The sequence below is a fragment of the Bombus vosnesenskii genome, unplaced genomic scaffold (genome assembly GCF_011952255.1).
Source record: "Bombus vosnesenskii isolate JDL3184/JDL3185 unplaced genomic scaffold, Bvos_JDL3184-5_v1.1 scf7180000013264, whole genome shotgun sequence".
Lineage (NCBI taxonomy): Eukaryota > Metazoa > Arthropoda > Insecta > Hymenoptera > Apidae > Bombus > Bombus vosnesenskii.
The window spans coordinates 7,538,859-8,673,192 of record NW_022882924.1 but is presented as its reverse complement, the minus strand read 5'-3'; the positions used below and the strand labels follow the sequence as shown (position 1 = coordinate 8,673,192).

Genomic DNA, 1,134,334 nt, shown 5'->3' with positions numbered 1-1,134,334 from the left:
CAGGTACCTACCTGGAAACGAGTAACTACTTATTGTCACCTCTAACGAGGCCGCAACAAAAACTCAGCTATTCGCAGGTGGGAATGCTGCCAGCTTATGAAAGTATCAATTACCTTCTACGTCCAGTTTCCTAATGAGGGGAACAGAGCCATGGATTACCGAGTCGCCATAACTGTGACTCCTAGATCCGTTGGGATTTTTTCATAGATCAACATGGACAGCGTTCGCCAATCAGCTGTTTACATTCACAGAGTCTATATTTCTTCTCAACCAATCGTGGCGAGCCTGTTACACAAGATTGTTATTACGTATTATATTCGCCTTTAAATGAAATCGAACTGTATGTACTTTCATGTTATATATGTCGGCAACGTTATATGTTATATATGTTAGTTATGCATGAGATTTATACGTAGACAAAAAGGCGTGGTTTTCGTTTCGTGTATTTTCGATTATAAAAAGTCATATAATTTCTGAAAGTCTTATACTTGAAAGTGTATCGTTTAAATGCTTCGTCTATTGTTAGTGTCTGCTGTTACTTCGTATTTTTGTTATAACCTTTTAACAAAGCACATAAGTTTATGTTCATATGACATTTTTTGTTATTTTTATTCAAAGAACGTGCTGATACTACTTTATGGAAGAAACCCAGTATATCCTGTAGGTCTAATATTATATCGTATGTCATGACATTGCCAGGAAGAATAAGACAAATCAATTCAGTAACATACATAGCGTTTTTACTGAACAAATAAAATGTAGAATTAAATCTACATTTTATCGTATTTACGACCTTATTTTCTAATTATTGTCATTAAATAAAATATACTATTAAACAATACAACATTTTAGAAATTAGATTTCGGCGCTGTAGACACGTTCAATGAAGAGAACATATTTTAACTTTTAATAAATATTAAAACGAAAAGTATAGAACTCTTTAAAGTAACATTTACTATTTATTAATAGTAACGTATGTAGCATCGTCATAAACGTATATTACCGCGATATGCTCAGAAAGAGATTTTCAAAATTGAGATTATTTACGAATATCCATACACAAAATCTAAATTTGTCATGTAACATTTATAAGTAATTTAATTCTTGAATGATCTCTATTATAACCTCGCCTATTACGAGAACGTATTCCCTGTATTGAAACTGCATCTTATCCGATCAACGCGCGTTACAATTCGTTAATGCCATTATTCAAAGTTATCGACTTTCACATAACAAGGATTTGTGGTTGAAGCTGTTGAACTTTACGAAGAAAGATCTAGCAATTTTACGGATCATATGTTTCATGACGAGTCTAAGTACCACTATTACATAAACATCAAATGTAACGATTGAAACGGTTACATTTACGATCTCGTAAATCTGTTTAGATCGCGATACGCCACTTTCTTTGCGCATAGTTTCTGATTTGCGACTGCCACCAATACAGTAGACGTGGGTAAGATTCGTACTCCCAACTTGAGATCCATAGAAGGTACGATTCCGTATTCAGTGACGTCAGTCACCTTTCTGGCGTTTCATTGTTCAAAGAAACAGACATGCATCGCTAGACGAAAAGGGAAGCAAGAAGTAATCATTGAAGTTCGAATGGCAGACCGGTAGATTCATGCGGAGGAGTAGGGTAGGTTGAAGCGCATACGTGTAACATATGTTACTTACATACGTATATTGCTGTGGTGATCATTCATTGCGATATTAGCCACAATTAGGAAGCGCTTAGTCAATAGTTCCACTTACAAAATCGATGAGAGGAAGTACGGATTGAACAAACGTGACTAAAGCTTCAGGCGAATGGGCTTCAGATGATGTAGGCAAATCGGTGCTATAACTCATTCATTTATTCTGTACACTACGTGTATGTCAGAATTATACAGAAAAACTGGAAGGGAAGAATATAATAAGTTATGTTGCTTATTTTTTTTTGCAAAAAAAATCCAGTACACTGTTAATGTTAGCAAAATCGCATTTTTATTTGGGTTTAGAGCTAAATACGTGTCTTTTCAGCTTTTTTAAAATTTTAGAAATATATTATTAAATATATATTCATCAAACGCTCATTAAATATTAAAATGTTCCTTCTTTCAATGATTAAATATATATCTGATCGCTACAAAATTTCGTGAACTCATTAGCTTTTTTTAAAAGGTCGATATTTTTGAATATAAAAGATTTTTTATCTTCATTTCATTCGTACTTACATCATCATAGCTGGCTGCAATAATACAAACGTACGTATTCGTTTTGTTATTTGGAGCTCAATTAAATTCCTTCCTCGGTAAGATCAACAGTCGCCGCCAAATGCACGTACCTCTGACGATACTCTAACGTCACAAAGACGTAATACGACAGCCGTTCGTTCGCGATTTAGCAGTAATCCTGAAAATCGTTGGTTAAAAACGTCTGCCAGTGTTTTTAAAAAGCATTCTCAGTATTTCAAGCTTCTCAACGTACGTACTCGTCTTACGTATCTTCGAGATCGTTAGTTGATTCATGGAAAATTCCGATCCAATTTTTACCACGAACTTCTGATCCAGATTGCAGAGACCATGACCATGGTAGCGATGATGTCATCGTCATCGAAGACTTTCTCTTCCGCGAACTTTCGTACGCGGGCGGCGTCTCGCACCATAAACACGGAGGTGTACCGTCGGGTCTCAGAGTTTCCATTCATGAATTCAGTCTTTCTTCTGAGGTGGGAATTGTTCGATGCCCTGAGTGGGAGGTAAAAGCATTGCGAGAGTACAGTACGGCCTGCATAAAGGAAACCCGCTTTCCGAGTAAGTATGCGTGCCATACTTGCGTACCAGGCCAATTGCATTTCGTCGAACAATATTATGATCGTGAAAGCGTGCATTTATTAATAGGGTGTCAAAAGAAACGAAGGGCTGCTTTCAATTTTTCGCTCGAGCCACTGGTTTAAAATACTAATTTATATGTACACCGGTGGCCATAAGTAGTCGAACACTGTGTAATGCTAAATCGAATGTTTCCCACTGCCTTTATTTCTCAGCTGCTTTATTATAGACCCGTTAATTCATCCGCATCATGTGTATTTTATAATGTAAAATACTAAATAAAGTAAAATTTGCTAGAGTTTAGCAATAATTGCAACGAATATGAAGCAATGTCATTAGACTTCGTTTCTTGAATTGTATCCGTACAAATAGGAATTTGCATAAACATTTGCAGCAACATTTCTTAAGTTGTAATCAATTTCATAAGTTAAATAACGTAAGATTAAAATAAGAAAAATAAAAACTTAATGCTCCTTTGCCTTTGTAAAATAGGATCAAAGTATTGCACGATGATAATAATAATTACGTCAATGTAATACTATTCTTCTACATGTTTGCTTCAAGTGATAAAACCAATTTGTGGCGTGCGATACTGTGTCTAAAACTGCACGAAGAGAATTTTATTTACATATCGCAGGCGGTCTAATTATTTCATTATGCATAACGTTCTTCCATGTTAATGAATCAAACGAAACGAACAATGCTATATAATGTAGAAACAAACAGTGTATCAATGTATCGACGCTTCGCTAGTGAGTCAGAAACTCGGTTACAATGTATTTACAAACCAGTCGAGCCACTTAGACGATTAAATTGATTTGTGTAATAACGCTCTCAGCTCATAAATAGCTTATGTTCGCGAATAATAAGTCACTGGAAGTTGAAATAGTTTCACATAAAAGGTTTCTCACTAGATCTAATCCATTGTGTACAAAGGGGACTGTGTAAGTCATACATTTTTCCTGAATCCAATTAGAAAGAATATTACAAGAACAAGATGAATAATTCTGAGAGTATACTACATATGCATCGCGCATATGCACAATCTATTTCTTTAACAGTTTTACTATTAGTTTCTTTCTACGCATATTCGATTATGTCGTCATTCTACGTAAACAGTGACTAGAATAACATAATTAAAAAATACATGGCTTGTGAGGTAGTTTGTTAAATGTTTTTATTAAATGCTTATGCATTGCGGTTTAAGCATTTCGTGGATTGCGTTTCCATTATTTTCAAGATTGAATCAAAGTGATTTCTTGTTATCGATTGCATAACGATATAGTTTTATCCACTTTGTCAGCTCTTTTCGAAAAAAAGTCGAATAAGATACATTCTAGTTTGACAATTTAGTTTGACATAGAACTACGTTTATGCTTTCACCATAAAAGAGCTAAATGAACGGAATTCTGCTTGATCTATTCCTAAGTGTTATATAATAAAGGATGTATAAATACTTTCGTTAACAAATGTCTTAACCCCCCCCCCCCAAGTTGGTAATTTTGTATGCATAGTAGTGTTCGTACTGAATCTACCGTGCATGGAAGGTAAGAGGGAGAAGTAGGCAGTACGAGTGAGTCAGAATAGGTAGAGTGTAGTGAGATACTGTAGAGTTAGGTCATTTCTTACTCCGTATATTACATATGTATTTCTTTAGTTCAATTAACAATTTTTCGTTAAATATAGTCATGTTTGGTATCATTTTGATCGTACGAATCTAAAGAATTTGATTAAGGCCAAGTCGTAGCAATATAATAAAAAATTAAAAAATTATATTTTTCTTATTCCGGTAATTCGATACCGAATTGAATTACATCGACGCAGTTCATAGGTAGGTCTGCCTCGAGTGACCAGTTCTAGGAATTAGTGAGCGTAATTTCTAGCCATAAATCCGGATAAATTGCTGGCCATATCGCTCAGGTGTTAATTAATTTAGTTATTTTTGTTTTAGATTTGAATTGTTTAAAATGATATAAAACGAAACTTTTTTGGTAATTTTCAGATTGTGAAGGTATACTAATGAAACACATGATATATATATATATAAATTCAACAATAATATATTTGTTTAAGAAAAGATATAAGCGTCAGAAGCTTGCAACATTATGGAAATGTTTAAAATAATAAAATTTTTATTAAAAACGGAGTTCCACTATGCAGCCTGCACACTAATATTCTTTTCTCTTACTATTTCTAGTGCGTACGACGCAGCTACCTTGAGGTTTTGATTTTTTTACCTGTTGGTAGGATTCTTTCTATGCAACGCCGTTCTAATAATCGTTTTGAATGGAAATTTATTTTCAGCCTACTGTTGGACTTTGAATTTGTGGACAGCGTGTGAAACTTTGAGTAAATCTAAACGAAATTTTAAATGATGTATAGTGGAACTTTTGTTTTATATATAATATATGCATTATGTAATGGCGTATTGACTGTTTTGCTAAAAAGTTTTATGTACCATTTACAACCTGTTTTTTTCTCAATAAAAAATGTTTGAACTTTTTGGTATTTTAATTCTACTCCTCCTACATATATGCCATTCTAAGCATATTGGTTTCTGTATACTTTTTCTAGCTAGCATTTTTTCTACATACGATGATCATGAAATGTAAAAATGTTGAATTGTATTGTGAAAGTTACCTCTTTTTTGGTGAGTATTTTCCCCTTTTCCAATTTTTTATTTATTAAATTTATTGGATTATTTTTTCCCCTTCCTTAGAGTTCAACAACATTTATTTGTTTTTCTACAAGATATCATTCTAGAGCAGGAGAATTGTGACAGTTACCCATCCAAAAAGTGTAACTTCGTCCAAACAACGGTTCAATAGTTTTGATATCAATTTTTTGAGACATTTGACATTCCAATGACCATCGGTCTCAGACCCGCGATAAATAATACATTTCCGTAGATAACCATTTGGGGAACCACAACGTTCATACGTTTTTATCCCCAAATTTGTAGTTTTGATTGCTAGATATTGGAAGGTAGATTTGTTGTAGGTGTAATACAGGTACAGAAATCCTAACTACCCTTTTCACAGTGTCAAAGACTCGTCAATGTCTATATTTCGATATGACATATATGCGGCCTGGAATCTCTTGTTCATATCTTTCCAAAAATTGTTTATTTTAAATAGTTTACGAGAGCTACTATGAGTTTCAAGGCTACCACTGGAATTGGAATCAATTCTGCGACATAGTTTTAAAAATATAGGTCTTCTTTACCAAATCTTTACTAAAATAACTCTTTATCATAGATTGCTGTACAATTCCCATAAGCATAAGTAATGCCAGATATAAATACATTTCCCCAACGATTACTGACCCCATATTTCGAATACGAGATCGTGATTGCAATATATGACTTTTTATATACTGTTGTGCGTACCTGTTAATCTGCCTAAATATATATGTTATTACTTTAAAATCAAAGAAGAACAAAAATGTATTTGTAATCGTACAAAATTCTTTTTTTACGCCTGGATTATGAAAAAACGACATTTTCGTCGTTTCGTACGAAAATTCAAATTCATCTACTACAAATGCGGAAATTTCGTTCCGTGAGTAACGAATATCTCTTTCATTTTCTTCCATATAAGTTTGAAATAACACATCGTTATCATTATCTTCTCAATCGAGGAGGAATTCGATGCATGATAAAGATATTGATGGTTTTTGTAACATTTCGATAAAAATAATAAATTATCATTTATCTACTATTTTCTATAACGTAATTATGAGTAACGTTTGCTTTTCTTGATAAATACGACTTACTGAGCTTACTAGATTAACATATACTACTCATGTAATATACTTCAAAAGCAAACAAAAGAGCGTAGTGTAATTTAAGAAACGTACACCTGTATGTTGGACCGCCGCAACCAACACGGTTACGCTAACGTTTGCATATCTGTCAAACCGCCGTAACCGATCTGGTTAAGCTGACGTACGCGTGTACATCGAAGCGGTTTGAAGGAATAGAAAATACAAATAATAGAAACACATAACACGAAATATGTAACTATACGCACATATAAGTACCGAGTATTCTTGATGAATCAAAGAGAGGATTGGCTTTTTCGGAAGCTAGATTAATCCGTTAAATAAATTCCTATTGTACGACTCATTGAGAAGAACGATCAGTTAGACTCTTATTGTAAAAAGTTCCGCTATCGGGATAAGCTCGGTGGTCTCTTTAAATGACTCGAGTGGAGTTTCGTTCTTTCCGATTACATCGGATGCCACTGGTATCGTACGTTATTCAACGTTCACGATGCCTAATGGTCCATATTAAGCGGGCTGCACCGCAATTATCTACGTCACCAGTCAAAACTTGACCGGGACACCGATTACGTGGCTGAATTAGGTCGGCAACGGGTGCAATTAATAACGAGGCGACACATCCATTAGCCAGCAACCGCACGAGTCCACCTCGTATGGTTTCTTGGCTTCTCCTTCGGCATCGATCTTCTGGCGTAGTATGTGTATCCCGATAACATCTTTGAATATTGATTCGTCTAACGATGAAGATCGCCTGTAAAAAATACGCTCGACCAACAAAATGTCTCCTCAAATTGATAGGTTCCATAATTCAACTCTAATCTTGATGATACAATGAAGGATAATAACTGAAGATTATACACACAGATTGAACACTTCGCGAACATGATCAAGGCGAGTGTTTATCGCGCGTTCTACAATACTTGCACAACACGATTATCTTGTGCTCTTTGTTGCTCTAAATGTATGTATAGATATGACGTTAATCATTATATATGTAAAAAGTGATTACTAGTGGTAACATTTTATTAAGTATGATGTATCAAACGTGAAGTCATATTTACGTCAAAATGGTAATATGTCTTTATTACAAATTACGATAATGACATAAGGAATTTTCTGTATACGTACATATGTAAATATTTTTTTTTGTGTCATACGCACTTTGTGTATAACATACAGTAATACTGATATTTGTTACTAAAGCATTAATATTTAATTTTCAATTGTATAAAAGAATATCTAATTGATAATAAACTTTCCACTGTATTGTTTCTTTTTTATAGCGTGTTCAAAATATTACCAGGAACTGAAACTGAGAATATTCTGCTTTGTATTATTACGAATTGAATTAATTAGTGTTACGCTCAAACTTGCGTATTTTTATGAATAACTAACTAAGCGACAAATGTATTTGCCTTTGGTAAAATTACACTTGAATTACATTATATTCTTTTTACAAAATCATCCGAAAACATGTGTTTCCATTACACACTAATAATCATGTTACTTATGTATATAACTAAGAGAATCGTAAAAATAGAACTGAGAGGTAGTCCAAATAAATTGTAAGTTTTTCTATTGGTATATTTGTATGGTTTTGTATAATGTATTGTATCACAAGTGTGAATGTTTAAAAGAAATGTTCATTTTTTCTCATGCAAACTTTACAGTTAATATTCATATGTTTTTTATTTAAATTTTTTATCAGTAGTGAAGAAAATTCAAAGCATTCTAGTTTATGAAATGTCACTGTGAAACATATATTGATTGCACTTTTATGAGCAAGAAATAGCCTTCTATTATAATGACAATTTCTTTCTTCCTAGTTCCTCAATAAAAATATGTCCTACATAACTTGACACATGATCCATAACTTGTACATATGTATGATTTATTTTCAAATCATTGCTTCATACTATTATTTCTAAATTTCGTTCTTCAATATTTCATTTCGAACTATTATATCTGAGATATATAATCTGAGAGGAAATGTTACAAACTTCAACACTTTTATATTATAAAGGTATTCTAACGACTTAACTTAATGTCATTTTATCTGTTCTCTCAATTTTAAATTTCTAATTTATCGCTTGTGGATTGATCGATAAGATTATACGTGCACATTTGCACTTATGCACCTAAAGAAAAGTGTAATAATGACAGATCAATATCATCGACTGCCTTTCCAACTAAAGATTCCATCCATATCCTTCGTTCTTCAATATCCTGAACTCCTGTTATTACTATCTTTCGCTTACTAATTGCAATACAAGCAACAAATTATTGAAAACAGAAGAAAGATAGAAATAAAAGAAAAAACAAGGATTACGAGAAAATTAATGTAATAGCACATGAACTTATTTTGCAGATAAGCGTAGCATCTATCGTCTGTACGATTGAATGGTCTCGATCGACGGAACCTGCGTCATCGACGATTGACACGACGCCACAACGTTACGGTGACGTCGTAGCGACGCGACTTTGCAATACCGTCTCTAAATATTTGTTCGCGACTGAAGTGAATCTTCCGGGAAATGATTCAAAGCCCGTACAGTGTGCGTTGTCGTAATTGGAAGTATATCAACCGGAAACATGATGGCACGCTTTTTCTTCCGACATTTTTTAACCCAGCTAAGATAGTTCGTAGCCGACCTATTACCGTTAAACACACGTAATTCGAATTTTCCAATGACTAAAACTATACCGACAGTGGAGAAATCTCGCACGTTGTAAAGGTTAATCTTCTCATTCCCACGCATATTTATCTTCCAAAATCAGCGCAGATTTGTCGCGTGGAATCGCATCTTTTATGACTCAGTCAATCTATTTTCACGGTCGTACAATACGTTTTAAATATACGTGTCCCCTACGTTGCTTATAATTTAAGGAATAATAGGTACCATCGTATAATTCTTCAAACGACAATTTTATCGTCACAATGATACTTTCGCTCTCACGAAGAAAGGATGCGACTTTGCTGCAGGCAATATGAATGCAGATTCCATTCGTAGACAGTCGTAAGTTTCATATTCAAATTCGTAAGGTTTGGCCCGCGTCAACCTGTCTTCTGTGAATTATAGCAGTGACACGAGCACGGATGAGTCGGGTAGATTAAATAAGCAGAGGAATCTTAGGATCTTATTTAGGATCTTGGGATTCCTCGCATCGAGAACAGTTTTATTTGATTGTTATAGAGGGAAAATGTAACGAAATATTTGCATTTCCTATCTACAATCGAATTGCGTTTATTTAAACCAGCTCGAGGATAAACAATTCATGTAGAGGAATTCAGCGATTCTTCCTATTTTACTCATAATTTCTCATTCAAATAATAGGAGTTCATATTCGGATACATGGTAGCACATTGAGAATAAATATCGAGATTGGATATCTCGTCTTTCTAGTTGAGCTGGTTGATGAGATATCTCGCATTCTCTATTTGTCAACCAAGAACAGTTACTTGGGATTAGTAAGAAGACACAATGTTTAGAATTTTGTTTTCGAAATCTTTTAAGTAGTACTACTGATAATTTTAACTATGATCAATCAACAACTGCAAAATTTGTAAAAATTAAACGAGTTAGAAATATATATAATTTAAAAACATTTTTAAAATTAATTATTTAACACAATAAGAACTTTTTACTACATAATAACAAACCATAATGACAATATGTGATTCAAAAATATTTGACACAAACGGATAAAAATAATCAGTAGTCGTCTTTAGCAATAAAATATCGGTTCTGTAACAACATCAAGATCGTTCTATACAATACGTTCATGTACAGAACTTATTTAATCGGAAATTATCTAAAATTCCTTACCAAATCTAAACTTCACTTTAGAAATCAAAGTACGTCCCAAGAAGATCGTAACAAAATGTATGCAAAATTTTATCAGCCCTCAGCGTACAGGTAGGATTATTTTTAAAACGCGTCATCGGCAACCGTTATCGATCGGAGCAGAAATTTCGTACGATTTCGTGGCAGCTAGTGACCAAGTGTATTCCGTACGATTCCATGTCCACGGGAAAGTACATTTACTGCGTGAATCGCGGACAAAATTCACACACGACTGACGAAAAGCGAGATCAATAAAACGTGGCTACACAAAGAGCGTTATTTTCACCCGACCGGATTTCGCGGCGATAAGATAGACGCGAAGGAGCGCATTATGTTCAGTGGCGTACACACGAATGCGCGGCTCGGAGCGAAAACTTTTTCGATGAAAAGCTGTTAACGGCCGCGTTTCGACGCGCTGGCCTCACTCGTAAAACCGACCACGTAACGCGTCCCACCGCGACGTATTCGTAAAACGCACGCTTAACAGCTTTTACGAGTCTAATAATGCGTCAGCGAACGCGTGCGCGTATTCACGCCGCGAAACGAATTAATTCCCGTCGCGACGGCAAACTGGTTAGGACGCGTAGTGCTCGCTCTCGTCGCGCGTGCACGCTGCCTGCGATCCTTCACGATCTTTTCCATTGATCGACCTTTCCGCGAGATCTTCCCTTCAGTACGATGCTTTGATACCATGCACTAATACGCTGATTGGTAATTTAAACTGTGAATATTTACTCGTGTAACTATTTGCTATACTATTATTATTAATTATTTACATAATATTTACTCGTTAATCTTTCAGCCGTGGACGATTTTCATATCTTTTGGAAAAAATCGCGAAATTTGTATCGCGCATAAATTTATCATAAGGAAAATATCTTAGTAGAATGCAAAAGACGCGACGTGCTCATAGCACGTCCAGTTAAAATTAACAGAATAAGCAGATATAATTTCGGTGTCATTCGATGCTGGAGAGTTAAATACGCAATAAACATATGACGGTTATTTATGACATTTATTTGTTATGGAAAATTATGAACCAAGAGTATGCAAAATATATCAGCTAAGAATATAATAAATCCATCTACGATACAATATTTCAAAATAGATGTTTAATGATATCACTGTATACGACATTGTGTTATAATAAATTGTAAGCATTTTATTTTTTAACATTTCGTTGTTTAGCAGAATTTCGTAATAAGTAATTCCCTTCAATTTCACCAAAACACGCAACGAAATGTATCAACCATCAGAAATACTATAAATCGAAAGAACCGATATTAATACAATCGTGAAAGAGGTTGCAGAAGTAACGTACGTTCCTAAAACCTTCGGCATTATATTTTGCTTTGGCATCAAACCGGCGAAATCATCGACGTTTTCGTAAATACATTATGATAATTGTGAAATAATGAATTTATAATTCCCGCAAATGATACATGATGGCTGCGGCCCTGCAAATTATATGGCACGGCAAAACAATTTCTGTCTCTCGTTTTCTCGTGCTCACGCTCCCCGCGGTGGACCCCGTTTTTTGCGCTAATCGTCGAAATTATCTGCGTGAGAAAATCGCGAAAAACGCGATATTTGCCCTTCTTCCATTCGTCCGGACTTCTTTCTGCCTCTCCGCTCCCTTTTCTTTTTATCCTCCCGGTTCCCGAAGCCTCCGTGCGAACGCAAATACGCGCGTAATGATACGTCATTTCGCGGGGATTTCTGCTCGTCCTGTTACTCATCGTTTATTGGTACAAATATTACGGGCACCGGATATAAAAGTCACCGTAATGACTTCGGCCAAGAATGTTGATGATACGAAGATAAGGATTCCGTCGACTGATCCGAGCCGCTCCTCCGCATTATCTTTAAAATCACCACTTTTTCTTGTTCCTCTTAATTGCATGATCGTGACTTACCCGTGAAACGATTAACTTTAGTCGTGACTTCTTGCTGTTACGTCTACTGATGTGTTTTAATAAATGCACGATTGTTTATTCAATGTACGCGTCGATAACTATCGTAGAAAGGAACTAGAATTGCATCAGTAATAGTCGCTTCATCGCGTTCTCTGGGTACGAAGGATTTGAATTAATGGAAACGAGCACCAATCTATCTTTTTACCTCGCTTTCAGCGATTACGTCGCTTTCACGTCGTTCCTCTATCGTTTGTATTAGTTCGTAATCGTCCATGAGATAAGCTCTGTTTTCTAGCTTTCATAATCAAAACTATTTGAGCTGTCGAAATGGCCAATTTCAGATTTCGTATCTTTGCAATTACTAGATATATAGTTTTTGGAAAGATTAATGTTCATTTCTATTAAGATAAAAGCGTCATATCTAATAATCTATTGTTATTGCAGCATTTAAATTATGCTTATCCGTTATAATTATCTATTATCTTTGTAGTAAATATCAAATCGGTAAATTTAGTAGCTTTAAAATTTTATTTATGTGAAATATCGCTGCCACTTAAAAATGACGTACCTTTCACTCGGAAACAAAAGAATGTATTTTGTTAAACGTGTAAAACATTTGTATAATAAATATAAATGCGTATATTCAAATCTGGTATTATAAAGATTATTACCGTTAAAATGATTCTGTACGAACAGTGTTGGGATTATGATTTTCGTATTGCTTTGCTCTTCCGTAGGTGTGGATGCTCGGTAATTACATAGAGTTGGTCGCTGGACGACGAAAACCAACACCCACTTAAACATACCGAATGCTAAATATTAATGTATATTTAAATAAACCTTTAGTGGAACAAAGGCTGTACTTCGATAATTTCGTTGCCTTCAGCTGTTCCGAAACAAAGCAAGAGGTTAATATCGATGTGCTAATTAACAAAATATTCACACTTGTTGCGTTAGTTAATTAACGCGATTTTCTGAAATTGTCTTACGCCGTTAACGATAGGTATATACATACTGTATTTAACAGATGTTCATTCGTGTTATATTGTTACCGTAAATTTTCCTACAATTTATTTTAAATCGATTGGTCATTCTTAAATGGAACTATATCGTTAAAACAACTAAATTTCAAGAAACGAAGACAATAGGAAAGAAGCAATTATAATGCAATAATTGTTAGATTTTATCAATGTATTTCCCCGAGATATATGCATCTGTTAACATTGAAATTAAGATAATGAAGAAGATGAATTAAGGGTATTCCATGGATGGAATTTCCATTTTTTAAACGCATTATCATGCAATTATCTATACTTTATTCTACCTATTTATATAGTATCTATATTAGAAGCGAGAATTGCATGTTACAAACTTGTAGATTTTATATGTCTCGTGAAATTACAAAAAATATTAAGAATTTGATCAATTCTTCGTTTATTTTTACGATGATAACTGCGGAAAAATGTTAAATTATAGAGACGTAACAATTAACGAATTAGAATTTGTATTTTAATTTCGTCAATATTATTTTCTTAAAGCAGACACTTTTTATTTTCATATTTCCAACGGCACTTTGGAAAAAGATGACTACTTCATTATTTGGACATTTCAATTCGCGTTAAAGTTAAAAAATTATTTAGCAGTTGCCATAATCTCATTCCTTTGACATTGTTTGTAGTTTGAAGTACGTTTATTCCATTTCAAATATTTCGTGCAACCCTGATTTTCTTATTTGCGTCTGATTTGAAATCATTAGAGGCAAAATATACATGTAGAGAATTGAAAAAAGCAATCAGTCATCATTTATAAGAACTACAGAGGAAATAAGCATCCTATGAGTAGGTAACTCGTGAGAAAGTGGGTAGCACACGTGCAAATGGGAGAAACAACCTCGCCATAAAATACTTTATTGATGACAGTCGATTAATTGAATCCACTGACTCCAGTATAATTCAAACGTACGTTAAGGTCACTTAATATTCCGTAACTAATATAGATATATCAATATAAAATATATCGGTCCATATAAGATTAGATCGCAGGTGAATTGGGCAACATTTGATAAATCAGGTACGATTTCTCTTGAACTTCGATCCTAGTGCAACAAGAGATTCCATTAAAATACCGGAAGTGCAAACCATGAGTGGTGAAAGCTGCAAGGAAAAGCCATTGAATTCATAATTTGTCGTTTCATACACGTGGGACTAATTTTTTGCGAATACGAACATTTTGTGGGCGTATTTTACGTTTATTCTAACGTGCGACATCTTATGATTATTGATTATTCTAAAAAGTTATTATTTTCTGATTATCAATTTTCCAAAAAAATCATTTATTCAAATAAAATGTAAAAGAAAACAGGTATATTATAAAAAGAAGTAGTTATTGAATTAAATATTAGATTTGTAGATGTATTTAAAAAATATATACATTTATTTAAATACCTATATCGTAGGATTAAATACTAAATAACTTAGACAAAAATTGGAGCTGCTCCAGCGATCTTATAATTTTTGCAATGGTAAGTAGTTACCGTTTACGATACAGGTTTATACATCGTTCTTTGACTAATAATTCTTAGTTTCTACATGTTTATAGTCTATCTTCCCACGATCCTCGTTTGTCAGATTATCGATGTCAACACATTTGTTAACCAAGTGCATTAACCGTACAGTGTGCTCCACATACGGATAGTTGTAATTTATTGTCCCGCTATATAACGTAAGTACCGAAAGATTTTATAAGAGCTTGTTTCTTTTAAAGAACGCAGTTACCACCTTAGTTGTGCAAGTTCTGGCGACAGAAATATTCTACTTTTAAAATGTTTGATATATTTATATCAATATAAATAAAATGTTAGTACCCGTACCCTCTTTTGTTTTTAACAATTAACGGGATGTAGGTGTAATGTAATTAATATATTTATAGATTATACTCGAGCAGAGATAATAACAAAATTACGATGTTACTGCGCGCCGGAGCAAAAAGTCATTATTTTTGTAAAACATGCGTATAAAACAGATATTTTATATTTTCCATTAGGTATGTATTACATAAAATAAATTTTGTAATATTTCTCTTAGGTTTTAAGTTCACTGGAAAATCTTATAATAAAAGATTATATAATTTTATTCTTGAAATTTGTATTGATGAATATCATTCATATGAAAACCACAAAACTAAGGTACTTTTCTGTAAGGAAGCAATTTTAAAATTCTATTGAATTTTGTAGTTAAACATGCGGTGTTGCTATGTTCTTAAACGTTTCAAAAATATTAATTACGACAATATTGGTTATGTTGTTGGTGCTTTAGAGAACTTGACATATTTGTCAAGTTAACTATGTCATACAAATAAAATTCCCTTCTAGTCAGTAAATTACATTAATAGTATATATTCAGTATAATATAGTAACATAATATACTAAATATTATTTCGATACGATAGTTGAATTTACTTCTATGAAACTATTATAAATAAAGAGATAATATTGCTTATTGAAGTTTACAAGTTAGAAACCACTATATAAAATTGAATATGGACAATAGCAAAGCTGATAGCGAGTCAATTATCAAGCGTATAATAGAGTACAAAGATATCGTCTCGGTTAAACGGATATTGAAATATACTTTACGATGTTACTGCTGCTTTTGCTCGCCGGCTTACTCTAAACACCTACACGCAAAGTATGTACAGTGATACAAGTGATCGGAAAGATTCAATAATGGCAAAGTATGTACGGAGATAGAAGTGATCGGAAAGATTCAATAATGGCAAAGTATGTATAGAGATACCAATGATCAGAAAGATTCAATAAAGGCCAAGCTTTGGTGTCGCACTTGCAATTTAATAATCTTAAATAAGATAAAGTTTTCGAAAAATAAATAAGTAGATATAGGTAGATCGTAGAATTAATAAACGTTGCTATTCGGATGAAATGGGGAACGGGTGGGCGATAAAGTGGGAGGATTCTTGCTGCCGTGAAAGTAAATTTTCTTAACGTAGAGAAAATTTAGTGCAGTTCCTCTTGTGTCTCTATTTTAGTGCATTAATTTTTGTATATTAAGAGGGAAAAAGATAACAGTATATAGTACAATAGATAATTCTTTTATATAATAAATGTAACAGTAAGTTGTGGATTCCTCCATATACGAATATTAATATTCTTCATCAAAACTATATCCCTATATCACAAGATGTTACTACAACTTAATAGCGTTTGTTAATTGACGCGAACGAAGAATTTATTAAGAAAACATTCCTGCTGAACAATTTTTGATAATATTCCATAAGGAATATGAATAAGATTCTCCTTTTTTGTAGAGGAATATTTTGTAGGGCAATTTTTTTCTTTTTTTTCTAGATTCTCCTTAACTCAATTGACCAGTACAGCCTTTCGAGTCCTGAAATGTGAACCGCTGCACGTCGCTGAAAGTATGCGCCAGTGAAGCAAGGTAGTAGCATTGATACAAAGATATGTAAATTAAGGCCGAGGTTCTGAAGTATATAACAGAATGGTAAGAGAGGACAGCGGCACGAGAAGGTACGGCGACTAGGTGCTCTGCTAACGCGAGCAAGGTCTGAAGGATGAGCCCGGATAAGCGTGCACTTTATTACCAGGACGTGCCCACGCGACCTTATTAACTTACTAACGATGACCTCACTGTCATTAACAAATTTCCAATATTACTACGATTTCGTTCGTGTTCTTTGCCTTCGCCTTTCCTTGTCTTTCCCAAGCCCCAGCTTCGATATATGTAAATGGAATAACAAATATTGCGAAATTTATTACGTATTTATACGCGAGGTAGATTAGGTATATATGAAATATATGAAATATTACGTAGATCTTGAAAAAGATTTCTTCTTCGCCCAAATGATTTTACATATCATTCATTTGATTATAAATTGGTTATACTGAATATATAATATGTTAATGTAAGATAAATCTTTGATTATGATATATAATTAGATAAGTGATATAAAAATAACGTTATAATCACGATATAATCATTAAATGATATACGAAATATTATGCCATTAAATGGTATTTCTATGATGCGTATTATAAATAAAAATGTAGAAGGAAAATATTTTTTTAATATGGATTAAACAAAAAAGCCACAAATTAATAGGAAGTTGATATTTGTATATTTAATTATAGTTTTATGAGCACTAATGATAATTTTATTCATTGAACATTCCATAGTAGTCCACTGCTCAGCAACTATAAATAAGAGTTACTGATTTATTGCCAAAGAAATTAAACTTCGCATGGACGTACGTATTCATTGTTGCATTTCATAGCATGCAAATACTATATCAAATTATTTATTCCATTTGATTATTATTTAATAAGAAGAAGGCAATTATATTATTATTCATGTAACAATATAGGATAAAAGATACGTATCTATATCCTATCCTCTAGGTACATGTATACCTATCCCCTACATATACATATATATGTGCGTATGTATTATCGCCTTTTGCGACTATTGAAATTACCACAAACATTTCACACGAATTATCTTTAATGGTAATTAGAAATAAACTTTTTTACCAAATTCTAACATGTACCTTTCTTTTCCACGAAAGGAGCTTCAAAATTGCAACCTAATTGCAATATCGGGCGTGCAAATAAACCCTCGCCGCTAATCAGGATCAAATACTTTGAACCCTAAAAAAAGTAAAATTTACGAAGCGTACAAACGTAATTAGTATCTGTTACAGATTACTTTTCGAGCAAAAGTACGAACGGACAGCAGCCAAGGAGAAAAATGAATCCCTTAAGATTCCGTAAACGATATCTAAATATAGGTTCGCTCTCCTTATAATTAACGAGCCAGTGCCGTGAAGTACCTGTTATCTGGTGGAGTGGGAACGGAGAGAGGGGTTGGAGCACGCGCGTACACACCCTCTCTCGTAAGAGTGGAACGGCCCTGTACACATTCTAGAGATTCTAGGTATATAGCGAAGCGAACGGCGCGGATGCACGCGCATTGTGCGCGCCGCCGAAGGGCAGACGGCCGACCAGCGATTCCTGTTGTATCGTTGGTTCCTTCTGCGCGTCCGTTTCGTTTCTTTTCTTTCGAATGTTTCTTTCTCTTTCTCGCTTTCAACGCGAGCTTTTTTCCTCCCGCGGCTACTCTCCCTCCGCGATTACACGCAAAGACAAACACAACGGTGATTTATCTGGCCAGTTCACGGGGACGTGCGCGTAATTTACCGCGACTTAATTGCATTTAATTCAAGCGGCGCAACTGTAAATCACAAAGCGTCGCACGTTGCGCGGGTCAGTCACGCCTGCTGTCGATATGATATAATTACGTCTATCAGCGAGTTCTGTGAGTAGATCGCGGTGGCGGTGAACTCGATCGAAGGAGAAGTTGCAGATTCGTTACGGGACAACGTACTTACATACGCCCCTCTATACGAAAGTGGATATACATACAGTGAGTCACGAAAGTATCCCAACACTTGTAGACGCCTTTTATGAATATATTATGCGTGTTATTCGAAACATTTTGAAATTTCATTGCATACCACTGTTAGGACTGTTTGACTATCATGATCATATTGGTGAAGCTTAAAAATCTGAAGATGTGTATAGAAATTATAGAATAGTTTAAATCGTCAATTATATCAATAAACCTTAGTATTTTCCAAAACCATAATTAGCACGTATAATACGTTTACGTCGGCTATTCGCGCAATTTGTATATTAATTTTTTCATTAAACATATGTTTTTGGTAAATATCTCGTAATTTTTATATACATTTCCAGATTGGTTTCAAGTTCTACCAACGTAGTCATAACGGTCATGTCTTATTACAGCGATAACGAAATTTTAAAATGTTTTATACAACACGCACAATACGTACATGAAAGTTTTCTATGATAAGTGTTATACTTTCGTGAGCCATTGCATACCCGTGTCTATTTTCTCTTGGCTAGCGTCAATTTGCTTGGCAACAACCGCGGAGGTTCCTTGCTCGTTCTTGCATGCGCTGCTTATATAATTAAAAATCGCGTCTTCGTAATCCGGACCGCGTAAAGATACGTTGCTACTTCATTGCAATATATAATTGCTTATGTATGTGTAATTTACGATCCGCTTTGGCGAAATAAAAACATATTTTTTTAATCGTCCTGGACGGTAATCAGGAGAATTATATACTGGTACTCTTGAGTAGAGCAGCGCAATTAAGAAAGTAAGATCGCCTTGCTACCTTTGTGCCTGTGGAACGCACCGAGTATCTTATTTCATTTACAACCGAGATAAATTCCATGTAACCTTCGAATCTTTCCTCTCCGGAAAGTCTAAAGAGAAAAATGCCTTTCCGACCAGACAATTCATCAGTCGCTGAAGATTTGTAATTAAATTGATGATTGATCTTGACTCGCCCGTCGCGAAGGACAATTACTTTTGCATGACGAAATATTATTTATCGAATTTCGAATATGTAAGCATTAATTCTTTTTTCGCGACAAATTTATATAATTTGACAATGAATAAATCTTCTCAGAGAACAATCATCTAACTTGATAATGTTCCTACGAATATTTCGTAAAAATATTTATTTCTAATTAATACGATTTAGAATATAGTCGAAGTAATATTATTATAAAATTACAATTTTTATTGGAAGTAGCAAATAACGATGTCAATAAGAGTTACAAAGTTTTGCATGATTAAGAATTGTTATGATGCTGTCCGTATCCATCTGTTGCTTACACTGCCTGCCATTTCTAAGTAGAATGACAACGATTGAAAGAGAATAAACCAAAGCTAGTTTTTATTATAAGCTCGTCCTTTGTTAGAAATGTCCTCTTACTACAATAATGTTAAAAATAAAGTAATTTCAATGTCTCCATGCAAAACCAATATAAGATATTTTACGAAAACAATTTTATCAGTTTTATGTTTGATCTAGGCTGTATTATTCAATGAGATTAGAACAACATTATACATCTTGTGAGACTAAAAAGAACCATAAGTCACGATATATCGAAGTTCGAATATCTCTACCACTAGCTTCAAAAAACCGCACGCAATCTCTAGGAAAACGTTTCTACAAAAGGTTTCTAATCAGGTTAAGTGACGTTATTTCCTTACAAGAAATAATCCATCGGGAGTTGCTCGTGACACTGTTCCGATAAGGTCTGTACCGCGGCGGTGCAATGAAGACCAACGTAGCAAGGAACGATGAAGCTCAACGCGCGCGCTTATTAAATTTGCATATCGCAATTTATAGCACGAACCTCGAGCATCCACCTTCGATCACGATAGTATTGTCCCATCTAGAAAAAAAATCCGGAATTCATTCCGGTGTTTGAGAGAGGGGTTGGGTGGGTGCAGGGAGGGTTGCACTCGATGAGAACAGGTTGACCGAAGACTCTTTGCAAAGAGTCCAAATCGACCGTTCTTATTGGTGTTTCTTTTTGCAACGAGTCGGCGCACATTATTCGCGGTTCCTGAGCCGTGGCCCGCGCGCGGCGCTGAGTGTGCGACAATAATTTCAAGGCGGTCTCCTCGTAAATCTAGCCGACAAACTGGTACCACACCTCCGCGCGAGCGAATTTCTCTTATGGGCAAAAACCGACGAGATTGGCAACCAATAAGCGATCTCACGGGCGTTACCAAGTGTCTAGCATGCACATGAATACACGCGTCGTGACACGCTCGAATAGACACGTACCTTCTCGGACACGTACTTGCCTGTAAGAGTCTACGTTTTTTTCGCGCGTACACTCTATGTGCACGTTTATACACTGGTCAAGTGAATTCGACTGACAAAGCACCCTAGTCAGCCTGACAAATGCCTAAGGGACTGCGAAAGCGATTGTTCAATATCTTTTTTAAGTCCGACTTCGAGTACTTCGCAACAAGTACTTTGCGAGGGAAAACTTTGAAGAGTGTACGAGCGCTACTGCAATTTTTATTTTTGCTGTTGACGAAATTCTAGAGCTTGTTTATTAGTATTTCGGTAGAAGATGTTGTATATACAAAATGTATATGTATTCTAGGTTTAGAAACTATGTAAACTACTTAGCAAATACTAGCAAATACAATCCTGTCTAATTAGGATACATCAGAAAATTTTAACGAATGTTACTTTATTTAATATTTTACATTCTAAGGTACGTACAGTGTATATGTATAATAAAGGTAGTAAAAAGACTTAACTTGTACCAGATATCACAGTTTGTGCAGATATAAATGTTCTAATATTTATGGCCGGAAAGTTGCACGAATGCAATATCGAAGGTATAGGTATACTATTTTAATGTATTCAAAAATGCTATAAAAGCTGTCAATATACATTATGTTCATGAACTTTGTTACTTGACAGTGCCGTTGTTTCGTAACTTCCTTGCAGTTATCGTAAGATTTTGAATGAATATGATAAAATAAAAATAAATTTCATCTCATAAATATCAATTCAGATAATCTGGCATTACTGATAAAAGAAAGTGCAAACTCTAATCTGCGTAACAATACTTTTACAGACTGAGTAATTCCTATGTGAATTATATTTATCTACTTATCGAATGTCTTAATAGTGTAGGTATATTTCGATTTTTTAGCATTTCTATCATCATTCGTCGATTACATCATTTGAGACGTTTACTACTGTCTTTAATTCATTGAGCTTTATTTCTTGGCCTTTCGATCTGAAGGAGAGTATGCAGCTTCTCTACGAGTTAGTATCAACTGCTGTGCAACGCATAATAATATCAAGAAACGTACGACTGTCGCGTTACAACAGACACTTAACTCTTGCCTACGATTTATGCTGAATGTGAAAACGCATGACATCATCCTGGAGATAGCTCAATTAGTTACAAAGATTTATAAATACACGAGCGCCTGGTCCTCTAAAGTTCTAATTTATCTCTCCTCTTCACCTTTACAATTGTCTTGGAATCGTTATTACTCTAATAAATTTATTAATTTTTAGAGACACAAAAATATATCGTCGATCTATTGGATTCTTCATAACGCGCCTTCTCATCTATTTTAATTAGACTGCGAATGTTTAGCCAAATCTGTACCCACATCTTTATAAACAATTTTCATATCTATAGGTATATTCACAAAATATGAATTTCGATAAAAATCCGCAGTCAATTTATATTATAAGGAATATAAATTTTGTTGAGTTCTGTTTTTTAAATTCTATACTTTACCGTTATTGCGATACAAAAAAATATAAAATGTTTGCATTAGTCCAACGTCTATTAATACTCCACTGCACCTAGAGGATTTCTTCTTGACACGAATCATCTCTCTAATTTCTTGCCCTTCACCATTACGCTACATACATACGTACGAGAATCATTTGCGAGAGTCGCATTATTTATGATTGAACATGAAATTGTTCGCGTCCCACGCTTCCATACGTACTTACCTTAACATAGCCATGATTGTCACATAACTTGATACTTCATCGTGCATCTTAATACATTCTACCCTCTCCGTTGTTACAGCTGCTGAGTTTCATTGAGATTAGTCAAGTTGCTTGAATTGAAATGGGGATATTTAATGAAAAATGATATTCAAAGAATTACATTCACGTAAAATGTCAATTATCATGAATATCAATATACGAAAACCATGATAATCCACGTTTCTCTTATAGAAGAACAATTCAAATCGTTACCCAAATAATTTCATATCGAAACTATCTTTTCATTTGATTTCGCAAGTAAAGTGTTCTTGCCACTCTCTCTTACATTTAGAAAATATTTCTTGCTGCACCTGAAGCACACACTCTTTCAATTGCTACAAGAACAATTGTCATACATCCCTATCTTCCTACGTCCATGTTCTACGTCTTTTCTTCATGCTTCATCAAATTGGACCCGATTAATTAATATTTAAACGCTATATTGAATACAATGATATGCCGATAGGTACTTTTCGTTGCTATTGATGCCTCCACAGCTGAGATTTTCGACCGTTAAATATTAAAAAAAGAGATTTATCTTTTCGAAAATTTAAAAAACACGATCGTGGACGGATAACTCATCCGTCAGGCGCGTCGTAAAGGATTATCGATGCCGTAACGAGCGTACGGGTCGCGAAATATCATTAGTGCGCGCAGTGGCGTAGAACGAAAAGACAGAGGGAATAATTCGTTGAACGCCGAAGGGAACGTAGGCGGCCCCCGGTACCATTTGTTTTGCGCTGTACGCGATAGGACAAGCTCTATCCGTCTTGCCAGGTTCTTCCTTTTCCTCGTGCGCTCCGGTCTCGACGAGAGGACTCGAAGCCTGGAGATAGTCGCCGGCTCATGGGAGTCGAGAGAGTTCAGAGACAGCACGCGACGGTATCGCGTAGCAGGAATTAAATCGATGATACACGGAGGACACGCTTCTAAATTATACGCGAAACCGGTGCCCAGGATACCGTTCGCGAAACCAACTACAGTGCAATTGAGAATACCTATGGCGCTATGGCGTAGGCGAATTTTGACGTTCGCAGATGAATCGAGCTTTAAAGTATCGCGATAAACGACGCACGGGACTCGCGATGCAGAAACAGGTCAACGAGGTTATCTCGTTGAGAACGAGAGGTCCTGCTGGAATGCGATTTTTAATCTAGAATGAGGCTAGAATCTTGGGCCATTTATAAATGCGTTATCTTGTTGTTATACTTAAAGGTAACAAAGGTTGAAGCGTGTTCTTGAATTGTTTTCCGCGTGCTTTTAATATTCAAATATCATTTTGGTAATTGGAAAAGAAATCGATCCAACGCCATTTCGTATAAAATTCTACATTCTCTAGGTACGTAATTGGTGTTCGGCGTTTCAATAAAGAAATCTTGTTTTGATAAAGTTATTTATTAGAAGGAGATAGCATAAATAAGTGTAAATACAGTGTAATAATATATATAATGTATCGCGTTACAAAATTCGTATAAGAAGAATATTAAAAAATGACTTCTTTTTGTAAATTATTGACAGTATCGTAATTAAGAGTTTTATTTAATATTCTTTTATAAAGGATTTTAATATTCACCGATAAGATCACATATCATGTTCTGATGAATCGATCAGCTGCTTGTTCAATAATTAATGATGCTGAATAAATTTTACGTTAATCATGATTTAGAATAGAGAAAGTTAAACAAAACATAGTGTGGATCAATTTATTCTGAAATTATGTGATGCAATCTCGTCTTATCTTAAGTGCTGTTGAATATAACGATTACTGTCAGGCATTGCGATCAAGTAGATTATAAATCGACATATTGATTCGCATAATATTTATTCGTATTATCTCTTTACATCGACTTTTCGCAACGTATGTAGTAACTCCTTTATCTTCTATAAAGAAATATAAACGCCATTCAATCAAAAATCAAGCGCATATTATAAACGCGTGAAACACAAAAGACTGTTTACATATAAATTGAAGTCCGCACCTGTTAGTCTGTGCTGAACCGGATGTCGGTCAGACAACAGCGACTGCACAGAGTATTAAAGGAATTATGACGTACTTCCGTACTTTTTTTAATTCCTTAACGAACAAATTTCTTTCAGTTTAAAATGAGATAAACGTATAAATCGAAATGATGGAATTTTTTTTAGAATAAAAAACAACTACTATGCTGTAAATAAGTTTGTAATATATTCTCTACGAGATATTGTATGTATATTAAAATGTTTTAGTGCAAGATTTCGTAACTTGAATTCGTGAAGATCATTAATATATTATCGGAATAAATTAATCGTCTAGATTAAAAACAATCTATGCTTCTATATGGTAAGTTAGAATGGTCTACCTACAGGTGATTAATCTTCTTCAATATGTAAACTCGTATTATTCTTCTGATTTATGAAGTTCGACACTTTGAATGGATACTTCATGGAACCGTGCAAAAAGAAGATAGGATCAAAGCGACAAACGATTACGATCGTTTAGTCCTGCCGTGATAATCTTACGTATTCCCGACATCGCTTTAATAGACTCCTTTTATTGCCCAGTTTGGTCAACAAGCAATTTCGTGTTGGCAGGTAGACGAAGCCAGTCCTATCTCAAGCTGTTACGAGCTTCTCGAACACCGCCTCTACGTCTTAAGTGGGAATAAATCTGCCGACCTTCGTAACTCTTTCCTTCGCTTCTCGCCTTTACCCGAAAAAAGGGGTCCTCGTCATAAAACGCGTTAATACGTTTAGTGGTGCCGGGGAAATGATCTCGAAACACGTGTCGCTATAAAACTCGGTTCTAGCGTGCGAGGATTTCAAAGCGGAGCAAAGTAAGTCGTCCGAAATATTTCGAAACGATAAGCAATCGTATTGATTTAAATAAACATCTTAATTGTCAGAAAATAAGTGTGTTACCCGTTTGTAACAAAACTATCTTGATTCGTGTGAATTAACATATTTCAAAGAAGCGTATTTATAATAGTAAAGAGAATACATAGTACAAAAGTTTCTATGATTAACTTATTTGATACATCTCCTAGTAGTTTGATCTTGCCACTTCTTCTTCAATCAATTTTGATGCAATTGTAATTTTCTAACGTTCAAATATATTTTATCAGTTCTCGTTTCAAGTTCGTGTTAAAGTTTTCTCAAAGCATCGAAAACCTTCTTTGTTTATCAAAATGAGAACGAGTACAATTGAAATAGAAATATTCTAGGGTTGCTGCAGGGTTAATTAAAGCACCATACGTTTCGAATATTACATTAATATTTAAAACAATGCACATAAAACACTGTACAGTGTATTCATATGTATATTATGTTATGAACGATGAAAAATCGCCCTTAAACAAGTCCTCCGTAAACCATTGCTGCGTCATTGAGAGAACCATTCCGAGTGCAAGTACCGGGAAGCTTTCCATTCTAAAGTACCTTATGACGCATGCATTTTTCTTGAACGATCGGAACCTTGATCGGACCTTGGCCCGCGGACCAGGTGACACCCTCCAGGATTCGATCGATCCTCGGCGGTGGGTACGACCTTGTTCGTAGGAGCTCCGCAAAGTGGAAGGCGGCTCGAGCTAAAAGGGTCGATGACGAGAGAGTTCGGAAATGCGCGTCCTACGTGGGTGAGTTAGTGCAAAGCCATCCTTCCTCGGCGAGTGCAGTCCTCACGCGGGTTTGGTCTCCAAAGCGAGCAAGAGACGAAGCAAGAGAGTCGAGGGGAAAGAGGGTCGGATAGTGGCTCAGAAGAAGCTGCAAGAGCAGAAGACGAAGAAGAAGAAGAAGAGGTGGAGGAAGAAGAAGAAGAAGAAGAAGAAGAGAAAGAAAAAAACAGAGGGGAAAGAGGAAGAAGACTGAGAAGAAGAAGAAGAGGTGGCAGTAAAGGGGCAAAGAAGTGAAGGGCCGGGCAGAGGTAGGACGAAAGCTCAGGTGTTCCGTTTCTCGGGTCCGGACTCATCTGCGCGACGGTTTGGCGAACCCGTTGTCGGTGAACCGTCGGTTCACGATACCCGTTCTCATCTTCGCCCCACTGGTGCATCTCGCGTCCGTCTGCACGCCCACGCTACCGCAGGACTCCTTAAAGTCCTACTCACAAGCCGAATACTCGCAGCTATCGGTTTTCTCTGCCAACCAGTTAGCGACGATTGATTTATTTCTTGCTCTTTTTTGCAACTCATGCTAAGGTTTACTAAAGGTCTACTAGGTGCTGTTCTTGTGGGGTAACGCGGTTATATTGGTGTAAAGGTTCGCGACTTTGTTGTTGGAAGTGAAATAGTATGGAGTGGATGAATTGGACTGCGTACATTTTTTAATACGAAGCAAATGTTATATTTGAATATGTGATCGTTTTTATGTGGAAATATTTCTGACTCTTCGTAGAGGATTAAACTTCGGTTTTTGATGGGAATAGATTTTTTTGTGCTGAGAGAAGTTAATTTTTCTATTGTTTTGTCGCTTTGGATATGAAGATTGAGACGTTAAATGTAATTTTGTAACAACTCGAGTTTGAATGAAAACTATTCATATTTTTTTATCTTAGAAATGCATGCAAAATATAAACAAATATGTATAAAATCTTAAATTAAAAATAAAGAAACTTCATTCAAAGTGGAGTTGTTTAAAAATTGCAGAATACTAAAGTCGCCTTTACATCCCTACAAACAGGTTTATTCATTAATTTATTCAAAGAGTAAGATACCTTCTTAAACAAAATGCCTTCTAGATCCTCTTAGGAAAAACAGTAAAATAATAAGCATTTTAAGTTCAGAACAACGATAATAGAATACAGATAGATTTTTTAATTTATTTCATAAACATTCGGAACCATATTCCATTGATACCATAATAATAATAATTAAAGTAATATAAATAAACTTTTGCACAATAAAATGTAACATTGCAGTATTGAACAGTACGAAAGGTTACATTTTACTTTTAGTAATGCGGCTACGCTAATGTGGGGCGCAAAAACAAAACATGCAATAAGTTCTCGGAATATCAGTGTAGCACGTACTTTACGTTTGGTAACAGGTGAATTTACGTCCCAGTGGATTCTATTAGGCTTCAGTCTTACAGATTGCGACACAACCTTCCTCATTGGTATGGACAACTATGTTGCTCTTTTTTATTGACAACACCGACTGCGATACTAATTATTTCCCGCCATTAGAAGTAGCGTTTATCGTGTGACTGGGCTACATTTCTAGCACATAATGAAACTATTTTGCAAACTCGTCTTTTCTTGTCCGAACGTCCTACTTCCTAATTGGTTTCTGTTTTCCAAAATAAGATATCTAAGGTACGGATCACTAATTATAAACCTGATCCGGTTTTAGACCACTTTCGAACATATGTCGAAATGATTACTTTAACGGCTTAAAAATTTATCGTTGCTATATTACAGTACTGTTGTTACAATCTAAATACGTAAACGTATGTATACCAAAATACATACAAAAATGTATCGAATGTCCAAAGCAGAATATTCATTGCAACATTTAGTATGTGTAACAAATCTGTGCTTATCTTCTATTTCTTTAATTACGTTTATAACAACGTAAATTTGCATAAACGTTAACAAACAAATATCGACGAACATTGATAATTTTCTTACAATATATATATACATATTTACAGCAAAGGAATAACCAAAATAATTTGAAATAACTTGAAATAATTCCTTCTATAATATATAGAGTAATATAATAAATTGTACAAAATATTTGCACTTTCGTTTGCCCTCGTTACATATCCTGCTGCCGTAAGGTAATTTCAATTTAGTGTCGGACAGCCCTTAGCCTCTGACAAATCGTACGTACACCAATGTCGACAATACGAACACGACGAGTACACTAGTGTTGAGTGCAGATCTACCATGCGATTCAATACGCGTAAAAGAGATTGTCGGGCGTACGAGCAATTATGACCACGATTGCACTACATCATCCCTAAGTGAATCAACCCTCGCGTGGTAAAGCACCGTCTTTGGACTTTGCTTGGCGCGTCACTGCGTGTCAAGAGACGGCTAACGACATCGCTGGATTTTCAAACTAGTTCCTGCTCTATAAACAGAAACCAACATGGCAACTTATGCGTGATAAATTGCAGAAAGGGAGGTCGCTCCGCGTAACAGATAGGATAGCAAATGTAACTTCGTGATCGTAACGCGATATGCTCGACAAGAATTACAAACGATGTCGATTGATAACTTTTCATTTGTTGTAAAAATCCTTAATGACGCGCATAAGAACCCAGAATAACGCGGCCGAGGTAATGGTGCAGTGCAGATCGATTTGTATAAAATATTTTGATGCAATACCATAGCTGTTGGATACTGTTAGGAAAAAATATATCCGCTATATAAAACGCTTTGAGTGAATTGAATTAGCGAGGCTAGTAGTGTACTGTTGGTATGCGTGACGAATATATGTACGTAGTTGGAACAGATAAACTTGCATTTCTACGTCTGCTGCAACATTAAGGAGAAAAGAAGTGTCTTTTTATCAAATCTACATCGTATGCTTGGAAATGTTGCAGAGGTGAATGGAAAATAATTGTGTATGCAAAAATCAATTAATAATTAGAATGCAAATGTTTATACATCTATGGGAAATTTAAAAATCCGTTATATTCCATACGTTTTTTAGTTATCATGACGTTAGTATTCTTCTCGGTGATTTTAATAAAAAATTAAATAAATCAAAATATTTTTTACCTTAATATATATCAAAATTGTTCTTGTGCCCATAATTCGCGATAGTTAAGCTTCGGTATTCCGAAGCTCTTCTTATACTTGCTCTTGTGTGCATGTAAATAGAATCACCGGTTTGTGGTTCCGTGCAGCGACTCCTGTTCTTTGTTCGCATATGGCCGATCATTATACAGCCGAATCATCGGTAGGTGCTTATTCTCGCAAACTATAGTACACACAAAAGTCCCGAGGCAGGTCCTGCGAACGTAACCCGAGATCGTGCGCATCGAAAACGTTTAGAAGACGTCCGTGAGTCGTTCGCATTTATGAGTCGTATGAATATAGACGGCCGGGTATTTCGCGGTGTGTGCCATGCCACGAGGTGTAATCTTTGTCCCTCACGCAACGAGGTGTTCTGAAAGGAAAGGGTTAGAGGCGTACGCTCGACGGGAATCGGGACACGGCGAGCTGCGTTTTACAATCGATTCTAGTTCAACGTCTATCGACTTTGTGTTATATCGTTTACGAGAGACGTATGTCATTTCATATATCCGCACGAATGATTCTTTCTTGGTTTTACGAGCAACCAAGACTTCATATGGAGCAGAGGTAGCGTATGTTATATAAACTTATTCTACGATTATTTTATTTCTCCTATATTTTGTACAGTTGGATACAAATGATTCCTTAAAGTTGTCATAGTTCTATAATTATTCCTAAAAGTTTTATAATATTATTTGGAGAAAAGATTAGTATTTGAAGCAGTATCATTCTCCGTGTTTTATTACCAGCCTGTTCCTTCTAATAATCCATATACACTCTAACATAGTGACAAAATAGAACAAGGATCTGGCCGAATACAGTCAATCACAAAATCACTCATTAAATATAGAATGTTATAGTAAAAACATTGGCTTTGCAAATTTGTTAGCATATTGTTAGAATGTAACATAATTTATCTACTTTCACCTTTATTAAAGACAAAGAAGTAAAAAAAATATAAAACATATTATAAAATTTACAAACCCTTGTTATATCTACGTCCAACTATAAAAATAGTACGATTAATAGAAATATTATCAATATCTTGTATGTTTCTCCCTACTTAAGCATCAATAAGAAGCTACTCTCCGCACGGCATTGACAAAATTAAAGATTTTATCATTTTTAATGTAATTTTATCCCAAGATTTTTGTGAGTTAGTCTTAATTCTTTTAATTCCTTTAAAAAAATACGTTAATTACTAATTGTATCGATATGCGAGTATAAGTGATATCGTGACAAATTAGTGCTAGTTTCTTTTGTTAACCAGGCACACGAAATTCCATAGATGTATGTAGACTTTCGTGACTGACTGTATAATAGGTACGCGATTTTACGACCGTTCTCAACGTTCATCATTACTAGCCTACGAGTTCGTAGCGAACCACATCCTCGCGTACGTCAAAACTCGCGGTTACTTCGATTTTACGATCAATCGGAAGTTTATACCCACCATCGACGTGTTTATATCGCGCGTACGCGCATCTCGATGCGCTCGACCGGGCCGGTGAATCACGTGGCCTACTAGCCCACGTGCTGCTCGTCCCCGAGCGAAAAAGTTTTGTCCATTTCACTTGAGCGACCAACCACTCGCCGCACCAATTTGGTACCAATTTCACTGCTACAAGAGCATTATGAAGACGTCAATCTTTGATGGGAGCGCTCCCACGGCGAAAGGTTGTGCGCACTGCTTGCGATTTAAATCAACGTCCGTAGGGCTGCTGTGAAAACGACAGAAGTAACTCGGTCCCCGAAAGGTATAAAACCGAGGGCGGACGTAGATCTATCGTCGCCTGCTGGAAATCGCCAACGTACCCCGTGTTGCGCCGTAGCATTCTTCCCGTTCAGGCTTTTCGGGTGGGAGAAGAAAGTAAGAGTAAGCGGGAGGATTGACCCTCTCGAGATTCAAACAGCGTCGCGTCGCTTCGGTAGCAAACGCTCGTGCGTGAAACCTCGGCACTTGCTTTAATTTTACAGGAAATTTATCGTATTGGCTAAGTTGAACGAACCAATTGCTGGAACGAATGCTTTATAAGCTTTGTCAGGGTCTAAAGCCAGTGTGGGACTGTAGAACGATAAACGATGCGTCGATGCAAAGTGGAGATTTATGGAAAGCTTGGGAAATTTTGTTGGTGGTTGTAGTAAGTTGAAAGAGAATTTAGAATGTTGAACTACATATTATTACTGTCTAAGACTGGAAAACTCTGAGATGCTATAAAGGTTGTCACAATTGCACCTTTAAATTCAATTAGGACTAATCTTGTAATTGTAACTCGTAAGTTCAGATTAAATTCTTCTATTGATTCGATTACCGCCAGGGAATTAGGTAATGTATCTTCCATAGCAGGTAAGGATTAAGTATTTATTATATCGAAGTTTTAACGCGAACAAAACGAAAAAATGTTTAATTAGAATAAGCGTTTAGCCGATAAGCGCTTATAAAGGAAATGATACGACATCAACAAATAGTAGGATGGAAATGATAATAAATGAGAATAACTTTGCAACAAACAAGAATTCCTACAAATTCTTTCTGTTCTGCTGCCATTTCTATTTTGATAAACAGTACAGGTTCTATACTTATTTATAATGCACCGTACGTTGTTAAATTAGAAAACTATTACGCATCCTGTCACCAAGCGCAAATCACCATCTAGCAACGTTCATGATTGAAATAAATATTTCACGTGCGTAAAAAAAGAAAGTTGCATAAGGTGAAAGTGAAAGCGAATGACAAGTTAAGGAAGAAACGGAAAGAAGGAAACGAGAGCAAATCATAAATGTTTCCTTCGACAAGACAATTACCCGCTGCGAACGAAACGATTACACGCGTTCGGGGATCCAGCGAGACAAATCGATATACTCGGATTCGGAATTCGATGTTTGCCTCTAGATAATGGTCGAATAAACCGGCGAAAGTATCTTGTAACGAGGAAGATAATCGCGCGTCGTTATTAAGACAAGCAACACTGGCATAAGGGCGGTCTTGGGCGGCAGACTGGCCCATATCTTGAGCGCCCACACGTCGCTTCGCTCCGCATTGTCGTCGTCGAGTTTTACGCCAGGCCATTAACACTTCCACGACAAATGAAAGGGCCTTCTTCTCTTCCTGCTAGCACAGTGCGCCAAATGCACGAGCACAGACGCAAACTGACGTGACACGTACACTACAGTTCATAAGTATCCAAGACACCTTGGACGATATGTAGTAACACTAAGTACGTGAGTTTTACCAGACTCAATTACAAATTAATAACGTGCAAGTTAATAATGAATTAGTAATTAATAAAGTACGAATTTTTCTGTGTTTAAATTTGCAAGAAAAATGCGTAAAATATACATACTGCATGGACATGTATAAAATACCCAAAATACAGTTATATACAGTTGTTATAATACTTGATAAATGACTCAAACCCCTGTGCAAGTACTACTTTCTTGAACTATTTTCACAAAAATATGAATTTTGTGGAAAATCATAGTAATTAATAATAATGTACATAATATTCAAAAATATCCAAAATAAGGTATTCGTTATATTTACACGATTCAATTCATTTCCTTGATTGTATTGACAAAAGTTTGTCTTTTCGTTTTGCATTCGTCTAAAAGAACGTTACTTTGTGATAACTAACAGACCACGATTATCCATACGTTTATGAAAAATTGAAATGTGCAAAAAAATACGGAATGCCCGCCATATGATGGCTACGAAGGATAAAATCATCGTACTTTGATTTTATTCGTAATTTTCTAAATAAAATACATGTTGTCGAAAATAAGCAAGTGTCAGGATACTTTTGAGCGGTAGTATATATCGCAACGCCCCCGGAACGAGCAATTACGGGGACGCGTGTACGCGCAGCACCGGGCCTTCGAGAATTATATCGCGGCAGCACGGATACGTTGTTACGCTCGAAATTCGCGACGGTAATGCTCAGGGCGAGAGCACGATAACTGCATCTTACGTGTACCTTACGACCCGGTTTCACAGTTCGAGGGACGAACCCGGAGGAGTGACACCGTTCGTAGGCGGAGAATTCATTCTACTTGAAAAATACCCAGAGCTTGCTGTTAATGGTTTGGTTTGCAAACTGTAGAGAAGTTTGGCAAAGGGGAAACGCGATTTAACATAGGGGCCAACTCGAACAACGTATGTACAAGCTTCCCATTGTTGCAGCGTACCTGTTTACATCCCTGTAGTATTATTCGTCGGTATAAAGGTGTGGATTTAGAAGAATAAAGTTTCTCGTGACATATGCTGTATTATATCTAGAAATCGAATTTTAATAAAATAAAAAAGAATACAATGCAATATATGGAAATATAATGTACAAGTTGCGTGACAAATAATGTTTCGATCTTCATAAAAGTTTGCGGACAATAATTTGAAAATTGATTGCATTCAAGTATCTAATATCACTGTATGTTAAACTAAATATGCATAAGTGATGAAATTGCATTCGTCAGAGTTCATTCCGAAATGAATATTTGATCGAAATTGTAAAGTAGGATCGGTGTTGAAATCCATTTAATTTAGAGCTTCCTTTGTTATCGTTTTGCTTCACAATGCATCACTGTCAATGCTTTATTTTTATTATTCTATATCAGCAATTAAATTAGCAAGAATGCATTTTCTACTCATGAATCATTTATAGAATGTCTCGATCTTGGTAGTCTATGTCGCTGCCCTTTCGCGCGTGTCTCGCTGCATCCTACACATCGAAATCACTGACTCATGAATAATATGTTTGCACCACCGCACCGCAACTAAAAGCACAAAGATTCAATTCAAAACACCGGGACACACGTGAACACTTCCTCTTAAAAGCATTCAATGAAAATATCGTTTTATAAAAAATATTGAATAGAAATGAAACTGTTTAGAAATCTCTAGTCTATTTTCAAACGTTACAAACGGATTTCTACATACAAAGTGTTATAAGCGTCGGTATTAATCACCAAATTTTTCAGTCACCTATTATATTTCATCATTTATATTTTTACGATGTTCAATTTTTCAACTTTGTCAATGTTCTTTTCTTATATAATTTAGTACCATATTTTAAACTATCGACATCTTATTTAAAGACTATATCTTCTTATTTACAGATTTCCAAGTATCGATAACAAATCTTGACGCCATTCCTTCCAACAAAATTTGTTCAATTAATTTTCCATTTCGATAAAAACGAAAAGATTGACAAATTTATACGTTTGCGAATATAAATAGCGGAGATTTACGTCGTCGTCTAAATATTACAACAAATACTTTGAATATTTGGCGTATTATAATAGATCACGTGTATTTTATACACTTTTGCACATTCTAGTTTCCTATAAACCCACAAATACTCGTAATCTATTTCATATCGTATCGGTATTAATCAAGTTGTATTACCTGAACATGGCTGCGTTTCTGTAAAACGATTTCGCAGATAGATACAATGTATGTATCACGAGGGAATGTTGAAAGCGCTGGCTCACCTCCATCATGGCGTATCATAATTAAGGAAATCGGCTTATAATCCGACAGTTATGATCCAGTGTCCCGATCATAAATACAGTTTTGATTTCTGCGGTTCAGCACAGCAACTATTTGCAACTTGCAACGGATCGTTAATCGGCAACGATAAGTAAGACGACCGTTTCGGTTCCCGGTCGTGAGCAATGAACACAGATGCACAAGAAGTAAGAAAAGTATCTTGGTTTCACTTGGACTTATTTCGTGCAATAATAATCGAACGGTTCGCGGCGCAAAGCAACGCGATTATACCGCTACGCGTCCACTGGTTTCCATTTTTGTTCGCAAACTTCTTACCGTCGCGAATTATCCGTACTGCGTATCCTAATATGCGGAAAGCAATTAAACAGGCTCAACCTTCTTCGCATTGCACAGCTCCGCTGTAAACAACGGTACGTTCGAAAAACATGTAACAATATATCTCCGACATTGCACGAAAGAAATGCATTTAATCTGAATGCATCAGTTTTATACGTATAATGCGTTCCACGATTTCCCAGCAAATGGGAGTTCTTATTTTGATTTATACTTAAATAGATTTATATCTTTGAGAGCCATTTTTTACATGAAATTTATTACAACACCTTAGGATAGTTCATATCGAATGATAGCAAGATTTTATAAACTACCTCCATGATGCTCGGTAGCAAGTAAGTCAACTAATTTACATCAATGATAGGTCAGCAGCTGCTCGAGGTTATGGTAAATGCATACCTATGAATATATGTAATGAATAGCATGTACGTATCCATTTTTGCTGCAACAGAAACGATAACAATGCCATTTGCGAGAAATTATACTCTTATTTGTGTTTCCAACTATAGACAAAGTAAAAAATTAGCATAAATGTGAGATACAATTAATGTAAATTCAGTATCACAAATATTAGCGTGAGTTGTACTAATTCCATCAAATTTAGAAAAACAATATATACATATGTAAAATAATAACAAAATACTTTTTTACTTATCCAAGTTTAAGAAGATAATAATTATCTTCAATCAATTTCACACAAACTGATCGAACTGAGATTTCCTCTCTCAATTTAAATATTCAAAATCGAACGATCAAAATCTACGATTTGCTTTTCCTTTCCTTTCACTTCGTCTGCTCCTCGGAGCGTCAATTACAACAGACGAGCCGTCTCGATTCCTCGCTTCTTATGTCACATAATCGGAATTTGATTTGGCCGAAGCAAACGTATATTATCTATGCAGCTGAATGAAGTAACCGCGGATAAATGCGTGTTTGCACATAAACACGCCCGGTTCTTTTCTACGACGCAGGTGTATGCATAATATCGTACCAAGTCATAAATAACGAGGTTGCCCTTTTCCCATTTTCATTAGCGTCGAAAACAGTAACCTCAAACGCATTCCTCGACGTATTAAATCTGAATGGAGGCGTATCTTATTGCGTGATACTGTATTCGCGCCAACCAGCACGAATTTACTTACCACGGTTTCCGTTTTCTTCAACGTTCTGATCACCCGTATACCTCGTCGAATCCTATCGTTTATCGATTTAACATAATCGCGATCGCTTCATCAAAGCGGACAGGCTCGTATAAAAGAAGACGCTCGTATACGAGGAGGTGTTGATTACCGAAAGCAGCAGTTCGAGGTGCTTACGTGCGCGCACGCACACTCCAAAGGATCGAAGCTGGTGTTTTTTTCGTTATCAAGGATCACGACCAGCACAGCAGTGGTACGACCGGGCCAGACAGGCTGGCAACACGTGTCGCCCTAGGCAAATGACGTCAGTCCTTGTAAACATACACTGAATCCTGCTTTCCTACGGCGGTCAATCTCGGATACGACCACGCATGCCTTGCCAACCTTTGAACACCGTACATCCATTAAATCCTTCGACGATGGCAGGATTAGAAATTAATTTGAAGATAATACGAGACAACCGGTGTCTGTGCGGTCAGACGACCGTTCAATCGGTTTTCAAGCAAAAGAAAAAAAAAAGAAATATTTCTTTCGGGAGAAACTGGATGATGGAAAGGCTATCAACGCGGCCCGTTTACGAAAAGACTTCTTATCTCTGCACAAATTAGCACCTTTCTTTATGAGAAGTGGCTGCTTGATGATGAATGATTTAACTTAATTGGGAATATTTATATTATTTCTTTGTTATTCATCTGTGTGACTTTGTAGAGTTAAAATATTTTCACATTCACATTGAATTATGTGCAAGTTACTTTGATTTAACGCATAACGTTTTGAAGAAATCATACTCACGCCCAAAGATTTTAAAGTATATTCTACTTTAACAAAGCTTTAGTACTTAAATTGTTATTTGAATTATTCATTTACAATTCACCTTTTAATACAATTATTGTTACATCGATAAGTATATTTTCCTTAGCATGTAAAATATTAGACTCAATAATATTCTTTCATACCTGTTAGGCATTACTTACTTAATCTTGTCTAGTTTTGGAGTAAATATAATAACTAACCCAATTCCTTTAAACAAAGGCATGCGCGATTAAAATTTTTCTTTTAAAAAACGACTTTTTATAACCATCGATTTGATATAAATTTTAAATAATAACTTTAAATTCTGCCTTGGTATCGTTAAATATTTATTAGCAAACGCCGAAAAATGTAGACGAACAATTTTCCACGTCGACGAAACACCAGGAACAGTTCCGAGCGATAAATCGGGCTCAACCTCGGTCCACCTTTTAATTAATCGATTTAATGCAAATCACGGCGGTAGCTTAGCCAACGGATACCTAGCGGTGCTTTTCATTCAGCAGGTATAAAAATGACACACCTGACGAGGAGTAGGCCACTGAATGGAAGTTACGATCCATCGAGGCCGGTGATGCTAATTTAATTGCCCTACGGTCAGCCAATGACTTCTGAATTGAGACATAGTAATAACTACTTAAGCAGCGACTAATTCACCAATACATCGGAGGTGTCCGCTAGCTAACGAGTTGACGGCTCGAAAATGAACTCCGCGCGCTATGTCCCGAAGCTAAAACCGATAACTCGTAAAATTAGAACTGATCTAACCTGAGAGAACCTCACAGAGGTTTTGATGCCTACGCACGACGGAATCGTGCTGGATCGTAACGCGATTATCGGTTGTATTGAATGTCAGTGATTCACCCGGAATTCTCGACTCGGTGGTCTTCGCTCGTCAGAAGACCTGCAGGATGAATCAGCTAAACTGCAGACCCGACCAAATTTACGCGTTCCCGAAACTCCGGTCGATAAACTAATATTAGATCGCATTCTCTACGTTCCAAATTCTCATGACGCTATTAAATGACTTCCCTTATCCACTCAGAGGCGAATCGACTGGCTCAACGAATGTCAATACCGCACGTCGATCATTTTGAAGAATAATTCAGGTTTAATTTCAGGATGACAAGTTAATAATTTTGACAATTTTAATGACAAATTTAATATGTCGATCTTGTACATACGTATTTATTTTTGATGAATAAATGCACTAAACATCTTGCTAGGCGAACTGAACACCTTTTGTCTCCTTATTACATATAAAGTCGCAAAAGTGACTCTACTTACATCTTCTTGAATTCTTATGAAAACCTTCGAACAACAATCTTATAATACGTATCCTTACTGAATTAAATTATTCCTCCACTGGCCTGAAACAATATGGAGTAATAAGAGACAATGTGTATAATAAGATATACCTCTTTATTTCAAGTTTGCGTGCATGTAAAGGACAGGCAACGTATTTTGCAATAAAATACGTATGATAGGGACTGAGAAGTAAAAACTGCGTCGGCGAGAACAAAAATTAAAGATGTGCATTGTCTCTTCTTTCACCTTGCTAAGATCCAGAAGAAGGCATTCTCCGAGATCCCGCAGTCATTCATTTTGAAAGAAATGTTTTCAAATCGTACGTTTTTATTCATAAGTTCCAAAACGTTAGATACGCCTTTTCCTTACAGTGTATTCGTATTGCAAGAACATTAATTTTTCATATAGAACAAAAATCGTGGAAACTCTCGAGATAATTGCGATATGTTTCACTATATATAACATTAGAAAATATATTTTATACCGAATCCTGATAGATTTTTGAAATATTTCACTGAAACTTGATCGGTCCATTTGTTTTTCTTGACACTCCATCGCCATCACAGGCCCATCCACGTATACATTGCCGGATCCAAACAGAACAATCTAATAATCCGGATCGGTATAAAGTGGTATTTGTTGTCGGGCCAAAAGGTTAATCCAAGGATCTAAAATTCAAGGAGATCCGGGCCTCGTAATCAGTAAAAAGGTTGATTTGATGTCGATTGAGAATATTAAAGGAAAAGGAAGTAAAAAAAAAACGGGAACAATAAAGGTGTCCGTACGCGGGTGTCCCGAGGTACGAAATTCATTCTGGTCGGAAATTGATCGAGTCGTTGAAAGCGACTCAAACGATCGCGCGTGAACGCCCGCGCGTTATGAATCAGCCAGTTGGTAATTGCGGCCAGATCAGATATAACGCCTTTTTGCGTCGTCATTTATCTATAAAAACAGAGATCTGGTGCAATGCATGTTTACAAATGATCAACACCACGCAATTTGTATTACGGAGTTGCAGATAAATGGTATTAATTACTATAGCTAATTGCGGATGTTTATACCTGCACGGATGACGTTGACAATACGTAGTAACGTCAAAGGTATACGTGAAATCTTTTACCCAAATCTTCTCCTAATCCCTTCGATCTTTTAAGACCGTACAAAATGACTCGTGTATTTTACCCTCTTTTTTAGTTGCCTTTCTTACAGATGAGGAACTTGGATATTACCTGATAAGACAAAAAAGAGACGCTAATTGCTTTTTCATGTGTATCATTAACGTGTTGCAATTTTCCTTACACAATCTATGTTATACTTTTGCGTTAAAATGCGTACGAGGTAAGGCAAGAAATAAGAAGGAATAATATCATACCTTGCAGAGATGCACTTTTTAAGTTATATACAAGCGTTATTCTACGATTTTTCGTATTTTCTAGAAACAGAGGAAATGACAATAATGTGGATCACTATGATTTCGAGCTGTATCCAGTAATAACTTCTATGAAAATTTTCCTTAATTTCTTGTTGTAATTTTTACAACGTTATCATACAGTTCCAGTCGTTCATTTTCATCTTACTGCGTAACGTCTATTGTTAGTGATGCAGTGAAAAGTTTATGTATGCTTCTGTGATTTACAACCGTTTACTTTGCGATTTTCAGAAAATTACAAAAGGTTAGATAAACTTTGAGAACTATGGTTTCAGAATATCAGCGATAATTTGTTGTATATTATATTTCTTAATGTGAAACAATTTTGCATGGCAATAGTAATATAATATGAACCACTTATGTGGTATATCATATAATAATATATATTTCCTATTTCTATCAACTTAAAAATCTTAGATAGCAAGTAATTCGTTGTTTTAGAAGCCAAACACAAAATTAAATAAAAAAGATAAACAACTGTTTAAATGTCGCCTCTATTCCAACAAACAAAATAATTTTTAATCATGTAAGGAAAGCTTTAACATTAAATTGAATCGAGAAATCACACGTAATAATAACGACCCTTCTACACTTTCCTCAAACTTAAAAAATCTTTTCAACAATGGAAAACTATGATCAGATTCAAATAAATCCAGATAGGATTGAAGATGCACTGAACGTACTCGTATCGCTTGTCCCATCTGTGTGTAACACTCTGTATAATATGAGCCACACAGAAGCCAAACTAATCAACTGTATCAAAGTTAATTAATTGGATTCTGAAAAATTAAACACCAACGTATCGTAATAACGAAATTAAGAAACTTTCAGAAAATCATCTGTTTGGCTTCTGAGTGATTCATATACTTTAGATAGATCTTATCGTATATTTTTAGAAAATTTAGCCAAAAAACTCGATATTAACCAAAAAATTCAATATTAGTTAAAAAATGTATATAATATTTAGGGATAGTAAACGATTGGAATAAAATCGTAATAATAATGAATACTAACAATAGAATCAAGTACATTAAAAGTTTGAATCTAACTGTAAGATTTTAGACATTTCATAAATCGACGAGAAGAAATTATACTTTTAAGTAGATTCAAACATAGACATTCCAACACTGTATAAATACATGGTACATACGTACACACTTTGAGAAATGCAAGTGGTTCTTTCGAATACAATCGTATCTTGAACAAATAGATCTGGATCTTTCATGAGTATTTTAATCAGAAAATTAATCCGTGATAGCTTTGCGATAGCTGTCTCTTTGTACAATGAATGAACATTAAATTCCAGCAAACTTGCATTGTATATTACACGTAATAACTTTTTCTTTCAAAGTTCAAGTACTTTTGCGAAACTCGATTATTTTAAACATGATTTATTTAACATTTTCTTAATGAAGTTTATGAACAGATTGTAGACATCAACATATATTAATTTATTCTTTTTCTAAAACTCTTACAAATATCTTTTAGAATATTTTGTTATGTTGCACTTATGAATAATTCTAGCCAATTAATTCTTCTTCTAATAATCCAGTTTAATTATTACATTCTGTACGAACTTATCACGTGTCCTAATACTAGTGAACAAGGGAGAACATACTCAAACCTTACAAGTACTCGTATATTTTATAGTTCCAAATTAGCCTGTATACGCTTATATACCTTTTAAATACAGAAAATGCCAAATCAGATACCACAAAATGAAACTTTTAACGTTACTTTTAACATTCTATTTTAACATTAGACCTATTAAGCCCGGTTTTCAGACCTTTTTTACGATTACTAAAAGTATACAGATATTTTTGCCCAAATTAACGTTCATTTTTATTTACATACATATACATACATTACATAGTATCATTTGAATTACGCCGATTTATACGTAGAATATTTAGACCTAGTAATAGACATATCAGAAACCGGATATTAACTTGAATTCCTGACTTCGTATCGAACTCAATCCCATCACGGACGACGAATGGCGCACAAACTCTATCCCGTAATGAAAACAAGGCGACATAGCGGGTGCAGAACCTTCAACGTTAAATTCCTCGCATCCATTTTTCCCAGCGTAGTTACCACTTGGAAAGAGTCGGCTTTTGCCACGCATGCATTAGTCGCGATAGCAATCGTGCAGGTGGTATAGTTCAGACGTGACACGATTATGTCATCGGTCGGATAAACTGTCGCTCCAAGAACGTTACCACCTTACTTATACGGCGTCAGACTTCTCGTGGATCAGCATCGAGACACCTGCATACCTTATCGGCTTAGTTTACCGTCTCCATAGTTCCTCCTACCCTTCATGTTGTACCCTTATCAGCGGACAACCGGTCGTTCTTCGTGTTTACCCTAGGCTACGTCATTCTACGCGCCGCGAACCTGACGAACGCAGTGAAAATATCCTGCTCCGGCGAATCACCGCCCTCGTTAAGCCTAGAAAATCTCACGGCGTAAAGTTATATCGAGTTGTTGTACGTAGAACTGCACCGCAACAGGGCAGAGAAATTTACACGAGTTTTAGCTTCGATAACGATCAAGAGGGAAATCCCTAATTGCTTCATAACCCTTCGTGTTTATGGGCCGAACACATGGTATTAACAAGAGTTGGATGAAGAAACGATATACAACATCATACGCTCACTCACTCGTTTGCTTATTCCATCGAACAGAGTTGTGAAAATATATAGATGGCTTTTATTAGGAAAAATTTGTTTAGTTGACATATTTTACAGGCTCAGCTTGTATGTGACATAGATTGCGCGTGATCGCGAAATGAATATTTAGGTAAGAAATTAGACGATGTGTGACATTGCAGCCTACATTTCTTTTTAAATATCATAAATATCTTAATATTTTAAATATCATGTAGAAAATAATATTAAGCACGTCCATTGCTTAATATGCTTTTTATAGTCACGAAGGAAATAATAAATTAAAAATTAATAGCAATTCGTAAATGAAACGTTACGGTAACGTAACTTTTGTCTTTAATGGGTTAATGTAATACGTAGGTACCTTAAAAATAGTTAAAGAGTAGATTTGTGTTACACCCATATTTGAATAGCATGAAACGGTGTTTGCTCACAGTTTAAATCTACTTTCTAGAAAGAATACGTATACTGAAACTTTGTATATAAATTAAACATTGCGTAGATTTAAATGCCGATATCGATTTTAGTTACGTTTTTAATTTAAAAGTAATTATTTAAAATGAAACAGAATATGTATATATATAACATTGCAAGTATGCAATGCGGAGAGGATTACAGAACTATTTTATTGTAGCGAGTAAGTATGTAAAGATTTGCCATAACTATTGCTAGTAACAGAATTATTTTATCATCAGAGCCACACGTATGTATATAACCCTACACATAAATTAAAAATTTCAGAGGAATATACTTCCTGAATTCTTTTACGTTTACGTAAACACACAAGTCCCAAATATTCAGAATTCTTCGTTTTCGTGTGTCCAGTCACGTTCGCCAGCGTCTTTAATCACTAAATCTTTTAACATGATGTCACTGTATCGCTTTTATTGTACCATCTTGTCATAATTTATTATTTATATACACATAAATGCAAGATTGGAATTTTGAGTAATAATTTTTTAGCAAATTACAACAATATAGATGGAATATTTTGGAGATATGTTAACGAATTGTAAATAACGAGTGATTAATTTTTTTATTGAAAGTCTCTGCATAAAAATGGTGTACAATGTTTCAAAATCACAGTCAAAATAAAAAAGTAAAATATATAAAATGAGCCCGAAAGATAGTATAATCCAAAAATCAAAGAATCGTTTATATCCAATAATCATTTATGATTAACATGTTTATCCGTAAAATAAGAAAGGAAGATCGAAGAACAATTCTTATTTCTTCTTACACGTCTACGCGCTTGTCGTGGGCGGTTCACAAAAAGTCACCTGACATGGTGCCAGGTTGACGAACTCAACGCGCTTCGTCTTTCTTTCCCTACTTACTCTCAAAACATGTTAATAACCTTCATATATTGTCCGCTTTCCTTTTTCTCGTGCCACTTCCACGTTTCACCCTCCATCACTGAATTAACATTTCCAATTTATGATAAAAATTGGGCGAATCTGTTGTTATTAGTTTCAAGTATATCGTCGTTCTTAATTGGTCATAAAGCAATATAAACGATACGATTATGGCATATTCGAAATGGGCCATGTTTTAGTTTTAAATAAATTATAATTAGTAGCATAATAATTTACAATTGGAATCGTATACTTTGAACATAGAATAAAAAATTGGAACAAAGTAGAAATGGAATAGGACAATACTTTGGAATATTAAATTGTATATAGTTTTGCGTAGTATGTGACAAATTTTCGTAATTTGTTAGTGATAAAATAATACATTTGCTATTTCACAGTATGTTCCGCGAAACTTCATAAGTGTCACAAGACTGCAACGAAGTAAAGCATAATAGCTGCACCAACATATTTCACGTATATGCTTCATGCATATATTCAGAATAAATTTCTTTCTTTAGTGGAAATTGCTTATTCAGTTATTTTCAATGCCTTTGGTGAAGTTTGCTGTAAGCAGCAACATCTGAATTTGCATATCATCGAACGAATAATGGACAAGTATTGATCGCGATGGAAACAATGTATTGAAAGGTCACGTACAAATTCTGTATTGCGATTAACATCAAGACATTTCGTGTCGGCCGGTCTGTGAATTGTAGGAATAAAGGCAATTCGATTAGTACACCGTGATTGCACAAACGTTACAACATTACGAATTCAAAGAAAACTGCATGTAACACGAACGCGTGGATTACAATATTAAACTGCAGATCTGAATTAGATCGTGACTACAATTTTTATATTTTACAGTTTTTACAGAGCAGTAGTTTTAAAACAATTATTCCCATGTTTCTAAATTATTTGATCTTAAGATGAAAGATCTGTTCTTTCACTCTCCAATATTGCTTGTCATAATATAAAAATATTCAAGTTATTTAAAAGAATGTTTGTCTTTGGACCTCACCGGTTCCTTTCGTTCATTTGTAACTATTTTTATACCAAAATATCCTTTTCCATCATAATTTTTAATCATAATGTGATATTAAAATAAACAAGTCGAGAAGACTATACTTCTTACGTCCTTCTATGATCTTGAATTACATATACAATGACTTAGCAAATAAGTTCTTGCTCCAACGACGTATAAAATATACGTTTGATTGGTTATCATGACAAACGGTGGTACGTAATTTATACAAATAACGTGTGAAAGTCATTCTGTCAACTAAATTACGGAAATTACATTAATTCGCAGAAGCCGGCTCGCAGAGGCAAGGGTAATTGTTTCGCAACTTAGCATGTCTGTCGTTGTATCTGGTTTCTTTCTTTTTCCCGAAATTCGAGATGATGCGTATACAGTGTGTAAAACACGCACATAGTCACGAAGAGCACGTACAACGCAAAAAAGGATGAATTAACGAACGGTTAGCCGAATGACTAAATTGTGCATGCAGATGCACCATTAATCGAACGAAAAGAAGGAAGATGGATAAAGATAGAGAAGGAGAAGCAAAGAGAAAGGTAGTTGAAAGAGCAGTAGAGCCCTCCTCTGGCCTACCCACACTGAACGATACGCTACCATAACTGGCATGACGTCACTGTCGTGACTGCACTCACCCATCCCACATTCTTTGTCCCTCTGTTCCCCTTTCATGCGCCCTCCTGAGTGATTATCAATATAAAAATGCGGGGCTGAATTTTGAACGATAAATCTGGGGGGAAAGTGATGAGCCGCGTGCCTTGGAGAATACCAATCAGCCGGTCCGACTAGATGTTTGCTCCCGATCTGCATAAAGATCGAGCAGCGCCGAAAATTATACCGAAATACACCGGTTAGAACGTTCTCGGATCCATGCCAGGATCTCGTTCGAGACCCATCTTGTTCGTTATTCGCTACTTCTCCCCTTCCTTTTCTCACCCTTCGCGGCTTCATGGCCGCGCCCTGTGAAACGTTTTCAACGACCTGTTGCCTCGAATCAGAATCCTTACGCTCGAAGCGCACGCGTACCAACGCGGAATCGCTGTCTAATCTTTCATGTCCGCATACCGGTGGCTTTGAAAACACGGCCCATGCGGTTTCGACTCTTTGCTCCGCAATGTTCGATCGATGGTATCGCGAACGCGAGACAGCTTGATAGATAGATATAATATGTAGTCCACGTTCTCCGCAATTCGAATTAGCGTGTACAGATATGTATAAGAGCATTCGCGTTATTAAAAGAATCACTTTGCTTGTTTCTCAATAAAATATTATCGATAAATCTTATTTAAGATTGTCTTTAAGCTTGTATGAAGATAAAGCTGTGTATATTTGTATTTTGTTTCGAAAAACACGTTTTTTTTAATTGCATAATCTCTTGATTAGTAACGTAAACTGTAAGAGACTGGAGATTTAAGAAAAATTGACAGACAAATCCTAAATTAAGAACTGTTGTATTGCATGCTTTATTCGTTTAGTAAAAAGAGCAACGACGATAACTGAAAGTATAAGTCGGCTTATCTGCATAGTCTGGATATCAGAACGTATCAAAGACATATCAAGAGCCTTCAAGGACCCGAAAGAATATTTTATAAACTACGATTAGAAAAATTAAGTTCTATATGAGTAAGATAATAGAACTCCTAATGCTTTCCTAACTTTCGATAAGAATACGAATCTCTCAATCTCATATTTAAAATTCTACTCGTCCTGTTCCTGTATCTTCGATCGCCGCGAACAAACACGAGAAGAGACAAAAGCGCACTGCTCGAACGATAATTCAAAGTTAGAAACCCGTGAAACATTAACAACGCGCCGGCGAGTCCTAGTGATCGCAATTGCGAGCATTAGCGAAAGACGCGTGCAGCAGTGCGATTCGAAGTCTCGAGCCGAGTTTCTCCGATAGACAATTATCTCAACAAGCAAAACAACGATCCGCTGTTGAGGGCGAACATCTGGAACTAGCTGCTCGGGTTTATTTGTCACTGGACAGTCATTAAGCGACCGCCAGGGAAGTAAAGGCGGTAGGTAAGCAAGAGGAAACGGTCTTCGATCCGAGGACACCGACGACGCAGGAACGGAGGAACAGGTCGTAGCAAAAACGAAGTGCGCTTCTCAGAAACCGCGTAAACACCTTCGTGGCGTAGATCTTAGGATGCCGGCGGACAATGTAGGTATCCAACTGTCCCAGGCTCTTTTGCTACCACGGCTCCTTCTTCCACTGCCACTGAGATTCTTTCAACGTTACGCGTAAATTGTAATTATCTGAGAGTTGAAACTCGTTTATAATTCTTCCTGCTGAGCGTTCAACGTTTGCTGCGCGTACTCTGCCCCTCCCTTCATCCCTTTCTGAAAAAAGTCGCATTGTTACGGTTCCGTTTTTACGCCGCGCGTATTCGCTACGATTTCATGTTTCTGCTGGGTACGTGACACCTCACTGTTTTTGGAAGTTACAGTTGTAAGTTAATAATAACGAGCGTCTTGTATCGTATCGTGTTTCTGTTGTGTTACTTATCGCGTACAATGCAACAGCCGGTGCATATTACGTTACTAATTTGAATTTCTAAAAGCGTTATCGAAGGAACGAAGCAAATTTAGCATTAAATAGCCAACTTCTAATCGTTATAGGTTTGAATATTTGTTCAGTCTCATAAAGATATATTTTTCAATAGTTGTTAATAATAATGGAAACTTATCTTTCCTTATGTTTATATATGTGGAACTTTCGATTTACATATGTACAATATAATATCGATATAACGAATCGCGTGTCTGAATCATGTAAAATATTGTTCAAATTGGGATATAGAGAAAAATTCTCGAAACAGGTAGTATAAAATAACTGATTAATGATAATTGCTTAACCTTTCTGAAAATATATTAATTCGCTAATTAGATTTTTCATGGCTTATTACTATACTCAACAATAACACGCGTATAAGATAAATAACTATTTATATTTAAATTTACGTTATACAGTTTAGTAGACACAACTTTTACCACGATATCTAAACGTAACTGTAAATCATTTGTTGCCTTGAACTGTAATTTAACAATTTAAAAAAAAAACAATGTATTTCAATTGTGAATGTAATTTAATCGATGATGTATAATATGTATACGACTCAATTATAAAGTAATGTCTTCACGGGGATTTCAATTTCGCTTATAAAAAAAAAGGAAATTTTTAATTGCAGATTGTTGGCAGTAATAACACAGTAATCTAGTAACATACGAATGACAGTTAATAGGAATCTTGCAATTTATCAAGTATAATATTATTACAGTTAAATATAAATTGTATTAAAAATTATTCGCGCTTTCGTATAAACCATAAAAAAAGTATTTCAAATACGGCCTCTCTCAGTCGGTGGTGTTTACGAAAAAAAAAGAAAAAAAAAGAGAAAAGAAAAAAATACGATCTGCAACTCTTGCAATTTCTCATTAAAATATGTAAAGCCGGATTCGCTTTGTCGTTCGACATAAGGAAACGGCGTAGGAGGGAAACAGGTCTCCACGGGTGAAATACGATAAAACACCGACTTATCTGATCGTCAGAAGGTTATTAACTTGTCATATAGTTTTCACACACTTCGAATCTGGAGTAGATACGGTGATTCGTGCAAAATACGACGCAATCTTCTGTGACACGTACCATGGCCAATCTCTTCATCGGAAATCATTATCATAATTAAATCGGCCAAGAAATTAGCGGTAATTTAATACTTTAATCGATCGTAAAATAAGTTGTCCAAATTCTACTGATCGTTCGTTTCGGTAACGTAACTTATTGCTGCTAATGTTTCCATAATTAACGGTAACTAGTGTCAGATATTATCAATCTTTTCCTTAATGAACACGAAATGATCAGACGAACAAATTTGTAAAACATTTCTAATTCGCATAGGGATTTAAAATATTATTACATGGAGATAATTATATAGAAACTGGCATGTTTCATTTATCTTCAATTATATTCCACGATTAGAATGTTATTTTATTATCTCTTAATATTATTAATCGTTGGTATTATATATTAATCTTCTTGATATAAAGATTTACACATTTTATTATGATTTTATTCTTCTACACTATACGCTTCATAAATACAATTTGTTTTTACTTTAATGAAATTTATATAATTGTTTCGAGTTATCGTAATTAACGTATCAATTAACAAATACCCATTTGATTTGGAATTATTTATCGTTTTGATACTCCTATATAGCAACATAACGAGAAAGTAAAAGTTGCTGGGACTTTACGTAACAAGGTACCCGAAAATATCATCAGAATGTCTCGTTGTCTCTTAGAATGGACCGCACGAATGAATAAAAGGGGTCACAGGTTGCTGAACGGGTAGCACGCTTTCGAGGTAGATCGTCGGACGACTCGGCTGATCGACCGATATTCAAATTCGCGCAGTATCCCTTTAGTGGAATGCAGGCCACTCTACCGTCCGCAGGATGGAACCCGTGCGTGTGACTCCGTACAAGATGTACAATGTCACCCTTTAACCTCCACAGCGGAGTCGGTGGCATTATTCCGGCTGCGTCGAAATTGGAGCGACCAAACTCCAATTTAAGATCTCTGTATATCATTCTTTTGATGAAAGGAGGCCATTCGAGTGCTCTGAAGCTTTCGAAGGATCAACCTGATCAGCCAACAATTTATCAGGCTGCAATTTTCAACCATGAATTTCGTTGTGTGGACCGCGATCAAACGATGATCGACGTCGTCGCCGAGGTTTATCTTAGCCGTGGCTGTCATTAAAATTCAACCAACTGGCTGAACAAAAGACAAGGATCGACGATAGTCTTTGGCTTGTAGTGTTAGCTCGGTTAGAAGTGTGACAAACGGACCACATCGTAGCGGCGCATTAAGCGCGATATTCGATGGCGCGCCGTTTCTTTTAAGTGCTGCGCACAGAGCAATGAAGGTGGATTAGCATTACGCGCATATTGTCGGCAGCGAAAACGTACGATCGTACGTTGGCATTTTCGACGGCTGCGAGATCTCGACCGGCTCAATGGGTCGCTGATTCCCTTCTGATCTCTATTTACGAAGCACTATCTTTCTCTCGGTCCTTTTCGAATCTAGAATGGTGTACGCCACTGCCGCGTTCCCTCGGCTCCAAAGGATTTCACTTTCACAATGGTAATCTCATTTTATTGTCATTGAGATATTACAGCCGGCTTTGCGGCTAATATCGCGTTTTCGTTTCAGTTCTAGGATGACGTTCATTGCGTATGAAATATGCATCGGAGGATGATGCGCTCGGATATTTATATCAGTAGGATAGAATAGCGCTGGGAAGGTTAATGTAAATATCGTTAACTGAATTCTATCGTTACAATCGCTACTACTGTCATTAGCACTATTTATAACTTCTTACCATTTTTTCTAGTACATTTATACATATCTCGTGAACATTTATTACGAAACGTCAATTTATAAATATCAAAGATTGAGATTGATTCGATAATAAAATATTTTATTATCGTATAGACCAATCGTGGGGCAGATCTTCATAAATAACATCGAGGAAATAAACTTTACGACAATTCCCGTATATTATCGGATAATTCAAATATTGCGCAACAACGAATGTATCCAACATTAAGAAATCCTATACTAAAACTAACGCGAAATCTGACAACGCGGAACAGCTAAAATATATTATAAAGAATGATGCAAGCAGTTTGATTAGTTCCTAATTGTTCGATCGCGTCTCGTGGTCTGGCCAGAGTCGCTGGCTAACTAGAGTCGACCGATCTGGTTACGATGCAGGGGTAAAATTCGCTAACCGGTAAAAACGAGCTGATTAGAAAGCGGCAAGTTGCAGGTAATTCCGGCGCGGCACGGTCAGCCTAGCGAGCTCTCGTTTCTACACGGAGAAGAGAGCTCTCAGTTTGCGCGGGAGAGCAACCGCAAAAGAAGACAGAACCGGACGACTATCTTGGGCTAAGGACCAAGGACACGGAGGAACGTGGTTGTAGACGGCCACCCATACCGATCCATCCGTGGACCAGGTTATATTCCCACGTATGGCGCCCCGGGCAGCGGGCTCCAGCGAAACTCCTGAGACCCAAATTAAAGCCGTTGGTTACCTCCTACGAACTGTCCGTGGCCGGTCCACCGGTGCTGCATAATTAAAGGAACGTCATGTAATTGGACGTGAGCGCTCCCTTTGTTTCGTCCTTCCTATAGAGGACTCGCGTAAACTACTCCCCCGCTTTCTCTGGTGTCTCTTGCGAATTTTCGATCACCCGGTAACTGCTGATAGCAGAATTCGGGAAAGTAAAGTAACTTTTCATACTTTCGATTTATTTCTTGTTATTTGTTTGAATGTAGTACATATCGTTTACGTATGGTACTGTCTGTAACGTTCTCTTGTTCGCATTTTTACGAATATAATAAATAGATGTATATAAAACATGTAAAAAGATATAACGCAAACAGAGAAGCTACTGGAAATTACAACGAGTACTATATTTCGAATATGTTACTCATTTTGAATTGTTCCACAAATGCATAAAAATGTTCATCTAGTGCTATCCAGTGATAAATGTTCAAATATTTTCACGAGTATTTGTATGTTGTATATTTATCGTTATTTGTAGGTTGTATCATTAATTTACGTTCAAATTTTCGTTTGCCACGTTTGTAAACAATTTTTAATTTTCTATTTAAACTTGCTAACTTAATCTTCTCATGTACTATCAATTTTTTATTTTTTACTAATCCATTTTTTTAATTAATGGTTATGAATTATTTATTTGTGGTCGATGACACATTATGTTTGGAAAAATAGTGATGAGCATCAACAGTTTTATTAATATCTTGAAACGGAGCTAGATAAATATAGGAGAGACGCGAGTCACGCTCCTTTGAATAATTTTTACTGCCGCTCTGCCACTAACGCGTTTCTTCGGCCATAGTGTGAGCTTGTGGTTACCGGTTGATTGGTCTGGTGATTAAAAAAGACGACCGAAGGCAGGCGAGAACATTCTACAAATCATAAAATGTGAAATATATCGTCGGAAGGCCAGTGAGTCGAGAATTCATTTAACTGTCGAGACTAGAAGAGAGAAAGCGAGAAAGGAATTTCTGTCTGTTGCGAAGGGGGTTGGTATTGAGGAAGATAACACAATGCAACGACCATCCACTGTAAGTGAAAGGGGTTCACGCATTAGCTTTTTATCACTTACGAAAAATACATTGCAGGCTGCTATCGACTGGATTATAAAACAGAATGGAATCCGGTAATATTCCAAATTGTTAAAATGAAATGTAATAACTAGACTGGGAATATTTATGCATTTATAGAAGATTTAAATATCCAAGAATATATAAAATATGAATATAATGTAAATTACGCAAGTATTATTGTCATAATATTTAGAGAGCAAAATTAATATTCGTATTTAATATATGTTTCAATAATCAGAAAACAAGTTTCCGTAGCGTAGATTCAGTCGTAGATAGAATAAGAATGAAACGACGGATCTACATCTCGCTCGATAGTCCGATTTAAATATTTTATCGATGTCGCTCTAATGTAACATAGTAGACATTGAACACAATTTTTATTGACAAATATGTTGAAAGAGAAAATAAATGCTTTTGAATTGACATATTTCAGAACGTGGGTTGAGCTTCTCGTACTCTTTGCATAAGTAATATACGTATCTGCGATTTCTATCGTCTAATAAATTATTATCAATCACCTTTACAAATTTGCCGAAGAAATGAAATGTTGCTTGACATTATGTGCATTTACTTCCAGTTTGCAGATTACCAATTCACGGACAAATAATTCTCATGCGATGTAAATTATTAGACAGAATGTTAAGATCTAAATTTTCATTGTAACGAGCTATGGTCACTTTTTCTCCTGATATATTCATCTTTGTTCTCTGACCGAACTCCCACGTGACGTTATCTGTATAGAACACTTCTGACAAAATCACCGAAGAATTACTTTCCATGACTATACTCGATCAAGATGATAAAATAATCTTAACGTTACCGAGCTCCTATTACCGGCAGATTTCCTCCGGCCGGTTCTTCCGGCAATGTCAGCTCGGTAGACACCTCGAAGAAAGCGAGCCGTCGCGTTATGCAAAACTCTCAGGGTCCACCTTGTTTGATTTGAAACCGGGGACTCGCCGCTCGAAGGCTTCGGTCAAGTGAAACGCGTCAATCGTACTTTTCTAGCCGACGAGGATCTCTCGATCCCCGCGAAAGTCGAAAGTCCGCCACGCGTGTCAAGAAAATCCGTCCGCGGATACGGACGTGGGTATCGCGCTTGGCTGCAGCAAAAAAGGAGCACCGTTAGCAAACAGCTTTAGACACGCCCCCTGACAATCCGTAACGTCGCAGAAGGCAATGGGCTGAATAAACGCAATAAGTAGAGCCGGCGATCGGTTTTCGTGGAAGCGAGTTGGTAAATCGGTTCGCCGCCTCGCGGGTCTCCTCGCGCGCCACCAGCAAACGATCGGCCATAAAAGTTCTAGGTAGCCGCGGGCCTTTCCCACGATTTATTTAGCTGCTTGCGACTACCATTGCGCCTCTGCCCTCGGCTCTCTACGTCGTGGTTAGCCACCAGACCTCGTACACACATTGTACCACGCCACATCCAACAAACGGTACGCGAGGGCTGCTTTTATGAAATTTTAAATCACTCGATTCGGGAATCGTGCGAGCCTTTATTACCCATTCGAAGTTGAGACGCGTCCAACCCGCGACGATCCAACTCGTGAACGAACGTGAAATATCGTTCTGCCAACTAACCACTCGACGTTTACATGCATTCGGCGCAATTTATTGTGTTATCGTGGAATCTAATTTATACGTCCCTCTAGTTGACGCGGTAAATCGCGTCGGTTGGTATCTCTGTACATAAAAGTAGCGGAACAGACGAGGTATAAGAGTAGCGGCTACGTTACCGCGAAGGTACGATGCTTGGAAGATTGGTAGCATATTGCGTGGACGGTAGATTGATGATTCAACGTGATGTCTTTTAGCAGATATTAGGCGTGGTTGGATGAAATAGGACGGTGGAAGAGGTACTTTGTTTTGGTGATTCTTTGCCGGTAAGAAGTAAGGAATAAGAGTTGATCGAAGAGAAAAGCGGTTTTATTGAAAGGGAAAGGTTACTTTGTACTAACTCAATGACGTTAACGTAGAAACCTTCGATACCGATCAAGTATTGAGGTAGTTTCGCTATTTGACACGGTGGAGACTCTTCCTGGGAGCTTGCAATTTTAAAATTGTTAAAAACGAAATATACGATTTTTGGTATGCATTCAATTTCCCGATATTACTATATATCGTATGTTAAATATTATTGCCACTAGTTCGAAACTTAAACGACCTTATGGGCTGTTATTTAACTACAAATATTTTGTTGTAAACAAAAATTTGCATTCACGGTCAACATAATATTAATATTATATGTATATGTATACATATATCTACGTAACCTGTATGTATAGAATTTTATCATAGTTTCGTTAAGTTTTTTGGAAAACCTAACACAGTTTAGTTTATTTATAAGTGCAGCGCCCTTAGAGACGCGCAACCATACTTACAGGGATGCTGGCAAAGGAATGACACTAAGGAGCTTAAACGTAAGTGCAGACAAAACGCAATAAAAATACTTAACTTTTGTACAAAAAATCCAATGATCGAATTAACTTTTCAACTTCTCAAACATCTTTTAACCCCCACACCCCTGCAACTTTGCGTTAATTATAATAATTAATTTATAATAAATTTTTCAAATTCTTTTGCATTCGAGTCGCAAGAATCGTAGATTGATAATTCGTTTAATTAGGTAATTCGGTATTCAAGTTATTCTAAACCTTTTCTCATTATGGCGTAATAAGCGATAGCCAGCAGAAGCGACGTTCGCCCAAATTCCGACACGGTTACAGTAAATCTGGTCGATCGTTCCGAGGGCCTTGGGAAAGTATGCCTTATCTACGTTCTTATTTGGTCTCAGTGTGTGCTCCGAATGCAAAGGCAACCCCGTTATCGTGGCGTGGCCATCTCCTGCGGGGCGGTTTGTTTTATACGCAATTACTTGATGAGTCATTTCGGTAATTGGGGCATATTTTTCCGGAATTTATTGACCGTGGAGGCTAGCCGGCAGCAAGATTAGCATAAACCGAGGATGACTTACTCGTTCTGTCCACCGGCGACATTTTAACGAGCGTAAACTCGCCGAGCTTTATTCCTCGTGAACGTTATCAGTCTTGTCTACCTTGCCTCGCGTTTCGTCCTACGCTCTCGACCAGCAACCTTTTTCGTCGTAGACGTGCACCGCGGCGCCTCTGTTTGACATTTGATCAGGCTTCCGCTGCTTGTCCGAAATTAGATGCATACTCTCGAGTTCTTACCTTCTTGCATTGCGTGATATACTGAATCTACTGGTATTATTATCTCTATGCACGCTATCGCTAAATGGTATCCGGGTACTTATTTATTTTTCACGAGACGTATTTAATTTATAAAGTTATAGATGACAAAACTGCAATCATATATATGATATATCGTGTGACTCGGATCAATTGAATGTTTAAAGCTAATACGCAATAATAAAAGTGGCCTTTCGATTTATTAGAATTGATATATGCTAAGTTACTGAAAAACTGAAAGAACCTTTTAATCCTCTGTAAGAAACCTGGAATCGTTTATGATTCCATCAAAATTTCACCGATGACTTTCTTCCAATCGAACTTTTATTTTTCCTGAAGATTCTCTTAAATTCAAGAGACGCGATCAAGTATCATAGATTTTGTCAGATTTTGTTAAAGCCTCGAACAGTAACGAAATTAAACGTAGATACGAAGTCAGCTTGCTCACGAAAGCTACGAAAATATTAATACGAATAAGAATATTCATAAAAAGTATAAGTGTTCAAGTACTGTCACGAGATACCATTTTCTTAGCTTTCAAGGAATTTAACGTTCGATTAACAGTCGATTAAGAGGAAGCATGACGCACTTTAGACAAATTGCATTTAAATAAATTCGACTAACCCTTAATCGTTTCTTCTCTCTCTTTACCCTTTGGTAACACGAAAGAGACAGAATGTAATCAGAGGGCAAGGAGGATCGAAAGTCGCGTATCGAAAGCAGCTGAACACGCGTGAAAGCCTCGAATACGGGACTTTGGACGGGGCCGGCGAACGGTATTTAAGCACGGCACGTTTCCTTTGGCAAAAGTGCTTCTCCAATCGGAACAGATAAATATTCATGTCTCGGGGGCCTTCTTCGTTCGTCTTTTGCGTGCGATGCATTAGCAGATGGCCGATCTAGGCCCAAGTCGGTCGATATAAACGGAGCATAAGCGTCCAAATGCGTACAAGGTCGTTATCTTAACTCAGCACCATTAAAAACGGGAATAGGCGGTGGAAAAAGGGAAGAGAAGAGAGAACGGATAGAGGCAAGATACGAAAAAACGGAATGAACAAGCGAGACGGAGAGTAAAAGAGCGGTGGTTCACGTTGGTAAGACAAGGAACGGTGGAATTGAGTTGTCCCGGAGGTGCCGGGTGAATCCTCCGTGAGCTCCTCAGGCAGGTTAGGTATGTTAACAAGTTAGGCGATACTCAGATAAGAATCATGCGCGATCCTTTGTGGAGTCCATGGTAACGCGACACCAGAAACAGTTCAGGCCGAACGAACGAACCACAGCCAGCTCCTTCGAGCTTTGCTCTTCTCTCCGCTGCTTTCCTTTTTCTAGCTCCTTATCCTGCTGCTGCTGTTGCTGCTGCTGCTGTTGATTCTTCTTGTTCCTTTCTCTCCACCTCCTTCTTCCACTGTTTTCTTCTTTTTTTGCTCGTTCTCGTGCTCCTCAACTCTCGAAAATAGAATGAGATGGGAGCTCAATGAACATGGCCCTGGTAGCCGTAGGCAAGCGTCGTATCTCTCATTCATTCGAGCGAGATCAAAACCGGCAGACCGCGGCTGACGAAACGTTCGCTACTTTGCTTTCCCACGTTAGGCCACCTTTTTCAGATCCGAGCTGGAAACCCGTTTTTGTGGAAATGACATGCTTTTTCGGTGAAGCGGAGACCATCTTGTAGACTTTGTTAAATTGATGAACCGTAAGATAGATGTTGCTAGCAAATTAGGACGTTTGTTCGAATAAATTCATTTCTTGTTTGCGCGCGTTTCAGTTACTTCGTGATTTATGAGTTTTTGGTATTTTGTTCGGTCGAATGAAATTGTTAATATGTAAATTAAATTTACATTGAAAATGTCGATTTCTAATATATGAATATGTTGTCTAAAATAAACATAAACACAAGATATTCAATGCAACAAATTTTTCATTTTCCATTGTTATCTAGTTGTGGTTAGGAAAAAATAAATTCCTCCACTTTAATATGACTAATTTATTAGGATGAATTAATGCTATAAAAGAATATAGAAAAACCGACTTTTGTCCTTATTGCGTGTCTCAATTCTCCTATCACAGCAGTCGATCGTTCATTATTTGTTATAATAGTCATATTATAACAAATAAAGTTTATAAAGTTTAAGAAACTGTATCAATATTTGGAAGCTGATTTATGTCACACAAATTGATGGTGACATCAATTAGCAGAAGTCGGAAGGCGCTGCACTGAAACTCACATGTCCACTACGATGTCAAGTGTTTGACAACACATTACGCTTGTGTAAAGTATCCTTGTTACTGATGCACTTACTGCTGTGCCGAGGTAGGCACGCACTTGCGTGTAAAGGGACTACACTGCGTGGCGGCACCAACAAACGTTCGCTCTTGTAGTTTGCTTGCAGCCACAAATCACGTCGTCGCACGCCCTTAATTTTTCACGGCTCTCAGCCGCCATCAACCGTACGATACATTTCTCTCTCGCCCTCGAATGTGTGACTTACCTTTCGTTTCAAATTGACGCCTCGTTAAACTTTCAAAGCAATCCACTCCAAAATTTCGAATGCTCGTTTTTCATCGAACGTAATATTTAACAAAAAGACAAATTCGCTTGTTTAAGACAAATCGAATGAAAACGAAGCTGTACATCAATTTATGGTTAACTTAAGAGAAGCCAGAAACATAATTTTTCATATCACTTCATGTTTTATAAATCCTGTAACGTTCCTCTTTCTTGAATTTTCCTAACTAATATTCAACGCATTTAACCGCGTTATTTTAAAAAATATATCCCAACATTTGGCCAAAGTGATTTCTGAAGTCTCGATGCTCCTGTAATTCTTGTCAAACGTAACTTATCCTCGCAAGCTTCCAATCGTACCAATCTTAGAGTGCTTTGCGTTTAAACACCAATTCCAACGTAATCAGCCGTGACATATGTAAATAACAATAAAATTAATTTCAAACCAACCTGATTATAAGCAACGACAAGAAATAATAGGTATTGCGCTATGTGGTAGCGATACATCGATGATACTCCGTAGCAGCTACCACCCAAAGATTATTCAATCTGACAGCTTAGCGCCGAATCTAGCCCGCCTAATTGTCCGATAACAAATGATTCAAAACTCGTCGAATCATAACATCGATTATTCCGCGCATTAGATTTGACAAACGATCGATTTCCTGTAGCAATGGTGGAGAATCATCGATTGAAAAGTAGCCGTCGACTCGTGGTGTCGGCAAAGGAGGAGAGAAAGAACACGTTTTCGGGGAGGGCGAGGGAGGGAGGGCCATCTTTAGTTAGACGTGAACCGTATAAGCCTTGGATTTACGAGGCTCGTAGGAGGTAGGGCCTCTTATTGGTACAGCTCGTCGAAACGGCGTTACCAATAGTGGGAAGTATCAGCGCCAGGGTGATTTCTCTATTAGCTTTGGCCAGACCCCCGTGGCGTGGGCCCGAATTCTCCTCCTAACTAAAGGGCCACCTTGGAGCTTTGTGGGTAGCCGCCTTCTGGGGCTGACAACATCATGATTTTACCGGCTTTTTTTTTCTTCTTCTCCTCCTCCTCCTCTCGAACGATCAGATAGACGGGGACCCGAAACCAGTCAAAGTGGCCGCTTTTAGAAACGAACCGAACTAAAGCGCGAGAAAGCCTTGCAAGGATTGGTGGGAGTCAAAAATGCTTAGCTTTTGTCGCAGTAAACACATTTATGCTAGTTTCCTTTCGTGCGAACGCTGCTCAACGATATCCGCCAGAAGAAGGGTGGGAAAGTGGCATGGCACCCTCGCGAGAGAACGACATAGCTTCACGTCCCGCCCTTAGCATATCCCACGAGAGACCGTGACATTTTTTCGGTTTAAACCGGATCGAGATTATGAGGCTCGATATCGTTTGGACCACGATGGAACGTGGCCCCACTCTTACTAGGGGTTAACTGCTTTTGACGCTCCTCAGGGTTATCAGACTCTCTATGCATATCGCGCCGTCATCGTCTTTTCGGTAGACTAGGTGTTCTTTGCCTTCTTGTCGAACATCTTGCAATCTTAATGTGTGAATGCTTGTGATTCCACAGTGACGCCGTTGCTATACTACTGCATTAGGGTACATGATTCACGTTTATTTTCGTCAGTGTCATTTTAAAATCAATTCCTGGCTATGTTCAGAAAGTTGCATTCCATTACAATTCCTTTCATTCATTCGATAATATTTTGGAAGCAAAAGTAAAATGTGGAACCGTAATTTTTTAATGATTTTTTTCTTATGAATATCAATTTGATGAAATTGGATTCAAACAGTAAGGACACTAGGTTTTTACAAAACTGATTAGAATGTATTAATCGTTTATTAAAAGAATTGTTTACCATGTAATGATATAGATAATGCAATTTGCATTAATTATACAGAATCCTATGAAAGCGACGATAGAAGAACTATGTTCACGATAAATGGAAATGTACCTTCTACATATTGCACTTCTCGTGGTAAAAAATTCTCCCGTGTTGTGATTAAATAAACAGAGAACAAGTATGTAACTATAACGTAAAATTATATGGTCACTGCACTGAGAATATGTATGCAATTTCATACTTCGTATTTTGGCTATTTTATGTACATTTATATTCCACGCGCATTCTATACATTTAAACTTCCTACAAATAAAAATTCTCCGTCTAACGATCGCTAATTACTTAATAACATTACACAAAACTTCACTAACAAGAAAATTACGGAAGCGAAAGACCGGCACGGCATTTCGCAAAATAAACGAAGGAAATCGGTCCGCCCCAGGGGACGGACGCTTTCTCCTAAAGAGCGCCGTAAATTGATTCGGACTCGGTAACAAATCTAAACAGGTCGTGAGTATGTAGCTGAAAGAAATCGAGAGTTAAATTATCACGGTGCCTACTTAAGGAAGGGTGGAAAGAGGAATAAAAGCAGCAAAGGAAAAGAGCAGAAGAGGAAAAGAGAGCAGCAGAGAACGCCGAGAAGGAAGGAAGAAAGAGATCAATCGGATACCGGTGTGGTTCCCCCTGCCTATAGAAGAATAGTTCTGTTTGTTTGCGTGCTCGTGTGCATCCGTGTCCGATCGTGTTTCACGAGGTTTCGGTATGTGTCCCCCGCGGGCCCGACAACTCAATAGCCACATACAACACTGAGGAATAAGGCACTCTCGGGACCCGAAAACCGTCGTGTTTGGTCCCGACGATGAGTCCCCGGGGCTACTCAGGTAGGTCCTAACGAAACGACAAAGATAGCCTCGGAAGATCGATGCTTCTCGCTCCGACCTGAATTCTCTTCGTTCATCGTACAAGTTAGATCTTCTATCCGACACCCCCTAACACCACCGCCGCTCGACATTCTCACGCTAATTGGCCGGCAGCGCCCCCCCCCCCCTGTAATTTCATTAAGGGGGTCTCGTGCCTATGATGAGTTTAGGGCCCCGCCAACGCGCCTTCCTCTCTTGCTTCTGTCCTCCTCTCTTCCTCAGACCAAATATTTGCCAGGTTTGATGGCTTTACGGGGCCCGACACAGTCGTGAATCAGGGAATTGGGAGCTGTGTATCCTTCCAAGGATCTCACTCTCTTGTACCTTGTTAATCCTGCCAAATTGTCCGCTCGCTCTGTTCGAGCTTCCTTGACACGGATTCAGCTTTTGTAATTTGTTCAACATGATCTCGCTCATTCGCTGGAGTAACGACGTAACTAAAATTTCCAATTTTCTCAGTTACTAATATGTCGCCGTTCGATTTCTGGTCGAATAGAAGTGGCTATTCGATATGTTATCAAATGGAAGATAGTACATGTCGTTACCAAGCAAGCGAGAATTAAAATGTAACTTATTGCTCGACGTGCTCCGACGAAAGAATTAAACAATCACTGCACAATTCACGCGATACCCTGTTGGACAAACTGCAGAGATTCTCGCATCCGGTCTATTTTTTCAAAAGGAACCGTTCCTTGCCTGACTCTGTAATAATTCCTGATGCTTGGTAAAAGCAATGTGTAATAGGTAGGTTAACCAGTGGAAAATCATTCCGTCCATAGACCCAATGATCTTACCATCTCTGCAGGTGTCTCACAAAGCGTGACAGTGTGAAAGACGGCATGAAATCAGCTGGAAATTCAGTAAATTTCGAAGGCGGTTCATTAGGTTGACGAACAGCTCTTCGACATCCGGCGTTCGGTTTAGTCGGAAAAAAGATCCCGTGCGCCATTTATTTCACGCGTTTTGCGCCGCTTCTTATCCCCAGGTAGGTATACGCGTTTTCGAAGGTGCTTCCCGTCGGAATCACCGTGTGGGGTCTACTGGCACGCCAATGAAAGGCGTTGAAACGACAATGGAGCCCAGGAAGTGTACTCGAGTGATCCACCGATCGTTCTGCGGGTTCCTCGGGAATGCGCATAACTCCGAAACTTACCTTCCTCTCGTCTTCTTACCCTCTTTTCTTCTCTTTTTTCCTTTTCTCCGCCTTCCTTTGGCGGCACTTAACTTTGAGCCGTCGGCTACAATGCACACTCCTCGACAATGCAGGCCCACAATCCGCCTTCGCCTTCACCTTCGCCAGATGCGATTTTGATGTACTGACTTTTTTCCCTTTCTCTCTAAACTACAGGTCCACGGTGAACGCGCGCGTCCGATCCTTTAATCACCTGGCCGTTTTGCTTGCTTCGGATGCCTTTCATTCCGAAACACGCTTAATCGCGTACATTTCCGAAACCTTGTAGGTATACCGTTCTGGTACGTTCTTCAGAAATCACGTATTTGGAGTATGAATCTTGGAAAGGCAAATAAAAATTCGAGCGCGGAGAAATTTAAAATTTTATGCTGTCCATGTTCTGACACTGCATAGTACGTAGTTATCAAGTATATTCGATAGCTGTAATTCTCATACTAAGAAGATGAATGGGAGCGAAGAAGTGACGAAAATATTGTAACGTTATGACTACTGTCGATTAAAGTGTAAAACGTGTACTAATTGTAAGGAAATGAAACTGATAGTTACGTAGGTTGAATATATAACGTAAGAAAAGAATAAATCTTATTGTCACTTAGAAAAAATCATTCAAATCCCTAAAAATATATCGCTGTAGATTTTGTAAAATTTCTATGGGAAATTATGGATTGCTATCTTTGGCCACTTTAGTATGACAATCTAAAGTGACCTAAGCGTGTAATATTAAAAAGCTTAATTGTCCGAATAATTAGAACATCCGTATGATTTTCTCACGTGAGTTTTCAAATCTGTGAAAAACCTCATGGAAAGTATTAGAAACATAAATTTAGTCAAAGACGTCTTCTCTTCCATCTGGAAGGTTTCTGATCTAAAAATTATCCTACGAGAAACTGTATTAACTTTCTTCCAAGAATTTTTGAATTCCAAAAGCTACTCTAACTCTTAACAAATAATTCGTACAACTCTGAAATAATCGGTCGTTGAGAATGAGTATTACATCATACGGAAATTATTTCTATTGAATATATGACATTTTAAAGAAACTGTACCGTTAAACATTTTATTTTTAAAAAACGACAACTTAATATACGTATAAGAGTGTTTTGAACATACAAGGTACTGACTTCCTACCAATCACGGTTCTCGAGCAATCGTCTTCGTCGAGCTGGCAAACCGTAGTTCATGGCTGACCGTCTTGAATGCTCGGCCACAAACAATGTACCAGAGCGTGCATACAATTTGCCGGCGCGTTGTCGCCAACGTCGCGCAACGCGCGTTATTGCATCGTGGTCTGTTACGTTGTATGGAGTCCTTCAGGGTTCTTTTCCACGGCCTATGTGGCCCAGACGTGCCTCGGCATACGATCTGCTTGCTAGTGAAATCGCGAGTGCCATTGCTCACGACCACTCCACCACTGCACGCTCTTCAACAGGAATTTCTTCACCGATCACTCCACGTTTCCTTTGTTAATGTGCATGTTTCTATATTACATATGAAATATTTAATTTAAAAATAAATCTAACTTTTGTCCAATGTACAGGAATGATCCCCTAAAACTAAAGTTGTTTCCCCATTAATTGCTAAATTTCTGACGCTTCTTTCAACTACTAAGGATACCAGTGTGTAATATAGATAGATTAAAAGCAGAAACTAATGGACAAGTAAATGATTCGATGAAAAATATTCGATAAAGAAAGCAGTTAAGTACTTTACGTAAAACTTGCGTTTCGTATCAAAGTATCAATCGTATCAAGTATCGTATTCAAGTATCTAAAAACAATACATTGTTATACGTATAATCTCACTTTAGGAGTATTGGAAATCAGTAAGATATTTATTATATTCGGTATATCAGTGCATTATTATATTCAGTTATAATCAGTAAGATATTTTTCAATGATCTAGCGATAAAGTAAGCTAGTTCTTATTATTTATTATAAATCAAGGAATTAAGAAACATTATGATGATAAAACAGTTGATATTTATATTTCTTTGCGTCGATAAAATAACGATAATTATATCATCACTTCATTACACTGCGCACACATTGAGACAGTAATATCTTCTGTCGACTTGATTTACTACGTGATTGCTGCTAATGTGTTACCCAGACACTTGATGTAGACTATGTTTCTAACGTGTCGGTAGGTTCAGAGATGGTGAAGGGCCTTCGTAGATCTCTTGAGAAGCATCCGCAACAGTCGGTCCGTGAAATCCCGATTTGCTCGCAGATTATGTTCGCAGATCGGCGAAGTTTGAGGAGCGTGAAACCAAGAGGGCGGAGCGTGACGCCACTTGATGCCACTACTTAAGTAGCACAAGCATTTTCACGCCATTACATTTGCCCCAAGTGTCGAGAGTTGCGCCAATAAGAAGCATCGTTTAATTACAGATATTAAGCACTAATATGTGTATTACACTACAAGAACCGTAAATACACGTCGTACGTACAATTAACCATCATTAGTGCTTTCATGTTCTAATGTTTCGATGGAGAATGTAGTCTAATCACGTTATACGTATATGGCGTTTAAATATTGTGGAACAATTTGTAGCGGTTGATATCATTATACTGCTTATTACATCAACGTTGTAAAAATATGTCCTTTCCTTTAAAATTAATATAGAAGAAACTTATTTTATATTAATAAATTATTATACAAATATTTGAATCTAAAGATAAATCAACAAGAATATCATATTTAGATCGTTTGAATTTATTTGCAATGACAGTAAATGTAAAAGGTATTCGTAGACTCTTTGAAACCCAATAACTTTTTTAAAATTGAGCCAAACGACTTGACTTTTCTCTAAAAAAAAATCAGAAGCATTAGTTTACTAGATGACGCGTAAAAAGAATTTTGACAAAGTTACAATTAATCGGATCTACGAAGAAAGAAGTAAAGATCGTTTTTACAGCCTTTTTATCTGGACCTGTAATTAATATCTAAACAAGATATTTTGGAGATTTCTGTCAGGTATATACGTGCTAAGAACTTCGTCTAAATCGGTTAAGAATAGCGAAAATCGCAGTTTTACACGATTCTTCCTCTAAAATCTAAGGATTCTTAACGTCATTCGATCGCTTTCGCTTAATCCCACGTGAAGCGATTTCGACGCAGCAATGTGATGGTAGCAATGTAATGCGTAGCAAAGCAATGGAACGTGCATAATCTGATAGCGCATATAGTGTACACGATTTGAAACAAATCGACAGAAAGATGGAACGATAAGGCGGGTCGCGAAGGAAGGATCATACAAAGCGAAAGGAAAGCCACGACACAAAAGAGGGTGCTTCAGTTTCCCGGTGAATCAAAGATAAATAATAACCGAAAAGAACGACAAAGAAGTGGGCTAACCATGTTCGATGGACGAAACGTCGAACTGGCCCCTAAATCACAGCCCAAACAAGCCTATTGTTACGCATTTAGCGTGTGAAGGAATGTTGGCAAATCCGAAAGGGATTGTCGGCCTCTTGGTACTCGATAGAAGAGTCTGGAGTGAGAGACCAGTGAAAAAGAGAAGAACAGACGAGGAAAAGAAGATGAAGAGACGGTGGAGAAAGGACGTGGATAGACCTAAAGTGGCGCCAGCTTGTCGTGTTCGACTCTGTTCCTCTCTTTTTCCTGTCAACGCGCTGTCTTCTTTTCACCGATACATCTATATATGTCCACATAAGTGTCGGTACTACACTAAACGTGGAAACCACCCCCGTAAAATGGGATGCCGTCGATCACGTCGGCTAGCTGGGATTTTTCTACGATAATCGTGTATACCTTTTGGGTTTGGGCGATAGGAATCTGCTAGTTAGGCGCATTGTGACGCGTTCGTGAATGGTCAGAGCTTACGTTTATTCGACGATGCGGACAACTCGGCAGAAGAAAAATAACAGGGAGATATGAGACGGATTATTTTCAATGAACTTCTTATTATGGTTCTTTGTGAATGCTTTACGCGATGTACTACAAACGAATAAACCAATATAAATAGTCTTGACACTGGATATATGTGATTCATAATAAATTCCATTGCATTCGGTGTAGTCGATACTTGACGATATGACAAAATGTAATTATTATCTTATTGCAATACGAGTTTAGAAAATATAATATTTCGTGTCTATTTAATAGACGTAGTATTAAGCGAAAATATAAAATTGGATTTTCAAGAAACTAATATAATACGATTTTACCGACAAGGGTCCGCTATATTACGTTGAAATTTCCAGATTTTATTTGTTGATCAGGTTATTTGGAAGAGTTATTAAAAATAGAGAAATGCCTTCCTTTTAATACAACCACCATTAGAAAATTACCAATGTCCCAAAATTACCAATTTACAATTATATTTAAAAAATAATTATAATATTACAATGAAATAGTATTTACTATATGACACTTTATACGTTGAGTAAGAAATATTTTGCTATTATCTTTTTAAAATTCTACACAGACTAACGTTAATAATAAACGTTACGCGTTAAAAATTTCTTTTCTTGCTGCAGCTCTGTTTAATACTGTTAACAACTAATAGCTGGTCTAGTTGGCGATTGTCTATATAAAACATACGTCGAGCCTCCGTGCAGGTCATCAGCACCGTCGTTGGCGACTCACGTTCGATATCGTCACCTTCGGATCTTTGAACGTCTCTTCAAGCAACACGATAGTGGCCGACCCTCTCACGAGACTAACGAGAAACGAGATTCTCTCGCCACCCAACCACTGCAATCGATGACGCGTTCGATACAGCGAGCGTCTTCTGTTATATGAAATATAGGATCGATCTTCTACATCCGTTGGCTTATTAGGTCGCTTTTCTCGGATAATCCACCGGCAACTGTCTCTGCTCCAACGATTCATTAGACTTGTCTTATTTCAATTAGTTTTCCTTTCAGGAAACAACTGACGTCGGATACAAGTTCGATGCGTTAAAAATAGATGCTTCTTACTTCCTCAAATAAGACCATTATATTTCGATCCAGTTTCGAACAGTTGTTTATTTTGTTACGAAAAGAGTCGAGAAATTTAATAGTCGTTGCAGGCCTTAACACGATAACCAAGTCTTAGTCACAGAAACGATATAGAAATGTCAAAGCACGAGCTACTAGGTAGAGTTTCGGTCGCTAATATATTATCGCCTGGGCTGTGATGTATTTGACACGAGTGTCGGAAAAATTAAAGCAATCCTTCTGCGTGTATCGCCGGTGGTCCAGGTCGAAAAGCAGCCTCCGCTCGTGGTAATCGGAGATGCTTGGATACAAATATGCGTGCATTAATAGAGGGCGGCTCTACGAGCGTTACAACAGGTACATTCTGTTAGGAACCGAAAGAACAAAAGTAGCCGCAGTGGTCTGGACCTTGAGAAAAAATTACCGATTCTCTCAGGTATTTCAAACTTAAGTTGATTATTCGTGATGATTCACGCGTATATGTTGCATTAATTTATACATGTGTGTGCGTGTATAATCGTTATGCCGTATCGCAAAGGAATTGTACAACGTGGTAGATTAATAATGTAATAGTTTACATAATTGAATTCTGCGTGATTTGCTTTGACAAAGAATCCCGGAGACACGAATGCGTGGTCGAGCGCTGTTTGAGAGATTGTAACGTTTATTCAATAATAATTGCACACATGTTTATTCGAAGTGCAAGGTAAAATAAAAAGTTACATATTTGATTCCACTTGTCTCAGTTCGCTTTAAATCATTTAAATCGAATTCCATTTTAAAGATACTGCATTAGGTTATTACCTTTGAAATACTCGATTTTGTCGTGTGTATTTTATAAATCTTTCTCGAGAAATATTTTATTATTTATTTCATTAAATGTTTTAACATCCTTATGAAACGTATCATTATGTATCATTTTTAAGCTAACAGTAAGAATTTTCTCTTTCCTATACGTTTCCAATTTTTTGACGATCAACTACATATAAATCTCTCCAATTAACACTAGAGCTACCATAGCAGTCAAATTGACTGGTTTTACAATTTTATTTTAAAATTTTTACTTCATGTTATATTTCTTTCCGCAGTGATATAATGACTTTCGTAACGATAACTAAAAGAATAATATAATGAATTTTATTTTGTTTCTTACGCATTCGAGCTCAAAATAATTTTGTATCAAGGCTACTTATACCAATACCAGTGAAAATAACTGGTACTTGTCAAAGTGTAAAAGGGTCCTGCAATGTGTTTATCGAACCCCAATTAACTAGTTTCTTCGTTTTCTACAACTTGCCACACGTTTTTTTTTAATTTTTACTGCGTATCGTTCGATATGATGATATCAGTTATCAGGAAAATTCCGGATCGAAATTACCGGTAGTTCTAGTGTTAAGAGACTAAAACGAGAACAAGAATGAAAATTTAAAAATTCGTATCACAGGATTAAGATCAAACATATTCTCGGTCATTTTCTCGATGATCCATTTCAAACTGACGGTCGACCGCTCGCTAATTACACGGCTGAAATTACATCGAATCGCGTTTCATCTGACTTGACGCTTAACAATCATGTTCGTTGATGCGCGACAAAATGGCGGGTAGCATAGTTACACAGTGTTCATACAGACGCCGTTATGAAGGGACTCTAGAGCTACCTACCGACCGGCTTATACCTTGGACAGCTCTGCCGAAAGAAATACGATTCCGCATTGCGGGGACAGCTCTGTTGTGGAAGCAAAGAGTGGGCGAAATGGAGGGAGAGGAAGAACGAGAGAGGGTACAAGACGGGACAGGATAGGACAGGACCAAGACCCCCCACGGTCAAACCTCGCACTTTCCCACGTGCGGGTGATCCCGTTTCATCCCGCCGACGAGATCTCTCCTCACCTCGACTCTGCATATTTTGCGCCTGGTCGACGCGGTACCACAAAACCAAATACCACAAACGGAACAACCAAAATAACTGTGGCTGGGCCACAGAATTTGTCCTCGGTATGATTTAACGATCGTCGCAAACTGTATGAACGATGTGAAATTTAACAATGTAGAAGTAACCATTGTAGAAAAGCGAAGGATTTGATACAAACGTTGTTTGGTTTTGTTACCTGGAAATTTATATCATCGATAAGATATTGTTTGACACGTACGGTAGACAAATTGTTTGTGTCAAATATTGTAGATTATTTCATAGCGGAACAAACATTCCATTTGGTATCGTCATACTTCGATAAATTAATTTTTTTTCTATGAAAGATGTGAAAAATTCAAATTAAACGATGCAAGTGTTGATATACTTTTGAACGAATCGATCTTCCGTTGGAAATAGTGAAATATCGGTGATGAGTTCTATTCGTGCGATTGTAAACGATCAATTAAATGTATTTCACAATTTCCCCGAACTTCGTTGCAACCAATTTCACGACCGTCGCATTGAATTTTCAACAACTTTGTCTCAGGCTCTCATCGTATTCGCGCATTCGCAAAGTTCTATTTTATGGAAAGTTGTATGTACGTACCAAGTCCTTTGCAGTATCTTTCGTAACGTGATTTAAAGCCTATTGGTCGCAGGATTTCAAATAACAAGAAACGAAATCGAACTGTTTACAATCTCTTCTCTATCTGTCGCCATTACTCGGGTCTGGAAATTGCCTGCTCATAATGTTATAGGAATCCTTTTAACATTATTCGGCCGAAGTATATAAAAGCAGGCGATATTATTGCTTTTGTATATGTTGTACGTATGTGTGTGACAAATCTACATGGAAGCCAGTCATCCAAAGCAGCTTCTTCCTTCTCCCAGCCGGTTCTAATGCGGCAAGCTCTTTGGGATTCTTGATGGTCGTTTCGCGGATGTTAACAAGGCATCAGCATGAGCCTCGTGCCCGGCTGCGGTCGGCAACAAGTGGGACGATGAAGAGGAAAGGCGCGGCAGCCAGAACGGCCTGGCAAACTGGACAACATCGATTCTGAAATGCTCGATTCACGGCAGGTTTTGCGGTTTGGCAAGCCTTTCCTAAAGGTCTTCATCCCATACGAGTTTTTCGTTTTAACATCTCGCGTTCTCCGCCTTTATCCTTTTCCAACAATTCGTTCGTCTTTCGCTCTCTCCTTCTCACCTCTTCGCAGCTAATTCATCGCGTATTTTCGCAACGCGCGTATTTCTCCAGACCGCATGCGAACGTTCTCGCTATTACTCATCGAACATGTTTACGTGTCCTGAAACACAGTGTTTCCGAGACAGAGAGAGAGAGAGAGAGAGAGAAAGAGAGAAAAAGAGAGTAGATGCTAAATTACGGATCGCTCCGCTTTTTGCCTGCGGGAGACTCGAATCAGAACTATGAGGAGCATTTCCGCCGCTTGACGTCCTCAAAGAACACGGGCGATCTAGCGTCGAGTCCATTTGTAGTTTCCGGAGATTATTTATTACTAAGCTCCAAGGAATTATCACTGAGAGCATTTTAATTTATTTGTGCTTCGTCGTTTCCAAACTTTCTGCGGTATATTGCTTATATCTGATGTCTTCTTCCAATCTTATCGAATTCAGGACAGAATACAAGTGTGGAGAATATGTAAACTATAACAAACTCTACCGCAAACGATACGAAGGTTCTGAACAACTGAATAGTTTCAAGAAATTAAATACACCATCTGTTACGATTTATATCAAATTGATACGTGCGAAGATCATAGGAAAGAACATAAGTGACATTTTTCATTTCTTATAAGATGAAAATTTAATAAGCTATCCAGCGCGACCTTAAATTTCATACTATCAAAATAATCCTTCTATCTCTGTTTAGAATGTAAATCGTATGTTTGTTACTACGTTGAAGATTCTGCTGTGACTTTGACTATTCCAAAAAATACCGATTGCTACGAATCGTGTATTTGGCATTAACAATACCTCGCGGGTTTGAATGTTCGTATCTTCGAATCAAACAGTCCAACGACTGTTCTTTTTCCAACGACTTAATTGAACGAAGAAGAACAAAGTTGACAATGATTAATTTTCAGTTTCGGAATAACCATGTAGAATATTCTGTACGCTGCAATTTATTTTCGCAGTGCAAAATGCATTTTGCATGCAGAACGATGGTTCTCCTAAGTAAACTTTCGCCTGACAGAAAATCGCGTCTACGGTAAATCCGTTGTCGCTGAAGATTCGTCACGCGATTCTTTAGCAAAAAAGCGGCGCCATGTAGCTGTCGTATTGTAAAAGCAGCAAAACTAAAGGTGTCAAGGACTTTTGATTTAGTGCATTAGAAAAATGGACAAACAAACGCGCAGTTATACCTGCAAAAGAATCCAAAGCAAAGAACCCTTAACCTTCTGTTTCCATTATCTGCAGCACGTTGTTTATTTGCTTTTGCAACACCTTAATCCGCCGCGAGGGATCAGTTTTACAGCTCTTCGCACCACCGGACGCCTTCTATGCATCCATCTGGCCAGGGGTTAACCGACAGTTCCGTAATCGATGCTCCACGACTCTCAAAATTCTCGTTTTTACTCGGGAGAATAGCACGAAAGAAAGTGTCAATACCTTCTCACCGGACTGACAGACGCGTCTCCTTCATTTGCATTGAATACGTCCGAATGGACATTTGTCGAGTATCTGATGCGTTAAAATCGACAAATCTCTCTGTTTCGTTAGCGTAAATTATGAGTGGATCGTGGACGTTTATGGAAATTCATATTTTTACGAATACGATTGAAAAAGGGAAAAAGAAAATGAAACGCAAGTAGAAATTTCACTCGCTAGATATCGTAATTACACTTTGTACATTTTACATACGTTCGCGTGTATTCTCCAAATTTCCTGCTGTCTATCTTTACGTAAATGGAAGCTTTTCTTCTCGACGCTTCATTGGTATAAATCCAAGTATAAAGATTTTTTCGCATCTACGGAATTACAGGATAAAGAAAGAGATTCATAGATTTTAGGGAATATTTTCACACTAAGCGGAAAATAAGTACACAAATTCTTTTCTTTTCTTATTTGGAAGAATTTTACAATCAATTGTCATTGAGAATCATAAGTAAATTATTCTGGCGTGGTACTATAACTCGGATAATAAGTATTTATCGTATGTTTGATTCTAGTTGAATCTAATGTTTAAATCTAGAGGGTAATGTCTTTTTAGGCTGCGGATCTGATCCGTCGTGTCAAGTAATTGAGTAACAAATGAACAGATAGTCTGAGAAATTTCTAAATTGAAGAATATCGTATCATTTTTAGGAAAGGAATAAAATTGAACTGATATTTTGTTCCTTAAATTCACAGAACGTTGCACTGGATGCTGTTTCCGATTGGGATGCAAAATGTACCTGTTTGTCCAACGCTATGTGTACAAAATTCTAATTTTAATCGATGTTCGATTCGATGAACTTCTGTTTGAAATCACAATACGAGGAGAAAAATCAGCCGTATCATACAAAAATCATACATACACCGCATTTACACCAACTACGTGTTTGTCTGCCGTTACGCCAACTATTCAAGAACAATTAAATTAAAGAAACATTGGAAAATTTGCGATCATACCTTTAGATCTTGAAAGCGACAAGAGGGCAAAGAAAAGGAAAACAATTGGTACAGCGTTTGCACGTACGTTTGCTATTATCCGTGGGAATCAACGACGCGCGACTCGAAGAATTTTCTAATCTGCTGATCGTCGGCCTTGCTCGTTTACAGCGAATGGAACAACAGAAAGGGTGTCGCCGTTCGAAAAATGAGAATGCATTACCCCGACGCCTTCTCTCTGAGTTCTCGGGGAGATCGACGTTGGTGGTTCGGTGGATAGCACCGGCGTCGGGATCTGGACGCTATTACGAACGAAGTAGAGAGAAAAAGAGAGTCCGAGCCGAGAAAAACGAAGATGGAAGGCTCCTCTCCTCGCTCTCGGCAGGCATTCCAAAACAAAGAGCCGCGATGCTGCTTCACTGGTGGACAATATGTAAATCAGTGGCTGGCCGTGGTCACGATGTCGCGACCTCGTCGTCCCGCTTCAGACTACGTTCTTAAACCTTCGCCACCGCCACTAAACCGACTACCTTCGAGCCGCGACTACTTCCCATAAGGGTCTCAGAGATCTGTAACGATCCGTAATGGCTCGACGAAGCACGACGGACCATGTATTTTCTTTAACTCGTGAAACGACGCGCTGCCTGGTTATATCATCGAGTAATTATTTCAGAAATTTTGTCATTCAGAAATTTCTTTCGTTAGTTTCGTAATAGGAAACAGAGGAAGCAGCGGTATACGCTTCTGATTAATCGTGAAAACAGCGATTATATTGGTAAAATTTGAAGGCAATTTAAAAATATATGTATTTCACTTGTAAAGTGTTAGTAAAAAATTAATATACAACAGGAACGATGAGTTTGAAGACGTAATCAGCGCTGATGATGGTCTCGCTAAATACTGAAATATATCTATGCCTTCAATAAAATATCTCGTAACTTTTACATACGTTTACAAATTCCTTTCAAATTTTACCAATATAATTATATTTACCATGATCGTCTTGTCCTAATATAGTGGCAATGAAATTTCAAAATGTTTCGCATAATACATATGATATATTTATGAACAACTTCTGCAAAACTTAATGGAAATACTTCATCGAATACTTTCATCAGCCACTGTATGTAACTAAGGAAATGGAACCTAAATAGAGTACCTTACTTCATCTGCTAAATATCCTAACTCCTACTTACCTTTTATACGTCCCTTTTATCATTAAATCTCTCATATGGATACATAAACATTCACAGTCTAATGATTGTAATGTAACAGGATCGAGGAAAGCTATAGTCATTGAAAATAGTAGTCCGACACCGTTCGGTCTTTCATTCCTGACCGTCATCGTTCTTCACGGTAGCAGGTTGCACATGCAGATCAAGATCGTTATGGAAATCCACATGGATACAGGAATGATGACGCACACCTCGGCCAGATGACTCCGGTTCCCATGCATTTTGCGAGGACGATCGACGATATTATACCAGTTCCACACCCAGCTTCTCGAACGCTCCTATCTACGGCAATTAGTCGTTAAAAGTGTTCGTGTGTTTCACCGGTTATCGGTTGTCCCACCCACGTGCCCGAATCGTCCACGCCGCGTTATCTCGCGACAAAATGCATCTCGTTGGCCCAGAGCAGCTGGTCGAAATCGTGGCTCGAACCACCGCGACGCGATCATCGTTCCCTCACAACCGTCGCTGTACCACACCGACGCTAATATTGCGAAACAGCCGAATTTCCATAATGCCGATCGTCCCTCCACGTTCCAATCTTCCATCCACCTTCTTTTTTCCGGCCGATGTCTACGTGCTGTTCAGCCTTCTCGGAAGCGGTCTCACGGTTCCCACGAACGGCACCTCTTTTCTCTGAAGCCATCTCGACATTGACCGAGAGAAACCGCGTCCTACGATGCTTCAGATCATGCTCCTATATAGATTCCTAGCGAGACAAACCGACGAATATACGTATCACGCACGATTGTTCGATTTTTCAGCGTTAGCTTCGTCACTTTGTCGTTCAAAGATTGCCAACTTTTCCAAGGGTTGATCTCGCAACGTTTCGATACTGTGACTAATTTATTCATCGGCGTAGGTGCACACGAGCAACGTTTTCGTCACGTATCGTTTCATTCGATATTCAAATATCCCATAGTATTTCTATTAGAGTCGTTCGTCATTTACCACGTCTCAACGAATTTGTTTTCACAAGGGAAAGAGACTACAGCTACGAAACTATTATTAACTTTCATGCTATATACGTTTAGACAAGGCAGATACTTACTTAGGTTAGCCAGGCGTGTTTTCCTAACTAGCCTGTCAAAATAATAAATCTAAATCGTTCTAAAGCACGGTGTCCGTAGTAATAGGATGAGGGGTGAAAGCTATTAGCACGGAACCGCCTCTCAATCCACTGTTCTTAAAAATAGTTATATATTTGCTTTTCTGAGTGCGATCCCTACAATTTCAGATTTCACTTTAGAAAAACTAGAACACTTCCTAATTCTTCCTTAACAAGTCGGTAAGTTACACCATCGATACAAACGAAGAGAAGGCGTTTCTTTTCTTTTTTTATTATTATTTAATTTGTACTTTACAATTTGTCCAGCTGGACATTCGGTAAATTTTTCTAGTTTAAGAAGTATCTTGCGAGAGATAAATTTCGCTACAATTTCGTTCATCTTATAATTTCAATGTTAATATAATAGTATAATATATATAATAATGACAGTTGAAATTTCAAGCTGTTTAACATACACGACACATTAATAAAAGACGTCTACAAGCGTTGAAATACCTTCGTAAGCCACTGTGTATTGTTGATCCGATTCCGATCGGCATGGTAACGATCAACGTCCTTTTAAACACGGAGCAACCCCAATCGTCGAATTCTGGCATCACACGCGAGGCGTTACGTCCACACATGCAATGGGTTGCACGGCGCCCCGCCACAGCACCACTCAACTTTGGAAGCCTTTTGTCTCAACGTTATTGAAAGTTGTCTCGAGGGTCACTAGGAATGTAGCGGCAAGATGCCTTCGGGTATTCAAGGACGACAGAGGAAGCGAGTAAAAGAGAAGATGGTAAAGGATAGGGATAACAGAAAAGAGAGAGCTACCGGAGAATAGAAAAAGACAGGAGAAGCGAGATAGCGGGTGATGAAGGAGAATGGTGAGGAGGTGATGGAGACTCCGTCCAACAGGCCATGCGGGCGCACTGTCCTAATTACAACGAGGCCTCCTATTTTTTTCGAGCTGAAAGGAGCCGAAGTATTTGCCCGCGGCAACGGAGGCTAGACGATTCCGGTCCGCTCCCAGGACTCGCTTCAGAAACGAAGTGCAAAAGGATCGTCGGCACTTCGCCGTCATCGAGGATCGGGCAAAACGAAAAAAGAACAGCCGCAAGGAAATGGAAGATGAAGAAAGAGAGCGAGAGAGAGAGTAGGATTCTCCGCGGGAACGTCGCAGTTTTCCCAGCCATTCATGGTACCGACCGATTTTTTTGGCCTCTTCTCACGACTCATTCATACCTCGCCGCATGAGATCCGATCGTCGATCCCTACCTGCATCATCAGCGAAGACACCGGCGAATCATCCTTTTCGGCCCTCTGCTATTGGGTCCACCGGTATGTATGCGCCGGACCTTTCGGATTCCACTGTTCGCTGCCGCCTTGTTAACCACCTTTAAATACTTGTCTGCTTTCTGATCATCTCTTTGTAACGGGCCGTATGAATATTTATATCTTCTCTGACAATATTTCAAAACACGCTCGGCTCCTCTGAATCACCGCGCGATTTCACTTTTCTACTTTACTCTTCTTTTCACATTTTCGCGCCTGTTTTCGGTATACGTCTTCTTATTATTAAACGTGTCGGGAATAAAAGAGCGAAAAGATTATTAGCAATCGTCTGCGGTCGAGATGAGTTCAATACCGTAATTTCTCTTATTCCTTTTACTTTCCGCGTCTTTTCAGTTTAAACGATACAACGTTGGAAATCTGTTAAAAAGCTTGAGTTAAATCTGGGCCAACAATTTTTTAGACGATGGAAATAGTTATTTACCGAAATCCAACTCCATCTAACTTTTTCGCTAAATTTAAAACACCGAGCGAATTGAGGACATAACATAATTTTGTTTACTTTGACGAAGGAAGAAAACATTGTAAACACTTTCTTGATAAAACAATGAAACTCATATCGTTCCTCGCGCTTCTCCTCTTTCTCTTACGCTTTAACAGAGATGATAGACGCGAAACCTTTTAAAAACGACTGCAGTGAAATAATCAAAATTGGTACAAGTCACGAAATTCTACAATTATCATAATCCCAGACACCAAGTGTTTCATAATTAATTCCAAAGTTCGTATTCGACTAATGCTGAACAAGCTAGTTTGCTCGAAGCATGATTATGATAAAATTCGATCGTCAGGATCGTTCTCCAACCAAATATACGCAACGATACAGGAAGGAGGACTAACGATCTTAATGGCTAGGCAAAACATTGACACCTTGGCGGCGCTCGGGAAACCACCTGGGCGAGGACATAGAAGGGAAGGCGGGCAGGGATCGTCAAACAGACGGTCAGCACGAGTGAAGTGGAAATCCTTATGAGAAGGTAAGTTGGGAGAGCGATGACAACGAGCTAACAGCATGGGTAAACACGGCGGCTTGGGACAGAGCCGTGCTCGGGACGATGATCATGTACTTACGCGTTTCCTCTCAAACATCGAAGACGTAGACAGCACCGAACGCACAGCGACTCGGCCATTGATCATGGGAAACGACCAGTCGTTCTTGCTCGACTAGCAAATTCAGCAACGGGATCGAGCGACGATCGATACGCACCGCCATGACAAGAAAATCGAAACCGAAGAACGTGTTACAACCTTACAGGAAGCCACGCCAGAAATATGATAATTTCATTCTTGATATTTGTAGTTTCAGAAGGTGAGCTTTCACGACGATTGAATCACGTACCACGTGTGATTATTCAGCTTTCAATATCGTCTCGGATCTTTCCTGAAGAAGGGAATCGGAATGTTCACGAAACGTTGGAACAAAGCGAAACGTACCGACTTCCTTCGTTTAATCGCCGTGAAAGTTTAAAATCTAAAACTTCATTTTTGTTAACTCTGAATTTTGTGTCATTTGACTAAAAAAGAAGTGCTTCAATACGAAATAGTCGAGGAAGGAAAATATCTGATTAGATTCAAAGGTATCAGCTTTTTGGAAATGGGTGATAGGTTCGCGATCTTTTGTAAGAAACGAATAAAGTTACTTTGTCGTTGATGCTAGTTTGACGTAATTAAACAATGTCATTTATATTTTTTAAATATTCAGGAAGCTTCAAAGTCAAAGGAAAAGATATCTAGCTTTAACGTGGAACTGGTTGACGACAAAATGTGACTTATCATTCTTTTCACCTGTGTCCTTAGTTCTTTTATGTCACATTCCTTTTAAGCCTCCAACCTTTTAAGAAGCCTTTTTCCGGTGCTGTAAATACCACGGAACGAAGTGATACCTCTTCATTACTGCTATCACTGGTTTCATTTACTCTTTGATTATTATTCAAAATGTTTCGGAAAGTAACTTTGTCCGATGGACGTGCTCGGTTATTGAATAAAAGTTTTATGGAATGCATCGCAATCATTGTATTTTTGTATTTCGTGTAATAACGCCCTGACAATACATCTGTGTTATTTCTATATCGATTACACCGAATCATTGTGAAGAAATATCGCTTTATAGAAAAAGATAGACATTGTATATTTATTACATGTGTAGGTATAATATTTTAATAAAATATATAATGTCCGAATAATAGAACGTTCGAATAACAAAGATTCTCATTATTCAATTACGAACGTGTAATTCTGGACATGTACAGAGAATAAAAGAAAATTTGAAAAGAGAGAATTGATGTTTTATCGAAAACCGCTAATTGCCAATAACTGTACTTTTGCATTGCGTAATAGCAATTTAATTGATTTCGTGTTTCTGTTTCCTTCGATAAATATTAAAAGGAATTAATTAAAATATAAATTAAAACTTTTATTTTCCACCTGATAAATATAATAAGAATACTGTCAAGAATACTGGAGTTCGCGCCAATAAATTACCATGCATTATAATAAAATATTCGATATTTGGATACACTGAACACTTAAAAAATAAAACATCTCATCATGCTTTCTAATTTATCTCTCAAACGAAGGAAAATACGCAAGAGGATTGGAAAGTATCGCCAAAATGAAATGAAACGCAAGATATACCATGTTGAACTGTCTTTGGTTTAATATGATACAACAGAGCGGACGTTCTAGGGTAGGGGCTCGTGTACATATTACATATTCACGTATATAATTATACTTTGCAGCTTCTATATCATCAAATCTGTTTATGTACAACATATACCAAGCGATCAATAATTATTTTACGCAAAATTTTATATCGCCCGTATCGATCACGTAGAATCTGCCCGTGAAACGCATCACCGGAACCTACTCTAATATTCTTCCAATCGTTTGAATCAACGATCATTTCATCCAATTCAATTCCATAGGAAAAATGAGCTTCCTTTTTCCTTCATTTTTTTAACAGACACGTTCCATGTATCTTTACATAAATACACCGCGTCTAATGACAAAAGACGGGAAAAATTTGCCAAAGAAATAGCGTGCGCGCGGTGATTCGACGTGAAATTAAATTCGAATAAAAAGTTGATCGAATTCAAATTCAAAGAGAAATAAAAAGATAGAATCCATATCGGCAATCGGTAGGATTATTTTGCTAATCGACGCTCGAACAGGCTGCGCTGCTGCTTTCTGATCAATACGTGCAATTGCCGAAGTCCTTCCTAGCGTTTACAAATCTGCGACCTCTTTTCTTCTCGAATGTCAAACGCGTCCGATTTTTAAATAGATTCGTATCCTACGATGATTGGAACGATTCTAACTAAAATGGCAGTCTTCCTTATGTAAAAGAGAGAGAGAAATAAAAGAGGAAAATGAAAAAGAAGCTAAAAAAAGTGATCGATACCGTCAAAGAATAAGTGACGATCTACTAAATAAAAAATATATAAAATAGCAGTGATAAAATGAAATACGCATTCGAGATCGATTCGTGAGATCGACATTGCCACACACATCGGCCTTTCTTTCCCTCTCTCATATTGTTTTATATCAGCACGCATAAGCGCCTTCTTTTGATACATCCTCTATTTATCTTTCTTCCTTTCCCTCCCCTTCGACGAAATCAGAACTCGGAAAAATCAGTTAGTACAAATCGACGATGATAATAATTAATCATGTGAGCGACGTTCGACGATGCATATCACAGATACGATGATATCGGATTGAAAGTGCGTCTCGTATAACGTGCATCCGCGTACACTTTACAAAATCACACGAACAGTGCGACCAGTCGTGAACTTTCTGCACGCTTTATACTAACTATCTATGGTAAGCTTATAGGCCGCCAATGACATGAAAATTAAATATGAAAGTAAGCGGTCCTTTCTTTTGCGGTACGGAACGCGCTTATCCGTATCCAAGTTTCGGATTGTAAGTACGAAAAGTCTGTGAAGTCGACCGTCTTCGAGCAAATGTCGAAGTGATACCTTACGCGACGCTTTCTTCTAGACAGGAAAGTGTATGGAATAAAAAGTGAAAGTGGAATAGTAAAGTTTCAGTAAAAATCGATGGTAGTAAAAATAAACGAATTTTACGAGAGATTAAAATCCTAGTACAGAAGATAAAATGCACTTGAATTACTGATAAAATTATAATACTTTCGAGTCATTGAAGATTACGTTTTGTTCAGCCTACAACAGTCTCGGATAAAAACGGAAGTATCAGGCACTATATATATGTATATATGTATATAAAACAAAAAAAAAAAAAGAAAAGAGAAATAAGGAAAAAAGAATAAAGAAGGAAAAGAAATTTTGTCATAAAAGCCCAGCCAGTGAACCAATGCCGGATAAAATTAATTTAGAATCAATCGTTGAAAATAAATCATCACAACGAATAAAAAGAGCGGGAGGAACGGACGTTGCGGATCGTATGTATCGTTATGAAATTTTAAATGTTCATACCGTAGAAAAGTACGTCGAGCGAAGGGAGTTGCAGCAGCAGCGCGGCGCGTAACGTAAAATGGCGTCGGCCGCGTCGATGCGTTTCCTTCTTCCCCTAATGATACTATTAAAATTCTACTAATAATATTAATAATAATAATTAATAATAATAATATATCCTTCTGTATTTTTCCTATACTCTAGGTAATTTTAAGCTCAACTAGATACTTTAAATACAGTTAATCAGACATGTAAAATCTTTACAAAAATAAAATAAATAATCTGAATAAATACGAATATAATAATATTACAGTTAGTCAATAAATTATCATGTAGGATTAAGAGTGGGCGCGGATGGCTCGTCGAGAGATTTGTTTTCTTTCGTCGTCGATGATTCAATCGACGCCGTGCTGTACCTTTTTTCAGGGTTCGCGCGTGATATCACGCGGCATAGCACATACGCAGAAATTTCTCTTACTTCCTTCTCGCACGACACGCATAGTCTAAGTTAAAGCGCGAATACTGTATTTTCTTGTATACTTATGATATAATGCCATTGCGGCGCACAAGCTCGTTTAGACGGATTCCCTCTGAATCCTTTCCTCTCTCCCTGTCGGCTCAACTTCTTTCACGTCTTGTTCGTTTCTTTTCCCTCAATGAATCCCTGAATGAAAATGACAGTGAAATATTTGTTGGTGCCGCTGCTTTGAAACTTTCGAACACGAACGAAGCAACTCCGTTTTTAAAAGAGAATTATTCGAAAGAGAAAACACATTGATACATTGTCCAAATGGGCAGAATGATCATCGATGAGTGCTCAAGGAGAATAAGTTTGCAATTGTATAAACATCTATATTTTAAATGCACGCGGATTAAAAGTGAGATATCATGGAGTAAAATGTGAGTAAAATTGCCGAGTAAAATCAGATAGCGTTTTGTTAAATGACAAGAAAGAAATTTACGTTTAACGGTATAAAATATTAGAATGGGTCATTAAGCCGATAAAATGCTAAACTTTATGAGTGATTTTCTAAAAATCGATCGATGCACACGAGTAATTTAAGAGCACAATGTCAGAGCAGCGATACCAAACGTGAAAGAACTGATAAATCAGAACAAACTTAAGAGTACAACGCTTTGCTCGATGATGGAAATCTCAAGGAACGGTAAGATGTTGCACGGAACTGGTGTCTGTCATCTTCAGCGATCCTCTTCTATATAATAATTATACTTTGGACATGGATTTTCACGCGTAATATATATGACACGTACTAGGTGTAAGCGCGTACGAAATCGAGTAATATTGACACACGTTCGTGAACTACGGCGGCGAAAGCCAATGGGCTGCTCATCGTACGACTCTCTGTTTCTTGTTGTTCACACTATCTCCTTGGTTGTCTCACTGTGGAATCTCGGTGAGCATCAACGACGGGCGGTGTATGTTATTGACGAGATTCTTGAACGATTTTCGTCGATTCTCTGTCTCAAAGTCATGCTAGTCAACTTGATACAGATACACACGCACACTTTCGCGTTCCGACGATACGGTATATCTGTCGGTTTCACTGTGATGCAGCATTATTAGCTGATCTGTGGCCGACGGATAGGCCGATCGTCGCCATGGAGACACATCTCACTGGAACCGAGAAGAGTAGGTAGCCCCTGGGCCTGCTTGGCAGAGCACGCCTAGGTTCTTTCCCCGTTACCCACTTTCTTCTCCAACCTCATGACGAGAGTTGGCCATCCAGGTTGAACTGTTCCGGTTTCCTGAGATGGGCGAGTCGTCGCCTGGTAGCCCTTCTTCGGCTTCCGCCTTGCCATCCTCAGGACTGCAGACCGCGGAGTAAGTGTTCGAACACTTGCACCACGTATTCCAGCCCGTTCATGTAGTCCCGAAAGATTACCCAGTCGCGTAACATGCGGGACGTCTCTGAAGATGCCAAGCCACGAATATCCGAATTCATGATGTCGCGTGACACGTCTGGCCGTGGAGATAGCTGCCGCTCCATCAATGCCACTTGCAGCTCGCACAGCACCTGCAAATGTATATTTCCTAATGTTATGGTTCGTTCTGATGAACATCGAAGTGCTTTCTATGCGTAGGAGACAAATGTTAATTGGAGCGCGGATGTCCAAAATGATTTATGCTTTTGTAAGAACAATCAGAGAATACTTTACGAATACTTTAAATATTTCATACATTTTTGTATAGTGCATACATTCTATATATTTCTGTATACTTAAACTTTCCGTAAGCGAGACAAATATCCGCAGACTATTAACGGAAAGTCTCCTTAGATTTATAAATGAATAGATAGACGTTTACCAATCTAGTGAACGTATTCCGTATAAATTCAGTGGAATTGATGTTTCGATTCGAACGAGTATAGAAACATTGAAACATGGAATGCAAGCAATGTTATAGCGATATAGCTTAGATCTCTGATAAGTGAGTAATAATTTAATTACTGGTAAAAAACTTGGCTAACAAATGGTCTTGCGTTGTCAGAGTAGCAGAGACAGTCAGCGAGAAGTGCGATAATTTTGGCAGGAAAAATAAAATGCGCGTGGGAAAAATATATATTTTACATTTTGGCGATTTAACTCGTATCAGACTAATAAAGGATTGAACAAGTGTTTAAAGAATCGTAGTGTGTAATATTGATCATTAGTATGAATACATAATAATTCATAATCTATGTTGTATAATGTAACAAACGTATCAAAAAATATTCGAGGTATATAATGCTTTGTTCTCTCAATGTTAAATGGCTGGAAAAAGAACCGATAATAAGAAATCAGAGAAATCGAGTGGAAGTTGACTAGACAGAACAGCGATCCAGATTGGTCGAACGGACGATATAGCTATAAACTTTTTCACGAGGTTCGAGTGTTTAGTCGCGCAAGTTTTGCGTCAAACTCGTAAAAGCAAAGTATCTTTTTTATCGCGTTTGCGACAATAGAAGGTAACGTGATTCAGGCTAATAGCATTCAGTGAGATGGTACCATTGTGAAAGCTGTTCAGTAACTTGCTTTTTTTATCGGAAAAAATAAAGGGAACGGGAAATAAGATATCATAATTTAGACTAGCGTTCTCCAAGACAAAGTGTTTCAACGTAAATGTACACTCACCGTTCGCAGTGCAGTTTCGGTGGCCTTAAATTGCTTGCTAAACTGAAGGTTTAGATCTTCTTGATCCCAAACTACCTGTTCTAGACCCACTGCAAACTTTTGCATATATTCATACGTATCGATCAAGGCCGTATCAAGCTGTGAAAACAAGAAATTATTTTTTAATTTAAGTGTATCTCTGAAAAATAATTTGCATTTGAATTGATTCAAGGGAACAGTAAAAATGGACTGATCTTAATATTCAACGAACTTTGTAACTAGCTATTAAAGGTGAACATAAAAGTATTACATAAAAATATATAAATACTACAAGAGACTTTGTTATATTATCTGAAGTTTATTTGGAAAAAATTAATTCCTCCACTATATATAATTAATACAGTTTATTGGAATAAATCGTGTAAGCTCGTATTTAGAGAAAAATGTGGTTTAGTGCAACTTTTACTTTCAATGCTTTTACGAAAATTTCCTTAAATTCTATACTTAATTACGTCAGTTTTGCTACTCAATCTATGACAAAATTACATAATGTCTAACAATATTTTATTTTTTATTGTTAAAATTATTAAAATATATACTTTTTCCACTTAACACGTGTAAATGAAAAATAATGTATAAAGCTAGGAGATTATATCAGCATAGAATGCATTAGGAGAACCAATTTCACAAAGACGATAAATGTAAATCTACTGCTAGGTCTTTAGGGCATGATGACTTGATTAATTGAATGTTAAATAACAAGTGACTCGAAATTAAACGTTTCGTTAATTACTGTCTTTATTTCTGCTATTCGCATTCTGTTAGTGAAGAAAAAAGAAGTAAACAAGCAGGAAAAAAGAAGAAACTGCTATCTATACATACTTCTAATCTGTCTAGAAATTCTTGCTCCAGCTGTTCTCCTAGTTGCTTGGGAATTTGCTGTTGCCCGGGAAGCCAATCGTAATGACTGTTTTTAAACGATAAGTGTAGATCGGCGAAGTCGATGCTGAACGTTCGTCTAGCCTGTAAAATCACGAAAAAAATTGTACGTGTGATTAAAATGACGTTTGTCTAGAAAAGTGACATATTTTAAAATAATTTTCAAATTACAAAAAGACATTATACATCGAAATGTAGTTGAAAATATCGTACAATCTGAGAGCAGATGATTCGTTATATAAAAATAAATCAAATTCTCTTCAGAATCTTCAACCACAACCCATGTAATAACTAATAATTAAATTTCACCCGTCGTCTTTCCCCGGTAGAAAACGTATAAAAAGCAAAAAAGAAAAAAAGCTTAAAAAATGTTCAAATCTACTCTTCCATAATAAATCGTGTCCGACAGTATTCATTCTACTTACAAAGTCGTCGTACTAGATTTACTAGATCGTAACTACCTCAGCTGCGTTGTTTTGATGCCTTTTTGTACCTTTCAAAAAAAAAATTACGCATATTAGCTGAACATTATCTGTTTTCCTTATGAAACAACACGTGACGAATGACATCAAACTTAACTTGCGTAGACGTTATTACTCGTTTATATTCAAAGTTGATAATTTATCGATTAGGAAAAAGGAAAACACACAAAAAGAGCGGAGAATGCAGCATCGACGATAAAAGATCGTACACAGAGCAACAAAGTTCCTAACGAAGAACGTACATTTTTCTTCGTGTTAACTGTTATGCGACGTGCAAATACCCTATATTCGTGCGTCAAAGGTACCAATAATCGGCCATGAAACACCAAATGTCTTTATTGTGAAAGTTAACGCGATCGCGTCGTATCCAAACTGGTTCATATATATGCAAAATTTTCGCACTGCACCTTCATTATGGGAGCAGTATGGTTCAATAACAGGTTAGCGAGTTTAGTCACCGATTAAACAGGGAGCAGCGCCTCGTTCACGAGCACAACCTCTCTCGATATCCCTCGTTCCTGGTACGATGGGAACGTGGACAAGCCATGCTGACGGATGAGTAAGCGTATCGCGAGTCCCCATGCGAACGGTGCACGCGCCCGCCTCGAGCTACGTCGTTCACTTTTTGGGAATACCAAGGTGGCTCAGCTTGTGTAAAAGCTAGATCGTTACCAAGAAATTACTTGGAAGCTCAGGCGCCAGGCTAGTCCCGCTAATTGCGTTACCCAAGTACAGGTTCCATCGGTCTGAACGTTATGAATCACGAACCATGCGAACGAGTATGTACTTACAGAGTCGAGTAACGAGCTGAAAGGAAGGGAGAAGCCCTCGCGCGTATCGTGTCACGACTTCGGGATGCTCCATTACAGCCTACGTTCCGCGAAACTTTAAGCGCCGCGTACCCAATATAAAAGGATCTAACGCGATCACAAGGTCGCATCGGCACGCGTCCAAACGCTTCGTTTCGCGCGAAAATTCTCGTTTCATGGTACAGTACGGTTACCGGTCAATTACTCGGAATTAAAATCGCCCGGAATTTTTAACATTTTTCAGTTGTTCAGTTCTTGAGTAAAATTTGGATACGTGAACGAATGGCTAATAATAACGTTTGTTAATCACTCGGGTATTATATATATACATATTATATTAGATTGTTGAGAAAATTCATAGCAGATGAATATACTCTGATATAGTGTCTAATTATTGGTAATTGCTATTGTAACCAAAAAGGTGAAATATGTGCAGGTGTGATCCTAATTCAATGGCCAAGGATCGTTCGATGACCCAGCCGCGATTGTGCAAGGAAGTTGACTTTAGCCAAAGGAAGTCGAAACTGCGATAGAAAAGTAATCCGATATTTTGATTGATGTAACAACATTGACGTTCATATAGGCAACTGGATATCAATGTTTGTATCGATTCACTCGAATTTTGTAAGACGAGACGCTGGTAGCAGATTTGACGCGGTGGAAGATTTGAAAAATGCTTCTAATCCATGTAGAGATATTTCATTAATTATATGCTGATATTGAATGTTAATATTTCTCTTCTGTAAATGACAGGAATTTTCATTCGTTGTCTTCGTATTTTATTTCTATAATCTTGAAACATAGTGAAACGTAAATTGTAAATACGATAATCTCGTAATGGTTTCATTGAGAGTTTCGACTTTGGCATACCATTGTATCATGGTAAATAATCAAACCCGTCGATTGAATCACTTAGTGATTACATTATAAATGCTTTCACGTTGAAACTACTATTTTAAATAGATTTAAAAAAATCGATCTGTCTCAAGCTGAAATAAGCACTTATTGTATCATCGAATGTGTCTTCGACCTCGCATCTCGGACCAGCTGGCCCGCACAAAGATAACGTAGTTATCCAGGCTCTTATCTGGCCCAGGAATGGAAATAATCATCATGCGATACTACTCTCACGAGCTGCAGACTGCGATAATACTTTGACAAGCAAACAACTAGAGAACTATGCAGCAACCTGAGAACTATGCGGCTGCCAGGAATAATTTCGATAAATTGTTTATTAATAAAACGAACCATCAGTTAGCAAATCGGAGGTTAATCAGCCAATAAGAAGTAAGAGGTAAATCGAAATGTAAGTCGAATTCTATATTCGCAACTTGCAGAATTTGAAAAATATATGGATTGAAAGAAATGTCGGGCTGAAAATCCTAGTAGTATAAATCAACATTTTGGGAATTTAAATTTCCTCGTGTAAATACTTCGACTGTTAAAATTAAATTTAAAAACAATTAAGTTGTAATTTCGTTCTTCGCCAAGATACTTTCTCGAGAAACTTAATGAATTTTTAGAATAACGAACGCAGAACACTACCTGATGAAAGGTAGCAGAGCACTGACTTACACCACTACGATTGTGACCCTGCAAATATCTTGAAACGTACAGTGGTTCATGACAGTATTTGATCAATGACCACAGAAATGTTAACATTAAGCGTGTCATGTAGAATATTTTGAAATTTTATTAACGCTGTAACACGCTAATGAAATTTCAAAATGTTTCATATATAACACAACAAATGTTTCACATATACCTGATACATTCATAGAAGATGTTCGCGAGCTACTGTACCTAAAATGTAAATTTGAAGTGTATCGCGGAAAGGCAAAAACAGGAATAGAAAACGGCAGAAAATCGAAAGATGAAACGAACTACTCGGTGAGTGGAATCCTCACACAACAATGTGAGCCTGTCGTATTTAAAGCTAGTCGTTCTCTTCGATCGGTAATCGATCCCTTTCCACGCCCAAATCATTACGAAACCCTTCGAGAGGACACAGATACCTTTCAAAATAGAGACTTTGTATTGGGAACATTAAACACGATGATTAAAACCGAGCGGTCATTGATTGCGTCACGAACTATTATTATCACCAAGCGTGTATAACATTGACTGTCCAGGGAACCCTTCAATACGCGAAGGGGCTTCATGAACAGGCATCGAAATGGGTAATTAAATAATTTTATGATTATTTTACGCGAACGGTTCCCGCGTATAAGGAACGGTATAATAAATACGCGTTAAAACGTATTCTTACAAGTTCATTTCTGAATTGATCTTACAGCCTTTCCGCTTCATCCCGAATTGAAGTGTTCAAATGATCTACTGGAATTCCATCGGCACGTTTTATGGCTTATTTCTGCCGATGCTCGTTAGTTAACCACGAGTCTCTCATTTTTATTATATTTTCATGATTGTGATCGAACAAAGTGTCTACTTAATTGAGAATTAAACGCTCTGGCAAATTTAAACCAAAAGCCGAAACATATACCTGTATCGCTCTAATCCTATGATTATCTGCAACGAACAGTTGACGCTTCATGAAATTTATAGAAACTTTTCTGATTGTTGCTAGTCATACGTATTTCAATCGCTTTAAGGTCTAAACAGTGAACAGCTATTTTCAATTATTGATCCCTTCTCTATACTAATTGATGTTAACTATTATTTTTATTATTAATATCTACTAACTGTATATGATTATTTGAGATAAGATCAGAGCCCAAAATTGGGCTAAAGAGTTTCGTTCGATATTTTATAAATTTGCGATAATTCGACTGTGTCGAAATACTTATAGTCAACAGTATACACAGCTGCGAGCCACATGAACTAAAGAAGTTATAAAAAAAAGGTGGTGTTTTATCGATTTCGAAACCGAACGGATCGCGAATATCCGCAGGTCAGGTGAAATGCGTGGGTTTCTCGTATTGTTGCTTGTTGGAAGGCGGTCACGAAATGGTTTTAGCGAGCGAACGAATAGGAAAGGGAGAAGAAACAACGAAGAATGAAAGGAATTGTCGCTAACAACCACTGGCGGCGAGCAAATCTGAGACGCGGGTCTTTTGTGCCTCGTAAAAGTCTCCTCGGCCACACCGAGGCACGAATAATCGTAAAACCGGGCTGAAAACTGACAGGAAGTAGGCTGGCGAGAGTAGGTATGGTCTCTGTGGTACTCCCGAGGACCCGTCAAAATCAATTAGCCTCTCAGTCTTTCTTCTAGCGCGGCTTCACCGCTCCACCGCTTATTAGAAGTTATAAAATTTCGGTGCGACGGCCTCGAACCGATCGAATGGCTCGCTCTGTGCTCGCGACTACACGAGACACAAAGGGAATGCTTCACGCGAATGGAAATCTTTTCAATTTCAAACTTTCCCGCTCGATTAATTCTACTTTCGTTTCAGAATATTTCTAGATCTACGAATTTTTAGGAATTTTCTGGGAAAAGAACTCGTAAGACGAACTGGTGAATCGAATAAATTCTCTTGGAAGTTCTGAGTCTAGTTTTTTCATTCTGTCTACGATCCTCGCGAATTTTGATATTCCAATCTTGCTCTCGTTTTAGTAAACGAGAAGTATCTTTAATGCTTCAAGAAAACGTTTAATTCGAAGTCGCGCATACCAATAAGACTTGTTTCATATATTGTTCAAACCGAAGATATTTTTAACCTTAGGTAAAAGTATAATTATGTCGAAAACGACTGAAAGAACGTGGCGGAGTTCGTATTGGTTACGTTCGAATTGATAATTATTATGCTACAGATCTTTATGCATTTATGGGACATATGAACGTGCAAAGATAATAAAAAAACACTCAAAGTACGATACTCGCAGTAATATTTTCTAGGTAAAACGATTCTCTACCTACATATTTGAAAAATATGTCAGCATTAAATGAAACCGTACGGATCGACATCCAGCCAACCGAGTAGCAGAAAATACGTGTCGTAGTGCGTACTGAATGTATCGAGGTGAGTAAATGCACTGGCGGGTTGTATATCCGGTCTGCGCTTTAGTATGCAGGCAGAGTGCCGGTGTGGTGTATAGATGCCCCATCCTTGGCGGGGAGGGGCAGCTTCCGATTCTGATTTATTGGAATCCTCCGCTTCCGATATTTTATCCGATTCCTTCACGTACCGACGCGCATATACGCGACTCGTAGACGTCGGACTTCCTATCTACGAAGAACAGAATATCGGATATGTAATCACCCATACTTGCTCACGAACGTCTTACAAGGACGTGTCACACAAATCTATGTTTACCCGAAAGCATGGTTTTTCGCTTGTTAATTTTTCCCATTAATAGATATTCGACGCGATAAAAATCGAAATAATTATGATAAAATTACTTATGATAAAATAATATGATAATAATTAAAACGACTTGTGATGAAATAATTAAAAATACAAACAGTTGGAAGCGTGCAATCGAATAGCAAGAAATCTCCTATACTACTTAAAATAGCCAGCGGTTCACCTAAACCTAATACGCGACTATTTCTAATATTTTTAAGCGTGATAAATTTTAACGAAAGTCACTTGTATCGATTAAAATATCTGATACAAATACGTAGCAAAGTTCGCGCACAAAGGATTCGCGGATCGAAACTGTATCGCAAAACACGCCACGTGCATGCGAGAGCGATCAGTCTCACGAACTTCCTTGCTTCTCGGTATCCCTTGCTAATCTACCTTTTCCCTACGCTCTACAGAGTGTCTGTCGACGTTTAAACGATAACGAGGTGGACGGTGACGTCACTGGACCACCAGACAGTACGTCGCCTAGAATCGGTATCAGCACGAGCGTCCTTAGAGGCCCCCTGCCGAAGCTTCGGTTGGATCTGAGAAAGTTGGATAAATGTCGAGGAGAACGACGATAATTCTGTCTTGGTAGAACACGTTTCTACCTAAATGGCGCAACCTGCTGTTCAAAGCCGTTCGTTTTCCCAAGAAGGGCCAGAATAAGACAGAGAACGAAGGAGGGGGAGGAGGAGAAGAAGGAGAAAGAGAAAGATCGTTAGCGAACCAAACGATATCGGATTATGCGCTGACTTAGAAAACATCGGTATCGAGTATCGCGGAACGATGATGTAACGGTGACTTTGGTGGAGCCACAGGGCGGAACGAGCCCTATACGTACGAAGAGACACACAAATACCCTTTATGGTCGCACGCGATGAATGCTAATTCTCGCTGTTGTACACTCGCCTCGCGTAGGCAAATATTAGCGGCATAAGCATAGGAATCGGACCTTTCGTCGTTTGGTAATGGACATTCGGCACCAATCGCGCGTTGAATGTTCCTCCAGCTGTATTATAAAACTCGCATTACATTATAGATTTATAGTTTTGCTGCCAGTGACTTACCAGTGATTATCATTTCGTTCGACGCACTAACAATCTCGCTAAGTATCTATTAGAAGTAATAGTTTGAGTACGCGATGTAATCGATATTTTAATTCACGCCACAGTCGCTCAGTGTATGATATGAAGAAACAGGAAGCGCATGTAGAATGGTCAAGGATGAGTCAGGTGAGTCTAAGAATTTGGCGGGCGCGTAAGGACGCGCAGTTATAGAGACCCGGAATCGTGTCGACACGTGTGCACGATGTATAACTAGGGGGACGAGCTTAATCTATCCTAAAAAACGAGAGTAAAGTTTCGCGTGTGTAACCGTACCTTCGATCCTGCGGTTTCCACGTCTCTTCTTTCGGATCGTTTCAGAAGAGAAACCTTGAGCAACGAGAGGCCGAACCCGGTCCGTGATTTATTGTCCTTGGTTAGAGATAATAAGGCACGATCGGGCTGGGAAGATTCTTTCGAAACGAAGGATCTCCGTGCGCGGTCGCACGAATCTATTTTTTTCCCCCAAAGATCGCTTACATGTTTGATGATATACGCAAAAAAACGTGGCCGAGAGCTACCTGCCGGTACACAATACAGTGACAAACAGCGACAATGATCGTTATATCGGATATGCGACTGAAATCGAACAGTTTTTCTCCCGTTCGAACAATTTTATTTCCGGCGATTATAACTCTGTATTTCCAATGTGCAATTACGAGTAATAAAAATTACGCGTAATACTGGCAATAAGAGAAACGGGGTAATTTTATCCTGACCACTTTCCAATCCATCCCGCAAGAAAACCAATGTTTCAATGTTCGAATACACGGCGGAATCGACGACTGTCACCGTCTAATTACGTAACAAGAGCAGGCTATTTTTTAAAATAACGACTTGGTGATTAAAATTTGGTGAGAATATAAGCAAGTGAACAGCGAAAAGAATTACATATTTCATCGAAATCGTTTATCTGATAGTTGCAAGATTAAAATAAGAGAGAGTTTGCATTTCCACTTTGCCAAACAAGCATCGTTTATATATTTAGTAATTACATTTTTTCTACTTTCAAGTCGATGAATTAAGAATAAGGAAAACGTAATCAACAAATATAGGTGATAACTAAGATAGCAAAGAATCATGCTAGAAGAATATAATTCTTGAGCAAATTCGAGAATAATATTCTCCAAAGAGTTAAAATAGATCGTTAACGATAAAACAATTTATAGAATATTAGAGAATAAATTATCCTCGAGTTATTTCTAAGATTTCGTTTTCATTTACAACTATGGCACGCTCCACTTTCATTTTCTCCGTATATGTATTATATGGTTTAATGTATTTGCTTTTCCTCAGATGATAGACATTTTATAATGCTAAAATTCACAAGTATAAAGCATTTATGAAGGAAAACAAAGCGGCGTAATATCAAATTCGAAAGCATATTCTCGAGCGGCTACAAAAGACGATTCGTAAGTCCGAGATCTCTTTCGAAGGTCTGTGCGACTCTACGATCAACGTCCGTACGACCGGAAGTATTGCCATAACTGCCTTCCGCTCGATGTCCCCTTTCCCCGTCCGATCCTCACCAGAAGTCACGTCAGTAATTATTGAACCATTGATGAACTTAATCTTCGTCTCTGATCGGCGATACCGCGCGCGAGTTGGATCGCACCGAAGATATCCCGAAAAATATTCGAGGCATTTCGAAAATGTTTCTCCGAGGGGAACGACGACGAGTATACACACGCGCGCGCGCGCTAAACGAAAGAGAAAAGAGGAAGATGAACGTGCAATCTGTACTCACGTAATCATCACGAAAAAGTTCCGCGTGCATCAGTGCTGTTTTCGCTTGAAGGACAACTTGTTGCAGAAGCTGCGAGTCTGTAAGCTGCACCACGTCCAAATCACCGGTAAAATCTTCGGCAGCGAGGCCACAAGGATTCACCCATTTCGGGGGAGAGTTATGTCGTCTACCCTCGAGGGTCATCGTCGGAGCGCTGTGCACCGAGACCACGAGCAGGGTCAGCAAAAGACTACCTAACCCTGAAAGTGAAATTGAACAACGAAATGATTACATGATCAACGCGATACAAGATTTCTATGAAATAACTATTTTATCTGCCGCTTTTCAGCGATATATTTTGATCGGTAAAGAAAGTAATTATCCAACTGTGGTCTTAGAGTTGGTTTAAAGGATTACCTAGTAGCAAGTTAAATGTTGAGACTTTTATACGTCTTCGACACGAAGTACATCAGAATCGAATAGAATGAAAACGTCGAAAAAGCAGTTGGGTTAATTTCGTTGGTATCGGTGGCTTATTTCGGTTTTATAGGTCTTATTTCCAATTCATGGATAACTGCTGCGGTACGTTATTAACGGAATTGTCCATGTATTAAGAAGATAAGAACCAGCTCACTGGTTGGTAGTAATCAACGATTTGACGTGAGACTCTTGGGGAGGATGCCCTCGAGAGAAATCATCCTGGAGCTTCCGGCTTGTTTCTTCTACCTTCCCCCCACCCTTCGATGCTGTCTTCGTCGATAGTAAGCGCCTAAATGGTAGATTTCGATCGAGGCCGTCTTATGATCATCCGGCAGTTTCGGGATCACCGCTCGTCGAATTACATCCACGCGAATTCGTCGTCGCATTATTTCACGAGTTACGACCCTTGATGAGGGGCCTGGGATCACGTGCACCGCTACGACGACAAACCATCAGCAGTCGCGTACGCATTCGGAGGATGTATAACCACCGCAGTCTACCGCGTACGAGTTCTCTTCCTTCGTTTAAATATCGTCGTCTTTCTTTCCCGACGCTGACGAGTATGCACGCTTCAAGCGAATACCTTTATATTTGATTTGTAACGCTAGAATCGTTCCGATATCCGCGTATAAACGCCGTCGATCTGTCTAAACAGCGTTATTTGCCAACGAAGTATCAAAGTCCGGTCAACCGTGATACATTAAAATACACCGATCAAATATTATGATAGATCGCCGAGAATATCAACGCAGAGGATTTTTGTCGTTTGTCAAGTTCAACCGTTCCGCTCGATGTTCTATCATTTGCAGTTTCAATTTGTCGCTCGCTCGTTACCTGCCAATTAGCACGATTTCGATGCATCACCGATGCGATTACTTTTCATTCGCGGCGATATTCGCGAATACGCTAAAGACTAGCCGCGAATGAATTGGAAAAACTATCGGCCGGTGTGTAACGGTCGTATCAAGGACTAGAAAATGTAGGTATGTTGTGCGATCGTACGGGCGCTAACGAATTTAATTTTAATGTGCAGCTACGCGTGATGCAACGCGCATGACGGACGCGTTCTCGAGTCGCAAGGAGAAAAATAAGCGGACGAAGAAAGAGAAAGAAGGATACAGCGAAAAGGAGGGAACGAGGAGGAGGGCAGGGAGACACCTCGGACACTTAACGCATATTAATAAGCGGCTCTTAAGTGCGTTTCGCGTCTTAGTGAGAGAGTAATTTGCCGCGGGGAAGTTTGCGCCCTGAAGTAACCATGAAATCCGTGTCGTCGTGTGCACCGTGTCTAACGGTGATATCCTTTCTTCCTACTACATACCTAACATAATCCTCGAATCTCCTTTCGGATGTTAAAAGCCTCGATTCACGTGAACAACGACGGACTCATTCTCGATAATTCGATGGACAGATACGTGTAACAAGAAATTAGAAGACACACGTGTTAACTCTAATCGGACAGATTGGATTGGAATTCTCTGGAAGATAGATACATAGGTCACAAATCACGTATTCGCAGACTGTAGCAAGTTTCGATGGAAATCACGTGAATTTGTTTATACGTGCAGTTGCACCGAACTCGATGATAAACACACGCGCATGTTTTTCAGACAATTTCTTTCTGCGTTATGATGCATTTTGAATTGCGACGCATTTTGAATTACGCCGTTATACGAATGCAATACGGCGGAAAACGCCACGCGCGAATGTTTTTACGCGTTTCGGTGAATTTCAGCGGCAAAACAGCCTCGAAACAGTCAAGTCAGCAGAACAGCGATTAAGACGGTTAAACGGCGCAATTAGGATCTTTGCAGCAGCGTGGAAACGATATCGTCGAGTCTACAATTTTCAGTTAAAACATGCCGAAAGAAATGTGTACATACTTTGGAAAAAGAGTCTGTTGAATAATGCGGCAAGTATTTTTACCGTACAGAAGTTCCCATCGTAGAGGTAAATGATCTCAGCGTCTACGATTATATTTCCTTACTTGTCGTTCGTATACGCATCGTGTACTTTCTCCAGTTTCTTTAATTGCGCCGCGTTTTTACACCGCTGAAAGTTAATTGCCATACGATATGTCCTCCGTGCCGGCCAAATTTGTCCGGAAAGGGAATTACGATGATATGTGCTGTTTCGAGCAAGATCGCATTCTTAAGCCGTAAGAAACTCAAAGAGCCACCTGTGGCTCGTAACGTGCAACCTTGCCAGCTGGAATGCATCATCCGATATGCTTCGTTCACAAACTCAGTATGTACAATGTACATATCTCGGCTATCTCGGAGATAAATATTATTTGTTTCTTATGTAGGCAACCAAAAATTAGTGCAAGTTAACGTTTCATAAGGAATAATTTCCTTTGTAATTTTTTAAAATCAATTTACGTTATTAAATTCACGTAGCAATTATAAGAAAGAATTTCAATGATTTGATCGATATCTTTTTTGTTGCTATTTCTTCCTTCATCTAGATCCTACAATTTAATGAAACTTTGAAAATATCAAAGTATCTTATAACAATATGACAAAATCTTTATTTCAAATTATAGAAATTCGTTTTGTAAGCTCGATTAGCATGACAGACTTGAGTTTATAATCCTAATACGGCTTTTGTAATTTAACGAGACACGAATTTACTTCATTTACGTTTTTTCGATAACGTTGCATTTACGTAACTTTTACATATTATTTCACTACTTGCTTCTTAATGAGTTAAATGAAGCTTTCAAACGAGCTTCTAGACGAGTGACAAATGAACCGGTCTAGTGTTCTTCATCGAATCGCGCGATTTACCGCGGATATTCGGTAGACGGTCATCTAACGGTCGACGTTCGCATCTTTTGTACTTTCGCCCCGTGTGGCCTGGACGATGTAGACGGTACAGCTAGGACCTACCTCAACGACAACGCTCGGCGACGGCGTTCCAACGAAATTCCTGAGAACCCGCGGTTGCGTGGAAAAAAGTAAGGCGCGCAAAGCCGGTGGACACCGGTGCAAGCGCATCTCTGCTGTTGGTCGACAAGAAGATGGTGAAAAATGCGGTAATGACGCACTGTCCTCGCATTGCTCGCGACAATTATACCCCATTACGCCCGTCCCGCCACCCCCTTATCAACCTGATCGTGTTCGTGCCCGGACCGAAGCGCGTTGCGGTAGGTCGCGATGCGCGCCAAGTGTACCTATACGTTCGCCGATTTATTACACGCCCTTTTCCGACTATTCTTGTTCCTTGTTCGCCATTTCTCACTTCAACGTACTTTGACACCGAAAAAATTTCGAAATCAGGGTTGATCACTTGGTCCTGATCGATAGAATCTTGTTCCATACACGCTGAATACCTTCAACTCTTATTTTAGTCGAACGTAACCTTCTAGTCGACGAAGATGAAGTAACTCGTACATTGAAAATGTCTCTACGTTTTTTCAAATGAACTCTTTACGTGGTAAGAAATCGTTCTGTCTTTAGTCTTGGTATGATAGGTATTCGTTTCAGGAATATTATCAAATACGGTAAAATCTTGCTTCTCCAAACTAATATACGTAATAGACGTTGTTCGGATAATCGAACGTAACTTCTTACGAGAGTTTGAGAATAAATTTCATAGTTTCACTATGCAAATACACGATTAAATAAATTCCAAAATGAAGGAAAAATAATCTTTGCAAAACTTCCCTCTACTTCTCGATTTATGGAATTAATCAGGCTGATTTATAAACGATTCGATTATTGGTATGAACAGAAATAAAAGCTTCTAAAGGGAAGTGTAAAAATTTCTTTCAGTTTGTGTTCTAATTTTCCCGTTTTCCTTGTAATTCTCAAGTTTTCTATTAACTAACGATTTAGATTAATCAGCCTTTCGATAATCGAGGTTCTACCGTAATATATATCCTATCGACAAGGATTTTACCATTTAGTCATTAAATTTGTCATTTCTCGTGTAATAATATCTGTGCTCAAAAAATATACCGGTTAACGAGTGGAATTGCGTACAGAATGGCGCATTATTCAATCTCGTATAGCTTTAGGGAACTGTTGCACGAAACACGGCAGCAACATGACGCATGAAAATTTTACGAACCGGCGCGCGGCATCAGTCAGGACTCTCCGTAGACTCGCGAGTGTTCAACAGGTGGGTGTGTCGAGCGCGTACGTCGCTCTTCGAATCGATGTCACATTTCTCACCGATTTCGCATCAAATTTGTCATCATGCTTAGTTATATCGCGCTCCATTCTACGTAATTCATCGTTACAGAACAGTTGTAAATGGAAAAGAATACAATCAATATATGCAATCGGATGAATTTCGAAGGAAACAACGAGCAAAGAAGAATCGATAAGAAGGACCGTTACAAGGAGAATGACTAATGCGTTCATCGACTTGTTCAATAGTGACGTCAAACCGCGAGAGAGAATGTCAGTAGGGACAAAGGATCAAGAAAAGAAGAAAACATTATATGATCACGTTTACGTGGTAACTGCTACGTTAAAGTTTCAGAACGCGTGTATTATCTCCCACTTTTATGATACATCTCAAAAGTCGAATTCTGTGACGCGTATCGATATCACATTAACTGTCGTTAATGTCGAGTCGAAGCACATTGCAACAGGTGATTCTTGTACGAACAGAATCTCCTGCAACAGTCTTTACTCCGTATTACAGTCAACTTGGAGAATATCGGAAATAGTAAGAACAAGGTACGTTTGTGTTCGTTTTATCATGGTGAACGCGTCCTGTTAGCGTTGAATGGATAAAAGTAAAAGCGTCGAATGAACGAAGAAGATTTCAGACCCCGGGAAAGATGCTGAACGATCATTACGTAAGAAAGTATTGATTTTACGTGAGTCAGCGTCAGGTGTGTTGATGTACATTGCACATTGAACGGACAGAGACATAGAGCGTTAATAAATGACACCTTTATAACAATATATGTTTTTTTGCCAACTGTTATTTGTTGTACGTTGACTAGTGTCTACGAGGTGCAATTCAATAGATGACAGATAAAAAAATATATGTAAATTCAGTCGATACTAGGCTCATAAGTCCGCTAGTAGTCAGTTATTAGCTGATTCACTTCATAAAGCAATTAACCGATTTATTTCAATAAATATCAAAGGATAGAGTTTCTAGTGTTATTCTTGAGATAACTGATTAAAGAGCGAAAGAAAAGTTAAAAATATCGTATCAATTACACGTATGATGAGTAAACTGATTTATCTGTTAAGGACGACGACCGCTATACGAGCTGTTAGAGTTATTAATGTAAGAAATATGTAAATTAGTTGTAGAAATGAACGGAGAATATCTCAAAGTGTACAGATTTAGAGTACACGTTGTAGCTGGAAAAAGGACGCAATCTTTACTTTGACAACAAACATTCGGTCAAGATAAAAAAAAAAAGAATAGACTAGTTTAGAGCATAAAGTAGAATTTCTGGACTAATTGCTTGATATTCGCTTTTTGACAGTGACCACAAATTTTGTCAGAAATGATTTAAAATATCGCAGCGAGACATTTCTCGACGAATTAGTTACGAATATCTGGTGAAAATTCTTCCTTTGCTTCCCTGCCATAAAATGAAACGTACGTCGGGATTTTCGTCAATGTCAAATCGTTGTACAAAAATTATTCAGGACCAAAGTTGCTATCTGTCTAAACAGATCGCCTTAAACATTGCGCGTGAATAAAATAGAAAAGAATCGTGCTTGTAAAAAACATTAGCGCTCAAAGTTGCATTTCGACGAGACAGATACGTTAGTTTCGATAAATTTTTAGATCAATATAACACATCGAGTTGCCAATTATGCAGAGAAGAAAGAAAAACATAGAGAAAGAACAGTTACCGCGCACATTTTCTTGGCAATCGTTGGTATCGAAACATCATCGTGTTCAGTAGTAAGTAGTTGGACTTACTCAGCCACGTGGTCGCAGTGACGGATGCGTTGTATCTCGATCGTATCCCTCGATCGTCGTAAAAAGCAGGTACAGGGCACGAATCACACGATAAGTGTCTCTTCTTTTCATCGTTTCTTTTTATTCTCGGAGCGACATCCGCTGCGTAACATGGATTCTTATCCAAAATAGGTTTGTACCATTTAGTGGACGTTGTCATGTTGTTGGACGCAGTAGTGTTGTTTAGACCGTTCGACGAGGTACGATGGTCAAGAACTCTGTGCGATGTGGTCCTTTGGTCACGAACTAGAATGGCCTCCATTGTCATTTGTCGATCGTAAGCGATCGTCGTATCCTCCTCAACTGTCATATTCGCATAGCACTTGATCACTCTCGTCGCACGCAGGCACTCGCGGTGGCGCGTGGCAGCCAAGGAGCAAGCGAGACGTATCTATCCTCGCGTGTCGCAGCACCGATGTATACCGTACTGGCTGCGTGAAGGCGCGGGTCAGTGGTACCCTGTCATCGAGCGTGTATTTACGTAGTTGACAGATACGAGTCGCATGGAGAATGCACTGTTATTATAATAGATAGCGTCTGTTTTCTACGATGCGGTATCGTTGAGAAAGCAAATAACGAGTTGTTAGAAGACAGGACCTTGATTTAGCCCACGCTCTTGACTAAATCATAGAAGTTGCCGATGGTTCGGGTTATCGGGTGGAACGTGTGATCACACTTGAAAAACTGTCCGCACAGAATCACAAGCCGTTTGGCACTGGTCCCGACACACGCGATGCACTGATTCTTATACGAGGGGGGAAGGGGGTTACGAGAGCTGTCTCAGAAGATGGTAGGAGGAGGGGAGCGGTAGGTGCTTAAGAATGTGGCGGGGAGGTTCGCGTGGAAAGGAAAAAAGAATCAGCGGCTCGGTACACCGTTAAGGGTGGTCCGTGCGGTAGCGGTGGTAACAGCGGAGATGCTTTCTTTTCTTTCGTTTAGCGTCCCTATTCTCGGTTTTTCCCAGTTGCCTCTTGTTCGTGGGTGATTATCCTTTTCACCGGCTGTCTTCGTTTGATCTCGAGTCTCGGAGATCTTCTTGGATGTTCTTAACCCTCTTTTTGGCGATACCTTCTTAGTTGCACGCCAGTGGGGTAAGGTCGTACCATACCGAATGTCAGGAGGTGACTGAGGTCTTCGTTGCCCTCGTCTGGCTGACTGTATCGAGTGTATCACCTCTCGCCTCTGTCCGAGTTAACCACGGCGCAGAGAAGGTAGGTAGGTAGGTAGGTATAGAAACAGAGAAGGAGAAGCCAGCTATAGGCAGGCGAGCGAGCAGAGGCAGGCTGTTCGTTCGTCGTTATAGTAGGAGTGAACCTGCGTAAGGGAATGGAAGTGGAAGGTGGACTTCTGTCTGTCTGCCTTGCTTGTCGGTAGGTCGTTTCTCTTGTCCGTTCCTTCTCTATCTATTGTATTCTCTTTCGTTCTCTTTCCTCTTTTCCTTCTTCTTCCTCGACCGACGCGACGTCGTTCTTTTCCTCTTTTATCTCGTGCGGCCTGAGTGTATGACTATCAGTGTATGGTAGTGGCCACTCGGTCGACCGGTGCCTATATACGATTGTATAAAGGCACCGAAGCACGTGGCCCACACCCCGCTTTCGGTCAATCCTAAGTACCCCCACTATCATCCTTGCCCTTCCTTGATCACTCGCTTTCTCGTTTCTTTCTCTCTCCTTCTCCTCTCCCTCCCTCCCTCGTCTCTCTCGCACTCCTCTCTCATTACTTCTTGCTTCTTTTCTATTCTTCTTTCTTCCCCCGGCCTTCTTTTCCTTTTGCTCCTCCGCCTCCTCCGCGCTCTACCGCCTCCTGCCTCCGATCACATCCCTCCCCTTTACTTCACGCTCACCACTACCGCCTCTCCCACCACGTGGCACTCGTGGGTCAGGACTCCACGACTCATTCATAACTCCCCGCAAGCGACCAACTATCCCCACTAAACACCTTCCATCGGTTTACCCCCACTTTTCACATCGTAGAAGCCGGGCATCTAAACGAACCGATCTCGTCTTCGCCTCACGATCAGCTTGCTGGAAGCTCGATGCTACACCGGCACGTTCCGCGGCTCCTCTAACCGCGCCACTCACAGGTGCACCGTGATACCATCTGCCACAGATCATTGGACATCGTCCTTCAAACGGATGCTGCATTTTTATTTTCCTCCTTTCCAACAATCGAATGGGTCTTCTACCGATCCGAAATCCGTAAGATTATCGTTAATTTCCCATATTTGTTTAACACTTTTTATATACTGCTCTTTATAGTCTCTTAGACGTAGATATGAAATCTTTGCAACGAGATTTTTTCATTTTAATGTTTTGTCAGATTGATTTCTTCGTTAGTTTGAACCTACTCCTTCGTTATTACGTAACTTTTGCATTTCGCGAACGAAAATAGATAGATCGAATCTTCCTTCTCCTCCGTTTGTCAGCATGTTAACGAACGATTGTAAATTTCGCCAAGTGTGCAAACGTCTAAAAGGCAGAGGTAGTTACGCGGTTTTACATCCTACGCCTGGTTGATCCTTAGGACAGACATCGGTGGTATGTCGTCTAGAGAAGGCTAGGTCCTCACAGCTGCAAGAACGTTCCGTCGTTGGCACGCGAGCGCTTTTTCCGTACTCGGAACAGAAGACACGTCGTTAGTTGGTTCGTTTCCTCCATAAGAATCAGCGGTGCATTAATGTTTTTATAAATAAATCCGTTTCTGAGAGCAAGTTTTCCGTGGCAGGGGGCATCCCACAGGCGAACGTGTGCGTCATTAGCGGTGTTGTACGCGTGATTCTGTTAATTACCGTGGTCGTTGATAATCCAAGGCATGTCGCCACCGCGTCGAGACTTTTGCATGTAGCATCCATTACGCAAAGACGAACGTTCGGCCTCTCGAACATGCAATTAATAAGCGAGAACCGTGGCTCGTGACTTTTAACTACGTCAGAGTAAGCGTACTCGCGTGTAAGTGTGTACGCGGTTATGCACGGTAAGCATGTTTCCGTAGACATAACACCGTGGAACAACGCTAATAATAGAGAAGATGACGATAATAGTAATAATTACAGCATCTCGATGCCCGCGCTACAACATGGATTAATTGCCGTTGAGATTCTGATGATAACGAACGTATCGAGCAAAATGTTCGATGAACATGGCAATGACAATGAGCGCTTTACGTCGATTCTTTTAGCGGAGTATCTTACCCTCTCGCGATGCTAGACGCATTAAAACCAACTTATCATAACTGAATGACTCATTTGCATAGTTATACGTCTGCTTATCTATTATTAACGTGTTCTATGTATGAACGTTCGTGATAATACAGGTTTTTCTTGATTCAGCCTTCTCAAAGGAATTCGTAATCGATCATCACTCATCTCGTCGCAATATCGAAACCAGAATGCAATAGATGTTTCACACATTTATAGGTATTATAATAGCAACATTATCGAGATTTCTACATGCGTTTTTATCTGTTAACCGAGTAATTTATTAATTAAAAATTTCTACAATTATTGAATGTTAACAGAGAGATATTAATTCCAGCCTTTGCAAATATAAATACATAAAATGATAAAAAACATTTCTGTAAATAAGAAGATGAATATAACCAAAAAATTATTATTAGAATTTGTAACGGGTTAATGTATTGAAGAAACGATAATATCTAGTTTGCGATTTTATCTACGATTTATCTAATATCTTCTTTTTCTTCCTTTCTACGCGAACGCTCTTCTTCGTTTGACATGTTTGAGAACATAATTGTTATCGATGTGGATGTCGTTAAATCTCAGATCAATTAGTTGCATGTTCACCTAACCGTGTACTCATCTCGCGTGTGCGATCGGCCCACCTCGATAATAAACCTTCCCCTTCTGAAAGTTACCCTGTGTCCTCTTTTTCCTCTCACTTGAAATCAGTGATCACGTTTCTTTTTACCGAGTCTTCCCTTACTCGTATTTCGTAATCGTAATTCTGCGTGAAACCCCCATTAAATCGAAGGGAGGGACGAGCAGCAGCTTCGTTAACGTTATGACGAACGCTACTATTTCCGAAAAGGAGCGAACGATCTTTCTCGGTAGGACAAAGGCGAGTAAGTCAAAAAACGATGACATCTATTTTGCAGATTTTTTTTCGGAAGCTTCTCCAGTAGCATAAACATGTCATACTTCTCAGTAATGAGTTAGTAAATTCGTGTTAATTGTGTAATTTTAATAAGTCACTGTGTAATCGGTGTCTAAGTATCGAGAACTTCATATGGGACAGTGATCTTTTTATTTATAGTAAGATTCTTTGTTTTAAGACTCTTAGTAAGTACATCGATAAACAAAAGCACATCGACGTGGCTCCGTTCAACTGTCTTTCATCTCGAGACTATCAATAGAGGTGTAAATAAAAATGTTCAGAATATTAGTTACTCGCGTTTTATAGCCTAATAGATATAATAAATATTGTTATACTTTTGTGTAAAATTTTATAACCCAATATAAACAGAAATATGATGTTTATAATTCATTTTACTTTTCATTTTAACGTTGCCCTTTTTAAATGTTTAAATTTCCCTATTCGCACAACGCAGGTGTAGGTAATTAAACTATTATAACAGTTAATACTGAATTGACGTACGTGTTATAGTACAAGAATCGATAGAGAAAGGATTTCTAGATGACTAAGCGATTTCTATTACACTCGCTTTAGAAATCACGTTACGAGTGAGAACGATCGGACTAACGATTTGTAGGTTATGGTGCCACGGATTATACCACATAACAACGCAACTATTTTTTTATTACGTGTGTGACGTCACAGGAGATCAAAAATCTCGTGAAGCACGTATTTTACGGTAAAAATAGAAGCGATCTTGAAAGTAGAAGGGACGAATTTCGAATCAAGGCCAACCTCTCCTCCCGTGCCTTTCTTCTACTTTCGCCGCTATTGGTTTATGGTATAAACTGGTTAACGGGATGACGTGCGAGTTTTCGCAATGATTACGGCGGTCTCGCCAATAGTTGCGAAATGATTTCGCGCCTACGAAAGCAGACGTCTACGTTGTCTACGTCACGTTAATTTTCGGGGTCAAGTGCATAAGAAACGCTGTTCGAAGAATACCTCGTGTATGACTACGCATGTGTATCCCGATACATTAGAATACTCTGTTATATAATAAAAAGATAACCATCCTAGTTAGTATTACATCTGAACCATACGAATTAAACCATTGAAAAAATTAAGACAGGATAAATGAAACTTATTTATGTTATGAGAATCGGAGGTGTATTGAATATCAATTTTTTTAATGTTTATGTACCACATTATCTTTTTATACCGTTATATTATATTTTTTAATAATTAACGTTTACGAACAATTTAAACGAAATGGTCTTGACGATTGTAGAATCCTGTTATTACAATTTGCAATAGCGCTCAATTTAAAACTGTTCCTTTCTGATGCACGTATGGGAAATCCATAATGAATAAATCAAATTTAGTGCATTACTGTTCCCATAACGTCTCATCCCTTATTTTATATTACCTTTATATCTAATTCCTTTAAATATATTTCCCATTATACACCCCAAAGAAGTTATAAAGTATCTGGATATGTAAAAACAAAATTACGCTTAATTGATAATAACAGGAAGGTTTATAGAATTCCGTTATTCGATTATTGCGAGAAATCTGTTATTGTTTTTATGTAATGTAAGCAACCCTATTCATTCAAAACTCATTATGTCATGTCATAAAAGGGATGAATGTTAGCCGTGTAATTAAGTACATAATTCAATCATTCGATCCGACAATCGTCCAGTCCTTTCTACCATTGCTCAACTCTTGTAGGATTATGCAGGTCGTCTGCTGGGGAAGTACGCGTGCCAATTCGAACCGTTGTTAATACCTTCTCCTGGAAGTCGCGTCTTGACTGTCGCGTGCGTACTCGTACATACATCATGATTCAATCGTTCACGGCCTCGATAACGCTCGGTATTTCAGCTCGGCCCTTGCCGCTCTACGAATTCACACCGTATCTAAAATTCTCAGGTGGACCACGATAATTTTCTATATGATAATTTTATAAGTATGCAACGACGATACGTGACTATATGTTTGTTTAACGGAACTATAAATGCGATCACGCGGAGTTCGTCGTTATCGAGAACACGTATCATATGCTTTTAAGCTTTCGCGATCACGTTGTTTTAGGTTCTTGAAAGATTGACAAGACAACCTTCATTGGAAGTAAATGCAAGATTAAGACGAATACAGGATGTCCTAGCTTTTTCTATGATAGACAAACATCATCAGAATGTTTTATTGGTACAAAGGAGGAAAAGATATAAACGCAAGTTTAAAGTTTATTAGAAAGTTAGAAGAAAATCACCTGATTCCAAATTGCCTGAAATACAACGTGAAGTGGAAAAATAATTTAAACATGGAAAAACTGATGAGCAAGTTTATCGTGTAAATCGTACTCTTCGGGTAATGAAACTGTGTATTTATAATGGTCGGCATCGTTTATTGGCGTTCTGATCGGAATCTGATTAACATCTTCTATGATTAATAATAAACAGGTGTGAGCTTCGTCAGTGACACATCCTGCGAGGAGTTGCAATTTAATTTAAACAGTAAGGTGTACGTGACCGTCCTCACGAGATTTTTCAGTAGGTTCGCGAGCAATCTTGAGTTGCGTACTACGTATACACATGATTCTTGTTATGTATACATAATATAAGTTATCACATCAGAATCATGACTCCCGATGATAACGGGAAAACGTAGCTGCACGCGGCATGAACATTGTAGAAGAAACGTAGAAGTACGCGTTTAGCGCAAATACCGCGTTACAAAGCTAATAGAAAATCTTGAATTTTCATTATTTGCCTCTTTTAAGCACATTGAATTATCTCTAAAAATATAGATATAAACGGCGTCCTACTCATGAAATTTTAATAATCACTTTTAGTCGAATTTATTATTAGTTTGTACGTGCAGTTTTCTTCAGTTTTTTCTCAATTACTTGTTCCAACCTTTTTGAACATCAATTGCTTGAATCTAACTTCTTACACAAAACTTTGTTCAAGTTCCTTCGTACCTTATAAAACGTGTTGAATCAAACTATTCAGATTCTAAAATTTCTCTTTGCACATGGAATGTGAATGGATTATTTAAAAATCTTTTGGTGTCAATTTTATTTACATACGAACATAATACAAGCTAGTATAATATTTAATTTATCCCGATTTACTTAGTTGCACTTACAACTTTATTTCAAATACGCCACATTAATTTTTTGTTCCGACTTCCGAGTAATTAGTATCATTTCTTCCTTGACTTACAATAGAAAAACTGACCTTACTGCAACATACTCGCCAAACAAGTCGTGCCACATATTCCTGCTGCTCGTAATAATAACGCAAGCATATCCGATCGAAGGTATTACAATAAATCTCACGAGACGAATCACTTTTTATACTAAAATTAGCAACTACGTAATACATATTTTATAAATCTGTCTGTCATCGTCGCTGTGAGAAATTAGTCGTGTGCGTCACACGTGGACATCTAGTTTGATTATTTGCATGCAGGATTTTGTTTCCGGTTCAAATACGTTACACTGAGTTTAAGTGGTGACTAGACGTTACCCAGAAAACGTACGCGTTCCTCGTGGCGCTTGGACAAAACAAAAAAAAAAAAAAAAGGACAAGCGAAAAGAAGCCGCAGGAACGAGAGCAGCGCGGTTCGAGCCGGTTGATTAGTGAGTCAACATGGATTATTGTTTCGCAGGAAATACGCGTGTTTTTCCGAAAATAAGCAGTGGAAGCTGTCATACGCAACCGGTGCGTGATGAATTCATCTTCTGCTAACATTTGCCACGATACACGCTCATGGTGTATGTTAGCTATGCAAATTAGCCTAATTTGGTATCACGCTGTTACGCGAGTAGTCACGCATTATCGCGTAATGTCTGTCATCATAACCGATAATCGCTTCGATAGAAATGAAAGAGAATAGTCGGAATCATGCATTCTGACCATCGACTGTTAAATGAAACATTACGTCGATATAATGGATTCGTTCGTTAGTTCGTTCGACGATCGTTATAAAATAATATTGAAAAACGATGCGAGAAAAGAATACGTTCGCGTGTACCTCTTCTTGCGACGAACATCTTTTCTAAATATAGTAAATGACATGTTCGTTGACAAGCAATGAACATCGGTGCATTTAACGTTACCATCTTTGAGCATCTTTAGCGCGTTCGTACTCCTGTTTGTCCTCCCCATACTTATGTTTACATAATGTTGTTAATTTTACATCCTTTTAGCTTATTTCGTTTTTTCCTGTTTTCTTTTTTTGACGTATAGTCGAGTCTAATACGTTATGCCGAAGTAATGCTGCTACGAGTACGAATAACGAACCTAAATAAAGATTCCTTTGGTCTTTCAATATTATATCGAGCACTTCGCTTCAATACTCTCAATATTAAGTGCATTCTGTACATGTGTGTACAATTCAATTTTTCACAAATATGGAATCGAACTTTGTTTGCATATAGCATTTCTTCTGAACTTCTTTGTAAATGTTAATATTAAACAAGAGCCAAAGCTTTCAAGCAAAAACACAACGATTTCTTCCTTGTGAACTTTCTATTCGCTCGTCCAATAATGCATCGTCTCGTTAATCTACGTTCTAATAATTCATGTCCCACTGCATCGTTATAATTCGAAATATTTATGTATAAAATATTTAGACACACATTATAGATCATCGGTATAATTCTATTGTTAAGCTACCGCCATTATTTCAAACTCAACGAATAAGTACAAACATCTATTGTTATATGTATAAGGAGAACTAATTCGACCGAGTGACGACATTCGAGAGCGAAGTTCGTTGGACCCTCCGGCTCGGAACATCCCGATGACAGAAGCCGCGTACTTTGGATCTCGCTTCTTCAACCGGTCAGGTTTTCGCGCTCGGTATTACGCGAGCGAATTCGAGGCGCGTACCGACGCGTTGCCCAGAAAAACGACGTTTAACTGGTCCAAGTGGAAAAGGCGGGAGCAATTTTTCGAAAGAGGCAATTATCGATTCGTGTGGTCCCCGTGATCGTGGCCGCTGCAAGAAGCGGATAGAGACATCGGCCACATTCCAGGGGTACGAAAGGCACGCCGAGAACCCAATAGGGACCTGCACGTTTTCTCTCTTTCTTTATCTCGCTCTTTCTGTGACCGTCTTGCTGTCCGTTTTGCCCTTTCTGCTTAACATTTCGGCCGCACAAGGACCACCCAGAACCACTCTCGTTGCCTGGCGCAATATTCAATACCCGAGGTATACCGGCCGCATGAAACCCAAAGAAACAGATAGCGGGTCAATCGCAAACGCGATTCTGCTCCCAAACCATTCCTGCCACTTTACCATTCCTGAACGTTTCTTTGTTGCTCAGTGATCACATATCAGTAGAAAATTTCACGCGATTACGGTATTCATATAGATTTTGTTATTAACTTTGTCTATCGGTGCATGAACTTCAATAGTCACGTGCAACGCTAATGCTATGCTTAATTGTACAACACGTTTATGATTTATATGCAACGATATCGTCTACAGCTTAATAACGTATAGTAGTATTCACTATAATACCTCCAGTGAACATTCATATGTTAATGTGTTTATTAATGTTCATCGCTTGGCAGAGATATGATTTAATTAAATACAAATGCCATGGATAAAAAAATATTTCTTTTTGGATTTGTTGCCTTCATTGGCGAACGAATTATAGAACATTTGCAATGAATTTCTTATTAAATCTTGTTAACTTATTGAGTAACGGAGTATTATATGGGACAGAGAATACGTCCGATAAGAATAAAGGAATCGGTACAAAGAATATTAAAAAGTGCATTTCAGGTCAAGTATAATACCATAACAGGTTTACACTGGTAAAGTAGTGGCCAACTACTTGAAGGCAGGTAACATGACTAATTTGGACGAAGTTGAACGGAAGCGCAGGTCAGAATGTATTAGATTGAAACGAAATAAAATCGCTTACCGGTGCGATGGAGAGAGGTCAGCATCGAGGCAGCGGTGATTTAAGAATTTTCTGGGCCGTGAAATCAGCGTTCATTTATCGGTGTTCGTGTCAGCGAATGTTTTTTGCGACGCACCGAGAAATTACTTGCCATATGGATGGCCGCGTGACATAAAACGTCTCTGAGATTAATTCACATTCGAAAGGATCGATAATTTTTTGTGGATACAACGGTCGTGAAGAATTGGAAGGATAGTAAATTGACGAAGCTGGCTCGCGCACGCATATCAATGAAAACACGACGACGCCAAAGGAGGTAAACAAAAGACAGTGACAGTTCGCTGGCAATGAATACGTAGAATCACATTGTTTTCGTATTAAAATATGTATCTCGTAATTTCGTTAGAATTTTCCAATTCTATATAAATCTTGTTTCGACGATTCTATTGGAACGACTAGACTCTTTTTCTACATTGTACGACTTGATTTTCTTGCTGATGCGTACATACCATAATGAGAAGTCGCAACTGGAAAAAAATTAATGCGTTGTTAACCTATCACAAGTGATTAGCGTCTTTGTATTTTTACACACAAACGTTCTTGACCGACCATGAGAATACTTGTATTTACACATGCGTTTATGCACATATGTAATTATGAAAGTACAAATTTATGTATGCTGTCATTATAGTGTTTCTTACTTTAGATAGTGTTTGCTTAATTTTGATAATACTTATTTTCCTTTCAAGTTTTTGTAAACAAACAGAGTCGCATTTATGTGTCCAAGCTTAATTTTTTAATTTCATTCTAGATTTAAAATGAAATTTAGGAAAATTCCGGGATGCTTATAATTATTATTATTATAACATTATAGAATTATACAGATCGTTAAATCAATCGTTTGAAACGTATCTCGATAAAAGTGAAAGATCGAAGAAAATCAAGAGTGTAGGAAGTAAATTATACGTTATAACTAATCTCGATTTTACAATAAATTATTTTTGTAATGATTATGTGTCTTTGCTTGTTCATTAACTTCAATTAAGCCAAATTGGCTTTAATACCGATCAAATTTTATCTATTTTATTCTCTTGAATGTACGTAAACGTCTGTAATGTTTACTGTATACATACAGAGACAATACGAATATACATAAAATTACTTTCGGTCGATACATTTTTTCGCCAAACAGTTTCTCATTGTTCGATGTTTATATTTCGTTGAAATTAATTAATTGCAGATTCGACGGAAACAGATATATCATTTCGTTTTTGCCGCAACCTCCAAACATCGATATTTCCACCTGAACACGTACGTAAGGTAATCTCTCGGCATGTTTAAGGTAGAAAGAATGGTCATCGTTTAGTAAGACTTACAGGCGGCATTCCACGATACATTGCAGCGTAGATCCTCAGGCGACGAGTCCCACGCCATGGAACATTCACGTCGCGATCACGTTCGAGCATTTCACCCGACGTACGTTATCCGACCGTGAATGTCGTTTGCACGATCGCACGTTCTAACACGCACTGCCGCGTCTTTTCTCGCGGCACGAGCCGATCAGCTGAGCCAACCATTGGAAAATTGTACTCCTCGCGAATACCGACAACCTTTATATCACTACGTCCTTCTATAGTAATATATAACACGTGGCTATTTTTCCCGCGATATAGCCTCTAGCCTTTTACCGAAATCGACATAAATCTGAATGGCTTCGATGTTGATCATATACCGGCAGGAATTCGTCTGAATGTTTGTAAATCACAGATTAACACGTTCACTGTTGATGGAATTTTCATTGCCCACCACGATATATGCTGACGTGTACTATACATATTCACAGATATGTAGACGTTTACATACATATTTTACACTAATTAACACGAAAACTTTTTTCAAATGTCGTGATTTTTAACTCATCCGCGAAGTTAAACATTTTGAATAACTTATACCATTTATTTCTTGAATGAAAAAAGGTCGACGTAATACACGAATCGTAAAAATGCACGGAGTTTTGAATTTGACAATGAGATGTAAATACGCGATGAAGAAGATGTAAATTAATACAACGATTCAATACGTCTGTGACAAAGAATATGTTTTATCAATGTGTCTGTACTACGGTGTTTTATTGTGCTTTTGTCCACTAGATTACCATGCTTGCAATACTAATTTATACATAGCGAAAAGGTTATAGTGGTAGAAGAATCAACTGATTCTACAATATACATAATCACGGTAAAGTATCAAAAATAACTAATAATAGCGTAATTCAACGATGGGTATAATAATATAACAATAGCTTTGTTATATTGAAATTATATTGAGATATATTATATATGAAAAATAATACGAGTACTAGCAATAAATATCAAGATGATTATTTTTTTAACAAGAATACTAGAACGTTTTAATGAATTTTATGAACGTTCGTTTGTTCGCTGTTATAGTCATTATCGACTCCAAATGTGTACATGTGAGTATTATATACTTACTTAGCAATCGATTCTGGCGTTATTAGAGACAGCAACGTGTAAAGTTCTCAAGATCGGCAAAATTGACGGTAAATCATGGAATATAAGAATTCCAGTACTACTTCATGGAATCGCGAATTTGTAGAGAATCAACAAGTCATCGAGAGATTCTTGTATGTAAATATCGTAGAACCAATGTCACGAGTTTAAAGTTGTACGATGATTGGCCGCGCTCAGTTTAAATCAGCGGGTTTAATTTTAGGCGGTGTAACCGTAAAAACCGGAAACACATCCTTGAACGATCGCGCTTTATCAGCCAGTTGTTGCAATCCATTCAATCAAGCTTTAAAATTAAACTTCATTTGTCTTTCAACGCACGACGTTCGAAATATGCATTATACATTGTCCTTTCGGCATTAAAACGATCGTTAATGAAAATTCGTTTCCCGACTCTGTGTGTATACTGATAAGCAAACTGGCCATTTTTATGTATTTATAGGAGATTTCAAGGTACAAAAATACTCAGAATGCGTATAATATTAAAAGATATATAAAATATTCAAAATAAAGTACTTGCTATAATACGTATTAAAGAAAATATGATTGGGTTCCGTCTCCTACGTAAATATCCGGACAGTCTGTCATGATAAGCAGAAAGGACAAAGGAAATTTTGTAAGGAATGATGATATCCATTATGATGTCTCTTCAGGAATAATAATAAGTATCGATGTAGAAGTTTGCATTAAATGTTCGTGTGTTTTGTTAAAAGTTTATTATGTGCTACGTATGTCATTAAGTAATAAGGAGAACGTGAATAATCTTTATTAAGCGAGCGCTATCCCACAACACATTGAATATTATTAACTCATAGTATGATCGAAGTTACAAACGTAATCATTTGTATTATTGCAGTAAATTGCTGTTTTCGATGACCGATAATGCAAATTTTCTTTCAATACCACTTTTGAGGAGATTCAGTTGAGTATAATTTTCCGCATAAAACCATATAAACATTCTGCAATTTATCGCAATTAGAATAAGGAAAATTGCTTTCCAATCGCACTAAAGATTCATCATTCATGATCGGCGCGTATCCAGCATAGAATTGCACAGACACGAGTCTATCGCCACGAGAAACGAAACGAAACGAAACGAAACGTACAACGTATATTGCTCGATGAACAGCTATTTTTACGAATCTCAAGTAGAGATTCGACTTCGGTGTAATGGTCGGTGGATGAAGTGCATCCAAAATCGCCAGTCAAAATCGGCGTTATATATGTATATAATCGTAGTGGCCGAGTCGTAAATGAGTAAGGCAGTAAGGAACCGCGCGAGCCGCTACTTCCTCCGGGGATTGATTCACACTCGCCTTCGGCTCGTCTGGCCGTGCCTGTCTGCTATTATTTTTAGCGCGTGATCACGGAGCCGCGCGAAGAGAAGACCAGGGAAAGCGGCTACGGATCCGTCGCGATGCCGACCGCGTGCGTTAGCTCATCTCGCGGGCTTGGCTCGCATAATTGTCGGCCATTTCTGTCACCAAAGGCCGATCAGCGTGTTCGACCGATCGCGATCTAGCTACCGCACCCACTGCAAATGCTCATCCACCTGGTATGCTCGCGAAATCATCAGCGAATCGACACCGCTCCATTTTGCGCAAGTGTGCCTTCACTTGCGATCTAGAAAATGCACAAGCTCCAGAGAGAGACACGATTGTTATGCAGATTACAAGTTTCAGATACTTATTGCGTATTGTTTCATGGTTTATAGGCTAATTGAGAATTTTGCAATACGTTAGATCGTGGATTAATACATTCGCTGCTACTAAGATGTGAAGAACACAGAAAAGGGACGCAAGTAGGTACATTTTTATTAATTTTGGAATTTTTTGTCACTGACGAAAGTAAATGCCATTTTATGACATTTTCATCTAATTTAGAATCATTGTTTTGACATAAAATATCTAGAAACTGGCAGAATCTGTTAGGTCCAAATGTCTAGTAAAGTTTCGTAGGAGCCAAAGATGTAACAGTAAAGCAAACAGCTCTTTTTTTATTATTAACGGCTATCTATTGTGTTGCTTCTCTTGTTTGACGAAGAAACATTTGTGCATGGAATATCGTTCTTTTCGAAACGTTATAAAAAGCAATGAATAATTACTTATATAAGTGTTTTCTATATAACGGAAAGTATAATGTGGTCTAGAAACCACGAAAGCACAGTGACACACGTGGAAACTCCTACCAGCCATTCTTGAATATCTAAAATCGCTCTTCGGTCGATTGCTAGGAACGATTTTATTCTCGATGAGTATGTTAGAAGTACAATGGGCTACGAGGATTTTCCAATTATGTCACAGTGAAGTTGCATTTTCTCTAGAAGAAAAATAACGACAGCTAATTTTACTGGAGATATTGATCTCGCGAAATTAATTTTATCGATTGCTTTTATCTATATCCGCGTATCGAAGGTTATACGGCCTTTAAAGTATTCAGAGGAGAAATACAGAGAATTTGGACAGTCGTTGGTCAGATATATTTATTACGTTATTCATTAAATATCGTTCTAATTAGAAAAACATACTTGTAGAATAATTTCTCTATGATAAACATTACGCATGACGAAAGTCATAGATGTGATTATTCACGTGTTTAATAAGTACAATTGACCTATTGTACTTTATAACTGTGGATGAAAATAGAATTCATTTCCGTCTAGCCAATATCCTCATTTTCGGAAGATTTTTCCAAGAAAGGGATATTAAGGCTACGTCTTATAAGTCTGATCACACGTCCGCTTCCGGACAGTAACGTTTCTTTCCTCACAGAAATTACGTTATTTACGTCACTACGAGGGACTTCCTCGACCTAAGAATAGCAGACTTTTTTAGCTGATGCACAATGTTATCATGACGCATTCTGGTGAGAAGAACAAATCTTTTAAAGTTGCACACGAAGAGACGATAGCTACATAAATGACTAAGCGTAAAGATTTGTTATTGAAAAGTTAGAGTAGAGAATTTATATAACGCTATTTTACGATATCAATTAAATCAAAATTAGAATTACTAACGACATGTGATTTATATGAATTTTAATATAATTTTCAAGTTTCTTCTATACGAAGTACGTTGCAGGCATACAGTATGGAAGTAACGATAGTAGATGTATATAACAAAGTTATACGTATAAAAGGTGTATAAAATTTCGTAAGAAAATCCAACATCTATAAAAATTCATAGTATTATAAATAGTACGGCGTTGACTTATGTATGAGTTCTACATCTTTGAAATCAAGGATTGGCGAACGCGAAAGAAAAGAATGATTATTAATCTTGATCACAAGAGTACGTATTCCCAACTACTGCAATTAAAATGCAGGTAAACATCATGGAATTTAGCTTATATACTGAATTTGTAATTAGCTCGTTTACACGTTTATTCCTCTACTTCCTCTAACTGTAAATGAAAGAAATATATCGCCTTTGCAACATCTTGTCTATAAATGGCTTATGTTCTGCAGTATACATACGCTTCATCCAATATTTCAAAGTGTTATAGTCTGCACGTTTTATTTTTTACAAAATCTCATGACTTTCTTTTTATGAAATTGTTTCTAATTTTATGAAACGAATGATTCTTTAAAACTAGATAGAATTTATTTATAATTATATAATCACGAGTTTTCTTCTGTTAATCATAAACTAGTTTTTCCATTATTTATTCATATATTCCATTTCTTATTCACAACCATTCTTACAAGATAAATGCGTAAATAAATTTCTCATTGAAGGTTTCATTAAACAATGAAATTGTTAGAACTATAAATATTTGATACGAGAAATACTAAATCTGCCCAAAACAAACGGACATATTTATGCAGATGCTGCTACTGCACGATTAACGTTGACTTTCGTTAAATTTGAAATATGATTATATGTACGTATCTATTTTATTCTCGTTATAGAATTCTGATCAGAATAATTTATGTACAATGCATATTTAAATATACGTTAGACAGTAGTTGTTCTAGCGTTAACTGTCTTGAAAGACTCAGTTTAGTTTTAAGTTACGTGGATCTTATACGTCTTCACACAATTTATGACAGCTTAAATGAATCGTTTACGTTGTACCATTCTAAGAAAGTTAAAAGAGAGTTGTAAACGGCAAAGCATATTAATTTTACTGTCTTTACTAAGCACGCGCAAATGTTGATATGTTTGAAAGAAGAATTATCACTTGGAAATTGCAAATCCCTCATATGTAGCACACAGATTGCACAATGTTCAAATGCTATCGATTTTACGAGTTTCGCGTAGGTGAAAAATTTTACTACGATGACGAAGTCCGCCTACTGGAATTGCGATGTAACGTCATGGAAGCTACGTCACTGCGAATCTCTCCGATTTCCATGAATGAACCTACATATTACGTACTGTCCCTTCTTAAAGAATATGCCGTTATTTGGTAATGGCATTCAAAGTTAGTCACGTAATTCGGGTATTTTTCAGTAGCTCAGGAAACCATGAGTAGCTATGACTCTCCACTCCTTGATGATTCAGTTTTTATATCTTAATAAGTCGAATTAAGAGAGCAAAAATGCATAGAACTTAGATCATATGCAAAATAATACAAAATATCCAAAATAGAGTACTCATTACGATATTTAATGGGACGAAACAAACCTTCATTTAAAATCCCACTGTTTTAATTAACTTCTGAGGAATATGAATTTTTATACAGCTTTATAGTCTAGTTATTATGTATTGTATTATATATAACTCACCTTTCTTTTAAATCGAAAGCTCCTTGAGTTGGCTCTGTAACAAAAAAAAAAAATATAGAAATTAAATTAGTTTCTTTGGGCATTATAAAATTATCAAGTGTCTATAACAAATAATAATATTTGTGATAAAAAAAACATTCAAATACATGAGAAACGAGTTTAAGGACGCGACGATAAAGTGTAAAAGATAGTAAAATGTAATATCAAGAAATCGAAGTACATTAGTATCTTCATCTATTTTATATCCGCTTGAAACGTTGTACGATACATAATAAGATATTTTTAAGCTTTATGTAATAGTCGTCATGCACTAAGGAGCATTTTATCCTGGTATATCCCTATATTTATCCTGCGGCTTTTAGTTACTCTACGCGTCAGGCTTACCGCTGTGGTAATAAATGGTCAGCGAGAAAAAGAGTAGTCATCCTTCGAGTATGCAGATATTGTTCCTTAATCACAGGTTTTGAATCATGTTCTCTTAGATGTTGAACTCGTTGATCAAGATACGCGAAGTTAAGTCGTTATATTGTCGTCTCTTTTCTTCTACCTTTCAAAAATTGTTCTTGTTGTTTTCGTCATTTTTTGTTCATTAATTCTGTTTTATACACTTATAAAGAGCGTCGATGACAACAAAATTATATATCGCCTCAATAGAAGTAGGTTATATTTTAAATATTAGGTTATATTTTAAAATATAGGTATATAAAAGACGTTCTTTCTTTGAATCTAACGTCTCGGTATATCCATATTTTTATATATTATATAAATATATTTATTTAATTAAATATATGTATCTTTATTGATATTTGTTTATTTAGGCTTCCAATACTGGCCCACCAACAATTGATCAAATATATCGTACTTTGAAAAAACTAGCAATGTTTCATTTGAAAAAGATCGTGTATACCATAGGTATGCACCAATCTGATAGTTTATGTCGTTGTGTCTCATTTTGCACGGCGCTCCTGAAAGAAATACCATGAAATCGAGGGGCTGAGGTGTTGAGATAAGATTATAAAAGATTCCCAGTGCAGACAACACGGCACCTGTTGCGCTCGTTTCCCCGTAATCACCCTGTATTTCAGTAGAGTGTGCACCGCCTGGGACAGCCGTGCGAATGGCATTTGTAAATCATGTATCGTTTGCATTTTCTTGACACTGCATACTGAGAAAAGCCAGTCTTCTCGGAGCTTTTGTTTTGGTATTCAACTGCATATTTTATTATGTTCTCATACTACATTATCATAACAATATATAATGCTTATAATTCTATACATACTTGCGTTCATTGGAATACCGACGTGTGAAGAAGTGACTGTTTCTTTTTATCATAATTATGTATTTCTTGGCCACGGGTGTATATTTAGATACACAGGTATAATTATAATCGACACGGGAAAGAAAGTAGTATCTTTATAATTAAAGCTATGGTTTTTTTAACGGATAAAGTGGGAGGCTATAATTTTGAGGAAAAAGAGGATAGATATCTGCAAAAATTAGTTTCTCATTTTTGCAAAATTGTTAATATAGCTTTATATAAATTATATGTTAATGATACCAGACGCTTTGTTCCTGTCTTATTCCACTTGTTGTGCACAAACCGGTATATAAACCGACAGTCATGTCGAATGGTATATTTTATTACGATATATTACTGCTAATAAGTTCCTTATTATTGAAAATCAATCAAACTGTATTTATTCTTATGATCGAAGTTACGAGACATTATAATTACGCGTGATAAATATAAATGGACGTCATAGTTATGAAACAAAGTTCAAACTTATAAATCACGTAATCATAAACGAAACTATGTTATCCTATGTTTCGAAGATTTTCTTACAGAAATATATTATTAAAGCTACTATTTAAAACCAATAATCGTAAATAGTTAATTGATCTGATGTTCGTTAATAATAATTTTAGCGTTCAAATAATATATACCTAATATAATATACCTGAAATGAAGTGTCGAATGGAACTTCATCGATCGAGTAGGAAAAGAACGCGAAGGCTTATGTGCGCAAGCAAAAGAGCGCAAAAATATCCGTCGGGTGGCAAAGATAGCGAGGAGTCGCGATCACGTGCAGCATAAGCTCTCGAACGCTCTCACGATGGCGCGTGGTTTGAGAGGCCGGTGCACACAAGCTGGCTTACACTTGTCGGTCTCGGAGCGTCTGTATGTGCACATCATTTCCTCCGGGTGATTCATCGCGTACGCTAGCTGCGCCCTTCAGGGTCGTAATGGCGGATCCTCACTCGAGGTCGAAAGATCGCACGATATCGTGTTACCCTCTCATAGGGTGCACCTGTGCACGAAACCACCTCGGTGGCATCGTGCCACACATTCTCCTTCAGATCACCCCACGTTTCTTCCTCTTTTCCTCTCTTCCACTCTTTCTCTTGCCTTTCCTCCACCGTTTTCCGTTCTCTCTTTCCCTCCATCCATTCGGACAGCCGTTTGCTTCCGATAAGATTGCCAACAGGCCCTACGCGATTGCGCTACAGTCAACAACACGTGCCCGGACATCGTGCGTTCATTCATAACCACGTTCATTCAACGCGACTACATAGTCGTATCGATTGAATCAATGATATAATACAGGAAGTTCATCAGCTTTCGAATCAACTTTAAAATCGTGTTCACAGGAATTTAACTATCCTTCGTGCGTATCTTCGACGACGAGCATTATAAACTGCACGTAACGCTAACTTGTTTGTTGGTAAAATTGGGAGCTGCATAAAGAATATCGAAAAATCATTGAGATAAATGCGTTTTTAATAAGACGTTCGTGTTCTCAGGCTTTTTATCCGCGTCAGTTTATTTAGAAAATTGTTGGTTGTCTTGATGCTCGTATGAATCAAAACAACGATGCCTTATGCTTTACTGGTGTGTCGAACACGCGTGCAACAAATATAATTATTCTAAACTCGCATTTAATGATTAGTAATATCAATTTGTTTCGTACTACGATTATGTTGCATTAATCACTTTGTGAGAAACGAACGGTTCAAAATAAAGTCCAGAAATTATTATTAACAATAAACTATCTAGCATCTATGACAATTTTTTTAGTTAGCACAATTTCGCGAGTTGTCCGTTGTTTGTTAGAAATGCATTGAAACGTAACAGGAAACCATTCAAAGAGAAAAGCCATTATGGTATCGGTTTGTCATAATATTCTTCCTCAATGAATATCACCTTACGTCGCTCTTTGCAGTTACTCTGATAGTGAGCAGATTCTACGCAACTGCGTGCCATTGATACTTTGTTCCTCAGTCACGCATTATTCATTCTTAATTTCTCTCTCGTATCCACTTCTGTATTCCTTTCTAATTGTTTACTTTCAGTTCTTTATTTGTGTCTTTCTAGTCTCCAAAGAAATTTATGCAAATATTTTAAATATTCAAGCTTCCAGCTTTTATTTATTAACTTGTATAACCGCAGCATTGCGGTTGCCTATATAAGGGTTGAGAAAGCGTGACCGAGATTATAATCCTTGGAATTTCCGGTGGAAGCAAAGAGTTTGGCATTTCACTAGAACTAAATTTTTTCGGGGTAGGTTCATGAAGGAAAGACGTAGTAAACGGGTTTGTACGTCCTGGAGTTGAATCATCGCGGATCAATTCCAGGAATGTTCCATTCATCTCGGAGCAATGTCTCGGACGCGGAAACCGAAGGTCTTGCGGAATCGACGAACCTACTCGCGGAAGAAACGCTTTTCTGACCTCATTCTCATCGAGAGTAGGCTGAATTCCACAGACAGTTGCGGTTTCGAGGTCGTATCTTTTTCAATAAGAGCCTGCTAAATTTTAGGAATACGTTATGTGACTTCTAATTAGAACAGAAAGCCATAGACGAATATGGAAATTAACATCCAAAAAAAAAAGAACGCGTATCGAGTCATTCCTAACGTGCGACAATTTAAACGTTCTCCTTATATTGGATGAATTTCTACACTACCTTCGATTTTGAATGCAACCCATTATGTACTTTTGCATTTTGTAGTGGAATGCATGTGAAATGTTTTTTTAAGCAAAACTTCAAACACGCGAAGTTTTTCAAGAGATTGTATATTTAATTAAAATAATTTTCATGTCATTGTCATTCTTATCTTGTCGTTAGATCTTTATGCAAATGCATATTTCTGTAAATACAGTTAAGGAAATGGGTTTTAAATAGAGATTTATTCCACGAAATGTAATGCAAATATTATAATAAGTACTATGTATATTCTAAATACCTTGTATATTTTTGTACAATATGTGTGTTCCATATTTTTTATAAGTGCATAAATATCGGCAGTCTAATTTAATATTTCATCCGCGTATAAATATTAATTCTATTTAATTATAAATATACTTATAGAAATGATCGATGCATAAATTAAGAAACTATTTGCAAAGATAATAATCCATAAGAGCGAAGTCGAAGCTATAGAGCACTTAATAGAATCTCATATTTCATAATAAAACCTGTTTATTTCTTCGAAACAGCAAAATAAGCAGTCATCTTTAATTGCCATAACTTCTGCATATCATATAACTCATGCAGAATTCATTTGTCTATTCTCTTTACCTTTCCTGTTCACACCAGTCGACGCGTAATCGTAAAAAGTAAAAGTCTACTTTTATTTGAAATATTAGTTCTGTCACTATGTAGATTATTTTCAATAATATCTCATATTTTCTGTTTTAAAATATTATGGACTACATTCTCTGGTCTATCTCTTGGTTCATTTTCTACAGAATTAGTTTTACAAAATTTCCTTAAACTGTTCTAACATTTGCATAAGCTTCTTCAAATACTACATACAATATACATTTTTTTACATTTTATATTAGCTAAATTTCCTCGTAGAAACAGTTAGGGGATGTCCCGGTGATTCACGGCGACACATGTACAATAAAATTGGCTACTGATCTAATATCAATTTCGATTATTTGTTCGATTTTAAATATACCAAATATTAAATACTTATTTAAAGTTTGAAATATTAGAGATTGTCCAGAATCATCGTTTCAGACGTCCATTTATCTTGCACGTATTTAACACAAATTACGAATTAAATTACAAATTGCATCATTAAATTATTAAACAATAGATAAAGAGAAAATACACTGTTACCATTCCAATGTTGTCAGTTACTTAATTTTAATAAAAATATTGGAATTTTATTATACATAAATATACTACCTGTTACAATTTCTCTTTCATATATATCAACTTGCTTTACGAAGCACGATTACGAGGCATCTTCTAATGGTTTCGTTAAAGAATATCCGCTTACGTGCGCTTAACGCGCGAAAAATACACTCAATAAATATTTACCAGTAACGTCTTTAAACATTTGCCCGTACTTCAGAGAAACAAGTTGATTATTTGATTAGATGAAAATCTATTATTTTTAGACATTCTGAAAATCGAAATGGAACATTTCGCAATTTATACACCGGATCTTGGTGGTATGCTCTGAATCATTGTAAGTGAATTCTGCGGTCGTCCGGAATGTCCACGTGTTGGGCCCACGTTCGGTACACGTTTAGTCATGATCGGCTCTCGTTTTGGACTATTGCGCAAGATCAGGTCCCGTTACAAACATTTCGTGTCCTGAACAGTTTTGTTCCGGTGTAACCGCCTGACGCCAAATTCTTTCATTTTGTGCAACTCACCGATTGACCAAGATACGTGTACACGAATAAAACATAATGTAATACAATTTATATTCTCTTCGCATGATCAAAATCATTGTTGCGTGTATTACTAAGTTTTAACGATTAACTTTGAAACGATTGCACTGAAATAATTAACGTTTATGGTACGATCATAATTTCATTGTCTCTGCGTACAAAAGTGTTAAACGAGTATTTGTGTTATTCGCGTGTTTGGAATTTATTATTGGAACTTTGAAGTTTATTGAAAATGTAGTCGGAAATTTGACTGGAGAGAAGAGTTGTTCGATATCTTGTGTATAAAAAATATAACAAAATGTATGGAGTAGATGGATACTAAAAGAAATCTACTTAAAATCTGAATCTTCACTATAAAATCAAGAGAAACGATTAATGTATAATAATAATACGAATGTCGAAATTGATCAAAATGATGATCAAAAGACGTGTCAGTCATACATAGACACGAAGAGAATTAACTTCGTTGTATGGACGTCGATATATTGTTGATAAAATTACTACTATAGTATTGATCTTTTATAATATAACATTTTGAATCAGATGATCATTTTTAAAGGTTTTCATAATGTCCTAATACCAACGAATTGGACTGCATCTATTTGTACTTCACTCGTATAGCTATCTTTCTATTCGACGACATAATTTCCATACCAAGGTGGAAGAGACGGAAGAAATCGTGCAGTATACATTTATAACCATAATTTTCCCGACCATCATAAAAAGTACACTTAAAGTTTAGATCGGCTTACTCGTCTCGTAGGTCGACAGCGGAAAAACGGTGCTCCGTTCGAGTCATTCGCTTCCGAAGAAACTCACCTTCGATTCTCGATCGAGGTTACGTCCCATCGTTAAAGCGTTACAACATACTCGATATGAAGTTGCAATAATTTCTGGGTGACCAGTCACTCGGCCGAAGGTGACATGGAAAAAATACAAGGATCTTTCCCGTTTGTCGTTGTCTACGACGCGACCATAAGAATATTTAACGACATTCGCAACGATATTTTCCTGTCTCGAAAATGTATTTACCGTCGTGAATGACTGATCCACGATCGTAACCACGATTCTCACACTTGACGACGACCACGACGTCCCGTGTCAACGAGAATTATCGCCGTTCTAACATCCTGAGTCTCGTACCGGACCGTTTCGGTCAGTGACGCGTGACAATCCTGACTTCAATATTACTGGTTCGCGTGGCGAATTAGCATACCCGTATCATTTTTTTCGTCCGACCATAAACTTTGTCGCGAACGTGAGCCCAGTCATGTTATGCCCGAAGAGAGTTGCTTGCAATATGTATATCTCACGAGAAACGAGCTTCGCGTTCTTCGAAATTAGTTTTTTGTAGCAAAAAAAAAAAAAAAAAAAAAGAAGGAAAGGAACAGCGGACCGAAAACGCTATGTTAAAAGGACTGCCTAATGTTCTTAAATGTTTGGGTGCTTATGCTTGGAATACTACCGAAAGAGGAACACAAAGATGTTAACGTTTATAGTAACAGCAGACTTGTTGTGTTAATAAAATAGTATTTTTGAAATTTTGGATATTTAGTTTTTCATGTCCACACACTGTATATTATTATTTGAAATGTATAATTATAAATAAATGTAGAAGTGTGTGTGTGTGTGATATAAGCGTATGTGTAATTATAAGGTAAAATTGATTGCACATATCGGGAAGTTTATGCAAATACATATCAGTTTTATCAAAAGATAAAGTAAATTTGAATTGTACAACTTGTAATTTGATATCGTCATTTCACTAGTGAGCGTTATCCGCACGCTCACGATATCCACATTATCAGATTTGCTGGTTCGTTCAACAGAGCCGCAGTTTGTAAATATAATATAATTATTAAAAAAAAAAATAGTATTATTTAGCACATTATTGGTGAAAGGAATATTATTACATTAAGAATATATATATATACATTCTTATCTATATACATATTTCAAATAAATAGCATAGGTACAACTTACTGTTGAAAATTTATTTAACTATGTACATACGTGTATAGCATATTAAGAATTAAGACTTTTCATATGATAAGTTATAAGAACCCGACAAAAAGTTTATATATTATCCTTTACAAGGAAATTACCATAATTATACCTGTTATGCTGATTGTAGCTAATCGTTAAATCTATTCCATAATGCATATAATATTTGACGCAGAACACAAATGAAAAATTAACATTCTATTGTGTAACAAAGGGTTTTTATCGATGCTAAAATATAAACATATTTATGCAAGTGTAACTTCTATAAATTGACCCGTGTGATGGCTGGCGATTAAACGAGTGTGAAAACGGCTCGTACGTGCGTCGAGTTCCCGCGGATAATAGCTTCACGGTCCGAAGAAGACCATAGGTAAACCCCAACGCGATTGCTGAGTCATTATGCGACTCCGAGAAGCCAACTACAGAGTTTCTCAGTAACCAGATCATTTTCCTCTTAAACTGAACGTACCGCATATGATTATCCATTGAATGAAGCGATTACGGTCTATAAACGACATTATATTATGTAGATAAGGCAGCGAAATGGGCAGCTGCTTGTTTTAGTTGATAAAAGTCTTGCGATTAGTTAAACAATAGTTTAATGTGCTGCATAAAGGAAAAATGTATACGGCAGAGAATGAATAGGTGAATTATAATAAATCGTTTATCTTCAGTTATAATGAGATTAGTTTTTTTCATCCATTTCATACTTTTGTATATAATTATATATATAATTATTCGAAGAAATCACATAAAGACAAGAAGATGCAATCTTCTCAGTCTTCTAACTCAGAATTCGAAATCTTTCTTAGGTTGTGAATAGAGTTTGCCAAACTCCTTTGCACAACCGAACTAATATTATTAGTAAACTGCGGCTTTTTATGAATTTATGGGAACATTAAAAATTCAAAAAATAGTCAGAGAGCTGATAATATGCAGAAACATATCAAACATCCAAAGTATGATACCTTTTACAATATTTGATAGATAGAAAACAATCTTCTATCTAAGTTCCGATTTTTTAATCAAAGATAAAAATTCATAAAAATATGAATTTGCATATATGTCCACAGCCTAGTTGTTAGCGAGGTTTGACAAGTCACTGACTAAAAGTTATTATTATTAATACATCTTCTTATACACAACAATGAAAAACAGTGCAAGTGAATTTTTCAAATTATACAAATCAATTGTTTGCCCTATTCCGCTTTAAATTATAAAATCATCAGCTATTTGTGGTCATAGAAATCTACGATCGTTATTCGTTAATTGACTAATATTATTAGTTAAAAAATTAACCAAGATTATAAAAATCACCGTGTTTAGAAGCATAAGATAATCAGTTTGATTCCACGTTGGCAATAACGTTACTTCGAAGAGCAAAAGTTTGGCGTTACACGATCGATCTACGAGGACACTCTCACTATACGATCGACCTACTTCGGAATACCGGGTTTGGTTCCTCGTTTGTTCTTACGCACGTCTGTGCAGGTTTTGACCTGTTTCCCTGTGCACCTTCGTTCATCAGGTGAATGCTTATTATATTCACCTAAAACGATCTTCTTTTTACTTCCACTTGTTTGTCACATCACTCTCTCTCTTTCTTTTTGTAGGATTCGGTTCAGATTGCATTCTCAATGGAGGAGCGAATGCTTTATACACTAAATCGAAGTCTTAATAGGAAATCTGTCTATCAAAACATTTGTCTGTATTGCATCAGATGTCTCGCTTACGTTAACCTAAATTCTTCAGCTCTTTCTTTCATTTTAAGTAGTATGTAGCTTTCGAAAATCGTTTTTACTTGCAGTTACACTTGCATGTAGTTCACAATTTTTTATATAAATATATCGATGATACAGTAATTAAATTGCGGATGTTTATACGCTTATAGAAAATTTAATATCTTCAGGATTGAATCCTCTTTCTTTTTATTTTTTTGATTGTGGCAAAAATTTTATCGTATCATCTATTCCTATTTATCATTATACATTTTTTTTATTTTTTATTCTTAGTTATATATCGAAGAGTTCTAACAGATAACTTATGATAACACATTAAGTGTTTGTTTACATGCAATACTATCGGCGGATTACAAGTTTAGAAGTAGAATTACCGAAGACAAATAACATACGCATGCAGATATTTTAAGTTTATGCTAGGCAAATAATCGTTCGTCTGGCGACGGATATTCTGTAAACGCTACAACTCACTTCAACCATTCAAGCGAACATGACGTTTAATGGTTTTAAAGGCAACAATAATGTACGATCATTAAGATTCTTACTTTGAAAATAATTTAAATTTTTATACATTTTAACCATAAACAATAAATCCAAGTTCTCTTACAATTCCCCAGCATCTGCTCTCATTTTTATTTCAACCAAGGACATTTGTGAGTACCTATCTTATAATAGAATTAGAAATTATTTAAGAAATTATTTCGAGAAATTATTTATTCAAATAAAAATAATAAAACATACCTTCATCTGATAATCGTATAATAAAAGAATTCGAAGAAAAATCATTTCTCCTTACATGAAAAAATTAAAAGAAACTAGGTAACGTACAACTAATTACTTTTCAATTAATTTGAAGAAACGAATAAATGTTGAAACCACTTGTTTTATATATATACAAAGGATTTACACGAATGGATTTTACATGAATCACAACAATGATCGAAAAGTAAATTTATCAATCTTGTTTCGAACGATGACAATATCTTTCGAATATGCCACACATCTCGAGTGTAAATTTCCTCTATCACAAATGCATAATTTTCCGGTATGCTATGCAATGTCGTACAAAGTACAAGTGCAGTAAGAATCTTCTACGGAGCTCAAGTGTAAGTAAATGTTCGCCACGGTAAATCCCGAGTTTTTCCACACAGACACGTTCCTATGTGCGCGTATACGCACGAGAGTTGAATAATATGTTGGATAAATTATTACGTTAACGGCGTCCGTGATCTGACGCACGTTATCTCACAATACTGACCTCTTTTTTTCATTTGACTAAGAGAAACAGATACGTCCTACACCAGACAGGACACTTATCATCGATTTCTTTTCGTGAATTTAAAAACATATCGAACAAGTGTCTGATACATGTGTACGTGTTATCTATAGCAATTACACGAATTAAATCGCCATTACATTGACGATAAGTCAATTGATTCATTGACCTTCCTTGTCGATGTGGACATAAAAAATGTTCCGCATTTTTTCATTAGTTATTGATATTTTTATATCAGCCTATTTGAAATCGCTTTTGTAGTTTGTGATCGAAATTAAGCTGTTGAAATAAGAAATAGGTATTCCTATCTATTTTCCAACACTACCAATTTATGCACCATGCAATTTATGCAGTGCTTTATTAGCACCTTGACACTCACTTGCAATTTGTACTAACATTCTAACACAGAATTAAAGTATACAATATTTTGCCTCGTAATAGAATCAATAATAATAATAGAAATCTCCGATATCAACTAAAATAAAACTCTATATTGTGCTTCCAATATCATATATTTCAATCTTCAATCAAGTCATAATTAAATTGAAATCATTATTTCTAAAGACGAATTGGTATTTTATATAAATAACAACTTTCCATCATTTTTTATTCGAGCACTAAACTCCTTAAAAAGCTGTCAAAGGCATATATACTTTCATAATAATTCTCTACTTTACCCGTGTGCATTATACAGAACATTGTTCTTAGAAATTATCTTGTATTACCTAACATTCAAAAAAGAAAAAAAAAGGTTAATTAAAAATGAACAGATTGATAACGACATCTCCAATTAATTACTGTCTCATTTACAGTGTCAGAGGAACGTTCGATTTTCGCAGTATTCCGTTTACGCGGAAATAGCGCGCGCGTTTCTAGACGAGCTCGTCGAGAAACAAACTAAATCAGTGCTCGATACAAGAAACGTTCCGCGGCGATATTCCTGCAACGTGAAGGAAGAGAAGACGACGAGCGCGGCGCGCAACGCCATGACGTGTATGAATCAGTCGAAGCAAGTGTAACGACCGAGTGACGTCAAGAAGGTTGCACAACGAAGCGCGCCGGTAATTCCAACCGTTAGTTCGGTCGATCGATTTCTAGATCCTCCTATGAACGCTTGGGAGATGGAACACAAATCACGCTCAGATTTAGTATTCAGAATTTGTTCCTTTGACCGTTCGAACGACACAGTAATTATCACGGAACACTAAATCGCTTCGTTTTGTTATTTTAAAATTAGCCACTTATTTCTGGTGATATTTGAAGTACAGCATTTTAATAAATATGTGGTTTTAAATTTTGATTTAGATGATATGTTCGTTTTAAAAAGATCGAAGTATCGTTCAATTACCGGAGGTCTTTTCTAACTAAGCGATTATTACTCCTATTGCTGATCTTTCGGATCGAAGGTATTCCTTGCAATACATTTCATATCATTTTTTACGTACGCGTTGTTGTATTAATCAATGACGTTAAAAGTAGATATATTTGAGGAACACAAAATTGTCGGAATAAGTATAAAAGTACAATTTATCGTGGAATATCTGTGATGTCAATTAAGTTCATGCGTACTCGATTAATCTTCAATGACGTTTTTCTCAGAAATCTGGTTCCGCTTGAAGAAAATTTCTTTCATAATTCTGACTTAATTCATATTATAAAATTACGTGATTTAAGATACTAATTACGTTAGATTGAGAACGTTAAACCGATATTTTATTTTAAAACAATTGCAAAAAGTGATTTTTCTCATCTATCATACTATTATGTCTATTCTTTAAGATGTTGTAATAATTTCATAATAGATAGTCAGATTGAAAGTGAATTCTTACACATTATGAAACAATGTAAAGGAAAAATGAGACGTTTCCGGGAATCCTCTCTGTTTCTGGTAGAGCTTCAAATAATTCTGGCAAAAGTTTGGATTTATTAGTGGAAAATCATATGTTCGACGTTCATAGATTTTTCAGATTCTTGACACAATCCGAGAAAAAATGGCATAGCGAGATGTAAGGGCAATCGTTGTGACGTCACTAAGAACAGTGCCACTTGTGAGACATGGCCTGAAAGAATCACTGCAACACACCTTTCAGCGTGAAAGTGGAGACAGTTGCGAGTGAGTGAAAGTGCAACGTAATAAGGCCAATATGAATCATTGGTTTCCAAATTCACATACTGAGCGATCTTTTCTCTTCGACATGAGAAATAAATCGATCGATTGCATCTTGAATACGTGCAAATTTGTGTTCGAAAAATAATATACCTACACACGTATCTTCTACAATATGTAACTTTTCAAACGTAAAAGAAAATAATGACTACAGAAATAAGATATTTTTTTTTAAAGAAATTTAATAAAGTATAAGATTTATTTTTTTTATATTTTAAGTTCAATTCCCTCGCTATTATAATTTTGGAATATTATATTATTATTGAAATATCTTTTTTTTATTTCCTCCATAACATATGAATAATGATAACATTATGAATGAAACACAAATATTTAAATTGTATGTCCTATTTACCTTTTACAACGAAAGATATATACAACGATACTGTATATATGTATGTTATTTAAATGTAAACTTTGTCAAAAACATATAATTTTCCATTATTTTCATTAACTATGTTCCATGTATCTCAGATGGCAGCTTAATTTTTTTCACTTATGCCTTTAAACAACGAATCAAAGTTTTCCATCTTCGCACATAACGCGGTAGGAATATCATTCTGGAAATGATTCTGTGAATGGAAGATCGATCGCGATCTCGAAGAGACACGTCTCTAAGAATTGTTAATCAGGTCTATTTTTTCTATACCTTTGCTGCTGGCCTTTGTGGAAATTTTGATGATGTCAACGTCATGTTTGCAAACGTCATAATAGTTAGTACCTAGAACTCGTGATATTAGCCTTCGCTAGTAGAAAACTGCTTCATTCATAACAGAAAAATGTCTTTAACGAGCATAATTTTCATCGCACGAACGAACACGATGGAAAATTCTACAAAAACTAGTGCATTTTTATAATTCAAGGTTACCAGGGCTTGATAATAGAACTACCGAACCATCAAAATGACACGACATAGTCTTGACAAAAAAGAAAAGTTAATGTCAATAACTGCTATGATTTCGGGAAAAAGGGTTTGTAACGTTTAATTAGAGCATCTTATATGATATTATTTCAATGTTATACATTTTAATGAAACGTAGCGTAATTCTTTAGCGTAATTTAAAGAATCTTACCTACATGATTAAGCAAATTCAAAAGATTCTTATTGATTTGTTTGCGTTGATGTATGAAAGTTTCCTTTGAGAGTTTACGTGTCTAGATGAGTAAATGCATACACGTATACGTATACGTATGTACTTAATTGTACGGGATTATTCACTCGTTTACGTAATTAGGCTTCCTTATACAGTATGGAATATTTTGTTTCTCTCTGATGTAAGAGAATAATTCCAATTTCGATATTCGGTATTTTTCTATTATTTATCGCTATTCTTAACCTGGTAAGGGAATATTCTCCTGTGAAAATCGCAAAATTTAATAATTCTCATGAATGCTTTTTAAAGCAATGGTACGTCTAACGTTACAATCTTTTTCATACCTTATTTAGTACTTTTTACACAGTTTTAATTGTTTCTCGTTTTAATCTCGCCCGCAATAATCACTTGTTTAAAAATTGTATCTGAAAAGATCCTACCACTGTCATGTAACAAATGTCATGTGAAAACTGCTAAATTTTGCAACGTTCACAGGAGAATGCCCCCTTAAGCAAGAAAGACGAGTAAATTCGTCAGCCGGATTTCCAGTCTTCGTACATAATATAATTTCTTTACTTACAGATTCAATATCCTTTGACACACATTTCTTTTCTTTTTTTGAATAAATTATATCATATTTATATCTCTAAAGATTAAAATAAACTTCACTGAAATTGATACTCTTTATTAACTTTTAATTCTATGATCGCAAATAGACCGACGACTATTATTCGTTCACAGGAAATTTGGAGATAGAAAATTGCAAAAATATGCGAAATAAAGCATTCGTTGTAACATCCAGAGAAAAAAATGAATCTCTATTTAGATTTCATTTCTTTATATATTCATAAAAAATGAGAAAATTCATAGATATCCAATGCAAATATAAATACCCATAACGTAGTCCAATTATAAAAGTTTCTCGTTAAGAGATAACCCGATTAACTGATAAGTAAAATATATAATTAACCATCATTGAGTCATTTTACGTAACAAAGTGTACTAGTTAATTTCTCACAATACAAGTATCCAACTATTAAATTAGTTATCTCTAATCGAAGGAAACTCTATAGGTGCATGAAAGAAGAAAAGAATCAGCCGAATATCATTGATACTCGGTCACGGTTAAGGCGGACTGCGTATTATTCACTGGCGACACGAGCGTGGAAGAGCGGAGACTCGTACACGTGGGTGCGCGCGCTCGTGTGTACTGGCGCGCAACATGTGGTCAGTGACACACGAAGGAATCGTGCGTGCGAAAAGTTTAAGGCCGCGATTGCGCTCGTGTGCGTCCCTCTTAACCATGCCCCTCCACGCTCACACATCGCTCGCGTATCATATACGTGTGCACACGACGCGTGTCTCGCGCTTATGTATCGTGTCCTGCTTCCTCTCTCTTACTTTTTGCCTCTTTATCTGTCCCTTTTTTTCTTTCTCTGTCTCTCTATCTGACAATGCGGCAAAGACCGCTGACCTTGGCCTGCTGACCATGAGTGTCGGCCGCTTGATTCGTTACGTTGGTAGGAGGGCGCTACGGTATTCGTACTTGCCAGGTATTCGCGGACTTCATCGATGCTTGCTTGCTCTACGCGTTTAATAGCCGAAATTACCGGCGAAATCAAGTTCTATAGGCGCTTATAAATCCGAATTTTATCCGATAGTCAAGCTTCTCTTCGTAAGGTTCGAGTGTTTCCTCGAGAAAAGTGTTTTATCTTTGTTGCGAAATGTTAGGAGATTTCTTATACAGACGGCTGATTGTTTGACTTGCTGATTGACGCGAAAACATGTGTCGCTTTTCTGTTTACATAGCATGAAGTTTGTGCACAAGGCGCACGTTAAAAATAGACTATTCATGCTTTTATGCATTATATTTATGCATTTATATCATATGCTAAAATATGCAAACTATATACAACACGTACAGATTAAAGATATACAAAATATCTTAAGCTAATATAGTATTCGTTACAATATTTAAAGAACGAAACTCATCTCTATTTGGGTTCTATTTCTTTTTTCTTTACTCATTGCATCCATAAAAATAAGAATGTGCATAAACGTTCAATTAGTGTAGTTTTTTTAACTATAAATTGACAAGTACAGGGAATAAGAGAAAATAACAGGTAACAGGCCAAGGAGCTAAAGAAATATTAAAGAGTGAAATAAAAACATTAAATATACGTGTAAATTAAGTTATAGTCATGAGGATCAACATTTCTAAAACGAGTTTATAATATGTACATCAAGTACAATAGGCTTACTGTTAAAACCAATAGATAAAGCTGAAATAAATAAATTTGGATAACGTTAATTTTTATCAAATATATGGTAACAAATTTTTAAAACGAAATAGAGGACACAGATTTATAGAAACAAATGAAAACGAACATGGAAATCTACCGTGGATAATAGCAATATGCATTGGAATTTTACAGGATATGACATACATAATAGATAGATGATAATTTTGATTACAGCAATCTTATAAATACTTACGTATCTCTATAATACGATTGTTTTGCTTAAAATGGAGCAGAATAATATCAAAGAAAGTGTTTACAGAACATAGATATGGATACAACATGTAATAAAAAAATTCATGAATTAGATCAGAACGAAGCAGGTTCGAAGTATCTGTGTCTCCATACGATAACGTATGTGAGTCACTATCACGAAGAATGAGTCACGAGATAAATGTAGAGTAGAAACTCGTAAAACACGTAAAATTTATACATATGTAATAGTATGAATTCTTAATCATTATATATTTTAACGGAAAGCAATATATTACATACTTTAATAATAGCAAATTTTTCATTACATAATCTCCATCACACATATAATAAAACTTATTGTACAGTAGTGATATTTTTGAAAAGAATGCATCAGTTGGATACTGGTCGTAACCGGAGACTAGGATTAGAGACAATCGAGATGTAGAATCATCTAAGATTGCAGAAATGCTCAGATGAAGTCAGCAATTTGATTAAGTAATAACAGTGTTCATATGTATATTGTACAGCTTATTTTCATCAGTTCAAGATCTCTTTGAGTTACTTGTTTATACTTCCTACAGTTTTACATATAACCGTATGTAGATCTATTTATACATTTTGAAGAATTATCACCTAAGTTTCCACGGCCTGCCCGATGGCAAGCAAATGCAACAGGAATTTGTGCGATGTGCGCGTTTCTACGGCATGATTCATTTCATTTTTTCTCTCGAGTAGTAAAAGAGGTTTCTGTATACATCGTCCCAGAAAAATAAACATAAAAGACAATTGCAAACTTTCGAAATTTTAATTGTAAAATAATATTTTACAGATTTCTATCGCTAGATCATATTTTGATATTAATTGCTCTTCGGCAAAGGATAATTTGACAAATTTTTGTGAAGTATTATAACTGAGAAACACTGTAAAACATATCAATCTTTTTTAAATTTTAATTTCAACCGCATCGCTAATAATGTATTATAGTAAACAATCTATTTAAAAAAAAAAGAAAAGAGAATACTTATTCTTAAATGATATTAATTTATATGAAATGATTAATAAAAAATTTGAATTGTAAGTAAATCGCAAAGTTTGTATCGAAATATAAGCTACGAAGATATCCACGAAAATTTAGCTCTTTTTAATTCTACATTGAGCTTGAGGTTGTCAGTGTCGTGTGAACGAAACTTGTCGCACAAGTTTATGCGATGGTTAGTTTCTTTAATGTCCTGCTTTATTTCTCGCATTACATCTCCGTGAATAAAATACAAATACTCGGTTGAATTTCATCGTAGTACGCGCAGTATATTTCGGTATACTGTTATCCTGTTACCGTGATATCCTGTGGCACACGTGTCTCATTATTTGCAGGATAGTGGTAAAACAGGAATGAGTGGATATTTAAAATGGCTAGATACATATTTTCTGGTGATAAATATAACACAATTAAAACTAATTTCATCCCTATAACTATTTATATATATTATATTCTTTAATTATGGATCCAAAGAGAGAGAGAGAGAGAGAGAGAGAAAGAAGAAGTGATATAATAATCTTTAATTTCATGCAACTATTAACTGTTTCTAAACTTTTATAAATTATGCATGAAAGATTGTGTCGACTAAAAATAAGTATAGCTCCAAACGTAAGATAGATCATTTGTTAGTGATCTTCTGTTGGATAAGATCTATACGTGTAATTTATATGTAATTTTAAAACTTCAAATTTAGAAAATTATCGTATATTAAAAGATGTAGTTGAAATATATATGAAAATGGAATAGGTGTATATTTTGTGTCATTAAAAAACGTACGACACTTCTCGTTAATTTTTGTCCCTATCTTTATCTGTATCTTCATTTAATAATACCACTTTATTTTTATTTAGTAAAATAACTAAATAAACTAAATAAAAATAAAATATGTTTATCTTTTAATCTAGTTTTACTCCAGTTTAGTCCACTAAATTGTAGCTATGTTTATGGTTAAAATATACTTTCTTTACATAAATTATGACAAGTTAAAAGCAATTGTATGCTTAATTGCAATGTTGTTACGTTAACGAATATTACTGTGTAATTAAAAATACGAATATAAAAATAAAAAACAGCTTAATCACATTGATCGCATGTATGGAGACATCTGTAGAAGAAATGATTAACCCGCTTGAATATCTACACAGAAATAGTGATTCAAATACATACTATGTCAGAAGGTACGCATATTAGCATAAATGATAGTGCACATAATTTGAACTATAGCGAACTTCTTTACCGATTGACTGATTCTTCTGTATCGACTGTGGAAAAAACCACGTGGTTGTGTATGCACGTGACATACATGAGTTTGAATAGATGCTCGCACTGAAAACGCACTAGTTCTAACATATTTTATCAATGAAAAAGGTAAAACTAAAATATGATTGATTTTCTAGAAATAACTCGCTTATAGATATACCTAATTATGAACGGATTCTATAAATATATAGTTTGAATAACACGATACAGTGTCTGTTCAATATTGCATAATATAAAAATTGAAGATTGAGCTTTATGTTGCCTCCAATTACAAAGAATAAACGTAACTTAAATATAATACCGTGTAAATCACATTATCGTGTAAATGTTACTTGGTCTTTCTTCGTAAGATTAAACTAAATTGTAAGTTTACAGCTAAATTTGTACACAATAGTTAAATTCCATTACTAGAACAATATTTTGTTATTACACAATATTTATGGATATTCGTTCAGAAGAAAAAATTCTTTCAATGTCATGATTTATACTGAATTTAAAGTTAAAATTGAAAATAGAAAATGAACGTGGAACGTTTATTTTTCTTCATTTCCAAATGCTTTCTTTACGTGAAATATAGATTCAACTCTGACAAATGATAATGACAAGAAGAACTTGTATTTGTAACTAAATTTAGTTTTAGTTCCAACTGCAATTTATCGCTAGATAGAAAAACAAATTCATCATTAAATACGAATGATGTACATAGGTATATACATATATTATTTTAATATGTTGCATCTAGTCTAACGCTCGTTTACAAAAAGGATTTTAAAATAAAAGATGAAACATGTGATTTAAAAGAAAAATCTTTAGCACGATATTTGCCCTGTTGTAATGTATTTTCCAATTTCTATCTTTCAATGTAATAAAAATACGTACTTTGGTTTGGCATAAAATAAGTGCAATTTTGATTTTCAAAAAGTATCAAGTTCTTAATAATATATACTAAGTATTGCAAAAACTTCACTACCTTTTGGAAACAGGAAACGACGTAAAAAGCTACCTGAAGTATTACATCTGTTCGTTAGCTATTAATACAATACAACACACTTTATGTAACATTTTGTGGCCGTATACAAATTCAAAAGAAAATTTCCCGTGATTTGGCAATAGTAAAACTGAAATTAAAGCGCAGCTCCGTAACTGACACAACTAACGTAACTACGTCACGCTCGACTTATCGATTTCAGACTTGGGGTCGACCTCTAAAAGAGTTTGAGCCAATTTTAGCAATCATATTGAGTACATCAGTTTCAGAGGAATGTGCACATAGCTCTTGTCATGTTAATATCTTAATTGTCTTAATTATGTTAATTATCGTTATACGTATTATACATATACAAAGTTTATCAAACTTTTAAATAATATTATATTGATTTCAAACAAACAAATCAAGTTGCAAAATGAATTTTATCAACAATAATTTATTTATGAGCATTTATATAAGGCTCGAAGTGCTTAAAAAATAAAATTGACTCGATTAGATAATTTTTTCAAAAGAACCATTTTTACCAAAAATATAAGAAATAAAAATTTTTCAAAAAGCATGTTATCGATATTACGTGAAATTATCCAGTATATCTACATTACGTAAAAGACTTTATAATACACAATGAATATTCTTAATTCTTTAACATTGTTACAATAAATTACGTAAGCAATTATACGTATGAAGACTTATTCAAGATTATTCTTATCGATAGATACTGTCGTACAATACCACAAAACAGCATGATCTCACGAGAATGTTAAAGATAGATTGTTACACTTGTTTTAAGTGATTGTAGTCAAGCTACTTTGCACCTTGCCACCTTTTATTAAAATAACTTTTTCATTTTCATATACAATATATATTATTTATATATTGAATTTTTGCTTTCGAATTATAAGCAAATTATAAACAGTTTATTATAAAAATTATTAATGCATTAAAAATTTCAGTACTATAATTGTCATGACTATTTTGCAAAGTGCAGGACTAATTTTGAAGCTCAATAGTTTTCCATAGTTCATATATAATAATGTATAAACGACATTGTAATACTAATTATTATAATAGTCATGAATTGAAACAAAAACTAATAAACGCGATGATGTTATACACTTTAAGTGGACGACTCGATAGTGTGTAATTTCTCAATGGAAGTATGTACATAGTGTAATAGTGATGGTTAAGTGATTGATCATCAGCAGTGATTTAAAGTATAAGTGTAAGTAAAAAATATGTAGCTTGTAAGTGTTGCTTCAGCTTAAGGTTATGACGCTTATGCTAGTAACCATAACAGAAGGAAAAAGACGATCATGATTATATGATATACGTAAATTATGTGATTTGAACACTGGAAGAGGAAGGGCTTGTTTACGTCATAGATAATTCGTATTCGACATTAATTTACATAGATTTAAATAACATTTCCCGATTGATTTCTGTGTATTGAAAATTTACGTAAGTACTTCGTTTCCTATGTATATTTGCAGTTTTAATATTGACATAAATTTGTATATTGCGAATGACACTAAAAAAGAAAGAAGACAATAATCGTTTTAAACTTGGTCAATTATTTCATGCTATAAAAGTACTATATATACCAATACATAAAATAGTATAATAAAAATAATACGTAACAATATACCTATGTATTCGAATAAAAGTGTCGGTTCATTTAAAAATATTACGTAAAATTTTATAATCGACAAATCGCTCTGTTATGTTTCTATTTATATACATCAAACTACCTTTAGGTGGCTAGTTCTCTCACTATTTCTCATGGATCGATAATGGTTAAGATAATATCACAGTTTTCAAAAGTATAGCACATGTACTACGTATGCAATGGTGATAATGTTAATCCCTGATATCGGTGATATCTGCGATGTTAATGTACAATATTACACAAATATTAATCTGTATAATATAGAGCGCAGCGTTATGTAAGTATAAAAAAGACGATTGCATTTAATTGCTGTATCTCATTTAGTGTTGGTATTCAGGCCATTTTTATTAGCACAATAAATGTCTCTTTTGTGACGTTCGCTTGGAAGCAGTTACACGCAAGGTGACTGCCAGTAGAATATTTTAGAAACATGTAATCTCAAATCTACACTCTTTTGCAAACAAAAAGGGAAGAAATAATTTTTTATATAAATGTCACGTATTTCAAATTTACAGTTTGCTGATAAGAAAATAAGCAGTAATTATTGATATAAATAATAAAAAAATCTAAAGATACAAACTATATACTGTTCTGTAAGATAAACATCTAAGAACATCAGTGAAATATCCAAAAGCATTATTGGACTGAACATAAAGAAGTGGTAAAAATTTGATACTAAAAATGTAATATAGAAAATCACCGAACTGTGGATGTTTATGCATATTCATGTCATGAAAATAATTAAAAAAAGAAAAGCTAAACAGAGATTTTTTTATTTATTCGCGTATTCACTTTACTTGGAATTCTCTCGTATTTGTACTACTCTCTTTCAATACATCAAAACACTTATGTGTTAATAAATATTATCTATTCAATGAACATAGTTCTCTTTTTGTGTAATATATGGTATATCAAATAGTAAAAAAATTTAATATCGCAGCAGCATGCATCTCGCTTTTCAAATATTTAATAAAAAGGATCTATATAGTCTAAGAAAACATAGCTTTGGTATTAAACTTAGAGTACAATGCACCGTAGAAAAACATATGACGAAACAATTCATAAACCCACACTCGTTTAATATCCCAACGCGTTCGGCGTTCTGCGTCACATGTTACGACAGAAAGTATACGCGATACCTGTTGGCAAGGAACCACGAAAATGTAGTTATTATACAATCGATGGTTGATATCTTGCATAGAACCTCTCACCAAGCCAAGTCTGATTCAATTAATGGAAGCGTTGATAAATTCGATTTTACGATACGTAACGTAACGATCGTAGAAGGAAGTAGAGGTTATTTGCGGCCGGCAGTCAAGGACTTTCTCTTACATAATACGTTCACACTGCTACAGCTACGCTGTCCACGTAGCAATAATTATTACGATGCTATACAAAGAATGGAATCGTGTTTGACGATTTTCTAGTTCAGGAATTTCGATAACGAGGAACAGACTATTAATATCTATTGCGTGTTCGTTTGATGTGAACCGGCACCTACCACGTTGCTAAACATACTAGACAGAATAAACTACACGGCTGTGATCTAAAAACAAATTAGCAACCAGGAAATATCTATCCTTATACTTATAAAACAATTCTAACCTTAAAACTTGTTGGCCGTTCCTTTCGAACAAATAAAGCCTACTGTGGAATGTCAAATTCGAGATTTTCATTGAACTTCTCTTTGATAACACAACGATACAAAATGAATTACTTATCTATTAAAACTTACTATTTAAATCTTGTATTCAGGGGCGTTAATTTTATCAAACATCTACTATGAACAGGAACAGTCAATCGTTACTTGCGTGCATAAAGACTTGCATTCATAATACTACTTTCATAACCTTCATTCATACATTTCTTGGTAAAACATGTAATAAAAACACAACACGAATGAATCAATAAAACTGAATATTAAAAACAACATACCGTTCGGAACCGTGAGAATTTGTTCGATGGGAGATCCGAATAGCGAGATCGATGAATCCTAAGCACGTATTCAAACACCGGCGTTTCTGGTTAAATGTCCAGGAATCGATCGGATCAATGGAATCTGACGATCCCACGAACACTGCGGCTTCTCAATGTCTAGATGCTTCTTGTAAGACTGGTATCTTTTCAAGGACGGAATAACGGTGCCAGAAGCGCGAACGACACAGTAAGCTGGTTAAACGGCTGGCCACCACTTCGGCTTGTCTTGTCCTACCTGACGGATATCCGGCGAAAAGCTCGAGACACGTGTCGCGACGCAATTTTCGGAAAATTTTGGAAGATCACGCGTGGCTGAGTTGCGAACGATGCTAGAAACGAACTGCCGTCGTGAAAGATCACCGAGAACAAGACGGACGGTTGTGCATATCGGTCTAAGTTAGCGTCGTATTGGTAACAACGTACACATAGGTGCCTCCTCCGCGCCACTATGTAGATATGTGTTCTGCTGCGACCGTGTTCAGAATCGCGTGAGAGTGGGGCGTCTGCGCTCTCTCGTTGGCGACCTTTATTTGCATGCAAATTAGTGCGCGGGCGTGTTATTACTTCCATGTAAATCGAGCGTGCGCCTTTCACGTGAACGCTTTTCCTGAACACCGCGAGAATTATTTTTCCTTTCTTTCATTCTCTTCCTTTCAATTTTTATCTACTTAAACCTTGATACTTAGCCTGATACACATTGAATTATCGCGACTGATTATTTTGATTAATATAACAGTATTTGAGCGATGATACGATTATCGAATCATGAATTGTGATTAGGAAGATGCGTGATATGATAACATTTTTTGTATATCGTTATTTCAGTTGAAAATTCGAGATTCTCGTTTTTAGGGTAAGGAATATAGAGCTGATCTCGTAGAAGTAGAAACGTGGGAAAATCTTGGCGTTAAACCGAGTGAAAAGTGTCTTTCTTGGTTTTTCTTATATTTAAATGTTGCGTCAATTGCTCGGTCAAATTATGTTAATTATTAATTAGGTAATAATTATTATTAATTAGGTAATAAATAATGAATGATAATTCACTGTGTAATTTTAAGAAGAAAGTTTGGACTGGTGTATCATATTACGTATGTTGTTTTATTCAATTTTTCGTATCTTTTAAAAATCTGATAGATTGTTTCTTTCACGTTTACGATTAAAGATCATTAAATGTGCAAGCTATTTTAGAATTACGTTTTGTTAGTCTATTTTTGAAAAACTATTTCTAAAAGTATGTATATAAACACCGTCTAAATTTGTGGCAGAAGCGAAGATTGACAGATTTTATGTCTCGAAATACGACGAAAACCAGGAACAACAGAATTGCGTTGGAGGTTTTATTTTCGAGAAAATCATAAATCTTTCGTAGAACAATTTCCTGTACATTCCTATCTAGTTGCGAATTTGGCAAACTCACGTGTATATTTCCAAATAAAATTTCAGCGGAAATGAAGCCTCCAACGTAATTTCATTATTCTTGATGTTTGTCTTACTTTCAGCTATATATATCTAACAGAATATGTGCTTTTACGTATAAAATTTATTCTCGATGGAATAAAGATTATTTTTAGATTGAATTACATAATATTACAATATCGTAAATTCCACATAAATTCCGCAGAAATATGATAAGTAACATTTGTTTTATATCACATATATAAATTATAAATTATGGCTAATGAACAATACTAACAGATAAGAATCTAACAGATAAGGATATTAAATTACGCCATTAAAGTCAGCTCTTACGGAATGTACCTACACATATATATTTATGTTTGTCATTAAACATAATTGTTAAACTTCGTAGTGCTGTAATGTACCTACATATTAGGCTATTATGATTTTGTCTTATCATGTTTAATTTTTTCTCATTCAATTCCCGATAAAATTTTTGAAAATTCATTATTGAAAACTAAAAACACATTTTGCTAAATGACCTATTAAGTTGAGTAGATTTTTTACAAATGTTCTATACATATCACGTATTCTTACTTTTTGTATCAATTGGATACAAGTTGATGTAAATTGTGACTTATATAACGATCAGAGAACAAGATGTAAGCTTCTTACTTACTACCGACGCCAAAAACATTTATTACGGAAATTGCATCAAGTTATGTTGACGATTAGCTTTATTTTTAACTTAATCAAACGTTTGATATCTTAACAGGAGTTCAATACTCATACAATGAAATGAGAAATAAGTTTGATATTGATAAAATCAATATTTTAGTCGTCTCAGTGATTTAACATGAGAAGTAATTTGAATTTGGAATATTAAGGTAATCGTAAATTTTCGGATCCGTTTATTTATTTATTATCTGATCAAAATATTTTGTATTAATACTGTCACGCAAAAATCAATAAAACATATGTATTTGAAAAAATAAGTAGTAAATGGATAGTATTAATTTTATTAAGCTTATTTAATTACTTTCTTTATTGTAGTACTTCGTAAACTGTAAGAGTTCGTTCAAAATTAAACTGCTACGGTCGACTCTATGTGTATCTATTAATAAGAACCTGCAGATACCTAACAATTCGTGCATGAGAACTAAAATGAAAGACATTTCTAAGTACAAATAGCTAGAAATTAATAGGCGTATTAATCGTAATTTAATTTAAAATTTACTATAATTTCTTTAATTAAAATTAGAAACTTTATTTATAAAGATAAAATTTCTCAGAAATTTTCGAAGATTAGTTTTATAAAATCCTAAACTAACAAATATAGGACTAAAATTATTATACTGTTTATTATTATTATTATTATTATACTGTTAGTAACAATTTCACAATATCATGTTGCGTAAAATTCATTTTTTATATTTTATGTTGCATCAAAAAATTGCGTATCCTTTATCATAAGTTAAATTATTAATATACGTTATACTAACGTTATTATATGACTTCTTCTAATTCATATTTATACACGCGTGGTATAATCCAAAAAGGTAATACTAAATAGATATAGCATGCTTAAGAGGGCAAACAGGAAGCAATTCGTGTAAACATCTATTTGACGATAATTTCGTTATTTGTTTAATCAGTATCACGTAATTTATCACTTTTCATTGCTCAACGGGGTTACACAAATAAACAACTGTCATTATTATCAGTCGTAAAAGCTGTTTGTTAAGCTTCAATTATGTAACGTGCCCCAGAAGTTTAAACGATCAAATGTCTCCAATATGTCCTATAGGTGGAGATAAGAAAAAATATGTTATAAACATAAGTCTGCTGACGTTTTATAAAAAAGTTATAACAGAAATGCGAAACCTAAAGGCATTAGAAGAACATTATCGTGAAAAATTGATCGGGAAGAACACATTATTTGTTCCACGAGGTCATCAAATCTTACATCGTCAGTCTTTTATCAGTGGGGAATAACGAAAGCGATTGTGCATCGTGCAAGAAGCAATTCGCGACAAGAAGCAATAGAAAAGATTAATGGTTCATTCATTGAATAAATCAGCATTTGTTCACAATTGCAACAGCAAGATAAACATGAAATTCGAAGCGTAATAGACTCAATTTCCCTATGATGACAAACTTGTGTTCGAAACGAAGGGCGGCACTTTGAAATGGAAATACAAGTCAATTTCTTTTAACGTAATAAAGCGTCACAGACACGTGTTTATGCAACTTCTTGTTTCCCGATCGCTTAAACTTGGGACACTCTGTATGTTCCGGAGTCCATAAGACAAGACTATAGAGGAAGACGATGGATTTGTTGATATTGATGACAAAATCTACCTCTTAGCCTACACACTATCTTTTAAAGTTCCATCAACCGATCGTCAGTGACTCGATAAATAAATAATATTTACTACAACTCTTTTACAACAGGTTTGCCTTCGATTCTTTCACTTGAGCTGGTTCGTGGAAAAACTGCCAGGCTGTCTCGTAATTCGTTCCGTGAAAGCGATACCTATGAATTTTCATGATTTGCTGGAATTGGCGACACTTTACGCGGAACCAGGCTATGCCTTCCACGATTTCATTCTCGTACGTGGAACGAATTCCTTTCAAAAGTTGAACGTGCACTAAAAAGATGCAGGTGAAGATATACATAAACACTTGCCTACTTTTTCTCTTGATATCTATCTGCTGTACTTATGCACGACTGCAGATAAGTAAGGCAGATAAAGAACAAAAACTAGTCTGGTAGCATTAAGAGTCTAAAAGAATATCTTATATATCGTCTGATTCCAAACAAATTGAGATGAATTACTGTAGAATTACATTTTCGAAGAGATATAAAAATCACCACTGGTTGGAACAGCAGCACTATTTGACCTTTCAATTTGAGTGTGAAGCGATCGATAAAGTTACAGTATCGGTGTAGTAGAGAGAGAGCAATTGTACCAGTGAATGGTTTAACAGGTACGAGCCAATGGCAGAACCCGCATCTTCTGGTGCCACGCCCCATCAGCCTCCAACAGATCAGTACCTGGACCAGGATGCTCGAAAGGCAGATTTGAAATTGTCCTAACCACTTCAATCTGTATTGTGCATCCTTTGAAAATAACGAATATCGTATTCATTTAAAACAGCCAGGACAGACTTCAGCTAAGATATATCTATGAGTGTCCAGTTTCTATTACTTACAGAATTCTGTTACACGTTGGACGTGTTCCAAGACGGTATCATGCAAATGAAATCTCAGCACAAGGATTCCAAGTGCAGCCCATACTTTTTCAGTAGCGAGCTTACTGGAAATGTATAACAGGTAGCCATTATTATTACAACATCGCGACAAAATGGCGAATCAGTTGATGGATTGCAAAGAGTAAAAAAGGTAAATAGATATACACATGTAGAATAGATTAGGGATGAAATGACAAGACATTAGTTGCCGTGAGGATGTTATTAATCGGCTACTCTGATTTAGAATAGTAACATGAAAAAATGGATTTGTTAACGTCCGTAATTAATGTTTCATATTAATTTTATATAGATTAAAGCACGTCTTTAATATAGAAATTTCCAAAATTTTACTAACGACTACTTGATGAGTAACATATAGTCTAAATCTACTCGAGTAGTATTTGAAATAAAATTTAATTCGACTTGAAGCGCTAAATTCTTTAATAAAAGTTGAAAATAATATTATAAGAAGTTATTATAATGTATCATAATTCATTTTAGATTCTGGAATACAATATCGTTACAAAATTTGAATTAGCAGATGGAATTAGTAAAGACAGTTCTTTAATATTCAAACTATTTGACAAAAATTATATAATACCAATCACTCACTCTCATCTGAATTATGTCGATTCAGAAACAATATACAATACATGTAATAGATGCATTGTTGTCCCTTTATTATACCATATACCTCACATCTTAGAGAACAGCCGCACTTTCTCTAAAAAGAAAGTACCATTAAATTGTTGAAATGAAACAACGCTCTAAGTTCTTATTCCCGCCAATTTTTATATTTTTCCGAAAAAAAAGAACGAAATCGATATATTAATAGCATTTGAAAGTTACGTTAATCGCTGCTGTTTGTTCATTGGATAAGTTATAAGTTACTCCAAGTACAGTACATCGAGAAGCTTAAGCTGATCCTGAACGTGGCTCGATACCAGAAGAGCGGCGAGTTGTGACAACTTCTTGGAAAAGATTAGGCGTCGTTAGCGGCCTTCGCCGGACATCGACCCTGTCGGTAGTGAGTCTGTCTCAGCCTCAATGTTGCTCAAGTTCTCAGATGTCTAAACATCGAATTCTTCTATATAACGTGATCAACGTACGAGATCGAATATTTCCGTGATATGTTAATACTTCATTTCACCATAGGACTATAAACATAAGTTTTAAAAGAATCCGTATCCGGTAATTTTTAGCGGCGTGCCACTGCGTGCGCCATTTTGGTACCACGCTATTACGATTCGAAATGTTGCAATTTTAAAAGCAAATTGAAGTTTGAGTTAACTTCTCTGGCACAAGTTTTGATTGAGACTTTACCTCAACATTGATTGATTAATGAATCTTCCTGTTCATTTTTATGGTAGTTGTGATTGCTTTTACTCAGATTACTTTACATTTCTATTAAAACACCGACTACCATATAACGTGAAAAATTAGAAGATAAAATGTAACGGACAGAGCTACGAATACTTTTACTTGCTTTAAAAGACTAAACTAATTTCACTACTCGTCATATCTTATTATTTGAAAATACTTTAAGAAAGCCTGGTTAAATTAGAACATTTTTACTATTTATCACACCATATATTCGAGGATAATTTGAAGAACGAAATGAAATCGTTGGAAAGAAGTAGAAGATATATAATTTAAATAAACAATGCTACGTCTCGATAACCCAAACCCAACCCAAATCAGGTTCTAAACTTTTCCACTACAATCGTATCACACATATCGATTTCAACGTGTCATTCTAAGCAACAAGCGTCGGTATTAAAACGGTGTCTAAGGAATCGGAGCCTCGTAGCACGTTAATTAAATCTTGTCAGAAATGGAAACAGGTAGTCATTGACGGTGAGAAGCACACGAGCCCTTAGAAATCGGCCCGGACAAAATCTCTAGAGGAAGAATGAAAGTAATGTCGTAAATCCTTTTGCGGGAGGTTCTCGCCGTTGCATTGCGAGCACTTGTGCAAGAATCTCTCGTAAGTCAATCCACTTCCCCTCCGATGGTTCGCCGGGTTTCCCACTCGACAGCCATCTCTCCCACCAAATCTGTCCGGGAAGAATCCGCAGAACGTTGGAAGGGATGGATCTGCCCTCCTCCCTGCTTCAGAAATCTTTACTCTATCGGTTAGGTGGAGGAACCTTGTACTACAAGATGGATAATTTGTCGTTTTAACGGCAGCGCACGCCGACGCAAAAATCTTGTCCTTCGACGAAACAACCAGCCTACCGGATCTCCTTTCTGGTTTTTGCGCCAAAGGGATACTGTCGGAAATATTCGTCGGAAGAATACCGCCCTATCCTTTCCGGGTTTCCCAGTGACGTAACGCTACGTCACGGAAACGCGTTACGCGTATTTCGTCAACTTATCAGTAGAAATTCATATATCTCGCGAGTTCTGATAAGAGAAAATGATTTGAATGTATTAATAAATGGGATTTCGTTTTTTTTTTTTTTTAGTATTATATTTATTAATCTGTTAATCCGTCTATTTGACCTGTTTAATCTGTTGTCCTGGTCTCTTAGCCAAGAATATTTATAATTTCAGAATTAGTAACTAACGATGACATTCTAATTGGGTCAATCTTAACTTTTGCAAATATAAGTACGATATGGTTTATTTTTAATGGAAATGACACGCACAGTACGGCGGTTGAATGAGAATTCGGAATAAAAATCAAAATTCGCTGGTGGTCGTAGACCACGTTTGCCACGGTCGCACGTTCGCAGTCCACGTTCGCAGGTTCGCAGTCCACGTTCGCAGACGACGTTCGCAGGTTTGCAGACCACGTTTCCACGTTCCACAGTGCGGCATTTGAATGAGGATTCGGGACAAAAATCAACAAATGCGTATAATTCGAATATACAGTTTTATAGAAACTTGATATCAAAGCATGTGACACGAGTAAATTTTTGTTAATATTTTCGTTACCCTTTGGCTCAGTTGAATATTTATTTCCTTGGCCAACCACACGCGGTGACGTTCAAGCAAATAGTGTTGATACCAAGGACAATCTTTCTATTATTTCATAAGGATCATGCACAAGTCATTTATCCCCCCTTTTATTCCATAAGATATTGTGTTGACACTTAGCAAAGGACAGGGAGTTTCCATAACTTAAAAAATTTGTTTGGAATAAATATAATCAGAATTACACTCCTCGACCAAGTCGCGATTGCGAATGCATTTTGCTAGAAAAGTAAACAACATCCAATGTAATAGTTTGTAGCAGAAAAAAGTTATATAGCAATGTGATACAATATTTTCTTGACACAGAACAATTAAAATTATAGGATAATTTGGATCCTTTTCTTTTAAGATCGTTCTTTAAAAAAAGAAAGGAATTTTTAAATTAGAAATTAACATTGTACATATCTTTGCTCAAATTCTTTATATTTAAGATGTAACAAACGCTATTTAACAAGAATTGGAAAACAAGAATATATAATTGAATGAGTGAGCTAATTTTCATGCGATTAAATTTTAATGTACAAGCGATGTTTACTAACCCTCTATCGATTTTAGGAGAAATTATTGTTTACATTTATGCTATTTACAGACTGATGATATCATCGAATAATAAGACCAAAATCGAACAATGATTATTTCGATTCTTATTCACTGTATGACACACTATGCTACATATTAAAAACTAATAGATCCATGTATAAATAAAGAAATTGTTATATTCAAGAGATTGGAAATCCGAGTAACGAGTTAACTCGTTCTCCCTGGTTAACAAGTGAAAATGTAAAAAACGAAAAGATTTTTCTCACTTGTGACGTTCTTATTTCCTTTTTGTGTATCGAGTGATCCATAAATGCGCATAAACGATCGGTGAAACGCGTTGATCGATTTGCATAATAATCGAAGCAAAGCTTCTTGATATCGGAGGCCAGTATGACGCAAAGAAATATGTAAAAGTTGTCTATGTGCCATATGATATATAAATGAAAGGCGTTAACGGCGCGTTACTGCGTCGCCTAGTTAATTAGAAGAATTAATTAGCATCGATAAGTAGCATAATTAATATGCGCAACCGAGGCGCCTTCCTCCGGATGTCGATGCGGTGTCGAAGATGTCGCGATTTTCGGCATCGTGAAACGAACTCCCACACCTCCATCTTCGACCACCTACGATGATTCGTGCATCACATCGAATTAGCAGAATACCAAGATTCGAAGGGAAAGTCTCTTAACTCGTATAAATCTTTATTGTACTTGATCGAGCGAATCAAACGAGTTTATTGAGAAAATGAATTTTCGAAACTCGCAAGTATTTGCATAAAATTAATACCGGTTCTATATATGTTCGGCTGAGTTCCGTTTTGCGATTTTGTCGAAAAGGAACGTAACGTAACGAAGTAAGCAGATAATGCGTTGGCATATACTAATGTCATCGTGTTGCGTTCATGCTGTTTCTCAATGACATTCCACGGGTTTCATTCATGATGCGCTTGTTACTACGCCTTATTTTGGGTTCTCTGACTGTACGATGTAAAATACGTATACAATTTAATGAAAGTTATGGGATTCAATATATTATTTAAGTTGATTCAATATACACCTGTAAAAGTGGCACTTATAATCAAAATATAAAGAATGTTATTTTAAAAGTTGTCATTTGTGACTTTAGACAACTAATATTTCGTAATACTCAAATCGTGTGTTTAATTATTAATAGACTGCGAGTATTTATGAATTAATGGAAATTATAAAAAATGTAGTTAACGTATCTAATTCGTAAAAATGTACAAAATAAAATGCTCGTTGGAACGTTTAGAGGATAAATCAAATCTCTATTTATATTATAAATCTCTATTATAATATTGTAAAAATAGTAAAGTAATAATATTACCTACACTAGAAACAATATTAAGAAACGCAACGTTATTCTATCAGGATGTGACGACATTAAAGGACAATTGTACGAATAGAAAAGAAAATGATGACAAGTGAGTGGCATTATTTGATCACTGGAGCTGATCGAGAATGTAATCATAAGGTCGGAATGAACGGTTGGCTCGCGCGAATCGCGACGATCATTTCTGACAGGAAGTCTGGCCAAAGAGGAAGCCTCGGTCTGCGTCAGCAGACGTCGTTCTCTACCGTACGCCTTTCGTGCCGGCTCGTGCCGTTTCAACTGCATTCATGCCTTTTGCATTTGCTCGTGCAGGCTTGCCGACAAAGACCGCCGGCGTGGCACTCGCATCGCATTTTCGATTACCTGCTCGACACAGCTCGCTCGTGTCTCGCACCCACGTTCTTTCATTCCGACTCCGCGTCCTCGAAACGAATGATCTGTATGCCATCGTATCGCTCGAACGATACGTCGTCCACCTTATTCTCGTTTACGAAACGAGCTGATTTGCTTATTAACACATCTCCTGCTGGTCACGTAAAAATACCTTTTTTTCGTAATATCGTTTCACCGTTGATTACCTTAAAGTATATCCACCTTGTACAAAATTGTTGTATTTAGATTTACGATTATCCTTTTAAAACATTGCTATAATCGATGAGGTACTTGATAGAAGAAGCAGGAAATAATACGTTATAGACAAGTAGAAGGACGACGTACTTTTATATGAACGATTAAGCGATCATACGAAACAGATGTATCTTTGTGTAATCAATGCGAAATATGTTAGCATTTAGTCGATATGATCAGATGATCGTTCTATCGATTAAAAATATCATTGAGGATTGATCCATCAAAGAACAACGACAGATCAAAATTTGCAACCTTCTTCAGTGAATTTATTTTAAGTTGGCCAAACAGTTCTTTCGTTTACACATTGTTGTATACATTAGTGGTTATTTGTAACATTATTGAATTCTATTTTTAACATTGGATGTATTTTTGATATAGCATTTTCGTAGTAGGTTTAATATTCCAGTCAAAGTGTAATATTTATACGTTGTTCTGTTTAATTTTAGAATTCTTCTGATCTAGTGTATTTATTATAGTACTTGCTCTGTGTTTCGCAGCAACGTTCCTTTATATTATTGATTTACTCTGACATTTGTACTTTGCGTGCCTATCTTTAGTATCAGTTTCACCATCACGTACGCCAATCGATCACATTTTCTACCGTGAAATACGCGATAAAGAAAGCTTGTTATTTTCCATTGTAACAGAACGTTATCAACGTTCGTGTTACACGTCAAAATGTTACATTGTGTTTCTCCCGGCAATGTTTCGCATAATTTAAGTAAAAAATGCGTTCAACCGAGCATTTCGTATGTTAAATATAAATTAAATCCCTAATCTACGTATTATGTACGTACTTTTAATTCAACACATTGTGGATTATTATTATCGCGCTCAAATTGATTTACTTCAATTTGCACAATTAATTTCTTCAAGAGTGATCATTTGAGAGATTAATAAATACTGTTGCACTCAGTTCACATTCGCAAAGGCTTCCGTGCAATTCGCGTTCGGTAACTGGGTGCCACACCCTTCCGTGCCGCTTCCGCCCTTCGTTGAGAGAAGTTAGTAGCAAATTGGAGACTCCCTTGCCTTTCCTTCCAGTAATTGGCAAGCGATGCACTGGGCGTTTTTCTCGGTCCGGCCCCGATCCGTAATTGCATCCGACCAGCGAACGGATCCACTGTGCACACGCATAGATGGAGGCAGGCCATGCTCGCTACAAAACGATTGAGAAACTTCTAAGTACATTGTTTCTCTTCCAATAGCCGACGAACGAACATCAATGTTCGAACGTCCATTTGTACCGAGCTTATTGATGGTCGAAGTTAAAGTTCAGTAAACAAGTTGTAAAACTTCTAATAAGTCGATTAATGTTACAAATCGTCGTTGCTTAAAGAAACTTTTTAGGGTTGAAATTTTCATACTAAGAATTGAATACGTGAAAGTAAGCGCGTCATAGTCAATCGGTAAAATAAACGAAATTTCCTATCGTCATCGATACGTTCAACTAACAAATTAAAATAAGGCAACTTCCTATTAACAAATTAGGCGACCTCGTCAATAGTTTTATGTTAGATCGATATTTATACAAATATACGTTAACGATGTTACGAATTATTATTAAAATTATTATGGTTGCTAACAAAAGCGATGAATAATTTCAACAAATTTCCCTTCCATTCGTAAGTTACAAACGTATTACTAGACTGCAGCTTTTTACATTTCATGGATTTGTGAGAAATTCAAGTGTGCAAAAATGTGCAGAATGCACGTACTGTGTGAAGATATATAAAATATCCAAGATAAGTACCTCTGTAGTTGGGAAACAAAACGTAATCTCTGCCCAGGTACCATTTCACCAGTGTTTATAACAATATGAATTTACATAAATGTCCGCAGTCTTATTACAAAAATCATTCACCGTAAAATACACACTTTTTCGCCAACTTAATTAAGTTTCCTCATAAATCATGTCACCCGAGTTATACTGAATAACGCGCAAAGAAATCTCTCTATTCCCAGAGGAACAAAGAAAAAGGATTAGCAAGCGACGGAAAACTATCGGTGAGAAGTTGATGGTCATACTTGCGCCCTGTCATTTCACAACTCGTAAAAGCTGCTCCTTCTCCACCTTCTTCTCGTTCTCTTCATTCGGTTGATTATTTCACTGGCGGATCGTTGGCCGATGACAGGTGAAGCCAAGTTGTGCAAGGAAGGTAATGCAAGAAGAGATTGGAAGCGATCCATTCGACCGGATATAATTGTTCCGTTACTAATTGACTTTTGCGGAGTACCTTTTGCGCGGATCCAGCCACCTACTTGCCTTCTTACGTTAACAAAGCTGATTTGCTTTACCTTGGTCTTCTGTAATAAGCGTTAATTCGAAGAATAACTTGTGCAAGTGGATCTTCCTTATTATAAGGAAGATATAACTGTCGATAGATTGTTTCTGTTTTAGCTCGACAAGATTTCATTATAGAACTTTCCGATCGAAACAGCACATATTTAGAAAAGTACAAACGTGGCTCACCTAACTCGACTTTTAGTTCTACGTAACGGGCTTGTTAAAGGAAAGAATATCTATCTAATAATAATCTTAGCTTTTTTACCATTGTCGATGTTTATCTAGAAATCGAAGATGAAACCGGGATTCTGGAAAGATTTTCGTTCCTTCGACAATGAGATGTGTAAAAAGTGAGAGCAAAGAATGAAATAGTTAATTCAAAATAAAATAAATAGAGAATTTATCTTGCGTAGTTAAAAACATTCAAATGATCGTATGTTACTAGATATATCGTTTATCTATCATTCGTATCTTCTGTTTGATTTCAGATCTTATAGAAAGAGAGCTTTATTCCAGAAAGAAATCGAATGAAAGTTTATTAACGAAATTCAACTGTTTTTGATCATTTATAGCATAGGCGTGAATAAAATATTTGTAACGGCAAAGTTTTGTTTCTTAAAGAATCTACGCCTTACACCTCATTGTATTTCCAATGTATCCATATATTATGCTTCACTAAATAATGATTCACGTTTCTCTGCTTACTTTCGATACGTCGTGCTATAATCGTCGTTACAGCTCCCACGATCTGCGTATATCGCGATCAATCGACTAGAACTATCGTACTGGTGATTAGGTATCGCAATGACAAAAATTCGAGGGGAGTCAAGTAAAAAGATCACGCACGTGATCATGTGTGCCGCGTCGTCATGTATTATTAGCAGGTAGCTTGTTAGGCGGTCGGTTTGTGGATAATGGCAGGTATTACAACACGCGACCGTTATTAACCCCTCGGTTGGTCTCCCTTGCTCTGTCACGACCCCCTTTAATCTGTCTTTATTTCGACCCTGTAGCCGCGGCTCGTTCACTCGATTGAGAGGAACACCCTACCAGACCAGATATAAATCATTATTCATAATAAGCTGTCGCGACAAAAAATTTCTACCGACAGATCTTAGCTACGCTAAATGATCGCCGTCGTAGTTGTCTCTCGCCCCACCGGATGACTCCCCACCGGTTCTTCAGAAGACCTCGAGGAGATCATCGCGCGATTAAAGGACGCCGCCTTGTGAGAATCCAAACGTTCTCTTTTAAACTCATTTTCAATTCGGAACTTCTGATTTCTAGAGAGACTAAGCGCCATCCTATAAAAGTAGATGAAATTATCGGAGATGACTGTTTGACGTGACCTAAACTCCGTCTATACTATATATAATGAAACAATTGCCTTGAGCATATAACAAGTTGTTTTTATACTCGAGCTGTACGATACATTCTTATAACTTGTTCTTATATAATTGTTGTATCTTTCTCATATCTTATATTCTTATATCTTTTGATTTTGTAACAAGTTTTTATAAGATTTTGTATCTTGTCGAGTGTTAACTCGACAGTAGTAGCTTAGGTGATCTAGTCAAAGATTTTATTCCTTGCCGAATTTGATTTATAAATGATCATAAGAAGGCAATGAGACGTTGCAATTAAATGTTCATGTACCCTTAGTAACGAAATAATCATTTTATTATTTAAATTGTGAGATACAAAGGTAAATGTTTTAATTCACTATGTGTATATTTGACTAAAAATGAAATATGAACAAACTTTCTAAATTTTCTTTATAGATTGACTTTGTATTAAACCTTTTTCTAGAAGTGTAACATAAACTTCCATCGCTAATTTGTTACTAACTCTCAATAAACGCAAGTGAAGTATCTAGCGAACAATCGATACCGATCCTATCCCATTCGCAACAAAACTGTACATGCTAACAGATTTGAAACACGGCATTCGTCCAGTTTATTTGAATCTTATAATCTAGTAACAAGCATCGACGACCGCGATCAAGAATCATATTCCCAGGTGGTTCGAACCCGGCAAAGAACACGTCTTCATTTTAGCAGTTCGAAGGTGGTGGTGACATTCCAATGGACTAGGACGCGGGCCGAGCGGAAAAGACACGATATTCCCGTGCACGTGGAGATCGATGTCCTGGAGAACGTGGTCTTCACTGTCCTCGTCAAGCAGCACCTCGTGTCCCGATCATCTTCGTCGTGTGGGTCCGAGCGTGCCGGACATAGCACCGCGTCCTCGCGATCGCCAGGGTTTTGCCGTTGCGCGACCCGAGTTTTTCGCTCGACTCTCCTCTGGCGGCAACTCGAGGCTTGGCAAGTCGGGAGTGCATTACACGCAATTAGACGCCAGGGTGGCCCCAAGGTATGTCCGATAAACGGTCCTCCTCTTCCCTTCTCCGCCTACCACCATCGCCTTTTCCTTCACGACTCTCTTTCTTTCTTTCTCTTCCTTCTTCTTTCTTCCTTTCTTTCCTCCTTTCTTTCCCCGTGCTTCTACCTACACAGGTCTCTTTTCATCTCTTTTCCCCTTTTCGTCTCTTCGTCGTTCCATCTCTTCTCTCGTCCCTCTTCCATTTTGTCGCAGATTTCTCAGCCGTACGATTTCTCTTCCTGCACCTTCCAATACCCGTGGAGCATAGCATGAGAAACAGACTCTGTGCCAAGCTTCGGTTCGTCTCCCCCTTTGCATCATTCCTCCCCATTCCTGCCCTGTCCTTCTTCCTCTCTCGGTAGTTCTCCCTGTGTTTGCCGTTTCTTTCATCCACAAAGGGGACCTTTCCTTTCGGAGCAAACGTCGCGGACCTATCATCCGCAACTCTATGTAATTCGCCGTGAAAATGACCATCATGAACTTTCAACCCCGCCGTGTGCGGCTACATATTACCTAGGCACTTGTTTTACAATATAACGTAATGTATATATGTACGACTTTTAAAATAAGCAGGAAATATATAATATACTCGTTCCATATTAATGATATATATATTCTCCATATAAAATTGCAAGATTCTAATAAATGTTCGATGTTGGTCCAAAAACTGGAATTTAGATTTATTTCAAATTTGACGTATTTATTTCTTCCTCGTTATTTTTAATATATATTTGGAAAATGAATTAAAAATAATAAAAATAAACAGTTGATTTATACAGTTGATTTACAATATTATACGATAGATAATAACAAAACTAATAACATAAGGACAATGTCCCATGGAAAAGAAAGAGGAATAGTGAAATAAATTTCGAATTTAATATGTACTATCTGTTAATTTAAAAATAATATCTCCTATTAATTTGCGATATTATATTGTATATATCGAGGAACGACGATACAAGGACAATGTTCTCTAGAGAAAAGAAAGGAATCGTGAAAGTCTGTTACACGAATTTCGACTACAACGTCGATCGTCTCGTTCTAAGAAAATGGGATGACATATCAACGGGCTTCAGACGTTCATCGCATTAAAGACTATGGAAACTGTAGACAAAACCAGAACACGTTTGATTCGCTTGAATAGTACCTCCCGACGACAAATACAATTGTGGTATGCGTGTCGCAAAGTGAAAGAGGCGAACAAACATAGTATCGCCTCGGTCTCCGCAAAAATGTCCAACTAATTATATTTGTGCGTGTGCGAACACGTGTTTCACGCTTGTACGGACAGTCAATGGAGACTGTGACTATCGTCGAACAGGTTGGCACACGGCCCTGTCGTTGTACAAGAGAGGCTGGTACGCTCTCAGAACAAAATGGGAGGAGACGAGAGAACGCAAGAAAACAGCTCATAGAAGAAGTACTAGCACCGTTTAAAGCAGGATGCGAACAGACCGGCGCGTTCTAAGTGTAATTACCATTGGCGCAATTAATTTAGCTAAAGAGTCCCGGCATTAATTTACAATGTGAGTCTCCCTCTTTCTGATGTCCTCTCCTCCTCTACTTAATGCCCTCGTCAACTGTAGCTGCCTGCATCGGCATTCCTTTCTCGCGGTTCTCATCGATGTACCGCCGTGAATTTCATCCGATTTATAAATCATCGTCGAAATATCGAGCCGTCGATGAAACTGCGGTAAACAAGCGTTCGCGTTGTAACAATGATAATTGACACTTATTACTGCATTTTTCTTTACAATTATCAGCTGCTTTCACAACGTATAAGGTTTTTATCCAAGTTTTGTGTGACGAATCTATGTTTTCAATCGTTTAACGTTTGGTAATTTAGCGTATAATAAAAGATCAAAATTAATAAAAGCTAAGAAATTGATAGATGAAAATGGAAAAATATTTCAGCGAGCGTAGCGAGCATTAAGATCAAAGATCAAAGATAGAAAGATCGTTGTGTATGAAAATCGTTTCAGTTCGATATAATTACTAAGAACACATTGATCACATTGATCTTTATTTCTCATATTTTATAAGTGATAATCTAAGCGTTTTTCTTTTCAAAACGCGATTTATCTGTGACCTCCTATACAAACCATTTTCGAGGTATTAATTTTCAGAGTTGATATCTTGGTCGTTTAAATATGAAAATAATGTATTATACGTATAATATATAGCCAGTTAATAATATTTGTTCAATGATTTAATTATATTAACAATTAATCTATTTGCTTGCGCTTTTATAGAAATTTTTATAGAAGTAAAGCAATTCAGATATATTTTAGGGACTGTTGCGTTTCTTTTAGGAATTCTTACATCTGATAGACGTTAACAACTTTACTACGTAGCTGAACGGCTAAAGAAAATGGACAATGTAACTATCCAAGCTTGACTGACAGAACCAACTTTCTTCTAGTTTATAATCTTGTTACAGCTGTGGCAGATAGAAAGGTGGAACATTCGAATAGCTTAAAATTGCGATCTCTACACGAGATCAATTCTTCGATATTCACTGCAGAACACGTGTCTCTTCCGATTCTCTACTTCGATCACCTGGTACTTGAAGTATCAGCTGCTGACCTCTTATTTCCCAAGCACTTTATGTATTACAAGATAAGTTACCAGCTTTCGATTTAATATCAATCATTTAATAACAACTTGATTCGTAAAATTTGTCATTTCGTTAATTTTCTATTCGTAAGAAACAAATATTCAGAAATTGAGTCGAATATTGACTCTCTATTTTGTATTTTTGATCGTACCAACATTCCTAACAATAATTTATACGTTGCACGTAATATTAAATCTATCTAATAGAAGATGAGTTTTTTTTCAGAGCTGCCAAATCTATATTTTACGTTGTCAATCTATATTTCTATATTATAACTATATTAAATCTATATAATTTATATTAAAACAGAGTTTGACAAAGGATGTAAATTCATACATATACACAGCACAGCAGTTAATAAACGACTCTAAGACACAACTCGACAAGAAAGGTTTTATTCGAAAATTTCAATGTCTTGTTAACCCATTGCTGTAATATTTTGTCGGTTTTTTCTGCATGGACCTATTTTAAAATTAACCATTTATTCCTTTGCCAGTGACATCGAAAGTCAAGCGTAACGAAAGAAACAGAGGCAGTTTGCGTAGCCTGAAAGAATACTAGAATCTTGACACACCTTTAAAGCCATGGGTCAGTCATTGTGAATGGTGAAGTGCCGTGAAAAAGATCACGGAGCATTGTGCCCAGCACTGGCTTTACAACTGGGCGGGATGACTCCTAAATATTTTACAACTGCCTTACGGTCCTAACACAAACGGCCGCCCGTCAGGACGCCCATTTTTTCCCTTCTAACATCTATATAATATTTCACCTGGTGGGACGTGCTCGTGCCTTCTCTATAGAATGCGAACAAGACAGCTATTTTGTCGCACCACCTTGATGCCAACCGATTTCACGCAGTCGCAGCTTTTCTGCCTGTTATTGCCGTGAGGCTTCGATTAGTTGCATGAGAAACTCGTATACCCAGTTCTGCTTTCATTTCGACATTTTTCTTACAATTTCAATTCAGCGTGGTCTAGAAGAAATCCGCAATTCTCTTCTTACACGATACAACTCGATCTAACATGGTTTAGTCGGAGATTTCGATATGATTTGGAAATAATTTATTTATACTAGATTTTGTTTGGAACTGATGAATTTTTTTCTTGGAAAGCTATTCACCGTTTAAGAACAGAATCAGATTGTAATGATATCGTTCTTGGAAAACTGTTTTATATAAGACGTTTCGTACAAACATTTCGTATATTAGAAATAACCAAACAAACCATATGAAAGCAATGGATCCGTCATTTTTCCCTTTCATCTTCAAAATATCAACAATATGGCATGCCTCCGTATTCACCCTAATACATTTTGGAAGACAGAGACCTCTTATTTTCCATCAAGATCGCACGTTTGCTGTACGTTTGTCGAACGATCCGAATCCATAAATTCCCGGATGAGGAAACGTTTTGCGTCTCATTCGTTAAAGAAGTCTGTCGAATTACAGCGGAGCAGCGGAGTTGCGACAAAAACCGTCGAAAAGAACAACATTGCCGCGGAATGGTTGGGAAGGACGAAATCCTCGGTGTGGACAGTAGACCGCGTCCATGAGGCGTAATCACGAGCACGGTCCATTGGCATTGGCCGGTGGTCCAATTAGCGCAGCATCCGATAAACGAACTCGCGGCAGGGTGGCTGTGCAATTGCTGGTAAGCCGCCATATAAATTTCTTAGTAGAAGCCGGTCTCTGTACAAGCAGCCAGGCTAACTGTGCTGTATACGCCGAGCTGGGCTTTCTTGCGTGCTCGCGCGATACTCGCCTCGACCGGGCGCGCTCGCTAAAGGGTATTAAATGCCTTCCTTCTAGGCTGACCGATGATTCTGCCGACGACAGTTACTATCTGGAATTTGCCGCTTTCCGTCAAACGACCAGGAGCCACGGACCGAGGCTGTACAGTTACCCGTTGCATGGCGACAAAGCGCGCTTTTAAAACGCGGCCGTCGCGCTCTGCACGCAACCCTTCTTCTTCTTGCTCTGTCATTGCCCGACGCTTTGCCCCTGTTTCGGACCTTATTCGTGTCGCTTCGATCGTTCTACGTTGTTTCGGGGTAAATGTGGCAGAATGTCGGTTTATGCAGATGTATATGATATTTGATAAAAGAATTCCTAGGTATCATTCGTACTGATAGGAGTAGTGTACGAATGTGAGACTTGAAGACATGGGAAATTCGAATCTTTCTGCTAAGAATTCGCTTATGTTTTGTCAAGCTCTATCAGGCTGCGTTATTAGCGCGTAGCTTTAATCAACCTGCCCTTATTTGTCAACAATTGACAACAAATGACGCTTATATGGCAGCAGCAATTATCAACACTTGACATATTACAAATGACGCCAATGTGGTTTCAGCGGCGATCAAAGTGTTAATTGAGTTGTCACCGTTTTGAGAACACGTCTTTTGTATTTCATATTGCGATTCATCGTCGTGAGTCATTTCAGACAATATAAGGTTTCGATATACAGTTGGAGAAATTGGTACGAACGTTTCAGCTTTGAACCACCAAACTTGAAAATAGGACAGCAACAGTTACGATCGAAATTCGAACAGCCACAAATATGTCCTCCAATCATCGTGCAAGTTTAAGATTTAGAATTCTTAAAGATTTCTTAATAATTCCCTAATATATCTCTTCTACTTTTGACTAATATTTAGGTACGTAATTTTATTATCGATGGAAGAAAACTAGGTTTTGTAAATATTTCTCACATTAGGATAATTACAGGTGACACTGAGAACTGCCAACTTGGCAAATTAACAAATATGTAAATAATTTCCCCAGTTTTGTTATTTGTATGAGCTATAATAACAGAGCAACAAGTTACGACGTTCCTATTGCAAACTATTTCTTATTTCTCCTGAATTCAAGGCGTAAGGATATCAAAACACACATAGTTTTACGATTTGTGTATTCGATTATACTAACCATGTCAAAGTCGATAATGTATCTATCGGTAACGTTAAAATCTTTTTGTTTTACGTTAAAAAATATGACGTCGCGTAGGAGGATTTGGCCACTGGCCAAAGTTTCTTCTTCCGCTCGCTACTCAGCCAAGTTCAAAGTAACCCGCGAATAGCCTTTCGTTATCCTACAACCAACGAAGATTGCGAAGATTTTAGTTTGCAGTTTGGCATTCGCCAATCATCGCTACGTTCGTGGATCGCACTTCTTTCATATTCTTCGGTTCGATATCTTCGCGGCCGACGATATTTTTTTTTATATACGTACCATTGATTTGTAAATTAGTGTGCTGGGTGTAACTTGAGGACCAGCGATGTTGATTTTATGTAAGTTGCATGTTGCACAGCAGATTATATGAATAGAGTGATTGAGAAATATTCCGTTGAAATCCTTGAAGAAACTGCAACTCGAAGCCACGTGATGATTGTGTTATAAAACGTAAGTTTTCTTGTTCGTACCTTATGTTTATATTTTATTTAATAACGTCACCAATACATGTTCTTAATACCGTCGTGTAAATTGTGCCAATTTTTTACTATTTTGTGATATAAAAATTTTGATATAAAATTGATGTGACATTGAATTGACATTTAAGATTGCGCAACAATGTTACAGTACCGGTAGAAACAAAGTTATGATGTATAAGTTAAAAATGTATGCATCTGTAGTTAGACGTATGTTTTGCATGTAACCGACGTAATAAAACTGCGTAAACCGAACAGGAATATTACTCTGACCATTTCCTTTCATCGCTTGAGTGAGATTGTCTTTTTCTTGGCAAAAGAATACACTTATTCCGAAGATTCATATCTGTCTATCTATCGATTTCTAGAATGTTATTTCATTTCTTCTACGCACAATTTTGTCCTTCCTGCAAATAGCTACCAAAGTAAATGTTGGTAAATACTACCTATAATAGTTAACTATTAAAATCTGAGAAAGTTGTATTTTGAAAACTTATATTATAATTTTGTCGTGCAAGAAATCCGGGGTTAACTTCAAATTTCCAAGGAAATAGTAGTATCAGGTTATCCGTTTTGTTATGTATACACTATTTACTTATTTATTAATCTAGTATAATTATTATATTATTCATATTGCACCAGCGCCATATATGTGACTTTCAATGGCATTAAAAATAAATTTATAGTCATCAAGAATCTTAGAAGTTTATGAACTATAAGAAAGGGTTGAGATTTCTAAAGATTGAAATTTGCATAGCAGTTTCTGATAATTGCTTAAACATCGTAAACAAGATAATAAGGCGTTATCAGAGTTAAATTTATCGTGAGTTGCGTTTGTCGAGTTTATTTAGAAGACTTATCAAACAAATAGCTACATATATTACTTTTTATTTATAACTATAGCTATATTTTATAGTCTTTTATTTATAACTAATGTAATCTGAATATTTTCTTAAAATTCTAATAAATTAAAAATATAAACGATAGATATTTGCAGATTTTTTAAATCTATTCAAGAATAGAAAGTTAAACTTTGTTATTGATAAACTAAGAAATTGCTTATAAAATTTGAAATCGCTGTATTTGTAAAAATTGTATAACATAAATCTGATAAGACTTTATTGATTGAAACTATTATTATTATATATTGCAATATACTTATAACCTGCTAACATGATCTACATTAAATCCAAATGTGCAGATCTGTCTTACGAAATGTATTTTATTTAATAAAAAATATGCATCTTCCTGACTGTGCAAGATTGCACAAGCAAATATCGTTTATGCAATCAGGCTGGATGTAGAAGAGATAAGTTTGTGTCATATGTAATAACTAGGTCAACAGCATACAAACGAGCCATTAGTAATTTTATAAACGGATATACTTATCACATTAAATTCTTGAAATACGTCCAAATTCTATTAGCAAAAATTTATTATGACACTGTATTGAATATAAAATACTGCTATGTGCAAGAATACATATTATGCAGTGTCTCATATGTTCCACTGAACTACATATTTGTACTTCTGATATAAAGAGAATTATAGATTGGAGAAACAAAGTTTCTTTCCTTAATAAAACGAATAACTTGAGAAATAAATACTATCTAATATATTGATATTAAAGAATGTTAAGAAGAGAATAATAAAATAAGAATATTAATATTAAAGAACTTAGAAAGCAGTAAAACTTCTAGAAGTAAGAATATTTATATTAGGGAATTCAGGAAGGAAGTTAAGACTTTGTTCCTATAGTTTAATGCACAGGGTAATCCATTATTATAATCTATAAATGTTTATATTTCGGAAAGTAAGTAGAATCGAAAAATTTTCTTGAAGATGAACACGTAGATTTTTTGTAGTATTCAATTCTTAGCTCTTGAAATCTCGCTTTGGTGGTATTCATCTTCGTTTAGCACAGAACCGAATTGCTTGTTGCGGAAGGTCAGGAATATGCATTTACGTCTTCTTTGCTTTTGAAACGTTAGAATTGGCCAACAAGAACGAAACTAAAACCTCGAAGGTTTAATACAAATAATGCAAAATTTATATTTACCGTAATATTTAGAATAATTAGTGACCATTCTAATAGATGATAATTTGGAGTACTTTAGCTTTTAGCAAGCATCTTTTTCATATTTTACGTAAATAATGTAATAGCGTGAACAGTGGTGCTAATAAAATGAACATATGAAATATTCTCATGATTTCCATATCCATTGATAACAAAAACAATTAAATAGTTTCCTCAAATAAGAAATTATTTATTAAGTAGTATGTAATATTGTATTGTATTAGATACTGAATGTTAATAAATTCTAAGTTAATAACAAACATGAGTATTCTAGAATTCTTCTTCTAAGTAAACTACCAACGATTGAAAGAAAAATATAGTTGAAGAAAGATACAATGTAATATTCGATCAATCAAAGAACAATAATAAAGTGTGGGTTTTTGTACAAACCAAAGTTAATCACATTGCAACAGTTGTATTAACGTAAATTTTGTTATTTATTTTTAGCACACATCTATTACTTTCTCGCTGTGATTCATTTATCCACAAATACATAATATCAACATGGATATGGAGGACGATGTAAGCTCAATCGCAGAACAAAATACAAGATCACCTAGACGTAATAGACGTAATAGAATATCTCATAAAACAAGTTTTAGAAAATTTCTCAGAAATGGTAAGTAAATCTACATCAATAAAAGAGTTTCAAAAATTTGCGACTAAATAATATGCTTATTTGTATTATTTTTATCCAAGTTTGGCGCAAAATCGAAGCCGAGATTGATGGAAAAGAATACAAGAATACGGATGACAATGGGGATCACTATTTCTGTAAGTGACTATGTTTGCAAGTGAAATTGTATAATTCAATAACAATTTTTATATATGCATTTTAATAGATAATTTGATATTTTATCAATAAATATTACAGTTACAATACTTCTTTATTTTAAAAATTCTTCTTTATCTGCAAGTGGTAAGAAAGAAATTTTTTGCGTCGAAGATGAGAAGACAAATATGCAATATAATATTTGTTTAATATTATTATATTTGCCTTGTAAAATGTATCGCTGTCTAACGTATATAATTCTCATTACCTATAGTTGGGAAGTAAAACTTTGTAAAATAATTTATTTTTAATATATATTCAGAAGTTTTTCGGGCGTAATAAATAAAGATGTCACTGAATGGAATAATAGACTCCTTAAATATTATATAACAATATTAATTCTTAAAATGCATTCAGTAAAAATAACTGTAATTATATATCTCGATAGAAACGTTTAATATGCGTGATACTTATAAATCATAATACTACAAAGTTAATTAATTAATGTCTTCTTAATTGAATTTTAACTAAAGCAAAATACAACTAATCCTAATAACATTTTATAAGAAATTATAGCAGTCTATAATAAAAAAATTCTAAAAATAATAGCAGTATCTTATAATTCGTAATTCCAATTCCAAGTTGCATCTAAATACGTGAATGAGGCCCTAAAACGTGACGGAAAGGGTTAAACTTAAAAATCCTGAGCTAAAAAGGTGATATGTATCTATCTTTTATCTAACGGGCTAGTGATCTTTCAATTCGTATTTTGAAATTTTGTTTTAAATTACTAGAACTCTTCACTCTACTTCACTAGTTTTATAAATTATTGAAATCTTCTCATTAAAAGAAAAAGGTTGTAGATAAACAACAAATTTATTTATAAAAAGACAAACTCACTGCAATGTAATATTTAACACTACATTAGACGTAAGTATCCATAAGGTAAAGTATTCATAAGCGATTCCATCATCAAAGCAAAATTTGTTGCTTTGATTTTGAAATTTGCCTTTCGCCAATAAATTATTAAATACAAGTCTTCTTGTATTTAATATCTGACACATGACGAAAACTGAACTTTCATATCGTTGTGAGTATTTAAAATTATACTTAAACATAAATCAATCACTCAAAATATTACGGTAACACAGATGTAATATTTATTGCAACGAAATTAGAGAACATCGGATTTCTCTATTACAAAATACGCAATTCAATTTTAACATTCACTTATGTGATAACTTCTGTAAACATCAAATGTTACTTTGAAGTTATTCAGTTTATATTAATACTACTGATATAAAATTTTAATCATCAGAAGATACAATATACAAGGAGATTCTATCCTGAACTAATAACTAAAATACACAAAATGTTACCACACTACGGGTAAATATCTGTGGTTCTTATGCTCACAAAAAGATCTAGGTTCTAAGGTCGATTCGAATTTTTCGCCCTACGATATGATTAAGTGACCGGAAGAATAAAAATGCATGCGACTTACCACTAGGTGCGAAGAATATTGTTATTAGTATTATCTTTGCCCGGGAAACATATGAAGGCATCGACCTGCATAATTAAAATGGTAGTTGTAAAAAATCTTTAACAAAAGAAAGATGGAACTTTATTACATTTAGAACTTTAGTAAGAATAAATGTTCAATCTAAAATCTGATTTTATTTCAATAAAGAATAAAAATTTGGAACTTCACTAAATTACCTTCATGATTAACAGCAGTTTAAGCTATGAATAAGACAAAGTGGTATATAATATATAAAGATACTTACTGTTCTTGGTTTTTAAAGAGGTTGGATCCTTTTGAGGGGAGGGCTGATTCTAATACCGGAAAAGAGTATTTAAAAAGAAGAATATATCTGTGTGTGTGTGTGCGCGCGCGCGCGCGCGCGCGCGTGTGTGTGTGTGTGTAAAAAAGATAAAAGACTATTAACGTGCTCGTTTAAATTACAAGCGACGGACAAACACTGGCGTTTAAATTCGCGTATGAATTCTGATTCAATTTATGATCACTAAGAATTATCTTAATCTCAAAAATATTGGAGATAACTTTACGTAGTAAACACTGACTCTGCTGATCACATTACACACGTCCACGAATGTTCCCTGAAAATGAATAAAGGATTATATTAGAAGAAATTTAGAAAAGCTATATACACGTGTGTGCGTGTGTGTGTATGTATATTTGATATATATATCAAATGCCAGTTTGTGACAAAAACAGTTATATTGCGTAGTAGCTAAAAATCATGTTTATCAAGGATTGTCAATCAAGAATACTTAACCATGATACATATAAAAATCGTGATTCGTATAAGATTAAACCATATAGCAAATAATAGCAATCTACTGTTGTAATAGCATCAATTACGGATTCATCGGAATTTTATTACAAACTTCTAATTTTTACTAGTTATCATAATATACCGTTAATCAACAATTATTTATTTAATAAATAAATAAGAATATAATATGTAAATCTAATACATTTTTACACACACAATTCTACTTTACTTTTTAATATGAGATTATATATTAAAGCATCACATTAATACAATTATTAAGCATATTAAGAATTATATTAATTATATTCGACTATTCCTTGGCCTCTTAAATCGTACAGTACGAAAAGATATACATCAAATTCATTTTGCTCTTCACGATATATATTTCGTCTGCTCTATTTTTATCAACTTCCATGATTGAATTACAGATATGTAACTTTAATATTTCTTTAATCTAATTAATAGACATATTCGACAATGTAGAAAGAAATTTTAAAACTAATAATTTTAATTTTTACCTAATGGGATCTGATGTTCCGTTTCGCTGGACTTCCCGCGTAAAACTAACGTTTCTCCAAGACGCCATCAATCTATCGACCACGAGAAATTATATCGATGACATAATCGAATATCGCAGTATGTAATTAGTAATTAGCGATTGCACACTCTATAGTTTCACTAGTTTCACGAAAGTGACGGTCTTTAATTCTTTTTTTAATATTTATATAGACAAAGTGTATTTTTAAATTTTTAGACATTACAGTTTTTTAAAAAGTTGTAGATATAAATGTATGTATTTAGTTAGCTAGTTATAAGTTCTTTGCTTACAATTAGAGACAAGTAAAGTTTACTCCTTTCGAGTTCACTAATTAATTTTGATTGCGAAAGAGCGTTACATGTTGTTACATCGGATAATTCTGTGCTTTAAATGCTGTGAGATTTAGTGAGAAAGATGTCGATTGATAAATGTAATTTTTTTCTGTGATCAAACTTCAAGTTCTATGGCTGCAATTCAAGCTATGTAAATACATACATTCATACATACATACACACATCTCCTATCATTTATATAAATCTATACTTGTAACATCGGCACATAACTGTAGTAGTGAGAGTGCAATGCATATATGTAACGTGTATTGTAATTTTACGCTATTGGCATTCTCTTGTAGATCCTAGATGATGTATGTTAGATTTAAATGAATAATGCTGTACATACTATCATTATAGAACCGTTTTCTTATTAAAATATAAAAACATAATGTATTTGATTTTCAACATATATATACTATATATATATATATATATATAGTATTTACACAGTCGTATCTTAAATACGGTAATTCTTAATGTTTAAGGTACTCATGAAATTATTTTAAATAATAATATATTATAAAAGAAAATAATATAAATTAAATTAATATAGAAATTACATTTTCTTTACAATTAGAATTAGAAAAATAATATTCTCTACAACATAAAAATATTATTTCGAAGTTTAATACAATTTTTATATTTTAACATAAATTCTCATTTGTTGTATTATATTTGTTCCATACATACATATTATCGATTTTTATCCTTTTCTGAGGAACTATAGCAGGAATCTAAATTAATAAAACTTATTAATATTTCTTATTATTTTTAATATTCTTACATTACTTTCAATATTTCTAAATAGAAAACAGCCTAAAAGTATTTTATAATTTACCTTTTTGAACACTTTGAAATTAGGATGAGCTCGAAGTGATGAATTACTTTTTAGTGCGGAACTTATAACATTTTGTGCTTTATGTTTCCTTTTTTCTGTTTCCTGAAATTTTGAAGTAAAAATGATATACAGTAGAATCCCCTACTTTAGAATTTTTTAATGAAAGTTATATATCTATTAAACTTACCACAGAACATATAAATGAATCTTCAGGTGCATTTAGTGGTTCTGTTGTATGTGGTGTAATTGAATTTTTTGAACATGTTGTTTCTTTATTATGCTTTTTCTCTACTTCTAGTGTTACAGGGCGCACATTTTTTAATTCTATTTTTTTATCGACTTCACACATTTCTTTTAAATTTGCGGCAGCTATACGATTATCAGTTAATCGAGCTGTTTGTTGCATTTGCCTATTTTCATCTCTTGAATTACTTGTTTTAAATATATTATTCAATGTATTATGTATGAAATCTTTATTAGAATTCGTGTTATTATTTTTATTTTGCTGTACTGGTTTTAGTTCAATTTCGTCATCACTTAAGATTATTACTTCCTTTGATTGTCTCTTATCCTGTATATTACCGTGTTTGTGTAAATTCTGGTTATCATGGTTAGAATACCGAATGATTTGTGAGAACATGTTAGAAAAAGTCGAATTGTTTTCATTAGATCGTATATCTTGCATACTTGCCTCTGTTGCTGAAGCATCATTAGGAGTTTCATCTATGTATTGTAATTTATTACATTTTTGCTTTCTTGTAGGTTGTGTATCAGCAAAATTTGAATTTGATTGTAATTCTTGGCTACTAATGCTGCTCAATGTTTCAGGAATAACACATTGTCTTACTTTCACGAATGTTGTTTTCGAAAGGTTGGAAATTTCTTTTGGTTGTGTAACTTGCACATTTTTCACTGTTGCTGAAGTATCAGTAGGAGTTTCTTTTATGCACTGTATTTCATTATATCTTTGTGTTCCTGTTGGTTGTGTGAAAATATAATGTACATCTGATTGTGATTCTTGACTACTGATGCTATTCAATGTTTCAGGAATAACACGTTGTCTTATTTTCATCGATGTCGTTGCCGAAACGTTGGAAATTACTCTTGATCGTGTAACTTGCACATTCTCTGTTGCTGAAGTATCATTAGGAGTTTTTCTTATGCATTGTATTTTATTATATTTTTGCTCTTCTGTAGGTTGTATGACAACACCACTTACATTTGGTAATGGTTCTTGACTGATATCCAATGTTTCAGGAATAATACGGTGTTTTACGGGTGTCGATATCGAAAACGAAGAAGTTGGTAATGCTGACACTTTGGCTGTTTCATCTTGTGTATCAAGATTTAAAATCTCACATGAATCATTCTTTCGTTCCGATCTTTTTAAAAGCTTTGCGAATTTATACATAGGATTGCAATATTTTTCTGTCGAACAATGCAATATTGCAAGACAAATTTCAACTTCAGCTATCATTCTATAATTATTTGCTTTCAATGCTTGTTCTGAAGAAGAAAGCACAAGATAATTAAGTACATATGACCAATAAAAGATAACGCTCAAATTATTTTATAATGTGTAATAATCACTTACGTATTGAATGATATGTACAGAAAATATTTTCCGTGATCTGTGTTGAATCATTGTCTGAATATTGTAATACAATCACGTTTGGGCTACAAAATTCTGTAGTTGTTAGGCTTACTCTTTCAAATAATTGTGGTATTCCACCTAAAATATATTTTTTATTAAGAACAGTATTTAATATTTTATTCAGATAAGTCATGGATACAATTTTCAATTTTTGGTATTTACCTGCTATTCTAATGATTTTTTTATATTTCCTATATTGAGTTGTACTAAAATGTATAAATGTTAAATTTTCAAATAACGTTGTTCTTTTCTTGTTTGGAGAAATCAATACCTTTTTTTTAGCGATTAATGGTTCACTAATTGGTGGAACAAAATTATTTGTATCTGGAAGTTGCTGACCATTATCTATTGCAGATTTAACTTCGTCCCAATATTTCATTGTCACTATTGGTAGAGCAGAAGCCATAGCAGAGGCAAGCTGTTATATATCCAAATTAGTAATACTCATTCGATTAGGAAATAAATTACCCAAATTAAAAAATTTTCTCAAGGAAAATACCTTTAGTGTTAAGATAGCATTTCCTACTGTTAAATAAGTGGATGCCCTTCTCCAATCGCTGTCAGTAATTATTACACCATCAATTTCTTCCATCAATTGTTTTAATCTTTCTATTTCGTTATCACATAAAGTAGATACTGTTGTTATTATAGGCACATTTATCACCCTAATATGTAAATTTCCTCCATGTAGAAGACTTATATTTATATGTAACATTTTTAGATAAAAGAAAAGTAAAAAAACCAAAACTTACTTAAATACATGGTTCTGTAAACCAAATCTTATTGTATCTTGATGTTTTAAAATACATCCAGTTTCAGTTAGTTGTATTATGTCACGTTCATGAAGGATAAAAGTACCATATTTTGACTTTAAGTCTTTTAGTTTACATATAGATGTTGGTTCAGTACTCTGAAACAATGTAAGAATTTTTATTTTGTAAACAGCATTTTCTTATTATATTATATTTTCCTGTTTAAAAATACCCTTATCTCCTCTAATTTTGTAACGCTAATTGAGGCATGTTCCTTGCTGATTGATTTATCATTTGGCAAAACAATGTCAGCTTTCTTCCTGCCGATTAACGTCTCTTGATTTGGTTTTAGATATATGCGGACACCTAAACACAAAAGCTGGAATAACATTGTCATTTATGATTGATCTATTACTTAATCGATAACAGAACGTACCTTGTTCATTAACCAAGTACCACATTGTAATCAACAATTATAAAGTTACACTTAATTGACTTAGTTCACACATCTACAATAAGTTGACTCGCTCATAGCCTGGCATACGGTATATTGGTTAGGTATGCATGTTTATACCATGGATATATATATATAAAGATAGAGTGCGTGCATGAACGAACTGGAAAAACGAAGAGGGAATAGAAAAAGAATATGATATTCGTGCAGTAAATACGATAATGTAACACTAATCAATGAGTGGCATCAGTTTTTATGCCTGATTAGATAAAATTAATGATTAATTAAATTTTCTTTGTATCAATTCAGTGTACCAGTTCATCAGCTCTATTTAGTACAAAACAAGGAGACCTCTATTAAAAATTTCTTTTTCTTCAAAATTCAAAAGGTTTTCATTGCAAACAAAGTATAGATGTAAAATAAAATAGACATAACAATATCAGTATGCTCTTAAGTATGAATCCCAGAGCCCCATTGGTATTTCTATTTGTGACCTTACTAATCCACTATAGAATAAGATTATAACAATTTTATAAAACAATGACAGGGATTTAAATGTTCAAATTAATTGTAATTATGAAGTTATGAATATGATATAGACTTGGGCACATTTGATTTAAAATAAAATAAAAAGTAACAATACGAAATAATGAATTATTTTAACAAATTTATTATTTTTATTTTAGAAATAGCATAGCAAAAGTAACTTAACTTATATATACGTACATTCATACATTCATAAATGCATATGCATTTCTTTAGACTGAGCCGGTAATATCGCATGTGATATGAAAATGGTAAGAGTAGTTTCACAATATCGTGAATAGAGTCCGTTAGTAGTATACAAATTATTGTGATCGAGACACACGCGCGCACACGCTCACGTATGAATAAAAATAATTTTTTATCTTCTGTAATATTAATCTTTGTAATAACGGCTGGTAATTCGCTTAAAACACAAATTAAATATATCGTACCTTTTGATATTTTATAGATTTTTATTTTATGAGTACATATGTATGTGTTTTTTAAATAATTGTATATACTTATGAAAAATACGTTATAAAATCGCAGAGCAGTTTGCTGAATACGCAGTGTTAAATTTGAATGTAAATCAATTATTATCGTTAAGAAAGACAAGCACATATTATAACGAGCGCATCTTCCTATAATTCGACAAATATATCTTGAGTCATTATGACCTCAATATGCTGCATTTGGACTAAGTAAGAGTAATCGATAAATTTATATGACATCATGAAAATGGAGTACCTTTTTAAGAAGGATAAATGGTTTAATTTGCAATTCTTAAAGGTAAATTGTAAGGATGAAGTTCTGTTACATATAAATAATTTTAATTAAAAAAAAGCTTCTATTGATAATAAATAACGAATGTGTTAAGGAATACGAGTACACTCGTGTATGAATGTATATTCTAGGAGAAGACAGGAATACAAATTTTAATAATTATAGTTGAGTTGCAGACATAGAATGCAAGATGGAAGTTCAGGGGATATCCTCTATTCAAAGAATTTCTCTATAATAATTCATTAGACATTCTCTTTTTTCAAAGAAATACATTTCATCAACGGTGAAAGGTAATAAGATCAACAGATTATTTCTTTTTATTTCTATATTAATCTTTTCTCCATGATCTCCTAATTGGTTAATATATATTTTAAGTATTAGTTTCTACATATACATAATAGATTTAAATTTATGGAAGAGATAGCATTTAATGTCAGTTTTAGTTTTCTGGGAAGGAAGAGGGTGACAGCAGTCAGATAGGTGGAAGAGAGGCTGTTTGAGCACAACAATTTCCTTCTTAGCTCAGTTCACATAAAGGTTTATTCTGTGATGCTTTATTTTAAAAACTTCGACAGTGTAAGCAAAGATATTTTAATACAGAGATATGTTTATATAAAAACGTGTTTATGGACATTAGTTAATAAATCATGATTTATATTAAATTTCAACACATTTTACGCATCATCTTGTGTAATTCTACTTATCAGAATTATTTTTATTTCTTGCTCTTATTTCTAATTATTTTTTTCAGTTTATTTTTAAGCGAAACTACGATCTTTGGAAAAATAAGCTTATAAATGTCATAAAAAAGAATAATGATACAAAAATATATAAAAATTTTATTGAGGATATGTAGAGTAGTCCTACATTTAATAGAATATCGGACACAAATATTAATATACCTTCATGTTACGTAATGATCCTCGACGAATTGCTTCGCGAAGTCCATCTTCTTGGCTTATTTCCTACTACGAAGAAAGGAGGTTAACAAGCATGGAAGTAACGCTTCATGTATGTAAATGGATCTTCAGTAGGCTTAAACTGAAGAGCTCGGGGCTGATTTCGTTGTATGTACGAATATTGATCGACTCATTAAAAGTGTTTTCAACTGAGACAGCGCTATTCGAAATGCCGTACAGATCTATATATGTGTTTGCGAAAATACTATGTGTTTAACTAACTGAAAGAGAGTTAACGAACATTAGGGGTGCAGATCATGCACAAATTTCCCGAATGTTCAAATCGAGATACTAAATCCAATTATCGTTAAATATTCAAACAGTACAACAGTTGCATATGAGTTCGTAATTTGGTATCGTAGCATCCCTTCAAGTTGCTTATTCATTTAACCACCGAAGTATCCGATTCCGAGAAATCATGTTTTAAGATAATGTGAAATATTAGATAAGTTATTGCATAATATGAAATGGTCGATTTCATGAATATGTGAACTCATTCAGAAATTAGTTACTGATAGTGCTATTAAGTAATATTTATTAGATATCAATTTATGTTTGAAACTAGCCGAACACATTATGATCCGTATTTTGTCCATTATTTTACTACAAGAACAAGATATTTACATATATACAATGATTGTTACGGTTAATTGTGTTTTATGAGTATTTATAGCCGAACCATTTGTATTTAACCATTAATCAATCCCTAACTTTCCAGAAGTAATATATGTCAATATACAGGGTGGTTGGTAACTGATGGTACAAGCGGAAAGGGGGTGATTCTACGCGAAAAAAGAAGTCGAAAATATAGAATAAATATTTTTCGTTTGAGGCTTTGTTTTCGAGAAAATCGACTTTGAATTTTCGCTCGGTACGCGTGCGGTACGTTATAACGGATCTCATTGTAGATCGTTGTCTCGATGGAAAAATTTAAAAAAGAAAAAATAAAAAGAAAATTTTATTCTATATTTCCGATTTCTTTTTTCGCGTAGAATCACCTCCTTTCCGCTTGTACCACCAGTTACCAACCACCCTGTATGGATATTTAAATGTATTTCTAAAATTAATGTCGATATACTAATTTTTTACCAATTTGTTAAGTCATTTAAAAACTTAGATCTTCGGTATATACGTAGATCGATAAGTTCGGTTGTCTTTTAGAGTTGTCAGCAAAGGTGCATTGTCCTTGTAAGTCGGGCGTTGAAAGTCATTAATTAATTCACATTTGGTAAGCATGTGCATTTATAGAACCCTAATTCCCTTAGCTATTGACATATCATGAACCTGAAATTGTGTCATAGCAATTAACAAGACCGTTGGCTGGGTAGGCATCCAGAGTCTGATCCCTCATGACCCTTCTTGTGTTATACATCGCTCCCATGTATTTTATGGTGAACAATAGATACAAAATATCATTCGTTTGTTCTGTTATCGCTTTCTTATTTTGTATTAGTACTTAAAATTCATTTCCTGTCAGAAGTGTTTTTATTTTAAATAATGACGACTATCTCAAATACATTATCCACTGATTTCGTTAACTTTTTCAGTCATTTTCTCAAAACGGATAAAGATAAAATTGTAACAGTTTCGTCGATAGTATTATTTAAATAATTGCTTCGACACAACATATGCATCAATAACAAGGAATATTAGAGAAGCATCAAACTCTATATAGTTAGAATAAACGAATAGGAACAAAAGGTCGTACTTGATTCTTTGGTATAAAAAGATCGACATGATTTTCCAATACAAAAGTTCGATGCGTCATATTTACGTTTATCAATTTAGAAAAATCGCAAAACGTTAATATAATCTACAGCTTAATAAGTGATTCATTTTTACAAAGTTTACTTCGATTTTTTTTTTTTTTTTTGTATTTCCGTCGATTCCAATAAATTCAAGAAAACGAAAATACTTTTTGATGTAAAAGGAATCCCTCAAGGGATTGGCATTGAACTCTATCGTATTTCAAAGTGTTCACTCGAGACGTTTCTTAATCTCGCTGTTCTATGCGACTGAAGCTTGATCTACTTTTATTCGCAACGATGAAAAGTTCTACCGTACTCGACAACGATCTCCCTGTTATGCAGGCTGCTTTACACAGCCATAGCTTTAGTCGACACTTTATCACTTTCATCGCCCAAGAAAACTTTTGCAATTAACGCAGTGTCAGCTAGAGAATGTTAATTTGACCGAGTTACCGACGCCCTCTATACGGTGAATACCATCACTTTATTATTCATTTTCCTGATGTGATTGCTATAATATTTTCAATAAACGATCCTCTATCTTTTCACTTTATCTACCAAAAATCACAATTTATATGTGAACGAAAATTATTAATAGCATGATGCGAATAGGTTTAATTTCTCGCGTGTATATGTCGTGTGGGATATTTGAAATTTGATCGTGGAATTTACAATAAATTATTATTGTTACACATCAATGAGACTTAAATAATAATTGTGGAAAGTAATGAACTTATTAGTGCAAGTTTCTAATGTAATTCCTTAAAGTTATTGTATGTGGATATTTGTGATGTTTAGTATCAGAAAAATTAAATAGATTAATAAATAGACACATGTGAAGCTTTTTGATTATGAACTACAAGTTTTGTCAACTTCATATTCAGATAGCAAAATTTGAAAATCGTATAATTCGTATATGTGACTTACACAATTTTATTTACAATTAGAATCGGAATTTTTTAAGAAAACTATTTAAAAGTCACAATTGTAATAAGAATGTTTATTTTTATGTGTATATTAAATTAGAATTTTGCAACTTTAATACTATCTTTTTTTTTTAATATTATCTTTTTAATACTTTTTTTAATTCTATCTTAATATTAAGTATTTTATGACTGCTTCTTTCTAATAAATCACTCTTTTTTATCCATGAACATAACTCAAAATGCTTACAGTGAATGCAAATTTATAGGTTTTCGAGAATGACTAAGACGAGGTGGCATTTACTGGCAAAAATCTGAACTATGTTTAATACTTTCGGGATCGAATTTTTTCTAGCCTATAAGAAAAATTGCTTTTTTTATTAATTACGAATAATAGAAATACATTTCTTGAAATGATTCTGTGAACATCATAATATCATAAAACATGCATATTCATTCCTTAAATTCAAATATTTATTCATTGACACACGATTACTAGTAATCTGGTTGGAATTTGTTCGCCAAATTTTCGAACTTTGCTCTCTCATAAATCCTCGTTAAGTAGCGATGAATGAATCCGAACTTTCTACAATCTCTTCCGCTAAATAATGGTGTACGTCACCCAAAGTCTTAAGTGCTTCATTATCAAAGTCGACTGACCGGCCCGATTTTGGTTCACCTGAGAGATTAAGGTTACCCTCAGGGAATTTCAGAAACAGGTGTTGGCATTTTAACAAGTTTGAAGCATTGTTTCGCAAGTGTTCTGGATAACAATCATGGTAGCAGTGCCTTGCTTAAATATAGCAAACGAACTAACAGGTAACTTGTATGAAATCTTACAATTATTTCTGTATTCTATGCGAGTAAAATGTAGCTAAAGAAAATAATTTAAAAGATGCGGCATGACCGTTATAATTAATCTGATCATAAAAAAAATGTATTTGCTTTTATGGATAAGAAAAAATAATGATTTTGTTGTACAATACCTTATACTAATCTTGTTTGATGTTTTTTAATACGTAAAATGTCGCAATAAGTATTTAAAAGATCGATTAATATCATTAGTAAAATTGTAGAAATCACGAAATATAAATAATCAGTTTTAAAAGAGTTAGAATTCTCTATTACAATATCTTTGCGCGTTCTGATACGTGACGCAATAGGAAACACGATCTTTTTGATAAAAATGAAATCCGAATGAGTGATAAAAGCGTCACATCACCGGAAGCTCATGGATGAAGGGACTAAAATGTACTGTATGTGAGTAGTTTCCGTTCAGTCATCGTTCCGTTATGCAACAGAAAGCACGAAAAAAACGAAAAATTCAAAAATTGGTTACATTTGTGAAATTTTTACGTGTACTCCACCAATGGTCACTCGAATATTACCGAAAATTGTAGTTTGAAAGCCAGTGAAGATCGAAGCCACATTGATACACGATCGGAATTTATCCGTAACGATGGGAATATCGAAAAACGTGAAAGGAAATTTAACTGCTGGCTGTTGGAGCTGGCTGGTTGCTGTTGAAAGCTTTGAATGTTTTCTTTTAGAAAGTATAATGCATGATACTAAAAGAAGCAACGAGAATTTGTATCTTTAAAATACTAGCGAAAAGTGTTGATAGTACATAAAAATGTTGCACTTATATACATATGTTTCTTTTATTTTTGTTTTATTACCTATACGTGTACAATGAATTTCAATAAATTATGCAGTTACCATTTTTATAGTAGTTTAAGTATTTTTAGAATTTTTGTTTTCCAAAGATATATACATTATAAGATATATTGTTAGATATGTTGCAGTATTTCTAATATCATGTGAATTTATAAATGTTTTAACTATGTTCATAAATTGTTAGTTGAAACAATATACTATAGCATAAAGATTATGGTATTAAAATATATCTAAAAAATTTTTATAGTTGATCTTATAACATCATCTTCATTCCTAGGGATTAGGTAAATTGCTTGTACTAAAATCTTTTTAAGAAATTGCATTAGAATCTTTTCCATTCAAGTGTTAATGTCTCAGTGCCTATTCTTCTCATGCATATATAGATACATGTATAGAATATTTATTGCTTCTTTCCATTGAGCTACAACGTTTTATTGATTTTTCTTTCTTCTTCAAGACTCACGTACATACTTGCATTTCTAGCCGCTGCTCGTATTTCTACGTTCATTAACTGTTTTATGTAATATTAGTTAGATTGCTCTTAAAGGAGAATATCATGGCAAAACTAAAAGCTGGTGCAACTAAGAATAGGATTTAATACAAAAGGAAAGGATACTAATAAACGATACGTACGTCGTATTCTGGGCACATTGTTCGAAAGTTTTTGTAGTGACAACAATCTTCATCCAGTTAATTAATTCAGCGTATTTGGATCTCTCATTTACTTAAAAAAAGGATAAATAAATAAGGAAAGATAAATATCTTGGATTGCTAAATATTGCGGGAATACGATGAGTAATGAAATGGAAATTCAAACACTGATGTACTTTTGATTAAACGTTTCTTCCAATAGCAGTAACTACCAACAGCAGCAATTATTCCTTTCCGCGAAATGTTTCCCTTCTTCCAATTGTTACAAGATGAAACGAGTCATCTGCAACTCTCGCTTTATAATTCCAGCTTCATTAATTGTTCCAGTCCCTCTTTTCTCTGTGTCACAGAGATACAACAAACGTCTATTTCTGATAAAAGTCAAGGTACATGAGAGAGAAGCAGATAAGTATTTACTACATAAAAATTATTCCCTTGGCGTTATTGTATATGTACCTGCGAGTAATATTTTTGATCTACAAGTTCACGAATCTCATTGCTGAACAATAGATAAAATCATATCTTTATGAAGGATGAATGAAAAATGAAACCTAAATGGATTTATTTCATCCTGTAAACTTTATAATGTGTATATACTTCACTGTAAATGTTCTGTATATTTTTGCATATTATGCGCACTCTTTACGTTTTTGTACATTGAAATTTTCCATAAATGCATAAAAGTCCTGTGCATACTTATCATTATCATTAGACATGATGTGGATTATTTAAATGTGTGAAAACGTACAGGATGCATAATAATATTTTAAAATATACAAAGTACCCGAGAGGAAGTATGCATTATAATATTTGGGTGACACAATCCGTTTCCTTAACTGTATCTATAAAAATTTGATTCAAAAACTATTTTCAATTACTTTTAAGTATACTCAATGTACTACGCATACACACATTATTTCTTATATAAGTTTCATGTAGAAATTTGGAGCAAATGTAACGTACTTTTATCCCGATTTTGCAGAAGTTACAATTGTTTGTCGTCACGCTACCGGGGAGTATGAAAGATTTCTATGGAAATCACAGATACGTTGAATTACGAAAGTAATGATATAGAACGCGCGCTGGTTCCATGTTCTACATCTGTCGCATGCGTTAGAATCGTTATTCGATATATGTATTCGTTGTATGCCGTCGGGGATTCAGCTTTATGACCAGATGCTTGTCTTATGCTATGAACGAATTGTTTCCGACGAGTTGTTATTGGAATTGCTTCATGTTATTTGCGAGAAAAATACGAAGATTGGAACCTTTATCCTTGGAATGATATTTAGATTGTGAATGAGATTTGCACACAAGAATGGAAATTGTTGGTCTGTATTCGGTATTTCATGCGAAACATATTTTAGAGCACAGATTTTTTAGCAACTTTTGCAAAGTTATTTTAAGATCTTTTCATTACTAACAATAAAATCTTATGATTAAAAATCAGTTAAATAGTTCTCGAAATATCTTTCTGTTCTTATATTTCACGATGAAAAAGTTAATGATTTAACATTAGAAAAGAGTTGTTTGAAATGTGAACGAATATGTTTCATTAATATGTTTGTTAAATACATTGTATGTATGTAAATGTAGGATCGGAATCTTCTTATTTAGAAAGGAGTCTGTGAGAAATTATCGAGGACGCTTCCACGAAGTTGCTTAGGGGTTGGTTGGCTCAACTGACAGGAACGAGATATCACACGTTCGATTCCCTCTATGTGGACCGACACTTTCTCTCAGTTCTTATGTGTATGCAGCAATACATTTTTGAAAAATGTAAATGAGAAAATAAAGACAGGAGAGTAAAATTTATTCAAGGATAACAATGAAAAATGTTAGCTATGTTTGCTTTATGTTTAAAGGAAACTCGATGATAGAATAATCTTACGTAAAGTAATTCATAGATCATTTCATTTCTCTGTGCAAGGTGCTATAGATGATTTAATAAAATAGACGAAATTAATTCTTTACAGCATCATTCGAAGTTATGTATTTCCAGTCAGAAGTGTTTTTTATAATTCCAATTTTATTTCTTTTATTAAAATTATGGTAAAATGATTAATTTTCAAAACAAATAAGAACAAAAATTTGCCAGTATGTTACTTATTTATACTTTATTTCCGATACAAATAAATTTTCTACCTGTATAACATCGAACGACAATGTATCATTGTTTGATACCATGTGCTTGAACTATCATTGATGATGTACGCTTTTAATTATATTCCATCTTGCCCATATTGTGATTTTTTAATATTCACGACTATATTTATAAATATTATTTATTGATTACGTATATAGACGAGCTCAGTCATTTATTACACAATTTTTAAAATAAAAGATACAATGATAATTCTATTAACTTTATTATTTATTAACTTTACAAATTTAAATCATTCATATAAATGAACGAAGTTGAACGTTTAATAAATAGAATCATATAGTTCTATTTATACTGTAATCATAAATGTAATCATTTATAATTATGATTACATTTTGTTAAAAATTACGAATACTTAATATCGCTTAAAAAGCTTAAACGTCTTTCGTTAAAACGACATATTTTTTTTATATAAATACTGTTTATGAATGTGAATATGAATTTAACTCAAGTGTGAAAATAGCTTTTACCTACTGATTTTACGGTTGAAATTTCATTCGTGTATTCCTGTACGTTCGAGAAAGGCAAACGTTAGAATAATGGTATTTTATTATTATCCGAATCGGAAGACAGTATATTTCGTTTCCTGTATTTGGTGATGACGTACTCTGAGCAAAGTAAGGGTGATCTTTCTCGAAGAATGAAGCTTCATAGCTTTCTCGTGAAAAATGTACGAAGCAAACTTCCATCAGAACATTGCTGCTAAATAATGTAGCTGAAAACGAGGAAGTTTGATTTTCCAGTTTACACACTTTCGTTCTAAATACATAATTCTTTTTCACTGTCACTTCTTTTTTGTCCTATTCTCATCCTTAGAAGGATGTATCCCAGAGGTAAAAGCACTGATTATATCTACACTTTACACGCGCGCTAGTTTTTAGACAGTGTAGAGAAACGTTTTATTTTAGTTTTTCACTGAGAAAGTATTTGAGAGGTTCTAAACCCTTTTATAGGTTATCTGATAGAATCTTTGTAGAACATACTTCTTTTGCGGTTTTATATTCGGTTTTATATTCGGCTTTATATACACTTCGAACAAATTGCAGCAGAATCTCGATTATTAGAAAGTTGATTAATGACACGATTGATTATAGTAACGTGAGTACATAGTAAAAAAATTTCCAAAATGAAAAATTTGAAAGTGTTTTTTAAAAATAGAATTTGAATGGAAAATTAAAAAATGAGAAAAGAAACTAACTTATTTAACAATTTTTGATCTTCTTAGTTCCCAAATGCCTAATTTTTTCAAATGTAATAAAACATTTTGAACTGACACATTTATGTGTTACATAATCGTAGAAACAACGAATGAGGCTAATCTACCTAACGTTTACAAAATGCTTTTTATTTAGAGAAATGGGTCCTTGTCAAATAACTACAATATATGTGAAACATGCAAACAAATTATTTTGGACAACTATCTACCTCGCTCATTTTAAAGCATTTCAACGTAATAATTTTCTAAATATAAAAGTAAACAGTAGATACAAATAACACTGAAATATTTAGGCCATGGTAGGTAAGCTTAAAATAAAAAAGTTTATTTTGTGCAGATGATCCATTTATTCGCGTACGCCTACGCTCTATACCACGGTAGTACATTAGAGCACACTATGCAATAAGCGTTATATGTCCGATACATTAGGAAATATAGATATGCTGCCAAGTAGCAACACTATGCATTTGAGAATAATTGACATGCATAAATTCACTGTATTATGGGTTATCTATTCACGTAGACAAAAGTCCTCAAATAAAAAACGTTTAAACAAATGAATCCTACTCGTATGCAAACATTTATCTTATTCACTAAATATCATAATGCGTACTACATTTTGGATATTTCGTATATTTTTGCATATTCAGTGCATTCTGTAGAGTTTTGCATCACTGAACTTTCTGTAAATTATTTTGACTTTTTAATTATATATAATTAAATTATTTAATTATATAAATTATTTTGATTTCTTAATACTTGTAGAATAAATTCTCCTATCTGTTACTATAATTCCTCTATTTCTAAGTGGCATTATTTTAAATCCACTTAGAGTTATATATACTAACGTTATGTTCGTAAGCCAAATCTTCGAATTGCAATAAAATATTCAACTGGAGTCCCATAAAATATTTCATCTCATTGCTATTTGTCTTCCTTGCCTACCCACCCCTCCCCCTATGTCCGGTAATTCGGATGTCGATAACGACGTCGTAGGGAGTCGTTTAATCGGGCCACGGCAAATCGAGGGAAATGCCACGTTACTCGCAATAATCTGCAGCACAAATTGAAGATTGTTTTTCTTTGTCTCTTTTTCATTTCGGCTATGCTCTTCCGACGCTTCTTTCACTGTCTGGAGCGATCATTACACGTCTACCATGGGCGATATTTTTTCCATTCGAACAAAGTAAACATTATTTTCGAATGACCACAAAGCAACGTACAAGCGACGTTTTCTTTTTGGTCTTTCTATTGGAAACTTTTAATACGCCGAACGTATATTGCGGAATGTGGTACGAAGTGGAAAATCTTCGCCAATACTCTATTTCCATCGATGTTTACTGTTTATTCGAGGAAGCTGTTAACTTTTCGAGGAATCGCTGAATAGTAGAACTGATGGAAAGCAAATAACGTATTCGATTGATTGATGCCGAGGAAATGGAATTTGTTTATGTGTACGTAGCACGATCAACGTAGTTCGTACAAATGATAAGCATGTCGATTAGGAATTAAAATTCTTTTCTTTTAATGCCGTAAAGTATCGTTCATTTATCTGCAAATCGAATATATTCAGGAAAATATTTAAATCAATTTAATGTATATGTATTAGGTTGTATTGATTCACGGCATTTCTGATAATACAGACCATAATGGAAGAGGGATTTGTATGATGAAGAAGTTCGAAGACAGCTCCGTACAAGTTCGAAACAATATTTAGTAAACATGACAAACCAAGGCTTGATATCAAGAGGTTCGACTGGTTTAGAGTGTTGTTGTCTATTTGTCTCAATGAATGAAAACTGGTAGATTATAATGGATAAGATTAATTTAATAATCGATACATTAATTTAATAAATTTCATAAATATTTCGTTCGCTATTTTTCCGCTTTATTAACTTCAGTACTTTCAACTTAACGCGTTAGTTATGCGTTGATTTTACTTGATGCGTTTTCATTAATCTATTGAATAATGTTTATCTTTTCTAATATCAGGAGGGAAGCGTCTAGTTGATGAAAGTATTTTTTATGAAAAAATATAATGTATTTATAGACTTCGTAAAAATATTTTATTTACATGCAATAGAAATAATTTCCTGAAATATATATCACGATACATCGATCGAATCAGATACGTTCAAAAGCAATAGCAAAATGTCCACGAGCCTCAAAATTAATGGACACCTCGCACATATATTATCGCACTACACTCGTTTGTTCGAAATCAACCGCTGTTTTCCATGCTCCGTTGAGCAGACACCAGCAGCGAATTAATTTGCAGAGTTCTGCTTTACAAAGAACTACCTTCAAGTATCGAAATACATGGAAATTAGGGAAATGGAATTTACGAGGTGTGAAGAGCGTGCTTTACGCACTGTTTTTCCCTCTTAATTTATACGTGATATTACGCGTCATATGCAAAATATGTAATAGGCAGTTATTTAAAAAAAAATTGTTTCAGTAGGACAGTTTATTTGAATATGTAGGTCAATTAATATTTCAAGTAAATGTATAAGTAATTGGTAGAGAATGAATTGGGGGAGCAACGAACGAGGTGGGAGTTATACCGGCGGGAATTCGTGAACGTCCCAGATTGTGGGAGTGTGAGAAGATTATAGTGAGACGCAAATGTGTGATAAGCAATTGTAGCAATTATGAAAGGAGAGTGATATCGGTTAATTTATATAAGCGTCGTTTCTTCTTGTTATAATTAACAAGATATATGAACGAGTTTATACAGATTGATACATATTATAGAGCCTGATAAACTGTATTCTTCGAAATACAAAATATACATCTCCGTTCGTAAGCATTAGATCACTTTGTCAATTCCATATGAAATGTAATAATTAGTCAAAATCATTAAGAAAAAGATTCATTCTTACCAGACTTACGCATAAAAAGTTTGTAAAAATTATTTTTAATAATAGATCCTTAACTCTAGAGAAATAACATATTCAAAATAAATTTCTCTGAATTTGGTAACAGCTATCCAGAAATAATAAATAATTATCTCAAACTTATCGCATCTCAAATGATTAAAACGTGATTCGTTTGTCCTTTTTAGTTTAAAAAAGATAGCATATCGATATCTGAAGTATTCTTTTTTTTTTAGCAAAATACAGTTTTTATGTTCGTAAAAATCTTATTCATATGTATAATTTTCGTTTTATGACTTGAGTTACATATAACATATTCCATTTGACATTGTCTTGGCTTGATAGCTTATAACAGGTATTAACGGAAGAGTTTGGTGGAACATTGTTCACGTAACTGTAGGAGATACAATTTTATCTGTGTAATGGACAGCGGAAAGCTGCATATCGTACCGGATGGAACGAGTTCCTGGTTGTGCATCTATCGAATTGGTTAACCAGATCCAAACCCATAGGCGAACGTGACGAGATTGTTGACTGTCCTCGATTGTTTGCAAAATGTTCACCTAGCCTGTAGTCCTAATTTGTCTTTGTTGGGAATTGCGGTTTAACGCTCACTACATGTAGAATAACTACATTTATCACTTTGATATAAGTTTACTTATTTAAGAAATATTGTTATTTGTTACTTTAACGAAATTTTAGGCTATATTAATAATTTTCTATCCATTTGCGCGAAGTTATTTTATATCAGAACTAAATTTTATAGCGCTGTTACAGTTATTAACAAAGAATGATTTTACAAATAACTTATTAGCATAAATTTATATATTCTAATATTTTTGTTTTTCACGAAAGCAATTTCCGGCACAAGAGTTTGTCGATGTACGTGTGTATATGTGTATACACGATCTTTAATTCAATATCAACATCGATTGTTGCATGTGTGTGTATGTGTATGCCTTTGCTCACTAGAGAGTTGACTTTCAAAGTGTTACATAGCAGAATAAAACTTTCTCGTGTACATATTTTTATTCACGATGCTGAATAAACGAGAGACTCGGCATTTTTAACTTCATAAACAATTTAACACATATAGTGACCCATCCGTAACTTACAGCTGATATAACTCTGAAGTGGTGGTTTAACGACCGTGCGAAAATTGTTTCGCGAAAAGGATACGAACATTTCAAAATGTATTTAACTTGAGATTCTGGGAATATTTATTCATTAGAACCAGCGAGTTACGTAAATAATTTAATTTGATGTACCTCCTAAGAGCGTGAACTGAAAAGTGTTTGAAAAAGTAAAATATAACATATGAATATACGACGTAATACTTAAATATCATTGCTGCATATTTTTATATAAAAAAATTAAAACATCATTTCGTATACGTGAAAATCCTTGAACGCTTGCAAGAAATAACATCGAAGCAGATAAAGTACCAACATTAGTAGCACTATTACATTAGCTACTATATTGGCAATGATAATATATTATTTCATTCATAAATGAACAATCTATATCAACAATATATTTTTTTATTAAATTAGTATATCGTAAAGCGTTTCTAGAAAACCTACCTATTTTTCTTAACCCTTCAATCGAAATCACGTTCTGTTTATTCTGTTAATTTCGATAGGCCACGCTATTATCGCATTGCATTTTTGTAGTGCATTAAATCTATACAAAGTATATACATATCTATATACACCTATTTATATAATTATAAATTTCATTCGCGATTTTGTACAAAGAAGTATGAAAATTGCCTGCGGCTGGAGCGTTGAAAATATATCCTTAATTAATTTTGGCCACGTGTTTATATGAAATTTAATTAATTTCTAGAAGTATATATTCTACACAAATGTTAAAATATTTAAAATATTTCAATCTCTGTTTTATTTATAATTATTTATAATTTAATTATTATCATATCTAACAACGAATTCACGACTGAACCTTTTTCATATTGCACTGTACTAACAATAAACAATTCTGACTTTTATAACACGTTATATGTATGTGTGTATTTATTATTATAGTATACTGTGAACTAAGTATATCAGAACAATTCACATATTTGAATTCTTGGGTGATATGCACATACATAATATATGTCGGAGATTGGCTTGTGATTAGATTATGCACGTAGCTTGAACGTTATTAATAAACGTATTATAGGTAGATAGACGCAACGTATTATTTACTGCAATTTCGATAGCTAAATATTATAAATATACATATTGGAAATCTTTAAAACCATTGAAATTACTTCCCTTTCATTATTAACTTTAAAAAAAATAATACGAAACATATTTTTATTCCTCAGGAAGTTTCTTCTATTTTACAATCCTCACCGTTAAAAATAACTGAAGAATAAAAATGTTTTCACTGGAGTATCGTTTATCAATATGGTTTCAAGTTAATTTGAATATCGTGACGTTCTATCTTTATAAATTATCCGCTGCTCCAAGAAAGGTCTATTTTAGTAAAAGGATTTGGAATGCAAATTGCTTGCAAAGCGATATCAACTGCTGAAACGAGTTCACGGGGAATGATCTCCCAAGTTTCATTCGAAGCCTATAATGTTTCCTATGAATTTACTGTCTTTTCCCCCTTTTTCTACATGTACATGTATATGTTTCGTTTGATGTAAAATAATTGAAAATAATTGGCATATTTGTGTATTCCAATCGTTTACAAACATTTAATTAAACGCCTGTTTTTTTGTGATAATTATGGTAGGTCCATCATTTCATTTAATAAGCTGTAAAGAACGTAGTTAATTCGTAAAGTGATGAATTCAATAAGCTGATGAACTTATAGCCGCCCACGTCTGACGTGATGTTGAGTTATACTACTGAGCAGTGTCTCGCAGATGGGCATATGTACAGCGATGATTGGAGATTAAAGCATGCGTCTAATCAAGATGTATATCAATTTAACACCTCATCGTATGCAATGATATGTGATACAACTTTTACACGTTTATGACGTTGTATCTTACACATAAAATTAAAATTAAAAATATCGGGAAGTACACATAGTTTGTTGAATACGTTAGTACTGTAGTAGTATTTATTCAAGTTTTTTGTTTAACACCGATCGTCTCAAATATTTGTAAAGTTTTAACACGTTCATTGAAATTTTTCAATTTTTAAGGCTTCGAGACAAATGCAGATAGATATACAATCCATATAGTTACGATTCCAGTCTTATCTCTTATCCTCGCTTCACTTCACTCGTCCTGTACGCAAGATCGTAACCCACTGAATTCTCTGATGGTAGTGTGGCGGGTGCCCGTGGCAACAGGTTGCCTAGCAACTGTAAACCTCTTACATCCCTCGTTGACTCGTTGGCTACGGCACAGTTGCTGACGCTAACGTTGCTACGGTATCATCCGCTTTGTTCTTTCCGTTATACTATTTGTGATATCCTTTTTTCCATATTAGTCATTTTGGCTATAAATGAATGATTTCTGATGAATCTTCATTTCGATGTTTCGGAATATACGAACGGTTTAGCTCACGGAATACCTCCATCAATATTCCTTCACGTGCACGCGGAAACATGTCGAAGGGATGCATAATATAAGGGATATCTTTCTTCTTCTTCTTCTCCTTCTTCTTTTTCTTTGATAACGAACTGTCAGAGTTTTCGGGGAAGCTAGGAGGCATCTGGAATATCTCCAATTGTTCATCATTCTATCCAGCACTCGAATATGCGAGAGAAGTTTTGTTCTAGCGACCCTCTTTGCTCCGGTATTGGTGTAATCCCAGTGCCCGCGGCTAAACATTTTTCCAGAATAAATTTTCGAGAAACTCTTCCTTGACTTTCTCAGGCTCGAACTCCATTATTTACGATGTATTTTTACTGGTTCAATTGAAGATATTCGATGCAGTAAACGCGTTTGATGCTCTTTTTTATTTGAATTTGTTTATGTTTTACACTAGAAGCTTTGAATGAGATATTTTTCTATCTTCGTGGCATGCAATTTATCTTTACTTTATTGCAACTTTCTTACAGACAACGATAGTAGTAAATCTCGGTTAAGAAATAGGAATTAGTAGGTGGGAAGTAATAGAGGTAATAGAAACAAATGGGGGAATATTATTCAAATATTGCGTACATCGAAATATTTAACATCATTGAATTTGTGCAATATGAATGCGTATAATTATATTACATACTTAATCGCGATTATGGATTACTAATTAGCTATCAACATGAATATTAATAATTGAATTATTTGAAATAGTGTAATACTCAATTTTATAAAGTTACGTTTGTCGAGAGGATATATGTATTTAGACTAATAGGTTAATATTAGTAAGGTACCTAAACATTGAGTTATCTTCCACTTTATAATTAAATATTTTCTAAATTATATTTACCGTGTAAAATATATTATGAAAGACTGTTACTCGTTTTCGCAAAAATTGTTCAGGTGATTCAACTAACCGTAATCCAGACTCACATTTGCCAGTGCAACTTGCTTGTAAAAATTAAGTTTGACAATTTGAGGTTTCAGTTGTTCACGATGTTTGTAACTGAATTCTAGTTAAGGCCACTACTTAACTTATTTAACGAAGATAGGAATAAAAGTTTCGTAATTAATTCGTATTCAATAAACTGAAACACGTTATATACAATTTTCTACGGTTTACTTGTTATCTAAAAGCATAGAAACTTTTTTAAATCCACATTCCATTTATTTATTAGGATCCCATCAACTTATATTTAAACCTTTCTTTCTTCTTTTGTTTTAAATAGATCATGTAAATTCCTTTTCCTCTTTCTCAACATTTAAAATAAAATTTGACTGAAAATTGAATAAATGTTCGATTATAAATAGAAATGAAACAAACGTTTTTACTAAAGATCGATAGGTCATTTTTATTTAAAGTATATTTCTACTAATATTCTATAAAATGTTTGAGAAAAAGTAAGATTCGTGTAAAGAATTCGTTGGAAATATATTAGTTAGTGCGTTGTGCGAACGAACGACGTGCCACGATAAATCTTCTTGACAGTCCAAATCTTCACGAAAAACATCAGACATTTTGCTGTGAAAATCGTTTATCTCCCGTTATATGAGCTAAAAAGAATACGTCTGACCGATGAACAACGAATGTCAGATGTCATTTCTCGGCTTCGATATTATATTTGTCCATGTTCGTTTTTGAACTTAATTCCTTCTATTTTATTGTTATTGTATGAGCTGTCTTTTATTTTGTCACCTTCTGCTATTAATTTACACTTCACATGTCTGCTGTTAGTTTGAAGATCTACTTAAGGGAATTGCTTGACTTTTTTTTTGTCACGTCTTTTGCTGAAAAACTTTTGAATTAATTGTTATTTCCTATAGATTTTTTACTAAGAATTTCTTAATGCAAGTTCACGTTTCTGCGTTGTTGTTTAAAATGTGAAATATTTATTTATTGCAATATTATGTTATTCTTTTTTAGTGTTTAGTAATATTAATATTCTCTTTTAGAGTTTTATAGCGTATTGTATAGCTTTGTTCATAGTTTATACTTTATACCTTATTGTATAGTTTATTTATGGTTTTAGTTCTATTGTTGTTTAATACTAATCATAAGTTCCTTGGACTATTTTATGTGTGTTGTTATACACATAAATTCGTATTCATTTAGACTGGACACGTGCATAAAAATTTTATACATGAATCTAAGTCTGAGCAATGCCACTATCTACTTTATGTCGTATGATTTTTCATGAGAAAAATATCGAAAGTCCCAGTTTTTTTTAACAAAATTCAGTCAACATATTCTAGGAATAAAAATAAAAATAACAACAAAATGATGTATAAACGTAGGCTTAAGCTATAACAAAGTTACGAAATAACAACAAATTAGGTTTTCGTTGAATATATTGATTAAGCGAGTATCATATTCAACTATGATGATGGCTGAAATCGATTATGTGATTTTCAAGATTATTAGATTTTACTTGAATATGCGAATATACTTATATACAGAGCTTGACTTCTTTTGTTCGACGAAAAGTAATACAAGAGGCAAAACTTTCACAAAAAGTTATGAAATCTATTCCAAGAAATAAAGAACGCAATAAAGACAACAAAGACGTATATATACAGGTCACAGTGCGTCGTATAAAAGAATAAAAACTACATAGATATTGAATTTTTTTAGAATTTCCGTAAAATAAACTATCATTCCGTGTCCAGGATAAAAAAGCGTGTACAAATACTTCTTTTCGCAGATATTTTCAGTCTTTTTCTTTTTTCTGGAGGGCGGGGGATTACGTAAGCAATAATAAATAACTTCTTTGCTTTAAATTTTAATAACATTTTTTACAATCTGTAGCAACCATATCATTTCATTTCTGTGAATTAAATAACGTCTATATGAAATATTTGTACATAAGAGTCTTTTTTCCATATCCTAGTCTCTGCGAATAGAATAAATATGATTTGCAATATTTATTGTTCCGAATATAGTTGATACGAGCGTAATAATTAAAGTATTTGAAAGAGAGACGGCAATGTAAAATAAATAGCTTGTCCTAAAATCGAAAGTGACGTCATTTCTGGAATTAATTGTAAATGCAACGAGTTCAATATTCATCTCTGGCAAAATAATTTCAAACATTGACATATTGATACATGCCACCTATATCTCAATACATATTTAATTTTCTACTGTTTTGAATAATACAGAATTTCTATCAATTTCTAAGAAATATTTTACTAACCAATAATTTTACTAATTTTACTAACCAAAAAGTTAATTAAAGAAAGCATCAAATTAATATGCGATAATACGAAGTGTAACATATTCTAGGCGTGATTCTTCTGTCTCTAGAGTCTGAGATATGTGATTTAGGTGTCCGTTTCACGTCTCTCTTAGATTTCTCACGTCATTTTCAGTCTATTGTAAGAGACTCGTACAAGATCTTAGGTTTTCTTAGGAAACCCGCTACATTAAGCTGCTTTACTGCTCGCTTGTTAGGCTGCGTTTAGAATAAACTTCGACGATCTGTTCATCGGGCCAGGTAACGTACAGGCAGCTGTTGGAAAGAGTGCAACACAGGTTTCTCAGATTTGCCTCTTTCAAGTCGGGAAGGAATTCAGAAATGGATGTTACGGACCACAACTACACACCGATCTCGTGTAGTTGTAATCTTAAATCTCTTGAATCTCGTAAGACTGCAGTCGACTTAATCGTTTCATACTAAATTGATTAATAGCTTTACACATTGTCCGAAAGTCTCAAAGTTAATTAAAATTTACGCATTTTTGAGATAATTTAGCTTTACGCGAGCACTTCCACCACTTATGTTTATTTACTTTTTACTTTTATTTACTTTACTAATCGCGTACCACTTATATTTATAAGCAAATTGTCTCCGACCAATGCTAATAAGTTTTGTATGTTGTTCGACTTTTTTTTACCGGATTTGCAAATACTTTGAAGATTTCTGTACTTAAGCTTTTGTAAATTGTATCGATCTTACTGGTTGTCTAACTGCGCACACTGTTCAGTTTACGAAGACTAACGGGTTTCGCCAGTATATCAGTGAATAAAGAAAGAAATATTCAAGTGTTAGAGAAATAATTTACAATCTTAACTTCCACTCGATTACTATGAGTTATAAACATACATGGAAGCTTAGATTACTTAATTTTAAGTTATTTAATCGCATTTTGCACTTTGTATTTTATGCGACGAGAATTATTAATGGTACCTATTGTTTAGATAAAGAGTATAAATTAAATTGAAAATTTTACCCTAAAGTGATATGATGAACCATGATTCAACGATACCAATTAAGGGTTAAACAAGCGCGATGTAAAATTTATTATGAGTAACCAAAATATAAAAACACGAACCTGTGAAAATGCAAGTAACTGTAACATCGAATTTCGAATAAATTCCAAACGTAAATTCTTTGCAATTTGATGGTTTGTGAATTCTTGAATTTGAGAAAGTAATCCAACGTTCTGCAAAATATTCCAATTTTTCGTAGCAATGCGATTTTGAAGAGTTCGGGGACCGGAAGCGTAGGTGGGAAAATGCCAATGAAGATTTTTTGGGCGATGTCCTGAATCTTGCATACGTTATGCACAAGCTTGCTGCATAGAATATGCAGCCATGCAATGCAGAAACGTTGCACGCGTGCTTAAATTGGGAAAACGAGTCCTCAAACGGTTCGTTTACGACCTTTCGAGATCTGACATCCTCGAATTTTCGATGTGTCAATCGAAGTGATCGGAGGACAGGGAGAGATCCTGAATTTAAATCCTCCAATTTCAATCGGAATTTCGGTGATTTTCTGATCATCAAGTGATAGATTTTTTAGGTTAATCCCAAAGCAACAAAATATCACGTACGTGTCATAAATATAAAATTCTGTAGCTGTTACATTTTAACAACAGCGTTACTTTAGCACTGTGTAACTAAAAAGCCGGTTTATTATTTAGCAACAATGATTATATTTTTCGACGAACTATGTGTTGCCTTGTAAAAAGCATAACTTACAAAGTTCACCGTTGATGAATGGAAAAACGTATTGAAGAAAAGAGAAAGCTTAACACGAAATTATGAATAGAGTTTTCGAAACGAAAGAATGGATCCCAGAATTTTTAATAAGTTTTTGGTTTACTCGTTTATAACAGTTTAAGTATCAGTTTACTGACCTTTCAATTTTATTAAAAAAGAGTAGATGGAAGGTGTTGAATGCTTTGAATAATCCTAATTCGATTGAGGGGTTGTACAAATAAAAATATACGTTATGTAACAATTATCTTTACGTAGAACTAATAAAAATTGTATGATTATTTAATTTCAAGGGTAATTATCATTCTGACATCAGCAATTACACATGCTACAATCGCTCTAAAAAAATGTGAAATTTAAGACGAAATACTTATCCTTTACGTGCTACATAGTACAAATACATGCTTACTTACAAAAAGGCCGAGATTCCTTCCGTTTATTCCGTCTCTTCTTCCCTGAGTGCCCGAAGTCCGGACAATTTTCTCGGAGTTCAAACGACTTCCTTCCTTTTTTCCCTTCTGTCTCGTTTGATAATATGGGAAGTAGGGAAGAAACGAAGATCGTGACAGTCCAGCCGATAAATTACGAAGTTAAAGTTGCCTCGCAAGCCCCGTTTTTTCGACTTAACGATATTAATAGCACCAGTGGAGATATTAATCTTCCCGACTGTCACAAGAACGGGAACAGACATTCGGTGTACATGCGCAGAAAAATGAACGGCTGTGGAAGATATCATGGAATAATTTCATAATTTTCCTTGAACTTGACTCTCGAAGTTTAGTCGAGATAATCCCGCTCAGACCACTTGTCGTATTTTCTTCCTTAAATTAGAGGAAATTACTAAAATACAGAGAGAAACGTAATGAAATAATATTCGTCGTCTGTTTTGTGTCTTTAATGTAATATATTCGACATTTTATCGGACAAAACTAATAATCAGATAGAAAACTAAATGGAGTAAGCGGTGAACTAGGAAGAGATGGTCGTATGGTGTTTCTTAAACATATTTTAATTCCATATGATCCATATATATTTTAAATTTGATATTTTCTAAATACATAAACTTTATTTACAGTTAGATGTAGTTTAAAATAATGTAATAAAATCTTAATATTGTTTTAAATTATCTGAAATAATTTCTATTCGTGATATTCTCATTTAGATCAGAAGAAGTGATCGTAATATTAATTTCTATAATAGTCAACAACTTTTTATAAGTTAAAGGAGAAACTCCAAGTGAGATATATTATATTTTTATAATTAAATTTGGAGTCACAGCTTCTCCTTAAAAGTGGATTAAGTGAGTTTGCGAGTAAGATAGGGCCATAAAATATGATCTTGAACTTAATGAAGTATAAAATATAACAGATTTATTTTAGCCTCAATTTGACGTTTCATTAATTGCGACCTTTCATATAATGATCCAATGATCTGAGAAACTTTCCTGCAGCTAATTAATTTTGTAAAGTCAATCCTGCATACGTTTTGTTTGCTGATAAGAGCAGGAGTTAATAATACTTAATTAACTTAAACAAATATGACTTTAGATACAATTATTTGCTTTTTAGCTCTCTTATTGATTTCATCTTGATTTTAATTATGTAGCAATTTAATTTACTATAATATAAGTATTTAATTGAAACTGATAACCACCATGGCTATCATATTCATTATGCAATAATTATCTCCGACTTTTTTAAAATAATTGCTTAAAAAATTCGTTTTGAAGAAAAACGTGTAATAGTATGGTAGCCATATGAAATCGACACGGAGAATTATTGTGTCACCATGTAGGAGATCCTTTTCTGCCGATTCACGTTTTGTATGTACGTGTGCATCTTCCATTAAAGAATTACGACACATATCGGAAATATGACAATGGAAGAAGAAGCATATTGGCAGAAGCGTCGTGATTTTCATTTTCGATACTTCAAAAGAAGATTTGATATAGAAATAGTAATGGTACGTGATAGGGCCACAAATATCGTATCACTTCGAACATTTGTTATAAATTGCAATGATTAACCAGAATGATTGAATGAATCTACGATATCCAAGAAAAGATCTAAAATCTGTCATTTTGGTGGTAGATCTAATATGAAATGGGATATAAAACAATTCTACTAATTTACAAATTTCCTTCTCGTGTTAATTGCTAGTATTGAAACGCGTTTGCATCATAAATGTTATTCAAAATGATCTTGTATATACCTATAACAGTTTTATGCGGTTCGTTGCAAGAGTTCCAGTCGTGTGGAATAAATGATTAATTCTGGGAATATTATACATTCCGGAGACACAGTTGAGAATTCAATTTAGATATGCACGTGGCTTGGAGATGCTGAATACTTGGTGGTTGATGGAATGATTTCAATTTCGTCGACAACACGTGCTTGCTGCATAGAAAATACATACTTGTCATGATATATATAGTATAAATAATGAATACGAATAATGTACATTTTACACACATCAAATAATCATATTATAAATAACTTGTTGAGAAGTACTATCATTTCAGTAGTATAACATTAAATTGACGTTCCTAAAGGGCAAAATTAAATTCTGCCTTTCTTTTTTTGAAAATTTTTCTTAATGAAGTTGCTTACTTAACTTAATGAATAATTAAACATATATATATATATATATATATATATATATATATATAATATACTTGATACTATTGCATAAATAATGAACAAAATATAATTATCTTTATATTGTAATTTTTTCTTAGAATTTTGTATACATTATTATTAGAATTGTATACGTTAATCAAATTTTCACAATTTCGTTGTTGCTTGTTATGGAAATACAATTCTCCGAGGTTACGAAAGTATTTGATTATAACTTTGTCATTGAAGTGAAGATAGTGCTAAGTTCTTTGCAGTATATGCCATCTTCTCAGTCAATAGAAACCAAGACCCGAGAAAACAAGGAGCCAATTAGTACGGATGATAGCTAAGGAGACGATGGATTCTGCTGCCTGTCCAAAACAGATATCTGACACGTTCTCTGTACCGGTTAGCACGATTCTCGGGCACGTTTATGCCACCCGGAATCTTCATTGATCGTATCTTGCTTCGAATTTCTATGAGACCCGATTATGATGTAAAGCTTCAACGTGTTCCGAAGAAATCCTCTTAGGAATTTGGGTTATCTGAAAAAAGAAAAATGAAAAACGAATTAAGAGTCAGCGTTTAAACAACAGAATTCACCGTCCCAATTTTTCCTATATCAAAAATTCAAATGCCTGTGTATACCTCCGTTTTAGTGAAGATTACGAACTTCAATAAAATTGTAATGCAACATCCAATTATACAATACAGCGCGCATCGTCATTTTTTACGTACATAAAATATTTATATAGAATGATTTTGTTAATTCAAATCGTTTGTCACATACGTATGTTACATATGCGCCGGTTTCGCATCTGTATATTTAAGTTTTGTTACAATTTACTATGATTACGTGTAGGAGTTAAAATATGAATATGAACGATGGTACTTATAAGTCTTCAGCTATAGTTATTTTTATCTATCCTTTGCTGATAAAATAAATTTTATTTGATTTTGTAAAATATTTCGATCAGATTAACTTTAAATCTATACCGTTATATATATAAGTATTTTCCTTTCTTGTGAAAACATAGTAAAGATTTAATTAAATTTTGAAGTAATGTTCTAATTAATTCAATCGAAGTTATTCGATTTTAACGGACATGTTTTGTAATAAACTGAATTTTCTTCAAGTTGAGGCACTTCTAAGATTTTGTTCAAGTTGTTTATAGCTATACGAGTCCTTATTGTCATATCGTTGTATTATTCATTGGAGAAGTCATTCGTACTAATTTCACTTAAACACACAAAAATTACGTTTACTGTACAGAAACTTTGTTTTACGCAAATTATACACATATAGATCGAAACTGTATATGGTCGCATAAGAACAAGCATTTTTATCGTTGCAGTTTTTCGCTCCTTCCACCGTTCTCGAAGTCGATAAAAGGTTTTTTTATCCTTTCTCTCTCGCGTTATTGAGAAGTAGGTCATCCATTAGTTGGTTAACTGCGCTGTTTATAGATTTTGTCTTAACGATGATGGCATGTCAAAATATGCAACTGGATATAACAGCAAGTTGAACAAATTTATACCAATTGCAACAACCTTTCGTTTCGCTTCTTTTTATACTTTCCTTAATATTTACAGAGAAGAAAAATGAGAGTATTTAAGAATAAAAGTTAGTAGAAAAAATAGCAAGAAGGAATTTTAGTTGTAATTGATCACAGTACTTACGAGAATACTTGCTATATTCATCTTATTTTGTTCATCTTGCAAAGGTGTGTTTTATTAAATGTAATGAAACCTTTCATCGTTGAGACGCTAAATAAACAAATATAGAATATGTTGTTGCTATTGCTACGACCGCGAATATACAGTTTGATATGTGATATTACATGCCTTTGGAAGCCCCGGAATTGCCTGGAAAATAATCATTTAATCATATGCTATATAATATAGTATATCTTATAGCGAAATAGGGTCAAATTATAATTTCTGGCAAGCACTGCGGAATATATGCACCAAAACCCAGAGGAAATTTGCAACACGCAACAATATGATCCAAAGTGGATGCATCGATCATCTTCTCCTCTCACGTTATAAATCATATATAACGAATGTAATAAAAAAAATAAAATACTGTGATTTATTAGAGGAATTATAAAAGAATTGAAATATTGACATTAAACTAAGAAATATTTCATTATCCAAAGTTTAATCGACTATTGTCTTCCCACGAAATTTTGCGAAATGCAATGTAAAAATAATTATAGGTACAATTATAATTTTTGCCACAGTCGTTTACCGCTATTCACACAGTTTTCCATTATTCAGAAGCTTTCGATCATCGGAATTGCCCGAACAAAAGTGATCACCGATTGATCCAAGTATCGAGGTAAAAACTCAGAGCGTTTTAGTGCTTGAAATCGTTATTCAACGCACGCAACGCATAGTTGTATAAGTCGGTATGGTAATGCGCTGAATCATAATAATCCTCTTTTAGAAAGCTGTCCCCTATTTTTCGTGAGCGATTCGCTACCGGTGTTTCGGAAAATCCGAATGGCATACGAATCGCGACGGACAACAGGATCGGAGACTGAACTGGATTGGACTAGTATGTTTAGCCGAGCATGTAGAGGATACACCAGGGAAAAGGATTCCTTTCTGTCGGAGGAGTGTACGTATTTCGGCGAATAATACGGTAAACGCTAAAAAAGGAGCTTGAAACCCGTCACCCCGGAAACCAGCTTCCAACGTCTTTTGCATCAAAGGCACGCGGCTTGAAGCACACTTCAACGAGCGCGTTAGTCAGTGGTACACCAGTCGAGAGCTTTATAGCACACCGCGTTAGAACTGCCAACTTTGAAAAAAACGTTACGCTTTTACAAGATTTTCAATATCATATGATTCCGTATTTATACGTACGTGTATAATATGTTAGTTTTTGTCCATTCGTTTACACAACGATTCATTTAATATTCGGACATCAAGGTGTTCGACAGATTATTACTCCATATGTATATTTGTTTACGTGAGTAACATAATCTATGATATAGTGTTTAATTTAATAAAATACTTATAGCAGGTACGCTTAGCAAGAACATGGAATTTTATTTATTTTACTTAGAAACTTAGCTTTTTTAAGCATTTTATTTCAATATGAGCAATCAAGTTAACAATTTGTTAGCTTTAGCGCTCTCCTACAATCGATTTTTCGTATCTTGTAGAAGTAACTCTATGTGACGCATATTTTTACTTACAACTATTCGCTACTTTACTGGAAGATTGAAGTGGAGTCTTTGTTTCAACAACGTAAGTAGGATGTACAATAAATCCTTTTATATAATAAATCTGAAGTTTCCTATTTTGCGTGTCGTATTGTGAAATATAATGAAAGGGAATTTGCTTACAAAGGGAAGTTGCATACCTAACTATTTTTCTTCAATGATAATTTCGAATGTAAGAGGGTAAAATTTCATTCCAAGACTTTTGAATACCGTTCGCTTAGTATTCGCTTCGTTTCATTAAAGCTTCGTAGTTAGTTAGCTCATCTTCCTAATATTTCTTAAGGTCTGCCTTTCTCTGTAGAAAAGCACGACTCTCTTGTTTCACTTTGTATGACCCGAAGGTAAGGAAGATCTAATGAGTAAACCGAATTACCGGGGAGAAACAACCAGAGAACATGGTGTGGAAAAAATGTAACGATAAAATTTTATGTTTTGTCGTTAAAACCTATAATGCAAGGAGCTTCATTCACGTACCTAAGAACTGCAAATTATGTATTTGTATCTTTCATTCTGCATATGTATACTACACTGATATCGATATAATTTTACAAAATGAGTGATATAAGAAATATTAAATTATTAGTAACCATATCAAATTTTTCGAGATAGAATTTGTATTATTACTGTATGATGAGATTTTTATGTTTTAATAGATAAATTTAAATATATTGAAAATTAAAAATTAAATAAAACTTAGCGATCAAATTTGTTGCTTGACCTCTGAACTCGTTGGCAAAGTTTCTTGAGTACATCACTAGTCGCTCTGTTTGTGTATATAAATGTTACAACAGCGATAAGAAACCAATTCTAATTACAAGGCTAGATAGAATACAACATAACGGAAAAGCTCTTTCCACGGAACAATTCGAGAAAAACAAAACAAAATCAGTGGAATAGTTCGAAGTATAGTGGATATGGTAGCAAACGTATGTACTCAAAATATCCTAGATACCACATGTCAGAACCGCAATTGGAAAGGCCATATTGCGCAGAGGTTTCTGCACGAGATAGATACTTGGCTATCCGAACGATAACAGTCGCGTATAGAAATAGGCGAATTTATACCCAAACAGCTATGCAGAAGAAACCAATCAAGTTTCAGTGCAATATACTGAATCATCATACAATATATCGGACCATGCACAACTGTGATTGGCAATGATAGATAGAAACATGTCGATCAACTAACATATCTAATTCTGGATCCGTGAGTAAAGACATACACGAAATGGCAATAAGCACGAACGAAATAAATCTTTTCCTTTTCTCCCTTATCTCTTTCTCAGGGAGGGTAATGTCGAGGAGTTCGAGAGTTTATATTAATTGTCAAGCGGGAAGAGCGTGACTATCAATTTTTCTCCGTCTCTTCGCACACACGATCGAGGTCAGGTAGTTTTATACAAACTCCTAAATTCGAATCACATCGTACCCTAAAGTTCTATACCAAATGTAATAGCAATTGTACAATAAAAAATAGTATTTCAATTGTTATCATCACAGCGTACATCAGTAAAAGTAAAAGTAAACTTCGAATTTCTTGATACCATAGAATATTTAGAAATAATATTTCCCCATATTGCTGTAGAAATGGTGGAGATATTTTAAATAGATAAAATTATTATCTCATCCTACATATACAGAACGTTCCGTATTATTAAACAATTATCATAAAAATAGAGAGTACAAGCAGAACAATACTTGGATTCCCAATATTGCTTGATTGCGCATCATTCGAATTTTATGTGTTGATAACTTTGAAAGAGCATGTGGTGAACTGATACGAAGAGGTGGTGGATTCATTACGGCAAAGCAAAATCGATACGCTTAACATTTTGAAATAGGATATTAACACCTAGTGGACATATTGATCGCGCACCTACTCTTTTCTTCTGACGTAATGATCGCAAGTTTGTTGGTATTGTCTCTGTATTTTGTAAAGATATTCAACGATTCAACGTAAATTTATGTTCAAATAATATTTTTCTGGTTTGTACTCGTAGTAACGAAATTTGATTGGAAAAACTTGGAATATACGTAAAGACTCGTACAGTGCTTGTTCGTTATAGTATAATACAGGAATGTAATTGTCCTTAGCATTAAAACGAGGCAAAATCTTTATAATAGCGTTAAATACTTTGTGTGAATGGAATAACACTTTTAATAGAGATTTTATACGTTTTATGTTTTGTCTGAAACCTATTTGTAAAGTTCATCGGTGTGAAAACTTTTCTACATATTCTTGATGTTTTGAGTACTTGGACGAATGCTTTAATAAATGGAAGTTCTTATCGTTAGCCAAATGTCATTTAAGAGTAGCTTATCGAATGCCTTCCAAATCATTGGAGTGAACTTAATGACAATAGATTGTGGCCGCATCTATCTCGAAAATTAATGATCCTAAATGTTTTTATATGCAGATAGCGTCTTGCATTAAAGTCCAAGAACTAGGGACAATGAGTACAAACCGAACAAGAAACTCGGAACTATAGAAATGATTCTATTCTCAAAATCACCATTTCCTATATATATAACTGTTTTAATTATCACTTTATTAATTTTATTTTAATTTTCAACCTTGCTACATTATTTATACAATTTTCGTTTAAAATATAATTTTATTCTAGCAGAAAAACGGAAACAATACATGAAATAATTTCTATTCTAGCTGAAATGTATTTAAGGATATCAACTTTAAAGCTATCTTTTCGTCAAGTATGTACTTTAATATGACCCTTTATCTAAAAGTAATTGTATATTATACTTATACTTGTTTCAACGATTAAGAGAATTCTGAAAGGTTTATGTATTTAATACTTTTATACTTAGAAAAGAACGAAATGTTTATATATTTACCATTCAAGTCAGCTAGCTATTTTGGTTAAAAAGATTATTAGTTAAAATAAGATATTTATTCAGATACCACGCAAATCCAAATTGCGATTTGTATTACACATTATCCCAATATTTGCTGAGTGGTAAAATTAAATTAATTAAATCCGGAGATTAAAGTAATACAAATATCTATATACAACCGTTCGAAGAAACTAAAATCTTTTTCTCTGTTTCTCTCTCTCTCTCTCTTTCTCTGTTCTCTTCCTCTCCTTCTCTGTGTAAAGATCGTAGAATTTAATTTTTTAATTCAGTTCTCAGCAAGATTCTTGACAATTCGCCACTGATGTGAGAAGTTCGCATTCAGGTATATAGATATAAAAAATACACTAAAAAGTTATCAATAACGATCAACTAAACTTTGTAACTCTGTCATACAATGGTTAAAATGTATTGAATTCGGTAAATCATAATTTGATTAATTATTATCTCTAAAGAAAGCTATGAACACTGACGGTTTTATTACGAACTTTGCCATTTCATTCGCAACGATCTAATAATACACGAGCAACATTTGTATGATACTTTTATTACTCAAACGTGTAATTTGTAACTTCAGGAGAAATCATTTATTGCATGCATGCAATCGCGATTAAAAATGTACTTTCAATCGGCGTCCTGAAACAAGTTGATTAACAGAAATTGATTTGTATTGCCTTAATATTTCCTATATATTACTCATGGAACTAATTAGAAATATTACGTTATTAATTATGCTCATTTCACGAGCATGGCCTAGTAAGTTCGAAAACCACAAATGGGATTTATTCCCTCGAGTTTATATTCTGTTCAACTTGATAAATTACTTCATTCCATTTGAAATTACTTTGCAGCTTATCCTTCAAATTTCTCATCAGGAACGCTTGCCTAATTTATTTCTACGCTATTTCTCAACTTTTTCAACTTCTTATAAATCAAACACTCGTTAACTGTAGAGAGTGTTATTGATAATTATACCTGGAATTGCTATGATTGTCATTATATGATACTCGTGAAATATGCGGTTATGTATTAACTACAATTCAATGACAGTTACAGAAATGTATCACAAGAAATATCATAATCTGTCATATCTGTTGCGAATATAATGAGAAGAGCTTGAGAGAAAGAAAAGAAATAGAAAGGAACTTGAAAGGATGGTTTATTTGATTAAGCTAAAAAAAATTGTGAACCGCCGAGTGGAGCAAAATAAGTGAAATAATGATTGAATTTAGTACCAATGAAATATTTATTGTACTTTAAACAAGTAAATATTTATTATAATTATAGTATATAATTTAAAAATGATAAGAAACAAAACGCGGTAGTATCTTGCATATATAGTAATATGCTATCGAATAAAAGGTATATTATAAAATAGTAAAGTTTCTTTAAACCAAGAAAAAATCTTTCTTGCAATATTTTTTAATCTTCACTTAGAACGTGGGACTAGAACATGGCCCAGTTATTAAAACAATCTTGCACATAATTGGCAAGTATGCTTGAATAACGATTTAATTAAAATACTTTAATTTCGTTCGAAATACACGACAAACACAATTCTGATGGATTCTATCAGAAGGGATCGTCACGTCGGAAATTCTTCGTTGTTTGACCTAGATACGATTAAAAGAATTTGCTGGTTAAAATGTCCTTATCTGATACTTCATGAAACTTTCATTGGAACATTTAGCTGTTGTTTAAGAATATCGAACATTTTCTTCGTTCAAAAAAGACATTCTGACAATCGTCAGTCGAATAGTTTTGGAATACCGAAGATGTTTTGGTAAAAAGGAATTCTTAACCAGCCTGTGCTGGAAATAATTTCAATTCTTAACTCGTCTGTGCTGGAAACAATTTTAATCCTTAAATTGTCTTCAGCTAGTGTGTAAGAAACATTTATTTACTTGGATTACAAATTAATTATCAGGCATATTTAGGAACATAACCTTTAATATGTTAATATTTTCAGTTTTTCTTTTCACCTTAGTGTATTATAAAAATTGTTAAGTATTATTTCCAGGCACGAGATATATATTTAAAAAATCATAAATTATTAACGATAAGCTATTAAAAAAACGACGCTCTCATAAATTATGAAATATTTAAATACACACTGAAATATGATAAAGAATAATTTTCTAGGACAGCAACAAATTTGTAAAATTCTTGTATCAAGATATTAACACACACAATTGATTATTTTAGTACGAAAAAAATATTAATATGATATTATTAGTAAATGCCTAAGAAAGTAACTGTGAATGTAATTAAGTAGGTAATGATATTATTTCTTTAAGATGAAATGCTTTGCTATTGGAAGCTTAGGTTTGGGAAGATCATACCAAAGTTATAGTTAGCTCAATAATTGAATTTTCTGGGCACATGAACTATTGAACTTCCCGTAAGAAATTCCCTTTGACTAATCAGGGAACGGTAATGACTTGTTACGTTTATAATTGAGTAAAGGTATCAACTTGAGAATTAGTTTCGATTAAGCCTCATTAAACTTTAAAAGTCTCCGTTCGATAATCTCAGGATTTAGAAATCCGATTATAAAAAGTAATATAAGTAATACTTCATTCGATTGTAAGTACAATCGATTTCCTTTCGTCTTTTTGTTATCATAGATGATAATATTCAGTTCACAGGAGTTGTAAATTCAATCAGTAAAAAATAAATAATAAAGTTCAAAATAATATTAGATTAATAATATCAGAAAATAAAAATCATTTCTATTTTTTGTGAGCCATATTATTTTCATCACTCATCGGAGCTATAAATATTTTGATGATAAAAAGATTCACGTGTATGATATACCAGTAACCAAGATGAAATTAGTTAATGAATAATTAATGCTACTTGCAATTTAAATTCAGTTGACGAAAAGAGATGCTCATTGTTCATATAATTACTTTATTTGTCACTCCACCTGATTATAGCCATGATGAAGTAAATAACTCGGTATTTATTGTTTGTAAAATACAGCTGTAGAGGTAATGATTCAAAGACAATTTAAATCCCTTAATTATTTTCATTATTTAGAGACTGATTAAGTTTTCCATTTTATTACAATTCAGTAATTATTCTCTGTGAAGGGTTGCATTCAGTTCATAAATTTAATTATATCAGAGTGTCTCATAGAGTTTCATTTCTTCCAATGTGGTTTATGACTTAGTTTACATAGCATAAATATTATTTATTCATTTTTTTTCTTTATTGTGTTAAAAATAAGTCCATCGTCAGTTTCTTCACGTATACTTATACTTTTGTTATAGCCTTTTGATAAAACTTTTAAAGACTTTTGTTGAAACTTTAGCACCATTTCTAACTGTAGAACATGATATCAAAGTTTGTATGAAAACCTGTGGGACACCCCGTATACAAAGTTATCTACAACTTGCAGCGATAAACATTCGCATGAAACAACATTCTTTTTGACTTTTGACACATAACTATTTTCTGTCGGTAATGTAATTTAAATTGAAATTGTAGTAATTTAATTAAAGAACAGAAATTATTTGTGTATCGCCAGAATTATGTATCAAGTAAGTAATAACACATAAACTATTTCAAGAAATAGCCACACATCTAAAGCTTTCACAACATATAATACAATTATCGAAATTGAAGCTTCCGGATGTAAACCGAGTCTTCTCCGAAGACAACCCAGTATCGGTATATTTGTCATTCAATCTTTGATAAAGCTATGCGCAGTCCTGGCGAAATGTCAGAATATATCTTCCAAAAAGACAAGGTTTACAACCGAAAGCTGCAATTTTGGTAATTGCACACGTTTCGTTTGCACACTATTTGCGCGTAAATATAATACTACGATACGTTGCAAAAACGTACCGTATAGAACTGATTTTTATATTTTATATAGTATTCTATATATTCGCAATAAATATTCGAAAAGTATTTTTTTCAGTTTGCAATTCTAAAAATATTCCATGTGCTTATTTTTATTAGGCCACTCTATATAATACCATAGATATAAATTCCATGTAATGTTCCATGTAAGTTAAATTTCGACAGTGATAGATTATAACAAGGTATAGTATCAAAGTTTAGTCATTAATCCTTTTTCCCTATGTTACTTATATTCCAGGCGAAAAATGTTTCAACTGAATTATTCCAACGAGTCTAGTTTACATTGAAGAGATTTTTATAAAAATCAACATTTATTTGAAAATAAAATTTTGCCACGAAACATGTAATAGCCTGCAATTTCCTGCTTGAGTGACAGAGTGCAGTTATCTTTTCCATCCATCAAAATACGTGTTAGAAAATGCATCGCATTTTTCAGAATAATTTATCTTGAATTTAAAATGAAAAGAACGAATTCGAATGGAAAATATCAGATCGTAAAAAATTTCATAATCGGACCTAACATAATTTTACTCGAACCTAATTAATTAGTATGCAAACACTAATATATAATAAATCAATTAGTGAATGCTATATAATAAATACAACAACAGTATGCAAATACCTTCTGTAGCTGTTGCATTAAAAAATTGTATCTATTTTATATTACAAAAATTAGTAAATGCAAGATTTTTATTTTTCGTTGTAGCTTCTCGCCTGCTACCCTTTTTATTCCTACAGGACGCGTATACAAGTGTAATAGTATTGGTACAATTTGCTGTAACAATATTTTGCGGAAAGATTTATTGAGGTCACATGATCGCGTCGCTTCGTGCAAACATTGCTACGCATTAAAGATGCACAGCTACATACATACAAATGTGTTATGATTCTGCGAGAATCTAATACAAGACAGATACACACAATGCTCCTCCGCTTTCAACATAAAACTTATGCGCTCTTATAAAGGTACTAAATTTTCATAAAGAATGTACTAAATTTTCATAAAGTATTGCTTAAACTGACTGATTCTTTCTACAACATTTGGTCCAAATGTAGTGTAAAATCGTCAGATCAAATAACGTGTTAGACGCTCCCTGTTATAAATTAGTTCGACTACGTTGCGATGCAAAATGCACTGCTTCCATGTACAGGATGCTCCAGCATTCACAGTACAATCATACGTGATAAAAACGTTGATAGTATATGTGAAATAAAATTTCGTCATATCACTCTTCAAATAACTTGATTTTCTCGAAAACGAAGCATTATATAAAAAAAGCGTCATATGAATCGTCCCTTTGCCAATTGTACCATGACCGTTGCGACACACTGTATAGATACACACACATCATCGCCTATAAATATTACATTTGGATACTTTCACATTATCGTAAACATACAAAGTGTCCGTGTTTAACAGCCAAATTTTGCAGATGTTGTTCGCGTTTTCGATGTTTGCATGTCGCGACGTCCGTGTCAACGCGTGCTTCCTGCTTTTTACTTTCGCGTTCCTTCCACACTTGTCGCGTTACTTACAGGATTGTACGATTTCGGAAAGGTCCAATCCTAATCAATTTCCATCGTATGACAGCCATAGATCAATCGTTAGGATAATCAAAAAACGGTCTTCTTCGCTCGGACTTGTTTTCGATTAGCGAGCCGTTCGAGTGTCGTCGATACGAGTCTATCGCATTCGTATCGCGTGAAAATCTCACTTTTTCCAAATCTAATCGCGTCAACTTGTCTTTGCGAAAGTTTTAACTCGGGCGGTACATTCGTACAAAGTACAAGTTTATAAATGCAAGTTTGATGTATCATTTCCGTCAAAGTTCTCCGGCTACTTCGCCGAGTCTTCGTCGATTTACTTCACGCTCAGCGTTAAACAATCCCGGCGCCTCTACAAATTGGATTCTGCGGTCAGCGGTCCGTTCTGGTACAGGTATAATTAAGCATAAAAGTCCCTCGAGGCTTTAGTAGAAAGTTTTAATAAAAAAAACGAAATACAAAGGGAACAATAACGGATTTACGATTACTACTATGCTATCAGACAAGAATAGGATTAAAATCGACATACTCATTAGCTACTGAAAAAGATTCGTTTGGCTTTATGGTTGTAGACTTGTTTCTTTGGAAATATTTAAAAGGAAAGATCTCTGCGAACAAGCCAGCCATAATTCAACACTTAAAGCAATTAAAGTCACAATATTCGTCAGGAAATTGAACAAGTAATATATGGAACGTGTTACGAGAAATGTTATTGATGCACGCACATACACGCGTTTGTAAAACAGCTGGAAGAGGTCATTTGGCCGGTATCATGTTTCACATATAATTGACAGAATGATCCAATAAAGTAAAAAATATCCATTGATAAAGGATATACAGCGAAATATACTTTGGAAGCATGAATTTTATTCGAAAACTCTTACACGTATGTTGCGTAAGTTGAAAATAGATTGGAAAAATATAAAGTATGTAGAAATACAGATTAATAGTAATAAAAGCGTAGATAACTCAATATTATACGATCCCCATTTTTGTAACATTTCGTTTATAAATTATTTAAAAACAAGGTGACGAAGCTTCTTTTACGACACCCTGTGCATATCAGGTGATCTTTGTACGCTACGATGCGATGCATCTCGTACAATGAAACGACGCGTGCCAGCTTCGCGAGTGCACTCTGCTCGTCTATACGCCTCAGCCAAGCTACAAGATAGCGATAAGAGCACCGTGAAGAAAAGGCGCTTTCTTGCTAAAGATAAATACCTACATCGTCATCTCTGAAAATAGCAAATCAATACGTCTAGCCAGTCATCAGCCTTTGTTTCTCATATATTTCCCGAGGTGACCAACCTATTGTTGGTTATCGTCTATTTACGCGTGCCTTTGTCCACCTCCATCGTTTTTCTTTTATCACATCATTAATCGAGTGATATCTAGCTGTTCTTTCAATTTTGTTGTCGTATATTTTTTACGCAACTAAATGATTGATATTCATTTACGTCGATTCAACAGATAGAAATGATTGATAAAATAAGAAAAAGTATTTATCAGAATAATTGGATTTACATACATATATTACGAAATATTCGAACTTTGATTTTTAACATTTATTTAGTGATTATTTAGTATTTATTTAGTAATTCATTAATTTGTTACGTAATGTATACAACATCTATTTATGTACCCATATCTGTTTAGGTCACGGAGGTTTGTAACAGAAATATTTTTCCTGGAATTAGTTTAGACCATCGCGAAGATGATTAACGTCGATCGATTAATAGCCAATCATTCAAGATAATAATTTTACCTTGCGAGTATTGAGAGGACTATGAATGAATTTCTAGTACTCCCACAGCCGTTGTAAATCCTTCAATTGTATCTATAAGCTGGCTTAATGTTAGTTTCGGAGTGGATCGGAGAAAGCATTACAACTGGATGCAATACTCTACCTCACAATTTGAACGTTGCTGATAATAACGATTTAAGTTTTAAATTTAATATTAAAATTATATAGATTATTCTTGTTATTGATTTCCTTTTCATTTTCCATATTAATATTATTCGGAAAGTATTCATATGTGTTACACGAATTCACATAGGAATGTATTAGCAATAAAAGCAGAATATGAGTCCTCTATTTACAGAGAAATGAACGATAAATTGGAATATACCTTTATATTATTATTATACCTTTATATTTTTATATTATGAGAAAAATGTGACTCTGTAGAATCTTGTGGTTTATATACGCATAATTATTTTTAAATAAATTCCTCCGTTGATATAACTTACTTTTTAGATGATGGACAATAATGTCTGCCCTACGTATCAGAAATCAATACAGAGGAATTAATTGAATTGGAATATGAAGTTCTGCCACTTCCTATCTTCCGACCTTGTTCCTACGTATTATTACATTTTCATGTACTTTAATAATTGTTTGCAGCAAAAATATTTTGCTATAACGACTATGATAATCGATACATCTTTTTAAATATAGTCATACCATTATAAATTAATATATTACATAATCAAATGATGTAATTCCTACATTAATCATACCATCAAATTCATCTTCCTACGAATCACGATCGTTGAAGTGATTTTGCTTTTATCACGATCTGGGATCGTGATAAGACACTTCTAACTTGTTCTGCTGTTCTTGTACTTGCCGAAACTCAAAAGGATTTCGACCTATCCTCCCTCTATCGCTCGCCATTATTTTCTTCTTCGATCTTCGACACTTCGCTAACTCTGAATCACTGATAGCACTTTAACCGCGAGCAATTCCAGTATGAGAAAACGGGAATCTCGACTTACCCTTCGAGATGCATCGGTCCAACAGGACCTTTCACGTAATCTCGAGACCCGATCAGACTCCAAAGAAAATATTCTCACACGTTAAGCCAACTTGATTTGCCAGAATTGTGGCACCGCAGTTGAATTATAATGTTTCTTGAGAATATATTATAGTCGTAAATTTATATCGTGACAATACCGATAGGATTCTTGCATGTTCATTATGTCATAGTTACAAAAATTTAAGCGATGATGCAGACAAAATGGACGAGTAATCTTTTAACATTATTCCTAAGTAAGATCTTGACCTATTATAGATTTGTGCTAACGGTATACAGTCGTTCGTGAAAATCTTTACACATCCCATAAAAGACTCCCGTAAAATGATAGTTAAAAATATTCAAACACATGCATAGGAAAAAAATTGTGCTCGTACAATCTTGCCATTCCTAACTGTATTATGTCAATATACTACGGAGTTCTTTTTCGCCTTTATAGTAGTTCTTATAGGGCACATTATAAGGTACGTGGAAACTTTTGTAGTAAAATGTACGAATGTATGTGTCAAATAATATTTTAAGAACAATTCTCAAAGTGCTATATTTGATAACAATGATATTCATATGAAAGATGGTACAATAGATATTAAGGAAACTAGATTTCACTAGCTGCTTAATTTACGCAGTTCTGATCATTAGGAACATACAATTTTATAAAATATTTGAATAAAAGAACTTTCTTTACTTCGAGAAAGAGAAGGAAAGAAATGCAAAACTAAAAAGTGTAGGCAGCTTAAACGTATACAATTTCATAACGGTTCACAAGTTTGCCAAGTTCGTGAAAGGTAGATCGAGAATGAAAGTGACAGACTGTGATGGAGGTTGATGTAACGCGAGATAAAAGCCACATAAGTTCACGAAGAAGAAAGCAACTGCAATATATCTGGAAGTTCCGAGGGTTGAAAGATCGTCTAGGTGGTTTCAAATTAAACTTTTCCAAAGAACGACTCTTTTCGTACATCTACATATATCATACGTTCTATGAGAGAAAAATTCTATGAATCGCATTAACATATTTTGTAGTAACTATCGTTCCTTATTATTCTTTGTTCCAATCCAGTCCTAACTGTAAAAAGTTTCGTTAATCTCATTAAAGACGAAGTCTCACTACAAAATATTCTTCCTCTCTTACATATCTACTATCTTAGCAAAAACTATATCGTTCTAGAAAAAGCTAATGTATTAACGCAATAACTTTTATACACCGTAGTTACAAAATCCACTGATACAACGTACTTCTTAATAAAACAAAAACTCTCGTATATTCGAGAAAAAAAAATGTCCTTCCCTCGCCGTTTTAATTTGAATCTACAAATACCTTGCAAGTTAAAAAACTCCGAGTTCCCCTTAAGATCTTTCGTAAGTTCTTACATAGCACGTCTGAACGGCGCAATAAAACGTCAAACATAAACTAAGAAGCTATCTCTTTATGCGGCTCCGTCCGGACTCCATTGGGAAATAAATAACAGTCAGCCCTTGTTATACGTCGTTTAACGGTCAATTATCTTGGGGTAATGCATTTTTTTGGCATTCGTGACGGAGTATGGGGAAGGGGAGATAATAATTAAAGCGGGAAAGTGAAAGAAGGGGAAAGGTGCAATGTAAAATTGAAGGTGTCGAGTGGCGAAGGACCGACGAGGCCACGTTTCGTAGACGTCCCCAGTGCGCAAGGGCGTTGGCGCTGACGACGAACGGTACTGGAAGTGTTGAGGGTGTGGGATCGTGGGGAGCTTTGGAGCTTCATGGCGGGATGCAGAGTGGGGATGGTTTGAGGAGAGCATGGGGTGGGACAACCAGAGACGACCGTACTCTCCCAGTCGTTCAGTCCGCGCCCCGACACGCAATCACGCGCACACTTCTCGTCGTCTCGCTGAGAATCCGAACTTTCCGTTTCCTTTTTTTTCTCTTTACGCTCTCGCTTGTGACTCGAGAGTTCTTCGAGTGGCTGCCACGCGCGTCTTACACCCGCCGATTCTTCTTGTTGTCGCGATTACTCTTTTCCCTTTCAACGTGACGCGACTACACGCGGTCCTCTTTGGTGAGTACTTTCTTTACTTTCAAACTTTCTCTTCCTGTGTGTGCTCGTGTTAATTAAAACATTCGACAACGTCGCGTAACATGGTGGCAGGTCCATTTTCCACGAATTTCTACGTATCCGTCGTTCTATACGGGTTTAATAAAATCGTTGCTTTCACGTTCTGTTCTTTTCTTTTTCTTTATTTCAAAGATACTACTGCGTATTCGAAGAATATTCGTGTGATTATGTTATTGAAGAAGCTGAAACGCGGTGTTGTACGTGGTGATCGAGAATAGAGCGCTAGTTTATCTGATTTCGTTGTTCTCCTATTTGCTTTGGATCGTCGATGCGACCGCATTTTCGATACACCGCGTCCTCCGGCTCCATTTGGTTAATGAAAGCTGCGATAGGTGTCCTTTGTCCCTGAAAGTTACAAGCGGCAGAGCAAGTTGTTTCCGTAATTGCAACGGATACGCTAAGCCGTCATACCGAAGCACCGTGAAAACTCTGAAATGAAGTTGTTTCATCAACAGGATTTTTACTTAACCCGGAGACTCGATCACTGCCTCGGGTACTCTTTAAATGGAAAGAAGGATACGCGACAGGCTGCTGCTTTTCATTAAAGTAAGCCTAGCTTGTCAGTTTCACAGGAAATGGGTGAAATCATAAATGACAATGAAAGCGGTCGCTTTGAATTTCATTAAACGTTGAATTTACCCGCGTATATGGAATATTCTTCGGTATTTAGAGACGCGCATCAAGGCAAGATATATCAAAGCTATTTTCTGATTCGTACGCTACGCGATAATCCCGGAAATTTTTTCGCCCATAAAATGTAGCTTTCGTTTAAACTCTAAAAATATTTTAATAATGGCACCATTATTCTTTTCCAAAATTTACTTCTAACTTAATTGATACCTTCAAAAAGAAAACGAAGTTACTCCGACTACTATATTCTATTAAAATTACAAAATAAATATTATATCTCAAATAAAACGATTTTCTTTTATTTTACAGAATGTGTGTACATATTACATATAATACATATTTAATAACAATAATATATTGTATATATAGTTTAGTACAATTTTAATTAATTTTAAAAGCATACGTTCCGTATCATGTTTTAAAGGATAATCGAGAGTTTAATGTCACGTATTTTCAAAGTATGTATGTACAGCTTCACTTCATCGAATAAACAAATTGGTAGGGTAGTTTATCGCAGTCAAGAAGTTGAACAGCGAGTTTCCGGTTTCCATAACTCAGTTGTGAACATTTTGCCCACTTTACGCGTACATGAATCAATCTTCCCTCTAGGACCATACATACGATTTGATGCTTTCTAAATTCTATGAGCTATATCGAACCTGGTGTTTCAAGTTAAACAGGAACTAATAAAATAATTTATGAAATGTGTCGTACAAGTGGAAGCAATATATTGGAAGATTATGAAAGTAAGTATTCCGCGAAACTTGGTTGTACCAGTGAAAAAGTTTGTGTGCCAACAATGTGAACACCCACTATTCGACTCAGTGCTCCACGAAACTTTATGCAAATTTAAACTTTCTTTCCGGTACTAATAACGTTGATGTAATAACTTGTTTTAGGAAGAAGTTCAATTACTCGAAGTTAATTTAGTTAGTGTGTTCTTCGGTTTACTTATTCGCAAACGACGGGGGAATTATTAATTTTCGCAGTACGTGGGTCAGTTGAACTTTAGCGTTTGATACCTTCGTCTGTATCTACTATAATACAGTTTATTACTATTCTTAATTTTTTCTATAGTTTTTTTGCCTTATATGTCTATTAGCTTCTTATTTTTTCCTAGTTTCTTCGCTATTAGCGCTAAAATTAATAAGGAAATGTATATTATTTATGTATGTATTAAATGTATGTGCAGTTTCAAATTAATTTTCAATATAAATCGTAGATACGTTACAAACTATAATTGGCTTTAGTCATGTAACTACACTGTGTTTTTCTAAGAAATTCAATACAACTTTCTGCTGAAAACAATTATTAAACAATAACATCTGCAAAAACTCCATACATTTCAGTGTTATATGAACTTAATATCAAAATAGAACATTTTTATTTCGTACTTTTATATTATTTTTATATTAAGGCATTTAACATATCGTGTTATTCTCATTTCAGACTTAAAACTTGTACTACATTAAAAAAATTTCATTATGGAAAACATTTCAATACAGCAAAATTTAAGCTATGCATATATTAAATCCAAACAAAGCTGCGCAGACAAAGCAGGGAACTTATTTACATATGTGTCGTTACGATTAATGTCAAAATGTAATTTAATATCTGTATAAAAGAAATTTCTCTGGATTAAAGTAACATTTTTGATAGCAAACTACCAATGTTATGACTAAACTGTTTCAGTTATGTCATATCACTATATTCGATTAAAAGAAAACAGTTCTACCAAAAATTTACGAAACGATCAGCAAATTTACTGGAGAGGCTCAACAAATCTATTCAACTAAATGTAAAATTTATTATTGCGAGTTCCAAATGAAATGTCGCTTCTTTCATTCTTAAATCATCTTCGAATAAAAAGCGCACTTTGAATGTATTTCGTAACGACCGAAATTATATATCGTCGTTGTGGTTGATCGCGTTGAAGATAGCTAAAAGTTTTTCCACAGGATCGTATGTGGAGATAAGGATGAACGCCATTAAACAGAAAAACGGTTTCCGATACGGATGCAGGGCAAAACGCGAAGAAACGTAGAACGCGGGCACCGGGGAAAATATCGTAGTATGTGGGCGCGGTGAATCTCAATTAGTACTGTTCTTTTGATTTTCCCACTGAACTTTTCACCGTGCGAAAGGCGTTGTAATTAAAGTCTTTGGCGTTGCGTTACACGATGGTCTTAATTTTATCACTTGAGACGCGACTGCATGGAGTTTGCTGGTAATTTCGTATTTAGCACCGTTCCGCTAGGCCTGTAGAAATTTACTACGTCTTGGGATCACCTACGGCTTCCCTTCTAGCGTATTAATTACTCTCAACCTGTTGTTGACGTAAGCAAAATGACTTAATCCGACGTTGCAAATTTTTTTCGCTAAATTTGTTACTTGAAAGCCTGGAGTAATTGGTAAATCTCGAAAATATTAAAAGTATAGAGCTTTTACTAGTTTTTACTCTTTTACTAGTTATATTATATAGTGTAAATTAAACGTAAGACATCTATAATTCTTAATTTGCGCGCGAAAGTTCAATTTTTATAATTATATTCACCAAAAAATTAAATTTTACATGACCCACTTACTTACTTACTTACAATAGAAAAATTTCTTAATATACTTATAACATCCTAGTTGATATGAATTTACTATATTAATTATCATATCACTTAATTTTATGATATTACAATAATACTCTACATCATAATTTCATAATATTAATTTATATATTGTATATATATGTATAATTGTAATATAATATTTATATCTATATAGTTATTAAATCTTATATTACAATTACATTAAATGTTTCATTTTAAATTATATTTTAATTTAATTTTAGTATAAATTATGATTAATAGTTTCAGTTTGAAATTATTTTACATCGATACACGTATGTATGTTCAAATTTTACTATGAGATTCAGTTTGTGTTCCGATATTTATCGAAAATCAAAGTTTTAGACAATTTCATGAATAATTTTCTCTGGCGTTCGTATTCACGTAGATTTTAATCAAAGCAAAGCTATCGATAATAAAAAAAAGTCACTTTACGTGTTGTTAAGCTTTGGCATTTCATTTCATTCTGCCTTTGGTGGTTTCCTATGCTCCTGTTATTAATTAACATAAAATAATATAATGTTGCGTCGGCGTGTTCAAATATAACAAGAGTAGTTAGTAATGGCATCGCTTATCCTATAATAAATAACAAAATAACGTCAAAATAAAGAAAAGAGCGTGAAGAAAGGAAAAAGAACAAGGACAGAATACGTGCAGTCACCATTAATTATGAAAGGTATTGAGTTCCTCTCCTGTTTCCCAAACATGTACTGCTAACAGCAGTGAAAAATTGAACCAAGGCTGTAAAATGCAAGAAATAAAGTAAAAAAATCTTCGCCATACTTTTATTGTTAGATAATACAGTATTATAACAGGTTGTCTAAAATCGAATAGAAATCGTTAATGGAATTTAACGTTCAATAGTACAGTGTTAATAGAAGATCTCTAATATCGAGTAAAACTCGTCAATGTATTTTTATTGTTAAACAATACAGTATTGGTATAAAGGATATCTAAAATGGAAATAAAAATCTTGAAAATCTTGAAAATTACACTATACGTGTAATAGGTTTAGATTTTATTTATTACGGTAAAGATTTAATACATAAATTTTCAAGCTCGTTAAGCACGTTATTAAAATACGTGACGTGGTTACAGATACGTCGTCAAGTGGATCGGTTAAATGTAATTAACAAATTATTAGTTAATTAATCAACGGTCGCGGAAGCCATACTTGTACATTATAGTAATTGCCGTGTTTTAATACTTTTATAGCATTTTTAAAGTACAATAAGTAGTTTATGCACACAAACACACACGCATGTACACACTCTTTGGTCTAGTATACTTCTATGTCGATATTTCTCGAAAACAAACTTCATATGAACAAATATTCTATATCTTCAACTTATTTTCCGCATAGAATCACTTCTTTCTTCGTTGTACAATGATTACTTTTAAAGAAAACAATTAATTTTTTTTTGTATAAAACAAAGGGAACTATCATTTGTTATGGATTCAGACATAAAAGAAAATTAATATATATTTCTGTATACAAACGTTTGGAAACTTACGAACTATAAGTTAAATATCCTCATATTGTATGTATCCCATTTTCAGGATTGTGTGAAGTCAAGATAAATAATACGTATAATAATAATTTATAACAGTTAACAAATTTAAGATAGTCTGTTTTACTGGAATTTCTTTTTCCATTATTTATTGACAAATAAATAGACAAAAGACCTATTTACTATAACAATCGCAGATTACTTTTATTTGATAATCAAACTTGCACCATTTAAAAACGGGAAATATCACAGATACAGCAAAAGTTTAATCGGAAGCATAATTAACATCGTTAAAATTATTTACGAGATAATTTTCGCCACATATGTACACAAACATTATTTATATGCTGCGATTTACAATACTAATAATAGCCATTATGATAAAGCAAGATTTATCGTGGCCATCAAAATGTTAACGAAAGTATCCACTGCTCGACGTTCATTGTTCCTTCATATATAAATCGCACGGTTTACGAAGTGAAACGTTCAATGTTATTGCAAGGTAGATTACAGCCAGCTAAAATGCCGTTTCGCGTTTCGAAAAAAAAAAAAAAAAAAAGAAAAAACAAAACAAAATAACGTAATGTTTGGCTCCGTTTACGAGGTCCGGTGAACACGGTGATTCTTGCCCTCGAAGTTAACCGACAGAATGATGTGCAAACATTACTTTCCAATCCTGTAAACGGTCGTCCCTGATATTGGATTCTCGGCGAAGTTCGCAACTTTTCCACGGAACGTCCTCTACTCTTTTTCCCACTCTTCGAATCCACCAGCGAAACTTGATTCATCTAACTTGGTCTCGTAGACCTGGCTGCACAGTCTTCATTCCGGTGAATCAACGCGGGAAGAAAATTTTCCAGGAATCGCCTCTTAGGTTCTTCGATTTCTATTCTCTGAAGAATTGTAGTTTGTACCAGATGTTCCCGAGATTCGATAGGTCAGATTAACTCGTGCGACATCAGCTTGCAACATGCGAAAACGAGAGGAAATTCGCCTTGTCAAAGTCTCAAAGAATTTTCAGAGGAAATTGTCCTGGTCTTGTCATATTATATTATTGAAAAAGTTCCTGGAAAATTCCCGTTACTTTAACCAGATTTCATAGTAGTATAATTGCTTCTTAAAAGTTTGCAAGTTCTTCTTTGATACTTAAGAGCGCCGTCGTTGTATAAATATGATGTTTGAATTTCGTTTAAAGAGAAAATTCATGCTTTCAATCTTGCAGGTATGTTGTAGTTATGATAATATTATTGTAGGAATCGAGCTTGAAATATCATTTCAAATGTATATATTATAATGCAAAAATATTTATTAGTAAAGGGTTGATATTTTATTTTCATTCATTGAAATATATTTGTTTGAAAGTAACGTTCAATTTATACGCATTTGTAGGTTCATACGCTTAGTAATTACATAGTATTTTATTTTCTTTATGCGTGAATCTATTTCGATTCCTTTTATTGCAATTAAATATGTCAAAATAGTATATCCGTTTAGTATATAATACTCCATCATGTTTAATAAACATATACGAAATTTCTAGTTCGACCTAATTTATCTTGTTTTCATTTGGCACCTCTCGTTCGTTGCTGAGTTATTTGAAGGAGTTTTTCAGTATCGCTGGTGTACGGTACGCAAAACTTTTGTGAAAGCTTATGCCAAAGCGGCAATGTCCAAGTTCGACAACTTCAAGGTTTTCGATGGGTTTTTGTAAAACGAGCTGGCTGTTAGAGACATCTTGATGCAACTGCTATCTTCGGTACTCACTTTTTGACGCGGATCGATATTTAGGAAAGAGAATCGGAATGGGGCGGATATCTGTACACGAGTTTGAAAGTTAATTTTTAATGCCAAGATCAAAGCGATGAACCGATATTTTCTTAAAACTGCGCAGAGTTTTAAAACTTTAGAACCGAATGCTTCCGATTACTTCGATATTTCAAATATTTTTCGATTAAACATGTGAAATCACTTTGAGCTGTAACGCTGAAGCAAACATTTTTTCACTTTTTTTTTTACTTGAAGTAACTGATAAACTTATTCTGTTTTCATTTAATCGTATATGAATAATACCTTTCCTCTGATAAATTTCTCTAGATCTTCATTTTTTTAGTACATTCTGTTGTAAACGTAGAATTGACTGCAATAATACAATTAATAATAAGAGTTTAATTAATTAAACGTTTAAAAAATAACATTGAAAACAGTGGATGCAAATCGGAAGAAATTATAGATGAGCAACATCATGAAAGAAGCATTTTAAGATTCGCTTGGCTGCTGCATGTTGCTATTACCAAACCATCAAGGTACATGATCTGAGAGTTTTACACAGTACTGTATATGTATAGTCAATAATTTATGACTACATCTTTCGTTGGTCCATAAAGTCGCAAACTTAATTCTCCACCAACTTAAAATTTTATAATTTCAATGTTTTATAAATTTCAACATCAATAAAATGTGAAATTAACTTTATCTCGCTTTCTACGCCCACGTGTCACAGAAATCACCATTTTATTTTCATTTACATTTCCTATATCACATTTTCATTTTTTTCTTACACGAAAACATTTCTACCGTTTTCCATGTTTAATTTCTCTGTTTTAACGTATTTACGATGTGTGAGTAGAACAGAACGAGAAAAGATTACACGGTTGACAGGTTGCCTGAAATTCTGTTTCATTACGTTAAGCCAAAGCTGTTTCATTAAGCCAAAGCAAAATGGCAGCCTAATCCGTGATTTATAAAAACGTGCGAGGACTTGCCTCCATTTGAACGTCATTTTTTTCTTCTAGCAGAGTGTGCAATACTGTGCCGTGTAATTACCTTTTGTAAGCCGGTCAGTTCATTAATCTCGCGTTAATGAAACTGGCCCTACGTACATGGTTTGAAGATCGAATCGATCCCCGTGTTGTGAAGTGCTTTTCATTAACCGGTTGTACACGCAGTTTCAATTAAATTCAGCCAGCATATTCGGAAATTACAAGGGTTAAACGCGCATGCGTTATATTTTTTAAAGGGGGAAATTAAACGCTTCACCTGTGTCCCTGTTTTCAATGGTCAATTGTAAAAAACTAAACGGATGTTTCATGCACAAGAAATGTTACCGTTCCTTCATTCTCCCTCCTTCTCTTTTGTTTCGTTCATATTAGCTTCTTGAAGCTAAGTTTTATTATCCTTTGTAAAGCAGCGGTCTGCATCGGTCGCTTCCTTTTGTTTATCCACGGTTATTTCGAATACACGTAAACAAAGGAATGGGAACAATCGACGAACGCGGTTTCTAATTTAAAAAGAAGGAAAAATTTCAATCTAGGAGACCAGCATTTTACGTTTCGAGTTACGAATTTCGAGTTCTTACAATTTCTCCTGATTTAAATATGCGTTGATAAAAGTTCACTTGCGCGAATATGTTCGTCTCTTGATGGAATTTCCCTGTGTCACACTGTTTGCACTCCAAGAAGGTAGACTAACGTTTTGAAACCAGAATGATGTAATTATGGAAAATGAAGCAGTTTTGAAACGTGTAACACACGTATATTGTATTAGATCTTTTTTCAAAGCATATGAAAATTTACAGAAGAAGAGAAATATGTTCAGAGAATGATCGTCTGTTTTGCGAGATAGCAGAAATTTGAAGACGATCATAAAATACTAAAAATAAATCTTCCAACTTCCAATTAATTATAGAACATGATATTTATGCTACAAACTCGCGAATACAACTAAAAAAACGAGGTAGCTAAAGCTTTATTATTATGCTTGCAAAACTTTTTAATTATTGTGGAATATTTTTTTCTCTGTAATTACGGTTTCGTAAATAATTAGAGTTTCGATATGTTAATATATTCATATAAAATATAGCGATACACATTTCGTCGACAAATAATTTGAAGAATGAAAGAGGAAATTCTAAGTATTTTAGGAATTCGTTTCGTCAATTTAGAAGTATTTGCACGATAAACATACGGTTTAGTTGCAGTTTAACTTTTGGAGAGTTGCTAAAGCTCGCAGAGTACTGGCTGCATTGACTTTGAACGTTCGTATCACTGGTATCAGAGATGCCAATTTATGTGGTTTCATCGTCACGTCAATTGGAATTTGTTTCGCATATTTACTGTTACTTCTCTTATATCTTATTCTGCTAATTATGCCTAGCCATATTACAATTTCTATTACAAACATAGGTGATTGTGATTACGATAAGTTAAAATATGGAACTAATTAGGATTTAAACAAATTAGGACTTATTAGTACATGTAATAGTGAAAAAAATTGAATGAAGTTATCAAAAACTATTTAGTTTCATATAAACTTGCAAACTAAAACAATTACTGTAAAATATACGATTTTTAAGAATATTTCATTAACTACTTTTATCAAAAATTTCTTTAATTGGATTTTTTCTTTCACATAAGATGCAAAATTATGATTCGTTACGATTAGCCGGAGAAATGTCATATTATAATAGGAGGAACTGGAATTAACCCAGATATTCCAATCATCTTTCTGTAAGAATAATCGCAAGCTATCTAATTTTACTTCTACCTTTCGCACTGTCCAACATCCGAACTACGAGCTATGTATAATACGCTTTCATATTATATTTTATCTCCCTAACTTTGAAAATAAGAGAACGTAACACAAAAATTCGAAAATCATAGATATCATAAAAGTAGGTCGTAATACCCATACATCAAAATGTACAACTGCAAACTCCCCTTTAAAATGATACTTTAATACAAATGTTAATCCTTTCGCGAAATATCTTAGTTAATAATCATTATACTTGCATGTTGAATCGATTAATATTTTTATGCAACAATCCCTTCTCGAGATAAAAACTCATCGTAACATAAATTAATAAATAATAAGTACACTCATACAGCAAAGTCTCTATTTCTAAATAGCTGTTTATTTGCTGTTTATATAATTTCATATTTTCACAAACACAATTATGAAACATACAACATAAACTTTATTTATTTATTTTTTCACGCTGATAACACTTTTGCACACTTATAATCGTCATATATTTATTTTTACAAAATTACATTCTCTATAGGTAAACACGTAAATATCAATTTATACAAAAACTAAATTAACTACATTATATTTCTGTTCCAATATACTGGTGGCAGAAATAAAACGAGAATAGGTTGGAGAAAGTTACATAAATTTGATCAAGGACCTACCTGTCGGGGCAAGATTCGTTGAATTATCGGGGTGAAATCATATTACAAAGGTGCCCTTGAAAGGAAGTAGAATATCATTACCCCGGTCGTTATTCCTAGGAGGATATCGATACTGTCGACTGCTTACTGGCATAGAGAGCCTACTCCTAGGACATATTTACGAGCTTGTTTTCCAGAAACAAGCCAACTTACGTCGAGTAAAAGTGTCCATCTACGGTGGTCGCCTTGGAGACACCCGGGAATTTCTTGATCCCCAAAGAACGGCGTCACTGACTTTCCGGTCGCCTTTGAGACAAAGCTAGGTCTACAAACGTCTATCTCGCGACCCCTCCTGAATATTCTCACAGTCTTTATCGTGTTGCATAATGCAGCAGCCGTCGTGGATCTTGGTCCGCCTGCTTTGCTTCTATTTCAATTAATGTCCATTGATTCGCAGCGAGGGAGGGAAGTTAGTTACCATCACCTACATACCTCGTATGGAGATTTGCATGAAAATTCACGGACGCTACGATATAACGTTAATCGGCGGAACAGCGGCAGGATATCAACCGGTGCTATATGTCTGAAAGAATTCTCGCATAAGTTCATCGTTATTCGAACGTCGACTATCGTCATATGGCGCATACTTTTCCTTTAATATCGTATCGTTCGAAGGCTTTACGGAAAAATTTTATGGGAAAGTGCTTTGCCGATACGACGAATGCCTCGCTCTTCGATATCAAAAGTTTTATATGCTGTATTTATTACGTCTGTGAACAATAAAACTCAGTGGGTGAGGCTTAATCAGGAATGGATAAAGGCATGGAATTAAATGAGAGGTTCAAAGGAAAAGTGATACATATGGTAGTGGATATATTTAATCTAAGGGCTGTGTGATGAGAAAGTGAAATACGTTTTAAGTAAAAGTATTATACGTTTCAATCAATTTATCGGAAAATTTAAATTTTGTAATTATAATTTGTCGATAATAGTAAATGTGTCTTCTTATATTCATACTTAATATAATGAGGAAAAGAGACGCGATTGTTATTTCGCAAATTATCAACAAATATTTCTTCAATGTCTTTTAAGTTTTGGATTCAATTATATTTCCTCAAATTGGCAGTATCTATAAGACAGAGCTGTTTGCCTCAGATTTCGAATAATCACAATCACATTTAGCTTCCAACATGATCTAAAGAAGTTAAGCGTTAAATATTCACGAGATAGATTGTAAAACTCTTTAGATTTTTCTCCGTCAACCGCTAATTTGGTTGCATCGGAAATGAGCGCCGATTAATTAGGCAGGCAACATGATTAGGAAATTCTTAAAGGTTAATAGAAGCGTGTGCGAAATATCGACCCAGTAGCTTTTGTACGGTAGCATCGCCATACAAATTGCTAACGAACTGTTGACGTTGTAAGGACGTCAAACATTCCGCCGTTTGGTGCATTCTAAAGATTTAAATATGTTTAGGATCGTAAGTTGTATGGAAATAAGTACACGGCAAGAATAATACAGGGGCAAAGTTTTAAAGGAAACGATAATAAATATACACGGAAAACACGAGATAGGATGCAGTTGCAATTCACAGAAAGCTTTTGTTACACCTATTTTCCTTTATCTTCACGTTTATATTGTCTTTTAAATACCCCTTTTGAACATTGTAGTTAATTGTTTGGCTACTTAACGTTGTGGAACCAGTTGCTGTAAAGTAATAATTTCGGGCTCGAATTCAACCCATAAAAATGTTAAAAAGGAACTTGTATAAAAGTTTGTATATCTAAATTGTAGATATTTCCGTATTAAAACGGTTCTTGACATCAAGCGAAGTAGTATAATATTATATTTAAATATTTTGTATAATTCTCCATTTTATAATATAGTTTAAAAATAATTTGTATATGTTTCATTCTTTTTCTTAATTTTTATGTTATATAACTTCTTCTTCTAACCTCTTTATAAACAATTATCATAAAATTTCTCTTCTTTGTAAATGAATAGCATCTAACGTACAAAAGTTAGAAATTCTTCTAACTAGAATACTTCTTCTTTAATTTTTATTAGAATACTTCTAATAGAAAACTTCTTAAAGAATGAAGTATATAATATAATATCATATAATGTAGTATTTTAAGAACGAGATATATATATAAAACATAAAAGTTGTTTCTTTATGTATTTATTAAATATCAACGATGAACTAATTTCGATTCAAAAACGCTATTTAAAAATAGTAATTATTGGGAAATTGTATTTTATATTTGTTCGAAATATCATCATTGCTTCCAATGTTATGTCTTATCTAAAACAATAGTTTCTAATCTGCGAATACCGAAAGTATTTGGAAGTAGCAAACAACAAGGATATTATTGAATTATCAACGGACTGAATGCTGATAGTGTGGTAATAGTATTATGTTGAGATCGATAGATATCTGAAATGAACATCTTTGGACTAACTGGAATTTAGACTTATTTGCATAATACGTGCAATACAGGTGACAATAAATCATGCAGAACTTGAAATTATCAAACTACAATCAACTCTATATGCAAATAATATACCACGTATAACACACGGTGTTAAACACATTGTGTTTTAATACGTAAATTTTGCACAAATGTACCTATATTCAATTACATGTATCGTATTTGATAGGCAAATAAGTTTCACAATCTGTTACTAAATTTTTACCGCATATGCCAAAATAAGATGGAAAAGAGTTGGATGCAGAGTATGATCATTATGTAACAGGTGGCTTCCTATGGTCTTGCTAAGTACCAATTTACACGCATGTAGGTTCTGAATGCATTTTAAAGGATGATAAAATTGAAGTACCGTACCGTTTTCCTTTTGAAACTTCCAAAATTAACTGTGTCTGCAATAGTTGGATGCGTTTTCTTTTAATAGCTGCAACAAAACGTGAAGCGAACGATGAATTTTAAATCGATAGAATTGATTTAAAGAACGATTTTAACAAAACTCGGTGATGATATTGTTGTATTTTTATGAAAAGTATTGGTGTTCAGTTTCAATCGCTTTCCTTCGGGAAATTTTTCCTTTTTCGATCAAAAGTGTCGATGTAGCTACATAAATAAAATTCTGATTCAATGTGATTAAATTTGCAACTTTGCTGATTTTATTTTTCTGCCTTATCGTGAAATTTGTGGAGCATGTAGAGCATGATCGATCGCGCGCATTCTTTCACATGATTTCGTATGCAAAAATGCACCCATCTGTTTCCACGTGAAATTCACCTTACATATGTAGATTGTAGATACGTGTGAATGTCGTATCTTGAAGATTTCCAATGAACTGTCGAAATAAAAACGTACAATCTTGATGGAAAAATAGCTTAATACCTTGCAGAAACGACATGGATTTAGAATTTTCTTCGTTCACAGCATATTTGCATACGTGATCTGATTATTATCTACATATAGAATATTCATGCCTACTTTGCATTCCTTTTCATCCTGACAAAATTCTTTTGTCTGCACGTATTTTAGAATCTTCTTGTATTTTGTATATATGATGCCTCAGGTTTTTCTCAACAAATGAGTTCATTAAATTGCACGAATAGAAGTAATAGAAAAGTATTATGTACGTATAAACATAGATGATAATTTGTTAAGTATTTTATTGAAAAAATGTAACGAAAATATAAAATACTCTGTGTATGAAAATTACTGTGATATTAAAAGAGATCTTTAGATAATGCAAAAAGTAATTACTAATTTATTTATTTTAATAATGTGTCTATAATCGAACGTATAACTGAATATTAGGAAATTTTATTATTTATGTTTAATAAAAGAATTTGCAAATATAACTGTTTATCTTGTCTCTATATTGATCTTTTATTATTCCATTGACTTATGTTACAAAGAACCAAATTACATGTTAAAAAATGATATGTGAGGTTATATAGGTAAGGGAAGTAGTCTATATAGTTATTTTCTTTTTCTCTTAACCATTATATCAGTGAAACGTACTTTTCACATACTCACACGCAGACATATCACAAATAGACGATTTGAAGGATGCAGATCCGTTTCGGTGAAGAAGCTGCACATAGAAATAAACAGGCTAGTTGCAAGTTTCCTGAATCCTTCCGCCTGCTACTACGAAGATAAGGAATCGCTGTTGGGCGAACGAATAGATAGATACGAGCAATGGGATAAGACGAAACTTCTCATAAGCTTGAGAAATATGGTTCGATTTAACATCAGCAGAAATTCCGAATTATGGATATCAGTAGCATTTCCCAAATCTATGAAACAAATATGTTGCTACCATGCGACCGCGTGAATAAGCGAAAACCGCACGCCAGTTTTATTTATTGCACACATATCCATGATCTTTAATCAATCGCCCTGTGCCTAGACTTCTGGCAATTGATTGAACGACTAGGACATTTTTCAGTCGACACTTCGCAACTATTCATGAATCTTCCAACTGTTTCCAGTCGGTTTACCACTACGCGCCATTTTTCGACATTTCGTGTCGAAGTAATGATAAATCGCATAATTATTCTTGTCCTCGAACAGTTTCTAACAAGTTTCTGCAGCAGAATGGAAAGTTTAAATAAACTGCAGAAATTATAGTTCTCCATTAATCAATTAGGGATAATAACATCATGCAGGACTTTATGTTATATGATTATGATTCTGTACAAAGTATTCTTAAATATGTTGTTGAAAATATTTAATAAAATATTATATATGATACACGTCGTAGCATATGTATTTTTTATAATGTAAATATAAATGTTAATTTTTATAATAAAATAATAGTTATTCTAAAAGGGAATTGCTATTACTTTATTGAAGCGTTAATAATTTATCCGTCGTTCGTATATAAAATTTAATTAAATGTTGGCAAATGTTCATCAAAATGTTACATAATATTCTAGGTACATTTGCAACATAGAGGAAAATGTTTATTAATACAACGAAATCAAATTATATTGTAACGTGATTAACGCAATTTATCTCAATATTTAGACCCTTGAGCATAACTGTTTATCCGCTTTTCACCTATTGCTCTTTTAAAACTGTACGTCAATAATATTCAACCGAACAGTCGTTCACTCATGTGAATCTAAAATTAATTAGTAGTTTCTATATACATGCTAATGTTCTGATGAAATTTCAGTAAAATTCATTACACTGTAATTTACATTGAGGCTGAATTTATATTAAAGTCTCAAATTTACTGATATTAAATTCTCAGTTGCAAAATTTAATAAAACATGTACAATAGAGGAAAGTTTTCCAAATAAATTTTATGAAATGATGTTGAAGTTCGTTTTTTATTCAGTAGATAACATTCTAACACTATAGAGAAGAAAATGAAGACATTGCGAAAGTAAATATAAATTAAAAATTAGATATATATCAATCGAATTCATGATAATTCCTTACAGAATAATACGCCTTAAAAATGAAGATATATAATGCATAAAACATTAAATAATATAATATCTACAATAAATATTTTAATTGTGGTGTAAATGAAATAATAAAGTAAACTTTCAACAATGTATTCTCCTTGTATTTCAGCTCAACAAAAACGTTGCTGAAATTACTGAAGTGATTTGTCCTATTTTTAGCGACAGTGTCGCGATAGATATCACATGTAAAAAGTGACAAACGACATTGTCCAAAAGAGATTTTGATTTTAAAACCAATCACGTTCCAATGGCTGTAAAAACTTTGAGAAACTAGAAACAATAAAACTTACTGAATCAAAGTAGTCGAAAGACGAGAAGAGAGTCATTGATATGAAAAGAGGATACTCCAGTGACTGAAAATATTTCAGTTTTTAAGAATAAAGATACAGACTTTTACACACAAGTCGTAGAGTATGAAAGTGTAAAATATGAAGCTAGAAACACGGAAATTTTTTTATCGTGAACCTTATTACTAGCATCTTTTAATATTCATAATCCTAGTATTTTAAATTTTGTTGTATTTATTAGTTTACTACGCTCCCCTTTTTACCTGGAATTTTCCAACTCGACGCTTCGCTTTCCAACATCACATTCCACTCTCCAATTTTTTCGCTTATTTTTAATTCGCTCGATCAATAAAAATCTCGAATATCTGTCCAATTTCCAATATCTACATTAACACAGAAAATAGAAATTCAATTTCTACCACCTACATTTACGTAGAAATTTAATTTTCTAATTTTTAATGCCTTGTACATATATCGATCTACATCTCTTTCAACAATAAGAAAGTTAAGTCTCGTAGATACGAACGAGGACCAGACAAGTTAAATCGAAACTGAACTGACCAAATATCGCTATTCTGTGATAAAAACAGTCGAATTTCGTCGCCAATGCTCGGAATCTGTGTTTTTTGTGATTTTCTTCGAGTTTCGTAAAACCAATGAATTTCTCTTATCAGAATCCAGCTTTGAAACAACGTAAAACGACGAAACGTGCACAGTGAAGATAGTAATATATAGTATGTTTGTATATATGTACAATATGCAATGTACAGCACAAGAGTATGTTTCAAATTAATACTCGTGTACATAACTAATTATTAGACTAGATGTTTTTTGCTGCATTTTAAACGTGATACATATGTATATTATATATCTTAAATTTAATATATATTATATTTAATTATATATTTATTATATATATATATTTAAACAACAATTGTAATTATAATATTTTAGTGTTGCAAGACTATATACTTGCTTAGATAGAACTGATTGCTTACTTGTATACAATGTACGTATATCTATTGCATCCTAAATTCTACATTATATTTTATTAAAGTGAACGTACCGAGTACAAAGATCGTTCACACTTGCGTTATACCAGATTACAATCGATAGCATGACGCAAACAGGATTAAGTCTGACAAATTAGTATTTCACGTCACTATAACATGTTAGAGAATAGAAGAGACTTTATAATAACATTAATAAATCTATGAAAGCATAATCATATAAAATTACAAACAGGTACGCAAAGCATCGATTTTTTTAATTTCCTGTGTATAGAAAATTTTGTCTCTTTTTAGTGTTATTGTTTAAGATTGTTTATAACGAAGTGGTTGTTAATGTCGTTAGAAAACATACGACCTCTATTAACAATTTGTTAATCTATCTTTCAAGAATAACGTCATTCGTTTGCTTTTAAAACGTAGAATATTTTACGTCTGTAAGCATAAAACTCTTGTTCATGAACAAGGAAAATACGTACACATAGCTATTCGAGAAATGCGATGTAACTTGAAAATGAATGTTATATATTCATTGTCATGAGTTTATGTACATATGTACATGTTTATTTTATTCGATATTGCGTGTTATATCAACATGTGTAATGTGTTGTCCCTGACATAACATATGAGACACATATTATGGAAGAGTGCTTGTGTCATGTTAGATGAATTGAAATTAATGGCAAACGCATATTTCTGTTACATTGCAATTGGCCAAAATCACAAGATTATTAAAGTAGATAACATGACATCAAGATATAAAACTTGAATAACACTTCGAAAACATTCTACTGAGTAAAACAAATTAGTACTTCAGAGGAAAATAAAAAATCTATAGGCGATGAAATTTTCCCATGAAGATCTGGCTAAATGATTAATTGTGTGAATTCTTGTGAAATCTATATAACAAATAATTTATGAATAACTTAAGGTAATCGAGTTAAGTGACTCACCCTGTATATCTTGGAATTACATTTTCCATTTACTGAACTTATAGGGCAATTTGAGACTCATGCTGCGTATTTGCACTGAAAGCATTTCTAGAATAAGACCTACCAGTTAATTGTATGTATGAATGTACCAGGGATGCTGAAACTACTTTTGTACTTTTAGACAATTAACTAGCTTATAAAGCGAAATTGTACACAAAGAAACTGGGTTGAATAGTAAATGCAGCTAAAGAGAAATTCTATACAACAATTACGATAAAACGATTTAAAAAGAAAATTGTTTTGAAATATTTTTCACGTGCTACTAACTCAAACTACAAGCTTGCTTTTCACACGTATGATTTTAATTACATTGTCGGTGCAAGTTTGTCAACTATGTCTAATTGAAATAAAATATCAATATACCTTATTTATATATTGCAGTTTTAAATAAAAATCGTGTTGCCAACAGGATTGTGCTTAACTGAAGCGAGTTTTGTAGAAAAAGCTTAGAGGCTGTTATGAAATCTTTTATTCTATAAAGGTGACTTTCGAAGGTATTAGAATGCAATATGAAAAACTATTTGGAATAGTATCAAAATCCACTCTTATATTCTCGAGGTTGCTAGGATTTCCTCTTCGATGCATGTAGGATACATATAACTCATGTACGAATATACATATATATTATTTACATGTGTATTACGGTATTGCACTAGTCTATAACATATCAATTTTAACATTTTTTATACAAACAGCTAACATAGGTTTATAGAAACGACGTATAGTTTACACGTGTGAATACGATAATAAATCTATCCTTGAAAATCTATCCTTGGAAAAATGTTCTCGACCATGTTTGCTTTAAATGCGAGACTTCGACATCGACACATTTTCCTGTCGCAACCGCAGAACCAAACTTTCTACGATGTCAGCGACATAGCGCGGATGCTGGGAATTATTTACGACAACGCGTATAGCGAACAGCGGTTTGCTAGGACTTTCGAACCGCTCCTGCCGATTTATCGGGCTTAAGGGGAATTTAAGCTGGCGTGGGGTGTCACCTTGACGTTGCTCGATAGGTCCCCGATAAATTTTCTTTAATTGACACGATCATTTGACACGCAAGATCGATCAACGGGAGACCGATTAATTTGCGTCTACACGATATGCTTGCATGCATGTATACGATACCTTTATTTCCATGGTTGTGTAGAGTTTAAAGCGGCCTGTGCTGAATACGTTCACGCTTATGCTTCAGCACGTTGGAAATTCCCGTGTTAATGAAGATATTACATCTGAAAATCCTGTTAAATAGTTCGATTTTGAAAGACAGTTTAGAAACGAGAATGTTAATTGTAAAAGACGTTTGTAGCGCAGACTGGAATGTATGATCACTAAATCGCTGTAATTGAATCAACGAAATTTGAACGTGAAAACTTGCGATAAACTGCGACATAAATTCTATGCACAATCGAAATTTAAAACTTGAGATCACTTGAATTAGGATGGCCATGGTAATTGGTCCTCCTCTTTAAGTTAACAAATGGTTTCATTTCCTGTCCACCCCTGCTTGAATCGTTAGATTTCTACGTCCCTGTGAGATCATTCAGACAATCTGTTACATTTCTACCGCGTAAGTTCTCCTCCAAATATAGATCTCGTTTATAAAATATGTACTATCGCAAACGACTTTTATCTTATACTCTACTTCTTCTCCGTTTCTTTTGCTTCTTTTAAAAAATCTATGTCGAGCTTTTCGTAAAGTATCCGCGCTATGCAGCGTATTACATTCAAATGGGTTTCTTCCGCTTATGCGAAAATTAAAATAAAACAGCCACATCTGTTTGAATTATTAAGCCGAGAAAATGGACATTCACTTCGACCTCAGCTTCCAACGAGTTTGTGAAATTTAAGAATTAAAGAACGTCGCTGGAGGCGTTTCGTTTCCGGGATAAATTCAAATTATCTCGAAGTGGCATTCCAGGCTGATCCTTCTTCCGCTGTCTCTGAGGAGAGATTGGACGAACGTGAGCCCTCGAAACGGTTAGGTAAGGATAACCGAAATTCCTTTGGTCGATCTTCGACCGATTGAACCATTACGCGTCGCTAATGACCTTTCCGAAGTGACCGCGTTTATGACACTTTCGACTAACGAGAACATGACGAACATAGAAAATAAAGAAAACATTGTTACAATTGTTGGAAAAAATCGTTCTCAATTCTGAAAGTTCCGATTCAAAAATAATCTATTACAACCAAATGCGTGTTTCATAAAATTGATTACGAAATTCTTCACATTTCTTTCTTTTTTTTTTTTTTTTTTTTTATTTCAACTGTACAAAATCGACAGACATTTTCACTATTCCTGTTTCTGAACTGTAGAGTTTGCAGATTATTAAAGTCTAAAAAGAGATAATAGCGCAAAGAACTAACGTTAAGAGAATACGGAAGATATATAAGAAGTTCCTATTCGTAAGTTTAAAGCTTGACACAAATCACAAAAACGAAATACGGGATTGCATTATCGCGCAGCAAAATACCTTTGCGGTTCACCAACATTGATTGCTTTTTCCAAGTGCTCCGTGAACCCGCTGTAATTGGACACAGTGGACTTTCGCAGCAATAGACAATTTAAGCCGGAACAATCACCTCCAGCATCAACGGTTTAGGAAATAGGAAGTTTGTAGAAGCAACGTCGAGGAGCTTTTTCACTTTGCAAAATTGTAATTTCTATACGTTCTAATATCTAAAACAAAGAGATATATTATAACTTTATTTATATATACTGTACATGGACTAATATTAATTGTACTATCATTATCAATCGATTCAACAGCACGGTGTTAACTTGCAATTCAGAATAAAAAATTACGATAAGAGTATTAGCAATTAATATTTTGAAACATTGTAAAATATTAAAAAAAAAAGTAGCTTTTACGCTTCAGAATTCACTTGCGAGATTTAATAAGCCGAATAGAAACGTTGTTTAAGTTTTTAAAAATTAAAAGAAGGAAATGTCAATAACAGACTATATGACCATTTTTCACGAAAAAGTTTCGCGTGGAATTCAACATAAAAATTTAATAAAATTTAATTCAATTTAGTGAAATTTATTTTACACGTTGTGAATATAAAGAACATATACATCGTGTATAGTACAAAGCCAAGAGACACGTACAAATGTTAGGCATGTTATGTTAAATCTGTAATATTCATCATGTAGAAAATTGTCAAATCTGTACACGTACTTGCAAGCTTTTTGTATGCTGAATTGTACTTGTACCATTTCAGAAACGTTTGACAAAAAAAAAAGAAAAAAATTCTCGTTCATATACCTATCTATGTAGATGCGACTGAAAAATAGAGGATATGTTTTAAATACGAATATGAATGGTTTCCTGCAGTATACATATATAGGTGATCGATTTTCGGGTGTTCTAGGAATTCTACGTTGAACTTGTTAACGACCCAAAGTGGGCCGTTTGTACGAGAAAAGTGCGGAACGAAAATGTGTCTGTTAAAGGTTGAGCTGTGAAAAATAAAAGACTGCAAAAAAAAAGAACTTGTATACTATAAATAAGAAATCTTTTATGATAAAAATAATATTTATAATAAAAACTATATTTTTAATATACGCAGACTTGCTCCACAGATTGCATAACCTAATTGGTAATTCGTTACCTTTTTACAATCCTTGTAGATAGCTTCTGCCGACTTTTATCGAATATTTTGTATGATTATTTTGTAAGAATACAAAATTCTGATGAATCCATTTTTTTCTGATGTCCTAGATCGAATATCGTATTTCGAACAATACCAGTGAATGTCCTAGCATTTACGAGCGCATCAACGCTTTTTACAATATAGCAAGATATAAATGGCTAAGGGTTCGATCATTTCATATATTCCAATCTGGATAGGAATAAATTATTTCCTCATATTCTCGTTTCATTTTATTTCATTTTAAATCGCAATTCATAACGTAAAAAGATGTTAACGACGAAGTTAGAAGAAACGCGGTCATTCTAGCGTACTACATTTCACACAGGAGGCAATTAAGATATTCAGACATACGCGATCGATATTCTGTCATTGTTTAAACAGAAGATAATTCCGTCAGATACGTGTATACACATGCCTGAATATTGTAACACGTTGGAAAGGACAGTATTCGTGAATTCATAGTCTGCATCTGAAATGTTGATTGATGTTCCAGCGTTTCTCTTCTTTTTAAGCTGAAGAGAGGAGAACATCTCGGAACGAAGGAGTTTTGCGTCCAGAAGGAAGCAAACTAGCTCGCTATAAGATGACTATCGGATGAACGCGACCATTAATCATCGCGAGCACCGGAGATAGCGGTGGAAAAATGTTATCATATCCCGCATTATGATAGCGTCGTTACCGGCAAAATGCACGAATGAAAATTAAGTGGCTGCTTGGTGAAGCGATAGAAACGAATGACAATAACGAATTGTATTCCCACAGTTAGTTTTCTTTATGCGCAGTATCGACCATCGATCGTCGACTATCGACGATATCGACATTGCACATTTGTGACACGGAGATGTATACTATTGCTCAAAAATATTCGGGTGTTCGCTTACTTTTCACAGATGTATTAGATATATTTTTATTACAGAACAATAAAATTGTTCGATGAAATTGATTTTTAAAAGCCAATGTATAATAATAAAAGTTAGTTTGGTTTAGAGTTTACAATTTTGCGAATCTCAAAGTGTTAGTGGGTATGTTGGGTATGGAAATGTTTATAATTTTTAAGACAGGTGTAGAAAGAATAATAGAAAAACAAAATTATAATTTTATTTTATCTTTACGTTTAATGTGATAATTAACAGATTAAAATTTAATTATATTGGCTCATCGAAAGCAAACTTCAGAGAAGCTATTTATTTCACATGTACATACCTAATAAATATGAATATAGTATATATACATTTAGCATTCTATACTGGGTCGCTGTCAACCAGTTATTTAAAGCAGGTTTTCATTTTTCCATAAGTTTGTTTAAATTCTGTTTCGCTTAAAAAAGTTAAGGTAACACGTATAGTAATAAAAACTGCTGGATGATATTCCAGAAGCTTGGAAAAGGATTCAACAATTTTTGGGAGTATTTTAAAACAGGGAAACTTTAAAAAAATTCAGCAACCAAATTAAACGGACGACGTCACTACAAATAAAGTTTACAGACGAAGGGTTAATTGAAAATATGCCAGAATATAGTGTATGAATAATTAAAAGCTTCTGGCGTTGAGAACGTAATAAAAAAGTTGCATGATTAAAAATTAAATATAGTAACTTGGCTTTCTCCGAGAAAATTCTCCAATCTCTATATGAAACCTATATAAATATAAATCATACGTATGTGCATACATGGTGTTCGAGATACATCTTTCATAGCGTTTTCGACAGAGTGTGCAAGCTTCATATTGACCTTTCTTTAATGACTAGCAACAATTTACTGTAGAGTAATGGATGACTGATCGATCGAGCTCTTAATAAGACGCGAATGTTCAGTTGTTCACACTCTGGATATAGTTGATTTACGCGAAACCAATTTTCCAAGTTTCGATACTTTTCCAGTCTTTGTTAAATGAGTATAAATGAATGTCGACGCTGGAGCCTGTCTCCACTATTTTTCTTCGGGCACGTGCAGAATTAAAGCTTTTAATGCTCTGCCATTAAACTTCGTTTCTATATCTAATCCGTGTAGTAAAACGTAGAGTAAAACGTAAAAACGATTACTTTCCCATGCATTTTCCATTTATAATTCATGCACATGCCATTTGTATCGTTTGAAAATATAAAATGCCGCAAATAAATTTCATCTGCGTTTATGTTTCGAATATTCTTTCAGGCAGAAAGAATTGACAAACTGACAGAAACACTTTATCCGACCGATTTAAATGGTGAAGACAGAACGATTTTGTTCAATGTATGGAAGATTGGACATAGATTTTTACACTTTTTATTTGATCATGATGTTATTTCTGTTTATTAAATACTTTAGCAATTGTATCGTAATATCAAAGATACCCAAGATGCCTCAAAACGAAAATACGACACCAAAAAATATTAATGAAAGTGCAAAGATCTGTCTGTCCCTTGTATATTTTTGTGAACAAATATAAGTATTCTACATACTGAAAACTTAGAAAACAAAGTGATACTTTTGAGAAAGATTTTTTTATGCGCATAGTACACAAGATATATAATATTGTAAAATAAAACTATGTCTTTTAATATACTTTCATCAAATATTGAGATATTTAATATTTTTATCTATATTTTTGTACTGTGAAATTTTATATTGATTTATTTTTCCGGTTCGACGTATCCTATTTTTTTTTGATTGATTTGATTCAGTGAGAAATAATAAAAGTTGTTGTTATACACGACCAATTTTATCAACTATACGAAGTTTTGCTATGTAACTCGTTTTGTTTCAATATCTGTATTTCATATGCATGAAATAACTGACAAGCGATAATATTTGATATTGGTCTATACTAATGATTCTAGGAGATAAAGATGAGTTTAAGAGAATCTGAAAAATTGCTAATTGAAATTATCAAAACCTTTAAGAATTATTATCTTATTTGAAATGATAAAATATTTTATGTAATATAATACTATACGAATAATCTCCTCAACTTTTGGCACAATAAAATTAATTTTTTCGTATTCATTTTCAAAAAGAATCTTAAATTCAAAATTACATATATGTTGTGTATCTTTTAGAAATTCTTCTCCCACTCATTCTCTTCATATTTTTAACCAGTTGTTCATCTTCTCGCAATGACGGTCGCCGTATGAAAAACTAAAATTTATTGACAATTTTTTAAAGTGCACTTTCAAGCAATGACATTTTCGTTATTCCCAACATTTCAACCAGAGATGCCATATCTTTCAAACACGTTTCAAGTATTAGTTCAACTTATGTTTTTTTCCCCTTTTCTCAAATTGAAAAGTTAATATATTCCTTCTAATTAATACGATTTAAAAATAATTTACAAATATACAAGCTAATGAAGAAGGACAATGGAGTAAATTATAGATTATATTAATTATATTCTTATTATGTAAATACTTATTAGTAATATTGTAATATTCCTAAGTTACCTTTAAATTTGTTATTTTAAGCCTAAATTTCAGGAAATTAATAGTATCCTTGTGTACGCACAATATCGAAAGTTACGCATCCAGTGTATTCTTTCTATTCGCGTAGAAAAATACGCTCTTTCTCGCGGATACTCGATTTCTGGTCACTCTGTGAAGCAATTTTGGTAACAGATATTGATTTTTAGCTTCTATATCATGCCGAATTGCGATTCGTTTGTACAAAGCGCTACCATTCCTCATAATAACACCGATCATATTTGTACCTAACAAGTTTGAATTATTACTTGCCCAATTGTATCTTCTTAGCATCCTCCTATTACATTTTCTCTTAAAATTTTTTTAATTTCGATAAATTTTATTTCGTTATCGGGACGACTAGAAATAAAAATATTTCCTTTATGGAATCTCTGATATTGTGTTACTTATTGTTATTTTTATTACTTAAACTTTTTTTCTTACATATAATATAATATTTCCATATTCTCAAGCACTCTGTTCACCATCTGGAATCATAGTATTATCCTTTCTGTTCCTAAGACGACCGATATATCGTGCTCAATTTTCCTCGACCTATTTCTTAAGTTCCTTCTCGTCTAAATTCGTCTTTGCCTTTAAATTATGTGAAGGATTTTACTTTCTTCCAGTACAGATATTTATAGACAAGATGAACGTTCGAAGGATTCCTCGGATATTATGTTCATCGTTTTTTATACGCGTTAATTTATTTTGCCTCGTTTGCCTTTTTCATTACATGTAAATTCAATTTACAAATCCTACAAATTCATGTATTATTATAGACACAATAGGACGTTGGAAAGAACTAATTTTCTCTCGTTTCTCGTAATATCGTCCTTTTCCTTGCATATGAGAAATGAGAACAAAGTGTAAGAAGCGTACAGGTAGATGTAAGAAATAATCGTAGAAATAAACCTTTCTTAATGCTCTCGCATTTATACGTAGTTGCATTTAAACAAAGACAATTGAAGATATTTAAGCATAACGACTGAAATCTCTTTCAGAAGTCTCATCAAGAACGTGTCTCTCACAGTTAAATGTTTTTATTCGGAAAAATAAATTCTCCGGAATATTAATTAAATCTTTATTAGAAGAAAATTTCTCTAGGATATTTTACATTTGCCTCGACAATGCGTTCTAACTTTTGGGATATGTTGTCCAAGTGAAGCGATACGAATTTAATAAAACTCTAAACGTTCTTTCCAACGAAACACAATCTTCTTTCTCTAATTTACTGCTGTTAATTCAATTCAGCTAAACAGATCTTAAACGTTTTACGTCTCTCAGAATTAAGAAAGTAGCGCTTGCGAAATGAATGCGTGAGATACATAACTGCGTACTCCTTCAAAAAAGTGGCTGGCAATTAAGAACGTATCAACGCGAATGTATATTGAAATTTCACGGCAGTTTCGTTACGAAGCAATTGTTTCTCGTTAAACGCGTGCAGCGTGTTTCGTACGAGCAAATGCGAGGCAAAAGCGCAATAAATTTCAATAGATTTTTACATCCTAATTCCTCACTTTCGTTTATTAGCCAACGAAGTCGAAACATAATGGCGCTGCTCTGAAATGGCGTTTACCATTGTGACGACATTTCGCGCGTGGGAACGGGCATTAAATGCGGTAATTAATTGTAGGAGCCGTGAACAGCGCTCTTAACGTTTTCCATTGATGTTGATCATACGTACCGGCCCTCTTTTCTTTCCCTTCTTTTTTTTTTCAATTGTCAAGGAACGAAATTGGGGCAAAGAGGCCACGTATTGCAGAGAATTTTTCAGCCGTACAGAAATTATTAAAAACATTAAGAACGTGAAATACGTGTCACACTCTAGTGGGAATTATAACGTAGTAACGCGATTTTTTAAATTCGTTGAGCGATAAAAATGAAGAATTTCTCTTACAGCCTGCGACTTATATTAACGACATCGATGTATGTATCGGGCGAATTTTGTCGTGAATTAATTAGACGAATTACTGGCAATGAATTAGAGGCGACGAAGAATTATCGCGACGTTGTTGTCACGAAATAAAGATTCGAAAGAATTTGTTGTAAGTCTTTGCGGAATTTAATAAAAGTTTTAATATCTGGAAAGCTTGTTAAAACCTTTTGTAACCATTAGCTTTTTCGTAACGCTTAGTACTTTAAGATTCTTAAACGGTTTTTAGAGCTCTGGCTTATTGCATTAATTACACTTGATTGTAATTCTCAAAGAAACCTAAGAAACGAAAACATTTATTAGCGGACTGTTCCCGAGCATTTACTAAAAGTGGGAATGCATTTAGTACGCTTCGTAGCGATGTTGTTTAACGCGGAAATAAGCTAATAAATAAAATTGCTTAAACGAAATGCAAGCGTCTGACAAAGTCTGAGTAGTCCCTCTACAGTTTGCTAATTAACTCCAAATTAGGAGTGAAAGCACATTTACCAAAGGAATTAAAGAGCACGCGCTACGTCTTCGTTCTATTCTTTCTGAGCAGTTTTGTAAATTTTGTAAATGTGCTTGTCCAAAGGTGGAAATGTAAAGTAAGAGATAAAAAGAGCAAAGCAATTGTAAACAAACGTGGATACTGTTCCGCATATTTTATTTGTTGCTGAATCGTCTGTGATGAAGCTCTTGGATTACATTTCCAAGCATCCCGTTTCTTTCCAAGTGAATTTTATATTTTTCATATGATAGGTGTAATGAAATATTACTTTTACAATTTTTAAGCCAATAAAAAATTGCAATTCGATAACATCAAAAATTTCCTTGTACAGGAAACATGTTGCCATGTTAAATCAAAATATTACTTTATTCTTCTTCATATCTATCAATCACAGAAATAATAGTAAATAAAACATATTAAAATGTTTTAAGAATACAATTTCCAGACGAATTATTCGAATAAAAGTTGGGTAAGAGAAATAACCATGTAACCCCATTAGTCGAAGAAAGGAACTACATTTTCTTATTTGGTACTATAATGGGCGAACATACGAAGGATTGAAATTTTGCCTTGCGTGCTTCCGATTTAACATGGGAGGGGAATGTCATGTGCATACAAAAAGGAAACGCGTTTCGGAAACGAAGGAACGTTGAAAAGTATGCCGGCGAAGGACAAGAAAGGTATCGTATAAATTCGGGAAAATTCTATCTCGTGCAAAAAATCAAGTACGTTTCCGTTGCAGAATTTACAGAGCGAATATTCTCACGTGATATTCGTACGTTGGGTAAAATGAAGCGAGAGAACAAATTTTCGGAGGAACATAAAATACGTACAGCTCAAGTTTTATTATGTTGACGGAATAGAATTCGTTTACGGAGTATACTGTTCGTACAGTTATAGATACGCGGAATAAAGTCGTTTTGTCGTTAATTAAGTTGTTTATATTGTTGCAAATATTCGTATTTCGCAGAAACCTCTGCGTACATAGAAAGCTGTGATAAAATGTTAAATAAAGTTATAAATACGAATTTAATCAAATCTTATTTTTCTTCTCGTCTCAGTGAAACGAAAAGGCTTTGCAATATTTTAAGCAGATAGTTATCATAAGACTGAAATGATTTTTTTCATATAATATTTTGACCAAATTTTGAGATATCTTTCAGCGTTAGAAGAATACAATACGATATCGAGAATGATCGAAAGAGCATAGCGGAGTTAACTGTATCTAAAAATATAATAAAATAATCCAAGTTAACAGCTATTATTCACATGAAAATTTTATAATTTATAATTTATATTTATAATTGATAATTGTTAATTACTCAAATATTAAACATAACTATAAATCTACGTATATTACAATTTTTGCATGTAACTGTAAATGTTACGGTTAAAATATTATGAAAATGTAGATTATACGAACACGAAAAAATTTCCCTTGGCACTTGTTCAAATTCCATCGCCTTGGAAACAATGTTATTGTCAACATCTGGCTTTCTATAAATTCCTTAGAGAGCAATTAAAACGATCTTACACAGAATGTCTCCAGTAGTTTGTTTCGTTATATGTCTTACCCACGGTGGCGATACCGTAGAAAAGTTTCCAGCCAAAGGAAGTTCCCACTTTATCATTTGAAAGCGAGATGCCGAGAAAATTTCAGTCTCATTTCGCTTATGAATCAAGCGACTAATAATTATATTGTAGCATTAAAAAGTTTTTCAATATTGATTTCCTATTAAGTACAGGCATACAAAAGTTTATGAATATAGAATTTATATAACTTTGGAAGATACCAATGTATATTTTGTAATACCAACATCTATTCAGTAACGTCAAATCAGAGGAAATTTGGGTAATTATGCAGTTAAAAATTATTTTCTATTGAGCGTATATATAACTAGATACGCCTAATTTTAATGTCTATTCCAATTTTAATAAAAGAAACTAAAATAAATAAAAATTTAATAAATAAAAATAAATAATAATATGTTCACCTTATCGATGCTACGGATGCTTGTGCAGAGAATAGGATATCAGAATGAAAAGGTATTGTACGGCGGTTGTCACCGAATTCTGTTATCCTGACCATATAAGGATGCTTTATAATGTGACATATTCCTTGACTCTTTGCTTTCCAAGGAATATCAGTGCCAGATAGCCCAAAGGATGGGAAACTCTTTTTGTGTGAGAGAAAATATATTAAGCAGACGCGAGTACATCTATTCACATGAATCTGTGTATTGTAACAGCCGCATTCTTTTGTGGCCTTTAGATCGCTGGTTATTCCGGAAACCAGCGGCTAATGTACCTATTTGGCAAATATTTCTAGACTAGGTGAATGCTCATATTCTTTTGCCTCGCATTATGCAGGCTAGCACATATTTATTCAAAGCCAGGAAAAACCTTTTGTTTTAGTATAATTAAAATATTACAAAGTTTTATCTATAACGCGTAACTAAATTTATTTAACTACAGTTATTCTCTATATTTTTGAATAATTTTATTTTCGTCTTATTTCAGTACGATTACAATATAAAGTATTACAATATACTGCACACAAGTTGGTTTAATTATAATCATATGTTATTTTGTATGTTGTTATTGAGCTCCAAAAGTCGAATGAAATTTTAGCAATTTTTCATAAGCATTTTATTTTCATGAATGCTTTGTAGCAATCATTTAAATGCGATAACGATACTTGATGCCTTTTCTCAAGGGGAGAAAAGTAAATCCGCTGAAATGAAATCGATTATTCTATTACGTGGTAATTAGTATGCATAGACCGTAAAGAGAGATATATTAAAATGCGTTTTAAGCCAATTCTAGTTTCGAAAGAAGTCATTGCTTTCAGAATGGAGCTATCAAAAGCAATTAAAGAATAAAAAGCATTTAAATTAATGAGAAGCAATGGCTTTCTCTCAGCTATTTATATACTTGGTAAAAATAAATACATTAATAAATTTGCAATTCGGCACAAAATGGAGGAAAGTTCGGAAGGATGAAAAATAAACAAAAGCACTTGTTAATATTTTTATGATACATAAAATTATGATACACTTTTCATCTTATTTTGCACAATACAATGTTTCTTCATAGTTACGATGGAATTATTTTATTCGATTAAACTAAACAAATAAACATTGCAATCGTGTATTGAGAAATTTGTACATTTTTTTTGCTCTTAAGATTATTATTAAGGACTTTAATTTTGCTTTTTATTAATTACTCACATTTTTTTGTTACAGGTGAGTAGCTGTTTGAGGTTTATTTTGATCTTAGTAAGATAGTTCTTCAACGCCAGTAAATATTACGCTTTCCGTAAATTTCGTAAGTATTCGTAATATTCGTTTCTTTAATAAAATTCAATATTTAATCAAATAACAGAACAATGCATAATTTCTATAATCTATTATCATACCAATTTAATTATTTGTGCAAATCTCGGGCATTAATTAGTGCACATTAACGCATAATGATTAAAGAAAATATTTACCGTTATTTGATATACAGGGTGGTTGGTAACTGGTGGTACAAGCGGAAAGGAGGTGATTCTACGCGAAAAAAGAAATCGAAAATATAGAATAAATTTTTTTTTAATTTTTTCATCGGACAACGATCTACAGTGAGCTCCGTTATAACGTACCGCACGCGTATCGAGCGATAATTCGAAGTCGATTTACCAACCAGTTACCAACCACCCTGTATATATGCTAGAATATAAATACTAAATACAAATCATTCGATACCACTATGTTGAAAGAGATATGCACCATTGCACTGAAATAACGTATCATAACAAACAGCAGTGTAAGTTCGTCTTGGTATTGGCATATCTGACAACTTGTGACATACGCTTTTCAAACCGCATTCTAATATAAATAATATGACGTCTTATCTACGAAAGGAAGTTCGTAAGCACTTATTAAGTAACTATTGATTGTATCGGAAACATATATTCTCTGTACGATAAATTCTGTACCCTCAAAAGGCAGAAAGATTAAGAACCAGTAACCAATAACACTTCTTTTATATTTTTCAATATATTTGTAATTTTATTCGAAGCTTTACATAGTATACCTTTTGAATAAATTTACATGAGTAGGAGTTGGAATTGTATATTGTAAATATGTGTCACAGATCAACTGAATTTTAAGAATAGTGCACATGATATTAAAAGTTTCGTTTCAAAGGTTTAAATCTCTGTTTATAGAAATTTCAGTTTAGAGCCGGTATACACAATTTTTTTTTAAGCAGCAAAGAAATGTTGGCATCATACCAGCTCTTTAATATGCTACGTTTTAGAGAAGTCACGTCAATATGCAACTGGAATTAGGTTAACGTGCGACGTTATAGATGCACTATTGCCATTCCTGTTACTAATATAAATACATCAATGGTTTTGGATCAAATTGCGGAATATACATACTTCTATGTCAACATCAAAGATCTATTCGAAGCCCACTATAAATTGTCTCAAAGAAGAAAGGACATTTCCTTGCCTGTCCTTCTTTAATGGAGGTGAAAGCGTTTCCTTTACGACGAAACACCTAATCGGATTTTCCGAATATCACGGTCAACGATGGGCGTGACACGGTCGCGTTGAAATTTCCAGAGAATCTCCCAAGTGACAATTTGTGACAACACCGTTCCGCGAGTCAATAATAGCTAATGGTATATATGTACATACGTAGGATTACGTGCCACACCGGCCGACTGTGGAATTTGCCTTACCCTTTCATTCCCAAATTGCTTGATAACCGCAAACATTTGTTTGTAATGTTTCTATCCGTTACATGATCAATATAGGCAATTTAGAAACGTTTACGGATTGTTTGACACAAATACAAAAGCATAAAAGAAAAAGTACGTGTGTTGAATGTTACGATTCTCAAAGAACCTTCTGCGAATTTAGTAAACATTATTTGCTACTTTGAAAAGTTCAATGCTAATCACGTATCCTCAGAATGAAATTTACAAAAATTGGGGTGGTTTAATTCGTACAACAAACCCGAGTATAATACTATAACACGGAAACGAGAGGTCGCAAAGGATCGGAAGAAAATTGTATGTATATATACATTTCTTTCGCGCCTCATTTCCCTTGCTCTATTTATCTCAACGGAACTATATCCCCGTGAAAATAGAAAGCTGGGGAATTCACGATGAAAGGTTAGAGAAACGTGAATGTGATAACCAGTCGGTGTTGCGGTGGTCTGAAGATACGCGCACTTAGGGCGCACTCAGGTGTGCAGAAAATGGTGGGGATTAAGATGGTAGGGTGCTTGGACCGAGGAAAAGGCTGAGAGAAACGGATGCGAAGAAAAGCGTTAAGTTTAAGGCCTTCCAGACATCTTCAAAAAAATCGAGCTGGTAAAAGACTGTAAGGTTTAGAACGTAGAGTGCAGACGCTGTAGTAGGGCTATGTACAAATCTGCCAGTCACGTCATCAATTTTTCCTCAAGAACGAATTACTTTTTACTTTCTCTTATTTCTTCGCCGAAACAAAAAGTCATAGATATTTTAAATCTTATGTACTCGATGACTAATGATATATACCTTCACTAATTATGTTAAGTACATTACATTACAATACATACATCACTGGTATAAATCAAATATAAATGAAACTAAATATTCTTTTCAAAAAAGAGTAAAGAAATTATCAGATTTTTTGTATTCCGTCTAACTTTTCATTTTTGTTACCATTACAGTTTTTCTACTTTTAATCTTTTTTAACCATCTGTGAAATCGGAAATATTTATCTTCCTTTTTTATTATGAGATTAAAGAAGAATTCGAGTTCCATATAGCAAGTGCAGTGATAAATATATGAGCCAAGTATCGAGTACAATAGCGTTTGATTTCTGAAAAGTTAAAGACATTAATTATATACTCTGAGTGAAAAGAGAAAACGCTGAAACTGCTACATAATTTCAATAACAAGAAGAAAAAGGGAGTAAAACTTCAATATCTTTAACCAATTACCCTGGTCAGTATGTCGACTATCGATTCTTGAAATATAGAAAGTTCAAATAAATAATGTCAAACCAACATACAGTAAGAAACGCATAAATGAAGAAATGCCCATTCCTAAGTTCAACTAATCGTATCATAAGAAACTTGCTTTCTATTTTGTTTTCTACAACGTAGAATCTAAGAATACATTTCTTGTACTTTGAAGCATTATAAATTATATGATCCAAATTTTTATTTCAAGTAATCATTATCAACTAAATTAAGTTAAATTTGATGTAAGGATTTTTCCTATTTATATACACACATTGCAAAAATATTAATGCGAAGCAGCAATTTTTTGTTTAAGCCCATTAACCCAAATAATAAGGAATTTTGTTTATACCGAATACAATTATTAGTACACGCTATGTTAAGTATATAAAATAATATTAGACTCATCGTTGTTTGCTTCATTTCCCATCCATCAAATTACGTTAAACGCAGGAAGATTTGATGTCCAGTCTCAGTTTCCTCAGTCCTTGTTCAAACGATAGAGATATATCATTAGCCTTTCACCATCGACATCTGCACACGCCTTTAACCGTCGCTTAAATGCACCTGTTTGTTGGCTCGACAAGCAACGGTGATTCGCCCGGTGGAAATTGTTTGCGAAATGGCAACAGATAGGGAGCACAGCCGTTAAATGTGTAGCGACTCGAACGCTAATGCAGCTCTCAGCATCGCGTCCATATTTTATTCATGCAGCTGTCAGCGAATATGAGAGTGAGGAAGGGTCGAAGGTCGTCACGCCGCCTTTCTCCGGATGTCCGCCACGATATAAGGGCCAAAGGAAAGAACCGATCATTGTCTTGCAAAGCAGCAAACTGTCCAACTGATCTACGTTGTTCAATATCATCAATCAATCCGGCTTTCGACTTCAATGGACACCGGTGAAAATGCCGTCACGTGATGCGTGAATCATCGATCCCTCTCATCATCGCACTCAGTTCGCTTACATGTAATCACGCTGATAGTGATTCTTCCTGAAGTACTATGCAACGTTCGCGAAATTTTCGTAATTGCTATCAGGCGATAATAATTCTGCCGCGATTCTCGAAGTTTGATACTTTAACTTTGATCGTAAAATTAGGACGGGAAATCACGCATATATCAATAAAAAAAATATGTTCATAGTTTACTCAAAATTGAAATATTTTTAGGATTGACATTTTTGTGGTTTTACAAAAATCACATATTGTCAATTCTGGATACGAAAATAACGTTTGGAACTAGGCGATCGTCATAGTTTTAGTACTAGAAAGCCCAGTCTAGCAAAAATTATTATTTCCATTAACAAATATAGTTAATCGCAAGTTCCTGATTTTTAAAAGAAGATGAATGTTCTTTTGTGTCGTGTTTAATATAATAGCAATTTTTTGCTCGTAAAAATCGAGACATTCCTATAGTGCATGATTAATATCCTGCATCTCATACCCGCACTGACATTCCTGGATCACTTACAAAGCCCCTTCGTGCAAGTGAGTACGCAAGACTATAGCAACCCGACCTGCATCGTCGTTACAGTCTCCCGTTATAAACTCTACTCAGCATACCACGTAATACTTTTTTACTCTAAATCTGTAGTAGAAGACAAATTTTTGAAAAATTGCAATCTGATGATTTAAGAAAATAATGTATTTGTAATTCGTATTTTATCTTGTATCAAAGAACGTAGTTACGTTGTGCCACAAAATAATCTCTTTATGAAAAATCAAAATGTTTCCAGCATTAAGAATAAATCCAAACAGTCATTTTAATATTTCAATATACAATTTTTCAGTTAGAAGTATCACCTCCGATCTAAAACATTTTAATTAGAAAATATGTATTTCACAATTCAATTTCCAATCTTTCATATCTTTTAGGAAGCTGTGGTGTCTTCATGGGTGTTTCGCGAAGTATAAAGCGACAGTCACGCTGAGGAATGAAACATTTATCAAACGTATCATCCACAGTAGACTTTGATGCTGTAAACAACGGGCTTAGATCCGTTTTATCTCTGTTAATTCAATCGTTTAACAAAAGCTTCATAAAGATGCAGCAAAATGATAGAATACGAGAGTTTCTGCGGATGACACGTAACCGGTCTTTGCCACGAACACTCTTATATGCATAGAAACGTTTCCACGTTTTCATTAAAGAATTCTATGCATCTCTAAAGACCTGCAGGGCAAGGCCTGACAACTTTCATGCATCACTGCACCTTTATAATTTCGCTTTTGAGTCATATTATGCCTTTGAACTTCTAAAATATTTAAAATGAAATTTGTTGTTCGCTGTTCCATGTAAGATCTGCGGCATAATCTTACCTTGATGAAACAGCCAGGCACTTCTATGAAGTCAAACATAATTTCTGATACTACAACCTATGTTTAATCGTCGAAGCAATAACATTCCACTAAGGAAAAAGCAATTTATGTATTACCAGTCCAGTGTATGATTTTTCTTTCTAGTCAATTTATCGCATAGATATTTACAATTTTTCTTTTATATTTGTTATTTTATATGATTATACTAATATTGTTTCGAATATGTAGAAAGTAGTCGATGTATCATTTTTCTTATGACATCTTTTTGTTGAAGCGAGAGAAATCTATCGCGCTGAATTGATTTTGTGTGTTTCGATTAACCTCATTAACAGTCAATCGCGTTTTTCTTCCATCGTTCTTCTCGGCTGTTATTGAAGACACTTGCATTAAAGTTAATCGATATCCTATCTAGATAAAGCGTCGCTTCCTTCCTCAGACTTTAATAGTACTAGCTCTTTCACACGACGGTTGAGTGCTTCAACGATCTTTCAAACGATTTCTATCCTATAATCGCTTCATGAATATTACCCTTTGAAATATTCTTCCGATTTTCCATCAAATTAATCCGAAAATGATGAATCTTCAGGAGTGTCATGCTTCTTCCATGCTGTAGACGAGAAAATGCAATTCATACCCGTGTCATAAAAGCCTAATGATAAATCAGTGCAAAAAATGTACACGTGTACTACGAAATAATTAGGTTTCCTTTTTTATTAAAAATTATATTACGTTTATTAAAGTATCAGATCACAACACGTTGCAGATAAAATGATGAAACTCTTTTCATAAAGCTTTTAACGTTTCTCCTTCATTTATAGCGACCATTACTCTATGATAATATAATCTAATTAACACATAAATCTAGTAATTCCTTTGTTATCTCAAAATTAATTTGAGCCTTCTCACTCAGCTCAATGAAACATAAACTCCGTATAATTGTCACGGGTTAGCGGTTAAGTCTCAACTGCCGGCGGTATTTTCGCAAAGCATAATCTAATAATTCATCTCGTTTCATTAAGACACAAATGAAGAAAAATTCTTTCATATTTTTATTTATTTTTTCTATTCTCGCAATCTCTGTACTACGAATAAGGAAATTTTAACTCACCATTGACCTGAACAATACTCTTCCGCACAAAGGACAAAACAGAAATTACGTACGTAATTCTTCGTTTTCGTACCGTTGCCAACGTGTCAGAGTCATCAACTTGCAACTTCTGTCTGCCAAAATTAAGAGCTAATGTAAAGCAGAATGTTAACAAAGGTGTTCATGTGTACGCATCCTGGGCGTAAACAGTGTACGTGTTGCACGCTGGACGCATATTTTGCTTCTGGCGAAACTAGATCTGCGACAGACATTGTTCCGTACTATACATAAGCTATGTACCTACTACTACGTAGTTCATGCACATGTTATCCCGTAACGAGCTGTGCTAGCAGGTCTAAGAACAGAAACTAAAGACGCAAAGAGTTCATGGGTGACACTATGCTCCATATATCCTGCATATTGAAAATAACGAGCATCTATAAAGATTAATTGCATGAATTAACATTTTCTAAACGATTCTAATGTTCTATAATGGAAAGTTTTCACTCTAAATGCATTAAAAATTTGTTTTTACACGATAGATATTGAAACAAGCAATAACTATTATCATATTTTTTCTGATCCGATGGTACGAGCAACGAATTTTTTTAATTGATAATTTACAGTCGCATCAATCGTTGTGATAATTTATTATAAGTAATAAATCGTCATAAAAGTTACGTACAAAAGGGCATTGGACATGAATAACAAAAGGGGAAAAACAATTGTAAAAACCCTGATCTTGCAAAACGTTTGCAATGGTTTGCATCTCTGCTGGAAAACCGCTTTTTTGGCTTAACCCACTTTTTTTTATTTCGTCGCAGAAATATTATCGCACGTATACAGGGTGTTCCGTGAATAAACCGACAAACTTCGCCAGTATATTTGGTACAAAAAATGTTGTATAAATAACAGATCGGTTCAGCTTCGTTACCGAGATATGGTCTAAAATATCGATACTAGTTATTTCGTTGGAAGACTGTATACTCGTTTTGATCGGGTTGTGTGCATTGCGCCGTTTTACAAAGTTGGTAACGACGAAAAAACTTGATGGATTGACGAGACCTACAAAGAGTTTCAAAACACGGATTTCAAACGTTCATGGTGAACAAACTCGGCTTACTAAAGCTTGTTACTGAAGCTTAGCCTACTAAAGCTTGGACAGTCAACGTGTTTGTCGCCGTTTGAGATCATACTAATGTTCTCTAGAAGAGAAGTTGAAAATCAGCAAAGTTAGGATTGCTGTGAATAATGGAACACTGGAAAGATATTTGGATTTTTTATTGATCATAGAATGGACAATCGATGATAAAACGTATAACAATTGGGGACTTAAATAAGGTATTTCATTTCTGAAAATTTCCTCTTCTTTGCTATCAATTGGTTTGCAACTGTGTCTTTTTCCTTCCAAGGATCCATTCTATGCATGAAAGGGTCGTAAAAAGTCAGTTATTAGTTCAAAACTAAACGAAAGTTGAAAACGAGAGGAAACAGAAGAAAAAGGAGGAAGCAGCGCACGGAAATAGATATCAAACGTATCTCAGACGTGCATTTTGGAACTTTTATATGTTTCAAATCTTTTCTCATTAATAATTTTACTACCAATTTTATCTCTACATTACTCACCAATTTAAAACCAAAGATTATTTTCATTTAAGTTTAAACTTTTCTTCTTCCTCCAAGTATCATCTAGAGGAACCATATTCAGTAGTTAGTAAATATTAATAGAAAAAATAGTGAATATTAATTAGCGTATAATTATAAGATTAACAATTAAAAATGATAACTGTTTACATGTTCATTTATTTTTGTCTCCGACTGTACCTGTATAGAAACATAGCTTCATTATTTAAAAGTTAGCGAATTGATCGGTCCGTGGCCCTAGTATGCGCTCGTGGATTGATTGTGCAATCTCAGCGTGTGTTGGTGGAACGAGAGAGGAGGAAGATATACGGAAGAAGTTGAGGGATAAATAGTAGTTTAGCCGCCAATATCCGATTGTGGCACGAAACTGCATTTCACAAGGACAGTTTGGTGAAAAATAACGAATGCTTCGGCCGCTCCGCCTCGCTAGGGAAATTTATTTAAACGAAGCCATTCAATAACGACATCCCGAGCCAAACTGTCCGCGCTCTTCTCTTTTGGTTTCTCTCTTAGCCGATCTCGCTGAACTTTCTCGACACTCGACCCATTAATTTTTCAACCAGTCAGCAATCCACCGCCACTTCCTCTTCCTTCTTTCCATCTTTCTTCGGCTATTCGTCCCTTTGAAGAGCGTTCATCCGCGGGCCGTGTCTTCGAATACCACTTAACCGGTCACCCGGCTGTTAGGCATGAATAAAATCATCATCGGTAAAGCGATGGGTCGATCGATCGATTCGTTATCAAGTGTCTTTTCAGCTAGCTCCATTCAGACAGTTCACCAACCTTCCTAGCAGCCTACATTGTGTACATATCGAGATCTTCTTGCTCGGTTATTGTAGAACTCCAATGTTTTCACTAAAGATTGGCGTTTGCATAATAATAGCGCAATTATTTGAAAGATTACATTTTAATTTAAAATGTATACGGTTTCCGTAATAAAATTGATAAGGGTAGCAGTAACGAGGTAGTAGCAGATTAATTTATTAGGGTGTACACTGCTGTCGATAAGTTACGGGATACTTGCCACTTCGAAATACAAGTTTTAATGGAACAAATCTGTGATAAAGTGTTTAAGAGAGTATAATTTAATTTTCTTTATGGTAGGTGCGGTAAATAAGAATTAATTTCATTTTGTAACTACAATATCAATCGTTTAAGTTTATTCCAAGTTTACTAAATAACAGGCTACAATTTACGCTATTTACGAATGAATTCTATTATTTTCATTCAATATCGATGTATTATTTCATTAAAAATAGGATATGAAAAGGCAGTATTCTCTTTTCGATACATAGCAGTTTCGCATCTTCAATATTATCTGGTTGATCGATCACATTTTATCGAATAGAGAACCTCCCCTTCGTAAACAGATTTTCTCCATTTCTACTCAGTTTCAGTTTTTATTAGTCTCTTGAGACGATTGCTTTTATGTGAACCTTCACTGACCATTTCTGAATTGGATTCCAATTTACGTGACAAATAGGTATCCTAGCTCTATTGATCCTCAGATTTCAAGCGTACGTCGCTTTTCAAATATTTTCGTGAAACGAAGATAGTGTCGTGTTACGACATGCAACTTCATTGATCTGGAGACAATATCCTGCATACTGGATGCGATACCGCCCTTCAAATAAAGCGTTTCAAATTGCCATCGGTGTAAAAAGAGATCTCCTTTCCGAATAGTAATCTGGAAGAGGAAATGTCGTTGCCAACGCGGTATTATAACTTCGAATGCTTCGCGAGTTCAAGCTGCATTAAATAGATCTGTGTTTTACTGGAAATCATTTCCATTATTAAGCCACCTGTTTTGTAATTTAAACGAGTTGCATCTAATAAATATCGCCTGAAAATAACATTTAAATCTTTCTACAATTCATGAATTATTTTATGCGTCCGTAAACAAAATATAGTATTTAGCATGATGTTATTGGAAAATTGATCAACGTGTTACAATTAACGTAATTTTCTCCTATTCAGAAAATTAGATTAGGAAATTGTCTCGTTTCCTTGTATGAGAAATTGAAAAACGTATCTTACTCGTATTATTAAACTATTCGTTATTAATTTAACGAATTATTGAACATCAACTAATTTTGCAGTTACCATTAAATCTTCGGGAAATAGCTGGTAATATTTCACACGAACAAGTTATACGTATGCATATAAATTTCGACAGTATATGACTTGTGTTAACGATAATGTATGCACATGCCACTGGCAAGTGCCTCTCGAATTTATGGATTTCAGTTTTACAACCAATATACGTTAAAGGGGTAAGAGAAGAACGTCCAGCCAGAAGAAATTAAATTTTGTTGCTTGTAATTACGAAATTTTCATTTATCGCAGCCTCGATAACGTAGGTACGTGGTATAAAACTAGAAATTTCTGAAGAGCGGATTGGAATGGCTTTTCAACAGTTCTTGAAATGGTATTAAAGAAACTTTGCACTAAAATTTCATCCATTACTGGAAAAGTCGCTATTGGCGTATCTACTTTCTCTCTCTTTCGTCCCTTCTCTTTTTCTTTTAATTTCTCTCCAATGAAAAAGTTGTCAGTTAACTGCATCCATGTCCAATAATTGAAATGACTTACAACAAAGATAAAAGCGATCTATTTCCGATTAAAGATAATTTAATTACTGACTCACAAGAAGAAATTGTGCATTGATAAATAACGTGATTTGGTTTTGTATGCAATGAAAAATGCGGCACATTTCATCGAAGTTTCCAACAAATTTATCTGACTAATTTCTTCGTGTTTAATCTATCTGCACAGTGTCTAAGATAATAGTTTAGATAGAAAAATTCTTCAACATATACAATTTTAATACAATTTATGCAATTTATACAATATACAATTATAAAATTGTTATTTTATACAATATTTTATAGAATTATAATTGTATATTCAACTTGTAGATAAACTATAGTTATTAATAAGTAAAATAGTTAGAATTTATATTAATAATAAATAAATTGTTGAATTAAAATTTAGCATTGAAGCAACGTTAAATTTCTATCAATTTAGATTTTTATTTAATTTGAAAGAGATTGAAATTAAACAAGGAATAAATGGCAAAAATCAGCTACAAATTTCTGTGACAAAAACAATTACGGAATTAAATCTGATATAATGCAATCGAATAAAACAATACTATGTTGTTGTGTAATTCGTTTCAATATATTGTTATCTTTTTAAAATAAATCATAATTATTTTGCATATACCATCGTATTCATGCCACTTTGGCGAATAGTAATACCTTTTCCAACTCGTTAATTCATATCCAAAATGAATAACAGCCAGATAACACTGGAATATTTTAATCATTACAAAATAAAGGAGTAATTGCAATGAAAAACGTATTGCTTTCGATGTGGTGAAACGTATAATCTGAATAATACTTCAATTTTAATTATCATTATACTTGTTTTCACTCAAATATTAAAATGCGCAATTGAGATTGTCGTTGTACTAATGTCAGATAAAGGAATACATTTCACATATGTATAAATGAAGTAATTTGGATAACTAAATTTATTCTGTACGCTTACAAATTTGATATACCTGATGTGACATAGAATACAAAGTGCTATATTTTAATATTAGTTTCTGCAATTGTTTAATTGTCTAATTTCATTGTCTAATTAAAATAACGTAACAAGTGCACATTTATGTAGGTCATGTTCGAAAATACATAGCTTATAAGCATCTAAAGAGAAATGGATCTACACGAAAAAATAAGTATGAAGTTTCGTTTCCGAATAATTTAATATTGAGCGTTTGCCGAGTACACATATATTTTTCAATAAAACGAAATATCACACTTCGGAAAAACTATTTCGGCAAAATTTATGGACTTCTTAAATTACCGATATCCCTGTTGGATCGGTCGTAATATGATGACTTGCCCATCGTACATAAACCCTGAATATAACACCAATATCATAACACTGCGTGAAAGTTATTTAAAATTTTGCAAAAATTTTGTTTTTGCATTGTAGTTTTTGCATTGCAATATAAAAGTTATTAACATCAGAAACTTATTTACTATTCTTGGAAAAGGATGTAGGTCAGACCAGTCCATTCATAGTCATCTATGGTAAGATATGTCTATTATAGTACATACCTTCAGAACCAATCGAATTATCGATTTAAATCAAAATGCACTAGCAAGGGTATACTTTTCACTATCCTCTGAGCCGATAATACATGCAAATTTTCATGTATTTATTACATTTAAAAATTACATGTAAAAATTATATGTAAAAATTACATGTAAAATTACATGTAAAATTTTCGTAATTGTTTTGCATGCATCGTTTATAAAATATCAACGTATTATTTGGTGAAACTTACTGCTATATAACTCCTCATAGGAAGTTATATGGTTTTACATTAGCTTTTCTAAAAAGTTGTTACATCATAGATTTACTATTTCTCTCGAGTACTTGTGATTTTGAACGCTAATTGTGGGCGATTAATAGTTAGAAATTACATCTTTCAGGTTAAAGGTACACGTATAAACTAGCTTCAATCTCTGGTTCATAGAATAAGGATCTCACGTTCAGCGGTGGATACAGTTTACGTTTTCATAAATTTTCGAATAGATCAAATCTGTGGGAATTCAACGAAGAGAATCGTCAGACCATATGATTTAAATCGTGTTCCTAGAAATTATTACACAACTATATTTGCCGTTCAAATACTGTTTCAACAGTTTCCTAATGATTTTCGAAGTTTTTCTCACTTTTTGTAGATTCTCACTAGTTAGAAACAGATATGCGATTTACCATGTAAATAGTTCCGAAGCTGTAGATTCAGGAAACGCATTATTGACTTCACTGTTATTGACCTAAGTTTGTGCAAATCCTACATAAAAGTTGATTGTTTTCGTGCACGAACGGTCAGCTGCAGCAATTCAAGGTTTCGAAGTTCCAAAATACGAATATGCCGGCAGGGTTTATACATCACGTTTACATCTCTGTCAGAGGATCCAAATAGAAAATATTTTTGTTGTATTTCCTGTTGACCTCGGCGGGTAAGTCAAGGCGAGCTTAGATTTACGTGTCAGCCAGGACAGTCGCGTTTCTCCTCTTGCGCTGATAACACCATTCTGATCGTACGTTATTCGTATGTGTCACGTAAGAGTTTTATTGCGAAACAAAGTAAATAATGTACGTATTGTGATGTGAAGTGACCAGTGACGTTATGAAAGTGTGCATCAGTGATAATTAATATTATAATTAATACACATCAATGGTTTCGAAGATTTCCGACGATTGCTGAGCGCATGTAATACATTAACAAATAATTAATTTCTCAGTGCTCGTGTAAATGTTAGGATCGACATAAGCCTAGCAAAATCACATTTTACGAGATGTAACATTGATCGAATCATTTTAACGCATAGATTGCAGAAGTACTAGATTATTCAAATATTTCATCATAGAAGTCCTTTTATTTATTGTATTTAAATAATAGATTGTGTTATAAAATATGTCGTTCGTGTGATACTTTAATCGATTCGAATCATTAATATCGAGAAATACACCATTGGTTATCGATTTTTGATAGAAATAGAAACGAAAAGTAAGCACTATCTGATACAAATAAATTTTCAGCGACTGACAGACAACTGATAACGCGTATAAAACTTTTTGCGATGAATCGACCTTTTCTAGAATTTTCTCACTTCAGATAAGCAAAAATCAATTATTAGCCGTATTTTTTTAAAATAACGGTATTCCAATTCACTGTTAATATGCTGTTATTCATAATTAAATACGAACATATAGGTCGACATCAAATTCTTTCATTCATTTATTTCTTCACTAAAAAATAGCTTTTAAAAAATAATTTTTATATTTCGTACTCTGCTCATCAAAACGAACTAATTGATATACATATGTTGTATAATATGTTATATTTCGTGAAAAGTAACTTTGCCGGGGAAATATGCCCATTCATTTAACTTTTTAATATACGCGTAAATGTTAGATTCAAATAAATGTGTAAAACGTATATAGAACTAAGAGAAAGGAAAGTAGATTAATCTGGAAATGATTTCTCTGTTACTGGTGTACGTAAAACAATAGAAGAAAAGTGAAATAAAGTGGATTAATCTGAGAATTTACTCTGCAGAAAAGTTAAGAACGTTTAGTACAAAAAGATATAATTTACGTGTATTTTAAACGCAGATAATAAATCAGACTGGGGATCCGTACATGCAAAAAGAAGATAATAGGAAAAATGTATGTATTGTGCATCCCTCGAGATATGTTGGCAGCAAGGGATTAATGTTGAACACGAAAACGGATAAAATATACGCGTAATCTAGTATTGCAAAAATATTTCTCTAATAATGTTATAAATTTTTTTATAATTCCCAATAGGTAGATAATTAATTAAAATGCATAAATGGATTAAATGGATTGATTTATTCAATAAATAATATAAACTAAGATATTACAGCATAAGGAAATTCTAATGAAGTTTCAAAACATTTTGTATAACACAAATAATATATTTAAAAAAATATTTATAATTATTCAAATGCTTTCGTGAGCTACTCTATTGTATGTATATTTGTAATGCGTTGTTATTACGTGTCAGTAAAATACAAAACTTTTGTCTGACATATTTTTTAATAGTCCGATATTTCTTTCCGTTTTTCAAAAGAAAAATTTCAAATTACTAAAATTGAGAGGGCAAACAATTGTTATATTCGTTAGCATCATCAAGAGAACAAAAAGAAATACAGTCTCGTGAAAACATTAAAGCAAGAAAAATCTCACAACCTGTAATTCGCTTTGACAATTTTGCACATTGAACAACCTGGTGCTACGAGAAGATGTACGAATATCGGCTTGAAAATGGAACGAATTCCGCTTTGTCCTTTATTTCTATTTGTTTGCGCGATAATAAAAGCTCTATCGTAACGAAGAGCCAGACTGGTTTCCGTAACTGAAGCTCATAGTGGAGGCTACGCAGAAAAGTTTCAGGCCAGACAGAGTATTCTGTAGAAAGCAAGTAAGGAAGGCTGGTTTGTTGGGGAAATGAAAAGCCTGAAAATAGAATCTGGCAAGGTTAATAAACTTTCGACGCAGAAAGAAAAGCTGCCGGGAAATGGCAAAATCTCTCGTGTTATTCGCTTCGATTCGCAGAAGAAAAATAATGAAGCCAGGATGCCGATATAATATTGATTGCTCGTTAAGGTTAACAGTAAAATGAATTTTTAAGCAGATTGTTTGCAGCCAGATCAACCATCATAATAAGTTATTAACGACTCGATTGAAATCATTAGTTGAACTGTATTATTTATACGAAAAGTTTGTCCTAAAGATTTCAGCAGCTGCAATGTTTAAGCAAAATTTGTGTTGTATATAACATCATTGGGGATGGTATTTGATGAATTTTCGTCTGTTTCAAATTTTCAAATATTTCCACGAATGTTTTAACAAAACTTAAAAAAAAAGACGTTGTTGAAAAAGGAATATTGAACGTATCAGGAAAATATCCAGCTCAGGAGAAATAATATTATGATTTCATCCAGAAATTAATTCCCAGTAGTATCCTTCTTCCAGCGAGAAATAGGTCATGATAATGAGTGAAAAACAGTAGCATAAAATTTTATAAATCGATCGTTCTTTGCAAACCTTATGCTGTTATCTTTTCATCGTGAATCGGAGAACGTGTACAGAGATTAAGAGATATTTATTGCAAACATATATTTAGCAAAAAATGAATACACATAGTCGCATTTTATATTCATATTTAAGCATATAATAATACGATAAATACGGTTCCACTATCTATTTTCATCACTGTCTTATTTCATCGTTTAAATGCATTCGTGATCTCTGGAAAATATTGAATATATTCTACCAAATATCTTGTAATTTCTATACATAATTACGATAATCGAATCTCATAACAATACCAATAAAATCTCAAAATTATGTATTTCTAATATAAATTATATAAATTTATAGCATAAAATATACTTTATATACATACAAAAGGTGCCTACAAATGTTCGAATTCCTTCCGTCAGCTCGTGTATGTATCATAACAAGTACTATTTCTTTAAAAGTCTTTGGCAAACGCAAAGTTCGACGAATCGAAGTTTCTCGCTATTCCCGAAGAAACCGTCGGCTTTCGTTCCACTGGACGCTGAAAATCCCTCGCGAATCTGAGGCGCGTTGAAGTTTGTATTTCATTTCGTGAGATTTATCGAGATCGTTTCCATCGCAGCACGCTACACATTGGGAACAAATCACGAGTAATCCGCGAACGCCACACGGGAGAAGAGTGTGCTCCCGTTCCATCCTCACTTTCCAACCGCAGCCTGGATTTTATTTACTTGTTTTATCGAAATAGAAATCCTTTTGATTTAGTCGTCTCACAAACCAACACACAGTTATGATGAACGCGAAGCCTCACGGAAATGAGTTCTTTGAACGTCACAAAGGCTCTGATTGTTTCTTTTTTTTCTCTCTTTTTGTTGATCTATCTTGATGCACGGAAAGAAATGAATGCATGAAAGTAATACAGACAGAAACATTGTTCTTCTTATAGTGTATCTCCTTGAGAAATAGAACTATATGCTGTTTCGTATATTGGAAGTATAAATATTTTATGCTATAGGTAAGGAGATAGATAAGAAGAATACATCGACAGCGAACAATTCGCACCTTCATCCTTTGAAAATGAAACAATAAAATATGATCGAGTAAGTGAATAGGAAATGTAAATATGTTCTAAGTAGTTCTTACAGTTAATGACGTAGGAATAGTAATATTTCCGTCAGGATATTGTGAATATTTATGGATTTGTGAAAAATTTAGAGTTGCACAAATGCACAGAATACACGTAGTTTGTATAAAATATTCAAATTAGTTCACATAAATATCCGTATTCGTTACTTATCATCCTACTCTTCACATCCTACTCTTTTATTAACAACGATATTACTTTCCAATTAATTTTTGGTTAGAATTTCAATCTAGCTTCTTAAATTATATCACTATAATATGAAACGAGTGTGGCATTTTGTATTACATCGTAAATGTAACAAATGAAACTGCAAGCATAAAATCCAAAACTTTCCGCAACATGAATTAAGTCATCGAAGTTAAAGTTACTTTAATGTGAGAAAAAAGTAAAACTTTTCACGTAAATGCATTGCTATAAAAGCACAGACATTGTGGCTATAATAATTTCATAAACATAAATATTAATCTCGTAAAAATGTTATTTACTCGTTATAAAATAATAATAAAGATTTGAATTTCCATGAGATTCAATTGTTTGAAAATAATCGAAATATTCTACTTCGTTCTAATTTTATTGCGTCGATGAAATAATATCGATCATCTTTTATTGCAAAGCTTCTATGTGTATTGATCGCGATTCTATCGTAAATTCCTTTGGTAGTAAAAGACTTTTTTATAATTTTGTAAAATTCAGCATTATTCTGTGGCATACTCTGTTTCAGAATCTACGCAGGAAAGGATAAATGAAATAGACCGCGAAATAAAAGTACTTTTAAAAACTACTGTGGCACTTACGCTGAATTACGTTATTACAGACATTCTGGTTAAAAGCACAAGAAGCAACTCCAAGTTTCTTAACATTTCTGTGTTTCTAAAATTTATTTGCGGTATAAACGTGCACACGTCGCTGATTTGTTTTGTAGAAGATAAAAATAGTAATTTCTTGCTAATCTTAAATAGGGACAAGTAGAATTTTATATTTTACATTCCAATATGTTCGAATATGTTTTGATATGTATTATCTTCTCAATATCTTACGCAAGGTTTTCGCAAGATTTTAATGATACATGGTTAATGTGAATTATTTATGAAATGGTACGAAACTTTACTAACACAATTATTCGCGTGTCAAGATAATCCAATCCAACCACTGTATTGAATATTTGCATATTTATAAGAGACGTGTAAACACAAATCAATTATGGATTAATAATGTATTAATCGAATATGGCGTATCATTCGTTGAAACGAAATAGTTACGTTCCTAAATCCATTCTCTGATATTGAAAACATGTAATAAATTTGCAATTGTGTCTGTGACCTATATAATAAAATATAAATAAATATAAATAATAAAAACGAAAGCTGTTACTTGTAGTAGATAGTACAATATTCTGCGGTATCTAAAAATTATAATCTTAAAATATTATACATTTACATTTTTATATTATAAACATAATACTCGTGGTTTAAGCGTATTACAGTTGATCGTATGTGTAAAAGTTACAATATATCTTTGGGATTACAATTCTATTATTTTATATTAGTTATGAAAGTTTTGTTTGGAGGTAAAATTTTGGAAAAATTTGAAGATGGCTATCATCGAAAATACTTGCATTATTATTTCCTTCTTTATTTATTTATTTATTTATTCATAGTTCTTCCCTTCGAGGTTAAGGCGCGTTTCCAGTTGCATTTCTCTTTAATTTAAACTTGTGACCTACTTCCAGCCACCAAGTTTAACATCTTTCGCACTAAACATTTAGACGAATTTATTTTTATTACGTTCAATTAAGGAATGTAATATTGTAATAGCTTTGACGGTAATTTACTTTGCAAATTGTTTATATATCTTCGTGGAACAACATTATTCTGCAAACATTTATCTAATGAATATTTCTTCTCCTTGGAATTGTAATAGCCGTTTAACACCGCAAGATATTTTTGTTCGGTATGAATTTTCCGCTAGTGGTAATTTGTATGAACTTCCATTAACATACAGTTAGTTAATACAGCGTATTAGTATCTATTCATACTTTGAATAATGTGTAATACAGTAATGAAGTAATACTGATAATACTAACTACGCCCTTGCACTATTTTTATACGTATTTAGAAGAAAGATACTAACATGAATAATTGTTGAAAAAATATGAAGAACGGAATAAATAACGTTGTATCTGCGAATGAAAGTAAATGTAATATACATGCCAATTATAATGCTTGATAACTTTGATTTTATCGAATCACTGAATATTATAACTACTTAGTGCCATCTGTACAATGTATTGTAGTATCGAATAGCATAAACTCGAAGGATTACCAAACAAATTATTACGAACTAATCCTAACTATGCTTCTAAAATTGGTTGGAAATTGCTTGAAATTGTCTGAAATTACATACCTCGTGGTATTATATAAAATTACATAACACACATGTTGATCATAAAGTATCAATACAATTATTGCAGTTCCATCTATTTAAATTTTTTATTGTTTTAATTTTATGATTAAAATACATGTCAAACACGAGCAAGTGTTCAGATATCCTTGTGTAGTATTATATTTTATATTTATAATTTAAGCAATAGGATCATTGTCGATTATGGCGCGTGCTTATCAAGTTTGCGCCGGAATTCCTAAGAAAATACCGCTTTAATTGCTGAAACGACTTCGTTTTCGTTCAAGCCAGGTGCAAACAGAATATGGTATGATCCAATTCAGTTCACGGCGATAAGCCTGGGATTAAGAGATCTGATGTTAGGAAACGTAACGAAAGCTCCTCTGTCGTTCGGAGATTCACCGTGATGGATGCTTTCCATTATTCTGAATTGAATTGATCGAACCTGGAAATTGATCGAACCTGTTTGTCGTTAAATTTCACTGTTCTTCGATGGAACCTCTCTGATCATAAATTCAATGGAATTATATGTGGATGTAAAATGACAAGCGCTTTCAAAGTGTTTGAAAAACTATAGAAATCGTACATGGGATATAGCTGTCCCTCGGAACAATTCGTAAACGTTTTTATAGAAATTTTTGATGAAGTACACGCGCTATTCACAGCGTTTATTTGAAGTTCCTTTTAGGCGTTTGAATATTTCATTCCAGTTTTAGCTTATATCTGGATTTCTTTTGAGTAATATATAAGATTAGAAGCAAATTTTTAATTATCTTCTCATCGTAGCTTACATAAACAAAAGTATACTACATTTTACAATTTCGGATTAAATTCCAAATCAAATCAGCGCGTTCTCGAATTTTCATTTCAATTTGAATTGCATTTTATGATTCCAATGACGCTGCCTAACAATAGCGATTAATAATAATATTAGAGTGAATTTCCTTTTTACAAAATTTTTAGAGAAAAAAAAAATAATAAGTTAGATCTTCGAGCAGACTAAATTGAAATCTTTAACTGAATTTCTATTTGAATTCTATTCGTTTGAATACGCGTTAGAAACTTCACTCGATCAAATAGTAACTTCAAGCATGCAATGAGAGCAAGACTAACGTCTGTATCGAAGATTCAATCGAGAAGAATATCACGTAATTTGATGTACTGAAGGGAATTTTCAAAATCCAATATTGCTACTTCATTCCGATTGCACTACGTTTTATAGAGTTATTCCGTAAAACAGAGAATAAAATTAAGAAAATAGCCCCATCTGCTAATTAAATTCCAGAGAAAATATAAACTAAAATCAGAGTGAAAATCCAAGAGAAATATATCCACCAAGAGAAGCTTCAAACGCATACGGTTTAATGGTTCGATTCAAATGAAAAACTTTTACAATAGTATCGTTTGAACAGCGTTAAATCAAAATCGTGTAAAAGCTTTTGGTAGTTTTAATTGTACTAAAAACACATTCTTTTGATCGAATTCCCGATTCTAAAAAATACTAGAGTGGCACACGATATTTTAAGGTTGATGGTATTAATCGAACAATTTGAGTTAATAACCAAATCGCTGATTAATGGATATAACCGTGTTGAACTGATGCGTGATACTTTTAAGGTCGATGATTTCCATTAAACTATTCAAATCAGAAATTAGTCACAAATCCATTTGCAATTAATGTATAGACACTCAATCTGGTGTACTATAATGATATGGCTTGTCTGTGTTACTGTCTGAAATATCTAATTAGTCAATAAGTAAATAGCATGTTTAAACTATGCACGCTATTTTTTCTCTAACTATTAAGAATACGATAAAAATTATAAATACACATGAATATATTTAAATATTATTATAAGTATGTACTAATAATATACATATAAACATAAAAGTATTACTTGATTTGATAGCGAAATCTTGATAGAACTCGAATCTTTTTATTATTCTATTTCTGTCGTGCATTATTTTTTCTTTTTTTTTTTTTTTTATTTCTTACACATTTGAAAACTCCTTGAATAACGTCAGTAAAATAGCGAACATATTGCTGATTTCTAATAGACGTTTCATATATCTAGCAGCAACTCACAACGTAAGTTGACAATCCAAGTTAACGACGCGATTATTTCTAACTTTCAACTATCGTAAAAACTTATTAGACGATCCAAATTAACGAGAGACAACGATTGTAACGATATTGGTCGTTAACCCTTGGAGAAATGATATAGTTTTGAGGTCAGATGAGAACTCGAACGTTTCACCAGTAATTTAATGTTCAGTGACTTTTAAAATGTGCGGCCAATCGGCGCAATTCGATGTTATATTCATCACGCGATATCACTCGGAGATTCAAAACTGCGAATCTCGCGGACGAATGCTTTCCGTTTATTCACCCGTGTAATATATTCGCATGAGAACGCAAGCGGAAATCGTGAAACAACAAACTCACAGTGGAATTACACGGCATGCTAGGCTCTTAAAAGGTAAAATGCGATATGGCATGTAACTCGCGTTCCATAATTCGCACCCGGCAAAGAGGTGATACTCCATAAAAATATGAATTAAACCATAACAATGAATATAAGACTTGTTCCAAGACAAGTCTCGTTTTTAGAGAAATAACGGTGAAAATTTTGTTCCAGGCAAAAGCATATTGGTTGTTTGGTTGTTCTCGAGGATATATGAAAAATAAAAGATATATAAGGCACAAAAGGTAGCAAAGTAAACACTGATCGAATATGAAATGTTCATTAACCTTCGTAAGTAAAGCAGATTTGAAAGATAGATAAATTCTTAGAAAAATGTTGTACTTTTCTTTTTGTTTTTATCTGAAAGGCCTTAAAAACTTCCTGTGACGTTAAAATTCACGAAAGAGGGGGACATAAATGAAAGCACGGACGAAACGAAGCTCCGTTTCTGAAATACGAGTGAATTATAAATCAGCCATGAAACTATAGAGAAGATTCACTTGCATGGAAAGTTTTATAGTAGATTCAAAACGCCAGCGAAACTTTGTCAGCCAAGGAAGGAAAGACTGCGAACATCTGAAATTTTGATGGAGCGAAATTTTTTCGTCGTGGTGGGTTAGATTATTCTTCGAGGAAAATTTGATTCTCGTTGGCTATAACCTAAAAAGCTAAAAGTTTTATAAATGACAAGGCTTCGAGTATTAGCTACGCCGTAACAACGTGGTTACCCACTACGTGCAAATATCGCTGTCATGTTCGCAGCATGTGCAAGGTCTCCTGGCACGTAGCCTGCTAGTCGAAAAAGTTATCATGCTTCTGGAAAATACAGAAAATATGAGGCTAGGTCAACAACTTGCGATTTACTGAGCTCGATCTAATAAAGTAGAAAGGATCGATTTTCAACTTTTAATTAAGAATCCGAAGAGATAAAATTTAGATTGCCATTTTTATGCGACGTTTACACTCCGCGAGGGCTGAACTTTTAATTATATGACCTTTCTTTATCGCTATAGACACAGTCCTGTTACTTCTAGTTTATTTCTCACGCTAATGGCACAATCCTGCTAATCCGTACATTAATCTTTGCAAAAGGATGATCGTCGAGATAATTTCTGTACCTATTTTTCGACTTTCGATTTTTTGTTTTTCGAGCGCTGCTAAAAAACGTTCTCCATGGATAATTGGGATAATAAATTAATGACATGCAGTACAAATTTAATTAATACATTTAATTCAAAGTTCAAATAGAAGGAAATTATATAATGGTATTGTTTTCAGAAACAATATGGAATAGGAGGAAAATGATATTATTTTGAGAAATAATATAATATGAAAGGGAAATGATATTGTTGTGAGAAACAATATGAAATAGAGGAGAAGTGATATTATTTTGAAAAAGAATGCGATGTAAAAAACATTCAAATATATCTGAGTTATTTTTCTCTATGCACGAGCAACTTCTCCAAATCTTTTCACAATGTTTTTCATTCCTGTAAAAATATTTAGTGTAATCTATGTTATATAATTATTTACGAAACTAGTTTAACTTGAAGTAACGTTTGAATGTGAAAAGTTACTCAATTCTTGTCCAGCTGCTAGAGTAGATTCAATAACATTTATTGTATTGGGTAATTTTCTTCAAAAAATATAACACACTTATATGTGCGCAAATATGCGTCAGACTCACAACTTTTCAATTCATGCGCCTAACTATTAATTAGAGTCGCTTAATTAATTGCTAAAAATTGAAAAAAAGAAGCATTGAACGTTTTAGAAATGAAACGTATACGACACCACAAATACAAAGGAAGAAAATTGGAAATCCAATATCAGATTTAACAACCGTTGGAAACTAAATCTGGAAATCTGAAAACCGACGAGGAATATCAATATCAACTCTCATCGGCATAAGAAACGTTAGATCGCACAATATATATCTGCACGTTAGTGGATATTGAATCATTGTTTTTGACAGGATGGAATACTGGTGGAAAGACGGCGAAAAGCAGATACGATAGAAACCGAGAAAGAATGGAGATTGTTTCCCGATGAGATCTGTCTATTCGATGTCCGGCAGACATCGGTTACGGTTTACCTGTGGCGTACTCTCGAAATCTCTAAACGCACTTGGACGAAATGGAATTGCAAGTGACGGCAAACAATTTCGAACAGAGCGACGTCGGTGATAGTTGTGGAGCGTTGGATGGTGGAAGTGAGGCTGAAGGCGGCGAGAAAGAGCTGGGATCGGATCGGATCGGATCGGTTTCACGTGCACGGCAAATATATATGGGCGTTTGCCATTGTCCTGGTGATTCGCGGCGTTCGTGGTGGCGGCGGTGCTGGGTGCAGTATTACTTGGATCGATAGGACAAGTAGCGGGATGTAATTGAGTAGCGAGCCCACGACAAGTACCGGGCAGTATCAATCAGCACAGAAACGCTCTACTCGTGCGTCATCTATCAGACAGGATATATCGACGTAACTCGAGTAAATTGATGTGGAACATTGATTTAGGAACTGCAATTGCCACCTACATTCCAGCAATGCGTCGTCAACGTGCAGCAAGGATCATCAACGTTGCTATTCACATATTTCAATAGGTCTGGCCGTGTCGCGGCCAACGGATGTTCCGTTTTCGGGTCACCATGGGGGAAGAGGACGGTCACCGGATTCGGTGGTCCGGTGAATTTTTTAAATGAAATGCTCTTTGCAAGCACCGAAATATTTTTGCATATGGAAAGCTCGTTTTCAATCGAACAATAGACTCCGCTATTCACGATCGCTTAAAACAGACTTTTACTACTGGGAAAATTTTGCTATCACGCGTAACCAGATTTTTGCGTTCATACTTGCTTGATTTTTGCTTTTTAACTCATTAAGAATAATTTCTCATTAACGCAACGTTATTAAACGAATATAAATAAAGCAAGTTGTTTTGTTAAGGTACAGAAATGTATTAGAGTAATAGATGCATTGTACAAGAAAAAGCTCTATAATTTCCAAACGAATAATTTATCGTTGTGCTATAAAATTCCGTAATTTCTTCAAAATTCATAAAATCATAGAACGAAGATGAAAGATTATAATCACATGTTACATGAATACAATAGAATTCGACGTTATTGAAATATTACACGTTATAACTGACGTGAAACGTCTACTATGATAATAACACTTTGATATTTCGAGTTATTAAAATATGTGAGTATATATAATTCACATGTAACATTTTGAAATTCTAACGTTACTGACTACTGTGTCGTGATAATATTGGAAAGGCTACAGAAATGGTGATTTAATGTTTCCACTCAAGTAACTCTGAAGTAAGAGAAGTTCTTGGCATTTAATTGACTGTTACACCCTTACCGTTTCCGACAGATGGTTCTGCTCATCCATGAATACGAATTCTAAAGGGTTAAGGGGAAATTGTAGGACGTCCATACGGACGAGAAAGAGTCATAAGAATGTACCACCTGTTGCCATGGTTACCGTTTTAAGCCAAATGCCTTTTTCTGGAGTTTATGTCACGTCGAACTATGTGATAAATCGAACTGAATTTTTATTTGCCAGTTATCGAGAACAAACAGGACGCTATAAAGCATAATATACGGTGGACCCAGCCAGGAGTGTTATAAGCTGTTTTCTCTTAAACTATTACAGACAAAGACAAATTTTTATCTTTTATTGATTCAGTAGGACTTTTTATAAAATCTATCGACTATCTTTTTACAAGGCCATCGAGGAGATGATTACTCTCAGCATTTTTAGCAGGACAATATACCAAATATTATAGTTCAGGATAGTCTTACTAAAAATGACTGTATTTTGCCTTAATATTTTTTCTTTTTGTTGAAGTGAAGAATTCTGTGAGGATAGCTACGACATGCATCGAAGTTGGTATATAAATTAGACGTTTTACCAAGTGTTTAAAACGATTTATGTGCTTGTTTAAGGTACTTTCGTGTGCTAAAATACATTTAAAATTATGTTGTAACTAAACCAACATTTAAATAAAGTAGATATGCTTGTATTTCGACATGATGAAACAAAGATAATAGGTATTATTGAATGCGTGTGTAGTTATCAATATCAATTGATATAAATTTGTACAAGTTACCGCCAGTCAGAATTATATTAAATTGTAATGATATTCTAATGATATTAGGAGAAAACGCGAATAAAATCTGGTAGATGTGCCAAACTGAGGAAATGAAGGATACTCTCTATTATAACCTCGTTAAGTACATTTATTTGATTGATTCTAGTAATTCACCGTCTCATTGCCTTCGAAAAGGTTCCATTGTAGTCTTTGAAGTTCACTTTTTCCACATATCCATGCACCTTCATTACGTATACGTACAATTTGCTCAATTTTGAGAATTTCATTAAAAGTCAAATTATCTGTAACTGGAAACGATCAAATAAAATTCCTCGCTAAAAGTTTCATTTGCTCAATTCATATTCACGTATGAATTAATACTTCTGATACTTTTCAGTTTTAAATCATAATGGAATATTAATAAGTTTTCAAGACTACTTCGTAACAATTGCTGTCTATAATTAGTTATTATACTTTAGAGAAATACTTACAAGAATTTAAATCGCATTTATAAGAAGGTATAAAGAACATTAAAATTTTAATATTTTCATTCAAACGCGTGATGGACTCTTTGTACGTATCAATGAATTTCATTGCTAATAAATACGTGATAGCTTGCCATGATTTGCAAGCACGCGTAATATACGGCATATATTAAAGGAAATTAACAAGCTTTGAAATTTATTATTACCGTACCTTTTATAGTCATATTCTGTTGTATACTCTACATACATTCCACATGAATAAAATGACTAGCATTTCGTTTATTTCAAGCAGATAAGCTCATGAATGTAGCGTCGTTCGAATAACAAAAAATTTAAATTATGTATCATAAAATCCTATAAATTTAGCTTTCACATCTTCAAGTTTAATTTATCCCCAATAAATATACCAGAGGTTAACTATTACGGGAAATAAATAGACTGGAAAGACGTAGCTTTGGTAAGCAAGAATACATTTATAGTCACGCGAAAGGACTGAAACCGGATCGCTTTTGTCGTGACCGTAAAGCTCGAATCGAAATGTTATCCATTTCTCGTTAAAATCGTTTCTTTTCCGGCGTAATTCCATTTCCTGGTAGGCCGATCAGATCAGGTCGTCGAAACTACTGAAATTCAAAGACGTTGGTTTGGTTTGTTAATCACATTGAAGCACGTTTCTTCGGATTTCGTGCAGGCTTCCGAAGTAATACACGATCAACGTGTGAATAGCTGCAATCTGTGAACTTGTGTTTCAGCGTAGTTTCGCAATCAGTATTCGATTGACAAATTGAGAAACTCTTATCCTCGAGATGCAACAAATTTTCACGTTAAGGACATTTTATATATTAATAAAAAAATAAAAATAAAAGCAGAATGAAATTGAATAATTCCGCGTAATTTCTGAGCGCGATTAATTATTTACATATTAATTACGGTCAAGCTATAAAGCCTATTGGAAAATGGCAATAAACATGGAAAATATAAAATCAACGATGAACAATTTGAAATTGCACGTATCTAAAAATGATATTTAATACTGTACACATATAGGTATATACTGATGGCTATTTAAAATTATGTTTCTTATATTATCTTATTATTAATCAATATTTTACTAAAAACATTAATAAAATTTCATTTATTGTTTTAGTTGATTTAAAATTGTTTGCTAAAACGTTCCATTTTCGTGTTATCGAAATAATAGAGTACAAATAGTAATGTGCTACAGAAGTTTACTTTCATTTCACCTGGATTCTAATCTTATATTTGGTTTTATGCTCTTCTTCTAAGAAATGGTCTTGTCGAATCAGATCTACTCGAAGCGCACTACCGATTTTCAATCGGTGTAGCGAATCTTGTAATCTGCAACGAATTGAACGAGTTAGCAGTAAAATGTCGAAAGGAGCACAATCGTTTCAAAGATATCAAATTGATGAATCTATCGAACTCCAAACGAACGTATAGGGTATAGACGTACACGATCCATCGAAGTCATACTATTCATAAGAACGAAGCTAACTAAAAATTTGAGAAAAATAGATATTGTGTATTTTGAATTTAAATAAGTTTTGTCACTAACAGTTTATATTGTAATATTATACAAATAGGTTTAACACAATTTAATTTTTCCCTCGAATTTTATATATTTGTGCATAATGGAAATTAACTTCGCATTAAAATAAACGCGATTTCAGATGGACAGATAATTATCATGAAGTTAAAGTCAAGAGGTTTTGTGTCATTTTACAAAAATCAAATTTTCCATTTGATAGAAACATTAATTTATTAATATTTCTCATTAATTAGTTGTTAAATGTACTCTACCGTACATAGTTGTTTCAAGCACTCCTCATAAGTGATATTGGTATACAATTAGTCAGACGTCGAGCATGGAGCATCCACTGTCGTATGCCAGCTGTTATTGAATTTCAATCAAACTGTATTTTACTTAAAATAATTCACTTGACAATTTTATCATTATTCAGTTAATAAAAAGGACTTTGTTTGAGTAACTGGCATTCTGTTATTTTTATAATAGATATAACTATATGTATTAGATTATTTCATAAATAATGCAGCTTCCTGCAATACGTAGGTATACGTTTAGCAGTAACAGTACTTTTTCTCATTTCTACAATTGTTTGTTGTAAAACTTTTTAATAACATTCTTACTTTACAAACTTGTTTTTCAAATAAGTTGCATTGCATATGAGACGAGTCGATACACATTTCTTCGTTTCTCTATAAAATGCCACTAATAAACTTACATAACAATCTATACGAGAAGTTACAAATAAATTAAATAATATTCAGCGATTCTGTCGATGTATAATAATCTAATTACAATATTCTAAACTAAATTCTCTGACTATACGATATTTTCTAAGTAATCCAACAATAAATAGGCTTAAGTTAATGTTGTTTGCTTGATATAGATCCATTTTGGTAAACTAGGATTGGAAACATTAATTCGCAAACAGAACACGATATTCGAGCCTGATCGTTGGATATAAATCTATCAGAAAGATACAACAGGAGAGGGGAAAACTGGTTAAGAACATAATAGCGCATTGTCAGTAACGAAATGGCTTTTCTATAGACATCCCAAAAATAGGTTCTTTCTATATCTTCATTTTTTCGCACAAGGAAAAGCCTTTCAGTGCTAAGACGAAAATGGAACTTCCAAGAACATACATATGTACATTTCTCTTCTCCCTTTCCATTTATTATTTTATTCTTCCTATTCATGATTCATTTTTCAACGGTATAATCGTGAATTCTTTATTCCGTAGAACGTTTTATTTAATGATGAACTTCGTTAAAACTATTTTGTATATTATATTGTCATTAATCTACACTTATGACTTTATTAACTATTCGTAATATTATTATGGCTTGCTAGTATTTAATTTAATTTTATATAAATGTGTTCGTCATTACTCATACGTTCAATTCAATTTTTAGTTTTATATTGTCATTATTGTATTCATTCATTAATATGTAAATTATCGTATTGTTAAAGTAGAAATATATTTTACTTGAAAAATAAATTTCGTACGTCAGGAACATAATGAGTATCCTGTACAGTATGTATCTTCACATTTGTCAAATGAAATTATGTAATGTGACGCTACAATACCTACATTATAATATTTCTATCAAAAGAGCAGTGTCGGAACATCAAACGAAGCAGAAGTATAATATTTAAAAATGAGAAAGTATCCATTAGCGTCCCAGACACTGGATACATTGAAAGCAATTCGAAATATTTCTCTCGCAGTTGTTTTGCATTCGCATACGTCTCTCGCGTCGTCGCTGACTAAGCGTTTGCCTAGAAGATGCATTTGGAATGCACTGTATGTTTACATATACCCGCTGTGAAGATTTGCAGGAACACTTTTGCGAATGTTTATTTTTCCTGGCGGATCGTTTCAAAGCCTCTGGATCGAAGAATACGTACTTTTATATTACCTTTATCGGAAATCCGTGCTGCGCCTTTCCTATCATTCCTTTGTACGTGACATGGCTGCAATTGCACGTCAATTTGAAGCCTTAACATTCGCAACTGAATTTCTGTTGAAGAAAATATAAACTTATAACGATTCTGTCGTCGTCTTCTTTAATACTATAGTATTTGAAATTTGTATTTTATTGAAAACATCAATCTTATACGGAATATTTGATTTCAAACGAGATATTAAATAAACGTATCGGGGTGTTCAAGTTATTTTGTTTACATGTATATCTTTAGATAGAATATTATAGCCTTTTTCGCTTTAGAATATTATACTTAGTATACTTACACATACTTTGCAAAGTAATTATAAAATAGTTTGTTTTTAAGATGAATTTACCATATGAAAATAATAAAAAGGTTTTCAACGTATATCCGTATTTGTTAAAATAATCGTTGTTATATAATAACGTACAAAATAAATCGGGAACTTTGGAACGTGACTTTATTTGATGGACACTGCGTATTTTGATAAAATCAACTCCAGCGATCAAACATATTGCAGTTGTAATTTAATATGGTATTTGTTTACTTTATACTTATTCTTAATATTTGTCTCATATGTGATATTCGGTAAAAATGATGGATAACGCTGGCTATGGAATATTCATTTTCTACTAAATTTTAGACACTTTATTTCACAGTTCATTTCTCTTCAAACCAACAATGTTTTTACTTGCGATTTGAAGACTGAGTGCTAACATAAATCTTCGCAAATGACTGGGAAGAAGTCGTAAGACTAGGAAGGTATTTTGGAATCGTCCCCAGTCTTTTCGACAGTATTTTGATTGGAGCAAAGAAAAGGGTGCTAGTGGTTCAGGGGACGTCCTAAGTCGAAGTTGAGCACTCAGGCTAAAGAAAATTTATGATACTACGAACTGAGTAAAATTTTCTAGAGAAACGTAATTTAACTTGACATTTGGTTAGGATCATGTATGCTGGATCAGCGGAACTTAGTTATTTCACTTTGTTTCCAATTAACTGTAATGTACTAAATACACGATAGATTAGTTCAGTTTAATTATTCCATTTTGCTCCCACTTAAATTAGCTTAATTATGGAATCTCTATTGCGAAAACTGTCATATTTTAAAAATGTACGAATACGTCCTTGACTCACTGTATATTTTTTATAAGCACGATATCTATAACATGATACTTGATGATCTTTCGTAAACTTTCCGTAAAAGTAACTATTCTAACACGCGTTACTCGCAATTACAGTAGAGTAGTTCAACCATATTCAGACGTTCAATTATCCTCCTGAGAACAAAATTAAAAAAAAGTTTTATCTTTGTACGAAGTTTCGTCTAAAGCTTTGTTATCTTCGTCTCTTATAAACTCTGTGGTCGGAGATATTTTAATTTTCGCTCAAAAGATTCTTTAATTAGTAAGTTATACTGCCTCCCTTGGAAAAGGTTTAAGAAATTATACCTCTCAGAGCGAGAGGCAACCTAATTGACAATCTGCTGAGAGAAGATTTTAGCCTTTACTAAAAAAAAAACGCTTCGTTTGGTAAATATTCTCTGCAGATATAATTCGTTTAATCTTCTGATTCGACTACGATGATAATCCTATACGCGAGATACGGTAAAAAAAATAATGAGATTAATGAAAAATAAGAAAGACAAAAGTTTGTCTGCGAGCGAAAATGTAAAACGTAAAGAGAAATTGAAAATAAAGTAAAATACGTTACGACACTAAAAAAAGGAGGAACGAGTTTATGTATCTACTTGAAGAGAGAGCAGCACTCTTCACGATGCTGTTATGTCTCCATTTGTACTTTGAGAGATATCTTCAATCCATCTTACGTTTTCTTTGAAAGCATGAAATTTTGATCCAGTTCATTTTTTCTGAAGAGGATAATATTGATGTTATGACAAGATTATATCCTGTGTGTAGCAGATGATGCAAAACTTGAAATCAGTTTAAAAATAATATACAGTTTTTCATTTTATAAAATAGATTATAATATTTTATTTGAAAAAAGGCAGATTATATTTCGGTATCGTAAAACATAAATACTTGCAGAAATGAATTTCACATTTACACCTAATATTTCGTAATACTTTAAACTTTCTACATTTTCTGTGCGCGAATTTTCCATTCAATTTCATGTTAAATATTTTCTTAAAGCGTTAAAAATCTGTTTAGTTTACTACATTAAGAACCAGATTGAAACATAAAAATTTGAAAATTGCAACGGAGTTAAAAGGAAATTCACCTGGCAAACATGAAATTCTGAAATATTTGTCACGAAAAAAGAAAATGTTGAGTCTATGGCATTTTGTGTGTTAACACAAAATTCAAACGTTCCCGAATGCTCGAAAAATAATTGTAAATAGCATACAACTGTTTGATGGTAAACTAGAACGAATTCACAAACGCTGGAGGCAATTTTAGCAAGCGAGTCAGCGATTAGAAATTAAAGCCATGGCCCGTTTGCGGTTGGTGAGTGTGTGCAATTAAAGAAAAGCTGATTGCATTTGCATAGAAAGTTTAAATTGGTGTAAAACCTAACTGTCTGATCGTGTACCGAAGAACTTTTTATAATATGGGAGAAATCCATTCGTGCAGTGCGTTTTGACGACGTTGTTCACTTTGATTCTGCGAGCATTTGTGAAACGGTATCTACTCACGAAGCAGGTCACGGCGTTTTCACGTGAGATTTCTTCTCTTTCGCGAAAGAAGAGGAAACGGTAGAGGAAAAAATACAGAGAGAAAGAGAAAGGAGCACCGCAAGTCACTCTTTACTCGAGATCTTTTTACATAGACGTTATCGGAGAGATTGCATTGATCCTTACGAATCGAGAAAGTGGCGCATCCCACCGATCCAACGTTGGAATAAAATGGAACCAGATAACCCACGAGGATCTCAGGGAAAAGAAACAACAGGCGTTTTTCTAGGGTTGCGTCGACCTGGTGGATTGCGTCCTTTTTCCTTTCTGTCGGGGAATTCTCAGGGGTATCAATAGCCAAAGCTACAGGAAATGTTCTTGAATTTGTGGGAAACGACTCCAACAAATTCTAATTCGGAGGAGGATGCTCTTGCAAATATCTATTTATTCCAAGTGTATCAAGCTGACTATGAATTATATACGTGGTGTATTAAAATATATACTAGTGCGAACATAAATGATATATGCAAAGATCAAAGTTATCTTATTATTTTATTAGAGGGTATTTAACTAAAATTTTTCAGATACACTGGCCTATTCATGTTGTATTTGTTATACGAAATATTTGTTCATGACTATTACAGTGCTATAATATTTAGATTATGGATATCTATACAATCCATATTTTTATGGATACAATTAAAAAGGCGGAAAATTAATAATAAGTAGAAAATTATTTCATATATTAAATATTGTAAGGAATAAGATATTTTAGATATTTATATATTTTTGCATATTATGTATATTCTGTGGATTTTTACGCCTCCAAACTTGTTATAGATGCATAAAAATCTGCAATTTAATAACGACGTAATTTAATATATGAATATTAAAAAATTTATCAAACTCACCGATCCAAGATAGAAAGCAAGCGTCATTACTTTCTGAAGCAGGCCACGTACATCTAAAAATATGTACAAAGAGCGTATCTCCTCCTTATTGCCGGAAATCCTTCCATTTACAGTAAACGAAACGATGAATAGCGAATCTAGATTATATTTAATTTTACCGGATCGACCTTTTCAATTTTTGTAAAAATATCCCCACACAAAATTCAATCATATATTCCAATATCGAGGCCCGCGGAACCCATGAATTTTCATTAAAATATGGTTCGCTCATTTGAAAGTTGATTTCTTGGCTCGCGATAAATATTCATATGGCGCATAGTCGAAAACTTTGCCGAAAAATCTTGAGAGTTGGCCGATTGGTCGCAACTATAAACCGACCAGAAGCAAATCGAACAGACCGTAGAGTGTAGAGGACGATGGAATAAGGTGCTAGCTAGTAATCCATCATAATGATGACAATGAGAGAAATGGTAACTGGCTTGTCCGGCTTTACCTTTTGACAGCGCATTGTGACCGATGACAAATGATTTCGCGTCCGTCCTATCAACAAAGACGCTTATCTGGATCCGTCGTGGAACTTAAATTGCCTATCTGTCATGGATATTTACCGTGGCTTGCTCGTTTTGTTTGTAGCCAGCGAGCGAGGACTGTCGTTCCTTTTTGCCTGAACGCAACACGCCCACCGACGCTCCATCAAAGAAGACCCAATTTTTCAGCCACGCGACACGACACATACCCGTAGGCTTTTTCACTACGGATCAAATTACCGCGACTCCTTTTCCTTTTCAACGGCGAGAGAACACGCCCACCGATCGTGCCTCTTTCTGTCACTCGTCTATGGACCCCGGAGTTGTCGAAATCAAACGGATAGATGCGATTACTTGGAGTGAGAAAGGAAGTGCTCGATCCGGATTTCGTTCTCCCGAGATTAATGTCAGAGACAGGTTTTCTTTATTGAGGATTTTGAACCTCTCGATGGTAGTTTATTTCAACCTTACATTGAGTGATAACGAAGAGATTTAGGATTTTAAAACATAGATAAAGCTCACTTTCTATATAAAAAATTATATATACTTGTATATAAAGAAAGAAATAGTGTATAGGTATCTTTGAATTTATTCGGTAGTTGATTATTATTTGATAGCTTATCGATAGAAAAATGTGTTACACCAAGCTTCAACCACCTATCTGCTCAATTTCCAACCCCTAATTTTCTTATTTCACGAAACGAAGTATTCCTCGAAAAGTTCATTCTATATTCTTTATTTTCTCTTTCATTTTTCATCCTTTTTCGGATAATAAATGCACAAGAAGGAAACAATGAACATTTTTTTATGAGAGGATCAATGAGCGCATTTGAAAAGGGAAATAATAATCACCTTTCAAATAGGAAACGATACAGGAAACGGTAGAGCCCATAATGTTTGGGCTATTGTACTTAAATATGTGTTTGCTGAAAGGGATTTTATCGCGCCGCATGTATTACAGTTGGAAATCCACGATTTCATTAATGCAGGGTCATGTAGACGTTTCCTCTCGGTTATTCGAAAATGTTGATTACGTACTTTTGTTTGAACCGCAATTCCACTCGTATCTTTGATTGCACAATCGTGTTCATAATAAAGATTATCGTCACAATTACAAGACATCCTTTGATGAATCGAGTCCGTTCTGTTTAATAAAAATGTAGGGTGCTTCGAAAAGTATTGCACTACCAAACAGATGGAAGATAACATTTGACGTAAAAATAAATCAAAATTGAGCATCGTGTTTGAGAATACCCGAGCTTTTGCACATTTGTCAAATAATAATATGTGATCTGTAAATGACAGACACTGAAAAACGGCTTTGTGGAGAGCACGTTGCAGAGAACTTATTGTTCAAGTCACATTGCATGTTTGATAGACAGATCAGACAACATTTCAGCATTTACTCGGAAATGAGTAAAATTTCAGAATGTTGTTACCCACAACCGTAGCCTGTTAGATTCTGTGGATACAAGCAACACGTGTCACTTTACAGTCGCGACAGTCTACCGCTAAACGCGTTTTAGCAATATGTCAATTTACATGAACGACGTTGCATGCCATTTCTGACGTTCATTTGCAATTCGCATGTATTTTTGACAGGCCATGGCTGTCAATCATAGCTACATTACAGGTATTCGTTTCCTTTTTCTCGTGTTAATTGTTTTGAGTGAATTCAAATCAGCATCAGAATTAATTCTTATCGCTTCGCGTGCAGTTCCGAAGAGAATCAGAACTGTGATTTTTTAGTCAAGTTATCGTATTCTAGGTTTATTCTTACAGTCTATCAGAGATAAAAGATTCTGTTTAAATCACCTTTCTTAGAAAATATTCACTGGATATTTAATCACCTGGAAATAATTATAGTGGACAGTGATTATAGTGGAAAATATTAGCTTCTGTTAAAGAGGTGTTTTCTACATGATTTATCTGTCTAGCAACAAGCTGTAATCATTTAAAATGTGTATAATTTCAGAAAAGAATAAAATGGAATATATAAAAATAAATAGGTTGCAAAATATTATATATAATCAGCTTACTGTTTATTTTATGTTATGAAACTTTTAATATTTGGAATTTAAATATCAAAACAAAATCTTCAATCTATTTGTATGAATGAACAAAATGATCTACAATTCTAGAATATGCATTATCGTCGAAAATAGCTGATCTTAATGTAATGAATAATATGTTCATGAGTTGAAGTACGACTAAATCTGATTAGATTATAATAAGAGTAACTTTTATCTGACACTATCTTAGTGTAGTAAAAAAATTGCTGTACCAACTAAAAAATATTTAAAACAAAGTACAAGTTGAATATCCTTAGAATAATTAAAAGACCTGACGTATTTTCATAAGATATTATTGATGTCTCATAACATTTTAATTTTATACTATTTAACAAGGTTCCATAATTATGATTATCTTTCCTAATTTACTGAAAACATATTATCCATTTTATACTCTTGTATCATGAGAACCTAATATTTTAAATTTTCTTTTCATCGGCACGCCGTAGAGAAGAGGAACTATCAGTTTCCACCATACGCTAGTCATGTTGAAAATATAATACCGCGGTAAAGATCGCTGCGTAGTAGAAAAATTAAAAAGCGCCAGGCAAAGTAAAGTTGCTATAAAGTAATCTAATTTTGGCGCATACCCAGGTTTTCATCTGTCTTCGTTCATTACATGGCCACATGCAGAATTTTTCATATTAGCCACTTATCTTTAAAATTTCTCTCTTTATTATTGGTCTCTTAAATATATATCTGTCAGAAAATACTTTCGACTTTCTTATTATACTCTTGTCGGTGGTCTATACGTAGAATTTCTTTAATAAATCTCTTTTCTCAGTAGAAAAGTTTTAAGTTGAGTGTCCAACATAAGAGACAAATCTCTTATAGTATAATGAATATTAACGATAATACGATACATGGAATAAATCAATGAATTACAAAAATTTTAAAACAATTATAATTACTAAATTCGACATACTGTACATTGGTATCATTCCAGATATTTAATAGAATATATATACAATAATAATTATTATCCTATAGCAAAACACGTATTCTCTATTATTATGTTTTTCATTCCATAGCTCAAGGACCTATACAAATTTATGTGAAAATGGATGCCCAGAAAAGCACTAATCCCTAATATATTTTTCAAATTATTAACTCTTTTCCAAAATTTGTGCGTGAGTTGTTGCTACACACTTTGCTACTACTTGCTACTTCCCACGTTATTCTAAAAAATATGCGTTCAACCCACCAGTTTAAACCAGAGTTATTTTCATCTCATCGATATAAATGTTTACCCATTAAAAAAAACACAAGCGTTAGACATTTTTTTGAGAAATATTTTCCACATAAGTTTCACTAACATCTGCCTGCTTGGAATCTCCCTTTGTGAGTTCCATTCGTTTCGTGTTCATTTTCTATGACGAAAGAAATGCTAGAGGAAGCATAGATAGGAAGGCGTGAATCAATCCTTCTTTCACATGCACGTTGATAAGAGAGGTATCCGGAAGTTTGAAATATTACGGTCACGTCTTTGGCGAAAGGGAAATCACGATCGTCAGCACTTGAACAAGGTGGATCCACCAGTCCAGCTTGCTGGCTGGAAAAGTGCCAATCGGTTTGACCTACATTCGTTCGAAATGACAGTGGACCGAGCGGCACTCGTTAGGAACTCTGATTTCCTCGAGAATGCTAAAAGTTTCCACGAGCAGTCTTACGATTCGAAGTTCCTTTATCACTCTGATCTGTAGTATACAACTCGTGCCCGGTACAACTTTCATCCCTTTGTCCCCCAGCTTAACGTCAAATTCAGTTCGACCGAACCATATACCCACGATACTGAAACTAAGGAAATCGTAAAAATGGGGCGTATCTATGATGCTTCCTTTAATGTAGTCCGAGGTAGTGGATCAGGTCAGCTGAATTTATTATTGTTCTTATCCTTTTTGGGTAAAAATTTTTCGTTACGTTCGTAAAGATTGCCACGATCGTGGATTTTTATGCATTTATTGGAAATTTGAAAGTCTTACAATTAAATGCGCATAATATGAAAAAATAAATAAAATATCCAAGATATAGTGCTTTCTATAATACTTGGCAATATACTCAAAAATATGAATCTACATAAAAGTAGCTTTTATATTATTTGATTTAATGAGCTACCGAAAATTTGTATGATTCTACGATATCTGATAAAATCATATAGAGTCAGTAGAATAAAAAAAAAATGCAGGAAATATATTTTATGCGATGTTCAATCTTGAGTAGAAGAGTAGAAGTGCAGCCAACGTTTGAGATGTTTAGTGATGGGCATAGTGCCAAAGTGAAATACGCAAATACCTTATTTACGAAAGCTTTTCTCTTGAAAGCAGCTAATAGCTGACAAGAATTACTTTAGCCAAGAACAAAGTTCTATTTCTCTTCAGCTATGTACGTATTTACCATTTGCCACAAATATTAGATTTTTATATTTTCGTTGTTTAATGGATTAATTACCAAATAGACAATGAAGTTATCAAAGTAAATTGTACTGGAATCATAAAACAAACTATCTTGAATCATACAAAACCTAATATAATAAATAACAATGTAGTTAATACAGTCAAAATAATGCTTCACTATATATAATAAATAATAATTTATATCGAACGATTTTTCATTTACATTGTTTAGATATTATCTATTATTTGTTGATATATTCTGAATATCTTTAAAAAAATATATTATCTTCACTTATTGAATACGTGCTATCTACATCATTTTGATAGGACGAATCGTTCTATGACTAGCATTCAATAATTTTTTTATTAACATAGAATTTTCATCCAATCAAACAGTTATTAAAATTCATATTAAAACTTGTCAGACTGTCGAGAGAGGTGAGAAAACATGTTTATAATTGATCGACGTCAATTTCAATGTTTGCACAACCGTAAACTCGTTAAAGCATGAATATAAATGAATATATTTACGAAAGAAACGAGTCATGAGAAAATTTCAGCATGTGCAATGTAACGTATGATTTTTGTCAAGCTATTCGAATTTATTCAGGCAGAAAAAAGCTTGGTTATGCATTCTGAAAAATACTGAATTTTACGAAGTCACTGACTTTAAATATTTCCAATTTATTATGACCGGATATCGATTTCTATTAAAAATTTCTTTTTAATTAAAAGTAACTTTAACAGCTTACACTAAAATTCTGAAACAGATTAAAGTGATAGTTTGTGCAGTATAATAATTTATAGAAGCGAGTATAAATATTCTTACAAAATATATTATTAAACGACAATAAAAATATATATTGGTGTTCAGTATGTTCTAATCTGACAAATATTCAAGATCGTGCAGGTAATAGTTTTGCTAGGCCGATTATGGCCTAATCGGATCAAATTGGTTATTCCATGGATGCTCTCAATTTGGATCAATTTTTAAAATGATATAGTAGCTAAAAAAATGATATAGTCCAGCCTAGGAGTTTAATTTGATACAATGACAAATTATAAAGTTACTTGAATTATGAAGTTTAATTCAATTTTAGAAAATTTCATGAAAGGGTTCATATCTTAATCTAGTTTGTCGGAAGTTCCAATTTGCGAGTCCTTTCACTGCTTTGTTGCATGTAAATAAGGTTTATAATTTCAATATACGGTAGCATAAATTATGATATCCCACGTGTAGTACGATATAAGCGGTTTATATTTATATCAAGTTAAATTAATATTACCCAGTTTTCACAGTTTCGTTGGTAACTGCAATTACTTGAGATAGTCAATGGTAATTTTTCGAAACGGATATCTAACTAAGTGGTCTATTTTAAATAAAAAAAGAAACCTGTCATATAATTAATTAAAATAATCTGTCGTGATTTTTTCTTTTTATCTTATAGCTTGAAATAACGCGAAACATAATTATTCCATTTTCTCAAACGACAACAATTACCGTACAAAAATAAGTGTAACACGAAGAATGAAAAACATTCGTTTGCTCGCGATTGTAGAGCATAGATATCATAACGGTGATTTAGTTCAATGATTTCCTTTAATATACCGCTAGTATTCGTGTAATCAGTGTTTACAAATACACGCGCGAACTGTGATCACTAAAAAATAAAGGTACCTGTTTCATTTTGAAATGGTAATGCGGAATTCATTATCTGGAACAATAAAAATGCAAATCGTTTTCGATAAATGAATTTTCGGATAGCCGACCGGAAAAAACAGCAAAGGTTAAAAGTGTGTGATAACGGGAGGAGAAAATCAATTAGGATTAAACGTAAATATTTATTAAAGGAAATAGACGATATATATTCTCGGCAAAAGATATTTATGCCAGCGTTTATCAATTTCATTTCAACGGTAGCTTTCAGATAATTGATTTTTTGAAACTTGATATTATGGAACTCACTTTCAATAAAAACTAAACGTAGTTTATTCATCTAAAAGCGATAATTGCGCCTGGATTGCGGAGGTGTACAAAAGTTTTCACTTCTTCAGTTATTAAAATTCAATTAAGATTGAAAGAATATTAGAGCAAAAAGGATATTTTGAAAAAATAAAACGTACTTGAATAATAAATCAGCACGATGAATATTGGTTTTCTCTAGTGATCAGATTTATTATTCGAAGATTGTTGTTATTGTTCCATTAGTTAAAGTACTTTTGTCATTATCAAATGACATTTATGTTACATTATCGCTTTTAATTTCAAACTAACTTCCAAGCCTGATTATAACTTTACGCTCCCTACATTTGTTTGCTATCCTCTGTAAATGTTAGATAGTTTATACTTCTGTTAATTATAAACTTCTACATACCTACTGTGCCAACCAATTATGCATTCACATGAAACAGTTTCGGAATTAAGCTCTAAATTATGAAAGTTTCGAATCAGTTTAACAGGATTTGTAATTTTCAAAATGTCAAGTTTACTACGTATACATATATACGTCTAGATCTTACACTAGTTCATAGATCATAAATATTAAAGAACGTGGTATCGTAAAAATGAAATATAACTGGAAATAACAGTAACTAAAACGAATATTCTTCTGGCGTATGCGTGTCCCAAAAGTACACGTTTCGAATAAATGCGGAATGGAGAATAGCACGATTTGATAGTCGAACCACGAAACAAACCACACGTGTTGCGTGTAGATCCTAGATCCTCCAAAATCTAGTCTTTCAAGTTTAATTACCAGCACTCAATCGGTTAGCCGATTATCACGATGATAACGTAGCGATCTCTATTATCGTTTCACCGACTGTTCTGTATCGCTTCGTTGGCATCGGTTCCACGCTGGGCTGCAGCTTTAACTGGGCGGATGCAGTTCGGTAACGCTGTGCAACTAGCGATTTTGGCATGGTTAGGTCGCAGCTTACTAGCCACGTAAGTAATGTATTATTCTACCTGTTGCCCGATAGCTTCGCGGCCTATAGTGCCGAAGAAGAGGCTGTAATCTCGCCAATCCTTTTACAAGTTCGCAACACTTGCGACACATCCATCATTTATCCAGAATCCGCCCATTTCCTTTCGCTGTCTTTATATCGTTTGCTAAAGGAAATATCTCCTTTAGCTACACAATTCTGGTTACTATGCATCGAATGTAGGATAAGAAAATATGCATCGACCTGTACAGACTATGACCGAATATCTCTCAAACGCGAACAGGAAGTAATTTCTTATGCAAAAGTAAATTAAATCTCTAACGCAATATTCTTTCACACTTTACTTTCAACGATCTATCCGGTTTTTCCACGCACCCCAGACACTGAAAACTCACTCAGTTGCAATAAACGTTCACACTGAATTTCCAGTCTCACGAAAGTTTTCCAGTCTTATCCCTTTTAATGGTAATTGACGCGGCGTAAATTCACGCGCAACGAGAAAGCTTAAGTTGGTTCTTTTAGAATAAGGAAGATTTTTTGCAATGTCGTACAAGAACAGCCATCGGGATTCTGTGAACGTCGCAATTTGAAGAGGTCATCCCAATTTTCCTACAGGGTTTTCTCTGCCCCGTACATTCTGCGGAACTTTTTAAAGTTTCTAAAGTGTTATTGAATTTTTCGCAGGGAAAATTAGAGGCTGATATAAGTGATTTTCTTGAAAATTGTGGTTCCACTGAAAATATTGTCTCTCTGCTACTATCGTTACCTTGGCTACATGTTGCATATTCTCTTTGTTAAATACGTTATTTATATAGATAAATATGTCATATATTTGAGACACGTTAATTTTTTATTAACACGTTAATATCTTCTATGCTAAATTAGTTTCTTTGAAATTCGATGGTTTTATCGTTCGCGATATCTTGAACTAGATCGAACATTCGCAGTTTTTAACTAATCTTCCACAGGAGGTTACTTCTATAGAGGAACAAATTTTGAATAGAAAAATTATGAAACTTTCACGTAGACCAATTACTATCAGATACTTTTATTACTGATCGCACATTTTATATTACACAATTCTAAATCATATCTTAAAAATCAAACTCTGTGTGTATTCATTGAAATACCTTTTGGTCAGAAATTTTTTATTTTCTAGATGAAGATTTTTCAAAGGGAATATCGATGTGCAAAGATCAATCTCAGTCCTTGGACCTGAATACAATTAGCTCAAACTGTGTCGGACGTTAATTACCGCATAATCGGGTTTCAACGTGATTTTACGGGCTACTTGATACTATCTCGACAAAATAACGATTCATGCAATTAAAGTCAAGATCACGGTTTTGCAGTACACACATTATAAATATCATTAAATTCAACACCTTGTTAAATTAAATAACGTCCAGATATCAAAAGATCCATGTATTTATTTTTAATAATTTACATAAAAATATATTTTACAATATTAAATTTTTAACAGAAGTCTGTTAATAAATTTAAAAGACAAATGTTTTTATCGCCAATATATGTTTTACATAAATTAACAAAAAAATAACTCGAAAGTGTCTTAATTTCGAAACTAATTAAATTAAATTTAATATTTTTAACATTTATTATAAAAGAATGAAAGAGCATCAACGAAAGATTAAAAAAGAAAATTATTCAATATATTTGATGAAAAATTATCTTCGAAAAAATTTTAATTTTATTAAACTACACATTTTTAAAATCTACTTTGGCAGAATAAAGGAACACTGGAGAAAGATCAAAAGATACGATTAGTGAAACTATTTTAATCATTCGAACGAAATTACATTCCAGACGAAAGGAACATGTTTTGGCGTTTAACAGCAAGTAAGCATAAGTGTTCGAGCTTTTACGAAGGAAGTCATGCAAAGGGAAATAGCTGTGGTTTCTGCGGTTAAACGCCTTTGCATAGCATATTTATCAACCCTTATGGACAGTGGCGGGTGTAGGAATTTCTTGGAACATTAACTCATACCTCGTATAGCTATTCATCATGCTGAGTGCTTGCCCGTGTAGTTCTGCCTTCAAAGCGTACAATTTTTGGTTTTGCGCGGTCTGCAATTTTTTCCAGTTAATTACTGTGGCGATGATTAGCTATTTAAAAGAGATGTAATGAATCAGATCAAAATATATAGGCTGGAAAAATTGATGTGAAACATTTAACGCATAATATCATGAACAATAGCATATCATATTGTGTATCATCATCAATTTTTCTAAAAAAAAGTTACTATAAAACTATATCTATTAAATAAATTGGTATATGTAAAATTTACTTGTACGAAATTTCATCTTGATACTTGTAATTTGTGACTCGTAGAATTTCGTTTATGTACAGTGATATTAATTCAATTGCGCTAACCGATTCAGAAATAAAAAGATATTACCCGGACCAACACACGATATTCATAACAGACTTAGAGTAAGACGCTATAGTGAACGCAGCAGCTTATGCTACCGATGCAAAAATTTTCCGGCAAGACTGCGAATTTGTACTGCTTTCTCTCGTAATTGCGAGATTGCACGCGTTCGAATACAATGTAACTTATCGTATCGCTTTCTCTAAATGCGTGCAACGGGTAGAATAGAAAACGATGGGATTCGAACAACAGAAGGAATTGTCTCCTTCAATTAGCTGTTAATGTGTAACATGGCCGTCTGAAAAGCGTCAACTGTGACGAACAGGTAATCTGGTGACCGTGTTTCCTGCTTGGGAGAAGATCGATAGAGACGATGGAGACGAGAATCGAAATTGTAACGGTGTAGAGAATAATCGAGGACGAAGGCCTAATAGCCGAACCGCGTAATAGCGGTGAACCGGCCAATATCAAGTTATGCCGTGTAGGGAATAGGATATCAAATAGTACATCAAACAGTGTCACGCCTTGAGCCACTGTTAACGAAGGTTCGCTGACACTTGATCGTTTAATTAAATACTCCCAGGTGGCCTTATTTAGAGTGGTTTAAATGAAATTTAGTATCCTTCAGAAACGTGTGTTATATCCTGCCTGTATTATAAACCTGACTACATATCTTCCTTCGAAGCCTTCTCATAGTAGAAAATCATTTAGACTCTTGGCGGGTATATTACTGTTTAAAAAATAGGATGAAATTATGACTGTATAGACACGAGATTAATATCATCAATGTGAAAATGTTGGCTTAGATACACAGAGTGTTTAGTCTGCTTATATAATTTTTCAGACGTATAAAATTAATGAATTCTCTAGTCGTGACAATGTGTTGAAAAGAAATTGTTAATCCTGATTTATTTGTATTGTGTATAGAGTGTATAACATATAACAAACTTAATAATGGAGATATTTGAACAAGACGTACATTTTGGATATTCATTTATCTCGATCAATATTAGACAATTATTATATAATTATTGAAGTATTAAATATTATATATACGTAGAACGAACAAATGTAGTTAACAGTGCCATTAATTCTCCTTTCAAGGTTCGATTCCATTCCAAATTTCTAAAGCTATTAATTTTTGGTATAATGTAATATTTGTATTCAGAGTACTGAAACGAAAATCAGACAAACTTTAATGATTTATGTATACCACGTGTCAGCTATGTATGCTTCCAAGTAACTAGAATTCTGTTGGGATGAGAACGCTATAAAATTGATGAAATTTTAATAGATATTACGGAAGCGTCGATACCAATAAAAGTTTCAAAGATAAATTGACATATTATATTCGCTAATGGCATAGATAATCAATATGATACAATAATTATATTGGAATTATTCTGGAATATCATGATATTTCAATTTCGTAAAATTTCTTCCTGATTATCTAAAACGCAAGCTCGTAAATTCCAATTTTGTTTGAAGGTTTAAAAGTACCGATAAACTATAAGAGAATTTAATCGATTATGAAGAGTTAAAGAAATGGAAAAGATTTGCAAAATACTACATGCAAATTTTAGTGTTTGTCGAATATCTTCTCGTGATTACTAAAATAATTATTCTACAGGAATAACAGAGATTAAAGCGATAAAAAGAGTTTTGGAAATTAAATGATTCTTTTTCACCATTTGAACATATTGGATTAATCACAAAGAGAGTATGGCAATTCCGTTTTGTGTGCACCAATCTAACCGCGGTATTAGCTTTGCAATACCAATGTAGACTTTAATTATTGTCTGTACTACAACCCTATTGTTACGGTGTTCCATAAACTTTGATTATATTGTATGATTAATTCTCTGATTAACGGAATTTTTATTAAATGTAAACGCGATGCAAATTCAAAGTCGATAATTTTTTAGGTGCAGTATTTGTATTTATGTATTTTATATACAGCAAGATATTGATTATTGGAGGATCAATCAACGAAAAATTTGAATGATAGGATGGTTCCGCGTAAGAGAAATTGGAAAACGGAAATAAGAATTGAGATAAATTGTTACATTTTTATTCAGAAAAGTTCGTTCTTCTGGAAAATATACATAACGTATAACGATATACATAAATTTTATTTTTACGCTACATATTTCACACAGAAATATAAACAACTATGTCATAGTAGAGTATAATTCCTAAATGTAAAGCATGCAAGGATAATTTACTAATTGCACAAAATGTTTAAAGAATGGAAGAAAAGAAGTTAATTCACATATCATAAACATATACAAATATTTAATACACGTAATAATTTTCCAATTTTTCCTAGAAAATACCAGTTGAAAATATTAAACTAATAGTATTAAACTAATACTACTAATACTAATAGTATTAAACGAAGTATTAAACTAATTTACAGGAATATTCTTTTCATTGCATATATCGCTTAAATAACAGAGAAAAAAGGAGGACAGTTAATTCCCATATTATAAAAGTATTCAGATAGTTAATACACGAAACATTTTTCCAATCTTTAAATGATATTAAATAAAAACATCACACAGTGCGTTAAAGTAGTATTAAACATGCTGTTTAAGCTTACAGCGTAATTTTCTAAAATATAAAACTGAAATTACGGTGGTAGTGATCGCATAACATTTCCACCGATATTATCATGTCAGAAGCTTGGATTCCGTATAATATGGTACATGTAGTTTAATAAACATTTCGGTAATATTTTCATCCTAAAAAATTCATTGCAAAGGTACAGGTAACATGATCGTGGAAATTGCACTGGTCATGTTTTAATTCCCATTTCCAGCAGCTGCATTTGAAAAATTAAAGGCCAGCGCACAACATGCATTGTAAAAAAAAATCGCGCTTCGCTCACTTTCTCACTTGGCTTAGTTCCATTTACATTTAAGCATGGCTGCGTGAAATAGCTGGTTTAGAGAAACGCAACAATGCATCTATGTAGAAAAACAATGCAATGGTGCAATTCACACGATCACAAAGAAATAGAAATACGAACAAAGAATTTCAGGCACTCAATTGAATTAAATGACTTTGTAACATTTTTGAATAAAATAAAAACAGTCTTATATAATAATACATTCGATTACCAAATATACTTTCCGAATAAGAACTACTATTTTCTCGGTCGTTCCGTATTTCACGCTGTGCCTGAGAATATTCTTCGCGTACATTAAAGCTCTTGGCCTCTTAAAGACTTCGTAATGGATGATAACAGAACAAAAATGAGGTTACACAGCGGTTGAAACGCGTATTTCTCTATTTTCTAGAATCAGAATTGTTCTTTTCCTTTTTCACAACCATTTTCGTGTTTCTTGTGGCCACGATGAGGCAGATAAGTATCAGTACATACGTATAATGTGTAGACGTAATTAAAAAAACTGTATTTTTTGGAGACATTTCCTTTTTCGTCGTATTTAAGACGGAAGTATTCTACGTTGAAGCTAAAAAGTTTGTATCATATATTATTATACGGTGTGCAAAATATTCTTATCGAATACGCATTCTACGATGAAATTAATTGTGATTTACATGTAAATCTTTTTTAATGTTATAATATTCTTGGAAACGTAATACTGAATGATAAACGAATTTATTACACAATACTTCTTAATACTTCTTAATACATCGTTAAAATTAGTTGTATAATTAATGCATAAATGAGAAGAGATTATTATGGAAATGAAAATAGCATGCAAGATAAAAGAGAAGAATGTTGGTCAAGCTGAATGTCTTGTTTAAGCAAAAATAAAATGGCCTCTCTATGATAATAAGGTCGCCGAATAAGATGCAAATACAGAGAATGTTCGCTTTAGTCAACTACGTGAAAAGATTTAACGATTCGCTTAAGCGGCACTATTGTACACTCAAGTTAAATTCTACCGTTGCTCGTTCTTCAGTGCTAACATGTTTTATTATCCTTTCATATTGCCTCTATTGTCGCACCTTCTTTTGATACTTGCTTATGCCATTTGTCATCTAGACGCAGACGACTCCGTGTAAATAGGGCAAACTTAATGTACTTAAATTTTTACATTATGTCAGCATTTTAAAAAACTGGTAAGTACGGTAAACGGAAGGTGTTTTAATTTTTGAACTATATCACCGTTTTGGAATTTAGTAGGGATCATATTATTTGCAATACTTATTATAGTAACCAATGCACATAATAACAACAATAACAAAGAAATATGATTACAAATATTTAGCTATAAAATAAATTATTTTCTACCCACAGTATAGATATCTACTTAAATATTACACTTTATTTGACTCTTAATGGGCTCATTTTAATTAGTGTCAATGGTATCGTTGATTTCAGAATACAAATTAAGCTACTTAACCTTATTATAATGTGACTGAGTTAATTACTAATACGTGACTGTTACTACAATAATAATTATTATGTTAGAACGTTCATGTTGAATTATTTCATTTTATCTCAGCTTTTGTTTCTCGTGTAACAAAGGCTAGTATATGCAGATTAAAGTCAATTATAAAATCTACCTTAGTAATCTACCTTATACCTACCTATCTAACCCAAAGTGATTCTCACATTTAATCCACCCAGCAATAGTAATTAAGAATCCCAAACGATTAAACGAATATTTTCGTTCCACTTCTTATCATTTTTATTAATGTAAACTAATAATAATACTATTAATAAAATAAAACTATTATCTACGCAAAAGTTGATGTGAGACACGAGTGAAAACATCACCGTGTTACAAGTAAGAAAGTTTTCTAACAATACTGAATGGACAAAATACCTGCAAAAATTAACATTGAGAGACTAACGATAAAAGGATTGCACTTCAATCGGGATTGTGGAGCGACTAGGATTAGAAATGATTCGTTTAGAAACATCCGATGTAAGTGTTGTTAGTTAGTAGATTCGAGTTTCCTATGAAACAGCAAATGTACTCAGGATGAAGGCGCCATCCAGAGACAATGCAATGACGCGGCTTAGCCAAGATTTATACAGCTTTGCACAGCTTCGTGCATCCGTGACTCTGTTGAAGGAATACGGTGGTATTTGCTCTAACTTAAGCGTCCTAGGAGATGCCAAAGATTACTTACCGGCAACAGACTATATTTTAACTGATCGAATAGACTTTGCCTACTATTGGCTGGAACTGCTTGAAGTCGAATCGATCGATTGAATTTCAGAAGACCATAAATTAAATTCCCGCGAACTATAAGCTTCTTCAGAATTTCATAGCTCTATTTTTTTATCGTAAAAAGTCCTTTGAATCTTTCAATAAAATATGGCGCAGAGAATAATTGACTGGATCGTAGATATTATAAATTGTATATCACTATCATTTTGTCTAAAGTATCTTAATGTTTAACACGTGAAACTCAAAGTAATGTTTCCTATAAAAGGAAAGGATTTCACACGTGATAAGAACTTTTTCATTGAGATAAATACGCTAATTTTTGATAATGTTTCATACCTTTTCTATCTCGAATAACATTAACGCTATAATCCAAAGAAGTTCGTCACTCCTTGGAGCCACAAATGGATTAATTGATTTATTCTTTTTTCTAAAATAAAGCGTTGTTCTTCTACGTTTTCAACTTATTTTGTACCATTTTTGACATTTCAAATAAATTTTCCTATGCCATCATATTACACATTAATTAAAATAGCACATTAATTAACCGCTATTTACATCGCGAAGCACGTCCTAATAAAGTGGCCGGTCGAACCTCGCGCGTTCCAAAGTAAATAATGCATCGGTAGGGAATGAAGGCGCACGAACGATAATGGAGAGCGACGTCTGAAGGCTCTGGAAGCTTCCATTCCCCGGGGATTCTTCTTCGAAAGTAAACTCGATTGTCCGTTGGCTGGGGTAACGTGGTATTGCGCGTGAACTAGGTAGCCGCAGCGTGCATATGTATATACTAGAGACGACTCCGTTCTGTCGTTAGAGTTGAGCTAATTTATGCGCGGTAAATCGGTCAGCTTTGGTACGATGAAGTGCTGCACGATATAAGTTACGTGCACATAAAATATCTGTTATGTAAATCGTTCGACCGAAATGTCTAAGGCCCACGCGCGCGATATCTCTGTCTTCTTCGGCGTACCAGTGAAAATTATAGGCCGCAACCACATCGTAGCTCGGAGTATCCAATAGCGAGACATTCCTGCAAAGACTGCCACTAGGCTGGAAGATTTGTAGAAGGTGGCGACGATGTCTTCCTTGGCTGACCTCCACACGAGACAAGTTCACTCCCCGGTCTCGACCAGGGTCGGGTTCGTTCGTGCCGCGTTCATATATCTTCTAACTTTAAAGCCTGATTTACAGTGAGAACATGAGTCACGACGATACACCAAGTAACACCGTGATACGATTGCCAGGTGAATAAGAAATTGCGATGGTCAACGCTTGCAATTTCCACAGTAACGCGTTCCTATCGTAATAGCGCTTTTATATGTTTTATGATTCAGGAATTAATTTTCTTATTATACAAATATATATGTACATAATATGTATTTTTATTAGATATACAATAATGAAATTATATAATTCTTGAATCAGAACATATATATGAATTAATTACTTTAATGATTAGTTATAAATTACTGATAACTTATTGATATTTATCAATATCTGCGTAATTATATTTGGTCCATGTGTTATATTATATTCTATGCTTTAAAATTATTTATATATCTAAACGTAGTTTTATTTCGTACTAAAATAGTTTCGCAACCTCGTCCTTTCACCTTTCAAAAATTACTGTAACTGTCTAAGATACTGTGTATCGATAAGTTCAAAAGAAGAGGACTGGGGTACAAAGTAACACGTAATAAGTCTATTACTCGGATTCTTATCCGAAATTATTGCAAGAAATATATCAGCGTATTTTCGGTGTAACCTCGTTCTATCGTTAGAAAGAATTTGTCGTGTTCTAGAGAACTTGCGTAATTTGCGTAGAAAGATATTTAATAGCCGTAGTCGTAATATCAGCTTGTTACTCGATATTTCTGTAATGTTTGTGTCTTAGAGTGCCTCGAATTAAAACAGTTCTATTACGATAGTATTAAACGCACTTACGATTAGTGGATTTCGCATAAATGTTAGCTACTCTGAAAGAGAAGCAGAAGAATCTACCGACCGGAAGTATTGATTTATCAAGCAACCGATGTTCACGTAGTGCAACACCTTGTTATCCTACGACATTCTAGTAGCAATGTTTTTTACTTATTTCACATTTGGTTTTCCTGATAGGCGCACGATCAGCTCGTAATAGAACTTCTTCCTTTTTCGAGCCGTAACATTCTCTAATTCGTTGTCCTCCATTTTCTTTATCGTCTCCATTCTTTTTTGCATTCTTCCCCCAATGCCTCTTTTCTTTTTTTTTTTTTTTTTTTTTGATCGTTTTCTCGATCGTCGGCAACACCAACGGAAGACCTACATTGGAAACCATCAACGAATCCAAGAAGAAGATTGGGTGGAAAGAAAAGTGGTCCATCGTGATGGTCGTGCGGTGAAATTCAGAGTGGAAACTGGTAATATAAAGAGATAGTCGTTCGAGCAGATAGGAATGGGTTTCGGGGGAAAGGAATAAACCTTATACGACTGTCACGATCGATCACGTAGTTCGTTTTCCACGTGCAGACGCTTTCGCCACTTCCATCATCGGAATGTACACTCCATACTCGTTAGTGTTTACAATTTTATAAATTCCTCCGATATCTCGCTGCATTCGAATCTTGCGGAGAAACAGTAAATCTATATACGATTGGATTATATCAATACACGTAAGAAATAGAAGACAAAACACGATTAAAAACAAGGTCATATTGGATATATGTTTATATGAACTTTTTCTGTTATTTTTATATCCTTAGTACACCCCTGTTTTACTTTGCTCGTGCAAAGAGATAACGTATATTATTCATAACAATATAACGATGCTGGAAAAAAATTAAAGTTATTTTATTCGTATAGTATAGCAAGTATAAAAATCTAGTTTCACGTTTGTATCATAGCCATATTATTGTTCTGGATCTCTTACGGATTTGTAAGAACGAAATATCAACGGGGAGGTGGGTCTAAAATTGACAGATATTCCCTTGGACGTAGTTAAAGGAATTGCTGCAATTACGTGCTAAAGCTTCACTATTAACGAGTACCCTGATAGCTGGAAATTAGAGCGGATAATGCAATTTAGTCACGTAGGCTGGCAGATATCCATGAAAAATTGTCGATTTCATGGCTAACCTTAGACAGATGTCTATTCCATTTTCCAACAGCATGGCGTAAAAAGTGAGAGAATTACGATTTAATAGATCTTGCCCGATTTGTCGATATGAACGAGGGTCGAATTACGTACTACTGTCATTGATATTGCTTAATATCTCTATCATTCGTTTGTTTTCTAACAACAATACTTTTTAACAAAAGATAAATTTGCATTTACAATAATTGAAGCTATAATTAATTGTTTGAACTGGATATATTTAATAGATTTAGGCCATAACAAATAAAATTTCATCATAATTGTATAATTATAGTTGCTATATTTCTGAAATGCGTGATTTTGTCAAATATATACATAACAAAACACTTTGCTTTAAAATAGCTCAAATATTTAACAGGTATTATTCCTTGGAGAAAATAGATTTCAAAATAGTTGATAAAATATTTCTGCACGTTTTCTTGACACTGGTTATTCGTAAAAGTAACGTAGACATTGTAAGCAGGAACAATACGTACACACGTGAATGCACGGACACGCAGCGGATTTTCAAAATCGATTTTCTCGGAAACTAAACTTCGGATGGGAAAATTCTATTCCATACGTTTGATTTATTTTTGTACCAGGTATTATCTTTTTCTCGCCTGTAGTACTTTCACATCCACTGTACTGCCCTATTTTAAAGACAAACAGTGAAAGGACCTCGATTAATGAATATATATCATATCTTTCAGTAAAAATAAACGAGTGAGAAAAAAACGGGTAAGCCAGTTAATTTCGTACTCAGTGTTAGAATTGTGCCAGAAAAGGTCAATTCCAAATAACGTTCGGAATCACCATGTTCGTGTACACCATTATACCAAAACACGTTGCAATAGCTTGATTACTAGGAATATATACTCTTTTACATAAAAAAATAAATAAAAAGATATATACAATTGACGACACAATAGACAGAAAACAAACAGAGTATGACTGATTATTGGATGGAATTTATTGGAACGTCGAACTTGTGATAAAATCAATGTTCGCACATTTCAAGCCCGCACCGTATCGGTATGTATGAATGCTTGAAAAATGTTACATTCCGCCTGTTTATACTGCATAATCTTTACGTGACGCGCATACAAATACCAAGCCTCTGACAGAACATTTAAATAAGCGATTGATAGACATTTTCTGGACGAGGCGATGCAGAAACATCTTGCTTGTCATGTGTCATTTACATACATTTCAACACTTCCACATTGTTGCAAATATATAGAACACATATCGAACAAACGATGCAGACATATTCTTCGTTATAATTTAAATTTAACAACATTTGATCTCAGCTATGACAAGAAATGGGAAATTAACAGTAGAGAAATTTCTTTTATTATAAGTATGAAAATATATATGTTTTTTATATCATCAATAAAAATATATTTCTTTTAATGGAATCGCAATTATTCAAATACATATGGACGAGAGTGTATTTGTAGCTGGGAGCTCTTTCGATAGAATATTCACGAACGGTTTATATTTCTCTCTTGGTTAGGTATTCTTCTTGTCTCCATTTTTTATAGAATTCTTGAAAACCCGTGGTAATACCTAGACTTGAAAATACGTGGAATTCTTTTCGTTCGATATGCGCCTCCTCCATGTTCAAAGATGTTGAATATTCTGGATTATCATAAGCTTGCATCGCACGTAGTAATTCCGCAATAAATTGAAATTATTACGATTTTTAGGAAAACGAGAAATCACGGCGTATATCATTATAAAAAGTTCGCTATATTTTTTCAAATCATAAAAACATATCTTGGCAAAGAATGAAGTTACTACTTGATTAATTATGAAACTAGTAGAATAATATCTATAGGAGTTGCAATACGCGATTAAATTCAAATTCTCAAATCGGTATAGCGATGAAAATGAAATAAAATTTGAAGAATTTTTTAATTCTACCGTAAAAACAAAACATCTTGATGATACAACGCTATTGGCTATTTTCTACTGCTTAGTTGGTCTTGATGATTGTTCAATTGCACGCCCCAGATTCACTCGCACGATTTTCATATTGCCCCGATGAATTCTCTAAAAGATAGAGTATCTGTTCTGTACTTCCACTTCTCGAACCGTCCAGCATTTGACCAGAATCGAGAATAAGAGGATATACCTACAAAGTGCACAGAACACAAGGTCCTCTATTCCAAGTGATCTCGAAGATCTTCGTTCTAGTGGTACTTTTACGAGCGCTCTGGCCCCGACTTTATCGTTTGGACACATGTGCATTGTACATAAACCGTGTTCAATGAATATAGACAAGGAGCGCGTATTCGAGTTTCTATGGGTCGAAATCTCGTTAGTTCTTGTCCCCGAGCAATTAGTTATTACACGTTTTGCATATTTCCTTGTATATGCACGAAAATTAAACGAATGTTATCTGTAATTACTTATAAATCGTTGACATCATTCTTGGCAAGGTATTCGCTTCAATACGTTTGAAATACATATATTCTGATAATAAAGGAAAGTAATACTTACATCGTACGTGTTATTATTGTACTTTGCGTGACAACGTGATTTAGATAGAATAACGTTGCAAATAAAAAATCGAATATATAAGCTGGAATTTTCAACTGTTTGCTATGACTGGGATGATTTTTATCTAGGTGATTATTTTCAAAATGAATCGCAAATTAATTTTGTGAGATTAACTGAAAGGTACAAAGTCAAGAATGTAGTATATAATCGTGAATTATTATGACTACGCTGGTATTGTTAGGAAAACAGCGAATTATAATTTAAAAATTGTATTTTTCACACTCAGAAAACCAACACACCACAAAGTATGTTACTTACATTTACACCCCACGAGCAAACAATTCTTACCACGTTTCCCCGCTTGTCGTCCACAAAGTATGGTAAATTTACAATTATCCTACTTAAAGTAGTATTTCTCGCATGCTAGTTAATCCGAGGATAACTACTCTTATCATCCTAGTTTATGTTTCTCTATTCTTTACAAGTAAAACAAATCACCTCGTTTAAAGCTGACTAATCTAGATTGTTATACAGATTGATTTAGGATAACTTCTACCTTCTCTCACAGACTATATAAACATGTATGTATGTGTTGTATACTTGATAGAAGATACTTCTAACAAATTAGATTTCATGATAACTAGAGAAACAAAACCCAAACAGAAAATTTGACCCTTCCAATATTTTAATGAGTGTTACACGATACTTTTGATATTTTGTATAATTTTGCGTGTTGTATGCATTCTGTCTATTTTTTTGTATTTAATTATTAAATAAATGTGTAAACACGTTCATATCCCGATCATAACATTCCCTTATTTTATTTACTTCGTTATTAACGCTACTCTTATTAACACCATGTTAACAATAGTTACGTTTTCATGCAAAAATAACAGACATGCTTCTCTTTATTGATTTCAGGTTCTAACAAGGCAAAATCAACACAAAGCCAAACTAATTACCCATAACTAACCAGTGTGCCCATTATGACAACTCTGAGGATTCCTCCGCATCGTCTTAAATCGTAAAAGGATCGGGAAAATAGCGTTCTCCGTGAAAAGGGAAACATCGTGAACTATCATCGAAATTAACGCATGTGTACCTAATCCATTAACACATCGTGGGTTCCGGATACCTGATCGACAAAACTAATATCCGAGGGGTTAATTTAAACACTCCATCTCTGAAGAGAGGGAACAACGTGGTTGTACGCGAGAAAGGGTGAGCACGTAACTATGTCGAAAAATTCCATTTTCTCCGTGTCCCAATTTCTCAGGGAGTGATTCTGTTCATAATGAAAATTAAAAGTGGACCGGTTTACCTTTTACCGAGACAGTTACATACGAGCCAGCTGAAATCTCGTACCTATTTCTAAATCAATTTATCCTCTTTTCATTTACGATTAAAGTGTATTTGCTTAACGTACATCGGGCTCTGAAATTTTATTAATTAATACTTGACGAACCACTGCTCGGATCGAAATGATAATTAAAATTTAAAGGACTTAAACAAAACTGTACAGAGCTTATGGTAGAAAATATATGAGTTTATTAACTTCATCGAATGCGAACTCGAATGGATCTTTTCGATTTTACTATATTAATTACATGTTCGAACAATGAAATATATAGATATTAAGCTTGATTTCGATTATTCAAGTAATTTCTGACCAAGTGTGCATTCACAGAAATCAAGTTATTCGATTTAAATTCGAATGGGCAAAGATTCGATTTATGTGAAATAATAAATTCACGCAGACAAAGTATCTCCAAGTTGTTTGACTCCGAGTAACTTGATTAATTCGTTCGTTGTCTAGGATATTCAGACGATGACTGTTCGAGTACGGAACGCTTCACTGTATTCAATTAATTATACAAATATGAGAAATAATCTTGTACAATAAAAATTCATAACACAGAACAGTTGTAATTACTATCGTAAGCTAAGTGCATTCACATTAAATTACAATAGCTTGTCGTTGAAAGAAGAGAAGTGCAGCGTTAACGGAGATGCACGTAGGTTATTAGAATCCGATGAAAACAAAAATTGAATAGGAAGAGCTTGTTTTGAAGCAAGCTGATGGAAACTCGATTTGCCCAGCGAACTCGACGGCTGTAGAAAAGATATGCGTAGAAAGAGCCGTTTTAAATCGCAATCCTCGTAAATTCTCTACTATTCCTCACGAATTCCGAGATCGCGAATGTATCCGGCTGGAAAATGCGTTACTGCCAGCTGTAAAGTATGCTGGGAAAGTAAGAAAAATCGCTGACATCGATCGATTTCAAATGCATAGCAGTAGCTAATACCATACATGCCATAGGGAAAGATCAGCTGCAAAGTTCTATTCATACAACATTAAAGTACGATCTAGCAATGGAAGACATGTCACGATATAGAACGAGACGATTCGCGGTAATCTTTGCATTCGTTAGAAATATGTATGCGTAATGCAGCGATTTCTTTAAATCGAATAACTCATTTTTCGTATGAGAGACCGTTTATAATATTTTTAAGTGTTATCAATGTTCTGATAATCGAGATTCCGCTTTACTTTCATTTCCGAGTAGCAAAGTTTCATGTAAATTGGAGAATACTCAAAGATAATCGAAGATGGAGAAACAAAGAAAGAACGAGAACAAATTTATTACAGGATTCGAAGAAGCCTGCGAGTACGGCGTCAGGAGATCGCGGGGCCCTCCTCTGAAAAAAGGGGCTCCGCACGAGAAGGGGCACGTAAACGTACCCCTGGACCCGTCGTGGTGTTGTCCGCCGGGGGTGGCGGTGGTGGTGGGGGCGGAGGTGGGTGCAGACGCCGTGACTTGGAACGACGCGGAGGTGGCGGTCGGGGAGCTCCCTGTCTTGCCACCATCAGCTCCTCTGTCGCGGGGAGTGCGGGGGGTTGTGGCTCTGTGGTGGGGCTCCCCTCCTATAAAAAGCGTCAAGGTATCTTCTTCAACCCGAAAAAGATAAATGTTATCTTCACGAATTTTTATTCGAGCAATTATCTACAGTGTGATATTTTCTATATTTTTCTGATTCTTCCAATGAAACGTGAGAATTAATACCGTAATCCGTTTATAACTTGCATAGCTTCAAGTCAGATTTTATTATTTTTTTGATGGAAAATAATTAGTTATCTTTTATTATTTTGTATATTAGCATATTGTACCGAAGTATAAGCAAGTTCTTATAATTAAATTCAATTTGCTTATTTGTAAATATAAATATTATTAATCGATATACAAGTATTAGTGATTATATTTGTAGCAACATTGCAAAATAAGTTAAATCGAAATACTAATTATTATATTAAAATTTCATATGATATGTTGAATGTAATTTCGTAAAATAATTGAAACTTTTAATTGTCAGTTGTACTTGAACTAGAAATAAGGGGAAACGATAGAAAATTTCACGTAAGTAATGAAACTTTTTCTGCAGCAATTAATTAAAAAGATGTTCTAATAGAATCGGAGAAATTACGAAATATTAAAAAAGAATATAATAGAGGATATATAATTATAGAATAATTGAGGAATTTCCTAGGATAGTGTAGATCGGTAAAGTATTTACTGTAAAAGATACAACAGATATATTATTGAAAGGAATAAAAATGTTTTATAGCACTATTGCATCTATTTGATAGATTTAGATACATGTTATTAATATAGGCATTTAAATGACTAGTAGATTATTGTTCTAATAAAAATATCACGATTTGCTTCGAAACATAAAATTTCATTCTCATTTGAAAATTCATCAAAATTCATTTTCAATATTATTCGATAATCAAAAATATCATTTCTCATGATAAAAAGGATAATCGCAAATGCTTTGTCAACTTTGAAAATAATTGAATGCAATGTTATGTAAGAATATACCTTTTACGTATTTTAATACAAATATTTGAGGCCATTATTTAACGGATGTACTTAGACAGACGCAATATTAAATCTTTGGAATACAATTCCTATCGTTTTAATCAAAAACGAGAACATTGGATTTATATGCTGATCGAAATACACAAGAGGTGGGTACAAATAACGTTTTATATTTTACTTTATGATCTGTATATTTTATATGCTTTATACATTGATGTTTACGTGCATTACGTGAAATAGCTCTTTTAATAGTTTTGTATTGAATAAATTTGATAGAAAGTCAAAAAACTGTTTCAGAAAATTACATAAACCCATATAATTGTTATGTTTCATATTTTTATTGATACTGTAAATAAAAATTATCGGTTAAAAAATTGAAGATAGTTATTATAACGTTATCGTATTGATCAGACCATATACATAGTGAATAAGGAAAGACACCTAGTTGACTGTTCTCAATCTTATCTAGCGTGCCAGGTTAAATGTGTTAGACTTGCCTTCGCTTGTAAAGGCTTAGTGCTTTATTCAACCTTTCAGTAAATTTCACCCGTTAGGATCAAACTTTACACAGAAAATTTGCCTTGCATAAAAGCTTCTAGAATACAATATTACTTCCTACACTCATCCGACATAATATTCCAAATTATTATTTTAATAAATATTGATAAAACTAGCAGATTAATTCTATGCTCAGTTACATCTTATATTCAATATAACCAGTATTACGGAGTATACAAAGCTATTTGAAAGGTATATATACTTAACCTACAGTAAAATTAATAATACAGTAATAATATTATTTTCAAAATATCGATATAAATGTCAGTCTTTGCTTTTATAACGAATATCCACGATCTACTAAGTGAAATACAAAATTATAGGTTTGCATATTACAGTTTGTTCATATCAAATCATAATTACGCAATGGTTGTTGTGTTTTTCAATAAAATTATCGAAGTATTTATTCTAATAAATTATAAATCATTAATATAATAGCTTATATCAGGTAGTAAATGTAATATCCATCGTATGCAGTGATGTACGTCATTCTCAGATACAGCCTAAACATCTTATTCCACGTCACAGAGTATCTAGGCCATCATGGTCATTCTCTTTGTCCATATTCGACTTATGACAAACATACCTGATCGTGATTAGAGGATTACTTGATCATATTATAGGTAATATTCAGTACCTAAATTAGTGGTAAATTATCACAAACTCTCTTTATTTATTTACTTTACTTACTTATTATATAAATTGATTCTTTTTTTATTTTATTTATTTTAACAGAGTTCGAACTAAATAGTTAAGTTATAAATCCATGCAAATTGAGACAATAACATCTCGTATCTCTTTCTTTAAGAAAATAAATAGTTCATTTGCATAAATATAGAAATCACTGTATTTCAATCTGAAACTAATAGCTGATAGTTAGTGATTAATTTAATATCTTGTTTTCAGTGATGGACAATTGATTTCGTTAATTAGTTTAAACACAGTTACATGGAATAATTGCCTTTCAATTAAGCAATTTAACTAATTAAAGAACTAATTACCATTGCCCTGTACTATTCTAGTAATACCTCGTTTCAAAGTCAGTTAACATTATTACTACTGTGGCACCACCGCTTAATTCCGGAACACAATTACAGCTTATTTAATGTATGAATGTGTTCCATCTACTGTTATCATTCAAGCACATAATTTGTTTCCATAGCTACCGTTTCTAATTATTTAAAGTTTATTACAAATCGGTCGCTTACACAAGTAGGCACGCTTATTATGTTTATTACACGTCACTCTGAGTTATGCAGACAGATGCACACTGGTATGAACATTATGGTCAATTTATGCCAATTTTGGAATGCATTATTTGATAGAAATCTCTCAATGAATCTTCTCAAAGGAATAATGAAATTAGAACGTTAATCGTTGTTCAAGGTAGTTTATCGTAGGATATTATGCATTCAACATAATTAATACAACTTCATTTGAATACGTATTGTTAACAATAATTCGTAATTAAGGAATATGAAATATGTAATTCTCAATTACTAGTAATAATTCATTTACAAACATCCAAAATCTTCATCAAACTTTAGATACAATAGCATTACATTTAACGCCATTTTTATGCAAATTGTAATCAATTTTTTTTTTAAGAATTCTCTTTTGTATTCTATATAACATATTTTGTTTTTATATTTTATAATTAATTGGCAAGCATCCAAAATGTTCAGCGTGACTTTAATTACAAACAGCACTTCCATATTTTGATAGAAATTGTAATTCATAAATTCAACTTTACGAAATCCACCTTTGTGAATTTCGATCAAGAACGATGCTAAAAGAAGCTAAGCAGAAAATATTTTATCAAACTAAATAAAACCATTACGGCCAGTGGAAACATTTTATATATATATTAACCGCACTTGAAGCCGTAAACAGGAATAGAAAAACGTCCACAGGGCACGAGGCAGATCGATAACTCTCGGATTCGCGTTAATTGAACTTTTTCATTCTCATGAATGTTTTAACGCCTGTTTCATGAAATTCTTCAACTGAAGCTGAATCTCATATTTTTAATGCCGTTCCCATGTTCTCGTTAAAAATTCAGCAAGTTTCATGCGACGCGGACGTGACTTTCGCCTGTGATTTACCCAAAACGTATATATCTTGTCAAGAATGTTGTCGTTTCAATGCGTCTCGCTCTAATCTCTATGTTGCTTTATGTCTAGAGATCTAGAGAGTAGCAGCGTGTTTCTGTACAGAGGTTTTGATAGAAGTTACGTCAGTGTCTCGAAACTACATGATCTCTGGCTTCCTTCCTTGAAACTACCCTTATCCGACTGTTGTTGCGTGTAAGGTAGCAAACAGAAATGTGCTTCGAGTTCAGGCTAAGCGTGATAAATGGAGGGAAATAAGCTAAACAGCCAGGATCAAGAAAACTACCAACCAGAATAATAGCAGGGTACGTTGACTACGCGCAGCAAAAGTACGAACCACACCTTTTTGCCGAACAATGCTTCTAAATACGTGGAAGCTCGAGAAATGTCATTTCTTGTTCTGTCTTGTTATAGTTTGCGAAATATATATAGGTATAACAAGAAAGTTTATTATAACGCTACGAATATAAAGTACAGTACCTTCTTACTATCATTTTATACTAATATTTATATTCGTATCTAATTTAAGCTTTTAAGTATTGGTAACACTGATAAAATTTTGGAAAATGTAACATAGTATTCAATTCTTCGTGTTTACTAATCACATACGAAAAGGAATTCTTCGAAGTATTCTTATCTTCGAGCAAAATACTATGTTACGAAATTATCGATCAAACAATTTCCTGTAAAAGTACGCATTTGTATAAACATCCACAACCTAATTCCGAGATACTTTATCTACGAAAATCACCCTTTCGCGAATGTAAATAGAAATGTAGAACAGATCATGTACGTATCGAGCGCTGAAACATACTCTGTACATTTTCACAGAAGTTTCATAAAACATACTACCTGCGCAACGTACTACTTTAGGCTATGAAATAACGAAGTCAAACGAACTTAAATTAATCTTTCGCTGTAAACATGGTCTCTTTGCTTTTGGGTAAATCGTGAGTTTAGTATTATATTGCACATCATTGCGCGTCGTTGCGCATCAAGCCCATGCAAAATATCGGTATTCTTCGAAATCTCGTCACGTTTAAACGTAACTAGCTGTATAATCTCGAAGGTACCGGTACCACCTGGGGTCGAGGTAGCCGGGGCCGTGGCAGAGGTCGCGGGGGCGGCGCGAGCCTTCTTGGTTCAGGCGTCGCCCCCGCGAATTACTCTCCAGGACTGCAGGGCGTAGCGCCTGAGCTACGGGAAGTAGTAAATATTCTTGGCGAGAGGAACCAGGTTGGCACACTCACAGGCGTGGGACCACCTCCGGGAACCTTGGACAACGATGGCCAAGGCGACGAAGAGGAAGGTGCTCCAACGAAAAGACCACCAAGACCTCTCTACAGGAGGTTGATCAATTACGTTCGACAGGCGTGGACCGGCGTGAAATTCGCTTTAGGTATTTGGCTAGCTTATTGTTGAAAGTATTCTTATGTAATGTATCTTTGCATGATAAAAATTCTATAGAAGTATTCGTTTATGTATATGTGTATACATACAGTGTGTCCGGTTTATCTAGAATCATTTAAATGTCTCGAAAAACATGAATGATGAAAAAAGAAATGATGATAAAAATGAAGAAAAAATGTTTCAGATAAAAATTGCGTGACGTAGAGGGAGGCACACTATACTCTTGCGTCTTTGATCTTTCGGTGATTTTGAAACCTTCTGCGAGAATGATATTATAATTTTTAAGCCAACGCCTCTATTTTTTATTACGTATCCTTCGAGCTGATATTCAGACGTTTTCAAAACGCTACATACTTGTGACATAGGTAAACCTTCAAAATTTGTCAGAGCAATACAAAATAATACCTAGAAGTGCTGATTGGAATGGACTAACTGTTTTAGAAACGTTAGGAAACTGCAACCTTGTCTTCCGACAATGCCATACCAGTAACAGCATGATGAAAAATATTCCTGCGGTGTACATCGGATAACGCTAATGCTGACAACGCATCGAATTCTAAAATTCATATCTTGGTAGCGGATGGTGCAAAAGACATGAGTTTGTAATGTTCTGGAAACGACCGAATGTCAGCTGCGAGAATGTATAGTAAAAAATGGAGGTATCCGTGTACAAATTTTAACATTTTCTTCATGTGAGGTTTTAATGTGATCAATCACTCTCTAAAATATTTGTATTGTGTTATTCACGTTTTCCCAAATATTTATAAATTATATATTTAATATATAATAAACCGGACACCCTGTGTACGAATATTGTAGTTGAAATTATACTAGTTTGCAGAGCACTTTATAGCATATTTTTGAATTACAATAGAATTTTCTTCAGCACATGTTCCTTTCTAAAATATAGTTTAAAGTTATAGAAGATAAAATTGTGTAGTGTAGAATACATGAGTATAGAATGTGTATTATATAGAAGACTAAAAATGAGACAGTAAAATCGCAGTAGCGTTCACTTCAACGACATATCATTTTCTCTTATACGTGTTCCTGTTAACTATATTTTACTGAAATAAATAATTATTATTAAATTAAAATTGCAAATAACGAGCACCAATGACTGAAATAATCAATGTATGCTTTAAAGGTAAATTAAATTTTTTTTTGTTCCGTTAAAATCCATTCTAAATTTTTTGACTCACATCGAATTTATTTCATGCTTTTAAAGTTTATACTTTTGAACTTTTAGGAAAGTTCCATACAAGTAGTATTGTTTAAAACTTTTGACATAGCTTGCAGTATGTCTATTTAGAAAAGATTGCCGACATTTTGACAGGATTATAGCTAGTCTCCATCAAAAATTCAGCAACGCAGAGAGGCGGGTTTTCCGATTGTCATGTATTCAAATTGAATGTTCCACCATCATGAATCGTGGACTATCAACTAGGGTTGAACGGGAAGTGAGAAATATATTTTAACCCGTTATGTTGGGAACATAATTCCAATTGAAACTGTTCTTTATTTCGATTCTTTAAACAATATTGACGATACTCTTTCTTATTACGAAGCGATATTAAAATTTAGAAATCGACGAAAATGTACTTATCAGATCATTCTTCTACGATCTTATTACAATGTATTCAAAAACTTTTCATACAATAAACATCCAAATACTTTCGTGAGTCTTTGTGCGTTCAAAACTACGCCGATATTTGGAGATTGAGCAAGTTACGTATTAGAATACAAATATGTTTTACAAAGTTCGTAGCAATTTATCGCGTGCATCATCGTACTCTAGAATCATATCCCACGAAGTGGTTAGAACACATTTTCCTGAAACGTGTGAGTCTCCCGAGCTTCTGTTGCGAGGGGCCTTCAACTTGCTTACGTGCTTTACCCAGCCATCTATGTTGCATGATATTCCTATATGCTTCTTCCTCTGTATGTGCACGTACGCCTTTGTTTCACGTGTTTCAAGGGTTATTGTGTTCGACTTACCTCCAATCGACCTTCTTCTTCCGATGCCTCGTTGAGTGACTATCATCGCTTTACGGTTTTTTCTCGTTTGGCCGTATCGTGCTTAACTGAGGCTCGTGAAAAATTTAGATCGCTACTTAGAGAGTTTTCGAAACGTTCCTAAAACGATATTACAATTTATCCCAGTTTAATTGAAAACTCCTAACTGAGAGCATTTATTTATACAATAGGGAGAACAATATACAGTGACAAAAGAAAGTATATCCACACCATTGCATGCAATATAGCATTTATATAATTAATTAAGTCCAAGTATATTAAACTTCGTGTCATGTATTTTTATATGATTACAAAGTTTGATACTATGATATTTCATACCAAAATGAAATGCATAGAATGTAATAAAAGGACACTTCACCGGAGAAGAAAGGTGTGTGCGAGTACTTTTTCTAACCGCTGTGTATGTATAGTATTATCTTGTAAATTTTATAATTTCGAAGCTTCGGAAATTGTACTATGGAGGCATAAAGGATAACTTACTTAATAAGAAAAATTTAACACGTTCACTCCCAACCAGTCTTAGTTCTTTCCTGATAGAAAATCATCAGAAAGTATAAATGACAAACAAAAAGGAGGAACATCTATCTCTTCCAGAAAGTGAGATATTACTCAATAACAATTAACTAATGTATCGATTTGACAATTTCTTTTTCATATTGAATACGTATAGAAATTGATTGTATTTGAAGGAAGCAAATTATAATCGTTCAACAGCAGTGTCTAAAAAAAGTAGGTTGATACTTCCTATCGATGGAACAACTTCCAATAAATTTCTTTACTGTTACTCGCACAAGCCACCGCCTTTCGTTCGCATGAAAGGTAAATGAATTCTGGAAAGCATTTTCCGGGCTGCAATTCAACGCCTCGTTTAATCGGAACGAATAAAAGCATACGTCGGTGTGCATCGAAACAAGCTGACAATAGGTTGCTCGTTGCACGCCACTCGCGGAAAATTCATTTAAATGTGCAAGAGGTACTGTTAGTCATGACTGGTGAATCGTCTACGCGCATCGATCGTACGTGCCTCGAATCCTTCTTTTTTTTTTTTTTTTTTTTTGCGACCGTAAAGAAATACAGACGTGCGAATATTAATTGTCCGACGTTTTATATCGTTCAGCTAAAGTGTTACTGTTAGAGTTGGAAAGAAAGAATTTCAAACCATCCGTCGTTCTGTTCAAAACGACAAATTACGTGTAAATACGGAATATTCTACTGTGCCGCTTGAAATACTTCAAATTTTTAGTAGACGCAATAGCTGATGAAGGTATTTGAACATCTTTTACATATTATTTCGATAAAATTTTCAACAAAATCTTATTACGAGATCCGTTTAGAAATTTTTGATTTATATCATTATTAGGAAACTAATTCGTCTTATAATATTTTATGATATATCGTACAGTAATAGAAATACCATACTTTACATATGTGTACTGTACTAATTATAACCACGTTTCCTAATTTAACCATGTTTCAAATTTGATAGTTTGAATGTTGCAGTATTAATGTTGTGTAACTATATACGTATAATATCAAATACGATTATTTAATGTCATTTCTAAAATCATAAAATATTGCCCTTACATTGTTTATTATTTGTCAAAGATGAGTGATGTGAAAATTTCTTTTAGTTCCTCTTTTGTGGAATGTTTCGTGCTTTGTTTTGAAAAATAATGCGAATAAATATTGGAAACACGATATATTGTTTAATTTGACGATCTGTAGAGATCTAAAGAGCATTTTTCTTTCATTATACTGGCAAAATTGTATGATAAAATTTAATTGTATTATTATTAAATTAATAATCGTGCAATTAAATTTGTATGCCCAACAAATTGATTGTAGTCAATGAATTTTATGAACATTTATAACTATTTATTAAATACCGTACAAGCGTAATGGTTCTATTGAATATTTGTTATTTCCGAATTCTACGAAGCGTAGAAAAAAATTCACTTGAACAAGAGGAAACATCAATAAATTTTATACTTTAATACAAAAGCAGAATAGCACAGAATTGATTTATTATTTGGTATTCTCTTCTTTATCCCAAAGGTTACACAACAAACAATTTACAAGTAACTCGAACCACATGAATTGCACGATACTGTCTATAGAAAAATCGTTCGTCTTAATGAATGTACTATGTACTCTTTTTCACCATATACACATGATCAAGAGGAGGTATATATTGCATTTGCATACAAATAATGTGCGAAACGTGTATGATAATTAACATTATTCGTATGAATTTTCAATATTAACTAAATATGTTATGTAGTAAATAGCTATGATAAAGCCAGAATTAAGTAAAAAAAGTAAAGTATTTTCATTCAGGACTTCGTTCATGGAGTACACGTGTACTCACAATACCAACTAAATTACCACAATTAAATAACTAAATTAAACTTTACTTTCTTTTACTTTCTAAACTATACTTTTCTCAATTTTGAAACTTTCATACACAATATTTTCGCTTGCTATTTGAAATACCGAAGACATTTCAAGTGGACAAAATTAATGGAACACCCTACATACGTATTTTTGCAATTTAAAGTTACTATCACGGTACTCCGTAAAGTAAATTGCAAAGGGCAAATGTACTTGGCAAGTTTTTCCATAATTAACAGAAACCTTTGATTTCGATTTTACAGACTCGGAGTACGAAGAAGAACAGACCCCGAGATATAGACCCGACTCGTTGGCAAGTCTTTGTCGAGCTACGAGATTCACCGAGGCAGAGCTGAAGAGAATATATCGTGGCTTCAAGGCAGAATGTCCCACGGGAGTCGTCAGAGAGGAAACTTTCAAGTGCATCTACTCACAGTTCTTTCCGCAAGGAGGTGGGTGCATTATGGCATAATATACGAAAGATTTTACCATCGTTTTAATTAATGACGGATACGTGCCGGAAACTTAGCGGAAAATGAACACAGCATTTTAATTCGTTCAACTAGGGATGCACAAACTAACTTTCTCCAACTCGACTCTATCCAATTTTTGTGATTTCTAGATAAAGCGTATGACGTAGTACTATCAATAGTATGGAGAAATAAATAAAGGAAATTATATTTTATACGTATATAAAATGTTAAAAAGTAACATGTAATTGTATAACAATACATAGTTACATCACCATGTTGCGAACTATTCTTTTACGGGATTAAATAATTTGTAATTTTGAATATTTAACCTTAGTACGTCCTTTGAGTCATTTTTTAATCAATCGTGTACATGAGCACATTTCTTTTTGAATTGAAGCGAAAAGTGGTAAAATCTAGTTATAAATAAGAGAGAAGTCATTGGAAATTCTATACTTATTTATTCGATAAACGATAAATAAAAACTGGTGTAACATTAAAAAGTATGTTGATGTGAAATTCGAATATAAGGACCAGACAAATACTATTCCATTCTGTTTATTCGAAGTGTGTATTCACATTTAAATTCCCTCTGCTTCGCAGTAACGCGGAGCTTCGACGAAAACCATAAACAATAGGCTAGCTATATGCGTGTAGATACTGGGTAAAGAAAAACACAATGGGAGAGAAAGCACAATCGAATAGAGCAAATAGACCCACGATACTTCGTTGAATGCAGATATAGTTACCATGGTAACAAACTCTCGTATCAAAATCGTCCTACGTTTCAGCGTTTCTCTTTATCCGTAAAAACGATATCGATATTCGTCAGTGAATGGCTTTCTATCGATTTCAAATATTTTTGTGCTATCCGAGGCTTCTGTGTAACTTGCGAAAAGCTTGCTTTAAATTCCCCTAACGACAAAGACCCCTATTCTACTTTACTTAGAATTTATGGCGTATTCAATCAATCGAAGGGCTCAGAAGAAAAGTAGTATAAGCAATAAAATTTTTAATTCAACGATATTTACATATAAGTTACTATATTACATTTCCCACATTTATATTATAATTTTGTATTGTACATTTGTTTCAGAGAATAGAACTGCCAAACGAATTTCATTGTTCAATTGTTTTCATATATAACATATCGCTTTCTTGCTTATAACTATCGATTTGCTACCATGTATGTAATATGCGGTATGTATTTCAGAGTGAACGTTGCGTTAGTATATTCAGAAAGCTGTCCTAAAAATGTCACTGCAGTGTTTGATTGACGGATCAATTATCTTCGCTTTAATTAACACGTGTCGACCACTGTAAAAAGGGAATAACTAATCTACACTTCAGTTATTATTTGCTTTATTATACTTCATAATACGATATTTACAATAATGATATCGATAAATTAAGAAGATAATAGAACCTTTTAAACCGTGTTGTAGAAAAAAAATGACTGCACCACAAAATTGGCGCAAAAAATTGTTCATGACAAAAATAGTTTGTGGAAAATCCTTCAATTCTCTTATATAAAAAATATGTATGCGTAGAGCAATATAGTACCGGTGGAAGTTAAATTATAGTACGAAATTGTTCGTAGTCGACGTTCTAATATTCAAAGTCTTTAATCTGCAACGAAAAGAGTAAATTTATTGTTAAACGCGATTTTGGGAAAGCATTAGAAGTTTTATTGGTTTGACTAAGGTAAAAACCTAAGATTTTTGGTCAACGATTCTTTTAAACGTGTATATCGGATTTTGAGCTCAATCTTGATGGCATTATCGATTAAAGCATTTTTGTTGGCAACGAGCACACATGACTGAAGTGTCGTACTACTTTGTACGCAACTGTAAGTACACAAGACGACCTTCGATCCCCTGATAGTGACAATTTCTCTTCACGAACAATTTTATAGCTGAGTGCTGCATGTCGTATCGATACCGTCATTTGTTTGTCGTTCGATACAAGAGGAAGAACGATCGAGAATTTACGGAGGGCAAACCTCAAAATCTGAGAAAAAATGTTCCGACAAGCGTACAAATTCCAACCGTTTATTCTTCGTCGACGAAAACCAACAATATGCAATGATTTATGTAGCCTTAAAACTCTAACTCTATTTATGGAAAAACTTTGGTCAAAACGTTAAAGCAGAAACTTTTTTTAATTAAAAATTTAAGAGGCACATATTTAGCTACAGTGTATTTATAAGCTTTTATCTAAAGCAATGTAGATAATTTTAAGAAAGAAGAATTACAATTTTTGTCATATAATATAATAGAAGAAATATTTGTTTCTATAAGAAAAATTAAGGAACAGGAATTTATTTATACTTAAATCATACAAATATTTCAGTAGTGAAATTTTAAATAATCAGATTCTATTGAAACGTAATTAAGTTATATTTCTGCTTCGTGAATAATAGTAAATAAATATGAAATCCACATAGTTTTTCGTAAATCTCGATAGTAATTACCGAGAGAATAAATTCGACTGTTCCATACGCGGTTGTTTTGCATAATAGTTGCGTGTATAACAGCTGTAGTATCTCACATGTTACAATTTCACCTGCAACATTTACTACAATTTATAGGTGTAGGGTATTAGTTTCATTTACATTCGCGATAGTAGCGTCAAAGAAAGATCATCAAACTGATTGCCATAAAATTATTGTTATCTGGAAAAATTTATTACAAACGCTAAATAGAGTTTATTATTATTAGCTTCCTGTCTTACAAATGTAATTAACTTTCGTTACAAGTAGCAACTTTATTGTGATAATAATATTTCATTACCATTATATATAATCATGATTATTAATTATAATATTCATTAGTAAAAATATAAAAAAGATACAACAAAATTATTTTTACCCTTAATTGAGAGAGAGAGAAAGAGTAGCTTTTAAGCATTCATTAAATAAGAAACGTCTATTTGTTTAAACAACCAAATTATTATTGTCAATAGAGCAAGTTATAATTTTAATGTACTTTTTGTTCTAAGAGTTACAATAAGAGCGGCACTAGTCCATACTATCAAATACGACAAATAGAATTCAATTGACTACCTAAAACTTTTGGATGTAAGCTATATCCGATGGCAACATGGTTCCGACATTTCGTCGATCCTACTGATACCAGCCAGACTTGATACCAGATGTTCAGTTTCACGATCGACTAAATTATAACTCAGCGACGCGACGACTCGATCAATTACTTCTAATTCTGTGACTACTGTAAATCCATTTTCAAATCCTTCTTTACAACACGTAGTATGTTCATGAGTCTCTTATTGTGTCTTTTCGATCTATGTCAGGAAATCCAGACAATTCCATCGTTAATCGAACTTGCGTGAATAAAAGTAAACCTATACGTAAAGATTCTCGCCTGTAACTCTCTGTGAGATCAGTTGGTTCTCTGAAAAATACTCTTTTTTCTTTGTTTGTCATTTTTCGAAAACTAAGTGTCTGATTTGGAGCAGCCCTGATGAGATAACCTTCCTGAAGTAAAACGGTTGATTAAACCAGGAATTTGTGGAGCAGAAATATTTTGTCAAAAACCTCGGAGAGCTTATTATATTTTCTTTTCTCTCTTTTCATTTTTTCATGTTGTATTAGGAAGCTTGTGCTACCCAATCGGCGCTGACCCGAGTACAACGTCGCAAAGCACAGTGAATTTTATGACTGTTAATCTGGGTTTCGCACCATTGTATTCGCCTGTGTTCCTCTGCGTTCCACGTATAATATATGTGATATGATGCGCTATTTTATGTACATATTATATAAAATATTGTACGCTACATCATATGAGAACACCGACTTCGTTATCACAGCCAAATACAGAACTGAGCGATTAGATATATTCTTGTTTCTCATGCTGAAATTTCAATTAAAGGTTTCCATGGTAGCACATTTTTTTGTAGATTCTCAACATTTTCATAAATACACATTGCCGAAATCGAAATTCCAAAATTTCAGTGCTATAAAAAATACGTGTTTTGCGTAGGAATTTAAGAGCAATATACTTAATTAGGTCACTCTCGTATATTTCTGTTTCGTTTCCAATAAAACAACCGAACAATTTCAAAAAATAATTTGATTAGTTATTAATATTCGCTTGACAGAAACAGTTATAATATTACGAAAATAATACATGGCTATATATCGAATTCTTTTCAATAACAATCAATTTTTCGTGATAAAATACAATACAAAAATATATGGTTGTAAATGCTAGCGGAGGTACAAGGGTCAAAAGGATCAGCCGCGAGCGTCTATCCCTGCTTCTTATCAAAGAGATACATGTTTGTACTTATCTAAAAGCCCTCAAGCGTTTCGAGAAGGTAAACGAAACTCTCATGTATGTTCGTGCAATGAAATGAGATTTATACCTTTGGATCTGTCGGAGGGAATGTTCAATGACAAAAGGACGTCCTCGAAGGTTTGGATCGATAGTCGAAAGTCAAAGAGGTGAATTACGACAACACGATACCACCCATTTTGCTGAATAGTGAATTTTCGCTATAAGGTTGCTTACAGCAACTATTGTCTAACTTTGGAAAATTGTATATGTCTGATATAGTATAATGTACAATATCTAAATAGATCACATCTAATATCAATATATAAAAATACAATATTTCACGTCAAATATAGATTTGAAATTTTATTCGTGTAGAATTTAAAATCAATTAGATATATTGACATAATAAATATAGTGAAGTATCTTTATAATCTTTGCGAAAAATATTCGTTTCGTTAAAAGCTTGGAGCATTGTGATTTGTATAACAAAGTATTCTCGTTTCAAAATGATCATCTAAATGTTGAAAAGCTAATAATACCCAACACACGTTTTGAATTATAATTTATATACAAAATTAAATGTTTTAAAGTCACGTTATTCAGTAAAATCTGATCTTTCCAGCGCAATTAAAATACTTTAACTTTTCAACAGTATAAGAATAATTAAAAATCGTTGGCACGGTAATGTTACAAATTGGAAAATGTGAAAATATGATGAACCTTATTGTTAATGGAAGAGAAATACGATTTTTCGAAGCATATAAAAAATACATAATATATTACAATTGCTCTTAGAAAATGAAAAATTAATAATATAAATATGTTTTAAATAGAAATATATTGTATAAACTTAGGTGTATTCTTAAGAAAGGTATACAATATAAAATAATAAAGTACCCTCTAAAAACGTGCAGTTTCTCGATTTGGAGCTTGTGATATGTAAAATTAGTATAAGTATACGTGCTATAAACCGTTGTTTAGAAAGTAAAGTCGAAATTGACTCGTTGTTCAATTTAGAAGATAGTAAAAGTCTATTTTCATCATAAAATAGAATCCTTGTGCGGCGAACAAATTTAACTTATAATATGGTTCCCAAATTCTTCCATAGTAAACAGGAAACTCGTATAAAGTTGTAAGAAAGAATATCAGACGAAATGCAAGTGGGGAAAGTTATTGTTAGTATTCAATAGATATCCATTTCCGTTCTTTAAAAGAATATAACTTCCCAAATCCCTGAAAAATGTAAGTTTGATCTGCAAACTTTTACTCTCCTAAAAAACTATTCATTGCTTTGACAATATCATTCTTCTTTTACTATTCTTAATACTTTTCTCTCATATCTTCTTATGTCTCTCTTTTACCATTATTTATGTAGCAAAAGTATACTCTTATAAAATATTCATATTACACAGCGCAACTAATCTTTAATAAAGAAAATTATTTAAAAATTGATGGGATTCAGTTTATAATGAGCTCATCAGTTAGCCTAATTAATTCTAATTAATTTTTATAAACTTCATAGATTAGATGAAAAATCAAATGTGTGCAAAATACTTGTGTTTCGAATTTTCAATTCCAAATGGATAATTTTACATTCATTTACTTTTCAATTCCGTATATCGAGTAAAAATTTCGAAAGCAACTAGAATGTAGATTAGAGTTTGCTTTCGAAGATTTGGTCTCTGAGCAGGTCTTTTACCATAAAAATATTACCACTTTACCCCCAAGCGCAAACGTCGCTGCATCGAATTCCCGTTCCAGTGAAAAATGTCCCAAGAATTTTCACAGTGAACGAAACTTATCTCAACCGTATAAATATTACTCGAGAAATACAAAAGATATCTTAGACTTTTTATGAGAAACTTTTATTGTTCGATAACAATCCTACTATATTTTTACTAATGTATTCGGTTAAATCTATTTTGTTAAACAATCAATGGGATAAAAAAAATTATCAGAATCATTTAGCAACAACAAACGCATAAATTTGATAAGTTTCATAACTTAGAGAAATCTAGTTCAATAACTGTTTCCAATTTAATATCGCATGTTTGTATAGACTTGGTACATACATATATACATTTATACGAGCAATATCGTCACTTTGATGGTTTCAATTCCTATATATAACAGGAATTGAAACCATCCTATAGATATGTACATACGATTTTAATTGGCTATAAACACGAACAGTCAGAGATAAAAACAAAATAAAAATAATTATAATATTCTCGAAAACAAAGATCAATACATGTATTTAAAAAAGAGGACAGTTTGTGGAAAATAAGGAAATTTATAAATATTTAGAAAAAATCTATTTATCATAATAAATAGCTTCCAATGCGCAAATACAAAAAAAAGGCGATTTTGTTTTTAATTGCAGTTGTTGTAAATTATTTCGCACGAAATACATTCTATTTATGTGTACATACTTCTTTACTTTGAAATCAACAAATGTGCAAATTCTACTAAATATTATGTTCTTAAAGGACTCAAAGTTTTTATATTTAGCGGAAAGCTTAAAAATGTTGAAATTAGATATTAAATTAATTAGTATTAATCTCTTTATAATTTGTGATAGGGTGACATTCGGAACACAAAACTAATTTTTGATTTTTGTCTTGCCATCAAGTAATAGCATATCTGTCTTTCTCTAGAAGCCTAATTCGTACAAGCTTGACAACTTTAACGAGTTAATCTGCTTTACGCTGGTGCTCGTGCTAGCACAAGAGTCCCACTGTGATAATTCGCTGGAAGGAGTTGAGTACTAATTTCTAGACGAATCCTTTCAATTGAAGCAGCACCTCCGAGATTTCTGCTTAAGTAAAGACGAGACTGACATTCCTTAACCTTGACACTTCTCTACGAAAAGTCTCCTATAACGAAAGACGTGTAAAATATCGTCGTTCAATTTTTGGAATTATACATTTTATTAAACTGTTATGTAATTTTTTTAATTATTTTTTAAAAATGTAATTAACAAAGTCATACGTAACAAATAACATTTTTTAATGATTTTTCATAATTTTTCCTAATTTGGAGTCGTATTGAATACGTATCTCATTTTCATTCAAGTTTTATCTCATCTTTACATAATTATTTTATTTCAGCGACTTTTGAATGAACATGCTACGAATATACATATAATAAATGTAAATTTACCAACATTCAGTTGTTTCATAAAGTATCAAACTGCTATCCTCGTTTCTTTAAATTCTATACATATATTTCCATTGAAAACTACGAATAATAGATTATTCAAAATATACTTTTCTCAAAGAACATGTATTGTAACTACAAGTTTTCCATAATATCGATTTATTTTGTTTGATAGGATAACGATTTTCTTTCGAAGAGAACGAAAGAAATGTGTTCCTTCTAACAGAAATAAAGTAGCATCTCCGTCAAATAATTTCGAGTATGAACCTCTGCTCTGAATTGAACTTCTGTTGGACAAGTAGAAGTTATTAGCGCACACCGGTAGAGTTTCAATTTACCATGTTAAATTCGACGATCTGGAAAGGTTTCCTTAGAAAGGTCACTGAGTATTTACCATCTGAGAAATTCAAGTGCTTATTAAGGCTGTACTTCTATGTATATTCGGTAGACTCTTAAAATTATTATTGCCAAGGGTTTTCTTTTCGACGAATCTTCTTTAAAGTAGAAATTCGGAGTTAATTTTGGTGACGTCTAAAAAATTAACTAAAAATTGTAAATTATTCGCGTTAGAAATATTAGATTTAAAATACTGTCCGTATCGATGTTTGCTATACTTGTATATTATGTAGCTTTTCGTTTAGTGATGACATTTTGTGTTAGTGGAAAATGTGTTAAGGAAGACAGTTTTATCTGTCTCTTGTGGCTGTGACCTTTTTTTATGGGTTACCACTTTTATCTCTTCAACGTCATTTCTAATTCTATGAATGTGAAATCTGTTATTCGTAAATTATATTTATATTGCAATTTATATACAAGACGAAGTTATAGAGTCGAGTTGGCACCATTTACCTATATATATTTCCCTTAAAATTATTCAGTTTTTATCTAAAACACTTTCCAACGTATCGTTAATAGCTTCGAAGGCACTTGAAAGGATTAACATAAGCAATAATTTATTTTTCCTGGTGAGGTATAACTATACAGATATTCCACGAACGTGATTAAAATATCTACCTTTATTTACTTTTCCAGCTAATACTAGCCAGTATGCACATTACGTTTTCAACACCTTGGACCAGGATCATAGCGGTATTCTCAGTTTTGAGGTAAGCACGTTCTAGTATGTGTTACATTATTTACTGTTAACTTTATTTACTCGTGCAGTTCTATTATCCAAATTCTAAACCATTAAATTAAATAATATTTACTTAAAAATTCAAATGATTAAAAGTATTAAATTATTTAATCTTAAAATAAAATAAATTAAAACATAAAATTTAAAAAATATATATTCGGTTAAGGTGCAATACTCCGTGTGCTTTAAAAGTGGTTATTGTTAAACAATAAAAAAAAACTTCGAAAAAAAAACTATGGAAATAAAAAAGACCATAAGAAGCGATAAAACTAAATTTAACGAAGAAACAGGTACGATATTTGTACGCGAAACCTAAAGGAATTTTGTTTCGAGAGTCTTTAAAATCTGTCATAAAAATCTGTTCTAAAAATTCATCGAACATGGAAATAAAAACACTGTAGTACGAAAGCATCGAGATTCATCGTAAACACTGAAAAATTTGCTTTGAAACTGAATTAAAATCCAATCAGCAGCGTCGTTACTCGGAAAGCTGTTGAAAGTATGTGCAAATAAGGATAGGATATTAACGGCGATCGATTTTCAACAAAGCACTCAATTCTACTTCCAAGGGGAAAAAATGAGCCACTTTCAGATCTAATTATTACAAACCGTAGAAAAAAAATTACCAATTCGCAACGTTAACTACATTTAAAACCAGAATTACACTGACAGAAAGTCTCATTATCTACGAGATATCGCATAAACGGAATTGCCCATTATGAACTTTCGATACTCTCAAATGATTGTTACGCATCTTTGTTGCCAGTATTTAAACTGTTAAATTATCATTAGAAAAAAACTTGCACTTGAAATATTTTTTAAATGTATTTTATTCAGTAATATAGTATGTACAAATACAAATTAACATTAAAAGACTCAAGTGTTATACGTTGATTTATTGAAGTCAAAGTAAAGGGTGTAGTTTAGTGTGATATCTATATGTACCATGACCGTAGAACACTATAATTTCTCTGACATAGATGTTCTAATAAATAAGAGAGAATCTACAATACGGCTATGTACTTTATGGACATGAATCCTTAAAATTACATGTTTTTTTCAACTAAAGATTTAGTAGATTAATGTTTTATAGCACACGTTCATTGACAAGTATTTTTAAACACATGTTTCTTGTGTCTCTTCTCTTCTTCTATTTTGTAATAATGTTTGAGAAAAGAATAGAACTCTCTTAAATAATAACTTAACTAATAACGATATAACCTAATATTTACCATTTCAGAAAGAGAATATGTTATAAATTTCGCGTGGAACCTAAAATATTTAAAATATACAGCAACGATTTAAAGCGAAAACGATTAACATGTCAATGTCGAGACAAAAGAATTTCTGCGCGATATTTGCAAATTTGCGCGATTGGCAAAAACGAAATACGATATATAAAGTAATATAATAACGTTTACCGCAATAATGTTAAACGCGTAATAGAATATTTCCAGCGCACACTAACAATACAAAAAAATAATTATAACGATATATTGAAAAGTAGATGTTACTTAACATTATAACGATTAATCGTGAAGTAAAACTACTTGTGTTCCGCTAGCTCCTATAAATTAGAATCCCATGCATCGTTTAAAATCGTTAAGTGTACCCATAATCCTCCTTAGATAAACATATTTTTTCACGCTAGATCGGCAAACTGGGTCGTTTATCTTCAAGCCTGATCTTTTCACCGTTCTACGCTCTTAAAAAGTCTACTTCTATTGCATTATACATTCGTCTGTTAAGTCGAATAGTTGGAACTGTTTTTTGTATATTTGTAAAACTAAAAGCTTCGTGACTGTGATTTCGCATGAATTGTCAATGACCTAGTTTCCATACAACGAATTGACAATGTAGAGTCAGATTAAGCTATTATACTCGCAGAACAAATACCTTAACGAACAAACTAAAAATGAAAAGATTAATATGCAAAATATAGAAATCGATATGATAGCGATAAAGAAAATTCCATTTCCTTTGCTCCGATACAAATTACACATAATAGCGCCATATGACCGATGCTTAAACGTTGTTCATGCATCGCTCGCTGAAGCAAGCATTTCAACGTCCCATATTCATCACGCGAATTATTGTCGCCCTTGTACAATTAGCCATTCGCACCGTTCAATTGGCAAGTGTGCTTCGAACAAATATTCGACGGAGATTAACGATAATTGCCACTAGCAGGATGCCACTAACGAGCACCATAGATCTAACTAAGTTTTCCAATCAATCGATGGTGCAGTCCAATTAATCGATGATTCGCGGTTAATTTGCCGACGGTGCAGCCGTTCCTCCTCTTCTGTTTATTATTTCGAGAATCGAGAAATAAGAAAACTGAGGGGAAGTCGTTCGAAGATAATTACCAACTAACATAATTATCTCTGAACGCTTCGGGCTGAAGATGTACCTTGTGTAATTAAACCTCGGGTTGCCCGAAGCTCACACATTGCAGTAGCTTTTTACGTCGCAAACATTTTCTCCCGTCTGTTCTTTTCGTTTTCTTCGGCACACAATAAAGCTTCTACAGTAGCCTTTGACGTCCAACCTCCTTTAATTAACTCCTTTTATCAGATTCTCTTTAACCACGTACATACAGGCTTGTTTATAGAACAATATAAGTCAACTTTCGAGCGTCCGCCCTTTTTGCTGCTCTGACAATGGCGAACAATCGAAAATGGATTGTGTTCTCGTTGCGGTATGTCTTGACCATACGAGGTTCGATTACATAAAGCTCTGTATTATATAATAATATTTTCTTTCGTTTTTCCTTTTTTTATTAATATTAATAATTGACATTATTAACAATTCTACTTTTCTCGCTTAATTAGGTAATTTAATTGAACAATATATGTTTATACTGGTATTTATGAGATGGTAACATATTAGTAAAATATCCAAGAATATCAGCTGACACATCTTCTTTAACAGAAATTTGACTAAAATTTAACTGAAATTCGATAATTAAGATGAAATTCTAGATAAAGAATTATGAATTTCGAAAGAATTAATCGGAAATCTCTTCTCTTAATACGTACCGCTGTGCATTTGTCTGCAAAGGTGAAATGCAAACTCCAATACTTTGCTCGATGGTATTAAAATTTCTCGAAACATAGTTTCCTCTTTAAAAGTAGAATGTTTCAATTTCAGAGAAGTAAAACCTGAGTCGACATTTTACGTCCTGGAAACTTTCTACGGTTAATAGATCGAACAAATTTATCAGAATGTCCTATGAAATAACTTTCCAAAATTATGGAATATCCTTCCAAAATTATGGAATAACTTTCCAACATAATAGAACGTTAGTTTCTTGTTTTAGGACAAATAAAATTAACATCACATCTGAGAATTTACTATAATTTTCCATCAAATACATCGAGATCATATGAAAGAAATAACATTTTTCTCCTTCTTGTCACACGTTTTACCAACGAAAGAAGATTCAAATGTTAATAATACATCGACATTAGAAAAGTTTTACGTTGTAAAATTTCGCGTGTGAAAGAACAGAATATAAATGCTTCACCAGGTCGTTTCAAAGAATCGTTCCCAGCTTTCTTTCACAGTTTCTAAAATTGACCAGGGGAAGACAGCTTTATCCTACACGACATACATTATCTTGAACTGGAACGGCTATTGGTCCAGTAACACTTTCGGGTAATACACGTCCTTATCGAGCCGAATCGCATTACGAGCTCACCCTAAAATCTGCGAACGCGTGCAGATCACCGCTACTGCTTTACGATACGATACTTTTTGTAGAGAAATTTTTATCTCAGCACGACATGACTCCTCCATCTTCGACTCGATGGCACATTTTGCTTCTACACCGGTCGTTTTCCTCGAGACGACAAAAATGAGTTCACCGATTTTTAGCTCAATCGTATTGTTTTAGAAAGCCTCAATGTATAGTAACTAAGTATGTTTTTAACATAGATACTCGAGATAATGTAATGTTTCGAAATTTTTAATTATTTCTCGAAATGTGTAAATAAACTGAGCAAATTTAAAGTTATATTTTGTTAATATGTAAAAATAAAAAATTTGATATTTGTGATAAAATACATTTGTATTTTATCTCGATAATCGTTTAAAAAAAGTTTTAGAACTGGATGTAAATACTAATCAAATGAGATACATACTTTATGTACTGGTCAAGTAGAATGAGTCTTTCAATTGATCGATAAATTCAATTTTCGTTAAATAATCATCCATTGCATAGACGTTCATGACTAAATTCACAATGTACCACTCAATGCGTTTTGTCCTTTAAGCTCAATCGAAATCGTGTTCAACGTTAAATCGCTGGCGGCATAATCACGAAGACCTAAATCAACAATCGCTATTTATTCCGGCGAGCATCGCTGTTTGCGATTAGGACTGTTGCGAATGTATCTCCTATATTTGTGACCAAGGCATTCCTACTTCGGCGTTATAATGCTTACTTACGCTACAGGCTTATTTGCCTACACGTTCACTATACAGCCTTGTTCAAATTGGAAATTAATGTTCGCTATTAAGCTCACTTTACGCAAAAACAAAGTTGGCAAACACGTTCTTATTAAGAATGCGAAAATTAAAAAGAGCAAGATAAAAGTTTGTAAAAATAATAGAATATACAGTGAATCTCAAAGGTAATTATACTTTCGCAATTATTGAATTTGACGAATTGAAATAAGCGTATAACATAAATGAAATATAAATTAAAATGTATGCCATAGTGAATTTTTTAGTAAATTATGTCACCTATAATCTCTCTCTCTCTCTCTCTCCTTCTTTTTCTCTCATAATCTTTCGAGGTTGAAATTTTTATTATAAGATGACCTCCAAAATCATTAGTACGCTGCACGTTAATTACTAATTTTCACATTCTTCTATATTAACAACAACTTCGTTGGTCATCTTCAACAGCTTATGTATATTAGATTTTCCATATAAACGCATCTTCAGTTTCATACGACCCCATAGAACAAAAATCTAAAGGCCATAGGTCGAGTAATCGCGGGAAGCATGTCACAGGTTCACCTTTTCCTAACCATTGACCATTAAAAGTTTCGTTCAACGATGCTGTTATAGTATATCTACAGGGACATTATCAAATAGGTCAATGTTTTACTTTTATCACTACAAGATATTATCGTATAATCGAACTGGGTCATCTCGACCTTATAGTATTAATCTTACATAAAAAAAAACGTAAAATATAGCATTAACAATACAAAAAAATATATTAGTTTATAACCATGGAACAATTCTACTGAAACAAAATTGTGCACATTTGACCGGTTAGATCGGAAAAAATTGTACGTTAAAGGGTTAACACGCGGAAACAAACAACGTTACAACTGTCTGCTTCCGATCCGGCAAAATGCCCGTAACTCGAACATCGAGTATCTTTAACTGGTTCGTGCAACGCACGAAACGCTCTCCATCGATTGCTTTCGAATGAAAAAACGCCGTCGTAACTCAATTTGCCATAATTGAAGCGTGTGCTAATCCAATTTGTCCCATGAGCATGAACTCCAAAGTGCTTTTGGCCGTGGCGTGTACGCGGCGTGACTCGTGTTGTAGGGCGTTATTATTAATTCTTTTTACAGTTTTCAATTACTTCGTACTGGAAGATGTCGAAGCCATTATTACAAAGTTGAGCACGTTGTATGCGCGACATCGAATAAAGTACGCGACAAATTACTTCGTTTGTCTTGGTGCACGGAGGCAATTTATTCATAAGCGAGGCAGAGGCTGCCTGGCTTTTTACGTTTACTCGCATCATAAAGTTGTCGACGACATGTAGAAGACAATATAACGTGTCTCTTGGTAATAATCAAAACTTCAATGAAAGCGTTCCCGTGGCTAGAATACGACCGAATAGCAGTCGCAAACCGAGTAACAACGTATTATGAAGCACGTTTTTCATGTATTTTTCTTTATTATACTTCGTAACTTCGTTATTTGAAACTTTATTATCCCTTGCGCTGATATCGTGCAGATGATAGGTAGTATCTATATACTTTTTTTTATACTTATACGATATTATATCTACACTTTTTTTGTAAACTATTCAAATTATAACTAAATTTAGAAGTTTCGATTATTTTCCTTTGTACTAATTTGTATTAAAGTATTGCGTCGTGTAAACGTGGAACAGACAATTTGATCAACACAAATGAAGATTTATTAGAAACACGTAAAAAGCCTTGTTTCCAAAGAAAAGCGCGATACAAAGTGCAAAATAAGGATAGAAAAGCGGCTCGAAAGGTCCATGAAAATTTAAACTTTGTACGTAACTAAGATTAAGTATCGTTGCTACTGATTCATTTCGATCTTTGTAACACCTAATAGAAACAACACTTTAGATAGGATTAATGATTATACATGTAGAAATCAGATTGAACAAATTCTTGGTATATTTAGAATCATGGCTTATAAAAGTATAGAGATTAATAGCAGTGCTATATAATACTGATATTTATTAAAAAAATCATGATATTATAAATATCATTATCTGGAAAATATTTGCATAATTCTTATAACGTAGCATTCTTGTTATTTACATTTTTACGATATTTTTTGGTATATTTTTCGGTCACTAAAATGTATTGCTATCCAAAGAGATAGCATAATTTTAAGCATTTCACGTTCTCTTCTCTCTCACGACAATTGTACCCTTCGTTCGTTGGTCTTCACTGACCTACTCCAAGCTTTGACACCTGCATTCTGTTCAATGATAAACGCTGATTCAGCGTTCTCCCTTTTCACTATCGCCAGACTGGCGTGCGTATTTTCAAAGAAAAAGTAGGTCACCACCTTTCCGGAAATTCGATTGCCATTCAGTATCTTTTGCAGTTTAAATGTTGCACTTTGAAGTCATATCCTTCGAACCAATTGAAATAACAACTTATAACAAACGACACTTCCCAAGACACGTTTCTTTCCCGGTGTTCTATGGATTCACTCAGAAACGTGATACTTTTCCACTGTACATTTTACATTCAATGTGTAATATTCATTTTACACGGATTATTGTTACTAATACAACCGAGAAGAGGATAATTCTATGTAAAAATAATAAGTCGGAAGCATAGAACGAAATTTCATGATTAATAGACAGCAAATGCTTCGAATATATAATTAAACTCCATACTGTTTTTCTTCCTTTAACAACTTGAAATATTGAATTTCAACCATATCGACTACAAAATCACTAGATAAATATCATTCGCGGGTTATTCATAAATCATTTTAGATACACATTAAAGTTATTTCAAAATCTATTTTATACATCGTTAAAAAAATTCCACTATCGTAATATTCCATCGTGAGATACGTGATAATTAGAATCTTTTGCTTCATCTTGTTGATTTTCATATTCCTTTCCCATTTCTAGTTTCTCATTTATTTTTAACAAAATACTGTCCGTAAATATAATGCTGTTCTTATACTCATAAGGAAAATAAATTCGAGGCCTTAAACGCGAACTTCAACGCGAAACGCGAATTTCTCGGTATATGATAAAATTTGAACCGACTACGTAATTCCTCTTTATGAAACTTTTCTCTCAATTTTGCAAAAAATCCGCTTCCTGTTCTCATCTTTCGCTTTCCTCGTTTCATCTCTCGAACCCGTTAGTGCTCTTTGCTCTCTATGCTGTTCGAAATGAGCCACGCTAACAGCGCCGACGAATACATCTCTTTAATGTATAAAGAAGTTACTAACAACGTACTGTTCGTACTGTGATATGGTATCCTTTAAAATTAAGGGAAAACCATTTTGGTCTCTTTAATCACAGTATTTATGCGCTTGTGCTTGTCTCTTTAAGCCGTTTTGCAAAGGTAATTCATTGAAAGGAGGAAATTCGTTCAAAATTAAAAGATTCTCCTGGATAAAAGAACCGCGGAATTCTTCGTATGTTTAGGAGCAAAGTAAGTTATTAATTTAAAATTAATTTTTAAAGACACAGGTAGAAATGATGTACGATTAATGAATGCGTAAATGCATGTACAAATTATCAAATCATGTTATACTTCCTTGCGAATGAAGACACATAAATATGTATTTAAAATTATACATAAATATCGAACGTTTTAATTAAACTAATATATCCGTAAGCTCGTTTTAAAGTATCGAAAGTAATAACGAGACAAAAATTATAATGAAAATAACTTCGGAATCATAGAATACCGGCAGAATTTTCGAAAAATTAATTCTCCACACAGAACAAATATTGTCTACTAACTAGAAATATTTACAGTGTCACGTTAAACGATCTCACACTTTTGATCTTTAATGGAGCCCTTTTTTGTGATAATTTAAACTTCGCTGAAAGCACGAAACGCTTGGTCTATTTTAAAACGCCATGCAACGTCAATGCCCACTTTTCTTGGTGAGTGTAGTCGAAATTGCGCTTTCGCATATGTAGAGCGTACGGAAACGGAGACACAGTGTCGCTGCAATCATTCTCTTCCGGCGTAAAGTCAAGCGTGAACGAGTGGTACAATGGAACAGAGACGAAAGCTACTACGAGCCAGCTCCTCCATCTTCTATCGCCATTCAAACTTCTGCTAGAATTTCCATAATAATTATTGCGTCTGCATTGGAAATAGTTAGCCTGTGGTTCGAGCTACTTGTACGCGTAACGCCCACGTTTTATTTACCGCGATAATTCTCTGACATTTTTCATTTTCGCTTGATATATTTTAATTTTGTACAGAACGTAATTTATTTGCAAAGTTACAAACGTAGAACTCAAAGCAACGTCGATCCACGGCTCGTTTTTTCCCAAGCAAAACGACGTTTTGGCTTCCTGGTTTTCTGCTCAATGTATTTCAACCCTTTTGGCAGAATGAAATTTAATGAGAAAATTACAAATGAGCAACTCGTAACAAAAACGAACCTTCTCCGTGTTTGCCTTCCTTTAAGAAAACAAAAGGATACTCTAGTACCTTTAGTTTCAATATATGTACTTGAGTTTTCTAATAAAATATTCACATCACAGAGAAACCGCTTAAATTGTTTGGTAGAATCTCATAGCGAAGAAAGTTTCCATAGAATCTATCGATTTTCAATCAAATGAAACAATGCACAAATCAATATTTTATAACAGTGATTAGCGTCTCTTGATTTTCACTAAATTAATTCGTACGCTTTGATAAAATCCACATAGTGTTGTTATAAATCGATGAAAATGTGTGAATGTTTATGATCGTTAATGCGTCTGTTGATTTCATAAGAAGATTGTAAATGTCGTTTTCCATCGTCAATTTACCGCTAATTCGTGCATCATATTTTAGTAACACATTCGCGTATTGTTAATAAAAATCCTGCAAGCTGTCCACGTACTTATGAGCAGCAGTGTACGCTTTCACGTCGTGGCGAGTTTCCGGTTCGTAAGTTGGTGAACTGGCATTAAAGTTTATTACCCGTGGGACGATGTAGTATCTGTCGTTATCGTCGGACAGTCAATTATCGCGCGATTAAATGGGCTTTTCGCGTGTGCACTTTGATTTCGATTTAATCTCCTTCTCGCGTGAACAAAATCGAAATTTTACGAAAGCGATACAGCGGCTACCAACGTCTGTTACGTTAATGGATTTCTCGTTACATCTATCTTTTGGTATCGAGCGAGAGCAACTCGAAAACATTATTTTAATCACTATCTTTTGTGCGATATCAGTAACGCGGAATACGATAATGCGTATAGTCGGGTAATGACAAAACTCGCGTATAAAACGGTGAATAATTCGATATGTTTTACATTCTTGTTCCAAAACGAAAATATTCATGCCTCTAAGATAGAGAAATTCGTCTATTTTACTGTGGAAACAACATTAATTGTACAAATTAAAATCAAATACCTTGAAATTAAATGATTCAAAGTCGAGATCGCGTACGAGCAAACAAATCGGGTGAAGATTAAATATAATTACAATGCAATAAATAATATAACTAGTTGAATTTAATAAATGAATTATTTAAATACAATAAACAATGCCGATCGATCTGTTATAAATCGTTGTGTAATATATCTACAAACATTGATAGAAAAACAAGTTTTAAATCTCATCGTAATGGGCTGTTTCAATAAAACAGTTCCCTAGGTGATAGAGAACTCTAGATATCAATGGCTTTCCCAATTAAACGACATACCATTAGTTGCAGTCTATATTCTATGGCATGGTATCATCCAATCGAAATGAAGGTGTAAATCGAATTTTAACTAAAGTATACAAGCTGAATCCACGATAATCTATTTAAATCGACTTCTCGTTCATTAATTAAACACACGAACGATGTTCGTCGTATTTTATTCCCTTTTCCATTCTCTATCGTTAATATTTCATCACGTTTCAATTCCTATGATATTCGTAACGCAGCAACTGATTATATCAACAATTTCGAAATTTTATTTTTCGAAGCGCGATTATATTAATTGTACCAATGATCAATAATATTGATGAAAATTGACGAGAGCCAAGAACAACGAAGACAACTTTTGTTTTTAATAAATAAAATTCCTTCATAGATAATAAAAAAAGACGGATGACTGTAATCGTTTATAATAATAATCATCGTGCCTAACCAAAATCATTTAAACTATGACGTGAATCTTTATACTTTAACTTTTTAAATTTGTGTTGTAACAGTTATAGACTGACTTCTATTCTGAATATTCTGGTACGTTAATTTAACGCACGATGCTCATTTCCAATATTCATATTTCATATCATTTTATTGTTTCTCCTCTTCGTTCTCTATTATGGATATTTTGTCCGTGCACGAAACAGCGAACAATTTCAATATACGAGATGTCGTATCTAATACAGCAAAGACCAATTTTATCCCGATGTTGCAGGACTTCGTTACTGGTCTCAGCATACTGTCTCGTGGTTCCATCGACGAGAAGCTGCGCTGGACGTTTTCCCTTTACGACATCAATGGCGACGGTTGCATCACAAGGGAGGAAATGACGGACATCGTGACAGCTGTATACGAGCTGATGGGAAAATTTTCTGACCCGAATATGGACCATGAGGGTGTGCGAGAGAAAGTAGATCGAATGTTTCAGGTATGAATTTTTCCCTATTGTGCAGATTTCCTTATCGTGCAGATATTCATGCGTGAACTTTGATTAAAATTCGATTAAAGTTTGTACAACGGTAATTCATTACGTTACATTATTGTGTTCGTATGTTACATATTATACCAATACGTTAATTAGAAACTTAATGTGCAACCCTTGGTACATAGTTAAATTCATAAATCTTCCTTAGAGAACGATTCGATATAAAACTCGGTATAAAGCGCAATTTAAAATATCGTAAATCGAAAAGCAATTTTAAAATACATCGCGATAAATTAAATTAAAAAACTTTCGCGGCAAAGAAGAACATTGCTTGCGGTTAAATTACAGTTAGTGAAGTACAGAATCTCAAAGTTTCAAAACACAAATCGGTACTTTAGAACATTTCTTAAGAGTTATTTAATATAAAATGAAATTTTGTCAGCTATTACGTACTTACATCTGTACGTACTATTCCTGTAATTTTCTCCATATAACATTATTCTTGTGCCATGTTTCATGAACATCGAAAGCATATTCGTTCCATAGACCATTTGGTAAAGCACCAGCTATACTGTCTGAGAACTACGTATATAGAAATTTTTATAAAAGAAAAGTTATAATTATTTTCTTCTTATTGTATATTCATCATTCGCGTCGAAATTACTTTGTTAGCTTTAATATTAAATTAAAGAGAACAGATACATATATGTTCGAACATAGATCGAGTAGCAGTATAATATTTTCTCATTTGAACATGTTCATTTGAAATTGTTACAAGTATACATTGTACGCTTCACTGTACATCGTACAATCGTGTTACAAGAAATTCTGATTTTTACCTTTGTACAAAGTACATCAAACAGCTTAACCTATATAGTTGACAATTAATTTGTCGAATTGAAGAGTTGCTGATATAGTGCGACAGCTAGAAAATCGATGAGCTACTCGATGATCTTTCATCGTAGAAGGTAACAATAGACAGAAAGTTTTCACAGGCTTTGACAAGCTTGTTCGTTCACTTTGACGAAGGAAAACGAGTGCTCGTAAAGCATCCAGTCGATTTCAATGATGCAAGGAAAAGCCTTTCTTTTTAGCGACTGTCACATTGTTAGCTGCGAATGACAATGTCTGCGATGATGTACTCGTACCCTTGTCTCTGTTATCTTTTTTCTACGTCGAATAAAGGACGATTCGTTTCAGCGAGACAATTTTGGTGCGGACCCCATACCACTGATTTATCAGAAAGGAGTTCCTGTTATCCTTCGTCTTGAGATGTCCTCAATTTCAACTAAATATCTTACGAAAAGAAAAGATAAATATATCATAGCATTATTACAATTATTTTTTTTACTAATACTTTTTTTTTACTAATTAGCAAGAGTAACATTCAACAAGTAAGTGTATCAAAGCACGTACCAGATATTTAGAAAATCTTTTAAATACGTAACATAATTGTATTAGTAATTATGAAAATGGTCTAATCTCAAGTTAAAAACTAAAAGAGACTAAACTTGTTATTTATCTTCTATTATATCAATTTACATTATAATAATATGGAAACATTTTTTAAGATACATATCTAATAAATTGGATAGATTGCATTGCAATAATTTGAACTGCAAAATGAAGTTTATAGTCATACAGTTAAATCAAAATATACAGGGTGGTTGGTAACTGGTGGTACAAGCGGAAAGGGGGTGATTCTACGCGAAAAAAGAAGTCGAAAATATAGAATGAAATTTTTTTTTAATTTTTCCATCGAGACAACGATCTACAGTGAGATCCGTTATAACGTACCGCATGCGTACCGAGCGAAAATTCAAAGTCGATTTTCTCGAAAACAAAGCCTCAAACGAAAAATTTTTATTCTATATTTTCGATTTCTTTTTTCACGTAGAATCACCCCCTTTCCGCTTGTACCACCAGTTACCAATCACCCTGTATACTTACACTAAATATCACTAAATATTGTTTTCTTTCAGAATTATTTCAAGCTTTGCCGATATTATTAGAATATTCGACTCTCATTACAGCGATGCTAAAATCTTAGAACGTTTCATACAGTACATACGATATACACATAAAAATTTTCTACGACAAGCGTTCACAGTTCGAAGTGGCTTTCGTGAGCCACTATATATGTACGTAGAGTAAACGAATTAACAAGCAATTCAACGGTAAAATACTGTAATTATTTGTTGCATAATCAATTGATAATTTCCAATCTTCGTCTCGAGTGCTTGCTGTAGCTTGATCATGTTTATGCGCAAACGTCATGAATGTTAAACTTCTGCCACGAGGAATGGTAACGCGAATTTATTGGCAAAGCTCGTACGAAATCCAAGGGTAAACGGCTTGTTTACGGCTACCGGTTTTCGCGTTCACATATGCATGCACATATATGCACAAAGAGCTAAGAGAACTAACAAACACGAACCGGGGGATGAGTAGCGAGGAAACTGGTACGATTCTAACGTGAAATCGCATTGCAAAACATGCACTGACGTGCACTGACTAAATATCCAAAGTTCTCTAAACGCTTCGTAGTCTATACTTTTCGAATCTTGTTGCTAAAGCTACCGAACTTCGCCGTGTTCATTCGACAAAATGTTCACTAGTTCTATGAAATTCAGGAATATAAACGCTTCATTCGACGCGAGATCAATGAAACTTGGAGATAAAGTATATATCCATATCTTTTACTTTCTTTATAACCAGATTATCGATTTTTACATATTTATATTAAGCGTGAAAAAAGAAAAAAACACAAGAACGAACGTAAGTTTAAAAGTATATGGTCGTATGCTTGGAACTAGAGAAGAAAAAATTATATGAATCCTAGCAATTTATTCGTTGCTATCATATTCTTAGCATTATTTCCGATACTCTTATTGACTTTTTATTAAATCTACATGAGATACGGACGTTATTCTTAAATATTCGTAAATATTCTTATACATCAACACCTAATTTTTCGATTTTCCTATGACCTACAAAACAGATGTATTCTTGCATTTTCGACGAACGAGGACAGAAGCAACCGGCAGCAACACGGAATTGCCAATTTAAAGTTTGTTCCTCCACGATACAAAAGAAGAATACGAAGTTTAAAGTGGTTGATATTTCGTTTCTATCGATTACTTTTCTTCATCGGTATCCAATACCGGTACGCTTTACTGTACAACGTGTCCGAATGAATTACTGTACTTCTTTATAGGTATTGTGCTTCCATAAGAAACTGCAAAAAGGATATTATACTACAAGTTTGTAGCTGTATTGTATAAGAATTGTTTCGTTGAAAATACATAAGCGTATATACGTATGTACGCAGACCAAATTCACAATCCTAATAACGAAATAGCAAACGTATCCCCATTGAAACTCCGACGACACCTTTGTCACATCGGTGCTCTTCCTCCTTCCGGTATACGATTCCGGGTTTCAACAAACGACGATGACGCTTCGTGGTGCGGTAGATTCAATCGGTGCTAATTAATCAGTGAGAAAGCAGATGTAACTGATGTGAGCCACGCCATACGCCGTTCGTTACTCCGTATAGACTTTTAATTAAAAATGAGCAACGTATAGATCGTAGAGAAAGGATCGAGGTTTAAATCAGATCCATTGTTTCTAAAAGCCGCTACCGGGCTTTCGAGAGCTCTTTACGCCCAGCCAAACATGCGGATCATGTTATGTTTAAAAACAGGGTCAAGGGGCTTCAATGATGTACACAAATAAATTTAAATCAGTTACTTAACGCGATGAGATATTTTCAAGATTTTAAGACTTCGAGATTTTAAATAATCGTAGATTATTGATTTCACCTAAAGTGATATGTTATATTTATGCGAGAGTTGAGTCTATTTTTAACCATTAAGGGCATGATTTTGTCAAATATAGTGAAAGATCTTGAAAACGCCAATTCACTGTTGTCACAATATTAGAGTTTGGATCTCAGAATGCCGCGCCGTAGGATTAATAACACGAACATAAAATTACAATGTTAAAGTAAAGGTGAATATTATCTGTTTTGCTATTTGATTGTGTTCGAAATTTAGCGAATGCTTCAAAATGAATTACATCCAAAATGTTCGTTCAAGCGCGGTAACCATTTTCAAAATTATTTCTTCTCTTATTAACAATATCATTATTATTTGTTCGCAGAATTATTAAATCTTGTACGAACGAAACAGTAAATTAAAGTAAGAAAAGCTTCTTAATTTATCGCAGGAAATTACATTATGAAAATCTATACGTTTCTAATTAATGAAATCTAAAAACATGTTTGATTAAAGAGTATCACATCACATAATATGAATATTGAATTTATGTTTGAAGAACCTACGTTTCGATAAATGTGACGGTGTCCATTACGTTATTGAATGATGCACGATAAAATGCAATATACGAATTCCAATGCACAAATTGATGAATGTAAATTTTTATTTCTCGATTTACCTCGCCAATAAAGCACATGAAATAAAATACACATTACTAATAATATTCATACGTTATCAATATACATAATTCGACGACCTTCTTTTAAAACTGTCAATTTAACGATATCCTCTTTTTACTTAAAATTATTAAACAACACCAGTCGTTAAATAACAACAGTTATTAAATAACGTGTCGTTGGAGCTTTCGCGTGTCATTAGAAGAAAACTACTTGGGAAAACTGATACTGACTGCAACACAACACAATATCTACCAAGTTTAATGAAGTGTTAGCTTAGAACCATGATTAATAGCAACGTCCAAAGTAAGCTTGTTATTAAATTTCTCCTTCTAGTTTTCTAAAGTAAATCTATATCATTGAAAACTAAAATATTCCGTATTAATTTTCACTCGATGTACATAATATTTATTCTGTATAAGCGTGTGAAAGATGTCAAAATGCCAGCTCGCTATTTAAAGAAAACAGAGAAGGAGGAAACCAAAGCATCACAGTTAAAGTGACATGTGGAAACGTAGAAGAGGAGAACAAATATCGAAGGTCGGAACAAGAAAGAATGTGTAAAATCTGCAAGAAGGATATTGGGACGTTAAAACATCTGGTGGTAGACTGCACCGGAGTAGAAAGAATACAACACGAGTGTAGAAAAGATTCTGACAGATGAAAGATAGGAGCAGGAAGGAATAAGGATAGAAGGAGACGAAGAAAGAAATGGTGGAAGAAATACCCAAGATTAAAAGGTGCAATAAGCAGACGGTTAGCAATAGGGGCTGCTGACGGAAATAATAGTTTTAGAATAGGAAGAACTTCTGGCGTGCTCTGTAACTCTTAGTATGTAGTAACTGGGTTAAGGATAACATAAGAATAAAGGAAGGACGAATGAGAAAATCGGACGAGAAAGTGTGTGATTAAAAAACTCGTAAGCGAGTCGAGCTTTTCGTTAAGAAAATCCACGTCAAAATGAAATAAATTATTATTATTGCTATTTATTCAAAAATCAATGAACTCGACTATATTTGGATAAGATTTTTAATAATTTAATAAAATTACTTATTTTTTAATCGTATCAAAAATTATACTTATACATATACAGGTCAATTTAATTTATTGAAATTTTATATTATTATTGTTATATTAATATTATTATATAATATTATTATTCGATATATTACAATCAAAGTTTGAAGGATATTTTAATTTTAATTTTGTAAGACTTACGCGCTACATATATGAGACGCGTGATTATTATAATTGTCACTTTCCATTATCCAGGGGAAATTCTGTATAAACACAGCGTACTATCGATTAGCGATAAGCTAGTATCCGTGGCATTCGATTTCTGCAGTTTGCGAAACACGGTTCTCGAATTACACACGAGCTTTGCAGATACCATCCTTTTGTCTTCAACCATTTCTCCTAGAATACTAATGAGCACCGACGTTTTCAGCATGGTGTGTAACGTTTCAACGTAGTTTGAACTTTACATTCAGTCAAAGCATTAACCACTTACGCAAAAGTTTACGTTCTCTAGTTCGGACGTTTAACATCATTAATTACCAAATTTGTAAGGGTTAACGGAAACTTGGAAATTTTACAAAATACCATTGACTTTAAGAGTTTCATAAAATAACAGATATTTTTAGCGCATTAAAAACTGAAACATACCGATAATAAAGTTTCTTATGAAATTATTATCGCTCTCACGTGATACAAAATTACCTGCTCTCTCCAAATTTCATAAAATTGTAGGATCTGGATGGAGCATGAAGTAATAACGAGGAAAATGTTACACAGATTCTTAAATTTCCTTTTTATAGTTACGATATAAATTTGATAGAATTCAATAATGTAAACTCATGAGAAAAAGATTACAAATAAAATGTTACGTTAACGTAACTTCGATCTCTAACACGTTAACTGCCCGGTGGTCATCGGTTATGGTAAGTATTTTAGAATAATTAGAATAAAATAAATTTCATGGATAACATTGTCAAAAAATGAGGAGTATTCAAAGGCAGTATAATGTTTTGTAAAAATTAAATGTCGTGGTATAATATATTTCAGTCTATTTGAGCTTCCAGGACAAAATATAGCAAAATGAAAAAGTTTCCCGAACTTCTCTTCGTATTACAATAGATAAATACAGGGTGGTTGGTAACTGGCGGTACAAGCGGAAAGGGGGTGACTCTACGCGAAAAAAGAAGTCGAAAATATAGAATAAAAATTTTTCGTTTGAGGCTTTTTTTCGAGAAAATCGACTTTGAATTTTTGCTCGGTACGCATGCGGTACGTTATAACGGATCTCACCGTAGATCGTTGTCTCGATGGAAAAATTTAAAAAAAGAAAGAAAAATTAAAAAAAAAATTTTATTCTATATTTTCGACTTCTTTTTTCGCGTAGAATCACTCCCTTTCCGCTTGTACCGCCGGTTACCAACCACCCTGTATACATATATCATGAATCATAGACCTTTTTTGCATGATAACATATCTATGATAGATTATAGTATTTTGTCTTTTTTCGATGAGACATTACTAAAAAACGAATATTAATATTCGTATTTCTTTCGTCTTCCTTCATTTTAAGTATACTTGGTATTTTCTCGATAAGAACAATAAGAATGATTTACTTTATACCTCCACTGAAAATTAGTAGCCTGCGTCAGAAATCAAACAGAACTGATTTTCCACAAGGAACGATTATGCTTTATTCGATATTTTTCCTCAAGTCGACGAGAAATGCAATACTTCTCATGGCGAGGTAATACTTAACAGACTCGTACATAACACGAAGAGAAGTTCACGGAATTCTTTTCACACCAACGTATTTCAAATTCGCGTTGACAATCAACGTGTTATCGGGTTAAACAAATGGATTCTGTTCGTACAAGGATTTAGATTCCGTAAAACTAGAGCGATCCTTTCGTCGCATTCTATCCAGCCGCAGAGAATTGAGAAAGAACATGAATATTTACGATTGTTGCAGAAGATGGATGGGAACAAAGATGGAGTGGTGACGCTGTCGGAATTCTTAGAAGCGTGTCGCGCCGATCCCGATATTTCAACGAGTATGGCTGCTTTGGACACGGCCTTCTGACACTCGGCGCGACCACGATACATGCCATGGACCTAAAGAGTTTCTGTTGATTTAGGAATATATCGCTCAACGTTGTACCTTATCTCCTGGACCAGGGGAATTTCCTCAAGGTTATTACGAGGATTTCGACCGAGAGATAGACTCGCCGAATCTCGAATTTCCGATGTCGAAACGCCTCGAAGGAAAACGAATGATGTATGATCCGGTTGGAACAAAAGCGTCTATTATTAAGTGAAATTCGTAGCGTTTATCAGGTGAAATTCAAAGACGATGTTTGGATGTATCGAATTCTTTTCTACGTAGATTTATTCAATAACGTATACAGAGTGGGGCAAAATTCAGATTGGTACAAACAAGATCAGAGAGGATAGTATACGGTTGAAAATGAAGCGAAAATCAGGAATAACAAAATTACGTTAGAGGCTTCGTTTTCGAGGAAAATACATTTGAAAATCAATCTAGTACGCGTACAATCGATTGATGACTGGCGTTATACAATAGATTTCGCTACAGACAGCTACCTACTGTCAATGTTCTTGTACACGATACACTGTGTGACTGTCAATTCCTATCGGGCAAAAGACATGGCGATGATCGTATATAATTTTTGCGTTGGAAGCTTATGGTGGAAACATATTTGCTGCACCCTGTATACCATGCGACGTGTCGCGTCACGTATTTTCAATTAGCGTTACGATTTGGTCATTGTCGAGCATATAATACCGTAGATCTGCCGGAACGTCGATCAAATTTTCCACTTCTGAACCGATCTAGCCACTTCGAAATGATATTCTCAGCTACAGCAGCGTCTCTATAAACGATACATATCTTTTTTACTGTTTGTACGACGTTTCTTCCCATTTATATTAGCAGAGCGTCGAATGACGAAAATGCACCTTACTTTCCTTCGTCTTTACTTTTAACGTAAACACGCTCAAATTTGCAGAGAAAGACGCGTTAACCAGTTGACAGCGGAATTTAGTTTTAAAAGTTTCATACAGACAATGACGATACACGTCGAACGCAGGGCAAAAGCTTATAAAAATTTTACTAAAAAGGTAGAACGAAACAGGGGAGGATTACATTTTTATTCGATAAAAGATTCACAATTCATCGTTGAAAAGGGTATTATTATCAAAAAATTGTAAATTGTCAAAAAACAAAATAACTCGGGGAATAGCCGATATACACAGTGAAGTACAGAGATGGGGATACATCAGAGAAAATAATCAACTAAATTTATAAAGAGCAGTACATTATACGAAGTATAACACGGAGAATAATCAAATAATCAAACTGTTTTTTTATAAAATACACAACAGTTTTACTAAAGGTATAAAGGAAACGTACCGCTAAATGTCATTTATGTTACTTTTTACTAAGATTTTGAATTTTTACAGTAAATGGTAATTTTTTAGTTTACATGACGAGTATACGCGTCAACCGCAGAGAAATAAAGTTTTGGATTGACGTGTATAAAGGCTGAACGCAGTTGGCTGGTTAAAATGTCAGAATGCGGCGAAACGTTAGAGAACGTGTAACACGTGCTTCATTTTGAAATGGTGACATTTCACGCGTTCATCACGTCGTTGTGGAAAAACGCTACGAACTTTTGTTCCAACCTACACACTTTTTTTTCTGTAACATGGTCGCGTTAAAGAACCCTTTCAAACCGAAGATCACGAAATGGTCCTAAGAATAGAAGAGATTGTACTTTCGATATTCGTAGTTCTAGTTGTCCAGTGTGCGTTTCGCTAGGTAAGGAAGGATTAGATGAGAGATGAATAAGAAAAGCGTTAAATGAAAAAAAAAAAAACAAAAAACAGATAATATACCATATGATCGTTAGTAGTTATGATCGGAACTTGTTGCGAACTGTGTCCGACAGTTCACTTTTTAAAGAACGCGCGCTACAAACGATGAACAAATATGCAAATTTAGAGAAAGCAAAAATAATAAAATGAGGAAAGAAGCAACTGTGCCATTGAGACTTGACGTAAATTGTACGTGGCATTCGGCATTATTCGTGCCAAAAAATACATATATTATAGTTCTATAGGAAAGGTATAAAAAAAAAAAAAAGGAAGAAACACAGACATTTGTGTGGAAATAATTGAGCTTAACTTATATTTGTTTTACCTTCATGTTCTTTACTTAAATAACAAATGTATTTTGATGAAGAAGAAATGGAAGAAAGAGAGACATCTTCACTTTAGCTGATATTTTATATTGAAAAACACGCATGCACGGTAACATATGGATTCTTAACGACTTACGATAACGACGTAGTCTAGTTTTCTACGACGACCATATTTTTTTACGAGGCTATTGCTCGTTACGTCGAGGCATAGCTTTTACATTTACATTTTATGTATTAGACTATCCGTTCCCGTAGAGATTCACGCTGTTTTTAAATGCAAACGAGGCGTTTCTTTTTATTCGCGTGTTATCATTGCCGAGAATACCACAAAAACTATCCCTCGTTTCGTTTCATTTTTGATACCACCATTGTTTCTTGTGAGAGCGAGCATTCCTAATTCCCCAGAGCCGCGAGAAATCTCAAACTTAATTCGTATTAGATATAAAACGATCGTAGATTTTATTCGTCGATTTCGACGAGATTGAGAATTACCGGTAGATTTTTTTAGTTTGCAAGACGAGACAATGTAGCGAGCGGAGATAGGTCACGTATTCGTCGCAAGGTGTTCTTCCCAGCGTGGCAAATAAAAACGGGTAGCAGTAAACGTTGAGTACGATTTTTAACGATAATAAGACACACGAATCGACACGTTGAACCTGTTCGGTACGAGCGTCGATAAAGTCAATCGCGATAATAATTGCTACGCCTGTACGCGGTCATCGGATGATACACGGCGGACGAGGGCCGTACCGAAAAGGTTGATCGAAACGCGCGACAGAATTTAGTAAAGGAAAACCGGTCGGCGAGAGTACACGAAGAGAACAAAGAGAGAAAAAAAGAGAAATAATTAGCATGAGACACGTAGAAAGTATAACAAAAAAGAGATATCGTAAAAAGCCGCTAAAACAGCTGGCCATGTTAAGCGGGACTCGTTGTTTCTAGTACGTAAGCAAGTAGATTAAGCGATATAATAAAAGTATTTATTTTTGTGACAGGTAAATGAATTATTAATCGTGGTAAGAATTTAGCTCGTAAAGACTGCGTGCTGCTAAAGAGAGAGAACGAAACAGAAAGATGGATGGTCAGGGAAGAGAACAAGATCGAGAAAGAAATAGAGAAAAAAATGGTGAATATGAGAAGGACAGAGGAAAAAGAAAGAAACGCGGGAACAGTCTATTGATTTCCCATTCAAAAGATCTTCGATCAGTAACCTACGATACCGAATTTTATTGTAATTACTAAAGTTTTGCGATGACTAGACCAAAGCGTCCGCAACGGGCAATGACGATTGCCGAGCGAAATATATTTAATCATTTTCCATCACTGCCTACTTCTGATTAACTTGTAAATAAGGTCGGTAAACTTGAACGAACGGAATAAAACTCGCGATGCATCGAAAACTTCGGATCTACTATAAAGTTCAACGCGTCTTGAGAAAAAAGGAACAAGACATAAGCGAAAAAGCAACGGAACAGTCCGAAGAACCGCTAGTCAAACTTTCTTTTCTATAGTACATTTGTGATAAAATGTCGCGCGAATCGTGAAACAACCATATGCTTCTTTTGACATCGAATTCGCGTTATAATTCTCTGTTACTTAATTTTCCTAACAGCGATACGAAAAGAAAAAATTGCACGATGCATCGATAAGAAGCGTGGCTATAAGCAAGAGGAAAGGAAAATCGTGAATGAATATTTTACGGAAACGGGAATTTAATGGAAAGGACATGGAAATAGATCTAGCGCAGATCTAGTGCAGATTTTTAGCAGCGCCTACACTTAGACGATAAGACTTACGTATAAAAAGTGAGGCAAGCATTTCAAGGCGTTGCCTCGTATCAACTCGATCACTACCGCATGTCTTTGAAGTTACTGAAGTAAGTATAGAAAAGACAAATGAAACGGCGTAATTATGTTATCTAGATATTTTCAACCCCAACCAAACGTAGAAACTAGATGTCAGAGATGAAGCGTGAAATGTCTCACGCCCACGTCACGTTGATTGAGAATACGATAGGTCTAATAGGTTGTTAGGTTTCCTATTTCCCACTGATTCGAGTATCGAAGTAACTTTATTATTTTTTTAAGACGAAATTCAGCTAGTCGTACAAACCCAGGAAGAAAAAATTATATAAAGTGGCACACGAATTGAAAGCGTAATGATGCTATTTCAAAAACACACTATCCTTTCGAAAGCACAATTTCATTGTACCATGTTAACTCTATCCTATACTTAGTCAACTCGCGTGCATGTTTTCGTACACGTATACATATTAAATACGCAATTAAAAACACGATCGTATTCACATACACACAAAGCGCGTACACGCGCGAACCATACATCATCACTAACAGTAAATTGTCTTGTCTTACTTATAGTGTGTCTAGAGCATTGCGTCTGTAAGATCTTGTATCTATGATTAGAAAAACTTGACCGATAAACAGCAACTACTGTACCGTTATCGGTCGTTAGCCAAAATTATTATATACGTATTTGACGTGTCTTTTAGAACGCCTTGAAAGCGAGGTAACAGCATGTAAGAAAAGATCAGAGAAATACTCTCAAATAACGGAAAAGAAACTCACAGCAAGATGAACATTGAATTGGCGATCTCACCGACGACAGGCGCTACAGTGTTACTTAAAAATTTGCATCGTATTAGGTCGTTCGATAAGTTTCTTTCGTTTTATAAGGAAATAATGGATGCGCAATATTTTCCGTTTTATATTATTTTGTCGAATTACGTATGATCCATTTTGTTCTATCAAAGTAAAGATCACAACGTTCGACAGATTAGGTTTGTATAAAGATACATGGTTGTAAAAGACGTGTCTGTAAAAGAAAGACACTTTTCGGACAACCTAATACGTGTTACATATGCTACGAAGGATACTGGAAAGGATATTCCTTTTTCAAACGATCTCGCAGAGTATTTTTCTGGTATTTTTCCTAAGGACCAGAATTCATATTTTTTAGAACGCGATCAAGGAAAAGTATCGAAGACGTTTTTCTTAAGTTCATCGATGTAGACAATAAAAACAGGCTCGAAACGTTGCATCGAAATCGTTTCTACGTGCATGCATCACTCGAGCGTTCGTGATTTTCATTCTATATAATTTCAAGCAAATAGATGATCATTATAATGCAAATAGCACCAACTTTCCAACAAATAGTAAAGAGCCATTTAACCGTCTGTAGCGTCGCGATCTTGCTTTCGTCGCATTCGTGTAAATGGTTTGCAAGATTCTTGCTACTGCGTTACCACACACCTTACACAAATATTTTTAACCGGTTTAAACATCTCTCTTCATTTTAAATGTACGTACGTATGTTATTTGGAATTCTTGTGAATTTCGAGTATCTATCTCTCGTATGATATTTTAGTGTTACATTTCATACACGAAAGGGAATAAAATATCCAAAAGAAAGTGTCGTACTAAAGTTCACGGATATTGGTCACTGAAGGCCATTAAGGGAAAATATCTACCGTGCCATTTCCACGTCGGTTATCCTTTTCTCAACTATATTATTCCGTCTGGCTATCTCAAAGGCCAAGTCGAGATGTGTTCCGTTCACTTCTTAATGCATCGCTCCAGGAGCAAGCACTCGAGCATGCGTCAGATGTACGATTTTCTCTCGATCGTTGCTCAAAAAATGGTTCCAGCCAACTAGTATCCATGAACTCTTCTGTCATATTATAACTGGAAACGATGTTTAAAATAGGTATAATCGTGAATTTTGTATTAAAACGGTTAATAATAGACGAGTAATGATCGCTCGAAAGTATTCTTCACGACGTAACGTAATAGCAAGCAATCTTGCGTTCTAGATATAAAAGATTCATACGTTAAAATTAGGAGGATATGTAATGGAACGCAAAATTTCATATAAAATTGATTACCTAATTTTTCATCGCGGTACTTTTAGCGAGAAAAATATAACGATAATTGATATCCACGTACAATGAAAACTTGTTCAATTGGCTCTATTTTAAACGACGAAAGGATTCGTGAGGGATACAAAATATTATGTAATATCTCGTCTATCGTAACGTAGGAACATACTATTCGAATAGGATTCAATGATCTATCTTCTCTATACGAAATCTATCTCCTTCTCGATAGCTACTCGCATCTTTATCGAGAATATTTTCGGTGGTATCTACTAGAAGTAGTATTATAACTGCTGGACAGAGAAATCGAAAGGGAATTGATTCGTGTAAAGGGCTCGGTGTCCCATAAAAGGAAATCAACTAAAGCGACGAGAGGTGTTTAAAGTTTAAAGGGTCATTGAGCCGATCACGGCCAATATGAGTACTCACAGAAAGCTACTAAATAAAACAGTGGAAGATTATGGTCGGGCTGTGCTTGTACTGGCTGACAGATGGTCCAAACGTATAGATTATGTATTCATTAAGAAAAGAATATTAATCGAGGACATAAAAATATAACTGACTGTGTTACACGGCGCACGAAAAAACTATGTACCAGAAGAATTACGCGTTTACATAAGAAAGTTTAGATAAGAATTGGAGATACCTTACTCTTATAAATCTTGTCCAATCGATTCTTTAGAAAACGTAAGGTTGATTTCAATGTATTTTAACTTTCAATCTCCTCGAGCGAAATGGAGAAACCGTTTGCGCGCTGTACGAGATTTCGCTATTCCTTGGAGATTTCTAATTCGTATAGATTTGAATGCATCCGAGACTAAACGTTAATATCAAAATCCCCTACTGCTCAACTCAGTGAATGTTAAAAAAGTGAATGGAAATGACACTCTCGGTTATTTATTATGCAACTTAACAATTTAACTCAACCATCCTAACTTCGATTAATATTAGCAATGACAACCGATATACATTTTCCGAGAGGCAAAATGTTGTTTACGAAAACGTGATAATTACTCGAATCACGAATATTTGAGGGAAGAAATTGGGTAACATCGCGTGCACGCAAGGAAAGTTAAATAATCATACGTTTTTCATTATTAAACAGCGTTAGTATCGATCTTTTCAATGTAACCTACGTGTGTATGTAATACCTCGGATTAATTGTTTAAATAGTTTGAAAGTTGAAGAGGTAAGACGATATGCGTGTTTTCAGGCACCGTGCGCTAATCACAGCAAGTTGACAAAACAAATACTTATACGATATGTTACGAGTAAAGAAATTTAAACAATGAATATGAAGAAAGAGAGGGAGAGAGAGAGAGAGAGAGAGAAAGGTAAAAATATTCATACGACGGTATATTTTCAGTGTAAAGAAAATATATATGTAATATAATCCGTGGTAATAACTACGTATATCTTGTAGCTTTAACGTACCGATGGAAGCGATCTTCTTTATGAGCGTTTCGAAAATTTGAAATTTAAAAGAGTAAACGTTGTAAAATAATCACGAAAGCTATACGCTGAAAATAAATTCATATTTTTCTTTTAATAACATAGAGGAGGACTTGTTTCCGATCGGTACAAGCATATAATCGGATTATTCGTTTGAATGTTGATTGTTAAATGTTAGGATAGAGAACTTTAAGAAAAAAATGCCCAGTCTACAAGCATCGTGCATCGGAAGTATGTTTCGTTGCGTGTGGAATTCTGTTGTACCAGTCAAATTCTTTCATCGAAATGGAAACATCGATCGTTTCTTAATTTTGCCTTAAATATACGTTCTCGGAAACTTTAATCGTGTAATTTTCGCGTGTCACGTATCGTCTAATATGCATATATTGGCAATTAAAAATTAATGTTACTTTGTTATTTACACATATCGTTAAAAAATTTGTGTCATGTGTAATATCGATTATTCTATTAAAAACTTATAATATTACGAGGCGTCTGGAATCAATACCCACCAAATCCATTTCTTGTTTTGATAATTCATTTCGTGATTCATTGTTATTATTGTTTTGTATAGTTAACAAAGTCGATCGGACTTGGCGAGTTTTGATTTTAAATGTCTCACATATTTGCTGGAAGCTAAATATAAAAAAGGGTATACATACGTTAAAAGTCTTCTGTATTATTTACTAATGTGTACAAATAATTACAAATAATTTGATTCTATTGATATATGAAAATAATAATACATTGAATTCGCATTTCCGTATTATATGAAAAGGCTGCCCTAAATAATCTTTAAATTTATACATAATTTCACTTGATTTTGCATGAGAGAACGTACGTTTATTGTTTTATTTTCATAAGATATTTATCAAGTACTGGAGTCAACCTTTCGCAAATATAATTTATATGCAAGATTATTTATAATTTTTTCGAAACATAAATATAGTTTGATTTAAGAAGTGCAATCACTGCCATTGCTTCTTTGCAACGATATTCACTTTCCTTATTAGAAATTTTAACACTGCCTCAAAGGGGTGGCCATTAATATTTAAAACACTGGTATCAACGAATGAATTTGAGTTTATACTTACTGAAATAAATTAAAGTTTTAAAAACACACGAATATATTTTTGGCGACAAAATCATCGTTTGAAACGCTGCGTTCATAATTACCTTAATTATAACAAAGTCTATATAAATATATTGATATGATTATCTTAACTAGTTATTGTATTATACTTGAAAGTATGTAACTATTTTATAAATAAATAGATAATCAATGTTGATTGTTTTATATCCTTTCGTAATAGTATACCTATCAAGAATAAGGTCTTAACAACGAAAAAAAAATTATACTTTATAAAAGTCTTCACCATTTTTTATTTTCCCATCATAGTTACATAACTTATTTATTTTTTGTTACACTTAAAAATATTGCAGAAAGTATTATGAATTTGTTGTATATATCTTATAAAATCTTTCCAGTAACTAACTCTTATTTGTAAAGTGATTTACTTTAATTAATAATATTGACTGAAATGTATTATCAAATTTTATGAACAATATGCTTCATATATCAATATGTATTTCAAACATATAATACACAGTTCCTTTCAAATATATGAATTATAACATATTAATTAAAGTGGTGTTTTTATAAAAATGTAGAACAAACTACGTACTTATAGACTCTGACTTCATTTTATCCAATAATTGTTGTCCAAAAAAATCCCAATATCTCCTTCTTATTGTATCATGTTTCTCAGATAATTCTTTACATAGCTAAAGTTGTAATTATACATACAATTATAAATTCTATTAGTATAATGCATAAATATTTATACAAGTAAAAATGACAATACCTTAAGAGCATTATTAATATGAAATATTGAATCTGGTGACTCATCTGTTATTGGTTTTTCTTGACAAATGTCTATAATACAGGCCAATAAATGATTAACACGGCAGCCAGCATTATACAGGTCTTCACATTTCTGTCTTACTTTTTCATTATAAGCCAAACCATTGCTATCATGCATCAAAATACTAAAATATGGTATATAATCCATACATTAATTAAATTACATAATTTACAAATATGGATTACATAAACAACAATGACAAACAGTACCCTCGAAGGTAATTCCAAGCACTTTCATTGCCTTTAACTAATTCTATTTTATCTAAGGCGTATTCAATTTCTCTGTCAATTATATCTTGTTCAAACTTGGTTGTGTTATTTATTACGAAATAACGTTGATTCCAAGCAGAATTATTACGAATATCTTCGTTCAATAAATGTTCTGTATATTCCAACTCTTTATCAAATAAACTGTACATTACATAAATAAAATATTTGTTATTAGTTAGTATCTGAAATCATAAATTAACAAACATAATAAAGATAAACAAGATATACTAACTTAAATGTTTTTATACACCATTGACGATGCTGCCAAACATGATAATTCTTTGCATCAATTTTTAAAATATTTTCTGTAAATTCTAGTTCCCCACTAGCATCTTGAAGCCATTCAACAATAAGTTTCCTATGATGCCACACTTGATAGTTCTTAGAATTATATTCCGTTAGTATATTAGTAGATTTTAATTCATCTCGCAATTCTTTGCCGAGAGCTCTAAGTATCTCCCTCCTGTATTGCCATACTGTATAGTTTGCAGGATTAAGGTAGATACAATCTTCTGTTAAAGCTAGTGCACGCTCCGACTTTTCACCAGATTTTAAGATAGCCCGGAAATAGTCATATGAGTCCCTAACTTAAAACAGTAATAAAATTTTAGTTAATAGAAATATTATATATAATTATCAGAAATATATAGGAGCATGGATGGAATATTTTTTAATTTCTAAACATTATGATCTATTTTATACAAAAAATAATAATGCACATGTTTTTTGCACAGATTTTCATAATTTATTTTTATTATCTGAACTATTTATGTAATATTTACTTTCTCTTTCTAACCATGAAATAGATATAATTAAAACTTAATATGATATATTTCATAATAAACAATGCGATATTGCATTAATTTACAGTTTTATTTTTCTATTTTAACACCTACTTGAATACTTATCTATTATATTTTAAAGTATATGTATAAGGTTAGGTTATAAGGCAGCGAATCATGATCAAGAATATAATACAAACGAAATAGAACTAAGGACCTTATTGTTATTTGATCATAATATACATTCCATAAAACATATAAAATACTTACATTTCTCAGAATAAGCAATTGAGACAATAGGATTAGGGCCGTCATCCTGCGGTACAGGAACCACATCTCTCCATTCTTCACGATCCCTGTATAATACCCAACTTGTTTCTTCGGAACTTTCGTCAGAGCTTTCCATCATTTTTTATTTTTACAAAAGACTAGTAAAACGACAAAAATGAAAATCTACTTCCACAACTGAACTACAATATCAGTTTTATGTTTTATCTTTTCAAACCTGTTAAAGCCTCCATTACATATAGTGAAATATCGATAATGTATCGATAATTTCCGCTATCGAAAACTATCGATATATTTTTTATGACAATCGATAATTTCGATATGTTTTATTCCACGAATGTGGGTTTATTCCGATATACCCCATGCACCAAAGTTTGAAAATTTATAGTATATGTTACTATCTATAGTATATGTTACACTGCTAGAAATGAATAAGGAGATCGCCGACGAGTATGGGTGGAATTCAATCAAAAGTATGCCCTACAAATTATCGCCTCTAGTGGTCAACCGACCAAACTTCTATATGTGCCTACAGTTAATCTGACTATGTCGTTGGATGGACTATATATAAAATCTTATCACATCCATTTTTTTATTGCTGATAAAAAAGATATAAATACAATATATCCACAAAAATAATACTATTTATATATTACTTCTGCTCACTACAATTATAATATTTATACGTTATTTCCATTTTTATCTTTTTTATCGATGATCTCTATTGCAAGACACCAAAAGTTGCACTTCCGATACTTCATATGTTATCCAGTACGGCTAACATTAAAATCGGTTACATCTTATTATGTTTATATAATTACGGTAATTACAAGTACAGAGTGCACATAAAGAGCGTGAAATAATCTTTATAAGAATTATTATTATTTTTGCTGCGTATTTTACCTATAGCCATTATTGGAGTTTGTTTTTTCTTAATAAATATAGGAACTATACGTATAAGTGTATATGATATTTGAGGTTCTATAATAATTTTATGTTTAACATTATACTTTAATCACACATTATTCTTATTTGTACATATTTGTGCATATGCGATTGATTTTATTATTATAACTATGTAATTCCTATCTAATTCCAAAAAACAATTGTTTAAAATATACATAAATACCTTATAGAATTACAAAATACAAACTAGTCCTTGTACAAAATCTTTTCTCAAATTGTTCAATATTTTGTTTGGATATATACATTTTCTCTCATACAAAAAAACAAAAATGTATTTACCTATATATTAAAAACCAATTTAACTGAAGCTTAATGTATTAAAAAATGCAAATTTATGAACATGATTTACATATTGTGAAATAACTCAATATTTTTATTTTTAAATAGAAGTACCTTATTCAATGTTAACCAGGATTTCTGAAATATATAAATATAAATTGTAAAAATATTTCAAAGAAAATTTAGGATACATTTCAATAAAAAAGAATGAAATTCATTATTGATAGAACTTAATAAATATTAAAGTATTAATTACTACTTCTAACAGTTGCAAAAACATTTTATACAATTTTATAGTAAGACACTTTGCATATATTTACAAATACATTAATTTTTCATAAATTTATTAGATAACACATCAAAAACATTGTAGTTATATTCTAGAGCTGTGTGTTTCAAATAAAAAATTTTAATAACATCATATTTCATAATACAATATTACCTAAAATAATCTACATATCGCGCACTTCCTAAGGAATAATCTGTTTTGTATCGAGCATTCATCGCATTCTCTTATTATTTTCTCCCACATTCATACTGAATCAACAGTTTTACAATCGCATTTTTTGTGAGCTACCAATTTTCATTACTGTTGTTATATATGGCCAAGTGTTTGAAACCAATGAAAATTATGTTTTGACACTTTTTGCATGTAATGATACAAAATATGATAGCAACAAATGCTATAATGCAAGCAGTTATATACAGAGTTTACAATTTTACTTCTGATAACAAAATTGTAGTGCATAATAAATAACGTACTATGTATAGCATTTCTTTGCAAAGATTCACTTTACGTACATAATGAAAATTTGGTACATATTTAGTTCTTGGATTAATTCTTCTCTTCTTTCTTCTCAGGCCCATCTTCCTGTTGCTGATGTTGATTTTGACTTTGTCCTTCTCGTTCTGCGGCCATCTATATATATAATCAAATAAATTTAATAAATATAATGAATTTAGTAATAATCAATATTTTAGTAATCAATAAAGTACGCACTTTCTTATACGCCATTTCAAACAGTTTAAGACTAGCTTGTTGTAATTCATTTGTCTGTCTCTTGATCTCTTCTGGTTCCGTATCGTCTTTCTTAGCTAATGTTTCTCGCATTTTTGCAACCAATTCTCTGAGTTTGTCACACTATAAATCATTGTTTAAATGGTATTATGACGAAAGGGAAGTTGATTTGACATGGTATATCATATAATATCATATACTATGTATGTAATAATACTATATATAAAGCCTTACTTCGTCTTGTGGCAATTGTGCTTTAAATTCCTCCAATTTGGATTCCGTATCGTGAATAATTCCCTCAGCTTGATTCACAGCTTCAACTCTTTCTTTTTTTACTTTATCTTGCTTAGCATATTGTTCAGCATTTTTCACCATGTTTTCAATTTCATCTTTACTAAGACCGCCACTTGATTGAATAACGACTGTAAATAAAAAATAAAAATTGAATAAATAAAATAATTTTGTTTGTGTGTATAAAAACTTAATTCATTCGTAAAAAAATATATTGGATTTAATTCATACGTTTACATACTTTGTTGTTCTTTTCCAGTTCCTTTATCCCTAGCAGATACGTGAACAATGCCATTGGCATCAATGTCAAATGTGACTTCTATTTGTGGTACTCCTCTAGGTGCGGGTGGAATTCCAACAAGAGTAAATTGTCCCAAAAGTTTATTATCGCTAGCCATTTCTCGTTCGCCTTGGTGTACTTTGATTTCTACTTGAGTCTGACCATCAGCAGCTGTAGAGAATACTTGACTCTTTTTGGTGGGAATCGTTGTATTTCGAGAAATTAATCGTGTGAAAACGCCACCCAGTGTTTCAATACCTTAAATAATACATTAAACTTCAACAATTCTATGACCATAACTAAAAAATAAAAAATTTATTTCATCAAAACTCAGGAGATTAAAGTCTTCATTTTGTTCAGAGAGAAGATTAGTTGTTATAAACATCATAGTCTAAAAATAGTTTTGATGAAATATATAAAGAAAGAATCATTTACCAAGTGACAGAGGGGTAACGTCCAAAAGAAGAACGTCTGTTACATCTCCAGCAAGGACACCACCTTGAACAGCAGCACCTACAGCAACAGCTTCATCGGGGTTTACTGCCTTGGATGGTTGGCGTCCAAAAATATCTTGTACAGTCTGTTGAACTTTAGGTACTCTTGTCATACCACCAACTAATAATACTTCACCAATGTCAGACTTCGTTACTTCAGCATCAGAAAGTGCTTTTTGACATGGCTGAATAGTACGTTTAATTAAATCAGCAACAAGACTTTCGAATTTACTTCTTGAAAGCTTGAGGTTTAAATGTTTTGGCCCACTAGAGTCCATAGTTAAGTAAGGTAAATTTATATCAGTTTGTAAAGAACTAGACAATTCAATCTTTGCCTTCTCAGCTGCTTCCTTTAACCTTTGCATTGCCATTGCGTCTTTAGTTATATCTATGCCTTGCTGTACGCAAAAATGAAAATGTTAAAATATCATATATAATCACTTTTAGTACATATTAAAAATAATACAGATTACTTCAATATATATACCTCTTTTTTAAATTCTGATACAAGATAATTAACTAATGCATTATCAAAGTCTTCACCTCCTAAAAAGGTATCTCCATTTGTGGATTTAACTTCAAAGACTCCTTTTTGGATTTCCAAAATTGAAATATCAAAAGTACCACCTCCTAAATCGTATACTGCAATGCTAAAAGAATATACCATATATTTAAAGAGCATGCTTTTTTTATTAATCAAAATAATGAATAATATTTTATAAAAATAGTCAGAAAATAAATTCAGCACGTATAATGCAATAGTTCTAAGAGACGAAAAATAATGGCATCACTCTTGTTTTGATGTACTTTATATGCATTAATATTAAGTTTATAATATAATTAAAAATATTGAAATTCTCACATTTTATCTTCTGTTTTATCCATGCCATATGCAAGGGCAGCTGCTGTTGGTTCATTGATTACCCTAAGTACATTAAGCCCTGAAATTTGACCAGCATCCTTGGTAGCCTGTCTTTGGGAATCATTGAAATATGCAGGAACAGTAATTACAGCATTTTTTACTGGTGTACTTAAATACGATTCAGCAGTTTCCTTCATCTTTATGAGTACAAATGCACCAATTTGACTAGGGGAATACATTTTACCATCACCTCCTTGTATCCATGCATCTCCATTAGAAGCTCGAACAATTTTATAAGACACAGTTTTCCTAAAATTATAATGATTTAAAAAAAAATATTACATTTATTAACATATACGTGTGCATGCGCACACACACACACATACACGCGTACAAAATGTACATACATATCCTTTTTGACTTCAGGATCGTCGAATTTTCGTCCAATTAATCGTTTTGTAGCATAAAATGTGTTTGCTGAATTTGTAACTGCCTGACGTTTAGCTGGCATACCAACTAAACGTTCATCATCTGAAAGTTATTTATAATTAAAGTAATTTATAGAAAGTAATTTAACTAAGAAAGTAATTTATAATTTAATTTAATTTGGTATCTTATGTTTTAATGTTTCAATTCTACTTGTATTATAAATAGAAATTAATTATAATATTGTATTTATTGTACAAATTATGTTTTATTTAACATGACTAAAAATTACTATTTAATTCACTTTTAGTTTTATTTACGTACTATATAGTCTTTAAATAAATTTTATTTGTATGTTTGTATTTTCTGATCAAGAAACAGTTATTTCAGTATAGTACAAACAGATAAAAAAACAAAAAACACGACATAACTGAATAACACAAGAAGACCTTTTTCACAAACTAATACATTGAGCAGAGAAGAAATTACAAAAGAAGTAAATAAACATATTTAATAAGCAGTGTGTCTTATGTACCTTACGAACTTTCTATGTAAATCACTCATTTCACTAGCATGTATAAATGTGAATTATTGATAATGTAAATTGTTAAATATTTATTTCATATATGTGAAGACATATTTTACTGCAAGATAAATATGTTTAAAACTTTAATGTTGCACTACTTAAGAAAATAAAATTTTAAATTCTGACCTTTAGTAAATGCTACATAAGATGGAGTTGTTCGTGATCCTTCTGCATTTTCTATAACTTTGGCTTGTTTTCCTTCCATAACTGCTACGCATGAAAATGTTGTTCCAAGATCAATGCCAATAACTGCACCTTTCACGCCTTCGGATCTAAGTAAATAATAGATTTTCATTCATGATATTTAAAAACATAGTTACATTATTAACAATACATAAAAATTAAATACAATTTTAATGCATAAAATAATTATAACATGAACAATTTACTTGTATCTATATTGTTGCAGATCTGTAAATCGTTGGGGTACCGCCAATGCAGGAACCGCAGCCTGAAAAATATTTTAATTTACGTATTCTAAATGTTATATTTAATGTACCCTACTATAACACAATTAATTATAATACAAAAAAAAAACTTCCTGTAACATTTGTTATAAATGACATATAAGAAAGACGTAAATGTAATAAATATCATGCTATCTTTTTATAAAATTAATTTAAAATACATAAAAATATATAATTTTTGTTAAAGGCAGGTCACGTGCCGGCTACGAAATAGCTAATGCTTAATGTTGATAAAAAGAACATTTAGCTATAGAAAACATTGAAAAAATAAAGATAGATATGAAATAATAAGTTTAATCCTATTACATGATCAAATAATTGTACAAATTCAATACAAGATAAAAATATTCGATAAATGAAATTGCACGCCGTGCCGTAAATCGCCATCGAAACTTACATTTTTAACAATTGTACTGAATTGTTGTTTTCTAGTAATGTCGTAGGTTATATTGCTACAACTACGAGTTAACAATCTTGCAGCGGTCAACATTTTGATTTTATACGTTTTATCCTTTCAAATTTATGAAAAACTTAAAGAGACGCGAATACTCCAACTTAATGTGTAATGATGCAACCTTCAGAGAGACTAGCACAATGCGCATACCATGTGCGCAGTAGGAACCTTCCATTTTGTCGACCAATGTAGAAAGTACTATTTGGCCAATGAGTACTCTGCCCTGGAAGAATATACGAATCAACGTATTCCATGGCCTTCCTGCTCTTCGTTACTCGAGAATTACCCCGAATATTCCACAACAGTATAGATATCGTAATCATTAATCAAACAAATGATAAAAATCTGAAATTAGGGAAATAAAATATATTATATAATATTTAAATTATTATAATATGAGTTGGTATATTTCATTATTTTATTATAAAAAGTAAAAGATATAATTAGTCAACAACGAAAATTGTCTATGGAAGTATTACATCCAGCTGCTTCCGGAGTTTAAAAAGTGATGCCACGAGATATTGCAGTTATGTAATACAATCAACAATAGTAAAATAATAATTAGCTTAAAATTTACAAGACATGCAATTAATTATGAATATTATTTTAAAATGTGCATTATTTAGAAAGTATAAAAAAGGTTAATTATATAAGCACACTGTAATATTGTTATTTGATATCGTATATGTTGCAAAAATTTACAACATGAACTGATTTGAAGTATAAAGTTTTTATTGACAAATACTTCTCGTTACATTGTTTTAAGCAATAATCTATTATTCTCTTGTTTAATTTTTTGGACATTAAATAATTGTTGGTAGCTATTAATTTTATTGTAATGATAAAAATGAATGAAAATGTTTTTGTTGCGAATTATCGACTAAAGAGTAACCGGTCAGGTCAAACCGATCGGTCGATCTGGTCCTTTCTAAGGGTTTTTTTACCTCACCTCGCAGTCGTTAGGTTTACAGCTCGGGGAGGACATGCAATTCGGAATTTACTAAAGAGAATGGGCCTGCCCCTGCCATAATCGGACGGCCACTCAAAATTCCGAATAGTTTTATATATGTATATTACGAGGAATCTATTTATATATAGGAATAATTATTGTAGAAATGAAAACATCTCTGTATTTTGATATTTTTTATTGTTCTTTAACTATATATTATTTTCTATAATCTGTCAGTTCTGAAAGATATTTGATGTTATTTTATGTACAGAAAATACGGGAGTGTTTATATTTCAATGATATATTTTTAAAATTTTTGTATTGTATATATTGTATGTATTGTATGTATTTTTTAAGTACAATCATTATTAATGTAGTTATAGTTGTAGTTATTACAAAATGTATAAAAAATATTAAATACGACATAGTGAAAGAGATACACATTAGTATGTGCATCAGATACATAATTTTTAAGTAGTAAGTAGCAAGTGTGTGTTTCATTTATAATTACTTTTATTCATTTTTGATTTAATAATTTTTTTTTTAATTTATCGTCTTGGAAAAGAAAATGAAATATACGGATTTATAGCTTCTATGATAAGGAACAATGTTGATTAACATAAGTTCTAGCGTTTTCTGTTAATAATAGCTATGTAATATTTGCTATGTACAATTACAAGTAGCTAAAAAGTTATGAATTATTCCTTTCTTCCCAAAATGAAAGATTCGGCGATCCGCTTTTGTGTATCGTACAGTTTATCACTTCGTTTCTAAAAATTAACATTGACTATTATTTCTTTTGTCTGAGGAAAATAACTATATACTATTATTTTAAAAGTTTATTCAAATAAAAATAAAGCAATAAACTTACAAAAAACGATCTCTTAGAAGAAACGCTCTAGGTTGCACCCAATTCAATCTTTCACCATTGTAACATAATATTTGCGTCATTGTGATTTTTCGGATCTCTTCTAATTGATATAAGGTAAACGATCCTGGGGTATTTCCATTCTCATACCAATATCTGTCACCTGTATTATAATTTATGAGATGTTACATTAATCAATGAAATTAATCATAAAATATATACTTCCAAAGCGAAGAGTCTTACATACTTTTGTAATGAATATAGACATCGCGGATCACTTACCAAAACGAATATTCCGAAAAGTACGGCCCAATAAACAAAGAAACGTTGGTCCTAAGACTGAGTCAGGTAATGGTGCTTCCGAAAGCAATCCTGTTACTAAATCTATATCCTCTACATTTCTGTAAATTGAAAAAGAAACTGTAAATAGTACTCGTTTCAACAACTAGTTAATGAAACAAATTATTAACTATAAATTATAAATTAAAATGTATTCAGGTTCAAATAATAAATTATTATAATTATATCTTACTTATAAACATTTCGAAGTCTTTCTATAGTATCTTTGGACATTGCTCCTCTAAGATGTTCAAAACTACTGACATGTGCTAAATTACAAAATGATCGCCATCTGACATAAGATGGCAAACCATGATCCCTTCCCTGTTGTATGATCTGCGCAGCGTAATCCACGGGAATGTCGTTGCTTTTTCCATCATGGAAATATCGTTCCAAAAGTATTTCATTCAGTCCTGGTGGCAATGGCTTCCTAGAATGTCCCGCTGTCGCGGAAATTAAATCTTGCATCCTAGATCGTCATTAAAACCAAGTTCTCATGGGGCAATGTGTTAGCAGATCGTAACAATATTTAAAAAAATTTTATCTAAATTCTATATATACTTTTAACACATTTTAACATTTTTCTTTTAAATATTATTGTAAAATCTTAAAATCGTAGTAGATATGTACAATGAAAATATAAATTGGATAAAACCGTTTTAGTTTTCTATTTGACAGAGTGTAATATCCTAACAGAATTTTTATTCGAATAAATGATTTTACATCGCAATATATCATTTCGATCATCGCTCATCATGTCATCGGGATATGTTATTATACAATTTAAAAATTATGAATTTTTGTATCTAAAGGTCTAGACTATTATGAATCTTCGAACCTACAGATAGTAAGGATCACTTAACGTAAATAGTCTATTACATTCTGTAACTGATGCATACTTCGAAAGGTTGCGTTAAAAACTTTGCCATTTGAAGCAACAAACGACTCTAACAATAAATAACTACGAGTCAAATAATTTACTTGAACTAATGCCATTTGGATTGACACACATTATTGTACATTAACCGTAACTATATCTTTTGTTTTGATTGGAGGAACAAATACGAACGAAAACTTAATTTTAAAGACTAAACAATCAAATATTATCAATTACGCAATCGCAATCGAGTTTAGTTTTTATAGTTAATCAATTATAGTATTCATTTAACTGACTAGATCTAATTAGAATTTTATTTAATATATAATCGATTTCTTAATATAAATATTAATTATACTAAATATGAAACTGAGTAAAGAAATTTATTTAAGTTTCATAAAGTTTTTAAAATAGCATACTATTCGATGTTAAAAAAATGATATTGGAAAGTCCCGTAATATCACAGTCGATTGTCAAAAATTGTTGAAAGTTAACTATATTTTAATAGAAAAATGTTTACAATTAGAAATTTTTAATAAACCTATGAGTAATATATAAGGTAGCTTAACGGTATCTTGATGATCTTTATCTGTAAAATTATGATTTTTAATAATTCTTTAGAATAGTTTAAAACATATTTTCTGTTCATGAAACGAAAGTACGTATCCACTACCATTTGGCATATCATAGCAGAATCCTCGTGTATTTACAGTATGTAATTTATGTTCAATAAAGTAATTGATCTTGTGAAACCTATAGTCAGACGTACACCAGACTAATCGTATCTTGTGCTATCACGTCGAACTCTATTAGCTACATGTATATGCATATAACTTTTGATGATTAAATCTTATGAGATGTACGTATGCTTAGGGATGTTTTTCATTAAAATTATATTTACATGTAATTTCAACTGACCTGTAGCGCCAGCAATCAGGCGATCAATAGCACCAGCTTCATAGAACTCTTGCGGAGCGTAGAAGGCCGATAGTAAGGACCTTTCTCCAGACTTTAACGCCGATCGCGAGTCAACTAGGTCGAGGGTTTTTGGGGTCAGCGTGGCAATGAAGAAGAGTCCAGCAGAGGCGGCAGCGTTTGAAAGTGTCGCATCCGTTCGAGTATCGTAGCCTCGAAAGTATCCTCGATGCGTTAAGCGTAACTGATATCTTCCAGTTTTCCAAAAAATCGAATCATTTTACATACACATATATACAGTAATATCCATAAGTATCTAGACACTATCAAATTATTGCAAATATGCAAGTATACTAGAAATGAAACTGTAAGGTTTAGTTTGAATCTCTGATCTTATTTCAGGCAACCATATAAAAAAGTAGTAAATATCGACGAGAACACTAGTTAAATAATAAGAGCATTTGATTCCAGCTACGGTAGCAGATAACAAACTGACAGTAGAGGAACGTTTTTCAATCATAACTTTAAAAATATAACGAATATATGAACCTTTAGATTGAAATGTACTATTGTAACTGTCTAAATAGTTATGGGTTATAGTCATATCAATAAAATAACTATACAATTATCAATAAGACCGAATTAAAATTTTGTGGTGCGTATGTAACGAATGAAACTGTTAATCCGTGAAATTAATTATAAAAGGAAAGAGAGAACACGTACTTGTCGAGAGTTGTTTCTCCGAGAACAACGGGTAGAAACTCGTTGTAAGTTATATGCTCCATTTCTGCGATAACGATCCTTCTTGCTTCCTGATAGAGTCTCTCGTCATCCCAGTGAGGATTCAGTCGTCCTAGCTCTGTAGCGACTCGGTTATGTTCACGTAGAAAAAGTACATGCATTAGAGTGAGACCGGGGTTCTCGTTTACCCGTGAATCCCCGCTAAGAAAACATGGGAAAGCTTTGTTCGCGCTTCTGCAACTTTCATACTTAGGCGAAGGCATGGGCAAGTTCTTCCTCTGTGTATTAAGCAAACCACCCTTACCGGATCGCAGAGCTTGCGCTACATCTTCGGAACTCCCATAAACAGGGGAAAGGTCTAAGTACGATGACGCTTGGTTGATTTGCTGCCGAGGACCCAATTTGCATCCCTACGTAGAAAAATACTTTTACACTGTTTGGTAAGTACCGCGTTAAGACATTTTAACTAAGAAGAACAAAATTAATTTCTACTCAAATCCATCATAATTTATTGAACAAAACTATGCTGTTGATGGATAATACAAGAACAGACAAGACTTTCCCACTTATCTAATACTTAGTAAACACGTTACATATTAGGAATTCCTGCAAAGAGTTCCTGCAAGGGATTTCATTCACACGCTATATTTCAATTACCTGTAGCGAATTTCCTGGGTGCGGCGCCGATCTAGAATATTCCATGCAGCCGACAACATTATTGGCTCGGATTGGAAAACATTCTGGATGAAAGTGTTCGTAATCCACGTCGCAACATTTTAGTCTCGCCCCATCGGGTAGTTCCATCTTTGGCGTGTGCGCGAGATCGTGAATGAGGAATTGACCAAAGAGCGCGGTGAGCGCCATTAGATACGGATGTTTAAGATCGGATCCTCCGGAATGAACTCTCAAAGAGACGTCCCTGGCGCTAGGTAAATCTATACGCGGTAGAGAAACACCATCGACGTATTCAGTTGGCAAGAACCGTATATAAGCTTCTAGAGCTGCGCCCCAAGTCGGATGCAAACCGTTATTGCATTTCCCGCTGTGCGTTCTGTAGCGAGGATCGATCTTCTTGCAGCTGGCCATCACTTGCAAATATGTAGGCGAGTCAGGACAACTGATTGCAGTTACCGATGGTAATACGGAAGATGCTTCTTTTGATGACATGTTCAAAGCTTCTACCAGCATTACGGCCATCGTTTCTATCCGTAGAGCTTTCCTTGAGAGATTCTGAGCGTGTTCGGTCATTTCATGTGACACACCGAGGTACCACGAAGGAGAACCGTGATTCAAATGTGTCCGCGAGTTCAGGATTGCTCGCTCCGCCTGATCGTATTTCTCCATCGAAATATTTGTACGCCTACCCAGATCCAGTAACATATTTGACGGTAATGTAGTACCTTTGATGAGTACCAACGTGGCAAGGAATCTGCGAATCGAAATCTGAAGATAGAAAATATAGCTTGTCTCTATCTATATCACCGCACATAATTATCCGAATATTACGATCGATCTGTTTTTATCTCATTATGTATATTGTTTCCACTTGTAGTTAAGCTTCAATTTTTGATAGTGAAAACGATGGTAACGGTTTATATATAATATTAAAATTCAATGGCAACGGCAGACCTTTAAAAGAAATAAAACTGTGGGAACAGAAAGCGTTTATATGATAATAAATGCTGATTCTTGCAGCAATTCTAGTTCGTTCGAGAGTAATCTTGTGAGAAAAAAATTCATCAATTATCTGTAATAAACTTGGGAATAACATACCCATAGAAAATAACTTTACTACCAGTATCGTGGGAACGAAAAGGTAACATTCATTTCTTGTTACAAGCAGTACAATCATTGTTAGGATAAATACCTATTGGTATTTTATAATCTTATGGGTCATCAAGATCACCGTTAAAGGAATCTAATCATAACAAAGATAATATCTGCTAAGAACTTCTTTTTACCAAGCAATAAATGATAATGTATATAAATTGATTTTTTATATTTAATTATTTATAGCAATTACATATTATAACGATAGTACGAAGTATTCTTCTATATCGAAACTTACATTATATTTCTTTCCTATTAATTACTTTCTTCGTACCGAAGGAAACGAAAATGACTAATTAAACGTAACAAAAGCTGAAACTTTCGTAGCAGTATGAAACCCTTGACTATTAAGATTGTGAGAATATAGAAGGTGTTGAGAACACCATGATAATCTTGTACCTTCCACTTGAAGTGAACTCGTGAGAAATCGTGTATAACTTCTATTATACAGTAGTATACCTTGACGTTACCTAATAATTGTCATGTAAATTCAATGGTTGTGTTATTACCTAACTTGACAATGACGCGATAGAATCAACCATTAAAAACACAATTATAGGGTTGGGCACATTCGGATTAGAAGTTCGTGTCGTTTCTACATCCGCATTGCAATTGAAATGAAGTATGCGACAAAAATAGCTAATTTTTCACACGATACAATTAAATATATATAGAAAAAATTCGTATTATAATTTCTCCATAGATTAATCTTCTCGTTAATAAAACAACGACGCCGACACGAAGCAAATCGCGTGACTGACTAATGTCTGTTCTGTTGCAGATACTGCAATGGATCCTAGAGACCTTGTCTAGGAGATGGCATTTCGCCTCATTCTGTACGGAGCACTGTTCGTCATTCTATTTATCGTGTCGTCTTATTTAATATTAAATTCATTCATCCTTTCATCCACATATATCTTGAAGTTAAGTCTGGTACTTAACTATTCTTTTTTTTATCATACCGACGGGATACACGGGCGACCTTAAGAAGAGATTAAAGAAGATTCGTTGTTTGACATTTAACTCTTTCCTGGTTCTTTTGTGACTTTCTTACGTAATCTTTTCTGCGTCCACGAATAGTGTGGCTGTACAAATCGATGAAAGTTATTTGGAAACATGGTTTGCTCTTGCTAAAGAAAATTTTCAAATTCCCATTAAAAATAAATAGATATAATCGTGCATACACGTTATTTTGAGATGTGACTTGATAACACCGATGTTGGTAAATCATTAATGCTATATCTATATCAATTATTTGACGATTCTTCCTGTTTCTCTATTTTTAAGTAGGCACACACATATAAGTACAATTAAAGTATATATAAAAAAAATTTCTGGTTGTATATATAATCTACTATATTTTAGAGTTTCTAAAAATTTATATCTCATATGATTTCATATATTTTTTTTTACTAGTAACTATTTTGAAATGTCTTTTTGTGAATGATGATGAACTCTCTTTTAATTATATGTCAAGAACATTACCTAGAAAATATATGCCTATAAATATTAATTTAAAAATAATAATGTAAAAGGAACCATGACCTTTAAGAAAAACATGTTTCATAATATATTTTTTGTCAAACTTTTGATGACATGGTGACAAAGGTATTCAACGCAATAAATTTCCATTTTGAAAGATTTATAACTAAAAGTTAGCTTTCTGATACATCGGTATGTATATCAATAAGTCTGTTTTATATTGTATCTCATGTAAAATATACATTTTCCTGCACGAACATTAACAATTCTTCTTAATAAGAATATTTATAAATATCAATCTGATGCAGGTACAAAATAAATGTTATTATATTGTTACGGGTGTTATATTGTTGTATTATATTATTGTAAACGGATGAAGCTTTCCAAGAGTTATACATGTTAAAAATTTGTTTATATTAATACTATTATTGATATTTACTACGAAATTAATATTTATTCAAAAATAAATACATGTGATCATTTTTCTAGCATTAAGATTACTTTGTAAACTAAATATTGAAATAATATATAAAATATAAATTACAAAATATTTGCTTGTAACAACTTCAAAAAATAAATTATGTAACTTTTATTAGGAAAATAAGTCACTGTGCATTGAGTGATTATACTCACACATGTTTGTTTTGCTGACACACACGTGTTTCTATGATCTATGCCAAATCCACTCACTGAGAAAGTAGGCGACACATTACTAATGAATTTTTAAAACATTTTTAGTTTCTTTTCATTAATTAATTAATGTACTAGATGAAATTTTAAACACATAATTATCTGTAATGTTGACATTATTTTAAAAATGCAAATGGAAAAATCATTTTCAAACGTTAAATTATGTCAAACATTCGGATGAAACAACTTTATTCACAAAAATTATTCAAGTATGTAGTTGTAATCATAGGTCGCGATTCGAGATGTACCGAAGTATGTAGTCGAGATATCGTTTATCTCGCAAAATGAAAGCGGAAACACTCACCGTGACAGGAAAAGAAATATACCGTTGACCGGCCTTCGTTTCACACACAAGTACATTTTTTCCAAAACTATCGTATCAGTAGTAATTGACAGACAGTAATTGATTGTACATTAATTACAACAACGTATAACAGAATTCATTTGCCTCGTAAAATTTCGCAAGAACCGCGCCGAGTATACGCAAGAGCACGGAGCGGTAAACCTGAACTGAGACCGATCCTCGAACGAAAGTAAAACTGCAGTCCGTTCCGTGGGTTTAAAGAGTGGGGCCCAGTAAGAATCATGCTAGTGTAGGATGTCAACAAGGTACGCTGAACCAACGTATATAACTCTTATAAATACGGTAAAAGCGCATCATTCCTGCAACCGGATTGGTATTATGAACAAGACCAAGGTTTACCTTTCATAGTCTATGTTATCCGTAGTCGCGGTTGGACGTACAGTTTCAAGGATCCAAAGTACATTAGCACTTTCGTGTACATAGCACGCTGTATGTGCATAATTACATGCATGTTCTTTTACAGCATACCTCTCGTATAGGGTCTTAGTACCATTATACTGTGCTAATTGACACTTATAGGCTCGACTATAACGTTGTCCAAAGATTAAGATTCTTGGGGACGACGTTGCGAATGATTAACTGCGTTGGTTATGCACAGTCTTATATACGCCTACAATCCTCATGCGGCAATCCGTAAAATAGTATGTATTACGCGTCTCGTGCGATTATTTATGGCGCGCGTAGGGAGATAGATTACAATTAAGAGAGTGAAACAACTTTATAAGAATTATTTGTATGCTAATAACAATCTGTATCTGTATTCAACAAACAGTTGATGTTAGTTGTTTCAAAAATAATCAAAGTTAAGTGATGGGGTCACATTTCTTATTGAATATGAAGATTTTTGCCTCATAAACGTGAATTTAATATTACATATTGGTATGTAAAAGAGAAAGATAAGTAAAATAATATGTACTTCGTGATTATTAAACTGGCTTACTTAAAGGTCAGTGATAGCAGATGAGAGTTATACAATTTTATATTAATATGTTCAATACATTCTTTAATAATATTTTTTAAAATCCTTATTCCTAATTAATAAGAAGTATAGTACTTATGTAGTCAACTTTCCTGTATTCGTAATAAACAGTACAGTTCTCCAAAGAAAAATTTATATAATAATGGATAAAAAAATCTTTTCTTAGATTGGATATAATAAATAACAAATAACTTCTTTTGAAAATTAAATTTTATATCTTGGATCCAGGGTTTCTATAACTGTTCAAAGATAAAACTGTTATTAAAGAGGCTTTGAGCACTTTTATTTTCGCTCCATGTGTCACTGTTTACATTAGTCATTTCTTGCTATCTTTTGCTCCCATGATAATTGTTTATTTAAAATGTATTGAAATTATCTATGATTGCGTTCATATTATGGTGTTAATATTTATTGCTGTAATTATAAAAACCGTTTCTAAGAATGAACATCGTCTGTATTTTCAAGTACTGCTCCACTATATGCTAAGTCCCAATAATGTTCTACTTGATGTTTCTTAAAATGTTCACGCGCCATTTTTTCAATCGGGCAAACTTTGAATTTGATTTCTCCAAAATGACGTTGTTTACTAGTACCTTCCCATACAAGAACACATTTGTTCGGCACATCATTTCCGTTATCTTTTATAATATCTTCCTCCCATTTAATCCGGTTCATCATTAGTCGTTTGTATTTACTTAATTGTTTGGCTCCTCCTTCAACAACAACAACATTGCAATCTCGGAAGAGCATTACACAGCCTGTTAGATAAAGTTGCTTTGCGTTTGTTTCCACTTTAAACTTTTTCGAAGCATTATTTAAAAGATCACGTATTCTGTAATGATAGTATTACTTTTTACATGATACGTATATGTATTATATAGTTAGATAGTATTTATTTACATATCTTTAAGCTCACCTATAAACAGCTACATGTACACCAAGCGTGGTATCTTCTTTAATTTTTCTTGCCTTCTTTTCTCGTCGCTGATCAGCAGTAAGTCTTCGAGCTGCATTAGCATCCTCATGTGCCTTTAATCTTTTAGCCATTTGTTGTCGGACATGAGCTTCTATTTTCGTAGGATCTTGTACAGCTTCTGTACCTAATACTCGCATAAGATTCGAAATTCGTAATTTTGGTTCTGGTGGAGGTTCAAGACCTAATCGTATTTTCTCTTGTTCTTCTTTCCATGCTTCTCGTCTATTTTGCCTACGTAATTTCTTGCGTTCCTTTTTCGTTAAAAATACAGGCATATATATTGGTTTCAAAGGGTCAGCTAAAATAAAAAAAATAATTAACCAAAATTACATATTTGAAATAAGTGTTCTCTAAAAAAATGTACTAGGTAGTGCATACTTGGTGGTCGCATTTGCGTGGGATGTTCTACAAGATTTGTGATAGTAGAACTTTTAATGGTAGTAGATTCATCTTCGTTCGGATATCCTCCTGTTAATATAACAGAATCCCACCATTCTACATTAGGCACATCTTCACTAAGAGCTTCTGTTTTCGGCGCTATTAGCGCCAATTTAGTTGCAGAACTTATACCAGTCTTTCTGGCAATTTGACTAATCTCATTTTGTAATTTTTCTAATTGGGCTTTCATACGAATTCTTTCTGCTAATTGCTGGAATTTTCCAGGTTCGTGAAATTTGAGTGTCCGTTTGCCTCGCACTGCCGGTTTGACACCTATCCTATTATCAAAAAAGTGGGTGTCTTGAATTTCTTCTGGGCCTTTTGATTCTTGCAATTGGGCTTTAAATTCTTCACGTTTTTTTGCTCGAATATTAGCTTTTAATGTTGGTACCACTTGTGTGAGTTGCACTTCCTTGCCGGTTATATCTACAGTTCTGCCAGATTCATCCAAAATTAGCGGAGTTGGTTTATCTGGGACACTAACATTTCCAAGTAATCCGGAGCTTAGTTTACTTCTAATTTGTGCTTGCAAAGCAGCAATTTTTCTTGCTTTGTCGGAGTCTGTCTTACTTAATAAACCTTGATTATACATGCTTCCTACTGTTGGTAAAGAATCTCGTGCTTTAAGTAGAGGTTTTACTGGGGCAACTTCTTCTTGTTTTATAGCTTTCAATGCTCTTTTCCTTTCCTCGATTTCTCTTTGGGCATTTGCCATCATTTGTTTTATCTAAATAAAAATAATAAAATAATATAAAATAAAAGCTATAATACTATATGAATTAATATAGTAAATATATCAACATGTTTATATTAGTTCACATTGACATGAGTTTATACCTTATCTGCAGATAGTTGTGCTTCTGTTGTTTTTTCATTTTTGACTTCATCATCCTTAAATCTAGGTTTCTTTGCATCTTTGTCCTTATCCTTATCTTCCACATGATTTCGTTTTTTACTTTTCTGCGCTGCTTTGGCATCATCATATATTGTGAATATTTTTTCCGTCAATTTTAAAGCTTTCTTGTCTTCCAATAAAGCAGATAATTTATCTACAATGTTGGGAATATTATAAAAATATATTATTTGTGTCATAGAAATTACATATCTATAATAAAGCTTATGATTACTCATATTAAATTATTTATAAGAAAATATAATTCTGATGCACTTCATTCTATGCTACGATAAAATAGGAATGTATGTGAATAGTATAATAATAGCATAATTAATAAATAGTGTTATAGTATAATTAATAAATAATACAATCAAATGATGTGATGATTGATAATCATGTAAGTGATTATTACAAACCTGCCGTTTTGCGTTTATCATAACCTGAAGTCATACAATTGACAGCCGTGGTAACAATAGCAGGTTCTCCAAAACCGAGAAATTTATGTACTGCTTTTTCGATTTGTGGTTTCATTTCATCTATTTCTTTCCTTGTTAATGCCATTTTATTAAATATGTCAATATTTGTTGCAAAGAATTAATTACGATGATCACGGTCGTATACAATATACATTATACATAGGTTCGAAGGGGATATCATTTTGATGTCATATGCATCTGTAATATTAATTCCTTTACTAACCGCATAGTGGCGCGATCATGAAATTACCCAAGCGCGCATGTGCATTTGTAGCGGTCTAGCGACTACTGCGCCTGCCGCTACATATTCGAATAGAAAAGAGAAACGAGTAAAGAGAAAAAAATGTGTGTACTGTGTTGTGTTGCAAAGGATTCGTTATCTAAAAAACTTAAAAATGTTGATTTAGAAAAGAAATGGGCGGACGCCATTCCTGGTATAACAAAATTTAACTCACAGTTGATATATGAAAAACATTTTAAGGATCATAATAAAAAAAGAAGTGATTCAAAGAGACAATCGTGGTAACATACTTTCTCCTGGTAATTCTGTAGTGCACATTTTATGTCGTTATAATGATATAGTAGTAGAACTATCTTTATCCTGCTTCATTTATTTTAAAATGTTTTGAATGAACAATAACTTTCCATTGATTATTAAGTGCTTACTTTAATTTTCAAATTTTGAGTCAAATAACGCATTACTTCTGTTACTAATGACAAACGCGTATGTGCGTGCTGGAGGAGTTTCATAATGGCGTCATCATGTGGCTAGTAAGGGAATTAAAATATGTACATCAAAATGATAACATCCCCCCACCACCAAAAATTGGAAGAGTTGCTGAACCTATGTATAAGATCGTGGAATTAATTCTTTTATAAATTCCTCAATTTAATACAAAATTAGGTACTTCACGACATAACCTCTATCAGTTAAAGAATCATCATAATATCTTTTTATACAACAATATTTTTTTCCAAATTAGATATTGGTAAACATACGCAAATATTACCGGCGTCACATTGCAGCACCGTAATTGTTATTTAGTTATTCAGGAGTCTTCAGTCATTGTGGTAATATATATCAGGTAATACCAATAAGTTTCCCAGGATGTTCACGAAAATATTCCTAGAGTATGTAATGCTAGTGAAAACTGAATATAGGCAATTTTTAAAATCAGTTTTATTACTAAATAAATAATAAGACTTGGGGAGGATACGTAGTGGTGTACTATTTAAAAATGAAAATAAACAATAGGTAAATTTTGAAAAATTGTAATATTTTTTTAACATATGAGAGTCGCCCAGAAAGTAATACCCGTTTTGAAATAACAACAATACAAATGCATTTTGAAAAGATTGACATGAATAAAGCTAGATGAGCTTTTATAAGCACATTCTATCGTGTTATATGGCTTCTATACGTAGATGGATATTATTTTCTGCACGACCCTCGTATTTATTAGTATGTAATATGAAATTATCACTATACTAAAATTTTGATGTAATTGTATATATATAAATACTAAAATATGTAAATAGATGAGATGTATACACTTATATAATCAAAATGGGTAGAAGAAAAAAACAATTGTTATGTAAAAAGAACGTTAAAATTTTTTAACAAATCCTAATTTAAATTTTTTGAAGTATCATTATTTTGCTTCGTTCTGAAAAGTAGAAATGTTATAAATTAATTCAATCAGAATGTTTGAAGGTAAATATATAAATAAGGTTAAAATGTATCTTTTATACCTTATTATTTTATAAATTCTTTTATGTAGGCCTCCTTCTAAAAGCTACTTTTTACTTTTTTTTTTATTTTTATTTCATATTAACTTAATGGGCTTTATTAATAAATTGATAATAACGCAATATGTGATAATTATTACAATATATGAATCTTGTGAAAGAGACAAATGTTTTGCGCAAACTTCTGAAACCAGCTCTTTAGACTTTAGACACTGGACATCTGTTGCTGCAGAGTATGATAGAAATTCCTAAGAGGTCACTCACGCGTAATGAATCTAGATACAACCCACGCAAACTTCTACGATACCAACTTTAGATGAAACTAGTGATGCAAATCCACAAAATAGCATATGTGATGGTTCTGAAAAATTTGTTACTTTATACATTTACCTCACTGTAGTTATCAATAATTTCTACACTATGTCTCCGCGCATATGGTTATTAATATGAAAATCTATGAAAGTTATATATCTTTTTAAAGCAGAAAGTTTCTAAACATTTGATTTATTAATGTGATGTACAAATAACATTCAATTGATAGTAGAACTTTTGTTACGTTTGTAATTTTGGTATTAAATTTCTATCATAGTAAATTTTTCATAATTTTATTTTTTTTGTTACTTTTCCTTATCTTATTTCAATAATTTTGGTGAATTAATTAATTTACTGTTCATTAGATAAAGTACAAGAAACAAATATATGTAAATAGAATTCTAAAAAGTATTATTCCTAGTCGAGTAACAAGCTAATGAGGAAATTCAATGGAATTTTTAACAGTTTTGATCTATCCAATTTTAGTTTCGTAATATTTGGAAAGGAAATAGAAAGGTATTGCATTTTAAAATATATAGCGTTAAATCATGTTAAGTATTGAATGAGTTTAATAAGACTTACAGTATCATGTAAACTTGTTACAACGAAATGTATGAGGGTATAGGGGATGAAAACAGCTGTGGAGGATAGTCGAATAGCAGTGGACCGACAACCGCAAATGAGAATGGTAGAGGGAACTATGCTGTTCCACGCTTCCTTGGTGACCGATGAGGCCAATTCTAGGAACCACATTTGTTTCATTCGAAACTGTTGTTCTAAACTTTTCTGTTAATTGAAACGAAGAAATTGAAACTCGTAACTGTTGTTTTAGGCTGCTATCGAGCGGGAATTTTACAAAAACTGCGGATGCAGTGTGGACAAATACTGGAAGGAATCGAGTTACCTTCACTGAGAAATACATTGATTAAACCTCTTTAAATAGCCTTAAGAAAGCTTACCTGGCTGGAACTGTATAAAGAGGATTGGTAACTTCGGTTGAAAGCCGCTCGTTTTTTGCAATTAATAGAAATATCTTTCGCGCAAGATATTCTACGACCACGGTATCGATTATTGTACTTATGACACTCGAAGTTCATTAGTTTGTTGTGAAAGCATCGCAGTTAATTACGTTTGAATTAAGTTTATTGCAAGATCTTGTTATCATTGAAAATAGAAGAAGAAAATGTATTAAAGAAAATGATTCTAATAAAATAGAAAGAACTACTTTGTAGGGAAATTGATTAAATTGTAAAAAAATGGTAATAAAGTAATTAAAAGTTAATAAGGTCCTGGCAAATGTCGTAGCAAAAATGTCCTTTTAATATCCATATGTATTCATTATTAATATTCTATGCTAAGCTAAGGCTAAATCCCAGTACTCTTGCGCCTCGTGTTTCTTAAAGTACTTCCGAGCACTTTTTTCACTTAGGCAAACTTTGAGTTCAATTTCTCCAAAATGATATTGCGTATTAGTACTTTTTCATACAAGAACGCGTTTGTTCGGCGTATCATTTCCGACCCTGTCTTTAATAATATCTTCTTCTCGCTGGACACGATTCATCATTAATCGTTTATATTTATTTAATTCTTTGGCTTCTCCATCAACAACAACAATATTACGTCTCATAAGAGTATTACACAACCTTTTAGATAAAATTGTTTTGCAATTTGTTTCCACTTTAAATTTCTTTGAAGCGTTATTTAACGTATTTTGTAAACTGCTACATGTACACCAAGCGTGGTATCCTCTTTAATTTTTTTTGTCTTTTTGTCCCATCGCTGATCAGCAGTAAGTTTTCGAGCTGCGTTAGCATCTTCGTGTTTAATCTTTTAGCTATTTGTTATCGGATGTGAGCTTCTATTTTCGTAGGATCTTATACAGCTTCTGTACCTAATACTCGCATAAGATTCGAAATTCGTAATTTTGGCTCTAAAGAAGGTTCAAGGCCTAATCGTATTTTTTCTTGTTCTTTAAATGCCTCGCGTCTATTTTGCCTACGTAATTTCTTGCGCTCCTTTTTTATTCAATATGCAGGCATATATATTTAATTTGAAAGAGTTAGCTAAAAATTTGAAATAAGCGTTCTCTAAAAAATATATTAGATAGTGTATAGCTGGTGGCCGTATTTGCGTGGGATGTTCTACAAAATTTCAGATAATGGAACCTTTAACAATAATAGGTTCGTTTTTGTTCGGATATCTTCTTGCTAATAAAATAGAATCCCACCATTCTACATTAGGCAGATTTTCGCTACAAGCTTTTTACGTATGCTAATTTAGTTGCATTTTGCAATTTTGCAATTTTTGACTTTCACGAATCTTTTTAACAATTTGGCTAATCTCATTCCGTAAGTTTTCTAACTGGGATTTCATATAAATTCTTTCTGTAAATTGTTGGAACCTTCCAAGTTTATAAAAATACGCTACGTATACGTGCATTACGATACGTACACGTATCGCCGTATGAAACCGGTCTTACTGTTCGACGCAAAGCCGTTAATCCTTCGCCGAACGCGAGATAAGATTAAAACCAAAATTACCAATTACTTTCCACTCTACGGCGTGTATACCAAAAAAAGCTTTCTCATCGAATTTCATTTGTAATTTATCTCGGTAACCGGGTTCTTTTTTCTTCGATGGTGTTAGGAAAGCGTACATTTTCATCGCGTGCGACGCGATATCGATGCCGCTAGTGGCAGCTCCACTGTCCGCGCGGAATACCGAAACGTACATCGCCATCCGTACTACTAATATTCAGTCAGTATCGGGTCAGTCGTGTTTCTTCGTAAATTTAACGATTTTACTGGCAGACGTGGCCACGTCCCGAAATGATGTACGGTTCGCTCGTATGACTCGGTAGCTAATGCTTTAATATGCGCAAAGGGTGCCATGCCCGTGTCACGCGGATTACCGCTAATTGTAGTTTATGCTTTATACTACGCTATTCTCTTGTACGTTCTGCCGTCCGTTGGGTATTCGATATATACAGGCCCGTACATTTACCTGTATAGGTGAACGCACTTCCTATGAGTATATAGCTATCCATCTAACAATTTGCGAGAGCGCGCTCATTATGCATAACGTACAGCTTGTACAAGTTAGTTGCTTCTAACTAAGTACAAATGTTATCGTTTCCGAAGATACCGGAAATTCGAAAGCTTCTTTGCTCGAAATTTACAAATCTATTTCGTATATTATCCTTCGAAAGTATTCGGGCCATAATATGAAATTGAACAATTTTGTTTTTCTTTAGTCGTCAGTTTAATGGTGAAAGTTTCAAAGCTATTAGAACCAGAAGCGTGCATTATCGATGATGATCAAATGGTACCTACTTTGATTTCATAACGTGTCGTAATGCTTACACAACTCAAACACGTGACGGAAAGGAAATGTCAGAGATAATCATAATAGAAGATGCCCTATAAAATCGTACGAAAAGTTCTTTGATTTTGAGAGGGTGAACAGTCTTTGTGTTAGTTGAAGAAGAATTTCTTTTGTTTGACTTATAATTCAGAAAATTAAACCGTCTGAAAAGAAAGAGATCTTTAAATAACAAAATGGTTGTGCAAAGTTCGACGAATTACCAATACCAATTTTGTTATTGTATATTAAGTTTTAGAAATCATCATGTCATAATATTTTACTATACACAACAATAAAATAATTGCAAATTTCTTTTCAATTTGTGATTAAATTACATCGTGTCATATACATATGTCATACATACATCGTGTCATAACATAATTACGATAATCTCATTATAGCATAGTGAAATTCGAAAGTTTTCTATGTTAGGTATTCAAATACTTTCCTGAATCGCTATATGTATTATTAGTCAAACAGGCTCTCCACTTAAAGTCCTTATCTTTAAAAATAACGCAACACTTTAGAAATTAAACCGAAGCGTAGCGTAGCGCACGTCCAAGGACAGGAAGTTCAAACTTTCTCGGTTGTCATGTCCGTGTGTTCGTCAGTTTCGCTAACATAACCGAGCACCGCACCCCTATCTCGCAATTAAACGTGCCTATATCCATACCGTGTATCCAAACAGAGGATCTCATGTATGTTCACGGCCAAACAACCGCGTATGAGTGAACCAGCATCGAGACAGTCGATTCGCGTGGATATTCTCGTCTCTTGGCACATCTCTCCTATCACGGCGACGGGCCATCGGTTTGTTCGTTCGTTTTCAATTTTGTGATGATGCGCCCGCGTGACGCTGGCAACGGCAACACTAATTACACCGGTGTTTCTTCATCCGCGATCCGAATTCACCGGCGCGTCGTTTCTATTTCAAAATGTCGTTATTCCGGTGACAGTAAAACCGTACAGTCACTTTGAGTATTCCGAATATCTAAATATGATTATAATAGCGAATGCGAGAGGATGATTCCGTTTTAATTAACGTTCCGCCGCGTCCTTGTACAATGTAACATTTTGTGTCGTGCATTTGATATATATTTAATAATACTTATTAAATGCTTAGATACCACATAAGCAGAATTACACTGGTTTACGAAAGTATTTTGAACACACAGCGAAACTTTTATGTATATTCCGTGTCTGTTATATAAAACATTCTGCACTATTACTTATATACGTAATGTATATTTGGGAGGGATATTGGATACAAAAATAATTAGTTTGATGCTAATTAAGGTTAATAGTTGCTAGAGTTCAGAGATCATGTAGTTAAATATCACATATATGTAATATTTATTAGTATTTTTTATTACACAATATCAGACACAAAATGAATCAATATTATTTAGCATCGTGAAAGTATTGATAATAATAAAAAGTTAGACGTATTAATCTCAGAATAAAGTCAAAATAAGAAAGATATTATATATTTTCTCTTACCTCTTGTTAATTTCTTCTTTGCACGAATATAACTTTTATTAGCAACCATTAATGACTTGTTGAAAGAGATCTCAATTGTCGTGATACGCGAAAGGAAAACCGTAAACTATACATACCATTCTCTGGGAAGATATGTTTGATAACGTCAGACAGAACTTATGCTTTGGTTATATCGTTAATCTTCTAGTCATTGTACTTGTTCGTGTCGTTCACATAATCTACATTTAATCTACAATGCTCTTAGTGTCCGAATAAGCTTGTCGTATCTAATATGGATTTCTATCAACGAACAATATATTATTACATATTCACAATCGTTGAGAAAATCTTGATTATGAAAGTTCATGAAGGTATGCAAACATACAGAATAAAATCATGAAGGTAGTTAAAGGTATAATTCATTTTTCATTCTCGTTTATCATTTGACGTTGAACCTCTCTTAGCAAATGACGTAGGAAGATTAAGATATTGTGGAATTCATTTATGTAAGTAATTAGATAAACGCGAAAAATTGAGTAAACACGTTGGTAGAAGTTTAAGAAAATCTATAAAATTGTGTAAAAGGTTTAAATGGAGATTTCTACTTGTTTGGTAAATTGTTGTTACGTAATATAAAATTTTATACGGATATGCGGTATTTTGGGGTTAATCAGGAATAAAAATAACAATATACATTTTCTATAATATATTTTACATTATAAACCAACCATATATCATCATAATAATATCTTATACTCTTAAGCCTAAGCGTGTTTTATCCTATATTCTCGTTTATATACTTCCTTCATATTTATACTTTGTTTACTTCTTCATAGTATTTATATATATATTTTTTATTTATATTCATCATTATTTATAATATACTTTATATGCTATATTATGTATACATAATATCATACACGTTTTTTTTTCACGCACGTCCCAGGGCGTCTCGCGTTTCCATTGTTATATCCTGTGAAAATTGTCTTTTGGAGGTATCTTCCATCATTTTTCCCTATGTGCACGTGCACGTGTGCATCTATTTTTTTCTTTTCTTTTTTTAAGTAATGTCACCTGTGTGATTCGTGTATAAAGTGTACGTTTGTATCATCCATTCCTATGTGTCTATCTGTTTCACGTGTACGTGTATTTTACTATTTTATAGGTATACGCGTGTACATATATGTGTATGTGTGTATTGGCCTGTATTCGCGCACGCGCACCTGATACATTATCGCGTATCATCTCTGTCACGTCGTTAGAAATTACATGTAAGTACATTATACAAGGTTTTGCCCGGTTGTTGCTCCTTGAGCTGTGTCCAGCGACTGCACATCTCCTAAGCTTAAGTGTATGCAACGAGGCTGCCATGGGACCCCGCGGGCCGTTCATCGAATCGCGGAAATACATTTCGAATTCTCGATTACATCATTGTTCACAATGCCGTTCAACACTTCGCATTAGAGTTTTGGAAAGGGATCTTCGCGACGTGAAAGTATGTCGGACGACGTACGATGGATGGATGTCACATGCCCCTTCCCTTGAGCTCCGTTGTGCCGTTTCTACACGTGATACATAAAATCTTACGTTGGATTTTCCCCCTTTGTTTACTCGCGTTTTCTTTTTATTTTCTTTTTTTTTTTGGTTTCTTTGTTTTGTTTGTTTGTTTTAACCCCGAAATACATACACACGATGAAGTGAAAAAAAGGCACCTTACTCCTTATCGTACGGTCGTAAGTGATATGCCGCATACCGCGCTGGGGGGTTGGAATGGGAGTGGGAAGGGGTTTATACGATATAATAATGGACCCCGTGACGCGCACGTCGGATCGTACGAAACACTATGAAACAATGAAGGAACGTCGTAATCTCTGTATGAATCGGACGTGATCGTAATTAGCGTTTATTATTAAACTTTTGTCTCTCCGAAGAACTTGTCTTTTTTCCGTCGAGGCGCGTGAATTTCTATCGTTCACACTTTCTCTCTCACACACGCTCACTCTTGTTCATTTATTCACTCACTTGCTAACCGATACATACACGTATTTTCTTTCTCATGCGCTTGATCGCTTTCTCTCTTTTTTTTTTCTTCTCCTTTCGCTCTTGTAATATCGTTGCGTTCCTTTCATTCGATGCAGCAAACGTATTACATATTCATATTTTTAAGGGCTCAGGGGGTCCGGCAGGCTAGCCACAACATTTTCTCTCGTGTCTGTTTCTTTCACGAAATACGTTTCAATGGTTTTGAAGTTTCCTTACGGCTAAGGGTATGTAACACAGTATGTCGCGGAGTACGCGTTAACAGGTGACGCGTCTTCCGCCCCCTTTTCCTGTTCTCGTTTCTAAGCTTATACTCGATATAATCTCTAGTTGTCGGCTATTATCTTCTTACACATTTATATCTGGTATGTATATATAATATACATATTTTTTTTTGTATTATACGTGTGTGTATATATACATATACATATAGACGTATGTATGTATACACATATAGATGCGCGTGTTGGTTTCTTGTAGTCTTTTTTTATATATATTTATATGATCATATACATATGTTATTTTAAGGTATGCTCGGTGACTACGCTTACGGCTCCTACTTTTGCTTTCTTTCGCTGTGTGCATCATCTTTTACAAATTTCTGTTAAACATTCTTGTGTTAACGCTAAACTGTTTTCACGGTACTCTGCATCGGTATTCTAGAGTGGCTTGACTGCTGCCTTCCTACCCTTTTGCCAGTTTCCGATTGACAAGATGACGTTACAGGTGATGATTGAATTCAAGCGGATAAACTTTTCGAAAGTTCAAGACTAGGTTTCCCGGTGTTTGACGTTTTTGTTTCCCCGTGAATAAAGAAAACCGTGCATGTCATCCATTTGTTAAACACTTGAATTATTTTCATTGCGCTCGTAACATTCTATATTTTTTTTCCTACTATGAATTTGAACGAAAGGAGAGCCAAGTTATCGACGATAAAAGCAGGAATTCTTGCGTTTATGTGCATTCACTAAACTATTACGTTTCTCTGCTTGGCCTACTTACATGCGTTGTATTTCATGGTTAACAATTATCGACGACGATATTTTCATGTTATGTTTAATCTACCAACATGACTTCTACGCTCTTTTTACGATGTTTCAGAATCCGATGCGATATTATTTGTACAACATTAAACAAGCGCAAACGGTTAAATACACAATTTTGTTCACCAATTTTCTTTTTCTTTCATTTGTACAAACACAAAATCTTCTTTGTACACAAAGGACAGACGAATACTCCACTGCGGGCTGCTACAAAAAATCAGCAATAGCTGTGACTAAATCGTACGGTTACCTAGATCTGGTAGTTATCTATAGTTTTCTACGTCGTATTTCTCTAGATTCTTGCTACATATGCGAAACGACTCTATATATGTACAACGTTACATGATCGTTTAATTACTGTATATGCCGTGATCTTGCTTGGCGCGTATCATCTCAGAGTAACATTTTTAAACAAATGTAACTACTCTTAAACAATGTTATTTTATAGGACGGTAAGATAGGTACACGCAGTCCGTCTGTCTGCGCATGGTTGAAGGAACGGTTGACAAATTGCGTAAAATTATAACTTCTACGTAAAATAAATTTCTCCTATACGAAATAGTTAAATCAATTTCAATCATGAAAACTTTTTGTTCACGAAGCGTGTACAAGAACGAAGAATTTTATATAGGAATGTAACCACGTTACCAATTTTAATTATAGAGGTTGTCTACGAAACAATACGAGATACTTAACAAGCATTCTGTTTAAATTTCCTAATTCTACCATACAAACTTCATATTTTCATTCACCGTTTCACTTCTATCAAGAACAAAAACCGCTTTAAGCGGCCAATACTTGCGGCTTACGCCACTGGATCTAACAACAACGTTACATTTGTTGTTTCTTTCTACGACTTCTAACGAAGATTCACGGACTTTGCTAAACAACGCAGTGATATGTTTTATATGTGCTTTATGCGCGTGTAACGCTTTTGACGCATTGAAACAGTGTTTCGTTGTATATTTGTTAAAAGCGAAGGTGTAGTGACTCGATATATAGAATATTAACAGGGCGTTCGACAAAACCGATGCGATGGCGTTTCCTATTTTCCTTCGCCGCCGATGCCGATAATCCTCTCTGTCCATTGTTCGTAAGACGTCGCGTGAAAGCATACTGGAACTTGGTTAATTATTTTCACTTAGTCCTCGATGAGAGGAACATGTACAAGTCTCTAAGTGTATGTTTCTTGAATGATTGTCGGCTATCATATTTGGTAAATCTCCACGAGAGGAATCCTTCTGTGTAGGAAATCATTTGTAGAGCGATTCGGTCGTTCGGCACAGAAGGATGGCAAGGAAGCCAGAAGACAAAACGAAGAAGAAAGGACGTCGGGACAAAAGAATGTCACAAAGACGTGATACGTAGTAATGAAAGAAAGTCGAAGATGCCAGTAAGTGTGAAAGAAGAATAGGAGAGGAGGTTGGTAAAAAAAAAGAAGGAACTGGGTCGTGGTAACGCGAGAATGTCGTGATTCGATAACGGCTAGGCAGCTGGTATGCCAGCTTGCTGAAGCTTAAACGACACGACGGTAAAAATTCTTGAAACGGCGAGAATTGCGAAATATCGGACGCGTTACAGGGCTGTAGAAATTCTAGAGTTTGCGTCTCGAGAACACGGACGAAGGATGGAGGCAGCAGCCGCAGCTTGTTTCCTATATATTTTTATTTCCGTGTTTATGTCTTGTTGTGTTTTACGTTTACGTGTAGTATTTATGTGTGCGTGTGTGTATATGTCGTGTAACGGTGCTCGATGTGATTTGCGGATATAGTTATTGCGCTATTCATTTTTTTTCGTGAACGTTTCTTTTCTTCTTCTTATTTGTTAACTTAGCGATCGTCAAGCTAGACTAGATTACTAAGCCTAGAGTTGTTGTTAAGTTTCTCGCCGCTACGTTCTCTATACGTACGCTGCCGTGTAGAGAATGTGATTTTGTTTGTACGTGTGTATTTACATACGTGTACGTGTGTTTGTGCGTGCGTGCGTGCGTGTGTTTTACCTGTACGAATGTCAGTGTACGTGTCATTTTGTATTCCTTTTCCTGGGCGTGATTACGCACATGACTTAGGTACCATAAATGGATTTGACCATTTTCTATTAGACGTATCACTCTAGCGTGCATTCTCTCTCTCCCATTCTCTCTTGCTCTCATCCTTCTGTATTGTTCGCATCATTCTCACCCTTTTTTGCCTAAATTTCTTTACACGGTTTTCCTCGATTCCACTCTCGCTTCGTGGTCGTTACTTTCCAAAACCCCGTGGTATCTTCTACTAATTAAATTACATTAATTATCTACTTATCACTTTATACTACACTTTGGTTTCCCCTTTGACGCTGCGCCGTGTATTTTACTTGGCTAGCTTCATTCACTTTATTACCTAGACAACGTACTCGAGACTAGCGGTAAGTTCTATACACGCCTTAATGCTTAAGGCGTCATTCTTCAAATACTTTTTACAGGATGAGGATCCCCGCTGATTCTTTAAAAGAGTGGGGGACCACTCTCTCTCTTCCCGTTGAAAGTGGAATCGAGTCGAGAAGTGAACTTTCTGGCAAGGGGAGTGATTATACGGCCGAAGGACGTAAGAGTAGAGTGTACCAGACGTATGATTTGATTTTCTCCTTCATCCCCCATCCCCCCTTTAATCGACTTTCTTTCAATACGACGCCTCGCGCTGCCCCTTAAATTCACGCTACGATTTACGTCGTACATTCTAACTCTTACCTGCCATTTTATTCGCCGCCCTTTTCCCTTTTTCTCTCGCTCGTTCCACTTTTCAGAAAAATAACCTATATTTTTATTTTTTTTCTTGTTTGTTCGCCTAACTAATAATGTACACGATATTTTGTTTCACTTATGTTCTTATGTCGTCTCTTAAAAGCTATTTCTTTTTTTATCTCACGCACAGCGCTTTCTTTTTTCACTTACGACGATTCAAAATAACAGCTTTCGTCGTCGCTGCACGTTTTGGTATTTATTTATTTATATATATATAATATATTTTTTTGTATTTATATGTATGTATATATTTATTTATAATTCTTTCGTTTCTTCCTCGCGATCGGTACCGTGTCCTTTAGGCTGTGTATTTCATTACGTTTGTGTCGAGAAACAGAACTCCGTTACTGTTTGGAATAGCCAATGATTCACGTCCGCGCTTCACGATAACGTGTTATTGAATTTTGTATCACTTCGTTGTATGTTCGTGTAATTTCTTTTTCTTTTTTTTTTTTACAAATGGCTCTTACCTCTCTCGTGTTTATCAATTATAAAACAATTGACGGGCATAGAGTGAAATATGTTTGGTGTTGGTTTTAAATCTTGGGCCACAATCCTTATGTTTTAAGTACACGATAAAAATTTCTCCATTGTACAAATTTTTGATTCATCTGTATAGTTCTCGCCTTAAACTTATCCGAATGAAAATATTCCACTGATCTCGTATCGAATATACAGAGTGTCAATTTGAAAACTACATAACAATATGAATAATCGGACGAAGATTCGCCGTTTGAGAAATAAACGTCAATAAATACCCGAGTCAACCGGGTAGTCAAATTTAAATGAAAATTAGTCAATTAATTCAACTAATTTAACAATTTCAACAATAAAATCGAACATCTATAAATCGTAATAAATTTTAACAAATAATCTTGCTACGTAAAATTTGTGAAGTTCTGTCGAGATACTTTTCGTACTGGGAAGACACTAAGAGATTATCGAATTACGCGTAGTTGTCAGATTTATATACTTACATACGTTTTATGTTTCAGGCATAGAAACGTTTGCTCGTTTTCTCTCGCCGAATAGAACAATATTAGTTTACAAGGAATTAATGGTACGAAATATTTGTGGTCCGCGAGATGGACTGAAGGCACACCTTTTATATCCATATCCACGTACTACGTATCGAATCGTTCGGGAAATTAGTAAATTTACTGATATTTCCTAAATGCTACGTTGTCCCAAGCGGGTTTGATTTCGTCATTCTCTTGTATTCGATGCTCTCGCGATCTCATCAATTCTAACGTCTCGCAAACGTCCCTGTATCGTTCTTTGATCGTCGCGTTTTTTGATTCGAAAACGTTGAACGCTTTTGATTCGTTTAAAGCACGATCCGTCGTCTATCTTTTGATTAATAACAAAGTCGTCCATCTCTCTTTATCTCTCTCCCCGTTTTCTTCCCCCTTTCTCCATTTTTCTCCTTTTCCTTTGCCCGTTTTCCATTCTTGATCATCCCCTTTATCCCCTCTTTCTTTTCTTTTTCTTCTTTTTGCTCGTCTCTATTTCTTTCGTTTCTCTATCCGTTATTCGGTTCGCTCGTCTAAATCCTACGGGATTCATCGTATCATAACGAAACTCATGGCTTTGCACCCGACGACGCGCGCTCGTATGATGAGACAGTTTCATTATTGAGAAAAAAAGACACCGTACAAACACGGGCGCAAAGAGAGAGAGAGAGAGAGAGAGAGGGAGAGGGAGAGAGAGAGAGTGGGCGTCTATCAAAGGGTGATTTCGAACGGTCGACGGCGAAACAGAAGAAGTACGATACGGAAGCATCGGATCGTGCTTAAAACTGAAAGAGACGAAGCATGGAGTAAGTATGGACAGGTTACGAAGGTCTAAAGCGGGGATCATAGATAGGCAAATCAGATGGGATTACTTCGTCCTCGTTATACTTGTTAAACCGTCGTCGGTCTTCGCGTTCATTTTTTCTTAATCCCTAACCTGTTTCTTTTCTAACGATCTCTTCTCTCGTTTCTTTGTTCGCTACTATATACATATATAGCAACGGTTTAAAGGCTGAGGGATTTTGTTTTCCGATTCCGACGGAATTACACAAAGAGAGACAACCTTTGAAAGATTCAATCGGAGGACAGGATACGCGTTCGCGAGGAAGGAACTCGACGGATCTCTAATCTAACTTTCGTGCTGTTTGTGCAATGTGTCTATCTACGAATTGTTTAATCTTTTTTACTCGTCTCTCGCTTGTTGTATAATTTCTCATTATTCGCAGACTCTCGTTCGCTCACCCTCGTTCTCTCTTCCTAACATTCTCTCGTTCGTACGCGCGAGCGTATCCACGCATGCTTACACTTGTTTCTTACTTACACTTGTTTCAATTTCGTTTTTTTTTTATTTCTTTTGTTTCGTTAGATTGGCCAAGTCGAAATTCGGGACGTCGGACAGACCATTTACCGATTCATTCCATCTTTTCTTTTTCTCTTATCGATTTCTTAAAACTCGCGTCGTGTCCCTTCTCTCCGATCTATGTACCCCTTCGTTGTTACGAATTCGTGGCTCACAAGCTGAATAGCTGAGAGCGAGTTACAGTAGAGAGACGCAGGGATAAACGGTTTGTTTCTTCGCTTTCCTAAGCTTAGTGATTTATTGCTTAAGCGTCTTAAAGTCGAGATTTTTCCCTTTGGTTCTATGGTATTCGTATTATATAAAAATCTAAGGTATAAGTTAAAAACCACGGTAGACCCGACACGATTGATTGGAGTCGATCGATCGCTGGATGACGCTTTGTTCAATCGTCGCTTCCTTACATCCTTTCATATCCTTTTATCTTGCTTTTTTTTTATTGTATCGTGTGTTACGTTTGTTTTATCTTAATCGCGAGATCGGCACGTCAACAGCATCGGTCGACACCCCTCGGCGCATACGGCTGATCTTTTATAAAAATATCCAACTGTCTAAGTGCCGCGTCAAAAGGATCAAGTCGAATAATAAAAACGGCTCTTCGACTGTTCTGCGAAGACTTCGTGCATGATTTGTCTTTTGGCCTCGAGTCTGATAATAAATATAATAACCGAAGGAAGAAGTCCTCGCAGTGGCGGAAAATGGATTAAGACACGTGGATCTTTCAGTTCCGTGGTTCACGATAGTCGAGTAAACAGTTCCTCAGGAACGCGGAATCGTTGAATTTCTGAAGGTCTGTTTCCGCCTTGCCGCCGAATTTCGAATCGTCCTCGAGTAACTTTTTATTATAACATACCTACCTAACTAGCTAATTGTTGAATTTCGTTTATAATAACTTTTTTTTCTGTTAAATTTACTTTATATAATCTTCACGAGTGTGCACGTGTTTATCGATTTCTCTTATTTATCATTTATACAGCACGATTACTTGACGGTCGCTGGTTCGCGCTCCGAGTAACGCGTTTACAGTTTCTTTTTACGTTTTCGACTTATTAATTTTCACTGTTAAGCCCAAACTACAAAAATAATGAATCCGGGTTACGGGTCGATAACTGGCGGCGTCCTATCGCTTTTCTTTCGCTCTTTTTTAGGAGTTTATCGTCGATAAAGGAGTTTAGCGTCGATTAAATGGCGGAAAGTGCAAATCACGAGCTTGTTCAACATGCGTCAACTCGTTCGTCTCTTCCGTAATCAGTCCTTTGTGGACGATACAACACACAAAATATTGGTTGTTTACGCTACAAACTGTCTTTGATGATCACATGGTGGTCCGCGTATCCCGGAATTCGTGTTTCATTACTGAAGCTTTTGACACTACCGTGACGGCAACGCTATCTATTAATTCAAGCCGAGAGAGACACTACATTACCCTACAGACTGGACGAGAGGATACCTCCGACTTGTTGACGGTACCAGTTAGTTTTCTTTCCCGTTTAAAGATTGCCGGTTATATTGGACGTGAAAATTTTAGGGGAATCTGGAAGTACTCTCTTTTTTCTTTGTCATTCTCTCCTTACATTTTTTTTTGTCTTTTTTTATCGTTTACTTTAAGAAATGCTTTTATAGATAAGAATTCATCCCCTTTTCCTGTCATACTTTTTTTCCCTTGCTCTGTTCATTAAAGCGATCGTTAACTACGTTCGGCAATTTCTGCCCTCTGCTTTTATGTTTCATCAAGCCGGAAGCGGCATGATTTTTGTTGCTTTTGCTGTCGCGGTGGCGTCGATGGTGACGGAAATTTTGTTGTTGTTGGTAGTTGTGGTAGTGGTGATAATGGTGGTGGTGGTGGTGGTGGTAACTGTTGTTGCTGTAGAAGTTGTTCCTGTTGGTGGGGTGTACTTGCTTACCATCACACTAGAAGGCTAGGCGTCAGCCAGTCCTCATCCGCTAGCTGGACCGCAACCAAGAACACACTTTACCATTTGAACACACAAACGCTGGTTAAGTCTTGGTCCGAATTTCAAGAAAATAATAGAAATATTCTCGACAACTTTCTCTCTTTCACTCTACCTCTCTCTATCTTTCACACGTTTCATTCGCACATTCCACACTTTCGTTTTTCCTCTCGCTCTTTCCTTTTTAATTCTAAAAATCATTTCATTCTTGTTTCTCTATCTCTCCTTATGCCTCTCACATATCCTTCGCATTCCAACACACGTAGACTGGTCGATCTGAATCTACCTTTACCGTGACTCAACCTCAATTGCTTTCAATGTTGTAAAAGTGTGAGCAAATAATTAAACACATTATTACCCTAAGATAATTGTGTTGCTTGGCTTTGACAACGCTCAGAGGAATGTATCAGTGTGGTGTAAACGTTTTCAGATTATTTAAATGTGGTGTTCGATCAATAAACTATTCATTCTCTTATGAACCGATTATGAAACTATGGATCGATTTCAGAAGGGTAATTCCAATAAAAATATTAGCGACGATATTATTGGTATAACGAGACTTTCGTTCACTCTCTCGCTTTTGTTTCTTGCGTTTCTTCCATTCAGTTGCAATTTCATACGCAACGATGATATCCATTTTATAGATACGTTCTCCAGCGACACTTTTCTGGTTGAATACGAGGTTGAGCCAGGTTGTAGATGCAGTTTCCTTGACGCAAAGTGATATTTGAAAGTAAGGATAAGCCAGGCCGTGCGATGATAGTGGTAGCGATCACTGTGCCTGCGAATCGAAATATGTAAATAAAAATAATCCTTCGGATGGTTTCGAGTATCTCTCCTATTTAATAACGAACGATTCAGTGTAATATTTTCCTAGCTTTTTAACTTTTCAACAATTCTAATTTTTGCAAACTTTTAACAGCCACGGTAAGAAGGTAAAAATCTCTATCGATTTGCAAGTATCTTTTAGTAATTTTTATACTTTCTATTATGTTATAGATAGCTAGAAAATATAAATGAATTATTCGTTATTAATTCGTACGTGTTATATTTTGTATATTTTACAGTATCGCATCGTTAAACTCGAGACACCATCATCGTATTTTTTTTCATAGCATTTTATTTTCTTATGTATTGTGACAATTTTGAAGAATTCAACGAGATACTCGAGTTTAGATAAACAAAGCCGAATAAGCGTGTAGTTCAGCCTTTATATGACTAATATTCGTGCACATTAAGTATCATGCAAAAGAGTATGATAGTGATTGTAATGCTTGGGCACACTTATATAAGCTTGCATTAAGCATGATTACATCATTTTCTGTTTAGCAAAATTTGTTGTCGAGTATATTGAAAATACGACTCGTAATAATCTTTATTTTTAAATAATACACTGATTAAAATGATTTGTATTAAAATTTTGTGAAAATTTGTTAAGCATTTGGATTATCTATATTATAAGAAACATAACATACTAAAACAGGAATAATTAATAAGTTGAATTTTGTTTATGTAGTATTATTCTTTGTGTCGGTTCATTTACGATTTTCATGAAGCACATCACTTGCATACAAGGTCTTGCATACTAAGATCTTTGAAAATTTTAACAAACCAAAGAAATTGTATATAAACACACTTTCAAACATTTGATATTATCAAGGTTTAAGTTTAATATACAAAGAGAAGCTTTTTAATCAAGTGATAAAATGGTAAAATTTCTTACTGTATGTTAACTACAATACAAAAATATTTATTACGATGAAAGGTTTTGGAAAACTTCATACTGTATGATAACTAAGATACAAAAATATTTACTGTGATGAAAGATTCTTATGCAGGATCTTGATAGGCTTTATAACTCTTTTTCATTAGTATTCCCTCATCTCGAATATGTATTGCTAGGCCCTCTTACTTCTTCAAATACATACTGAAATTAAAGAAAATACAGTATAAATTCCTTATATCACTAGAAAGTGTCGTTTATAGTAGAGTAATTCCATTATACGATTTCTTAATCTAAACTTCCTAGAAAGCTTATATGTAGCCTGTTGAAATTCATTAACTCTTATCGCAAAATTATAAGGGTACCCTTAACTTAGACTTCTATGTTTAATGCCACTTCTAAATCAATCTAAAAGTTGTTAAAAAAAAGTTTAATTGATAAATATCGATCTATAGATAATATTATATGTGTACGTATATTATACGTGTATTGTTATATTTCAGTATAAAATATATTAAATTTAATTCAGAGAAAAACTCAAATAGAACAATCAATAAAAACGATATTTTAGAAATAAAGTACAATTAGATTTGTTTTAATGTACTCTTTTTGCTTACAACAAAATAACTGAAAAATAATGTAAAACGTTATTACAAAATTATGTAATATTAGACATAATACGTTTTTAATTCCACATATGCTTGAATTTCAAGTTAACAATTATTAAATAGACTATTTTCGCTTTAGTGTTCAAAAAGTTACCTTCAATATGCCGTTAAATTGCAATATACTTAACGAAATGCTTAACAAATATGATTATAATATAATTTCTACTTCCTTTTTTAATTAACAATTATATATGTTAATGGAGTTGTAACAGTTATAAATAAAACATTGACAATACGTTCAGGCGATTAGCGTTCTACGAAGCACAATTATAACAAGATTCTGGAACAAGTGATTATAAGATCCATGCAAGTGATTACCTGAAAGTTCATTATTTGAGCAAAGCGTAATCAAGCGTGGTTAATGAATCGACGTATATGTATGAAAACATGTACTGAAATCCATACATGTGGTACAAAGGTGTGGCATTACATAACACATGACATATTGGAATTTCAGACAACTGGAATAAAAAACACAAAAAGATTTTATCTGTCACATTCATCGAGATAATGGGGTCCTATTAACAGTTCTATTGAAAAGCCACTCTTAACACAAATTTTCGCAATCAACATCATTCAATCATCTCAATAAATCCTGTACTGTATACAGAAGCCAAGACTAGATTTTATAAAATTGTCATTATAATTTGATCCATTCATTCACTATCGATTCGATAAAAATTATCGTTGATACGCGATCAATCTTTAAAACACGAACAAAATATATCACTTTACCATGTCTATTATTATTATTATTATTATATGTATCGTAGTGATTTGTATCGAGTTAATGTGACAAAATTTGGGAACTGTATCAAAGTCGAATGATATCTTTTTTGCCTCAGGTATTATACAAAATAAACTAGAATCTCGATTATCAGCATACTTAACAGAAATATATGTTAACGTGAAATTTGAGGATGATCCCTTGCAAGAAAGATGAAAATCAGGATAGAAACTGAGAGATTGTTATATTTTTACTCGAAAGCTTTTGTTTCTATTTAACATTTTAAACGCTATTATGGATGAAATTTCACCTCATATAAACTTAATATTACCATCCTGTAATAAAACAATGGCGTTATTCGTGATTTTTGTAAACAATAACTTTTTTTATTTCTTGCCTAATATCGAATAACGATAGAACACTTGATTATATTTATTTAGCTTTATCGATGCTTAAAATAGGAAAGATATCCTGAGATAAAATTCAACGCGTGATGTTATGAATTACAAGTTTTTTTTGATAACAGCTTCCAAGGACTAATATCGTATGTATAACCTTCTCTCATACGAAAATGGAGTTGTTCCCCTACGTATGAATCGTTACTATACATTTGCAACGATCGATGGTTTTCCAACGAATGGATCAAAATGACGACACTTGATGCAAAAATATATAAAGCAAAGTACGAGATACAAGTATAGGTTCGAGTAAAAGATACAAAAGGTAACAAAGTATGCAATCGGATAGGAAAAAGAGAGAGAGAGAGGAAAGTAATGGTTACCTGGAACTGTTGCATCGGGTAGGCCATCATTTGTGCCGGAGGTGGTGGTGGTGGGGGTGCGGCTTGCACCCCTGGGGGTGCCGTGACCGTCGTGGCATGGTGTGGCGGTAACTGTGGTCCCCCAGGTAATCCCTGGCCCCAACCTGCTGCCGTGCCAGCAGCGTGGACACCCATTCCCATCCTGTATTTACACAAGTTCCTACATGTAATTTCCGTGCAAATAAACAACTTCGCTCGAAAGCTTGTAAATTGTCGCGAGTTTTGCAATTCAAAATGAACAACGTGATAATAACTTACGTCGGATTTGCGATAATTAAACTCTGGTTTTTTGTGCATTTCCGTGAGATCTAATGATGCAAAAATGCATACAAATGCACATAATATGCAAGAATATGTAAAATGTACAAAATGTAATATCAAGTGTAATATTTAGTAGATTAATTAAATTTCCGGTTAGGTTTCATTTCTTTGCCAGTGTTTATGAAGATATGAATTTTCATGAATATTCGCAATTTGCTAATAATTTGTGGAAAAGTAATAGTCGAATATTACTATGTACACTATCGTTGAAAAGTAGCCGGACGCTTGTTTATCAGTAGGTTTCTAAAATACGTGCATTAGTTATTAGGCGAAATTTATACGACAAGAAACGAAGGTAAAACCGCTCATATCACATATATAATTATGGGTAGCGTATCATTTAAAATCGTTGTAATATAACGTTTAGTAGTAAACTGACAGCTTTATATCATATTTACGTTCCAATGTTATAACACGAGATCTTTTATGGCTATGAATTATGTAACGTCAACGCCTACTCTCTGATAATACTTTTGACACAATTTATAAAGTTGTACACGAACATAACGAATATCGTAAAGATAAATATATCGAACAAACAAAGTACCTGTATACAATATTTTCAAATTATCGAATCGAACAATTCTTACCTGCAATGATTAAAGATTAACGAATTTAAATCATTTGTTTGACTTTACCCATGATGTTAAAAAAAGAAGTAAACTAAATATTTAGTAAATGCAGCTTAATAAATCTATAGCAGTTTTGTGAATTTTAAAATGATTTTGGACACGAATTAAAAAGCAATGGAACGTTCGCATACTTTATTCGCATTTGAAGTTTTACATTTGTTGACCATTTTCTTTCTTTCGAAAATTCTTTCGAGAATGTCTCAGTGGTTCTTTTGACGGATGTTCGATTTTCAAATGTGATTATATTTATTGAAAGTGTTGGGAATTATTATAATTCGTTAACTCTTTTTACCATAATATTTAGAGATGTTATAACGAAAACGTTTCATTTTCCAGACGGTGCGGTTTAAACATAAAATCGCACGTTCCAGATTCATGAATATATGTATCGTTACATAAAGGTTTCAAACCCTTTCCTGTACGATGCACGCAACTGAAAACTTTAGGTTATCTAGGATGTGTTACATTACTGGTTTACAATCCTGGTAATGCTTGAAAGGCATTCGGGTACGGTCTTTAAGGGTGCCATTTCACGGATCGTAAGAACGCTGAAAGATATTCTGCTTGCCAGAAAGCACCCCGTTCGTTCCTGCCGCGTAATCTCTAAAAATTGCGCGATCGGCAAATGCACAAATTCGATTTGATGTCTGTGTTAAGAGTGCAACCATGTACCCGTTCGCTATTTCGTTTAACAATCCGATCGGTTAGGCATCCTATAAAAATTTGAGGAATAAAATTGTAATGTTATCACGGCGTTTTATGTTTCTCTCTGTTTATATCGATCGGAAACTAAAATTTTCACGATCCACATTCAGGTTTTGGTAATAGTGATCGGGCTGTAAAAATATTCTTTAAATGTGTGTATAATAACTGATATATCTTTTTATTTGCACAAGAATTATTATATTTCAATAGCGTTGTGTCTACTCTATTTTTATATATTTTTCCACTGCTTTGCCCGTAATGGATTAATATATTGGTAATTGAAGTATAAGTATTATAATGGAAATAGACAGATGTTTCTATAATGTTTCTTCAATGAAAGTCAATATTAAATTTGATGAAAGTAAGTTGCGTATCTTTAGTAATTGTAAAAACAATCAGAAATTGTCATTTCTATGGATTTGATAGTTCAAGTGTAATTTTAAATCAAATATACCAAGCATTGTATGTACCTACATACAGATTACATAATATATAATACGTAATTATTTCGTGGAATGCAAATGACTTCATTTATGATACAAGTAAATAAATTTAGTTGCTATAGCTAGCAAATGTGACGCGGGTTAGACGTAAATGGAATCTCGAATATGGTTAAATTCACCAAAGGATATGTAAATTCGAGTGAACTGATTTAATGTGGTGATTTGGGGATTGATTAAATGCCATCAATTATACGGCACGTAGTAAAACAAGAAGCTCAATAGTCAGTAAACATTTTCTGAAGTTACTTTATTATTCTCGAGATACTCTTTCCCCTTCCCTCTTTTCGTGTTTTGTGATCTATCTTAAGCTCAACTGGTGCATCTTATTCAAATTCCATCGATTTGTCAAGGATAAATTTAATGTCAGACGATATTTAAAAATAATATATAGTATGTCTGACGTTTCCTTGGCTTTTGTGCCGCTCAAATCTCATAGGGAGTGTAAAATGACAGTCTCAACCCTTCAACGTATGATGCACACAATTGAGAGCTTTAGTTTATTTCGAACGTGTACCATTTCTACTTTACAGTCCTGAGAATACTCCAGAAGCATTCGGATACCCACTTTAAGGGCGTCATTTCATAGATCGTAAAAGCGTCGAAAGATATTCTATCCCAGAAATTACCTTGGCCTTTATACTATGTGATCCTTAAAAGTTGTGCTCTTTTGTGCTCTACACATTCTCAGGTTACAGTTTAAAGGCTGGCAATATTTACTATTTTATGACATCGTCAAATTTTCAATTAAATTTATTCACCGTTTTATTACCACCATAGCCGGAAGTCTCAGCCTGATATAATCGTTTGTACTAGCAAAATGTGATATAATATCGCGTTAGATAAAGCAAGCACATTTGTTGTTCGAGATTTCACGTTGAAGTCATTGGAAATAATTTGTATTATAACTTCAAAGCGAATGAAATATTGATAATTCACGAAAGATATTTATAAAGAAGCTATAAAATCTACTAATTATATAATAATAAATATATTCTTTGTATCGTCGATAAATAGTCGGTGTGTGTGAAGCTACTGTCTTCGCTCGGGAAATTGAAACAGAAAATCGAGCAGCGTATTGTTAAAGTTTGTCTACTTTTATTTTCTGGAATCAAACGAATTGCTGTCACTTAACTCGTTTCAACAAAAGTACATAGTTTCGTTTCAAGTAACTGCTTGTGCAGTAACTACCTAGGTTCGAATAACTATCTAGCTGCAATTGATCCTGGTTCTTTGTACAGAAAGATAGGTATGTGTACGAAAACGAAGACAATAGATACTCGTAACAAATCAGATCGGTAACAAATCGGTAAGAATAACATTCGTTTGTTTTTCACATTTACATAAATAGTAGAATAAAAGCTATTTTTTATTAAGTAGTAAATTGACTTTTTGATCATTGATTATTAATACACGTGTGAGAAATTAAAAGTTGAAAATAGTTGACAGGAAAGTACAGCTTTCAAGTGTTCTATCACTGACTTTTGTAATAGAATCAAATATCTTTCAGATATCACAGAACATAATTTATTTTTCTTTTTTATCAAACAGTTCTTATGAATACAGCAAAGAACATATATATATTTCATATTATTTCATCTATAATTTTGTAATTATAATTAGAACTGAATGGAAATATTACATGAAAATATCACAAGTTCTGAGATCCCTTTATCAATATCATAGATGTATTATACACAACTATTAGGTAATTTTATTCTTACACTTAGTAAAAACATGAAGTTACTAATTATCTATCACTGTACATAGAAATTGATCATTTTTAAAGACTATAACTCCATAGCTTTTCTTAGCATTTCGCAGGAAATGTTAGTTTATTTCTGTCGGGGATTTCACTACGAATTCAACGATGTATAATAATGTGCAATTTTCATCGGTCATTTGCAGGCTATTGTGCCATGAACATTAGCGACGTACATTAACTTCAGCCAACGTTTTAACTTACGATGTTATAAGAACTGACTTGACCTACTGAGCTATGTTTACGTTTACTGGTATATATTAGCTACTCGGTACTTCGCCTAATTGATTAAGATCAATGATGAGACTAGGATGGTTAGGGGTTACACTATATTCAACATGTTGGTGTAGGTTTTAAGTAGGATGAACATCTTCTAAAAGGTTTTTGTCATATTGTTTTCATTTCGTTTATATTTCGTCTTTAAAAGTTTTGTTAGTTATTATTCATTTTTAATATATTTAGTAGTTTGTTAATGATAACAGAGCAGTAGGAGTACGTTTTCATGTTAAAACTGATAATTTGATTTATAACGGAATAGATATATTTAATACTTTTCCGCGATTACACTATAATTCTTTTTGTTAGTATTAAGGTACAGATAATTAGTTATAAATAAAGAAATAAAGACAGCAATTAGATTAGATTGTATGTCACCGTGTCTTCTAGATTATTTTTTGAAGTATGCAGTACATTAATACTAATTTGAAATATTCTACCTGTCAAGAAAACAAATATTAAAATATTATATAGGAAATTTAATTCTTTAATTAAATGCTGCTTCTACACTTCCAACAATTCGAAATGTGTACCAATGTATAAATAATATTTAGTGAATCTCATCTATAAAAAATATAATATATATAAAAGAATATTCAAGAGTAATACTATTCATAGGTATTTACTATTCATTAACACCTATATCAAGGAAATATGATAAATTCAGCGAGTCCAATACTGACGCTACATAACTCATTCCATATCATTTCACAGTGAATTATCCATACATCAGAAGAGAAAAACACTGCGGTTCTAATGACATTTCAATCCTATTTTTCCGAATTAAAATTATATTACCTTCTCGACGATTATATTATAATACACCAAATTCAATGCAAGAAAAATACAATTTACGAAATAAAAGTCACGTTTATCCTCACCATTTGTAACCTACTTAGATATCTAGCCGATAGTGTATAGTATCACAGAATTACCCTGTACGGTAAAAGCATAAGGGAGCTTACCCCATGTACTGCGCCTGTTGATATCCGGCGAACTGTCCATAAGTATATCCTTGCATTCCTTGGAGGAAGCCACCAGCTTGCATCTGCGTCGCTGTCGTAGGATAAGATTGGGGCGGATACCAGTATCCTAGCTGGCCAGCTCCGCCGACGCCACCGACGCCTCCGACACCCGCGACGCCTGCCGCCGCCGCGGCGGCAGCTGCTGCCGCCGCGTAGTATGGGTACGTCGCCGACGATAACGCCTGGAAGAGCACAGTGATCAATGAAATAAAAAAGACTAGGAGCATCGCCTAGATTTTATGCTTAACCATCTCTATACGGTTAAAGATGCTAATACTGCTCGTTTAAAACTCATCTTAATGCCTCATATATGCCGTTAAATCGTTATTGCATCAAAAACTCCGCGTTTACTGTAACGCGCTGCCGTTAAGTTCATAGGAATTTTCCCTGTGGATGGTTACTGGAAAAATCTTTCGATGGAAATATTGTTCGCGTGGGAAATGGATTGGATCGGTCAGATTGAAAATAGAAAGGAAGAAGAAATGCTAATCTTGCTTTTATAGATTCTTAGAAGGTAACTAATTTTTCTAACGTTTGCCTGATTCTTAAATGTTACGATGCTATATGACCAACAAGGCATCTACGTTTTGTATTTGCGTATATTTAGTACAAATGATATTAGGAATTGGAGGAAAGTACGTCATACAGGGTGGTTGGTAACTGGTGGTACAAGCGGAAAGGGGGTGATTCTACGCGAAAAAAGAAGTCTAAAATATACAACAAAAATTTTTCGTTTGAGGCTTTGTTTTCGAGAAAATCGACTTTGAATTTTCGCTCGGTACGCGTGCACATTATCACGTCTCGTTATAACGGATCTCATTGTAGATCGTTGTCTCGATAGAAAAATTAAAAAAAAAAATTTTTTTTTTAATTTTTATTCTATATTTTCCACTTCTTTTTTCGCGTAGAATCACCCCCTTTCCGCATGTGCCACCAGTTACCAACCACCCTGTATATGTACGAAGCGTTGCTTCTTTTATCCAGTGCTGTTTCCTTTAACGGGAATGTCCTACGTACCCAGCATCCCAAAATTTTTCAAGATATATCGGAATATTTGAAGTTTCTTGTGTCTTTTAATCATTTCAGTGAAATTATATCATACAGGCTACCAGATAAATACTTCCTTCTGGTCTTCAAGTAACAAGGAAATTAGAAAATCAAGAAAACTGGATTCACTTGATACTTCTATGCGCATTCTAAATGTATCGATGCAATATCAATCGTTTTACAATCCAATATATTCATAAAATACTTCTGCAAGTGATTGGATACTTTCGTAACTCACTGTATTTTCAGAAATTGTACCGGGATCTAAACGTTCACACCTTCTAAAGCTGCATGCGAACAAGCCAAAATCTTGAGACGTGAATTATCCTGTGCACCACCTGGCGATTAATTTAGCCAGGTTAAGAAGGAGATCGAACATGAAAGCAGACCAACTGCGTCGAGTATGAGACTGAGGCATGATGAGATACGTAGTAATGCGATATCCCGGTACTACTCGTGGGAGAAGCGCGTTATGGGAATAGGGATCAATTAGAGCGATGTCACGGGCCGAGTAACAGTGGATGGATGGACGGAAGTACTGCTGAGGAGAGTACAAGGGAGAAGAGGGCGTACTTCGGCTACCATTCCCAGATCGGACGTACTTACTCGTCCTACCGGCGCTAATTGCTAAGAGACCCGACAGACACACTTTAGAGCAAGACCCGTGAATAGACCGGAATCTTGCCCGATTCCCTGTCCTCCCTTCCTCCTTCCGTTTTTACTCTTCTACTAGGCTCGTACCAGTCGGTCATGCACTGAACGCAAAGCCCGAACCGGATGGAACAGGCAATCGAATACTGTAACTATTTCCTTTTTCCAATATCTCGTAGGAGGCTGGTTTTTGCGATTTATTCTTGGTAACGAGGCGCAATACGTTTGTGCCTTGCGTTTCTCTTCGATACGATCAACGTTCGTAGATATTAGTATTGTATGTTTAACGAAATGAGAAATATTCTTCTTGTTGATCTTATTAAGATACGTATCCTTAATGAAATGAAAATTGTTCGTCTATTTCGGTTTACTTGTTTTTGCTTGTAATTTAATGAAAATAAAAATCGCACGATAATTTAAGAGACCTTCTATTTTAAAATTATGCTTGCCTCTTATTTAGTTTCAATTATATAGAATGCTTACCAAGGACATATATACAATACGATCGAACGGACTTATATGATAATGCATTTGCCAAGATATCTCAATCCCTAATTCAAACCGAACTCATGTTCTAGTTCGAAGTGGACTTGGTATTAATTGCTAGGATCTTTGGCACATATCTCGAAGTTAAAACATAGTTCGAGCATAAACCTGCTGAAGGATATTCTCCTTGAATTTATATCGATTTCATTCGATCTCTTGTGTTAATCATGATATACGTATATTACGAATTCTGAAAGTATCCCTATTTTTATTCTCGTTACAATATTCTGTATCTTTATTCATTTTTCATACACTGTATTCGAGGAATTACGAAAGAGAATGTACAAAGGCCTTTTATTTCCCTTTCTTAGTTGGCCAGCGTTGTTGCCATTTTCCGCGATCGATGGAAGAAGTGATTGGAAACTTTATTTGAAATTTTATCTTAAGCGTCTCGTTTCAAACTTTATCCAGAATTCTGTCGCGAATTTCATTGCTTCCTCTTTCCATGAGAGGTCGATAAAAGAGCGAACGTTTACCTGTCCAGTTTGTTGAGCATTGTTCGGATCCCCGCTCTCCTTGCCCCAGCTACATTTCACCGTTTGACCATTGATGTCGGTGTTGTGTACTGCCACAATAGCGTGTGTCGCCGATTCTTTGGTAGAAAACCTGAAATACAACCAAACCACGAATTTCAGATTAGCTCTCAACGTTTCGTTCAAATGCTTTCACACTTAATAATTTTTAAGGTTCAACGAATTCGACGATCGTCAATTATTTCAAAAGAACAATGTCTCTTTTCATTTTAAATCCGCTTGTGCTGACAGACAGATAAATAAGAGCAATTATTTCGACAAAAGAATTATTCGATAGACAAAAAATGTGTCTTTGTCATCAAATCTTTTCTAGTGTCGCATATTGAACAATTTCATCTCGTTTCACAAAGTGCTTAAAAATGAAGTAGCTTGTTTCAAACGTTTGTGAATTATGTATCGTCCAATGGTACTAACTGAGGGTTTGGATTACATCAATTCTTTATCTTAACTGTTCCAATTTTCCACATATTTTATTTAAGTAATACCGTCCAAAATTCTCAAAGAAAGGAAACGAACAGAAAAGGAAAAGGGACTTCGTTGAAGTCTACGATCTCGCGCTGTAATATTTTTTAATAAAATCTTTATAACACGTTGCATCAATTTATCCCTAGAGAGGCAACATCGAAATTTCGGATTTTTGTTAGAGACAACTGAGAGGAGAGCTGGAGATGATATGTAAAGACAATTATGCATATAGTAGCCTCTTTCTAAAAAGCAATTAAAGGACGGGCGTTAAAAATTCGTTTCAAGCGTATTTGCTACCGCCACGTGTTACGAGGATAGACGGAATTTACAAATACGCGTGCACGCCTGTGAAGAAAAATATGTAGCACGATCTGGCTGCACTTTTTTCCGCCAGTTACACGGAACCTTATTATCGTAGCTTTAACGAAATGGTCGGCTACTAGTGCTCTCAGCGACTCTTGCAGTTTAATTTATGCGAGTTTACCGTGCGCACGAATAAGCACGATAATTGTGAATCCCGCCGAATCTAGATTATACCCGTGGATCTAGAGATTCCATGTTAAATCGTAGTTTCGCGTATATGTATATCGTGCGGTGCTACTTTGAATTTCATACAGTTTGGAGAGCGTTCAAAGTGTATCGAGCATGTGAACAAACACCCTCTACCCTCGGTGATATTATCATTTTGTCGATAACGACCGAGTTAACCGCATGGCCTGCTGCTACTCCTATCGGTCGGCTTTATCTTCCTCTTTGTCGCGGATTATTTATTTATTACACCACGCGAAAATCAAAATGCCGCTGCTCGCACCGGATAACAGCCGGATCGCATTACTGAAAACGCAGACGTAGCCTTTATTTATCGAGTCCTTCAATTACGGCGAGGTTAAGGTTTGCCATTTGGCATTCAACCAAGATTCAGATGGGCCGAGGGGGTGGTATGTCCTCGTAAATGTCGTCTATGTAACCGGCTGCTGAAGGGGGTACGTTATGCCGTGTGGCCGGACATAAACACGTCGTTTTTAGAGGCATTATAAAGATAATCTTATATACGGATGCTTGCCCTGCAGGATTCGGGCTGCAGTTTCCGTTCGTTAATGAACGGGGTTGCATTACGATGGAGCGAATTCGAGAAACTTTAAACTATAAAAGTTAAGGACAAGAATTAATTCTCGCATATCGTGTCTTTTCTTTTATTTTTTAGCAGAATATAGCAAGGTACTTAGGCAAGATACTATTAAGTTGAAATTCTATTATTTCGTTACGATTAATTTGATCTGTAAGAAATCTTTTGTATATTATACTTTATCCTTCGTACATCGCGAATGCTGTGTCACAGATTGTATAGAAAGATGCATTTTTAAATAGCAGTCTTCAGAATCAAGTGGTAACTCTGATTGATAAATGCTTTCTTTTAACGTAATACCTGTTTTTGTGTATTGTACGTGCCTTTGAATTGTTTGACGAACGTAGCAATGAGCGAAGTAACTTTATTGTTTCTTGAGAAACGCTTTGGATTCAGGTTTGTACGTATAGATCCCAGCAATGGACAACGTGCTTTGTAAAGCATTCAATTACGTGGGCAGATAAACTGATTTTGTAACGGGAATAATTTATTTCGCATTTATGATTCGAAAGCTTTATTGTGCCAAGTAAAATATCGTTTCACTGATCATTTTACTGTCAATTGCAAGAAACAGCAGTGAGTCGTGTTATTATAACTTCCAGTACACGCGAACATTTTTAATTATACACTTTATTACGCTTAGTTGTTATAACTTTGATAAATGAATTTGAATTTAACAAAGTAGGTAAAAGCTATCGTTTATTTCTCTTTTTATAGGCTTCATGAACGAATAATAATATATATGATATAAAAACTGAATTGAAACGGAAAATATTCAATTTATATCGTAAATAGGAAAACTAAATAGCAATATTTTGAAAAATAAAATTCACAGCAAAATATCTGCATCGATATTAAAATACAAAATGTCGTAAAGAAGAGCAGGCTAATATTTATAAAAAAAAAAAAGAAGATTGGGAGTATTCGAATACTAGGTGGTAGCACTTTCAATGCTCGTATCCCATATCCAGTTACTTTAAAACGTATATCAGTTATCGGCTGTCCATTCCAAGCACGTTTCCCAACAAAATTCGATCAATTTTCGTCGCTTGAGCGTCTCACGAGAGCTCGATCGTGGATTGACGAATACGACACCGGCTGCCAGCGAGGACCAACGAAAAATCATCGAATTTATCGAGAGATTAGGTCACTTTTAACATCCTCGCCCGGGACTGCCACAATAGGAGCTCCGTCCAGGAGTTCATTCTCCATCCACGTCTTCGAGTACGACGAAGGATGGTCATCGTCAGCAACCAACCCCTTTTCCATCGCCTCGTTCTCACACCGACCAAAGCCCGACCGATAACCAGTAGTAGATAAGATTCTTTCTTTTCACCGAGAAGAAAGAACCTCTCTCTCTCTTTTTCTTCGCCTCTCTTACATCCTCCATACTTCTTTTTCACTCCTCTGCAACGATCTATACAGTGTATCCAAGAGTAAGTCCATACGTCATCCCGAGATATTCGTTTCCGGAGTTTCTGACTATAGAAGAATGAAAGAGGGAAGAGCAATTAGACGGAAGATATCCGAACGACGGACATTGTCCACGGGTGGCGGAACTGCAGAAGACATACGAAGAGATTCTGGGGTAACAGCGATTGCTAGCGGCGGGACTACAAGAAAGAAGAATGATGCCGAACAGCATAGAACGTGCGCGAGAAACGTCGACCAAGTCAGACTCGAAGGAACTGCTGCGGAGAAAGAGTTTTTTCGCCTCCTTATGATCCCGCCTTTTTCTTCCACAAGCATCGCTTGTTTTGAATCCGTCTTCTCATACTCTTCCAGGTTTTCCGATTCGGGGGGAAAATTGATCGTCTTTAAACTCTTTTAAAGAGAATCTTGAGCGAACTATGAAATATGCTTGTCAGAAGTCAAGTCGAATCCTCGATTCTACTTACCACGAATCTCGCAATTTCATTACGCTAAGATCAATGATTAATTTTCGAAATACGAATTACATATTCGTTTCTGTGAGTTAATTTGTTATCAACTGATTATTCTCTGAATCGCCCATTTTGAATTTTTCGTCGCTTTATTATATCGTAAAAGGATTAAAAGATATTGGTACGATATATATGTATGTACATCGAAAGTGAAAATGTTTCTCCGATCTGTCGATCTTTGTTACTCGCGTCCATTATGATCGTTCTTCCGTCACGCAAAATATCGCCATATTGCATTCTAACAATGGCTAATCGTGAAATGGACATTTAAAGGTATTGCGTGATGATGTATGCCGTTATTGCGATAACGTAGCACGTGAACTTTAGAACGTGTGATTGGCTGCCACAGAAGGTATGCGTGTGTGATAGGCGTATATACTACGTGCAACAAAGGAGCTAGAAAGAGAGGTAGAGCAAGACGGTAAATATGATTAGCGATCAGAGAACGATATACATTCTCTCCCCCACGTAAGTAGCCGCGAAGGCATTAGTCGTGAATCAGAGACGATTCCTTGAGTCATCCAAGTTATTTGATAGCCTTCATTTCTCTTGACAATAGAATTCAATTATTGGAACGTGTATTGTCTACTCTCTGTAGCGTATATGTGTATTTACGTGGCAAAGTGTGTGAAAGTAGAAAAAAATTACGATGCTTGTGAATGTCACCTTATTCTGGTATATCGATGGGAACGATAATATATTGATCGCACCGATCATTATTTCAATGAATTGTATTGCAGAATAACTTGTCAGATAAGCTGTCGTTACCTATCTATTAGTAATAAATCACAGCAATTGATGTGAAAGGCGAAAGACGGATTGGAATACATAGCTGGAGAACAAAATCAATTAGAATTTTTTCGCAGAAGTAGACAATCATTTTTGACTAATTTTTTATAAAATATATCTTTGCTATTTTCGCTTGAAAATTCGAGTGAGATTATCTTTGGAGGAATGCATAAGAATTGTACGTTATCATAACGTATAAGAATTTACTACAAATACAAAAATAACTGATACGCGTATTCGTTTTTAGATGAAATATGTACTATATACATAATGTACATATTTGTAAATTTTTCTCATCTATGTTAACTATGTTGATGGTACAATTAGATAATAATATGTTTCATCGTTAAATGTATGCCAGACGTTCAATAATTCTCGCTTTTATAAATACGATGAGAATGATCACTATGTGAACTTTAAAAATGTGGATAAAGTGATAAAACTTACGACTTTCATAACTGGTTGAGCCTTTACGACCTCAAAGCTGTACGTAAGATACAACAATTGCTTTGAAGATTGTGAAAGAAAGACAACTATATGAGAGAACAATACCTTATTTATTATAGTATACAGGATGCAGCCGAATAACGTATACAAGCGAGCACGAGGTGATTCTTTATGAAAAAATAAAAATAAAATATGGAATAAAATTTTTTCATTTAAGACTTAGTTTTCGGGGAAATCGAGTTTGAAAATTTATCAAATATACTTGAACGTGGCTAATTCCGGATTGGTACTAAATAATCGACAGGAGGTTGTTCAGGAGGTGTAAAGATAAGTCGAACATTTAGAATAAAATTTGTCCGTTCGGGGCTTCATTTTCAAGAAAATAAAGTTCCAACACGTTTAGTTAAGAATCGACCTAGTACACGCGTATGATAAATTTTCAAATTTATTTTTCTCGGAAACAAAGCGTCTTGAAAAAAAATGTTATTCTACGTTTTCGACTTATTTTCACACGTAGAATAACTTCCTGTCGATTATTTAATCCTGCCTAGTCCGGAATTAACCATATGCAAATATACTTCGTAAATTTTCAAACTCGATTTTCTCGTAAACTAAGCCTTAACAGAAAAAATTTTATTGCATATTTTGTTCTTATTTTTCCATAAGGAATCATCTCGTGCCTGCTTGTACATGTTATTCGACCGCATCCTGCATATAATGTATATATACTATAAACAATTATTATTATTACGTTTATTTTAGTTTATTAAAAATACATTTGAAACATTAATAATTTGACTCAGCTATGTATGTACCGTACTTGTACAAATCTATTTTACAGTTTCATTAGTGTCACAAGTTTTCATTTTACAGAATTAAAACTCTCGAACAAAAATAATTTCATACCTGCCGTTAAAAGTAAATTGTCTTTATTACCGCACGACGACTTGAATTGAAAACTGAAACTAATCACACGTGGAACGGATTGTATCACGCACAATTTGCCTGGAGGCAAATGAGAGAAGTTCATGATTGCAGTACGTGGTCTCTGAAATTGCAGAGTCATGATTATTTTCACTCTAATTGTATGACGACGTACCGATATTCGAAGATATCGATTGAATACGCAAGTGATTCTGGCCGCATTCCGAAATCAGCTATCAATTTTGAAAGCATCATTGCATCCCTGTCAGATGCCAAAAGTTCGGTTAAAGACATCATCGTGTTATCAGTGTACTCGGTAAACTTCGTGACGCATCCTGCCTCTTGCTTTTCGATTTTAGACGCTTGCCAAGCGAAATTTGGCAAAAAGGAACGTTGGCTCGAATTTATACTTTTTACCATTTTATTAAACCGACGTAAAGTACGGTTAATTAAACTATACGTTTTTTACGTCGATATTTATTAAGTGAATTTATCGTCCCTTCCGTTCCATTAAATATCTGTCTCTTATAGTATTCATTTTTCACTCGCGATTTTATAATTGATGTATTTAGCGTCTCTTCTATAAGATCCACTCAATTTTCGTATTTTTCATATAATCAGGCTGCGAATATTCGTGCGTTATGAAAAATTTAAATGTATAAAAATACAGAGAGTACACGTAATATATATATACACGATATATACTGGTTGTTACAAATATTTAAAAGAAAAAGCACATTTAAGTGCAAATTCTTTAATTATGTTCATAAACGTATGAATTTGCATAAACGCATTCGCTGTTTAATTATATGATCAAATTACATGTAATTTATGTAAAAATTATAATATTAATTATATGTAGAAATTGGAGCAATCTTATATAGAGACTAATATAGCTTTTGCATACTACAACAACATACGAGAAAGATGGTGATATGTAAATGGTAGCGAGGAGGCCAAAGTAGATAGATTAGCATATGACATAATTATGAGTTAATTATTTTAATTTAAGAAGAATTTTCTTCCACAAGTTTTATCATTTATATTATCACTTTATTCTACATACCGTGAATTTACTTTTTAATAATCATTTGCATCTTATTGTTGACCTAGGAATAAAGCACAATACTTTAAGTAGAATATTTTTCCCAACGAATAAGGACATATGTATATCACAGAAAGATAGCGTTAATTAATAAACTTTCAAAACAAATGATTTCCCGAGATCGACTACGATCAGTCTACAAATAACTTTTTATGAGTCTTATTATTAGTTTGCAAAACTAATAACTTTAATATATCTAGCAATTAGACTAGCCGGTCCTAAAACTTTTTGTCCGCTGGAAGGAAATCCGGCTTTAGCGTGAAGAATTTATTATCTCAAACTCGGCGTTGTACGTGAGAACTTTTTCTATCGATCAGCTTAACTCCCGTTTTGCTCGCTTTCTTCCACGCGATGATCTCTGACTGCGGCGTACTTCAACGCTACTACCTTCACCGTGGGGACTTCCCGTCGCACTGACATCTCCGAGAGATATTACACGTAACGTATATCACCACGACATTTCAACAACAATGCGCCACAGTCTTCAGGGACGTCAAGAATCGAGAGATCGTCGGAGCTGTACACTTACGCGAGCAAACTTTTGAAATTAATAAGTTTCGAAGGAACTGCCCACGTTGCGCTTGTCTTCGTATATACTACAAGTTTTGTAGACCACTAATTTTCTAAAACAATCGTTGAACCACCGGGGAACTTTACCGTGGATTAAAAGAATAAAAATAGAAAATTATACCTTACTAGGATTTCACGCTGGAAAAGTTTGCCAGTTAATTATTGTTCGCGTTATTATAGATGCCATATCGTATTACATTTTTACGAATGTTTTTACAAATTTTGTAGTTTTAATTACGAAACATTTCAATTGTTATTTGTGTAAATTTCGCCCGCTCGAAATATTGTACGTGTACACAGCTTTATTTTGTGCATTATAAACGACTAATCAAACGAAAATATAGCCACCTTTATACGTGAACTCTTATATGGAAACTATATGTTATAAATTTGCGAAGATAATGTAAAAATTTAACGTTTACCTGATAAAAGCATAACCCTTGTCCTTGAATACACGAATCTCTTGGATGGATCCAAAAGGCGAGAAAGTTTTTTGCATTAGCTCTTCTGTTAGACCATTAGTTAGTCCACCGCAGTATACTGTACAGTTGGTCGGACTACTTTGATTGTACACTTCATCGAAAGTCAATGGTTTTGCGTTTGCTGCAAATAAATAAATAAAAAATGTTAGTTAAATTTAGATTTACTTCATTATCAGGATAATGCTGTGGATCGAAGTGATGACAAATATTTGTCTGTTTGTGTTCTCTTTTGATTACGTTACCTGTTAATACATTATATGTTTTATACTAAACATTCTAAAATATTAGTTACTCAATATACACTTGTATGCATATATCTTTAGAATTTTCTAGCATACTTTAGATATATCAGTATCATACACTTTTTTTGTCACTGTCAGTTGGACACTTTTTTTGTCACTGTCAGTTGGACATAATAATAAAATCTTAATGATGTAAGATAATTGGTAAAGAATATTAAAAGGTAGAGAAAATTGTCTTATGTTAATAACGTCCGATTAGCATAAAATTGGATAATTAATTAGAATTTCGGATATTTGAGGTAGAAATTGATCTTCCGTCGATGTCGATACATTAATAAAGTCGTTAACACTGTCAAATTTGTAATCTAAAGTTCCTTGCAAAGTTCACTAGCTTCGCGAATTTACATCAAAGTTACACTTAAGTCTAATTAGCTGCAAAGTTTGCCAGATATAACTTTGCTGTGCTGCGGAAATTAATTGTAAAATTGCAAATAAAATATGTGGAGAATGGCAACGACGTTATAAAATTCGATCGCCGGAATATTAAATGCTTTTTAATCCCGATACCAGTCTGATAGAGCTATTAAATGGCAGGCTGCATAATCAATATCTTCACCATTTGGTGAACCAGTTAAAATCCCTGATTGCTTTATCTTTAGAAACTTAGTTCGTAGTTTGATCATTAATAACCTTCATTGAAAGTATGAACAAAAAAAAAAACTATTTAATTTATGCAATGTATTAATCACGCCCGAAATGTTTCGTAACTTTAACAAAGTAAGGAACTCGACGAAAACCTAGCGGAAGATTAACAACTTTCTTTTTTACAATTTCAAAAAAGCCGTTATTTCGACGTTTCTACCGCATTCGAGAACATTTAATGTATAAACTATGTATAAGTTCATCGAAAGCTCCGATACTTATTGTCAGAGTAAAAGCTAATGCAAAACTGATGTGCGTTCGAATTATGGAAAATCTTTCTCTGACTCAACGTTTAAAGCTGAGATTTAAAATTGCTCCATTCTAAAGAAATATTCGACGTTTTAATGTATTTCAATATTTTTGATTTAATATGGTTATGCATCCAGTGTTCGACTATATTAAAACGTGTCGATAAAAGAAATATTCACGCGTAACCAGCATTCCGTCTCAATGTGATTTATATTATTTGAAATACTACGCATTTTAAAGGGATTAAAATATTTACTTTGAATATACCTACATTGTGTGAGTTCAATGTGTTATAATATTTATGATAGAATATTGACAACCGAATGGTTTTCCAGAATAATGGACCTTAATGGAACGCATGCATCTACAACTTGTATGAGAAAAAAAAGCCGGTACGATAAAATGAAATGTTTTATATATATAATTTTTATTCATGACTACTCCATTGATAATTAATGGGTTTAGAATATATAATAGCGATGAAAAGACACTATCTTTTAGAAAGTATACACAGTTACATGCACGTTTGTTTCATTTATTGTCTCTCTATTTATCTTCAATGATATATGATATCTGCATTCTCAAATAATGATAACGTTAGACAGCAAATTTTGTGGATAGTTTATCGAATTTACGCTTTTAATTTCTTTCGTTCCTCATATTGAAGCGGTAAAAAAAAAAAAAAAAAAAGAAAAGATATAACATGCAATTACCTAATTACCAGTGCTTTAATAATCTTAGAATTCCGCAACAATGTCGCTACTCGGTGCAAAATTAAAAATTAAGAAACTGAGCTGGTACACGATACAAAGTCATCGATGCATGCGATATTCAATCTTATCGATTAGTTTCCTATCGTAAGAAAATGTAATCGGTTCTATCTGTAAACGAAGAAAAATTTGCACGCGTTAAAGAAACTAACTTCACCGATATCTGTTTGCTATTATCCGGTGCGTCTGCTTTGCTGTTTTAGCATCGGTGATACCCGGAGAAACGGGTCAGGTTTGACGACGCGGAACTCGGTGCAGCAGACTAGCCGTTCGAGATATCGAACGGCAATGCCAAAGAGGTTGAACCCCGTCAGCTAAGTTTACGATCGTACGGGGGCTTAGCCTATACTAAGGTAGCAGACTACGGGTGTAAACGCGACCGGTAAACCACAGCCTGTAATTGCCTCGTTCGAGGATAGAAGGTTCTCAGGACGTTGGAACGTTCCGTTAAGAACTTACCAGGGGGACGTTCTCTTCGTTTCTGAAAGCTCGGCATTATCTCTTTATTGCCCCCTGAATGTTATTCTCAGTATTCTCGGAATGTCTCAAACTCTCTTCTTCCTTCTCTGTCCCATCCTTCTCCCTCATGCGTTATCGGTTCGCTTTAAAAAATTTTCTTCCCGCTAAAACGCTTACGTAGCCACTATAATATCGATTTTTCTCTTGTGTCCATGAAATTATTATTTCCTTTTTACGAGGCCTCGAACCGCGCCGCTTTCGACGATCGATGTCGACCGAACGGCGAATGTCAAAGCGTTGCTCGTTTCGCGAACATTAGATATTGCCTGTAAATTTTCCTCTTTCATTATTTGAGACGTTTAGAGATTACAGGATATGCGGTCGGTCGATGAAATCACGCGACAAAGGTGCTGAACGAGTTAAACGCTACAAATGGTAACAGGTTCTAAGAGTTTGATCAACGATTCGATTTTTAATATCTCGCTTTTCATATAATTTAATTTTCTTCGGACGATCGTATGGTTGACGTTTGTGGTTTTCATCTGTCAGCAATCTTTGTGAGATTTTGGCAAAACTGATCACGTCTATCATCTTGACTGTCGTTTCTATGAATTATATAGTAGAGTATCGATTATTATAGAATTCTAAATAACGGAACGATCGATTATCGGAACACCGATCGGTGGAAAATGTAAGGATGGTCCTTTGTAGGTGAGATTAGAAAATAAGAATAAAAGCCGACGTTCTTGTTTCAATGTAACATTAGGTAACTTGTAAAATATTCCCCGAATGGTGTCTGCAGAGGGAATAAAATTTCTCCGACAAGAAATCTTTTATTTTTTGTGTATCATTGCATGCTCATTTATTTACATGTTTTGCGATAACAGGAATCTTTATTTTTATGTGTAAGGTTGTGTTATCAGTAATTATATTAGAAGTTATCTGTACCGAAGCATCTATATTATTGTACAAAAGTATTTCATCCGTAAAATTTGCCATGTCACGCACAATCTCTTAGTTATGAAATGTGTTTCAACAAACTATGTACATAATGTTACTTATTGCAGAGAAAGTATGTGTTACATAAATCAAATGACCTATGTTTTTATTATATATTTTATCAGTGTAGAATTGTGTAATAGGAACTTAACTTAACTTGAAAAATCTTTCTGAATAATTAATTTTTTCAATAATATGCTTTCGCATTAAAATACGCATATTAAATTGTAAGTCGGGCATTTTTTCCTTTCTAAAAAAGACTACAAATTGAAAAAATTTTTTTTCTTAAACGTACATTAATCGCAAATCTCTTTGTGTTTTCAAAAAATTCCAAATATCGTTATCAATTTTCCAACAAGATTTCTAAATCTTTCTTAAAAGTCTTTTAGAAATTACATTAATAATAATACTTTTTACGCTTTCCGCGTGAAAAATCATCGATCGAGAGGATAGCTATAACATCTGATCGCTAATCTACGATTTCTAAGTTAATAGGAAAGAAAGCCAACTGATCTTGTCGAATATACTTTTTCGTTCCCCGGATTTAATGTTGAAAAAAATCGAAATTCATATCGGAAGATCTATACGAAAAATTGCCACGAAAGCTTTAAGGGATAGTAGGCTGAAAAATTGAGGAGTTACTATAGATCCATACTATGATAAAGCTTTCATACTGGCAAGACTCTTTGAATGAAAATCAGCTTTAAAAGAAAAGATCGTAGAGATGAGATCGGTTCGCCCGAAGGGCTTCCTTAGATAGAAAGAGTAACCATTCGCGATCAAAAATTTTATCCAGGCTTATTCACGTTGAAAGTTTATCGACTTTTGAGTGATTCGTAACCAGCTCTTGTTTCAGATTGTATATACTAAAAAAGCAGATTTATTAAAACCGTACAATTGAAATACAGTTAATCTAAAATAATTCCAGCGTTTTCATAAAATATTGCTTAACGATAGAATAAAAATGAACGTGTATTATTCGAATTAATATCGTCACATTTTTTGATTAATGCAATGTTTCGTTGTTTAAATAAAGAGGAATTTCTTTTATCTCTAAATAGAAGAGTTCTCTTCGTTCTTTTTAAGAATGACAATGTTTGAATGAGATCTAATATGATCGTATAAAAAAATCATCCAATTAATATATTAAATAATCATATACAAAAATAGAAATTTTTTTTTATTGCAGATGACATAGAAATGAAGTATATAGCTATACAATTACATTAAAATAAGTTTACTACCCATGTAATTGTGGTATTCCTGATAAAACGTAACAAGTTTATCAGTTACATACTTGACACGAAGTACATACTTCGTCCTCAATTTTTTCTTCCATAACGCAATATTTACTTGAGAAAAATAAACATGAATTTTCTTCTAAAACATAAGCACAAATTACGAATAATGTACGAAAGTTATTCGCGAAAATAGACGCGAAACGCATAAAACTCGCGGTAATACCACTTTCGACTGCTCGATGTTCATGTTGACGCGTTCTCAAAATAGTCATGAAAATTCAATAGTGAAAGTAAGTGACACCTCGTAGCAAGGAAATTTCCTGCGTCATTTCCTCCGTACCATCTTTCAATAAGTGACCTATATTTCGTGTGCGCGGCCGGCCATCAGAAGCGGATATATCTCGTTTAAGGAAATCTATCTGCTACTATATTTACTGGACCCTTCGATTCGCCGTGTCGTTGCGAAGGTGATCCGTGATTTATGGCTGGTGGCTTAGACATAGTCGGCATAAGGCTCGCCATTACCGGGAGAGCCTGTAGGTTCCGCGTTCGGCTCATTAGGCAGCTGATTACACGAACGCGGCTAAATCGAACTTCCACACACTCAATCAATGGCGACCCGAGCATGCTCGCTGAAACTTTATTCTTATCTGGCCAGGGGAACAACTTGGCGATCGGCTAACTAGATTTATCGCGTGGATCTAGGAACTTTTTACTTGCCTGAATTCTCGATAACTTGCTAGCCAGCCAGTTCCGACAGGTACAGCCCGAACAGATGAAAGATCAACAAGAAATTCAGGGGGTAAACTCGAAATTTTCCCTTGACCGTGCCAGGCTCGTGCGAACCGGCAGCGTCCCGGAGTTTCAAGATCAAATGGAAAGAAAAAAAGGACAGAACGTCGACAAGGGGATGGAGACAAGACAAGAAAAAAAAGGAGAATAGAAAATAATAGAGAGGCGAGAGAGAGAGAGAGAGAGAGAGAGAGCGCGTCGAGAAACGCAGGGAAGAAAGAGAAAACGAAGAAAGGGTGGAAAACAGGAAAGTGAGAAAGGAAAAAAGAAGGGCCGACGATGTTGGACTTTCGCAATATCTTCTCTCGTTCTTTCTTACACTCGGGAAGGAAGTTTCCACTTTTCTCCATTTTATGGCGAATGGAATCTCTAGTGGTCGACGATGGAACTCGAATGTACGTATCTCGTACCCCCCTTAAATAACGTAGATACTTGAAGTTTCGTTGGCACTGGCTACCCCCGTAGCGCGCCAATATTCCCCCGGAGTAAATTCATGCTAGCAGCCTTTAAGTGGACATCGGCTCTCCCTCTGTCTGTCTCCTTTTTCTTTACTGCCGCCCATCTACAGATATTTGAATAATTAGTTCCCAGGCTGACGCCGTATTTATAACTTTCCGCTGGCCTGTTAAAGCGTTATATCGACCGGGATGAAAAGATAAAAATTGCTTTTCTGCTCTCTTTCTCTCCCTCCTCGCCCTCCATCCTGCCCTTAGCTTCTCTTATTGTCCTTCCCTTTTCTCCTTCCTTACTTGTCTTTCTTTCTTGGTTTACCACAGCACCTGGTAATTGTTGTTCCGTAATTGTTATCCGTTTTGCGGTACTGAAGAAGCGCTTAAGTCATTGTCTGCGATAACAGCCCTATTTTGCAATCATAATGACGCTCGTAGAATACGATTATTCGAAAGCGAGTAGCATCATTATATCTACTATAGGCGAACTTTAAAGGATAAATATAAGGGTAAAACGTGAAGGATGAAACATTCTCTTTCCTAGTGCTTCGTCAACTTAATTTTCGACGTTTTAAGGCCTTTAATTACGTCTGTGAATCGAACCAACTTAAACGTGTAACATGATTTCCCTACTAAAGAAAAATATACGTGACACGTAAAATTAAATTTAAAAACAATGTTTATGGATAATACAATATCTATTATCTATTTTATGTAAAACAAATATAACGTATTAGAAATTTCATATCACAAATTCCCGTTATCACAAAACGTAATGCAATTACCATTATTTATTACCTATAAAAAGTTCAAAGTGTGTATTTTCTGTATTCGATATTGTAAACACTAGGAATCATAACGATAAAAAATTATTATTTTTCAAATCGTTTCTTCTGAATCCTTCGTTTAATATCGACAATACTGTAACGTTAATATTACTTTAGGTATAAAATAATGTTCGTTTCGCTATTTTACAGTGTATGTTACATAACACTAATCTATGATCAAGTAGATTGAATAAGACTAAAAAAAAATGTGTTATTACTAGAACAGTGTTAAGAGTAAAATCTTCCAAGACGAAATTTAATAACCACAATTCGACGCAGTAGTGTGCACGTAGGTAAAAGTGCACGTGAGTACAAGGAAAAAATGACATACAATATAGTTACAAAATAGTACAATAGATTGTGCGAAATATCACACGAGTTGCTAATTGTCGTGTTCAATGTTACTTCGCAATTATTACTAGGATTTGTGCATACACATCTGTATCTTTTACGAAGCGTAAGATTACTCCGTTCCTCGATTCTAACTAACTAAATCAGCAGAATAATAGAGGTGAAAGTACTAAGAAACTAAAAAAAAGAGAAAAGAAATTATTAAAAGTGAAGGAAAAAAGTGAAGAAAGATTCAGCGTACTTTAGCGTCCGTTTTACCTTGCTCAACTTGTACAACTTCTTTCTCTCTTTCTCTTTTCTCCCAACGCGTGTATCCCGTAGCTTTGCCTATCATTCTATTTTATATGTATTTTGTTGCACAATTTAGAATATTCTCATGTCAAAATATTTTTCAAACAGAGGAAAATAGACGAGCATGCATACTGAAGCCAATGTGTACATTGTATCATAAAACGTTATTGTATTATAAAACGTTACGACACAGAAAATTACTTTCAACGAAATTCGAACGATGACGTCGCTAAATACGTACATACACGTATGTATTATATATGCTACTTTCTATCGTATGCACACGCGTTGTACATGTATATACGTACGTATGCAGAGTGCCGAAAAAAAGGATTCGTTGCTTTAAAAACGTATAGCATTTTCGACCATCGATAAAAATTATCCAATTAGTGTAAGTTATTTCATTCATATTGCTTGACAATATCCTTGTATTATATATCTTTGCTTAATATCGTTAATGGCATATTTTTGTGTCTTCTTACTAGCACTGTTGCATTGCTTGGATCATTTTCGACTTAAATATGTTTTTCTAGCGTTAAAAGATTTCTCAAATTTAAGGAAAATATGAAAGTATCATTTTTGTTCCGATTTTATATCAAAACGTTAAAATATGAAACGTTTCTTTTTCCGTTGAAACGAGAATAAGACTGAGATATAAAAATTCGAAAGCGGTAGCAGGATTAAATGTAAGGCTAATTGTAAGATAAGGAAAATTGTCACTAGGCATTTAAATATCTTTGTCGTCTATTATGCTTCCTTTCTCATAATTCCTTTTACGCGTGTTCTCTTACTAGCGCTTATAACGCTCAGCAAACCTGAGAAATTCGTTCGAATCGGTAGAAGTGTAGATTGGAAATTAAGTTGATGATTAATTTGTGCAACATATTTATCGTGACAGGATATTTTCGCCGATGTTTCTAAATACTACACGTTAATAAAGACTTGTTTCTTTTCTTCAGTACCCTGAACAAAACGACCAAACAAGACTACCAATCCGATACAATACTTCTAATCAAATACTAAACAGCAGTTCGCTCACTCGTAACGTTAAGACACACACAACTCGAAATATCTATATGGAAATGTTCCTCGAAACAAACAATCGTTTATAAATCTATTTTGCAAAAGTTTTTCAAACCGTTGATTAATATAGTACGCGTCTAAGAATACTTGTATAATAGAGTGTCGATGATCTTTCAACAAGACAAAAAAAAAAGAAAGAATAATAATAAGGACGAAAGAGAGAACAGCTGTATATACACGGAGAAAAATAATAGCGATAGGATATTACTTTAAATCAACGGGCAACGATTTAAGTCGATGCCAAGATCGGCATCGACTCGTTGCCTCCACTTCCGGTTGGTTTATCGTAATATCTTATGGCTGCAACAACAGGTAGCGGTGCTGATATTTTTCTCCACGCAAGAACGTATAATATAAAGTACGAAGAGTGAAAAATGGAAAGTTAAAGAGAATGTATAGTATAATTATGGTAATAATAAGTACAACAAAGATATAAGTAATGTAATATCAAGGTATTCGAAAAGTTAGAAGAAGTAATGGTATTAGAAAGAGATAAAAAAGTAAGAAAAAAGTATGAAACATATTTTGTAGTAAAGGGTAAATTAGATAACGTTCGTAGCTAGCTTGCTTTGAGTTTTGGTTACACTTACACACTTGTCTAAGCCCTCACTCCCTCTCCCTTTCTTTTTCTTTTTCTCTTTTGTTTGCTATTGGCCTTAACTCCTGCCGTATGTATCACCCTCCTGCAAAATATCCGTGTTAAAACGACACGTACGAGAAAATTGCCAAGTGCGTCGACGCTTCCTATAGAATACAATCGTTATTATGCATGTTCCGTTAAGTGGTCGTTATTGTTTAACGTTAATTGCCGTTTTGACAGAAACAAAGGTATTTGAAGTTTCTTCTTTCGTCGATTATATTTTCAGAATAGTCGTTTATGTTTATCAAGAATCTAGCGAAAAAATTATGTTTCAAGGATTATAGAATCGATATAAGGGTGAAAAGAGATTCTATTTTGAATGTGATTATGTTCTTTATATTGGTCTTTCTCGTTAAAGAGCCTCAAGTTAAATAAATCTTTTCAGAAATTGGAAAAACTTTTAAATGGATTTGAACAAATATCTAAGGGGATTTTAAACTTCAAAATTTAATTAAGAATTATGTTTTATCGTTTCATGCAAAGGTTTTAATAAACTTGTATATTGGATAAAAATATATGTATAATACCTTGCAGTTTATATAGAAAATATACTTTTAACTGTTAAGAGATTATAACGAAAAGTATTTCAATTGGAATTGAGAATTGTTGCATCTTCAATTCTATTCCGAGGTTATAAATATGACAACTCGTTGAAATTAGCGACAACATATATTACAAATATGATACTCAGGAGCTATTGAAATATCGTTTAAATATACGTTAGTTTATAAATCAATTAGATCAATTGTCCAATTGAATGTTAAAATACTTTCAATGACTAGCTACGCAAAGTCTCGATTCTATGAAGCACATAAGAAATGTAGAAAAAGATACGTTCAATCATGAGCTTCTTTCTGCAAACGTGCAGCATTTAACGACCTTCGTCTTTGAATGGATTTCTTTTTTCCTTGTATTATGTCTCTCGCTTACTACTTTGACTGTAGTTTGTACATTCTTATGCTGTTCAAGTACTAACGACAATTTAATGGATCCACTCATAATGACAAAAAACTGAGTATTTCCGGGCCAGTTCCTTCCATCTCTTCAGATTATGCTATAAATAGCGCGATACGTCTTTTTATGGACGGTATTGTACGATGTATTAACGTACGATGAGATCGAATATAATTTCTAAGTTGACGTTACAATCAAGCTGTAAAATTTTAAGACCAAATTTTCTTTCATGAGATAACAATCTTTACGAGGAAATGCCAAGATTCATATCTCCGTTTATTTGCAAAACTTAAACAAATATAAATTTGTTTGTCGGCTGCTTGCATCGATTAATATTACGAGTACAAGTTACCGTATATTATAACTAGCAACGTTTTAGGCAATTTAGCAGCTCTTGTATCGACTTCCGATCGTTTAAACAATCCATTGTTTATAATAAAACGTAAGATATCCGTATTTCGTCTGTAAGATTTTAACGTTATATTTGCCACGGAATGTTTCGTTCACTAGAACTGGAAAAAGGGTTTACGATCTTCTCGTTTCGCGTAACACACCGCTAAAAAAGCTGTAACGGCTCTAATGTTTTCTTACAAGCAGCTTATTCCCCTCCGTCGCTTTGCATTACCATTTATCGATCTTATCGCGACAATACGCGCCACTATCAATTTCATCTTGCTCGCAGCCATAAACAAGCTATTACTCTGCTGACTGTTCGATTTGCAGCACGCGTTAGCCCCGTGTGCCCCAACTCGAGCAATGAAACAGTACTTGCTAAGTACGTCTCTCATTCAACGAGGCAGTTTAATAATCCTTAAAACGAGCACTCCAGATTTAATTACAGGGAATTGGGAGATCGGTCTGCTTCAGGGTTACGAACGTAAAGCCCTACACTACTGAGTATTCTTGAACAATAAACACGGACGCATGTTCCCCGCAGGGACATTATCAGGATTAATAAACCCGCGGGTTCAAACCACGCCTACCATACTTTGCCGAGACGGCTGAGTAACCGTGGCCGTTAAAGTTTCCGTATAATCTTGGGATAGGCGGTTTCGTTCCGCGGGAAAGCCGTGCTTCGAAACGTGAACACGCCAAAACTCTCGGCCGCGGCATCCAAACGTACGTGGAAGGGTTACTCGACTATTATTTATGAGCGTTGTTTCGTACTCGCCGTGCCGCTACTGTGATTATCGCCTACACGGCAACCAGCCACAGCCTATCTTCTCCTCTTCGTCTGTGATATTATCTGCTGGCTCGTCGTTATACGCGTCCCACCACGGATACGACCGATGCGCGAGAATCTTGTGCACGGATAAACGAAGTTGAAAAGAAAATTTATGGCCGCTCTTAACCTTCATCTGTTACAGTAACGGCGCTCTGCACGCGGTGTAAAGAGGCAGGCCGGTGATTGAATTGTAAACACGTATGGCTATACGTTTCTTCGCTCTTGCCGCCACTATTGATTAAGTTAATACCAAAGCGAGCGGCGATGAAGGGTGAAGTTACTCGAATATTTTGGAAATGAAGTTTAGTCGAAGATCTTTTTCAAACTTCGTTTCCGTGTTTTAATGTTCAGGGCATTTGTCGATGGAAGAGATATTAGAATGCATAATGAATGTTTGGGTATTGGTTTGGGTATAATAGCTTTGGTACGTTGATATTTATAAGAAAATTGTACTCGAAAATTGTATCTGTATGGACTGCGTTCGAAAGAAAAGTAAATGGAAACAACTGTCGAATGTTTTACGATTTCAATTCTTTAAGAACCAAGTCGCATTGTTATATTCTTATTATTTAGTAATCGTAGAAATATATTTCTCTGGATGGTCCTGTAAGGAAAACACCATACGCTATAATTTGAGACCAGGTTCAACGATAATAGATAATTATCTATTATAAATATATTATAAATTATAATAGATGTCATTAGATATCGTTTAGATAATTAAGGGTTAAAGCGGCGGAAACAAAGTTTTATATCGAAAAGCAACATTCGTATGATTGTATCGATGTGTGTATCTTGCGTAAGTGGAACAACTATATCTTCGAAACGGTTCGAGATGAGAAAAATGTCACAAGGTAAAATGAACTGGTATGGAACGAAGCATGTTCTGGAATTAATTTTATGCATTTTTACAAGGCAAGAGTACAATATTTATCTCTTAAGTGTAGAGATATTCAGCGATGTATCTCGCTAGGAACATGAAAAGTTATGTATAGGTATAAAACTCATATGTCCGGCAATATAAAGGAAAGAATGAAAAAATATTCAGAATGTAATACAGGATCGTCCGAAGATTTATTATAGCGCGTACTTCTTTTAGATCAATAATGTTATGCTGCATATATATATATATATATATATATATATATATATATATATATATATATATATATATAAAATAAAGTATCCGCACCACATATATATATATATATATATATATATATATATATATGTGGGTACTTGGATACTTTTTCCCAAGAAATGAAAAGTTGTATCGATTAGCGCAGTGAAGAACATAGTGTTTTTATAAAAGTGCAATTTGGTGCAATTGCACTTTTCAGATGCGTAAAGATATATAAAGTTAATTCGCAGACATGCTTCATTCCATACCATTTCATTTTGCCTTATGACATTTTCCCCCGTCGCTAATGATTTTAAAAATACAGTTTGCCCTAGTTTCGTGAGACACCCTTTATATTTATGTACTCCCTTTAATGGTAACTAATCTAATCTTATGTGAACTACATTGTATTAAGCGTCGTTCGCGGCTCTATCACACATACATATGTCGGTTAAAAAATTTTTTGTTACAACCATTCTCTTCGCCGGCATTGTAAAATTCAGTACATACATATTTTGGAATAATGTTAACTCCAAGAAAACTATCCTTAAATGTCACAATGAATGTATCTATGTATAGTCCCTCCTTGATTGTTTCGGTTATCTCCGCCAAATGTTATTTGTTAGTAGTTAATTCTTTCAAGAGAGAAGGTAATTGTTGTTGTTGCCAGCGGCGCTACAAGTATAGACCATTAACCAAGATTTACTTCTATACTCGACGAGCGCGCGGTGGCCGTAAGACGGTTGTGGATTTCTAATAGAGGTGTTTTCGTCTGGCAATCGATTACCGTAGTAGAATCTGGAACTCAAGGAGGCTCGTAGAGCCAGGTCTGGCCTGGTGCTTCGTGCTCCGTTCTACGTGGTTTTCAACTCCCTTCTCTGCGCGTCGGGCCAAGCCAAGATTTGTAGTCGCGGCATAAATTCGAGCTTTCGCCCTTCTCCGACTTGCCTTAATAGATTAGTGGCCCCGATAAAGGTGTCCAATACGCGTTTCTGTGTATTGAGTCGTTCCTACTTACTGCTTTAGCAACGATTGATTCGAATTAATTCGAATTCTGATAAAACGTTTAACACCACTGTCGCATTCTGACAAAACATTTAAAACACCTGTACAACCTCTGCTATCCTGTTCTCCGTACCCTCGTTTTTCAAGCGGAAACATTTTCCTATCGCAAGAATTTTTCAAACATCCTGACTAAACGATCAGGGACACTAACCTCCGTTCCCTCAGATTGTCAAATAAAGACAACAATAGTCATCCGTTGTAAATGCTCTGTCTCGAGCCAAATGTAATATACCTTTTGGCGTGGTGTAGAATTTTAGCAATTAGTTTACGTGCTGTATGACGAGAAAGGTTGAAAATTGTTGCTCGATACCAACGACCTTTTTAGCCTTCAAGTTCGACAGTAAGTATGCACACATACACACGCACGCACACGGGTCGCTAAACATTGGTAAACAGGTGTAAAAACATTTGCAAAGGAGGATAGAAGAAGAGCCACATAAACACATAATTACGTAACTGAAATGCACAGGAACGTGTATACACTACACTGTCAAATATTGATACACGCAAGACCGTAAACGTGTTGGAGAAAGACAGAGACCGGCGGTGTATGTACGCTAGGTACACAGCGACAGGAGGAAGCTTCATGCACGACACCGAGAGAAAGTGCGCACCCAGAGGCATGTAAGAAGAAAAGGAAAGCAAAGAGGGTGAACCGCGCGCGTTGAACAGAGACAGAGAGACGGCGAGTATGTGCAAGGGAAACCGATCCGAACGCTTAAAGAGCCACGGGGGTGTTCAACAGCGTTCCGCACTCGACGACGAAATGGCCTCCCGCCGCTTTATCGAAACGGGAAAACCAATCCTCTCTCTCTGCACCTTCGTTCGCCTTTCGCGTATGTGCCTATATTACCTTCGATCCGCATCTCTGCAAGTTCTGGCCACCACCTACAGGCACCAACGCTTACCCACCAGCTGCAACCCTTCTCCAACTCCTTCGTCCTCGACCCTATACCAACGTGTTCGGCATCTCCAGCCGAACCAGCCTCCCAACACTGAGTCGTTCACTATGTTCCCAGCAGGCCGCAACCCTCAGGAATTTCATTTCGTATGCCAGGGTAATTATATGCCGGAGTTTTACACACGCGTTCGTCCTTTTTTTACCGAGCCGTGTAAGTATCCCATGTAAGCGAATCCGATTCGAGTACCGTTCGGAAATGATTTCGTTCGGAGGATTGGCAGTGACAATAGTCAGTTAAGTGTGATGCGAGGTAGAATTAAACGATAGTAAGTGATGCTTGGATCTATCTTGGTTGAGATTAGAAAGTTGCTCTTGTCGTGTGATTTCTTTGTCTAGATGCTGGTGGAGATAGTTTCATTGGTCGAACGTATATATGGCTGTTTGTAAGTGTGCTTCATAGAGTATTGTTAATTTTTTTTTTATTTAATATTTCACATTCACAATTTGTCCAATTTGGACATTTGGTAGAATTTTTTAGCTGTTTGATTATCATGTGGGTGGCTACCTTCAGCGGGGTACCATTTTCGTGTTTGTTAGGTTATATCCTTTATGGTATTGTTAAATGGCACTTAAATAATCAAATTCAAGATGGATTGTATTATTGAAATAGGAGAATAATTGTGAATGAAATATAATATTTATACTATTACTGATATGCATATATTGAATATATATCAATTGATATGCGTGTAATGAAATGTAATAATTACCATATTATTTACGTACATGTTATTTCGGAAGTTTGATTAATTTTAAGTGATAAATTAATCTTGGAAATGAACTATTTTCTGACATCTGTTCTTAACACTCACGTATATAAATTTTTTAAATTTATATTGGGATTAAAATGTAGCCTGATTAAATGAATCGATTAAATGACGCGTGGTGTATTAAATGAACAAATTCACTTGTTGAATTTCGCAAGTGAATTTCGATAGACGTCACAACTTCTATTTATTCCTGTTCCGAAGAACGTTCACTTATGGCAAAAAGTGGCTACTCGAAGAAAAAAAAAAAGAAAATAATGATATCACATTGCAAAAAGTAATTTCGTTTACAATACCAGAAGTCGCATTACTACCAGAAGTCGTTACAGAACTAATTTAAATTCCCTAAGAGTCTTAGATTCTTAAAGTTCTCTTAAAATTTTACAATCGCAATTGACCTAATTATCAGTTTTTCCATAAATTCCAGAAAAACAAACGATCCTGCTCGCACGTAAAAACTAAACTCCCACGACTCGTTCCAAATATGCGAACTTTCTCGAATTGCTTCGCTTAAGCTTAAACGAGGCACCGGCGACGATTTGTCCGGTGTTATCGAAAGTTTCGGAAGCGAAAGTCTTTCTAATCGCGGAACATACGGTCGTCCGTTTCATGCGGTTGTCGTATCCAGCGAGAGTAATCTATCCGAGAAAACGATACTGGTGAAATACTGAAAAAAAAGGACGTTGCGAGCAGGAAAAGCGTATTATGGTGGAAGTTCTCTCTAATACGAAGGTGCTGATAGCTGTGATTGCTCGACCAACGACATAGGGATGGGTTAGTGGTTGTAGCGGTGATTCTCCCCCGCAACCACCCACCGGTTACTACCACAAACATCCATTCGAGTTTCCAGCTAGCACAGACTCTTTCCTTCGTTCTCTCTTTACTTATCCATCTTTGTTGGCAGCAGTGGCTGTGTTGCATCTAGCGACGATCGTCGTTTCCTCCGCGTCCGACCATCATTTACCCTCCCCTTGCCCCTGCGCCGCGATTAAATGGTCGCGAAATTGCGACGATTTTATGCATACCGAAAGGCTTGCAACGCTTCTGTTCTCGGATTATGCCATGAATTAAAAAGTTGACACAGAAAAATAGGCTTCAATTTTCTTGAACAAAACATCGACCAAACTTATTGCTTCGATCGTAGATGTCTGATATGCATTAAAGCGGGTGCAATCAAATTTTTACACTTTTCTTCCAGTTAATCGAGCCTCTGCGACGATGATTAATTAATATAGCGAGAGTGTAGAAATACTTGATTTCATCGTATTATAGTCGAACGAAAGAGTTAGAGAGCATAAAAATTATAAACCGTTCCGAACTTGGAAGTTTTCAAAACTTTTAGAAACCAGTTATTCGATTAAACAAGCTAACAATCTTGAGCTCGTTGCTGCCATTGTTTTCTCCTTTTTCCTTTCGTTTTTCAACATTTCTCTAGTTTTGCCGATCGTTTGCAGAAAAAAAGCCTTACCTTCTTGCTCTGCAAACTTCATTTGAATATGCAATCATTTTCGACTTTTTAACTTCTCCCTTCTACTTTCATTATATCGAACCAGTGCTCGGCAAACATTATATATTTCATGTTCCAACTCGAATACGACAGAGTTCGCAATCCAGAATCGAAAAGTCAATCAACCATCATATACACACATCGTGATTGAAATCAGTTTCTATAGAACACACGAGTCAATCAGAAACGAGATAATCAATTCAATCTTTCTGTAAATACTTTTTTGTTTTTGTAGCGCATGGCCAGTGTGTTTAACATTTACGAAATAATGAATTCTTTGCAAGAGTTATATTAATCAATCGACAAACAAATGGGAAAGAGTCGTAGAATTAAACGAAAAATATGCACACATATACACATATGTATACAATGTGAGCGTGTAAAAACTACCATCTGAAACTCGTTATTTATAGACTTTATTAAGAAAAAGTTTCAAGTAAAATTTATTGTATGTAAGGAGTCTGGTTATACGAATACATTGCAGTTCCTCCAATAACTTTGAGATTTTTCATAGTCGCCATATATTTCTTCTAACCTCAGTCGATCCAGTTGCACATTCTCTACGCAAAAGGTATTATCCTATGTACGACTAACACGTTGTCTTTGTCGTCTGACTAAATCCCTTAAGTACAATAAATTTCACTTCCAACGTTTCCTGACAAATTTAATAGGAAACGAATTATTTCAGGCGCTTTTCACTTTTTACCGACTCATCATCTACATAAAACGCATGAAAATATTAGAGAATATTTGCTATGTTTTTATACAACTAACGGAGAGATCGTTGCAAATTAGAGTGTTCAGCGAAGTAACCGCGATAACCGAAGAGGGAGGAGCGAAGTTTATCGCGAAACATTGTTTCACTGGAAGCTACAGTATCTTTTCCGTTTCCTTCCGTGGAGCACTCTCAGTTCGCTGGACAACGATATATCAAAGCTATTTGCAATAATAATTTCCTTGGTCTATTTTCATGCAAAAAGATACACGGTCTAGCTGGTGCACTCGCGACCCCGGAGAGTGATGTACGATCTTGATTGGGCGAATCGAAGTAGACGTCGCAGAGGGAACAAACGAGCGCCGATTTACATCGGAAATCCGGCAGCGAAATTGCGGGCGAACGGAGTAGGTTTATCGGTACGATTTGTATAATCGTCAAAGTTTTTGGGATCCGATCGGGCGACCATGCGCGCACAGCGTCTCTCTCTGGCAAACTCGATCGATCTTCGCTACCGGGAATCTAATTTTAACCCTGACACTGTCAATTCGCTCTCGCTTACCGATTATTACCGCGAGTGGACCGTTTTTCGTGTTGATATTCTTCTCAGAATCGTACACGTCCGTTCAATTCATATTACGATGCGCGTAAATTTGATTTTCTCAGGACTCTACTCTTTTCCGTAGTAGTTTTGATAATATTTATTTTCGAAGGGAATGTTTGTTTTATTTTATTACATCGTCAGTAAACGTTTAAAAAGTTTATTTGAACTTATATTTATCGAAGACTATTTATTAATTCAGTTATTCACCCGTCTGATAGAATTGTCGTATTTATCGAAAATAATTGTCAAATTTGGTATTCTCAAATATTTCTATAGAAAATTATAATTCGAATGATTGTATTTCGTTTGATTCACTAGACTCGGACTATAAAAGTTCTATACACGTTTGACAAAATAAAGGGATTACGTAAATTGTGTTAAGGAAACAACTTTTTAAAGGTCTAACTCTATTTTCGTTGCTTATACCGCCGCGAAGCCTGTACTTTAAGATAAGTTTCAATGTACCATAGTAGGAGGAATGGCTTTCAATTGCTGCTTGAAAAAAGGACCGTCTGGATGTTTTAATGGGCGAATGGATCTTGCAACGACCTACTGTTTAGCTGCAGTCCGAGAAGGTAGTACAGAAAAGATACATGGCTAGGATACATTGTCTCTGGTGCGAAATACATCTCTAGTGCAAGCACTTCTCGCAACAATACCTACGGGACCGTGTGTTCTACCTGTACAGGTCAGGTTTCGAAGTATCACCACCTTCGAAAGAGGTCACCAAATGCATTCCCCCCAATGGTCTGTACCGATGTTGGAAAATTTACCGTGTAATTGGTTACTTTGGGATGCCGAGACTGGTCGAATTCGATCAATAAACCAATTGGGAAAAATTTATGGGCGAAAGAACTGTTAGGCGAACAAATGTTTCTATAATATTACCTTCATTTTTAATCTCTATGGTCAAGAAAGCTCGTTCCAAGAAGGTAAATTGTTCACTGTCACAGCACGATGGAAAGATCAATATCGTGATATCGATGAGTATTCGTAGTGGCTATTTAATCGAATTATTTTATTTTATTTTTGAAAAACCGATAGTTTTGTTTTCCTTATGCAATGCATCTTGTATGTGACGTAATTAGTATCATTGATTTATATGATGTTTTTTTTTTAAAGATAACTCATTATAAACAACTAGGACACCCTTTAAAGTTAGAAGTTTTATGGAGTATATAGCTGTCTGGGTAATTTTTAATACGTATAACTAGGTGAAACGTCACATCGCTGTTTTATATCTTTTTAACAAACGAGCTCTCTGCGAAGATCGTTAAAAGAATGCGAAAGTTAATTTGGTATTAGGCAATTACATACTTACCATTAGACTGTTATGACTACGTTTTATAGTTCATCAAATTAGCCGAGAAAATACTGTTCCTACCAGCTACTACACTCGAAGAACGTTAAAGAAGTTAGAGACACGGAAAAAGTGTTTTGAGCCATAACAAAATTACGAGTTCAGATAAAACTACAATAGGTCGGACCGTAATTTATTCATAAAAGCCTCCGCCATTTTCTCACCTTCATAATGCCACCGCGGGGTTAACTTTTCACCTTCCCTTTATAAAATATTTCGTTCATCATTTATTGTTAGCTGCATTGTAAGTTGCAATATCCATAGTAATAAGGGTAAGCGGGAGATGCTCTGGAAGGAACTACTTTTTCAGTAACTCTATTATACGTGTAATTACCGACTTTATGAGCGGGGAGACTAGACAAAAAGAAAAAAAAAAGAAAAAGAAAAAGAAGAAAAGAAAGGAGTCCCGGACGATATATGTATGCGGGCTGAAGCTGTAGATACAGCTGCTAGGCTGCTAAACTTTCGCGGCCAGGCACATGTGGCTGAAACGTAATGGCCGAAACGCCAAATCATTTAAGAACTATTATTCTTCGCGAATAATTTGATGAGCGACGAGAAACTCGATATGAAACTTTATCGAGTATGCTCGTTGCTTTAACAGTTTATCGATCGACGTACCTACGTGTCCCCTATCTTCCTCGATACCTTTCGCATTTCACGCTCTCTGGATGCACCCTCGGGGAGGTGAAAAGGGTGGGAGAGGAGAAAGAAGGACGCTTGGAAAGAGGAAGAACTAACAGCGAGTCAAGGATTTAAAGCGGCGCTAAGCTTCATCCCTTCTATTCCGCTCGTTCGCTTTCGTTTTCGACTCAATTGTAAATAACAAAGCTTCCAATTTTCTCCAATTTGGCAGCTTCGGACGGACACAAGGTGCGAGAGACCATGTTCCTACGTTGAATTCGTTCTTTTGCTATTCGCGAGCGGAACTTTCTCTTTGGAAATGTCGCAGCGTTTTCCCTTCCCGAGCCACGGATGCGCCACGGCTTTACGTCGAACTCGAAGAACGAACGAGCTGTCCCCTTCTGCGTTCCCTTAATTCGAATCACGCGCGGATTTCGTATTCTGTCCGAAAGTTTTACATCTCGCCGCATTACCGAGTCAGGAAGTCAAACTGACCCGGAGATACTGGAGCAGAAGGAATTGCAACTTCTCCGTTCGAATAGTTTAAAGAGCTCGCGCGCGGTAATAGTTTGCTCCTCTCTTCTCACTCGTTTAAATTGCGGCTAACAATTTCTGTCGATCGTGCGGCTGCGCGAACTGTATTACCTTATTGTATTATCTTAATGAGATAAGTTAAATTGCTACTTTGGAGCGAAAGTTTCCGGGGGAATATATGCTTGTCAAGGCGCAAGGGATCGATACTTTTCGAACGATGTACACTCAGCTTAAACGAATCTGAATTAGAATCCGCGTTGACGTTCGCGTTCGATGCATCGTTCACCAACAATTTTCATCAATTTCGCGCAGAGATCGAGATTCTATTATGCTTCTGTAGGTTATTCTGTTAAGCAGCGTTTTACGCCCTACCACTTCAGACATTCGCGACAAAAACGATAGATCTATTCTTGTCAGATTTTCAAACTTTTTAGAGAGGAATCTATCAAGTTTATCGCTAATCATCGAATTAATAGAAGCGCATAGTTAATCCTAAAATTAAATAGAAGGATATTTTTGATTTGACATCGGTTGACAATGTGAATTTAAAAATTGAATTTAAAAATTTCTCCCTTACAAAGAAGCAGAAAATGTGTTTCCTCGTGTTGTCGATTTATGAATGATTTATCAACAACTTTGAAAATCTCGCGAGTCGCGCTTATGTTTCACAACTTGATGGATAGGAATACAACGTTCGTATCTCTGTGCTAAAGACAACAATTTCGTTTGAATTGCATCTCCTTAAATTAAAGCGCAAACAAGGATCATTTGCAAGGGTGAATACATTATTTCAATCCTTCGATTGCCGTGCACGAAGCCCGGAATTCATACGAAACAGGGCGCAAACGAGAGCACAAATATTGGCCTACCGATAAATTAGAATGCTTTGTTTGCGGTTGAATTTATTTATTGCCGCCGAAAGCGGACATCGGTAGTTCAAACAAAATTTCAAGTGATACAGATACGCTTTGAGCGGACACTTCACATTCGCGGCAGTCACGTTACATCGTGCCACGAGATTTCATCGCAGTCTTTCCGAGCAAATACCACGCTTTGCGACCGTTCCGCCGCACTCGATGGTTAATCCCAGTTTCGGATCGGTCTATCGAAGCCAATTTCACCGTACCGTCCGGTTATCGATATATACGTGTGTGTATGTGTGTGAAGCATGCTTACAGGACACGTGATCATTTTCACGTTCGCGCTGATTCGGTGACGTTGGTCGAGTTTACGCTGTAAATCTCAAACAAATTTTCTCTCGAGCTCGGCCACTTTTAAGTTGGCATTTTTGCAATTTATCGGTAGAGTTGCCGCGACGCGGCTCACGCACGCAGCCCGTGGCTCATTTCCTAAGGGATATAGAATTTTCGTTCTGTAGCAATTCCAACCAATTTACTATTCATGCTGTTTCGATGTACGCTTAGCCGCGGGCTGTTGTGATACGGGCAACCAATCAAAAACTCTCGTCGAAACAACCGACTGGCCAGCCGTCGGCGCAACAAGCAGAGACCTAGGTTCATCCCCTACAGGCGAAGCTGGATTGTTGGAAAACGAATGAGAGAATGAGACGATGAGAGAGAGAGAGAGAGAGAGAGAGAGAGAGAAATAGGGAAATAGAAAGTAAGAGGGAGAATGCAGTGGTAAGAGGGTAGGGGTTTCCCTCAAATGGAGGGTGCACTCGTCTCTGTTGTTGGTAGGCCGTTTCGTTTGTTGACGTTTCATCCGAGCACCGCAGGTATTTCACCCACAGGCACGCATGTGTGAGCACAGTGCGACGTACACTTAGCGTACACCGATGCCGCGCGCTCGCGCTGCTAGAGAAAAGAGCACTTGACTCACCCCTTAGGCTATAAAAGTAATTATCGCCGGTTGTTAACGATTTAGCGTGCGTGCGCTTTCGAGATCGCTTTTCGACGTTGCCTCGAAACATAACCAACGGATAGCGATATTATGACGAGTGGTATTACCTATGACGAGCATAAAAAGAAAAAAAGATATTGATGTCGAAGTGGTTTTAACTGGAATCGTTATTCTACACGTTCGTACGAACAAAACGCGTTTTCGTGTGTAAACAAGCAATGAAATGATTTTCTTTTGCTTTACGTTTTCTTCGGTTATCCGTGTATTTGTTAATTCTTCTTTCGAGACAATCATCAATTTTCTTTGACAGTTTTAGGCTATTTTGAAAATATTATAAAACGAATTGTTGTTTTAACTCCAAGTATGTTTATTTTCGTCGTTTTAATTCTATAGACACATCGAAGGAAATGAATGTCGAAGAAAAAACTAATTATTTAAAACATTCTTCACATTTATACGTTACGTCTATGATATTATGCATAAAATAAATGAATATATTATATTTACACATCTTCAGCAAACTTTAAAAACTGCATACTGCTAAGTATTTAAAGAACAGAATACTTTTAATTAGCACTTTTTACAAATTGAATTCAAATGTACACAGCATATTTCTTCTGGTTATGTACACATTATAATTTACAAGAATAATTAATTCATCATCCTTCTCCTATCTCTTTTATTATTTCCATGTTACAATCCTTACGACATAGACGCAGTAATACCTCTATTACAGAGATTCTTCTATAAATAGAATAACCTAATTAATCGAAATCGAAGCGTCCTTCAACGCGTTAACAATTGAACAGTTGTCTTTGAAAAGTAAATTGGAGCCGGAAGAACCGGGAAATTTCCAAAGTAAATCCACTTTGGGACAAGCTAGGACAAAGAAGAGCATTCAGTTGAAGACATACTTGGATTTAAGTTGATATTTCAATCGCTCCTATAGATCTATATATACCACTTCAGAGTGTAGCGTTTAAAACGTGAGATGCTGAATGACGACTAAAATTCTTGAAAACGCCCTGACCCAATTTTTTCTCCTTGGACGCACACGTCGCGAGTGTGCAATAATAATAAAAAAAAAATCCGCTGACTCGGCTGCCTTTGCTGACCGTCGTGCAAGTGTTAAGCTTGCGATAGGTCAGCGAAGACGTGCAAGTGGGTGGTTCGATCGTACGAGGGAGAAAGGGATAATGGAACGTACGAAATTACGTTTTGGTGTAAACTACGATAACTCGGCGATGAAAAGACGGATTAACGTTAAACAAGAACCATTTTAAAGGAGATAGTTTCTTTCCTATTCGACAGATAATTATTTGCAATTGCATTTAGTCGCGTTTCATTCGTATTTTAATTCGAGATCAGGATAATAACATTCTCTGTTGGTAATAGAATAAACCCCATATAACTATGGGGTTATAAATGCCTATAAATGTGGTTTCGTGTAGACGGTTAGCGTATCAATAGAATTTTGGCGTTCATGATGAAAAATAGAGTTTCTAAAGAATTTTAAGTCCAGCGTTCCAAATACGGTACTAACCGAATATTCTTATTTCATCTAAATATTCAAAGTTTCTATTTAGCGAGAAAGTTCAAGAACGGTGCGTAATTTAATATTAAGCGTGCTTGAGCACTTTCTAAGTGGTCCCCAACTTCTTGGATTTCCGAACTCGGTTCTACCTTCGATCGTGAGAAAAGCGCTGACAACTGCCTTGTAATAGAAGCTCGATGTACAGTATCGCGTTAAAGTTTGCACTACGATAAAGCAAAGGTAGACAGAGATTTGTATACGAATGCGGTGAAAAAAAAATCACCGAAACAAACGTGCGTGAAACGTGACTGGGACATTTATTTAATTTAGTTACCGAAGCTTGAATTTTGCGTTAGATAAATAGAGTAAAATCGTTATGTAAATACACGCATGCACTTGTTCAGAATATTCTAAATACTTTTGTCTAATTGGAAATTTTAAAAAGGAAATTATTATTTAAAGAAAAAATATAAACGAGCATCGAAAAGATCTTCCAGACAGAAGAGCAGTAATTAATGATACGTTGATTTTTAATTGCAATTTTTGTTAATGTTCATATTATTATATCCACGGATTACTTACAACTTCGCATTTTTTTCAACTGTTTCTTTCTACTAGAGGTATGCGTAACACAAATATAATTTACACTAATTATCTTACACTTTTTATTTATTAAATTATAACTATACATTAAAATTTGAAACTGTATCCTTATTATATTTATCAAAGTTGGGTCGATCTTTACTGGAAAACGTGGAATTGGATATATCTGTAGGAAGCAAAAATATTACACTTAAAATATGAAGAATAAAAATCAAATCTTTGCCGATAACAAATACCGGATCCTGTACGATACTATCGTATAGCTTCCTGTTCGTATTATGTATAAAACGAAAGGCCTTGGCAATACTTAACTGATAGTTTATTAACCACGTAATTGTGGAAGTGTCAGAACGTGATGTCGATCGATGGCGGAAAAAGACATGGAATAAGAGACAATTACGACGTCAGTCGATGACATACAAGTGGCACGTACATCTTATTTTGCAATATCCTTTTAATTTAATTTCCAAGCATATTGAGTCGACAACCTTTTACGTTTCTGTTGTTTCGATATTCGTAATATAAACCATTTAATATACTTACGCCAGTTGTTTTCCTTTGAAACGTCATCGTTCCATTCAAAAGTCTTCGATCACACGAATGACAATTGCTTTCGTATAGTTTCGAATCGTATACATTTTCCATCGAAATTGTAGTTCGTACGTTCTACGCTCAATACAAAATTCCTAGGAAATTCAACGTTCTTTCTCAAAATTGTAAGAACTTAACAATTCAGTTTCTTCCACTAAAAACGCTAGAAACTGAATCATTAGTTTCACTCGAGGGGACAAATGCAGGTTGCACGAGAAATCAGGGGATGAAGGATCGATTCAAGGGAAACGATGGATTTTGGTGTCTCGCTCTCTTGAACGATGGCACGGTTGTACCTAGAAGTCGATGGCACGCATTCGATACTGGTCGTATTCAAGCAGAATACGGCTAGGGGTTTCGTGGAACGACGTATCCCTTGTACGCGCGAGCTCTTGCGCACTTTAGTGTCGGGAAGCACGCCGCCAATTTCCAACACGACTCAACACTTAACCGTAGCAAACGGACTGGCCCGCTTATTCAACGCCGCCACGTCGGCTTTACGTCACCGTTGATGGACTGGTGTTCCGGTGCGTTAATGTTGCGTTAAGCCTGCGTTCGCAAATTCATTCGCGTGTGTGTACTATCTATACGCACTATTAGCCGTATATCGGCGATGAAAATTGGTCAGATGAATTGGCGTTAATTTCCTTTGAACCTTCCGTGTATTCGCTGCTTTACAGCCTCGGTTTTATAGGCGTATATTCAGGTCTGGATAGCTAACTGCCCACGCGATCCGCTGAAGAAACGCGGCGAAGTGGAAGAAAGACGGGTTAATTATGTGTTGTTATTTACGGTCTATAAAGACGAAATTCATTGGTTCTTTTTCGTTCGTTTACGATACTCCTGTTCTTCTTCCTCCTCCCTTTCTACTCTTTCCCTCGTATTTTTCCGCCTTTGCTTGTTCGCGTGCAACTTTGTGCGAGTTTGTAAATTTTCCAACGCATACATTAGGTTGCTGCACACGAAACAAACGATTTCACGAACGTATAAAGTCATTCAGAATTCAGTGATTAACAATGTTGTTACGTAATATTAAGCGGATGCAAAAGTTCTGCCAGTTTCTGAGTTATTTACCGGTATCGTCGTGTTCTCTTTAATAAATTATGACGAACATAAATAGAAATGAAAATTCTGTACGATAGCGATAGATGTCACAGCTCATATATTTCTTTTGTTGGGTCGATAAAAATATAAATTTGTATAAGCACGTGTAGTTCGATTATTAAACATTGATATATATGTGATGTTAATTTTATGTAATTTATTACATTTTTAATACCAATGGATATCAAAACCCTCGTATAATTTCCTCGTGTTACGATATTGCCTACTCGTAATGTTGCATCCCCCGATAATACAGTTGATACAATTACTAACAATTAGTAACTTAATCGTGTTTGATATGGTTGGTGGTATGATGTATTCTATTATTCTGCTACTATAGTTCGTCATATTGACTATATCGATTAGTCAAATGTACTTAATTTTCTAATTTAGGATCGTTTCAATTTCTGAATATTACGTTGCTACGTAATTGACTTTTGTTAAGAAATACTTGGTGTAATGGAAATTATATGAGCGATACACGATACTTGTAATGTAACTGTAATACGACTGTCATTAATTTCATATGCTTGCTTTCTCTTATTTTGTATTTCGCTTCCAATTGCCAATCGAAAATTGATAATTATTCATTATCTAAAATTTACGATATAATATATCCGTGGTGTATTTTTTTGTGCGATAAGTGTTCTACACAATAGTTTAGCAGAAATTATGATGCAGATTCTTTTGTTTCCTATCATTTGGAAATACATATTTTATATTTACGTACTTGTACACACATGATTATTAAATTACTAATATTAAATTATTTAACATTTATATATTATTAAATCACATAGTATATACATGTGTATGAATGAACTTACTTACTCAAGAACTTACGATATTTAATTGGAACAGTTTAATCCTACTTTTAAAATGCGACCATACGCGAATTAGTTTATTGATATTAAAATAATTTGAAACTTTTCGACTTGACCTGCCGAATTTAGATCAAAGTTATTAAAAGGGTAATAACGATGATGAAAGTTCTATGAAACACAAAGAAAGTACATTTAGACCTAATACCGGTATTTTTAAAAAGAAGCTTCGTCTTCGAGCTCTCGTTACTTCCGCTGGCTTTTAATACGGTATGGCAAGTTTCAGTTTTATATCTTTTGCGATAAGTTTCGTTTCAGAGATTAAAAGTCGGAAAATGAAAGAACGTCGTTGATTCTTTTAAAGAGTAGCGATGCGAAATCGACAGCAGTCATGGTTTGGTTACGAACGATTCAGAGTCGGCGGCGATACAAACTTTCGACATTAACCCAAGCCCAAGTTAGTCTCTTTCACACGCCAGCAATCGTATTTTTGCCTGACCGCAAAATTATCTAATTGCTGAGGCTATAAAATATTGACCTAGTTGCTGACGAACTTCGGGACTCTCTCAAATTAAATGCTACTTTGCCCCAACTGTGCTGTCTCTAATTTCTCCCTTCTTTCTTTTTCTTTTATGCTATTACGAGTACAAAAGGATTCCGTGCAACATATTACTTCTATTTCTCTTATGTACCACCTAACGTACGTGGTATAAACGTTGTTAATTCATTCTATTACATAAACGAAGTTTTTAAGAATTATTTCATTTCTTCCTTCACCGTAATTCGATGGAATATTAAACGCTAAACGTCTGCTAACGCGATGGATTTAAACGAGGTAACCTTTTATTGAATTAAACAATTATCCGAAACGACGTGTGCTAGCGCATCGCGAAATAACTTTCTATTCGAACGTTATGTTACTCGTTCACCTTTTCTTTCGCTTTAGCCGTGCTTCAGAAAAATGTGAAATTCTTCGCGTATAAGCTACGAGACGTAATATTGCATTGTCTGGTGGAGCGGTTGTTCCATTAAAAGCACTCACCTCGGCATTGAACTGCGCTATTTAAGCGCATGCATTATATTGAGACTATTTACTGTCTCGAGTGTTCTTGTTGTTATGGAGTAACGAGCTTTAAGCCGGCGACTCTCGCGAATAGGTTCAGATAAATAATAAATTGCATATAAACCGATCCAATATTAAGGCTGAATGTCACGAGAGTCACTTCATAGCAATCTCAACACTACGTGGATCGTGTTTGTTTATCAATAAACAGTGACATCAATAAACAATAAACAATAAACAATGACAGTACATCGAAACGTCAACAGTTATTCTTGTATCATTTAACTAATTTTGATAGCAATGATTGAAACACGCAAGAATCACACAGCGACGATTTGTACAAACTTGCTACGTTTTGTCATGTCAAAATGCTTCATACTATTTTCATTATATTCTTTATTTCGATACTCAACAATTGGTAATTAAATTAAAAAAAAAAGTTGAAAAGAATTTGTTGAAATATTAGTTTTAAAGAAGCCATTGAAAGATATAGCTGAACTGAATAACAATCAGATTGGTAACCGGATAAACTTTTAACGTTTATATGCTGGTCTCGTGCGTGTCAGAATTTCTCACTTACACGAGGTAAGATAAGGCTTGATAAATGAATAAATGAGCCTTATGATAAGAGACATTAGAAAAAGTGAGAAATGGAAAGTGACAAATGAAATTCCAAGAAATAGAAAAGCGACAGTGGTAGGAACACACAAGAATTGTCAAGAAAAAGATGTCTTAAAGTTCGAGAACGTTAACATTTCGCGATTTTTATTTATAATCGAGTTGACTCTGCTTTTCTCATATACCTTGAATTTAGTTCCATAACGAACTTCTAAAAGTTAACTGCTACTGGTAAATTTTGAAATAAAAATAATTTAAATTTACTATATGTCAATTTTATATAATGGTATACGAGTATTACGTTAGAATCTGCTAGTTTATATCTGTTTTAAACATTTTACTGATATTCACTTATTGGTACTACGAATTAAAGTTATTCAGATATCTATGAATGCGCAAATATATTATGTATTCGTAAGAATCTCATCAATAGAAATTTGACGAAATAAGGCTCGTATATGGAAATATAAATCTAACCATATTGTGTAAAAATGAGTGGTCATTGACATTATAAAAGAAATTCTGTTTAACCAGCGCCAAGTTGCACGCTCGAATCTCGAAGGTTTTGTTAAAACGCGAAAGATTGCCAGCAAGATTTCAATTGCTTTGGATTAAACGACGGGCTACCCGGCTACGGTTGACCTTGGCCCATATTTCGAAACTTCAATTTTTTCAGATTTTACTGCTGATAAATATCCTGAAGACGGGAATAAACTCTTTGAAAAGTTACAAACTTTTTGGGAATCTTATATAACTTCACCTGTCCCAAAAATGTTGCAACACTTTTATTATCGTTTTTTTTTGCCATCGGAAAGCAGTAAAGTTACAATTGCCTCTGTACTTCGTTACTAGCTCGAACGTATAAAAAAATCATATATCGTACTCCAACGTACAAAAAAATTTCACAATAATGCTTAGATATAGCATATACATGTACGTTTAAGATGTCGATGCAGAAAATGATACAAGTTCTTTGTAAAAGACGTAGAAAGTGGGCTGAATACAGAAACGCGTTCTACTGTAGAATATTACCCCGATAATACAGACATTAATACTACTGACATCCACGTGACGGACATGTGCCACTTCCCGGGAACGGCTACATTGTAAATTAAATATACGACATACAGAATGTAATTAATATAATTGAAAATAAATAGATACCAATAGAAGCTATCTTGCCAAAAGTAGCCGCACGTTGCTAATAATTAGGAAAACAGAAAATCGAAACTTGCTGCTTCCAATATCAATTGGAAAGAGTCAATTCGATTCGATTATTAGAAAGGAAATTTCACGAAAATAATTCACATTTTACATTTCATCGCGTTGTTTCTCCGAGCTTCGATTTAATTCCATCTGCTAGTAGATATAAATAAAATAGCACGACGCGGTTCAACAAATGAATTTTTAGCTACGTATGTGTATAGTAGACGAGGAGAAAAATTTCATTAACGAGTAATCATTTTTCCTGATGCGAGATTTAGAAGAACCAGCCAACGAGGAATATTAAGCGTCGAAAGGTGGTCGGCAAGAAAGTATTCTCTGTGAATTTGGCCTATGCAAATACGGGTGAACGGTCCCGGTAGGACGAGACGGCGAGCCCTAGCTCGTCTAGTGAAAAAGTTTGGACGCTTCGCGACGAATACTAATTAAAGACTTGCGGAATGAAATTAGTTAGTAGAGGGGTCGGAGGTGACTACCAGGCTGGACGATGGGAGTCCCTGGGTCGACGACGAAGAGCCGCTTATGATAATATAATAATACTTACTTGGGTCTCGGAGTGCTACCTCCAAGCTCATTATGCGTTTAGTTCATAACTTCAATTGGATTCTTACTATCCTGCCTCGACTTGGAGCTTTATACTTTCATCGGGCCCTTGTCTTTAACAGTGCTAATTATCAAGCTAATGACGATTATGCCAACGAACGCGTAAATCACCCGTTGCCCTATATCTCGAGCCACGGTGAGGCAGCAATTCGTACAATTCCTTTCAATTAATTTGGAAATACCCTCTCGTGCGGAGTTGGCTATTGTTGCCGTGAAATTGTTTTTTCAGTTCCAATGAAGTTAATTAACAATGAAGCTTTGCAGATTATGTAATTGCACTCTTTCTTTCATGATTTATAGAAATTGTATAATGAATTTGATAAGTATCACTTTAAGAGATATTTTTTGTTATTATTTCGTGGCGGATTTTGATATTAAAAAATATCAAAAAATAATGAAACAAGATGTTCGATATTTACAGCAAAATGAATGTTACTGAAAAAGATAATTTTATATCGTATCTTATATCGCATCGTAATGATAAATTATACCTCTTTTCCATATCGTTTAATGTAAAAGTTTTGATTTTAAAGGCAGAATTCAGTTAACAATATTATTCACATGTTTGCATAAGAAAACTTTATAGCAGTTTAAAGTAGATCAATCGGCTCCGGAATACATTAGATCAGTTCAATTATTTTAAATATAGTTATCTATTAGTACAGAAAAACGGAACTAATATAAATAGTATTGCTTAAATTAAAAATTAAATAAAAAATAAAATTGCTTAAATTAAATTATGGATAAATAAATACCAACGTAATAATTTTCCTACAACGCGGTAATTATGGTACGGGAAAATATTGAATAAATTATCGAATATATAAACGATACGAACTTTAATCTAAAATATATTCTCTGCATAAAGCTTGGGAAGGTATTTCACGTTGCAACGCAACTTAGATCCGAACGATCAACTTATTAAGGTCGCGTGTTTAGGTCGCGAAAAAACAACGTCCTTATGTTCCCAAGGCATAAAATCGGATCTTGTCGCTGGTAAACATAAAGGTAAGCGGTATACACGTGAACAATATACGCTAACTTATTCGAGTAAACGAAAACAAAAAGGCGTGATAAAATAGCATGAATGAGTGGCTCGCATTAATTGTAGACACGCGGGCTTCTATTATAACCCGTTGCGCTCTTTTTCCTCTCCTCTCCTTTTTTTTAAATATTTCCACCTGTTTACGTAGGCCGCGTTACGCGCTGTGTCACCGTGAAGCACTATTTTTTTTTCTTTGTTTCGTCATCGATCCACACTATACGTTGCATTCATCCGTTTTAAGGTTATATTATCTATTCACATACGAGACGTTCCAATAAAAAACATTAACGTAAAAAAATTACGTTAACGCAACATTTCATTTATAATTTCTTTTTAGTCGATTTATACTATTGAACCGTATTTGATCCACGTTGTAATTACGAAGAGGGATTTGTAAAATTTGCTCAATAATATTTATGTTGCTATTCTTTCCTCTACGTAGCTTCTATAGTTTGAACAAATTGAAATAAATACTCTGTAAACATTTGTTTCCAAATTATAGAAGCTTTCCTCGTACCTGCAATTTGTATTCCGCTGTATCTATTATTCTACAACGCTTTTTCAAACTTGTACAATAATAACTGACCTCTTTTTGTTTACGTTCGATCGCTATTTCATTTCTTCTGGAAGATGATTAATTTTTAAAAATAATTCCCCGTCTTGCTATTTTTATCTAAAAGAGAGGTTATTTTAAAAATCGGTAAATGACGATACAAATATATCTGAGAGCGCGAATGTCTGGAAAGTGATTCAGACAACATCAATAAACGCGGCTTTGGCTGTTTACCAGTGAATAATGATGACAATAAAGTAAACTGACGGACGGTCGTTAAAAATGAGGATGGACAAGATGACTCTATTTGAGATTCACAATAAACGCGGCTGTTCACCGGTGAATAACGACGATGACAAAGCAAACTGACGAACGGTCATTAAAAAATGAGGATGATCAAGGTAATTCTATTTGAGATTCATAATAAACGTGGCTGTCGCGTAAAGGTGACGAACGATCATCAAAAATGAGAATGAACACGATTATTCTATTCGAGGTTCGCAAGACTGATGTTCGTGCCTCGTGACGATTCTCTCTTTCTCGTGCGCGTTGTTTCGCGAAGGAACAAAAATGCCCTCGAAATCCGTGTCGCGGTATCGATTAACAAACCCTTGAACAGGCCGGAACGTCACCATCGCCTTTGCGGAGCAATCGTTCGTGGTGAAACCGTTTTAAGCTGTCCCGAATGACGTGGTGAAAGCTTTCTCTAGCGGACCAACCGACTGGACCTAATCGAATTCCGGCTGCGTCGGCGAAAATTCCGCGCTCGTGAAGGGCCACCGCGATATTTAATTTCCCTTTGCCGCTTTCGTATGCACGACAGACCGTCTTAAGGGTGACGCTACTTCAACAGTTTCACTGAAAAACTATTATCTTCAAATTCCATTCTCCTTCCTTTTCGTTTATATATTTCTATCTGTTTCTTTGCTCGTTTAAATATATTTTCAGGTATCCGAAATGATCCATTTCACGAATTCATTGTTTCATAACAAAATCTTAATCTTCTATTTGTTTCTTTGTAATATTTGTATAACTATCGAATACAGTTTCTACGAACATTTTCGTGTACGAATATCGACATCTGTTTTTTAAATGTATATGTATACGTCACTATAGTGTAGATAGAAGTTGAGTGTGTTATATGTGTATGTATCCCTGTGCCATTTTCCTATCTCAAAAGATGTGTACGTATAAACCACGATATATCAGAAATGGATATGTATCTTTCCCTGGATTCTCGATTGTATGATTCGTTTATTGCAAAGGCAATCATGCACCACTGTTGTGTACAACAAAGATCTGAAAAAGTTACATGTACGTCAATACTCACCTTCGGATTTTGGTGCAGGGGGTTTGCGAGTCGCCCAATTCGTTCGAATACTCCTGCTACCGAGCCATTGTCCATTCATGGCACCGATGGCACTTTCCGCTTCCTGGAACAATACAAGCAAAACTGTACCTTGAAACTAGAAAACGTTACTAAACTGTACTTGAAATAAAGCAATGACGATAGCTTAGTACAATAGTACATAACTATATGCTATATGGTAAAAATTATTTCAAATTAATTTATAAAATATCAATATACCAAAAATTTGCATGTAATTTTATAAACGTTTCGAAGACAGATTCAATCGTCGAATTAAAAAGGTTTTTCTTTTTAGACAGCAATTAAATGGATACACGTTGTTACACGGTTAACTACGAATGCGTTATAGTCATCATTTTTCGCCAACGGTGCAGCGGGTTATTCAATATTAAAGTGCCACCTTTCTATTAATGACATCATCTAAAATTAATGGTTCTATCTTGTTTCACAAATTTTTCAGCGTCCTTAAAAATGTGCCTCTCTCAACCAGTGCTTGCGTTGCAAATTGGTTCAGTTGTAGACAACCGGTGACCAGCCACGTTCTACGTACATAGTATATTCAACACATAGTCGTGATTTGAAATTATAGTTACAATGGTGTTTAGTCACGATAAGTTTAACGTTTATATTAATTTATCCATCTTTTGTATAAAACTGTTGATATAATATTGGAGTTAAAAATGTTATATAATTATTATAATATCAGCTTATCTCATATTTCATACTTTCTTACCAAATTAATACAAACAATTCAATTTAAGTAATTAAAAATTGATCTAACAGGATTTGAAACACTGCTGGACTTTATTCTACAGTTTCATAAGATAGAAGTACGGTGGAATTCATGAAATTTGTAAGTAATTGAAGGATTAAAATTCACTAGCTGATTTCCAATAATCCACCGTCAAACGAATTTAAAGTAAGGGTAGTTGGCAAGTTTGCATTAGTCTTTACTATTTCAGTATAAACCAAATCTTGCCTCAATAAGATTCGATAGTTTCATTAACTAGATTTATCAATTAAATCAGAATCAATTCATTATTTCATTTCTGAAAGTTTGATGCTATGTAAATTCAGAAAGCGACGTCACTTTGAATTTTTACGTGTATTTTTATACATTGCAGTTTTGTAAAGATCGTGCAGAAATCAGTTTATTGCCTACTGTATTTCATACGTATACTAAATTTACGTATTACGTAAATTTACTAAATTTATGTATTACGATATGCTGATGCGGCGATTACATTTTTCTGAAACATTATCGAATGTTTACACAGCCTATAAAGGAGAAGTCACGAAGTAAGTGTGTTGCCTTGCGTTAAAAAAGAGATCGAGAACTGGAATAAACAAAAAGGTGAAACGTTACGACCAACAGCTAGAGGCCGTAACTCGCAGTATACAAGATGGTAGCCGTAACTTTTATTTACTACTGCTCTGGTTTTAGAAGCATAGCTCGAGTGGATTGAGAAAAGTGGTCTATTACTGTTCTCTGCATGGAACAGACGTAATAAATACATATGTACATATATATCACTTACGCTAAATGTACATGTATATGTATACATAGCCATCGAATGGAAATAGAAATAGTTAGCGCGACAATTGTCGATGCAATAGATCTACTTTCCTTTTTCCACCTTACATTCACAATATCGGGTTATTTTTACTTTCTCTGATAAATTCTAATAATTTTTCCATCGTCAGTATTTTTCCATTCTCTATATTTACATTTTAAACGATACTAGCATGTTTACCATTACAATTGTTAAATGTAAAGATCGATCGCTGATCGTATTTTACATAAAGTATATTTATCTGAACCTTATTCGTTAGACTGAAATTCTACTTAATAAATTAACTGAATTCATACAGACTGAATCCACTTATTTGACTCCTACTATGTGAACGAAAAATAATAGGTGGGAAAATTGGTGAAATCCTATTTATTCTTATTTATTTCTCACGAGTTCAGATAAATGGAATTCTATCGTATTAGGAAGCACGTGTTAAGAGGAATTGTTATATCAAATATAGTAAGAGTTTTAATCTTTCTAAGAGAGAACCATTCACAAATACAATACAACGTAGAGAATAAAGAATTTATTGCAGATGGTATTAGAAATTTGAGACCACGGAGTCGTTCCTTTCGCCAGGATGTTTCTCGATGCGGGTGAACTTAATACGAGCTTCGAAATTCTCTCCGATCTGCCGTATCTACCCTCGATTCTTCGAAATCCATGGGAATATATCCAGCAAGCGAATCTTCGATTACCGCTATATGTTCGATTTTCGATCGAACGTAAAATAAGCCTTCGTTTTTTAGTAAAAAAACACTTTCAAAGTTATCGCGTGGCGACAGCGTTAGCCAGGAGAGAGATGATGCAGTTTGCTCCGGAGATGGGTAACAAAACAGGCACTCGTATCCGTCTATCCATAAGTCCATTACAGGATTCGTATGAAAAATAAGGAAGAATCGTGGGAGTGAACAGAAGGAGACAGCGAAGACGGGAGGCAGGAAGAGGCAAAAGCAGAACGGTAACCCATGGTAAGACGGCCGTGGAGAAGAAATGGATGTGGAATAACAGAGAACGACATCGGTTGTGACGCACACAACCGCGCGTATTTCACGTAAATGCGAGTAGTCCGTGACAGCGTGCCGCTGGCAGTTGGACGGCTCTGATGCGAAGAAGGACGGATAGGAAATCTAAAAATATTCTTCCGTCGCGAAGGAATCCCCCCGAAAAGGTTGACTGTTCGAAAAGCTCTTCGGGAGTATGTACGAAAGAGGGGATGTTTCCCTTCTTTCCTAGTGGCATTCCGGTGGTACCCCACCCTTATCGCCATTTGCGCCATTTCGAGGACTCTTGGGTCTGCCTTTTGCCTCGTTTCCCCAACCGTTACCTTCCATCGCTCTCTCGTCTTCACTCTTCTTTCCTCTCGAATACCGCGAGGAACTTAGCATCATACCATTGGCATCACCGTCATCTTCAAGCAGACCTTTCTACTTTTCTCTGTGCTTCTTATCCTACGACATCGTTGGCCTGCCCCCTTCCCCCTCCCCAATTCCCTTCGTAGGATAAAGTATTTCCGATTCGAATTTCCATTCCCGATATGACGCCGCGCGTTCGCGTGGTTAGCCTAGATAGACCGACAGACCGAATGCTCGCCTCTAAGCCGATTCTAAACTACGGTCGATAACTTGCAGTTTCCTAGCCTCCGACACCCTAACCCCTGGACGAGTAGGAACGGCTGAATGCACCTTCGTAGCCCCTTCCACTTTCCGTGACCAGACCGTTTATACGACACGCCGCGCCGCGTCGGCCGTCCTACCGACCTCGTCGCCCAGACCTGCCTAGTTCCAGCTGTCTAAGCACACATCAAATCGAATTTCTTGTACGGCCTGAGACGCCTATAGGCCATTCGTGACTCCCCGAGCAGCGACACCCAGCTGCTTTACACGCATTACTAAGTCATAGGCTCCATGGTGGCATGCGACGTCGGATTACGTGGCTCTAAAGAAACATAGACACATACACACACACACACACATATATATAGACACGCCTGTTTTCACGTGGACGAGAGACGTGGCCATCCGATCTGTCCAGGCTTTTTCGACCGATTTCGAGTTTCTATCGATCGTTAAGGACATGGTTCCGAGATTTCGAACACGAACCGGGATCCATCGATCGGATATTTTATGGGAATATTATGTCGACACCGGAAATTTTGGAATCAACAGCCACGTGGAAATTAAGAATATGAAATGAATTTTTTGCTCTCCTCCCGCATCGGCTTCCGACCTTATTCCAGCTGGGATTTTATCGACGGAACGTTATGAAAGCCTTTTTTCCTCCCGATTTCTTGATTTATTGCCGACGGATTTATCGATTCTGCTTCTTGTCGTTTAAAGTGGCCGAACCTCTCGCTGATTTCGCTGTTGGCGTCATTTTGTACGCTATGTGTTTGTACACTATCGTGCAGTGCTATTTTTATTTCGTCTTCCACTAGGTATTTTTATTTTCTGAATGATATTTACGTACCTCAAACTCGTTTAAAAAAATTTTAGCGGAAAGAAACAGAAGATCTGGAAGAAGAGATGCGACATAATTTAATCCGTAAAAGTCCTTACAAGTATGCAATGTAGTTGGAAACTTAAAAAAGGTACGACAGATCCTAAATATTAGCAAGCAAAGTATCATTTACATTTTAATGAAGAAGGGAAACGATAGATCTCATTGATTCATCACTATTAAAAAATTTCTCGAATTTGTCATATTTTTCCACAAACTTTTACATTTTCCGTGGAACATAATTTCGTTCTGCCGCTTATTTGGTTAATTTCTATGGCCCGAGTTCCCCTGATAAAAGTATATAATGTATCTCTATAATTGCGTTAGACTTTAATTTCGTGTCATTAATCGGTGTCGTTAAAATTATTATTAACGTAGCGATGTGTCTTGCGGCATAAAAAGTAATAACGTGCAATTTATTGATCTGCAGTGAAGCTATAAAAGTTGGAAGCAGCTAGAATCAAGTAACAAGAATTCTCAGTGAGAATTGGTTAAGAACATTCTATAAGTTGCTAACATCATATAATAAAAAGAAAGAACAAATTTACCAGAATTCGAAAATTACTGGTATTTGTGTAAGAGCAATCCGTCATCTATTATTTCAATTGATTCAAAGCTTATCATTATTTGCATCCTATTTTGCATTTGCAAAGATAAAAATATTTATCGCAAAGAAGAGATTCAGAAGATTAATGCAACTAAATCCTCTGTTTCATATGTTACAGTCTAACAGACTTCAATCGATTGAAACAGGTGTTTCTTGTTTATCTACAAACCATAATCAGTAGAATTAGGATAGGTCACGCGGCTCTAACCCACTCATGCTTATTAGATAAGCAAGAACCCCAATCTTTGAACGATATAACGTACTATACCAACTACCATCAAGCATGTCACACTGCAGTGGAAAAACTGCGACGCTACGAAAAGAATAGTAAATCTGCTAAACGATATGAACAGACGATTAAATTCAGAAGAAAAGTTAATAAATCATGCGCGATCTCCATTCACGCCATAGCTATAGCAAAATCTGTGAATTACCAAATTCTAATTAACGATATGGAATATAAACGAAAAAGCGCACGGCGATGTCTAATAACTTGGACGTCGAAGCAACGTTAAAATTAATACTAAAAACAAGACTATTTCTCCCACTAACCAAACGTACCCATAATTTCGTCACTCCGGTTTTCTGCTTTCTCGCGCATTAATCAAAAATTCTATCCGTGCCAAAGGCTCTCTCGCCAACATTGCTCGGGGAACCTAGATGCGAGTTACACGGTTCGATGCTCATTAAACGCAGCGATCCCGAGCAACATAATCGAGGCCGAAGGAAAACGAGAATCCGGGGAATTCGCATTTCCTCGTACATCTTAAGAGAGCCAGGATGTTGGACGATGATCAGAGCCCGCGATTTAGGTATGTGTATCCGGCGGTCGAAGGATATAGTGGCAGTAGGATACGAGTGTTGTAAGGGTCGGGGGCGAAAGAGGTGAGCCAAGGGGCGGGGAAGAGTGAAGTGGAGAAATTTTCGCGTGTTCCTCGAGGTTAACGGAGACACCCGGAAAATTTATACTTCGGCAATAGTAATACCGTGGGTGTGAGGCAGGTGCCGGCGGTGGTCCAGATCGATAGAACATTAAAACAGAGGGGAAACGAGAGGGTCCGTACCTTGGGGGCAGTCGCTCCGACGAATAACCTCACCATAAACGGTGGCAAGGCTTCTTTTACTTACGGTCGTACATTTAACTTCGCCGTGATTTACGTCGCGGATTTTGGCGGGTCACGGTAAAAGTCGTTCCACACGACCCGTCTCCTTTCGAAAAATGATACTTTAAAGCGTCACGCGTTCGACCCTCTTTCCTATTTAATCAACGAAATTTCTCGCGCGAGTTACGGAGACACGGATGGGGAAAACGTGTACAGTGTACAGAAGCATACGGTCGATGTTCTTGGTATTTTTCTTTTCACAACGGTTTCATTTATATCAATAAATAAATTGTGTAATTGTTTTCATTACGTACTTTGCGTAGAACGTAATTCGGAGATTCAAATATAGTATTCATGCTCACGAGAAATACCTTCTTCAAGTTTCAGGCGAAGTTAATATCGTTTGGTTTGTCTCCGATTTGAAAGAAACAATAGTTGCTAGATGACGAAATGTTATTCTTAGTTTCATGTTTGTTGATATTGATTCTTTAAATTGAGAAACATGAATCATTTTAAGCATTCATTTTTTACCAGATATTAGGATTACCTGGTGCTTTTAATTAATTACGATGCGTATTGTGTACACTGTATTGATGGGAAGTGTTTGCAGTTAATGGGAAGAACTTTTAGTTGTGGTATATATAGAATCTACGATAGACGAGATAGTAACTACAATTTTACTTGTGCTATAGATTTCTAATATTTTTTAGAAAGGCAGCTTGCAAAAAAGAAGAAGAATAAAGAAGAAGAAAACAAGATTATACCGTAGCTAAGGCTCATTTTCTCTTGTTAAAATCATTATCTTAGCTACAATTTCATATCCTTTGAAATTTCATATATTTGCATTGTTTAAAATAATTACTTTATGGTCGAGCAAATTAATAACAAACGTAATTAAACTTGTGTAAGACTTACCGCTTTTTTAACAAAGGAAACGAAGCCATATCCTTTGGATTTGAGCGTCTGTGGATCTCTTACAACTCTGCAATCTCTGCAACAGAAACAAGTTCATTTGTTAAATATAAATTTTCTAGTGTGCTTGAAAATTACTTGCGGTAATATAACGCGAAAGTTTTTTCCATGTTCAAAGGCTCATTTCCATAATCAACCTTCCATCTTTCTAAATTTTAATTAAGCTTTTTTTAACAGCGATATTAGTGGTACGAAAATAACGTTTCAGCATTCCACGCAACATTGAACATATCTCTAATTAACCAAAGTAAAATCCAGAGATTTAAATTCTGCTAATCGTATAACATCCAACAAGGTTGCATTAAATTGGATAATTTACAATACTTTTCACATTTTTTCCATAATAGTTATACTTATTTCATGCATGCAATACGAGAGAGCGAAATCCAACGGGGAAAACCCAGCACTCGTTTTCAATCGAAAAGTTCAAGCAATTTTCACAAGATTGAAAATTGAACGTACGAGTATTATTCCCTCGTACTGAATAACCAAGAACGAACTTAAAATGTGCAACTATTTCAATTACATCCTGTCCATTTGTTTAGTTACGTGTGTATGGAAGATATTTTTTTTTTTCTTGAAAAAGAAAGAAATTTTGTCTATCGACAGAACCTTACGTAGTTTTAAATAATTAAACATAGTGTCCATGTCAATGGATTGTAACACGGTTAATTAAGTTTATCCTCATTAAATATCTATCATTAAATTACCATCGTTGTATATTCTACGGTTCCTGGTGATTTAATTAAAACAATTCAAAATTTCCAATATATTCCATTTCTTTTTTTTCATGTTGTAACGCAGTTGTAAGTTTCAATAAATAAGTAATCACTCCTATTTTGTAAACTGATCGAAAAAGCAGAAACAAGTTACAAGAAAGCAGTACGCGCTATAATCTTCTTATTACCTTGAATTAACAGATAGGGGTTCCGTGACATTTGGCAATCATTCCATTTACCTCATTTCCCCGATACAATGTAACACGAAAGCAACAGATTAGCGGAAACAGTTCTTTTTCGAACTTAACGAGACACCTCTCTAATAGCGCGTTGCTTTTCCCATCGGCCGGTTAATGAGATGTAATGGTTTTTCAGAATTTCGCGGGACCGAAAAATCTGCTCCTGACCAGTTATTACGAATTAATAACGGCCGAACGATGGGTTCAATTTATTCCACGTGCCGGCGAATTTCGAAGCATTTCATGTTCCCTCGAAAACTGCCAACAACATTGTCGAGCGAGTTGGAGCCCAGTTGTTGGACGCCCTCAAATTCTTCCTCATAATTAAGATTCCAGCAATGCCTGTCAGACAAAATTAGGAATACTCGTGCACGGGGTAACTCCTCTGCGTCGTTCTTCTCTCGACTTAAATAAAATATTCTTTCGGCCAGTGGAAGCTGGCATGCGGCTCGAATAAAGTTTCAGGTTATAGGTCTGACTAATTTCTCGTCTCGTATCGCCCCTAATTTATTTTTCGTTGCGTACTGTACGATAGAATTCAATGAGAATGAGAGAAGTTTGAGGAAAAAGGACGTTGTTATTTTGTTTCCATTATCAACGAGAAGATCATTTATAACGCTTTGGTATTTTTATATTAATTTTGTATTTGATTTTTTCGAGAGCGAATCTATTTTATTTATGGCTGCTATTGACTGTAACAAAAATTTGATTATACGTAGCGATATACCTGGGCTAATTACGAAGGAATTTAAGCGGTCCTTTTTGTATGAAAAATTATATATCGTATTTTAAAATTGAATGTCAATTTTAACGAATTTTAAGCTTAACATTTTTTCGTACGGTCCTGTGTGTCTTTTTTATCACTGGCTCTGTCGCGTTAAAATTTGATTAAAATTTTCTGAGTTTTACAATAGTTATAAGAAATTGAGGTATACAACTTACATTTTCATTTTTTACAATTTAACGTGTTATAAATTACTTAAAGTTATAAGTAAATGTTGAAAATGATGCAGTATGAAATGAAAAATATAATGTTTTATCTTGACATAATATTTGCGAGGAAATACGAAATTGTGACGTTATATATATTGAAAAATAAATTTTCATCTTCTGAGAAATGCTAAAACTTGACATTCCCACTTTTCCTCGTACATTTCCAATGTTAGATGATACATTCAAGTTTATCAAAAATATTTTATTCAAATAATATCTGGCAAAAAGGACAAACGGCCTAAGAAAGCCATCGAGTTTGTCCCAAATGCATTAAAATGATTGCAGAAAGACGGTTTGACAATGTTGTATTTATCTTCGTTACACTCTCCCACGCCAGTTCCTCGAAATGGAAGGACTCGATCCTTTTTTCGACCGGAAGAGTAATCATTAGACACGTAATGCGCGGAACATTTTTATCGCGACTTAACTTATTACGCTTAAAAGGGTCGGCAAAGAACATTTTCCATAATGCAACTGAATAAAATTGTGAAAAGCAGTAGCAGATATCGGAATCTTGGGAAGGCGGAGGAAAAAATTGAAATTGGAAAAGGAAAGAGTCGAGCTCCAAGAAAGATTGAAAAAGCGTTGGACAAAAAGACAGAACGCGAAAAGGGATGAAAGAGTAGGCAAGCAAAATTACGTGATTCAGGGAGCAGTATTACGTTAGTTTCTCATCCTAGTCTTCTTTCTCCCTGTTATATGCAACCTTTTCGGTTTTACTTGTTTTCTAGCAATTTCCTCAGTCACTAGAGCAATTAATCGCTTACAGCGCGCGATTCGAAAGAACTGAACGCAACGAAACGAAATAACAGATAGGTATAGGCACGAGTAAAACAAAACGATTATAAAACACGCTTCGTACACGAATCGAATGCTAAATGAAATACAAAAATAAGTTTAATTGCCGTATATCAATCGTGAATAATTAGTCGAAGCAACGAAACTGTCTACAGACAAGTTGCTTTATTTCTATCCAAGAACTCTTTATGCCTCGATCTCATTATAATTTCAAACAAGAAGAAAATGTTTAACGTTCTAGGAAATGTTTAGCCTAAAAATCCTTGAAATTGATACGAAATTGAAAATGACGCGAGAAACGTAGCAGGATTAAATACCAGATTTATAATGTATAATTTATTTGTAAGAAAAATAAAATTATACGTAAAAGGATTAGCCAAAATATCATTTAAATGACGAATTAACTCGTCATTCTCGGGAAATAGCAAATTAAAAATATTGAATTTTTCTCACAAAATCTCAACTTCCAGTTCTGGTGGAACAGAAAATAATTACAGATATAATTGTGTTGCATGCGATGTTTCTTTAATTTCATTCTACATTTTCCACGTTACATTCTCCGCCATGCAATAAACCGAGTTAAGAAGGTCAAGTACGAAGAGACCGGACAAGCACTAGTTTCGAGTAAATTTGACTCAAAACTACTATGTTGCGCAAGAAGCTAAACAAAGTTGCGGTCAACTGTAAACACGGCCTTTCAGCGGAGTTATGCATTTACTTTCTCTCTTCGCCACTAAATACTTATACTCGCTTAAATTGCTTTTCACGTCGACGTCAGTATTTAGTCAGCCCTTAATCGTCCTCGTTTTTACGTAATAAAGAACAGAGCGCGTCTTCAATGGTTAATCCACTGCAGATTCGCGAAGAAATAATGTTTAAAATTTTCGTGGTATCATTTCAGATATAATGATTGCAATTTTATTATAAAAGAAGGAATATCAACGCTCAAATTAGAAAGCTGATTTTAATTCCACGTGATTTTCATTTCTATGATCCGAGCAAATTATATTAGTTTTAGCTGAGTAGTAGCTTCCTCTTTCACCTTTTCAAATTCAATATAATCGATTTCTATGCGATGAATTATGTGATAAAGAGTAGAATAAAATTGTAAAATGATTAAGCTGGATCATATTCGTTAGATTCATTTACAATATAAGCATATTTTACAACGAAAGGATTGATTTTATACCTGTGTTAGTTAAAAACTTTTTATTCTTCGGTAAAGTACGTTGGCAAGAACTATGAATATCTAAAGTCTTCAATCTTTCTGATTATTACCTTATACGTAATATGTATATATGTATATATGTAAAAGCTATTAGTTTATGAACATCTACATATATAGATGTAATTAGTAATTACACTTTGCACCCAGGTCTATAAATTTGTTGTCTTCGCAAAAATGTTCCCTGTTCGAGATGGGCAAAACCATCATATCAAAGGCGGCCGTAACGCGATCTTTCACCAAATATTTCTTACAAATTACAGAGCAAACGTAGCGGGGAATCTTCTTTCGAGTGATCCGCGTGCCAGCCAAATCGCGCCATTGTTTCCTGCGACTTTTCAGTGAATGCCGGCGAATGTCACAGTACACGAACATGAGTAATAGTCAATATAAGTTAGATGTAGAGCACGCCAGTCGCATATGTCGTTGCCCACACTTCAAGTCTCCCACCCTTCGTTCTTCCTCATTCGATATAGCAGCCGCGAACTCTCCCCGCTGCACGTTCTCATTGCGCGTTTCAACCCCTGTCCACCCGTTCCAACCTTCTAGTGCTGTCCCCTTCTCTCGTCTCGCCTGTCCTTCCCCTCGACGCATCACGCCTCACCCCTTTAAACACGATCGGTCCTCTTTTCGTTCCCTCTTTTCGTTCGTGTTCTATGCGCGACACTTCACGAGGAACGAAACAATCGCCGGCAACGCCATGGATTTACGTTTTCACCGCTAAAAATCGTAAATTAATGCACGGTTATTGACGCGATAAATCTCGAAATTTAATTCAAGTTCCATCGAGAGCTGTCGAGATCCAGCGACACCCTCCCTTCCTCTTTGGTCGCGTGATATAACCGCGACAATGGCGGTAGATACGCAGCCTGCACGACAAAACCCAGATAGGATAAAGAGTTAGTTTGAATTTATTGCGAAACGTAGTGGCCGAACACGCGCGATGGCCGTCAGGTTGAATCTCGTCGTTGTCCAGCGCCGATGATTCAAATTCCACGCCCTAGACACAGCGTCCGGTCATACGAAAGCCAGGCATGTCTTTCATCCTATCAATCCCGAGCAAGTCTTTATTCCATCGGGCTGTCGCGATCCCCGCCACGACGTGTTTTATTTATTGGCTCGTAGCCTAGTCGAGTTTGAAACCGGAGCACCGTGAAACTGGTCCGCGACTATCGCGAAGCAGTTTCACGCAACTTCCGCGTGAACCGTTTTACGACTGATATTATACCTACATATATATATATGTACGAGTTTGACGATTTGATCAACAATTCCAATATGTATGAGTTTTTTTAATACGTAAATGAAATGTGTAAGAAGATTGGCCAGAAGAGAGGAGAAAATTAACTGACAATGAGCAATGTACGAGTATTGTGTTTTTATAGTAATTGTGGTAGAACGTGTGTATAAACTTTGTTTTATGTCACATTTGAATGTCGGACTACGATGGGGATAAAGAGTACAACATTCAATGAAATTCGTTTATTTAAATACAAAATTTTATTTGCTTATTTCTGTAGCTACTTGTGAAAATACTAAATGTGTTTTTTTTTATTTTCTAATTTTCTAATTTTTATTTTCTAGATAGGTAGCCTGAAGTACAATGAGATTAGCGAGTTATTTCTTTCATGTTAGTTTCATGCTAGATATCGGTGTATATAATTAATTGTATCGAACGTCACAAAGCTGTAATTACGAGAATAGTACTTACAATATTCGACATAGCCAATTCAGCCTATTGGGATTTGTCTCGTATATTCATTGCAGCTAGCTGAAACTACGATAATATACTCCACGTTTACAATTAATTGTTTCGACTAATATCCAATACGCTTTTGTTGACGCTAGTGTATTTGTTAAATCGATCATATAAAACGAGTTTAGTCTTTGTTCTTTTTTTAAGAAAGTCTATTTGTATTACACGAACCTGTGAAGCGTTTTTGTACGGCAAAACTGGAATAATAAGAGTTCCGTATAAATGCAACGTTGTCTCGTCTTATCTGACTATCTCGAACAGCATGCATGTCAAAGAACAATAACGTAGCATGGATTGTGGATAGAATCTTGTCTTTTTGTCCATGTGTTTCCAACCCGTGAAACTTTTACGCGTTAACTGTCATCGCCTGGTACTTTTTCATCCCCTGTCAGCGCTACGTGGCAATCTAGTAGGTGCTATAGAAGCAGTTTTTCTCATCGCACAGGGACTCGAACTCATTAATTACCAATAATAAAAAGGAAGATGCGTCAGCGCGAAAAATCTTTGTACCGCGAAATCTTCCACCTTATCATCTTATAGGTAAGAATCGAACGGAACCGGTGGCGAAGAATATCGCTTTCGAAGGAGGAAAAGCATCGGAGAGAACCACGAGATTTGAATGCTGGTTGCTCGGGCTTCATCAATCTAACCTGCTAATCACTCGCGCAGAGTGTCACTCTGCTTGTTCGGCTTGATCGTTATCGTTCGTCGTTGTTGGCACGTGTCTCTACGTCTTCGTCACATTACGCTTCTTACATCAGTTGGTATGTTTGTGTTAGGTAGTTGGATAGCAGTGGTACATGGTAAATATGCAGATAATATCGTACGTAGTTCTAAAGTCTCGAAGTTTTGCACTCGGGAAGCATTTTAACATCTTTTTGCATTAATTCGATAACTAACGTGCGATGATTAATTTTAGCAGCCGAAGTTCCACTGTATCAGAATGGAACACGTAACGTATTTTCCTTACCAGCTAAATTTTGTATACAGATTTTACACATAGTTTTATACACTGTACAACATGATCTCTTGGATTAAAAAATTAGTATCTAGCTTTGCGAAACGAACAGCTAAATGATTTGCTTTAACAATCGAGTATTTACAAACGCCGCACGCAATTCTAAATCTATGAAGAAGACATCACGAAACGCGAGAAAGAAAAAGCTCGTTTTCAATCATCTCTATAAACTTGCACTATAGTGCAAATACCGTTTAGCCTAAACGACGTAACCGGAACCGATTAAATCGATTACAGTTCCGAGAATTCGCGGGAAATATCGTAATCCAATAATTCCACCTGGGTCGATATCGCTTCGCCTCTAACAATCGGCAATTTCGAATGGGGAAGGGGGAAAAACGTTTCCCGTTGTCTCGTATAGCAGCGGTGTGCGTCGACGAGGCTCGCGCGAGAACACGCGACACTGCAAATAATACCATACTACTGAACATAGCGAGCTTAGGCGACGAATTCGCGAAACCAGAAAGCAAGAACGTGGAAAAGGAAAAATGAGGAAAGAGAAGGAAAAGAATGGAACGAGGTTAGGAGAAATGAAAGGAGAGCGGAAAGACGTTCGATATCTCGGTAGTCCTTGAAACAAGGCATCGGTGAGGTAGACGACGGAGTTATCGTGCTGCCAGTAGAAACTATTCCGGTATCGGATGAAAACGAAAGGGCGCGCGGCGGGGGAGCGGAAGTGGAAGGGGGGAGTTTGCTTACTTTTCACTAAGTGCACTCAATGCTGAGCGCGCGAACTAATTGTCGGTGGGATAGGTTGGCCCCGGTCCTACTGGCTGGCTTGGGCAGAGGTAGATGGGGTTGGAACAAAGTCGTGTGTTCACTTACTACCCAGGGACTCTCGAAGATTCTAGAGTGGGCTTCGATTTCGAGATCGCGATAAATGAAACTGGTCGTCGTGGAAACTCGTTCTTCCTCGACCGCTTCGACAGACCAGTTCGTATTTCCCTCGTTGACGCGTCTAAACCGCTTATTAATGTTCCCAACGCGCTCCTTTTCTTACCTTCTCTTCCTCTTAGTCGTACCTTCTCTCGCTTAATTCGTCAAGATCCGTCGAAACTGTCGATCGAAATCAGAAGCATGTTGATTTATGGTGCTTATGAAATTTGGTGGGTCGTGATGCGAATAATTCCGGCCAGAGTATACGCGTGACTGAAATCGACTAACACAGATTACTTGAGATTCCTCGACGTACCAACGTATAGAGCGCTCGAGTATTTGGAATTCTGCGGGCTTAAGTTTGAATAATTGCGCGAGAACTGTAAGCGAGGAGCGTGACTATATTCTTTTAGCCGAGTTTCTGATATCTGGAAATATTGGGTACCAGGGAATATTTGTTTGGGAGAAAATATCATTTTGATATTTCTGCGTTTAAATGGATAATATATTTAATGCCAATCAGATTTTCAATATCCAAGATTACTTCTATCAAAAATTGTATTTCTATTTCTTTTTACCACGTAAAATTCTAATATCTTTTCCATTTCTTCTTTTACAGATCTAATAAAATTATTATTCTACCGTTTATAGATTTTTTTTTAATTTCTATCCATTTCAAAAACAAGTATACAATTAATGGAAATTAATCGATGTTTAACCCTATCAAATGGTTACGTTGAAATACTTGTTTAATATATTATGATGCCATATACTCGTCATTTCGAAATAACAGCGCGTATACATTGAGCAAGAAATACACTTCTAATTGTAAGTTGCGGTAGCAGTATAATACATTACTACATAATTACTGTAGCAACCCCCTACAGCGAGTTCGTCTTATTTAACTTCTCGGTAACTGTAATTATCCTATTTACTTTAGACGCAAGTACAACACCGGGCTTTGCACGGAATAATTTACCTTTTACACCTTCTTAAATTTGACTTCTCGAGCACTTTGAAATGGCTTCTGATTGTGAAACCGCGATAAAACGTACTGATTGTTGTAAGATTGTTTTATTTTAGACCAACTCGCTGATAGCCAAGGCGTTCATGCGTTTAATATTACTTTTATTTTGGAATAATTCGCCCCTAATATCAAAGAGTAGTAAAACTTTTACGTTCTCATTTCTGTAGATATAAATTTATATAATTTTTTATAATCTTAATCCTTGCTGAATCTTTCGGGTCATTTTCGAATATCAATCGCGTTTTTAGGTTGTTAAACTGTTCCTTAAGTTTGATGAAAATACGAAAGGATCGTTCTCGATATGCATGAAATTATGTTTCAACTTTATGCTAAAATAATTAGATTTATGCTTGAAATAGTAGAAGTGTATGAAAAGATTGGGATATAAAAAAAGTTCGTGGATCGCTGTAGAGTTAATAGTAAGATTAAACCTTAACGTAATGTGTATGTCAGATTTACTGTAATGTTAAATTAGTTAAATTAATATTTAAGCCATTCTCGGTTTAATAAATATAAAGAGCTTAAAATCTAGTTTCGAAATACTGGATTATACAAGTATAATATTTTAATGTAGTTTTAAAATTTTAGAAGAATTTTTGAACGTCCACCGTAGATCTTTTTTATTGCCCATGGTGCTGGCTATTTAAATTCCACTTTACAATACAAACGTATGAATAAAATCCTTACTTTTTAAAATCGTAATAGGTTCAGTCCCATAAACTTTAGCGACACCATGTTCGTTATATCAAAATATATACTCAAAAATATGTGCCCAATTAATTATAAAGTTCATATATTTTTATTGTACTAAACGTTTTATTACTTTGCGTATACGAAAATGTGCTAAAATTTTCGTCGTTTCCCTAACAGTTTGAGATAACTGTTTAATACTAAATTAAAAAGATTTTTCACATAAAAATCGAGGTGTGCATGTTGTGACTATGTATATACGTAGATTACATATCGACTGTGAATAGTTTCAGAAATTCAAATTCTTACAAATATAACTAAAGAGATGGAATTTAAGTAGATATTTGTTAATATTTCATTTTTGATATTTTGAATATCATTGAATATTATACCATTTCTCTTTATTTTAATGCTCTTAATTACCATATACGTATTCTCAAAATCAGCTTTTGATAGATTCGCTGTAAATTACCTTGAAATTAAAAGCACCACCCGATCTCACCCTAGTTTATATTTTTATCTAGCAAGTACGCGTAAATCGGCAACTCAGATATGCTGGTCACTCGAACGAACAAATGGAGGATCGTTAATAATGTTTGCCACATAATGAAATTAACGCGAAAACAATCAAACGTTAAGCGATACTCGACTTGCAGTCAATAACGTGACGCGGTGGCATTATAGAAACGCGGCATCGTTGCGGACCATTATAAACCCTTTTTATCCCTGTTCACCGATTTACCTTTCGCCCCTATCGTTCTCATCCCTCTTTCGCCGTTCACCTCTATAACCAAAGGGTTAACCGGGTCTGGCGTAAGCGAGATTATTACCTAGATAACTGGAAAATTAACTGCAAAATGCGCTGTTTTACTCCCAGCGAACGGGGTTATGGTAATTTTAATAACATATTTATTGCTCCCCGACTGTCCGCGGTGGCCGCACAAAAGGCTACACGCTAGAATCGTAGGCGAGGACCGATAACGCGCTGCTGATTACGCTCGCGCTATTTTGCGAACTTTGTCGGCGCCGAATTCATTCGGGCGGTAAGCCAAGTATTGAGAATTTATGGGCTTTCTCTGCACCGGTGCGTGATATGCGTGTAATGTTTACGATATGAAGCGATTCGCATTGTCGTTCCTCCAGTACGCCCACGCTTAATGGTGAATTATTGCCATTCGATGAGCTGAGAAAATCGCCGGTCCCATCTTTTCAATTCTTCTTCTCCACTTCTTCTTCGTCGTTCTTTTTTCTTTTCTTCTTTTTTTAGTATCAATAATTAATATTAATATAATTTCTAATTTGTGACTTGTAAAGCTTCGCTAATAATATTAGTTCAATCGTGTAAGGGAGTTCTAATAGTAAACTTTGCGAGGATGTAATATTTTTGAGACAGAGAGATAAAGATAGATAGATAGATAGATAGATATATAGAGATAGAGAGAGGGAGAGAGAGAGAGAGAGAGAGAGAGAGAGAGAGAGAAAGCTTATATCGCGGGTTAGTCGGAAACTATAATTCGTAGAAAATCGTAAACCACAATGGGTGTGGACATGGATGTACGTGTATATCATTTATATGACATTACAACGTGGTACGTTGGTCAGCGTATCGTGGTTTTGTTTTTTTGCCCGTCAAATACGGCGAAAAGCTTTTTGAGCGAGAAAATGGACGGGAGGGAAATTCGGAGTAACGTAGACGAACAAATGGGCAAATTAATTAGAGCAGAATTTTAAAAAGCAACGGCCGCTAACGCGATCTAACCGGGAAATAAACAGCTCGTAATTTTTTGAGCCGCGCATTTCATTGCATTTAAGCTTCCGGCCGTATTTCTGCCGAGTCCTGGTGCATTCTTTACGCGTAATGGAATCCATCCTGTTGTTTACGCGACAATTATCGTGCCGCGGAATCCTTGAAAGCATGTTATGAACGAATTTCATTTGTCATACGTCATACTGAATTTCTGAATCGTTTGCAAAATTTTGAAAAAGAATATGCGTAACGCGCGAATTCGATTACGTAGAGACGATAATTTAGTTTGTAGGAAAAGAAAGTGGTGTTCTACATCGCATCAGATTATCAACCACAAATTATGTGAGTGCATAAAAAGAAATACGTTAAAATTAAGTAACTCAACTCAAACTATTGTATGTCATCTACGATGCAACGATACAGAATGAGGGATAATTCTACGATCAGGAAAATCGCATGTAACGAAGCAATTATTCATGTTCGTTAAAGCTACTTTAATCGCAAACGACTGTGGATGCTTTTGTAAATGGACAGTTGCATCGGTAAATTTGTTGCTATTCGTTTCTAAGTAATTGTATAATATTAAACCGACCTAAGATAGGAAGAGATATTACGTCGTCGTCGAAAGGGAAGATTTAAAGGAAAAAGACGTGAAATCTTTCAAGCGAAACTTTTTACGATATAAAATTAACGAAATATATCGTTATCATTCTGGAAATCTTATTTATTTACAATACGAATTCTACGAAGTGTAAAATCAACATTATTTTTCTCTGAAACTTATTAATTATTTAAATCTCAAAGCTGTAATTAATGAACATCTGGGGAGAAAACAAAGAACAAAGAAGTTGTCGATAAAGTTTAAACCGTGTTTTGCTGGCCCCCAGCAAAGACTATACAAAGCAAAATATTCGATGAAAGCGCTGACTTAAAATGATCTTTGAAAATCTGACTCGCCTTTAGAAAATTAATGAACGCGAAACTTTCCTATTTCTACTTATCCATTGCAAAAAGTATACCGAACGACTTTCAACGCTGTTTCAAGGAAAACACACTCAAAACGAAAGCGCCCGGATTGACATTCAATTTTATGTAAACCATAAAAGATCTCCCAGAATAATCCGCAGCGTTCAAACCTACGTTACAACCTAATATTTTAAAATCTCCGAAGCACACTTCAATTAGCATCGATATCACAACGATCGATCCGATAAGAAGACTTATAACAAGAACGCTAACAACCGCGGGCAGCCCGATTTTATTTCAAACATCATTTATGTTTTCAGTTTGCACGTATTTTATCACCTTCGCAAGGGGCAGGTCCGAAAAACGAGATAACCATATGGGATGTGTGTCATACAAGTTAGTGATAGGTTTTACTGACGCTCGTTTCACCAGCGTATCGCTATCAACGGGTGACGTACACGCTGTAACGCCCGCAGTATTCTACACGTTGTCGAATGGCCAGTACTCGAACGAGGCTATTAGCCGGTGTAGTACTTCTGTTTTGAGGCATGGAAAGAATCCTCTATTCTCTCCACGCCCTATCTCACCCTCTTGCACATCCCCACCCTACTCTCACCCTGTTCTACCTTTTGCCCGTTGCTGCATTTTCGACCACTTCGCGATTCTCTGTCCGGTAATTGCATTGCTGTTTTATGACCTTTGAATGGCGCCTGTTGGATTACGTCAAGATGAGAGCGGATATCCTGGTCGTTAAACAATAAAATTATCTGATTACCGAAGGCGCTAACACGTCGTGTAATTTTACCCTCGACCATGTCTTTATCCCTGCAAGCTGGAAAATTTTGTTTGTTCGTCGGGTTTTCGTTCGTTTAGCCGTTGCAACGAGCACGCTCGCTGTGTTATATTCTTTTTTATCTCGTCGACGCACATTCGACGAATATGGTTAGCATACATTATTTCCCAGTTTTTATTTCGTCGAGTTTCTATCGTAATTTGCTTTGCGTTTTTGCCCTACTACATAGCGTAGATGAGCGACTACGACGAGAATTTTTTCGTTCGCATGTATATGGACATACGTATGTATATAGTTGTGTGCGTGACCGAAATTACAATTTGCGGACAACCTAATTATGGCTCGAAACTTTTACGTCAGAGTTTTGTCACTTATCTTCGTCCGCGAAACAAGTAACCGTTGCGATGTTTTATTTCTGCTTTCATACGTTCACCGTTTTTATATCCTAGCAAAAATATGTGCACAGGCACGTTCTCGTTTTGCCATTAATATTCAACTCGTAATTTCCTTAGTTTAACAAATATAAATACTATCTCTTCTCCAATGATATAATATATGTAAATTGCCGTACGATTGGTGTACAAATGTTCCTTTTAGTGTATCGAAATAAAGCGTGACGCAAAATAATAGTGCGTATACAGAATGTCTATTCAAAATGTCTATTTATATGAAGAAAAATGAAATAACTGTGTGTTCGATTTTTTGTTATCGTTGTATGTCGTTATATATCGTCTATTATTTTTGGATTAGACGAATTTTAGATTTGTCATCGTGCTAGATTGCTCTGTCTTGTTTTAACTTGTTAAAGGTTTCAAAGCAACCGTTGCCTCTATAAATAGCGTATTCAAGAATTATCCGCGGTATTCAAATTTGATAGATGTAATAAATTAATTCAAAAGTGAAGTATCCTTGGGTGGAAATTATGCTTTAATAATTTTGGTAGTATGGAGAATGGGTATATTCTATTGAAATATGAAGTTCAACTCATTAATATGTATTGTATGCTCTCAGCTATGAACCTATATTAAATCAAGGTAGCTAGTGCTATTAATTTAGCTTTAAATGAGTGTAATATCAATCTTCCCATGGTAGTCGATTCAAATCTAGTTCATTATAAATATTACAGATTCATTTGATAATGTATTTTTGTTACATAACAAGATTTTGTTGATGTCACAAGAGTACACGTGAAAGATTTTGCTAGAATTTCTGTTCTAGAATTAATGATGATTATATTATTTAAAAACAAGAAGTATGTACCGTGTGAGACCACAGTTGAATATTATATTTCTGTTTCGTTACAAAGTAAACATCTCAAGTCTGTATACGTGTGATCTACCATTTTATTTTTCAAATTGTTTAGATAAAAGATATTACGATAGATTGCAAAAGTCAATTTTACGACCAATGAAAAGTAATATTTATATTTTATTCGTTGAACTTGCGGAATTACAATTGCATCGTTATCATTATATCAAATGTAGCGTTAAATTATAGTACTTGCTGTATGTATGTTATATACTATCTTTTTATTCCAAACAGTAGATGTTTAACGTGATATTGAGTATTTATCTTTCACGATGATCAATTTATCAAACTTTCTTACGATTGGCAAAATATTAACTAATCAGTTGCTGACGAATCTAACGAATGAAAATATTTATGAAAAAATTACTTACGACGTAAGGAAATAAGCGATTCCTAAATAATGGCATAACCAAACTAACAAAACTAATTGACTAAGAACATAACAAATTTCTAATTACGATAATAATATTTTTTTCGATTATATAACAAAGAAGATTCTGTATCTGTTGATAATAACAACTACGCTGGGAAAAGTTACGCATTGCTCTAGGTTTCAACTTTTATCAGTTAGTCGGAAGCGAAGCTCGTTATTTCTTCGAAGACGTTACGGTGGCTTTGTAGGTGGGTAAAACAAGTTGCCAGGCCGAGTTAACAGCGAATCGGCCATAGTTCGAGAAAGTTTGCATCTATCGAGGTGCGGTTGATGGTCCATACACGCGAACTTACAATCTCCTTTCTTGAGGTTAACTTCGGCAAGAGCCAAAATAACGAAGGGTTAAGATGCTAAACACAAGGGGTGAGACTGTAGCTTGTCCCTCTGTATGGCTTCGTTAAGAGGATTAAACGGCTTTGAAGTTACGTCAACTGAAATTGTGCTAGATCGAGCGAGAATGCGTCTAGGTGAATCGAGAATCTTTTCTGACATTGATAAGTGGAAAGGATTTAAAGATAAGAAGCTAAAAGTAACTTCATTTTTTACTAATTCGTCAAATGTTTATAAGTTTTTTATATTATTCGAAACGTAAATCTCTACGATATTTGCATCGATAATAATTATTATTTTCTTCGATTTGACACCCAATTTTGAATTTTTATTTAACCATTTTGGAAAGCAAGTCTTTTTTCCCTTTTGATAAATTTTAACATTGTATCGATAATACAAATGAGACTATTAACGATGATATCTTCATCTCGGTATGCGATTAGAATAAGGAAATGTTTTTTTTCTAAAATATCATATCTGTATCAGAGGTGTCTGAAAATATTTCTTTTTAACTGTACAATTTTTTGAACAATTTATAATATACGATTTTGTAATATTAATAACTTCTATAGAATGTTAGTTGAATTTGATAAATTATTTAGCTAAATGCGCATTTATCCAATGAAATCGCAAATTTCTGCGTTCTATTTGAAGGAGAGTTTGGCGAGTTCCCTAAAGAAGGCACAGCAGGAAAGGAAATCAATTGAAGCACGAAAGTAAAAAGGCAAGTCGACTCTATGAAGCGGAAAAGTTTCAAAGCCTTACAAATATTTGTAGAATAAAAGTGCTTGAAACTTTGTATTTGTTCGTTTTACAAATTTCAAAAATTTCCTAGCCAACATCAAGATCAGATCAATCGGAAGATTCGGAACTCGCGATATCTGCATTTCTTACTGTACGCGAACAAATTCTGCATAAGAGGCTAGTAAATCTTACCGATATGGTTATTCAAAGATGCTTATACAAATTTCAGCGTTGAGAAACAGCTTTTTACGTTTCTTAGTCGCGCTTTAATCATCCCGTGACACATTTGCCTTTTGCTATTTGATTTAACATCAATCGAAATGCCATGAGCAATATCGAAATGATTTTTAATTCCTGTTTCGATACCATTCGTTGTTTCCCCCTGATATCGTTTTGAACGAAAACATTTATTGATACATTTATTTGCATCTAACTAAAAAACATTTATCATTAAAATGTATTAAAGGATTATACCACTTTCGTAGCTTTAAAAAATCGAAGCTTTTCTCTTTTATAATAGCTCGATGTAATAGTTTAGATTCTTTAAAAAAGAAACTATAGTAATCCATTTTTACGAAAGACAATGACAAAACATCTTAAAAAATACAATAAAAGTATCTTATACAAACTTGCCGCTACTTACCATTTTTACTTCCACCAAATGCGTATCAAAATATACGCGAGGAATTCGTAGATTCAATTTACCCGAAACATTTTATTGGAATCCAATTTTATCAAATCTTCTCAAAAATACGGAAAAGACCTGACAAAATTGCAATGTACCTTTCACGCTAATAATAATAAATTTCTAGTAGCCATTCTTGTTTCAATAAAAATAATGAAAACACTTATAAATTTGACAATGACTTTGTGGCTAATAATACTTCACAAGCTTTCGAATTACAAACGAGGAATCGCGAATCGCGCGTGTATCCTTAAATGCATCGAATGCTCCCACTGACTCGAAGAGTAGCGGTCCACATTTCAGGTGGTACACGTTTGCAAGAAACGCTCGGCGTGTGTAGCGTATATTCGCTCGAAATTCCTTTAGGATATTTTATTCGAGATCAGGTAGAGGAACGCGATGGGAAGATGGCTTGAAGAGTAAGATACAACGGGAAAACGGAGGGGTGTAGTTGGTGGTATTGCGAGCCCGCATCCCACGTGGGATGGAAGTTTGCTCGCGGCTTCGAATGCATTTATTCGAATCTTGATACAAGAATTTATTCCGCTCGCTCGCTCAGCGGTACGACCCGCCTTATTCGCTTTCTATTTGGCGACTTGCCTTTTTCGGTAATCTGTAAGCAGCCACGCAACCTTTCTGCTTCCTCTTGTACTATGAATTGCTAAATTGTCACGAGGGCGACATTTTTTATGAGTTCAATTCACAAGCATCGATGATGTAGATCAGTTACACTGTTGAAATGACTAATGGTTACGCTATAATTTGATGAATAACGCTTTGAAATAATACACTAATAATAAATTAAAAAATAATTTTTTATTGAAATATCAAGTATTTTAAGGATAGTTCAATGTACATAAGATTGTCTTAGGATACTACGACTGTTAGTAGAATTATCGTGTTACCAATATCGTAATTGGTAATTGTCATATTAATGGCATGGAAGCTTGGAAACAATTCTTTCTATATATATATATATAAGTAATAAGGGATATAAAAGCATATTGAGTATCGATGTATTCGATAATACATGTAAACAAATACGGTGAAAAAGATATATTTTAAGATTATCTTAAGATTTATGATCATAGTCATGTCCGTGTAGAATACTGTTTTAGAATAAATTTTACAACATACACGTATTAAAGAATATTTTTCGATATTATGAGCAGATTTGTGTGTTATATCTCCTCAGTTTACTAAAATTTATATCGCGCAGATTAAACGAAACTGCGTTTTTTAATGAAGCCACGAATTTATACGTGTTTTACTTTAAAATAAATAGTATAATTTATTTAGAATCTATTTCAACTTTAGTGCACAAATGTGCATTTTGTAAATTTTACAATTATAATCAGATGTTTTTCCATATTATCAATCTTCAGAGATGTACGTTATGTATTGTGCGAAACGCGTGTTCTCATGTATTCGAACTATTAATTTAATCAGAACTATCGCGAAGTACGATAAAATACTTCGAGAAATATTTCATAGATCAAGCACAGACAACGTAGATTTGCGAATCGTATCAACAAATAATTAACAGGAGTTGTTAACTCTTGCTGTTTCAAACTAAACGATCCAGCGTAAGCGTATGCAAATTTTACTAGATGAATGCTTCGCAATGGTCGTTGAAACATTGCTACAGTGACGCGTATTAGAAGCAACATAATCCTAAACCAATAAAGTATACGCTACATGCATCCTGGTTTAGCTGTTCATTCATGAATTTAGTTGCTGCCTGTGTATCATTCGGTGAATATCGAGAATCTACAAAATATGATAGGAACCACAATTATGTACAAACGCATACGTAATATAATAACACAATATACGTGATACAATGTACCTTTTTCGTTCAAGACTCAGTTTTCGAGGAGACAGAGTTTAAAAATCATCAATTACGTTACTTTCTTAGACGACGAGTCACATATCAAGATGATTCTATTTAGAAAAATATATCGCTTGCTTTCCTTGTTTAAAGATATGGAAATACATCGTTTGTTATATTAATCTTGTCTTTCATTGAAAACAATCTTATTATTCGCAATTTTATGATTTAATTCTACATAATTTTTTCCCGCTACCGCAGATAACGCTCGTAGCAATTATATAATGTGACGAATATTACTCCGGAAAGAAATCAAAATCTATCAGGCAAAAATTAAAGAAGCTACAGTATTTCTCTCTTTTTTTGTAAAGGGGCACGAATCGCCAAGGGTGGTTTTCCTTATACTTCAATTTCAACCGACCAGAGAACATAGCTCAGAACAAACGTGCGAAACCTTTGATCCTTCGTGTCTACTTCTATGTATCACTAGACCACCATATACCACTTACATGTTCTCTCTGTTTGCGCTAGGAGATCATTCAACATTTAGTGGTCGTTTGCCAGGGATAATAAATGTCGGTTCGATTGCAATACGTGCGCGTCACGGATGTAGAGTCGATTTCGTTCGGTGAGCCAATCAGTCGAGCTGCGCCTGATTTAATGCGTTATTTTATTAGAAATCTATAAAGCTATCCAGATTACGCGGGGAAGGTTTATGGCTTGCCGCCAACCCACCAGATTCGCTCACCGCTGGCTCTTTCCACTTCGACCTGAACAGTTTTCGACATTCAACCTACCACTGGCGACCAGACCTCCTCGCGACCCGTGCTCACCCTCGACACGAGCCAACTTTGCCCGCTTCGGGGCGACAGCTACCCTTCCTTCTTTCCTTCGGCTTCGCCAGTTAAACGTGTCTCCTCTTCCAACGTACCGGAAGAAAAAGGACTGGCCGTTCGAGTCAGCGAATTAATTTATGCGCGGTTTTCTTTTTATTTGGGTCGAGTCACGCGGACCGACAATTCTCACTCGAAATAGGTGGTACGAGAATGTCGCTGGGAGAATGGCAGTTCAGTTACATTCGAGGCTTCTCTTCTCTACCATAGAGTAATGACGATAAATGAAGTCAACCAATGGATTTAATCATTCCGAGGGAAGCTTTAAACCGGGAAAGAATGCCGTGTTATTAGACGACGATAATATCCGTAGGGTAATGACTCGAAATACAGCGACTTTTATTAATATTGGCACACATACCTCGCGTAAGTAATATTTCTAATGTGTCCTTTATTAAAAAAGGAGTTCCACTTTTTGGTAATGCGAGGATGCTATAAACGATGAATATTTCTGAATGTAAAACTTTTGAATATCATCATAAATAAACATATATCTAAATACAATGTAAAATTTAGATATCACAGCTGCCTTCTTAACTTTGCAAATTCATAGGAATTAATATTTTATATACGTGCACGTCTTGTTCCTTCATTTTCTTAGTCAGGTTACTTTGAAGCTTTGTTCAAATTAGTCAAGTTAGCTGAATTCGAACAATTTAACTTCAACTAATTCGAAATCTCTTTATCAGTCTGAAACTGTCATTCACTTGGCTTCAAATATTGTCTGTCTCAACAATTATACTTTCGGCCGAATCTAACGGGATCTTTCCATTTTTATCTGTTTTGTATTACAGTGTTTGTTAACTATAGAGCGACATTAAAACAAAAAAAGTCAGGAAAATATGTCCGACATGTTTTCCCCCGTGATCCTTGATTATGATTAATATTATAACAAACATTTCACATATACATTCAATACGTAATTGTTCCCTTTTTATTTCCCATTAGGTATCCCTTTGGAATCAGGTTACTGGAACTGAAATCGAACTCAAGTAACTTGGTTAATCTGAATGAGGTTTAACTCAAACGACTTGAATTCGAGTAGATAGTATCTCGCGAAATCGAACCGTTAAATTGAAAAAAAAATTTTTTTTTTTTTTGTGTTCATCCCAATAGGATCGTTGGTATTTAATGTCGAAGGTATTCTCGAGAGGGCCGCGATTCAGACTGAATGGTTGATCGTTCTTTGTTCAAGTCGGAATTTCACCTGAAGTGGATCCCTGAGAGTACGACAATGAAAACCGAAAGGGAAACGCGACTTCGAAAGTTTACCGAAAGGAGAAAAATTTTCCGCTTCCGTTTTTTACGGCCAGCGTAAAGTACATTTTAGGAAACGATTGCCACGGATACCCGAGTTTCTCGCCCCGAGGAAATTGGATTTCGTGGCTTTTCTTCCAATATGAATTTTTTTCGACGTATAACCCTTGATATAATTGGGCGTACAATGCGTTACCATCGAGATGATAAAACGATCCGAGCAAACTAGCCATTTCAGGTGTTCGTAATAAAAAGGATATTCTGTTAAATTTTTCGAGCTTTCAAATAACGACACGTTTTAGAAATCAGAAATGAAACTCGCAACATGGCGAAACAGATATCATAAGAAGTAATTTACCGAGTTATCCCATAATTAACGTTGTCATTTATCTTGCGGTTTCAATTTCTAAGGTACACGATTTAATATACGATAATTACGATTTAATTATACATAACGCCGAATAAGATTACGTAGTATAATAAATATTTTGTTCAAAAGTTAAGGATATTTGAAAGGTAGAAATCGACAAGGGTAGTTTCTGATATAAACTTTTCTTTGTCTTTCCCTCTGGTATTTCAGTAATAAAAGGTCTAAGATAAACCAACGGCTGGAAAATGTTAAATATTTTCATAAATTTCACCATAAACTTTTTATTCCTCTCGTAAATATGCTATTTACATTAATACGATTTCATCGAGCCGCACACTATCCTGTATGCAAATATTATTTAACAGCGTAACACGTCACGCGTGAATGACGATATTTCAACATTCCTTCGCGTATTCCACGATAAACTTTTATTTCAAAGATTTTTTCTCACCCGGAAATCAACATTCAAACACATTCTCAAGCAACGAGAGAACTAAAAACGTAACAGTACTCGGTGAGAGGAACACGTTTCGATTCATATTTCCATGCAGTTTCCCGCGTTCAGCTGCAACCGGCCATTCCATATTTCCCAGCAGTTTCGCCGGCAGTCCGTTCATTTGAAAGTACAGTTGGCGAACAAATAATATCGTGGCACGTTCGCAGGATCCATCTGGGAGTTGACGTGACGCATTTAAAAATGTCTTCTATAATTCCACGATGTGGCGTGCTGGGCTGGTCGGGCGTATTGATTTTTAAGAGGGAAACGAGGAAAATGCGGCGAAGTCGCGACGACGACGGGCAATTGGTAAAGCCGCGAGGGGCATTTGTTAATATTGCAATATTGATTATTTTTAATGAGGATGCCACGAGCCGACCGACCGACTGAATAGCGAATCTGCTCTTCCGCGACCAGACTCACTACCAAACCTTTCCTTTCTATTGGCGTTACTTTTCACACGCGTCTTCCGCGATTTTCGAGCACCGTATACCGATATCTTCGCCCAAACAAACGAGCCCGCCCGCGATTTCTTATTATACGAAGCCGTAACACGGCGAATGGAAACAAAGCAACCGATATTGCGCGTTGCATTCATCCCCTCGGCGCTTACACGACTTTTCTCCCAGATGAAATATCTTTTATCAGAATGTTTTGATAATGCTTTGACTTTCGATGTGCTCGTTGACAGATCTTAAACGAGTCCGGGGACAGTATCACGTTTGAGAAAAAAAAAGTTTTATGAACAGAAATGTGTTTTAACGATTTTCTGCAGACGATTGTTGGATATGGTTTATAATACGTACTGTGTGTATTATGCAGTGACATACGAAAGCATTTTGAATACTCGGAAACTTTTTATTAATATACTATGTGCGTTATATAAAAAACATTTCGAAAATTTCTGGAGGACCGAACGAACGAACGATGGAAAGAGTAATTCTGTACAAATAGTATCACTGTGATATTTATTTGAATAAATTTTACTTTGCACAGAATCGTAATGAAATGTTTGAAGAGTATTAAAATATTTGCGATGAATATTTTCGAGGTACGGATTTTAATCAAACCCAATACACGCTTTTCCAACTGATTTTAAGATAGAACATAATAACTCGTGTTTATAAGAATTTATTTATTAATGTAACGTTCTACGTAATATCATTTGGATCTCTCTTGCAAATGCATGCCGTACTTTGATATTATTTGAACGGACGGATTATTTTTCATAATCTATTTTGACGAAATTTAAATGCAACGGTCTGCAAACAATTCCGATTTTTCTGTCCCGCTGTTCGAACACGACTCTTCCAAACAATGAAAATTTACATTTTCGAATGATAGATCGACGCAGTCAGCCTGGTCAACAGTTTTTCCTCGCGCAAAAGTTTTAACAAAACTTCAATCATTACCGTTCGAAAGTATGCGCCGAAATTTCCATGTCAAACTTCCACACATCACGATCGATAAGATATCCGCCATCGCATTCGGACCGTATGGACGAAATTCCGAAGTTACAACGGCTTCGCATTTCAACGTTCGACATCAAAATCGAGACATATGTATTCATGTTTCGCGATGTTTGCCAGTTCGGTTTGTTATTCCTATGCAAAATCTATCTCGACTTTTATACCCCGAATTTCACAAACTGGCAAAAACAATCCATAATGAAAACAACCTGATATCTAGCAGTTTAATTTTTCATTCAAGAATTATGTCTTCTGAGATTTCTCGTTTCAAGCGTAGTACAGCACTATGTACGTATAATATTAGAATTTTTAATGTTTTATCATTGTTCTGTTTTCTGTGAAAGCAGAGCTATTATACCAAATGAAATGTTTGACGTTGGCAAAAACAAAGTATTAAAATTTAACGGATGTACGTATGTAGATTTTTTACTTGTTATATCTTGCTCTGTAAAGATATGTGTTTGGTTTGAGCACATACACGTAATTATTTCTCAAATTAGGAAGAAGTTTAGAAAGAATTCAAATAACTCGAATATAATGTCAAAATTGAATTTTATATAAATTGTTGTTGGCAAAATTTTTGTTCTATTTGTAAGTTTGAATAAGACGCACTCAACAATTTCTGAAGTATGTCGTAAGTTATGTATGTAAAATGGCGAATAGCTACTAATCATTAATTACAGCAAACTGAATATGAAATTCGTTTGTATGTGTTCTTGCGTTATGCGTTGATAGTAGTAGATACATTAATTAGTAGAATTTGTCGATACCTGGGTTAAGTTTCCGAGGTTAAACTAGGCTGTAGAATACTCTTGAAATTAAAACAGTTGAAACGTATCTCGTTGAATTTAGAAGCACATGTGAAATTAAATTAAAAACCGGAAAAGTGAAGCTAGTAATACAAATATTTAGAAAGAAACGTGTTTAAAAAAAAAAGGCAAAGGAAAGACACATATATTTACGTTCATTCTCTTTCTATACTTTAAAATCCACTTAAAAAAATTTTTAATTAAGTTATTACAAAGAAAAATATATAAATTACACAATATCGTTTGTAAGGTTATCGTGAAAAATAATCAACGCGTTAACTTACACCTAACATGGTAAGTTCGAATTTATTAAATTCAACCTCGTGCTTGCTTTTTATTATAGAAACATCTAAGGTAGCATTTTCCCTTGGAATTTTCTCACGATGAACACGCGGTGACTATTCGTCATACTCCGTCAAAATTAATATTTCCTTTTCTTTCCCTGAGACACGACTCTGTCAAAGAACACTTTCCACGAGACTAACAACTTTTTGGTTGTGAGAGTTCATGTATCTATTCTAAAATGTCCGGACCATCAAGTCCGTTGGTTGAACGCAGTCTATTCATTGCAGCATCGCGATTGTTTTGCAGTTTTAATATCCAAGATGGTGAATGCCGTAGAAAATAATAGCGAAAGACGACACGGAGAAGCAGGGTGGTTGGTTGCGTTTTAATTCTTCCTATATCAGCACGGTCTGCGCATTTATACATTCGTCGCTCTAGATTTCTATCACGGGGCGATCAAAGAATATCGAATATGAATTTTGTTCAGTTGACTTACTCTCGGAGCTCGTCTTTCTCGTCTCTACTCGCTTTATAAGAGAGAGAAAGGAGTGCAACGAGAATAATGAAAGTTTGCAGGCAGCGGTAAATTGAGATAAGTTTTACGAAGGAAGTTATTAAAAGAAATATAAAGTATTTAACTGGAACCTGCCAGTTGAGTCGATCCTTTACTCAAGGAAATAAAAACGAGAGAAGTGGATTAAGTTAAGGCTTCTTATGGATTTCTTGGGTATTACTTTTGCGTGAATGAAAATCTACTTAAAATTTTGTAACGCAGCTTGTATCCAGGGGAATAATACCCGCTACGATCACAAGATAAAGGTAAACTAGAATTCTTGTTCCTCCCTTCTTGAAAACTGAATTAAACTTACGATTAATACATACCCGCTATTTCATCATCGATTTCTTGCGATTAGTTAAAAATTTGATAAACAGTGCTTCGTTCAAAACTACAATAAGTAACGAAATTATAATCTTCGACTTTGTCTCATATTAACTTTGTATTAAGTATTGTTTATTATTTTTAATAGATCAAACAAACCAGAGATGTTATCAGAAAGTTGAATTCTCGTCGAGAAGGAACGATTCCTCGATTCGAAGCTACGATAAGAGAATCGCGACCGCATCAATGAGAACGACGGACGTGCCTGTTTGAAAAACAAAACCACGAAGTAGACGGATGGAGAAACAGGCACGGGTTTTGGTATCAGAAGCGTTAAAATAATAAAACGCCAGAAGGAACAGACGTTCCCCATCGGCAGTATCCACGAAAGTTTCTCCAACTTTATCGTGTACTCGAGAGTCATCCTCTGACTACCCTTTACTCTTCTCGTCTTCTCGAACTATACTTCCACCGCCCTAGAAGAAACTCCGTGAAAGAGGACGACGACGACGAGGAGGAGGACAACGACGACGACGACAACGACGACGACGACGACGACGACGGTAGGAAACACGTCAGCCTGGCTGCGCGCGCGCGCGCGCGTGTGTGTGTGTGTGACTTTTAAACCACTCGCCGTACAAGTTGACTTTTATTTGAACGAAGTATCAACAGGTATCGACCCAGGTCTCTTCCTCTATAGTATACACATCGCATCGTGCAACTCGACTTTCCTGCCTTGTTACTTGTGTGTGTATGTGTGAAGAGAGTCCCATCCCTTCTTACCGACCGGCTAACCGAACCGGCTACCGTCTATTTTCTACGATCAAAGCTAGGAAACCATCTTACTAGCCGCATTTGCAGCTCTGGAAATTGAACCTTTTAGATCCGGTGTAGATGAATAACGCGACATCGCATCGTTGCTAAATTGCATTGGTGGTGATAGGCGCATGATTTCGTAGGCTTATATCTTTAATCGTATTGGGTTGGCAACTAAATGATTGCGGATTTTTTCATTAGGTGGTATTGACAAAATCCGTAATCTCTTAGTTGCCAACCCAATAGAATACGTATGAGCATGTGATCACGTTATTAAGGATACAAGAGATCGAGTGCAAATGGGTGATGCATTGTCGTTGCCATTTTGCAGTGGTAACGTTGTACGTTCAGTCTTAGCGTCATTATTTCAAAATTCGCATCTATTAAAAATACAGAACTGTCAAATCACAGTTATAATATTGTGCGAGACTAGAGTTGTGGCACCGTTGCATCTTTGTAACAATGGTGCGAGATTTTATATTTCTAAAACTTTTATATTTCTAATGATACACTGTGCCTGTACAAAGTTATCAAACGCGTTGCGATAGCAGAGTTTTCTTTCGATGTTCCGTAATGTTTTAACGTAACGTTTTGTATAGAGAATATCATGGAGAATCAATTCATCGAGAAAACAAATTTACTTGTTTCCATGAAGATAAAGGGCAAGTATATACGTCACAGGTGCAGTTACGAACAATGTGAAGTCAAAGAAAAATAAACTTTATCATAGCGTTCGTTTTTTCTATTTCAGTTCTTTTGATCAAATACGAGATGTAGTTTGCCCGAATTGTATGATTCACTCTATATTTCTGTAAAGAGTTAACTGTTGCAGTTGTGAAAAAAACTTCGTGACGAGTTGAAAGGTACTTCTTGTTCTTGATGGAACAACTCTGAAGAATATCGTCGACTTGTCGTAGAATGCGACAGAACACTTGTGGAATACTCGACTTGTTTCAAATTGTAAGAACACACTTTATTCTAGCAGACAGAACACCGATTCTAGTCTCAGCCTTTTTAACGAGGTAAACAATGTACATACTTGATCTTAGCTGCTAGGTTTTATTGGTTTTCTTAATGTCCTACTTTTCTTCAATTTTTTTAGGAACATGTAGATGCTTTAACCCTGCGTTTCGTACAGATAACATATTTGATTATGAATTCACATAATACAGTTCTTTAGTCCAATATCATTTTTCATCATATAACGTTCTTCATTTTTTCAAGACATGAAAATATATCATGGTAGAAAATAAAGTTATAACTTAGTTGAAATAAATGAAATTATACCCTAGCAATAAATAGCTGACATTTCCTTAAGCGACTGGCAACTAACCTCGTACGACAGACCTAAATAAATAAAAACTAAAAACCTTGTACGACAAGAGATTAATTTTATTTGTAAATTGAAAATTTTCTTTCGAGCAAAGTAGTCGGTACAAAAGATAATAAATTTCTATAATATCTCCTTTAAATACGTGTTTAATAAAAACGTGCCAGGAGCTTGAATTAAATATTTCATATTGTTGAAAATAATTTCCAACGATCCTTTTCCAAACGATTTTGTCACCGATCGATACTTCATTATTATTGTAGAAATTTCAATCGAACAGAAAATGCTCGACTGCTGGAACACTGTCACGTTCGATGATTGTTCATAATATTTGCAGGATCGAAAGTACCTACCAGTACTTATTGCTGCTGGTATTTGAGTAGAAACCAAAGTCGATCCGCAGATTTGGAAATTCGACAGAAAGGCGTTTAAATCCGTGGTCGATATTCCAATCGGATGAGCGGATAGTTCGAACGTAGGCAATGATGGGGGTACGATTGGAGGTGAAAACCAGGGGTAATCCGAGGGATTATTCACTCTGATCCCTGACCAAATATGTGTTCAACGGATGTCCGCTAACCACTATCACTACCTATCACTGCCTCACTTTCCATGCCTATCTCTCTGATTACTGTTCTATAGCTTGGTATTATATGATGTGAAAATGACTTCTCGCGTCCAGTGTGCACACCATTCTCTCGTGTGTGTCGCATATTATTGTATTGACTCGCACAAAAGTTATTAACTACGTGATGTGTTTGTTGTCTCCATTCGGGAACGTCGTTTTTAACTGTCAACTCGTGTATCGTTGAATTTTATAAAGAGGAATATTATACGTGTGCGAAATATATGAATATACATGAATATACGAATTATTTGAGTAGATTTTAACCAATTTTTATTATGTATACATATTGAAGCGTAAAAGACTGTATATACAATGTCTCTTTATTTAAAACCAATTAGTTGTCATGTATTTTAAATGGCATTTGCCATGTGCACAAACGGAAAACAAAAATTTTAATATCTCTTCTCCATGCGAAGCTATTTTAATTGTTTTTATTTTAAAACGTAGCATTTGTAATTTTTAGTATATCAGCGTATATACGTATAATTTTAATTGCAAATAATTTTACAACAAAACAATATTGATGAGTCAGAGAACGAATCTTTCAGATAATCTTCTAATTTAGATTTCTCCAAATAGCGCACGTGGCAAAAACGATGTTCAAAATATTTTTTAATGGTCCTTACCAAGCTATGTGTAAATTTTTTCATATTACTTCCTGAAATTAACCTTCTTTCGCAGTTACAATTCATCCGATACTTGAATTCCTGTTAAATACTAATCTCTGAACAAATTGAATATTCTGTTTGACTTTAATATTTAGTTTATGCACGAGCAGATACCTTTCATTTTAACATGCTGCCAATATCAGAAATATTTTATAGGAATATTTGCAATAAAATTGAAACGTTTATTAAAATAATTCAATCAAATTATTATATCAACATATACGTTCCGGAACGTTTCAAACATGCACTACACATTTGTTAAATATTTTTCGAATATCGTTTTTTTGTTTGTTATTCATATTTACGTTATTTAGATTTTTATTTATGTTATTTAGATCTAATTGAAAAATGTTTAATGAAATGACTAAACACATAAACACAATCCCTACAATTCTTAACTTTAAGTTGCATATTTCTTATGCAAAAATAGATTAAAAGAGTAGAATACAATTTAATTTGCTAACCAAGTATCATAAGTACCATTGTTATATTGTGATGTAACTCTCATTACTGATTTTCCGAGAAGAATGTTAAATATTGGCGAATATTCAATGGAAAAATACATCGCCCCTTTTAATATGGTAAAAATAGTACAATACATATATGTACAGTACATATGTAAATACTTCATTGTTATACTGGTACATTAAAATTATCTTCAACATGTATGTGGTACGGTTTTGTTTTTAATAAGATTACTAATATACCACTATCATTCTGAGTGACAGATATGTGAAATTTTTAATTCAAATAATATAATAAATTTCATTGACACATTTTTATATGTATTCATTCCTAGAGTAAATAAAATTTGACCATTGCTTTTCCTGTATATTCTACAATTGCGATCAAACAATTGTCAGAAAATCTTTATGTAAAAAGAAATTATGTTTATACGACGTGAGAGTAACGTGTGATTTGATTAGAAAACAATAGTATCATTTAGCAGCGGTGAATGGGATTCTATGAATGAAACAAGTGAAACACTTCTCATTAAACGATTAACTTCGAAAAGACGATTGTCTTGGAACACCTGCAGTGGTAATCACCTCGATTGACTCAATAAAGCAATGTGTACTAAACTACATACCTCATGATGCACACTTTACACTGGTTAGAGAGAATTGTAATGTTTCATTGTTCGTGCAAACAAGCCTTCTGCGAACGCGAAGTTTCATTGTCTCAATTCAAGTAACTTTTACGTACAACTAAATTGTTTTCGTGTTAAATAATTATATTTGGCTATGTGGTATACAAAAGATACGAATTATCTACGAATACTGTTCCTAGTTGTCAAAATACATCGTAGGCCTCTAAATTCATGGCATAAATGAAGCTAGCATATATATTTGACAAGTTTTCAAACACGGTTTTCTCGGAAATGAAGCCTCTAACGCAATACTGTTCTTCATTTTCGTCTTATTTTAAGCCGAATTTCTCTCACATCACCGTCAACAAATTCTACTAAAAATTTAGATTCACGGTATAGGTATATCACCTATGTAGATCTTGGAAATTAATTTAATTTTTACTCGCTACTTCATTCGTGTTATTATTCTTAAAAGAGTTTCCAAATAAAAAGCAGGTCTAGAGAGTAACGAAGTTTGAAATAAGCTATTTTCGTCGGTTTTTTGATAATCGCGTATTCAGACAGATTTTTACAAACGTTTGAAATGACTAGTGGTGTAATGCATGTATGATACTGCATGCTACATGTGTACATACGAGTTTCGATTTGGTCACAGAGCAACAGATGCAGGAAAAACCAGTCGTCTCGCACTTGGCCATAGGTCTGTAACTGTTTCGTACATGTCGTCGATAGTTTAAAAACCTGTAAATTTCAACTTCGAAGATAGGGCGTGAGAAAGTGTCTAGTACATAGGTGACAAAACTAACGAAAATTCAGGATTGACTATTCGTGACGTTGTATTCGAGTTTGGAATTCACGATTCAAGTATTGCGAGCTATCTTTACAAAAGTAGATTTAGTTCAAAGCACAACGTGTCTCTGTCACCCAACTGTCACCGAGAAATTTACTGAACCGCCCCTGTATTCGTGTTTCGCTTCATGCTAGACAAATTCAAAAAGATTTTTTCCAGCGTCTGGTCACGGCAGATGAAAAGTGAGTTTTGTGTAACGACGAAACGAGAAAAAGGACATTGATTGAAATTCGAACAGCGTCCTTCGGAGACTATTAAAAAAGATGTAACGATAAAAGAGGAACGCGTGTATATCGAGACACGTGTAGAAATGGTTTAGGCATTATTTACGAGTTACTTAATTCAAATGTAATCGACGAGCTTTTTTATACATCTACGGTAAATACGATGTGAAAATAATCTCAAAAATCAATGATCGCTAAAATCTCCGGTTAGATAGATTTTTTATATCTATGTTCCGAAAGCTGTGTTCTAAAAGAATTGTAACTAACACGGTTAAATATATAATAATCTTTACCTGTTAGGTTCCAAGTGTTCTTTTCTTTCTCAACTTCGGATGAGCTTAAAAACGTAGACTGTAAGGTACACGAAATCCGTGTTTCTCGTTCTCTATGTTAACTACGCTTCGAATAGCAGTAATCAAAGATTAGATGATATAACGCAGATAAGAAGAAAGAAGAACTCGCCAACACCATTCCGGTTGATTCCAATTTTCCACGCTCTAAAATAGAATGCAATCGTAAAATTATACATTGAGACCTTGCGCTTATACCGCTCGCTTATATTGCACGTTACGTTGTTTCGCATGCTCGAATCCACCAGCCAATTACCAGCTACGAGTGTTTCCCATGAAACGCGAACGAGTTCATTCAGAAAGCGTAGTTGTCATACGCTGCAACTTCTTTATTACAAAAGGCGTTGTTCGATTCGCATAGAGCGTCCTCGTGTCGAATAGTTTGAGTAAAATTTCCCGATCGACGAATCGCATGCACGCTGCGAGCTGCGCGTACCGATGAGGAAAATGGCGTAAAGGGGGAGGAGGTGGATAGGATGGAAGGCAGAGGGATGAACGGGCATGAAATTCTGCTCACTGTTCATGGGATCTGCAATAGTGGTAGCCGCGTGCTGGTCGGCCGAGCGGCTAGCCGAGTTGTCGGTGTTGACCAAGGAGAAGTTGCGCCATTATTTAGCGTTTGAATGCGCGATAAGAGAAATCGCGGCTGTTTCGGACAGACATTGTTTGGCCACGGACAACCCACGTACAAGCGTGCCCAGCACCCCTCGTCCAGATTTACGTGACGGTGTGCACTGTTCGTTCTCTCTCACCTCGTGCACCACCTCTATCGTCCTTTCCCCTTTCTCTACTTCATCATTCACAACTCTCGCGTGCCTTGTATGCAGTGTACTTACACGCGCGCGCCAATTGCGTTCTCGTTAGCTTTGTGCCTTATGAACGTCACTCCAATATCCTTTGGCGACAGCCGCGCAGAAAGATGCTTTGACTTTGCGAAAAGTGGCCATTCACGCGAATCTACCTACGTGCCATCGTTCATAATTATTCGAATAAGCTTTGTTAAGCGAGACACCTGCGATGATTCCTGTTATCGCATGGTTTCGTCCATTGCCACGACTCTCTCTCTTTCTTTCTTTCTCTCTCTTTCTCCCTCTCTGTATACCACTCGTTAAATTTTATGGCCAAAGCGTGTTTTATTATCGAGATTCTACGGATTTTTCTTTTTTTTTACGAAGGCATCGTGTTACAGCAACAAATATTCGAGCTTTATTCCTTCCGCACGTTGTTGATACTGGTTTGTTGGGAAAGGAATAAAGAATTGATAAATATCTATATTTTATATTTTATGTTCGAATGTTTATGTGCGAAGAGATTGCGAATAACGTGGCTTTTAACAGTTTTAATCGTTCGTACAGTAACTCGTCAAATAATTGTGAAGACTTCTGATGCGTACATATGTGTGTATACGTAAAGGTGAAATATGCAGTGAATTAAATAACTTTCCGACATCATAAAATTGTTGGCTCTGAATGCTTAAAAATTACAATATAAATTTTATCCGGATAAATGTGCATTTTCTATTTCTCTGAATTTTTAATTTTTATCTTTCAATTTAGTTTTTGCCGAGTGTAACATCCATTGTACTTTGTACTTTCAAGCATGTCATCGGGGAAAATCTGTAATTAAAGTTCACAAACATGGTTGTAACATTAGCCGGGGTCGAATGTAACGTTACAAAGTTACAATCGACCTGAACTGACGTAGTTTATCCGTTAACTACAGGCAACTCGTTCCCGAGAGGAGTCCCAATTTTTATTTTATTGCTATTTAATGAAGAATTTCAAAAGTTCTGACAATTGAGTTGTTTCAACATCTAATTTTAAAAACCTGAACAAAGAGATACGTATCATTAAACAAAATAATTATTTTCTTATTTATATTTTCCTATTTACGTTGTTAACAATTTTACTTCGCTACACTTTTCATTGCTAAAGTATAATACCGATAGCCATGTGTTTTTATCTTTATCTCGAAAAATGTAATAAACATTACTTTATGATGGTTACTTTATCGTGCATTTTGTTTCGTTAATGTGCACGAGTGCAAATAGTCGATTTTTCCGAAAGTCTAAGCTGAAACAAAGATACTTTATCGAAAAAGTCGTTTAAGATAGCTCATGTGCAAAATGTGTATCTACAACGTTAATTATTACACGAACTGTAAATAAATGTTTAAAAATAATTCAAGGTACTCCAGATAATAAAAAAGTATTATATTCTGCGTACAATAATTCATCAAATGTCCAAATGTAATCTTACGGAGCATATTCATCAAATGATGAAACTTTTGGCTAGCAATGTAAAGCAATTGAGATAGATCGTTGTAACGTTTCGTTCCTATTGTTTGTAGGATTTCAGGCTTTGTACGCGTTAGTTGACATTTAAAGGGAAAATATTGCCAATAAATAAAGTTTCGTACAAAACTACAGGTTGTAAAGCACGTAGAATTGTAAAAGATGCAAAAATAATGAAACACGATGCAAATAATTTTTACACATTGCTTGGATTTTGTATTAAATTTGCACTTTACACGGTTTACTTTGTAATTGGTCTATGTTTTACCATTCCTGGATTATCGCTTCTCCTTCTTTTACGTATATCATGCGAATATATTTAGTTTCGTGATTTACGAAAAATCAACATTACTTAGTGAAACGATGAAATGAAAGAATCGAACCTTTTTCATTCTTCTTCATTTTTTGTTAATTATTTTACCTGTTAAGATAAATAATTAAATACTATTTGTCTGAAATATGAATGATGATTAGTTACTATTTTCTGTATGTATACAAATAGAAATATATTCAACATGTACTGTGCCAGAAATATAATAGAAATTCGAAGCTTCTTGTTAGAAATACTTGTGATTTCTGCATTAAATTTCTTTCGCCGTCATTACGCTGATAAATGAGCAACCGCATTATTAAATCCACTTTATGTATGTCCATTAAACACGCTCATTCGTTTGGGCGAGACTCGCCATTAGTTTGATGAAGTATTGCAATTTCCTGATTATAAACCCTTGTTTTTCTATGTATGAAATTTCAAGGCGGAACGAAAGTAGCTTCTGTTTTGCAAAGAGAACGTTACTCGACAATGTTCTTATAACACGATACCTTTCTTATTTGAACGAGTGACACTAGCTCACTTATCTCATGCTACAAATAGCAATGTTACTGAATTTATTTCATGTAATTATCCGCTATAATGAGATGTGATTTTTACAAAAAGCGTAAAGTGGGGGAAAAAACGGAATAATTCTTTCATTTTTCCTTAGAACAATTAGAGGATAGATCATTTTTAAAACAATGTAAGGTCGATACGAAATGTTTCTGGTATAATCCTTCTATGTTTTTTGAACTATTTTTAACCATAAATGTATATTTATATCATTAGGGAATTTCCTAAGTTTGAGGAAAATATGAAAGAATTGCAATTGATACGCATAAACATTTGTTTTAATTTTATGCTAAAGATATCTCTGGGAGATTAGAACGTCTGTGTTTGTTAAAAAGATATATAAATATATGATTATATAGAAAATAAATTTCTTCCAAAAATAAACTTAAGATTAAAAAATTTGCAGTACTATAAGCAAAAATTTTTCATAATGACGATTGATTTTATGTTATTAAATTTACTGTTATAAAAATATAAAAGCAATATTATTAAAGTACAAAATTGATTTTTATGCAATTTAGAATTCTAACATTTTCGTCGAATGAAATGACAGGTATTTATTGACACACATTCCAGTTTATTCGATACGTAATAACAGAATCGTAAATGCACAATTTTCCTACTATCCCCGCGTGACTTTTACGAGGCCATAATATTTTTGCGAATTTTATTACGGTTCCTTCGAGTTGGACTATCCTCCCTATGAATATCAAAACTAAAACCGAATTTCGTACTAAAGAAGAATACGTATAAAATTTTATATTCGTTGCAAATTGTGTCATTATCGCTTCTAAAAGATTGGACCAATATTCGTAATCATTCTAAAAGAAAAAAATTCAATCATTCGTTCCATGTTTAATAAAAGTATCGAATTTATCAGAAAAGAGGATAGTAGAAATCCGACATTCCATAACTTGAAAAATTTCTTTACACGAATAGTAGAACAAAGTTTTTATTACGAAGAATTTTCAGGAGAATCGCATTATTCTAGCAAATCTATTTCAAGTGACTATAAAGTAAAACTGTATTTCATCGCAATTATTACAGTTTCATTGCTTCTTTAATCAGATCTCTTTCGCACATCCGTCGAAATATTCGACACGAGAAATGTAGTTACACTACCGTCTATAAGTTTCCGGACGCATTTGTCGATCTGCACGAAAGAATTCTACCAAAGTGTACGAATTAATAGCAAAGTAATAATTAGCAGCAGCACTTATCACATTTTCTATGGAATTACCAGACGTACCATCTAAATTACCTATTCAATAAACATGTCAATGACACATTTCTCTACTTATTATATATACATAATATTTAAATATCACTGTTTACATCAACGTCAGGTGTCTTTCTTTTTATTTTAGAAGACTCTTCTTAATCCAACTTATAATGCAAAAATTAAAGAATCTCAAGATAACGCGTTTTATTGTTCCATAGTGGCGTTTAAAAATCGATTTAATTGCATCCTAACAATCTATCAACGCGGATGTGACGACTATAAAGGATAAAATCATTGCAATTCGATTTATTGATAATCTTATTATGAAAATACATCTTGCCAAGGCTGAATAGGTCTCTTGATATTTTTCAAGGATAGTGCAACCGCGATTTTACGTTAAGAGAAATCACAGTGTTAATTAACCTACTGAGCAAACAAACGTTATTAATGTCTCGTTAATTACGTGGTTTATCTATCGGCAAGAAAGCCGATCGAAGATCTAACGAACATATTCCCCGTCATCAATCAATGGTCCGAGTGACCACAGACGTAATACGAGGTCGTAATCCACTCTGTTGAATATCTTAGGAATGGACGATCGGTACAGTGCATTTGAGCTGTCTATTACTCAGGTCTCCCTGTACGGCGCATGGGACAGTATTGGTACATTATCAGTGGGCATTAATACTGGCAGCCGCCTCGCACTATCGCGTTGCACGCTAAGATAATTACTAGGTGAAATATCGTCCGGTAAAGCAACGTCGCCGGTTACGAGCACGTTGGGACCCAGGTATTCTCTCTCACCCCTTCCTCCACCCTCTCACACTGTTTCAGTCTTTCTACTTGTCTCCGTCACGATCGCCGGAATTTATCCTCCTCCTCCTCCTCTCTCTCTCTCTCTCCCTTTCCTCGTTCCTTTGTCTCTGTTGTCCAGCTTGTTCCATCGCTCTGTCCCTTTTCCATCCCCAAGCTCCCTCTTTCTTTCCCTTTAAGTGTTTGTGTTCGTGTCTTCTTCCCGTATTCCACGCTCGTCCACCCGATTCTTCTTCCACTCTTGCCGCCTGGCGCCTTCCTCACGAACGTGGATTTCGGTGGAGTTTTCCCGGTCTGACGATTTCAATTTGTCGACCGGAAGGAAGAAGAGCGGAACTCATTCGAACCGCGGAGGGCCACGACTGGTGTTGGGGTGAGCACGGCTAGTTCTATCCTACTACACTCGCCCTCCTTCTGGCTCGGCTACCGGCTCTTCGCGCTCTCTTTATTTTTCCCTCTGTTCGTCCTCCCATTATTTTCTTTCTCCATTGCGCTTCGACTGCCATTGTTTTCTGTCTCAACGTGAGCTGGAACTGGTTACTTGAGAGCTATCATGCTTAGGCGAAGATGTAAGAAGGACTAACGAAAGATTAGAAAGAGAAGGAGAGGAAGATCGGGACAGGGGAAGGAATTTCGTCAGGTTGTTTCGACATCGTCGAAATAGTTGGCAGAAGGAGGGATCTGGACGGGGGCAAGGAAAGGGGATGCACGCGGGGTATGAGGCGATAGGGGTTGCAAGAAAGTTGAGGAGACTGAAGAGATCGAGCATGATACGAAGCAGAAGGAAGGGGATAGAAAGCGTCACTCCGTCGAGGCTGATTTACACTTCAATCTACATCTAGCGTGGAAACCTATGTGTAAGGTTCGTCAAGTTTCTCGAACCGTACTCTATAGAGGGGTAACAAACTCTTAGCCTCGGTGATACAGGCATTGGTAAAGGCCAATGGCTAGTCCGGTATCGGTGACCAAGATGCCATCCTTACACTTCAGAGCTTTGGAAGCATCTCATCTTCGCGATATTGCATTCTATTACTCGCTATGATCAGAAGCTGTGTTACTTAATTTTGTATGTCTACACGTAGATATAGAGGTTAGAGGTAACTGTTACTTGGATGGTAACTCTTACAGAAATACGTGAATATCTCTTTGTTTAGAAAGAATCAGCTAAAATACTTTATTTCGCTTGGAATGTTTGCTATCTTATTTATTAATATTTACCATAATATAATTACCAATACACGTGTTTTCTTTTTAGATATTAGAATATTTCCAAGAAAGAAGTAAAGGACAAAATGTTAATGGAAGATTTATTTGTCAATTGCTGATAATAGAAACACGTCTCTTCTTTATACTACTCTAAAAGAGACGTAGATCCACTGAAATTAGGGACAGTTCTATCGCGAATAAATATATCTATCGTTCAATTACCTGCTGACATTTTAAAGTGTAACGTTGCTTATAGACGTGAGAGGGCGTGAAAGGGCGTGAAAGGGCGTGAAAGGTTTGATTATCTATGCTGACTATGTTAACGTGTAACAACACACTGAGGAAAATTATAATGGAATGGATAGAGCCAGCTTCCTTGTATTTACCGCTTTCACAGGCAAACATACTTCCGTGCAGTGTTTAACAGTGTCTGTTTCCTAATTCTATTCGAATACTTCACGCTAGTTTCTCGTTAAACGTTCGTGTCTTTCGAGCGAGGAAGAACGGTTTCCTTAGCTGAAGTGTTAACATTAATGAAAGCGTGAACTTCTTTCGGCCGGATGCGCACACGGACTTCCGACTATAACGTGATTTAAGAAGCTGCTTAGTTTTTTATGTCACGAAGACACGCCAACACTCTCGACAAACGAGCTAACTGTAAATAGAACCCTATTCTTTTGAAGAATTTAGGAAGGAAATCGACCAAAGGTGAAAACGGCGTGTAGATAAGATAAGAAGTGCATAAATAATAGATTTTTAATCCGAGTCAGCTAGGAGAAATGGAACTCCACAAACGATTCATCCTCCTTTATATGAGTTCTCCAGAGAGATCGGTCAGCGAGAGAAAAAAAAGAATCTCTGGGATTCCCTTTTCTTCTCTTTTTCCCCATCTTCTCCCTTTCTTTTTCGCTTGGCGAGGATCTACGAAAGATTAAGATTTTGTGCTATTCTTCGTCGAGTTTCCTTGATGCTCGTGCGTCTGCTGAATTGCGAAGCCAGTGATATGCATTGAATTCCATTATGAACGAAAATTAATCGCAGACTCGAAAAATATTACACAGAATTCCTAGATACTTTTGTTTTTCTTGCAACACGATACAAGTTTTGCTTCAAAATATTTTTTGTGGCTTATTACTGACCTGCAAATTCATATTTGCATAAAAAGATGTGTTTCGTCTATTAGATACTTTATACATGTATTTTTGCATACTACGTGCATTCTATGCATTTTTATATCGTTAAATTTTCTACAAATATAAGAAGCAGTCTATTCATTATCGTTTATCTATTATGATTACATGGCGAAGGTGAATTTGAATTTTTAATTCCTACACATATTTTTCTGAAATAAGATTTTTCTTTTAAGCACAAAACTCAACGAATATCATTATGGGAATATAAGTATTATATTTCGATATTACTAGTAGCGTACTCGTCAAAACATTGCTGCACGAATTTTTTCATTCGTATTCTTAAATAATTTTCGCGTGTTTCATCACATAATAACATGTTCCGTGTATTTCTAATTCTACAGAAGAATAAAAGTGAGCACGCGAGATGTTCGAACAATTGATGTCTATCGAGAAGACACACGCTTTGTCTAAGATGAAACTCGAAAAGGCCTCACCCGAACAGATCTCGCCCTTCGCAGTGGCATCGGTCAAAGTAAATTTTCCGATGAACAATTCTGTAATATCGCGAACGAGGCAGAGAAGGCTTGCTTTTTTTACGAAATCAACCATGTGTTTACACGACGTCCCAACTATTCGTTTTGAAGAGGCATAAATGTCGCGACGAAGATTGGAAATGTTGTCAAGGGCGAAGGCGTCTATGTAGGTGGGAGCACAAAGACTGAGAGTAACAGAAGAAAGGTACTGTTTATTGAAACAAACCAGAATCGAGTGCCGTGAAAGGGTATGGACTGCTGTGTAGAGCTGTACTCTCTGGAGATTCGCATTCGTTCCACATCGTTCCTAAATCTGCCACGATACCCCCTGTTCCGAAACTTGTAGCGCTTGCATGTCGTTATAAAATGCGCAACCAGGGAATACGAGAGAGCACCGGGAGAAAAATCATGACAAATTTGTTATAAACTGGTAGATAACGTAGCCACGATTTAGTTGCCAGTCATTTTTCTTGGAAAAAGTCGATTCTGTGTGATAGCCTGAGGATCGTGGGGCAAAGAGTAAGAATATTCCATTGTGAGAAATGGCATGGCCTTGGTGAGAGTAGGAAACGAAGCGATTGACTTATCAAAAATCAATGCCGACTGCCCTGGAAGAAACGTTGGCAAATGGAGCGTCCTGTTCGAATGGGTTATAAGTTAAGTGGTGTGGAGTGCGGTTTCATGCAGAACGTTTTCACCCGCGTGTGTGCGCGCATGTATGTAGTCGCACGTACATGAGGTAATTTTTGATATATGGCTCGCTTGAGTCGATCGCCAATTTATACTGTTGCCACGGGTCAAAGAAGGCGTATGGAAATCGTGTTCGAGGAATCACTATTCTTTTGAAAATTCACTTTGGATTTTAAGCGTCATCGGTGATTAGCATATGCATTGGACGTCGCTCCTATGTTCGTATTTGAATCTCCCAGATGTTCCCACTTTCATCTTTCGTTATATTATACATATCCTATGTCTTTCAACTTAGTGTTTCGTTACATCTAATTATAGATATCGAATAATTATTTATTACCATTTTCAATATTCACTGCTATTTTTACGAGAAATTTAATTTCCGTGGATGTATCTGACAGCTCTTTACTGTCAAGAATTACGCAGTATCACATTGCTGGCCGCAGATATCAGAACATAAAACGTTAGAGCGTATCGCGTAATTGTATTTCCGGAATCGCCGCGTGCAATTCGTGAAAATTCAAACATAATTTTCCAGCGACTTGAAATTATTTCCGAAGGGAATTTCATATTAAATCCGTTCAGAAAATAAAAGTAAAAGAGATGGTACAGGGGGAAGGGGAGAGTGGACCACGTTCAGAAACGAAACCGTTTCAGTTACAAATTAAACCGTATCGCTACACTTTTTGTCGCGCAACTTCAACGGAAAGGTCTCTCTATGAAACACGCGTGGCAAAATTAAAAGCTATGAAACAGAGAAAATGGTGGATCGCGTGATTTCCCTTAACCGCTTGAACTAAACCCTTTGCGGATTTTTATCAAAGCTTCAAGAGGCGTAACTCCAGCCCGAAATGGTTCAATCAACAGTCGCGCTGAGCACCGTTTGCCAGGCTCATAGATCCTTCGATTCCAAAGCATTTGAGTGTTTTCGTGTATTCGGGAACGGTGCAACACAGCCGTGGCCAATCTGTTCTCGGTGAGAGAGGGTCGTTCCAGTCCGCGCTTCAGGGCCGGTATTGGTTTCAGGTACGTTGGTGTAGATCAGCTTGAACATACGATCGACGGAGCATAGATATAACTATGCCTGTACAAACTGTCTGTTCTAGAAAGAGCAGGCTTGGCTGGCGAGGGCCGCTGGCCTTGCAATTGTGCCTGTGTTCGGCTATACGATAGAGTGTGGGTGGTTGCTGGTTAGTCGTGCGTGTGTGACTGAATGGCAGACAAGCTGAGGGACAAGAGGGCCGGGGGAACCGTGAAATACACGGCTCAATACTTCGCTGGTGCACGCTTTGTCGCGGTCAACCCCAAACTCACCCGCAATTCTAATTGTTACATGGGTATCGGACGCCTCGGCTATATGTCGATACCCCGTGGCGAGAAAGAACGATTCGCAGGGATAACCGAACGTTTCGCGATCGCAATCGCAATGGTCACCTTGTTAAGCGTAACTGCCGCGAGACTATAAATTTCACTGTTCTGATTCCTTCGTTACTTCCCCTTCCTCCTCACCTTCTTTTTTTTCTCTATCACGAAACGCGAACGAAATGAAAACGTTTATTTCGTAATGATTTAACGTTCCGCCGGATAGCCGTTTCACGTTTCTCTATCGTTCTTGCCTTCGTTTCCTTTTTTCGGCCACGTTCATCGGTACCGGGCAAATTAGATTGAGAAGTACCTATAACGAAGTGGAATCAGCAAGTTAGGTTGAAAGCGATGTAAGAGCTTTGTGGTGATATGCATCGATTAATACTCGTGATGTGAAGTTGAAATTTATGAGCGTAGCATGTAGGAACTAATGCCAAAATGAATTTTGCGTGTAACAGCGAATAGCAGACATTGTTTTAATTTACGATGATTAGAATTCTCCTTGTTTGTGAGAATAAAAGTTATAAGATAGAGATACGAAGTTAATTACGGATTAGACTACGAGAAGCACGATCGAAGGCAAATTGATTGATTCTGATTTTGTTTCGCACGGACAGATATAGATATCGAGGAATTCAGAGATACACGTGTGAAAACAACGAGTAGAATTTGCCCGGGATCAGAGAAATTTGCGCTAATTTCAGGGAACTAGGACATATTCATTCAGAAACGCTATATGTACGTATTATATGCCACGCTCACATGTCTCATTCTTGACGAACAGCTATTTCCCACGAAAGCATGTTGCAGATTCGAACGATATACACCTACCCAATAAGTTCGATAAATTTGGTTGGAGTTTATAACATATTACAATGGCGACTTTCATCTGTATTTTATGAATTGAAAATGCTGACCAATGAAACGTATGTAGGATGTACATGTCCGTTGAAAGAACCATATAATACTATACTATGTATAATATTTAGGGCATTTGAAAGAAGTTACTCGAGGATATAGAGATTTCAACGAGAAATATGGACACGTGGCGTTTATACATCAATATTGAGAAATTATTTTAACTTTGCTAAATTTATCACAAATCACACGGAATAAAAATTGTACGTTTCTGTCGTTTACGTGCTGCTGCTTAAGCACGAAAATATAACGCATAAAAACGAAGATGAAATATCGAAGAAGTATCGAAATAAAGTAAAGTAAAGTAATAGAGCGAGAAAGGAGATCTTTCAATCTACAAATTAAACATAAAGATAACAACTGTTGAAAGCTGTTTTATCTTTTGTAATCTATACTTTGTTGACATTCAAATATATGAAATCTATGTTTCAGATGATTTATAGGTATAAATTAATAAACATGTAAATTGCCTCTTTGCCGTGTGCTAGAAGGTTATCAACTATCCAAGCTATATTTCGTGCATTTACGTTATGAGATGAAAGTGAGAATATATTTAGCTCGGTATGCATGTGTAACACGCTTAACGGTGATCGATCGCGTTAATGTTGCTTCGTCCAGCAAATTCACACCTAGTAAGAGTATATGGACGCTAATTGCCATTTGTTCAAACCGTGTCAATAACTGCGTTCCATGATTCTCGTTTCATCACGTCTCCAGAGATGACTACAGGTGTCTGTACCTCATTAAATATAATTAAAAGCTGTTTCGCGCGTGCACCGCGTGTAACTATAGGTAAATAAACGCACTACTCTCTGAACATATAGTGGCCTGCAATATGTGAAGGATAAGCAGGCTTGGAAATAGATATTGGCATAGATAGATAGGTTCGTTTGCCTAATAAGACCCCGTAATCCTACGCTTTTAATCAAATGCTCGTACATCAGTTCTCCAAGATTGATTACTGATAATTTTTCAAACGTAAGGTGGTTTCACACGAATGGAGAAATATAATTCGTCAGCAGTGTATTACGATTATCATCCTCGATTATTTAAACGATTTTCATCGTCGGATATAAATTTTATTTTTCCACGTGAAATGGACCAAATGGACGTGTTGTATTACTTTTTTCTCGATTTGAAATGAAGTTATTGTAATGTTACTTGATGGTCCGTACAGATATCGCATAATGTTTATCATAAATGAAATTTGTATAACTTGTTTAAATGCAGAATAAACAGTACAAATGGACATCGTTCTAAAAGTATTCAAGCATATGAAATATTTACGATTTCCGTGTTCAATTTGTCGAAACATGAATTTCAAATGCGCGATGATTTCGAACGTATGTATATTAAAAAAGAGAGAGAGAGAAAAAAAGAGAGAGAGAAAAAAAGAGAGAGAAAAGTGGAATCATTTCGCCGATAAAATTATTGTTACGCGGCATGTTATCTTTCACATCTTGTAAATTGTATCTCGTTTCCAGCAACAATAAATATTACACTTGCGTCACATATTCTTCTGAAAGTTTGTATCAAATGTACGACAGTGTAACGAATTAATGGATTTTCTATTTATAAAAATATATTGCTCGAGGCCGTGTATGAGTGTACCCGCTATATGTACGGCATGTTTAATTCCAACGAGAGCATAATAAATTAATCTCTCACTCTTTCCCCTTTTTCTTTTTCACCCTTTCCAGGGTGTATTTAATTCATGCATAAGATTTATTTTCGTCGCGAGAAGGGATGAATATATCTCACCCTTTCTCAGCTTGGTTAGCTACGACTTATTAAGCGAAGACTATCTCATCAAAGTACTGTTTTATCTAATTTTATATACAGCTACGTGTTTATGTTCCTCGTAAAGTGCTGCATGGAATTTGTCTACAAAGCGCTTGCATACCAGTTAAACCTCTGGACGTAAACTTAAATTAATCGTATAAAATACCCCTGCATCTTGTTTGATTAAATTTTATACAGTCGCTGGCTAGAAAGAAAATATAACCATTTTGAAGCTTCGGCATTAAAATTTTATGAGATAGAAAATCGGACACTTAAATTCGTTGGTGTCATATAGAAATAATTTCGATTGTACTTGAAACCGTATTTGCTTAAAGCGCGGTTTTATTTATAGCAGTTGGTCTTATTTATGTCAAATTATTTTTAATGAGAAGACTTAACGAGAGATCTCTTGCTTCGCATTAATTTTGATGAAGCTTAACGCCTCGTTATCGTCAACTAGCAGACATTTTGCATACGCGGTACTTTGTACAATTCCGTCCACACGACAGAACTGACAAATATATATTTTGCTGTATTTTTGCGATTGACCCTGTAAACACAATTTTGCGATAGTTAAGTAGCGTCCCTTTTTTCTATCTTCGATGCCATTTCCGATACATAGATACTATTTTAATTACTACCGCTTTAACGATCATCCTTTTTATAACAAATTACCTCCTATTTTTCGTTTTAACGAGTTTTCAAACACAAAGGAACGATACGCTACATAAAATGTAGGCAAGTAAAGTATAATATAAAAAATGACACAAGATTTGTTCCATCAGTCTTTGTCTGAATTATATTAAGAATTTCACTTATACCAGAGAAGAGATTAGAAATATTTGATAGCGTGGAGATATAGCACATCAATTCAACAATAAAAAAAGTATTGATACTTTTGATAATAGTTAAAAATGAAGACTCTTCTACAGTCATTGTTATTCTTACAAACCACATTTTTTTTTATTTTCTTATTCACGTCGTATTCTTACCCTCTCCTAGATTTAATCGCGCGTGAAAATGAATTTATTACTTATCAAGCACCGCTCCATTTTCTTGTATTGCTTGTACTTCTGACTGAAATTGCTGTTATATCTGTAACGACCTAAACGAGAATGAATTATTAATCAGCATGGATTCCCTTATTTATGCGGCCGCTTCAATCTTAGTAACTAGCATTACACTCGCAAAATAATCTAACAACCATAGTCACGAAACTCGCGGTTCGATCTCGCTGTGTATTGCTTCTCTCGCCCCTTTTATTCGTATATATTCATTCTTTCGTCCACGATCCGAAGGACAATCCCTTCCGAACAAACTTCCAACTTCCTTCAAACATTTACAACGCGTGCACACGCACCATACACCGTGTTAGTCGCAAATAAGTACAACACAATTACACGTATATGTGTATACGTGTGTTCGAATGCATTATATGCAGCCAATATTTCCCCATAGAATGTACGGTCGTAAGCGAGGCGAGCGAAACTCCGTACATCCGTGTAGACGCGTATGTATACGCACGTGCATCTCCTGCACGATGATATCGAAACGACATCGAGATATAAGCTACTGCAAATGCATATGTATGTACTATGTATCTGGAGGAATGCATTTCCAGATCTATATGCATATCGTACGTTAAATGGTACAGAGCGGGAGATAATCTTATTATTCCTTCAACATTTCCAATGAGATCACATACGAATAACAAGCTGCATTTTACGCGCGCCTATTAACACTGTGTTATTGGTACACCTGATATTTTCTTTTTACATTTGCAAACTGAAATAGTGTAAGATGACTATAGTACTGTTTAATGCGGTGAAGTTTAATATTCCTACGATATATCTTCTTTCTTTTAAGTCTGGAATTGTTAGTTCGTTCTAATATGCTTCTCAAACGACCTACTTCGTTTGAATTAATAATACTTCTTGTCGGTGAATCTAATGTACGTAATCCTATTGTTTTTATCGTTTTGCTATTATAATATTACAACAGCCTGTTTAAAATCTGCAGTATATGTACGCAATCAATCAAAGTTGAAACACTGCCATTTGTTTATTTACCAGCTAAAGAGAAACAGTGTTAGAATATAGCGACTAATACGCTTCATGTACTTATTAATAAACATCATTTTTTGACATTATGTACTTTACTACATTTCGAATATATTCCATAAAAGCTACCAACTGCTTTCTTTTCCAAATCCCCTGTGGCATTTTTCGTTAATGTAATTTCAAAACATTAAATATTTTATGTCAATATGTAAAAAAAATATCGTACTAAAGCTTACTTATACAATACTGAAGCTTCTGCGAAGCTAGCTAAGTGAGCAATCAACAGCTATCTCGAAATATCGTTTTTTGAAAATGTCTGCGTTTTTACAGGACTCAACCTATATCCAATATTTAAATCATACGTGTTACTCCATCGATTCAAATGATTAAAATTTCACCAAGCCAAAGAAATAAAATAGTAATGGATTGTAAATTTCTAGCCAACCACTTAAGTCACATTACCGATGCTCGGAAGGCTATAGGAGAGTGTCGTTTTCATAGCGTTTCTTTCGCACGTGAATAAGCGCGAGTTGGATACATCATTTACGACGTCTATACCGTGTCCTTCCGATTATCGTCCGCCTACCGTATGAAAATTGCAATAATCGTCGTAGTCGAACAAAAATACAGGAAGAAGCTTAGAGACGTTAAAGCGGGAAAGGTGCGTTTTTTCGATGGAACGCGAATCGAGCTGCCGCCGCCACTATGCGCCGCGTAATCCACGTAACTGTTCGCGTATAATACGAGGAACGTTTACGACCCGAAATTCCGACCAAGACCCCGCCGAAATTTCGGTGTGCAAGGCTGCACGACGAGCATCCAGAGCCACGTCCACATCCATATTCATGCGAACCGTAGCGGGTGGTGGGTATGCAAATAACAGTATAGGTTGAAGCGTACCGCTGGGTGGCTACGAAGGCAGGCAAGAGTTCGGGCAAAAAGAAGCTATGGGGCCACAGGGGAAAGGGAAGGGGATGGATGCGAAGGGCAGACGAGTGACGACGAGACGACGTGTTAGGTGACGGGATTTTTCAAAATGTGGAAACTAATATCGCGAGCTCTCTCGCGAGCTTCTTAGTTCGTGAGCCTTCTCAGGCTATGACTTCCAGCCTCTGGCTGCTACCTTCGCTCTATCTCACAACACTACACCACCATGCTATGTATCCTCTTTCGACCTAGCTTCTTTCTTTACCTTATCCTATCCGCTTCCACATCACCGTCCTGGTCGCTCGCTCACCCATGCTATACGCTTTTATGTGTCGCGCACGTATATGTCTGTACCTACGCGCATATACCAAAGGGATGTATAACGTGGAGCTCTCTGACAGGTACCGGGTATCTATATAGCTGGCACACGATTCACGGTACACCGACTCTCATCGGACCGCCTGCGTCGTAGCGAGAGAGAGCTTTCTTTATTAAAGCTCGCCGGAGTGACCAAAATATGAGTTTATATCAACCTCGACCCTTCTGCCCGCTTTACCCTTCTAATGGCGCTACCTGATCTTACCCGACATGCCGAGAAAAGATGGACAGCCCTTGGTATGCGTTCTACGTACACCCTATTATTTTTAGGGATCGTCGTTCCGACCCGAGCGCCGACATCCACCAAGAATCAACTATACTAAATTATACGCCACACGCAAATGGCAAGTGTTTTTTGTGTGCAATAAATCCTTTTTTTACGTACATATTTTATTTTGTTTGGTGAGCTATGTGTGCATGCGATTCTTAGATTTAGTTCGTCGATTACCGTTGTCTAAAAATATCGCATTTTGAGATTCCTTTGTCATGAGACGTGTCTTTGGACGAGTTTCGTTATTTTTATTCGCTTGAATATTTTTCTTCTGTCATAATTTATCAACTTATCATTTGTTTTTCGAAGACCTGCATCTTTGAAATTAGCAGGTTTTCATTTTCGATTATGTCATATTAAAATTCATCTGTCTAGCCATAAAATGATATGAAGAAATTGATAAATGTTTAGTTATCATGTTTTTCTTTTTTAGTCTTCATATTTTAGTTACAGCGGTATACTCTTTGTTTCTGAATTTTGCATGATGCCAATACATTTAATGGAAAGATGCAGTTAAACAATTGAATGGCTTTGAAAAAATATTATGTATGTCGATTGCATTTTATTAATTTGTAGTATACTCCATTTGTTTTTAATTTAATGAATTATATGCATAAATTTCGGTAGAATTGTGGAATGTTCAGTTTCTGCACCAATGAAGATGAGGACACATAATTGTTTTATTGATTGAACATATGGAAATACAATATATTGAAGAGATTAGTTGTGAGAAATACCATTTTGAAATTGGGAAATTTCTAATAAAAGAATTTAATTTTACCTATTTTACCTATATTTTTAATACTGAAATTTCCACAGGAATATCTATCAAAAAGTAAATAACAACTGTAATATTAGAGCCATGATGTTTCTCTTCGTGAAATCTTAAAATTCAATTTGAAACATTCAATTACAAAATATAATATAAATCTTCAAAATTACATTATAAATTTTACTCATTTCAGTTTAAAAATAGGAATACAATCTCGCATTCATTTTAACAAAATAATTGGGAACTGACAACAATAAATTATTTGTCCCAATTTTAAATAACATTCGAATTAATTCAATATGCAAATAAGAGGAAATATACGTGTCTTGACCACAAATAAACAAAATTTTATTGGAAATATAATGCAAATATCGATGGTATAAGTTAATTATTTGAAGTTGTTGAACAACTGGATATTAATAATGAGATAGCTGTAGTAACAGAGCTGTATATTCTAAAAAATAGCCATAAATTATAGCGTATATATGGTATATTGTTTGCAAAAGGTTTCTTCGTTATATTATCAACAACATGTATTGGTCCCGCAACACATTTCGATAATAAAGCATATTTCTATGGAACTCTAGGGAATTATAGGAGCGTTATGGTTAAACAACTCACTGAATGAATGACGCTCCAGAGGGTATCGATTTTTAACCGATTTCATGATGTTCTAAAAAACCTAACTGGAACATCTGGCACAAAATATCCCAATATTACTTACTTGATGCAAGAACGTAGAAAGCAGACTATCAAATATTACAATGCAATTAACAACCTTGAACTATAATAATATCTGCGTAAGTCGAGTCAACAGAAAATTATTACGGTGATTTATTACAACTCTCTTTTGTGCTTACGTACTTTCTTATGTAATATTGCTACATACTTCAATTAAAATATACTTACTATTATAAATATGCACTATTTTCATATTTTAAATCTTTTTCAACCGACTTTAAAATAAGAAGTACTATGGAGAATGTATATATGTTAATACATACATGTGCAATAAAATGTGCAATTATATTTGTAAATTTGTTGGACACAAACAAATACATATATATAATTCGAACATTCGATAATTTAAAGCTTATTCCATTTAAAGAATTAAGGGGCTATTTATGCCATTATGTAAATGTTTGTAGATTAAAACACCACTAATGTAAGTTCCCGATCTGAAATTTCCGTTTGTTAATTGTCGTTAATGGAATTATAAAATACTCTGAAAGTTCGACTGCAAGAGATGTATAGGTAATTATCAAGTTAGATGGAACTGGTTTTTTTCCGAACAAGATGAAAGTGCTAGTTTAAAACTGGAACATGAAATACTTTATGCCGCGTACGGTATGAAAATATTCCAGGATAGGTAATAAATTGTACTCCCTTTACAGTTCTGAGGGACATTAATTATGCATTTTCAAGCTTAATTTTATACATTGACGCAAATGAACGTCGTACGGCCGTTAATAAACACACGATGACACGAGAATTGACTGAATTAATTAATAACTTTCCGTTAAATTAAATTAAGCGATTCCAAGAATATTAGGTTTCTCTGATAAATCAAAGCGCCGTTTAATCATGCATAAACGTTGTAAATCGGAATGGTTTCGGAGCTCGAAACTTATGGCAACAAGAAGAAGATTTTGCCCTCAAAGTGTTAATTATTCTCAGCATCGGGAACCACTATGAGATTATCACATTAAATACATATAGCTATACACTCTATATACGTTACAGCTCTAGTCTCTCGGGCCAATTTCATCGTTCTTTATTTTTACTCGACTCCGTAGACATTCGTTTATGTAACATTTGCTTAACTCCATAGAGCTCGATATAGTTTACATTAGCAATGTTCGACAATGTCAAGGGAAGGAAATTGACCAGGACCCAGGGACGAAAAGAATATCCGAATGAAAAAATTTGCGAACCATTCTCGGCAGGAACCACAAGAAAACTTAGGAGTTCACGCGAATAGGTCAGTCCTTAATATCCTGACTCTTTCCCCTGGCTTCCGCAACTTTGACTGCAGACAGTCACGTTCACGGATTCATTCACAAACATATACACAGAATGAGAGGGACGCACACTTGGGAGCTCAGTCAGCTAGCTCCTGGTTTCTGTCTTTCTTCTTCTTTCTCGTCCTTCCTTTACCTTTTCTCCAGCCCTCCCAGATTCTCGACCTCCTTCTTTTCGTTGGTTTTTTAGAGGTCCGAGTTGCAACCATTCTACGTTCAAGGCTCTTCCTGGCGATAGGTGGACGAAGAGGCAGAGCGGCCGAGGGAGCAACGTCCAAGAAGAGTCTTTTCAAATCCCTCGGCATTTAAATATTCGTACCAATTCCACCCCTTCTCTTCGTGGAGCTTCGAGCTCGCTCGGCCCCTCGAGCTAGCCTCGGTCGACCAACGAACCGACACGAATCGCGGTTGTATTCAAAGAGCTCTCGCCCGTGCTTTCTCTCTCCCTCTCTCTCTTCTACCACGTCGTTCCTCCTTCCATCTCGTCTCCAGCGTGGACGTACACACAGCTTCAGTCACCCTGGTACAGGTTTCCCTCTGTCCCTTTGCTGGCCACTCGATCTACCGTGTAGCAGTCCTGTTACTACCGCCACTGCTACTGCTACTGCTGCTGCTGTTGCTACTGCTGCTACTGCTGCTGCTGCTGCTGCTGCTGCTCGGTACAGTTACAGAGGGAGGTGTGCGTTATTGGTGAAGCGGGGAAAGGCACTTTCATAGAAAGGCTGCCGTTTCTGGGGCTGCATCGTTTTACGTGTTGCGTCCGATCGTGAATACCCGACCCGCCGTCGCTGCCTTTATCTGTTTCTCTGACTCGTGCGCTCATTCCGCATCCCTTTCGAGGTCCTCTTTGTTCAAGCCAGTTGGCCAAGTACTGCCACCGCTAACGTCCGGCAAGAGCTCGTTCCTACTTCTTTTTCGACGCGCCACGCCGCGCTCAACGCGCGTCTGGTAGCCCCGACTCGACTGGCCTCGTCTAGCTTTCGTTTTGCTTCGGTTTCGATGCGCTAATGAAAAAAGTTGCCAATTGAACATCGCGTCCTGCTTGGCTTCGGCCAGCTTTCTCTTCCCTTTTCTCGCTCTCTCGTTCGCTGTTATCCTCTCTTTCCCATCCTAGCTTGTAATTACGATTGAAAGTATGTATATCGACGGATCATCTGTTTATTACGTTTCCTTTTACCGTGTACAGGTATATCGTGCATACCAGCATCGTGTTATTACCTACTTTTTCATCGAAGGTGGCCCGCTTTCTAGTACGTCTCCGAATGTTCCGAATTCCTCGTACGATATTGTTGACTGCAGTGGACCAAATATCATCTATTTTTTGTATTTTTGTATGTACGTGTGTATGTATCATTTATGTTATAGTTATCAACAATCTTTAATTGTTCTTCGCGCAGACAAAATGTATAATCGTTCAGTTTTATCAATAGTCGTTTACATGGCTAACAGCACTGACTAATAGTGCGTTAATCATACAAACATGAATTATTAAGAAAATAATTTGAAATTTGAAATTATTATAAATTGCATCAAGATAAAGGAGAAATGAACATTGTTTAGGTAGAAAGATGACGATCTCAACGACGTTGTAATAACTCTCGTTCGCGACTCTCAAAAGTTGCGTTATTTTTACCTAGAATTTATTTTATTTGGTAAATAAAATTCCATTCAAGTCGCACTGTTCCAAAATAAAAATTGTCATTTATATATAAAGTCACGAAGGTATATTCAACAAATCAATTAAAAAAAGATTACGTTTCATACACTCCATTCAGAAAAATCTCCGCTCCATTTAATCACAACGTCAGTTAATCCGTACTCTTCTTCGTCCGATAAATAACTGTCAAACTTAGAGAGTCTCGTCAGGCCATTCACTGCTCGTACAGTTTATCCTGGCGCGTTATTAAGTGCATCAATTTTTCCTGGTGTTCGGTAGATCTCGTCAATTCCCATAAGCAATCGACCGTAAGAAGAAGAAATCAATCCTCACTCTTCCGGACAAAAGAACCGTTTGAACGAGCGCACAATACCGTGACGGGATTGCGGTAGATTGAACGACGTTATTCATGGAAACTATACTGATTACCGAGTTCCGGGATCGAACAAATCGCTGCCAATACATCGAGCGGAATTAGTGAACTGTTTCAGATTGCATCTACCAGTAATGTGCAAGCAACGGAGGTCCGTACATTGTGCCAGCCTATGCCACGATTCATACGGTTTGCCCGATATGAATACGTTAACACCGGATAGACACGAGGAACTCTCGAAATCTACGAAGGACCCGCGGCAACGAACGGGATGCTTTTCCAGGTCGTAGGATATCCGGCAAACTGAGCCGAATTGGAAGTAGCTGGAGGAGCCATGGAAACCATTCGACTCGCTAGACTGAAAGCTAGAAGAGCCAAGTAGGGAAAAGGGCAGACACATATCATTGTGCCGTCGAGTGGCTTGAATATTTTAGTCGGACAACAAGTACCTGCCTGGACCTAGCGTCGACACGCTTCCACTTCGAGGCCGCTTCTTTTCCTTGCTGCTTCCTCTCTCGAGGCACGGAATAGTAAGTTGACGTGGTAGACGTACCCTGGCTACCGACCTGGCCGACCTTCTTATTCTTACTTTCTCTGTCTGGCTTTCCTTCTTCTACGTCTACCAACGCCTACCGTAGTACGAACGAGTCAAGAATAACATACCGAAACAAGAGAGCTGCAGGAACAAGAGAGGAAGTCGCGGAAGAGTTTCAAAAGCAAGAACGACGCGGCGCGATGAAACGGAGAAGAGAGATAGAAAAAGACGAACTGTCGAGAAGCCTACTCGTGGAAGAGTCTGCGTTATAAGCGCGCACTTTTCTAACCTAATGAGCAAAGTACTCCTCTATACCGCTATTCCTAATTTCTGGCTTTGTCCGTTTCGTTCCGCCCTCCCTGGCCGTTTCTTTATTTTTAATTAAACACTGGTTCTTCGTCGTGACTTAAAATTCTCTTGCTGAATGATGTTTTCCGCGTTTCAAACTGTTCAACCTTCTGCATCCGCTTGAAGCTTCTTCGATGCTGTAGGTAGTGTATTATAGGGACCGTATTGTTTGGAATAAAGTTAAGGAGAAGGAATTCGTTTTTCGGTAGACCTACTTTCCAAATACTTTTGCCAGGCAACTTATTTACTACATAACGGAGCTACTGAAACGATAGGAGAGAAATATGGTAATAAGAAACGAATACCTTTTTGTAGTCATGTTAAAATACTTTCTACAAGCTGATATCTTCGCGCGATTCTACAAGAAAAGGTTAAAATACGAGGAAAGTAGGATTCCTTTCAGCTATTTTGAAAATATAATACCGTTATAACAATGTGCAAACAAATAAGACGCCTGGAAAATTCAAATGCAAATGCCGTTTTATACAAGTGAAGTAAGAAGCTGTAGGATCGAAAAAAAAAAGGAGAGAGATACATGGCGAACATTTCTGAGAATACGCTTTAACTCGCTGGGTCTACGAAGTCACGTAAATAGAAGGCAAATTAAGGAGGCAAAAAAGGAGAAGCGGTGGAGAAAGAGGGGGAAAATAGTAAAACTAAAAGGTCTGAGACAAGAATTGCGCGTAACATTGATTTCACCGGCTTCGACTTCTGGCAAACAAGATATCGAGCTTCAAAGCGGAACTCGTACGTGGGCTGTTTTTGGATGTTCCTCGGTCCTATCTTCTTCTTTCTATCTGCACAGGGTAAGGAGTAGCCGGAGATCCTTAGCAAGGTTTACAAAGAGAATGCACGATGCGACCTCTTACCAGATCTTTCTGTCCCCTTTTTCCTTTTACCGCCCTCTCTCTATTTCTCTCTTTCTCTCTTTCACGACTAAGCTCGTAGTACGCCCTTCTACGCTCGATATTTCAGACTCTAAGCATAATTTCAGCCCCGGTGGACTATACGCGTGCCGGGGGATTCTTCCGTGGTGACGGAGAGTAGCTGCCTCATTGAAATTTCATACTCGTTGACCTACCTACCAAACCCTACCTCAGACATGCTTGGCCAGTTCACCCGCCGTCAAACATCCTGAAAACTTCCTACCGGAAGAGTCAAGCCATTACACATCTTCCCCTCTTATCCCTTCCGCGAATGTTCCCTTTGATAACTTCGGAAAACCGTTTACAGGAAAACTCTTATACCCTCTACTCGTTTACGTCGACTGAATTTTAGACGATTTACATGAATTTAGTCATAAAAAAGATATTTTGAGATTTACCAGATAGTAACTTTTAATGGAATTAATTTAAAGAATCGAACTACGTCGCCAACACATAGTAAAGATCGTAGATTAATCTATGGAGTAACAAATTAACCCTTACAAATTTTAAGTTTGTCTTTTTTCCTAATGTCCTTACCAAACATTTCATCTACAATCTTCACTGATATTTCTGCATATTTCTATTAATTCATTCGTCTTCGTATCTGAAACACAATTTCCTCGGCTATCGATTAATTGTGCTCTCTGTATCACGTCGCGTATAGTATGTCCCATAAAAACATCCGAGCACAGAGTGATCTCGAAGAAAGAGACGTATCAATTAGCTATCCGCGACATAGAACGCGTCCAAAGAGCGCACGCAATCCTCGCTCGAACGAATACATCTTCGCCTATCAACCTATCTCACAGTATAGTTGCCGGTTCGCCGATAAACTTGCGAGCGCCTACGCGGGACAAACGAGACAATTACGAATGCGGCACGTAGGTACGTTAAAGGCGGTCATAACTATGTCACTGCTTCGTTGGACCGAATTCTCTTTGACTATTTGCCGAGGAACGAAGCAGCGGTGTGGTCGTGGCTAAGGAGGTTGGTCGAAACGAGACGGTGTCAGAGTGACAGAGACGAAGACAGAGACGGAAGAAGAAGAAGGAGAAGGAGAATATGAGCAGGAGACCAGAAGGGGAGAGAGGCAGTAGAAGAGGGTTGAAGAGATGGTTGGGGTGAGGCTAAGTTTACGGGGTCAGTTTGTTGAGAGACGGCCGTGGGGTAGAGAGGCAGAAGCAGAGAGCAACTGGGTGGTCGGTCGTAGCGAAGTCAGGGAGCGAAGAGGAAAGGATGGCGGCGGTGATGCAGGGAGCTGGGAGGTAAGAGAGGAAAGATTTAAACCCTGACAACGTCTCAAGTCCGAGTGCACCGCTCGTTCGGTAGATTCGGGCGCTGGCGACCGGCTACTATTACTATTATAACCCGGCACTGGGATCTGGGGTAGAATCCCCGGACGTTCAGACCGGAGGCAAAGGACTCCAGTCTCCGGATTTTAAGTGCCTACCGCCGAACCAGCGAGGCGCATTATTCGCCGACTTCCTTGAATCATTTCACGGAATATCACCCTCTACGACTGCCTCCTATTACACCCTCGACGCAACGACGCCACGTTGCATCTCTATATGCAATTCCGTCAATGTTATAAAAAAAAAAAAAAAAAAAAATAGGATTACCGTGACTCTCGCGGAGAGTGGGTGTTAATTATATAGGTAAAAGCGTTCGATGTTTTATAGCCGGGATGCATTCGGGAAAATTCTTTTTCGTGAATGAGTTCGACCCTTTCACAGCGTAGCGCAAGGCAAACATCCGTAAAATATAGCGCTGCACACCTGACATCTTAAAGGTAATTATAGATAGCGCGATTATTAGTATTCATTATCGACGACGAGCCGAAAGTACGCATATTTTGCATCTGGCGTTGGAAATGCAAGAAATCTTACGGATAAAGAAATAATTATTTTTTAAGTTGGTCATTGGAAATTCTTTATCACTTCGTTGCATCATCAAAGAGTTAACATACTATAGGTGTTGTTAGTGTGTGAATTTATCAAGTTATTTCGTAGAGTGATACGATTTTCTGAAAGTTCGTTTTTGGATTTTATTAATTTGAATCTAAAAGAGAAACGTGTTGGTAAACAGTTTTGAAGGATGTTATAAAAAGCTTGCTATGCAATAATCGACACGAAAAGAAATCAAGAAGTAACGCGATATATTCTTTATTTATTTCACAGATGTGTGAGTATAATTTAAAATTAAGATGAAATACGTTATTCATACCAGAAATTTGTATACAACTTTCAGAAATATTTTTATGAATGAGATATAATTATCAGATTTATTTCATTATTGGGTAAGAAATATCCTCCTCGCTAGTTACATAGACCATCACAGATTTCTCTCGTCGGATTGTGACTGATCTATGAATTTCAACTCCTAGCCAGAACTCTAGACCGTAGATTCACTTTGTAAACCCTGGCAGGAAGTCTCAAACCACTGGGAGAAGTAGCAGAAGCTCTAAGAGCCGGTTAGAGGGTGAAGACGAGGAATAGTTCTTGGTACATGAAGGAGTGATAATCTTAAGGGGTAATAAATCAAGTGACCGCACATTCGCAACACTCGCCAAGTGTACGGATCTTCGTAGACCTATAAACAGTGCTGTATCTATAAATCAATCTTCTTGCAAAATATCAATTACTTTGATTCGGTTCCGTTACCTATTATGCAACGATCTCATAGTTTTGGTGACCGTCTCTGCGGTTTAGACGTATAATGTGATCATCTACACTGACTGGCATTAATATTCAGACATTTGATAGATCGTCTGAAAAGCAATGCGATGCTTATAAAGTTTCGAACGATAGAACTTGTCGTGATAGAAGTTTTGCAAGGAAAACAAAAGACTAATAGGAAGGTAACGGAGAATTGAAACACGAGAAAATAAATTGCTGATTGATTACTGACAGATACTTGCCCATTTTCAATTAATATACCTATGCACCGAGAAGATCGGATGATCGACAGGATAATTTAATCGATCAAATTCCTCCATTTTATTTTTAAATGTAAATCGATCATGGAAAGATGCTATCACAATTTTCGAATACAGAGAGAAATTAAAATTTAAACATTCAATCTATGATATATCAAGTATTTTAATAATAATGTTTCTGTTTAAAAGATCATGCCGATACTCGTTATACGTTATCAATAGTTAAAGTTTTTAAGTATACAAGTAAGATATGATTTGTGGTAGTTATTGTTTGAGATTGGTATTATTGCACAGAGCAGAATAAAATGTGTTGACAAGTAAATAGCAGTTCGGTCAGTATGAGAAATACTGGAATGCTTTGGGATAGCCAATAAGAGGGTAAGTAAGTACGCAGCCAGTGAAAGCTCTGTAAGTAATAATTCTCTTCCACCCTCGAAACTCGATATCCGGTGGGGTAAGCTATTTCGTCGGATTTTGCTTTGATCCTTCGTCCACTTTAGGGTTTGGTTTCCGTACAGAGGCTGACATGTGCACTGGTAAACGAAGAAAACTGAAGCCATCGGGTTTCAAGGGGAATTATAGGAAATTTAAAAAGCGGCAGAAATTCACATCTGTAAAAACTATAATTATATAACAAATTATACGAAAGCAGGCATTTCCTTGCTTGATATATTAGCAGAAATAATTGGAAATTCGATTACCCAAGCCCCGAGTTAATATGCACGAAATTAAATCACCGCCGAATCAAACTGAACGATAACAATACTATTATCGAGTAAAGTTTTTGACATAGAGGAACTTTTACAAATCAGCTATAATTCTCGCTGTTATTTGCAGTCCTACAACCGGTATAATATAACAATCGGGCTGGAGTAGAAAAAATTCAGCTCCGAGACGATCTTCCGCCGGATAATGACGGTAAAATAGCTCAATTAAAACGATAAAACATATATTCGTTGGCAGTCGCAGAATTGAAAAAGTCCAGGCTGTATCGGTGCAATTAAAAAACTTCGATCGGTGAAACTATCGAGCGCTGCTCATCAATTGTGCGCCACGATTGGAGAATAAGAAGAAGAGGAAGACGACGATAAAAGAAGAACAGTCTCTTCCGCGCCCGAAAAGTAAAGGAGCAAAACAAGTGCAAAAGTGGAGGAGAAAAGAGAGAGAAAGAGAGTAGGCGAGAAAAAGAAAGGAATAATACAAGGAAACAGTGAAAGCTGAATTATTATGTCCGGACATTACAATTGAACCAGTCGTATCCCTTAGCTCTATCTAGCCGATAGTATGCGAAAGTTGTTCGTACTTTTACGGATAAAGATCTTGGGCAAAAGTACGGTCGTTTGCAAACTAATCGAGCTGTCGCTTTCTCTACAGGGTGTCGAAACTTTCGGAAGCTGTCAACTTTTCCAACCACCCTTCCTTCTTGGTTCCCATCCTCTCCCCTCATCCCAAACTCTGTCACCTCTTTACACGCCTTTCTGCAACGGCGACGATCTGCGAAGTAAAGCAGTCCCGTTTTTCGCTTTCTTTTTTTATCTTTTCGGTGGTACGCCGCCACTTTTCGCGCCCCCTCTTCTTTATGCCTGCCAAGAAATAGCAGCTGTATTTGGTGCGATTTTAAGGAGGACATTTGAAAAGCGTTTTCCGCGTTACTACCGTGTTATTTCTGGAACGCGGAGGGTCGATAGGAGAGTAAAAATATTATTCTATCGTCGTACATGCATAAATTTCGTTGCTGTCGCCGGGAGTGGTTTGATGTAAAAAAAGGGGGGGGGGAAGAAAAGAAAAAAGGAGCAGGAAGAAAGGAAAAAGTGATCCAAGTTCGAAAAATGGACTGAGAGATTGGAAAAATATAACTGTACCATTGAAACATTGTTTGCACAGCGATTTGGATCTTACGTCGTTGCTTTCCGAGTATTATCCAAGCGTTAAATTAGTGATACGCTTTACGATATTATATTTTGCTATTTAATTTAAATAGTCGAATTAAATTAATAGTAGACGACCATTAGACGACGAGTGAAAGGTTGTATTCAATTTTTTATTTAAACTTCAATAATTGATGCTTTGACATTCCAGGCAGAGATTTTACTTTCTTTCAATATACCATAATTACGTGTTTTTCTGTGACGAACAGAAACATTTTGTTATTTACATATTGGCTTATTAGTAGCTAAATGATTACACGAAACCGTAATTGGAAATCTGTTACACGGCAAAGGTAAGCGCATGGGAATCAAATGTTTGCTTCTGCTAGCGATTAGATTGCAAGCAATAAGCTGACCTCTGCCAGTTAGTCCTTCATATATGTATATACTGCACTAAAATCTTCGATCAATAGCTTTTGATAAGAAGATTAGCACATCGAATGCTAAATACAGTTCTGTATTTTCAATGTAAAGTACGTTGCAATTTTAAGTACATATACACGCGCGTGTGTTTATACAGTTCATAGTTCTTGCCATGACTAAGCCTCCAGCCCTCCAGCTATATTGCACGTATGAAATTACTTTCCCATTTCTCTCTAAAAATGTAATTTCCTCCAGTTACATGGATGTATTTATACATTATTTATCATACATTGATAATATACGTAATTATTATACGTTATATGTAAATCAATAATATGTAAATAATTATCATGCGAAACAATATTACTCGAAATAAGACCACCGTAAGAAGAATACAGTGTAGCGTGTATTCAAATCACACACGGATTATTATCATCCAAACGAATTTACCAAACGACCAACACATATAATTTACCACAACTACGAATCGAATACCTGAAATTTCGGGGTGAGAAACTTCGTGATAGATAGCAGGGAAGATTTAACAACCGTGCATTTCTTCGCGGCGAAGAAACATTATTACCTTATCAACAACAACTAGCCGCGGATAAACGAGCATCGGCAAGCATTACCAACTAAGCCAGACAAGCAAAGTCGGATGCAAATGGCAATAAAACGAACATCAAAGGAAAAGTTTCATCGGAAACTGCCGGTTCGTAACGACGTCGCGTCGAAAGAGACCGTGCATTTTCGGCAACAGCTCGTAATGTACGGTCGCGAATCGAACCAAGAGGATAACTTTAGTAGCCGGATGTCGGATTCGACCTTGCGATCAGCTCGACAACTTTCGATACGATATACTTGCATCTCTGTAGGGGATTGCGTTCAATCGAGCGTTAACGAACAACGAGCAACCAACACCGCGAATCTGTCCGCTGATGATCACTGGATCAATGGAAACATGCTGCTGCTGCGAAATTGATAACGAGAGTCCGTAAAATCCTGCTGTTAGCGCTACAAATAATCCACGGATTGACTTTTTAATTCCGAGAATTTGATTTTGTTAGTTTGTTTGGCAAATTGCGTTGCGGATAATAGAAAGCTGATTGTTTGGAAATAGGAATTTTCATGGAAACAGAGATGACTGTTTGCTACAGTATAGAATATGGTAGTCCGCGTTTCATGTAATTAACCTAGGAATTCTTTTGCTATTTTGAAGATTAAATGTTTCAGATTATATGTTGTAATATATATTGTTTTTAGTAATTTCATCTGTTATCAGAAGGATTTCTAATTTCCAAGAATTAACCGAAGAATTTGAGGTTCCTTGCTGCTTTGTAGCAACTGAGGTATCATAAAGTCGTGTTATCTTTGATCTTATAATTGCAGGTGTCACGTTCAACGTGTATATCACTTTGGTATCATGAAGGCAGGTAATTATTCATGGATGTTACTAACGTTCACGAATTTTACTAATTTCGATTCTAATTTATTAGTGGACGTTCAGTCGCCCCTATCAGGTTCAGCAGCGAAATTGTAATTACAAGTTGATCATTTTCTCTCGGATTAATGACGATCATGGTATCCACTCAGAATTAAAGATAATCCAAACAATTATAAATAATTGTCACATTACACAAGACTCTAATAATAAAACTATCATTTAGCTGGAATTTCGTCAATATAATAGTTCTATGAAAAGTGGATTGTATATAGCAGTCAATTGTAAACGATAGCTACAATGATTTGATAAAGATAAACATGCGAGACGCATGGAAAAATCACTTTATCCAAAAAAAAAATAATAGTAAATGTTTGATGGTTGTTTGTATCATCCGTTGCACGATAGTACACAAAATCTCGTCTATCGGAAATAACAATATAAAAACTTTTTAGAATATGAAGTTTTATCACACTCTCCCTATCGTTTTTATCGTTTTTCAAATACCTAGACGATTGTTTGAAATATGAATTGTTCGAGTATCGGAAATGAATCGACTCGAACAACTGTTATATTATAACAATATCAATACATTTTTCTATTATACATATTTCATATTAAAAACTGTTTCACTCTATTTATTTAAAAACATCTATTATTATAGATCTTATTTTATTATAGATCTTAAACATCTTATTTTCGTGCAAAAAAAGATACTATAGAATAGCGTCGTTACACGGCATTTCGCTAAAAACTATTCATTAATTCCATTCCTTCATTTCATTCAGTTTTCTATTTTATTCTCCACGGTACATCCACTTTTCTATTGTATTTTCAGTTCTCAAAATAACAAAAATAGAAGAGAAGGTTATTTCAACCTCCTTCTTTACATAAATTTCCCAATTATATCTCACGTTGTACTTTGAAAGAACAAACCTACTGTGGGAAGAATTCAATCTTAACAGATATCGCGCAACGATCAAGTGACAACGAAACGCAACGAAACGACTTTGCTGGACACTTTCTTTTACTCTCATCATTTTTATTACGTGGAATCAGCTCCTCGACGTTCGTATCGCTATTTAGCGGCCAGCAGCGGCTCCGCCCACACGCGTAAATATCTAGGTTCGTGTTGGTGAACACGTACACATATTTATTCGCAGCGCCGCAGGAAAACTCGGCCGTATGCGTCTGGCAACGGTCTCTGTATGGAAACGACTCCCCCGGGGGTGGCTATATTAAAATTCCTGAAACTTTTTAATCTTTCCGGGGCGCAGTTAAATATTAATAACGAAATCTCGCACAGGGCAACGTGTTCCTCGACGCCGAGGGACACGTCGACCGCTGCTCGTTATACTTGTGACGACCTCGCGAGACCATATCGACATCACGCTCGTTCCTACCCTTGCTGTCTGTTTATTTTTCACGTACGCGTACGTGTTGGCGAGTATTCACAGACTTTGCCAAGTAAAATGTTGTTAACCGGCAGCCAGAAGGAAGCGGGCAAGGCGTAAAAGAACTTGACGTTAACTACGCCGTCGTGTATTATAAATATCGTAAGTTAGAATCTGCGCGACATTAAAATAGAATGAGAAGAAAGAAAGAGACATTGTAGAGTCAGGTGCTTAGCATATAAATTAAAAATTTTATTTCTAAATATCTGTACTTAAGAAAAATAACGACTGTGATCTATTGCAAGCTTCTGAATCCACAAGTCGACATGGTTCTAATATCCACTAAGTTCGAGAGTCCTGTAGAAACAATTCTTAAGAGCTGTGACTCTTAAAAAAGTTTAAACAGCCTTAGAAATCTATATGATTTAATTAGTTTTATTTAGTTCTATCTAATTTTAAGTCCAAAGGTAGTAATTATAAAAATCTGTCTGTTGCAAAGCTTTTATACCAACATTCTTGAACGGTGAACTTAAAAATTCATCAGAATCTTATTTGGAAGAAAGATTTGACCAATCCATTAAATCCTCAGAGGTGTATTTTTTACCCCCATTTACGACTGACTGTCGAGTATGTAGCCTCACGCAATCTTACACCAATAATCGAAATCCATTGTTTCAAGAGTCTGTCGCGTTCACGATGATTCTTTAATCAAAATAAAAAATAAGATTATGAAGTGTCTATCGTCATTGGAACAAGGAACGCCAAATGGTTAAGCAGCGACCAAATATTTGTACGATAAAATTAATCTGTCCAAAATCCGCTTAATATTCGATCGAAGACTAACGGTGTTCCATAATATACAACAAGTTTGATTATTTTCTGCGAAGTTTAAGATTAAATTTAAAAATGTCGAAGCTTAGGTGGCTCGAATAACTCAAGCTTGCTATATGTTTGCTAGTGAATACGCGTTTTAAGACGGCGGAAAAATGATATTTGAGAGGTTTGCCGTTCGTATTTGTCTATGCGTCAGTGGTGGTGGCAACCGCAAGGTGCAGTTATACGTATTAGTTGGCGCGCGTTACGGCGAAGGGTGGTTAAGAGTGAAGAGCGAAGGAGCAAAAGGAGGTGAGAGAGAAAAGCGGGGCCAGAGCTTACTTAGCCGCCATTTAAACCCAAAAGCGAGCTTTGGTTCTCCCACTGAGACCAAGCTGCGATATTAACAGCCTAACGCTGTACCGGATTGCCTAAAATACACGGTCCGTGCCGGAAGTATCGAGTTCTAGGTAGACGTTGCTGCCGTCGTTTCTATAGCGAGCTGGTCTCCACGTAATGAATGTATATACATATGTGTTAATTGAAACGCGGTTTAACTCCATGCCTTCTACCCAAGTCTATCTCTCTAGTGAATAGTTACATGGGGCTATTGCAGTCTTATTGCTTCCATTACACACAGACTTTTTATGTCAAAGCAGCGATAAAGAGCATTTAGCAGACACATTTAGACGATATGATTTCGTGTATATGCAATTATATTGTAACAAATTTCTATTGTTATAGTAACGTTGAAATATACTTAATGTTCGTAAGAAAAGTAACAGTTTTCTCAGTGTAAAAACTTTCAAATCCATGTAGCCAAGGTCGAACATTGGCTGTAGCTTATTAAAAAGCAATTCGAATGAAACTGCGGACTGCTCTCCGGGGAACTACCAAGGGAAACAATAAAGTTCCTTCTTAACATTTTACGCTTTGTTAAATCGTTTTATGCGACACACGTAACATGCGCTAGATCGTCCTTACGATTAAAGCGGTTATTCTTTTGTATGGAATATAAGTTTTTAAAGGAATACCCGCGAAACTTTCATATTTTTTATATTTTTAGAACCAAACGGACGCGATAAAGATAACAAAGTGCGAAAAATAAGTTTCGATTCTCTTACTGTAAATATCAAAATTCAACATAATATCGTAGTCTCGTAAGACGCGAAGAGAATATCCGTATAAATGTTTGCTTACTGTCAAACGACATATCTCAGAATGCAAGAATTCTTGCGTTACCTCGTTTAAGAAAACGACGAAGTTATCACCCTATCTTAAAGCGCAGTCTATAGAGGACATGGCGTATTTTATGTTAAAATTTCTACTGAATCTCAACGTACACGCGAGAAGAGAATATTATTGTTATTTGTAGTGGCGTTGAGAAAACAGTTGATAATATTTTATGCAACACAGTTCAGACATGTATTCCTCTTTAGAATACATATATTTCTTAATTAGCTTAATGTAGCTTAACGTGCTTCTCATTAATATTTATGACCGCATTACACATTTTTTCGTCTCCAATTCTAAATTACATTACTTGTTAAAAAAGGGGCTATAACCACGTTTAATGTAACATCATTATAATAAATTCTACATCTTCTAAAATAATAAATGTAAACCTCGGTCAAAATATGTTCGGATAAAATAATATGGTAATTAACCTTTCTCGAATAACTATTTATATATTTATCCAAGCGATTCTGCACATTTGCACACCATATACATGTATACATCGCCATGAAATAATTTCCTACTAGAAGTAATAATAAGAAAGGCGCCTTGCAATTGTGATACAAGCAAAACAAGGTTCCGTACATACGTACAAAAAAATTGGGAAAAAAAACAAAGCAGAATTTTTTCATCCGGGACTTTGTTTTCGTTGACTTTGACAGTTACAACGCAAATATTTGCAGCCAATTTTTTCGAAAACAAATCGTATCAAAAAAATATTATTCTACGGTTCTACATTTTTTTCTGCATAGAACTTCCATCCGCTTCCCGTTTGTACTAGCAATTACGAGACATCGTGCATGTTACAATGTAAGAAGATTTGTTGAACGCGATACGTATTTGCATATATTTTAATCTTATCAGAATAAATACAAATCTCTTAAATTTCATATTTTTATAATAATTTCTAGGAAATTCAAAAGTTCAGAAAAGAACTAACGAACATGCTAACACGACGAATATCGTAAATTGAATATTTTCGTTAACCGTGCGTTGACTGGAAAAATATAACTAATTCAAAGTGACTTCGACTGATCAAACGAAAGATAAAACGAATTGCACAAGTATATGGCTATTAATTATAACTGTGACAAATTTTTCATTCAAACGGATGTGTCTTTAACTTTCTCGGCGGTATGATAACAAGCACAAAGATAACAACCGTGACACGAACATAAAACGATATTCAAGGAAACGATACGCAACGATAAACGACAATGTAGCGTTTCTCAAAGCTCGTTCTCGTCCCGTACTTTCGCTACTCCATTCTTTTCGCAAACTTTTCCTCCTCTAATTTACAATCCTGTCCACTATGGCTCGCGATTCCTCGTTATCATCCATTTTCCAGTCACGTTCGCACGCTTATTTGCTCGTGTATACATTCTCCGGCTTCGCGTATATATTCTTTTAACGTGTACGTTACGTACACAAACGAGTACGGGTAAAATCTGAAGAAACCCCTCCGGGTTAAAAACTCAAATGTCATTGTCTGCATTGTGGCAGTCGGAGAGTTTTTCAGCGGAGTGTAACTGCGACGTTTGAAAAGTAGAAGTTTTAGAAATGCAGCAACGTGTTGGTGTGGCTAACAAGCGGCTGTTATTCATATGTGCTAGTTCGGCTATCCTTGCACGGATACGAGGATTCTTCAGGGCAATTAGAGAGGTTCCAGCAGCAGCTTAGAAACAAAGATTATGGCGGAAGAATTAACGTGAGAATCCTAAGTGATACTTTACATAATATATATTTCTAAATAATCTTCCGAACCTTGTTGTTCATTAATGCGAATCATTAATGCGGAAAATCATAAATCGTTCAAGTTAGATCAGTTAAATTTTACCTTCATTCGTTCAACTAGACTATCTATCATTCTTTCAATTTTCCAGATATGTTGAAATATTTGAAATTCCTCGTACTCGTTTTTTTATGTTTCAGTTAACGTTATTACCACGCTGACTGTTACGAAATAACGATCAAATATTTCAAACTGAACGAAGAAGAACAAAGACACGGCAAAAAAAATGATAAAACTTCGCGTTTTCTCCGTTGGTTCGAAATGATGGATAGGATATTTCGATTAAGGGTGGCAGAATTCTCGACAACCGATTTTGCGAAGGTGTCGAGCGACGGACCGATCGGCAGCCACAGGGAGAGCATACAATTAATCTGAAGTGTTTGCCATACACTGTGAGCTGGATAAGAAAAGCGCTTCTGGCGCAGGCCGGTCAAGAAAGAGTGTGCAACGTGGGAGCGGAAGAAAAAGAAACCGGAGGTGGAAGGTGCATAGAAAGAGGGTAAGGCGGTCGTGGGGCCGACAAGGGGTTGGCAGCATGCAGGGGTGGAAACACGACGGTTAGAGGGACGAGGAGGTGGGGGACACGAGGACGGCGCGGGAAAACAAAATGAAAGAGGAAAACCGCTGGCAATTTTTCACTAGCTTTTTAAAGCGCGGCTTAGGTACTCGTGGAGAGAGTTTGAATCGATTTTACCGGAGGGCCCCATTTTTCTGCCGTCTCCTTGTGGCAAGCGACGCGAACTGTACCTACTACTTCCAGCTGTTTCGCCGCCGAAACGCGAATGTCACCCTAAGTTCGGATTTCACATCGAGGTCCACGATCTCGGAACTTACCGCCGGATTTTCCTGTCAAACGAATGCTTCCCGGAGATACACGGGGATTTCGGAGATTAAGAGTACCACCAAATGTCAGGGTTTAAACGAGCACTATTTTTGGGTTTTTTTTTCTTCCTTTTTTTTCCCCGCTACCCTCTCTTTTTGACGGTGGAACGCTGCGCGTATGAAAAGCCCCATTCCACGATCGAACACGGGTATCCGGAGATATAGGTGCATTATTCGAGATTAGGTTTTTTTTTTAATTCTCTTAAAGCTTCTCGCTGGTTTTTTTTTTTTTTTTGTTATTTTTCCCCTTTCTTGTCAAGTTTCGTTCGTTTTATCGGATTCGTGCGATATACGATTATCTCGAACATTTCGCTTCACTTTGGCAAATTGATTTGAAAATGTCAATTTTGTTTTTGTCTTTGCGAAGAGTCGAAATGCAATTTAATGTGTCGAAAATGTTGTCGAAAGTTCTCACCTGTTTTCATAGTTTTCAGACGTGTCAGTGGGAACACTACGTGTCGGAGGGTAAAATGATAATTCTTCGCGCTCTTCTTATAATCCTGCAAATATTTTTGTTGTAATGGATGTTATACAATTTTGTGTAGCATATTCATGAACGGTACTGCTCGATACTATCGTAAAATTGCAAATTGTAAACAGCGTATGTAAATTGTATCGTGAATTGTAAACGGCGCAAATGAATTTTAGATCATAGTTGGCTATCGTAGATAACTATGTTGTGGTAATTAAGTTCATAATACGAACGTCTTAAGGAACTATTTTTTTGAGATCGTCAATCGTATCAGTTACAAATCGTTAATAATCGGCAATTAGATTTTCTATTTTGCACTGATCAATCTCTGATTCTTCGCTTTAATTGGCGCATTTATTGCCTAATTGGAAGCAATATTTGTTCCATATTTGACCGTTATTTATATAGTATTTCATTATGTAACAGAAATTCATAATAAATAATTCTCTCCTAATCTCAACAAATCCACAAGAGAATATATCATCTGTCAAAAAAGTGACGAACTTCCCAAACAATGATACTGTACATATATAATAATTGCACGATGCACCCCAACTGACCGCGGAATAATTTGGAGTTTCTGCGAATTGAGAAAAAGTAAAACTACGTTGTTCCATAAATCTCGTTATAAGTCCGAGAGTGTAAATAAATAATAATAATAATAATAAAAAAATAGAGGGTATAAGAAAATCGTTATTACGGTGCAATGTGCATAGTGAAAACACGTAATTCATTGCGAAATATTCAATGCAGGCTAGGCTCGATGACATAAAATCGTGATCTCGCTGCTGATGGAGTTTTTTTTTTATGCGTGAATTCGATCAATATGCGCCTGTCATTTCGATGTTAAAATATCAGCAAATGGTTAATATCATTTACGGCTCAGGCATGGAATTCCACGCGGCGGCGAAATATAATATTTCATGCAGGCACGATAACAAAATACTATACACACTTTGGCGAATGTGATTTCACGACTGAAAGCGCAGTGAATATTTAAACAACCACGTGCGTACGAGGGAAAAAATATATCTCACGTTGCGATGTTAAATTAAAAATACGCGTGACATCGACGCTTGCACGAATTTATGATTTACATATGGAACCGCATACGATTCGTCCTTTTTCTTCTTTTCTCTCCTCCTCTCTTTCTGTTCGTGTTTGCTATTAGACATTGAAAACCGTGCGTATTCGACCAATAACCCAGCATCGTATTTTTTAAACGTGCAAACGTCAATGCATAACGATCGTTGAAGAGGAAATAGATCGGCGAAATCTGCGCGATTGATAAAACGAAATATTCAGATCTTCCTTCTCTTTCCCATACTTCAAACAGAATTTGCTCAATTTAGCTGCAACGGTTGGTCCTTTCTCTTAGAATCAACAGAAGAGGACAATACAATTGTCAACAATAGAGTTGATTGTACACTGTACAAAGTTATCCAGGAATATTGACACATTTCGAGTATACTATAGAATGTATCCATCCTGAAAATACCTACTGTTACAATCTTCCTTCCACTTGGCCTCATCTTTACTTTATATCGATAATATAGCAACTACCCGGAGAAATTGAAACAAATCTACCTTTCTATGAAAAGAATTTTTGGCACAAACTCTCTATTAAAGATTAGCAAAATATCGAATATTGATATTAAATATCAATAACGAAAATGTAGCTTTTTTTTGTATTTAAATATCGCTTTAATTTCAAATTAAAATAAAACCGTGATTTAATGATAATTAAAGAAATACAAGATTAAGAATTGTTAAAGTAGACGTTTCAGACATTATCATTCTTCTTCTTCTATAGTATGACTATAATTCCTAATGACAAACTCGCTGTCAGGTAATAAAACAAGTAATAATTAGTACAATAATTACGCGTATTATTCTTTGTACATATTATGCGCGACAGCCGTAATATATGATGATGCAAGTATTTGTGCACTGGACAAACATAAAGACAGTTGGAAGATTTGGCTGTATAAAATGTTTCTGAACCGCAGCACGGCTAGTTATTGTTGCATGCACGTAAGATCAGCGTTCACATTATATCGCTATATTATCACTCGTATACTACGAAGAGAACGGTAAGTCGCCTTTAATGAGCGAGATTAAGAGGACTTACGAGATTTCACCGAAAGGAGCGAAGGCTTCCCTCAAGGTCTGCGTCTCGATCTCTGGGCTCAGATCTCCTACGAATATGTGGTAGTGTTCTGAAAAAGATATACGTGAAATCGTTAAAAAGAATTCTTTGAAAAGAAGCGTAACGATAAAAATGGTTGAAAATATAGTAATAATATGAATAGTCGGAGTAACATTTATTTTATAATTCTATATAAATCCTTGTTACGTTTCAAGATATATTTCATATATTTTATTTAATATCCGAACCGTCAAATTACACAAATAGAATTTAGCAGCCAAAACGTAAAACATTTTCTACCACAAATAGAAACAAAACTCATGATTTATTTAAGCTTCGTCAGTCAACCTTATTCATTCTATTAATTCGTATTACAATAAACGTAATCTTTCCTTTCCACGATATATTGCTATTTCGTCAAAAATAAAAATTTTGTCAGTCGTTAGACGATAATACAAATTCGGATCGTCGCAATTCACAGCAAACATAAAAAGTTCTTCACAATTGACTTATTCACTGGAACAGCGACGTATACAGCGTGTACACCTTTATCCTTGCGTTTCATGGAAGATTGGATGAATTTGTGGTCTGATAAAACCACGACGATAGTCGGAATTAATTCACGGTCGGGATATTCGGCAGCTGGCAAACAATTTTAAATTAGAAAATCAGAAGCAAAGTATTGTTTAGTCTTTAAATATTCGAGCCAGTCTTTGCGTTATAGAGCCGGCGGAACAGCGGGCGAGCACAAAATTGGACGCGAGGGTAAACATGCTTTCATTGTTTCTATTAAAATTGCAAGAGTAATTTAACGGCGGCTAGTCCCGCTATATACATTAGATAAAATCCCGTGTATTCTAATAATGCGCCCGACTGTTCTTACTTTGTTATGCAAACTCGCTAAAGAACGCCGGGAAACACCGACCCCGCTATGTATCTCAACAAGAAAATTCAATTGGAAGCGGAATCACGGTGGAAAGTCAACGTCTAGATTGCGTCGTGTAAAAATAACGGGATACCGAAAATATCTTTCCATCAAAGCATTAAGGGCTGTTTACCTTGTGGAACGGCGGTGTTTGTTAAGCAAACCGAAAATACCAAGAATAATATTTAAGACGCAGCACTCGATCGAAAGTTACATATTTTTAAAGAACTTTTTGATATTTGAAAGTACACAGGGAGCAATGGAAAATAAAATAAAATAATAAAAACAAGACTGAATTTCTGTTGACGTACTGAGTGATTATAATGTTTCAGAAATCGACTTAATGTGTTTATGAGAATATTATGTAATATATTCGCTGTTAAATATTAGTCAACATTTTGTCTTCGTATAACTCTCTTTTTTAAATTTCGTTGCCAGGAATATTACAAAAGCAAATTTTTAGTAAAATGAAGAAATCACAAGGAAGTTGCACGTCGTATTGATATCGGTGGTTAAGTATTAATCGCGTATTAATGCCACATGTCGTTTTATTGGCATGAACGTCTTCAAAATGATAGAGACGTTATTAAAGATGATGTTTGAAGTGGAAGAACTCCAAACATAAAGTAGTAATTTTCTTGATTTTATCTATTTGCTTTCGACAAACATTACAACAATTTTCGTTGAACCGTAATTAAGAGCTTGTTTCGTTAGTTTTATAGTAGGTCAAATATTTGATAATTGAGTATTACATGTGATAAAAAATAATTAACCAATCATTCTATTTTCAGTGAAAATGCTTAGAAAATAATGGTTTCAACCAATTTCGTTATTCTGTAAGTTTCATACTTCGTTCATGCCCCATAAAATACTTTTTATCCGGAAATGGAAACTGCTAATATCGATAAATAGAGTAGAAAAAAGACAATAATTTTCCAATTTCGAAACGAAATATTCGGATTATATTTATACAACTGAAAAAACAACGAATATGCTTATTCGAGTAAATCGGAATCCGACGACAAACATCATAAAAAGAGAAGCGAATAAACTAATACGCCGCGTGGTGAAAGATCGCACGGGTTTTCGAATAATTCTACCTCTCTTGATTAATCGGAACACTGTTGTAAACGAGCAATTAATATCATACGCAAACACGTTCCTTTAACCGAATTTACCAACAGCAAGTATAGCATTGATTTTCAAATAAGCTCGATGTCCATGATACTGATAGGTTTCGATAGGATGAGTTCGTACGAGTTGCGGCGACGAATAAAATTATAATAATCCACAACGTTAAATATTAAATTAGGTGACAGTAGCCATCAAACGGGTCCCGTAAACGGCAATACAAATAACGATCGAAGCCATATGCCATGCCCCGTGAACAGGAATACATTATCGACAACAAAATTCGAAGAGAAGCTGGCACAACAGGCCAGCGCGGTGTAGCACTCTGTGGTGAAGTGTACACGCATATTAAAGACGATCATGCTCAACGCTGACTCAGACGAGATTGAAAACTGCACCGTTCGACGAGTTATGGGAATCTTTAATGTGAAGCTATGGAAATTTTGTAAGGCAATAAATAATATTTGCGCCACCAAGCAGGAAAGACGCAGTAAAACCGTCGATTTAGTACAGCGGCCTGGTTGTTCCGAGTTCGCTGAATATGCATTTTGCCGCCGCGAAATCTGGTTCGTTTACTCTATCCCTAATTGCTCCACTTTGCTCCACAGTTTTAAGGTACATTCCCCGTTTCTACTATTGACGTGCCCGGTTTGTTGACCCCATTTGCATTTTTTTCCCCGCCGTGGTCGCCTGTTCGCAGACCTTTACCAAACGGTACAACTTCAACTTACGAATTTGAATTTGATCAAAAAGCAACTCGATCATCCGGTTGGTTAGCTCGATTCGATTCTGTCGTTTCGCAGAGAACAAGAGAGAGAGAGAGATAGAAAGAGAGAGAAAGAGAGAGAAAGAGAGAGAGAGAGAGCCCTTTGCGGTTAAATTGGCTATCGATCTGCATACGTGATAGGGCGGACGGACAGATGGACGGTCCTAAGGTCCGTACAGCCAAGAAGATCTTTCCTTCTGTTCCTTAGGATGAACGCTCCATGATCGAAAATGGAAAAATGGTCTGGATAAACATTTTCTTCTAGCCAATATCCTCTCTGCCGTTGTCCCTTCTGTTACTCGCTACCTTCTACTCATTTCATCACCTCCCGCGGGTTATTCGGCAACGGGTAGGTCAGGATGAGTAGTCGAAAATCGAGTTACAGCTATAGGAGCTACTCGGTCCGGACGTCAGTTACTACGAACCGAGTATTTCGCCAGAGGAAAGTATAGAGGGCCAAGGTAGGCGTTGGAAGCGTTGGAAACGGAGGGTGGTCTGATTACAATCGGTTTGATGGTCTATCCTCACTGGTTGGAGGTTCCGGTGGGCACACACAGTGGCCCATTCTCGTGAATTAGCCCGAACCTCGTCATCTTCCCCTCCGCGTTCCACTGCCGACACCATCACATCGCACCGGGATCTTCGGACTATTAGGAAATCAGCAGGAAATTGACAAAACTTTATTTTGCCGACGGCTTCGTTTCCAGCCTCGTGCTTCGAACTTGATAACGCGAACACGTTTTTCATACTCTTCGACTGTTGAAAATATTGTTTCTTTGATAGACTCGTATATTCGAATCGATTTTATTCCGAAAAGCTTACGTCTTATTTCTTTCTAAAACTTATGTTTGTTATGCAGCATGTTTGGTAAGGATAGAAGAAGAAGTGATTTCACATGATCGAACAAGTCGAAAATATAGCGTAAAATGTTTCTATGCGTTCAGATATATGTAGATTAGGTATATAGCATTTGTTAAAGGTTGTATCATATTAACAAAGAATAAATTTATTATAATTAGATCTGAATTTATGCGTCGTGTAATAATAAAATTTATTCACTGTGTTGTTTACAAATTGCCAAGGGTTGCTCCACTTTTCGTTATTGATGCACGAAACATTTCCCCCCGGCAAACGTGCATAAATCATTTTCGTATACAAATGATCTTCGTTGAACATTCTTCACCAGATTCTCAGACAGAGAGTTTCTAGACAAGATATCCACTAAATTATTACTCGAAACGTAACAGCTTCTATTCTAGCAGTCTACCGCGTTCGTGTCTATATCACTTTCTGATATGGTTCAGTCATGTCGACACGGAAATAAATGGAAGAACGGAGGACGGAGATAAAATATAGCGACGTGCGTTTTCAACGATATCTCGTACTATTTATTGTCATATTTATATGAAGAGACCTGCACTAAGGTGGATATAGAACCACATCGGAACGTTATTGAATTTTCTATTAGCTGTCTGCCTGTATAAAAATTTATTGTGAACATTAGCCTCAAACGCGATCGGCAGAGGCAACAGAAGTTCGCCTCTTTCAAACCAGAAGAGAAATCCAATGAAATACAATTTTTAACAGCTTCTAATATTACCAATATCTTTGAAATGATTTCTGCAAACGAACGCTCTATCTTTCGCATAGAAATTTATTCTTTGATATCCACTTTCAAATCTCTCAAGATAAAATCTGAAATATGTGCGCCTCGATTAGCATTCACGTTGCCTTAGCAATGTAGAAAGTGTAGAAACTTCTACTTTCAATTCAGCTGTTACATATTTAATAAAGATTTACGTTTCACATATACACCGTAAACAAATTACAGACGCTTGTGCAAATTGGTATTTCGATGATGTTTCGATATTTCATTTTTAATTTAACCACCGCAACCAAATACAATGTTATCGTTCTGGCCTCGATATTTTATACAAACGTACGATGAAAGCGCTAAAACGGCTCTTTCAATTTTTTAAACGCAGCGGTGTTAGTCTTATCAGTTAAAAAAAATTATTGCAGCGAGGGCAAGACTCGGACGGAAGCAGTGACATTTGACAGTTAGCTGGTCAGAAAAAATTCGACGTCGGCATCAAAAGTCACGACACACCTACCTATTCGGGGTCGTTTAAGCGGGAAACTGGATTTTCAATAAAGCAACGGCAATGGGGCATCATTTATTATTGCTGCCAAGCCTCTCTTTATCTCTTTCCCTCTACCTTCCGACAGGACGATGATTCTCATTTGACGACGGAATTGTGGCACAGCTTTATTATCGTCACCGTCATCGATGTTCGCTGCGATTGCAATGTCGACGCTAGGTATAAACGTATAAACGTCATTATTATCACGCTGATCGTTACGATCGTGGGATATCGCCAATGGAAAACGTGAATACGTTGTGAAATAAGGCTACTACCAAAGTCACGTTATGGTGTCGGCTGCATGCAATGCTTATGCATGTGTATGCAATGTTTATAAGCGTCTCACTTAATGTTTTCTTGTTCATCTTTAACTAAGGAAATCGACTTATCGCATATGTAAATATTGCCTATTTGACCAGTTATTTTTGGTATTATTATGCAGCTTTCTTAATGCATCGTCACATTTATATTGAAACTCCATTGATACATTTATATACCAATATATATACGCATAAATATTTTTAACTGGAGTTCAGATTAACGCATTGTGACTATCTTATGTGATTAAAATTTTCTGGACAAGTAAGCCGTTTCCACAATAGTCTGGCTTAATTGACACATCTTGTATAAGATTAACGATTATCTTAATATTTACGAATCAATCCCCGTTATGAATCCTGAATTCCCTGCCTCCCAAAAATTCTCTGGTAGCGAAAAGACGTAGTGTATTAATTAATTAATTAGCCTGGATTGCTTTATATTAAATTTTACATAGCGGATTTGAGTGCGCAATAACGTAGTACGCAGATTGAAACTCGAAGTTGTTCGATGTTGCTTTCCTTCACCTTCTCACCATGTATTCATTAGCAATTATGTTGTTGCAACACTGTCGCGGATTATGACAGTTTCGAACTCTAAGGATTTTAGTTTTACAATTAGCGTATAGTTAGATTCTTGTGGACGAAAGGAGAACGCATTCTTTGAAACATTCTACGCTTAACATTAACTTTGCTACGCCAGACGTAAAGGTAACTGCGTACAATTTAAAGTTATAAAGTGAAATGTCATCTTCATTAGCATCTAGAAGTTTCAAATAATTTACCATTAATCGAATCATCGTACAATTCGTAAAACCTGTAAAATATAGTGGCAAGAAAATTGTTACTTCGGTATCACAATATACAATATATCCGTAATAAATAAATAAAGAATTTCGAGTAAAAATACTGTTGCTGAATTGTTAAAAATCCTTCCACTCTGATATCAAGTCTCTGCAATTTCTATATTCCGTATTATATTTCCCTTTTTAAGCTCAATTATCTCCGATACAGTAAGTGCTTTTAATACTCAGGTTTTTAATTTGTCTAGAGCCCTGTAAAACGATGAAATCGATTAAAAACCGTGACCGTGCAGCCGATATTACAAAGCAGTTTTAAGTCACGGTTTGCCATCACGTTAGAAAAAGGAAACCGCAATAGCTGGCTTTGAAACGGGGCAATCTCAAGTTTTTACGACCGTGCACCATTCGATCGAGCCACAATCGAACGTATACAAATCTCCGTTGATGTACAGCGCATCGGGACAAGCGCAACGTTGCGTCAGGTCGCAAGATAAACTGGCAATTTCAGCACGGACTTTCTTGGTCGCAATACGTATCACTGGGCGATTCGTATAATACGAACGCAGTTGAACTTACGAGACATTTCTATACGGCCAGGAAGGGTAAGAATGGAATGCGACTGCTACGGGGAGCGGGGTCAGAAGTCAGTTCCATTGAAGCAGGACAATGCGAAGAGGGATGCACAAAAGTTCGAAGCGATCCCGTAGGGCATAGATCAAGAATCGAGAAACGGTTGGCTCGTAGATCAAGGATTTCCTTAATTTTGCGAGGCAACTGTGAAACGTTGATTTAGAGAGACTACTGTCGGCCCTTGAGACTTGCACGCACGCGTCCACGTTCAAGGAAACGTATGTACCTACCCTTTACGATCAGAGCATGGTAGCCATGTTACCAACACGGAGAGAAACCTCTATTAATTCTCCATGCGGCGAAAACCTAGCAGGGTGAACAGAATTGAATCTCGGTTTGGTTGGTCGCTTCCAGACCTAGCGGTGCATCGATGCACACGTGGTGCCCATAAGCCTGGACTTGGCTTACGTTCCTCGTCGAGAAATATGGGTCACCACGCAGCTGACACGCGACCATTCTGTATTCGTGACCTGTTTTTTTCGTTACATATGATTTTACAATCACGTCACGTTCCCTCGACCCTCCGGCAGAGGGCCATTAATACCCGCGGAACGATCAAGAAAATTGAAAGTTATTTTTCTTTCAGGACTTTCAATGGAGAGAAAGTGGTCAATATTTGACAGAACGTGCGTCGCCGTTTTTCCTAGTTAACAATTGAACGGTTTCCAGGTTAATAATTTCAAGAATATGAAGGCGGTTTTAACATTTAAATTGTACGTATCTGAAGGAAAAGATAAACAAAAGATATGTTTCGTACTCGAAAGTTTTATACTCGAAAGTAGAGAAGAAGCATTTTTCTGCGAATATTAGTTGGCTGTGATTTTATAGCATGTTTGGAAGACTGACTCGATTTTAAGTTCGGTTTTGTTGGTTTACTTAAATTATTGGAAAGTACAACTGTCCTCTAATTTCTGTCCTGTAATTTCTTCAATTACAGCGGTATCAGGTACTAGATGATTATTTTTAATATAACATATATACAATAAGACGAGTCACACCTTCGAATAAAATGGAATTATTAACGACACGCGAAGAGCACTGTTAAAAGCGTATCATGTCACAAGTTTTAGCATTTAGATAATACTCTTTTTTCATTGCATGTGAAGTTTGTTTCTATACAAGCTAATTTTAGGCTCTCATTGCCGGTGATATACGCGCGATTGCGTGCGGTATCTCATGTGTTGTGTCTATTTCTTTAATATAGTTCTGTTATGGTTATCATTGCGTGCTTCGTGATAGGAAATGTTTGTCACCCACGCTCATTCCTCTATATTACTTCTGTTTTTTAACACGCACAATTTTCTAAATGGATATCCGGCGTGTCCCGATAAAATTAAATGACGGACATTGTACATAACAAAACATCGCCAACCTAGATAGTTTGTTATTTGTCAAAACGGAAGAGTTCCAACATCAGTTCCGTAACAGTAATTACTAATTATCATGACCGGTTTAAATTAATGGCAAGATTACCTTAGGCTTACTATTATACTTCTTGGCATTAATAGTAGTATAGCTAAAAAAAATCAGCATATTGTCAGCCTATTTAACAAGCAACTGCTCAATCTATTTTCAATTTATATTAAATTGGTCGAATCATTTCTGTATGAAGAGGTCAGATAAGAAGGAACGGAATTAAATTATTAAATGTACTATTATAAGTATAATTAAAAAGATCTTCTTACTATCAAGAAAAATCAAATATAGATTTTAGTTTAGATAAGAGAATAATATAGAGGATCGTATAAAATAGGAAAAAAGCTACGAATGTAAAATAATATCTTCTAATTTAAATCGATTTAAAATCCAACCAACGAATCACACAAAGTCGAACGAGTTGCGGCCAATCAACGTTTAATTCTCACATTTGTATTCACCACTGATCTCATCCCTCCAATTCCTCGTGATTCTTGTTCTATTTCTCGCCGCCGGTAATAAACAGTTACCAAGCTTTCCTGTGGGACCTGAACCAGATTGACTCTCGTCGGGACATTTAGTCAATTGTTTCTGGCGAGAGAATTTTTCCACCAATGGTATCGGGTATCGTTGCGATTTCTACCAAGACATCAGCCATCGATTCACCAAAGAAAACGAGCCGTAAGATTCGCCGCCGTAACGCCTGCTTATTATCAAAGAATTTTGTCTTTTTTTGTTTCTTCGTATAATAAAATTTGCGAAGAAACGTTTAAATTCTAGCAACCTGAAATTTGTCGTTGAAACTACTTTCATAATCTTCAAGTTTAACTTCCTTAAGCAAACAAAGTATCAAAATTTGACAGACTCAATCTCATTTTGCGGACGATGGGAGAAATTGATGAAATAGTCGACAGTCGATAAATATAAAACGTATAACGCGCAAGACGATGACAAACGATAATCAACTTCTTAATTAATGACGTTTCGAAACGATTGATGCCCTACTTCAATTAACCTGCTTGTTTGGAATGGAGGGCGCCTTTTCACGATGCATTCAGTTACCGGTGGCTGGTCTCACGATTCGTTCTGGTCCGTTCGTAACAATGCCACGGAATCGAAAGTGTATTGTGGAACGCATAATAGAAGCACTTTGTGATAAATTGATCGTTCTGTTGGCAAGAACGTTCTCGCGTGAACGCAGTGAATGCTTGCTCTATAGCGAAAAATTGTCTCTGCCAATGGAACGACGAGCCACAGTCAGTGCAATCAGTTGCCGACCAGAGAATTTTGGATTCTATCACGAAGAGTAAACAATTTAAAATATTGAACGCGGCCGAGCTTCACACGTGACGGTTTGCTCCGATCCATTATCGGCGTGGCTAAGTATAATTTTTAGATAAAAACGAAATGTGACGGCGTTTCATTTTTCGTCTGTAATGGCACCACGACGTGCAAATAATTCTTATCCGCGGATTGACGATTTTACGATCGCATTGTTCAATAAATCATTGACAAATACTAAAATATTTCGTGATTTATCACTGTCCGTGTATTGTTCCTCCAAGCGAAGCGGTACAAATCATATTCGATAAATTTTTAGCTACTACGAAATTACAGAAAACGTTCGGGGACATATCAAGCTATAGATTTAATTCCAAAAATAATAGAGTCTAAAGGGTAATCAAATATTCCTTCATTTGTCACATCAAATATTTTAGAGCGACAGCGTAGAAATTGGATTCAAAAATGTGTCTCTTAGCTATGTATCTATAGTTAATTAATCAGCCAGAAAAATTCTAACGCTTTTATACAGCCACTACTATAAATTTGAAATGTAACTATTAAAAGACGTGATAGGATTTGATTATATTTCAATCGATAAAGATTTTTCGTTTAGAAGTATTTTCGTGCTCGGTCTTAAAAATACTAAGTTCAGTATGCAAAATCTCGCATGAAATATAGTATTGCTGACAAAAAATAAATCCAAAATGTAGGATCAAATGAAATAAGTTTTAATACTTAAAGTAAGTTTTCGTTATGAAAATTGACTTCTCTTTCTGCTCGTATTGAATTGTATGCTTCTTAATTATTATCCTACTAGTTTGTTATCGATATAAAATATCGCGTACCAGGTACGCATCAGTTTATTGATTTTGGTTTATTAATGTCGAGCAAAGTATACGCATGCTTGGTATATTTTCGAAATCGATCTCCTTGGCAAGGGAGCCTTATATACGCTTATAACAAAAATTGTATAATATATTTTCGATTAACCTTTTACGACCTGTACATCATGCGTTTTCTTAGAACACCCTATACGTGAGTGAAATTGTCGTCGAGTCTTTGACATCGTATAGATATCACACAATCATTAAATTCGTGTTACTTTTTCTACATGACTATCTCATGTATCTAAATAAAGCAGAAGGTATTCGAGCGACAGTTTCACAAGGAAATGTTTTATTTCACGGAAACATGAACAGTTTTACGAACAGAAGAAACGTTTAATATCAAGAACGGCGTGTGTTTCAATTCGCACGCAAGTCGAAGGCCGTAGATCCGAAGGAACGCAACAAACTGTTACGGCCTCGGCCTGTTCCGTTCTTCCGTTCGGTCCTAACAGCGCGCAGCTATTTCTCCCCTTTGTCTGCCGGTCGCTATCTTTGACACGTTATTGTCCGAACGAAATACGGATAAACTGTTGGTCGGTCGCGTCAGAACAAAGCGTTGCAACAGGGAGAAACGAAAAATGCAAGCGAGTTGTGTACACGCGTCTCGAGGCCGTTTCCCCCTCCCCCACATGGCAGTTTTTAATTCGTCAATGGTGTGACAAACGAAAGAGCGTAAGGTTAGGTACAGACGAACCAGCATCGATAACGCTGCCGTGTTCAACTGTAAATCGTCGTGATTTAGGGGATGAACGACATATTGGCCAATGCATAGCTCAAACTGCGCTATGGCCGATGGTATACTGCCAGCACTGGCTCCTACGACGGCAGCAACGGCAGCAACGGCAACGCGATGCATGATGCATTGTCCCTAGACGAGCGTAGATAACGCCGGAATTGCCGTTGCTACGTTCATCCTCGGATTTTCTCGATATTCTGGAGGCGGTCCTTTGCTGATCATGTTCATTGCTGGCCATCGTCTATCACGCGACCGCATCTAATCGCGAAAACGAATGTCGATAGTTTCATGGGCAAAAGTGCTTTGCACAGGGTGGGAGGCGACCTTCGCTATCTTGGTTTCTGCCGACTAATTTTTAGGGCACGTGGTTGGTATGCTGTATTTGATATTGAAACGGCTTTTAAAATTTGTAGATTAGAAGGGGCATGCGTTTGAATAGTTTTTTCAAATAGAATTGTTCAAATGCTTTGAATTATTTTCTCTTTTAATTTTTTAAATATTCCTGGAATTTTTAGTAAGATCAATGAAAATATCTTTAGCGAATTTTGCTGGTGAAACTGCACATACCGCGGTTCTCTCGAAGAGCAGAATTTTTTTATCTTGCATTGAAATATAATTAATTACAATGAATTTTACTTAACAATAGATTTAAGTAGATCAATTAGATATGTATATCTTATGACGTTATTTGTCGAAAGCGAAGTAATGAAACATAAGGCATAATTAGGAGCATGATGATGAATATAAGAATAAAAATACATAAATTCCAAATGATAATAATTGGTTATGGCTATTTATAATCTTCTTTACTATCCTTAAAATAATAGTTCAGTGGTAATGGGACATGGTCTCTTTAAAATTTATTTCAATTTGATTTCACAGTCTATTAAAGAAGAATTTGATTCACATTCTATTGATTTTCCATACGCTATAAGGACAAGAATGGTTCGAGGAATTATGGTACATTTATAAGCGCTGTTTTCCGAGCGAATGCTTTCATATTTACCCATAATTTCTGACAAAAGTGGTAGCTGTGCTCCTATACGTGTAAAATATGTGCGTTACATATGAGAAATGTATTATAATTTTTACCAATCTGTTTCGTACTATTTAAAAGATAAAAAAATAATTTGTACAACCTACAAGGCAAAATAACATTAGTAAAGAGTCAGAAATATAAAAACTATACTTATACTTTGTAAATGGAAAAGTTATCTGAGAAGTTATCTATTGTTAAATCTACATTAGTAAATTACTTAATTTTTTCCATCCCCATGTTTATCGAAAGAGATAGAAATATTTGTTATAGCAGGTTGATATAAATAATATTTTACACCCGTGTATAATTTCGCAATATCAACTATTAGTTAAATACATAGAGTGTAGTCGTTTCGGTTACTTCATGCGGGATGTATTCACAGGAAAGATGTAATTTCCTATGCAATTTCCTGCATACAGTACATATGTGACGCTAATCATCGCTATATTACACGAAAGGTCTTTCCACATTTTGTTCTTTTAATTTTACTTACTCCTTTTTAATATACGAACGATTTTTCAAAAACTATTTAGAAATTAAACGACGGACCAACGAATTTCTGTAGAATCTTTGACTGTCTTTAGTCAAATGATCATTTAACCAAATGTAATCTATATAGAAACACAAAGTTTAATTAAGTTAATTACGAAACGTGTCATTGACAACATCCAATAATGACTCAAGATCAATTTTAACAATCTATGACAATATTTATGTTATAATATGTTTTATAAGTTCGATGTATCTTACTCCGTTTTATTTTCCAATATAATTAAGTTCAATTAGCATATCAATTATGAACGTTGTAAAGACAGGAAAATAACGCATTACAAATATAACAACAATTGTAATAATAATTACATTTTTTTTATTATCCTTTGACATAGCGATCATCAGCGGCAAGTGTCAAGTATTAATGCAGTTAGCAAATATCACCGCGATTATCAATATTTGGTTTTCCCCTATTTAGTAGCGTTTGTATAGAATCAGTTTAATGGAATAGCTCTAAATGCATTTAAATCTACATTTGACTAATGCCAGTTTCGAACTACGTACATATACATATAGTTTCAGCGCGTAATCCGTACGCACGCAGCACGAGTAATCTGCGAATTTCCATTACGAGTATCCAATTTTAGCTATAAATTTCCGTAAGCACGATATAGTGCATTGCCAGAAATGATCGATCGCCAATTTAGTTAAACACGTATAATTGAGAAGACGGAGAGCAATAAATGTAAATTATAGAATACGTTATCGTTGTATTTTCACCTCGAAACGCGCTAAATCGCGAAATCCAGCTTTCTATATTATTTTCATCTTCTTATTTGCATACGTTCTCATAGTGAATAAATTAAAACGATGACGTTTCCAACGACTCTAATCGATTTTAATCAACGCGTTGCCGCGTTATAATAAGATCGCTATAAATCATTAGGTTCCTTCGAACAATAGAGTCGTTCGATCAATCAGTGATACGATTTGCGTAGGCGTCGACATTTGTTCCCTCTGCAACGGCGCATTCATACGTTGAAGCGATTTAATTAAGTAGTTCAGTAATGTCACACGTTAGTTAATGCCTAGTTCGAACTCCATTGCAGTCAATGTACAACACGTATGCACAATACCATCCGATACAAATTGCCACTGATACTAGTAAATTTTGTTTGCACATTTCCTGAAACGCATTATCGATCACTAACAATTCCTTTCCTATTGCTACGGCTGTTCCACATTCCCGCGGTTATAGTTGCTCTCTTTGTATATATTGATATAACATTTCAATTAGAGAACAGTGGTAAATAACGATAAATCTTAAATTATAGAGTCGATGGTGAAAAATATACAAATACTGGTAGACAGAAAAAATAATAGATGATAATTGTGTGCTCGTTAATTACGTGAATTAATCGTTTTTAATAATAATAATATCGAACTAGAATTTTTATAGCAATATTGTGATTTTTATACAACTTTATAAGTAAAACTTAAATAGATGGACAAATTGAAATGCAAATTGAATTGCGATGTAATAACAAGTACGTAAATCTTTCTTCGCATACATATGTACAATAGTAGCTTCTTATTGCTATATTAATTAACAGTCGTCAATCTCTTTCACAGAGTAAATCAGAAATGTCAACGTAATGTAAAAACACAAGACAACGCGCGATTTATTATTCGTGAAATTTGTTAATATTAATTCAACGGTGTAGAAAGATCCAACTATTCCAACATTTATGACCAGCAGTGTATCTAAAAGAACGCACTAAGTACACGACAGGAACGCAAACGTATCTTAGCCTGGAATCAGCTTAATTAAACGGTCTGTGCAGGACGCGCGTCTGAAGTACGTATTCGTAAGGACCAGTACACGTATGAGACCAGTGTATACACACCTATCGTGTATCCATCAGCGTGCGTGGTGGCGCAATGCCAAATTGATGCTGTTTGCCGTCGCTCTAAGCCTCAATCTGCCCGGTTGTACCGGGACGATCCTAACACGCGCGTGCTAAGCTCGTCGCATTATGGATACGCTCCATCTATCGACGTAGCTGACTGCGAGCAGCTAGTAAAGCGTTAGCTGTCGCGAGGGGTGCTACTGGGCGCAGGGGTCAGGAGGTTAGAGGTGAAATAGCAGGACACAATGGCATCGTTGACGAGTGACAAACCGATAGAATGGCTCGTCGTTACGGGCAAAACTTTCCGGAAAAGGCGATTAACCACGGTACATATTTACGTCGAGGCCGTAATGGAGAAAGTTTGACTGTGAATGACTGGCTTCGCGATTATGCTCCGCGAAGATATCCGGATGACAAGATATTAATTTCGAGTCGTTTCGCGCGTCAAATACGCGTCAGCCTGGTCTCGTCGTTTCTTGCTTTTATTGCACGGCTGCCAGGATACGTGTTCCCCGGGAATCAGCCGGTTTAATGCAATTCGGTGGATGCTATAATCTTCTGCGAGAGAAATGAACGTGGCTTTTTCTTCGGCCGAACTGTTTCTCGAGAAAATATCGTACGGAAGGTTAAGCGGGGAGATCTGTTAGACTTCAGAAGGATTACTCGTCCATTGTGTCTTTCAATCTATCTTAGAACCAAGGAATTTCTTTATTCGAGAAAGTTGAAATAATTGTAATTACGGAGATGTTGAATATCAAATTCGTATGTATATCGTACACGCAAGAACGATAGAACTTATATTGAGTTGAGAACGTTTAGTAGAGCGATAGAGCTGCTCATGAAAGATACGTGTTTTAGAGTCTAGAATGTTAAAGTTAGAGACATAGAGTTGAAATGCGAACAAAAGATACGTGACGAGAGTTTGGATGAATGTGTTTGAATATCTTTTAGAAATGTCGTCGAGCGATAAAAATTAAAGTACAGAGATGTGTGCAAGAATAAATGATTGTTAATTTAATCTCTTAGGATGAAAGTTAAGAGTCAAAGTCCAAAGTTAGCTGAATGTTGAACATATAGAATCGATATACTCTTAGAGTAAAAATTTCCATTAAATATAATTTTCACTGTCTCATTGTATCGTCGTATCACGAGTCAACACCTGTCCACGTATTCAACTAAAGCGATCTTTTTAAAAGTTAAACGATTACAAACTGAAACAACGTTAATACAACTGCAATGGATTCCTATAATTCAGTTAGCTAAAAGAACAGTCAGAGAATCAAGTGCCTTCGTGTTGCGAGCCAATATAAAGTAAACCAATATAAATCTCATTGCGCCCGTAGGATCTTTAGGTCCGACCAGTGAAAGGATTAAACGTTTGATATATCGCTCAAATTCTAATCTGCGTTGAAAACCTACTTTATCCGCTAAAGCAATAGTATTCTTCGGGGAAGTTGTAACGCGAACGCTTTTTCGAGCGATTAAACATGGATTCTTATTTATCATTGGAACGGTTGCTGGCCGCGCTCCAAGAAGCTGTCCGGCCTAATAAGTTAACAACGTCAACACACCTATATGTGTAAAGTATTAACTTTAGCTTGATCCATTACTCGAGCGAAATCTCGTCGATTACACAGCAAATGTTTGCGAGTGGCCGAACCGATGTCGAGTATCGACCACTGCGTGACCACCCTTGGGTCGAGTTTAAGCGATGGTAGGCGGAAGGCTGTCAGTTGGAGGAGTTCGGGGGAAGTGATAGAGGAGGCAGGAAAGGGAAATGCTCTTTTTACGATGATCGAAAAGAGGATCGCGATTACAGGGTTCAGCGAGTGTCACGTCGCAGTTGGCTTTTTGCGCCGCAAGCACTTTCTCGTGATATGAATATCGTTTAGCAGAAGCTCGCCCGATCGAATTGTAATACCGATCGTATTTGCTGATTCGCGAGAGTGTCTGTTAACATGAACACTCGGATGCAAAGTTTCTAGGAAATTATGTAAATTTACCTCTTTCCTAGCGTTTTACCAGACAGTTACATCTCTCTGTTTTTAACCTGCACGTATAACTTGTAAGAAATTGTTATTCCTAACCATTTTATATGTATATGTAACGTTGTACGTGTAACACTGACTCATAAGTTATTAATTAATTAGACGATAAACGTATCTGTTTTCTGTAAAATTGGTTTTAAATTTTAGTACATTAAGTCAGCATTATAAAATCGTCCGATGAAATGTGTTATTATTATTAATAATTAATAAAAGATAACGTTTCTCACGGGCTGAAAAGAAGATCGAAATTCTGAAAAGGGTTCATCATCGCGATTACGATTTGTCAAATATTTGTGAATTTCGAGTGCGATTTTCCACGTGTTCGTGGATTTCAATGGCGAACAATTATTATAAGTAGCCCAAAACGTTGCGGTTCAAAATCGAAGTTTTAGAAGTAGGTTAGCTGAACGTGAAATAAACGTGGCCTATATCGATGTAATCTCCTTTCTGTCGTGTTAAATTCCTAGTCCTCTGATGATATTATAAAGATAGCGTATACCTTAACGGCAGTAAAGTTTATTACGATACATTATCTCTAAATAGTTAGGCGACACTGAAAGTTTCCATAAAATGACATTATACGATATACACGTATAATACGTTGTAGGTCGAAATACGATGTAAAAGAACGTTGTCAAATCGATTGTGGATTGATCCAGGCGAAAGGCTCTTTTTGTATTCGGAACGTGTCGCTTTTGAGACAATGGTCGAAGCAACGGCACAGATGTAATGTCTTTTTACATAGAATTTCCCGAAAGAAAAAGAAGGACAGACCATGTATGGCTGGGAAACGAAGAAAAAGAAAGAGAAAGAGAGGGAATGGTGGGTATGTCGAATGCAACGTAGGACAGCGAGAGAAAGAGAAGTGAGAACGGTGACCGACCAGCTCCAGAGGAATACAAATTCATGTCGATGCAGCACAAAGTGGCGTCCACCACTTCTCAACCTATTCACACCCACCTACCCCCAACTATCCAACTCTCTGCCTCGCACCGTTTTCCCCATCGTCTCTTCGACACTCGTCCAGGCGTTCCTATCGATCTAGGTAGTCTAAAAACTCCTGGAAACCACCGACGACAGCTTTTGCGGGCGCCGCTTAGCGGGACGTCGTCGTGCGGATACATCGTCGTCTACAAGGCATTGGAAAGAGAGCCTTTTTGCGCGTGGACGTCGTCGAGACTTCGCTTAAATAGCGTTCAAATAGAACGGAAGGAAGATGAGACAGAAATTGCCTTTAAATACGCCCAAGCAGATACGTGCACCGGGAAATATCGTTGCGTTCGAATGTTTGTCCCTTTATGGATTTTGTTCTGATTATTTGGCAATTATTTTCGGAATAGTGGAAAGTTATAATTATACGAGATAATTATTAATTCATTATTCTTTCTACATCTCGTACGAGTAGTTTTTACAAATTCGTAATTGGTGATTTATATAGATCGTCTTGTATAAATTGTGTTTATTAAACATAAAATTCGATCGATAAACATAATTTACCCGACAATCAGAGTCGACTATAGCGTTTGTGCATTAGATCAGGATATTCTAATACCTATGATTATGTCAATCAGAACACAATTACGATGATGTTGTATAATTATCTACTGCGATACTTGTCACGATTTTCATTGGAATAAGTTAGATATCGCGATGGAGTATTTAAAGCTTAAAATGATGAAAAAGCATGAATATATATAGTATACAGAATACTGTAAAATAAAGCGATTCAATTTTATCACTAATAGACATATCTATATTAATAGAATGCTAAGGAGGTAAACGCTCGTCTACATTGTTCTCGATGCTGCATCATTTCTAAATTTTCTATGTCATGTCCTGAGATGATCGAAAACCAATTCGAAGTTTCCTAATTTACGACACTTCCCGGGAAGAAAATTTTACCGCGTGTTCGCGTGATTAAACGTCTGTTACGTTGATGGCCTGCTTTCAGCGATAAGGACATTTACGGCTACGGTATATGGGCAGAAATATCTAACTGAGAACACTAATGTATCCTATTAGCTCGTTTCAGAAATATTAACAAAGTTGTACATTATACACAGCTATTTTATTTTATTCATCCCAACAGACATACATAAATTGCGTGCAAGCTAAACCTGAATAATTAAAAAACTAATATTCATAATTCTAAAATTATATTTATCCAAAGTACAACGCATAAATCGTTCCCACAAAATATCGAACGTTCTATTAATTATGCTTGCTTTTTATAATATCAATATTCATTCGAAATACGCTGTTGTAATGGGACATGCGATTAAACGTTTCCAGAGGCGAATTACATCAACCGTGGATTTCGCGATCAGATTTGGAATTGAATATTTCATTTAAATCCGAATCCCGCAAAGCATTTGCGTTACAGAGAAAAGTGGTTTATTTAATGTGTTCCTGAAAATCTGCTCTTTATTGTGAAAATAATTTAAAAAAAAGGGTCCTACAATATTCGCTGGCACATTACCGAAAAGCAAAAATTAATAATTTTTCACGAGCAGCAATAAAAATATTCAAAAGTATTCCGCGCAACTTGGCTTGAATTTCAATTAAAAACTCGAATGCCAATTTTGTAAATCCGTTTTGCAGATTCCCGGAAACGTTGGTAGAAGTACTAGAAACATTACATTTAATAATTATGAACGTAATTATTCGAATATTTATCAGCGGAAATCTTGTGATTATCGTGAAAAATACTTTCTTAAATAATACAATACGTTTCTCTCTCTCTCTCTCTTTTTATCTCTTTTTGCCTCGATAAATCTAGACATATTTTAATATTCAATTTCCTATACCTAAATATTTTGCGTTTAAACTTCAACTTCGAAATCTTTTTCAAATATATAGTAACTCATCAAAATATCGAAGCACTTATCGTAGAAGACTTTCGATGTGTATCGTATAAAATATTTTTAGTTTTCGTTCGTTCGTGTTTTATATCGCGACTACGAAATCCACATCTGCCAATAATTGCCAAAAACATCGGCACGAGAGCATCGGCTCGCTCGAAATAACATTATATCCACGAGAGACGATTAGTAGCTGAAAAAGAAGAAGAGAAACATTCGCGTTACAAATTCAATTCGCCGAAGAAATGAAGTTGTCTCCGTTATCGTCGATTCATTTCTTTCGTCATTGGTCGACAGTCGAAAGACAGGAGAAAACCGGATAGGAAGAAGAGGAACGCGGCATCATGAGGAGGACGAAGAAATACGAATAGTATGAAAAATTGATTGTCAATTGGTGATTGACGCAAGAGGCTTGAGTACCGTCGAACTGTGTGACGTTCACAAAAGGTAGGAAAGTCGAGAAGGAGTAGACGAGGAAAAAGACCCGATGGAAGTGGTTTACGTGGTGGTGGTGAGAATGGCATCCCAGGAAGGGCAGGCCAGTCGCGGCCAAGAGTGCACATTCAGCAGCTTTGCTCGATCGCCATCGGAATATAAATTTGCAACATTATCGCCTTGAGGAGACTGCTATCCCCTGTCGGCGTAAGTTCTCTGACATGCGTCGCGTACCCGAAACCAGCTCCAACAACTTCGACCACTTCAAATGGATTTTGAATTTCTCGACACCTCCATCCGCCGCGAATACCGATAACTCGATTACCAATTTATTCATCGCGATGGAATACTATCATCTCTGCTTTATTCACCGTGTCGAAGGAAAGGCATGTTTCTCTGCTATCTCATAGCTGACGGTCGCTTTCATACGACTACAGCCACTGCAACCAGCTTCCTAGCCAAAATCTAAGCCATCGGATTTCATGGAATTTACAGAAATTGCTGTATATATGTACGTGATTGTTTCTCGATACCACGGATATGGAGAAGCTGAGAATTTTGTAGGCCAAACGTAGGAGCGGTGGAAAATTGGTGAGAAAGTGAGAATACAGTGGCGAGCGTAAATTTAAGAAAATGATAATTGTCATACTATTCTTTCTATATACTATTCTAATCAAATTGAATTATACGCATATTCTGCGATACGTGCAATGTATTTATTAGAATAATAAATAACGCAGTTGCTTTTAAATTCTGTACACAGTGAACCAATATCAAATTACAAAGAAATAACAACTTTAAGTACATGCAAGGAGAATTTATTCTACTAAAATGTATTAAATTCACCGCATTCTTTTCACACTTGTCTTGTTTGAAATTAAAATTCATACACGATGATATGATAATTCTTGAAGAAATATACATACAATGATAAAATATATAGCGTTGAATATTTTAACGTCAGGATATAAATATGATTGTTTAAACGAGCGACAAATCAATCAACGAAAACTCCGGCAATAAATTGTTTACACAGGAACGAATCATCGTGGGGGTTTCAATGCTCGTGACAATCTTCGATAAAACAAATCGGCATTGCTCTTCTTTTGATACCTATATGCGATCGCGTAACTCTTTCGAGGGGCGATAACAGCAGACAGAAAAGAGGAGTTTTCGCACGAGACTCGGACACTTTTCTCCCACCCCGAAAAGCTCCGATAACTGAAACGATCAGAAAAGTTTGCGTAACGGTTAAGGGGGGAGGGAGGGAGAGGGGAAACCCGGTTGGCTTACCGATAAGAGGAGGGTGAAATTGAGAACAAAGAGCGACCGGGTATTCAGAAGATGGGTACGCTGTCATGTCGAGGCAGCGGAACAAGACTGATTGCTTGCATTGATCAGCGCTAGGTACCGTAGGGTTTGTCAAACTCCCTTACCCTTAGACCCTGTGCGACGTCACCCAGCCCACCTACGCTCCCGTTACACTCCTACTTCCTGCACCGCCGCGCTCTTAAGCCGTTCTCGCTTAGCAATCCACCGTGGAAACACGCGATGCCTGCCAGAATACTGATCCGGAAACCACAATTAACTAATGGACGACCGTCCCAGGAACTTATGCGAACGCTAGTTTCCGCATCTAGACATCCCCGCAACTTCCTGGATTGAGTCGTATCTTATAAACATCCCCGCTGCGCTTGACTCTAAGTTGTCATGATCTACCAAAGAACTTCTGGCTCCTGTGTCGTCAAACTTGCGTCGCGGATATATATGGCGTACGATATGCTGCGTTGCGGTAACTGTGACTTCGCTTAACCCCTCCCCTCCCCACCCTGAACGGATCAATGCAATGGATTTCGCAACTGATTAAAGAGTTCCGCTTTTCTTGCCTCCCTTAATGAATTAGCTCGGCGCCTGTGAACCGTGCGTGGGAACATTTTAGTAGAAGAAGCAGATCGCAAACGAGATATCTTAAGCGGGAGTTGCGTGTCATTTGTGTGGCACGAGGGTTGAAGGTTGATTTACGCAGAATATGATTTAGCTCTGTCAGGAGGGAGATTTTGAAGGGGAAAAAATGATAATTCAAAATGATAATGTTACCGTGGCAAAATTAACATGTAGAAATTGTACCAGAATAACTAGAACGGAGGTGTCACATGTTGCTGGTATTATAATTTAGAACTTTTGTTCGCTGTTTTCCTCGCGCGGTGAGCAGTGCCTGATCTTTGTTAGCGAGGAACATCGAAATGCGTAATAAATTATTCAAGATTAACTTGTTCCTTAAATCCCATCCATCTCCTCTATGATTCTCAATAAAATTCGTATGTTCTTCCAAGAAAAATAACAAGTGAAAGGAACGTTTTCGAATTTCTCTATATATTGAGATTATTTCTCAAACAAATACGATTGTAAAATTGAAAAATCGCGAGTATAAAAGCGGCAAACGAACTATACCGAGATATACCGTTTGAAATTTCAGAATAATATCTCTATCAGTGGAAGATATTAGTCCGTTCTCAAAATATCAAAACTCTGAACCAGTTAAGAGTAATACAATTTAGAGTTTACCATTTCGCTCGTAGACAAAGACTTGTCAAGTATTCATAAGGAAGATACGCTTGATTGACAGGTGAAAACAACTTCGCCTGCAGATCATATTTCAGTCATCAAACGTGCTTGACCACGTAGATTTATGGACGGTGGTTCTATAGTGGCTCAAGTGAGCTGTTTATAACCCTGCCAACATCTCCTATGGTTAGACTGGTCAATGCTGCTGGGGCGTATGACCTAACAATCAAATAACGGTAAAGGGATCTATAAATCTTGGTAAATTTGTGCGCGTCGGATGAAAAGAGAACACGTGTAAATGAATGATCGATCAGTCGATTTATTGATTTCGATTTTCCCTTCGCACGATAAATTTCAGCGAAGCAGTCAGTTCTCGGTGAACTATTATTCTGATAATTCTAGAAATATACAAATTTAAATCGAGAAAAATAATTTACATAAGCAAATACGTTTAAAAGCTCAATGTCGTAATACCCAGAACACAAATATTTTACATCAAGGTTCAGCATCAAAATGCTCGAGTCGTGGAAACCCATCAGAAACTAGAGAGAGTTTACTTTGCTTAAAAAAACGTTCATGCCGAACAAATTAATCCGAACGATACGATATTAATCATATACTTATCGTCTTACATCCAATATTCAAATTTCACACTGGCCACGTAAAAAATACTAAGATACAAAGCGATCGATACTAAAGACAATCTCATCTTGCGTGTGACCTGTCAAAATATCGTCGAAGCTGAAAAGAACATTCGACGAGACCAGCTGATCGATCGAACGGTATAATTACCGCTGTAGAAACGAGAAAACGATCGTTCTTTCGTTCGTCAGAGACAGAGAGCTTGGATTTTTGAGCGACACCGGCCACAGCTTTCCGGTTCTTGCGACGGAAGTGGGTAGCGGAGGAATACGGGCGCGAGGGTGGGGCAGAAGTTAAAAAAAGTTGATGAGTGATTTATAATAGGAAGAATAATGGAAAGTGGGTTGGACGGTGGATGTCGGTGAAAAGAGTGAGGGGCGCGTCGACGGCTCGTTTATTAGTGGAGCACGCTCTCTCCCTTACTTTACTACTGGCGTGGCTGGTGGGTCCACGGCCCAACAGAGTTGTAATTAATTACCAAAGTAATTATCTGATGATTTAAGAACCCACCCCACAGGTCTCGCACGCCGAAACTGAAACGAATTACTATTACCCATATCCGAAAACTAACCACCGGCGGCAGTAAGGCGCGAGTACCAAGGAACAAGGGAAGGGCTGCTGATGGAACATATCGAGGGGGAGAAACTTTTGGCTTCGTTCGGGTAAACCACTCAAGTTTGGCAATCAAGCGGTATCGTTGTACGACACTTTTATCGTTGCGTTACTCGCAGCATATCGATCGTTTCGTTCGATCGACTTGTCGTTTCCATCGAAACTGTACCACAAATTCGGCTGGATTTCTTTCAGTCGCTTCGTATCGGTGGATGAAATAAATATCTTACGATATCGAATGTCATTTATGCGACGGTATTAAACGAAATTTTGCGTATGTAATAAAAAGTTTTGTTTTTAAGGGTACAATATATTCTATGATTTAGCATCGTTAATCGTTTTGTATTTATATTGGGCGAGATCTCTCGCGTATTAATTTTTTATTGAATCTTTCGACGAAGTATCTCGCGCTCTAATGTAAAAGCAAGAGAAGTATCTTATTTAGAAATGCGTGAGCATTAGAACTGACTGCGAGCATGTTGTAATATTCTTATGTCATTATTCATTCATATGTCATTAATATTCTTTGGAAATGTAATTAATTATGATATATGTATGTATTATCAATAGTTTGAGGTTCAGTCGTTACAAATATTTAATGTGAGATTAAAAGTATCACTTAGTGTTATGAAACAAAAGTTAATTCATATAATGAATCTCATAAAATTCTACAATTTTTGCAATTATTGCTTCTATAATTATATTTTGGATTAATATACGTATATCTGTGTTTTCCACTGAAATTTAATTTGATCATAATGTCGCTCTCTTATCATAGTGGGATTAATGACGACTAATTAAATATCTTAAGTCACATGTGAAAATATAATATATTAATAAAACATACTGTTGAGCACGCATACTCGCTGCAGTTAAATGCGTTCAAATTAACCTTAACTGAAATTATATTTGATTACAGTGCTAAATGGTGTTCAATTTTCACTCTGACTGAGTTGAAAATTATATAAAAGCATCTACGTCTCCAGTGTGAATACTGACTGGCTTAATATTTGTACGTATGTAAAATATTCCATTACAGATAAAATATTAAAGCTTCGTTAACAGGTAAGCGCAAAGGATGACATAGAAATTAAACAATTTTCCTGTTCCGAATTCTTAATAAAAACAACTCAAGATAGAATTTCCCTCGCTATAAACAACTAGAACAGTAAGTTCATTTTCATTTTATACAATGCATTCCTTCAAAATTAAAGTTTGCAACATGTAATGTATGACTAGAATAACTATGTCATTAAGTTCAAAGAATTAGCTCCTATTTAAAAAGTAACAAAGCTTCAAATGTGTGAAAAGCATTTTTTTTTTTAAATTCCATGGTCGAACGTTACACGTCTTTCAAGCCCTAATTTCGCTTTCCCAGTGTCCCAGTAGGGAAAAGCATCGCGCGTCGACTTCTCCATTATATTCATTCTTGTTAACAGTGCTACCGTAACGACATATCTGTTGAGTAACGTCGAACTAGTTATACAACCGTCCGAAGTTCGACCGTGGGATATCTATAATTGGGTAGCATGTCGTACTGTTGTATACTATTGAATACCTCTCTCCTGCCACGCTCGTGTTTCACTGATACGCACTATTATGAAGTCCACCATCGAGCCTGTGTATATGGTGTTCGAAGTACATATATCCGTGTCGATTGAACATCGATGCTTAGTTTTCTATGGGAAAAATAGTGTCCCCAAGCGTTTAAAACAATAGAGATTTATTCTGTTTTCCTAATCGTTTATTCCACTAAGCCAATTTTGATATCGTCTACATTATTCGAATTTTATCGGATTCTCTCTTTTTTTACGATAATCTACGCACGTTATTGTTATCGGTTACCTCCAAAAGTTTAGAACATTTTTAAATTTTGACAATTATTACGTCGTTAACGTTTTATTCTTCTTGGTTGGACATAATAGAAAAATGTCTGATAAAACTTACTGATTTTTCTCGATATCGAATGAAAAGGTAGCTTTTACGCAGGATTGACATTGTATTGAATTTTACAGTTGTTATTCTACAAAGAATATCGTATTTTTCATCTGCAGCCTCCATGTTAATACGTACTTCATAGTGAAAGATGGTTACGCTAAAACTTTTGAACCACGATGTTGTATATTTTATGTAACTGCATTCATTTCGTGAAAGACATTCGCAAAATCTCATTTGCGTTGCCAAAACACAAAGCTTAGAATATTAATATCCGCGACGTTTGAGCGATGGTAAAGGTTCGTTAGTAAGTAGCACTTAACGTCAGGACAATCTAACGAGCCTGCGCTTATACGTGGAATATTTCACGGCATGACCGTAACATTCAAGTTATCTCGTTCGGGTACACCGTGCCGTTGATGTAAATCAGAAAATATTTTAATTGAAGACGCGGGAACGAGGTTTTTTAAATTAAGTAATTTCGAGGTGATTCAGACATTATCGATTCGTCGTAGATAAAGGGAAGGCGAGATTAACATTCGAGTCTCGAACGATACTTCGCACTAATTATTCGATAATTAAGAGCTGTTGGAAGTTTAGCTTACTAGATAGAGTGAAACCCTTCAATTTCTTTTCTAGAAATCTAGAATTCTATTTTTCTTTTTGGTTACTTCTCGTTAGTGTGATACCAATTGCAATAATAATATTCCTTTAATCTCGTTTCTTAGTTAATATTATCTAACACAAAGTATGATACATAAAGTTAAGATACATCGGAAATGATTAGCAATGTACGATGTTTTGTTACCGGCTTGTTGAAAATTATTCATTGTAAACAACATTGTATAGAAAGTAGCTGGTTCAATGAACAAATACAATCATTCAAACAACGTTTGAAACTATGTATACGTAGTCATCACGACAAGAACTATATTTCCATCTGAAACAATGATAATTCAGTTACTACTCTCAATTTTCATTTCAGAATTTTTACCTTGCAGCACGTATTTGAAAAATTAATTTTCCTACGTAGGCGTTATTTACACTGCTGTTGCCTTTGTATTTTTAACGCTCGAGAACGTAATTTTTCCATGTCAGCCAAGTGAAATTGTATTTTAATTGTTTTTAAAACAGCTTTATGGGAAGAGAAGAATGAAGAAAAGACGGTAATAAGAAGAAACTAGAAACAGAGACAATTTATATAGAACACAAGTAGCCATTACACTCGACATAATACGGCACCGTATTAATAACTATACGACATACTTCTATTTTGTAATCATCACTAACTTCCAGACGTTACAAAACATTAAGAGAGAAAAATATCCTGATTACAATTTTCATCGTGAAACTTATTCTTACAAGTATCTACCATCTGAGATTGCAAAATTCTGAATACTTCAAACCTGCAACTTTCAGCATATAATAACCATTCTTAAAGGTACAAATATGTAAGGAAGGAAACGAATGCGTTCAAAATCCATTATAACTTTTAATTTCCGCATGAACGCTTAAACGAGCGTAACGAAGGAGACGCTATTTCCGAGGCGTCGCTTTCGGAATAGTGTTTGCGCGCTTGCCGAATAAACCCCCGGAATTTCGTTCCTGGAGAGTTTCGAATCCTTCCCATCTGTGACACCGGGAATCTCCAACCTGTATGGTTTCGCCGTTAATGAGTGAAACGAAGATCTCACCGCTTTCTGACGGTGTTCGAGGTCATTAGCGGCAAGGACGCCGGAATCAGGGTAGCTTATGTCGTTTTCCATTAATCGCCAGCTAGCCGTGGTCCATACCTAGCCGCTGCTGCACCTGCCAACCTAACCTACGAGGGTTTCTGACAAACAGCCCGACGTGAAACTTTCTACAGGATGACTGGTATAGGGCGCAACTGGCCAAAGTGCGAGAATAAAGGACCTAGAAGCATTTACGGCGAAAACGACAGTCATAAAGGGAGCATAGAACAAACGCGGACTATGAATGTGGTGAAAATAGCATAAGGAAAACTTCTTTCACCGCTAGTCAATGACATTTAAAATAAATAATGCGAGTTTAATCGTTTGCCACATTCGATCTGGCAGTACACAGTGGCTAAAAAAAGAAGTATTGGCACGGCATTGTATTTATTATAGTATAGAGAGACTGATTAATTAGGTCCAGATATATCAAATTTTGTATCATTTTGTCATATGACAGTACTATACTAAAATTTGATACTACGAAAATGAAATTTACAGCTTGATAAAAGAAAATTGCTTCATTGAGAGAATAAGGATCGTGAATATGTGCCAATACTTTTTGTAATCACTGTACATAATATTCTACCTACCTTCTGTGCTTCCCTCGGCTCTCTTTAATTTGACTACGTCGGCTATAGAGAAGTTATTTACAGGCTCTAAAACCTCTAAGTAGTCCAGTGCTTTCATATCGGCCCATCCCAAGCGTATAGAGCAATTAAAAGACTCGATCCGTGCAACGCTTCGCACACCTTTTCAACCGCGTCTCCTTTAGAACGTGCTCACTAATGCCTTAAAGGAGTATTTATATTTCTAGCCCGCAGACTAAATTTCCAGAGACGTGTCCTTTAGCGGTGGAAGATTAACGCAGTCAATGTTTCCAGATTTTTCAGTCAATGGCCTCGTTTCGACCATAAATAACAGCTCCGTTACGATTCGCGCTCAATGGCGAATTAACTGTAGCTGTTTATCGTCCCCCTTTATTCTGAGTTAATCGCTAATTGATTTCCTATTCAATGGAAAAATTTGACGGGATATATGACACCAGAACCACCGCAAACTGCTCTGAATCGTTTGAAGCAAAGGGAAAATAAATTTACCTACATTTGGGTTTGAAATGTTGCGAATGATTAAGTTGTTTCTTTGTTCAAGCAAAGCTTAATCAAGATATTACACTCGAGGGAATAATATTGTAACATGAAACGATACTTGCTAACTACGATTTCACACTACATTCCTATAATAGTTTCTCCATAACGAAATCTTTAATTAAATGAAATACATATAGGATTTATCGAATTATGTGTATCAAAGATACAAAAAAATATGTTAGAATCATAAATAGTCCACAAAAATCAGTTACACGAACCATAAATAAATGATTCGAAAATAAATAATTCACCACAATCCCATACAGACACCAATTCATTTAGACGTCATAAAACTACAGTATCTGGATGAAGGAAAAGATAGTATAAAAAAAATAACAGAAAATATGAAACAAATCCTCCATATTCCTCTTCATTACCACAATACTAAAATTAAAGCTCCATAATGTAAATAAACCAGTTAATTGGGGAATTTAGTTTTAGAAATGTTTCATGGGGTTAGGTCGTGGAGTGTGTAAATAAATACAAGCGACCACGAGTATATTTGTCAAACGCAATCAACTGGTTAATCAAAGAAAGACTATAAACAAAGTTTATAAATATTACTGCGTCAATGCTATATTGATCTTCGATGAATGAATCCTGTGGAACAGAGATGCACAATGACGATCGTATTACTCGAATCTGACATAGGCGAACGAGATGGCAGCAAGATGAAGCGATGTTTACCCGCGAAACTTTCCAGCGAATCTAGACCAAGGCCGTTTTTAGGCAGAAAAACACAAGAGTTCGAGAACTTTTGAAGCGTGAACGGGAAGCATACGCCGGCCGATATCTAACCCTAAATCCGCGGGGATGTATAAAGCAGGAATTGTGCGTCGAAATGCTGCAGTATCTGAGCGGGGGCCATTGTCAATTAATTTGCGAACCGGTGCATCGATCGAAACGGCGCGAAAAGGGGCGCAAAAAGGAACCTATAAACATTTCAAACGATCCGCATTCCTTTTTCTTTCAGTCTCCGGAGCTCTAAAAGCACGCACAAGTGTGCTCAATCTGGCACGATGCACTGTTGCAAAGCGTGCATTCGCGGAAAAAAATGAACGGCGGCGCAAAGGAACGAATGGAAAAGAGGGCACACAGTGGGTGGCGGGTGAGGTTCGCGGTGGCGGAAGCCAGACGTAGGAGGGTGGAGGGAGGGGGATGCAGGGGATGGACGAGGGCGAAAGAGTAGGGTAACGAGCAGAGTTCGAGGTAGACGGAAGCCTCGTTGGTATTAGGTTGGGGAGTTTGATAACGCAAAGGGGATTGCGCACGTGGGCGGCAGAAAAAGAGGGGTGGAACTGTGGTCGGGTGCAGTCTTGTATATAAAACATTCAAAAGGCTGTTTTTATTTCGGTGCGATTCAATGCATTCTATAGCGAAGACTTGCCTGCCTGGTTGCCCGGATGCCTGCCGTGCCCTCCTACCCTTCTTTCCTACCTGCTACCATCGCGTTAACCCCCTCCGCCCCCTTCTTTTGCTACAGCGGTTGCCGCGCATCCCCTGCCTTTCACCCTTCTGCCAGTCAAGACCGCTTCCTGTCTGCATTTCAAATTGATGGATTTACCAAGGAGAGACAAAGAGACCGAGCAAGGGAGAGGGAAAGAGAGTTGGGACGAAAAAAAAGAAAGAAGAAAAAAGAAAAGAAAGAAAGACAGCAGAAAGAGAAAAGGCGCGTAGAAGGCAGGCAAAACGCTTACGTATGCCACCGTTAGTCTCTGCGTATGCCTCCATTTAAAGAGGTTTGTATATTTTCCACGTTTCTGCGAGTTACGCGCGCAGCCAGCTACGCGATACGATGAACGAACATTTGACGTGGGTGGTACGCTTTCGTGAATCGGCGCTCAGGACCCAGTATTCCCGTGGCCCGATGAACGTGGCCGGGATGTGGATGTCCGTTTCCAGATGTCCTGACAAATATAAATGTGCATACGTTCAACGTCGATTCTATGGAGATACGGCCCACGGAAATCACTGAGTGGTATAAACCGCGGAGATGTTTGAAATTCATTTTCCGTCAGAAGAGTTGGCAACGAGGAGTGAAATTTCAGAGAGGAACACGCAACGTACTTACTGTATTATTACGAACTTGATGTTCCATTCCATTTTGTTAATTTCTATTCCCCTGTCTCTGTGTATCGTGGATAACCGGTAAACGAAAATTTTACAAGCCTGGCGTCGTTGAAAAATTCAACTTTCGAGTAAAAAATTTACCGGTGAAATTAAAACGTTATTCCATAATGTTCCTGCCGGTACGACCACTTAAATATTTATTCGTACGTATATTCGGGAAATCTATTTCATCATGCATCGCTCGAGTACTTACCACGTTGTAGAAAGTTAAATTTCAAAAAACGAAAATTTGCATGTTAGATTTACCAAACGGAAATACAGCACACGAAATTTGGGAATATCAAATTTGCGAAGTGTAAAATTTTTAAACAAAAATCGATGTTAACTTTTCACGTAGAATAATGGAGGTTTCTTTTATTCAAGTAAATATTCGTGAAAATAAATATTAACTTTTGTATGGTAAATAATATATAAGAAAGTTAAACAAGTGAGTAATTATTAATCATACGATTTCGCAATTACAATTCATACTATTTTTCTTCTATAAGACCGTACGACTACAGAGCACGTACACCACTCTATCAATTGAAAGCTGTTGCTCATTTTTATCTCATTCAATCAAAAAGCTTAAAATATCTATAGAGATTAATGTTCGAATTTGAAATTAAAAGTAAATTCGAAGTTTTACTGTAACAAACGAAATAACGAAACTAAGTGTTTTCATGAAACAATACTGGAAACATCACGAGGCAAGCAAAATTATGGGCTTGAAGGTATCATTTCGTTTGGATATTTTATCTCTGCCTCTAAAAGGCGCGTTTTAGAGGTAATGGGGTCAGCCAGCAGCCGACATTGCGAATCTAGGCTTAACGATAAAAAGAAAGGTTTGTCTCTTCTATCGATTTTCCACTTTGTATCCTTGTCCCCCGCCGCTTTTCCTGCGTCACCGATTTAACGTCGATGCTTTACTACGGTAATTGATTAACCATAAAATCTTCCATGTCGGGGGCGAAATTATAATTCACCGGGGCGAGTTAAACCCTTTAACGGTGTACTACGAGCTATACTGATGTTAACGCCGATTTTGCGATCTATTGGCTTCAAGCGGCAGTCTTCGATGTTCTCCTCTTCTCCCCTCCCCCCAACCCTTTTTTTTCATCCACGTCTGGAATTGGGTTCGAACTTAGGAAGCTGCTGGATAACGTAAAACCGTTCGTTCAAAAGCGAACAAAGCGACTCAACCCCGGGCCGCTTTCGCGAGGGTTAATAATGGAATTATGAATCGCGTCGCGGCTAAACTTAATGCGATTTCCCTGTAAACCCCACAGTAAGCAGCACGGGCCGATCAATGCAAGCGTTATAAGACTCTGGTATATTTTGTAGAGCTTCCTCGTATCGTGATTCCAACCGCACTGATTCGCCGACTGATTATCTCCGGATAAATTAAAAGTACTGAGTAAACATGCACCGGAAGTTAATGTTCCGGCCAGATGCAATCGTGCCACGAAACCTTTCGAGCCTCGTGAAAATTTTTATACTTTGTCTTTGTTACCATACACACACGCACACAATGGTCAGTAATACATTGTAGGTGACCGTACTTTCTTACAATGTATTGTAAATATACTTTCATTAAGAAGAAAAGATTTAGGATGATATTATATACATGACGTATATTTCATATATGTGAACTTGATAATTATACGATGCTTCGTCCTGCATCCTCCAAAGAAACTGCTTAAAAAATCTTTCTTTCCTTCTTACTCCTTAAAAATTCTCCTTTTCTTTTATTATTTAGGAAATTAAGCGAAACATTCAACGGACAAAAAATTTCTACGGTGGACTAGTAATTTCGAATACGTATCTTCGTTAATGTATTAACTTGGATAACAAAACATACATATAAATATAGTAAAAAAGTAAATTATAGTGTCAGGAATGACAAAGTAGTGTATGTACGTGAGTTGTATTTTATTCATGCGTGCAACAGCTTTAGAGAAACCAGCGGTTACAATTAAAACGAGCTAACCGGAATAAGAAATAAGATGCTATAAGACGAAGTCTTAAACTTCCCTTTTCATAGGTACGCATAGAAATGGCGCGAAATGGTAAGGTGTAAATTTTTCAGTCGAATTCATAAAATTTAAAAATATGTCACGCATAGTTGCGTTAGTCCACGACTTGTTTTTTAAATATTTCCTTATTAACATAATAATTGGTTGAGAAATATCATTAGATGTACTATCGATGAATATGTATGCATGCACTGTTGCATATGATAATTACGAACTTTTAGCGTTTACGCACACATACGTTTCCGTAAACTATCGTGCGCGATAAACAGCGTGCCGGCTGCGATGCCTAAGTTAAAAAGAAAGCGTCACCCGTGCAGAAATAACGAGACACAGCGCTCCATCTCGCGAAGTTTTTATATTTTAACGAGATATTATCGAAAGAGTATACTGGAATAATTACTTTTAAACTGCTTTGCACGATTTAACTTGCAAGTAATTAATCTAAGAGAAAAAAGACGGTCATTCTATTAGAGATGGCAGGTCGACGAAAATCTATTTAAGATGTTCTATACGACAGAACGAACTACGCGAAGCAATTAGGTAGCCGGCTCTAACGAGATCCTCGAAACAGGCCCGTGAAGCGTTGTTCGGAAAAAAGGATCGCTCGCTGACGACAGCTTACGACTCTACCACGTTCACAACGCCTCGTCAACATCCGGTTTGCAACAACGTCAACTCGAACACGAAGTACACGGAACCACATCTGAAAGTACAACAAAGATTTAATTGGAGGATTACGGTGCACTCCGGTTCGTATCCTGCCGCAAAATGCGACTTTTATCTAGGAACAATCGAGGCTGCCTCGAGAGTTCTCGGTTGGTTTTTGGATTCCTGGCTCGTCGCGTGTTTACCGGCTCGTTGTTAGACAGACGGGTTCTCAGAAAAGAGAGAAGAAATTCGATAGATGAAGTACGGCGAAGGATAGCCTTGGAGGACAGAGGTACTACGTCTATGTGATCGGCGTCCGGAGGTTAAGGTGGCCTGGTAGCTGTAGCTGCCGGCCTAAAGTATAGCTCACAATGCTCGCCAGGGCGGAGAACAGACACACCGTGGCAGTTAGAGGCACGTGAGCGGCATGCTAGATGGTCCCACATATTCTATCCAACCGAGAAACCTTCTTCCCTCGTTCTCCGTTCTCTGTTCTCCGTTTCTCGTTCCCCGATCTCTGAACCTCCTGTTCTCGTCCCACCGGGTTTCCCCGTTGCCACGCTCTCGTTTCAGGCCGCGTCGCTGCCGGGGAGTTAGTTGCTTCCGTGCCATTTTCTAACCAGACTCAATTCAACCCCTATATAACGTCCCGCTCGCTTCTCCTTATCCTACTCGCTGAGAAACCACGCACGCTGCCATCTCGAATTTACGTGTCCAGGACAAGAGAGAAGTCACGAGCACCAGCAAGCTTTAATTAAGCCGACACTGCAGGACATCCCAACTATTCTATCGAATTCAGAGACGAGCCCCTGCCCCCTTCCCTCCTCATGTATGTTCGATCGATGTGAAACGATAGAGTCTCGCTTTTCCGACAAGGCGACGCGACTTTGTTAGAGACGAGATCCCGGTTCCGCGTTCTGCGGTTCCAAGCGACTAGACTTCACGATTATTAAAAATCTTCCTCGTTTATTGACAATATACCTGATGTGGCTCGTATATTCGTCTACGGTAGGGTAGATCAACGCTTGACGCGACTGGAGTAATTCGATGCGTGACACAATTCGGAAACTAACACCCAAACGATGTTTCACATGATTCTAATAATCTTGATGTATTTCTTACTGAGGAATTTTTATTGTTATTCCTCTGCAAGGTACGCGTATGCTTTCTTTTCCATATGTTAAATACTAAATATTGTAAATATTGCAGGGAATATGTTAGTGTCATTATTCAGTCGCGATTGTATCGTTGAATGAGGACGGTTAAAGACATCCATTACGTACAACGTATAAATAGATTTCTCATTTGTCTTTACACGTGTTCTCCAAATTTCATTGTGGTGTCTTTAAAATGGACCAAGTTGCGGCAAAGTTTGTGAATCGATGTTCACCAACTAGGTTGACCAACTGAACCTAACTCGTGTTTAAATCTTGAGCGTAACCTGGTTCTATATGTTTCTAGTTTAAAGTTATATCTTTCAATATCGTATATATTTAAATACAGTTGAAATAAATGTTATATGAAATGTGTCAGTAGTTGAGCAAAATTATTTCAGTATATTATCTGACGCTTAATAAAAACTGTCGATACCATACTCGAAATGTCACAGTTACAATTTTCAAGTCTAATCTTTTTCATAAGCACGTTATCCTATTTTTAGAATAGCGATACGTTCACTCTTAGTAATGGTTGTTAGTTGCGCTTGGAAGAAACTTTCTTGGATTCTATTTCAAGAATCGCTTTACTGCAGAAATTAATGGGAAGATATAACAGAATTATTCCACACATTTATATTCTATACTGTGAAGCAGATGAATACAGATTAAAATAAGTTGTTGTTGTTATAAAATTCGATCGTTAAGGAAAAACGTTTCAAACTTCGTGAGATATTATTAATTTTCATCAGCAATCTCCAAAATTATTTATACTTTCATCTTTTACTTTGACTAAGCAAACCAAGGGGATAAGAATAAAGAAATAACAGCTTTGTCTCCACTGATTCTTTCGCAATTCTTATTTACATTAACGGACAATTTGAAACCGACGAGTTCTTAACAAGATAAGTTTCGGAATTGGGAAATAGAATTGGATTATTAATGTGTCTGGTGATCGTGTTTGAATAATGCGAACACAAGATATCACTTCGAAGAACGTATTTATCTTGATTCATTTGAACAACGAAAATGTTCATTTTAGTTGTTAGAAAAATATTGCCGGTACGTGAATGCCGCGAGGAAGTAGAAGATTATCTCTACGTAGTTTGTTTGAAATAGTGCTACTTTTGTCAAAGCTGGTTCATTTTCGGTTATGGTAGTAATGCGAAGGACGTGATTGCTTTCGAAGCGACGTAATCCTATTTATTCAGTATAAAAATGGTATCCTATAAAACGAATAGCTCTACGTTCTTGCCAACCAGAAGAAAAATCATAATCATGATTTACTTTGAAAAATCATAAGAATTTGCCGTAGGTATATATATTACTGATGCATTCTATAAGCATGATTTAAAAATCACATATGTGCAAAGCGTGTGGTATTTAATTAAATAAATAATGTTTCTATGAGAAATTAATCAATTTTTGTAAACCAATCAAATTAGTTATGTTCAAAGTTATGGTTACGAACAATAATTACATCTTTCTACGTTCCGTATTGAAATTATAATTTGTAACTTAATTATAATTATAATTTCTAAATGCAGAATTTGCTCAACAGTCATAGTTAGGAAATACTTATTTTTTTGTTTCGAAAATATAGGTTTTAATTAATAAGTAGATTATTTGGACGATAAACAAAACGATTCTACATTGGAATAATAAAAAAAAGTACATAGCAAGTGAAATGGATTAAAAAATATAATAAGCGATTTTACTGTATTCCTATGTAATACTACACATAGGCAACGATTTATCTTTTGTTTGTAATTAATATTGCACGAAATAATTTCATTATCAAAATAAATAGAATACTTTCAGTATACTGATAATAAATTAGATGTTTTGTGCGCAAATTTTCTCTATCGGTATACAATGTATATATATAATTCAAGTAGCCCGGCTGACGAGACCAATATTTCTGTGCAAACACACATAGATTTCGGACGAGCGAGCCAGTTACAAACATAACCACGGCTGGTAATCTCGTGTGTATACACGTATTTAAACACGTACATGGCACCAGGGGCAGATACCAAGCTCATACTTGTCGTTCCTCTTCCTCCATCGTATCGTTCTCTTTCGTGTCCAAACTGTCCTCCGTATCTCTGTCTCTCTCTTATATCCAGATAATTGCGAGATAATATTGTTACCTTGCCACACAAAGTTACGACACATATTTACACAAAATGAAATTTTGCCGGCAAAAAGCAGAGAACATCAAATTTTTAATTCCACACATGGTATCGTACGAAGATAATATACACTAAATTTTATCTTTTTGTTTCACGTTACGCAGGTGTACTTGTTAAATTAAAGCTTCTTCTCTCAAAATTATGTACTGCCGTATTCGCCACTAAGCTGAACAATTTCTTTAATAGTTTCGACAAGAAACATTTAAAGAAGCGGTGTTTAAAATTGAGAATTATCTGGCGTCAGTACAGAGCTGATGCGTACTCTTCGTCACCGCAGGCCGCTGTGACATAACAAAGTGGAATAACTATCCCATGAGACGGCCGCGATGGAGGCCGGGCGTCATCCCGAGTTTCTTCGGACGGGAAAATAAATTCGTGTCAAGACAAATAAGCGCACTCGACGCCTTCGCCCCTGCCTATCCGTTTGTCCGCCTTGCTACCACACACCCTCTGCCCTCTGTTTTCTATCTTTATTTCTTTTATTCTCCGTTCACCGCGCCGGTTCGGTTCTTTCTTACCCGGGTAACCAGGCTCTCCTCTCCTTTCTCTTTTTCCAGGCTTCTTCATCCCAAGAGAGGTAGACAGGCAGCTCTAGCCACCTCGGTGGTTTCCACCAGCGCTCCTTCAACTTCTTTCGCGTCACCAACATCCCACCTCTTCCTCGGTTCCGCCCTTTTTCCCACCGATTTCGACTTTCTTTTCCGACTGTTCTTCCTTCTTCGTAATACGAGCTAAGCGATTCGGGGGCCACTGTGACTTTTTCCTTATCTTTCACAGCGTCGTTTTTTTGCATTCGTCGTCGTTCTCGCAATCCTCCGCCCTACTTTAGCCGCCCGCCAATATTTGCTCTCATCTTTTGGCTTATTGAGAACTGGTGAGAGCGAGAGCGAGACGCGGCAGCCAACAAAGTCAGGATCCGCCGGCAGCCCCATCGGGTATTGGCTGTTCCAACGGTAGCAGACGCGGTTCTCTTCAGGAATCGGTACTAAGCTAAGTTAGCCTGATTTGTGCAAACTCAAGTCCTTTCCTTCCTTGCCTTGCCTTGCTTTGCCTTACCTTGCCTCACCTTACCTGCTCACCTTTCATTCCTTCCTATCTATCCATTCCCCGCCCCCCCCCCCCTGTCGAACGCCTCCTTCTTCTACTTTCGACCGGTCGATCTTTACTCTCGATCTTGCCGCTGCTCGTCCGGGATTTCGCATTCATCGACTATGGTTAATTACGATATTGCTCCCGAGACGCTGATAGCTTTGCTTCTCTCCTGTCTGCTCGCACCCTCCTCTCTCTATTTCTATCATCTTATCTAGCCACCGATCTGCTCCTTCCCTCTGTGCGAAATCTTTGCACTTCGTGTTTGCACGACCCTCGATCGAACAGCCACTTTGTCCGTTTCTATAAACTTCCTTTCGAACGGAATTTTCACCGTAATACTCATTTTCATACTTCCTACCCCGCGAGGAACGCTCCTTTCTCTATTCTTGTCTCTACCAAATTTTTATCTCCTTCGATTTCCTTCCTGCCTTTCCGTTTTTCTTTCGCTATCTTCTCGTGTGCACGTTCAAAATAGGACGTGCAATTTTCTTTTCAATTAGTTCTTCGATCAGACTTATAATTCAATTCATATAATTTAAAAACAAATCGTGGTACTATACACATAGACGTTTTGAACTTCTCCAAACATATACCTCAATCGCTATGATATAATAAAATCTGAAATTCAACAATAAGTACTCGTTTTTAATTCGAACAGTTTTAAAACTTGTCCAAATGTTTGGTGTATCATTCGAGCAAAAGTGTGTCAAAAATTATTTCTCTTCTATTTGAAAAGATTGTTTAATACATTGGATCTCCTATGGATCAACAATGTTATTCCCTTTCTATCTAGTGTTTGTCATGCCGCACGATCTTTGCTCCATTGAAGAGGCAGTTTGGTCGTTTCTTCAAAATTCGATTCGAACGGTTCGATCGGTCTCCTTTCTTGGTAATACCCACCTACTTCTACTCTATCGTGATACCTACGAAAGTATCCTTTCGAACCGAATGCCCGAGATGTCTGCTGAGTAAGACGGAACGGTGGCTCACGATTTTCTTCGTACCAGTACGTATTCGAACGGAACGCAGAATCCAATCTTACTCTTCGACTCGACCGTCCTCCGTTCTTCGTCGTTTCTTTCGCGGTAACGACTACGAGCGGAGTCCTTTTACCACAATCGGTGATATGTTTCAATAAAAGCCGAGGTTGTGTTTGATAGCATCCGCGAGAAACAATGCGCGCGGAGAAGCGAAGAGAATTAAAATAGAATGCCGCTTCTTCGTGTCTGTTTGCATGCCGGTTTGAAGGAATCGATAGAACGAAATATTTTCCCCTGTTTCTCGGAGTTGTAACTCTACTGAAAAATGTTTGCTTTACAACTGTTGGATCTTGATAAAATATTACGAATGTACTACAAAGCAACGTCGAATTAATAAATAAATTTCAAACCGATCGTTCAATGTATTCAATTATCTGAACACTTCAACATTCGTAAAAAAGAATTTAAGAAATCAATTTTTATCGCGTGTTACTTTTTGGTAATACTTCGTTTTAACTTGCAAGCGTTTTTCGATAGCATTCGATTGCATACTAATTTCGATATTAGCAAGAAAATTTCTTTCAAAATAATAAATTTCCATTTTTTATGATATTTAAGTTCTCCACCATTCTTCTTTTATTTCGTAATTAGAAATCAGAGTAAATACCAAATCGTCATTTTAAATTGATTTCGCGTACACTAAAAAATTCGAATTTCTATTGTATATTATATGTACAGCGTCTTATGGAGATACCATGTAGCTTATGATCTCACCGAAGACGCTTAAAGTTTCTCTCGTCCAATACCGAACACAGAGGAACGGAATTTCTTTGTAGGAAACTGCGATCGATTCCAGTCAACGCAGACCATCTGTACACTCGAATCGAAAAACAATGCGACCACGTTTGCGAACGTGTATGCACGCGGTGATCGTGTGCAACGCCAATAAGCGTGGACGCGCGCCGTACAGACACCACGATGTTCCAAATGTAGGGAAGCGGCTTAAGCAGACGTTTAAATTCAGTGACACGTAGTCAGGCCAGGCTGGTTTCGCCCCTTTTCCCACTTGCTTTTGCCTGACACTGGCAGCGTGGCCGCATGGCGACACAGAAAAATCAGAAATGGAATACTTGCCGATGGATGGCGACGGTCGTTGCATGATTTAAATCCACCCACCCCTTTTTCCAATGTTGGCCAAGGTGTAATGATCTGAGAAATTGTAGCCCGATATGCGATATCGATGCGGTCGGGCAAAGAAGCCAATATCTACGCCATGATACTGCCGCGCGTACACGTTCAATTCTATGTACTCGCCAGCTGACATGTGTACACGTCTGTTTCCGAGGATTTGTATGTTTTACAGTTCTTCCTCTGCTGCTTTTCTGCTGAGCATTTCTCCGCAAGCTGGATAGAGCCATCGTACGTAAAGGATTGTTCTGTATTCATCGTCAGTAGGCAAAGTGAAATTGTTTAATCGGTTAAGCACCAAGCAATGATATATTATATCATATTGTTCTGAATGCTTCTTGAAATGTCATGAATATTGCGGAATAGAGAAGTATGGACATATTTGGGTATATTTTTATATACAAAGGACATAATTATAATAAATAATGCATGTATAACTTCTTTATATGGTGATTTCATGAACTTGTAAAATCAAAGTGGAAGTAACGGCGACGAAAATAAACGTTAAGCTTATTTCTGGAATTCCATTTCAGAAGCGCTATATTAAGGAACAGAATGTAAATGTCATTTGTTTCAATCGCAATGTTATTTATGAACGCGGCGCTCGTGTCTTTCGTAAGATATTATTTTTGCGGAAGCAAGGAAACAAACTAAATGGATGTGTTACTTTACAAGAAAAATCACGTTCCAGATAAAAGTGCTTTAAAGGAAGGAGGAAAACCATCGAAGAGATTTCTTTTCAAAGCTGAGAACATTATTCCTCATTTAGAGAAGAAAGTATTGCAATAGGTTGAGAGACACTGCATAGTTAAACTCTCAGCGGGAAGAGGAGCAGTGGGTGGGCTACGAAGAGGAAACGGTCGCCATTTCCTGGTGACGCGAAGACTCCCAACCCAATCCTGAACCATCAACCCCCAACGAGTACAGTCTCACTTGTGGTGATCTATCCTCTGAATATTTTGATAAGACAAGCGTAGCCTCCACAGCGTTAGAAAACTACGAACTCGTGCTAATATTATTTGTAGCGACGAATGACTAGGTAAACAAGATAATACGAAACTATCAGAGACCAAAGTACTCTAAACTACATATCTGTGTGAATATGTCTGACTTTTTAATCTTTGCTTCTTAACTTTAACTTCTTTATTACATTGAACCTTATTATATTGCATTAAAAATTACATATTTCGCGAAATATGTTTCTTATCACTGTGAAAAAATTCTTTAAGATTATAAATCAAAAATGACAGAAGAGACATTTGAATCTGTCAGATTTTAAATTGGTAATTTTGTGAATAGAATCAAAGACCGTTTCACTTATTAAATAATACAACGAATATTATACTTTGAATATTTTATTACTTTTGCATATAATATATGTATATTACATTCGGATCTTCAAAGTTTCTACCGATGCATAAATATTCACAATCACAATTTATGCTTGGATATTATTCCTCTTACTGATAAATTTCGCTAATAAAATAACGCACTACACTGTGCTAGATTCATCAAAATAGACATAAAGAAATTAATATAATAATAATAGACATAAATATTTAACCATTAGGTCAAGGTAAAATGTTATTAGACCTAATTAATAATTCCGTCATAATTCTAACAAATGTTAGAAAGATAATGATTGAATTAATATCACACATGTCACATTTTACTTGTATTATTATGTTTTCATTTAATCTATCCGATTAACAGAATTTTTAATATCTAGTATGTCCTATATAATTTATTCAATGAAGCCAAAATAGAGCTGTAAATGCGTTTAAACCAACTAAATCTACACAAGCCGCTTTATCTCTGTGCGAGCAATCTATGCAAGGATATGAAACGTTAATGAGTTGATTTGTAGCGGTTCAACATGTATCTCAATTAATCGAGCCAAAACACCGGTTAGAATATAAATATACTATTCGCAAACTGGTTCGACATACTGCACGTATAATTAATGTTTCACGTGCCCATTGTGCTTGTTATAATACACGCAGAAGCTGAAAGTCGTACAGTGACCAATAAATAGCATGTTTTTTCGAATGTATGCTAGGTGATGGATCACACACTTATGCTTTCAGTTCTGTAAATTTACAATACGCTATATTGATGCAAACGTATAAACACAGACTTAATTAATTCCCATTGAACGCTATTCCGAATGAAGTATCACGAATGTTGTGTAAACTTGTATTGTTATTCCCTTAGCGTTAATAGATAAATAATATTTTAAGCATAATTTGTTTAAGAGAATCATCGTCGAAAACAATTAACTACAAATTATTTACAATTATAAAGATTTTATTTGATAAGACAAATTTTCATGCTAAGTTTATTGTATAGAACGCATTGCTAATAATTTAATATTCACGTTACACAAATAATTTTCTTATATAACATAAAGTTAGTAATAGAAGAAATATTTTATTTCGAAATGAAATGATAAATTTTCTTTGATAATATAGATGATAGTACATGTATGTATAAATTAGTAACAATATATATAGACACGTAATAGATTCTCAACATATATTCGAATCACAGTTTGAAATGATTATATTATTTAATCTTTAACTTCGTTTCAGAGATAGATGCCCCTATTCTGAATGGCAACTTTTTATAAAGTAAGTTACAAAAAAGAAACAAAACTTGAATGTACGATACGACAATAAGTAATGATTCTGTATATAAAGTCTATAGATTATACGGATATTAATGTTATCCATCAAGAATGGAAAAAGTTGAAGTTAAAAGGATGGATCGCGATTCGAGCGTACCGCAGAAGACTCGATAGCTCGAAACAAATTAAAATCATACAATAACTTTCTATCGCACGGAGTTTTGTTTTTCAGATCGAATACACGTCTATGTCTTCTAAGTAATACTTCGCGTAATTGCTTTTACTATAGATCGATATAATATACAAGAGCCTATTTACTACTACGGGCCCTTGCATTGCATTATGTACAGACACAGTTATGGTAGCAGTCTGTAGCTTATTGTTAGATATTAATCGTGCGTAGTCGATTGATTTTCAAAGCAATTTTTCTAGAGAACGAAGCTTTGTACGGCAAAAAATTACTCTATCCACTTGTATACAATAATCTCCCATGCTCCACTTGTATCAAGAATTACTATGCGTAAAAGATATATGAAATTACATAAAATATATTCGAGCGAATACTTCAATCGAAAATATAGATAAGCATGCACAACGTTTACGTATGGCGTACATGGTAAGCAGATTGCGGATTTTAATGCAAATCTATATTTTTGTAAAAATAATTTAAAAGATAGATCGTATTAAATATCGTAATGGGTATTACATTTTCGATATTTTATATATTTTCACGTATTGTATGGATTTGTTGAATCTTTTACGTTTGCATAAAAATCTGCAGTTTAATAAGACGTAACAGTGGTTCCAGAAACACGTTAACCTTCTCTTTGTCGGATTTTCGATAGCAGACCAAGTCACGAAATCCGGCAAAATCCCCAAATTCGTATTTCGGTAATGGATTTGGTCCGAAACGCAGCAATTCAGTGATCGAACAGTACGATAAATCAGACCCGCCGGTAAGACGCGAATTGTTATTCGTTCCTCATCGGGCAACGAAATGAAAGCACAACAAGTGACACGCAATTCCGGTAGGTGAATTTGAAATCGTTGGCGGACAAGCGTTCCAGGCCGGTCGTTTCAGCGGTTGCCGAAGGTAAAGCACGCTGAAAATAAATTATGCACGCACTTCGCGTACGAATGCGCACGGTTGGTTGGCCGGTGCTTTTCACGGGAAACGGCTTAACCGAGGGGAAAGGGTAGAGCGGCGTTAAGCAAAGAGAGAGAGATACACAGACAGATAGATAGAGAGGGAAAATGAGGAAGACTGTAAATTAGAAAGAGAGACTGGCGACGGGGATGGTTTGTGAACGGTGAGAAGGCGAGAGAAAGACAGCCGACAGAGAAAGAGAGGAAGGGAGAGAGAAAGCCAAGCCTAGAGTGGCGGTGGTAGGATACGAGGGTAAAAGAGGTAATGTGGGAGGGTGGGCGTTTCGCGCGGCATGGAATGGGCGGTAGCAGAGGACTGCAGGAAACTGAAACGTGGCCAAATCGAAATTAACTCGCGCGTAACAAAGCCGCGACTGAAATATTAATTATCTGAAAATTAGTTGGATATGGGTCACCAGACTGTGAGTTATGCGGCCTGTACGCGCGAGTGTGTGCCCGCCGTAAATACGTAAAACGCGGCTACTGGCCACCACGGTCTGCGTAAACCGTCGCCGCTTTTTTTCCCCTCTTTCACAGCCAGAACCGATCCCGCTCCGCCCATCTCACCCTCGGTATCTGACTTTCCTGCCACGGTATTGTCCTGAAAATTCATCCGTCGCGTCGCTGCATCGTGCTACGGTATAAACTTTCTCGCGCGAAGGACATTTGCCACCGGCCGCATCTCTGACCCCACCAACGTTTCGCCGTCAACCCTCTTCGCGTCGTGCATGTGGCCTCCATGACCAGCCCGTTAACTTTATCAAAGTCGCTTCCAGGTAGCCGGTACCATACACGAACGCGTCCAGTTTGTCCGCAACGATTCAATCTGTCCGATGGATTTTACCGCACCGAAGAAAAATACTACGGCGGCGGCCGGTTGAGTTACGATCTTCGTTTTTCGGGATGTATCGTTGATTTGGTCGGGCAGCGCGCACGAAGGTGAACTTGTTTCGGAAGAACGCGCTTCCGTGTTACCGAAATTAACTCGTCACTGTCTGGCTGCGTAATATACGTATCGCTGGCCGAATCCAGCATTTTTCCACGCATCGTTCTGATTCTTGCATAGTGGACGAGTGATTGATGCCATTCAACCAGCCGCGTATCTCTGACTCGTCCGAGAATGACATCGCTGACACGAATCAATCACGCGCCGTAGACATATTTATGAATCTTATGAAATTACGCGTTCGGCGAATTAATTAGACTGGTAATTGATTGGCCTTAGGATAATATCTATTTTTATATATAACATTCGAGTTTTAGACGCAACTATTTACGTTCGCTGCCCTGGCTTTTATTTAGCAGGATCTAAATTATGAATTGGAATCATTTTAAGGAAATAATAGTAGCTGTCGCACATCGTGTATATTTGAAATGGAATCGAATATTCTTTACGTATATATCAGATACAAAACTAGCTATAATTTGCTAATTTCCCTTGCGAGCAATATATCTCGATCTGGGTAACCCGATAAGAATATCACGTTCAAAAGTTATAAAATAACCGAAATGAATTTCAACACAAAGCTGCACAATGTATAAAACGTACTTACATATATTAGCGGAATTTGAACTGATATCGTTCGAATGCCGCTAAACCCAGGATTCTCTGTTGGTAAGTACGCTGTTCGTATAACATTCGACTTTTCTCAGGTAAATTTAATTTTAGTTCCTGTACTTTCGAGCTCGCAAACATACGCATGTCGCAAAACTAAACTCGAGCAGGTGGTCAACGCGCGTGCTCCGGGAATGTAAATGGGGTCAATGATATTTGGAGACGCTTACAATTAGACGACGCAAAAGAGCGTCGAGGAAATCGTCGCACGAGGCTGAAGTCGTACACACATCGTCTGTACACACATATAAATGTTCAGAACCTTAAGTATACATCGGACTAGTGTGTACTCAGAGTCTAACAAGGGATAGCGCACGTTACAGCCACACAATCACGGTCGCTACTAATGGAAATAACACACACCTGACTTGCGCTAACTAACATTTAGTTCGAACATGGCGTACGGCTTCTGTTTGTTTGATTGTTTGCCAAAAGCCCGCAAATATTGGTCGATCCATTTACTATGCACGTTGTGCTCATCTCCGAACGCGTAACAGCCCATACGTGTTGGCTTTCCGCCGGTAGCGAAGCTTAAAAATATTTGAGTTTCATTATTGCATTGTTTTCGGATTAGTAAACAACGAATTCGTTTTTCTCGATAGCTAATGAAAAAAACCGGATCATTTTTGGGGTCAACTCAGAAGGAAGCCTGGAGGAAAGAGGACAACAGGTTTTCTGTCGTTGAATCACATTTCGGAAATAATGAAATGTAACCAACGAGACGTGGCTCGTTCGTGCAACTTTGAAAGACCGTCGGCTGCTGTTTTCCGCCGTTTGGTTTTTGTAGTAACCAGAAAATATGGTGTTATTTGTCGGAAGTCATTGCTTCAGTGAAAATTTACCGCGAATCTGTGTGACCGCGACTTCTACACCGACGATGTAATAAACGGGTTGAAATGTAGTGAGTCAAATTACACAAACGAGAATTTATGAAATGGCCACGCGAGTACGACTGGTGCGTCCAATGCGTCGCCTGATGGTCTCTACAGCACTGCCGCCTCCCTCCATGCTAACCCCTTTCACCTTCGAACAAATGGCGCAAAATTAAGTTTTATTTTTTCCCCGTATTTCCTAACCGCTGTTAAAATAGCTCGTGTCTCCTAAATAATTAGATACGTAAAAGCAGCTGGGTGAAATAATTTGATTTTCCTCCAAAAAAAAAAAAAAAAAGGAAAAAAGCGGATAACGTTGGTTGAACATGGACTTTTGTTATCTTTCTTCTACTGTTCGAAATAAATTTATATATTACAATGTAAAATCTCTTGAAAAATAAGCAGAATGATTTAGCAGTTTTCTCCAACAAATAATTTGTTTCGCTAGTTTAAAAAAAAGCAATATTCTAAAACAAATGTGTCTAGATATTTCCTTACCTACTAAATCCGATTGAAAATACTGTGCTATGGTTCATAGAATCGAAAACTTCAGTATGCCATGGAAGAACAAAATATAAAGCACAGAAAATGAAAGTACTTCGATTAAAACACAAATAAATTGTTCGAGTTATTCAATATATCGTGTTATTCAATAGAAATTAAACAGATATTTTTAACCGGCAGTTATTTCAAATTATCGCAATAAATTCTTCAATTCCAATTATCTTTAAAACCATCTAGCAACAAAAGATCGAAAATATTCGATTACCTGCGCTAGCTTTAAAATCGTTTGGGAATTCTTTGGGTGATAGGCCAGCAGCATTCGTCGCGTGAAACACGAAATAGTTTCGTCGCTTTGTTCGCTACTGTCGCCGCGCAATTTTCGTAGCATTCGCGGAGAACGACGTATTTCGCTGAAAGTCATTATGTCAGGAAAAATTTCACGAATCTGCGCGAGCGGTGCTTCTGAACCAACGATGTAATAAAGGGGATGAAATGCACTGAGTCAAATTACGCCAACGAGAATTTATGAAACGGGCACACGGGCACGTCCGGTGCGTCGAATGCGTCCACCGATGTCCTATACGAACAGCCGTGTTCGTGTTACCCATTGACGCCAGAACTGAAGCTGGTTTTTATTCGGCCGTGCTCCTGTCACCCTTCCGCGATTCAACTTTCCTTTGTTGTCATAATCAACGTCCACGCGGTCGTGGTTATGGTTTACTATCGACAGTCTTGATGTTGCTGACGCAACGCTAACGACACTTTCGAATGTGCTTTGCAACAGAATTTGAACTGGAGCTACGAAAAATTTAACGAGTTTCTGAACAGTTTATAAAACTTGTACAGATGCGATTTGAATATTTATTTCAAGTTTAGAAACCAAGTTTGTTTATAAGTGTTAGGATAACTATAAAAAGTTATACAAATCTGAATAAAGATTAAGAAATTATTTATTATTATAATTAGAACTCTTATGCAATAAAAAATTTGTATAATCAACAGCACGATAACTTTATCGATAAAGTGTAATTAAATAAAATTTCTACGTTATTTACAGACACCGTCTGTCCTTTGGATAAATGTTTCAACTGATGCTAACATTCGTTTAAATCAGATTCAGATTTTCACCAGAGTCTTCTATTTAATATGCCGTCAAGTTCTTTACGAGAAACGTGTTCGACTATGCTTCGTGAGATTCCAGTAATATATTTATATAAAATATATTTTGGATCCGATATACAGAATATATAACGAATAACAGAAATAAAATTCTTTGTTATAATCACAAGTTGTTTTATGTGCATTCAGTGAAACATTAGGTTATCCCAAAAGTTTCTTTCGTTTCATAATTTTTTTCACAACAAAATATACAATTATATAAAACATAATATTTGAAATATTAAATATCAATCAATATTTCCTGAATGGATAGATATACAAATTTTTAACAATTACCAACCAACGAATGAGAAACGTAGCTTCGAAGTTACATTGAATGAAAAATACAGAATGTTTTAGTAGTTATGAAGTTCAGCAGTGTAAAATTTGTTAATATTATAGAATTGAGTTTCACTATAACGCGTAGAAAGTTGGATATAAATTTTATAGTTAGCTTGAAAGCTTGGTTAAATTGAAGCTCAACTATGAAACCAGTTAATGTGAACATTATTTCTGAGTTTCATGATTTCTGTATTATTGCTATTGTTTCTATAGACTACCTACATATGTGAACTGCTATTTTTGTAACAAATACTCTACGATCGAGGCTTACAACCTAAGCTTGCAGACAATGAAGGATCTTAAGCGGAAGTTCCCTTTTTCCAAATGAAAATTTGATTCAACTTTGTTTCAGAAACTATTTTCTAATTTTCATCAGGATCGTCTTAAACCAAAGATCTCACTGTGCTGACAAAGAAAGCGTAAAAAAGGAAAGATCAAGTGAAGTTCAAGGTTGTCCACCGCAATCGTTTCTTTCTGTCCCTCAATTAGACGTAGCGTATCCTGTTCATCGGTCGACTTCGCGACGAACTTTGACAACCGTCCGGAAGTTTCCGCGACTTTGTTCATTCGTTTGGTCCTTCTCTTAAACCATCATACCTATTAGTTCCCAAGTTCTTAAGGTTCCATCGAAACTGTCTTTTCTAAGCTCGATAAGCTCTTTTCTTTGTCGAACAATAAAGAAATTTCAACAGAATTTTTGACAAACGCGCCACAATGCGATACAAAGTGTAACAAAACGATAGTGGCAATAATTTTTGAATCGTTTGAAAGCTGAATTCTTTTGTGAAACCAAACACAGCTGAATGTACACGCGAATACCACATACATGAAAAATAATTTCCTTAAAAGAAACGGAAATGTTAATACGTACGAACCGTAAAAGCATCGCGAAGCTAGCAAACGTGATGAAAAAAAATGAAAGCAAATACTGTCTGCATATGTTGAGCGACTGGAGTAGATCCACCTTCAAGTTTTTAATTTAACTTTCTGCTACTAATGAACGAATTTTAGAAACTTTAACGCAAACATCAATTTAATTTGTATCGTAGATTAATTGGCGTTTCTAACTAACGCGTTTTAACATACTCGTATCTAGAAGTCATAAAACGTTACATGCTTTCCTTTGCTTCCGTGAACGCCATAGCGATCGCACGATTTGAAGCTCTTCAAGATTTCAACTACTTCATTCGCCGCGATATGCAAAGATTATTACAAAAAATTGAAGCTTGGGTATCGATCTAATTACTTGACAAGCTTATCGATTTATTTCTGTACGATACTCTGTTGCGATCGAATCTTTTGCCTCACTTTTGGCTCTGTCTGAACCGCGAAACGGATTCTTAACGTTCTAAGAAACTCTTTCACGTAAAATTGAAGCGATAAAACATTTAAGCAATTGAAACTTTCCTCGTGTAATATAATATAAGAATACCTAGGAATCTTCTCCCTCATAATACATAATAATAATGGAAACACGATTCCTCATAGAAAAATAAACCTTACAGTCTTTCATTAATTTCGAAAGAAAGATCTATCGATGGTTGAATCTGTTTCGAAAAGGATTCCAATTACCAAGTTATAAATCTGAACGATAACTCGGTTTCATGAGAGCCTTGAACGCGGCCTTATGGCTATTTGAAATCGCGCGAATCGATAAGCGAACGTATCCAGGAAAAAGAATCAATAGGGTCGTAACTATCCCGACACTTTCTCCCGTTGCTTTCGACCACTCGAACGAATCGAATTCAGTTATTCCTGGCAGGTCTCACGTAAAATTGGGTAGTCTGAGGAATATTGCTGGAAAGACTTGCCATAGTAGTACACCGAGTAAGAAGGAGCACGGTGGAACGGAGACATGGCTCTAGAGATTGACTAGAGGGGAATCAGTGGAAAGGAGAAAGAAGAGTAAGGATCTGAGCGAATGGGGATAGGTTAGGGGAATATTAAAGGTCGAGAGTTGGAACACTGGGTAAGGGAACATGTGACTGAGAGAGGCTTCTATTCGCGTTCATTTAGTATTCCGTGGAAGATCTACTCCTCCCTATCTATTACTCTCAACTTCACTCGACCCACGCGCGCGTTTTGTCTTCGTTTCACCGATTTATGGATCGAGAACCGGGTTTGTTACGAGGTTAGCCATGTTCGAATTATCAAGCCACTAAGCCGTTTAGCCGGCCGCCTGTCAAGCTTCGCCAGTTTGCGCTCGTTGGAACCTCTTTACCGGCCCACAGTATTTTCAAATAGCATCCGAAGAAAAAGAGGGTGCGAGAACGAAGGAAAAGTAACAAACTGGAAGAAAAGGAGAGAAATAGAGTAGCTTCATTCTCCTACTCTTTTTCCTACTTCCCATAATATCTCCTTTGAGCTCGTGATGAAAAACTAAAGAGGCTAAAAAGCAACCATACCGCTCGCGCGCTTTCCCTTTGACCAGGACGAAGTAGACTGACGTATACTTAAAAAAACTGCGAGGACCGACGAAAACCGATCTTTCGTATCCTGGCTAAGCGAAACGCGCTCCTTGAATTTCTCTTCGGTATCCTTCGGTAACCGGTCGCCTCGATAATTCGCTGCGCGACTGAATTATTGATTAAAATGATTTGGTGGTTAGTGGACCGTGTTTTCGAGTTACAAGATTATATATCGGCTACGTGGAAGGAATTCATTCCATTACGAAGACAAAGGATTTGTAATGAAATTATAAGCGGATCGGATATGCGAAACTTAACGTTGTTGAGCCTTTAGCTGGCAGCGTTGTTAATTTCAATTTGTACGGTGTTAACGTTAATGAGTTGTAAAACATGGCACCGTGATGGGATCGATAAAGGCTGGTGACAGTGTGTTTTCGAACGTGTCGTTTGTCTTTCTATCGTGACGTTAAATAGAATTGATAATCGATTCAACGGATTGAAGCAATTTTTCAATTACACAACGCAATATTTGAAACAGGTATCTTTAGGAATTTATGTCACTTGCGTTACAAGTATGAATAATTTATACACGCCAATAAAATATTGGCAATCGCCGAATGTCAGTCATTTAAACGAAGCTTTCCGATATTTTATTCCACAAGATATTCCCTTGAAAAGAACGTTCAAGTCGTCACGTTGAATTATCTAATAGCGATAACAGATTGGTAGCGTCGATCTACGATCCTTTTATTTACGACTTAATAAGTTAATAACTTGTTAAGCTGCAATATTGTATACGCAAAATCGAGTATGAAAGGATTAAGCGCAACAAAATACTATTAAGCGATAAAGTAAAATGTAATAAAAACTAAAATAATTTTACTCCAAATATTGTCAGTGATACATTTGTTAGTTATTAGCGAGATGAAACTAGGTTAAATCTAATTTCGTTCATTACGAGTCACAACGAGAAATTGTTGGAAAAAATGAATTGTGACGCGTGACATTATTCTTCGTGAGATAATAGACGGTCTTTAATCAAGCGGAACACGGTATAACGGAGAGTTTCTAAGCTGCGACCGTTTGCTGTTCGTAACTTATAATTGGTACAAGTTGAGGTAGATCGAGTCCTTTATTCGACCAATACCTTTTAAACATCCTTGAACGGATAATAGAAAGTTGTTTGTTTAACGTATTAAATTTCATTAATTAATTATAATTATATTCGCAAGACGTATATCAGTAGGCTAGTTTTATCGTAATAAAATAAATTTTTATTTTTCATCACCTTTGCGGTTACAATGACTTGAGAAAGGAATATACAAGTAGCTCTTTTCGAAATCCAACGAGACGATGAAATTTCATTTGCTACTGTTGAAGTGCTTTCATGTAAATATTTCCATTGAAATGGAACACATGCTCCCTGCAAGTCATTCTTTCTTCCAGTTGTGAAACACGTAATACGCTTCAACGATGCAAACAGAATTTTGCTTTTGTAATCCGGCGAAAGTCTGTTAAACGTCTCGTTAAAAATCACGGTCGCCGTGAGATCGGAACGATGAGAACCGAGAAACTTTGTGCTAAATGATTCACTGATTTTATGAGGTCCCGTGGAACATGCATAATTTCAAACACACTGCCTCTGTCAAATTACAAATTAACATGTCAGGATTACAGACATACTGACAGAATTATTATATATATTAATGATATTTGTGCAACGCGAAAACAATATAGGTGTACTGTTTACCATTGATCAAACGACGCGGTCGTTGTTTCCCATTCAAATTTGCATATTAATTAATGAAAACTCTTTGAACTTCTGACTGCCGGTGCAACAAAGAAAAGTGTAATCAAGTGAAATATCGATTTCACTTGGATTACACGTTTTCGACTGTAAATATATGTACGCGAAAGTTTATCACGCTACTACCATCGAAAATCAAGATCTCTCGTTCTAGCGTTTACTTGGACTGCTAAAATAACAGGATCCACTGAATAAAACGTACGATCGACGATGTATTTAACAGTAGCAGTTTCCATCTTTCTTTGTCGACACATTTATCACTGCTAATTAACATAACTTTATTGCAGTGTCACTTTTATAACGTAAAATAGATTGTCATTATCCATATAATTATTTCTTTAATTCGTTTTTCGGTATAATTATATACTTACACATGAATTTCGTTATTTCTTATTAATTTTTATTATATAATATATGTTTAATAAAACTGAGACTATTAACGAATTATTGGAATACTGAACTTAATTAATATTTGTCACGCCAATATCGCAGACGTTGAAAACCTCGTAAGAGCGTAAAAATTCAATTGGCATCAGGCAGAATTAACGAGTTAACCTTTCTTAAGTAGACTTTTTCCTTCTGTCTCTTCCCCTGTTCTTCTTCGCAACACTTAGATGCTAATTAATATTCTACGTCCATTATGACGGGCTACTTTGAATCACAATTACGTGTCTTTCATCGAATACTGCTTGAAGTATGTTTATTTAATCATTATGGTAAACTGGAATCATTTCGCGTGAAATAGTTACTCTTTCTTGGTATGCTCATTATGTTTGTTTTCAGTTTTATAAAACAGAACTATGTAAAATCTCATAAATCCAAATAGATAATTCTGTACTTTCTATCGCACGTATTCCAACACTTAGTAGGTTTTTATACGTAATTTCATAATAACGAAGGGTCATTATGCGTAATTACGTATGTTCATATTCACACAAATACAATGCAAACAAAAAATCCTTTCCTTAATATTCTATAAAACTATTTACAAATATAGTTGTATAGCCAGATGGGAAACCGTATAATAACTAAATCGCAACTAATTTTTCAGTAAAGTTCAATATCGTATGGTATGACACTGTCATCATTAATTAAAATTTTGAATAATCTTAAGCCAACAACTAATTTCTAATTTTCAATTTTAAGCTACGGTATATCAAAGCGAACAAAATATTTCGCGCGAATGAGAGCAACAAGATTTCAAAAAGAGAAACAGAGAGAGAGAGACACTGTACAATCAGATTTTCCTTGTAGACGGCTGAAAAACATTACGTGGGTGATTCAGTACGAGCGTAAACACAAACGAAAACGAACAGCCGAGTGAAAACTGCCGTTAATTTTCGGAACAACACCGAAAAATCATTGTCGGGTAACGTGCGCATGGGAACCGCCGGTACACGTACCGAAAGAACAAAACGGTCTCGCGCGGCTGAAGAGCGCGAATGAGTGCAGGTTAAAATCAGATAGACGCTGCCGATCGATGAAAATCAACCTTTATTTTGGTCGATCGAGTTTCAAACCGGCGCGTTGTATGCACGCGTGTATCGTACGCGAACCCGTGAAACCGCTGACCAGGACTAGCGACGCTTTGTCATCGAGATTTCGGTCAATTTGCGGATTATCCTCGATCGCGGATTTTAATAGCGATAGGAAGCGCGGCCCACGGATAGACGTGGTGCACGTGCAAACAGACGTGCGTGCGAATTTACACTCTGCACACATTGGAAGGGAAGGTAGCCGCGTAGACGCGAATACATACGAATGTCCGCGGCTACTTCCACACCTGAGGGATCTATACGTGCCCACGGGGATTCCCGCTCCAACAAATTTCGTTGGAATTGGAATAAAAGTAATTAGAGACATTCGTGTCGTCCTGTAATTAGCTTGTGTGTGCACTTTCCAGCACGCTACCTCCCCGACGACTAATGCGATTCTTGTGACAGTGTCGTCCAATTTCATGCCGCAGTATCGCAGCCGGTTATTCCAAGAGACACGAAAGCCGTTTATCTATCTCGGCAAATAAAAGGAGCAAAGTGGTGGATTATAGGCAGGGAAACGAATTGGTATAGTTACGATCGCGAATATGATCCTCCTCCGTCGTTGGCTTTCCGTTTTTAGTTCCTTCTATAGTCCTCTCTGCCGATTAATATAGCCGTTAACCGCTGGAATAAATGTAACGGCAAATGAAAATCACTGGTTTGTCGATCGAATAGAAAAACTCGGAAGCTTGTACAGATCCGTTGATAATTTTTATGTAACGAATTCTGTTTTTTTTTTTTTTAATTTTTAAGAAATTAGTGGAAGATGGAGTTGGTCGGGTTTTCTCCCGAAGGAGCATATAGAATGAAAGCGATTGAATTAGATTTCAAGCGACGAATGTGATGATTTTTGCTCTCGTGTTACATTGAGTAATCTTTTTTTTTTTTTTTGTCGCTTTGCACTGAGATTTATATCTGAGAATGTTAATTTCCATATGTTTAATTATTGTTTTATTTCATGTAGAAACTGTGATAAAAGAACATTTAAGAAATATTTCTCCATCTCTCTAAAGATGACATGATACAAATTTCTACAAAAGTTTAAAGAAATAAATAGTATTATACGGGAAAACGTGATATATTTACGGTTCTACGATCTCGAAGTAATTAATATATCACTGAGGTAGTTTTAAGTAGTTGATTTGTTGAATGATCGGGCTTTAAGTATTCGCATTCAGCAAAATGCGAAATACGTTCAACCTATATTGAAACGCAATTGAGATGAGACCAAACTATTCTCGCAAACGGAAATGCATGCTTACATCCTGCAGTTTCACTCAACAAGACCATTACTCCACCTTACTATTATTCTCTGACCTACTTACGCTGCATCCATTGTCAGTAAAACCTGTTTAACTATCTTTATCCACGCTGCTGATCTCTATTTCTTTTTGTCATAGCCTAGACTTAAAGCTGCTGCATAACGAAGGAACTTCTCCCTCCCTCTTCTCTATTCCTCTCGTCTCTTCTTTCTTACTTTTTTACCAGCCACATATCAAATACATGTCTCGAGTTGAAATTCATGACACGAATTATACGTAAGACAGCATCAAGTAAGACTAAACGTTTACGATTCACAAAGAAGTTATTTACATGTATACACATATACACTAATTATAAATAGATTAAGATAAATTGGAAATTACAAAGTCCTGTTACAGTCGTTGAATTTCTACGTCTGAACCAGATTCTCGTTTTAACCAACAAGAAGAAATGTAATATTTCAACAAAATCTCTATATCAATAGCAATTATTTCCTTTTTTTCGTCAACTTGTAAAGTTATTTAATGGAATAAGATTGGGTTAACTTTGATATTAGGATTTTTCCTATTTACATACTGATCATTATACTTATGTATCGAAAAGGGAAATTAAAGGATCGAAAATACAGCAGAAAATATCGCTTCGATATTTTTAGTTATCATAAACAACGAATCCATGCCCTTTCTCTCATGATGTGACGATATTTTCCGTCGTATTGTTCAAATTGACCAGCTTAATTTAAAAGAGAGAAAATCCATTTCCAGTCGGATTTAACAATAAGTCAAAAATGACACGTGTAAAATTGAGAAGAATAACGGTTGAAATGACAGTGAATTCAACTCGATCGGGCGCGCGTCACTGGTAATTCAAATATCATCAAAGCTCGTATCCAAACTCGTATCTCATTTCTGACTTTAATTTAAAGTCTAATACATCCAGCGGCAACGGCGAAAAAGATAATATTACGGTTACACGAGGGTTTCCAGCTGAACTTAAATATTTCCCCAATACCTCGTGTCCCAATAGTATGCAATTTTGACGTAACCGGTTGGCCTGATTTACCGTGTCCCTCGTAATTTCCACGAAAGCTCTTTAATTTTCGCAAAGGCTTAACGTGTTTCGGGAAACTACGCGAAACGTTTCCCCGCTGGTGGCATTGATTCATGGTTGCGCCTTACCATTGTTTTGCCGTCGTTTATAAATCACTATTAGTTTATAAATAGAAACCGGGACTAATAAATTTGCCTCTGCGAACAGCAAGCATCATGGTGCGAACACCATGGCAATTTAAGATCCTTCCATTTCACCAGGGACCACTTGCACAATTGAACTAATATTATTAGCGAAATTTTAGAACTAATATTATTAGCGGAACAAGCCTCAAGTTACATGCTACCGGTGCCAATAAATTCTCTCGCGTAACTGTAACAAGTTTGACAATAAAACAAGTAATGTGAACGGTGGATTCTACAAATTACATTTGACAAAATATAAACAGTCTGATGTAACTCAATCTGATGTAACTAAAACCGTAAAATCGCGGATTTATAGTATTTTCAAATTATAAGATCGTAAAAATTTGCTCAACAAGAATCTAGAACTCACGATTTGCCACTTGTAGGTGGGAAAGTTCATGACAGAAGTCACCCTTGTTAAATTTTTCATAATTTTTCATTATGCCATTATATTTACAATTTCGTGTACGTATAATACGTACATCGTAACACTAATTGCATTTTGTATTTTATATTTTTTCGTTTCTTTATACGAATAAATCGTGTTATATTTTAATAATACGCGTGTTAATGCGTCAAAAAAGTTCGTAGAGTTAGAATTTTTTCTATAGTAGTTTATATTTAAGGGGTGTGTACTTTCGTATGCGACCGAATGTATGCATTTCATTTCAGAAATTATTTTAGTTTCACTGTGTACGCCAAGTTGCGATGTTTAAAAGCGATGTTCGAGCGCGATTATAAATTTACACTGTTTATGTGCAAAGAGCGAGGATCGCTTATTTCGATTTGTTCATTCTACCTCAATCTAAATAAATACCATTTGTCCTCCTCTTTTCGGCGTTTAATGTCGCGGTTAAAAGCGAACACTCTGTGTGTTTAAGCATAAATTAATAATGACAAAGCTAATGGCCGGCAGCAGAATTTTACCCGCGAATAATTGATAATTTTGTACCGCGTTTATCTCTTTATGTGACTGTACGGCTTCTTTTTCCCGATATTATGCGCGATATAATTATATCTCAACCCGCGGGTATTTTAAATCCCTTTGAATTTTAATCGTTGCTTTGCCGACAAGCAAGTTTCTACGACATTTAATACCATAAGCTTCCCCTGGCAATGGAAACAAATTTTGTTTGCGAATCGCCACGCTAATTATTCAGCAAATTGTGAATTTTTACTATTACGTAACATAAATGTTCTACCGCTGAAAATACGAATATTAAAACTCGCTAGTTTCAGAAAATGAATATTTCAATGTACTTGGTATTTTAAGATCAATGCAATACTAGCATTCTACGTTCTAAAAATACAGTGGCTCTACAAAAGTATTTCAATACGTATGGACATCTTTTATGAACAGGTATATATATTACGTACGTTATACAAAACATTTTTGTCGCAGACATCGCGTAACTCGCGCCTGATTAATAGCGCTACTGTTGCAAAATATATTATATAACACCTACGATAGAGTCATGAAAGTTATCCATGGCATCAAGTCACAGTTCAAATACTTTCGTGAATCACTGTACCAGTTGTACCTTCTAGAGTAGCTTTAAAAATACGGCAAATACACTTTCACAAAGTACAAAACTGCTGTCAGAGTGATCGATAAATTTCTTAAAATCAATTAACGCTCGAAACTATATTTTGCCAAATACCTAGGATATTTATTTCAGCCAACGAAATAACTCGCGAATATTAGTAAAATTACTGTGACGTTAGATTCAGCGTATGATAACGGTGCGCCAATAATTCACACATAATCCAAAACTGCCTTTCTATGCTTTCAGCAAAGCTGTCCCTGTTCCTATCCGTTGAAATGTTAAATACAATGAACCGCAGGCGGCAACGCATTCCTCCGGTCTAGATCTAGATCAGGCCCGATGAGATAAACTCGAAATTACGTTCAGTCCGATATCACAAATTCAACACCGCCATCAACGTTAATAACTCTGAAATGATACCCAGCGAACCTCTAATTCGGCCGTCTTCGATTCAAAAGCATAAAAGGGAAGCCGAACGTACGAGAGGACGTTTGACGTTAATTGCACAGCTCCGATGGACGAAGAAGAGGCTCCTCCTTTCTAGGTATCATCGACAAAGACGGGTTAATCCGTTCCGCGCTATCGGCCGAGCCGCTCGCGCGACGAATGACAATGGAGGTAGACAACAATGGTGGAAGAAAGAGAACATGGTTTGAAAGACGAGAGGAGAAGAACAAGACCAAAAGAAAGGGAGAAAGTAGTGGAGCCAGGGTGATGGCACGAGGAGAGAGAAAGAGAGGCAAAACAGAGGGGGAAGGGTGATAAGCGGGGTGAGATGGAGGGAAAGGGCAGAATCCAGCGAAGAAAAATCGTCGCTAGGTCATTCGTGTAACCCGCAGAACAAGCCGTTGTTACGCCATCGGGATTCAACGAGAGGATTGGGAGTTCGATGCCCTGCTGCCGAGACCAATGTACCTTCGGAAACTTTACGAAAGGGCAGCATAGATACCGGGTGGCAAGGGTGACATAGCAAAGGACATGCCAGCAGCCCATGGATAATAGTCGACGTGTCTTCTCCGGGAAATTAGAGAGACCGTGCGAAGGGAGAAGAGAAGAACGTCGAGGAGCACGGCGTTCAACATCGAGAGAGGATTAAATGACAAAATATCACTCAGAGAGGTGCACTGAGCGCGGAGCTTGGAAGCTCCGGCATTTGAGAGAGAACGATGGCTGCTACGTGACCAAAATATTCTCCTGTGGGTTGCGCAAGAAGCGAGACGAAGAAGGATAGAACGAACGGCGAAGGGTCACGGAGAAAGACAGAGACGGAGGTAGGAGAGCACCTGCACTCTTCACCGACCCTGAAATATATAGGGAAAATACCACTGTCTAACCTAACGAGAAGAGGACCTTGACCACCGATATGCAGTCACAGGTAGGAACGTGAATTACTATACTTTGGAATACTTATATCGAATCTCTGGCAAAGCGTTTGAGAAACTTCGATGACTTGCCGCTGGCACTTGTGCCGCATTTTGTTACGTATTGAGTACATATTAAGTGATGTAATTAAGGAGCATGCTCAGCAAAGCATAATAATGAATAGGCCTCGATATTAAATTTCCACGGTGAAACGTGGCCTTGAATGGTAGTCGACCTGATGTAAAATCTCTGTTTACATAGCTTTTGGTTTTATTAATACGTCAACTAATGAACGAATTTTGTATGCCTTGTTTATAGACGGAGTTTATTAAATAATAAAGTATACGTTTCGTAATAAATTCACTAATTTTCACTGTTAGCATAGCAGAAGTATTAAAATTTTACGGATATGACTGTTTGTTTAATTTTGAAGTTTCAATTAATTCTAACACAGCCGGTTACAGATAAAATTTTTACTGTTTTAAATTTATGAAATGGAAAATAACAATATTTTTGTGTACATTTTGGATAGTATTTCAGTACAAATAACAAACACAACGGCGAATCAGGCAATTCGTCAAATACAGCGCTAAAATATCAAAATTGTACTTTAATCCTACGTGTCACAGTTATCGTATTTTCGACCAATCGCGGGGAGACACAATCGCGAACAGAGACGTCAACGGGAGTCGTAAATTCCCGTTACGATTATAGTAATCGACACCACGAGTTGATCGATCCTCTGATTTCGGTTAAGACAATAGGGGTGATTCAGTTAGTATAATACTATGATTCACAGAATTATAAATTATATATTTCCAACACTTAAGTTACACTGTTGAGTAGGTATAAATCGTAGATAACAACTTGTCGCACGAAGATAAGATAGATATACAAACACTAGAGCAAGGCTCTTATAATTGAATTTAATATGTTAGTGGACGTAGCACTAGAGGATGCTGAATAGAGGAAATGAATGTTCAATATTCCCGAGAACCGACTTAGATAGTTGATGTGAATTATACTCCTCTAGCGTTGTGCTTAGATTTAGACGTTAGGCGTTAGATTTTTGTACTTAGTTGTTGACTTTTCTAGCGGTGTAGAAGAAGTGAAGTACAGTGACGATTCTGTGTCGGAGGAAAGCTAGCGATGGGTGTGTCTAGTGCACGGGACCATCGGATTTGTTCGTGACATTTTTGGTCAGGAAAGTGAGAGCAGTATACATTGCTCCTGATTGGATAAACGAAGGTTGGTGGACTAGGAAGGGTCTTAGCCGACCTCGATAGAAAGTTGCTAGTAGGAAGCATCGTACGTGAGAAAAACTAACTTTCCCTTGTCAAGCTGTAGTAGACAATAGTCTTTAGAAAATAATTTGGAAAAACGATATTTGTTGGGTCTGAAGGACCTTAGCTAGCAAATTACTGAGATTTATGATGGGTCCTTAAGACTATTGAGGGTACGCAGCAAGGATGAGCGGACATCTGGCTCCCGTCTGGCCCGCGGTATATGGCCTGGTCTAGGTAGAGGGTTGCCCGACGTAACAGTTATCAATGTTCAATTTTTGCAAGAAAATTTGGAACTAGCCATTTTTTCTGCACGATATCACAAATGCCGTAAAATCAAGCTGGGAAGTCTTGAAAATAAAGAAATAATCTCGTTAGAATACATCGAAGAAATCACAAATTCATAAATTGAATTTTTTCCTGCGATAAATGTATACAAACTCTTGACAATTATCATGAAAACTAGTAATTCGTAGTTCATACCGACGCTAAAAAGAGTTTCTTTCATACGTTTTTCATTTTCTTATATTGAACATAACTTATTCAGTGACTCATCTTTGTACACAGAGTTTATCTTACCTTAGAAATATGAAAGGGAACAAAAGTTACTGATAAGCACGAACGCAGTTCGTTTGTTGGCATTGTACGTTAAATATTTTCCCTCATTGGCGCGACTTTTCGCAAGGTTTCGCGCAGCAATCGGGAGCATTCGCGAAAAGTACTCAAAACGAGACACTTGTTAACATCTGGCAGTAAACTTGTTATCTTTCAACCGTTCTTATCGCGCAGCCGGAGTTTTATACTTCTCACTCTTTTCTCTCTCTCGCTCTTCTATACATTTTACAACGTTCCATTAACGGCATAGTCGCGTTAAAGTGCAGCGTTCTTCCATTTTTTTCTTTCTCGTCTCTTCTTCGCTCGGTCCGCCCTGTACTGTCCTTGTTTCTCTCGTTTCCGTTTCGCGGTTCTCAAGAGAAATCTCATTTCCCCGTCTAGCGACGTAACCGACCCGCATTTTCACCTTTAACGAGCACCGCGAAGAATAACGTAACGCGCTAAATTAACAATTAAGACGTAAACGGCTGGTAATTAAGCGACAGCGCTGGATCCGGCAAGAACGGCTAAGCCGAGGAAACGAATCTGCAAGATGCAGTGGACCATAAGACGCCCAACCAAGGTAAAGAAGAGATCAACGCTACGCCAGACGGGGATGGTGTGGGGCAGGGAAACGGGAGCGGAACGAACGTAAAAAAAATGATGGAAGGGCGACGTGGATGCAAGATCGAGGGCGGAACGAAACAAAAAAGCCGGATGTTCCTGACGGTAGTCGGATAATGTAAAAAGGTTCCGTTTAATCCATGTGAGTACATTGCTAAGCTGTCTGCTGGAAATTCGGTATTTCTATCCGCGCGTGTCCTCCGGGAATACGTCTAGTCACGAAGAAAGTTGCAACAGAAATGAAATTAACTTCTTACGAGTACGACGCGTTGTTCTTACCAACGACGTTTTCCTTTTTTCCGCTCGCTTTTTCTTCTTCTTTTAATTTTATCTTGGAATATAGCGAAAGTAATATGAAAAGCAGTTTCTGAATAGAAGTGTCTCGTCAGACGGGACAGAAGCTGGGAATTTCGTGGGACGACTAATCATTTTCGAAAGCGCGGAATTTAAGCTTTCAAAGTTAAATGAGGGTGGAAACAAAGTGGACGTTTCGTTGGTTAAATCTTATTTAAACTCGAGGAAATTAAATTTATTCGCCGGCGAAATAAACTGAAACTTATTTCAAGTATCCCGGCCCTAACATTAATGACTTATCAGTCAGGCGTTCGATTACGCGATCCAACTCCAAACTTCATTCTCCTTTGTAACGTTCTCTTTTGACAAAATTAATAGCAAATACCGTCACGCCGACATTCGACGGAGAAACAACTCCATTTTATTGACAAAGATCGCGGAGAAAACAACGAGACGAAGTCTGTAATTCAAAGCACATCTAATTATAACCCTTCTTAACACGCGCAATGCTACTCAACGCGACGTTAATACCGCTTGCTCGAAAAAATCCAGTTAATCACACTTCCTCGAGAGATTTCGTCGGAAGCCTATTTCTCGAGCGGGCTTATTTAATTTACAGGCGTTTAACGCACGACATCGCTGGTTGGCTGGCGGAACGGTCGTCCCGCATAAGCAACGGCAAGCGCTTCCGCGCAAACAGCCACGGAACAGTCGAATTAACAGGTATAATAATAGTTACATAAAACGGTGGCGGTGCGAGCAGCGAACTATGAAATTCCTGTAATCGAATAGTTCGTAGGACTCTAATAACTGTACGAGTCGAATCTCTCGTACAACCCCTATTTTGCCAGCGTCAATCAATACGCGGACGTAACATTCCATTTGGCATGCTGAAACGTTCCCTTTGCTTTCGCTAGATAGAACTCGCAATGATATTGATTTTCTGACCCGATACACGATCGGTTTTTCGAATCTTCGTCTCGCAAACTGATTTCGGCTTGACCTGGTCCGAACCAGTCAGTTAGAGGGTTAATTTCACATCTCATAAAATTGCTGCTACGATCCGCCATTACGTCAAACTGAAACTCGTTCCTTGAAAAACGAGCATCGGCTTCTCGTTACTGTTGCGTCCGCGGATAGTTTCACCTTCCTCTATCGCGCACCTTCTTTTTCACATGCCAAGGAGAGAGCTTATAAGCGGGCAACGTTTGACTGGGACCCTACGATACAAACCGACCAGAAGCTTCTCCATCCATACATTCGATATATGCACCCATGCCGCCAATACATTTCAGCTCGATGCTTTCCAAACGCTGTTACCTTCCGAGATGTCGTTACATCATGAAATTTCGATACCAGTTCGAGAAATCTACTGTACGAATCGATCCAGATCGAATCGTCGATTCTACTACGTGCTACGAGATCTGTCACACGGTTCATCTCTGAAATACGAACGTTACTTTGCATTATTTTAGAGAATACGAATAACATTTTCATTACGCTTTTCTTTCGATATTGTTTTGGCTAATGGCTTTTATTTAAGTAGACAAATTTAAAAAAAAAAAGGAGCAATCCTACAATCTTACATCTGCTATATACGCACGACGGCTCGCGAAAGTATTTAAACACTTATGGAAACTTTTTCAGAATGACAAGACCATTTTCGTTAATGTCTTGTACAACTTGTTAGATGTACGCTTCGCAGCATTCTGAAAATTTATCAAGTGTCGTCTACGTGTTGCGTTTAAGGCGCAATAACGAAAGAGACACATTATGCGCAATGCATGCGACGTCCAGTTTTATCTTATCGTCAGAGTAGTAAACCGATTTTTTGGAAGTGAGTGTTATATTTCTCGCGAACGGTTTGCGCGGAACTATTTTACGTAGAAGGGGACCGCCGTGGTGCGCCCGAGGGAGTAATACTGACCTGACCCCACAAATATCTGAGAGTATGAGTATAAAATTTTCGTGGCCCGGAATAGGATTGTTATTTTAAAATGTACAGTCGGGAGCACGATTAAATTGAGAGACCGGCTGGAACAAAGTGCAACACTTTACCGGTGGATATTGAAACTTCAATAATGAATACTTTGCATTTTCATGTTTTTCATTTGCGTCGAAGAAAATTGAACGATGCTCCCGATTTATAACGAAAATCGAAATCCGCAGAAAATGCTTGATAATACGATCGCGTGAAATATCTGATACTATAAAAACTTTATATTTACACAACGACTATGTATACTGAACTTTTGGTTTCTATGTTTTGTCGAATTTTCGAGATAGAGACAATTATTGATCGTCATATATTCTAGTTAATAGTATTTGATTTCAGAAATATTTCAAATATGATTGCTACGATCAAAACTCAAAAATTATCAATGGCAATAAGCAGAGAGCCCCAGTGTTTGGACACCAAACGAAACTCTTGTATTCAGTTTCTCTTTCCAAGTTACTTCCATATAGAGGCAGGTTTCTGACCACTGCTACATATTCATTAAAATTAGTCATCTGATACTATGGTCTTCTCCTAATAAGCGTTAACAGTTAATCGTTATTTTGATTTCACAAATTTTGAAATTCTTATTAAGAATCTCTTACGAACAGCGAAAAAAAAGAAACGAATTAAAATCTAAATATTAAGCGTTAATATACAAATTTTTTCTTGAATATGATACAAATATGTGGGTGTTTAAATAATTTGACAACTTAATAGAATCATTAGGGTACATGGGAATATCTGAATAAGAGAAAAGATGAGAATTGCTAGGTATGAAAGCGATAGATAGATCGTTGACCACGAGGTTAGCAAGGTATTGTTTCTGCAATCAAAGTAAGACGCATTACGAGCGACCTGCATGGCTCACGGACCTCTTTCCGTTTTAATTAAGATAAAGGTAATAATTCGAGCTACCGATACGAACCGGCTGGCGACAGTGGTCGGATTGTACGTAATATCAGGCTTCCGCGCAATCGGAAATTTACTGTTCATTTAAATTAAGATCTTCACACACGCCCTTTTCAAACGAAAGTATTTTCATTATTAATTCGTTATTTTCACCGGGCACGGCGGGTGTTTCGTAACTACCCTCGCATTTACGCCGGGCAGATCGACGAAAAAATCTACCGGCCATAAAGCTGCTGATTTTTATCTAAATTTGAACGTGCACGAAAGCTGGTTATACGCGTTGCTGCCAACACTCGTCTCGGACTCGAGGAATCGTTTTCTGTTTATGAGCCGGTACACGACCTGTAGAATTTTCACGTACCTACTCAAAGTGTAATTTTCGTCTCTGATTGAACTTTCAATCACGGCTTAACCGAAGGATTAAAATTTTTTACGAGTTAACAGTGAAACACCGTACGCGAATAACGAGAACACATTAATTCGCTTTACAGCTTGCCAGTGCTCGCTTCGAGTGTTCAATGTTCAAAGCTTTTTAGCTTCATTACCGAATTCCGTGATACAACCTTTCCCTTTTTGTCAAAACGATATATCCGTGTCTGGGGAATAGAGGAAGTAGCGTGCTTCGTTTTTATCACTTTGCCACAATTATCCGCCATATGAAAGTTTCTTTAGAAAACTGTCTCTTCTTTAAGAACGCTCGTAAGAAATATCATATAAGATTTTGTACGATTATGACTATATGTGTATATGATTCGATGATAAATAAGGGTGACTATCACAATACTATTGTTACTGTATTATTTCTATCTCTTTGTTAAACATAGTTCTTGTTTGACAACGTTCAGCGACAAAAACTTATCTATAATCTTGTCTAAAACGCAATAAAATTTGTCTTCAGGATAAAAACTTATATTAGCATGGTACAATATAAAAATGATTTCTCGAGTGAGGAATAAAGTCGATAACAGTGGAATAACACCAATGCGAAACGCTCCAAACGTATGCTACATCATATCGTTTAAATAAATTTTGAGATGAAAGTAACAGAGATGGAAAAGTTTTAACATATTTCAGACAGTAGATTGAAATTTTTCAGAGGTAATCGTTCTCAAAACCAACGAATGAAACAATTTACCATGTTACGCTGAAAAGTCAAATTAATCCTCCACGAATTCACGTATATGTATAGTATAGTACAAAATGGACCAAGTATCTCGGGTGAAATTTAACGTAACGCTTTTACGTTTCAAGGGTTCTTAACGCATTCTTATTCTCGTGAATACATTGTATTAATAAAGCATAAAATAATCTCTTGAAATTGTGCGATTTAAAAACTAATTGGAAACGTCTATACCATTTAGCGTAACGGAAGATCACTTTTAATTTTTAGGCATGAAAATACGAACCTGAATACAAATTTTTTTTTGTCGTGTGCGTTTCTGTGAACCTCGATAAATTGAAACCGTTCAAAGATGCATTATTGGAAAACGTAAGGCGTGTATGAAGACGAAAAGTTTTTTTTTTTTTAGAAGCGTCGGTAATTGTATAGATTAAAACCGACAGCTGTATTATGCTAGTACGGTGTGCAACTATGAAAGCTTTCATTCAGAAAATAAGTAGGTCGACAAGCGTATATCGAAAAAGTTTGTAGACATTTCATTTCCTGTCACCGACCAATAACGGTATTTGTTCCTCGTCTAGATCACCGTGAGCATTTTTTTTCAACGACTTTTCTACGCTGTAGCACGATGTTGTCTCCGTACACACGTTCATAACATTAACAAGAAACATTAAAATATACTTGGAACACGTTTCTTACACTACTCTCTATATTTCGAAACGCGTTCAATACCATTTTCTCGCTTTGCGAGGTGAAAATAAAATCGACATATTATTACATTATTTCCCTTTGCAAAGAGAGGAAATGCGAGTTAGATTTTCAAACGATTTTGAAAAATCAGCATAGAGCTATTCTAGCACCTTGTAACGTGGAAAATGTATACAGAAATTAAATTAGAATATTTCTCTCTTTTTTCAATTCCCTACGTTGACGATGCTAAAGAATACACGATTTAACCTTTTTCTGCAAAACGAAAATAATATGTCAGTTACTAACGTGCATTATATTAGAATCTAAGATGTCAGGCTCGCGAGCTAAGCTCATTACGTAAAACTGTTTAATTACGACAGACAAACGGTAACGTTTACAAATGCTAGGGTGTGACATCTGAAAATGGACGAACATCATCTCTGGAGCATTGCGCGACTCGTCTCGACTACGGCACAGGGAGTCTAACTGGCATGCATTAAAGTAAAAAGATTGATGACACGTCCCGATATATGTACACGTTTGCGAGACGTCAATGCAAAATCTTCCGTGACTCGCTAATGTTTTGTAACGGTTCTTGTTCTGGCACAAACGTTGATAGATCGTCCCGTTGACCAATGACGAGATCGAAGTACATAGACCGTCGTCCACGAGAAGAACGATCGGTGCGCGCTCACGAGATGCAGGAACGAAGAACAAGGGAAAACGGGGAAAGGAAAGTTTCACTGCTTCGACAAATTTATTTTCTCTTCTTTTTCAAATTCGAACGGGTTTCCTGAAATTTTGTTAGAATGTCGATCGAGGTGTTGTTCCTTCGTAGGAAGCGACGAAACGACGCGTGAGAAAGTGTATTCAGAATTCTTTGTACAATTTTTATGTCTCTTGTAACCTCATTATTCCGAAGAATGAAACTTGAAGCAGTTTCGAAGTTTATGGATATATGTAAAGTATGATGAAAATAGAATCGAAAGGAAAACGTACATTTTTTTAACAGGTACCTTGTCAGATCTATCTGTCAAATACACGATTGCAATACGTGTCCGGATTTTTTTCAAACTTTACCAAGTCATGATTACTACAGTATTAATTAAATTTCGGAAAGTTTTGCATCGTGCATGTAATGTATCCATGAAAATTTTTTATAACAAGTATTCAAGTATCCCGTGAATTTCTATATGAAATATTCACGCAAAAAATAATATATTTCTGAGAAATACAAGTAGATGTAATGTACTTATAAAAAAAGTAAAAATCATAGTAGAAGTTTTGTAGGAGTAAGTTTATTGATCTACTGGTAAAATTAACGAGGACTTTACTTTCTGAGAATTAAATTTCACACGCTTTTACTTACTGAGAACAGAAAACTCGAGAGTAATAAAGATTCAATTAAATGATTAGCAATTCGTTGCTTAATACTCGACGTCAAATTGATTATTTCGTAACAAGAAATTAATAGCCATATATAGATGAAGAGAAAGGTTGAAGAATTATACAAAGAGCTTATAAAGAGCTAAATTGGATCATTGATAGAATATAAATGAGATGCATTGTTATTGGAAGATGACACAAGCGTGTTTAATTCAGCGCTAAGTTTCATTTATGCATGAAAATTTAGCCCGATTCAACATCTGCAAGTGGAGTTAAATATTTGATATTATTATACCAATAAAGAATCTTGAATTATCTGCGTATAATTCCAATATAAAAAGATATTGGAGATATATATGTATATTAATATCCCAACGAGGTAATTTTCCAAAACTCTGCATATATTAATTTGTATCACATTGCATATTTACTCTCTTTATCTAAATAGGAGAAGTAACAAGAAAAGAAAAAAAAACACAAATTCAATAGGTTTCAACGTGAACTGGCTGAAAAAATAAATCACAATTACCTCGACGCAACGTTGGCCCTCGATCGGTTGAGCGAGACTCGTAACAGCTTCGCTTTAAAACTCACTCCGAAACTGGACAACAACGTACATAATACACGACCACCACGATATCATCCAAAGATTCCACCATACTCTATATCGAGGCTTGTACGATCGAAACGTTCGTTGATAGATAGTTTAGTTGACCGACAACGAAGCGAAACTCGTCCGTTGTCCGTGGAGAAGAATGATCGGTGCACCGTCACGGGAGACAGTGGCAAAGAGGGAGGATAAAGAAAAAGAAGAAGGAGACGTGAAGGACGAGGCGAGGTTAACGGAAAGACGGGTAGTTGGGTACCTGCCTATTATTCACGCGCGAGATAGGTGCAACGGGTGGTGGGGGAGTTGATCTAGCTCGATCTAGAAGAGGCAGGAGTGAGGCCAGACTTAGGAAGGTAGGTTAGAGGTTCGTGGCGAATTCTTATAAATCAAAACAGACACGCTATCCCGTCTCGTAGGGTGTTTCCACCCTTTCCTGCGCCGGCACCTATGCCTTCTTACCTCTTTGCCTCGCGCGCCACTTGCCACAGAACAAAAGAGAGATGCCCATCGAGAGCAAGTAGGCGTACGAAAGAATCGAAGAAGAAAAGCCCAACTCTGAGGGGATTGGAAGAGAGTTAGCGTGGCTGATATTATCGCGTTTGCTCAGAATCGACGGTTAGCCGGTTTAACGTCAACGGTATCGTTAAAGGGAAGATGAGATTAATTTCTTCAGAAGGATGAAGGTAATTGGTATTACGAAGCTTTCTATCGAGATACGTTCGAGAAATTTTGATCAAATATTTGCACTACACTGCGAAAAGCAGCGTATTGTTCTAACACGTTATTCTAACATTTACATACCAATTAATTACAGCCAAGTAGGTACATTAAGTTTCGTGTTATTTAGAGTAGTGCCTTTATATGAACAAAATTTGATACTATGAAAATGAAACGTACAGAATCTGATAACGACATTTTAAAACCACAAAATATTAATTTAAAAGGGAAGACCACAATCAGTAACCTTGTGTTACAATGCTAAATTGGTCTATATTGATATTCCTTATTTTTTTATCTCGGATTATCGCTGTACTTATCACTATTTTGTATGTAGTAGTTCTTTTCCAAAGGAAACTACTACGTTACTGATATAAACTATGGTTATAGCGTTGAAAAGTATTACCACTCTAGTCATTACTATAACATGCTACTATCATTTACGAACACTAAGCGCATTTGAATATTGAATCTTTAATGTTATAGGTGTTGCCTCGAAACCCTATGGGTTCATCTTCCTACATCTTATATCCAACTTTTTTCTATCAAATACAAAATTGCTGCATAAACTTCAGACAAAGCGGTCATAACACGAAACGAAACCCGTTCTTTATCTCGGAATAACCTGCCTATCGTTTCCTTCCTACTGCTATTTCCTTCATAATTACGACACAATGGTAAAATTCTGACGGCTGAAACGTAGCTAGCGACTGGGTTGGTTTTCGACGTAACACACTCTCGTTGGCGGAGCAGCTGCCATGGAAAATAGAAAACAGAAAGCGAAGAAAACTTACGGGGGTTCTGGACGTGCATAGGAGACGGAGGGTTGGTTCGCGTGACGACAACCGGAGGAGGCATCTTGGCGTGCAACGCGGCCAGGCACGAGTTCGCCACGTCGTAGATGAGATAGGCGCTGTAGTATCGGCCCGCACTGCCCATTTTCAATTTATTCTTACCCGGTACCACCGCCATTTTCGCGTCCAACGTAGCGCAACACAAACACACATATACACCTGTACACACGGGGGATCGGCGCCGGTTTGCTTAGTTCGGCGATTACTACTTTTCTCGCTCGACGATGATCGACGCTGATTATCCAGTTTGACCTCCGGCCAGATTAGAACACCGGTCAGCCATCGCGATCCAAACTTTAGGTGTATATTCAGCAATATAACCGGCTCATCGCTTCCCCATGTTCAGTTAACGCTCGAGAAACGTGCATAACGCTGTTTACCGTTCGGCTCACCGTTCAGGACGCTCTTCCAACGTCGTCATACAACGAATGTGGAATATCAAGCGCGAGATTCTCGGAATAATCGCCTGTTTGTAATGTTACGATTATTGAAATCGTGAATGGCTTTTGTTGCTTGAAAATCGATTCGAATTACTATCTAGCACGGTAATGTACTCCTTGATACTCTGTTATCGTATCTCATGGCTTTATAAGCTTCTCTTATTCGATTTTCAAGTTTTCCTTTGTATTCGTGTATCGTTGCCTGATTCAACTAAATATTCCAAGAATAATAATTGGTAATTTTGAACTGAATACGAGATAAGATATTAATAATAATCATGTTCATTCTTTATACTTGTTAATATTTATTCGATATATGTTTTTTAACGGAAATTATTCATTGTAAAATATCATTACGGAGGTATGGTCATAAATTTCACGATAATAAATTTTACGAATAATTTTCAATAATATTTGATATTCTCTAGAAAAAGCGACGAAGATATAAAGATAATGGAGGCTATTAAACCATCTTCGATAACACCGATAATACCCTGCATTTTGTCTTTCACAGCAACGCCGATATTCCTTACAGTTCGATTGAGATTGGTATACAATTCATTCAGAGAATAGAAGCACTCGTTAATCGAAACTTTCGCGACAGAGAGACATAAAAATCGAAAGCACTGTAAAACGATGCATTTCCATCATCAGTCGTAACTTTCAACACTTTCGCGAAGAACTTTCAGCGATAAATAACTTAAAGAAGGCTTGTTAAGCGATCACGATCGTTTTGTAAGTAGTTTCCGGTATAGACGCATCCTTTCTCCAATAACCATTCCATCCATCTCAAACGAATTCATCAAAGAACCATGAAATTTAGAACGAAAAAAGAACGAAATCACTGCGCACACAATTATCGCCTATAACACGCGTCATGCATGTATTTTCCACGTTGCAACTAATTGAACATCGTAGAGTATCGCATACGATTCGGGCGACTTGTTAGCCGATCAATTTCCAAGCAGCCAGATCGTCTGGTGCCCGTAGATTGGCTCGAAAATCGCGCGTAACCTCGTTTCTGGCACGTACATTAGATGTTCGATCCTCGATCGACACAGAACGGACGCAGACGAGGCGCCACGCCGTTGCTCTGCAACAACAACGAAAATCACTCGACTCGATTATCCCCGGGGATCGAACTGGTATGACGCCTGTGTTTCACGTTGACGAGACGCTGGCACTGATTTCGATAGTGCTTCTCGGACACGGATCCACGATATACGACGACGACCGGCCAGATCGGTGGGCTGGGCAGCCAAACGGAAACGGTGCGGTTCCACGGACCGGAAGCCTGGACCGGAAGCGTCACGAGTCAACGGGCGCCTCACTGATTGCATGCCGCAAACTCGGATAGATAAAAACGATCGCTGACCGCTTACGTGGTCTCCATTTGATTACGCCGTCGTTGCTTTACGCTTGGATAGCTTTAGGGTTTTCGTACTTTAAACGGTTTTCGTAGTTTGAGGAAATGAACTTAAAAGTCTCGAGAACGCACCGCGCTCTCCTTCTTCTTATATCGTAACGTTCTCGTACGATCGTGGCCGTACGCGAAAAGTTTTTATGAAATTGTCATGCTTCTATTTCTTTTTGTGAGCTTCTTTTATAGCTTACAGGTCATGCAAGAATTGTGGTTTTTTTTTAGTTTATCGGCGATAAGGCTGACAGCAGGTATTTTTAGCTTTTAGTTAGGTTTGCTAACTTCATTACAATATCTTGACGTTCTGAATATTACGTGAATGATATTAAGCGCGTCGTAATAAATTTAGTAGTCATACTCGAGTCAGTGTGTTACGTTTGAATACAATTATCTTTTAAGATATTGAAAAGAAACAAATGCACTATGTAAATGTTTACTTCTTTTTGAGAGAAAGTACTTGAGAGAAAGTAGTAGCTTTATTTGGTCGAACAGAATTGATATTGAACTTCTTCCGAACGAATTTTAAGAAATGAATCAAAGTTAATATATGTTTCTTATGTGAAATTAATATATTTGTCATTATCGTTTGTTCAATTCAAAATTTATATGACTTATTACGAAGAAAGTATTATAATTTGAATGACTTGTATCTTGACTATGACGGGAAGTGAACATTTCTCAGCAATGAATGTTTCAGAACGATGTAATTCAAAATAATTCAAAATTACCAGGAGAAATACGTTCTCCGGTGCAAAACGAATTCCGCAGTAATTTTTACTTGTATGCCATCAGTCTTGATCGCGTTTTCAGTAATTGGCAGTTTCATGTCCGCTAGCATTTCACACTGTTTCTCTCTATACGCCCTATTTCCGACGCGTTCCATATCCTTCTCTATATTATTGATCATTACCGGCAGAAATCATCATGCTGAGAAACAATGAACGTCACATGGTCATGCTCCAACTATTGACGCGTATAATTATCGCCGGAATCGATTACATGCCATTTTGAGCCGTGAATGGTGTGAACCATGAAAGGACTACGATACAGTACGTATCAAATTGAATGCGTCATCAAAAATGCAACAAGTAAGATGACATTTTTGCGTACATATTGTTAAACTGCAGCACTCTTCAGGACTAATTTGTGCATTGATAGTTTATTGAAAAATATGTTATCATAGATAGTTTGTCCTTTTTTATAATTGTGACAAAACTGAACTATACAACAATTATTAAAATATCCTTTCATTTACATATTTATCGTTATGTCAATATGACCAGTAACTATTGATAACTATGAAATATATTTGTTAAAATCTTTAACATCTTTAATAGAATTACATTGTATTTGAAGACCGTAGGGAAAAACATGATTGCAAATTTTAATCAATGATCAATACCACATTTGATTGATTAAATATTTATGTTTGAATTCTAATCGCCATCTAAAAAGTATCAATTATTAAAATATTAAATATATCCGTGATTCTTTAGGAAATTTCATAAATTTATTATCTATTTATATCTTTGAATCTAACGACTTATCCGTATTCCAACTTTCTTAGGCATCAAGTGATACATAAATAAAGAAATCGACAAAAATAAACCTCTCATGTTTTTCTTACACACTTTTTATAATCTAGCCCATATTTTTACTGTCTGTATAAATGAACAATAACGTGTATAGATACTTCTACTGTTTCTAAACATTTGTATAGATAAAATGAATTTCTTATGAATCTTTCTTTATCCGAATCCACAATTTTTTTATAATACTGAATATTTAATTCTTTTGTGTACTTTATGTTCTTAGTTATTTCATACTCTGTATTTCATATTCTGTGAATTCATTTCCACTAGTATTTTATTATAAACATACACATTTTTATTGCACTCGTCGTCCATCATTCCTTTTAAAGAATTCAAATTCCCGATGTTGTTCATTCTCGTATTAATACGTCGCAATACATTTGAATAGCAAACACATACGTTTTTCAACCAGGGAATTTGTGATACACGAATACAAAGATTCTATTAAAAAGTTCGATCCATCGGTTCCGAAAGAGCGGTAAACGTAGCGTAAGAGAGCGGGGCGAAAGAAATTCACGAAGAAAACTACAATGCTTTTCACGTCAAATTGCAACGACATAAAAACCAACCGACAAACGAAGATTAATATTCCGGCACGGAACGCTAACAGAAATGGGAAAGGCACCGCGTATTTTACATCTACAGCAAATAAAATCGACCTATAACTGCGGACTGGTCAATTTGTATCCTGTACAGTGTAATTACGATAGATATTCTAGTGATTTGTTGACTGGAACGTAGGTCTGTCTATTAATCGCGAGAGCGTGTTTGCTTTCGAAACCTCGTTGCTGCGCAATGATTTCTTGTCGATTGCCCTATAGCACGGTAATTAACCCATTAACACAGCGTTATTATACGCGAACATTTCACAAATTTTCCAAAGTGACGAGCGCATAAGTTTGCAAAAATATACAGATATCGACAACGAAACGTTGAACTACACTAGCACAGACTGTGCTACAATAACGTATTCACGTTACTTAGTTACGCGTAATCTATACAACGTTGCGACACGTTGCGAAAGTTAACAAACTCAAATAGACAGAAAACTCACTGAAATTATACGATCAACGCACTCGACGCGAAAAACATATTGTTGCACGATTTTCACCAATTCTATAATTATTTTTGGAACATAATTGGCAAAGAGTCTTAAAATAATCAATTATCGACACCAATAAAGGGGTACACGTGCAGTATTGGTTCGTTAAGGAGAGACGCGGCAGGGCGTGTAATATTATCACTGAAATCAATCGATTACCTATCAACACGAACCGTGAAGACTACACCATGTTAGATGAGAAGGTATAGTACACGCGACGTGAAAACGAACACAACGACGCAAAAATTGTCCGAATATCGTAGGCATTGCTAAAGCGGCTGGAGTTCTACTGAAAAGCATTCGACCACCTAGCTTAAGAAAGAAGCACATACAAACACATTCTCGTGTCATTATAAAGCATGCAACAGTGGTCGGTAATGTGCGCCGTGTATACAAAGGCGTACACCGACAAACGTCAAACTGGATGAAACACCTATACGCCAGCGCTTCCCAATGTGCTTCGTTAAATAAATATTCATTATTAAACATTTCTCTAAATTGCAAAACGATTCTACTTGTTTAATGTAAAAATAGCTTGTATTATGTGATGTACTTTTGCATTTGAAACTGTTTTTAAAAATTAAGAAAATTATTAATTAATCCTGTTAAGTTTTTGAAGGAATATTCGATTGCTGTTCTTCTGCTGTTAAATAATTTCTTGAGTCTGAAGAGAGTATAATCGTAAAATAAGCAAAGTAAACAATAAAAATAAATTTGGTATTAAAAATAATCATATGTCGGAAATTCTAGTAGTATAATATCTTATGGAGTAACAATTCTTGTAGATATTTTTGTTTATAATCAAACCTAAAGCTCATAAAGTATTATATTGCTTTCTGAGATCAATGCTGCCACAAAAAAGAAAAAGATCAATTCTGTTTTTAATACATAAATAAATTCCATCGCTGCGGATCTTTCATCCTATACAATGGCATATTTCTACCTCTATTAGTTTCACTTCAGGGAGCAGGTGGAATGAAGATGCAAGACAATTAAATTACGACAACGAAATTATTTATACTCTGATAATAGTATCGATTACAAATGACGATGTCTCATAAATGTGGCGGCATTGATTGCACGTATATGACATGGCGAATCGATAGATCTGGGATGCAAAAAAGCTTACCCGTCTTAACCTTGCTACGGCATCCAAATTTTTGTGTTCCAATTTCGTTATCGTTTCAACAAACAAAAACACTTTTAATGTTTTAAGAATGACTGGCGTAAAATTGAAACGGGTAACTTTTTAACGATATAGGAACACGATAAAAAGAAAAAAAACGAAACAAGATAAAAAATGCAAATGTTTTAACCGTGTGTCTAACAAATTTCAATTTTTTTAATATTATCAACGAGTAAAAGGGGCATATAGATTAATGAAGAAATCATGCAATTTAATTATATTCCGTGAAAAATAAGGCGGATACGTTTAACTAGTAACGTACACAAATATTATCCAAAAACTTCCACTATCCATTAAAAAAATTACCCAGGCAAATTCGATCATAGATGATAAAATTGGATGGAATAAAACGACATCGGCTACAATATTTCGACTGTCTATTGCTCGAAAACTGAAAGAGCGAAGGCTCGAGGAGCGTACGACGAGTAAATTAGTTTGGGAAACGCTGTCACAGAAGCGAGCATCGTCATATCGTATCACTGGGTGATTCGCACACCGAGAAGCCGGCTGGCTCGGTTACGTCGCGAACGGGCCAACGACAATGGACGCGCGACAGGAAGGCGGCCGTATCAAATGCTTAACAGTCGACACAATGCCACGTACACAGGCGTGCAGCTGCGCTCGCGAACGTGAGCCCAAGCCAGACCAGCGTGCGGCACACGTTGTCATTTCCGTCGTGAAACATTTGACCACGTTATAACGCTAATATCGCGCGTCACCGTGTCAAGGGTGAGAGTTGAATATTTAATTCGCGGTATTGTCGGAGCCCTCGGTGCCGCTCGATTGCTTCTTTCTTTCCGTCTCCTCTGCGCACTCGGTTCCGACTAATTAATCGTGAGATTTCTTTTGCTGCTGCTTGCGTCACGAGCAACGATTCCGATAATGGATGGCGGACGTTCATATATTACGTAGGTATATACATCAACGTTCAAAACTTTTGAATCACTTATTTAATGAGAATGGAACTTGGATTTATGAATTGGATAATAGAAAAAGTAGCGAAATGCAGCTTTTTATATAATAGATATATTTTAAATTAGAAAACATGCCAGAGAGACTTAAAAGGTTAAGTTATTACTTTATGTGACGCACGTATTTGTGGTTCTTCGGGTTTCGATCGTTTTTTAATACTCAGTTCCGTTGTGTTTTAAACTGAAACGTCCACGAAACGTCACGTTGAAACAAAGCGCAAACGTACTATTAAAGACACGACCGAAACCCGAAGATCAACCACAAAACAAAACTAAAGCAACATGAAAATCTAGAATTATTAGTTCGTGTTTATTGAAAGTAATTTGAGGTGCGTATGCAAATACGTTTTAGACACGAAATTTGATATTCGTCTCTGAATATTCTGTTATAAAAATTCCTTTGCCATGTTTAAAATGATATATTGGAATAGTTAAGCTAGTGGAAATCTCTCACCAAATATATATTTTACAACATTTTAATCCCCTGTTGTAATATTACTCCTTTGCTCTGTAAATACACGTAACGCGGATAATTAATCTTACTAGTCCATTTTGAGTTGCATTTCTCATGTGGGATTCATGAATTCGTTAGAACTGAGGTCGTACCCTCCCATCATCATACAGGAATGTCTCATGTAATGTATATGCGTTCTAAAATACAGTCAAATACACGTTTAAGATAATAATATATTTACTGAATACTTAATTTAGTAAAATTTTAATATTTTAAGCACTCGAACTATCCTTGAATAATAAATTTGGTGGGATACATTTGTTAGTTATTTCATTTAATTATTTCATATAACACATTTATCTCTCAGCCGTGACATTCTAAAGTGTTAAAACTTTCTTACAAAACCTTTTACTATTAACATTTATTTTTAATGGTATCAAAATAAGACATCGTACATCACAATAAATCATAAATCATAAATGATATATCTCAACAATTTAGTAGATTTTAAGAAAATATAATTTTCCAGTGGAACATGATAAAGAGGGAAGGGAAGTGTTATAATATTTGATGTTGTAGTGCATCACTTTTGCATTTAAATTATATGTTTTTGAATCTGTTTATAGTTTATATGATTCATGAATAACTAGTCAAATCCATAGATACACCATCGAAGCGATCTGGATATGTATTAATGCAAAATGACAGATAATCAGGTACAGTGTACGGAATATGCATCGATCGTTATTGTCATCAAGTCATTGGCTGTATCATAACACTAATGTTCCAAACAGACTGTAGATTGCGGATGAATACTTAATTTGTGCCGTTATTAGATTTCAATCAAACAAGAGTTTATTCTTTCCTCAACAAATATTGAAAATAGTTAATTACGTATACGCATAGGTATATATTGTTCACTATTCTTTCTGTTTGGTTTCGAACGTTCTGTTAACTTTGAAAGAACACCATATGCGGAAAATGTTACCGGAACAGTCTGATGAATAGCAATTTAACGGTTTGTTTATAAATAAATAACGCTCTAATGTGATTCATGAAAATTAACAGTTCGGTTATAATAAACACTGCCTTTCCGATTAAATATCTATTTTTTAAGCTTCCATTAACTAGATAGTTAACTTAAATTTTTTCGATTATTCGATCATTCGATTGCCAATTTCGATGATGTTTCTACTATACTGTACTGATTTAGTTAAACTGGTAATAATTCTAAAAGAAATAAAATATAAGTTGACAAAAATATGTAGAATACATGGGTTGGAGATTTTTGAGAAAAGTTAAAAAGGTCAAAGTTTCAATATTTGCTGCAGGCGTAAGGCAATGGCCTGTATAGATCTTGTAAATTTGTCACAATAGTTACGTAATGGGAGCCAATGAATATTTTTGAATTGGCAACTCGCTTAAAAACCTAGTTACTTTTTACATTCTGTAAAATTGTTGGTAAAAATTTCATTTTCTTTTTACTAACAAATTTATGACTATCATACAAAGGTATTTACCGATACAACTTCCAGCTTGTGACCTGGAAAATATTAGTTCAATTATGTAAAAAGACGCACATGACGTGTTACTCTTATAGGAAAATGAATACAGAGTTACGCGTACCATGAAAATAAACTAATTTCATAAGACAAACATAAATGGCTGGTAATATTTCATAAGCCGAAGAGTTGACAGGATCTTCTGGCCCTTTGAATTTGATCAGAACATAAATCTCAAGGTATTGGTTGACCGAAGAAGCACCGCTCGAAATCTGTTCGATAAGGAGCAAAAAGGAAACGAATGGATGGATAAAATAACGAATTATGCAAATGAATTCGAATTCCATTAAGAAAGTTAAATCTATTCTTCAAACTTTTAGATGTACTCTTCATAAACTTTTTCGAAGGGTTTTGCTGCGAACACGTTGAATGGTAACCATGGAAAATTGGGTAAACCCGGCCGCCGGAATATTGCACGTTGTCATCAAAGGATTAATTGAAAATGGAGATGACATTGTCGCCGCTTGAAAATTACTGGGAATGTGGATTATCGGAGCGCCAGGTATAAACGTATGTGAGTAAACGAACCAGCACGCCAGAAACATTGTTATACTATCGCGAAATACTCGACCGCGTTACAAGGTTGATTTTGCAAACATACCGCAGCCGGACTTACATTCCGTACAAATGAGCGCCCGTGACTGGCAAATTAAATAATTTACCAGTGAATTTAAATTGGAATCGTACAGAGGAGAAATTTCTTTTTCGTCATTATTATTTTCTGTTCTTCTTACTTTCCTATGAAATTGGTAGAACAGAACTTTCTCGAATTTCACGTTCTTGGCTAGAAAATTCACGTTGGATATAATTATCGAGTAGGTTGTAGAGTATAAAAACTGATTCTGTGATTTCAGCTCTATTTATAATGTCACTTCGAATTGGGATATCTGAATTGACGGCATTATGATTGCAGCAAGCCCAAAGGATAATCGCAAGTAATACGATAATTACCGAGGAAGCGCATTTTTAACACTGATTAATTAAGACGAAAACTTCAGTTTAGTACACGCATTTCATTCTTATTATTTGCAATACCGTTTTACATTTACAATGGTAAATGAACAGCAGTAAAGTAACTATGTCAGAATAAACCACTGTATGGATAAATGAAAGGTGCAAGCTCTCGATTAGACGTAAGAGGTTTAAAACTGAACTAAAACTATGAATTCAACGGCTGCTCCTTTAAAGTACTTGTGTGGTTGGAGCTATATTAGCTTATTGTTAGTAATAATACTAATTTTATTATACATTAATGCATTGATACGCAAAATGTAATTTCACGTTTACAAGAGCTTACCATGTACTGTATGTATATATGCGAAATAATTGAAGGATTCGAGATTAATTTACAATACCGGAGATTGTATATTTAGTACAATGATGTAGTAATTATAATGGCTACTAATAATACATAGATGCGTTATAGATAATTTCGAATTATTAGTTGTTACATATGATACAATTAGCGATTATAGACTGTTGTGTAAAGTATAAACTATGTAAGTTTCGTGTAATGATTTGTGTAAATGTCCTTTCATTGCTAATTGTTTAGTATCGTTTATAATATGAATACATGTCTGGAAATTATGTAAAAATTTACCGTACTTTGGATGTAAAGTGAAATTGTTATGAGAGATTTTTGCATGTCACGAAATATTTGTTTATTTCTAAAAAGATATAATATATAATGCGTAGAAAATGAAATGCATATGTCAATAGAATTAGTGTTTAAGAAATTACAAACTTCCTAGTATTATTTACATGTATGAACATGCACATGAAATTCGAAATTTTTGAAAATTTGCAATCCATATTTCAAGTAATTTAAATTCAAAATAAAATTGTTATTAAAACAAACCATTTTATATATAAAATGCTAATATTATATTAATAATATTATATATCAATATCTAATGCTATATATATAATATTATTAACAATAGTGTTATGAAATATATAATATTAATAATAGTACTATGAAATATTCTCCTTTCTTCCTAAAGAAATGTAATACGCATGTATACAACTATTTTAATTAGATGGAATTAATAAGCTGACAACACTACAACATTAAACAATAAATTTTTTCGAAATGGAAATATATTTTTCTTATACTGTATCAAATTATTGTAAAAATTCTAATAAAGAAATTATGGCGTTGTCATTGCGCGCGGGAAGTTAACTATCAGAATATGTAATTTTCAATAACAAAATATTTTGTGCGGTCATCAGAGGATTAATTGAAAATGGAAATGTCACCAGCACTGTACTGCAATTGCGAGTTCGTAGGTGGACACAGCAGTAGGTGTGAATGCATGAAAGAGCAAACGACAGTAATAGGTATTGTATTGCAAAACAACTGGCAGCAGTGCACTTTCGAAGAGTGTCGTATGCGTTCGTTAATTAGTTTATTCGGTCTATTATTATTTGAAAACTCCATGTTGAGTATGTCGCGTTATTGTGTACAAGCGAACGCAAATAATTACCATTCCTTCTTCATAGATGAGCATAAACTGCACTGCAATTACGTAGATTATTTTATCATAACAGAAAGAATGAGAGTAATAAGTATACACTATCGTTCAAAAGTATCTGAACATTCGTTGATTCTTGGCAAAATATATTTTAAGGACAAAATTACAAACAATTTAAATTGCTCCGATTTTATTCCTTATAATTATCATAGCTATGCGTAATAGCACGTTATGATCCGATTAAGCCAATATGTAATAATAAAATTGGGTTTGTAATTGGGAAACCTCATAGAAGTATTTTATTACTTGTTTTAGATCCTCTAATTTTTGACAGATTTTTGTTTGAAAATGTAATACCATTGCTTAGTGTTAATTGTGATTTCAATAAGATACAATTGGTTATTAAAGCGTATAATGTGTTAATAACGCATGTGTAATTAATTATATGCATTTAGTGCGCCTGATTTCCACTTAAGCTAGCCTGGATTTCAAACGCATAACAGTGCAGCGTGTATCAGTGAATATTACTTTTTAAACATACTATTCATGACATCGAAAAGTATTTCAGATAAATATCGAGTAATATTGAGAAGGACGTAATCAAATGTCATTGATTCTTTATTCGAGACGAACGCGTTAGTTATCGTGTAGTTATATCTCTTAAAACATTATTGTCAGTGATACATTCAAGCCCTTCTAACTCATCTTTTATACTTCTTCCTATCTTTCTATCTCTAAGAAACGACAGTCCCGTATACACCTAATAAATCTAATAAAGTTGAAGGTAACAACGAAATAATAAGCATCTGTACATCGAATGTACATCGGAGGTAACTAACCGAAGCGCGTAATCCTTCGTGTCAGAATATTCCACATCGTTGTTAAAGGATTAATTGAAAATGGAGATGGTATCAACGCTGGTTTGAAATTGCCAGAATGTAAATGAATACAATAGACAGGCATAAACGCGTGTGCGCACGCGACAGACATTGTTAGTCCGTAGTGAGACACTCGACCACGTTACGCCACTAATTTCAAAGCGCATCGCCAACCAGTTGATGACGTAATACATGAACACGACGTAGACGTAGTATCGAAACACATGTTTATCGCGTAACGAACCTTTTGATGCGTGAACAACGACTACGGGAAAAATGGAAACGAGAGTCGCGTGATTCACTGGCCGCAGGAAAATAAGGGATGAAAGTTATGGATGAACAGCGAGGCGCGAGGTAATCGACATGGAACCGCTCATTTTTTCCCTCACTGGAGCAAAAAGTCTGGAAAAAGTTATTTCCGTCGAATCGAGGAAACGTTCGTTCGAAAATCTATTTAGCCTATATCACCTTAGACGGAATATCGATATTCATTATTGTAAATTGCGATATAATTGACAAGGATGTTCATGATGCTCTTTAGTAACTTTTTTTTACAAGACAGGAAATGTATATTGATAAAATTATTGTAAATTATAAAATTTCTCGCGATTTGTTCGTTATAATAGAATAATTCGTTGTGTATATTCGTTATAATTGGAAACTAATTGTGGTTGAAAAATGAAACTCTTTTGATAGCATTTTCCGAATGGTGAACATTTCACCTACATATAAATAACTCTTACGCTTTTTTTATGTTTTAATAAAAACTTGTTGTCTTTTTGTATCATTTATATAAGTGATTATAGATGCTATATTATAGATAAAAAAATACACCATTATTTTAAAAATTAGTTCTAACAAAACTAATATTTTTCGATATTTTCAGTCGAAAGTCGAAGAAAAATATAAAATGAAACTAGGATTGCAAGGCTTTGACTTTATTTCTTACGATAGGCACTAACCAACTATTTAAACTGTGCGACTCATTTACATGGGCCATAGAGAAGCCCGACTATAAAGCAATCTTTAATATCGGCTATCCAGAGTCGCTATCAGTTCAGTATCTCTGAACTTTCAGAATCGCTTCCGTTATAGTGCACTTAATTGCCATACGATTGTTGGAAAGACTATGAAACTACAGATTAAGAGCGTTGGTACGTTCATTTATTTTCAGACACATGGAAGGCAAGTATGACGTAATTGTCGGATTTCGTTATACTATTGTTTGATATATTACTATTCTTCCAAATGTTCTTACAATAAAGTAAGGAAATCAAAAGAGTGAGAATTCATAAATAGTCACGATTTCCTAATGTATCTATTTCCTTATTATTGCATACTGTGATAAAACATATTTCATCCCAATTTAATATAGTAACTATTGATACTATATTAAATGAATAATTTCTAATATTCCATTTCTTTACACTTACTGATTATCTTGAAGTTCTATAAAATAGAAATTTAGTAAGATATATTACAATAATATCACTTGTTTATAATACTTTTTATACTAGATTAAGAAATAACAGTGTCTTTTAAAAGTTTAGACGGATACTAAATGTAGTACACATCAATATTGTCAAATTTGATATTATTTGATATAATAAGAAAAATAATCCATGCTAATATTATAAAGAGAGAAGATCTGTATTTAGGCTTGTATGTGTATGTGTCTGAGGTAATCTCAGAATCAGAATTAATTAACAAGATACTACATGCTTATGGTTAACACATACATCATTCATACTTTCCTTCCATTTTTGTTTCATATTACTCTTCCCTTCCCCTCGCTCGATCGTTTAATATTTAACTGACTAATTTAATGATTTACCTAGTTGCTAAATGATTGCTGCATGCTGGCCTTGAAATTTCAATTGTTCACTGAAATCTGTATTTCTGTTGCACTTGATTGATGGGACGAATAGCACATAACGGAAAGAGACGAATCGGTTGCCAATGAAACGCGTGCGCGCACGATCACACTTCCTAAAAACATACCAAATATATTATCGTACAAAGATAAATTCCCTGTAACGTGATCCCGGGGAAATTATGTCTTACGTCGTTCGAAAACTTGGCAGAAAAATTGGCAAACAAACTTTCTCACTCACTCATCGAGACGAATTTGTACGTTGACAAACGCGACGATCGATCATTCTAATCGATATCGATTGGCAATTGGAATAGAACATATTCGAAGTAGAACGAATTACCGACTCGTAAATGCATCTTTTCAATTCTCTTTTTCCGATCGAATACGCGTAAAACATACTCGATGCTCGTTCATTAATAGAGACACCGTAAAAAAATAGTTTGTTTGCTGTAGTATCATAACTCTACGGCGTAAATATTCGAAAATCGAAACGCGAAATCGATACAGTGTGTAGGAGAGAGAGAGAGATACGTTCGACTTGAATATCGCCATTCATCAGACAAGTTAACATACATTAATTACGAATATACTTACTCGTTGGCCGAAATAATCTCTTCTGTTGCGTTTCCCCAACGAATTTTATAATCACTTCACATTGATTTATACTCCTCTGTAAACACTATGTGATCACTTTGAAGTAATTCGATTAAAACTGTAGTAAACATATACATTGCATAGTAAACGTTCGTCGCGACACGCCATCTGCGTATGCTCACGTATAACTGTCGCCATTACGAAATGTGTCTCGGCTCGATATGTTTACATTTTGTGCGGCTTCGAATTGCGTCTTAGTTTTGGTATCTGTAAGTTTACATTCTGTTCGGCTCGATCGCGTTCGCGAGGAAAACATTTCGTGTATTAGTACGCAGCGAACTCCAGTCAGGGTCGGTCACAAAGTGTAAAGTGTAAAATTTCGGTTACGAAGTGTTCTATGGTGCCGGTTCTAACTTGCAATGGAATTTAGGAGAATGCAGTGGAGACAACCGGAATTACGGTAAGTCCTTCGCTTCAATTATTGTCATAATATCGTGGATGGACGGTGAAACCGCCTATAACGCTAGGGATATGTCTTATGTTACGAGAAACAGCGTTATATGAGTCACATATATTATACGTACATATGTATATGGTACGAATCTGCGTTATGTGGAAACACGTCATATGGGGCCTTACTGTACAATATGGCGGAAAACGAATGTTCTCGAAAAACATACTGCGCCTATTTTGCTAACGTGTTTTGATTTCGACACAATAAGATATACGATTACAATGAAAGGAACGTATCGATATAGCACCCAAAGCTATGCAGTACGTGGATAAGCCTAACACAATTTATAAAAATCATTTGTACTTCCAAAAGTATTTACCACTATATCGAAATACGCGTAAAAAACTTATATGAATTAAAAAATGTTCAATCAATTAACAATCTATACTACAGAATAACATTTTTTACCGTTTGAGATGTGAATATTAAATTCCTTTAAAAGAACTAATTTTTTCTTTTCCAAGTTCGATATTTTAAAACTTTCATTTTTAATTTTAAGAAGCATATTAGAATTCGTATTAATCTTTCTGGTCCAGTGGTACTTAAGGATCTTAAAATAGGTACATGCAACAAAGTGGCTAAAAGGCAATCACGTATTAACATACCCACGTATTAACTTCAAACACGATTATTCCAGCCCAATGAGTCCAACCATCCTTTACAGTTTACCGCATAGCAGAATATTCTAAGTATGTATCTACATATGTACGTATACACGTTGCATATAGATGTATCCTTAATATTTACTGATCTGCTTGTACACCTTGGTCTATATTTTTTGTATCTTTATTTTCTTTATTAATATTTGGCGAATCATACCTCTTATCGCTGTAGGATGTCGCACGCGTTCTACAGTACCTTGATAAGTATAAATAACACTCTATTTGAAGAAAAAGATGCAAGCAAAGGTCGATTTAAGTAAATATTTGAGTGCAATTGAAATAGAACTTCTACTTTATCAAAGTTGAGATTCTGTACTCGTTTAACAGCGAGCTTAAAATTGTATTTAAAGAGTGGGTTTTCTTTCAAAATTAAATTTTTCTTTGCACTTTCCTTCTACTTCTCTACTCAGAAATGACTTTACTTCGGTGTGTAAGTCCTATTAGGAAGTGATCTTAAATCGATTTCGTAACATATTTTCAACAATCTTACACTTGTATATTTTATACAATTATACGTTTCTGGAATGGAAGGATTTCTGTTTGAGAATTTTATGCTTCGTGATACAAGTTTAAGCCAATTGAAAAATCTGCTTCGGAAATTAATCACGAGGCACGAAATCGTTATTTCAATCGTATGAAATCGTAGCAGGTCTTTTCCAAGTTTTCTCAAGAATGCACACCGGTGCAGACGTATTATCAGGCGAGCTTTCCGAGTTCGGATGTATTCTTCATTGTTCGTGTTACAATCCTCACGAGCACGGTGTCTCGCGTGTATTTCCTCGAGAAACTACATCCCCAGACTTTCGCGCGTATACGTATCCGCTACTCAGCACCTACGCGAATACACTCAACAGGTTCGCGCGTCCACCCACACAACTTCCCGCCACGGTACATCCAACACGACTCGTTTTGTTTTCCTAGCACTGACTGCGTTTTCTAAAGGTAAGCAAAACAATTAAATCAGTAACGAAGAACTTGTCGCGCGCGGAGTCACAAGAGAGTAGCCCTTCACGGGAAAGCTTATTGTGGCTTCCACTTCAGATAAGTGCTGTACGCTTGTGTATAGCTACGTTCAGCTCCGCGAAGCAATGAATCTCTTCCGCATCGGTGATTGCGCATTCGCGAAAAATTGCTCTGTAATGCGATTCCAGGGAAAATAAATTCACTGAAATAGAAAGATGCGTATTACGTAAGCTGTAAGCAATCGTTAAACGATCGAAGATTCAAATAAGCCTGTATTCAAAGTACGCCACTTAACACTTAAATGCACTTTAGATTAGGCTTTTCATACGTCGTTAAGATTCAGTGTATTGTTTAATTAAATTTAATTGGTAACGAAATAGATATCTGAATTACTGTAATCCAGTATACGGTAACACTGTATAGTAGCATACAAAAGTATTAGAATGTTTACAACAAAAAAGTTTATCTCTGTATCATGTCTGCGTTATGTAAAATTATCTTGAAATTTCATTAATTACTGCATTACAAAATGAGACGCGATTGTCGTGATTATATTGATCAAATTTGTAATCAATTTGAAAATGTACCTAGAAGCTACAAGATATTTACTGCAAATATGTATATTTAGTAAAAATTAGTATATAACGCGAATAGTCACCTTAGGCATATGTATATTACCCAAGTATTGAAAATAGTCCTTATTAAATATTGAAACATTTACATTAACATAATGGGTAAGTGATTATTGAAATACTTTTGCTAAATTACCAAGTTGCTAAATTTACCAATGTAACCACGATAGTCGATAGAGAAGGGTAACATTCCTCAAAATATATAATTGTTACACAACAGAAAAAAATTGGATAACATATCACAATGTATTGAAAAATCCCTGTATGGTAGATGAACGAATATTTATTTATGAGATATTAAAAAGAATATACGAAATAAACACGTCAGGTACCGAGTTCGAATTCTTGGTTGTGGAATTATAGACGTGCGATTGGTCTCAAGTACAGTTCTTTGTGCAAGTTAGGCGGAGGGCACGGAAGTGGTATTACACTCCATTCGCGATTTCAAAATTTTGATCAATGATGATAACGACGAGAACGCGGAGTTCTCGAATCGAGTCAGCGGGGACGATAAAAAGCATCGGTTACAGATTGCGAAGAGCCACGAGAATGGAATAGCTTGGGTGAAGGAGAGACTGGCGAGGGGTTAAAGGTGAAGGGAGGAAGAGATGGAAGAAGAGTGAGTTCGTATTAAGGGTAATGGGCATTATCTCCATCGATCCCGGCTCACTATCCTACCACCCGACTCCCACCTCGCCCATCACCCACTATTCCGGAGCTGCTGGATAGCTGGTTGGTTCGTTCGAGTTGGTCAGAGCAAAAACGCATGGGAATTCATCCGTCTATGGTGAACGGTGGATCATAAAATGCGGGTAACTCGACCAAGAGATATCGGTGAGCGCATGCGTAAATACCGGAACTCTGGTTTTTCTCTTGAAAAAATAATTACCCATTGAAATCAGTGGATTTGTTAATACGCCGCTCGTTTTCGCGTGACGGTAATTGAAAGAACGTGCAGCATTTTTCTCTCTCTTTTGTTCCTTTCTTTTTTTTTTTTTTTTTTAAATTCGATCGAACCTCCTATTGCTATCCTTAACTCGTAACCAATTAAATCGCAGTTTACGATAATTTCGCAAAACCGCTGTCGAACGATTAAATCGTGGCTAGTTTATGAAACTTTCGGTACATAACGTTATCTGTCATCCGTGATACGGCCAGCATATTATACTTCAATCTCTATTGTTTTCGCTAATATTTATCGGAACGCGATAAATCCATATCTACAGATGGGGAAGAGGATATTTGTCTGGCTCGAGGCAAATCATACGCGCGAAGCCTGGAAATCGATTTGTCACCAGCGAACGGATGAAAGTTTTAAACGAAAACGTCACTTACAACGCCTCGATCCTCGCTAGACTTTTCTATTTCTCTGTTAAAAGTAAATTCTTATTTTCGCGGTGCGCGTTGACCTTCGACTTGCATCGTTACGACAACAATCCGACACGTTCTCCATCACCGTCTCGAATCATTAATCCATAATGTGCAATTTGGTATACCAGCAATCGAGTATATCTCGATCGAGTAACGAAGGAACACGTTACACTTGCTGAATACGTCTTTTAACGTTGTCGTACCACACCAATCTGTACTGATTGTACCTGCAATTGGCTTTCACCGCAGTCGCCAGTTAATCAGTATAAATTAGGGCGTGGCGTTCGCTGAAACTTCAAAATGAACGTCTCGTAATAGGGACCAGGCGATACCCGAACCAGAGTTCGGTTTTTACGAGGGTTTTACCACTTTTCCATTACTGGCCGGTCGCCTGTGCGCGAACCGTCAAGTGGAAAGAGGGTGACGGTGACTAATTGTCGCAAAGGCGATCATGATATGTCCCTCCTCGTAAATCTGATTGGCTTCGCTTACTGACCTCGCTCGCAATCTCCCCGGTACGATCTGCTCCTTGTCGCACGTATACGTCGCACTACGCCCAATTCGGGACGGCATTTTTAGATTTCCCGAAATCGACCGCGGTCTTTTTCAGCGATCCAGAGATATAAACGGTGGCCTGACGAAGGCGCCGCCTTTAACCGGATAGAAACGGGCTGGACGAGATTCTTATCGGCCGCCACTCTAGCAGGAAGCACCCTTCGCGAAATATATGAATCGACGGGGATGAAATGATGCGTTTGGGTTACGGTGACCGATTCAACTGCCACGAAATAACCGCCTTCAAATTATCAGTTAGCTGTCGTTGAATGATTTTTTAACTGCATAGCCAGGGAGCGCGGCACACGCCTTTTTATCGTGCAACGTTCACTTCGTACACGCTCGTTACACTGAAATGCCGAGGTTCGATTTTTGCCTCGCGCAATTTCCAATTACTTGCACGTTACTTGTGCTTGAGAAAGCACGCTGATCGTTGTCGATTCTGTTCATTCCGCTCATGTTACTCGATCTTACACTGCCTTGTTTCATAGAATTGGGAAAGAGTAAAGAATATCGACTGTTACGTGTCTACCGTGCACTATGTTGCGTGCCGATGATTAAAGAACGTAGAAACTTGGAAGCTTTTAATTTCGTATAATTCGTATTAAACTACACACGAGATACGTCGGTGGAAAAGTGATGGAAAATTTATTACGTTTCATGCACATAAGTGTGTTCACTTTTTAAGTAACTTATTTATCGGTTTAAAGAAAGTTGGAAACATTTTCCGTTCTCAATACACGCTTTAGCGTATATATATTCACAGCCTTATTTAAAAATTGATATCATTCGAAAACTTGGATAGTTTCCAGTTATTCATAAATCATTAATATAATATAATATATTTTATTAATTAAATTGTATCACTAAAAAGAATATTGCTTCTGGAATAGGTTCAAATGTCATTTCTGTAGCTTATAAATCTGAAGAATTTAAAAAAATCTTTCTCATAGCGTAACTCGAAGAATCCATTTTCCATTTGTACCACCTTATAACATCTCAAACATTCGGATGTATAAATTTCGTATTACTTGATTTTTGCTCATAAACTTACGTACTAATTGATTTTTACCTTATTACATTTCGTATCTAGAGAAAAATATGCGTTACGATTGAAGTTTGAATCCAAGTAAAAATAATTGCGATAGAATAGCTAACCTGAGAAAACCTCTTGAGTCAAATTTTGTATCTAATCCCTATTAATCTTTCGTTTATCCTCAAATCATTAAATAGCAACAATTAAATATTTAACGTAAAATTTCAAGTTAGATACTAAAGTAAAAAATTAAAAATGTTTGGAATAAATACATGAAGAATCGTAATAAATAAATGATTGGTCATGGTAGAAAAGAATCTTAATCGAAAAGAGGAAGCAAACAAGTGGTGACAGAAGTTCTCGCAGTAGGAATTATCTTTCACGGCGACATCCCACAGCTTCGCGGAAACCAGAAGATATCTGGATAGGAACGCGACGCGCCACCGGCATTCCTTGTTTCAATTCCTCTGCCTTCTCTATTTCCCTTTCCATCTCTTCTCCTTAACTACACTCTCTTTGCCTGAGCAGGCCTTTTCCGATAAGTAGATCCCTATCGAAATTATCTAGAACATCCAGTTACATTATTACTGCGTTTGGGATATGGGAACCTGATCTAATAACCAAGTTCCTTGAAATTCGCTCTTGTGAACAGAAGCACAGTAATCCTTTGTAACTACAGATTCAAGTACATCGTTTAAGATGCTACTTCTAGAGAGGCGGGAAGGTTGAGAATCCGGAGGAATCGCATTTATATTATTACATTTCCAAAAAATATGTGTACTTAGAATTTGAACTATCAAAATTATAAGATGTTTGAAAACAGTAAAGCAATAAATAGTAATGTGTTACGTTAGATTTACGTTTTAGAATTGTCTGTCTAGATAAAAATGTCCCGTCAGATATCGTTTCATTTTCTTTCATTTTATCGTTACGTAGGGGATGTTATCATTATATAAGGACTTACATTCTTTTGTATTAATTTGGAGAAATTATGATTTATGGTCCTGTCAACCTTTTTCCCTTCTGATATTATTAAAAATGCTGGTTGATTATTTGGTAAATTTATCTTCCGCGTATGACAGGTTGGTAGGATAGAAAAGATTTTCTTAGATTTTATTAGTAGTTAAAAAAATAAATTTTGACTAATCATTGTTACAAAATCTACCAATGACTGAAGATTCTGTATTTCTTACAAAGTATTTCTTAAGTAGACAAAATCTGGCGAATTTTACGTCAACATTGTTTTGTTACTTCTATTATACAGGTTCAGCTAGACTCAGTTAATATTAATCAAATGTTATATAATTAATAATCAAATAAAGAATTTGTTAAAGTAATCTCATCTAATTTTATTATTAAAGATGCTTCTAACATTAAAAATATTTATTATACTAGCTTATATTTATTCTATTTCTTCCACTCTTATTTCAGTTCTATGTAAATACATAATTCACATTTGAATTTCAAGTTCGATAAAGGAGCTTCGCTTCGTCAAAATAGAGAGCAACGACGACTGCTCGGATTTAGGTATCGCCCCTTTAAAACATAGGAGTTAAAAATGGTGAGGGTACAACGTTAGGGGAAGTTCTTTGATAGAGCCGTAACGAAAAAGTATGCGGATAAACGGGGTGGACGGGTGAGATTGTTGTAGTAACAGGAGAAGGGTGAAGCGTAATGTTTCGCGCGGCAGGACCCGCATGACGTAGCATTAAGATAGTATCCTTCCCTGGGAGAGTAATAAATACGCAAACAAACTTTCCTCGTTAACCTATCGGGGATTCGACAGATCATGGTCGCAGGTTATGTCGGAAACGTGAATCAGATAAAAATCATTCATTTCGCTTAAACGTGAAAAAAGATCTCTCTTCGTATTTACAACGTGATATAGAAAATTGAGGAGCGTTTTCATTTTTAGATTCAACGCTATTACATCGATGAAACGATTTAAAAACCTGGTTGCTATTAATTTCATTGATAACAGCTCTACATTCTCAATGCAACAGACTCGTACATTGAACGACGGTTTCCATACACGTACTTCTCACAGCTATTCGAAATGTTTAAAATTACATGTTGCGGTGCGATTAATGATTAATGTTTCAATGCGCTTAAATGCCACTTCGTCGGAACAACTCTTGTTCTATTTATCGGTAATAATTATTATAATTCAAATCTGTTATATATATTTAATGTTATTGCGATGAGATTTTCAAACCCGTTGCTTGTATTTGCATAACTAATTGTAACGTAGAATTATTGAATACGTATTTATATAATCACAATTATATTTCATCGCATTTTTTATTTTAAAAGCTAATGGTTTTTGTTCATAATATACGCTATGAATTCATTATGTCATTTGTTCTAGTCTGTTTCATTATTTCGTATTCTCATCACAGATAGTAGAATTTAGAGCAAAGTGATAAATAATATAGTAAGTATTTGACATGTTTGTTCCCTAAAATTCACTAAGTGAAAGTTCTGCCATGTTTAGGGTTTGATGAAATAGTTTTCAAGGAATCTTCTCGGCTATTATAATTTCTTCTTTGTTTTATCGTATCAGTAAGCTGAAATAAAAAATATATCAGTAAATGTAATTTATAAGTTACATTTAATTTGAGGCACATGTAAATTGTGCAATTTTTTTATTTACGTCGTTAGTTCGTCTTTTCTCAATTGAAATGTTTTATTGAAATTCGAAATAATTCATCTTAACCCACCATACAATTCGAAAGAAGAATGTTTTAGCTAGAAACGGTTTCTGGAGTTGCACGTTTGTATCTTAACAATGTGGTAGGCTTCATCGCGGTATCAGTAACAATGGTGCGTATGAATTCATTTGCGGTTTCTCGCATTACAGTGACGTTAATCGTGCGCACGCGCCTCAATGGAAAGTGGTATTTTGTATAATACCTATCTTCAAACGTAAAACTGTTCTATCTCATCCTCTTCCAGCCCCTTTTCTTCCTGCCGCCCTCTTCGCGTACTCTCCATCTATCTTCGTTCGTCGAGCGTAATTCAATTCTCGGAGCGGAGTGGAAGCATCAAAATATTAGCATATTGATCAGCCTACCTCTGGCTGCTCTCTTAAATCCACAAGCGTGAAACGCACTTAATGCGAGCAACCACTTTGGCTGTTGCTACAGCGAATGCAATATCCGTCGCCTGTTGCGATCATCCATATTGTACCTGATCTCTGGATACCGATACAACCTTTCCAAAGAAAATGTTACGTTAATAAGTCGCTATCCGATGCCCAAGAAATGATACAACTTTAACACGATAAAGAGCGTGGAAACTTGACAAAATATTCGCTGATAAAGTTGATGTTTAGTCCTGACTCGATTATAATTTTGAAATAAAACGATGTTATGGGAGAGATAAAGGAATTTTTTTTTTAATAGATATTCAATTCCAAGAATGAAGTAAATAACTGTTACAAAAAAGAAAGTTAAAAGAATGTTAAACATATAAAACATATGATAAACATGTAAGGATTTTAAAAAGATTTTATGAGCAAATCCTACTACTACAAACTTATTGTTTTTTTTTTTTTTTTAATAAAAGCCAATCTTCAACGAAATCTTCAAGGGAATTAAAAGAAATATCATCGGAGCCAAGAATTATACGTTTTGTATAGAATTTTCATCGATTTTAGATAATACATTAGAAGCAAAAGCCTATTCTATTAGTACGTATCTTATTCAAAGAAGAAAAGGTGTATTGTTGGTGACAAAGACCAAAACGGCGACACGTGAACGTGCCTAATGACCGCAAATTTTAATGCGGGGGCAACGTGCTTCGAGAGAAGAACGGTGTCCACGCTTGTCTTTTCAAACGACCCTCTCTCGCCACGCGACGATCTGATTAAGGCGAATTTCACGCTACAAGTAATTTTCGAGCTCATAATAGAATTCGCTCTATGTATAAAACCCTTGAAAAGTCTGAAAATAATGTAGACGACCGAAGTTTCAGACGTTCGAAGGCTGGCGGGGAGATAAAATCGACGAAACAAAAGCGAATTAATCCGCCGGGTTTCAAGCGGCCGTGCAATATTAAACGCTTATTTCGATTACAACGCGATTTGACGCGATTACGAATCGAACGTTTTTGGGCCAGCACATCGATTAATAGAAACGCGGTTTAATGAACCTGACAAATAATTAATATTAATGTTTTCAATTAAATAGTAACGAATCTCATTATGCGCGTGAATCTTTCCGAATTCACAATAAAATTAACAGCAAACGAATCGCCGATGCTAATTTACATACATACCACATACGTGAATTAGCTATCGTGTACCACAATTGGCATACCATAATCTACACCAATGCTAATTAACATGATCGTGATCGAAATTAAAACCCTTAACCCGGCGAACTGCGTTTTGTGCAATTATTTCGCTATCAATCTTTTATTAGATCCTCTCTACTCGTACTTCTTGTATAATGTTTGTATCTATGTAACTAATTGCAATTTTTAACCTGTGTGGTTCCGCTTGCAAAATTGAATTAATATTATTAATGAACTTTTACAAGCTATAAGCCGCAATATTTAATAGATAATAAATGCTGCGTAATAATACTACATAGCAGTAAAGAGTTGGACAATAAAATGAACGAATCTATGCAACTACATTTTACAGATTACATGTTATCAGAAATTTGTAATCTAGAAGTTGTAATCTATCAATTTACTGCAAAAAAATGTTATATTAGTTATTATTATTAGGTTATTATGTCAGAAAGTTTTGTTAGTTGATTTCACCACTGCATCGAACAAAACGATTTATGATAGATTGTGTATCTCGAGACGCGTGAAGCAAATCCAGTCAGTGAACACGACTTCCGTATGCGGCTTGCAGCTGCTACTTTACAGGTGGATGTACGATGGTATGCTCTTGTCAGCTAGCTAGCCAGCATAGTGTTAGCCATCTAGTCAGTCAGTCAGTCAACCAACTAAACAGCTGTCACCCTAGTGAATACTACACTGCACTGGTTTGACACCTGCTGGTCGCTGAACTATACACCGTCGATCAAAAGTTAAGGATTATCTTCGTTAAATGCTGATTATTGAGTGATAATTTATGAAGCATTCGCTGTTCAGATATTTTCGGCTTGAAAAAGATTTGATGGATAATACCGTTTTCAAGCGTTCAAATGTGTCAACATTTTATTACCCAAAACTTGAATAGGATAGGATATGATAGACATCATCTAGGATTGCAGTAAACAGAAAGATTCTTCCAAATCGGAACTTCAAACTTGGGAATGTAAAGCGAAATGTTGGCCGTTAAAAAATTTTACGACATATGTTTGTCTTTCCCCGATGAAGTAATTTTAATTTAAATTTATATACGACGAAAAGCTTTTCTTGTATTTTTAAGTAGAAAAATAATGGATTTGGAACGACGTTTCACTGTTATTTTTTCTTCCAACGATTTGCATAGTTTAATGTGCGACACTGTCTTAAAAAGTTCAGCATATCACGGAAATAAAATTTTTGAATTTATAATTAATTTGTTCCACGATAGTTTTATCAAACTAACAAAAGATACCAAATAAAACATCTCAAAGATATTTCTTACGTTAAAATATAATTATGAGAATAATAATAATATAGGATTAAACTAAAATTTGAAATCGAAGTCGATTTTAGTTGTCAATGCTATTTTACCCAAAGATTATATTAGTTATATCTCATTAATTTAGTAAAAAAATTATATATGGTCTATATAGAACTATACTTCATTTTGGTTTACGTCAATACAATTAAACTCGATTTTTTTTCACATATTGATATGAACCAATTAAAATAACGAAGAGACACGGAAAAGAGAGAAAGAAGGAGAAAGAAAGAATGAAAAAGAAAAAGAAAGAAGAATATCTGCCTTTTCCTATTCAACGTTTTTCACCTCACTCAATCCATTCATGGAGTTAAACAGAAGAGAAACCCTTGTGTGACCTCACCATTAAGAATCTGATTACTACGTTAATGCATTTTTAGCTTTGAACAATACCAAAGCTCGAAGTTCTAGAGTTTCTATTAAGTGGTATACGTTTATAATAGATTAAATAATAAATAATTACTTATTTTTTTATACATGTATACCATAAGTACTTGATATTTCATGCCAAAACTTATCTTCTGTTCCTCTTACCGAGGAATTCCGGTCTGCTAGTAGATTTTAGTTTGCAAGCTGAACACTTCGGAATTTCCAGAATCGTTTTGTGATCACTCACTTGGTAAATTAGAATATAGGATTCAAATGGTTCGCAATTCATCGTTTCCATAGAAGTATACAATGCTCAAGAAGGTTCCATTACTTCGAATCAAAGAGAAGAAAGAAATAAAGTATTCGTTCGCACGCTCACCAGACATTTTTTCGCTGAAAAGCAATCCACGTCTGTTGTCGATCAAGTCTAACGGTGAGACTTTTTCTCACGGACCGTCTTTCATGGCTGAGTCTTCTCATGCCAAATTTTAGATTTATCCGTCGCCGAAAGGGGGTCAGATTTTGCTCCGGCAGTCGAGGCAGCCGGCCAACTGCACGCAAATCCATGCGGTTTTCCACGTGTAATCCACCAGACCTCGTCCCGCAAAAGCAGATAGAAAAGGATAGGAGCGATATTCGAGTAGGATCTCGATTCGGTGCGTCGTCCACTTCCGCGATGTTTCGTTCCTTCGATGTATCTTGGCGTCACTGGTGCACCCGTCTCTATATCCTGCCACTGAACCAGTATTCTTAGGTATCGTCGAATATTTCTGTCCGCCACTGAATATCTTTGTCCCCGCGACGATATCTTGAATCCTCCTCCTGTCGTCCCTCGCTATCTTCTCTCCGTCTCTTCTTCTATTTCTCTGTAAATGTGTGGCTATGTAACATGCCGATATATTCGAAGAGCAACGGGGGACGAGTGTACGTGACCGTTTGATACTCGTACGTCCGGTTTTTACTAGGGAAATGCTATCTAAGCATCGACCAAGGTCTCATTTTCAGCCAAAACAATATCATTTCGTTGCTGGTATGGGGTTTTCCTTCCTCTCTCGGGCCACTTCTCCGGTCACGACAGGTAGCGGTTCCGGTTTTCGCCTGGTAACGCGACTAACCGGACTCCTCTCGACAGTCATTCGGTCCTCTGGGTGTTTCGCGGCTATAGCGTAGAACCTGCACGATTGGCCAGGCAACAACACCGGCAGTACCACTAGCTACAACACTAGCTGCAACACTAGCACCACTAGCGCTATACCCCTTCGTCTCCATCAAGTTTAACTTGGCGCAGCGAATTTCCAAGTACCGTTTTACGAGTTTTCGTTGCCACTGGGAATAGACGGATCAGTCGTTACGCCGCTCGGTAAATGTTGTTCCCGAAGTGACTACTCTACCTGTACGATACGCTCGGTCGTCTCTATGGAACTGGTCGGATAATCAATTTTGCAGCGAGATTACAATTCGTTTGCGACGCTACCGGAAACACCGCTATATCGTTAATTAGCTGCAAATCAGTTTTACTTTTTCACTGCGATCCACCAGTTCCGACAAATTTGTTGCGATTCGTCCGAATCTCGTTGGTTTGCCGAATCTCGTTCCGTTCCGATGTCATATATTGTTTACTTTAGCTGGGCATGTTATTTTTTTTTCGCTGCGAAACTCGCTCATATTTGCATGCGTTTGTTTGCTATTGTTATAACAGAATTTTATACGAGCAAACATTTTCAAATGTTTGCTCTATGCTTTCTTTCTTGTTTGCCGTGCGTATGAAAGCTTACGTGGAAACGTTTTGTTTCCTAAGTACTTGTCAATCGTTTTATATGATTGTGACTTGTAAAGTTTCGGTAACAGTTATATTCAATTGTGCTGGTAGACCCTGATGAATTCCTAATACCTACATAAGCAGTTAATTTCCAATAGTTCACACTGTAGCATATGTGTCAACTCTATGGAACAAAGTATTTTTGATTTTGCACAATACTCGATGGAAGTAGGATTTGATTTCTGTTTTTAAAGAACATGAAATATATTTTTTTATTTTTCAAAATCGGAATAGTTGCGTCAAATAAAATGACATTTTCCCTCTAAATAATACAGAATAATACAGAAACATACACAAGGTGCATTCAACGAATTGCTGTGTGTTCGTGTCGACAACGTTGTGATAAGCGGGCTAATCCCTTAGCCGCTTAAGGGCCATTGCAAACATACCTAAGTGTGAAATGTACCCTATTTGTATGTATGTAAAATAACATCATGTTTCCAGAAAAATAACGACTTTTGAAACTTCGTTGCACAGTTTTCCTCATTTAAATTTTTATAAATCCCATTTGCAACCCTGTCTTGCATTCGACGTAATTTAGTTTTCTTCTCCTAAAGGGGAAAGGTTCTCTTCGTAACGTGAAATGAAATGTAAATCAGAAGATTAAATATAAGCACGCAGATTGATTTAAAACTTCTATCAGTATCACATATGTTGACTAAAAATGTCACTGAAATTTGCGATTATTTTTTTGACGTAAAAAAAAATTAATTTGAACAATTTTATAAGTATACATTTTTGGAGCATGAAAATGTGAAATGCAAGTAGACCAGATAAAATAATTTTTGCTTTAACATTTTTAACTAAAAATCGGTTAACTACGATCAATGAATAGTCTAGTTAGTCGGCTCAATTGTGAGGATCGAATGTTGTCATGCATTAACTGCAATCAGCGTGTGTTATTTCCTAAAACGTTTTTTAACCGTACATTCAGTATAAATTTGGTGCCATATACGAGATAGTGAAATTGTAGCTAAATTGTAACAGTAAAATATGATGAATAATTCGTAAACATAGGAATACGAATGGAAGTAGTAATATGAATTGTTGCATCACAACACAAAACTGGCTAAAAAACAAAACGAGGGATAAATCGGAGTTTGTATAAACGTTTTTATTAACTTTGTAGTTATACTTATCATATATTACGGAATATTATTTGAAAAATAGAAGAATGTTTCTTACTTCTTTGTTATAATGAATTATCAGTGTTGTATATTTATAATTATACTCATTAACAAATATCTCGATATTCTATTCTCTATTCTTTTATACTTGGAATACTTTATATGGAATATACTTTATATGGAAAATAAATATTCTTTTTTTCAATCTCTCTCGTTATTGGACATAAAAACGTTCTTTGTTTTGCTTAAAAAAAATCGAATCATTCTGAGTTTGTTTCTTCTGTTACCTTGCGCGCTATACACGTCGTGCTAAAGATTTTCCTTCGTGGTATGCGGATATTGACAATCACCTGTGACTATAGAGTTGAGTAGTAGGCAGTCACGATATTTTTAGATATTATCGTGATAACGTGTAAGGTCACTTTTTTCTGGGTTTCTGATCAATGCTTTCAACGATTATCTAGTATTGGCATAATTCATGTCGCGACACATGCCTTAAATATATATACTTGCGTTGCAATATATAATAGGTAATTCAATTATTTAGATATGATCATCATAGATATTTAACACGATCAAAAATGCATTTTCTGAAAATCAGATATTTTGAATTACGTCACTTTCGAAACAAAAATTGAATATGATGAAATATTTGTAATGGTATTTAAATATTAAATTCATTACGCTTCATACTTGTTAAACCTTAGGTATAATTATAATTCTCGTCCCTACTGATAGGAGAGTTTGTATTTCCAGGGAAAAATATAATGCTCTTTGATACTTCTGATAACAAAAGGATATAATATATTCGATAATATATACGATTATGACAAAATTCTGAAGTCATATCCCTTTTTGTCAGAATACTATAAACCATTGAATTAATCCTCGCACAGGAAATATTGAAAAGTACAAAAGAAGATCGTTCAAAACGAAAAACTTCCGTCGCTTTTGTATTAATAAAAACATTCCGGAAATTATTTAAAATAGGTCATCGAAGTTCGAACAAAACACGTAAAAGCGGAGTCGCACTATAAATGAAAAAAAAAAAAAAAAAAAAAACGCGGAACGTTCAATTAATTCGAAAGTACGATATTTTGCGCGGAAACGAAAATAACGCCTGTTCGAGGGTTCGATACGAATCTGCACCATCGCAATTTCTACCAATTAATAATAGCAATTATCTATAGAATTAACAATGCCAACAGTTGTTACGACATAACAGCGACTGCAGTGGCTGTGATCAACGCTCAATATTGAACGTTACTTTATATCGGCCGACAGTGTAATTAATTAATAATCAAATTCAAACGCATCCGTGAGCAGCGGTAACGAACGAGCTCGGTCAGAATGAAGAGTCGTGTCGATAAATCCGTGCTGAAACCGAGACTACCAGCGAGAGGTCGAAACAAGCCGCAATCAGGTGGAAGGCGCAGAAAACGCGAAAACTTAAGCGGAACTGAATAAAGTGGCCTCGAAGCAGCCCGTTGGCAAGAGGCCGGCGACGACCGGGTGGCAGAGCTGGGATGGAAGGGTGAATATAGAAAGACTGGCTGGTTACCACCCCTGCAAGGTACCTATGTAGCATTCAGCAGCGCGGATGGTGGTGGCGCGGCCTGGCGCGCCAACTAAAATTGAATCTGCGGACGAAACTTCGGTAACCTCGTCAGGAAACCGAAGCTAAAGCCATCCATCGCCTCCGCTTTCGTCGTCGGCCTCTTTCCCATCGGCGTACCCATTGTCGACTTCTGTTCTATCTTGGAAAATTGCTACCTCTTTCGTTCATTCTCACCTCTCGCAGCCAATGTTTCTTCTTTTTTTATCTCATGGTTCTCCAACGCGGCCGCCGCCAACGTGATACCAAATGCATTCGTTCTATCGTATACGCGTTGATAGATCGAGGCGAGGCCAAGGGAAACTGGAATTTCTCGAGTTTCTCTCTGTTCTTCGAACGATTGGTCCGAACTTTGTTGCTCGTTAATCTCGTTGCAGAGTTTAAGAGCCATAGATAGTGATACTTTAGCTGGAATCGTTAATGCGGCTCGTTCATAAATTTCCAGAGTTTATGGGATCAATAATTTCAAATAGTTCTTTCGAGAGCAGTAATACTTGGTAAATTACGGTATTCCTTGCTAATCGTGATATTTTTCGATTTAATCCTGCTCGTGGTTTCGGTCAGAAGGTGTTACGTGTTTCGAATTCAATTATGTTCTATGAAACGAAGATCTTTCTTTACAATATACCACTTGCGTTTCACGCGAACGAAATGTTTCACAGTTCCATTCTACCGTAACGCAAATTTCCGGGTAGCAATTGTGTAATTGGACAAGGCCGGTGCTCTCACTATTTGAACCTTTTCAGTATACACGTTTTGAAGTGAGCACAGTCGAAACACTGGTAAATGCTGACAACCTTTCGTCCAACTCAATTTCTGAATTACGATGTTCTTCGCTTGTGTTTGGACGAATTTCGTGTAATGCTAATGGGTGCCTTTTCGTTGTTACCAATATGTAAACAGCTGAACATGTTTACAGGCGGCTGCTCTCTGATAAAATATCTATATCCGTTCGACTAAATGTAAATACTATATCTGCATTTGCGATCATCGAGACAAATTTGAAAAATAAATGCGAAGCTATGAAAAAACATATTTATACATTCCCGTGATACTAATATATGTATCGATATGTTATTATATTTAAACATATATATATATATATATATTGGATCTTAATATACAGAGAATAAGGCTTTTCTTGCGTATCGTCGTATTCTTGCATGACATTATGTTAAATAATAGAAAGAATTGTACACTACAGAAAGTTCCCCCTTTTCTTCAACAAACTTCACTTGAAGCTTCTTGAGTGGACGCGAGAGCGCTAACGAAATTTCCGACCTATCTAAAGGGAATAATTTCGCGACGAATCCTTTACACTTTCGCTCCTTATTCCTATAAAACATCGGTAAACAGAATTAATTTTCTTATCAGAGCACGTTGCTTCCCTCGCGACGCTCTTCCTCCCACCCGACGCTCTCTCACCAGTTGTAAATAATTGAGCATTCCATCTCGTCAGCGTAGCGCAGTTTCGTGCCACTGGGATGTCTTCGTTATCCCAAACGAGTCGTTTGGTCGCGAAACGTGGAACCTTAACACCTTCGTGAAAGCAAAAATTCCCTGCTCCCAGAACGGTCGATGTATCCGGCACGTTGCGTGCGTCCCCAAGATAAGTGCTGGAAGTGTGCGAACGTGAACGAGCTAAGGAAAAGTAACGGAGGGCAGGGGAGCAACGAATGGGTGGCTCGATAAAGAAGAAGAACGGCAAGCTCGCGTTTTGATGGATCTCGACGACGAGATGACCAGCAGCATCTAATCCTTAAGTAATTAACAGGATTGATTCACGTTGGAGTCCGATACGGGGCCAAATGCCGTGACGTCTGGTGGTCTTCGATAAATTCCATGCATCCACTTACCTACGTAGCTAACGTGCATGCCACGCAGGTAGTATACGTGGCGAAGTGGCACGATGCCGGGACTTGCGCCCTTGTTACGCTCCCACGACACGTACACTTGCGATGTAACGGTAACTACAGTTAGTACGTGCTAAGTGTGCGCGGCTAGGGATTGCCCTATTGGCAGCTCTACGTATTCCGCGCTCTGGATTACACATACGTGGATAAACACGCCTTTGAATGCTGTCGCGCCATGCATTACGCCGATTTATTCCTTTTTCTCTCTTTTTCTTTCTTTCTTTTTTTCCCCCGTTTTTGACTCGGATAAACGTTAAAGTCTCTCGACGCTAACAGATTCGGCGAGTCTATCATCGAGATACAGCGATGTCGTTTATTTGTACGGTGGTCGACTTTACTTTTATGTTTTCAGCATTAATAATACAGCAAGTGTTATAATTAGCCATGAAACGATATAAAGGTCGGGAAATCAACAAAAACAAACTTGTATTATTCTGTGTGGTTTTCGATTAATTATACGTTTGGAGATTTTAATCGCATTTCGTTTAAAACACATGGTTCTGACGTTGTAAGTTAGTATAAGATTACGTTATATTCAAGAAAATATTTTAAGAGCTTGCTTCGTTTGATTAATATAAAACTATTTTTGCCAAGAATCATTTCTAAGAGATGTTTGACTACTTTAGTGACAAATTCGATGGAAATAACGATAACAAGTAGAAGATCAATAATTTCTTAGACGTATCGTATGAAGGAGTATGTAGACTTATGTATATGTATAAAGCAGTATACAATACACAATACTTACTGTTAGTGCATTTGAATACAACCATAAATAATAATATTAAAACTGTCGTTAAAATGTCCTGTAATTTTTTTTCAATCTTCTAGTCAATCGATAGAAAAGTTAGAGTATAGGAATTTGAATCCCATATGTGTATCTTCTTTCTAGCTTTTTTTCAATAAGGTATGGAATATAGCCAAAGCAGATCTTAGAAGATTACAGAGTCACAACGATCGTTTAACGTCTTTGTTGGAAAACGTAAACAAACTCGCGTTTATAGAAAAGTAAATTTACAGAAAGCCAGGGAATATCCTCTTACTGCAAATCCAGGTCTAAATATATCGTTTCACGATAAAGTCTCCGATTTTTCTCAGTATCTTCTCTAAACTTTTATTGTATATCATCGCGAGTAAGCGATCGTTTTCTTCGTTGTAACAATATACAGGCTATTCTTAGTTACGGAACACGACTTTAACGATTATCATGCGTCCTAGATAAAAGATAACGGCGATAATCAATAGCTGGGGATTGACACGGACATAACTTTGCGTATTCCAACTTCGAAATTACGTAATCAAATATGATTTAGAAAGTTGGATTTCGATATCGTCATAGAAATTTCTGACGTTGCTCGGCAAATAGCCGCGAATGCTGAGACGCGTGATTTCGATCAAAATAGTTCATTCGTGTGGCATTATCGACGATCCGTATAATGCAACTATCTCTCCGTTTGAACGAACCTCTATTTCGCAGCGTCGATAACCCGTAAAAATCACTTTCCGTAATAATGTCAGTTGCCGTCTTCTTTCGTTACTTTTAATAACGAAAGAGGGTAGAAAAGAAACTACGTAACAGCATCGTGCGGTTTAACGAGCAACTTCGAATAACCATAGGAACACGAGGAACGAGCTAAATTTCACGATGCAAAATCAATGCGAGCGCAATTTGTAATCAGAGCCTCGTCGCGATCGCATGGATGAAATTGCCGTACTCGACTTACAACAACAACGAGAAAATTGGAGCGGCTGTGCGACAGTAAATACCGGTCGAAAAAGAAACCCTACGAACAAGGCGTATAGTAGTCGAGACACGAGAGAAAGGTTCAAGCACTCTTTGAATTCTACCGTCCTAGAGTACTGTGTAGAACTTTTGAACGTACCGACAAGAGTACGCTGATGACGTTCCGAAACTGAACAACGGTGTATACAGCGGATACATGGCCGTAACAACGGTTTTCATTGTAATCCAGGTACAAACCGGTACGTGCTAAGTACGCACAGTTAAGAGTTCCCCTTGTCTAGATACAACCACTCGACAGATTCGGTTTACCTGTGGATGACGAAACAGAGATATCTATTCCTGGTAAAATTATTTTTCTGCGACGTACCGTTGAACGTTTCGTCGTGGAAACTATACAAACGGAATCGTGGAAACAACGAGACGGTGCGTATTAGAAGGTACACGCGGTTCTGCATGCAATGGAGAGCACTTACGGATGATGGAACGCTGTACGGTTTCGACGAGGCGATACGCGACGTTAAAGCACGATGTAAAGGATTTTCGTTGAAACGAAGAAAGATTCTGGCAGGAATTTCGTTCGAGTCGCGACTACAAAGTACTGGCCAACAGCCAACCTTTTTTTTCCCGCGGCTTTGTCAAGCCGGCGGCCGAGTTATAAATTTTTAATTGAGCTATAACGTTTCGTCGGGGCTCACGGTAAATGTTTATTAGCCGGTAATTACCGGCAGATAATTGCTCTCGGCCGTTGGTAGATCTCTTGGTCGGGAACGAAGTCGCGCGAGAACGGCCGGTCACGAACACTAATCGAGAAAAGTCGACATCCGTAATGGGAGCAATTAATTCCTGGCGATCAACGTTATTACTTTCACGAGCATCTTAGAAAGCCGAGACGTATATTCCAATTTCTATGCGGGTCACATCCAGATCAGCCGGCCTTGCTACTCTCTCTCTCTCTCCCCCCAACTTTCCGCCCCCTTAGCCCCTCGCATACCCTACAAGAAGTTAGCACTTCTTTTATGGACGCCGGAATTGGAACACAGAATTGCGGTAGTTTCGCGGCAAAAGTATCAAAATGGTATGTATGAAATAAAAAGGGATAAAAATTTCTGAAGCTGTTGGTTTCATGCAATACCTCGAACTACGCCGGAACTAGCAGGAGAGAGGAGACAGCAAATCGAGATAAATAAAGATGATTAGAGAACGCTGAGCTTATTTAGCAGGTTTTTGCCTCGTGGCAATGTGTCCACAGAAATTGGCGCCGTATCGCGAACACGACGCCGGAGGAGCTGTGTAAACCGCAAAATTAATTCGGCTATTTTGTTTACACGTCGATGAGGATGTAAATACATTAAACATCGAACAAGTATCGTAGGAAGAGAAAAATTTGTCGACATTCATAGCCACATAACGCGCGACGGTGCCTACATACTTTTTCCTTTCGTCGATTTTTTCGTTCCAAATAGGCGATAGAGAGAATGGAATGCTGTTTAGACGAAAAACGAATGGAACGTGGAGGTTCGACGTTATCGGCTTGATAACCGTGTCGAAACATTAACTGGCTCGCAGCTCCCTTCTCTCGAATACAATAATTTGATGGATGGGCATTAAGCGGTTTAAAAGAGCGCAAACCGAACAAGGATACCGACCTCGCGCGACCGTCCTAACGGCGAGAGTGTAACTTTAGCGACGTATATCGTTCACAGATTGACAGGAGCAACGGAGCATACTCGGCGGCACAATGTACCGGTTAAATTTATCTTAGAGTCGCGCTCGAGTGATAGTGCAAAGCCATAAATCTGTAGTATAAAGCGGTACCTGATTTGTTGCCGGTTGTAGTTGTGTGGGTGAGCGTAGCTGCTGCGGTCAGCTTAGGCGGTTCTATCTTCTGCGGCATGCTGTGTGCCGGTATAGGTCCAGGATTCGTCATGGTGGTCATCGTGGTGGGCATCATCAAGGTCGACATGGTCAGCATCTTCGCTAGGTTCCGGTTTCGCCGTGGCGAACTATTGTCTTCTCAGCGATTCGTCACGTGATCCAAGAAGGATTACTAGTCCGCGGCACCCAGCGAATTTTCCACGATGTTATATCGTTCGATCGGGAAAACAATACCGTTGGATAGGTAAGACAGGTAAGACAAGTCGTATGATTGAAAGCGTACAAGATGTGCGCGTAGATCGTACAAGTGACAGCGATCGCAGCTACCGTGGATCAATCGCTGACGTTAATGTGCCGTGAACGTGGCATTACTCGATCAGTAATATTTTAAACTGACTGTCGGAAGCTGTCGTACGTCGTTTAGACGAGATCAAGAAGTCACTGCATACTACCGTCTGCGATCTATTTATCGCGACGTCGCCAAGATCGCGGTAACTCTTTTCCCTCGCGACATTACTTTACATCGCCGCACGACCCCACTTCGACCTACCGATATCTCTTGACATCTGCTTCGTTCAAGATCTTGTTCGATTTTCTTGAGTTTGCTTCCCTCGAAACTTTCTCGGCGTTTAACTTTTTTTCTCTCTATCGGGGATACCGTCACGAGTTTAATCTCCAACTAATCATGAAAATTTCCTCCTCTCTCTCTACGACGTTCCCGCGATTTGTATCGCAATTTCCAGTACAGATCTCTCGATCCACCGTAACGTAACGAGCGTGTCGTTTTCCAACTAATCACACGTGATCTCGGTCCGCTTCTGATCCTCCGAATCGAACCACCACCGAAACTGCTTCCGCTTCCCGATGATCTTTTTTCACACCACAAAGTTTCCTTTTCACTCGTTCGTATGGAATATTCGTCTCACTTGCACTTGACCCCGCTCGCGATAAATTACTCCGTCAGTTCGTGTCTATTTTACAGCTGGAGCGTGGACGCACCGTTGTTACGCAGTGGCGTGCGTGAAAACGCACGCGGTGCTGCGTGCGTGGCGCGTCTACACCGTGATGGGAAGGCCGACGCGCGTCGTGCCGACTGTTGTCGTTGACACTCGACTGATCTGCGACGAGGAAACGTCAACGAGTTGCGAACGGCTCGGTATCTCGGCGTGCACGAGAGAACAGAGGTGTTTGTGTCGCAGGGGGAGAGAGACTACGTGTGTGTATGTATGTGCGTGTGTAAGAGGGAGAGAGAGAGAGGGTTGACAGGAACGGTAACGACGACGGCTACGTCGACGACGACTAGAACGACGGCGACGACGTTCTCTACGCTCTCCACGCTGCTCGCGTTACGTCACGTCCGGCCGAGCGTAGAGTCGGAACTCGTCTGGCGGGGAGAGCGCGAAGGGACGCCTGCCTTTGCCTGCCTGCCAGCCTGCCAGCCCTGGACGCCCGCCGTCGCGACGCCCAGAGGCGCCGGCGTTCCCGAGCGTCCGCGGAATCGCACGAGTTAAGACGCGAGCCAGCAGTCGCTCGCTCGCCGCCAACCTGAAAGGGTTGCTCGATGCGTCCATGCACCACTGCTCTCGTCCTTTCGAATTATTCACGCTTCCTCCTTTTTTTCCCCTCTACTTGTCTTCCGCTCGTTTACTTCCCATTTCTTCTTTCCCCTCTTTTTTGACGAATATCGTATATGAAACGTTATTGTTACGAGCGCTTGAATTTTTTCCTGGATTCGTAGTAGTGATGCATTTCTAGATTTTAGCGAGGAATATCGTAATAGAAGCATCGTTGTTTGCGATTTTTCAGCAAACGTAATTAGAATCGATTAGATAAATAGAACTCGGATAGATAAATTAGATAGAATCCATTGAATTAATGTCTAGCCTATCAAAGTTTCTGAGGACGGAATGGCAGAGGAGAAATTGTTTTTTTCATTGTGTTGTAGTTTCTCCCGTTATATTTTGCTTTTTTAAATGTACTTTTATCTGCCAGTAATTCGTACCAGTTGCGTTGAACTGAAGGCAATTTACTTCAAGCAAAGCAAACCTTAATTAGCTAAATTTTTTAGCAATGGGACTAAGAAATAAACTAGGTTATTCTTCGTATATAACAAATGAATAAATTAATAGAACACAAAGTATCTATGATATTTATATATCGATACCATTATTATATATGATATTATATCGATAAATAGAGATAGAGAAGGTATAGAAGAATTATATTGAAATGATATACTTCTGTCTTTTCAGAATAAAATGCTAATTAGATTTTGTATTGAAATTTTGTTGTAAAGCCGGATGCGATCAGCCGTGTACTAATCTTTATTTTCTATATTTTACTTGATTACATGCGATTTAAATAAAAACAACAAATGGAATGTAAGCTTGGATGGCAATCATGTTACTCGAATCACATTGTATCGGTGAATGTCATTCGTTAATCGCAAAATCGTTTTATGTAAATTGGTTATCACGAAACTTGTTATTATTCTAATAAATTGCTAATTAATGTATCAGTAACTTACATTTGTTATTGGTACAGCCAATAAATTATAACCCTAGTAAATTTATCTTATGAGTGTATTACATTGTTATACGTTAACTTGGTCTTATATTAGATAACGTCAATAGCATAAAATTCATTAATTAATAATAGTCTGTTTACTGACTTCGATCAAGTTTTTCAATTATCGAAAATGTTTGATAAGGTACATTTCGAAACATATTAGAGGTGCTTATATAAAGCATTATTTTCTTCCATACGAATATTAAATTTAATCTAAATTTTTCAATCGATTATCATACGTGCCTCTTATTTTGATTCTTTCGAAACGGCCAAGATTGCGCGTAAATTTTCAATTTGAACGATAAATATAATGTAAGTACCGTATATAGTACTTTATCGATTTCCCTGTTTGCTTTCTAGTATTGATTCAATACCAAGTACAGTTTTCTTCTTCAGTTAAACTCGTAATACATTATTGAATATATCACACATATTTATACGGATAGAAATTACTTGTACTTAGTGTATTAATCGTTTTACATGAAATCGAAAAGAAAATCAGTTGGTGTAAAATGATGTTAAGGAAAATGGTTGAAAATTTGAAAGCGATCGAAAGATGATATCGATAGACATTTTTAACGTTTGGGTGTTATTTGTATGCTTTAATAAATGCTACATCCTTCATATCTATACAGACGGAAGCTGTTAAGTTTGACTGGTGTTCGACGCGTTTGTATACGAAAGTGTCGACCTAAGAGACGCGTTGTAACTGTTCGGGATTTGAAGTGACCGTCCGGCTATGACTCGGACAGCACATTTGTCATCTTTTGAGAAAGTCCGAACTTTCTACCTGCCAAGTTGGAAATTTTACGATGCGGACCTCATTAAGAGGCTAATAAACAATTTAAGTGCCCGATGGGTCAAAAGTAAACATCTGAGCAACAATCAGCAATACCTGAGGATACGCACCCACGAGAGTACAGAAATGCAAGATTTGCAATAATAGATACCCATACCATAAAAACCAGGTAAGAAGGAAAACCCGGGAACAGAAAGTTAGTATATAAGATTAGGCGAGGCTTCTTGAGGTAGTTCTACAAGTCTTCATTAGAGCGTCATACTCTTCCTGTTACTCAAAACTGCAACTAAACTAATTAAACATAACATTATTCTGCATCTTAACTTGCTACTGATTCTCTTTGTGCATACTAAAGAATGCAAATAATTAAACTAAACATACTACTACTTCGCATCTTTAATTTATCTCCATCTTGAGCGTTAATCTCGTTCAAGGTTTGCGATATCAACCAATCAGTTGCATCTGACTGATCGCCAATTAATTGAGAATTAGCAACAGTGACTTCGAAGGAAGCGTGTTCGCTTAGTGCCGTCTGCTATGCAAACACTTCACATTATGTTCTGGAAATATTCACTTCTCCTGGAGTCTACAGATGTTTGAACTTTCGGCGATTGACAGCCCTATTTCCATGTCTGGAAGAATATCGACTACTGCTTTGAAGTGGTTTGCGAAGCCCATTGATAAAAGAAAACGAGCTACTGGTAATTTATTTGATTTTTCAATAAAAGATTCCGGTATTTATAGAAACGTAGCATTTCGCCAATACTACATCCATTATGTTTTTTTAAAAACAAATATAAAACAAGAATTGTATACATTAACAATACATATATAAGTATTAGCAACTACTGTGTTTATACAGTTATTTTAAAAGTGAAATGCAGGCGAAACTCATAAGTGAAGTGATAGATGTGAAGCATGAGTTTTTAAGGAAAGTAATTTTTTCTTCATTTCATTCTAATCTTTTTTTTGTACATTAATTTAAAACAAACTCTTAAAAAAAGTATGTACAAGCAAATACAGTATAGGTATATAGCATTATTTGAATTTAATGAAAGAAAGAAATTTAATTTAATTTTTTATTTTTAATTTCAACAGGCTCCTTTGTAATCAGCCATCTTAGTTTCAATAATAGGAAATTGTAAATCTCAATTGTAGTGAATTTCTGAATTATCCTTTAACGTTCAGGATTTTCATAATTCTCCGAGTTCTTTTTCTAGGACGAAAATGCATTTAGGGATCTTTTTCTCGAAAGTAATTATGGACCGAGTGTCTTGTAAATTATATAACATACAATCTAAAAAGTTTGCCACGTATGTAATACAACCGCCGAAGGTGAACCGTGGCGCAAGCTTAAGTATAAACGCTATGGCATGATTTCGCAGATCTGTAGCGAAATCTGCTGCTGAATCCTCGAACAATCTGCCCGTAAGGAGTATACGCGTTCGCAGTGTTTGTAGCTGTTTGCCTTTGTGTGGAAAGTATCTTATCGTTGAATCTTCAATATTCTTCAGGAATTTTCGACCGAAGGTACTGTTACCAGAATAAATTTACTTTCAAAGGGAGTTCCCTACTCTCGAAGCAAATGGTTTTACTTACAATCGTATGCCAAGAAGCTACGTCGGATTCCTCCGCGTTTATTTAAAGCAATGGTATGCATGTCTAAACGAAAGTATGTGTGCATGAAATAAATGAAATAAGTTCCAGAAGATACCCTTATAAAAATTTTTTTATACTTTTCATTTTCGTTAAGAGAAATTCACTTATTCCCTCGACATTTCATTTTTTGCTTTATAGTTGTTCAACGTTGCCCATTATGTTTAAATCAATACTCGTATTTTTATTCCCTTCTGCAATTAAAATATGTAAATCGTTTATGCTGTATATGGATAATTTTATTTTTCATTTTATCGTATTTTATATTGTGATTTAAAGAATAAAATTGCCATATTTGGAAATGGATTGCTTATTTCAGTATTCAAATGACAAAAATTTTACTTCTACAAGATATCCATTATTTTAGGTATTCCAAAAGAATGTTTTTCTTTCACCAATCAATACATTTTTATTTTTATTTTTGAAATGTATTTCATGTAGAAACGATTAATTAACGAAGGTACTCAGTGAAAAAGGATTTAATGAATATATTAGCAACGTATTTATTTCGCAATTATTCTGCGAATTTAATATATAGATGCTATGCAAATGTGCAAGAGGAGTAATTTTTCAATTTATTGGAAACTTTATCGTATTTTATTATTCTCACTTAACGAACATTTGGACAAATAAAACGTTTGCTTTTAACTTTTCCGATAGTTATATAGATTTTCCCCTGTACGTGTATCATTGGCCATTGAATGTTACACAAGGGATAAAGTTTGGATAAACTTTGGAAGTACGTAATATTAAAATCAGTTATTTTATTGTCTTTTACTTGTCATATAAACATTCCTCGAGTAATTAGAGTTCATATCCTGCAATTCATGACTAATGTTATTATCTTCTATTAACGACCTCGACTGATTAATAAATGGATATGACAAACAATTATGGAAAGTATGTTTTAAACTTTATAGTTGAAATTTTCAATAATATATATATTTATGTATGAATATCTTCATATCCTAATATGTAACATTTATTATATAAGTAGAAATTCCTGATATCACTTTCAAATATATTAATTAATACCTTAAAACACAATTATAGTCGATAATAGCTCTTGTAAACTTGCACAAATATATTTCAATCAAGTATAACGTTAAGAAGGATATTTATACGTACTACTGATAATTTAAACAAATTCAAATGTAAGCATAAAGATATACATATCCGAAAATATAGTAATAATGTAGAAATATACTAAATTAATAATACTATAAAAATGTAATGAGTGGCTTTTTATTACGCAGATCGTACTAGAATATAATATTTCCCAGAACTTGATATTTTTTCACCAAAGATTGTCATAGAGAATAACGCCAATTTTATTTCTGTCGAAGCGCCGTGTGCATTACTCAGAAATAAAACTTAAAATTGAAATGACAATCAAACCGTATCTGTACAACTCGTGTGATATTTTCGAGCATTTGTTTACAATACTTTATCTTTGTGCTTGTATGTAATTCTTTATCTGGATCGTCAGACAATCACCTAACATTACATGTTCGTTACCTAACGTTACGTGTTATTGTTAGTGAAAGAGATCGCAACGTCTGACCCAATAACGTCTGTATCTACTTACCCATTAAGTGGCGCCGCTCGCTGGTGCTGGATCGAACTAGAGTGATTGCAATGCTACTCTTGGTTCGAATACTGAAAGGATTTCACCTCTGTTTTCGGTAACATTGATGCACGGCAAGGAAAGAAGCTACGGAATATATTTCCTCAGAAGTCGTAATTCAAAGTATCAAAGTGATATGCTGGTTACGAGTGGAAAGAATCGTATTAAACGATTATTGAACGTAGTAATTATTCTCCCCTGTCTAACGTCAAAATTGTACGAAACACGACAAACACGAGTAAATTAATTATATAACCAAGTGTTGACGATTAAAATTAAATATGTAAAATTCGAAACTTTCAACAAAACGTTCAGATTTCACATTTTCAGAATTGAAATGCTAAAATGAAAATTGCAATCACATTTACTTAGAAATTCCACGGATGTTTTAACTCTCTTTTGATACAGTAACTATATTATCTCTGTACTGCCTTGGAAAAGCAATTTGAAACGAGTGAAAAAGAATATTTAATGGCAATTAAAAATTCACTGTTGGAGAGCTCGATGTTACTAATCGTAACAACCATATTCACGATATTTAAATGTGGACAGTGCAAATAAAGGAGCTTTTATTAACCACGAAACAGTTAAAAATTTTCTGAAAACCGCGAGGATTGTTAATAGAATTCTAGAAAGTAGACCGAGGTGCCGGGAACACGGTTGCGATCATAACGTTTGTTAATGATAATTATAATTATTATTTATTGCGGATGCAACCGCTTGTGGAATTTTTTTTAAGCATAATTTCAAGCGATTTATTTAAGGCGTGTTTCTATCGCGTTAAGTAGAGTAGAATACGTGACACAGAATGGTCTTTTGTAACACGCAAGTTTATTCTCAGCTTCGTCGCAACGAATCCGCGTATAATTAATCGTCGAAATTTTACTGCATGCCTCACGCCACTTTTTTTTTCTTTTTCATCCTACTCGAATAAAATCCGTACAACGTTTCCGGAAAGAACCACCGCGTTACACGTGATCCGGCTAACGAAAATATTTCTAGCTATCATTACTTAGCGTGATTTACAAAACTACTTGCACGAATGGTAGCGTTGGCGAAGTGGAACGGGAACCGGCAGGCGGCTTGAATGTACGATTTGTTTAAAAAATAGATCACAAGCATCGACATCGAAAGGGCTTTGCGTGTACGCGACTCAGCTTCCAGTTTTTAAAACAGGAAACGCTTTCGATGTGAAGTCCGAGAATCCGAATATCGATGTACGTTTTACATTATTGAAAATACACGTTTCGTGACAAGCTAGGATTTTCAAAGTTTCGAGAAGGTATATCGAATTTACCTTTTCGGGGACCAGCGTGTAGCGCAAAACTTTTTTACTACTCTTGTCACAGCGCTTGTAGAATTTTTGAAGAATGAAAGAAATGTGAAATATAAAAGAAGATGAAATACGAGCGTTGAAGATTGCTCCCTGTTACGTAGATTTGTATTTAATGAAATTCTCATATTGTCGTTAATTCTGATATTAAACAATGATTTTATAGGACGAACTTCACTAGGGCTTTAATTTCGTAATGGTAACATTAAACGAAACGTTATTACACGATTAAAATGAAGCTAAATATTTGCAGTGTGATGGTTTAAGCATAAAGGATACTCAATTGGAAGCGCGAAGCAACATTTATTTGCAAATTCATGTACACAACTGGTGTAGGTACTCACATGTCTCTCTTGTAATTTAATAAAATTACGAGTTTCATGGTTTGTAAATTTGTATGCAATATCAATTTTATGCTTCGAAAATTAAATGTTTTCATTAAAAATTTTATACAGATATAATTTCAGTACTTTTATTTACAAAATATTTAAGGAAAAATAAAACTTAAATAGTTCGCGCGTTTTTACATTAACCATGAAACCAGAAAGCTTATATTCACACGATGGGAATTCTCAAATGATTAACAATTGCTCCCAAATATTTTGTCCGCTAATCAACTGTATTTCAGTCATTTTCTTAAAACAATAATCGTTGGAATTAACTAATCAGACTCATAGAAATGAGTAGCAAACTCGACGTTAGAATTTGTACGTGAATCTATTCGTCAGCTCGTTGCATTCCAAGGGGCCAGCCATCCGAAACAAAGAGAACGGTGTATAGAGGAATAATTCCTTTGGAATGTATAAACAGATATCAGAGGAAGGTTAAGTAAAAGCTGCCGCAGAAACGTTTACTGCTATCGTCCCGTTGTTATGCGAATCGTGTGCATCGTTATGCATCTTTAATTTAAGTCGAATCATGATGAAATTCCAGAATGTGGCAAGATCACCTTGGTCCCACGTCTTATCCCGATATTCAGAGAATGCGACTAGCGTCCGGAAGCGTCTTAGTGGCTTGCGGAAGAGCTCTGGCTCATGTTCAAACTCATAAATAATTCCGTTTGTGATCGTGGGCGTAGCAGTTGTCGAGTCGATGGAAGGAGGAGACAAACCGAGATGCGGAACGTACACGTGGTGACGCGTAGCCGACCGCCACAGAATCCATGAGCTATTGGCAACGGCCTGCCAGAATACAATCCGCTATTCTTCATGTTCATCGAGACAGGCTTTTTCCTTCGCTTTTTCACCGAGTTTGCTTCTTTCCCTTTATCCTTCGACAAGCAATACATTGCGAAATAACGTGTGTCCGCTGTCACTCAGAAACATATTTTTTCATACTGTTCCCGTACACTCATAGATCGAACGTATACTATCAGGTAACCAACAGAGTTTTGTTATTTTCTTTATGACTGAGAAGAAAAAGAAACGTAAAAGTAGAATTTGAAGAGGATCGTTTAATTCGTTAAAATAGTTAGCCCTGTATGCGAATAGCTTGTCGTAATGGGAAATAAGCTGAAGGAAAACTAATCAGGCGCGCACGCGGTTTGAATCAGAAATAATCAAGATTCGAAATTATTTTGTTGTTACTTTCTAACAAAATATTTTATAAAGTCAGTTAAACTCCATTTTATTTAAATTGGAGAGATGCAATGTTAAATCGATCATTTCATTGTTGTAATCAACTTGTAATCAAATCCAATTCTTTAAACGTAAGATGAATATTTCATATTTCAGGCAGACGTGCGGAAATAGCATAAACAAAAAATCCACTGTTAGCATTGATCGAATTAAAGAAAAGTAATTTAAAGGTGCCATTGGCTAACGACCGATAAAATATTTTGCAGATTATTTAAAAAATAAAATGAAATATCGATGTAGGAATTCATAAACAGACCGTTTCACGCACAGATAGCATAAATATCGAACGATGACGTACGGCCACCCCCGTAACTTTTTCCCCCCGTTAAATCAGGGTAGCGCGAGTTAACGCGGCATCGTAATTAATTTCCAATTCGTTGAGAATTAAAGCAAGAATCGAATCAAAATCCGAAATCGGTAACGAGTTTACTCGACATTACCATATTTGATCCGCTGCCGTAAAGAAACACATATTTTTGCATGCAGGACGTTCCGTTACAGCTAATTGAATTACACATTCATAGACAGGATGCTGCTATGCAGGAAGCACGAAAATAACAAATAAAAGCGATAGGGCTCCTTTATAAAAGCAGGAAAAGTACAAGACACGCGAGCGAAAGGATGAGGAAGGTGGATTAAGAACAGTTACAAGGTAAATAATAAAAGTTTCCTCTGAAGGATACCGATACAGCAGGTTGTACCATTATATTAGATAAGATTCCTCATTATCCAACTAAAATCCCGAACAACAGCGGATGCGGACCCGAGGCTGTGGTAGTAGTAGCGACTATACGCCTCCGCCTCCTCTGTTCTTCCGATCACAATCGCCTCGTGCTCTTCGAATTTTCGTTCCGATATGGAATAATGAAAGTAATACGAAAGAAAGAATAAGAGAAAGAAGGGAGGAGAAGAAGAAAAAGAGAAAACTCGCCATGAGTACAACTATTACCTGGCAGCAAATTTCAAAACGGGTGGAAAGAAAGCAACCGACACGATTTTTATTTTCTGCATATTAGTTTAAATTGGCTTCGTAAATTGGCTGTTTTACGGGAAATAACCCGGAGATGGGGTTCCGAAAAGAGGTACCGGCTACAAGAGAATCATAGGATTCCGTGCGACGACGAGGATACGGAAAGAGGAATAAGAGGACAGGAAAGAGGAACGAGGAACGGTATACAGATGGAAGTAGATGGAAGGATGGAGGATAAGCCTCGGGCGATTCGCTCGACATTGCTATGTTGCGGTAATTGTAGCTAATTAAGAGCTCGAACTCCCTCCTTACCCGCTCTCCCTCTCACTTACTCACTCACTCTGTCTCTTGTCTCTCTTCTCTCTGTCCTACGGAACACAAGATCCACTCTGCGTCTTCTCCAGAGGGTAGGATGTAACATCTCATCCGCTGCGTCTTTTCATCCGAGTTATCCCTTCCTCGTACCCTACCATCTCAGATGCTACATCAAAGTGATGGTGCGTTAGCACTGTCAGGAGTTAGGGCAGTTTCTAAACAGTCGCTAGAAGCGTTTTCTTTCGACGTGGATTCTAATCTGTTTTTCATTAAACCAACGTTCGTTGCAATTTATTAAATTGGACGATTTAGTAGTGTAGGCGATATGAAGAAACAGGGCCAGTAAATGGAGAATACATGTAAAAAATTCCATTTTTCTTCATCTCTTTGTTTTAATGACACACTTTGCAATTGGTGACTAAGTTGATTGAAAGAAGAATAGCTTTTTAGATATCAATCCTTTCAGAAATAGATGTCTAATTTTGTAAAAAGTCAAAGATACATCTAATAGCATAATAAGTGTAAAAATACATATTTAGAAATACAAAATTTAGAAAATATTAATTTGAAGAAAATTGAATACGGGACAGATTAAATGTACTCGATTAAAGTTACTTATATATATATTGCAAGTATATTATACATCTCTTCATTTATTGTGTACGAGGATGTATTGTCTGCCTAATTTGAGAAATTTTTAACGAACCTCAGGTCTATAGTCATATTTCGACCGTTAAAAGTATCGATTTCCGTGCTAGATTTTCGTTTTTTCTTTCTTCAACTCTCGGTATTTAGTATTTTATAAATTAATAGATTTCGAATTATTATTCACCTGTTTGCTTCTATATTCTTAGTTCCGTATTCGTGAATGAAAGCCACACGACGCATTATGTGTTTCGTTTACAGACGTCAAAGGACGAAGTTCATATCTATAATGATATTATAAATGAACACGAACAGCGAATCTTCGGCCAATTATACATGTATAGTCGCCAGCTGGTCTGTCCATTAGCGTGCTCCTTTAACGAGTTATCCACCTCGAAGCAGGATATTGTCTCACAAGTTTCACCGTCGTTACCACGCTCGCTTAGGTTTGATCGATGACTCCTCCATCGAGCTGATAGGCGACATCGGCTGCAACCCAGCTTGTACTAGGTATAGGAAGTTCATGCCTCTATCGCGTATACACATATGTCAAGCGCAAGACTAACGGGACAGCATGTCCGCGTGACTATACAAGCCGCAATGATGTATATAAGAATTTATAGCCGGCCATTAAATTACACTTTTCAGTTGCTCAGGGAAAAACGATGAGCTCTTCTTCGAGCAAATTTGATAACTTGTTTACGAGGAACGAAAAAAAGTACGCGATAAAATTTAGCAAGATTTTAGTGAAATAACTTTGAAAACAGAATATTCGAAATTGGAATACCGTTGTTGAAGATGTTTGCGTTACATTTTCGAGTGAAACTTCCTGTTCCGAGAACATTGAGTTTCGCACTTTGTTTTTCGGAAAACGAGTTTTAGTTTTGGCTTTTAATTTTTTTCTTTTTTTTTCATTTTCTTCCTTCTCTTTTTACAGCCAATTCGATTGGACGAATGTATGTGTGCATCGTGTATTTGGTTTTTTCATCACTCTGTATTTTGTGTAGTTTATAGAGAAAGTCTGGGTCATGGGGAATCACTCGACCAGGTAAACAATTGTACGATCGTTTCACGCATCAGCAATTTGTAAATCCTGGTGTTGAAGATTTGTAAATTGAGGATTTTCGTAAATGCCTGCAGGAAGAATCGGGAATTGCGTGTGCGTGCATGACGCAAATGAAAAAGATTCTCTTTGTTTGTGTATCCTTTCCTGAGTAATAAATTTCAATTTGTGCTACGAAAATTCGAATATACGTCATTAACAGCCAGGAAACACACGGTTTTATTTCCATGTGTGCATTCATTTCGGCGACGTTACCTGTGGTAGCGTAAATTTTTTGGTGCGAAAGGAAAAAAAGACGCATATCCTTTGTTGCCGTGCGCCATCCACCTTGAAATGCGGACCGAATTCAAAATAATTAACAGTTGTCTGCACATACCAGTCACATATTTCTTCATTTTAACGTTTCCATTAATTTAATGCAAAATTATAATGGTCTTTTTAGTGATAAATAAAATTACCTACAACAGAAACAGAGGCTTTATATTTTAATGAAAGTTTTTTTTTTCAAATATACCAATCTTGTATTACTTGAATATTTACAAAAATATTAATCACCAACAAATGAACGTTAAAACGATCTATTATAATATCCGAATTTATTATTTATCGTTAGTATAAAAATATCTTCTCACCGGCCCTGCTAAAACCTATTTAGATGTTCCTAAAGCCTAAAGATAGAAATATGCATTTCTAAATAATTTGCCAATAACACGTGAACCTTATTCGTAGCGCCAGTGAAAAATAATTTGTTATTCTTATGAGTTTCATAGATGTTTTACTATTACTGTTTTACATCGTACGTGATATTAGATCTAACTAACTTTTGTCACTCGAAGTTTAGCCCTGTCTAGCGAAACAATATTTAGAATTATAAATACTCATCAAAAGTTTACGAAACACGAAAATTTACAGCCGAAAGAAGAGATACAACTGCTCATCTTCTAAGCAGCTGTGATAACTTGCGTTACGTGCGTGAGTTTCTGAGTTTCCTACAAAAGATCTGAACAAAAGTTGCAGCATATAACAATCATAAGTTACATTTTACTTTGCTTACGATTCTCTGTGACTTATTAGGAAAACAGTGTTTAAGTATATACAAAGTTTTATTTTATTATAAGAAGAAATGTCTTCTAGCTGTCATTTTTAATGATAGATTTTAAATAATTTTTCAAATACTAAATAAGCTGCTACATTTTTAAGTAACTTAAGTAGGGAATTTTGATTTTTGATTCAGGTTATGTTAAGATTAACAATTATTTCCTAATGTACCACTTGGATTATCTCAGCTTGACTTCATTTTAATATTTAAATTATTCGCACAGCTCTTCCTCTGCTAAAACATTATTAAAATATATGTTGATAAAATATTTATAATGTCTGTAAAATATGAATAATTACATCGTGATAAATATACACGAATGAATTATTAGTATAATACGTTGAATTTACAAAAACACATGGAGATTTCAAAATTACATGGAAATTAGTAGAATCTTTAAAAGATTCGTGCATTTGTTCCCAGTTTTTTTCCCAGTTATCGTACGAATATATTAAAATGACATCGATATCAAATAACAGGAACGTTCGTCATATTATAAACAGAATGTCTAACTGTGTTTGTAAGATATCTTGTATTTTCCATCGGTAGAAACAACAGAGGTCTTGTTTAGAGAAGTTCAATTTAATGAATCCCTCGAAGGCCTGTCATACAACGTCGAAACTTTCAACGTTGGAATTGAAATATTTGTCTATTGGATAGATTCCATACTGCGTCGAATATATATCGAATTAGAGATTTTTGTTTGTGGTATAACTGAAAGTATATACGGCGGCTCATGAAAGTAAAACTTCATTTTAGAAACTTTAATTAAACCCTGCAACATGTAATATAAAATTTTAATTTCCCGTCTTGTTTTGCGTATCACGCATACTATATGTAAATTATTCGTAATTAATGTTGTAGGAAATTATTTATAATGCTACGTGTTGACCAAATAGGTCAGTGGATAGAAGATCACGCAAGATTACAACATCGCTTGGTTAGCAATTCAAATTCACTTCACTCTTCCTATTCTCCTTTTTTCTATTTTCTCCTCTAAAGTTCATATTGCGTAATAACAACCCTTAGACGTTCATCAAGTGACCAATCGCTTTCTGTGCAAGTATTTAGGATCACAAACGCAGATAGATCAGTGGTGTGACTTGTACAGCAGTTAACCTCAATTTGATTTATTACTCGCAACTTATGCGTAATCGTAAATAGGTACAAAAGTCTTTACTGATCGTTTCCGACGATAACTGTAGAAACGTTTCGTGGGTGATTGGAAATTTTAGATGTTCGGACAAAATTTCTTCTCAGGACGTAAATTCTATACGTTCGCTATCAACGTCATATATGTGCTTGACGCAATCTTTTCATTCGTAAAAGTGAAACCAGACTTGAGATATGAAAATTCGAGGACCGTAGCAGAATTAAATATCCCTTTCGCGTTGACGTAATGACAAGTAACAAAAGGGTTAACAATATTCATGAATTTTTTTGTGACTTCCAATTCATTCACGCGTTCTAGCGCTCCAGAAAATCCTTCACCTCTGTTCACGTTCCACCGAGCTGATGTATCCGTTTAACGAACGGCCGCGATAACACGATCCACGCGTGTGCAAGAGTTGCCGTGTTTTCCGTGACAACCCCGTGCGAAAACACACGGACACCTGCGTATGCACGTACGCTCGTACACGCGTGGCACCTTGGTGGTTTGTGACGTACGGTCCTGCTCGTGCGGTGGACAGCAGCTAATCTACGTGTACGAAACCATTTAATACTGAAAGCGGAAAAGGTGGAGTGGGAACGCGTGTACGCGTGCACGCGAGAACGACGCGAGGCAAGAGCGCGTATACGTAGCAGCGCGGAGTTAGTGGTAGGAAGATAGGAAGCAGTCAATAATTCACGCATTACTCTTGGTTATTATGCTACTGTGGTCTACCGTACTCGTGCGGTCGGCAATTCGGCTTTACGTTTGCTTTACTAACCATTGTGCGGACCGGATAGATATCGGCCCGATCGCGTACACCGTCTCTGATGTACTAATTCGTAACCGCGCGCGCTGTGCCCGATAGAACTATCAACTTATTTATGAAACCTCTTCCTCTGCTTTCTTCCGTGGCTCGCTTCTGTATTCGCTCGCAACCACCGCGGTCCTCCTTGCCTTTTGTTGCATACGGCCTTCTCCGTCTTTCTCTCTCTCTCTCTATTTCTCCTCTCCTCCCTCCCCCTCCCTCCGCCTTTCTCTACTTACCCTGAGTCGCACGTATCGCTTTGAACTCAATCTACAGGCACGGAATGCTCTCTCCGTTAGGAGAGAGAAATAGGGAAAGGGACGAGACGGAGGATCGTTGCGTGTACATCTTCCCGAATTGTTACGCGTATATATCTGCATGATAATGGAGCGCACGGATAGCTCTTGGCTGCGATCACATCTTCGGGCGCCGCGGTAATTTCCAAGCCTGCACGCCGCGCCGCCGAGATGAAACATTAGACTACGAGTTTCGAGCTGGTTGCCGGGATCGCTATCCTGGAACGGCGGCTGGATTACTCTCCAGCGAACCATCTTGATTTCCTCTATGGTTTCTTCGGACTGTCCTCTATGAAGACCGGAGTATTTCGCCATCGTGGTCATGACGTTCGTTTTATAGCCGCATAAATGCGGCCTGATTTAATGTTATTGGTTTATTAGCGTCGCGCCGGATGGTTAATCGGTTAATCAACGACGCGTGACGACAATCAATTCCAGCATGAATCAAATTTCCGACGATATCGTTTGTTTATGCTGTATTAACATTACCCGGGTATATAGTTAAGGATGTTGAATAATTTATTATGAATTCTGTGTTGGGATAATGAAATGCTTGTGGCTTTTGGGAAGCAAATCTTTTCTCAAGTAATCTCGCGTTGTGAGTTTATTATAACAAATTTCAGGTAATCTTGCAGTTTTCAGACGTGCATATCGTTTAGTTTGTTAATCTGGGGAAATAGTGTGTGTAATTACATTCAGCCGGCGCAACGAATTAGACGAAGGTAGGCAAGTCTCTCATGCAAATGTGTGAGGTTATTAAATGGTCGGTTGAAAGGTTTCTGAGCTATAACGGACGTTTCCAGTTAATTCTTGTGGCAGTATTGTAATAGACTTCTAAAAATGAAAATAACAGTTTTAAGTTTTAAGATAATCAATGGAAACTACGTGTACGCATATGTATTTATGAAACACGACGTCTTCCTATATCCCATAATTTTAGATAATTCTTAAACAATGTGACAAAAAGCATTCATTCTTTTTTCCTACGATTTTATCATTTTATTAAAAAATTTTCCATTTCGATTTTATCGTAACAAATTCCAGTTTTCTTTTCTCAGAAAAACCGCGTTACTTACGAGATGACTTAAGAGAACGATGGTGTAATAGATACTGAAATTTTTAACAATTTCCCCTTTTAAATGTTTCTTCTAGCTATTGTATACGCGATAATTTTGAGCGAAACAATTAAGCAAAGCATATTCGATGCGTTCTTCTCAAGTTCAACATTTTATTTTATCGTTGTACCCACACGATGTACATATTTTCGTGCAGTGGATATCAATAGAGTTTCGCAAAGCATTTGCTAGTTGTTCATGGCACGAAATGTAAAAGTTCAGTGAAACAACGTTACGTATGTTAGACTGTGAAACATTTGTTATGGCAATAAAAATTACAATTATGCACGCGTGTATTTCCCAGATTATACGGTAACACGTAATGCGGTATTCTCCTAATGAAAAGATTAACGATATAACAAAAGTATGGCAAATATTGATGGAACGCGTTATTTCCATCCCTATCTCATCTGTATCTCAGGATGCAAGACGCGCTTGTTCAACGAAAAATTAAATGTCTAGCCGCTATTATTTACCTGGTAGTGACAGTGAAAGAGGGTAGAGGAGAAACGGAAAATAGGAAAGAAATACCTTGTCCGCATTGAAACCGTAACTTTCGCCTGTTTGTCTTACGCTAATTAACTGAACATGAAATATTTTCCGAGGACGCCTGGGGACTTTCAGGTCGGAAAAGAGAAAAGGAGAAGAATGTCAGACGGGATACTATAACCGGATATTTCTATCCCGAGTTTTTTTTTTTTTTTTCCTTACCTCTGACAGATCGTTAAACGTAATACAAAACTCTGCGTAATTTGCCTGTGAAAGATATTTCGATGAAAGATGCGTATAGTTTATGCAAACGATAAATATGAAATTAATTAAATTCACTCGCTATTTAATTCATGTCAAATTTTAATTTTGATTATTTAAAATAGATCGAATATCATTGGCATCGTGTACTGTAAGTTAATAGGCTTCTGCTTATGTTGCTTATGTTTGTTATAAATCCAACATAACGCAAAATATTTTGTTTTTACGCGAAGTGCGTGTAGAACGTACGTATAAACGGTGCTTGCTCTGTGAAATAATTAGCACATTTCCAATGTATTTTAAGTTGGCTAAACGAGCTACAACATTTTTAAGCGTAATTTATGTTTTCACTCAGCCCGGAATGACAATTTTCTCCGCTTCCTTGCAAATATTTATAAAACAATTTCATTTCTATTACGGATTTTGTAAAGCTTAATTTCATATCGAGGATGAAAGCAGAGCGCCGCGTTACTCGAAACAATTGAAAGAAACTGCGGATAAGGTATAGCGGGAACATTTATTTCCTCTCACAACGTCGAATGTTTTATCGTTCTGAATCGTTTGAATTTCCGATAGTGTATCGATTTAGCTAGTAGCATAAAAATAGTCGCCAAGATAACCCTATTTTTAAATCGTTACGAAATTGATTAAAAACGACAACGGCGAAGACCAACATGAGAGAATATCTTGCTACATTCATTCTATTTAAAAAAGTGATAACACAACGACGACCTGGTAAGAATTGATTCTACAGGATAAATAGAAGCAAGTTCTTCCTCCTCATCGTCTACCGGCGTTGCGTTCCTTTTAACGGCAGGAGGTTGGAAAAACGTCGAGGGAACCCGTTTGAAAAGTACGTACGTAACGGGAATTCATTTTCTCTTAAAACGTTGGCGAGTCTCTTTCATCATAAATGTTATTAATCGCCGGAGGGCCTTTCGTCCCGGGGATGTTCAACATTTAAGTGTCGAAGTTTTTCTACTTTCTTTGTGAGCTTTCCGTACCACCGGCTCCTCTTCGCTGACCCTCGCTCGCGAATGCTCGGTCTGACATCACCGGCACACGCTTTGCCGTGCAAAACGCTCGAGTTCTGTTCAAAACGTTTGTCTTAACGAAGTTAGACTCCCGTGTACAGCGAAGTTTTCCGGTTCGTGCCGCACGATTTGCAACGAGAGTTTCGCCGAGTCTCGAAATATATCTCCATACCTGGCCGGTGTGTACAGGCTTCCGCCACCCGGTGTGTACGATGACTGGCCAAATCGTGCAGGAGAATTCTTAAGATTTACTTCACCTTCGCCTCTCCGTCCCGTTCCGATGCTTCTAATTAAGCCGGCTACGCGATAATAACAATTATCCGAGTACGAACTTTGCACGGAAGTTGCGCGATGATTCCTACTACTTCGAGACACATACGAGTATACTGCTGTCCGAAAGTTTTGGCTCACACGTTATTTTATTATCATACTTTGGAAAACTTATATCTTTCAAATGAGAAGCTCGCTTTTTGAATAGGTATACCACGCTGAACATCATCTCCGGAATAAATATGATGCAGCCACTGGACTAACGAACATTTAATTAGTACGTACAGTTAAATGTCTCTTGCTAAATTATATCCGAAAGATTTTTCGCTGATCTTGGCTCGGTTCAGACCAAGATTTAAAGTTTCGCAACTAGAAACTGACAATACCGAAATAATAAAAAGTTAAAGTGATCGTATTTCAGATTCCAGTGTATCTTTGTATAATATTATGTCACTCGCATTTCCAGATGGATATATATTTACAAGTTCAGCTATCACGATCATCAAAATGTGAGATTTTCTTAAATCGCTAAATTTTGGAAAAATAGTTAACGTAGAAGCATAATCATTGCAATCCGATTGGAGTAGCACGATTATTCCAGGAATATTATTGTTCTTATCAATGAACTAGCACCGAAGAACGACGTTAATGCGAATACCTTTTACAACAAAGTCCCAGTTGGAGTGATGTAGCAAATAGTTATGGCATCTTTAGTCGATAGTGGAGGCAATGGTATGGTAGTATGAGTAATACGTTCCCGTCGAACAAAGCTGATGCATGCGCATATAAAATGCGGGGCTTGTTTGTCAAACACCGAACACGTTTCTTATATTCAAGCTTTTTCGATTTACGGTGCCGCGCTATTTTCTATCATCGATGCTAACGTGCTAGAAATTCAATTAACATCATCTCTGTGTTGTTTGCGCACTTAAGAAACGACGACGGAGGAGACTGAGAATGTCGCCGCTATAATTGTATCGCTAGCCGATCTGCATGAGAAGATAAATGGACAAATGCAACGTACAAATTGAATGGAACTTTAATGTTCATACGAACGTATTTGATCGTGTCCTTCCGTTCTCGTTCGAATTATTTATACGACTGTGTATGTGTACTTCCCTGATGTTCCTGCATTATATCTGAGTAACGATTTGCAACATTGTTGATATCGTAATTATGTCTCGGCGTAGCTATCACAATATCGACAATGATAGAGTAGTAATCACTTGGTCTCCTCTCTTAACCTGACATCTTCGACGCTATTAACCCCTTAACCTACAACTACGGGCATAGCCCGTAGTACGTACTACACAAGTCGTGCGAATGGCTCGAAGGCTGCGCGAGCTTGTTTAAATTCTCGAACGTAAATCGTAGGTTAAGGGGTTAATACTACTATTCTAGTCACTTCAAATCAACTTTTCAAACGCGTATTAAATTAATATAACTCGCAGGCCAAACTTCCTTCACGCAAATATCGCATCCTTCACGCAAGTCTCGAATGATGTTGGTTTTAATTAATTTTCTCCGTTCGGACATAAATGTGGGATGAAACGAGGACATTATCGTTACGAAGAAGTACGGAAGTCAGGTAGATGAAACTGAAGGATCCGACGTCGAACGATTTAGGTATTTACGTGCTCGTTCCTTCTGTCTGGAATTGAGCGTATCGTCTCGTGTCGGTATAATCGCCCGTAGAAATCGTACTTTTTCCCTGTGCCTGGTTTTGCTCAGAGATGAAAGAAGGCACGGAGACAAAGCAGAGGAACTGGCAATTTCAAGGTAGCGTTACGCAATTTACTGCCTTTTCTCCCTAGAAAAGTTCCAGCTAAATAAGAGAGCCAAGGTCTTATTAGGAGATGATGGGGGCGATGTTATGCCTTTCCACCATGGCTCTCGGAAACAACACGCTGCCTTAAGTTAACGGAACACAGACGCAGAAGAACACCGGTGGATGGAGGTAGTTTGTCAACTCTGGGGCTTGTTTCTAGCCCCAGTGAACCTAATTAAAGTCGTGCACTTTTCTTTCATTACCGACCTCCGTGTTCCATGCTCCCTTAAATTCAACAGTCACTCCCTTGCTCCAAATTACTATAAATGATCCGTGGGATATCTCTTACCGTTACCGTTGATACGTAATGGAAATTACTCGGATTGTGTATACGGTTCAACGTGTTCGCTAGTTACGACCGTTGCTTGCGATACCTTGAGTATCCATGATTAACTAAAATACTTATAGCACCAGTCTTTCTTCGCGTTCCAGCTATTCTGCTTCGGATTTGTCTCAACAATCGGAAGAATCTTTGCAGGATTCAAACTATGAATCGTTATATTGAAAGTGAATATTTATATTCAGCGATCACACGAGGAAATTGATTAAAACCAGTAACGTAAAACGTATTATTGTCCAAGTTCTATTTTCCGATCGAGACACGAGTTTCAACGAGCTAGGCGTAGGAACAAACGCAACCGGGTGAGATGAATCTGCCGAAAACTTTGGCGAGGCTCGATTCTTTTTTCAATTAATATATTTCAACTCCCTGTGGAATTTAATCACAGGAAATCGATGGAAGCATCCGGCTTTTTAGAAGCGACCCTTCAACGTCGATCACTCAATGGGCAGGATGTAGCCGACTGGCGGAAAGGGGTTCCTGGTTACATCGTCCCTCTGGCCCTTTCCCCGAGAGGGCCCTAGGATTGCGTTCGTCCACGTACGACGCAGCGACGTGTCTCCCTTCCCCTCTGATACGTCGGCTCATCCGGAAGTCACTCCGATACGGTTCACTCGTCCGTGCGTTCCACAGCGAAGTTTCTAGCTCTCTGGTGAATTAACAACAACGTGGTCCGCTCTACTTGAACAGTCGTGTAATCTCACGTATAGGCTGTCCCTTCCATAAACGTGCAGAGCATTGTCGGTTGCACACGAATGCCTGGCTACCCAGTGGTTACGGTAATGAAATTGCTACGCTACCCCCACAGCTGATATTATTCCGCTTCCAACAGGAATACCGGCCATTGCGTCGGTTGGTTTAGGGACTAGCGGAGTGATATTTCGAGAAGTTTCCTCGAGTTATTCGCGAGCGAGCTCCCATTAAGCACGTATATTGTCCGCTCTATACCTGCCCGGATACGTTGCACCGTATGCCCGCACGCGAAAGATGCCTCTGCTGCTTTTCCTGTTCGTCCTTTTCGCCATCCACTCTCGCCGACCACCAACCCCACCTACCTTGGCCTTCGTTGGCCCGTCTCTCGCTCCGACCGGGTGTCGTTAACCGCGAATTAATGGAAAAGCAACGGCCGTTGTTTTTTCCCGAGTTCACTCGTATCCGTTGCACCATCTGTATATCTGGCTTGTGTCTTTTCTACGTGGTTTTTACGTTTCTCGTGCCGAAAGGAAGAAATAATTAATACTTCGTTCGAATAAATCTTATTGCTCGGTATGATTCGATTTAACGGAGGCTGGTGAAACCTGAAATGACATCCGGGCACGATTTGACAGTATGTTGGTAGTAATTCGAAAAACACGATAATACGAGGATGCAAAAATTCCTACGTCTCGTATATTGTTTATTAACAACACTGTTTCTTTTTTTTTTTAATTATAATGAATTCAAGTAGAAATTATTCTAACAATACGTAAGCAATGGCTTTCTCTTTGTTTTATTTCTGATACATGATGTTTTGATATGGAATAATTTAAATTATAGCTTGTTCTTGTTCCTGTATTGATTAAAATTGAACATTCGACGTAATCCCTATCAAAATTATGCAATATTTTCCGATTCTACTTTCCGTATGATTTGCGTTCGAAGCGGCGATATTTGCCTTGGGTCGAATTCCTCGGAAAATCCGGAAAACGAGGCGAGTAATAACGAAGTATCGTGAGCCGTATAAAACAGTAAATGGCGTGATATAGGATTGCAAGGTATAAATTACAGCGAAATTTGTAAATGAATCATTTCGTACGAAAGTATGAGAGTAACCGAGGGCATAACCGTGCAGTGAACATTCCTGTTTCTGTACTGGTACAGTCAATATTTACATAGCAAACGTCGAGCAATGAATTCGTGCAGTCTCTGTGAAATGACATTTTATGTTATGTTTACATTTTCATTACTTATTTCGTACACTATCAACTCAATGCAATACCATTAAATGCAATGCAAAAAAATAACTGATCAAGATAACAAATGAAAACGTTTTTTAATCCATAAATATTAGCATTAAAGAATTCGAGAATCTGTTTTTTTTTCGTATACTATCGGTCCAATGCAATACCATTAAATGCAATGCAAAAAAAATGACCGATCAAGATAACAAATGAAAAGGTGTTTTAATCCATAAATATTAGCATTAAAGAATTCGAGAATCTGTTTAATATCGCTTTTTGAAATTCCGATTTTTCAAGATTATATTGTCTTTATCGTTATATCTCTCGAATATTAATTAATATTAAATAGAGCTAAAGAAAGTGTAACATTTAATTTCGAGAAACGAAAATTCTTCTGCATATCTGAACAATTTATCATTCATTTTGAACAAAGTAACGATATTTTAACCGTGACGTTTAATCGTACAATTTTAAGCTCACAGGTGCTTCTCGAGTACCTGTCCTTTTTTGCAATGCTGAAAGTAAAGGGAATATTTTAGGTAATAAAGTTTAAAGGAGACAAGCTTTGGAACGAGTGAAAGAAAAGAAGTAAGAAGAAAGATGTAAGGGAAGTAAAGGGAAGTAGAGTATAGCGTAAGCAATAATGCACAAGGACGTTAAGTGAAGGGGTTAAACGGGAACAGCTTAAAGACTGGAAAGTTAATACTGGAAAAAAATTAGAAACTGTCGGGTACCTCTCGTTGTTTCCAGGAACAATCCGTGTACCTGTTATACATAGAAAACACAGGAATCTACGGCAGTAACTTACGCCTTCGAACAGAGGAATTGAGATGATAGAAGGAACTTATTTCCGGAAGGAAGTTAACCTCCTTTCCAGAATAAAATGGCTTTAAACGGATTAACATAAACCTTCCTGAACGTTTCTCAAGCTTTAACGTTACCTTTACTCTTTGCTCCATCTACAGACTGGAAATGAAAAATTTGTCAAGAATGCCTCTGTTACTATTAGTAATCTTACAGTAAAATAGTTTAATTATTAGAAAAAATACCACTGCTTCAGCAACATCATATGTATTGTATTAATATTGAATATTTTTCATATATTTTAATTAATTACACCTTTTTAAACAAAATGTATTTTCATCTATACAAATTGAAATATTTTCAATAATCGAATTAGTAAGTTAATAATTCTCCATTGTCATCAATAATTTCTACTCTTTGAACATTTTGATTTTGTAATCCTTATTATTTCCGGATTTCGAATTTGTTGTATTCGTTGAAACATGACTTGCTTTAGTATTTAATTTTGTTTAAAACATGTTCGATATCAATTTTTTTATATAAGATATATAACACGACATAGTCTCCAAGAATAGAACAAATCGTGTTAACAACTTTAACATCGTTTTATTGAGTTATGATATAAAAAAAATACATGCACTTTATAAGATTTAAACATGCGCCAGCAGTTATATCGCAGGCAAAATGCTAAATAAAAGTCTATTTCAAGAATTAAATGTCGACACGTCATACGGCAGTTAAAATTAGTATGGTAGTATGATATTTGAATTTGAAGTACTGAAATAAAATGACAGAATTCTTGTTGACAGCTAATAATTTATAGAAGAATAATATCCAGTCATTAATTCAACAGGGGCACTTAATTTAATTGTAATTAGTCTCAGTTATACATAACGTGTTAGCTAGTTGACAGAAATTTCTGGGAAGCTCGCTTGTATTGATTTAAACATAGTCACGAGGTTCTGACTCGTAAGATTTTTTAAAATGGTCGTCACTACTTGCTCAAGGCTTTGCGTAACTTTTACGATAATAAAGAATTCGATTGACTATGTACCTGAAAAGTATTTCTCAATTATATTTGTTATCTTGAAACGAAGAGAATTTTCGGTGAAATCTTTTAATATATTTTTATATTCCGTTAGAAACGGAAAAATGTATTATGCCCTGTATGAAAAACATTTTTTCCTAAAAGCCGAACTTCATATGTTGAAGTAAAAACTCGCATTACCCTTGTCACGGCACAATGGTTCGTATTCTCGTTCGTGTTTACAAATGATATACAAAATAAACAGTCTTTCAGAAGGGAATATAAATAAAAACTATATCTGATTCAACTATATCTGCCATCGTTGCGCTTTGTAATCACTTTTTACTCTTCGCTGCCTCTTTCTGCCCGACATAAATAATGCTGTTGCCGTACCTTCCGCGTATTAAAATTTTACTCACTGCGAATGAATCCCTGATCATTTATAGCCATACTCTACACTTTATTTCGAAATAATAAAATCCATACTTTCGTAAATTTGAATCTTTAACAGAGTTATTTAAGTTACTTCTTATTCCAGTAAGAACCAGTGAAGATCTATTTTGTGCAAAAGAAGTTTTAATTAATTAATTTACATAAAACGTTTTGTTTCATTACTGTGTGTTTTTTCTACCCTCTGAGAGCGTAACAAAATGACGAAGAATACAGAATGAATGATATAGGAAATAAATACCTGTTTATCTTCAAGATGTGTGCAATAGAATCCTGACAAAAGGATATTCAACGCCGATGATTAATATTGCATTTGATTGAAGATTCTCGATATACCGTTGCAATTGTTATTTTGGAAATATTGTTAGAAATCTCGAAGCGAAGTAGAAGAATGTTATAACCTTGTTGCCATCGTAGGAGATCTGGCACGTATTGTGTAACTGATTCATAAAATATATTATAGGAAATAATGCACAGCGCAACGTATGATAAATTTATTTCATAATCCACTGACCGTAACCATATAGTACTTTTTCGTTTCCAATTCACCATACTATTCGTTCAAAGGTAAATTTATAGAATCGATTTAAGAAGATCAACGGGACTCATGCGTCTTCTAAACCATGCATTATAGTATATAGATCCTATTTCTTTCACAGGTTCCACGAAATAACGTTGGATACATCCAAACCCATCATATTTCACTTATGTTCAAAAACTCTATCAACCTTCTCGATCAATTATCACAATCAACGTCGTTAATTCTATATTATCTAATATTTCCGATAAATTGATATCTTCGTCTTCTCTATCGTTTCAAACGCGCAACATACTGTTCTTGTAACAGCTCGTGGAACGGTAGATGCGCTCTCATGTCTATTGTCTTAATGTTTAATTACGCTAGACACTCGATACGAACGAGCTTCGCGAAAACTACATGGTACACACAGAGACTAAATAGATGGCAGATTATTGTCTAGGTGTTGCAGTGAAATTCTGTGCTTGTAGATTAGCATTCGATTTTCTCTCCGCTGACTTAATCCTTCGATTAGTCGTAACGAGACCGCCGATCAATTAGGGCAGCGATAGTTTTGACTGTAAGGGCAATTTCTCCGGGACATAAGACGAGGATCGCGAGAGAAGATCAGAGTAGCGCCTAGGCATTTCGAAAATAAGCGGAAGGAAGAGAGAGCCACTGGCTGTCTGTATACAGCAGTTCAATTACGGTTACTCCGTTAACGACCGCGCTAGAAGGCCGATAATGTCGCGATACGGGTCAGGGGTTAGCCGTGGTTCCTTTATGCTAACGAATGCCTGCACACCAAGCTAGCGCACAGACCATCATATATCGACTATCGAAGATAGCAGAGAAACTAGCTGAAAACGGCGGGTTTCGGTGATTATTGCGACGGTCAATCTTGGCCGCACGGTTATTCGCGCGATATCTGCCCCTTTGGCGTGAACGCGCAACCAATTTCCCACTCGACCACTCGAAATCGCGGTAATTTACAAGAGACGTTTGCGTCGAATGGAAAGAGCTAAAATGGTATTTGCTGTGCCGCGCTGGCGTGTTCGACAACTTTTCTATGGATTTTTATAGTACATATATGATGGAATAGAATAATTTAGAAAAAATTAAGGACAATAGCTTGAAACGAATAGTAAACGGGAATGATATAACTTTTAAGAACAAAACAATAAGTAGCTTGTAACAAGTACAGTGTACAAGTCTGTTTGTGACTAAATCTTGTGTACAACTTCGCCTCCATCGATCAATACTTTTCATCGAATATTTTGTGATAAAGTTCGCTCAGATTGGTAAAGCTGCTTGAATACAAGTGACTTTAAAGTAAATAACAGGTTTATATTGGTCAAGATGTTTCGTGTTGCTTGAATGTAAGACACCTTCTAAGCGGAAACCGATTTCTTAGTATAATCTACTCCCAGCTCGCGACAGTGGTACGAAATCGCACTATTCAGACGCATAGAAGACGTTCCGCGAAAACACCTAGAAAAGAAGTCGTACTACGAGCGATGGATCCGTATTATAATAATTTATAATAATTTGTGTAGAAAATACGCATTTCATAGGAGTAGTAAATTTAATAATAAATGTTAATAAATTCACTGTAAATTTTTTTTCAACAAGCATTGATCATAATCATTTATCGAGAAATATTTTACATCACGAAGACCTCAAATAAAACGTAATTAATATACCCAAGTATAATTTATAAACTCTAATCCAGATATAACGAGCTGATATTACAGTTTTGCTATCAAGATGAACGGCTCCGAGAAAAACCGGCAGTTTAAGAAAGTATTCGATTTCCCTTCGTTATTCGTAGAAATTTATACAATAATTATAACAATAACAATATGTATGAGAAGGATAATTATGATATCATTGTTGATTACCAATTACTAGTTTAATATTTGAAGTTCTCTTTAATTATTTTTCAGTTTAACTATAAATATATCTATAATATATCAAGCTATAATATATAAATATATATTATATAAATATATCAAGCAGAGATGAAAGAAAATCGCAAAATATTTCTATTTGTATACTTCGCTAATTTATTTATTCACCCAGTTCTTTATGGAAATATAATCAATAATAAGTATAGTTATAGATATTATAGCTATAACGATAGCTACATGCAAAATGTAAAAAATTGGTTTCTCGACAGATTTTCAATTTTAATTTTGTCATTGTAAAAATTGTCACGGAGAGGTATTCTGATAGGAACGATGAAGAGATATGCTTGTATAGAATACGTATATACAATTTGAGGTTAAGTAGTTAATTAGTTTTTGAGGTATCGCGACAGCCAGTTTTGAAAATACAATTTTGTGAAAAACATTTCTATCCGTGCATGCGGTTTAAATTAAATGAAACACGCCCCAGACCTCTTCAATTTTATTAATATTTCGAATTTCCAAATAAAATTTTGCACACACACATATTATGGGTGGCACGCAGAGAGCATCAAGTTAAAAAGGAGTAAGTCAAAAACACAGAATAAATTCTTCTCGTTGCTAAAATCAGGTTTGTGAAACACACGGTCATCTGAAATTTCTGTTTAAGAATACGTGTTAAAAATCGCAAATTCGCTTTTATTCGTCACTGTTTAAACCAAGAATCTACTAACCTAAATTACATACGGTGTAAAATAGATTTACCCTAAACTACGGTCATGGCATAGACTGAAGAGTGATATTGCAGTATCTATGAGCATAAAGAATACGTGAAGTGCATTCTGTATAAGGGTAAATCCCCCAGTTTCTTAATGGTAAACCTCATTTTATATGTGTATCCCGAGCGGGGTTATCTCTTAGGAGCTTTACAATTTATATTAATGGAGTCAACGCATGAACAAACAGAGAACAGTGTACTAGATATCATTTTCATAAGAAATACAGAGACAAATGTGCGTCCTATATATACTGAGTTTTAATATTTTAAACCTACTATTAACGTCATTATAACTGTAATGGAACTTGATGCACCCTCTATTCCTCTTCTCTAAGATCTCTTTCTTAAAAGACTCCTTAATCTTCGTATAACATAGCAACTTTCACAATAATGTCACAAATAGTCCCATGTGATGTACCCAATAAGATACGATGAATGTGAAAAGAGTGCGTGCAGCTGGATCGAACAAAGTAACGAAAACGGGAAACAAAGATGGAAGAAGAACGAGAAGAGAAAACAAAACTGAAAACCTCTAAGGAGATGAACAAAATTATGACAACGAAAAGCAGAGAGAGAAGGTGGAAGATTTGAATAGACAAATGGCCCCGGAGTGAAGGAAGCAGGTGGGAAGTTTGATCGTACGTGGTAAATGCTGGTGAGGGATAAGTGGTACAAGGTGGCTATAGACGCGGAGGTGCAATGGGCGAAAGGGAGTAATAGTGGCAACCGCTAGCGAAGGATAAGAGAAAGAGAGAGAGAGAGGGATGAATGGGAAAGCGGAGAGAACGAAAGAAACAGAGAGAGAGAGAGGGCAGAGTAGGCAAGAGGGTTTTGCGCAATGCGCCCGCTGGCCCTGCAGTGGGGTTTATTTCTGATCTCTGCGTAAGTTCCTCTCTGTTTTCGAGCCATTGTGTGTCACGGGGTGTTGTAGTTCGCAACTTTTTACTCTCGGCCCTCAATCTTGATCCTTTCTTTATCTTGTATGTACAAACACGCGTGGTCTGATTTTTCCTATGACGTCGACCATTTCAATCTTCCACGTAAGTTAACAACGCTTTTCAATGCAAATTGCTTATCTATATAATTTCGTATACGTTCTATGCATATTTCACTTTATTTTCCTTAGCGCTATATAATGTCCACCCTTTGTACTGAACGACAAGTGCTCGAATATTGCGTCTATAGCAACTCTATATGTGGTTCTTCTCGAACCATCGTTCTTACCATGCATCGATCTCACTAAAGAGTAGGTTATTTATGTGGAGGGAGAAGGGACTTTAATGTTCTCAAATTTTGCAGATTATTTAATGTCGTGATTCTATTTAGATTAAATTATGTTCATACGTTCTATGTATAATTGAACAATAATAAAATAATTTAAACTAGATACCAAACCCGTTATTAATTAGATTGAATTATGGATTTGTTCCCTCCGATTAAATTTATGTTAATATTTTGTAGATATATTTCTGTTACGAGATACAAATTTTAAATGACACTAACGAAATATTATTATGATTATTATGGATTCGCAATTAAAGCAATTTTCATACAGTTTTATTTTTTAAGAGAATATGATATTTCTTACCTTGAATAATACCTTTCTAAGTATTACCTTTCGTTTCAGTGGTATTTCTCTTTGTACAGGTCTTTCATCCGCATTATTTTATTTGTGCCGCCACTCGATACCACTCTAAAATATCAGCTAGAACATGACTTTTCAGCTCCAAGTGTATTATCGCGTATGTTTCTGCTCTTGAAATTCTAAACCACTTGGAAGATGAGAAGTTCCATTCGATCGATTGCTACTGATACATCTTGTACGGCCTCGAAAACGAAACGGACGTGTATAGAACCACGTTCTAATAATAAATAACGTCAAGGTGAACAAACGCAATATTTAATCTTGCTCTTAATTCAATTACTAACCGATCAAAAGTAAAATTACCTTATTATTTTCTACCTTTGTGTCAAAAAATGATAATTTGTATTACGAAGAAATATTGTACGTATCGTGGCTCGTGAGCTCGAAGGATTTCTATAGCCAGTATACAAATACTTTCATGAACTGCTATTTTATGCGAATAAATATTCATGCAACTGAGTGCCATATATTTTTGCAATACGAAACGAATCTATCGTGATTCATCGATAGAAACGTAACATTCGATGCATTTTGAAAACATTCTAAATAAACTTTCCGTCATTTCACATTTCGGATAGTTTTGATCTGTGAAGGATTGCATGGAAAAATACATCGGATATCATAAACAATGGTGGGATTTGTTTTCTTTAAAGCGAAAAGCACGATTATAGAAGAGCAACTAACGCGTAAAATGTTGTAAAAGTAGGATATTTTTATAAGTCGTGGAAATGTTTTTCTCGACGGGTGAAGACGGAAGACCGTGGCTACGCGCGAAAGCAGCGGTGAACCGGACGAAAGTCTATCAAATGCAATCCCAACGGACGTTTTAAAAAAGTTATACGGAAACAAAGGAAACAACTCGCGGGGAAAGCGAAATGGAAAAGTCGCTTTCCGCATTATCTGTTGACAATTCATTATTGGACCCGATACACCCGTTTTCGAATTCCAATAGCGAAAAGTTTCCCACACCGTACACTCTGTCCGTACCTATTCTATCGCAAACAAACAAACAGGCCGGCCGGTACGACCACGATACGACCTTCACTCGCACGACAATTCGTACGCGCACTTATACGAATCCTCGAAATAAACCCGTTACCGAAGGGAACGGCCGCCGCTACGCTCGTGTGTTTGTTTAGAAAATAAGAACGCGTCGTTGAAACTTGTATACCCAGCTCGCAATGTCCCCGCGCTCTTCTCATCCCCGTCCCATCCTTTCGCCCCTTCCATCTCTTTCACCCTTAACCCACGATCGTCGCATACCGGCGCGCGTATTCGCCCACCTCGATACGTCTCCACGTATTTTTCTTTCCGTATTCGGAAACTCCCCCACCTGCCGCGGGTTTTTCATTCCTTCCTTGTTATTTTGTCGACAATATTTTAGCGATAGTCTCCCAGTAATATTCTAGCGGGCCGCGTTGCAGCTGCAAGCTGCACGTGCACCATTGACGACTCGAGTACTCTTCTTCCATTTTCCTTCTTAATACTTCTGTCTTCTTCCCTTTCACGCCATTTTCCCTTCCTCTTACTCCTCTTCTTTCGCGACAACGTCTCTTCCTTCCGTCGTCTTTCCGTCTTCCGGCTTTCCTACCTTCGCCAATATCGCCGAGAGTTCTATTTTCTCACAGACCCCATCTTTCGAAGCCGATTCCTATTGTGCTTACACACCTGCACTACCTTCTACGTGCATTGGTATTCCACGTCCCTATCATATCGTATCACCCTTCTTTTTACGCTCGGTTTCTGGGTCCAGTTCTTTCACCGGCAATCCGTCTTGGTTTGCCCCCCTCTCTTGAATAATTTATCCAAAAAAAAAAAAAGAAAAAAAAATTGGTTAATAATTGAAAAGCTTGCTCTTATTCGTGCGGCTCATATCCAAAGGCTGGAAAAAACTTTGAAAAGGGGGGAATGGTAGTGGAAACATTCGTTTGAGTACACCCGGTCAAACGTGCCCAGGGGATGAATAATGCTATCACGTTGTACCGCTATGCTGTTCATACGTGTGCACGCGAACACTTGTCCAACCTGTGATTCTGTAAAGAAGCTTACAGAGTCCCCACCGAAACAGTAAAATTGTTCCATCTCTGTCCATGGTTTCGTCATGTCCAGCGTTATTGTTATTATTTTGTTAAATTAGTAATTGGCTTCCTTTGAGCCACGGCTCCCTGTGCCGTGTTTCAGCGCGATCATTGTCATTCGCTGTTACGAAGTCGCGTTATTAACCGTTCAGTGTTTTCCGTAATTTATTAATTGGATCACGTTTTGCATGTGTAACGAGCGAGCACGATGGTACTCGCGTTACAATGAGCAAGATTATCGTTGCCACGGAAATTGCTAACGAAACGTCATAAAAGCTTACGGATCAATACTCGTAATCATGTAACTCGACTGACAATTGTACCTCCGTTAACGCTGAATGTAATTAGTATGTACGTTTACAATTCACTTACAAAGTAACATTAAGTGCTTTTGGTTATCGTTCACAGGGTACGCTACTTTATATGTATGGACCTGACGTTATGCTGATCTTTTTGATGCTTTATCGTAATTTATGGCGCTGTTCTTTGTTTCATAAGCGTATTGTAAATGTGCTATAGACGAGTAAGAATCCGAGGTTTTCATACAATTTTCTTCGCAGTATGTATAAAGAAGAATAAATCGTGTAGATGGTAAAGTGAAAAGAAGGTGCCATGGCCGAGCGATGGCAACGTATCGCGTTGTAAACGCACGCATGCATAACTTAGTGGTTTAATCGCGAGAGCTGCCAGAGCACGCGCAATAAAAGCACATCGAAAAACAAGCTGTGGCAATAGCAGCATCAGCAAGCGCTTGCTGTTTGTTGGCGCGCCGATACCGTCGCTACGTAAAGCACTCCAATGATGTTTAGGAGGGTAGCATAAGGCAGTAGCCAGCATTCTTGCGGTGAGATCTCGCAAGTGCCACAGGACAGCAAGTTGACTCATAAATCTAGTCGCTAAACAATAGGCTGAACTAAATGGTTCTTTTATCCTTGGTCCTTGTTATTGTTTTTATAATTATAACCGCAGTGAAATTTACGTAATTTGCAAGCATTGAAATAGTTTCGAAACGATCGTCCTCCTTTACTTTCACGCTACAAGTTCCACCGAAGCTATCAGAAATTCATTAAAACCTCTGGGCCACGGGAAATCTATCGCGTCCTTACCTTTAAACAGCGAACTTTATTTTCTTCGTACACTTAAACGTAGAGTAGGGGAATCGATAATTTCTATATAATAGAGAAACATCTTCCCGGTTATCGGTTCCTGTTCTTCAAACGAATCCAAAATGACGCATGAATAAAGAGCATGGTCCCTCGAACTTCTCGAGCAGTTCGACGTCTACTTTAAAAACTGGTAACGGGCGCATTGGTAAAAAGTGCGCATTCAAGTAGCAACGAAACTCCTTCGGTACTCTCGGCTTCCCTCCCTCTTTCCTTCCCCTCCACCCTCAGTCTCTCTTCGTCTTCTTTCTTTCTCTTTTTTTTCTTCTACCAGGCGAAAAATTTTCGAAGTAGGACGAATGGGCGGGAGAGGCTCGGCGATTCACGGCGGAGCACTGAAAATGGTCCAGCATTTTCTCAAAGCGCCCAGTTGTTAAGGTTTTAAGTATGCAACGAGTAATCTGGCTGGTACCTCGAACTGGCTTCCACAGGCGACTTCGTTACACTACTGCGGAGGAACAAAAGCTGTTTCTCTTGTATTAAGTTTGTCGGTTCCGCAGTAAAACTGTTAGTTTACGCGGCTACTTTATTAATTAACGGAGGAGTCCGAGAGTATAGTGAATGGCGTCGGTGTTCTCGGTGCTCCCGTTTACGTCCAACCTTTGCCTTCTCGTTGTCTCGTTGCTAATCGACGTAGGAAACCTCGCCTGCTAAACTGCCGAGAATTCTTTCATCCTACGCTTCCTCGGTTCCTCGTTGGTTAAAACAGCAGAAAATTTGATACTCGTCTTCACGCTTTCGGTAAAAGTTTCGACATAACGGTTATCGTTCATGTCGGAAACTGTAATCGTGCTAGAAATTTTATTGAGTTAAGGATACAAAATTGGTAATACAATATTATAATAGTAGCGTTGTTTCCACCTAAAGTACCGAATAGTAGTTGTATCGAGTATTAATTGTATTAATAGAGGGCAGGGGAATACACGTTTCGAGTATATGCACGTTATGTAATTTGAGTCTAAGCTTTAAAGGTTTATCATTGTTACTAGTACAATAGTTTCGGTATGAAAATATCGAAAGGGAAATAAATAAAGGAAATAATACATTTTTATCCACGTTAGTACACGTACCTTAGTCCTTTATCGGAAGGTATATGATACATCAGTAAAGATATATGAATCAACATATGTTATACAAAGAATAGGTGTACAAACTTTTAGAAATCATAGCCTAAAAATTAATATGCTCCAATACATTACCAATATATATATATACATATTAATGCTAAAATATTCCTTGATGGAATAATTTGAAATATTTCGATCAACATATCCATGTGTCTAATTTGTTAAGTTCATTTCAGCATCTCTTAACAAATCCATAAAAAACGATTGACGACATCTATTTCTAATTCTTCGATAATAGCAGCTGATCATTTGTCATATTCAAATCTAACACTCGTGCTATGATACACTACGAAGATGAATATTCCGCAGGTGACCAGCAGATGAGAAGAATCGGGGGAGGGGGGAGCACGTAGTCCGTAATTACGAATTTATGCGGAGCACTAGTCGGTCGGGTGCTCATATATATTTGAACCGTCGGTGATCCGAAGAAACGAGCAGTGACGTAGTATCTGCATAATTCATAGTAGCCGTGAGCGGCAAAGGAAAAAACTTTCTAAAGAAGTGAGCGTTTCGGTGATTAGCATGTCAGAGAACAGGCTGGCTGGCTGTGCCTTCATCGGAAATTCTGTTTAATTCGGGCGCATTAGCTTAGCTTTCGAAAAAGTAACGTGACCATCGGACGCTGTAGACGCGAGTTACTGGGTTATATGAGACGATGGTGGCGCGAAACGGGATTCGTAGGGTGACGTTCAACCTTCCTGAAAGCGGATGCAAGAGGAAGGCTGTTATGGAAGAAGAGGCGGCGCTACGTTGGCTCCCGCTAGGGAAATTAAAGGGCTCCTTAATCCCACAAGACGAATCGTTGGCATCTCACGGAAAATTTCATTTTCTCCTGGCATAAACGGAAGATAATAAAAGTAAGCGCCTAACGCTTAACATATTGCCCGTGATACAACATCGAAGATCACTTCTGATCTATAGTAAGCAGCTTATCGGGTATTAGAGGGGAGGTGTCAGCTACCTTCGCTTCTCTGCCGCGTTGCTTTTCTCAAGCCACTCCGTTTACGCCACATCGAGAAATTGATTGATCCTGGTAAAGCTTGTTCTTTCCGCAATTGGCCATGCGGACGTTCACTTCTTAAAGTTGCTGCTTCTATGCGTATAAAAGGGATAAGACAGTAGTTAAGCTGATCTTGATGAACGACGTCCCGTAAGTAAGATGAAAACTCTGTAGCGCAAAGACCGATGTGAGGTTCTTTGATAAGAAAAATTGAATAACCGTACAATGCTATTAATAATAAATGTACAATAAATATAGTATAAAATACGAAAATGTGACACGAATATACCTAATGTTATTTTACAAACAAGGTTGCCTATTTGTAACACTTAAGCGGAGATTCAAGATATTTTATAAAATATAATTATAAAGTAGTATAAAGTTATGAAATATGTAGTGCTATTCATAAATTGTGAAAGGTATATATACAAGAATAAAATTTCTATAGAATTTATCACACTGAAGATCTATACAATACACAAATAACTGTCAGTATTTTAAAAGCTAACAAAATCGTTGACCATGCAAATACACAATCTCTGGTAACGAGTTTCTTTCATAATATTTTCAGAAACAAGCAGTAAATAGTATAAACATGTAGAATTGTAGGATTACAAAGTGCACATAATAATATGTCACCTGCATTGAGAAAGTGATAATAAATACTTGTATATTATATACATAACAAACGCAAGGAAATAATTAGATCCTTTTCTATAGAAATAGCTATATGCATCATCTCCATAAATTATCCAATCAAAGGAAAGAAAATTTTCATTTCAAAGGGTATTCAGACGGTAGACATGACTTTATCGTTGGAACAATGGAGAATATGCAACGTGCAGAGAAACTGGGAGGGAAGAAGTTGAAGAATGTAAAGCATCAGGATCACTCGTCGTCGGGATCAGAAATTTCAAGCTCCGGCTCAGATCTCTCGAAAGATTGCAAACGTAGCAATTCATTTTGTATAAACGGAAGACGTTAACGGTAAAAATTTATGGAATGTCTAAAAATGTTTAAATGTTCTCGAGATATCTTATATGATATCCATGCGTGTCTCAATATGATATTATCTCCAAATGATTGTTTTTGAAGAAAAGAAAATTAGAAACATTTTATCGTATGTGATTGAGTAAACTATATATATATATATATATATTATGACTTGTAAAGCTCCAATGTTCTCAACTTGTCGAACCAGACAGACAGTTTATATGGTAGAAGTGTAATGATTTTCCCCATTAGTATATGATTTCTCATTCGAATAATGAGAGTTCACGTTGAGATATAAATGGATTCAATAGGCGGGAATTTAGTTAATTGTACACTAGCTAAAATTCCATTCAAATAAACAGTATTCAGATAAATGAAGTTACAAAAAGAGCATGCTATTGTTGAAACGTTTCAATGATATCTAACAATATCGAGCAGAAAGTATCGAAGTTCTTATAATTCATCGTTTGTTATTTTTCCCCCTTTTTCGTATATATTCTTCTGGCGATTTAATGCGTATCACTATGGGAATAGGAATGAAAATGACTGTTTACACTTTTTATAGTTTTTATAGTTACGCTTCACGACTGTCCATTACGTGTACAACATGTTTTCTCGCCTTGGTGACTTTCAATAAAATATACGTACAACCATACAGAGGTTTGTCCATTCCACTGTTTATTCAAAGCCCGATCGAGGGCCAAATAAAAGAAGCGAACAGACACACTTTTTCAAATAGTTTAACTTTGCCGCCACCAAGCGCGTTTCCGGCTTTCGTAGTGGTCACCTAGAGAAATACGATTCGATGATACGAATAAGAACAATGATTTCATAGAATCGCAGGATACCGACGAGCGGTCGTTCTTTTGCGATTTCAATTTCACATTGAAAGGTGGCTCGTCTAATTTCATTACCCAAAAACACTGTTTCGTATCGTCTGCAGCCACGGCCCGGGCAAATAAAAAACGGAAAAGGGTACTTTCTGGCTGGCGAAACAATGAGCAACGCTGTAACAATTTCGCTGGTAAAACGCTTGCACCGTATGCGCGTTGCACACTTCCCCGTGTTACTTTCAATAATTAAAAACTGCTGCAACAAGTTCAACACCCTGAACGAGCCACCGAGAAAATCTAAAATTCTAAAGCATCCCGCGGCGCTTGGTTCCGCGCGTATTTCTCCGCCCTTTTATTTCCTAAATTTCGCCTTTTCTACCGGCGCAACGATGCCGAACGATGTTGTTGCACTTGGTAAAAATTGCCAAACGACCGATTCCACAGTACGTTATTTTTCTGACGGCGTGCTCGCTGACGGTTCACGCACACGGACGCACGCATCGACGTACATATATGCCTACAGAGGGCCGCGTCCATCCGTCAGCTCGCCCGAGTGTTTATTCAGAACGACGTGGAATATGGAGGGGTGGCTATAGGGAGCGAAAGGCCAGCGGTGGAGAGCATGAGAGGAGGGTCGCTCAGCGAAGGGAGTTGGGGAGTGAGTTAGAGGGTTGCTTGGAACTGCACTCGCCCTTGGGCGTGTAATTACGCGCTTCGTTTCTCGAAAGCCTCCAGGGTCAACGCAAACGCGAACTGCTAGCCACGTTATAGAGAATGCTCTCCTTCTCTTCTGTTCTCTTTACAACTACGCCGATTCTTTCCTTCCCCCGTTCTGTTTTACGTTTGAATGCCTTCTCCTTGTCTCCCGTGCACATCCTGCTACCTCTCAGCACGATATTCGCAATCACCATCGGTCGAGTCAGCCCGTATCGCGTCCTTTCACTTTCCTCTTTAGTGTTAATTTTTGCTTTGACACGAAGCCTGGTCAAATTAGTCCACACGAGGATTATGTAACTAAATTGATTTTTGCGAATGATTATGAATGCAAATTAAGTGGTCTCTTAATTATTAGATCGATCGAACTTGGAGTACACCGGGCCACAAAATATTTAGGCTTGTCGGAAATTTACCGTAAATGTGATCAACAGATATATGCTTAATCGATGCTACGTAAACTCTCTGTTTGATTCGCTCAATATTTAGAGTTTCTCAATTCACATGATTTACATAAAATACCACCTCGGGGAATTGTGTTACGCATATAAAATAACGTAGCTTGTTGTACGCTGTTTCGATAAATACAGGGGCGATGGTAACGTAAACGTGCCGTGGGAATATGTTATATGTTACATACAAAAGAGAAAAAGATTGCGGCATGAATACGCGTTTACCTTTAAATACGATTCAATTTCCTGGAAGAATCGTCGAGGTCTTATTTTGTTGACGATACAGTATTGTTCCAGATGTATGTACGTTAAAATCAAAGCCATCTCGAACATTTGCAACTCTGCGTTCGCAACGTTAATTATGTATTTTACTATGAAGCTTAATTAACCGTTTAATTAATATAATGCACGTGACATTAATTGCACGCGACTTAACCGTTTAGCTGTGGACGTCGTTTAACCGAATGACGCGATGCTTGCGTATATTGCGACAGAATGGAACGTTAAATGCGGAAGCTTCTTCTTCACGTACATGTGTATTCTTTGTTTGATTCTTTTTGGACCTTTCACGGCACGGTTTCTTGTATCAATATAAAAATGAATAAACAACTGTATAAACGTACAAAGCTACGAGCAGAAAGCGAAACTTTATCAAGAAACATAAGATTTAGCTTCAAATATGAAAAGTGATACGAATCATTATTAATCATACGACTGTGTTATTTTTAATAATCAATCGTTCGATCTTTTAAACCTTTGTCGTACACAGCAACACATTATCGTTTATATTGTTTTTACTGATGAAATATGGAAGAGAAATTAAAGCTATAAATAAAACAGACATTTCTAACATTTTCCTTTTTGCAACAAAATCCATAATTTCAGAAATTGTCGGAATGCGAAGGTTTAATAAAGTTGCAAATATTATATCGAAATATTACGTTACTAATGGTACATCCATCATGCTAAAATTTGTTCGATCAATTTATTTTGTTCAACCTTGCTTTTCAACGTTACGTTCACTTCCTGCTTTTTAACAGTGTATTTTGCTTATTTATAAAGGGGAGTATCGAAGATTTGATTACGGTGTGTATCTTTTCTCGCCGTTATTTCATTTTCCACCTACATCGTATAATTTCCTGAAGTTTGTGGAAATTAAAATATTTACGGTACAATACAATGTTGCGTGTGTACTAGTTTTTCGTATTGTTTCACCACTTGGTTCACAATGGGTTAAACGAGAAACGCAATTATATTTATCTGTAATGAAATGTTTCTATACTTAACACGTAGAGAATCAGAAATAAAGAGTCAAACGGGGAAAAATTTTATTTGTTTAAAACTTTAAAATTGTTTACCTTAAGTGGCCCTAAAATCCTTGATCTACGCTACTTTTTCACTTTGAACTTTCACAAATAATATAAGTTTACAATACTACAATTTGCATCAATTCGCGTTTAAGCGTGCAGTTTTGTTAAAAGGAGGCGCATTAATTATCACGTTACTCGCAAAATTAAGAAATTATGCTGTAGAACAGAACCGATATACGTCGTTCGTTACATGGGATGATCTTCATACAACTTTAAATTATTGGTGTTAAATTCGCGAAACTAGATGACTTCCATTGTGGCTAAACGGGTATGGAACATAAAATTAAAACGTTTTAACCCAAAAACAGCAATATTTCGTAATTGTGTCGTAAACTCCAACAATGGAAGCGATATCAGGATACGATCACGATATTGCATAATAAACTATGCTATCTAGTCCAATGTCCATAAATCTCAACAATGTACAAGACTAGATACTACACCGATATGTTTTAAGTATAAATACTTGTCAAATATCGAAAGATTATTACGCTAATAATTATCACGCTTACGTTTTCCCTACATCGCGTAACCATTTGTCAATCTAAATATTGGACATTTTTCTCCATAAGAATAAAAATTTTGAGAACAAATAATCAAGATCGAAATTCCATCTAAATCGACACTTAGCTTAACCGTTAAAGGAGTCGATATTATCGGGTACATTTTCATTTTCCGTGACTAAAAGATGACACAAATTCTAAAATTAAAACTGGGAGCGAAATAATTTTAGAAATATCAAAAGACGTTACAGCGTACTATCACGAAGATCTAATCGTCCATCTTAAATGTAATTTGAAACGACGTACTGATTTAACATCCGGATCAAGGTAAATCAGTTGCTAATAATTTAACCGTGAACCGTTTCCCTAGCCACCTAACAATACGAATATCAATCCAAAGGTAACTACCACGCGGTAGAACTTTGCGTAGCTTTTGACAATCCAGCGCATAATTCCCGAAGCAACGAGGCAACGGGCGTACCTTGCAAAGTCGAATCTGAGGGCAAACGCTGGCAGGTATGTTTTGCTTAGAGAGAACATAATGTATATGCTGGCTGTGGGTTTAAGGATAACGGGCAGAATTGGCCGAAGGGGCAGTAACGTCGGAACAACTGCTGCGACTTCCAGACCTAGAGAGTAGTAGCTCTAGTCCGCTCAGGTTACCGCAACATGCCGACGGCCTCTTGAGTCTGGACATCCTGGGAGTTTAGCAGGACGATACGCTACACCTTCCCCTTAGCCGGCTATGTTCGCGCTGCTGTTCTGTCCATTTCTCCGCGCCGTCTCTGTGTTTGCTCACAAAGCTTGCACAGAAAGGGAGAGGTTAATTAATTAACGAGTTTTTACTTAGGCCACGGTAGACCAAGCGAGGCCAACCCGGTCCGCTCCCGTTTGTTTGTTGTATCCTCGGCTTGTTGGTAACTGTTAGTCATTTATGTAAACGTAATTTGGAAGAGGTTGGGTGGCACTAGCCGCAGGCCACATTCCGCGCTAAATCAAACATAGCTATATTCCAACGGCCGAGCGCCACACGGACGAGCCGTGAGAGCTTAATGCTTCGAAAGCGTACGAAGGGTCGCGACGAACACGAATCCCGTGCCACCAGAAACTTTATGACCCACGGGGCAATACTATGCACTCGAGGGAAATGTTACTTCATCCTATCACTCGTATTCCTAGAAACCAATCTCACGCTAGCAGCTGATCGCCCAATCACGCGCCCTGTGTTCCTTCTTCGTCATCTTTTACGACTTTCCTTTTTCCCCTCGTTTTTTTGTTGATCGGCTAATGGACAAGGGTAACTTCTCAACCAGTTGTGCTACTGCGTTTACTGTTGATGGTGTTGAGTAGATTGGAGTTTGGGTGGTTAACATAGTATATACTTAGGGTCTCGAGATAAGATAAATTAAGGGGTTACGTCAGGAAGAGATGTTTAGAATTCGCGTAAAGTTAAATGGAAGGGAACTGCAAGTTGCTAATCTTATATTTTCATTAGCTTAAAATGCAGAAGAAGCAAAACAATCGTAGGTAAATGATCTCTGCAGTCCTTTAGTTGTCTATTAATTGGAAGATTATATTGTTATATAATTTTAGAAAATTATACGTATTTTTACTTCCGGATGATTCTGACTAGATGACAGCTGTATACGTTCTATCCGTCATAGTTGTCACGTCACTAGTTCATCGTCGATCAATTGAATCTCAATGCGCGACTAAAACTGTAGAACTGCAAAGTATACTAAAATGTTTCCTAACTACCTTGTTGTGTTATAAATTTGAATCAAATCTGGATGACAAAACTTTACTGGTTTGCAACCTATATGAAGAGTAAATTTTGAATTACATTTGATGCTCGTGAAACAGTACTGCGATATGTAATTCACGTAGTGAAGTTATTGAAGTTGCGGAAGTATCGTACCACAAATGAATATAGGATTCCCATGCTATACGAGCAAAGTCATAAATCTTCTCTTGATTAAATTAAACGAGAATCCCTCTTCTTTATATTCATTACTACTAACCAGGTAATATTAATATACATTAATATAATATTAATACAAGGATATCGTTAACGTAAAAGTATTAATACATTATTACAACATAATTAGTAATGTAATACATTGTTAATACAAACGTTGCACATTCCAATGTTTTAATTATGCTAATGTATTTTATTTACGATCTTATACTAATTGTATTTAAGCGTCTTTGAATATATGTCAAACATTTATTGTGAAATAAATTCGTTTCCTCGACAAAATTTTCAAAATTAGATATATCTTCGGAGAGAAGATTCATTAAGACACTTCCAAATTTTCTTTCAAAAAGGCAGTTATTACTCTCCTGCAACTAACGATAAAAGAAAGTACAATTAAGCGTAATATCTTTTCCATAGTCCGATCGATATAATTTGTTATATTATACTGCTATTTAATTAAACCAGAATGGTTTCACGTTACATTTATCAAACATGAGATATCCTACCAATATCTATCTCTAGCGATATCTATCACACCTACATATAGGTATGAATATCTAATAAGGTTATCTATCTCACCTCTACATCTAGTAGGGTTAATAATAGCTATTAATTTAATAACTTGATTTCTACGATATTCGATATTGTATTCTTATCGTCCACGTATAGACATTAGAGCAATTAATTACCTAAATTCATGTTAAATACCGCTATAAAAATACTGAATTATTATACGATATCGGTTTTTCTTATAACATTTATTATCATTGGCAAAATGATCTAACAAGGGAAATTCAGCATTTCGAACATTCAGAAAAATTTGAAACTTTACAGATACTGATAACGAAACCACTTTTCTATAGAATCGAAACTACCTCTCCGAATAGTTTATATTAAAAATAGATACACTGTTTTGTACTTCTACATAGAAATTCTAAATAGAAATATGATAATGTTTATAGCAATAACCACAAGTATATATAATAATAATATGTATATCAATGGAAATAATAAATATAAAATGAATGTATTATAGATATAATTGATATTTCACATATGAATTATGGTAATTATATTAATATTATTGTCATAAGCCGTATTAAATGTTGCGTAAACAGCAAACAGCTATGTCATATCCTTTTTCCACATAACCTTTATTATTATTATAGGAAAAGTGACGCGAGAGTGATTATGGGAAGAGAAAGTATAATGGCAAGAAATCATAGACGATAAATCGATTACGTTTGGCAGCACAATGCGTACACAGGTTTAAAATGGATGCCGATCGTGGGAAGCTCGGTCTGGAGCAACATCAAGTGCCCCGTTGTATACGATTTCTCTCCCTGCCTTCCACCCTTCCTCCATGCTTCCTCTCTCTTGCTCACTTTCTCCCTTGCTCATTCCGTTCCCTTCTACATCATTCACTCTCTTTCACCCTCTCTTTTTATACGTCTCCGTTCCTCCAGTGGCATTCACTTTATTTACGCGCGTAGAAACAAATACAGGTATATACGGCGTGGTACCATGGCCACCATAAAGGACTGTGCGCACCCATAAATCCCAATTACAGCTACCAATGGTGCAGGCTAGCGGCCGTGACACGCCGCAAAGTGCGGCCCGTCCATAAATTGTGCCGGGCCGGACGTACCGAATTTTCCATGCAATTTGAATAAGAGATACGCATTTGGGGAAATATGCACGTGCGCTCTCGCTTCTATGCACGGACGTTCGTCCATCTGTGCTCTTCAATGCGCGTGGAATTTTCGAAGCCCACCACGCTCAAAGCGCTGCCGGGCTTATTGTTTGTACCGTACGGGTCCGGTATTATTTTCGAATAAATTCGAATTCGGAAAAGGATCCCTGTGCACGTACCCATCGATTGACTCTCAGGTTTCAGCCCGCGGGCCGTGGCTTGAATTTCTCCGTAAACCGCACGAAAATCACTCCTCGTTTTTTTTTTTTCGTTCTTTTTTGGTTCCCAGGTTCTTTATTTTTGTTCCTTGATGGAACAACGACTGTAGAAGTTATCAGGAAAGCAATCGTCGAACAGCGAGATTTATAAAAAGATTTTTGAAAAGTGTCTTGTTTATTTTGTTTAGTCTTGCTTAAAGTCTTTCGCAGCTTAAATCCTGTTAATCTGCGGAATTTTACTACTCAAGCGTGTGTTACGCAGTGGTTAAAATGTGTTTCGTGCGTTCAAAGTGTCCCTAATGTTTAAAATAGTTTATTTTAAACTTAAGTTTAGTTTAGTCTTAATTACCAGAGGTGATATAGATTACATTATACAGAACTATTCGAGACTCGTTTTTGCTTAGAAAACTGATGTTGCTGAAAATTTTGTTAGGTCTCATTTGTTTTCAATATTCCATTAACAATTCTCAATGCGTTTCAAAGCATTTATCGGAAACTGAGTAATTGGATCATTTAATATTTAACGTTAACTTTTGCTCGATCCATATATTTTTATTGCGTATCAATATTTTGATGTTTTACGTATATTTATTAGCAAATTTGTCAGCAAAAAACCGGGAAAACAAATACACATCGTTTGAGCTAGCTTTTATTGTTTAATTTTTTTCGGCTTTGTACTTGTTTCAATTGGCAAAACGTTTGACCGTATTTCCGAAAAATGAAAAAGGTGTAAAACGAAACGAGAGTTTTGCTTTTTCGTGAAATACATTCTCTCGCTTGATTCCGTTTCAGCAATATTTGTGAATAAAATTTATCGACCTTACCATACTCTAATTCTTTACCTCGAATAGCAGCATTCGCAGAAACCACAGGAGCTGCAACATTTTCGGGAATTTTGCTTTGTAATCCACTACGAAGTGTTAAGCGCTACACCCAAGAATTTCGCAATACAATTTGCTCCGAACAATGAGAATAAAACAAATGGAACAGCACCGCAAGGAATTAGAAGAACAAGGACTCTGACAGAATACATTTGCTTATTCATCACTTTATACATGGTAGTTACTTGTTCCTTTTCATTCGCATTCTTTACACATTGATTATTCCATTCTTTTGCTTCAGTTCCTCTTGGATACGTATCCCTGATTTAACATGTATCGTTGCTTTCTCTTCTGATAGATACGAATAAACTATAATTTATGCTTAAGTCAACTCTCAAATTTTATTCATTTAAATAACGTTTCATCCTCTTACATTTGACTTTCTTTCGCTTATTTGCCTCTGCTGCATTCTTTGTGACACGTTCGAACGAATCTTTCTACTGTCAGAAAGTCTCCGAAACTTAGGTGAAATAAGAACGAATCGTTATCGATATGCGTGATTTTTCGTTTCAATTCTACGCGAATGATTCCGCGAAAACAGTAACAGCCCATTTTTCAATTGGAACGATAGCGAAATTGGAACGTAAATAATTTGAGAATCACGGCACAGTTGATCAATTTTTCACCACTTCGCTCTAACCATAACTGCATTTATTCTCGCGTTTAACAACAGAAGTTCCTTGCAAACGATCGCATTAGCGTAGAAAATCATTTCCTGCCAACGTTATCCGGTACGCGTAATTCTGCTGAGGTCACATAAGCACGGGCGTATTCATACGTACAGCTTATTACTTGTTAATTCAGCAACTGTGGACGGAAGGATACGGCTTTGGGGTAAATATAGGGGAGCAAGCGAAGGTCCGAGATAAACTGTACGTTTGGCTTGTCACATAAGGCTGACCTGCGCGACAAAACATATCCACGCTCGCACATAGCCGCGTGTAGGTTAGTCTGCCTCATTAATGGTTAAAGCTAATGCCAGAGGCTCAGGACTAATGGAAATAATGCGACGACCCCTCTGATCTCGAACCACCGTACGCTCCTAAGGTACTTTCTACCGTAAAGTACCGCGAGGATAGTGTATCATCCGATTTACAAGATTCCCAAAGTTGTTCCACTAGAAATTTTAATGGAAGCATCAATTTTATTTCAAGGTTTAAAAAGTTTTGGATTGTACTTTCAAATGAAAGCATTACGATTTGTATCGTATATGATATTTTCGGATAATATTTGTTATTACGGTTAAGGTAATGTTTATTGCAGTACGAGCCACGAAGTATATGATAATAATCATAGTAATCACATTTCGTGCATCAGGACAAACGAATTGACACAAGCACATGCGCAGCTGAAATTTCGACAAAGGTTGCATGATGAAACGATATTCCGTATGGTATGCACGCACATAGAAATAAAAATCTATCTTTGTATTACAATCTCTTTCTCTATTATTTTCAATTATTTAATTAATATGACCAGGATTTCTGCACTTTTGAAACAATTTATATCGACGATTATAATTTCACGTTATTAACTAACAAAGAATCAGGTGTTAGATGATTTTGTGAAATATGCTAATCATAATTCGTTACGCATCTCGTTGTTAGCAAATATATGTAACTAAATACATGTATAACTTTAATGCAAATCGCAGCCGTAACGGAGGCTGCACTTAGTGCCTAAAAAAAATGTGGTAGTTTTTTCGCTTTCATGACGTAGAATCAGGTCGAAAGAGGGTCGGAACATGCGAAAACTCCAAAAGTAATGGCAGCCTCGCTGGGATTCACCGAGGAAAAATGATAATCTTGTCCCACATGCACAAGTATCCCTGCATCTTGGCGAGCAAGCGGACGCATAAATAACAAAGTGGATTTCCAGATTTTTCATATGAGGAACCTCTTCGTTTCTGGGGATTTATCGATCGCTCGGTTGGACCGACACTCTGCGCCACAGCCAAAAGAAAAGAAGCCAGCCAATTGTATATTTCGATCGGAGCAAAATAATGTGCCTCGGGCACAGAAGCCACGAACAGCCTCGTATGAAAATTGATTTTCGTTCGTCCATCCTAGCGCCGATTCCCCTTGTCGCTCGATATTTTATACGCGCAACGATTTGAATAATGCCGTTCTCCCTCATAGTCGTTACTTTTAACTATACATAATGAAACGTTCAAGGCACGACGATACCGCACACCGGAATAAATATTTGTTACTCGTAATAACGTTAATTGTAATCTCGTAGTTGACGATCATTTGTTTTGTACGAAACGGACGAAAAAGTCGAGCTGTGAGCATTTTTAACTTAATCGAAAATCGCCGTTCGTATCAGCAGCGAACGAGAATGCCGCGCAGTTGGATTGAAATTAATTAATCGATATTAAAACGCATGGGACAACGTTTGTTTAAGCAAATGCGTAACAAACGATAACCATCGATGAAAGCACGCGTGTACGTTTGAATCGAAACAAAAGCGAAATACAAGCGTCACCATGCAACATAATTCACCGGCACGGTAAAACGTAAGTTAACGCTTATGTTGAATCTCTGTTCCATAATCGCTGCGCGAAATCGACGAGTATAAATCAAATTGCACGGTCCGCGTGATATTTAGTCGCTTCGTAATTCATGTTGGCAAATTAGATGGCAATCTGTCTGACGTTAGCGAAAACATAAAAGAGCAGTAAGCACGCGTAAACTTGGAAATAAATTAATCAACTATTCGGCCGCCATGACAAACATAAGGAAAAAGTTGTCCCCGCCGCGTTTTCCCTGTAAAGCGGAATAGCATTCTGGTCTGCGCAGAAGTTACAATTAAACACAAATATTGAATTTACGTTTAGAATTTAAAATTACTTTTGAAACTTTAGGTCGAGCCGGACAAAGGCAGAATATTGAGTTTGATGCAGGAAAATGGACGTAGCTCTGTTTATCTTTATCAAATTTAACATAAAACCACTTACATCGCGTTAAATAGCAAAACGTAATAATTGTGAATATTTTCTATCTTTTCGCATGAAAAATAGCAAAGTACCGGTGCCATTCAGTTCGTGTAGGAAAAATTTATGTTCGTAATTATAAATGCACGATGGACTCGAGAAAAGTAAAAACGTTATAAGATGTCGTAAGAATCTTAACGTACAGTTACATTGCTCCTTTCTATTTCAAGCTGCATTGTTGTATTATGTGTACAATGTCATGTCATATAATCTTGCAGGTTGCTGGCTAAGTGGCACGAGACGAACATCGAACATCTTTAATCATCGTAATCACTCTCTGATCTTCTTAATCAAACTCGAAAATTAATGCTGCATAGGACATACTTATAATCGTATTACGTTCTTCACTTACTCTAATATGTAGCTTCACTCCTTAAAGTATGTTCGTGAATTTATGAATCACTCGGTATGGCGATATCGTCAAGATATAAAAGTTGAGATAAAACCGAAATTGTATACCATTTTACCTGTAAAATTATGAATAAATGACCCTATGCTTCCTTAAGATGACTATGAAAGCTGCTTAACGTAAAAGTAAACGAATTCTTGGAAAACAGCACTACTGTACTATATAATAAATGAAGTAGACGCTGGCGATGATAACGGGTTACAACGTAAAGGATGTCTACGGTCGATAGGGGACGAAGCAGAGAGTCGAGCGATCATGCTGATCCTTTTCGTTGGTCCGTACTATTCAAGCGGATAGCGTGTCGGTATAGATCGAGTATATAAAGTACTAACGATGAGTCTGTAACGGCTTTGCGACGAGATCTATAAAGTTATTCGTGCACGTGAGCAACTGCCGACTAACGGATCGCGTTTATTACGAGCCATAGCGCAACAAAGCACCCCCGACGCGATCCATCTAACCGTTCCTAAGGTTAAGGGGTATTGCATTAATGGTTGCACGGTGATCGCTGATCAGGAGGGTCGCAGGTTCTACGGCTCTAAGTGTGCATAGGCTGATATATTTCCTGGGAAAGAACGTTAAGTGACTAACTGGTTATAGTGGATGGAAGGTGTGTCGAACAGGCTGGAACGCGTTTGAAAAATTTATGTTAATTGCTATAATATAATGGTTTAATTGGTAATGGTATTATAGGCTTGTGCCGTATTAAGATGTACCTTCTGAAGTATCGTATTTAGCTCGCACGTGCTGTTACTCGAGATGGATTTTCTTGGAAGGTTATAGTTCTACTCGAGCGTTATAAAAATTTATGAATAGCTTTTACTTTGGACTTTAGAAAGGGATAAATATGGGTGAAAGTCTTTGTTATTTAAAATAGAAATTATATTAATGCCTGGTAACAGATTAATTTATTGAAATGTTCTTTTCTGAAATACATAAAAGACGCATACTTTTCGAAGATATGTAATTTATTTATTATACGCATAAAGGGTATACTATTTCATGTTTGATATAAGAAATTTGGTGTATCGCGTTTCTATCTGAATGTATACAACACGTTTACGAGTATGATATAAATGCTGTCGCAACATTTTATCAGTTGTGAAACTCAAAATCTCCGAAGAACACTTGCGCGTTTAGAAATCTATATTCAAACTGGTGAATCTGTTGCTGGAAAATTGCAGAACACTTTTTCCCCTTTTTCCTCTTCTGCTGCCCTCTGGTCCCATCCTAACCATCCCTACGGCGCAACGGCGGAAATGCGTTGTGAAATATTTAATCCAGTCTACTCCCGATCACCCCTAGCAACAAACCTCTCTCGCTTATTCTCGCTCTCTTTAGTCTTTCTCTCTCAACAGATTCGATGCCAAGCTCTGAACATCCGGTACTCTACATTATTAAATACGCGACACCGACCTCTGGTTGCTCTGATTTTATGGGATATCCGTGAACGAAATAACTTGTCGTTCATGATTCCTTCGTCTTCACCTGTCAATAGTATCAACTAACCTCGGGATAGTTGCATAAGTCTGGCAAGAGTTTATCGAAAGGTTCACTTCCCGTTGGAGCTGCTTATGTCATTGGCTAAAAGTAATTAACGGGAATTCGAGAAATTTCAACATCATAGATATATTTAAAATGAGAAGGAACGATAGAAGTTAAACTGAAAAAGGCTATCTTCGAAAAGATGAAAAGAAGTTGTAAGACAATGATACTTATTGTTAGTTTCATTTCAAAGTATAATTACCTTACAACATCGTAGCTATAATAACCTTGCCTCCTTTCTCAGAACAGTCTAACAAAATTTCTATAATTGAACAAACTTTATGTTAACAAACGTTATGTTCATAGGTATCTGAAACGTAGATGCAGTACATTACATGGAATTCCCGAGAAAATGGCCGAAAAGTCATTTAAGTTAAAACGAACAATAAAGTGTCGTCGGGTAACCGGCAGGAAATCACGAATTAGACAAACTTTCTCAATTACTAAGATCTACCGCATAATTACAGGGAGCAGTAGTATATCCGGTTCTATCCGTTCGTTCTTAATGAAGCTGTGCCTATTAACTCGTCAAATGAACGGGCCGCCGCTACGTAACTGTGTTGTACGCCGTTGTAAAACTAGGCTTTCACGTTCCAGCCTTTTCTTATTTATGTCATGGCGCGCGGGAGTATGCAATAGGATTACCAATCCCTGTTCGCGTTGGCACACATTATAGCAAGCAGAAACATGGAAAAAAAGGGGCGGGGGAGGACTAGGTGAACGTATGCTCGCAGTGACTAATACGCTCGTGATTGATTATGTTCCTTATCCGGAGTTTTATTAAAATTTTTAATTACTCCGTGGACATTCCACACGATCGATGATAACGCGTTTGAATTACGATAAACCGGCCGCAGTTTCCCCACGCGTGTGCGTTTGTCGCATAGTTATTATTTCTAAGCTGACCTTACGCAATGCGTGAATCATATCAGGTATAAATTAACACCGTAACAGGGCTAATGGCGACTGGTTGGTCTGCAAGTTTCCGTTGTAATTCATTCGATACGAACGTGTATCGCTGCATTTTAAGGTGGACTTCGTGATTTCTGGAAATCAGAATTAATTCGAATGGCCGGTACGTGAGCAGGCCAGACGGAAACGGGTGAATCGGCTTATGAAAAATATTGTCGGACCGTAGCTTTTGGTTACGCGACGCGCATAAAGCTTTGTAACTCGCGAGAAGAAAAAAGAAAAAAAAAAAAACAAAAATACATGGCGCATCGAAGTAATTTCGCCGATTTAAATTCATTCCGTTGGCGCTCATATAAAATAGACGAAGGTGTGGTAATTAATGTTTGGCCGTTAACCTTTGCGGTGGTTCTGTTACACAGCATAAACGCGAATGGGAAAACTTGTAACTATGTACATGTACCTGTTTTACAACGATACGAAGAACGATGAATTTTTTTAGAACAACATGTATATGGATCGATACGTATTTTAATGGATACAAAGATATGACTTCTTCGACTCAGTACATGGAAGATTCATTGAATTACAGATTTAAGTATTGAAAGGTGTTAAAACAATAGTATTCTTCTAAATATTTCCACATTTAATTATATGGCGTGTGTCTGTTCCTTGTTAAGATAACGTTCAGATAAATTATTTTCTACGTCATGTGTTTCTAATTGCAAATGGTAACAAAGTATACTTGTGACGTTTTATCGGTTTTGTGCTTCGTACTAGTTATTGTGCATTCTACTATTTATACTAAATACTTTAAAATCATTCACTGTAATTCTTTGTATAAAAATATACTCTTGTGTTATTTTATTGAAAATTGTATATGTAAGATTTTTGCAAGCAGACCATTATTGTCTTTAATAATATACATTTTGTCCTGAAGTATAGTTATCGTATCATTTAAATAGTTAATAATCCCATTAAAAGGTTATGTAAAATATTACTTTCGAAAAGGAATTGTTAATTAGATGCATATGAAATGTTTTCTAAACACAACGTTAACCGCATATGGCTACTTCTAAATATCCTACATTTAATCAGAATAATTTCCTCGTCGAGTCATGCATGACGCTAAAATTAATTCCAAGTCATGACTCCGTGCATTTTCCCAATGACTAACTGGTTTCATTATTCTAGTTTTTATAAAAGTTATCAGTCGTAGAAATCAAACATTTTTAAAATGGAGCTGTTACAATTTCTTTTGAAGTGATTTACGTATCTTAGCATTGAGTACGCGTGATTTATAGCAAATTTCTTTTTGTCTTGTCAAAATTTAACATGCATTATTGGCCTGTCTTTAAATTTCAAAGAAACCACATATATTTCGTGCGACGACGATGTTACCTTTACTAAATAATTTCGTCTCAAACGTATTACTCCTGGATGTTAAACATTTGCACACATTTAACATAGCATGCAAATATAATCTCATGATATTCGTTACTAAACACGCAGTTTCCAATCGTTCGCGAAAAAAAAAAAAAAAAAGAAAAAGAAAGAGGCGGAGCGAAATCGCTTAGAGAGCAATCGTTCTTGCTTCGTGTTCGTTTGATTGTTGCGGTATTCGTAAGTTCAGGATGTGTGTATGCACGTTGCCGATGGCTATCTACCATGCGACCCCGGCTAAATGGTCATAAACAGCCACCTACTCAAGATAACGGTGGTGGATTTTGCTTCTGACCGTTCGAGCGTGTGTAATGATATTAATTATTAAAAGCATAGCGACAACAGGCGACACCGTCGAAGCATGTCATCGTCGACGGCACATAGCTCGATCATTATTTTATTTTTCGTCGCGTCCTTTTTGCCCTCTCTCGCGTTTTTCTTCTTCGCTTCCTACTTCTGCCTTTCTCTCCATGTGTCAGTTATTAAGACCAGGTGAAAAGAAATGTCAAGAACCAAAGGGGCGAAGAGAAGTTAATTACCATTCTCCAAAATTTTCCCGAGGAGAAGTTCAACCCTTCAAAAGACCGCGCCAGAGGAAGAAAGTTCTTAATAATACCGGCTTGCCTCGCTGCAATTCATGTCGAGCAGATAGCCGAGGAAATCTGATAACCATGAGTTCGCAAACGGCTGCGCTATTTAGTAATGAAGCGGGAGAATGCGCGCGCGCTCGCCCGAAAGTGGTCACGAGGATGTTGCGCGAATTGTTTTCGGATCCGAATTAAATCTGTCCCATTGATACGAATTCACTGGAATAATTCCCGTTTCATCGAAATTACGCTTTGTACCGCGTGATTAGCATTGGCTATGCAAACTAGGATTTATTATTAACAACTTGTTGATACTTTGAATAATAGCAAATGCGTACATTAAAATGCCTCCTTTTCTTTGCACTTTAGTTTTTCGTTGAAGCGTGACAGGTTTTTAAAATTTGCCAGTCTGCTTCAATGGCAAACCATGTCGTAAGCGTAACGAATAACGTTGCCTGTGTAAAAGCTTTCACGATGTTCGCAGTCAACCTTATCCGACGAATACGCTACTACAATTTAAAATACCTATATGACGTTGCTAAATATTCTTTTAAATTAGTAAATCGGTTTTGTTCTATTAAGTATACATAATCTTGACATTTATTTACACGGAGTTTCAAAGTAAAAGCGAGTTTTAGTGTTCGTATTATTTTCATCGCACATCGTATTTTGAGGAGACTTCAACCACTCAATGTGATTTGATTTTTGAACATCATTTTTGAATATTTGACGACTACATTATATTTCTTACGAGTAAATAACTATCTCCAACCTATTAATAATTAACACTTACGACATCCATTATTTAACTACCTATCGTATTTATATGTAAGACAACTTAATTCGAGACAACGGAAATTAGGTCACTTGCAGGTGTCGCGAAACACGTTTCTCGAGCGCACGAAGCAAAGTAAATCTGTATCGTAAGAACGTATCGCGATAATTTGCGGAAAGAGTTCTTAAACTGTCTCGTTGATAGACCGCGGCCACTAAACGGCTTTTATACGCGCGATACCTCCGATGCTAATGAGCGACGGCGTAATTACCCTTCACCCCCCACCCCCCACCGACCAGCACCGAGTGGAAGCACCAATTTTCCCTCTTCCTTTCTTATATAGGAATCGAGCCGGGTTAAGAGTAGTCAGGAAATTACGAGGAACGGGTAATGCAATTCCGCAACGCGGCAAGTGGACAGCGACGCGGTGGTAAGAGGTGGAGCGCGAGGCTGTCTCCGGCCACCATGGAATTTGGCATTCCTGCAGCTCTGCCTAATTGCTATGGGCCACGCACACGAGGAATTAATAATTAAAATAAAATACAGCGGCGAACGGGTTCGCGACTAACCCCTTTCCCCTCGCTGGCGGCGCTGGTCGACTGGAGGGAGAGGCGCAGCGGTCAGACGTGGTAGAACCACGGGATACAGAGGGGTGCGTGGCAATGGCGGCAGTCGTGCTCTGGTTTTCAGCCCCGCAGGCAGTAATATACATAATTAAACATACGTGACTTATCTGCTGAAAAATGTTGCGTTTAACACCCACCCACTCGACAGAGTAGCCGTGCCCATCCCCCTTTTACGCTGTTCCCTCTGCTCACCCTGCGACCCCGCTGCCATCACCCCAAACCAGAGCGCGTGACATAGTGCGCGTGGTTCTCTGCAGATACCAGTGTATCGTGTGTCCGCGGTTTTCCAAATTATTTTTTTCTCCCCTTCCGCACCCCCGCCTCACTTCCTCCCTCTTCGTCTCGTTCTTTCTCACTCCGTTTCGTACGACACATCGCGTCTACGCGTATTCGTGTCCGTATCGTTCCCCACCTTGGTGTCCCGCGTCAACGGCTATGCGTCTATCGCGTTTTATTAACTAACGCGTAGCGTGCCAACGTCGTAAAAAGTAGCGGAAATTTATCTTTTACCTTCGTCCGAGCAACACGCGGCTTAAACGATGCTTGCGGAAACTTGCGATCTGGCTCGGTTTTCTGCCGGGCCTTTCAAACATATCGAAAATCGTTAGAACAGTTTGACGACTTTCTTGCGCTTATTCTTGTAAATTATTCGAAGAAATTCTATACGTACATATGGAAATTTGATCGTACTTTAATTTGATATACACTTTGCACGATACCATTCTTTAATTAGTCAAGCGCTAGTAATTTATCTTCAAGGTAGTTCTTAGTTGTTGTTCTCGAGCTTTTGATATACGGCGAAGCGGATGCAAAATACTCGTTCAATGACCAATTATTTGCTTTTGTAAATTATCAAAGTATTAGAACGAGGATATGCAAATCATCGTGAAATAAATATGTACCAACCAGCAAGCTGGCAATCGCACGTTAAAGAGAATGTTTCGCGTTCGCATATGCACGGCCTCGAAGTCTATACTTTCCTCCTTCCGTGCATGTAAATATCTTCTTAGAATATCTCGCTCACTCACGTTAGGTCTAGATATGTATGTAATTGATGAATGTATGAATATAAATCAGGCTTGTTAATCTCGAGAAAGTGTCAACATCGGTTATTCTTATACTGTGGCCGGCCGCGATGTAGGGACAGTGAGACGAATTTCAAGGCATTAAGACCTCGATTTCAGTCAACGAAACACCGCAGGGACGCGTGTATAGCTATGGATTGCTGTTGCATCGCGACAATCTGATCGTACCCGGTTATTTGCAATTTCTTTACATCGCGCGTGGAATTACGGAGCATCCAATCGAGGGCATTAAATATACCTACGGATGTGTGTTGTCGATGGTAAAACTGAACGCGTCAATTAGCGCGATCGATCACTACTTGTTTCGACGATTAATTACCGAGCACGTCGTTACACACTCGACAAGCTCCGTAACCGCGGATGAAATCATTTCACTGTTTACTGCGCTCTCGTCTCGAAAACCAAAAGCGTGGCCGACTTGGTGGAACGCTGGGGATTATCGATCATCCGGGAACAAATCCACTAGAGAACGAGCTCATAACGAGCTTCGGTTGTCACGCGCCACACAGCAAGGAAATAAATCGCGCGCGTTGGAATTCCGTCAATGGGACGCCGCTTATTCTTATTAGCTGATAGACCACGGAAATTCGTTTCACCCAACCTGACGGCATCTGTTAAGCAAGCAGCAATAATGGACGCATGACCGATGAGCGGGCGCGCGAAAGGCAACCGGGGCGGACTTCTTTTTTTTTTCTTGACTTAAGAGGAGCTTTTTTTCTCGGGACATTTTAACAATGCAACAGGGGACCTCGGCTATCTCGGCCAGTATTTCAGCGCGATACCAGTCTGTGACAAATAGCTACCGATGTAATGAATATGAAACGCAAGCCCCGACTCGCTCGTTCCTGCAACCCTTTCACCCCTAACAATCCACCATGTACTATGACGTATAATGTTGTATACGTAGTACAGAGTTGAATCAAAGCATGTACCGCTCGCGCCACTCCTTTGTGTTCGGAATACTTAATTCTATCTCGCGCGCGTTACGACTTACTTAAATTTAATTATGGACTGCTCCGATGAAATTGTGCGTAATTCATGGTAACTGTATTATCTTGCCGCTAGGATTGCTTAATTGGTTGTTGGTTATATCGTTAAAACTTAAAGCGCAAATATCGACGTGGACACGTGTAAGAATTATAACATCTTTTATCCAATTTTTCAAGCTTTATAAATTCTATACATATACATTTATATATACAGTTTTATTATTCTGTAGGGAGTAAGTATATTATGCATCGTTTGCTTTGTAAATATGAAATATTCGTGGATATATATTAAGAAATTATTTGATTAAATTTCTTATATACAGTGATTAAGGAAATTATTTGCACATAAATATACCTATCTATGAACTGTACTTTCGTTGCCGATCATGTTTTTCATATTTTAAAGTAATTACACGCGGGAATGAAATACACAAATAAGAAATCGTTTCTCAAGACTTCGGCACGTAAAATAACTATACTAGTATTTTAAAGAACAATATAAAGAATCGAATGATAACACCGATTATTCATAAGAAGATTATTCGTAAGTCGATTTAAACGTATGGTGTCGTAAAGCGAAATATATCTTTTTATACTCAAAAGAACGAGTCTTTTTGTCTCCGTTGTATCTCGTCTTCCTAACACTAATCTCGTAATGGACTAGAACAAAGGTGTCTATGACGTTTAAAGAATAACAACGCTCTCTTTACATATAATCATCGATTAGACTGTCGTTAACTCGCGCGCATTAGCATAATAAAACTCGTGCCCGTGTAAACTGTGGATTTTTCGAATTGATATATGCGTTTTCTTTACGCATCTGGACTAACAATTGCATCAGAGAATACAGCTATGAAATAAGTGGATACAAGTAGCTTTAGTTACGCCAGCGACGGACGCATGTGTAGTATCTTTACGCGATGTGTACGAAAGGATTATCCCACGACAAATGAACAAACAGCCTGCGTACCCTCCCTTTACATCCTTTCCACTGTTCCAACGTGTTGGAACTCCTGTCTTCCTTCGCAATCTCTCCTTTCATGCAGCTCTCTCCCTATCACTATTTCTCACTCTTACTTATCCTCTCCTCTTAGCTAGGTATAACGGCGCATGCTAATTACCCGGTTGACTCAAGTAAACCCCTATGAAACTGCAAGGGTTACGTGGCGTCAACCCCGTGCTCTATACCTACATCTAACAATAGCTAACGTCGGAGTTTCCACGCAATTAAATTTCATTCGCTTCTGCTACACGACCCTTCCAGTTCCGTTATTTTTCTATTTTATTGTCACCCGCGGAATGGAGATGCTATGTATTTAAGACGCGTTCAACGTCAAGTTCCAAACGAGAGAAGTTTCTCAGATGTTAAACGTGATATGGGATTATAATCTTAATTAACAACTACTGTAATCGTTCAACTTTAGGGCTACTCACCAGTGAAAAGTGGAACATGTAACCTATCGTCTTACTTCTTTGTAGTCTTCGATTCACAGCATTCTCAGTAAATAAATGTCACACTTCTAAAATATCGTGAAATGAACATTACAAATTCACAGTCCTGCACGACAATTAATTCGAATGGATATGATTCGAAAGTTGCTATACCGATTCCATAATTTGATTCTTTACCACGAGCGTTAAAATCCAACTCCGATATCTTATATTTACGATGAATTTCACGCCGAAACACATGTGCGTTCAATCGAAAGAAATAAATTAAGTAAATCCAGCGAGACACTGCAACAAGCTAGTACAGTGATTGATCGAATCTCGTGAATGCACGCAGCGCGATATGTCACTGCCGTTTGATTAAATGCATTTTTTGACGAGCGTAAATTATCTGAGACATCGGCTCGTAAGAGGCTTATCTCTTATCAGTCATCCCGGGACAACGATGTAACAAGCTAAGCATTTTTGATGGCCGATGTCGTATCGACGTCCTTAACACGCGAACGTGATACGCAATCACTCATTCGTACTTTTTAACAATGTTCGACCATGCTCCGTTGCAGCCAGATTCACACGAATCCTCCTGATTCGCATTCGTGGACACCTGCTGCGAGATAAATGCATAGCGGCGGCACGGAATGAAATTTATGTCAAAGATAATTGTCACATTGCTCCGACGTCAGTCAAGTTTTTCGGCCGTCAACTACGGGAAAAATCTCCGTTCCCTCATGTGCAGATGTTTTCTTCTCACCGACAAGCTCGTTATAGCCTCCCCGTATCAGCACGTGATCGAAATTAAACCGAACCTTGAATCCAACTTTCGCAAGACTTGGATCGATCGTTGAAACGTGAATTATAGGCGTCTATCATATGTGCGAATTCGTGTATGCGAATTTCCATCAATAGTAAACTCACTTGATCGTTAATTAGTAGATTGTGTGATAGTGTCAAATTCTATAGACAATCTGCATAATGTGCTTACTATACGTATAGCGATTTTGTACAATCACGAGCTTTTAGAATCAGGTTGGAGGAAAATTTATTTAACAAAATAATATTATTATGTTCAGGAACAGATCTTTGCATTTTCTGAAAAAGTACTAGATATTTGACCTACATCGATTTCCAGACTTTACATCATTCAAGTTTTGACTTTAAAAATTTCTGTAGAAAATTTGATCGCAAAACTTTGTATCTAAATAATCGAACGAAAAATTTCTTGCGATATTATTTCACGATACACGAATGAGATTTTTGGAACGTACGTTCACATGAATCGTTTTCATAAACCGTCGCATCGACTTTCCTTCTTTAACAAGATAAGAAATAGAATCCTGACTGAGAAGAGCTCGCGTGTCTCTCATTAACCTGAGGGAGTGCTCCGTTTTTCTATGGAACTAGGCAAATAGTTGGAACGGTAACTCTTGAACGAGCAAGACGACAGTTAGAACTTTGCATCAGATTCGCGTCGCTCACTTTAACTCCGCCTCAGTTTGGAATTGCTCAATGATCCGTCCAGAGAATTACCCTTAAAGTTAAAGATTATCCACGTCGCTTTACGTTTCTGCTTTTTCCTTCGAGTTATTACGTTATAATTAACTTTTTAAGGTGAAATGTATTTTATCGAAATTTATAAATGTATCACTTTGCATCATAATATATCAAAATTTGAGATCAATTTTATCGATATCAATTAATATAATCTATTACAGTAGAGCGTATTCAGGCGTGTTAGGGTTAATACATTTACAGGTTCTATTACAAAAATGACACGTGGTAAAAGTATACACGATTGAAATCTCCACAAATTTGGCAATATGAACAATAAATACAGTGAATTAAAATGATCTTATGTCAGTTGTATCTGCGTATGTGTAACAGCATCGAGCATTTATTGAAACACTATTATCCAAAGATATATATATACATAATAGCATAATATTGCGTACTCTTAGAGATTTTATCAAATTTTATATAGAAGAAAAAACGTCGAATGGATGTAAAAAGCGTAATTTAAAGAGGTAACAAATATTTGCACGCTTTTAACGGTAATATAAGTGTCATTTAAGAGGTTATTTCGCGTTGAAATTTCCGCGAAAGACATTTTCATGGTCTTACGGTCAAGCAGACAATTCCAGTTTTCCATTTGCAGCAATTTTCTCGAGTAGCTACGTATCTATTTCGAGCCCTGTGGGATAACGTTTAGAGAATTGCATTACCAGAGCACCGCTCATGTGTAGACGGTTCGCACTGTGTATTGCGAATTTGTAAATAGCGTTACACTCGGTACACCGTATTGCGATTAGAGATAAATTTGTTAGTTAATTAATGCCTGCTACAACAAAGCGATTAATTAAATTACCAAACAAATTATACAGCGTTTAATGTTGTGAAATGATCAAAGCGATATTTCGACCAACTACCACAAATACCTACGAGATAAACTCGTTAAACCATATATCTTCTGTCTATGAATATTGTGTATCTCTGCCTCGTAAAATACATATTTTTAACAATTGTATGCCATTTGCAATATTCCATGTCAATTTTACAATCGTTAAATAACCTGGCAATCTTGATATCTAGAATACTTATAATATCGCAAAGAATTCGTTGTTATTTAATTAATTGATCATTATTAGCAATTTAGTACCTTTATTCATTATTGATTCATCTAAATCTTAAGTTGATTTCATAATGTTGAATAAATTGTTACAAATTACAATATGAACATACAAATTACAATGAATGATTGTACTATATACAAGTATGTTGGAAACTATCTTCATTCATATACAGGGTGGTTGGTAACTGGTGGTACAAGCGGAAAGGGGGTGATTCTACGCGAAAAAAGAAGTCGAAAATATAGAATAAAAATTTTTTTTAAATTTTTCCATCGAGACAACGATCTACAGTGAGATCCGTTATAACGTACCGCACGCGTACCGAGCGAAAATTCAAAGTCGATTTTCTCGAAAACAAAGCCTCAAACGAAAAATTTGTATTCTATATTTTCGACTTCTTTTTTTCGCGTAGAATCACCCCCTCCCCTTTCCGCTTGTACCACCAGTTACCAACCACCCTGTATAACAGGATATAAATATTGTATAATTTTCTTTTCTATCGATAAGCAGCTATAATTTCGAGTATCATTTGTCCCGTCGGTTCGCATTGCTTCAAGAATCGCTTCAGCTTTGATTATCGGTTCCATTGATAAGGCAGGTTGCTTTCATAACGCTGCTTGATTCCAATTCCTAAGGAAAATCCCGAAGACCGGGTTGCCTAATAGGCGAACCGTTCATACCAGTCTAGCTAGCTTCTGGCGTTCTAGGTGGCATCGATTTTCAAAGCGTACTTGAACCTCTTTAACCTCTCTTGTGGTCGATCGATCGAGCGAACGCTTGTGACGAGGGAAAGGTGCGAGTTTAATGAGTGTTGGTATTCGATTTAATACGAGTGTTGGTCTACCTCTGATCGCCCTGCTTCGTGGACACGGCTGAAATGGCAAAGTTACCCGAGCTATCCGAAATGTTCAAGAACCGTGCAGCGAGAGATTTCGACAGGATACAGTAATCAGGTGGGGATGGTATGGACAGAAGAAATGGAAGTTGCTTGATTAATGATCGTACTTCGTGATCACGATGTGAAATTCTGTAAAGTGTATACCGAGAAGAATGTCTTTTTTTTTTTATCAAAGAAATAGTAATAGTTACATAAACCGTAAATTAATGAATACGTAACGAGGGAATTTTATTGGAAATTGATAAAAACGGATTATTATAATGGATTCTGTTTTATACTTTTTAGTGGAAAGCAAAGGTATGTTTTGTACGATATTGATTAAGTTTTACTTTAAGCTTTTATTCCATTTGAAGATCTTTATCGTTATGTAGAATTAGATGTAATTTCATCGTTAGATAAGTGTAATTATGCCACCATACACTTATTAAATTATATTGCAAAATTATAATTGTATACAGATGTACGTACAATTGTATGTATTGTGTATGTATATATATATATATGTTAAAGTCGAGTATGTGTGAAACACAACCAATTCATTTTCATTTGCAGAAAATGGGGAAGAATGATATAATTAAATCCCTAACTATACAATAATTTCTAGTCTAAAAATCAAATACTTTTCCATAGCCAAGTAATAACATTGAAGAGAAGTATGCATTTCTACGTGGTCGACAAGAAACGTGTCAATGCGCAGACAGCAGAAAAATTCATCTAGCAAAGGTCAAAGCCCCGACGAAATATTATACAGAGAAATCTGCAAGAATCTCGGAAATAGCTCGACACTGAGAGACAGGGAGAGAGAATGAAAGAGAGAGAGAGAGAGAGAGACGAGTCTTCTACAGTGACGCTGAAGAAATTTTAAACCTCCCGGGGAGAATACTGGACGACAAGATACTCCAAACTTTCTTACGCGCTTATGGATATTGCACGCCGATTCTTTTCTAAACGATAAAGAAAAAGAGACATAAGGGGCGAGATGCAAAAAAGGTGATGGGGCGAGATGTAAGAAGTAGAATAGAGAAGAAGGAAGGAAACGGTGCGATATCCAGACTGTTTTATACGACCATCGTGAAGCACACACAGTGTGTACAAACAGTCAAGAAGTTGCTAGTATATGGGTGAACGTGTATACGCATCAGGGTCGTTGTGTGCACGCTCACTCACGAGCGTGTACACACAATGCTATCGCTTATAGGAATGCTTATACACCATGACCTGCACCAACAGTGTGGCAGCGAGGGAAACCTCGGTGCAAACGTCATCGAGTACAGTGAGAGATTATGCGTGGAAAGGGGGCCGAGAGAGCAAAGGGAAGTCGAGGAGAGAAGCACGCATACATCAAATCAAGGAACTTGAGAGATCGACTACAACGTCAGAGGAACTCGTTCGTGACATGCGGTGACGTTTGACGTGATCTATAGCTACGAAGGCACCGCTTGTCTCTATTCATCATGCCGTATCTACTGACCTAATAATGAGTAATTACTTAATAATTCCAAGGAGATGGAAGGGGTAAACGATCTCTCTTGTTTTATCGCGTTCGCGAAACGTTAGATCATGGCCTGTTAAATTGCTATTTATAAATGTCTTTAGTTATTAATCTATTAATTGGATCCTTTGCTAGTTGGGAACTTGTAGCGCACAAGGTATTCAAGATCGATAACTGTAGAGCGATTCGCCGCAGGCTTTGCACATGTAAACGTGATAACACGTTTTTGATACAAAATACAAAAGTATGATAAATTTTGTAAAGAAATGATCGTTATTATTGAAATCGAAAGAACTTGAATAAATAAGTTGTAATCAGATGTTAGTGACATATTAATAATTAAAAATCGATGTTATACAGAGAAAAATAAATTAACCAAGGAGAAGATAATAAGAGTAAGAAAACGAATGAAAATATATCTATCGATTTATATTTAACATTCATAATGTTACAATTTTTAGTAGAAGCTTGTACCTTGCTTGATATAATAGTTCCAAATCTACAGAAACATTCTTTATCCCATAATTACCGCTTGGGTACCTAAGAATTGTCGAAGTTTCCAACTATTCCTTTGAGTAATATGTATTGAAAATATATATTGAATAAGTTTATTATGAAAAAGAATATTCGTCGGTTGTTAAACGTTAATTAACGGGTGGCTGGCTGAAAGGGGAAGTTTTCTCGGGCGGTCGCGTCGGCGAGATCGCGGCAGATTAAAGAAGGAAAAACAAACGAGGTGGTTCAGAAAACAAGGAAGGGGGCGACGGTAAAGGAGCCCGGATAAGGTTGCAAGACCCGTTGTATGTTTAATTAAGAAAAAATCCCATAACCCGCTAATGGGCGTAACGGTGTCGCCGAAAAAGAACGTAGGCACCACAAAAGAATAGAAGAAAGTGCTCTGCTTGGCGGATTTCGCGTGGCTACGAACAAGCCTCTGCCCTTAATTCCGTAATACGAATATATGCACGTACAGGCGGGAGAGGAAAAGAGGAGCAGGCGTAATGCACGCTCGTCTAAGTACAGTCTGTAATTATGAAATAACCCTGGACCCTCTTTACGCTTCTATTATCATAGCTTTTTACGCCAGCACAGGAGAAACCACGACAAATTTTTCCGTAGCTAGGGCCGTGCTCAAAAAGTCGTTCTCCATTTTTCTCGTTTCACCCCATTCCTTTTCTTTCTCTTTCTACCTAGCGCGCAAGGTATCCGTACGCTTCGTCGTTGACAAGCTATCGTCATTGTTCCGCTGGTCGTGTCCTCTCGTTAAATGCCTTTTTCCTTCTACCCAACCAACTTTCGGTTGCATGGCTGAACTTTTTCGGATTTAACTAGATTTTCCACTCTCGGTGTTTATCATGTATCCCATCGGGGATAAAGTGATACATGCGTGTTCACGCCGCGGAGAAATCCGGAACTTTTGCAATTTTACCGAGTTACATTCGTTTGAATTGCATCCGTCTCGTATAATCCCTTGTATAATTTCGCGGCTCGTGTACAACCAGCTCGCTGCACCGTTAATGCTGCCGAAACCTACTTGCCTACGGTTTGTTAGCTTTATGGCATTGCGATTGTGCCGAAATAAAAGCTTGAAATTGATTTCGTTGGTTGAGAATAATTAAAAATCGGTTTCGAACGTGGTATGATATGAGTTTGATCCATACGCGACATATATACGTATATCGCTTCGAAATGAATCGTTTAAAAACATTTGTCAAAGTTTGGCAGAATTTTTATTCTACTGAAACAGCTATTTGTTTCTTCTGTATTTTCTACTGTCACGAATTGCCTTTTCACCGTTGCCATTCGTTATACGTTCTAACCTTTCAACCGAATCATTAAGAATTAATAGAGACGAATTAATTTCAGTCGGATTAGTTCTGGTCCTTGCAAATGTAAATGTAATGTAACAGGAGATTTCTGAAATCCCTCAAGCTAAATAAATTAAGTTCTATTAACGAGCCGGATGACAAATAATTCATTTATCTTTCTCGATTAATAGCTTAGAAAGACTTCTAGCCACACGTACTGTATCGCGTATCTTGCAAACTTCTACCGTAAATAAATTATCGATAAATTGTTAAAAATTTTTCAAGTAACCAGTTATGCATAATCATCGACGAAGACGAACCATATCGCAATTATACACGTCGTTCAGTCGCGTAACTGTAATCTTTCCAGGTGGATTTCGTTTGAGATTTCGTGGCAGCTGGTTACATAAGCTCATCGGGCAGCTCCGATTCTTGAATAATTTATGCCGACTTTGTTGAGAACCGCTGCGCCACAGAGACCAAGCATCGTGCATACGCGATAAGACAAGTGCAATGTATTCTCTGGCTATATGCGCGCACACACAGGCCTGACCTAGCACGCGCAAAAATCATGTATGCACGAGGGCATTCCAGAAATATGCCTTGATAAATAATAACTGAAGAAAAACAAAGTTTTGCGAATGTCGACGAAAAAATTACCATTTGTTTCGCCTCCTCCTACGAAGCAAAACATCCACGCAAGCTACTCGTATTCGCGTTTCAAGCAATCAGACACATGCAGTGTTATTTAATGTCTGCTACTGTTTCCTGGCTTTATATTTATCTTGTTTTATAGGTACATACAGAAACTGTTATACAAGGTTTTCCATTAACCCCATTTTACAAGCGCGTTGTTTTTCGTCTATGCGCGTACAGAAGGTTAGTTGAAACTGCATTAATGAAATGGTTTCCGACGAATGGTTTTGGTAATTGAATATCTCGAATTTTATTTAAAAGGAGTTGATTGCAAATTTTATAATGTTTCTATAATTTATTCTAGCCCTTCGAAATCATGTGCTATGCCGGGATAATATGTACTTAATATATTCAAGTATAGACTTTATATATTGAAAGTATTTATTTTAAATGTATATATACAGTTTTGTAGTATTCATAATTATTTAGAGAAATGATAGTCAAACGATCTAAAGCTTCCAAATGATCCTGTTTATACATTGTTTACTGTATGAATCTGTTACAAGAAGACTAATCACATATTCATTTCAAGAAAGTATACTGAATATATCACGTACATAGAAATCTGTGATGTAAAGAGATCAATGAGTAATAAGTTATGTCCATGATCAGAGACATTTCGTATTCAAATACTGAAATCTGCTATTTCAAACTATTTGTTTCACAATTTTTTCACAAATGTTTAAAAAGAAAGATATCGAAATGATTTGAAGCTTCTGAAATATTCACACACTTGTGAACGGTTTTCTAATCTACCCTTATTCGTTACATTTCGTACTTAATTTATTCAATCGCGACTAAACGCGATCAAAAAATACCAATTAATCATAACTTTTTCACATCACTGTACCGAACAACGAAGGATAAATCACGATTGAACGTTTTATTTTTCTTACATCTGTACTTGTATTACTCCAGACGCGTGTCTTTTAAATTACCTCTCTGCTAGCTACCACAGCGTTTTCAGCCTACCTTCAACTTTAATTTCGGCTGCGGACACATAGAAAAGAAAGAGAAGAACGAGTCGCATACTTTCGCCGTTCTACTGAAACAACTATCAGACGATACGTGTTGACGTCACCAAGCACAATACATGTGCAGCTAAGCGTGGCCGTTCTTTAGCTACGATATCCACGCGTTATACAGCCGCGTGGCCGCTTCAACGTTAGCAGTTACATCGTGTTTCACTAACACCCTATTCATTACCCTGCTCACTCCATCGACCTCGTGTACACGAGTCCGGTCTGCATTTCAGTCTGCTCGCATTAAAGCTCTAAATACCGTGTGACGAGCGCAAACGGCTGCCGTGTCAGGATGGCCCTATCTACTTCCTCCCGCCTCTTGGTCTCACTCGGTCTTTCCACGTCTATATCTTGCCTGCCCATCTGCTTTCACCCCCTGCCTCCTCTTGCCCCTTAACCACGGCATTTCTCTGCATATGCGGCTACCAGGCTATTCCCTATTAAAATCCGAAACTACTCGGGCAAATTTAGAATCTGCCAAGTTCGAGACGAATGTTACGAGTCGGGCTAAAAGCCACTTTCCTTTTTTCGTTCATATTACGTCTGAGTTTATATCGCTGTATCTACTGCGCGGCGTAACGAGGACAGCTGGTCATATAGCATCACACGTTCGTTTTGTTATTTCTTTTTCTTTTTTCTTTTTTTTTTTTTCAATTATTATTAAGCATTTGATATCTCATGTGAGGTTTACTTCCGTTGCAAAAGTATGCACAATGTTTCGTTTCGTCTAGTTTCGCAATTGGACTTGTGTAATTAACTTCTTTAAAATTTTGGTTTTACGTCGCATTGTTTCCAGCGTCATTTGTAGACCATTTATAAACGAATGTTTAAACAAATTCAAATTTTTATGAAATGACTAAGGAAATAGAGTTTCAACATAAATTTATTTTATTCTACAGTATTTATTACACATTATATTTAATAATTACTGTATTTTGGATATTTCACGTATCTCTGCATATTATGTGCATTTCAGTATTTTTAGATTTACCATAGATGCATAAACAGCTAACATTACATAGCATTATTACATAACATTATTTTATCTACTTCTGTAACTTTCCTAATTTTTTCCCCTCTTAACATCTAAATCATTGTTGATCTAGATCTTTGATCGAATTGATAACGAATCTTATTGTACGCAATACAAAAGTTTCATCTTACGTATATGTCATTCAATCGCTTTACGTTCGGTTCGTTACGTTATATTGTAATCTTACAAGCTGAATACGAAATGTTGAATACGAAACATTTCGGTACTGGTTGATAACTTCATTGGTTATTAGAATTGGAACTATAATCTACGTATGAGGAGAATCAAACCAACAGAGGAATACCAATTCCAGGAGATGATTCATTAAATCTGTATTCGACATGAGAGCTAACAGTACGTGTAGATAACAGTTCACGGTGGAATTCGATCTCAGATAGCAACTGTAATTGTTAATCGGTACAGGATATCGTTACGTATTACGAAGATATAGCGTGGAAAGTGCGAACGTTTATAATTTTACAAACTTTTATTATCAATACGTCACTTACATTATCGTTTCAAGCATCGTACTACAGGCGTAGTACTTATAAACGCTTTGTTCGTTGTTTGCTTTATGCAGTTTATGCACGTTACGATAACTCTCATCAAGCATTCCCTATGACATTTTAACTAATTATTATTGAAAGCTATTGTATCAAGAACGTTGTACATTATCCGTTATCACTAGCGATTTAGCAACCACGCTGGGCTGTATATTTTTAAAAGGTTTCGTCCACATCTGTGTTGCAAATTGTACACTATCGTTGCATATTTTTGTTTGCTATTGTTCTGTATGCTTGGCCGTCGCTGCTCGTTGTCGACGCGACCAGAAAATTTCAGGACCTGGTAATTCCATTAAACCTGCACATTATCATTCATCGAGAATTTGCAGTACGATGACAAATTCCACGAGATTCGCCACAACATTTGCCCTAATGTTATTTTCTGTCGAATTTAAACCGGTTAAATTAATAGAGGTTCCTGTTTTTTTATCGTTTATCAGGCACCGATCAAATCGTGGAAGTTGAAAAAATAATGTCGTTCGTTAACTTTTCTAACAATATTTAGGTACTGTTCCAAGTATTGTACTTTTCGGATAACGACAAATATAAGTAACTTTTATGGTTCTCGTTCCATTTCATGGAACAAAAAATTCTTTAATCCTGTTTCGTTCTTTGGATCATTTGTAGGTACTATCATGCTTTTTATTCTTAATCGATATTATAAATTTGAGTGCTAAAGTATCTTTCAAGAAATATTAACCCTTAAAGGCTTTTGACATTTCATTCCATACGAATATTATTATGCAATATTAATATTGGTCTATAATAACCTAATCTATAATAATATTATTATCCCATAGAAATACCATCGTAATATTTTTAAACATTGTAAATAATAACTGTCTTACTTCTCGTTTAATAATAAATATAATCCTAAAATTGCATTTAGTTGACTGCATTGATTTTTCAATTGAAAAACTAATTTATCAGAACGAATTGCTCCTATCATAGCATTAATGTTTACTTCTTATAATGATAGCCTTTAAGGGCTGTAAATCTTCTCGCTTGTTACAGAAGGAATGCGGTTGAGACACACTATACGCACATAAATTCGAGATAGTAGAATTAAATCAAGTTGAACATTTATTAATGTTTCAACAAAGATCAAATACAAATATTTTATATCAATACGCTGAAACTTATCCTTTGAGTCACTTACCTTATTTGATCAGAAAATATGCATATATAGATAAATAAAAGTGCATTTATGGAAATTTATCGTTTATATGATTCATTATTTTCTGTATTATTTATTTTAAATGGTCAATTGTGTTTGTATATAAATAAATACCATGTTTTATAACATTACACATTGATATATACCATATGCAGTATTTATCCATTAGTATACAGGAAAGCATTTATGAAGGATTCATATGATTGATTCATGACGTATGATTTATAATTTTGCCATTTATTTATATATTGTTTCTCGATTCCAAGACGATACTGTTCGGTTCGAATACAAAATAATATCAGGATTGGGAAATAACATTCAAAAATGTCCTTCTCCGTACATAAACGTGAAACATATTCATGTATTTTTAGAACAGAATTGAAAGGCAAATATTACATGCTAACAGAAAAGATCACTATTCGTTTGTTAAAAATATATCTGGTACAATACAAATTTTATCGAAGTGCTTGAGCGAACAAACACGGTAGAAAATTTTAGAATAAACCAGTTCGACGGAGTTATGAAAACTTCGAATATTATCTGTTTAATACTTCTGCATGTACGACAAGGTATATATTTCAAATATCTTTTTAGTTTGATATTAAAAATGCAGAACTACGTATATAGTTCCTATAATTAAAAGTCACGCACTTTTAATTATAATATTAACGTTGCCTTAGTAATGCGTCAAGTGCTCCTTGAAATGTACTTTATAGTTACATATTTTAAGTATCTACCAACCTGTTGCATTTCCTCCTAAAGAAAAGTATGTTAAACATATATTTGTTGCGGCTGCGCGAATATTTCACGTTTAGTTGTCTCTATTTACTGATATAGAATATTTATGCCAAGTATATATTTGGTTACAAAACATGACAAAACGAAACGAATATTCATATTCCGATTCAAAGGGGAAATTTAATGCACGCTGTTAACACAGATAACGCATTTTTACTGATCATCAATCACATATGGAATCGTAATAGTTGTCTTTGGATACCGTTGTGACTGTATAATCATCGGATAATATCACGTTTAAATGGGAGCTTTCACGTATACTCTGTAGTCTATATCACGTAACTAGCGCTAAGAGGATCAATTGCACGGTGCATTCGGCTAGTACGCTGAAAACATAGCCTTGATTTCTCTACCGCAAGGAAATTTATTCTTGGGTCTTTTTTTATACATGACGTTGGCTACTGTAGCCATCCAGTAAGACAAGTTCGATGCATCATATAAGCATCAGCTAGCATCGCGTTCATGTCAAGACTCTCATGAGTACCCAGACGAGTAGTTTGTACCTCAAACACCAGCGCACAACACTCGAGTTTGGAACTGTGAGAGGGTGACAAGCAGGATAAATCACACTGTCGTGTTTTAATCGACTCATCTAAGTAAGGCGGCGAGGACACGAGATTTAACTCCTCTGATCGTGAAGAAGATTATCATTGAATCTCTTTTCGGCTGAGGCCATTGCAATCGGATATACATCGTCTAACTAGTACGTTATGATTTGGTAAAATTATGTCCTAATAATAAAATTAATATTCTTGATTGTCAAACACTGTGACAGTATTTTGACGTTTACAAAGCTCTTGATGTTTAAGTTTGTTAATTTCTGAACTATGAGATGAGTAAAGGAGGTTCCTTGGTCAAATATTTACCTGTTACGCGATACGGTCAAACAAAGGGAGATATGTTTTTGAATTCTACTCGTGCGTCATTTCTTCACAATTTCTATGATAAATGACAAAGTCACTATACGTGTTTTATCCTTTTGAACAAATTATCGATATCGGCGTCGGTCATAAGATATAACCCGAAATAGTTAAATTAAAGGAAAACATTCTTCGATGCGTCCTCCAAGAGCAAATGACAATTTCCTGCAAGAGACACGCACACAGCATATCCTTCTTATACGCCAGCGATGTTTGAACACCAGGAAATGTGAGTGTGAACAAACTCCTTAGTGCGTCTGAAGATAAGGAGTACGATAGCAGATTCTCGCACGAGCGCGTGTGACGTCGGCGAAGACGACGCGATACCTCAGACGAGAAATGGCCTCGTAAACACAGGGCGAGGAATTCAAAAGGATGAGATTAGTCGCGTACGTGGCTGGTGTTTCCACTTAGAACCGCGTCTCGCTATTTGCTATGCAAATAATCTATTCGGCCCGCCTCCCGGTGTTTAGTTGTACACATTCAGCCAGCCAGCACACGTTCCATCATAAATATGTATCATCTGGATGTAGCTACGTATCTAAATACACACAGAGATGTGGCACACAGACGTCTAGGCGTAATCGCTCGCGTCGCTTGTACGCCGTTTGCGTAGGCACACACGCGCAAAGGATTCACGCGAGGATACGTTAGCCTGAGAATGTTCGCGCGCGAGACCATGCGCGCTCGTGTCCGCTCCGTACCTATACAGTGTACGATGGAGCACGGATGCCAGAGAGGTGTAGATGAAGCTTGAAGAGGAGTGGCCAAGAGTAGAGTGGCAGGTACGCGCGTGCTTGCATATTAAGGCGTGTTCGCGGAAAATTATTTTTAATGCGCCCAATTAGAGAGGTACATGTTACAAACATGATTTTCATGGAAGATAAATGAATTTAATAAACGGAAGTCTCCGTCGAGCTACAGGCAGGAGCAGCGCGCGCTGTTAGGCGGCATATGGAAGCGACGTGTGTCTGAATACGAGCCACCCTCTCTCCTTTCCTACGTTCCGTTTCTACTGCACAGACCTGTACGGCTAATTATCGTCGACGGGATACACTTTACTACCACAGGTTCATGACGAGAAGCGCCTTACACTGGCATGTAAACGCCTGGCGAACAACGAAAACTTAGAAAATGCCAGAAACGAAGGCGTAGAACGGACGCCTCTGGATATCCGCCACCTCGCGCTAATGAAACCCGTTTAAGGAAAATTATTGTCGATGCTAATGCGGACCGTCGATGCTACGAATCTCAGGGACATGGCTACTTAGGACAGACTGTACAGGGCTATCATATATGACTAGATTGAAAGGGGCAAGATAATATTAAAAATCGTTAGAGGAACGGACTCGAATTTTTACAGATCGAAGGCACGGAGTAGTAGGAATTTAATATGAAAATTACGAATGACTGTATCTGCATTACTTTACTGCAGAAGATAAGTTACAAGTTCTCGAGAGGAGTATCGCTACTGGTGTTGATGTTTTTAATTTAATTAGAGCAGTTTATCCGTATAAAACAATATTGCATAAGTCATAGCGAAGTGTTTGAGTAGGAATTATCTGGCACGTGCAGTTTTACTATTTACTTACATTTAAACACGCTGGATTTCAATTATAGCGATTGTATCGCGACTATTACACAATCGTTTTGCCATCTATTTTCATTTAACACTTCTCACTACAAACAGAATATCTCACAGAATTCTTGAAGCACTTAAATCTAATTAAGATACGTTCCAATTACTTTAATCACGGTCGAATAGCTTTACAACCAATTCCAGTGCAGATACCTTCCGTTAAATTAACCTATGCATACGTATCACTGTTATACAGAGAACCTCTGAAAACAAAGTATCCAGCGTTTCCGAGCAATTTGCGCAGATAGGTTTCGAGGCACGCTCTTGAACGTTACCTTTTACCATGCGAGCGGACGAGTTATGGCTACTAGCGTCCAGGAAAACGTCTATTCAGTCGGACTGGCGGCTGAGAGAAGTTTCCACGATCTCGGACCGTCCAACGTAACCGAAACCACGAACGCGTAGCGTTTCCAAAACGCATTTGCATAGCCACTGGTTTATACTTTTTCGATATCGAACTATGCGGTAGCGCTGCGGCCCAACACAGTCGATTCGACCGTGCGCGAAATTGCGCCGCTTCGGCCATCCTCTTTCCACCCGACTGGATTTCAGTATCGTCGTTACGTCGTTGCTAATTTAAGGATCTTGACGATCTAACTACTCCCCAAGGTCTCGCGTACCAGGCTCTTTCGTTGGTTTGCTGGTATCGTTACCTGCCCAATATTACGATACGATGGCCTTACTGTTGCCGATGGTAGCTTTCGGCTACCCATCACTTCTACCAGCCGCTTTTTTGTACAGCGTTTCAGCGGGGATACGATGGCTCCGACGTAATATTCGTCTCGAATACACTCACGTTCCGAGTTTAAAAGAAAAGATACTCTTGGGACTGGTTAAACGCTTGGAACTTCTTCGAGCGTTCCCTATCGACGGTTAAGAATATTGGCGAAGTTGCGCCGTTTCATTGTGAAAGTAGGTTCAATCACGTGTATATATATTGTTGTAAAAGGTATTTTAATAATAAATTTCAAAATGAGCACGGTCACCCAAGATTTTAAGTACCTGGGTGTGACAAACTGTGTCCTAAATGTTTGCAGTTTATTTCAATTGAGTGGAAGGGAATGTAAAAAAGAGAAAGACTAAACGCACGTGTGCTCGTTGAATGGAGTGGTCGTTGTATGGAACGTTGTTGTCGAGTTGAATCATTTTATGTTGTCCAGTTGTAGTTTTATATTGAATTGTAGAGTGAAGAACTAACCTGATATGTTTATTTATGTTTTGATTTACGAGTAAAACTATTCCAGAACTATATCCCTCTATTTAGTTACAAAATATCATTTCTACGAATATATATGAGCGTTCCAAAGCGTTCCAAATAAGAAAACTAAATACTTTCGTACGATCAAGACGATTCTAGAAACAAACGTATTTCAATATATTTAATGCGATTTACAGAGGAAAATGTGCAAGTAAATCTCCTTTTCTGAATGAATTGTTCTTCTACGTGATTAGAATACTTCTGTTAAAATGTTACTTAATATTTAATTCTTCGAAGAAAATAAACTTCGAATGTAGTTTAACTTGATCTGTCTTTTTCTAAATTTTTTGAAGTTTCAAATTAGTAATTGGTAAGTTTGATACATACGATGTAAAGTATTCTATTCGCAGATAGAATTTTTGAACAGCTTAGAAAGTTAAATTAAGATCACGTTAAAAATTCCATTATTACTCTTTCTAAGTTTCAACACAGTCTGCGTATAAGCTAGATTCTTACGTTTTCTACATATTTAACATTATTCTCCCAATGCGCACGTATCGGAGAACTCGTCATCTTCGTTTCCAACTTCTAAGCGACTCATTTACATCTCATAGCTAAAATATTATTCGATCTTATCCAGGATATCTCGTTTATCTGATTCCTAAATACCTTGGTTGCTTTCATGAGATAGAAATGGATCGTGTCAGAACAAAGTTAGTTGGTTCAATATGAAAAACTCTACGATTTACGAATTTCTTTCTCAAAGGTTACTTTTTTTAAATTTTCAACGTCACGGATATTTTTTCTCACTGGAGATAGTAAGAGATATCTTTTTCGAACATTTCACCGCATCTTCTCATTACGTTCTTTCGCGCTTTAAAGATCAAATATTCAAGTACTAACGAATCTAAGATACACCGTATGATAATGATACTCCATTTAGTTATCGTTTAGTTACTTCGTTTCTACTTCCTTTCAACAAATTTATTGCGAGGTGTATGTCGACCCAGGAGCACAATTTCGTCGAAAAAGGGGCCGTGCATCCTGATGAAGGCTAATTTTGTAACCCTCTTGGGAAAGAATAACGCGTCCTACAGGAGCGAGTTAACGATACCGGAGCTCTTTATCGTCCACCATCTCCTCACGGCATCGTGAAAGTTTATAAACGATAGAAATATCCGACTTAACAACGGTTACAGACTTTCATAATCTTCCGTAGTATTTTTGCCTCTTTTATACGTATATGCATATAATCAGATGGCAAAGATACGAGAACGCGACGTTCACTGGCGCACGTTCTGGAAATTTAAAACAATCCGCATGCTTTTCAAAATCGAAACTAAACTAGTTATCGTGCGCACGCGGCAAAGTTCGAGCGTTTAAGTTATTTAGGTTATATTTTTGCTTGAAGCACACAGTACCCTGAGATGTTTTCGCGCTTGTTTGTAGACTTCGTGAATAAAGAAGACATCGTATTACCATGCAAGGCAATTTCATACTCTATTCGAACGAACAGCTCTCCACAAGTCACCTTCAAGCTTTACCTAAACTCTTTATTACCGCCCTGCCCATTTCCACGCGGAGTTTATAGGGAATGAAGATACGACTCTTGAGCTCCTCCATTGGCAACTACCTGTATATTACCTGGCGAGTGAAGAAAATGTCTTTCGCCGGATAGAAAAATTATGTGTGTGAGATGCAAGTTTACTGTTGCTGAAATACCTTTCAGAGAAATTAATTCTTAAAAAGTGTCAGCGCCTTTGCAGCTAGCTATCGTGCGAAATATTTCCTTGTTTCATAGTATAAAGTCATTACTTCTATTTCTTTCTATTTCAATTCACCTGTAAGAAAGAGTGAAGTCTTACACGGTTAATTAAGATCTCATAACATCAGTTATAACGAATTATTTATCATATTGCAAAGCAGACGTAATATAATGGAGAGTAAATGCGTTACTATCTTTTATCATTTTCAATTTAGAAATAAAGTAACTCCCATTGAAGCGTTATTTTTGTATTATTGTGAAATATCTTTTCTTTCGCGGGTAGCTGTGTGCTTTCGTTAATACTTGATAGACAATTTAAAAGAATTATTTCGCAGATTTAGAAAAAGAAAATTATTACTTCGTACAATTGTTCGTAGATTAACTTCGATATTTAAACACCTTAGTTTCTTTAAATAGAAACAGTAATCGCGTTGCAAAGGAAAGAACAATGCTCGTAATATTAAATAGCACAGAATTCCATTGCACAATATCTTAATGGAAGCGCTCCGATGTAGTTATGTTTTAAGATTTATTTGTAGAATAACATTGACAAAACGTCGTGTCCTCGATTCTTAAAAATGTTCCAACGATCGTTCTTCAATTTGCAACTTGATGAGTGGATATCTTCTATTCATGTCGCATGATTGAAATTCCAATCCCCTGACGGTGCCGCTATCCTTTTGCTCGATTTGCATTTCCATGAAGCCTTCGGCTCGATCCTGTTAGCGATCAATTAAGAATTTCTTGAAGAAATGTAATCAATTAAATGCAAAAGCAAGAAAACGCGGCGCGATTAATCGTAGGAGGCGAATCTTTGCTTAATCAGGTATCGCGGTTGCCTTTATACCATGCGTGCAGTCTCATTAAGTTTTCTTCGTATGCACGTACGCCATTCACGGCGACGGTATGTGAATATCGATTATCGTAGTCGCCAGTTTTTAACAGCGAAACCACTTAATTGCGCCGCATAAAGTTTGCAGAAAAGTCGAATACACGTCGAATACACGTCGAATACACGTCGAATACACGTCGAATACACGTCGGAGAAAGTGAGTTCAATTTGTATGTAGATTTCACTATGTTGCTCCTGTTTATAGTATAAAATTCTAGGTTGTAGGATGTAATCATCTCTATTAGAATTTATATGCGGCCACGTAATCGTCTAAGGCTTGTTTTAGATGCGAGTGCATTCCAATTTCGTTTCGTGTTTAACGTACATCGAGAATTAAACGGTTATTGCATGCGTTATCAGTTCCTTTTGCAAAAATAACGTGAATAGGAAGAATAAAACTTTGTGCAATGATCGATATCTTTCTCTTTCAGAGCAACTTTAAACCGAACTAGCCATTACGAGAAAAATGTGGTTATTATTTTATCAAGTTGCAATTTGAATAACCGTCTATTCTAAAATATCTGAAAAAGCTAACCGTATATGAAACAATTTTTTAGGATACTTTTTTCATTATAAATACCTTTGCCTAAAAATATTCTTCGCTTTGGTATCATTTTACGTGAGATGAAACCATTTGCGAGGTGAACGTTGCAATTTGTAATTCTTTTCCATCTATTTGCATTATTAGATTCTATTTTTCAACATACTATGATCTGGAAAGGAAATTCGGAAGTTTGCTGAATATTCTTTTCGTCGTTACTAATTCCTCTGTCTAAACTCTATAGTTTTATGAAATTTGTTGAACTCGAAATATTTAAAGCACTGTGATAAATAAATTTTTCTTTTTAAATTATGGAAACTTTTTTATGTTTCAGACTTTCGTGGCGAACACCTGTAAAGAGTCGGCTATTTTAATACATTTTTTGTATCTCCACAAAAGAATGCGTAAGTTACCCACAGTTTTTAATATTACGGCGTTTATGTAATTTTTTGCACATTATTTTACTTACTGCCTGTACCTTAATCAAATTTTTATCGTATCCTACGTTATAACGAGTATGTTAAATTGATAAAATACAACGTCATCGTTATACTTTTGATGAAGCTACGGAACGTAACCCAAGTTCGGTCGCCGCAAGCGTTTCTCTTTTTATTTTCCATCGACTTGTCGTACTTTTTGGAGGCGAAACGGGTCGAGTCTGGAAGGTCTCATTAGTGTATAATTACCGCGAAATGAGCGACAGCCTGGCTAGGCTTCGTGGTTGCATCGCTTCACCTGTAACTCACTACTTTATTCTAGCAAACAACTACCGCACATCGATACACTATCGTGTAACATGTAACTGCTAGATCAGCAGTTACGATAAGCCGAGAATTATGTTGACAATGTTAGCGAGTGAAATACAGGTTAAGCCTACTGGCAGGTGCTTCTGCTGGTTGGCTTAAGACAATGTAATTAAATGGATACTGTGATAATTACACCTAGCGAGAGAGAAATGCATGCTTGCGAAGTTTCCATTTACTGGATGCTTCTGTGGCCTTGCAGCTAACTATCGTCAGTTGGCTTTTCGTTGCAATCGCGCTTTCCAATCGGTATCAACTTACTATTCTTTCGTTTTCATTTGTACAAAAATATTCGTATTCCGAAAAAATATCTATTGTCCGTGATTCATGATCGTAAATTTCGTCGAACGTGGTTAGAAGCACGTTGATATTTGATTGTCACTTTGGAAAATTTATTGTTACTTCACGGTTTTCCATTAATAGAAATGATGAAACGTAGAAATACGAAAGGCGTGAATGGTATACATTAAAATTAGCACAGATAAAAAGATTTCGTACTCGAAGCCAATAAAAACGAATAACGTAGATATATCGTAATTTATGACGGTAATAAAATTTGGGAAATTTTAGTGCCGATGCAGTGTAAATCGGTGCAGTTCTATCGCGACAGGGATTATTATTAATTACCGTGGAGCTGGCTACAATGCACTTGATGGTTCCTAAATAAAAGAAAATATCGACGTATGTAAAAGTAAGAAAAGATCATAAATTACAGGAAAGGGAATAAAGAGCGTGTATCCTGTGACTACTTTTGTCGAGTGATAAATTTTAAAGTAAAAGTACTATGCTAACGAACGTCGCGCTAGAAGCGTGATTAATTCATCAAAATTTAAATGAATCGGCACCGTTGCGTTATTTCCGAAGTTCGTCGCGGTTTCGCGTGCTGTCATTCTTTGTTCCGTGTCAGAGATGTCATTTTTCCACGGACAATACTTATCGTCTTTGCCCGCCGCTCTCCTTTTTTTTCTCCCACCGGTCAAAAAACGAGTGACGCCCGATGTTCGACAAAATTTGCATATTTACTGGGCCGAACCGGATTCGATGCAAATTTCTGTTAAATCTTTTCCCATCACCTTCCCTGCCTAAAGCGGTCGTGTCCCGTTAATCCACAGGTTCGTATCGGAAAAATGGCCGCAGACACGTGGAGTAGCTTATGGCATGCCCGGTAGCAGTTTATTTAAAACACCTATGCGGTTTTTGTCGAACGTGCATCGTGCGCACGAATTCTATCAGAAACTGGCTGCTTTCGAACAACCGACTGACGTTTCATCCGGTGTCAGCGGCAGCTTTCAAACCATAGAAATAAAGAATTATAAAATTCTGTATCTCCAACTGATGAGAACGTTAGAATATGTCTCCGCCAACGCTTTGTCAATTTATGATTCGCGGCCTGATTTTTGATACGACAGTGGCTTCGTTCGATCGAATCGCAGTTAACAAGTTTCGGTCGGTTTGTGGAACATCATGTCAGAATATCATTGTTAGAGCAAACGTAGACGTGAAAAGTGACGTATGGATTTTGGAAATAATAACGGCATCCGCATATATATCGCGGTCTTGTGAGAACCATTTTATTCTTTTATTATTTGTTGTACATATAGCGTGCAGGTTAGATAATGCTGTGATTTTTATATGATGATATTATGATTATATGATGTACATACATAATTGGTAACTCAAATAACTTACGGAAGGATAGATGACAATTATTGGAATATGTACAGATGTCCCATCCAGTAGCTGACAACACATATAAAATGACTTTACTTCTTATCAATTTTGATAGATGCAAATGGATCATTGCATTCATTGATTCGATGATACCTATACTAGTTAATGAATATGCTAAACAGAATAGATAGCTATTGCACTATCGTCTGTTTCTATTTGCACGGGAAAAATATTCTGAAGGAAGAAAATATGCTTGCATTGTCGGTGGTCACTCATCGCACCTTCTGATCAGCTGTTCAGTATTTCTGACCTATCGAGGTTTATGATCAAATAGTTTCTAGATCTTTCGACAGTGTCTGTTCGTATTAGGTTCTCCGGAAAGTGTCTTTCTTTCGCAAACATGTGTTTTACACTTTCATACAGACGTGAAACCAAGTCTGTGAAATGTCACGGTGCTTATCTCAACAAAATAAAATGGAGCGTACATAATTCGACAAAATAATATAAAACAAAAACGTTGTGCGTCTATTATTTCCCCATACAACGAAAGAAACCTTTTGGACAACCTATTATTTCAGTATATTCGCAACGTGATGCATGTATAATGAAACTTAAAGTATTAATCATTCGTTTCCCCCGAGTAAAAAGAAAATAATGTACTGAATTAAATTAAAAATAAAAATCAGAAATAAATGAGAAAATAATGACTAAATTACAATGAACAAAAAGAAGTAATTGTAAAATTGCGTCTGGTCACTGGGATTGGACGAAAAAAGGACAGACAAATTTCCATTAAATCGATTTATTCATGCAAATAAAGTGTTACAAACCTGATCTATTGCCGACTACAAAAATTGTAGAAAGGATAAAGAAACAAAAAAAAAAAAAAAAAAAAGAAAAAACACGGCGGCGTATATATCGGGCACTCTTTGCGGCATAATCTTTACAACCGCCATAAACCCCGTTTTTCATATCGTTCGCAAGCTCCTTACCCATCTCTCTTTTTGTTTCTTTCCCCTAGGCACGTGTCATGGCGACAAAATAATTTTCCCTCCAAGGCGGATAAGGCTTCCCCAGGTGAATTTCTGCATTTTAAAATTACTCGGTTAGCTAACTGTAGGGGTAGATATACGGTGACGTGATTCATTTCTTCGTTAACGCTGTATTTCACCTCGTGATCGTTGCTCTTTCGCGCGAACACTTTCCGCTAAACCCCAACGTGGTTTTTATCGACAAAAGTTGTGCACCGTCCCGATGACGCCTTTGAAACTCACTACGATCGCATCCATTCAAAGTGCGCGTGAAATTAAAGAATCTCGAAGCAATTAAGCGTTGGAAATCGATGTCAGGTGGAGTGGACAGCTTATAACGCGAAAGAAAATTCTCTGTGGAGCGGCGGCGATTGATATTTAATTATTGTTCCGCCACTCGATGATAGCCGGGATCCTATTGTCGTTTCGAAACACAATTTTAAGTACACTTCGTTTTTTGTACAAATCGAACCTAGAGCGATGTATACATACTTTGTTTTATACTTTCGACAAACTCTTAAGACTATGTTGTTTGTCTCGATGTATTTTTCCTTCGGTGGTGTTCCGTATAATTTAATAAATGGAAACGATAGACATTCTATCAATAAATAATAGATACTTATTGTTACAAATTACACTGACTGACGTTCTAAATTGTGATTTAACTATTAACTTATTATTACGATCATTTTTGCTCGTATGCTTGCTTGTAAACGCGAGTTCACAAGCTAGTTCAAACTTACCTCTGCATACGTTTCGCTTTACGTTAGAAAACAAATAATTGGAGAACTGCGTCTAGCCACTAGGATTAGGCGATTTAAACAGATTACTTGTGAAAAATTGATGTCGTACCTTTTCCTCGCAAACGTCAATTCGATTTCACAGGTTAATATAAATCATAATTATTTTCCAAACAAGAACCAAGATTAGTCATGCAATTACTGCGTGCAACGAGAAATTTGTAATTCTGAAATGAGCATACGCGAAAGGAAGGAACAAATCGAGTCTCGTCGCAATCCATCGTGCAGGAACGCAAAATGACAGGAAATAGCGTCGCGTCAGAAAACAGCATCCGAAAAAAAAGGTATTTGTTCCGATGTGGACAGTTTTTACGAAAGCAGACAGGGACATTCGCGTGGAATCAGAACACATACAGCAGCATTCGTATCCGCTGTACGTTTAACGAGTGCCGTAAAACGATAGGATGTTAAATCGCTGGCCATGTACAGAGCGCACATACTGGATTCTGTGCGAATGTGAGGGTAAAGAGTTGGACGCGAGAACTGCGATGCCGTGTTGTTGCATAAATGGCGGTATATTCTAGCAAAGAGAGGTCAGCTTATTCACGCTACCTGAGTTATCACACACCGGGGATTGCAGTGATTCTCACTGTTCAATATCGTAGTCTTATCCAACGATGTTATTCCGTCCGTTCGGGGGATACCACGCAACAACCCCTGCATCTCTCCCGAGAACTCTTAACATAGTAATGTTCGGTCACTGGGCAAGTCCGGCCGTGTTTATCTTCCGTGCCAATTCTTCTACGTTTTTAACTCACGCCAAGCTGCACCGCGAACTCGGGAGACTTCGTTTCTTGCCCTTACGAATCTTTATTAACGACGAAAATTAGCAGGGTAATTTCTCAATTTCAAGGACGAATTAAAAGTACACTGCAAATTTTTATTTCCAACTTGCTTGCAAACTTTTGAAAAATTGTCGCGTAGTCTAACGTTTGAGTATGCTGGTGATTTGAAAATAAAATATATAGATATTGTAGTATCGTGGACAAAAAGGTCTAAGAGATATCGGGTAAACCATAAACAGTGTCGAATAGTTTCGTAGAAAAGGCCTACATGACCCTGGTCACGAGTGGTTGCGGAACATGTGCGTGGTGGGTCTAAGAAGAGTCAGAAGGGTCAGTAGAGAAGCCAGGGAGTGTGAATCGAGAAGTCAGAGAGTGCGAGTTGCGTTGTCGGGATAGTGTCGCTAGCGTTGTCGTGAGAGTGTGGTCCGCGAGAGAGAGAGAGAGAGAGAGAGAGAGAGAGAGCGTTGGATCCGCAGTGAAGAGAGTTGCAAATTAACTATTGAGTTGTCTAAATTATAGTCCGTTATTGCGACTAGTTCACATTAAACAACCATCGTTCTTCTGTTTAATCAACATCTGTACAATCCATTTATTGTAAATAAATCATCAATAATATTTATTCCCGATGTTACAATATTAAAGATATGTCATAGATAGTGTAAAATCTTTAATGTGCGTATCTCAATTCTTTGAAACGTTGGATTTTGATAACATTGTATGAACGTAAAAAACGTTCAAGTCTGGGAGAGACCCATATTATTGTACCTTTGAATACTAAAGATTGTTTTGGTTTACAAGGTCTAGAGGTAAATGAACTCTGGACAGATTGTTATTGCTGTTTCTTGTCATCTTTAGATAGAGCTACATAAGAAGGTTAAGTTTTTATGGTAACATTCGTCGATATAAATGTATGAACGTGTTCCCTAAGACAGTGTATTGTTATCCTTCCTTCGATCGGCATAGAGCATTGAGCGATTACAACCAGCATATACTACCTCTTGTAGTTATGCTGATTTTGATACATCGGACTATTACGAATTCATCCACTCGTTTCTTTATCAAACAAACCTACATGTTTGATCCACTTCAAATTGATCCACTCGATGTGATCGAAATCGAAAGAGGTGAACGTGTTGTGTTCGAAATGACGAGTGGCAATAAGAAACGGCAATAACAATCTGTAATTTACTTAATAACGCGTAATGATACATTTCCTCGTAAGAACCATGGATTGCTGGTGTATTGGTATTTTAATACCATATATGGAACACGTATAAAACCTACCAACCATCTAATCAACTGCGTTAAAAAGACAATTACACGTCCGAAATCGCCATCGTCACGCTGTAGTCTGAGAACCATCGAAATCTTTCGTGGAAAATATCGAAAAGACGGTTTCCAAATTGAGTCCGCATTTTTCTTCGAACCAATCTGCGAGAAACGTGCTCGTAAGAAGCGGCCTGTGGCTCGAGGTTCCGCTTGGCACGCGGCGGCACCGTTTCCAAAGTGTGTAACGTTCATAAAAGTCACCCTGATCGGTGTTCACGGACACGTACGCGAGGCGTGTGCACGCGAAGTTCGGGCGAACAGAGGTGGAGCGTGGTTGCATTAACTTGATTAAAGCGCGTATCCTTCCATCAACGGAACGCCGATGGGCGCACGTGAAAATAATCTTTAAAGCGCCGAGTCCGCAAGAACAACGAATTTTTTTCGCGCAGATTTCCTTTGTAACCGACCGGGATAAAAATTGCACGGGGATCTGATTGTTTTCCGTGCGGTGGAACCTGATGGGCAAACGCAATAATCATCTCGTGTTTTTCTTTCCGCACCTGTAATTATCAGCAAACCTTGTACGCTGTTCGTTAATGCCCCTCCTACGGGTATAATCACACGCATCGTACGTATTATAAGCAATATACTAATTGTACACGGTTGGCAATTTTGCTACGTCGCATAGCGTAACGTCGCGTTGGGCAGCCAGACGTTATTCATTTCCTGGTCGAAAATCGGCTGACACTTCGACAATATTAAAAAACAATATTTGCCCCGGCGCTTTCGACTCGTCTATCCAATCTCGCGTTAGTCGCGCTTGGTTTCGATCGGCCGAAAAATCACAGTGCAATCTGGGAACCGCGAAACGCAACGAACAGGCTTTCGAATGTGGAACAACCGCTATAGACAACCGGGTCGAGACGAAATTTTCTATTTGCCAATGGAGGCCGGGAGTTGTAGATCAGCTCGATTCGACTAACAAATTCCAGCGATAAATTGTGGCTCGTGTAATCTCCAACGGCGGATCTCGTGCGACAAAATCGAGCACCGATGTTGAGAGGTTAAGTGACATAAGCCTGCAGGGCAAAGCCGCGCGTATCCTCGTGTCTATTAGACGATATATGATGGCAGCGTGCACGCGGCCTGATCTCGCAGACGCCCTCCGTACACGGGGGTTTACCGATTCCCTCGTCGACCCGTGCGCTACCCACAAATGCTATCCGCAGTGCTTTCACCGCACAACGCTACACACCACCGGTAGTAACGCGATACACCACGAGGTCCAGGCAGGATGCTACTGGGACGTGTGCGCGAGAACCTCGGTTTCCGTACAACATCGAGGACAAAGAGAATGCACGATGCACTTGTCTACCGCGCCCGATCCTATTCTCTCGGTTCATCGAGCTGATCGTGTCGTCAGTTAAACGCGGCTATTGCGCGAACGCGAATGTCACTACACACCTGTACGCGTCCCTCGCTCGTTTACAACTCGAGAGACCTGCTGGAACCCACCGTATCCGATTAATGACCGTTTCTTACGTCTCGCGATACGTACGAGGGATTCTTGGTTTTCTCGTTGACGATCGTAACGTTGCACGTGCTTGACTCTTACAAATGATACCTCGTGAGAATTTCTGGAATGCCGAGCCAGTCCACGTGCATGTACATGCATATGTATGGATCAATCCGTTGATTTGATAGCTCTCGAATTGCGTTGCGGGAGAATTGGAAAGCAAGTGAAAACTTCGTCACGTAATATCGGCTGTACCAAAGTTCCCATATTAATACTCATTTTTGGATTATTTTTGTCGGTTCTGACGTTTCCCGCGAGAATAGCTTTCGTTTAAGTCGAAGTATATTTTTCTTGGCAAACTTTTTCTATGCTTTAATGACTGGATGCTTTTATTTGATTAAATTGAAACGTTTTGTGTATCTTTCATATTGGACACTATCGTATTTACGGTATCGATGTATTGTAATGAGTAATGTTATCTGCACCTGTCTCTCGATAGAAATTCTTTCATGAAAACTTGTTTATTCGAATGTGAAGTAATCTTATAGCTATAACGTTGGTCACTCCTATAGAGGCTACCGGTCTTTTTTCTACTCAAATGATCCTGCATCTATCAGAATAAATGCGTAGTGATTAAATTATGTCAAGTGAGCTTGAAAATGAGAGGGAAACTCCATAACTTTCCAATATGATTCCAATAAGATTACAAACGCAAAATGCAATTACATTCATCGTAGGTTACGTTGGTTTCATATTTTTCAGATGCTTCATATTTAATTAGTATATCCTACTGTATAAGCCAAGCTCAGAGATTCCAAGACATTTCCATCAAATTAACTACATTTGCATTGTTTCTTTCATTTTCCATTTTAATAGTGTTGTTGCGCGCTCGTAATAAAAGAACGCTATTTTCGCCACGACAACCTTCTCTAATAAAAAGTAAACTGAAAATAAAACCATCAAAGAGCAATTGCTCTATTCGTTCGAAAAATTAACAAATCGTCGCGATAATTAATTAGAAATCCTATTTCGTACGCGAGTATTTCAGAACATTCGTTTGGCATACATTCATTCGTAATACAAACGTTGCTTATCATTTTAAACGGCATAAACTACGAGAAGGGTAACCGTTTCACGCGCGACAGTTCTAAAAGGAAGCTTGAGCGAAAGAGAAAAGGATAAAAAAACGAGAAAGAGCGCGCGTAAGAGAGAGAAAGAGAGAGAGGCGAGAGAAAGGAAAAAGAAAGAAAAGAAGAAAGTGTACAAATTACACGAGCGCGAGAATTAATGACGCGAATTAGTGAAAAATATTTATGCTCGCTATGAGGAGCGGCCACTGCGTGGACGGGTCGCTTCACAGCACAAACCTACACATTATTCCCACGTACACGTACATTAATAAAGAAACACGACTCGCGAAATTTCCTGCTCTTTCGCGAGTCATTAAATTTAAGTACCACGTCGAGGGAGGAGGTGGGAGAGAAGTTAGAAGAGAAGGAGGCGGAGGATGAGACGGAGATGAAAAAAAAAGACAAGTTGGCGAATGAGAAAGCACGCGACAAGATGTATATACGCGAAAACGCTAGACGACAGAGCGTGAACGGAGCGAAAGAGAAGCGGAGGGATGGAACGAGCGCGACGAGCCCCGAGCGGGTAAAACTGGCGTTGGCGGGATGTACGTGACAGAAAATGAGAGACACGGGAAAGACAGCTTGTGTTTTGTTAATAACGATAACAGCTCCAGTAATGCATATAAACAGCAAAGGCGTGCTGCTTATGGTCTAACGGTAAACGCTTTGCCAGTGATAAACGGAATACGGGAGTGGGACTCGCGGTGTAACCCCTTTGTGCCGAAAAGCTCCGTAAATACTGGCACGATTATCCCCTGGCGCGATTCATAATGCAGGAAAAACGATGCGCGATTACGCAGTCTACCAGTCAAGCTCAATCCGGCTCTACACCACGACCTTCCAATCCGCTTTCTTTCTCTTTCCAGCCCTTTTTCTCTCGTTTCGTTCTACACCGTGCACCGACGCCATCCTATGCTTTCAAGGCTCGCAACTTTTGCTCTCTTTTTGTTCCTTCGCGACACTCCACCGACGATGATCATATGAAGAAAATGGAACGTGAATTCCCTTCTTTTTCAACCCAGCTTCCTTCCACGAGTTCGTCTTTCGGAATAGTCGTAATAACATCTTACTCTATGGAACGGGTCAAGGAATGTCCCGTTGCTTTTTGCCGTACACGTGAAAAATGTTTTTGTTCCGATCCGCTGTAAAATGGACAAGATTTGTTCGTTATTCCACGATAGACGTGTAGGAATAGAATTTTCTAACCTTGTAGTTGTAACACATTCAACACGGTTGCTTGTTTGCTGGATGCAGATTTTCCGTGATATTCTGTGACAGGACAATTTTGTTTAAAAGTTTAGATCATCGTCTCGCTTGATATCTGTACTATCGGCGAAAGCTTGAAAATGTCTATAATGGGACGTGAAAAAAAGTACGATACAGTGAGTGCAGCTTCCTTTTCACGAATATTGCAATGAGTATTACTTTAAGTAGCTCTTAATTGTAACAATATAATTGAAACTACAGTTACAGTATCCGCAAGTTCTTAAATTTACACGTAGGAAATGTTTGAAAATTTGTACATTTTGTACAACAGTATATTAATGTGTATGATATTTTACAGATATTACATAGCCATGTTGCGCAACTCGTTACAATTGCAATAACCTACTCGCATGTATCCCATCGTCCTCGACGTAAATCCCGATGACACGTTACAAGGCACCATAAAAATTGTATCCTTTTATGATGCGTATTATGAAGGAGATTTAAAACCATAAAAGTCCGAAAGGTTTCTCTCTTGCTGAATATAACTGTCAAAATCTCCTCTCATTACATTCCAGCTATACGTAACACAGTATATCATCTTTGGATAATATTCCTTTGCGTAGCTGATTCCCCAAGCATGCATTACGACCGTTCATAAACGATCATCGTTCTAAAGTTCTCATTCGTCGGTTGAAGTAACTTAGAACTTGTACGATTTCGGTATGACCTGATCTTCTGATTAATATACAGCTTCGATTTTCAACAGGAAATCCTAATCATTTATGATATGATAATATTTACCTATAAGGCAATGTGTAGAAAAATATCGTAATGAGAAGAATTATTTTACATAATTATTCCTGAAAAAAGTGTTAAAATACGTGAGGATGAATCTCATAGGCTTTCTGTTTAAATATATTTTTACTGAATTCATAGTTTACTCTGCTGCAGTTCCTTTCAAACCGATCACATTTCCACCCCCTCGAAAGCTATTCTTGCAAACTATAGAAACTAATACATAATTTCCTAAATTATATCGAAAATATAGATTACTATAACCATACCAGAAACAAAATCGCTCAAACATCAAACGTTAACCATCGATCTTCCCCATCGATTCCCTTTATTCACTTATATACTTTAACGTATCGCGAAGCATTTTTCTAGGCAGACAGAAGATCGCCAATATCTTACGACGAACCTATAGAGATTCATATATCACGCGCTATGATACTGTATATATTTGCCGGTCCACGAATACGCTGCAAGTTGTAGCACGGTTTCGTAGGCTTGCGTAATATACGCTCGACCGGCGAGTAAACGGTGAGAGTCCGCAGTTGCAGGATGCGCAGGTGTACCAATGTGCCGAAGTTTCGTAGCATCCCCTTACGGAAAAGTAAAACAACCGTGGGCCTTCGCCGCCTTGGTATTCCTCGTCTCGGTTGTAGCCACAACGCGTACACAGCTATCCACTCTTCGTGAACGTGGGTAGGGAATGCGATCGTAGAGGATGGAAAACGACGGTGGGGAGGGGAGGTGGGGTTGGAAAAAGTGTGCTCACCCCGTTCAACGACCGTGCAGTAGTTCCCGACCATATTTACACAGAGAATAGGGGAGGCGCGTTTTAGTTTTGCATTTGTCCGCGGGGAGGTACGGCGCGGCTTCGAAAGGGGATCGTCGAGGGGTGGACAGGGGTGAAGGAGGATTCGAGAAGTATGGGAGGACGAAAGAGGGCCAGCAATGGGAAAGCTGGTCGGAAGAACGACGAGAGATACAGGAACACCATCTAACCGTTTCAGATGGGGCAACTGTACGACGAAGAGCGAGGGTAACAAGGGCTGAACAGAGAACGATATGGCTGAAACATGGGGAAAGGGGAGGCAGAGGATCGGGTCCCATGTGCCTGTCACGGTTTTACAAGTCTATAAAAAGAGGAATTTCAGACTGAGTTAAATATTGCCGCCACCCCTCACTGAATTTCAAACACGCACACGCATTCGTCGCCCGGGCGTACATGTATAATAGGAAAAGGACACACGTGTTCACTCTTTAGCCTTTCTCGTATGTACGGCAGGCTAGAGAGGTAAGATAAGCAGACCTCCTTCTGTTATTTATGACATCATCGCTGATATTCAATGTTGTTACCCGATACTTTATTAAACTTAGTTAGACAATGTTGTAACATTGGAAGACTCGAGTAAATTTTTATAATACCTAATGAAAGGGAACGTTTGGTTGTTTTAATTAATTATTTAATTTTATTTTATTTATTAAATTTTATTTTTTTATATTTAATTTTAATTTAATTTGTTATAATCTTATTTACTGTTATCTGTAAGAAAGCATGGAAGCGTCAAAAATATTTCAATGAAATCATAGAATATTATTGGATTTTGATAATCTCGTGGCTTTTTAACTTGACTCAAGATTGATCTTATATAAGAAACTGTAGATAGGCCCAGAATTTAAATTCAACTCTTTCCAGTTTCCACTCGAATTAGATTTCAAGCGTTGAACAAATTTTAATTTGACAATGGAACAAATACGCGTATTTATTAAATTTTATGCCGTAAACTTAATTAAATTAAACAATCTAATAATGTGAAATACAATCTCCTTTGTCTCTGTGAATTCCTGGTATTCATATATACTACAGGATACCTTTAAGAATTTAAATTATGCTTTGTCGAACAAATATTCCTGAATACAAAAATGTCCATTTAACTTACAAAATATTATATATTTTAGCAATTGTTTCACATTGTGACGAGCGTTGCCTTCTTCGAACAGTCGGCACTTGACACACGTTGCTCGATATTATTATCGATGCTCTCGGGCAAATTATCTGCCATGATAAGCAAATACTTCTGGTATTTGCAAACGTAATTAGCCAAATGGAACGTCGGCGTGTATTTAATTATAATAAGTTTTCCCGGTTAATTGAAAGTACTTGCGGCATAATGAAATTTTTCCCGTCTTTTGTGCGTGCACAAAACACGGAAATTAAACGAGACATCAACGTTAAACAGAATTCAAAAGAGCGAAACGGAAAACACGGAGTCGAGCGCCAGCGCAAAAGCGTTAGAGGTTCTCTGCTTTTCGCGCAAAAGGTCATGATCTCGGAGGAGAGGACGGGTTTCAAAGAAATATTTTACACCGTGAACAATCCGCCGTTTAATAGTTTCCAATAACTCGCAGAAAGTAGTAGGATTTCGAATCTGCCAATCCTATTGCGTAATAAAACGCGAGAAATAAAACGAAGTTATTCGGGAAGGTAATTTTCAATGATTCATGCTGAAAGATATTTGCGTAGAATCATATTAATTTTTCTTTTCGTTTTACCTTTTTCGTTCTTTTCTTTCTCTTTTTTTCTTCTTTCTTTGCTAAATAGAAACGACGGAAATCCCTAGAAAGGAAGTACTTATGACGGGTTTACTGGTCTGCGGCTGTGCTTCTCCGTAGATAGGGGAACAGAGAGCGAAGGAGCTTACCAAGTGACGTACGTTTAATGCCTAACCACTGCTGTACCGGACAGCCCTTATACGCAGAAATTATAGTACGAATACACGAAACTGTTACTTCAAGTTCTACGCCGTAATTTTACCGATTCAAGAATATGTACCTGATTTGTATAATATTCCATCTGATAACGAAACTTTTAAATCATTGTTCCGGCAAAATCGAGCAAGATGTTCCTCAAAATGATTACTCTGCTCTATATCGATTTAATTCTCACTTTGTTTTCTTCTTTCTAAAGATTATACGGCATTATACGCGAAATGCTATGTTTTATTCTTAATTTTCTACTTACGCGCATCGCTGGGATTCTCACCTACAATTTTCCCCTAACTTTCGCTAACATATTTTTTATTTCCAATTCGACGGTTAGAAATAGGGAAATGCTAATGAAGCGTTAAAATATGTGATATCGGATAGCTGCATAAAGTATGCGTAATAGGTAAGCTGCGTCAAGTATTAGGTTGCCCGAAAAGTGTCTTTCTTTTACAGACACGTCTTTTACGACAACGCATCTTTATACAAACATGAAATCTATTCTGTCGGACGTTGTAATCTTTATCTTGATGGAATAAGATGGATCATACGTAATTCGACAAAATAATGTACAACGAAGAATGTTGTGCATCCATTATTTCCTTATAAAACGAAAGGAACTTTTCGAACGACCTAATAATTCGGCTGATTTACCGGAAGAGTGTGGAAAAATACTGAACCCTTCGGTAATAAATTAATACTTTGAAATGGAAAGACTGAATATTTTAATGTTTGCAGAATTACATATATTCTCTAACTTAGCTTTTCGAATATTAGCAACAGCTTAACCTTCGCCTGTACATATTTTTCACGTGAAAGATGACGCTATTCGAAGAAAAATTGATCTCAGACTTTATAATTTACTTTTTTAATATGGAATATATATATATTTATGAAACAACGTTTGTTACAAAAAGAACCCTATGTGTCAATCTGACACACGTTATTCTTAGCAAGTCCATTGACGACTATCTCAGTGTTTCGTAATTGTTGCACAACAATTATGCGTTCATCGTACAACCGCTTTAGTATGAAGCTAGACATGTATAGCTTTGAATATCGAAATTTGATGTGAATATGAGGAAGGGAGGAAGAGCTTTGTGCCTTCTCTTCGTTCTTCTCCTCGCCGCGAGACAAAGCCAAGAACGATAATGCGAAGTCAAATACGTGCGAATGAAATCCGATGATTCTGAAGGGGGATCAGTGTGAATGCATGTAAACGACAAACAGGAAAATTAATTATTTATCTTTCATTTCATCGATGTTTCACCATTGTGTCAATTTGACGTACGAGGGGCAGATTAAGTTGCGAAAGTAAGAGACGGTTAATAATACAATAGTAATCTATTTTACGCTAAAATTTCTACTTAGTTATACATAGTGTAAAATAGTTTAATGTAAAGCCATTTATGCCAATGTTGCTATTTTATGTAACTTCTTTTAAGTTGGAATCGTTGCCGTGGTAGAACAGTATTACTTGATACACTATACCCACGAAACTAATTCCGTTTAAGTATCCGTAATTAACGCCTAAATAAGGACAATCTAGAACTTGCGAAAGGATTAAAGGTCAACGATAAGATGTTTAGAGACCTACATATATTCAATTCCCACAGTAACTGTGAAGTTTCCGGGGCTATAAACGAGTAATTTATTCCACAAAGAATTAGCTAGAATCTGCAAATCGAATTAATGTAGATCTACTTGTTTCGCTTAATTCTCTTCTAAGAATTATTCCTTAAGAGTAATTAACGCAACTTATAACTTCTTTCAAATATTATAATTAATAATAGAAAATAATGGTGAATTTCTAAGAATTAATGAATTATCAGAATAAACAATAGAAAGTGTAAATAAAATATTAAAAATAATAATGAAATTAATAATAAAAACCTAAGTGTTTCAGACAATACTTTGAACGTAATTGAACGCAAAGAAACCTGAAAGTAATGAAAGAAAAACATCTGTATTCCTAATAATTTATAAACTTGACATACGCTGTCGCGTTAAATGATGTCTTAGAAAAACAATATATTATCGTAACATTGACAGCGTATACTGAATATAAAATACCTACATCGTCTATTCAATAAAACGAGTCTCGATGAATTGAATATCGCAACGCATACAAATTAACAGACCTCTTTATATTGGCCGTGTGTCAAATAAAACATTTTTCACTGATACAAAGGTTTGTACTATGTAATAGAGTCTTTAAAAATATCCGACTGATAGGCTTAATCTGTGTCCAAAGAAGGATAATGATTCACAATCTTTTGGAGCGTTTCAATCAATATTTAACAATAATTTGCACTTGCTGTATTAAGAAAATTTTAATCTCGTATTGCTTAATATGGAGGGTTGAAATTAATTATTTCATTTATATCGCATTTCGGCCAACGTTGTTCCATTGGGTATATTAAATAAATTTTAAGCATAAGCATTGTATGCGCAAAAGCTAATTACGCTTCTGAAAACTTCATTAGTAATAATTACGTAACATGTAAGATTATAATTTAATTCTTTTTAACAACATTATTGGAATTAATAGCGAACCCAATAACAACCAAATATTTGGACTAATTCATGAATACCTCCATTTCGCCATTTTCTACAATTCCTATTATTATTCCCTATTAAATTTTACACCTCTGATATTGTTCCAGTTTTTGAAAACCCGTACAGTTTCTTAAATTGCATATTAATTAATTGACTTGCTATAACGTGCGTTATGCGTATAGTATAACGAAATCCTAATGTAACAGAAAAGGGAAAGTACGATTATCGACATCCAATTACATACGGAAATGAAAATATAAATTGTATATTACTTACTGCTGGTGTCCTGTTTTGGTTGGTTTCCCGGAGACGTGGCCCAGTTAACTTTCATCTCCTGAAACAGTCAAAGAAATATAAATTTATTTAAATGTTTAGATACGTAGTCTAGTAATAGTAATACAATTATGTATTATAAAATACATGAGAAATAAAACGAGGAACAAAAAAGGATAAAACATTTCATTGTTTTATCTAACCATCTATTTATATGACTTTCGGATAAATTTAATAATTACAAACTAGTTGACATACAGTAATAGATTTATCAATTCATGCTCTCCATATAACATTGATGCGATTTAATTATCGTTGCCTCATCTGTAACTATTATATTTTCGCGCTTATGAAATAGTGAAAACTCATGACAATACTTGTAATAAATATCAATACATATGTCTGACATATTGGTTTGAAAACAGTGTACATGTATTCGTTCGTTATACACAGATTCTCAATTATCCATTCAGAAATAAACTGAATATCGTTGATTCAAGCAAAATTTCACTCTTAGATATCTTCCAAAAAATTTGTATTCCTGTGAAAAAGGCTCCAAACATTTGACTAACGAATGAATGTATAATGTAGTGGAAACGTTGATAAATATGGCAGAGTTCTTTCAGATTACTTGAGAATCCAAAATATTCAAGAAATTGAGCTTCGGTATAAATGACCCGTTCCTTTGTGAACCGTAGACGATATATATTTAGATGGTAGCAGGATAAACAAAATTTTATATTATATAATAAAATATGAAATAAGAACATTGTATAATACATTAAATAACGTGTTATATATTACAAATATTATATGAAACATTATATAATTCAACGCTTAGATATATAAAATTCTGCTGCCTTAAGAAACCTTTTATTCTCACGGAGCTTTGGTAAAACTTCTCCAACTGAAAGCTAGACCACCTTTTAGAAATTCAATGTTCAACGCCGCCCAACTGTCGCGAAACATCCTAGATAACATTTCACATTTCACCACGTAAATTGTCGGTATAAAAAGATTGCCGTGAAAGAATGGGGTTATATCCAAGAGTGGAAGTCAAGACAAAGAAACGATCAAATTTATATCGGTCTGTTCACTAGCCAGACGCGTTAAACGTAAAACGTTTTCGCTGATAAAGCACCTATGCGGTTTCCCCCGTACATATCCCTGCGACAGTTGGATTTCCTCAAGTGACGAGTAATTTCGTTTACAAATTATCAAGTTAATCTTTTCGCTAGAAATCGGTACGGTAATCCGCTGGTAATCCGCAGCAACAGGAAGCGATATCACTGCCGAAAGGATCTCGACTGGAGGAAATAGGACATGTTGGGTATCGTCGGGTCTTAACAGATGTCATAAACTAGATTCTTTATGCATCGTGATGTACCCAACTGTCGACATAGCCGATATTCGATAAATAGCAAAGGTCATTTCGAAGAAACCGCGTACAAGTTGCGAATCCGGCTGAACATGTAGTAGAAAGTAAAGCAATTGAAAAATGCAACTGAAAGACGATTTTTCGTTGTAATTAATTTCGTCAATTCAATGTTACGTAATCCGAGGGATATTTTAATATTTATAGAATAATATAATTATATAGATAATAGATAATTCTCTACATAATCAACATAATCAAAGAGGCTTTTATCATTTTTCACATTCGTTCTATATCATCTCTGCGAATACAATAGGCCATATAATCTGGTCGTTCATATAAGGAATCCTCTTGTTTCTCCCCATCATCGATAAGTTTTCGTTCAGTTAATAGGAGTTTATGTTCCCAGGAGGATCCATGAAAAATTTGCTCTTAAATATCTGCGTAACAATGTTGTAAACTTGCATCGACTGCGAAGCCCGCGAGATCGTCACATATGTAAGCGTGCCACTACTATTTACGTCTTATCATTACGTCTTATTAAATTTACGTCTTAGACGTTGATATAACTGGATTGACGTTCGGCGGTAGTTGAATCAGCACTCAACCAATGTTCAGTTAATCAGGCGCTGCTAAGGTTTCGTTTATATAAATGGGGTTCGTATAAACGGAATTCCACTGTAACTATATCTTTGTAGCACTCATTTACAAAAAGGAGAAGACAAAAATTAATTCGATTTTCGGAATTAAGCCTGGGAAAAACAATTCGATTGAAACTGAATTATCATTTCATAAAATATATTTATACGTTTAAATGATAAATTCAAATACGTAGATATTCATGAAATTATCATCGTGTTTAATTAATCATCATTAACGAATCGAAATCAACTCTGAACAAAACTATAATAAATGATTCATGAAGATGCACATTTACTTGTAATCTTATTATAATAATTATTTAATTCCTTGTTGCATATTTTCCGTTCATTTCATACAGAAAGAACAAATTATTGTTTCCAACACGGCTCTATACAGATGTATTTCAATATAAAGTAAATTTCTAGTTACTTAGTTATCTGTATCCACATCTGTACAAGAGAATAGCGGTATCAAGAGTGAATTACTAACAAGTATACGTGATTATTGCGTGCAAGTTCAAAGGACTTGAGATTTCACCTGTAAACCAAAGTTCTAAAGCTAAGCTAAATGCATATCTACGAGTACAAGACTCGCTGCTTAGAATTTATGACTGGTTACACTGGTCGTAATTAATCGTGAGGAATATTAAGCGCGGCATGTATAGAAGTCGCAGGAGAAAGAGTAAAATAATAGTTGAACGAATAATATAGTAAAACCTTGCCATACGTTGCTATCGTAGACGGACTTAATGGAAAAATGGTGTCATCCGTACGGACGATACACGCAAACGATATGGCGCTAATATTGAATCGTTACTTTTCATTTTCTTAGTTATCTGCATCATCACGCTGGCATTCTTTGTACACTTAATTATTGCTACATTTCATCGAATACCGTAGGCAAACTTGTAGCTGAAACAATAAGAGAACATTATAGGAAATATCTCTTTATAATGGTGTTAAGTGGAATTAATTTATATTGTTCATACCTGACAAGGAGAAATTTTTCGTATCATATTTGTCGTATCTTTATGCTATTGATAGTTGCATATCCTCTGTACATTAGTTTTCTAGCTTTTGAAACAAAATTTACATTTATAATTTGTTGATTAATAACGGATAAATAACTATAAGTATCGGTTCCTGTCATTAAAATTTGTCATAAATTTCTATCAGAGTGTTGGGATTAATACGAGCGGCGGTGTACGTCAGATACAAAATGGAAGTTCACATTTATTCCATATCGCCGATCACTATGACCTAATTCGATTACGAGAGCCTTGTATCTTTTCATTTATTCAAATGACATGACGCCTCCAGTTCAACCATCTACTCGTGTGTTTTTGCGATCATATCCAGGGAAAAGGACGTTAACTATGCGGTTCCTGAATTCGATATAATCAAGAGATAATTAAACCGAATTACGATGAAATTCCCGTACATAGGGAAAATACTCTGGTCGATAAAGCGTTTACGTCGATGAGATGCTTTGTTCGAATACCAACATGGTGCAGCTTGCAAAATACTTTATAGGATATATTCGTGAGCAGAAATGGAAAGCCACAACTAGCTGGTAAAATAAATGCCGTTAATGCTCTTTATTACAACACGTACGCTTGCTGAACGGGTGCAACAATACGCGTTTCATCTGCTTTATTAGCCATTACAACGTGATACCGATGCTCAATTGGAAAGAAAACGACGATGATCGAAATGAACAACAACGATAATTGATGTGTAATGCAATGTAACGCAGGTTTATCACACGATTTGTCATTTTTATGGTAGATTTACGTTTCCTCTTGGGATGGAATTCGTTTGTACTCGCTGTTGTTTGTCATAAACGAACAATTGGCGGTCGTTACGTTGTCGATTCGAGATGGTAGAGGAAGGCAGATCCGAAAAATTGTCGATTTTGAGGTATTCGCGAAGATCAAGTCTAGAAGTAGGCCATTTTCTAAGGTGAGAAATAAAGAGAAATAAAATTATACTGTTTGAAGGGGAGATTGTCACAACGTAACATCTGTTTTAGTTCTTCTTTTAATAGTAAGCAATACGCATAAACATTATCTTATCAGAGATCCTCAAAATTGCAAAGCTTAATTGCGTTGGTCCAATTATAAAACAAAATGTTAAAGAACGTCCACGAATAATTTTTTATTTCAAATTTATTTCAAATCGTTTTCTTAAAAATCGTATTGTTTTTACTATTAGTTACGTCACTGTTCTAACAAAAAAATAATGTAGATATTTATTGCGGACTAAGGAAATACAAATTGTTCGTGTTATGTTTCATTTTCTATAAAGAATTTAGAACATTTTTTTTATCAAAGATTACGGGATAATTGAGTTCTGAAAGACGTTAAAATACAAAAGCGAAAATTTTAAAATTTGCAGATCACCGGTTTGTACTGCTTGATCCATAGTTCGTATTATTTGAGATTCAAAGTGTCAATTAGTGACATTGATGGATTTCAAAGGTATGCTAATAAATGAAGGAAAAATGGAACTGTGCCAACATTTAGCAGTGCAAAATCAATGTTTGAACAGTACTTCAAAGACGGTGTACTGTATAGTAGCTCAATACTGATACAACAGAAAATTTATGGCCTTCTCGAAATTGATATTTATCCGCTGACAAATGAAATTCGGAAGAGAATGAAACGTGTCTGAGTTTGGTCAAACGTCCCTACGAAGTATTCAAAGTATGTTTTAAATAAACTCGACATTATTAGTTGACTTCATACGAACTATTTAATTATCTCTAAATATTGCTCGAGAATATATAAATGTACTTTGAAATTTTAAATTAACATACAATAATACATATTTGCAACATTAAGCATGAAACTGTTATGGTATGTTACTATTATTATTGTTGCAATTTAACCATAATAGCAAAACTTCGTAAATTTATTTATTGGAAGAAGCAATTACGAGTACATTAAGAAGGAAGTAAACCGCGTAACTTTTTATTTAAGTAACACTGAGTAGTCAGAGAAATAAAAACAGTAATATGACTACTTTGCTTTTCTTAACGTCTACCGTGCTAATTTGAAGTAAGCTTACTTCTCTACACGGCATTTAAAATGCGTAGCATCGCTACGAACAAGATAGCTTACGCATGCATTACATTCATATTTTTCTAATACAAGAAACATTATGCTTAATGTTTCTCCTGAATGTCATACGATGAACGAATTTCGTTCATCCGCATAGACAACAAAGTATATGGACAGCCGTATAATAAATCTGGTACGACAGCGTTCACCCTGTGCTAATGACAAAACAAAATACAACGCTAACGCGATTTAAACCATCGAGAAACATTTGGAAAATGAATGGGCTGAAAAACATGGAATCGTCGTCGATGCCGTGCAATTTTCCACGTGTATATAAATATTACCGACATAAAGATAAACGTGGCCGAACTGTGATATAATATTTATATCGGTTTTCGTCGATCCCGTCCAATGAATATTTCATTTCGCTGTCTGTCGAAAATTATAAGTCGATAATCGGATCAACGTGGCCGGATAGGTGAACGCGGCTTCATAATCGTGCCGGGACAGGCCAGCTGTTTCGCAGGCCGAGAGCTCGTTTTGAAAGTTCGCCCTTAACAAATGCGAAAAATAATACTACAACGACGACGACGACGCGCGCAGAGAGTTGTTTCGTTATCCAAAGTTTAGTATACCTGGTTGGTACACCTTTCGGGAGTTCCGGCAGACTAGTTGCAGCAGATGCGAGGAAAGAACATGAACAAGTAATGTTACGCGAGGAAACTGCGGTGCAGAAAGAGGCAAGGATAAGGAATACCAAGGCTAGGAATAAGTAAGTAAGCGAGTGACTATGTAAGTAAGGAAGTAAGTCTGGCGGGATAAGTAAGTTAGGATAGGACGGAGGAGTGCCCAAGACGGCCGGTACGCTAACGTCGGGCCCGCAGTGTGTCTGCAGCAATTTGCAACTTTTAATAGTTAGTCCGGGTTGCGAGGTCGTCTGCCGGCCCAGAGCCCCGTTCTTTTATGGTTTATACACCGGCAAAGGAGGAAGTTTATATGCCGTAGTTTTGCACGGTTAATGCGCGCGCGACTCATGCCCACCTCTAACGGTGTGTCATATTTATGTGTCAACGGGTTGTCCCACGAGATCTGCTCTAGTCGATCAACGAGAGATTTTTTAACTTGCACTTGGAAGGTTCATGGTAAACACACAGATGGATATTGATAATTAAGGGACTGTATTCTATCTTTGTTAATGACACAATATTGATATACGTGCGACGATATACGACGTATTGTTAAAATAGTTTCATGCAGTTCGCGAAGCCGCTCATACAACAAACAGTTATAATTTTATTATTTGTCAACATGAATTTATCGAACAAATTACATATTGTGTTCGAAGTTTTGACTGAAGTTTGAAGGGAAAGATTCTAATATAATTTTATTATATTATACGGTATACCTTACATATAAAGAAACAATAAATGTATGATATATTGATTCAAATAATAACTGCCAGTGGTATAAAGCAATTCATTGCTAACTTTACGCACAGCTGCTCCGAGTAAAACATTTCCTATCTCGGTTTCAGCAACTTAAATACAAGCTCGACCGAGTTCACGAAATAATATCAAAAGGTAGAAATAGCGAGCTCAAGATTTTTGAATCGCGTTTTCTTCTACAGCAAGCAAGTACAATCCAGCACAGGCGACTATCGAACCGGTTGGCAAAGCGTAGCATACTCGATCGCAGAAATACCAGGGTTCGACATGGTACTTTAATGCGAGGCTTAGGCCGCGATAGAGAACCGATTACATATTGCGGACGCGAAGGTTGAGTTAGTGAGCACGGGCATCGGCAGGAAGTCGGGCAGAAATTGCAAGCTGCTGCACTTTTGACCTTAACTGGCCAGTCGACTGTCGGTCAGATATTTATTGTCCTATTATCGTGATTGATACGCGGCTGGCTGGCCACGGGCTACTATCTTACATAAGTATATTTAATGGTGGAAGGTCGTTTCGGACTTTCACATGACGAAGGGAGGCTGCTTCTTCCGTTGTCGTCCGACATTACGGTCGGTTGCAGCCATCCCAACTCTCCTACCTCCCCTACAAGCTTGCTTGTACGTTTTCTTACTTATATCTTCTTATTTTCCAACCACATGGCGCCATTAGTCGCCGCGGCACCACCGACGTTTCTCGCCTGCCCCGGTAATAAGTCACGGAAATGCTATCGTAAGGAATTTACGAGATACGGGGTTACTTTCCTCGCGATGTCGTGCAACCACATACTTTCTGTCTCTCTTGGCTACATCTTCTGACGATTCTTCTTACCGGCTCTGTCACAGATTTTATCCTAACTATCGACACCAACACTATCGTTCGTAAGTATTTAGACATTTCCACGTTATCGCTAGCATGTGAAGTATATCGATCAAGTATCAAGTGAAACTCCTAAATCTAATTTTCTGTGGCTTCCGATCTTAGCTTAGGTAATTACACAGGGTTGTTAACGAAAGTTAAATAGTTTCGATTAAAATCGCTCTATGTGTAATTATTAGCAGATATTCATGAAAGTATATATTAATTAGCATAAATAAAATAGTAAAACAGTACGATCGCTAAATATTGTTAGGACTCTTAGAATGAACGAAATATGCATTTCTTCAGTTATATTAGGAAATTTATATAAATTCTGCGAAGTATCAGTTCCACGCTATAGACGAATAAGAACGAAGTTTCGACTTAAATTTAACAAAGTATTTGATCGTTATAGCAAGAAGTAGAGAAACATTCTTCTATCATAATTCTGAAAATATAACAAACATATCAGTTTTTCGATTGAATTCCAACCAGATGCGCAAATACTTTCGATAGTGTACATCGTGAAAAACGTCGTAACAGAATAATAGCGAAACTAATAATAATATTAAATAGAATGCAGATGATACTTTTCCTTTGGAATTTGTATTACTGCATTCTAAACAGAAACTACACCGATAAACAAACTGTATTACTTCAGTCACCACTTCTAATTGAATTTCTTATGCTAATAAAGACCAAGTTTCTAGTATTTGTATATCGCGTGAGAATGGCTGACGAATTTCTTTCCTTCGGCCGATTCTAACTCTGTACGAGGCACAGGCGTATAAATTTCACAATTTTCTCCTTGATTCTCAAGATAGACCAGTTGCAAATGATAGCGGCCTTTTCTGTTTTAAGCTGGTGACCTAAATTATTCTAAGTCAGTGAGTTATTGACTATAGGGTAAAAAAATTTCTGCTAACTAAGCACGAACGATCCTTCCTCATAATATATTTTACTACGTCAATAAAGCGTTTCATAGTGTAATGCGTCATATAAATTTTTGCAGCGTTCAGCTCGAGCTTTAAAGAAACCGTGTGTTCAGGTTCTTCGAATGTACATACGATTTTTATCGGATATTCTCTATTTCGTCCACAAACATGCTGCGATTGTATCTCTTTCGACGAATGATTGTATCTGCAGCCAATATCACACAGTTCAGCTAAGTATCAGCGTTCATCATGATATTAGTAAATATGATAAACAAATTTTATTCTTATAAAACATTTATCTCGTGAATTTTTTGAACATGTAAATATACAACGAGAATGAAAATATTTTGCCCGTTTCTTTATATTTTTGTCAACTATTTAAAAGGAGCTATATAGTTTCTGCAATTTTATTACCTGATTTCTATATTATTTCATGAGCCTCATTACGATTTCTTTTAACTTAAACGAATATCGCAAATATCGGAATCGTTATATTAAATATAAAGGCCAGAATTGAAAAACACGATAAGTCGCATTTTCTGTCTTTCCATGATCCCGTTATTCATTCAAACCATTTACTCGTCGATAGTGTACGCCGGGCAAACCTCCATTCGTGTTAAAGAGGTTGAGGAAACTGGTTGGAGATGTCAGGTAACGCACAAGCGCACACACTTCTCCTCTAACATCGATGTCGATCCACGTGTACACCTTACCGCAGCTTAAGCGATTCTCGACGAAGGAGAACGAGAAAAGTGAAAAGAAAAGGAAGCGTTAGTAGTCTACGACTTCTGAAAACCTTTAACACATTGGCTGCTGCCTCTAAATAAAGGAAATTTCCTTTGGGAATGACCATCTCTGCGTCTTTTTACTCAAATTACTTCACTGTTTCCCTGAAATCGATAGAAAGTGTTTTGTAGTTAAAAACATCCTACGCTTCTTTCAGTCATATTCTCCGATAAATTCCTTAAGTTCTCGAAAAGTGAGAATAATCATCATTGATATGTCTTTGACTTTCCGTTTCAATTTCTTGTTAAGGATATTCTCGAAACGTTAACAAACACGGTGTTGATTAAAAACGAGATTCGAAGATATTCTAGGACTATTCTAGGACGAAGAATAAAGTGAACTTGATTGCATGGTTCACAAGCAACTAAAAACAGTTTCTAACAGTTCTGTTTACCACGAAACTTCTCTTTGTTAACTTCGCCAACGCGAATTCTTGTTTGTTTCGTACACATCGCCAAGTCCACGCGAATTTAAGAATTACGACAAAGCTTCGTATTTTATAGGAAAGTATGCGAAGCTCCGTTACAACGATGTAGTCTTTCGTGCGATATGCTGGTAGCAGCGGTTGGTAGGGACAGTGATTGTATACAAGCTATGGTGGTGTGCGGGGCAGTTCGTCCAGAACCGGAGGAATACTTCGCCCTACCGCACTAACCTATGATATATGATTATGCTGCATGCCCTCCGTTCGTATCTTATTATGTATTACCAAGGGTGTACACAACTACGTGGCTATTCAGCTGGGCCTGCATATCTCCAGCAACGAAATGGCTCGGTCTGTTCTCTCGCTATAGATTGGACGTTTTATCAAACAGGCTTGGACAGAAAAATTCACGAGCAATCGTACTGTCCGCCGGTCGATCGAATGGGTCAGTGAGATTCACTGGGACGATATTCGATTTTCACACGCCATACGAATTTACGTTCGTAGTCAGGCATCCTCCAAACCAATTGCAAACACTCGTAATAACAGCGATCATTTCGCGATGATAGATTCGTGGTACTATAATGAAGCGATTTATGTGTTTATTGACACTGACGCGACGAGGTTCGGCACAAAAATCAAAATTCATTGGCCACGTTCGCACGTTCACTGGTAAGTAAAGTTCGCATATTTTCAGGCTACGTGTTCACATAATGTGACAAATTCTCGTTGTCTTTCGTTGCTCGATGCATAAATTTTATTTCAATGTGACAAATTTTAATGCGCTAATTTTATATTTCTATAGATCGTAGGTAAACACTTTTTAATTATTTCATATATATTCATCAATATATTTGTTCTATATACCAGCCGATTGATAATTAATCAGCTGTTCGAGGAAAGACCTTTAACACAAAATTGTGAGTTGAATGTTTCTTATGGGTGAAATTGAAATTAAAAATATCAACGAAAATATACTCGTATATATCCTAGTTTTAATAGAAATATGCCTACACATTGTTCGAAACGTTTGAACAATGATGAAATTTGTTAAAGTATAGTACACGATTCAATTCGTAAAAGGTGAAACGAAAAAAGGTAAGAAATAAAATAATCATCATTAATTCTTCACGTTAATAAAAATATTAGTGTTATTTCTGTGAAGCACACATGAAAAGACATGTCAATTGTTAATTCATATATATATAAATTTTTCATTCAGCTCTCGTAATAATTTCGAATACCACATTTTTAAATATTCTATCGTAACTGAAATGTCCAATTTTATGCATATTTTACGCACTACGGTCAATGAAGAGTAAATATATTCGTTTTATACGATAGTTATTAATCTGTACATTTAACAATTACATTCTAATAAAAAGAAAAGGAGTCTGTAAAATAGTCCGTAAATAAATAGTTACTTAGGTTACAATTTCTTTATTATTTTGCCTGTCTATCACAAAATCCATTTAAAGGGCCAGAAACGATCCCTGATTAATATTATAAGCAAGTAGTGAGTCGAATTTGTATCCCGTGTGCCTCGTTTCAACCATTTCTTCAATAATATATCGATCCTCGTAAATCGTTTCTTGCAGAGTATCATCGTACGCACGTTGAACGTCTGTCTACCCTAGCAATTCTGGGAATCGCACTAAAATATGCAAGGAGAGCGAAAACGTTAAATAAAACAGTCATGGACATGGTGCAATTAAGTAAAGCGATTTCAACAAATGTTCCTTCATTTTTCTTTTCTTTTGTTTTTTTCTTCTTTTTATTTATTTTATTCTGTGCGTTCTACCAACGTGAGTTTGCCCGCTACAAGAAATTTAACTTTCTAGCGATTTAAAATTCTATACAGTTACAGAGCGTGTCGCAAAAGAGAATGCGTAGGTTTTGGGGCAGCAATGAAATTTTCCCTTTTATGAAAAGCGAAGATGAAAGTTTATGACGAAAAACTAAATTCCAAGCAAAAGCGGAACGGGAGAGGGGTGGGAGAACCAATTGCGAAATTTGAATATTCTATTCGGCGCAATGTTCTACGTAAAATGATGCAGCCGAAATGGAGTTGACCTAAAAAGTAAATCACAAGTGAAGAAACTGGTTTATGTAAATCGTTCTTCAATCGCTTTACCGATCGGAACCACGGTGATACACCATGGTACATTTGAAAATACGCGGAAGCTACGAGAAGAGACGAACATAGAAACAAAAGCGACAAACGATCGTGTTGCTCGAAAATTTGTAATAAATGGATAAATGAGAAACTGGAATATTCTTCTGTGACGTTCACTTTATTCCTCGCACAGCTCTAGAAAGAAAATTACGCTGGACTATAAATTAAAACTGAAACTGTAGAAAATAAAGTCTTTATAAATCCAGATTAAAATTAATCCAGATACATGGAATTCAGTTGTGCGGTCCAGCTGCAAATTCTAATATAGAAATATTGAAGAAATTCCGGTCAAAAACGTGAGGAGTAATAGTAAGCGCCACATAGTTCGTTTCAAGCAATATGATAAGGGAAGATTTGTAAATATTAACAATGAAACAGAAATAGTCAATTTCGAAGGAGAATTTATTAAAAGATTTAATAATCGCTCCAATCAGCAGGAAATCTGTCGGGTGAGACAGATACCAGAACGTTAAAACGCAGCAACCTTTGGACTTCAATGGATTTATGTATCAAGCTGCGCAACTGCCAAATGTTATGTTAAATTTCCAGATACAGCGAATGATTGTACGAGCACCTATCTAATATTATTACATTTAGAAGATTCGCTTATTGTCCATAAATGGACTATAAATAAACTTAACGGAAGAAAAGATAAAGAAAATAAAAATTATAAAATTATGTTTCCAATTCAAACACACGAATTTCATTCGACGACGAGAAGACAAAGAGAAACCTTGTACCTACCGAATATTTAATGATATTTTTACCATCGATTCTCGAAAAGATTCTTGAATCTCCGCCGTGAAGAAGCAAGTATGAAGAGGCGAGAATAGAAAAATTGGCAAACACGAGTGAATTATGAGCTTGTGCTTGGGTGTTCAAAACGCGACGTAGTTTCCAGTAGATTTAATTACAAAAAGGAACGTGCAACAGTTAGCTCGTGTGGCTCAAAAGAGAGTCAAATGAGAGGCGGGACAAAAGGCGGCGGAGCCAGCTGAAAAACAGGAAACGGCTAAGAGAATGCGACTGAATGTATGATGTATATACTGGTCTGAAGTGCAGCCCTTCTTTCTTTCAGTGAATTTTTAGCGTTGCACCGTCGGTGAGCCGCGTGAAACGCAGTTTGGCCATAGTTGAGACAGCAGCACGGCGACTAGCGATGCCCTACGCATTCCTCACAGAAAGCACGTATCCGTGCGCTAAGGTTCACCGAGAAAACGCTTTAGATACGAGCCTCTCTTCGTAAGCACCCACCCTATGGAATGTGTTCCCCTTCAAGTGGCTCCTCGTCTCTCGAAACATTCTAAACGCGTGGCCTGCCTCTTCTTTCCCTTGTGGACCGACAAGTGCATCCGCACCTCTTCTTATCCACGTCAAACATGTTTACTAATTTCGATGGATGATGACACCGATGATGACAGCTGTAATATTAATTTTGTTTGCTGATTTTGTAATCGAGAAGCTTTTATGAATGTGAACGATTTCTGAAATATTGCATTTTCTATTATCGGATTTTTGCGATCTACAAACCTAAATCTGTATATGCTTATGAATGGTCAATAGAATTTTTGTACAATATTTTGTAATAGTTTGTTCACGCTTAAAATCATTCCAATGTATTACGTAATATTACGTGTTATTTTAAACGTTAATTACGTTTCCCTTTAAATAAATATAAATAATAGATGGGCAATGGATAATGGATTTGAAAAATGGATATAATGCTATTATTCTAAAATATATCCAACTTAGTTTCTCCGTTTTCTATTGGATTTTACGCGTATATAGATTTTTCTGAAGGGAACGGTAAAAAATATTTAAAAGCAGATATACGATTTTGTTTCTGATTTCGATAATGCCATTTAAAAACTAGGATATTTTGTAGTTTTATTCCTCGTTATTACACGGATATTCGATTTCATTACTTCACTGAACGCTCTCGTACTGTGCGATTATTTTATGTTTTTTAAAGTAACGTAATATTTTTAACAAATCTCACATTCATTCTCAAAAACATCGAGATCCCTTTAAATCTGGATTTTATATATTTTTTACGAGGAAATTTTTAAGCAACAAACCCATTGAAATAAGAGCCAATATAAAAATCTTATGGCTAATGCATGATATGCGCGTGTGTATGTATGTGTAGTATAATATATTTTTCAGTTATACAATAAATATATTGAATCTTCTCTTTAAAATACATTTCATCTATCAACAAAAGAATAAATTTCATCCATTGAAATTTTCCAATATTTTTTTTAAAGAACGATGTTTCAAAAGAAAAATCGTTTATAACATTTCTAGCTTTATCTCGATATTATCCATCATGACAGTACGTATAACGTAGAACGTTACGTTAAACATTAAGCGATGAAGAGTAGGAAACAGATACGATGAATAACTAAGTTGAACAGCCGTAAATAGTTCAGGTAACTCCTGAAACAGGTTCCGATTGAACATAGAAGGTGTATTGCGTTTACAGTGTTTACATGATTTATCCAACGTAGAGTCTTTGTTACATATTTTATCCCTTTAGCTAGATCAACGTTTCATCGCGCAGGTCAGCTACAAACAGCAACTAGAATGCACCCTTTGTCCCAACATAATAAGCACAGAATGATATCTTCATAACATGCAACAAGTATGAGGAAAGGTAAGAAAAATATAATACCGAGATGCGAAATTAGTTATGAAGTCAGAGTTTAATGTATTCGCTACTTGTTACTTAATCCTTTGCACTGTAATTATATTTTTCTAATTCCTTCCCGACTCAACTGAAATACTGATCTTTTTTTCTGATTTTGATATCTCTTAATGTGTCTAAATTGTTTACTGTTCCTTTCAAATATTTATTACTTTATTGACAACATACTTATTCATAAAGTATGTATAATAATAAAACACCAGCATGTAATTTGTTATTATTTATGTTTTCCTAAAGTGTAATATTTTTTCTTCCTTCTCATTTTTTTCTGTGATAAATTTCTCAAAACTATACTCGATATATCTATGGAAATTCAATCAAATCAATTCAAACAAATGGAAAATATTAGACGAATTATTGTAGTCGTTAATTCTGAAAATGAATCTATTGATTAAATGATCCGTCTAGAAAACGCCGGAGATACCTGACTGTGTCTGAACGAGTGTGATCGAAATTATTTCACTAAAGTGAGAAGTATAAAACACGAAGCTTTCGCCTGCATTTACATCTAATCTCAAAGCGATTTTTAAACAGTTCCATTTTCTATTTTTATGAACTAACTGAAATATCACATGAGAAAGACACTCGTGAATTCTGCGGGAAAACAGTATCGTCGCGCTAGCAACGATCTTATGGAAGCTTAGTAACGACGAATAAGTATCTTCAACAATTTCTGAAACAGAATTACCTGTTATTTAGAAAGTTATAGATGAAACGTATCTAACTGAAGCGTTAATTCCCTATACGAGTAAAAAGTAAAATTACAATCGAGAAGGACGATGGCTAATAATAACAATTTAAAGAAAGCTAATGTCTAGGAAATCGGCCAAGTGGTTTATCGAGCAAAGTGCCGTTCCTAGTTCCTTGGGTATTGCGTCCAATTGAATTTAACAGAGTCTTAATCCTGTCCGCGTGTGTTTCCTCGGAAACGAAGAAAGTAAAGTTTCACATCGACAGGAAGCCTCTGTAATCGATATGAATTTATCGGTGGCCACGTGTCCCCAAGCGGAATTATAGGTCGTTAATACGACATAATTGCACGAACGTAATATGAATAAACGAATAAATGCACTTGAATGTATAATTATAAAGTCCGATAGTTGTTAACCGTATTGCCACACAGTTAAGAGATATTAAGCATCGTTGACGTTATCTGTGTAACTCCTCCACCGATCCCCAGGGAGCGTTAAACCTGTTACGTTGATTATTTTGCGTAATAAAATGCCGAGTACGGTTTAATTGCGAAGCGTATTATGCGCAGTGTGCAACTTCCTGAAATAAACCCGTTGTCATATTAATTTAAAAAGAGACGACCCAAACGTAGTTTGCATTCTGGCAGATTTCGAGTTAATCTTAAAGAATCTGAGCTAAAACCTCTTACTACACCTTTATTTTGATATTTATCTATGTATATCCGAATCGGATGACAAGTAATAGAGTTGTTAATGTATTAGGTTTTAACGTATATAAAATGTTGGATTTTTAACAATTCATACTTTACTGAATCTTATTTCTATTCAGCTTCAATTGGTTAAAATCGACACCTAAAATCCACCGAATTATTGAGTGACCTGCTAATTAATGTTTTCCGAGATAAACTGTGAACGTTTTCTGATATAGATAACTTAATTGATACTGTTTTCCAACTAACTAAGTAGTTTAGCAATTACTAACTAATCACTCATCACTAAGTTTAGAACGCATCGTGACATCGTTGCCACTGTATCACGGCGCCTGTACCCTCGGCATAGTTTTCTTCAAGAGGGTATACCGATATCAGTGATAGACAGAACTTCGATACTGATACAAAGTTTCCTTCGCAATTCATGTATCTGAAAACAGTTAATATCTAATCTGTATCTGTATAGAACTTCGCTGTTGTATGTATCTCAACGAAAGGAAATTTCAGGTCAACGCAACGTTACTTCGATGATAGATAAAAATATCGACAGGGGTTAGATTTTGCCATAAAATCTTGGATAAATCCAAGTTTCTTATTCGCCTATTTCCTAAGATGTAACTATCGAATATAGGATAAAGATAAGCAATAAAAGATATATAACGAAATATTTTTCACGAAAACATTCGAGAGGATATCGTTTCTTTAATCGTTTCGAAGCCAATTAGAACCAAAATATCGACGTTGGAACTGCGAATTAAAGCAGGTAAACTCGAAAATTTTGGTGTCTTGTAATAGTTATTCCCGATATAGGTTCTACATAATCGTTTCAAGAACGAAAATCGGCTTTCGACTCGTTGCTTCATATATTACACAAAGGAATTAAATAGAATCATATTTTTTACAAATTGACAGAGAATCTTAGAAGAGAAGCTGTTGTACGGCAATACTTTTGTTTACAATTTCATAGCAAATTTAACAGGAAATGCATAAAAATTCTATTTCCGAAGGCCTAGAGATTTCTGACGACGTTCACGAACCATAGGGATAACGAGGTAAGACAAAAACAAAGCGAGGCAAGAATTTTAAAATATCCGCGCGTACTTTAACGGTCGTTTAGAGAAAGAAGACAACGGGAAACACTAAGGATGTTGACGGTAGATAACTTCCTTTGTTTCCCCTCTATCGTCTGTTTTCTCTTTCCTCCTTACTCCCTTACTTTGTCGACGATGAGAACGACGACAATGACGACGACAAGAGGAAAAGACACGGTGGCGCGCGTCGAGTTGTCTTTCTTTGACTGGCAGTAGGAGGAACGAAAGGTGGCGGAATACTGGGGAGCTACCGAAGTCGAACGGTGAATACTTCCGTCGATATTTAAATTCCGCATCGAAAGACGACGACGAAAGGAACGAGCGCGACGACAAGAAGGGCGAAAGCGACGCACACAGGTCACGGACGTTGTTTCTCTGACTTTGATCCTTCGAGTAATTACATTCTTTCAGTTTGAAGGCAAACGGAGTGCGTCAGCACGTTTCCGGCATCGCGCCCCCGAAAATCTTTTTCCTTTCCCTCTCGCTTTCCTCAGATTACACCGTTATAAGCTACACAGGCGCGTTCGTTCCTCTAACAGTCACACTTACAAGTTGTGTCTCTACGAAATTTTTTTTTTATACATTAAAACGTAGATATAGACACATAAAAACAAACATTAATTTTCACACATTTCTTCGGCTTGTTAAGAAAAAATAAGTAAAAATTAAAAAGAGGGAAGAAGTATTGCATGTGATAAATGCTGTCAATGACATATATCATATAAAATATAGATTGTTAGTTTCAATGGAGTAATCTAACTCGAATTTAACAGAAGTAATTATTGTCTCTTATGAACAACATTAGCTGAGAATTGAAACATGAAAGATAGCATCTTCCAACTTTTACGAAGAGCTAATTATATATTAATACGTTCAGACTACTTTTAGACTTCATGTAACCACGAGTAAAATTCATATGTTGCAAATGGTGCGCCATACATGAATACCTGAAGAAACGAAATTGGAAATGTATAGCATAATAGAGTAACATCATTGTGAAAGAATTACGTAGCAATAAATAATATCGAACTGTATAAGTAAATTGTAAATATCTTGTTTATGTCTTTGATCTTATTGAATTGAATATTTCAACAGCGGACGGATGAAAATAAATTTATTACTGTGAGCACATAACTCGTAATGCTTATATTAATATCAGAGCCGTACATTTTACCAGTGAAAACGATATATGAATTTTAACAATAAAAGACAATTTGCACGATACCGTTTCATAATAGTTTATTAGTCGGAAGCATTATTGCTACATCACAAATATTTACGCATTACAACAGATATTCTGGTATTTATATTTACGTCGCAAATTGCCATATCTGATGCAATATTGTGCAAATTAATCAACTCTCATAAATTTGTTGAGAAATCGGAAGCATAGACTAAATTCATTTCAATTAATTAACTGAAACCACGAATGATGTAGTCTAAATATTGAATACACGAGAGCACATAGTTTGTCGTGCGTGTTAAAATAGCTACGTACTGACATAAATTTCGTGAAAAATTATGTGAAATATTTTATGAATAATTTAGCGTAAGTTTACATTTCAAGCAACTGGCTATTTATTTCGAGTACGTTTGTCCGAACTCGAAGATGAAATGGCAACGTGATATAAGAAAATATGAGATGAAAGACATTAGATAAAAAATGAAATCAAGCACAACCACGGCGGAAAGTTTGAGAGCTTTCAGAGAAGCGTCCGGTAAACAAGAAGCCTGGTATGTCCCTAAGGAGTCTCTTTGACATTCTAGGAGGAAGTGCCTTCCACACATTCACCAACTTCTGTCCGCACTGTATGAATTTCATTCACGCCTAGAATGTGTACGAGTTCTATCGTAAATCATTCTGTTCATAATCTAGGGAATATTTATGACATTCACATTCAAATGATACTGAGAATAGATATACGTAATTGAAAATAATAATTGATTATAAATGGTATTTGTTAGAATTTGTCAATTATGTCAGTTTACATATAAAAGGATGAAAGATAACTATAAATATGATATATAAATTTGATAAAAATTTCAGTTGAATAATCTCATTTTCAAGCTAGTATGAGTTTTACGATATATTTTTGAAGAAACAACGTTAACGATGTCAATGCCTTAAATGTAAATTCAATAACAAATTGAATAATCGATGATAGTTTTATTTTCATATAAAACGTAGCAAATGTAACAAAGATGCTTCTAAATATATCGGTGAATAATGAAAAGAGAAGAAAATTCTCGATTTAAAAATTGTTTCGCGCCTAAACTGCTTCGAAAGTTACTAAATTCTTCGCCAAACGTTATTAATACCAAGAATAATTAATCTGCTCTGTTTCGATTATTTCCAATTATTGAACGTTTCTATTAATTTATAATCGTTTCTAGCCAAAATAAATTACTAAATATACTAAATGTTTAAATACAACGAATAATTCTACACAGATGTAAGTTTAACTGATTTCCCGCAAACTCCGCGGCACGAACTAAAATTTCTTTCGCGAAAACAATGTTCGAAGACGGGGCAGAAGGTATCGTCGACGAGCACGAGTATCGAAAATAGCTTTCGTACGATTCAGTCGAACACTTTGATACATAGAAGTCAGACAGTAGCGCGCATTTCTCCGCGCGGAGATACGATTTCCTATAATAACGTTACTTTGCCCGGCACCACGTGCCGCGGTTTCATACATTCGTGTTTAATGCTTCCGTACAATGTTTCCCCGCGCAAGGTGGAGGCGGAGCGTCGGCGATGGCGGCAACTGGCGCGCGTGTTCCTAGCCTCGACCATTCTGCCGGAGGAAAAATTTTCATGGCAAAGTCTACGAGACCGGAGAACGTAGAAGCGCGATGCAGCGTGTGCTGAGAGCATAGAGGAGATGTGGTAGAAGGGAAGAAAGCAAGAGAAGTATCTAGGCAGACTCGCATGAAAGTTTAAACCGATGTTTTACGGTGGCTTTTTGTTTCGCGTGTTTTATTGAGCAGAGAGCGGATATTCACGTCAATCTCGCTCTCTTGCAATCCGCGAGAACCAGTGGAGGCTATACCGATCTCTCTTCTCTCCCTGCGGCTGCTCCAGTTCGTCCCATTGCCCTCTCGCGTTCCTACTACCCCTTTTCTTTTCGTTCTCTGCGTGTTTCTTCTTCTGCTATTCCCTCTGAATCTCTGGCCCTCTACCATTTTTCATAAAACTTTCAGTATAACCGGCTGGCGTAGGTACACGCGAGCGACAGAGGCTTCCGAGCGCCTCCAAGGAAGATTTTATAAGGTTATAGACTAAAGCTGGTATCCTTTTGTAGTTCTGAAAGATTGTTTAACACGCAGGAGAATACGAGATGTCATTTTGATTACGCGCTACAAAGAGAACCCCTCTTTTTCTGCATGAAATATTCCGGATGATAATGGATCAAGCGTATCCTATAGCTTTGAAATAATTCGGATTTTATCGTGTTAAGTAAGTCGTCGCAATATGGTATAAAGTGGTATAGATTCTAGGAGTTTAATATAGAAGCGACACAGAAAAAAGTCGTTAGTGAAACAAATTGTAATTTGTTATTGCAATTGAGGAGCTGGTAGCAATGACATAACAGAATCTTTTTCTCTCCAATTAAGACGTACAGGGAAGTTACCAATTCTGATTATAATTTTTCTCACAAGGATAAATGTTTCAATATTTATTTCAATATTTGTGATATATTTTGATTAATTATTTATAATCAGGCTTTTGTGTTGCGGGAGTATCCAGTAATCAAGCCAGGCCATCTCATTATCAAAGGCTGGCGAGTGTTTGCCTGCCTATTTATTTAGGAAATTCAACTAAATCTTTCGTCGCATCCGGAACAAAGATGTTGAAAGAACTATTCGATAACCCGAGCCGGAGCGAGCTCTTTGTGCTCGAAACAAAAGAAGTCTATCTCTAATCCCACGGGACGTTTCTTAACTAGAAGAGGCAAATGAAGAAGATAATGTCCCAGGAAGGAACGGCAGCTTCCTTTGGGTTTGACCTACGTGAACGAAAGCCCCTCGGGTCTTTGTCTGCAAAATTAAATGATAAAAACACGTCGTACTTCCGCATCACATGGGCTACGTCCCCGACGCTCTTATTCACCTTATTCCTGTTGCATCGTCCTTTCGCGTGTCTCGTCTCCTTATCCCGTTGTCCTGTTTTAATAAGAGATTTCGCCGAAACACGAGCCTCGTCCTTGCCTTCGTCCTTTGCCAGATACTTTACCATGCACTCTGCATCGTGATATCGCGTCATTTCTTTTACACCGAAAACTGAATAACACTCTCTATTCAGACAAAGGTTCGTGAAATTCTATGTTGGGTAATATTTGCCAAGCTTCCAAAAGAAACATAGCAAACGTGTGTCCGCATTATGTTCGGTACATATTGGCATGAATTTACTAATTTTTTGTGAGCAATCTTTGCAATGTTCGCAAGTTCGTAATGAATATCGTATGGTCGTCGTTGTGGCCTGAATTAGGTAATTTGAGCGAAATAGTACTTACATACCACATGAAATATTCATTAGACTTATGCAGTGGTGGAAACTTTTAGGAGCCGGAGGATTTTAAAAGGTGAAATTCATTTTATAAGTATAAAATTTATATCCTCGTTTTGAAGTTACCGAAGTTGTATAGTAACACCTTTTTTAAATTTCACCTTGCAAATTTTGGTAAAGTTAGCGTGAACGGTGTAGCGTAAAACTGCAGAGCACGTTTTAATAACATACAATCTTAGATCAATAAAGCGTATGTTTACGTTCAACGCGAAGCTCAAAATTCGCACACGTACAAGCAATCTGGATTGCGTATCTTGCCTATTAAGAATTTTTCAGTTTCCGTATTTTTATTAAAATTTTTTAGGAGACCATATATATGTCCTATATACATACGCTGTATTCGTTAGTGCTTGCATATATTTATAAAATGTCCACTGTTGAAAATTAAAACTTTGACAAACTTTCTATTATACAGGTAATTATTTACCAGATGTTCGAAACGTTATCGAGGTTAAAGGTGGTTCACTGAAAAATGTTTGAAGCCGGATACAGCGGCTACAAAGTACATGCAGCTATGCATATGCATAGTTCATGGTATGGTAGATAAAACGATTGAGCTCGCGTGTATGCATGTGTGTTGCGATCGTTCCGTGGGGGGACAAAAAATTGAATTTAAGACCGTCGTAAATTTACATTTCGATCAGAATACTTTACCGGAACGCGATAAAAATAAAATCCCTAGTAGTGGTAGTCAAACAGTAAAGCTTTATGCAAACTCGAACGTTCGAGATCATAGAAATGTCCAAAATTCTGACTGGCATACTGCTAGCCGCGTTGATAATATAGGAATAATCGATCGACCGTGTCCCGACTGTGCTCTATGACAAGTATCGTCCTACAATGCTTCGATCATTATTACGTTTGTATACGAAAGAATTAAAAGCTCTCGACTCGGCGAATCGCATGAAACAGCGTCGATTATCAATTTACATGACTTATACGGATAATGGAGACAATCGTGTGTCAACTGCTTATTCCACTCTTTCACTCCGTTCTTTTTTTTTTTTTTTGCATTTTTATTCTTTTATTTGTCTCTGGAGTGTTCGGGTTAGTATACTGCTTCATGATCTCTAAAGGTGAGTTAATTATTTGAACGGTAGCTGTAAGTAGACACCTTGTATTTATGCAAGTTCCTATTTCATTGAATAGAAATTAAATTCCTTTTTGACGATGAAAGTTGTAGATAATATTGAGACAAATTTTAATATTGAAACATCTTATGCATTAAAATGGCGATTGAATGATTTCTTTTACCAATTAACGTGCCGAAATCAAACAGTTTTTCGAACAATGAAACGAGCAATAATATGATAATATCATCGCATGTTGGAAGACTCGCTACAATTCAATGGAAACGCATACGATTGAAACGAAGACAGGTTAATGAAACAGGAAAACGCAAAGGCGATAATAGACGATGTTATTTCTGGATGTCTGACTATGCATGTACATCTTCCACTGCATAGAACATTGTTCCCTGTTCGAACTACTTAGTAGTTTTTCGTTTATTTTTATCGTTGCGCTGGCTGTCTCTACTATCGAATACGCATGTGTTCGTGCCCTCTGACCCCGAAGCTACTATGGCTATGCGAGCTGTTCTTTTGCATTTAATCAATGCGCTCGGTTAGGTATAAGAGATGTTCAAAGTTGTACGATAAAGAAAATAATGGCAATTGTGCTGTTACTGTGCGAGCATATTGAAACGATAACTGTGCTAATAGAAAAATGTAATAAAGTAACATTGCATCGTGGGTAAGGTATTGAGTACACGCGGTATACGATCCAGTTTCTTTTCAATCTCTTGCATTCTTGTTTTCTATAAAATAACTTCAGAACAAAGCAGTTAACCGGGAATTGCCTGTTCTTGGTCTTTCGCTTATTCTGCCCTTTGCATTTATGCACAGCGAAAATATTATTCGTTTTATTCGTAAAGGAACGTCTGCCGCAGTGAAATTACGCTGTAAAGATAAAAATCGGAGCTTGCTTTATTATACCATTAAATACGGAATACTTTCATTTCGTAACATTTTTTGGCCGAAAAGTAAACACAATTAGAGAAAATCATATTCCTTTATTGATGCAGCAAATAAACAGCGCGAACGTGAGTGAATTTATCTCCATATTCTACCTTTGGATTATCGATTTACAAACATTGTTTTGTTTTAACGAAAATTGACTGTGTCAAAGAGTTTATGTAGTATTGATTAAATAAATAAACAAAAGCAAGAGATTACAGTCAGATTTTCCACGTTTCAGAGCGAAACAGCTTTAAAATTCAGTACGTTATCAAAGTTATCTCTCTATTTGGTTTTAGGACTAAACATGTATTTTTCCGCCTTCTTCGTAATTTGAAAATTATTGCTTACTGTGATATCAAAATATTGGAGATACCAACAAATATTGTTTGTGTCAACGACTATATCTTTACCTGGATCCAAGAGAACCTTTTCATCTTCAAATTGTTTTCTGTTAAACTATTTCTTTTCGATCCTAAAGCGACACTAAAATTAAAAAATTAACAAAGATGTACCTATCATGTGTTTCTTCCATGATCTTGAAACATAAGGTACCTATGAAAGTTAATAAAACATAAAATACAACGAAACTGTTATTTATATATTTTAACCTGTACACAAAGTAAGGTACGAAGATCAAAATACATACCGAGGAGTAAAGCTTTTAGTAGACAGGATAACGATATTTTATGGTGAATAGTAGTTTACTGGCAACTATGTTTCGCTTTTATAGAAAATTTAAAATCTTAACAGCATTAAGGTACATCTTCTCGACGGACGGATTTAAATGTTAATTTACACGACAGTTTCCAGCAGAAGGTTGTGAAATGTTTGCTTACTCTACTGTAACGAATGCGTCTTCTGCTAATGAAATCACTCATAAAAGAAGCGAACATAAATAACGTCCATGAAATTGGATGCTTCGCGGTGTAATCAGAGTTACGGAAAATTCAGCCAGCAAAAAGAGGCAAGGGCATGTCGGAAGGTCGGTTATTTCCTGAAAGTATCCCATCCGTAAAGCGAATTTTGTAACGTATCGGCAGTATTCTTTCTGTCTATTGACGAAAAGTAATTTGTCGGTCCGTTCTTCCGTGACAATTCGAAAAATTAATTCCACTGCTCCGTTGAAGAAATACATTTTTCAATCGTTGTTCAGTACGTAAGAAATTCTATCTTCTTAAATGCTCTTCACTAAACAATATCCGTTAATCGAAAAGCGGTTTCATAAAAAGAAGAATATGGCTAATATATAAGATTGAAAACGATGGAAAATACTTAAGAGTACAATATTAGATTGATATAATAAGCAATACCATATTGCACGTATAATCTATTATTTTAAAATACAGCGCTATTCTAATCATCGATGAAATTTGAAATACACATTTTTACTGAATTAGAACGTTTTCGTTCTTTAGCATTTATCACTTCAGATCTGCCACCTTGGCTAACAAAAAGTCATTTAGAAAATAAGCTTATAGAACGCGAGATTTAGAAACTTCCAAAGTTATATTTCTTAATGTTTGATGCTTTTGATTTTCTCTTGTTGTAAGGAATAATCAAGAATTATGTTATTCTTTATTTTCTGCTCAGGATTTCCTATTATATTCAAAGGTTTTAGCATTTTAGATTACTAAGATAATAATTAATAAGTATTGTTATTGTTTCGCGTTCTTATTCTTTTAATTACATTTTTATCTTTGTTCTACGTTTTTAAAATTCTTTCTTTTTTTCTACAAACGTAAGGGGACTACGAAAGTCAAAAGAGTTCTGTAAAAGATTACTTATACTAAATATACTCAATGGCAAGATAGAAAAGTTACAGTATCGAATAAAATGAATTTGCTTTGTCGTTAGTCGGTTTGTCGTATGATTTAAATCCTTTGAATACTCGTTGCCGAAATATTTGTTTCACGTACTAGTCCGTTGTCTAGACGTTTGCACACGTGTTCAAAGCGAATGTCTATTCCGATAATTTTCTGCTATTTTATGAGAGATTCTTGCACATAAATTTTATACGTTCATCCGTGGAGCATGAGGACAGAATTATGAGCATCGCATGCATTATTACATGGAACGACTCCGCGTAGGCAAGTACGTGCCTATCTCCAGGGAAGTTTCGCCCAAAAAAAATATCCTGAAAGTTATTGCATTCGATTTTCTCCTGTCTAGAGGCTTTGATGTATTTCCACCAAGTTCATGATCGATTGCTGTGTAATCACAATCATCGATGCATTATTTAAATCCAGGTACGCAGATGTTTCTTTAAAATACCGACAATGTATTATATCGACACGTAATTTATAACTTTTTCGTTATTAATTGTTATTAGTACTACTGTGTTTTATACCTTTGAATTCACTGCGAGGTTATAGATATTTATTATCTGTATGTGAAATAAAACATCGCTGAAATTGAAAATTATGGAAATGTCTGTAGTAATCTGAATGATAAAGTTTGTTCGCTATCTTGAAAAAACGTGAATGGATATACAAGTGTTTTTGATATTTCAATTAATTGTAAGGACTGTATTCATATATCAGAGGGAAAGTGACTGCAGATTTTAATTAATTCGAATTGATATTATACCTCTTTTGAAGACAAAGATTCATTATTTTCTACAGTTTCTTACAGAAAATTTCCTTTTACGTCGATTTATATTATTCGCTTAATGAAATCAATATAAAACATTCCATTTTGTGAAAATTGCCTTATCTGGTAAATATTATTTTACTATTTTATTATTATGTTATTTTACTATTTTACTTTTAAATTAATTTAACAATTCTCGCTCCGTACTAGAAAATATATAGAAAGCTACTTACTTATACTTAATAATAAAGATACTTATTTTATACTTTTAAAATTGTATTATTATGAATTAATTAACGGACTTGCATAGATTTCCAAGCAAATAATAATCATTCGAGATTTCAGTTCATGCGTGCTTTAAATAATAAACAAAAAAACGAACCTAAAAAGGCCATAAGACGTGTAATAATTACGATCATAGTCTGTAACACAGTGTGGTTACAAAAAATCCACGCGTAACATGTAACTGGTCGTATTATTTCCATTGACTCGTAGCAACGAGTTCATCGTCGAGTATCGAATGAACGTGGAAAAAACAAGCAGAAACGACGAGAGAGTAGACAAGGGGTGAAAACAGAACGTAAAACAACGCAACGAAAGGAAAGCAACGAATGAACGAAGGATGGGCAACAACGTGGCAAAACGGATCAATGGGAAAAGCGAAAGAAGAAAGGGGGTGCAGCACGTGCCGCAGAAACAAAGGTCCTTTAGCGTGCATCGAGGTCTCACGCTTGTTCACGCTTACGCACGCCAATAACAAAAGTTTCGACCGAGCAGCGTGACAACGCGGTAGCGCGTTTTTCCGACGGTTTACCGATTGGTCCACCTTGGAGGCTGCGCATCCGGGCAAGTTTGATATTGGCCAGCGCGCCGGAAGACAAGCGAACCCTTGTGCCTTGCCATTGGCAAGGGGCGGAGCCAGCTAAAGCTTTCACGAAAGCTCTTTCTCCCTCTCTGTCTGAACCTGTTCCTCACCTGTGCCGTTTCGTTCATTCCCTCTCCCTGTCCACGCTCGTTCGTTTTCCACCTCCTTGCAACCTTGTGCGTTCCACCACAACGAAAGCTGGCTGCCGGCGATGCACGAAAGCCTTCGCGCAATTTGGGTCACAATACCTGCCAGTTTTCTCTCTGTTGCCGAAGATTTTGCCGGCTGAGAATCAGCAAGCAACCAACCTAATCCCCCACCCGTTGTCGTGTGCACCACCTCACATGCCACGACTCATCGAATAGCTGCCTCGACCAATCGTTCCTCTCCGCCTCTTTGTATACGACCAACAAAATCCGTCACGACGAGGACTTATGAGCAGGCGTATAACCATCGCTATAACGAAGAAACACATACGTTGCTCCATTGGACCGTCATAAACCGCACCGTTGCTTCTTCATAATTTTTTTCTCTTTTATACTTCGACAGATATCCGGTATTATCGGATGTCCGGTCGCCATTGATCTCCATTGGCAATAATAGCTCGATACGGTATTGCGTAATTATAGATGGACGATGATATCGTCAGATGGAGAGAATCGGTTTAGATGCATAAGGGAAAAAGAAGAAGCGGAGAAGAGGATGGGAAAGGGGAGAATCAGAGATTCGTGGCAAGCTGCGAGCTAGTAGGTTGTACCGGAGGTTCTTAATAAATATATTAGCAACCCTGCTACTCCGAAACAAGCTCGCCTCATTTTCTCCTGGGGGTGAGATTTTAGCTTCCGACACCGCAAAGTATGCTTAAGATAATCAAGCTTGTCAATAATGTAAGGTAGCTACCAGAGGGTAAACAAGTAGCCGGGCGAATGCCCTATGTAATCTTGCCTACATTTTGGACATTCTTTTGCCCGAAATTCCCTTACACTTCCTATTCTATCAGCAGGCCATACCGCCTTCGCCGTTGCTTCTCCCTTTCTGTACTATTGCATGTACAATACAATTTAGATGTCGTTTGGAAAGAGAATATGAAAGAATGTTAAACCGAGGAAGATGTTAGAGAGAAAAGTAATCATGATAGATAAAAAGTATATATTTTTTAATTACTTGATGTCAAATGTAATGAAGTTTTCAAATCGTAAATGGACGATCATCTCTGGACGTCGAAGACATATATCGTTTGACTGTTTTCTTCGTGCTTGGGGTAACATTGATAAAATATCAATAAACTAGTTGCTTTCTTACTTTGAATAGATTTATTGTATATTCTATAGAGGATCTTATTATCGAAGCTGAATTTAAGAATCGATTTAAATATTAACTGTATATATTTTTTAAATAATTTAAAATCAACTGATCGTATTACGAGAAGTTTTATTTCTAAACTTGCCACGTCGATTTGTGATTTTAATTTATTGAATTCCTCGCAAGAGCCAACACCAGTAAATGAAAACAATTTACTCGTCAGAAAGAACTGTGATCTATCAGGAGCTATAAATGTATACTTGCAGCGAATTCGAATATTGGGCTACTGTTAAAAAATGGATCGTTAGTACTTCATTAAAGATCCAAAAATGGCAGACTCCCAGGGAAGAAGACAATGGTAGACGTTCGACGTGGAGAAGAAGTTTGACTACAGCATGACCTCGATTTTATGTGGAAGAAAAATAGCGTTCCCAAACCTAATCGTCGATTCAAGAATTCTATTCGTCCCTTTGGTCTAATCTCCAGAAGGTATTTCCCTCTGTTTCCCTTAATTCCACATCGCTGTCGCAGTTGCTTCCTTCCTTCGTGGTCGTGGAGGAATGGGGGGAGGAATGGGTCGAGCAGCTTAATTTTGATTCACCGGCAATTCGTGTACGGGCTGGTTTCGTCGGGCGCATATTTTATTCACCGGCGCGGAGAACTTTTGTCGTGGCCTCTAAATTTCGTTCCGGCCCAGCAGAGAGAAGCGAGAAAGATGTACGGGTCGACGTTGTCGACGACGGGTCGCTCATTAATTTCTAATGAAAGAGCAGCGGCCGGTGTCGTACCGCAAACGACGCTAATAAACCGTCGTGTTGTAGTTTCTAAATCAAGCTAATCAAATTCCGCGCACGTGGCGGGTTTATCGAAGGAAAAAGTTTCACAGGGATAAGGATGGCACGCGGTTTCTTTGGCTCGTTAAATATGCTATAAAAGTAACGAAGAAGTCCATTCTGCCGTATGACCTGTGGATACGAAGTTTCAAGTAGTTCGGAAGTCAGCTACGGAAGAAACGAATCGAGACTTCGTTACCGCTGAGAATAACCGAGTTCCCCGGTCGAATTAATTTAGACGAGCAGGAATTATTTAAATCAATTATAAAACTGGTTTTTTCTCGATTAGTCGGCTAATTTAGTTTACATAAAGAACGTTGACGATCGTTCAATTAAGCGTTGAACAAGCGAGCGAGCATGGCCGAAACAGAATCTTCTTGTCTCAATAGCTAAGAATAATAATTCTATAAATCATTTTCGTTCAAAGTGTATTTTTCGTTAATTTCGAATTATTTCTATACGGTTAAAAAGCTGTTCTTTTTTTCGACCAGTCGACTAATTTAATTTACATAAGAAACATTCATACGCTCGTTCAATTAAACGACGAACGCGTCAGCATGGATGAAAGAGAATCTTCTTGTTTGAGCAGGTAGCTTTTATCATTCTTTCTTTTTTCTTTTTTTTAATTCGAAGTATAAATCCTTGGTTAACTTCGAATTTTCTCCATATTTCAGAAGAATCAGATATAACGTGTTTTTTTAATTTTTAAATGTAGAGAATGTAGATTTTATATGGTACAATTCCATCTATTATCGACATAATAGTAAATATCTTGAAGTGACCGTTCGGGTGAGTATTGTTAACTTACTCCGTGAAATGTTTATTTTACCGTTCGGAAAAATTGCTTCCTGTTCGTTTGACTAAACGTTTGTATTCACAACTGCGAACATTCTTTGTTATCCGCGTATGGATCGATAACTTCCCAGTTTCGTATGTTATATGAAAAGAGCTTTGAAAATTGAAGGTTGTGAAAAGCTTTTAATACTTTTTAGTACTATTTTAATTTACTTTCATTACGCTACCGGTGTATATAAAATTGTTATTGTTCCATTGCCAAGCTTCCAGTTTTATAAATTTTACGTCAGATATGGTGCACATATTACTAAAATTTCAATAATGAACTAAAACTTCAAATTCATGGGAAGTATCTTTAATCCATTAAGAGTCAATTACGTTACGATCATTCTTTGTCAATTAACATTGTTACTCTTTCTTTTTTTTTTTTTGTCACTATTTCTTCTTCCATCCAGATCTTATTCTTTTATATAATTATAAAAAAGATGTAATTATTTATAGTACTATAATAATAAAATTATTTATACTACTATGATCTTTCTGCCCAATCATGAAGATGAAAAATTAGTTGTCGAATAAAGGTTACCACCATCTATTACTTTTAAAATCTGTCGGAATATTTCGATTCTTTTCGTCCGTTATCGAGCAAACGAAGGAGTTCAAAACGTTTCGTTTCAAAGACTAATTCATAATCGAAGAGGAAGTCTCCTGTGTCGGCGCTCGTTTTGCATAGAAATGTCCTCGAGAGTGAGCTTCGAAAATTGAATTATTCGTATCAAACGTATCGGTGTCGTATCCAACTATCCTTTTTCTCCCTCTTTCTCCCTGTCCTCTTTCTGTCGGGAGAACCTTTTTCTCGTCGTCGACTTATTGGCTGACAAAAGATTTTCAGCGGAACATCGCTGGAAAATTACAACGGAGAAGTTGAGAATATTTAAAGGAGCCCGAGGGGGAATATAATAACACGTATAATGCGACAGTTCGAAAGATCCGCCCAGCGTTTCGGATCAAACTTCTAATGGCAGTTGGCACTCGTCTTTCAGAAACGATTTCAGTCGGGACGAGTCACATTAAGGTAACCCACGGAGGTGTACGATTTCATACGTCTTTGAGTAGAGGAGTTGTTATAGCAGACCGAAGTCATGAAGTTTTTGCCTAGCGTTCTCCATTTCCACCGTTGATACTAGACGTCTTAACTTTGTAAAATGCTATTTTGCCAAATTCACTTGCCTGGCTGTACTCGAGTTTTACGAGGACGCAGTTACACTTTGCGCTCCAGGAAAAAGGGAAGCTAGTCCAGTTTTGACTTTTTACGACTAAATGTACGGCAGTATACAACTGCAGTTATACCTGCTTTTTAAGTACAATATACTTTTTGGCTTTGATTGCCTGTGAGTCAGTACTTTTTCGAGTATTTTTCAGGCCGCGTTGTTACAGACAGTTTGCAAAAGCAAAAGCATCAGATTTTGTTATTAACGTTACTTTGTTCCGTATGATTATGTACATGACATGGAACACAAATTTCGAACGCTGTTATACGTATAAGGCAGATGCTTAATTAATTTTTTATTTTCTACGTATTCAAAGCAATAAGCGAAATATAGTCGTAAAAAACTTATTAATATTTATGCGTTTACTTTTTACGTTATTTATTTTCTATGCCACAGGAAAATATTATTAAAAACGTACTTTTGAGCGGAAAGTAAATTTTTATAAAAATTTTATTAAATCTCTGGCATGCTGAATAAATAAAGGTTTATGTAGAATCATGAGGTTTAATGCTTTCACAAATTTTACCTTCTTAGCCTCGTAAAATTCTTAGGTCGCTTTACGTAACTGTGAAATATATTATTATTACAAAGAAATTATATATTTAAGGTATATAATCATTACAAAGAATTGATAAGATTATTTGAACAACTACTTATCAACTACTTCTACTTTACCCTTGTTATTTGCATTCTATCAATATTTGATACAGAAACAGTGACAAAGAATTATTTCAAACGATTGATAATAATTTTCAATATATTACTATACATTACCAACCGACAAACATTTGATTGAATGACAAGGACAATTAAAGAGTGCTTATAGAAAACGCTGTAAGCGCCAAAATTGAAAAATTTCGCGTTTCCAGTGGGAATAGTTATTTTAGATAAGAGTAGTAATATTAGAAAATGATGTCAGAACGTCGCATACACTTTTGTTCTTTTTCTTTTATGAATTTCGACTACATTAATGCATAAGTTTTCTTTTCCTCTTGAAAAGCTTGTTCCTTGATACTTAATAGTGTTTTCTCCAAGCGCTCTTCAAGTTCATTGGCTCCATTACGAAACTTGTTGCTATGAATGTTGCAAAAGAATCTCATAATAATAGTCGTAACTTGCAACTCGTGCTTTGTACACTTCCTCTAACAATGTTACTTCAATCAAGAAAAGGTCAGAGACCTTTGTTTCCTTTCTTCCCGATTACATATGTTATAACACTCTTTAGCTTTTCATCTGTGACTCTCTAAAGAGAAGTAGTTGAAGATAGCCGACAGTAACTACTAATACCATGAAAGATTGAACGAAGAAATCCGCGGATGCGCGTACTTTCTTGCCTCGAAGAAGTTGAACAAGCACCACTAAGAAAATCAGTAATCCGTCTCAAACTGAAGTTTCGTAGCTCTCGAGATCTCATGGCTTGACATTAGAAGGTCTAAAACGTCTGGTGCTTTCATCCCTTTCTGTCGGTTCTCCGAGGTCACTAATGCTCTGTGTCATCCTGTTGCGCCGGATTTCCGGTCAACCGCGTGCTTTCCTTTTTGCTCGAAGAAACAACAACGCGAAATGGATTCTCGACGACCGCTGGACTAATTCCTTCCATCGAGGAAGTAATCGTAAAATCCTATTATTGCACGCGTTAATGTTATATAGGCCACCTCTCAGGGAATATTGCAAGCTGCGTCGACAAGAAGTATAATTTTCTCATTTAAACGCTGCTTTATCGGGAATGTTTTAATCGTTGCACGTGATACCGACGGGCATGTGCCGTTTTTAACTAAACCCTCGCGTATACACCGCGGCGTTACGTCCCGTGATAAACGCTTTTAAATGAGGAAAGAGAGAGAGAGAGAAAGATATTGTACGCGAGCATGTATTATTTAAAGGTTCGCAATGAACTCGTACGTACGGTTCCGTTTAATTGACGTATTTCCGCGAAGCAGAGCTACCGCCGAGAGAATTTATTATTCGACCTGATGTTACTATAAAAAGTGTGTGAATATTGCGTTGAGAAGAATTCTCGCTTCTTGATGCTGAATATTTTGGGTAATTGTTAATAGAATCAATATTTCCAATCTTTTATTTAATTCTTCTATCCTATAGAAGAAATGATTGTAAAAATTGCACGAAAGAACAAGATTTTCAGAATGAAAGTAGATCGATCAAATTATAGCCAGGCATAATCTGTATGCAAGCGAAGATAAATATTGGATAAGAAATATATTTTCTAAATCTGCATGCGATAATAAGGAGAAGAGAAAACGTGGAAGTAATCAAGTGAATAGCGAATGTGAAATAGATTCATGAATGATTTTTACATAAATCATGAAACAGTGACAGAAACGTGTATTTATTTCCTATTTCTTTGAAATAATACACTTCTTGCTATAATCAAGAGCAATCTGTAACTTGTTCATAGTAATAAGCTGCTTTTTCATATTTATCACAGTTAGCACCCTAAGGGTGTAACCTAACTATCTGAAATTATCGTTTTTTTTTTTCTAACTACACAAGCTATGCAAACATCAGTGTATGGAAATATATGCGATTTTACAGGCAAGTATATACGTATTACGGCTTTTACGGCGTATCGATGGTAATAAACTGTTCCTTTTCCCTTAGAATTTTTTTATGTTTAACGCAAGCCATTTGTGTGTTAGCGTTTTAATCGTAGATATTTATTTTTCGAAACGAGTACGATAATTTAGTCTGTCTAAAATTGCTTCTAGAGATACTATGCATAATGTTATATGTGAAAATTGTAGCAAATTTAATTACCGCATGCACGCACGTAAAAGAAAATGACGAGATTCTAAAAGCATAAGATTGCTCATTCGACGCACTTTATAATACTTAATTTTAACACCGGACTTATCAACGCCAGAACTTAGACGAGTATAGCGAAACTACCACCTATTATTTCAATCTGCTCTTTCCTTCCTTTCTTAAATCATCGATTAACTGGAGGCAAATTCCGCCTGAACTTAACTCGATTTTTATCAGGCTTTCCATTAAGGGCCTGTGCTTTGCTCAAATCGATGAACACAGAGACGACGTAATGCTCGCAAATTTATTTCAAACAGCTTTAAATCTGTACGACGGGCGCAATTAGAGCGGAAGAAATGGATCTTCCCTCGAAAATGTCGATCCTTAGCAAAAAAGTAGTATCTGGATTAAAATCAGAACATACATGTATAGATAAAGCAAAATATGTATATAAATAAAACTCTATATGCATATCTATCTTCTTAATTTATTTCACTAAATTAATATGACGTTTTCGTCTAACGTAAGTCTTTCGGAGACCAAACTGCCAAATTGAATCCAGTCTCTCCTGTAAAAATACATTGTAATCATAGATACTTAGACAGGCAACATAAAATATTTCTACTATTACAATTCCTAATAATCTTAACTTATTGAACGTTAGAACAAAACCGAAGCAAACGTTGAAAAGGTACTTAATTAATGTATATACTGTACGAAAAACTGGAACGCATTCTCACACGGCAACGGTGCGGAATGCCTAGCGAACCAAGAGGAGAATGGAAATAGGAGCAACAGAATTTCTGGCACCCACGGGCAGCGTTTATTGCGCGCGTATGAACAAAAAGTATGTTAACCGGGTTGGGTGTAACGAAAAAGTGCAGCAGCACAAGAGGACAGTTGTTCCATCCAGTCCATTTGGACTTTATGATGTTCTTATTTGTTGTCGCTTCGCTATAGGGCACTTAACCCAATTAGCACATCGTAGCCTCACTCTTGTGTACTTATCTGTCTAGCTATCTACGCGCTAGGAAAGCTTACACACATACCATAGCCGGAATCTAAAATACCACTCCCCACATACTTGCATTAATTTAATTAATTTCGGGACGCACATATACGGTACATAATTACCGAAATGAAATTATAATAACTGGCTCCCACGGGGGGCAGCTTGGACGCTTTCGATGCCTTTTTCGAATCTACTTCCGTTCTTTTTACTACCCGAAACTGAAGAGTCACGCACACGCGTTTGAAATATAAAACTAAGGGTTTTATTAATCGTTAGGGGAAAGATTAGAGCGATTACGCGCGTTGCCCGTGCTACTGATTAATCTCGTTTAATAACGCAGTTAATGAATTTTGTTAGGTGGGGCATACGCTTGTGTAATAACTCAAAGTAACACGAATCGTAACGTTGCTGCATGCGCGAACTGGCACGGTCTGTGCTATAAATTATAATACCTGCTTTATGAGTCCACCTTCTTTTCTTCATGCGTGAAGAATTAAAGGTACGCGGTGTAACAGTGAATTCTGACTTTGTTAATATAAAAATCAAATTTTTCGATCCAGATCTCGTAGTTTGAGTATGTTTTAGAAAGCATTAGTCTGGTACATGCATCTTCGACGAATTTTTAAATTCGATTTTCTCGAAAATGAAGCACTGTACAAGAAAGTCTTATTCGATATTTTCACCCTGTATAATTTCAATAACAAAACTTGACGGTTTGAGTTATTATTTCATACCGTCTTCATCTTCTACGTAAATTAATAACGATGAACTTCATTGCACGAAGTTGAGAAGTAGTCAATCTTTTATATAATTAATGCCCCTTAATCAAGTACTTAAGTACAATGTGTTAAACATTCGTCTTCGAACAGGAATTTTATACAAGTTAATCTATATTATTTAATAAATCTAATCCTATGTGTAGCCTAACTTAGTACTAGTTAATTAATCCGATCGCCAGCTTCTATCGCCTCTCGTAAAAGGCTACCTTAAAGGGAACTACAGGATAAATTTTTCATTATATTATTACTATTAGTTTATAATCATTTCGCGAAAAAACATGTATGATATTGTAACAGTACATAAATTTATTGCATATTTTTTCATTTGCCTAAAAAGATGCAAGAAATTCTTTCTTCTAAGGAAGTAAGAAAGCTGATTTTAAGGAGAAACGGGATTGCTGTAGTCAAACACTGTTAGGACCAGTGCATTAAGTATTACGTGTATGTTATCATAATAATTTTCTATACATATTGCCAAAAAACCATTGTCCTAATTTGCCTTTAAATTAAACCCTTGCCCAGTCACGTAAAATCCCGGTTAACAAGAATCCTAATGCATCTATGAAGGTATTTTAAATCCTGAAACTACGGCCGTTTACATTTTCAAGAGCATAGAATCATCTTTTTTGCATGGCACAAAAAGCTTCTCTATTTCTTAGAGCTTGAGTCGGAAAAGTGCTTCTTTCTACAGTAAACGTTTTTATTCGGTAATAAACAATTCTCTGATTCATTAATAAGGACCCTGTTTTTTCTTCAAACTTTCTATTCAATAAATAACAGTGTCATTGATATCGCATAAAATTGCAACCAGTTAGATTTCACAAGCTGTTAACGTTATGTCGTCGAACGTTCTTGCTTCAAAATTAACTTTATATATTTGTATTGTCTCGAGTTATCTATATTTGTATCGAACCGTTTATATATTTGTAGTCGTCGTTCTTCGATTCCATACATTTCATAAATGATTTTTTCGCGAACCACATTTAGATTGTTAACCGGTTAGCTGTTGCGACCTCTTTGAATAGTGTATACCTAAAATGTGTAGCAAAAAGTAAGCGAAAACGAGTATACTTGTGAAACACAGAGTATGTGTGGCTGTTAGAATATTGAATTCAATTGTAATTAAATAACTGTTTTATTTTTTAATTTTATTACTGACAGGGCTCGTCAAAGACAGCTAACAAATTTTCTCAAAGTATTGTAACTCTTGCAGATAACTTTCACAAATTTCTTCGCCGTATTTTGAATCGTCATTTTTCATAAAAATAGATTTATCGTTTCTTTGAGAATCCAACTCAATTGTCAGCTTTTATATGAGATCAGTAGATATCATAGTACTTACAAATGACTGTAATCGACTGTAAGTTACGAATGATCTGTAAGTTCTTCGATTATTTATCACGATCGAGGTCGGTACGTGGTCAAGGCATTTTTAAGATTTGCTTATTAGATGAAAAGTTTTACGATTCGTATTGCAGACACGAGAAGCGAGGAAGGTACGATAATGGTAGACGAGTGGAGAAGTAATGGAAGAAGACAGCGAATGAGTGAGTGAGTTTTATGTTTTATACCGGGCGTAATGTTTCGGGATTAGCATAGTACACGATTGTAAAACCCCCTAGTAGCGCGATACAGAAGCCACAGAGAAAGCATCTCCGCTTCCACTGACTACACGGCTTGCGTTTAACGTCCGAGTTTGCCATGTTTTTCGCGGCTGCGAAATTATTTTCAGAATCTCCCTGCTTCCTCGCCGTTTTTCCGCTTTCTATAGCTCGACCCTTGCAAATGCGACCGGCTGAACGTGCCACAGTACTAAGTTGCTATGGAAGACGCAGAACCGCAAGAAAAGAATTCTGTTTCGGTATAGCGCGGTATTAGTGGTTAAGCAGAAGATTCCCGCAAATATACAGCTGATGAGTTTGAATACGACGAGGACGGTAGAAAATTATCCACAAGATGTTTTACTGAAATGAAAGCATTCCTTTAAAAATAACGATGCTGTGTAAATGCTGTTAAGAATCTTGCCGAGTTCAGAGAAACGATTAATTAAACTGTTTCACGTTTATTTTAAAATTGCGATATTTCGCAATCAAATTTCTAATGTAATTTTTTTATACAAATTAGTGTATCATTTTTATTTTGCGTTCACTTTAACCCGTAATTTATACAAATATTACGTAGTTTCATTGTGAAATGTCAGTCCTATTTGACTTTCAGTGGCAACAAAGATACGAACAAGGTAAATACAATGTCTTGTTAAGTGAAAAATACAGATGTACGCGCCATTTCATACTTCTAACACATTTACAAGTCTACATTTATCTTACATGAGCGAGACTTTTGTCACGCATTTTATTTAAAGCGACGTGAATATCCAACGAGAAAGATATTCTTTTATTAAAACACTAAAACCTTGCAACACTTCGTTAGTTATTGCAAAAATTTCGAAAGAAATACCAGCAAAAACATCGTGTTCCCTTTACGACTTTACCATCTTAAATGGCTAATGAAACCAGCCTTGAAAACAAAATCATGCCCATTCGAAAATGTGCATATACGCATTACATAAAGATGCATCGATACAGAAAAGAACGGATGTTAGCGTAGAAGCACAAACAGCAATTTAAAGGGGAAAAATCCATGGATATTCGGGAAAAAGAGGTGCGCCGATCGTTCGGTTCGTCCCGTAAGGCAGCATCGAAATTTTCTACTGCAAGAAACCAATTTGTTTGCCGATAGGGGAACACAGGGGGTGGCGAGGCGAAGCATGGCTCGTATCGGTGATCAGAGGCACGAGTGAGAAATTTTCTCTAATTCGGCCCGATGAGAAATGGACGTCCGGTAGACATAGAGAGTCGAGAGCTCGTATAGCGTATCGTATCACATCGCGTTCTATCGTATCGTTTCGTATCGTATCGTATCGTTCCGTATCCTATAGTATCGTATCGCGTGGAGCGGTAACGCGCGCGTCCGCTTTATTGTTCCATGGAAAAAGAAAACGAGGGGAGGATGGCGCGGAGCCGCGGAGGCAATCCGCGACCGGAAATTTAAAAAGTTGCGCAAATACGCAGGCCACGGGGGAGTTAAATGGGAGCCAAGGGGATGCGCCAGTGGAAGGGGCCAGTTAGTAGGTTCCCGGCCTGCGGGACAGAGACGGAGTTGCAGGCATACTTGGAAGGTTACGCTCGTGAAATTACGTAGTTCCGAGCAATTCGCATCCGAATGACTCGTGGAGGATCAAAGGCTTGCACGCCAGAGGTTGGCATCCTCTACTGATACTTTTTCGAACACCCACCAACTTTACTCTCTCAGTCTTTTCGTGCCTCTTTCACCTGACAGCAACACGCTTGATAGCTCCAAATGGATAGAGATTATATCGGACAGTTCGCAGAAAATCGAGGGGTGCCTCCTCACGGAATAAAGAGATTAACTGCTCCTCGAAAAGAAACCGTTATTGTTTTACGAAACACCAGTTTAAGCGAGAGAAAAGTTTCTGTAATTTAGCGATTTCGATTGTTGTTTAGATTCTTTATATACTTTGTTTCTTCCACTGAAATTAACATTTTCAAGTTTTCGTGAAATGTAGGAGCGTTTCTTTTTATATATAGAATATCATCACTCGTAATGTCTAAGAAGCAGGAAGATCTCTTTCTCATATTGAGCGATACGACATAAAAAATAAATTGTCTGCCTATCAAGTACCGTTCTACGAAATTTTAGTTTCTATGAAACAAGAAAAATCTCCGTGGATCCTTATAAAGTAACGGTAAGAGTGTTAGAACGTCAGATGTCGTCGTATTGGACATCCGTGGCCCGTTTAAGCATAGCAGAAAAAGTAATTTATCAAAGGGAGATGCAAAGCATGAATCATCGACGAGTCGCCGTTCAGTGTCGCTTTCTCCTAACGTTCTGCGCTATTGCATAACAATTAATTTCTCCATCGTTGTAGCTTGCGAGGTTAAAACAATAAGAGTACGACCAGGGTATCGCGAAGATTTATTGGCAATAATTTCAGCCGTGCGTGCGCCCATGAGCGACTTCGATGCAGCCATGAGCAGGCTCTGCACGGTTAAAATTACGTTATGCTTCGGTCGACAATTTTATCGCGTACCTACCTTAATATTGCATTTAAAGTTCCGCTAATTAACAATAAAATTACTTTCGAACATATCGTTGAAATACAATTTTTCCCAACGAGGACGTTCCTAATAGGTGAAATAAAAAGACACCATCGATCATTTTTACATGTAGCTTCAGGTGATCTTCAATTAGCAATATTGTAACTGAATATTCATTCGAATGTTTAAGCAACCAGAGGTCGTAATATTTATTCGCGGTTCAATACTGAGAATGTACAGAAAGAACAATATTTCACGGTTGAAACGTGAAGTAAGTGCAGACGTAAGAAAACATGGTAAAAGTGATCATAAAAGTTGCGATATTAATGATAAACAAACGGTACGTACGGTTCAGGAATGTTTGAATTCATGGTTCGTTTTATTTCGCGTGAATGAGCAATGAAATACAAATATAAATCCACATGTTATAAAATTCCATCGATTCGTACGAAAACGTTTAATTTGTTTTCACGCTGTTTGCTTTACATGAGAGAGAGAGAGAGAGAGAGAGAGAGAGAGAGAAGAAGCTTTTTGCTTTTTCTAGTACTAACTCGTAATAACAGGAACGTTAATGGAGACTTTTAATCTATAGTTGGTGGTTGCGTATCAATGAATTACTATTGGATTTTGTGGTTTTATTTAATAACGTGGAAAACAAGAGAATATGGCAATAAAAAGTTTGTATGTCAATAGAAAAATAATCTTTTCTTTAAGCACTATCTTCGGTTAATTTTCATATTTCATGGAACTATTCTGTTCGATCTTTCGTAAGAGGAGATTATCTTCCAACGTAAATTTCTTTTAAATCCATTGGAAAAGGTTATTTTCAATGCCATAGACAGACTGCATCGTAGGATCTGATAGCCAGTGCTATTTATTCTTTCTGATCGTATTAGTAGCTGTCCGAGAAGCTTGCAACGAATGCCTTTTGGCCGTAATGTAGCAATTCCGTTTTTAAAATTAAATTTCCTTTGTATTTGCGGCTAGGGCCGCAAGACAATAGAATCACGACGATTGGCTGTCGATTTTAACGGAGCAAAGTAAAAACAGAAAGAATGCTACCACGATTCTGTTCGAGATACCTAGGCAAAACGAATGAGACTTAAGCCTCGAGGGGGGGAGAAAGAAATGTTAAAGAAAAACGGCGGATGAGAAGGCCAGTGGAATAAAATAAAATATCGGATTCCCCACGTACGACTGACGCGGCATTTGGCGGAAGATCTGTTTGATGTTTTCTCCGCAAGCCCGGCAGCGATGCCCATTTCTTCTATGTATTATACATATGAAACATATTCTACTGGATACACGAACAAGGAACGTAATGGTTACGAACTGCACGACGATTCATACCGGAGTAATCCGATTATTTCTGTATCTGCTAGAATCATGTACGACCGTTGTAAAAATATCGTGTTGTTTTCGGGTTCCATGGCGCGAGTTTACGGATACTTTGTCTTAAAATCTTTTACCTTTTTAGTTACCTGCGTCCGTTTACCACCAATAATTCGATATTTCACGTGTGTACGTTGTATTTGAAATCACTTTTTCTAAAATAAATTTTCATTCGCGGAAAATTATTTGTTTTATATCGACTACGGATTCGATATATACGAATATGTTGGTCATCTTTGATAACATGTGATTTTAGTATTAGCAAATTTCATAGCATCGATGAAGAAGTATTAGAAAATGTAATGTATAAAGATATAGTTTTATTAGATTAAATATCGAAAGGTATAAAAATACTTTTTAAGAATTGAAAAGGGAGTCTATTAATTGAAAAATAAACAGATTTTTTAATTGTTTACACTCCGCATGTCCAATTTTGTGTCTGATAATATTTATAATATAGCAATTGATTTATACGAAAAACAATCTTTTCAAAAGCAGTTTACCTTAATTTCGAACTAAATATTATAAATATCGTTAAGCAACGATTCACGAAGCACTTCACGTTGAGTCTGTAGACATTGAAAACTATTCGGGACAAATTAGGAAGGTCAGGGTGGTATTGTTAGTACTTGAGGCACTCACGCACGTACAGTGAACAAGCGTGTCTTCTCGCGTTTAGATCTGTTACGTGATGCGCATATTTCTCCTGCGGAGTCTGATTAATTAAAGATTTGCTATTGTTTAATTGCTAAAGATGCATTTTCGAGAAAGATATATAAAATATAAAAAATATATAGATCCTAAATAGCCAAAGCACTTCTAATAAATTACACTATCAACAAGAATTGATTCAAAATGAGTAATTAAAGAACATATAACTGCAGGCTTTCCAATCAATTTTAATTTAATTGATTAATAATTTTGGTTCTTTAAAATAAATTCAGAAACAGGTAATACAAAAGCAAATATATTTGCGTTTATTCTATTTTACAATTTGCGCCAGTGTTCTATACCCATTATAGTCTCGTTTACCTATGACCTTTTCGTCCTTATCCGAACGTAATGAGTATACCTATTTACATAATATATTGGTTACCTATAAATCATTGTTCTAGGGCAAATGTCATTATTGAAGTTGATAACGTTACAGGTTAATAATGTTACCGACATACACGTGAGCTGGCTATTTCCATAATGTACTTAGGTACTTTGTATACAGCAGTATGGGAATATGTTGTCAACTGTAACAATTACTTCTATTAGTGAATTTTCGCGACATTTTTGGAAACATAAATAGATATTTTAAGTTATTGAAATAATTCGAGGCACACATTAAAAAGCTCTGTTTTCAGTTAGGCGTATTAATCGAAAACTTCATAAAAAGATAGATCTGACTTTATTCCAAGACGTGGTTTTAAACATTTTGATACGGATAATAAGACGGAAGAAAGTTGAATCTTTAGAAAGTTGTAACAATTGCCATGTAAACTTTATCAGTTTCTTTCTACTATATGCTCATATCCTATTGTTCTACTTTAAACTTTGAAAAATCTATTCACTTTTCTCCCCGGCATTGTATACTATTTTCATAAAGAGTTGGAGAAATTTGCCGCAGAAAGATCCTTTCTCTATTGTAGCTTAATTAAACAATAAATTGCAGAAAAACAGTTTCAGCCTTCCGAGTAAGTGAAATTTTCAAATGAATGAGAAAATAAAACTCGTACGTAGCTACGTAATACTACTTACTACTAAAACATTCTCATAATCATTTTAACGTGAAGAATATTTTACGAATTTCTATAAATGATAAAAGTATTGAAAATGTCAAAACTACTAAAAGTAGCATAAAAATTATTTGCACGTCAAAGATTATCTTTTTTTGAAATTCTTTATTCTATTTTCTCCTTTCAAATTTATGTAACTAATTTAACATGTATCTAAAAATGTATATAAAATTATATTTTTCTACTGACGGTATTTGTATATGAAACGATAACGATATAAATGCGAACGAAAATTCTTCTCGCGAAACCCGGTTCCTTATTATTAGTTGCACTTTCGGTGATTTTCATAATACGCCAAAGTTTAGTAGTTTGTATCTGCGACTTCGCCGCCTATCCGTAAGTCGTTTGTGACGGCCAGCAAATTAAAAACCGTCCAAGTTTTCAGACCGAACGTGTCTCGACGAACGATTTCAGCTAATGGCCGGAATATAACAGTAAGTATACAAGTAACGCTTTAATAAGAGTGAATCACGCCAAGTCTTCGACTGCCGGGCTATTCTCACGCTCAGGTAAAATTCTGATTTATGATACAACCATACGGGGCTATATCAACGGAAGTATTCCAGCGAAATACATTTCGAAAGGCGTAATGCAACGCAAAGTGTATGCTTATTACAGAGAAGATACAGTAAGAGTAAACATATGTAAATTTCTCCATACATTTATGTATAAGTATGTGTCTGTGTATATATATATATATACAGGGTGGTTGGTAACTGGTGGTACAAGCGAACAGGGGGTGATTCTACGTGAAAAAAGAAGTCGAAAATATAGAATAAACATTTTTTTTAATTTTTTTTTTTAATTTTTCCATCGAGACAACGATCTACAGTGAGATCCGTTATAACGTACCGCACGCGTACCGAGCGAAAATTCAAAGTCGATTTTCCCCGAAAACAAAGCCTCAAACGCTTTGAGAATCGCCCCCTTTCCGCTTGTACCACCAGTTACCAACCACCCTGTATATATATAGAAAAATGTACATTTGTTTAGCTTTCTTTATTCGTTGTGAGTGAAATAAACTTCCGTCGAGGATACAAGTGTTTAATAAAAAAAAAGTTACCATAAATATGACTACCATGAATACCATTGAATGTAAACATGAATCTTGTACTAGAAAATTTAATTTTCTTAAAAATAGAAGTAAGTCGATTGATGCTACATTTTAATTTAAGCATCCTCCGCCGAGGATTGATGAAACGAGTTGTTTAATTGAACGTTTAGGTGGATGAAGAATGTATATATAAGACTTTTCGTTAATTTTTTTTACCTTCTCAGATCTACATCGAGCCCAGTCATATTTCTTCCCAAGCGGGGGGTCCTGTCAACGTTGGTCATCGTTTATAATCAAGCATATAATGAGTCAGAGACAGATCTGTTGACTTTTAAGTTTCGTTCGATCATGGTCATGACCCTGCTATCCTACCGGCGTCCAACATCACTAGCCATTACCGTTTCGTTCTTTCATTATGAATATTCATGAATCTCCGTGTCACATAGCCTTTGCAATCTTTCCAGCGTTATAAATCTTTAAGCACCGAGATTTCGTTTATACAGGATGCGATAACGAAAGGAGCTGAAATAATAGGAGAATCTCTTTCGAGAAAAAAAAAAAAAAATTGGAAAGATATTCTCAAGTGAAAATCGATGTTTTCTTTTGAACTCTTCAGGCTTACACGGAATACTTAATTGTTATATAAAGTTTTAAAGTTAAAAATTTGTTCTTCTATCATTGATTTAGTCATAATTTCTCCATTACAAGATTGTTATCGATATTTTGTAAAAAGTACAGTACTATATGTAAATATGGTTCGTTGTTTGGTTTATAACGAATGAATGATTAATTTTAATGTTTTCATGAATTTTAACAAATCATTGAATCCTTGCCTTTGTTTATTATATTAGTTACGTATAAATTGGAATATTAATTAACTGTATTAGCTTATAAGTTTTGTTGTCAAAAGATTCTCTTATATACGTTTTAAAAGAATTTATATAGAAATAAGAAATACTGCTCGATAAATTTTCATGTTCTTTTGTAATAGGTTCAGGTAATACGTTACAGCAAGTATTAACAATTCTCGTAGTATGGCATTCAAAGGCCACGGAGTGTCACGGTTTAATACCTACATACGATTACTGGGAAACCGGAAATATCTAAAACATTTCCTCTAATAGAACAGGATAATCTTTCTGGCAGTTGCTAAATCGCAGCTTATGCATTCTGTGCGTGGTCCCAGCACACGTTGCATTGTTAATATCGCTGGAATCTGTGTACTCGTCTGCATGTACATGGCTGAGGTTTCCCAAGTGCTCACGCGTGTACGTTTCATGTGACAAGTATATAAACATTACATATGTATTATACGTATATTTACACGCCACTAAGGATACGTATGCACGGCATACATATCGATCGTTTATGCATTTAACAGTAATGTACGCATATTAACTGCACATAAGAAAGTTCAGCGACCTTTATCATGCTTAAATATTCATTAATGAATGTCATCAACGATCTGCGTTACAGAAGACTTTGTACACTAGACGAACAGAAACTTCTTTTAATTTTGTCCTTTTAAAATTGTTGATATTTGTTTTGTTCGAAATAAATTGGAAGTAAATCGCACATGTAAAAAATTACGAAATCTCATCGTTTGAGAGATAATTTTTTTAACATAATACCGATTACTGAAATGTTACTATTCACATTATTTATTGCTTGTGTATTATTGTATTTAGATCTGTTGTTGCTCCTTATACGTAGGATAAATTTAATGATTTATCTTCATTCATTTACGTGTAAAATTGTATAATATATACATTCTCGTATTGAATTTGAACAATTTCCATTGCCATTGATAGAAATCATTTAATTGTACTACTTGATTTTTTAAAATTAATTATAACTGTGCTGTCACGTGGGAATATTCAGAGCAGACGCTAAAGAATTAGGTAAACATATCATTCGTTTGGATTTAAAAAGGAGTGCAGTGTACCAAGTTAATTCCAAATACAAAACAGCATCTTTCAAGATATTGTTGTCTTTTCATTTTCTTCAATTTTCTACGCTACTAATTAGATACCTCTTTCCATCTATTTGCTTATCCTGAACGAAGGAAAAGTAATGATATTTACGAATCTGGAGAATGACAATCCGCAACGAGAATTCTGTTAGTCTACAGAAAATATACGATTCCTAGAACGTCATAGGGAATATTCTTCTGTCCCAAAAATCTTTATATTTCCTCGACACTCTACATTCTTCGTGCTACAAGACATTAATAAGATCAAGTTTTAACTTTTGTAAGATTAGTATACTTGAACGTCACAGGCCTGAAGATGTATATAAAGATGGTGTTCTTATCCCGATTTTATTCAACATGTATAAAGTAATTGTAAAAAGAAAAAAGTAATTAAATATCAAAATCTAAAATATAAAAAATCGTCACAGTCTCCCAATTTGTAGATGATCGTGGTAGGTATATGTTAAGTATTTGTCCAATATTTTCTTGAGATCTTGCACGACAGGTTTTTTTAATTAGAACGTACAGTAGCCTAAACCAGCGTAAGCGAAAATGATCGGAGCGAAGTAGCTGACGCAAATCTAAATTGGCAAATACAAATCCCCGTTGGCGTGGTGTGACGTAACCTGCAAAATAACTCCGACTAATAAATCGGCATTAATTCTTAAGATGAAGTAATGTCCTGAAACGCTGACTCTAACAGGACAATACGAACTCGCGAGGCGATTAAACATCCGGCGAGGCAAACACGCAGAGGAGAGTTTTCGAGATGTTTCATTTTAATCTGAGTTTCTCACCGAGTTGTTCTTCGGCGCTGCCTCCACTCTCACCGAAGGCTCCTCTCCTCGTTAAGGAGATACACGAGCACCGACCTTGTAAGTTAGTCCAGAGTCTTGATTTCCGACTTCTGCCAAGCCCCCTAATATCTTGAAACCGGTATCTCGAACTGTTTCTGTTTATTTTATACTACCTATTAGAGTATTCTTCGTTTCGCTCGAATTTGTTGAACGGATACCTGTGCATCGAGCAACTTTTTCTTCACGTCGCTTCGCGATGAAAATATTCCAAAAGAAACTTGGTTCCACAGGGTATTCTTCTCGATACGTACAAGAAAATTAGTTGCTAATCATCGTTCATGTTTTAAACAGTTTCGTCGTGGAAGATATTTTTGTAGTAATGTAATCCTTGAACACCTACAGTTGAAAACTAGTATGACATTATGACAGTTCATGGAGTAATTTTGTCGGAGAAATTCATCAAATTTTGGCTTGTTAATTTACCGGTTTGAATAATGATCAGTTTCAAGTTTGAATATATTATATATTGAAAATATTAAAATGTTTGCTTCTTGCGTTAATGAAAAGTGAATATCACGTACATCATTTGAAGTTTGAAGCAAGGAACGAGCAAAATACGTAGAAGGTGTATGTAAGAAATTATGTAAATAAAACAGCTGCGCGTAATTGCTGCTAGGAAATTTATAATAAAATCAACAGATTAGAAATAAAATAAATCTGTATAAATGTTCAGAGATGTTTCGAAAACTTTTTTAATAAATTGCTTGTAAATATTTTATGTTCGAAGTTTCAAAATACTTCTTCATTATATCGAATACGCTGTTCCATGTTTAAGGACACATCCTTGCAACACAAAAGTCCCCTCAGTCTTGATAACGTAACATACCCACGTATATAAGATAACGAGAAGCGGCGCACGAAATGATTGTAGCCAGAGGCATTGTGAGCGTTGCTTTCCATCAGCTATAGAAATAATAACGAATATAACAAGCAGACATTCCAAAGAAAACCAGATCGCTGACATGAGATAATAAGATACGCAGCGTATTTTATTAGCCTTCAATAGATTCTATTAACCAGAAACTTGGCCGTTTTACTTTCAAAATTTCCGCGTAAAACTTTGGCCAAAAGTGTTGACATCCAATTAGGTATTACTCTTCCTACGTACACTCGACTTCATTAGGATCAATTACCTTAGATACGCTCAAAACGTCGGTTATTCCGTTTATTATCCAAGAATCTTTACTTCGAAGTCTGTTTCGAATAATATTCAGAAAGTTGTCGGTTATGATTAAAACAGACCATCAACGAGAACGTGTACCACCTTGTTCTAACTATTTCCAGCAAGCGAAACGGAATAACAATAATTCCGAAAGATTGCACTCCTCACTTAATTGTTGTTTTCACTGACAATACCATGAGACCAGGACGTTTTATGTGCGAACGCGACATCTGTTTATACATCCCAAGTAGCTATCGACTTTCGCGAAAAGTAATGTTATTCGTTGATATTTGTTAAACCCGCTTTGCAGCTATTGTTTTACGAAAATGGAACATTGTTTTTATTCGCATTATTGTGATGTATTATTATACGGATAGCTAAATGCTAAGTTTAATTAAATGTCGAAATGAATGGAATAGGTTTCTTGCTTTTGCTAGAAATCTTCATTTCTGACATTTACAATGGATAGAAGGAGAGGAAATTTATAAGATAAGGAAAAAAACAGTAATTTTGCAAAAGAAAATTATGTTTGACAAGAGCAATGTGCGCAATGTGATAAAAATCTTTAATATAAAAGTAACTAATTTTCATGGTTTACCAATTTTAAAATTTCTTTTATATTTATATTATCTTCTCTTCCTTTTTTTTTTGTCTAAATAGATTCATAATTTCTATATTTAATTATCTTCTAAAAAAGTAGGAATTTCGCCATAGCTTAATAGCTGGAAGGTGTATAATTACAGGATGTTATAATTGAAATTTTTAGGTTTCTTGTTTGTATAATTTTATTTCTGATGTACCGATATTTATTGTAAAATTGATTGTTTGATATGTTTTATTTTCTTCTGTTTCGTTCTGGTTTGGTTCAGGTTTAATCCCTGGTTTGGTTCTGGTTTAATCCGGATCTCGTCTCATCTTATCTTGTTTTATCTTGGCTTGTTTTGTTTGATACATAGAAAATGTATATTTTTTAAATCAAATGTAGATTTTGGTCCAAATGTAGTGGAATTTCTATCAACGTTTTTACGAGTTCTGTTAATAAAATATGTAAAAGCATTCCTATCCTGATTTTACCGCAATAAAATTGTATTTAAACAACTAACAAATTTGAAAATATTGTAAGTTCAAGACAGTGCGTTAATTTACTTTATCTTATTTTTTGATTCAAAATTTAATAAAAGTTAACTACGTTTACATCAGTAATTTTTGTATTCAGATCAGTATTTATCATGCAAGATAATTTTGTTATTCGTAAAAGATATTCCAACGATGCACAATGGTTCAGTATTTGAAATCTTATAGAAACGTTTTATAAATTTATTATATGTGTGTATCATACAAAACAACTGTAATGAAATGTAATAATTATGATTATATTCGTCATGTCTCATTGCAGTGCTGAAGAAATTCCAGAAAGTTTTGTATAGCACATAACACGTTCACGAAGATATTTTATGATAAGTGTTCAAATACCTTCATGAAATATTATAAATAAAAAATGTAATTTATTAATGCAGACATGTTTACGCTTTTATCTAGAAATTTGATAGATGAATTAGTGATAAATATAAAAGTAAAATTAAAATGCAAGAAAATGAAACACGTGGAAGATAGTTTCTTTGAGCAAGATATTATTCATATTTCTCCCTATTCAATTTCATCGATGTTCAACGACCAAGTACATTTTCTTCGTCGTCTACTTCGTCCATTTGTCAAGTATAATATAAAGAAAACCTTCGAGCTCGCCATGGAGAATGTTTTCACGGAAGACATCATATTTTGCACAGTTCCGGCACGGATAATTACGAACTAAATAAACAAACATTGCGTCTTCGCCGAAAGTTTCACCATCTTCCGTATGAAGAGGAATGAGTTTGGCGTAACTAAGGGGAGAAGCATACATTCTGATGAGAAATTCTGAAGCGTAAACTTTGAGAACATCCGTTTTTATACGGTACAATTTGCGCTCATGACGTAGTATAGTAACTTTTCTCATGTATTAAACCATGCCAACCACAAGCATTTTCGAACTATCTCAACTAAGATTGCTCGAAGAAAACATAAAATTCGTTTAAAATCTATGGATTCTTGTTATTACATAGAAGATAGAAGCAATACAAGTATTCAATATGAATCGGTATCGATAAATTGGTAACGCAACGATTAAAAGGAATAATCAAAAGAATATTAATTAACTTTAATTTCTAACAATTTCAATACACTTACTCGATATCAGTTGGTTAATAAAATCATGTAGCGCTACCAATAACTCTATAGTTGATGCAACGTTCAATTCCAATTTTAAAAAGATACCATGGCGTACCATCGAATAAATGTACACAATGTGTTTTTGACACAAATACTCGCCGAACTAATCCAATTAGTCATATTCACCTTTTTTTTCATTCGAGTGAACTAAATTAAATCCAGATATGTCAGTAACAGATCTCTCAGCAGAGAGCAGAGGATAAGATTGGGTACAGATTGGCAATTAGTGAAAGAGCAAAAGATTAGCAATTGGTGAAACACGGTGCTCCTGTGTCAAGGATCCTCACGAGACGGCGGTTATCCCAGTAGAAGCGGAAGATCGTTAGTTGAAATTGAACGAACAAAAAGGTGAGGAAGGTTAGGTAATGTTAAGAGTGCCAGAGGCAAAGCCCGATACGTATTTAACTCACGTGCTTGCCTAAGCCCGGAAATCAATCGGTTCTCCCGAACGAATTCGGCCACCCGTCAGACGAATACTACCTGACGAAAATCAAAACCTTCTATCGAATCGTTAGCCGCAAAATGGAAACAGCCTTTTTCTTCTTTTCGCGGAACGCACGCTCCTGCATACGTATTGGTTCGCGTTACATTTTTCTCGTTACGTCTCCCTGTTTATTTCGGTACAACGACCCCAGAAATTTTCAATTAATTTTTCAATTACTTCCTTGACATACCGTGTACTCTAGAGCCATTGTTTTTCTTTCTGTTCTCGGTTTGTAAAACAAACTCTAACAGTGTCCAGTATTCAACATCTGCGGCACATAATTAATTCCGTATTGTTTCTATACTTTACGATATTTGAATCATCTGGTTTAATGAACAGGAATTTACATAATGTGCATGTTTTATTGTTCTTGGTGTATTAATATAAATCACGCGTTGGAAATCTTCGCTACATATTTCTGTCGGATATGTCGGGAAATGTTTAGAAATAATAATAAGAAATACATTGCGGATTCGGTGAAAGATTAGTAGAGTTGGAGAAAGTTTCTTAGTCATAGACATTTTATCAGAAGTTACAAACATTTTTAAGATTAATGTTAATTTTAGCATATTAATGTTGTGTTTATATTGATATTAAAATTCGTATTAATAACACAAACCAAAGAGAATAATGTGTATAAATTAAAACATCAACTATCGTGCAATTAAGAGTATACGTAGATTGTTAGATCATATTATATGGCGAAATTCTTATCAATAAATTTTAGCAAGTTTACTCTCAAATTCTTCAAGGCGTTGGAAATAGATTATTCTTAATAAATGTCAACAAGTTGTAAATTAAATTATTTACATATTAATGAGAAAAAGGTGCTTAAATTGATCAACCGTGTGGGATACGAATGTTAATGAGAATTAAAGAGGTTGCGTTTGCCTGTTTTAGTACATATCGTTAAGTAATATACATGTGATAAAATCACTATGCCTTTGCAGGGAATTGAGATGCAGTTAATAAGAATGGTTTATTTAACGACATTATTTTTAGCCATGTAATTAACAGTTGGGGAAAAAAAGAAAGTGACATAAATTCTATTAGATATATAGACTGTGTTAATAGCGATTTTGGAAAATTAAATTTTCTTTAAATTATGCAGAAATTATTATGTAATGACGAGATAGATTTAACTTGGCGCGTTCCAAGATGTTTTCTATTTCACTTAATATACAGTACTAGAATAAAAAACAGACGTCATACTTAAATATAAACAATAAATAAGTTGTTTACTATTACGAAAACGATTAAACTTTTTACCGTATTCTACAATATAATACCCGTAATTAACTCTTAACGAAGAGATAGAAAAAGTAATTCAATTACCGCGACGCCATAAAAAATGCAGAAGTTACAACGATCGAAAAACTTCCCGTTTCGATAACAGCTAAATAAATTACGTAACCAAGAGGTAAGAAGGGACACTCTAACGGGTTTTGTTATCGTTCTTCAGATAATAACGTTTGCCCGCGTTGCTCTGCTGTTTACTTGAAATTCCATTATCCTATTACCGTCGTAGGACATATTTGTCAATACTTGTAAGCACGTCCACACAGAGGCATAGAGCAGTTGGCAATATCTGCTCCCGTTAAACGCAATATCGTTATATTTTCAAACGTGTCCTATTGACGGATCGCATCGTGGAACCGATCCGAAGGGTTGCTTCAAAAGCAGCCGGCATCCCGATTACGACGGTCATTTTTCACGCGAACGTATCGCATCGAACCTTCGTAAACTTGGTAAACAGTATCGCGATGGGAGTTCCATATTGTGTTTTCCTGCCGGTAAGTTGGTAGGTGGATAGGCAGCAGTCTGTCTACGTGGCTGCTACCCGTATCTGTTTGTTCGTCTATGTACGCACGTATTTGTACCTGTGTCTATGTATTCGTGTACAATCACAGAGACATAAATATACGTGCACACACGGATGCAGCGCGCGTATAGCCGGATCCAGGGCATTAAAGTTAAGCCTGTATTTTATTGGACGCGCGTATAAATCAAAAGCTTCGGCTAGTCAAATATTGGAAGCTTTGCATACGCCAATACAGGCCGGTGATGTACAAAATGCGGATACCTGCCTATCCGTTCGCGTATACCTGATTGGCCGGCTCGTTCTCATAAGTACAAACATGCATCATACATGCCGGGGCTATCTATCGATGTTTATCGCGGTTCGAATAAAAGCGTGCATTGTTTGTTTTACGGATAATAATTAGTCTGGCCGCGCTTATTTGTGAGGCAAATTACCGATTTTTAGCACGTCCCACGAGCATACCCCCACGAACTGCTTTTCAGGCAACTTTACAAGCGACGCTAATGTTTACTCTCAATACTAACTCCGCTCCGTTTTATCGTTCCGCAGATGCGCGCGACATTTTTGGAAATAATCAAGCCTCCGTGTAATAACGTGTCCTATCCAATCTTTCGTCGTAATTATTTTCGTTCGATTTTAATAAGTCCTTCCATCGAATATCTTTTAATTTTGCAACAGAGAAACGTGGAATTAATGTATCTGGAATTTATAAATTATTGTACATTGATATATTGCACGCTGTATTGGAAAGGATAGCAATTGTACAGGGGGATTAACAGATTTTTCTCTGATAAATTAGCTATCGTGCTGTTAAATCATTTAACAACTGACTACGTACTTTGGATGTGCAACGTATAATGTCGGCTTTTTAAGCCCTTTAAACGTATAACGTGATTTTCAGTATCCGGGTTTCCTCTAAATAACAATCTGTTATTTTTTAAATACAAAATACTTCCACGCATAATGCGAATAATAAACGCTGAGCGAACTACAAACTAATAATATTTTTAAAAGATTACGTTAGCATTAATTTATCAAATAATAAAGCACGAGAAGGATACAGCTACTTATTTCACATTCAACGATAACGATACATTTGAATGATAATTTTTGAAATTTCAAACGGTGATTGGTATATTATATGATAACAGACTTTAAATTAACATTTTCTTTATTCTAATTTCACAGATTAGTTTAACGTTTAACTTATCCAAAAATCTGAGACCCTTTAGCCAACTTTTATTACGTTTAGCGGAAAGAACCGAAGCGTTCCGAGAGCGTTGTTGGTACATGCTTTGCGTAAGAGTGCCGCGGGTAATTTAGGCTGCTCATATACGCGAGTATGCGTGGCTTAATTTCATTATTACGTATAATGCCGGAAACCGCACCAGAGGCGCTAAAAACGTCGGTAAAAGGGATAGAAATAAAACCGTGCCCGTTGTTCGGCATACGTAAGACACAGAACGATGAGAAAAGGGTCAGAACGGCGATGACAGTGGCCCGCTTTTTCTTGTTTCGTTAAGTACGTCGGGGACTTGTGATACTGCAGATACGATTATCGTAGCGAAAAGTTAAGCGTTGTAAATACACGGTGCAACGAAGTAGCGTAAATGCAAGTGACATAAAACGTAAAGTGACATTCTTTGAAGTGCCTTTTTGACTGTAAATTTAAAAGAAAGAGCTCGCGATGAGAGATAATCCCGTGAAACCTTTTACCGTGATTAGAGTCATTCTGAACCATGTTCTTTTATACATCGTTTTACGTTTTCAAAGATAAAACTGCTAATTACCAAATCATAAACGCGCGAAGCTATAACGATTGTCATGCACGTACAACTAATGGATTATTACATGGATGGTATAATTTTAATTTGTCCGGTATTGCAACGCTTTTGCCTTGTTATTGACATTATACGAGACAACAGATACAACTTGATATACAACATTGTAATTTCACTTCTATTATCATTAAAATAAATGTTAATTAATGCGCTTGTTACCTACCGGTTGTTGGAAATGTCGATTTACAGTTGAAGTATTGTTGTTTAATTTAGCGAAAAAACCGGATTCGGTTTACAAGCGGTAAAATGTATACGATGTTTCAGGATGAACCGCGTCTGCGAAACAAGAATACATGCACGCGGTTATTCGTAAATTCCCAAGAAAATATTATGCAACGTGTCATGCTAGAACATGAAATAACATTACCTAAAAATTAATATATAAAAATTAATTTATATCTCAAAAACCTACTGGTAAAGCGGGCATCTATTTGTACGTACGTAGACAACAAATTGAACGGAGAAATTATAATCAACCTTGGCGTATCTTCAATTCACCCTTTCCCGAAGTAACATCTCTTGCGAAGGAGTTAATTAATATGTACACGCGTTAGCTGCAAACTCTTTTGCATCGTATTAACTTGCAGTAGCAGCAGAGTTAACTCGGGCTTGTTTCAAATTAAATACCGTACACAACGATATAACGTGCACGGGGAAAAGGAATCGTGGAATTTTGATTAGTTATTTTAGCAACGAACCTAGTATGCTTAAATGTATGTATTTCACAATTCATTTATATATGTACATATGTCGAACAATTTATATGCTACAGAACTATAGAAATATATTTCAGAAGCTTGACTTTTTCTCTTCTGTATCTTTACGTTTGAAAAGAATTTTATTGTCAAATGAATCTAACAAATGCAAGCAATATAAACGATTTGGAAATTAATTATTGCGAAAATAAAGTAAACTGTGTCAATAGTTTGATTCTATGGTATTAATTGTAGAGTAATTTAACACAAATGTAGCTCAAAGTATAAAAAAAAGTAATAACTAAAAGTATAAAAGTAGTAACTATGAATACATCGACACATTCGAGTTATAATTATAAGACGATATAAGCTAAAACAATAAAAAGAAATAGTTTATTAGTTGGACAAATATATAAACATTTACGTATAAACACTTATATAACTTCATTGACATTTTATTGGTATTTTATGTTTTATTAAAGTAAGTTCCCTTTATAATCATTTAAAATTATTATTTTTTTGTGATTTAATATTAGCCTTCGGTGCACGAAATTTAAAACACATTAATTATTTTAGCCATTGAATCTTATGTGTAATATGATTAATTATTCATTCTTTACATTATCATTGTTCATCTAACGTTTCAATGAAAATTAATTAATTGGTCATGAAACTAATGAAAAAGATGATTGAATATGACTCAACGAAGAAATATTTGTGGAAAAAAACTAAGATAAATACAAGATACGATACAGAAAATTATAAAATTCATATTTGTCTAGAATATTTTATTACAAATTTCCAGAACTTCACAGACATACACGTACAATAATATGTCTTGTAACATTTCGTGTATCTTTAAAAAATGCTACCACGAAAGCTCAACCTTTCTTACAGGCTCCTCAAACTAAAGATTTTTTCCATTTACATGATTTCTTACCCGAACGCTCTACTGAACAATAACCTTTATTAACATATACATAAAATCAAGAAAATCATATAAACTCAACTACTAACGTAATCCGAGATATAGGTACATATAGCAAACTGAAATTCCGTGTGTCAAAGGTTAAATCATAGATTACATTCTCGTATTCTACAGAATGTCTTCTCATATCAAGCGCATGATCTACTCGATAATCAAGAAATTCATAATCTACCGAAGATCTTCGTGAGATAGTAGGAGCAACAAAGTATCATAGATTTCGGTTGCTTGTATCGGAAACTACGTTTCCTTATTAGAGAACACCTGCCGGTTTCGTCACGTACGCCCACGATACAACGTACACATTGTCTGTCCCTCTCATCTAGCCAATCTTTCTCTCTGGCTTTGCGATATTCTCGTTGCAGAAGATACGTCAGACCTCGGCGAAGCTAGATAGAAAGTCAATTTGGCGTGATTCGAAGTAAGTCACGTGCACAGCGTTCATCTGGCTGCTTCCGGTTAAAACTTCCGGTCGGCGGCCAGCCAGTTTGGGCAGTTTGTTGGTGAACAGGGATGCAATTTAATGTATAGCCTCGTAGAGGTGTGTACGTGAAAGTACGTGTACATGTGTCTGTTGGTATCGCGCAAGTATGCGCCAACAGAGGCCGTTTTGCAAGAAGAGAAGAGTTTTTCACGAACGTTTAATTCGTTAAATTTATCCTGAATTTCCTCCCCTGGCTCTTTATTTTCGCCAGCAACATCGTTCTCAATGTTTTATTTAACGTGGTTATTAAGCGTTAATGAATACCATAGTACGTAAGTGCCTGCATGTTCAACAAATTATTCAATTTTTACGCAGTTTCCTTCCCACCTTTTTAATTCAATTATGAGAAACGTCTACGTTTGTGTCTTTATCGAACAGTCATAAGAGACATCACAAAATCATGAAACGTTTCATCTTATTTTGACAAATTGAAAATGTTAATAGCGGCACTTTTGTTCCACATTTTCCTTAAAGTAAATGTTGCGTAAAACGAGAAAAACGTTGTAGATTGGAGATTTTTTTTGTTGTACATTATAGTGGTCTTTAAGTAGCGGATAAAATGGTAATTGTGTTACAAGTAAAATATTGATTTTTACTTATCGGGGTGTACCTATTGAAAAATGCTGTGTCATGGAAAGAATTGATATTAAAAATCTATACGATACAACTTGAACGTGAAATATGTATAAAAAAAGTATCTGAAGGGTTCCTTCGACGAAGGAAATTTATATTTATCTCATTTTCTTTTGTTTTCCAATCCCTGCGGCTGCTAATTAATCCAGCAGTAAATATTAATATTTATATTATATTGTGCGAAAAGTTTGCAGCGTTTTTCATTGTGCATATATTGTGCATTGCATGTGGTTGATAGAAAATTATTTATAATGAATTTCTGCAAAATTTCCAAATGCTAGGGTTAAAACAAATATTATTGCCAATTCAAGAAAGAGATCGAATTTGTTTAATTAAAAAGGTTTCGTTTTCTAATGAGGCGACACTGAATTTCGAATGTTTATCTATTGTAGAGTGTTCAACTTTATTCATTCCCCATTTATTAAATAGCACACTCGCTTATTTTTGTCTCGAAACAAATCAAAATGCTGATAAATTAAATAGTCGTATAATTACCCGTAACTACTAGAAGAAGCTTATTACTGTAAGAACATTTGTTTGAAAAATTAAAAATACATGACGAAAAGTCATCGGAAAGAACGAACTACATATCATTTGATAAAGATATAAATCTATGGAAATTGCATTGAAATCGTTCTGGAATTTCGCTACGAACAAGCCAACACTTCAACGTATCTTGAAAAATAAAAAGATGCTACATAGAGAGAAGAAAATGTGTCAATAACTACGAGAGGAAATCACGTTGAATGTTGCCTGAGGTAGGATTTTTGCGTCTAATTGAACGCGTGTCATTTATTCAAATTCGATTCACGATTACCATCGCCTGTTCCTACGAGGCTATTAAAAGCTAGTAAAGTCCTTGAAGGAAACTCCAGCGCCGGAAGCACCGATGGACTTCTCTTTTTGGAAATTGCGCTGCTGGTAGCCGGCCAAGCGCAGCCTCTTAATAATACATTTCTGTTGAATTGCTGCCAAGCCGATAATTTCAGACGCGGCGATAGTTCAGGAAAGATGCTGCTGCCATGTCAGAAGGACCTCCGCGGAGGCCGCACGAAACGTTGCACAGAGTAACGCGAAAGAATTTTCGAACTCGTTGCCCCGACTTTCGTCGAAATCACAGGAATTCGAGACGTAATTTAGCCGGAGACTCGAAACGAGTTCGACACGCATCGATCTTCTGTCTGTCTTTTTGCCACACAGTACACGCTTTCGCTCGTGAATGTATAATAGAAATTTGTCTACGTAAAGAAACAGCACGGAGACGCACAGTTGCTTGTCCGTGTATTACTGGCTTGTTCTACTTGTCGTATCGGCAACGCGCCGACATCAGGAGGAGAGTCACACGATAAGTAGAATGGATCGAAGCACGTTCGGAAATATCACGAGAGGCATGCTTTGTAATCGAACTTTCTTCTGCCGAAGGAATTCAAATTCAAAAGAAAAACAGGCCACGGTGACTCTCATTTTAGCGAACGCGGTCAGAATTCGACGCAGCGATGACTGAATCAAAAGAAACTTCGATATAAGTTCGACTACTCAATATGTATCGTTCCATATTCCTTGTGACTTTTTATTGTACCATGTGCCGTGTTGTATATGCATTAACTATAGCATAATGTAGATGTATATAGGATAAAACTGAGGATACTTATGCACATTCATATCTTTATGAATATAATCAATCAGATCAAAACCTGGATAAGAGGATAAAGTTATACTTTTGTTAATTGTGGCACAACATAAAAATTAGAAATGTAATACATTACAGTAAATGATAAGTATGATAAGATAGTATTTGTATCAAATTTATTATCCGTATGTAAGCAGTGTTAAACGATACTGATTTAATCGCAATGTCCCTCTCCTGTAGTTTGTTAACGTTTAACACCTGGCACGGTATACATGCTTGTTAATTACGAATAATTATCTCGTGTCATAGTGCAGGTGAACCCGTGGGATACTTCAACGCTGACTCCAAGGTTAACTACAGATTTTAATACCATTGATATTAGAACACTTGTTACACATAAAGGAGTACACAAGATGCCTTAATATTTATTTTTCAAAAATTCTTAGAAAAGTAATACGTATATGAACCATGAGCCATGAGCCATGAAATCAAGTACGTAAAAGATGTAAATAAATAGTTTAAAATGTTAAGGAAAAAGTGGCAGATGTTAAAATTGAGCTTCTTAAAAAATTATTTGATAAGACGTTGGAAGAAGGCAAAGTTCGCTGTCGAGGAAAAAATTATTAACAATTTTTTAATCGAATATTTCCTGACAGATTTAAAATAATATCAAATATTTTTATATTCATTTGTACAGGTAAGACATTTATTCAGTAGGTGACCTAAGAATTTTATATAATACTATACATTTGTTATTCTGAAAAATAATAGTAGGAAATTGATGAAATAAAAGGAGAAATGAGAAAGGTCATAAATCTGTGTAAACTGAAGTGTAGAATTTCAAAACATATTTGTCCTACTTCGCTCGATTCGAAATCAATCATAAGTATTTTCTATTTTAATCCTCTTAATTAATTGAAACCTAAATACAAGTCATGCCGAAATCATTATTATCAGCTTTCTCATGACGGAAGCTGAGTCATTGGAGATCAATCGAAAACAACTACTCCGATTTCTTCCGTTTGCTTTAGCGATTTTAGTTTAGAAAAATCTGCAGTTCCATACGCTACGATGTTTCGAGTATCCAATGATGATATACCCAATAAACTGACATTATCGGAGAAGTTATCAATGAGACGATTAATTCATCAAAATTTTTTATCCATTTACGTTAACAATTCGAAACATACAGTAAAAATTTGGAGATCCCAGTAGGTTTTATGCGGTGTATTAAAAATCATATTAATCGATTTCTACAATGTATAAATTTCTATTGAAAAAAATGTTATAGGAATTAAATTGGAAAAGTTTACTCAAAATTTGAAGTATCTTCGTGGAATAATCTGCGGCATACATGGAACGAAATACCGCCAAATACAGAAAAACCAATAATTGGTAAAACTGGTAATTGAGAAATGTAGCGAATATACATGAGAAAAAATTCAATTGTATTCTCCACACGATAGATTTTTTAAAGTCCACCTAATCATCGGAATACTCTAACTTTCACCATATGTACTAAGAGGAAAATGTTCATAGATACACATACAAGTACGTCGTATAAATCATCATTGGCTCGATTCCATTTCAACTATTCCTCGTCAATAGACTGTGCACATTTGTGCAAATTGCGTATGTATTTTTGTAAATACAACTCAAGAAATAGAGCCGTGCAAAGTTTATAACGAGCGCTTCACTTTGGACATTTTGCACATTTTTACAAATTTATTTGCAATTAATTTTACATTAAAGTACCCCATAAATGCACCAAATATCGGCAAACTGTGTATCAACAGACACGAACAACTATTAAATACCAATAACATAATAAAACGTGAATCTACATATAAATTAAAGAACGAGTTGGATTAGTACACGAGTTGGATTTTCGGCTATTTGAACCCATTAAATCTCCGCAAAAGGTTGCGAAAAATTTTATCAAAGACGGCGCAGAGATTTTATTTTCCTTTCGACGGGACGGCATCTAACTAAAAAATCGTGGCTAACGGGGTCCCGGGTGATCTCGTTGCGCGAAACGCGACCGGAATTCGGCGCCGCGTGAGCTGCAAAAGCGGGGCGACATCGTGGAACGTAGCCCGATTTAGCGTGGTTCGTCGAGCCGTGCACACGCGTGGGCTGTACAGAGAAAGAGAAAGAGAGGATCCAGACGCTGTTCCACTCATACACGTGCGGCGATTTTCATTTCGTGCGTTACACCCCGTACGTGGAAGGGCTAGAACGCGCGGTTTCTGCGGCACCACGCGCCCCTCCTATATCATCGTTTAAAATAATATTGCGTCCAAAGGGGCATTCGCCGCTCTCATATCCGCTGCGACAAATCACACTCGCCTGCCGCGTAGCGCCTACAGTGATATCGTTGCTAGAACCGACCACAGAATCGTGCAAACTGGCTAACGGAGGAAAAGGGAGTGGTGTGAGCGCGGAAGCGAGAGGCGAACCGCGGACGACGAAGAGAACGAGACGATGAGGAGATCGTAAGCCAACCTGGGCACGAGCCCTCGCTGCTATCGTTATTTATACGGGTGCGCTTATTGCTTGATTTGATTAATAATTCGCGAGCCACGTCCCGGAGAAAGACTCTCGGGGAAGAAACAAATATGTGTTTCGCGGGGGTGAGGAGAAGATAAATAATCGTCTAACCGTTACTGGCAAGGTGGAAACTGCGCCAGCGTATTCGAGAATTTCAGAACTGAAGCGGAAGGTTGCCGAAAGTGACGGGAGTTTCTGCTGGATCGACTTTGATCGCTATCACGGTGGCTTCGCCTTGTCATATATATTTCAAATTGATTCCGCAACGGAATCAACGTGAATATGCCAGCGAGATTGCTGTTGCACGTGCTGTAGTATTTCTATTCTGGAATATCTTGCGGGAAATAAAACAGGGAGGGTGCGATGATGCGACTGGAAAAAGATTCTTTCTCAGGAATTTGAATAATATATTTCTTATTGTAAAAATATAACTTTCTACTAAATAATTGTGTTAGATTTCTTCTTCGATAAAAAAAAAAAGTGAAATCGTTGTAACTCCTATCGTCAATAATTTTATGAAAGTAGAACGTAGAGAATAAAATAATATGGAAGTGAGATAAATTTTGTTGGTTCAGAATTCAACAATTATATAGCTGTAAATTACTTTTTGAGAAATAGTGACAAGAAGCATTAATAAAAGCATTACTTGATATCGTCTATTGAACATAAATGTAAATTTGCAAAATGTATATAACGCTTTAGCTCAATTTAAATATTTTTTCCAAATATTGTGTAAAATAAATATTATATATGATAAGTATTAAAACAAATATTAAGTATGCAGAATATATGCAATATCTTAATATTACCATATATTGTTATTATATTATTATAGTAACTCGCGCATTTCATTAGCAGAGGTTTAAGCCTCGGGGCCTGTGGCCTGTATTTTCATTATGGCACAACATCTTTAACATTGCACGTAATATTAGATACATTTTAATTATGAAGAGTAATTAATTATATTTGTTTATCGTATAATCACGATTAAAGGATTCGTAGTGAACAAACATTCCGCAAAATGAAACGCGTATATCAGACGGCAGATATGATGTTAATGAGACTAATATTATGCTAAAATATGTGTAAATTCATATTTGTACTATGATACATTTTATGGAGGCAGATTTGTTCTACGATTCACCATACTAATTAATTTTTGCGTTACGTTAGCGAGTAAAATTCTTTGTTACTTAACTTAAATAAAACAATCATTACTGCATACAGACCTTAATGACGAAAAGTGTGTTTTATTGTAAATTATTATAAGAAGATAATTTTAAAGTTATTACGATGCAATATAATAAAAGTGAACTACGTTAGAAAATAATCGTTTCTGAAAATTTACGTTCGGGCAGCTAGTTGCGGCGAAATAAGTCATTGGCAGGTGCGTTAAAGTCAACGTAACTGATACGTATTAGGCGTAAGTCGATCGTTAAAACAGCTATAACCAGCACACAACGGTATAACGTTAATGAAGCAATTTCGGTATCAACACGTTCTCCGTAATGATAGTGTTACACTAACAATAAGATACTCATTGTGGACACAGTATAAGTAGAAACAAATGACCCAGTATCGTAAACGCGAAACTTTTGTCCTTTAGCCAGACACCATCACAGCCACACTTGCCAACGACCTACCCTCGTGGTTTTTTCCACCGACGGTTATTCTCTCCTTCGTCGTATCGTTTTTAATCTACATCTTTAACTAAAGCGTCGCATCAGTGCCGAAATCGTCTGAGCTCAGCTTACTCGATTCGCATTTCGTTGCCTCAGATTAACTAGGTTCTGACTAAATGACGGAGATTTATCAGATGGACTTCCACTGTCTTGACGTCTGGTGATTTCTAGGGTAGTCAAGACTTTGTAATGCCGAAGCAAAGCAACGCTTTTAAGCAAACTTGATACAAGCTTCTGATAAGTATAAGGTAGAAGAATAATTATCCTGTAAGAATACTACGAGTCTGTAAAATAAATCATTCGATTTGACAGTTTCTGATTTTGCAAATATAACTCTTTTTATAATATTCGTGTATAGCACGCGAACATACTTTATATTGTATTTCATGCTGTAGCGAGCGTATAATATTTTTTTCGTAATTCGAAACTGTTGAAAGGTTAAAGAGAAAAGTACTGTAGTAAAATAAAACTTAGAATACGCAGATAGTTCGTGGCGATTTCAAGTCAACTATTTTACACTTCAACTCTTTATTGTCTTGCATGTTCGGTGAGAAATTTTCAGAACATTTTTCTAGGTGATATTTTTATAATGGCGTATTTTGTAGAAAGTTGTGCAACCGTTCTAACGTACTAAAAAGTACGAAGTATTTTAGTTTCTGTTCTTATAAAGTAAAAACTCTCTGAGTTTGATAATGAACTGCAGCAATTTCCATTTTATACCAAATGAAATAGCTTACTATATGTAATACGATGGATTTATTTAGATACTTCAAATCAATAATGCTGTGAAACCCGCTATAAAGTTTTAGCAATTTATATTTGAGAAGTTTGCGAATGTTATTTACTTGATTAAAGATTTTCAGTTTCGAAGATTTTCAAAATTGACATTGTAATTATATTAGGTTGTCCGAAAAGCTTCTTTCGTTTTATAAGGAAATAATAGACACACAATGTTTTTTGTTTTATATTAGTTTATTAAATTGTGCACGAACATAATAATAGAAATATAACGAAATGGAGCACACCTAATTCAATAAAATAATATAAAACAGAAGTTGTTGTTCATCTGTTATCACCTTATGAAACGAAAGAAACTTTTCGGACGACCTATATACTTTCTTTCGAACACAAGATTTATTATTAAATGTTATTTAATTAACATTAGTGTTGCAAGTGTGGATGCCGTAAATAATGTCATTCTATATATACGATCGTGATTCGTGTTTCTTGAAGAGAAAAGGATTTCGAACTCAACTTCGTTAATCGCTGTCAGCGAGAGAATTATCGGGCAGAAATCCTTTCGAACACGAGACGAAGTATAGACCAAAGGAGGATGGAATGCGACTGTGATGTATGAGCTTACGATTTAACTCTGGAATCAGAAGGTCGTAGTTATATCCTATCTGACAGTTACGCGCATTGCTGAAGCTAAAATTTATAGATATAGTAGCTTCCTTATTTGCGTCGTATAATTTAACTTTAACGTATAGAAATTTCTCCTAAACAACTATTCTAGATACCGCTCAATAAGATTCAGTTATATCATAAAATAACTTAACTGATACTTTTTTTTAATGAATTTAAATATTCTATTTAAGTGAATTCATTTTCACAGAGATTTTTTAGACATGTAGTTGATTCAACATTAAATAAGAATCAGCATGATCATTCTACTTTTAAACTATTACGTCAAACTCATCGTGGAAGTTACCAATGATATAAAAAACGTGCCACTTTCATTAACACATATTCAATGTTTCTTTTGTTCAACGTACATTTATAAAATAGATAAAGACGAGTTTTGCATTTGAAAATAATTCACTAAGCCCAATCTCAATATAATGTCATATATTAATTTCGTATGTTCGTTGATAGTCATTGTAATTTAACGTTTCAATTAATTTTCTTTTATCCGTTATTATCAGAATGTCGTAAAAATATAACAATTGACACTACACTTTCGAACAGAACAGGGAGTATTCAATTCGAAGCGCGTAGAGCTTACTTCAACAGTGATAAAGAAACTGACAATGAGTAACACTGGCGTTTGCACGTAGAGCGTCCCAATGAATGAACCGTGTGTTAGTGATCCGAAGTGGTAAATGTCAAAACTAGTCAGACAGACACGCGAATCACGCGACGTTGACAAAGAACTGTCTTTGACGGACGTCGATTGCATGGAACGTCCATAGAAAGAGGTCGTGAAAAGTCGATCGATCCCGGCCAACGGTACGGCAACACTCGAACTAATTATTCGAACAAATTATCGACAGGATTAAAGCAATTACTCGTCGTGCCTGATTAGTGCGTGAAATTGGAATTACATCGTGCTTCCGTGTAATTGTCCCGTCGCACTCTAAAACCGCATCCGCCTTTCCCTCTGATTTCCCTTCTTCCACGTTCAATTCCACTTTTTTTTTCCTCCCACTTTTCTGCGACATTTCTATATCGCGTTCATCTTGTTTCATGCATATGTATACTTTCAGTTCACATGGCGCGACCCATTGCTAACTGAACGATCTACTCAGCATAAATACAAGATGAATGCGTCGCGATATCGCGTATGTCACGTGTTATGGCCCGTGTAGCACATTAGTCTCGGCCTGGAAACTGTTAAGTAATTAAATATCTCCGATAATCATTACCAGGGCGAATGCAGTCTGGTAGTCGTGCGAAATCGCGCTTTTGTTTGCTACGGTCAAATTATCCCAGCTCGCTGTTAACGCGGCATTAACATTAACGAGTATATTGTTAAAACTCGCATGCATTTCCATTAGCCGGACGATCGAATTTGTTATCATTGGCGGCCGTTACTCCCGCGGATATTCCTGCTTTTATTTGTCGCTTTGTTTTTCGCACAAATATACCACAGATAACTTTGGCAACGAGTCATCCGTAAATCTTAAAATGATGATAGAAGTTATACGCACATTGTACGGCACTCACGCAGCGCGTTTATGACCACCATGATAAATGGAGTCATCCCATATAATGAGAATAAACGTATTTTTGTATATTAAAAATACAAGGAGAATGACACATTCTTTTTTCTTTTTTTTTTTTGTTGTTTTTGTTTACTATGCTGCTATTTGTAGAATATAGTTCACGTGTGTGACATCGTAGTACTGTTACATCGTGTAAAAAGTACGTACGGGGAAACGAATGCATATGTGTTCGTGTAAAATTTTAAATTGTAACACCAGGAATAAATAGTGGTTTTCATACGGGAAAATCAGTTTTAAAAAATGTGTGAATTTTGACACTCATTCAAATAAAAGAATGCGATTAAATATAATTAAATATAAATACAACATACTCATTTATTACGTTTTTTATTTCAGATTTCTTATATATATCATTAGATTATATAATCTTTTTGGTATATTTTTCAACGCGACAATCTTACAGAGGAAAATGACATTAAAAAATATTAATAATACAGTATACTGACAATATAAAGTTATAACTACGATTATAGTTTTGTGCTTAATCACATTTCTATTTGATTATGTTGTGTATATTATGGGTTATATATTTCATACATTTTAATCTAGGGTATAGTACTGAAATTTATTTATTTCTAAAAACTGTTATCCTAAATGGTAGAACTATTCTCGTAAATAATTTTCCAATAAAAGTTAACGAACTAGAATAAAATTGACGAAAAAGCAAGGAAATTAGAGTGATTATCCAAACGAATGAAAACCTTCTTTAAAAAAAGTTGCTTACGAATTTGTAGACAACGTTTGTGGAAGTAAATAAGGAAGCGTTTACTTGACCACACGTATAAGATCTGCTTGCAAAAACGAAGTTAAGGAAATTAACCAAGCAGGTTTTTATCGTGGCTGATAAACCAGACAAGCTGGAAGATTGGTCGAGAGATCGGTTAACCAGAAGGAAGCTACGTTTTATTTACGCGCAATTACACCCCGACTAATCGTTCGCTATGCAGTCCAAGCTGGACCCTAATTTTTTCCTCCCCGGTACTTCAACGAACCCATATTCGGGCAGTCACTGCAAGTCAGCCATCGCGTACGTTTTTTACGTGAGTTTATGCCACGGCAGAGGGAGAAACCATTAGCTGCCCTCGGGCTTCCATTTCACGTGAAGTTAATCGAAAAGTATCGACCGCGGTTAAAATGAAAAAAATTTCTTAATGGATTCATCGTGTCTACATGTCCGGGAATTAATAACTCGCGTATCTACATATAATACATTAGCGCCGTTGTTACGATACTCGTACAATATAAGTGCTACAACTTTTACGCTGAAATATGAAATAACATTCGTATTAATATTCATACGATGCATAACGAAAATTCGTTACGAATGTTTCGTGTAATTAATCCTTTACTCCTTGATATTAAAATTTCGTATTTCGATGCATTTAAACTTTTGAGTAATGTACAACACTTGGCTGCATTTTTAGATATTAAATATTTCTTCTGAAATATTTGATAGAATATTATAACGTTGAAGCAAGATTATTTCATAGGTAATATATATAGTAATGCTGTCTTTTTCTCTGCTCTGTGAATTTCTCGCATAAAATCAAACAGTGACTGTCAAAATTCATAGCTTGCGATTAGAACGGTTGAAAACAACATTAATACGAAAATAATTGATATAAATGAATCGAAAAGAAAAATTCTATTTATCATAGTGACAATGCTTGGTCGTATACAGTGAAAATAACATTAAATAAAATAAGAACGTGTACATCGCAAGGAGATTACGTAGTCATTCCATTCTTCAGATTTATCAATGAAATAAAAAAAGATTTAAATAAAAGATGTTGCCTGACATCCAAATGCTCCGTCGCACGATCGAAAATTTTACGTCAAAATCTTAACAATGTTTCTACAAAGAAATCCAAAAGTAATCAAAAGTTTTAAATACACAATTAATAATGATATTGACTATTTAACAGTAATAACAGTGTTCTGCGAACCTCAAATATGACAATTTAAATATGTGTAATATATACGTTTTGTACTTAACACAAATTTCTATGTAGTCATGGTTAATGTACTTTGTGAACATTATGCTTATACGTATAGCGTTGTAAGTTGCGTAGTGCAACTAGGTAAAGCAATGTTTGCGGATATTTACGGAGTAATAAATGTCAGCTAAATTTTAATCCGTTACGTTAATACAATGTCAGTTGAAGCAATTACACGAAATTGTTAAATTGACTGCAAAATTAATATCATTCTGTGTACTGTCCAAAGTAACTTGTACGATAAACAGTTAGATGCTAGAAATATCAAAGGACGTTAGAAATAGTTAAAGTATCACAGGTATATAAATTTCCTCGAATTATATTTTGCTTTATATATTTATATATTATATATTTTAACTCTAATCCTACAGACTTTCCAAACTTCTGCAATTTTGACAACAGTCAGTGTTTTCGTTTCAATAAACGCGATATTTCACAGAGAATTTATATATTACTGTGTTGGAATATAGTCTTCCTCGCTAATTATTGCATTCCACTTTGGAATAATGAACCTGAGTAACCAGTTAATTCATCTTCTCCGGTTAACACTGCCCTCCTCAGTGAAAATATCTAACATTTGTCAGTAAATATTAAAATATTTGATGCGATTACTACCTTGTTGCCACCTATTTTCTACTTTTTAAACTAAAGTTTTATCACTCGGGCTATTACGATACAATTACTAAATATTTTTAATTGGATGAACAGATGCAAAGATGGCATAAAGGGAACAGTGAAACTTTTTCTAAGTTTTCTTTGATATATTTTAGACGTTTTAACGAAGACGTTTTAACGAAGAAGAGCAAGACAGGTTAAATGCGAACATCTTCGCCAAACTTCTACATCGACGGGAACTTTGAGATATCACACAATCGAACGATTGTAGGCGTCGAAATCATTGCGCGAGACAACAAGTGACATATCGATGATAGTTCGAGCCGAGTTCGTTAAGTAATGAATTGCGGAACATGACGATCGGATATCGACACCTTGGGAAACGTACCACCTGTCAGATGCATAAGTCATTCGGTAGCCCGACAATGCTAATAGATGCAATCTCCTTGCAGTCACGTCATTCGAAAATTAATTACAGTTGGTCGCGGGGTCGTAAAGAACAAGGACTGAATAATTAACGTAACCGTTATATCGCGCTCTGAGCTAATTATAGGCCCCTCCTTTTCTATTCGACTGATTAGCATATTCGTTAATTATCGGACCTACGTACAGGTGTATACATACTTGCACAGGACCCTGCCGTTCGCAAGCTTGCGTGCACTAATATTCGAGTAAACGTGCGTGTCGCAGATTGTACGAGTATGTCGGTATACATATATGCACGTGCTAGGCTACAATCTCCTCTACGATGGCGCAAACTGCATAAGTTTCCTCGTTTATGGATACGGCTATCATAGAACTTTCAAAGAAATTTTTTCTAGTTATTTACGCAACTGCAGGATTATTGTGGTTTGCAATAAAAACTGTTTCTGGGAACTGTATTGCTGGAAATGTAGTCATTAAACGGCGAACGAATATGCAAAGTTTGAAGACCACTAAAAGAAGCATCAAAAACTTAATGTGTACTTATGTACGTGGAGCTGGTAGCAGAAGTATGTTAATAGTGAATTTATAGTTTATGAAAATCTCATGACTATTTTTCTTCACACGAGTAGTATCGCGGCGTGTTAACTTTCACAATACGTTTTAGAAGAATCTATTGAAACTTTTCAAATGTAAACCGCGGTAACAATTTAAAATCTCAAAATTATACACCTCGCCAGGTGTGGATTTTATTCGAAACTGTTCCTTTCGTTAAAATGAAAATAAGATTGAGATATGAAAATTCGAATGATCCAGCAGAATTAATACATTCTACTAGCATGCTCGTTAATGAAAACTGAATCAAGAACAACGAGCATAGCATCGTTCACGTAAGGATGTGTGGAAGCACTTGGAGCGAAGATACAATGGAAAGGCAAGTTTACGCGTATTCGAACGTTTATCGCGGCATGTCGGGTGGAGCACGCAATCCCAACGTTACATACCTTGTGTCGTATTCGCAAAGCGGAAATACTACTGAACTGCTGTAATCCTCTTTGGTCGTGTTTACAAGTGCGAAGTTTCGAAAGTTCCAATCGTGAAATCGGTTTCGGTGCTACAGGTTGCGTTTGAATGGGTCTGAAAGGTAGCGAATGAGGAGATCGCGTCACCTCTCGAACACTCGAAACTCCTCAAACGGAACTCGGAAACCCATTTACGGAAAAAACAGCCACCGTTTTATGGAGAGAGTTCTACTGCAATTTCTTCGCGTTAAAATTTACCATTCTCGGTTTTCGAAGTAATTATATCTATCCAACTTTCGAGTGAATTGTTTTATTGATTCTTGTTCAACGCGATTGAAACGTTCTCGCTTTGACTACGTGTATTTCAAATAGCATTAACCCTGCTGTGTTTCTCGAATTTTTTTATATCTCAATCTCATATTCGTTTCAACGAACGGAAAACTTTTAATTTCGAAACCTTTATACATAAAATTATAGAGTGAAAGAATGCAACGTGATAAATCAGTTTTAATTGTAATCAGTTTAATTTATGAAAGAATTGTTTGAAAAATTAGTTAAAAGTACTCGTGGAATGATAAATTAGTAGAAGCAGAAGTTTTTTTAATTACATAAAACATGATGGCAATTATTTACAAAACAGGCGCCTTCACCGATTTCGATGACACCTTGAAATATGTTGTCAAGGTCGACATACCGAACAACTTTTTCCTATACACGTTATCGTCGATCTGCTTTAGTTTCCGAGATATCCGCAAAAAATTTCGCTTCAATCTACGTTACGATTACGCTTCATTCTGGCGCAGACGAATGCCTCGCGGCTACTGTGAAGCAATTTAAGGTATTAGATAATAAGACATCTACAATCCGTAGTAAACTTTATGTCACATTTTCGTAATTTGAGAGAAATGACTATTCGATTATCAAAATCATACGTGTCGTTGATACAGAAACTTTTGAGAATATCTCAGAAACTAAGCCGGATGACGGTAACATGTGGAGGGAAAAGTTGTTCAGAATGTTAGTCTTGACAACATATTTCAAGATTCTTGTAATCGGTGAGGGCATTCGCTTTGTAAATAATCGTTAACTTGGTATATCTTACTAGGTAAATAACAATAAGAAGTATAAATAATTGAATCAATTGATAAACTAAAATGAACTACGCACGTTTCACTCTATAAGCATAAATATAATTATTCTATTAAAGTCACGAAAGTGAATTATTATCAAAACATTGGGAAGTATTTGTAAACTACCTGTTGAAACGTAATCTGTGTGGATTTTCGCTACAACTTGATATCTTGAAACATAATCAAGGGATACATTAATCAAACTAAGCATACAGGTTCTCCAATGCGAGTTCAAACTCCGTGCATTCAATTTAACATAATTTAGTACAGGAGATTATTTATCACCTGACAATTTATTAAAAGCGGCGTAGGTATTTAATACCTGTATAGAATATTTTACAGGACACGAAAATATATTATACACTATTTAAGTCTTGTAAAGCAAAAGGTTTGAATAGCAATAGTTTTTATCGTATTATAATACTTTCAACCGTATGTCTTTTATCAAAAAATAAAATTTAATATAAAGAAACTTTAATCCGTGAATATCTTCATACACATTTTGCTCGATGCTGCTTTAAAGTTTCTAACACCATAGAGTTATCGTGAGATTAAGAAGATATTCTCTTTCTGATTATCTTAATCTTTGATATCGAAGTAAAAGGAATGTACTTATCATTTTTACACCCTGGAGTTTCAAAGTCGTTACAAATAAATTCGCATTAAATTAAAGAAAAGAAGCCTTCACTTAATCAACGATCGAAATCTCTAAGATTCAAACTTCGAGCTTACAAAAGGGTCCGAGAATATTCGCAATTTGTAGCACACGTACATAAAGAAAAAGAGTACAATAGAAGAATTTCCCAGAGATCAACGATCTCAATCGGCTTTCTCCTTCCCATTATCCGCGAGATATTTCTGAAACGACAAAATGAAAAAAGGTGATAATACTCAATTACGTAATTATTGGCGCGGCGCGCGAGGCGACGGCGAGGAAGCGGAAGAAAGAAAGATGTTCTTAACGGCGATAGCCGGAACTGTTAAAGAGCGGAAGAAGAGTGAGAGTATCGTGTCGCGGCGAGCCTATGGCCAATAGTTTCACTGGCTTTTCACCGATAAATGAGCAATAATGGCGGCGGGTTGGGGTAATGGTTTCGTTTAACGCCCTCCGTTCGTTCGTTCGTCCGAGTATCGCTACCTCGGGACTAGCGGCAGCCAGCCAGGAAAGTATATTGAGGTATCGGTATATCGGCGCCTCGGTTATATCGTAGGAAACCGCTAGCCAGTTATGTATAGGGTCTTACGGCGAATGAAAAGTTTTGCTGGCTGTTCCTTTTATTTCGCGAAATCAACGATAACTTCTAAATCGACATGGCTCCTTGGGGTTTCAGCTGGCCGACGTCTCCGGCTTAACCACTGCCGTGTGAGTGTGTACGTATATTGTATATGTTTTAGCTGGCCTGTTCGGTGAATTCAATTTAACCGCCTTCTTATTGGCATACAAATATTTATAATGCTCGAATTTAAAGTATATCAAGGCTTTATGTGATTGAAGTTACATTTGGTTTAAGTGGGAACTTTGTAACGAGAAGAAAGGGACTCGATAAGTTCAGTTAAATAATGGAAATGATAGGTTCGAGAGTCCTGTATATGAGCGTTTTGTATTGACGTATATGATATGCAAATAATTTTAAGGTAATATTGTACTTCGAATCAATCGAAGGTTACTATCTTTTAATATTGTTGTTTTGTTCGTACAAATTCTCGGTTTTATTTTAAGATGTACCAAATAGCGTATAAAATATATAGAAGCTTCTGGCTTGGATTTTATTTACAGTAAGAAAAGTAAATGATTTTTACATTAAAATATGATACGTATCTATAACGTGAATTCCAAGTGTTGTTACCTCGCTCGTGCTAAAAACTAAACATTTATGTGTTTATTTACGAAGATTAAGATTCGTATATTTTTATTCAAAACTTATTTGTATCTTGTTGACAATGCTTATCTTACGATCACGATCCCTTCTTCCAATGGATATGTAATATACTAATAACGTTTCGGGCAAAGTTGTTACAGTGTTCACTGTTTAACAACAAGAATCAACAATATCACTGAAGATACAGTAAAGATACAAAACAGATATGAAGCTAAAGCAAACAAACAAAAGAGCGGCGGAACGTTATTCTTTAAATTTTCATCCTTTGTTCCATCGGCAATAAGCAGATGAGCTGCGTTTGTACGTAGGAAATTGCAGGGAACGCAAAATATTTCTCAGCTGCGACAAATAATAAAGGCGCACCATGAAACACACGTAATATAATTATTTCTGATGGCAACAGTTTGCAATTTCTTTACTGTTGACTATAAAAGTACACGAATATATTTGTACTTAACAAATTAATATTAATTCCCTTGGAACGTAGAGTAAAAATATACGAAGCTATGGATTCAACAGTAATTAATTAAGTCTTATCGCTATGCTCCAGAATTACCGTACGCATTATACGTATTTTTTATATTGTGTAATATAATCCAAGATAGATGATGCATTTATTATGTGACGTAATTATGTATTATCGTGTAATCACTAATGACCGTAAGGTGGATGCGACTTTACATAATTAAATAATTAAATTGTACCCTATTAATATTCAACCTTTTAAATAAATATGTCTCTGGCGGCAGAGTTTGCCACGACATAGTCACAAATATAATCTTCTCTATTCGCACCTACCACTAGCTTTGAATCTATGTACCTACGTGCTACTGTTTAGCGCCACGCTATAAAGTTTTTGTCACTGTCTACAAATGGCAGTGAGAAACGAGAGAACCTGTCATGCCGAGCTAAAATGGTAGATTAAACGTCTTGCTGGTGGCTATTCAGAACGGTTCGTTTCTCTTTTCTTTCGTCTTTGACCAAGCCAACCAGACGATACATATCAAGATCGAAAACTAATCGCGCGTCGTCACGTCCGAACCCTCGATTGAACGTTAAAACCCTCTTTGCTACATTTTTGGCTTAGTAAATGTATGTTACATGATATTCAAAACCTTAAAAATATCGGTGACTGAAAAATTTGTCAGATCACGCAACGTCTTACATGGTAATTTAGATTCCAGAGAATGTACAAGCGAATCCATTACTTAACAAGTTCAGATCATTATTTTCTTTTTACATATCGGCTTATATGATTTGGAATATGATATACAATTTGAAAAATTATACACTTGAGTTCTCGGCATTTTTATAGTGACACAATCTCAAGACATTTAGCAAATATTGAATTAAATAAAAGTGTAACAGTTAAAGAAGGTTTTGTACAGTAACAGATATGTTTTTAAATCAATTTAATCTTTTTTAATCCACAATATTACGTTATTATAACTAATCAGAGATAAATTTCTTGAGAAATGAGAATATTCTAGACATTTGAAAATGTATTTTACTCATGATCGATACACGATCATGGCATAAATAGCAGAGCATAATTATGCTTTTCATCGGGGCATATATAATTTAGCTTTTAAACCATTACTTAATTTAAATGTAAATGAGAGGATATGGAGGCACGTAATTAATTAAACTTGCTATACTTCTATTTGTAAAAAATAATAGACGTTCAGACATATGCATAGTATTTTACAATATATAACAGGAAATAAACCATATTGATTGAACAATTACCTTTTGCGTACCATTGCCAAAATCACATAGAAAAGGAGTGGAGTTAATACACAGTGTTTATGATAGTCCTGTGAATATTTATAATATTATGGCAAATATACTCATGTTATAAACCTGCTGTCTCAATCCTGCACTCTCAATAGTGCACCTTCATGTACGTATATTGTGTTCCAGTACAACGCCATAAACTTTTTGTTATCTGGTCTGCAAAACAGCAATGAGAAACGAGCGAAGCTGTCGCGCTACTCTAAAATGGTGGATTAAACGTCTGGTTGGTGTGATCGATTAATTTCTCTTTTGTTCCTAGTATCGTCTACTTGTTTTATGAATCAATTACAAACCTGAGGCAAGTGAAACATATGATTAGAATACCTCACAATATCATTGTGTACTTTCAATTACATTTATTGAAATACATAAATTCCACAATTTCTGTACTAAGAAACAATAGTTAAGATAATGGATAGATTGATTAAATTAGCATTCTGTATTAAGAAACTGTATATGTTTCCTTTCTACAGAGATATGATAATACTTACAAAGTATTCATTGATCTATACGATAAGATAAAGAATATAAATTTTCATTGAACTTGATTCTGTAAACTTTCTTCTGTATTATATTTCTATATTATATTCCTCCTACATTAGTATGTTTTTACAAATCTGTATATTTATTATTTTCAGTTAGTACAAAAATTAATAACACCAGGATGAAACTTTTCTCATTTTGTCATCTAATCCTTTCTTCGTCGCTAAAGACACGTTATTCGTTACTATCTTTATATAAATTGCAAATAGAAGAACCAAAAAAAAAAAAAAAAGAATTATCGTAAAGCTAATAAGAAATTTTACTTTCTCAACATTTTCAATTTTAATAAACGTGTCAATACTAAAACTACAGGACAGATCTCAATGATGTTACGCTCCTGTATTCTTATTATCTTTGTGCATTCGTAACGAAAATCAGTATTCTGCCTGCGAGATTCTATTGGATCTTCAATCAGATTATAATTATTGCCGGTGCATCGATAAGGACGGAGCATGTGAAAAATATAATTGGACGAAAAAAGAACAGACGAACGAGGGAAGTGACACGAGAAATCGATCCATTCGAGTGGAGCAGGTGTAGTACGTACGTACACACGTACAGGTAATACAAGCAAAGGTATTGTACGTACATCGGAGGCATCCTTTTGAGAGTGCAGTTACGCTTTGTCGACCAGTCAAGGCTTTCCTATAACTGGTAGATCGAGCGATCGTGTAACCTTTCAACTGTATTTTGTCGCGCCTGATGTTTTCACTCTTTTCCTATCTCAGAGCCTATCATCGGGTATCGCGAGATCCTGAATTTTATCTACGCGATTAGGTTACGCTGCGGAATTGAAGGTTCGCTGGTATAACCATCAGCGAGTCAAAAACGATTTATACGTAAAATCTGCTACGAGATCCGACACCAAGTGTCGCATTTCGCGCTTGGTGTCCATACATTTTGTTGCTGCACGAGGGTGCGATGGATAGGGGCGAAGCTGTGCCGGCACAACCGAAAGTGAAAAAATCCACGAGAAGCACAGTCGAGCAGCTATTTCCATGATAGGCTGGCTATACTCCCGGAAGTTACGATATGTGAGCAGATTTGATCACTGTCCGTGATTTACTTCAGTCGATGGGTACCTACTATCAGGAACGTAATCATAATTTCTGTAATTCGAAGTTATCTTATATCGAGTTGCAATTTTGTTTTATATATCGAACATTTCTGTGTGCTTGCCGATTTGTTCGATCGTATATCGCATACGAAATTCAATCGTAATTGCTTTGAATGAAGTTTGCATGGAAAGCGATGTTGTTCTTATTTTTCAAAGTTGTGTTTTGTATCTATTCTAAGGATGAGCGAAATGATTGTATATATACATACCTGTATACTTTAATAAGATAATTAAAACGTGCGATTTTAACTGCTCAAAATTCATGTTGGATATGTGGAAATCGCATATCCATTATAATTTAATTACTCAGTCAATTTCAAAAAGTATATATACACACATATGTATAATCTATTAATCAATGTGTTCGATAAAAGGATTATATGAAATCCGTCGGATAAAATTAATACAAATCCCATTACAAAATTAAGACTGTAGCTTTCATTCTATGAAATCTGCGCCGAAATTTCATTTTTTCTTCAATTTTAATATCCATTCATTTTATCGATAGCAGAGTTATTTTAAAACAATTACTCCAAGTAATTATTTGAAAAGCATCACCACAGTTAAAATTCATAAACGACAATGTGAAAAAGCATAGTATTCGTCTGCAATTAGTAGCGGAGACTAAATAGAATTATTGCGAACAATAATATTGTTCCTTTTAATAGGTAACGAAGACAATGAAATCAAAATAACTAGTTGCCATGGGAACAATACTAAATTTACCATGCGGTGAAAAGACGGAATACTATAGACGCTATAGGAGATAAATCGTTGCATAAAACATCCACGGTGTGAAATGAATTGATGAACTATTTATGGAATAACTGAACAATCTAATTTGTGGCAGAGAACTTGAGACACGATTTGGATTCATTAGGCACACGTAGACAGGTTATGGTCACATCTAAGAGGAGAGTTAACAGCGGAGAATAAGAGCCGACGATGAGGTCACTCAGCAATGGATTCGCGGAAGGATTCTCAGATCTGAATTCGGAATTCCCAGCGTCCCGAAGTATCCTGCCTTCGTTCTACCGTGAAATAAGTCTGGGACCTCGGAGCCCGCTCCGTAGCTGACTATTTGCACTTAGCAACTAGTGGCGTGGCACCTAGGTGCTCTCAACTAAAATACTACGTTCCATCGAGTGCCTTTTACGTGGTAAGGCAATGCATACATTTAAATGTTAAATCTTTTCTACGCAGATACGGTCGTTTAATCGTACGGAATGTAATAGCGACTGTTGTACCAACGTTGTTCTCGCTCTCTCATTCTGCTGTTTCAGCTCGTTTCGATCTTCTCGTCGATAGCGCAGGAACAACACGGTACTTTCACGAACGCATAAATATTAACGATTGCGTCAGCGACAATTTATGAGGAAGTAATGCAAGCCAATTAAAGTTATCTATTTTAGTGAACCATTATTGACCATCGCGTATTCGTTACCACTAATTACGCAATATTCCCCTACTGAAATATAATTAATTATACCCCAAATGGTTCTAATGAAATTCTTCTATAGATAAGCGAGATTCATGCACGCACCCACGTGCTGGATTAATCAATAATTATTATCCGAAAAATTATTCTTTCTGACCAATATATCGCATTGTGAACGCGCGATTGTTATATCATAGTACCCTTTTACCTGATGACATATGAACTATAGAGAAACATAATCTCTCTGTGAAAATGTAATATTTTTTTAATCGCCTCTAAAGCCTTTAGACAAACAATGTTTCAACGAGCTGGATCATACACTATAAAAATGACACCGCTTAGTGCGTCTCTCAATGAACAAAATATAATATAGTAGCGATGTTTCATCATGATTTTATGAAACATCAGTAACCGAGCACAAAGCGTTATTTTCATCTAGCTAGAATATTTTTTGCGCGATCGTAGAATCCAAATGTTCCGTGTTCGCTTAGCATAATACCAAAACGAAGCAGGGGGAATTTCAGTGAATGACATTGGACAAAATGTCTAAAATGAGAAGGAAGGAAAACTTATTGCAAAAAGAAAGAAGAATCGCGGAAAGTGCATCCGTCTCTGTTTACAAGATGAGCATCGCTGGTTGTAAATCATAGAGCACGATAGGTAGCGCGACCGCGCGTGCTACAGGGCGAGGATGAGATGCAAGAAGAGGAATGTTCGTAAGATGGGTGAGGGTAGAGGGCAGAGCAAGCAGGTCTGTTGGGAAATAAGGAGGCAAAGTTAAGCTCTCATACCCTTCTCCATCCCGTCGTTTCTTGCCCACGGCAAATAGCTATATAACCCTACTATATCCCATCCCTATCGCGCTAACATTACATCCGTTCCAGCTAACGTGACGAAGCTACCCCTCGGGGTGACGTAACCACCATCGTTTATCTATTTCCCTTATACGGTCAGATAGTTACAGTTTTCCCATCTCGTCCTTCGAAACGACTTCCATTCTGTTTTAATGATTGTAAGGAATAACCATGATCGTGGTTGACAAATTGTTTTAACGAACCGCGATCTCTGGAGTTCGTGTTAGCAAGACATTTGATATCTGGTGAAATAAATGGAGATGGTTCATCTTAGATTTAAGATAGGTAATTATGACGTGTAAACTTGTAATATGATATAAAAGATAGAGATAGGATTTATTTAAATCGTTTTGATCACGTAAGATCTTTTTGATTTGGCATATATTCTTTCATATTTTATTGTATAATTTTGTTTATTAATTTCACGATCGATCAACTATTTTTTTTATTAAAGTGTTGGATACATTTATTATAATTTTATTATATCGAATTACAAATTTAATATTTAGGAACTGAAGAATGAATAAGTAATAATTTTCAAAGGCTGAAATAATTAATGAGGCATATATTTCGCTCAGGTTAGAAATAATACAGGAATATATAAAAAAAAGACAAGATTATATTTAGAATCTGAATGCTTAGTAACGCTTTTCGTACATGCTACTGTGCCACAGAAACGTCGCTTCGTGATTCATCTTTACGGTGTGTGTTAAACACCAACGTCCCAGATTTATCTAACTCATATCTGCTGTCCTGCGGAAACGTTTCGCAAAAAGAGCATTTTCTTCCTGCCGCGGCCATTAAAGCTACGTACGTGCTCTTTTTTCTCTGGCGACAATTTCCGAAAATTCTGTCGTACACATGGGTCAGGTGCTTGATCCGCATATGGCGAACAGGAAAAAATAATATCGCTCACAAAGCGAAACTTTGCGCGCGCACGATCCGCACCTAAATTTAAGAAATGTATTATTACGGCACGAATTACATGTAACTAACGTTCTCGACGTAATAGCATGTAAATCGAAATAAATCGTGGCAATAAAATTTATAAATAATATCATATTGAGGTCGCATGCTGTGATATTGTTTCTGGTGAACAAGATATACGTACGAACGTGCACAATTTATTCGTGCGTAAACTAAATCGATGTTTCAGAATTGCGGAACGTAGATAAGTGATATCGTGTGTTATTTATTGATTTAGAAATACTGATGAAAAAATTAGTAATAGTTGTGGAGAATTTTTCAGGTTCCTGAAATTAATCTTCTTAAACCGTATCAGCTAGTGCATAAAGCATTTGGTAAGTTTGTAAATTTTGAAATATTTATAAAAAGTAAAATTTGAAATATTTCATACGTTGCAATCTGTTAAACAATGTGGAATAAAAAAATATTGTTCTATATTGGCAAGGAAATATTGCATCAAAGAAATTGATTGCGTAAAAAAATCTGTCGCTGTAATTAAAACATGTTGGTATATTTTACTATTAGATCACACAACTTAACAAATATCGATGCAATAAAGATTTCTATTTGAGAGCTTTTATCTCGTTTTTCTTTATATGAATATTCCATTACGTACCTACTATAAAATTATTGCTACAATTAGAAGTATAAAGGTATATTAAATTTATATGGGTCGGTTATCGTTATCTAAATGTCACAGAAAGTATATTTTCATGTTGTATCATCTGCAGGTCGTAAATAGAAAAAAGCTCAAACCGTTCCAAACGTATGTTTTAATCAGATAAATCTAATACTATGCTACTATTTATCACGGAAAGTAATCTCTCTAATTGTATTAGTGAAATTATTGTTGTTTCACTGATTATATGTTATTTACAAAGTAATAAATAAGAATTATTCTAACAACGATTAATTGAATAAATTTTATATTAATTCCAATATGCAGAAAACGATCCTCATTCTCTCCACCTAAACCAAATGATCTTCTTTTCATACTCATGTTATCTATATTCTGTGCTACTGTACCATTACAGAAAGTTTCCTGCTTGCCACCGTAGAATGTCTCTAAATATTTTAGTTGAAAACTTTCGAAATTAGAAAGTCTCAGAGACAAGGCAAGATACTGTCCTCTGGAAGCCGTTTAAATCGTTCCTCGGTAGCGTGACGAGAATATGACGAATATCAGATTATCAGAGCGATATCATGCGTCGCGTGAGCGTCGCTTCGAGTCTTCAATAAAAATCATGATATAACGTCTCGTTTACGTGTCTCTTGGTAACACACATGCGTCCTCGTGTCAACGAGAATACCACAAACCTTAACAACGCCGTTGCCTCCCACACCACGGAACGTTTCTATTCTTCGAAATCTTATTTAGACGGTAAAGTGATACGGTACACGATTCTTGTCGCAATATCTCATTCGCAACGATTCGGCGTGCAGGAACGCCTCGCTCGCGGATTTAATACGCGGAAACGGATCTGAGCCTGGAAATTGCATCGTCATGAGGCGCACGACATGGAAACGAGAGGCGTTCGACGTCCTTTGTCGCCTCCACCGCGCGAATATTTGCACGTTAATCCGATTAAGGAAGTCACTTTAACGGAAAGGAATGAAACTTCAGTGTCTTGTATTCGATGTCGCCGAAAGGGTGAAACGAAACACGGATCCGAATGTGTAAAATGGATCTGAAAGCAGTTTGGAAGATTGCGCCAGGTGAAAGAGAAGATAAGAAGGAAGATAACATTGAGAGTACGACGTAAAGTACGTATGTGAGATTGACTCAACAGTTTTGGGCGCTTTTCGTCGCACTTTGTGGTATCTCGTGCAAAAAGCAGTGAGCAAGTACATTTCTCTTAGGAATCTTCGTCGAGATTAGAACATTCCAACAGCATTTTCTGGACACAACCTAACAAATCGGTTAAACATTTTTGCTGTCCTATTACGTAAATATCAAATACGTATGTATTTCTTGCATCCTTCTTTTATTTTATTTCTTTATCATTATATTATTGTTGATTATTAACACGCAAACAGTACATGCATATGCTGTATTATTCATTTATGAGAATTATTAGTTCCCAGATTTTGAATTAAATATTTAAAATGGAAACGAATCACGATTAATAATATGTATAACATTAATCCTTTCCAAACTCGTCAACCTGGAAGCTGTTTAGATATCACTTACAAGTTACAAAAATATAAATCGTAGAGAATATCTTAGTATCTGTCACTAAAACCAGTCACATAGAATTTCCACGATAATCTTTGGACCACTGCCACACACACCAATAACTTATTCCACATGCAGGAACACACTGTATTCCATAACATCCAACAAAATATCCTGTTTACGGATCTATACCACAAAGTTCCGAAAAGTAAACCGCATCATTGCAAATAATAACGCGACCAGTCCTTGGTTCTATTTATCTGGTCGTTAAGAGAAATAACTGAACGGAGCACCTTTTCGGCAGAACCGATAGGGACAATGTTGCGTGAAGCACGCACTAGAATTCACGCGACTCCTCGTGAGCTTGCCGAACGAACGTCTGCTCGGTTTTCTCATTTTACGTGTAGGCGAGGTGGACGTGTATGTATGCGAATGCACGTCACCGGTCCCCTACGCGGCGTAACTTTCATCGCATGTATGCTCTGTGTAACGCTAGAGGAGGAAAAAAAACGTGTAAAATATTTCACAGACCTGAATTTCACAAGCTGCCGTCAGGTGGACCCTGTCCACGGACTTTGATTGCCATAGAGCTACACGTCGAGTGCATTGTGAGACCAGTGGAACAGCGTAAACACCCGCCGGCCAGTCGCTGTCGACGAGACGGAAATGTTTGAGGGGTCCTTTGTGAAAAATTACACACCGTCGTCGATATTTTCGAGTTAGGCTGCAAACCTATCGTTGGCAAACCCGGTGTTGATGTTTATTTTGATGGAGCTAACATCCTTGCGCGGGTATTGATTTTGATGTTAGCTAACCGGTCCGGTGAAAGTTCCTCTGCACCCACGTGCGCCCGAAGAAACAATTTTCTTGTTTTTCTATCAAATGTATTTACGTTGTGCTGTTGTTAATCCTTCAACGTCCATGCCGATATTAGAGTCGGGCACAGTCAACCAGCAATTTTTAACACATTTTCTATACTAACAACCAAGTTTTCGTATTTATAAAAAGAAGCTTGTCTTCTTTCACTTGCTGCATTATTGCATTAAAATTGATACATAAATACATTGATACATAAATGGAGAATTGCTATAGCAGGTATATCCTAGAATCCCAACAAATTTTATGTCACAATGCAAGATTAGAAACCGTATGTTAAATTTATAGACTTATTGGACATGAAGAGCTTGACGTTTGTTCATCACGTTGCATTGATTTTACCCTCGATGAATTTGAAGCGTATGTAGTGACATGGTATGATGGCAGAGAAGAGCAGTTAGGGGCGCAATAGTTTCGCGGTATCCGATTATCAAAGGGCTGTAAACTGATCCATGAGACCCACGATGAAGTCGGATCTGGTTACTTTGATATTAAATTCTCCTTTTAAACCTTACGCCTGCCATGCATTGCTTCTAACCACCGCGTTAATTCCAAAATCCTTTACTTTAGAGCACTGAAATCATTTCCAAGCTTCATGGCGAATATTAAGCAACAAATATTCATTAACCCTTAGACGGCGAAAGATTAATATTGGGGTGAAAAATGAATTAATGGCGCCTTCGCAGAAAGTAAACTGAACTAATCGAAGAAAAATTAACTGAACTGTTTATATTTCTTCCATCAAAATATTTTCATAACGACCGACAAAGATGATAGTCCTTGGACGACGAGAAAGAATTTCAAATAGTTCCATTTCCATCTTTTCTAAATTCATACGATATATCAATGAAAAACAAACTTCACCCTGCTCTATGTCTAATAATTAAAGCTGCTCTATCTACACCAACTCCTAAGTTCAGACAGTAATGTTTTATAAACACAGAATATCAGCTTCGTAAAATAATTTTAGACTAAATTGTGAAATATGAGTCGGTTGAAACCGTATCTGTTAGCGTGACCAAAACTTGACATTACTTTTCCATCAACCCTATACCTTAACATTATACAAAAAGTAACAACATACTTGCATAGAGCGAATAGTTGAAAAATGCCACGCTAAACAAGAAACCGTATATGATTCTTTCGACATAGGTACAGATTCGCATAGTCGATAAACTAGTGTAAATGAAGCATGATTTATTCGCATGACAGAAAACGAGGAGATTACGTCGTAATTTGGCGAACTTCTACCGCGTCGTAAGAACTCTTCCGTTTCCGTGCTGACTCGTACTAGAATCCGAGCCTATGCATTAATTCCAGTCCTAAAAATAATGATAGCGTGCCTCAGCTAGGAATTCCGAAAGCGAAATGCTAAGGGGCCTAGATTTGTAAGGGGTGAACGCGCGAAGTGGAAGAGCGCAAGGACCGAACAAGGAAGACGGAAGAAGGGACAGGCACGCTCGCCGCATTACTTTGTACAAATAACGCACGCCGCTGTAATTTGCAAAATTCCCGTTATTTTACATTTTAAACTAGAAAATAAAACGGCCTGGCTGGCGGCTGCTTATCCGCTCGGCGGGATCTCGATCCTATCGCCTCCAGTCACGCTTACCCTGCTGCAAGCAAGCCGGGCACGACTGCTCTGAAAATTACTGTACTACCCGTACGTAGCGTGAGGATTATTTTTTTCTCTCCCTTTTCCTCTCTCTCTCTCACATACACACACTCTCTTCCTACGCCACCCTACGCACGCCACCCTTTCCGCGTGTCCTTACTACCCTTCACCCTCTTTTCGTGTTCCAGTTCACCTCTCTTCTGTACATCGCCAAGATTTCAAAGAGATACCGGAGCCTCGTGTAGTCGCGCGAAAATTTCAAATCTTATCAACCACCCCCGATGTTTCCCACCTTATCAACATAGGGGTGTCGCGATCCTAGAATTTGCCCGAAAAAGCGAATACTGGCGTCATCTCGTGGACGTATCTCGAACTACGAATGTTACCCCTTCGTTGGAGGGGTTTTAGGGGTGAGCTTAACCCAGTCTTGGAGGGGATCGCGTAGAAAGAAGTGGGGGTAGCCTGTACAAGTCCATGTTACACTCGTCGAAACTTTGACTTTGTAGAGTGGACGCTAATCGAGTTTCTCGTATACGACAGAGTTTCACAAACGTTTTTAATTCATCTTCAATATTCGTTTTAAAAGCGACCTTTTCATATTGTAATACAATTTAACTCATACAAATAGCGTAATATATCTGCGACAATACAGAAATAAAGAATAAGGTATACGAGTATATGATCCACTCTACTATTGATCATGGTGAATATTTTTTGATAAAATTCATATACTTCATAATTACAAAAGTAACACTTTTTTTCATTATTTTGCATAATTGTAGCTACGATAAAGCATGTTTTAACTATTCAAATTTATGAAAATTTCCACTGTGCTAGTTATTATGCTTTGCACTATACTATGAAGAAATTGAAATATATTTAATATGTACCATATATTAAATATACCACTACAAAGCCATTCTTCGATTCGAAAAAAGCTCGCCTCGTGCAGAATGGGCTAACTAACGGTTTCCCCACCACCAGCCTCGAACAGCCGGTGGGGGTGAATCGATACAGCTACGATACAACGAGTGAAGTCTCGAAACTCAAAATAGGAATGCGCACGCACCCCCTTCTATCGGCGCTCTATCGAGCCTTGAAACAATGTAACAGCCAGCGAATCATTTCGTCGCGAAGAGGTGACTCTTTCAACTCTATTCGCAACACGTATATTTTCACTGTTAACAGACGTCATTTCCAACCATCTCGTAAGTGTTCCGTTTGAATTCTCCACTACGCTAACGGGTGCTAATGAAGTGTTGTAGCTGCTAAGACGTAGTGGTCTATATCTATAGCTTCTTTACATAGTTACATTCATTCACGAATTCGGTTCATTCACAACTACGAGAAGTACGTGAATATAGCGAAGTTATGCACGTTTCACAGTTTAGGATAACAAGATAACAGGATATTTAAGTACCGTTGGAATGTTAGTACGTCTAATGTACGATCAAATGTAAATATCATATCGTCATTCGCGGATGCATTTTTTATTTATATTTACTATATTTACTATATTTTCTCTTAAACGGACATCGGAAATTAGTAATCTTTGGAGATTTCTATTTTATAATTAAAATTGCGTGCTCTTTCTACAATTGGAGATGCACGAAAGGGGATAGGAAATTTATAGATGCATGTTCAAATATTCTTCTGATATTTACTGCTGTCTGTGTTCTTAGACATTTTAATAAGCGCTAGTACATTTTCGATTTCATGCATGGTAGATTAGAATAAAATAGTTTCTACTATTTATATTTATTTATAAAACTATACACATGTAAATGAGATCAGTATGTCCTAGATTTAAACTCCTTTGTTTTAACGGCGATTTTCATTGTCATTTGGGAAACGGTTTGTAAATGTTAATACCGATTTCAATCGTTGTTTAAAAATGGCTAAAAAAGTCATCATCTAGATTTGACTGTTATACATTCAATGAACGTTATATATCTGATCGCTACTTCATTGATTCGCTTTTTACTTCATTGATTATAAAAATGATTATAAAATTGTATATTTAATTTCAAATAACATCATATCAATAAAGTGCCGAATAAATTTTCTTTCATAGAAACGTAAAGCGTAACTTAAAATGGCTAAAATTATTGGTTGTGTGTAATTTAATAACATGAAATGGCTGTAACCATTCGATGATCACTGATATTAAATAAATTATAAAGAATGTAACAGTTTCATGCTAGTTTTACATAACGTTTGACGGTTACGTACCTAAACATGCATTGAAATCACAAAGTTTCCTTCGCGTAGTGGATCAAACTTGAGGTATAACTAAAGAAGAGCTTCTTGAAAATTTATCTTTAGGTCATAGAAAAGTATAAAATTGCCATTATTCTGAATTTTTACCAAATATATATTAAATAAGTTGTCCATGTTTAACAAAAACAAAATCTGATTCTAAAAATAATTTTCTACGCGCATACACTATTATCTACAAAAAAAAGTCTACGAGAATTATGTTGTACACACAGTGTTGTACAACTATCTAATGCAAGAATGTTATAAACACATTTATTTATCAGCATACTATAGAAAAGCTCCACGTACTTCTCGAGTCAATAAAAGCGTTTGAACGAGCAATATCAAAGTCAATCACTCTGATTAAGTGAAAACCCTTAGCTCTCTAACAATTCCTGAATTATTTTTTTACCTAATTTCACGTTCGTTTCAATCAAAATCAAGTCTTTCGACGTTTCAAGAGAATCGTTAGCGTAAAACGAGAAATCACGCACGTTGATAACAGTTTTTCCCGTTTCCCTCAAATTCAAGAGATTTTCTAATGACAGAAAAATACGAGTGGCTTGAAAATGAGCCAAAAAGTACATGCATCGGGAATCTCGTCTCGTTCGAAAATTAATGCAGACATTGCTATTCGCGAAAGGCAAGCCTCCCTTAGAAGCGGAACAGAGCTACACTTTGAAAACACGATTCGAAAGCAAAATCATGGATTCTGTGAAACAGGAGACAACGGACAATGGGCAACGGGATCTCGAGGGAGCCATAACTGGGAGCTGACTCTCGCGTGATCGTAGTTGCTTAAAATGTCAGCTCGGAACAACGGTACAACTTTGAGACGCCTCCGGTCGAGATTTAAGGTTTAACCATTTGGCACATCGTACCAGAAATGGAGCGTTGGTACTCCAACGGATATCGATGGATCGTCGGATCATTCTGGATCGATCGACTTTTCACGGAGTGGCCTGGCGGGACTGTAAAAGGGGATGATGGGGTATACCTATGGGGAGTATGTCGGTGCACATCGTATAACGTACGTGGTATGCTGAAGGGGCGAGAGACAGATTAATGTGACCCCGTCACTGTTCGAACAAAGCTTCGCACAATGGCCGCACACCGGGGACACTGGACGGCTGGATTGCGTGGGACGGGGTTTGATGTTATAGGGGGTGAGGGCCCGGGAGGGCACAGAAGGAAGGGGCTTGACTGCACTGGATATATTACCCGCCACTCGCGGCTATCACCAATGAGATTCAATGCGCGATCACGTACGCTCTCTACGATACCTGCAAAAGTGTTGTCCGTTTTGTCTCTCTGTCCTTCAGTTCAACGCGTTTCTATTCTATCGTGATGCTTCGTACTTCGTCATGACTGTCGATGCTTGATCCGTTTGTTGTTCTTGGACTCTTTCATTTTATTCAGAATTTTTCTGTATTTTTCGGACTCCGCTTTTCGCAATTGTTACATCACGCTCTCGAAGGATTCGTACCAGGTAAATATGTCGTGGTGTTTGAACATTGTTGTACATGTGAATGACTGTATTGTTTGGTAATCTATATCTGGCATTTCTACTCCAATATTTCGTACTGGACATGCAGCACATACATACACACACATATAAATGCGCGCGAATTAAACGAATTTAAAATACGTTGTTTCAAAAACAATTATGGAATTCCATAAAAATTATTTACAATGGAAAGTTTTACATATATTCCTACAAAGATTAAATCTTCGAGGAGAATTGTCCAACTGTACATTTGCTAATTACTCTTCTTTACGGTCAAGTACATCTGACTTTCATGTATTCGCATAAATTGGTCCAAACTAAATCTCCAAACTATATTCGATTAATTTAATTCAAACAGAAAAAACACAGTTACCAACGGACCCCAATCCCCCGATTACCCGATCTTAACTTCGAAGCAACTCGGAAGAGACACTTAAAATTTCTCCAGGTCGATACACCGTCTCGGTAATTCCTCGCAGATGGGTCAACGAGGTGCACGGAAAGCGAAAGAGACTGTACTGGATAACGTAGCAACATCTGCAAGTAACAAAACGAGGAGCGCTCGTTTTCCAAGAAGATCCGGCCAGCGGAGATCGATATATCTGACGGTAATCGTTTTTTCACCGAGATAAAGGAGGACAGGCTCGTGTGTACGGTCTGTATTTTCACGGAGGTTCCATTAAATCACTGGAAAATCTGTTCCATCGTGAGTGCCATGGCTGTCACGGCGCTGCAGAATAAAGAGGGGCTTATTATAAGCGACGGTAATTCTCGAATAAATAACCGCGGTCTTGCACGAAGATCGAGAAGGGGACGCCGGGCTAGTGCGGCTGAAGAAGAAGGTGAAAGAGAAAGAGAAAGAGAAGTGGTAAGAGGAAGTCGCGGCGGAGACGAAGGAAAAGGAGCTGGGGTCGTAGGTGGCTGATTTATTTCGGCGCCGCAAAGATCTGGATCCGCGTACGTGCCCCGTGCCTCAAATTACCAACTTATAAACTCTCGCTCCTACCTTCGCCCTCTCTTCCCTCTCATTTTCTCCTTCTTCGTTTCACCAACGTTTCTCCCTATCCTCGGTCCACGAGGCGTCGTTCCTTGCACCCTTGCTCGCCCGTTCTCGCCAGGATCCTCTATACATCACCCCCTATTCATCGGGGAAGGCAAGAAAGTAGTGCGCGACTTCGTCGACTCGTTGACGGATTGAGAAAGGTCAGATTGTGCTTGCGGATAATCTAAGATATTTATAGAATAACGCGGCCTACCTTACTGCCTTGGATCGTCGGAAATCATCGTGAGTCGACGACTTATACGGTCTCCGGAACGTCTCTTACCTGAAACCAGATTACTCACGATTAGGCTGTTGAAAGGCTCCGGTGAATACGCGAGACAGATTATTTCAAGAAATCGATTCTCTGCGCGACGTTGGCTTAATGTTTGAAATAGTTATCGATATGTCGCATAAAATATTATTGTATTATGCAATACATGTTCTTCAATCTCTTTTTTAGCTTCTAATTCTCTTCTTTCTATTTTATTATATTATACGATTAATTCTATTAAGTTTCGTTCATCAAATCGAATAACTTTCATAAGAGAGATTGGTTCCTAGTTTCAATAGTCAGAGAAATAATAACGCGTATAAAAACGAACATAGTGCGGGAATAGCGAAATAGTTGGTAGAATCGAAGCAACTTTTTGTATGCGAAACGAACACGTCGAACTTTGTGAATCGTTGTTCAAACATCGTGTTCTCTTAATACTAGTAGAAAGTCTATCCAGTCCAGTATTTCATCAGATATTAAATACATAAAACTATGTTAGATAACAATCGAAAATTTCTACAAAAGAAACAGTTCGCGTGAATTATTTTCACTTGCGTGCATGCTTTAACGAAAGATCAATAGTCCTTTTGTACAGCTGTTGGCATTTCATTTCGTTGTGCAACTTGATGAATCTTAATCAAGTTGGAGTTGAAAGGATGGAAAAGGGGATAGACAGAGAAAGTAAGTGAAAGACAGAGAAACGTGACGACGTTAAACGAAAGGGTGAAGCAAGGAGCAAATCGAGCAAAATCGAAGTTTTTTTTTGGCAGTGTTAGCGCATTTAATTTATCTGACGATAATGGGGCGAAGACGATATAGTGAACAGGAGAAAAAGGACGACCGACCGAGGGACAGAATCCCTTATTAAAATTCATTAATTTCGCCCATCTATGAAAGTTTCATTTTCATGCAAATCCGAGGAATAATCCAGCGGGAAAAGAACCAAATCGGATGACTTTGGAAGAGTTGCGGGGTCCCTGCAAAAATTTGTTCGCGTTCAGAGACAAACACGCCAGCCCATAAAAATCAACTTCGATAATAAAGATAAGCTGAATATGATAAGCATATTTTAAAATAGCCAGGTATTTGGCTATTCCATGATTCCATGATTGATATTCCATGTATTTTGACAATTAATTGCTCGTATACATACGTGTGTATATTCAGTTAATTATCAAACTTATATTTGTCAACCCTTCGTTTAAGTTCATTTCCCAACGACACGATGACAAAAGCTCGACGAAATTATTTCGTACAACTTTAAATGAAGTTTGTTGGAGTGCTTGCATTGAGCACGAAATATCTTGCTGGAAACATTTGGTTGCAAACATCGAAAATATACAGCGGTTCGGTACTCGAACTTTTATAGAACCTCGACTGCCTTTATAGAATCTTTTGTACATGATATGCACCTTTAGATACATTCTATGTATGTAGAACCATAATCGTACAATTTCTAACTTATGTTAAAATCTTTACGTAATTTAGAATTTGAAAAGATCTAAGATTGTTGAACATTGAAACAATTTTAATATTAATTTAATTGATCTTTTTAATTTTGATTAAGTGAAATCTAATATGAGGAAAGTGACCAATCTATTATCTGACAATGCCATTACTCAGACACTGACACTCTGATTCAGATAGGATGCTCTATCTTACAATTAGTAGGTCAGGTTACATTCTAAATATCAAAATAACGTCTTGCAAACAACGAACCCTATACTCAAGCTTAAACAGGAAAGTTTGTCAAGACGTAATATAAAATACCTACAAGTCAAGATGTTAATCTAAAAATCTCACAATGGCGTGAAATTGTTTCTTCGTTATCTGTTGCACGGTTCCGTAACCGCTCTAACCAACTTCGGTTCCCGTGGGACGTTACTAAATCAAGCGCACCGACCGCGAATTAATAACCCGTAAACTGTGCTGGTATTAATTCGTTTAAACAGTAAATACATACATCGAAAGCCGGGACACGCTCGATCAGATTTGATCCATTGTAGAGTCGGGCCAGGGCTACGGACTCCGGACAAATGGACGTGACAGAAATCTGGCGCGGCGGGCAATGAGCGATCATGTGTTCCCAAGCGGTAACCTCAGAAGGAGCGAAATTTTCCAACCGACAGCCACGTCAAAGCGATTTGTCGTCGGGCTTCCGGAGAGAAATGCGAGCCGCCTCCCCTGTCCGTAGACGAAACGACCATTTCCTATGTCTCGAGAGTCGCCCTTGCCCCGTTTTTCTCTGCTTCCTCCGCTTCTCTATACCACTTCCGACGACCCGAACTTCCACTGTTCCACGTCTTTCGTCCCTCCGTCGTGCTATCTATCGGTTGTTATTTATTTAGAACGAGGGGATGAATGGTAGCCCCTCGATACCGAGCAGACCGTGCCACCGATCGCCGCATGCAGCCTTTTTCCACGATATGTATATACCGCAGATTACAGTTTATCGCGTTCATGCAACATTAGGCTTCCCCGTTATTTACCGTGTTTTCGCCGTTTTTGTTACTCCCAGTGCATGCCTCTCTTTCTTTGCCTTCTTCCACTTTACTTCAGCTACGCTAACACATTCTCCTAGACCAACCAGCGGAATTTCAGGTAAATCTGCAGCCTGATACGTTTGTCTTATTTATATTCACGTAGTTTGAGAGATTTCTGAAAAGTGATCTTGCACGTATTAAAAATCGATAATTCTAGTATTAATATTGACAATGAGTTCCAGACTAATTGGAAGCGAGAATTAATATTTCAGGGTAACGTATGAAATCTGCATTTTCGCTCACGTTATTGTCCTTATCAAAAGAGACAGAGAGAGAGAGAGAGAGAGAGAGAAGGATAGGATTTAATTCCATGAAATTCCGAGGAAACGGTGAGCGCAGACGTGATACTTACGTACATGCATATTTCTTTCGTAACGGTATTTAACGCGACTTTCCAAGAGATTTTACGTTCCACTTCTAGTTCAGCCTCCGTTAAGCGGGTTAAAAGTTTTGCTCGCCTGGACGACGGTAGAGACGCACAACGATTATCGCGAATAAAGCGCATTGAAGACTTTCCTCGTGGCTTTCTTTCGGCTTGCGTTAAAGAAACGCTATTAATCACCAGGTAGGTGCGAAGTTTCGGTTTGCAAGAGCACGCGCGCGGTCTCGCTTTAGCCGCGAACGATGTTTGCGTAGTATTTTGTCATTAAGCCTTCAAGAGATCGCGGGCCGATCAAAGCTCGCAGTGGTGAAATGCAATTTGGTTTGCATATTTCGTGCTACGATCGATTCTTGGCTCGGTGCGCGAGTGAACGTTCGCCTGCCGACTTTCTGCTCCGGCGATTATGTTAATACGGATAACGAAGGTAACACACAACTGCGTGCCGCGCAGGGCGTGTGCTGGATATATTTTTCGAGCGCTTTTTCTTTTCTCCCTTCTTTATACGCAGCCCTCCACAAAGTCTCGTCTAGGCGACGTGCATAAAAATATGCGGACCTTCGAACCGGCGCGCGGCATGAGTTCACTGCATAATCATGCAGTCAATGAGCGCGAACGAGCTAACCATGCGAAAAAGGAGAGCGAGGAGAAAAAAATTTATGGTCTGGCGTATCGGGCTCGATATCATTTCAGAGCCGTGTGCTAACTTCCGTGATTCTTCTCCCATACAGCCTTTTGAACGATGAACCGTTTTGTTTAAATAAAAGGGGGTTTAAATAAAGGGGGGAGGCAGAATTTATGAGACAATCGAGGCAATGATTTCTGATAGGAGGCTGAATGAGTGGAATGTGGAAAATAAATCTTGCAAAGCGATAACTTTCCCCATTCGTTTACCATTCTATTTATGTGGAAGTTAATAGTTGTTATTTTCAGAATAGTATTCATGGGAGCTATTTGCTGTTATATATTGCAACAGAAACGAGAATAACAATTTTCCAGTCACTTAAGATTTGCTAAATATTTTAAATTATGAACACAGGTGTATATTTAGAATAAATCCGATAGCTATGAGCAGAGGTATATATTTAAAAGAAAGCTGATACAATAACTTTGAAATATTTTATTGAATTATAATTTACGATTTCCATATTTTTACTCCATAAATTAGATACGTTTGAAGGAAATAACTGTTCAGATACCGTCTTCTATATTTGCATCATGAAATAATTAGATTAACGATAAGATATATCACTGGAAATGTGAATAAATTAGAGGTTGTAGTTCGTTTAATCACACTGGAAAACCAGGATTTCATTAATTAATGGATTTCGTTTATTGTAAATGCAACGAAATTTCAGCTAGATTTCCTAACGCTGTCCCAAATACGATGAAATTTACTTGTCCGTGCATGTTTTATGATGGTATGTACGAAGTATTCGCCCGTTAGTTGCAAATATTTACCTTGCCTCTCGTGGTGCATTTACCGTTGTCCATGTTCACAGCACTGTTAGCGATAACAGAGCCTTTCTGTTTCTCGCTCTGCAATTGTATTCAAGTATGCGAAGCCGGTTTATGTGAAAACAACGAGAGGTGGAAGAGCACGAATACAACTTTATTGTAAAATAATGTGCAGGAAAAATTGATATTTATCGAGCTTTACGATGTAGCTATTGTTTATAGAATTGTTGCTTGCAATCATACAGAATTTATCATCATTATACAATAGCACTGAAAAGAACACTAAAAGATATCAGTTATCAAATAGAAATCGTATGAATATTCATGTAGCTCTTACTACGTAAACGTAGTTCTTTCATTTTCGATGCATTTTCCAATGGCTAAGACTCTCTAAGATCTCTGAAAAAATTCACATAATATCTTCAAATATTCTGAATAAAGATTGTCATCAAATTTTTGATCTGTTTAAATATATTACGTGGTAAATAATAAAAAGTAAAATACACACAGAGGTGGAACTTTATATTTGAATTAACCGGGACACGAGATACTCTCGTTTACACAGTGAGGGTTAATTTTTGGTCGACTTTGTCCTATGCAAACCAATAATCGACATTTGAAAACATTGCTTCGTAATTACAGTAAGAAAAAATTCAGGCTGGATTGTCAGCACGTGTCCTGTTCGACTTTTTGAAAGACGAAGGCGGTCGTGAACAGAAGACAGGTCGATATAGCAGAGACTGTAACTCTTATCGCAAGGAAGCCGGCGGCGGAAGAAGAAACATCCCTCGTAAATATAGAAGGTATAAAAGCTACCCTTTTGATGGAGTGGGCTTTTAAGGGTCGGCCTGGTATCGGACCGTTCGTTCACCGCAGGATGACCAGAAGGATCGAATGGAGAGGCCGAAGGGTGAGCGGTCTGTGGACGTAGGATACCCGGCGTGCTTAACGACCATCGCTTTACGGGTTTCGTATTTTGTTTAAAATCTAACCATAAAGTGGCCATCGGTTCTAACCGTACTGTGGCATTCGCTATTACCAGTTTTAATGCATCATTACACTACGTATATACCTAACCTACATTCCCTATCACCGGCTGATAGCATAGGATATGAGGCTAAAGAAGGTATTCTGTAAAATGGCATTTCTTTTCAAATGTCGTTAAGATTCGTTTTAATGAAATTTCAATTTATTGCTGAGATATCGTGCAGGAACGTTTAATCGTGTATCGTAATAAAGTTGGCGTGATCAGAGTTGGCCGATAGTCTAGAGGAAATTATCTTTTGGTATTTTCATTTAGTCGTATCTTGTATCGCATAGCTCATTTCGTAAAAAATTATCATCCACGAAGAAATACAAAATATAGGAAAGTATCATCTATGATCTGTAAATAATTAATTAGATGCTTTGTTCTCTGAAATATGTTTTTTGACACAATTTCTAATAATTTTTCGCGAAATGTAATAAATATGTTGTATATAATTAATGGAATTATTTTCTTTATGTCGAGCGACGCTTTTTATTTTTTTATTTAACAAAGGAGTAAATTTGTACGTGAAATGGCATGTTCGAAACAGCCTGCTATTTGTAAATTATAATATCTATATCTTAAAATCTTACGTATATGTACGTGTATACGCAGCTACTGTTTATACGAAGAGAAAAAGCTATCGCAGTTGCTTCCATTTTTATTCGACATATATCTTCGTCTATTTGTCTCGTGAAACGATTTCTGCAGATAGTGTATGATGATAGAAAGCATCATCGAAATTCAGAAGGAAGCGTCACAAGGTATTCCCATTTCCGGCGCGCTTTCCCGCTCATATGGTATATAAGGATATCAACGAGGCGATAGAGCTGTTCCCGCCTGGGGTGAATAACTTATGTTTACTCGCATAAATTCTCATATTCGGCGTCACTTAAACATTCGAAATTCGATCGAATTCAGGGAGTTTAACATTTCCAATCATTCCAGTTACTTCATATTTCCCAATAACTGTCGTATTGTAACTCATCATTTGATGTATAGTTATGAACAATGCGGTATTGTAGTTGGAATTATATTAAATCAGATACCGAAATAATGAATTTCACTGCAGTTCACGTTTTACTAAGCTCAATCGTATTGATTAAGTACAACCGAAATTTGGCTGCAATTACAAATGTTAAATAATAAAACTTAGTATTTCTTTATTGAATTATATAATTTACCGTATTTTTTAATTTTTGTAAGAGATATTAATAGGTACATTGCGAGCGAAAGTGGACTAATCTCAGTGCTCGATGAACTAAAAAACTCACCGTCTAAAATAGATGTGAGCATAAAATATTCAATATGCTTGATCTCGTTATAATGTTTGTGTTTGATTTTGACAAAAATGAATTCCTTCTCTTTTGTATGATTTACATAGTTTACTTGAATATATTAAAGCTATAAAGTTACATTTGGAAAGATACATTTACTTACAGACTTACAGTTACTTTATTTTCGCTCTGATATTTCATTCGTGAGGAATAAGCTTCCTAGAAAGCAATACGAGATTCTTTAATTCCAGTTTATACGCGTCCAATCTTCGGAGCGGTAAGAAAAATATTACGTTAATATCCCAGATGCATCGTAAAGGTGACAGACGGACGTATATCGAAGCGGACACACCGGCAAGACATTATATTTTTGGAAAGCAACCAGCCGCTCCGGAGCTTACGGTGGCCATAAAGCTGTTTTATTTCCACCGAGCGGTTTTAAAATTCCACTCTTGAAATGGCGTGCGCAAGGTAAGGGTAGAGCAGCGAGGGAAAGTATCGTACAGACGGTGAAAAGAAGCGAGAACGCGAATCAAGACGACTTCAGAGGACGAACGTACGAACGCAGGCTCGCGAGTAAAAAATATAAATGTTGGCTCCCCTTCTAGTTGTGAATTCGAGAGGGTTGGACATTCATACATATGGGGCCAATTTACAAAAATTATTCAGACACCAGACGATCGTAAACGCGTATCATTGTCGAAGGATTTGAGAGATTTCGAAGAGAACACGAGCGGAAAGATGGAGGAATCGAGTGTTAGGCTTTGTGAAAGATGTAGACACTTGGCTCAAGTATTTCCATTTCGCGAAACAGTGCCACGTTCGAGAAATTCACGATGAGAAATAGATGACTTCGCGCACCTCTGTAAATGAGCAGTGCTGAAATGTTCCTGACGTAAAACGAGGACGTAAAAATAAATTCGAGAAATGTACTTGATAATTTTCCACGTTCCACGACAAGTCGGGGTAAATTTCCACGCGACCCGAATTAAACAAGTTTTTTTACATTCCGTTCGTCGCGAAAGAAACGAGGATAAACTGCACATTTTTAATCCAAAAGATACAGTTTGTCAAATTTCGAAGAGAAAGCTTTTCACGATATTGGAAAATCTACCCCAAAATCTACAGTCGGGCTTTCCTCTTTAAAAAGAGCTTTAATTCGCTGGCGTATTTTTGGCAAGTGTATCGGTAGATTTCAAACAGTTTACCTTTCGACGTTTTCATCCGGTTGTATTACTTTATATCTACAAATATGTGCACAAAACTTTGTTTTATCGAAATAAAATAATTTTGTGGAAATTTTAGAAAATATAATGAAACGACAAAAATTTAATACAGTTAACTCACAGTATATTTATTTACTCTAAATTGAAACATATGTTCAGAATACAACTATAAACTTTTAAACGCTCTACATAAGGTCTTCCTGTTATTTCATAAACATAATCATTTATATACAATTACCCTCAGTTGTACAATCTTTTTCTGATTTCCTTTGTATCTCTTTAAAAGACGTAGTTTACCTAGAAAAAAAATACACTTGACTATATCTTGACAAAAGGATAAAAGAATATTCGTACCGTAAAATATCAAAGTAAGCATAAAGCAGTACTTCGTATTTCACTTCACCTCTCTATTTGTATATTATATTTCCGGGCATTCAACGTAACTTCCCGTTATATTCGTGCGTTGTATAAGGGGCACAGCCACGATCGCGACCTGTCTAGCATTCAGTGAAACAAGTCAGTAATCGCTTTTATCGCTGATTCCGCTTACACGATGCCCATGGAGGCGGCTCGAGGCCGCGCCGTTCTCGCCCGAACTTCCACTAATCGTTGTTACGTAAACTTCGCACAAAACGCGAAGCGCTATTATTATTATAACTTTCAATAATCGTCCCCGTATAAATTTGTCAGAAAATGCCCGGCCAGAATGTTATCTCGGCAACTTCGCCGCCTGTATATTCCGCTTCGAATTCATAACAACTTTCCAAGTCACAGCGAAGCTAGGCCAGGCAATAAATTCATCTATGAAACGGCCTGTATAGCGAGGCAGCACCCTCGTGGTTATTTCAGTTTTCGCCGGTGTGGATTGTTCGCCCGAACAGCAGAGGAGGCACGAATGCACTAAATAAATAAAGTAACAACGCGTGGAAGGGTGCAGTGCTGAGACTCGAAAAGTAAAGGAAAGAATCGCCGCTGCCTGGTGCGCGCGCGCGCGCGCCACAAATGCAGAAAGAACACAGAGAGGAAGGCTAGAGAAAGAGCACAGAGACAGCGATGCTAGTTCGAAAGAAAGGGTGGAACGAAGAAGCGACGAAACCCCGCGGGTCACTCGTCCGACTTTGCGAAATAAAAACTCGCTTTACGGCCAGCTTTTATTGCGGCCTCAACGTTTCTTTTGTATCCCTTTCGTAGCGCGCTACAGTGGCTTTCAATCGGTTCAACGAATACATAGTTTACCAATGGTCTCCTCGGGAATACCGCGCTTCCCTTTTTCCCGACAGCTTCTATCCTCTGCTCTCTTTTGCCTCTTATTTCCCATCCATGTCGTGCTGCCTCTTTATTCCTTCGCTGTTGTTTTTTAACCCCCGCAAACTGGAGGAGAGTTCCCTCTCTCTCTCTCTCTCTCGCTCACTCACTCACTCACTCACTCAGTCTTCACGATCGTTCTTAAACGAAGCCGAACTCTTGTGATTCTTTGATTCTATCCATTGCGCTTTCTTAACCCATGAAAGTAACTTGAATTGCAGGATTGTTTGAGGTAATTAAATCTTCCTGAAGTAATCAGATTGCCGTTTCTGAGGCAACCGGCACTGAAGAACAATATCGCGGCCGAGATCCGTTCGTGTTGATTACTATCGGCAGAAAAATTAATACTCAGCCGTTTGGTGAACAAGCGTGGAAGAACTTTTGCAGCGTTTTGTATTGGTTTCAGGTGAAAAATGTCACGCAATGTAGCATACATGGTAGGGATATTAATCGAATTAAAAGTTCTAATGAGAATTGAAGATTCCAAAATGAGTCCGTGAAGATGAAAAGAGCGCGTGTGTTTCTTTATAGCTGTATCGTGATTTATTTGAGTTTGCGATGATTTAATTAAAAATTATATACTTGTAATAATCTGACGATGAAAAAGTCAAATATAGAAGGAAATTCTATACCATTATCGAATTTCTATCCACTTGGAGTTAGTTTGGATATCGTCACACCTACTTCAACTGAAAACGTGTTAAGGGTGCAATGGAAGGGTGCTCATGATATTCATTAGGCACGTAGATTGGTAATTAGAATTTTCAGCAAAAATTAATTAGTGCAATATCGAGTTAAAGCTAGCTTAAAATCAAAGCTACAATTTAACAAATTAAGGAATTGCTTAATAATCACTTGTACACACGCTTGTGAAATCCTGAAACTTGAACATTAACAATAGAAGTTAATTGGCGGTAAATGGAAATTTACATTACTAAGATCTTATTGTTAGACGAGTTAAACATTCTTATTTGTTATCATCATTTTACACATTTTTCTAAAATTCATGATTTGTATAAATAACATCACGAGTACTCTTATACGATGTGGCAATTTCACCAAGGCTCGACAGGTTTGTTGGAACATTCACAAATAGGAATGGTAGATACCTAAGCGAAAAAATTTAGAATTTCTCGTTCTGGTTAGCTTTGATCAAGTGAAGATTAATTTCTCATGGTTAATTTGGCAATTAATTTGCCAAGAGGAAAAGTGGTTCTTACATCAAGTTGAAGGAGAGCCTGTCAAGAACACTGATTGAAATGTAGGGTAGAAAAGCCTCGGGCGGAGGATTCGAGGGTAGAATATTGGGGTGGTTGGGCAAAAGTGTCAGGCGCGCGATTTAAAGTGGCTAACAGCATACCGTATCGCAAAAATGATACTTCATTCTAGAAGAAAATGTTTGTAATCGCAATAACCTGGAAATTCGTAGAATGAAATACATTGCAGCCATTGAAACGTTTAACATATTCTTTTCTTCAATTTGCGTTGTATATAAACAATTCTGAGTGAATTTTTGTAATGTGTGCCCATTCTTACCATTTTCCTTGCTTTGTTTTTATATCGAACTCGCAAAGTTTTGGGCCAATACACTTCACAAGAAATCGTCGCTTATTGCTCAAGATTGGAGACTATTTCTGTCAGTTTACTGAAACAACAGGGAACGCACGCTAGATTTCAGTGTGACTTTCTTCGTATTTTTCTGGATGTAATAAACGAGTGGCGTTTGCTGCGGAGTTCGCAATTAAACCCTATATACGTAGCGTACATGCCACATGCACCGAGCACACTCTAGGCGCGGAGGGCAGGTAAAGCCCGTTTGTTTTGGAAATTGCGTTAATTTGCCAAGCGCAGACCGGCTGATTTTGTGAGTGACGTCGCAATCACTGCGCAATCACCGGAAACGAACGAATCGCGGAGGTGAACCACCGTGGTTATGTATACCAGCGCGATCGTACGCGTGCAGTTTCGTTTTAACAATCGAATTCTTGGAATAGCTATGTCGTGGAACAAAGGATTCCGATAATATTCCTATATACTAGGTCTGGAAGTTTCGTGTATCGTGAAATTAAAGATTTTCAGTTACAAAATCCGTTAAATTCAAGGAATTGCTGAGTTTACAGCTTACATGTTTGTACAAAGAAGTTTAAAAATTACGGACATCGAGATTTCAAAGATAAGAGTTTGGGAATTTGAGATTACGATATTGTATAACAGCATAATTCAAGCTTTTTTTTTTCAACCAGAAAATTATTTTTATTTTAAATATACATAATAATGCTAATAGTACGTACATACATAATTTATAATATACACAATTATGAAGAAATTATACTACGTTCAAAGTAAATGATGTAAAGTAAGCAAATAGTTTTAAACATTATCACGAATCTATAATGCATTAATCAGCAATGATCATAAAGAATAAGTAGCCGAATTTTTTCTAATTCCAGTTAGAATCGAAAATGTTGATAATTGTAATTAAGTTAAAATTATATAATAAATCCTATTCGTACGTAAGAAGGGAAATTAACCAAAAAAGGATGTACGGAAACTGTTTAAGATTGTCTACCAGGTGAACGCATAGCAGATTTAGTAATTAGCATTTTCGCTACGTCAAGTCTTGAATACATTATTTCGTGAAAACATCGTTGTAATTACAATGGCGTGGGTAAAGAGTAGGTTGTAATAACGTAGAAGAGAATGTTATGGTAAAATCCAGAGTGTCATCCTAGCAATTAATCATCTATTAATTGGCAAGAAAACGTGTTTGTCATCCTATGAAATTACTTGATCTTCAAGAGACCAGACTATTGGCAAGTTAAACGTTGTTGCTCATTATTTATAATTAATTAATACCCACCTCTTTGCACGTGAATCACTTACCTCCTAACTTGGAATGCAGTGCATCGTTTACTTCCCTGTTCTTTTATATGCAAGCGACAAAACTATACAGTAATTCAGCGATGCAAATTTACATATATGGTATATACAAATAAAGTATGTAATTATGAGCAAATTAAATACGTATTTAAATATTATGTATTAAGTATTACGTGCGTAAATATTAAACATTATTTAGCAGAATATATACGTAGAATCTATGAAATTAAATCGAAATTCATGTGAATGTAAATCAAGACAGAATCCAAACCGTTATAATATTGCAATTCGAGATAAAATTGTGAAAGAAATTAATGTTGAATACTCCTAATTCCGAATGCAAGTCACAGCTGTAATGAAAAGGAAAAAAATGTATCTTCATGCTTACCATGAAAAATTTCTCTTTTAGGTATACGGGTCAGCGTAAAGGCTTTAAAAACACGAGTTTAAATACACGAGTATTCTAATATAACTTGAATAACAGAAATAAAGGAATGAAGTCACATTTTCTTTATAACTTAATTTATAATCACATAATCAGTAATTAATATGCTGCAACTATAAATAGTGAAATCATGCCTTTATCTGCGCTTCCGTAATTAAACTATTGAAATTGAAAGCAGTAAATGTTCTGATGCGATGTGGTGTACTCGTACCTACGCGTGTGTTGCGCTTGTATAATATAAAGTAACCGAAGTGTAATCGAATCTAGTATGAATTTCTCAGTAAAATTGGGAACACCTATGGTTTGGCTGCGGCATATAAATCGCATGGGAAATTTATTTAACTTAGCAGAAAGTTCAGCGTACAAAATGCGAGGACCGTGTTAAATGCAAAACAGCGGAGGTTTTCGTAACAAGTGACATAATAAGAATTAATTTACTTCAACAGAACGTACAGCGTACGTTCTTGTAATCAATGTACGTACGTACGTACGTTCATCCACAGTTTCTATGAATTTAATTAGATTAAATAATATGTAAGGTTTGTTAAGGAGTAAAATTGCGTGTAAAACTGATGGTACTGAAAGCAGAATAAGTACTGGGATAAATTTAAATGGGGAAGAATGTTAAAGTTGTACGTACAAAGACGAGCAATTTCTTCAGAAGCATATAAAGATAAAAGCAAAGAATAGAGATCAGATTTTGAAATATTATTAAGTTAATAATAATATAATTAAAAACAAAAACATATTCGTTAATAGGTGTGCTACATAATAATACGATAATAATGTTAATAATTCTGATATATGACAAGTTTCAAATATCTTAGAATTGTTAAGATAAAAAAATCATGCAAACTGACATTGTTAATATAATAATATTTAATATGGGTTCTTTGTTTAAATATACAGAGACGTTTGAATAGAGGAAAAGCTTCGTGCATCGTAAGTAAACAGGTAGGGAAATGAAGAAAACATAAAAGGACGAAAATCCAAAAATGTTAGAGAGCGTCGTTGCAACGTGGTCTAAAAATGTTCTAGCTTGTTACATTCCAGACCTAATTAGTGTCCGAAAACCCTATTGACAGTATAATTTATTACCTTCGATTGATCATCACCAAATAATCTGAACTTAATGTAAAGAATATATGCACATTCATTGCAGAAGGTGGTTTTCCATGTTATTTACTCACCATTTCCTTTTGTCTTTTATCCACTAAAAATAATACCAAACTGAAACTAAACTATATATTATTGACATATCTTATGTTTTGAACAAATAGAAAAATTTCGTATCAAAATATACTAACATTTATATTAACGAATTATACTAAAACGAATCATACCTACCTTTATACTAAATTCATATATCGGAAATCTCTCTATTTTCTATAGCCTAACACTATTGCTTTTTATTTAAGCAGAATTGACTCGTGTCACAAGCACCGATCTTTTACTCTCCAAGCAATTATCAGATACCATACATGCATGCTATAAAAATCAATGTCTTTCCGTGACGGACCCTACATTACGATAAACGTAACACACCGCGAGGCCCCCATTCTCGAACTCGACGCGCCGGAATAGAGGGGGCGGACACGTTCGAGTGGACACGTGTAACTTATTTTTCAATTTGTACCAACCACCGGCGACCCTATCCGAGGGTATGGTTTTTGCGAAATCAATCACACGTTATTTGCCACCACATGTCCCCGCCGTTAGCAGGACAGACAGAAAGAGTGACGACAGACACGGGAGGAACACGAGAAAGGAGAACGAGAACAGGATTAGAAAAAGAGAGATCTGCTCATATCGGGCTCGAACACCCGTAAAATCCTGAGTAAAAAGTCTGCAGATTTATCAGAGGGAATAAGTGAACTACGAGGAACACCGCTATCCATTTCGTCAAGACAACTTTAAAATGTGCTCTTTGTATTATTTAGTATGCTATTACGACAGTATTTACATAAAAATTGTTGTGAAATTGAGAAGAAAATTGACAAATTGTGTTAAAACCAACTTGACAGTAGAAACAATAATTTTAGTTGTCCATTAGGATCTTAACTACTCAGATTAATCACGACACAACTTTGTATATCAGAGAAGATTTTTTATTTTGAACAACCCCTGTTTTACAACGAATGGCTTAACTTCAAATGATACACAAATAAAGTTAGCATGTACCACGTGAAACAGATTTTCTGATACATAATTGATAGTGGGTCAGCAGTAGATCTGTTCGAGGCCATCATTGTTCGAATATCTTCGGTACAAATAAAACGTGTAACATCGATGAAAGCTTTCGGGTTGGAAAAGTGTGCGCGATATTTGATGGTCCATCGTAACGGCAGAAAGTGAGGGAAAATCTAAGAAGCGAGAGAAAAAAGGAGATGAACGAAAAACACAAAACCTTCGTGAGCACGACCGAGCACTATCCTCGTACCTTTGTTAGTTCTACACATCGAGGCCCTGCTGTTATTTCAACTGCACGTAAGATAAGATCTTTGCGTTCGCTTCCTCAAAAGCTACTCGAAAGGCGCACCTGTATTTCGTTTCGTTGATGCTCAGATGGATCGTGCATTGTACCTTAACTGCGCGGACGTGTTTTAGGTTGAAAGAATCAAAGGCTGGATTGCCAGGAGGCGGAGTTCGGTTTAACCTTCTCCGCACAGCAATTTACTTCGAAATCATTTACCCTGCGAGCAGCGTCCGATAGAGAGAAAAGGATAGCGCGAAAGGGTGTCGAAGGAAGAGGCTGAGCTAAGGCAGAAGAAAGGCGAAAAGAAAAAGGGGTGCGCATTAGGGTTCGGAGGTTTCGAAAAATTACGTCAGTAAATTTCCGTGGCAACTATCATCATTTACCTAAACTCGGTGGCGTCGTGTAACCATTGCGAAGCGGAGATAGAAGCTAGTCTCTTACGAAATCGCGGGGACAATTGTTTTCCGAATGTAAGAGGCGAGTAGACCTAGCGAAGCGGTGCGAAGCCAAGTCGAGATGTACGATAATTGTTTGCAATTATTGGCTCGCCTGGGGCCAACTTTAGGATCATCTCAACATGCCCGGCAAATTGTTACCGCTGCTATCCTTGCTTCTATTCGACGTTTCTCCTGTCCTCCTACCCCCTCTCCCAGCCTTTCGTCGTTCAGTTTCTCCACCCTTAGCCCAGCCTTGGTCGCCCGCGAATTTCCTTCCTCCGTCGTTTCCTTTCTTACGTCTCACCCTGTTAGTAGTTAAACGACTCCTTCGTACCTTGCCAGTTGACGAAATTGAACGCCATCCCCCTAGTCCAGCTCGATCTCTCGTTCGACCGATCGTTTCGCTTACATCGCCACCGGCTGAACAGCTTTTCCAGGAAGAAATTATCCTTCTAATGGCGAGATCGAAACGCCACGAACTTTACTTTCGCGAGGTAATGACGTTGCTTTGTGCGATATTGATGTTCCGACAGAGATTAGAGTAAAATAGTAAAGTATTCCTTGCAAATTTAAATATAATAGCTGTTTTTATGGTATTTGAAAAATGTTTAGGTGATATTTGTATCGGTAATTAATCTATTCCTTATATATAAGATTTAATTGTCGAATGAGATTTTAAATTAAATTTTCAAAGGTATCGATCTGTTGTAATAGAAATAGATAAAAGTTTCTGAGATAGGAAAGAAATAAAAGAGAATATATTTTTTATTTTAGTAAATATAGACTGTATATATGCGTTTTCATTACTGTGAAATTTTGCATTGATATGAAATCTCGTCGTCGCAGCACGCTTTCTAACTTTCCAATTGTTTCGAATAATTTTTTTGAAAATCGAATAATTTTCACGAATTTTTTAAAATATAAACATAAGTTGATTCGCAATGAATAGATAACAAGTAGAATATATTTGTATATAACAGAGATATGAAAGTTTAATATATCAGTAGAATATTTGTACATTGACATGCAATCAAACAGTTACTACATTATAAAAATGTGAAAAAAACTGTTAGGGAATTCAACGCTTTGAATCGTAACCGCGTTTGATGTCTGAAACATATTACAACGAAAAATCTCTTTGAAGGTTTGGCGAGTGTTTTTTAAATTAAATATCGATAAAAACTAATTTTATTTGACATTAATACAATCGTTTGAACTTTTGTAAAATGGTGGTGAAAAAATATATGATATATTCAAAACAAATGGAACAGACCTGACTTTTACGATATGAATCGCAATTTCGGAATTTTTTAAATATTTGATATTTTTCATCTTTCTTTTACAATATCAGACAACAAAACTACCACATCGATCATGGTGAATATTATTTTTATGTACTTCCGATAACGTTATACTATAACAAACGGAACAGAAGTTTCTAATAAAGTTTACATATGACCGATACAGATATTTCAAATTAATTAAATCTCATACTTTTTTTTATAATTTTACATTCAAGTATAAATTCATGACGTTATTGATAGTTCTTGTAAATTTTGATACAAATCTATTTTCTGAAAGTACTTATATTTTATAACCTGCACAAACATTATTATCCGTATAATAATTTCAAATAAAGATTCAAATAAATTCAACGAAAGTAAATAAATCTTAAATTAGAAGTCTAATCTCTGTATAATCTTCGATCTTCAATACGGAATTATTCGAATATCTTGTAGAACATTTCAAATAATACAGCAATGTAAGTAAACATGAAAGACTCAAGATATACAGGATTATCCTCTGAGCTAAAATGTAGAAATAAAGAGACAGAAGTTCGTCGAATAAAATCTACCCGTCATGGTAGATCCAGCTTGCATATCGTACGTATCTGTAACGCAAACAACGCCGGTGAAACAGCAAATCTTGCAGCGAGAAGATTCAAGACACGGAACGGGCGAAGGTGGTGGCTTTTGCCTTGAGATACGGCGATACATTCTCGGCCGTGGCCGTAGCATTAGGATTAACATTCGACCGAGCTAACTACCAGCCAGACCAGGATTCTCCGGCAAAATTTACGGTAACTCCGTGTTAAACGATAAAACCAACAACGGCTTGCTACAGGAGAAGAGAGACGGAGACGGAATGTGTATGCGTGTACGTATTTGCATGACTGAGAGAGTCAACGGAGATATGGAAGAGGAAGAGAGACACTCGGAAAAGAAGGGACATGGTGGTGTCTCTTGTCTCTAGTATGTGCATACTGCAAGTATACTATACGCGAGAATGGTAGGTACGTATAGTAACGAGGCCCTCCATATTCATGGTGTACAACATACTCGCGCAAATTTAATCCACCTGCACACCCTTACCCTTGTTCGTCCGGCGTCTCTCTCTTCTCCCTCTTTCGTTCTCTAACCTTTCCTCTCTGTTTTGTCTCCCTTCCTCCTATCCTTTCTCTCGTGTAATTTTGTACGTTCACCCTCTTCTTTCTTTCCCCCGTTTACGCTGGTACCTGAACATTTCCTCCTAGCCTGCCATCGACACGTTCGATTATGCACTGTCAATATTTACCCGGACTCACACAGTCAGTTCGATCAAGTACTTCCACGTTTAAGGTATGAAACATTATGGTTCATGTCAGTCTCGTGTAATTTTTCTTTTTTTCCCCTTATTGTGTGTTATTTATCATTTACTTTTTCATTAGGAGGATTATTAAGCTTTTTATTATGATCGTTTTGTTCGGTGTTTAGTCGCTTGACTTATCTTCAACTTAAATCGCAACGTTGTTCGTTGGAAGATTAAACGTTTTTATTAGTGCACGTCGTCGTTGCCTGAAGTTTCATAGATTTTTATCTATTACATGAACAGATGTCAAGTTTCTCTCCTCGTGTTGCTCATTAAAATCGCTTTCTTTTTTAAACTTTAATTGAAGCTCTCAATAGATCATGCTATCTGAAAAGTGGAACCACGGAATCTATCAAATCTTCCTATTAAATCTTTGAATAAATTCGTTATAAGATGTTGATCAACTTTAACTTTACGATATGAGGCATTGCATAGTAGACATCCTATCTTCGATCATCTTATTAGACTATAAGATAATATAAAAATTAAGAACACTTTTGCTTCTAAAATGATACTATGAGCATATGAATACTATTCACAGGATCTTCTTTATATTCATATAACTGTATTAAATATGCTCTTCAAGTACATGAACAATATTCTTTTAAGAATGTTAGGATTTTTAGGATTTTAGGAAAAATTGGAAGACACTGAGAATATAATAAAAAATGAAATCCACGATCCTGAAAGAATATGAGGGAACACCGTAATATCAACACCTCGAAACCTGCACACCTACGTGACGCGTTTCTGACCATTCCTTTCTTTGGCTAGCTATATTTCGAGGTCAAACCATCAGCCACTGGCGTAATTCTCAAGAATAACATTTTCTCCTTTTATTCCTCACATCTCCGCCCAAATAACGAACAATGTTGATAAATTTCTGTCGGGGTCGAATATTGCACAACCGAGATAAGTAAAGTTCCGTTATCCTGGTTTCCGCCAGTCGAATTGACTCTTCTACAAAACGAGAGAAGATAGACGGTAAGAAATGTATATGCTTAAATAGAATCAGCGAAATGTTCGTACTCGTGGATGAATATACTGCTTGCGATCAGCGAGACACATGAAGTGACATTTGAACAAGACGAAATATTATGCTTGAAGAAGACGTCGAAATGAATCTAGTGGTACCAGCTTTTCGGCGCCACTGTGTAAGAATAACACTGGACGGATGGGCAAGGGCGTCGGGGATTTGTCTGGGACTATCTAGAATCAATTCAGTTATAGTAGTCAACCCCTCGAAGGTAACAGTGTAGGGAACCTTAACTCCCTAGCAGCGCCAGTCTGTCGGCTGTGTCAATAGCTGATAGCATTAGCACCACCTATTTCACGCTGCTGTCATATATTAAGGCGGCAGAAACTTAGGTCATTTATTACATAATCTCGTAGAAAAGATCTTTCGAATCGCATTCGAGATCTTAATGATAAGGGTGAGTGTCTATCTATGTTGTCATCCATTATTTCATGTACTACATAGAATTTTACAATATGTCCTTGATTTACCATATATCGCCCCTAAATTATATTTATTTTGAATAAAAAGGGACAAATTTACAACTTTATAAACTACAGCTAAACGATTACGAAGAAGATAAGAGTAGTCATTTAATATTTGTTTGAACGATAATCCATTTAAATTACAAGTATATTTTCTATGCTTTTACAGAGATTTATGTTGAAAAAAAAAATAGTATAATGATTATTGACTGGGATTCATGTGATCCATGTTATACATACAGCTTTCTTACTTATACATCCGATTGAAACAGGAAACTTGTCAGAATTATAGAAATGTCCAATTTTCTGCTTGCAATTGCAAATCGAATACGTACAAACGTATTGAAATGCGAATATTCGAAGAGCTCGAATAGAATCGTGGAAAATTGCCCCTTTCTCTGCGCCGGAAACGACAATACTTTTTCGTTTCTGGCGAACGTTCCCCTTCGTGTGAGCTTCCGCGTGGAAAAAATCCAATTCGACGTGCCGATTTCATGACTTAACCTCTTAAACTTGCGCCAGCAGATATTCATAACTCTTGCACATACCCAGACGCGTTTTAAGAAGTGGTTTCGAGAACACACGTCATGATCAGATTTTATCAACTGGAATCGGTAGAAGATGAAAAGATGGGAATACATGAATTTTATCACATAATCGTACAAATATACGTTATTCTTGTAGATAAAAATGTTCAATTGTTGTTTTCTAACGTATACTTATGCATGTAATTACAAATAACTCTTACTATTATAATATAATATAGATTTCAATTTGAAAGAGATTATGCGCGCATACTTACCGATTTTCTTAATAAAGAACGTTGATTATCATAAAATGTTGGGACTATCCAAGTTTGCTATATTAAGGGTTATCTCAGAAAATCCTTAAATGTTGGCATGAAAATCGTGACAAAGAAAAAAGGCGGCCCCGTTTTTCTTAAGGATCGTGGAATGCTTAAGAAAATCTACTGCCTTTATTATTCTATAAAAATAAGACACTTTACGCGGCGAATGACCATCTAGGTTTCTTCAGTATTATCTGCTTCTCCCTTTTATTACTCATCTGCTTTAAGAGTCTCTTTGAATCTCATTGTTAAGGCATTAAACTTAAACTTAGCTCAAGTACCATTACTCACAAAAAGAGGTTGCTCGTTCGCATAAACTGATTCAATGTTCGTGAAAGTTGTACTCTACAATGTGAATTCGCCCAATGTGAATTCATTAAAAACGCCTTGAATATTACAGACAGTTAAAAAACAACTAACCTGTTTAATACGTTTTTATTAAAAACAACAACGAGCATTGTTACATATTCACACTCTAATTCTGTATATTCGTTTTCGCGGGAGAAGAAATAAAATAAAAGCCTTATCGAAGCATTTAATATTTAACACGATTTCTCAACTTCTTGAAGATTTCCGTAATCGTATTTCTGATTATGCGCGTCCAGCGACATGAAATTTTTAGACATTATGGTAAAGAACACCGTTCGATAATATTTAAGTTTGATCGGACATTATCGTAATTACGGAACAAAAAACTGACGAGTAAATTATGCAATAATTTCTACATTTTTTCTACTATGCCATTATTATTCCAGACACATAATTGGACGAAGTTTTCGCCGTTATTAGACGGCATCACGCATGCATTGTTCGCTTTACGCTTGAAAATTTCGTCTGGCCGATAATTTTTTTAGATTATGCGTTATGCATGTATGCAGTATCGTCTGTGCATCGGATTTACATTTTTGGACGATAAAACAGGAAGAAATCCAAGGAGTCGTTGTTTTCTCGTGTATCAAAGGCTATGCAGCCAGAGACGCAGCTTCGCAGGCATACTTAATGATACTTTGAAAGCTGCTCTTTACCGGTTCCGATTCGCTAGCTGCCCACGATAATAGAATTCAGCCCCATAATCCTGTGTTTTACGAGAGCTGTTGGAGATAAAGATGCTAAAATGAGGTTTCGAGCGGGAGGAGAACCGAGAAAAGGAAGAATGAAAGAGCATCGCGAAAAGACAAAGGGCAGGGTAGGGGGCTGGGGGTTGGGGAGATGTGCTGAACGAGAGGACGGAATAGACGAAAAGGAGACGAGAGAGAAGCTTGTTTTCTCCGGAGATAAAAATGTTAATTTAAAAATAAGGCGCTAGTTGGGATTAATAGGGTAATAAAAAGACTCGTTCCCCGAGAGCATTTTTCTTCCTCTCCTCTTCTACTCCGTTTCCGTCTTCCGCCTGTCTCCGGCTACGAAATGGGATAATTTAGAATTATTGCAAATTAGGAAGCCGGAACACTACGTTGTTTGCGAATAATAAAGCTCGTCCCGCGGGACGTCGAAAATCGGATGAAGGGAATGGAGTGGTTCTCGCAGGGCGACATCCGCGACATCGAGTTTCTTCCTAATCCGTTACAGAATATTCAATTTGCGCACGAACAATCTGTAGTTCTTATTTTCACGAATGACGAACAATTATTCGATACATTCACGGAAACCAGCAGTTTTGTGAAGGAGGAAAGAAAACGGTCAGAATTCGATTAGGATTATTCAGACACAGATCCATTCATCGCAATTTGAGATATAAAACGTGAAACGTGACTGTTCTGGATTGCGTTGTTTGATACAGAAGAAAATTATGATACGGTATATTACACGTGTGAAGCAAAGGTAATGCTTTTAACTTTCTATTTAGAACCGGAAAAGTAGGCACGCGAACGATCGCGTTAAATATTTCTCCGCCGATGGAAATGAGAATTTTCGACGCTGCATCGGCGCGAATTGCAGCGCGCGATACAAAATAAACGCGCGTTTGATAAAACGGGCCGCTTTATACCGTTCAACGTAAATTGCCCCATTATGACGAGACAGAACATCCGGAGCCGGCGCGTAAATCAAAATCTATAAAACTTGTTCCCGGACGAACTTTATTAACGACGCAGTTACGATCTGAGGGAGGTGAACGCTGGACGAACCGCCACCGCGTTCTTGTTGTTCCTATCACGGACACGCGTTATCGAGGTCTCAGGTGCATTTTTATATTTCCTTGCAGACCGAGGGAAAAGTTTTAACAATCCTGGCTCTCGGGGGAACGTACCGCGGGAGTCCACGAAAAGTCACTTCTCGTATCTTCGGTACGCCGATGCTCTCTATGCTACCAATACCAGGTATATACGGGGCAGAGAGGTTAGTGGAGAAATGTGAGTCCCAAGGAAATGATGCAAGAAAGAGAAGTATCAACGTGAGAAGGAATAGGAACAGAGAAGGTTAGGAAGCAGGAGAAACGAGACGGGAGAAACAAGCGAAAAGAAAGAAGTGGAAAAAGAGCAGCTCCCCGATGGGGGAGAAGGAACTTGGAATGCAGTTTTCGCTTGTACATCGAACTGGATATCTTACCTATAGGTTTGCCAGAGGGGTGGCGGCCCTGGTCGACGGGGTTAACTTTTAGTGTCCCTTGTCTCTTGCAATAGAAGAAAGTAGCGGATAGATATCTACACTCGTTCTGTTCTCCGTCCTTGCGAGTCCTCGGTCTGGTGTTACGACGACGTATACGCGTCGCGGTAGGAATACGTTTCGAAGCTGGCTATAACAGAGGGATAACATTTTCGTGTTCCATGGAAAAGCGAGCCATGAGCTGTTTGATATTCAGACCGCGATCGGTGCTATCTGTTTATTCCGAAACAAGCGCGTCTCCCTGGGTTCCCTGTCTACCTTTCCATCGTTCTTCTTTTTCCTTCTTTCCAATGTACTTTCTTTCTACTCCGGCTTTATCTATCTGCATCTACATTTCTCTTTCTCTGTCTCGAGTGGCCCACCACCTACTTCACGTATCTCTTTTATAAAATTGATCGGCCCGTGGAAATCGAGGAAACACGTATACGCCAAGGCTACCGTCTCAGCTATCAAACAATGCGGTTGAAATACAGCAAACGAACATTGCTTAACCGAAGTTTGATCGGACCTCGCCACTTGTCGTTGTGGGGCTTGTTTCAAAATATTTCGTCGATGCTATCGTGTCGTGGCTGGATATTTATGGCGGAAAGAAATGATTCCCTTACACACGGTTTACGTGTTACTGTTTTTGCATGTTTCGTGATGGATTACGTTTAAAGAGTTCTGAACGATCGCGCTACGAGATTACAGTTGTCTGTGATATAGTGTATAATTCTCTTAATTTATTTCCATGCGAAAGAAAGGTGAAACAGCGCGCTTTAATCTCGCGGGAGATAGAGGGAAAACCGTACAATTTAATCGTGTATAACATTAATTTTGTGGACAGGTTGAGAGATTTTTATATGAACAGTATGTTGTACATGAAAGATTGAACGGTATGGATTGCATTCAAATTAAATATTATAATAATCACGCTTTATTACTGCACTGCGCAATCTGTATTTATATCGGTTATAACGATTTTATGCGTATTATTAACTATTTCTACACTTGAGGATTACATCTTGTTTGAATTGTAACTTACGTTTAGTTTTCAGATAAAAATACTTAACGTACGATGACTGTACTGGGTCTTTATGTAAAGTTTCACTAGTTTGGTTTCAAAAATTTATTAGTTAACCCACCAAAATCTGTGATATGGAAATTATACACCCACTTGAGTATTCTCTTTAATTTTATTATTTTTTTTTATGTTTATCTTGCACCATTCTACTACTACATTTTATTACTATGCCATTGTACTAACAATACATCACTTACTCGTGATATTTATTATTTACCAAATTTTTAAGTGAAGAGCTATTTCTTTGTAAACAGATAAAATTCTAGCTATGAAAGGTTAAATCATGATATGAAATGAAATGTATCCTCTGAAATTACTGAACGTTATAATTGCATTTATATACAAAATATAATATAAAAAATATATATATTTACAATTTTGCTATAATAAATAGATTCGTTTGGGCCATATTTTGAAATACAAGCATAGTTCGTAACGTGATTATTAATAATATTTCTGCAATTTTCCGTACAGCTTGGACCGTTTACATATATTTGAGTTTTCTCACATTTATGTCGGTACTTATATCCTACCGATGTCAATTAACTCTTATAAATATCAGATAAAGAAAATCAAAGGGGTGGGGAGGAAGAAATGAAGAGTATCCATAGCATGATTGAGCTATTAAAACATGTATCGTCACGCAGACATTGATAATTCTTTACAATTTCAATATTCGATCTTTCAGAACAGTCTAAATCGTGTGCAATACCGACTGCTTCTATTTACCTTCAAGTTTGCAAATGTTCCAACAGCTGTGGCGTAAGCCGTGTTTCGAATTCTGCTTCGAATGCGGTTGATACTGTTGTAATGTTTACCATTGCTTCAAAAACATCTTTCGAAAATACGTTTTGCAAAAGACATATTCTGTTGATAAAATAACTTCAAACAACGTATCTTTTGAATTTATATAACATATATTTATTTGTTTCAACAATTTATAGCTCTCGCTTATTTATAAACCAAATCATAGGGAATACAAATTGTTATAAGGAATACAATAAACAGCATATCTACTAGCGATAACAATTATTTTATGTATTATACACACGAGTAATTAAACGGCAATTATTTCATTCATAACAATATATACACGTTTGTAAATTTACGCTAAATGACCCTATGATTTTCCATTTAATCGAAATTATTTAAAAAAAACAACGCGTTAAAAGAATAGCTCATTTGTTATAATAAACTCTTATTATTACAACAACCGTTCAAGGTAATATCACACGTACACAAAACCACAGCGGAAAACAATTGTAAGAACAATTACGATATCGTTTTTCAAATCTCGGGACTCTGTAATTTAATCCTCGTTGAAACCCACCTTTCTCCTCGTAATAGTCAGAACGAAAAATAACCAGTTTTCAATAGCAAGTGGAAAACATCGAATCAAACAATTCATTTGCACAATTATTTTCTGCGTAACATATGCGAGCAAAGGATATAAAGATAAAGACGTAAAATATCCTGTACGTACGAATACGCGATAACTTTTACTGTGCAAGGGCTGAAACCTAAATATCGAAAGACGAAAAGAGCCAAACTTGTCCGTTGAACTTGTAAGAAGCCACTGGGAGTCCATGCACGTGACCGGAGAACCAACATGCGCGGCGAAATTATTGTCCGGAAACCAGTAGCCACCGCAGAGCAGGAAAGAGATACAGAGAGGGTGAGGCAGGGAGAAGGAGAAAGAGAGCGAGCCAAAAGCAAGTGAGAGCCGACGGACAGAGAGCTCACGTTCTGATTAAATTCTCGAGGAATTTAGGTGATTGCACGTTGATTCGATTGAAGGCATTTCATAGACGAACAGTCACGAATAAGGGGCCAATGAAGGCGCGTTTGTCAAAGGAAAATATCCTGACTTAACGTTTCTCTGACGGAAAGGATCGCTCGAAATCCACCTGAAATGGTTCTTACGTTCATTCGTTACCCTTCGTGTATGCTTGATGGAAGAATAGAAAGCTTAGTAAATAGGGTATTTTCGTTTAATCTTATCTCGATTCGAATTTAGTTATGATAATAATCATACTGAAAATTTTGATACATTTATATAACGTTTGAAGCTACAAAAATACACAGAACGCGTAATAACTTTCCACCAGAGAGGAAATCAATACTGATATCTGTAACATTAATTTCGAGTTAATAATAAAATTGATGGAAGACTTGATACAGATAAAATTCCAACTTTTTATTAATAACACACCGACATATGTATAGAACAGAGTTCTATAGTGAGATAAGGTACGAACATTGTTTATATTGATATGAGATATGTAAATAGAAAACTCGAGAATGTCGATATAATTTTCAGAAATTTTACAAATAAATATAAAGAATATTTTCGAAGAGTGTATACAATAAGATTGGTAATTAAAAGAACTTCTGCACAGAATAAAATGAAATCAGACGTAATCGTGCCAGTAGCAAATTAGCCAAAAGAAAAGTACAAAATTAGAAAAAGGATACGCTGGGAAAGGTAATCCCGCCGGGAATTCTTTCCCTCTTATTTCTTCGTCCGGGGAAATTTCATAACGCCCCTAAATATCAGAATCGCAACATCAAATTTCTGCGCTGATCAAATATCGTTAGAGCTGCGAGTCGCGTAGGCCGTGCGATACGTTCCAGCAAGATAAACAGGAATAAAAGCTAGAAATTAATATCCATGCGAGACCCGTAATTGGATATTGTCCGGTCGAATTAGAGTTTTAATTTCGCTAGGCGGTGCAGTGCCACCGGTGCCATTCAACCCATTTTTCACCCCTCGCTGGATGAACCGCACCAACAGCAATTTTCGTTTGTTATACCGATCCTCGGAAAACGCCGATCGAATATGTGGCCCTGAATTTCTGTGGAAAACCTGCACAGAGACAATTAGGAACACGTGCTGGATGGTCTTGTGAGAGGACAATGCTGCTTTTCAGAGAAGTTATTTACAGAACTTTTAAGATTGTACATCTTGTGAAACACCGCGGTTTGATTACAATGTGAACGCGAGGAATGTGAAAATCAACAGACTTCCCTGTTACGTCCTTCTCCACGTCGTAATCGACCAAATTCTATTTTTAAGTTATCACCAATATCTTTGCAAGCCAGATATCTTCGCCTATTCAAACATTCTTTGATTCTTGAAACGTCTGTCTAAACAGCATTCACATGTTTTGTCTGTATAAACCGAGCAACTGATCCATACCATCTTTGTACGCCAGAAGATCGATCTATTTGGCTAATCTCTATCATACAATAGTAATTTGTTCTTAACTTCTCCATGTATAGCAATGTGTTTTTTTTTCTTCTACGTGGTATCTTTCATGTACCACAGGGTTTATCTCGTATATAAATAAATTAATACAAAAAGGCGCGGTCGTCCGAGATAATCATGGAGGGAGCTTTTCAAGCTCTTTAAAATCAATAATAAAAATCAGGACACTAGAACTTTATACACTTTGAAATATTTCAGAATTTTATTATAGAAAAATATTATTGTTTGAAATAAACGGTTGTATGAATTTGTTTGATGCTATTATCATTATTCCTACGCTATCATTAATCTCTACTTTTTTTCCTTTTGGAAGTATTTTTACCTACGAGCTTTCGCACCCCGTTGTCCACGCTGTCTGCGTCCTTCGAATCGCTTCATTGCTCTCGGCCTGTTTCACGCGCCACGATCTCTTTCTCATTTTCTCTTTTTTCCCTCTTTCGCTCTCTCTTTCGCTCTCTTTCTCATTTTCCTACCACCTCCAATTCTCGGTCAGCCTCGGCGAGACGAGGTTCGCGGGAAGCTGAAATATGCTGACTTTTACAGGCGACCGAGGGCCGTCAACGAGAGAATGGGAGAACCGAGAATGAAGAACGAGAAGGGACTAGACCACAAAGGCTGCGGTCGGCCCGATTTTACCGGCAGACGTGTCCCCGGCAATTATCGAACTTTTAAAGTCCGAAAGGGCTCCGTTACCCATTACCTAACGCTAGACACGTCCATTGTGAAATCGTCGACGCTTCGTGTCGTTACCCTTGGCTCATATCCTTCCCGATAAATGTAAGGCGCGAAAAGGAAATTCGCCGAGTGTTGAATTAATCAAATTTTTATGATTTTCCTAGGTAATTTTGTTTTGACGATTGACGTCGTTAAAACCTATATTAAAGGATAATTAACTATAGTTACGAAATAACTAAAATAATGTTAACTCCTATAAGAACGTAAGACAATTAGATATTCGATTGAAGGAAAACATGCTTTCGTTTCTACGAGAAATTAGAACAATTATTGATAAATTCGCAACGAATTTTCTAGCGAACGTGTTTCCGTGTTGCTTATCACAATTCAACGATGACGCGTAAGGAGGTCATAGGCAATAAAATCCCGATAAAATTTAACCGCAAACTGCGGCCGCCAACAAAACACCTATCGTTGTTAACTAAATGCGCGACACACCTAATCGTTTGCGTAATTTCCATAAATGCTCCATTCGCTTGAAGCCGCGTGCACGACGCGTAACATGCGAAAGTAAGCCGCAACTCCGCGTACTTTATAGCGTTCACGTGTCAAAGCTCGAACCTCGTTCGAAAATAACCTCTCTAGTAAGTAGTCAGGACTTCGTGCACGATACTACACATATATCTGCAACGTTTTATTCGAACGCGTGTGCACACGCGTCTTTGTGACCCATATAGAGACGATCAACTTGATCGGGCAACGTACGACAAAGCTAAGCGCGAAATTCCATGCTCGAACAGATAGACAGACATATATAGACGCGTTACGGAATGCACGGTCCCTAGTTTGCAAACTAATCGACAATTCTCTCTTCCGAGCGTTATATGCATGGCGGTCGGTTTGAAGCGTTGCGGACGGTTTGGCCCCAGGCGAGATGCATGCATATTTGGCAGTCGGACAGACTTGTACTCCGGTATACCTTGTACCAGTAACGGTTCGGTAACGGCCCCGATATGCAAATATATTCATTACGTTCTTCGGTCATATCCCCTTTAACTTCCGACTACCGCACTACTCGCCAAAAACCTCAGTAGCAACGGGCGTGATCGTGCCATTGCAAAGCCAAAGCCCCCCTTATCATTTGACCGGGACTTTTCTGGCCCCTGTATGATTGTTAGTTGATATCGGATTGTCGTGTCCCGTTGCCTCAGTCACGTCGTTTCGAGTAAAATTTTACAGCCCGGGATAAGGGTAACGATGGCATTTAAGGGATTTGTATCGGGTATCGAAATGTAAGTATCGGCATGGGATATAAAACGCAGATCTTATGTTATACAGAAGATAATGTGAGATGTTAAAAAGAACATGCGTATATAGGATTTTGAGAAATATTATGTTGATTTGAACACAATTAATATAATATAATAGAGATGTAATGTAGTGAATGTGAGTTTCAGTTTGTAAATTGTTTGAGGTTGTAGAACATACCGCAGAAATTCGGAAAATAACGACGACATTAGGCGAAACGTTGTTATTCGTTAATTTATGTACATATCTTTGGTCATCGTTTAACGTTCTTGCTAAAAGATTTAACTTTAAAGATTTAAGTTCAGTGCATTTAGCACTGAAAAAAAATGGATCGCTAAGTTGGAAATTTCTTAATAAGTATAGGGTTAGATAAATCGCTTTAAGTAATTCGCAATTTGAAAAGAACTTCATATAATCTCTATTATTTGTGAATATAAATTTACAAACAAACTGGGGTATTTAATTTAATAATGATATTGAATAAACGCATGATTGAACTACGAAATATGTAATAAAATCATAATGCACAACCGTGAACAAGTTTTTCACCGTACACTATAATTCTATTTTCTTCAGATGTATCATACTAATTATTAACAGTCATCAGGTATGAAGAAACTTTTATCTCCTTTCGGAGCAATCCACTAATTACTAGTGAACTAACAAAGTTACGCGCACCTTGGCGGTAACCCACGTTTATCGAGCAATCAATCACGGAAAGTATACATAGTATTATTATTCGAAAGTTTCGCGAAGTTTGCGTTATATATATAAACCAGCTAGGTTCAATAGAATACAGCGATCGAAGAAGGTATATACACTTAATATACAAGGTCTGATCATAAGATTCTAAGGGGATTTTAGGGTATTTTATGATGGATCAAAAAGGGATTTTTTTATATAAATCAGTTGTTATTAACTTTGTCTGGTTGGAATTATTTTCACACGCATAACGGATCACATAAATTCTCTATATCTTATTTCGATGGATTTATTTTAGTAAAACAAAGTATTATATTCTGTATCTTTTAAAGTGTATGTTTTATATTTTTTCTTTAGAAAAAGTATCCTGCACTTCGATATTAAACTGCGAATGTTTATACATTTATGATAACTGTAAATGTACAGAATGTACATAATATTAAAAAATATACGGAATATTTTAATTAAAGTACGTGTTATAATATTTAGATGGTAAACGAAATTTCTATTTAGCTTCCGTTGCTTCAAATGTCATCCTAAGAATATGAATTTACATAAAAGTCCACAACTTACTAGCCACAGTGAGCATAAAATACTAAATATTTCACAAAAAAAGTTACGCAGGAGATCTAACTCAATAAAATATGGGTAATTTATAACAAAAGGATTGATGCAATGAATCCCTGCATATTTTAATTTCATACATCATTCCTGCTGTCATTGACGAACGATGCTCTCGATCTTTTTGATCAGACCTCGTAAAGCTTGAACGAAACTGCCGCGGAGTATTCATTGACGTATCGTTAACGTTCAATCGGATGTTTTCAAAAGATGCATTCTAATTTCGATGTTCCGATGGATCCGAGTCGGTTCATCCTCCATAGAAACCATAGTGTGGCACATGCTTTGAACGGGGACGAGACATTGATTTCTAGATTCCGATTTAGATAGCGTCGCTCACACGTATATCTGTAAATTGCCACACACGCGTGTCACACTGATGCGAGGTAGGCCACGCTAGACGATAGGAGCATCGATATCGCGAGTATTTCTCGTTTAGGTGTATTTTTACCTACGCGAACCGCAGCACAGGCCTTATGCCATTTCATCTGGCCGCTCTTTTTCCTATAACGTGACTATACTCAGCATAGAAAACGCTCGGTGATATCTAAGGAACATACAAGGACGAAGCAAATTCAAGAAAAAAAATCAAGAACACCGGATTCGCAGTATCTTGGAGGATATTGTGCCTGGCGTAGCTTGAAATCGCGTTTCCTGAACGCTTCCTCTCTTCTTTCTATTATTTTCCTGGCGTTCTTTGTGTTTCGCGCTGAAAACTTTTGTCATCGAAGCAGAGACCCAGACAACCGGAATAGAATTTGGCTTGATATCGGGAACAGGGCTATTGTTAAAAATTATTCACCAGATAATCTGATAAACGTAATACAAGAATATTTGTCGACTTATTAAACAGTGGGAGGTATTTTTCATTTAAACGGCGAAACAGTTTCCTTAATTTGTACGATAAATATGTATTATATATTTGAATAATATGTACATTAATTTAAATAATAAATATTTGTGTAAAGTATTATTAATATTTTGTATCAAGTCCAAGCAAAATTATTTGAAATTTACATTTTAAATATATACCAAAAATATCAAAGAGACGTTCACAACGAAGTTTTACAATGTACATAACAATTTATGCGCCCGAATTTAATTTCTGAATGTTGAAATACGTATTTAGAAATGTATCGAAGTTAAACGAATTTCTATTGCTTAAACGAAAAAATGTTGGAACAGCTGAAATTGTTGCTAAAATAATACAAAGTAAACAAATCGGATATAACAATCGATTAATATTTTATATAAACTATTTTATATAGATTTAACCTGTATATAATTAATACCTGAACCGTTGAATTGCTCCAAATGTTAAATTCTAGTTTTAAATAGTGAAGAAGAAAAGTTTCCAAAAATTCCATATCTCTGAGATCTAATAAAAATTAACAAATTATTCCCGCAACGGTGTTTGCATTATTAATTTACTGGAAACAATTTTGGTTTAAGTGTTCTGGCACGTGGAACATAATAAATTCTGTTCAGCTGTAACGACAGTATCTCGTGCCAGGAATCCATGGAAAGTTTCTAAACCTCTCTATTCTTACTGGAGGCGTCGTCTTAAACCTAAAATGTGATTTTCATATATCCAGGGTGCGTATATCGTGCGTATATGCTGCTTTATATCCTGTCGAAGCAATACGTGAATAGAAAGTTTAAATACGGTCATTTTATCTATTTAAACAAAATTTGATTGAAACATTTATATATCCATGAGATTTTTAGGTCGTATTTTTTCACTGTATTAAACACTTTGAATTTAGGGGCATATCTTATATTTAACAATAGAAGATCATAGTAACTGTAAGTATCACAAATATCAATACTTTCCAATTGCGTACGTAAGCTTTGCACGATATTCCAAGTTCCTGAACTTATAGGTTTTGAAAATTTTAAAAGTTCTCTACGCAGTTAATATCGAAAACAATTTAAAGTTTTATAATCATAATCGATTTTCTATGTCGATTCCAAATCGAAGTAAAAATTCGTTTGTATAATTTTAATAACACAAACATATATTTACGTATTGTCACACGAAGTGGACACTTCATTAATATAAGATTAAATATTTCATTAGTTTCTAAACCGTAATTCTAAAAATGTGGTGAACTTTAACGTTGAAGGATTTTTTGAGATCGTAGTTCTCATTAATATACTATTATTAAATATTCTATTTAAAGTAAAATTCTCATGTTTTATGTAGTTGAAATTTCACTTGAAATATGATAACTGTAGTTTTATTAGTCATTATGTACGCTGCTGAGTTATCTTCTCATAGCTAGTAGTATAAGTCAACGACAAAGATATCAGATAATGATTGTAGTTTATGATGCCCTGAAGTTTAGAGAATTCTCTTGTTTTTCAAAATTTCCTTTGCCTCTTTGTCCAATACTATTTTATCCAATTGATTAACAAGGAAGAAAATACGTACAAATTCACTTGGAACACAGAAAAACAAATGCAGCACATACCGTACAGATACACGTAAAATTTTCAATTTTCTTGAAAGTTTCAAGATCCCTCGTGACTTTTAAGACTTTATAAGACTTCTAAAGTGTGTGTGTGTATGTATACGTGTGTGTGTTTCAAAACTTTTAAGATTTCCAATACCTCGAAGATTTGAATAATATTTGAGGTATTCCAAAGTTCTAGGAAGCTTGATGCGCTCAAGGTTTTTGGAGACAATGCATCGATTGTCTCTCCTAAAATTCATAAATTATCTTCCGACTAAAATACACTCGATTAAAAGTTTCGTATGATTAGTTGAAAGATAAGGCAGAATAAATGTTAATATGGTTGAAAACATATAACGTATGTGACCAATGGAACTAAAAATTCGCATTTGCTTTAACAATTGTAGAATCTGATAAATTTATGTTTCACCTTCTGTTTCAAAATCTGACATGCAAATGCGGTGAAAATGCAAGAAAATGTATTCCGCTAGCCCGTGAAATTTCGTTCAAACATTAGCAACCTTTTCACATCACTCGCTGCTACTTCGTCCCATTTTCAAAGTTTCAACTATCGTCGCAAAATCCGAACGCGAGCCGAGTAGGTTTCATTGCTGTCTCGAGATGATTTTAAAGGTGAATCAGAGTGCGGTGAAGAGATTCCTCTCTAGATGTCATCTACCTCGAGGGAGTTTCGACTAATTTCCCGTAGGTCCAAATCGAAATAAACCGTTAGCACCCAGCTAGAATCGTAGGACGGATGCGGCAGCCATAGGAATGTAAGTGGAGAGAACAAGAGGAACAGGAAAGATCGATGTGCATATAGAGAGGAAGATAACGCGTGAAAGAAAAAGATGAATGATACGGGAAAAGTAGAAAAGGAGACACGTTGACACAATAGGGAAAGAAGGAAGAGCGGAGAGTTTCGAGTGGCAGAAGATGGAGAGACTGGAGTCAAACAGAAACTTGCCCCTTTTGCTCTTGACTCGCTACTCCCCTCTTTGCACTGCTGGCGTACTTCTCTGGCGTATACCTTGTAACGGCCGGAAATTTGGAAACTTGACACTACGGAGTGGATCGGCGCGGTTCTTGCGAGAACACTTTGGAGTTTCTCCGCCGGACACCATTTTGCTCGCGAATGAAATCGTCCTACCGTACAACCTCGTTGTCGCTTCACTACTCCTTCCTGATTTGCACCCTCAGTTAGTCCAGCTTCCAGCCCAAAGCTCGTGCTGTCTTTGTTTCCTCGAGTTTCTTTCGACCTCGAGTTCGCTTAAATTATTCATAGTTCTTGGTAGTCAAATACGAAACGCATTTATGATGGTGTGCCCGTTTATCGTTTTAACAATCGACTCCTCTACTTCTTTTGACGCTCTAGTTTTGTTTTCAGACTGTAAAGTGACTTTGGAATAATCGTTGATTATTTGTACAGTTTTGGAGATATTCTTTTAGAAATCTTCATTATGTAATTAATTCTTCTGAATAAACTTAAATAGCGTATAGTAACATACATATATATAATAATTTTTAACAGTTGACTACAATTATTGTGTTTTCTGTTGATTAGAATTACTCGATAAATTTGGCACGCATGTAAATAGATAGAAATATATATAAAAGAAAACAAGTTGAACTTTAAGCGTAACAAATGTTATTGCCTGAAACGCGTCTGAAATATATGTAATATCGGTTCAACCCTTCTTTTCACGGGGAGGCATATTTCACGGGAAACATTTTTCCAGCGAAATCGATTCGTTGCGCTTTAAATCTCTCGGGTCGCGATAAAACGTATGCCCGATATTTTTACGCAAACACACCCCCTCAAAACTCGTTTCACTGTCGACCGTAAGTGGAATCGTTCCACAACTCATTGTCGTTCCATTAACCTTTCTTTCCCTTTTATTTCCAAATTTATCGCGACTTTTCTGCCACCAGTTTCCTCATTGTCGAATCTTCTTGTTCTTACCACGTCCTCGATTTTCCTCCCTTATTTCAATTCCGTGGCTTTGTACATACGTATAATTATCTCAGTAATAACATAGCCGCCTCGCAAAGAACAACGAAGAACGAACAGGGAGGAAGAGAGCGAAAGGATGAAACAGAATGGAGAAGAAACAGAGAAGAAGGGACGAATGAGGAATCACCGGGACGCGAAGCATCGTACACCCCAAGAGACTGAGCTTTATAATAGCACCATGGAAACACAATGGCACCCTTTCTACCTTTCCATCCCGTTCATCGTCCTGGGTTGCCCCAGACTTACCCCTTCACCCTTTTCTCATACTCTCTCACATCCACCTGTGCACCTAGAAACTTTGCATAAATATACTATAACTATTGTTTCGCGAAAACCATTGGTGGCGGTATGCCCGGTTATTTATCGTTGTGGGTTAATGAATTTCCTCTTTCGGACTCGATTTATTGGCTAATCCGGCTCGCTCTCCGCGTGAATAAGTAGCCGTGCTTGTACCAGGATACGCCGATAGAAGATATCGGTTAAGGGAGGAAGGGTGACTCGGTCCACGAAGAAATATCGAAGCGTCAGTTGGCTTCTTTATTGCTCGATCTACTTTAATAAGCTGTTTATGAAAGAATGAGCAAACGAATGAAAGAGACTGCCTTAAGACGGGAACGTTTAAATAACGGATCGGAGGTGAGAAGAGGCGTTCATTAAGAATCGCTTCCAGAGGCAAGGGCATTTTTAATTATCAATTGAAGGGTTTCTCGCGCATCGTTGAGTTTTGTATTGTGTTTTATGCGAATATTCAAGGGTTTACGCCTTTGTGGTTCAAAGAAGCGAACTAACGGAAATGCGAGACAGAGATAAATATTGCGTGGTGTACTAGTATCTTCATTGAATGCTTAACTCGTTAAGTGCTACGTTAGCGTAATTAATTAGAGTTTTCGAAAATCGAAATACATTTTCAAAATCACAACTATAAGTTCCACGTATTAAATCTTTCAGAACAAATGCATACATCACTGTTATCTTGAATCAATTTTGTAGAATCATGTTTTTATTCTACGTTTTACAGCAATAAAGACGTCGCGATAAATACTTCATTTCGAAAAATGTCTCTTGCTGCGCTAATCACGGAGCGACGTTTGTAATATGATTTCTTCAAAGTGTTTTTCCCCGAGCATCGCGATTGCTTTGTTAGTTGTGTAAGCTGCATTCTTCGTCGTTTCATCCAGCTTTCATTTGTTGAACTCGCTGCGTCGTAATTTGCAGGTAACAGTTAATTCGTTCTTTCCCTCGGTCGTTTCCCTTCCGTAGCAAATTCACGCCAACAAAATCCGCGCACTGGGAAAACAATTGTCAGCCTGTCTGCCTATGAAGCCTTCTCGCTTTTTTTCACGAGCGCGGAAGAGGATTCGTCTATGTTCCCTTCTCCCCTCACTTTCGCCAATATTCCTGCTCGATTTTGAGGGGAAGGAAAATCACGTTTGGCGGAAAACTATGGGGGTCGCCGTTTTATTAAAGACTCAGTTTCTATGCGACTTTATTGCCCATTTCAAGGAGTACGTAACAGAACAGCGTCCAATATCGTAAAAAAAATATTCCTGTGGTCAGTGATCATGCGAAACATCTCGGTCGTCTGTTACACGGCCGCTGGAAGGTTTTTACGAGCCACGTTGCAGAATGCACAGTATTACAGGTTACAAACAGTGATGGTGATTGCATCGTCTTGATTGCCGCTTCTTAAAGGAACAGTTACAAGGCTACAGTTATAAGGAAACGAGACAATGGATACTTGTGATGCATAGATACAATGAAAGTGAGATCAATCTGGTTTATGAAGACGTTTTATTAAAGGGTATAAGGGTATATACACGTTTCGACAATATCTTTGCAGAAAAATTAATTTGATTGTAGTTAGGAGTAAAATGGACGACATTATTGTATTTGATCATTTTCACAAACCAGTAAATTTAAATCCATAAATAGATAAATGTAATTTGTCAAAATTGAATATTTACTCACCATAGCTCGTCATATAAAGATACATTAAAAACAAAGTATGCATCTATATCGATCTACATATGTCGTGTATTACGTAAGTCTGACCAATTTCGCAGTGCGAATGACTCTCGTGGAACTGATTACGACGATCAGAATAAAACGAGAAAATTCAACTTGTGCGCGCGTTCTTTCATTCAAACGACAAACTCGGTTTGACTTCCATTCCATCCAAGCCCGGCGACTTTCACAAAACTGCAGCTGTATCGAATCGGCCTAGAATCCCATTTCGTTAAACGAAGTCTACGCCTACGCGTAGTTAGCATACATCCCTTTCTCCACGAGGGGATGTATCGCGAAAAGGAAGCCTGTCGCTCGGCCGGTTTCTCTATTTCCAGCGTGTTAATTGTCAGTACTCAGCAGCGGCACATGTGCGGGAAACGCTTGGCTATTCATGCAAACAGTTTTCGAAAGTTTAATCGGCGCATCCGACGGCTGCGCCGTATGGTCGTTCGTTCGTAGTTCATGCGAGCAGCCGCGAGACAAGGACAGCGGAGGAACAGGAAGGGAGAGGTCAAGGGAGGCCGGAAACAAAAGATAGAATCGAAGAGGAAGAGGGAAAGATGGGCGACCGAGAGTGAACGATGAAAGCCGACGAGTAAGAGAGAATGGTAACGCGAAAAGAGTCGAAATCAAGGGTTGAATGTGTACAGAGGAGAATAGAGAAAGAAAGAGAGAAAGAGAAAGAGAAACAAGCGTAAATGAGACGGAAAGAAAGGGGTTGCCAGGGTGGATAGAGGGTTGTGGGAGGGACACGGAGATACGCGGGAGGAAAATCAAGGAATAAAAGAGGAGCGGGTGAAGCGGGAGCGAGAGAAAAGTTGTTATCTACCTCACAGGTGGTGATAAGGCCGCGATTTGTTTTCACGTGAGGTTCCTAGGCATAGATTAAAACTGTTTAAGCTCCGGCCATCCCAGGAGGCGCCGTTCCTACACGAGTTTAATCTAACCTCGCTATTCCCCTGTGATATCCATCCTCCACCGTCACCTCTTTTCGCGTACGTATATTAAATCCTTTTATAAATGTTCTCGAAACCCTCCCTTTCTAAAGGGAAAGAACTTTGTCCGTGGGTGTCCTTAAAGGAGAAAAAAAAAATCGAATGAAACAACGCGGAGAAACGCGAGTACGGATAATAAACATTTTACGTAAATGTACTATCGAGAGAAGAAAATTAATGGAATATGGTAGGGTAGCGTACTAAACGTTGGAAAAGTTAGACGTCGAATCGATGATAAAACAAACTGCCTCGTTCCCTATTTTCTCGTAGTATTAGCACGAATTAGCAGTTACAATGCGATTTCGCTGGAGTTTTACTGGCTGTTTAGAAGTTATGTTCGCATGCGACGAACAAGTTGGTTGTTTTGAGAAAATTAAGTATTGATACGCACGCACCTGTATCTCGGGCGACCGGCTTATCGGGCAGGTTTCGATTCAATTGACGGTAACGAACTCTCATTTTCCCTACTTTGAACTATTTCGAGCCATTACGCCTTGCGAGCAGGTATTATAATCAGATTATTTTTCGTTGTAGCATAAAAAGTACTTGGTGTTTTATTTTGCTTCGTTAAATCAACTGAAACGTTGGAGACAGAAATATGGAAGGACAATTTAGAAAATATTTTTAAATGCCCAATCCGAGGCGGTGAATACGACGAATAAGAATTTTTTCAAATTACGCTTTTCAAATTGTACACAGTAATTGCTCGAACAATGCAAAGCTGAATTCCTTCGAAATTACTATTGTAATCTATAAATCAGTTTAACTTAATTAGTTAACTATGGAGAAAGATACACGAACACGCAAATAACATTTGAGATCAACTAAAAATATCGATTTTGCGAAATTAATCAACGAATTAATCGCCTAAAATACTTTGCTGTGCTATAGCAATACTCAATTTTATCAATGTATACAGTGTTAATACGCGCAACCTGTGAAATTGTTTAATTCCACGAGTCCACTCGGCATCCATAATCCGCAGTTAGTATAATTGGCAATTACTGAAAAGTCTTAGGCGAAGGGATGGGAATGACAATGGGCCAAGAATCGACCAAAGGATAATTTTAGTCCTTAATTCTTCCCATACCCATTTCCTCAATCGTGCCGGTAAAATCGATACGGCGATGCGCAAGGGATGTTTCCAATTATCGTTAACTATCGGCATGAACGAGATATATCGTATCGCAATCACGTGCACATGTACGCCTTAATGTAACTAACGAGACCTGTTCTCTACTCTTGCGATCAAACTCATGGCCCTTTCTCATTTACGAATAAAACGACACGCCTGTACACTGTACACCTGTCCATCGATTTCCGAAACATTGAAGGGTCGAGCGACGTTCTCGTTCAATTATGGAAGCGTTCTCGTGAAAATATAACATTTTCATGGAACCTGCAAGTTGTTTGGAATACTCTCCAAATGAAATTTTGCTCTCTCATGTCGTGAATATATATTTTGAAATGGTCTATTTATGTATTCCATTAGAATGTTTTTATTGGTTTTTAGGTTGTATCGATCAAGCACTTAAATTTTTTATATTAAAAAATTTTTAATTTAATATTGGTATTATTTTAATCTTTTATTGTAACAAAGGAAACATAATGTTAAAAAGGATAATCGTTAATGTCTCATCATAAAAATAAAAGTCAAGAAAGGGAACAGCGTTAGAAAGGATAATCGTTAATAATTTCATCGTACAAATAATATACTGTAAAAGTTAAACAACTTTAAAAAAAGACAGTTTCTTCTACGATACAGTTATAAAACAAAGTAAAAGAGTATATAAAAATATTAATAAATCTAACAATGTCCGAAACTCTAAGACATCACAGCTAACACAATATATTGCATTGCAATCAAATAATAATAAAAAGATAGATATCGGACATTATTTGCGGGAGTAGTACAAAGGTGGTCGAAGTGCGTTTTACATGCACTTCAGCGGCAATAAATCAATCCTAGGCGATTCACTTCTCTCCTACTTCCCCGTTCCAGACATGCGATGTAACAATTACTGCTCGCTCTCAGCGTCATTCACAATATCTATCATCCGCAAAACCTAAAGGGGAACGTGGCCCGATGTTCGGTTGTCCCTCTCTTCGGCTAGCAATTTTAGGGAAGTGTGTATCATCACTCATCGTGCCTCCTACCAGGCAAATGATGCTTTCAGTCAAGTATTTAATTTCTGCGTTGTTTTACAAACCTCCTACATCGCTTCAAGTGCTAGTAATCTGCGAATGGAACGTCATACGCGAATGTATATCTTTTTCAAATACTGGATTTTAAAATACTTGTTCACGAAATCAGAGATATTTCGAGACTTTATAAATTGACTATTTTAATTTCTGGCTTTAATTTTTGTATCAACGTACTGGCGATAACAGAAATTCATTTTATAAGTTGAACGAATAAAGTTTGAAATAATATAAATTTGATCACAGTTCTACAAATTTGGAGTTTATATATCTCGATTTTATATTATTTAGATTTAGAATTATATTTATTTGCTCAAGTTTAGTTCTGATATAATAACGACACTGAACATAAATTTCCCATATACTCTGCAGGAATCGTGACTTTAAATGACATGCACAAATCTAATAATTGTCAGAAATGAATTACGAACTCGAATATTTATTCCCAACTAGGAATGCACGTCCAAAAATAGTTCCTCATTCTTATCTTCGTGATACTACTTCTGGGCGATATTTTATCTCGTAATGACTATAAAATCAAGACTCGTAAAGACCCAATGAAGCTATCCACATTTCGAATATCCTAATTAATTAATAAATCCTATTGCCGAGACGAAATACAATTATCCATAATTAGAAGGTTAGAAAATGAAGAAAGCATACCAAGAACGTTGCTATCCTCCTGTTAATTGAAAAAATATCAAGCGGTATAAATACTACATTACGATTTCAAAATCATCGAACAAATTTACTCGTCAAATCGTGATAGGTAAGTGTACAAGCAAATTGCATGGCCCAAGTGTTAAATGGTCCCTACGCAGCGAAAATGCTACGAGTTTCAGATGATGCAACACGAGACTGTTCCTATATAATTACAGAAAAATAATGCTCGTCCGCGCCACGTGCGAGCGCAATTAAGATCCGTAGACGGCGTAAAGCGTCGAGATTCCTAGGTTGCTAATTACACGCCGCTTCGCGGTTCTTATGCGCCTACCAGCCAGATAGGTAGTTGGCAATAAATTTTCTGCTGTGCAGCCAGTGGCCGCAGCGAGCAAATCCGGCTGAGTTACGAAAGAGAATAATGTTAGCGGATGCATAAGGTTTGCCACGACAGCTCTAGTCGTTCGTTCTTATGTGTCTACCAACTCATTCTCAATTGGCCAAATCCGTGAGATTCAATTGAATCGTAACTGTTTCCTGCTGTTTCACAAACGATCAGCTGTTGTAAATGTATAACGCGATAACAGGATTAAAAGGTCTTGCGTCTGGAACTTTGTTTCAACGTATTAATTTAGTGGCATTAATGCTGACGAATATTTGATGTAGGATTAAGTGGTTGACGAAGAGGTTTCATATACAATATATAGTATGATAATATAGAACCATTTTAAATCTTTTTTGATTCTGTAAGAAAAGTTATTTTTTACCAATTATTAATAATAGAAATGTATTTTGTTGGATGGATACGAAAAGAGAATATAATGTATTGAAATTTAATTTGGTTTTACTGGAAATTAACATACTTATCGTTTAATGACTTAATCGAGCATAATATTAGGTATGTGCATTGAGAATGAAAGAGATAAATGACCAGGGAACTTCTAAATTTGTTAAGTATGTACATTACGCTAACATATTCTACATAGTCTTTTATTCTAATTAAATTACAATATCAATTTCATAATATCAAAAAACAATTTTTTCTAGAATTTTTCAATATATTAAATATTTTTTTTCTACGTAATAAAAAATCTAAATTTCGTCGAGAAAGAAAGTGGAATATTCAATATTTAGATGTCTTACATTTAAAATTAACATAAATATATCCTTGCATGTGAAACTTATCCGCGCGATTTGGAATATAATTTTGATTTTCGAGGAATTTTCCTGCAAGCGCAAATATATGCATCGCAATATTCCACGCATTTCCTCGCAACATTCTACCTCCACCGATGACATACAACGAGTCGCCGCATCGCGTAAATATTTTCGTCTGGAAACAAAGTCGCCGAAGTGAGAGGCTTAGAAATATTTAATGCGATACATCGTCGAACGTAGTACGAATACACGGCACGATACGTTAAACGACCGCTTGCTTGTCTATCTCTGATCAAGCTGCAACATTAATGCGCCATTTATCATAATGGTCTGAAACGGCCTGGAAAAGAGACTAGGTATTCCGTTCTTCGTGAAACTTGCCTCGTTTATGAACACGCTTGCACATACGTAGCACCGGTATGCATACACAGTTTATCGTGGTCGATAAATTTAGTCGAAATTTCGTGGAAATCCCGCGTATTAAAATCGAATCGATAACTAATCTGTCAAGGGCTTGAACTTCCGATCTTCGGTGTTTAATGAACGATAAACTTTTCAGCTCGCAGCTTAATATCAAGACAAGTTAGGAACAACTTAAATATCAATCCGAATGGCGAGAGAAGCTTAACGTGCGCACGTTTTTGTGATTTCGAGATCAAAGTTTGTGTTTGAGAAGTTTGCAGAAGTGGAAGCGAGGAGGTCTAAACTGTTTGGTGCAGTAGGTCGAACCTAAAGTTTACATAGCTATATTAGAAAGTCCGGCAGCAGTGTACGAGCAATTTTAATCGAAACTTTGCGAAATTCTGATTGTAAAGTTATTTTACCCTAAATCATCTTCAGTGGAAGTGTACGTAAAACTCGATGGCCAGATATTTCCAACGGTCTCCACACGCTGTTTTAATTAGAGTAAAAGTAGTTTTTAATCTCGTTGATCCAAGTTGTTACGAAAGTTGCCATTTTTGTTTAATATATTAATTAGAGTTTTAATTCTGAAGATATTTTAAGCCTCTCAAGTTTTACTTGAAATTTAACGGTTATCTTAACCATAATTGGCTGATTCGAAAGACGATGCGAAAAGTTCGAAAAAGGAAATATTTATAAAAAATGTAAAAATATACGACAGCAATAAATTTGTGTGTATATATACATTGTTATTAATAACAAACTATTCTTTAAAAGAACGTTAATACAATTTTCTTAATGGTACCATAATTTAAGATCTTTTGCTTTAAATACACATCATCTTAATTGATGACATTAACATAAAAAGAACGTATTGATTTTTGTAACATAATGTTTTATTAAAAATGTAGGAAAAAATTGCTAAAATTGCACGTTATCCTATCACGAATTTATACAATTCTTGTAACTTTGTAATATTCCTTTTAATCTGATTACGACACAACTGAACCATCGCATTGTTATGCTCTAAACGTTATAGACAAAAACGAGATTAAGCAGTGTAATTTAATAGGATTTGCGGTATAATAGGATTACGGAAACTTCTTTCTTCGACAAAAATGCACGACAAGTATTTCGTAGAAAGTTTATGGCCGGAAATAAAACTGTAGAAATGGTTTCGTACAAATCTTTCGCTAAAGTTTAACGTAAAGGCAATACAAAACATGTGAAGTCTTAGACAAATGATATATATTAGTATTTGTGTTTGTGAGTATTTTAGATGTATATAATTAGATATACATCATAGTGCGTATTAAATATAGGATCTATGCATGTGTTACATAGGATCTACACGAATACTGTTACATTAATGCTAAGAATACTTCCATGGCGTGTGTCTTAATACGAGACAAAAAAATAAAAAACGTATCAAACTGTACTGAATTAACGTCACACAGAGGTTCAGGATCACACGCATTGAAATGACTCGCTCGAGCGTCGTGATACCCGAATTACGCAGTCCGGTTGCATCAATAAATTTTCATTAACCGCGCACGATGTACGGCTTATTCTGTGAGAATACTCTCATTTCGCGAGATCCGTAATAGCCTCATTAATCTGATCGCGGAAGAGATGCCGGTGTGCTTTATGAAGCGTCGTCTTTTCAGGAAACGCTTAGAAAAAACCGTGCAGTTCTCGTCGCGGTGTGTATACAGTCAGCGGCCCTTAATAAATCTCCGTGGCATGGCGGGCCAAGCCTCGTGCTCAGGGAGCCCAGTAAATAAACTGGCCGAGTTTTAATTATTCCTATTTTCGCATCCACCGACCGGTCACGAGTTTTGCGCCTCGTTCCCTCGCTTCTTCTACCCCGTTACTGGCTTCGCCCCTCGCTCCGCGCCTCGTCCCCTCCTCTTTCTCTCCCTCAAGATTTAATTATGCAAATCGCAGGGGCCACTAGACAAAACCAATATTTGCTTGAGTTCTTAGATGGAGGTAAGAGGGGTTAGGAGGGGCTGGAGGAGAGGCAAAAGCGGCAAGGGGCAAGGGAAGCAGTCACGGTCGGCCAGGTAGGATTTCGCAACTCATAATCAGGGAGATTCATTTGCCTCGGTACATAAAAATATAATCTTTCGCCTCTTCTCTCAACTCCCACCATCTACACCCTTCCTTAGTCGGTGCCTCCTTGTCGCGATAAATACATTTTCAACGTGAATCGCAATAGCTTCTCTGCTAATTAAAGCGGCACATTAACGCCCTTTGCCGGATGGGATTATGCGAATTGTATTGTTGCCCTCGAGCATGCTTTCGGTAACCAATGCACACAAGGAAAACGCATAACTGCGAGCAATGCGCGCGGATCTTTGTGTAAACGAAAGGTAATGATATTATTTGCCCTACGATACATTGCGAAATTAATAAGCAACGCAAACCAGATAAGTAGGTAAACGGGGAAAGAATGGAATTAATTAGCGGAAAACGCAACCGAAAGAGAACGCTTCCGGACTTTTCGAAGCGATTTATTTTTTTCAGTGGAATTATTACGTGGATTGAAAAATGTACAATAAACAGTAGATCTTGCAGACATTCCTCTCTTCGATAAACATTTAACTCCTTTAGGTGGAACAATATTTAGCAAGTGATTGTTGCTTCGGAAACTGTAATATAATGTCAATAAGAAAATAATACTTATTTGACGTCACTTAGAATAGCTGTACATATCGTAACCATTGAGCGTGTGAAATAATGATTTTATCGAACGCTGCGCAATTTCCTGTAACGCGATTACATAAAAATCGTGTAATAATTATTTTCTCGCATTACGCAACCTCGTTACGTATTATTGAAAACCATTATTCTGTATTGTCGTTCTTCCAGCACCAAGAATTCTTGTCTACTATAGAAGAACACATAAAAGAGAAGTTTATAAATGCAGGGCAGCTGCCTGTTATAATTATAAGTTAACTTTCTCATGTAAATTTTTTAATTCGTTCTTTGTCAAACTGACGAATTATTGTCGACGAATATTTAACGCTATAGATTCATATGTAAAATTCATAATAACGTAAACGCCGAGAATAATACAATCGCACGCTCGACTCCTACAAATTGACACCGCGACACCGTGACACATGCGAAATTACAGCCTTGAAAATCTGGATGTCGGATTAAATGCAAATAAAGCGGTATGCTTGTACTTATCTATTGTAAATTCCCTTTTACCGGAAACTTTTCTAAAGTAATTTAACTTCCATAGAGGAATAATTTTATTCATTTATATAAAAGTTCTTATAAGTATCCTGGGAAAAAACGGATTCCCCGGAAGAAAGTTGGCAAGTACCGACGAGAAATAACGCTTTTAGAGAAACAGTTGAAAACTGGTTCTCCAGACTCGGCAAGAACGAAATTATTCATCTTGTTTAACTTACTAATTACGATGTCATTCTGCGGCAAGCAGGTTTCTATCATTCGCATCTAGCATGCGTGCGAGACGTATAATTTAATGTGCCTTCAATTTCCTTTTCATATTCGTTATTGTTAATCCATTTATTCTTCCCTAATTTTCATTCTTTTCCGTTGTACGTGACGCTACCTCATTCCGGTTTACCTAACATTTTAACTCTTTGTACTAATTATACTATAATAATTATTAATAATTTTGTGTTATACACGTAAATGATACAAAAATATAAGTCTGAAGACTACTGTTCAATTTCACCTTATAAACTTCACTATCAGTTATTTAAAGCTAAAAGTGTACGTGCTACTATAGTATAGTACTTTGTACATGCATATTAAGCTGAATTTTCAAATACTGCAAATACTAAAAATTATACTAATATAATCACAGTGTCGTATCACAGCCTGTAATTTATCCACTCTACTAAAGGAAATAAACAATTCTAAACCAGTAATCACACAGCGGAATCTAGTTTTCTTGAATCTTTGTGGAAACTACTTCAGACCTGTACTTTAAGGGTTGGACTCTTGTAGTTACTTAATCACAAAGCCGCACCACCGTGCCTTAACCGAGCAAGCACGATATACGCAAGAACGAGGGTAATTACTATAATAAATCGAAGAAACAAATTACGTTAGTGAAAATTAAGATACATCGGAGCTCGTACAAAATAAATACGAATATCGTATATATTTGCTTTTAATTATTTAATCTTCTTTCCATCATTTAATCGCACAAATTTTACATAGTCCAATCGTCTTTGAAAAATTACTCTCAAATTATTGTTTTAAAAGATATTAAGGGGATAATTTGAACGTATCGTTTGAAGAATTCGAATGTAGATCGATCAGCGTCCTAAATGTTCATAAAGTTCAAACTACGCAGCAAACAGAAAGCGTTATTGTAACTTGTAACATTCATCAAAAGAGCAATTGCAACGCAATCGCGAGAATGGTAATAATTCAGGGAAATCGTTTCACAAATCGAGGATCGGGAGGAATCGAAGAATTACAAGCTCGTTGGAACAAAAGCCCTAACGACGACGGTCACGACAATTATTCATTATTTTCCCCCGGTTTCACCATGAAATCTCTAATAACGGCGGTGCTGCACCAAGGTACCGTAGGAGTTTAAAAGCCTCCCTCGCGATAAAAAAGGAAAGCCGGCGGTAGTCAAGCAGGTAATGTATCCAGTTAAAAGTTTTCCAGGTTCGCCGGAGAGGGTGGAAAACTTCTCAGGCCGTCGCCAAGTAAGGGGCCAAGGTGCCAGGAGAGACTAGAGATTGTGCATTTGTTATTCATGGGTCCAACGCTTCAGTTGGCTTTAACATTTCATCGTGTAGAAAGTAGGTGCTTTCACTGTAGACAGAGCGCACCTATGTAAGGCGAATACAATGCATGCGTGACCAAAGGGAGAACAATCGATTATTACGAGTTATTAATCGAAATTAGAAATTAGATGACACACTTTAAAAATATGCCTTGTAATAGTTAATAGCGTTACTTTGAGTAGGATGCTTATGCATAGGATTCATATACATTATCACTTGCAATACTATATCGATATCATTATTTATCAGATACTTTGTATATGATATCATGTATACCGATTATCGTGTGACGTGATATTAAATAATGTTTTTTGTTGCATATATCATGTATCAATAACGTTGTCTAAATTATTGCTTTTATTTCAATACCAATCACCGTTTATATCAACGTCAGAAGCTTTTCTATCGATTTAGAAGATATTTCTAAGCAGGATGTATTCATACATATATAAAATATTAATTTTGTAGAGATTGTAGACTTTTCGAATTGTATCTGCATTCTTGGAAATAGTTTATCTCTCTTTTAATCGATTCATACAACAGTGACTACATAAAATCGTATTTACGACAATTAATAATTAATTTCATCGTTAATACGTTGCAAATTCATTGTATCGAAAAATTATTGCGAGACAGTTACGATAAATTCATTGCAATGTATCATAATTTGCACGAAGCAAATATTTTGCATTGTCATAATCAGATTGAGTAACAATTATGAATTTTACATATCACTTTTGCACCTGCTTAAACGCTTTACTTTAATTTTATTAGTAATTTGATATATCAGCTATCGGAATTCGCAAAGTTTACAAGTTACAAGTTATTATACAATTCCAATGCGCCATCATTTACTGCGATAAATACGAAATCTCTTCATTGTGCGTTTACAATTGAAATTAATATTTATTCCTATTAACATTTTATTTGTATTAAATTCACCCAAAATGAATGCTCGAATTTATATCGTGCATCGTAAACTGAAATTATATCTCTACACAGATCACAAATAATACAGTAACACCTTAGTAACTTAAATCTCAAAGAAAAAGCGAAAATCATCGGGTTGTAGAGATTTTCATTTTCCCAATTTTTTAGACAAGGGACAATAAAGTAGCTTTTAGAAGAAAAATTTATTTTAACATGGCTTATGGGTTTCGTCTGGAAATTTAAGCTCTCATTACCATTCTATCCGTAGTAATAAACAACTCACTGGCAGTACATTCTATCGCAGATACTATAGAATGGCAAAATGACCGTGCCACGACATCGCAATTTCTACCAATCTACGCGTCCGCAGTTTTTCATAAAACTGCACACCGTTGCAATTTTTTATTGAATCGACACCGCGTCGGTCAATTATAGGGCTTCCTCTGGTCAGTCCTTCGTAAAGGTACTGGGACAATTTCCAGTGGACACTGGCTGTCGATATTCCCCTCGTACATCTTTCCCGTGTAATGTGCAGCGAAAGGGTGTTGGTAGATAGAGAAGGGTAGCCGAACTGGCAGCTCGAAACAGCCGACTAACGATGAGGTGAAATCAGTACAACCAGAATCAACACCACGGCTTGATTTTTGCTGTATTGATTTTGCTGTTAATGCACCCACATGCGTGCGATGTTTAAAGCTTCGCTATTGATATGACGCTTCGTTCGAGCGACAACACGGCATTTGAACGAGAACTCAGGACAAAAATGAAAATTCGTAGGTTTGCAGGCAAATATTCGCACGACTGTAAGCAACGTACGCACGTTCTCGCGTTCCACAGTGAGAGATTTGAATGAAGATTCGGGACGAGGATAAAAAATTGTGTATGACGTGCAGTTTCCCTGAAATTTAATATCAGACGATCCGAGATGAGTAGAACTATGTTTGTCGAATTATTATTAATATTTTCTCTATTTCCTGACTCGGTTTAAATATCGTGAATATTTATTTTCTTGTCTAGCCACACGTGGTAACGTTTAAGTGAATAATGCCGATGCCAGGAACAATCTCTCCATTTTTTCGTAAGTGTCATGCAGAAATCATTTATCTTCCCTTCCATTTCGTCAGATATTGTGCTGACATTTAGTAAAAAAAAAAAAAACAGACTTTTTGCGTAACTTTAAAAATTTTCTCGGAATAAATGTAGTCAGAAATTCACTCTTCAATCGAGTCACAATTACGAATGGATTTCACTAAAAAAAAAGATGAAGAACATCTAATGTAGCAGTTTTTAGCAGCAAAAGAGTTATATAGCAAAGTAGTATAAATCTTTCTTAACGCAGAGCAATCAAAATTACACGATGGTTTAAACACGATGGTTTAAATCCTTGTTTTTTAATTGCTTCTTAAAGAAAAACAGACATTTTTCAATTGGAAATAAAAATTCTACATATTTTTCTCAAATTCTCTGTATTTAAGATGTAACAAACATTATTCGATAAGAATTGCCAACCAAAAAGTAATTAGATTTGAATGTACAAACGATTTTTATTGTTTACATTTATGTTACTTATTTAATTATGATATCAACAAATAATAAGATCAATATCGAACAAAGATTATTTTAATTTTTGTCCAATGCTTTCCGCACTGTGTTGGCACGTACAAATACTGTCGATCGTCGCGGACATGCAAATACTTCCCTAGAAATATTTCTAACAGTTTCATTAAGTTTACATTTACTTGGTCGTTTATATCTTCGATGACTGTCGTTCTTATTTGCTTCGATAAACGATGCAATTAGTAAAATGTACAAGTTAGATAATTAAACCATGATAATGAATAAACCAATATATTCTTGTGCTGACATAGTTAACATAGACCCTAGGTACGTATTTTTCTTTATTTCAACTTTATTTTCATTTAATTTCGTCTATCAGGTTCTCTAAGTCTCTGTTTTTTCTCCGATTAAATTTTGTTACACTTTAATTCTTGCCAGAGTATCGTGGTTAAATACTCCCGTAGTGTGACGTGGCAGTAGTTTGAATGAAATTAGGTCAACCGTTTCTGAATCTACTCACTTCATTGAATAAATTTAACCGAAAGAGCGCTATATTTTACTTCGTAATACCAAACCGTGTCCCTTGTTCTAATAATGTGCGTGAAATTAAATCCTATTTCCTGCCCTTTTTCTTTCTCTTCTTTTTAGTCGAAGATGTTAGATAAGGGCACGTCTTTTCGCAGAAATATCGTGGCGCTTGAAAGCAGCATTTTCGGAGGGAGCATAAATAGATGGGTATTTCATTATGCGAGAACGTCGCCTTTTTGAAAGCATCTTAAATTTCTCGAGCGACAGTTTTTTTCTAAGCCACTCAGAGAGTAGAGGACGAGTGAGAAAGGGGCGCTCAGGTGCGTCCTGCATCGTCTCTACGACGACGTTACTCGAAAGCCCTGGGATCGACGCTATGAAATTTTCTTCTTTCTTTTGGCCCACGTCTCTACCCGAAATGTCGTTGTTTTGTTTTTTTTTTTCGCTCAAGTGATTCGCGGATAAAACGAACGAAGTACATTCACATCAGTACTAAGCATTTTCTTTCTTGCTCCTATTTCTGACAAGTTTATGCTGAATTTAAACAATTATTGCTTAATATGCAAAGTATTCTACAATTTTCCCAAAACTTCGATACAACAACAGAGAAGTTATTCTGATACTTCGTCACTTCGCCACCAAGTTTTGATTGCATTACAGCTCTTGCGAGGCTTAAAGGAAGTTTGCGCGAATGAACAGCAAATATAGGATTTCAACTAAAGAAGTTAAAAATTAGTATTACATAGAAATAGTAATTGTATATACATATGTATAAATTATTCAAAGTATATGAAACGATTATAAATGTACATATTAGAATCTGAATTCTACGTAAACATAAATATTTCGACAAACTAAAAAGATATTCGAAAGCTCCCAAAGTACTGGGAAACTGATTATATTATAACGTCAAATTACGTTCACCATTGAAACCATTCAATGCTTATGTAAATCTTTCTTCGCTACCATTAATATCTTGCAAAATCACTTTAGAAAATTTAGAAGGAGAAATGAAATGTATATTATGAAGAAATCAATTTAAATTACTCATTCCGCGTGTGTTGTTTGTGAAAAAGAACCTTTCATTTGCATCACTACACAGTTTTTCATTTAATTGCCTGCATGTAAGTTAAAAGTAAAGTGGAAACAGCAAGGAAAGTTTGATCTGAGATCTCGCAACAAGTCCCGAATCGCTGTACAAAAGAACTACGAGCCAAACTGCCTGGCAAACAATTTCAAAGTAGATTTAGAATATAATTTTGTAAACTGAGCGTTCCGTATAATCTCGGATCTCCGCGGAAAAAAAATGTTTAAGTCTGCGCAAGGCGGTCAAACTTGGTTTAGAGATCACGATTACAGCGATACAATCGGTGCTCATGTTTATACCGCAAAATCGATGCGAGCTTGTATGGAAAAGAGAGCAGCGGAGAGGCTGGGTGGTTCGTGGATATTGCACGAAATAGTATCGCCTATCTCGACTCACAGGGAAAGTAAGAACGCGAGGGAACGTAGGACGTGTTACACGTTCCCGACGAACCAAGTTGCTGATGGCTTAGGTCATGGTTTGACCATGCAAACCCCTTCTCGAAGCTTTAAGGTCTCGCCACCCTTCGCCACTTTCTTCGTCTACCTCTTTACGCGTCATTATAGTTACTAAGTTTTCGAAAACGCGAAACAGCTGCTGGAACGTGAGCGCTGTAATAAATAAAACGTGCCTGTGTGCATCTATAGGATATTTCAAAAGTTGTATACTAATAATAACAACTTAAGAAGCATGTAAGCGAATATGGAGTTAAATAGACGATGAGGTAATACAGATTGTTGAAAAACTGTTTAAATATAAAGTTGTTTAAAAATAAGAATTGTTTAAATATTCCCTGAATACGATTCTTTAAATATTTAATTTTGAAGGAATTATTGATGAAATTGGCAAACAAGATCGATTACGATAAGTAGACAGAATTATTTAAAACGAAACACTGTTTATTGGTATGCGGGTCAATTTCGATGAGATTTTAACTACGAAAGAAAATAATTTAATTATTGTTCGAGATAATTGAAATACTGACATGAAACTTTTTAATGTCTTTACTTTATTTTACATACAAAGTTTGTTTTCTTTTCATTTGTATATTTATTTTGTAAAATTGGTTTTTGGACGGTGTGAGCTTTCTGATTATTCTTTTTATAACTTTATTCTTTGAAAGAATACTTTATTTTCTCCACCATATTTTGTATGCATCACATTGTTAAAAACTTATAGTATCACATGCAAATACTTTCAAATTTCAATCCTTAATATATAGAAATGAATAATATATTTAAAAAATGGTACCCTGTTTTGCCTCATATTCCCCTATGTATTGGGTGCTTATCAAATGTCGTTTTTTCGAATTTTTAATCTGACGTTCTAGTGGTACCAATTAAATTATATCCTGTTATTAATGATCGTATCCATGTTTGTTAAGACTGTTTTTTTTTGTTTTAATGAATATTAGGTATATGTTTCTGAAGTTTGATTCGAACTTTTTGAAACACCTTGTGGATGATACATTAAAATCGACAATGGTATTGCTGTTTTATTCAATTCGCTGTTGGGCTGAAAATTATATTTTTAGCCGGCGACAGAAAGAGAGAGAGAGAGAGAGACAATTAAATAATAGAGTATGCACGCAAATCTACATGGAAACCTGCTTTTGAAATTTTAATAGAATTTTCATAATAAAATCCTTTGATGCCAATCAGGGCATTTTTTAATTCGAATTTTGCTTCAGCTTCCTGCTTCGTTCGTTTCCTATATTTTGTCCTAGTTCATTATATTTCATAAAATAACGATGGAAAAGAAATTTTTACAATAGAAAATGAATAATGAAGGGTGCCATCGTAAAGTTACGAGAAGTTTATAAATTACGGGAAGATACTTAATTTCAATAATATCATTACATTCAAATTTTAATCAATTAATATATGTTTTAGTAAACACACATTAAATTAATAATAAACAGAATTATTTACCTAACCAAGAATAAAATTCTGATAAAAATTCCTACTAACTTAGTATTGTTATAAAATTCACTTCTCTAAACTTGATGGTATTTTTAATAAACTTTTTATTCTTTTCATTTTTTTTTTCCTTTGAGAAATATAAATATTCTCGATCGTATCGGCCAATTAATACGCTTTGGTCGCAATTTATCTGAACAACGCAGAGGAACGAGCCAATCTATAGCCCGTAACCATCCGTTTCGCAGAAAGAATTAACGTACCAACCGAACAAGATTAAGAAGACAAAGGCGTGAGATTGCGGACTTACGTAATCCGGCCTGTATTGAAGTAGGCGTAACTTGTCGCAACGCGCAGCTCTTGGGTTACGTCTCTTTCACAACAGTCACGGGGGATGATACTAAAGAAGGGAAGTCTCCGGCATAAAGGGGTGAGCTTGCTGGATTAAGCCGGAATAACCACCGACGCGAACACGTCTTGCCCAAGCTTAACGGATGATTAATCTATCCGTACCCTCCGCAAACAAGTACCTATCGCGTATCTGTCTACCAACCCACCGATTGCAACGAAATGGCAAAAACGGCTGCTTCCAATTACCATCAAACCCGCTCGAAATCTCACGCTAATTCGAGCTCCGCTCGCTCACGTTCGTTTTCGAGACCACGAGAAAGGAGGGTGCGAAATGCATCGAACACGCTCGAAATTCTCTTGAAATGCTTGCTCGATCGTGCGCGTGGTGTAGCATCAAAGGAATTTTACAGACGCATACCTGTTCGGCTCTTTCTCTCTCTCTCTCTCTCTCTTTCACTGTGCAATAACGTGTATCTATGTAATGTTATTTTTTATAAAGAGAAATATTGCACAAAATTGTTAAATTAATGGAGAATGTGATTCTGTGGAACGTAACATGTTTTAACATTGCTTCTATGGAAGATTACTTTAATTTGAACAAAATAATGATTAAAGGTGTGCATAATTTTGTGAGGAGGTTTGCTATCATTCTTATTATTAAAAATTTTATTATTTGCTGTTATCCTTACGAAATTGATTGTTACGTATTATAGTTGTTAAACAGTGCAGGGGGTGAATTTGGCATATTTTGTTAACAGCGGGCTGTTATATGAGAAATTAATTTTCTTTGAGGAAAGAACGATCATACTCATGAATCTTTCTGTGGCAAGGTTCCGGTCATTGTTATTAACAATTTTGTTTCTTATCTTTTTTCTTATGAAACGAAATTTTCAAACGACGGAGTCTTACTTTTCTAAACTTAAGAAAACAAGAACACCCTATATACTACCAATACATTATATCGAATATATCCCTTCGCTGAAGGTATTAATAATTTCATGTCTATTTTCAGCTCAACAAGTACAGATATAATTTAGCATCTCTCTAGTAGCACGAAATTAACATAAATTCCATGCACCGACGTATCCAGTGCAGCGAGTGACAGTCTCTAAACAAACCCGACCGAATTCTATTTATCATGCCTTGCGCAACCATAGAAGTTACCTCCGTCGGTGCAGTGGCACACTCTAATAGAGCGGAACAATTGCTAATGCAACATCCAGGTATAGTGCGCAGCCGGACTGATCATAGTGGTGGCCGTGAACGGGAAGACGATCAGATAGATCGCATGAATACTGCGGATGTCGTGCAGTGTCCGGACCTCGTATATATCCGTCGACGAGTCGGACAGACAGCGGACGTTCCAGCGGGACACCATCAACCCTGATTGACAACTCCATGCGTGGAACAGCACAACCGAGATTATCGGGTCTCCAGACCGGAAACTCGTTCTGCTGACCACCTCGAACCTGAACCGAATTCCACCTCTCGCGCCGTGTACGATTTCCGCATACAAAAGGGACATCGAACGAGCCTCCACCGTGCCTGACCAGACACTCGATAAGGACATTTCGTGGCATACGAGGCTGATTACCATACTAGACCTAGGTACAGCTATACTCTTAACACTGCTGCGATGATTACTATGCGATAAGACGAGATTCGACATTCATGGTGTATTGATATTTCATTCTTATGCTTGGAATGTAAATACGGTTCTCATATTGATGGATTAATGATTTTTATATAATTACTTTTGCATTCCTGATATATAGGTGTACGATTCGTTTTTTTTTTTTTTTTTTTTTTTTTTAAGTATAAATACGATTTCGGTATTGGAAGTTTGGATAGTTTTATACAAGTAGTTTTATTGTCACGGTATATCGTTGTTTCGTTCACTCGTTTCGACGGTAAATATGGATTCGGTATTGATAGATTGAATATTTTTTTCCACCAATCAAAATAACTAGGGCATAGTTTTTCAGAATATTTTGATTTCTATGTATGTATATATATATATGGCATATAATAGGATAGATTCATATATATAATAAGTATATATCTACTCATTTTGTATAAGTTAAATTTTTATCACATTGTATACATAATATAGCGATCTATACATCGGCGTAGCGAGTACTTTTTTTGGTTCTATTTACTTAAGTAGTGTAATTATTATCCTCTAATTCCTTCGTGTAGTACGTAATTAATTTCTTTTAGAGGAAGATTATACACTTCAGAGTTAGGATAGGTAGTTATCGTAAGTATAGATGATTGACATAAGAATATCGCGATATTATATATGAAATTTATTTTTGTAGTATCTACGAAAGAAAGTTGCAAGGTTTTCGATCATAAAATATCTGTATTTAATTTGGACATTAATTCTGTCTTAAAATATTTTCATGCGAGAAATACGTAAGTTTAAAGAAGGTAAACTAAAATGGAGAAAGTGATTCGTAAATATCTTCTCTATTTAAATATTTTTCAAAATCTTTGCGTTTCCTTACGTTTCTACTGAATGAAAACTAGGTTGTGAAAATAAAAATGTTTGGATTTACAGAATTTCAACTTCTGGTTTTTAATCTTCTTCTCGTTACGTATCACGTTACTTTACAATGGTACATTCATTGAATAAATAAACAATATACAAATATCATTATTACGAAGTATTTCGAATGGACTTCATTTGCATAACTAAGAGCAAGAGTTATTTCTTTCATCCGTTAAATACTTCAAGATGAAATAAATGCAAAATATATGCATATTTCGCATATTTCTCCTACAGTTATTTTCACCTAGAACAAGAATATTTTTAGCGACATGCCTAGTGAAAGTGAATTGCAACTAACTTTTCGCGAATATTGTGTTTCGTTTTCAACGAAACTTCAACTGTTTCCAAATAATGGTAGTAATTAATGAAATACGAAATACATAATATTCCAACAGTATGCAATTTAAACAATCGTACAAAGATATAGAAAATAATTTCTACTAAGGATGAAATTTCCATGACACTTTAATCAAGCTTTCAGCGAGAACAAAACTGTTTTACACTTTAATAATCAAAAATAGAGATCCATACGTTCTTAAGTAGTAACTCTACCGACTGTCTGACTATGCGCGTACCACGACTACTAGCTACGTCTTCCACTAGTCGAGCAGGAAATTACCGTAGCACGTGGCGATAAACGCATGGTAAAGAATATCGAAGGTTGATCGTCCTCGTAACCGAGACAATGGACAAGGGTACTCGACTGGGCCTAGTCAAAAGGGGAGAAGGAAGGCCAGGGGCATTGGAGAAAGATAAAGCGAGGGAGAAAGTGGAAGAGGTTATATGTAGTAAGAGGGTACCACTGGGTGCCTGAGGGTGGTTAAAAAGGGGGTAGCTACGCGGAAAGGGGGCACCAATGTCTTGGCTTGCAAGCTTCGAGGTCCTCCCGTCACCCAATCACGTCCTGGCGAAGCTCGCCATATTTCGCGGGGCGGAGCCCTCTCCTCACTCTCCTCGCGCGACCGACTCAGCCTCTGTGTTCTACTATTATTTTAAACCCTTCGCTCTCTTCTTCTCGCTCGCCACCCTGCCCCCGTTATGCCCCTCTCGTTCACCAGTTTCATCCCCTAGTCTTCCTTACCACCTCTGCACCCACACCGTCTCTCCCTACGATCTGGTTCTCCGCTCTCCTTCTATCTCCCTTACTCTCTTTGACTCAGCTCACCTCACCACTCACCCCCTTTAGATCTATCCTCTGCTCTCTTTTACTCTCGCTCTCGTGCCTCCGACTACGACGGATGTAGATCTAACCCTCCTACCAAGCGCCTCATGCCTCCAGGCGGAGATGAAAATTTCCAGACTCCTCGCGATCGAAACCGAATTGTTATTTCACGAGGTAGTCGACCCGTTCACCCCCAGCTCGACCAACTCTCTCTTTCTCCTTTGCCCTTGGACCGGAGTTACACACCGAAAGTCCTTCCACCGTGCTCCATTCCCCTCTTTTTCCACTTACGTTCTCTTTCTTTCCGTTCCCCTAGCCAAGATTAAGGACCAGACTCGGTGGTTACTTTAGCCGGCTCGCTACGCCTTGTAAAAGATGATAGTTGTTGGGTTAAGTAGAAACGATCGAATTATTGTTCGTCATTCTGGGGTTGAATAATCGGGGGTTACCGAGAATTGCATTATAATAACAAATTGTGGTCGATTAATGTATCGGGTCATTTTGTAAGTAATGCAGCTCTTCTGGGTTTGGGAGTCGTGAATTTAAGACGATGGAACTGTTCGTAACAACAGTTCCCGTCTGAAGGGAATAAAAAGATCGATAGAAAGTTCCTTTTTTATTTTCATTGGCAATTTAAAACTTGAAATTACTTTTGTAGTTGTGTATATGGTTTTTTGATAATTTTCTAATTCATTCGAAATTAGTGCAGTAGATACCAATCTCTTGACAACAGAGTCTGTTAAATTGTCAGAATTTTCAACCGAAGCTGTCAAAATTTTTACGTAAATACATGGTTCACATTCCTTAGGAAATTAAAAAGATTGAATCTAAAATGATATTAAATCATCGTCACTGCATAACTGTACAAATTCGCTATTCACAAAGAAGACTAGATATTTTTATTTACAGCAGACAGCATCGCGTTTGCTTCAGTCGTGGCCATGGCGACATATTTTGAAATCTCTTAGTCAACGTAATTAAAAACAATCGCGTCTCACAACCTAGCGACATTCTTGTTTATCTATCTCTTCCGTGACTCTCATTCTTTGGAAGAGAAATCTTTGGAAAGGAGCCGAAGAAAGTAAGCCGCGTCGCAGAACAGGACAGGCCATGGAACGAGGAAAAAGAAGAGAAAAGTACAGTAGAACAATCTTTTTGAAGCATGTTACAGAAGCAACCCGCGAAACTGTCGCGCAGCCTCTGCCATGTGTAAGAGAACGGAAAAGAGGCTTATGTACCCGCGATAGAAACTGCAAGGTGCACGAAGTACAAGTACAATTTCAATACGCTTATTTATGGCGGCGCGTCGAGAGGGGCAAGGGCAAAGGGCAGAGGCCACGAACTTGTTATTCACCTTTGTAAAGAAGATTTTACATGGAAGTCGGTCTATAACAAGACGGTTTTGCCTCTCCGCAACGTACACAGAGGCTATGCCGAATCTTTGACAACTGAGCGGGTACTTATCTGACCGTCGACTGAAAGACATAAAGGCGTTTGACGATATAAAGCGCTCGTCCGTGGACCGCCATAAATTCGGTTGTAGCGCTGGTTTTGATATTCTGCTTTGCACAAAATGACTCTAAATAATTTCGAGAGATCTTGGATGAAGCATTTTTTACAAATCTGTTTAACTGGTTTTCTACTAGTGGGAGAAAGCTTTGGGGAAATTTCGGACGAGAAAGATCTACGGGAAAGAGAAGCGAGGCTTCGACAACGGCCGACAGGAAAGAATTATTTCTATTCACGCGACGTACCTACCGATCTTATGGTAATTAGTATGACAGGCGTGTCTAGTGATTCTGCCGGTAACCCAATTAACGGCGATCTCGGTACTATAACGCAAATTTAATATGCAAGCCTTGTCGCGACAGGTTCTTCGAATTCCCGTCATGCTTTCTAACAAAGAGAATTACTGCGTCATCGGGGCTCGCCCAGACATGTGCGAATTGTTTAATTCAGATACAAGATGGACTGAAAATCGCGGTGTTCCGTAGAAACAGGGAATTCCATTCGTCGCTACAACACGATGGAATAAACTTGTCTCTTTGGTATGAAGCATCGTTTTCGTGAAAGGCCATTTTCTAAATAAGTGACTTTTAGTGGTAAGTAAACGTGGAAATATTCGTGATATAATAATAAGTGTATTTATGTTATAAAGTAGCCATTTCCTATATTAATCTGTTCACATGAATATTAATTCATGTGAAATATAATTGCAATAGGCAATCGTAAGCAGTCATTTTAGTCACTTTATTACAGGTCATGCTTTAATTATATGAATATTGATATTTTTATAGAAAATAAAATTGAACGGAGCATTAGTATTGATACGATGGATTTCACGAAAAGCTATAAATCACACAGATAAATAAACCAATATAATACTAATACGCGTGTATTATAATAAATAAATAAAATACAAAATTTGAATCAAATCGTATATTGCATCTAAAAATGGTTTGAATAAATAACGGCTTACATTTATTTACGAGCAGTAATATACGACCAGCTATATGTTAGCCTAGCCTTTGTGCAGTGAGGATAAAAAACGGCCCTTTGTCTGTTTTTACAGTAGCTCATGTTCTCTGTGACTTGGCTACCTAGAATTTACCATGACTCTGGGTTGAAAAAAAAGTAACGATGTGCCTAGCTGTTATAAATCGTTGTAAATTAAAGCATCGTACGCTGCGAATTTGTCATATCTTGCATAAGATAAAAAGTCGAGTTTATCCCTTCGTATACGTCAGGTACATATTTAGGCATAAAGAATAGCGGAAAATCGTTAAGATTAAAAATGTATTACGGTGGAAAAATGAAAAGAATATCTCGAAGTAAAATGTAATATGGTATTGCAGCCTTCTTAAGTAGTACGGATTTACATTTCTGCATCCTACATTTCTATAAACTTCAATTTTCTTTCGCTTAAGTTTTTTAATAACCTTCATCCTATTTTAATCTCCTTTTAACATCTCAGCCATATTCTAACACATTACCTTACAGTACAAAAATAAATATATACAAGTTTCCTCCTGTATGAAATTCAACTTCATAAATAGAGACGGTGGAAATAACTTAAAAATTAGCGCAAGACGAATGAAGAGATTTCCCTATTTAAACCCCATTCACAAATAAGACTCTGCTCGATAACTCCATACAAGGAATCTCCGTAACTTCCTACACTATGATCAGAAAGAAAGATGACAATGCGATAACCATGTCAGCGTATAAATACTTTCATCAGCGGTATCTAATCCCCGATCTCATTATGCAGTCATCGGGAACCGAACAATGTCTTGCGATAGCTGCTATGATCGAGCACTTCTGGCAGATGGTAGCTCGTCCTAAATTCCAACCCGCGGATTTTCTGTCAGCGTGGCCACAGTGCGATCGATGTTGCGCTCGGCCAGCCAATTTGTCGCTTACGAAATTACAGAACGGTATACGCGTACGTTGATCAGATTAGCATAACCTTGGCGAGAAGCGGCAAGAAGAGGAGGTTCCACTCGCGTTTTGGTCTCTATCGTCGTATATCGCGAAACGGTTAATATTTAACTGGCGGTTACGTTATAATGGCAAGGTTTACGTGCACCCGTTAACGAAGTGCCACAGAACGAGCCAGCAACCCAGGGACCTGCTTCCGTTCTGCACCCATGACTTGTTTCGTTTACGATAATCCGTCGTGAAATTAAAAACATTAGGGCCTCGTAAAGATAAAGATATTGTCCGTTCTATAACCAGCCGCGTTATAAACGAGCGCAGCGCGATATAACCCTCGGCACGATGGTAAGACCGACCAACTTAATATCTGCATCACGTATTTCTCTTCCCTCCTATCTATTCCACCCCTCTCCCCACCCACCCCCGCGGTACTCTTTCCTGTTCACTCGTTGGTACCACTACAACCGTTTCTTCATGCCGTGTAATTGACCATCTTATGTTTATCGCTCGCTTGATACATTTATGCTCTTACCAGTGCTCTGCACTACCATCGTGACGAGGTAATCGTATTGCGACCGTGCACTTTGTAATTTCAAGCTGTAACATTTCCAGGCGAACAGTCAGATGTCACGGCTTAATTCAGCGAAACGTTTTGCTGAGTTTTGTGACATCGTGTAATTGTAATAACTGTTCAATTTGTAGGAACCGACGTGAAATTTGTTTATATTCATTATCGATATTAATTGATGAAATAACTTTATATCGTGTTTCATGTGAATCTATAATAAGGTTAATATGATTATTTCACTTCACGATGGTACAATCTGTGTTAACATTTAAATAATTTCTAGAGGGAATTATTAAAATAGAAACGACAGCTAAAGGCAACACTTTTAATTTTGTAAGGAATGATAAAATGTGTCTGTATTACACCTTCTATATTTTGTTTAAAGAATAATTGTTCATGAATGTATGGAAGTAATTAAAAGTCAGAAAGAATAAAAGGTTAAAAATATTTCAGTCCAAATATATACTTTGACTTAACAGAATTAAAATATGTTGTTAAAATACGTACAGTGCAACAAGTTTATTTTCCATTTTACACTAAAACAATGCAATCTATTTCGCGTAAATTTTACTATACGGCTTTAATCTCTCACGAAAATGAATTCACATTTAGAGTAAATGAGTCCAACAGACGGGACGCTTTTTTTCCCGATAAAATAACGTACATGTGGTTGCTTAGCTTTCCGCAGGAAATTTGTAACCATCGATCACGTGTCTAATGCAAGACAGAGTAAATTCAGAATGAATTGGATCTACGAGGTTGTTCCAAGCGCTGCATTTGACACAAGTGATTAAAAGTAATTTCAGTACAACGTGTTATTCGGGAAATAGGGGAACTTAAAAATTACGTCCAATAGCTCGTAGACCTTACTGATTTCCTATTTGTACGGTCCGAAATATTTTGAACTTTACTTGTTACTTTAACAGTTGCCTCAATGGGAATCATGAAACAACAAAATATATGTTTCAGTAAAATGCTTTATTATACAGTATATAATTATTTTAAATATTACAGGTTACACCAACACCAGTCACGACATTACATTTATGCATACTTGCTGAATACAAATGAGAGATCTCAGATAACAATACAGTACAACAGGAATTTTCTTTTGAAGTTGTGTTTTTCTTCACCTACTCATTTATAAGCAAATCTATAACGCAATAAACGCAATGAACAACTTTAAGAAAAAATTGTCTTTGTATTCTATTGTTGTTTGAAATTTTATTCATGTTCAACAACTACGCATAAATATGATTTCTTTAATTTAATTGTATCCTTTATGAATAATTCTGAAACGCAACGTAATATTAAATTTTGGAATGAAAATAATTAAATTTGAAAGTAACGCGTGTATAGTATAAATTACCGAATTTATCCTTAGATTTATTTGATTTTATATTTAACACGTTACAATATTTCTAATGATAGCTACACTCAAATTAATCTATCGTAATTCTTGTATATGATATTCCATTTTTAAAAGTAAAAATCGAGAAATTACATTGAAATTGAAATCACTATCAAGGATCTACAAACATAGGTATCTACGTACGAATTTTTGATTTATGATGTAATAATGCACACAGTTTCAATGACACAGTGCAATTTGAGCCAACAGGTAGAGTCGCGAGTAAGGAAGTTTCACAGGAGATAATTCATCGCTAATCGAACATGGGTACGAACAGGTGCACAAGAGTTGGTTTTCACTTTTACTCTGCTGATCCGCCGCTGTACGTGATTACGTTCTATTATCGGTTGTTGGTCGTTGTCAAATGGGACTGGCGTGAGATCAAAATTGAATGACTATCTTCACTGTACCTTGAAAATATCTATTATATTACATGGATGCGATGATGGACACGCCCTGATAGCCGACATAATTGCGAAATCAATTTTATACCGAACGGGTATTTCAATATACGCTGCAGGCTTTCGGTGAAATATATTAAATTTATTCGAAATATCTGTAACGTTTTAGATTCGCTGATAAAACATTTACAATTTTCTTTGAAACAGCTTTCTCTATTTCCCCCTTCTCAAACCGACAATGATATAATTAGTAAAATGTCATTAGCGAAAAAATAAAATAAATGAAAACCATGTTTTGCCAAATTTTTATTTTTTTATTAGTAACGTTAATCAATTGATAAATTAGCTAGATTAATTAGAAAATTGATCAGTAGATACTATTAACTTAGTTATTTAATTGCGTAGAAGGAAGTTTGCTGCATCTAAATTCATAGTTATCGACATAGGATCTCGATTAAATTAGTTTGTAACATGCATAATGAACAATTACATCTGTAAGAAACAATCATGGTCAATTATATGCATGAAACTATTATATGTGATTATCATGCGCGTAAACTATCGATAATAACAATATCTTAAGTACTTGCCAAAGCATCGATTAAATTGAAAACTTCTCATTTTCACAGTTTAGAATTATTACTCTTAATTCTTACAAAAATGAAAGACTTATTACTGAAAGTTCAGTTCATGTTGCAGATTATATATAAGTATAAAGTAGAACTTAAGTAGAATAATCTATTTAAGAATTATCTATGCAGTTAGAATAACCCATGCAACGTTAGAAACGAATTATATTTGCTTTGAAGTATACAAAAAATGGTACAACTATATTAGAAATTAAAACATTAAAACTATATTACCTACATTCGATGAATCCGGAATAAAAGCTCTAGATTTCAAGTCAAGCAACAGCACCCATAATCCTTACCTGTAACAAAATATAATGCCAAGTTAAAATTATTTACAAACTATAAAATACTGTTCATTGCTACATCAGTAATAACTTCATATATCAATAGTGTATTTCTTAAATTATTCCTATTACATTGTACGAAATAACAATTATTAATTGAATAAATATATTGTACATCGTCACTTTCCTATAGCTAAACAAGTACTGACCAACACCCACGCTTGTCTTCGTTCAACGGAATAAAATTCTATTTAGATAATAAGCTAACAATTATACCATCTAGTAAATTACGTTAATGGCGATCTGTGACTGATTGTTTCTTACTACATGAAGACATATCGTCAAGTGACTTAAGTGACTGAGCGTAGTTGAAGCCGAGGAAGAGCCGCCAACAAAAGAACCCGAGGAAAAGGAAATGCACGAACGCGTGATGTACAATATTGTTAAAAGCAGAGAAATAGAACAACGTAGCATACCGGTCCGTAGCATTCGAGGTCAGGCTGACAATGACAAATGGCATCGTGCACCGTCCTCAAATTTTCTTATTACCCCGTACGTAAGTTCTTGTTCTAGCGTGTTTCGCAATTTACGCTTTTCCCGGGGCACCGCGGTTGCCAGGGAATTTCAAGCTGAATTGTGTCCCTCAACCTTATGTACAGTATATATGTTCACAATTTCCAAGACATTAGGCATATGTCGTTAAGCTTGTTATGTTTAGAGTCACGTAACATTGAAAATGTACTCGCTATCTCTTGGCTAAATTGCGCTGGTTTTTATAGGATGGTTTACTTTAGATACTATCGGAGAACCACCGATTAATTTCTTTCTGTTCCTCGATTGAGAAGTATACTTAAATAATGAAGTTCATTGGTAAACAACTGTGTAACTGATATTTTGTGTAAAAATAGGTTCTCTGTTTGTTTCAATGTTACAAATATTTTTATTATATTACAAACAATTATTTTGGACAATTATAAAATTTGAGATCTTTCTATTTGTTTCGTGAAAGGACAAGTTGATGTTAATTTTGAAAAAAATATCTCCTAGTTTCTAAATTTATGTTTGAATAATATAAACTTAGGATTTTATTTTCGGATCGAATCATAAGGAGCATTCTGATTTTGTAATTACAGTAATTGCTATTCAACGATTATCGACTTGAGACATTAAAACATTCTTCGGTTATTTTTCCTGTTATAAATTCTTAATCGTATTGTGAGTACATTTACTGGTTGAGTAAATTGGAAATTTCACGTAATTCAAACAAAGGAAAAGGGATATTCCTTAATAGCTATGTAAACACTCGATTGATCAATGATTGAAGGGTCCAGAGGGAGAAGTTACGATAAATGAAAGGCGTCAGACTGAAGAAACGGCTATCTAAAGGAAAATCCTCGTTCTGTTATTTTCATCCACTTGATCCACTCCACAGATCCTCAGCTTATAATTACCACTTTCTCTCGAAATGAATATTCTTGGTGCTCCAATATCGCTTTCTAAAGATTACTTTATCTTAGTTTAAATGATACTTGTTTCTGGATAAACCACATTGAAGACTATGATTATTTTTATTCTTCTCACAATTGCATAGATGCATGCGACAATTGTAAAGAATACGCGAAACTTAATCGTTAAAAATTGTTGAACAGCGTGGGATAATAGAGATGAATGATCCAATGGGTACCAATTAACCAGAGCAAACATTGAATTATGTAAATGTCAAAAAAGTGTTCGACTTAAAATTCCATTTTCATATCCTCCAATAGTATATAACTAGATCTTAATTTTTATATATTTTTCTACCCAACGTGCCCTTAAGAAATTTCTGACATCTTTCTAGTACAACAAATTTATCATACCTCCGTAACATTGATCACAATCAGCCACTGTGATTTCCCAAACAAGACCGACTAATCATAAGGGCTAACTCACCGGCTCCCACGAGCAACGATTGAACACCGGCCGTTTGGCATGACATCTATGAAATTCAAAATACCTTACGCCCACGCGTCCACTCGCCTATGTCTCTCACGGGACTCTGTGTACACGTGTCTGCATATGTATGCGTGCAAAGAGAGTGAAAGGAGACGAAGGCCGTGGGCAGGACTATGGGCTTTTGCGAGAGCGGAGCTTGAGCGGATCGAGGCCGCTGGGGGCAGCGTGAAGAGCGGAGGATAACAGGGATGAGTGGGCCAAGGGGTATGAATCAAGCTGAGCAAACATTGAACTTCGAGATACGGTATCGCCACACGAAAGCTACACACCGCGGCCAAAGAGGAGTGTGGGACGTAGCTCGAAGTACACCTTGGCGATTACAATTCTCCCGTCCTCGGCCGTAACTCCTCTCCGTCTACGCCGTAGAGTCTACGGTATGCCGTGGTACGTCCCTCGTTTCGTAACTGGTGACTACCAACCGGTAGCAACCAGAATATGTATGTGCCAAATATTGGTAGTGCGAGACACGGTGTATGTTTGCATGGACGACGGAGTTGGCGCAAAAATTTCGGTGGACTTTGGAAAAGAGGACCCCGGAGCGTGTTTCGACAACCCCGTGGTCGACGGACCGTGAGACTGTCAAGCTGGTAAGACGGAGGAATTTTAAATACGCCTGGCCAACTTCGAGTAATTCGTTTGAGTTCTGTGTTTGTCCTCCCGCCCTGGTTACGACTGTTTGAGAATTGTCAGGGTACGTGTCCCTACGGCCAACGCAGTTGGAGTTATTAGAATTACTCGGGGAACATGTGGCTTCCACTATAGCGAGGCTTTAGGATACGATTAATTGTTGTAGTTCTGCGGATGACATCTTATATGAACCTCATCTTCTTTGCTATTGGTTTTAGTCATTTCTCGTTATCTACGCGTAGATAAATAGACAGTGTCGTATGTATTGTCTGAGGGGTAGTACAATTTTTTACCTGTTATATTTAGTAGCTACTTTTCAAGTAGGGCTTTTCCGCTTCAAACATAAACTTGTAGTTTCATTTTCTGAATAATTGATATTTCGTTGAAAATTTCAGAGTAGAAATATGTATTTTATTACTTATTATTATTAATCTTATAATAATCCTTACTGTAGAAAAAATATTTATTAATAATTATTGCATCGACTAACATAAGCATCGAAATGAAATGAAATTTTGTAACTATCGAAAATATGTGCTTATGTAAAACGATATTCAAACTTCTTCCAACACATATTTTAACACGCTCAAGTATTTACAAACAGTTGCTAAGAAATATTTGGGAACTATGCAAATACGGTCTATTAAACTTTTTTATAAATTTCTTACAAATTGCTATTAAATATAATTCTTAGTAATAAAGTAATTATATCTACCCAATCGTTCATATAATATTAAAAGAATTCATCAAAATCTTTTTACTACCCTGTTGTTTGCAAAATATGATTTGTAAAAACATTTATAAAAGTACTCACAAAACAAACTTCTCGTGGATATTTCGCCTGAAGTTACGCAAGCTTCTTCTAAAAATACCGCTTTGAAACTCAGCGACGTCTGTATAAATATTATAGTATCTTAAAATACAAGGAGCTCGAAAGGTCAGGGCCTACGTTTTCCAGAGTTGCAGTAGACAAGGAATATGACGAGCAGGGTGGTCCTTTAAAATAGGCGGTGGCTAGGCTGCGCGAAGATAAGGGTGCGTTCGGCTCAGAGGAACGTAACGTCTCATCCCAAGGGATATCAGGAGAGTGGTCTCCCCATCTCTTATTTCCGAATGTTTTAGCCAGCCCCAGCTATATAACAGACGAGAATATCTTAAACGGGCGGGGACTTTTTAAGCAAGAACTTTATCGTATATACGCCGACAGCATCAGCCGAGATGGTCGAGTCATAGTATGCCAAAATCCTGGCCGATAAATCGTTAATACTCTAATTGGCAAAAAGGAGATGGAGAGGGAGAGAATGTGTAGCAGGCTTGTGAGAAGCATAATATACGGCTACTCTTCAGATTGACCGGGTATACACGCGAAAATTGGTTTCGAGCCCCGTGGTAAACGAGGCATCGCTTAGATCATCGTTATATCGATATAAATTTAATAAAATGGAAACGTTAATTTGCCTTTGTCCCGAGACAATAGCCCCGTCTCCTCGCTTGCCAATGCTCGCAATCGTTGACGCGAGTTTTTAGGTAACGATAAAAGTGATGGAGGAGGTTTCCAAGTTGGCAGGGGTGTAACGAAAAAGTTTATCGCACGAAGAGGTAATTTATCGTCTGCTGCTAAGTAATAATAAGTTGTTCAATGAAAAATTACCGCGATAAAAATGTTACTAATAAATTATAGGTTGCAATTAACGAGCGAATATAGCAACGCCCAAATTGACACGTTCGATGCAGCACGAATGGAGGTTTCTCGACGAAATTTAAAACGAGATTAAAAGTTTATGAACGAGATTACTATTCATCGTCTTGTATCGTTGCATGGCTTATACTTTGAAGAAGATTATTGCCGATTGTATGTCACATAATATTTACGCATAATTATAGTTTCATAAATTATTAACAACTAAACGATGAAAGTATTCGTTTTCGGTAAAACTAGCTCCAAATTTTAATACATTATGTCTCCTTTACAAAACCATCTGGAAAATAATATTCCCATTATTAATAATTAATAAAACAGATACTGTCTTTCTCATAAACTAAAAGAGTTCCATCCTGAAAAAGGTGAAATACTTCAAAAGTATCCTACTCTGATTCCTGGCTATTACAAAATAATTCGAACAGAGCGTTACAGATCTACCAATTAGCTACAATAAACAGGAATGTAAGTAGAAATTGGAACCGTTAAACAGCATTTAACTCCACGATCTCCTGCAAGAACCATTTCCCAGGGAGTTTCCACGCGAATTCCTTTGTTCAAACGCAGATTACGAAGAAATTAAATTGTCGATGAACACGAACGTTACAAAGTCGACGCGGACTAAAATTCGTGTAAGAAGCAGACAGAGGCGTCGACGGTTGAAAAAGGATAGGACGGGGCAGGGAAGAAAGGCGAGAAAAGGGGAGAGAAAAGGAGAGAGAGAGAGGGGGAGAGAGAATGAGAAGGAGGTCGGCGGAGAGAGAATCTTTGTGCGAGTTGGCACACAATGGTAATGCGAAAGTCAGCTCCCTGCCGCGCCGGAAGTCGACGGTCGGCCATCTTTCCAACCGGATGTGCATCCTAAATGTCTCGCGAGGTTTGTATATACGAATTGTATATGGCATCCTCCTTTCGTTCTTATTTTCATTCTCCACTCTGCTCCTATTCTTTCTACATGCTCTACCCTTCATCCATTTTCAATGTCTTCTTCCTTAGCCACGTTTCATCATTTCGCCTTTTCTCCGGCTTTCCACAGTTTCCGTAGCCGACATTATCATCGTCGAGTTTCAACTCGACGACGGCGGGGACGCAACGACGTGATGCAATGCGAAGACGGGTTGCGTGTGGCGCGAGTTATGAAGCGGTGCCGCGGCGCTTTATAGGGCGATGTACGCACAGTAGGTGTTATACATTTACGGCATTGCCTTGCGGCGCATGCACGCCAACAATATAAAGGCACAAACGGGCAAGCAGCGAACGAGAAACGCATAAGGCGTCGTGCTGCACCCTCTCAGGACGTAGAGCGTAAAGCGTAAATCGTTGGACCGCTTACCGTCTTACATCTTCCATCGTCGCCGTTTCTATCGTGGCGCGGTGCTCTCACGAGTCCCCAACATCGTCTTTCATCTAGCTTTCTTTTTCCTCCCACTAGAATTTCATTTATCGTGTCCATCCATACGATATCGTATATTTCTTTACGGAAACGAGGAAACCTCGTGGTATAACTTTATCAAATTTCATTACTTCTTCCTTCAACTCCGCTTTAGTATGTTGTATCTCGCGAGGTCGAACACTCTTATCGTCTTCACCGTTCCGTTAACTTGACAAATGCTACGCCGGCCTGATCGATGGAATTGGCGTAATGGCACGAGGCTCGTGTTTGATACGGCACGCCGTAATACGTCGCATCAAACAATAACAATCGCAGGTGAAACGACATTGCTCAATGCTTGACAATGGTAACGCCCGTGAGCGTGAAACGATCGACAGCTCGATCGACGATAGGAAATTGTCAATATCGACGATACCTGGTCCGCTTCTGCTCGGTGTCGAGGTCAACGCTGATATGGACTTTATTGTGGTAATCACCGACGAGATATAATCTTACGAAGGCTTCGTACTATTCGTAGATTAATAAAGGCATATCACGCGATAAAAATTGTAAGAATTGAAAAGCTGTCGTGTTATAGAAGAATTTATGAAGGAATTTATGTCAGATATCTTCAGAAAGAATGTAGCGATGAGTTAATGAATAGAAAATTTGATAATAAGGAGATTATTTTACATTAGAGACGTTGACAATCTAAAGTTTAACCAACGAATTACTTCGTTAAAAATTCACTTGTATACGATTCTGCTGCTTCAGATTAAACGAATTCTGCTGTATGACCATGTATATATACGCACGTACACATATTTAGAAGTCGCCCTACGAAATCCTTGTACTTGCGGCATAGACACATATCGAGAAATTCAATAAGTTAAAGTACTGTTTCCCGTAGAAGAACTGTATTCGTAGGTACAAGCACTCATATACTTAGTGAAGTATTGATTTTCAGTAAATAACAAATGTTATTGACAGATTTCTTGGCAATTCCACAAGAACGCTCCTTTGTCCAATCTTTTTAATACATAAACCACCTGTTCCTAGATAAAGTTCCATCGTTTCGTAATTAATAAAACTGAAGCAATCAGAGTTCTCTTAATCCTCTAAGAATTGAATTCTTTTTTAATTTGTGAGAAAAATTGTTTTTTATTGATTACTAGTATATTAATTTCAAGACATACGTGTGATATTACGTATAAAAATGTACAATGAACTGATGAAACGACTACTGTATAACGGAGATCTTTAAACAGAAAATTCAAATGCAAAGTCACGCATACCAATGACAATTCTTCTAATAATTTCCTCGGACTGAAGAAAGTTTCTAGCGAGAAGAAAACTACGATTCGATAAAAAAACGAGATGAATATTGTAAATAAACAATATCAGAGAACGGCCATCGATAACCCGATAGCATTACGAATTTTGTCACGACCGCTATCCAATAACCAGCGACATAATCGATCGGATAAAGTATCCGTTAAAATTTCTAATATTATTTCTAATATCCAGAAGCTTTCAATTTAAAGCAGACAGCAATAATGATTTGATGGTCTCCGGCGACGTCGTTCGAAGGGGTTAGGTTTTGAAACAGTTTAGAGGAGGCGTGATAACTCCTATGTACGGCCGTTTAAAGTTAACCGAGATAAGGAACGATAACAAGCTACGAGAGAGTTACGAGGCAACGAAGAAACGAGGTCGAAAGATCGGTAATACCCGGGGGAGAGGTTTTTCTCACGAAGTGGTCTTCCGGCAGGAAGGGAAAACTGCCGTGTTCCGAGAAATATTCTGCCGGAGGTTACGGAGACCGTGCATTCGCGGTAACCCGGGATTGCATGTCGGTAAATCCGTGAAATTCTTTGATTTAGTTTACCAGCCTTCGTGCTCCACTAGTACACACATGTGAACAGACTGTTCTGCGAGACGAAGAGAAACAGAGAAAGAAGAAAGAAAGAGGCAGATTGGTGGACAACACGGTAGAAAGAGTCAGAGAGACAAGGGTATGTATTCGCATACGCCTCGCAAATGCAAAGATAAGCTTCAGGGAGCAGGATCACCGTGGATAAAGAAGCGCTCACGACACATCTTATTTCATTGTACCCTCTGCTCTGCCTCCGGTGGTTTCCTCGTTTTAAGTTATGGCTTGATTCCAGACGTGTTTGCGATTCCTTTTCGGCTCAAAGGATACTCGACACGCGTTACAGCGTCCCAGCAAACGGAAATAGAATGACCATGAAATTGGTAACAATATAGGAAGCGATTTCGTGTTAATCGATTTCGGTGCAGCGAACAACTTGGCTAGGATTTTAGCGAGATAAAATCGACACGTGAAGACAGGAATTCCGATACGTTGTTTGGATTGAACAAAAATTGTTTGAAAACTCTCTTCTATAGTGTAATTGAAATTCAACGATGAGAGTACTCCAACGTATTTCTATCTCTAGTATTTTAATAATTAAATAAATGAAATAGCGATGCATATTTCAAAATTCTATATCTCTCTCCTATTTGTTTTGAGCTTATTTTATTGTTCGAAAGTGTTACATATATGGCGATTGAAAATATTTCCAATTAATTAAACTTCCGTTCTTATCATTATGTAAGCGAACGGAAATTTTAATTCACAAAACGTACAAGTTCTTACAGATTTTCTTCTGTAAATGATTTTTTAAGTTTCAATAAAATTTAATCGAATTTGTACAGTTTACAACAGCGACAAGGTATCAACGTATCATTGATAAAATATTTTTTAGTATAAAATCAGTATTGTAGAGCGCTGTATACCGTCTATAAAGCTTTATGTCTTTATTAGCAATATTCATTAATGTTCATTATTATTCACAAAATCAAACGTAAAATAAGATTTACAACGAGAGGAAAGGTCTTCGGAAAATCGAGAAGAAAACGTGAAACGATATCTTTACCTTTTAAGACAGGTTACCGTGCTCTACTAAATCTTTCGTGTAAGCATTTCAGTCTTCTATTCCGCTCTGTCGAAATAAATCGACATGATTTGGATTTTCGCACTGACGAGATTCATCGCTTTACCTCTGAGACCGATGGTTTCATGCTTTCCCAGGGGAAAGATCAAGAAATTCCATTTCATGTTTTCGCTGCTGCTTTCACTCGAATGACATTTGTTATCATCGCAAGAAAATAATTTACACAGAAAACGTTACACGGTTTCGATTTAAGTTTACATGAATTCTTTCAAAGATAGATATTAATATTTATAATTTTCAGTTAATTTAGAAAACAGAAATCCATTACATTCAGTTATAGAATAATTAAATTAATAATAAAAAATAATAGAATATAGAATAATTATAGTATATGTAAAACTTAGCTCTAAAACATATACATACAACAATACATACAAAAACATAACTTTTTCGTTATAGGACTAATAATCTTATATATAAAAAAGTTATTAAAATTTCATTGTACATAAGAAGTGGTATTTAAACTTTTTTTAATAATCTCCATGGATATTTTAGAATAAGTTGATGTCGAAAGATAAACACAATGATGCGTCGAGAAGTAATAAAGAACGATTGACAAACTGTAAGCCTTAACTGGAACTTTACCTTATTTACCGTCGTACTTTTTTCAAAACCTCAAGCAAGGCGCTGTAAAATTCGGAGTAAATGTCCTATCCGTTTGCGAACGTATTCACCGCGTCAATAAAAATAAAACTAACAGAGGCTCGAGATTTGTTCTGCTCTCGTTTGTAAACACGTGTAATACAACATTTCGTCGGAAAAGGAGCACGAGTGCTACTTGTGCAACGGTACTTCATTGAGAGAGCGTACAACCGGGCTTCTTGTAATGCCACCTATGTGTATGTAATTGCAAGGACTCTGCTGTAGCGTAAATTCGTTTAATGCACCACAGATTTAGCCCGTAAGCACATAATGATAGCAACCACCTATTTCGACTAGACACGTGATGCGCTGGCAGTTCGTATCTTAAATAACTTAACCAGAAGTTTGTATTCTCTATTTTTATAGTATTAGTTGAAAATGTTTGTGCAATTGTCGCGAACGTCAATTTTCGTTGTTAAAAATTATTTCGTATAGTATTAAATTATATTTTAATTGCAATAATCGTGCGTCACATGTATTGATTTGCGTAAAAAATTGTTGAAATTATTTTTTATAGAAGACGAAACAGTGTTAAGTCTAGTAACAGAAAATTTGCGTGGGATGGCCCATAGTAATTTTTGTATTATACGTATTATTTTCAATTGGGGCATTGGAACATATATGTATACAAAATACAACTACTGTATTATTTCAGAAACATTACTATTGTCGTATGAAAATAAAATTGCATATGTTTTAATCTGTGTTCTAATTTGTGATTGTTTCAATGAATGAGCAACTTCTCCAATATGACGTTGCTTATCCTTCGATCCCCGTTCGTCTATTTTTCTTGTTTAGCATCATTTTTCATTTCTCAATCTCTTTATAGCATATTCTTCCTTCAGCCATCTATTACTCTTCGTTCACCTTTCAGCTTCCGCTTAACTCTCCCGTCCGTTAGTTTCTTTGAAAACAAGCACGTCTGAGGGAAAAGGTGTAGCACAGAAACTAGAATAGGGTAAGCTTAAGGTAGGGTAGGGAAAGATTAATGGAATCAACCTTATATTTACGTTTTCATTTAATCTTCATCGCTTTTCGAAAAAATCCCTTGTTTAAATTCGAGTCCTTGTCCGTTCGGTAATTGCGCGCACGCTGTCGCAAAACATTTTCTCTTTTTCCTCTCTTTATGACGATCCTCTCAACAAGTGTTCGATGTAAAAAAAATGTAATTGAATCGACAAAGTCAGAAATTACTCCGGTCACGCTACTGAACTTCACCAAGAGGTAGAAGTAAAAGCGCAGTACCTGCTTCTTCGCAGTAAGAAAATGTAACATTTTCTTTTTTTTTTTTTTGCGTCCTGGATCATCCTATACGCGCATGGAAATGAAAATTTGCACACAAACTCAAATATGTTTTATGCATGGCTGTTATACTAGATATATAATGTGGTATTTGTATTTGTTAACTGTAATAGTGAAAATATTAGGAAGTTGCGCGAATTTATTCAAAATATAAGATCAATAAAATCAACGTTGATAGTATAATATAATGAACATACGTATGTATAGCGACGAGGACAAAAATAGGAACATCGATGACATTAAACGCTTCATAAATGTAGAATTAATGTTTGAAAGAAAGGAAATGATTTTTGTCACTCTTTCCGTTGTTTTCTCGCAGCTCCTTTAGGAATTTTCTGTGCAGCTACATATTTTTCATGTCTGCCATTGAATCAAGCGCATAAAGAAATATCTGTCAAGCACAATAAACTGACGACAAAATAGTATTTCCGAACAATTCGCAAATGTCTTAGAAACTGGTGCAGAAATGCAATGTAGGAAACGATAAAGATAAGATTTCGTTAGACAACAGAGCACGTACGTTGGTTATCGTCGATGTTTCGCGTTGGATTGTACATTTTCTCTTCTTTCATCCCTTCCCCTGGCTTTTGTAGCTTGCCTTTTTCAACTCACAACAATGCAGCAGCAGCTATTAGTCTGGCCATTTTGTTTGTACGTTCGTAAAACAGCGCCGGTTTCGCCGAACGAATTTTAATGAAATGATGAGTCACGCACTGCAAAAATCCACGTTCATATTCAATTCTGCTTTATATTGAGCTTCGATGAATGCTAGCTTCATGAGGGATTTCGTACTGCTCTTTATACAAATGATTTCGTTAACAAACGACATGCATGCGCTCATATCACGTATAACCTTCCCTATTTTAATTAATAAATTCATGGACGATATGCAATAAACAACAGAGATAAAACATTTAAATTTTTTTTGAACATGAAGAATTGGAAGATTATTGACCGCTAGCATGATCGTATTAAATGTATGCGTCTGTTTTATTTGAATATTAACTTGAAATTTCAACTAAGAAAAGATATTGAACTACAATATTTTAATAAATATTTTCCGATAAAAAATTTGTAGAAAGTAACGATCTAATACATTTTATGCTATATGATTTAAAAAATCGTTTTCCCATTCAAATAAACCAAGTTGATCCACTAGCTAAGTTCGTACGTTTGACTCGAACATTTGAAATAATTTGTATCCTCTATTTGTCTTACTGGAAAATGTAAATAACTGAAACCACCATTGCCGCTACAGCCAGGCGTAATAAAGAAATTCTTGGTCAATCTCACCTTCAAGTTTCACGTAAGTTCCTAACTGGATTGCTCGATGAGAAACCGCGTTTTCAATCAATCCCTGCGTAAACAAGCGATCCTGGCACGACTTCCCTCTATTCCCTGCATTCCACCGTGTCCTCTATTTCTCAGACACAAGCGGAAGAAAATTGTAAAACGCGATGGGTGGCTTTTCCCTCATTGATATTCATCCGGTGTAGCAGTGCAGCGCGATTGGCTAACTACCCTACCATATACCAGCACGGTGTACCCTGCCATTTCTCTTCGTCCCTCTCCTCTGCTTGCTCCGTACTTCCCAAGCATTTCTTTTTACCTTTTCCTCGTTGCTCGTACACACTTAAACACGACCATACACGTGCCGTACAGCCACTGGCGCGAGTTATACATAAGCATTCGTTCCTTCCACGTTTTCTTTTTATCGATCTCCCTCCCCAACCCCTTCTTTCAATCTGACTCTCTTCATCCATCTTCGTCCAAGTGTCAATTCATGCTTCTCTTCTTCTTCTTTCTCTCTCTCTCTCTCTCTCTGCTCCTCTTTTTCTTCATTTTCAGTCAACGACTGAACGACTGTTCTGGGTAATGCATCGATTCGTTTCTAGCTCACCCCTATAACACACGCTTCCACCACGTGTCTCTGTCTTCCACCTTTCTCCCTCGCTTATCCAGCTTCCTGCGCAGCTCTTCGTTCTCCGCGTTTACTCTTCTTGATTAGGCTTCGCGAATAATAAAGAGGAGGAGAAAAAGGTGGAAAAAAAGTGAGGGGAATAGGGCTCGACCGCGGTCTGCAGCACGTTGTAAAGACGTGAACGATGCAGTTGGAATGCAAACCATCGTGGTAGAGCTCGACGATGCATGGGAATAAAGTGAGGACGCCCGAGGGACACGCGCACAGAGATACGCAAATCGCAATCTGATTAATTGCGCGTCGAATCGAATCATTCCTACGTCCTGGTAATGTATGTCCGCCCACGCGAACGCGTCCCTCCGCGCAGTTACTCCGCCTCCCCCGGGAATAAATAACGAAATCCTTCTTTGTGAGACTTTATCGCTGGTTTAATTAGGATTTCACTCGGTTTACTCGATGAAGAGCGAGATGCCTCAATGGCAATGTCGTTATTTTTTAGATAAAAATGCGGCGAATGGAAAGCACTCTGTAATATATTCTGCGCATTTGAACAATAAGAATTCTTTAACAATGTCATTACTATGTTCTTAATGATATCGCTACTATTGTAGCGGTTTATATTATCAAATCTGGATGGTTGCGATAAACTTACTTGAATTAGATATGAAATTTTGTGATTCATAAGTATTTTTTATGTTGCAAATACAAATCCGTAAATTTTACCTCTTTGCAATATTGCGTTACAAAAGAAGCAGTGAATTTTATCTTTGCAATATCATGATGCAGGAAAAGCAGCGAATGACGTGAACAATGTTGTTCGAACGTACAGAATGTTCAGAAATTGCTTTTTTCATTTTTGATAATACAATGTGGAAATTAAATTAAAATGAAGGACGGATAAGAGCTTAAGCGTAAAAATGAACGTGGAAATTGCTAATTAGTCACGCTCTTTCAAACACTGTCATAAGATATAGAACAAATTTTATCATATTCGCAAATTAAAATCAATACTCTGCAAAGTCCAAGGTATCTTATCGAAACAGATAGAACCACGAACGCTGAATATAAGCTCATCGTTTAGAACAAACGATCTCGTAATGAATGACCGATTACGGAGAAGAATATGCAACGCAAGCACCCTATCACCTTCAAACTATCGAAACTCTTTTGCACCCCCTTCCAGCCCATTTTCCCACAATTTCGTTAGTCTGTTACCGGGCCGAAGCTCGTACTGGCACGCAAAACCAACAAGAAACCTTGCACGTACCATTCGTACACACATAAAAAGCTCAAATTTCAACGCCATTAGCCGTAAAAAAGAAAAATGCTCCAGCGATTCGGAACTGGCTGTCCTCCCCGCGCCGCCAACCGCCTCATAGCCGTCTCCCGACTTCCCATTCAGCCCCTCAAAATGAAAGAAGTTACAGCCAGCAGCGGCGTCACTCATCGCCTGCCAGTACGTAATTACTCAAACGCGATTAAATGTTCCTGCCACGCCGTCGAAGAAAGAACTTCGAGCATTAGCCGGTTACATCAGCCGTAACGTATGTATATAATGCTTTGAAACAGCCGCGAACATTACCCGGTGATATAGCGCGGCAAAAACTTGGCCACTTTATTCATATGCCTCAAACTTCGTGTTCATAACCTTTCTCGACGCGGCCGTATAAAAAAGTGGGGTATGCAGTCACCCCTGCACTTCCATCTTCCCCGGGGTTCAGCGTCAACCTCCGCGCCACACGCTCGTCGACCGTTCCTATATATTTCTTCTTCCTCCGGCGCGCTGGCTTAAATATGCTTAGATTCCGGCGAGACTGATATTATGTTGCCCGGCCGCCAGAGGGTAGACTTTTCGAGATATTTCAGCGATGGATACGTACACCGCCGCGGAACTGGGAAACTTTCCACGGCCGTGAACGCGTACCTCATAGGTATTTCAGCCTGATGGGATCAAGGTAAAAGGGAAAAAGGTTTTTCGAGGCTTTTCAAAGCAGTTGTCAGAACGCAGCGAGCTTTGTGCAACTTTTTGGAGCATCATCGGGACCAGGCCGTCGACTTATTGTGAACCGTAGAATTTCGCTTCGACTCGCGTGTTTGATCACGCTGCCGTTAAAGTAGTAACGAACTTTGAAAAAAATGTGCAGGCTTCAAAGGGCACGTAATGCTCGAGACTCTATAACGGGTTTTCGAAAGTTCTCGGGGAAATCGAGTCAATTTGCCGTGGTTATTTCCGTGGGAACAAAGCTGAACGTATTCTCTGGTAGGCACTTTGTTTGCGTTCCTCGTCTCGTGTTTCTCTCAATACGTTCGAAGAAGAAGATTGTTTTTTTATGATCGCGATCGCTGTCATCGATCATTCGCATTAATAGATACATTACATTCGATAAATAGTTACACAAGTCCATTTTTTGATATTGTACAAATTATCCGGACGATTTCTCTTATCTCAATCTCGAACTTATGTATGTAACTAAAAATGTAGTTGATGAGCATGTGTCTTGTTCTGGAAATTTATGAATTCGTTCCATTAGATTAATAATTTAAATGTGCAGTCTGATAAAGTTTATATGGACGTTAAAAAAAGATAAAATTCATGACTTAGCATATCTTCTGGAAAGTAAAGATATAAAAATTTGAATTTCGTTCAAATGTAAAATAAAACACAGAGGCAACGTGCGCGTTCGAAATGTTCCTAAATTCAATCAACGGAATTCATTTTAAACTGCACGCTCGTCGGTTCCGGTACGCTTTTTATGACATTTACAAAAATAGCGGCGCCATATGTGTGAACATTTGTATGCAGATATAATTTCTTGATTATTGATTCAATGTAAATGAGCGGCCATCCTCATTAGTTCGATGCAACAGACATTACGTCCGCCTTGATTGCGTATTTATTTTTAATTTACGTCGTTGCTTTACATGCAAAAATTTCCACCGCTTGTGATTTATTAATGAAACGCATACAAACGCGTTTTTCGTACGCAACGTAATCGATCATCGATATAAATAACGCCCAGATATAAGTGAAAATTTTATGCAAACGAAGCACCGTTTATTGATTTATGATATACCAATTACCGCTTTAATTCATTCCTATAAAATTTTTCCATCTTACTGGCAGACGTAGTTAATTACAATATTAATAATATTTCATTAAGTTTGGGAGTATTTCATTCTTGTCATCAATTGATGATTAAAAAACTAATTGCATACTTTCGTAGTAATTGTATAAACGACGGATAAAGACTTCAGAATAATCAGCAGAATTCCTAAACACAAATCTTTTTATGTAGCAAAGTAATCGTATGTTGGAATCAAATAGATCTTGTTTCACTTAACGTCTGCAATCAAACTTACAGATAATTTTTCATCTTAAATTCTATTTTCCATATATTTAATTCACAAACAATAAATCCGGATTACTTTACAACGTAACAGCAGAATTTCTCTTGGAATTGTTCCCATTTCAATTATCTTTGAATAATGAGTATATAAATCTGATTACGTAACGGAATTTATAATACTGACATACGTAGTTGATATAATGGAATAAACAATCATGCGAGTAATTACATAAAATAAAAATAACATAGAACAGCATTTAATTCGTTAATCATAAAATAATAAAATCATTTCGTTGCTGAAGTTAACTAATACATGATTATTTCATGATACGATCCAAGCTTTATTATTCCACAACAACCTAAGATATAGAATATTATTTTTTAAATATCTCATTTACATAAAAGTCAAGCCTGCTTATTAACAGAATGAAATCGAAATCGAAATCCTTTGAACTTCCTAAAATATGATTCTACGTTACGCAGCACGTATGTACTTATCGTTACCCACACGTTTACCTAGGTAAATATAAACGTTGAAAAAGATACGATTCATTGAATCGTGTATGTAACACACGAAACGTATGATAGGAGTTATCGACAGAAAGAAGAGAGATATTAAAATCTGGGAAAGGGATGAAACACGGGAATAACGAAACAGGAAAAGCGAGAGGTGGCGTTCGATCGAAGCATTCGAACGAGAGATGGAAGTCGAAAACCAGGAATCCGGAGATAAATCACGTCGAAGGTTGAAAGGCGGTAGTGTTGGAGTCAATGGCCCTTGCCCGTAGTTGCCCGGGTTTTTGGTTTTTGCTATAGCGTCCTCTTCCAGCCGGTTTCCCGGCCTCCGTAGTGTCCTGGGTAATGGACTAGAAGGATAATAATGCTCTGTTTTACAGCAACGGAGTGCGGCCTCTTCTTTTCCCTCGTTCACGTCAGTATATATGAAAACATCCAGCAAAATATACACCGGATACGTAGCTTCGTAAGTTTGAGAGATGGCTACTGGCCTGTAATTCTACTTCCATTCTTTCGTTCTTTTCGCCCCTTCTCTTTCCGTCTGTTCTTGCCATGCTTTTACCATTGTACGCACTTTCAATTCTATTTCAAACTATCAATCGTTATTCTTTTTAGAGATTTTTTGTATCTTTGAAGCCCCTTTCAATTATAATTTTGCCATTACGGTTTTGTATTAGTATCAATTTGTTCGTATTATATTATATCATATACGGAGGATGATTCTTTTTACAAAACACGTAAAACAAATCCTTTTAACCATATTTCTGTATATAAATTATATCACAACAAAAGCAAGCCTAAAAATAACACGGAAAATCACAGCAAAAAAGCAAAGTGTCTGGATTTTCTCAAGCAGTAACGTTCATAACAAAGCGCCAATGCAAAGAAATATCCCTCGTAAATAAACAACCGTGCAGGAGTACTATTTCTCCTTGTTTCTTGTTCACGTCTACGTACAGACGCAGACGTACAAGGCAGCGGGTAATTCAACAAAAGCGACTTGAACGCGACGAACATTTATACACGAGCATATCGCACAAGGCATACGTGGATAATAAGGGTGCAGAAACTGAAAGAAGTCAGGCCGTTAACTCGACCGGGATTAGCTTGGCGAATAACACCGCGAAGAATGAAGAATGACGCGATTAAACGCGTACGTACGGCAGAGAAACACGATCCTTCTAATCCGATTTCAAGGTGTCGTTGAACGCATAATCCTATAGAATTATTAACGAGCTGAGCAGAGCCATTAAAAATGTCTACCTGTCTACGACTCTACTCTAGTCGCGACTACTACTCGCACGCTGTCGTGCATTATCGTTGCGCTGTTCTCATCGGCCAACACACCTTCTTTTTCTCCACCTTCATCTTCCGCAATACAACCAATCGTTCAGCTTCACGGCGCAATCGTTCCTCCTCCACCGCATGTGTTCGACCCGCTGAGAATAGCTGCTAACAGCAAGTCGAACGATCGCGCTCTTTTCATCGACTAGCGACCGCGGATCGAGATATCGGATAGAGATTAGGCGCGATCGACAGCATGGCTAACCTGACTGCTGCAAGAGGGGAAAAACGTTGAAAGGAAGAGGTGCAGCTCGCTTAGTTTTTGCTCGAGTCCCGCGGACGGAGACCTCGGATTAACTCTCTCGGTTCTTCTCTCGACGATACGAGCAGATGGAAGGTGGTTGGTAGCGCACCGGCCAGACAAAAGAGGAAACCGTAGACGAGGGAAGAAGTGAGCGAACGTCAGACAGCGAGGGAGCAAGAGCGAGGGAATGATGGAAATGAAAAACGGTCGGAGGGAAAAAAGAACGAGCGAAACAAGAGGAGGGGGGTGATGACGAAGAATGAGAAGCCGAAGGTGGGTACACCTTCATAAATACTTCAGAGCCAGACTTCGAGAATTTTGCACCCCAATTCTGGTCGACTAATACCCGGCACGGTCGTCGGCGAAGAGGCATACTCGCGAAAGGGAAAGAAAGGCATACCGAAATATAGACTGCTGAGGTTACGAAAATTGACTGCTGGATAAAGCGAGATGTATTGTTGCTGCTTTAAATTTTTCTCACCTAGAAAAAGGGTGTTTTATGTGGTGCATGGTGAACGGAAGTTATATTATACATTTTTCTTCTGCATTTGATCGTTGCCAATGTCGGATTGATATATATAAAATATCGTTCGATTGTATATTAAATTTAGCGACCGCCCATTATATTTTGTTCTGTCGTAAAAGAATCTGAGATTCGTCATTCTGACAAAGTTGATAGTCCTAGCATTAAATAGTCCTTTCGTAGATATATACGATTGCGTATAAATCATCCCTAACAGTGATAAAAGGCTTCGGCCAAACGTAACCTGTCTATCGGTCATAATTGAGCTATATAAGCTTCTGACTGATAAGATTCTGAACGATTTACGATCGAGCCAGTGGCGCATCATTGAAACAAAACGTAATTTTAGTAGGTAGGGGATTAATAGCGAAGGCACCGCGGACGTGCATGATTTTTGCACAGTTTATCGTTTTTATTTCTGCGTCCATTCTCTGTATCAGCAGTCGCGATCGCGCAACTTCGCGAAACAATAGCAGTAGCGACGTAGGTATTATTTCAGTTTTACCGCAAACGTTATCAGGAACGCCATTCATAAAGCGGAGGCCACGTACTGCGTGCATCCGCGGCGCGGCGCGGCGTGGCCCGGCACGGTAATCAACCACGGCCAGAGAAATTAAAACGTTCGATTTTTCATGGCAGCCCGGGATGCGTCCTAGGGGCAGTTCATAACAAATGTAAACTGCGCAAAAGCTCGTCCCGTTGTTCTGGCCATCTCGCTTGCCATTCCCTATGATGAAGTATCAGTCCTCGTAACAAGGAACCCACAGAGCCAGGCGGCATTGCATGTTTTGGCTCCACGCGAATTTCATACGTGAATTCACATAACCGCGAGCGTCTAGCTACGGAAGGGTACGCGTGCAGTAGATGCAGTTTATTCAAACGAGGAGCAAGAGAAAGCTATTGAAATAAGTAGGATCGACTGGTTGAGGCGATGCAGTGGCGCAGATCTCGCTCTCTTACTCTTTCTCCCTTTCGCTCTTCCGGTCCATTGGTCGTCCACATGATTTAACCTCGCGTTCCGCTTTCGAAACGGCAAAGGGAAACGAAGTTGCTCTATGAGAAGCGCCGCTTCGCCTTTTTTCGTTTTACCTCTTCTCTCCTCCCCTAAATATCAAGTACACCGTCTGGAATTAATTCTAGATATGGCAGACGTGCACATAGAGATGGCTCATTCATCGACGGATTCGAGTATAGTTAGGTTTAATTTAGGAAATCAACACCTTGATGAATGCTGTTACGCGTAATTAGTCTCATCTGTTGGTTAATGCTCGTATAGGTAGTTAGGTGTCTTTATGGAGGAGATTCAACGCCAGCGATATGTCGTGCTAGTGTATTGGGAGGTAGTTAATGCGCGTACAAATTTCACGTATCAAATGTTAGTTTAGTTTTCTCCTTGTCAAAATACGGCTGTTGAATCCGGAAATGAGGATCAATTTGTGTTTCATTTAGATATCGCTTCTTTGGACGAGTAACAGCTTGACGATCGTCGTTTCATGATTAATTTAACATCGTTGTCGATGATAATGCAGAATATGTTACCTCGATGCTTAAGTGAAGGATACGGATGAATTTATATTTAATTTTCTTGTGTGTGATTAATTATTTCTCAGGTAAAATATGAATAATACATAATTACAACCAGAACTATCGCTCAGTTAAATTACGATATTTAAAGCAGCCTTGCCCTCGTTTCTCTCTATGCCAAAATGCATTTCTTATGTAAGAATCACATACACACACGCGTACAATCTTGCGGAAAACCGCGATAAGTTCAGAAACATTGATCGCCGAAACAAATTCATCCTTGCACCGCATCTTCCCCTTCAAATCGCTCATGCTTTATCCAAGATATTTCTCCGTACGTACGAGGGGAAATAGGTAGCCTATTTCTGCGAGATCACCTCGTCGGTGATCGTATGTACACGTACACGGTCACGTGCGGAAACCAAGTGATACGATTTCAAGTCGATACATGGTAACGAGCAACGCGACTCCGTGTAAACGTGTATACGTAGAACTGCTGCTTGGAAGGTAATATCGTTGGGGTGAAATAATCGGACGGTTGGCCAAGACAAGAAAGCAGACCATACGGTAAGCTAAAGGTTTCTTTGCAAAGTCCAATCTCCCTTAAACGCTAAAGTTCCCGTATCGCTAAATTTCTTCCGCTGGCCAAATTACCTCCCCGCATTTTTCTCGATACTTCTCAATCTTGGTTCACGTTTTGTCCATGTCTGTCACTAGTTGTCGACATTTTGGGTTTGGTTTCTCTACCGACCACTGGCTGCAGCGTGAAACTTTTCCTATAAAAGTCAACGATACGACGAAAATAAAAAACGGCATGGAGAATAATGTAACCGCAACGATTCTCGTCGATACAAGCGACTTCCGCTCACCGTCGGTGCATTTTCATGGTTCGCGTACCGAATTCCGTCCCGGATGGACTTTTAATATCCACGAGCCGCCAGTGGCACGGCCGAAATCCCGTTTTCGAGTTCGACTATGAGTTGCGTGAAAAATATACCGCGCTCCGCGGACGGAGGCGAAACGAGTTCGCGTTTTACTTCTCCCATGATTTTCCATTACCACCGACGAATACACAGAGGCGTAGAACGTTCGTGTAGGTTGGTTGACGCAGAGCTTCGTTCAGTCGGGCTATCGCGCGGAATGCGGTGCGCTTGACGGACGCACCGGTGAAATTGAAAAATCAAAACGCGGCCCGCGCTGAATTGCGTGTAATTATAATTTCAGTGGTGCCCCTCTTCGTCCCTTTCGAACACCCTGGCACAAGGACAGCGGCCGTTGTTATGTAATCGCTCTATCGATTTCAGATTTATCGTGGACCGTTCTAAATATTCGAATACTCGATAAATTTGACTCTATAATCCTGGTCGTTGTTAAGTCGGAACCAACTTTGAAGAATGAGATCAAATAATTTGTCGAAAATGGCAGGAAAATATATAACGAGTTCCTATTACACTTCGGTAAATAGGAATGCTGGTTGCTTTGATTAGAAATTCCTTTGATTTCGACTGATTATGTTAAATGTTCATATATTACGTTTCAATCAAAAAGGAATGAAGTGGTTTATTTCATGCATTCTTCCCACTGTTAGATAACACGAATAAAATTTCAAAAGTTTTACACACACACGCCTATATATTTATTGTTTCTAAATTTTATTTTGCATCCCCATCGCTATATCATTTCATTTTATAACATACACCAAACAAATCGTATCGACTGCTTATTACTAATTTTTACTTCTCGGATCGAACTTTAACTCTGTGATCGATTACAACTTTTTCTCCCCATAAACAAGAAAAACTCCAGTTATGGAGGGTAAAAACAGTTCAAACGAAAACATCAACATACCAACGGTCAACATCGCTCTGGTAATCGAATCTCTAGGTTGACGTCGTACATGAGCAGCAGCCCCGCGGTGGTAGCCACGTGTCGACGTCGAACAACCTCTCCATAGGTTGCAGGAAAAAAAGAAAACATCGAAGCAGGCAGCCAGACAACGACGTCGGTCGGATACTCCCGCCTCCGGAGCAAACGGAGACCATAGCAATGAATGAAATCTACAGATGGCTGATTTCGGAACAACGTGGCGATGGATGTTTGCACGAGTGTGGGTGGGTCCAGCGCAAAACAAACAGGGCTTACCGCATTGATCGCCGTAATCCCGAACACGTACGTCGTCTCTCCTGCTGTGTATGCCTCTGTCCTAACTCTCGCCCGCCGACGCTTCCATCGTCCCCCTAGAACCGACAGAGAGAGAACCCATTCCATCGTCGCGGTCCCCGGCTGCTGGTGCTGCTGCTGCTACGTGCTCCCGTTCCACCTATCTGCGTGGCCAGAGAGATATTCCTACCTGTGTGCGAGTGATCGTGCGTGTGTGTCTTTGTGCTTGCGCGCGGATGGATTGTCACAACAGCCGAGGACACTAGACTAAACACTCCAACGATCGTGACCATCGAGAGAGACAACGTATTTCTACTGGCCGGGTAATATCCGTGACAATATTACTCTTCCCGGTGAGCTTCGCCTCCGTGGCGCGCCTCTAACGTTCATCACTTTACTGCTCACGGTAATAACGCGAAAGATGGTAATAGGAATATGTACATACGTATCTCGATGGATGACAGTTGTTGTTTCCGGAATGCATGGTGTTTCTTGGCCCAATGATTTGTATATTCCAGATTATCGAACCTTCATCCCGGACGGGGACTTTCAACTGGGTTTTATGTAATTCCAATGTTGGATTATTTTAGTGGGATAGAGCGTGATAATTACTACTCGTGACTACTCGTGATGACGCGATAATTTGTATCTTTTGAATTCGAATTGCAAAGCGCTTGTTTTGCACATAAATACATTAGATTGGTAAATTCACAAGTCTACTCGAAACTTGATTCTGTCCGAATTTAATAATAGGTGACATACATGCGAAATGTTTATCATTTTTCTTTTAATAGCTTTTGAAGATCCGTTTACAAATGCATTGATTAAATCAAAACGTATATTGAGCAGTATATATATAATACGCCTAATATGTAAATGAGATACATCAAAAGAAGTAGATTTAGAAACAGATCTCACATCGTAGAGAGAGATAAAAGCGTAGGTACGTCTAAATTAGAATTAAATTTGGTAATATAAAATATCGCAGGGACAGAAGTGGTAACAGTATTTGAATAGTTTGAATACGAAAATACAAAATCAAAGTGCTTTAAACTGAACACTTTCGATAAAACGCTTGAAAAAAGATTTTCGTAAAATGAACTAACATTAATGAGCAGCAAATTAGCTTCTGGCTGGAAACAAGATATTTCAACTCGAAAACGGAATGGGTAATCAAGGAATCGGTTAATTGTAGGGTCATGTTTTATGATACGCTTCCTGCACCCCTCGCTCATTATAGAATGCGAAGAAAAGGTTAAAAACTCCGGGGTTCTAGCATGAATTATAAGTTAGGGTGGAAGCTGAACATGTGCTGCGCATTAAACTTTAGAGACTGTAATTTTATTATGTTTAATAATTGAGCAGAATTATATTGGCTTACATACGACATTATTATTTGTCTGATATTCGTTTCACGAAATAAAAAGTTATTAAGGAAATAACAATAAATTCCAATTTATTGTAATTTGTTATTAATTTCTATTTTCCTCGTTATATCAATTTTAATAAAATACCCTCGCATATTCTTTACAAATATGATGCAACAGAGAACTGCGAACAAAATGTTAAACGAAGGAGTAAATGTTTAATTATCATTGCAATCCAATATACGTACAATATAGGATTACATGAAATTGACGACCGAAGTAAGTTTCATTGATTGCAATAATTACGTTTAAATTTCACAAAACGGATATCGATTATCGATATTAGCATTTGATAGGTACGTTCAACAATGGTAACAGAATGTGCATTTTGCTGTGATTTGACATTAGACGCATCTTGCGTCTTTTTCTGTTTCTGGCAAAATTGTAATTACTGTAATTCTTGCATCGTATGGGTCAATTTTTGTTGATCATATAGTTTCATTGTTTCGAAAACGACAATGATGTACGACAATAGCAATATAATACGACATTAGCATCTAATAACATCTAATATCAGTTTCACTATGGAACAATTTCTATTCAAAGCATATATTTTTTTTTACTTCTTAGGCGAATAAATATAGCAACCTCCTTGTTAAAATACGATAGTTACATTAGAAATCCTTTTAAGGTGCATAAACTAAAACTCTAATACATTACCTGATATTAAATAAATTTAAAGTTATCTATTTCTCTTATGTTATCTATTATCTATTAAACAAGATTATTAACCGCATTCTATGGTAACATTCCCCTAACAAGTCTCTTAGACATAAAAGTCAGTTTTGTCAAGTTTGATGGATGCAACTGAACGTTCAACCGAATTTCAGTAGTACGAGTCAATAATTCGGCCATATGAATTACTGTATAAGCAAGGTGGTTAATCATATCTTGAACAAATATAAATCGTATTACAGACGCGTTATAAACATTACAATACGATATAATATCAAGTTAATAACAATGAAAAACAAGAAGAAACCATAGATGTTTATTTCCCAAAATATCCCTACTCCCTAATGCGCTAAAAATATACATTTCTCAGTAAAAGTATCACTCGCTGTCCGTGAACTGTAATACCTAAAAATTATAAAATTCTATTGTTTCCTATACTTTCAGAGATGTCTTTTTGCTGATTGAGTATTTGAAACATCACCATGACTTACTCGTTCCTCCTCGTCCTACTACTTCGTCTCAATCGTTTGGTTCTACTACTGCTTCCTCTCTTTACAGTGTCGTTTAACATCGCGCCAAGATCGAAGCGTGGCCGTGGTAGGATTATCCGCGAATCCCGGATTCCAGGATACCTAGAGTCGCTTCAGTTGTTTCAACGCGATATTCGTGACTTGATTCCCGAAAGTAGCTCATTCTTACGTACCACGTGCGTGCTCTTAAGCGTACAAATAGGCGGTTCAATCCTTCCTTCTCTATCACTTCATTCGTACTTCTGTCGCTATCGTTGGTCCCGTAGTAGGAAGGATTCACGAGGATAATTCTTTCACATTTACGAACTGCAGTCGTAAAACATTAATTAATTTTCTAAGTTGAACTAAAGCGAAGCTAAAGTTCATATTTTTAGACGCCCCATTGGAATGTAGCAAGTATACACGGAAGATATTGCGAGTACATGCACGTACCACATATACATCCATCTAGGAAGCAGCAACATGATCGAAACTAACGACAAGGTATGTCATCGTAATTCGTGGACCAAGATAAATTAAAAAGTTCCGCGAGTTCCTCGATTATAAGTTTCGTAACTTTCGGTCTCGAGACTCTGTCGCTTGTCTTCGAGAAGTTGAACTTCGCGCGTAACGGACAAGCTGAACGATTTTTCTTTTCATTCCAATCAGTTGGTTGTTTAACCATTTTCAACCATCTCAGATGGCAGTTTAAGGTATCAATTAGGTTGAAACAATAATTTCTGATAAAACTGTTGACCTAACATTTTTGTAAAATTATCGAGACATTAGTATGGTATTTTTTATATAGAGCTAGCTGATGATGAATTTTTGTGCTTACTTATCATTTTAAACAACTGATAGAATTAAACGTGACGATTTTCTATTCACGTATCGTCATGGTGTTAGTCAGTAATTTGAAATAACTCTTCGTATAAATCTTGATTCACGGACAGACAGTGACAAATTATAATAAAATAGAGAGAGGAAAAGATAAATGAAGTAAAATGCAGAAAGGTATTCGAGTTTATTCAAAATGAGAGAAACAGAAGAAGAATAACATCAACGCGATAGAACGCGGGAGACATATGTGCAATGGTTTCTGCTTTCCAGCAGTTGCTGTCTTTCCTTGTCTACTGACGAGAAGACTTCCGCATTCATACCTGTTATCGCCAACAGTTACCAGCACTTCAAACTTACTTTTCATCTATAAGCATGTTTTATATTTATTCAATCATTGTTATTAACCATTTATGTCAGCCCGATAACTATATTACGGCTTGAAATTTATTCGAAGCGTTCGTACAACTATTACACGACAAAATCAAAAACAAAGGGAATCCATTTCGTCAATTTTGAAACTTTAAAACTACCAACAGTTTTTTCTCGAAAATCACAATCTAAGAAGGAAAGTAGGATTGACTAACTCACGTGAGACATTAATATTTACAACTCTGAACGACCAAATATCTAACTTTCTCGATTTAATATTACATTAATTAACCGTCTATGTAGCGACATCGTGCGAGCAGTCACGTAACGGCCAAAGCTGACTTGTCAAAAGCACGATTCGTACGCGGTTTGCGAGTGCATGGATGGAAAAAGAAGGAAACGTAGAGGAGAGGTGAGGACGTAGCTATCCTCACGGCACGTCCAACGAACGAAAAGTGATTGCGAAGTTCTCGGCGCGTGTTCGTGTAGCGACTGACGTGGTCAAAGGGTTGGTATAGTACGTCGTGAAAAGAGGCTGGCTGGCGTCGGGTGGTTGTAGCCAGGGTTTGATAGTCGGGCCTCCACGTTTCATTAGCCCCGGCGGCTAACTGTTAACCGACAATTTAAACAATTTTTAACTTGGAAACTTCATCGTATCCCCTGAGCCCCGGGCGTCGTTGAACAGCAAACGGCGTGGATGGCAACGGGTCGGACAACGCTCGTCACAAACGAGCACAGCTTTGTTCGGGATTCGCGGTGAAAACAAGGGAAAATAAAGGAAATAAAGGAAAGGCGGGTTGGACACGAGATAGAGGAAAGGGGATCAACTTCGCGATACGTGATTATGGGAACGGTTAAAGTTTCGTATCGATAAAAGACACGGTAACTAGTTTGCGACACTCGGAATCGCTCGTTCCAGCTTTACTGCTAAGAAATCCTAAACAGTTTTAAATGCTACGTGTTGTGTAGAAATTTGCGACAAATTGTATTTATTATGTATACTAACGTTGAGATTAATTAATCATTTGAGACGTATTTGTAAAGATAATTAAAACTTTAATATACAGATAGGCATACCTTGATAAGTATATTATACAATGTACAATAATAATACAATAATATTACAATACATTCTGACTTTATATAGGACGTGGCAATTGGTGCAAGTTGTCAAAGAAATGATTAATTGATCACAATTTTGCATTCATGTAGGATGACATTCCTAAAAGCACAAGAAATTTGTAGGTGGAATATGATAAGTTCAGAATTACATATTGTCCGCAATAATCTTCTAGGTTATATCTTGATAAAATTTGGTAATTTACATAGTTTTTATAATATTAAAGATATTACAAATTTGTCGAGTTTGATATTAAGCTAAAATTTAGTACGAAGAGCAATGGAAGTAATTCACAATGAATCTCGGCAAAGAATTCTTCTGAATTTCTATGATTTTGATGTTAGTGTAGAGAAATATGCCTATGTTAGAAAGTAAGGAATTTAGGTCTTGTTTAATAGTACCTATTTTTTCAAACTTGTTCTTTTTAGAGAACTGTACAATTCTCCTTGCACATGTGCTTGCTCATTATATTCTTCCATGTGGTGGAACAAACATGATTTCCGCACGAGTTTCTATTTATTGTTCCATAAATTCCATTTCAAGTAAAATGTACAATAGATTGCGAGCAGTGTCTGTACACTTCATTTTGTGACAAAGAAATTAATAAAATAAAAGTAAGAGAATAAAAGACAAATATCGAAAAACATAATTTGATTGTGTGATTTTTCGTTGCCTTTTGTTTTATACCTGGCTCGAGATATTTCTACAATATTAACCAATACAGATACCATTTTTATCAAATGCATACACTAATCGCTATACGAATAAAGAAAATCCTTATAGCAAACTCAGCTTATTTTTCCAAAATATCGCACTCATCGTTTACCCTACCTTTTTACCTTCACGCAATCAACATGCAAAGAAGAATCGATTTTGTAAATTTCGTATACCTCTGTCACACAACACATTGTCTATGAACTTCATTCCTTCAAACTGGCTTTCTCGCGTAATTCAGGCCGGTCAATTCCCCAATATCTCGTTTCTATTATACCGGTCGACGTGAAGTTGAGTAGCACACGACTCGAGATTTCGGGTGCACGGTATTGAAATTTTTGTGAGAAAGAATGCGTCGAACGCGTTTCTCCCTTTTAGATGACGATAGGAAACCGGAACAGGTAACAGTGGCGTAAAGAGCCGAGAAAGAGAGAGAAAGAGAGGAAGGGAGAGAGAGAGAGGAAGAAAGAGAGGCGAGCGGTATTTCGATGGCCTGTTGCCGGCACGCCGCACGCCGGTAATATGCAAATAGCGCGGCTGAAGCGCGCCCATACGATGACAGAGGCGCGGACGAGGGCGAACCTCGATGGCGAGGGAGCGAGAGGTAGAAAGGATCGAATGTACGTAACTGTACACGTCGGCTTTGATCAAGTGTAACAGCCCTCCACGCTGGAGTGAACTCGATGAACGTTACGCGTGTAACCGTGGAGTGTGGAAGAATTTCGGTTGTAATTTTCCCGAAAATTTCAAACGGTTACCCTCCCTCCTATTCGATCTTCCACCCCTTTCTATCACGTTCTCTCCTCCCGACCCACCTCCCAATAAATTTTGCACGTCCACTGGCTACTTTTAGATTCGTATTAATAGCTCCCTTTTTCCCCCTATTTTTTGACCTGATCGATTCGGCAAGTTCGTAATAATTTCAAAGTTCCGTGGAAATTGCATAGATTTTCCAAATTCCGTATGGTCGAGGTTTTCAAATGGAATGTAAAATATGTTTGCGGCAGATTGGGCTCTGATTTGAAAGACTCGCCGATACTTTGTGCAATAATTTTCAACGAACTGTCGTTAATCCTTTGTGCAAATTATTCCAAAAATATACTTTCGTGAATATTGAACTGACTTCAAAGGGAAAGTAATTGGATGAAGAAACGCACTGGTTTTACGAGTATGACGTGTGTGCGAGCTCTTCAATGAGTTTTTTTATGATTTAAAAATCCTTCCATAATATCCGTTGTAACATACGTTTTATAAATACTTTATATGTATATTTTAATGAAGAATGTGAAAGTTACTGAATTTTCCAGAGAAACGTGTGTAACAATATTAAAACGAAAATTGACGTCGTATCAAAATATTATATCTGAACTTTAATATAGTAAATGAGAAGTATTATATGAATTTATGTTTATTAAATTTTCTTACCACCAAAGGTACATAACTACATATTCCATTTGATAAATTTTTGCCTCTTTTAAAAATATTTTTATAACACAACGTCCGAATAAAGCGTTAAAATAATGACACAAAGTTCTAACAAAACATTAAAATACTATCATAACTCTCCTTTGACTCTTTTTCCCATTCTTATATATCAACATAGTTTCGTTACAATCTTTGGTCCATCCTTCGTTTCTTAACCACTTCTCTCTGTCTCATTGCACTTCGAGATCCCTTTAAGTTCGTTTCACTCTACGGACAGACCAGAGGAGGAGCAAAAAATTTCAAGATAGTTCGGTTAACTGGTGAACTTCTAGCGTAACTGGATGGTAACAAAGCCGTAATTAAAATAGTTTACAAGCACAATTGTACCAGCGAGGAGTCGAAAAGACGTGTTCGTCCGGAGAATAAGTCGGACAAGTGTTTCCCCGAGGCGAAGATCGATTGTATCCGGTGAGCCGGACTTTTCTTCTTCTTTGAAAACCCGATCGGTCTACATTTCTTTCCGTATTGTTCACCGCATCTTTGATCGTTGTTTCTGTCTGCCGTCCAGTTAAATGTTCTTAAACGAGCAGCTTTCAAGAATGTTACCAGCTACGTTCGGTATGCGGCCACGGATCGCGAACAGGGTCACTTCACTCGTGATCAACTACAGTGAAACTTCGCGTAACTTGCTTCAGCTTCCAGCCAAACATCAATCCGGACGCTTTAAACGTGCGTGCTCGTCTCTCGTGCAGCCGCGATTACATTATCGTCTTTGTTTCCATTTTTGAGTATAAGACATGTGGGGACGTAAATAATACAGGTAATAATGGTACGAAAGCGACTTTCTTTCGTCAAAGCGGTTCGCGGATGAGCCAAGATGAGATCTAAAATGGTACAGATTTGAAAGGTAAAAGAGAAATGCTTATTTTTTGCGAGAAATCCGAGCGTCAGTTGCTATGCTGTAGAGAAAACGGAACATCTATAGGAGTTTGCGTCCGAATATTTGATATTTCTGTGTTCTTAACATTTAAAATGACGATTTAATTTGTTGAAAATATGACTCTGACTCGATATAAAGATTTTGTGTGACAGATGATGATTATTGAGTGTTTCTTTAAGCGTGTGTTATAAAAAAAGCTAACTCGTATCAAAGCAATTTTTATTACCTTCAAGTAAAAAACTACATACAGTGTCGGACATATAAATCACACGTACTTCTGACAATTTAATTGATAAGCATCTTTGAATACAATAATACAATAAAACATATTGCAGACTGAAACTAATCATAATTTCTCATGTTATTGTCCTCTTGTTACAACTAAAAATACGTGATACCTTGTAGACTGACCTAATTTGTCTAAAATATGACAAGTATTCATTGGTTACAAATTATCTGCGAGACTAACGTAAGATTGGAAGTCGAAAGTTCAATCTTACATCGCACCTCGACCACGTTAAATGCAACCCCCTGCGCGATTATCGCGGCGAAATCAAGGCGCTAAGAAGGTTAAAGAAACAGTTGATCAGCTCATCGAGAGGAAACAAGAAAGTGTTTGGTAAAATCAAACGAAGGGGGTGGAAGAATGTGTATAGCAGGGGTTCGGAGGGGTTCTCTGTCGAACAGCGACTAAAAGATAGGGAAGCAAACGGAAGAGGGTGAAAGCAGGATCAGAACGGACGTGGAGGACGATCCGGCCTCCGTTAGCAGCATATTGTAATGCGCCGAGAAGTTGGCGAATAAATCGAAGAAGCGTTGAGAGTAAAATTAGATAACAACTCCCGCTCTAGCTGCCGCCAGTAGAGAGCGGCTCTTCTCCAACTTTTAAGGACCATCCTCTTATTCCCCATACCATGCTATTCGTGCTACATCCCTTCCTCACTCTCTCTCTCTCTTTTTCTCCATAGCCGATTCGGGCTCTCCCTTCTTGACTTCGGTGAATCGTTCCTTCGCGAACCAGTCTTCGCGAGTCGATCCCTCCGCCATCGCCCCGAGGACGACAAGGGTCTTACCTTCACCCATTCATTTATCTGGAGTTTACATTATTAGGCGTTACTGCGTTTCAACATTTGTCCGTTTCGGAAGAATGAATTGCCTCGGATAAAGAAAAAACTTCCCCTCCCTGTTGAATACTTTCTTCTCGTTTCTTTGTCCCTTCGTCGCCCCTCGGCGGTTTCATCGAAGTTGCTTCCTTCCAGTTTACTATTGTACGCGCTATTTTCAGCGAAATTACAAATGATCGATGATGTTTGTGTTTATGGCTATCTTTAAATGAGATCCGAGTTTGTACATCGTCGCGCCATATGTTTCTACATTTTTCACTTCTATAAGAAATTAATTCAGCTTCAAATGGCTGATATCTGTGAAACATATGAAGTTAAACTGATAGATATTGTTAGTTGCTGTTTCATTTAGTTTCTCTATTTTTCAAATATACATATGTATATGTATTAGAAAATGTTCCATTTTTGAAACATTTTCGTAGAGTATATACTACTTCCACGAGATTACACTTTAATCTTCTGATTAAATTAATCGAGTCAGAAAACCGCGGCAACAATCATGGTGCTCTGGTCATTGACAGAAGATGCGCCGTTTAACGACGTTTCTTATAGCCGGGGAGGGTTTGCAACGACCGCGAGGAGCCCAAGCAGAGATAAAACAAGACGGAAGCAAGGCGAGAGAGCAGCCGACTACGTGAAACAGGAGCGGATCAAACGAGCTATTAGACCCGTGTTACGGAAACCTACGAAGCTGCGGGCTAACCCTCGTCTGCTGGACCGTGTGTCTCCTCTGGGCCCCTAGGGAAGCAACGGTCTGACTATTACATTCCACCATTCACTGCCTGCAGCGTAACAATCATAAATCTTCACGTAGAGCCATCCCGTTACTTCGACTCCGTCCCCGATCCTGTCACCTTGTCGAGGTAAATACCCCGCTCCTTAATCTTGTCGCTGCACCGAGCCTAGCTGTCACGCGTCTCTCTTCGTTGCGGTATGTGTGCGTCCCCGGATGTATAACGTCGCCTTAGGATGCTGCCGGTCGTAACAATATGTGTTACAAGCCAATATAGGCTGACAAGTCGTATTACTTCGCGACGTCTCGTCGCGAACGTCGAGCGTTGATCCAGCTCCGAAGGGAAATTTCACATAGTAAATTACTTTATGAAAGTTTGCTTTTTAGTGATTACCGTGGATGTTATACGGCGGTAGGTTTTACGACAACGTACGGGACATGATTTATTGTTTAAGTTCTACAGCCCGAATAGTACAATGCTATTGTACTAACTGTCTATATAAAACATTGTACACGTTTAAGAATTCTGTACGGTGTACGTCAACCTCGTGTCTACATGAGTTTCCAGTAACTCGAATTCCTCCATCAATTACAACCTTCAATGGGTTGCTTTCTTGAAAGACGAACAGAATCGTCCTATTTGGCAGATCGAACTGCAATCTCGTCCGTAGAAATTTTCCTTCGCTTCGATTCGATCGCGGTAATCGTTAGTTGATAGAAATTCACTAGAAATTCTATAATTCATAACATAGTAATCCGCCATTCGGACAAGAAAAAGTGGAAACTATGAGAACTAAACACGCGCGGCTGTATAAGATATCCGGAGAGCAACTGTTCGGTCACGTACAATCCAGATCTTATCAGCTGTATAGTAGAAACGCTAAATTCTAAGCCCCCAAACACAGCAATCGCCCATGATCGTGTAATAAACACAAATCTTGTTTAATGGCAACCGACCAATACTACCTAGCATTACCAAACGGTCGATAAATTCATTGAAAGAACAAAAAATCTATTCTCTATATCGAATTCCCAATTGGGTTGTCGTAGAGCTAATTATGTTTCGAGTGACGAGATCAAATAGAAGGTTGCAGAGACAGTTCTGTATGTAGAAATGGACACGCGAGAGTACGTGGTGCAGAACGGTGGGAGGTGATTTAGCGGACGGAGTGAAGGGTGTAACCGGGGTACGGCAAGCACGGCGGTTTGCGGAAAACCGCAGGCAGGCTGAACCCGACGGATCTGGAATAATCATTTGCAGCCTGAATGCATTACCTGTGCAATTTATTTCGGTTTGTTTCGGTTTTGTTTCCATGATTTAGTCGAGCCGTTTAGCGTTCGAGCGACACGGCGTTGCGACAAGAAGTGGTGGCTAGAGCTAGGGTGCGGGGCAGGCAAAAAGTTACGTACAAGAGATAAAGGATGAAACGAGAAAGGGGAGGCGGAAGGGCGATTATGTTTCAGAGAACGTACACCGATTTCCTGTGTGCCTCTCTTTTCTTCGTGAAATTCTCCCGTTTCGTTCGCCGATGCGTTCGTTCTCCGGTTTCGATCTCGTTCCCTCTTTCGACTTCAATCAGTGTTCCCTCCCTTTTTCGCCAACCCTCCATTTCTCTCTCGCCTCCTCGTCGAACCGCCAACCCTGTGTTGTACAGGCGTGTTTCAGCCGACCGTCTATTGATTCCTGACGCGAGAGTAATGTTCTTCTATTAATGATCATGTCCTGAATAAATCACTCGATTAAATGGGTTCGTTGTTCGTGTGCACTCGTCGTTGGACCAGCGTCATCCCCGTTGGAGAATAAGCGCAAACAAATTGACAGTGACCAGCGGTGGTTATACGTGCCTTTGTAATGCGCTCTCCGCGCTAAAAGGTGATTCCTTCCGCGTTTATTTCATCCGTGTCATCGTCATTAGGCTTTGATAGCACGATGCGAAAATTGCTTTAAATTGCCCGCCGGAATGTGGAATTTTATAACACCAAGCACTTTATGTATTTTGAATAGATGATGATACTAATACTAATTTTTATGATATACGTGTAACATAATTCACTTGCATTAGTAATAACAGAGCGTCATTTGTTCTCGTGATATGTCAAATTTAATTGCTTTTAATATTTAAATTCATCGTTCGTAACTTGAAACTGATTGGTCGCATCGTATAAATTAATACTTAGTTCAATTATTCGAACATACCTTTTCGTAATTTCATAAATAATGTAAAGTACAAATATATTCTTGAGATACAACCGAGACTAACAAAATTAGCTTATTATATAAAAATGTTTCACGTAGTTCAACCTCTGCAAACTTTCCGAAACTTTTCTAAAAGGCATTTCAAGCTCAAAGGAAATTTATTTTACAAAAATTTAATTATTTTCTTGTTTATTTATATTTGTATTATAAAATTGCTCTCCTCTCTAATTGACTTAGTATTAAAGGACGAGATTTTATCGAACAAATACGACAATAATTTCCTTTCAACGTATACAAATAACAATTGCTGTAATATTCTCAAAAATGCGTATCTCTGAGGCGAACGTATTTAAGTAAATGCAATGCACACTACGCTACTAATGGGTATTTGAATTTACAAATTCCATAAAACAGAGTATTACGTTATGTTTATCACCGTACCCTTAAATACACGAACAGGATAGTAACAAAAGTACGGGAGAGAACGTGCAATAACGACCCTGTAAAGTGTACTGCAGTATCATGGTGTATAATTCTCTTTAGTCTCTGGTTAGTACACTTTACTATACCGTACTGTAATTTATCCTGCAGACGAAGATTTTGCTTTGTTCTAGTAAAGTCCGTATCCACCACTAACACACGCGAACCTCGGCAACGGAGGAACTGAATCTCGATTGTTTCCCATGAAATCTCCCCTTCTCGTTGTAATATTTACGGCATTTATCCCTTCTATCTCAGGCTCGATTTTCGCGGATCGCTGTGAATTAATAATTAAACTCGCGTTATGCTTGACTACGTAATTTAGCACATTATGAAAGGCAAGTAGCTCTTTATTGTGCCTCAATTTCCATCGAATTTACAAGCTACTAATTTTTTAACAACCGTGAGAATTCGTGCCTTTGTAAATTAACTGAAATTAAATTTCTTTGCAAAGAAATTTGAAATTCATTTAATTCGACGAAGAGATGATCATGTGCCTTACACTCGGGATAATTAAAAGTTACGATCTCAAAATATATTTTACGATACATATCCTAATAATATTTAAATGCAATATTGTACCGTACTTCGATGAGAGCGATGATGTTGTCAAATAATAATTTCTAAATAACCAAGTATAAATTTTCGTGTTTGACAATTCACTAAAATATATGATTTCCAATGATTTAGGAATAATACACATTTGATACCTTGAAAATATTTCAAAAGAAATATTACGTATCCCATTTGAAGAATTGAAAGTAACGTCGATGAGAAAGGAAACTAACAAATAATTAATTACTGTATTTTATATTCCCTTTGACACTATGCTGCTTTTGTTTGAAATATCTTTTCCTACAGTACCTGATTTTCCAACTATTTACAGCTATCAGATGAAGTGTCTGTACAGAGATACTAAAATATGATACTAGTCGGACAGACGAAAGAAGAGGGAAACTGTCTCGCAATAAATGACGCGTTGATCGTATTCCCGATAGACAGTTTAATTTCGATTCGTCTTAACGAGAAAGGGGAAACACAAAGAAAAACTACGGAAGGAAGGGAAAGCAAGCATACGCACAGTTGGCTCACTTTTACGCGTCTCAGAAGCCTCGGATGCAGTTCGCAATTGGAATTGGCGTCTCGCGAGACTTCGGCAAATGAGACTGCATTGAGACAAATGGTACGGGAACGATGAATCATCGTACGTCAAAAGCATGAAGCAAAGCCACCATTTTGCAGCCGCATCACTGAACTCCGCGGAAACACAACCCGCGGTACATAAAGAAACGCTTTCTCTCCTCTTTTTTCCTATCTTCTCATTGACGAACAGAACTTCCACGGTACATCTTTGCAGAGTGAGCGTGGTGGCGTGATTGGAAAGGGCAGATTACAAATCATTGCCGTTACGAGAGCTGTAGCTCGGCAAAAAGAGAAAAAGAAAACTACCGACTCCAGCTTGTTCTTCAACGAGACTTGTTTTTCACCAAGAATATTACTATCGATACAAAGCGATTCGAGTTTCGTCGGGGATGCTGTCGCGACAGTGGGACGTTGCACTATATAGGATAGTGGTGTCTGTATACTTAAAAAGAGCTTTGTGTATTTTTATATTTACCCTGTGAATATTCTACCTTAATACGTATACAAAGAGATAGTGATCTCTGAATAGCATGTGTACAAAGAGTAGAAGAATATTGAAGATTTAGCCTTTGATTTGATAGAGGTAACGAAAACAAGTTTATAGGTCAGGAACTACTTGAGATTTTTGTCTCTTTATCCAAGAGGAAGATGGAAATCACGATGGTATTGCAAGCCAGCCAGTGAATATTACTTACAACTTCTGGTATTGACTATCTTTTTTCTTTTTTCGCTCTATTTAGCATCTCAATGTATTATCTACACCTGCATTACATCGTTATGTATAACATTTACCGTACAGTACATATTAGGTTGTCCCAAAAGATTCTTTTGTTTCATAAGTAAAATAATAGATGCACATTTTTTATTTTATATTATTTCATGGATTTATGTATGATCCATTTTGTAGTAATAGAATAAAGTGGATGAAACGTAATTGAATAAAATATAAAACAAAAAATGTTGTGCATCTACTATTTTCTTATAAAACGAAAGAAACTTTTGGGTCAACCTAATATTTACCTTTTAAGAGTGGTAACGTCAGTGTTTCTCTTGTATTAAGTAGTATAAGTCAGTCACGAATCACCGGATTAATGGACACTGGCTACTTTTATTTCACGTCATATATGTAAGATAACCAAGTACAACGACCAACCAATGTCAACTACAATAGTTACATTAATGACTATGTTATTACAGCCATTGAATAATTAATCTTATTCACTTCATAACTTAGATACTATTCAATTATAAATTAATTCCCATCTATTACCGCTAATTACATCTGCAACTTTATAAGAACAAAAATCGACAAACTTACTATTTTTAAATACAGATAAAGTAACGTTTCAATGAAACTATCAGCCATTGTTGTCTCGCGACCAATTGCATACTCACACCACTTTAGTCGGTCGAAATACTTAACGCTAATTACCAACTACTCGGGATAAGTAAACGAGGGAAGAAACGTGACTCGATTCTCGGTCGTAGAGCGAAAGACAAGAAATCGAAGCGAAACGGGGAAACGAACGGGACAGTAGAATTCGGGTGCTACAGGATGCACGTGCAAAATGTGTACTCGCGCACCACTTTCAGTTAAACTAGTTACCACACTGGAGACGGGAGAAGGGAGACGGCTGGAATATCGGCGAGTGAGAAGAGCGATAAGGCCGAAGCATTTTCCAATTAGCGTTAAACAAATATCCGCGCGATGTGAACGTCTTTCGCGCTCGTAACAGCAGGCAATATCCACGTAGCCGTGCGCAACCCCTCTTGCCTGGCGAGTAGAAACGAGGAAGCAGGGGTTGTTCATCCGTAAGAACAGGGGCGGGCTGTATCGAAGAAAGATAGAAACGGTAAGAAAGAAAGACGCGTAGTCGGAAAACAAGCAAGTCGAAGAATAAGAAAAGAGCGGTGGTAGAAGGAAACGTAAGAGGGAAGGAAAGTGTCTAGAGATGAGGCAGGAATAAACGGAGAGTGGGGGAGGGGGTTGAAGCTCGAACTGATGAACGCGAAAGAACTGAGTGGAATTTCGCATTTAATCAGGAGAGCAACGAGACCGGTTGGCTCTGACGCGGAGGGATAAGGAGAAGCGGGAAAGCGGCGAGGATAAAGCGTGGAAAGCGCTAAATGGTATCTGAACTGGTTCCTTTCTGACGGGTACGGGGCGAACAGCCATTTGGTCGGTGAGTCGAGAAGATGGTGAGGCTGACGAAGGGGTGGCGATAGGGGTGGTCTGTGCCGTGGCGGTGGGTGCTTTTAATCTTTCGCTCGTGCGAGGATGCGCCCATTACTGCAAATTAAACTCCCTCGGGAGCCTCCGGCGTGTGACTGCCGCTAGTGCCACGGTAATCTGTCCACGAAGAGCGTGTGTATACGTACGGGGCACTCCGTGTCTGGTGAAAAACGGTCGTGGAACCAGATGCCCGTCGCATCGTCCTGGAGTATACAGGATTTATGGTTGTCGTGCTGCGACACGCTGCGATCTTTACCGGAAGTGATCAACTTAACGCTACAACGTAGAACTACGTGACTCGATATTTATTGATGACACTAACCGTTACTTATTCTGTGTTACAACCCTCTCGACCACAATTTCGTTATGCCTATCGTATCGTGCGTTCGTTCATGATCGTTCATGAGCGCGACACGAGAATACAGGATGATCGATAATTCCATAAAGTGGGGGAAAGTTTTCCTATGAGAGTTGTTTAAATGTAATTTTATTACATGATGTAAAAAAGACATATGTGGTTTATTTGTGAATTATATTTTGGAAACTTTTCTGCTTCACTGTTATTATCTTTAACATGATTTTCTTTTCTCTATATGCATATGTATATTAGACGAGTTATAGGAAAAATTGATCCAAATAATTAAATGTAATACAAATCAATTTTAGCGTTTATATACGCTATTAGTCGATTGAGATTTAGTTATTTTCAAGGCAGTTCTACTGAAATAACAGCAAGAAGAAAACTGCCCGAGATATTGAAATATAACCACCGTTGTTTGCTGACGCTGACCGTATACACGCGAGATCCTCAAATTCAAGCACACTCTATATCATGTGTTATCACGGAAGGTTACGTGAGTTAAAGAAATAAAAAGGTGATGAGCTGCTTTACACAAAGGCAATCTTTTTCTTTGTACGTATTCATTGCCTCTCATAAAAATGAATGGAAACGTGTAATCGAAGATTTTATTACAGTTTCCAAATTTAGCGCTATTAGTACCGTTTTTAATTTCGCACTCATATACACATTTTATATACAAGATACATTAATGTATCCATTGTTCATTAAAATCATCAGAATAATACGAAATAAACGTATTACAATGATAATCAGATGTTTATCGCTCCTACAATTGTATTCACCTCAAACCATCCGAATACAATTATTACAAACTCCAGACAAAAATGAAACTTTGATTTTCAAGTGAGTTAACTTCGCATGTACCTTCACTCGCCTAACGCGGTCAAGTACGTCAGGATTTCGAAAGATTTTACAAGCTAGTACCAGAAGAGAAAGCTGTGAGATGCGTTAAATGCCATCGGCGCGCGGTACCGAAGGTCTCGAGTTTGATCAGCAAACCGACGCTTCCGGTCCTGCGTCCCCATACGCTGGCGTATGGTTTCCCTTATAGGCTGCTTTCAATCGTTCGTTCTTTTTTCTCCGTTCCTGATAGCCGCGTCGGACGAGCCGGTAGTCCTAATTGAATATCAGGCGAAATGTAATTACGGTTGGAATTCATGCTTCGTCGGAGCAAATAATTTGCCATGGCGTGGAACACAGTGGAATGGTAACGAGGGAGATAGGATGAAGGGTGTGCCGAGGGTGGCGCAGTGCGGCGGGCCGCGCAGCCGGAAGAGCTCGGATGCGTTATCAAAACTTTGATAATCCAATCGATTACCAATGCAATAATTGGTGGCCGAGCCGACGGAAAGGGGTGGGATTTCCGGTCATACTCGAATTCGATTCGAGGTAGGAGACAGTTAAGTGGTATGGGTGGATATTCTCATGTGTCGGGGTCGATGGGGCGTCCTAGCCAAGAGAAGGGGGCACGAGGTACCATTGTAAATTAACGATAAACGAACTGGCGCTCATCAAAGAGCCCCTACGCTCGTAATATCTGTCCGGCTAATCCATTTACCGACAACGGTAATTTTGTCCTGTCACCGCTAGAACCCTCCAGCCATCCAGTTTTCCACGATACACCATGAGGCCCGATTCCAAAATATGAAACAGGAACGCCTGTGCGATGAAGAACAGTGTTAAACCTGATTTTTTACGTTTTTTTAAGACGAAAAGATGAAACGTGATTAAATTTGTCAGTGTGGCATAGGATTTCAAATACATAGAGCACAAAGATACAGCGTTTCAAAAAGGCAGTTACGAACACCTACGTAGTTACATGGATTTGTTACTTTGCCTAGAAATGCAGAAATTCGTGTTCGAGATTTATCTTTCTAGGACGTGTCATTGTACATCATAATAATACCAACTTTTATTGCAATTTTTATTAATATTTCACCGAATCAATTGTCCCTCGAATTTTTATTAAAGTTCCATTACTTTTTTTCAATACTTTTTAAAATATTTTAATTAAAATAAAATCTTTGTGAGGCCTTCTCTGGCAAAGAGAATTTTATCGAGGGCAAAATAATGATAAGATATGTTATAAAATAGTACAATCACGTTGAATGGTATAAATGAAATCAGTACTAGAATAATATATTCACGCGAAGTTGTTCTTAGTAAACAACAATTTCGAGCAATCCAATAAAGTTTTATTCGTACATACACAAGCGCGTGGCACCTTTCATACCTACTATCTGGGAATTGTTGGAACGGAAGAAGAGGCGAGGAACCGGTAAGCAGCTAATTTTGCTATATTTCCGCTTCCTCGGTTTCCGAACCCCGATTTTCGATAATCGGATTCTGCATCAAAATCCGTCCTGGAGTACTATGAGGCGGCGAGAACGTCAGCATTCATGAAATTACCGATGTTTGAGAGGTATGGAGAGACAGTTAGATTTCATAAATTCGTAACAAACGATCTAAAAGTTCGTCACTGTGCTACATTACTATTAATAATGTTCATCCTCTTACATTTAAATCTGTAAGCATTTCAACTAACCGAGCGATTGTCCAAGAATGCTCAACAGATAACAGAAACGAAATAAAATCTACCAATCATATTTATATATTATATTTGTATTTGTATTTATTTGTATTTGCTTGTATTTTAATAAAACGTTTCATTGAAATAAAATTTACAAAAATTCGTGATTTATCCGTCCGAATATTAATCCATTTTTTCGTTATAATCGATTTTGAATATAAATTTTCATGATATGCAGAGAGTTCTGTAACATGTGAGATTCGTTTCAGGAATAAATTGTACATAATTGTAGATACATAACTGTCCATGAGTAGATGGATATATTAAAAACGTTAGTTATAATATACTTTTATCACGTAAAATTTTCCACTCGTCTAATATTTTCCTATTGAATATTCACTTAATTATTCAATATCACGGTACGAGAATAGAATGAAAATCACATGTAATCTACACAAAGGCGATGAGGTGGGAAAACGATCGGAACAGCCACGTAACGCTTTGAAAGCGGTATAGTTCCCATACGTATCATCCAAGCGACTTGTCCTATTGCGTGAAACGTAGAAGCCTCCAATTTGCTGCTATTAATCATGCCCTGATCGGCGAAATTCACACTCTACTCGAAGAGAGGTCGCTTTCGTCCAGTAGTATTCACACGTAACAGCCAATTGAACATCAAAGGTCTCTAAACGTTTGATGTTTCTCATCTTCTTACTTAATTACAGATACGGAACTTCTGTTACAGAATGGTGTTGCAAGAATTCCGTTTGCTAAACGGAAGGTCGCGTGACATTCGAATTATTGGCTCAGACTTAACAACCTATTTTCCGGGTGGATAATGGGAAACATGAAACAAACGTTTCTGTTTGTGGAAACATATTTATTACGCTATTTGCTCGACGATGTTATACCGGTTGCACGAAATTTAACTACGTTCCGTAACTCATCCTTGTTGACGATACATTTGATTTTTATTGTTTCATAAACCCTCTTTACGAGGTTCAGTTAGTCCTCGTTAACCTTATTATACAACATTTAAAACGTTTCATGTACAGTTCGTTTTAGGTTTTACTCTGTTCTCACACTAACCGCAGTTCCATTTTATTAGCTAAACCATTGGTAGTTAAACTGGATGTAATTATAGCGAAAATGAGCTATATATTAACTACCGTTGCTTTTTTCTGCTTATTAAATATTATTTTTTAATTATACCAATCCAACGGAAGACTAGTTTAATGAATATAGTTGATTTCATTTTTATTAAATCCTTCAGTTTTCATAAAAGATCGTAAAAAAGATACGAACTTAGCCGAAAGCGTATTTCAACGAAGATGTTCAATTAAGAATTATAATTTTTTCCCCGCCCACGAAACGGCCCGTATCTCAAACAGTGAAGAAAAAAGGGCGCTCATTCAGCTCGAGTTAGGCGTCCACAGAACCGCAAATTTCTGGAAAAGCACTTTGCAGAATATGAGATTCGCTTGAAACGCTAATGAAATCCGAAGGGCAACGAGCAATTTCTGAAGGTGGCTTACTGGCCACGGCTTAATCTAACTCGGAGCCAGACTTTGCGCCGCGGGAGTTTCGTGCCGCTAGCTCTCGAGGAAGCTATCTCCAAAACTTGTCCTCCTAAACGGGAAAGCATACGTCTCCGACAATGAAACTTAGTTCGATGAGAAACCCTGAGGTGTCGATTCTAAAACGCGCTGTCATCAAAGTGAAGCTGAACGTGTACAGTATGAGAACCGGCGAATTATCCTACTGATGTTCGCCGAACTAACTGGAGAGTGTGTTCATTAAAAGCGAACAATGTTCGGTGATTACGTTCTCGCGAAACCTTGCTCGATAAAAGTTGCTGACTTTGGGAAAACGAATATTTGTTTTATTTATCTATTTCGACCGTAGATATGTAAAGCAAATTATAGATAGGAAGAAGTATAGAATATCTAAATATAAATTTATTTCGATATAAAATTGTAGAGAATAAAATGCAAAGGGAGAAGTTGTATTATGTGAATGTATGCTTTCATAAAATGGTGTTGATGGTCTGTACGATACATTTCGAAAATTTTCTGAATAATTAAGTAAGGCGTCACAGTAACATAATTAAGTAGGATGAAATTTGAAAATATACCTAACTCATCGAGTTTAATATACGAGTGTGTGTATGGAATTTGATAAATTATTATACATATTTTAGTAACAAATATTATTTACTTTTCAAATTACAACAATTTATTTTATTTTATATACCTCCACGAATTCAATCACACCAGAATTTTTAATTACAAATTTTATGAATTAAATAGCAATCTACCAATTACGGAAAATTAAGTTTGAGCAGATAGTTAAAGTCAACAAACGAAATATACTGCTAATTACAATAATACATAATAGGTGTTCGATATTTGTTTTATTTAGATTTCTATCAATACGTCGCATCCAGAGTGTTATTAACTTTGCACGTTGGCATGATCTTCCTTGTGGTAGCACTTTAAATTGAGTCTTCGCGTGTGTATGACGTTTAACCTAGCTTGACCCTCGTTTACTACACGATAACGTGGAAGTAAACGACAGAATAAGTTTACGCAAGCAAGTCAGTATATCAATATACGGTTTGACGTTGCAAAAACTAGGGGAAAAAGCATCTAGGAACAAAGTAAGCTCCGTATTGATTATCGATAGTCGTAACACACCTAAGTGGTAATATATGTATATATATATATAAAAATAATAGTTCGTTATTAAATAAAAAAAGCATAGCTACATTTCATTACTTATTGCAAATGTTACAATAAAAATGTAAGATAGGGTGGAAATAAAATCATGGAAGGAAATTGATGGCTCAAAGAAGGATCGCAGGAGTAAAAATCATAAACGATACTTCCATAGAAAAATACATTGCTCACCGAAATTGGAAGAATTTAACAGCCTGGACAGCCTGCACGTAGAGGGAATTCATAGATATAGAAAGAGGACGGTGTGGTATCGCATATCGTCGGAATGATAGCGTTGTGATCATGCGATAGCTGCCTTTCTTGATTGATACACTGCCTCGAATGTCAAAGGTAACGTTATATTTCAGTCTGTGGACGAAAAATTTTGATAGCCTTGCAAATTTTAGTTTGAATGTTCCCTTTGCCTCGTCCTTCTATCCATTTTACGCATACGATATCTTCTCTTTTGAACATAAATATTTCGTATAATGAAATATTTCTATATAAATATTTCTCTTTAATCGATATTTCTGATAAACGAAGGAGAGTAAATTTATCAGGGTGAGAAGGAGATTTAAGTGCGGAAGCGTATCGTTGAACAAATATAATTTCTACGTTACGTGTAACATTAAGGTATACAAGGCTGAAAAAGATTTTTGATAGTAAAAAGTTTTGCGATACAATTTAAGATCGTAAATTTTCTGGCAGCTGCGGATGTAATTTTACTTCTATGCCCGTTATGATATTCTACAATGTTATTCATGGAATTCTAACATTTTGCGCAGTTCCTTCGTCAAGAATCAGTCGACACGGTTACAGTTTCTCTTTGTAATTTCCTTTGCGCGATATTCAACTGGATGATTATAAAACGCAAAAATGACAAAGAAACTTCAAAGCGTATGCACATTCATTACCATCTCATTTAGGATACTGAAACCAGAAAATCATAATCTTTCGGTATAAAGAGGATACACAGTGATGCAATGTTTAATTAAATCTTAGTATATATATATATTATATATATAGGTTAACTTTGACAAATTAAATAATGTCAAATAGCATATGAAAATCGATGAATATATCAAAAATGAAACGAAAAAAATTAAATTGACCTAAACTGATCGAATTTATTGTCGAAATGTTATAAATTTGTTATAACATATTGTTATAATATGTTATAAATTTTTCAACTAGTAACAAGGTATACGTTGTTGTTCAATAAAATGCATACCTCCAACTGAAAGAAACTTTGAAACATTACTTTAAAAAACAGCTGTGAAATACACGTTTATTCTTAATCTCAAATAAAAATGAAACATTCTTTTATAAATTTATGTATGCTTATATAATTGAAGGATCTCATCCTATATTAGAAAGTATGTCAAGAACAAAAATAATATACAAACGATATATAATACACATAACAATTTACCATTGAATCCCTGTAATCAATGCATACCTCTTTTCAACAATACTCGAGGATCCGGAAGCATCGACTTTGTCGCGAAGAGCGATCGACACGAGAGTCCACGGCATAAAAAGATCATCGTTTGAATACGAAAGGGAGAAGAGAAAAAGGAGAGGCGCAAAGAAGAATCCGAAACGGAACGTATCAGTGATAAAGGGATATTGTTCACAGCGATGCGTGTGTGCGCGAGAAGCTAAATGGACGGATAAGCTTGCTCGAAGATGTCTGAGAGGCAGGCGGCTAGGCCTCCGCGGTGGTTCTCAGCCTTTCGTTAGGACACTGCCATCATTCACGGTGCACTGATTTCGTGAGATTCCCATGACGCGTCCGAGGTTGAGCAAACCTGACGAACGCTGCTATTCTACCGAGGACTTTATTGGCTTTTAAGACGGGCGTAATTAAAATGTAAAGGGTTGTCGGCTCGCTCATCCCCTTTGGCGCTGGCTCAAACTCACTTCCTATACACAGCCTATGTTCCTGTTTCGTTATGTTGATCCTAATCTAGCGACGAAATGCTTTTCCACTTCTACTAAGAATAGCATGAAAAATAAATTATCCTCTTTCTACAAAGTATCTTTATTATCGGCTTCGTTCCTTATTTTTAAATTCTTTCAATTGAAATTTATATCCAGCTAAAATGATTATTGGAATAACCATTATATATTTATAATGATATTTATTACAAATCGAATCTTTCCTACTGCATTTATTCTTTAATTGGTTTAGAATGTGAACTTGTTATTTTAGTTCGTTCGTCTTTTAAACGAATACTGCATGAAGTACAACATAAAATTTAACATAGAACATTTCAAAAACTAATCTCGCGGAATTATGAAAGTAATGCGCTGCGAAAGTCCAATCGCGGTATGAATATAAAGCCTGACGATTCTCATTTCAATTTATGAAGGTTTGTCTATATTTACGATACGCCGACTTATTACCTTTTACTATCGACCGTACGATGAACATTTTTCTGCCGAAGTGAAACTCGCTTTCCGTATATTATCCCTTTCTCTATCAACAGCTTTTATTGCTCGCCACCGACTAGCGTCTGATTGAAACCAGGTATCTGTTCCCGGTTTCATAAAGTTATAGACTTTCCGTGACGTAGATATATACCTTGAATATTAACGTACATGTAAATATCACAGTGACAAGTTTATTCGAGCGATTATTTGTAATTTTATAAACAAATATAGCTGCAAGTGTTCATTATGTTTTTAATTAAAATGAAATGTGGCGCTTCTATATAAAATATTAGTAAACCCTGGTAAAATATTCCATAAATCTACATGTAGAAAATCTGTTATATGGATCTTGCACACAATACCAATACAATAATTTAAGTGCAAACCATTGCGTCTTCTTTGTGTAATCAAATTCAATGGACACCAATCGATCATCAAGTGCCACAGGCAAAGTCATACGATACATCGGTATTGATATTACATTAGCTTTCGCATAATACGGCATTCTTTGCGTTGATGTATCCTATACACACGTCTTTACCAGGTTGAAATCTGCCATCGCATAAAAGACGGCCACGTCCATCCGCGGTATAGCTACAAGACGCTTCGTCCTTGATATTTATCGGACGTATCTACAGTACACGGGCAGCGCATCCGGTATAATAATATCTATTTTCCGGGTGGCGAAGCGAGATGAGTAGAAGCTCGGTGAACGGGGCGAAACGAAATGGAACGAATCAGGAGAGAACAACTACCATGCGATGACGTTGACGACGACGTGCTGGTCTGTCGTAAATAGAACCCTGGCATAGAAGACAAATAAAATAAAACGAAAGAAAGTAGGACGACCGCTGAACAAGGGGAATGACACGTTAATGACGCGACAGTCCAACCGATATTACGTGCTTGTAATGCTGATTGTCTGTATTCGTCCAATATATAATTTATTTTATCGTTAAATAGAAATAACACTTTCTGTTTATTTTCTCTAGATAGTATTTCTTTATGTTGTTTATTGTTGTTTATGCAGAATTTTGTAATAGCAACAATAATCGATTCTATTACGAGTACAGATAAAATATAAGATGACTAAGAAAGTTCTCGTAGTTTCTTCATAATGAGAAAGTTTCAGACCTTTTTGCAAAGTTATTGCTATATACACAAATAGAGCGGCAGTAAAAGAAACGATCCTTCGTGTCGTGAAATCATGACTTTTATAAATTCATTGTTTATTAGCATTGTTTCCATTGAAGAAACGCGATTATGTATGTGTTAGTTATTTTATAATTTTAATGAACAAGGTAGAATTTATTTGGTTCTTTAATAATTACGCGGAAAACAATATATGAACCGAGAATCCAAAGAAATAAAAATAAGCGTAAACATAATAATGAAAGATATACAATAATAATTAAGGCGCAGCGAAGAATTGACAAAGAGATGATTTTAACTATTATAGAAATTAGTTTAGTTACTAGTTTAAACGCGAAAATTCGATATTACACACAATGCACCTTAAATGTCTGTAATAATAATTTCGTAGTTCTACAGAATTGCTTCAACGATTCGACAGCGACGACAGTTAAATTAAATTCCGTGATACAGATTACCTAGGCTTCTTTCAGGTACAAAGCCGACCGAAACTAGTTCGTATCCTCGAAACCTGTTGATGGAACGAACTTTGCAAGCGTTCGCCAAAACACGACTTACGGTTCTTCCAATAATACGATACTTCGTCCTCGTTTGCCCGATACATTTACGCATTTTTCAGTGGCATCTCGTTTCGCCAGACACCGTGCTTCCTGTCACGCGTTGACGCGGACAGAAAGATATAAAGAAGAGAGAAAATAGAAGAAGGCTAAAGCGCAAAAAGAAGAGGGAGAGCCTAAATAAAAGAAATACGTAGAGGCAGGATGGTTTCCAACGAGACGAGAGCGACGCTCATTAAGCTGCCTCGTGCAGGGCACGCCCGAGCAGAGATGGAAGAAACAGGAGGTTAAAGGCAGGGACGAGGAGTCAATAGTTTTCACGCACGGCATTTAAGTGTATTTTATTTAACAGATGAACGCGCGAGGCGTTCGAAGCTTTGAGCTTTCTCTTTCGACGCGGTCTTCAGCTCTGCTATGCTCTCTCTCACCTTCTCTTTCTCTTTCTCTCCTCTAGCCTGCCGACCATCTTATTGAGAATACTCGTTAATTACATGCTCATCCCTTTGCACGACCTTTTCACCCCCTCGACACGTTGCCGCCATCATGGTCGCACAGGGACCGTCCTCTCACTTTGACGCTCCCGAACTTCACACTGCTTCGTGACGCGACTCAAAGTACGCGGGAAGTAGAATACCGTTTTTCAGGTTAGGCGAACCGGAAAAGAAGCGGCGAGCGAATTTCCTTCGATGAAACGGCTGTTCCTTCGAATTCTTCGTGTCTTCCGGCCCTTTGACTTTGTATTTTCTCGTTCCTCGAATCGGTCGAACGTGGAGACGATAAAACGACTGGCATGATGAACGACACTCCGTGGCCACCCTCCGCGTTCGAGACATGCTCTTTCTCTCTCTTCCTACATCCCTATGTTCTCTCTCTCTCTTTCTCTTGCTCTCTGTTTGCTTAATAATGGGACGGGTGAAATTTGTCGGAAATTAAGGGAGTAGAATATTTTTCGGTGCGCTAGCGTACAGCTTATCGCGTTTATTAATCTGCCTCCTTCGTGACGATGGTTTTTGAACTGTTAAGATTTTTGGGCAGATTTCTTCCCTTTATTTAATTAGAGCTGTCACGTATATACGAAAATATTTTTTATTGGCAAGCTTATCAGTGTGGAGTGCCAATTGTTGCGACGTTTCATGTTTTCACGAGAGCAATTGAATTCTTTAATAAAAGCAGGGATTTTTAAGTAAAAATTTACGCGAAGAATTTTTACCGGATGAAATTTTTCCAAAATTATCACATACCTGCTATCCTTTGAAAATTCTGGTCCAAAACATGGTGGAACGAAGACAGACACCGAGAAATGAGCTAATCGATTTGACAAGGTACTCCCCCGAACAACCATTATATTCGCTATGTCCGTGTACGAACAACACGATATCAGCTTTCTGAAACACTAAGCGGGAGAGGAGGGCCAGCATCCATTTATTCATAGCGCTTCATAAATAAATGTATGAAAGTAGCGGCGGGCAGCTACCTGCCCGCTCATCTTCTCCCATCACGACTATACATAGGGGTAAGTTACCTTCTTCCAGTTGTATACATTTATTGCACCATAAGCAAGAAACCTAACAGGCGTAGGTTTTAACATCCAGCAAGTGAGCTTTTTACAAGGACGGACCATTTAACCGAGATCGCAAAGAGTTCCGCTCAAGTATGAAAACACGAAAGAGACTTGGCCTTGTAATTTATATACTGCACAGAATTGAAAAGATTCACGCGCGCTTACGTCGCGCCGACGAATATAAGGCTAGCTTTATGCCGAACTACGTAAGACGCGACACGTGGCTGGAATACGAAGTCGTAGACATGATTTAGCATAAACGCGAAAATTTTAGGGTACATGGAGAAATAAATCCTCTTTCTTATGATATTAACCCTGAATATGAAGTGTGTATTGCAAGAACGTTTACAAAGAGAAGAGAACGTTTTACTGTGGTGGAATTAAAATATTATATGTCATTATAATACATTGCTAGCACAGACAAATTTGTTTAACTACGATTACTCTTTGTATCCTCTAATTATTATATGCTTTCCGACCACTGCATCCCTTTATTATATGTTATCTCGTATTCATTTGATCACTAATGCAAATCAAATTCAACTACTTTTGGTAATCAAACATGCAAATAAGCCAATAATTGAGAATGGTATGTTACCATTCCTGCGTTACAACAATACGTGATTATTCCTATAGTGTACATTGTCTGTATATGTCTCAATTAACCAAATAATTTATGCTTTTAAAACCGCTTTTATTACTATTAATATAAATATGATCCCCAATTTAATTTTCCATTTTTCATTTTAATTTTCTTAAGAAAGAAACGCTTCTTGTAGTTGAAATTTCCTTTTGCTGAAATGGATCTCGACGCTAAACCAAGCGAAGGATGTTAAAATGCCCAAAACCTTATTTCCAAATAAGCTGCTAAATAAAATTAAAGGAAACATGATTAGACTTCTTCTAACCCACGAATATAGCATTCGATATAATACACAAGAAACAGTGGCTGTGTATAAATATTTGTTTGAGCAAATTACTTTAATAAATATCTCTCGTTTCCCAACAAAGACTACGTGCCGAAAAACAGAGCGCGCGTATTTACATCTCGCGCCTCTGATGATGCTTAAGCAAATTCCACTTAAAGACTTACACGGAGCGGATAAAGAGGCGAACAAAAAGAGAACGTATCGTTGATTGCGCAAAGGGTTAAGATTATGTTCAAAGAACGGTGGAGCCGAGAAGGAAGAAAGAGAGGGAGAGAAAAGCTAAAAGAACGGAAGCTTTTGTTCTGTGTTTCGAGTTATTCCCAGAGGACAGATTAACCCATGATGTCTTTCACCCTTCTGGGAAGGTGGGCGGTAAAGAAAGGAAATAACAAGTATAGAAGGTGAGTGGCACAAGGTAGAAAACTTGCCGTTGTATGCTGTCTAGTTTACAATACAGGATTAAGCCAGAGACCGTGCTCCCCTGCTTCACTGCTTCTGTGAGCAAAACTTAAAGCTCTTGATAAGCTCTCCCGTTCTCTTTTTCGCTCTTCAACTACGCAAATCCCCCACTTTCTCAGGTACTTCCACCACGCTTCTCTTTACCTGTCTATACCGCTATACCGCTCGAATAAAAATACTTTGCTCCAACGAAACGAAACATTTGTACAACCGCTACGTTCAGGGCACAACGGACGACTGAAAGAAACGAAGCACAATTGCCGGAAACGGAACTGGTGATGGGGCAACGCTTGAATCCACGCGCCGTTCTTATTTTAATTTCTATCCTTTCTCAAGCAGGGAACAATCTATGTTAGATTGTATAAGAGAGAGAGAGAGAGAGAGAGAGAGAGGCGAAAATAAGAGAAATTTTCAAACGTTTGTTTCTAATAGAACAATTCTCATTGTTCGAAGTATATTTGTGATATCTTGGAGAACATTACCTGTATATTTTATGCGATGCATTTTTCTTTCCCCTAAACGATGTGAAACATTTCATCGAGAACGTTGACATTTGTTCATATAGATTTGAAAATTTATTCTATTTTCTACGCAATGCATGCAGATTTTTGCAGAACCTATTTATAAAGAGATATTATTATTCGTAAAATCACGTCGATATTATTGAAATAATCCGACGTGTGAACCATATTGTCCATTGTAAGGGAAAAGTAATCGGACCAGGCCCCAAGACATGCCGTGACGTCGGGAGACTTCGGAAATATGATTTCATATATGGAATTACCGTTGTGTCTCGGGGAGGAAAATAAGATCAGGCTAAGTCGAGCACATTGTCCTGCGCTGCTGGTGATACCTAAGGGTTGGTTTCCAGTCACATGTCCAAAAGAAATACTAGCTATAGGCTACATGGGATAGATATAATGTTATGGTACGTTGACCACCACGGTCCATGTAGTTCCTGGGTCGGTGATGCCACGCTACGCTGGATTTACTTCACGTCCTCTCACTCCCTCTACTCTTTTTTCACCCTCGTTTTTACTTCCACCCGACGTAGCTACGTACATCATTCCCTTTTGCATTCTTCATTCCGGCCAATGTTGTAAAAACGCTGCTCCGGCGCTACGGTGTAATCCAATTAGCCTGTTTCTTCTTCGCCGACAAATTAAGCGTAGTGCCTCGCTGAATAAATGTCTTCGTGGCTCCCATTCGAATATCGTTTCTTTAAACGCGATTATGTTGTCTAATTGCAAAATTTATGCCAAGGTTGACGGAGTAATTCGGTCTAAAGTTTGTTGAACTTGTTAGCTTATAGGAACAGTGTATGTACGTTTGTTTGATTTATCTCTGGAATAATGCGGTGTGAAAGTGCAAAAAGAAGTGTCTCATTAGTTATTATACGCGGCGATTTATCAAATGCAAAATATATAAAACTGTCGCGAAACTGATTAACGATTCGTAATTTCTCATAACTTTCTTCAGTCATCTGTTCTAATCACGCAAATGTAACATCTTCTAACGAGTGTTACGATCTTATTTACCCAATCCATTTATCTTCTTCGTTCATTCAACACACTCGCCAGCATATCGAAGTATCCAGCATCACAAATATTCGCTCATATTTTTAAAATCACACGAAACACTTTATTCCTAAACAAACATGTGCAGATGTACCAGCAAAAGATTCCGTGCATTCGAATACTGCATAAATCAGTTACGTTGTACAAATAGAGCGATGATCTTCCAATACCCGCTATCTACCGCAACAATCTCCTTACGCTTTTACATTTTCGTATCCGCGAAGAGACCCTATTTTCCATGTCCGCGAATCAGAATTTATCGTGAAAACGGTTCTCGAAATTCCCTGGCATCGACTCCCGACACACGCTGTTACCCGCGGCTGCATTATTTAAATCTGTGCAGTATCGATTTACACGTCTCATACGTAAACGTCGATCTAATTTCCATTCGGTAACAGTGGCGGCGCGAAATAAAGGTTATCCCAGTCGCGGAGCACGTCCCACCGGTGAACGCCATGTTCCTTATTCCGCTTGGCGACCGACGACACGACGCGTTTTCATTCTTCGGCAAGCGAACTGTTATTGCAAATAGGCGAAATCGTCGTAGAAATCCGCTGCTATGGAGATATCATGCGGCTTGCGATATCGGGTCTGCGCGACGCGGAGAATAATTTTCCCATAGGAACCCGCCATGGACAGTATCGCGGCATTCGAATCTGGAAAACCATCGACTCCTTTTCAGGGACGACCGTTTAAGTCTGATGTCACGTGCGAGAATTCTTAACCCGGATCACTGGATTCCGGTATTCCACGCCACCACGTGCAACTATTCGGTGTTCTGTTTTCAGCGTATCTTCATTTTGTGAAGCATAATCAGTCAATATCAGCGCTGTCGTGTATTAGAAGTTCGTATCGTTTAGAAATCGGATGAAAAGGCTATTGTTGGTAAGTACAGAGGATGGGGCAGTGATCGTAGAACAAGCGGGAAGCGGGCGATTCTACGTGAAAAAATAAAAAGAAAGAAATTTGGCATAATATTGTTTCATCTGTGGCTCCGTTTTTCGAGAAAATCGAGATTTGACAAGTATAATTCAAATTTGGCTAATTCCGGATTGGACCAATGTAAATAATCGACAGAGGTTTAAACTACACGAAGTAAATAAAAAATAATGAAAATAAGTAAAAAATGCAAAATAAATACATTCACCAGGCAAAAGAATGTGCACTGAAAATATAATTATAAAAAGTACTTGTCTGATTATCCTTTTCTATGACCATATAGGTATTTAGACATTTTTATTATAGTATCATAATGTCATCAAGTCGATGTTATTAATCTAAACAAATTTAATTTAATGTTACAATATAACATTCGATCGAAACATCTGAACTCAAATGTATTTGTCCTATTTGTCCGCAAAATTAATGCCGCACGGACACTTTTGACCTGATGAAATATATCGTTACACGAAACTCGACTTGTAACAAATTATCTCGTCTTGCAGTTAACCAAATCGTATTTAATAATATCTAAAATATTACTCGTTTTCTATATTTTTATCTTTTGTGAGAGTTACATTTTTTTCCATGAAAAGGGCAAATAAAAAGTTAAACAAAAGTAAGAGGATAAATACGACAAAGTATTGTCAAATAAAATTTGAAAGTAAAATACAATAAAATGCGAATATATACGTGCCGTGCACCCTAATACCATGGACATTCTGTGCTTTGATATTTTTTTATATCGTTCATATTTTATCAGATAATCGCGCGCAATTTATTCGGAAAAATATTTCTCTGTCACGATATTCATCAATCCGTAAATAAAACAAACGCACCGTTATGCGTCGCGCCGTTTGCCCTGTAAATAAACAAAAATCTTTTATTTTCCGCAAAATCTGCCAAAATGTTTTGCATCTTTACAAAAACAAAAATCCAGTTGCCACAACCACGAAGCAAGAGTAACAAAACCGTTTCATTCATCATTCCCTAACACGTCACATTGTATTATACACCAGCAGCCCTCCTACATACCTACCATTATACTTTTCTAAAAATCGAATGTAAACGAACACGATCGAGCCAACATTCGTGCAACAATGCAACGATCGAATTCATCCCAGTCGCTAGTCCGCTAGCGTTTTCCACATACCATCGTCCCAAGTCCCATAAAATAGCCGAATTCATAGAGAAAATACAACCTGACGCTACAACAGCGTGATATTCCGAGGTTTTGAACGGACCACAGCGCTCTTTGTATACTCTTCATACACTTACAGGTGGCGTCGAGATACTATGTTACCGATTGACGGATTTCCCGTGGCGTTAAACACCTGCGTGTGCATACATGTGGAAGCATGGTAACGTGTCGCGTGTCGACACGAGGACAACTAGCCGATACGCAGCGTCCCTGATACTGGTGATGGCGATGCCGGTGGCGGAGCCGGTACTAGTGGTGGTGGAAGGCAACATGCCAAACTGTCAGACAGCTAGCGATGTGCAGCTCGGCTACACGTGTTCACAGGCCCAACTCTAAGCATCCGTATGCCAATACGATGCGGCTCCGACTCACCCTTCGCCCTTTCGCCGCCCAAACGCTTTATACTACGGCTATTTGATAACCCTTTAACGTCACTGTGACCTACTATGCTGCGTTTGCATGCACGCACAGTAGTTCCGGCCACCCACCGCCCGGTCTTAATCACTTTCAATCTCGCTTCTTCGTTTCGTCGTCGGTAGTAGGCAGTGCGAGCCACCGAGACGATTCCGTGGCTACTTTGGTTTATAGTGACGGATAGTTGCCTCGAAATGGCCTATTTCATTGGAATTGTGTTTCTTAGCGTGAAATATTCTGTTTATACGAAATTCTTGAATATACGTTTCATAGAATTATGATGGATATTATTTTTGAAATACTACTGTCATTTGTTGCAGGTGCTTTACAGATAATATTTTCTGTTATTATGTGTACGATCTTCGTCAAGTTTTGGAAACTAAATGGAAATTTTGTTTGCCATTTTTAGGGAAACGTTGTAACAAAATATAGTAATAGAAATATATTTTTCTTAAAATTTTTCCGTTTATTGAAAATCATTTCTTTTGTAGTACACACAAATTTAGATTTTTATATTGACTAAATTCAGATTGTCAGAATCTCGACTGACGCATCAGCACAATTTTCAATCGGTCGCGCTGTAAGAACCGTAAAAACGTGGAAGCTTAATAATCCTGTAAGTAACGTTCAATTACAGATTCCAGGACATCGGAAGCTACTAAAAGAAGTCTAAAGCAAAAAGCACAAACAAGAGGACGAGGAACAAAAACAAATCGTAAAACGACGGGAGGGATCGAAAAAGATGTAAACAGCGTGAAACCGCGACACTCTCGAGAAACTATGGAAATTCGAAGATCGTAAGGAGTCAGCAACAACGAAAGGTAAGTAAGGTTGAAACGTGGCGAAACGCGAGAGCTACTCGATATCGGTAGAGGCGGACATAGTTATTGCTATGCATATGGTACGTCGAACAATAAAACGGAATAGCAGCGGCGCGATAGGTTCGGTAGGTTGGGACGGGATTTTAGAGTCGGTTTTAATCGGACTATCGAGACTGTGGATCGTGGAACCGGTGAACGTGGCGAGGCGAATTGTACCGAGCCAAGCACCATTCTTTCTCTTTCCTCGTTTTCCCGTTCTTCTCGCCCGTTCGCGAATTTCTAAGCGACGTACTTTACAATTTCCCTTTTAGTCCCGTTTCTGTATCCCCTCGCCTGATGCATCGACCAACCGATAGAGGGTTCATCGATGAGGGAGAAACACAAGTTCCGATCCGGTCAGACGACTTGTGTGCATCTCTCTGAACGTGCACAGCTGGGCTAGGTGTCGTTCGGTCTCGCGTGGATAGGTAAGAAAGAAGGAGCAAAAGAGAGATTTAAAAGCGAGGCTAAAGGGAGCAGGAGGGTAGCGGATACTGGGTTAGCACCGGATTGTATCTACTCGAGCACGAAACGGTTTACATTTACTAAAAGTTTCCAATTGCATGGAGCACACCGGATATCCACTCTACTTTCCTCCTTCGGAGATGTCATTTTACTGGCGGCGATGGCCGGAGAGATGCAAGCGACGACTACGGAGCCTTTCCTCTATCCCTTCCTCTCTCTCTCTCTTTCTCTCTCTCTCTCTCCCTGTCTCTGTCTTTTAGCGGCGAACGACTTCAAAGTCGTAGCGGGGAATCGTTTCGCAAATCCTTGGAGGAGGCGTATCGGGCCTTTTCGTACACCAGCACCTCGATTTCACTTCGTGCACTACCCCACCACTCGACTTTGTCTCTCTTTCTGGCTCTCGTTATCTATAATGGGTTTTCGCCGTTCCTTAGCGAACTACAGAAATCCCGTCTACCGTGTAAACCCGTTCGTCCTTCGGTATTATGGTCTTACAATTATGCAGCGGATTTCACGACACTGTGTCTACGTTGTCCGTTACCGTTCTTTTCTTTGCTCGGAGCAACATTACGCTTCGATAGAAAGAAGGCCTATCATTGTCACTTAGGCGTTATTTATATATTAGGCTGAAGTATTGATTGAGATTCTTAAAGAAAAAAAAAAAAGATTTGCGGTTGTAAGTGGTACAGATTTTAGCGAGTTTGAGGTCTGCGATGACTAAATTTGATATTATTTGATATACTGTGGCGAAGCTTGTGAAAAGTGAAACCTCTTCTTCTTACATTATTGCGTTTAATCAATATTCTGCTACGATTTTCGTTAACGAATCGTTGAAATGAGATAACGTCTCGTGATCGCCTTGTTACGTGTCAAATAAGGTGCTGACGATTTCACACAAACTATTCTTATATTGTGTAATTTTTCTGCGAGGAAGATCTTCTAGATTTCTATTAAAATATCAAGGAATTATCTTGGATAGCGTACGAACTTCTTCCGCCTTGATCACGGTCTAATTAAACATTCCGATTTTGCTTCGTTATCGTATGTTAATATATTGTGCCATGATATACGTTAATATATTTCATATTTTAACTCGAAATTACCATTTCACGTTGCTTTGACAAACTTTGTCTAACGATCCGCGTAACCGGATATCTCTCCGCAGCCTTGCCAGAATCGCTTTAAAATTACATTGGTACATTCACGGCCAATGTAAACTCCCAGTTCAACGTTATTCCAGCGAGCGAATAAATGCAAAACGGTTTCCCAACCGTGGAGGGCCAGATTTCCTCGGAGAAATAATCGTTGACGAAGGTCGACGACGACGACGACACCCATGGATTGGATCGAGGGTCGGCCAGTAGAAACGGAACGTTAGGGTCCGGGAAAAGCCAGGCGAAAAAGGAAGGACGGTAACAGGCGAGACGTTCGGCGTAGGAGAGAGACGGGGCTGGTTACAAAGTTGCGAATTAAAAATACAAAGAAGAACGAGATAGGCGGCGAACGGGGGTTGAAAAAGGTGGTGGAGGTTGGTCGAGGAAGGGTAAATTTGAGACAAAGGGTGGCACGGGAACAATGCCTTGTAATCTCGAGCCCTTAGAATAGCCCTGGCCCTGCGTTGCTCCGTTCAGCTCAAGCACGCCTTTCCCCCTGCGACCTACAGCGTATCGAAAGCACTGATTTTCGACCGCCTAATATAGGGCCAAGCGGTTAGTTTTCAATCGACGATCTGTTAAAATTATCCGAGTACAATGACAAGGTTGAACGAATTAACTTTTGCAAGATCCCGCGAGAAGAGGTTTCGTTTTCGTGAACGATAACCGTCCAAAAAGCAACGAGAAGATAACGAATGTAGAACTGTCGGGAGGATGATACGATGGCGAAGGGGAATGGACGATGGCAGAGCTTCGGCTCGTAAAAACACGAGAAGATCTCGTGGCTGTGATCGTTCTTCCATCCTGGAAGAAATGTATGAAAAGCTGGCGAGAAAATAAGAAGCTCGCGCGGAATTAATGTCGCGTTTTATGACCAGCCGAGTGAAAACGATACGATGAAGCGAGCCACTCGAAGCCCATTGAATATGAACGACGAGAAATATTCTGGGCTCGGTGAAAACATTTAGTGGACCTGAAAGGTACGGTAATGTGAGTTAAGATAACGATTATTCATTGAAACGAGTTTGAATTAGTTGTTTCCTTTGATGTAAAATATTCTAATGCACGATATGTTTAATTGGTTATAAACATGTTTAAATGCAGCATGTTTGTATCTATAAAAAGATGTGAAAGGAAAGGTGAAAAAGATGTGTTCTAGGTTCCATTTCATTAAATTAATCGAATTCCGGTGTCATATCATCAAGTTTAAATCTAGTTCCACGAATTATTTTCATCCTCAAGTCACAGAAAATATATCGTAAATCCGCTTGTAAAGTAAAGATTCGAGGCACGGTATATCACAAAGTTCACACAATTCGGAGAAACGTGTTAATTGCGGGGATTTTTCTCTTAGCGTGTGCAACAGATATTAGAACAGTTGGCAACAGCTTCCTATTCACTCAGGCGATGTGGAATAGCGTTTCAAAAGTTCTTCGCGGCAACTTCCGCGGATAGGTACCTAGAAGACGGAAGCGAGTTAATAAAAGAAGAAGAATAACAGGATAATTTACATTGTCAAATTTTCATTGTGCGCCCTCTTGTCTGAATTATCCGGCCGTCTTTCTTCGCTTCGCTCAACTACTCCTTGCCGAGTCGCTACCCTTTCCCTAACCGAATCCTCGTCCCGCCGCGCCATGTTACATCCCCTTGGCAGTCTATCCACAAAGAAAAACTTTTGCGGATTACCATCTCGTCGTGGTTCTTGTTAATATTTATTAGATGCCCAGCGTTGGAAGGCAATGAGGATCGGCAGGATTGCCTCGTGTTAGGGGCAACGTAAAACTTTCGCACTCCAACTCGCCGCATTTTCGATGAAAGTGATTACGGTGGAAAATAAAAAAAAAAAAAAAAAAAAAAAGGAGAAGGAAAGGAGAGAAAAAAAGAAGAAGGAGAAACTACATCAGTGTTTCGCGTTGCAACGATCTATGAATATCCAGCTATTTAAGCTCACTGGTAGACGAACCTTTTCAAAAATTCATTTCAACGAGCTAAATTAATCTCATAAAGTCGTTCCTTCTTTTTTTTTTTCTTTCGTTCCTTTCTTTTAGTTTGTACTTCCATTTCCAGCGCCTCTGAATGTTAATTACGTGAGTATTCTGAGGGTTATACCTACAATACGATAATTTATAACCCGCGGATAATCAAGAGAAATGATTTAACGGCTGTTGTGTTAATTAGATTTCTTGATAAACGCAACCTAACGTTAATTAGTGGAAAGTTATCGTATGATTATTTCGACGAGAAAGGACTCAGGGGTTTAAGGGCGAATATGAGAACTATGAACGATGAGTTTATATTGGTGATTGTTATTTATGCCAGTTATTGCGTGTACATTTTTATGTAGTGTTTTTGAATTAATTCATATTATGGTGCGCATTCTTCTGCATGTTTTTTAATCGAGCTGCGTAGTTGTTTAATCGAGTTGTTCAGCTGCTTCGATAGTCATACGTTAATAAGTATTTTATGCATATCGCGCAACAATTGCACATTGCATAAAATGATTGAATAAAAAGTTACGCTTCAAATTACAATCTTTATTAAGCTCCATATATATTCATAAACATCGTTGTGGTATTCATATGTATATTATTTTTTATATTGTGCGTGCGCGTGAAATCATTTGTCTTTAATGATGCGGCTATTATACGTCTGCTCTGGCATCTATTTCTTGTATTCTGTAAAATGCACATTTTTTTAAATATAACGCGTAGTATACCTTTCGCTTACAGCAATTAACAATACTTTCAACCTTACATCACATTCCTTATAAACCTTCCGTACAAACTGTACCTAATCGTACGTTCGCCATTGTATACGTATTGTCATCCTCTTCTATTCTATTATTCTATTCTAATCTAATATTACTCCCCGACCAACAATAAATAAAAAATAAAACAACAGAACACTATAGTAATATTTGCCGATTATCATTTTGAAAGATTGAGATAAGCCTTTGAGATAATGGCGACTCTTTCCCCAGCAGCAACAACACTCGCAGCAAATTGTATGTAAATTTCTCGCAACATACTATTTCCCCTCCCGTGCAAACACGCCAATTCACGTCCCTAAGACTTCGAACTTCTTAACGTTCTAATCACACGGCTGGTAATTGCCGTGTCCCGGCATTGCACGCGCCAGGCACCATTCAAACGGCAGGCATTAGAACGTGGCTGTCGAGTATCACCGTAGAGAAGGGTGGCGCGTAGATGAGCGCTTCGTCGGCGCCGATCTACCGCAATCCTATTCTGGTATAGCACAGCGGGATGTCCACGGTGGTCGTCGCCTCGGTTTGCATTTCACAGCAGATATACGGTTATCTTGTACACGTCCGTGACAAAGCCCGTACGTTTCGGTTAAGCGCTATCTCGACCCCTCGTCCTGCGCAACATCCCTCCCTCATCTGCCGCCGTATTAATTACGGTACTCATTAAGATATCCGGTAATTCGCGGCGAGGCCGAACGCGTCTCCAGCCACGACGCCGGCGAGTATCGGCAGTGGGTTGCGCATGACGAACGAATCTCCACGGTTTCATCCCCGAGATAGAGGATGTAGAAACCAGCTCCTCCGTTTGGCAAAAACGTGATTTTCGTTAATTAATTGATAGATCGTCGGGCTTGATAGGGCGCAATTGTACGTTCTGTGTTTCGTGACCGTAACACTCGTAACAGCGTTTGACGCCGATTTCGAGGAAAATGGAAAATCAAGAGCGGCGTACGCCGCGGTGTATGAATGCGATGCGCGTAGCGAATTACCGCATGTGATCGTCTCTAGAATAATTAAATCTGATGCGAACGCCTGCGAGACTGTGTCACGTCGACAAGCCAGGTTGGACAAGCTAGAACGTTGGTGTGTCGTGGATACCAAACGAAAGATACCGCTGTTGTTAGGAATTGTCGTTGAGAATCGTTAATTCTATAAGAAGATTCTGGAGTTCCAAGTGCACTTTATATGAGCGATTTTTTTTATTTTTTTTTTTTTTTTTTTAGAACCTGAATACCGATGCTGGCTTGCATTCACAGTGGTTGTCTTCTCTTGTTTTCGTTGAGCGTAAGAAATATTAGATTCATATGCAAGTTCTGTCGTGTTTCAACAAAATAACGAGTTATTATTATATATAATGACATATTTGGCTCGAATATTATTTTTTGACTAATAATTTATTAAATGAAATTCTGTCATAATCGTTGTTCGTTGGGATCGTTGAAATACTTCAGACGGATAAAATAAAACCATATTACACGCATTCCATCTTGTTCAGCGAAATACCAACTTCTCATTAATATAATTACAAGTTCTAAGAGCATAATTAAACCAGTAATACACATAAAATGATACAAATTATAAATTTTACGTACATTTAGCTTCAGATAAAAGAAAAGTATTCGACAGTAGAACTGCTTGAAAACTCAAATCTTCTCGTCTCTTTCTTCTTTTATCAATTTAGAGTTAATTAAAAATTCTTCGATATTTGAGGCCTGAGATTCTTTATAAAGCAATAAATCTGAAGTATTAGGAAAGTAGGCAAATTATAAGCTGAGATGCTTCTACCTCTAATCAGTAGTTAATTTCGGTAGGTGTTTGAAAATACCACGAAACCGCAAATTTCCATTGAATTTTTGCACGTATAACCACGTATTTTTTCGAAATGTGTAACGTGCCTGGTCGATGATGAAGGAACGACACTAATAAGCAACTAACGGTCAATATGGCATACCGTGTTCACGGGGGGGATGATATAATCTCGACGATAACTAGTGACTCGCATGCGAGTCACGAAAGCGTCGCGAACTTGCGGAGCGACATGCCGTAAGGTCTACGGGTATAAAGTGTCTGCTGTCGAGGTCTCGGTACCGACGAATACTTGTCACGATCGGTTGAATGCTCCAACTTTTAAATGCAGCTATAAATAAGTTAAAATTATTCTGCAATGTGAATCGAATAATTATTAAATAATAGAGGCAACGTACTCCAAAGGATGGCGAAATAGTGATAAATATCGAAGGATATATGTATATATATTGCAAATAGAATTTTTAAAATCAGAAACAAACATTGTGGAAGAAAGTACTTTGTATTTGCAATTGAACATATATTGCGGTAGAGAAAAGAGATTTGCTTTAAACTCAACATCATGTTCTTACTTAGCGTATACATTTATCATTTTATTTATCTCGCTTTACTTAAGTCGTAGATCTAAATCCATACGAGCTAATATAGTTACTAATGATTCTTTCGCATGGGCACGACCTTAAAATAAATAATAAGCGAATAAACAAAACTACCAATTATTTTTAAACTACATAGATTATTTCGTCAAACTAGGTCATCGCTTAAAAATTCAATTTGAACTTTCACTAAAGAAAATATTCTTTTAACGTAACAACTTCGTTATATTGCAGCAACACGTATACTGTGTAAAAGAATCACACAAGTATTAAATAATATATGATCTCTTAAGTGCTATCGATCACAACTTCCTATGACACTTGCATGAGTGACGGAATTGAAAACACGATAAGATGGAAGGATCCACGCGTATGAGACACATCTACGGTCTAGTCGTTGCGTTGACTCGAAATAATTGATTACTTCCGGACGGAGCATTTTGGTAATGAAATCGGCGAACCTCGCTCGTTCGCGGCACGAAAGATGGGTGTGTTAACGAGGTTAGAAGGCCAGTTCCGGCCTGTAGTCGGAAGAGAGAAGAACCAGCAACCCCTATCCTCACCGGTTCAAACCATGGAAAACCATGTTATAACTTCATTGCCCTTTTCGTCGGATCTATTAAACTCAGAAATCTTGCATATTGTTCTTCTCGTTACGCGTCATTCCCCTTTCTTCGAGTTTGGTGCATAATTACTACATTTTATGGTCGTTATTTTAACGGTCGAAAGCAGATTATTACAAATAAATTATTAGTTGATTGCTACTAAATACGTTTTCTACTTGAATATGTGTCTTCGGTAACTTTCTTTCTGAAAAGATGTAGAGGTATTTTGCCATTCAATTTTTGCATTTCTTTTAATTTTGAGAAAGTTAGAAATTTATTCGTACACACAAAGGTATATCAGAGATAATAAACTTAGTCGATTGATTATTATTGTTGATTAAATGTAGTGAGTTAATGGCGTAACTCTCAACATGTTAAAAAATATCTTTTGAAACTTTCTACTGAATTTGTCATCATTTTGTGCTCATGCAAACTTGAAGGTAACTTTCAAATATCACGCAATTACACGGAAGTGAAAAATAATCAAGAAATTGGAAACATTAAAACATAATGAATTCTGGAAATGCTTGTGTATATATGTATCAAATTTAGAAAATAGATTTATTGTTATATTCCTGCTAGAGAAATATCAGAATTACCAGACTGAAAAAACAAAGCACAAAACAAGCAGATAGTGCTTATAAAAGTTGTTTAATACGATTCAACGTTTTGTATTTCATTCCTTTTTTTCACGTTGTTAAATATCTTCCGCGTTCGTTGATTTTCTCTTGTTTCCTGAATAACATTTCGTATCGCCATCTCGCTGGGCCATTTTTGTCGCTGACCGTACGAGTTCATTTCAGAATCCTTTACACCTCGCAAAACGGAGAGTGCTTAAATTCATAATAGCCGCAAAATGTGGTGCGAATTTGCGATGTGCTAAAGTTAATTCTTGTCGGTTTTAAAGGGGGATTACACGAGCTGACCACACTCGGACCTCCTTCCGGCCAGCGCGTTAACCCTTTTTCCTCTCTGCATGCTCTCGGCTAGATTCCGCATGTTTAAGACTTAATCTACACGACGCGGCCGTGAAATAACTTCAACTGAATCCCAATAAGCAATGCGTAATGTAGATTTTCACGTGGATGAAATGGTACTACCAGTTATAATGGGATTTCGGAATAAATGTTGTTCATTTCTAAGCTCTTGTTGCACTTAGAGGTTGCAATTTATCGAAATCAAATGATGTATTTTCCTCTACCAGCCAGGTACCCGTACAATATGGTGAATATCGGATGAAGAATGATTATTTATATTCGCAAACACGTTTCGCCACGAATATTGCTTCCATAATAAATTGTAACGTATTGCCTACGGTATATATATTTCGGAAAAATTTTTCAAATTGAAAATAATACGTGCTGCAGGTTTAAATAAAAACGTCAGTCAAATACCGTACTCTATTTTTCTTTTAAATTGCTCACACAAATTTTTATAGGGACATGCTTTCGATATTTTCGTTATAAAATACAATTTGAGAGAATTTTTGATACATGTTTAATATTTACCCTGCTCGATATTTTACATTCGAAATTGACTAACAACCAGCTACGTTTCCAAAAATTTATCAATCATAATAATAATCTGATCGAAATATTTCATAGCGTTTTCTTCTAAACCCTATCAAAGTCTGGTCTCGTCGTGTGATGGTTACTAGGATACGCGACACCCTCTCCACCCCGTTAGCATTTCCCGTTTTACTCTTCTCCAGACCCGTTCCTCCTCGTCATCCGCCACATCGTGCGCTGATGTATGATTTAATGCTGGTTTCGAGAGTAGACCGAGGAGAGCGTAGAGCGAGTAGACTGGCAACGGAGTAAAGGGGGCGGGTGGGAAGCACGGGGTGGTTGGGACGGTATAAGGGTTTGCACGGTGTAGTGTTGCAGTGAGCTCATTAATTTACTAGCAAGCGCCAAAGGGTGGCTTAACAAGGCGCTAGCTTCCATTTTATTAGATAAAATTGAAGACACGTTGCAGAATGTGCTTCTTGAACGTGAAAGGCTTACGGATGCTATCGAATTCAAAAATGCTTTTGCTCGGCGCATCTTGTGGCATAACCGTTGCCGTTTACGCCACTTAACGAATAATCGCCGATTAAAATATGATTAATCGCATATTGCGTAAAACGTTGTTTGTCACGCATCAACCTGCTAGCTTGCTCGTTTCTTAGCTAAAAGATTTCCCTGGAATTAACGATTAATAGAGAAGATTAATTTTAATTGTATCAGTTTTAATCGTTGGAAAGGGTAAATGTGATATAAGGTATATAGAAACGGTATCTTAAAAATTATTCAGATACTGACAATATATACTCGTCGAATAATGTATTAATTTAAATTTTCTAGAACCAAGGAAGCTCTTTATTCAGGATGAAAGATATATATATATATATATATATATATATATATATATATATATATATGAAGAAATGATTGCAGGGAAATTGTTTGAATTTGTTTGGGTATAGAAAATATTAGTATCCAAAATTTCAGGAGAATGTTAACTAATTACATTTACACTTACAGAAATTTCCTATACATCTGTGTGGATTGAATAACGCGGATTATTTCAATATACTTGTGGCTAACGTACATTTATAAATCACGATGAAAGCGAATAGTAAAATGTCATTTAAATTTTAATGACTTCACGATAACCAGTAAATTCGTACTTACTACCCTTATAATGTATTCAAAACGCAAATTTAATTCGATAGCTCAATAAATAACATGCTTATTATTTCAAGCATTACTTTCATCAACGTTGTAATTACATAAATCGATGTAGATTAAAAAGTCAAGCGGTCGTTAAATTATTAACAATATATAAAACTGGCATCTATATCGCCAGTACATGTACGTAGTTGCAGGGGTTACGGTCGCGAATTTTCGGACGTTTTGACAAAGACGGGCAATCCATTTAAGGAAACATCTACGTGTATTTCAGCTGGATATCTGCGGTCAGTGACGTCTCGCAAAATGGCGGGCAGGCTAAGAGTCGCGAGACTGGGAAAAACAAAAGGACGAAGAAAAATAATTAATGTGGGTGTCTCATGTGCGCTCGCCTGACTCTTCCCTACGTTCTTCCCTTTCGTCCCTCTTTCTAGAAGAAGGGTGGGACGAGTACCAGATAAAAAGATAACGAGGCACCGCACCGGGAGGCTTCACAGGCCAGACGCGACAAAGGTGCCTAGTAACGTTACGTTTCAAGCTACGTTTCAGCTACCCGTGCATACATTGCCCAACTTGACTGTACAAACACGGTTTCAAAACACGCTTCCTTGGGAATGTAAACTTCTAGATAAAGAACATAATGCCGTGAGTTTTTGTCTCTCCTTTGAACAATGCTCTCTAAGTGTAAATTTAAAACGAATCCCTTAAAAAGTAACGTGTTTAAAAATCTCACCCACTTTTTCCAGTTCTCCGTGCTACTTTATAATTCAAATTATAGCGTAAACTCGTATGTTGCACCGTATTATTAAATACACAGTTATATAAAAAGACGTCGGTTATTTTAGCTGCGTGGGATGTGCGAGTATTTGCTGAAAGAAATAAAAATGATCTTCCAGTTAGCGTGGATTTACGGATTGTACGAGTAATTAAGTTTTTTTATTGATAAAGATATATTATTTGCACTCGACAAACATGTTGCAATGCCAACATGGCAGGTAAATATTGCAGATTAACCAATGATAATATAGCCAAGCTTGATAGTATCTTCGTTAAAAAATTAGAAATAGGTTCCCTTATATGCAAAGTGTCATATATAACTCATTATATAACGATCGAAACAATGATTTTAAATGTATAAAGGAAGAATTCTTTTATGAAAATTTACGATAAATATGTTTGACTTCAGGTTTCAAGAAAATCAAGATTGGAAATCTATTATATACGTTTGATTACATTTCTATATCATTTGTGTTTGTATTAATCATTAAGCGCATATACTGTACACTTTTCAAATAGTTTAATTAATTCGTCTCACAAATTATCAGACTAAATTGAAACGAACGGAGGAATTGGAGGAGATAGTTAAACGTACACGTACCTCATGAATTTTCAAACTAGACTTTCTCGTAAACGAAGCTACAGGGTGAAACATTTTATTCTGTATTTTCGAAATGTGGGATGGTGTGACGTCAGGGAAGGACGTGGCTGATCGTTTATAAACGTTGTCAAGATATATTAATGTTGTCAAGGAGTGTTGTGAGCGTTACCAAGGTTTGTTACGGGAAAAATTAGTGTGGAAAATGCTCTCAGAGTTGAATTAATCGTGGTCGAGAGAAGTTCGTCGTGTTGTGACGTAGAATTAGTGAGAAACGAATTCGCGAAACGCGATGTTATATTCGATTTTGTGAAAGTGCAACGATATTGTGTTTATCATACTGTTTTTTCTGTCCATTTATAATATAACATTCCTACAGAAATATTACATCTTCATGATAATAAAACAAATTGCAGAACCTTTCACATTTTCTCCGAATTAATTTTCAACTTCGTATGCTCGAACACCATCCGTGTACCTGTTTATTTCGGTAATATTTTTTTATCACCTCTCACAAATTACCCTTTATACATTATAGTATAGGTTCTACCTAAAAGCAGCCCTAGTGGTATTCAAATTTCCCAACGAAATTCAAGTTCAGTTCACCGTAAATTACGAAAATTTACGAAAAAGGCGGTCGTAATTTTCTTCTAAGCAACGAGGCAGATATCAGGCATACTCGTCTAGAGATTTCTTTTCTCGCCTATACAAAAACGTTCCAACGACCCCGTGGTTCGCGATATGAACTTCTACATGCAAATCAGGTGCACCTAAACTGCAGGGAAACACGAGCTTTTCTGCGGCGGTTAATTAACCGGAATGCTACTCGGTACAACGTGACACGCTTTGGCGCTAAGAGAGAAAATACAAGGGGTTTGATCCCAGCATCCGGTCGCTCGTCATAGCTGTTGCTCTCCGAGAGGAAATAATAAGACATCCGTATTTATCCGTAGCTCAGAGGGGCTTCGTCAGCCTTCGTCACATTTCCGTGTCTATGGCAATTTCTCGAGAAGCCCTCTATCTTGTCTGACGTCTTCCATCGATTCTCTTCAGCTACCCTTGCATCCTATTTATCACGATGCAACGGGCCAACGTTTCCCATCTATTATCCGTGGATGATAGAACGGATAAATTCTCGATCAAACTTGTAGAAATTGGCAACACTGGAACGCGATATAAAACGCACAACGGATACTTAAACTACTTTCACGCTTGATTAATGACCAGTTCTTTGAATGGGAACAACAAGGGGATGTAACGTAGAGACTTTGATTTTTTTCATGATTTGATCCGTGTTTGAGTTCGATTCACGTTTTGTTGAATTGATTTCGTAGATGTACTGTTCATATAATTTTAATCGATTCTCGATTCTTTCTTACATAAAATTGTTGAATTATACGAGCAACGTAAAAGGTATACAAAGAAAAAAGAATAATTTTGTATAGAATTACTTTATACGAAGATGTATATATATACATGTATATACTTGAGAACGATCAGATGTTATACTTTTTAATTGAATATAATAGTTATGTCATACCAAAACATAATTCTAATATGCCGAATAGGAAATAACAATTTATATTTATCACATCCACACTATTAACATTCTTTGCTATTATAAATATTTTTATAAATACGGAATTATAATTTTATACACCGGCATTCACTATATCGAAATTGAAATGAACCGATACTACTTAACAACACTTCAATGGCATTTCAGTAACGCGCCAAACATATTATGCCCTGTCAATGAACGAGCAACGTTTCAATTATAAATACGAAAGATATGTTGCCATTTAAAGTACAAAAAGATTCCGTTGTCCGCAATAAACAAACGAATCCTTTGGTAAAACACACGATCGGTACGTACGGCGGCATCGTAGAAGTGGCGAAAAATATAAAACGACGCGGTGGAGAGCGGCATCGTGTTTTCGGGCAATTAAACATTTCCATTTTCAATTTCTCGTTGGCGCAGAGCGTCGGGGCGCGGTCGGCGGTCAGCCTGTGGCTGACGATCGTTGATTCGTTTATCGCCGATCTCTCTGTTCTTCCAACCTGATATCCCACCCCCTCTCCTTCTCGCTCTATCTCACCCCTACCTCTGTTCGTGTCGCTCTCTTTCCCGCGTTTCCCGCCCTCTCACCCAGCCCTCTTTCTGTTCGGTCTCTTTGTTGCTTCAATTTTTTTCGTGGTTTTCCATTTCGAGCAGCCTCGCTTCACCCCGGTTCATCGACAATCCCGCCATTCGAATCACCCTCGAGAATCGAACGGATACCAAGCAATTATTTAACGCTGCGTACTGTGGCTTCGGTTTGTCTCGTTGAAATACGCCAGAATCCCGCCTATCGGACCGCCTCTTGTACGAGGTGACAGTTTCATCGATTATCCTATTATCATTGAACGCTGAAAGCCAACTGTGCACTGACGAAATAAATTCGGATCTCGGCTAACTATTATCTGGTTATTGCAGGTTACCTGCTGAAACGGCGCCTGAAAAAGTGTGATTTCGAATAGGCCGCCAACGATCCTGCCACCCAGCGAAGCTCTGTCAGGGGCAGTGAAAACTTCACGCGTAAACACGCATTCCTCTATGTTCTTGTATATACGCGGTGTTCGCCCGCGCTTCTTCCTCTGTTAAGCGAATTATGTTCCATCCCGTGGCATAAAATTCCACCTAACGGCAGCCATTAATTGGTTTGCATACAAAAAATTTTGCAAGACCCAGCTTCCACTTCCCCGAGTAACTCCATATTGAGCGTGGACGACGTATCCAATTAAATGAAACTTGCCTGGCAGCTTGTTCGTTATAATTAATAATTAAAGTGACGAAGGTAAACAATTACAGATGATACGCGTACACGACCGGCAATTAATTAGAAGCTGCCGCGTGAATACCTATTACAACGTGTGATTATCTTAAAGCTCGGAATACAAATCAGTTTCCAATTACGGCCGTTCGACGGAATTCCCATGGCATTCGTTCGTCACGCAGCCAGCTGCTGCTCCGACTGTTACCACGATTCAATGGCGAGCGACTCGATGAATTTTTTAATGAACGCATCCGGAAGTCTCTTCAGAGGGTCATGATTTATTTGAGTTTACCGTTTGCACGGGTAGTTTACCGGTGTGCAACGAGCTATTTGAACCAGGCCAGCTACTAGCAGAGCGCGGCCGGTATTGTGTTAAGACCATCTTGGGAGCAAGCAGGTGCTTGTCCACAGTCTCTGTCCCACAGGAGATATCAGGTCCTCGCAAACTAGGAAATATATCTCGTAGACAAAGGTTAGCCGTGTCGTGGAAAACTCGTAAACACTTGAATTGTGTCGAAGAAAATACGATCGTTTTGATTACTCGTGCGCGATGACTGAAACGTTCGATAATTCTTTATTTCCGGCGCTATTCCAGCCTAACACATTTCTGAACGTTTCATGTAGTTTGCGTGCAACCGTCGCCTACGCGGAACTGTCACGAATGATTAAAATACTTCTGGGTGCGTTTCTTTATCGTCAACGTTTTTTTTTTCTTTTTTCTTCTCCTTTACCTTCCTAGTTTCCCCGTTCTTTTTTCTTTCATTCGCATGCGTGTGAATTAATTAACGCTAAGAGAATTCGCGAGTTGCACAGATTAAGTTTGATCGAAGGAACTCATATGTTAGTTTATCGCGGCTCTGGAATATTTATGAAGGGATTGTGCAGAGTAATATTTGCTAAGCGCTGTACAAACATAATTCTGCCAACTTCGCGCGAACGTGTCCTAATTAAACGCCCGGGAGAAGTTTTAAATATTTTCAAACATACGCAATCCCTGTTCGACTTTCACTGTCCTGTGTTTGATGACATCATGTAATTTAAGCTCTAAAGGGTACAGATGACGAAGACCAATGAGATTTTACAACGTCTCTCTCTCTCTCTCTCTTATTGCCTCTCACGTGTTGTTGAAAGGTTTCAATCAAAGTAAAATTATCAGTAACTTTTGGAAAATTTTACTGTCACACAGATTCAATTTACTTAGATACCTTGTCATACAAACACGTCATGCAAAATATGTCAAGGCGTCAATCGTTTGCATTCGATGTTCCTTTCGATCGAATTGTATTGAGATGACTTTTTATGCAAACATATAAAACGTTAATTTTCTGACTATTTATTCCCGCAATAAAAATTTCAGGCACATAATAAGTGGTTTGATCTAATTCGAAGATACCAAGCAGATCAAGCGAAGATGAAACGGATATCCGCTAAACGCTCCTCGTTTCATAGTTCGTATATCCCTGCTCGTGTTTACAATAATAACGTGTCTCTGGTTCCAGCCAAATATTCCATATACATATAAGCAACAATCGAAAGCAATTACAGCAGCCCGGACATCGTCGCTGTTATGCGAGATGTTCGTCGTACTCCATTACATTGATTAGTAACGAGAGCCACGTAACCTTCTTGATTACCAGTGATCATTGATCTACCAATTTCGATGTAACCGATATGTCAAGAATTTCGTATCCAATCAACGTATAGGATCAAGGATGTAATTCTCTTTCGATCGTATATGTACTACCGTATATCCATACTAATACTGTAGTCATATAAATCAGAAATAGTAGATGCATATATTTGCTAGATATTATTTAACAAACGTTTAACAATATTTGACGTTTTAGTTATTTTTCCTTAGATCCTTTTTTCCTCAGAGGCAGTTAAAAATCAGTTCAAATAAAATATATCGTTTAACATATACCCTTTACTTGTAATTTCAAACGTTTTTATCTCTCGCAATTAATGCTTTCTATGCGTGACATCCTTTATCCAACGTTCAGTTTCTCTCATTTCTCTTTCCCATCCCGATTCTCGTTTCATCAATCAATTTCCATCGCGACAACGATTCATCGAGAGAAGAAAAGATGAGTTACAACGGCGACTCTGTGTCCGCAGTTATTTTAAACTTCAATGTCTTTCCTCGTTCGTTCTTAAATAATTTAGCTTGTGCATGTGTCAATTTTCATAAAGACAAATGTATATTATGTAAATGTACTGTAATACGCGCGATGGATTTTGAACAAGGTAATTCGCGTATTGTCATTCTGACATTCTACACGCAAGCAATCCGAACTCAGATAATCCAAGTTACGGTACAGGTGGATATTTTATTCGCGCCAAACGTACCGCGAAGAGAATGTTCACATTGAAAACAGACTAAGGAGAGGAAGGTGAAAGACGGATAATCGCGAAAGAAGCGGCAAAACGTAGAGAGCACTGGAATCTCTGGACGTTAAACCGGCATTGCGTTGCCCGCGGGATTAAAATCTTCAGTAAAGAAATGCATACAGCTACTGCGAAAGCTCTCATTTGCAATCTACTAGCTGTGTCTTCGGTGTCTCACTATGGTCGTTTTTCCTCGTAAAGCAACAGAGGGAAATGGGAAAACAGAATCACGTGACGTTCAACATTTGTGAATATTTGTAATGTTCAGTGATTGATGTAAGGATTTACAGGTGTAAATGTTACATTCTCATATATTTTCTAATCAAATTTATTTATTAAAACTATCTATAACTTTCTGAAGTCGACTATATGTATCACTCTAGACGAAACTTCAACGGTGTCATTAGAAAAATGAAGATTACTTATTCTAATGGAACGTTAGACATCCTTAATGAACTATTAATAATTTTTGAAGGAGAATATAATAATTAAAATTAGTTAGAATCAATAACCATCCTCCAATAATTCTACGTCTCGTTAATTCTTCATCGGTAAATCCTCTATTCCAATAATCTTCCATTTTAATACGTGTACTCATTAAGCTTTCAGTCTACACAATCATCTCTATATATAACTATCATTAAAGACGAAAATAACACGGTAACGAACGCCTAACGAGGATACCACTACGAAACACAAACAGCAAATTAAACTCCATATTACGGAGATAACGGAAAATTTGCAGCTAGACCTAAATCGGCGAGCTATTAATGGCTCGCGATAGCCGAATTTGATGACCTGGCAATAATACGGTTAATTATTGACCGATAACTACGATAAACTTTGATAGCCATCGTGATTATAACGCGCTCGTAGAAACTCGCTCTCCCGTTTAATAAAACCCATAACCGTGCTCGTCTCTAGTCGCGGTGCATCTTCTCGATTCGTCTCGATCAAGGAGAGAAAAGAACTAAATAACGACCTCGTCGATAAACGACGTATCTAAAGATCAAAGAGGAAGGCAGCAGCCGAGGGAGGCAAGCGTCATGATTCAAAATCCAGAAAAGCGATCGACACGCACGAGTACCTGCTGCACGATCCTTATTTTCCTTCTTGCTGTATCCCCGTATTTTCTCTTGTCCGTTCACGTCTCACCTGAGATCCAGCTGCCCGTGAAACGGGGTTTCAGAGCACAGGCAACGCCTTTGAACGAGGGCCTGCATGTTGTTGCAGAGAGATCGTGCATCGTTCGACGAAGAGAAGGTGGAGGTAGAGAAGGTGAAGGAGGAGGAGGTAGAGAAGGTCGAAGAAGAGGGTCGGAGGTTAGCAAGGTATAGGAGAAGGTGATGGCGAAGGAGGTAGAAATGGAGGTGGCGGTGGTGGAGGGTTGAACGGTTAGAGGGTGGGGGGTTAACGACCCCGATAGTCGCGATAGGACGTGCGTGAGCCCTCGCACGACTGATTACGAGTGAGCGACCCTTTGACGATCACGATCGACCAACTTGATGCATGAGAAAGAGAGACCGATGGATACCAGCGGCTGGATAGAAGGAGAGAAGAGACACCGCTGCACATGTGATCGATCCGAGCGTGAGCGTCGAAGAGAGCATCGCCTTAGGGGCTCTACAGAGTGAAGGGGTTAGTTACACTGATGCGGTGTACGCGGCTACTATCATGTATCAGCGTAGATAAATCACCGGATGTACTTCGAGGCGCACACGTTGGGGAAGACGTCGCATTAACGTTTTTGCCGCGACGCGACCAACAGTTCCATCGGACGCGGTTCGATCGCGGCCATCAACGTTCGGTGCACGCGGGATATTCAGACCGGTTCGCCGGATTATGCCGGGGTCCCGTTTTCCAAAACGGAAAACTTGTTCGCGCGAAACAGCGTTACGCTAGCCTAGAAATAAACGTTATTCATTCTGTTCTAGATACCAACGTAATTTTTGTTTTACTATGCTCATTGTTTGGCGTCTATTTAATATTCGTCGTTGAGGCAATCGTTTAAATATATTTTGGAATTATATTGGTTCATAATTTTCTGTATTTCTTTATAGAGGCAATAGAGTAAAAAAGTTATATAATGAACAGATCTGACAAATCTAGTTCGTATAACATTTTTCATTTCTTATAATACATACACTTTTTAAGGAGATGAAATTTGTAATTAATTCTTGCAACTATTTCAATTATTCATGTTCCCATAGAAGTTTGCTTATATACGGCGTAAGTGTAATTGCATCATTGAAAAGGGAAAGTTGGGTAAAACTCATCGTATTCTTCACCAAAGGCACTTTTTCATATATCCTAATGACTGCACAGATTAATTTAATGATGCGCTGTTATATGATTTATCTTGTTATGATTTATCTTATTATCCTTGTTATCCTATATTATCAGTTCAATCCTATTAATTGTAGAGACGATAATATGTTTGGAATATATGCAATAAGTGTATACTAAAAATACACTTTATTTAGTTATTTTCATTTATAATTTAATTGATTGCTCAATGAACTAATTACGATTACTTAAAAAAAATGTTTCCATAACAAATCTTACTATTTAAAAGGATGCTACGGTAAATAGTAATTCAATTATTTTATTTAAAGATATAATAATTACCATATCGATTGAACTTTTAATTATTGGTAGATCAACCCTTCCAATACCTTTAGTATTCTTAATAGACGGAAATTCGCGAAGATACGAGCAATATTCATGACAGTACACTAAAGATTGTTCTCTTTATGTTAAAATTCCGAAGCATTATTCTGTTTAATACGTGTATTTCAACCATGTCATTATAAAGGTATATAAATGCAAAAGCAAATGCAACGGAAACACAGTTATTTTAAATACACGCTATATTAAACTTTAATAGAATTCCCGATAAATAAACTTCAGCGTATAATTCAACGACCAGGCAACCGTACTTTCATTCAGCTATAAATTGGAAAAAAAGAAAAAACACAGCACACCTTGGCTTTATTTCAATTACTGTTTCATTTCCAGTCGATCATGAGCCTATTCAACTGTCCCTTGCATACAACATTTTTTCACCGAAGATAAAAATCTCTTTCAAAGCGATGGAATACGCAGTTATATATTATAACTGTGCAACGAAGAAAACGTATAACACCGATATTAAACGATAAAAAAGGAAAAGAGGTAGCAGCGGTGGGCGACTTAATCCCGGCTCCGTTCTTGAAATTCCAAAATCTCGTGGCGTACGTAAGTGGAACAGGAAACGGTATAGTCCGCGGTAACCGGACCTAATCAGGATACACAGAATCGTTCGTGAAGTTATGCGAGATATAGTCATTTGTGGACCCTTGAATTCGTATTTATGTTTGTAGCCGCCGTTTGGCAGTGGCGGTGGCAGCGGCGGTGGCGAGAGTCTCGTGGAATTGAAATGCAAATAGTGGGATTCGGGATGCAAATTCCGGTTGCACGGGGTAACGCCAGCCAGCCATCCTGAACGAATGAGCGAACGAACGAACGAAACACGGCCCAGGCCAGGCACGGATCAGTTCAGAACGGAACCAAAAGGAATGGAACTGAGTGGACTGCGGATAAAATGAGAGAGCCGGTTGGGCGGAGGGATGAAGAAGGCAGAGGAAGAAGAGGGTGAGCGATGAGTGGGGCTGAGAAAGAAAGACAAAAAATTGATTGCAATTCGGCGCCACTCTCGGCTTGCTCGAGATAAAAGTAATGCGTTTCGTGCATAACGAGTCCCTCCGCCTCTACCCAACCCTCTTATCCTCGCGTGTTGCCCGCGTACTCTCCCTTCTAACCGCTAACCCCGTGCACCCCCTGCTTTATGCCGCCTTATTTCGTACTGCCACTTTGTTTTCAACTTTCCTAGCTGCTTTATGCGCTGCGATGTCGATGAGTAACTTCGATCCTTGCGATGCCTCGTTGGACGACGAGACTGAACGAGCTAACGAATTCATCGATGTACCAGAAGAAAGTAAAAGTTACGTAAGATACGTTAATGTTACGTGACTGTTCTTTACTTTTCTTTTGTACCTGTATTGCGAAATATCGTTGAATATTGAAGGTTATTTTACAAATCTGGCCTTTAATACTTTTATTCGAGACACAAAACAAGCGTTCGGGACTAATATCCGTAAAAAATGTATACAGCTGTAGAGCGTATAATGAAAGTGTGTATAGTGACCCTCTGTCAGTAAGAATCAGGTAATGTTTTATAATCGAGTGTAAGAAGTTGGATTTTGAAATCTCATTTTGTCTTAGACTTTGCTTCGTGCAATTCCACTTCTATCGAGAATAAAGGATCACTTTTTCTCCATCAAACTGTATCTTGATTTTTATATCTTATAATATAGAAACCGCGAAAACAAAAGCACTATAGAACTCTAACACTATACAAGACACTACTGAATGAGATACGAAACAATTGAACCTAAACGTAAGAAGTTCCAATGGTCTCGCATTATCCTGAAATTCATTCGAAATCTTAAGACCAATATGTTTCCCTTTACAAAATGTCTATACTACGATAGTGTCTACTACTATTGAAGATGCGAATTTGGACGATCAAGACAGAAAAAAGGTCGTTTCAGGAGTAACAGATGAAACGCGCGTTTTTTGAATTAGGTAATGACATTATCCAAAACGTTTAGCAATCCTTCGTCCTCTTCTCTCTCTTGTCGCTTGTACCGGATAGGATCGATACTTCGTAATTATATTAAGCAGAATGTCGGTGGCAGTGACTGGCCCGCAGCACGGCTTATTTCGAGGTAGAAGTATCATTGCATGGCGATGGACGACAATCGGACGGTTAACAGGAAGTAATTGGACACTCGTAGTTACCAGCCAGTGAGGCACATCTGTAATTCGCTGAATGAGTAGAGGTCGGTTGTCAGTATTAGTCAGATTCTGTTTTGCATACCTACCAACTTGCATACGTCGTGCTCATCAATTTTCTGTCACGTTTCCACTTATAATGTTGATTCGATTAACAATTACGCAAGTAGCTATTGGAACTTATCCGTGTCGTTGCGCCGCTCTTGAATGTGTAACCACATCGAGATTGTTCTATGTTGTTCGTTTTATGACGCTAATTATCAGCGATATTTCTCAGCCGTGTTAAATTTTGATGCGTGCTTACGATACATTATTAATGTTATAACGGGAGTTTTAAAATACGAGCTGTATATACATGAGTTAATTCAACGTTATATACCGTCCTGAATGATTACAATTAGAGCTACGTAATAATACGCTAATGAATATAATTCATAGGACAAGATTATCTAGACCATATACTTTTCCTTTGTTCTAAATATTTATACTATTTTGATCATAATAGCATCATCTGTTTCATTCAACTCCCTCGATGCTAGTCCACTTTGGTATTTTATGACCTTTCACATTTCTCTTGAATTGTCGTACTTACGAAAGGTTCGTAGCTGTATTTGCACTTTTTAAGAAGTTAATAGACAATTGTATATTTCGTATAGAATTCTAATTATGTGTCGTAATGAGAACGAAACGAAGAAAATCGTATGCTTTGAACCTGGTCGCTAGCGAGCTTTTAACTAAGCTGAAATATTTGAGATTCTACTGTTAAAAGAAGGACATACACTGCAAAGACGCGGCAAATTTTCATTTACGCAACTTATTTATACCTCCGCGACAAATTTTCTAAAACTATCCACTGAATGAGCCGTGCAAAGATATTGCTTCGACGGAATTTGCATTGACAGAGTACATCCAACAGAGTTTTTAGTTCTATCGATTTGCCGCTTAACAAGGGCAACCGCGTTGGACCAGTATGTTCTACGATGGTGAGGCTCGATGGACGGAAAGGGCAGAGGGTGTCAGACTGAGCATGCTGGTAGCCCGGCCCAGCGAGTACCATCGATTACGCTGAAATTAACATTTAAAAGCGGAAAATTTGCAAGTGCCAGGAAGGCCGACGCTGTGTTAACCGTGGACTGTACGGAGCCACCGTACATAATGCAACCTGCACACACGCGCGTTCTCGTTACCAGACGCGTTCAACCCGCGAATAAGGGGGAGAAAGAGAGGGATAGAGGGGGAAAAGCGGAGCCAGATAGGTGAAATAGAGAAAGAAGAAAAAGGAAGGGGAGAGGACACGCGAAAAAAGAAAGAACACAACGGAGAACAAGCGGACCGAATGGCGCGGGAATAACGTTAAGGAGAAAGAAAGAGAAAAAAAGCAGAGAGATGAAGAAAGAGAGAAGGCCACCCTCGCTGCTAAATGTAAATGTCCGGCATTTGTTACTTCGCCTGTATGACCCGCTGTTTGTTTGTATCTGCGGTACGAGTGCAGCACGGCGGAGGTGGAGACGAAGCAGGAAGAGGTGGAGGAGGAAATGATGGAGGTGGAGGACGAGCAGACACTAACAACAGCAGCGGCATGTAGCTGTGTTCGGAGTGTCCTTTTTTTGTTCTCGCTTTTGCTATCTACTTTTTTATTTCTGTCCTGCCCCCTACCCCTGCCCAGTGCCGTTCTCCGTAAGCCACCACTTCGGTACGCTCATTTGTAAAATTTTATGATGGTCCCCGCTGCGTTGTATCCATTACGGGGGGGGGGGGGTTGGCTACCGGTTTCTTTTTTAGGAATTTCATTTTAATTACTGACCCATCCGAGAATGTGTATGTGCGCGCGCGCGCTCCAAGACTAAACGTCGTATCAGATCGATCTGACGAGACCAGGTATCCGTGGACCATCGAAATCCCGCGGAATTGTATCGTGTCCCTTGCAGACTTCCCTTTCGGCGCGTAATTCTACGTGATCGCCGGTTGTTAACGGATACAACCGGAGACCTGTGGACGATAAACGGTCGCGGAGGACGAGAGTCGGAAGCACCGGGATAGAAGGGATATTAAAAGGGTAAAGGGCTGAAAAATTTGCTCGTCGATCAAAGGGTTTAACGAGCTACACCAAGGAGAGACGATTAGTCACGCAGTCGCGCGTACTACTCGACCCGTTCGAAAGGAGAACGTAGGTACATAGCTCGACTGATTATTTTCTAAACTGCTATCAGTTGGAACCGCTACAGCCGGAACTTCGAAAGTTGAGTAATATGTAGAGTTCGTGGCAGGCGATAATACACTTCTCGGCAATGCCTGAGTATCATATTTCCAGTTAGTAACAACTTTCCACGTTTGCTTCAGAATCCTTCGCGATTTCGCTACGTACGCCTCCGCCGTGTGCACGGCTGGAATTACTAGGGAATATATATATATATATTTTTCCGGCCGGCCTACCCCGCGGCACGCCCAGAATATTTAATGTAATTCAGGTTCTTATATTCCGTTTATTTGAGCCAATAATTAAATTAAATATTCTATCACTGCTTTCGGGAAATTATTCTTGAATATGTATTTATCGTGTCTTATTTGCGTCACGAAGCCCTTTTCATAAATGACTATCATGCAAATTAAAAATAAAAAGAAAAATATATCTTATAATTTTATACGTAGGAATTTAAGACTATGTACTTAATTAACTTACTGTCATATGACTCCTGCAGAGTAATATGCAGTTACTCGGGATTAAGGCAAACCCACACAGTATCCTTACTTTCTTAAATATATCAGCTATTTTTATCATTATGTTATCGTAGCAGTCAAAAACAATATTGATATTCAGATGGTTTGTATATGAAAATTATAGCATCATTGTTCACCTGCGTTTCACATATTATTTGAATTGCAAACGGTGTTGTGATTTAGTAGAGACTCTATAATTGTTCGCTAGGATCTGCCCGTTAATTGTTCATGGTTTATCCCCACTACTGGAGGTGTTTCCCCTTGAACCAGTTAAGCGAGTAATGTGACACGGTAGTGGCTTCCCCTGGAAAGATCTGTATCGCCTTCGTATCGGTGAAACAATACTAACGCAACGGCGAAACTTTTTTTTTCCCAATTTTTTGTTGATAAAAATCTCATTAGCATACTGGTAAGATTTTCCTGGTTAAAATGAAACCAAACACGATATTGTTATAAAACTTGGTTACGTTGATTGAGCTTGTGAGTTTTTCTTCTTCGCTTGCTGTTTTTTTTTTCTGCGTTCGCTCCTGTCGGCAATGTAAAAAACTTGGAGAATCTGTCCGCTAAAAGCTTCACAGCTGCACTGAATTTCATCAATTATCCAACGCTAAAGTGAATTAATAACCCGATTATTCTCGAATGGGGTAGTTTTCCGTACGTTTATTGTTCAGCATGCTGCATCGTCTTGATCAATTAACAGAGTCAGTTACAAATGTAAACCGATTTGAAGAATGACACGTGAAAATTTAACTTGCACGTGGCTAGAATTGTAATGAAGTGTTCAGACTAGCCAGGACTTGATCAATGTTCATTCAGTTAAAAGAAGATTAAGATAGGTACGACGGAAGATCGTTAATGGAAAATAATTGGACATTGTCATTTTAACTTTTGTAATATACAATTCAGGAACTATTTATTGAAAACTCATTTACTGGACAAAATTGAATTATACATTCTTTATACTTTCCATCTTCTAATTTAATCTAATTAATTCTAATTAATAAAAACAATAGAATATTACTATCATAAATACTGTTTTTATTTTGCAAAAGTGAACAAATAATTGAGATTGCACTTAACACTATTATCGTGAATGAAATTACTTAAGTTGCGTGATCTAGGTAAGAAGCTGTAGCATCGTTAAGAAAAGAAGCTTGAAACATTAAAGCAGAAATACTAAAAGCGAAATGTGTTATTAAACCCCCGTAATTACGGCGTTGATTACTCATAATTGGAGTGCAATATACGTAGGAAAAAAGAAAGAAGGAACAAAATATGAAATTACGCCATTCTTCATAAACCTTGAAATGTTGGAAATTAACGAAAATATGAAATTATGGAATTCCTGAACAAAGGAGAAATTTGATAGAACTTCGTTGAAAAACGAATTATATGTCACCTTCGATCTAAAAATTGATACATATCGACGAAAGATTCGAAGTAATCGATTCGAGACGAAAAATTTGAAGTAATCGTAAATGAATACCACGTAGATATCCCTTAAAAAAGGTTAGTTATGAATATATTGGTTGGTTATATATGACGTATTGAACACAGAAAGTAAAATAAGTTTTATATTGGTATAATAAAAATTCATATCCGAACAAAAGATCGCATTTTTATATACACGTATAAATAGTTAAAGTTTTTTCACTACCTACAATAAGTATGTCACGTGACTGAATGTTCCAAAATGTGATTTCGAATGTCCCATAAACTTCCTGTCCCGTGCCTTTGACAGCGTGCAGCGTACACAGCATGCAGTCGCACCGAACGCATCAGAACGATCATGAAAAATTGAACGATCACACCGTAAAACTGAACTTCATAGACGCCAAACAAATCCAGTGCATCGACTACGTATCTTTATCTGACATCTCGGTCGAACTTATTTCGACAATAGGCAGCAGCTTGAGCTAATAATATTCTTCCCTTCGGGGCAAAGGGAGAAGAAGTAGAGAAGAAGGGGGAGAGATGGTCTCGGGAATCAGAACGGCGAGGGTTACTTTCGTGCAGCAGCTTTTTCCTTCGTTCTATCCTACTCCTTCCCGCGATAGCCGTATACGTTTTTCCTTTCTCTTTAGCCTGACAAGAAAAGCATTGTGCTGAAAACTTCCACACACCGCGCCGAGCGGAGCCGCGCGCCGACGACTGGCGTACTTGTATGAGGCCGCCACTCTTTTGATATTTCAACGTAGTAGACGAGTGGCGTGTCGTAATGAAATCATCTCCAGTGCTTTGATCTTCCCCTCGCGCGCCTCGCTCCTTTCCACCATGAGCAACCTCCGCGTCGCTTTCCCTTGAAAACGGCTACGCAACTCCCCGTTCCACTCGCCACCGTCCCAACCATCCTGCCTCCTACCTTTAGCTAACTTTCCTCCACCATAGTCCTTCCTCCCACATCCCTACCACCGCTCTACTTCTTCCCAACCACCCTCATCATATCCCTGCCCGCCCCCGAGCATCGCTCCCGTAATGAGTTCCTTCTGCGCTTTCTTCGCCACGATACATTTTTACCATGCGAGAAGCAATTTCCTAATTATGGCAAGCGCTAACCGGTTGTCCTTTGTCGCGCGCCGCTCCTTTCTTCCGCCGGTTACCGTAGCCCAGCTCGGCCATAATTACTTTTTCGCGTAGTGTTTTTCGCACGACGACGTTAATAGACGCCTGGAGAGAATGCACGCGGCCACGAAGAAAAGGGACGCGTAACGGCCCGGTGAACCGCAATAATTCCGCCGCTCTAGGATGCTGCTGGTGAACAGTCACGCGGTCGCCACGAAGGAAACGCGCTATGACCGACGAGACGCCGCGACTTTCACTTGTATACCTCTTTATTCGTGAAAAGCTTTTCTTGGTATACTACCACTTTCCCTGGTATGCTACTACTTTTTCTAGTGTGAGAAATATTTGACTCTGGATCAACGATTGTAATAAAGTAATTTGAAATAACGCTCACGTTCGAATGTTCTAATTTTTATTTAAGCTGAATGTTTTAATTTTTATCTAACGGTTTTAGTTTTATCTGAAGCATCTAACTTCTGTATAATAGTTGCCTCGAAATATCTTTCAATATCCACGTACGTAATACGAAGTTCCATATTCTCTTTGCATATTCTCTGTTTTATTGCAAGTACAGGAACCTGCGTTGATTAGTTCGATATCAAACGTTCTCTGTAATTTAGCAAACCACGCATTACTTTCATGTTTCTGTTCTGTCTTTTGAAAAGTCAGATGGGACAGAATTTTTGTCATTCGTGTTTGCTTGGTCACTAGAAGATATTAAAAATCTACAACAAATGAAAATAAGTTTAGTAAACACGAAAGTTTTGTACAAATCTCTAATAGTGAAAAACATATGCGTGCAAATGGAATTTTATTCTTGTGAAATACAGCCTGATAAAGAAGACAAAGAAGATCTCGCTATGTCAAGCCTTGTCATCAATAAAATTTCTCTCTGAATGCATAACTCCTTTGAAGTGATCCAACGCGACGATGCTCATAAAGGGAAGATCCAAAATGATTGTGCTAAACACAATAAAGGAAGCGAGATCTTTTGAGGGCCAATAACACGATGCACGATCGATCGAAAACTACGGTGGACATTGACGATGATCGATACGCGGGGTAAGAACATTGAACAAGACGCCAAGAGACAGAATAGATGAAGGACAGGTTGCTCATTCTTCTTTGTATATGAGAACCACGACCGTGGTAGGTATATAAGATGTATCGAGCAACAAGGACTAACGGCCTTTAATTAATAAAGTTACGCGAACAACTCTCAAAGTCTTCCTGCTCCTTCTACACGACCTTCTACCGCTGTACCAGCTATTTCCCTTGCTTTAGAAATTCTGCTATTCCCTCCCTTCACCGGCTACCTCTCTTCTTTATCGTTTCTTCATTCTTCCGTGAAGACCTACCTACAGACTTCCAACCCTTTATTGGATGAAAGCTACACCTTATCTTAAAGATTTATTCCTATTCTCATTAATTGCGCTCGATAATCGACACGCGTGAAATTGCTGCATGTAGCGATTCACAAAACTTGGAAAGTCCAGAGAACAATCGACAAACTATGCCCTTTTTTACTCGAAACTTCGTGTAACGATTGTAGCCGTCTAACAAAATATATCAGAACGTTGCAACGATTTTTATACAAAGTTTGATGACCCACTTTGCAGTCAGTTGGAAGGTATTGATAGACTGAAAAAGAAGGTGGATTTTAAAGTTGCAGAGGAAGAAGATGTTGTTACTTGTTATTCGCGTGAAAATACAACTTATTTCTTACATTTACATTTCTCTTATATTTTTACTTTTGGTCTTAGTATTTCCATACTATACATTTAAATGAAATTTACTTTTGACTTATATCTTTGATTAAAATTATATAGTATATAGTGATATAAATCATCCTTTACTATTTATATTTGGAAAAATAGTAAGACGAACATTATATTGGATTAATATTATAGATTTTTGCTTGATAATATGTTTCGAAAAATTGGCTACATATATCCATGGTGTCTCAATGTTAGAACTTACTTCAAGGGCCATTCATAAGCATATTATGTATGTCCTATTCGATTTCACATTTCTAAAATATTGGAGCGAATATTGTGTTCCCTTATCTGGTATACGATTACATACAATATGTTTCAAACACTTCAATCCTCGTAATAAGAGTTCTGAGTTCAATCTATTTACTTCAAAATTATTCATTCAATTCTTTCTACTCTACGGATGCTATTATAGCAACGTTAACAATGTAAAAATTATCTTGCGTATCATTTCCACCGATAAAATATGAAAAAAAAAATAACAAGAACACTTACAAAAATTTACAAACATTTATAACGCTTTTTTTCAAACCAAAATCGTTGAACAAAAACTGTAAAAGCGTGCTAAAGTCGATCTATTATAACAATTTTCAAAGCGCGAAGAGTTGAAAATTGCCTAGTTATCCGGTTACAAAATTGAATGAGGTTTCCCACAATGTTCTTCCTGCATAGCATCATATAATTGACGCGTAGCTCCCTTTCGATCGTTGCCGCAATGAAAAAGGTAAGTAACTGTAGAATCAGAATGTGTTTGAATGTGTTTGGTAATTGATAACTCGTATCGTAAGAATACGTCTTTTCTTCTCATCGACAATCCGGCGCCAACGGGGAGAAGGTCGTATCGTTTCAAGAAGTCCCATGCGGCTTCTGTAGTGGCATTCCAAGAAGCGGCACAAGGAAGAGGAAACGCCACCCGCGGATTGCCAGACTCTAAGAATTAAAGGAAGTTCTCGCTGGCTGGCAACGAGTTCGTGTCGCGCTCTCTGCGTATCTCGACGATGCTTGCCCAAGAGTAACTCAGCTGGCGAGTTATGGCTCGCTAAAGAAAATTGACTTGAACCACGGCCAGGATAATAAAAGCGCGTTGCTGCGAGGAAATGCGGGCGAGAAGAATGAAAGAAGCAATAGGACTCTTGCATCGCTCTCGCAGCGATACCGTGCACAAGAATCGAGATCGAAACAGAGAAATGTCGATATCGATAGGTACCAATTAAAAGTTATTACATCCTTTAGGTTATTGTGAAGCGTTACTGAGATTATGATAACGATTAAACGGTCAATCGATATTAAGATTTAATATATGACGGATTATGCGATAGTATCGTGCTATATATTATAGCTAGTTATTACTATATGTTCGTTGCACATGTTAACCTCCGCTGCGATCATTATATTTTTATATTTCGATCTTACTTATGTTTCAATAAACGAAGGAGGCTTTTATTTTTTAAATCAAAAAGTTAATATCAAAAAGTTAGTATTATTAAATGGCGATAATATTACAACCTAACTTGCATAGAAATCATACATACTACTAATAATTCTTTCGTATTTGCTTCACACTCGACATATCTTTTAATGTTAAGAAAACAAGATAATATAACAGAATGAGTTAAATTGTACGATGATAATGTGCTCAGAAAAATTTAACTTTTTGTGGTTCTTCCTTATTCCTTTTATTTTTAGAACACGAAACATATCCTTTTGTATTAAATCTTAATACAAAAAGAAGGAAGAAGCCTATCAATGTATTACTGATTCAAAAAGTATGAAACTTCTAAATAGCTTTTGGAAACAAGTTATTAATTGTAAATATCAAGTTTAGATAAAATATTAATTCAAATTCGAAAACAGTGGTAATATCACAGATATTTTAATTAAGGACGTTAAATCTGCAGTAAACAATCTATGATTTTAAATAGAAATATGATGTGCGTGAATATTTGACTTGCTTTTCGCATTTGATAGGCTACAGTTATCGAAAAATACATCGCTACACGAATAAAATAAAAAATAAAAAGTATTACTTCAAAGATGGAACGAAAGTATGATGACTTTTCTCTATGAATATTTTAAAGAAGTGAAATTTACTGTGCTTTGGAAAAATCTATCGTTGCACTGCTTCTATCTGTGATTATAACAAACTTTAGGTTGTTCCGAGTAAACAATTATCGATCGTGGGGACGATTATTCATGAAATACTATCGTTTGCGTTAGCTGTGAATATTCCAATGAATTTCCATATTATTAGCATATAGTTTCCTTTTATCAACAATTTTATAAGTTTACGAGATATAAGTGTTCTACTTTAATTCTTGACAGTTTATGATACTTTAGTAATTTCACGAATAAATAACAAAGTAAATTTATAAATATTAAGCCATCGTGTGAGAAGTTAAAATAATATTTTCTTTGATTAACGATAAGTAATAACAATTAAATACAAGGAATGGAATAAAATATTATACAGAAGAGAAAATGAGAGAAATTAATTTTCGTAAATAAGATCATGAAAGTTATCTGCACGTAATAATAATTATGATCACAATAATTTTGCAAAACTCCCAGACCACGATACTGTGCAAGACCATAATTTGCACATTAACACGTGTTATTGGTAATAGATTTATGCAACAACAGGATAATAAGCCGGTTTTCAATAAATAAACACGCGCAGACAAGGTCAGCTAATGAAACAGTATACACGCAGAATAGATTACATGAACAGTGAATTGTTATTTTATTTATAGTTGGTCAGTTCCGATTTTACATTTAACTGAATAGCTCGAATTGAATCACCGATATGTAAACCAGCGAACTGGAATTCTGGTAACTCGATGATAAACGGCTCTGTCCTGACTATTGAGACACGCACATTATTTTTTAACTGTCACGATCAGCAATGATGGATTGGAGGATTGTTGCGTGCGATATTCCTCCGAGCTCCGAAACGAAAATCCATCGAACGTTTCGCTTCAACGTGAAGAGCGTTTTTTGCATATCGCCGTAATTAAAACTGTCGCTAATGGTAAATAACTTTGATAAATGTAAAATCGAAACAGTTCATAAACCGTAATTAACTTTTGGCGTAACTTAATGATCATGCCATTGAGAAGGCTAGAATAACAGTAAAAATTCCTTTGTTCTCATAATATAATACAAAATATCTTTTTTGAGAAAGTATTTAAAATGATTGAATTGTATTGCTGTAAATTTTTGTTATTTCCCTAAAGTGTTGTTTTACAGAGGTCGGTGTTTTAGCTTTAAGCTTTCGTATACGTTTATAGTTTCTATCAAAGTAGTTAGGTTCTATCATATAGTATCGGCTATAAGCATTAGGATACTCGTGCTGATATTTAACATAAATTGAATTATCGTTATCTTATCATAAATCTGTTACATCAATTGCATCATACATACTTCATAATCTTAAAGTATTCAAATTGAAGTAAGATTTATCAGAGTTGATTAATAAATATAAGGAATAGAATATTCTAATTCTTATGTCCGACAGTATACAAAAATTTGCATATTGTTAATATTTTTTGTATTGAATGCAATTGTCAGTTGAAGTTTTTATCTCTGTTCTGCTATATTGTTAGCCACGCATTCTTCATCAGGTACTAAACATAATATCAGATGTTATTCTATAATATCAATAACAGCAGAAAATCGAAGCTGTCAATTCAATGTAAAAGTATCAGAAGATTAACCAGAGATTATTTGTGAGATCTAAGGAAGTAAGAAAATATTTTCAGCGTGTACCGCTTCACTGTTGCTCAAATAATAAATGACCTACAAATCCGACCAGTGTTCGCGGTATGGTACCTTCAAGATAAGCCGAAAACTTCCACTTCATTGGGACGAATAGGAATCGTGCATCCAATAGAAGAGCATGAAAAAGTGATGTAACATTGTTTTTACCTTATTCGGCGTGGTTGCTTGTTGTTGCGGCGAACAGCTGGTGCTGTGTATGGTCGGCTGGTTGGTCGTAGCTGGTACAATGCCTTGATGATTCAGGTGGCTCAGCTGATTGAGCTGCGTGAGTTGTTGCGGCTGCTGCACCGGATTCTGGGTAGTGGCTTGTAGCTGTTGATGATGCGTCTGATGCGCAGGATGGGTCGTCTGATGATGCGTCGCGGGGAAGGTGGGCACCGTGAACGGGACGAACAGCATCGGGCTGCCGAGGATGTGCGCACCACCTCCACCCAATGCCCCCGTCTCCTCCCTACACCTTTTTTGTGCGTTTTTGGTTTTGGATAACTCTTTTACTCCATCAACCGTGTTTGTTACTTCGACGTGCTACTACGTTATACTTTTATTATATTGTACTTTTTTTTATTTTGTCAAACACTGCCGACGACGACGACGAGCAGAGTAGAAGCGGATGTAGCGGTAGTAGTACAGGTAGAAGTAGTAATGGTAGTGGTTACTATTTGTAGTAGTTGTAGTAATAGTAGTACTAGGAGTAGTAGTAGTGGTAGTAGTAGTAGAGTACTATACGTGTCGAAGTGAAGCTACAATGTATGTTTAGTAATTTATTATTACCTGCACTCCTGCCCCAGCCCCTGGTGCTGGGGGTGGGCGTAGGGGGCGGCTCGGACGGAGGTGGTGGACGCCACCCTCGCTACCCTCAGCGATAGGCCGCCCCGCTGACTGGTAAGCTGGACCGAAGCTGGCTGGTGATTGCTATGCACGCAGCAACAGGCACGGCAACCAATCGGTTGTTGTTGACTCGGAATAGCCTGGAAGTGATGAGTTATGGGGCCCCTGGGCCCCGTGGAGGAGGGAGAACACGGGTACACCCCAACCAAGCAGCCCACCACTGCAGCCCCGGGGCCCGGTGCACTCGGTGCCAAGGCGCCTGTAGACGAGGCCACCCCAACCTCGCTGGCCCTTCTGCAACCACTGCACCACTGCACCCACCCTCCTTGCTGAGGGGTCTGATACGATCTACTAACGCCGATCGTTGACCCGGACTGGACCACTTCCACCTGGGTCTCTTTAAGTTCACGATCTCCTGCGGGTGGGATCTTGCTACTTTGCAGCTTCCTCGGGGTAACCAACTTCCACCGGTTTTTTAATTATCGTTAATCTTCGAGGCACTCGGGAGCTTGCTTCGTTGCTGGATTACTCGTTAATAAAATTCTCAGCCGCTTCACTTCGACTTTGCCTATTTTTCACTACCTCACTTTTTTCGTATTACCTATTTGATCGACAAGATTTTCGCGGATAAAACGATTAAAGTCACCTAATGTTTTGGCTAGATGCGATTATTTGTCAAATTATCCGTTATCGTTGTATAAATGTGTTCACACCGTCGAACTTCGTTGACACGTTGCTTACACAAAGCTAGAAATCGGTAAACGGATATATAATTACGAATCACTATAATCAGTCTTTATGTGTTCGAGCGCACTCTTCGAACGTCTTAAAATGTTACACAAGAAACAAACGCTTTACCGAAAACTTCTTTGATACGTATCGAGAACTCTCGGCGTGGTCGATGCACACTCATAACCACGTGGTCGACTTGAGTAGCCTCGCACGTCGATCTTTCGGATTGCCGGCACAAATACAAATGGAGAACGAACGTTTCCTCCGCGACAGGTTTGGTCTCGGTAGAAGTTAACGGTGTTGTATTGCCAACAGAAACTTCCTACAGTTGAGTAAAGTGGTGGAATGAGTCGCGGTATAAGCCGGTATCAAATATTAAAGACGCCGGGTTTGCCGGTTCAACAAGTATACAATTGATTGCTCTCTTGTTTCCCCCTCGAGATAACTGTATTTGTTGAAAAGCTGTGTTTGCGCTCAGCTACTAGTAACGTTTCCTCATAAAGTCGGCGCACTATTAACCAACTTTTGTAAAAGTAAAAAGCCCAGCTGCTCGTTCAGCACTTCCACTGTAGATGAGTACGATGCTTCCGGCCCAGCGAATTCAAACTAGGAACACTGTTTCTTTTTTTTTTTTTTTACATTCACCAGATATTACGCTCACGTACAGAACTATATAGAAAACGGAATCACGGAACGTTGTTTACACGACGTTCTTTTTGAAACGCGTTTCTCGATGAAGAACACTACAACCGCGGTGGTACACCTTAAGGAAAAGTGTCATCAACAATTAGAATGGCATATCTACAATTCCTGTAGCCTTGGCTCTCTGGACCTTCGTCCGTTACACTATTTATCTCGATCTTTCACGAATGTATCAATTGCGGAAGACGCTCCGCGTCATTATCGCGTTCAGCGTCGTAGGAAGATGCAACAGAGATCGCGATCTCACTACCGAGACACCGAATCGTTATCTATCGAGATGTTCTTCCTTTTCTTCGTGTGAAACTTAATCAGGCAGCGCGTCCTCGCGATTCTGTAAACGAGGACGAAGACACGGCGGGTGGAAAAAGAGGGAACCTAACCCGTAATGTTGGAAGGTCGCTCGCCGACTGACTAGCACTTCCGCTCAGGCTGTTGTGCGATTCAGAGTGGGGGATGCTTCGTTGGGTTGTTGTGTGTAGGGGCTGGTGGCGGTGGGTAGACTCGTTGGTTGGTTGGTCGGGGTAGTTGTGTGTGCTCGGCTCGTGCTGTGCGCGGGAAACCAGGGGGTTTCGAGCCTCTACAAGCGGCACGGCCCGGCAAAATAGCGACCAGTTTCACGTGGCTCGTACTACCTTGAGTTTAACTACTTTTCTCTGGAGCTTTACCGCATCGGTTGCGGAGAATCTTTCTTCTTGGCGTCGATATCTCTCGGCCGAAACGGAATTCCTCTGTTTTATCTTCTGTTTGCAGTGCATGTAGTTTGCTGGGTGTTCGTTCGTCGTATTTTTCTTATATCGTACCAACCGACGTAATTTTATAGATACTACACGAGTATACCTTATTTATATCGTTTTTGCGTTATTTCTACTCCGTGAACTTCCTCGTGGCAGTTTAGCCGACAGATGGATCTAACCAAGCGTGGAACGAGTGACAAGATAGTACGTCGGAAGGGCTTAGGCCGCAGTCAACGTGGACAGAATCTCGGTAGCGTCGAATGATTATTTGGAAGAATTATACCGTCGATCAGATTATTGTGCTGTTGTCGTTGGTATCTTTTCACTTTCTTTATTTGAATCACGCGAATCAAGAATAATTCTTTATATTTAGCTAAATTTTCGCGTTGCCTCCTATCACACGGAATTCACTAGCCAGCATTCGGTTGCACAAGTAGATCGTGCGATCTCTCCAATTTTCGTAATTACTTAGAATTCTAGTTTTTGTCAACTGTGGCACAACGATATTGAAAGGAACTCGCAGCAGCCGTCAATTTTTAGATTTCGTCTGCAAGATTAATAACACGTTTGTTACAACGAATCCAAATACTTTACCATGCGTAAGGAAATCGAAGGATTCGTCAAATCTGTCTTTGTCAGATTCACGAGAAGCTTCGAGAAACCGATTTCCAGCGAACGAAACATCCATCCGACGGGCAGCAACAGAATCTCGCGAATCATTCGTGATCGCACGTGCTCGACCGGTTCTTCACTGTCAAACACCCGGGTAAACACTGAAATATGCACTCGGAAACACAATTCACAATAGTGGTTGTCCAGTGAAACACAAACAGCTGAATCGACACTCGCGCCGTTGGAACGGTCTTCCCTCGTTGAAAAGATCCTGCTGGATCAAGATCACGCCGAAGAACGACGTAAAAACGAATTGGTCCGTGAAACGTACTTCTTTGTACGCGTGCGTCGTCGTGTGGCTTGTTGTGTTTACGAACCGCGGCTGTATTGGTGGTTGTGGTCGGCGCGAGGACGTAGACGAGAGAGCGCGTCTTTGACACGAGGGATCGAGGCGTACGAGCGAGAGCGTAGGGGGGAAAAATGGACTAACACAGAACGTGGAGGCGAGAGGAGGATGCTGCCTAGTGGCCTAGTGCGTAGCGAGCTATGGATTTGGTGGAGCGCTGTGACCTGCACGTAGGTAGGTAGCGTGGAGACAAGAACCGTGTATCGCAATGTATCGCGGTGGTGGCGACGACGGCGGCGGCAGCGGCGGCGGTGGTAACTGGAGGGGTGGTCCGTCGGGCTGGTGGGGCGTGTGGGTGGTAGGTGGAGGGAGCCTGGTTCGTTCCTTCGTTCCCTCGAGGTGGTGGAAGAGAGGGTAGATCGGACGTTTGGGAGACCGAGGGCGCGCAAAGCGCCCTAGCTCGGGCCTTGGAAACGGCTGTTCGTGTTACTGCTCTTGGTATTGTTTCACCTGCATCGCTTTTTAATTATCAATTTTATCGTCCTTCGCAACCCTCTATTTTTTTATTTTGCGTTCCCTCTGATTTTCACCTACCGAAATTCCTAGAGATTATCTGTTGTTGGTTAATAACTCAATAAGTTTCGATAAGTTTGTGTCAACGATTTGTGAAAACCAGAGGAATATTTCATATGTATTTGATGATGGTTTTGTTCTTTTTCTTGTGAATTAAGTTCTCAGTGGAAAATATATGAAAAATAAGTACGTATATACTTATGGTTATTAAACGTTTACAACTTTGTACGATTAGTGGTTCCGTTTTAATACAAGTCGACGAATAAACTTTATTGTGAATGAGAGATTTGTATTGAGTTAGAAATGTATCGAATAAACGTAGATGTTGAAAATGAACGCATGTATTTAAGTTAAAATGAATTGACATATTTTGTGTTCGAATCGAATATTCTCTTGTCATCTCATTCGCAATAAATGCTGCTCCTATTTCTTTATTCGCAGCGAAGTTACATAACTTCCAGTTACATTCAGATTTCTAGCAATGCTTCCATCACGTCAAGTCTATCGATATATTTACGTAATACATCATAACTCATCCATGTTTTATAAAGTGTCGCCTACGTATGCAACAATAGGATTTATATACAATGTGATTTGCAGTAAAATATGCATAGTATGTGTTCAACGCTAACAAAGAAGAATGAATGTCACGTTATGTTCAATATTCTTTATTATCGGTTTGCAACAGTGTTTTGAGATATTCGCAAACTTCATCCGCATTTCGATATTTGTTTATAAAATAAATTTCGCAGCACTTCGTTGCGACTATTCTTTTCATTTTTAATTATATAGGAGCGAAAATCTACTCTGTTGACGAGTATTAAAAAACTGGACAAATGTTTATGTTAAAACATCAATAACGAGTGATGAGCGATTTGGGAAATGTACAAGTAGGATATGATGAATGGTGTTACGTGGAAATTTAATTGCGCGTGGTAAAATAGTACACGCGTGTGTAGGTATTGTGCGTGTGAGATCTTCAAAAATACAGTATGATTGAAAAACAAGAGACTTCTATGTAAATTATTGGAAAAACGATTCGAAGAGAAAGTATTTTGAAAGAATTGAGATTATTTTGAGAATAAGAGTTGCCCGTATTATTGTTTTATTTCTATCTCATTATTTAGGTATATATAAGTACTGGAATACCTTTTAATATTTACTCGTAGTTCAAATTAAATGTTTCTCACTGTTCTCATTTTTTAGTTATTTTATTTAAAACCTTTTATTTCATTCGTACCATGCACGCTTTATAACGTAAAATATTTTAAATAAAGTAAAATTTGTCCATGTTTATCAATAAATGTAATAGGTGTGCGCCTATTTATGTCCGGTGCAGCAGAATTTTAGAATAAATCCCAAAGTTTTTAAGGCAAAATTTTTTCTGACAAATGTTATACTGTACAAGTTAGTGAAAAAATTAATTGTCTCCATCACGTTCTAATTCTAAAGTTTATAGAAATTTAAAATTCTGAACCTTTCACGTAAAATGTAAAAAAAGAAGAAGGATCTTTTACTCTTCGGCGAGACGGGGCAAATTAATTTGTTCTTTCCCGTCTTCGTTAGTTGACTACGAGGCGGGAATAACCAAAGACCTGCGGTTAGCGACGCATCGATCGGCACCCGTCATTTTTGTCCACTTTGTCACGTGTGTTAATTAAAAATTGCTCGCGGTCATTGTCGTGGAAGAAATCACGCACGTCCCTGTAATTAAATCCTCGATGAATTCTCGTCAATCGACCGTCAAGCAATCATCGACGCCCAACCATTCACTGGCACGCATACACACCCTGTGATTTGAACATTTCGTATTTTCAATCGCATCGCTAGAGCAGTTCGAATTTATTAATTATGCCTCACATCGGTCATTGTTAAATTGGTGCTTTCAGAACCACGGCAATTAACTTGTATTAACAATGATATGCGTTAGGCGAAATAGAATTTTGTCCCGATTTTATTTGTTCCTCTGTTTAATAGAGGTACCACTCAGTCAGGACATATATATTATCGTTAAAATAGTAGAATATAGTTCTGCGACATCGTACACTTGCGATTATTTCTAATTAGTCCTGAATGAATTTTATGATTTTATCTAATTAAGATTGATTTCCAGTATTTTTTGTATTCAAAGTATTTTTTTATTTTATAACAATCAAATTTCATACCAAACGTGTTAGTAATTTCAAATATGTATGTTTGTTATATTATATTTATTATGTTTAATGATACTTACGTTTTATCTCTGAGTTTTTACTATTGATATAACTTTGAGAAAAATTAATGCCTTGAATTATTGTTAATAGATTTGAGAACATTAAAGTTACTTTGCTCGAATGAAACTCAAATTCTTATATTTATATAAATAAAAATTCTTGTACATGTATGATAAGTTCGTTTAAACAGTAAATATTTTAACTAATACGATTAAATTCCTACTTGAATATTATCTTACATGATACGCTCTATGTATCACATAATAACACAATTAATCGATAAAATATTTCTGATTCAGTAGCTTTCAATATTAATCATTATATGGTTTAGTTACTCTTGTATTTAACATCAATTTCTAAATTATATAGTTTTCACGTTATCCATAAACCAAGAATTTCTCTTCTCAAAGCTTTAAATGCTTCATGATCACAATAACGCGCTTTACAACTAGCAAAACTCATAATGCCTTATAATCTTGTATGTATCTCGAACATTTAACACACAAAATTGCGCTACAGTTCATAGCACATATTCTAACACTTTGGTAGTAACATTACACAAATGTTCCAGTAACGACAATTTAATAAAACTAATGTTTCACATTTCCTTATAGAATTATTAAGTTATTATTGGTTTTTATCATTTTAAAATAACAAATAAAATCATTGTAGAATCTTCTTACATATAAAAATCCTATGTTACAAATGTTTATTGTTCTTGTAAAGAAAACCTGTGTTTTTGTCATAGTTCTCAACAAAATGTTTGAGAAATATTACGCGCCATAATATTCAAATATTAAACATATAATAATATTGCTTGTCTTAATAATTATATTCAACTACCACAAAAGTTTGTCAATTGATTAACCATTTTGAAGACGCTTACATTTTCAGACCTAACAGGATATTTTCATTTCCAATCGTATCATATTAAAATCCTTCTATTTTAATAACAATAATAAACCAACACCGAAATAAAAAAATACACAAAAATGTATTTATGCGTCTTTCTCCTATGATCTTCGCTAAATTCCACAATCGAATTACACCTCCTTGAAAGTGAGCAAACGTTCAAATATTCGTGAGCATGTAATACTCAAAGTCTCGAAGGAATCGAATACTCCTCCCTCTTCTGCTTACAAATCAAAGAAACTCTTGAACAGCAAAAAGAGGAAGAAGGGCTTGTGATATTTAGCTGGTTTCCACATCTTTGCGTTTCGACGAGTCATCGATATTTGCCGCAGGACAAAGTGCGAGCAGCAAGCACGACCTGCACTTTGCGTCCGGTAAATTTCGTATTTTCACGGCTAATGACTGAGGAACGAGACGGTAATGTATTCTATGCGGAACATCTACTATGCGCTTCCCATTAGCATTTGTAATGCGCACCTACCCCTAACTCTGGCCCGCGAGCGTTGACGCTCCGCGTAAACCCATCAGCGGTGCCATTTATAGCGGTGTGTTCCGTGTTCCCCTGCCCAGAGAAAAGAGTTTACTACTCGTTGCTGGGGAATATGTTAATAGGACGCGGCGAGCACGCGGCCGCGTTATACCGCGAGCCGTTCGAGGATCACGGCTTCTCCAGGTTTCGAGTATTTTTCACCGGTTGCCACCGAAAAGCTACGGCAAACCGTAGAAAATAGACGCGCCATTAAGAACCTTTCACACGTCACTCGAACGACGTGCGTCGTTACCGTCGTTTGTCGCTGCTCTCTGCAGTTTCGCTCTGCCGTTCAAATTCTGTAACGATTCTTATTTATTCCTATTGAGACGGGAAAATGTACGGTTGCCAACGTGATTGTTCCTTACCAGCTCTTACTCATCGGCATATTGTCATCTCGGTTACGTTTGACGGATTATTCTTGCTGTTTCCTTAGCTGTTACGTGGTTAAATTTCAAGCGTTAAAAGTGATAAAGTGACGAAGCAGTGAAGTCGTAGTGAATGTGGTAAATTGTGTAAATTCGGATGTTTCATATGATTAGAGAAATGGAACATAAGTTTTACCTGTTAAGTTTTACGACGAGTATTATACTTTTAGATATTTTACATACGTTGTGGTAATTTTAATGTACATAATAAAGTATAGTTGTATTGTAATACATGTGTTTTAATATAATAATTGCGGTATATGGAATGAAATAAAAATGTAAGTTGAGGTAAACTGAAAAGATTCTAAAAAATTCTGGGGGATATTATTTATAGTTCGAAGTATTAGTTTGGATAATTCCAAAGTTCTGAGTTCACACATCTAACCGCTCACATAAGAATTTGGTACCTTAATTAAGCAATTTAGCAGAAGTATCGCTAAGTTGATGAATTTATGATATGAGCAAGTTGCTAATATCTGGCGAAATCGCCAGCTTTTTAGAGGATCTATTTCCTTTCAGAACGTTTATAATTAATTCCTGTAAGTACAAAGAAGTACTTAAGTAGTTAATACGCCGCCATCAACTTCTCTACGAAGAATATTCTTCATTCGGAGAAGAATATCTGCTTCGCCTTCAATCTCCGTTCTATTCTGCTCAATTCCTTCGATTCTGAAATAAAAGAACACCTTATCATCATCGCTTTCCTATCTATCACACGCACTATCTTAGACTTTTTTTCTTGCAGAAGAATTTTATAAAAATACCAAAATAATGTAATAAACAGAATAGAATGATCGAAATAATCAGTTTCTTATTTCTTCCATTCTGAACAATTGAACGTCGATGGCTTGTACGCCGAAGCTGCTTTAATCTCGGTGAAAAACGCTTGTTCGAGGCCAAAATGTCCACTGAGACTCGAAAACAGGTTAAATCCGTAGAGGTGATGACTGCGAAGGCGGTGAACGCAATAACGGATAAGCGGGGCCATCGGACAGTTTGCGAGCACCTCTGCTCCTGATGGGCCGGACGATGGAGAGACAGGGATATAGGGAGTCGGTATATTTATAATGACCCTATATGTATGCAAATGGCTGCATATCGTACAGACCTATCCCACTCGTACTCGTACGTGACAGAGGGTTCGGTCCACGTGTCCTTCCTCCTCCTGTTCTGTCTACCCCTCTTCTCTCCCCTTCCCCTCTATTTCTCTCTCTTTCTATATGTCTGGCTCTTTCTCATCCCTCAATGTGACTCTTGGATCGCACAAGTCTGTCCATACACACGCGTGTATCAGGGCGAGCGAATAACGAGTTATCGTTGCGCCGCGAGGGGAGAGCAAAATGCATCGATTGCGCGTAAACGCGAGTTGACGCGATTTCCAGGCGAACCCGTGCCGCAATTTCGCAGGCAACGGGCTCTTTCCGCGCGTGTAACGCTCGCGCCAGCCGCGATCTCGCCCCTAATACTGCGACGTCGATCCTATTGGCAGACCGTGGCATCGGACAGAAATTGAAACTGACTATAACTTTCGACGAGGCACCGACCAGGCTGGTGACGACGAAACAGAGACGTGTGGTTAACGACTTTGAAAGCTTTTGATATGAAACTCGATGTCGCGTAGCACGTGTCGTTTTCGATTATTAGCTGACTCTCTAGTGTACGTCGTTTGTGAGAGTAGTGTCTGAAAGTTATCGTTATATAAAAATACGTGTTTTCGCACGTTCGCGGGGAGACACGATCTCGAAGAAGCGCGCCAACGGGAGTCGTAAATTCCCGTTACGATTTGCTAATCGACGCCGCGAATCGCTCGATCCCTTATTTCTTTTAGGATAATAAGGGTAGTTAAATTAAAGATAACGCTGCTGCTAACAGGTTATTATATATTTTCACAAACCAACAACTTCGGTGTAACACAAAATGAATATTTGCTATGAGATGACTACGAATGAGTGCGACCTGAGTCTCTAGACGGATTATCGCGTATACTGATGGATTTGTCGACTCACTGTATTCGAATTGTTGACCGCTAGACGAGATGCTTGATTGAGACTGACTGATCTTCGGGTGTAAACCCGGTCGAAGGATGTTGACTGTTCGAAGGATGTAAAATCAGTGATGTTCGGAGACGATGCTGTGGCGGGGGAAAGCTAAGGATGGGTGTGTCTAGCGCACGGGACCATCGGATTTGTTGGTGACGATTTTGGCTAAGAGAGTGAGGGAAGTAATCTTCGTTGTTAATTGGTTAAACGAAGGGTCTTAACCGCCCTCGAGAGAAAGTGGTTAGTGGGAGGAAAGTTGCATCATACGTGAGAAAAACTAACTTTCCCTTGCCAAGCCGTAGTAGACAAAGGTCTTTAGAAATGCTTCGGAAACAGACGTTTGTTTGGTTTGAAGAACCTCGACTAGGAAATTCCTGAGATTTATGGAAGATACTTGAGACTATTGAGGGTACGCAGTGAGTATCCGAAGACATCTGGTTGCCATCTTGCCCGCGGTGTGTGGCCTGGGCTAGGTAGAGTGTTACGCGACGTAACAATACGTATACAGTGACTGCAGAAAGTACTGGCTTCTTTCATGAACGTATGGACTATTAAATGGTACGGAATTCGGTATAGTCGGATTTAATAAATACAGCAAATACGTATATTGATGCCTGTATGTGATTGAAAGTTTAATATTAAAGGAATGTCATAATTTTAGACGTAAGAGCATGATGTATAAAAGAAAATACTATAACAAAGAGGTGTTGTTTACTGTTATTCGAAAATGTGCTTAATTGATATGAGATTAAAATATAAACTTTCGTATGTTAGTTTTTGTATACCCACACTTAATAAAAATTGTATACCTGTAACGCAATGACAACTTGCAATAGCTCGTATTAATATTTTATTCGTCAAAGTTTACTTTGATAATTGTGATACTAATTGTTGATAGTAAATGTGAAGCAACGGGAGCGAATAATTTGGTTTAATAACAAAACCGTTTCTGTAGTGAAATGGTAATAGTTAATGGCTATTCGCTGAATAAATTATTAAAATAACGCTTGCCTCTTTTTCCTCACAAATTACGGATAATTTGCAGTGGCTTTATGTGCTTACGCATCTGGTCGCGTGATTTAAAACAGTACAGTATAACCACCGGAGATTAAAAATGGTTAATTTAATTCATAATACATGCATACTGTTTAAGCAAACACTACAATCAGTAGGTTTAGAGAACATAGAACCGTAAGTGCTATTCTTTCATGTTAAATATAAATCGCTGATAATATGAATTACACACGCAATTTGTGTCAGTAAATAATTATTATGATAAGAAATGGAATTATACATAACCATACATGGAATAATAATACTTAAAAAGAAATTATTCAACTAATGGTATTAAAGGTATTACAGTGATTTAAAATAATATTGTACACTTCTTCAGTATTTAAAATAAAAAACAATGAATACGTTATTAATAAATGTTTATAGTATTTAATTCGCAATGTTTAGAATTGTATTCGTTTGTAAAATAGGTAAATATACGTTTCAACAATACAGTAACTATCCAAATTAGCTTGCAAAATTTCTATTCCTTGAGATAGTTATGAATATTATAAAGAATATACAATTGGATAAATCATCATATTTCAAGAACATATTTTATATCAAATGTTATTCTAAATTGCATTTTTCTTAGAGTGTATTAACAAAAAAATTCTTCTAATTATTTAAATGCAAAAAATTGATTAAAGCTTGTTAAGAAACGTAGATATACGTTATTTGTTGCTTTATTTGTGTACACGTGCTTACACTCTAGCTCCTAAAAGACTAACGTGAATTTCAACGAAAATTTAAACGTTGCCGCTTGAAATTTCATCACGAGTAAGCACCTTAATGTGCACAATGTAAAAACACTCATCTAATTTACTAATAATTTTCACAATTTAAGGTTACTGTGAAACGATGGGAGCGCCTACATTAGTTGACGCGGATTTTTCACAGCTGTGGTTATTGGGACAGCAAAACTGCCATGATTAAAAACGCTAACGGGCTTTTTGAATTAGGATGCAAAACGCGCATCGATCACTTACCGCTCTCAAATTTGTTTGCCGTGCGCGTCGATAGGATGCGTTGCAACGCGCATAAATTATAACGATAAACATGTTATTTATACGCCGACATAAATTAGCTATGCTAATTTCTGCTGATCAGGACGAAACTGCATTTGGGACAGCTCGATTGCCGACCGAACGAAAAACCTATACTAAATTCACGCGTGAAAATTCAGCAAAGCGAGATTGCAATAAGCAACAAAAAACGCTTTAGCAAATGTTATGTATCATGTATGCTTCTTATACACATTTCTAAAATCGAACTATAACTGAAAATAGATGCCATTTAAATCGATAATTTCTCTATCTCGAAAACTGTATTACGTCAGATTAATAATTATTACTCTATCTGATAAAAGAATATTACGAAGTAAGCATTAAAAAGGAACATTTTCCAAAATTGTTAAACTTTTATAATTACGAAAATTTTGAATCTTAGCAGCGCGAATTGTTCGAATTATCAAACGGGGCTTCAAGATTTGAATCGTGTCCAATTGTTCTTCCGTTCCAACGTTGCGCTAGTATTGTAATTAGCTTCATCAAGATTCGAAAAACATACCGATACTGTGCGAATAAATTTACCGAATGAATTAAGTTACGTTTCTTTAACTTGTTTCTTCACAAACTATAATGATAAACGAAGCTATGATAGGTAGGCTAAAAAATAACAACAATGATCGTTAGTTTCTCTTAGAATTTATTTTAGCTCCCATTGATCATGTTTTACAACCCAGGACCGTGAACTGCCTTAAATAATCGCAAGTTTAATCGTGTTTTGCCACGTTCGAACAAAGGAAAGGTGTAACCAAAGATAAGTATTAGAGAATAGCATATTCGCTATTTTCTCGATCCAACTATTTGGTGCGGATGCTCCGTAAACGTTTCGTTGATTGCTTACATAAATTACAATAATTACCTGAGTCGTTTATTAAACGTATTTAATAAAGAAACGAGTGATAAAATTGTAATAGCCGATTATATTAAAATCACTGTAAGTACAAGTACAGAAATGGTGTACACAACAACAACAAACAATTCTACTCCCCTATTCACTAATTACTCTATTATTAAAAACTGCCCTAGAGAGCACCTTCGTCTGTTTATATCAACAGAGTCCGGTTGACGATTACAAATAACGACAATAATATTTTGCCCGGAGTTTGTTTATCTTGTAACCTAGCAAACCAAAACAACGTTGGCATTCCAAAGCACAATAATATGAGTCTCTCCCGATTCAAATCTTCCATTAATTCATGTACCGTTACATATCGCACAACAAAATATATTTCGTATTTTGTAAATGCATTTCACAGAATTTCGTACAAAGACTTTCACAACTATTCACGAAAAGAATGTACGTACCGCGTTGCAATAAAGAATAGATTTAGTATGAAACTTATTTACGACATAGAATTACAAATAATAAAAAACCGACAAGCGATACACATGTTAAACTTGCGTTTGTTCCTTCAAACCCTTCTTCGTAAAATATACTCAAAGCCATAACACAGATTCTTCACAAGATCGGAGCATAAGACGCTTATCACGAGAACGCGTACCGTTCCATAGGAAATGAAATCACTATCCACGTCGGAGTATCGAGCTTGTCAACGGAGAAATCTAAAGAGAAGCATAACCGACCGATTGACAGGAGGAGTTAGAGAAGCTGTGTGGATAACACAGACGTCTCGCTTTCTGATACGCAGGAACAGCATGACGAACGGTTCGCCCCTCGCTGCGGTCCTTTGCATAGCCGGAGGGAGCGCGGCGAAATTCCAGGGAAGATTAAGACGTGGGGATTTGGGGGTAGAGCAAGCGGAAAAACAGGAACTAAGGGCAAAGAACGGAAGCTTGGCTCGCGGCTACAGAAAACCATAGCCAGTCTGCCGGTAGACGCGGCACGACCTGCCTCTATCTTTCTTACACGCAACTCACGCACGTTTCTTCCGTCTTGGCTCTTCCTGTTCTATCTTAGAACGAAAGTTCGGCTCGTCTTCGTCGAGAGAACCGAGACGGTTCTCTCCTCCTTGCGATCGCAAGAAAGCTCAATTTCAATTTCGAGCCCCGAGGGTGTCGTTCCGAAACGAATATAATTATACGGAATAATTCTGACACAAGGGAGAGATGGGCTCGACCGACTGGCGGAAGAGGGCGGGGGGAGGCGGGGGAGGGAAGAGGAGAAGCTTCGGTCCTGAGTCTGCGAGAAGGAAGTCTCGCTTTAAAATGGGCGACGGGGGTTACTGCGTGTAGTCTAACTACCGCATCGTCCGCGGTTATAGGCTCGCCCTTCGCGTTACGCACGGCAAGCCCGTCGAAAGATAGCGAGTGCTTAATGGCCCAAAATTCCTGCCGTCGTGGAATGCCCTGAATGAAAATTAAGTCAAGTATAGAATCGTTTCACCCCTCCGGTGTCCCCGCTTCGTGACGTGCCGTTCGAAAGAGCGGTCCCGCGATTCGTGTCTGTCAAGGATTCATGTTGCGTGTGTAGTTCTTTTCTCTGTCTCTTCTTTCGGCTTGGAATTTTCGGCTTGGAGGTTTCGTTTGTCGAATGTCTTTCGACTGGATGGATCGATGATACGATTCGTTGTGAAATAATTTTCGAAATAGTATATTATTCGGATAATATATTAAAATATAATATGTAATATAGATTAACCTATGAGGGCATAAAACATTTATATATAGCGAATCAAGTGAAAATGGACCGTATGTTGTCAGGTGTCGCCTACGTATTGTATAACGAGCCTACTTCTGCTAAAAGTTATATTTCTTCGTAATATTATGAATGCGAAATAATTTCTAATATTAGAATATTGTTATATTTGATTTGCATTAATATCCCTGTCAATCGGTTTAGTCGTTAAACTATACGTTGTCTTTTTTTATTAGAAATCGAAATAAATTTTAAAACACTAATTTATGTATGTATGTTAATTTATGTATATTTATTGGAAGATTAATAATAACGAAGTAGCGAAAGATATTTTTGCCGAAAAATTATTTTCGAAACTCTTTTATATATGCAACGGATAATATACAGTATTTGCATTTATTACAATCAAACACTAATAATTATTATGAATTTAATTAAGTAAAATTTAATCTACGGAATATGCATAACTGCAAAGTAAATTAATTAAAGTAGAATTAATTTCGAAAATGTCGCTACGGGCGTTTTCATCGACTGTTTATATCAGCTTAATTCTTTACGAGCGGCTCATGAATTAGAAATATTAATTCCTCAGCTTGTCGGAGCGTGAATTTATATCTCAATCATTTCGTCCCCTCTTATCAATTGCCCCTCGTCGGAATAACTTCACACTTCTCGGCCACTCCTTCTTCGTCTGTTCACCCCTACTTTGACCTATCTTCTATCTCTCTTTCGTCCATCCTCTCCGCAGCGAACTGAGATGAAGGCACCTCGTCCCATTACCCGGATATTAGCCATCGGGGACCCACGAAGATGTTACGACTTGAATAATTTGTTTCAATGTAATTACCAATTAACCGTTCGCTCGTGGATCAACCAACTCGAATAAAGTAGATTTATTATTGATTACCGAAAAGTTTGTCGTTGCATGTCAACGTTGTAAATCATACAAAATGCTAAGCTAAATACAGGGTGCTGAAAAAGTATAGAGACATATTTATGAAATATGAATCTGAATATCAAGACAATGAAAAAATGTCATCCGAAATTATATCTTATTTTTCAGATTATAAACGGTTCAGTTCTTGCTTTAGGAAAATAGAATGGTACGAAGAATGATAAAACAAATATAATCAGTGTTGGATATATGAATAATAATTCCACTTGTTTAACTTAATTTCTGAATTTAAAATGCTGCCACAAAGTTTCTCCCGTAATGGCCCCTAAATAATAACCTACGTAATTACTATTGTATATTTAACGCAAAAATGAATTATTTGTAACTCGAAAAATAAACCTCGAATGATATTTTCGTACATGAACTTTCTTCATTATCTTGATATCTAAAATCACAGCTTATAAATATCGACCACTTTTTTTAACACCCTGTGAATTTGAACGATGCGTTTTTAAATAAAGCATCGAATCCTCTTTGTATGGGAACATTATATGGCGCGTAGGAACCTCTGCTCACATTTGTTCAAACAGCATTTGTCGGAGTCTTTCGCGCCACACGTTTTCGAACGTATACACGCGCGTTCAACGCCGAATATTGCCCCGGCACGTTCATAATTTAAACAGAAAATTCACGAAGGAGGATTCATTAACATTAACCGGGCACGGAGACAGAAACGTAATTAATAATTCGAAATTGTGGCCATTCCACGGCTGAGATATCGATAATCCATAGCGTGGTCTGGCACTCTTTCGCTTCATGCTAACTTTTCGGTTGTACGAAACGTTTTGTTGCAAAATTTATAGAACGTCGATATTTCGTCGGTTTATAAACAATGCACTACACGTGTATCCGAGTTTGCAATTTTAAAACAGGGTGGGTGCAGTGCCATGAATAAAATCATTCGTAGTTTGATAAAGTCATCCGTTCTCTTGTTTTTATAATGCAATTCTCGTTTGTAAACTTAGATTGGCCTTTATATAGCTGTAGTGTATTTTGATTAGAATGTCTCCAGAAATAAAGTTATGTATATCGTCGGAATATTCGCAAGGAAAGAGAAACGTTTTATGACTGTAGAATCAAAATATTGCTACAAGTTATTCCATTTTATATTCTCTTATATTTGCTCGATTACGCTGTTGTCAACGCGGTTGCATTATACGTATAATCCAAATGTAACTACTTTTAATAATCAATAATTATATGCACGTGTATAAGTAAATATCTAATGGCACAACAATATATGGTAATAGCTGTTATTAACTTTGTTGCAAATTTGTACAATGATGTTTATGATCAAGTGTTTGTATTGAAATCACATAGTTGCCACTGCAATGTAAATTTTCATTGTTTCCCCGATTTAAATAAAATCTACTTTCGTGAATTACATTGTACAAAAGTATCGGTAGATGAAATGACATTTGAATTTCTTTGCCTAAACCTTTACGCTTCAAGCCTAATTAATTAGGTTAATGGCGAGAGAATATAATTTTATGAAGATACGTCAAAGAATCTGGATTTTTGTGTTGAACATGAAGGACATTTTCAAGATGAATGAATCGTTATACTTGCACCTGAGGGTATGCAGAAAGCGCAATATTCCAAAGAAGGATTTCTAGATCAAAGACGTCATTGCACTCCGCAACTTTCAAAAATAAAGTATGATATTATAAAGGAAGGAGTCGACTGAACTATGACAATAAAACTTCTGACATTTCTTTGAAATGTCACATCATGTTACGCATTAGAGAAACCAGAGTAAACCAGCATCTTTGTTTCCGAAATTAATAAAGTATTTTCGCTTTATACGAGAATGTAAAACGAATGTTTGTAATAAACTGTTAAGTCTATTTTTATTTCGTCGATATTGCGATTTAACATGCACAATTCAATTATGATTAAATACAAATAAAATATCAAATTTCAATAAAATAATCAGGATAATTCTGATTCACGAGATCTCATGAAAACAGAAAATGAATGCATGTTGCTTTCAAATAATGATAATCATCTTACGCATATAGAGAAATGTAAGAAAGATAATATAATATAAAAAATAAATACTTAAATTTGTTTCTTAAATTTTCAAGATACTACATGCAATTAATTAGCTCTGTAATATTTGTTTTTTTATTTATTACATAATCTTGTTCTTCGAAATACATTAATCAATAGTTACATAAACTGCTACGTAAATAATAAAACATAATTAATTTCCACTTCCTGTTGAAATCATTAAATATCAACATCCTTTTTAATTCTTAAATATAACACTGTCAGACTTACTATTGGCAACACATTTATATTTCGTAAGGTAGCAGACACATTAAATTTACTGCATATGTTCAAATATTATACTCATATTAACAGGTTGCAAATTATCGACGTAGCGGAATGAATGGAACTGTACACAAATAAATTACTCTTTGTTTTATTATCTCTGCATATACGAGTACTATACATATACCATAACTCAACCATCAGTTTTATCGTCAGTGTTATTTGCACTAGTAGGCTTACTCGAATTATTTTTTCATCTTTGATATTTTTGCTTGCACCTAAACTACACCATATCTTCCCATTCTTTCATTACAACGTCAAACGCCAATACCGTTTCATAATATGTAACAAGTCTGATTATTCTGTGGATAGCTTAAAATTGAATTTTATAATATAGAAGCTCAAGCGATTTAAATAATCTCTACCTTCCTACATTTTCTTTCAACTTACCACAAGATGACCAGGAATCTAAATTCAAAAATAGGAATCCGCTGTTCCACAAATCTGTATTCCACGTACGTATGAACCTTCAAACAATCGAACATGAATTTCTTCCCCTCGATCGTGCGCGGTCGCATCTTCGAATGGTCTTGGCTACCGAACGACTTTTCGTAGGACCTTTCAAACAGATCAAGTTATCAACGCCCCTCAAAATCCGATGATATTCGTTGGAAACGAGCGCGCGAACGAGGATTCCAAAAGCGTGTGGGGGTTTGAAGTTTTGGAATCGTGCCGCCCTTTCAGGGTTCGCCATTCGACGCTGGTGCAGAGAGAAGGCGGGGTTCTGTTCCGAAAGGAGATTCCAGAGAAGATTAGGAAGACCGTTTCAAGACGAACGGAATCATCGTGCTTCTTGGAGCTTTCGAGGATATCCGAGGGAAAGGGATTCCACGGCAGAGTAAGAAGACGAAGGACTAGATTGCAGCTCGGCACGCGTCGCTTAGCGTGGATTCTAGAACAGACGAAGAAGAAGAAGGGGAGGAGAGTCGGATGGCAAACGAATCGTTTAGGATTCCACGCGGTATCCTTTCGACCTTGTCGTTTTCCACCCTTCTCTCGCCCACTCTCCTTTTTTGTCCTCAACCCCGCCCCTCTCCCCTGAAGCCCCATTTCTCGCATGTGGAAATAGTTTTGTCGCACCTGCAGGATTTATAAGCCGTTCCATTTCACGCGGCGACTCGTGTTATTGAAAGCGACAACAAATTCCTCGAATGTCGCGCGGCAGGTGATTTTTCTGGATTACTTTTAAATATCGTTGCTATCGTGCCAGTGTATAGAATATTGATACACTTTCCCACCCCTGTGACGCACGGTGAAGTATAAACAAAACGTATGGAGTTCACGAATCCCTGTTCCACGTGCCATTTCTATCCTTGTTCCTTGTGATTACAGGAGCAAATCCGAAAATTCGCGCACGAGGAAGGAAGGTGGAAAAACAAAGCTGTAACTGTTAGTATTATAACTTTAGAACTATACAACTTTTAGATGAATCATGTATGTACATCAGTTCTGTCTATCTGATATATCTTCGTAATCAGAAATAGTAAGCTAAAATATCACACCTATAAAAGTTGTGAGATTGAAAGAAACATTCCAATATAAAATTTTGCTCGCCTACATTGATATGCAAATAACGGAAATAATTTGCGATACCAATTTTAAATTGAAAAATTTATCTGACGTGCACAAAACTAAAATTCAATTTCCCTTTGTGCGCGTTCAAAAAATTTGAATGTTACGCGGCTAAAGCGATTGAAATGTTGGGAGTCGACGTGTATTCTCGAACTTTCAAGTTGCCACTCACTTTATTTTCTGCTAGCAACACTTTCAATTTCCACACTCAATAGATAAATATCAGTGCTGCCTGCACGTGACGTGGCGCATCCGTCGCGATATAATTTACGTCTGTGCTTGTAATGTAGTTGGTTTAGCGTTTCAACCACTCTGATTTATCCTACTAACCGCGATAGTTTGTCAGGAAGACAACATACAAAAGTGTTACAACCGCTGCTTGTTTTCCACAACGATTTAAGGGAGAAGATAAGATTTATATCGTTTTACTAGGCATAATGAAAGGAAAGAAATTTTTTGTTTAATCGATTGTTTATAGTCGTATTGGAATTTCATCATTTTTGGATGCATAATCCATACAAAATCTATAAGAAATATGAAACTCTCAAAGTATAATAGAAAATGAAATATCTAACTGAAATAAATAAAATGTAATGAATCTGTTATATAAAATATCAGTTGTACATATAATTATAATGTTGCACATGGCAATATTTTTAATATCTGTGATATATACTTTAGTTAAATAAAAACCAGAACATAAGGAGCAAAATTTACATATAGCGAATTTAAAACAAATTTTACAATTTACCCTATGAAAATCTTAAGTTAGTTGCATCTTTATTTAGCAAAAAATGTAACGATTTAATACTTGACTCCTTATTGAATCGATAGAACTTACGATGAACCCGACGCAGAAGAAATATGTAATTTGCTCAAAGATTATTTGTCACACACTTTATTTTTCGTTCGTTAACCAATCTATGCGTTATTATAGTAGCGGTAAAAAATAAAAATGGCTAATTTAAATGCATTGATATGTGTAAAAAGATGCTTATAAAAGACTGAAAAATAAATCTACAATTTACTTGTAAATTATCGTTGAATATTAAACAGTCTATTTGAATATTTCTTACCCAACTTCACCTGCCAACAAATTGCGTCCCGTAATCACAGACGCTCGGATATCGATTCATGAGTTTTGTATATTGTACCTGCTTTGTTGTTTCACTCCATGCATTCAAAATTTTGTGACACAAGTGTAGATTATAATAAAAGTTACCTCCTCTTGAAATACATTAGCATTAATAAACATTTCTTTATCGTAAACCAGGAGCTGAAATTACCAACCGCATTCACAATAATTTACATAATAAATAAATATATTACCCTTGAGATAATTAAACTAATTATCTTTCTAATTTGAAATTGTAATTAGCATAGGTGATAGCATGTTTCACAACATAATTTCATGCTCTAATTTTGTAAACAGATTATATAGCATATAGTAAATAAATGTTAACATTAGAGCAATTAGTCTTTAATGCGTATGTAAATATGCTCTATAAATGTTTATAAATAGCTCAGTAGGCTATTTACACACTCGGCTTTTTAAAAAAAATATTCAAAAAATTTGACCAAGTAAAAAATCCTACATTCCTGACAAAAATGTTATTATATATGTAATTGGAATACAAAGAATTACTCAAAATACTACCAAGAAAACAATAGAAGGAATTTATGAAATAATATTGTATCAATCGGAACATACGATAATTTACGACGATCCGCGAAACCGGATCAAACCGTTTGAAGCTAGAGCTTTCTTTCACGAGAATTTCAAACTACAGGCGGCGAACGTGTCGCGAGACGGTCGATGATGACGAGAAGTCCTCTCTGTTGGCGATGGCTGCGTCGCGGAACTACCCCGGAGGACCTTAATTAATTTTCGTATCCAGCCGCTAATACCTCACGAACCAGGAACGGGGCGGTCCACGCTCGAGGCTTGCCGAGCTTTTTAAACTTCAGAGCTTTCGTCGCGAGGGAAGCCAGAGTGGCATGAGGTGGATGCCCGAGTTAAAAGAGGTTCAGAGAGACCGAGAGCAGAAAAGAGAAAGAAAGAGAGAGAGAGGCTGAGAGAAAGAGAAATAGATAGGCGGAGAAACGTAAGGAAAAAGTATAAGGGAGGAAGGAAAAAATATATCGGGAAGGAAGAAGAAGAAGAAAGGGAAAAAAATGAGAAAAAAAGGTAGTAAAAGGAAAAGAGAAAAAGATAGAGGTAAAAGTAAAAGAAGAGCAGGGGAGACAGTCGACGTCGTCGGACGGTGATTTAAGGCTCGGCGCCGCGCTTAGTTCTCTAAACATTTTAGCCGACCTTATTTCGCCTGCATTATTTCAACGTTAAGACAAGGCAGAGCTCTACGTCGGAGTAGTGTGCAAGGGCTGGTTCTAAGAGGAGCAGGTCGGGGCTTAAGAAGAAAGCTACCGGCTCGGTTAAGTGGGCTGATACATAAATATGCGATTAATCAAGTTAACTACCTCGTCGTGGATGCTTTCTTCCCTTTCTTTTCTTCCACCACTTTCACGTTCTTTCCTCCCTTTCCCGACGGTTTTTCTCCGTTTCCCTCGACGAAAGCGTACTTTCTCTGTTTTTCACCGAGACGATGATGGCCCCTGCCACTGTCACGGCAAATGGGTAAATAGAGCCATTCGCCTAAACGACACCCTGCCATGCGCATTATGCGAATCCTGCGGTGTACAAAGCGCTCGTCCACCAACAAATGACTCGTGAAACGAACCAACACCGACACCGATTCTCCCGCGATCGTCTGTGATCGACGCTTAGATATTGTAATTCATAGTTGCCGTTACGCGAACCTAGCGTTACACGGATCGTGAATTTACTCGTTAACGGTATACGCAGGACAATCGGGCTTCCCAGATTCAGGTTGAGATAGTTGGCCAGAAGTAAGGTCGGTTTAAGCTTTCGGCGATTTAATAATGACGCGGTTGAATTAGAATGAGAATTGAATCTGTTGAATTATTTGTAGATGTTAACGTGAAGAATTAACGAACGACATTAAACGTGCAATCTTACTTCTTTTACCACAGTAATTTAAGCACTTCTGTAAATTCTAATTCTTAAGAAAAATAGTATATCTAATTTTCGAGGTGTAATCTTAAAAAGATGAAATATACATAGATATGATATTAAAATTGAAGGGAGATGCAAATTCACTTTTGCTGAAAATTCACGTGTTCTATGTTGAAAGACGTACCTCAATTTGTAACTTTTCTTGATAACAATCCTATCTTAATAACGATAAGATTTTCTATTTTATGATTGATAACATCTTAAGTGATAATGGATCAATTGTTTACTCGAGTATTATATTCACGTATTGGGTCAACCGGAAAGTCCATTCTGATTTACATTTCCATTTGATATACATTTATTGAATTATATAGATGCAATTTTGTTCCATAAACCTTTTTCCATCTTTCACGCAATTTGGATATCTTTGAATATGATGTTTCATGTTGACCAAACTCCTTAAAAATCGGAACGAACTTTCCGGGCGACCTAATATTGTATGTACATGTATTCTGGATTTTTCTAATAGACTCTAATCGGCCAAGTCGATCAATTATCGTTTCCATAAAAAAAGTTCAGTTCGATTCTAGTATCGTATATTGCGAACTTTCTTTTTACGTTAGTTCGAACGAGCTGACGCGAAACAGCAAAAAAGAAAAAGTAAACTGAGCGTGAAAGTGATACCGATATCAAATATTGATACGCAATGTAACATTTATCGTCTGATCAGGATCTAAATAGCGTCACGGGTTAAATAAACACTCCATTGCTACGTTATCTTGGCAATAACGTATAACTTCACGCTGGCAATAGCGCAATACAAACTGATTATTCTTCCTATATTGGGATGTCCCATGCGGACTAACCCGTACAGTCAAGCATAGTCGTAGATAGCATTTAAAATATTACTGCGGAATTCTAAATTACCGTGGACTATAAAATCAGCGCAAAATTACATATCGACGTAACGTTAGTCATTTCAGGCTTTATCTTGCTTTAATATGTATCTATCAGCGCCAGTTAATTTTAATTATCGGAATAAATGACTTGGACGTAATATGAAGTGTTGCTGTTGTCTCGTTTCTAGTTTATACAGTGTCTGAAAGGATAAAGAGGTTTCAGTTGCACATTCCTTGACTGTTGTACGTTTGTAACCTTAAAATATTACTTTGTTGTATCGGCAGTTTGAGAGACTAAAAACATAAAATATTTCGTTCCCGGGCGTAATACAGATTTTGACCATTTTATATGTTTCACATGTTTCATAATTAATACTTTGCTATTGTTCCCCGTAGTGGTATTAAACTGTGAGCGCTGCTCGTTTTTTCCAAAATTTTACGAGTTGACCTGTTTTCTCGTTAAAATTGTCGGGAAATCTCTGTTTAACAGCGAAACAGTAGCCTTTTCCTCTTTAAATGACTGTTGGATAAAGTATTTTTTGGCTGAAAACGTTATTTCTGAAATTACTACGACACAATGTTGAATATAAGAAATTTTTATTGAATATAAGAAACAATTTTTGCTTCACAATTTCTCAACATAATTTCTCAATATCCAGTTATTCGACATTCAAAGGAATCTATAAAGGAAAGATCAAAACTATTTTTAGAATTATGAACATCGAGTATATCGTCGAAATAACAGGTTGTCGTTGATAATATTGTGGAATTAATTTGTAACCTTATCGTTACATATTCAATAACAAGGCAAGTCTATTCATTCGCGAAATAGAAAATTAATACATTAACCAGGAATGGTAACAGGAATAGCAATTAATTGATTATCTAGAAATAATAACAGAAATGGTAATTAATACATTACGTGGGAATAGTAACGTTAATGATTGCAGATTATTATGTCATTAGTTATTAATTTACTAGTGTAATAATTATTGACTCAGAATTAATTAGAGTTAATTAAATTTAATTTATATGACTGTAGCGATTGAAAGCGATCGAGTTAATATTAATCGATGTATAGTTAGATGTGATTGCAGGGATATATTGGCTGAAAAATATATAAAAAAAAATTGAACAGCAAGAAAGAGCGAGTATAATTGACATTTGTTACGAGCAAGTTTGACTTGTAATAGTTTATAATATTGCAAGAATTTCATTCTAATAAAATCAATTATATACATATAATGACATTTATAAGATACATAAAACTAACGCTCTTCCTTCCTTACAAAATTCATACATATTTCCATAAAATCCGAAATCGTAGTAGCTCAGCTTTTGTATCGAGAAAAGAAACAATCTCGATCAAGTAAAAATACAACGTAAAACTTCTTCCGAACATATATGATTGTTGAATCTCAGTATACGAAATCACAGTTTAGTCTCAATAATGAATAGTTTGGGAGGGAGATTAATCCTGCTACGATCTCCGAATTTTTATGATCCAATCTTCTATGGCAGGATTCCTCCAAATTAAGAAATTTTTTATACAACACAAATACAGAAGAAGTTCGTTTATTCGAACCGACCGAGGGATAAAATATTTCGCATAACCGATAAGTTCGAAGAATAGAGGCTCACTTACTATCCCTACTAGCCGTTGCTATGAGTTTCGATATTAGAGGCTGTCGTTCGGATAGCACACATTGAACAATAATTTCGGCACAAATTGTGTTAAACTATATGTCAGCCTAGAGAAAACACAAACGTGTACGACTTCAGAATGCCCGTTCGTGTAATTGAAAGTACGTTTGAACATGTTTCGGATAATAGAGGTTCAGTTACGAGTTCATATAACTGACGGTAGACAAAAACTGGTTCGTATAAATGGGTTTCGGATAAACGAATTTGGAAAATGAACCGATTGACGTAATAAGGTTAAAATGGGACTTCGCGTATATACAAAAGACCTGGAAGGTCATGCACACACGATACAGAAGCATTAAACGACGAATCGATCGTGGCTTTCTTTGCCACGAGAAATCGATATTAATATATTGTTCGTCGTTGTAGAATCAATTTGTTTGTCGTTTGCTCAGCACGTTTCAATTAATGGATATTTACCGCGGCGGTGATGTTTGCCGTGTAGATGGTAAATACGATTTGTCGTTTTAACCGGCGGTAGCCGATGGTGCACAGTCGAATGGCGGCGTGTAAGCCAGCGAAAAACAAAATCGTGTGCGGGGTAAAGAGACTTTATCAACGTCGCGCAGACGGACCGCCTGTAAAATATAAATACCGTGTTATTTGGCCATAATTTATTTCCACCTAAAGGATGCGAGCTAACGAATGAATGACTAAAAGCTCGGCTAGCGAGTCTCATCGCGTTCTGAGGATACGAACTGAATCATTAGTGCGAATTAATGAAGCGTACGATACAGGTACACAGAGATGCGTTTCATTTTCCATGAGAAAAATGTTGCCTCTTTGGTAATCAATCTAAACCACTTGGCATTGGTGTATTTTTGACAAGATGCATTTTAATTGCAACAATACGGATAAACGAAACTTCGCTAGTTTTACTTCTTATAATCAGTAAATTACAAATGTTCATACGATTTTATATTTTTGTAAGCATAATTAACGAAATATGACAATCGTAAACAAAATAAAATAATAATAAAAATCGGGCATTTCGTATGTGTAATAATCTTCTCTTTAATATATCTTCTCTTTCGCACGAAAGACGGTACAATTAAACAAACCCAATACTCCTATCATCAGCGGCAAAACTAGTACAAGAAACGCGCCTCGTAAAAACAAACTCCCAGAGGACAGGAGGAGTGGAAGAGCGAGTAGGACATTCTCGAACTCGAACTTTCCAATCGGCCGTGTGCTCCGGCGAAGAATTTAAAATGCAATCGGTACGCGCCGGGAAGAACAATAATTCACGTGGAAAGTGGCCATCTAAAAAAGCGAAGTAATCTCTGCAGCTTGTCCCTATACCCGTCCGTAAATCTCCGTGCGCCCCGTCCGTTTCTGCATAACGGGTCACGGAAGTCGAGCACGAGAAATCAAGGGAGAGAAGAAGTAAAAACCGTTGCCGTTCCTCTAATAACCAGCCACGCTCGTATTCTCGCGAAACGACCAAGGCCACCTACGAACTTTGCCATACCCTTTTTCGACTCTGCGTTCGTTTCGACCGACGATGGTGCGGAGAAACAGGGGAGATGGCCTGTACCGTGTGTTGCAAATGAATCGTTAAAGTACGAATGGCAGGAGAGCGCGTCGGACGTGTAGGAAATCGATGCCTGAGTAAATGATTTCTACGGTGCTCAGAGCGGCCCGTAAACGTTCGCGCTTTTCGCGCGCGTACACACGCGGAGGTAAGCAACATAAATCTTCCGGTAAGTCCCGGCCGTGTTCATGTGTAGGCGCGTGTACGCTCGGATACCCGTGGCCACCCGCTCGTCGAGTGGCCGGGTGATGCTGCTACGTATAGCTTCTGCACTTCTAATATTGCACGCGTCAGTGCTGAAGTATTTACGACCAGCCAGATCGCATAAGAACGCTGCCACGCTCGAGGCGCGTTCGGCTTCTATCTTACGCTGCTCTTTTTCAATATGAAAATTTCGCGCCTCGAACTGAGCACCTTCGTTTTATAGCGGCTCGTCTACTTCATCGTGTACAAACATTTGTCCGTAAGCTTGGGATGATGCGTTTCTTGATAGTTGGGATTGAGCTAGGATTGAGTGGAATCGAAACGAATTTGCTGAATTTTTAATGAATAGGATCCGTATTCTATACTCTATACTTAATTAATATCCCTATGTTGAGCTACATGATGACATGACCCGGCCGAGGTAATAAATAATTGCATGTAATAATAAAATAATTACAACGACTGAAAAAGGTATTTGCACGAGTATGCTTACTTTGCCGTGAGGTATCAGATTCTACATTTTATTTTCATCGATATCAAATTCTTATAATCGTTAGTTCTCTTTCTCTTAGTTTCCCGTATACGTTTTTCACTATTCACACATATTACTTCTCTTTTGAGTGATCTTTCTATTTGCGTTGGAATGTTACGACTCGCATCAAAGCATTCGCCACTTGTCCTCTAACCCTCTTCTCGAAGAGCTCTTTAGATTGAGAAGTTTCCTCACCTTGACGTACCATGCATTCGACGTAAGAGTCTTGTAAACATGTACTACTCGCTCTTCTAGTGAATATGTACCATAAGGCATAGAATGTGTATCTTTTCCTCTTCTAAAATTATAATAAAGTACAACAGTTGCAGTTCCATTCCTCTTTCGTTCTTTATTTCCAGATACGCATATAATTCCGAAGAATATTAGAATTTATATATATATTATAATTTGTTATATACTTGTTTTTTAATTTTGTATTAAATGATAATAATCCTAATCAAATAATTACCAAGAACCTAGAATTTATGGTTATTGACACAGTTAACGTAACGATAGGTTTTATAAAATGACTGAATTTGTTTCGATGTGTATAAATACTTGACGCTACTTGAAGTATCTTCTAATTACAAATTCAACCTTCTATCGTATAATTAGTCTACGTAAATAACTAGTATTGTAATCCAGGTAGAAAGTACTTAATCGGAGGAAAAGGAGGTTGAGGGTGGAAAGGAGAAGTTTGTTAATTGATTTATGAAATAGTTTTCTCATTGATTCCGGTCTTTAGAAGCTTGCGTCAATAAAAGACAGAAAACAGTTAGTCGATATATTTCCAATATATCGACAAAACTATTGTGAAAGCGTTTAGATGTACCATAAATTCATAAATCCTTTGATACCTTTAAAGCTGTAAACGACAAGCAATGTTCTCTAGTACCGCAAATGTAAACCATGTAGATTTTTCCAACGTATGACAAGAAAATTAGCATACTTATTAAGAACCGATAACTAGCAATTGTAAACGAAATGTTTATTCATAATTAACTCCTACTCAAGCCATATGTATTATTTGTTATTCTTCATATGGTATTATAAATATCATTCTCATAACTCATTTGAACAGAATGTTGGTGACCTCAACGTTATCAAATATCTTCAAACAAGACACGTTTCGTTCCTCCTATGTCATTGTGATTGCGGGAGAAAGCAACGCTGTGTTACAACGTTAAGTAACGCTACAGTAAAGAAATAGAGGATGGAAAAATACGCTTTGTAGTTTAGGGGGGAGTAACATCGGATAAAGCACACTTTACAACGTTGAGTTGCATATAATGTAGTTTTGTCGAAACTAAATGCTTCGAGAGAACGAAGTTACCTAGTGTCACGTCATTATGTCATTACACCGTACTCTGTATGCGAATGCTCGTGCAAAAGCGAGTAACGGCGCGCACGTTCCTTAATTCATGAAGAAACGACAAAAACATAAATCTGTTAGAAAGGTTATAATAGGTTAGCATGGATTTTTAAAGTTATATTATAAGTTAAATAGAATACAGTGGGTTATTTAGAAATGAAAAATTCTATTAAAGTAATAAAAAATCTTATTACCAACCAATTTTGCAATATTAGTAATATCATCAATATTTTGGCAACCTTTCATTAACGTATTATTATGACAAGTAATATCGAAATGAGAAAATCAATAAGAAAATACTATGTTACCTTCCTTTTCATTAAAATTACGTCTGTATACACTATCCTATTCTCGCAGTTATATGCGTTCTCATAAACTTCGTATGACCAAATGATCATCCTTTGGAAATGCATAAAAAGCTTCTGCATCTTGTAATCTTCCCATTTAAATACTGAATAACCTGAGGAAACTTTTGCTTTGCGGCTTAGACTTAAATCACATTGAGGGAGAGACTAGGACATTTTAAAACATTTGGCCAACGCATTTGGATCAGACGGACTTATGCACATTCTAAACGAATTCACTGTGGTGTTAAAGTCCGTCGCGAAGGTCAGAACATCGGGCGTTGAAAGAGCATCGGTGAGCAGAGGATGCGATGCAGAGGGCATAAATATTAATTGTTCGAAACATGTAAATACGTGCGGGGAGAACTGCAGCGCGACGGGTTTAGGAGGAAACTGCAACAGCACGTGCATCCCAAATGGACCATTATTCCATCAGCGACACAAACTGTTGGGTAACTCGGTCGAGCAAAGTGGTTCGTGGACTCTCCTTTGGTTTCGAGTTTCGGTCCGGCAGAGACAACATGAAATAGAACGCGGAAACACAGGATAGCAGTGACCGGAGAGAAAATGGTCAGTTTAATTTTTGCGAATGCTTGCCAGAAATAATCTTTTGCTCGGCCTGGTTAGGGTTGATTGCTTGATTTCGACAAACATCACTCGTTCAACCAGTTGTAGCGGCGCTATCGCCGGGTATTCGGTCTCCGGGAATTAGGCTGCCGTCCAACCGACTGTCCTTCGCGGTCGGCATACCAAATACACTCGGAATTTCCAGTTTCTTAATCCAATTAAGTGTGGCCATGGTGCTTTGCCATGGTACGTACGAGACAGGCTGATGTTACGACGTCGAGTACTGCTTTTCACATCATTGTATCCGTTGTAGTTGTTAGTTTTATTGTAAAAGACATTTTTCCTTTAGATAGAGGAAGATGAAGGTATTGGAAGTGTTCTCCCATATCGATTACTGAACATCTTTGGGTTACTTGATTCTTTTCTTGATAAAATCTGATCGGTATAATGTTGCTTCGAGTATTTTCGAAATATTTGACGTACGTATTTCTTTCATAGAATGCGATAAAAACGAAACTGACCTTCGTTAAATAAATTATAGAATTGTGTCACTGTGTTAGTGTAACATTCGATACAAATATTTGAGTCTGTGAATATTTCATTGCGTTAATCACGTATTAGTATGGATTCTGTTTGTGTGTCGACATCCATTTCAATGCTCCCATACTTAACTCTTATATACACGTATATATCTAGTGCATGCATATAACCAATGAATATCTAGAAAACAAAAAGATATTGAATAAATATTAAGCTATACCAAGCTTCAATTTTCCTTCAAACTATTTAAAATCGATACTACTCGTATGATCTATTCACGTAATGTAGGTACATGCATTTCGAAAAAAATTCGTTTAAGTATTCAAATACTCTCCGCCACTCTCTGCTGCAAGATCCTACCAAAATTGACGATTCAGAAACGATTGAAAATACACGACGTATCACGTTGATTAGAAGCAAAATTCACAAAAGGCAGGAGAACGTCTTTACCGATTCCTTGCTGGCTGCGCCAACAACTTGACGAGGTCTGGAGGAGAAGGAAGAAAAGGGAATCTGTATAGAAGACACGGGGGAGGGAGCAACGAACGTTAATATGGAAGACAGGATGAAGGAGACGCGGCAGGATGTGCTTCAGGCGCATTTCACGCAAAGTTCTAGGTAGGTACAAGTTTTAGACCGAACAGCTTCCTCCTCCGCTGCTTTGCCACGTTCCTTAATAGATAGGTCCCACTTCCCGAGACACACCTACCGCCAACCACCGGTATCTCATCCTTACGCGTACACCTGTCCTTCACACCTTCTTTCTCTTCTCGGACCTGGATATCTTCCCAAGATTTAGTTTCAAGAGTAAAAATCATCGAGTCGTTGAACTATTGCCGCAGACTAAGCAAGATCTGTCGTCTTTTGAGACAACCGAACATAGATAAAGAGATTTCTAGTACTAAGAATCATTCGCCAAATACGTAATCAGTATGCACCATATTTTCATAATCGCAAGTCTGTCACTTTGGGCGATACATCGAACCAGTAAGAAAATTTTAGACGGCGCCATTGTATAATATTCAGAGACGATAACGGCAACCCTAACAATTCAAGACATTAATTTTGCCGCAGGCTTGCAGCTTATAGGTTCCTCGTAGTTCTTGCTTTTTGCTCCGTTCACTATTCTGGATTCTCTGTTTTCGACTCGAGTCTGGACTCTGTTCCCGACCCCGTTCTGTTCTTCATTTTCAACCGTTCCCTCATTTTGAATATGTCACTTAGGTTTTTACGGACATTATTCGGAGATAAGGAATTTCCATAAATGTCGTGAGACACTTCAGTAACTTTTATTGTTATCGCCAAGAGTGATAATTTAACCTAACATACAGTGCGTCACGAAATTATTTGCAGACTTATACGAAACAAAATTTATAAATAAAAGGTACGTTCTAATATCAATTGCTTTCTTTGACACGTTTATTTCTTCAATTTTCTGAATGATTTCAAATATTTCATTTCAGTATTGAATTCTATTGCAAAAACAAGATATTTTTACATTTTAGTTGTTTCAATAAATCGATCACTATTTCAATTACCTCTATCCGCAGACTGTGGATGGCGATTACGTTTCTTATGGAACAACGAGGGCATTAACAACTAATTGTAATTTCGCATTTCGGTATTTAGCAGCTTCCCAACGCAAAATTGAACCGAAATCCGTGGCCGCTGTTTAATGATCGTATACATTACAGTAACTATTAAACAGGGCTTAATGATAATTCGTGCATATGGATCGCGAAAGTTATAGAAATCGCAACTTAAAATCACTGCGATTAGCATAAATTCCATTTACCAGTCGACGGTTATTCCTGTGTAGATGTAAAAACGCATTAGCGTAACCGAGTTACCTGTACGCGTTACAATTATTTCCGGCGTCATCGATTCAGCCACGTTCAATGTTGCAACTGAAATGCCTTGAAGTTTTATGGGTTTGCAATTTGATCGTTTTCTTAGCGCTTCTTTCGCAGGGGAGCCTTAATGATTGCGCATTGTCACGAAAAGAAGGAGAAGGGGACAAAGGCTGGCTGTGTTCAAGACCAAAGGGGTTTTTTTTTAATAAGCGACTGACACCCTTCTACCGCGATCCGCTTACCAACCCTTTCTTCGTTGGATAGAGACAAATATTCAGCCAAGGGAAAAAATAACGCGACGGCGGTAGGGTTCTGCCCTCAAGACTCATCCATCCTCCGGACTGTGATAAATGCAGCTGGTTAATAAAAACAAAAAAGGAAAAAGGCACGATATTCTGCCCGCGAGAGTTTAAACGTGAGAAAAACCTGAACGATTTATATCGTTCATTTAAACAATACCTGAATTTTTCGTTTCGCTGTGGCGTAGCGGTGCCCCGAAACTTTTTAAAATCGCAAGCAAAGGTGCTTCGTATCCATTTAAATTTTGATTAATGTTACGGTCAACCATTACCAGCGCAACAACTATCTTGGAGTTTAGGATTTAAATAAAATAATGTATATTTTACAGTGCGGATAAAATATAATCGCGCTGTTTAAATATAAATAGTTCTTAATTATTTACTAAATTTTATTTGACGCGATTTTCAGTGCACGAAATATTTTATCATCGTATTCCTTCTTTTTTCATATGCGTAGGTTTTGACATCACGTCGCATACTAACTTTCGTTAAATGTATTAAATACAATTACTGGAGAAATATCGAGGATTTAGTTTCCCACAAATTTAATTTCTGTTGAATATGCATATACATATGTAATATATAATATGTACGCCAAATTTTAGTTTTTGTTACTAATGATATCGATAAACTAGTTTAATTTCTGACATTACTCAAAAAATATAGTTCAGTAAATTTATTTAATACAAAAAGTTCTCCCTATCTCTATGTGTAATTTTAATGAGATTGTTAATAATTTTTATTAACTGCACTTAATGTCAAATATTTCATATAAAGTTCAATTCATCTAAATTAAAATTTTTATATAGAAGCATACGTATATATTGATTAGAGAACGCGTCTGACAATAAACAGTCCGTTTTCACTTGATAATTTTCTAGAAAATATCATTACACGTTATGAGTATATTCTATAAAGTAATTATATATACTAATCGAGTGAAATTTTCTATATATCCATACATCTCGTTCGCATTAATATTTACTTCGCATAAAATGATGGCTACTGGTGCGCGCCAGTTCGAAATATAAATATAGTTATAATTTTATTCCAACGACACTCGGCAAAACTTCGACCAGAAATTCGGGATTCATCTGAATTCTAACACTCTGCTCATAACAATCCTGCGGTAATCATGATTAGTCAAATTGACCGCCATGGATTCGGAATAGAGAGCGAAAAGGGGGAATCGAGACGCGAAGAACCGAGTGTAACTTCGGTAAGTTTGCGAGATTAAGATTATGCAGAGAATTATTCAGAGTAATTAAAATGCAGATGCGTCGCACAAATCATCGAGGTTTTTCGGTGCGTCGAGAAGGGTGGCCCTGCTTTCTTGGTCTTTACATTTTTCTTCTTTCTGTCGAGAAAGGCGTTCTTGTGAAACTTCAAGTGATTCCTTCCACAAAGACAACGTACATGTACGTATATGAAATAATAATGTAAATTGGAAATACGGGGAATATTTGAATCGCGTCTTTTTTTCATTCTTTTTAGTTGCTTATACATTATGAATAAAATGAAAAACATCATTAGAGTCATGTATCTTCTACATTAAAAATTATCACTTACGTAGATTGTTTGTTCCGTCCAAATCTTTAACACTGTTAGTGAATTTATGTATCGTTAGGATACTTATCAACAAATAATTATTGCAAAAATAGCGAAGTTTAAGGAATTTCATTGGAAACGTGATGATTTTTGTCCGATGAGGTACAATAATTTTGAAGCATATATGGATTAAAGTTTCGTCTGTAAAATATTTACTTGTTCAAGAGAAACAGATAATCTCTCTTGCAAGATAATAGTTCATTCGCCTAACTACTTGAGCAGTTAAATTTATAGACCTGGTAGTCCTGCAAGGATGCGCGTTTAGTGGTTTTCCAACCCTGTGACTTTCTCCCACGGGCATACTGAATTATATCCCGGGAAAAGGGAACTCAAGAGAACTCAGTCATTTAATCAAACCTAACTAGAGAAATCTATGAACATGGCTTATTTATATAGTCCACATATGAAAACAACGATGTACATCTTTTAATTAATTTCTATACTTGCTATAAGCATTATTAGTGTTTTCATTAGTAATTAATAGTAACTTTATAAAATATGTAGAAACATTTCCAGGAGAAAAAATGTTTCATCCTATTGAAGTTGAAATTTTGTTATAGACTCTTGAAATATCACATTTTTGTGCTTACATCAATCTGCAAAACTCTCATTCAGACATGCAAGATAAATTCAGTGACTTTTATTCTTTTCCATAATTCTTCTATCTGAAGCGTGACAAATAAACGTTTCAAACGAATATTGAAAACTTGCTTATAGTCCCACAACTAACTTCCAATGAATCTAGAATTTCAGAGTTAATAGACAATAATAAAATATACAAATATATTAATAATCAACATCGTTATACAAATATTCTTGTAGTATAATAAACTATACCTATTTCTACATACGTTATAATATTCGATTAAAATTAATAGTACCTCATGAATTCATGAATTTTATTTCCCTTTGCTATAAATCTTCTATTACTTGTGCAATTTTATTAAATGTTCCATTCCTCGTACAAATTGTTGGAGACAATAACAGTAAATTTTTTACATACAGAAGGAAAAATTAATGCAAAAGCTATTAATTCTGCTTTTTACGAATTCGAATACTTTCCGTTTAGATTATTTATACAATGCAGCAACGATAATATATACAAATGAAAGCTGCTATTATTCGCCCATATATCATGACGAAGGAAAATATTATACACGAGAACAGTTACATCGGTTACTAAGTCGCGATAATTTCTAATACAACATATTTTAAACGTAATTTTATGGCTGAACAACAGCGATTCGAAATAAAATTACAACGCGACTATACACAAGGTACAAGTAAAAAAGCATCGATAATAAATGACCAATGAATCGATGCATTTTTCATTCGGTTGAGCTCGATATTTCTCGTGTTGAAAATAACATTAACGTCATGAAATGTCACATCTCTGTCGATTTAAATGGAAACAAGAGCATCGTATATATTTGTGCGTGTATTATTAAGAATTGTAAATGGGTACACATTCATTTCGGCTTTGTAAATCAATTATGGTTTCATATTTAATCGGATCATAGCACGCGCGCACGCGCGCGCGCGTTTGTTTTATTTAACAATGTCGGGGTGGTGTACGTTTTAAATATAAATCCGAGAATGATGGACTAAAAAGGTCGAAATCCTATACTCGTACCAATACAATTAGCGTGTTAATGGCATTATCCCAAATGGAGATTAAAAATTAAAATACTTGAACCTTGTGCAGCACGCCAATTGCCACGAGAGAGCATGCATAAAGATATGTAGGGTAACATAAAAAAAAAGAAAAGAAAAAAAATCCGAACACCGCATTCTGCTACAAATTATCGAAAATCACGTAAATCGGCGTCGATGATTTTTGTTTAATTGATTAATTCAATAATCGTTTGTTTCAGTACAACGTATAGCGTTTTAATGGAATTCGCCATCAGAGCTGCGCCGGTAATAAATGCATCTCCATTTGTGAAGATAAATATGGGATTTTCGTTCCTATGAATATTTATGTAATTTCGTTTTTCTTTTCACCTGCTTACCCTCGCAGAGAGAAAGCTTAGTAGTTCATCCGCTTTTTAAAAATCAAACAATGCGAACACTATTGGAGTTGAAAACTGAGTAGATAATTGAGACGGGACGATATTTCGAGTAACGTCTGGTGTCGACAGTGTTGTGCACAATACAAAGATGCGAGATTATATCGCATCATATAATATCAAAACGACTAGTGTAAAGATAAAAGTATTTCAGTTTTCAATATGTTCTATGCATATGAGTTGAAAGTATTTGTCATAAAATAGAAAATATAATACTTTTGCGCAAAGAGAAATATAGATAAGCAACATCTGAACAAAATTGTTTTTACTTTACGTTTTCAATTTATACTAAACCTTATTATAGAAATCTATATATTTTGTATATACAGAAAGAATATTTAAAAAACAAAATAATATATAAAGAAATAAACAAAATAATTGATAAAAAGTTACAATCATATTATAGAACTAGAAGAATCAGGTATGTGAGCCCTTTAGACCAATACGTATCAATGTTCCAGGAAATAAGTTGGTACACAATCCTCTGCCTTAAAACAAATGGTCAAGTAGATGAAGTTGGAAAGCAGGAAGAAAGCAGGTCGAAAATATAACCGGTCCTCGAGTAGCGATCCAACGAATTGATAGTTAATTACCGGGAAACGGGGGTGGCTCGGATAACGGATGGGACAGGACGTCGGTGTAATTCACGAGGAACGGATTTTCGTGTTCCTTTATACGAGACGTAACGCGAGGCGAGCGACATCAGGGTCTGAACCCTCCTCGAATCTTTAACCTGCCGGAACTGAATATTTAACCTGTCTCGGCGAGAGCACGGCAAAGAACGAGATAGGGATGAACCGAACAGAGATAGTACCTCATCCAGTCAGATAGATTCGCGTTCGTTTTAAACGATCTGTCGATTCGCGTCTCACAGAATTCCAATCAGCTTTTGCCGGTCAATCTTGACCTGTCGAAACCACCGTGGCTATTTTTCTAAACGAACTCGATCGGGGTGCGAATGGAGATGCTGAAGAATGAATTAATACATATCAATGTTTTTCTTTCCTTTTCTATCTGGAACGGAAAGTGTTTTTACTTAAGCGTTTTTACTTAGGCGCTTATTTTACTATTGAATTGAGTTGTATATATGTATTTTCTTCTTCTAGCATTATCATGAGGACCGTGTGTTGCTTTGTGAAAATGGATATTTACTACCCATAGAAAAATGTAACGTTGTTTATTTTAATATTTAAGGTCTGTTTAATACTTATCTATATCAATGTTAGCGCGTGAATCGTGCTATGTTGTGATATATGAGGAGTAGAGGCGAAAAGTACGGTAAGTCAGTCAGTTTTCCATTTTTTATGGGAGAATTTTTCGAATTCAGCACGTTGTCAGTTAATCCCACGTTATAAAAATTGACAAGATTAAAATAAATATCTCTTGGTAGAACGGCGTATGCTATGTACATAAATACAATCTTTTTAAATAATCGGAAAATAATTGAATTTAGGAATTAGCTCCACTTTCAGTGCTATATTTTAATTTCTAAACTCATCGATTTCTATTTTCATATTTGAAAGTTATTACATGCCAGCGATTTTCTTTTACTGCTATTAAAAGCTACGTAGCTACGCTTGGCTTAATTTATAAAACTTTCGTAGCTGTAAATTTTAGAAATGATTATCAATACGCGAAGTTACAATGTTAAGTAAAAAAACTATCCTTTTTATCCTCTTTAATGTGAAAATTAGAAGTATTCTTATCCACGAAGTTAGGATAGACGAAATACTTTGCCTAATGGGCACTTCTACCCTTCTACCCTTCTACTTCCTCGCAAAGTAGCTCATAAGTAATATTAATACAAGAAATCTATAACAGGTATGAAGTTTTTCATCCTGAAAGGAAATAAAGTGGGAAGAGAAGAGTATAAGGAAAAGAATCCATTAAAGGTTGAAAATAGGCTTATATATACCAAGCTCTTTACACTGCGTCAAAAGTCGAGCTAAAATTTTTGAACACTTCTGGGAGTACATGTAACTTTATCCCGCCGTAAGTTTAAACTACGCGTTCAGAGGAAGAACTTCCTTCCGGTCATGTTTAATTCTCTGCTTCCTTCCTTCGTAATATTCATCCTGCCGAAAAAAGGAACCCTTGACTTTGTTGAGTTTTACTGGAATATAGCTACTGTTAAATAACACTTATTTGCTTCGTAATATATTTCTTAATATTCTTTCGTAACAAATATGTAATTTTGTACGTTATTATTGGATTGCCAATATTCATGCAAATTCATAGTTTTATAAATAGAATTAATTGTAACACATGGACCCTATTATTATTAGATAGAAAATAATATTACCTACTAAATATTATAACAGGTACTTCATCTTGAACGTTTTATGTATTTTCTGCGGTCTTCTTGTATTCAGTGGTCTTTCGTAGCTTCAAATTTTTTATAAATGCATAAAAATCTACGATGTGGTTACCACAGAAAAAATTAACAATGCAGTGAATATCTGAGATATATGTATATGTAATATAAAATGTGTTTTGCAAGCCAAGCTATTTATTATTTACATTGACTTTGACTCCTCTTCAATTTTTGTGCATTTTGTAAGTTTTGTTCCTTGTTGCTCATCGTTCATCATCGCGCCCATTCGAGCTGTAGCAACGGTAATTAATTTTCTTTTAATTCGCGAGATTAATGGATTGACGCGATACACTTTATTGAATGGATGACTTAACGTTATTTATTGGTTTATTTAAACATTTCTTTAGTAAATAACAAATGTTTAAAATAAAATACACAAAGAGCAAAGCATAGCTGTGTTTGCATTGGAAGTAAAAAGTTACGTAAGAAAATAATTTTTCTAAGGAGAATTTTTTTAATTATTAATTCATTCATGCGCATAACGATAATCAGAAGGAATTGATTTACGTATATAACAATAAGAATCGAAAGCATAAAAGGGAACATAGAAAATATTCAAGATATATATATATAATAATTAGTCAACACAATTAACGTAAATCTTGAGTTTCTTTCTTAATAAAATTAATTGTCCTAGTTATCTTGTATTAATCTTCAAAAATGTTTCACCATTCTAAAGTTCAGTGAGAAATCGAGTAGCGTTGAAATGGATTAAAAAGCTGGCATTTAAACTGGCGAAACAATTAAGTAACTTTGAGAAAATTTGTTTAAAGAACGATTTTTATGAAATTATCGATGCAAATTTACACGTGACAGCGCTATTCGTAGCATCGTCGTAGTTGAAGCTTCCTTTTTTTCCCTTTATCAAGGTTAGCTTAAATGCGCATCATATTTCAGATACACAGGAATAATACTATTGTCACTGCTGCCAGCTGTTACTAAATGACGCTATAAAGTAACTTTATTCCAGCTGTCGCGTTTATATTATCCGCTAAATGCCCTACAGTACACTTTACACCGAATTTAGACGTGAAAATATGCAGTTAATCTTTTAACTTGTGTTGGCTGCGATCGAAGGGACTTGTTTTTCTGCCAAGATGTGCCAGTCTTATAGTCCGTCTAAATTGAAATAAAGTAATTTGTGAAATGTACGAAAATGTATTCCATAGAATCTAATATCAAATAGTATGTGGAATTTATGTACATTTATATAAGATTTAGGTATTTATTCCATTAATCGGCCTCATAATTTTATCGGAATAAACCGATTTTCCTTTATTATAAATATATTTTCTTCAATAGCTTTTATATTAAATATTATGGAAATCAGAAATCTTAAAATTTGTTCTTACTAAAAATTGTTTTTTTAAACGTTTGGAATTATATAGCATCTTTCCCGAAAAACGAACGAACACGTACAAATAATTATTTTTCATCGTGTATTATAAATATTCTTATTTACATTTATTATTAATATTTACACATTTTACATTTATTGATTAATATTGCTGACAGCACTTCATGTATCTCGAACATATTTATATTATCTATGTGGTTAACACTTTCAATCAGTTTAAATTAGTTAACATTGTACAATTATCTGCGCATTAAATCCAGTGGTTTATTGATTCCGTTTGACAATGACGTTCGACTGATTAGCGGTAATTATCAATGACTGCAAACGTAGTCTTCAGCTGAGCGTCGAACTCAATTCCACTTCACGTTGTAATAGATATTAAGCATTGTGTATTTGAATACCAATCAAATGGAGCGAAGTGTTTGAACAAGTTTTTCATTAAGATCAGTTCGAAGTTGGATACGTCCTACAAAAACAAATTTTCTTCACTCTCAGGTATTCTACATTCTATATTTCACAATCAACAATAGTTTCACAATCATCATCGATTAGATGAACGATTAACTACTAAAATTCTCTTCACCGCAAAATTAATAATTTAGCATGATTTCAAATCTAATGATATCAATCAGCTTCAGTCGTTGACAGTATGCAATTAATAGTAGATATTCGTATGCATCAAATAGGACTTTGATTAAACTTTGATTAAAGCGTAACAATTAATGATAAATTTTTGCAGCATCAATTGTCAACTAATTCATCGATCGTATAAATCAAATTCGATTTTAAGTGATTAACTTTCTGTAATATAATTTTGGTCAACATTGCCATCAAACTAACGTTAAACTTTTATAAGTTTGAGTTTAATCGTTATCGTTCAGTAGAAAGCTAAAAATGTACAATAATAGATTACGAATACCTAAATTATTTCATTTTACATATTTTACGATATTTTTATCTCAGATACAGACACGTCCTTTAGAATTCAGTCAATATTTGTAATGCAACATTTCTCTACGCTCAAAGACAGATAAACATGGCACAGAATATGTATTCGCAGAAGCATTAGCATTAATCTCGAGCATTGAAACTCATGGATTTCCTCCGTGGACTGTTTATGAAGAATATGAAAATGTCGAATCAATTTTGCGTATCATAGGACGCTTTTTAGCCGTATCAGTTTACAGAGCGTTCGATACAATTAGAATGCGCTTGTATCGCTAAATTAATGCACCTCGTGATATCTGCTCCACATGGAAATTGTATGCGATCGCAGATGTCCGCACAGTTTTGCACGTAATACACGATACGTATGACTGCATGTGTGTATTTAATAATTAGTTTATCTGACTTAATTATTTCAGGATTCAAGCCTTCAAATAGGAACACTGATTCACATCTTTATACTGACTTATACTATAGGCCGTTATCTACAACGGAAAAGTTCTTTAATAATTGTACCAATTTCAGGTATTAAATTTGTCGAAATTAATTTTTGTACATCAATCTTGCGTTTAATCTCGTCTAAAATGATAGTTGATCCCATCTAAAATGATAGTTACTGGCTTACAACTGATTTTACGTTATCCTTGTATTCGAAGTTTTCATTGTAGAAATGTGTCATAGAAATCAACGTTACTTACAACGTTAAATTCTGAATCTCTAATATCATTTCATTGGATTTAAAAAGATAGAACATTGAACCCTCACTCGATACAAAAATGCAATACTACAAGAATTGTTTAGTAGCGAGACAACTTCTTTCAGTCGTAATATCACTTTATGATCGAACCTTCGTCGAATCTTAGCTAAAAATCTCAGATACATCGATGGTCAAATAATATTTCTGATACTCGTCTAATGTACCCTGACCACTAAAGAAACGACCATAATCACACTTAAACTGTTATCAAATTATTTCTAACAGAATAAAGATCTCGCGGTTACCTGGAAACATTGCTACTTTCCTCATCTATTTTACGGAACTTACTGTTCCCTCTTGATATTCTCCACTTTTCTCGTCGAACGAACATTTTCATGCAAACACGCACGCCGATGATAATTCAAGACAGATGACCGAACTCTCGACGAAGCACGGATGGAAGAATCCAAAAATTGAGGGAGTCTCGCGAGTTACGTCGATAAGCACTGTCGTGAAAAGGAAAAAGGGGGAAAGAAAAAGATGAGAGATCCTTTATATTCTTTCGGCGAGGCAGCGCGTCCCGTCTAAATGAAGTGTTGAAGAGCTCTGCTAACACGAATGCGCGTTGGTAAGAGTAACACGCGCTTTGAATCGCGAAACTACAAAGGGCCGCCGCTGGGCTAATTTGTCTGAATGAGCGAACGATGGACTATGGGGGTACCACGGGGGTTGGACCTAATTCTGGATAAACACCCTTTCATTATTTCAGAACTGCAGCGAGTCCTTTCTAAACCGTACCGCTGCCCTTTCCACGCCAGTCTTGTCCTTTGTCCTTCACGTGTTGTCTTGCAAGACTGTGCGGGACTGGCTCGCGTTTGTCACCAAAAATCCAGTAAGATCGTCTTTCTACAACGAAGACCGCCACCGACTCTCCTTAAGCGTTCCTCACCCTCACTTTTGTCCTTGCTTAATTGATTCGTCGAAGAACAGTTTTACGAGCCTCGATTTCAGCCTGAGCGGAGAGATTGTTCGAGGTGAATGGAAGAGAGAAGCGTGAATGTGATTATTATTGACAGAGTTATCGAGGGGATCGATGGGAAAGGGAAATGATTTGTGTCGGCTGCTCCTCGGGACGATTGAATTATTGAACCATGGAGGATTATCGATACGTTACACGCCAGAGGTGGGATTTACCATGGCACGTATTTAACTAGCTTCTTTTACTGCGTTTCAATACCTTACCGATTGAAATCAAATGTTCCTGTAAAAAATACTCGAATCTCATTGGAAATTATTAAAACTTTCTTTAATCAACTGGTTCTTTTTTGCGAAGAAATTGTCAATTGTTTGTTGCCGTAAGAATAATTTTAATCCAAGTAGGTTTTTTTCTATTTACGCTACGCTATCAACGCTAAGAATCATGTAAAGCTTGTAAATAGAGAAATTGATTTTGTACGACAGTTATTTGTTAATATTTAGCGTAAATAATAAAAATTCGATTAGTAGCGAAGCTGTAATATAAGAACAAATCTTTAATCCATAATTGAGACAATTACAAATAGATAAAGTATTTAAATGTTAATCACTTTTAGATATACATATAAGTGTGATTACACGAAATATTTTCAGGTGTTGGAAGTTTCAATTTCCGCGGCGAAGGACGAATTAATCGTCAATCTCTGAACGTGACAAAGTTTCAGCTCGTCTAACTTGCGGTACGCAGTAACGGATGCGAGACTTGGTCTATGTATATCGTTGGACGCACGATGTGTACGTCAACCGATTTAATTAACATGGATCGCAGCAGGCAGACCGTACACGCTTAATGATGAGAACGGCTTGCGGCTCAACGTGTGCTTCCTGTTGCGTTGTCTGTAATAAACAACCAACAGTAACACGCAAACTGAAACTCCAACGAATTACTCGTGTGTTAGCATTATTTATCTCTAGGACTATCGGTTTTAAATTTTCTCATACTTAAAAAAAAAAAAAAAAAGAAGAAGAAATGGTAAATGAAATATCTTATTTTCTGAACTTAATATACAGCCAAAGAAACTGAATGTTAAAAATTTTATAACGTGAAGAAATAAATATTTAGTTTCCTAAATTCTCTTAATAAAAATAAAAAAAATAAAATTCTGTAGAAATTGCATGCAACTGTTTGCATCGTTCACAAATAGTAAGTCAATACAGACATGTTATTATTTATTAACAATGATATTTGTTAAATATTCATATATAAAATATTTAAATTACAATTTAAAGAATGTGAGAAAATTAACAAAAGAAAGGGTAAGTTTTTGAGCAATTCATAAATTACTCAAAGAAACTTGTCAAATAGGAATAGGAAAACCATTTTTATTTTATTGCTTTGAGATAATTATTAGAACCTTAAAGAGGCAAGTATAAATTAGTATCAATGCTTCAAGATATTGTTGATTTCTGAAACTGCGAATTTGTAAATTGGTGAAATTGTTATTTGTCATCGGTGGAAGGTGCAGGCAGATTGAATTGATTAAGGTGGGCGGAAGATTGGCGTAGATTAACCGAGGTAAACTGGAATTGATTGATTTTCTGGCTTCAGATTTCGTATTTACATAACTATACACCGTAGTAGTTGCTGAACTGAATGGTACATTACTTTGAATTAGGTGAAACTCTGAAACAGACGAAGAAGATTAAATTTTAATATTTGAATATTAAAACTCGTAATTGACATGGTTCAGTAACTTCTTATCGATTTATTGAAACATTAAGATAAATCTTGTTAGTTGCGGAAATTTGTTAATCAATGTATTAAGTATAAAATCTGTTCTTATTAAATTCAATGATACGAAAAACACAAAAATTAGAAATTTTTATAATCTCGTATGTACAAGACTGAAATATTGTCCTTAATAAGAAATATTTCATTTCCGTAATAATAACGTTATAGGATAATGCGTATCAAAATTATTACAATTAATTTTTCTACTTTTATATATATTATCCATAGATTTACAAACTGAAACGTAATATTAACATTGTCGCAGATCATTAGCTTTATGCTTATTACTGCAAAAATTTTAATGCCCATCTCCTTCAAAAAGAAGAACGGACAGGACATCCGTAGCTATTTAATTTCAGAATGCAATGTGCTTCATGAGAGAACGACGATACAAGTGAATGTGAAAATATAATATGATGTTGCTGTCGCAAGTAAGAAAAATTAATGTTCCCGTTCGTAACAGAACGTAATACAAGAAAACGTGCATGCTCCGAGCACATTCAAGAAATGAGTTTGAACGTTTGATTGATAAATAATGGTATTAAACGCGAATGTTTTATATTCTGTCTAAAGAGGTTCGTTTATATAAAACTTAAATGATGTTAAATGATACATCTATCCTGTACTATCCATTAAAATTTTATGAAACTAAGTATCATGTATAACTTATCCATATAATTTCTACTCCTTTCAACCAAGGGACAAACATTTTCTCGAAATGTCATCGGCACCATTTAAACATCCTTTGATCAAGCAACCTATAACGGCGTGGATAAAATCGCAAGCGGTACAGAATAACCGATCGATACTCTGTGATCGCGATGCGTTGAGCAAACAAACCGTGAGCGGTAGCGTAAATTGAAAAAGAAAGAAAGAAAAACGAGGATGGGTGAAAGGCTGAGCGTAAAATCGTAGAAGAAATTCAAGCAAGACGGCGAAAAAATTAAAGTAACATCGTAGAGGAAGAAAAGAGGAGAGGATACAATTGGGCGATCGTAAAGGCATGTCGAAACAAGCGAGCGTAAAAAACGGGATGCAATTGGCGTTGGCTTAGAGTAAGTCCTCCTGGAGGCTAAACTCTCTTTCTCTCTCTTTTACCCGAAGGCTGACGGCGTAGTGCGGTGCGGCACACCGGCACGAGGGTGCCGTGAAGCTGGCTGTAGCCCTCTTTGCGGCCCACCCTCCGTAATCGATCAATTGAGAATCGTTCGAACGACAATCGATTTCGAATCAATTGGAGCCACAGTGTAAAACTAACTGGATACGTATTTCTCCGGTCGCCACCCCGGCCCACAGTCGACTTCCTCTCCTGCAATTCCTCCATTTCTCCAACGTCCCGCTACTTTCTTTCCCTGTCCTCCCTCCGATCGTGAAACGAGACTCCAACTCCCTCTCTTTAAACCCTCACTCTCCCCCTCTTCTTTACCTCCCTCTGCCCTATCCAACGTCGATGCTTCTGGTCCGTCGCTCATCGTCCCCTCTATCCCGCCAAACCTTCCTCGTGTGACTCTCTGTCTCTCTTTGCCTTGCTTTTCGTACCATCGGCCATTCCCCAGCCATAGTCAGCTCTTTGTTTTCCATCGGGCGAACACAATTTTGGTTACAGTTCATTCGATTCTCTTTTATTTAATTTCCATTAGAGGCCAACGTGCATCGGCCATCTGCTCTTTCTCTTTCTTCCTCCCGTGTTGATGCACGGTTCTGTTTCATTTCCAACTCGGCTCAATCTGACGCTCTCATTTTTTATCCATTCCCTTCCTATTTTCCTTTTTTTTTTTTTTGCGCCCCCTTCATTCTTCTTTGACGCCGAGTATCTCTGTGTCTCATTCGTCCTTCAAATCCTCTTTCCGTTTTCTGTTTTCGCCTTTCTTCTTCTCGTTGCTCCAGTGCTATCGTGCTTTGTCTGTGACTTAACAAACAATTACAAACAACTCGATTACCGCTTCTTATATGCGCCGCGAGTCTGACCTGTACTCTTTTCGACTACTTGGCCGCTGCGCTGACAGTTTCGTGTAAGCCCGGATCCAACAGCGTTCCCTTTTCAGAAGCAAATTCAGAGAAAGCAAAATACCTAGATCACCGTACGAAATGATTTGCTTATTTGGAATACATGTTCATTGGCATACATGCTTTTTTTAGAAAAAGCAGATTATCTAGTTTTCCTTATAATAAATCGCTCTATGGAATGTTCGTTTTCAATTTAACTCGTAAAGCTATTGTGCAATTAACACTAGAACTATTAGTTTTTAATGAATTTCAGACTGTACGATATACGTACAGCTAACGGTGACGTCATGTTGGTATATGTGATTTGTCGTCAGAAGCCGATATCGTCTCTGTATTAACATTGAGACGGCTACGTACACGTGTATGTACTGTGTAAAATGGAAACGAGAGTGTGTGATCCGCGGTGTGATTGGCGTTTGAGCTAACTCGATAGAAGTTTACTATGTGATATGGTTAAAGGGTCTAGGTATAATAAGTAATATGTATAATCGCCTTTCTCAATAAAAGTCAAAATTAATTTTATTAAAAGCACCTGTATCTTTTTTAGTATATTGTACAAGTCAGAAATTTGAAACCTATCATTTTAGCATGAAGGAGCGTTAAAAGTTGTAATTTAGAAAAGCCACCTCCGCCTTTCAGTCAATATGATCCGACAATTAAAACGATTTCAAGTATATATTGAAATAGTTATCTATTATCCCGGTTTATCAATAGCGCACTTAAGTAGGAATTCATCTAAGAAATTACAAAGATAATTTCTTCAAATTAGCGAAATTATTATCGAAAGTGAATGGCTACTGAAGATGTAAAATCTTTCTAGTCATTAAAATTCGACAGGCAATACTACGAAATTTTTGTCTTCTCTATTCTCCACGTTAGAGTAGTCTCTTTCTTTCTGTATTTCTATTTCTCGCTTGTTCCTTTTCCCCTCAGGTGTGTTTTTTTCTTTCTTTTTTTATCCTTCCACCTCTCTCCTTTTATCTGTTTCGTTTTCCTTTTTCTCGTACTAAAACAAGCCTGAACATTTCCCTTCTCACTCTCACGTTGCAGGTACCATAGAATTTGTCCGTCGAGTCGCGAAGCACCTGATAATTTAAATCGAACGAATCGTGATGCATGTAATTCTCGGCGCCGCAAGCTAAACGGTCACTTGGCAATGCTTGGCAATCTACGAAGTTCGCGAAAACGTAGCCATTCCCTTCACAGAAAATCACCCATTAATTCCGTAATAGATTTCCATTCATGTAACGGCGCCGTGTCTTAAAAAGAAAAGAAATTATTTTTCCTGTACGATGGAACAGATTATTTGTTTTGAAAGGAAAGTAATATGAGTTGAACAGTTTCTGATAAACCTTCTGATGACTTTATCTCTGCTCTAAAATTCTGACTTTAGTTTATTTTTTAGAAAAGTGCTTCAATTCGTTTCTTCCAGTCATGCTTGAACATGTTTTACTTCGAGACCTCAGTATTTTCTATTTTAAATGATACTATTAACCCCTCATATTCTCATGGGATGTTGATAATAGAAAATTCGGTCCAATTCCATACAAAATATAAACGTTCACTTTATTTCCTTTTCCCCAAATAAACAGTAAAAAAGATAGTACTATAAATATTTACGATTCGATATGATTAATTCTCTCTGAAATTACATTTTTGGTCGCAAAAAGTTTCAGAATCTTTTTAAAGCGCGAATGGTTAAAATGTATTACCTTAATTTTGTAATGCACTAAACATACATGTATACTAAAGTTTATGTTTACCGTATCGAAGATAAATATCGAGAAGTTGAATACGAAATTCATTTAGAATATCTACAATCATTACGAAATTAATCGGTTCTCGAGATACGCGTTGGTATCGTCTCCAGAAGTTACGAAAGCGGGGAAATTTCTTTCGCAGCAGTTGCCCGTTTCGTATCCTCGAGTAAAGAAGGATAAAATGCACGACAGGCGAGAAAAGGGGTAAAGAGTTGGTAAAAGAAAGATGGAAAGGGAAACTTAATGAAACGCGTCTGACGAATAGACCAACTAATTGTATCTGAGAGGAATTAATAAAAACGTCTGACGGGCCGAACTGCTAGCAGCGCCAAGAGGTGCTTCTCCATCATTTATTTCATTTTTCACAAACTACCGGTAAGTCCGTTCTTCTACTCTACAGCACTGATATCCGTCTGTCATTCAACTTCATAAGTTATCAGCTTCGAAACGTAATCCACTGCGTCTAGGTTCGGCTATCTTCTTCCTTTTATGGATGTGTATATGTGTGAAAAAAGCTAGAGATGTGGGAGATGGTAATTATGATAGATCTCATTCGCTTCAGTGGCCCCAATGAACATTAGAAGAACATTTCATAAAAGGTATTATACGTGGCTTTTATTCATTCTTAGGTAATAGAATAACGACAATTGAAAATTTAAATTAGGTTTTCGGAAGAGTGGTATTTAAAAAATTGAATAAATAGAATGGAATACTTATTATAATTCAAGATAAATACATAGCCATACAAAATTACATTTGATAAACTTTCGTCACTAGCATTTCTGAGACCATAAAGTATCTATAAGTGTGCGAATACTTTCGTGAACAGCTACGTAACTATATTTATATATGTATTTTTACGAAGTATAAAATTACAATAAACGAAATTAATCCTGAATTAGTATCATCGAATCATAGATGACCTATATTTCTGTCTGAGCCAAGTTGATCAGAATTAAATATAATTTTAGAGTACTTCGGTTTAGTTTGTATTCTATGCTTCACATAATGCAGAGTACTAACATTCATCGTGTAGAATGTGATATACAAATTAAAATTTAATATTCTAAAATTAACTCCAACTTAAATCCAACCCAAATTCGTGTAGCTAATAACTGCAGAAGATCAATTTATATGGGAATACAAATCTAGCAAATGTAGTAAATACATTGAAAAGACAATGGTGCTCTTTAATTTACGAAACAATCTATTCTACATTTCCAACGTTTATTTAAACACACAAACCAATTAAAATTTCTCGAATATCCTAACGCTGTCAATTGCAGACAGCATTCACGACGATTCGCTTTCTCGCAGGCAGCATTCCATGGTTGCCTCGGTACAACAACGAATATGCCAGTGTTATTCAGCGAGCAGTCCGACAGCTGATGCAGAATTCCGTGTTCTACCGCAGGAAGTTCGTCTTTAACGATGTCACGAGAAATCTACAATTCGTCCGTCACGTCCGCGTGTAGTTTTCGCCGAGGTAGCCAGGCTTTTTGCGTACTTTGAACTCGGTCACACTGAATTTCTGGCCGAGCAGAGTCCAAGTTGCGGCAAGCGGCAGACCAAAAATAATGGCCACCACGGCTAAAACCAAAAATAATCGGGCGCCGCCTGCTGTTCCCTCACTAAATCACCCTTCTCAACTGGTAGCCGGTGACCAGTTTCCGTCTCTCCTCCTGTTATCCTTCCCCGGGTTGCTTACTCTCCTCCATCGCGTCACTCGCTTTCTACCCTCCACCATACTGCCATCTCATTATTTCCCTTAATTAGTAGTAATTAACAGATAATTAATCGCTAGAGCTGCACTCGCGCGGCAATACAGCGAAATAATCGCTTGAAAATCTGAAGCAAACTTTCATACAACGTCACCATATTCTGGTGCAAGGTAATTTTGCCCGACGATACGATAGTAATGTGTCTACCTTCGTCTGTTAAAAATTTGACACTTTTATTCAGGTGCAGTATACGGTATAAATACTTGAACGTAGAAAATGTGCTTTTATATGACGCACAATATGCGTATGCTTTTCTACTGTTCATAAAATAAGATTGTAGCTTTCAACCATGAGCATTTATTAAACATTTATGCGGCTGGAAACAGAGATGTTTGCTTCTCAGAGACGTGTCATTTCAAAAATTTCAAGAATTATCGCGTTGTACAGGATTCAAAAGGAACCAAAGTGACTAAAAAACGTGGTTCTACAAACAGCACGTTTATTATAATTCTATTTGTTTTCATTATGTATTGATAGGCAAGCCAGTAACTGATTATACGTTACAGTGTACGTTACAACTTTTACTTAGTCGTTAATGAACTTTATATTTTCTTTCCTGGTCGAGTAATTACAAGATTTCTATTCATCACAGATAAAAATCCTCCCACGATCATTCTACCTTCAAGAGATACTTGGAACTGCAATTGCTCCTATAAATGATGAATCGACGTATGGAGAAATAGGAGCCGTGTTTCTAAAAAAAAAAATCTCAGGCGGAAGCGAGAAGTTCGATACGCCTCGCTAAAAAAATCTGACGATGTCTGATTTACTGTTATTCACTGGCGAAGGTGTCCAGCGATAAATTCCTCTATTATTCCGAACGATAGTATTACAGAGGAATTCCGGGAAGCGGGATGAACGGTAACAGTCGCTAAATAAAAATGCGCTATAATAACGACAGGCTGCGTGACGACGTAGAACGAGCCAGAAACGTCCGCAACGCTTTGGCAAATGCATCTGTCAGCGAGGGAAAGCGGCACGGGAATGGCTTTCCTCCACCTCCTGCTATACCTCCAACGCCCCTTTCCCCGTCATCTACCCCCGAAACCAGTCCAGCTTCCCTCACACCAATCCGTTCGCCCTCTTTCGCCCACCGCCCCTCGGTTCAATCGCTCCGTCCCGCTCGAATCAGCCCGTTTCATCTCACTTTCTCGCTATCCCGTTCCCTCCGGCAATTACTATAAATCAGAATCGCAGTCAATATTTAATCCTCGTGGAATGGTGTTCGGGCCAGAGGGAAAGGGGGACGAACGAACGAGCGAACGAACGAAGGGGACACACGAACAGACAGAGAGAAGAGGGAGAGGGAGAGGGAGGGAGAGAGAGAGAGAGAGAGAGAATGGTGACCACGGGGGTATAGACGGGAACTGATGCAACAATGCCAGTAATGCGATAAAATATACTACGTGTCGAGCGATAGAGGGGCAGGGGGGTTTCAAGCGAAATGGGCGAAATGTCCACCGTTCGTACCGCTGACCAGCGTTCGTCGTTCCGTTCGTTCGTTGATTCGTTCGTGTTTCCCTCGTTCGAATCGGCCATTCTACCGACAGCTTTGCTTCGAGATAGACGCGGCGTCGGAAAAAGGCCGACACGGAATAGGAAACGTTGGTAGGTGTCGTACGCGATCGCGAGAATCAATCGTTCCTCTTATTTTGCTTACGGAGTAGTAATTCTGCGATAGTAAAACGACCCGACTGACGACCGGCACGCGTGTTTGCATTTTAATTAAATCGGCCACGCTAGAAAAGAGTTGAACGTCGTTCATTTGCATTTCTCTACTCGGTTCTCCTCTTGTTTCTTTTTTTTTCTGCGTTACATTCTTCCTTTTTGTTTTCGTTCTATCTGTTTAGAGATAGTTGGGAGAAGTTGTTCGGCGGAACGAGAGAAAGCAGGACAAAATGTGTTCCACCGCTACAGATGAAACCCATAACGCGCTTAAAGCCCGATATTTAGTTATTTCAGCTGAGGAATATTAAACTTTATTCTAATTTCCGAAATGTACACTATTGGAGCGGCGTGTGTTTAATTTTTTGACGGAGTAATATGAAGAAACGGCGAGCTTTAACATTCGAGTTTTTTTTCGAAAGAGTTTAGAAGTAATGGTAATAAATGAGTAATATTACTCTTATTCTATAAATACGTTTAACATTTTCACGTTTAACATTTTTACGTACAATCCTAAATATTGCTATATTTCGACGTTGAATTAATCTCGATAGTTTATTACCAAATATATAGCTATATACATATATAGGTGTATATATATCTATGGAATTGTCAAAGCAAATATATGCATCAGTAAATTACGCATTATAAAGTTTCATGTGTCATAAATTTTTATAGTATAGCATACTTCATAAATTCACTGCATTGTTGGAAGACTACCGTTATAACGAACAATGAAAAATTTTTATGGATGCTATTTATCGTCAGAAATATTCACACACTCTTTGTACAAATGAATAAGTTTTTATTAGAAAGAAAAAGGATTATCAACAATACTCATACCTCCATCCCATATTAATCAATCGTAATTCGTATGAGTCGAATTATTTTCAAAAGGTATGAGATCCTTTTTTGAAGTTGTAAACGTAGTGACGTTAAAATAAAAAAGGGTCAACGAAAACGTATTCGTCAGATTGCTCACCCACCTGTTATCTTCGTTTACAATCTATTTCCTATCGTTTGCTATTATTGTCACAGTTCTTTTAGTATTGCCTCACAAGCCGTTAAATATTTATACGAATAGTATTGTACTTCGAAGTATCAGTGAAATGTCAGACAAATCGATACGAATACACATGATCTTTGATACAGTTCATTTTATGCAATCATCGCTGCAATTATCGTAGAAAACTTGATTGGAAGTACGAAGCGAACAATCGGTTTCTATACGGTCGACAAGCATGCACCATGAAGAATAATCGTGTAACTAGATCAACTCGAGGAGGACCTTCTACATCTCTCCTCGGAACAAGTAGCAGCTAATATTTACAATAGGAAGCGAAGTGGTCGCGTGCCATTCAACCATAAACGATGGAATTGCAACAACTTCTGTTTTATTAGGGAGGCAAGTCCGGCAGCGTACCAATCCCAATGTCATTATTGCGGCAATAGTGGTTCGTGATCTTATTACTGTCATTATTATTGCTATCGTGGCTGAATCGTACAGTTCTCTACGATTCGAATTGGACGGTCATCACGTTCAAAGTATTTTAATAGCTTGTCTTAGTACGACGCAGTGAGCCTATTTCTTCGAACGATGTCGTCAAATCAATTAAATATACTTTAGTCATTACTATCTAATTAGAATTACAATACAAACTCTAACGTTTACATTTTACATTCATTATTGACATCGTTGAAAGAGTTAATTATCCTATGAAATAAAAATATGAAATGCTCTATTTTGTTAATTATCTATAAGCATTTGTCTATATAAATATTTTTAACTTGTTAAAAATATACGCAACGACTAATGGTTAAATAAAGAATTAAGTAAAGAAAGAAAGAAGAAAGATAATGATACTGAGTTAGTATTTTGTTTCACCGAGGATACAATATGTGATTGCGTCAGCAGCAGTAAAAGCTTTAATCGATGAAAGATACTTCATAAATAAACTTATATTTTAACACAGAAAATTAGGATGCTAAAAATTGGAATTCTTTACGATACGAGGAGGAACTTATTATGTTCTTCATAATAATATTACATATTCATTGATATTCTCTAATTGGAGGCAATCGCTTCATGAATAAACCATTGTGCAGAATCGAGGAATTACGATACTTAAACATAGAATCGAAGAACGTAATTATCAAGTTGTTTGTCGAAACGTGTCTTAAGAGGCGAGTAACAGGTTGTAGAATGGTTCGTGATTATTTCTTAAGCATCGACATTTAGAGGAGTGCGAAAAGTGGTTGTTCGATAGTGGTGACACGTAGCCGCCAATAGCAAACGCGAGAGCTTCGCAATGGAGATGAAGTGCCGCAAGGGCAGGGAGTCATTGTGGACAAAAGAATGGTTTCTCAAGGGTTGGCTCCTCAGGGAAATCAGAAGCAGTGGGCCTCTGGGATAAACCAAGCAGATTTCGACGGAGGTTCGCCAAAGTAGCTTGTCAATAACTTAAATCTCAATCGTAACTTGCTGCTCCCAACTGATTTCCGTTTCTGCGACTCGTATCTTCTCTTTTCCGATATTCATACGGTGACATATCTTCCGCATGGTTACAAAGAGCATCCGTTCTTTGATTTCTGATCCAAGTATCCTTCGTGAAACGCTTCAACGTTTTCATACGTTTCTATTTACGATGACATCGTGTCCCCTGTTTTCAAAATAAGAATGGTATCCGCGTTTGGTTTCTGAACTTTGTTGCGATACGAATCAGCATTGTGTACTATGCAGTTGAAATCTTTATATGCGCATAAACGTAAGAATAAGACGATCCTCTATCCTACATACGTACATTTTTCTTTCCTTAGTCCATTCGATAATTTGTAGAGGATGATTGGTCGTGTGGTAGTTTAAATGACGAGATTACTCGACGTTGAAACCGTCAAATATATTTTAAAATAATTATAAATACAGAGTCAACTGTAGATTGCTCGATATGAGTCGTTAAAAGAATGTTCGCTAAGACGCTCGGTAGTAATTGATTCGCTAGAGACTGTGTGTTGATCGCTAATAAAATCGCTCGAGACTGAGACTGAAAAAGTGGTCACCTTACGATCGTGTTTGTTTATTTATACTGGTCGAGGGGGTACCCGAATGTTTTCATTCGCCTTTATTTGACGGCTACACGTAGCGGTGACATTGTTTTGCCCGGAGTTGGTTTATTATTACGTTATGTCTAACCTAACGATGTTGGTACTCCGAGGCAAAACAACAACGTAGCTCGAATTATCCTCTAGCTCATGTGCCGCTACAAATTCTTCTTTACGACTCGACGTAATCAGAGCTATCGAGTTCGTTTGCTAAATAAATCTATATTAATATAACCATTCTTGCCAAAAGTTATTAAAGAAAATCGTCCTTCTTGTATTAACTAATTAAACAGTATAAAGCAATACGCATTGTAAATACTTGAGATGAAATACATAACGAATGAGAAAAAGCGAACAACAAACTTACGTAGACAATAATTTTAACCAAGACTTTTGTCAACGCCTAATTCGTCAGATGTGGTACTTCATTTCTAGTGCGGAGAACACGGTTCGTAGACCCGACGCAGCACCATAGCCAAAGAAGAATATTTCCCGGTGAGAAATCCTCGAGGCACTGCCGTGAAGTAGAACAAATTTCTTCCTAGAACGGGACACGAAGAAGAACGATGAGTCGCATTAACGCTCGAAACTCGCCGGAAACTCAGCACGATCAATCTGTAGCGTGAGATGCGTCTCTCTCGCGACAGATATACTTTGCTAATTCGATCCTGGTAAAGGCTGAAAATCGAGGAAGATCGCGGCCGGAACGGTACGAGCAACGAGGTCTAAGCATGTGAACTGTAGGCAATTTCACGGTGTTGCTTCGCATTAATACGAAAGTAACTCGGTACAAATGTGTCGTCCGAGTCTTAAGTACGTCAGATAGTCGTCGTGGTGTTCTCGTTCTCCGGCAATGTGACGCCGCAACAAGGTAGGTATTTCACGGACTTTTCGTCACCGATGGAAATTGAATTTAAGGTATCCTCGATAACCTCGTTGCCCGATAATCTTCCGCCGCTACGTCCCTTTCTTTCTCTATTTCTTTGCTCGCGCCACCGCCTTTGCTCGATGCTGCCTTTTTCTGTTCGTTGCCATTTCCATGGATAGACGTGATTTCTATGCTACGTCGAATTATTTCCTCGATGCTGTTTGGAAAATTTGATTGCCAAGGGTTTGTTATTCCGCTGATGGCTGAAGATAAATACCAAGATATGAGTTGTGCGAGACGATCCAATCAATTGTTAAAGCTATTTTGACGTTTAATATTAAGCGTGAACTAATGTATAAGAGTAAATAACAGTAGAAGTAAGAGACAAGAGGTTTTATGGTAAATGAACACGTGTTAATTAATATGAGAGTTTATTATAATTGTTTATCGGAGCCTATCATTTTGAAACTCTCTGTATAAGCCTATATTGTATTATGTAGCATGCAATATCGGACAAACACCCTGCATATCATCTTACAATGTACCGATTTATCCGCAACTGTCTAACCAATATATCGAAACTGGCGTTTAGAAATTCGGGCAAACAACCAATACGGTTGACCTATTTATCCGCGCGATTGCCAATTTGACTAACCGATTAGTTGCTCAACCACGTGACTACGTCGTTCTAATCGTTTGCCATTGTTACGTAATAGAATAAAGTGAATGTTTACTTATTTACTGATTTATCATTATTCGCGTTACAAAATGGATTATCTCTAGCTTAGAAAAATAAAAAAATTTTTAAACTTAATACCAGTAACACTAATCTAAAAGGATCGACACATCTCTGGTAAATTTTTTTTTACCATGTTAAATAATATTTGAAGAACATAAGCGAAAAATACGATGAAATTACCGAAATTCATTGAATTTTGTTTATTCAATCAAGGAAATACCCAATGAATCGCGTTAATTTTTGCATTAAATAGCGGAACAAAAATTTGCATATCGGCCGTGATCCGCAAAGTAAAGATACAAATTTCTTTCACATTTTGAAGTTATCTCTTCTTTTATGTTTCCTTCCTTTTTGTTACCTTGCTTCCTTGTATTCTTCATTATGCTTGAAACAGTTTCCCTAGCGCACTATCCCGGCTTTTATTTAGCATAAAAACATTTTTATACGTCATAAAGCACAATGTTGCTAGCACATCTACGCTCTGCTTTTCTTATCAAACGCGTCCATCGCCGTAATGTCTGGAAATGGAATTGCCAATCCATCTGTCCGTCATTTAATTTCAATATGAGCATTGTACTATCAGTGTGCCGAATGACCGTCGATGCATCTCGCACAGCATTCAGTTAATAGATCTGTTACGGTAAGTAATGTGCGTTTCCACGTTAGTGTTTGCACGGTACACAACACGGACACAATCACCTTAAGTGGATACGTAGTCTTGTATAAACAATATATACATAAATTCCCTCGAGATATTACGTTTAGCGTGTATCCTTTTCCTTGTTTGATTCCCTTAACAACGTTCAAGTACATTCAAATTTTGACCGACATAATGATAGAATGAATATTTTTTAAGAAAACAAACACATAAGACCCTATACACTAAATTCAACTTCTTCAATTTCAATTTAGCATCTTATGCAAATGCTAGAGTATTTGCATGTTCATTCGAGACGAAAAGTTGGCGATCTTTTATTAGAGGATGTAAAAATTTTACAAGCTCCTTTCTCTGTCATTTTCTAGTAACACGATATTGACAAATGTGAATCAGTAGAAAATTGAATTCAGTAGAAAAGTAACAAAAATGTGTCCTTTCACAAAAGAAAGGTAAGTACAGGAAACGATGTATAAAATTTATATTTGTCTAAAGGATCTTATTCTTAACTTCCAAAGCTTTATACGTATATATGTAATAATGTGCTTTAATACCAGAAAATATGTAAATATTTGTCTAAAAGTTTAAGCTTATCCATAGATTTCTTAAATTAAAGATTCTATTACCTATATACTACCTTTCCTTTAAATCTTCCAAGCACTGGAAAGCTACATCTTAAATAAGTCGTTCTTAAATATACTCGTGTTAATTGAATTATAAGAATCGAATTATTCGCATCTTATTATAATATTATATTTATGGAATGATTATTCCTATCACTATTGGGATTATATTTCCTCTTCCTCGGTACTTTATTTAAAAGTACCCTTCAAAAAGTTAAATCATGTACTCTGTCAATATTTTACTGCCTCAAACCCGGTTCGATTTCCTATATAAAAATACATACCGCAAAAACTGCATTCACTATTTAATAAGACGAAAAGGAAATCCCAAGTTTAGGAATCGAGTAAAGAAATATTCATAGACCTACTTCAAAACAGCTTCTAAAATTAAAGAAAGAAAACACTACGACCTTTTTATAGATTTTCTTTTTGTTAGACGAGTCAGAATTTATTCCAATAATTATCTCATTTCTAGATAAATATTTCAACAAGTCAGAAACAAGTGCAATGAACCTAACTGGGCTGCAAGGATACACGTTTCACCGTAGATATACGTACGCGGATATACGTAGCGTACAATAAATTTGTAGGTTGTTTCGTATGCAACGTGGAGTCGAGTCGCGTATCGGGACATCTCCTTAGCAGAGTAGACAAACGTGCGGTGGTACGCGTAATTCGTAGTATCGGTATCAGTCATCATCGACAATAACCTGGAAACAGCGAGGCAAGTGACGCATCCTATGAAGGGTAACAAGATAACGGCGATGTCACGCAGTCGGTACGGCGGTATTGTTCCATCATTTGGTTCGTCGCGGTATCCGGGACAGAGACTGATAGAACGTCGACGATCGTCGAATACAAATCTACGAGCAACGCGAACAGAGCTGCTACTAGGTCGTATTAATGATCTACCGGAGAATTACTCGCCGCGCACGGTCACGTTCGCCATGTCGCGTCGTCGTTTCTCGACCGAGTCCCGGGAAAGTATAATTCGAGCTAACGAGCGCCGCGGAGACTATGGTTGCGGGGTGCGAGTATTCTGACTCGGAAGAAAGGCAGAAGTAAGTAGAGGAATACGCGCCGGAAGAGGTGAGCGAACTGGTGCGGAGCTGCTGGCGACGGGGTAGTCCGGTGGTATGGGACACGGGTAGGTAAGTAAAGTCGGCGGCTGTATCGCGCTTAAACTTGGGGTTAATTCCCCTCGTTACATAGCGAAATGCCAGCGCACTTTCCTTAGCGATCGCACCGCTCAGTCGCACGCTTAAGACCGCATTGCGGAATAGGCACTACCTCGTGCATAAGAAATCCTTTTTTCTTCGCCTTTGATTCCCGGATTATTCTGCTGTCTTAGTTTGTTGTGTATATTTTGAGGATCATGGTTGTAATGCTTGCATTTCTGACAACGATATAGCAGATAAGTTATAGAGACCAAGTGGTATACATGGAAATCGGTATATATGTAGAACGCGTGAAAAGTAGATTGATAGGACGATTAAACTAGATTGTGAAAATTATATCGGTACGGGCGTTGATTGTATCGTCGCGTTTTATGAGCTGTTTCTTTGCTTAATCGAACTGTCATGTAGTAACGAATGAAGTTTCTGAAATTTTTCTTTATACGCTGCGCAAGTGCATTTTGTAGCGGGTTTCAGCTGGTTTCGAGTAGACATGTACGAACCGTGCAATCTTCCTTTATCTTTGTTAGTAGAAAAATCGTATAGTAGCTTTCTGTGTTTGTATCGTAGTAACTCGTGCGACTATGTAATTTCTACCGAGTTGCATTGTTTTACGAAAAATTAACTTACTTTTATCGTTGAATTTTTTCTAATCCCGCATCTAGCAGGAATTGAAATCTATATTTAAAAAATGGTAATCTTACTTTGTTTTAATAACGACTATTATGATGGTTCGATGTAATGACAACCGAAAATCCAGCAACAAGCTAAGTTTATTTATCTCGGAACAGTCAAATTTCTGTTACAAGGTTTCAATATTCTATGGTATAATTCAATTACTTTGCCACATTACCAATATCATACTTAAATATAGTAAATACAACACTTCAATCACGACACGTTCGATTTCTATGCGTCATTGACTAAAATACGAAGGAAGCAGGCAGCGATGCGAGCAGAAAAGGGGTGCAAGTACGGTATTGGAAGTGACGAGTGAATGGGGTTGGCCTGGCACATTAGTTGGCGTATCCAAGTTCCAGGCATCCAATCTATTACGACCAGTTCGGCATTAGTAATGTGTCGACGGTAGTGGCGAACTCGGATATTCTGGTAGGGGTTGTCTGAAAAGGGGTGGAAGAAGGTGGCTGCCTGCGAGAGTCGTCGTTGCTGGATGGTTAGCGCGAAAGGTAGAAGCTAGGTTCCCGAAGGAGATTCGGTGGCCATGAGTAGACGGAGCGGCTGACAGAGATTCGACCGGGGAGCTGGAGGAAGGGGCCATGGAGTAGGCGAACACGACATCAAAACTTGCTTGAGCGAATCTAAACTAACCGAGTAACTCTCTGCGTTACGGTCCGCGATATACGTCGCAGCAGGGTGGTGAATTGGTGGCTGCTGATGGTGATGGTACATATACGAAATGGAGGCCTTGTGACGTGAGCCAAAAGTGAAAGAGAGATAGAACGATAAGACGAAAAGAGGGAGAGAGAAGGTGTTAAAGAGGAGGGAGCACGTATCGAGGGTGTAAAGCAGGTAGATGCAAGAAGCGCGACTAGGATGGGGCCAAGAATCAGAGAAGAAAGGAAGCAACTAGAAGGGGACAGTATGTACGGAGAGAGCAATAGAGGAGAATGTGAGGTAACTCGCGCGTATATCTCAAAGCATGTATAATTCTGACCGCATCCTACCAAACTATGACATATTCGAGCATTAGCTATTCCAGCTGGATCCCAATACCTTCTCTCAACCTCTGGCAGACCCTTGAGCACGGCGGTCTTACTTCCCCTAACCATTTCGCTTCTCTCTACACCTACCGATCCATCCTCCTCTTCTAAACCGCATTCTAACACCCCCTCCACCCCTCTCCGCTTGCTACCGCTGATTCTCCCGCAACCAAATCACGACGTGCACCGCGAACACGGCTTGTGACCGTCAACGAGCGAACTTTAACCGTACATAGAATCGGGATACGCCGCTAAGGCGAAGGAACGCGCCTCCGTTGCTTCGAGACTGGATGGTCTGGAAATCTCGAGCAAAACTTATCCTATCCGGCGTCGACGCGCGGTTGCTGTCGCGCCATACGGCTTATGACGTGCGGCGAAAGTATTAAGAAACCCTGTATAGATATCGGCGCGGTTCCACGCTGTCTTAGCCGCCATCCCGCTCTTCAGTATCGGGAAGAAATTGAAACAAACAGCTGGAAGGTGGGAAAAACGACGTGTGGGTTGGGGATAAAGTTGCGAGGCAACGATAAAACAGCTGTAAACTCCATGAGAGATCAAGATAAACGGTTGCGGTGGATGAAGAAGGTGGATGAAGAGGCGCTCGTAGAAAGCGAGAGATAACTCTGGACTTACCTTGCCCGGGAGAAGTCTCTGGTTGAGGGCTGTTAAAGCTGCCAGTGCGGCTTCGTTGTCGGCGAACTCAACGAATACGTAGCAATCACTTCCTGGTTATAAGGGTGGGTGGGAATCGCTTTGTTTTCCGCTTCTACCAAGTACCTTCTGCCTGCTTTCCTTTTAATATTTCACTCTTTCTTTGCGTACACATACAAAGAAATATCAACACATTTCTTTGTATCGTTTCCACGATCGAAGGGATGAAACTATTTCGAATCTATGGTTTTCATCGAAAGATTAAACTCGAACATTTAATTTTACTATTAATCGTATGCATTTAATATTTGTACTAATTATGCGTATAATATAAATTCATTTTATTTGTAATATTTAATATATATATTAAGTGATATTAAGCGAAAGTCACACACAATTTTCTAAATGGAATCGAAGAATAAATCGAAGAAATTATAAGCAAATAATTATACCTTATCTTGTATTACATAGAAATGATTGTACCTTATCTCGTAATTTTTTTAACTTAAAATTTTTTTAACTTAAAATTAACGTAAAAAAACACTCGATGTTGCGTATCCACAACAATATATTTTAATAGATTGCTAATTAATTAAACGATAAATGCATTCGTTCTCAGCCAAATTGATCTCGAATTTTAGTACATCGTGTCTTTTTCACAAAACCATTCGAAAAGGTATACTTCTATCATCCATAATTTATTAAAAAGAATTTTTCTTCTAGGGATGAAAAAATATTTCGTTCTGAATGACTTAAATATCATTTTAGTCTTAACTTTGACAACTCGGGATGTTTCACGCCCTATATTTCCAAATCCATATGTGTATGCACACGTGGAAGGAAAATAGGGTAGGTAACAACGTGGTTGTTCAGGGCATAAGCTCAGTAGAACAATTGGGATTTCTTTCAGGAGCCTAGCGCAACGATGAAATGAACCGCCTTCCGTGGCTACTGAAATCAGACAAATGCTCTCGCTGAATGAACATCGTAAACCTTATCACGCGAGTTTATTCGGAGGAGGCATGCATATCGCGTTCATATAAATATAGACACGCGTGTGCAGTTGATGATATGTGACGTTCATCTGCAACCCTTCAACAATGCCGGAGCCCTGCGTTTATCACGAGGCAGCGTAATATAACGGTTTATCGTTCTCGCCGGCATCAAGAGAAAGGCGGTAAAGAGAGATGCTGTAAATTTTATTAACGTTCACGGTCCAAGCACCATTGTTACAAGATACAGATATATTTTCCAAGAAATATGTTCGCTATGGTTACAGGTTCCCTTTATTTTCAAGGCAATGAAAACACTGTGGAATATGAGCCGCGGTCTTTGTCTGCAAACACAGAGAAGAACAAGATGAACGCGGTATAATCAGAACGATAAATTTAAAAGTTTATGGTTAGGTCAATGAGAAACTTCGAAATCACTAAATTAAATTTTTAATCGGACTTCTGACAATTATTTTTGGAGTTACAAGTAAGCGTGTCCTATATTTTCTGGAATGTGTTCTGGAAATTATTCATCTTTTCAAGAAGCACATGTACTATATGCATTGTTTTGTGTTCGTTCATTCGTATTACGTGTTACTCTACATACAGCATCATAGAATATAAAGTGGTTAGAACTTACGCGTATTTTGAGTTGTTCTTTCCAAATTGTACCTTGTGAAATAGATCACTATGCATAGTCAATTTTACAAAAAAATCACCCATACCTACGCTACAGTATACTCAAACTACTTGACAAATGAAGACCACATGATAATACGTGATATTTATATTATCATATTGATTTATAAATGGTTACGTTAAGTAAAAGATCAAAGATTATTTATAATTCAGCCTATGCACAATGTGGAAAGAATTCATTCACATTAGTGAACTTTTAAAAATTATGAAAATCCAGGTACTTTATTATCGAAATACTTATATACGTATGCCTAATGCGATTTGTAAAACCGTTGAAAAGGTATCATTTCCGAGAACGTGGAGCGCAGTTGCGGTCCCGTGCCAGGAACCGGCAGTACTTTTGCGTCGAAAAATACGTAATAATGGAAAAACGCAGCTGGGCGTAAGTTAATTACAAGTAGCTAGTCGCAAGGGCGTTAATTACTTATTGTAACTTTCGCGTTAATTGCTAGCCGGTAATTGCTTTCGGTAATTGGCCATCCCCTTGCCTCGTTTACCTATGTAATCTCGATAGCCACACAGAGAGCTTATGGCCACTAAAATTTCCAAATGTCCGCCTAGGCTACTGTTCGAATCACGCGTTGATCGTGGATACCCTTTAACTTCTCGTAACCCATCTTGGTGGTGGCAGACACGAAACGGAAACACACAGGCGAACGACAGGTCCAATGAACAGTGGGAAACCCGGACGTCCAATTTGAGGAGTTAGCGCGAGATCGAGAATTACTCCCAACTTTCCTAATCAGCTCCACTCAGTTTTCAATTCCTTTAATCTAATACTACTACATCGATTTACTGATCAAAGGCGACGCAGAAATGTATTCTAACTGGAGCGAAAGTCTCGTGTTTGGTGTAGCACGCTCGATAAATGAAACTCGATCCAAGAGCGAATTTCGAGGTTTTATGATCGAGTTTTATAGCGTGACAGAATAAACATTTTTAATAGCTTGATAAGCTCGAGGCAGCTAACTCTATCGTTTTCATTTAAGTCTTTGATAGTATCGTTTCATTAAAATTTTCCTTTCATAGCGATAATAGAAACATGATCAACAATATGAAATTTATGTTCAACTGAAATTTTAATCATCATTGATAGTAATATCACGTAAGCATAATTTGAAGTGTTTCACTTATGTCTAACTTATGATAAAGTTTTCCTGTCTGCTACTTTAGTTTTTCGAATCTTGATACTGTTACATCTTTCCATCCATTTCAGTTTTATTAATTTTATACTTAAGAGATGTATTTATTAATTATTTGGAAACATATTCACCTGGTCGCTAAAAACAATGCCATATTAGTGTTACATCTTCTTTTGTTATCTAAGTATTTGAAATGTTTGAGTTTGTGAATATCCAACAGAAGTACTATATAAATATAATATTAAAATTTTAGAGGAAAATTACGGTATTTTTAACCGGACTGACAGATCCTTTTATATCTTCCCCTCGTTTTTGAATGCGTTTTATTCCCTGGAATTTTTCATCTCGTGTACGGGCGTTAGTTAACAGACATACCGTAAAAACAGCTTTTTGTCACACGAGTAAACATTATGTACAATTTCATCAATCTTGTTTCGGTTATCATGTTTCAACTTCTGTTTGAATTTTGTTACGTTCTCGCTTTAATCGATGGGCGCTTATTCCTTTCACTGACACATCACGAATTTCCATCCTTTTGTATCTCTCACTTTTCTTTCTCAAATAACTTGGAAAGTTTTAAAAGCGTACGACGATCACCGCGTAGAATTTTAAATCGCCAAGTGTAAATTGGGATACACGCTTTAATTGTGCCAGACAGCGGGACGATAAAGATTTTTAATGAATGCTATTTAACGCCCTTTCGATGGTAGACTGCTTTTTACGTGAAAACTATTCGGCAACCCGTTATTATTTACGAGCGTTGCACATTATCCAGAAAATATGTGATATTTGGCGCCGTTCGTTTCTACCGTCCATTAATCTCACGGATGAAAATTGGTTTGCATTTCGAAAATGTACCCCACCCCTTCATCCCTTATGCTGGCAACAGTACTTCGATTCGTCGTTTGTCAGTAAAATACGATATAAAATTACATCCCCACCTCTTTTGTTACAAGCTTCATGTTACTTCGTTACTCCTAAAATTTCGTCGATCGTGAATTTAATAATTGGGTGCTATTACATATATTATATGTTAAAAAGGATCAATAGAAAGGATCTTTGCTTTTAATTTTACACTCTATGTACTTTTGTTATTGAATCTTCGGTATTTCGATTTGTTTCAGTTTCCTTAACTTTACAGTAAAGTTAGATGTAATTGCACTAAGATACTGTCACTTGCTTGCTAATTATATCACTTTAATCAGAATTTGTAGATACACGTGTACCTATCCGATACTGGTCTCTTGAAATGCAATTGGAAGATAATTCTTAAGAAAAGGAAATATTTACAACATCTTCACCCTTCTGCTTGATCGTAAAAAGAAATATATACACCCTGCCACTCAATTTCCGCCGCGACTCCACCTTCGAGTTCCATCCAATTCACCAGTCATCGGTTACTCCACCTATTCCCGAAATCAATTTGTTCGTTTCACCGACTAATTTACCCGACTTTCTCCGCGAACAATTCGTCAAGTTGTTACTTAGTCGATCGTTTCCACTGTGCTCCCTTTGGCCACATGAAAAAAATTACGTAGCAACGAAAAACAACGATTCGAAGGTGCGTTGCGCCGGTTAATCAAAGCCTCGACGACTTGAGTGGTTCCACAGATAGTTAGCCGTCGTGCTATATCCGATTCGAAGGGATGATGATGCTCGGACCGGGGGACAATATCGACAGATATTGACAGAGCGTTGCAAGGTGCGATGCAGCTGCCTGCATTTCGGTGACGGCGGTACCACATTAGCCTCGCTGTTTGTATTTGGACAGAGGGAAGCGCTGGACATTGTAATTAGGCACGACACATCGCGCCCCTGGGACCAGCACCGGGTACCTGCTCCACTCCAGCCTCGGTTCGCCCTCGATCATCCTGTGTTCTGTCCTACGTTCCCCAAGCTGCCTACTACGACCCGGTCAGCCGTTAGTCCCAGAAGCAAACTGGTCATCTACCGATCAAGAGGAAAGGGTAAACGCGCCTCCTACACGGAATTCATCTGGTCGAAGGGAGAAGCTGTTAAGGGCGGTCGAAAAGGGGCAAGCTTCCGCACGCTGGAAGAGGGTGGCATGCTCAACGTCCTCGTGGAATGTAGCCCCAGTGCGCACGTACTTCATTTCGGTTGATTATGCCCATTGCTGACCGCTAACCACCGGCTACGCGTCTGAACCTATGGTCTGAGCTGACTAGCCTTTCCTGCTCTGCGTTAGCTCGTGCTTAACGATAGAGGACCGAGATAGTTGTTGCGTCAACTACTTCGATATCGATACCACATATGTGACCGAGTAGCGTAGCGAACGTGTGTGCGATCTGTGGATGGTGGGCCGTCGTACGTTCAGCCCACGTTAAATCACTCCCTAATGGATGGACCCGCTAATCTCTGATAGACTGCACGCTACCGTTTCTCCTCTTGTCCTCTTCGTTCCATCCTAGCTTAATACGTTTCCTCTCCTGCTAGATTTCCTCGCTTCTCTACGACCCTCCTTCCTCTTCGGATCGTGAGCACTATGTACTTATGGTACTGCTGTTGCTGCTGCTACTGCTGCACCAGCTGGGATCGAACATGCACGCATGTGTTGCGTCGTTAATTTTACCCTCCGGCCGGTGTCCGTGCCTTTTGTTGCCAGTTCGAGGTTGTTCCCTCGGGATTTACTATGTTGTTCCATTATAACTGCGAGCCTTTTTTTTCGTTCTGAGCACGAAGATTTTGGTTTCAGACGATTACTGCCGCGCGTATATGTAGTGCCATGCGGTGCTATAAGTTAAAATACTTTACGGAAGTATCTCCTTGCGAGAGGATACAGGCATGAAATATTAATGCCGGAGTAACGAGGATAGTGAAATGCCAGAGGGAAAATATTCAAATGGTCAGGATTTCAGATTCAAGTGTTTTTTGCAAACATTTAAATGGAAAGCTGAAATATACGCCACTTTACGCCATTGTACGGTACATTTTCGCTTTTGCAGCCGACTTTGCAAGACTTTTAGTTTTACACTACCAGAAAGTAATTGGAAGTTCCGTGTTTTTCTAATATTTAAATGTCAATTATATAATATATTCCAATTATTAGTGGGCATGTTTTTTACCGTTTTCATATACGTACCTTGTGATGATCTAACTTTCCTCTTCACGAACGTACAATTACAGTACCTGTATTTTTTGATGCAATATATAAAACATGTAGATATTTAACTTTCGAGATGTGCATCAGAGGTACAATTATGACGGATCCTGCAGAGTTCGTAATAGCTTCCACGTACCAATTTCGACAACAGTAGCACTGAGTATAATTGATCGTCGTTCATGGAAATTCTTCAGGGTTGGTTAACGACGCGCGGAACCCTTTGCCAGGAATTTAAACTGCGATCAACAGTTCAACAGCGACGAAATCACACGAAACGTAGGAAATAAGGGAACGTTAAAGCATACGAAACGCATAACACAAGGGAAACGCTTTTAAATATAGAACCGTAACAGGGGGCGAGGGGGAGGAATGGACGAAACGTTCGAGTTTCATACGGCACAAGCCGCAAGCTTTAAAAGCAACCACAGAGGACACGGAAATTTCAGAATAAAATTCCGCCCTGGACTGCGTCACGCGATGCAACATTCCACGGAGGTTCGAGAATAGAGAAGAAAGTTTCGCGCGCTCGGTGTACCGCAGTTAAATACATATATATTTTTTCCCAATTTTTTTCCCTGTCTACTCGGTCCTCCAATCCCTCGTTCGCCCATCCCCCTGTGCCGGATAACAACATGCAGCCGTACCTGCGAACAGTCCACTGTACTCTCGTCATGAAAGGTGTATTACGTGTACCTTGCAGAAATTCACGCAGCTCGCAGAAGAAACTTGGCGTGCCAGAGAACGGTAAATTTTCACTCTATGCACAGTGAAAGAGGAGAGGGGGACGGGCGAAGGAACTTGCATAAAATTTTATGAACAATCAATTAGCCCTCAGGAAGCTTCGATAATCCGTCAGGTCAATTTGCACGGTGCTTTGAAAATCTTCAGACTTCCGCTCACGAAACGGGGCAGGAACCGAGACGCCGTTATAGAAAGGCATAGTAGGTTATCTTTATCGCTATCGCGTTTTCAATTTTGAGAACTTCTGCCACGCAAACTGGGAACGATTCGGTGTCCCGTTTACATTCAGTTTATCGTACGATTGATAATCATTGATAGACCAATGAATCGCGCGACGCTGTTACGTATTGGTGTGTGGATGACAAGGGAAGTGTGTTTGTTCGACGTTTCGATAATTTCAATGGTCACAGTAATTTCAGTTGATTACAAATGAAGTAATTCCTGAAAGACACACTATCGTTCGTAAGTTTCCGGCAATTTTGGCCAGTTAATGATTGTTAATGATATACATAAACTAGTAACAAATGAATGATTAAATGAAATACTTGTCATAGCGTATTTTATTATTTTATTCATCTACTGATACATTCACTGATTCGAAATGTTATTGTTTGAATCAATCGTGGTAATATATTTAATCACAGCATCGCGACATCTTCCTTGCAGAACTTGGAAGCACGCCATTCGCGATATATCACGGATACAGTACAAATATTTTCAGTAACTTATTAAAGTATATCTCTAATCGAAACGATTGAACGAGGATTTTATCGTAGCCGGGTGACGACGCACGTTAGCAAAATGTGGGTCTCGATTTGATACGCGAGCTTGAGAACCGACCCACTTTCTACGACGCCTTTCTCGCTGCAGAAAGAGTGAAATCGAGGGTAAGATGGCCAAGGGTGGATAACCTGATCTGGTCAGGCGATCTTTATTGCCGAAAATCCATTATTTTCTCCATTAGATCGCTCGGCCCGATCTTCCGGCGCAGGCATTTTCGTTTAGCAGTTTTTCTTCCGATTCACGTCGTTTATGACTACCAGTCGACTCCAGCTTGATCCCCATCCACCATTCCGCGTATTCTGCGCCTCGGACTATCTCGCACCTTCGATAGCTCGTTTCAAGCCGGTAAATCTCTCGTCGATCTCTCCGTTTCTCTGGCATCGCGGTTTCCACGCTTTTTATCGCACTCGCTTACCATCACCCGTAAGCAAAACAGTCAGTGCATCGCCGTGCTGACAGCTTAAAGCGGAACGTTTTATTCCAGGCCGAAAGGAATCGCCGCCATTTCAGATAAAACAGATGGATCTGATGGAATTTTATGATGGCATCGAGGATTTAAGGGAAGTTGTGGACGATGATTACGCCGCGTTGGTTCATTCGAAATATCGATTTTAAGAAACTTATTGCTGGATAGTTCTGTTATATCGCGATTGTATTCTATAAATATTTCATTATTTATGTTTTGACGTGAGTCGTGTTATATATTTATTTCGATAAGCGAGATACGTGGAAAAATACGATAAGTACGTTTTTGTTAATTTTCTGACCTCTATGTCACTTGATGATTAGAAGAAAGTGTTTTGTATCGTAGATAACATTGCTAAAATACCTAAGTAAGATTTCAATCAGTTAATGATTTCAATCACGAAAAATATTCGTCAACAGTAAGAAGAATTTCACGTTAAGAAGGTTCAGAATGAAAAATAAGTCTACATTTTAAAAATGTTATTTACTGGTAGCAGAATAGATGGTGTCTGGTTAGTATTTTCGAAACTTTGTTAGTCAAAATGTATTGTCCGAACCAGCCACCATGGTTAATCAGCTAAGCGGTTAACACACCAAACAGGTTAATGAACTAAATAGGTCAGCCGGTCAAATTGATTAATCAACTGAATTGGTTACCTAATTAAGCACATTGATTAAAGCCAGGCAAATAATCGCGGCCATATTTTGTCTTGTATCATTACATGAGTTTATTATTGTAATGATCGACAATATCTATAAAAGCACGAGTGTTGCTGCTATTAAGTATTACTAACGGCTACTTCAATCTATAATGTGTCGTATGTTTTTTGTGTTCACTTCAAATGTTTAAAGTTCTGCTTTAAATGTATATGAGATCAGAAAAAAGTAATCCATTATATCCTGATTTTGACGGAGTGTACCTCCTACAAATTTATTTTCGGTTTTTAAATAATTCAGGGATGGTCACGGTGGTTAACACTGTTTACCGAATGTCCGTCAATTATTCATTATTAAATTATTTGTACATTCAATTATTGATTTGAAATTAAATTTGGTTTATAGGGGAACGTAATGATCGAAAGTGATCGAACGATCGCAATTTGACATATATGTGATATGATTACGAGGATTGAAAAGCATAAAAATGTTGATTAGAGAATACGAAGTGTGTTGTAACAATTTGTAGAAATATTCTAATTTCATTTTTACAAATAGTAATTACTTTCATATTACATATAACAGTGCTAACGTTCATCGTAAATTTTGATACATAAATTAATAGTATAAAGTTATTAAAACAAAATTATTAAAATACAGAAGAAGTAATACTGTTATAAAATACTAGCAAATGCCAATTAATTTGCACAATTAACCGATTAAATTGATTAAGTGTGTTCTATAAATCTGTCTAAGGTGTATTTCATAAATTTGCATACGCCTTCATGCACGTTTTTATATTAAATATTTTCCCGTAGCTTGAACGCGTTCGTGATAACATAAAGCTGGGAGCCGTTAAGAGCTTCCATGTTGTCCTTAATGCAAACGATAAAAGTGTACCAGGTGATCCTGTAAGCTTTTATGTAGCGGCTCCAATGTGTGATATAAAGTTAATAAATTACTCTGCAAAAAGTTACTTCCTGAAATGTAAACCTCGAATGAAGGAAGAAAACACAGACATATGGCAATAATTAATCGAATAAATAAAAATTTTTTATTACCATATAATAAAAATATAGAATCTATTTAAATTAATAACTTTGATATTTGCAATGTTTCGTGATACTTTTATTTCATAAAATATTCTATGTTTAAAAGATTACTCAAAACTCTTTTAGAGAATGGAAAGGTGCTGGGTGTTTCAAACTTGAAATTTCATGAAGAATTTTACAGAAGATGTTACACGTACAATGAATAATAAAAAATACCAGAACAGATGAACTTCCGCTAAAATGTTACGGACATATTTCACTTTACATATTTTGTCTGAAATAATAAATGTAACGTAAGCGTAGACTGATCGTTGTATCATATATGTATGTATAATTCCGTCACGTTTGTGTGTTATAAGAGACGATAGAATAAATGCACATAGTATATAGTTCACAATAATGTAACTTTTCTTCTAAACATTTTTTCTCTACAAACGAGTTTCAAAAGATTGACGTACTCATAACAATTTTCTATGACAAACGTAGAAAAATCTTCATAAATCACTGTATATATTTTACAGAACTACCAAGCCAAACAAGCCAACATTCCTGTTGCACATATATTAACATAAAACGTTCTTCTCTTCAACTTGAATGCATGGAAAATGAACAAAAGGATAGCACGCAGAATACAAAATGTCTCATATTTTAAAGTAAACTCCTCCATTTTATCCGACATAGTACAACATTCGTTAGCGTCGATAGAAGCTCAAAGCTTGATGAAAATGAAAATGTGCAAGGGTAGAAATGGAATCTAAAAAAAAGGGGGGGGGTGGAAGAAAAAATCGTTGTCAGCATGTTGGAACGTCGTGTCGCGAAACAATGCGTTGGTGTAATTCTTAAAAATCGTCGAACATTTTCGACGAGCGCGGAATACGGAACGAGGGAAGAGCGGAGGAGAAGCACGTCTCGATGGTGACTAGATATTCCGCATGTTCTCGTCGCTGCTTGGTTCTCATTCATCGTCGGGGCCCTATGAAAAATCTCCGTGCGACGATATCCGGAACGACAATGTATCCGACGACTGTGGGATGCGCCACTAGGGTGTAAAATATTATGAAAATACGTAATGGCTGATAATGGTTAAGCCACGGATATGAGCCTGGAGCCCGGTCGGTATTGCCCCTCAGGAAACAGACTTTTATGGGGTTTTTACAACGCTGTGTTACTCGACGGATGCTACGAGGCCGTGCATAACCTCTCGCCTGGCTACAGCTTCGCTGCAGAGCGCAAAAAAGAGTAATGAAAAAGCCGACGCTGCCGTTTGAATGCTGTGTTATGGACTGTATCTAAAATGGGTCTCTTGCGAGTCTGCCATTCAAGCCACCGTATTGAAGTATGCAAATAGGCGTGCCCCGTCCACAGCCGGAACATACGAGTCTTTGCATATCTATGCGTGCTTACTTTCGTTTTCGCGCCTTTACCGAATCAATCGTCCTTCTTCGCCGTCGACCAGTCGATATCTTTCTTTCTCTTGCAAATGCATTGTCGACATCGGTCAGAAAAATTGGCACTTTTATAGGAGATTGTACAATCTCGTTTATAAATATCAGAACACCTGCTGGATTCGAACGAAATGTGATAATTAAGGACTGTGCTTCGCAGTGCAATTGTATTGATAATGTGAAAATCGTCTTCGTTGATAGAAACGAGAAAGAAAATGTGGCTACTGTCTATGTAAATGTCTTGTAGCTTCTATGTATATCTTTGGAGTGATTTCAAATTACACCAATATAATCAGTCGCGTTTCATTACAGTGTTAATTAAACTTCAAAACGTTTTATATAATATATATAATGGATAGATGAAGATTGGCGATAGTAAATGTCCAAGTACTTTGTATACGTAGTAATGAAATAAATTATAGGAAGTGCCAAGTAACGCAATGATCTTCAAAAAAAACGGCGTTTAAAATTTAGTCATTAAAAAGATGTAAAAAAATTTTAACGTTTCACTCTCTATCTCTTGAATCAGCTGTCAAGGTTGAATGTTTGCGACTTTTATCATTGTAGCTATATGATTGATGTAAAACGGAGCTCTCCATTTTATATCTATAATCTGAAAGGCATTCCGTTTCAAGCGTGTCAACTTGTTACATTTGATACAGAAACGCTATAACAGTATGAGAAAACGCTATCTGATCTATAAATTATGGAGAGTCAGACTTAGTAAATTTATTGATTTGGCTTCTGGTTAACTGGCTTCTGTCTCATTGTTGTCACATATTCCAAGAAAAGAAACATGCGTCAATAGAATTGTAAAATTCAATACCTTTACGAGTATACTATGTAGCTGCACTTTCGTTGAATAAAAAGAGAAGGGAAATTGAGAAAGGAACATTGCATTCTTATGAGATTTCGGGGCACAATTTGGTAATTGTTTCAGGTCGTTAAGTAAGGCTATTTTATAAAATTAATTAATATTTTACGTTGTTTATATATGAATATTGCAGAAGAAAAGCACAAGTCACATTTTAAAATTCAATACATTGTCGATCAATTTCATGTTACCAAAATTTTGCTTATGTTTGATTTTATTTCCATTTTCGCTTTATAACCCTAACAAGCTTTTCATTTTTTATTATATCAAGAGTCACTCAGATATCACTTAACTTTCAGTTCGTAAAACAAACTACAAAAAACGTGTAATTTTTAAGATTAATGATTATATTGAAAAGTAACAATAATTTCTTGTGTAAATATTTCAACAAAAAAGAGTCAAATATGTCTACATGATCAGATTGCGGATTTTATGCGCTTTTATGCGGAATTTTAGAATACAAAAATACATAGAACGCCCGTAATGTGCAACAAAATATTAAGTGCCCGAAGTATAGTATTCCTTACAATATTTAGCACAATATATTTTTAATCTTATTGGTAAAAATATGAATTTCGGTAAATATCCGCAATCAATACGTTATTAAAGCTGTTGCACAATTTCTTACATCTCTCAACTATAAAGTTTATGGCGCGTTCTAATTCGCGTCTTCCGTTTCCTTACTCAAAAATGGATTCTCCCTGCTTGTATTTCCTCTATCGGCTTTACCAAAGAGCCGCGATCACCTACGTAGCTATGTATATAGCTGTTTGTATATCTTGGCAAAGTAAAGAGGTCGGAGAAGGCCGCTTCGTAGCCGCTTCGGGGCCGTCGATATCGATAAAAGTGTCGCTGCCTTTTCCACCCTCTTCCTCGTTTCTCGATCCTCGCTACCTTCATGCTCTTCTAGAACTTGCAACAGTCTGCTTGGCACCCCAAACCCCTGTCAGATCCCCGAAATCTAAATGATTCGGTTATTTCTGGAAGGTTGCTGGAGGCGTTTCTCTTCCAGCGGCCTCGCTGCAAAGTGATTTCCCTCGTACTGGTAATCCTGAATTCGATCGATCGGTTTGGTTGGTCGCGTGAACCAACAACACGGTGACGCGAGGCTGGGTCATGGAAAAGTTTTAATATATCTGTACGGGATAAGCAAACAACGGTAAAAATTGAACGGGGAAAAGATTGAGGACTGGATTAATGTTCAGATGCTCCGTGAAATTCATTGACGTGTTGTATATATATTTAGATTGTCTTATCGTAGGAATTTTGTACGAACATCTTCAAAAAGATGAAACGGTGGGGTTGTAAGATAATTTTACTTATTAATCAAATTATAGGTATAGTTACTTACGAAACTATAGCGGAGTGCTGTTGTTCTATTTTCATTTCACATACCTAGAGAATACACAGTTTAAATAATACATAGAGAAGTTTAAACAGTACACTATACGCGTGAATACGCATCAGATTTTAATTAATGCACTAGATAATCACACATCTGGCTTTAAATACACTACACAGTTATATATCAGAGCACAAACAGAATCACAGTATATAGAGCAGATAGAGAGATAGGGTATAGAAACACATATGTAGAGTAGCATAACACGTATTAATAAACAACTACTGTCAATAATCCTGCAATTCTACACGGTTCAAAGTCTGTCAATACTTGGACGATTCTCTGAGTAAATTAATCGGTACACCATTTGTAACTTTTACGAAACTCGAACGATCTATTTATCTTCAATTCTTGAATACATTGTTTTGAATGCGTTAAATTATGAATAAATTTCGTTTGAAAATAAGTCGGTTATTGTAAAAAGATATGCGTACATTATTAATAATAAAGAAACATCCAGAGATGTAACACTGACTTTCTAAAGAACTTTTGCTGTGTGTTAAAGTTTAAATGACAGAAGTTATGAGAAGAGATATACTTCTTAAAAATTGGAATTATCGTGTGTAATAGCATCTAAGGTATTTACATATAGCTACATGTTAGGAAATTAGTTCTTCAACGTATGAATATAAGTAGATCAATATTTTTGAGCCTACGTATTTTCTAATAATACAGAAATACTTTTTTATAAATATATTGTATGACAAAAAAATACAGCACAAATTAATGTACAAGTATTAATTAAACTTTTAATGTTGAACGCCTATATTTCAAGACATGGGTCATATCTAATTATCGTTCTTTTAGTATAGCAGTTTAATTAATTTTCCATTGACCGTCTCATTTTGCAGAATTGATAAGAAAGAGAGACGCTGAAATATCTTTTCTTCTCGTCCAACCGAGAATTCATTTTCTTTATTGAGCCATATCCGCGACGTAAAGTCTTAATTTCGTTCGGTGGTGGTTTTGGCAGAGCGCAGTGCGATATCTTACGGGCACGCGGAACGGGCCAGGTATCCAGGAATAGGAGCAGAATAAATAAAGAGAAACAAGAAGAATACCAGGAACGTGCGGAAAGCGTATAGGTGGTCAGTTTCTGGTGTCTGGTACCAACGTGAATGCCAACATAGGCCTGAATAAGAGGGTGGATTTCAGAGGCTTTAATATGAATAGGTATACCACTCTATATGTACTCTATTTCACCTACTGCAGCTATCGCGTATGATATAGGTAGAGGGTAGGTTGTGGTCTTGCGAGAAAGAAAAGGAGAGCCAATAAGGAGAGAGGAAGAGAGGAACGAACATACGTATATATTTTTCAGGGAAGAGGGCCAGCCAAACGCCTAGAATTGCCTCGCCTCTTCCGTGTTGGTGTCCACTACGATTCATTACCTCTCTATTCATCGACATTACCGACGGTACGTTCTGTTGGGTCCTCGAAAATCACCCTCCGCACCATTTCTCTCCTACCATCCCTTCTCCACTCTTCAACGTCCTTTGACACTTGGCCCTGCATCAGCTATCTCCAACATCACTAGAACGATGGCCTTGTTCTACCTTTATTCCTAATGCTGATCAATCAGTGGACAAATAAAATAAATGTCGATGTGGTTTCGACAAATGACAACCAGGTCTGGGTAAAACTTTATTGTCAATTTTTGTTTATTATTATTATTATTATTGTTTTAGTATGGTATTTCAGCGAATTACTAGATTCATTTTTATTGTATTTATTTTAGTAGGTATTAACCATTCCAAAATATTTTCTTCCAGTTAATCCCTCTTTTTAAACTATCATTTTCATTATTTATTCTTTAGGAATATTTGTTCAAAAGATGAAAGTTATAGCATACACTGTACCGAATCGTCATAGCTATCGTTTCAATTTTTGTAAACATATGTCTTAATATTGGATAAGTTTTATCTAAGTAAATATATTTGCAGGTATACTGGAATTAAAGAGATTTCATTGATCATCTATTTTATAAAGTTGCTATCAGATATATAAAAGCGAAATTGATAAGATCGAAGTGAACTTAACAAGATTGGATAGATTTCATTTACCTATTTGCGTATTAAAATAGCAACTGGAATTACAAAGATCAACACGAGTCGATATTTTTTAACTGCAGGTTCCTCCGTGACTGCAATTTGCTTCCAACAATGCACAGTATCTAGTAGCACATTGCAGTGCCAGTGATATAAATATATTTCCATGTGTTACGCGATACGTTTTCCCGTTTTTCATGTTTTCATATTTCGAACGCGAACTGTAATACACGGAATACGCGTGTCTGCATACATACGTATTGAATTATATTCACGTATTATTTTGTTTTCCCGTTGCTGCTAATAGGCGCGGCTGCTGAAAGCCTCTTAATTTATTATGAGCGTCGTGTGTTGAAGCGGCGCGTACATTATGTACGATTTTTGGCAATTGAACATCACATATGAAACACAGCTACTAAAAGCAACCATTACGTTTTCGCAGTTTCAGCCGCTTTTAACGAGAGTATAATTTAACGTATCGACACGCTTGCAAATGGCCTTTGAATTTTTAGTATTCGCAATATCAATATTATACGTTGTAAGATAAATTTTTCGTTTCGTATGATCGCGTTTCATTGTAATCAGTGAAATTATTTCGTTTATTTGATAGGAATTCCAACTTCTCCACTTACTTACGCGATATTCAGGCCTTATAAAGTAGAATAAGTAAGGAAGTGTAGAAGTACATATTAAAAAAAAAAAAAAAACGGACTAAAAAAGAAATTGAATTTTAGGACAAACTGAATCATTAATTAACACAAAAGTGAGAACACTATGAAAAACACGCTACAAATTTTAAATGAAAAATGAAAGATTGTAAAAATTTATTTCTCTTTATGGACGAAAATTTTTCGAATTTTATTTCATACATTTTAATTTCTGAAGTTACATCAAGTTGCGATATATCTAAAGAAATTAAATATATATTTATGTACAAGAATTTCCTAATAGAACGTTCAGTTTCAAAAATGATAATCTAATCAAAGATTAATATTTAGCATACCAGTGTAAATGCCGTTATGTTCAGTTCTTCAGCAGTTATTTAAGGCGCGTTTCATGCTGCTCGGCGTAGCATAATGAGATACCTTTTGAAAAACGTTCCTGTACACGAAAGAATGTCATGTATTAGCTAGGTATGCGATGTAATGGTCACATTATACGGTATATTGGGTTTCTTCAAGTTTATGCCCACTAGAGATAATCGAAACGCCAAGCTTGTGTATACACGTAAGAAAATGACGCCCTTAACCAGCAAGTAGAATAATAGATTATCGCAAACAACGCTGTTTATGTTCTTCGCCGGCATTCTCCTGTTCACCATACGCAACCTTCTGCAACAGCATAATGAACAAATATTAAAAACTATAAATTCATTCATTTTCTCTCTCATTCTCCTCCATCTGCAACCAGCACTGTTTGCCGTTCGCTATTTTTAATGAAATTCACACCGCCTTGGCTCTTGACTTCGGCTCGTTTTTTCCTTAGCCCCATAAAAGTCTTTCATGTAAACAGGTAATGAAAGAGTTCAATTTGAAAATTGATTTCGCTTATTCAGTACCTTGGTAGAATCGTGGCTACGTGTACGTTCAAATGTGTCACGATCTCGATTTGATTCGAGTTTCATAATTCAGAAATTGCTAAATTGTTATGTACAGGAGAAAAGTTACTTTTGTGCAAAAATATTCCTGTTATCGTCGTGAACGCTCGTTTTAAGATACAATTCGAAGTGTAATTAAGTCTAATTAAGTTAATCACTATAATTTATATATTCTGCGAGAAGTTTCTCGCGTATTCGTAATTCATTTAAATGTTATCATTAACTCCGAAAGGAAAGGATGACAGAAAGTGATATCCGAAAGCAAATCACGTTTACGTCTATAATAGATGAAATTTCATCTCAGCATAATTTTATATTTTCCACATTTAGGAATTCTCTATTCAATTTTAGACGAAAAGTAGAAAAATTATTGTTTGGTACGGTTAGGAGCCACAACACGATGGTATTACACATAAAATTGGCTGAAATTTCACGCATGATAGCCTTTTAGTATCAAATATTTTTTAATAGCAATTGACATTTTAAGAATCTACTGTAAATCGTATCATATTCAAATCCCTAGAATTAAAAGTCAGAAGAAACGAAGACACGAGTCGCGGTACTGTAGTTGATGGTCGATTACCGTCGAGAGGAAAGCCATTTCTAGCGTTAAATATTCATAACGATCAGTGGAAAGTTTTCGAGTTTCGGAAAGAAAGGCGCGTCGTGAATTTTCCCGAGAAAATCCGTCGGCGGAGTGTGCGGAGAAAATAATAGCGCGGTTGCCCTCTCCCGTTTTAAACGATCGAATACGTCCGCGCCACGCGACGAGATTTATGCGTCGATTATTTATCGCGTCCCTTTCGTCGTGGAAAATAGAAAATATGCTTAAAAGGGAGAACAGGCCTCTCTTGCGCACGCGTCCCACGACAACAAGCTTGCGATACGTATATTTAAAATCTCATTTATATTGTCCTTGCTATCTATCGGTACATAAATTTACCCATTGAAAGTTTTCCCTACCTGTTATAGAAATATCGCGAATTTTTCTGGAAAATGCGCACGGCTAAAAATGTATATGGGTAAATATGACAATTTTATATCCGTACTTGAGGATTAACTTCAAATCGTATTTGATATTGATGTTTCTGTAAAACAAACGAGTCTTTTAATTTTTAAGAACCCTGCTGTCAACCCTTCAAAAATGTATGTTAAAAAAATACATTCTCCTGGCTTATATACGCTCATTATTAATGTGCGTTCAAAGTTTATCATCATATTCAGTGAGCGAAAATATGTGTCGCAGCTAAATCTTCTTTCCTTATAATTTTATAAAATTGCGTCACATCCAAATATGTCTATTACGTTATGATATATTTGTGGTCCCTTGACTTTCGGTCGTGTATTCGCTAATTGTTAGTACCTTCTGCTTTGCTTCTACGTCTTATGAACATTCCAGTTCATTTCTGAAACCGTTTCGGATCTGCCCTGAAGAAGTGGACCGGAATGTCCGTGAAACTTCGAAGCGAAACGTACTACGAAGAGAACGATCAGAACTGATAGAACCACAAATATGTCATCTAATAAATATCGTGAAAATTTAAAATCTAAATTATGTCATCCCGAAGTCCTATATTTCTTATCAGTCGGAATGGAACAATAGACTGCACCTGTGCTGGATTAGCAATATAGTAAATCCATTAAGGAGAACCAAGAAAATTGGCTTTCGACGGTGTACGGAGCGTGTCGTTAAGACTCAGTGAGACGTAAATTTTGATGCTGAATTTTTCTTCGAATCGATAGCTTCGGCAAAGGCACTAACCGGTCCGCGAATAAACGGTTCTCCTGCAATCCTCAGAATTTATTGACGCAAACGCGGTTCGGTAGATGCCATTTTCCTTCGATAAGTAATGCAACGATGTTATAAAGGACACTCATAACTTATTCCGACAAGTCCACTCGTAAAGGCGGAGAGACGCGGCCCAGCGGAAAAGGGAAATACAAGACGTGGAAATAAATAAAGGAAGCCGATCTAACGTGCTTACGGAGTAAGGTAACCGGTTTGAGATGGTTTAAAGCTGGGTCGCCCAGGGTCTGGGTTCAGGTGGTGTTGCAACCAATATCGTAAATCCAGATCGACTTTGAGAAAGAAAGAGAGAGAGAGAGAGGGGCTTTCTCACGCTCCCCCCTCCCCTTTACAACCGCTATGCCGCCTTCTTTTGCATCTGTGCAATATCTTCATAAAGTCGTCGATAGGATTATGAGGCAGCGGATTCTACATGAATTCTACGAATGGCCGCGCAAAGATGCTGTTGCATTCGATTCCGAACATCGCGCAAATTCGGTACGACGAACAATAACTCGCTCGTAGAATACTTTCCATATCTTTTACACATACTTCTGCATTGTTTCTTGTAAGTTCCATTCGTTCCTTCATGGTTATATAAGAGCTTTGGATAGACGCAGTGGGATCAGTGGAGAAGTAACATCTTATATTGGTTGAAATTGGAACGTATTCTTTTATCATCACAGTGACTCATGAAAGTATTTGAACACTTTACCACCGAATGCTTTTATAGATATATCATGTGTATTCTGCGATGTAAATACAAATTCAAATTACGTAACGGTGGATATTTTCTTAAAAACGTTTGAAACAAAATGTTGGAAAGAAATCGAAGAAACTGCAGTATCCTTCTGCTCTCCTGGAGAAAGGCAAACGTGGAAAAGCGTAGTTTTTGTTGCGAACCCGTCCATTTAGAAGTCAAGCCGAATAGAAGAAACGTGGAAACAATTTCACAAATCACAGAAATGGAAACGAATGCGTTATTTGCTATTGCACGATGACTATTGATTGATTGATTGATAGCGAGCACGCACCTTTGTTACGTTATTTTGATTAGCTGTTTCACTCGCTGCTCATTTATAGCACTTTGTTGAGAAAATATGTCGGGGATCAGTCGACATGGGCCTGGCATGTGACTTTGGTGTACTTTAATTTACTTTGAAATGTTTAAACTATTGCATTATCAAGCAAGTTTCAATTTATATGCATGTTTAGGAGAAATATAAATTTTTGCATTGATAACGACAAGTCTTTTAAGTTTGTTCGATCTTCTAGATTTTTTTGTTGTAAACTTTATCGCTCTTTAAACTTGTCGAAATAGATCTTCGGCGATTCTGATAAATTTTAATGGAATTACACTAGCCGGATCACTTATTGTTGTGTATTGTATCAAGAATCTTATTTATATAATATCTGATATATTTGATACGTATATAAGATTAAGTGATTGCGATGATTTTGATATAATCTATTTTGAAATCACTTTATGTTGTCACTTCAAACTTAATATTTGCAATAATACACACGGTCGACCAATTTACTGTCCCAGTTCTTACAGCTATCGACAAAATACTTTGTTTCTTCGAGCAAAACTTTTATAAAGTTAGCAAATAAGAACGAAAGAAATATATGTATATTCAATCCATTCCAAGACACAAATTGATATATAAATGTTGCAAATTTAATCATTTTTAGTATTATTATAGTAACAGATATATCGTAATAAATATATTGTATTATAAACGCTATCCGTTTCTGAATGCTTCCAAAATATATTTTTTACCGTACTAAGCAATCCATTAACAAGTCATTCAAAATTTTTTCCCGATTACTAATTACAACCACTAACTAGATATAAAAAAGATGTAAAAAGTCTTGTTGATATCTTGTCTACTCATTTATTAACAGAAATTTCTCATTTCCTTGTACAACGCGAACAACGGTGATTTAGCAAAAAAGAAAAAATGTAATATTTGGTATCGATTCGTCAAATTCAAACTACCAGAGAGTAACATTTAATATTTTATATCGCCCAATATTACTTCATACTCAATATTAACGAGAATTCCTTCAATTCTCGTTTCCAGACGAAAACGTGTATATTTTTCCATAGTACTGTGCGTATAACATTGAATATAATAATGCATACCGGTTGTTAAAAATCGTTTCCCACGAAAACTGCTATTTCTGATGCATGTTGCAATATGACAAAAGTAATGGATGTTTCATCGATAAAAAGTTTACATTTTCCCGTAACAGATTTTCCAGCCAGCTAAAAAGTCTAGACGCGGAAATTTCAAAGCTAGCGAACACAGAGGAACGGCGACGGTGGTTTTCTGAGCGCACGGAAGCGGCACGTACACCAACGAATCGTAGGCGTACTAGTGTAGGCCAGAGCAATTCCTGATATCGTGGCTGTCGATCAATCGATGCGTGGGTTTCAATAATCCAGCGGATTGTTATCGGTCCCACACATAAAACTCGGCCGGAATATCACACGACATTTCGATGATAACCGATCGAATTTTAATCGGGGACCTCGTCGAATTGGATAGCTGACGTGTGATCCTCTCGAAAATCCACGTAAAACGCGATATGCCAGAAATCAATCCCCGATGTGTCATCGTCGACTTTGGCCTTGCGCGTAGTACTATATAACGCTATACTATTCTCTATGTGTCGAATCAAAAACTTTCAAACAGTACATTGTGCCAGGCTTTTGTTTTGTCTGTTTCTCAATTTCCACGATATTTTGCCTTACTTTTCAACATCGTGAAATATCATAGATTCCATGATTCTTCGTAACGACAAGCCCAGCTTTTTATTAATTATATAACAAATAGGAATTTGTTATATAAAACGACACTGATACCGATTATATGAATGAAGTTGCCACCTTATATAATATAAATATGGAAACGCGTCCACGAGCAGTATAACACTTTTTACGAACTGTTTTCGATAATCTTGCGCAACAGCAATACAGTTGACGCAACGTTAAACGTTAATTAAAGAAAGGAAAAAAACAATCAATCTCTTGGTAAAGTATTTGGCCTGTTCCATTCCACTTCAGAGTGAAGAAAAACCTACTTGAATAACAGACGTAATTGATACGACCGGACACCGTAAATGTATTAGTGTCTACTTAATATAGATAGGAAAATTATTCTAATTTATCGAAAAAATTTGAAGAGAAAATTTTTATATAAAATAAATAAGCGAGTCGATTGATTAACTGGAAATGTTGCGTAGAAAAATGTGATGCGACGAAACGCGGGCGTCGGAACTTTAGAGATTCAGTTATTTACGAAGTTCATCGCGTTAGGCGACCGAAACCTGGGGGCAATCCAATGGCGAGTAATTAAAACTCGTGTTACTCGTCTGGTCGGCTAGAAGTGGCTTGGTCGTTGAAAGCGTTTCTAAACTGGCCGGTTTCGAGTTTGCGCCGCTGCGACTCTCGAACCAGGAGGAAAATTGTTTTCGGTCAAACGAAGCATTTATAAGCCGTAAAAAGCCCGCTGTCGCATTCGGAACGGACGATCTATTAAATTTTTATGAGCTTTTTGTCGGAAAGCCCGTGGTGCGTCTGACCTGTATGTTGAAAGCTGTCGTTCACCTCCCCTTTTAAGTTTGCACGGGCGAATTGCGTTGAAAAAAATATGGATTAGAAATCGAATGAAATACTACCTTTTGTTTCGTCCGTCGACGTTCTCAAACTTTCCGTTTCATTTGACCTCGCGAATCAAAAATGGCAAACAAATAGGAAAATTTCAAGCGTTTGTTAATCCCTTCAGTAGTACAACCAGACGCGTACTCAGACATTCAGCTTCAAGTTCAAATCATTTGAATTCACCGGATATTTTGAAGCGCGTTTCGAATCAGACAATTTAAATAACTAATTCGAGAAAACGAATTTCGTTGAATGTAAATGTAAAAAATTTTTCGCCTAAACAATTGTGTAACCAAATTATCACTTTCGAGTTTCACGTTCGTAAATTTAAATGCACGTAGGAGAATTCAACGTTTTAGAATGATCTTACAGTTGCAAGACGCAGTATACTAAATATCCAACGTTCAAATACGACTCAAAATCCGTTGAATTGCGAATATACGAGGTAACAAAGACGTTGGAACAGAAAAGGATGAAAAATTAAGAGAACAGAGAAGTAGACAGAGATGGAAAGAAGAGACGAGAATAGCGGAATAAAGAGAAGAACGCGCGTTCAACTCGGTTCGTAATGAACTTGTGAATATTTAGTAGAGTAATTGCCCTCGCTAAGCCTCTCGTACGACTACGGTTACAAGAGCTGTCCACAAAATTCGGAAGCAAAACCAATATCAGTGCAGCACCTGTGCTCGGCCTTCGTTACATCATACGAGTACGTGTATCAGTTGGTCTTGGTCGTGTTGATAATTTGATTTCCTCAGGGATACCGGAGAATGACCGGCGACTACATCACAGCCTTATCTCTCTCTCTCCTCCTATTCTGCTCAACGACTACAAAAGATTTTGGTTGATTCGTCGTAACAGCCAGGTTGCCCCTTTCTACGAAAGAATTTCTTCAAATGGTTTTCGAAAAAGTTTTTCGATGGTTTTAGTTTAAATCCTAACGCCGGATTTTACGTTCAAGGAACTTTCAGACGACGAAGACGATTCAATAGACTCAGTTTCCTTGAATCGCTTCTCGATAGAATTGACGAACTCCTTCTGACGAGTAGAACGTAGAGTAGCAAATTTGAGCTTTATGACATATCGAACTCTACTCGAAGAAAACTGTGGTTGTAGTTCGTCAAGTTTTTCGTTGTAGCTAATATTTCGTGAGTTTCCGTTCCTCACGAATTACCGCTTGCATAACAAATTTTTAATAAAATCTAATTTTATATTTTCTCTTCAGAGAAATAATCGCGTTAATCGTCCTTGTTATAGAACACGTTTAGAGAATACAGTTTCAATGGGGAAATTAGTGCTGCAGACAAAGAGACCATCTAAGAGAGCGATTAGAAAACGATAATCCAGTCGAATGAGAATTACCAGCCGTGTAATAAATGTACAAGTCTAAGGAGACATGCAACAAAGCTCCAATCTCTACGGGCAAGCCAAGCCTGAGCTTGCCTCCCTCGTGTCTCGTGCAAACGGAGGCCCTCGCGTTCTTTGCACGCCATCTGAGCGTTTTATAATCGGTATTCTTTCCTTTCTCCCTTGTTCCCTTTTCTTTTTTCCGCTTTGCCTCTTTGCCGAGTTCCTTGTACGCTCCCTACGTTGGAAAAATGTCTGGCTATTAATTTGATCTCACCTCCTGCCGCGAGTAGCAGCTTGACAGAACGTACCACCTAGCAAGACAGACAGCATAAATTAACCACCCGATCGTGTCTTTCGAATTTCCTTTGTTATATACCGCAGACAAAGCGAGACAGAAGAAAACAGAGAACGAAGATAAAAAAGAACGAAACGAGAACTTCCAAGGATTTAAACGAAACAACTAGGCGCAACAACTTCGAGCTGTGGCAACGGGTTTAAACGAACCTGACCCGGATCGTAAAACATTTTTCGTGTAGTTGAATGCAAATGTGAATGGAATAACGAGGAAGCTGTGTCACGCACTGAACATACATTATGCGAACAAACGGTATTGATGTATAATTGAAAAGTAAGCGTATTGCCGAAGCTTTCAGTTTTCGAAAGTGTTTGCTGCTCGTGGTTCTGATTATCAAGTTCGAGTTTTGGAATTATATAGAATAGAAATTGGTAGTTGTGTACATAGAACAACACTTTACCGATTTTAATGACAACGATTTCGAGATATGTTGTCAGAGTCAAAATTTGGAATTTAATTTCACCGACGCGTGTAACCGTCGCTCAAGTACCAAAGATAAATATATATAAAAATATTTCCAATACTACATGTTATATTTCTAAATTAAATGTATCTCTAAAATTATTTGTAAGCTTAGGACGAACTCTACGGTTGTATTCAGCTCAAATCATGTTAATTAATTGATCGAGTCATTTTCTAGATAAACTTACAAGCTTTTATACCTACGTTATGATATATGCTATTCGTCAAAGATTATAAGAAAAGGAAGCTTTAGATTTTTCATTGACATAATATTCCAAACAATACACATGCAAGATTGTCGACTCGGCCATCGCTTATGGAAATGAAACATCCAATTCTTTGATCATTCACCTGAGAAATTTCAAAGCCTTGAGAAATTTTCTCGAAGCAGTGGAAACCTTGCAGATGAAATATCAACGAGCGTTCAGACAGGCGAGGCCAATGCGAACTAACCTAATTATTGGCTGGAATTTTTAAATACTCACAAACTACAGTGAATACAATCGTTTAATTTTTCTTAAGACAAGATGAAAGCTCTACATTGCACCGAAACAAAACTGATAAATCCTACAAAGTGTAATTTACTTGCTTTCCGACAAGAGAAACACCGATCATATATTCTAGCGTTAGCATTAAGAAATTTTGAAAAAGTGAAATAGATTAATTTGACTTCCGAGAAACTCGGGTTACACCGCTTTCTAAGCGATCAACGATAAATTAAAATTAGATATATTCGCTATCTTAATACCTACTAGGGACATCGCGTGATTATTCCGGAACTTATAACTAGACTATCCAATCGGTTTTCAATTCGACACAGAATAGGTTCCATTAACATTTCTCGTGGCACGCTTTAAGGTCGGATTCATTTCGTCAAGTAATGGCGAAAAGCGGCAAAAGGAAGGCGGGAAATCGGCGAAAACGGTAAAGTAGTAGTGGGAAACTGTAGACGAGAGACGAGGCAGAGACGGCGAGAAAAAGAGCGGTTTGAAGGTAAAGGAATGTGCACGATGCTGGTAACCGGTAGCTGACTCGTACCGATAAGAAGTCTCGATTCGTTCGGTTGCTTCGTTCCTTCGTTCGTTCTCTTTCTCGTTCCTTTCTGGTCGGTCGTTCTCCTTTTTACATCGAGAATACGACATTAACTGACGGACGAGAACGCCGAGAAGCTCGGTACCGTTCGCCGATGTACGCGAGGAACGCGACAAACTCCTGGCAGCTGTATTGAGCGCCAAACGAAATAGGGAATTTAAGTGTCGCTGCTCTGATGAGATCTCTCTTTCTCTAGTTTCGTCTCCTTTTCACCGTTGCCCACTTTCCAGAGTAACAGCCCTCTTCCACCTCCTTCCGACTTCGTTCCCCGATTCGCCATCCTTCTCCTGTTTTGCACACGATACACGGCCAATCCCTGGAGAATTCGAAAGTCCTCTTGTAAGCCCCCTTTTCATCTGTTCCTCATCGTCTTCCGGCTCTGATCGCGTCTTCATCTTCCTTCCGCCCGTCTCCTTCGCCCAGTTTCCATCGATCGCGCCGATAATGTTGAATCGAGAACCGTTCCTCCACTTGCTCGCGGAAACGGCCCGACTTATTCATGAAAGGACGAGCGAGTTCGATAGATGTCGGCGAAGAGATTGAATTGTAAAGTCTCGGTCCTCCGTGCGAATAAACGAGCAACAACCGACCCGATGCAGTTCAGCTGAGGCTTGGAAACGTTTCACCCCCGCCCATACGACTTGTTATGATTAATAGCTGCAACTGAGAGAGCTCCGAGACACTCTTGCCGCGAAACTGATTTATACGAACGTTCACGAGCGAGTTCACGTAAAAAAAAAAAAAAAAAACTGGGCCAGTTACTGGCGAATGTGTGCGGGGTGGAAAGAAACGTTCGAACAATTTGAAACGCTTCTTTGTTATTCTAAGTGGGTTGTCCGTTTTCAGTTGAAATTCAAGGGGTAAGAACAAAGGATATGGATTTATTAGAAATGGATTTATTAGAATATCAAGTTTTAATACTCTAACGGGCTTAAACGATTTACTCGATTAATAAACCTGTTTATGAGTGTGTATGTATGTAAGTTTCTTTTCTAACTAAGGATAGAAGTTTTATCAGAATACTGGACGAATATGGAAATAAATGAAAGGTAATCAATAAGAAGAACAAATATAATATAATATAAGATCTATTTTTACATAATGAAGTATACATCGTATTATATGAATAATAGGCAACTTAAAATATGCGAGTTGGCCATAATAATTAGAGTTTTTGAAACATCAAACGAACAATTTAATGACTGCAGAAGTTCTTTTTCCCATTTCTATAAATTCTTTGTAATAACAAATTGCGTGATATTTATGAATACATAGCATTTGAATATTTTTAATATTTTTAAACCACATTTAAACAGTTCTACATCCTGGCTTTGGTCTGCAATTGACGTTAATTTTGTAGTTGCAAACTTGCTTGTCTTCATCGAAGTAAAGACCAGAAGGACATTCCATGGGCATTGGTGGGTCGGTCAGACAAACGAAGTAAGTGGTGCAGCTGCATGGGTGTCGAACCATTGTATGGTTTGCATTTATATTGGTGTCACAGTCCAGTTTAACGGAATCATCGGAGCTTACACAGACCAAGTAGGCCATAAGTGCAATGACAATTGCAGCTAAAAAAAAGAAAATCAAAAAACAAGTCTGATAAATCGTTCCTCTACAAGATTCAAATCTTTGAAAGAATTATTTTCAGAAAATCAGTTTTACAATCGGTAGAAACACAAGGAACAGGTAGATTCTATTTGTAAAATAAGACTATCTCAGTCTTTGTTAAAACGGCCACGTGTCTATTAATATTGATACGAATCGGAAGAATTTAATCGTTATGTGATTAAGAATATGCAACAAGAAAATATACATAATATTTTAGAGAACTTTATAATAATTCAGCACGGTTAGTATAACTAAGACAGCTCAGTTAATGTAGTTATACAGTATAGAAGTAGTATAACTAACATCATAGTTGGTGTAGCAAACGGTTGCGATCTTAGGATAAGGATAATTTAATAGATTGATTACAGATTCAATAACAATTGAAATAACCAAGTAGAATAATCAAGGGACTTTGTCTCCCTACTAGTTCAGATGACAGAGATTCTACTTTACTTTCTACAATTCTATTTTTATTCTCTTCAATAAGTAAATAAACCGAACGATCGAGATTCTGATTATTTCGAATTTATTTTTGCGTAGCAATTCAAATTTCAATTTCTCTTTCTTGCTAACATATCATCCAACAAGCTATTCGTAGATATTCAGTGAAGTAATTAGCTTACCTTTCATTTTGCTTTTCGAAAAAGATAATACGCTAAGTGTCCAAACTCTGTATTGTCGTAGGCACAACTTGCCTGACCAAATTTCAGATTCGCTTTATATACTCTATTGACCAATTAAATGTAGCTATCTATACACGATATTCGGATCTCTGCTTTGTTGGATTTCGTTATCAATCAAGTCATGATAAACGCTATTGAAGTATAAGTAAGTTACCACGTCCGGAGATCGAAGATAAACTGATAAATTTGCGATCAATCTCTTCTTACTTCCAAGAAGATTCGTTATTTTTGAAATGTTAGTTCAGGAATTTTGTCCGTGAAAAAGTAACGTAGCGAGATCAATTTTCGATAATTCACTTCATCAGGAAAACAACACGATTTAGTGAATTTAATTGTATCGATGATAACGTAAAGTTCATACTCTTGCATTTTAATATTCGTGCTCGTGTGAGACGCGGTTACCTAACATTTAAACTAACAGTAAATTAATATTCTCCCCTACCAATAAACGTATTTATCGAAACAGTCGTTTTCTTTCACTTTCTACTTCTTGTGTTTTACATCTTGTTGTATTAAATCCGGTAGATGTAAAGTTAGGATAACAAAAACCAAATAAATTGTTACATAGCGAAGAAAGAAGATCGTTAAAGAGAAATTGTGCATCCTCGATCAATTAGGTCGAAGGAAATTATACGTTAAAGGGTTAACTGGGTATTTAAAGAATTAATAAGCCGATTAATCACGTACTATACTCTGAAGAAATCTCTAAGAATAGGCATTCTCTTCGATACAGACGATTATTTGTGGAGAAACGAAGCAAAAATTTGGACGAGTGAAAACATTGAAAGAGAGATGTTACAAGAAATGCGTCTATATATATGAATTACAGGGGTGAGATGAGTGAGCGAGCAAGAGAGAGAGAAAGAGAGATAGATAGAGAGAGAGAGAGAAAGAACTTTGTCTGACATTCGGACAATGCCGGCGTGGTGCTGTCGCGTTCGGTTCCTGGTTATGGCGGGTGCACAATGCCTATTGTTGAGCAACCCACCATACAAATGTGTGTGCCAACGCTTCCACACAACGGACTGCTCCAGGTTCCTCATTTCGTCTCTCTGTTTCTCCTTAACGGCACACGCACGTAGCTTTTCCCTTATATTCTCTATGCACCACACCAGGTTTGCGTAACTCGTGGCTTTTGGCAAGGGCAATAAGATCCAACGAAACGCCGCGAAAAGAGACCGATATTGATTTCTTTTTCTTTTTTTTTTTTTTTTTTTTTTTGAACGGCCTGAAGGAAAGTCGCTAGGAAATGAGCCTCACGGATGAAACGGCATACTAGAATGCGTTGAATCTTGGATACGGTACAACGTAAACATGGATTTCATCTTCTCTGCTCGATCAAGAAAACCTTTTTGACACCTCAAAGAAAGATTTTAATGCATTTTCCGTCCATGAATACGCGAGCCGGATATTTCGTCGCTGCGACGGCTTCAATGTATTCCGTGTGTTTGGCTATGCAGCGAAAATGAAACGTATAATTAACGAAGCAGGATAATAATTTTGCCCTGATTTTTCGATATACGTGTGTAATGTACGATTATAGACGGTATAAAGGGTAAAAGTAACAATAACAAATTACCATACCGCGATTGAAGTGGACACGTAATCATAATGTATATATCCATTTAATAATAATATATGTGAAAGTAAAATAATATAAATTTGCGAATAATTTTGTTTGAAACTTGCGGAATATTTTTGCCAATTAGTTATTACCTATAGTTATTATAAATAACTGATATATCTCTCCTATATATTATTCGTTAACTAAGATCAATACAGATATATGAATTCTTTAAATAGATGAAGGCTATAATACATAATTATACATATGAATAAAATGTATATCATACAAGGAATAAAACAAAGACATATTCTTTATTCGAAATAGAAAGGAAATATTAATTTTGATTCATCAATGAATTAATACACAAAGGGTATTCATATTCATTTTATACTAACAATCACAGAAATAAATTTAATTAAATTTAATTAAATAAAAGGTATCGCCTAATTTTATACAAGCTATTTCATAAATTATTTTTCTTCGTTTCTGTCTTTATACAGTTATACACATAATTCGTAATAGAAATATCAAGCCAAATTGTACAACCATAATCTATCGTTTATCAGCAACGATAATTTATAAAACAAGATCAACTGTTTTATCATTGTATTACTGGGTCGAATGAAATTGTTATCAATTATTTATTTCACATTAGGTCATCTTAAAAACAAGTATCATGTATGTTGACCATGAATGAGAGACTGCGTAATGTGTTAAATAGACAGTTACAAGCAAACGCATATGAAAAATGTGTAATTTGTCCACGTTTTATCGAGATTTTATAAAACATGAACTTAAGATGGTGATCGAAATTCAATTTTTTATTCTGCTACCTTTCCATAGCGAAAGTTTTAACATAAGTTAGTTGGTACGATAAAATTTTATTTTTGTTTTCTTTCTAATTTAATTTCATTATGTAATTATCGAAAATTTAATAAATGCACAAACATATACAGATACGTTATCGTTAATAAACCTTGTTCGATTTGCGTGGAATTAATATATGTGACTTGCATCATGTATTATCGATCAGTAAATTTTGAAATCCCGAGAAAATTTGAAGAATAATAGAAGAAATGTATCAAGAAACTGAAGGTAACGATATTGATGATAATGGTATCGATAAGGCGACACTTTACGAAAATATTTTCTTACATCACCTAACGTACTACAGATAAGATTGTTGATAATGTTCTTTGATATTTAATCCATTTTGTACGTCAATCTCGAAGTGCATGTACAACGCAAAGCTATTGTATTTCTGGAACAAAAACGTAGTCTTAAATTTCCTAGTGTTCCTGTTTTGAAAGTTTCAAATTTACGCGGAAAAATAGCTACAGGCACCAAATCATTTTTTATATACATCTTCCAAAATTATTCATTTCTTTGCTTCATATTGAAGATTTTATTATTGTTTTTAGAATCTCAATAAACGTCATTCGAACAGATAGAACTGATATTTTTGGATGCAAGTGCATGTTATACTAATGTAATTGTCATACAGAGTACGTTCTAAGTGAATTAAATTCTCGAATTATCATAAATTTCATAAATAAGTATGTAGACTGACGAAACATATTCGTTTATCTAATAAAAGAACTATGAAGTGACTTTTATTTATTTCTTCGTGTCTTTACGCTGTTGATTTTAATATGGATAAGTGTTTTTCCTACAGAACATTGTAACGTAATATGGACAGAAGATTGTGATTGAGGACATTGACAAAGAGTATGAAAATTGGTGTTTTCAACATAAAATATACCGTTGAAAAATATTTCAGAACATTAGTAGTAAGTGTAACATATTAATTATACATTTATACATATATTATACATAATATTCATTTTTAATTATAATTACGTATAATAATTAGAATTAAAATAATCTTGCAATAGAATAAACATCTTTACGTTACGAACTGTAATATAAATAACTTTGACCAATTTTCTGAGTCTAATAATCCAGCGATATAGTATATCACGAAGGATTTATCAACCGAGTTTTAATCGAAATTATTTGCCAGCGAGTAATACTATTACAGCGGAAGGAATCGACGATATGACGATCAAACGAATCCGACGGGAAAGAGAAAAGAAAAGGGGTAAAAAGAGAAGAAAGTGGCAACTTCCTTAAGTTTCTGCCCGATCTCTGTACCATTTGAAATTCGAATTTAATCACACTTTATTGTCCGAAAGCACGCGAGGAATTCTTGATCGCGGAAAATCGCGGCGTATCTGCGTCCCATCTCCGTAACGAGATGTACGAAGTAACGAGGAAAGAATTCGGTTCGTTATGGGGTGGGATCGGGGAACCGAATCTGACCCCCAACCACTTTCAACCCCGTCTTCGTCTATCGCTGTGTCCATAATTTGAATTCAATCATTTGCAAATGTCGATCCATTTCGACTGTTACAGCAGATTGTTCGTACCGACACGTGGAACTTGGCTTCACCTCGAGAAATGAGACATTCCGACTAGAATGTGACTTGATCGTTGGAAATTCCTCCTGAGGATCTTAAGACAACGCGCGGCATTCTCAAATGGGAGAAAATTTGCAGAGAAAAGAAAAATCTGGAAATTTACATACGTTGGTTACGGAAAGCATTTGTACATCGTTGTCTTCATTATAGCACTTATTAATTAATTAAGTGTAATTATAAGTATCTTCGTATCGTGCAGTAGTACTTTTACTGGTTCGCAATTTTCAAATTATTTTTCTTCAGCTCATGACTCGGCTTTTTCTGTTCCTATATTGCATTTAAAAATTACGCATATAATTTACATTGCGCGAAAGATATAGTAATTTCTTGCCTTATCTTCGATTTAAAAGAATGGCATATAAAAGAGAGCAAACAAAGAAAGATATCATACGTTATCAACATGAAATTTTGAAAAATATTCAATAATTTTCTCAGTATTCCACTGAATAAATGGAACATTTGTTCCCTTCGTTCTTTGTTTCTTATCGAGGAATACTAACTTCTCTTACTTATTTACTTGAAAGCTCTTTAGCTTTCACGATACAAAATTAAACGGAGCGTACATATTTTCTGATATTTTTCGCTCGAATTTTATCTTTACACGTTTTATTCTATTGTCTATAATTAACGCTTAAATGCAACAACCATTTAAGTAAGTATAGAAGAAACACGTTAACAAGAATCTTCTCTTATCGAATGGAGATGAAGACTAGTTTAGTTAGAGAGTTTTGGATTTCATTCGTTCATTTCTTTGGACTTGTACACTTATTTGAAAATTTCCACAAGAAACAGATAATTGAAATACTTCTTTCGCAATTGGGGCCAAGCCATAGTCTCAAGACGGCAGCGAAAATTTCATTAAAAACTAGTATGTTTGTGTATACAAATAAAAACATTATAAGTATCATTTCTAAACATAATTAATTGCTAATCTTTTAAGCGGGAGTGTACATGTACCATAGCCTTGTAGGCTCCCTTTTCAAAAGAACTTCTCAATTTCAAAGAAGAAAAATATTGCCAGTCTGGCGAGAGTGCAGCTCGGAGAGTGAATGATTTCAGATAAAACAAGAAAAACTAAACGCACCTTGTCGTAATTTAACTCTGGTTCCTATGAACGAAGGGAAGCTGGCCACCGACACTGGAGGTTGGTGACACGAAAGAGGCAGCGAAAAGCTTCGACGAACATTTTGGGCGTAACGTTAACGTTCATATCTCGATTTTCCTGGTGCTCGCCGATTCGTATAGCAGAGGGAACGAGAGAAAAGCGTGGCAGGCATGCTCGCCATATTGGCATACACGCCGCCTGCGTTTTACGGCCGTATTCAGCGATTTTGCATATCGAGCACTCGGCCCTGTATGCGTGCAGGTATATGTGCGTGAATTGTCGTACATAGGGATGAGAAAGAGCGAATGAGATCACGAAGCGTGAGCATGATCACGAAGAAGATGAACGAAAGTATAGAGGAGCAGGAGGAGAAGGAGTAGAAGAGGACAGAAAAAGGGACACACACCATCGTTGTCCTTTCTAGAGCGGTGGCAGCGGAACTGCTGCAAGCCTATTCACCTTTTCCACACCGATTCACGTATATACGGCGATCGCAGACCTCCTTGAGAGCTCAATTTATCGCGAAACGGCCTCCGCCGCCAGTACAAAGTGAGCCGGCGCATGGAACGTACCAGCCTCCCTTCCAGCAAATTGTCATAATTGAATAACCAGCGAGATAAGCGAGCGTCGCTTTGACCGCCGTTGCTTTCCCTTCCTAACTCGCTAGCCGGCTTCATACGGGCCGATCCATTTAACCCTTGAGTGTCTCGAGTCCACTTGATACGCGATCCGTACTCCCCCCATTGTGTTTCCAGGCTCTGTGTTCGCTTTCATTTCCGCGAATCAGTCGGTTAATCAATTTGCAACGCTCCCTCCTCGTTTAACATTGCCTCGGTGGATCTGCCTTTTTTCCTGTATCCCCCGTTTTGCCTGACTCGAGCCCATACTACGCTGATCGCGTTCGGTTCCGTTAACGAGAGTATCTTTGAGAGCCGCGGGCGATTCGGGAATAGTTGAAGAGTTCGCAACGAGATTAGCGTCGTCGTATACGCTTTGTTCTTCGAGATAGCGTATTGACGCGTTTTTTCTTTTTTCCAATTCGATGCTGCTTTCTCTGTCCACTAACAGATCATCGGCCAGCCAAAATTGGCTGGTATTTGCAATTCGTTTGTTTCTGACACACAAGTTCTGCTGTAACGTAGCCTTGTTACTCTGGAGTGGTGTACATCATGGTTTTGTCTAACGCCGATGCCTGTTGGTAGCAAAGCAGGTTAGAGAGTAATCGATGAATCGAGTCACAGCTGTTTAAATCGGAAAATGGATTAACTATAGGCTAATTATGCAGAGTATCTCAGGAATCGTGGTACAATGGACAAGAGAGTGGATTCTACACGTACGAGTTTGGAATATAAGATAAGATTTTTTTATATCACGTTATCATTATTTGTGGAACGCGACACAGAAATAACGGCGGTTGATAAAACACTTAAATTAGTAAGAAACAGCGTTAATGTCTCAGACCGCCGTTGAACGACCGTGCAATGCTGTGCATGTCGATGAATGAAATTATGGAAATCCGTATTTGGTATTGTTCCACAACTTCCACTAAAATTCTTCCATGCCGTTCCATTTCGCGTTATTAAAGCAGCATACAATAAGATTTAACGGACGCGCAACCATCTAAATACAGTTTTTCATTAATGATAGGTGGAATATGCAAAGGATGATTTTATTGTCCTTTTATGGCTTTTACACAAAATCACTGTAATCACAGACAATGGTTGCTGATACCATTCTGTTGAAAGGTACAAAACAAGAATCAACCGAAATATCTGACGGAGCTGAAAGGAGAAATTGGAACGGAATAAACGAGAAGAGGAAGCAGAGGTGCAGATATCGAGGGTGGCTTTAACGGCCTTTTGTTTGGTTAACTGCATTGCTTCCCAGCTCGCCGGTAATTGCCACAATGCGGGGCGAGGAATCAAAAAGAGAATAGCGATCCAGGAAATCAGAGAAAATGGTTAATCGAACGACAAGTCGATCCCTAATTTTCCTCTTGAGACACATTGCTTTGATTGCACTTTTTTTCTTCTTTCTTTTCCTCCTTTCTTTTAATCTTTCTTCTCTCTTTTCGTTTCTCTTTCTTCCTCCTTTCCTTCTATGTTTCTTACATTTCTGAAATAGCAAAGAAATAATGGCAACGAGTATGTAACGGAAAATCTTCGAACGTTCAGAATTCTGTACTTCTATGATACGATCCTACTTTATATGGAAGTGCAGATTTTAATGTAAATTCATATTTTTATAAACACGACTAAGGAAATGGATGGGAATTGTAATTTAGTGATATTTAAGAAAGAATATTATCATCACAGATATTGTATCAACATAGTGTATGGATAGTAAATTACTCATTATATTAATAAGACACGATACTTAACGAGACCATATTTAACACTAACTACGTGTTCAAAATCACTATTCATGTTATATACTAATTTATTACTGAGTGTATGTTTGTAGTACATGTCTCGTAACTTCTATGTATATTTTTGGATTGGTTTCAAATTTTTCCAATCTAATTACGTTAATTCCGTCTCATTGCGTTAAAAAGTTTCATGTAAGACGAATAATACACATGTTCATGAAAATTTATTGTGTTAAGTGTTCAAATACTATGAATCATTATGTGTAGTGCATAGGAGTTTCAATAACCCGCAGGATATAATAAAGCGTTTCCTGGTCGCTTTATGTCTTCGACATCTTTGAAAATTGAAGCAAAAATTCTGTGGAAAATTGAAGGGAATATCTTTATCATTCCAGGCACGAACGAGCCTCACAGAAATTTGGATTGACCTTTCTAGCGTGGAACAATTCTTGATTTTGCGGCGAACAAAAAGAACAGGAGATAGTAAAAATATTTGACCGCAGTGCCGTAAGATCTCTCGACGGCCATCTGATATTTATAAAGAATCGTATCTTACGAGGTCGCATTCGAGGAGTACAAAGGACGTTTAGCAAACCATCGAAGCGTTGCAAACATCGCCGACGCGTGGAATATGGTCCGATATCCTCTGACTATTCAGATGGAGGCAATCCTCTGCAACCTCCTCAGCAGCAGTAAGCTGTGACGACTCCTTGGCAAATCTTCCGCCCACATCGGGGCCTCGTACAGAACACTGGATCGAACCACACCCTCGTACAGTCGACGAACTTCTACTCTGGCCCCGCCAATGTTTGGTAATAGGCCGCATAAGGCCGTATAAGGCCGTATAAGGTCACTCTTCCGCACCCTATCCCGGTCAATGCTGGTGCAGGGTGACGGGGGCCCCACGAGAAGGTGAGGTGAGTAGTCTTGGCAGGTATGGGCCCACCAAGTTCTCCGAAATCCTCCGCATCGGATCGGCAAGCTGACGAGGGCCAAAGCCACCACCCAACTATAGGAGAATATCAGATCCATAGGGGTTTCCCAGGGCGTGGTCCTACGCCCTGGGAGCCCACACCCGCCTCGTGCTCCCCCGACTCGCAACTAACTCCTCACAACTCAACTCTCAATTAACGACTCCTCATAACTCGACTCTCAATTAACGACTGCCGATTAATTCGTCTTTCTCCCTTAAGCATCCCTTTGTCGTCTTCTCATACCTCCATCACGTACGCGTTCCGTAACCGTCCGCGATTATGGCCACGTAAGCCTTCTCCTGCATAACTATTCGAGTGAAGGACTGACGACGCATTGATGGGTCGCTTGGCCCATTGAAGTTTCCCGACCCTTTCAGCCTGTCGGCACTTAGGTTTTCTCGCAACATTGTTTACAGTTCACCCGTTATTTCTTAGGTGATCTGTCCACGATACTATACTGATAAAAGTAGCAGAACTTAAACTCGTGTGATCTAGAAGTGGTATTAAAATTATTCAATAATTCTTATTCGACGATCATACAACAGAGTTTATTAAAACATAGATGATTTTTCAGAAAAGAAAATTTTCTTCGGTATAATAAAGTAATACAAATTGAGCAATTAATTATTAAATAAAAAGTGAGTATTAAATATTGATCACGAATATTTTAATTTGTAATCTAATCGTTAAGCAATATTTTTTTCAAAGATTTTATCCCTACCTAGCATCATAATACATTTTAAGCTACGATAAAATATTTATAACGCAAAGCCATAAAATGAATTTTTATTTATTATTGATTTGCGTCAGATCGATCGACAAAGCAGATATCAAAAGATGACATAATGTAGCTACGAGCATCTCACCTATAGTTACCTATACTGACGTTCAAGTTTTTATTGAATAATTAAAAACGTCAGTGGCAGATCTGCGCGCTCTTACGATCACGAGTAGGGGTGAGGTCCCTCTTGAAATTTGCATAGCTGCTTCAGCGATGGGAGTTTCGGTGAAATATGGAGTTTTATTATTTTCGAGATACTTCACCCCGTTAAACGAGCGAGCAGAACAGAGGTCCACGAATAAGCATACGCGAACGCCAGAAAGCATATCGATCCATCTACGTTTCGATCTTATTCCAATATTACTTTTGTTTCATATTTTTCATATATAAATCGTTTTCTTCCTTAATGCTGCACTTTTTTCTAACCAAAGATTACGATGCTCATTTAAAATTTTCGCATGAGAGTAAGTTAGGAAAGCAGAAATATCAGTATCCACCAATATGCCAGATATTGGCTGACCAATGCAGAAGATACTATTGGTAATGTAGCACTGGTGCAGATGATATAAAATAGGGACCTGATAAAGCGGCACGTAGATGACGTGACGTTTATCACACATGTTCCATGTGTCGACACTGCGCTTTCAAACATACTATACGCTGTGACGAATATATAAAAGAACAGAAAAAGCGAATAAAGGGAAAGGTCCAGTGTTTGTTTAGTCGGTAGTTAATTTGAGAAACAAGCGCTTTATTAATTAACTGGAACCTAACATTTCCGATAGTGATATTAATTAATTGATTATCAATAGACCTAAATATGCCAATAAATGTAATTTCATAAGAATCGTTGTTTGAGCCATTTCACTTTTTAAACTTTTCAAGGCAATGAAACATTTTACGTGAAAAAAGTATACTCGTGTAAATTTGTATATCCTTGAAGTATGTTAAGATTATCGTCGAAAAATTTCGATTTCATAATCGGATGAGAAAGAATTGCATATGAATTTGTATTTCGCTTCGAATGGTTTATAAAAGATAGTAACTTTCAAATTATAAGACGCTAGTAATTTCTGACAATACGTCATTATAAAAGATAATTCAAGAAAAATATATCGTTCTCGACAAGTGAACGAATAAAATACTAATGATTAAGTATAGAAGAACTGCTTGCAACATATATGGATGCTCTGCAATCTATAATATTAAAGGTAACCTGAATTAACAAGGATTTGTTAAGCATATGTAAAGTGTATTTGCGATTCGAAAAATTATTTTAATATTATATATGTATTTGCGTATCATACAGTTTAGTTAAACAACCAGTGGTATATTTTTTTCGATAAGAATATATATAAAGGTATGAAAATAAGAATGTACGAAGAAGTAAAAAGCTTGTAAATTATTACGAAGAAACAAAGTTTCGCCGTTATATCACATGTTTTTCTTCCCATTTACCGAGTCCATTCATCAATATCGATAATACTGTAATAACATGTTTGAGTATAATATGCGATAGAGAATCAAAAAGGCATACGATTCAAAACAAGAAATCATAGAAATATATCTTACACATTCTATGTGAGTGGCAGCCAGTCGCTTTCAAGAAATTGTCGACGAATGCGGACATTCAGGACAACGGTGGTATTTCAGCAATGTCCACAACGAAGTACGTACATTTAGAGAACGGCGACGAAAAGAAAGAATACGCCGAAGAAGATTCCATGCCATGTTCGCTATGAATTTTTCATTTTCAGACGTCGATTGTTTGAAGCCTTGACGCTATTCAACGTTCCAAGAATTTTCAAGAAATACATTTAACATTGTTAGTCTAGACTATGTACCTATCATCCTCTGCAAGTTCAATGCTTTTGAACTTGTACGATAATCTTGTGTTGTACATTCTCAACTTGTGAACTAAATATTTCATTTAACTTTGATGTTAAAGAAACAAAGTTTAAATATTTGATGTAAAAATCTCGCATTTCGATGTAAAATATAATTTTATCCCTTTTTGTATAAAATATATAAGCCTCCAAATATACAAGTTACACCGTGCCGGTATCCCTTTAAAACGAGAAACCATGTCAATGTGATTTAACGTATGCAAATACGAAGCGCGTCCAATGCAACGTGCACGACTACAAGCACGAGCACCAACACAACGCTCGAAGGATCAACCGCTCGGTGAAATTTCTTCAGCCTCTGAGTTCTGAATATTAAGGACGTCTCAGCGAGCGTCAACTCGGCGGTATTTACCCGATTTTCAAGGCCAGTTTGCGAATTACTCTCGCGTCTTGCCCTTCTCGGTCACTTGGCAAATTTCACCGTCGTCTCCGCTAATCATCACCGTGCACTCCAACAAAGTTTCAAAGAGAAATGAACTATTCATTGCGGTCGACCCTTACGGCGTGCACCGTTTCCCTTCTCTCGCCTCGCTTCCTCCTCTTTCTTCCCGAGTACAGAGGCTCACCCAACCTTTGTCGCTTTCCCTCTTTATCCTACGCTCGCTAATGCCGCCGTCTCACCTTCCCCTTCTCCGTTTCCACCTCTTCCACAAACCACCCTGGTTCCTTTCCATATACTCAAGGGTATCAAAGAAGAGGGTAGCATAACCGAGTTGGACGGTATCGTGGCTGTTGCTCCTATTACCGCATCCTTTCATAACACTAAATAATTCCATTTAATTACTCGCCCTTTGCACTATGTGCAGGCCGGCGAATGGGCATGGGATATTATTTATCGCGCTTTCCAAGTCGTTGCAGAGAGCCAAGCCGCGTCCTCCAAGGCCTCACCGCCCCATCCAAACATGACTCCTTCGCAGCCGCTCTTCATCGCGCTCTCTAACCCTTTCACTCTTCTTCGGGAGTGGAGTGTTCGGGAACTTTAACGGGTCAAAAGCTCTCGCGCGACGCACGTACACCCGAGCTCTTTGACTGCGACTACGTTAAACGTGCGATCTATCCTTCGTTAATCCCCTACCTGCATTCGCTCCAGCGAACGTTTACGGCAAACAAACGCGGAAAATTTTCGGTTCTCGAGTTACCGGTGTCCTTTGTGGCAAACAGACCGGTGTGGCTGTTCAATTTTACGAAATATCGGAGGTGGATAATAGCGCGTATTATTTAATAGAACGAATAATTAAATAAAGCGATATAATTTTACAATTTAAATATTACTTACTTTCATAAGGAAGATCTTCTTATCCGAGATTTGTGCCAAAGTCAGTGAACTGCTGAAAATACATTTTTGATTGAAAAACGCATCCTTGCACGCTAGGATCCTCAAGCTGCAAGTTGCTTTGAAAATTAAATGTGGCATTTAATGTTCCGTCGAATGCAAGATTGTTCTATAAATACACCGCAGGATTTGTCAGACGTTTCATACATCAAATGGAAACGTGCATGCCACCTTGTAAAGCGCTTTGCTATACTTCGTGACATGCAACAGTTAGCAAGAGCGCTGCAGTGACGTTCTTTGAGCGATACGTCAGATATGGAACAACACATCATGCTACACAAAGTTGCATAGTTAACGAATTTGACGGGTGAATCCCCATTGTTTCAGGCAGAAACGTATTTTGTTCGGTGGAATCGAACTCTGTCTTTCAAAAGTTTACAAAGTCTGAAACGTCTATTACGTGTATGCATCACTATATTGTCCGTTATTTATAACTATAAACTATAAAATTTAAGTTCAACCTCCATTTATATTTTAACGTATCTTCCATGACTTCCTTTAGCTTTTCAAATAAATTTAAAATAAACCATTGCAAATGTGTTTTACTGTTATGTACTTAGAAATTTATTCTGTTTCAATTAGTGTAAATACTATACAAATACTGTATGTGAAACTATTAGACGAAATACATATGTATTTAAAATGATAATTTTTCTACTAAAAATTAAGATGCTCGAAGATAAGTTGAATATCTTGTAACTAATAAAAGATCTCCAGTAAATTACTCGCGTATAACGAACGAAAGTGTCTTCCGATGAACTTTTTACATTGTCTGACAATGTCTGCCAGTTAACAGTTTCACTGATTCAAGAAACAACGCATTTGGAATTTACTCAAGTCCACGGTACTGAGCTAAGGAAGCATTAAGGAAGGGTCATTTCCGCTCCTTTGAAACATGTTCCACCGATACACGGTGTAACTGGTACTGTTTCAAAGGCGTCTACATGCGATGCACGATCGCTTGTAATAGCGAGGCGGAGGGGAGGAGGGGGATTTAGGTTGGAGAACGTTACTGGAAACAGAGACAAGAGGAACAATCGGGTTTGCGAAGGTATTGCGCAGCATGTTAGCGACGATCCTCGACGAGGAAGAAGCAAGTTTCCTCGAAGAGTTGCCGCGTACGTCGCTTAATCGGGCTTAGGCGAGCCAACCCGGCTTCTATTTACATTAATTCCCAATAATCGGACAACAGCATCCGTCCGTAGTCGAGGCGCACCTTATGAAACGATCTCCTGAACCCGTTTAACCTCCTTGCACACGATGTCTGTTGCTTGGAACTGTATCGTAGTATCGCCACGGCGCACCTACGACCCGCTTTCATACACCTGAAGAGAGCTCATCGAGTTTCTCCATTTGCATCGCGGATGACCTATTTCCATAATGTCGCCTCGCTAGCAACGTAAATGCTCCTCGGCCGTTTATGGCGCGAACCATGCCATCGCCGGCCAGCGTTTCACTGAATTTTCGAAATTGCCCTCGTACGTTCTACATATTAGGCAGAGATTATGTTCCAGTCTTTCCATCCTCGTAACGCAAGACGTTGTTCCTTTTTATTGGCCTGGGCTGAACCAAGGTCCCGGCCAGTTTGTAAGACAAATTATGGATAAAGAGAGGGTTTAGGTTTACAGTGTATTCAAGATGGATGACAGGATCCGATGTCTTTGTAGCAACAAATACTAGTAATTTACGATCTCATTTTACCGTGAAACACGCGCCCGCTGTCTGTGCGTGCGGTAATTTGGAGGTTTCTGTGGCTTGGGTTTGCTCGCGACACAGTTTAGGCAAATGGAAACAGTTGTCGCGTTTTACCCTAAGACAGATAGAAAAACCGATATAATTATGCCAGCCGTGTCTCGTTACAATGCTAATGAAATTTCTGAATGTTCCGTATATCCGTAACACACGTAAAAGCTACAAATATTCGTGCAACTTCGCGAATATATATTCTATAATATTTCGTATCGTTCTAAAGAAATATTTTCACGCACACTGATCACAGAATCGTCGATCAGCCGGTATCCTGACAAATGAGCGGAACGAAAATCGATTGATAATCGATATTCCTTTGATCCAAGCATTTAACTTCTTTGTTATCTCGCGAAATTTCCCATTCCGTCGTTCTTCCGTTTAACGGGGACCGATCACTGGCGGATACATTGGAGGTGCTCGCGGCAGGTTAGCAAACCGTCGCCGCTTATTTTCCGGCCAGGCCGCGACGAGGAACAATGAAATGAGCAAATAACTAGATTCTCACGCGCAACGGAACAATAATAGCACCGGGGGGAATTTTTCACGGGCCCGTGGGCAAAATAATTTGGCAACAGATGCGTCGCGTCGCGTTTTCCGAGCCACCCGACCAAGAATAACCGGGCAGGAGTGGCACGGAAAAGGGCGGCAGCCTGTTTGCTACAGCAGGGCCGGCACAATGCGGTACCGAGTATCTCGTGTTTCAGAAGTTACTCCCTGTCGTTAATATTCCCTCAGAATTTTACTTCTTACAAAATTAGAGAGAAAGATGTTCCTACAGGCAACGGGCTTTCGATGAATGGCAAAAATACACAAGTCCATAGCGCGTTAATTCTAAATGTACATAGCGGAGATACACTATCGTTCATGGGTATCCAGATGCATCAAAATTGTTGCAATTATATAAAATTTCTTTTAGACGAGACTCTTTAGTCTGATTAGTTATATATTTAAATTAAAACTGTATTTTCCTTTGGTTTTGATATTACGTTTGCCTCGTCTTGAACATTTTTAAATTTCGTGACATGAAATCATATTATATCGATGCCATTTATTCATATCTAAATACAATTAATTTATTTGCAAATTACATTATGTTATTATAATATGATCGTTTAAATATGTTACCCATTACACTAATAACATTTGAAAATCATGCGAATAATGCATTACATATTAATATAATATGTTAATATTACTGAGAATTATTAAACAAAGTAGCTTGTTATCATTACATTTTGCATATGGAATCCTATCTTCTAAACTGTTATATTAAGATTTCATTAATAATTTAATATCCAAGGTGAATAAAGCATATCCTATAAAATATGATTAATCGATTGTCTACGTAGTCTACAATTGTTAAATAATATTTGTCTGTCTTTGTCGGTGTAGATCGACGTTTACAGCATGCGAAAATCGTTTATCTATCGAGAAAATTTCAATTCAAAGCGATAGGGTGAAATGAAAGGGGAAAGGGGGAAGAAAATTGTTTCTTGTGCCGTGGTGAAGCACGCGCGATAAAGAGGGGGATCGTTTCCCTACGACACGAATAGGGCGATAAAAATCAAAAACAGTTTGTCACTCAACGATTATTCGAATTGTTGGGATCTGTAGAAATGTACATTTCACGGATGCTGTGCAAAATGTGTACGTTTATTTTTGTAAATGATATAGTATCTTCCCATCCTCTGCCCTTACAGCGCTACATTTTTAGCTATCGCACTTTACTTGCCTAAATATAGAAAGCACATAATTTTCCGTTCAAAGTCGAACCTTACAATTTAATCCAGATGATGACCAGAACCTCATTATTCCTTATCACAAAATTCACTTCTCGTTAGAAGCGTTCATATAAATTCCATCCCAACTTTGACTAAAACGAAGCATTTCACGCTAATAATCGACAAGTTAAAGACAACAGCCAAGTATCGAATGTCCAATGAAAAGCTTCTGTTCTCAATAAAAGCTCTCAATGTGTACACGGAGATACGAAAACGACTGCTGCCGGATCAACAGACAAAAATAATTCAATGAACCGCCTTCAGTACGTAGGAGAAGTCACGGGAAGCCACCCTTGTTGTTCGGTTCTGAATGAATACCTGATGCCTATTGCCCGTGGCCAGCGCGCCTTGTTCTTACACGGTGAGACCCTCGAGAGATCGAAGGGTCGGTCACGAGGAAGGGTGAGAAGCAACACAGGCGAGCGAGATACGATGGAAGAGACGGGCGGCGGGAAGGGCCGCAACTTAGAAATAACAAGGCCGAATGACAAGAAAACAGTTGAAGAAGGGAAGACGACCGACTCGTTTCGTTGGAAGAAGGGAAGCTTTGGCAGGGTGGCAGCGAGGAAGGAGGAACGACGCGGGGAGGGGAGAACAGGGCAGAGTGTAAAGATAAGGGCGTTACGTGAGCGACTCATTAAGGGATGCAAATTAACCAACGGCAACGATGCTGCTGCCTAGCTCCCTCGAAACTTCGGCTCTGAGCACCCTAGACTGCCACCTCTACCTGCTAGTCGTAGTTGGCCAGAAGTACAACGTGCTTCGAATCGCTGTTCGAGTATGTAATCTGTATAGTACCTATCATCTGTGTCCGGTGCCATCTTTATGAGCAGGTAAAGAATAACACCGCTACCGCGACATCCACGTGCGCTTAAAAACCACGAATTTACATAACTGACATCTTCGACGGTTATATCGTTGCTTGTTTACCCGGGATCCGCTTTTCAGCGAACGACGAAAGTAATCTTGTTCCGTGCTTTGATCAGACCGATAAGTGAACGTAAGGAGGAGGATACTGTGCTTGACATGATTGATCGAAGAGTATGTAATGATTGGATGTTGCGTTAACGAGCTTCAGTCGATGTGGTTCGTTAATATTGAGCGAATTAAGGTTATCTATTGCATTCCAGTTGTATGTGTCTGTAACATGTAAAAGTTATATTGTTATTAAGTTTTCCAAAGTTATAATGACTAATACGTAATACGATAAAATACATAATATGCAAAAATATTCAAAATAATCAAAGTAAAATATCTATTATAACGTGAGTGAAAGAAGTGTCTATTTAGATGTTTCCTCAGTTATGTTCATAATAAACATGGGTCGCCAGAGTATAATTGTAACTGAGGTTTGAACTATTCATCTCACCAAAAATTTCGTACAACGTACGTTTATGTGTTCATTGAAATATTTACTAAGATATATTGATAACAATTGAAAATAATATTTACTATCGAAGTAATAATGGTAGCAGCCGTAGAAATAATGTCGCATGCAATGTAAGATTATTTGTGTAACAGATTTTAGCTAATTCAGCGAAAGCTTTTTTGCTTGGTTTACTCAGTCCAAGGCAATTCTGAGACTTCGAAGGACTCTTTTGTAAACGACTGTCCAGTTACCCTATGATTTATACTAGCTTTTAGTTGGTGCTCTCGCAAAAAGCTACCCTTGGGTAGAAATATGTCCCTGGACAGAAGCAAACTTTTCACGATACGTTGAAACGCCATGAAAGAGAATACTAAATTGAAAAATTTTAGACCCTGAAAAGAGCTTTCTAGTTAAGAACTTCAGCATACAAATGATTCGCTTCCGTCAGGAAATGGTTTAAACGCGGATGTCTTTCGGCACATAATTTTCTATGAAACAAAACTGGACAATAATATGTTTCAAGCGTTTGCGCGTAAAGAAAGATGTATTTACTAAAAATAAGCTGAAACATGATTGTTAAGTGATAAATTTGTATAAACACACTAAACAATAACGAATAATGTTGTTACACAGATTACACATATGTTTAGGTATACGCTACTTCTATTAAGATACTACGTAAGTAATTATAAATAATTTGATATAGTTATAAAAAAAATTCCTACCTAAAATAAACAATAAGATAAATGATAAAGATTGATATTGAAAGGTATTTTAATTTACATTATTCGATATTAAATTAACTTATTTTATGTATTTCGGAATTCTTTCACACTTTAACGATAATAACATAAACTTTACTCAAACCAAGTGATAAATAAAACAGTTACAATCGTTTCAAGATAGAAAGCCACTTATATAGCGAAAAAATACAGAGTACTAAACGATGTTTGTACACAATACAAAATAACTAAAACAATGATATATACAATACAATATATATAGAAAGTTCGCAACGTCGTAATCATTCCGCGCGATGAAGCAGTACGAAGACTAAATAACCAATATTAAATAGAGGTTCTTAGATCACAGTCAATTGATACCGCCATGCCCGGCCAATAGAATCAGTCGGATCTCTAAATGCGAGCAAATCGGCCCTTGGAAGGGATCCTAATCAAGAAGGAATGCATTCAGTGTCGGTAGGCAGTACGAACTGATGGGGAACAACGTTCCACAGCTTCCACTAGGCGTTCTTAGGGAGTATTAGTGACCACTCTAGAGATCACCCAGGGGCTTACCCTACGAATTTCCGCTCTGAACTACCCAGTTCATTCGCCCTATTCCCACCTCTCGTCGTTAATTCATCCCTGGTAGATTGACTGAGGATACAGGGAATTCGACAACTTAAGCCCTTGTACGACTGCATAAAGGAAGGTTAACGCGTTATTCTGTGTACTTGTCGCTTCTATTGTACGAAATTCTCCGAGCCGTTGTTAATATCCCACGAAAGTATTCGAACGCAGCTAGAAGTTATACAAAACGCGTTATACAAAATATATTAAAGTGTCGGTAACAAGATACGACTATCGTGGTTACATTGGTAAAATTTGAAACGGATCTGAAAATGTATATTGAAGTTAGAAAATGTTTATTGGAAGTAAAGACTTCGCGAAGATTGTCAAAGTATTTGAACAGTCAATTGCTCACTATAAAAGTTACAAGATAATTTGATTAATTGATTGTTTGCTATAAGCCATTATGTTTAGTGAGGCTATCTTTAGCATCAATTATATGTTTAAGATCATTATTCATGTCGTATACTAATTTTTCACTTAGTGTATTTTTACGATAAAATGTCTTGTAACTCCTATATACATTTTCGGATTAGTTTTAAATTTGATCTACTATTATAATTATAACAGTTTTGTCTTACAGCGCTAACGAAACTTCAGCAAGTATGGCATAATGTACAGAATATATTCATAAAAGAATTTTGTCGTAAGTATTCGAATACTTTCATGAATTATTATAGATGTTATTTACATTATTATATTGTTATAGGTATGTTTGAACGATATAAAGCTCCATGGCGCAAAGTGTGGTTATTCTTTTTTCATTGTTGCTGTAGTGTTTTGGCAATATTTTTTGTTACGTCCCTGAAGATTATTTTAAACGATAAAAAATAATACCTGTAGCATTTAAGCTTGATTGAATACCAGTAAAACGTGCCAGTCCGTGAAATTTATGTGTAAAATATAATGCGTACGGCTACGCAGCTACACGTCAAGCCCTGGATCAAAATCGTCCATTTATCTGTCTGCTATATTTTTTGTCCCTTCTGCAAAAATCGCTTCCGATCAGTATAACTTCAACAATTGTTTTGGGTTTAGCTGCTTGGCTAGAATATGGCGAATCGCGCGTTTGCGATCCTGAGGAGATTATGGGATAAATTAAAATTTCATTTTAAATAGGAGGGGACATTAAGTATAAAATTGGATATTATTATTAAAACTGTGATTTATTCTATCAAGACGTTTTAAGAAAGCCTCAAGTAAGAACTTTAATAGTAAAAGCGAAAAAAGATGAAGACGGAAAGATTGGAAAACTCGTATGATAGACATCTCATAAATAACCGAAACTTAACCCAAAGAAAATTTGCTGTCAAAAAATTGTTGAAACTTTGTTTGGACTTGGGAAAGCGTATGTATAGCATAACTTTCTTCCTCTAAATTTTCCATCCATTGACAACTACAACGTTACTAGTGGATTCTTGAGTTCCTGTTTCAACATAGAAAATATTTCTAAAATACATATACGTGCTTTTTTCCAAACAACGAAGAGAACATAAATTCGATCATGAAAGCAGAAGGCTAAAAACAACAGTTGTTACCGCTAAAAAGCTCAATGATACTAATTTATCAATAAATTATATATCATATTAATCTCACGTCCACTTCATCGGAACCGTTAAAGCCAGCGCAAAAATCAGTATGCTATAACGTTCTCTGCTGCTGGAAGCGGATTTCATATACGATGAAATATGTATTTGACTTTAAAAGTTGAACTATTTGTCTTCTTCACTATTTATCTTGTCTGCTCGCTGGCAACTTGTGACGGCCGGGTATAAAGAGTAAAATTCGCTTCCGCATAGAAGCGTAAGGAAAATGTAATGGAAAGTAGAATCAGGAGCTGTCTGAATTATTGCTTTACCAACTTAAACGTTCCTTTCCATTGTCCATGCATGTACATATGTATCTTATCGTCTATATCCTCTACCTACACCTGTACACCTTAAAATGCTTCCTCCGCTTTCGATAAACTATTTTGTTTGTTGATATCTCTATCGTACGAACAATGGCGCGATTAATCATTTTCTAACGAGGAAGACGTTTCATCATTTAGATCGCGCAGACACGCGCGGTTAGATCGGTAACGGGAGAAACGAAGGGGCCTTTAAGGACGGTAGTGGGCTGCTAAGGAAGGCTGATGGAAAATGACGTTATCTTTTGGCGTAAGTCGGCCGAGTCACGAGGGAGGCGATTCGTAATTGCTTTAGTTAAGGAATGTGCGTCGCGCTTCGGGCTTGGACGCGGGATAAAAGCCGGAAAGACGGTCGCGGAGAGGGGGTGGAGGGAATGGAAGGGCGAAGGGGAAAGAGAACGGGGAAGTGAAAAGTGGAAAAAGACGGCGGTGTATGGAGCAGAGGAGAAGAGAGAAGGTGAAAGCGGCGAGGAAACGAAAAGTGAACGGGGTTGGCAGAAGAACAAGAGAGAGGGAGAGTGAGCCAGGGGTAAGTTCAGCGCCATGGGGTGGCTATGAATTTAAATTTCTCTAATTAGGACGCGCAGGAGATGCGGTGACGCTGTTGGTAGCTACGACCCCCTTCAAGCCCCTTTCTTCTGTCCCTGTCCCCCTGCATCCCCCGCGTCAACTTCCTCGTATAATACTTTCTTTCTCGCTTACCTCTTTCTCCCTCTTCGCTCATCTCTCATTTTCTGTACACATGCGTATACATATATACATATATGGGCACATGTACCGAGTGTTTCAAAAAGCTTCGGTATAAGTTTCACATAGACACACGCGGGCGTAAGTCAAATTCATTTGACAGTGGTGCCAGCTTTTTTCTTCTAACATTTCTCTTGTAGTTATCCTTTTCTATGTCAAAATGATACATCGCTGGGAAATACCGTGCTATTACGTTACACGAAACACGAAATATATTCGAGCCCCTCAGAAGCCAAAGATGTGCAAATAATTATACTTATTAATGAAACTAATAATATTTGCTGGTCCTTTAATAGATTAAAATAACCTAACTGGTCTTCCTATAACGTTGATAGTATTGTTAATATATATAATAATATATTGTTATAATATATTCATTACATTATTGCAAGTGAAGTAGTTTCTATAAGCGATGATATAGTTGTAAGATGTAAAGTGTGCTGCTATGAATTAGATCTCAATAAAGATGAATCTCGGGGTTTATATCACATTTATATGAATCTTTTGCTTGTTTTGCATTATATATGACATAAGCCCGACGCATTGACGGCGATTAAAATAGCGTTAACGTTAAATTAAGTTAGATCTTGGGAAAAATGAATGTACGACCTTTAATCCTTGTCACGACACACTGGCCTTATGTTTAAATATTCCGCAACATTTTTGAAACACCCTATACATATGTGTGCCTGCGCACACGCATACGTATGATACGGATGTGTATACATATTTATGCGTACACGTGCGTACCGCGCTATAACACCATAGCAAACCACAAAAGCCTGGCGCTGAAGTAACTCAAGTAAGAGGTGGCTCGCATTCGCCGTAGTTGACACCACCTGACTCAGATTTGTTGCTTCTCACGTTCTAACCGAAATTTATTTGATGCCGGCTCGCGCGGGTTAATTAACGCTTCCCGGAAAGAGAGACACGCGAAGCGGGAGAATGAGAAAGGGGTGAACGCGCGCGTGCAAAAGAGAAAGGATACGGGAAGGCACGAAAGGGAGAGAGGATGGAGAAACGAGAAGGAAATAGCACCTTCGAGATTGGACCAACACGAAGAAGAGAGAAACTCTTTCGGTAGAGAACGAGAACGAACAACGAAGCAATCAAAGCATACATGCTTCCTATGATACGATTAACGGCGCGGTTAGTAGTATAACTCCGCGTATGATCGGTCATCGACCGCGCCGAAGCCATGCTCCAAAATAATTGAAGAGCTCGTAACGGAAAAGACTCTCGCTAAATTCCTCAAACTTTCAGATAAAAATACGTTCTAATAATTAGAAACTACATTTACAACATGGTGGAATAGATATGATGTAAATTTTTGACATTCTAAGCTTTGAAATACCTGTTTGCTTTCCCAAAGAAGGGCAAACATGGAGAAGGCTCGTTTTTATTAAGTGTCTTTGAATTTTAAATGATCATTGGTGCTGTAAGTTCATGCTTCGATGTGTCTGTTTCGCTAGAACGCATGGCTCGTTGTAGAATGTTAGTCATAGAATTAATCTGTATGAGTTAATCTTCCAAACGATGGTTGTTTATGCTGTATAATTACCAATCAATGAATTTTGAATTCTGCGTAATTAGCTTTGTTAATAATGCACTTATAGGAACGGATGGATTTATTAATGTTTTGATATTAATTCGTAATTCTTTATAACTGCCCTTTGAAATCTGTTTGAGTAAAGTTTTGTTAATATCAATAGGATACATGAAATATCACGGTAAAATTGACCTTTAAATGACCACATTTGCCTGTCAGGCGATTTGAATGTCATTGAGAATATCCGAAACCTGGATAAATCACCTGTGTAACGCGCTTGATTACTGGACTGCGCAATTGGAGAATAAACAGTCTGTGTGTTTGTCAAAATAATGAGAATTTTGCTCACGCCTCCCAATTATATTAAAAGAGTGAAAAATATTGAAAGTAATGAGTGTTTTAATTCAATAGCTTGTATGTATGCGTGTGTACATATAATCACTTATTTTGCATAAACTGCCCATTCAATGTCTTCCCATTAAACATCATTTTCGTCGATGTAATCATTCTTTTAATTATCTCGTTGTCAACGTCTTCTTACCAGCCTGAAACTTCTATCATTGTTTGTATCGTAAAACGCATCGATCGGAAAAGAAGAAACAGATGGAAAGGGCTAACAAAAGATCTCGAAAAACAACTCGAGAAGTATTCCGATAAATTAAAGCGGTTTGCGTTCGTCGTTATCCATCCGGATGACCTGAGCAGCAAGTAAGGAATTTTCAGGGAGTTTCAGCAACCATTAGCAAGCACCGGGGTTGAAGCGGACGATTTAAAAAAAGTTTCCGTGGTGCATACATTAAGCCACGCTGGTGTGTACGAATCTTAATTCTTTCTTTGTTATCTCTTTCCACTAATTCACGACAATCGCGCTCGTGAAAGAGGGTCGACGAACACGGAATGAAAAAGGGCAAGAAAGAAGAAGAGAAAGAAAGAAAGAAGCTAAAGCCACGGTTACGGCCAATGTTCCTCGTCTTCTTTGTCTCAAGAGATTAAAGGCTTAAAACGTTCACACCGGTTCTACATATTTCACCCTGAACCCGTGGACTTTGAGCGGCACTCAACTATTTCGTGCATAATGTTCTGAAGTTATAAGAGTAATATTATACAGTAAAAGTACTATACAGTGAGAGTATATTATACAGTAAAAACTGAATTCTAGAAGAGAAAGCTAGGGAAACCAAGAGCACCAAGGAAACTAAAACGATCTAAACTAAATTTTAAATTAATACATTTTGAACAAAGAAATAATCGTATTGTAAACAATTATGTAAGAATTATGTAATAATTATGTTATATAACTTCCACATACGTTACTCTGTCTATCTCCACGGATTTCGAGAGGAACTGAACTATTTTGTGTATAATGTTTGATGTGCAACGAGTATAGGAGTAATATTATATAACAAGAGTATTTATGCGATAAAAATTAAATGCTGGAAGAGGAAACTAAGAAACTGAAGGAAACTAGAAAAATTTTACTACAAAAGCTAAATCCTAAGTTAAGAAATTTTACACAATGAAATAATTATATTGTAAAATTGATTGCATCGTTTAATATATATTACTCTCTTTATCCTCAACTTTAGCAAAGGCATTAAAAGAACAATTATTCTGGATGATCAACGTTTACAGAGCGTGAAATCTTAACAGTAAACCAAGAGGCGGAAGCACAAAGGCAATAAATGGTGTCGCAGAAGCATTCATGAATATCGTTCGATAAATTAGTTCTCGGTATATTAATTAGAAGCGTGAAAATTGGTCGGGATATGGGCGACGATATCGTCGATTTCGTATCCAATTAAGGCTAAACTACAGCCGAATTCATAAAAATGCAGTAATTAAAAGTATTGATTATCGAAGGGTGACCGATGCTAGTAAGCTCGCTACGATCGGGAAGGGAAGCTTGCTTCGTACACCTGTTCATTAGGTAATGAACTTATTAAATCAAAGAGGCGCGGCGCAGTAAAAAGTTCTACCTATCTTCGCGATCTTCGATCCATTCACTAACCTTCCTCTCCTTCTATTTGTTCAATTACCTTACCGAAAGGATTAAATGTTATTGGATACGGTAGCAAGTTTAACTAAATCTTTCGAATAATGGCGATTATTTCCCGAACAAAATTCGTAGATCTTTATACCTGTAATTCTTTCATTGAATTATAGCCTATCAGAAACGCGCAAGTATTCGCATACTCCTAGACGGTACTACATATGTACATCTTCACGTGAGGTCAGAATTAAAAATCAGAATGTGTTGATTCTATGTTAAGAATCGTAAAGAACACTTTGACAATTATTTTCAAGCGTTTTAACCTAAACCACGAACAGATATTTTTATTAAATATTTATATAATAATAATAATTTTAGAGTACTCATAATATTAATCATGTTATTTTAAACGTAGCCATTTATCGTTTTAGCTTATGAAACTGCTATGTTAAGAACTGACAATCATGTGACATAAAATTTAATAGAATCGCATGAAGATATCTTCAGAAATTAGACATGTATCTAATATTAAATACTTGATACGATTTATGTAGAAAATATTTTGAACCAGCCGTGGCCTTTTCCAACGCGTAAAACTGAATCATTCTGTACTTTCATCCGAACTGCAGCTCGCTTGGACCAAACGTATTATCACGTCTCCCTTAAGCGGTATCTCGCAGAGGACACAGTATAGAACAACTTTTCAGAAGAGCTAACTGAAATGCTCGAAACGGTGGAAAGGGTGGCGTGGCGGGTACCCTCGACTCTCTAACCCGCATAACCGAATTAACACCAGAGGAAACCTTGGTACAGGTTTACCTCGGTACAGTTTAATCCTGCGTTCTGCGTCGCGTCCACAAGGAAGCGATGCTGGTCTTGCAGCCGAGCCGGCTGAACCATGGATGGGAAAGTGACGTAAAATTTAAGAACCGCCCGCATTAAAATCACTGCTCCCACCAGTATTTCAATGCCCACCCCTTTCTCCTTTTCTCCGCCGCGTTACATTCTCCATGGTTCGCGGAAGAGAGCAGTCGGGTATATAAAGGGTTCGCAAAGTGACTCGAATTGCCGCACAGTCGACTTTACGAGACTAGCTATTGCTAATATCAGAACATAAGGGCTGCTCCTCTCTTCTCTCGCTCCCTTTATCGCATGTTTCTCTCTGCCGCTTCCTCCTTCTTCGTTTCTCATACTCGAATCGAGACGAAGAACGAGTCCACCACCCCTTTCATCCCCACCTATGTGGAAAACCGCTCGAAGTCGACATCCCTTGCCTTGGTGAAACTCCTTAACCATTCGACCCTCTGCGACATTTTTAGTGGCCATCAAAAACCAACGCCGGGCTTAATTATGAGAGGGCAGAAGCAGAAACCCTCGTGCTTTCCTGTTAGCAGCTTGGCCGCACACGAAGACACTAGCTTGCCCATTTCGGTACACTTCTTCGCTGTTTCCCCCGATTCTCGATAGTTCTCTCCGCCGCGCCGTACAAACGCCTCGAGGAGCCTTTTGTTTCTTCTTTTTTTCTTTCCTCGTTCTTTGAAAGGAAGAAAGGAAACTGGTGTAACGCTGCAACAAACAACAGCATCTTCTCGGAACGCGAAAGTCGTCGGTGAAAGAGCGACTTTTCGTACTTTTGTTTCATCGCGCCAGAAGCCAGAAATAAATGAATCGTGACATTTTGATTGACATTCTGATTTTTGATAAAGTGGTAGTGGATGGTATAACGATTCGGGATAATTGCGCGTGAGATTGATACGTTGGAGCAAATTCATGAAATAGTAAGGAGACGATAAGACAGCTTTTATTTCTACATTTTATTTATGTCGTTTTGTGCTTCTATAGCTTCTTTTCGTTGAAGAAAAATGACAACGTTGTGGAGAAGAATGTCGATTAATCTGTGAGTTACATAGCATGAAAGTAGCTATATTTTTAATTACTGTATTTGAAATTGATGATTTTAAGCGACGCTATAAAATTAGTAAATCGATGTCTACACAACTACACCTACAAACCTGCGATATATTCAACAATTTCATTTTTTTCTTTTATTTCTATGGTATAACATATTTATTATATTAGGATGGATTAATGAAACAGCTATTCCTCTTGGTTGCAAAAGCAACCATAAAATTGAGGTATTTATTTAATACCACAAATAACATAAATGCAGTATATTCTTAATCTCAGCTTCTTTGATACGGATTAGGAAAATATGAAAGTTTGTATGAAAGGATACTGATTAAAATAATCTGAGAGTTCTGAAATACCGTCTTCTTTCAAAGTCATTTGCATTCGCTTGCTTCTAAACGAGAAATGTAGATATTATAAAATATGTTCGTACTTTGGTCGAAAATGAGTTTCAACGGTATTATGTAGAATGAATATTTGAAAATGAGTGCAGAATATGAAGAACATTAGGTATTTATTAAAAGTGGAATATATTCCAGAATAAACTAGTGATTTTAATTAGGAATAACCCAATATTGTACGAGACCAAGGATATCGAACTTTGATGATCTGATCATGACGTAAGGAAAACAAAAATATCTTCTCGGTAGAAGAGTAGCAGAACAAAAGAACCTTAGAATCGATGCATGTCTGAACAATTTGTTTCTTTTATAATTCTCTTTGTAATTTTGATGTAACATTTCACATCATTTCTAAGCAGCAAGTTATTTTATAGCGGCTTATAAATAACCAATAAAAATGAAAACAAGATTGTAAACGAATATAACTTTTATATTAATAATCACGCAAGTGTTCCTTCTTTTCTTTTAGAGTATACACAATAATTAGCAAATATTTTTTTGAACACTGGTTATTTAAGTTCATTATATATTATTAAAAAAAATGTATAATATTTAAGTAATAATCTCTTCGTGGATCTTTCTCTGACGATATCTTAATGTATCCCTATATTACACGTAAATGAAACAATTTTCCCGTTAACCCGTAACTATTTCCTGTTTTACGTTAGTCTATTGATTCGACCGATAAACATCGGTGATTGCGACTCAAGCAAAGTTCTATCTAGGCACTTGCCACTGTATGGCAATGCAAACGCGTTCAAAGTTTGTCTCGTATATTTGTCCAAGAGTTGTCTACGTAAGCACTGTACAACAGGTCCGACGCAAGTTGGGTTTCCTCTACCACTTATATAAGGATCTCACATTAAACACAACGTTTCTCCTACACCTTACTGTTTTAAGAGTATATTAATTACTTATAATAATTAAATAAATTACAATTCGATCCTATTACCTACCACAACATAAATCATTATCGACTGACGAGACTCTTTTATATCATATATAATACGTACAGAAAATTTTGTATAAATACATACATACATTGTTCCAATTTTAGTAGCTTAACACTGTTGGTTCGTAATTGGACTTGATTAACTATAATTAGACCGCGAATTTTTATACATTTATGTGAAATTTAAATGTGTAAAAATGCACAGAATGCATGCAAATATATATACTGTCACAAACAAAGTACTCGTTGTGACTTTTAATAAACAAAACTCTGCTTAACTTCTATCATTTTAGTCGTCTTCATAGAATATAAATTTGCATAGAAATTCGCAATCTAATTACAATAGTTGTGAAGTACACGTGGATCGTTTAGCAAAACGACGGATTATGACAGGAAAAACTTTATCGATCTTCTCCGTTCCGCGCAGAAATTCCAGTTTTCCCGATGATAAGAGAGCTAACATGACAGAAGAGGGGGGAGGGTGTGAACGCACAAAGGGTGAAAAACATCGGCGGAACACTTGCGCGCGGCGTTGCGCGTGCATATTGCGGAGAAAATAGCTTAGTTTCGTCGTGGGACCGAAATTAGATTTCGTTCGAGAAGACGTTCCAAATGTTCGCTCTCCGACCTTCTTTCCTTTATCTGTCGCGCGCCGCCTCCTAGAATACCCCTCCTTCAGCTCTCGTTTCAGCCGCCTCGCACTGCATCTTCTTCCTTCACCGTTCACTGCCACTCTTCTTCCCTCTGCCCGTTCTTTTTCTTCTACTTGCAATTCGTTCTCTTCTTCGTGCTGGGATTCCCGCTTCCCCCGGGACACTCGACGACGTCGCGACGCTCCTCCACGTTCCGCGGTACTATGCATATTTCACCGATTTTTATGGAATTCCTTCTAGACTCGTTCCTTCTTCCTCTTCGCTTTCCCTTTGCTATTACCCTTTTCCTTTCTCTATCTTTTTCCCTCTCCCGCTATTTCCGTTTAGAGTGTCGAGTCTCTCCTTTCTTCTGTCACCCTACGGTCCCCGTGCTGTTTCTCGCGCTTCGTCGCACTCTGGCGTCGTCGCCTGTCATCTTTCGTTGTTACGCAGCGTGTACTTCAGTCGTCCCGTAGCCGTCGTTCTCCCCCCTTGGGACCGGATTTTGTACGGAGATTTTCCGATTAACCCCGTTGAACTGACGATCGATCAAGCGGAACAATATTCCGGCCGACGTCTATGAATTCCAGCGATCTTCCCGAGAATCGTTGTATACGTTGCCAGTAAAGGGGCTGGCGCACGGCTAAACGCGCGGAAATAAAACGAAAGATTCCGCGAGAAATTGAAAGCCCTGCGTAGGAGTTCCTCGTAATCCGTCCGTTTTATCTCGATTGGGAATTATTCTGTACTCCATAGCTATCTTTTCCATCGAAGTGCCTTTCCCTCTTTAATTTCATTAAAGGAATATTCTATCGTTGGAGGTATCGTTTTCTGTCGGTACAGCGATTGTTAAAATAACGTATTACCTTCGATTGTACTCGTAGTATAGATTCGTATAATTATATTATGCAATATTTAGCTATAACAATAATAAGCAATAAAGTTATGGTAGCTTTGTTTATTTTGTTTATTTTGTAATTTTGTCAGAAACAAAGATATGTGTAGGTATATATACAAACATCTTGGTTCTTTTTTCTCAGGATATTATATAAAAATTTATATAAGATGTTGTTTTATCACGAAAACGCTCGATAGCCCAATTTGATTTATTAATTTATTTAATTAAACGTGGAAATCAATTTAACTGAGCATTGAATTGGTGGTATAAAAATGGATACACAGGACTTACGGCATAAGACTTATAGCTGGGGTTTCATTCCCGCGGCCAAAGCAGCAATATATTATCGTTCCCGACTGTCACTTGTGACGGCTCATCCGGCAATAAATTAATTATGCAAATGAAATAGTGTATTGCTAATTCGACCGACTTAATGAGAAATTGTATGCGTGTCCATTTAAAGTTGTCATATCCTTAAATTTCCAATATTTCTCAATTATGCAGCTAATTAGAGTATCATCTAGCAAGTGACATTTACAGCTTCTATCACTGTGCAGTTCTAATAGACATACTGTACCATGGAATAATTGCATCAGCGAGCATATAAATCATAAATTTTGCATACGAACCATATACAAGACAATTAATGTATATAAATTTATGTTTCGTATTTCATTCTAAAATTACATTTTAAAAACATATTACATAATAGGACTATAATTATATAAATGTGTAAGACTTAATTTAGAAGATATATGATGGAATGAAATAATTGTTGATTATTGAAATATTTTGCTACTTTTTAAACATATCATGTTTCTCAAAAATCTCACGACGCAAATGAACTTAGTTTTGTATGTTGAAAGAATATCAAAACTGTCAAACGGGCTTTCAAGCGTTAAGAGCAGAAAATTATAAAAATAATATTTGGCTATCGTTTCCTAGATTTTATATTAACATTCTGTTTGGATCTACGTACATTATCAATATTACCTTATATTCAGAAGTGGTGCTCGTTCCCCTTTCGTTTGAAAAATGTTCTGGGAAAGGTCAGGTATTCTATTCTTGGTAAACGTCTTCCATTACCTTCCTCCACTTACCCTCGAACAAACTACGTTCTCCTCTAGCGTTACAGTGATACATTTGGTTTCCATGTAAATCCAAAAATTCTTTTTCGAGTTCAAAATTTCATTCGGAAAATCTTCCTTAGTTATGACTATCTTCTCAGTCTTGCAATTGTTATAAGTATTGTAAACATTCTAAGTTACAGAAGGAACTGTTTGCTTCGACAACACGGGGGACAGCTAACCCCAATCCAGTGTGAACGGAAAATGATAAAAAATCGGTCTGACAAGGAACGTGTTAGAAACTGGAATATTTATTGGAAATTTGATATATCACATTTATTTTTCTACGGTGATAATATCCTTTCACTGGATATACAAATAGTTTCATTTTACTGAAATATTTAATCACGGTTTGTTTTAGATATATATACGATATTGTTTATTGATTGTTATTAAAATATACGAAAATAATTCTTTTATTTAATGTACGGTATAATAATAAGATAGTAAATGAAATTATATATTGTACTGTCCCCAAAGTTTAGTATTATTAATAGAGCGTAAATGAAACAAAATACTAGATAGCAAACTTCTTCAAACTACGAATACTCCGCAAATTCATTACTCCGTTAGTTCGCTATCAGACATCTTGTTACCTTCAAATAATTCCTTCCATCCCGTAAAGGTAATAGAAACGAATCGTTCACAAACGAGAAGTCGAGACAAAAGGAGCTCCATGAACGGAACGTTCAGTGTCCTCAAAGGTATGCATTACAGTCGTGTATGCGCGAGCCCGTGGGAATATTTTCTTCCTCTAAACTGAAATATTCAGAGCCATTCTACTCCGGATGAGTGAATAATACGTTCGCCGATAGAGCGGTAACGACGTTGAATCGATCAAATTGTTAAAAACACATGCTAAAGTTCACGTAGCAGAATTATTTCTCTTGCAAACGGGACGCTTGCCACATCCGACATGTATGTTCACACTCGCATAACTCTAACGCGGGACATATATGTACAAGATGCAACAAGGTATACATACTGTCAAGTAGCGTCGAAGCGATTCTAGAAGAGGCAGCCAGTGGGGCTACTTTATTTCCTTAGATTCTACTTTTAGCAACTATTCGCCATTCCGAAAGAAAGACAATCTTGCCATCGGCGAACAGGCTGTGCTAAGCATACCGACCAACGATACGCCTGAGACTCTCTCTTCCTCTTTCTCTTCTTGGAGTCGCCTTATATTCCGTATATACCACCCAGGAGGCAACGACGTATCTCTCGAGATCAGTATGACTGTCGGTGTGTACGGATACCGCCTCACTATGGAAATAAAGCACTTCCGAGCTCCGCGAGAAATGCATACGTTCCCCCTGGCTACCCGTGAAAACCCTCCTTCGAGATCTCTGGCAATCCCTTCTCGTCACCAGCTTTCCACGAACAGCCAACAGCCCGCTGATACGACTTTCGATTAAAGCTACACGAGAAGGAAGTCGTTACGGTTCCTTCGAGCTTGTCTGAGCGCTAACGAAATTCGCGTTTCGACGTCGTTTTCATCGTTGTCGTCGTTGTTGACACGCAGCAACCGCGTTACGCCAGTTTGTCCTCTTCGTGCTTAATGTCGTTCATCGGAGCGGTTCGCGCAACCACGAGGATTTTACGCCGCGTATTCATCGAATGCGCGTCTCTATAAACGTTTACGAACATTCATATCGAAACATTCGCCGAGTATCCTGATCAAAGCAATCGAATGATGGAAACAAAAATGTACTCGTGAGCTTTCGCTGGAAACGGTATGCGTATATTGGACTGACAATCGAATACACTCTGGAAATTTGAGTGAATCGAAAGAAAGGATTTGAAAGACAAGTTCCTTTCCAAATCAGTAAACTAATATCGATAGTAACAAAGTTTCTCATTGCATAGTAATTCTAAAAGTATTAAAGCCAACAGTTTGATCTGTCGCCACATTAAAAAAATTACCGACCATTATTCGTGCGTAATTTATCAATTTTCCAATATTATCAATTGTTAAATTATTGCTAAAGGCGATTTAATTTTGTGTTTCGCATCTTGTACCATCTCCGACAACATTTTAAACATGCATTTCCAAGTGGGTATTGATCTGAAGTCGGGTGTCTTGAATTAATGTTACTTTTTAAAAGATTCCTATGCACACGAATTTGAAGTGAATTCATGTGACTTGGATTCAAGTAACTTAATTAATCTGAACGAGTCTTTACACTCGTCACGGTTACGAAAGTTCCACGGAAGAACGTTCTGCTCGCGTGTCTTTCGTGTGCGACGATCCTATCTTTGAGCCCGGTATTTCGCGACATGGATTCCTCGTATGCGAATGCGTCCTGTTGCGTAACGAAGCGACAGGAAGCGAACTGCAGGAATATTTCGGAAAGAACGAGGAACGAGAGATTCGTACGAGCGACTGGATTAAGGCGCGCAATCATAATTTGTGGAACAAGCATGGATTTACCTTGCAAACGACGCGGAATGATGCACGAATTGCTCGGATTCTTGAATATCCGTGAACTAGGGAAGCATTTCAAGTTTGTAACGAGCAAGGTACATTTGGCAAGAATCAGAAGGAGAAGACGACGTAGAAAATTCATTTATACAACGCGTCTGCCAAGCAATTATTATGTAAATTGGTAACAGTTTTATGTCATGGGACAATGATGACAAGTATGAGTTATAATAAATATAATAAATTATTGTAAACACGATTCGTTAACAGACATTCCGATTTCAGAATCCAGAACAATAATAGCATCCTTTTTATTTAGAACTTTAAAAAACAAAAATTTTATCGCATTTGCTAATGAATAATGTATTATCTATGTTGCATACTTTTGGTAATTTTCAACTGCTCTCTTGGAAAAATATGAAAATGTTCGTACGAAGTATTTTCTTTGCTTTGAGATTTCGTTTGTTTCCCTGTTAGACCAAATTTTTTATAGAATTTTAGCATGACGATCGAAGTAAGTGGAAATCTGTTCAATTCGGAGAACAGAGCAAATGATGTAATAACTTTGAACGCCCTTTATAATTTGTCTAACTGCTAACTGTAAGTTTCGACAATTACCATTTGATTTTCCTTTAGAAACTCAAAATGTAAAATGGAAGACGACATTTCTCGCGAAGTAACCTGGGAAATTTTAACTACGTTGAAAGCGGACATTGTACCAACAGATAAAGGGAAAATTATGTGCAATAACATCAAACGACTATTTACAATTCTCTGTTAAGGTTACACGTTTTCATTAGTCGTATCGCTGGACGACCAACGACGAAAGACGTTGAAAATCGGCAAAACGAACAATTAACGCGTCTCTGGGGCAAATTAACCGAGCGGAAATCTTCGCGTTACCGTACGCGCCCGGTTTTATAACCGAAAACGTGCGAACATTCCCATAGTTTAGTGGAGTTTCAGTTTGCAAAGGAAGCCTTATGATCGCATTGTCTGCTGCGCGAAGAACGGAATAATGGAGGAAACGAAGAGAACCGTGCGAGGTCGAGCCAATTGAAGGGTTGAAGGGAAAGAAGCGGTGGAAAAGCGGAAGGGAACCGGAGACACGATGGAAAGTGTGCGAGAAGCAATTTCGACCAGCGCTAGGACACGCTAACTGTCCGCGCTAGCTAACCTAACCGGCACGATAGCGTTTCATTTACATAACCGTAATCCTACTTAGTGGCAGATGCCTAATTCCCCTCGTACGTTTTCGTTTGTACATCGTGCTACCGGGCGAACATCGTGCCTACCTACTAGTTTCCTCGTAATAAACACTCAAGATCCTCGTAGATTAATTAATCTTACAAGCAATATATGAAATAATACATTATTTATTAAATAAATCTAATAGAAATTCTAGCTTTTATAAATACATATATTACATGTAAACGAATACGACCTAAATTATAAGAGAAAGTGAGTGTCTTCATTGCTAAATATGTAGTTGGATAGTAATCTATTAATTTTCTACTTTAACTCTTCTATTTCAAACCTGATTTTCTGAAAGATTTACCACTCTCAGTTGTGACACTTTTCTAGCAAATCAACGATATTCTCTGTCTATGAAATCCCACCTCTCGACACATCATCTGTATAAACATTCACCGCCCAGTCATTTGAATCTCTTTGAATTATGAAGAACTTAAGAAATCAGAAATTTTTTATTATACCCGACTTGAAAGATATTTTTCTGCAATTGTCACTGTCAATGAATAATTTTCTGAAAGATATTGGTAGCACGAATTTATTCATTAAATAATCATTCTCGCGATATTTGGTAACTGCTATCAAATTCGTTTTAGCGATATTTAAATCATATCATGGAATAGATGTCCCTTTACCGTGTAACAAATCCGCGAACCCGAAAGGTAAATGTCGGTCGCTGAAAGTCGGCATTACGGTCAGTGGAATGAAGAGCGTGATGGGAAAACACCGCGATCGAGATAAACGGAACGCCAGATGCTTGGAAATTCTATTGGGTGTCCGTACATAAGTGTCTTTCGGAACGAGGTAACGTTTAACGACTGCTATTTCCTGATTCTGCAGATCTTCTTTTAGTTGCTGTTACGTTTCGTTCGCAACTGATAATAGAGATGATGTGATTGAACTGAAACGTTTCCTGTTGTTCAGTTGTGTGGATGAGATTTGAAAGAAGTGGCAAAGCCAGTCACACATACAAAATAGTTCCAATGAAAACGAGTTTCACGATCACGTTAAAAGGAAGTAGGAATTAAAAAAGGCCGCGAAATAAAAAAGATCATCTATTTACAAATAGGTCGTATATTTACATACTTAACGCAACCTCGTAAACAAATACATATATATATATATATAAAACACAGTCGTACGCGCGCTATGTTCAACAAACTAATAACGTCGATTGGACGTATCGTGCGTACGGTAAGCCACATGCACGAGACGTTACGTACATAAAATAATAAATTAATCCATAAAAAAAGAGAGGGAAAGAAGGAAGGAAGGAAGAACATAGAGGTGGATAGAAGTTAGGAGCAAGTTGACGTGTTTTATGGCTTGGCAGCATCGTCACTGCGTATTTCTTAACAATGAGCATCTCTCTTAAGCTTATACGCTCTACTTATTTTACGTATCTGCAATACACCAAGTTATGCATAACCATTTGCCAGGCAGCACTATAAAAGTAGAAGAAGTTTAAGACTACTCCGAATACGGAATGCGTATACGCTGCGATACGCAGCTGGTTTTAAGCTCGCGTCGATGAGCGCACATGCGAACGCGTTAACATTTTATTACCTATATCTCTGGCCAGTTGTATTTCAGCTTGTTAGATCGCGTCGGTTATCAACGTGTCAGGCGGCTGAGTTTTACTGCTTCTTTACACGAGGATGACTCGTGTATCTTTGGGTGCTTGTACTTCTAAATGCGTCCACTTATAAAGGCGTTCTAAATGTTCCATTCAAACGAAATTACGTTTCTAAATTAAGCAATACACATATTATAAATATTGTAGGAAAAAGTAGCAATATAGAATCCTGTTAGTAAATTAGAACCTCGCATTGAGAATAATATCTTAAGTATCATGCACGATGATATAACTATAAATATACATAATGATATAGAAGTAAAGAAACAAAATATTTAGTGATCTTAACTCAACTACCAGACTCGACAAAAAATTGTCGAAAATACTTAACAATGACAATGTGGAATTCTTATTTGTCACAAGGAAATGTCATTTGTTCGATTCATAAGCAAGAAACTATATGCTTTATCTGCTTCTATACGTTTAATCTGCTATATGCTATAATACTAGTCATCTGAAACCAACGTTCCGAAAACCCTGGAGCGCAGAAAATTATTTCTGACAATAATAGTAAATCTATTTTTCTGAAAAATTACTTGAAAGCAAAACAGGATATTTTATCTTCTTCTCTGGTCTGCACAGAATATAATATAACGTATACGTGTGTGTAGGTGAATAAATTAAATTACAATTTAATTGTCATTGCAAATGATGAAAAATTGCGTCCAACGTAGCGTGTTTCTATTAAAAGTATCTAATATCAACGCGAGGGTACTACAATTAACAAGATCTCGCTAAAGTTCCACGTACCACGTAACGGTGTTTCTATTTTCAATACGATTAGCACACCCCGAGCAAGCCGAGACGCCTAAAAAGTCATCCCCTCTAGTGCGGTGTATAACTGGGTATAGCGTATCTCATCGAGAAACAACGGACTAGATATATGCATATCTACCTGTTATTGTCACAAAGGTATGCAAAACCGTGTGTATCGCGCTCGTTGAACGCCCGCAGAGTCGAGCAAATGCGTTTCACTGGAAACGAGATTCTCGCAAAAGGTAGGTATCACTACCACGAAGCTGTTGGACGAGGTACTGAACTTTCACCTCGGTGAAGGTTAAAGATGTGGATGTGCGCGAGAGACTGGCGTTCTCGTTCGATCACGTGCCCGAACGTCAACGATGAAAGTTGCTCAATACGGCCATCTCCCGCCTTTTATTCCTCAAACGACGACGATTTGTAATCGAACGACCCAAATCTGTAATGTAAATCTGTAATCGATCTAAATTCTTGTCGCGTTAGACACTCGTGCGTCAATCGAGCGATTAGAAAACGTCGATTCTAAGATGTGTTGGCTCGCGCGAATGGCCATGACACGATTGCTCGTCGACCCCGAAACGGATCGCTCTGATACTTTTACTTGCTTTCGTTCACATGAAACCTCTCCATCTCCTGAAGAGTTTTCGAGTGAAAAGGCGAGTAGAATGGTTCTTCGGAAAGGAACGGAGGAACACTCGAGGACTTTCGGTGCTTGCTTGTGTCGCAATTAAACTCTGATAGGATCTGCCTTCGCGAACATGAAGTATTTTCGCGTGAGAAGAAAGAAAGGAGAATGAGATTCGCCGATGACGTTACGCGATTACCGTTTCGCCGAAGAAAGAGAATTTTTTGAGTAAACCCTTCGACTTCACAACCTGTCACCGATATATTTCTGAAGAAACGATCATCGTTTTCGCTTCCTAGTGGAATGTTAGGCCATTTGTGGCTTCCGTTTCATTCTGGCATGCTCTAAAATGGAATGTAAACTCAAGATGTTTCTCACGAGTCAGTAATCAATGATAATCGTTATGGTGCAAAGAGTAATCAAATCCGTTTGTAGATTGCAATCTGGTGGAAACGATCGAAAGCGAGCGCGATTTTGAGTTCGTTTCTACCAATAGGACATTTCGTAACTATAATATTTATATATAATATATAACATTTAAATATTTTGTAATTAAAAATATAGTCTTTAACTTAATGACTTTAATTAATAACTTCTACGCGGAACGATTTCAAATTTTGCGCCTCAGTCCCGTAGTACCGTGGCTTAACTTGGTATTGCGAAAGAGGACGAAAGTCTGTTCGTTACATAAATTACCATACATTACCGAAGAATCTATCAACGAAAGTATTTCCTAGACAAACGATATGATTTAAGAGGACTTTGTCCCGCTAGCGTTCTTCCCATCGTTCGAAAGAACAGTTGCCACGTTCTCGTTTTTCGCCACCGACCTTATCTCTTTCCTCGAGTCACCATATTGATTGTTGAAGAAGAGAGCGACAGCCTCCTTTTTCGTGGACTCTCCTTTATTAAATTCGGCTTCGCTCCTGTCGCCAGCTTGTCCACCTAATTCATCGGAATCTTTCCTTTGACTGTTCTCTGCCACCGTGATGTAATGTCCTTTAGGAACTTCGATATTTCCAGCCTGCGGTAAATCGCTGAACACGTGCTGTAATTGCTGTGCCTCTGGATGACCTTGAACTTGTATCTGCCCTTGTTCAGGCTGTTCGATAGCCGCGAGGATATCCTGTAAGAGCCCATTAGACAGCACCTGATCGTGCCTGATACTACCATCCGAATTCTCCGTTCCTAATCCCCCATCAGCAGCCTGGATTTGCAACGTGTATGTTCCCTTGGAACCCTGAACCTCGAAACCATCCGCTCCATTGGCCGTTATTCCCTTCGCGAGGGACAGAGCTTCGCTGCCTTCGTGGGTATTTAGAAATTGACTAGCGTCCACTTCGTTCGAGGCTAGATTCTTTGCATGGCCGTATCCTTGCTCGTTCAAGCTTGCGGTTAACGCTCCAGCTTTTATTCCGCCGTTCTCCTGTTGGAAATGGGCGTTCGAGGAGAACGACTCTTGAGATTGTATAGCGGGTGGCGCCGAAAGTACGTTTGTGACTTCAGCCGATTGACTGTGGTCGCTGGACAAAACGTTGTCCGTGTTTTCAGAAGTGGCGTAGCTCACGCCTATCGAACTGCCGTAGCTGTCCTTCAGGTTCGTTTTCGGTTGCTCTATGTTTTCCAGGCTTAGCTGACCTATCGACTGCGTGATATCCAACCCACTAAAACCGTTTGACAAGGAACCCTCTTTAAACAGCGAATTCTGATTGAGGCCAGTGGAAAGAGCGGCCCCGAAACTTGAGCCGTGAGAGCCGACGTTTAACGCGTGGCTTCCGAGATCCTCGAAGCTGTACTGCGTACCAGTCGTCTGTTCGAAACCGCAATCGTGTCCACCACCTGTCGACAACGGTAAATTCACTACCGGGGTGCCATACGTGGTGGTTATGGTGTTGCTGATGCTGTCGTATAAATTGTTGCCAAAGCCAGTGGAGGTGGAGACGAAGGAAGAAGCGGGTCCAAAGTTAGGCGCTCCGTACGTCAACACTGGCGCTGGAGTGTTAAAGTTGCTGAAGGATAATGGCGTGCCATATTGGGCATTCGGAGCTGCTATTGGCGAATTCAAGCTGACACTGGGTAGTTTGTTGAAAGCAACTGGAGCATGGAGGGCAGGTAACTGCTGCTCGAACGATAAGGGCGGAAGGTAAGTTTTTGGCGCTTTGGCTAGCTCAACGTGTCTCAGCGGTGGCAAGTAACGGTTAAGGTTAGTCAAAAGTCCGCTAGGAACGGATTCTTTGAACTTAATCGGTTCACGGTTTCTTGGAGGAATCAGGGTACCTGGAAGGGGTAATGGATGTCTAAACGATCCGTGGGGACGATGGTAATGCAAATTTTGCTTAAAAAGCGAGCTACCGTGTAATGCGAAAGAAGCAAACGACGATGCTCGACCTGCTTCGGCAGCTGGATAAGGACCATTAGGCGAGTAGGATGAAGGAGGAGGGGCGCCGTATGAGTCGAGAACTGGAGGTGGTGGCAAAGGAATGCCCGATTCGATGGAATTCAATTTTCCAAAGGAAATGCTGGATAACGGCGGGCCGTAGTTATTGGAGAGGCCATTTACAGATATTTGCGATAGCGACAAATCATTTCCTAGATTCTGGAACGCGTGAGAGTCTCCACTGCCGAGATTCAAATGGGATCCGGTATCAAGCACGGGTAACTTTAACGTGGACAATCCTGCACTATGATCCGAAGTTAATGACGGATTTGTAGGTAGCAACTCGAATCCAACGGTCTTTACGATAGAAAGCGGTTCTACCTTGGGCACTTCGTATTGTAAATTAAGCTGACCATGCACACCTGTTTGATGATGTTCCTTCTTTGGTGGGTTTTCGTTGTGGAATGGTTCGTATTCCGGCAATGGTGGCGGTGGTAAGCCTTTATTATCGTTAGAATTAGACTTCACCGAGGTCTTCAAGTCTTGAGCCTCAGGATTGTGAATTGGAACTCCATAAGAATCATTTGGTACATTTGGATTCTCGATAACGTTGCTCGTAGAATGTCCAATGTGCACACCCACGGAATGGCCATCCAAAATTCTGTGCTCATCAGATGGAGGTCCGTAAGTGTTCGCAGGCTGTCCATGTTGATTGGTCAATCCAGCAATGGGTTGCCAGCCGTCGTACTTTATATCGGGCGGTGTAGGTGGTGCTGGCACTCCTGGTGGAGGAATTGGTGGAGGTGGTCTGTACAGATCACCAGCAGGTGGTCCATATTGTGCCTCGGGCGCCACCGAAAGCGATGGTGGAGGAGGTGGTCCGTAGTTGTCATTCGGTTGAGAAGTAAATTGAACAGCTAGTTTTTGCGGAGGCACGCCATAGGTATCGAGAGATACGGGAATGGCAGGTCCGTGTGCCGGTTTCGTTGGCCCAAGACTCGAGGATCCCACGGCTATGTATTGATTAGACACAGAGGACGTGAATTTCAATGGCGGACCGTATTGAGGTTTCGGTGGCCTAAACGAAGCGAATGAATACGGCGGTCCATAATGTTGCTTCGGTGGCCCGTAATGAAGTTTCAGCGAGCCAAAACTCAGCTTCGAAGGCAACGGAGACAAAGGAGGGCCGAAACTTTGTTTCGATGGAACATGAAGCGGTTTAATAATTCGTGGCGGTCCATATGAAGATAATGGTGGTCCGTAGACAGGTGGTGGAATGTCTGGCGGTGGTGGCGGATATATAGGTGTTGGCCCTTGATCACCTACTAGTTCCGGTGGGCCGTAAACCGGTGCTGGTCCTTTAATATTTGATCCGATCGGAGGTCCATAGTCATCAGCAGGTGGACCATAATTGCTTATCCTTTCGTTAGCCTTAATTTCGTTCAGTTTCTCTTCTTCCTTGTTAGCAAGCACTTGGGATTGCGCTTTGTTAACCACTGCCTGGACGTGGTGTCCGATCAGCAGAACGCAGAGCAGCGTAATTGCCATCTGAAATCAAACCGAATTCTTCAACTTTTCTTTTGTCATAGTTTGACGATGTTCAATGTAAAATACATTGTTTCTTTGATCCTGCTACGGTCCTCAAATATGTATGTCCCGATCTCACTCTTGTTTTAACATGCAATAAGATTTACTATATGCATAAAATGTATTATAAGAGGTACAATTGAAACGGAAATGATACCTATCAATAATGATTTTTACATTCTTTCTTCAAACTTGTTAAGAATAAAAAGCACGTTTCGGTCTAAAACGATCCAAAGAAGCAGCAAGATTAATATAGTGTAACCAAAGCAACAGATAACTAGTTATTTATTAAATGATAATAGTTATGATTATCGCTTAAAGTACAACAAAGCTTAACTGGAGCGTAAATAATATGCAATTTATTATAATTGTCTGTACTAAATAACTAAGGAACGAGATTAGAGAAAGTAAACATTCCACGAATATGTGCGTGTACCGAGAATGTGATCAATATATTCCTACAAAATTTAAGAACCGTATTATCTACTGTTATAATGTATTCGATATCTTATTCAATGAGAAAACTGGTATTATCAAGCAGACTTTATTGATTGAATCATCTATTATTCAGCTTTTTATCTTCTGTACATTTCGTTATCTTGAAAGGAGATTTCAAAGTATCAATTTTAATTATTGATCAAAATTGTTTTGTTCAACGTGATTAAATATCTTTTCTTATTATGCTTGAAGATAAATATTAGATTACTGAAATTTTTAGGTTTGACAGTTAACTAGTAGTCTAACATCTTCTCCTGTTCTAATTAGTTGGTTGGGAACATAAGTGTAGCTCGGTATCGTGTGCACATTTCGCTCGTGCCAGCACACATTGTCTATGGTTCCAAATTGAAGGCCGTGAGAGACTTTAAGCTAGTTTACAACCTCGGTTGGCGCAAGGCGAACTAGTCATCCCGATGCATGTGAGAATTATATGAACCTGCATTTACTCACTGTAAGTATTAAACGCAGGCACCCGTAAATAATTACGTTAATTACAAAGATGGCGTATAATGTATGGGAATATGACTGAGAAAAGTAGTATTTTCACTTCAATCTCCGATAGTTCTGGATTTCGTTTCATCGCAATGTTAAACAAGTGTTACACATGTACACAATAAAAATTGCACAAATAAAAATTTGTTATTAAAAATTTCATATAACGCTAATGAAATATTACTTAATACTTAAATACATCGTCATCTTGAAATTCTTTCTCGTTAAATCACGAGAAATACATGATTTGCTATTATTCCATTATGAATATTCATTGCCAATAAAAAATTGAAATTATGTATTTATGTCTGAAACCAGAAACGTAAGAAGCCTTGAAAACGGAGAAGTATTCTCTAAATCGTTTATTTTATATTCTTCGTTGTTTTGCTGTACTGCCAGACGGTTGGGTAAGAATTGAAATGATCGAAAGGAAGTTAACTGACTTCATGATTACAATTAAACGAATAAAGTGCAGTAAGCATTGTAAATATTACAGTTTGTTGCGTTTAATAGGCAAAAACGAAGATTACTCTTGTACTATAAATGTACTAATGAAACGCTGTTATACTATGAAATGAAATGAAGATCGTTCGATATCTCGTAAAGTTATTTTGAGGACAAATAGAACAGGGAGAGGTTTATATCTCTTTTTACGGTAATAGATATTCATTCTGCTGTGACAACCAGATTGTTTTCTATAAAAGATACTAGATAAGAAACAAGAAGCAACGCACAAGTTTGAAGCTGTAAATGTCATCAAGAAGCCATCCTTGGAAGTCTTAAGTGGCACAATGACCGAGATGCAAGGTTAACATAATATGCCGCACTTTCTCCCAAGTGCATCAACGAGAAGTGCAATGCAAGAATAAGCATGGAATGAAGAGGCATCCGAGTATAAATCTTATCTTAAATTTTTATTTGTATCTTTGTCTTTCTTATTCATTGGGATTTCCGTATCATTAAAGTGCCTAATATATAATTCGAAAATGTGTTCGACAAATATCTTTGCAATATTTTTTCTGGGAATATTACACGTTTTTTGAAATTTTTAACGATTTCGAACTTCCATAGTATATTAATGTATTTTTAGAATGAATCAAGAAAAATATAAACATTTGAGTCACAAAACCCTGAAAATGAAATTACATCGGAAACTGCAGAACCTTTTACTTTGTCAGTGTCAGAATGAATTTTATAATAATGATAACTTTATGATGAAATGATTATATGATAACTTCACCGATACTAAGGAAAAATAAGAGACAAGAACTTGTAAGATATTAATACATTGCTTGTACCTTTTTTAATATTTCGTATTCGTATAATAAGTGTATATATTCTTCTGAGACATTGTATATTACATTATTTTTGTTGATTATTTTATTGAACAAGTGTAATGAATTAAGACATTTCTTTAAACTGTGTGTAAGATCAATTAAATGTAAAATGTGATTTGATGCAATTTAAGGATAGGGGGAGGCTTTCGTACTGACTGTGTTTGCGACTTGTTCAACAATTATGTTTTCCATAAAATACATAAATTTGCATTTTTATAGATTCATCTATCTCATAATGTATAAATGTAATCTATGTAAATGTGCATCCATCGTCCATTTTATTTTTTCTCTATATTTTTGTGTATTTTGTGTAGTATGATAACTTTATGAACGTTTAATTTACATTTTTTTCATTTCAAATTAGTAGAAGCATATAACAAATTAAATGAATTTATTACTTTATCGATTCTCATTATGTGAATTTTTATACCCGGAAAATAAAACGGAAAAGAATTCTGACTCCTATACGATCCTCATTTTTTACACAAATCTTCTCCTGTATAAAAACTTATAATATATGTAAAGCCTAAGGTGCATATATTTTGTCTAAAAAGAAAAACAAATAAACCCTGCTTATTACATTGATGATCGTAAAACTAAAACACGAAAGGCTTCGATTTCTACTTTGTTCTGATAAAAAAAAAAATATGAATTACAACCTCTTATAACTATGTGACAGGTAATAAGTTACGCTGTTACCGCAGATAGCGTGAGTTGGAAGCATTTGTCACAAAAATAGCATTGATTGATGAACTCTGAGAGTATTTTCAAATCTTTATATTTTTCTTTCATCAGAACATTTAGCAATTTACCTCTTCTTTAAATACTATACATCGATACCAGAATGAATATTAATATACAAATAATTATTTACAATAAATACTAAATCATTTATTTTAATATAGAGTATTACATATAATATTACTTGAACTTGTTCGAGTGAAAGTAGATATTCAAGAGCAAAATCTCGATCGTCCACGTATAGTTGAATATAGTCTGCCTAACTGAAAGTTAGATGTAATACGAGAAAAATTGCTGTAATAAGAGTGTACTTTTCATTCTTCGGATGCAAATGGTTTATCGTCTTATGTTACCTCTTTCTATATCATTTTCACATGACAAAATATTTCTCGCTTACGTATAGTCAAATATAATTTGCTTAACTGAAAGTTACATGTAATGTAAAAAATATCATGCTAATGAACGAGGACTGTGTCTAATAATTAAAAATAAATAAATTTCATATTTCCTTCGATTACAAATGATTGGTCCTCGATGCAATCTCTTTCTATATCATTTTCACGTGGCGTTGCAAAGACTCGCTCTTAACGTGGCGCCCACTTATTGAGGCGCAAACTGTGCGCTCGCGTGTGCAATAGTTTAAACGTATGTTGTAACCAGAACGGGTAGACGGCCGAATGCATCGATGTAGGCAGATTGTGACTAGGTCAAACACCTCCTTCATGCATAGTCATATATTCCGACCACGTAGCACAAGTGCACGTAACACGGTGGAAGCCATCACTTCTTATCGAACGATACGATACGATTCATCGGAAAATCCGATGTTTATTTAGCTTCCTTCCACGTGCGAGCTCCAACTTTTCTCTGCGCGCGCGACCAAACTTATTCGCTGTTTCCGCTTCCCCTGTTTCTTCGATGCACATGCACTCGTGATTTCGTAAATCGGTAAACTTTTCGAAGAAAGAGAAAAAGAAACGATTAAAAGTTATACGCTTCCCATGATGTATTTTATTAGCTAGTATAAGCTAATATAATAAGTTACCGTAGTAATTAGTTAGTAATCTAAAGTTATATACTTATCTACAGTGACTACGAAAAATATTTGTGCATCATCGTATTTATCGTAACATTTATAACCCGTATTATTGCTATACGATTTTTACTAATTAATTAGTATATTAAATTTCGCATCATTTAGTGATACCTTCATATGACTATAAATATTTGATACTGCGAAATTGCATATGCAAATACTTTTAGACGCTAGATAATATGAATTTCTTGTATTTTTCCATCTTTTCCATAAATGCGGTACTATCCATAGTCTATTCATAAGCGAACAAAACTCTGTTTGGAACAAATTAAGGATCGTGGATCGTTGACCGTCGCTGTGGCTAACCGGTTGGTTCGGTAAAAGTGTAAGTTAGCGTAGCGTACGCTAACTGGTACGACATTGATCACTATTCTCGTTTAGTTTAGCGTTTGTTAGCTTCAACGAAATAAATGTCGTCATACGAAATTATCTGAAAAGCTCTTCACGCTTCGATTTCGTAATGACAAGATTTTTATTGCTAGATGGAATGTAAATATTGTGTAGGACATTCCACTTGGATTTTTATTGCTAGATGAAATGTAAATATTGTGTAGGACATTCCACATGGAATGCTAATCAAGTACACAACAGAGAGTAGATGAGACTACGGAATGAAACGGTTGCGCTTCACAGCAGCTAGTTTTTAGCACAAGAAGTAATTTGTTCCATCAGACTCTTACGTTTTAAACAATTTCTGCCTAGTTGATTTGCAGATGCTTTATGCAATATTTTTCATATTTATTATTATAGCTTTCCTATCCATTTTGTCAAGGAAAATGGTAGACGTTATTGCTAAGAATCCTCTGTAACTCAAACGTATAATTCTGGCAATTTTACAGTCTAGTAAAGCCGAGGTGATTTGTTGTGAAAATAGTAGATACATATGCACGATAAGGAATGCAAAGTTTCACAAAACAGAAAATAAAGAGTTAAAAACACTAGCGTGAAGTTTGCCATTTCTTTCTTTATATAAAGAAAGCTGTAACTTTTACTTTATTTTGCAACTTAGGCCAACTTCCTGAATCAGCAAGCAATGATTGACACTTGAAAATCAGTTTTTCAGTTGTTACTTTTACATTATCAAATTTCTCTAATTATATTTCAATACTTCGCCATCGTTCCTATGCCAGCAAATATCTGTCGATTGCCATAACTTCAAACTAAAATTACTGCTTTCTATACCTTCAGTCTTAATTGAACAACAAAAGGTATAATCATGTTTAGTTATTCTTGTAATGTTGACGTAACATTGTCCACGATTAATTCAGTAGCTAAGACATTTTTCATTTTTTACTTTCACGTTCAAAGAGAAGTTCCGTTAACTAACTTTACGTTCCTGGACTTTTCACTCGTATTTGCTGTCGTTAATATCTCAACAGATCTTAAAAACTAACAGCTATTATTTCATTTTATTTTCCATTCGACGCGCTAAGAAAAAGATTTACAGATTTTGTTGTTCTTAACGTGATCAGTTAATGATACACGTGTTTAACAGCAGATATTCCTGAACATGAAAGGTGTTAGTCGAAAGGAAGAGTAACTGCTTAAAATTAATGACACCGGAACGATGAATTAAGAATAAGAAACGCTGGCTGAATGGTTATCAAGAGCCGATAAGAAACCTACGATTATTTAATCTATGCTTTAAAATCGTTGCCGTGCAATTATCGATAATGAATACGCTCCTACCACTTAGGCCACATTTTGTAATTTGCGCGCCCCTTTTTCGCACGAAATTTAAATTCAGGGATTAACGGGATTAACGTTTTCCGCGAAACTGTATTTTTCGCTACGATTAAATGGCTTGTCGAGTGTTGAACAACATTTTATAAGGAGTCAAAGTATACTGTGATATTTAAAAAAAAAGTACACCATATTCATATTTTTACTGCTATATTAACTCTTTTATAAGAATTTAATTCTAAACTTTTATAATCGTAAAATTAAGCAAAATTAATTTTTCAACTAGTATCCTTAAAGGTTAGATGATCCACGACACTTTGCTTTAAATTGCTTAATTTTAGATTACTTCGTCTACATTCTGCATTAACTGTATATTATATGTGATACAACATTAAATAATCCAATTCGAACATAATCCAAAGTGGTCGTCTATAATCCAATGATACCAGTCGATAGAAGTAATTGTTCGTCATTCGGAATATTCATATTTACAATTGCAATTAAGCTATATGTGTTAGCAAGAAATATAGGGGATAGTTTATACGAGCAAAAATTAATTGAAATTATTACAGTTCGTCACGCTCAATTACGAAATACACCTACGCCGGATACCGCACGCTAAGTTTACCGAATGTAACGGCGAGAAATCATCAGCATAAAGATTAGCGAGTAACAAACTTTCCCAGCTCTCGACCCGAGGAGAAAATTACATCTACGACAAAACTACTGTTTTCGTGTCGGAAATCCTTCCGCTCAATTGCAACAGCGCAGCGGTACGAATTCGTGTCGCAATCACAGATCGTCGGTCCACCTTGATCACTCCAAACGATCCATCAAACATCAAAGAACGAAAGAAGGAACTTGGCGAAATCGCGATCCTGCTGTCAAAGCACTGAACAACACACGAACCGCTCGTCGAACGAAAAAATAATAAAGAAGCGTCGTTCGCGCAATGATCGATGATATTCGAAGATCCACGATCACCTACCTTGCTTCGAAGCATGGTTGCACCCGCGCAAATTGCTGCCAGCACTGTACACAAATTAAACGACAAATCGCTTTCTTTTTATTGATTTGTCGGCACACCGAAAAAAAGACAGAGCGCGGCGTTCCTCGTTTCAGCGTTTCCTCAGGCTCAATCGAACGCGGTCCTACCGTGTCGCATCGTGCACACCATCCTCACACTCTCCGACCGGTAGTCAACCTCTTTGATGGAGGAGACCCACGACTCCGTCACTACTAACACAAAAAATGCTCGGTCTTGTATGAACACTCCGCTTATATAGACTCTGAGAGAGGTACTAAGCCGGAGGAATTCTCGGCTGAGCTTGTCGAGTAAATCGAGGAAACGACAAACCGGAGAGGAGAGAGCGAGAGCACGAGGAGTAATGAACAGAGACGGCGACGACGAAGGGGCAGAGGGGAGGAGAGAGAATGAGAGAAAGGGAGGAGAGAGGGAGGAAGAGAGTCGCGGTGATGTTCAGGACGAGAACACAGGGAGAGGGGAAACCCTCACACGTCGCGTCGGTTAAAAATTCTCTTTGTAGAGAAAGTAGGCTAGCCCTGCCTCCGACTTGGAGAAGAAAGATGCACACGGAAGTACTGGACCGATGGTGCTTATCGGTCCCGTGCGAATACGTAAAGTTATATCGATAAACTCGTATCCCGAGCATTCTGCAGCGATGTCGAACAATGTATCATCGAAATTGCGAGTGCCGAGAAATTGTTCGACCAATGTAACATCCTGTTTAACATTTCCGTGGAATACTTTTGCGACAAGAATTTGAGGAGTGGTGGCATGTGAATGGGTTGAAACTGAGAATTCTTGAAAGTGTTTGTCAAGGTTACTACGATTGAAAATTTTGCTGCGAACGACAGAAGATTGATTTATTTCAGTAGGTGACGATGCGGATGTTAGAATATTCAGGTTTTTATTTTTAATGGTTTCATCGTTGTTTAAAATAAATCTGCCTTTACGATTAAACAGTAAAAATCTCGTTGTTCAAGAACTTTTACATGCGAAAAAATTGCTGTCCTCGACATTATCACTGTACCATTATAAGGCCTAAGAATGAAAATATTATTCACTACAAGTTCTCTGCACAGAGCCAGTTCAGATCACGCACGCCATAAATAACATACTGTTAAGCACCCAATTAACAAATCGTGTAGAAACTTTTATTTCTTATCGTCACGTGAGCTGGTAAGGCCTTAAAATCGAGGGTCTATAATCCACAGACGAATGCGTGTCGTGACTTCGAAGAAAAATTTGTATGCAACGCAACGCTTTACACGCATCATAGGACTGCTATACGAGAACAGTTGTAGCAGGCACAGTTACACCGGTTAATTATTACGTTTCGAACAGTTTCTAAAAACTTTTTCTACAAAAAAAAAAAGTATCCGTAGGTTCCTTAAAGTGATTAGCAACAAGATAAAAAATTGTTCCTTCGTTCGCTATAAATTACAACTGTCGCGGTAACGATTCACCGACCGTGAAACATCGGTTGATTGAAGTTTCGCCCAAGTAGTTAATTATGGTACAATAGTAATGTAATTCTCACATCAGCGCAGTGAGGTGCAGAGAACACAATGAAATAGAAATGCGACCCGTTTCACAGCTCCGCTTGTGTCGAATTCGAACAAGTGGAAATAGGTGATTTCGTCAAAATCAAACTGAACAGAGTGTAGCCTCTCTCGCCGAATAGTTTACGATGTGGTAACCAAAGGCTTGTAGTTCGTAGTCGACCTTCGATCCTGGTTACGAGAGAAATTCAACTGGTGTAAGAGGTGTACTCGTCGGTTACGCGTATAGAGTACGCTTCCGGTTCTGTCTTATGTACATACGCAGCACTTTGAGTAACGTAAGCATCCTCTCTTTCCACTGTACTTGTGCAAGCTACAAATTGCATGTAACTTACATATGCACGGTTTCTTAATTAACAAAACGCGAGGGTATATATAAACGTTCTAGAAGTGAACCGTAGACATCTTAGTTTGCCAAGTACGTCTTCCAAGGTCCCGCATGATATAATCTCTGACGGAATTCCTGATGTGTGCGAATTAAATGAATTTCTCTTCCATATATAGTTATCACAGCGTGGTAGAAATAATGTCGTGTCAATGTAATTTATGCTGAACAGTATGAATTTACATATATTGGGAATTTGCATGGTAGAGAGAACATATAAGTTACTATTCATCGTAAATATATAGGAAGAACTACAAGATAGAATAAAAAATAAAATTCTAGGATCCTAATTTAATGAATTAATTCTCAACGGAAGGTTATTTAATAAAATAAATTTGAATCTATAAAGAACCTTCGTATATTACGAGTAAAAGTGTAAACTATATGAAGTTTATTAATCACGTTCAATATCAACATTAATTATTCCATGACCGGCAATTTCATACGGTACAACTGGTATCGTAGTTCAAATAGTTTCTAAGCGATTAGAATCTCTAATTATACGTTTCGAATATTTCTTTCAACTTCCAACAAAAATGAAATCAAATGATGAAATATTTACAGATTGAAAAATTCAAGCTTCATGGTAGCAATAATTTATCACCGTTCCCCGGTTAAACGTTATCGGTCTTTCCCTGGATTCGTGGCTTTCAAATACAGATTCGAGACACGAAGAGACGAAGCTGAATTAATCCGACCACGACGTGTCTCGTTTTAAAGACGTCGCGTACGTGTATGTAGAAAAAGAGGATAGAAGCGTAGTTCCGTGGCGCGTGCATGCAAGATGAAGCGCCGTGTGTATATCTGCGCAGCCCCATTGAGGTCCATTACGTTGACATCAATAATTCAGCGCAAAAGTGCCGCCCCTCGCGGGTTTCGCTTTGTTTGGCCGTGGATGCTGCGCCCGCCAACTCTGCCGGCGCAAAAGCTTCCGAAATAACGAAAGAGCCGCAAACAAAATTGTTTCACCCGGATGTCTGTGCACTATGCAAAAGCGGTGAAGACGACTAATCGCGACACTGGAATTAATTGTCCAACGAAACACGATCCGCCCGCCATTTTTCCCCTCTCGTTCTATTTTTATTTACCAAACACGCGGCTTCTCTTTTGTTTCCGGTGTTATTTGGAGAGCGCTGATTCGCAGCCCCGAAATGAAACGAAGATTCCACCGGAAATTGATATGTAATTGCTGCCGCTCTGTTCGCAAATACAGGTGAATATTGCCCGACGTTAATACATTATGGATGAGATAGGCGGATGTATAAGTAAGAGAAGGGGTTGTATTTTCATGCGTACGATCATTTATATAATCGAATGGAGGAACTTTTAACAGGAGCGTATAATTTTCGTGTACAGGAGCGTATAATTTGGAAAATAGCAGAATGATGGTATCAGTGATATGGAGAAAGGTTATATAACTAGTCGACGTAAGTTTGTGTTATGACTGGAGTGTTTAAACGACGATAATAAGTATGTTAAATATATTTTTAGGTAACAGAAGGTGTGAAAGTATCTACGTTTTACGAGTGTGAATTAATATCGTAAGAGGATTGAAGCTCTCTCCAAATGTCGAAACATTTACGACACTGTTGATTTTTGTTGTCTTATATTCTGCATTTATATTCTGCACGAACTAAATGAACATTCTAGTATGACCAGCAAAACGAAGCGCCCTTCGCTTGATAAATTTCCATCCATATATCAGAGCAAAGAAAAGTTGACTACAACAGGTTTTTATCTAGTTCCGTCCGTTTTATACTGAAAGGTCATCGACCGAGATGCAAGCGACAGTTCGAATGCTCTCCAAGATGCATTGCATAAGTTTCATTGCGATCAATGACATTGGTTTGATTTCAAAATATTTGTACAGCGAGTATATAATTTCATGGTCTTTATTCGTTTCATATCGCGTGTGAATCAACAAGTAGAAATTACAATCCATAGAGAACAGTTTTCACCAAAATTTATATTACAATGTAAAATTCCAATGAAACTTATTATCAATGATAATTACGTTTCTTGACTATTTCAAACCTTCTTTTACATGTAAGATTATAAGAATACAAATTAAAGCAAATTACCAGTACACACACTGTGACACGAAGGTAATTACCACCTCGTCGTCCACAAAGAGGTAAGTATTTCACGTGAATCACAAAATAAATACGCGTTCGAAACTTTCACTGCGCCTCTTCTCGCTTTTCGACCGAAGTATCGTCCTATACGTGTCAGTCGAGGCCGGAGCTGTTAGATGAATCTGTGAAAACAAGCGTAAACGTTAATAACAGCGGAACAACGATCTTAACGATTAAAAGTAAATCGATTATGGCGTGTCATCATCGAAGAAACGGCGGATCTTCGAACACTTTCTCGAAAATTCACGCGTGGCGTGTGTAAATTTGTCATTTGGCCGAGAAATTTTCACTGAATATTCAACAGACGATTATTATCAGTGGCGTCGTTCCCTTTCACGCTCAAGGCCCGCGTACGGAGCCGTGTGATCGCGCATTCGTCTACGTCGCATAGAGATCCGACCAAGGTGAAGGTATCGGACCCGGTTCGCCATCCACGGTCAAGTTGAACGCACAGCAAACGTTGAAATTTTAGGGTCACGCTGAATGGAATGCGCGCAGGTGCGGCAGCATCATCTCGTACGCCCAGCTGAAACTTTCTTCTTTCTTCTTCCTCGAGGTCATTTCTGCTGCTTACATATGTACGTCCGGAGAAATCTTTGAACGAAGCGAACGTTTCAAATCTAAGAAGCGCTAGGAAATTCCAGAACCTCTTTTCTTATTTGTTAAGCGTTTAAAATATGCAATGGGGTAATAGTATTTCGTATGACTACAAAATATCCACATCCTAGAAACGAAATGTGTAGAATCTCTAACGGAAGTGCGTTAATTTCCTTAGAAATTAAGACTATGCGCAAATACCTTTTCTAGCCACTGTAAGTTTGCCTGTTTTTATCTGACTATAAAACGTATAAAACAGTCCTTTTTAATCGATTGGTAATTTAGAAATTAAACAATCGAAAGATTGAAGAAGAAACTTGGGAAGCAGTAAAGCGATTTCCCATGCTTTGACGATCAAACACGTAGATTTTGTTGTCACGTATTAATCTTCAAAAAATTGGCTTTATCGTTCTATAGTATTTTATCGTAAATACAATGTGTACCAGCGATGATCATAAATAATAAAATCATCGGAGACACTTGGCAGGTGCACTGAACTGTGTTCAGATGTTAAATAAGAAGGACGCCGGTGCGATCGCTCATTAGCAATCTTAGACAATTTAGTAAATCAATACACAGATTGTAGTGCAGGCAGATTAATTAGGAGGAAATTATTATAATATCGGAAAATCTGGTAAATACCGATACGAGTCATTTATCAGAAGCTGTTGGCTTATTGCACCTGATCTCGCTACTAAATGAGTTAAATATCTGGCTGGCGGTGTATGAGCACAGCTGGTCCAATTCGCAGTTACCTATCCAGGAGTGACTCGACCGAATTAATGTTTGGTTTATGCCACTGAAAGTAGACCTGCCAGCAATGAAACTTTACAAGCGGCTTCTGTTAAATGTATCGTAAGCTGTCCACGCTTTTAAAGCCTGACAAATAACGACGAATAGCATTGTCACGCAGAAAAATTCGTCTCGCGCAGATCCGCCGGATGGAAATTTTTACACTGAGATCTCTAGACAATTGTAGCGTTAAAATCTTGTTCACTTGTGTTACCGCTGTTTTCGCCTCTTCATTTTCCTTTCTTTTTTTTTCGAATATTTTTTAATTGTAGCAATAGGCCAAGAATGGTATTTATTGTCTCGATGCTCTTGCTCTAACTACTGTTATAAAGTAGCTTCGCACGCGGTTAGAGAACTATTTCGCAACTCGAATACTTGTAAGATAGTTTGTTGGTTAGTGCAGTGTATCTAAAGATTAAGGTTCTTAATGTACTGTTTCTTCTGTTTTCCATGTTTCTCTGACAAGGAATTATTAATATAGAAAAATATATAATCAATAAGTTCAAAATAATTTTAGAACCGATGTCACGTAGAAGTATAAACGACTCTGTGACACAAGGTACATTTTTAGTTGCTTCTACTAAGATGGGCACAATATTCGTTGAATGTACGCAGACAAACTGTGTATACCAGAATTCGTGGTTAAATAATGTATTCTATATAAGGAACCAGAACGTAAATACTCAATGACGAAATAGAATATGAATTAAAATATTCAGGAAAATACACGTACGCGTTGTTTTATGGTTGAACAACGTATTTCGTAGAACGTGAGCGTACACCTTCTACGGAAAAGCACCTTCTACATTGGGAGAAGAAAATATGTCGCTGGAGGTATTTCCCTTCCATAAATTCGTCCTCGTAAAAAAGAAGGAGCAAAATTTTTGTAACACGATTGCCACCATAATCGAGCGATGTAACGAGACATTCGAGGACATCACAATGCAATAATGAGAATACCGTGCATCAAGTGTTCGCTTAAGCCCCGTAGTTCACTTCCTTTTACTCTCGTCTCATAAATGAAACAAATATGGAAGAATCGTACAGACTTGTGTGCGGCCATTCGAGCTAACAATTTTCAGAGCGGACATGCCCCATAGGGAAAAAGCGAAAGCACAAATATTTAAAAAGAACGAGAACTTTTCGCGTGTAGTCTCCAGCGTAGCGTGTCTATTATTTACCAAAATTTTAGGCGAAAATAAATCATCGAAATTTTCTCTCGTAGGTAGCCGAAAAAAAAAGTCTTCTTTATAGAATTTCGTTAAAGATGATTAAATACAGCTCGACGGTGAAACCAGTGAAGATAAGTAACGCGTATGTTGTCTACCTTTCGATAAACGACCTATCGACAACTGGAAACTTGACCACGTAGCAGTACCAATGTTTTTCTCTTCGTCGTCGTCAACAATATATCGGATAATGGCGCGGGCGCGAAATTGGTTTGATGTCGGCCATTATCGGAGAAAGTTTACAGCGTTCGTGTTTTACCGGAGTTTATCATCTAGCTCTCCCCCTCCCCTTGCCTATCATCTACCACGTTTTACTCAGGTAGTCGCCAGTTAAGGTACTTTTATTCCCTGAAAGCTCCTCAGACTGTTCGAATTTGGTTTTGCACGTGAATGACTAGTCCATGAAACGTGTAGTCTCAAACCACTTAAATTCGTTAATCCTTCGGGTTTCCTGGTTTCCTTCCCCATAATTGGTGTTTAAATATGTCTCGCTGGTTGCCAGCTCCGACATTGGCTGACATATTTAATTCGATTCGAATAATGCCTGGCTATGTATGGTTGTCGCTATGATGTCAGAGATTTTAAAGTAGGTCTGAATCACTTGTAATAAATTAACATCCAATAGTCACAACCTTTGTTTTTTTTTATCATCGACTTGTAACAGTTCGCGATGGCCTTGAATCCTCTCGATACTTTTAAGTGTTTGATGTTCGATTCGATTCAATTTTTTTCTGGGCCCAGGTGTTTCGTTTGGGAGTTAACATCGTCTGAGATCTTTTGCATAATGGAACTAATATTAAATAAGACGAGATTCGAATTATAGCTTACGAGTATACTAATTAGTGGTCTCTCGCGCGAAATAGGATTAATGATGAAATAAATGAAATAAATGAAAAAAAAAGTTTTTTCTAACAAGTATTTTCCAATTAAAGTTTACAAATTACGAGGAGGCTCCAATATTCCGAGGCGAATAATGAAATTTAGAAAATAAATTTATTTTGCCTTTTTACTAGTTAAGTCTCTGTTACTGAAAAGGTGAAATTAATTATCTCCCATCTACGTATATATATTTCTTTCTACAATTACGACTAATTCGCTATGTAATAAATAATATTGTAGCAAAATTTCTAGATGTTTCCTGTGAAAATGTCATTTAGCTTAATTTCACAGAGAAAGTTTCCATTTCAGGAAGTTATATATTTACGAATAAAGATGTACACTACTCATCTTTAAATTCCAAATGAACTAATAAAATTGTAATGGTTTAGCTATTAATTTATCGTAGATTTAACTAACATAAAATAATCACATTTTAGTTGTCTATAAAAGTTGCAATGAAAGTGTATGAAATATAAATAAACATAAATTTATCTTTACTATATTTACTCTATGATAAAGTAGAATAGATATGTATAACCATAATAATAAAATTCGAAAAAAATTCAATAGCTTTTAACTCATGAATAATTCAGAAGTTCAATTATAATGTGACTCATAATCTGTGCACGTGTACATTTTAATGCATGCAATATTAAAAATGGAGTTCGCTATGACATCACTTCCTATCTCCAAAAAGTTGTTATGGTTGTAAAAGTTCTCAATGTTTATTTAATATTGACATTGATGAAGTTACTGCTAAATCTCAAATTGATATTTAATCGCAACCTCGCAGGAATACTTCAACTTCAATTTAATTCTCTTCTCATATGAAAGCGAGTGTGTTAATACTTATGAACAAAAAGTGCTATTCATATTTAAAGTGAAAATACTACATTCCCATCTTTCTAAACGAATTATTATAACTGTAATTATACATATCAACTAAATTCATTATGAAAGTTATTAGAAAGTCTAGCAACAAAATAGAATTATTAACAAATGTACGGTACAATGTCTTATCTCGATGTCTTCATATCATTTCGTGCCTTCCATCGCAAAAACCGACTAACTAAATACTAGAAAGTTCTTGAAACACTCGTTTTGACCGAATAATGGCAAACGTTTGCTACAATCTAAAACACTTTCCCAAAAAATCAGCTCGTAACTCCTTTTACACAGAACATCATTCGGTTACTTGTACTTATTCGTTGCACGATTTGCCAACGGAAGAAAGTCAGTTTCCACGATTTCGCTTCCACGTTATCTCAAAATAGAAATCATTAAGCGAAGCAGTTTCAATCCTTAAAAAAATCTGAGACGCGTATCGAATCGTTTTGAAGCTACTTAACACTCAACATGCATCGCTAATCACAGGAAACTATTACTATCATATATCTCAGGGTATCTCCGGATGCGCGAACAGATTTAACGATCGCATAAGCGTAATAGACGCATCGTGTAATATCTCGTTGCTGGCAATGGAAACGTAATGTCGTAATTTGCTGCTCTATTTATGTGGTCCGAGTGCAGGCGAAACTTTCATTGCCGCGTTGCATCGCGAACTGTGCACGTACTCGACTTTGCATACCGCGACTCTTACGCAGTCTGCGAATCGAAAGCGGACTACGTCAGCCGCCAGCGGCCAGGAAGTGGCCTCACTGTGGAATTCTTACGCAGTTTTGGGTCGAAACCTCGATCGGACGCGTATGCAACCGGCTATGGATCGAAATTTACAATTTAAACGCGGAACCTCAGAGTTTTCACCAGACCGATACCAACCGAGTGAGTCACCCGGTGAAATCCTGGTATCACCGGACGTTAGTAATGGGCTGGAGTATGTACACTCTCGTTTATAAATGTCAGGATTACCTGCGGGATTTGACATATATTGTTAGAAAGAGTTGGGTTGATTAGAATTTTGGATATTTGCCAGGTGAAAATTTACCAGAAGGAAACGTAAACGATTTAGTGGTTGATTTTTTGAGATCTCTGTTATTTAAAAAGTAACTTATAACGATAGAAATGATTATAACGAGGTATACTTAATAATAGGCAGACGTAATTATTATTTTTGACAGTAAGTTCCTGAATCAGTTATACAAGGTGGTGCAAGCGGAAAGGGGGTGATTCTATAGGGGTGATGAAAATATAGAATAAAAATTTTTTTTTGTATTTTAAATTTTTCCATCGAGACAACGATCTACAGTGAGATCCGTCATAACGTACCGCACGCGTACCGAGCGAAAATTCAAAGTCGATTTTCTCGAAAACAGAGCCTCAAATGAAAAATTTTTATTCTATATTTTCGACTTCTTTTTTCGCGTAGAGTCACCCCCTTTCCGCTTGTACCACCAGTTACCAACCACCCTGTATATGTATAAAGATCGTATTACATTCGTTTTCTCACACGCGTATACGCAACATCAATTTTCTTAACTATTTTCAAACACACTTCACCGTACATTCTCAAATCACTTTCCTCAAAACAGTTTTACCTTTTTCGTGGTTATGCCACGCGTTCAAAGACATTCTGTAAATACTTGCTTTTTCGTATGGAAATATTTACTTTTATCTCGAATAAGGAAGCTTCTGCGAGCGAAAGTGATGTTCTGGGAAGTGGCCACTTCATCAACCGAGTCGCGGCTCAACTTTGTTTTATTGCTAAAACATGCAGAACGTAATCATTCCTTACAGAGAACACAAAGGCGCTTTGCTTCCTGCAAACACGCTGATACGCATTACCAGTTGCTACGACAATTTGTGTTTTAAATAGTAACTTCCTTTATACAGAAAATAAGGAGGAAACGAGATTTTCGTTTAAACGTTTTCTGCTTCCCTAACGGTTTTCAGAAGTTTTCTCGAAAGAAGCGAGAAACGCTGAAACACTTTGCACATTTTACGACCATGTACGAATCGTTAGGGAAAAAATGGGAGGAAAGAAAGTACCGTGTATGCTTCCTTTGCTTCTTTCATGTTTTCTGCTGACTGTTCACCGTACTCATTAATATACATTCTTGTGAACAAGCTTCGGTTTCAGGGTCGTTCGAACGCACTGTACTTTCTCCAGACTCGAGAGACTGAATTCCAAGCATGGGATTCACCGACCGCTTTAAGCATCTCTACTTACACGTGTATCAGACTGTTACACCTGAGCAGACATCATCGTGAGGATGCAAGACACGTATCCGATCGTACGCTTCTTTTGCAGAGTTCATTGTGTTACCGTCGAATGTAAAATAGAAATTGAGCTCCCTTATTATTCTGGCTGTTTGTAAGAGCAGCTTTGTACACGATTTCTTGTTTTATATTAGTCGAATGTAAGTAACTGTTGTGTTATTACTCCTGTTCTATCGATGATTGACATATTCTTGCTAAATTACAAGATAATCGTTTATTAAAGTAATACAACTAATAGTCGTTTTACCGGGAACAATTAAAAGGAATATTAAACTTTTGCGGGAGTTCCACATGTCCATTAAATAGCCGCCAAAGGCTTGTGAAAGCGTCCTTGTCGCATGAACTTGCTTTGCACCTGTTATGCTTCATAACCGGTTATTGTAAACTATCTGACGTTGTACGTTCGTTTATAATTAAGACTGTGGACCAAACAACACATAAACAAAAGGGCTCTAGTATAGCATATACGTATGAGCAAAATTATTACAGAAAAGGGAACCAAATTCATTCGTGCTATTTCGCAAAATTTGTATTAATCGATTATTAGTAACCATAATCGCAAGTAATAAATTAATAGAAATTACTTTCTGTTTAGATTAATCTCCATCAAATTCTAATTAAGAAAATTAATTTTCTACATCTAATAGTTTATGATTCGTATATCGAATTGAATATTTTAGTCGTCGATTTGAATATTTCAGAGCCTTCCAAAAATATATACATAGCCGAGCTCGACTTGTAACATTGCTCATATCTCTTTTATCAATAATTTCCGTTTACAACGAGCATAAGCGATCGCGCAAACGAAATCACGATTCCGCCAGCTGCCTTTCGCAATAACAATAAAATCAATCTCGCCATGGCGCGTATTACGTTCCCGCGATGCGAAAGGCTCGTCGGAAGAATCATGAAAGCGGCTGCGAAAAAAATGGCACGCGAGACGACAATGGCAACCGAACGTCCCGGTACCCAATGAACTCTAGCATCCGACAGTTTCATCAGTGCCTGCAGCCGTTCTGATCTCCCAACCGGAACTTTCATTCTTCCATCGATCAGAGAAATCGTAGTCCCGTTCGCGATTACACGTATCCACCAATCCGTTGACATGTCGCTCGTGCTCGTGTCACAGTTGCATCACGCGATTCCCATTACAATGTATCAGACGCGCGCGACGACGAAAAAGACGAAGGAATGTCATAAGAGAACGACCGAAACTCAATGAGTGAAGAGATGAAGAAGTGAAGTAGAGATTTCTGGGTGATTAGAGGGAGCGCGGGAAGAAATCATCGAGCGCGTGATCCGTAGTGCGCTTTCTAAACCGAGCGTAAGGTAAATCTCCCATCGGTAAATCGCGGAGCGATTACGCGGCGTGCAGGCCGAGGCTGTAACGAGTCCCGTGACTCGCCACTGCGTGAAGCACGAGGTTGATCCCTTGATTCGCTACGTGCTCGAGTCGATTCGTTCCGGTTCGCGGACCAAAACATCGACAGTAGGAGTTCCTTTCTCCGGAAAATCCGGTCGCCCGGCAATTGCAACTGTTCATCGCGCTAAAAAGAAGCTACGGTGAAAGAGAAGGTAAACGGCGAACGATACACTTCACCACGATGAAAACGAGGATCCTGGGACTCGGATGGATAAGAGTCGGAATAGGAGCGGAACAGAGAGGCGCTGATAGTCGTGTTGCCTTGGCATGAGAAACCTTCACCTCCGTTCCTCGCCATTCCGGACGCGGCCAAATGAATTCGTTCCGAATGCAATTCGCAATTTGTCGTTAACGCTCGCGAGCTGAGAGACAAATGCTCCTGCACTGTTGCGTTGTAAATGCTCATCGCGGTGTAATTAAGTTCGAGCCTCGTGCAACACGGACCGCGTGTTCGTTGAATAAGAATGCTGTGTACCCGATTTGGCTGAATAAACTGTCACGTACAGGCTGCCACCGATCGATCGTCGGCCTTGCGACCCAACGTTTTGACCGCCGTTGTTTACGATTAATTGATACGATTTCGTCCGGTGCAACGGACCTGTGCATGGATCCCGGTGTGAAGATCGCAAACATTCCTATTTGAAAAGCGCGTCCAAGTTTATAAATTAATTATGCGTCGGCTCTAGAATTCATATTATATTGGAAAATTAGTTATTTACACAAACCTGTGTAAATAATCGAAAGCTTATATTTGAAACATTTAACTACGCATGTTGTATTATGTGCAATACATAAAATAAAATAAGAGTATCATCTTCGCTAGACAAGATGCAGAATATTTACATAGTTGCAAAATGTCCACATACATAATTTGCATTTTGTCTGGACAGGTATGCAAAGCAAGATCTGTGTCAAGGAAATATAAATGCAAAAAGAAGCAATAAATTTTGTAATTCGAAATGTCATGCCTCTTGCCTTTATAAGGAATAATTACATATGCATAATAAATTGTATTGTAATCGTTATCTAATTAATTTCGAGATACAGCTTTTCTCGGCGAAAGAATAAGTTAGGGAAACAAGCTTTTTACTGAAATAATAATTTAATAAAAAAATTGTGAGACGATAACTAAAATCTTATACCCTTATTGATCGTGTAAATTTGATTAGTAAGTAACATTTATTGTAAATAGAATCGATTGATAAAATCGAAAAATCTAATCTTTAAATATCAACAACATTTTATACATATATTTGTACTTAAAAAGGAAAAAAAGAGCAAATAGGTATAAAAGCGTACACAACTGTAATCAAATTAACAAGTTGTTCTGTGATTGGTGTGAAATGAAATTTACTTGTCGCAGAGGAACGGAAAATTGTAAAGGGATAAAGTGAAAATAGACGAACAGGAAAAGAGCAAAGAGAAAATGGCGAACAGTTATCTCGGCACGAGGAACCTTTTCCTCCATTCACAGTATGTATTGCGGACATGTCCAAATGAATTCGTTCCGTATACAATTTACAATTTGTCGCAAGGCGTACGTAAAGTGAGATAAATGCTTTTTCATACCTCAGGACAACGCCAAAGAATTAAGTTTCAATTTCGCCGAATAAATTAGTGTAAGATATATATATATACGTATACATTGTGTTTACGCTATTAGTTTGCAGCATTTTTCTCGTAAATGATGAAAAAGGATGAATGGTTCAACGTGACCTACGTATTTATACATATATTATTTATACATATGTATTTTGCGGTTACAATATTTTTTAAATGCCTGTTATTTTATTCACAATTTCTTTTTCTTTTCTTTTGTCTTTTTTTTTTTTTTTTTTGCTTACATCGTCATTTCACGAAAAAAGATATTAACATATAAACTGATCAATCAGGCGTGATCATGGCATGATCATCTGGTAACATTATCGAAAACTGATTAATTTGAAGGATATTTTATCCTGAATTGTTTAGAGGAAGACATAATGCCGTTGTATTTATGTTTTATTACACAACTTTGTCTTATATACGATAAATTCTACAAAACTAAAGTTAAAATATCTTTTAAACTAATGAGTTTTCATTGCATGTTCTCCTAATACTTTTCTTCGTAGAATGTCGATAAATAGTACATACATTTTTGCGATAAATCTATCATGAATATATAGTTCACTCCGAGCCATTCATCCTTTTCCTGTTTCATGTTTTCCTCATACTTATCGTTCACGCTAAGATATAACGTGAACACTCTGTGCATAACCGTCGGTGTTAGTATTATCTGAAGGTTTAAAATATTGATGAGAATGTGGAATAAGAAAAACGATGAAAGATTATATTGTTACTAAAAGATAATCTGTAAGTCAAATGTTTAATTGGATACATGCATATTCTTCTTACTTAATTTAGCAAATTATACCTACACCCATTATGCAAGGAAAAATTAGCAGCAAATCTTGAACGACAATAATTATGTAATTGGGAAAAGTATACAGATGATCTATTTCTATATACTTGTACCAAGACTTTCAATGAATGCAAGGAAAAGATTGGAAGGAATAAGGACGGCGATATTTTATTTGGGAATTACTTAACAATGCATTTGTTGTTCATTGTTTCATTTGGAAAGTGCAAAAAGTGATGTAAGTTACACAAGGATGTGAAACCGCTACGTGCAAGAGATTTATTTCGTTCCTTACAAATAAATCATTGAGGAGTGTGAAAATATTTACAATTATTTACCAATTACGGTAGATATCATACCTGTCGTAAATAATAAAATAGAAATCATTCGTCCCAAGAAAGATGTAATTTCATAAAGAAATAATTGCAGATAAATTGCTATAGGTAAAGTGATTAACGCGATTATTTCAAGCAATTATAAATACAAATATTAAATAGTTGCTTTCTAAACTAGCGTTTATTTTTTGATGTTTCATAATTTATTAAAAGAATTTTCAAATAATACGAGGATATAACATACTAATATAATTTGGCAATCAAATGTTAAAATGTCTTCAAATGTTTATGTATCGTATAAATTGTTAAGCTTATAAGTAAAATTTGAAGTTAATCGAATAAGAATTTTCATTAAAACGTTTTATTAGAATTTTTACTCAACTAAGATCGCTACTTTATAATTTAGTTTTCCAATTCGAGACCTTTTAATTGTACGCAATATAAAATTATATCAAAACTTTGGATTTGTAATATTTAAATTATATGCGCATGTCTTCGCTTCTCTATAAATATTTAACAGGATTTTCAACGTATCACTGGCGGCATTTTTTAAAGTTTGGACAAATTGGTATTCTTTTTTCGCAAATGTTAATCACACCGTCGTTAAAAACGAAATAAATTCTTAACACCTGGTGCACGTGCTCGTTCGTGCACATTACGATCCAGTGCCGCATACGCTAGATCGGAAAGTGCATTCATGGAATCATGCATCAGGAGAAATTTTCTTGTTGCGTGGTGCACAGGGCCATGAGGGACTTTCGTTTCCGATATTCTCTTTTCGAATGAGCAATAACTTCCTGAATTTTCTGACACACGGTGTCGTGTCCTATGCGTCATCGTTCGTTCATGTCAGCTGTGAAAATATTTCAGTCGATTTTGTTACTTTCTATTGCACGAGTGAGAGCAAAAATTATTTCATTAGGAAAAAGAATGAAAGGAAAAGAAGATAAAAAAGCCAGAAATATGCTTTAAACGCGTGTAAACTCGATATAATATGTTTTGCAGATATAATACTATAGTTTTTAAATATTTCAAATATGTAAAAATAAATTACAAAAAATGAACATAAACGAACAATTAAAACAGTAATTATCTATCTCTATTTATTCATATAACTTGAAAAATTTTACTGCATATTTCTAAAGTTACGTTTTATGTGCGTATACTTTAATATTACTATTAAATTTGTACGGTTAAGTTGTGGGTGATAAATTAGTACACATTAATTTATCAGGTACTATTTCAATTGTTCGTTCAATCGTTGTATTCAGTATATTTATACTATTTATTAATGGAATAGAATATAAGGTATAACATATGTGAAAAATATATGTATACAAAAAGAATAATTTGTAAAATGTATGATATTTTACGTAACAGTGCGAATCCTTCGTGGTAATATTATTAACTTTAAAAAAGAACGTAGAAATGATTTTAAGTGAGAAGATCTCTTTCAAACTTTTGGAGTTCACAGAATAGGAAACTCTTCGTTTATTCAACTTTCACTTCAAATATTTGGCATAACTACTAGAACCATTTGATAATGTAAAGAATCAACTTCTACATTTGAGCAAAACCTTTTTTATATAAAACCTTGTGCCTCGTGTACGTGCCTCATAGTGAACGTTATCATGTTCGTACGTGTAACACGTTCGTCGAAATAAATTGGTACTTGCAATTGAAATTATTCTGCACCATATACATTTGTTTCAGTATCGTAATTATATTTCGATCAACGAATGAATGAGATCTTTTCACGAGGAATTTCACCAAGACGTTACGTAACAAACGGGATATCCTCCCCCGTTCATCGTTTTTCTGTTACGACGTTTCTTCAAATAAGAAGAGAGAACTAAGGAAGCAAATATTAGCGAATGATTTATGTAACGTAAAAAAAAATGTTGTTCATCTTGCAAAATGTCACGCTTCGTGCGTCTATTAGTATGATCAATATTTGTCGTTAACGTTTCGTGTCGTGACCAGATGTAAATACTTGCGTACTGACTTTCTTTGAAGGAAAGAGAAACAAAAAGTGGGGAGAAAACGAGTTCACACGATTAACGCTCGTGTAACAATTTCCAAAAATCGAGCTGTTACCACAGGAATCTCGTATCGGGACCACTTTCTTATTGGAAAGGACGCCATTCACTTACGAAACCAGAATTCTGACATACTCCCTGGGGCTCGTTCATGGCCCACATACGAATATCTTTTTGAATATGATTTCCGGACATTTTTGCAAGATTCGCGGACCGGGGTCACCTACTTTTCGTAATTTTTACGTTGATACTCGTATGCTCGCTCTATCGCGGATACACGAAACGTTATTTTACGAAGCAACTTTGCCCAACGCCGATGAAATCTCGAAATATCGTTTGTGAACCGAAATGGAAAAGTTTCGTCGTTTGAGAAAATTTGCTTACCCTAAACGTCCAATTCGAAGTCAAAAGAATCTATCTGGTAAGAATTTTGCCCGCCAATTTCGGCCAATGACATTCTTTTAACAATCGTCGTAATTCAACGCGTCACGTCAAATGAAATTTTCATTGAATGTGATTTTTATTTTTTGCGTGAAATAATTATTAAGACACTCGAATAATTGCAATAAAATAATAACACAAAAAAAGAACAAACGTAGTTGTTTCTTTTTAATTATCTGAACGACTCATTGTCAGTTATTCTTACGTGAAATCGTAAAATTACAGGATTCACTGATTACTATTAGTTTGCGAATTATTTTTCCCCTAGCAATTATACCCTATGCATCATTCTACTGTGTCGTGATACATAACAGATCCGTGTGATCGTTCAATCCTGTTCGATCTATCTGCCTTTCGAACCGAACAACTTCTCATCCAAGTTCCGCAATTCAATTCGAATACGATCTGCCAGTGTCACGGCTACGTAACGAGATGGAAGGGCAAAAGGCCAAGGTGTCGAGCTGTCACACGTGGTCGAAGGCCTAACCGATCGTAACCGTAACCAGACAATCCAGATTCCTGCACCCTTCCGTTGCTAGACGATACGGAGCGTGAAATCAGGTTCGAGTTCCTGTAATGACCAAATCAATGCACGGCTACGTACACGGTTCAATGATCCATGTGATATAACGACGTTTTATTTATGTTTATTTACCGCTTATCCATGCTATCGTAACATTGATTGAAAATATACTTTTAAAATAGCTATTAGATCGACGTATATGAAATATCGGTTCTACAAATTTTCAACCAATTTTATCCATTAATAGTTTCACTGTCACAGTATTTCTCGGTGATTTACGTTATTAAATTTTGTTCAATGATTAAGATAAGATAAATGTCTAACTAAACTAAAAGATTAAGACTAAAGGATTAAAGGATTAAAAGATTTTCAACGATGCGAATGGATTATTCAATTAGAATACTCGCATCTTGCATTATAAATCAAATTTAACGAGGTTCTTAACATGTTAAATATATTTAACAAGAATTTTATCGGTTTTATTATTCGTTACATTGGATTGATACACGTGAAGTATCATCGCGTTTCGTCTCAACAATTGCAATACCGAAGAAATCGCTAAATATTGTCAGTTTCTTCTGATAAGATTGTTTAGTCAAACGAATTTAGCAAAATTTAGCAGGTGTATGCACGCAAAAGGCTTTATTTCAATTGCATAAATGCACACCGACACGTATCTATACCCAATTTGCTTCGGCGCTATTTTTAAGAGAACCGGTTTTGTAAGTTTCATTGAAATGTGCAAACATTCGCCTTCCTATTTCGTTGTTTCAGTTTTGTTAAATAAACCGCATTGTTCTGGCGAACCACATAAGTTTGCTTAAAGGGAAAAGCCAGGAAATAGCATCGAAACAATAGTCTCGAACAGATTATTGGAAATAATCCAAAGTAAGCGGTAAAAGAAGTCAAATGAAATTCATTATTCGTCGCCTGATGCAAATAAGAAAAGCAAAGAAAATAAACGAATGGCTTCTGCGTGGGTTAAACGATATGCAAAAGCCAAAACGTGTGGAAATAGTGTCATTACTTCAAAGAAATAACTAGAATTAATTAATAGAGTAGATTTGAATTGAAAAAATTATAAATTCGAAGAATTCTAGCTATCATTATAATACAAGTATATTAATCAACTGTCTTCACGAAGAAATAAAAATTACATGGTAAATGATCATTCTTATTTGTTACGACAGCAAGGCGAAAGTAATACAAACTCATCCTCAGTATTTGCAATTAATTTAATAATTACGCTTATTTATATATTGCGTAAATTTATCGTTGGTAATTTATTATTGGATAAACTGTTGGAAAACGATTTAATAAACAAATAGCGATGTATCGCTTGCCTACGTTGCATTTAATAATCGCATTTCATCGAACAGTAGTCATGGTATTACAGGCTGTGCAAGGAAAATAAAGTCATAAAACGTTATGAACGTCGTCTTTGGGGAAGGAACGAAAAAACGAAGGCAACAAATTCGATACTCTCGAACCACAAAGTTGATTGCTTTATGTCGATTCCCGTCGAGTGGAGTCGAAGACATTTCACGGGAACGAAGAACCGACGGCCGGAGAAAGTATCTTCTCCTACCGTGTCCAATCTCTCGTGCTCTCCGCTTCGTTCAGGCATTTCGTATATTTTAATCTTCTTATTGGAAGGAATGGATTTCATCACGTAATACCTGCGTATACCACGAAAAGTCGTCCGATCGAGTAGTTCGTAACGCTACCCTACTGGCTTGTTCACGAAAGGATAGCTTCGCGCACCGAAGGCGCTACGTTAGAGACTTTCCCTGTTTTACATTCGTTCTACATTAGCAAGCAATTTTTCGGCGGTCGTTCGTAAAACACCACAGAGAGTTTTTCGAAGTGGAGCACGCGTGAAATTTTTGTGAAAACGAGCGCTGCAGCCGTGTGACCGAAATCGGTGAAATTCCGCGTCCATGTCGATGAATGGTAAGAAGAGTTTTGTCGAATCTAAATATACCAAAAAATCCGTAATTCATAGCAAATTCTTTTTTTTTTTTTACTTCACTTATAATACTACATTTAGAAAATTATGTTCACACGTCTTTTGTAGAAATGTTTTAGACTCATTGCTAAGAAATGATAATCATATTGCTAAGATATAAAAGAAGGATATAATAATGACACGTATTGTAATTTGGTTCTGTGCGTTATAATTTGTGACAAACGAGCTTCGCTCTTATAGAAAGTTTCAAGGATATTGCCTTTAATAAAGCAGTTCCTAGATTGCATTCTGTAGTTATGTAATTATCTATGTAATTGTGCAATTATCTACGAACACGCACATATGAATGTATTTATGTAAGTGAATCTGACAAGTAAAAACATTATGTCATTCGAAGAATCATTCAACATATATGTATATATATATATATATATATATATATATATATATATATATACATATATGTATCTAAAGAATAATAAATTTTCAAGGTACCGGAAAAATATTTGTTACCTACAATATTATCAAATAGTAATGCAGCATTATTACCGTTTTAACAGATTGCTGCTGTTCATAATGACATAGCTATTTCTAGTCTTCGATTATAGGTTGTAGTTACAGAAATTTTAGGATCGCTGCCATCAAGGAAGCTAATAATTATATTTGCGTGGCCGTGCGATCGAATTTTCTTACGTGTGTACCTGCTTTCATGTGTAACAGGGTCAAGCGTGACTTTGTTTTCAGATCGAAGATATGCAAATATCTTTGGAGTTTGAACTGCGACCAGACAATTCGAACCACCAGCTTCCTGGAGAAAATGAACGATGAGTTAATTTTCCTATTACGTGAATTCCTTCACGGCGTAATTGACGTGACGCCATTGTTAATGATTTGATGACGGAATAATATTAACTACGCGTTACATGACACCCCGTCGTCCTCAATAATAACAGTGATAAAGAACTCTACCAGCACCGGTTGCATAATTAAATAAATTAATCCGATACAAGCGTACCAACGACTAGATGCCAGATTTTTTTACAGATAAAACCTCTTATCATTTTACTTTTCATTTCGATATTCTTTTGTGTCTGTAATTTTTTTGTGATTGTAATTTTAATGGGGAAATTCTATCTAATAGTTATTTTAATTGTAGAAGTTTCTAATCTAATCTGTTATTTTTATACGTACATACATATTTACTCGAGGTACAAAGCATTTTCCTATTTTTCACGGCAACAGGCAAAGTTTTCTGAAAGATGGTGCAATCTCAAAAAGCAGAGCTCATTGTGTATTAATTTCAAGGCCACGCGGGGCACATCGAGTCTTGAAGTATTATATAACAAACATGCTAGCTGCTTGGTGATGCTACAAACCCGAAAGTTCTAAAACTGGTGTCGCGTAAAGAGTAGGAAAACGAAGCTCAAGAATGTATTAGGTCAGCAAGTTCGAGAAGAAGCCGCGCGAACTCGCATCACCTTTCTTTTTTCTGATGAATATTTCAGCAGAAAACGTTGTAAACTGTGTCGTCTTGCAATACCGACTTTTAAAGTTATTTGATCAAATAAAACGAGCCCCTGGTCACGAAAGTTTGCTCGTTACCCCATAAGACGCATTAATTTACATCGCGTCGTTTGAAAAACGCCAGTCTTACGATTCTTTTCTTTTTTTTTTTTTTTAAGTCGCTGACGATTCTATTGCGATGAGACGTATATCACTTGAATGAATTTTGCGCTGTATTACGTTCTTTTTTGAGTACTTAGTATTATATTTGAAACCTATATAGATACGTATTTGAAGACATGTAATTATAGGTGTGAGAAAACTATTATTCCTATTTTACTATATTACTTTTATATATTACTATATTACGTTTTGTTATAAAGTATTTTTGCCACAAAAGAGTTAGGTAAAATTTATGGTCGCTTACAGTCAGAAAGTCTACGTACAATTAAGTAAAACAATTACAATTCAGTTGAACGCTTTAATAAACTTTTTCCTATTTTCGTTATGAAAATACTTAAAAAGAAATTGCTAATCCTTCCGCTACATTTTCATCGATACGTTTGATAATCCAATTATAGTTACATAAATAATGAAAGCAGGAAATATTTGTTTATTCCGTTTGTAATCGTAATAATTTTTTTATCGATCTTCCCACAAGAAATCCTTTTCCGTTTGAAATTACGAAGAAACTATATAACAATCGACAGCGAGCACGCTCCAACAAAATGAAAGTATTCCCCGATAAATATTAGCTGAGTCCATCTTGTAGAGCGCAGCATTTTGAAAGTGAGAGTTCAAGTAAATTACCTTTCATTAACCCTGCAAACAACTGTGAATCTAAATTTCATTTCCAGATAGATTATTAACACAAGAATACACTGTGTCATTTAATTTTCTTCAATTTTTAATACCACAACACTCGATATTTGTAAAACCGGTTCATCATCAGCTGATATGGAAAGTCGCGAAAAAATTAATTACAGTGAGAAATCTCGTGCAATTTGCCACTTAAGCGTCCTTCGAGAAGAATCTATAACAAAGAAATTTCCATCCTTTCTCTGTTATTCCACCAATAATTTTATCGCTACGATCTCTTTGTGCTACACTCGCTGTTCTTTCCTTAAAATGTAAAACGCGCCATTCTCTACAGGAAAGAAAAAAAGAAAAATATACTGCTTTGCAAACGGAAAGAGCAGTTTCAATTCATTAACTCGAAACAGTAGAACAGCCATAGTCGTATACGCAGTGCGAACGGTCACGAACGAGGCGTAACTAATTTTCCTTAACGGAAGCCGTCGTATCGAGCCCTTATCGTATCCGTAACGCGGCGCGATAGCCTGGCGAATTAATTCAAATCCAAGTGGTACGTACAGCCGGCGAAAGGTATCGCTCTTGCTCTTTATTAAACGTCAGATTTTTGGCAATGTAGGTCGTTCGTTTAATTTCCGCATCAGTCAAGGACGAGCCGTCTCGACGACCGGTGTCCCGTAAAACGCAACCGGAGGAGGGAACGGATAGATCAAGGATGAATATGGTTCGACGAAGAGGAGAAAGGCAACGAGTAAAAGTAGGTAAAAGCGAGAAACGAAGGAACGTGGAACGTGCAAGCCTGAGAAACAGACAAGAAAAAGAAAGAGGAAGAGGATAGAATCGAGCCAATGGCAACCGAGGAACAGAATTCTCGTGCTGTTCCCAGCCTTGTCTGCTTCGTTTTCTCGACGCAAAATGAAACTATTGCTCTATCAATCGGTATTGTCTCCCTCTCTCCCTCGCTGTCCTTCCGTTCTTTTTCTCGCTCGTCCGCGGCAAGGAAAGAAAAATCGAGACTCGTCCCTTCATTCGTACCTTCGTTTGTTGCCCGTTCTCTTCCTGTCCATCCTTTGGAACACACCGGCTGACCTTTTCGCGCTTACCAGCGTTCATGCGCGCGCGACAGAGCGCGTCTTTCACGAACTTCACGAGGCTGCCAAGCTACGAAGCTCGGCTAAGAAGAGTAAGCCTGTACACCCGCTGGCTGCTGGGATACCAAAGATTCCTTCAGAGATTGCGGACGGAATTTCGCTGTAGTGACGGACGAACTTGCCCCTTTTCTCTCCCCTGCCGTGTCTTGTCTTATCTTAGCCCTGCCGGTATTATAGCCCCAACCACTTCACTGTGGCCCTCCGCGCCACGGCGGACCGGTATCCCTCCGTAGACAGATAAAATTCCAGGAAAAGCGAAAAGGCCCTCCGCCGACTCTACTACTCTCTTTTCCTCTGGAAACTTGAACCAGCCTCACCACCGTCGAAACTACGCGGCCGTATCCTATATCCTATCGGAACCCCGAACACCCCTTCCGCACAGACAGACTTTAAATCGAAAGATCTTCGCTTAGATGGATCCAGCGTCACGTTTCGCCCTTGCTCGATATCCTGTCCTACTGAATCGATTTCGAATCCTCGCGAACGCTCTAACCTAATAATTCTTACGGGTTACGGTTCTTGGTAAAGGGCCGACGATACTTGGTAATTGAATTGCGTTTCGGCCAACGAGGATCGATGGTTCATCGACACGTGGAACTGGCAATTTTTGGTCAGTCTTTGGATAGAGATCGGTAATTTTTCAATTTTTTTAAGATTCCATTTATGGATGTTCTTGAGTTGAGAATTTCACAGGATGACGAGTTAGGCATATTCGATGAATTGTTTAAATTTGATCTTTCTCAAAATCTACGACGAAGAAACTAGACGAGTAGGGAAAGAATAGATTTACTTTTGCCTGGTGAACGATATCTTGCTGATCGTTCTACTCAAGGGTTATCTGTATTTCAATAAAAGATTTACAATATTTGTGTAACATGGATGAACGACATATAACAGGTAGAGTAATAACAAGTTTTCTCATTGTACCTTTTTTCACGATTTACAATTAGATTCTTTTAGCTTTTGTAACGTCGATGTATTTGTTGTATTGCTGTACTCGATATATTTCAATATTATGTGTTATTTGATGTAATTCATTAAACTTCAATTATTTCATTTGGAAAGTTGCTTGAAATCTGTGTTTGAATTTTCGACAATTTATCTGACAAACAAATTAATTTAAAAAGGAGATTTATATAATATTACGGTATCGATGCGATTCAATTGTATTTTGTTAAAATTGGAGAAATATTTATTTTTGCACGTCGAATGAATTTAACCATCGACTGTACAACGTTTCTTTTAATAAAAGTTCCATAAAAATTTTTGACCGTAACGTTTTGGTCCGTATTGGGTTTCGTGGTTAGAATCGAATATGTCTACATCCCCATTTTTTTATTTCTTTTATTTTTCTACCTATACCTTACTTTTTGTTCAATTTCTGCTTGGTTACTGTGACCCTCCATTACCAGAAAACTCGACTGAATCATCGATTTGTGTATTTACCTTGCTTTTGGAAAATCGAATCACGTGCACAAACCAACGTTTTATTCTACATTGTACGTAGAACCGTGTTTCGGAAGTTGCGAGAAAAGCAAGCATTGTTAAAAATCTGTAATAATTACAGTCACTTGCAAAAGTTGTTATATACAATAACATTTCTATCTATTAATATGTAACATAATAACAACTATATCATAACAAGATACGTCAATCCACAGAAGTATTTGAACTAATAAAAAAACGAACCGTGAAATTCACAAAAGATCGTAAAATTTCAGTATCTTAGATCATTAATTGTATTAATATTTCGTAAGGTTTCCTTCTTAATTATCTAATCTTCAAATAGATTAAATAATGAAATGGAATATAATGGATTATAAAATATAGCAGATAATAGATAATAACGATGATAGAAGAATTGATCTAATAAATCAGTTTTTAATCTTCTCATAGAACGCACTAATTTTGCATTGTCTGTCTTTATCTGGATGTACAACTTACTTTCGCTCATTCATATTTTACGTCTTACGCTGTTTCCTGTAACTCGCAATTTCATTTTGATTCGTACAAAATCCCATTGAACGTAATGGTATTAATGATAAAAGCGGAATTCTATAAGAGTAAGAATAGAGTGAAAAATTTTTACATTTACCATCTTCTGAATCTTGTGCCTTAACAACGTACTATACCATACAAAATATATCTTCGCGAATATTGTTAAGTTGATTGATCCGTGCTGATACCTTTTATGGTATATTAACATATTTGAGGACGTTTTGTGCATTTAATGACTTCGATATTGTTCCGCTGCATATTAATTTCTCATTAAAACTCTAATTATCATTTTTAATGAAGACTTCGAAAAATGTTTGGTCACATAAAAATGTTATGCACATAAAAATGTACCAAACGCAAGAACAATTTTTCACGCGTGTTATTTAAGAAAACAATTCAATATAATCCGCGTATATTATTCACAGTAATGAATCTGCTGCCAGAACTTTTTAAATAGTTTCACTGAAACACAATTTCAGTTATAAAAAGACGATTCTCTCTCGTTCAATATTAATCATCCAGGGAAAATACTCACTTTACGCGTTCGTATGAAATTCATAAGTAAAATCCAATTGTAAATGCGAATGTAGAACGTGAGTACTATGTCGAGTATCACCTGATCACGATTTATTTATAAACTTTCTTCTATTGCTGCAATTTATTAACTATAAATGATGCTAAGTTAAAAAAAAAGAACAATTGAAAGTTAAGTGAAAACATAAACAGATCACAAGGAAACGTAGAACTTAAAACAGCGATACCAAATAACGCTAGTACAATAATTAATTTTCACCGTGTACATTTTCATCAGAGACTGTAGTCTAATGGATAAATTATATAAAATCAATCATTCCTACTATATACTAGATCAAACGATATTATAATACAATATCGTTGTGACATTGTAACATTGGAAAATGCAATGATTCAAAAGTTAATTATAAACAAATAACAAACAATTATAAAATTTTTCTTCCCTCAGTAAGAACAGATAATTTCGATAAACCTCTAAACAATATTTAAAACACTTTATACGTCAATTTCTGTTCAATAAATAAACTCTTCTCACATCAATCATGCACCCATTCTTTGTCATCGCTTTTCCATTGCTTTGTTGTACTTTCAATACATAGCACTTTCTCCGCTTCATCTTTGCAACCCATAAAGAAATTTTGAATATTTATGAACGATACGAATGCTTCAGTCTGTAATTAAAAGCATTGTAGGAACAATCGTGGAGAACGTTTCGTTTTAAAATAACAACGGACATCGCATCGAGTTCCGAATAACATCAATTCCACGAGGCTCAAATATACTCTGATGTCAGAACCTGTTTGGTGAAGAAGAAAGTCGATGTGCCAAACTTGACTCTCGAACATTGGCCTTACAACTTTCTTGCTGGCCTCCTTTTTCGTGTTTCTTTCGCGTTTCCACCTTGCTCGTCACCACCCTGATAATATTTAATATTGCACGCTACATCGACGTATTTACTTGTTTCTCGTTGTATTCTGATCGAATATGTGCTTGCAATATGCACGTTATGACTTGACAGTAATTTAATAGCCATTTCATGTGTGTTAAATAAATATTTTAATCTTTTAATTAGATACTTTTAATTTAGATAGACGAATTATGAAGAAAGGATAATCGTTTCTCTTTTAAGTGATTAATGCGATGATTAAAAGTTATTTCAAGCGAATTAAGGTTCCTGTTGTATTACCGGGCTAATTATCATAACGAATTTTGTTACGTTTTCTGATACGTAAATCTATTCTGTTTAAAAAGTGATTTATATATTTGTAATATAACATGTATATTTATTATATACATTTTCAATTTCTTACAAACTCTTTTCCTATAATTATTCAATTGATAGAATTAATAGGTACGTAATTAAACAACGAAATTAAGATTAAGTATGTAATTAACGTAATTGAATGAGATAATAATTGAGCGTCTTATTTGTTCAAAGTGCCATCGTACTCGTATCTATTTTCTTTTTATTATTATGGCTAAAATAAATTTTTGCCTAAACTTTCACTCGTACAATTAAGAGTTTATTTCAATACTTTTGCTAGAAAATTAAATCTGTGTACGAAGAAACCTAAGCCGTCGTAACATACAAAGTACAAAGCCATAATAGAACAAGTATTTCGCTTTATAATAATACGAATATGGATGATTTTGACCTAGGATAACCACGTAGTTACTAGAACTATTTATATTCTTGTCTTCCAAATAATAACCGGATTTGAATTCTGCTCTACATGCTTTCTTGGGAAAGATTATTAAAAATCAACGATGGGTAATTAATTAATTCTAATCGCGTCAGGACGCGCAGCTTGCAAAGGACAACGACAAGCCAAGTTATTGCATCGGGATACGTGCTCGCGATATCTGGCGATAAAATTTGCATTAATCGTTCTTAACAGCGAAGAGAATACAAGAAACGAAAACTCCATGGTCGAAAACACGAAATAGATTTTATACGAGAAAGAAAATCAATTGCACCTAAACGTTGTAAAAGTGTCTTAGGAAAGTCTATTTTCTTACGTTACACAATCAATAGTATCAACCATCGTACATTTTTACGCTTGTTTGTGTTACAAATGTTGGGCGAATGTGATAGATCTGTTAATTTAGAAAATTAAAAGTTACCCGAATGGTTTCTAATGAAAACTCCGTTCCTTCTGCCGTAATAATTTCAGCGATCTTTCAAGAAGTTTACATGGTTTCACTTCATCACTGATCTTCGTATAATTTCAGTTAACTTGCTCAACTTGTGTCTTCAATATCGAGCGATATTTCGTTATCTTACTAACCTGTTGACTTCCTCCTACGGTTCTCCGATGGAATTTAAAATATGAAACCGTCTCGGTTACTCCATAATTTGCAATCTTTCATTTCAATTCGATTGAAAGCGTTGGTTTTTAGAATTCCAATAAACGTCTTTCAAAGTAAAACTCTACGTTTTGAAAACGAGAAGAAAATTATTTCTGGCGTAAGCCTGTACGTAATATGGATTCGTTAAAAATTTTAATTAGAAATACGTACGTATACAAATATACAGATGCATTCTTATTACAATAAATCGCGAAGTAAATTTTGCAAAAGAAGATAGAAAAGAGACAATGTGTGAAAATTCGAATCCCTCGCACTTGTCGAATATGTGTGTTTTCTCATTAATATTCGGGACAGAAATTGCTCCAGAAAGGCGGACAGTTAATAAAGTTTCATAATTACCATACAGCCGGAAAAATAAACGGAGCGGAATGATTCTCGGAGGGAATAAAATTTAAATAGGTATGTTACAATCCCGTATTTCTGCTGGTATCATAGAAATAACATTTTTCCAGCTAATTAATGAAACCCGAACGGAGAAACCAACTAATTGACACGTTTTTGCCGGTTGTATGCTTGATTAACCTCTACCAATGGAATATAATTGCGTGTTATACTTTCGAATTTATATCGTTTACGAACGCCACGATTTGACGATCGCTCTAATTAATCTGCTAATTACTAACATGAACAGACACGATCGGAGATTTTGCTTGCTTGTAACAGAACAGCACATCGTTATTAACTTCGTTGTTACATTAGCTGCCGGATTGAATGAAAAATATAATGCGATCTTTGTAATTAACTTGGATCGAGTTTGAACATAAAAAAAGACCTGAATTCAACAATCAGCTCTCTCTCTCTCTCTCTCTCTCTCTCTGATTTGGTTTAACAAACTTCTCATTATTGTATTTTATTGCCGTAACCAACCCCAACAGAATTTTAAACGAGCCCCCTTGGTTCACGTGATTTTCGAGTTTTAAAACAAAGAGACCCTATCGGTAATTAACACGACGAAGTTCACCCTAAAAAAGCATTGACGTGAATTGAAAATTCAATTTGGAGATAACTTCAATAATATAATATATATATATAGAAACTATCTTGTTTTGTGCTTGCAAGTTCAATAAAAGTTGGATTATCAATGATTCCATTCTCAATTTCCATGAATGTTGTTAATTAAAATAATCTATATTCCAATATTTCATGATATTCAGGACCTTTTATTAAAAATTTCGATAATACAGACTACGAGAATGTGATATTATATTCGGATGCGTCTACCTTGAAAAGTTTAATAAATCATACGACTTCTAGATTAAAATACTTCATGAAAAGTATTAGTCGTTAAATTGTTGTAATATATGAGCCAGCAATTCATAAATAGAATAGAATACAATTTCGTAGCATATATCTGTATTCTTTCAAATATTAAAATCCGTTATCATATATTTATGAAGATTCGAAAAAATTATACTGAAATCCTTTTAGATAAATACACACCTTCTATATTTACTTCTTGTATTTATTTCTCTTTTGGCCATAAGCTACACGTTCACAATATTTCCAATCCTTTCAAATATATTTATCTCGTCTATTTGATCATCGCCTTATTATCAACAAGTCGAAAGAGTTGCTCGTTCATTCACAAGTATATAAACAAAAACGATCGTCGGCTGACATAAACGAATCAACGAACAGGCAAAAGGAAAGACTGCACAAAGCGCGTCCGCGTTTCCAAGTGTCTTAAAACGAATCGAAACAAGGGGAGCATTTTAATCAGTGTACAAAGAAGAATGACAGGATGGATTACGAAAAATCTAAGGAGATCAAGTATAAAACGTCGAAGTAAGAGGTCCGCTCTGAGGTCCGCTAACCTTAAACCGAGTGTTACGTATGAGCTTTTATTATAGGAACTACCCAAGCTGTGCGACTTACGAGGCGAACCGGTGGATTGTGTAGGTAGCTCTAGGTGGCGACTGGTACGAGAAAAGGGTTGTTGTAACAGCAAGAAGAAAGGAGCACGAGCGGCGTCAACGAATAAAGGCAAACGGGGTTGTGGGGTGGGTTGTGAAAACAAAAAGAAAGAACGAAAGAAGAGAGAAAAAGGAGGAGAGAGAAGGGAATAGAGGAGAAAGTAGCGCGCGGAACGGCATTACGTAGGTGCAAGAAGAGCAAAGGAAATAGAAGAAAGCGGCAGAACTGAAGACAGGCAAAAGGGGAGCCGCAAAGGCCACAGAGTCATCCAGTGACTGCACGTTCCCCTGGCCCGTCTCCAAATCTACTCTACAAGCTTTTTCTATTTTAGCCCCTTATTTTTCCGTTCTTCTGATTTATCGTTTTATTGTTCAGCAGCCGCTCTGACGACCGCTAAACCTGGCTCACCCCCTCCTGTTCCACCTTCTAACAGACTCTCGATCCTTTTTATATCCCACGCTCTCCGTTTGTGCGCGGTCTCACCTCTGATCGACACGTAACGATGTTCGTCCCGGGCCAAGCCCCAGTCTACGACCGATCCACAAGTCTCTGGCAAGGAAACATCGATACAAGCTTTTTGCACGATGCTTCTGGATGCTGGCCATATTTTTTTGACGCGTTAACGAGCATTTCGTGTGAACAGACAATTTCTCAATTCTGAGAACCGGTATTCCGTAGTCTAATGATCGTAGTGTTATTTCTGACGTATTTAGATCAACGCGATGCTATTTTACTTTAATCCTTAAGATCGGTGATAGATCGTTGGCGTTGGCTTTTGGTTAATTAGCCGGATCATTACTCTATGTCCTATATATAATTTATAATAGTTTAAAAAAAGACTGCGTAAAAATACGTATGTCAATGCAGAAACGTATAACGCATACTGAACGATCTTCTTCATCGATCAATACCTGAATAAAATATTTGACACATATTAATTCTGTATCATATTGTTAGAAATATCGTTTCTTACGAAAACATAGTACGCAACATCTTCAACGATCGACAATCTCGTTACTCGTGTATCTAGTACAGTAGAATTTTATTAAAAAGCGTTCACTATCGACTGTCACGTGAATTTCATATATTTTGCTGTAGGAACAGCGGTAGAATGAAGTATACTATACCATAGCATTTACTTTTCGCAGTATATTATATCGCACTTGCACGCTTTTTCTCTAACATTGTGATCCAAGTCATTCGCGTTGTTAACTCAGTCGATGAAATTTCTTATTTTAATAATTCCAAATAATTCAGCAACATGGATCACCGATGATCATCGTGACCGTCAATGTGTTAAATAAACCTGAAATGCGCCACAACGAAACACGGACTGGTAGTTGAAACAAATTACGAGAGGATCGGATTTTGATTAATTAAATACGCAGGTAATTTTATGCTAATACGAGGATGGATTTTTGCATTCTGAATAAAACCATCACGTGCATGCTCATTATACCGGTTTCCCATGACTTATCGCGCTTTACAAGCGTTCAATATAGTTTTCTGGCCATGTATCATTCGTGGAAATAACCCGAATGCTCGAGGCAGGTATCGGCAGCGTGTACAAGGCCAAAACGAGGATGAGTGTATTCGACCAGAACCTGCACGTGTATATGTATATTTGAAATAAACCGAACTGGGCCTGGCCCTTTCGAACTGCATGATACACTTATGATCCGCCAACGTTAATTACTAGAATAATTGTACATCTGAAAATTTAAGCATTCCATAGATATACTTCGCTCGAGATTAGATCGAGCAGCACGCGTAACCCGACTAAGATAACTTGTACGTTGTTAATATTCCCTTGGAATATTATTTCAATCTTTGTCTAAAGGCAGCACGTATATTACCGACTTTTCTAGCAAAGTATTATATTTTACTATATTTTTGCGTTTAACCTGCAGGTTCATAATTATTTAAAGATAATCGTCTCTAACTTCTTTTACGTTCACTGTCTTTATTTTCTTTCTCAGCTAAATTTCACCAAATGTAAATTTTCAACATCAAATTTCGCTACGAATACTCACTTAACATACTCCACGTTTCTATCAATGTAAATTATTTAATCATTTAAATCTTTGAAATTGAAATCTTTATACAACGCGCTTTTCTTGTATTTCCTGTCGATATTTCCAACATTCCACACTCGATTCTTTCATTTCAATTCCCTTCGAACGTTTGAAACACCAAAACTATAGAACGCAATAAAAAAAATCTAATCTTAATCTCATGTTAATCCACTTTAATCTTTGACAATCATTCAAGATACGATAGAAGCGAACGAAGAAGCAGAGCCGAGGTCGTCGATCACGTAGCGCGAAGTTCAAAGTCCCAAGCGGCCAAAAGGAGGAAAAACTTTTGCTGTATAAGTACTACTTCGCGACACTTTCGTTCCTTCTTCGTTGCTTCTTTCGCGTTGTCAAATCATGAAAGATCCGCGTTTTCGTTGTCGTCGCTCCGCGGCTGAGGCAACAAGGAAAAGACGCGTCCCATCTTGCTGGATGTTCGCCAAAGTCACGAGACGCTGATTCTCAACCGTCTTATCCGAATCTGCTGTCCGTCTCGCGATTCTACTATCCGGCCTTTCTGTAGCTTGCCGCAGAAAAACCTTCAAATAAACATAACTGTTGAGAACCATCGTGGGAACGTCTATCACAGAAGAGTGCTTCTGTACCTCGTTTGGCAAATATTCGCAGCAACATAGGATATAAGAACATCTTAAATCAGAACTAACAATAAACGATACACCATTTTCTCCTATTTTGCATTTCAAACGTATCCCTTTTCCTTTATACGACTTTCGTCTAGGTACTGCTTCATCGCGAAACAATGAGACACATCTGCAAGGAAAATTCAGTAAGCGAGTACTGTAGTTGGTTTATCCTCGAACCTTGTCGGATGGTGTTTGAGCATTTAACCGAAGTTATAACTCGACGGTCATCAGCATCGTCCAATTTGGAAACTTGCGACCTCCGAATCCAAGGCTGCGTTATTTTAAACAAGTTCCAAGACTGGTGACAGAACGCATCAATTACATCGCTTAATAAGAAGCTAGGATGATACTATCACCTACGCAGATTCTATAAGAATGCTGGCAAGTAATAGATTTTTCTAAATCCTTCCTTTCTTAAAATAGTTCCGTTTACTAAATTATCCACTAAATGATAAGCAAATTTTAGTGACATGTTTGTTGGCGATTTTTGTAAAGGCATTAAGAACGTGTCCGAGTCATGAACGTGTGTAAAATGAGCAAACCTGCATACCATAGCAATCCCAGGTCTTTTTTAATTCAACGGTAACGCCTTAATTTGCGTTCTATTTCTTATTGAAAAAAAGGACATTTCGTACCACCATTCGACACAGGCTTTCTTTGTCGCAACAACTAAAATGTGACTGGCCATTTACGCGAACGCGCAATGTTTTTCCAGCTACGAGGGCTGCTTTTAACTTTAAGGCGGCTGGTGTTTCTATTAATTCGAATGACGGTCGGACTTTGCACCGCGACGCGTATACGTGAGACGTCTGTTTAACGACATTTCAGCGTCGTTTGTATGCCACGCGTTCTACCGTAACCATTGTGCAACCATAGCAAAAATACGCGGAGAATTCACGGCAAGTGCAAATTTCGAACGGTAGCTAATGTTATAATTATCTCATTTTTCTACGTGTGATATAATACATCGCTGCTTGGCACTGATAATGGCAACAATTCAACAAATCTCAAACTTAAACGATACATTTACGATTCCATCAGTTCTGGCCTTAGTTAGACCGATATAACTTGTGTTGTTTTGCCTTGTAGTGTCGTCGAAATGACTCGCGAAGATCGCTTTGTAAATTTTGAAAAGCCTCTTCTTGCCCCAAAACTGACGTTTTTTTGACAAACAGCGATGTATGTACATGTATGTCTTGTGTTTAACCCATCATAAAATTTTAATCGAATGATATAATGAAAACATTTTTTGGTGCTGGTCGCTGAGAAATGGTCCAATTAAAATAAACACATAATACAGGGTGAAGGAAATTGAAAGGGATAGGCAGGGAAAATGTACAATTAGAGAAAATGGAAATACAGAAATTGCAGTAGTAAAGTACAGGAGAAAGGGGAATTGATAAGAGTAAATGCAGGGAACAGAAAACAGAAATGTAAATAATATAAAAATGAAACCATTAAACAAGAAACACCTATTGCAAACACAGTATAAAAATGGTAATGTTATATTCTTAATTTTCTTTTAAATCTTTTCTTTTAATGAAGCACTTCGCTGAATTATATTGTTCGATATCATCAAATTGATAACGAAACAATTTTCAAATAATATTATCAATGAAACAATGAAACAAAAAGAAAATGACTATCAGAAACGAAATAATAAGAATGCTGATAATATATTCTTAGTTTCTTTTAAATACAGCAATTTATTGAATTATATTGTTCGAAATTATCAAATTGTAGTCTGTTAATTTCCTCGTGCCAATCATTCCAAATTTAAATAAACGCAATCGGGCTGTACATGAAATTATCATTATTAAAGCAAAGAATTCTTAATTATCCTTTAATTAATGATAAAATCGATACAGCGAATTGGTCGAATAATTTAAAACATCGCAAGGTATCCGTATCCTCAAAGCGGCGCTTTCAACCAATGAGACGATATTCTATTAATTTGAGTCACGAGCCAACTTTGTGCTACGATGCGAATACGTGCGACATCTGTTTAATTGCAATCTCGCATATTTAGCGTGCTATAGATGCTTTGAATTTAACGTGTATTACGGCGGATCCCGAGAAGTACGGGAATATTCGAAAATTTCGTTAAATATTTCAAGTTCAGCGCGCGTAACGCAACGCAACAGTGAAATGCATTCGTTGCATTTTTATGATGATTTTCATACGACGCAAACTCCATATATCATATTCGAACGTGTATGCCACGTATTTTTAGTTGTCATTAAACACGTGACTGCTTGGTTTGTGACTGGGCCGACATCAATACATATTTATGATATTCAAACAATTCGATATCAAAGTACTCCAAACGGAAGTATCGAAAGGTATCGGAATTTTGAGCATCAATTTTCAATATCGATATTCCTTGAAATATCCATATTGTACGATATACTTCAGGCATCGATACTTCGTAAAATTATTTATACTCGTTTAATATCTCACTGGAATATTATTTGCAAAATTAGTAAGAGTTTGTAATAGTATCTTTTTACGTAAAGAACAGACGAATAGTAACATACAATGAAATGGAAATGTTGTTCTCTGTAATTTATGTAAACTGTAAAATCACGATCTATATCTCGTACAGCGAAAGACATGTACAATGTTACGGGATGAAGATATAAGGCGAATAACATAGGAACGTGATATGTCTTCCTGTAGTTGCAAGAACCACTCTATTGTTACGAGCTGAAAAATCCTTTGTATAAATCATCAAGATTCATTATGCGCATTAGAAATGGCGATTTATCACGAAGCATAATTCTTCGTAGCTACCATTTTGGATGGAATTCTTCAAGTACGAGCGTGTACATATATTGCTTTTGTTCTGCATGTGGCGAGAAAATTCTTTGGTATTTTGCACGAGAGTGGATCCGTAACTTTAATTACCCTAAAATCCAGCAGCTTTACTCTGATCAATTAGTAGCACGTATCTTTATACTTAACGTTTATTATTCCTAAATGTATACATAAATCGCCGATTAATTAAATTGCAAAGCTTTATATATCTTCATAGAATCACATAAAACACCATGACTTTATAACAAAACAAACTGGTCCGGACTTAGCTTTTTACCTCGAAAGTATCAGAATATTCTACACTCATAAAGTATTATATTTTACGTAATTTATTTTTTCAATCAGCAAAGTTCTTCCATCTTCGTTGCTACCATCCATAGGTAGCAATCTCGAAGAGAATAAGCTGTTTTTAACGTATCGACAGCAATCGAAGGAAAAGTGCTCGTATAGTCTTAGGCGGACACGCGTGAATCGATACAATGACGTTACCGACGATTTGATCTAAGATCGCTGCCATAACGCACGAGACCATGTCCCATCTAGAAGCGTATCTTCGTAAGAACCTGAGCCATAAATTCTTCGGGGCTGAGTTCCACCCGCGGAGCGTTTATAGCTAATAAACGTAAATACCTGGCGTGCTGCTTATGTGAAATACACAACATATTGATACACATTAACTGTCAAAACGTAGGGAGATGGGCGACGACAATGTCGGCAAGAATGATGGTGCCACGAATACTTCACCGTATAACGATTTTAATGTTTCCGTATGCATGGGAATTTGTAAACGACGCCGGGTTCGAGTAATCGCGCGAAACGTCGAGGTACGGGTTGGATTTAACGATTCGCCAGATTCCTCCACCTCGTTCCGTTTATTTCAATCTCCAAGTGGCCGCGATGATTGCGCCACTCAGATTACAAAGACGCAAATACATCCTCCGTAATCTTTCTTATCTTCGCTGTTCAAACAAATTCACAAGTCATATACGTGCTAGACACGTCTGTTACAAATACAGTAAATTCCACTGTCATTCGAAACTCGGTTATTCTCTATAAATTTGTTTTTGTTAAGGTATAGAGATTTGGAGAGAACAAAAAGTTAAAATTTATTTACAAATTATCTAAATTTAGCTCTACATGTTGGTGACTCTCTGAAGGACTCGACAACACACTCGTTTGCTTGTTTATTTTCTTTTAGTCGCTCTTTTGTCTCAACTGAGACCTGGACATCCTGCTACGCTCACATACACTCTAGGGAAGGGATGCATACATGTGTCTGCTCGCTTTTCGCTCCCTCACTCTCACACGTACAATATAAATGTACTATCTATTTAACAGTTTTACACGCCAAATTTCCATTCCTAACGTATGATACTAACTAGCCGCTGTTTCTCGAACGAGAGCCGCAAGAAATGCGCCTTGTTTCTCGACCATTAGAGGAAAAGTTATTTAGCGTTACGGGCCAACGTTCTTTAACAGAACGATGGAAGAAGAAGAAAAAAATGGGAAAAAACAGGTGGCGGCACAGAACGGCGGAGACGAGGTAAAGAAGGTTCGCGCGATGTACACACGAAGGTGGATGATGTACACGTGTTAAGTCGCGCACGAGAAGCGTGCACGTAAGGCGAGCGTATATCTCGAGTTGGCCGCATGCAATCTACTGGTATGGAAGGGAAATAATATATAACGAGCAGGAGAAGATGAAAGGTGGTTGTGGTGGAAAAAAAAGGGGGGAAAAAATAAGAGCGAGAAGGCGAAATCTGACGAGAATCAAGGAGAAAAGTGTACAAACCTCGGGGGTTCTTGGCGCAGCCGAGCAATGTCCGCTCTTTCCTGCAATTATGCTTCGAGGTGAATCCGTCTCTCGTTCGTTGGAGCTGCCAGAGACTTGCACGCGTTCTCAGTTGAACACGTGCACGTGCTTGTGCCTCTGGAAACATTAGCATGGTCTTGAGAAAGCCACGGTTCTTGTAGGTTTTCGCGGTTTCGCGAAATTAAGACGTGACGAGGTTCGCGGAACGGAACAATTCGCTATGCCTCGGCTCGTTGCCTCGCGTTTTCTTCAAATTGACGGCGTTCACCCGAAATGAATCGAAAGTCTATTGTACGTTGCCACGGGGCGACTTGAAGATTACGCCCGTTAGTCTGCACGGAATTTAAATTGCACGTGTTAATTAAGTCACCGTATATAGTGCTATTTATAAGGAATCGGAAGAATTATGGAATTGTTTTAATAGATTCTGTTCAAAATATGCACCGTGGAACTTTTTTTTAGAAAACCTTCACACGTTCTAAGTTCCGATGAGAAGAGGAAAGAAAAGTTCTTGAAAATGAAGGTTTTAGTGCGAATAGAACTTGTAACATAAACAAATAAACATTTTTCTATAAGAGGAATTTCGTTCGGGAATATTCAAGAAATTCTCGATTATTGTAACAAATGCTAAATACCATCCCGTAAATAGCAGTACAGTGATATTAAACAATTGTTACAGTCAAATTGGTATTCCGAATATATTGTTTATTTGTAATATTTACGTAGATAATTCACAGATTATTTACGTAGTAATTATTAAATAATTTACGTAATTTATTTTAGATAAATATTTCTGTGTATTTCAGTTTATTTAAATTATAAAAAGATGTTATTTAAGTATTATTTTTGACAAGTTCTTTTTTCTGCACAACACTTTTTATGAAACACTTTTTATGATTTTTAATTAATCATGTTATGATTTATATACTATTTACTAAATAACCATATGAACAATATGATATTGTTAAATAAAACTAGTGTGTAATATATTAATAATATATTGGTATTTTTATTTATCCCATGAAACCTTTTCTAGGATATATATTCTAAGATAACTTGTTTTCATGAAACTTTTATTAAACAGACATCAAAATATCTGTTCCATGAGAACACTTCTCAAAGAAGTTCCTTTAAAGAAAAGTAACATTTCTTTCCGCAAAAATTCCACGGGAACAGATATTTTCTGAACAAACATATTTTCGAAACGAAACGAAACATGTAAGCAAAAACATATTAAACAACCGAAAGATAATAATTTATTTTAATGCCTATCCATTATTCATTTATCAATGGAAACCAATGGAAGAATAAAAATAAATAATAATAAATATAAGAATAACGTTGAAAGTAACGTATAAGGATAAGTATTAAAAATATTGCTAAATTTGCAAAACAAAATTATTTTACGATTATACATCTAGAAACGTAATACAGGCCAATACAAACATATCCGACTGATACAGTATCTGTTATTAAATAAAATTGATAAAAGATGATCATTTAATTCGGTTCAGATATTGATAAAAATATTCATCGTTGCAGAAATAACCAAACGTAAAACACGTTGAAAAACATGAAAATAAATGGGAAAATAAGAGAATACGAACAATTTCGGGAGTCTGTTATCAATGTCAGCACGTTATTTTAACAAATGCTAGTCCACGTTAAGACGATCATAAATGCGTGTACTGGCCAAAAGTCGAAGATTAATTGGAAACTCGAATTTGATCGCCAAATGTTGATAAAGAAAAGCGGGGAGCGGTTTATGATTCCAGAAAAGAGCGACAAATGGATTCGTGCCAGAAAGCTGTGTAGCCTGACCCGCCGAGAGAGTCAAAATGGAAACAGGCAAAAATCCAAACTTTCAAAATTACGCCAAGAATTATTAACGTCTATGCGTTGTCGTCGAATTCTCAAGAAGTGGAAGCAGAAGTAGCATGGTTTTCAAAAAGGTAAACGTTCTTTTCGGATTAAAGTGAACTGAAACTAAATATGCATTGCTCCTCGGAAGCGTTCGTATCGCTGTTACACTTGCACTTTGCACTTTCATTATGCACTAGCACTTTGCGAAAAACCAGAGAACCAAAAATATCGTGACATCTCACCATCGTGAAAGTTTGAAATCTGAAATCTAAAAACTAAATTTGTGCTATTAATTTCTCTGTCACTGTCCTAGAATAATCGCAGTTAGACTAGAACAGCGGTGAATGTCATTGACATTAGAGACGAAGTTGCACTCAATTTACCCGCACTTTTTCCCTTTTAATAATCTCGTCGAAACTGCGAAAGTGAAATGAACTTCGAACTAACCGTAAGTATCTGCGATAAATTCAACTTCAAAGTCAAAATTTACTTTCAACCATTTGAAATAATTGGATAGACAATAGAGATAATTCGCAAAAGTTCAAAATATATTTTTAGTTCGAACGCTTCATTTTTATTTTTATCTCGTATTTCGAGCGACAGAGGTGAATTTTGTCGTTTTTGCGATCACTGAGAATCTTCTAACAAAAGGAAGATACGGATCGCGAGCTCCTCTCGACACAAGCAGCCGCTATAAATAATTTCCGACTAGATATCGTAAACGTCATGCGGCTTTTTCAAAATATAAATCACTCCAGCCGAGGCTCGTTGTAAAATCTTACCCTCTACTTTACTTTCTGCTACAACAGCTGGACATAAACGTCTCTCCTTTGATGCGGTTGCTTCTCTATAGTGAAGCGAAATCTTGTATTCGGTAGCGCATTACAATTTTACGTTGTAACATGATCGTAAACAAGCGCACACGAACGAAAGATAATGTTGGATTTGATCATCTCGATACGCGAGAAAGCTAATATGATAATCGTTCGTCGTAACGTTCTTTTCCATATTTCCACGAATAACAGATTTCACGTTATTTAAATAACGCGTTACGTTCATAGACTTAGATCACGTAAGTATTAGGACACATTGTTGGTTCAAATTATTAAGCAAACGAATGTAATTAATCAAAATGTTGCATTCAAAAATTGCACGTACGTATAGCATAAAATACAATGTAACACAAAAGAACAACGTAATCAGTTCAGAATTACATGTTGTCCCTTATAATCTCTTAGAACGTTGGATCAATGATCTCGCGCGAGCTTTCAAATGCTGAATATAACAAGGCAATAACTGGTAAAAAAGGAACTTAATCTCGTTTGATTTTATGGTCACCGGTTCTTCCTTTTTCCATTTTTCATTCGAATTGATCGCACGAAGTAATAGAAATACCGTGACTCGCATAAAATTGTATTCGACGTGCAATCTACACGACTCCATCGTATTCAAATACATACGTATATTTACAACGTGATAAGTTTCCGTGCTACCAAAGTTAGCGCCGGAGGTGGTCATTATCCTGCATAAATACCGATAATATAATAGTTCAACGACGCAAAAGCATTTCGCGTGAAAGCCAACGGGGAAACTCAGTGAACGACGTTTGAGAGGCGAGAAGAGGGAACATGTTGGAGCAGTGGCCAGAGTTGGATGGAAGGAACATAAAACACGAGTCGATCAACGACGTCGAGCCGCGTAAACCAACAGCACCGAGTATAGTTGCATGTATAAAGGCATTGCCCGCGCCTTTCAGAACCTCCGCGAAGTATCGCGAAAAACTTAGTTTTGCCAAGACGATAAATCATCTTGAAATTCGCCCGGGCTGACAGCCATGTAGTTT

The 1,134,334-nt window shown here is 36.3% G+C and overlaps 10 protein-coding genes, 2 long non-coding RNA genes and 1 pseudogene across 26 annotated transcripts; 4 read left to right on the top strand and 9 right to left on the bottom strand.

Annotated features, from left to right (window-relative positions):
• Positions 1-78,488: 78,488 nt before the first annotated feature.
• Positions 78,489-101,091, bottom strand: LOC117238396. Its single transcript, XM_033503271.1, has 5 exons — positions 99,400-101,091; positions 93,034-93,272; positions 84,526-84,666; positions 83,665-83,802; positions 78,489-82,568 (listed from the first exon to the last, which is right to left on the bottom strand). The coding sequence occupies exons 1-5, from the start codon at positions 99,746-99,748 to the stop codon at positions 82,356-82,358; spliced, it is 1,080 nt and encodes a 359-aa protein (XP_033359162.1). The 5' UTR covers positions 99,749-101,091; the 3' UTR covers positions 78,489-82,355.
• Positions 101,092-160,518: 59,427 nt separating this feature from the next.
• On the top strand, positions 160,519-164,178 carry LOC117238415. Its single transcript, XM_033503296.1, has 4 exons — positions 160,519-160,949; positions 163,500-163,671; positions 163,752-163,826; positions 163,927-164,178. The coding sequence occupies exons 2-4, from the start codon at positions 163,557-163,559 to the stop codon at positions 164,133-164,135; spliced, it is 399 nt and encodes a 132-aa protein (XP_033359187.1). The 5' UTR covers positions 160,519-160,949; positions 163,500-163,556; the 3' UTR covers positions 164,136-164,178.
• A 3,415-nt stretch (positions 164,179-167,593) lies between these two features.
• Positions 167,594-170,796, bottom strand: LOC117238380. Its single transcript, XM_033503248.1, has 9 exons — positions 170,678-170,796; positions 170,474-170,607; positions 170,242-170,399; positions 169,989-170,154; positions 169,652-169,907; positions 169,430-169,567; positions 168,023-169,341; positions 167,836-167,937; positions 167,594-167,731 (listed from the first exon to the last, which is right to left on the bottom strand). Exons 1-9 carry the CDS (start codon positions 170,700-170,702, stop codon positions 167,642-167,644), a joined length of 2,388 nt encoding a protein of 795 aa, XP_033359139.1. The 5' UTR covers positions 170,703-170,796; the 3' UTR covers positions 167,594-167,641.
• A 127,868-nt stretch (positions 170,797-298,664) lies between these two features.
• LOC117238701 lies at positions 298,665-340,057 on the top strand. The gene is made up of 7 exons (XM_033503829.1): positions 298,665-298,675; positions 299,074-299,366; positions 304,043-304,372; positions 309,075-309,263; positions 317,771-317,844; positions 328,729-328,941; positions 336,381-340,057. Exons 1-7 carry the CDS (start codon positions 298,665-298,667, stop codon positions 336,489-336,491), a joined length of 1,221 nt encoding a protein of 406 aa, XP_033359720.1. The 3' UTR covers positions 336,492-340,057.
• Positions 340,058-345,498: 5,441 nt separating this feature from the next.
• Positions 345,499-347,517, bottom strand: LOC117238406 (protein farnesyltransferase/geranylgeranyltransferase type-1 subunit alpha). Its single transcript, XM_033503283.1, has 5 exons — positions 347,222-347,517; positions 346,402-346,756; positions 346,110-346,310; positions 345,841-346,024; positions 345,499-345,760 (listed from the first exon to the last, which is right to left on the bottom strand). The coding sequence occupies exons 1-5, from the start codon at positions 347,358-347,360 to the stop codon at positions 345,653-345,655; spliced, it is 987 nt and encodes a 328-aa protein (XP_033359174.1). The 5' UTR covers positions 347,361-347,517; the 3' UTR covers positions 345,499-345,652.
• Positions 347,518-348,797: 1,280 nt separating this feature from the next.
• LOC117238386 (heat shock 70 kDa protein cognate 5) lies at positions 348,798-353,562 on the bottom strand. The gene is made up of 11 exons (XM_033503261.1): positions 353,306-353,562; positions 352,831-352,892; positions 352,568-352,713; positions 351,837-351,960; positions 351,430-351,738; positions 351,055-351,217; positions 350,509-350,965; positions 350,035-350,331; positions 349,737-349,924; positions 349,485-349,625; positions 348,798-349,403 (listed from the first exon to the last, which is right to left on the bottom strand). Exons 1-11 carry the CDS (start codon positions 353,396-353,398, stop codon positions 349,320-349,322), a joined length of 2,064 nt encoding a protein of 687 aa, XP_033359152.1. The 5' UTR covers positions 353,399-353,562; the 3' UTR covers positions 348,798-349,319.
• Positions 353,563-354,684: 1,122 nt separating this feature from the next.
• LOC117236769 lies at positions 354,685-366,379 on the bottom strand. The gene is made up of 12 exons (XM_033500015.1): positions 366,122-366,379; positions 365,648-365,859; positions 364,751-365,537; positions 364,313-364,670; positions 363,844-364,228; positions 358,709-359,494; positions 358,034-358,461; positions 357,314-357,561; positions 355,712-355,961; positions 355,462-355,580; positions 355,183-355,342; positions 354,685-355,081 (listed from the first exon to the last, which is right to left on the bottom strand). The coding sequence occupies exons 1-12, from the start codon at positions 366,264-366,266 to the stop codon at positions 355,003-355,005; spliced, it is 3,957 nt and encodes a 1,318-aa protein (XP_033355906.1). The 5' UTR covers positions 366,267-366,379; the 3' UTR covers positions 354,685-355,002.
• Positions 366,380-369,511: 3,132 nt separating this feature from the next.
• On the bottom strand, positions 369,512-370,959 carry LOC117238111 (annotated as a pseudogene).
• A 4,203-nt stretch (positions 370,960-375,162) lies between these two features.
• On the bottom strand, positions 375,163-958,200 carry LOC117239952 (nucleolysin TIAR). Of its 9 annotated transcripts, XM_033505787.1 has the most exons (12): positions 955,779-958,200; positions 955,155-955,464; positions 713,030-713,087; positions 512,419-512,506; positions 443,273-443,348; positions 436,536-436,638; positions 402,996-403,176; positions 395,148-395,277; positions 392,368-392,609; positions 387,168-387,348; positions 385,084-385,195; positions 375,163-383,264 (listed from the first exon to the last, which is right to left on the bottom strand). In XM_033505787.1, the coding sequence occupies exons 2-11, from the start codon at positions 955,404-955,406 to the stop codon at positions 385,148-385,150; spliced, it is 1,359 nt and encodes a 452-aa protein (XP_033361678.1). In that variant the 5' UTR covers positions 955,407-955,464; positions 955,779-958,200; the 3' UTR covers positions 375,163-383,264; positions 385,084-385,147. The 9 variants fall into 9 exon arrangements, with proteins under 9 accessions (XP_033361678.1, XP_033361671.1, XP_033361706.1 ...); XM_033505780.1 differs by having other exon boundaries at positions 955,155-958,200; XM_033505815.1 differs by lacking the exon at positions 955,155-955,464 and having other exon boundaries at positions 955,779-958,196.
• LOC117240006 lies at positions 589,121-593,361 on the top strand. 4 transcript variants are annotated; one of them, XR_004494613.1, is made up of 3 exons: positions 589,121-589,451; positions 591,851-592,044; positions 592,385-593,361. It is a non-coding gene; the product is annotated as an uncharacterized LOC117240006 (long non-coding RNA). The 4 variants fall into 4 exon arrangements; XR_004494616.1 differs by having other exon boundaries at positions 589,121-589,455; positions 591,878-592,044; XR_004494614.1 differs by having other exon boundaries at positions 589,121-589,455.
• LOC117240017 lies at positions 750,204-1,048,896 on the top strand. 3 transcript variants are annotated; one of them, XR_004494618.1, is made up of 3 exons: positions 750,204-750,272; positions 922,476-922,659; positions 1,048,688-1,048,896. It is a non-coding gene; the product is annotated as an uncharacterized LOC117240017 (long non-coding RNA). The 3 variants fall into 3 exon arrangements; XR_004494619.1 differs by lacking the exon at positions 1,048,688-1,048,896 and adding an exon at positions 940,573-940,665; XR_004494617.1 differs by lacking the exon at positions 1,048,688-1,048,896 and adding an exon at positions 936,612-938,017.
• LOC117240003 lies at positions 1,043,644-1,044,862 on the bottom strand. The gene is made up of 2 exons (XM_033505821.1): positions 1,044,646-1,044,862; positions 1,043,644-1,043,982 (listed from the first exon to the last, which is right to left on the bottom strand). Exons 1-2 carry the CDS (start codon positions 1,044,650-1,044,652, stop codon positions 1,043,720-1,043,722), a joined length of 270 nt encoding a protein of 89 aa, XP_033361712.1. The 5' UTR covers positions 1,044,653-1,044,862; the 3' UTR covers positions 1,043,644-1,043,719.
• Positions 1,048,897-1,081,456: 32,560 nt separating the features above from the next.
• Positions 1,081,457-1,093,431, bottom strand: LOC117237765 (proline-rich extensin-like protein EPR1). 2 transcript variants are annotated; one of them, XM_033502095.1, is made up of 3 exons: positions 1,093,077-1,093,431; positions 1,085,077-1,086,202; positions 1,081,457-1,084,116 (listed from the first exon to the last, which is right to left on the bottom strand). In XM_033502095.1, the coding sequence occupies exons 1-3, from the start codon at positions 1,093,089-1,093,091 to the stop codon at positions 1,083,029-1,083,031; spliced, it is 2,229 nt and encodes a 742-aa protein (XP_033357986.1). In that variant the 5' UTR covers positions 1,093,092-1,093,431; the 3' UTR covers positions 1,081,457-1,083,028. The 2 variants fall into 2 exon arrangements, with proteins under 2 accessions (XP_033357986.1, XP_033357977.1); XM_033502086.1 differs by having other exon boundaries at positions 1,081,457-1,086,202.
• Between the last annotated feature and the right edge of the window lie 40,903 nt (positions 1,093,432-1,134,334).

Excerpts from the sequence above, each read along its gene's own strand:
- LOC117238396 (XM_033503271.1), bottom strand. The coding sequence starts at position 99,748 with ATGACAGTTGAGGAGGATACGACGATCGCTTACGATCGACAAATGACA. Across the intron at positions 93,273-99,399 it reads CACTGCGACCACGTGGCTGA|GGTTAGGTAGTCTTTTGCTG; the intron begins GTAAGTCCAACT and ends TTTCACTTTCAG. Across the intron at positions 82,569-83,664 it reads CCGAAACTGCACTGCGAACG|GTGCTGTGCGAGCTGCAAGT; the intron begins GTGAGTGTACAT and ends ATACATTTGCAG.
- LOC117238415 (XM_033503296.1), top strand. The coding sequence starts at position 163,557 with ATGGATATGGAGGACGATGTAAGCTCAATCGCAGAACAAAATACAAGA. Across the intron at positions 163,672-163,751 it reads TAGAAAATTTCTCAGAAATG|TTTGGCGCAAAATCGAAGCC; the intron begins GTAAGTAAATCT and ends TTTTTATCCAAG. Across the intron at positions 163,827-163,926 it reads CAATGGGGATCACTATTTCT|TTACAATACTTCTTTATTTT; the intron begins GTAAGTGACTAT and ends TAAATATTACAG.
- LOC117238380 (XM_033503248.1), bottom strand. The coding sequence starts at position 170,702 with ATGTGGTACTTGGTTAATGAACAAG. Across the intron at positions 170,400-170,473 it reads CAAAATTAGAGGAGATAAGG|AGTACTGAACCAACATCTAT; the intron begins GTATTTTTAAAC and ends ACATTGTTTCAG. Across the intron at positions 167,732-167,835 it reads ATTTCAAAGTGTTCAAAAAG|ATTCCTGCTATAGTTCCTCA; the intron begins GTAAATTATAAA and ends TTATTAATTTAG.
- LOC117238701 (XM_033503829.1), top strand. Across the intron at positions 299,367-304,042 it reads CTCCTATAAAAAGCGTCAAG|GTACCGGTACCACCTGGGGT; the intron begins GTATCTTCTTCA and ends ATAATCTCGAAG. Across the intron at positions 328,942-336,380 it reads AAGTAGATCGAATGTTTCAG|AAGATGGATGGGAACAAAGA; the intron begins GTATGAATTTTT and ends CGATTGTTGCAG.
- LOC117238406 (XM_033503283.1), bottom strand. The coding sequence starts at position 347,360 with ATGATGGAAAGCTCTGACGAAAGTTCCGAAGAAACAAGTTGGGTATTA. Across the intron at positions 346,025-346,109 it reads GCTTGGAATTACCTTCGAGG|TATTTTGATGCATGATAGCA; the intron begins GTACTGTTTGTC and ends ACCATATTTTAG. Across the intron at positions 345,761-345,840 it reads ATATTAATAATGCTCTTAAG|CTATGTAAAGAATTATCTGA; the intron begins GTATTGTCATTT and ends TTACAACTTTAG.
- LOC117238386 (XM_033503261.1), bottom strand. The coding sequence starts at position 353,398 with ATGTTGACCGCTGCAAGATTGTTAACTCGTAGTTGTAGCAATATAACC. Across the intron at positions 351,218-351,429 it reads GATAAAACAGAAGATAAAAT|CATTGCAGTATACGATTTAG; the intron begins GTGAGAATTTCA and ends ATATTCTTTTAG. Across the intron at positions 350,332-350,508 it reads CGTTACCCCTCTGTCACTTG|GTATTGAAACACTGGGTGGC; the intron begins GTAAATGATTCT and ends GTATTATTTAAG.
- LOC117236769 (XM_033500015.1), bottom strand. The coding sequence starts at position 366,266 with ATGGCATTAACAAGGAAAGAAATAGATGAAATGAAACCACAAATCGAA. Across the intron at positions 355,962-357,313 it reads CCTGATTGCTGGCGCTACAG|CGGGACATTCTAGGAAGCCA; the intron begins GTCAGTTGAAAT and ends TTTCCGCGACAG. Across the intron at positions 355,082-355,182 it reads CTTCTAAGAGATCGTTTTTT|AAACGAAGTGATAAACTGTA; the intron begins GTAAGTTTATTG and ends GTTAATTTTTAG.
- LOC117239952 (XM_033505780.1), bottom strand. The coding sequence starts at position 955,406 with ATGCTGTTCGTCCCGTTCACGGTGCCCACCTTCCCCGCGACGCATCAT. Across the intron at positions 713,088-955,154 it reads AAGCAACCACGCCGAATAAG|GAGATGAAAGTTAACTGGGC; the intron begins GTAAAAACAATG and ends TGACTGTTTCAG. Across the intron at positions 385,196-387,167 it reads ACCCGATGCAACAGTTCCAG|TATGTATTTGAAGAAGTAAG; the intron begins GTAACCATTACT and ends CTTTAATTTCAG.